Source organism: Lagenorhynchus albirostris, chromosome 9 (genome assembly GCF_949774975.1).
Source record: "Lagenorhynchus albirostris chromosome 9, mLagAlb1.1, whole genome shotgun sequence".
Taxonomy (NCBI): domain Eukaryota; kingdom Metazoa; phylum Chordata; class Mammalia; order Artiodactyla; family Delphinidae; genus Lagenorhynchus; species Lagenorhynchus albirostris.
The window spans coordinates 48,813,658-49,794,578 of record NC_083103.1 but is presented as its reverse complement, the minus strand read 5'-3'; the positions used below and the strand labels follow the sequence as shown (position 1 = coordinate 49,794,578).

The 980,921-nt window shown below is 43.2% G+C and overlaps 26 protein-coding genes, 3 non-coding genes and 5 pseudogenes across 87 annotated transcripts; 18 read left to right on the top strand and 16 right to left on the bottom strand.

The window, feature by feature from the left end:
* Positions 1-11,811: 11,811 nt before the first annotated feature.
* Positions 11,812-15,166, bottom strand: LOC132525299 (folate receptor alpha-like). Its single transcript, XM_060157838.1, has 4 exons — positions 15,017-15,166; positions 13,142-13,330; positions 12,249-12,384; positions 11,812-12,092 (listed from the first exon to the last, which is right to left on the bottom strand). The coding sequence occupies exons 1-4, from the start codon at positions 15,164-15,166 to the stop codon at positions 11,812-11,814; spliced, it is 756 nt and encodes a 251-aa protein (XP_060013821.1).
* A 6,326-nt stretch (positions 15,167-21,492) lies between these two features.
* On the bottom strand, positions 21,493-26,651 carry LOC132525298 (folate receptor alpha). Of its 2 annotated transcripts, XM_060157835.1 has the most exons (6): positions 26,615-26,651; positions 25,879-25,951; positions 25,619-25,792; positions 22,388-22,576; positions 22,053-22,188; positions 21,493-21,896 (listed from the first exon to the last, which is right to left on the bottom strand). In XM_060157835.1, exons 3-6 carry the CDS (start codon positions 25,778-25,780, stop codon positions 21,610-21,612), a joined length of 774 nt encoding a protein of 257 aa, XP_060013818.1. In that variant the 5' UTR covers positions 25,781-25,792; positions 25,879-25,951; positions 26,615-26,651; the 3' UTR covers positions 21,493-21,609. The 2 variants fall into 2 exon arrangements, with proteins under 2 accessions (XP_060013818.1, XP_060013820.1); XM_060157837.1 differs by lacking the exon at positions 26,615-26,651 and having other exon boundaries at positions 25,619-25,940.
* A 32,576-nt stretch (positions 26,652-59,227) lies between these two features.
* Positions 59,228-62,450, top strand: ANAPC15 (anaphase promoting complex subunit 15). 3 transcript variants are annotated; one of them, XM_060159888.1, is made up of 5 exons: positions 59,228-59,378; positions 60,762-60,891; positions 61,414-61,473; positions 61,796-61,933; positions 62,088-62,450. In XM_060159888.1, the coding sequence occupies exons 2-5, from the start codon at positions 60,772-60,774 to the stop codon at positions 62,145-62,147; spliced, it is 378 nt and encodes a 125-aa protein (XP_060015871.1). In that variant the 5' UTR covers positions 59,228-59,378; positions 60,762-60,771; the 3' UTR covers positions 62,148-62,450. The 3 variants fall into 3 exon arrangements, with proteins under 3 accessions (XP_060015871.1, XP_060015872.1, XP_060015873.1); XM_060159889.1 differs by having other exon boundaries at positions 59,230-59,378; positions 62,100-62,450; XM_060159890.1 differs by lacking the exon at positions 59,228-59,378 and adding an exon at positions 60,608-60,624 and having other exon boundaries at positions 62,100-62,450.
* A 671-nt stretch (positions 62,451-63,121) lies between these two features.
* On the bottom strand, positions 63,122-66,450 carry LOC132526086 (transmembrane O-methyltransferase). Its single transcript, XM_060159887.1, has 4 exons — positions 66,402-66,450; positions 65,248-65,521; positions 63,937-64,133; positions 63,122-63,442 (listed from the first exon to the last, which is right to left on the bottom strand). The coding sequence occupies exons 2-4, from the start codon at positions 65,504-65,506 to the stop codon at positions 63,122-63,124; spliced, it is 777 nt and encodes a 258-aa protein (XP_060015870.1). The 5' UTR covers positions 65,507-65,521; positions 66,402-66,450.
* A 1,248-nt stretch (positions 66,451-67,698) lies between these two features.
* Positions 67,699-85,293, top strand: LAMTOR1 (late endosomal/lysosomal adaptor, MAPK and MTOR activator 1). Of its 4 annotated transcripts, XR_009542449.1 has the most exons (6): positions 67,699-67,900; positions 72,581-72,726; positions 72,978-73,055; positions 73,399-73,525; positions 80,432-80,592; positions 84,758-85,293. XR_009542449.1 is itself a non-coding variant. In XM_060159901.1 (5 exons), the coding sequence occupies exons 1-5, from the start codon at positions 67,859-67,861 to the stop codon at positions 84,770-84,772; spliced, it is 408 nt and encodes a 135-aa protein (XP_060015884.1). In that variant the 5' UTR covers positions 67,699-67,858; the 3' UTR covers positions 84,773-85,293. The 4 variants fall into 4 exon arrangements, 3 of the variants coding, with proteins under 3 accessions (XP_060015884.1, XP_060015883.1, XP_060015882.1); XM_060159901.1 differs by lacking the exon at positions 80,432-80,592; XM_060159900.1 differs by lacking the exon at positions 84,758-85,293 and having other exon boundaries at positions 80,432-81,163.
* Positions 75,303-90,822, bottom strand: LRRC51 (leucine rich repeat containing 51). 4 transcript variants are annotated; one of them, XM_060159895.1, is made up of 6 exons: positions 90,669-90,822; positions 82,249-82,331; positions 81,496-81,633; positions 76,871-77,076; positions 75,802-75,950; positions 75,303-75,521 (listed from the first exon to the last, which is right to left on the bottom strand). In XM_060159895.1, the coding sequence occupies exons 3-6, from the start codon at positions 81,575-81,577 to the stop codon at positions 75,380-75,382; spliced, it is 579 nt and encodes a 192-aa protein (XP_060015878.1). In that variant the 5' UTR covers positions 81,578-81,633; positions 82,249-82,331; positions 90,669-90,822; the 3' UTR covers positions 75,303-75,379. The 4 variants fall into 4 exon arrangements, with proteins under 4 accessions (XP_060015878.1, XP_060015880.1, XP_060015881.1 ...); XM_060159897.1 differs by having other exon boundaries at positions 82,249-82,311; XM_060159898.1 differs by lacking the exon at positions 90,669-90,822 and adding an exon at positions 90,618-90,636.
* Positions 90,823-117,878: 27,056 nt separating this feature from the next.
* Positions 117,879-119,844, bottom strand: LOC132526509 (myelin protein zero-like protein 2; annotated as a pseudogene).
* A 7,323-nt stretch (positions 119,845-127,167) lies between these two features.
* Positions 127,168-164,507, top strand: NUMA1 (nuclear mitotic apparatus protein 1). Of its 8 annotated transcripts, none has more exons than XM_060159875.1 (26): positions 127,168-127,185; positions 133,375-133,448; positions 138,760-138,845; positions 143,396-143,475; positions 144,775-144,857; positions 145,451-145,531; positions 146,849-146,936; positions 148,244-148,364; positions 148,904-149,061; positions 149,352-149,469; positions 149,549-149,666; positions 149,969-150,109; positions 151,068-151,190; positions 151,343-154,741; positions 155,216-155,257; positions 156,749-156,817; positions 158,189-158,299; positions 158,383-158,601; positions 158,689-158,846; positions 160,137-160,383; positions 161,272-161,500; positions 162,172-162,308; positions 162,652-162,828; positions 162,947-163,063; positions 163,177-163,446; positions 163,776-164,507. In XM_060159875.1, the coding sequence occupies exons 2-26, from the start codon at positions 133,407-133,409 to the stop codon at positions 163,785-163,787; spliced, it is 6,426 nt and encodes a 2,141-aa protein (XP_060015858.1). In that variant the 5' UTR covers positions 127,168-127,185; positions 133,375-133,406; the 3' UTR covers positions 163,788-164,507. The 8 variants fall into 8 exon arrangements, with proteins under 8 accessions (XP_060015858.1, XP_060015863.1, XP_060015864.1 ...); XM_060159878.1 differs by lacking the exon at positions 127,168-127,185 and adding an exon at positions 127,862-128,025 and having other exon boundaries at positions 160,137-160,218; XM_060159873.1 differs by lacking the exon at positions 127,168-127,185 and adding an exon at positions 127,863-128,025.
* Positions 164,508-164,522: 15 nt separating this feature from the next.
* IL18BP (interleukin 18 binding protein) lies at positions 164,523-169,260 on the bottom strand. Of its 4 annotated transcripts, none has more exons than XM_060159892.1 (7): positions 167,813-169,259; positions 167,423-167,462; positions 166,979-167,066; positions 166,397-166,603; positions 165,619-165,742; positions 165,388-165,535; positions 164,855-165,154 (listed from the first exon to the last, which is right to left on the bottom strand). In XM_060159892.1, the coding sequence occupies exons 3-7, from the start codon at positions 166,998-167,000 to the stop codon at positions 165,047-165,049; spliced, it is 609 nt and encodes a 202-aa protein (XP_060015875.1). In that variant the 5' UTR covers positions 167,001-167,066; positions 167,423-167,462; positions 167,813-169,259; the 3' UTR covers positions 164,855-165,046. The 4 variants fall into 4 exon arrangements, 3 of the variants coding, with proteins under 3 accessions (XP_060015875.1, XP_060015874.1, XP_060015876.1); XM_060159891.1 differs by having other exon boundaries at positions 167,423-167,468; positions 167,813-169,258; XR_009542448.1 differs by adding an exon at positions 164,523-164,805 and having other exon boundaries at positions 164,953-165,154; positions 166,979-169,166.
* A 57-nt stretch (positions 169,261-169,317) lies between these two features.
* Positions 169,318-254,754, bottom strand: RNF121 (ring finger protein 121). 4 transcript variants are annotated; one of them, XM_060159884.1, is made up of 10 exons: positions 253,625-253,654; positions 221,881-221,957; positions 220,550-220,587; positions 217,541-217,682; positions 191,168-191,322; positions 187,979-188,086; positions 185,069-185,189; positions 173,016-173,149; positions 172,248-172,349; positions 169,318-170,682 (listed from the first exon to the last, which is right to left on the bottom strand). In XM_060159884.1, exons 2-10 carry the CDS (start codon positions 221,881-221,883, stop codon positions 170,562-170,564), a joined length of 924 nt encoding a protein of 307 aa, XP_060015867.1. In that variant the 5' UTR covers positions 221,884-221,957; positions 253,625-253,654; the 3' UTR covers positions 169,318-170,561. The 4 variants fall into 4 exon arrangements, with proteins under 4 accessions (XP_060015867.1, XP_060015866.1, XP_060015869.1 ...); XM_060159883.1 differs by lacking the exons at positions 221,881-221,957; positions 253,625-253,654 and adding an exon at positions 254,684-254,754; XM_060159886.1 differs by lacking the exon at positions 221,881-221,957 and having other exon boundaries at positions 253,625-253,727.
* A 1,969-nt stretch (positions 254,755-256,723) lies between these two features.
* Positions 256,724-275,588, top strand: LOC132526508 (short transient receptor potential channel 2-like). The gene is given in 16 exon segments (XM_060160858.1): positions 256,724-256,744; positions 257,823-257,890; positions 257,892-258,528; positions 260,199-260,411; positions 261,371-261,466; positions 261,468-261,536; positions 262,675-262,849; positions 265,792-265,983; positions 266,073-266,133; positions 266,135-266,215; positions 267,239-267,331; positions 270,481-270,673; positions 271,233-271,360; positions 271,483-271,561; positions 274,151-274,280; positions 275,197-275,588. Coding segments are annotated over 16 exon segments (2,628 nt in total).
* A 612-nt stretch (positions 275,589-276,200) lies between these two features.
* ART5 (ADP-ribosyltransferase 5) lies at positions 276,201-279,822 on the bottom strand. Of its 3 annotated transcripts, none has more exons than XM_060159871.1 (5): positions 279,449-279,819; positions 278,971-279,132; positions 277,266-277,995; positions 276,647-276,679; positions 276,201-276,558 (listed from the first exon to the last, which is right to left on the bottom strand). In XM_060159871.1, exons 2-5 carry the CDS (start codon positions 279,052-279,054, stop codon positions 276,485-276,487), a joined length of 921 nt encoding a protein of 306 aa, XP_060015854.1. In that variant the 5' UTR covers positions 279,055-279,132; positions 279,449-279,819; the 3' UTR covers positions 276,201-276,484. The 3 variants fall into 3 exon arrangements, with proteins under 3 accessions (XP_060015854.1, XP_060015853.1, XP_060015855.1); XM_060159870.1 differs by having other exon boundaries at positions 276,201-276,561; positions 279,449-279,811; XM_060159872.1 differs by lacking the exon at positions 276,647-276,679 and having other exon boundaries at positions 276,201-276,561; positions 279,449-279,822.
* Positions 279,823-280,718: 896 nt separating this feature from the next.
* Positions 280,719-291,417, top strand: ART1 (ADP-ribosyltransferase 1). 4 transcript variants are annotated; one of them, XM_060159868.1, is made up of 5 exons: positions 280,719-280,785; positions 286,990-287,116; positions 287,388-288,150; positions 289,246-289,287; positions 290,763-291,417. In XM_060159868.1, exons 2-5 carry the CDS (start codon positions 287,054-287,056, stop codon positions 290,858-290,860), a joined length of 966 nt encoding a protein of 321 aa, XP_060015851.1. In that variant the 5' UTR covers positions 280,719-280,785; positions 286,990-287,053; the 3' UTR covers positions 290,861-291,417. The 4 variants fall into 4 exon arrangements, 2 of the variants coding, with proteins under 2 accessions (XP_060015851.1, XP_060015850.1); XM_060159867.1 differs by having other exon boundaries at positions 287,388-288,165; XR_009542447.1 differs by adding an exon at positions 281,912-282,023 and having other exon boundaries at positions 280,723-280,785; positions 287,388-289,287; positions 290,763-290,870.
* A 199-nt stretch (positions 291,418-291,616) lies between these two features.
* Positions 291,617-297,177, bottom strand: CHRNA10 (cholinergic receptor nicotinic alpha 10 subunit). Its single transcript, XM_060160857.1, has 5 exons — positions 297,096-297,177; positions 295,210-295,355; positions 294,638-294,792; positions 293,293-293,825; positions 291,617-292,605 (listed from the first exon to the last, which is right to left on the bottom strand). Exons 1-5 carry the CDS (start codon positions 297,175-297,177, stop codon positions 292,148-292,150), a joined length of 1,374 nt encoding a protein of 457 aa, XP_060016840.1. The 3' UTR covers positions 291,617-292,147.
* Positions 297,178-300,578: 3,401 nt separating this feature from the next.
* On the bottom strand, positions 300,579-300,651 carry TRNAW-CCA (transfer RNA tryptophan (anticodon CCA)). The gene has a single exon. It is a non-coding gene; the product is annotated as a tRNA-Trp (tRNA).
* Positions 300,652-305,574: 4,923 nt separating this feature from the next.
* NUP98 (nucleoporin 98 and 96 precursor) lies at positions 305,575-409,132 on the bottom strand. 6 transcript variants are annotated; one of them, XM_060159853.1, is made up of 33 exons: positions 408,972-409,132; positions 395,179-395,273; positions 392,133-392,234; positions 391,849-392,025; positions 390,159-390,298; positions 388,386-388,493; positions 387,154-387,334; positions 385,329-385,492; positions 382,281-382,418; positions 379,945-380,083; positions 373,941-374,033; positions 369,219-369,359; positions 363,032-363,165; positions 359,728-359,915; positions 346,560-346,676; positions 345,040-345,338; positions 342,879-342,992; positions 342,022-342,160; positions 336,391-336,568; positions 335,459-335,623; positions 329,628-329,810; positions 328,742-328,898; positions 326,601-327,030; positions 325,062-325,291; positions 323,456-323,722; positions 322,257-322,414; positions 321,321-321,464; positions 320,409-320,551; positions 314,653-314,874; positions 312,119-312,360; positions 311,501-311,655; positions 310,324-310,435; positions 305,575-310,211 (listed from the first exon to the last, which is right to left on the bottom strand). In XM_060159853.1, exons 2-33 carry the CDS (start codon positions 395,252-395,254, stop codon positions 309,994-309,996), a joined length of 5,454 nt encoding a protein of 1,817 aa, XP_060015836.1. In that variant the 5' UTR covers positions 395,255-395,273; positions 408,972-409,132; the 3' UTR covers positions 305,575-309,993. The 6 variants fall into 6 exon arrangements, with proteins under 6 accessions (XP_060015836.1, XP_060015838.1, XP_060015839.1 ...); XM_060159855.1 differs by having other exon boundaries at positions 326,601-327,027; XM_060159856.1 differs by having other exon boundaries at positions 379,996-380,083.
* Positions 367,258-367,329, top strand: TRNAE-CUC (transfer RNA glutamic acid (anticodon CUC)). Its single transcript has one exon. It is a non-coding gene; the product is annotated as a tRNA-Glu (tRNA).
* Positions 409,133-409,489: 357 nt separating the features above from the next.
* On the top strand, positions 409,490-443,314 carry PGAP2 (post-GPI attachment to proteins 2). Of its 17 annotated transcripts, none has more exons than XM_060159842.1 (7): positions 409,490-409,564; positions 416,820-416,840; positions 419,810-419,984; positions 428,233-428,485; positions 428,632-428,738; positions 429,341-429,449; positions 429,663-430,670. In XM_060159842.1, the coding sequence occupies exons 3-7, from the start codon at positions 419,820-419,822 to the stop codon at positions 429,791-429,793; spliced, it is 765 nt and encodes a 254-aa protein (XP_060015825.1). In that variant the 5' UTR covers positions 409,490-409,564; positions 416,820-416,840; positions 419,810-419,819; the 3' UTR covers positions 429,794-430,670. The 17 variants fall into 17 exon arrangements, 16 of the variants coding, with proteins under 16 accessions (XP_060015825.1, XP_060015826.1, XP_060015830.1 ...); XM_060159843.1 differs by lacking the exon at positions 409,490-409,564 and adding an exon at positions 416,593-416,707; XM_060159846.1 differs by lacking the exon at positions 409,490-409,564 and adding an exon at positions 424,391-424,572 and having other exon boundaries at positions 416,826-416,840; positions 419,810-419,985.
* RHOG (ras homolog family member G) lies at positions 431,330-443,327 on the bottom strand. 4 transcript variants are annotated; one of them, XM_060159851.1, is made up of 3 exons: positions 443,224-443,240; positions 440,594-442,188; positions 431,330-432,571 (listed from the first exon to the last, which is right to left on the bottom strand). In XM_060159851.1, exon 3 carries the CDS (start codon positions 432,501-432,503, stop codon positions 431,928-431,930), a length of 576 nt encoding a protein of 191 aa, XP_060015834.1. In that variant the 5' UTR covers positions 432,504-432,571; positions 440,594-442,188; positions 443,224-443,240; the 3' UTR covers positions 431,330-431,927. The 4 variants fall into 4 exon arrangements, with proteins under 4 accessions (XP_060015834.1, XP_060015831.1, XP_060015832.1 ...); XM_060159848.1 differs by lacking the exon at positions 440,594-442,188 and having other exon boundaries at positions 443,224-443,327; XM_060159849.1 differs by lacking the exons at positions 440,594-442,188; positions 443,224-443,240 and adding an exon at positions 436,054-436,249.
* Positions 443,328-454,184: 10,857 nt separating this feature from the next.
* Positions 454,185-653,018, top strand: STIM1 (stromal interaction molecule 1). 6 transcript variants are annotated; one of them, XM_060159862.1, is made up of 14 exons: positions 454,536-454,674; positions 517,838-517,954; positions 566,046-566,176; positions 599,129-599,243; positions 618,048-618,159; positions 620,770-620,885; positions 631,305-631,482; positions 637,035-637,212; positions 642,064-642,231; positions 642,741-642,841; positions 643,120-643,355; positions 644,558-644,650; positions 646,477-646,876; positions 651,100-653,018. In XM_060159862.1, exons 2-14 carry the CDS (start codon positions 517,921-517,923, stop codon positions 651,614-651,616), a joined length of 2,379 nt encoding a protein of 792 aa, XP_060015845.1. In that variant the 5' UTR covers positions 454,536-454,674; positions 517,838-517,920; the 3' UTR covers positions 651,617-653,018. The 6 variants fall into 6 exon arrangements, with proteins under 6 accessions (XP_060015847.1, XP_060015843.1, XP_060015849.1 ...); XM_060159863.1 differs by lacking the exon at positions 517,838-517,954 and adding an exon at positions 472,058-472,220 and having other exon boundaries at positions 454,554-454,674; XM_060159864.1 differs by lacking the exon at positions 517,838-517,954 and having other exon boundaries at positions 454,185-454,674; positions 646,477-646,546.
* Positions 519,900-520,029, bottom strand: LOC132526620 (small nucleolar RNA SNORA11). The gene has a single exon (XR_009542613.1). It is a non-coding gene; the product is annotated as a small nucleolar RNA SNORA11 (small nucleolar RNA).
* A 1,373-nt stretch (positions 653,019-654,391) lies between the features above and the next one.
* Positions 654,392-688,541, top strand: RRM1 (ribonucleotide reductase catalytic subunit M1). 3 transcript variants are annotated; one of them, XM_060159829.1, is made up of 20 exons: positions 654,394-654,786; positions 659,345-659,376; positions 660,029-660,117; positions 662,705-662,882; positions 663,956-664,056; positions 666,340-666,399; positions 667,250-667,289; positions 667,547-667,709; positions 671,739-671,880; positions 673,570-673,653; positions 675,302-675,463; positions 675,843-675,922; positions 676,588-676,789; positions 679,468-679,617; positions 679,824-680,045; positions 681,777-681,853; positions 684,486-684,621; positions 685,457-685,552; positions 686,670-686,858; positions 687,892-688,541. In XM_060159829.1, exons 3-20 carry the CDS (start codon positions 660,049-660,051, stop codon positions 688,075-688,077), a joined length of 2,337 nt encoding a protein of 778 aa, XP_060015812.1. In that variant the 5' UTR covers positions 654,394-654,786; positions 659,345-659,376; positions 660,029-660,048; the 3' UTR covers positions 688,078-688,541. The 3 variants fall into 3 exon arrangements, with proteins under 3 accessions (XP_060015811.1, XP_060015812.1, XP_060015813.1); XM_060159830.1 differs by lacking the exon at positions 654,394-654,786 and adding an exon at positions 657,329-657,367; XM_060159828.1 differs by lacking the exon at positions 659,345-659,376 and having other exon boundaries at positions 654,392-654,786.
* A 5,068-nt stretch (positions 688,542-693,609) lies between these two features.
* Positions 693,610-695,949, bottom strand: LOC132526506 (olfactory receptor 52L1-like; annotated as a pseudogene).
* A 53,156-nt stretch (positions 695,950-749,105) lies between these two features.
* On the top strand, positions 749,106-750,041 carry LOC132525297 (RNA polymerase II subunit A C-terminal domain phosphatase SSU72 like protein 3-like). The gene has a single exon (XM_060157834.1). The coding sequence runs from the start codon at positions 749,179-749,181 to the stop codon at positions 749,569-749,571; it is 393 nt and encodes a 130-aa protein (XP_060013817.1). The 5' UTR covers positions 749,106-749,178; the 3' UTR covers positions 749,572-750,041.
* A 2,652-nt stretch (positions 750,042-752,693) lies between these two features.
* LOC132525296 (RNA polymerase II subunit A C-terminal domain phosphatase SSU72 like protein 3-like) lies at positions 752,694-753,858 on the top strand. The gene is made up of 2 exons (XM_060157833.1): positions 752,694-753,399; positions 753,503-753,858. The coding sequence occupies exon 1, from the start codon at positions 752,785-752,787 to the stop codon at positions 753,367-753,369; it is 585 nt and encodes a 194-aa protein (XP_060013816.1). The 5' UTR covers positions 752,694-752,784; the 3' UTR covers positions 753,370-753,399; positions 753,503-753,858.
* Positions 753,859-755,278: 1,420 nt separating this feature from the next.
* LOC132526505 (RNA polymerase II subunit A C-terminal domain phosphatase SSU72 like protein 3-like) lies at positions 755,279-755,866 on the top strand. The gene has a single exon (XM_060160856.1). It carries the CDS (start codon positions 755,282-755,284, stop codon positions 755,864-755,866), a length of 585 nt encoding a protein of 194 aa, XP_060016839.1. The 5' UTR covers positions 755,279-755,281.
* Positions 755,867-759,145: 3,279 nt separating this feature from the next.
* On the top strand, positions 759,146-764,297 carry LOC132526504 (olfactory receptor 52B4-like). Its single transcript, XM_060160855.1, is given in 3 exon segments — positions 759,146-759,158; positions 763,325-763,705; positions 763,708-764,297. Coding segments are annotated over 3 exon segments (984 nt in total).
* A 23,238-nt stretch (positions 764,298-787,535) lies between these two features.
* Positions 787,536-788,494, top strand: LOC132526503 (olfactory receptor 52B4-like). Its single transcript, XM_060160854.1, is given in 2 exon segments — positions 787,536-788,295; positions 788,298-788,494. Coding segments are annotated over 2 exon segments (957 nt in total).
* A 1,669-nt stretch (positions 788,495-790,163) lies between these two features.
* Positions 790,164-798,368, bottom strand: TRIM21 (tripartite motif containing 21). The gene is made up of 7 exons (XM_060157832.1): positions 798,301-798,368; positions 796,741-797,195; positions 796,145-796,240; positions 794,828-795,058; positions 792,078-792,100; positions 791,300-791,400; positions 790,164-791,005 (listed from the first exon to the last, which is right to left on the bottom strand). Exons 2-7 carry the CDS (start codon positions 797,146-797,148, stop codon positions 790,455-790,457), a joined length of 1,410 nt encoding a protein of 469 aa, XP_060013815.1. The 5' UTR covers positions 797,149-797,195; positions 798,301-798,368; the 3' UTR covers positions 790,164-790,454.
* Positions 798,369-812,936: 14,568 nt separating this feature from the next.
* On the top strand, positions 812,937-813,889 carry LOC132525293 (olfactory receptor 51H1-like). Its single transcript, XM_060157831.1, is given in 2 exon segments — positions 812,937-813,483; positions 813,486-813,889. Coding segments are annotated over 2 exon segments (951 nt in total).
* A 55,030-nt stretch (positions 813,890-868,919) lies between these two features.
* Positions 868,920-902,198, bottom strand: LOC132526502 (olfactory receptor 52M1-like; annotated as a pseudogene).
* Positions 902,199-927,058: 24,860 nt separating this feature from the next.
* Positions 927,059-931,614, top strand: LOC132526501 (olfactory receptor 52M1-like). The gene is given in 4 exon segments (XM_060160852.1): positions 927,059-927,125; positions 928,293-928,898; positions 928,901-929,225; positions 931,545-931,614. Coding segments are annotated over 4 exon segments (1,068 nt in total).
* Positions 931,615-946,008: 14,394 nt separating this feature from the next.
* LOC132525292 (olfactory receptor 52K1-like) lies at positions 946,009-956,660 on the top strand (annotated as a pseudogene).
* A 23,905-nt stretch (positions 956,661-980,565) lies between these two features.
* Positions 980,566-980,921, top strand: part of LOC132526500 (olfactory receptor 52K1-like) — a 2,850-nt pseudogene continuing 2,494 nt past the window's right edge.

Here is a 980,921-nt window from a genome sequence, read left to right as displayed (position 1 = left end):
TTGAGGAACTGTCATACTGTTTTCCAAAATGGTTGCACAATTTTACATTTCCACCAGCAGTGTACAAGGATTTCAGTTTCTCCACATCCTGGCTACACTTGTTATTTTCTGTTGGTTTGTTTGTTTCTTTAATTGTAGCCATCCTAGTGGATATGAGGTGGTATGTCACTGTGGTTTTGATTTGCATTTCTCTAATGATTAGTAATGTTGAGCCTATTTTTGTATGCTTGTTGGTAATTTGTATATCTTCTTTGGAGAAATGTTTATTCATGTTATTTGCCCATTTTTTAATCAGGTTATTTTGTTTTTGTTAAATTATAGGAGTTCTTTATATATTCTGGATTAACCCCTTATCAGATACATGATTTGCAAATATTTTCTCCCATTCTGTATGTTGCCTTTCATTCTATTAATTGTCTTTTGCTGGACAGAAGTTTTAAATTTTGATGTAGTCCAATTTGTCTTTTTTTTCTTTTGTTACCTGTGCTTTTGCTATCATATCCAAGAAATCACTGCCTAATGTAATATTATGAAGCTCTTCCCCTATGTTTTCTTACAGTTTTATAGTTTTAGCTCTTATGGTTAGGCCTTTGATCCATTTTGAGTTAGTTTTTGTGTGTGGTGTAAAATAGAGTCCAGCTTAATTTTTTTGCATGTGAATATTCAGTTGTGAATGTGCACCATATTTTGAAAAGATTATGCTTTCCCCTCTTGCATTGTCTTAGCACTGTTGTCAAAAATCTGGACTCTCAGCTCCATCCTGCTACTGTACTGTCTTACAGTTTTGTAGTAAGTTTTAAAATCAGGAAGTGTGAGTCCTCTAATTTTGTTCTTTTTCAAGATTGTTTTGGCTATTGTAGGTCTCTTTCATGTCCATGTGGATTTTAGGATCAGGTTGTCAGTTACTCCAAAATAGCCGGCTGAGATTTTGATAAGAATTGAGTTCAATCTGTAGATCAATTTGGGAAGTATTGTCCTCATAACACTATCAAGTCTTCTCATTGATGAACATGGAATTTCTTTCCATTTATTTAGGTTTTGCATTTCTTTCAACAATGTTTTGTAATTTTCAGTGTACAAGTTTTTTTGTTGTTGTTTTTTAATTTGGCCTCGCCATGTGGCATGTGGGATCTTATTTCCCTGTCTAGGGATTGAACCCACGCCCCTTGCAGTGGAAGCACGGAGTCTTTTTTTTTTTTTTTTTTAATTCTTTATTGGAGTATAATTGCTTTACAATGGTGTGTTAGTTTCTGCTTTATAACAAAGTGAATCAGTTATACATATATCCCCATATCTCTTCCCTCTTTCGTCTCCCTCCCTCCCACCCTCCCTATCCCACCCCTCTAGGTGGTCACAAAGCACCAAGCTGATCTCCCTGTGCTATGCGGCTGGGAAGCACGGAGTCTTAACCACTGGACTGCCAGGGAAGTCCCCTGTGCAAGTCTTTTACTTCGTTTGTTAAATTTTTTCCTGTGTATTTGATTCTTTTTTAAGCTATTGTGAATGGAACTGTATTTTTCTTTTTTTTTTTTTATCCTGGGCCACACATTTTATTTTATTTTTTTAAAATAAATTTATTTATTTATTTAATTTATTTTTGGCTGCGTTGGGTCTTCGTTGCTGTGCACGGGCTTTCTCTAGCTGCGGCAAGCGGGGGCTACTCTTTATTGTGGTGCGCAGGCTTCTCATTGCGGTGACTTCTCTTGTTGCGGAGCACGGGCTCTAGGCACAAGGGCTTCAGTAGTTGTGGCACGCGGGCTCAGTAGTTGTGGCTTGTGGGCTCTAGGACGCAGGCTCAGTAGTTGTGGCGCACGGGCTTAGTTGCTCCGCGGCATGTGGGATTTTCCCGGACCAGGGCTTGAACCCGTGTACCCTGCATTGGCAGACAGATTCTCAACCACTGCGCCACCAGGGAAGCCTGGAACTGTATTCTTAAATTTATTTTTGTATTGTTCATTGCTAGTGTATAGAAATACAAATGATTTTTGCATATTGATCTGGTATCCTACAAAGTTGCTGAACTCATTTGTTAGTAATCATGTGTTTGAGGATTCCTTAGGATTTTCTATATAGAATATCACATCATTTGTGAATAGAAATTGTTTTACTTCTAACATTCCAATTTGTATGGATCTTATTTCTTTTTCTTCACTAATAGCCCTAGCTACAACTTTTATACAGTGTTGAGTAGACATGATGAGAGTGGATATACCTGTCTTATTGCTGATCTTAGGGGTAAAGCCTTTTGGCATAGAACAGGATGTTAGCTGTGGGTTTTTCATAGATGTCCTTTATCACATTGCGGAAAATCCCTTCTATTCCTTGTTTGTTCAGTGCTTTATTTTTTTTATTTTTATTTTTTTTGCGGTACGCGGGCCTCTCACTGTTGTGGCCTCTCCCGTTGCGGAGCACAGGCTCCAGACGTGCAGGCTCAGCGGCCATGGCTCACGGGCCCAGCCGCTCCGCGGCATGTGGGATCTTCCCAGACCGGGGCACGAACCCGTGTCCCCTGCATCGGCAGGCGGACTCTCAACAACTGCGCCACCAGGGAAGCCCAGGATAATGATTTTTTTATCTGCTAATCTCTGCACTTTTATTGGGAGTATTTAATCCATTTATATAAAATGTAATTACTAATGATATGTTTTACATCTTTAATTTTATTTGCTTTATATATGTTGTTTGTCTTTTTTGTCCCTCCGTTTCTCTATTACTGCCGTCTTTGTGTTTAATTCATATTTTGTAGTGTACCATTTTAATGCCTTTGTTGTTTCTTTTACTATAATTTTTGAGTTTTTTCTTACTAGTTGCTCCGAGATTACAACTAACATCATAATTTATAACAATCTAGTTGATGTTAATACCGAGTTTCAATAGTATTCAAAACTTTGCTCCAATATAGCTTCATTCCCTCCCCCACTCCTTTGTACTATTATTGTCATACAAAGTATAATTTTACACATTATGAACATATCAACAGACTTCTAATAAGTATTATTTTACACAGCTGTCTTTTTCCATTAGATAGGATAAGTGTTACAACATAAATACATTTATACCATATTTTATATTTCTTTGTATATTAACTTTTACTTATGCTCTTGATTTCTTCATGGGGATTCACATACTGTCTGGTGGCCTTTCATTTCAGCTTGAAGAACAACCTTTAGTATTTCTTGTAAAGAAAGTCTGCTAGCAACAAATTCTCTCACTTTTGGTTTATTTGGGTATGTCTTAATTTTGCCTTCCTTTTTTTTTTAAATATTCATTTATTTGGTTGCACTGGGTCTTAGTTGCAGCATGTGGGCTCCTTAATTGCAGCACACGGGCTCCTTAGTTGTGGCATGTGAACTCTTAGTCGTGGCACGCATGTGGGATCTAGTTCCCTGACCAGGGATTGAACCCAGGCCCCCTGCATTGGGAGCGCAGAGTCTTAACCACTGTGCCACCAGGGAAAGTCCCTCTCCTTCATTTTTGAAGGATAGTTTTTCTGGTTATAGAATTCTTTTTTTTTTTCTTTTTCTTTTTTTTTTTTTGGATGAACTGTGCAGCTTGCGGGGTTTTAGTTCCCTGACCAGGGATTAAACCCATACCCTTGGCAGTGAAAGCAGGGAGTCCTAACCACTGGACCACCAGGCAATTCCCCTTGATTATAGAATTCTTGATTGAGCTTTTTCACTTCAGCACTTTGAATATATTATCCCACTGCCTCCTGGCCTTCATCATTGCTGATGAAACATTAGCAGTTACTCTTATTGAGGATACTTTGTACATGATAAGTTGTTTTTCTATTGCTGCTTGTAGGATTCTCTCTTTGTCTTCCAGTAGTTTGACTCTGATGTGTTTAAGTGTGTATTTCTTTGAGTTTATATTATCTTGACGTCATTGAGCTTCTCAGATGTGTAGATTAATTTTTTTAATAAAATCTGAGATTAGGCCATGATTCCTCCAATACTATAATATTTATATCTTCCCCCCCCTTATAGAACTCCCATTGTGCATATTTTGGTATGCATGATGGTTACCACAAGTCCCTGAGGCTGTGTTCATTTTTCCCTTTTTTTTTTTTTGTTCTTAAGAATGGACAATTTCTGTTTTCCATCTTCACATTTATAGATTCTTCAAACCTGAAGCCACTTCAAACCTGCTTTTGAGCACCTCTAATAAAAAAAACTTTTATTCAGGCTTTCGTTTTTTAGAGCAGCTTAAGGTTCACAATGAAATTGAGGGGAAGGTACAGAAATTTCCTATATATCCCCTGCCCCCACACGTACATAGCTTCCTCCATTATAACATCCTCAACCAGAGTGGTAACATTGTTACATTGATGAACCTACATTGACACATCTTAATCAGCCAAAGTCCATAATTTACATTAGGGTTCACTCTTGGTGTTGCACATGCAATGAATTTGGACAAATGCATAATGGTGTCCGTCATTATAATATACAGAGTATTTTCACTGCACTAAAAATCCTCTGTGCTCTGCCTACACCCCCCTCCCCACAATCCCAGCAACCACTGATCCTTTTGCTATCTCTATACTTTTGCCTTTTCCAGATGTCATATAGTTAGAAACATACAGTATGTAGCTTTTTCATATTGGCTTCTTCCACTTAGTAATATATATTTACGGTTCCTCCATGTCTTTTTTATAAAATATTTATTTAATTTATTTATTTTCTTTATTTTTTTTGGCTGCGTCTGGTCTTAGTTGCGGCATGCGGGCTCTTCGTCATAGCGCACGGGCTTCTTTCTAGTTGTGGCGTGCAGGGTTTTTTCCTCTAGTTGTGGTGCACAGGCTCCAGGACACGTGCGCTCTGTAGTTTGTGGCACACGGACTCTCTTGTCAAGGCACTCGAGCTCAGTAGTTGTCGTGTGCCACCTGAGTTGCCCCGCAGCATGTGGGATCTTAGTTCCCCGACCAGGGATTGAACCCGCATCCCCTGCATTGGAAGGTGGATCCTTAACCACTGGACCACCAGGGAAGTCCCCAGTTCCCCCATGTGTTTTCATGGCTTGATAGTTCATTTCTTTTTAGTGTTGAATAATATTCCATTATCTGGGTGTACCACAGTTTATTTACTCACTCACCTACTGAAGGACATCTTGGTTGCTTCCAGGGTTTAGCAGTTATGAATAAAGCTGCTCTAGACCTTAATGTGCAGGTCTTAGTGTAGAAATAACTTTTCAGCTCCTTTGGGTAAATACTAAGGAGCATGAGTGCTGGATCATGTGGTAAGAGTATGTTTAGTTTTTTAAGAAACCATCAAACTATCTTCCAAAGTGGCTGTATTACTGTGCATTCCCACCAGCAATGAGTGAAGGTTCCTTTTGCTCCACATCCTCGCCAGTATTTGGCGTTGTCAGTGTTCCAGATTCTGGACATTCTAATAGGTGTGTAATGGTATCATGTTGTTGTGTTTTTTTTTTTTTTTTTGGCTGTACGCGGGCCTCTCACTGTTGTGGCCTCTACCATTGCGGAGCACAGGCTCCGGACGCGCAGGCTCAGTGACCATGGCTCACGGGCCCAGCCGCTCCGCGGCATGTGGAATCCTCCTGGACCGGGGCACGAACCCGTGTCCCCTGCATCGGCAGGCGGACTCTCAACCACTGCGCCACCAGGGAAGCCCTTGTTGTTTTTTTAAAATAAATTTATTTATTTATTTATTTATTTATTTATTTATTTATGGCTGCGTTGGGTCTTCGTTGCTGTGTGCGGGCTTCTCATTGCAGTGGCTTCTTTTGTTGTGGAGCACAGGCTCTAGGGTGCAGCCTCAGTGGTTTTGGTGCATGGGCTTAGCTGCTCCGCGGCATGTGGGATCTTCCCGGACCAGGGCTCAAACCCGTGTTCCCTGTATTGGCAGGCGGATTCTTAACCACTGTGCCACCAGGGAAGCCCCATGTTGTTGTTTTAATTTGCACTTCCTAATGACTTATAATGTGCAGCATGTTTTCATATGCTTATTTGCCATCTGTATATCTTCTTTGATGAAATATCCGTTAATTAATATCTTTTGCCCATTTTTTTTTAATCAGGTTGTTTTCTTATTGTTTAGTTTTAAAAGTTCTTTGTATATTTTGGATAACAGGCATTTATCAGATATATCTTTTGCAAATATGTTCTCACAGTCTGTGGCTTGTCCTTTCACCTTTCACTCTCTTGATAATGTCTTCTTTTTTTTTTTTTTTTTTTTTGACATGCTGCACGGCTTGCAGTATCTTAGTTCCTCAACTAGGGATCGAACTCAGGCCCCGGCAGTGAAAGCACTGAGTCCTAACCACTGGACCTCCAGGGAATTTCCAACAATGTCTTTAATCGCGCAAAAAATTTTAATTTTGATTAAATCTAGCTTATCAGTTCTTTCTTTCATGGGTCTTGCCTTTGGATCATCACCTAACCCAGAGCTGAGGGATTGGAGCCTTCTCAGGTATTTCCTGGACATATTCACAGTTCTGCAAATGCACGTGAATTCAAGATCCCCAGGTAGAGATGTCAGAGCTTTTCAAAGCTCCCTTTTGGCATCTCATTCCCTGATGTTCCTTTTAAGTTTTTTGTCCTGCCTCTTGTTTGCCACAACTGATAGGAAGCTGGGATGTCAAATAATTTGCTGATGATTATTTAGACAAACACCTAGGCGTTGGGTTTCTCACTGGGTGGGCTCTGAGTCAGACAAGCCTTGTGAATGGGGCTCTTAACAGAGCTTCCAGATAGATCAAGTAGTGACGGTTCTCTAGGGATAGGGCTTTTTGGGGAGATCCACACCCACTCTGCCCCCTCTAGTGGCTGCTAGGCCACTGGTTTTCATAGCTACTGTAGTTGTGAGGCTGCTGATTTTGGAGACTACTGTGGAGTTGGGGAGAGGAGGATGGGAAAAAGCAAATAAAAGTACCACAAAGCTCACTGTTCCTACTGATATTCAGCCATTTTTCTTGAATAAATTCTCCGTAGGTTTTTGAAAGCTTTGATTAATTTCCAGAGTTCTGGAAAAGTTGATTTTGACAAGTTTTGCCAGTGTTATTGCTTTTATGGGGGAGTGGATTTTCAGATGTCCTTACTCTGTCATTCCAGAAGTGCTTCTTCAGATTACTTCTATTTTAAGAAGCATAAAGCTTTAAATAATATTGGTCACTTGTAAGTAAAATGGTTTTCGAGTATACAGTCTATTGTTAACACGAATAAATAAAAGTTATTTTTTGTTTCCTGTGTGTTTTGCCCTCATAGCAAAGTTTAGGTCGTTATCAACCTGAATTTGAACTTTCACTTCTCAAAAAAGCATGTTAATTATTTGGGCTTTGTGCTGACTTGCATCATGCTCTTGGGTCATGATATAACATGAAACAATAGGATCCCTCATTTCTAGAGAAGTTAAAATTCTTGGTGACAAGGTTGTTATAACATATAGTTTTCGTATTAATAACACAGCCAAGACTGAGGTTATTTCCTGACAACACTTTTTTTTTTTTTCTGTTTCCCTTCTCCAAGATCAGGTCCTAAATTCAGAATAATAAAACTATCAAGGCATATTTTATACCAAAATCATCTTGGCACTTCCCAGACAGCTGCTAGAATACATAAAAAATTTGTTCCCTCACAGCATGGTACTCATAAGTAAAGAAGGAGGCAAGGAGGGATGCTAAAAATAGTTAGGTATAATTGGTATGCTCCGTGTTTTAAAATTCAGCTTATCAGTATCATAAGAGCTGCCCTGTACATCATGTTCACATTGTGGAGAAAGATGTTAGAGCAAAGAGAAGAATTCGTCCTTTCTAGAGGATTTTTATACAAGGTAAAGGATTGTGTCTGTGAATGTTTAGTGATTGCAGACTTTCCCCCATGAGTAAAAGCACACGCATTTTAATAAGCAAGGGTCTGCATGACGACTGTCAACAAGTCTATTTCCAAGATGATTTTATCCTTTATTTTAAAATAACCTTTTATTATTGATAGTAATTTTCATGCACATCTTACAAAACAGACTGTGAGGCCCTCAAGATTTCTAAATACATCCACTGTCCATATCTCCCTTGGAGCTGAGGCAATAGAGAGGACAAATGGAATTATAAAAAATAAGTTTGTTAAATTGATTGAGAAGACAAACTCTCCTTGTCCACCTCTCCCTCTCCAGGTTCTAATAATATGTTCTCCTCAAAACAGCTATCAACTGAGACCTCATGAAATATAGCAGTTGACAGTAAGTTCATGCTCTGTTGTATTATACCCCAGTGAAAATTCTTCCCTCTTTTATTCTGGTATTAGAAATTAATAGATTGACCGATCTTCCATTTGTGCTAACAAGGAGTTTCTCTTCTCTCCTTTTGTTTTCCTGAAGATCGTACCATAATTGACTGACTGGAAAATAGACTCATGGATCTGACATCACCACCGTAAACTAATGCTTGGATGATTCAAGCTGTCAGAGCCCTGGGACTTGAGACTTCCAGAAAAATTCCAGCCCCGAAGCAGAAGACTTCTATGGAGAAAGATGCTAAGCCACAAACAGGTAACAAGAAACAATTTTTAAAGAATTAGGGAAGTTGATGAAGGCGATATGATTGTGGTTATTATGTTGGTATTTTTGGTAATGTGCTTCATGTTCTTTTTTTGATTAGTCATATGATGCAGCCCTTTTTGTTTCCCCTGGCTGTGGTCTCTAACCCTCAATTCAGTAGACCATACTTGTGCCAACCTCAATAAGCACTCTCTCTAAAAAAAATTCTTGGCAGTGGGCCACCCTCCTAAGCATCCCTATTGGTATTGTTTACATCTACACCAAGTACTGACTCCCTCCTTGACTGCCACGTTGGTCCAGCCAGTTTCTCAAAGTTCATGATGGAATAGAGTTTGGCTCAGATGATAGATTTTTATGGAGCCAGATGCTAAATCCTTAGAATGCATCCCCTCCTGGGTACACTCCACAGAAATTTCAGAAATCTATAAAATTCCTTATATGCTACCTTTGCAAGGGAGAGTATTCTATAGGCAATCACTCATTCATTCATTCATTTTACATATCATAAAATTCACCCATTTAACGTTTACAGTGACTTTGTGGAGTGGTGCAACCTGATCATAAATGAGTTTTAGAACATTTCATCCCCCTTGTGCCCATTTACAGTTAATCCCTATTCCGAAATCCAGCCTCAGGCAACCACTAGTGTACTTTCTGTCTCTATAAATTTGCTTTTTCTGGAACTTTCATACAAATGGACTTTCACTTAGCATAATGTTTTTAAGATTCACCCATGACATAGCATATGTCAGTAGTTCATTACTTTTTATTGCTGAATAGTATTCTGTTGTATGGATACGACACATTTTGTCTGTCTACTCACCATTTGATGGACATTGAGCTTATTTTCAGTTTGGGGCTATTACGACTAATGCTGCTATGAACATTCACATGCAAGTCTTAGTGTGGATATGTATTTTCATTTCTCTTGAGTAGATGCTTAGAAGTAGAATTGATGGGTCGTATGACAGTTTTGTGTTAACCTTTTGAGAAACTGCCACACTGTTTTCCAAAGGACAGTGCCGTTTTATATTCCCATCAGCAATATAGGAGGGTTCCAGTTTCTCTATATCTTTATGAACATTTGTTATTGCCTGTCTTATTATTGTAGCTATTCTAGTGGGTATGAAATAGTATCTCATTTTGGTTTTAATTTGCATTTTCCTAATGACTGATGATGTTGAGCATCTTTTCGTGTACTTTCTTTGATAAGATATCTATTCATTTCTTTAGCCCATTAGTTAATTTGTTGTTTGTCTTATTAAGTTGTCGGTATTCTTTGTATATTATGGATATAAGTCCTTTATCAGATATGTGTTTTGCAGATATTTCCTCTTGGCTATTTCTTGTCTTTTATTTTCTTAATGATGTCTTTTGAAGTGCAGAAGTTTTGAATTTTGATGATGTCCAGTTTATCGACTGTGTTTTTGGTCCAAAAAAGAAACAAATGATGGGTGGAAGCATTAATATAAGAAATCTTTGCCTAACACAGGGTCTGGAAGGTGTTCTCCTGTTTTCTTCTAAAGTTTTTATTCTTTTATCTGTTACATTTAAGTTTATGATCCCTTTTGAGTTATTTTTGTTTATGTTATGAGTTGAAGGTCTAAATTCATCTTTTTGTATGTGGATAATCAATTGTACCAGCACACTTATTGAACCGATTATCTTTTATCCCAATGAATTGCCTTAGCACCTTTGTCAAAAATCGATCAACTATAAATATAAGGGTTTATTTCTGGACTCTCAATTCTGTTTCATTAATCTCTATGTCTATTTTTATGCCAGTACTGCTGCTCTAGGAAATCTTAATTTGGAAAATTATTAATACATCCTCAAGCTAATGACTCCTCAGAAGTTGAGGATGACAACTACAGAAAGTGGGATTCTAACCAGTATTTTTAGAAACAGTTCAGAAACAGCAAAATAGGCCTTTGATAAGGTATATTGGATTGAGATGGTACTTATCTTAAATTTCACTAATTCTAATATATCTGTAAACAAGTCATGTGTATAAATAGTGTCACTGGCTCTATAGAGAATGAAACATTGAATGGCTGTGTTCACAAGAGTGACAGGGTGGTGGCCAGTGCATTGCTCCACTTTTTGTGTTGATATAGTTCTATGTATAAGTTCAAAGAGTTGGTTCTTCTTGCCAGGATCTAACTGAAAAATTAAATTTGTAACCATGACCATGCCAGAAATATAACTGACCATAACATAATAAGGTCTTTGCAGCAGCCTGTAAGTCTGTTGACAAATATCCTGATTCCCCTCTGCTTCCAGGCATGTGTTAGGACCGTATTTTTCCTGGCCTCCTGGAAGTTAGTCATGGTCATGACTAGATTTAGCCAATGAAATAAGTGATGGGTGGAAGTTTTAAGAGCCTATATGGAATTCACCAAGTTCCCTATTCCTGTCTCATGGAAGTGTGTGATGAGATGGAGTCTCCATCAGCCTGGGCCCCTAAGTGACAAGCAGAATCCCCCTGACAACCCATATTAAGCACCATAGCTTGAGCAAGAAATCAGTGTTAGTTGTGTGAAGGCACTGAGGTATTAGGGATGTTGCTGTAACATAACCTAGCTTATTACAACTTCTACAAATTATGCTTAATGTAGGAACACTGCCTAAAAATCTGTCAGATCATTGGTTTGGGACCTGCTCTAGTCATCTAGGTGTGGGTTCCAACCCTAGCTCTGCCAGACTAGCTCAGGCTTAGCTCCTCTAGTCAGGCCTGGGGTCTGTTATCCCTTTAAGATGCATTTGGGACGGTGCCCGGCAGATAGCGCTTTGGGGTGTTATCTGTTAGGGGGTTAGAGCTCCTGTGGCTACCCTTCACTTCTTCCCAGCCAGCCATCCAGAACATGCTGGACACTCCTATTCCCTTCTCTTCTATTGGAGAGCTGAGCACGGGGCAGAACAGTTAACCCTGGGAGGCTTGGGTCCAATTCAAATGATAAAATCCTGGGCCTGGCTCTAGACCAGAGCTGTAGTGAAAAATGAAATTGAAAGGTATGACTGTGTCCCAGCTTGGAAGAATAGTTAAGTTATCTGGCAAGTTCATAGCAAGTATCAGAGCTGAGAACTGACCAAGTCTAACTAGCTTCAATCAGTGGGAACTGGGAAGCACAAGTCACATTTCCATTCACACTCAAATGACTGACACGACCGACACATGTGGGGTGTCTGGTTTTATTCAAACAGTCAAGAGTTCCCACCAAGAAACAGAAACTGACGAATTGGGAGCTGTGGCTCTTAACAGGGCAGGGATGTCCAGGTATCAGAAAATAAAAGGAGCTCAGTTGAGCAGCCAGAGCAACATTAGGACCAGGCCGAAACGCAGAGGCCAGGCCTCATGGAGCCCAGCCCCACTCATGGTCTCAGCGTAGAACCTCGCCACCTCCTCGTTGGGGTTGCCCTGGGCCGGGTCGAACCACATCTGGATGCAGCGGCCGCTGCCCCGGCCATAGTTGCTGACTTTGTAGGAGTGACTCCAGATTTCATTGCACAGAGCAGCAGGCGTGGGGAAGTAGAAGTCAAAGCGGTGGCAGGCAGCTCTCACTGGGCACTGGTTATACCCTGTGGGGAGGATGGAAGACCTGTAGCCACTGGGTCCAGAACCGTCTCTTGTTCCACCAGCCCCACAGCCTCAAATCTCCATATACTCGTTCCACACACCCACTCCACCTCCAAACCCCTCCCTCCCCCCGCCCCCACCCCCACCCAGTCCCTCACCTGAGGTCCAGTTCCAGCCCTTGTGCCAGTTGGTCTTGCAGGTGTAGGAGGTGCGGCAGTCTTCCCACCAGCTCTGACAGTCCTCTTTGCAGAGGGGCACGTTCAGGAACCGTTCTTTGCGCCAGCTCTGGTTCACCTGGGGGGAGCGGGGGGAGGGAGGGCTCCAGTCAGCCAGGGATCTCAGCTGCTACAGCCTTGATGGGGTCCAGGGCTGGGGGAGGGGGCGGTGCCTCTACTGTTACCAAACTCCGGTTCCGCTGTTCTCTGCTCAAAAGCCCATAATCGAGAGGCGAGAGAGAGGCCAGTGTCAGTAGAAAGGAAAGTTGCTTTAATCAGAAAAGCCGGCAATCTGGGGAAAAGGTGAACTCATGTCCCGAGACCAACTCCGAAGATTCTGCTCAGCCATGACAGTTTTTAAAGGGAAAAAGGGGAAAGAATCTCAGTGAATCATCAAGGCAGGAGGTTGGATTCTGCATCATTCTCCATTGTGTCCAGACTGGCTGACTCTCTCTTCAGATATTATCTTGCCCAAGTGATCTGCCTGCAGGATTGCTAAGGGAGCTGTTGGAGGTAGAGAGCTAGTCATTTTTTAACTACTTAATTCTTCATTCTTACTTTTAATCTAGGAAAAGAACCAACAGGTTAGGCAAGGCATAGTGTCTATTCAGGAGAGCATAAGTCAGGAGTTAGGTTAAATTGCCTGGTGATCTCATTCCTATAATTAGGCTCCTTTAAGGTTAGAGGGGAACAGAAATGGGCAAACAGGAAAGGGGCAAGAGAGCTGCGTTCACTACCACCCTCAGTCCAGAGTTCCTGGGCCACGCCCTCCCTGCAAGTGGCCGGTGGGCCCTGCCCTCTGCTGAGGTTCATGTCTGTGGGGATGGTACCCATACCTCCTGGATCCAGGGCCCCAGGTTAGGCGAGCACTCGTAGAGGCAGGTGTCCTGAATGAAGTGGTGCTTGCAGGCGGGCTTCATCTTGCCACAGTGGTCCCAGTTGAATCTGTACAGGTAGGAAATATCCTTATGGGCTTCTTGGCTGGTATTGACAGAGCAGCAGGCGTTCTTTTTCCAGGGACTGCACTGGGAGGGGAAGACACGGGGCTAAGTCCTTGACCCACCATGGCCATCTCCTCCAGAATGTGGTTCCTCTGCCTCGCGTAGGTCACCCAGAGGAACCGTCGCTGGGGAGGCTGCCTCTAAGCCTGGCCTTGAGGAGCTCTCATTGTGGGGTAGAGGCAATAATAATACTGACTTTTAACTCTCACACCCAGCATAACCAGAATATTCACATGCATAGCCTCTCCCCTTTTAGTCCTTGATTCCCCAACACAGTCTTCAGGGAAACACTTGCTACTGGGGGGCCTTCTTTGGGGGAGAAGGCTTTCCAAGACTGTGGAGTCCCAGGAGGGAGCCTCACCCAGAGATGCAGTCATCACAACATTCATTAATTCAAGTCTTTATTGAGCTCCTACTTATTCTAACCCAGGCATTTTTCTAGAAACTGGGAACACAAGGAAAACTTATCACTGGATAATTGCTTTGGGAAAAAACAAAGCGGGAGAGGAATGGGAAATTATTTTCTACAAGGGTAAGATTAAGCCTCTTTCAGAAGGTGAGAAAGACCTGGAGGTAAGGAAGCAAGTTAAATAAACTGCAACCCCAGAATAGTTCTATTACAGAAATACTCAGTACATTCTTATTGAATGAATGAAAACCCATGGCCTAGAATTTAGTATAAAAGCACAATATTAAGATGTGCACTTTAAAAAATATATAGGCTGAAGGGGCTTCCCTGGTGGCACAGTGGTTGAGAGTCCGCCTGCCGATGCAGGGGACGCGGGTTCGTGCCCCGGTCTGGGAAGATCCCACGTGCCGCGGAGCGGCTGGGCCCGTGAGCCATGGCCACTGAGCCTGCGCGTCCGGAGCCTGCGCGTCCGGAGCCTGTGCTCCACAACAGGAGAGGCCACAACAGTGAGAGGCCCGCGTACAGCAAAAAAATAAATAAAATAAAATAAAAAATATATAGGCTGAAGAGGGTAAAGTCAAGGCTGCTGGAAGTATCCAAGTAGTACCACCACTTGTCAGGCTGCACTGGCAGCTAGGGGCTCAATGATGCAAAACAAGCACAAATAGCGGACTGTGACCATTATCTGCTGATGAGATAAATATGAACATTTACATATTGAAATGCATAGTTCAAGTGACTTGCCTTTTGGTTTTTTCTTTACAGCTATGACATCACATTGACTTTTTTTTTTTTAAACTTTTAGATAGGTTCAGGAGATTGAAGGGATTGTGGCAAAGTCATTGGCATAGGAAGGAGACCTCAGGTCCAATAGGGTTGACAGCCCCAGAGGACATGTTTGTCTCGCACCCAGCCTCACTGTGAGAGACCCTCTTTTCCTGAGCTGTTTGGGGCTGGCAGAAAAGAAGCCGCCACGTGCAGTGTGCTCTTTCTCCTCTCAGATCCTTGGAGGGGTTAGCCCCAGTCTAAACTCAGAAATCAAAATCAACCCCCCAGACAGGTCTCTCCAGGCTCTTCTCCAGGCCTGCTTCCTGATTTTAGTAACACGGAAACCCAACAACCAAGAAGCTGAGCTCTTGGAATTGCCTGACAACACTGGGCACGCAGTATGTGTTAAAATGTCGCCCATAAACCAGTGCAAACTGAAGACCTGCTCAGGCGGCCTCCCTGCCTCCACCAAGGAGGCAGGCAGACGTTCGCTGAGGCAGCTCTTCCCCAACCCAGACCACTTCTCGGCCCACCTGCTCATGTAGCTTGTCCTCGGGACCTGGCTTTTCCTTATGGTGCTTGGCATTCATGCAGACATTGAGAAGCTCAGTCCTGGGCCGGGCTGTCCATACGGCAGCCACCCCTACCAAAAGGAACGGTAGCCACGTTGTCTTCCAGGCCATGCTTGTCCCTGAAGAAATAACTGTGGTCAAAGGCAGCAAGGAATGTGAGAATGCGGGAATGCAGAGGTGGGTCCTCAAGGTGTTAATAACAGTCTTAGGTGGGTGGAGCCTAGGGCGGATCAGACTGACACCCTAGTCTTGCCAGCCTCAGGGAGGGTTGGGTCTGGGACAGTACCTGGCTGGGATCTCCCTGGCTTCTTTACAAGATCATGAGGATCAAGCGCAACTAAGGGATGGAGTTTGGGCAAAATGCAGAAATAGCCAGGAGATTGCCATAGGTTCCCAATCCCTTGCTCGAAATCCTTGGAGGCAAATGTTTCAGAGCTTAAAACTTTTCAGATTTTGTTGACTGAAAAAAATGTACAATGTAAGAGCTCTGAGTTGAGTTGACTCAGTGTCTATAGCCCAGGAGACTGCTCTGCAAAACTGTTCTGAAGAGGTGAAGGGGGAGATCAGTACATATGTGATTTCGGCCAAGGGGTACGTGCAGTCAAGCACACATCTCGGGAGAAGGTTGCAGCTAGTCGCAAGGAACAGATATCTTAGGTAATGGTTTTAGTGCTTTTCTAGATATGAGAAGATGCAAGAATTGGTGTTCATAAAATTTTTTCCTAAAAATATCTAACCATCCGAAAGGCCTGTTCTGCCAATTTTCCCAGAGCACAGAGTGCCTTGTTCCTGATCTCCACCCTGAATTTCTTCTAGTGTGTGTTAAAGGTCAGCAACTGCAGTCACTAATAACTTAATCCTTATAGAACCTGGGTGGCAGTGACATTCTTTAGTTGGCAATTTTATCAAAGGTAATACAAAATAAGATATACAATTTACAGGCAGTCAATGATCAAGCACACATTCTGTGGGGAAGAAAATAGGTATACTGGTGGAATAAGTAAGAACTATAATAACCTCACATTAATTTTCAGGTCAGATTTTTTTTAAAAATTTTTTTTTATTTTTGGCTACTTTGGTTCTTTGTTGCTGTACGCGGCTTTCTCTAGTTGCGGAGAGCGGGGGCTGCTCCTTGCTGCGGTACGTGGGCTTCTCATTGCGGTGGCCTCCCCTGTTGCAGAGCACGGGCTCCAGGCGCGCGGGCTCAGCAGTTGTGGCTCGCGGGCTCCAGAGCACAGGCTCAGCAGCTGTGGCGCACAGGCCTAGCTGCCCTGTGGCATGTGGGATCTTCCCGGACCAGGGCTCGAACTCGTGTCCCCTGCACCGGCAGGCAGATTCTCAACCACTGCGCCACCAGGGAAGCCCTCAGGTCAGATTTTGACACCAAATGACTTTGTGTAAAAGTTTATCTTAGTTTTGGAACTCCAGATGCAGATAAATGTTTAAAAAAAAAGCCCTGCTTCCAGCCCTTTCCAGCCTCATTATTTGGCCTCTCCCAGAGACCCTGTGACCTGGAGGATGTCACAGGGCAGAGGCTTGGGGGTGGACATGGGCAGCCAAACAGCCCACCACCCCTGGGGCCTAGGGAGGCTCCTGAACCCCTGCTACAGAGCTGGCCTCTCCTTGGCCTTCATAGCATCTCAATCCCCTGACCTCTGACGCTGAGCTTTGAGAGGTGCCTGTTCCCTCATGCCGCTGGTCACCAGGTGCCTGGTTCTCCTAAAACACTCAGAATTCATTTCTTACAGCTCCTAAAGCTTATGCATCCTCCCTGCTCACAAAGTTGCCTCGCCACCACATTGCCCCCATCTTCTGCAAGACTCCAGCATCTTGCCTGGGCCTCCTGGATGGGGCCTGAACTGGGTGGACTCCAGGCTGACTCTGCCCAGCAGGGCTGGGGGAAACCTGGGATTATATTCCCACCTAGCTCTCCTCACTTCACACCCTTCCACAATCCATTATCCTGCTACACTGTTTATTCCAGTGTTCATTCATTTGCTAATTCATTCATTCCAGGACCCAATCATCTCTCCATTGATCCCATCACTCCCTGATCTCCAAGAGCACAGGACAAATCTGTACTCTTAGAAATGCCAGGTGATTCAGGATCAGGCTCCTTTGGGGAAACAAAGTCTAGCAGTTTAGAGCACAGGATTCCAGATCCGCCTGTCCATGATCCCAGCTCTCACACTCCCCCTCCTGCTTGACCTTGGGAGAAAATAACTCACATTATCTTGAGGCTTAGCTTCCTCACCTGAGGATTAAATGTAGGGGGGAAAACCCTAAGAAATACTAGCCAGCTGGGCACGGATTGAGGAATCAGTTGGGCGTGGGTTGAGGAACGTGTCCCAAGTCACACAGTAGGGACCACCCAAGTCCAACTCAGGACCCTCAAGTCCAGAGCTCCTTCAGCTTTTGTCCCCTGCTCTTTCCCTGTGCTGAGGCTCCCATGGGGGTAACTGACACAGAGTACTGGGGGAGTACTGGGAGGGCTGAGAAAACCCTTTCCCCAGGTCCTGCTGGATCCCACTCAGTCAGTCGGTGGTTTTTCTTGCTGTGGCTGCTTTCTAGAGCCAGAGCTCTCTTCCCCTCCATGCCACCTACCTCACCCTGCAAGCCCCTCCCCCCTCCTAGTCTCAGCTTCAGTTCTGGGTCCAGCTCAGACCCCACCGCCACCACCAATCACCATCCTCTACACTGCCACCCCTCCCCCCAGGGTCCCAGACTTGAAGCTCTGAGAACTCAGTGCTGTGCTGAAAGGCGAGTCCTGGGTTCTGCTAACTTGTAGTTTAACCTTGGGCAGGCCCCGTCTCTGCTTCTGGATTCTCTGCCTTTCGGCAGTGGATCCTCCCAGTTCAAATCCTTTAATACTTGCTGGGAGTGCCCTAGGGTGTGTTGCTCTGAGAGGGGGTGCAGAGTGGCATACCTGGGAGAAGAGGTGGCCCTCGGTCTGGCTCAGGCTTCTGCTCTGCTCTGCTGTCCCCTTGCCTCAGTCTAGGGGACAGAAGGAGCTTAGTGGCCTAGGAGACGGGCAGTGGGAATGTGGCCCAGGAGAGGCGCTTAGGATAGGGCGAAGGCCACCCAGGAGTTAATTATTGCACGTGGGCTCCAGCAAGGCCTCCAAGGAAGGGTGATGGGTGGGAGGGACTGGATTAATAGTGCAGGCCTAAGGCCAGTCCCCAGGCCCCACTTATTCCATTTTCTCCCCTAAACTCAGGTCTGAGAAAACCTTGCAGCCTGAGTTGCTGGGATCCTTTAAAGAAATCTGCTCCACTTCTAACACCCTCATCCTGTTATACCGATGAAGAGAACGAGACCCAGAGAATCAGGACAGAGCTCGTTGCAGGGCAAGGGCTGGAGCTCGGGCCTCCCAGCTCCCAGGCAGCTGTAGAGAGTATGGAGCTCCCATATCCCCAACTTACAGAGCCACCAACTCTTCAACCTCAGCAGCCTCAGGCATCGCCCACCTACAGCTATAAAATCACAGATGTTCAGGCTACCAGAGCCTCAGTTATTCCAAGGCTCCAGCTCCCCTCCCTTCCCCCCACTCCCCTACCCACTCACACACAAGTCCCTTTTCTCCAGCAGCTAAGAGTCTGCTCTAATGTAGACTCCTCCCACCACTCCTACCCTAGCCAGGGACAGAAGCCTTTCTTTTTTCACCCTCTGAGGCCAGGCTGGTACCACTGGTGGGGAAAGGGAAGAGGGGAGGAGCAAATTTGGGCCGGAGTGAACGTTGAGCTCTGTTTTGTCGAGGTGCCTGTGTGCAACCCGGCGGGGAGGTGGTGGTAGAGGTGAAAGCCCGGGGAAGGGTCGAGGTTGGATGTGGGAGCCATCAGCCTATGATGGCAGCAGAAGTTTAAGGAACATGGGGCCTCACTATCCTTGGAAAGGCCACAGGTCTGAGCCCATGGAGCAGGGGGCAGGGCTGGGAGCCAGAGGAGGCAGCTGGATCACTGCAGGAGAATCAGCCAGGAAGGAAAGCCCTAAAGAGCCTGCAAAGAAATTGACTCCAGTGGGGGGGGAGGGTGGAGAAATCAACTCCCAGGAGACCCCCAGCTTGTGCCCTGCTTTCCCTCTCCCTCGGAGTGAGCCATACTTGACTTCTGTGATAACTTGGGAGGGTTAAGCCGTCTGAAGACCTGAGCAGGTAGGGGGCTGCTAGAACCCCCAGACCTGCCTCCTGGCTTTACAAGCCCAGCGCAGCCTTCTCCTAATTGGATCATGACCAGGTGTCTAGGAATGCCCAAAAGCATTCCTCTAGATGCTCCTCTAGATGGGACTTACCCCTGTCCCCCATCCTCCACCCCTGCGCCAGGAACTGATCATAAACTGGGCTTTATAGTTCCTCCACTGCAGGAGTGATGTTTGGCCTCTGAGACCTCAGGGGTTCAGAAGAAGCAACCAGCAAGTGGGAAGTGAGTTGGAGGTGGAGTTCTAATCCGTGAGGAGTCCCTGCCCTTCTTGAGCCTTATGCCAGGCTCTGAATCTGAATCCTCAGTGCTCAGGCCACCTGGCCAACAGGGAGGGATACAGTCAAACATCCACTGTGGAGCCGATCCCGAGAGTATCCGCCCAGACTGGAAGCTTAATACCAGCCAAGTTAGCCATTGGCATCCTTGTGGACCCCGATCTGAAGGCTGCCCTGTGACTTGACAAAGATGAAAGGGAGGTCTTTGGCCCTGCGTGGGTGGGGCTCTGGGCTGCAGGGAGTAGGGATGAGAGAAACTGGGGCTTTTCCTGAGTGCCAGCCCATGGCATACGCAGTCGCTTATCACACATCCTCACAGCTGCGAAAACTGCGGTTCCCAGGCAGCAAAGAGGGGCTAGAGCTGAGTCTGATTCCAAGCCTGGCTTCTTCCACAAAGAAAGGAGAGAGCACTGTGAGGGCATCAGAGTCTCGAGGGTTGCAGATCCAGTGTTTCTCTCTGGCCTCATTTCCTGCCCTTGCCCTCTTATCTTCTGTCTTAGCCACCCAGAAATTCTGCTGTGCTTCTATCACCTCCAAGCCTTTGCACTTCCTGAACCCTCTCCATGGAATGCCATTCCCCCACCTAGTCTGCTTGGCAAACATTATGCTTTGGAAGCTTTCCCTAACCTTTATGGGCTTCCACGGAACTACGCCACACTCTGTGCTCCCCTGGAGCAAACCCTCAGCTCACTGTTCTAAGAGTTACTGGTTCTCACATCTGTCTGCCCCCACCAGACAGCGCAAGGTACTCAATTCCCTCCCTGTCGGCCGACACCGGCAGATTGGGTGTTCAGAAGGCATCTGCTGACTGACAGAATGAGTGCATGTATTCCTTCACTTTCTAAGCACCTCCTCTGTGCTAGGCACTGACCCAGGCCCAGGGTATCTGGCACAAAATGTCATAGACGTGGCCCCTGCTTTCAGGTGTGTATGTTTTGTTAGGGAAAAGTCAGACAGTAAACACAGTGGATGGATATCTGTACAAGAGGACTTCTTTTGGTTGAGTGGTCAGAAGTCATTTTATTGGGGAATTAATTATAGGTTGAAATCTAAGTGGCTACAAGGAGCCAGCCTGCAGAGTATAAAAGAGCATTCCAGGAACCCAGAGAGGGAATATTTGGAGTAAAAGAACCTCCCTCCCTCAAATATCCATCAGTAGGTGACTGAATTAAATGTGATCTATACATAGAACGGAATATTGCCCAGCAATGGAAGAGAATGAATTAGATCTTGTAGATCAATATGGAAAGATCTCAGAAACTGTGTTCTCATGGTAAGAAACATGGCAAGTGAAAACTCCACTGAGATGCCCTTTATCCCACCTATCAGTTTAGCAGAAAATCAGCTTAGCAGAAAATTCATAGTTTAACGCTATACTGTGTTGACCAGATTGTGGGGAAACAAGGCTAGTGGGGGCCACAATGATATAACCCCTGTAAAATTGTAACTATCAAAATTATAAATCCAAATACTCCTTGACCCAGCAATCCCTCTTCTGGAATTCAGTGCTATAGCATTCTACTATGTGCATGATTTTTCACTGTAGAATTGTCATTTTTAAAAAATGGAGACAATGCAAGTGTTCATCACGGGGATCTGCCCACTAACATCTCCATAAGGGAAGGAAAGGGAAAGAAACTTTCAGGAGCCTGGTAACTCATCTGCCAATCTCTCCCCAGCTTCCCTCCACCAATTCCCTTGTTCCCTTGTGGCATAGGAGGGGGCATGAGGGAGAAGGCTGGTGCAGAAGTAAGAGCCCCAGGCTAAGGGATCCACTTCCACCCCCTACTTGCTGCTGAACTTCATGTTAGTCCCAGTTCTTCTTCGGGCCTCTCGAGAGGAATGATGAAGCAATGAGGCATGCCCCCACCCCCAACCCACACATCCCCAAATTATTTATAAGGCACAGGACACAATAGATACATCTATTAGAATAGGCTGGCAGAGGATCCCTGTAGGACCTTGGATCAGGAACCAATGACCAGGGTATTGTGGGTCCTTCTCATCTGAGAGAGTGGAGCTGGGCTGAGCTGAGGTTGGGTGCAGGCAAGGAAGTTATCCAGGTGTCAGCAGTGGAAACAGCTTAGCCAAGGAACCAGCGTTGCAGTATCTGGGTCAGGTTGAGCAGGTGAGGTCCAATCCCCTGGGGCATGGCCCCAAAATTTGTGGTCTCAGCATAGAACCTCGCCACCTCCTCGTTGGGGTTGCCCTGGGCCGGGTCGAACCACATCTGGATGCAGCGGCCGCTGCCCCGGCCATAGTTGCTGACTTTGTAGGAGTGACTCCAGATTTCATTGCACAGAGCAGCAGGCGTGGGGAAGTAGAAGTCAAAGCGGTGGCAGGCAGCTCTCACTGGGCACTGGTTATACCCTGTGGGGAGGATGGAAGACCTGTAGCCACTGGGTCCAGAACCGTCTCTTGTTCCACCAGCCCCACAGCCTCAAATCTCCATATACTCGTTCCACACACCCACTCCACCTCCAAACCCCTCCCTCCCCCCGCCCCCACCCCCACCCAGTCCCTCACCTGAGGTCCAGTTCCAGCCCTTGTGCCAGTTGGTCTTGCAGGTGTAGGAGGTGCGGCAGTCTTCCCACCAGCTCTGACAGTCCTCTTTGCAGAGGGGCACGTTCAGGAACCGTTCTTTGCGCCAGCTCTGGTTCACCTGGGGGGAGCGGGGGGAGGGAGGGCTCCAGTCAGCCAGGGATCTCAGCTGCTACAGCCTTGATGGGGTCCAGGGCTGGGGGAGGGGGCGGTGCCTCTTCCGGCCTCAGTCCAGAGTTCCTGGACCACGCCCTCCCTGCAAGTGGCCGGTGGGCCCTGCCCTCTGCTGAGGTTCATGTCTGTGGGGATGGTGCCTGTACCTCCTGGATCCAGGGCCCCAGGTTAGGCGAGCACTCGTAGAGGCAGGTGTCCTGAATGAAGTGGCGCTTGCAGGCAGGCTTCATCTTGCCACAGTGGTCCCAGTTGAATCTGTACAGGTAGGAAATATCCTTATGGGCTTCTTGGCTGGTGTTGACGGAGCAGCAGGCGTTCTTCTTCCAGGGACTGCACTGGGAGGGGAAGACACGGGGCTAAGTCCTTGACCCACCATGGCCATCTCCTCCAGAATGTGGTTCCTCTGCCTCGCGTAGGTCACCCAGAGGAACCGTCGCTGGGGAGGTTGCCTCTAAGCCTGGCCTTGAGGAGCCCTCATTGTGGGGTAAAGGCAATAATAGTATTGACTTTTAACAGAAAGTAACACAGGGGATGTGGGAGACCTGGGGAACCATCGTCTGGGGGGGCAATTATTATTTGTACATGTCTCAGCAGTTTACAAAGTTTTTTCATGTTTTCTGGGTTATTTAGATTACTCATTTTGCACTGAGACAGTATGAACTGAGTGCAGGCACTGTGCTGGGTGCTGCGAATACTGTAATGAACAAAATAGATCACATCTCTGCCCTCCTTGCGCTTATGGTTTTAGTTAGGGGTGGGGAGGGGGGAGACAGAGAACACTGGGGGCAGTGAAAATAGCAGACGCAAAGTCCCTGAGGCTTTTGCAGTTTATCTTCTCAATAACCGGTTATCGAGTAAAAGATCGTTACTCCGATTTTTACAGAGCTTAAGTAAGCTGCACCCCCTGTGGATGGTAAGGTTAAGGTTTTACGTCAGGACAGAGAGGAGAGGGAGGAGCCTGGTCCGGGTTGCGGTGAGGGGTGGAGGGGAAAGGGGCCAGTCTGGCTCTCTCAGGGTCCGGAACCCCAGGCGAGGGGGACTCCTGGTAGGTCTTAAAAGCAGCGGGGCACAGAGGGGCAATGACCACACATAGGCCTGAACATGGGCCTGGCTAAACATGGGACGCAATCCTAGAAAGGTGAATTCAAGGCAGGTAAGATGGTAGAAGTGGTGGAGATTTCTCTTTAGAAATTGCCGTAGGCTGGGAGTCAAGAGCTGAGCAATCATGAGCCAGTTGCTAAAAATGTCTGAGATGAACTCTAGCATCCAGGCTCAAGTGAGAAGGGAGATGTGACAGGTCTAGGCACTCAGGAGAAACTAAGGAAAATCCCTGAGGGTGGATCCAAACCAACCCCTTTCCAATAACCCAGCCCACTCCCGGGGCTGCTGCCGCAGAACCTGCTTCCAGGCCTCCCCAGCTTCGTGCATGCAGTTCCTTAGGTGCTCAACTCTTGGTCGCCCTGCAAGACCCCATGCACCTCATCCCCGACCTGTCAGCCAGGGTCAGTGGTTTCTGCCTCCAAAAGAGTTAGTTAATATAATGAAAAGCGGGATGGGCTTCCTTGGTGGCGCAGTGGTTGAGAGTCCGCCTGCCGATGCAGGAGACGCGGGTTCGTGCCCCGGTCCGGGAAGATGCCACATGCGGAGCAGCTAGGCCCGTGAGCCGTGGCCTCTGAGCCTGCGCGTCCGGAGCCTGTGCTCCACAACGGGAGAGGCCACAACAGTGAGAGGCCCGCGTACCGCAAAAAAAAAAAAAAAAAAAAAGCGGGGAATTCCCTGGCGGTCCGGTGGTTAGGACTCCACGCTTTCACTGCCAAGGACGTTGGTTCAATCCCTGGTCGGGGAACTAAGATCCTGTAAGCTGTGCTACACGGCCAATAAATAAATTAATTGACTAAATTAAATAGAATGAAAAGCACTTCCTGGCCTATGCTAGAGACTCAGCAAAACCAGCCACTCCCATATAGCCTGCATCCCTCAGAATTAGAATCACCTGACTCCCTCCAAGGTCTGTGTCTGCATCATTTCTTGGCAAAGACGAAGTGCTGCTTAGCGTTCTTTAAAGCAACCTTTAGAACTTAAAAAGTTCTGGGAATTCCCTGGCGGTCCAGTGCGCTTTCACTGCCGAGGGTCCAGGTTTGATCCCTGGTCAGGGAACTAAGATCCTACAAGCCGCGGGGTGCGGCAAAAAACACAATTCCTATAAAGAACTTTAAAAGTTCTAGAAATGCAGTGATGGGTGTGGACTTTCAGTTTGGGAGGATGAAAAAGTTCTGGAGATGGATGGTGGTGATGTTTGCACAACAGTGTGAATCTACCTAATGCTACAGAACTGTGCACTTAGAAATGCTTAAACAGCAAGTTTTATGTTATGGATATTTTACTACACACACATGCACACACACACAGAGCAAATGAACAGCTGGAAATGACTCGGAGGTAATGGGCTGCTGGGCTTCCCTCTTTTCACTTGGAGCCCCTGGAAGCGTCCATGCCAGTCTTCCCCTGGGAACACCCTAGCCCTCCAGCAGCGTGAAGCCTTGTAGGGAGGAGAGGGGGTGACCGGAAGGAATGAGATATCGGCATCTCTCAGGAGCCTGGAGTTCAACTTCAAGCTCAGATTGTCTGAGCTACTTCAGGAGCCTTCCCTATGACATGGGGACTCAGGCCTCACCTCCCCTGCTCTGTGTGCAGCCATATCCTTGGCTCTGGCCACACTAGACTTGCCACCGCTTGTGCTGTCACCCTCCAACCCGTGTACATGCTGTCCTCTGCTAGGCTGCCTTTTCCTTCTTTGTCTTCCTGGAAAACTCTGGTTCATCCTCCAAGGCCAAGGCCAATGGTCCCTTTGCTTGGAAGTCTTCCCAGCGTACCTGATTTGTCACTGTCTCTTCAGGACCTAATGTGGGTGGGGACCTGGCCTGTTTGTAGTTGTTTGTCACATCATGACCATGAGGGACCTGTCTGTTCTACCTTGACTTTGAGTTCCGTGGGCTGGCACATAATGAAGGTTGGGACTGGTCCCACCAGTCCCTCTCCTGGCACCTGCTAATGACTGGCTTCTCAGCTCCCACATGTACCTGTGCCCTCTCTGGGCCGATTTCCTCATTTGTATAAGTAGAGACCACCATCCACCTACCAAGGAGGCCTTTTGGACACATTCACGACAAGGCGTGAGGAAAACACTTGGCCCATAGAGGGTGCTAGATAAATAGTCACCCCGGTATTGTAGTGGCCTCCTGAGAGAGGGTCCACCAGGATCACCTCAGCCACCCTCCCGCCTCCATCACCTGCCAAAGCTGATCTTCCCATCTCCCTAACTTCTCCCCTTTGTGGGGTCAGCCGTCTCCCCTACCCCAGACATCACCCCCCCTCACCTGGTCATGTAGCTTGTCCTCAGGGCCTGGCTTTGTCTTGTGGTGCTTGGCATCCATGCAGACGTTGAGCAGGTCTGTCCTGGGCTGTGAAACCCTGGGCTGCGCACCCCGTGCAGCAGCCACCAAAGCCAGAAGCAGCAACTGTGTCATCCGCCAGGCCATGTCCACACACTTCTGCCAGAAAGCCACCGTCAGACCCTTGGTCAGATTTCCTGTCTCCCCCGCAAGTGCAGATCTTCTGGCCTCCCCACCCAGCTTACCCCACAGCACAGCTGAGCCGAGCGACGAACGGCCTGGCGAGGTCTGGGCCGGATGGTAGGAATCCACCCTCACCTGAGGACATTTTAACACTAGCTTGCTCTGTGACGTGGAGGGAGCCACCACCCCTCTCTAGACATCCCCTTCCGGATTTTGCCAGCCAGTATTTCACCCACAATCAGAGGGTCCTGCATAAGAGGAACCACAAGGCATGATCTGCTGATGGGGTTGGGGAGTGAGAGGAGGGGCGCCAGACAGGCTCTGCTGCTGCTTCCTCAGCCCATTCCCACTAGCCCAAAGCAGTCTAGGTTTAGGCGCCCAGAGATTGCCAGTGGGGCAGACAGGAAAGCTGACCCGGGGCCACATGAAGGCCACTGAGCCATTCAGTTCTTGCTTCAGGTCCTGGACGATGTGCCAGGGGAGCCGGGAGTAGGGGCAGAGCTATGTGGGAAGCCAGTGAGACTGCAGGCCCAGAGAAATAAATAAACCCCAGGTCCTTACACTGAGGCAACCCTCTCCAACCCCCGCAGACGGGTCTTGGGAAGTTCCCCGGGGCAGAGTCAGGCCTAGACCTGGGGGAAGGCCAAGAGGTAAGGGGAATGTGGAGGAGAAGCTGAGTCCGAGTAGTGGGTGGTGGGGCACCAGAGGAAAAGTCTGAGAGAAACCAGCCTCCCAGGGCACCGGGGAGCTCCCACCTTGCCTCTCCCCTCCTGCCTTTCCTCCCTGTCCTGCCCTTACCTCTGCCTTCAGTCCACCTGGGATGGTAGAGTGTCTCCCCACCTCCGCACACTTTTTTATAAGCCCGTCCTGACTACTTGATCAGCCGCTCTGTCAAGGAAGGCTGGAGGCTTTGTCTAGGAAACAGCTTAATGGTCTTTCAGTTAGGGGCCAGTTAAACAAATTATGGTACGTACACGCAATGAGATTTAACCTGGTGAAAAAGAATAAGGAAGCTCTTGATGTACAAATATGGAAAAATTTCCAAGTATATTGTTAAGTGAAAGAAGAAAGGTGTGTACACTTACGGTCAATTAAACTACAACAAAGGAGCCAAGAGCATACAATGGAGAAAAGACAGCCTCTTCAACAAGTGGTGCTGGGAAAACTGGACAGTTACATGTAAAAGAATGAAGTTAGAACATTCTCTAACACTATATACAAAAATAAACGCAAAATGGATTAAAGACCTAAATGTAAGACTGGAAACCATAAAATTCCTAGAAGAAAACATAGGCGTAACACTCTGACATAAATCGCAGCAGTATTTTTTTGGATCTGTCTCCTAAAGCAAAGGAAATAAAAGCAAAAGTAAACAAATGGGACCTAATTATACTTAAAAGCTTTTGCACAGCAAAGGAAACCATCAGCAAAACGACAAGACAACCTACTAAGGGAATTCCCTGGCGGTCCAGTGGTTTATGACTTTGCGCTTCCATTGCAAGGGGGCATGGATTCCATCCCTGGTTGGGGAACTAAGATCCCGAAAGCTGTGTGGTGCCACCAGAAAAAAAAAAAAAAAGAGACAACCTACTGAATGGGAGAAGAGATTTGTAAATGATATGGCCGATAAGGAGTTAATACCCAAAATATATAAACGTCTCCTACAACAGGACACCAAAACAGCAAACAACCTGATTTAAAAATGGGCAAAGACCTCAACAGATATTTTTTCAAAGAAAACATGCAGATGGCCGACAGTCACATGAAAAGATGCTCAACATCATTAATCATCAGGAAAATGCAAATCAGAACCACAATGAGATATCACCTCACACTTGTCAGGATGGCTATCATCAAAAAGAACACAAATAACAAAGGTTGGTGAGGATGTGGTGAAAAGGGAACCCTCATACACTGTTGGTGGGACCGTAAATTGGTGTGGCCACTGTAGAAAATTGTATGGACATTTCTTAAAAAACTAAAAATAGAACTACCATATGATCCATCAATTCCACTCCTGGATGTATATCCAAAAAAACAGGAGCATTAATTTAAAAAGATACATGCACCCCAATGTTCATAGCAGCATTGTTTACAATTGCCAAGATATGGAAGCAGCCTTAGTGTTCATCAACAAATGAGTGGGTAAAAAAGATGTGTATGCACACACGCACACACACACACTGGAATACAACTCAGCCATAAAAAAGAATGAAATTTTGCCATTTGTAACAACATGGATGGACTTGAAGGGTATTATGCTGAGTGAAATAAGTCAGACAGAGAAGGACAAATAACTGGATGATATCACTTATTGTGGAATCTAAAAAATACAACAGGGAATTCCCTGGCAGCCCAGTGGTTAAAACTCCATGCTTACACTGCAGGGGGCAAGGGTTCGGTCCCTGGTTGGGGAACTAAGATCCAACATCCCACATACCTCAGGGCACAGCCAAAAAAAAATTTTTTTTAAATAGAATAAAAAATACAACAAACTAGTGAATATAACAAAAAAGAAACAGATATAGAAAACAAACTAGTGGTTACTAGTGTGGAGAGAGAAGGGGGGAGGGGCAACACTGGGGTAGGGGCTTAAGAGGTACAAACTTTTATGTGTGAAATAAGCTACAAGGATATATTGTATGGCATAGGAAATATCGCCAATATTTTATAATAGCTATAAATGGAGTATAACCTTTAAAAATTGTGAATCACTATATTGTACACCTGTAACATATAATATTGTATGTCAGCTATACTTCAATTTAAAAAAAAAAGAAAGGTGCAGAAAGGTGACAATAGAATGCAATCTTTTGTGTAAAAAAGGAGGAGGGAGAATATATGTGTTTGCATAAGAAAACTTTGGAGGGAGTTCCCTCGTGGCCTAGTGGTTTGGATACCGGGCTTTCACTGCCATGGCCCAGGTTCATTCCCTGGTTGGGGAACTGAGATCATGCAAGATGCACAGCACAGCCAAAAAAAAAAGTAAAGAAAGGAAGAAAGAAAGAAAGAGAATTATGGAAAGGTACAAAAAAAAATTTTTTTAAGTGGTTGCTTGGGGAGAGGGCACGGCTTAGGGATGAGACTTTCCTCTGTAAACCTTTCTATGCTGTTTTGATTTTTGAACCATGTGAATATACATATACCTTATTGAAATATACATGTATTTATGTATATTTATATAAATATACAAAAGGTTGAATGGAAAAATAAGATACAGAATGATTCATCTGATTTGATACCATTTATGTAAATTTGAATAACATGATTAACAATGTAAACAATGCTACATGTCAGTTATGGATGCTATACATATGTTTACAAAAGTATAAACATGAGGCTACCAATAGTCCTAGTTCCTTGGGTATACTGCCGGAGAAATTCTATGCATTTATGCCACACATATCCCATTTTTATGCACGGATGATGGCATACTGTTCTATGCTTTGCATTTTTGGCTACTTTTACTATACATTTATGCTTTTCACAAAAGAAACAAAAACCTCATGAAATCAAGTTATCCACACTTATACACTAGAGTATTATTGTCACATTTGATAGCATAACCTTCAAGTTACTTCTTTGTGCTTTTTACGGTCTGAAATTCATTCAAATGCTCTCTGTGACAAAAAATCGTTTCATTAACCATTATAACAAAAAGTTAAGAAGGAAAAGTTCACTTTTGCTAGCTAAAAGTGCTTGATTCTCAGTCTTCATTTCTCAAACATTATTGCAGACAGTAAAACTGCTACCTCACTTAGGAAGACAAATGGTACTGCTCTTGTTTGTTTATTTATTTATTTATTTTATTTATTATTTTTGGCTGCGTTGGGTCTTCATTGCTGCACGCAGGCTTTCTCTAGTTGTGACGAGCGGGGGCTACTCTTTGTTGCGGTGCGAGGGCTTCTCATTGCGGTGGCTTCTCTTGTTGTGGAGCACGGGCTCTAGGCACGCGGGCTTCAGTAGTTGTGGCTCGCGGGCTCTAGAGCGCACGCAGGCTCAGTAGTTGCGGCGCACAGGCTTAGGTGCTCCACAGCATGTGGGATCTTCCCGGACCAGGGCCTGAACCCGTGTCCCCTGCATTGCCAGGCGGATTCTTAACCACTGCGCCACCAGGGAAGCCCCTTGTTTTTTTTTTTTAGTCATGTATATTGATTTTTTCCCATTATGATTTGGGGAAAACCTCCAAATCCTGTCATCACTTACTCAGCTAGTAGAATGCCTCTCCAGGGGGTCAGGGTCTGTGGTTTCAGTCTGTTCTCAGTACATGGTCCTGCTGCAGGTAAGTCTGAGGTGACAAGGTCAGTGTCCGGTTATGAGGTGCTCACCTTGCCCCATCTGCCTGCCCAGGGCTCCATCAGTGCTGAGTGCTGGACCACAGTCAGCAGTCCCCTGCCCTCCTTCCATTGTACCAGCCTGTGATCTTCAGTGTGTTCCTGGTCTTCGTATCTTCAGTTTCTAAATAGGGACGTGTATATATCTATCTGTCTTCCTTCTCTTAGGAGTAGTTTGAAAGTATTATTTGTAGCCTACTAAACATTACTGTACATAATCACACTAGTAGTCATATACTGAGAACTACTTTATACCAATTAGAATAATAGACGCTTTACTTACACTGTTGTGTCTTGTAATCCTCACAACACCCTGCAAAGTTGACATTATTCCCAACATAAGGATGAGGAAGTTGAGGCTCTGGTAACTAGCTGAATTCCCAAACAGTTAGAAAGTAGAGGAGTCAGGATTCAACCCAAGTGGGTTTAGTTGCAAAGCCCATGCGTTTTCACTGTAATACCATCTCCAGATCAAACGTTTTATTTTCCTACCTTACCTACAGGAAATTTAGCTGAGAAACCACAGCCTGTGTTTACTTTTTAGAACAATCTTTAGAGCCTGTCTCTCTCTCTTTTTTTTTTTTTGGCCACACCATGAGCGGCATGTGGGATCTTTGTTTCCTGACCAGGGATCGAACCCATGGTCCTGCAGTGGAAGCGCAGAGTCTTAACCACTGGGCCGCCAGGGAAGTTCGAGCCTCTCTCTCCAGAAAGCTCTTAGACTGTACAGTTATTTTTTTAGTTCTGCTAAGTTTTGCCAAATAATGCAAATAAGGGAAATATGATATTTTAGAAATAAGAGTATCGTGTCACCCCATTCCAACCAGAGATAAGCTTAGAAGTTCTTTCTAGTCATATTATCAAGCAGGTATACAAATCATAAATGACACAAAAAGGAAAAACATAAGCTTTCCTTTGCCTTTTTGAAAAAAGCTAAGCAAATACACAAACAAATAAATATATAAAGGCAGTCCATGCCTGCATCAATGATGAGAGTATGCTGGAGAAACTCCCTGGTGGTCCGGTGGTTAGGACTTGGCACTCTCACTGCCAACGGTGCAGGTTCGATCCCTGGTTGGGGAACTAAGATCTTACAAGCCACGTGGCACATCCAAAAAACCAAAAGACGTATGCCAAGAACCAAGGGTTATGATTAATCTAATCTCTTTCCCATGTGTGATGGGTTAAAAAAAAGGAACAAATTCTTTGACTATTGAGAAGTGAGGTCTGTGTCCCCTTCACTTGAATGTAGACAGGCTCTGTGACTGCTCTGACTAATATTATATGGTGAAAGTAACACTCTGCCAGTTTCTAGCTCCAGGCTATAAGGGACTGTTACGGACTGAATATTTGTGTCTCTCCAAAATTCGTATGTTGAAACCGTCTATCTTCCATGTGATGGTATTAGGTGGTGGGACCTTTGGGAGGTGATTAGGGTTAGAGGAGGTGATTAGTATTAGATGGGATTAGTGCCCTTATAAGAATCATGAGAGAACTTGCCTCATTCTGCTCTCTACCATGTCTGGATACATTAAGAAGTCAGCAGTCTGCAACCCAGAAGATGGTCCTCACCAGAACCGGCTGTGCTGGCACCCTGACCTCAGACTCCCAGGCTTCAGAATGTTACCAAGTCCAAGCTTGTACTGCTTGCCACATGACAGGACAATAAATTGAGAGACGAGTTTTGGGGGCAAGGAGTAGCAACTTTACATGGAAAACCAGCAGGCTAAGATGGTGGACCAGTGTCCCAAAGAACCATCTTACCTGAATTTGAATTCAGGCTTCTTTTGTACTAAAAGGGGGAGGAGGTGTGGCTGGTTGTTGCACGCTTCTTGGTTCAGGGATCCTTAGTCCTTGCAGCTGTCCAAATCCTGGTCATAATGTTCCTATAAACCTGCAACAAGGCAACGGTTATTTTCTTTTCTAAGTTAATTCATTTATTTATTTTTTTGCCACACCATGTGGCTTGCAGGATCTTAGTTCCCCTACCAGGGATTGAACCCACACCCTTGACAGTGAAAGCGTGAAGTTCTAACTGGCAATTGCTATTTTTTGTTCTGCAACTTTTTTTTTTTAATATTTATTTGGCTGCACCGGGTCTTAGTTGCGGCACGTGGGATCTTCGTCACCATGTGTGAGATCTTTGTTGTGGCACCCAGGATCTAGAGTTGCGGCATGTGGGATCTAGTTCCTTGAGCCGGGCTCTGACCCGGGATCAAACCTGGCCCCCCTGCATTGGGAGTGCCAGAGTCTTAACCGCTGGATCACCAGGGAAGTCCCTGTTCTGCAACTTTTTATCTCTATACGAAGGGAAAAGTGTTATACCTTTAAAGGTCAGAGCCTCCAGAATGGGCTATCATGTATATTTCAGGCTATAGGCAACGTTCTTTACAAAAGGTGCAGAGCCAGCTTGAGTAAGCATGGGCAATAGAGCACAAGGGTTTGAGCTAAAGGAAGAGATCCGACAGGTAGTCAGGTTTGTTCTTGTCTGTTATAAGAACTGTGAGAAATAAATTTTGGTTGTTTAAGCCCCCCAATCTATGGTATTCTGTTACAGCAACCCAAATTGACCAAGACAGGGACTGGCAGCTTCTACTTCCTGTATTTTGGAATACTAGCTCTTAGATCCCAGAGACACCATGTAAGAAGACTGACTACCCTGCAGGGGAGGCCACATTGAGAAGGCCAGGGACTACATAGAGAGGAGGGGGCCGCAGTTGAGGCCTGCCTTCCAGCAATTCTTGCCCACGTGCCAAGCACATGAATAAAATCATCTTGGATGCTCAGGACCAACTCAGACACAAGCTGAATACCACCAAGTGACCCCAGTCACTGCAGCGTGGAACAGAAGGATTATCCTGCTGAGTCTTGCCCAAATTCCTGACTCACAGAATCTTGAAATATTATAAAATAGCTATTATTTTAAACCACTAAACGTATTTTATTTTTTAATCTTTATATTTTGTAGTAATTTTTGACTTACAGAAAAATAGCAGAAGTAGTACAGTTCCCGTATACTTTTCATCCAGTTTCCTCAAATGTTGAAATATAACCAGCGTACAATCATAAGAAATCAGGAAGTTGGCTTTGATTCAATTCTCTTAATTCATTTATAAACTTCATTTCATCTTTTCCAGTTTTTGCACCAATGTCCCTTCTCTGGTCCAGGATCCAATCAATCTATGAATCCAGATTGCATTTAATTGTCCTGTCTCTTTATTCTCCTCCAATCTATGACAGTTCCTCAAACTGTCTTTGTCTTTTATGACTGACACTTTTGAAGAGTACTGGTCAGTTATTTTATAGAATGTCCCTCACTTTAGGTTTGTCTGATATTTTCTCATAGTTAGGTAGAGATTATGTATTTTTGGCAAGAAAATCAGAGGAGTAATGTCCTTTTCTCACTGCATCATATCAAGGGATACATGATGTTGTACAGGATGCTAGTAATCATTTGGTTAAGGTGGTTTTTCTACCATATAGTTATTAGTTTCCCTTTGTGAGTAATCAGTATTTGGTGGGAAGAGACTTTGACACAATGTAAATATCTTCATCATACTTTAATCCACTTATTTTAACATCCAGTTTGGCCTGCAACAATAAGCCACGTAGTTATGAGATGGTTTGTTATGCAGCAATAGCTAACTGGTAACACTGTGATAGTACTGCCTTTTTTAGGGTCTCAAATAATTTGGCTTATAACCCTAATACAGTCACATAGCAGTTATTCTTTTTTTTTTTTTTTTTTTTTTGGCCACACTGTGGGGCTTGTGGGGTCTTAGCTCCCTGCCCAGGGATTGAACCCATGCCCCCTGCAGTGGAATTGCAGAGTCCTAACCACTGGACCACCAGGGAATTCCCCAGTTATTCTTACTAAAATAAGATTCTGAGGAAAACCAGATTATCACACTAATCTTTAAATCCAGCCAGTTACAAATCTTAGTAGTTATGAAATTCACATTTCTGTTTATCCTCTTTGAATATTCTGCACAATGCTTTTAAGACAGTGGACTGAAGAATTATTCAAGAAATCAGCACTGCCTCAATTACTTTATGATTTGTCCTTGTGAAGTAGTGAACAGAAGATTTCATAGATAATACTGGCTCCTCAGGGCTTCCTCAATCCTGACAATGTTTCTGAGCAAATATTTCTATGGAGGCTGATCACAGATCTGGGGTCTTTCCCCCCACCACCACCATAATTATTCCAGTAACCAAAGTCATATTATTCCCATCTCTGTACTTTTACAAACAGTGTTAAGACCTACCCCACCCCACCCACAGGGTCCAAAGAGAGGGTGGTGTGTCCTCAACCAGTGGGCCTGTAGAATCATACCTTCTTTGAAATTCACACCCTCCAATCCCAGCTTCTATGATCCTGGCCAAGGCCAGGTCTGACTGATTTGCCAGTGGTGCTAAATACTCTACTATAGTCCCTGGTGAGTGCCAAGACCAACCTTCATCCAATTCTCCTGAATGTCTTTAATCAACGTCCTTGGTTCTCAGCAGCCCCTAGATGAAAGGTACAGTGATTTGTGACACCTAAAACTATAGCTATTGTTTTTTTACCTTTTGCTTTGACCTGGAGCCCACATTATGCATGACTGCTCTCAAAGGCTTTCTATCGCAGATGATCAAAGATTATGACAGGAACAGAATGCCTTTTCATCACATCCAAGAACAGATGGTCAGCCCTGAGTCCGGCATCTAGGTGTACTCAGCCCCTAGGGAGACCAGGCTACTGTGGAGAGTGGATGGGCCAATCTTGCAACAGGATACCATGGCGACAATCCCTAGAAGTAAGGTTACCCCCAATTCCCTTGCACTTTGCTTGGTTCATTTAACAGGATGTGCTACAGATGGTTCCTTATCAGTGTATATAGAGCTATGTGACTGTATTAACGTAAATAACTTTATTGACTTTAAGTGGCTTCTACTACTTCAGTCAGTGCTGTAGTGAGTGTCTTTGCATATCTATCCATCCTTGTACGTAAGAATCTATGTAGAGGAGTGGGAATTCAAAATGGTGCAGCTACTGTGAAAACAGTATGGTGGTTCCTTAAAAAATTAAATATAGTACCATATGATCCAGCAATTCTATTTCTTCAAGAATTGAAGGCAGGAACTCAAATAGATATTTGTTTACTCATTTTCATGGCAGCACTATTCCACAATAGCCAAGAGGTGGAAGCAACCCAAGGGTCCATCAACAGATGAATAAACAAAATGTGGTCTATACACACAATGGAATTAAAAAATGGAATTCACCCTTAGAAAGGAAGAAAATTCTGACACATGCTACAACATGGAAGAAACTTGAAGACATTATACTAAGTGAGATAAGCCAGTCGTAAAAGGACACATACTGTATGGCTCCACTCATATGAGGTACCTGGAGTAGTCAAATTCATAGAGACAGGAAGTAGAATGGTAGTTGGCAGAAGGCTGGGGAGAGGGGAATGGGCATGGAGTTCCAGTTTGAGAAGATGAAAAGGTTCTGTAGGTGGATGGTAGTGGTTGTTTCACAGAAATATGAATGTACTTAATGAAGCTGAACTGTACACATGAATATGGCTGAAATGGTAAATTTTTTGTTACGTATATTTTACCACAATATACAGATTTCTTTAAATTCTATAAAACAATGAAGAAAAAAAGAACCTACTTAGAGGATAAATTCCTAGATATGGAATTGTTGGGACAAAAGGTACATACATTATTTACTTTGAGAAATATTATCACGTTGCCCTCCGGTGTGCACTCATACCAGTAAGAGTGACTATTTCCACAAAATCTCATCAATTGGAGGAATTATCAAATTATTTGATCATTGCAGAGTTTAAGCTGGGGAGTGAATTCAGTTGGCAGTTTTGAAATATCCCCTTGGCTGGTGTTTGCAGAAGGGGTTGAATGTGGGCATGGGGGTGGACTAGCCAGGTGGACTAGTTAGGGAGCTGCTTCAGGAGTCCAGGGCTGGGGTGATGGTGCCTCGGACCAGCAGGGTGGCAGTGGGGATTTATTCAACAAATCATTCTAGATTAATCAAGTGACTGCTATGTGCTGGGCTGTTCTAGGTGTTGGGGCTTCAACAGTGAACCAGACAAAATCCCTGCTCTCATGAAGCTGACATTCTAATAGGAGGAGAGGAGGGGAGAGAAAACAGATAGTTGGTGATGGTGCTATGAAAAAAATTAAAGCAGGGAAAGGGGAGGTGATATTTGGGCAGAGACCACAGTGAAATGAGGAAAGGAGAGCCCTGTGGATATGGAGGAGTGTTTTGTGCCGGTCTCAGCCTATCAAGCAATGATGTGGTTGGATTGGCCGTCGTGATTGCAAGACACCCTTCAGCAACAACCATTGGGAAACTTTGAAAAAACAAAGGTTTTTTACTTACAGCACCTGGAAGTCACACAGCACCTGGGGCCACACAGCGAGGTCATGGGGAGAGAGAAAGAAAGCATGTGTGAGCCTGGGGTTCTGCTTTTATTGGGGTCAAGGGTGGGGACCAAGGTTTTCGCACGCTCACTCTTTATTGGTGAATTTAAAACATAAGGACAGAAATTTAAAGCATGGAAAGAGAAAAAACAAGCGGCCCAAACAGTTATCAAATTCAACCAACATCGCTAAAACAAAGGAACCTCAATGCAGGGAGGCGGCCTGGCTTTTTATCTAGTGGCTGGCAATGTGTTTATTCTAGATAGCCGTCTTTGAACACAGGAGCCAAAATCTTTTTATCATCTCTGTGAAGGGGATCAAGGGACAACTGAATAGACTTCCTCCTGCTGGTATGGGTGATATGGTGAGGGCCACTGTCAAGAAAGGCAAACTAGCGGACTTCCCTGGTGGTCCAGTGGTTAAGACTCTGCACTTACAGTGCAGGGGGCATGGGTTCCATCCCTCGTAGGGGAACTAAGATCCCACGTGCCTCGTGGCATGGCCAAAAAAAAAAAAAGTACTTAAAGAAGAAAGGCAAACCAGAGCTCAGAAAGAAAGTACATCCAGCAGCGGTAATTTGACAACAAAAGTCTTACCAGAGAAAAGATGGCATGTTTCTTTAATTTGAAGATAACACTGGGATCATAGTAAACAGTAGAGGCGAGATGAAAGGTTCAGCCATCACAGAACCAGTTGCAAAAGAGTGTGCAGACTTGTGGCCCCGGATTGCATCCAATGCTAGCAGCATTGCATGATTCTGTGGTGTATTTGGAAAGAAAGGAAGGAAGGAAGGAAGGAAATTTAAAATTATTTGCTTCCCCTGCCCAAAAGATAGTCATCTTTGAAGTGGATACATAGGCAATCAAAACTTAAGTCAGGCACTTGCATTATAAAAAAACATAAAAATCCAACAACCTGTCAGGGTTTACAATGCAATCTTCCCTGTGATGCAGAAGCATCAGAATCAATGGTGAGGACATTAACTGGCTGGGTACCTGATTGGCTAAAAGTTGGGGTAGGGTACATTGTAACCAGAAATTGCACATCTAAATAGGGTTATAGTAGCAAATCTGATAATAATTATACAGGCAATAGTCTGAAATTCAGTCCATAGCCATTGTATCAAACTTGAAAAGTCCAGTCTTGAAAGTAGATCAGTTATCTCCGGGGGAGGGGGGGCGCTGGCAATCTGTTCAAAGATTTGGTAAGATTGTGGAATACTTTAACATCTTGGGCCATCTGGTGTAAGTAGTGTTGAACCTGTCCTGAGTTGGGAGATTGCTCTATATCTCATCGAACCAGTCTTTTAGTCCTGAGAATAGGTGAGTTAAAGGGTTATATCCCATTTTTGGAAGCAGTGATGCAGGTGGGTTCCCCAAGTTAGGCCTACATGATGCAGGTATTTGGATCAGGTATTTATTTATTTATTTATTTATTTAATTGTTTAAACTTTTTTTGCCTTCGACGCTTGTGGGATCTTAGTTCCCTGACCAGGGGTTGAACCCAGTCCCTCTGTGGTAGAAGCTCCAAGTCCTAACCACTGGACTGTCAGGGAATTCCCTTGGATCAGGTATTCAATAAGAGGCATTTCTAGGGAAACAGAAGAAACAAGCAAACAAAAAAGGTTCATGACTGGAGCATATTATAATCCAAGTTTCTGAGTTCTGAAGGCAACAGTCAAGAAGATTTCTAGACGTCAGGCTTGAGGCATTTTCAGGTGGAATGAGGGCAGACAATGGCAATCTGATAGATTTTCCTGGTTTGCAGTTTGAATGTCTCTGGTGATTTTTCTTAGTGGCCCACATAGCAACAGTCATGAAGATTGTCCATACATGAGCTGTCGTGGAGATCTCTCTGAAGTTTACATCAAGTTGTCCCACTTCAGCCTGCATAGCTTTGGGGAAAGGGTGGTTTTTGTTCTTAATGATTCCAAGTCAGAGGGTAGGAGAAAAATTGGAAACATTAGTCTGGAGAGTTGTAGCCAGATATTGGAGGAAACAAGAAGAGTTCAGCATCCAGTCCAGTTGACAGGTACAAAACAAAATGCCAAAGACGATTAACAGGACTAGAATCTGAAGGTATACAATAGTTTTCCATTGAAACATAATTTTTTTCTCTATATACTCACTCCCATTTCTATCAGAGATAATCAAAGTAAGACTAATTTGTTTGCAAAATAAGTCTAGTCTCATTAAACGTGGCCTGATTATTTACATAGGTGCAGCAAGAATAGTGATTGATCATATAGGCTCTTTTAAGTCTGCCTTGCTGGAACTTATCATAAGGAATCTCCAGATTGAATTTTTAAATGCCTCTTGAGGCTAGGAAACCAAGCCTAGAATTTACCATCAGACTTTGCCTGCAATACCTGTAGAATTGGGTGAATTCCTCTCTCTTCTTGAGGTTCCCTAAACATCCTGAGGTTCTTGGGCCTTCCAGTAAGTGATCTCATAATGCTGCTGAAACCCTGTAAGCAAGGAACCAGGGTGATTTTTCCAAGGGGTTTGTTGACTCTATAAAGTCAACTTATTTCCTTAAAGCCATCTGGCCATACCTGAGTCTGTGTATGTCTCTCTCAAATATGATATTCCTGTCAAAAACCTTGGTGATATAATCAACATTTCCAATTTTGTCCTGTCACAAGGAGAGCAGATTCTTGTTGCCCTTATGCAAATAACTATATGGCCATGAAAATAAGAATACTCAATGGGAGTTTCCAAATTCTGGAGGGATCAGGTAGGAGGGAAAAGTAATTGTTTCATCTTTGTTCACAAAGATATACTTTACCAAATTACTGTAAGTCATAGCTTAAGAGGAAAAGTTTCCTTAAATCTGGAAAACTAAAGATTAAAGAACCAACAGTGCTTCAAGCAAAAGGCATTAAAAAATTATAATTATCCTCAGCAGTTCATTCAATCCTATGTAATTAATTCTTTTTTAAATTAATTAATTAATTTATTTGGCTGCATTAGATCTTCATTGCTGTATGCAGGCTTTCTCTAGCTGTGGCGAGTGGGGGCCACTCTTCGTTGCAGCGCACGGGCTTCTCATTGGGTTGGCTTCTCTTGTTGCGGAGCACGGGCTCTAGAGCACAGGCTCAGTAGTTGTGGCGCACAGGCTTAGTTGCTCCGCAGGATCTTCCCAGAGCAGGGCTCGAACCCGTGTTCCCTGCATTGGCAGGCGGATTCTTAACCACTGTGCCACCAGGGAAGTCCCTATGTAATTAATTCTTTTTTTTTTTTTTTTTTTTTGCAGTACGCGGGTCTCTCACTGTTGTGGCCTCTCCTGTTGCGGAGCACAGGCTCCGGACGCGCAGGCTCAGCGGCCATGGCTTACGGGCCCAGCCACTCCGCGGCATGCGGGATCTTCCTGGACCGGGGCACGAACCCGTGTCCTCTGCATCGGCAGGTGAACTCTCAACCACTGCACCACCAGGGAAGCCCTGTAATTAATTCTTGACCTTAATCTTTTGTTAGCAGTTTTATGAATCCAGTTTTCCTTAGACCCCTAGAAAATCCCAAAGTTACTCCCAGGTCAAAAAGACTTCACTTAGAATTTGATTTGGGGAAGTTTGTCCAAAATATCAAAAGGTTTTGGACACTTAACTAAATAACATCACAGATCATTATCAAAAAATACTTAATTATCTACTTAACCAAAGTGACAAAAGATTTAAAAGGCAAATACAGAAGGCCCCAGAGTTGTGAGTTCTCATAATATTCAGAAGACTCAGTTTTCTTAGTAATCAAACACCTGATTAAGACAACATGAAGCAGAGGAAATTATTTTGGTAAAACACAACATCTTTGATTCCTAGCCAGATTACTTAAAAGGTAAAGAAAAACCTTTTGTAATCTCTTACGAGGAGTACATCAATGCTCCAAGATAACTTTGTCCTTTTAGCAGATGAAAGAAAATACATAAGCATACTACTGATACTAAAGCCTATGTTTAAAAAAAAACCCTTATAGTAACAATTCCATTTTAGCCAACTTGACCCCACAAGGTAAATTTCTCTGTTCCTTTCTCTTTCTTCCCAACTTTCTATACCACTTCATCCTTTATTTTCCTCTTTCCCATTCTGAAATAACCAGTTTTACTTTAGGAAAAATTTACTTTCTTTTCCCTTAACAAAAGTGCATCTCCATACCTCATACCTTCTCTAAGCCAAAAATAAAAATCCTACTTTCCTTGCATACAGAGTTGTTTACCTTATTATTTCTAGTAGCTTTAATTATGTATATTAATTAGAATTCTTAACCTTTAGGAACCTTAATTTCGAATGAACACTAAGAAGTAAGCACATGTGTGGGGAGTTCCCTGGTGGTCTAGTGGTTAGGATTTGGCACTTTGACTGCTGTGGCCTGGGTCGAGTCCTTGGTTTGGGAACTGTGATCCCTCAAGCTGTGCGGTGCGGCCAAAAAAAAAAAAAAGTAAGCACTTGTGAACTGAACTGTTAAATCAGCATTCTTTAGATTGGCAAATTTATGAATACATTTCATAATTTCTAGAAACATACATTTCTTCATAGTATAGTTTTTCAACGTGGCACAGGACATGCTTCCTAATAGGAGAAAATACCGTTTCCTCTGTAATAGGAGGTCAAAATTAGGTAAACTTAGACTTGTTGAGCAATTCCTATTTCAGTATTTTATCATATTTGGAAATGATCTGGACATTAAATGAATTCCCATCATTTAATTTAACTTAGCAAAATTTTCAGGGTGGGAGTTACCAAAGATTTGGGAAACTATTCTTAAGTAGACATACCATAACACATAATTATTGCAGTAAAGTTCACCTAAAAACTCTTATCCCACTTACATTTATCTATCTCCCAACAATTATGTTTAGACTACCCACAAAAAGTTCATTAGACACAAGTCAGCCATCATCCAAAACTGCCTTTCTTGCTGACAAATTTTGTAATGGAGATAACATGAATTTATTTGACTAGTCAGCCCAGGGAGAATAAAAGTTGTTTATCTGCATTTTATTTATTTATTTATTTATTTATTGGCCATGTGTCATGTGGGATCTTAGTTCCCCAACCAGGGATCGAACCCGCACGCCCTGCAGTGGAAGTGTGGAGTCTTAACCACTGGACCACCAGGGAGGTCCCAATCTGCATTTTATTTAATGCTGGTAACTCTAAAGACATACCTATTTTAATTTAACCAGTTTTTATTTACCAGCGATTACCCCGGATCATGTGAACTCAAAAAACATTTGAGTTAGTTACTGTATTTCTGAGTTTTAGGAATACTTAATTGATAACTATTTATTTTTAAACCAATTAAATAAGATCTCTTTTAGAAATTAATTTTAGCATTTCCATCCAGAGGTAGAGAAAGAAAAAAATCATATATAACGTGCATGCATAGATATACATAAATGGGCAGACAGACACAGACACTCTATAGCTTCTGTTCCAAAATGTTAGCTATGAATCACATACAACAATATAAAACTCATTAGTTTATAATAACAGTTGAATCCAAGTTGGCAGATGGAACAATTTAAGGTTACCTGCTCCAATGGCTAAAGCTTCTTACTAATATTTGTGGAGAAGACTTTTAAGATTTGTATTTGTCCTTGACAAGTAATCTCCTGGGGTGTTTATATTTCAAAGACATTTTAAGATTTACATCTTCAAGGGACAGAGAAAGAATCTAAGTTTTCTTCTTGGAGTTTTAGTGCCTTTTGGATGGTTTTGGCAGTCCCAATAAAATGTAGTAGTGCTGCCCTGTAATTAGGGGAGTACCTTCTAAAAATAATCCTCTGGACTCCAGGTCAGAGTGGGCTTTTTCAGGGTTGAAAATGAAAAGGGGTGGATCACTGTGGTGATTGGCATAGTGTATTGGGTCACTGGCACAGTGATATTGGATCACTGTGGTCACAGAAATGATAAACCTATTGAACCATGCCAATTTTGCGCAGCAGGAGACGGGCTTCATCTTAATGTTTTCCATTCATTGTGAGCCTTACCAGTAGTCACTGTGATGGAAGAATGGTCATGGTGCCAGGCACTAAACATCCAAGTGAGGAGAGGAAGTCCCCTGGTACGAATATCAGTGGCTCTAAGGGCCTTTGCCTTCCCATTTCCCTCTTCCTCCTCACAAGAGATTGGTAACCTTGTCACCTTTTCCCTTGGGGGCAGGGACACCCATGACTCATAGTTCTAATTCTGCCCCATACAGGGGAAAGTCCAGGGGCCTCGGGATCTGTAATATCTCAGAGGAAATGAGCTCAAATGAATCTTTAAGAAAGTTATGGCTTTTAGTGTCTTTAGAGATACCAGCCAGTTGACACATTTTGGCAGCTGTAAATATCAATTCAGAGACTGTCTTGTTCCAACCAAACAAGAAAATCCAAGAAATCCACAATAGCCAATTAGTTTCCCTCTCTCTTTCCCCATGCATAAAATCTTTAAATAATATTTTAATTTCAGTTAAGGTACAGTTTTTGATCTCAGTTTCCACTTCCTGTTTTTATCCTGTTACCTTAATCTTATGTGCTGTTACCAGAAATTTTTGGATGATGTCACTGTGAGCCCTCTTTGTGGGTGGCTGCTTTCCTTTCCACGGGGTATCCCAAGAGACCTCGCCAGGATTGGGTCTGCCTCCACTAACGGGAGATATGCATATAGTCTTTGGGAAAAGCCCCCAGGCCCCTGGAGTGTAATTCCAGAGTTTTGGCATGTTGGTATGCATGGCTTTAAATAACACCCAGGAGGCACTTCCCTGGTGGTCCAGCGGTTAAGACGCCACGCTCCCAATTCAGGGGGCCTGGGTTCGATCCCTGGTCAGGGAACTAGATCCCACATGCCTGCAACTAAAGATCTTGCATGCTGCAACTAAAAGATCCCGCATGCCACAACTAAGACCCAGCACAGCCAAATAAATAAATAAATATTCAAATAAATAAATAACACCCAGGAAGCATCTGTGGGGTCTTGCATTTGCCAAGGAGCTGGTGTACCCCATCAGGGTTCTTAGGAGACATTGGCACCAGATGTTTAGGACATTTATATTTGTCTATTAATTTTTTTAGTAACACTGATGCCAAAAGGTCAGCCTCTGTGCACCTGTGCCAAATCAAATCTCTCGGAGACAACAGTTTTAAAGGAAGTAGAAAAGAATAGCTTTATTGCTTTGCCAGGCAAAGAGTACACAGTGGGCTCCTGCCCTGAAAAACTGTATGTCCCTAACCCGGGAGGATTTGATGAGGAGTTTTATAGCAACAGTTCAAGTGTGGAGTTGCTGATAAGATTAGGGTGGGTGCAGAGCCTGCACTCCTTTAATCTCATCTCAGGTGGTCTCAATCTTTTTTTGTTTGTTTTGTTTTTGGCTGAGTTGGATCTTTGTTGCTGCACATGGCTTTCTCTAGTTGCAGTGAGAGGGGGCTACTCTTTGTTGCGGTGCGCTGGCTTCTCATTGCAGTGGCTTCTCTTGTTGCGGAGCACGGGCTCTAGGTGCACGGGCTTCAGTAGTTGTGGCTTGCGGGCTCTAGAGCGCAGGCTCAGTACTTGTGGCTCGCAGGATCTGGAGTGCAGGCTCAGTAGTTGTGGCGCATGGGCTTAGTTGCTCTGCGGCGTGTGGGATCTTCCTGGACCAGGGCTCCAACCTGTGTCCCCTGCATTGGCAGGCGGATCCTTAACCACTGCGCTTAACCACTGTCTCCTAATCTTGATGAGTTTCTCTGGTCCCTTTAATCTCGCCTCAGGTGGCTTCTTGGCTGCTTCTCCCTTGATTAGCCACTGTTTGAATCTCCCTTTTGGAACTCAGGGAAGGTCATGGATGCTGGAGTCTGTTCCCTACAAATAAGAAACGGGGGACAGAAAGGCTTCCATGCCCAGGAGCCCCACAGGGTCCTGCTCAGTTGCAACATCACACCAGGGATTGGATCCATAATATTCCATCAGTTCAGGGGACCAAGTAGTGAGTGAAGTGGTGACACAGAGACTGTAAGCCTCTGTCATATTTTCCCTCTGGTGTTGCCACTGGTTTCTGGCTGCAAGGCTATTTCATTCTTCTTGGTTAGGACACATAGTCCTACATAGCACAACCTACTGACAGTGGTAGCAGTAAGAGATCTCCTATCCTCTTCCCCTAAGGGAATGTTTTTCTCATACCTTTAGCCTCTCCTTGAGTAGTGACAATAGCCTTGCAATTCAAGGCTCCTTAGCTCTCCTTGGCCTTGAGGCATGGAGGACCCTTAGGCAATAGTCAATTAAGCCCTTTATAATTAGTGGCCTACTCTTCTCATTAGACCATTTAGTCTTTATCACACCACTCTGGGGAGATCCTTGGATTATTATGGCAGCTGTGACCTTTTGGGTTGGATACCACAGGCAACACACCACTGAGAATCATGTGAAAGCACACCGTAGCGCAACAGGCCCCCAGCAAGGGGTGCTCCTTCCTCAGATGGTGTTACCCACCCGAGTTAGGTGGTTAGTAAGCAAGTTACAGGTAAAAAGGGCATTCCCCTTGTTTAATTGCAAGGGTAATCATGCAATCCTGCCCACTATGCCAATTGTTTTGTGCCTGTCTCTGCCTGTCAAAAAGCAATGTTATGGCTGGACTGGCCCTTAAAGTTCTTATTATGATTGCAAGATATCTTGCAGCAATAAGCATCAGGAAACTTTGAAAGAATAAAGGCTCATTTACAGGACCCGGAAATTACACAGCGTACCTGTGGCCGTAGAGCAAGTTTGCCATAGAGAGAGGAAGAAAGAATGTGTGGGCTTGGGGTTCTGCTTTTATTGGCGTTGAGGGTGGGGACCTAGGGTTTCAGTCTCTCTTCATTGATGAATTTAAAATATTTGATGGGCTTCCCTGGAGGCACAGTGGTTAAGAATCCGCCTGCCAACGCAGGGGACAAGGGTTCGAGCCCTGGTCCAGGAAAATCCCACATGTCACGGAGCGACTAGGCCCGTGCGCCACAACTACTGAGCCTGCGTGCCACAATTACTGAAGCCCGCGCACCTACAGCCCATGCTCCGCAACAAGAGAAGCCACCACAATGAGAAGCCGGTGCACCATGACGAAAAGTAGGCCCCGTTTGCTGCAACTAGAGAAAGCCCACGCGCAGCAACGAAGACCCAACACAGCCATAAATAAATAAATAAATGTATTAAAAAAACAAAAAAAAAAACATATGAGCAGGAATTTAAAGTGTGGGAAGGGAAAAAACAAGTGGCCCAGCCATAAAAAGAAACGAAATTGAATTATTTGTAGTGAGGTGGATGGACCTAGAGTCTGTCATACAGAGTGAAGTCAGAAAGAGAAAGACAAATACTGTATGCTAACACATATATATGGAATCTAAAAAAAAAAAATGTCATGAAGAACCTAGGGGTAAGACGGGAGTAAAGACACAGACCTACTAGAGAATGGACTTGAGGATATGGGGAGGGGGAAGGGTAAGCTGTGACAAAGTGAGAGAGTGGCATGGACATATATACACTACCAAACATAAACTAGATAGCTACTGGGAAGCAGCCACATAGCACAGGGAAATCAGCTCGGTGCTTTGTGACCACCTAGAGGGATGGTATAGGGAGGGTGGGAGGGAGAGAGAAGCAAGAGGGAAGAGATATGGGGACATATGTATATGTATAACTGATTCACTTTGTTATAAAGCAGAAACTAACACACCATTGTAAAGCAATTATACTCCAATAATGATGTTAAAAAAAAAAAAAAGTGGCCCAAATTGTCAGTTACTGAGATCAACCAATACCTCTAAAACAAAGGAGCCTCAGTTCCAGGAGGCAGCCTGACTCTTTATCTAGTGATTTGTTCATTCAAGATATCCTTTGATGTGGCTGCCTCAGTAATCAAAGCTTAAGACAGGCACTTTCATTACAAAACAAAGAACCTAACAGTCAGTTTATACTACAAGGGAGAAGTATTCCAGTCAGAGGGAACAGTAAGTCCAAAGGCCCTGAGGCAGGAATATACTCAGTGCCTTCTAAGAACAAACAGCAAGGAAACAGCCAGTGGGACTGGTGAGCAGGGAGCAGGGCACACGGTATAGGAGTGTGTGGTCTGGACCAGAATCTAGAAGGCCGCATTAGTCAGACTGGGTACGGATTTGGGATTTTACTCTGAATGCAATGGAAACTTTTTTTTTTTTTTTTCAGTTCAGCATCTGATCTAGGAACAGATTCTAGGGACAAGGGAAAGCAAGCAAAGAACATGAAGGTCTATTTTGAACAGCACAAGCTCAAGGCAACCATGACTTGAAGCAGGGGGTAAGCGGTGGCAGAGGGGGTGGTGAAAGGGTGGGAATCTGGATGTAGTTTGAAGGGAGTGCTAATGAGATTTGCTGATGGATTGGATACTGGGTGGGAGAAAGGGAGGAATTAGGATGACTCCAAGGGTTCTTGGGCTGAGAAATCGGAAGAGTGTGTGGCCATTTGCTGAGATGAGGAAGGCTATGAGTGGAGTAGGGCTGGAGGGGGATGGGGAAAAAAGAATTTTGGAATTGAGGGAAGTAGTGGATTCATGAGATACTTAGTGAATAAAATCTCTAGGGCCTGGGGACTTTTGGGGTGTGGGGAGAGAGGGAGAGGTCAGGGACAAAAATGAGTCTCAGGTTTCTGGGTTATGGACTGGGAGATGTTGGCACCATTTTCTGAGACAGAAGATGGGAAAGGTGCTGGCTGGTACTGCAGCAGGAAATCTGGGTAGCAGCTGCTGGAAGTGATGCTGATTCCAGCCTGGAATATTCCTCCACTTCCATATTGCTCTCTGCCTCCTTCCTTTGGAAATCTGTTTAAATGTCTGCTTATTAGCGAACCTTTTCCTGACCACCTTCTCTCGAATATGGTTGCCATCCTCACCCCTGTGTGTTCCGTTGCCTTCCCTGGCTTTATTCTTTTTCAGCACATTTATCACCATCTGATATTACTGCCTGTTTATGGGATGGTCTCCCACCACTACAAAGTGAACCATATGAGAGCAAGGAATTGTGTCAATTTTGTTCCCAACTTAAAACAGTACCAAGTATCTAGTCAGTGCTCAGGAAATATTTGTAGTCTAAATGAATGGTGAATGCCGAGTAGGGGCTGGGATGATCGCTGGGGCCCCTCTGATTAATTTGAGACTGTCACCAGTTTGGATTCAGTGCATCTTGGTGAAACTGCCCTGGCCCTGGAGGCTGAGAGCAGAAAGGACAGTGGCAGAGGAGATCCGGGAGCTGGAGTGAGGAGGAAGGGGTAGAGCCTCAATATCTCCACCTGTAAAATAGAAATGTAAAATGAAGTGTGACTTCCATAAGGGGCTGTGAGTGAGGATTGGATGTGGGAGAAATATTTGGATTAAGGTTCCTGGAGTGCAGGGTAGGGGGTGCAGGCAGGGATAGTGTGAGACAGTAAATGTTTGCAATTTAGTAATAAAGGGTGTTTTTTTGTGAGAGGTTGGTTGTCATTGGGGTGGGAGGAGGCTGGCCTGCCTGGAAAAGCCCAGGAAATGGAAGGGAAGGGCAGAGCACAGGTTAGGGGGCAGTTAGGTCCTGGGGCTGTAACTACCCGTGACAAGATTGGGGCAATTTGTGAGCTGGGGTGGTGAAGCAGTCTGGAACTCACTCCCTGGTCTCCATCCAACATTCCTGGTTCCATGAGAGCCCTCCTCCAGGGGGAGGCTGGAGGGAGGGAGGGCAGGGCAGACTGAGGCTATTATCTTCTGGAAGAAGAGATTGATGCCCAAGTGGGAGAAGGATGGTACTAGTGCCCATGTCCTAATCCCCAGAACCTGTGAATGTTACTTTGTATGGCAAAAGGGACTTTGCAGATGTGATTAAGGTACAGATCTTGAGATAGGGAGATTATTCTGGATTATCTGAATGGGCCGATATCATCACAAGGATCCTTATAAGAGGAAGGCAGGAGATCAGAGAGTCCAGTAGAAGTTATAAGGGTGGAAGTAAGAGGTTGGAGTGATATGAGGAAGGGGCCCACAGCACAGGCATACAGGTGGTCTCTGGAGGCTGGAAAAGACATGGAAATGGATCTTTCCTGAAGCCTTCAGAAGGAATGCAGTCCTGTTGAAACCTTGATTTTAGACTTCTGACCTCCAGAACTGTAAGAGAATAAATCCATGTTGTTTTCAGCCACAAAGTTTTCGGTAGTTTGTTATAGCAGCCATAAGAAACTAATACAGATCCAAGGTCACCTGGGGACTGATGGTGGACTTGGAACTGGATTAGAACCTTGTTAGTCCAGATGTCTCAGTCGAAGCCTCCTTACTTCCTGTATGCTTCGGCCAAAGCTTCTGGGTCACTGTGCAGCTCCCTGGGACAGTAACTGGACCCTTATCACATGTATTTCATTTGACCTTGACAAGAACCCTGTGGGGCAGACAGCCCCTACTTTACACATAGAGAAACTGAGGTTCAGAGGTGAAGTGTCTTGGCCAAGGTCAGAGCACACAATGAGGAATCAATGAGCTAGATCCCAGATCCAAGTCCTCTGCCCTTCCCTGAACAGTACAGATACCACACGTGTCCAGTATTTTGGTCTCTCATTCATTCATTCAACAAATATTTATTGAATATCAGCTGATGCCTGGCCACTGTGCTCAGTGCTGTGGAGCCACTAGTGAACAGTCATGACGTCCAGAGACTAGGAATCCTTTGTTCTTGCATCTGTCTACATAGGTCAGTCAGGTCATGATGTTCCTGTAAACCTCCAACAAGACAAATATTATTCTCTGTTCTGCAACTTTTTATCTCTATATGAAGGGAAAAGTGTTATACCTTTAAAGGTCAGAGCCTTGAGAATGGACTATCATGTATATTTCAGACTATAGGCAGCATTCCGCACCCCCCCCCCCCCCCCGTACGTGGGCCTCTCACTGTTGTGGCCTCTCCCGTTGCGGAGCACAGGCTCTGGACGCACAGGCTCAGGGGCCATGGCTCACGGGCCCAGCCACTCCGCGGCATGTGGGATCCTCCCGGACCGGGGCACAAAGCCGTGTCCCCTGCATCGGCAGGCGGACTCTCAACCACTGCGCCACCAGGGAAGCCCTTTTTTTTAAAATTAATTTTTATTGGAATATAGTTGATTTACAATGTTGTGTTAGCTTCTGCTGTACAGCAAAGTGAATCAGTTATACATATACATATATCTGCTCTTTTTTTTATTCTTTTCCCATATAGGTCATTACAGAGTATTGAGTAGAGTTCCCTGTGCTATACAGTAGGTTCTTATTACTTATCTGTTTTATATATAGAGCTGTGTATATATCAACACTAATCTCCCAATTTATCCCTCCCCGCCCACACAATAGACAACATTCTTAACTCAAAGCAAAAGCAATAGAATACAAAGGTTAAAGTAAAAGAAACAGATCTAATGTGGAGTCAGATTTGTTCTTCTCTATTACGCCTGCAACCACCATGCCACTTTTTTTTTTTTAAGTTATTTTAGTTTTGGCTGCGTTGGGTCTTCGTTGCTGCGTGCGGGCTTTCTCTAGTTGTGGCGAGCGGGGGCTACTCTTCATTGCGATGCGCAGGCTTCTCATTGGGTGGCTTCTCTTGTTGCGGAGCACGGGCTCTAGGCACGCAGGCTTCAGTAGTTGTGGCTCACAGGCTCAGTAGTTGTGGCTCGCAGTCTCTAGAGCGCAGGCTCAGTAGTTGTGGCACACGGGCTTAGTTGCTCCGTGGCACGTGGGATCTTCCTGGACCAGGGCTCGAACCCATGTCCCCTGCATTGGCAGGTGGATTCTTAACCACTGCGCCACCAGGAAGTCCCCAATACAGTATTATTAACTGTAGTCACTATGTAATGCTGTGAATACATTAAATCCTCATCATTTGTTTATCTTATAAGTGGAAGTCTGTACCTTTTGACCATCTTCACCCATTTTACTCACCCCTCACCCCCTGCCTCTGACTACCACCAGTCTGTTCTTTCTATCGATGAGTTCAGGTTTTTTCTTCTTCTTCTTTTTTTTTTTGTTTTTTTGGCTGCACTGCGTGGCTTGTGGGATCTTAGTCTTTTTTTTTAAATTTCTTTTTAGATTTTACATATACTCTCACCTTTTATTTATTTTTATTTTTTATTCTAATTTTATTGGCGTATACTTGATTTACAGTGTTCTGTTAGTTTCTGCTGTACAGTAAAGTGATCCAGTTATACATATACATATATTCATTCTTTTTTAGATTCTTTTCTCATATAGGTTATCACAGAATGTTGAATAGAGTTCCCTGTGCTGCAGAGTAGGTACTTGTTGGTTATCTGTCTTATACATAGTAGTGTGTGTATGTTCATCCCAAGGTCCTCCATGCCACATTTCTCCTTTGGTAACCATAAATTTGTTTTCAATATTTGTAAGTCTGTTTCTGTTTTGTAAATAAGTTCATTTGTATTATTTTAAAAATTAGATTCCACATATGAGTAATATCATATGATATTTGTCTTTCTCTGCCTGACTTACTTCACTTAGTATGGTCATCTTTAGGTCCATCCATTGTTGCTGCAGATGGCATTATTTCATTCTTTTTGATGGCTGAGTAATATTCCATTGTATATATGTACCACATCTTCTTTATCCATTCCTCTGTTGATGGACATTTAGGTTGCTTCCATGTCTTGGCTATTGTAATTAGTGCTGCTGTGAACATTGGGGTGCATGTATCTTTTCAGATTATGGTTTTCTCTGGATATATGCCCAGGAGTGGGATTGCTGGATCATATGGTTGTTCTATCTTTAGTTTTTTAAGGAACCTCCATACTGTTCTCCATCGTGGTTTACCAATTTACATTCCCACCAACAGTGTAGGAGGGTTCCCTTTTCTCCACACCCTCTCCAGTATTTATTGTTTGTAGACTTTTTGATAATGGCCATTCTGGCTGGTATGCAGTGATACCTCATTATAGTTTTGATTTGCATTTCTCTGATAATTAGTGATGTTGAGCATCTTTTCATGTGATTTTTGGCCATCTGTAGTCTTTGGAGAAATGTCTATTTAGATCTTCTGCCCATTTTTTCAGTGTGTTGTTTGTCTTTTTGACATAGAGCTGCTTGAGCTGTTTGTATATTTTAGAGATTAAGCCCTTGTCGGTCGCTTCATTTGCAGATATTTTCTCCCATTCTGTGGGTTGTCTTTTCGTTTTTTTTTTTTTATGGTTTCTGTTGCTGTGCAGAAGCGTTGAAGTTTAATTAGATCTATTTGTTTATTTTTGTTTTTATTTCCATTACTCTAGGAGGTGGATCAAAAAAGATATTGCTGCTATTTATGTCAAAGAGTGTTCTCTCTCTGTTTTCCTCTAAGAGTTTTATAGTGTACGGCCTTACATTTAGGTCTTTTTTTTTTTCTTTCTTTCTTTTTTATCCATTTATACCACAAATATTTACTGCATATATGCTGTTTCGGGAGCAGGAGTCACTGTCTTAAGTGAAAGGCTACTTTGAAAGTGCTCTGTAAACTTAAATTACAGTTATTAGTATTATGTTTAAATCAAGGGTGAATCTGACAGGCTTGATGGGCTTCAGGTGACCTGAGGGTCGCAGTGGATCTGTATTGGCGGCTGAAGACCCAGGTAACGCGGGGGCGACAGAGAAAGCGCGTGTGTTGGGCAGGACAGCGTGTGCGTGCGGGCTGGGGAAGTGCGTGAGTAGGCAAGGGGCGTCTGCAGGCGTGGAGACAGGCACAGGAAGCAGGGACGCTCCGGGCGCAAGACGCGGTGACGATTACGCCGGACGTGGTGACGTAGCGCCCATTTAGGTCTTTGATCCATTTTGAGTTTATTTTGTGTATGGTGTTAGAGAATGTTCTAATTTCATTCTTTTACATGTAGCTGTCCAGTTTTCCCAGCACCACTTGTTGAAAAGACTGTCTTTTCTCCATTGTATATTTAAGGCAACATTCTTAACACAAAGCAAAAGCAATAGAATAAAAGGTTAAAGTAGGGCTTCCCTGGTGGCACAGTGGTTGAGAGTCCACCTGCCGGTGCAGGGGACACGGGTTCGTGCCCCAGTCCGGGAGGATCCCACGTGCCGCGGAGCGGCTGGGCCCGTGAGCCATGGCCGCTGAGCGCAGCGGGAGAGGCCACAGCAGTGAGAGGCCCGTGTACCACACAAAAAAATAAATTAAAAAAAAAAAAAAAGGTTAAAGTAAAAGAAACAGATCTAACATGGAGTATGGAGTCAGGTTTATTTTTCCCTGTTACAGCACCCCTCCTGGGGCCGGCTTTCTAGGGACTTGGAAGAGAATCCACAGCAATCACTTATAACTCATTCATCCATCCTAAACTCAGAGTCAGGCCCAGGAGAGACCTCAGTGACTGTTTGCTAACCAGAAAATAAATGACGTGTTGAGTTGAAATGTGCCATGTAATTTACAAGGCCCGTAAAGTAGAAACAAAATAATACATCAAGAACAGAAGTTTTTTTTTGTTTTTCCTTTTGGTTTTTTTTCGGAGTGTCAGGGAAACTACAGATATGGATACAACTTGCTGAAGTCTCTCCAACTGAGCATCAGGCTGGGAGGTGCATTGAAGGACTACAATGATGACTGATAGTGAACTTTAAATCCACCGCATGGGGAATTTCCTGGTGGTGCAGTGGTTAGGACTCCATGCGTCCACTGCAGGGGGCCCCAGGTTCTATCCCTGACTGGGGAACTAGAATGCCACAAGCAGTGCAGTGGCAGGACCAAAAAAAAAAAAAATCCACTACATGTTACATATGGACACCCCCCCCCCACATACACACAATTTGCACATGCCACCCAGGAAGAGACAGGAAAAGCAGTCAGGCCTGCCTGAGCAGAAAACTCCTTAAACTTACATGCACTTTCCACCAATCATTTCCAAGGCCCCCCCCCCCCGACTTCCTGTTTCCAAGATAAATATCCCACTCAAAAACCCATGAGTAGACACATCTGCACACTGCCTCCTGTCTCCTAGTTTGGCTGCAATAAAATCTTTTCTCTCTGCACACAACTGTTGCCTGCTATTTGGTCTTTCCGTTGGGCAGCAGGCAACGAGCCCATTTGCTCCATTACAATGACCCTGAGGTAGAGGAATCTTGTACCCCAAGCAAAAGTATACTCCCTCAGCCAGCCCACCCAGTGGGGCTCTCCAGTTCCTCACAGCATCTCCACACGCCTGCCATGCTCTCCTGCCAAGCAGTCTCCTCATTCACCACACACCCCAGTGCCTGCTCAGGGAGTCCCCTCCCACCAGGAAGGTTTCTTTTTTCCTCCTTTCTCACTCTTTAACTCTGAAGCATGGTTCAAGGTACAGCTGAAGTCTCTCCTGCTCAAGGAAGCCCTTCTCAATGTCTCCTCGTCCTTCTCCAAGGGTATGTGTCATCCTTTGAGGACGGGGTATAACAGAGAATAACAAACTTGACTCCATATTGAATCTATTCCTTTAGCACTGACCTTTGTGCTGTTGCCTGTGCTGAGTTATGCTGGCTTTGCCCCTTTTGTAAAAGAATGTTGCCTATAACCTGAAATATACAGGATAGCCCGTTCTCAAGGCTCGGACCCTTTAAGGTGTCATTCCATTCATGTAGAGACTAAAAGGTGCAGAACAGAGGATAACATTTGTCTTGTTGAAGTTATATGGGAATACTGTGACCACACCTACATGGACAGCTGCAAGAACAAAGGATTCCTACACCAAGCCACACCTGCTCCCCTTTTAGTATAAAAGAAGCCTGAATTCTAACTCAGGTAAGATGGTTCTTTGGGACACTAGTCCACCATCTTCTCGGTCTGCTGGCTTTCCAAATAAAGTCACTATTCCTTATCCCAACAACTCATATCTCGATTTATTGGCCTGTCATGCAGTGAGTGGTACAAGCTTGGACTTGGTAACAAGGGCACCATTTTTTCATCCTGTCTCCTCTCATTGTGCCCATCACCAGGATGGCCACAAGGAGGCCCGCAAGCATGGCCATGCCCCAGGCACACCACACTCTTTCAGGCCTCTTTTGCACTTGCAGCCCCCTCTTGTCTAGACTGTCCTCTCCTGACTTCTCCTCCTTCAAAGTCTCATCTCCCTGAGGATCCCTCCCCACCTCCACACCCACATGTTACCCTTCTCTGCTCACTGCCCCCACTCTTCTCAGAATCTGTCTCTAGTGTAGCAATTGTCACACGAACACACGTCTAATGAATTCAGTTCCATTAGATTGAAGGGAAGAAAAGCCCATCTTTTACATTTCTTGAGTGGCTACTCTGTGCCAGGCACTGTGCTGTGTGCTAAGGAAATAGAGATGAATCAGAGACCTGCCCTCAAGGGCCTAATGATTTGCTTGATGCCTCCCAAACTAGACTGGGGGCTTCCAGGGGATGAGGACTCAGATCTGATTCCCCTGTGGGTCCCCCATCACCAAGCACAGACTGGCTCATAAGAAAGCTTTGTGGAGCGAATGCAAGATTGACCTTCTTAAGTTGTAGCTTCAGCTCGGACAAGCCACTTCACTTTCCAGAGCCTCACGTTCCTCATAGGCTAACTGGGAGCAGGGTTTCCAGGACTGGGGTGAGGATAAGAGGAAATGACAAGTGTGAAAGCTCTTTGGAGACCAAATATCCTTCGGTATACGTAAGAGATGGTGACTGACGTTTCCCTCTGTCCCCTACCAGGGCCAGCCATACTCCTCAAGGACCATGGAAGCAGCCCTCACTGGCATTGAATTCACATCACTCAGGTCTAAACCTTCCTGGATCCTGGAGAATTCTCTGCACAGAGCCATGGATTTCTCTCTCCAGCCTACGGGCTTTGGATTTATTTCTGACTTGGGAAATCCCCATCCTGCCTTCTGCTTTCAGCCCAGGCCCTGGCTTGGGTAAAACACGAGGAAGCAGGTGACATCTCAGGACAGAAGGGGCCAGGTCAGGGAAGTGTCTTCCAGGGATTCACACCAGAGCTGGAGACATGGTTGGGATATTATGTTAGAGAAAATGAAAGCTGGGAGAGCGGGAGGGACCTGCCTCGGGTCTCCAGAAAGTCAGTAATAGAGCCAAGGTAAGTCCCAGGATGCCTGGCTCTCATCGCATCCACTCTATCTCAGGGCCACCAAAGCCCTACCCCATCAGAGTCCCCCTAACGTTCCTTCTCATCTCTCTTTCTACCCCGAGACACTTAGTTCTGCCCAAAAAGATTCTCAGTGTTCTCCAAATACATCATCTGCTTTTAACTCCGTGCCTTTGCATGCAATACGCCTTTTTGTGCATCCCCTTCTCCCACTTGTCTACTAGGTAAACCCCTACTCAGGCCCATTCAAATAAATGTTTCCTTCCTTCAAACAAAGTCTAGACTCAGTTTATCCAGAATCCATTCATCTCTCTTTCCTCTGTGTTCTTATAACACTCTCTGTATACACTGATTTTAATATTTACTACCCTCTTCTATAATTGTCTATAACTGTCTTAGTCCTCACTAGACTGTATTCTCCTCTAGGATAGGGATTATTTCTGCTTCATCTCTCTGTCCCCAGGGCCTATCAAGGTGTCTGGCACTCAATTGGTACTCAATAAATGTCGACCAAATAGTGGAACAGATGAAGGAATATGAGGCAAATTTTTAACCTTTTTAAATTTTATATTTTTAAGGAATATGAGTCTTTATTTATTTATTTATTTGGCCATTCCACGCAGCTTGCAGGATCTTAGTTCCCCAACCAGGGATTGAACCCGTGCCCTCGGCAGTGAAAGCATGGAGTCCTACCACTGGACCACCAGGAAATTCCCTCAGAGTCTTAGTTTATTATCCTTGAAATGAAAGGAAAAAAAAACTCAAGCACTTGGTAAGGATAAATGGTGGATAATGAATGTGGCACCATCACTGACTCAGTTGCCTGAGCCAAAAATAGGGTATCACCCCAAATTTCCACTTATCCCTCTTCCTTTTCCCCTTCTCCTGTCACCATGGCTTTTTTTTTTTAAATTAATTATTTTATTTTTGGCTGCGTTGGGTCTTCATTGCTGTGCTCAGGCTTTTCTCTAGTTGCGGTGAGCAGGGGCTACACTTCGTTGTGGTGCGCGGGCTTCTCATTGCAGTGGCTTCTCTTGTCATGGAGAACGGGCTCTAGGTGCGCGGGCTTCAGTAGTTGTGGCATGAGGGCTCAGTAGTTGTGGCTTGCGGGCTCTAGAGCGCAGCCTCAGTAGTTGTGGCGCACGGACTTAGTTGCTCTGCAGCATGTGGGATCTTCCCGGACCAGGGCTCGAACCCGTGTCCGCTGCATCGGCAGGCAGATTCTTAACCACTGCACCACCAGGGAAGCTCACCATGGCTTGTTGAACCTGGCTGAGGAGCTAGGTAAGAAACTCTAGGTTACTGGGGGATTTCCATCAGGCCAGAGCTGTCAGGAAGGACGGAGGCAAAGGATGCCGGACGTAGGGATCCTGTAACTAAAAGAACCAGAGGGAGTGACTGCTGGGGACACTGAAGGAGCAGATAAGGGATGGAGAAGGGAGAAGTCAAGGGTGGGTTCTGGGGACTTAGAAACCACTCAGTCTCTGCCCTCAAGGAGCTCATGGTCTGCTGAGGAAACAAATAGAAACAGTTTTATACAGAACTCCACTGTAGTGCAGCACTACCTCCTTCCTGATACCCCTTTTTTATTTGGCTTCCAGGATACCACCCAACTTACCTGGCTTTCTGCTTATCTTCTTGGCCCTCCTTCTCATTAGTTTGCTGCTTCTCCTAGTTTTCTCAAATTCTGAATTTTGAAGGAAATGATTTTCCATCTACACTCACTCCTTTGGTGGGCTCATCCACTCTCATGGCTTTAAACACCATCCATGTGCTGATGACTCTCAAACTGATATTTCCAGTCTTGATCTCTCCCTTGACCTTCAGACCTATATGCCCTCCTGCTCCCTCAACAACCCTACTCTAATGGACATCTCAAAGCCAACACACTCAAAAATGAGCTCCAGATATTTCCCCCCAAAACCAGCACCTCCCTTGTCTTTCCAACTGGTCTCCCTGCTTCTGCCACTGACCCCACTGAATTTTTCTTCATAAAACAGCCAGAGTAACTCTGTTAAAATCTAAATCAGATTGTGTGGGTCCTCTGCTCATAACCCTTCACGGGATCCTCAACATGGGGTAAATGGGGTAAAACCAAAGTCCTTATCGTGATCTGCGAAGCTGTACTCTCTGGCTCCTATCTCTATCCTCGTCTTCTCCCATTCTCCCCACAGAACACTATGCTCCAGCCATTCCAGGCCCTTTGCACTTGTTCCTTCCTGATGTTCTTCCCTAAATATCAGAATAGTGCCCCCTTTCTTTTTTCTTCAGATCTTTTACTCAAAGGTCACCTTCCCAGTAAGGTCTTCCTTGGCCCCCTAACTGAAAGGAAACGTCTCCCCTACCAACATTTTATTTCCACTTCTCTGACTTATTTTTTCTCCTCAATATTTACTGCAGTCTTAAAACTATATATTTTATTTACCTATCTTCTTTATTTATCTCTCATTAAAATGGAAGCACCATGAGTCTCCTCATGATTTGTTTTTTTTTTTGGTCTGTTTTGTTCACTGTTGTGTATCCATTACTTAGAATAGTGGCAGGCATATGTAAGGTACTCAGTAGATATTGCTTGAATGAATGAAAGAAAAAGGTGGACATTTCCAAGGGGCAAATTTTACTCTAATGAAAAACTTTATAACACCCAGAGCTGCTTGTCAACAACGACAGTCGATATGCACAGTACACTACCTCTTAAATATGTTATCTCATGAAATCCTCACATCAGTCCAAGATGCGAAGAAGGCTGGGCAGAGATTATGATGCTGGTTGAAAAGGAAACTGAGCCCAGACATGGAAAAGGGATTTGTTAAAGGTCACACATTTGGTCAGGGCAGGAGGGGAACTATGGATGACTGCTGGCCTTGAAAGGGGCTGGTGAGTGATGGAGCTTAATGGGGGTTGGGTTTGAAGGACTTACGTTGCCAGAAGGCATAAGGATCTCTGAAAGGGAAGCTGAGTCAGAGGTTAGTAAAACGGAGGCATCAGCAAAGGAGTGGGAGAGAGATGTGACAAGGCTGACAGCTAAGCTTATTTAGCCCAGTCCTGGAGAGGGCAGCTGAATTTCCCAGCAGCAGAATGCTGCGCCTGAGATTGGGTAATCAAGCCCTTACAAAATCTGGAATGCAGAACTGGAAAGGCAGTCTTAAGAGACCAGTGAGTCCACTGCAGGTCTACAGAGTCTGGCTTCCCCACTGGTCTGTGAGGTCTTTGAGGGCAGGGACCGTGTTCCTAGATTTAGCCCCAGCTTCTAGCAGGGCCTGGAATATGGAATATAGTAGGGACTCAAATATTTCTGTCGAAGGAATACATAAATGAATGTATGCACCCAAACGGGAAACTGAGGGGGAGACGAGACAAACAGGAGGGGCGAGGCGTAAAATCACTCAGCGATTCTGGGGTAGAAGCAGACTAATTTTCCTGGGACGCAGCAAGACAAACAGTCCTAGTACTAACGCTGGTTGCCACCAGGTGTTTTTCAACAGGGATTGGCAAGCAAATACCGCCTGGGGACAGAAAGGCGGGGCTAAATGGGGCCGTTGGGGCGGGTCCAGGCTGGAGAGGCCGATTGGCTGAGACTCAAGGCGGGGCCAATAGAGCAGGCGCGCCAAATTTCCACCCAACACGTGACTAACGTGTGTAACGTCACTTCCAGTCCGGTGGGCGGGAGCGGGAAACAAAAGAAGACCAAGGACGCATGCGTTTGGTGTGTCCCAGGTTCCGATGGATTCTTCCGCTCAGGGAGAATAAAGTGCTTCCGGGTCGCCGCCGCCTGCCGACTCCCGGCGCGGTAAGTACATAAGACAGGCTGCTGTTGCTGTCTCTTTGCCCCTTCTTTCCTCCCTCCCCAGAGAAACCTCATTCCCTTGACCCGCCTCCTCAGGAGCTGCCTGTTCACACTCCCTTTAACATTAAAAGAGTTCCAGCTCATTGGCCGCTTCCTCGAAACTAAGCCCCACCCCGTCGCACAAGGTCCGTCACTCATTGGTGTCACTTCCTGTCACCCAGCAGTTCTTGCAGTTAATTGGCCTTATCCAGGCCCCGCTCCTTTCTCTGTAGCAACCCCAAATACCTGCCTGAATCCCGCCCATGCCTTCTTCCTGTTGGTCAACTCCACGGTCATTATCATAATAAGCCGAGAATGGGCGGTGGCTTTGCGGTGAGGGGTTGGGCTTTCGGAGCCGCGGTCTCTGGCCCTTCAGTGCTTATGGGACTTGAGAGAGGGTTCTGTTGTGCCTCTTAAACGCGCCGGGCAGCTGAGCTCCACGGAAGGGCAGCGGCTGGCCCCGGATTGGTCAAGTGCGTTAGGGCGAGAGCAGAATTAGACGTAGATCCTTTTCTCCTGCTCACCTCTAGTGCCCGGCCTGGATCTCTTCCCCGCGAGAGTTCTATGCCCAACTCACCGTGGCACCTAGAGCCAGTCGTTACCTGTCGCTGGGCCTCAGTTTTCCTGTGAGCTGAAAGGTTTTAATTCAGATTCTCTGGGACCTCCCGTTCAGCTCCCTCAGCTGCTGAATCTGAGCTGAATATATTTGTTCTCTTACATGTTAGTTCATCCAGTCTTTCATCTGCTCATACCTTTAGAATGTTACTGAGCCATACGTGCACGTGATAACACCTCCCCTCCCTGCCCCCCAGTTTGGCTGTGGTTCATTATAGAGGTGGTCAGGGTCCAAAATTTCTGACACTGGGTGGGTATGGTGTGGGCGGCATGGAGGAGCAGAAAGTAGGTCTCAGTGTTTGGAGGAGGTGGAGAGAGTTTCAGTAGAGTCCTGCTGTCTTTAATTTTGTAAGGCCAGTCTGTATTCTGGTTTCCTCTCTCTACATTTGGCTTCCATTCTCTTCCCTCCTTGAACAGCTTACAAACAGCTTTACTTACCCATAAAGTAAATTACTTAATTATCAGAATAACTATGAGGGTGGCATAATTGTTACTGTCCCCGTTTTACAGATGAGGAAACTGAGGCTCAGAGAGGTTAAGTGACTTGGCCAAGGTCAAACAGCTAGTAAGCGGTGGAGCCAGGACTCAAACCCAGGTCTGTCTGATTCCCACAGGGAAGGGGTACTTTCCTGCTACCTTCCACACTACCCAATCCCCCAATCAAAATGTAACCAAATACAAACTAAAACCAAACACATCTGAGAGCTGGATTCACCTGACGCTTTTCCTCAGTCTAGGAGCCATGTCCACGTTGTTTCCCTCACTCTTCCCCCGTGTGACTGAGACACTGTGGTTTAATCTGGATCGACCCTGTGTGGAGGAGACAGAGCTGCAGCAGCAAGAACAGCAGCATCAGGCCTGGGTGAGTGAGGACATAGCACAGCGGTGGAGCTTCATTCAGTCAGGTGCCCCGCCCCCCTTCACTGGCGTTGACCCAGACCTACTCTGGAGACCTGCCCTGGGGGAGCTTTTTGTCCTGAGCTGGGAGCCTAGGTTCTCACTTTTGTGTTACCCTAATTTGCCAGGGGACCGTGGGAGCTCTAGGCCAGGTTGGAGCCCAGGCTCTTTTCCCTAAAGCGTAGAAAATAATAATTTTGACTGTTTATTGAGGACCTAGCAGATGTCATGTTCTAGGCTGATAGTCTCACTTCATCCTCACCATAAGCTTATGAGGAAACCAAGGACCAGAGAGTTTACATAGTTGGATCAAGTTCATAAGTAAGTGGCAGATGACAGGAGAGAAAGGGATTGAATCTTCCAGAGAGCTGGAAGGAAGCTTCTCCTTCACACTTGGGGGTCTTCCTGGGGGCAGGGCAGGTGAGTGCCATGCCCCTGACTGCCCTGCTTGGGCCCTGGCCTTGCTCTTCTCCCCCTGTGGCCACAGCTCCAGAGCATTGCAGAGAAAGACAACAACCTGGTACCTATTGGCAAGCCGGCCTCAGAGGTGAGTGGCTCCAGCAGGTGGGGCCTCTGTGGGGCCCAGGTGGACCAAGGCTCTGCTCTAATTCGGAAGGTCTGACCTCTGACTCCAGGGCAGTCGTGGTCCTCAGCTCTGGGTGGAGGACAGAAAAGAGGAGGTAGGGGGGAGGGCACTGGGCTCAGCACTAAGGTCCTGCAGAACGTGCACCAGCCTGCTAGATTAAAGTGGGACAGGACTGGGGAATGGAGCTCATTCGTTGTCCCCAGAGAGAGGCTCCAAGGGGGCCAGTCCTTGAACTGGCCCAGGCAGACCTGTAGAGGCTACAGGCTCTTCCCTGCCTCACCAGCACTATGATGACGAGGAAGAGGAAGATGAAGACGACGACGAGGACAGTGAAGAGGACTCGGAGGATGATGAGGACATGCAGGACATGGATGAGATGAATGACTACAATGAGTCACCTGACGATGGAGAGGTCAATGAGGTAGGCAGGGGTGTGGGGCAGGGCCTCTGCTCCTGGGCCCCTACCCCTGACCTCACTGGCAGCCAGCGGGTACAGAAACCCTGGATCCAGCCAGGGGCAGGATCTGGGACTGGGGCTGGCTGGGTGGCTGAGGGCCCTCCCCACCCACACCCAGCCTCCTCTCCAGGTGGACATGGAAGGCAACGAGCAGGATCAGGACCAGTGGATGATCTAGGTAGACAAGGCAGGGTGGTCTCAGGAAGACTCCAGGCCCGCCCAACCTATCCTGGAGCCCCTGCAGACCCAGCTGATCACCCAACCCCCCCTGCCCCAGTGCCTGAAAGCTCGCCCTCGGGCACCTCCTTAGCTGCTGCCAGCACCTGGTATCCTTGGCCCCTCCCAGGCCATCAGTCTGCCCTTGAATCCGCAGAGCCTGAGCCCACCCCACCTTTCTGGCCAGCACCTCATCCCTTGGTTGCCAGATCTAGTCTCTTTCTAACTCTCTTTAATAAAGACACAGGACTGATTTTTTTCCCCACATCTATTCCCTATTTCTTGGTGGGGCCTAGAGGAGTGCAGCATCTTCTCTTGAGCTTTGGGGAGAGGGTTCTCAAGGGACTTCAGGCAAATCTACCTGGCCACGCGGGCTGGGGCTAGGGAAGGCCAGGGTAGCCCTGGCTGTGGGCCCAGGCTCCACTGCCATTTCCTCTGGCCCAGCTTGCACCCAGCCATTCCTGCAGGGCCTCTAACTCAGTGTTTACTGTTTCCTTTGATCCCACCTGGAATGGCATGGGGTGGGGTGGGGGGTGGGAGGCAGGCTTTCTGAGCGCCAGAACTGGGAGGCCCCTGGAGCTCTCCTAGTCAACTTCCTTGGTGTTAGAACAGATTAGATCTCAGAGCAGGGCAGGGACTCCCATGGAGTAACCCAGCAAATCAGTGACAGGGCTGTGTTGTGAGCTGAAGTCTCTTGCCTGTCAGTCCATGACTCTGGACTGGAAGGAGGGGGACCAGTGGGATCAAACAGCCTGACAGAACTTGAGGCCTCAGGTTAGTGTGGAGCCAGAGTGAGACAGAGGTGGGAGGAGAGACTCCCTAGCCCTGAGCCCAGTATGTGTCAGTCCACAAGCAGGGAGGGGAGGGGATATTCTGAGGTCCTTGCTTGGTTGGGGGGTGGGGGGAGGCAGCAGTAAGTACCCCTGGGCCTGGACCTCAGCCAGGCCCTGAGTAGGTGAGCTGGGCTATGCCGTCCTTGATGGCAGGGAAGTCAGGGAGGCCAGTGTGGTGGAGGCGGCAGCGGTAGCGGCCACAGCTCTTGGCGTACTGCAGGAAGCGAGGTGCACCAGGGAAGAGCACGTGGTCAGCTAACACTGTGGCACCAGCTGGCAGCAGGGCATGGGCCTCCAGCAGTTGCAGGTCCCGCAAATAACGTCGGGGCCTGTGTGCCAGGAGCACCAGGTCAATCCGATTCATATGGTACTGGGTTCTTAGGCGCGGGATCACCTCCTCTGATCTACCCACGATGAGCTCCACCTGTGGGGGTGGGAAGAGTTGGAGATGAGGGTGGGAGCGGTTGTTCTCCCACACCAGACCCTACCGGGATCTGGCTTATTTTGTGCCAGGCCCTGGCCTAGGTCTCCGTGTGTGTTCTCATATTTCCCCTGGCCTCAGAACCCAAGGAGTCAGGATCAGCATTGTGATTTTCATTCTGCTAGTAAAGAAGCTGAGATTCAGAGGACAGGTGCTTTGCCCAAGATCACACAGCCAACAAGAGGCAGACTAAGGTTTGGACCCAGATTTGCTGGGCTCCAGAGACTTTCCTCTTAACTGCTTCTTTGTCATCCAGCAGCAGATACATGCCAGTAACTTGGAACAGGAGAACAAGAGCTCATACACTCTCCAGGTTCACAGTTCCCTAAGTGGAGCTGTTTCCTTCTCCTAGGTGGGATTCCCCCATGGGGGAAGCTGGCTAGGGCAGAGCTGGGGGTGGCAGGAAAGAGACCAGGGTTGGGGAGGTGGGGGCTGACCGTGCGCTCGTCGAAGCCAGCCAGGCGGATGAGTTTTTCAGCCACTGCTGCTGTGCGTGGATCCCGCTCCACAGTGAGAAGGCGACCCCCAGGGGGCAGGGCACGGGCAATAAGCAGTGTGGAGTACCCGCAGTAGGTGCCCAGCTCCAGTGCACAAGCAGGGGCCTTCTCCTCCACCAGCCGCATCACGATCTGACCTATGGGGGGAGATGGTTATTGCAGCAGACATGGGAGATGGATGCAGGGGCCCTCATGGAAAGGGGTCTCAAATGCCCACTTGCCACTGCAACCTCCAACCAGCGGGAGTCTCATTTCTTTCTTGGATTACAGTCCTAGCAGCCCCAGTGGCCTCCCTGCCCCTCTCAGCTTGCCTCCTTCACACCAACCACTAGGAATCTTTCTGACAAATATGACCCTAATGCTCCCTGGTTCCTATGAACCTAAAGGCCTTTGGGATTGAACGTGGGATCCTCAGCCTGACATTCAGAACTTTCTTGGACCTGATCCTATCCTACCTTTCCAGTTTCAGCTCTCAATTCTTCCCACCACAGCCATCCCAAACAACTGTGCCCAGAGCCAACCATGCTGGTTCATTTCTTCATGCCACATTTAGATATGTGGCTGGCTTTGTCCTTCCCCACCTCTGTCCTCAACTACCTGGCCAACTCGAAAGCAATCCCTCTAGGCCCAGTTCAAATGTTGCTTCCTCCAGGAGGGCCCAGGCAGACACAACCACCAGAGAGAGACCAGGCTTCTGAGAGACCACTGTCCAGGCTCCCGAGAGATCTTTGCTAGACCTTCTAGTTTCATTCTCCCTTGATTTGTTCATTGAATATCTTTCTAACCATTGAATTGGATGAATTTTCTTAAATAAGACTCTAAAAACACATGTGCTGACAGCTGGGACTCAGACAAATCCAGCCAGACAGCTACCCTGAATGGGCTGGAGAAACCTCCATGGTGGGGGAGAAAGACTCAGACACAGATAATTACAAGGTTTTGGGTTGTGTGCTGAGGTGGTTATTCTCCTGTATCATGCCCCCTTTGATGCCAGCCTTTGTGGCTGATTCATCCCTGGCCTCTACCTCCTCCCCCAGCACCTAGCACATGCCTGGTACAAAAGATGTGGTGATAAATTTTACTGGATGAATGTATAACTTTGCCCAGCCCCCTCATTTCCAGAGAAGATAAAAGAGACCCACAGAAGATCAAGAACCTGCCTAATTCACCCAGTAAGGCAGTGGCAAATCCCAGATCTTCCTTCACCATCTTGGAGGTGCTTCCTGGAGCAGAAGGCTAAGGAACACTGACCTTTGGCAGGCCCCATGTGGCTCAGGTACTCGCAGTGGCTGCTCCAGTGGTCCAGGGTGGTGAGGATATGACCAGGGTCCCCAGGCAGGGCGTGGGTGAGCACATAGCTGAAGGCCCGCTCTTCAATCCGCATCCCTGACAGGCAGTCTCGGAGGCTCCGGAGTAAGACCATGCGTACCAGTAGTCGGAAGTAGTGCCGGTACCTCACCAGCAATGTCACCACCAGTGGCAGGAAGGCCAGCGCGATGGCGGGGGACATGGTCCCTACCTGGGCCTGGGGTGGAGGAAGGGAGGGAAACCCACATATGTCGTTTGCCTGTCATTTGTGCAGCCCTTACCAGTAGCAATTATCCCTATATTTTACACACCATGGCTCAGAAAGGTTAAGTCCTTTGTCCAGAGTCACACGGAAGAACTAGGATTTGAATCCAAGCTGGTCTGATTCCAAGCCCACGTACTTTCAAGGACAACATACTGTCTTATGTTCAGCACCCAACCCCAAACTACCTCTTCCTACTCCTGGTTCATCTTCACCTTGCTCCCTCCACCCATTTTCCCTTATCTCTGTAGTCACTCTTCTTCAGAACCCCTTTCACCAGTTCCTTCCTGAGTTCTCCTCCCACCTTACCCACTGCCTGCTTGGTCTCTGACCCATTACTGTGTAGCAAAAGAGCACAACTTTGTAGTCAGGAACCCCTTCACTGTCACTCTTCTGCCTCAGTAAAAGGCAATCAAAACACTCCATGGCGTGTTAGGATGAGATATCCTTAACCACCCCAGGACCCTCCCTCTGTCAGCATTTCCCTGGGGGTGGGAACAGTCCGTGATTGTATATTTATTCTCTAGTCCTATTTCCCCTCCCCTGCACTCCCCTCCTATCCTCTCTCTCAGCATTCCATTCACATTTACATTCACATATACACACAGCACACACTTTCCCCCAACTCAGCCTCTTCTCCCCACTCCCCCCACCCCCTGACTGGGATAAGTGCCCTGTCTTCTCCCATGCACTGGACCATCTGACCCTTTTGAGGCCACTGGTGGTGGTGACTAAAAATTAAAGTAGGAGTGTATGAATGGGGTGAATAGGTAGGTGAGTGACGGTGAATCTGAATTGATGCGCTTGGGAACCCACACTCAAGGGCCCCGCTTACCTGGGCTGGAGGCTCCTGCTTGGGGAAGATCAGAGCATAGGACAGGAGGGGGAGTCCTTGGGGTGGGGAAGAACCCTGAGGCAGGCTGGACTTGCTGTCAATTATTGATGCTGAGGCTGCTGCTGTCACCTGAGACCTGCAGTTCAAGTTACCAACCCCAGGTACAAGCTTGAGCTGCCTCCTACCCTTCAGGAGCCCTCAAAGAACTTATAGAACTCCGGGGTCTTGATTTGAGGGGTAATAAAGCTACTGGGTTTGGTGACCTCTCCTCAAATCCCTTGGTTCAGGACATAGGGTATGGTGTGAGCCAAGGTGATGGGGAGGTTGTGAGTTACTCAATAATTCCAAATCCTAAGCAAGTGCCAAGGCTTGAGTCACAGAGAAGAGTCGGATCCTGTCCCTGTCCCCCTGGAACTCCACCTTTGTTAGAAGAGACTGACACAGGAACAGAGAATATAATGTGAGCACTAGAAGGCATGCTCCATGAACACAGGCGCTTTGGGCAGGCAGACCAGGTGGGGAGACAGTGTGCCAGGCCATGTGTGTAAAGTCCAGAAAGTCAATCAGGAAACTCCAAGTATTTCCCTGTGGTTGGTGAGGCATTCTCCCAACCCCTGCTCCACTGCCCTGGGCTTGGAGTGGGTGTCAGGCTCTGCAAGATCTTGCACGACAGACTTGGACTTGTGTTGAGTCCAAGGGAAGATGTGGGATGCTTCTAAGAAGCGCACTGATTGTGAGCTTTGTGTGTTAGATTACTATGACTGCTGTAAAAAGGCAGGATTGAAGAGAAATGCCTGAGGGCAAGGAGATCACTGAGGTGGCCTCTATCTTCTCCACCAGGATTGAGCTCCACTCTGCTTCGGTTTGTGAAGGTATAAGGTCCCTTCTTCCAGTAAGTCTCAGATCCCCAGTCCAGGTTGGGTGACACACCCTCTGTATGTCGCCAGCCTTGGCACCAGGCAACTGGGCCTATCGGTGTGTACTCTTGGAGCATAGAGCCTGGATCCTACTCGCCCCTCTAAAGGCATTTAGGAGAGTATTTCATGACGGCAGTTGGTATAAATTCGCTCACTGGCCCACAAAGGTAGCCTGGCGGCCACGGGAACACATAATACACTTAACACGAGGGCTTCTATAACCGTCAGTGAAAGTCTCCGGCTGAGACCCGGAAGAGGCTGAAGTCATATGATCCGCCCCTCCCTTTCCTTGCATCACGTGTCTCACGGCCTGTCACGCAGCGTGTGCCTTCCCATTGGTTGGCTAAGATCACGCGGTAGGGGCGGGGCCGGAAGCCGGGGTTCCGGCGGCAGCCGCGGCGGCTAAGCACCTCTGGGAAGGGGTAGGCGCGGGGGCGGTAGTTACTTGCTGGATGCAGGCGCGGGTCATGTGACCGGAAGGGCTCCTGACGGACGCCGTCCCTCCTCGGCGCGGCCTGAGCGCCCGGCCCGACCCCCGCCATGGGGTGCTGCTACAGCAGCGAGAACGAGGACTCGGACCAGGTGCGGCCGCCGCGGGCGGGGCTCGGGAGTGAGGGCAGAGATCCTGGGGCATGGGGCCCAGAGAAAAGGCTGCAGAAGAGGGTCAGCGGGACTTCAGGGCTCACTGAATACGGGGGCCCGGAGAGGACAGATTACAGAGGAGACGCCGGGCCGGGCTGCTACCCCTTCTAAAGCCTCATTTCTTTCTGCACAGCCCCTGTGTTGGGATGTGCAGGCAGCCGCGTGTCCCGCTCGCTCCCGCGCCTTCCATCTTTCCCTACCTTCAGACCTTTACAATTTCAAGGATCCTCAGCCTAGGTCTCGGGGAAGCACTTTCTTCCCAGCTTCCTTCTCTGTGTTTTGTATTAGCGGGCTTTGTGAATCCATTGTAAAGGTGGGTAAGCTGAGGCTCTGAGTGTCCCGATATGAATCAGGAATCTGTGTATACTCTGAATCCCTGGGGTTGAAGAAGGAAGGTCACTACTGATCTGGGGTCGGAGAAGGCCTATGGAAGTTGGTGTCATTTGAGTTGATCAGTGAAGGTTTTAATAGACACAGTGAGGACATCAGGACCTGTGGGAAGTTGGAAAGCAACAAATCGGGTTTAGCTTTGGCTAGATTGGGAGGAAAAGAGAGGTGGGCTGGGGAGCTCAGTTTGGCCTGCCTCAGTGCAGTCCCTACCTGGGGCCTCAGGGTTCCTCTAGCTAGAAGGGTGTTTGTCCTGGGAATTTGGCTGTAGATCTGATCCTTTTGCAGAAAGGATTAGGCTGGGAAGGCCTGTACAGTTTTAAATTCTGTCTCTTCCCCTTGGTGTATTGTAACTTCCTGCCACACTTAAATCCTTGCCCTGCCTGCCTGACCTCCTCTGAGGAGGGGAAGACCTTTTCAAGGATGAAGTCACAAGTTGTTGGCCACTTGCCGTTTTGGTTACCTCTAAGCCTGGATTGTATACTTCAATACATATAGAGACAAAAACTGTAGAAAGGTTTCAGCAAGTAGCTCACAGTCCAGTGGAGTAGATGGTCACAGAAACGGATTATATCACTGGTAAATGGGAAGTAGGTCTTTCCCCAGTGACTCATGTTAATCTATTTTGGGTCAAGGACTTAAGCTGGGGAAAATGTCACTTGTATGAGAGGGATGGGTGGCCCCTGGGCCTCATTAAGCCTCCAAATGCCCAGTGAACATATACATATGTCTGTGCCTTATGTTAGGCATGCCATACAGCCAGTACTTCACACTTCACTCCAGCCTGTTAGAAATAGGAGGCAATATCCCTGCCTAGTGGGAAAGCTATGGTTTAATGGGAAATTGTCCCTTAAACCATAATATGGACTCTTGCAGGGAATGAGTCAAGGGTTAACTCTTTATGAGAAAGGATACCAGCTTCTAGCTGGAATTGCGGTTTTCTTGAATCTCCACCTTCCCCTTGATGGGCTTTCATTTCTGTTTTTAACCCCTAGAGATGGTGCTTGATCAGTCCTGGGTGATCTGAGGCCTCACGTGGAGAAGGTCTGCTTACTACCTGGTCTACAAGCCAAAACCATTCACTGTCCCCTCTTTCAGGTCTTGGGCAGGCCCCTCTCACACTCTCATATTGGACCCTTTGTTATAATAATAAAGAGAAATGTATAACATGTTACAGTTTTCAAAGACCTTTTACAGTTATCCCACTTGATTCTTGCCAAAACATCTGTCATATAGGTACCAGTTATGTCTATTTAAATGTGAAGAAAAACTTCAGAGAGGCTAAGTGATTTAGCCAAGGTTACAGAGCTGAGAAGTGCCACAGGCAAGATATTTTGATGACAAGTCATGTCTTTATCCGTTGGGCAGACTTGTGTCTTCTAGCTGTGCCCACAGACCAGGTGGCTAGTGATAGGCCACATACATGTCTGTGCTACAGTAGGCAGTGAAGCTCTGACTCCCAGGTTGACGTTGACTCCAGGACAAACGTTGGTATGAAAACCTCCCCCATGCTCCAGTCACCCTTTTGGGGATGGGGTGATGTTATTTGTCCACTCTAATTGTGGTAGCATGGCCTCTTCCAGGAGTCTAGGTCTCAGGAAAACAACCTTGTTCTTGGAGAACCCCTTATCCTGCAGGAGGATCTGTCTGAATTGGGGCTGGGGAAAAGATGGACATATAAGAAGAAGCAAACTCCGGCTTCATTATGGAGCTGGCTTTCCTTAGAGATAGTTTAATCTTTGGCAAACATCTTGTTTTTAGTACTTAGCTTGTGTTTTAGGGGGTCGGGGTGTCTAGGAGTTGGAAGCTGATGAGGCAGAAGCCCATAGCTTCTGTCTCATGCTCTTGGGAACTGGGGACATGGGCAACCTAGGCTTGAGACAGAAGAGTAATGTCAAAAGGCTGGCCCTGCCTAGGGCAGGGCAAGCAGGGTAGGAGGAAGTATCCTCTGTAAGGAGAGTTGTGGAGTTGTGGGCAGGGGAGCTGGGAGCCTGCAAGTGTGAAAGTCTGGTAGGAACTGAGATAGGCCTGAAACGGAACACTAAGGAGTCCAGTGGTCTGGCACTGAGGGCTGGTGAGTCCGCTTTAGCCAGGATGCACCCTTGTCTCTGGTTTTGTCCTGGGTACCCTTGTTCTTTATGCTTTGGATAGATACCCAGCATATCCACTTATCCAGTTTGCAGCTGACACAAAGCCAGCAGGGATTTGCAGCTGATGGGCTTAAGGCAGGGTTGTATTCAGAAAGATTGCAGTAGATAAGAACAAGGGGCTAAAACGAGGAGAAATAACACATAGAATTATACAGGACCAGGGAGACTTGGTTTGGTCCCAGGTCAGTTCTGGGGGTTGTAGTGATTAGCATAGGCTAGCAGAAACAGGGCTGCTGAAACTAATGAAACCACATTCACAGAGGTGTGGTGGCTTGGCAAGGGAGGGAACAACTCCAACTTTTCAGGTAAGGATACACCGGGAGCACCAAGTTTGGTTCTGGGAGTCCCACACAAAGCATCGGAAGAGAGGAGAGTGATCACCTGAGAGTACAAGGGACCTGCCCTCAAGAAGGGACACTTGGGGACTTCCCTAGTGGTCCAGTGGGTACGACTCTGCACTTCCAATGCAGGGGGTCTGGGTTCGATCCCTGGTCAGGGAACTAGATCCCGCATGCACGCCGCAACTAAGAGTTTGCATGCCACAACTAAGGAGTCCGCATGCCGCAAGTGAGACTTGGTGCAGCCAAAATAAATAAATAAATGTTTAAAAAATTTTAAAAAATAAAATAAAAGAAGGGACACTTGGGAATTTCCCTGGTGGTCCATTGGCTAAGGCTCCATGCTCCAAATGCATGGGGCCCAAGTTCGATCCCTGGTTAGGGAACTAGATTCCCACATGCCGCAGCTAAAGATCCTGCACGCTGCAACTAAGACCCAGTGCAGCCAAATAAATAAATAATTTTTTAAAAAAAGGGCTTCCCTGGTGGCGCAGTGGTTAAGAATCCGCCTGGCAATGCAGGGGACACGGGCTTGAGCCCTGGTCTGGGAAGATCCCACATGCCGCAGAACAACTAAGCCCGTGTGCTACAACTACTGAGCCTGCACTCTAGAGCCCACGCGCCTAGAGCCCATTCTCGGTAACAGGAGAAGCCATGGTAATGAGAAGCCCATGCACCACAACGAAGAGTAGCCCCCACTCGCCACAACTAGAGAAAGCCCATGCGCAGTAATGAAGCTCCAACGCAGCCAAAGATAAAATAAATAAATTTATTTAAAAAGAAAAGAAAAAGAAGGGACACTCGGACTGTGGGGCCCAGAGTTTGCAGCTGGAACTCCTGTCCTGAGATAATATGAGGAATGGCCATTGAGAGGTTGGACTTGCTTTTCCTTGGGGCCCAGGGCCTTGTCTGGCCTCACAGGGCCTCTCCATCCTGGGAGCAGACAGCCTTGCTGGGGAGGATCTGGTCTGGGGGATTAGGAGGGCCATTCTTGGGCTCCTGACTTGTATTAGTTTCTCCTCTACACCCCACTGTTTTGGTATTTTCCGTTTTGGTATTTTCCACCTCCTCTGTCTTCCAGTCTCCAATATCCTTTCTCTGCTGGGGGCTGGACCATTTTCTTTTTTCTTTTTTTAAAAATTTATTTATTTATTTATTTTTGGCTGTGTTGGGTCTTCGTTGCTGTGTGCGGGCTTCTCATTGCAGTGGCTTCTCGTTGCAGAGCACAGGCTCTAGGCATGCAGGATTCAGTAGTTGTGGCACGGGGGCTCAGTAGTTGTGGCTCACAGGCTCTAGAGCGCAGGCTCAGTAGTTGTGGTGCACGGGCTTAGTTGCTCCGCGGCATGTGGAATCTTCCCGGACCAGGGCTCGAACCCGTGTCCTCTGCATTAGCAGGTGGATTCTTAACCACTGCACCACCAGGGAAGCCCTGGATCATTTTCTGAAGCTGCAGGGCTGTTACTAAATACCTGCTTTGTGCCTCTGCCCGTCTTTTCAGGGCCTCTAAGACTGCTTGGTTCCACTTTAATTCATCCTAGACCACCAGCTTAGCTTAGCTTAGCTTCCAAGGGCAGGCAGGATCTGAGTCTTAGAGCCGACATTCCATACAGTTGGGCACTTGGGATATTCCTAATAAAAATATTTTTGGTGCTTAAAGGTCAGAGCTGGGCTGAGAAGAGAGCCTAATAAAGGTGGGTTGGACTAAGGGCCTCAGGGCTGATGTCTACCCCCATGGCCTCTCCTAGGACCGAGAGGAGCGGAAGCTGCTGCTGGACCCTAGCAGCCCACCCACCAAAGCCCTCAATGGAGCCGAGCCCAACTATCACAGCCTGCCTTCCGCTCGCACCGATGAGCAGGCACTGCTCTCCTCCATCCTCGCCAAGACAGCCAGGTGGGCATCACAGGACCGGGCCTGGGGCAGACCTCCTTCATCCATATTAAAGACTGGGATGGAGAGCCAGGCCCAGGACGTGGGGGATGGGATAAGATCAGTGGGAAGAGGTGCCTCTGGGCCCAGCCCTGCTCCTGTGGGCAGGCAGGGACACTGGTGTCAGATAGCCCTGGAGTTGGCACCTGGCAGTGAGTCTTGTTTGTCCATCTCGGAAGCACCTGTTATGTCCTCTCTGCCTCTTCTCCCCAAAGCAACATCATCGACGTATCTGCTGCAGACTCCCAGGGCATGGAGCAGCACGAGTACATGGACCGGGCGAGGCAGTACAGGTGAGCCTCTGGCCGGCTGGGATCCCTCAGGCTGCTTGGGCCCCTCCCTTCCCCTCCCTCTGATCCAGCTTTGGAGCCTGGGCCCCAGTCCGGGCTTCTCCTTTGGGTGTGGCCTGGGGGGTGGCCCCAAGTCACTTGGGTGCCTCAGTAGATGGTCCTGTTGAGCCAGTTTGCCCCATGACACTCAAGGGTATGGAGACTAAAGGAGGTTGGCCTGGAGTGGTTTTGTGGTGAGCTGAGGCTCCTGTCACCTACTTCTCTGGTCTGAGGAAGTGAAGCTTGCCTGGGCTGGCTGGGCCGACTGTGGCCTGACTGCCTGTCCCTCCTCCTCCCCCTCGGCCAGCACCCGCCTGGCTGTGCTGAGCAGCAGCCTGACCCATTGGAAGAAGCTGCCGCCGCTGCCGTCCCTCACCAGCCAGCCTCACCAAGTGCTGGCCAGCGAGCCTGTCCCGTTCGCCGACTTGCAGCAGGTGAGCCACCCCTCGCCCCGCCCCTGCCGCTGGGTGGCAGCGAGGCACAGGGTTCGCCCCTCCACCTCAGAGGAGGTAGGGAAGTGGAGTTAGGGAGCCTGGTAGCCTGTGGGCCCTGCTCACTCCCACCTCACTCTTACTTTTCTTCTTCTCCCCATCCCCTCTCTTAAACCTTCATTCTTTTGCTACCCTTTGTTCTTCCCTTCTGTCTTTCCCATCCCTGCCTTTCTCTTTGGCTCCCTGTCCCCCATCATTCCCTCTCTGGCCACCCATCCCCTCCGCCTGCTTCCGGATCTCCCTTCTCACCTGTCTCTCTGTTCCTCTCTCCCGGTCCCTCTGTCCCAGGTCTCCAGGATAGCTGCTTATGCCTACAGTGCACTTTCTCAGATCCGTGTGGACGCAAAAGAGGAGCTGGTTGTACAGTTTGGGATTCCATGAAGAGAGGGGTCCCTGGACAGCTCTTCTTCTCCTCTCTTCACTCCGTCTCCACCCTGCCTCCCCTGGCCCCCAGCCTCACTGTGGCTTATACAGTATCCTAACCTGCTACTAATCACAGAAGAAAGTGGAGGAGGAGGAGAAGAGTGAGGCGAGAAGCCTGAGCAAGTGAGGATGGAACAGGGGAGGGTAGAACCATTTGGGACTGGCCTTCAAAGCCCTGGCCACGGGTGGGGTGGGGGTCACAGGGACAGGGCCTGGTAGGTCTTCACTGTCACTGGGAAGGTGCAGGTGCCGGTGTGAGGGTGATCACTAGGGGGCCTCTTAGGACCCCCTGCCTACCCTTTCTTGGCCTCACTTCTGTCCCCCTCTCCCTGACTTGGTGCTCACATGCACCTCACGAGGGCTTGTGACCAGGGTCTGGATGAGCTTGAATTTGAATGAATTGAGTTTGTATTTCTAGCACCCTGGGTTTTTACATGTTTGGTTTTTTTTGTTTTGGTTCGGTTTGTCACCCTCGATAAAGGAAGTGTATCCATCTGTGTGCTGGTTCCAGCCCCTCTGTCCTGCCCACCCCACTACTACTTACTTCTGGCTACTCAAGTCTGTGAGCAGCGAGGTGGAGGATGGGGAGGGGGCATCTTCTAGGGGCACTAAAAGGAATCAAGGAGATAAGGCTTCAGGGTTCCCAGGTCTTAGCTGAGACTTGGCCTGCACTAACCTCAGATATGATAAGACTCAGCTTGTCCCTCCTCCAGTGATGGGAACACTGTCAAAGCTGAACTTGAATCTGAGGCAGCTCTCACTGTTGTGGGTATTGCCTCAGGCTCAGTGGAATTACCAAGAAGCCTGGTGAGGGAGTGGATGTATGCAGGGAGACCAACAGCACCTGGTACAGAGTCAGCAGACACATAGTTTCAAGCAGAAGATTCTTTTTATCAAGTGAAATCTTAAGTAGAATCGTGATATGTAAACACGACAGTGGAACTACTCTCATCTGATTGATTGAAGTGAGGGGTTCAGAGGTCACAGCCCATCTTATTGGCCTCCTGTCATGGAAGCCTCTGAGGCATCTCCACAGAACCTTGGTGCTCTGCGAAGCAACTCTAACCTCAGGATATCTGACCTAAAGAGTGAAAAGGGGCCCAGACAGGTTAGATAAGTTTCCCAAGGCCATGCAATCAGCCCAGGTCTCCTGCGTCCCAAGCCAGCAGGCCTCTCCTTCCACTTCCTCCTTGTTCCAGTGAAGCTTACTTCACTGGAACAAGAGCTACAGGCGCCCAGAGCTACAGGCGCTTGCCTGAGTTGGGGGGCATCTTTACATGGTATAAGAGACTTCTGCTGAACAGCTCAAATCATTTATTGTCAAACCAAGCTGAGCATTCCCAGGCCTTCAGGACTGCTGGGGTCCCTGGAACCTCACAGTGCATTGTGCTTGATCCAGACCTTCTGGGGTTTGATGTTCATGCGTTTCCACACTTCAGCTGTTGAACGGTCTGCCTTGGTGACCCCACTGAAGTCGAACGTGGTGATACGGGGCAGAGTGCACAGCACATATTGCCTGTGGGGAAGACTTGGGCTGGGGGTCAGGCCCCCTTCTAGAACCCCTTTCCCCCTCCACCAGTCGCTCCTATCTCCTCTGACTGCAAGGAATGGAGGGACTTGAGTAGAGTGTGGGGGAGACTGAATTTATCCTGACTGACATCAAGAAATGCCTAAAGCCCTCTACTCCCTTCCCTGGTCCAAGCATAGCAGAAGGATGGTGTTAGGTTTCTAACCCTAACGTTCCTCCTTTCCCTCATGGGAGCCCAGCGGAGCCCACCTCCAGGCAGGGCACTTACCTATACCCCTTCTCTTCCTCTATGGGGTTCCCATGGAGTGTCAGGCTGCGGAGCCGAGGGAGGACAGCCAGCTTGTTCACCTCTCCAAGGCGCTGGATGCTGTTGCCATGGAGATAGAGCACACTCAAGTTGAAGAAAGTTGTCAGGACCTGTTGGGGAAGGAAACCGGAAGCTAGACTGGACAGAGCCGTGTATCTGTGCTCAGGACTGACTTGTGGGCAGAGAAGGAAGAGTTTGGGGAATGATTTGTCACCCCCAGAGCCGTACTAGATTGATTCCAACCTACTTTTATTTGCCTTTGAAGGGGTACAGGGGCACCACACTGACAGAGCACTGTGATCCGAGGGGCAGAAGGTATGGGCCTGGGTCCTATCACTGCCACTGACTTGCCAGGTGCCTGGGCTCTCCTGCTTCTCCTTGAGCCTTAGCTGTCCCTTCACTGAAGACCATTCCAGCTTTGGTGTTCTAAGATTCTATCACAACAGGGGACAGGGGACAGCATCATGCTAGGTACATAAGAGCTTTTAAAATAGTAGTTAAATTGAGATCAGTGCACCTGGGGAACAGTTTACAAGTCATACTCTAACTCCTTTCCCCTCTAGCACAGATCCTGGATGAAAAGGGGCCAGTTTTGTTTGTTTCTTAAAATTTAGCCTGAGTTCATGGAAAGTAACTGCTGTACTTTTAGTACCTACCTCTGCAAAAGAACTTGGCACAAAGCACAGTGGGTGCCCAATAATAAGCTACGATTTCACTTCAGCCTCCTATGTGAAGGCTTGCTATGTGCCGGTTGCTTTTCATTTGTTCTCATTTAATCCTCACAAAATGTTTATAATGCTGGCATATTATCCCCATTTTTCAGACAGCAAGGCTGAGGTTTTGAAAGGTTAGGAGCTTGCCCAAGGTCACAGTCTGAGGCAGATCTAGTATTTGAACCTATATCTATTTGAGCCCACAGCCATGTGCTTTGCAGGGCACCATGCTGCCTCACTACTTCCTTGATAATATGTGGGAGGTGGAGAGGCTGGGGACTGGACAAGGTGGCTTCAGGTCCACCCTCTGGACTCACAGGGTCAATGGAAGTCAGGTCGTTGAAGGACAGGTCAATCCAGGCCAGGTTCTCTGGATGCTCCAGAAGCTGTGAAACCACATGGTTGAAGTCTCTGAGGTCATTGAGGACGTTGTTGTTCAGCCACAGGGACTGAGATATAGACTTCCCTGACTTTGCGTGCCTTAGTGGTCGTAGCCCTGTCCGTGGCTTCTCGTTTAACAGATCTGTGGGGACAGAGTGAACTTTGGGTATGTCATCTTTGCTTTTCTGGCTCGGGGTGGGGGGTGGCAAAGGAACAGAACTGGGAGAATTTGTAGCTAGAGGAGCTGGCAGGGCCAGAATCCCATGCTTGTGTCCAGTGCGACTGTATGCACTGCTCCCCAGGCCCCAGCAGTCAGAGTGAGCTTGGATTAAGGGTCAAAGACTTCACATCCCAAACTCTTGGTTTGGGTCACATGCTCCTCTCAGGTCTATTGTATCATTGGGTCCTCTGTATACCACCCCTGTGTGGGAGTTGGAGGGAGGCGGATTTTATAGATGAGGAAACCAAGAAGCAGAGGTGTTGGACTTGAGCCAAGATGCTGAAGCACAAAATCCAGAATTATCCACTGGTAGAGCCTATAGAATTCACTTCAGTGTCACACACTCTTGATGTCCTCTCCCTCTTCCATTAGTATTGAGTAACTGCTGTGTGCCAGATACTGGATATACAATGGTGAACAAAATGAGAGATAAGCTCTGTATGAATAATAGAGCAGGGGTGAAGCAGATGTTTATGCCTTGGAGGAGCTCAGATGGGAAAGATGAAAACAAACGGTGAATATACTATAATAAATGCTATTTAAATTGTGGAAGCACGGAAAAGGGTCTCCTAACCCAGTTTGGGAGCTTAGGGAAGTTTCCCAGGGAAGGTGAAGCCTGAGCTGGATATCTCAGTGGGTTAGGAGACGTTAACCAGGCAAAGAAGGGTGGAAAGGGTGAGAAGAGCATGAGCAAAGTTACAGAGGTATGGAATAGCATGGGCACACACACACGTACTACACAAGGGGGCAAGGAGGGAAAAGGAGACACGGAGCCTTGAAAACCAGGCTGAGCATCTTAGACTTTATCCTGTAGAAGATGGGAAGCCACTGTAGGATTGAAAGCAAAGGAGATGATACAGCTCTCTCAATTCAGAAAGATCACTGAAGGTTTAGTGTGGAGCATGGATTGTAGGGAGTGGGTGGGACTGGAAGACCAATTTGGCTCTTTCAGTCATTTAAGCAAGGATGAGGGACATACAAACAGCATGACTTGATGGTTGACTAGATGCAAGGGTAGAATAATATTCAAGGGTGTTGGGACTTCCCTGGCGGTCCAGTGGTTAAGACTCTGCACTTCCAACACAGGGGATGCAGGTTCAATTCCTGGTCTGGGAACTAAGATCCCACATGCTGTGTGGCGCGGTTAAAAAAAAATAAATTCAAGGGTATTGCCCAATGTTCTTGATGACTGGTGAGATGCCAGTCCTATGAACTGATACAGGATTAAGAAAAGGAGAAGAGGGACTTCCCTGGTGGTCCAGTGGTAAAGAATCTGCCTTCCAGTGCAGGGGACGTGCATTTGATCCCTGGTCGGGGAACTAAGATCTCACATGCCGCAGGGCAACTAAGCCTGCGCACCACAACTACTGAGCCTGCGTGTCTCAACTAGAGAACCCGCGTGCCGCAAACTACAGAGCCCGCACACCACAACTAAAGAGAGGAAAAACCCACACGCCACAACTAGAGAGGAGCCCACGCGCTGCAGCGAAGAGCCGCGTGTGCCGCAACGAAAAGATCCCACATGCTGCAATGAAGATCCCGCGTGCCACAACTAAGACCCCACACAGCCAGAAAAATAAATAAATCAATCAAAAAAAAAAGAAAAAAGAAAAGTTGGGAAGGTGATGAGTTCAGGCTTGGCCTTGGCATATCTGAGGTTCCTATAGTACTAGAAAGAGGAGAAGCCGAGTAAGCAGTTGGATATGAAGGAGACATAGACTTGAGAATCATTAGCATAGAGTGTATACAAGTTAGAGAAATAGATAAGATTCTTCAAGCAGAACGAGGGTGGGGGGAGGGGCATCCATTAAAGAAGTTAAGAACCAGGGCAGGGAGAACCAGGAGGCTCACAGTCTCAGTGGCAGAGTCAGAACCATACACCAGCTCTGGCTGAGGTGACTAGATGCTTCCTGTTGCCTCTATGCCTTTAGTTACTTGTCTAAAGCTGCCTCTCAGAAAGGAAGTAGTACTTTCTGAACTGGTCCACTTGTCTTCACCCTCTCCTCAGCTCTTACTAGACACACTTCTCTTCCACCCCCACCCAGCTTGAACTTTTTCTCCTCAGCTGCAGGTCAGGCAGCATCCACCAGGTGGCTCTCTGTCTTGGTCCGGGAGTGAGTGGACCCACAGTTGGGGCCTGAGGGTGGGGGGGAGGTGGCAGGAGGGTCATGAAGCGGAGTACCCCAGCTCGTGAATAAACCCTAATCCTGACCCCCAGCCTCACATCGCCTGACTGCAAACCCTGAAATGAAAAGAGAGATGAGTAAAAGTTAAGATCAAAATAAGCCCACCTACGGACTAGCCTCCAGTCTGGTGAGGCAGCAGCTTGGGGAATGCCAGCAAGCATGGGCTGATCCCCAGCTCAGGGGGAGCCACTGGGGATGGCATTGCCTAGAACTTGAGGCTGCCTGGGATTGCTGTTACCATGGGTGGAGGAGGGTGTCCAGGCTGCTCTCCGCAGACTCCATCAGAGCACTGCATTGCCTGAGGATCTGTCAAAGCTGCCCTGTTCAGAGTAGGCCAAGGCGGGTCTGGAAATTGGACCACAGATATCAACACTCAGAGAACTAGGGGTTGTCTAGCCCCAGGAAGATCTGGGGAAGACATAATTCTGTCTTCATATCTATGAAGGGTTGCCATGCAGCTTTTCCCACGTGTCCACAGAGAACACGTGTTTGATGTGAAGAACTTTCTTGTGTCATTCCTCACCCTGTAATGGAAGGGCTGGTAGGTGTGTGGTATGGGACTCCCTTAACTGGGTTTGTGAGCAGTTAGAGCACTATGGGTTGGAGGTAGTAGACTGGATGCCTTCTAAAGTCACTGCCATTTCAGATTCTATGATCCACATATTGATTAATTCAGGAAATAGTGTACCAGGTACCCCAAAACTCTACCCTGTCCTCTACCCCCAATTTTAAGTAAGTGTGCCAAATGCCCTGGGGAACCTGAGGGGACTGGCCTTTTGGGGCTTAGATGTACCTCTCCTTCTCCCTTCCCCACTCAGCAAGGAGCATATGCCTGGCATACGTGTACAGACCTAAACACACATATATAGAAGGCTTAATAATAGTGGATGCTCAAGATTTAACTGTTAAATGAAAGACAGGGCATCTGTGCAGATTATGTTTTGTGCTGTGCAGTTATCCTTGGTCATAGTAACTTGTCTCTCCCCTCCTTCTGAGGACACCATAGAGGGCTAAGCCACACTCCCCACTCAGATCTAGGAATTCTCAGGGTAGGTAGGAGCCATACTTCTCTCCTTCCTCTGTCACCTCAGCTATCTTGTACATAGCCATTATTGCAGCTAAAACCCTGTGAAACATGGACTACATCAATCAGAAGTGACGCTGTGCATAATAAAGGAGGATCACGGCAAGTGGGTGTGTGCTATGAGAGAACAAATGGGAGTTACTGTTGTAGCTGACGGCAACCCAAGTAGTAAGTACCCTAAACCCAAACCCAAGTAGTATCCAGTACCCTTGATAACTATTCATGTGCTTCCTGAACTTAAAGGTGGCCGCTGCTTGCCTAAGAGAGTCGACCAAAGCCAGATAATGGCTCTAGGTTATGTTGATGCCAACCTGTGTTCTGTGAAGGCAGACGTACTGATGTGTTTATGAGAGCAGATAACAAAGACAGCAGAACTTCCCTGGGAAGAAGCACATTCTCTTGAGAATATGATCTTGATGAGAGCCTCCCTCTGTCCCCTCCTGAAAGGTACTAGCTGCCCATTTACACACACACTGAATGATAAAACAGGAATGAGCGTGGGCAGTGCTGGGACCTGTAATAAGTGTGGGTGATAATGGAATAAATTTGGATATGACTGAAATGAATATAAAATTTGTCAATAAATATTTAGACTGGAAACATGCCAGTTTGTTAATAACAAGACCTTACATGTTTTACCAGTGATCAGAACAGGCTTGTGTCCTCAGAGTGGGTTCTGCCTGTTGGCTGGACTCTGTAGCAGCCTGTGTTTTCCTTTCATTAGTCTCTTCTCTCCAGGTAAAAAGTGGAGAATATACTATTGGCTGATAGACTGGCTCTCCTGTTTTCTTCCACCTGACTGTCTTGCTGTAGCCTGGCTTCTTTTGAAGATCATCAGTTACCCTGAAAGCCCCCTGGGTCCTTTCAGATTTGCTGGTAATTTTTTAAAAGGCCAAACTCTTCCACTCCCACCTTCCTACCCACTACTCTCCCCAAAATAGCAGCAACAAATATCCCATATGCTTATGCAAAGAATCTCTTCAGGCTTTTAAGTAGAAGACTGGCTTCTCCCTAGGGACCACACCCATCCTGCTGCCATGGTGAGTGGAATGCTGTGCTCTGGGGGCTGACCTTGGGTCACGTGGATGTTTCGGAAGGAGTAGTCCACAGGGGGCTCTTGCACCGAAGTGTTCGTATAGTCCTGTTTGTTCATAACTCAAGCCATCATTTGTCAGGTGGAAGCATGGGCCCTGGGAATCCGGGTTCAGCCTGGGAGGACAGAGAAGGACTGGTGTTTGGCCCTCAGGTTTCCTCATAGCTCTCCACGCCTGCTATATACCCTCCACTACTCCAGGTTTGCATGGCTGCATTTCTACTTTAAGATAACAATCATGATTCCTTGCATTTGTAGGGCACTTCCTACTTCTCTGAGCACCTTCACATCCCTTAGAGTTCATTGATAGTTATAATACCCATTTCTACTTTCCAAAGAAACTGAGGCCCCAGGGTGAAAGCACTTACCCAAAGTTAAGCCAGTGAGTCAGCTGTGGACTACAATCCTAGTCTTCTGAATCCTACTCTGAGTCCTTTTCTGCTACTCCATAGTAGTTGCCATGAAGGCTGTCTTTATAGCTACCCTCTGGTGACATCAACTGGGCTATTCTATTGCTTAACAAACCCCTGAGGGCCTGCACTGGATCTGGTGTCTGACAGCCCTTTGCAGTCTGACCCATATGGGGATTTGCTACCTTCTCTGCTCACCTTGTCTGTCGGCCCCATTATCTTTTCATCGGAAGACCCTACTTTCAGCTACGTCCTGAATGTAGTCATACATATATAAACATACATACATATAAGACCAGAGTCTGCCTCACTCTCACTCACCTGTCACTGATGCCTGAAACTCCACCATTAGGGATTCATTCCTTTGGGTTCAGGGATTGTTCCCTGTTAAAATGGAAATACCCCTTGAGAGGGGTGAACACAGTGTTATCAGTCATTTACAATGTGGTGTGAATTGTCTTATCAGATCCTTTCCAATTTATTAGCTCAAATAAAGCTGAGAATTTTTCGACTGGGCAGAGCCATGAGAACACCACTCACCTGTGAAGAGGAGAGCTGACACAAACAAAAGACAAATAGACTGACAAATACGTGTCCCAGTCAACCTCCCCTTCTCACTTCATCCACTACTGTCACCTCCTTTGCATTTACTACTTTACTTGCTTTCCAAAAGGATTTGAGGTATTTTATGGTAATAACACACTCATAAAACAGGATGATTTGTAGAACAGAGCTGTCCAACGAATATAATGAACATCACAAATGCAAGCCATGTGTATATATTTTTTCCACATATGTAATTTAAAATTTTCTAGTAGAAAAGTCAAAAGAAACAGGTGAGGTTATGTTTAATAATATATTTTATTTAACCTAATATATCCAAAATGTCATTCAACATATAATTGATATTAAAATTTGAGATACTTTACACTTACAGCACATCCCAACTGGGACAAGCTACCTGTCAAGTGCTTAATAGCCACTTGTGACTAGAGGCTACCATACTGGACAGTACAGATATAGAAAATGAAAACATGGAAGAGAAAGATTAGAAGCCAGAATAAAGGAAGAGAGAGAGATGAACCAGGGAATTAGGAAACTATGCCTCTATTTATCCCTGAAATTCCTGGCAACTAAAGCAAAAGTGGAAACCTTAGTATATGTGGTTCTCATCATTCAATTCAAAGAAACAATTTGTATCCAGAGACTATGAAATTCACAAATGTTCTTAAAATGGAATTCCTCTTAAAAAACCATGGACCTGAGAGCTTATAATTCAGCTTAAGCTTAACACAGTCTAGGTAAATTCCTTTTTTGGTGACTTAACATATGAAGGATAGAGTTTAACAGGTTTAGAGGAATGGAAAGTGAATGTCTTCCTCTCAAAAAGCAGCAGTCTCAACTGAGCTTTGGGTAAGTGATGGCTTGAGTCACTTCACAGATGAATTCTCTGTCAAGTGTGAGACTGGCCTGATGGGCATGGGTTGTTGATTGGGGAGACCTGAATCTTTGGATATCAAATCTACAGACACAACAAAGAACACATTATTCTTTTGTAGAAATAGAGGAAGCTGGCTTGCTTCTCACCTAGACGCGTCCCACTTGAGAACCCACAAGAAGTTTGATGCCTCTGAGCAAGACTGGATACTTTTCTCAAGTTGGGACCCCAGAGTTCAGCACTACAGGACATGGATTTTAGCTTAAAACATTTAAGGGCGGATTTTTACCATTAATCTTGACCATCAGAGAACCTCAGTGCAGTTCCAAAGGACTTCTGATTTTGTGTAGCACCAGCTCCTGAAGCATTTTTCTGGATGAGTTAGTATTAAAAATAGAGCCCTGGGGCTTCCCTGGCGGCGCAGTGGTTAAGAATCTGCCTGCTGATGCAGGGGACACGGGTTTGAGCCCTAGTCCGGGAAGATCCCCCATGCCGCGGAGCAACTAAGCCCATGTGCCACAACTACTGAGCCTGCACTCTAGAGCCCACAAGCCACAACTACTGAGCCTATGTGCCACAACTACTGAAGCCTGCGCGCCTAGAGCCTGTGCTCCGCGACAAGAGAAGCCTCCACAATGAGAAGCCCGTGCACTGCAACAAAGAGTAGCCCCTGCTTGATGCAACTAAAGAAAGCCCGAGTGCAGCAACGAAGACCCAATGCAGCCATAAATAAATACATAAATAAATTTATTTATTTATTAAAGATAAAATGGAGCCCCAAGTAGTTCGACAAATTTGCCCGTTGGAAAGGGTTATTAGTCTTCTCCATTTAAACACCAGCCCAGGCTGTGAGCTAGTGTTGTGTCTTATTCATCATCTAACACAGAACCTGGCTTACAGCAGGCACTCAGGAAATGTTTGTGGGAGGAATGAATGAGAAACTGCCAAATACAAGGATTTCTGTTTTGGGGGTGTTGATGCTAAGCTGCACTTTCTAACAATTGGCTCCGAGGTTCAGCTATTTCAGTCCACACCTCATTCACAGTAAGATATTTAATTCAATTCTTCAAACATTTGTTCAGCGCCTGCTGCCCTATGCTTGACCAGAAGGAATGAAGCCAAGATACAAATAATAGAACCCTGTCTGTAAAGAGCACAGGAAATCCTGCTGGGTTGCTATCGATTGTGGCAAACCAGCCTGCATCCAGTTCTAAGAAACAGCTGCCTACTTAGTGAATACTCTCATGTTTCAGTACTCAGCTCTAGCATACCCTCTTTGATGAAGACTTCCTTTCCAGATAAAATTGATCATTGTGCCCTGTATCAGATTGATTCCCTTGATGAACTCTATCATGGTCTCCCCTGTATCCATCTCTTTTGCCCTCTTTGTAGTTCCATCCACTCTGATGCTGGGTTCAGCCATGCGACTTGCTTTGGCCAACAGGATGTTGGTAAACATGAAGCAAATAGAAGCTTAAAGAGAGGACTTGCCCTGTGCTCTTTGCCAGTGCCAAGAGAACATGGTTAGCCTGCTGGAGGGATATGAGAAACGTGTAGGTGAGATACGTGAAAAAGAAAGCCAGTGATCCCAGGTGAGGCCATCCTAGACTAGCCTATAGCCAGCCTACCCGAAGGCAAGATCACGAGAGTCACCCAACCCACATGTGACTGCAAACACATGAATGAGCCCTGCCAAGACCAGAAGAAACACATGGCTGACTCGGAGGCTTGGAAGCAATAATAAGTGTTCATTGTTTTAAGCCACCATGTTTTTGGATGGTTTGTTATACAACAATAACTAATTGATATATGCCCCCACTGTACTTTGAATAAAATTTCATCACAGCCTGTTTCCTTATCTGTAAAATGGAGTCTTGAGAGCTGTTGTATGTCCTGTAGCAGGTGTTCAATAAATTGAACCAGTTGTACTCTCTGTACTCATTTCTTTATAACCTACTTCCTGTTCCCTCCCTGTAAGCTTGAGGACAGGGAAAGAAGTCAGACTTCTTTCTCTCTTCCCACCATTACCCTGCACCAAGCCTGGGTATTCACTAAAGCCTTGATGGATAAATGGAGAAATGAAAGAAATGAAGGAATAAATGAATGATATCTTCAAGGTGTCACATAGTGAACCTGACTGCTGGGGAGAACTGACTGAGCGAGCCTTACTCGCTCCAGTGGCTATGTTTTTGGAGTCAGTCTTTCCCAGCTGCTGTTCAGCCTCATCACCAGGAGCTAGTCAGACCCTAGCGCCTTCCTCATTTGTCTACGTTGACTGAATTGATGAATGACAGGGTTAGGGGCATACCTGCTATGTTTTGGAGTTTTTCTTCTCCCGACTGGAAATATCATTTACTGTTTTTCTTTCTTTTTTTTTTTTTGCGGTACGTGGGCCTCTCACTGTTGTGGCCTCTCCCGTTGCGGAGCACAGGCTCCGGATGCGCAGGCTCAGCGGCCATGGCTCACGGGCCCAGCCGCTCCGTGGCATGTGGGTTCTTCCCGGACCGGGGCACGAACCCGTGTCACCTGCATCGGCAGGCGGACTCTCAACCACTGCACCGCCAGGGAAGCCCTACTGTTTTTCTTTTTTAATTTTAAAAGTTAACGTGATAGCTGAATAAAGTCAAACAACATAGAGAGATACATCAAGTGAAAACTAAAAGTGTGGCTCTCCATCTCACTCTCCAAGAACGCTCATGATTTACAGTTTGGGAGTATAACCTCCTAGAAGACATATATAACAAAATGATGTATATTTTAAAATAAACACATACTTTCTGTTCCTTTGTAAAGCTACTTTTTTCTTTTCAAATTGTTGTAGACTCTCTTACCCTTTTTAATAGCTGCAGAGTGTTCCATAGAATTTGTGTGTACCCTACTTTAACTTTACTTGGGCTCCCCCGGTGATGCAGTGGTTAAGAATCCGCCTGCCTGTGGCACATATATACAATGGAGTATTACTCAGCCATAAAAAGAAACGAAATTGAGTTATTTGTAGTGAGGTGGATGGACCTAGAGTCTATCATACAGAGTGAAGTAAGAAAGAGAAAAACCAATACCGTATGCTAACACATATATATGGAATCTAAAAAAAAATAAGTGGTACTGATGAACCTAGTTGCGGGGCAGGAACAGAGAGAATGGACTAGAGGACTTGTAGTGGGAGGGGGAAGCTGGGGCGAAGTGAGAGTAGCATTGACATATATACACTACCGGATGTAAAATAGTTGGCTGGTGGGAAGCAGCAGCACAGCACAGGGAAATAGGTTTGGTGCTTTGTGATAACCTAGAGGGGTGGGATAGGGAGGATGGGAGGGAGGCTCAAGAGGGAGGGGATATGGGGACGTGTATGCATATGGCTGATTCGCTTTGTTGTGCAACAGAATCTAACACAGTATTGTGAAGCAATTATACTCCAATAAAGATCTATTTTTAAAAAAATAAGGCCTGGGAGTCAGAAGAAAAAAGAAAAAAAGAATCCGCCTGCCAATGCAGGAGACACAGGTTCGAGCCCTGGTCTGGGAAGGTCCCACATGCCACGGAGCAAATATGCCTGTGCGCCACAACTACTGAGCCTGTGCTCTAGAGCCCACGAGCCACAACTACTGAACCTGCGCTCTAGAGCCCGTGAACCACAACTACTGAAGCCCACGCACCTAGAGCCCGTGCTCCACAACAAGAGAAGCCACCGCAATGAGAAGCCCACCCCAATGAAGAGTAGCCCCCGCTCGCCCCAACTAGAGAAAGCCTGCGCGCAGCAACGAAGACCCAACGCAGGGCTTCCCTGGTGGCTCAGTGGTTGAGAGTCTGCCTGCCAATGCAGGGGACAAGGGTTCGAGCCCTGGTCCGGGAAGATCCCACATGCCGTGCAGCAACTAAGCCCATGTGCCACAACTACTGAGCCCGTGCGCCTGGAGCCCATGCTCCGCTACCAGAGAAGCCACCGCAAAGAGAAGCCCGCGCACCACAACAAAGAGTAGCCCCCACTCGCTGCAACTAGAAAAAGCCCGCGTGCAGCAATGAAGAACCAACGCAGCCAAAAATAAAATTAAATAAATAAAATTATATATAAAAAAAAACTTTACTGGGCTTCCCTGGTGGCACAGTGGTTGAGAGTCCGCCTGCCGATGCAGGGGACACGGGTTCGTGCCCCGGTCCGGGAAGATCCCACATGCCGCAGAGAGGCTGGGCCCGTGAGCCATGGCCGCTGAGCCTGCGCGTCCGGAACAGGCTCCGTAATGGGAGAGGCCACAACAGTGAGAGGCCCGCGTACCAAAAAAAAAAAACTTTACTTAATTTAACTTCATTTAACCAATCCCAAGTTGATGATGGAAATTTGTTTTCAGTTTTTGGAAATTGCTAACAATTGGAATTTGATTTGTTGATAGCCTGTCTCTTCTCTCTCTCAGGTAAGTAGCAACATTATGGCCCAGGAAGCTGTGAGGAATATTCAGATGAAGAGATCTGATAGGAGATTCAACAGCCTGGCCTAGTGAGGGTTTCTATTTATGGGCTACAGGTGGAAGAAAAACCAAAAACCGTCATGAAAAGTCTTCCACATAATCTAATGTATTCTGGGAAGTTATATTTCTAGGTGCCAAAGGTAGGCCCCAAATTCAAACTGGTTCCTGCCCATCTCTCTACTCCCATCTCTTATCCTCACCTCCAATTCTGCAGGCCAGCCAAATGCAACTACTCGGAATAAGTTCCCTGCACCTGCCTCTGGGCTTCTGCACATCCAGCTTTCTCTGCTTGGAGTACAGTTTCTTCTTTTTGCCTTGCTAATTTTTAATGACTCAGCTCTGGTTTCCCTTTTTTCTGAGGAGCCTACCCTCATGCCCAAGTCTGGATGTGCGACTTCTCTTCTGGACTCCCATAACACCCTATATTTACCCTTGGTAGCACTCGTAACACTAGTATTATCTCCTTACTATCTGTGTGTACATAAACTCCACCAGGGCAGAAGCCATGTTTTTCTCATGGTTGTATCCTGACAGTGGAGGCAAGTAGTAGGTACTTAACAATATGTTAAACATTGCAACAGTGAATAACACTATAAAGGAGAGGGACACGACGTTGCTATAATTGAGGGATCTGAGCTGCTCTAGGCAGTCAGGGGAGATAGTCCTAAAGAAGTGATTGAGAGGGACCTCCCTGGCGGTCCAGTGGTTAAGACTCTGCGCTTCCAATGCAGGGGCGTGCGGGTTCATCCTTGGTGGGGGAACTAAGATCCCACATGACACGCGGCTCGGCCAAAAAAAAAAAAAATAGTGATCGAGAGAAATATGAAGGATACGTACAAATTAACTATGGCAGAGGGAAAAGATGAACATTCCAGGAAGAAATAACAGCATGTGCGAAGGCTCTATGGTAAGTGGTTACTTGAAATTTTGAAGACCTTAAAGAAGGCCATATAACTGGAGGGAGAGTGGGAGGGAAATGTATGGTTAGACTGGAGGCTGGAGAGGTGGGTAGGAGCCAAGCTGAGATGTTGCTTGATGCTAAGAGCAATAGGAATCCCAAGGTATATTTTTAATTGGGGGTATTGTGGGGAAAGTGAACAATTCAGATTTGCATTTTGAAGGATTACTCTGGTTGCAGTATGCAAAATGGCTCGGAGGGAAGGCAGGAAGGATGTGATGGTAGCTATGACTAGAGAAAAGATACTAGGAGTAAAGCTGACAGGATTTTATGATGGATGGGAAATGAAAGAGGTATTAAAGATAATGCTTGTTTTTTTGACTTCTGTAATGGTGGACAGAGGTGAGAACACTGGAAGAAATTCAGGCTTGGAGTACATAGGGATTATGAGTTCAGCTGCAAACATGTTGAGTTTGGATGTTTTTGAGATATCCTGAAGGAGATGTTGAAGATGCAATTGGTTATATAGATCTGGAGCTTGGAGATGAGGGTTGGGTGGGGTTGGAGATACACACTCCCGTACATCTGCATATAGGTGGTAAATGAAGTTGTGGATGTGGATGAGAATATCCAAGAAGAGAATCTTAGAGTGAGGTGGGAAGTGGGCCTAGGACCAAGCATGGGGGAGCTTTAAGACAGTAAGTGGACCAATCAGGGCCAGCTAGGAGCCAGCCAGAAGCTAACTAATCATGGCAGCATCAGACATGGGTGCTGTGTTAGCAAGACTGTTTACTTCTTGTTTAGTTAAATCTGTTTGATTCCCATTGTCTTTAGTCTCTCTAGTTCTCTTTCCCCATTTAAACTTTCAAGGAAGGATCTGAAACCCATTCAGGCTGAAATGTAAATAACTCAATGTAGGCGATACAAGTTTCTTTTCCCTGGGGCAGTTTATCTTACTACTTTGAACAAGTCCTTAAGCTAGAGAGGCTGTAGGCTCAAGCTAGAGACTTGGCTGGAAGTTGGCAAACAGGGGTCTAGTCCTAGCTGTCACTGACTTGGTGTGTGGCCTCCAGCAAGTCACTGCTCCTCTCTAGGTTTCAGTTTTCCAATCTGTGAAATGGGGATAAATATCCTTGGACTCACCAAGCTCAAAAGAAAGACTGGATGTGAAGACACTGGGTAAGTTGTAACAGATCTGTCATGAAGACTGTAAAAGGAGTGAAGCTCTGACTGCAGAACTTGGAGAAGCAGACCACAGAGGAGGTGTAGGGAGAAGAGGTAATTTAAGGACAGGACCCCTAATAAGTATGTGTGGGAAGATCCTGCTGACTCTCTGAAAAGGAGGCTCTACCCTGGGGTCTTCCTGCTTGGAAGGAAAGGGGCAGTTCAAGCCCCAGAAAGTTTCCTACAAATCCAGAATTAGGGACTGTGATTTATTCTAATCTTACTCCCATGTCTTGAAGAGGGTCTCAGTCGACCAGAGGAAAACCAACCCTATGTCTGAAGGCGTTTCAGATCTCCCAGGATGTGTCAGGGATTTGAGACAGTAGTATTAGGGGGTCCCATCTTTGTGATGGGGGAGGTTCTTAAGCACCCCCAAATCTGTCTGGGTTTGTGTCTCAGCCTTCCCTTCCCTCCCCACGCCCGTCTATCCCATATGGGTTTGTGTCTTGTTCACTGCGAAAAGGGATTAAGGGGTAAGGGGGGGAGGTCTCAGGTCCCCGAGAAAGGAAGATCTTAGTCTTTCTGGGTGCCCCTCCCCTCTCCATAGAGTTCTTGTCCCCTAGAGCAGGTTTCCTGTTTTCCCGCCCAACTCACCCGCAGTTGCTTCCCCTCCAGCCTCTGCGTCCCACTATCTCAGGGTTACTCAGAGCAACTCTATGGTAACTACCTATGTCACTACGTCCCAGCTGAGCGCCGTAGGCGCTGCCGCGATGCCTACCGGGAGCTGTAGTCCGTCAGGGGCTGGGTTCCAAGGCCGCGGGCAATGCAGCGATTTGTACTTGCCTTCGCCCTCAAGCCGAGGGCCGGGGTCCGGAAGTTGTGACACCCTTTCTCCCTTTCCAGTGGCCCTCACACTTCCTTTTCCCGGGTCCTCCAGCGTGCTCTTGCGTGCGACGCCAGCCGACAGGGGCCAATTGAAGGGCGGCGCGAGGGGGCGGGGCCATAGTTTAAACTAATTGTGTGCTTACGGCGCTGGCGCGAGCCCGCGACCAACGCAATCCGGGGAAAGCCAGAGTAGGAGCGGGAGAGCGGGGCCAGGTAACCGCTGCTGGCGTGTGGTTTGGGCGCCCGCAGGGATGCCCGGGCCCAAGGGGGATGCTGGAGAGGCGGGTGTGAGCGGAAGGGCTCCTTCGTAACCGAGGCTGACTGGGGAGAGTCTATCTAGGGTAAGGTTTGTGAGGAGAGGGCCTTGTCCGAGGGGGAGGTGCCGGGCGTGCTTAGCGGGGAGGGTCTGTTTGGGGGCGTGTCCATGGAATCGTGTCAGAGGGCGACGCGAGTGCCGGTAATGCGGGTTCCTGAGAGGCTCGTCGCCGAGGCTTCCTGTAGTGGGAAGGCTTCGCCTATTATTGTTAACAATAGTGGTAGTAGTAATAAACATTTTCTCAACCCCAACGACGTTTGAGACATTGTGCCACACCCTTTATATGGATCTTTTTAATATTCCTAACAGCATTATTATACTTTATTACAGGTGGGCCATCTGAGGTTTATGTTCAGCTTGGCCAGGGTTGCATAGGTAATGCGTGGTTGGCTATACCGGGGTTTTTGTGGAGTTGGGCTTAAGTGGGGGGGGAGGGGCTGTGTTGGCGGTGCGGGTTGTCTTGGACTAACGAGTCAGTTTATTTTGAGCCTCACTTTTCACTTATGATGTAAACAACGAATTTACCTGCCTTACCTACTTTCCTGGGGTGGTTCTGAGGGTTGGAATCAGGTAAGCTGTTTCTTGGAAGCATCTTGGAGAGTAAACACTTTTGACTATAAGTGATGTGACTGTGTGAAGGTTTTTGTTGGAAGAGAGCCCAGCTGGGTTGATGCTGCCTCTTCTGGGCGCCCTCTTTTGCTTACACCTGAGATAGCGCTTTTCATCTGGTATTTGTTTGTCTCCCCTACTAGATAGAGACGGTGTCTTTTGTACCTCCATCCTCATGCCTATGCAGGGTGTGAAATGTATCATGGTCATTAACGTGTGCTTTGAAATGAATGAGCTTACTTGGGCTGAAAAGGGATAGGAGCCTGGCTTTTCCATCTGTATTTAGTGGCTTTTGAACCTCTTACTATGTCCTCTTGCCTGGAAGGGCACTGCCTTCGAAAAATGTGATAATACTTACTTACTTTAACGCATGCTTACCTTTCTCTGGGGTCTGTTGCCTGGTCATGTTGTCTGGTCATGTGTTTCTAAAGTTCTGGATAATCAAGTGTGGTGAGCAGAAACCTTTAATGAGAAGGGAATTGGAGCTCTACATTGTGGAGATCTTTACTGCTGTGAATATATGGGAACCTTGAGGGAATGTTCACATCAAGTAAGGCATCTTTCAGCCAGCAGGGATGAATGTATGTGTTCCCTCCCTCTCTGTTCCTGTGTGGTATTTTCTCCTTCAGAGGAAGAGGAACATACTTCTTAGTAAAAGCTGCCAAAGTATTCTCTTCTTGGCCCAAGTTCAAGCAAGTGATGACTAATTGTAAAGCCTGAATTACAGTCTAAAGCCCCAAACTGTACTCCCCCAAACTAGAAGATCTTAACCAAAAGCTCATATAAGGAACATTTCTATTTAGAATGTTCATTTTTTAATTTATGGAATATGGGAGTGGGAAGAATGCCTAGAACTAAAACTTGAGTTCTAGAACTGTTAGGATAGGGGAAAGCCCTGCCACAGATGGATAAACAGAGCTGATCAGGGAATGTTTTGACAGCTGTGTCTAATTGATAAAACCCTATGGTCAGTAGGTATGTCAGGGGTCATTTATTTCAGCCTCTTACCCAGTTTACATTAAACATATCGAAACATATTGTCCAGACTCAAAATGAGCATTTCCAAGAATGAGACCACTTCCAAAGGTAGTCATCTTAATGTTAGAACAATTCTAATAAATAATAATTGTTTTGTGCTGTCACTGATTATTTCATTTTACCCATATACATTTACTGTTTGTTTTCTCATTATTCTTTCTTGCGTTTTATCCCTTCTTTTTGTGTCAAATAGATGAATACATCCTTCAGTTTTTTGTTTTTTGGGGTTTTTTTTGGCCATGCCAGCGGCATGCGGGATCTTAGTTCCCTGACCAGGGATCGAACCTGTGCTCCCTGCAGTGGCAGTGCGGAGTCGTAACCACTGGACCACTGGGGAATTCCCCCTTCAGATGTTTTCTTAGTGAGGGTCTGTTAGTGGTAAATACTCTGTTGGAAAATATCATTATTTCCTTGTCAGTCTTGATTGATAGTTTAGCTGCGTACTAGGCTTCCAATTATTTTTTTTCCCAGTGCTTTGAAAATGTCATTTTACAGAAATTCTGGCTTTTTGTTGTTACTCTTGAGAACTGTGCTCACAATTGAACTATTATTTCATTGTATGTAACCTGCCTTTTTCTCTGGTTTTTTTTAAGATCCTTTTTTTTTTTGTCATTTGTGTTCTGCAGTTTCATTACATGGTGAGGATTTAATTTTATCCTACTGGGGGCTTATCGTGATGCCTCAATCTGAGATTTCATACCTTTCAATTTTGTAAAACTTCCCCTCTTTATTTAAAAAAAATGTTTTTCCGGGCTTCCCTGGTGGTGCAGTGGTTAAGAATCCGCCTGCTAGTGCAGGGGATGCGGGTTCAAGCCCTGGTCCAGGAAGATCCTACGTGCCGCAGAGCAACTAAGCCCATGCACCACAGCTACTGAGCCTGCACTCTAGGGCCCGCGAGCCACAACTACTGAAGCCTGCGCGCCTAGAGCCTCGTGCTCCGCAACAAGAGAAGCCACCGCAATGAGAAGCCCCCACTTGCTGCAACTAGAGAAAGCCCGGGTGCAACAACAAAGACCCAACGCAGCCAAAAATAAATAAAATAAATTTTTAAAGAAAACAAAAAAGTTATTCCATCTGTCACGATACAAAAATATTACATTACTGATTATATTCCTCACACTGTACAGTTAATACCCGTGACTCACTTATTTTGTAACTGGAAGTTTGTATCTCTTAATCTCCCTCACCTATTTTTCATCCCCCCAGTCAGCTTCCCTAGCAACTACCTGTTTGTTCTCTGTGACTCTTTCTGTTTTGTTATGTTTTTTAGATTTCACATATAATTGAAATGGTACAGTATTTGTCTCTCTCTGTCTGACTTATTTCACTTACCTAGTACCCTCTAGGTCCATCCGTGTTGTCGCAAATGGTAAGATTTCATTCTTTTTTACAGCTGAGTAATATTCCATTAGATATATGTACCACATCTTCTTTATCCATTCATCTATCCATGGGCATTTAGGTTGCTTTCATATCTTGGCTATTATAAATAATGCTGCAATGAACATAGGGGTGTATATATCTTTTCACCTCGTTTTTGTTTTCTTTGGATAAACACCCAGGAGTGGACTTGCTGGATCATATAGTAGTTCTGTTTTAATTTTTTGAGGAACTTCCATACTATTTTGCATAGTGGCTGCACCAGTTTACATTCTGCCAACAGTGCCAGAGGATTCCCTTTTCTCCACATCCTCCCCAGGACTTGTTGTTTGTTGTCTTTTTGATAATAGCCATTCTAACAGGTATGAGGTGATATCTTTTTTTTTTTTTTTTTTTTTTTTCCCCATTACGCGGGCCTCTCACTGCTGTGGCCTCTCCCGTTGCAGAGCACAGGCTCCGAATGCGCAGGCTCCGGACGCGCAGGCGCAGCGGCCATGGCTCACGGGCCCAGCCGCTCCGCGGCATGTGGGATCATCCCGGACCGGGGCACAAACCCGTGTCCCCTGCATCGGCAGGCGGACTCTCAACCACTGCGCCATCAGGGAAGCCCGAGGTGATATCTTATAGTGGTTTTAATTTGCATTTCCCTGATGATTAGTGATGTTGAGCATCTTTTCATGTGGCCATTGGCCATCTGTTTGTCTTCTTTGAAAAAAATGTTCAGGTCCTCTGCCCATTTTTTAATTTGGTTTTTTTTTTAATGTTGAGTTATATGAGTTCTTTGTATATTTTGGATATTAACCCTTTGTCAGATATATTGTTTGTGAATATCTTCTCCCATACCATGTTTTGGTCTTCTTTTCACTTTTTTGTTGCTAGTTTCCATTGCTATACAAAAGCTCTTTAGTTTGATGTAGTCCCATTTGTTTATTTTTGCTTTTGTTTCCCTTGCCTGAAGAGACATATCCAAAAAAATATTGCTAAGACTGATGTCAAAGAGCACACTGCTTGAGTTTTCTTCTAAGAGGTTTATGGTTTCAGGTCTTACATTTAAGTCTTCATTCATTTGGAATTTATTTTTGTATATGGTATGAGAAAGGAGAAAGTAGTCCAGTTTGAATCTTTTGCATGTAGCTGTACAGTTTTCCTAATATTATTTATTGAAGAGACTTTTACTCATTGTATAGTCTCATCTCCTTTGTTGTAGATTGATTGATCATGTAAGTGTATGTTCATTTCTGCATTCTCTATTCTGTTCCATTGATCTGTGTGTCTTTTTTTTTAAATTTATTTATTTAATTTATTTTTGTCTGCATTGGGTCTCTGTTGCGGTACGTGGGCTTCTCATTGCGGAGGCTTCTCTTTGTTTCGGAGCACGGGCTCTAGGCATGCGGGCTTCAGTAGTTGTGGTGTGTGGGCTCAGTAGTTGTGGCACACGGACTCTAGAGCACAGGCTCAGTAGTTGTGGCACACAAGCTTAGTTGCTCCGCGGCATGTGGGATCTTCCTGGACCAGGGCTTGAACCCATGTTCACTGCATTAGCAGATGGATTCTTACCCACTGCGCCACCAGGGAAGCCCCTGTGTGTCTGTTTTGGTGTACTGTTTTGGTTAGTATAGTTTTGTAGTATAGTTTGAAATCAGGGAGCATGATACCTTCAGTTTTGTTCTTCAGGATTGTTTTGGCTATTCAGGGTCTTTTGTGTTTCCATTACAAATTTTAGAATTATTTGTCCTAGTTCTGTGAAAAATTCCCTTGGTATTTTGATAGGGATTGCACCGAATTTGTAGAATGCCTTAGGCTAGAATGGTCATTTTAACAATACAGTAAGTCCTCTACATACGAACCTTCAAGTTGCAAACTTTCAAAGATGCGAACATGTATTCAAATGTCCAATCACATAAGGCAGTTCACGTGTCTGGCATACATTGTCACGTGCATGCATCCTCTACAAGTGGTTCTGCTTTTGTGTACTTTTCTGTACAGTACTCTGTACAGTACAGTAGTACAGTATCTTTATTTCAAGCCCAGGATGTCCAGAAACAAGCATAAAAACAGCAGTAATGTAGCTGGTACTACTGTACATTTCAAGGTACTCTACTGTAAAATTAAAATTTTATTTTTGTGTTTGTTTTTTATGTATTATTTGTGTGAAAAGTATTATAAACCTATTATAGTACAGTACTATATAGCCAATTATGTTAGTTGGCCATCTAGGCTAACTTTGTTGGACTTGGGAACAAATTGGACTTACACTCTTGGAAGGGAACTTGTTCGTACGTAGGGGACTTAACTGTATTAATTCTTCCAATCCATTAGCATGGTGTATCTTTCCATTTGTTAGTATCATCTTTAATTTCTTTCATCAGCGTCTTGTCTTTTTTTTAGTACAGGTCTTTTACCTCAGATTTATTACTAGATATTTTATTCCTTTTGATGCAATTGTAAATAAAATTGCTTTCTTAATTTCTCTTTTTGATAATTCTTTGTTAGTGTATAGAAACACAACAGATTTCTGTATATTAATTTTGTATTCTGCAACTTTACTGAATTCATTGATGAGTTCTAATTTTTTTTGGTGGCCCCGTTAGGATTTTCTGTAGTATCATGTCATCTGCAAACAGTGACAGTTTTACTTCTTCCTTCCCAATTTGGATTCTTTTTATTTCTTTTTCTTGCCTGATTGCTGTGGCTAGGACTTCCAATACTAGGTTGACTAAAAGTGGTGAGAGTGGGCATCCTGTCTTGTTCCTGATCTTAGAGGAAATGCCTTCAGCTTTTTACTGTTGAATATGATGTTAGCTGTGGGCTTGTCCTACGTGGTCTTTATTTTGTTGAGATGTTCCCTCTAGACCCACCTTTTTTTTTGTCATTTAAAAAAAATATTTATTTTTCGCTGCATTGGGTCTTTGTTGCTACGCGTGCACTTTGTAGTTGCGGTGAGCAGGGGCTACTCTTTGTTGTGTTGCACAGTCTTCTCATTTCGGTGGCTTCTCTTGTTGCGGAGCACGGGCTCTAGGCACGTGAGCTTCAGTAGTTGTGGCTCGCGGGCTCTAGAGTGCAGGCTCAGTAGTTGTGGCACACGGGCTTAGTTGCTCCGCGGCACGTGGGATATTCCTGGACCAGGGATCGAACCTATGTCCCCTGCATTGGCAAGCGGATTCTTAACCACTGCACCACCAGGGAAGTCCCATCTAGACCCATTTTGATGCTATTTTTTTTTAAATCATAAATGGATGTTGAATTTTGTCAGAAGTGTTTTCTGCATTCATTTAGATGATTTTTATTCTTCAGTTTGTTAATGTGGTGTATCACACTGATTGATTTGTGGATATTGAACCATCTTTGCATCCCTGGGATAAATACCACTTGATCATGGTGCATGATCCTTTTATTGTGTTGTTGAATTTGGTTTGCTAATATTTTGTTGAGGATTTTCACAACTATAAAGTGATATTGGCCTGTAATTTTCTTTCTTTGTGATATCTTTGTCTGGTTTTGGTGTTGTGGTGATGCTGGCCTTGAAAATGTTTGGAAGCATTCCTTTCTCTGTAATTATTTTGGAATAGTTTGAGAAGAATAAGTGTTAACTCTTCTTTAAATGTTTGGTAGAATTCACCTGTGAAGTCGTCTGGTCCTTCACCTTTGTTTATTGGCAGTTTTTTTGTTTTGTTTTGTTTTTGTTTTGAGGTACGCGGGCCTCTCACTGCTGTGGCCTCTCCTGTTGCAGAGCACAGGCTCCGGATGCGCAGGCTCAGCGGCCATGGCTCACGGGCCCAGCCGCTCCGCGGCATGTGGGATCCTCCCGGACTGGGGCACAAACCTGTGTCCCCTGCATCGGCAGGCAGACTCTCAACCACTGCGCCACCAGGGAAGCCCCTATTGGCAGTTTTTTTTAATTGCTGATTCCATTTTATTACTGGGAATTGGTCTATTTATATTTTCTATTTCTTCCTGATTCAGTCTTGGGAGATTGTACATTTCTAAGAATTTGTCCATTTCTCTTAGGTTGTCCATTTTATTGGCATATACCTCTTTAAATAGTGCCTCTCCCTGATCTCATATTTAACTTACCTTGAACCTTCTATTGTTAATTCTGTCCTCCACATCTCTTATTCTTTTCTTCATGATTTCTGTCTCTCTCTTTCTGTGTTACCTCTAGATAATTTCCTTAAATCTATCTCCTAGCATACTAATTAGTCTTAAGCTAGAACTAATTTATTTTTTTAATATATAAATTTAAATATTTACTTATTTATTTTTGGCTGCGTTGCTGCATGTGGGCTTTCTCTAGTTGCGGCAAGTGGGGGCTACTCTTTGTTGAGTTGCACGGGCTTCTTGTTGCGGTGGCTTCTCTTGTTTTGGAGCATGGGCTCTAGGCACATGGGCTTCGGTAGTTGTGGCGCATGGGCTTAGTTGCTCTGTGGCATGTGGGATCTTCCCGGACCAGGGATCAAACCCGTGTCCCCTGCATTGGCAGGCAGATTCTTAACCACTGTGCCACCAGGGAAGCCCCAAATTTACTTTTTGAATTCTTATTTTCATTAGCTAAGTTTTTCATTTCCTCAAGTACTCTTTGGTTCATTTTCAAATCTGCCTCTTTGTTTTTCATGGTATCTTGTTTTTGTCCTGTGTTTTCAATTCATCTATATTAATTTTAAATAAATTTAACTTACTGTGTTTGTTCAGTTTTCTGAAGCTTTTCGAGTATAATCCTGCCATTTGTTTTAATGACTCTTTGTCATGATGGATTGTTTCCTCAAGTATTTTATAATTTTGGATTGTGAGCTCATATTCAAAGGAGTATTATCTATGATAGCCTTATGTAGCTTGAGTTGAGGTCAGTTCTCTCAAGAACAGCTTTTTAATTTTAATCAGCTTTGCTTAATTATAATTTATGCATTTATAATACGCTTTATTTAAAGTAAAAGAAGTTTTTTACAGATTTATACACTTATAAAAAGCTGCCCCAATCAAGATACAGAGCATTCCCATCACTCCCAAAAGTTTCCTTATGCCTCTTTACAGTTCATCTTTCCCTTTCCCTTGGCCCCAGGAACCACTATAGATTAATCTGTATTTTCTAGAATTTTATCTAAGTCAAATTATACAGTGTACCTTTATGTCTGCTTTCTTTCAGGCAGTGTAATGCATTTCAAATTTATCTATTTAGTACATATATCAGTAATTTGTTACTTTCTGTTCCTAAGTAGTATTCTGTTATATGACTATATCATACAGTTTTGTTTATCATTTACTGTTGATGGACATTGGGGTTGTTTCCAGTTTTTGGCTGTTGTGATAAAATTGTTGTGAGCATTCATGTACAAATCTTTGAGTGGACATGTATTTTCTTGACTCTTCGGAGTGAAATGGCTGGGTCATATGGCATGTTATCTTTAAATTTTTAAGAAATTACCAGTTTTCCAAAGTGGCTGTACTGTTTCATGTTCCCATTGCAGTATCTGAGGGCTCTAGTTTCTTTATATTCTTACCAACACTTGGTATTGTCAGTCTTTTTAATTTTAGCCGTTCTCATGGAGGTGTAGTGTTATTGTGGTTTTAATTTGCATTTTCCTGATGATGTTGAACATCTTTTGGCCATTTGTGTATCTCCTGCAGCAACTTTGTATTTGCTCCTGCTGGGAACTAAAGGCTGTTCCCAACCTGGGAGTAAAATGTCTGGAATTTTTCTGTACTTGTAGATTTCCAGGCCACAGACTTAGTATAAATTTTTAACTCCAAATCCACCTCTTGTGTGCACCTATGGTTATTAATTCCTAGAAAGTTTTGTGTTTTTGTTGTTGTTGTTGTTGTTGTTTTGCGGTATGTGGGCCTCTCACTGTTGTGGCCTCTCTGGTTGCAGAGCACAGGCTCCGGACGCGCAGGCTCAGCGGCCATGGCTCACGGGCCCAGCTGCTCCGCAGCATGTGGGATCTTCCCAGACCGGGGCACGAACCCGCCTCCCCTGCATTGGCAGGTGGACTCTCAACCACTGTGCCACCAGGGAAGCCCTCCTAGAAAGTTTTTTCCTCCCACTTTACTAGATGAGCAAGGCAACCTCTCTTTATTTCCCTGTGGACAGATTTTTTTTTTTTCCTAGTCTGTCTTTTTTACTGAGGATCCCAGCCTTTATACAGAGATCTCAGGTTTTTTTTATGGGCTCAAGATCTCCTGGACTCTGAGGAGGTCACGAATTCCTTACATTGCTGGGACAGCTATGCCTCACTAATCCAATTTTCAGCTTCTTTCTTTCGTTTCCTGGGATTTCTCCTACTTTCTTGTGAGTTCAGTTTATCTAGTGTAAGTTAGGATCCTATCAGGAAAATAGAAACCACACACAGATATTTTAATAGAGTGAATTCAGTAAAGGTGTTTAGTTTAATCCCTTGTTGGAGGGCTGAAAGAGCAAAAAGGGAGTCTTAAAGTAACTTTGATATAATAACTGCATAAAGCACCTGCCTCATCCAGGACTGAAAAACAAAGGGAAGAAGGTAGGGGTTGTCAGAACCTAGAATTCTGGAGGGATCTGATGGAACTGCATGCACCCTTATTCTCTGAGGAGAGGGTGTTGCTGGTTTCTCAGGAGCTCACAGGAGGGGCCTGGAGGAGCCAGGTTTGGTTGAGCCCTGCCCTGCTAGTGCTGGTGCCTCTGAGAGGGAGTTTAGAAAGAAGCAGGGAAGAATCAACTGCTGTTGTCAAGAAACAGCGAGCCACAGGAAGAAGGAAGTCCCTTGCAGCCTCTTCTTGCCTTCCATTTTCCCTTTAGCACCCCCTGTAGACAGAACCTAACTGGGAGCCCGCTGGCAAAGGTGAGATAGTATTGGTGGAGTCTGAGCCCCAGCATCACAGAGCAGAGCATAACAGGGTAGGTGTGGAGCTGAGAGAAAATAACTTAACTAGCAAGTCTAAAAGGATTTTTATTATATTTTTCTAAGCATTTCCAGGCGTATTTAGTAGGAATATTTTCGGGTTATCTGGTCCATTATATCAACAGTTAGTAATAGCAATAGAAGACTTTCTTTTTTTTTCAGCGTATACTGTTCTAAGCACTTAACATGAACTGCTTCCCAAAGCTCTATGAGGTAAGTACTATTATTTGTACTATAAATTAATCTACTCAAAGCCATACAGTTTGTAAGTGGTAGGGTTGGTGTTCTAATCCAAGCATTCTGGGTTCCATAATGCACATTCTTATTTATTGTGCTGAAAGTTCTTTCCTACATCAAACCAAAATCTATCCTCCTTTAACTTGTACTAACTAGTTCTGGTTTTGGCTTCTTGCACGGGGACACGTAAGTCTTTCTCCTTGTCTACATGACAAACATGCATATGTTTGAAAAAAGTTTTCATGTTTTCCCTGGCATAACATCTGTAGTTCTCCCCTCACATTTGCCATGACATGACTTTCAGACCCTTCACCACAGTGGTTGTCATTCTTTCTCGCACGTGCTCTGACTTTGCTTTTCAGAGGTGGGGCACAGAGTCGTCTTCTACTAACATGACCTGAGCCACATTGATGTTTTGGGTAGGTCTGTCAGATTGATGGTTCGCAGGGGAGTGTCTGGAGTAACAGCCTGTCCTCCACTTCCCACCATAGGCAGCCTTTTTTTCCCCCCAAAGGCAACATTTTTAATATGAACTGTTGTACCAGGTCCTTACCATCCCATGTTAGTTTGGTTGATTTCTTTTATTCTAAATGCAGGGCTTTATGTGTAGTCCTGTTAAATTATATATTGGCTATTTTTGGTATCATTGAACCTGTTAAGATCTTTTTGCCGGATCAAATCTAAAAACATTGTATTTTCTTTTCTTCACAGTTTACAATTCCAAAGTTTAACAAGCAGACCTTACATGTTTTCATTCTGTCTTTGGTAAAAATGCTAAACATGGTAGGTTTGAGAAGAAAGCTGAATGTTACACCTCTGGAGATCTTACTTCAGTTGATGGAGGTTTGGGGGGAATAGTTTTGACTATTCTTTCTGCTAAATTGGGGGAGGAGCTGTCTGGAAAGGGCAGAATCTTGGCTGTCAATGAGGGGAGGAGAGAGTCAAGGCTAAGGATTGGCCTTTGGGCAGTCAGTCACCCTAATAAGGGGCCACTTGGCAGAAGTAAAATGATCTGGTGGCTGTAGAAGGGAGAGAGGGCATATTGCACAGCATGCTTCTGGGTTGAGGCCTCTCTTGGCAGCTGTGTCAGCTGTCCTTTCTGTCCTCTTTAAGGGCCAGTTTCTTTGAAGCCAGTGCAGGAAATGCCAGTGATTCAGCCTTGCATATTTCTTCTGCCTTACTGCAGTTCAGGACTGGTTTGTCTGGTGAGGAGTGAAGACTGTGCATGTATTTCAGGCTTATTTATTTGACCATCTGGGTGCCTTCCTGTGACTGGCTAGAGACACTTGCTTTGCAGGCTGTCAAGTTTTTGGTGCCCTGTGGCAAGGTGAATACAGTGTGACCCAAGGTCTTGGTCCTGTGTGTGGGTAGCAACTGCATTCTGCCCTGTAAGGGGGCATTTGTCAAGTGCCTGACTTCTGGATGGTCTCAGTGAGGGATGAGGTAACAATAGCGTTGATTGCCTACTTTTCTGTCTTTCCTATGGCGTGACGATGTGAGTTTGAGGGAAACCTCTTGTTCCCTTAGAGTTTGCCACAGTACCCCTCATGAACTACTGCAAAGTGGACTCTGTCTGGTTGCTGACCCCCAAAGCCCAGTTTCCTTAGGCAGTGAGCAAATCATAATGAGTGCCTATTATACCTCTCAAAGAGCTGAATATTTAACAAGTGTATTTATAATACAGGATTTCCCTACTCCCCAACTGTTCAAACCTACAGATACTTAACAAGAATAATGTAACAAATGCTTGTATATTCTTCACCAAGATTCACTAATTGTTAACAGTTTGCTATTTTTGGTCTCTATCCTTCATTTTCTGAACCTTTTGACTGTTAGATGTAAACATCATGTTACTTCATCCCTAAATATTTCCACAAATATTTCCTAAAAAAATAAGAGTATCTTCCTATCATAACCACAATAAAATTACACTCAGAAATTCAATTCATCCGGTATACAGTACTTGTTCAGATTGCTCTAATTTTTCCAATGATGTCTTTCATAGACTTTTTGTCAGTTCAGGATCCATTGAAGGATCATGCATGCGTTAGTTGTCACGACTTTGTCAAGCCTTTATTCTGCTTTAACTTTGAACAGTTTTTAAATCCCTTAATCTTGAATGCCTTTTCATCTGTCATAGCATTGACATTCTTTAGAGTTCAAGTTAGTTTTTTGCAGAATGTCTCTTAATTTGGATTTGTATGACTATTTCCTCTTGACTAGATACAGGTTAAACATTTTTGGTAAAACTAGATAGGTTAATACAGTAGTTTGATTAGTGAAGCTAGAAAACACATGGAAACAGTATTCAGTTTTGCATGACAGTACATAATTTAGCACTCAGTTATGTTGTCTAATCTGTAAGCCCCATCAGAGAAGAGGGAATTCAGTAGGACCTAGAGGTACTAGGAGAGACTTTAGTAGGAAGATGGGGTTTGGAAGAATGGATAGAATTTGAGGCAGTTGGAGTATGGTTAGACAAGCTGCTATTTGGACTTCTCATCCCACTAGTAAGGTTATATATCATGAAAAGTGAATTTCCTCTCCAGAGTTTAGAGCTCTGTATCTTTCATGGTGTTTGTACTGCTGGGAAGCCTAATAGTTTAGAGCTCTTGCTTTGGTTTCAGACAGGCCTAGAGACTGTGCTCAGCATTTTGACAGCTGCCTAACCTCAGGGAAGTTTCCTTACGTGCAAGCTAGAAAGAGTATTGGTAACTCTTTAAAATGTTATTGTGATGCTCAGAGTGAAATATTGCATAAATACTTGAATTAAAACATTTGAATGCCTTTAGGTGGGGGCAACACTTCCTAGTTTTTCCATGTGCCACACTGGAACATTCATTTCTATTACCTGCCTAACCCCTGAAGGGGCTTGAATTTACCGCTGCTGGATAACTGAAGGCATGGAAATGAGAAAGGGCTTGGCTGCTGCAGAGAGAAATGGGAAGACTGGCTTGATTAGCTCACAGTGTACACTGTGGAACAGTGGGAAGTAAGGTTGAATAAATGACTTGAGGCTGTATAGTGGAGGGCTTGGACAGTTAAGCCAAGGGATTTAGATATGGTGCTTTAGGAAGAAAACCACGGAAGGCTTTTGAGCAGGAGGGACACACTTAGAAATGTGAGTGGTAAGGAGCCTCCTGAGGAAGGACCTTTCCTGCTTTAGAGACTGGAGCCCTAGTATGGCAGAGCCTCCCCAGTGCTGACCACGTTGGGGGGTGGTTTGGCTGTCTTGCCACAGGAGGCCAGACTTTCTGCCCCGGTGACTCTTCCTTGCTCTGCCACTGACCCACCCCATTGAACTAGGCTGCGTGGCTTCCCTTCCGGTGACTGTCTGATCTACAGAATGCTGGGGCTGCCCAGGATGATGTGAGGCTCAGCTGACCAACAGTCGGCGGGATGGGGGAATGAACAGCATTCCTGTCCCTTTGCCCCTTCCTTGGGTGGAGGCTAATTATAAGCCAGATTGCCAGGGATCACTTTGTCCGAACCTGAGAAAGCTGTTCACCAGGAGGTAAGTCAAGATGGTTCCTACCCTCTCTCTGCTTTTTCATAGGTCAGCTTTTTCCCGAACAGGATCTCTACTGCTTTCTTTTTCCTTGATCCAGGTTCTTCTAAGTAACCTTCTTTCAATTACTTGAAGTAAACAGGTTACTGCAGGAGGTGGGCAGAGATGTTTAATAAACATATTCTTCTAGCTGTGGGAGGAGAGTCTAGGGGGTTTCACTGACCCCTGTTGTGAGGTAGATTACCCAGAACTCTTGTGAACCAGGCACTAAACGATGGCTCATACTCATAGGAGCCGCTGCAGAGAAGTCCTGATCTTAAGCTATCATTTCTCAGAAACTGGGTTTCAAAACCATTCTTGCTGTGCTTTAGTGTCCTGAGTTATCTCCCCTTTGAAAGACAGCAGCGAGGAACAGGAAGGGGGAGGTGCATGGATTAGGGTGTTTGTGGCTTTTGCTGGGAGTCAGGGTGACTAGGTTTCTAGTCCTGATTACTGCTAACCAGCTGTGTGACCAGGGGCAAACTGCCTAACCCCAGTGGACTATAGTTTTCTTATACGTAAACATGAGCAGTTTAGATTATATGATCTTGAAGATTTCTTCCAGAGCCAAAATTTATGATTATGTAATGTGTGGCTGTAAATTAGTATAACAGTTTATCTTTAACACACGTGACATATACTGCCCATACCTTGTCCCCTTCATTGTAATTTTGGGACAATTAGAGTATTTGTAAGTTTGTCCCCCTCGAAGTAATCGTGTTCTCAGCCTTTACGTTTACTCAGGTGATGCTGCCAGTGCTCAAAACATCTTTGGCCTCTCAGCCAATCTTTTGAATATTCTCAGAGGTAGCAAATCTTCACTCTTGCTTGGTAGATTCAGTTTTTGGAAACACCTAGAAGATGTTGTGAGCCAAAGACAAGCAAGGCAGTATCTTTTCTGGTGAAGAATGAGGTGTGACTGTAAAATAATAAGATTTAATTTTTGTGTGTGTCTCGCATGGAGTAGCCTTTAAAGGCAGTTCCCAAAGTAGTGTCTTGTAAATCTTAGGAGACTATTTTGATTACAGGTTTCACTTGATTCAACAAGATTGGAAATGTTTGTTTAAAAGGGCGTCACTTCCTTTTTACTCCCTGTGCGTATGCCTGCTTCTAGGTCAAAGTGACAAGATAGTGGGCGGGGAAAATTAGCCTTTCTTGTGGTAGTCCTCCCAAATCACAAATGTGCTGAGGGTCAAAAAGGTTGGAACATGCTGCTATGGGACATTGTAGCTGAGGAGCCACTGCAGTCCCGGCTCCAGAAGACTCAGCAGCCACAAGTTGCTCAGGCTGCAGCAGCCACTGCTCACCAGCACACCATAGTGCATCAGGGTGATTCCCAGGTGGCGTGGCTGAAGCAGATGATTTGGTAGCTCCAGTCTTTTGTAGGAGAAATGATGTATCAGCTTACTGGGTTTGTTGTCTGTTGTTGTTTAGTTGTTTTCCTCAGCAGTTTGAGAAGCAGAGGGGCTCTTTTTTTAAAAATTAATTAATTAATTAATTTATGGCTGTGTCGGGTCTTCCTTTCTGTGCGTGGGCTTTCTCTAGTTGTGGCAAGCAGGGGCCACTCTTCATCGCGGTGCGCGGGCCTCTCAGTATCGCGGCCTTTTGTTGCAGAGCACAGGCTCCAGACGCACAGGCTCAGTAATTGTGGCTCACGGGCCCAGTTGCTCCGCGGCATGTGGGATCTTCCCCAGACCAGGGCTTGAACCCGTGTCCCCTGCATTGGCAGACAGATTCTCAACCACTGCGCCACCAGGGAAGCCCCAGAGGGGCTCGAACCCGTGTCCCCTGCATTGGCAGACAGATTCTCAACCACTGCGCCACCAGGGAAGCCCCAGAGGGGCTGTCTTGAACGCATTTCAGTTAGGCTGTCTGTAGTATCCTGGACTTTGTTCCTGGAAATGGTGTCTTGTTGATAACTAGTCAAGAAAATAAGGCGTTAAGCATCCTAATCAAAAGGTTCTGTCACTAAGTCACTTTGTGATTCTCTTTCTCACGGCCATGTTTTCTTCATTTTTCTTCATTGAAAGAGTTAGATACTAAGAGTTCTAGATCTGAAAACAGGTAGGCCAAAGGAGGTTTGAGGTAGGGAGCTATCTGTTTGTTCTAAGCTGCTTGACTATTAAACTAGGGAGGTAGGAGTGGAATTCCTTTTTAGTCCTTAAATTGTAGTGACTATACTCTCTACTCGCAGTCACAGCTGAGTGATCAAACGTGAAGCAGCTATTTAATGAGAAGCAGGCACTGGGAGCTTTCTCCTGAAAAACAATCACAGGACATGCTGATCTTGAGAGAGGTAGTCGTTCCCTGGTAGGACCTATTGTTTGAAGGAGGTGGGGGTGAATATCATCAAAATGGACAGTGTGGATATTGTGGTTTAGAAGGGTTAGAGACTTTGTTCCCTGCTGTTGTTAATTTCAAGCCTCTCTTTAAAGGGATTTTCTTAATGATTGGAGCAGTGTGGGAATCATTTAGAGAAAAAGCCCCATGTAACCACAATAGAAATTAAATGCCTAAGAGCAGAGCCAGTTGCTGGAGAGACCTAATCAGTTGCTTTTCAATACTTAGATCCTACAGTGACAGCAAGGAGAGAATAGGCTGCTTGGTGAGCTCGCTATGTACTAGGCTGGGAGATTTGGGCTCTAAACAGAGGAGGAGGTGATCTGTAGAGTCCACACCTCTTAATCTCCCTATTTCTCTTCTTTCCCTCAGTGCCCTTTAGTTTTAATTAGGATTGTGTAAACACAGTCAGCTTGCCAGTCCCCTTAAAGTGGCAGGCCCATGACATTTTCTGCTGGTCACTCTTGCTAGGTATGTGGCTTTAAAGTAGAGGGATTGTCCTCTTTGACAGTTTGGCTTCGCTGGCTGCCTCACTGAAAGAATTCTCTAGATTAGGGCCAGTTGGCTGTCATTCAGTTGGGCAGCATTATTTAGCACCTGCGGTGTGAAAGCATTGTGCTGGAACGGAGCTGATAGGTGCATAAGATGGTTTCTGCTCTTCAGGAGCTTATTAGTCAAGTGAAATACATATGCAGCTAACGTTGACCCAAGGAGGAATGAAGTAAAGTGTGTAGAGGAACAAGCAGTATGGAGCATATAGAGGAAACAACAATTAATTATTCCTGAATTGGGGGGAACAAGGAGAGCTTCTGAAGGGAGAAAGCATTTGAGCTAGGTTGCAAAGGGTGAATTAGAATTCCTTAAGTTCAGAAGAAAGGACATTTTGGGTTTTTTTGATTTTTGTTTTTTTTTTGACCGTGCCACGTGGCTTGTGGGATCCTAGTTCGCTCAAACCCGGGCCCTTGGCACTGAGAGCACAGAGTCCCAACCACTGGACCACCAGGGAATTCCCTTTTTTAAAAAGTGTTTTTTACCTTTTTCGGTTTTTAGAAAGGGCATTATGGAGGAGGTCACAGCATGGGCAAAGGCACAGAGCCTGGAAAATGCCTGGCATGTCTGGGAAAAGTGTTCCTGAGATAGAAGATATTTTAGAGGAATGAGCTGGAGATGAGGCTGGAAAAGATGTTTGATGGTTGGATCTTAAAGAACATTTAAGTGTCATGCTAAGGGATTTGGATTTTATTCTTCATGGAGTTAGCTCTTGAGTGTTTTGGAGTGTTTTTCAAGTGTAAGGTCTTAGATTTCAGGGTTGAGAAGGTGGTGGTCTTGGTTCTTAAAGTATAAAGTTTGTCAGCCATCTAATGTTTATGTACTTGATTCCTTAGTTATATTTTCTAAAGCACCTCCAACCACAAGAAGGCAGGAAATAGTCAGCAGTGTCCCTTTAGACTGCGCTTTCGCCACTCCCCAAAGATGAAGATTTTCTTAGGCATATACATCCTACAGTCTTGTTTAATGAGTTCCTTACTACTGCTAATCCTTTTGAATATACAGTGGAAACCAAAAACATTTTTTTGAACTGATTGAAAATAGTATATATTCACTGTAGGAAATATGAAAAATACAGAAAAGTATAAAGAAAACTAAAATCATCCATAGCCCTACCATCTGGAGAAAATCAGTTATTTCCATTTTAGTGTTTCCTTTCAATATTTTGTACCTATGCACATTTCTGTGTGGCATAGTCCAGATCATATGTTACCTACAATTTTGTCTTCTGCTTTTTTTCCATTTCCCATTGTTTTCATTATATAAATTCATATATGTTTATAATGTTACTGAAGCTCTTTACAAATATTCCTTTTTTCTTTTTTCTTTTTGGTTGTGCCTCTCGGCTTGTGGCATCTTAGTTCCCTGACTAGGGATCAAACCTGGGCCCCCTGCAGTGGAAGCTCAGAGTCCTAATCACTGGACCACCAGGGAATTCGCGATATTTCTAATGGCTGCATAATAGTCTATCATATAGGATTTTTATAGTGCTTTCAGTTTTTTCTATTTTAAACAATACTCTAATACTTAGATACAAATTATAAAAGTAATATATATAATAAGTCAGTCCCTTGCACATCACCCTTTATCCTAATCCTACTCTGCAGAGGTAACAATTACTTATTAATAGTTTTTATTAATTTATAATTAGTAATTTCTGGTGTATCTTTGCATGAACATTATTATGCATAAGTTTTGATCAGTATTTTTCATTATTTTCTTATGATACATCTCTGCAAGTGAATTACTGGGTCAAATGATGTGAAATTAAATTTTTTTTCCTGATTGTACTTCATGGTACAGTTTAGAAAACATGAAAAGTAAGGTTTTTAAGGGAGGAAGTAAGAATACCCATAATTCCACAACTCACAAATAAACATTATTTGATATATTTCCTTATAAATATAACATGCATATTCACACTCACAACTGTGCACGTGTGTGTATGTATCACATACACACTTGTATATGTAGTTTAAAAAATAAAGTCATACCACACTAACACTATATATAGTGCTTCTAAAATTCAACATTTCCCCATGTCATTAAAATTATTTAGAATATTTTTAATGACTGCATAAGGCTTCATCATATGGATATATCATAATTTACTTGAGTTATTGTTAGATACTTAGTTTTTCTCCAGTTTTTCATAATGATAAATAATTATATTAATATATCTTTGTTTATATTTCAGATAATTTTCTAAACTTTTATTGCTGTGAATGGAATTATTTGATCAAAGAACACAAACTTTGTTTTTTTTAGCAGTCTCACTTTAAAATTTTTTAAATTTTAAAGTGTTAAATTCACAACTTTTTTTTTTTTTTTTTGCGATACGTGGGCCTCTCACTGCTGTGGCCTCTCCCGTTGCAGAGCACAGGCTCCGGACACGCAGGCTTAGCGGCATGGCTCACAGGCCCAGCTGCTCCGCGGCATGTGGGATCTTCCCGGACCAGGGTACGAACCCGCGTCTCCTGCATCGGCAGGCAGACTCTCAACCACTGCGCAACCAGGGAAGCCCTTAAATTCACAATTTAAATTCACAATTAAGTGTGCAATTCAGTGACATTAGGTATATTTACAGTGTTGTGCAGTCATCACTGCTGTTCATTTTCAGGACATTTTGTCATCCCAAGCAGAATATCTGTACCCATTGAACAATAGCCCCATTCCTTCCTCCCCCAGTCCCTGGTAACCTCTATTTTACTTTCGGTCTCTATGAATTTGCCCATTCTAGGTACCTCATAAATGGGATCATACAATTTTTGTCCCTTTGTGTCTAGTTTATTTCACTTAGCATAATATGGACATTTTTTAGGTTCTTGGTATGTATTGCCAAATTTCTTTCCAGAGAACCACTTAAAGAATGCCTGCTTACTTACATGAGAAAATACACTGTTCCTTCTTTAATCATTAACTTCTCAATCAAAACCCTAGATTAAGTTATCTCTCCAGGAAAGTATGATAGCTTCTTTGCCATTATTATATAAAATCAATATTTGGGAGAGGATGGAAGGAGAAAGTGGCGTGGGTGGGAGTGTCAGTGTATGAAGGTCGCATTTGCTAAAATGAAAGGTCAATTCCCCTCAATTCCCCGTGTATAAAATGGGGATGATGGCACTTTCCCCATCTGCCCTACAGGAGCTGAATGGCCTAAAGTTCCCAGTTGAAATTAATTACTTTTGTGGCCAGGATCTTCAGAAGGGTAGGATATAGAGAGGGAGAATTGGCTTTCCTTTCCCACAAAAATCAGGGTCCTAGCTCTTAGCAGTTGGCTAGACATACTGGAAATGTTAGCTCCTTCCTGGTGAATCTTCTCTCTATACGCAAAAGGGAAGGAGAGACCCCTATGATGTGGTGATGGGGGTGTGTTTAGCAGCAGAAATAGTGGGGCTTCCTTTGCTTTCATATTATCATTGTAGCGTGTGAGTGGGAGCTACATTGCTCGTCCAAGTCACTGAAGGACAGTAGGAACCGGATCTGTTTCCCATTAGTTGAAATTAAAGAGACAAGGAAGATGATGAATAGCACATAGGAAACTCTTTAGAGTAGTGTCCTAACCAAGAAGTAGAGGAGTGTCTTTTGACTTCTTTTGAGTGTTTTGGATTCTTTTCTTCAATATTATATACCAGACCTGTACTGCATATACTTTATTTTAAAATGAGCCACACTGTCTAAGATAGCCACACTCTAGTCAATTGGACAACAGTTAATCTCATTATGAAACTTTTCTTTAGGTGTTAAATGTGAGTTATTGTTTTGTTTAGGCCCAGGTATAAATCTTTTTCGTTTTGCAGGCCACGTAGTTGCAACTACTCACCTTTGCCATTGGTGAACTGAAGTAGCCATAGACAATACATAAATGAATGGGCATGGCTGTATTCCAGTAAAACTTGATTTACAGAATTGGGGCAGCTTGCCCTCAGGCCATAGTTTATTGACCTCTGGGTAGTGGAAAATACTTTAGATAGTCAGAAGGCCTAGCTTTGATGGGAAGTTGTTCAAAAATTTAGCTTTGATGTCTGCTACTTACTAGCTATGTCACCTTAGCCTCTCTGAGTTCTCTTGTTTAAATTCAAAATGGTAATACTTTCCATTAAAAATAAGAATGACTAATTACACATATGGATATTTTCTGGAAATCAGGAAAATGTAAATTAAAACAATAGTATATTGTTTTCTATCCTTTATATTGGTAAAATAGAAAATAACATCTATTGTTGGAAGGGTGTCGAAAAGGGAAGTTTTATGTTCTGTTGGTGGAACTATAAATTGGTATACCTTTTTGGATGCTAATTTGGGTACCTGTCAACATTTAACATGCACAGACTTCATCAATTCCAATTATTGGTACATATCCTAGAGAAATATTAGCTTGTATGTAAAAAGAGGTTCACCAGCATTATCGATAGAGCATTCTTTGTCATGACAAAACACTATGAACAACCTAAATATTCAAACATAGCAAAATGAGAAAATAAAGTGGCACAACCTTACCATGGCATTTTTCATGAGCTCTTAAAAGTATGAGGAATCCATTATATACTAATAAGAAACAGGTCAAAAATTTTTAAGTGAAAAAGTCAAGTTGCAGGGGCTTCCCTGGTGGCGCAGTGGTTGAGAGTCCGCCTGCCGATGCAGGGGACACGGGTTCGTGCCCCAGTCCGGGAAGATCCCACATGCCGCGGAGCAGCTGGGCCCGTGAGCCATGGCCGCTGAGCCTGTGTGTCCAGAGCCTGCGCTCCGCAACAGGAGAGGCCACAACAGTGAGAGCCCCGCGTACTGCAAAAAAAAAAAAAAAGTCAAGTTGCAGGACAAAGTATACAGTATGACAACAGGTAGGTAGACCAAACACACTCTTTGTCTACACACATACGTGTATACATATGTATATGTATGTATACATATCTATGTGTATCTATACAGACATGTATATATACATATATGTATGTGTGTGTGTTCATGCTTAGGAAAATTCTGAAAGGTTATACAGCAAACTTATAACAGTGGTACCTCTGAGGAGGGGAGGGCCATTGGCAAATGTGGGTTAAAGTTTGGTGAATGGGGAGTTTTACATTTTACTCTGTGTACTTCTGTATTATATTATTTCATAGTGATCATGTATTCTCTCTCCTTCCCACTAGTTTGGATTGCTGGTGGGCTTGTCTGCACTTGTCAGGGTCAGGAGTTGACACAGTAGGATTAATTCCCCAATCCAGCTCTGCCCACGTCAGTTGAGTTGGAAGCAGCTGCCGAGACCAGAACAAGGAGTGCATGGATGAGGGGGTGGGCGGGCACTGTGCGCAGGTGGCTGGGAGAGGCGGCCAGACAGGCCAATTCTAATTTACCAACAGTAACCATCACATGTCGCGTCTTGACATTCTCCAGATTGCTTTGTTCTCGGTTATCACACGGGGCCCTGAGAAGAATTCTGTGAGCAAGCAAGGCACGGATGATGATAGGAAAAGAAGCAGTCAAAACGTGGGACAACAAGGAAAGCGTGTGTGTAGAAATAGTTTTTTTGTTTCATTTAAAAAGAAATATGTACAGGGATATTCATTACAGCACTGTTTGAAATGCTAACATTGGAAATAGCCATGTCCATCAATAGGAAAATATGTGAACACATTATGGTATATCCTTTATATGTACTGTTATTATACAGTTTTTTAAAAGTATGAGTTAGAATTTTATTTACTGATCCTTGGGGGGGATGTTCATGATCAATTATTAAGTGAGAAAAATAAGTTGCAGAGCAATGTTAATATGTAAGCCTAGCTTTTGAAAAATAGAGAACAATAAAAAGAATCCTCTTAAATATAAAAATATATTTGTGCTTATGTTTTTGGGGGGACTTGGAGGCTGAGAGAGTACTAATTTTGTTTTTTATCTAACTTTGTATTGCTTCATTGGTTTTAGAGAACAAGGAATATAAACTTGTCTAAGTAAAAATTGAAGTTTCCTAAACAGTTTTTCATCTTAATTTTTAAGAGGTGCTTTAATTATTTTTAGTGAGTTAATGAAATAAAGAATTATGAAAGTAAAAACAGAGTTATCCTGTAAATCTTCTCTTGGGTTTAGTGGAGGTATCTGGGTAGTGGAAAGAGAACCCAGGAGTAAGGGAACCAATTTTGTAGTCGTAGTTCTAAATTTTTTGATGTGTGAGCTTTAATTTAATAAGATCATTTAACAACTGTTAAACAAGGGCCTCTAAAATGAAGAGCTTGTACCAGGAGATGTTGATCTCCAAGGTCCTTCCTAGCCCTAACGTTCCACAGGTTTATGGTTCTACAGTTCTACAGTTGAACCACCTCTTGAGATTTTAGAACATTACATTTCATTTATTTTTAAATGGCTTTTATTGTTTTTCTTTTTTAAAATATTTATTTATTTATTTTTGGCCATGTTGGGTCTTCGTTGCTGCGGTGCGGACTTTCTCTAGTTGCGGTGAGTGGGGGCTACTCTTCGTTGCAGTGCACAGGCTTCTCACTGTCGTGGCTTCTCGTTGCGGAGCACAGGCTCTAGGCGGCGTGCAGGCTTCAGTAGCTGTGGCATGCGGACTCAGTAGTTGTGGCTTGTGGGCTCTAGAGCTCAGGCTCAGTAGTTGTGGAGCACGAGCTTAGTTGCTCCGCGACATGTGGGATCTTGCCCGGCCAGGGCTCGAACCTGTGTCCCTTGCATTGGCAGGCAGATTCTTAAGCACTGCGCCACCAGGGAAGCCCATCTTTTGTTATTGTTGTTTTTGCATTTTAACAGTCTAAAATTAGAATGCATTTTATAATTGGCATTGGCCATTTTTTCACATTTTTATTATCTCTGAAATTGAAATATCTTATCATTGATGATATAGGATAGTTCTACTTTTCAGTGCCAATTTCTTTTTCATTAACTATACTCTTGGCCCCTTCCTGGGGTTCCCTTTCTCCTAATCCCAGTGGGTGGATATGGTATTTGAGTGTGCAAGGATTTTGTGCTTATTTAACTGGTAGGTGTCCTATATGTAGCTGCTCCTTGGGAAGTTAGATAAATATGTATGTAGCCCTGAGGCATCCAACTTAAAGCTTCTGAATTTTGATTAGTCTCTATCATAATTTTGCCTGGTATTTGCTTTTTAAAGTATAACATAGACACAGAAAAGTTTATAAAGTATGTAGCTCCTGACTTTACAGAAAGTGAACACACCTGTGGATAACTAGTGCTATATCAAGAAATAGAACATTAGCAGCATCCCATGATGCCCTTCCAGTCATTATTCCCGTGCTGTTTTCTTTTTAAATGCAGTGAAAGTATACATCGGGATGGCTCATAATTATCTTGGGTGAGTCTGCTGGAAAGAGCTCCAGGTTTGGAGCCAGAGGATCAGAGTTGCATCGTGGTCCTGTTGCTTTTTAGTTGTGTGACCTTAGGTAAGGTACTTTTATGAACTTCATTTCTTTTTGATAAAATGAAAACAATAGTGTCTATCTCACAGAGCTGTTGTGATCTCACGTGAAATATTTTGTAGATGGAAAACACTGTCAGTGGTGAAAAGCTGTACAGAGCTGCTAGTCATTTTTGGTGAGGGACGTAGAGTCCCAAGCAGGAGATGATGTGAACCTCAAGTAAGAAGAGAAAATGAAGAAGTTTGTCTGATCCTCAAATCCATTCTCTTAACCACCTGTGTTATCTCCTTTTTTTGTTGACATTGTTGTAGTCACTAGTTTCTGTTAAATTCTCCAAAATGGAAATAACATATAAGACCTAAAAGGAATCCCTAAGGATTTGGAATTTCTCCCAAAGTCTCTCATTTCCTGTCTTAATGCTGGTGCCTCCTGGAGCTGTGTAAGGCAGAGGCTTTGGCCTAAGATTAACCAATTTCAATAGCAAATGAATACACCATCCCTTTACAGGCCTAAGAGGCAAGTGTGATCCCACCATAGACCCACTTCTGATTATAGTCACACTGTTACAAATGTGACCCAAATCTCTATCTCTAGCCTTCTGTATAAAGATTGCATCTGAAGAGGTTCACTTTAATGACATAATTTGAAACCTTTCATTCATTCAGTAAATGCTTATCAGGTACCTTCTGTGTGCTAGGAGTTTTTTCAGTTCTAAGAATTCAGTGGTGAGCACACAGTATGTGAGTTCATGGAACTTATGGTAATAGGAAAAAGAGAAATTAATGAAATATAAAAAGATGTAATTAGAGACTATGAGTGCTATGAAGGAAAGGGTATGGTGCTGTGCATAGTAGGAACCTGACCTAATCTAGATGGTTAGGGAGAGTTTACATGGGGAAGTAACATTTGAGCTAAGATATGAAGGATAAGTTAGAATTAATCAGGTGAATAGGTAGGAAGAGAAAGCTTCAGGTAGGAAGAAGAGCCTGGACAACACTAGACCACACGAGGAAGTAACTTTTTACTAATGAATTTTCAGCCTCTAATAGTAGCTACATTTATCTCTGTACCAGGTACTGTGCTAAGCACTTTCTTTACACATACTATCTTGTGAATTCCTTATATCAACCCTCTGAGAAAGTATTATTCTTTTTTTTTTAATAATTGTAATACTTTATTACTGAAGGTTATTTACATAGTGTTTAAGGCACAATAAAAAATAAATTACAATACAAAAGTTCTCTTCAAGTAAAAGACACTGAACAGCAGGGCTATATTAACCCTTGAATATTTAGCCAAGACACAAAAGCTACAAGTTTTGCTGGGAACACCTTCCATGAGTTTTTAACTACCTCTTTACACTTATGGAACATCACCCAGGCCATCTGTTTGAAGAAATACCCAGTTACTATATTTTCAAAGGTTGAATTATAGAGAAAAATAGAAAATGTGAAAGATAATATAGACTTTAAATGTAATTTTTAGTTTCAAAACTGGGTACTGAAACTGTACTTTTTTAGACAGTATAAAAGGTAAAATGACAGGTATGGAATGCATTTCAGAATCAAGGTCCATATGTAAATTATACCAGGTTTTCTTTTAGTATTGGAAAAAATATCAAAGTTCATCATCTTTAAATACAGATAAACTATTTGGAAATTCCAGTTCGTTAAAAGAAATAACATCTTCAGCCTAGTTGGTGAAAACTGAAAATATCAAGCTGTAAACATGGGGGGGTAGGGGGAGAGGTTCCTAAACGTTTAGATGTTTTCTATTCTTCAAATAAGTGCTGCAGTAGCTTAAGTTTGGAAAGACACTGGGAGACTAGACACTTCTTTAAAAGCACTCTTCTTTCCATGACCCACTTATAAAGTTTGTTTTATCTACTGGTATAAGAGAAAAAAAATAATAAAGTTGGTTGTTGGTTTCATTCTGTTAGTTTTGGTATTTCTTTGCCCCCACACCAAATCCTCCCCCCAAATAAGCAACTGAATTAAAAAATAAATAAAAGAAAAAAAATTAAATAATCTCTTCCAGTTCTCAGAGCTTTGTATAACACTATACAAAATTATTATCATTTAGGGTTGATGTTTTTCACTAGCCCTAAATTTTTAAATTGTAATATACTCCTTCAGAAACCTTCATTTAACTGCTTAATGATTCCAGTCTACAAATGAGCATAGATTTTGCTCTATTGTTATAAATAATTGAATTGGGGGAAAAACTATAGTAAGCTAAACTTCACTGCTCGTGAAAGATCTGAACTGTTGATTGCTTGTCACAGCACAGAAAAAAGGTGACAAGCAATTCATCTTGAGGTGGTATTTGTCAATCTATTAGCATTTATGTAACCTTCCCTAGTTACTCTGTGGTTTAGACTTGTACTACTGTAAACCTTGGATCAATTGACCAAAAACAAAAACCTACCATCTAGGGTATTGAAAGAAATTCAATAAAATAATACGTGTCCCATACTTCAGGAGAGCCATGAAAATCAAACTGTTCTTTAACAGTTTGAATTTAGAATTTTCTGTTAATCACTCAAAAACAGTTGGGAGAATTAGCTCACCTTTTGAGAGTGTGAGAAGGAAAGAGTAAACATGTTAACTTTAGTAGCAAGAATGCTGCTCTAAGGAAACTAATATATTAAAGGAAATGTTATGACAGACAAAGTTGACTTTTATCCCATTTGATGCCAATATATGTGTATACAAGTCATAATCCACAAGGAGCGTTTAAGGGCAAAAATGTAGCTTCCTAGTATATAAAAGCTAATGGGCATTTGAAAAAAATACAGTATTAGTACTCTGAAATTAAATAAAACCTTAGTAACAGGGCTGTGTGTGTGTGAGTCTGGTGGTATCTGCTCAAGAAGGGCCCTTTGCTGGCTCCAGAGGAACGTTGCTTGTCTAGGTGGTTATATACTGCAGAGCTGGTTGGAAGACAGGTCACAACTGGAAAAGCCAAAGAAAAGCTTCCATTAACTCCAACTTGTCTCCGGGTTTTTGTTCTTGGAAATCTTCAGCTTCCATCTAATAATGTTAGTCTGTGTCTTCTAAGTAAGCAGAAGCCTTTTTTTCTTGGTTGAGCTTTTCTTCTTCTTTTCAGTGTGCACGACTCTGAGCTGGATCTCCCCTATCAGCCCATCAACATCAGGTGGGTTCTTCACCTGGCAGGTGTATGTCCCATTGTCATCAAACTGTAGCTTCCAGAGGAGGATGGAGACATCATACCGCTCAGGGTTCCCATCCCAGACCACCCAGTCCTTGAAATGCCCACTCATGGGTCTGAAGGGATCCACGTGGTAGTAGAAAACAAACTGCTTAGACCCCCATCTTGAGGACAGAAATTCCAGGTCACTGTTAGAGCATCACCCACAGGGGCAAAGCTGGAGAAAGTGCATTTTAACTGAACATCTGTCCCATTGAGAGCCTCCAGCACATGGGGGGTGTAAATTTCCACAGCTGCTATTGGCCAAAGAGAAACTGGAGAACACTTATACCACAGAAGTCCACCCACTGGAGCGAAGGCTCCGAGCCCCACGCCAGGCCTCCCAACCTGGGGGTCCGGCAACAGGAGGAGGAATTCCGAGAGAATCAGACCTCGGAGGCTAGCGGGATTTGACTGCAGGACTTCCAACAGGACCTGCTAGTATTGGAGGGTCCCCTGCAGAGGCGGGGAATGGCCGTGTGTCACCGTGAGGACAAGGACACTGGCAGCAGAAGTTCTGGGAAGCACTCCCCAGCATGAGCCCTCCCAGAGTCTGCCACCAGCTCCACCAAAAAGCCGGGTAGGCTCCAGTGCTGGGTCGCCTCAGGCCAAAAAACTGAAAGTATTATTCTTATTCCCATTTTACAGATGGGGAACCTGGGAGCACAGGGAAGCTAAATAACTAGTCCAAGCTTGCACAGCTAGTAAGGTCTAGAGCCAGGATTTTAGGGAGGCTGTCCAACTCCAGACCCCATGCTCTTAGCCATTATGCTGTATTGCCTTCCTCCTATTTCTCACCATTCTAGCCTGTACTTCATACCGACTGGAACATAGATCTGATCTATATTACTCCCCTTTACTTCTTCCCTTTAGAAACCTTGGTTGTTTCCCATCGCCTACAGGATAAAATCTGAATTCCTTAGTGTGATGTAAGTACCTCACAATTTAGTACTAGTTGGCCTCATCATCTGCTACACCTTACTAAATCTGCATGCCATTGCTCAAATGTAATAAGCTCTGTCTTTGCACATGCTGTTCTCCCTGCTAGAATGCTTTTTTTTTTTTTTTTAACTTTTGGGAAGCCCTACTCATCCTACTCATACTTTAAGTACTCCGCTTAAATGTTACTTCCTTGGTAAAGCTTTCCTCATCATCCCTCCTGAGTGAATCAGTCCCTCACAGCTCCTGTAAAACAGTAACTCCTGTGTTCCTCTTCTGAAGTCTTTCACCAAAGCAAGAATCCTAGAGGTTTTTTCTGCTCCCCACCTGTCTCACACTCCCGTATCCTAAGAGCTTGGAGTCTACCTCCGCAATGCCTTTTAAATATACCTTTCTTTTTAGTTCCTACTGCCCTTGCCTGACAGCAGCAGTTTTGTCTCTGCCACTACGATTGCCGCCTAACTCGATGTTCTGCCTCTGGACTCAATGTCATGCCAGATTCATCTTTTCCCAAAGCACATACAAGTATGCCATTCTCCTGCTCAGAACCCTTCAGCACCTCTCAGTGCTCTTTAGTAAGTCACTCCTGGTCTCCACTAGACTTTCCAGTGTTCTCTCACCTTCCTTTCAACACTACCCGAGGCCATGTTCTTTGGGCTCATGTTTAGGTGAGTTATAGGTATGTTTGTTTCTACACAGGATCTTGAGCCTGTCTAATTCATCTTTGAGTCCCCAGCACAGTATTTATAGGTGTTTCTTTCATGTTTATAGTTGAATGTCCCTGATTAAATTTCATTAACTACAAGTAAAGAGTAACATATCTTATGCATTTTCGAGACTTTGTATTACAAATAGTTTTTTTTAAAAAAAGGTTTGGTCCTAAAGGGAGGAAGTTTTTAGGAAAATTGCCTGTGAGGAATTTTGTACTTTTCAGTGATGCCAGAGACATGGGATGTTATTTTATCGACTGCAGTTCAAGTTACTTAGTATCTTTAAGGATGGAGAAAATGATTCCTGCCTTGCCCATTTCAGGAGCTGTAGGAAAAACAATTTGAACAAGGATTTCCTAAGTGCTTTGTATGAATAAAAGGCTATGCTCTTTCGGGGACTGTGAAGCAGGGAAGGTCCCGGCTGGGAGAAGGACGTTGGATCTGATCGTCCTCCCAGCCTTTCGACCCTCCCCCAAAGCCCCTTAATAGAATGACTTGATCAAAAAAAAAAAAAAAAGGCTATGCTGATGAGAAAGGTATAGGATGTAGCTGAGTTGGGCTGGAGAGAGCCATGGATTTAGACTTGAGTTCTGGTTCTGCAACCTTGGTGGTTGACCTTGAGGCAGGTATTGTCTTCTTTTTGAGGCTTAGGTTCCTAGTTATAAAATTGTAATAAACATGCTTGCCTTTTAGGGTTCTAAATTTAGGGGGGATTAATTGAGATGTGAGACATAGCCTTCTTTAAATCCTTGAAGTCTGTTAAATAGTTAGGGTTTTTTTAAAATTTTTTATCATGACCATGTTAGACATTAGTCCCGTTTATTTTACTTATTGGTAACATATTGCCAAGTTTGGTTCTTGAGTCAATCTGGCATCCTTTTCAGAAATCCAGCCCCTATTAATATTTGTATTTGTTCATTTCTATCAGTGGTTAAAGTCATCCTGGTGTGGTAGAAGGAGAAATGGATTTGAACCAGAAAAACAGAGGTTTCAGTGCTATGTAGGAGGTGGAGATATGGAAGATAGAGCGAGGAAGAGGAAGACAGAGAAAGAGAGAGTGGGAGAGAGGGAGAGAAGGGAAAAGAGAGAGATGTCCTCTGAGTTTTGTGGCTACTTAAAGCCTGTTTGAAACAAACCAGATCCTGGGCAGGGTCCCTGTTCTCCAAGCTTATGTTCTGAAATCACAAGTTGTCTCAAATTGGCAGGCCTTGCTCAGGCATACAAATAAGTTGTAAAATTTCTGTATTGGGCTTCCGTGGTGGCGCGGTGGTTAAGAATCCTCCTGCCAGTGCAGGGGACACACAGGTTTGAGCCCTGGTCCAGGAAGATAACACATGCTGTGGAGCAACTAAGCCTGTGCGCCACAACTACTGAGCCTGCACTCTAGAGCCCACGAGCCAGAAAACTACTGAGCCCGCATGCCACAACTACTGAAGCCCGCGTGCCTAGAGCCCGTGCTCCACAACAAGAGAAGCCACTGCAATGAGAAGCCCACGCACATCAATGAAGACCCAACGCAGCCAAAAAAATAAATTAATTAAAAAAAATATTTCTGTCTCAGTCAGAAGATAGGAAATCTTCAGCAAAGTTGTCACGTGTATTCCCTCATGGATGTAAGGGGGGACTAGAAGACCATTAAGGTCTCTTTCATGCTTGAGATTCTGTGATTTGTTGACCGGGTATAGAAAGCTGCTTTTCTTTAGGCTGTTTAGATAAATGTAATTATAAATTGCACTTTCTCTGTGGCTTTTATTTTATTTTTTAAAATTATTTTTTATTTTATTTTTAAATTTATTTTTGGCTGCGTTGGGTCTTCGTTGCTGCGCGTAGGCTTTCTCTAGTTGCCGCGAGCGGGGGCTACTCTTTATTGTGGTGTGCGCACGGGCTTCTCATTGCGGTGGCTTCTCTTGTTGCGGAGCACGGGCTCTAGGCGTACGGGCTTCAGTAGTTGTAGCACACAGCCTCAGTAGTTGTGGCTCGTGGGCTCTAGAGCACAGGCTCAGTAGTTGTGGCTCACGGGCTTAGTTGCTCCATGGCATGTGGGATCTTCCAGGGCTCGAACCCGTGTCCCCTGCATTGGCAGGCGGATTCTTAACCACTGCGCCACCAGGGAAGCCCTACTGCAAGATTTTTATTGTTGAGAATGGTGTCCTGGAGAAAGAAATCATGGGAAATTTTTGGAGATACTTTAGATATGATCTGACCCTCACCTTTTACTGAGACCCAAGGTAGGGCAAGTGCCTTGCGTAAAGCCACAAATACAGTCTGTGGCTGATACAGAATTTACCTCTGGGGCTTCCAACAGCAAACCTAGTGTGTTTTCCATCATTAGCAAGGCTGTCTCCAGGAGTTGCAAATCTTTACATTAAAACTGTTCCTAGGGAGCGGCTGGGCCCGTGAGCCATGGCCGCTGAGCCTGCGCGTCTGGAGCCTGTGCTCCGCAGCGGGAGAGGCCACGGCAGTGGGAGGCCCGCATACCGCAAAAAAACAAAACAAAACAAAACAAAAACCTGTTCTTTTAGTTTCTTTTACCTTATCATCAGTTCTGTGTTTGTGAGCAAACACTGTGCTAGATATGTTGCCTTTAGGGACAGAGCCATTTGCTCCTCTGTGACGATGAAAAAGGGTGACAGGTTCTTAGGCGTTTTGTAGAAAGACGTTCTTGAGGGAGAACTGAGTAGAGCCTCTTGGATGTCATAATGAATCGTCTCTGGGTTTTCATTTACCCTCTGCTTTTCTCCCCAGAAAGATCAGGCTTACCAACACTGCCTCATTACTTTGCCATTACCCTCTGGAGAGGGAGAATGAGGCCTGGTAAATAAGCTCCAGGTCAGGGTTCTGAAATATTAGTCCTTCCCTCCAGCCAATGGCATTTCCTGCAGCCTTCTTTCTCCATGGCTTCTCACCTTTGAGGTATGTCAACATCTCTTCTAGTAGAAGACTCTCCTTCTGTGCTTGCTGCCTCAGAGGAGTTTTTGTCCTTGAATGTTTGTAAAGCTATGGCATCTTCAGAAAAAAATTCTTTAGTGGTTACTTTTGAAATTGGAACTGTTGAATGTTTTTGATTAAACAGTTGATTTTTATTAGGAGGTAGAGGTACAAGGCTTCTTTGAGCCACTGAGAATGTGCTACCTTTTTTTCACTCATTCAATGATTGCTTATTCAAGAGCAGAAGACAATAGTGCAGAGACCGGGTAGATAACTCACTACTTATGTGACTAAGTCACTTAATTCCTGAGCCTCAGATTTCCTCATCTTTAGAAATAAAACCCACCTTATAGATTGTCCTGAGAGTTAGATGAAATGACCATGTAAGTGTAAGAGGATGGGACCTGGGCTCAAGGTGGGCTCAAATTTTGCCTCTAACACTTACTCTTTGTGACCTTAGGCAAGTTATGTAATCTTTCTAATTCTCAGTTTCCTTTTCGGTAAAATAGTGATAATCATAGTATTTTGGGTTATTGTGTCACTGGGTTATTATGAGGATTAAACGAAATAAAGCTCGGAAGTGTTTAGCGTAGTGTCTGGCACATACCAAGTGCTCATTTAAATATTAGCTATTAATTACAACAGTAACAGCAACAATAATGTTAGTCTTTATGTATTTATTATGCTAGGACCTCAGGTGGCAGAGGGAGGAGGGACTAGAAGGCATTGCATAGGGTAATGGAACCCTAAGAATTTTTTTCCTGCCAGCTTTCCTCGTGGGAGGGCCTGTAGGGACTGAGAGAGAGGCTCTCATTGGCCCTTAGCCTACAGCTTCCTATGGTGAAAGCTTCCCTTCCAGGCTGGTGGGCTGAGGTAGGAGGTTCAGAGGGACTTCAGAAGATAGTGAGAAGACCAGTCAGGCAGGGTGGAGGGTTTGGGTAAGGGCAGTAGATGACTCTGGAAGGTAAGACCGGGGTCAGGTCATAGATGACCTTGAAGGCCAGACAAATTATTTGTATTAAGAACCACCCATTCCAGAACTGTCTCAGGGGAATCTCTCACTTCCCATCTTCTGTTTAAACTTATAAAATTTGTAATACACTTAAAATTATAACATTTACATTTTAAACAAGAATAATAAAACACCCATACACCATATACCACCCAGCTCAGAAGATGTAATATTACCAGGCCCTTTGAAACACCCTGTGCATTCTGCACCCATCACCAACCCCCTCCAACCTCTATCTGAAGCCTATTCCAAATTTTGTGTTATGTGTCATTTTCTTTCCCTTCTTTCTTTTTCTTTCACTCTCTCTTTTAAAAATGGTTTTACCACTCTTATCCCTTTTAGTCTTTTGGACAGTGAGCTAGGGCTGTGGAATCCAGCAGGAGCCATGTGGCCTGCCTACTGCCTGGCTAGGCTGGGAGGAGGGGTGGGGAAGTTCTGCTGGCTGGCTGCCATGGGAGAGGAGGGGAGGGGTGGCTCTGTGGTGGGGGAGGGAGAGGCTGGGGAAACTGCCCCCTCCCCCTGCTCAGAAGCTTGGCAACTCTGGTGGACAGGTTCCAGAGGAGAGTTCAGAGCCTCTGAGGCTGCACAGCTGGAAGCTGTTGCCTTGAGTTTAGAGCCAAGGGAGGGTGGGGGGAGAACCTCTTGTATTCTTTTGAGACACAGTATCAATTCTTTCATGTGCTAGGGAGCAGCAGGGCTGACATAGTGCCAGATGTGGCCAGGGTGATTTGAGCAGGCCTGCCTCCTCTTTTCACCCCATACCTTTTTTGGAGTGTTGATCGTGCCTGTCATTAAATTATGTTTGCCACCTTGCTTTTCTATAAAAGCTTTGGTTTTTGCTTTGCCTTTACTTTCCTGGTGCATCTTTGAATACCAATAGCGATTGCTAACCACAGACTGCAAGTGATACCATAGGAATAGGATACAGGGCCTGCCTGGGAGAAGAAGCTGGGGCATGGGAGGTCTCTGCAGCAATGGACCTTGGTCTGACCCCCTCCACAGTATCTCCACCACTCACCACGGTCGTTCTCTGGTGGCCAGAAGGTTGAATTTGGAAGCCTTCCATCCAGATGTAGTTCAATGGAACAGATTCAAGGAGCCCTAGTGTGCTAGGTACTATGGGGGATCATAGAGAGATGGAACTGGTTATGCCCTTGAGGAATTTACATTCTAGATGTGAAAACAAGACTTCCCTGCATATACAGTTAAGTCAGTACCAGTGACAAATGCAGAATATAGACACATTTTTCTGATCACCAATGTAATACATGGTTATTAAAATTAAATTCAAACATAAAAAGAAACATATATTGTAGAAAGTCCCCTACAATCTAACTCCTCCCCAAGAACCACCATTATCCGTTAATATTTGAGGTGCTGACATTTAAGCTGACCTTAAAGTAAAATCCATAGAGGCAGACTGATGGAAGGAAAGCAAGCATCCTGAGGATCTAATCTTTTTCAGGAAGGAGCACCCCACTAGCTTCCCTGACAAATGGTGAGCCAACTTATGCTTGGACACCTTGGTGACAAGGGGCCAAAATGCCTAAGTAGGAATTAACCTTTGGTAAGTACCACCCTGTGCCTTATGTGCTAGCCAAAGTGTTGGGCATCTTATAGATGTGATTTAATCCTCATCACAATCTTATAAAATATCTTTATCCTTGTTTTACAAATAGGAATACTGAGACTCAGAGGTTACTTGCCAGGGTGACAGAGCAGCAAGTGGTATCAGTCCTGCCATTCATGAGCTGTGTGATCTTGGGCAAATTATTTTATCTCGGTGGCTCAGTTTCTTCACTGTAAAGATGAGTGATAATAGTATCTACTTTACAAAGGGAGTTTTTCAGATTTATGAGTTAACACACATTAGGCCAGCAGAACAGTGCTTGGTGCACAGTATGTATTCAGTCAGCATTAGCTGCTATCTATTGCACCTTGTTTTCTCTCTTGTTCTAACATGATCCCTAGCATTTTTACACTTATTTTAATTCTATATATGGCCTCTCTGTCCTCCCTGCCATCCCTCACACTTTCTTTGTTATAATTCCTTCCTCTGCTTCCAGTCATTCCCTTCTCTTCATCCTGTCTCCACCGTGTCTCTCATTCCCCTTCTTTGCACTTTCTCTTACCTTACCCCCCAAGTCCTCATCACCTGTCTCCTGCCTGTTGTGGCAGCCTTCTGACCCACCTCCCTGCTGCTAGTCTCATTCATTTATATACCAGAATAATTTCTCATAGCACACTTCTCATCACACCACATCTCTATGCTAAAAACAAACAACAAAATGAACTTCCAGATTTCAATTCGATTTCTTGAAGTTTAAGATTCTCCAGCTCTTACCCCAGTTCCCTCTTCAAGACTGTTCCTCCTCCACTACTTCCACACCTTCTCTCTGCTTTCCCTTCTTCCTTACTTCTCTCTCCATTTCCATCTGGGCAAGTTCTACCTATGTGTTTTTTTGTTTGTTTTTTGTTTGTTTGTTTGTTTGCGGTACGCGGGCCTCTCACTGTTGTGGCCTCTCCCGTTGGCCTCTCCCGTTGCGGAGCACAGGCTCCGGACGCGCAGGCTTAGCGACCATGGCCCACGGGCCCAGCCGCTTCGCGGCATGTGGGATCTTCCCGGACCGGGGCACGAACCCGTGTCCCCTGCACCGGCAGGCGGACTCTCAACCACTGCGCCACCAGGGAAGCCCTACCTATGTGTTTTAAGATCCAGATTAAAATATCACTTAGTTTTTAGTCCTTCCCTATTCTCAACTGGTTAGAATTTTTGTATCTTTTTGTGAGAGCACATGCTGTCTTGAAATACAATTTCAAGTCACATTTCTTAGAATTATAATCGACCTTAGCATCTAAAATGTCTTCCAGCAGTACCTTTTGCCCAGTAGGTGCTTAATAAATGTTTGTGGTGTAAGTGGAAGATGAGGGGCTTCCTGATGACTGGTGGGTTTCTCTCGCGGTCTTGGTGAGGGTCACTGTTTAATGGGTGTAAACGCGGTGGTTTTGTTTTCTAAGAGTCAGACATCTTTTCTTTTCGGCCATGCCGGCGCTGGGTCCCAGTGCCTGTGTGTGTTAAGGGGCTCCAGCCAGTGCCTGCCGTACTAGGTCCCGTGCCTTGGCCCCTCAGCCCCTCCCCACAAATGCTCAGCGGAACAGGGGATTAGGTTCTGGCAGTACAGCTGGGATTTTGGCGGCCATTCCGCAGTCGACAATAGCACGCAGTCACGACAGCGCAGGCCTGCGCTCCAGGGCCGCAGTCTGCCGGGGCTCCTTGTTTGGGTGGCCGAGGGGGAGGAGCGGGCGCAGCGCAGCAGTCTGGCCAAGCCACGCAGAAGGTACGGGCTGGAGAGATTCCCTCGGGGAACGGGCTCGGGGGCGGCCATGTCCCAGGGCAGGCGGCGCCCGCGTAAGGAGGCCGGCGCTTTGTGTGCGAGCGGCCTGTGTGCTTGGAGACGCAGCGCTCCCTGGAGCCGGCAGGAAGCTGCCCGCGTTTAAATGGGCTTGCGTCTTGCTCGCTCTCCAAAGCCTCTGTTCCCGGGTCTTCCTCCCTGCCCTGCTCGCCGCCGGGCAGGGCTGATCTAATCATCAGGGCAGTCTGTGGCCTACCCTTCCGCTGCTGGCCAGAGATGGACAGGCTGTCACTGCTGTCTTAAGAGCGCAAAGGGGGAGTGTCCGGGGGATATCAGGTTTGTCAGGCAGGCCGCTGTGAGGTGTGTTTTGTGTTTACGCCACAATTTGCTTTGGCTCTCGCCACCGTTTCAGTTCAGTACTTTTGTCTGCCGGCTCCTCCCCCACCCGCACCCCACCCCCCGTGCGCCCTAGTCTCTTGTTTGCGGGCGAAGCCTTAGCCGCCCCACCTCTCCAGTGCTCCAGGGCCCCCTCCTCCTTGCCCCCGACTGCCACCCCTCCCCCCCTTGCTGAGCGTTCCCTGCTTCGCCTGCGCTCCCAGATCGCGGAAGCTTGCTGCGCCTTTAAAGAAAGCAGACTCCTGATTGTGACGCACTTCTGGCTGTCAGCCAGGAAGATCGCTCCTGCCAGGCTGAGAAGAAAACCAACAACTTTTCTTTTGTGTGTGGGGTTACTTTCCACTAGACCCCCCCTTCCTCCTCTCCTTTCAAGATTTAAGTGCTAATGGCGGATTAGAACCTGTAGATACGTGTGGCTTTGGGAGTCTGGTAAGGCCACCCCCCCACCCCCACCCCCACCCCCGCGCTGAGACTTTCTCTCCCTCACTGTTTCTCTGGGTTTTTGTTCAAACATGGAGGAGGGGGTGCGGTGGACTCCCCTCTTCACCTCCCTTTCCTGCACCATCCTTGAAGGGGAGGGAGAGGAGAGGGAGAGCAAGTAAACACTCTGAAACTGGCGCTGGGAGCAGAGCTTGCCAACATCCGGGAGTTGGCGCCTTTCAGAGCAAAGGGTTGCTTTCTTCCCCCCTCGCGTAGATGTCAGCGTGTTTTTGTTCAGAGGGGGAAAGCGTGTGCGCCTGCACGTTGAGCTGTAGACAGCTCGGGGGAGCGTCTCCATTCCCGAGTGAGGCCTGGGTGTGTACGCGGTGGTGGGGAGTGGAAAAGGTTCATTTCGTCAGCTGGTAGGGACCAGGGGGTGTGAATATAGCAGTGGGGCAGGTGCTGATGAACTGCTGGAGTGAACTCGGGTGTGCGTGTGTAGTCTGTGGCTCTAGGCCCCAGATCTGGTTCATGATTGCAGCCCTTGTGCCCACGGCCTTCTGATCTAGACCCTCCAGAGCATGGGGGGAAGGGCGATAGCAGTAAGCCACTTGGAAGAAACGAGGGAAACCTTGGTTTCCCTTGCAGTTCGTCTCGTGTTCCTCACCAGGACTCTGGGCCGAATTCTAGGCTACACAGAGGGGATGGTCTGTGTGAAGAGGGGGAGGCCTGAGTCCACAGTGAGCCCCTCAGAGGGCTCAGGAAATACATCCAGCAAGCTGGTTTGCCCTGACCTCAGGGGTGCAGAAAACCTCTTTGGACTTGCACAAGACATCCTGCTTAGAACTCCCCAGGGGTTGAAAAGGATTGTGTTTTTCCTTCCTTGGCTTCTCTTGAAGCTGCTGGTCCTTGGGCCTTTTACCTCCTGGGAGCCAAGGGATGCACCAGCAAGGTATTTCCTGTCCTGTTCTTTATGACAAGTTAGCCCTTGATCACATAGCTTGACCTTCGTTGGGCTGCTCCGGGGTAACCCACCAGATGAGGTCTGAGTGCTTGCTGGAGTGTGCCTCCACACCTGTCAGAGGAGAACGCCCTCAGGGTTAGGATGTTCACTCTTTGGATGGGGCGGTCTCTCGGATGGTGGTGGTATCCCTTTTAGAAAGGCGTACAGAGCTTGGAATGCTTATGGCTACAGGCAGGCAGGCTGGCTGTTTGGGTAAGTAGTGGTAAATCTTGCTATTCAACGTGGGCACAGAGTTGGGAAAGCCATTTCCCTTATGAGTTGTCAGCCTGTGGGCCTTTGGAACCCACGGTAGAGAGGGGGTGGGTCTTAGGGCAGGAACCTTGGAGGTGAGAGTTTGTGTGGGCTTTGGGTCCTGAAATTCTGGGAATGGGAGCTAGCACCTGAAAGAATGAGGGTCCAGCGGAGGTGAGGGCCCATGGGCTGAGTGCAGTATAGTTCTACAGCTCTCTGAGACCAAAGATGACTTTGGTGTTATCTTGGGATAGGGCTGGTGTTTAGGAGGTCAGTTAAGTGGCTAAGAGGTGCTGCCACCCAAGGTGAGGGGGGGGCGGTAAGGAGAGCAGTGCTGCCACAACTCAGACCTCTGGCCTTTGGCCTATCACTTGGTGAACCCTTAAAACTGAAGCTTTTCCAGAACAGACCCCAGAGCTCAGCAACCTGACCCTCCAGTCCTGGTCCTTGCATCTGAGCAGGTGGTTTGCATTAGCTTCAGCCCTGGTACGAAACCAGGACTAGGTTTTAACTCTTTAAGACCCAGAGAGGGTACAGGCCAGGTGCTAGCGTATCTCTTGAGTGTCAAGTTCCTTGTCCTGATATATCTTCTCTGGAAACATAGAGGGGTTACTGTAAATGTGGGAATTGATCCTGATGTGAGGGAGTTATATTATGTCAGTTTTGAAAATGTAAGGAGGTTGCAAGGGCTTTAGTTTATAAGGCAGCTGCTTCTGTGTCTTGGTTCCTTCTTGAGCCCAGAGAAAAGAGAGGGTGCCTTCTCTTCTGGGGCACTTCTTTTCAAAGAAAGAGGTAGGTAGGAACTCTGAAGGTGTCCACAGAGGGCCTGCATTTTGAGATTTTGTTTGTTGATCGGGGGTGGTGGGGGTGAGGAGTTGCCTGTTTGAGTTGGGGGTGAATCTTAGCAGACCCTTCTGTGAAATGGTTCCAGGCTACAATTGCGGGGATCTGTTTTTCAGTCACCATCACCCAGTCTTCTGGGTGGGGCCTGCCTCAGATTTCAGGGGGAGGGTGTGGAGGATGGTGTTCTGGCTGGGATCCCTAGGTTCCAAGCCAAGGCCTGCTTAAAGTTGTAGTCCCCGTGCCGAGGACTAGCTGTGCCACTGGCTTCAGTCATTCATTACCTGGAGAAGAGTGAAGGGCTGGGCTGCCCTAAAAGCCCTGAAAGTGTCCTGTCTCTGAGAAAGGGCCCCTCTATGGGATTTGATCTGATAAGGTCTTGCCTCATGTTGAGTATTGGATTCTGCCTGTTCCTGTGCCTGGGGAGCACAGAAGAAGGCATTTGGCCTTGACACCAGTTTTAGACAGGCTCCCCTGGGAGGATGTAAGGGTTGTATGTTTTGCCTCTGAGATAAAGGGGAGAGGTTCGTCGGGTCATTTTTAGCAACACAGCTGTGGAATCTCTCAGAGGGGGCAAGATCTACCTTCGGTTGCAAATAAAATTTGACTGCAGTTTTGGGCCTCACCAAAAGGATAGCAAGTCTAGAGGCAGCAGTGGGGATGACAGGGAGGTAATCTGGGCCTCATTTCCCTTGTTCCTGAGTTGCTCAGACCTTACTGCCCCCCCGCCCCCGCCCCGCAAAGAAGCCCCATTAGAGCATTTGGACATTTCTGCCTTCACTCCAAGGGCCAAGCATGGTCCTTCTAACTTTAGGTCAGCCAACCACCAGAAAAGCCTTTTTGCAGTGCAGTAGTTGAGACTTACCTGCCTTAATCCTACCTAGGGAGCAAGGCAGTCAGTGCCCACAGATAGGCCATGCTGGATGAAAATCATCCAAAACTGAGGAAAACATAGGCCCCTTAGCTTCTCTGCCGTCCTGAGAACTCCCTTAATCACTTCACTTGCTTTTGCCAAAGCCTAGGTGAATTGGCTCATTTCCAAGATTGTGATGTTTGTATGACAGGTGGAATCACGTTGGGTTTTGCAGGGTCAGGAAGCAATTAATTATAATTAGCATTTAGTTATATTTAGCATTTACTTATTTTCTTCTATTATTTCATGCTTCTCGTATGTTTTCTAAAATTAATTTATTTTTGGCTGCGTTGGGTCTTCGTTGCTGCCTGCGGGCTTTCTGTAGCTGCGGTGAGCAGGGGCGCTACTCTTCGTTGCGGTGCGTGGGCTTCTCATTGCAGTGGCTTCCCTTGTTGCAGAGCACGGGCTCGAGGCGCATGCGTGGGCTTCAGTAGTTGTGGCTCGTGGGCTGTAGAGTGCAGGCTCAGTAGTTGTGCACAGGCTTAGTTGCTCAGTGGCATGTGGGATCTTCCTAGACCAGGGCTCGAACCTGTGTCGCCTGCATTGGCAGGCAGATTCTTAACCACTGCACCACCAGGGAAGTCCACTTCTTTTTTTTTTAATAAATTTATTTTATTTTGGCTGTGTTGGGTCTTTGTTGCTGCACGCAGGCTTTTCTGTGGTTGTGGCGAGCGGGGGCTGCTCTTCGTTGTGGTGTGCAGGCTTCTCATTGTGGTGGCTTCTCTTGTTGGGAGCATGGGCTCTAGGCACGCAGGCTTCAGTAGTTGTGGCACATGGGCTCAGTAGTTGTGGCTCATGGGCTCTAGAGCGCAGGCTCAGTAGTTGTGGCGCATGGTCTTAGTTGTTCTGTGGCATGTGGGATCTTCCCAGACCAGAGCTTGAATCCGTGCCTCCTGCATTGGCAGGCGGATTCTTAAGCGCTGCGCCACCAGGGAAGCCCCGGGAAGTCCGCTTCTCGTATGTTTACCTTACTCCTCACCATGCTGTAAGCCCCTCAAAGCAGGGACCATGTCATTGTCTCCCATTTCCCACGAAGCTTCCAGCACAGGATGAACATATGTAAGGACTAAGAAAATAACCTTTTGGTTGGTTGATAAAGCAGAGTACACTTGCATAGGAAGGCCTCAAGAGATGATGGGTAGTGGCTTATCAGATTTACGTTTCTCTTTCCCCTATTATTTCCTCACTATTAGACAGTGAGCACCTTATGGACAAGAATGGTGTCTTTTTTATCCCCAGCACTTTGTATTCAGAAAGTACTTAGCAAATGTTGGTTCCACAGAACCCACACCTTGGAGATGCTGATATGTGGGGAGAGTTATAGGTGATGTGGCTCTTACCACTCTTGTTCCTCCTTCTACTGGAGTAGTGACAAACTTAGCACACCTGTGGCAGTAGTAGGCAGGTGGTGGGGCTGATTACTCCCAGGAAGATTTGTGGGAATTATGGGGGCCTGCTAAGAGGTGTTGGGGAATATTTAGTCACCATGTCCGTGGTCTCTTGAGCCGGTTAGCAGGCAGATGGCTGATTCCCACTGGGAAGGGAAACTGGGGTAAGAATACCAGGACCCAGTACCTAATCTTTCATTAAATGTCCCATGGGATCTCCCCCAGAATTGGATTTGGCTTCATCCAGTCTCCCATTTGAAATATGTCTTTGACATTTTTGTGGGGGATATAAAAATCCAGAATTTGAAGTGGTTTCCCCCAAGGATTTGGTTATTGTTTATTAGGTAGACTTTGGGTACCTGCAGAAAGAGCCAGAAATCAACCTTTTAGCTTAAGAACAGTGATCATTTATTGAATACGTACTGTGTGCCAGGCACTGTGCTGTTTGCTTTATCTGCTTTATCTTGAAGCATCACATAACCCAGAGAGGTTTTTGCAGGTCCCATTTTGCAGATGAGGAAACTGAGACTAAAAGAAGTTATGCTACTTGTCCAAGGTCACAAGACCATGGTCACATGGAATCAACATTCACACCTAAGTGTGTCTGAAAAACCATGTTTGTTCCATGTTTTAAGGGCACCACCATCCCAAAGAGTAGGGTTGAAGTCTAGCTTTGAATGTTGTATTTTCTAAGGGACAGAGAGATTGTGTGTAGAGCTTGTGGACATTGAATTAAATGCAGGGTTCTTTATTGTCAGCTGTGACACAGTAGGTTTTATAGTAATTTTGATGTGTACTCTGAGCTTTCTAAAAACTCCCATGGTCCCTTGGTAGATTAAGTGCCAAGTGAAGAGTGACTTATTTAAGTGTTCAGAGCTGGTAAGTGAAACCATTTCCCCCCTCTTCCTTCATCGTGGATATCTGATATAATTAACTGTACTGCCTCTTCTCTTGGGTTCCAGGTGCATCAGGGTGACTGTCTGGTTTCAGCAAGATGACGCTGCATGCCACCCGGGCAGCTGCACTCCTCTCTTGGGTGAGTGGTCTTCCTCTCCTTTGTATGCCAGACTTTTCCAGGAGGCTTGGGAGAGGTGAGAGAGGAGTTTTCTAGGAGTCAGGGCTATGTAGATTCTTCTCCTCTCCAGACAAAGGAAATAAGTTTCCTTTTGCCTTTCCCCTTAGTTTTTAACTTTTATTATTCTCAGTGATGTTGCTGCTGACATGTGATCCACAACTTGTGTAGCTTAGAAAAGGCTTCTCTGAGGTATATTATTCCTTTTTGGTCATGGGAAGGGTGGCTGCAGAGCAGCATGGAAACCCATTTTTTGTGCATTTCCTTGTGCCTGTTTCTGAAAAAGCGTTGACACTGAATTTCAGTGGCATGTAGGGACTTTGGTCTTGAAAGGCCTTTAATCTCAGGGCAAGGTTCTCCTGGCTCTCCTTACCACGTTTCTGTGAGCTTCCATTGTCCTCTTGGTGCCTTCTTGATTACTTCACCAAAATTCTTCTGCTAGGTCTTTTCATATACTTCTGCCCAAGACAATGGCAAATGAAAAAATAATGCTGAGCGTTGGGAACTACAGAGAAACAGAAGAGGCCACGGAGTGTAACGATGACACGCATGGGCCTTAGAGTCAGACAGCCCAGCTGAGAATCATTGCTCTAGCCTGTGTGACCCAAGACAAGTTACTTAGTCTCTCAGCACCTCATTTTTAAAATGGAAAGAAAAAAAAGTTTTTTAATATATTCTAAAAATAAAATAATAATCATTATTGTGAGGATAATAAGATAATGTCTGTAAAAAACACTTAAATATTAAAATATTGCCTGGGCGACTTCCCTGGCAGTGCAGTGGTTAAGACTCTGCACTTCCACTGCCGGCAGCACGGGTTTGATCCCTGGTTGGGGAACTACGATTCCACATGCTGCACAGAGCAGCCAAAAAATAAATAAATAAATAAATAAAATATTGCCTGGGCATGCTATTTGGTAAAGGGTATTTTAGTAGTCACCCTGACTATTGACCAATCAGGGCCAATTAAAGAGCCAACTTCAAGAAAGAATTATAGAATCCTTAAAGGAATTGAATTTTTAATTTCCAAGGAGGGTAAGGGTTTAATAAAACAGGGTCTTTAATCACTGTCAAATCTGTAGTCAGGAAGTATGTATTTAGCATACAAAATGTGCATCCTTAGTCTTTAGTTTCTGAAATAGATGCAAACTTTAGTTGTACAGTTTAAAATGGTTGTTTTATATTTATGTTTTATATTTACATTTCAGTGTTTTATGTCTGTATTAGAAACATTATCTCTTTTTCCCCAGGAGAAGGCTGGTTGGGTTGTGTCTCTGTGTCTAGTTCAGTAGATTAACTGAATATTAGGGGATCGTTTAGCCACGTTGTTTTAAGTTTATCAGTTTATTTATTTTGGTCCTAGGCTTGTTTTTATAGTGACTACTACCTTTACAGAGAAAAACAGACACAAGACTAGTTTTATTTAACAGCAGATACTTGTATACTTTTCTCAAAAATCACAATGAACATGCATTAATATATTAAAATATAGTTAGATATAATCTTTCAGTTTAAACAAAAGTTAGGCAGCTACAGTGGGTTTTATGACACTGTAGCAACATGGAATAATGCTTGGTAGCCAGAAGAGTGGCATAGAACACACGCGTGTGACAATCACAACTGTGATTTTTTAAAAAAATGACTTAGGAAAAAAGACTAGAAAGAAATATATCAAAATGCTGAAAGTGGGCTTCCCTGGTGGCGCAGTGGTTGGGAGTCCACCTGCCGATGCAGGGGACACAGGTTCGTGCCCCGGTCCGGGAAGATCCCACATGGCGCGGAGCGGCTGGGCCCGTGAGCCATGGCCGCTGAGCCTGTGTGTCCAGAGCCTGTGCTCTGCAACAGGAGAGGCCACAATAGTGAGAGGCCCGCGTACCGCAAAAAAAAAATGCTGAAAGTGCGTGTATTAAAATACTAGTGAGTGGAGTTTTTCTGTTTTCCAAATTTTCAGTAATTTACTTTCTAATGTAAAAATAAATTTATATTTTATTTAACTTAAAGTATGGCTTGAAATTATTCTGTACCCAGCAATTTGATGAGTATATTGTTTTTTTGTGTTTTTTTGTTTTTTCTTTCGGTACGGGGGCCTCTCACTGTTGCGGCCTCTCCCATTGTGGAGCATGGGCTCCGGACGCGCAGGCTCAGCGGCCATGGCTCACGGGCCCAGCCGCTCCGCGGCATGTGGGATCCTCCCTGACCGGGGCATGAGCCCGTGACCCCTGCATCGGCAGGCGGACTCTCAACCACTGTGCCACCAGGGAAGCCCCTTGATGAGTATATTGTTATAGGGAATATAGGGAACTTTAAGATTCAACAACCTTTGGGACTTCCCTGGTGGCGAAGTTGTTAAGAATCTGCCTGCCAATGCAGGGGACACGGGTTTGAGCCCTGGTCCGGGAAGATCCCACGTGCTGCAGAGCAACTAAGCCCGTGCGCCACAACTCCAGAGCCTGCGCTCTAGAGCCCACGAGCTGCAGCTATTGAGCGTTCCTGCCCTAGAGCCCATGCCCCACAACAAGAGAAGCCACTGCAATGAATGGTCCACGCACCGCAATGAAGAGTATCCCCCACTCGCCACAGCTAGAGAAAGCCCACGTGCAGCAACGAAGACCCAACACAGCCAAAAACAAATAAATAAATTTATTTAAAAAAAAAAAAAGATTCAGGCACCTTAAATGACCCGGAAAGCTTTACAGGCACTTATTCAGTGAGCTTGGTCCTCTCTCACGTTTTATACCCTGACTAGAGATAAAGGAGCTTCTTCACTTCTTCAGCTTTTAAATGATTTATCATTTGAGAGCAAAATAATGCACAGGAAGAAAATACATTTTTATATCCATGAAAGAAACTATTGCTGGATTATTACTTAATTGGTATGAGATGAATCCAGATTCCTTAAGTGACTTTAAATCAGCTAACTGGTACGATTTTTTTCAATCTTGTTAGCGAACGAGCATTCACAGCCCTTGAATGTTTTACCTAGATTGCAGATATTAAAAGAAGATGGTTTTTGTATGCTTGTCATGCAGTCTCTTCATTTTCAGCAGGTGGAAAGGGACCTTGGCCTGGAATATTCAGTCTTCCTAGAAAATTTACACTGGCCTTTTCTAATTAGATTAAGCACCCCCCCCAAAGGTGGTATAAATTATTATCTTTAAGAGTCCAGTGAGAAGGTCGTATTTTATATTCTGCACTTAAATTTTTTTTTTTACTTTCAACCTATTTTTTAAAAAAATTTTTTAGTAAATTTATTTATTTTTGGCTGCGTTGGGTCTTCGTTGCTGCGTGCAGGCTTTCTCTAGTTGCAGCGAGCAAGGGCTGCTACTCTTTGCGGTGCACGGGCTCCTCATTGCGGTGGCTTCTCTTGTTGTGGTGCACGGGCTTCAGTAGTTGTGGCACGTGGGCTTAGTAGTTGTGGCTTGCGAGGTCTAGAGTGCAGGCTCAGTAGTTCTGGCTCCCAGGCTTAGTTGCTCCGCGGCATGTGGGATCTTCCTGGACCAGGGCTCGAACCCATGTCCCCTGCTTTGGCAGGCAGAGTCTTAACCACTGCGCCACCAGGCAAGTCCCTCAACCTATTTTAATTTAGATTTATCTAGAAGTTTTTCTAATATAAAATTATTTAATGGAAATAAGTACTATCATTTCTGTAGCTGAATCACTGATTTTTTTTTTTAATCCTCTTGATCCTCCAGTGCAGTCAGCTAATTTAACTGTTAAGAAGTAGAAGTGTTGCTGGATCTACTTCATAACCGTAATAGTGCTTTGCATTTAGTACTTTTATTTCGTAATGTGTTCTTGCGTTCACAATCCCATTTGAACACACACTGGTCTTTTAAGGTAGATAAGTTTGACAAGTGAGAAAACAGTCACAGAAAGAAACAAAGTTGATAAACAAAGGTTCCTGGCAAGTTAGTGGAGGAGCTGGACTCAAAAATCCTTGTCTGGGAGCCCCCAGCCCAGTGCCTGTTGAAGAGCACATTTAAGTGGGAGGGACACATTAGGGGTAAGGGATTAACAGATACAGAACTACTACACATAAATAGATAAGCAACAAGGGTATACGGTATAGCACAGGGAATTATACCCATTATCTTGTAATAACCTATAATGGAGGATAATCTGCAAAAATACTGAATCACTATGAAACTAAGAGGTTATTGTAAATCAGCTATACTTCAATTAAAAAAATAAAGAGCACATTTATAAATAGAATCTACTCGTTTGTGCATAACCACTATGCTGAAGTTTTAAAAAATAACTTGTAAAGCAGGATAAGTCTCCCTTCTCCCTCAGTCTTGCATATGTGATTGATTGACTTAGCAGACCCTTCCTTCTTAATAAGGTACTACAAAGGTGAACTTCAGCTCGGGCTTCTGAACTTGGTACCTGTGGAATTTATGAGGTTTTCCTGTAGAAGTCCGCCATATATGCTTGTTGAATAACCTGTGTACCTGCTTCATTTGCATGTGACTGCTGGTGAACTTTCTAGTGGGAAAGACTGATTTAGATGAATGTCTGCCTGAAGGCAAGGAAAGGGAGAGGCCATTGGATATTGACAAGTTTTTCTTTGGGGTTCCTAGCTTTTCTTTCCCTTCCTCCCTTCTTCTTCTTATCTTGTTGGCTCATCATTTCTCCCTGCCTCAGCTGAAGTTTCATGTCTGGAAAGAATTTTAAAATGCATCAATCACAAGATTTTATATCTGTGTGGGAGTATATAAAATATATGTAGTATATAATGTAAATTTTGAGTAGACGCAAAATTCAAATTTGAAGAGCTATAACATTTTGTAAATTTTAGCTGTAAAAATTTGAGCTACGAAGGTTTATAATGTAACCATTCAAGAGATACAAAGCGCTAGAGTATAAAAAGCCTTTTTCCTACCTCAGCTCCCAACCATCAAGTTCCTCTCTTCAGAGGCAGTGGTGGTTCGATTTTCTTCTAGAAACTATCAGTATTCTTGTAGAACCATTTTATGCCTAATTATATTTAAAGCACACCCCAAGTGCTGGAACATTCTGGGAGAATTTAAGCTCTTATTTAGTTGAAGCCAAAGGAAGGACTGTGATGGCGGCATTCAGGTGGCTGTTAGTGGATGAGCTGGAAGTTAAAAGTCCTAGAATCACCTGTTCTCTCATTCCTTTAGTTACAACTATAGGCAGTTGGAACAAACAGAATTGTCAACACCTGGGGAAGGGAGTGGAACTCCGCCCCCCTCCCTCCCGGGGCTTCTGGCACTTATGACGGTTTCACCAGGCTCTTCCCTTTGCCTCGCAGGTGAACAGTCTGCACGTGGCTGACCCCGTGGAGGCCGTGCTGCAGCTCCAGGACTGCAGCGTCTTCCTCAGGATCATTGACAGCATGTGAGTTTGTGCCACATCCCTCTCCAGCCTCTCAAGTGAAGCTGCATGCTGGGGTGGGGACTGCATTTGTTTCCTTGTTGACAGCTGTGACCAGAAAGCACCGCAGGACTGGGATGTCTAGGCCATTGTGGGCCCCAGAGGCAAAACACATGACCTCGTTCTCCAGTCATTGTGTGTCTTTATGAGAGAGGTTTCACTCTTTCGCAGAAGAGCCTCCAAGTCTCCGTGTTCTCACAGTGTTCCGGGAGCCTGCTCCGGGGCTCCGTCCTCTGTCTCAATGGGAGTCTTCTACAGCCCTCTTTTCGTGACTCATCCTTATCTCACAAGCCCTCTTTGCAACCTGTAGGCCCAGGAAGAAGAAACGGGAAGCTTTTAAACTTGAGGGAAGTAAGCAGCGCCTAAAAATCTCTAATTTGTTAGCACAGCACAGACATGCCCCTCTCTAACCCATTATAGCATTCCCGGGGTTTTCACCTGCCTCATTAACTTGCTTTGTGGGGTCGATTAGCATTAGATAAGCTGCTTGTCATGTAGCCAGGATTTTAGTTTAGGCCTTTAAATTTTATATCTGTGTCTTTAGCACATTTCCTTTGAACTTCACCATTATCTGGGAAATGAGTGGAGTGGGGCCTCCTCCTCATACCTTACCTTTCTGGAACCCAGCAAAGATGGGTCAAGCTGTAACCTACATTTATCTTTTTAAAGCTCATGTGGTTCACCCTTTTTCCTGTATCCTCAACTTTTAGCAATTATGAAGGGCAAAACTGACAAACTTCTTATTTCTTTGTGCTATGGGCAAAAGTAGGGGCCAGCCATGATATAAGGAATTGGGGGGACAGTGGAGAGGACCGACCCTCCCTGTCTAAAGGGAAGCACAATAGACGGGAGGTCCCTCAGACCAAGATCTGAAGTGTTGAGGTGTTTGTGTTTCACACACAGCAGGTAGGAACTGGTGTTGGGGATTCAGCATCTCTGTGAAGCAGGTTCATAGGCAGCAGCTCATTGACAGGGAAAGAAGGTAGAACTGAGCTTGTCAAAGGCAGGATCTGGGTCTAATTCATCTTCGGGTCCTCCATACCTAGCTTAGCACAGTGCAGTGATTAGGTTTTAATTAATGTTTGTTGGTGAAAATGAGTGAATGAAAATGTAGTTGATATTCTCTTATCAGCAAAGTTTAGTGGGGCTGAGTGCCCCCATGACAGATGGGTTTGCTAGAGTGTTTTTTTTTTTTAATCTTTTGAGATTTACATTGATAATGGAGTGTCCAATATGATTTCTTAAAAGTCCCTGTGGGGGGGGGGAAAAAAAGTCCCTGTGGCTTTAACCATCCCACCTACCTTAGTGAAGAAGTCACTGTATTCTTATTTTGATACAGACACTACCATTTTCTTTCTTTTTTTTTTTCCTGCCGCACAGCGTAGCTTGCGGGTTCTTAGTTCCCTGACCAAGGATAGAATCCGGGCCCTGGCAGTGAAAGTGCCGAGTGCTAACCACTGGACCGCCAGGGAATGCCTGGACACTCCCGGTTTCTTTCCCGGTTACCCAGACAGGCCATTTCAACATCATCTTGAATTCCTCCTTCACCTGGGCACGGATTTCTAATTGGTCACCATCCTCTCAGTGTGTCCTTTAGAAGATTTCTCACGTCCCTTCCTCTGCCTCATTCTGGATACCAGGGCCTGGAGACTTCGTTCTTCTCTAAACTGTCCTTATTCCAGGGTGTTCCTGTACCTGTGATCTCAGGGCTCTCATTGTGATGCTCCACAGCTGATGGACCTCAGCGGCGCTTCCTTGCCAGGAGGTTGAAATATAAAATCTGCAGCTTGGTATTCAGAGCTTTCATCAGGGGCCCTCCCAGTCTTGTTTCCTACTCATTTCTACCTCCATACCCCACTCCTTTTTTTTTTTGATCCTGTAGAATCTCCTAAATTCTGACTTTTGTTAATTGTGTCTTTATGGTACTACTTAACTTGTTCTTCCCCTTGTTGCCTATAAACTGGTAATTAGATCTTAAACTTAATTGGCTTAAGATTTTTTTCAAGGATACTATATAGATGGAGTTGTGCACTACCTATAAATCATCATTTTGCCACTCCTAATGAAAATTATCATTTTGCAAACCCTAATGAAAGTAGTAGGTCTAGGCAACAACTAACATCAATGGCCAGTAAAACTGTTAGGCTGGCAATACCTAACCTACAATTTAACATCACTAAAGGAGAGGCAGCCAGGTATGATATGCCTTGTTGTAACACACAGTAGGGTGCAGCATGCTTTTTTTGGACTTAAGAATGGATCAAGGAGCTTTTGCTTTTGAGGAGATAAATTTCCTTGGCCTGATGACAAGAGCAGTAGATGTGTCCAGGGGTGAGGATGTATGTCCTTGGTGTAGCCATTGTAGGTTTATGACCCTGTGGGAAATTTTCATAAGGAGGGTCAAAAATTCAAGATGCCCATTTTCCAAGTTGTTTTCTAAGGTGCTGCCTGAGCTTTAGACTAGAAGAGACTTGTGGGGGGACGGGGGGGGAGAGAGAGAGAATGTGTGTGTGTGTTGGATGGAGGGGCTGTTGAAATCCCAGGTTAACCCTGATTTCCATCTCAAATCCAGGATGATTCAGACCAACTTCCTTTGGGAAAACAGACGTTCTTGGTGAACGTGTTCTGGCTGATTCATTTGTGATGCTCCTACTGTTGCTAACTGAAATCAGACACCTAGTTCTCAGGGGAAGGCAGTGGAGGATGGCAGGGTTGGTGGCAGATAGAAGCTGTGGGAATCGAACAAAAGCTTGTTCCTTGGCCACTTGGCCTTCTCTCTGGGAGAATTCTTTGGGCTCCACCCCTCTGATAAGTTTCCCTTTCTGTTTTCCTGTGCATGGTGAATAGCCTAAAGCAAAAAGGCTGTCCCATTTCTTTGATATCTATGAGGCTTGCATAGCAAAGTTTAGTGGAGGCATTTTTCCAGAAAACTTAAAGCTCTGACATTTGTCTTACTGACATTGACCTCTGCTCTTCCCAGTAAAAAGTATTCCTCATCTGTCAGTCAGCCCATATGTACTCAGCCCCTGCTGTATTCCTAGCTTTCAGCTCACAAAGAGCGGTCAGTTATAAATGATGCACCTGTATCCGTGAGTACTGTAGGAATTCCTGAGAAGGAGAGGGGAGATGTGACTTGCAGTGGTTCTGCTTGGCTTCCTGCCAGAGATGAGACTTGAGTGCCATCTTAAAGGATGGGCTGGATTTCCCCAGGACTAGTGTTTTCCAAAGCATGTTCCGTGCACCTGTACTTATCCCAGGGGCTCAGTGGGGGAAAGAGGAGGTTTGTGGTCAGATAGGTTTAGGAAATAATGTGTATTTATACCTTCTTTAGAAAATGTTCAGTTTGGTTTAACCCAGTATTTCTCAAACATTTAGCCCAAGAACCCTGTTTATTTTTATCCAATGGAATACACTTACGTAAATTACTACTCTGTGCTGAGGGCAAAGAGAGTCTCAACAGTCCAGATTGTCGGTGGGTAGGGAAGATGGCTCTTTCAGGAGTCTGTGAGGAGATTAGCATCTATAAAAGACTTTGTAGGTGTCCCTAATCACAGACCAGCTACCCAAAGTGCTTCCTGTGGGGGGTTCACTTGGAAGAAGCCTTTGTAATCCCGTGGGAGCTGGAGGGAGCTACTCTCATGGTCTTGCCTAGGATGCTTCTTGTGCTTTGCAGGATGTCTGGCACTGGAGGATTCTAGAGTCTGCCCTGCCCTCCAGAAAGTTGATTGAAACTTAGAGATTCGGGTTCTGAAGAACAGGAGGCTTTTCAATCAGTGTCTTCAGCCGTAGCCTAGATAGAAAAGTCAGCTTTCTAACTTGAAGTAAGGGTAGTCCCTTCCAAAAATGAAACTGCACTTAGCCTGAGGGGCCAGGGTCAAGGGGCCAGGGCAGGGTGAGAGCGCCCCCTGCTGCCTCCCTGCCTTCATTGCTCTCCACACTTGGCTTGCCTTTCCACTTAAACAAACACAAGCACCGCAAAGGCCACAGATGGAAAGTGATTGTCCCTTGGCCTGGCCTCTTGGAGGCCACCTCAGCCTTCAGTGTGTGGTGAACTTTGCCCTGTCACTTCAGAGCCTCGTTCCCTCCTGTTCTTTCAGTTTTTAGATCTGTTTTTCCCTTTCCATAGTCCTCTCTGACTCGTACTCTAGCCACATTCACAGGCATCCTGACGTTTTACACTTGAGCCGTTGAAGGTTATCAGTCCTGGCTTGCCAGTCATCTGTGCTGCCTCCATCGCCTCTCGACCCCCTTCCCACAGAGCTTTTTGATATTCACAAATGCCATCTTTTCCAGGAGGACCTCATGCCTCAAGTCCCCACTTCTCAACCACGACACAGTTCCTTCTGGCTAAATGGTGTTTTGGTATCTTCTCTCCTGCCTCCAATGTCTGGTCTGGTTCTCCCCCAGATCCAGCACAGATCCAACCTGAAGGGATGGGAAGGTGGTATGTAATGCGGTAGCAAGGAGGGAAGGATTGCTAAGTACTCTGGTTCTAATACTTGCTCTTTTTCTAGCCATGGCACTGACGAAGGGCAGCAGATTCTGCAGCAGCCGGTGCCAGAGAGACTGGAATTTGTGTGCAGTTTTCTGCAGAGTAAGCACTTTTCTTATCTAGCTGGGAAGGAGCTGCTTCCTCAGCTCCTGGGACTTGGGTATCTGGACCTGGAAGAACCAGGTCCCAGGTATCTGGGGGAGCAAAGGCTTGAGGCTGCCCACTCTGTACCACCAAGATGAGTACAACTGGGGCGGCTTCCCTGGGCCTGGTGATGCCTGCACCAGTTGGGGAGGAGTGTCCCTGCAGTCCCAGAGCCCATTTCGGGATCCAGGTAGAGCCAGAGGGTCGGTTTTGGGGACTCATCACCTTGGGCTCCCATTCCTCCCACTGCAAGGAGACAGAAGGATCCATGTTACCCTCTTCCCCTTGCAAGAAAAACATTTTCCCCTGATAACATTGAATTAATTGCTTAGGTGATAGGTATAGGGGCACAGGCAGGTTAAGGTTGAAATCTTGGCCCTTCTACTCTACTGTTTGTGTGACCTTTCTGGACATGGGTTCCCTGTCTTTAAAATGAAGATCATAGTAATTGCTCTTAAGGTTGATGGATAGAGTAAATAACACATGCGGGACTTCCCCGGTGGTCCAGTGGTTAGGACTCCGCGCTCCCAATGCAGGGGCCCTGGGTTCAATCCCTGGTCAGGGAACTATATCCCGCATGCCGCAACGAAGATCCCGCATGCCGCAGCTAAGACCCGGTGCAGCCAAATAAATAAATGAATGAGTGAATGAATATTAAAAAAAATAACACATGCAAAGCTTCTAGCACAGCACTTGTCAATTCTCCTCCCTCATATAGCTGTGGACAGAGTCCTCATCTTTGACACGGGAGCTATCTACCATCCCCACCTCAAGAGAATTATAAGAAAGGTGATAATGGATTTAGATAAAGCAGGGTGTTAGTAATTGAGCCCTGCCCCTCTGGCAGCATAAGAACCAGGTGTCCCAGCCCTGGTCTGACTCAGCTGCAGGTGGGCTTCCTCTGCAGCCGCAGTTGGAATGAGACTCTTGAGTGACCTGGAATCTCTGGGCTCCTCCTCTGTGGTGCTGAGTGGGAGTTGGTGCATGGGTAGGTGAGTGCAATGTCAGGCCCCAGAGCTGCTGTGAATTCCAGGCTCCTTTCTTCTTTAACTATCCCTGTAGTCCTTGGACCAATCCAGGATAGAACTAACTTCAGGTGGAAACGTGTATGTTGGGCGAGAGGGGACCTAGGAATAAGGAGCCCTGCATCTCCTGGTCCCACCAGCCATTCTGCTCCTCTGACTGTGAGGTGTTCTGATGATCTCAGAGATGGTCCCCAGGAAATTCACCGTGTTTTCTACATTGTTGTCATTACAGAAAACCGAAAACATCCCTCTTCTCCAGAACGCCTGGTGTCAGTGCAGAAGGTGATGGAGGGATCAGAGCTGGAACTTGCCAAGGTACCCGTGGAATACCAGACTGGCCTGGGGGGAGGGTGGCACCAGAGGGGCCTGCAGAGGGGCCTTTTCTTAACCCAGAGGAAGTGGTGGGGCTTTATTTCTGGGCCTCGTGGAGGTAGGCGGTAGGTCCAGGCAGCTACCTAGTGAGGCAGAGGCTGATTCAGCCAAGGATTTTAGGAGCCCACCTTTATGACAGGGAGGTTGACTAGATCATTACTGTGGCCTCAATGGAGACCTGGCAGGAATCAGGCCTCACCCAGCTGTCGTCACACTTTTCTTTTTAGCTCAGTCCACTTCATTCCCTCTTCTGTTTCTGGGTGCTGGCCTATAGATGATGCCTTAAGCTTCATACCCAGGGTTCCATGAGTCCAGGAATTTAGTTATGCAGGAATTCTGGCACCTGGCTTTTTGCAGAGTGAGCACTGAGTCCTCAATCAAGTGATTCCTGATGCAGTTAAGGGCAGCGGCCTGGGGCTGCTGAATTCTAGGAGCTTTGGAAGGGTCTCAGAATAGCTCAGAGTCCCCAGAGTGGGGCAGGGGTGGGGAGCGAGAAGAGAACCCTGCTCAGTGATTGCCTCCTGTTTGGCTTCTAGATGACCATGCTGCTCTTATACCACTCCTCCATGAGCTCCAGAAGTCCCAGGGACTGGGAACAATTTGAATACAAGATTCAGGTAAGGCCTTGTGCCTCCACCCCACCCAGCAGGTCTTGCCTGTGTTTTATCTCATTCCAGTTGTTTTTCTTTAAACAGCATATATTGTTCTTTTTAAAAATTACGTTATAGTAGTTATAGCCATTCATTATAGAAAGTCTGGAAGATATTGAAAAGCACAAAGAAGGAAGTACCAGTTGCCAGTAATCTCATTCTCAGCAATAACTGCTAACTTTTAAAGGATATACTTCCAAGTCCTTTTCATGTACGTAAATTTAACTGTACCCTTACCTGAACTGTTTGGATAATACATAGAAATTATTCTTTCTCCGTGTATGTGTTCCCGTATGTACGTGTGTGTGTTTTACACAAACTGTCACTCCATTTCTTCCTCCTTTCCTCTGGTAGGAAGGATTAGTGAGAATGTCTTTGTCCGCCATGACAGTCTAGCTCAGAGCGGTTACGTCCTCTCCCCTGCTCTGCATGGTCCCTAAGTGAAGAGTTGGTGCGTCTGTTTCATTAGAGAGGGAATTGACGTGGTTTCCAGGAACTACCTGCCATATGGGTCCTGATGTTTTCCTTGCTTCCTATATGAGCAGCTGTCCTTTATTTTCCAGAGCAGAAGCAGCTGGGATGCCACAGTGGGTAATGTAGGTGACTGGTGGGGCAGTGTCCAGAAAGCTGTGGCCTTTCACGTGGTGGTAGAAATGTTGAGTCATCCCATCTCGTACTCACTTAGCTCATGGCTCGTCTCTGGGGTTGGGGGTTGTAGTGGCGTGGGAGGCATGGGTGGCTCCTTCCTTTCTTTAATCTTTTCTTTGCTCCAAGCTGATCATAGACCTGGTAGAAACAAATTCTAAAGGAATAAGGAACTACAGAGATGGCCAGGAAAATCAGATAAACTCTGTAGCTTTGGAATTCAAACAGAGAAGGCAAGATTATACCTGCTGGTGGCTAAGCTTTGGATGAGCCCTGGAGGAGTTCTCACTCAGACAAAGAACAACAGTGAGGTCAGCTGGAAGAGGCCAACAGGGTTATGTATGAAAGCTTTCTGACTGCATTACTTTGCTTGCCCATTCTCATCTCATGGTCAGGAGCAAAGTCAGTTTGGACCTCTGTCTCACCCTGGGTACGTCTTTAGGGGAGAAGAGGGGCTGGGGACAAGTAGGGTGACCATGTCTCTGGTGGAGTGTTCTTGGCTGGACCATGGGTCTTCAGGTCTGAGAGGAAGAATGGGCTCCAGCAGGCTCCTAGGGCTGGCACGGCCAGGATGGTGCCCTCCATCCCTTCGGGCCTCCCGAACACCTAAATGATGCTCTTTCTCTGTCTGTGGTCCAGGCTGAGTTAGCTGTCATTCTCAAATTTGTGCTGGACCATGAGGATGGGCTAAACCTGAATGAGGACTCAGAGAACTTCTTACAGAAAGGTAAGTTGGGATCACTCCCAAGGATCCTCTCTTTTCTGAGCTGGGGAGTGCTAGGATGCTGAGTTGTCAGGAAGTGCAGTGGGGATTTGCCCCAACACAAGTCACAGAGTTGGTGCTTAGGAAACGTGTGTAAGGGGGTAAGTTGATTTCTGGGCCATCTTGCCATCATCCCAGTTCCCACAGAGCTCCTTCTTGCGCCTGGCAGCAGCTAAGCAGAACATTTATAAGTGATCATGTCTGCTGTGGGTTCTCCTTGATTACCCGCCCCCGCTCCCCTCACACACACACACTTCTTTTTTTGTTTTTTGTAGTTTAAACAGTCATTACTCTAGGTTTATAAGCTGGGAGTACACAGTCTTAGAAAATTGTTCTTCCTACATAATGCCCGTGTTCTAGGTGGGAAGGCAGATACATAAACCAGAATGTATGATAAGGAATAAGTGCTAGAACAGGGAGATATCGAATCTACCAAGTGTCTTGCTGGAAGTACATCAGAGAGAGTGAGAGTGCTGCCTGTTTGGAAGAGCCGTCTGACAGCAACAGGGTGTAAGGTGTGGGTCTAGGCACGTTCATCCAGCCACTGAATTGGATGTTCCTTGTGTTCAGGTTCCTCGTCAGCCCTTCAGGTGGAGATGTTGCAGATGTGAGTCTAGAATGCAGGAGAGGGCTCTGGGCCAGGCTGTGGGCTTGCAAGTCTGTGTATGGATGGCCATTGAAGCCTTGGGCACCGTGGGCAGAGCACACGGGCCCCATCAGAGCTCTGGGGCTTGGAGGGCAGGTGGGAGAGGGAGGCGGGAGGAGCAGGTGAGGGAGACCGAGACCCGGTGTTAGAAGTAGGAGGGCCATGCGAAGGTCACCGTGGGAACCAGGGGAAAAGGAGGTTTTGAGAAAGAAGTCATGCTGGCAGTGCACGATTTCAGAATGGAGGGCTTCAGCAAGGAGGCTGGTGGTTCTGACTCGAGAGGTCATTGGGGCTGAGAGGAGATCTGCTCAGGGTTGGCTTGAGGGAAAAGCGTGAGCACTTGGTCCAGTCTCTGAGCACGGGGGACACAGTCACTTCACTGCGCTCTTTTGAGTGCTGGGGATCTGTGGAAACAGAAGCCCCTTGCTTGATTTGGCTTAGGGCACTGACCTCTGGGTAACCCAGACACCAGGCTTCACGTTCTGCCCAAGCGCCTCCCTCTGCAGCTTACCTATAAGTGTCTGGATTCATTCCCACTAAGGCGAGTTCTCAAATTGCATAAAGATGCAAATCTGTCCACCCTCTTACTAACCTCTCTTTGGCTTGTTTACTCCTTCCCCTCTAGCTCCTGTCCCTTCCCCCTGTTCCAGCACCATCTCTGAAGAGCTCTCCCCACCCAGCCACCAGGCCAAGAGGGAGGTTCGCTTCCTAGAGCTACAGAAAGTCGCCTCTTCCAGTGGGAACAAGTATGTGCTGGGCCTCTTCTCCTGGGATGGGGCCTCAACATCCAGTCCTCAGATCCCTGCATCCTAGAGGCTAAGCTGTTGACCAGCCCCTTATGTCATCAAGAGTGCTTGGAGTATCTTGTAGATCTGGGATGCCCTCCCCTGCCCCAGTACTAATGGGGGAATTGGTTGGGATCTGTCCTCGGCAGAAGGCCTTTCAAAGGCTGTTCTTTGTTTATGGAATTTCTTGCTTCCCTGGAGACTGTGCTAAAGTCCGTTCTCCTAGTGCAGCTCTGTAGAGGCAAAGGGAATGCACTCCTTTTGCAGCGATGGGGGCGGGGGAGGGTATAGAGAAATTAAGGCTTGGAGGAAGAAGAAAAGCTTTCTCAGGGTCATCTCATAAGGTACGAGGTAGCACTGCAGACAGACCCCAGGTGTTTGGGCCCCGCAGCCGGTGCTCACAACCATAGGGCCGGGCTCCCCCAGCCCCGCCTGTGGTCGGTAGCTTCAGCCCTCACGTCGGTTTCTGACCATGGCATCTGGACCATCTCCTTCCTCAGCTTCCTCCCAGGTTCTCCAGCCTCCCCCATGGGTGACATTCTGCAGACCCCACAATTCCAGATGAGGCGGCTGAAGAAGCAGCTTGCAGATGAGAGAAATAATCGAGACGAGCTAGAGCTGGAGTTGGCCGAGAACCGCAAGCTCCTCACAGAGAAGGGTAGGTGGCCTGCCGCTGGCAGATGTGTGTTAACGGGCAGCATTTGGGATTTTCATCCGGGGAAGTGCTGGGCTTGTCTGAGGCGTGGCCCCTCTGTCTTCTGTGTTGTCGCCTCTGCTGGCCCGGATGCTTAGAGCTCAGCCCTGGGCCTGTCAGGCTGACCTCCTGGAAGCTGGTTCTGTCCTTGCCACCCTCCTTCCTTTCCCCGGGATTGGACGCCTCTTCCTTCCTCCCCCTCCTCCCCTTAGTCCTGTGCTAACTCTCCTCTGTCCTCCCCTCCTCTGGGGCAGATGCGCAGATAGCCGTGATGCAGCAGCGCATCGACCGCCTGGCTCTGCTGCACGAGAAGCAGGCAGCCAGTCCGCTGGAGCCCAGGGAGCTTGAGGAGCTCCGTGGCAAGAATGAGAGGTACAGTGCTCCCTACCGTCCTTCCCACTCCCGGGGCAGGGGAGATATGCTCTTTCCTCACTGCTCCCCTCCCTTGCAGCCTCACCATACGGCTCCACGAAACTCTGAGGCAGTGCCAGGACCTGAAGACAGAGAAGAGCCAGATGGATCGCAAAATTAACCAGCTTTCTGAAGAGAATGGGGACCTTTCCTTTAAGGTGAGTGTTGAGGTTTCTGGCCCCCACCTGGAAGCCCCTTTGCTTGAATTGGTCTGGAAAATTCCCCGAAAGAGTGTTGAGGAGAATGTCCTCATTCCGTAATTGGCTGCTGCCAGGGACCGGCTGGTGGCCCTAAGTTTTGATTTGTAGTCCTGAGTCAGAGACGTGAATAGTTGCGATTGGTTTGAGGAAGGTTGGAAGGCTAATGGGAGCTGTCCAGGCCCTGGAGCTCAGGGGGCAGATAGCAGTGGTGTTGGCAGTTTTGACCCTGGGTGATGGGCGTTCCCTCTTGTCTGTCTCAGCTGCGGGAGTTTGCCAGTCACCTGCAGCAACTACAGGGGGCCCTCAATGAACTGACAGAAGAGCACAGCAAGGCCACTCGGGAGTGGGTGGAGAAGCAGACCCATCTGGAGAAGGAGCTCGGCACAGCCCTGCAGGACAAGGTAACCCTCTGCTTGGGGAAGTCAGGGCCACAGTCTTGACCACACACTCAAAGCTGAATTCCGTTTACCACTCTATTCTTTGGGGCCTTTGGGAATTATGCTGCCTACTTTTCAAGGCTTAATAGTGTGCTGTAATGGGCTTCAGGCCAGTACACCTATCAATCCTGTCTCTGCTGTTTACAGGGTGTGGCTCTTGGACAAGTTACTTGACTTTCTTTCTAGGCATCCTTTTCCTAAAATGGGAAAAAGAATGGGTAGCTGCCTCATTATCCGTTGTAAGATAATGCATATGGAGCACTGAACACACATTGTCTGGTGCAAAGTGAGCTCTCAGTGAATTAGTTACTGTTATTTATTATTGCTAATAAGAATCCAGCTCTGCCACTTATTAATAACCATGTAGCCCGGGGGCAAAGCACTGCACTTCTGAGCTTCAGATTCTTACCCTGTAGAAAAAAAAAAAGGGATGGTAGTAGCTACCTCCCAGATCTGTTGGGTAGGTTAGAAATTCAGAGAGGTACCCAGCACAGTGCCTGGCCTATTGTAGGTACTTAGTGAACAGTGGTGTAAAGTGGGGCAGGGGACCAGGGGATGCTGCTGCTGTTGATGCTCAGACTGTTGGGATATTTTTAAGCTGATGGGTTTTTGGATTATCTGAGAGTCAAGACATGAGTGAGGAAGGGCATACAGTGAGGAAATCTGGAGTAAACTCAGCAGCCTTGGAGAAGAAATGAGCAGGTCACTTGACTTAACTGAGCCCTGGTACCAGGGCTAGAGAGTCAGGTCTCTCATGGTCCCAGGTCCTTGATTTCTGCAAGTTTTCCCCTAGGTCAGGGCAAAAGGAGATCTTGGTAATAAGGTAATAGGGTCTTATGTTTTGTTGATGTTCAAAAGGGTTTGTGTGGTAATCCGGTGCCTGTTCCACTTCTGTTAACATGGGGCTCTTGTATACTCCCAGAAATGCCTTGAAGAGAAGAATGAAATCCTTCAGGGAAAACTTTCACAGCTGGAAGAACATTTGGCCCAGCTGCGGGAGAACCCACCCCGGGAGAAGGGCGAGGTGCTGGGTGATGTCTTGCAGGTAGGATCTCAGGGGCAGGGGTGAGACCTGTGTGCTGGGATTGCTGCAGACCCACGTTCGCCGTGTTCAGGTTCCTGGCGGTCCTCAATCCCCAGAGGGGCCGGGGGACCGAGGAGTCGTGCTGAGCCCCATTTGTCTCTTTATCTCACCAGCTGGAGACTCTCAAACAAGAGGCAGCCACTCTCGCTGCAGACAACACCCAGCTCCAAGCCAGAGTGGAGGTGCTGGAGACTGAGCTGGGCCAGCGGGAAGCCAAGTTGCTTGCCGAGCGGAGCCACTTTGAAGAAGAAAAGCAGCAGTTGGCCAGCCTGATTGCCGAGCTGCAGGGCTCCCTGTCCAACCTTGGCCAGGCCAAGGAAGAGCTGGAGCAGGCCTCTCAGGCTCAAGGGGCCCGGCTGTCTGCCCAGGTGGCCACGATGACCTCCGAGCTCGCCACCCTCAATGCCACCGTCCAGCAGCGGGATCAAGAACTGGCTGGCCTGAAGCAGCAGGCCCAAACAGAGCAGGCGCAGCTCGCGCAGACCCTCCAGCGGCAGGAACAGGCCTCCCAGAGCCTCCGCCAGCAGGTGGAGCAGCTGAGCAGCAGCCTGGAGCAGAAGGAACAGCAGTTGGAAGAGGCCACCAAGGAGCAGAAGGCCACCCGGCGAGACCACGCCCAGCAGCTGGCCGCTGCGGCTGAGGAGCGGGAGGCCTCTTTACGGGAGAGGGATGCGGCCCTCCAGCAGCTGGAGGCACTGGGGAAGGAGAAGGCCGCCGAGCTGGAAGTCCTGCAACAGCAGCTTCAGGCTGCTAGTGAAGCCCGGGACAGTGCCCAGACCTCGGTGACACAGGCCCGGCGGGAGAAGGCAGAGCTGAGCCAGAAGGTGGAGGAGCTCCATGCCCGTGCTGAGGCAGCCCACCAGGAGCGGTGTGAGGCGCAGGCCCAGGTGGCAGAGCTGAAGGCCCAGCTGAGGTCTGAGCAGCAAAAAGCAACCGAGAGAGAAACGGTGGCCCAGGAGAAGGCCCAGCTCCAGGAGCAGGTCCGGGCCCTTGAGGAGTCCTTGAAGGTCACCAAGGGCAGCCTGGAAGAGGAGAAGCACAGGGCTGCAGACATCCTGGAAGAGCAGCAGCGATGCATCTCCAGGCTGGAGGCGGAGGCCCGGAGCCTGGTGGAGCAGCACGAGCAGGAACAGCAGGAGCTGGAAGAAGAGAAGGCTGGGCGCAGGGGGCTGGAGGCCCGACTGCAGCAGCTTGGGGAGGCCCATCAGGCCAAGACAGAAGCCCTGCGGCAGGAGCTGGCTGAGGCCATCGCCTCCCAGCGCGAGGCTGAGAGTGAGTGTGAGCAGCTTGCCAAGGAGGTGGCCACCTGGCGTGAGCGGTACGAGGACAGCCAGCAGGAGGAGGCACAGTACGGAGCCATATTCCAGGAGCAGCTGATGACCCTGAAGGAGGAATGCGAGAAGGCCCGCCAGGAGCTGCAGGAGGCAAAGGAGAAGGTGGCAGGGATAGAGGCCCACAGCGAGCTCCAGATCGGCCGGCAGCAGAGTGAGCTTGCTCAGCTCCACGCCAGCCTGGCCAGGGCCCTGCAGCAGGTCCAGGAGAAGGAGGTCAGGGCCCAGAAGCTCGCAGACGACCTGTCCGCTCTGCAGGAGAAGATGGCTGCCACCAGCAAGGAGGTGGTCCGCCTGGAGGCCTTGGTGCGCAAGGCGGGTGAGCAGCATGAAACGGCCTCCCAGGAGCTACTCAAGGAGCCGCCCAGGGCAGGAGACAGAGAGTCGGAGTGGCTGAAAGAGCATCAGGGACGCCCGTTCTGCAGCACCCAGGCTGCACTGCAGGCCATGGAGCGTGAGGCAGAGCAAATGGGCAGTGAGCTGGAGAGGCTGCGCGCCGCGCTGATGGAGAGCCAGGGGCAGCAGCAGGAGGAGCGTGGACAGCAGGAGAGGGAGGTGGCGCGGCTGACCCAGGAGCGGGGCCGGGCCCAAGCCGACCTTGCCCTGGAGAAGGCCGCCAAGGCCGAGCTTGAGATGCGGCTGCAGAATGCCCTCAACGAGCAGCGTGTGGAGTTTGCTGCCTTGCAGGAGGCACTGGCCCGCGCCCTGATGGAAAAGGAGGGGAAGGATCAGGAGCTGGCCAAGCTTCGTGGGCAGGAGGCAGCCCAGGGGGCAGAGCTGAAGGAGCTTCAGCAGACTGTGGAGCGGCTGAAGGAACAGCTGGCCGGGAAAGAGGAGGAGTGCCCACAGTCTCTAGGGACGGCCAGCCGAGAAGACGCTTCCAGGTCGGGAGCCCAGTCTGAGGCTACCGGAAAGACGGAGCAAACAGGCCCGGAGCTGGAGACTCTGCGGGCAGAGGTGAGCAGGCTGGAACAACAGGTCTGCGAGTATCAGGAGAAGTCCTCCAGCCTGGAGCGCAGCCTCGAGGCTGAGCGCGCCTCCCACGCGGAGCAGGCCAGTGCTCTGGAGACTTTGCGGGGCCAGTTAGAGCAGAAGGCCCAGGAACTGGGGAGCGGTCAGGACACCTTAGCCTCAGCCCAGAGGGAGCTGGCCACCCTCCGCGCCAAGGCCCAGGAGCACGGCAAGGCTGAGGATGGGTGGAAGGCACAGGTGGCCCGGAGTCAGCAGGAGGCTGAGAGGAAAAACAGCCTCATCAGCAGCTTGGAGGAGGAGGTGTCCATCCTGAACCGCCAGGTGCTGGAGAAGGAAGGCGAGAGCAAGGAGTTGAAGCGGCTGGTTATTGCCGAGTCAGAGAAGAGTCAGAAGCTGGAAGAGAGGCTGCGTCTGCTCCAGGCAGAGACGGCCAGCAGCAGCGCCAGGGCCGCGGAACGCAGTTCCGCTCTGCGGGAGGAGGTCCAGACCCTCCGGGAGGAGGCAGAGAAGCAGCGGGTGGCTTCCGAGAGCCTGAGGCAGGAGCTGGCCTCGCAGGCAGAGCGAGCAGAAGAGCTGGGCCAAGAGTTGAAGGCTTGGCAGGAGAAGTTCTTCCAGAAGGAGCAGGCCCTCTCTGCCCTGCAGCTTGAGCACACCAGCACGCAGGCCCTGGTGAGCGAGCTGCTGCCCGCTAAGCACCTGTGCCAGCAGCTGCAGGCTGAGCAGGCAGCCACTGAGAAACGCCATCGAGAGGAGCTGGAGCAGAGCAAGCAGGCAGCCGGTGGGCTGCGTGCAGAGCTGCTGCGGGCCCAGCGCGAGCTCGGGGAGCTGGTGCCCCTGCGGCAGAAGGTGGCAGAGCAGGAGCGAGCAGCCCAGCAGCTGCGGGCAGAGAAGGCCAGCTATGCAGAGCAGCTGAGCATGCTGAAGAAGGCTCATGGCCTGCTGGCGGAGGAGAACCGGGGGCTGGGCGAGCGGGCCAACCTCGGCCGGCAGTTCCTGGAAGTGGAGCTGGACCAGGCCCGGGAGAAGTACGGCCAAGAGCTGGCAGCTGTGCGTGCTGAAGCTGAGACCCGTCTGGCCGAGATGCAGCGGGAGGCACAGAGTTCTGCCCGGGAGCTGGAGGTGATGACTGCCAAGTACGAGGGTGCCAAGGCCAAGGTCCTGGAGGAGAGGCAGCATTTCCAGGAGGAGAGGCAGAAACTCTCAGCCCAGGTGAGGCATCCAGCTCAAGCACGCCCCCAGAGAGCAGCCCTGTGGGAGGGGGGGACGTTGTCTCTCTGCATTCCTGGGCCTCCGGCTCCCACATGATTAGAGTGTCTTGTCTTCCCACACTCACTGGGTGGCAGAGGAAGAGAGGTGACTGGTAGAGTTCAAGTCTGTTGCCCCCACCCCGTTGGCCTACAGAAAATACCAATAGCTTCCTCTTCTCCGAAGCCTCTGTCCCTGGAGAGTCAGGCTGCAAAGGCCATCAGCCCGTTGAGGCACAGTGTCGTGAGGAGGCGCACTTGCAGTGGAGGCCCCGAGAGCCACCGGCGACTAGAATGACCCGAGCTAGCATTTACAAAAATTTTTAGACGTCTAGTTCCATGGGAAGATTAGAGCCTCGGTGAGGTCAGCCTGGCACCAGGGCCAGTGCCTCTTTGGCCCCCATCTCATGCTGTCTCCGTTGCTCCTCCCCACGCACAGGTGGAGCAGCTAGAGTTATTTCAGAGAGAGCAAACTAAGCAGGTAATGCCTGAGGTCCTCGCTAAATGCTGGCTGCTTAAGCGGTGACTGGTCTCGGTGCATGACCCCGGCTGCAGCTTGCCTCCGCTGGCTCCTGTTGTGAACTGTTTGTGAAGGGGGCAGGGTCAAGCCGTGGAACCCAGGCCCAGGCCGCCCCGGAGTGCAGTGTGCTAGGCCCTCTCTCAGGCCTCATCCCACCCATCCCAGGTCGGCCTCTCCACTTTTCTGTGCTTTCATCGCTTGTCAGGGATGAGGGGTAGGGTAGGCTTCATCTTTCCCATACCAGATCCAGCGACAGACTGCTCTTGGGATTCCTGAACCTCCAAGACCTACTCCAAGTTTGGGTACTCAACTGTGGGGACTCGCAGGATGCCCATGGGCCTTGTTTAACACAGGCCCCTTCTTTCCCACAGAAACCAGAAAGATGATGTGCAGGAGGTCCCCATAGATTAGGGGGGTTGTGAGCTCAGGACGCCTGCCCATCACTCTCTGGGGTTTTAACCCCGAGCATGGAGTAGTGATGTCTGGGAGCAAGAAGGCCAAGGTTGAGAGGAGCAGGAGGGGCTCCCACAAGTCAGAGGAGGGGAGGTCTGGCTGCCGTGCCCTCACAAGGATCTCTGCTGCCCTAGACGTCAAAGCTATCGAACTGGTATTTAGTGGGAGCACGCTTTCCACCACTCCTCCTACCCTGTCACCTTGGGCCTGCTGAGGAGTCGGCCCTTCTCTCCTCCCATCATCTCCTCCGAGGAGCCTGAGATGATGGGGAAGCTCAAACTGAATAGCAAACAGTTAGCAATGGAGCCCTTGCCTCTCACCTTTGCTGATCATGCTTGAGCTCCTGGAATGCCGGGGGGAGCCAGGAGTGTTTGTGGCTGTTATGCTCCCTCTCGTCCCCTCCCTCCCTTCGCTCTTCCTCTCTGTGGGAGTGGGGTGGGCTTGGAGTACATGTGCTGCCCCTGCCCTCCTCTTCCAGCAGCCTGACCCCCAGTGCTAATCACAGCAGCCACACCGCTAGCACCAACCCTAACGGCTTGTGGATATTGGGAAGAGGTCCGAGCATCTGGCTTTTTCTCTGGCCGTATCTGGGAGGAGGGGGGATGGGCACTCACTGAGTACGTCTGCTGGAGTGGTAGACTGGGTCCCGTGGTCCTGTCTGGCCCGGGAAGGTTGGGGCTGGAGCGGCAGCAGCGGCAGTAGGACGTGGTGGGGTGTCGGCTCCTGAGTCAGCTGTGCTGTCTCTGTCTCTGCAGGTGGGGGTTGGAGGCGAGCACAGGCAGGTGGCTCTGGCAGCACTTGAGTTGGGTCACATCACTCAATGTCCTGCTGACCAGCCTGGGCAGCAGGCCGTTCCCTAATTAGAGGCCAGAGAAAGGACCTGAGTTTCTTCTTCCAGGAACACTGGGGACTGGTCTGGGGAAAACCGCGTAATTTGTCTGGACATCCAGGGGAAGGCCTCCCTGAGTCTTGTCTTCTCCTTTTCCCTTCCTGCCCCAGGTGGAAGAACTGAGTAAGAAGCTAGCTGACCATGACCAAGCCAGCAAGGTGCAGCAGCAGAAGCTGAAGGTGGGACAGCTGGGGGATGGGCCTGCCCTCTGCTAGCCTCAGGTCAAGCGGGGAGGGAAGGTGCTAAGCCCCTGGGTTGGGGCACACTGGGGCCTGGCAGCCTCAGGAGCCCCGCCTGTGCCTCTGGGAGCTCTCGAGGGAAGACTGGAGTGGCCCCCAACCCCCATACCTTCACTGTCTGCTACAGTAGCCACTAGCCATGTGTGGTTATTTAAATTGAAATGAAATTTAAAATTCAGTTTCTCAGTTGCGCTAGCCACAGTTCCACTGCTCAGTAGCCATGTGTGGCTAGTGGCTGCTGTACTGGACAGGGCAAATCAGAACATTTCCATCACTGCAGAAAGTTCAGTTGGGTTGCGCTGCTAAATCTCAGGGGGGAGCGTCAGTAACGTTTAATATTACAATGCAATTTAATATTCTTAATGCTTTCAGCGATGTCACCTTCTTTGGTTTAATATTTGCTTTTTTGCAGCTCTAGGCGTCACAGCTTTTAGTTAGGGGCAAAGGAATTTGGCACCAGTGGCCCTCGGAGGATCACAGAGTTGGTGGGAGCTCAGCTTTGTTTCCCCAGCTCACTGCCATGTACTCCACACCATGTCACAATTACGTGATAAACAGATGCTTATTACACTCTTCTTAGGGGCCTTCCTGGTGCTGGGAGATGTGGAGAGGTAAGGCTGGATCTGGATGGCCCTGTCCAGTGCCTGCTACAGACGTAGTATTTGCTGGTGTTGTAGGTGGACAGAGAATCCGCCACAGGCCCTGCTCCCCAGGAGTCTATGGTCTGGATAGGAGGCAGTGCCGGCATCATAAATGAGCCCACACAGGCTTTGGAGTCAGGTGGACCAAGGTTCAAGTCTTACTCTGCTGTTTAGTTACTCTGACCCTGGTCAATTTGCTTTCAAGGTCTGAGCTCAGTTTCTTCATCTCTGAAGTGGAGATAGTTAGTTCCTAGAGTGGTTTTGAGCAGAAATGAATTCACGTGTCCTCAGAGAGCACACATGCTGTGTGCCTAGCTCCATGCTCTGCACCCTGGTGTTCCCTGGGGATCAGTGCCCTTCCTCCTCGGGGAGACTGTACTCATGGAGAGAGAGTGAGATGGTTTGTGCCTGGTCTCAAAGAAGCAAAGGCAGGCTGCCAGAACTCTTCCAGAAATGGCATTAGCTGGACAGGAAAAGCTCCTATAGAAGGTGCACTTCGAGGGGTGTGTGGTGTTTTGGTAGGCTGGAGTTGGGAGCGGGTAAAAGGTCTTTTTGTGTGTCCTGAGAGGTTAGGCAGGAGTCTGAAAACATCCATGGAGCCCAGGAGGCTATGGATTCGGGTGGAGCAAACAGACCAGCAGCCCTGATCAGCCCTTCTTGTGCTTTCCAGGCCCAGGGAGGTGAGAGCCAGCAAGAGGCGCAGCGCCTCCAGGCCCAGCTGAATGAGCTGCAGGCCCAGCTGAGCCAGAAGGAGCAGGCGGCTGAGCACTACAAGCTGCAGGTGAGGAGCCTGGTCCTGCCCACCTGCCCTCCTGCCCCACCCTACCCCAGCCCCACCAACACACCTGCCCTCTGCCCACCCAGATGGAGAAGGCCAAGACTCATTATGATGCCAAGAAGCAGCAGAACCAAGAGCTGCAGGAGCAGCTGCGGGGCCTGGAGCAGCTGCAGACAGAGAACAAGGAGCTGCGGGCTGAAGCGGATCGGCTGGGCCGGGAACTGCAGCAGGCCGGGCTGAAGACCAGGGAGGCCGAGCAGACCTGCCGTCACCTCACCGCCCAGGTGCGCAGCCTGGAGGCACAGGTAGGGCCCTGGCTGCACTGATGCCCTCCTCTCCTCAGCCATCCCTGCTTAGGCCTCCCTTCACTCTCCCTCGGCTCTCCTTCCCAGGTTGCCCACGCTGACCAGCAGCTTCGGGACCTGGGCAAGTTCCAGGTGGCGACTGACGCCTTAAAGAGCCGGGAGCCGCAGGCTAAGCCTCAGCTGGACTTGAGCATTGACAGCCTGGATCTGAGCTGCGAGGAGGGGACCCCACTCACTATCACCAGGTCAGGAGGCACCCTTCCTCCCTCCGTCTGTTGTCCTTTGAGCGCCCCCTGTTTATCAGGCTGTATCCTGGGCACTGGGGCTGTGAGATAAATAAGACGTGAACCCTTTGCCCTCTGGAAGCTTATTCTTAGAGAAGAATAAAGAAAGTATTAGAGGTATTAGGCCAGATGTTTGTATATAGCACAGTGGGAGTAAATAAAAATGAGTGGTCAGAAAAGGCATCATGGAGGCTGTCACTCCTGCTCTGAGTCTTGAAAGAAGCCGTAGGGGTGTGTCTGATGGACGGAGGAGAGTGATTGAGAGCAGAGGCCGAGAAAGAGCCTGGATGGGCTGGAACATGAAGTTGCAAGGGCTTAGGCCCAAGTCCCTGAGGACCGGCTGGACTCCCCACTGAGTGGGGGGTGAGCACATGTGTTGAGGAGCACATGGTCCGGTTTGCATCTTAGAAAGCCTGTCCTGATAGGGGAAAACTGAGACTTTAATAAAAACAATAAATGTGTTTTTAGAAATGTTCAACACTTATGTGTGTCAGACACTGTTATAAACACCTGAAAAGTATTCATTCATTTATCCCTTAACAACTCTGAGGAAGCGTCTATGATTATCTCCTTTCACAGATGAAATTGGGGCAGAGGGGCGGTCAGTTGCCCAAGGTGCCACAGTGGCAGAGCTAGGCTTGAACCTGGGCAGCCTGGCTCGAGTCCTTGTTTGTCTCCACTCTGTGTCTCTCAGAGGCTGTTGTAAGTCTAGGTGAGAGGGGGCAAGGCAGGCAGGGAGGGGCGTGAGAGTGGAGTATGGTGTGGTTAGGAGAGCTCTCAGGAGACTCACTCGCCGATTGGGTTTGGCAGGAGAGGGAAGAGGTAGGACTGTGCCTGTGTTCGTGGCTGGGGGCTTGGGTGGAGGCCGCCCCTCCCAGCTCCTACTTGCTGAAATAGGAGATACAGGAGGAGGAACAGACAATGGACTTGGTTTGGGACATGTTCGTTAGTTGTGGAATCCATGGGGGAGGTCTGGGGCTGTGGATATATGGGTCTGGGAGCAGGGTTTGGGAATTGCCAGTATTGAGTTCAGAGAGCCATGGAGTGGATAGGCTCACCAGGGATGGAGAATGGATGGAAGGCCAAGGTCAAGAACTCTCCTTGATACCTCTGAGAAATCAGAGAGGGTGGGGTGCTTGACTTAGTCTTCTTGTAATAATAAATGTAGGACTTGGTCGCTTTGGAGCAAAGGGATGGACAAAATGCCTTGTAGCCCCAGGAATGGCACCTCAGCAGATGTTTTCCCCACAGCAAGTTGCCTCGTACCCAGCCAGATGGCACCAGCATCCCTGGAGAGCCAGCCTCGCCCATCTCCCAGCGTCTGCCCCCCAAGGTAGAATCCCTGGAGAGTCTCTACTTCACCCCCATCCCCGCTCGGGGTCAGCCCCCCCTGGAGAGCAGCCTGGACTCCCTGGGGGATGTCTTCCTGGACTCAGGCCGGAAGACCCGCTCCTCTCGTCGGCGCACCACGCAAATCATCAACATCACCATGACCAAGGTCAGGCTGCTGCAAGTGGGGCTGCAGGGTAGCAATGCTTGCTTCCTCTCAAGGGCATCTTTCCATCGGGTCCTCAAAACAGCCTCAAGAAGCAGGCAGGGCTGACCAGTCCATACCCACAGATGGGAAAGCTTAAGGGTGGTGACTTGCTTAGGCCTCTGGTAGAAAGGGGCAGGGCTGGACGTGGCTGCCTGTCCACTGACTCTAAGGCTGCTGTCCTCTCCGTGTACAGCAGTGACCCTGTGCAGGCTTAAGGGAGACAATGTGGAGAAGTTGCAGTCCGGCCCGTGCCTCCCCACACACCCCTGGGTACACCCTTGGGTAGCTGAGATGCGTTGTGGTTGCCCAGTGGGCTGCCTGCCTGGCTGGGGGCTCTGGTCCTTGTTTCCATAGCACTAGGAGGTTGGGGAGGAGAGGAGGGGGGCATCTCTGGTGGGGAGAAGCTGGAGAAGTTCTAAAAGATGGTCAGGGGCCTGGCACACTTGGGTGGAAGGACACTGTGGGATGAACCCAACAAGCTCAGGAGACGTGAGTTCTAGCCCCAGCTCTGCCGCTTCCTTGCTTTGTGCCCTTTGGGCCAGTCACTTCATTCCTTTGCACCTCACTTCTAAAATGGTCTGATGCACTCTGCCTTCCCTCCCTCAAAGCATTGTTAATAGACTCAATGGAAAAATGGACAGAAAAGAGTCTTGACAGCCTCAGTACCTTGTGTGGGATTCTGGCAACAAGGCCCATTTCTTGCAGAAGTGCAGCTAAGGACCCCATGCAAGGCAGTGTGGATACGTGCAGCCATGGGGTCTGAGGCGCTTCGGGAAGGGGAACGGGAGGCTTCTTGATGGGGTGTCAGGGCCCCTATCCCTACTACAACAGGTGCATCCTCTCTTCCAGAAGCTAGATGTGGAGGAGCCAGACAGCGCCAACTCCTCCTTCTATAGCACGCAGTCTGCCCCTGCTTCCCAGGCTGGCCCGAGAGCTGCCTCCTCCACCCAGTCTCTAGCCCGCCTGGGCTCTCCCGACGACGGCAACTCGGCTCTGCTAAGCCTGCCTGGCTACCGGCCCACCACTCGCAGTTCCGCTCGCCGCTCCCAGGCTGGGGTGTCCAGCGGGGCCCCTCCAGGTGAGGGGATTGTGGGGACTTAACACACCCAAAGATTAGACTGGAAGCAGATCCTGGCACAGGGAAGGGACAAGCTTTTAAAAACCCAAGGCTGGCTTCCTGGCCGCCACCCAGCACCTCACCTGCCTCTCCTCCCTGCAGTCTGAGGGCCTTGCCTGTTGTCACATCAAGGGGCTGTGCTGGGCAATAACACTGATGTCATTCTCAGCCAGGCTATAAACCAGAAAACACATGACGGGCCTGGGATTCCCAGCACAAGAGTGCTGCCCGGCTGCTGTCAGTCGTCCTCCAGGCCCCTTCTCAGGTGGGAAGGGGCTGCCAGAGAGGCCAGACTGGCCTGGGAGCTATGCTCAGATTCTTTTCTGAGGCTCTTGCCTTCAGGGACCACTCTGGGTATCGATTCCTGGCCCTCCATTAGTTTCTCTCGGTGTCACAGCCTCTGCATATGACCCCAGGGAGGAAGCAATGAGCCAGTCCCCAGGGTAGGGATGGTCTGTGAGCCCCGAGCCTGTATCTGCAGCACTGAGCAGAGCAGGGCTCTGGGGTGCTAGGCTTGAAGTTCAAGGGCTAGGTGCATGGGAGTGGTGGCAGCAAAGGCTGGTGGGATGCTACCTCCCCCTCTCCTCCTGGCCTTCCAGCCCCACTTGCTCCAATTTCCTCGCCCTCCACAGGCAGGAACAGCTTCTACATGGGCACTTGCCAGGATGAGCCTGAGCAGCTGGATGACTGGAACCGCATTGCAGAGTTGCAGCAGCGCAATCGAGTGTGCCCCCCGCACTTAAAGACCTGCTACCCTCTGGAGTCCAGGGTGAGCTCTGGGGCCCCCTGCCATGGACCTGCCCCTGTTGGCTCACCTCTTCCTCGTCATCCCACCCCAGTGCCCTGGCCTGCCAAGGAGGGTGACCTGTTTCCAGTCAAATAGCTGGCAGGGAGGGAGCTCAGGGGTGAAGGTCCTGTGGGTGGGCAGGAGCTTGGAGAGGTCTCTTGGGACTGCTCTTTGCAGCCATAGTGGAGGGCGTAGGTGGGGAGCTTTTTGCGATAGGAAGGCTCTAGCTGCTCCACAAGATAGGCCAGTGAAGAGAGTTCTGGGGCGGTCCTGCTCCACCTCCAAACAGCTTGGCTCCACCGACCACTTTTTCTACCCCACACAGCCTTCCCTGAGCCTGCCTACCATCACAGATGAGGAGATAAAAACCGGTGACCCCCGGGAGACCCTGCGCCGAGCGAGCATGCAGCCAGCCCAGATAGCTGAGGGCGCTGGCATCACCACCCGGCAGCAGCGCAAACGGGTCTCCGCAGAGCCCCACCAGGGCCCTGGCACCCCCGAGGTGGGTGACGTCGGCTCCATAAGTTGATTAGCAGGGAGGCTCCCGGCTCAGAAGGGGTACGGGTGCTGGTTGGACACGGTCCACTTGTCCTCTGGCTTAACTGTCCTCTTCCCCATAGTCTAAGAAGGCCACCACCTGTTTCCCACGCCCCATGACTCCCCGGGACCGACATGAAGGGCGCAGACAGAGCACTACCGAGGCCCAGAAGAAAGCAGCTCCAGCTGTTGTTAAACAGGTTAGTCAGGGGCTGAAGGGAGACCCTGGAGGGGCCTTGCTGGCCGAGCCCTGGAGCAGCAGGTTGGCCTGGGAGGCCAGTGGCACCCCCAGTTTGACAGCCTCTCCCTACAGGCTGACCGCCGCCAGTCAATGGCCTTCAGCATCCTCAACACACCCAAGAAGCTCGGGAATAGCCTTCTGCGGAGGGCAGCCTCTAAGAAAGCCCCATCCAAGGCCTCCCCCAACCCCCGCAGTGGGACCCGCCGCTCTCCTCGCATCGCCACCACCACAGCCAGTGCCGCCACTGCCGCCGCCATTGCCGCTGCCACTGCCACCCCTCGGGCCAAGGGCAAGGTGGAGGCACTGTCAGGGAAGGGAGAGGGTTCGGCTCTTAGGAATCTGGTAGGAGCATGGGCACCCCCCCCCCCGCCAGCCACCCCAGGGGCTGCTTCCAGGCAGGGCTGAGCTAGGCTGCTGGAGGGCGGGGAGAGCAGGGGCTGAGAGCAGGTGCTCCCGGCCTGGTTAGCTGCTCCTTATGGAGGAGAGGACACGCCTCCATTTCTCCCGAGAGCACCCAGAGCTGCTTAGGCACAGCCAGCCACTGGTAACCTGAAGGTAGATTGGGTCCAGGGCCACACCAAGGAGGGGACCCTAGTCTGGGTGTGGGGGGGCACTGGTGCAGCCTGGCACCGAGTCTCTTCCACTTGAGTGACTGTCTCTCTCTCTTCCAGGCAAAGCAATAAAGAGCCGGTACCAGTGAGTGGCCCCACCTGTGTCCTTGATGCTGCCCTCGCCTGGTCCTTTTTGTTCTGTCCCTTTCAGTGCCTTCTCTCAGCTCCCAGGCCAGCAGTGGCCAAACCCCTATAGACAGTGACGCCTGCCCACACCCCGGCCTGGTACCCGGACCTTCGCCAGGTGAACAGGTGTGTCCTTGAGTTGGCCCGGAGCCTGGATAGTCTGGGTCCTCTCCCTGCCTCGCCTCCTGATGTTTTCTTAGAGCAGTCACTTCTCCAGCGCCATCACAAGAAGATTTGGGGCTGGCTTTGAGTGGCTGGGTCCTTGGGCCCAGTCAGTCCTCCTCTCAGCCTCTGGATCTAGAAGGGACCGATCATTGGAGGAGCAGGCCCTGGTCCCTGCTGCTCCCGGTGGCTGGGCCGAGCAAGGGCCCTTGCTTTTGAAGTCCAGGACTGGGCATTGACCTAGTGGGAGCGCCCCACCCCCAGGTGCTCCCATCCACCCAAGGGCACAGTTGCCCGAAGGATGCTCTTTTCCAGGAGAAACGGGCCCTGTGCCTCAGTGGGGGATGGGGGCGGGGGGGGCAGCCTTCAGTGGCAGCTCATCCTCTTCCTTCCCCAGATTTCACTGGGGTGGGATTTGGAGTGATGGGAAGGTTTTTAAGGGCCAGGGATGGATCTTTTCTAAATGTTATTACTTGTAAATAAAGTCTATTTTTCTCCCTTGAATGCCGAGACACCTTGATCTGTGTGGGAAAAGTAGGAAAACCTGGGCTTTGTAGAGCAGCGTACCTTTGTCCCTGTGGAGACTCCAGACCCACATACCTTCTCTCAGATCCCTTCTCCTGGCCTTTCTCAGGCCACAGGATCTTCCCACACTCCATTTCTGGCCTCTGCTCCTGAGGAGCATTATGGGCCGGCCTCTTCTCTTCTGAGGGCCTGTGTCCCCTGAATCTGGTTTTGTCTGTAGCTTCTGAGTGGCATTCTCTCTCCTCTTCCCACACTCCCTCCTCAGACAGGCCACGTTCTGTGAGTAGAATGATGGCCAAAAGGATAAATGAATGGGCAGACATCAGTACGCCACCACTGAAGATCATTTATGAGCACCCGTCGTTGGTCTTGCTGGGGTGACAGAGATACAGCTATGGGTCAGAAGCAGCCTCTCCCCGCATACCTTCCCTGGGACAGTCGAAACAAATACAACATTAAGTCGATGCAGAATGTGGCCTGGGCTGAGAGCGTGTAGAGCTCAATGAAGAGGTGGCATTTCAACCAGGCTTTGGAGCTTGGGGTTCATTATCAGGATGGTGAGGCTGAGGGGACTTGCTGGAGGACAGGGCTTCTTGTGTCGGGGGTACGCTCGTCTTCAGCCCAGCCTGGGGGAGTGAAGCAAACAAGGATCAGGGCCAAGGTGGGAGGGACATCCCTTGTCACTTTTCTCCAGGCCATGCCTCCCCTGCCTGAATCCTGTTCCTTTTAGTTTCCGCCTCAGGCTCGGGGAATTGGTGGGCATTAGCTGGAGGCTACTGTGGACAGAGCCCACCCTTTCCTCCCCACGCCAAAGCAGAGCTCCTCCTGTCCCTGGAAGTCCATCCCTTGGGTTCCTCACCCAGAGCTGGGCCAGGACGAGGTGACGCTGGGCAGTCTGCCCAAGATCCGAGAAAACACAGGAGAAGTTGGTGTCTCGCAGGGCGGGGCTCAGCTCCTCCAGCACCAAGGCCCTCCACAGCTGGGTCCTCGTGCCCCTGTGCTCCCGCCTGGAGCAGAAGAGAAGGAAAGGCCATGAGAGGACCGTAGGAGGAGGCCTCCCTCCCACCGGCCTCATCGCTGCGCCCCTCACCTGGTGCTGCCCTCCCGCAGCCGGCCCGGGAGGTGCTCGATGAAGGAGCTGTTGCCCAGCCAGTAAAGGATGCTGAAGTGGGGGAAGCGGCTGCAGGCAGTACAGGACAAGGTCAGCGTTCCATCTAGGGACACGTGTGGCTGTTAACCCGACTGTACAGCAGACCCTCCCCTCTGCCACGCTGTGGCCTGCCCACCCTGCCCAGCTTCCCAGCTGCCATGATCCAGGAACCTGGAGTGGCGAGTCTGTTAAGAGAAGTGCGGTCATCTACCAGGGGACCCTGGCTGAGTAGGAGGAATTTGGGGACGGGTCCTTGGTCTAGGTCCTTGACTCCTGAGCTTTCTTCTTCAGAATGACCCTTTCTAGCACCCAGCTCCAGTGACTCTAGGAACCCTGGCTGAGGAGGCAGCACCAGTAGGCCACCGCTCCTCTGAGGAGGCCAGAGGGCAAGTGGGCTCTGGGAGGAGGGGCTGGGCTTGCAGCCACTGCAGTCAAGGCTCTGGGAGTCCGCTGACTGTTCCTTCTGTCTGAATCCTCTCCGTCCCCTTTGACAGGGAGCATCTTGGGAGCTGCGAGCTGAGCCCTGTGCCACACTGGCGATGCTGGCGGGGAGAGGAAGTCAGTGCTCAGCCAAGCTGACCTGGTTGGTGGTGGGCTACATGACAGAAGGTTGGGGGACAGGTGCTCAGAAACCAACCCCACCCTTGGTGCCTCCGTGCCCTCAGCCCGCCCTCTGACCACCGTGCCCTCCTGGGCTCCCATCAGAATGGCTCCTTACTCAGTGAGACTTCCACTTCCGGCCAGGTCACCTCCAATGCTGGGCACTGCTTAGCTGTCGGGAGCGCTGGGGGCCGGGAGGGGCAGGTGTCCTTTGCGATCCCAGCTGAGGCAGTGGCAGCTGTAGTGGCCTGAGGCACAGATGTGGCTCTGGCCAGGTGGGAGACGATGTGGGCACAGAGGAGCAGGGCCCAAAGAGGGCTGGGGTCTGAAAAAAGGACAGTCACAGAGGTCAGCAGCTGTCTGACCTCCGGGGATTGCCCGGCATCCTAGCTCGGATGTTGGCTAGAGAGGGAGTTGCTGCCGGGATGTAAGTCTGGCAGAGATTCTTGGGCTCTGCCCAGGGAACGGGAGAGGCAGAAGAACCCCTCAAGCCCCACCTCTTGGCCCTTTTTGAATGGAGCACAGGGAGACCTTGGAATGGAGCCAGAGCCACAGCATCCGGGCAGAGGCCGAAAGCAACAGCACAGCAGCTGAGGGGAGCCCACCTGGGGGTGAGGCTCAGGGCCAGCCACATGGCTCCACTCTGGTCTCAGGATGCCCCCCACCCCTCCACCCGCACGTGCACAGCCCCAGGTCCCACCTGGAATCCAGTTCTGTCTCATGGTCGTGATGCGTGTGTCAGGAGCTGGCACGCCTGGATTTATGTATCTGTGACAACTTCCTCCTCTCTGGGGGAGGCGGGGGAGGAGATGGTGAAAAACTGCTTCTCCCACGTCTTCTGAGTGGCTTGCTTAGATCCCAGGCATACATGTGGCCTTCTTCCTGTGGACTCCACAGCCCCTCCCTACCTCTAGTTTTTCAGTGGGCTGTCAGGCACTGCTATTTACTCTGTCCTGTCCACCTGTGACAACTCCTGGAGGACTGGCATCGGGCATAGGCTAGAGCTCTTCCAGCCCCTAAAAACAAAGCCAGGGGATCCCCACCCTAGCTCTTATTACCATCAACATTATACTGGTTACTAGTCCAATCTAACCCCTTCATTACAGGCATGGAAACTGAGGCCCAAAGAGGACCAGGGACTTACCTAGTCACAAAGGGAGGTAAAGTTCTCTCCACTGCCAGAGCTGGTTCTGGGAAGGGCAGGATATATAGTGAAATCCTTCTGCGAAAGCACTGAACTCTCCCTTCTATTTCACTTTCACTTTTATTTAACCAGGGAATCTAGAGCGGACTCTGGCTACCAAGAGAAGGCACACATACATGATAGCAGTCTGAGCCCAGTCCTTAAGGTTCCTGCACACTGCGCCTCTCTTCCTGAGCCGGAGTTCACAGTGGCCAGGAACTGGCCAGGAACCTCCTTGCTAACTCCCAGGCCCCCCGCTTTCCAGATGGTATCAGCCTGGGGTCTTTAACCTTCCTCAGGTCCACCCTCCCAGGGGCACACACGGCATGAACCAATGAAAGAGTCTCTCACACATGAATTCTTCCATCCCAGCCAACGGTCAGGACTTCGGTGTCCACCTTTGCTCTTCTATGTGAACAGGCCTCCTGCTTCTTCCTTCACAGCCACACCATATTCAAAGGGACAACTCTCCTAGTCACTGGAGACCCCAAGCTGGATCACTCTGACCATTTCAGACTCCATGTCACACCAGCCCATCCACATTCTGGCCTTTCTCAGGCTCCCCACCTCCCTCCAACCAGCAACCCAACGACCACCCATCACTCCCATGAATCCTTCTCACTTCTGTCCTCCCAGCCCCTTGGCCAGAGCTACAGATCTAAGTTCACCAGGAAGTCTAGATTCCCCCTACCTGGTTCACAGGAAACCCTGAAAAACCCTCCTTTCCGGAACCCCCCGTTTTTGGAGCTCCACAGCTCAGCTCAGCTGCGTCTGGCCCCACGTGAGCCACACCATGGGAGCTACACTGAGAGCACCTCCAGGCCTTGTGGGCAGGAACCTCTCAGACAAGCCGAGCACTTGGAACACAACCTGGAGCACTGGACCTAAGAGGAGGAGAGGGTGCTTCCCAGGGTAAGAGGGCGCGTACCCAGCACTGGCTCGAGCAACTGTGAAGGACCAGACCCAAGTGTCTGGGATCAGGAGGATGGGATTCTGGGGACAGAGCCAGGGAGGCCAGGAGGTGGAATTAGGTTTGGAAGACGTGTCCGAACACTGCTGCAATCCCAAGGGTTTTGTGTGCGTGTCATATGCATGTGCGTGTGTATGTATAAAAACCCGACTCATTCCCAATTAGACGTGGAGACTAAAAGTCAACTCCTCTTCTCCAGGGCTCTAGCTGACATTTTCATCTTCTCAGTTCCTCCCCCACCGCCTGCCCCAGGAGCTTCTGTGCTGTTAGATGCAGAGTAACTCCTCCCTAGGAACACCAGTGTCTCCAGCAGTTAGGTCAGGAGGCAAAGCTGCCCAGGACTTCAGAGACACAGTCCTTTGGGGAAGGGGGTGGGGATGCGAGGGAGAGGAGGCAGGACTCTACCTGTGAGTGTAACCAAGGCCAGAGTCGGGCTGCTGGGAGGTCATGGGACTCAGGACTGTTGAAGTATGAAGAGACAGCCTTGGACAGCCTGGCCTCGGTTCTCACATGAGCCTGATGCAGGGGTACGGGGACAAAAGTGATGCTCCCTGCCGCCATTCCACTCTCTGAGGATGAGCCCACTGGCATGCAGACCTCGGAAGCCACGGCTGGGTAAGAGAAGCCAAAGCTGAGAGTGATCCGCGAGAGGGGTGGTGGTGGCAGGGCACTGACCTCAGGTGGTGAGGACAGTCACCCAGCGATGGCGCAGGGCACCTTCTGCTACAGGACGAAAGCCCGGCATTCCACCTTGCTCAGGGATGTTGGGCAGGGCCAACCACCCCCAGGCCCCGGCTCTCAAATGGGAAGAGCAAGAGGCAGCAAGGGCCAGGCACCCACGGGGACTGCAGGGAAAGAGGTGGGAAGAAGAAAAGCAAGATGGATGTTCAGCTTTCCAACCCAGCTCACGGAGCTTTATTCAGAATGGATGATAAGATCCTGCTTGGTTCTTACTGCACTTGAAGGGCCATATTCCCTAGGAACCCAGCACAGAAGGACCACGTTTGCCCTCCCATTTCCTTCAAAATTCCTAGGACCAGAGCTGGGGCCTACCTGGAACCCCTTTTCAGAACCCATACTTACCTGGGCCTGACCCTCTTCCCACCCACCTCACCACTTGTGTTGCCAGGCCCAGGCAGGACTCATGGATGACAAGGCTGACATGAGGATATTCCTTGGGCTGGGAATCCCCTGGCAGCTTCAAGGGAACAATGTCTGACCACAGGAAGAAGCCTCACATCTGTCATAGTTCTTCTACCACGCACGCACACACACACACACACACACACACACACACACGCTCTCCGGCTTTCGGGGAAGGAAGTGATGTGGCAGTGGCCTTCAGCACGTGTCACCACTTCTGGGCAGAGGATCAGCTTGCACAAGCGGCCCTCAATCACCGCTGCCAGCAGTAACCCCTGTGGCCCAACTATATATAGATGGTCTTTGTTCTTGGCTGAGTACAGCCCCACTTAGTGGGAGGTTCCCCAAGCTGCTACAGCTCTGGTCACCCCCACACAAATCCCCGGTGAATTCCGAGGTCCTAGAGCTTCCCTTGCTGCAAAAGTCACGACAAGGTCCCACTTGTCTCCACCAGCCTACGGCCCCCAACAGGGAAGACGGAGCCAGACAACGCCCAACTGTGGCCTTAGCCAGGGAGGACGGAGGACACCTCACCCCTCAATGCTCATCAGTGGCACTGGCCAGAGCTCCCTGGCTCTTCCACACTGAGTGTACCAGGCTCAAGCCCCACATACAGAAGGAAGGGGAGGTGGGCTGGGGCTCTCAGCCAGAGAAGAGATGGCTCCTTTACACCAAAAATGTTGTGGCTCTGCTCCTGCCCTGCTCAAGCAGGGAGGCTGAGGCCTGGAGGAATTGGGGCAATTCCTATGCTCCACAATAAAAAAGGTTTTTAAATATATTCATCAAAATAGTTTTCTTTTAAAAAGCCCCCCACTGCTGACAGCCCCATCTGCTGGCTCTCCATCATATCCCTCCCCAGCCCGGACACAGCCGGAGGGGTCCTGAGTGGCCCGAGTGCCCCTTTGAGTCTTTCCCACCCAGGAGGTCTTGGAGGGCAGGGAGGAGAGTGCCCTGAGGTCCATGGTGGGTGGATGCTCTTCTTCCTGACTATTCCAGGCCCAGGATATAGTTGATGCCTTGCACCAGGCCAATGATGACAGGCTGCCAGGCTACCAAGTATCGAAGCCAGTCCAGCAGTTGCCCGTACATGACATGAGGCCTCTCCCAGCTGTCACTGCGTCAAAGAAAAGAGGTTACGTGTTCGAGTTGCTAAGGCTGGTCTAGGGGATGGGTGAGAGGGTCTACCTACACTTTCCAGATGCTCCACAGAAATGGGCCTACAGAGAAAGGAAGCTGCTTTCTAGAAAGCCCCACCCAGCCCCTATATGTTGGAATGCAGGGCTAAACCCAGAGAATGGGGGCAGGAGGGCAGAGAGGAAGAAGTGCAGAAGATCGGACAGATGCGGGAGAGGGTGGAGGGGTGAAACTAAGCTCTTCATGACCAACATACAGACAGGGCTCCGCATAACCTTCTAAGATTGGACCGCCAGTGTGTCCGAGACTGCTGTAGATTATGGGTGATGATGGCATCAGGGAGGCGGGGAGTGGGATAAGGTAACCCAAAGGTTCTTGCAATGTCCAAAATGAGAGGTTTTCTAGGTCAAGGAAGGGATTGAGTCTCGGGACAGGCATGAGGGGGCAGAGCAAGAGGCTGGTCATAGGGGATAACCCCAGGCAAAGGCTCTAAGGAATCCCCACCCAAGGGCACTGAGCACCAGGCCCTACTGAGGCCAAGCGGCCCCTGGAGATAAGTCCCTTCCTTTCACTTTACAGCTAACTGCCGGGCAAGACATGGAGAGGGAGCCTGGGAAACCAGCTCCGGGGAAAGCACAGGTTGAACCTCATGAGACTATGGGGAATCCCTCTGAAGGCATCAGAAAGCACAGCCGGGCCCATTCCTGAGAACTAAGGGAAGCCCCAACCTTCAGCTTGACCATGGAGTTACTAAACTGTTCCTGAACTAGACCCTGGAAGAACCAAGCAAGGAACCAAGGGGAACACAGTGGCCCTGCACGGCCCAGCTAGTGTCCAGGGGACAGGGAACCCTGGCAGAGAGAGGAAAGGCAGCTGGGAGAAGTCCCTGGATCCCAGGGGAAAGGCGGGGTGGGGGGGTGGCCAAAGAAGTGGCTGGGTACTTTCCGACAGACAGGCTGCAGGGAGGAAGCGGAGGCTGAAGGCAAAGTAGGGAGGGCTGGTCAGGTAGGGAGGGGCAGCTCAGAGGAGCACAGGTCCTGTGTTCAGGTGGATGGGGACAGGGGTCCCCGCCTTCCCTGTACCTTGCAGGTCCTGCACAGGCACAGAGCTGGTTTCCAGCCCTGCCTGTCACAGGTAAGGCACAACCCATTAGTTATATCACCTTGAACAAATTATTCAATCTTTAAACTGTTTCACTGGTAAAACGAGGATAATATTACCCAGGTCATAAAGCTCTAGAGAATCAAGTGAGCTAATACGAGTAAAGCACTTAGCACAGTGCCAGGCACATAGTAAGCAAGCAGTAAATGGTAGCTGCTATCACCACCGATTTACCCTTGAGGAATCCTGAACCAAGAGGAGAAGCTGAGCTGCTGGTCCTGCCCCACATCCCACCCACTTCCCAAGACCACAAGCTGCATGGACTGGTGGGCAGCAGCCAGGCTGGGGGCAGGAGGGAGGGCCCCAACACCCACCCGGATGCAGGCCAGTACTTTCTTACCACTGCCCACTCCCAAAAAGAACCCAAACAAAGGATACGGGTTGCTGAACATCCTCTTGAGGTCTACCTTCTCTTTGCAGTAGGGACACGTCTGCTTCTTTCCCACAATGCACCAGCCGCGGATACAGAACTCGTGGAATCTGAGCACCACTGGTCAAGGGAAATGGTGGGCGGCCAGGATGGCACTCCAACCCCATGCCGGTCTTCAAGGTGCCCAGGCCCTAGCTCTAGAGGAAGGTTCAAATCCTGGCTTCACCTCTTATCAGTTGTATAATCTTGGGCAAGTCCCTTCTCTCTGACCCTGCTTCGTCATATGTGAAGTGAGGATAATGAACTCCGCCTTACAGGGCTGTTATGGGGCAAAACGGAGATAACACATGGTACAGAATGGGAGCTGAGTAAGGACGTGGTAAATGTCACAAGTGCTATTCAGGCGGATTTGATTCTGAAACTGAGGGTGCCAGTTAGAGGGTGTTCCTCCCCTGTGACTGACCCAGTCTCGGGGCAGCTAGTGCAGCTGCCGGCTCCTTTCTGATCCAGTCAGGCTACATGTAAGAGTGGCTCCCGTCTGTGAGAAGGAGCAAAGGAGGCAGCCATTTCTACTCCTGGGGGTTGGTTTCCCTAGCAGAGGACATCACCCAAATGTCTGCTTCTTGTGACTCCCCTACCCTCAAAGGTCTGGACAGCACGCCCAGAGCCTCAAAGGTCTGGACAGCACACCCAGGGTCATGACCACACCCTTCCCTCCCTGACTGGAGTGTGCACGTGGCAAGAGAGACGTGGCCCAGGAGCTCTAGGCAGGATACACATGATTGCAAGACAGCCTATACGTGTTCTCGATGATGCCCTCTTCACTGACATCCACAAAGATCTGCTGCCCACACACGGCACACACACTGTCCGAGAGGTGTTTGGTGGGCATGCCCGACTCACTGTAGAACTGGGAGAGAAGAGCAGGAGGAAAAGACAGAAAAGACGTGAGAATCAGCCAAAGTGGGAAGGTACCACAGAGGCCTTAGGTCTTCTGTAGAGGAGGCGACATGATAGGGGGAGTCCCCGGAGCTAGAGAATATCTCATACACCAGATCGCCCTCATCTCTGCTGGGCAGATGGGTGAAAGGAAGTCAGATCTGATAGGACCTGAAGACTGGGAGGGTCGGCATCAGGGACAAGGAGAATGGGAAAAAGAAGGGCTCAGGGCTGGTGATTGGGAACTACGTCAGTGAAGCCACTGTGCAGCCAGATTATGGTTCCATCAGAGATGGACAACATCTCTTCTCCAAGATTCAAAACAGTGAAACATCTAGTGCAATGCTGGTTTGGTGACAAGGGCATTCTCAGACACTTGTGGCAGAAGCAAAAGAGGTTCAACCCTTTTGGACAGCATTTGGCATGATGTCTCAAACTGTCACACCATTTAACCTATTAATTTCACCTTAAGGAGTTTAAAGGAGTAAAAATATCAAAAAAGCTTCAAGCATACAGATACTCATTTAAGTGTTATTTATAATTAAAGAAGCAAAGAGTTTGGCAATCCCTCATAAAGTTAAATGTGGAATTACCATATGACACAGCAATTCCATTCTTAGGTACACACTCCTAAAGAGTAAAAACAGAGACTAACCACACACTTGTATACCAATGCTCATAGCAGCATTATTCACAAATAGCCAAAAGGTATAAACAACCCAAGTGTCCGGAAACAGAAGCATGGATAAACAAAATGGGGTCTATCCCTCCAATGAAATGTTATTCAGTCATAAGAATAATGAAGTTCTGATACATGTTACAACATGCAGGCACCTTGAAAATATTACACTAAGTAAAATAAGTCAGACACAAAAGGATAAACATTGTATATTATTCCATTTATATAAAATATCTACAATAGGCAAATTCATAGACAGAAAACAGATTAGAGGTAACCAGCGGTGGGAGGAGGAAATGGGGAGTTACTGCTTAATGGGCACAGTCGCTGTTTGGAGTGATGAAAAATTCTGGAAGTAGACAGTACACTTAAGGATGGCTAAAATGGTGAATTTTACATTACATATATTTTATTTAAAAAATAGGAAAAAAAAAAAAAACGACAAGAATTGGAAATAACCATAAATGACCAACAATAGAAGAATGCCTCAATAAGTTATACTCAAGGGTCTAGAGAGGTGGTGGGTTAACTGAAGCTTGAGATATAACACTGAGTGTCAAAAGCAGGGTACAAAATTGGAGGCACAGTATTATTGGTACATATATATGTAAAGACAATCCAAATCTATCAAAAGATCAGAAGGAAATGTATGAGAATATTCACACCAGTGATGTCTTGGTAGTAGGATTATAGGTGATTTTTTTTCTTTTGCCTATTTTTCTGTACTCAAATTTTCCTTAATGAACATATATTACAAGCAAACCTCAGAGATATTGAGGGCTCGGTTCCAGAACACCACAATAAAGCAAGTCATGTAGATTTTTTGGTTTCCCGGTGTATTTAAACGTTATGTTTATACTTACTGTAGCCTATTAAGTGTGCAACAGCATTATGTCTAAAAAACCAATTACAATAATAACATCAAAGATCACAGGTCACCATAACAAATCTAATAATAATGAAAAAGTTCGAAATATTGTAATCACCAAAATGTGACACAAAGACACAAAGTGAGCAACTGCTGTTGGAAAATGGTGCTGATAGACTTGCTTGATGCAGGGCTGTCACAAACCCTCAATTTGTAAACAAAACAAAACAAACACAATTATCTGCAAAGCGCAATAAAGGAAAGCACAATAAAACGAGGTATGCTCATACTTTAAAAGATTATGTATTACCATGGTTAATCACAATGGATAACCAATTCCATGCTCCAAAAAGAAATTCCAAATTTTGCATACTTTCCTTGTGGTTTATTGTTAAATAGCTACAGAGCATTTCCCCTTCACCCCAAGGAGAAAAGACTTGAATTTTATTTGTTGATATAGTCTAAGACCTACTGTTTTTTTTTCTTTGCACTGTCCTAAAAATTATGGTAAAACACACGTAACACAGAATTTACCATCTTAACTATTTTAAAATATACAGTTCGGTAATGTTAATAAGTATATTCACATTGCTGTGCAGCTAATCTCCAGAACTTCACATCTTACAAAACTGTAAAATGAATTTTTAGACAGGATTCTGCATTTATTATTACAATTTTATCTTTACCTATAAGGGAAATAGATTATACTTAGCTTTTTTGTATTTTCTTGAGTTTGCTCTGTTTTTTATTTCCAAGCAACTGTCTTCTGAAAAAGCCACAGCCCTGAAGCTGGGTGAGGGATAGCAGTGAAGGAGGGGTGGGCATACAGGTGCTGGGATAGGGAGTAAGGAGGATGGTGACAGCCAGATCAGACACAGCTACACCTGCCAGAACCTCTGCTCAACATGGAGGCATCTCTGACTCCAAGCTGCCCTTATAAGAAATGGGCTCTCTTGACTCCCAAGAGTCCTCAAGCGTAGAAGGTAGAGCCACACCACCCCAAGAATCCATGAATAGAGAGCTTCCTGCCTTCACCCCTACCTCACCGTCTTACAAAACTGTCTGAAGTGGCTCAAGGCGAACTCGTTACTATCACAGAACACCAGAGCAGCCCCGTCCCTGGGGAAACCAAAGCCCAGAAAGGAAAGAAACTAGCTGTGATGAGAACGCAGCCCCTCTGACTCCTAACCCAAGTTCTACCCAAGACGTCCATTAACATCTGCTGAATGCTGCAGAAAGATCAGCTACTTAGCTCACTGAGGGCCAGTAATTCAAAAGGTTCTGATATGTTTATCGAGAGTGCAAAAGGATAAGCAAGAGTTAGGGCAGGGCCAAACCTGTGGAAGCCCACTAACTGCAACTCTCCAAAGCTGGAATCTGAATGTTAGTGTTGAGGGGAAAACACTTCTCCAGCGCTCAAGAGGCTTATGGCTCTGAAATATGTCTGGCTTAGAATTTCTAGGCACATCAACTGAACAGAGAGAAAATAGGCCAAGAAGTCTGGGTCCAGCTCTGGCACTGAGTCCCTGCACAATCATGCAGCACAGGAACATGGCCACTCACTCTGGCCCACAGCGTTGGCAGTGAAATAAGTGGGAACGCCTCAACTCAGGAGATGGGTGAGAGCTCTGAGGAAGAGCTTTACCTCAAATCATCCCTGAGTTCTGCCCCAAGACACTGAGGCAAGGGATACAGGATGCAAGAGAACTTGAATGAGATAATGAGAGTAGGAGGCATGCCCAGGAAAATGTCTATTAGGCCCCTAGCTTCTGGAGTTCTCCCCGCAAGCTAATGTGGCAACAGGCCGGCAGGGTCAAATCCCACAAATTTTCAACAAAGTTATCAGGTAAGCCTGTCAAGTCAGGAAGGGCCCAGCAACCCTGCGGTTTGCAGAACCCACAGAGACTGTATCAGGAGGCACTGAGGCCGAGTAGGGTAAAGTACAGGGAGGCAGATTTCAGTTTAACCTCAAGAGCCTGATGCCTCAGTGTGGAAAGGGCTCAAGGGGCCACATAATTTGTCAGGATTAGACACACCACATTTCCATCTTCTGTCACTTACTATCTTGATGACCTTGAGCAAGCCACCCAAATTCTTCTTTCCTTCCATCAGAATATATTGGGCACCTACTAAGTACCAGCCACTGGACTGGGTCCTTGGGCTAGAATGCTGGAAAAACACAGACCTGGCCTCTGTCCTCATGAAACCTACAGCTAGGGGAGACTGACATTAAATAAATAAGTATTGGGCTTCCCTGGTGGCGCAGTGGTTGAGAGTCCGCCTGCCGATGCAAGGGACGCGGGTTCATGCCCCGATCCGGGAGGATCCCACATGCCGCGGAGCGGCTGGGCCCGTGAGCCATGGCCACTGAGCCTGCGCACCCGGGGCCTGTGCTCCGCAACGGGAGAGGCCACAGCAGTGAGAGGCCCGCGTACCGCAAAAAAAAAAAAAAACTAAAAAAAAAAAAAAACTAAAAATAGAGTTGCCACATGATCCAGCAATCCCACTCCTGGGCATATATCCAGACAAAACTATAATTCAAAAAGATACATGCACCCTTTATGTCCACAGCAGCACTATTTACAACAGCCAAGACATGGAAACAACCTAAATGTCCATCAACCGATGAATGGACAAAGAAGATGTGGTACATATATATACAGTTGAATATTACTCGGCCATCGAAAAGAATGAAATAATGCCACTTGCAGCAACATGGATGGATCCAGAGATTATCATACTAAGCGAAGTAAGTCAGAAAGAGAAAGACAAACACCATGTGGTATCACTTATATGTGGAATCTAAAATACAATACAAATCAATGTATCTATGAAACAAAAACAGACTCACAGGTATAGAGAGCAAACTTGTGGTTGCCAAGGGGTAGGGGGGATAGGGGAAGGAAGGAATGGGAGTCTGGGATTAGCAGAGGCAAAATATTATATAAAGGATGGATAAACAACAAGGATAAACAACAAGGTCCTACGTATAGCACGGGGAACTATATTCAATTTCCTGTGACAAACCATAGTGGAAAAGAATATGAAAAAACTGAGTCATTTTGCTGTACAGAAGAAATTAACACAACATTGTAAGTCAACTATACGTCAAAAAAATTTTTTTTAATTTATATAAAATGAGGACTAATTATTTAAAAGGCTAAAATAAGAATTATTTAAAAGGCATTAAAAGGGCTATCAAAGAACACTGCAATGAAGGGGTTTAACTAAACCTAGGTCATCAAGGGAGTGGCATTTTAGGCTGAGGTAAAGGATAGGTGGGAGTTAGTAAGATGAAGAGAGGCAGAAGTGACAAGAGGAGGCCCTGGAGCAGGAAGGACCTGGTGCGCTTGAGAAACTGAAAGGAACCTAACGCCCTTATGGCTGCATGGAGGATCTTGGACTTGAAATGAGAAATCATCTAAAGGCTTTATTTAAGTACGGAGTAATATGATCAGACTCATATTTTAAAAGAGCACTCTGGGGCTTCCCTGGTGGCACAGTGGTTGGGGGTCCGCCTGCTGATGCAGGGGACACGGGTTCGTGCCCCGGTCTGGGAAGATCCCACATGCCGCAGAGCGGCTGGGCCCGTGAGCCATGGCCGCTGAGCCTGTGCGTCCGGAGCCTGTGCTCCGCAATGGGAGAGGCCACAACAGTGAGAAGCCCGCGTACCAGAAAAAAAAAAAAAAAAAAAAAAAGAGCACTCTGTCTTCTGTGTGAAAAATGGATTGGAGATGAGGCCAAAATGGATTCAGAGAGACCAGCTAAGAGACAGTTACAATTCTTTAAATGCTGTATGGGGGCCTGTGCTAAGGTGATGTCTTGGGCTAATTTGATGGCAGTAAAAATTGAGAGAAGTGGACTGTTGATACCAGAGGCAGCTGAATAGTAAAGGCCTGGAGTTCAGAAGACAGTTTTGGATTAGAGATCTGGAAGCCGTGGAAGAAGAAAAGGGAAATACCTAGGCGAAGAGCAAAGAAGATGGTTTAGCCTTGAGCTCGGAGGAACAATAACATTTAAGGGGATGGAAAGTTAGCAGAGAAGACAGAAAATACCAGAGAGACAGAAAGAAAACCAGGACAGTGTAATGTCACAAAATCCAAGGGGGGGGAAAACCTTTTTAAGAAGGAAGCAGTGCTGAGTCAACTGTGCTGATGACTGCTGAGATCAGAATCAATCCACCAGAATGAGTGACACAGAGTCACCGGTGACCTGAGTAAGAGTCACTTCAGAAGAAGGGCATGAGCAGAGGCCAGTTAGAATGGGCCAAGGATAAGTGAAAGGTGATAAAAAAGGAAACAGGAACTTCCTGCAAGTTTAACTGTGAGTGACAGGAAATGGCTCAGTAGCTAGAAGTGACAGTGGGTCAAAAAGAGGACATTTTTGAAAAAGAACACTTAGAACGTTAATGGAAAGAGCCCAGTAGAGGGAAAAGGTGAAGTCATGGGAGAGAAAGGAAGTCAACAGCATATCGGGTCCCTGAGCAGGCAGGAGGTGTGGAATCCACAGCACAGGTAGGGCTGGCCTCTGATGGGAGAAAGGACACTTATTCCACTGTTACAGGAGGGAAGGAGAAGATGGATGCAAACAGGAGCAGATCTGTAGATACGGTGTCAGGAATTGTGGGGATTCCTGTTTGGTTTCTAGTTGCTCAGGTAAACAGGAGGTGAGGTCATCTGCAGAGAATGAAGGGACAGAAGGAAGGGATGTGAGAGGTTTGAGAGTAGAGAAGGTTTGAAACAGGTTACTCAAAGTGGGAGAGTAAGCTCTTCAGATGAAGAGTCAGATTTCTCCTTTGTAGGACAGGAACACTACCCCCGGCCTCACATGGTACTAGGAAGACACACTGAGAAAACACACAAGACCCCAGCACAGGAGCTCGCATGTAGTAGGTGCTCAGGATGTATAAGTTATAATCCACACCATTGACCATCACAGGAAATGTGTGCCATGAAAGCCTAGTGGGCTCTTCTGGGCCACCCCCTCGACTAGTAAGGAGACTACTGCCCAAGGAGGAAAGCCTCACTCGAGGCCAGAGAGGGCTGGTGGCAGGGCTGACCTGGCTCCCAGTCAGTTCAAGTAGATGATTTCAGAAATACCTGTTGAAAAACTGAATAAAATACCCATTTCCAGAATTATAGTGGAGGAGATTCCATATCACAGAGTGTCTAAGATGGCTTCAGACAATAGATGGCGTTAAGAGAGAACTGGCAATTACTCATGGTTGATGATCTGTCTTATGTCTTGCTTTGTGTGTTGAGTATGATGAAGATACAAAGACAAATTCTATAAGGACCCTGTGCTCCAGGTGATTACAGACATAAAATACATGGTCGTACAGCACAGCAGGACTGTACAGTAGGTACTTAATAAATGGTAGCTATCATCATCGCTGTCATCATCATCATCATCATCATGATGTGAGTGTTTGCCATGGGCCAGGCTACTCTGCAAAGTGCTTGACATTAACCCATTTGTTCCTTACCACAATTCTATAAGGCTGACAATATTATTACAGCTAAGAAAACAAGATCAGAGAGGTAAAGCAACTTGCTCAAGCGTATACAGATAATTAAAAGTGGAGGAGAATTTGAAATCAGATCTGTCTGATTCTAACCTCCTGGCTCTTTCTACTACTTCAAGTCAGATGAATGAGCAGATAGTCCTGTCCTCACATTATCTGGGGCTGCTGAGGATCCAGGAAGCAGTAAATCTGGGGCACAGCAATTTGCTCAGGAGATAGAAAATGTGAGGCAGGACACCTGGCCCAATGCAGCACAAACAATGTGTTACTACCCTGCCTGCCCAATCACTCTCGCAGAGGAGGAAGCCCCAGAAATAAGCTTATTTCACAATCCCCCACTCCCCCACTCCCCCATCTCCACCCCACCCCAACATGATTTTTGGGTGTGAATGGAAACTAGACTGTCTGGCTGTCACAAGCTTATGACCTCACAGTAACCAGCTGGAGAACACAGACACCATCCATGATTCCCTTGAATCGACCTGACTCAAAACAGTTACAAATTTCTCCAAGTGAGGCAAAACAAAGAGCTATTCTACTCTAAAAAGAGTAGTGCAGAATGGTGTAAAAGGAATTGAGAATGCTTGTTAATACAATTATAAAACATCATGGTCTTATTTCTAGGAATTGTGAAATTAATTAATTACAGATCTTTTTAGGTCAAACTACTCCCAGAGGTAGACCAAGAGATGAATCAGACCTAGTTCCTGACCTGGTAACAGCTCCAAAATCAACTTTGACTCTCTGGGATAGAAGCTGTGATCACAGAACATACAAAAGACTACGAAAAATAACCAGGACTGAAAATGTGGTATATACACACAATGGAATATTACTTAGCCTTAAAAAGGAAGGAAATTCTGACACATGACACATAGGTAAACCCTGAAGACATTATGCTAAGCGAAATAAGCCAGTCACAAAAGACAAATACTGTATATGAGTCCACTTATATGAGGCACCTAGAGTGGTCAAATTCATAAAGACAGAAAGTAGAATGATTGTTGCCAGGGGCTAGGGAGAGTGGGGATTGGGGAATTATTGTTTAATGGGTATGAAGCTTCAGTTTTGCAAAATGAAGAGTTCTATGGATGGATCATGGTGACAGTTGAAGAACAATGTAAATGTATTAATGCTACTGAACTGTACACTTTAAAATGGTTAAGATGGTATGTTATGTGTATTTTACCACAATTAAAAAAAAAAAACAACTAGGGCTGCTACTGAAAGTGGGCAGTGGTGCTAGTAAGGGCTACACTCAGTCACACTCTGTACATTGTAGATGGTTGATAAATAACTGTTGCTTGAATAAATAATGAGTTGGCCAATGAATGCGTGGAAAGCTGGAGTCTCCTGGCTTCCTCAAACTGCCCTCCCCAAAGCACTGATCAGATTTTGGCTTCAAGGCCAGCAATATTCTTTAAATTCAGGTTGTTGTGGCTCAGGGGCCCAGGTGTTCCTGAGCAGACCAAGGCCCACTTGACCAAAGACATGGGCAGAAATAACAGAGTCTTGGATTTCTCAGGGTTGGAAAGCACTCCAAGGTGTTGCAATCTATCCCTTTATCCCATGTTGGAGTCTCTTCTCCCATATTCCTGCCTGGTCTAATCTCTTGGCATCCTGAGCCCTAGCAGAAGGCCTGTCACTAAGTCTCAGCAATATTTGCTAAGAGTATTGGAAAACAACAAATGCGTTAACTCCTGGTGACTCACCCAGTACTATCACAAGCTATCCTAGTCTTCCTATGAACCCCCAAGAAAGGAACCTGGGGAAACAGCAAACTGCTTGTCTATAGTCAGGATCAGCAAGGTCACATTCTGTTGGATAGTTTTCAGAATGACTCCTCTGAAAGAGACATTTGGATAGAGTGGCTCCTCTGAAAAGGAAAGCCATTCTCAATGTCAATTACCTAGGGAAGAGGTAGATCCTCATGTAAGATACCCTGTGGTATAGGGGAGGGGCAGCATCATTTTTGTCAGGAACACAGGCTTTAGGTCTAGGCATCTGGAGGATTGTATTGTCCAGATGTGGATTCTAAGTGGTGGGTGTTAAGATGACACCCAGTATACAGAGGTAGGCTGAGAGTTAGATGAGGCAGGGTCTGAAAACCCTGGAAAGCAGGCAGCCTGATAACTCAGATCAACCTCATTCAAATACTCACAGTTTATTTTCCTGTTATTCATCCTCAACCTTTAATAAAGTCCGACGTGACTGTTTGATTCTGTGCTAAGAGGTACAGGGAGGTATGTGGGTTTATCCTTGGGACAGACTGTTATTGTAGAGTGGTGGGGGTATCTAGTGAGATCCCATAAAAGGAAGGAGAGTATGAGGGGTCAGGAGCTAGTGTTTGAGGCACTCTCCACCCTAACGAGAAATTCTCCCACCAGGTCTCTTGGTGAAGCTGGAATTTATCATTATTAGGGAATTATCTTATGCGGGATTATCACTTATAATCACTGCAGCACCCAATAATTCTTCCCAAGAGCACGGAAAGTGGCCCAGCTCAAACTGCATCTTAGGGAGGCCAATTTAATAATTCTATCTCCCAGAGCAGAAGCTAACTTGTGGATCAATTCTGAGCTCAGAAAAGGGATTCTGTAGATTGGTTATTAGGGACCCCCACCTGAGGGAATAAAGGCTATGCTTAAACTGGCAGCTGATAATAACCTTGAGATAAAGTTGGTAACAACCTGGGAAAATCAGAGAATTGGTCCTGTAAAAACAGAATGAGAAGAAAAAGAAATCACTAGAGGGATTCTCTGAAAAGCTGGCTGTGCCACAGAAGCAGTCTCAGTGAACAGCTGTTGTTGAAAGTGAAGTTAGTAATTAGACAATCTCTGCTGTTGAAAGCAAAGTTACTAATTAGACAATCTAGGGTCTGGAAATCTCTTCGGGGAGTGAACTGGTTAAAGGAAGAGCTGAAGTCTACACAAATAGATGAGACAGTGAAATGTTGCTAAAACATAAGACAGCTGTTCAGAAAAGAATCTAACAGGCTGTCTATAAAGTGACCCAATACACTGTTTTCAATTTGATCCATTACAGGAAAAATAAAAATAGTCCCAGGATACTGAGAAACAAAGTCCTAGACCTAAAACTGTACTTGATTAATGTTACCCAAGAATAATAGCTGAGTCTCCTGCTTAACGTGAATTGCCCTAAGCCTACCAGACCGTGGCATGAATGAGATCACAGTAGCAGTGACATACAAATTTGCACAGCCAATAGGCCCCCACCTGCAAAACTGCCTCAGACTCAGCAAGAGTTCCTGAGGTGCCTCATATGAAGTCAGTGCCAAGCTTTCATGTACTTCTCAACTGGTCTCCACTGATATCTGCTGCCTAAAAGCTAGGACTGGTATCTGGATGCTCCAAGAGAACCTGCTTCCCTGACATTCTCCTAGGGTTTCTCTCCAACCTGCCAAACCTCTTGCTACCTCAGAAGTAGCAAGAACTTCTGAATGCCTTTCAGTCCCCACTCATCAGACAGAACCACACTTATTTCAGCACAGAACTGGAGAAATGTCTATTAAACTTGGAAATATTCCTTCTTATGGCTGGGTCTAATAGGATGATACTCAGATGGGAAGCACTTCTGTGTTGTTCACACAATTACAAAAAAGAATGTATTACTTTTACAAACAGCAAAACAACAGACATTTTGAAAAAAAAGATATAAGGATATTGAGTTGGGTTTCTTACACTGGCTGTTACTTTACCTATATTATAAGCTTGAAGAATCTCTGCATGGTCTCCACTTGGTCCTCTTGCAGCATTTCCTATCTCAGTGAAGGATCCAAGGAGTTGCTTGAGTTAGAAATGTCAGCTTTGATACCTACCTTTCTTTCCTTCATGTTTTTTCCTTCAGTCTCCAGAACCAATCTGTATCCAAGTCCTGTCAACCTTACCTCCAGAATATCTCTCCAATAGTCCGTTTCTCTCACTTTTCACCATCTCTACCCTAATCCAAGCTACCTTCATCTTGCCCAGACTACTGCAATTGTCTCTTAAAGACTAAGTGGGTCACTCTGGTCTGTGGACCCCTCTCCAATCTGTTCTCTACCCAAGCAGCCAGAATGATCTTTTCAAAGTGCAAATCTGATGATGTCATTTTCTATCTTAGCCCCCTAGTATTTTTAGTATAAAAATCACAATCTTTCATTTGGCCTCTACGGCTTTTTCTAGCCTAGCCTTTGATTATTCCTCCATACACTTCCACTATAATTCAGCCCTACAACCACATGAGCCTAGTTCCTTAAAATGCTCACCCTTTCTCCCACTACAGGCCTCTTACACATGCTATTTCCTCTACCTGGTATACATTTCACTTTTCACTTCATCTGGTTAACTCTACTCATTGTTCAGGTCAGCTCAATAGTTACATCTTCAGGGAAGCCATCTTTGAGCCCCAAGACTAGGTCAAATGACATGACTATATTTGTTCATAGTATCATTAACCTCCCCTTCATAATATTTATTAAAGTTATAATTTTAATAATATATCATAAAGTATCATATATAATTTGTGTTTTTATTACTTTAATACCCATCTCTGTCACTAGACAGAGGCATTAAATAAGTATCTGTTGAGTGACTGTTAACTTCCTGTGGGGTAAAGTGATTCTTATAATAGCTTAGAGTTAAAAATTCCAGGGTACATCTGAGATCGGTTTTCCAAATTTTAAGGAAGGAACCTCCATACATACCACTCACATCCTGAAGGATTTTGTATGGCTTATCTCTTCCATCAAACAAGTGATGCTATCCTGAACTCTTTGGAGGTGGCAGGAGGCAGTATTAAAGAGTCCAAGTGAACTCACCCCTATGGTAGATGCCATGTAGTCTGCACACATTTCTGCAAAGTCCCGCTCAAGAACACCATAGTAGAGGCCATAGAAGAGGAGAGAAATGCCAAAGTCCATGGCATCTTCTGGTTTGATCCTGTAAGGGAAGCAGCATGGCCTGTAAGGCCTGCCCTGAGATGCAACTGCTTTGGATTACTACTCTGGGACACAAATGGCAGCGTCTAAAGCTGGAAGCTTTAATAGCTGGAGCAAGTGTTGGCAAACTAAAACCAAATCCAGCCTGTTGCCTGTCTGTATATGACCTGTGGGCACCACCTGAACAGCCTAGGACTGGGAGCTGTGAAGACCAAGCCAGGGTATCCCTTTCTGCTCACTTCCCCACTCTGTTTCCAGTGCCTGCCTCCTCTGACTGATGACCATGCTTGCAGCTCCCTAGTTGGCACCTATATGTTGGGGACTCCACTACTGGCAACTGCTACACACTAAGCAGTGGAATTTTCAGTCCGGAAGTTAGCAACTCACTATTGAATTGCCTCACCTCCAGCCAGTTGCCCAAGTTGAAATAGCTGAGCCCTCCAAAAGGAGGGAAGGGCACGGCAGGATCTGGGTGTCACTGGAGCAGAGAGTGAAAATGATCCCAGGGGTCACCCACCTCCATCAGGCCCCTCCTTCTAAGAATGTTTCATATGATAGCAAGTGGGCACAAAGTATGTCCACCATCTGAGACAGGCCACCCAGGCAAACAGGGTGGAGCAAGGGAGGAGTTTTCTCTCGTTATTTAAGTACCTATATACCATCCTAGAGTTTGCCTTTTGTCCCACAAAGCCTAAAATATTTATTATTTGGCCCTTTATAAAGAAGTTTGCCAACCACATCTTTAGAAAACAAAGATAAAATTAGTAAATATACACATACCAGTTACCATAAAATTTTAACTTGCATCTATACATATTCTGTATCATGTCATCAAAGTTAAATTTTGGTCCAAGTCTCTTTACTAAGGACAATAGGTCTATAATATTAGGAAGTTTGTTTTAGTAATTCCAGGGACCAACAGTTTGCAAACTTGAGTCTTTAAATGTTTATTATAGAAAACTACCTTTGTTAAAACATTTGTACCAAGAACTGTACGTGTTCACTTAAAGTTGTAAATTACATTTAGCTTAGAAAGTTGAATTTGCCCACCAATCTTACAACATTTAATGTACTAACTAGACGTCATGATCTTACACCAATTAACCTGATTAGTAGCATAAAAATGGTCAAGATTCTCAATTATGTTTTCCTCCTTATACAGTTTATCAAAGTAAAAAAGAAACTGTAATTCTAGAATAAATACCTTTAAAACATAATAGAGAATCTTGGTTTTTACTTTTTTTAACCATCCAGGTTAGGAAGATATCTGGAAGTACCTTGGTTTTCTTTGATGAGATGTGTTGACTCTACACTGATAAATTCCTGTAAATATTTGTGGAGCCTGTTTATTCTTTCAGCCTGTACTACCCCTGGAAGAAAGAATTCCATGGGTGTCCTCTCATTATATAAAGTAGGACTTATTCCTTTCAGTTTCAGAGATTCCTGCCTACAGTATACCTGGTTTGGGGAAGAGGCCAGTGGTAATGAATTGAAATTTGAATCCTAAATCTCTAGCTTCAATGCATTGTCCCAATCCACAGCCTACAGCTGTAGAAACCACATTCCTACCCTTTTCTGCCCTGCTTACTCACTGTACCCTCCAGTCCCAGAGTCCAGGATTACTTGGCTTCTGCCTTAACTGGGGGTAGAGGAAACCTGTATGCTGATACAGACCTTTTGGAAAGCTTATGACAATATGAAGCAACAGCCAGAATTCCACTCCTGGTCATGTACCCTTAGGAAGCAACTCTGCAATGTTATCTGTGACAGCGCTGCACTGAAAAAACAACCTATGTGACCAACAATGGAGCAGGACTTAAAAGTCCACAGGTTAACTCTGTTTCCTGAGAAATCTCTTAAAGGTGGAATGTCAGCTGTGTCACAAAGTAGCAATGCTTATATATTAAACCTGACCTGCGATTAGAACACTGCATCTGGACCGGGAGAGTTTTAAACCTGATGTGTTCCTTGGAGAAGTAGGTCTTCTGGGCCTGGCTGGCTGCCACACTCATCTGTGTGGTCTCACTCTCTCATATCTCAGCCCTGGGACTATTGTGAGGACTCCTGCAGACGCTGCCCTGCTATTTCCTGTCTTGTATCTTTCTAGGTGGATCTGTTGCCAGGTGTGGCCAGCTGTGTCCCATGAGTTCAACTGTCTAGTCCAGGGTCGGCAAACTTTTTCTGTAAAGGTCCAGATTGTAAGTATTTTAGGTTTTGTGGCCCATATAGTCTCTGCCACGATTATCCAACTCTGCTGTTTTACTGCAAAAACAGCCATAGACAATGTGTAAACAAATGAATATGAGTGTTCCAGTAAAATATTTTTATTTTATAAAAACAGAAGGTAGGCCAACTTGGCCCACAGGATGTAGTTTGCCAACTCCTACTCTCCTTGAACATAAGACCACTCAGGTAGAGTGGATGTTACAGTAAACAATACACACATGGAAAAGGAAAATGGTTCTATTGGGGTGATGGAGTTATGAGTAACTGGCTATAATCATTATTATGCTTACTTTTGTTATTATACTTTCCCACTAAAATATAAATTCTTGGAAAGTACAACCAATGATTTGAGACTCTAACTCTGTATTATTCAGACATTCCTTTCTCTTTGCCAGCACAAATCATGGAAGGCCCACCCATCCTCCCATCCTCTAAAGCCAAGTCTCCTATCCTAGGTGCCATGTTCCCCTTGTTCATACTCAGGACCTGTCCCAGGAACAAAGGTACATCTCACCAGTCCCTCCTCCCCAGACACTAGCAAAAACAAAAGCAAAGGGTACTCACTTGAATAACAAGTTAAGACCAAAGAGGGTAAACATGACAGCCATGTAGCCAATGATGCCAGTGGCATAGCTGATTTTATAGATCAGCAGGAACCACTTATAAACCAACCTGGAGAAAGGAGAAAAAATTAGTAAAGCTGACACAGAAAGACTGGCCTAAGAGCCTCTGGACCACCAGAATCCCTTACTCTCACATCAATGGGGACATCGGGCTCTTTGCTTAGGACTTTTATTGAGCAAGGCTGGTCACTCCCTCAATTGCAGAAACACCTCCACATACCAGGGAGCTAGTGCTTTGTATTTTCCTGGTCTCAGACCAAGGGAAGAAAAGAGAAGTTTAACCTCAAACAAAGAAAGTACACAGCTGACCTCAGATAAGTATGTCATCTCAAATTCAGGTTAGTTGGATGAGGAAGTGAAAATTAGTAACTACAGCTGTGCTCAGAAGGAAACAGGCATTCTTATCAGGAAAGAGGATTCAAGGGAAGATGAATAAAAGGTAGAATTAGCTACAGGCTTTTGTAACTGGGCATGGTTAATGTAAATACTGCTTCACTCCTACCCACAGGCTAATAACAAAATGAAATATATCTAATGAGTTTGCTTCTGAATTTATTTTTTTTCCTGAAGGAGAGGGGATAAGGAAGGAGGCACTCAACGAATACCCTTGAATTGGATGTGTGTGCGTGATGGGGGCGGGGTGCAGTAGAATGGGACTATGCGATTCTCCTGAAGGAGGAGCCATGCTCCCTAGGATCCAATGAAAAGCAGTGTGGAATCTGGTTGATTGACTGCAACTAGGATCAGAGAGGAAAGATGGTTCCCAGAATGTACCAGAGCCTTTTAAATGTTATGGAGGTAGGTCCCTGATATCAGGAGCCACTGTTCTACCTGTGAGGAGAGCTAAGGAGTAATTTAGCAATCTGCCTGGATCCTGAGAGCTGAGTAGGTTACTGCCAACCCTGCTGGGCCTCAGGGAGAATGCTCAAGGTCCCTGCCTGGGCCTCCCTGCTGTGGCTAAACAAGGGGCGATGGCTTCTCAGGCTGGCGGAGGGACCCGAACACCTTGCAGTGTCTGCCCTCAAAGACCACAGAGAGCTCCATTATCCAGGGTTTGTACTGATCAGATGGGACTGAGACACAGTGGAAAGGATGTGGCATTTTAGGTGGAACCTGGATTAAGTGAGGTTTAGTAGCTGGGTAACCCCAGATAAGTCATATCAACCTGAGACAAGTTTACTTATTTCTAAAACAGGAACCCCCTGCCACCTTTCTCACTGGATTGTACATAGTGTATATAATTTCCTGGTGTAAATAATACATACCCAATAAATGCTGCATGAATAAATGTGGGTGTTTATGAAAGTACTTTGAAATTGTAAAGCACTATCGAATGCTAGTTGTTACTGTTATCAAAAACCTCCCATGTTATAGACACATTTTCAGTCATTTTAGCTAGATGTTGAAAATGTTACTCGATGACTCTTAACATGCTTTATTATACTTTTTCTTCATATTACCCTATATGAGGTAGCAATTATTATCAGAGGTAGCAATTATTATCACATTTTTAGGGATAAAGAATTCAAGGCTGAGAAACGTGCAGTCATAGGGGTCATATAATTAACAACTGGCAGGGCTAGGGTTTCCAATCCATATCCATCTGGCTCCAGAGTCTGTAATATTCTATACTGGCTTTTAATGTAAACTACCACAGCCAGAGAGGGGCTTCTAGATCACTGACCTCACCTTGCAGATAAATTTTACTTTGTAGAATGAAACTCAGAAAGCCAAAGAAAGGCTTGTAGTAAAGTGGAACATAAGAGGCATGGGAAAAAGAGCAAGTTGCAACTTGGAAAACTTTGGATCAGATAGTCACAACTCTTGAGGCTAGCTGGTTCTTCTCTTAGGCTCTCCTGAACCTGTACACACGTGTCTCACAGTACTTACCAACTGCACTAAAACAGCTGCTTTCTTGTCCATTTCCTCCATTAAACCAAGTACTCCTTGAGGACAGGGACCATGTCTTTTCCAGCTCTGTATCCCCAGTGCTCAGCACAGGGCCTGACACATAGCAGGTGCTTGTTGAATGAATGAATGAATAAATGAGAAAATCTCTTTTTTTTTCTGTCAAGTATAGATATTAAATGACCTCACAAGCTGGTTGGGAGGATCAAATGAGAAATGCATTTGGAAATACAAAGAATTATAGAGGGGACTTCCCTGGTGGCGCAGTGGTTAAGCATCTGCCTGCCAATGCAGGGGACATGCATTTCAGCCCTGGTCCGGGAAGATCCCACATGCCGCTGAGCAACTAAGCCCGCCCGCCACAACTACTGAGTGTGCGCTCTAGAGCCCATGCACCACAACTACTGAAGCCTGCGTGCCTAGAGCCCATGCTCCGCAACAAGAGAAGCCACCGCAATGAGAAGCCCGTGCACCGCAACAAAGAGTAGCCCCCACTCGCCACAACTAGAGAAAGCCCGCGCGTGGCAGCTAAGACACAATGTAGCCAAAAATAAATAAATTAATAAATAAATTAATTAATTAAAAAAGAAAAAAGATGTATACAGGCAGGGGCTGCTTTGTGACCAAAGAAGGAAGTATTGTTTGCTGGAAAATTGTAAATTTGCTGAGATTCATTCATTCAACAAAAATTCAGACAATAGGCTACTATGTGCCAGACCCCGTGGTAGGGCCTGGACATACAGTGACAAACAAAATGGATGTGGTTCCTGATCTCATAGTTAGTTTAGTGGGGGAGACAGACACTCAAAATAATATTTAGTTATAAACTACAATAAGTTTTATGAAGGAAAACTACAGGGCACTAGGAGAGAATGTGACAGAAAATCTAATTTAGAGATCAGAGAAGAGGTTACAGAAGAAAATGACAGTTATAATGAAACCACAATGACCAGGATTTGCTTACTTATTTTGTTAGCTTTTAATATAAACAGACCTTGATGTAAACTGTAAGGTAAGCTATAGGGAAAGACTTGGAGGTTTTTATTCTGTGAATGGGGCAGGAGGTCTCCCAATCAGCTCGTTTTGGTGGGGCTTTGTGCCAAGTAATCTTGGCAGACAAAAACTGCAATTTTTTCAGTCTAACCCACTTGTCTCCCGTGCATCCCAACCCGTTAGTTCAGGAAGCCTAGCTCCTTCCCACTACCCACTCCTAAATTCTCACCTTGGGGTTGTCTGTACTAGTGGTTTTCGGGTGGCTCGGAAGGTGACAAAGGCTGTGACGGCAGAGAACAAGATCCAGATCACTAGGAACCTCCACCAGTGCAGCTTCACTGTGAAATAGAGGGGAACAACCCACATCTGAAAGAGGGTCACCATCTGAAACACAAACACAAGCACTTCAGCTCTAGCCAGCTCCCTCTGCAGCTCTATCTGCAAATCCAGAGCGCATCTTGTGTGTTCCATTTTAGCCTGATCCTCTCCTACATTTCCAATTTTGGATAAAGGCACATCCTAGTGACCCAAGTTAGAAATCTGGGACCGTGCTTGACACCAACCTTTTACCCCCCCACCCGACTGTTTATTGTACATATTCTTTCCTTTACATGTGAGCCCTTGCTACCCCTTACCTGGCTGACTATGACCTCTTTGTTAAGTCTCCTTGCATTCAGTGTCTCCCCCTCCAATCTATCCTTCCCAGGAGCACACAGTCTTGAAGTATGTCATCCCCCTGCTTAGAACCCTCTAAGGGTCCCCAGTCTACAGGATAAGATTCAACATCCTTAGACTCAACATCCTTAGGCAGTCAAATCCCCCACAATGGAGCCCCAAACTACTATTTCAAGGACCACCTCCTACCATTCCCCATGCCTGTAGTCAGGTTGTTCCCCTCAGGGCAAAATATCCTTCCCATCTGTCTTTTGGCCTGAGGGTATCACATCCAAGACAAACAAAGGCTTCAGTCTCCCTTCTAGGCAGAATAAATCATGACTTCCTATTGCTCCAAATGCATTTTCTTTTCTACCATCATTACAGTGCTTACCTAGAGTATGAGACTGGATTCAAATTCGTTCTCTAGCTTACTGTAACCTCCTTGAGAGCAGTGACAAGGCCACACTCATCTGATTCCTCTGTGCTAGGAAACTGGCCCATGACAGATCCTCAGTGAATTTAGATAAATGAGGGGAAAGCAAGACTAGAACCCTAAGAGGGAAGCACATTTGTTTTAAAGAGCATCTATTTTACTTTCCCTCCTTCATATCTTTACCTCAGACTTGTTAGCTACAGAGTTCCAAATGTATAAAACAATTCTAAGTCAGAAGTTTGGACCAATCACGAGTCTTCTGCTCTCCAATGTCTCCTAACTCCCTCCCGCAACCACCCAATTTTTACTAGATGTCACTCTTCTCAGGTGAATAGCAGGTGTAAAAACATAATTAGCACTTAATAGAGGCTTTCTTCTTGGTAGCATTAAATGAAATGAAAGAATTTTTTTTTAAAAAAAGGGGGGGTGGCTATAGAGAGGAAAATATTAGCTAGTTTCCTAAAGTTCCACAGAAGAGAAAACTTTTTTTTTTTTTTTTGGTACGTGGGCCTCTCACTGTTGTGGCCTCTCCCGTCGCGGAGCACAGGCTCCGGACGCGCAGGCTCAGCGGCCATGGCTCATGGGCCCAGCCGCTCCATGGCATGTGGGATCTTCCCGGACCGGGGCATGAACCCATGTCCCCTGCATCGGCAGGCGGACTCTCAACCACTGCGCCACCAGGGAAGCCCCCAGAAGAGAAAACTTTTGAGAAACTATTTACTCTTGGGGATTTCTAGACTAGTCTGCCCAGTCCAAATATAATGTGAGTCTCATATGTAAGTTTAAGTTTTCTAGGGGGGAAAGCAGGGAGGAGGCGGGGAGTCGTGGTGGGATGAATTGGGAGATTGACATATATACACTAATATGTATAAAATAGATAACTAGTAAGAACCTGCTGTATAAAAATAAATAAATAAAGTTAAAAAAGAAAGAAATTGATGGAGAGGGTGTGGAGAAAAGGGAACCCTACTACACTGTTGGTGGGAATATAAACTGGTAAAGCCACTATAAAAAAATAAATAAGTTTTCTAGTAGCTATGTTAAAAAAAAAGTAAAAAGAAACAGATGATCTTAATTTTAATAATATATTTTATTTAACCCAATATATCTAAAATATTACTGTTTCAAGATGTAGTCAATATAAAACTATCTATGAAATATTTTACTTTTTTTTTTGTACTATGGCTTTAAAATCCGATGTTTATTTTATATTTACAGTATATCTCAAAAGAGACCAGTCACATTTCCAGTGTTCAGCTGTCACATGGGACTGGTGGTTACAACACTGGATAGTGCAGCTTAAAGCATCTTTTTAGTGTTAAGCTGTCTGTAGCTACTACTCTCTCATAGACTGCTCTGTGGCAAGAAAAAGCGTTAGTTTTTTAGTGTTATTTTACATATTAAAAAAAAAGAGAGAGACAGTGGAAGAAAATGGTGAGCAGCCACTTTGCTTTAGAGCTTCCAGTGCTGTGTGCCCACTGGTCAGCGAACAATGTAGTCTCAGTACCAATTCCACTGTACAGCAACCTGCAGTTGACTCTGAATGAAGTGTTCTAAAATATTCTGGCCTTACAAAAAAAAGTGTGAAAAGCACCAGGATGTACTAACGGCTACCCAAATAATGTTCCAGGTGACATTCTAGGAGATACTTGGAGACCAGGAAAAGACATCACAGATTATTTAAACTAGGGGATAAGGCAACCAGAATCGTGACACTAAAAGGGGGGTAGATGAAGGTGGGTATGGAAAGAAGGGCTACAGGCAGGGTCTTTAGCCTTCACATTGTTTGCTTTAACAGGCTCATGGGGGTGTTTACAAAACAGTAGGCCCAGAAACTAGAGAAGAATTAAATCACATGGCCTGGTCACATGTGTCCGCTCTGAGAAAGAACAGGAATTCCTATCTCCTTTGAGGTTTTCCAAAAAGTTGGCTGTTACATAAAAACCACCAGCCTGCCCTAATAGCCTCTTTCCCACTCCCCATCAATCACCAATAGCATGTTCTGGGGGGGGAATCCAGTCAAGATAATTTTCCCTATGTGAGCTGCAGCTCTGCATATTTTGGGTGTGGTGAGAGGCAGAGGACCTGGATTCTATTCTGGGTTGAACAAAGACATAATTAGGAGTAAGTCTGGGCATCGGTGTAAAATGAATGGAAAATCTTGCCTCATTTTGTAACGTTCAGGCTTGAAACTTTAAGGGTGTAAAGCTACTCAACTTACACATCATGAAAGATAAGAGAGGAGGAGGGTGGGTAGGAAAGGGAAGAAAGGAAGGAGATTTAGGGACAGGATTAGGCTCTTTGAAACCAGATGGCCCAGTAGAAGCCCAGCAAAACTGGATTTTAGTTCTGTTCTGCCTCCAACTCAGTAGGTAACCCTAAGGAGGGCCTTCCTCTTTAAAGGAAGGGTTTGACTTGATTTTCAAACTCCTTCAAGCTCTAGCACGCTAAGGTTCTGTTAAGCAGCCCTGTATCTCAGACTTCCTGGGAGAGTGAAGGCAGCCTTCACTCATTCATCCAAGTACTTACTTTGCACTTCATGAGAAGAGGAATGCAGAAATAAATAAACATGACCTCTAGTTCGTCCCTGTCTTCAAGGAGCTAACAGTCTAGCAGCAGGAGAATAACATAGATCAAACCCATATTTTAATGATTCTATGAATCCTTACACCCTTTCTAAAGAAGAAGTACAAACAGACATCATTAAAGAGCAAATGAACAAAGCAGAATGCGATAATATAGTGAAAAGAACAGTAATTTTAGAATTAAAGAGTTCTAGATATGAATCCCAATACGGCTATTTACTGCGTTACCTTAGGCAAGTCACTTAACTCTGACAGCCTGTTTTCTGAACTGTAAATGAGGTAAACAGTACCTACTCTCATCAGGCTATATAGGTCATGGAAGTTAATGCATGGAAAACTTTTAGAACAGTACCCAACAAGGCAAGCATTCAATATAAGTAATATAATAAATATAATTTAAGGATTCAATATAATAGCTCTTATATTTCAATAGCAGCAATGTATATAAAACAACAAGCATAGTTGCATAGTAAGCATTAAGTAAATGAGAGCTCTTATTATGGCTTCACATGATCAAAAATGAATAAAGCCACATATATGAGGGAGCAAAGATTGCAATGAGATAACCAAAATAATCAACATATTAAAGGTGGTGGGGTTATAGCAATTTCTTTATAATGTTTAATTTGTCCTTTCCAGGAAAAATAAATGATCCAAAAACCCAAACCAAGGATTTGAAGCCATTTTCAGGTATCGAGACGCTCTGTGCCAGGGAGGCTTGAAAGTCAGATTCTCTTCAAGGCCTGGAAAGCTGCTGGGGCGAGAGCTCAGTGCCTGACAAGCAGCAGGCAGAGGGGCTGTGTGAACACAATAGTCTACTATGGGGGAAAATGGTAAGTTACAATTTTGCCTGGTTAATTTACTTGTGTCTACTGTAGTATTTATTGGCATTCTACTTAATAAATAAATTGAAGCTTCCTCATTAAGGAAGGCATTTTTAATGGCTAGCTTGGCAATAAATGGCTGAAAGTTACTCAAGATTCTCAGAGCAACAGCAGGAACTCTGGTGCCACCTGGTGGCGACACATTTGGTTCGACAGTTTGCTCAACCAAGTGCCTGTACTTGATGCTGTGCAAGGCACAAAATAATGGGAAGCCGTGGCCCTAACTTCTCTTCCAGAATTTGGGGTGATGAGACATAAATGCATGAATTGGGCAGCCATGCAAAGCATCAAGCACTGCTATGGGAGTTCAGAGGAGAGATGTAGCAGTGTGGTCAGGAACTGTCAAGGGGAGACTGACTGGAAATGGCAGAGCTCTGGTTCTGAAGGAGGCTTCATTATGGCGTGTGCGCGTACATGTGCATGTGCGCGTGCGTGCGTGCGTGCGTGTGTGTGTGTGTGTGTGTGTGTGTAAGCCACTCATTCTTCTCTCCCTGAATCTGAAAATACGAAGCTGAAGTGAAGACTAGCCTGAAACTCACTCACTGATTCATTCAGCAAACATTTGCTGAGGAACAATCCCAGCTTCTCTGATCTGGAAGATAAGAATAACAACATCCCACTTCTCTCTCCACAAGGCTACACAGTTGAGATGATGATGTTAGATGCTAACAGTAAGAGCTAGCCCAATTTAAATGGACTGTCTTTGTTTTAGATTTCTTTCATCTCAGAAACCGTAATTCACGAAAAGTCAAAAAAGAGCTCTCAGATCACATCCTTCTCTGGGCACCAGCTCCCCTGTTAGTGTGCTGATGTTTGGCACTTCCGACTTCTGGCATTCTCATCACTTCTATATCTTCCTACGTTATGGGGGCAGGGCCACCCACCGTGCTTGGCTGAAGAGGAATACTGAGGGTGAAACGAAAACGACAAGCCCAGGTAGCTGAACAAAGTCAGAGACTCACAGCTTGAATCAGCGTGAAAAAAATGCTGATAAATGGACAGAAATCAATTGGAAGAAGGTGTCTAGGATATGCTCTACAGCTCTGGTCAATATTTTCATGAATGATTTGGATGAAAATACAAAGGATCTGCTTACCACACTGTGAATAGTACAAAGCTTGGGAAGGAGAGAGGAGCAAGGCAGTGAACATGGGAAACAGAAACAAGATCCAAAATGAATAAAGCTCATTCCTAGAGTTCTTCTAGCTCTAACATGCTGTGACCTGAGAAGCTGAAATGAAGAACCAAAACCTTACAATGAAACCTCACCAACTACCCAAGTATAGGTTGGGGAAGGAGTGGCTTAACAGCAGCTCATGTGAAACAGATCTAGGGGTTTCACCTGACTACAACTTGCCAGGGAATATACGCCAACAGGGCCATTACCAAAAAAGCCAAGGCAACACTACGCTGTTTAACTAAGAATAAACCCAGAATGAAGGAGGCAGCAGCTCTACCATTCTCTGCTCTGTCAAAGCAAACTTGGGCCCTGAGATCAGGTATTAGGACCACAATGTAGAAAGAACAGTGATGAATAAGCATGACCACAACGGAGCAGCCAGGATTACAAAGGGTTTGGAAACCAAATCACATAAGGAAGAGCTGAAGGCACTGGCATATTAGGCCTGGACAAAACTACAGGAAGGCATGGCTATTATCTGAAGATCATCCAGAGGCCCAGCAAGCAGATATAATAGCACAGTTTCTGTGACCTGGTAAGACCCCACATATTGCTGGAATATTCTACAGGGCAGAAACTTGGTTGGCAATTACCTCCTACCACACCCCTGGCAAATGGTCAACCTTACCACATGAAGCAGGCATTCCAATGATAACAAATGCACTAGATAGTTCTTTCCTGGTGCTGACCTGAAAAAAAATCTGCCTTTGCCTCCTCCTTCTGCCTCTGGGTCAAACTCTTGTCCTTCAGAGAAGCACAGAGTAAATTTACTCCCTATTTCTTATGCTTACTCTCCTAATTTTATGTCTTTTTTTCCCCAGGTCTTCTCCTCTCCAGGCAGAAGAGTCACTCAAGCAGTCATTTAATAAACATTTACTGGACACCAGGCTAAGGACTGGGGAATTCAAAGATAAAATACAAAACCGCCTCAAGAAGAAGTCTACTGAGGAGAAACAAATAACCATAATCCAAAATGATAAGTGCTATAATGGAGTAGGCCCTGGTAGCCAAGGAAGTAGAGTAGAGGTGCTTCACTCAACGTGGAGGAATCAAGCAAGCCTTCCTGAAGAAAGGAACCTACCATCTCCGTCCTGATGGTCCAATAGGTGCAGGTGGAGAAAGGTATCATGATGCAGGGACATGGTATACCTGAGAGAGTACAACTAGTACCCGAGGGAGGTGTGAGAAATGAGCCTAAAGAGGCAGGCAAGGCTCAGAGGAGGCTGATCACACTTAGGAGTTTTTATTATATTCTGAGGAGAAAAGTTTTCCTTTCTCTTAAGAAGTGGATTACAGCCCTTTACCATCTTAGCATTCTCTAGCCACATTCTAGTAACCCTCTTAACGTCTTGGTCTGAGAAAAATCTATAGAACTTTAAAGATTTCCAGGTAGGAGATTTTGCCACTCATCCATTCCAGGAGGAAACAGCAGTTTAGGGGATAGGAGTCTGAAAAGATACTATATTTGGTAACAGACAGACATGATGAAAGCTTCTCCTTGGAGATCTTTAAAAATAGGATACTTTTCCAGGCATAAACTTACTCCTTCCCCTAACATCCCTGAGGGAGCTAAGGAGCAAGTAAGATTAGATTCTCTGAATAGATGATGAAAACTGAGCTACAGAGAAGCCAAACAGCAAGTGTGGCCTGGGCTAGGCTGCCAATCCAGATCTTCTGTCTCCCAAGTTCTGCCTCCCAGCATCAGTCACTAAGCTGGGGGGGAAACCCTGAGGAAGCAAGACAATGTAGAGCCAAGAGAGGTAGTTGTGAAACTACCTGAAATCCAAGAAAAGGACTTGGGCAAAAATTATTAAAGGAAAAATCAGGGGAGTTAAAAACAGAAATGACCATGGCAGAACTGACAACAATTTCCTGAAGCTTTTGGAAACCTCAAAAAATGGTTCAGTACTCTATGGAAAAGAGCACTTAACCAAGAACCAGATTTTACATCTGGCTCTCCAGACGTAAATTTAAAGGTCACGTGCTCCTGATAAATCACTTCAGGATTCTGCACTTTGGTTTACTAATCTGAAAAATGGAGACAAATCCCTATCCTATCTTATAAAGCTATTTGTTGTGAGGTTCCAAAGAAAGAACAGATGAGAAAAGTATTTTTTTTAAATCAACAAATTCAAAACTCTAAGCAGTTTAAGGTATTATTACTATTGTTGCTGAAAAGAACAGTACCTGAAATTTAAATACAGAAAACCGTAAGATCACTTGTTCCCAACAGCAGTTAATTTAGACTAAGTTTCTCTTCTTTTAAAGTGAAGTTTCTTTTCTTTGAACTCCTAAATTACAGAGAGAAGTTTGATACTTTTCACAGTGAAACCAGTAGGTTGGCATACTTGCTCATAATCAATCTCATGGCTGGCAACATCCATGCTGCTCTAGGTCCTAGAGTCTAGGACAGTGTTTCTCACTGGGAGTGAATTTTCTCCCCAGGGGGCATCTGGCAATGTCTGGGGACATTTTTGGTTGTCACAATTGGGGGAGGGGTGTTACCAGCCATCTATCTGGTGGGTAGAGGCCAGGGCTGCTGCTACTGCTAAACATCCTACAATGTACAGGATAGCCCCTCGAAAAAATAATCATTTGGCCAATATGTTAATAGTCTCCCTACTGAGAAACCTGGTCTAGGAGAATAGAGCTAGTGTTTTTCTACTTAGCGGTCATGGGTGCCCAATGGAAGGCTGGGCCACCAACCAGCACTAGTGAAGAACAGAAAATTTCATTCAGTTTGAGAGAAACAGAGCCTTATCAATTAATTCCATCATTTCTTGGCATGCCATAAGAAGCATTTTTTGGAAAGCTCTGACAGCTAATCTCAAACAGCTCATATTTCTCTCCTTTACACAACATTCTTGTGGGAGTTGTTTTGTTTTGGTTCTTTTTTATTCCCATTCCTCACTCCACAGACATTCTAATGTGTTTAATATGTATATTTTTGATTAATTAATTGGCATTGTGTTGTGTATCTTTCAGTTTGTTACTTTTTCCACTCCGTACTATGCTTTTAAGGTCCACAAGTTGTTATGGGTACACAGTGTCATGATATGCATCCACCACATTTTGCCTATTAACTCAGAGACAGGTATCTAGATTGCCCACAACTCTTCAATTAACTGCCAGACTTAACATTTAAATGAACACCCTCTCATATATCCTGTTAGGATATGTCACAAGACATGTATATATTCCATCTGATTGAACAGTGCCATGCTGCTCTCCACAATGCCTGCAACAGGCTTCACAGCCACGAAGAATGCATGGGAGTTCCTACAGCCTCTGATCCATGCCAATACTTGTAAATATCTGGCTTTCTAGTTTCTAGCCAATCGAATAAATTGATAATTCATTGCTGTTTTAATGTTCATTTCTCTAACTACTAATGACTTTGAGCATCTCTTCTTGATGGACTTTTGGATTTCCTCTCCTGTAAACTGCCCGTTCATATTCTTTGCCTATTTTTCTACTGGAGCTGCTGTCTTTCCTTTGTTGATTTGTAGGAGTTACTTCATATAGTCTAGATACTAATCTACTGTCAGTTTTAATCATTATTAATCTCTCATTCTGTTATCAGCTAACTTTGCCTATAGTATCCTTTATCCAACAAAAATCCTTAATCTTAATATAATCAAATTTATCAAATCTTTATCTTATTAGCCTATACATTTTTCATTAACTTCATAATTTTGCCTTTCATAATTAGATCTTTAATCTATCTTTAGTTCCTTTTTGTATGCAGTGTTATATAGGAATTTAGTTTTAATTTTTCTCTATATGGCGAGCCAGTTTTCTCAACACAATCTACTTAACAATGATTATTTTCTTCACTGATTGATGATTACATCTTTAGTGTATATTAAGTTCCCATTATACAAGGATTTATCTCTGAGATCTTCACTCTCTTCCATTGGTCTATTTGTCTATTCCTTACAGTATGTCTTAATATCTGGTAAGGTCCCTGTCTTGGGAACTGCTTTCTTTCTTGCCTTTATTTTTGAACTTCTAGTAGAGAAAAAAAATTAATCAGAATCTCTGGTTAATGAATATTCTCATCGTTAGTCTATGCATAGACCACTTTTGTTTTAATTTTTAAAAATTATTTTTGGGAGTTCCCTGGTGGTCCAGTGGTTAGGACTCAGCGCTTTCACTGCTGTGGCCTGGGTTCAATTCCCTGGTTGGGGAACTAAGATCCCACAAGCTGTGCAACATGGCCAAAAAAAATTTAATTGTGGTTAAAAAAAAACCCACATAAAATTTACCATCTTAACCATTTTCAAAAGTGTAGAGTTAAGTAGCGGTAAGTACATTCACACTGCTGCGCAACAGATCTCCAGAACTTTTTCATCTTGCCAAACTTGAAACTCTGTACCCATTAAACAACAACTTCCCAATCCCACCCACCCCCAGCCCATGGCAACCACCATTCTACGTTCTCTCTGTATGAATCTGATTACTCTAGGTACCTCATATAAGTGGAAGTATTTGTCTTTTTATGACCAGCTTATTTCACTTAGCATAATGTCCCAAAGGTTCATTTATGTGAAGCAGTGACAGGATTTATTTCCTTTTCAAGTTAATTATTATTTAATTATATAACAAATACTGAACCCACCATCCAACATAAGAACTGAAACACCTAAACGTACTTATATTTAGCTACGTCCTCTTCTTCTCTATCCTATCCTCCAGTTCTCCATCCAACATCAGCCTTATCCTGAATCTTGATTTTATCATTCCCTTGCTTTTTAAAATATGATCTTATCACTCACATATATATTTCTAAAACATTGTTTAGTTTTCATTGTTTTTAGCTTTCTATAAAAGGTATAAAGTTATAAGTACTCTTCTGGGACTTTTTTCACTCAATATTATATTGCTAAGATTCATCCTTACCATGATTTGTAACTATAGTTAATTATTTTTGTGTTATTCTATATATTTATATATGCATTATTTTATAAGTTATATCCATTGTGAAAATATATCACAACTAACCTATCCACTCACCTATATATGGGTATTGGGGTCATTTTCAAGTTTTTGCTATTACAAATAGTGCTGATAGGAAAATTCTGGTACATCCTCCCTCCTGGGATGCATGTGCAAACTTTTCTCTTGGCATATATCTAGGAATTAAACTCCTGGGTCATAGGGAATGTGAATATCCAACTTTATAAACTCTTTTTCAAAGTGATTTCTCGATGAAACAATATTAACTGACTACTAACAATATTAACAATATTAACTGACTACTGACTAGCACGGGGCTAAAAAGGATCAAAGAATATTTGCTAATTGAACAAACAAACAGACATCAGGGAAGAGTGAAGGAGAGCATAGGAGTCAGAGGGACTGGACGTGAATCCTGACTCTGCTAATCATTGGTTGAGTGGGGCTCAGTAATCTCTTTGAGCTTTAGTTTCTTGATCCATACAATGACAAAGATTAAATTACCCACCACAGAGCAAAATACTTGGCACATTATGAAGTACTCAATAAACGGTAGCTGGTATTATTAATTATGTTTATGCAATAGTGAAGTTCATACTTCAGTGATGGCCCAACTATATTTCTGCTCTGCTTCTCCTCCCTGAAGCCCATCTTCAGCCTAGAGCAGATTTGAATTTCAAGGTGAGGGGGTCCCTTAAGAACTAAAAACTTGCAGTTACAGCAAGTACCTAAAATTTGTTTAGGCAGGGAGAAGAACTTCAGATGCACCAGGATGGAAAACAAGGAATACCAAATGGGCCATCCAAACAGAACAGCAAATAACAGAATCCTCAGCCCTCAGGGTGGTTCATAAATCTAGTCTACAAAAATTTCTGTACCAATTCTACAAATAAAATCAGATAGCAATCTGAGGAAAGATACCTGCAACACGTATGACAAAAGGTTTATTCATAATATACAAAGAGCTGTTATAAATCAATAAGAAACATTCCAAAAGAATCCTAAGCAAGGAAAGAAAATATGACCAAATACACCAAGTGGTTCAACTGTGAATAACATTTATATGTCACAATAATGTAAATAGGGAATATTTATTTAACTAAAAACTGGGAGGAAAAGTGTGTATGTGATGGGTATAATGTAGCAGTATAAGATAATTACCACCTTCCATGGTAGAAAGACAAAAGGAAAATTATATATATGTGTGTGTGTGTGTATATATATATATATGTGTGTGTGTGTGTGTGTGAGTGTATGTGTAATCATGTTACTTAAAAATATAGAGGTCAGGATCAGAAAACAACTAAAAAAAGTTTAAAGTGGTTGCCACTGAAATAATAATCAGGGATGGATAGAGATAGGCAGAGGGCTGATGTGTTTTGCTTTTTAAACCTTACAGAACTTCTTGACTTTTTTGTTTTGTTTTGTTTGTTTGTTTTGGCCACGCTGCAGCTTGTGGGACCTTAGTTCCCCAACCAGAGATCAAACCCGTGCCCCCTGCAGTGGAAGTGTGGGTCCTAACCACTGGACTGCCAGGGAAGTGCCAGAACTACTTGACTTTTATTTTTTTATTATATTTTTTATAATTTATTTATTTAATTTATTTATTATTTTTGGTTTGGCTGCGTTGAGTCTTTGCCACTGAGCGCGGGCTTTCTCTAGTTGTAGCGAGGGGGGCTACTCTTTGTTGCGGTGCCCGGGCCTCTCACTGCGATGGCTTCTCCCGATGCGGAGCACGGGCTCCAGGCACACAGGCCTCAGCAGTTGCGGCTCATGGGCTCTAGAGCGTAGGCTCAGCAGTTATGAAGCACAGGCCCAGCTGCTCTGCTGCATGTGGGATCCTCCTGGACCAGGGCTCGAACCTGTGTCCCCTGCATTGGTAGGCAGACTCCCAACTACTGCGCCACCAGGGAAGCCCTACTTGACTTTTAAATTAGGTATTTTCACCCTATTAGATTGACAAAGATTAAAAATACTGAGGATTCTCTATACTCTCTTTAACACTGGGTAATAGCACTGTTTAACACCTCTTGGTGGGATTATAAACTGCTATAACTTTTTTGAAGGGCAGTTTGACAAGATCCATTAATGATTAAATGGCAATACCACTTGACCAGGCAATTCCATTTCTAGGAATTCGTTCTCCAGAAACGCTGGCCCAGCTGTGCAAATTATATATGTAAAAAGTTTACTGAACCATTGTTGCAACTGAGATAAACTGTTAATTAACACGTCTATTAATAGACATAAGTTAAATTTAAAAAAACCAATTTAAAAGAATACTATGCTTTAGTAGTTTAAAAGGATGGCACACATACTAATACGGATAGACATACAAACTAATATGGCTTGTATATCTGAGAGCCAGTACAGGCATACCTTGTTTTATTATATTTTGCTTTACTGCGCTTTGCAGATACTGCAGTTTTTTACAAACTGAAGGCTTGTGGCAACCCTGAGTTGAACACGTCTATCAGCGCCATTTTTCCAACAGTTCATGTCTCTGTGTCACATCTTGGTAATTCTCACAATATTTCAAACTTTTTCATTATTTTTATATTTGTTATGGTGATCGGTGATCAGTGATCTTTGATGTCACTATTGTAATTGTTTTGGGGCACCACAAACTAGGCCATATAAGACAACAAACTTAAACGCTGTGTATGTTCTGACTGCTCCACTGACCAGCTATTCCCCATCTCTCTCCCTTTCCCTGGGCTTCCCTATTCCCTGTGACACACAATATTGAAATTAGACCAATTAATAACCCTACAATGACCTCTAAGTGTTCAAGTGAAAGGAAGAGTCACACATCTCTCATTTTAAATCAAAAGCTAGAAATGATTAAGCTCAGTGAGTAGGCATGCTGAAAGCTGAGACAGGCCGAAAGTTAGGCCTCTTGTGTCAGTTAACCCATGTTGTGAATGCAAAGGAAAAGTTCTTGAAGGAAATTAAAAGTGCTACTCCAGTGAACACATGAATGATAAGAAAGCAAAACAGCCTGACTGCTGATATGAAGAAAGTTTCAGTGGTTAGATAAAAGATCAAACCAGCCACAACTTTCCCTTAAGCCAAAACCTAATCCAGAGCAATTCTCTGAAGGCTGAGAGAGGTGAGGAAGCTGCAGAAGAAAAGTTTAAAGCTAGCAGAAGTTGGTTCATAAGGTTTAAGGAAAGAAACCATCTTCACAACATAAAATTGCAAGGTGAAGCAACAAATGCGGATGAAGAAGCTGCAGCAAGTTACCCAGAAGATCTAGCTAAGATGATGAATCAAAGTAGCCACACTAAACAACAGATTTTCAAGCAGATGACATCTATGACTTTCACAGACAGGAGAAGTCAGTGCCTGGCTTCAAAGCTTCAAAGGACAAAATGACTCTCTCTTTAGGGGATAATGCACCTGGTGACTTTAAGTTGAAGCCAATGCTCATTTACCATTCCCAAAATCCTAGGGCCCTTAAAAATTATGTTAAATCTACTCTGCCTGTGCTCTATAAGTGGAACAACAAAGCCTGGATGACAGCCCATCAGTTTACAACATGGTTTACTGAATATTTTAAGCCCACTATTGAGTCCTACTGCTCAGAAAAAAAAAAAAGAGTCCTTTCAAAATATTACTGCTCACTGACAATGCACCTGATCAACCAAGAGCTCTGATGGAAATGTACAATGAGATTAATGTTGTTTTCATGCCAGCTAACACAACATCCATTCTGCAGCCCATGCATCAAGGAGTAACTTCAACTTTCAAGTCCTGTTATTTAAGAAATACATTTTGTAAAACTACAGCTGCCATAGATATTGATTCCTTGTTTGGATCTGGGCAAAGAAAACTGAAAACGTTCTGGAAAGGATTCACCATACTAGATGCTATTAAGAACATTTACAATTCACTGGAAAAAGTCAGAATAGCAACATGAACAGGAATTTGGAAGAAATGTAGTCCAACCCTTGTGGATGAATTTGAAGGGTTAAAAACTTTAGTGGAGGAAGTAACTGCAGAAGTGGTAGAAATAGCAAGAGAACTAGAATTAGAAGTAGACTCTGAATATGTGACTGAATTGCTGCAATCTCATGATAAAACTTTAACAGCTTAAGAGCTGCTTCTTACACATGAGCAAAGAAAGTAGTTTCCTGAGATGGAATCCACTCCTGGTAAAGATGCTGTGAAGACTGTTGAAATGACAACAAAGGATTTAGAATAATACATAAACTTAAGTTGCTAAGGCAGGGTTTGAGAGGATTGACTCCAATTTTGAAAGAAGTTCTACTGTAGGCAAAATGCTATCAAACAGCACTGTGTGCTGCAGAGAAATCATTTGTAAAAGGACAATTGATACAGCAAACTTCATTGTTGTCTTATTTTAAGAAATTGCCACAGCTATTCCAAACTTCAGCAACCACCAGCCTGATCAGTCAGCAGCCAACAGCATCTAGGCAAGACCCTCCACCAACAAAAAGACTGACTCAATGAAGGCTCAGATGATAGCATTTTTCAGCAATAAAGTATTTTAAAATTAAGGTATGTACATTGTTTTTCTAGACATAACACTATTGCATACTTAACAGACTACATACAGTGTAAATATAACTTTTATATGCCCTGAGAAACCAAAAATTTTGTGTGACTTACTTTATTGCATATTCACTTTATTGCAATGGTCTGGAACCAAACCCATGATATCTCTGAGGTATGCCTATATTAGGTGGAAAATGTTGCAGAGCCCAATGGATGTCATAAATATCTAAAAATTTATAAATATTAACATATGCATAGAAAAAAAGCTGCAAGTGTAACAAATGTTTAACAGTGATTCTCTCTGGGCACTTCTGAATTTTTTATAACATGTATAACATTTGTAATGAGAACAAAAACAAAACAAAAACATAACGATGGGTCTCCCTGGTGGCGCAGTGGTTGAGAGTCCGCCTGCCGATGCAGGGGACACGGGTTTGTGCCCCGGTCCGGAAGGATCCCGCATGCCGCGGAGCGGCTGGGCCCGTGAGCTATGGCCGCTGAACTTGCGCATCCGGTGCCTGTGCTCCGCAACGGGAGAGGCCACAACAGTGAAAGGTCCACGTACCGCCAAAAAAAAACCAGAACGAAACCTCATCCCGTCTCTCGACAGGTCAGCTTTGTCCTCTTAAGAATGAGACAGGCCTTCGCCTCTCTTGGTAATTCGATGATACAGATTTTAGAGCTTAGAGGGAGTACTTAGAAGAAGTCCAGCCAACCATTCCGTAAAACTCACAAAAATCTGCTCCACAACATCCCTGACGGGGTTGTCTAGCCCCTAATAAAACATAGTTGTAATGGGAAGAGCATTCCCTTCTAAGACAGTTCATTCCACTGTGGAACAGCCCTCACTGTTGAAAATTTCTTTATAATACTTAGCCAAAATCTGCATTCTTAAAACTCTCATTCCTTAGCTTTAATTTGGGCCTTTGGAGTTAAACAAAATAACAGTAATGAAAAACTATTTTAAAGTTTGAAGAGACATTAGCAATCATCTAGTCTTCAACCCTCACTTTAAAGATGAAACATGAGAATGAGGCGAGGCTAAGAGGGAATAAGTAATTTGCCCAAGGTCCATTGCTAATTAGCAGTGATGCTAGAAATAGATCTTAGATCAAGTGACTCCCACTTCAAGGCTTTTTATACTACACCAAAATTCCATTCCTCAAAAAACAGAAAAGAAGGTAACACTTCCTAACTTATCTATGAGGCCCCATTTTCCTGATACCAAAGCAAGACAAAAATATGACAAGAAAAGTACAAACCAATCTCTGTTATGAATGCAGAGGCAAAAATCCTCAACAAAATACTAGCAAACCAAATCTAGCAGCATATTAAAAGGATTACACACCATGACCACATAAGATTTATCCCAGGGATGCACCACATGATCACCTCAATTGATGTAGAAAAAGCATTTGAGGAATTCAACACCCATTCAATGATAAACACACAAACTAGGAATAGAAGGGAATTTCCTCAACATGATAAAGGGCATTTATGAAATATCCACAGCTAACATACTTAAAGATTAAAGACTGAAAGCTTCTCCCCTAAGATCAGGAAAAAGACAAGGATGCCCATCTCACTACTATTATTTAACATTGTACTGGAAGTTTTAGCCAGAGCAATTATGCAAGAAAAGGAAATAAAAGGCATCTAATCGGAAAAAAAGAAGCAAAACAGAGGACATGATTTATATAAAGAAAACCCTAAAGAATCTACACTAAAAAAACTATTGGTTAATAAACAAATTCAGCAAAGTTGCAAAACACAAAATCTACACACAAAAATCAGTTTTATTTCTATATATTAACAATGAACAATCCAAAAAGGAAATTAAGAAAATAATTCCATTCACAATAACATCAAAAAGAACAAAATACTGAGGAATAAATTTGACCAAGGAGATATGGGACTTGTACATTGGAAATTACAAAACATTAATGAAAGAAATTAAAGAAGACTGAAATAAATGAAAAGACAATTAATGCTCATGAAAGTTCATGGAATGGGAAGAGTGATATTGCTAACATGGTAATACTCCCTCAAATGATCTACAGATTCAGAGCAATCCTTATCAAAATCACAACTGCCTTTTTTTGCAGAAATGGAAAAACTGATCTTAAAATTAGCATGGAATTGCAAGGGATCTAGAATAGTCAAAGCAATCTTGAAAAGGAACCAGTATGGAGGACTCATGATTCCTAATTTCAGAACTTACTACATTGCTATGGTAATCAAAAGTGTGATACTGGCATTAGTATATATCTATAGTTCAATGGAATATAACTGAAAGTACAAAAATAAGTGCATACATCTATGGTCAATTGATTTTTGACAATAGTGCTAATAAGACCATTAAATGGAGGAAGAAGTCTCTTCAATAAATGGTGCTAGGACAACTGGATATCCACACGCAAAAAAATAAAGTTAGATCCTTATCTCACACCACTTACAAACAATTAACTCAAAATGGATCAAAGACCTAAATCCTAAGAGCTAAAAGTATAAAACTCTTCAAAGAAAACACAGGGGAAAATCATAATAATCTTGGATTTGTCAATGGATTCTTAGACATGACATTAAAAGCATAAGCAACAAAAGAAAAAAATAGGTTTAACAGTACAAACTTGCAACTAGTAGTAAATAAGCCATAGTAGTAAATAAGCCATAGAGATCTAATGCACAGAATAATGAATATGGACAATGATGTTGAACTTTAATGATCAAACTTGCTAACAGACTAGAACTTAGTTATTCCAACCACACTAAAAAGAAAGAATAATTATGTAATGTGATAGAGGTGCTAAATATCACTACAATGGCAATCATGCTATAATATATAAATGTAGCAAATTAACGTTACACACCTTAAATTTACACAATGTTATATGTTAAATACATTCAAAAAAAATTGGATTCACCAAACTTAAAAATGTTTATGCATAAAAGGATACTACTATCAAGAAAGTGAAAAGGCAACCCACAGAACGGGAGAAAATATTCGTAAATCATTATCTAACGATGGTGTAGTATCCAGGCTATATAAAGAACTTCTACAATTCAACAACAAAAAGTCAAAAATCTGGGAGTTCCCTGACGATCCAGTGGTTAGGATTTGGCACTTTCACTGTCGTGGCCCAGGTTCAACCCCTAGTCAGGGAACTAAGATCCCAAAAGCTGCACAGGACATCCAAAAAGAAAAAAAAAAAGACAGAAATCCAATTAAAAAATGGGTAAAGAACGTGAATAGACATTTCTCCAAAAAAGATATACAAATAGCCAATAAAAACATCAAAAGAGGACTTCCTGACGGTCCAGTGGTAAGACTCCGTGCTTCCATTGCAGGGGGTATGGGTTCAATCCCTGGTCAGGGAGCTAAGATCCCACATGCTGCAGTGTGGCCAAAAACAACAACAACAAACCACCACCAACAAAAAAAACCCCAAAACATCAAAAGATGCTCAACACCATTAGGGAAATACAAATCAAACCACAATGAAATCCCACTTTATGCCCACTAGGGTGGCTATAATACAAAAAAAGAAAAAAGGAAGCAAGGAAGCAAGGAAGGAAAAGAAAAAGAAAAATAACAAGTGTTGGCGAGAATGTGGAGAAACTGGAACCCAATATATTGTGAGTTAGAATGTAAAATCCTGCAGCTGCTATAGAAAACCATTTGGCAGTTCCTCAAAAAGTTAAACATAGAGTTACATATGACTCAGCAAATCCACTCCAGGATATACCCAAGAACTGAAAATAGGTGTTCAAATAAAAACTTACAATGAATGTTCCTAGCAACACTATTCAAAATAGCCCAAGGCTTCCCTGGTGGCACAGTGTTTAAGAATCCACCTGCCAATGCAGGGGACATGGGTACTATTCCTGGTCCGGGAAGATCCCACATGCGGCGGAGCAACTAAGCCCGTGCGCCACAACTACTGAGCCTGTGCTCTAGGGCCCGCGAGCCACAACTACTGAGCCCATGTGTCACAACTACTGAAGCCCACGGGCCCTGGAGCCCGTGCTCTGCAACGAGAGAAGCCACTGCAATGAGAAGGCTGTACACCGCAACGAAGAGTAGCCCCTGCTCACCGCAACCAGAGAAAGCCGCATGCAGCAACGAAGACCCAATGCAGCCAAAAATAAATAAAATTAATTAATAAATAAAAAACAAAATGAAACAAAATAGCCCAAAGGTGGAAACAACTCAAGTGTCCATCAACTAAAGAATGGATAAACAAAATGTAGCATATCCACACAATGGAATATTACACAACCATAAAAGGAATGGAATACTGGTAGATACTACAATATGAAAGAACTTTGGAAACATTATGCTAAGTGAAAGAAGCCAAGCACAAAAGGCCACATATTATATGATTCTATTTATATGAATATACAGAATAGGCAAATACATAGAAAGCACATTAGTGGTTGCCAGGGTGTGCTGGGAGGGGGAAATGGGAAGTGATTGCTTAATGGGTATGGGGTTTCCTTTGGCGTAACAAAAACATTCTAGAACTAAATAGTGGCCATGGTTGCACAACAACGTGGATGTGCTAAAAGCCAGTGAATTATACACTTTAAAACAGTTAAAACTGTTAATTTTGTTATGTGAAATTGTCCTCAATAAAAATAAAATCTATTCCACTTCCACATAAAATAGTACCTGAAGATATTTTTATGTCTTGAGACTTTTCTCTTAGGAGTAGGAGGAACAAAGTCACTAACATTAGCTTTAGAGTTTACAAAACACTTTGCCATGCAATTTTATATAATCTTCACAACCCAGGAGATAGATATTATCACCCCAATTTAGAGATAAGAACTGAGGCTCAGAGAGGTATAAAGTCATATAGCCAGGAAGCATGGAGCTGGCTAATCAAGCCAGATGGTCTAACTCCACTGTATTTACTGCTACAAGGCAAACAGCTCCAACTTCTGATAAGCTTGAAAAAGGACAGGAGATGCCATTATGTACAGGCATCTTGGGCAGTTTTTCTTCCTCCAAAGTTAGTACTTTAATCAAAGCAGTAAAAACATTCATTGTACCCAAGTTAATAAAAGTTTTACCAAAGCAATATAGATCATTATTGTATAAGAGCAGCATAAAGCAGGACACTACAGATTTCTTCTTCCAATTTTCTAAAGATGAGTTTAAGTTTCTCAGTGTAAGATATGCTATAATGTTAGCATGTCCTCTCACCAATGTAGTTCAGCATGTTTACAGGATGTGGCAATAAAGTAATGAGACAACTGTGCGTGTTCCTTACAACAACTGGCCTCATTAAGTCACAATCACATTCCTATTAAAGATTAATGAATGGGGCTTCCCTGGTGGCGCAGTGGTTGAGAGTCCACCTGCCGATGCAGGGGACACGGGTTCGTGCCCCGGTCCGGGAAGATCTCACATGCCGCGGAGCGGCTGGGCCCGTGAGCCATGGCCGCTGAGCCTGCGCGTCCAGAGCCTGTGCTCCGCGACGGGAGAGGCCACAACAGTGAGAGGCCCGCGTACCGCAAAAGAAAAAAAAAAAAAGATTAATGAATGAATGACACATCAGTGGTTTTCTAACACTCTGATGTGTCCTATAGATGTTCCTGAGAAGGCGGAGGGGTCAGGGTTACCAGCCCAAGAAGAGCATCCTCTTATTTTCTACACTGGGTTTTTCCTTAAGATACTGTTTGAAGAAAGGACTCCACAGCCTTTTAAAAAACTACATACTGAAAACCACTGCAGTACATTATGCATCCTCACTTCTTCAGAGGTTTTCAGAAATCTCTGCAGATTAGCCAACAATATATAATTATTTCTAAATTCAAGCACAGAAATTCCAAGGGGTCTCTCTACATTTGGTTTATGATTTTTTGTATTTTCCAGGCTCAATTAAACCATCCTGATAAATCCCCATTTTATAGAGCAGGTACTATAAGCACACACTGAAAAACAAGTGACTTATCTCAGATGGCAGGGTGAAGCACGAGCAGGGTCCAGATATGAAGCCCCACCCCAGATGGCTCAGCCTGCTGGATGGTGCCTAGTTCAAAAAGCCTTGGTGCCATGAGGTCATTCCATGCACTATGACCTGAAGGTACAGATGTCTCTACTTGCAGTGCATGACAACACATGAGGTGGCTATAGGCCAGTAATGTCTGGAACAAGTGCCAGCTCAAGGGCAAAGATTAGTCTCTCTTCTGCCTACGCTCCATATTATCCCTTGGTTCCCTTGATGGAAAATCCTTTCCAGAAGCACCATATGGTATAGTAGAAATTATGAAATATGAAACAGAAGACTTGGGTTTAAATCCTGGCTCTATTAGTATCCCCCCTTCATGCCTGAACTCTCTGGGCCTCAGTTTGTTCATAGTACTTACATCATGGGCTATTAGGAGGGTTAAATGAGATAGTGTAGCAGTTCCCATCCTGTGGGCTACAGACCTCTGGGCATCTTTGGCCCTATTACAAGAGGTCTGAAAAAGCATACTAGAGAAAAAGAAGCATTTAGGGATTAAGACTAAAAGCCCTGGAGTAAAATTGTCTTGGTTCAAATAATGGTTTTACCAGTGGAGCAAGTTACTTAGCCTTTCTGCCTCAGTTCCTCATCTGTAATTGGAGAAAACAGTATTTATTGGGTTACTGTGAGGATTAAATGAGTTATATATGTAAAGTGCTTAGAACAGTGACTGGCATAGTAAAAATTCAATAAATGTTAGCTATTGTTACTACTATATGTGTTTATGTATTCTTTCAAAGTACAACTATTATCACATGGATGTTTGCCAAGTTTTTTATGTTAAAAAAGGGTTATACTTGAAAAGGTTAAATACTCCTAAGATAATAGTTGTAAAAGAATCCAGTATACCACCTGCCGTGTCCTAATCCAGAGTAGTTGCATCTATGATTTTAATGTTTTTTAATTTACTGAAGCTTATTTTGTGGTCCAACATATAGTCTATCCTGGAGAATGGCCCATGTGTACTTGAGAAGAACACATATTCTGCTGTTGTTGGGTGGAGTATGCTGTATATGTCTGTTAGGTCTAATTGGTTTATAATGTTGTTCAAGTCCTCTTTTACCTGTTGATCTACCTGGCTATTCTATCCATTACTGAAAGTGGGGTACTGAACTCTCCAACTATTATTGTAGAACCATCTGTTTCTTCCTTCAATTTTGTCAATTTTTGCTTCACATATTTGGGGGTTCCTTTGTTAGGTACATATATGTTTATAACTGTTACATCTTCTGGCTGTAATGAACCTTTTATCAATATGTAATGTCCTTCTTTATTTCATGTAACCTTTTTTGATTTAAAGGCTATTTTGTCTGACATTTAAGAGCCACCAGCTCTTTCTTGGTTATCATTTGCATGAAATATCTTTTTCCATCCTTTTACTTTTTTTTAATATTTATTTATGTATTTATCTTTGGCTGCACTGGGTCTTTGTTGCTGTTTGTGGGCTTTCTCTATTTGCAGCGAGTGGGGGCTACTCTTCGTTGTGGTGGCTTCTCTTGTTGCGGAGCATGGGCTCTAGGTGTGCGGGCTTCAGTAGTTCTGGCTCGCGGGCTCAATAGTTGGCTCGCAGGCTCTAGAGCACAGGCTCAGTAGTTGGGGCGCATGGGCTTAGTGGGATCTTCCCAGACCAGGGATCAAACCCATGTCCCCTGCATTGGCAGGCAGATTCTTAACCACTGCACCACCAGCGAAGCCCCATCCTTTTACTTTTATCTCTTTTTTTTTTAACATCTTTATTGGGGTATAATTGCTTTACAATGGTGTATTAGTTTCTGCTTTATAACAAAGTGAATCAGTCATACATAAACATATGTTCCCATATGTCTTCCCTGTTGCATTTCCCTCCCTCCCACCCTCCCTATCCCACCCCTCCAGGCTGTCACAAAGCACCGAGCCAATATCCCTGTGCCATGCGGCTGCTTCCCTCTAGCTATCTACCTTACTGCGTTTGTTAGTGTGTATATGCCCATGACTCTCTCTCGCCCTGTCACAGCTCACCCTTCCCCCTCCCCATAACCTCAAGTCCGTTCTCTAGGAGGTCTGCGTCTTTATTCCTGCTTTACCCCTAGGTTCTTCATGACATTTTTTTCCTTAAATTCCATATATATGTGTTAGCATACGGTATTTGTCTTTTTCTTTCTGACTTACTTCACTCTGTATGACAGACTCTAGGTCTATCCACCTCATTACAAATAGCTCAATTTCGTTTCTTTTTATGGCTGAGTAATATTCCATTGTATATATGTGCCACATCTTCTTTATCCATTCATCCGATGACGGGCACTTAGGTTGTTTCCATCTCCGGGCTATTGTAAATAGAGCTGCAATGAACATTTTGGTACATGACTCTTTTTGAATTTTGGTTTTCTCAGGGTATATGCCCAGTAGTGGGATTGCTGGGTCATATGGTAGTTCTATTTGTAGTTTTTTAAGGAACCTCCATACTGTTCTCCATAGTGGCTGAACCAATTCACATTCCCACCAGCAGTGCAAGAGTGTTCCCTTTTCTCCACACCCTCTCCAGCATTTATTGTTTCTAGATTTTTTGATGATGGCCATTCTGACTGGTGTGAGATGATATCTCATTGTAGTTTTGATTTGCATTTCTCTAATGATTAATGATGTTGAGCATTCTTTCATGTGTTTGTTGGCAGTCTGTATATCTTCTTTGGAGAAATGTCTGTTTAGGTCTTCTGCCCATTTTTGGATTGGGTTGTTTGTTTTCTTGTTATTGAGCTGCATGAGCTGCTTGTAAATTTTGGAGATTAATCCTTTGTCCGTTGCTTCATTTGCAAATATTTTCTCCCATTCTGAGGGTTGTCTTTTGGTCTTGTTTATGGTTTCCTTTGCTGTGCAAAAGCTTTGAAGTTTCATTAGGTCCTATTTGTTTATTTTTGTTTTTATTTCCATTACTCTAGGAGGTGGGTCAGAAAGGATCTTGCTTTGATTTATGTCATAGAGTGTTCTGCCTATGTTTTCCTCTAAGAGTTTGATAGTTTCTGGCCTTACATTTAGGTCTTTAATCCATTTTGAGCTTATTTTTGTGTATGGTGTTAGGGAGTGATCTAATCTCATACTTTTACATGTAGCTGTCCAGTTTTCCCAGCACCACTTATTGAAGAGGCTGTCCTTTCTCCATTGTACATTACTGCCACCTTTATCAAAGATAAGGTGTCCATATGTGCATGGATTTATCTCTGGGCTTTCTATCCTGTTCCATTGATCTATCTTTCTGTTTTTGTGCCAGTACCATACCGTCTTGATGACTGTAGCTTTGTAGTATAGTCTGAAGTCAGGGAGCCTGATTCCTCCAGTTCCTTCTTTCGTTCTCAAGATTGCTTTGGCTATTCGGGGTCTTTTGTGTTTCCATACAAATTGTGAAATTTTTTGTTCTAGTTCTGTGAAAAATGCCAGTGGTAGTTTCATAGGGATTGCATTGAATCTGTAGATTGCTTTGGGTAGTAGAGTCATTTTCACAATGTTGATTCTTCCAATCCAAGAACATGGTATATCTCTCCATCTATTTGTATCATCTTTAATTTCTTTCATCAGTGTCTTATAATTTTCTGCATACAGGTCTTTTGTCTCCTTAGGTAGGTTTATTCCTAGATATTTTATTCTTTTTCTTGCAATGGTAAATGGGAGTGTTTTCTTGATTTCACTTTCAGATTTTTCATCATTAGTATATAGGAATGCCAGAGATTTCTGTGCATTAATTTTGTATCCTGCCACTTTACCAAATTCATTGATTAGCTCTAGTAGTTTCCTGGTAGCATCGTTAGGGTTCTCTATGTATAGGATCATGTCATCTGCAAACAGTGACAGCTTTACTTCTTCTTTTCCAATTTGGATTCCTTTTATTTCCTTTTCTTCTCTGATTGCTGTGGCTAAAACTTCCAAAACAATGTTGAATAATAGTGGTGAGAGTGGGCAACCTTGTCTTGTTCCTGATCTTAGTGGAAATGCTTTCAGTTTTTCACCATTGAGGATGATGTTTGCTGTGGGCTTGTCATATATGGCCTTTATTATGTTGAGGAAAGTTCCCTTTATGCCTACTTTCTGCAGGGTTTTTATCATAAATGGGTGTTGAATTTTGTCAAAAGCTTTCTCTGCATCTATTGAGATGATCATATGGTTTTTCTCCTTCAATTTGTTAATATGGTTTATCACATTGATAGATTTGCGTATATTGAAGAATCCTTGCATTCCTGGAATAAACCCCACTTGATCATGGTGTATGATCCTTTTAATGTGCTGTTGGATTCTGTTTGCTAGTATTTTGTTGAGGATTTTTGCATCTATGTTCATCAGTGATATTGGCCTGTAGTTTTCTTTCTTTGTGACATCCTTGTCTGGTTTTGGTATCAAGGTGATGGTGGCCTCGTAGAAGGAGTTAGGGAGTGGTCCTCCCTCTGCTATATTTTGGAAGAGTTTGAGAAGGATAGGTGTTAGCTCTTCTCTAAATGTTTGATAGAATTCGCCTGTGAAGCCATCTGGTCCTGGGCTTTTGCTTGTTGGAAGATTTTTAATCACAGTTTCAATTTCAGTGCTTGTGATTGGTCTGTTCATATTTTCTATTTCTTCCTGATTCAGTCTTGGCAGGTTGTGCATTTCTAAGAATTTGTCCATTTCTTCCAGATTGTCCATTTTATTGGCATAGAGTTGCTTGTAGTAATCTCTCATGATCTCTTTTATCTCTGCAGTGTCAGTTTACTTTTATCTCTTGTTTCTTTATATCTAAAGTGAGTATCTTATAGACAGTATAAACATGGATAATGTGGTTTTTTAAATCAATGTAACAATCTCTGCTTTTTAATAGGAGAATTTAATCCATTTACATTTAAAGTAATTACTAATAAGGAAGGATTTACTTCTGCCATTTAGCTGTATGTTTTCTGTACATTTTATGTTTTTGTTCCTTATTTCCTCTAGAACTGCCTTTTTAGGTCTAACTCTGACCCTGCCTTCTTACCACTTGTTACATTGCCTCCTCTTTATTACTGCATTTTCAAAATATTAATCTAAAGATTCATTGGAGGCTTGGTCTTCCCAATCAAGTGATCATCTCTCCCTCTATTTGAATAGTTCCTAATGAACAGCTCCTTCATGAATCTATCCCAAAATGTTAAAAGGAAGGATCTACCTTTTCTGGCTATGAAAGTACATTCAGGTTCTTTCCCAGTTTTCACAATCTGAATCGCCTGTCCCTTAAACACACACCCAACATACACTATTCACCATTCACACATACAGTTTAGTATTATTATCTATTCCTTGCCTACATGTGGCCTGGGTTAGGCTGGACCCTAGAATACTTAAGAAGGGTCTCTTGATGACTGGCAAACAAAAAAATGAACAAAGTGGCTTACATTGTAGGAGCGGGGGTGCCTCTGTTTCCACTGTACCAGGAGCAGCTGGGCCACCACCAAGGTAGCGATGAGGATGAGGACCATTTCAGCGTGCATGGCTTCGTGGCCGCGGTGCTTGGCATGCATGCGTGCGTGCTCGACCCTGAAAGCCAAACAGATGGGGTGAGCTAGGTCAGGGATGGTGTGGCGGTAAAGGAGCAGTGTTTTCCAGGGATATCTCACTGGTCCATAGTGTAGAACACACTCTTGTACTGTACGAAATATGGGCTAGAAACACACATGCCCTAGAGGACAGGCATTTTGGAATAGAACAGGGGTTCTATGGGCCCTAGTCACCAAGGTTAGGTATTGGGGTTAAAGGTGGGTGGTCTGCTGCCCAGCCCCAATGTTAAAAACAGCTGATACCTTTCCATTTCAGTTCTATTTCAACCTGTCACTGGAAGAAGAAAGTAACCCAGAGAGGTCACAGCCATAAAGGCTCATACTCTTACTCAATGATATTTATGATACCAGTAAAGGAGTAATATTGCAAATATGTGCAAATTCCAGGGTTAAAGTCTTGCTTTATTTGTCCTACCCTCTCTGCCAGGACCAGAGATCCTAAAGATTAAAGCCTGAAAAATCTGAACGTCAGTAGTGCTTCGATTTTACACTATTCCAACAGTGACTTCATTATCAGTATACACAGGTAAACAGACTCTTCAAGGGCTCAAGGAGAGTACAACTGGAAACTCTTATTTAATCTAAGAGTTTAAAGGCCGGCATTCTCTGGTCCCGAGGATTGGCAACAAGTGATTCCCTTGGCCAGTATAGGCAAAAAGCTTCCTCTGAGAACAGGAAAGAAAAGTCACTCCTACAGCCAAGGGAGAGGAATAAAGAAGGAATTAGGAAACTAAGTACGAATGTAACCCGTAGTCAGGAGCTTTTGTGCAAGTTCTCCATACCCAGGGGTATTAGGGAGAAAGGGAAAGGACAACATAAATGGTATCTTCATGGAATTCCCAAGGGCAATGAGAGACTAAGCAAGAAGAACCCAGTGGGATGCATTATGGATAGACAAATCATAAAATATAGCAAAAAGCTAGTTGTACAATCTAGGTGGTGGGTACAAGGGTGTTCACTGTACAATTCTTTCAACTTTTCTGTATATTTGAGATTTTTCATAATAAAATGTTAGGAGGGGGGAAACTTGGTGGGCAGCCAAATGTCAGTCAGCCTGGCAGTCACAGCACCTAAGGGTTCACCTTACATAAAACTTTATCCTAGGTGACAGAATCTGACAAAATATAATAGGGGTAGGAGTCAGAACTTAGGTTCAGACACAACCTATGTGGCCTTAGCGAAGAAAATTTACATCTCTACATCACGATTTCTTCATCCATCAAAAGGAGTCCTTATCTTTTCTGCCTCCCTCATTGGGTTGTTGTGAGGATAAGCTAAACTAAAAGGGCAAAGGATATTTTAAAATCCCAAGGATTATGGGGAGTTATAAAGATAATAAGAGATAAGTTTCTTGTTCTCAGACAGTATATAACTGAATGGATGTGTACAACAAGAAATCAAAAAAAGGACTGAGAAAACACCAGAAGGCACCTAGCTCAAGTTACCACTCAATGTAAAAATTATTTTTGCAATCATTTGTTTGAATACCTCCACTGGCTGAGAATACATGCCTCTTAAAATAATCTATTCTAGAACCAGCAGTGTCTGACACATTGTAGGAACTCATACGTGCTTATGAAGGAATAAAATTCCAAAGCTTTAAGAAGCAGGAAGCTCTGTGCCTCACAATATACCACGATTATTAACAATGTTTCTGATAATGAGACTAAATTATCTTACTACAGCTTCAGTCCTTTGGACCTAATCCTACACTCTGGAACATATCCACTCTCTCTTTCCCAATGCTGCCCCTTCAAATATTTATCATACTATTATTTAAAAAAAAAAACCAATCCTGTTTCTACCATCATTTTCCTGGGCCCTTTTAGGTTAACAGTTCTGGATCTTTATACACGATGCATATAACATAACGTGAAGACCATTAATCCTGATTGCCTTCTTCTAGACATATCTAGCTAAAGATCTTCATATGCAGTGTTTACAACAAAATCAATGTGGACTCAGCAAAGCAGAACACAGTAGCACTGTCACTTCCCTTAAGGCAGATAGTATATTTTCAATGAACATCTTCGCAAACTGTACAGTATTTTGGTAGCTTAGGTACACAACTGGTGCATATTAAGCTTAAAGTCACCTAAAATCTTGCTGGGCCTGTCATATGAGTTGATATCTTTGCCATTCTACATTTTTTATAATCAACAGTTTTAATCTAAACGAGGTGTTTTTTGCTCACTATTAAACTTTTACTTGGTTGATTTCAGCTCACTGGTCAGTTACCTTATAAAGTTTGTGGGGCAAGCACTTTTGAAACTCCTCTACCAATGAGAAATAATGACAATAAAATATTTGTTGACTCACTCTGGTTACAAAGCAAGTTAGTAGCAGAGTTGAGATCAGAAGACACATCTCGCATTTTCTCAAACAGCGCTCTCTGCCCTGTTTCATGGATCATGATGATGTTAATGATGATAATCATCCTTAAAGCAGGTAACACTTACTGGAAGTTTACCACATGCCAGGCACTGTTCTAAGAATTTCATACATGTTGATCTTCACAACAACTGTTATGATCCTCATTTTACAAATTGGGAAAACTAAGGTAGTGTGAAGTTAAGTAACTTGCCCAAGATCACATTGCTAGGAAATGGCAGAACTAGTATTCAAAACCCAGATGGGTGGTTTGGTGCAATTATCTATTTACTCCCAAGGACCGAGGGAGCTACCCAAGAGTGACCCAAATACTGGGAAAGATCTCAAATGACCTGTCCTACTGGTCATAGGTCACTGCCTGCCACAGAAAAGGAAGCAAAAAGGGTAGATATACAACTCTTTTAGTAGGATTAATCTATAGTTCCCACCAAGAGGGGCCCACACTGTCACACTTACCTCCATTGCTCCTCTGGAGAGAGGTCTGACATATCAACCTGTAGAAAGACACCACCATAAAAATCCATTACTGTCTTAGAACTGTCCCTGCCCAACATACAATGATCACACACTGCTAGAGCTAAAAGTTTGAATTATGATTTGTGGGACATGAAGCTAGATAAAATATTCTGTCATATAATACCATTTGACTCTAAATGGCCCCATTAGACTAGGGTGAACTAAGCTTAAGTTTGCGCCCAGCACCTTGTTTGCTTCACCCTAGTCCAAGTCCTTGCTCTGCTATTAAGTAGCAGTGTAATATATACGGAATCTAAAAACAAACAAACAAACAAAAATGGTTCTGAAGAACCTAGGGGCAGGACAGGAATAAAGACGCAGACGTAGAGAATGGACTTGGGAACACGGGGAGGGAGAAGGGTAAGCTGGGAAGAAGTGAGAGAGTGGCATGGACATATATACACTACCAAATGTAAAACAGATAGCTAGTGGGAAGCAGCCACCTAGCACAGGGAGAACAGCTCAGTGCTTTGTGACCACCTAGAGGGGTGGGATAGGGAGGATGGGAGGGAGACGCTAGAGGGCGGAGATATGGAGATATATGTATATGTATAGCTGATTCACTTTGTTATACAGCAGAAACTAACACACCATTGTAAAGCGATTATACTCCAATAAAGATGTTAAAAAAAAAGTAGCAGTGTGGCCTTCCAACCTCAAAGTTCCAGTTCTATTTGTTAGTCTTATCCTTTTAGAGCAGGATTTCTTAAACCTTGGCACTAGTGATATTCTGGGCTGGTTGATTCTCTGGGTTGTTTTTTTGTGGGGGTGGGGGTGGGGGTGGGGGGTGGGGATCTGTACACTGTAGGATGTTTAGCAGCATCCCTAGCCTCTACCCACTAGATGCCAGCAGCATCTCCACAGATAAAACCAAAAAAGTCTACAGGCATTATCAAATGTCCCTTGGGGGACAAAAATTGTCCCAGCTGAAAAACCACTGCTCTAGAATACTACTAAGTTCTTTGAGATCACAGCTCAAGTCTTCTACTTCCTTGTAGCCATACAGAAGCATACCCAAAGCCTCAGTACATAAGTCACTCGATACATTCTTATACTGAACTGAGCTGAAAATGCTCCTTGATATACAGAAGAAAGGCCCTCATAATCACCAAAGGAATCAATCAACAAATATTCCTTTAGTTCTTACGAAGTTCAAGGCCCAGTTTCCCACTGTTCCTCTGATAACTTCAGAAAAGTACCTTAAGTGGGATGTTTGAAGTAAAATGGGCAGAACTCCATACTACTACTGAGTAAAATCAGTACCTATTTACCATGCATCCTTTATGTGTGGGTACTGGGAATGTCCACCATTGCTTAGAGAGGGCTTTCTGGTTTCTACGTGTCCCAGCTGAGGAAGGAAGGAAAGGAAAGGAAAGGAAGGGAAGGGGAGGGTAGGAAGGAAGGAAGGGAGGGAGAGAGGGAGGGAGGGAGGGAGGGAGAGAGGGAGGGAGGGAGGGAGGGAAAGAAAGAGAGAGAAGGAGGGAGGGAGGGAAGGAAAAGAGGAGGGTAGAGGAGGAAAAGAGGGGAGGGGTGAAGAGGGAAAAGAGAGGAGAGGGAAGGAGAGGGGAAGACAGAGGGCAGGGGAGGGGAGGGAAGAAACAATATCCTAAGGCTTTCCCCAGCCAATCAGGGTAATGAAGTCAACCACCCTCCTCGTCCTACTTCACACTGCCTCACAGAATTTATTCATGTGACCTGACTCAGTCCTTCATCCCCCCAGAAGGACAGAGGTCCCCTCCAAGAGGAGACAAGTAGATGCAGGAAATGGAAAGGCCCAGCTGGGTGGTACCTGAGCAGACAATTAAAGACCACAATCTTTTTTTTTTTTTTTTTCAGTATGCGGGCCTCTCACTGTCGCGGCCTCTCCCGTTGCGGAGCAACAGGCTCCAGACACGCAGGCTCAGCGGCCATGGCCCACGGGCCCAGCCGCTCCGCCGCATGCGGGATTCTCCCAGACCGGAGCATGAACCCATGTCCCCTGCATCGGCAGGCAGACTCCCAACCACTGCGCCACCAGGGAAGCCCAAGGACCACGATCTTATGTTATCTTAGACATGCTTTCCAAGTGACCTAACTGCTTCTTAAATCCAGGGCCAGGGCCAGGGCCAGGACCAGGGTGGTGCAAGCAAGGGACCTAGAGCTCAAAATTTAAGAAGGCACACATTTTCAGGTACTGACACTGCACTTGCATGACCTTGAGAGTGAGTGCCTCCTTCAAGTTTGCGCCCAGCGCCTTGTTTGCTTCACCCTAGTCCAAGTCCTGCTTATGTCTATCTTGCTCCCATCCTAGAAGATCCCACAGAGCCGAGGAGAATACACTGCTTTTTCGTCTTTCAAGTAGAATAGCAGAGCTGAGTGTATATTAAGCACTCACTGAGTACTTGTGAAATTGAACAGAATTCCCTCCAACAGGGTAATAAGTAAGTATGCTGACACACCAGCACCCCACCTGGAGATGCTTAAATGGGAGTGTAAACAACACTTGAAAAATACCTAATAAGCATCTGAGAAAGTATTCATTTTCTGGAGGCACCCAGAAAATCATGTTTAAAAAACTACACGTCAAAACAAAACAAAACAACACAACTACATGTTCAAAGAAGCAAGGTAAGTCCATTGAAGAGAAAACAAGGAAGATTCAGAGAACCGGACCAGGCACGGGGACACCTCTCCATGAGATAGTGGTCAAGCATGCTACTGTCTGTGCCTTTGTTTCTCCCGCTGGAAAATAGAGAATAAGTCTTCTGACTTCACTGTGGGGCTGTGAGGGTAATTATATTCCAAGTGACCAAGTGATTTCATTGCCTTTCTTCCTAGGAGAGTGAGTGTACTTTAAAAAGTACTCAGAGAGGCCAGGGAACTGAATGTTGGTGAAGCACAGGGCAGTAATGCTTTCAGAGCTCAGGGAACAGCTGAGAAGGGCAAGCACTAAGGCTGAGACTAGACTTGGTGCTTAGAGGACCATTTAGCACTTCGTGGAGTAGTACGAGCACCAGAGTGGAGTAATGCTGAGTAAAGACATGATTTGGCTTTAATATTTGCATGCTGAATGAAAAGATTTTAAAAATTACATCCAAATCAGTCTTCTAGCTCAGGTGGAAAAACAAGGAAAGCTATAAGCTATACCTATAATTAACCTGTACCATCTGGAAATACATCTTTATTTGCTCCCTCATTAATGAGTTTATTCACCTGGGGCCAAGAAGTAAGTCAGTCTAAACTTGACCTGTCCAGAGCTCAGGTAGCTAATTAGGTAGGTTCTCAGGGCAAGATTACTGATTGATGGGCCCATTTCCCACTCCTAAGACCCATACACAGAATGTCTTTTTGCCAACCAATCACTCCCCTCCTAGGATGTCGCAAGGTCTCTAGTCATGTCAATCTACCTAGGTCCAGATTTGAAAGAAGTTAGACCAAAAATGTCAGGCAGAGGGCAAGAGAAAACTTTACAAAAATGGAAAATGATCTGCGGTTGACTGATATTTTCTCAGGTGCGAAAGACTCAAGGTCCACCAGTGTAATACCACAAACAGACCTCCTATCCCCCACAAATACTGATACTCGGTGGTCTCTGAGTCTTTACACAGGCTGGTTACTTTGTCCCTTCAGCCCCTCTCTTCCACCAAACCACATTCTGCCTTCATGCAAAATGCTAGACAAATCCTCCTGGATCCTGAAAGGCTCTTTAGACTGACCCCATTCGCTGGAAAAAAAAAAAAAAAATCCTTTACTGCCTTGATGAGCATGATCCACAGCCCAGAAGCATTAGCACCCTGAGAGCTTAAGAAATAGATGCTTCAGAATCCATCCCAGGGCTTCCCTGGTGGCGCAGTGGTTGAGAGTCCGCCTGCCGAAGCAGGGGACACGGGTTCGTGCCCCGGTCCGGGAGGATCCCGCATGCCGCGGAGCGGCTGGGCCCGTGGGCCATGGCCGCTGAGCCTGCGCGTCCGGAGCCTGTGCTCTGCGGAAGAGAATCCATCCCAGACCTCCTGAATCAGAATCTGCATTTAATAAGATACCTAGGTAATTCATATGCATATAAAAGCATTGCTATTACAATCACTTTGCTGTACACCTGAAATACAACACTGGTAATCAACTATACTCCAATATAAAATTAAAAGTTAAAAAAATAAAAGGATTATCATAAAAAAAATTGCTATTGCATCCCAGCACTCACATCCACACTTTGTCCTACAGTCATATACCTCTATACACCTGAGTTGTTTTTAACAACAGCATTACTGAGATCTAATTCACATACCGTAAAATTCATCCATTTAAAATGTACTATTCAGTGCTTTTAGTATATTGAGTTGTGCCACCATCACCACTATTTAAATTTAGAACATTTTTACCACCCCAAAAAGAAACCACATACCAGTCAGCCATCACTCTCCAATCTCCCCCCAGCCCAAGGAACCACCAATTTACTTTTGATCTCTATCTATAGATTTGCCTATTCTTGACATTTCATATAAACGAGATCATACAATATGTGGTTTTTTGTGAATGGCTTCTTTCACTTAGCATGTTTTCAGTGTTGCAGCAGGTACTGTAATTCATTCCTTTCTATTACCAAATAATATTGTATTGTATGGATATACGACATTTTCTTTGTCCATCCATCAGTTGATGGACATTTGGGTTGTTTATAGTTTTGAGCTATTACAAATAATGCTGTTACGAACATTCATTTACAAGTTTTCATGTAGACATGCTTTCATTTTTCTTGAGCATGTATCTAGTAGTGGAACTGTCTGGTCACATGTAACTCTATGCTTAACCTTTTGAGGAACTGCCAAACTGTTTTCCAGAGCAGCTGCACCATTTTACATTCCCACCAGCAGTGTATGAGAGTTCCAATTTCTCCACATCTTCAACAACACTTATTGTCTTTTTGGTAAAAAGCATCCCAATGGGTGTGAAATGGCAGATCAATATGATTTTGAATTTCCCTGATGTATAATGATGTTGAACACCTTTTCATATGCTTATTAGCCATGCACATATCTTCTTTGGAGAAAAGTTTATTCAGATCCTTTGTCCCTTGTCCACTTTTAAAAAATAACTTTTTTTTTTTACAGCAGTTTTAGATTCACAACAAAATTGAGTGGAAAGCACAGAGATTTCCCATACGCACCCTGCTCCCAAATATGCATAGCCTCCCTCATTACCTACATCCCCATCAGAGAGGTACCTTTGTTCTAACTGAAGAACCTACATTGACATACCATCACCCAAAGTCCATAGTTTACCTGAGAGTTCACTATTGATGTACATTCTGTGGATTTGGACAAACATATAATGTCCTCATGGACACATATCCATCATTAGAGTATCATACAGCGTAGTTTCACTGACTTAAGAATTCTCTGTGCCCTGCTTATTCATCTCTCCATCCTCCCAATCTCTAGCAACCACTGATCTTTTTACTGTCTCCACAGTATTGCCTCTTCCAGAATGTCATATAGTTGAAATCATATAGTATGTAGCCTTTTCACATTGGCTTCTTTCACTTAGTAATATGCATTTAACATTCCTCCATCTCTTTTTATGGCTTGATAGCTCACTTCTTTTTAGTACTGAATAATATTCCATTCTCTGGATGTACCACAGTTTATGTATCCATTCACCTACTGAAAGGCATCTTGGTGGCTTCAAAATTTTGACAATTATGAATAAAGCTGCTATAAACATCTGTGTGCAGGTTTCTGTGTGGACATAAGAGCTCCTCTGGGGAAATATTAAGGAGCACAATTGCTGGATTCGGTAACAGTATGTTTAGTTTTGCAAGAAACCACCAAACTATCTTCCAAAGTGGCTGTATTATTTTGCATTCCCACCAGCAATGAATGAGAGTTCTTGTTGCTCCACATCCTTGCTAGCATTTGGTATTGTCAGTGTCTCAGATTTCAATCATTCTAATAGGTGTGTAGTGGTATCTCATTTTAATTTGAATTTCCCTGAAGATGCCTGTGGGGCATCTTTCCATATACTTATATGCCATCTATATATCTTCTTTGGTGGGCTATATGTTAAGGTCTCTAGCCCACTTTTTTTCCCCATTTATTTATTTATTTATTTATGGCTGGGTTGGGTCTTCGTTGCTGCGTGCGGGCTTTCTCTAGTTGCGGTGAGCAGGGGCTACTCTTCATTGCAGTGTGTGGGCTTCTCACTGCAGTGGCTTCTCTTGTTGTGGACCACGGGCTCTAGGTGTGCAGGCTTCAGTAGTTGTGGCTCTTGGGCTCTAGAGGACAGGCTCAGTAGCTGTGGTGCACCGGCTTAGTTCCTCCACGGCATGTGAGATCTTCCCAGACCAGGGATCGAACCCATGTCCCCTGCACTGGCACATGGATTCTTAACCATTGCGCCACCAGGCAAGTCCCTCTAGCCCACTTTTAATCAGGTTTTCTTTCTTTTTTTTTTTTAGTACCTTGGCCTCTCACTGTTGTGGCCTCTCCCACTGCGGAGCACAGGCTCCAGACGCGCAGGCCCAGCGGCCATGGCTCACGGGCCAAGTCGCTCCGCGGCATGCGGATCCTTCCGGACCGGGGCACAACCCGCGTCCCCGGCATCGACAGGCAGACTCTAAACCACTGCGCCAACAGGGAAGCCCCAGGTTGTTTTCTTATTACTGAGTTTAAAGAGTTCTTTGTATATTTTGGATAACAATCCTTTATCTGATAGATCTTTTGCAAATACATTCTTCCGGTTTGTGGCTTGTGCTTTCATTCTCCTGACAGTTTCTTTTGCAGAGCATAAATTTTTAATTAAGTCTAGCTTATCAATTCTTTCTTTCAGGGATCATGCCTTTGATGTTGTATCTAAAAAGTCATTGCCAAACCCAAGGTCACCTAGATTTTCTCCTATGTTATCTTCTAAGAGTTTTACAGTTTTGCTTTGTGATCTCATTGAGGTTTGTGGTCCATTTTAAGTTACCTTTTGTGAGGGGTATAAAGCCTGTGTCTAGAACCTTTTTTTTTTTTTTTTTTTTTTTTACTTGTGGATGTCTGATTGCTCTAGCACCATTTGTTGACAGACTCTCTTTGCTCCATTGTATTGCCTTTACCCCTTTGTCAAAGATCAATTGATAAATTTACATAGGTCTATCTCTGAGCTCTCCATTCTGTTCCACTGATCTATTTGTCTGTTCTTTGACCAGTACCACAGTGTCTTGATTACTGTAACTTTATAGTAAGTTTTGAAGTTGGGTAAGTAGTCCTCCAATTTTGTTCTTCTTCAATACTGTATTGGCTATTCTAGGTATTTTGCTTCTCCATATAAACTTCAGAATCAGTCTATTGATATCTATAAAATACCTTGCTGGGATTTTGACTGGGATTGCAATGAATCTATAGATCAAGTTGGGAAGAACTGACATCTTGACAACATTGAGTCTTCCTTTACACGGACATGGAATATCTCTCCATTTAGTTCTTCTTTGATATCTTTCATCGGTTTTACAGTTTTCCTCATAGATCTTGTACATATTTTTCTATATTTATATCTACATATGTTATTTTTATTGGTGCTAAAGTACATGGTATTGTGGGGTTTCTTAAAAGATTTTTTTTTTGATATGGACCATTTTTAAAGTCTTTACTGAATTTGTTGCAATACTGCTTCTGTTTTATGTTTTGGTTTTTTTGGCTGAGTCACGTAGGATCTCAGCTCCCCGACCAGGGATCGAACCCACACCCGCTGCATTAGAAGGTGAACTCTAATGACTGGACCACCAGGGAAGTCCCTGGTATTGTGCTTTTAATTGTAAATTCCATTTGTTCATTCTTGGTATACAGGAAAGCAGTTAACTTTTGTATATTAACTGCGTATCCTGCAACCCTACTATAATAGTTTATTAGTACTAGGAGGTTTTTGGTTGATCCTTTCTATAGATGACCATTTCATCTGTGAACAAAGATGGTTTTATTTCTTCCTTTCAAATCTATATTCATTTTATTTCCTTTTCTTGCCTTATTGTGTTAGCTAGGACTTCCAGTATGATGTTGAAAAGCAGTGGTCAGAGGGAACAACCTTCCCTTGTTCCTGATCTTAGTGGAAAACTTCATGCTTCTCACCAGGTAAGTATGTTAGCTGTAGATATTCTTTATCAAGTTGAGGAAGTTCCCCTATATTCCTAGTTTAATGAGAAATTTTTATCTTGAATGGGTGCTGGATTTTGTCAAATAATTTTTCTGCATATATAGATATGTTCATGTAATTTTTCTTCTTTAACCTGTTGATGTGATAGATTACATTAATTTTTCAAATATTGAACCAGGTTTGCATACCTAGGATAAATTCCACCTGGTCATGGTGTATGATCCTTTTTATACACTGCTGGTTTCAATCTGTTAATGTTTTATTAATGATTTTTACATCTATGTTCATGAGAGACATTGGTCTATAGTTGTCTTATAATATCTTTGTCTGGTTTTGGTATTAGGGTAATGCTGACTTCATAGAATGAGTTAGGAAGTATTCACTCTGCTTCTATCTTCTGAAAGAGATTGTAGAGAATTGGTATAATTTCTTCCTTAAATGTTTGGTAGAATTCACCAGTGAACCCATCTGGGCCTGGTACTTTCTGCTTTGGAAGGTTATTAATTATTCAATGAATTTCTTTAATAGATATAGGCCAATTCTGATTGTCTGTCTTCTTGTGTGAGTTTTGACCGATTGCGTCTTTGAAGGAATTGGTCCATTTCATCTAGGTTATCAAATTTGTGGTCACAGAGTTGCTCATAGTATTCCTTTATTATCCCTTTAGTGTCCATTGGCTCTGTAGTGATATCCCCTCTTTCATTTCTGATGTTAGGAATTTGTATCCTCTCTCTTTTTTTTCTTAGTTAGCCTGGCTACAGGTTTAACAACTTTATTAATCTTTTCAAAGAACCAACTTTTGATTTTGTTGATTTTTTCTAGATTTCCTGTTTTCAATTTCATTGATTTCTGCTCTAATTTTTATTATTTCTTTTCTTCTGCTTATCTTGGATTTAATTTGCTCTTTTTCTAGTTTCCAAAGGTGGAAGTTTGGATGACTGATTTTATAGCTTTCCTTTTTTTCTAATATGTGCATTCAGTGCTACACATTTCCCTCTAAGCTCTACTTTTGCTGTATCCACAAATTTTGATATGTTTTGTTTTCATATTCATTTAGTTCAAACATATTTAAATTTCTCGAGATTTCTTTTTTGATCCATGTGTTATTTAAGCAGTATGGTGTTTAATCTCCCAAGTGTTTGTGGATTTTCCAGCTATCTTCCTGTTACTGATTTCTGATTTAATTCCATTGTGCACTGAGAGCAGAAAATATATGATTTTTATTCTTTTAAATTTGTTAAGGTATATATATATATTTTTTTGGCGGGGGGTACACCGGCCTCTCACCATCGTGGCCTCTCCCATTGCGGAGCACAGGCTCCGACGCGCAGGCTCAGCGGCCATGGCTCACGGGCCCAGCCGCTCCGCGGAATCTGGGATCTTCCCAGACCGGGGCACGAACCCATGTCCCCTGCATCGGCAGGTTGACTCTAAACCACTGCGTCACCAGGGAAGCCCTAAGGTATATTTTATGGTCCACAATGTGGTCTATCCTGGTGAATGCTCCATGAGAACTTGAGACGATTGCCTATTCTGCTGTTGCTGGATGAAGTAGTCTATAAATATCCATTATATTCAGTTAATTAATGGTGTCATTGAGTTCAGCCCTGCCTTCATGAATTTTCTGCTTGCTAGATCTGCCCCTTTCTGACACAGGAGTGTTGAATTCTCCAACTGTAACAGTGGATTCATCTATTTCTCCTTGCAATACTATCATTTTTTGCCTTATGTATTTTCACACCCTATTGTTAGGTACACACACATTAAGACATCATTATGTCTTCTTGGAGAACTGACTTCTTTATCATTATGTAATGCCCCTCTTTTTTTAAATTAATTAATTAATTAACTTATTTATTTTTGGCTGCGTTGGGTCTTCGTTGCTGCGTGCAGGCTTTCTCTAGTTGTGGCGAGTGGGGGCTACTCTTCAGTGCTATGCACAGGCTTCTCATTGCAGTGGCTTCTCTTGTTGTGGAGCACAGGCTCTAGGCATGCGGACTTCAGTAGTTGTGGCACATGGGCTTGGTTACTCTGAACCCGTGTCCCCTGCACTGGCGGGGGGATTCTTGACCACTGCGCCACCAGGGAAGCCCTGTAATGCTCCTCTTGATCCCTGATAACTTTCTGTGTTCTGAAGTCTGCTCTACCTGAAATTAATATAGCTACTCCTGCTTTCTTTTGATTGTCAGCCTGATATATCTTTCCCCATTCCTTTACTTTTAATCTATATGTGTCCTTTTATTTAAAATGGGGTTCTTTTAGATATAGAGTTGGGTCTTGTATTTTTTATCCACTCTGACAATCTCTGTTTTTTAACTGATGTATTTAGACCATTAACGTTCAAAGTGATTATTAATATAGTTGGATTAGCATCTACTATATTTGTTACTGTTTTCTATTTGTTGCCCTTATTCTTTGTTTCTATTTTTGTCTTCCAATCTTTTTCTGCCTTTTATAGTTTTAACTGAGAATATTATATGATTACATTCTCTTTCCTTTCTTAGCTTATCAGTTATACTTTTTTTAAAAATTTATTATTATTAATATTTTTTGGCCTCACTGTGCAGCTTGTGGGATCTTAGTTCCCCGACCAGGGATCAAACCCAGGCCCTCGGCAGTGAAAGCGCACTGGACTACCAGGGAATTCCCTATACTTTTATTTTTACTTCTTTTAGTGGTTGCTCTAGAGTAAAACCCACTTTCAAATAGTACTATACCACCTTACAGATAGTTTGAGTACCTTATAACAACAAAATAATCCTAATTCTTCCCTCTCAACGCTTGTTGTATCATTGCTGTCATTCATTTCACTTATCCATAAATACACACACACATAGTCAAATGTAGTGTTGGTATTATTACTTTGAAAAAACTATTCCGTTAGATCAATCAACAATATATAAAACAGGGAATTCCCTGGTAGTCCAGTGGTTAAAACTCCATGCTCTCACTGCCAAGGGCCCAGGTTCGATCCCTGGTCGAGAAATTAAAATCCTATAAGCTGTGTGGTGCAGCAAAAAAAAAAAAAAAAAAACAATATATAAAATAAAAGAGCATCTACAAATATCCTATAGCTTACATTATATTTAATGGTGAAAGATTGAATGCTTTCCCCCTAAGATCCGAAATGTCAGGATGTCCACCCTCACCACTACTATTCAACATAATACTGAAGTTTCTAGCCAGCAAAATAAGGCAATAAAAGGTACAGATTGGAAAGAAATAAAACTGCCCCTTATTTGCAGATGACATCATGGCCTACATAGAATATCCCAAAGAATCTACCAAAAAAAAAAAAAAAGGGCTAGAATTTATAAGAGAGTTCAACGAGGTGGCAAAATACAATATAAACATACACACAAAAACTGTATTTCTATATAGTAGCTATGAACATATGGAAAATGACATTTAAGATACAATAAAACTTAAAATCGCTCATTAAAAAAAGAATTAGTAAAATAAATGTTTTTATTCTACCTTCACTTATTCCCTCTCCAATGCTCTTCCTTTCTTTATGTAGATCTGAGGCTCTGACTTCCATTATTTTCCTCTCTCTAAAGAACTTCTTTTAACATTTCTTGCAAGGCAGGCCTACTGGCAATAAATTTGCTCTATTTTTGTCTGTCTTTATTTCTCCTCTTTTGAAGGCTAATTTCATGGGATACTGAATTCTAGGCTGGTGGGGTTTTTGTTTTTTTCAACACTGTAAACATTTCATTCTACTCTCTTCCTGCTTGCATGGTTTCTGAGGATAAACTGGGGGTTAATTCCTATCTTTGCTCCTCTGTAGGTTAAGGTGTTGTCTCCTCTGGCTTCTTTCAGGATTTTTTGTCTTTGATTTCCTATCATTTGAAAAATGATATGCCTAGATTTATTGGGGGGTTCTGGCATTTATCCTTAGTGTTCTCTGAACTTCCTGGATCAGTGGTTTGGTGTCTGACATTAATTTGGGAAAATTCTCAGTCATTATTGTTTCAAATATTCTGTTTCTCTCCTTCTTCTCCTTCTGGTATTCTCATGATGCATCTGTCTTAGTCTGTTCAGGCTGCTATAATAAAATACCATTGACCGGGTGGCTTATAAACAACAAACATTTACTTCTCACATTTCTGGAGTGTGGAAAGTCCAGGATCACAGCACAAGCAGATTCTGTGTCTGGTGAGGGCTTCCTGGTTCACAGACAGCTGACTTTTTGTTATGTCCTCACATGGTGCAAGGGGCTAGGAAACTCTGTGGGGCCTCTTTTATAAGTGCACAAATCCCAATTATGAGGGCTCTGCCCTCATGACCTAATCACCTCCCAAAGGCCCCACCTCCTAATACCATCACCTTGAGGATTAGGAGTTTAACATATGAATTTGGGGGGAACACAAACATTCAGATCACAGCAGCATACATTACTTTTGTAGTTGTCCCACAGTTCTTGGTTATTTTGCTTTTTCTAGTCTTTTTTCTTTTTACTTTTATAGGTTTCTACTCAAATATCCTCAAGCTCAGAGATTCTTTCCTCAGCCATGTCTAGTCTACTGATAAGCCCATTAAAGGCATTCTTCATTTCTGTTACAGTGTTTTTGATCTCTAAACATTTCTTTTTGGTTCTTTCTTAGAATTTCCATCTCTCTGCTTACAATGCCCAGTTGTTCTTGCATGTCATCTACTTTATCCATTCGAGCCTTAGCACGGTAAATCATACTTATTTTAAATTCCCTGTCTAATAATTCCAAGATCCCTGCCATAGATGGGTCTAATTCTGATACCTGGTATGTCTCTTCAAAGTGTGTATTTTGCTTTTTAGTATATCTTGTAATTTTTTCTTGATAGCTGGGCATGATATACCAGGTAAAAGGAACTGCTATAAATAGACCTTTAGTAATGTGGTGGCATGTTGAGGGAGGGGAAGCATTCTATAGTCCTATGATTGGGTTTCAGTCTTTTAGTGAGTCTGTGCCTCTGGAATGTGAACTTCACAAGTGCTTCTCAGTGCCTCACCCACCCCTCTTAGGTGGGACATGATGGTGTGAGTAGACTGGAATTGGGTATTTCCCTTCTCCAAGATGAAAGGCTAGGGCTGACTAGAGATGGGTATTTCCTTTTCCCTGGGTCAGTTAGGCTCTGATAAAACCCCAACAGGGGCTTCCCTGGTGGCACAGTGGTTGAGAGTCCGCCTGCCGATGCAGGGGACACGGGTTCGTGCCCCGGTCCGGAAAGATCCCACATGCCGCAGAGCAGCTGGGCCCATGAGCCATGGCCGCTGAGCCTGCGCGTCCGGAGCCTGTGCTCCGCAACGGGAGAGGCCATAACAGTGAGAGGCCCGCGTACCGCAAAAAACAACAACAACAACAACAAAAAAACCCCAACAGGTTAGGCTTTGGTTAAAGTTTCCCCTGATGGCAGACCTTAAGAAGAACAGAATGCTCTGTAGTATTGTTAAATGGCTCCTTTCCCCCACCCCTCCCCAAAGCACAAAAGGGTTTTTCTCAACTCAGTGTAAGAACCTGATAGATATCCAAGAAGTCATTGTGGGGGGCCCTCAATGACTGAGTCCCCCTGGAGTTTTTTAACTCTGAGTTGTCCATACTGAGCCTCCAGCAATTCATCAATTACAATCCAGGTTTCCCTTCTCCAGCACTGGTTCCCAAAGAGGTTTCTGCTTCTGTAAGTTGTGATTCTCTGTATTCACCTGTTCGTCTCTCCAATTTGGGGGGCAGCAATTTGCCTTTGCCCTGTGACCTTACTTCTCTTAAAAATCTAAGAATTGTTGATTTTTCAGTTTGTTCAGCTTTTTACTTGTTCTTAGGACAGAAAGGTGATTTCCAAGCTTCTTACATGCCTATTGGAACTCTTTTGCCCTTTTTTTTTTTTTTTTTTTTTTTTGCGGTACACGGGCCTCTCACTGTTGTGGCCTCTCCCGTTGCGGAGCACAGGCTCCGGGCTCCGGACGCGCAGGCTCAGCGGCCATGGCTCACGGGCCCAGCCACTCCGCGGCATGTGGGATCTTCCCGAACCCGGGCACGAACCCGTGTCCCCTGCATCGGCAGGCAGACTCTCAACCACTGCGCCACCAGGGAAGCCCTCTTTTGCCCATTTTAAAAATTATTTATATTTTTATTGTTGAGTTGTAAAAGTTTTTTATATATTCTGGATACAAAATCCTTTATCTGATATATGACTTGCAAGAATTTTCTCCCATTCTGTGGGTTGCCTTTTTACTTTCTTGGTGGTATCCTTTGCAATACAAAAGTTTTTCATTGTGATGACACCCAATTTACTTTTTCTTTTATTGCTTGTGTTTTTGGTGTCATATCTAAGAAATCGTTACCTAATTTGGTAGTGATTTATAACTGTTTTCTTCTAAGAGTTTTATAGTTTTAGTTATTACATTTAGGTCATTGGTCTGTTTTGAGTCAATGTTTGTATATGGTGTGAGGCAGGAGTCCTACTAGCTGTGGCTATCTAGTTGTTTCAGCATCATTTGTTGAAAAGACTATTCATTCCCCATGTGTACCTGATTGATCACATCGGCTCTTAACTCTCTAAGATGGTGCAACACTCTTGTTTTCCACATCATTTTCTTAAGTGTCCACATAGCTCTATAAATTTTGCTGACAGAACCTCAGAAAGACTAAAAAGGTAGCTGGAGATATATAATACCATATATCCAATACCATAAAGAACATACGTAAATCATACCATAGAGAAAGATAAAGCCTAAAGAAAGCCTCTGAAGCTATCTGTGAGGTTTGATACATTTATTCATTTACTCTCATTTAAGGTACTTCTGTTCTAAATGTGTAGGTTCTGGGCTAGGCATGGAGATACAAAGATGAACCAGACTTTTTTTCCTGCCCTTGAGAAGACAGATTTAAAAATAAAATAATTAGGTTGTTTTAAAAGCATGAATTTACTCAGCAGAAGGAACACAATTGTTTCCATTTTACAGAAGGCACAAATGAGATATAAAGGAGAAAAATGACTCACTGAATGAAGATCACCGTTATGGGGCATAGGGATAGGAGTGATGGGGAGAGGATCACAGACCTTAAGGGAGAAATCAGAGTCAGGGCTTAGGGCCACAAATGGCCAAGCCAATGACTAGTCACAAGGTCCTGCTAGTGCCACATTATGACTTTCATGGGCCCTAGGTACTTTTGCCTTTGTGGAACCCTTTCTCTATTAGAAAAATATTTTAAAATATATTTTATGACTGTATAGATATAATCCAAGATGAATTATATTCATTTTTTCTTCTGATTGAAAGAAGTTAAGACATCTTTATGGGCCCCTGGGTACTGTGCCTATTGGATAAGTCAGCCCTGAGTCCTGCTGTCTCCCCACAGCTATGCACCAAGAATTCTCTCCCCAGCTGCCAAATCACATAGCTCTGCTGCTTCTGAGATTCTGTTCTCTACCCGGCCTGATCAAGCGGCATGAGGTTTAGGTTCACATTAAATCTCACACTGCCTAAATCCACACAGAAAAGGTAACCTCACTCTACTCCTATGAGCACTATACAGTTATTGGGCAATCATTTGCCAATAATGTGTATTCTGTGTTCAAGGAAGGTTTAGATACATTCATGATCAAATGCAAACAAAGAAACAGACATGTCATGACCTACAAACACCAAAGTCATAGGAAGCATGTGCCTGGCACCTTGACAGCCCATAAATATCTGTTCATTCAATTACAAGACAGGCATAAAACAAAGTCTCTTCCCTTATAAAACTTACCATATAATGAAGAAGACAGACAATAAATATACAAATAAGCATATATTTATATATATGAAATAATTTCTGGTAGCAGTGTTATGAAGAAAAAGAAAGCAGGGTAAGAGAAGAAAGAATGAAAAAGGAGGCCATTATGTGGCTACATGTAGACACTCTGGTTTGGTTTCCCCAGAAAGCCTTCCAATAACAGGAGAACTTGCTGAAACTAGCCCATGTAGTATGTCTTATTTCCTTGGGTTTTACCTCATTCCCACTTTTCACCCCAAGAAATGGCTTCAGGGCAACAACCACCTTTCTCAGTGACAAGAAAAAGGGTTGTAGGTCCTGATCTGGCATAGCTATTTACTTGCTATATGTCAATGAACAGGGCACTTCTCTCTATGCCTGTTTCCCCATATATAAAATGAGGAAATTGGCTTAAGTTACTTTCAAGGTCCCTTAAAGCTAAAATGCTATAATAATTCATACCAAATCTGTCAAATCTGTCTAACTCCAAAGCTTTGGAGTCAGCTATAATACTTTGGCTTTCCAAACTGCCACAGTTACCTTAGGTACCACAGAAGTGAAAGCAAAATGCCTTTAGTGTAGTGAGGTGTGATTTAACAGGATGCTACCAAATTAAATCAATGAAAATTTACCAAGTGACTACCATAAGCATGCATCAGGAATATCCATCACTTGGGGGATGACCTCTTGCCCTGGCTTCAAGTACCTTCTAACTGCAAAGGGCCCTAAACTCTGGAACCCCATCTACCAGGGCAACCGGGAACTTCAAAGGTCTCAGCTGATCCTGTCAAGTTACAGAATGATCAATCATGCAGCTAGAGACTTCACTCTTTCACAAAACATTATAGATGAATAAGCCCAACCTTTGCCCTTGAGGTAGTCACAGTCCAGGGGGTAGGGGTGAGACAGATTAAACATAATATGATAAGGATAACCACTGACGTATAAACAAAATGCTGTGTAAGCCCAGAGAAAGGAGAGATTAGTTAGTTCCTGAACCTGGTACAGCAAAACCACCAGGCTGGCTGCCTCTATCTCGGGGGGGACAGATACTATGGTGTGCTGAGTGATTAGGATTACAAATGAAGTCCAAAGTTTCACAGGCTACCCCTATTTGTGGCTCTGTATTCCCCTCTCACTCACATTTTTCTCCAACTCCTTAGCCCTGGCAAGAATTCCAGGCCAATAAATTAAAGTGGAACTACCTCACTTTTCAGACCTCGTAAGTCAGCTGGGGATCATGCAGACATTGGTTATGCTTAGCCTAACTGAAAAGCCTGACATGGACAGCACACTGTAGGCAGTGGAGTCAGAGTAGATGCTGGCTGAAAATAACTGCTGTGGCTGCTGTCTGCCCTCCACTCCTACCCCTCCTACCATCACCAGAAAAGCACATCCTCCAGGCCAGCTGAATTGGAAAGCTTTTTTAAAGAAACTTTTAAAATTTATACAAAAGTGGGAGGAATAGTTTAACAACCTCTCTCCCATTCAACAATTATCAAATTTGGGGGCACCTAATGTACACTTCTTTGGTTCTTCAATTCCTACCCCATAAAATTCGTATTTCTCAGACTGGCTTCCTCCCCACCTGGCCCTCCTCTCTTACTCTTTCCCATATGCACTCCAGCCTCTAATACACTCTATACTTTTCTACCCATCCTTAAAGATCCAACCCAGATGTCACCTCTTACAGAGCCCTTCCAGAACAGAACTTTCTACAGCTTTCTGTGAAACTCCTAAAGCCCTAAATCTGGACTATCCATGTGCTGATCACATCTACCCACCTATGAAATCTCCCTCTAATTTTTCATTGCCACACATTCTTGGTTCAGACTTTATCTCGTGCTCTCTCCTAGACCTGCAGTGACTTCTGAGTGATCTCCCTGATGCAAATCTTGCCAGTACAGATTCATAACAGGAGCAGCCACAGTAATCTTTATTAGACACACATCTGACTGCATCAGCCCCCTACTTTGACAAACTTGGATAACTTTCTACTGCCTTTGGATTAAAGTCCAAACTCCTTTGTATGACACACAAGGTGTTTCATAATGTGGTATATAACCAGCTACTTATCTCACCACCTCCAATAAACAGCTTTTACTCCAGCCACACTAAACCACTTACCACTCTAAGGTGCTCTTCCCTTTTATCCCTCAGTGATTTGGCTGCTGCTGTCTTCTCTCCTTAGAATTCTTTCCTCACCTTCACTGTCTAGTCCATTTCTATTCCTTCTTTAAGATGTAGCTCAAATATCACCTCCTTTGTGACACATTCTCCAACTTTATTCATTCACACACCCATTCAACAACTGTTAACTGATCATATGTTAAGCTCTAGACAGGGGATACAATAAATAACAGCTCTCACTCTCAAGGAGTTTAGAGTCTAGTAGATCTCCTCAGGTGGAGTAATTCCTTTCCTCCTCTGTTCTCCTGAAGAAATTTACAATTTGCACAAACCTCTAAGGTCACATTTATTACTTTTTATACTTGTTTCTGTTTCCCTCACTAGACTCTAATCATCTTGAGGCCAAGGATCTTTTCTTATTTTTAAGGCTTTGTTGAGGTATAGCATCCATATCAGGTGGACAGTTCAATGACTGTTCATATATTTATAGAGTTGTACAGCCATCTTATTTTAAATCATTTCCATCACACTAAAAAGAAAGCTCAAGCCCACTGGCCAACTCCCTATTCCTATCCCTAGACTTAAGCAACCACTAATCAATCTACTTTATATCTCTATAGATCTGTCTATTCTGGACCTTTCATGTAAACGAAATCATACAATATGCTATCTTTTTTGACTGGCCTCTTTTTTTAAAAAAATAAAATTACTTTTGTTTGTTTATTGATTGATTGATTGATTGGCTGTGTTGGGTCTACGTTGCTCCACGCAGGCTTTCTCTAGTTGTGGTGAGCAGTGGCTACTCTTAGTTGCGATGTGCGGGCTTCTCATTGCTGTGGCTTCTCTTGTTGTGGAGCACGGGCTCTAGGCGCATGGGCTTCAGTAGTTGTGGCACGTGGGCTCAGCAGTTGTGGTTCACAGGCTCTAGAGTGCAGGCTCAGTAGTTGTGGCACATGGACTTAGTTGCTCTGTGGTATGTGTGATCTTCCTGGACCAGGGATCGAACCTGTGTCCCCTGCACTGGCAGGCGGCTTCTTAACCATTGCACCACCAGGGAAGTCCCTTGACTGGCTTCTTTCATGTACCATAATGTTCTTCAAAGATCATCCATGTTACAACATGTATCAGTAGTTCACTCCTTTTTCTTGACAAGTAATCTTGCACTGTATGGACATACATTTTATTTATCCATTTACCAGCTGATACACATTTGAGTTGTTTCTACTTTTGGGCTATTATAATATTGCTATGAACATTAGTGTATAAGCTTTTATAGGGACATATGTTTTTATTTCTCAAGTATATATCTGGAGTGGAATTACTGGGTCATGTGGTAACTCTACGCTTAACCTTTTGAGGAATTGCCAAACTGTTTTCCACAGCAGCTGCACCATTTTACATTTCCACTAGCAGTGTATGAGGATTCCAACTTTTCCACATCTACAACACTTGTTATTATGTCTTTTTGATTATAGCATCATAGTGAGTATGAAGTGGTATCTCACTGTAGTTTTGATTTGCATTTCTCAGATGGCTAATGATGTTCAACATCTTTTCATGTGCTTATTGGCCATTTATATATTTTCTTTGGAGATAGGTCTATTCTGATCGTTTGGTGTATTCAGATCTTTTGTTCATTTTTTATTGGATTATTTATCTTTTTCTTGTTGAGTTGTAAGAGTTCATTACATATCCCAAACACAAGTCCCTCATCAAATATATGGTTTGCAAATATTTTTTCCCATTTAGCAATCCTAAGTGGTCTGAGGATCATCTGATTCTTACTAATTTCTGCATTTCAAAGAACTAGCACGTAATCTGGCACATTGTATGTGTTCAATAAATGTTAAATGGATGTTACATAACATTAACTGCTTTGAAGACAAGAATAATGCCTTAGGTACTTCCCTGGTGGTGCAGTGGTTAAGAATCCACCTGCCAGTGCAGGGAACATGGGTTCAAGCCCTGGTCCAGGAAGATCCCACATGCAACTAAGCCCATGCGCAACAACTACTGAGCCTGCGTTCTAGAGCCTGCGAGCCACAACTACTGAGCCCACGAGCCACAACTATTGAAGCCCGCACGCCTAGAGCCCATGCTCCACAATGAAAGGCCGCTGCAACAAGAGAAGCCACCGCAACAAGAGAAGCCACTGCACCGAGAAGCACGTGCACCGCAATGAAGAGTAGCCCTGGCTCTCCGCAACTAGAGAAAGAAAGCCCATGCACAGCAACGAAGACCCAACACAGCCAAAAATAAATAAGTAAATTTATTTTTTTAAAAAAGAATAATGCCTTACTCATTCAGCATCTCCCTCACACTTTACACCTAGCGCTAGACATAAAGCACACACCTTGGAAATACACAGAGACTGAGTAACTCTCACTTGAACAGACAGTGGGGATGATGTTGCAAAAGAATCCAGAGGAACTTGGAAAGCCATCTGAAACCAACAGAACTTACCTGTTTATACTGGCTACTACCAGTTACCCCTGAGACAGCTGCTGCTCTCTGAGAATAAGAAGCAACTTCTATATAAGCCATTCTTGCAGCGGCCCACGCTCAGAAGTAGTCATCAAAATGCTCTATTACTTAGAAAACTGGCCCCCTCCCTCCATTCCCTTAGCCAGTGGGAGATATCAAGCACATGACAGCACTAAATGACATGCTGGCTTTGCCTGAAGTGCCCTTTCTTCTCCTTAAGGAGCTCAAACTTGATCTAGAGAGACAGGCTGGTATCTGGACCACATCAGTGATGTACAGCTGGCAAAGGTGCTCCATCCTTTGTGGTTTCTAAGTTAGAAAGTGACTCTTCCTCTTAAGCACTAACATGAAATCCTTCGTGATCATTAAGAGCCAACAGTAAATACTTTCCAAACTTAACACAGAATACAAATAGGACTGAAGGAAGCTTTGGGGAGAAGGAAAAACTGAAGAACATGGCTCGTTGCACCAGAAGGCCTAGGTCAGTGAGGCAGGAAATGTCTCTAACATCTCTTCCTTTCTATAATACTATTCAAGCTACAAACATAATCTAGGCCCTTCAACTTCATGCCCTTCCTGCTAGTCACTGTGTCACTCAAATTCAAAATCTTCTGGTTTGCCAATGCTGCCTATAAGAGAAAGGAAGAACTCTTCAGTAGGCCACACAGTGCCCTCCACGACAGCATTGAGAGTAACCTCTCCTGTGACCACACAAGGCCATGATCTGACTCCAGTCTGCCTGGCACTTAACATATGCTCCCCTGCACTATGTATAATACACCGGAAAGCACATGCACTTTGGAATTAGAAAGTCTGGAAGCCCTACTTGCCTGGATTAAGGTATGTCTTCCCTGCCTCTTTATTATTTTTTTTTTTCTGGCTATCATCTTTACATCTTACTTACTTACTTTATTTATTTATTTATTGGCTGCGTTGGATCTTTGTTGCTGCACACAGGCTTTCTCTAGTTGCAGCGAGCAGGGGCTACTCTTTGTTGCAGTGCACAGGCTTCTCATTGCGGTGGCTTCTCTTCTTGCAGAGCACGGGCTCTAGGAGCGTGGGCTTCAGTAGTTGCAGCACACGGGCTCAGCAGTTGCGGCTCGCGGGCTCTAGAGTGCAGGCTCAGTAGTTGTGGCACATGGGCTTAGTTGCTCCGCAGCATGTGGGATCCTCCCAGACCAGGGCTCGAACCCGTGTCCCCTGCATTAGCAGGCGGATTCTTAACCACTGAGCCACCATTCCCTGCCTCTTTAATCCCTTCTCCAATCCAAACTCCTTAGCATAGCATATAAGGCCTTACATGATCTTATACCTGCCTCCCTTTCCAGTCTTCCTACTTCCTCATTACGCCCCACCTCCTACTTGGATGCTCCAATAATACTATACCTTATACAATGACCTGTCAGTGCTGTTCTCTCCCTCTCACCTCCCACCTTGCACATGTTGCTCCTCCTGCTTAGAGGGCCCTCCGCCTCTCTCTTTGGCTGGTTAATTTCTAGTCATTTTCCACATCAGCTAAAGTGCTGCTTCTCTGGGGAGCCTCTCCTGATCCCTTTCCCACCATTTTCTGTGCTCCCAGAGAGCTCTGTGCTTCTCTGTATTACAGCAGTTATTACATCTGCTTATTTCACTAACTCTTCCACTGGACTATGAGCAGCCTGAGAGTAGGGCCTATGTCTTCGTTATCCTTCACAGCTAAGGCAGTGCCTTTGTAAATGCTCAGGGTATACTTGATGAATGGATAAATGAATGAAAAGGATTTTCCCACCATATACATAAGGCTGGCATAACAAATAACTTCATTATTACCTTAAGCCGACAACATTGCAACTCAGAGTGTCGTACTGACTTGTATCACGTAACAACCGTGTGGTAGAGCTAGTATAAAAAGCCAGATCTTCAGAGACCCAGACCAATGTCCGGACCTCTCCCCTGACTCTAAGCTCATATTTCCAACTGCCTAATTAACAACACCACTTAGATGTTTATGTAGCCATCTCAAACTTAACATGGCCAAAATTTTTCTGCATTTCCTCCCCACCGCCCAACAAAAATTTCTCCCAGTCCATCCTGTTTCAGTACACAATAACATCAGCCATGGTGTTGCCAACTACAAGTCAAAGCAAAACAAATTCATAAAACCTGAAAGTCAAGCTTGATTATTCCTTTCCCTTACGTCCCATATCCAATCCACCAGCAAGTCTTGTAGGCTCTACTTCAAAACATATTCTAATTTCATCCACTTTTCTCCATCTCTGCCACCCTACCCGCCCCGCCCCCAAACTCCAAATCTATCATTTCTCACCCAGACTACTGCAATAGTCTCTTAACTACCCTCCTCGAAAGCCTTCCTACAATCCGTTCTCCTCAAAGCAGCCAGAAAGATCTTTTTGAAAAATGCAAATCAGCTCACCTCACTCCTATTTTTAACACCATCCAAAATTTTCATTGTACTCTCAATAAAATTCAACAAATTTAGCAGTATCTACAAGGCCTTACAGATCTGACTCTGCTATAAACTCCTTGACTTCATATGGTACTATTTTTCTCTTGCTCACTATAATTCAGTCCCATTGGCCTTCTTTTTTGGTCCCAAGACATGCCTAACTCGTTCCCACCGATTTATACTTGCTTCTCCCTCCACTTGACACACTTATGCTTCCAAATCTTCAAATTGCTAAGTCTTCTTCATTCAGGTCTTAGTTCAAATATCACCTCCTCAGAGGCATTCCATAAACCACCGTATTAAAAGTAGCACCTCTCCTCTAGTCGTTCTCTATCCTATCACCCTACTTTTCTCAGAGCACCTATCACCATTTGGAGTTATCCTGCTTATTACTTATTCATTACTTGCATTTCCCCCATTTAGAAAGTAAACTTCACAAGAGCAAGGACCTTGGTTGTCCTGTTCACTGCTGAATTACTGGACCTAGGAATATTCCTGACATCCTGAAGTCACAAGTATTTGAAGAGGGGAAGAATGAATAAACAATACAGATTACATACTTAATAAATGCTTGATGAATGTGTGAGTGAATGAATTAGGGAGTGGAATGGAAAGGGAAAAAAAACAGTGGAAGCACTGCTATTTAATATTTTTATAGCCACTCACTTTTCTCCACCCTCACTGCCTTTGCTCTTGCTCAGATCCCCACCATCTCTTTTTTTTTTTTTTTTTTTTTTGCGGTACACGGGCCTCTCACTGTTGTGGTCTCTCCCGTTGCGGAGCACGGGCTCCGGACGCGCAGGCTCAGCGGCCATGGCTCACAGGCCCAGCCGCTCCGCGGCATGTGGGATCTTCCCGGACCAGGGCACGAACCCGTGTCCCCTGCGTCGGCAGGCAGACTCTCAACCACTGCGCCACCAGGGAAGCCCCCCACCATCTCTTAGACGACTGCAGTACTTCCCAACTAATTTCTTCTCCTTTCCCCAAGCTGAGCCCTCCAAAAATAACTTCCACACTTCCACCAGACTTGATCATTCTGAGACATAGATCTGAACATGTTATAAGCCCAAGCTTCTTCTTATGTTGTTAGAAAAGCCTCGCCAACCTTATCACTCACTGCTATCCCCCTACATTTAACCTATACTCCAGTAATGCAGGCATTCTTACAGTTCCCAGAATATTCCAGGCTGTTTAATGCCTCCAAGCCTTTGCGTATCTTTTCATTTTGCTGGACCACTCTTCCATACCTCACAGACTTTTGACTACCTACTGAACTCAAACTTACTCCTCAAGAACCATCTCAAGCATCTTCTCTGTTAAGTCTTTAATGATTCCCCCAAGCAGAGTTAATCACTCCCTCCTTTGTCACCACAGTACATAACACATACTTATAATACACTACCATCATTTGTTTCCATGTCCGTCTTTCGCTATGTGACTATTAGCCCCCTGAAAGCTGGAGCCATGTCTCCATGTTTGTGTCCCCAGCACCATATCTGGCATATTCAAGCACTCAATAATCGCTGACTGAAGGAATGAATGGATATATCTTAACTCCTCAACCTGGTGTTTAAAGTCAACCTCGGGACTTCCCTGGTGCTCCAGTGGTTAAGAATCCGTCTTGTAATGCAGGGGACGCCAGTTCCATCCCTGGTCAGGGAACTAAGATCCCACGTGCTGCAGGGTGCAGCATAACTCGAGAGCCCACGTGCCGCAACTACAGAGCCCACATGCTCTGGAGCCCACGCACCACAACTAGAGAGAATCCCGTGCATGCACCACAATTAAGTGAAGAGCCCACGCACCGCCAACAAAAGATCCCACGCGCCACAACGAAAGATCTCACGTGCCACAACTAAGACCCAATGCAGCCAAATAAATAAATAAATAAATAAATAAAATAAAATAAAGTCAACCTCATATTGGCTCCAACCCATGTTTCTAGATTTAGTACTTAGTCCTCTCTTACTTGCTGATTCCCCAAACGCATCCTTCTTTCTCACATTTACTTGGGGCCTTTATTCCTGATGCTCTCTATAGTGAAATTTAAATCATCGGGTGGCTCCTTCTCCACGAAGTCTTCCCTAACCCCTCCAATGAGATTTACTTCCCAAATAGCACTTTTTTTTCAATTGATAAGGTATTTAGAACTTATTTTATAATTATAGCCTTTCCAACTGGACTACATGTACTATTTTTCTAACTGAACTGTATAAGCTCCTTGAAGGTATGAAACATGAATTAGCGTCTTTCCTCTCAACCTAAGTACCTAACATGGTAGCTTGCACAAAGCAAGCAGGTATCACTAAATGTTTTATTAGTGGAGAATAGTATGTTTAATAGTATGCTTAAAGATATCATGCTTCCACTCCTTCATATATGTGCTTTTAGCTTGGTGTAAACCGGCCTCCTAGCCATATGATAAACTTTATCCCTCCTTTAAGAATCAGCCCAATGACATATCATCTCTGAAGTCTCCCCTAACTCTCCCAAATACACTTTCACACTCCTCCCATGCACCTGGTATATAGCTCTACTCATCACACTACATCGTCATTATCACTTGATGGGTCCCTCTCCCCACTAGACCATAAACTCTTTTGGAGCACAGATAGTCTCTTTAACCATTTATGAATCCCCAAGACCAAATAAAGTATCTGGCAAAATTAAATGCTCAATAAATATATGGTGAATTTTGAAAGCAGTAAATCCATGTTATAGAGGACACCAGCAATAGAGATCATGGAGTCACATCACCAGGTTCAAATCCCAAGTCTACTTACAAGCTATCCAACCTTGAATAAATTACTTGGCAGTGCCTCAGTTTTCACTGATCCGGAAGGTGAAGACAATAATAGTATTAAAATATAATTAAAAGAGTTAATGTATGTAAAATGCTTGGTATAACGCCTGGCATTATACCAGTATGCAATAAAAAAGTTAGCTATTATTTGTTATCATTAAAATAGAAGGAGAAAAGTCTGCTTCTGCAAGGCGCTAAATGACAGGCTCAGGAAGAGGTTAGGTTCAATCCTATGGGCAATGGAAAATAAAATGCCACTGGAGACCTCCTTAATAACAGACACATTCAGTTATTGAGAATATGCTACTGGGAAGGGGGAAGGAGGGCAGAGGGAACACAAACCTTGGCAGGGCTACGCTCTCTGCTTCCAGCTTCCCCTTTCCCCACTGGTTCTCCCTAGTTGCTCAGGACCAAAAGCCCCATGGTCATAACTCAGCATCCTCCTGGGAAAGCTGCACTTTAGAGGGAACTAATGAGTTTATGTTTACCTACAGATTTTCCTCTGAGGAGCAGAGAGATAACAAATGACTTCAAGAAGGGAAAAATAAAATAGAGAAGAGGAATGATGCTGGATGGCTTATCCTGGGTTGGCTTTCATGGAGTAAGCTTTCAGGACAAATAGCTCCAGGTGGACTGAGACTAAACTCCTCAGAGGCATTCTCTGTCAGTGCATGTGCCTCCATGGGTCAAAGATGCAAAGAAGCAGGATCTGGAAAAGGAGGACTAAAAAGGTGACGCTACAGAAATAAGAATTCTAGCCCAGTATGAAGAATATTGCAACAGGGGAATTCGAAGAGGGAACAGGCTGACCACAGAATGATAAGCTCCCTATCATTAGAGGGATTTAAACACAGACGAGGTGATCACTTGCTGGGAGTGTTCAACATGGGTGGATGGACTAGATTTAAGATTCAAGTTCAGGGCTTCCCTGGTGGCGCAGTGGTTAAGAATCCGCCTGCCAAGGCAGGGGACACGGGTTCGATCCCTGGCCCGGGAAGATCCCACATGCCATGGAGCAACTAAGCCCGTGCGCCACAAGTACCGAGCCTGCGCTCTAGAGCCCACAAGCCACAACTACTGAGCCTGAGTGCCACAACTACTGAAGCCCGTGCGCCTAGAGCTCGTGCTCTGCAACAAGAGAAGCCACTGCAATGAGAAGCCCACACACGGCAACAAAGAGCAGCCCCCACTCGTCGCAACTAGAGAAAGCCCACATGCAGCGACGAAGACCCAACGCAGCCAAAAAATAAATAAAATTAATTTATTTTAAAAAAAGGATTCAAGTTCAATAAGCATCTGAATATCTACTCTGTGCTAGCCGCTGAGAGAGATTAGGTGCTGGGAACACAGAGATGAAAAATGGTATGGTTCTGTCCCCTCAAGGAGTTCACTGAGCGATGGGGGAGACAAACAAAACAACATGGCAAGTGTTGATAGATGTCTATACAGAGTGCTGTTGGGGCGGAAAGCAGGTCCTCAGATACTGTGCCTATGACTCACTGGTAAGGAGGAATATGGCACTAATTAAAAACGAAAATGCTTCATAAGCAGTTTATAAGCAAATAGTACTGTCAGGCACTACTGTGTTATTGCCAGAACAGAGTACATCAGTTAACCTTTGCAATTTAGTCAACACTTCCTTAAACCTGAGTGGAATCCATATCTACAAACATTCTCATTTATTCAACAAATGTCTGCTATGCGCCAAGAACTGAGGAATGTAGAGAGATGAAAACGATAGTCCCTGCACTCAAGAAGTTAGAACATTCCTCTTCATTTTTTCTTCCTCTCTCCTACCCTCCTTTATTGACCAGAGGACACCTTAAATTCCTTCTGGAAGTAGATGAGTTATTAAGTAATGGGTTAACCAAACAAATGACTGCAAAAAGTAAGAGTGAGGGACTCCTCTGGCGGTCCGGTAGTTAAGACTCCACGCTTCCAATGCAGGGGACGTGGGTTCAATCCCTGGTCCGGGGAACTAAGATTCCATATGCTGTGTGGCACAGCTAAAAAAAGAGCTGGGGATGGGAGGTTTATAATGGGAAACCAAATGGGAAGGAAAGACTGTCTGCAAATAGGGTGTCTGCCAGAGTATGAGACTCTGACTGCACAAAAAGACAAAGGTTACAGAATTGGAGGTTACATGTAGGCCTTTTTGTGTATAACTTCCCTATCACCATTTTTTTCTTCTCTCATCCCAAGATTATTTGCACAGATTATTAATAATAATTATACCATCATTTGGTTATTCCCTAGTATCCACCGAGTACCCAAAAGAAACTGTAGGAAACACAAGGCACAGTAAAATCCTGGGATCCAAGACTTTCAAAGCTGCGGGAAACCTCTAGAAGGTCATCTAGTCCAAACCTATCATTTCACATATGAAGATTTAAGGTATGGGGCTTCCCTGGTGGTGCAGTGGTTGAGAGTCTGCCTGCCGATGCAGGGGACACGGGTTTGTGCCCCGGTCCGGGAAGATCCCACATGCCGCGGAGCAGCTGGGCCCGTGAGCCATGGCCGCTGAGCCTGCGCATCCAGAGCCTGTGCTCCACAATGGGAGAGGCCACAACAGTGAGAGGCCCAAGAACCGCAAAAAAAAAAAGAATTAAGGTATGGAATCTTTCATGAGTTGGCATCTTCAAACATTTATTGAATCATACTCTATGTCAGGCACCAGGGATATAAGGATGGATAGGGCTTTCAAGGAGAACTCAGTCTCATGGGAGAGACTGACAAATAGCGTTACCCCAGTCAAATCACCTCTGTAAATGAAGTCCTACACTTATATAGTAGAAATGTCTAACATAAGACAGTATGGGAAGCATACAGTACTCACACTGCCCAGAGTGGTTAAAAGCACAGATGTAGGAGTCATCCTGGATTTGAACCCTACCTCTGTCACTTACCTAGCTGTGTGACAGTGGGCAAATTACTTAAACTCTCTATGCCTCAGTTTCCATATCTGAAGAATGGACATAACCATCATAATACCTACCTTGTAAGGTTGTGGTATGAAATTAGATAATGCATATAAAATACTTGGCACCAGGACCTGGCACAGAGTAAGTATTCTATATCATTTCACCTTTAGCACTCTCCTGCTGAACCCTGGCCTCAGAATCCTTCTCAACACAACCTTCTAAGCAGCTGTTATCATTTGGCTGTCTCTGCGATAAAACAAAATCTGCTATTTCTAGTCTAGAATCTAGGTCTATTGTTTACTACTCTAGTTTTTTTCCCCACTACATTATGCTACTACTCATTTTACACGTCTTTAAAAAAAAAATCCAAAGATATATGGTCAGATGTCCAAGATTAAACTTCAGTCACACATGCGTCAATCCCTCAATAAGATCTTGGCTTTAACCAAGAATTCCTAGAGGAAAAAAATCCCTGGAAACAAGGAACATTTATCAAATGTCTACAGGGAGAGACCCACAGGAGGAAAAACAAAACAGTCCAAGATTACTACTTTGAAGAAGCATGGGATGGGAACTTCTACAGCCTCCCTGAGAAGATATAACAGACTGCTACTTCCTCCTTGATGTACCCACTACACATATTCCACTGACACAGCACCTGTGACACATTTTTGTACTTATTTATCACTCTCTCTCCACCCAGGCTAGTCTGTGAACTCCTTGAAGGCAGTTATCACACATTACCCATCTTGGTATGATCAAGCATAGCACAGTACCTGGCATACAGAAGGTGCTTCCAAAAAGTTTGATGAATTGATAAATGAACACAGAGAAAACTATGAAACACAAGGAAAGAAGATATCATTGTAAATCAGAATAGTTCTACAAAGCAAGAGAGCCTTGGGCTAGAAGCTTAAAGTACAGGTGGGATTTGGAAAGACACGGGGGAAAGGAAAGGTACTCTAGGCAGACAGGACAGCACAAACAAAGACCTGGCGGTAATCAGAAACATGGTACACAGTATGTTAGAGCTTTAGTCATGACTTAGTCCAATAGTTCAAATCTCATAGGGATGCTGTAAACATTCAATAAAAAAGCACATACTACTAAGGAGAGGAGCTTATTACCACTACTCAAAAATAATAATCACCTTTATGCCAGGCACCATACTGAGTGAAGGGACTGCAACAATGAGCAAGATAGACTTGTACTCCGCTCTCATGTAGCTAAGAGTCTAGTGGGGAAGACAGACAGTTAAAATAATGCTTGGTAGAGCTGGGTTAGAGGAAGTACAGGGGGGCTGAAGGAACATAAAGTAGGGTCACCCAATCAGTTGGCAGTAAGAGAAAGCTCCCTGATTTTCAAAGTGTGGCTTGAGATACTCAAGGGGTTCTGAGTCCCTTCAAGGACCACAAGGCTTCAAAGTGAGATTTTTTTTTGAATAAAGGGTTTCATGACTAAAGGTTTAAAAACAACCAATCTAGTCCAATCTCCTCTTTTAACAAGAATAAAACAAGGCCCAGAAGAGGGAAATTACACACTAAAGGCAATAATAACTCAAGTTAGCTGTAGGGTGAGATACCTGCTTTGAACTTGAGCTGGAAACTACTCACTACTCTGCATAATATCACATCATTTTGGCAGATGAACAATTACTGGGAGTAGACACATCCGGAATTCACAGGCACTAGCCAGGCAGGCAGGCTGGCCCTGATTGGATGTAGAAGTGCTTTTTCACCTTAGGTCCCAAACCAGCTCTCTGTGCCAAGATGATGCCTCCAATTCTTCTCATGGTTAGCCAGGTCCCCCTTCAAGAAGGAACTCACTGGCTCCAGAATAGGTCTGCTTCTGGGCCTCCAAGCTGGTACCCATGCTTTATCCTCCCTAACATTCTCAAGCACCCTGTGGTTTAGCAAGTTGAAGAACTTAGCCAGTCATCAAAGCGTTTAATACCTAGCCCTAGCCTGAGCTGGCTAGACCCATCTCTCATCTCCCTAATTGCCACTGGGCTCATCACTCCCCGTGACCAGGGGTTCAGCAGAATCAAATTATAGGTAAATTAAACGACCTGTGTAGAAAAACCAATATTCCTTTAGTTAACCCCCACTTTGAATCTCTCAGGAATGAAATGCTGCTTCACATTTTGGAGATGGGACTTTTTTTTTTTTCTTGCGGTACGCGAGCCTCTCACTGTTGTGGCCTCTCCCGTTGCAGAGCAGAGGCTCCGGACGCGCAGGCTCAGCGGCCATGGCTCACGGGCCCAGCCGCTCCACGGCATGTGGGATCCTCCCGGACCGGGCATGAACCCGTGTCCCCTGCGTCGGCAGGCGGACTCTCAACCACTGCGCCATCAGGGAAGCCCGGAGATGGGACTTTTGTATATTAAGAAAAAGGTAGTTTACTTTGGTAAGATGAGTCTGGCATGAGAAATGGAACCGAGGCGTTCAGTATAGTATGGCGGTGTAAAACTTAGTTCAGTATAGCACAGGCAGACCTGGGATGGAATCTGCACTTCCCCTCACAAACTGTGGAATCCTAGGAATGCTACTTAACCTCTCTTGCCTCAGTGTCATTTATAAAATGCGGTAAACACCAACTAATTCACAGGGCTGCTGTCAGTAATGAGATAATGTAGGCTTTAAACAGGGGCTGGTTTATGGTAAGGGCTCAATAGACAGCAGGCTTTTCTATTGGTAGCTCTTTTCCTCTCAAAAACAGAAGCAGTGAGCAAAGTCTTAATTACCTTAACTAAATACTATAGAAAGTAATAATGAAACGGACAAAAGGAACATAAATAAACTGATGGCTGCTATTCCAGACTAGTTATCATGCTAACGGCATCTGATATTGGAAAACACAGGCCCGATATCCTAGAGAACAAATCAGAGCATGCAATCTTTCCAAAGAAGTGGCAAGGAGTACCCTACTGCATCTTAGCTAGGCTATCCATTACTCTTTTATAATCTGAGCTCCACAATAGTCTCTCTACCAAGCAGAAGGTACTACAGGAGAGCAACTCTGATGCCATATGCTTCTTTATAAACCTAACCTTTAATTTTTCAACTCAAATCCATCTCCATCATAAAGATCTCACTGAATCCCCCAGCAGACTTGAGTGCTTGTCTCTTGTGCCCCACTGAATCTGTTACACACTTCCATTACAGCAAATATCTAGTATTGCAGTGGGCCATTTGCATGTCTCTTCTCTACACTATAAATTGGTAAAGATCCTGTCTTACTCATCTTTGGATTCCCAGTGCATAAAACACAGTAGACCCCCATAATTACAAATTAAAGGATGGATTTCACCTTCTCTTTCACTAGTTAAGGCTACTAAGAAACAGCTGGGGAGATAGAAGTATCGAAAGAAACTCACAAACTAAGGTCTGCCAGACCATACCCCTGCCCACCCCTCCTTTTTTTTGAGCTTGAAGGGATGTCTGTTCCTGCTTCTCAAAGTTACTTTTTTAAACACACAAGGAAAAGGATAGAACCATCCACACAGAATTTTCAGACAACAGATTATATTATTTCTCAGTAAATGAAACAAGGAACAGAAGTTTCTGGGATAAATGCTAGTGGTTACATATAAAGTTGACCTCTAGACATGACTCTCTGGAAGTATAATTATGATACTAGAAGCTCTTAAGTTCTTAAAACCATAAGAGAAAAAAAGCTAAGAAGCAAAAATCAAAAATGTTTAACATCAAAACTTTAAGTTCTTTTCTCCTTTGCCAAAACTTTTGCTCTTTATCTCAATGAACCCTGATATATGTAACTGAAATCTGCCTCCCCAAAGGAGAGCCCATGACTAACAAACCATGTATAATAACTTAAATACAGTACTTACTTTTTCAAGGCACTTTCAAATATATGTCATTGAACTACAACCAACCATAATCACAGAAACTGAAAGCTGAAAGGGGTCTTGGAAGTCATTTCCACGACTACCACACCTCACCAACCAAGTGGCATCCAAACATCCCTGGTCTTTAGTGACTGAAAGATATGGGTCTAAAATGCTTCTTTAAAAATCTCTCCCTGCTCTGACCACCTGCCAGTTTCTCAGTCTCCTCCCCTCCACCTTAATGTTCCCAAACAGGTAAACCAAAACCTCCAAGTCATCCCACCACCAAACAACAGTTTTTGCTTCTCAAGTCGACTTCTACTCTCTTTCTCTGGGCCTCATCCCCAATCCTCACCCCCAACACACAGCCAGGGCCTCTAAGATTCTGATCCCTCAGAGATCCCACTGGTTCCATCCCCAACAATCAATCCCCTTTCTCCTATTTCTCCCTGCCGTCCATATGCTGTCATGGGCAAAACCACAAGCACCCCTAGCCATGAATGTACCTCTGGCCTCAGAATCTTTTCCCTTTCCTTTCTCACCTCTCTCTGCTTCTCAGTGCTGTCCCTTCATTCCTTCAAACTCAATGTCTCCTTCCTCCTAGTGATTTCCTTCAAGGACCACTGGTAATTGAATACACCAGTTGTTAAATGCCTGTTATGTAGGTAAAGGGGACATATACCCTCAAGAGCTCACTCTCAAAGAACTTCTAAGTCTAGAAGGAGGGAAGAAGGGAGGCGGGTGGGAGGAGGGGGGGGAGAGAGAGAGAGAGAGAAAGAAAAAGAAAGAGGGAGAGAGAATCACTTATCTGTTAAGACTCATCTCCTCTGGGAAGCCTTCCCTAGCCCAAACTGAATTGGTCCCCTCTTCTCAGTCCCACCATTATACCTCCGATGCAATGACTAGTCTTCTTATGCGTCTCCCACCACCATACTGTGAGCTCTTCAATGGGAAGGTCCCTAGCACTTAGCCCAGGACTCGGCACAAAGGGGATACTTGTTGTTTGTTAAGTGAGTGAATGAGTGAATTCCGATATACAGTTGTCCATGCATCCATTCGTTCTATCATTCGATGACCAAAACTTCCCTGAGCCCACATTATGTACAAAGTTCTAGAATGTAAAGAGCTCTTACGTAAACATAACCCGAAGCCCTAATACTAGTAGATAAGCACTCTTCCGCGGTCCGCGTCCCCAGCCCCACTGAAAACCTAGACAGAGTCTCTTCCCTCAGTAAAACCCGGCTTTCCCTTGCAGGAGCCCACGCCCCTCCAACTCAAGCTACCTGGCGGCCCTCTAATCCTCCCAGGACCCCCACCTAATAATCCCAAATCTTAACACCCCAACCCCTCTGGCTTCTCTTCCTGTCCTCCAACTCCACCCTTGAGGTTACTGCAAGTCTTCTGCCCCACGACCGCCTCCGAGTCCCTGAGTCCTGGAGTCCAGGGTACCTCAGATTTCCCCCTCCCCGCACCCGTCTCCTGTTGGCTCCTTCCCTCTCAGGATTCCATCTCTCCTAGGACCCCCACTTCCGATACCTCCCCTCCCCTCCCTTCAGTTTCAGGTTGGGTCTCTCCTCTCCTCGACTCTCAACTCTTCTTACCTCATCCAACTCCCGTTCCCCGGCAGCACCTGCTCCAACCTCCACCTCCACCACCGCCGCCATTTTCACAACTCTCCCCCTCCCCGCAGGCCCCGCGCGAGCCAGCTGCTTCCGCCGCTCAAGTGCTCCTAGCCAATCGGCGGTGCGGGCTCCGGCAGAGGGGGCGGGACACCAAGACAGGCGGAGACCTGAGGCGAACTAAGAGACCATCTACCTGCTACCCACTTAAAGGTCAAGGAGGGACGGATCCCGTATACTTCTAACCTTCCGCGGAGGAGAGTTCTTGGAAAATGAGAAATCGGCCTTATATTATTTTCAGTGCAAATATTTCACCAATTTCCCCCTTTGGAGAGCCAAAGAGAAGGGTCCCTAAACCGTCTACTTTCGCGACGCTCCCTCACTCTGGGCAACAGGAGTGAAGCGTGGAGACTAAGGACTACATTTCCTAGAATGCATGGAAGCTGACCCGGAAGTTTAAATTCCGCTCTCTCTAGAGGAGATTTGTAACGAGTGAAATATACATAAACCACCGAATGTATTTTCCTGGCAATAGCACATGCCTTCTTACCTAGGTGGGAGTCATTTCCGGAAACAGCGGCTTCTTGAGGCCCCAGAACGAATTCACGGACTTCGGGAGGCGGAAGAGTGGCGCTTTGGGTCAGAAGGCGGAGGTCAGAGAGCAGAATTGGCAGGATAATGGGTTTGTGGCCCAGGATCTGAGGCAGAGGTGGCTCTTCGAGGCCCATTATCCCGGGTGAGGGTCGTTGGGGTTGTCGATGGGGAGGGGAATGGACAAAAGGGAGGAAGGGTGACCATCAAGGAAGTGGACAGAACAGCGCATTCCGAGGAGCCGTGGAAGTAGCGGCTTAGGCTTCCGAAGCTGAGAGCTGAAGAGCCTTGCGGGACTTGCACGGCCCCCAACTGCTTCTTAGGCTCTCACGCCTCAGGATCCACTTCACACAGCTCCGTACTCTTTCCTATGCCCACACTTTGCGTCCCCAGCTCCTACCTTTACCCTCGTCCTGTACACCTTATTCACTATGCTGCACCCCGACTTATAGCTTCCTAACTCATTTCCAACCCCCTGCCTCCTAACCAGGACTGTCAACTTTTGAGCTTCAGGGAACATTCTCACAACTCCTTTCCCCAGTTCAACTCAGCTAATTCCATATTATCAAAGCATTCCTAATAATATTATCTATAAGGTAAGGTTAGTCACAGATATTTATTAGAGCTTACTAAGTGTCAGGCACTGTCCTTTGTATTTACGTAAATTATTTTATTGAATCCTCTTTATTTTAATTTAAATTTTTTTTAATTTTCTTAGGTTGCTCTGGGTCTTAGTTGCAGCAGGCAGGCTCCTTGTTTGCAGCTCACGGGCTCCTTAGTTGTGGCATGCGAACTCTTAGTTGCAGCATGCGTGTGGGATCTAGTTCCCTGACCAGGGATGGAACCCGTGTCCCCTGCATTGGAAGGCAGATTCTTAACCACTGTGCCACCAGGGAAGTCCCCGAATCCTCTTTACAAAAATAAAATAAAATAAAAGTACTTCTGCATACTATCCAAGTTTATATGTGTTACAGATATCTTTCAGTCAGTCGTTTGTATTTTAACCTTGTGTTACCTTATTTTTCATATTTCCATCTTTGATCCATTTGAGTAAAATTTTAAAAATATGTTATGAGGTAGGGATCTGCTTTTATTTTTCTTCACATTGTGAACCGGTTTTCTTTATTTCTTTTTTTTTTTTACATCTTTATTGGTGTATAATTGCTTTACAATGTTGTATTAGTTTCTGCTGTATAACAAAGTGAATCAGCTATATGTATACATATATCCCCATATCCCCTCCCTCTTCAGCCTCCCTCCCACCCTCCCTATCCCATCCCTCTAGGTGTGAACCAGTTTTCTGAACACCATTTATTACTTCATCTTTTTCTGACAAAATCGTGCTCTATCTTACAGTCAACTTAACAGGTTGTAAATTCCCATTTATATGAGTCTGTTTCTGGAATCTATTTGCTTGTTTCTATAGACCATATGTTGAAATACTGTGATTTCGTAATTCTTTTCAGAGTTGTTCTCCACCTCTTTGATCCATCTTTTTAGAATTGTCTTAGCAATTTGTGGCCCTTTATTGGTTGATGACTTTGTGGTGATTGCCAGCAACTTCTGCTGGAATTCTGATTAGAATTATGTTGACTTAATAAACTACTTTCTTCTTTTCTTTTTTTTTTTAATTTATTTTACTTATTTTTGGCTGCATTGGGTCTTCGTTGCTGCGTGGGGTTTCTCTAGTTGCAGTGAGCGGGGGCTACTCTTCGTTGCTGTGCGCAGGCTTCTCACTGCGGTGGCTTCTCTTGTTGCGGAGCACGGGCTCTAGGCGCGTGGGCTTCAGCAATTGTGGCACGTGGGCTTGGTAGTTGTGGCTCGCAGGCTCTAGAGCGCAGGCTCAGTAGTTGTGGCACACGGGCCCAGCTGCTCCGCGGCATGTGGGATCCTCCTGGACCGGGGCACGAACCCGTGTCCCCTGCGTCGGCAGGCGGACTCTCAACCACTGCGCCACCAGGGAAGCCCCTAATGTAGAATTTAATTTCAGAGTAAAACAGATAAAAGTGGTAGCATTGTTATTTTCCTTAAAAGAGGGAAAGTATTTACTTACCTACATTCTCATATCCCACATTTGGGGGCTTTTGAAGAAGTAGAGATTCCAGAAATCCCAAAGCTACTAGTAATAATTTCTATCTGAGTTGAGAAGTAGCATGGAAAAGTAACTAGCAATACCACCTCCTCAGCCAGAATGCCTGGCTGCCCACCTCGTTAAGTGGTTTGGCATGTCTGTATGTCAGCTTCTTCTCCTGTTAAAGAGGGAATGATAGCTCCTACCTTACAGGGATATTTAAGAATTGAATGAATTACTTGCTTATGAAGGGTTTTGAAAACTACCTGTACTTAAGCACTACATAAGTGTTACCTAAAACAAAAATGGAAATTTGTGTTATTGTGTGTTTGGGATAGGAAGACTATAATGTTGCCTGGGTATAGAGGGTTAAGGGCTTGAAGGTGGAAGGGTGAGGGAGGCCCCAAAGCAAAGGAGGTTGGAGACTCGGGGTCCCACCCTCTCTACTCCTTCATCCAGCCTCAGCCTAAGTGGACCGAGATCGTGAACAGAAAGCTTAAGTTCCCACCTCCGCTGCTGGGTGCCATTGGACCTGGTGTAGCAGCTGCTGGAGTTGCGGGTTGAGACCACAGACGGCGGGTCAGGCGGGCCCCTGCAGAATGTGGAGGAGGCTGAGGACCACTGCTGGAGGGAGGCGCTCAATCTGGCCATCCACCTGGGCCACAAGGCCATCAGTGGTGTGCTGTTGGCCAGTGTCAAGTTCGACTTCCGGCAGATCCACGAGGCCCTGCTGGTGGCTGTGGACACAAACCAGCCGGCAGTGGTGCGTTGCCTGCTGGCCTGGCTGGAATGGGAGAAGGGCCGCAAGGTGGACACCAGGTCTTTCTCACTGGCCTTCTTTGACTCATCAGTCGATGGCCCCCGCTTTGCCCCTGGTGTCACCTCCCTCACCCTGGCCTGCCAGAAGGACCTGTATGAGATCGCCCAGCTGCTCATGGACCAGGGCCACAGCATCGCCCCGCCCCACCCTGTCTCCTGTGCCTGCCTCGAGTGCAGCAACACATGCTGCTGTGATCTGCTCCAGTTCTCCCTGTCCCGCATCAACACCTGTCATGGCATTGCCAGCTGCGCCCACCTCTCACTGGCCAGTGAGGACGCCATGCTGGCTGCCTTCCAGCTCAGCTGCGAGCTCAGGCGCCTTGCCCACAAGGAGCCTGAGTTTAAGGTTGGTTTCTGTTCCCTTCCCCTGCCCTTGGTGTCCCGTATCTGTCCTCCACCGGGGCGTGGTCGGGCCTGTGGTGGGTGTTCTGGGAAGAGGGAAACAACAGAAAGATGTTCTCAGGAAACCTCCATTCTGATGGGGAGCTGCAGAATTCCACCCTGAGGGGGATCTCATTCTAATTGCAGACAGCTGTCACTCTAGGGGTACCTAGTCTTATGGGGGTGGGACAGACCCTATCCTAGGTGTCTCCTGGGTCAGTCTGAGGGAGGAGAGAGAACATAGATAGGAAGGCAGCTGGACGGACTTAGAGATGACATTCAGTAGAACCTGTCCTTTCTGAATACCTACTGTGTGGTCCCACCTAGAGCATTGTGCGTTGGGGCCTCATGCTTGTGATCGCAGCAGGGAGAGAGAGGGCAGAGAGGCGGACAAGACTCCCAGGATGCTCAGCTTCATTCAGGGTCTCTGTGGATGGTACCAGAGGGCTTCTAAGGAGCAGAAAAGAGGTCAGGAAGCTACAGATGTTGTGTGCAGGGCAGACTCCTTGGAAGAAGTGGGATTAATCTTGGCTACAAAACGAGGTGGTTTAACACAAGTGAAGAGGAGTAGGGAGGATATTTGAGGTAGGGATTCCGTCCAAGCAAAGACTCTCGGCTAGTAACAGTAGACATGGGATGAGTGCAGGAACCCTGTGCAGACAGAATGCGTGAAGGGGAGCCAGGGAGGCCTGGAGGCAGGGGCTGGTCAGGGGCTTTGAATTCACCAGTCCAGTTCCATCCATCACTCATCCACTGACATCCCCTCTGTGCCAGGCAGACTTGGTTCCCATGGTCAAGATTACCATTAGGTGGGGAAACAAACAAGGATATTAACAGAGTCCTAGGGCAGGATGACCTGTGCGAGACGAGCTCAGGGAAGAGCATGCTGCTTCTCCAGAGTTGTAGAAGGATCAGGGAATGAAGAGCCTCCACTTCACAGGTAGCAGGGAAGAGCAGCCCTTTCCAAAGGACCATCCCTCATCCTCGTAGCAGCCCACGGAAGGAGGCAGCAGGAATGATCATCCCCACTTTCCAGGCAAGGGGGCTGAGGCTTGGATAGGGGAAATACCTTACCCAGCGTGACACCACCTGAGGGACCATGCTGGGCCTCAGACCTAGCCTCCTAAAATCCTAGCCTGGATTCTCTCTGGTGTTAGGGCCCCAAGTAAAACTGAGGCTAGGACGGGTAAAGTGGAAACAAGAACTGCCCACTCGTGTCTGCAGCTCCTAAAACTGCCAGCACGGGCTCTCATATAAGGTAGGTGCTCAACAAAGTAATTCAATTAACCCAAGAAGGCATGAAGAATAGGAGCGGAAGTGGGACAGGAATAGGGAGGAGGAAGTACAAGGGGTGGACAAAGGTGACGGAGGGGTCTGAGTTGAAATGACTCAGCAATGAGGTAGATGCAGCGACAGAGAAGCAAAGTTGACCCAAGAAGTGCCTCGTTATAGCCAAGAGGATAGGTGGGGTGGAAGGGAAGAAAGGAATAGAGGACTCAGGGTGACACCAGCTGTGGGGAAGTGACGGCCGAGGGCAGAACAGAGTGGCCCAGACCCACTTTTGGGAGGGTGGGGGCTGACCTAATGGGGCTGGGCCCCCAGGGTGGCAGGCGCACACGGACTTCCTCCCTACAGCCTGAGTACATTGCCCTGGAGTCGCTGAGCCAGGACTACGGCTTTGAACTGCTGGGCATGTGCCAGAACCAGAGCAAGGTCGCTGCGGTGCTCGATGACTTGGGCAAGGACAGCAAGACTGAGCCCAAGGCCGAGGGTCTGGACCAGGCCTTTGAGGAAAGCATCCCCAACCTGGCGAGGCTGCGACTGGCCATCACCTACAACCAGAAGTGGGTCAGCTGGGCCCTACCCACCCCCTCCTCCCCCGCCCTGCCCTGACCCCTTGCCCTGCCACCTCTACGTAGTCCCTGCTCCAACCCTAAGCAAGTCCTTTCACTGCCCTCAGGACCCCTCTTAGATCTTCATTCTGAGCACGCTTCTATCTAGACCCTTGATTCTGTGGGTCTCCCACCTGCCCTTCTTACCTTCAGTCTAAGTCCCTAACCTCTCCCCAGCCCTTGGAAGTCCCATTACCCACCCAGACCCCACCTTCAGAACAGACTTCTGGGTCTTACCCTCAGCTCAGCCTCTGGCCTGCTGAGTAGGTTTGGTGTGGTCTTTTTCTGTTGTTAGACTTCAGTATCTCACTCTATTCAGCAAGATTAGACTACATCTCTCAGGGCTTAAGGGTCAAGTGATTCCATGGTTCCCCATTGCACTAGACGCCTGTCCCCTAAGCCTAAGACATGCTCTCCTTCTAGCCTACCCCCCCCTTACTGCTCCCTCTCACCTACCCTAGATATCCTAGCCCACCAGGAGCTTAGCCAAAAACCTTCCTTCACAATGGCTCCCTAAGACACCAGAGCCCACTTTCCCTGCTCCTCCCTCCTCAAGACCATGAAGGCTGGTGCCTCACGTCTCTAAGAAGACAAGGAATCCTGCGGGTTCTGGGACTGGGTACCCAGTTGCACCCACCACTGCCTGACTTAGATTCAGGAATGCAGGATCTGGAAAGTCCAGGAAAATCTTTGAATTCAACTTCTTCATAGACTAGGAAACCAAGTCCCAAAGAGGGGTGGGGTCTGCCCAAGGTCACATGGCAAGTGGGTTGCCTCTCTTCTGAGCTGGCTGGCCTGGGAAGAAAAAAAACATGGTTCAACCTCTATGGCAGGGAAGTCAGTGCACCCAACTAGCTCCCCTTCCTCCTCCCTGGCTGGTGGCCACCCCCTCTCCTCACTCCCATCTCTGCTTAGTTTGTAGCACCCCCCATCTGCCAGCAGGTCCTGTCCTCCATCTGGCATGGGAGCCTGGCTGGCTGGCGTGGGAGCACCAGTATCTGGAAGCTCTTTGGTCGCCTTCCTCATCGTCCTCACCACGCCCTTCCTCTGCCTTGGCCACTGGCTGGCGCCCAAGTCCCGGGTACTAAGAATAGAAGTAATGATAACTGTCATTTATTGAGCACTTGCTTTATGCCAGGCCCTGGGCCAGGCACTTTGGGAATGTTCCCATCAGGTAATTTGAGGTGGTCCTGGAAGGTAGGCATTGCACCTGGATTTTACAGTGGAGACACAAGGAACAGAATGCTCTTTTGTCCACAGTAAATAGCAGAGTCAGGATTGAAACTGAGGTCTCTCTGCCTCCGAAGCCTGAGTCGTATATACAGCCCTATAATCTCCTAAAGAGACTCTGCCCCAACCTACAGATTCTTTGGGAGCTCTTGTGGACCCAGATATTTCTATTCCTTCACCCAACAAATATTTCCTTGAGACCCTACTGTGAACCAGGCATCGTGCCTGGTGCTGGGGATATAATAAAGAGCAAGCCAGGCACCTGTAAATCAAGGGAGGAATAGGGTGAGCAGTGCTCCAGGAAGCAGAACAGCATGTCCATCAATGGCCCAGGGAGGGAGAATGCAAACTATTAGAGACTGAGAGGAACTCTATGTAGCTAAAGCATAAGTGCAAATGGCGAGTGGTAGGAGGTAAGCAGGGGCCCGGGTCCCACAGAGCCTTATGCAATGATGGGAGCCACTGGAAGACTGTAATGAGGTGAGAGATCCTATTAGTTTTGTGTTTTAGAAAGCTCTCTCTCCTAGTGGTGTAAAGGATGGATTGGGGGACTGTCAGAGTGTATGAGAGAGAGGATGCAGAGATGCCTTTAAGCTTCCTGGTCTGGGTGGCCAGGACGTTTTCTAAGATGGGGAAACAGGAGGAAGAGGAGAAGGAACAAGTTTGGGATCAAAAGTGATGAATTTCTTTTTAACATGGTTGTGATTGAAGAGCCTGTGGGACCCCCCGGGGAAAGTGACTTTATCTCTGTGATCCTCAGTTCCTTAGCTAAAAAATGGGAATAACGATACCCACCTCATACGGTTGTGAAGGAAAAAATAGATACGAAAGGGGAAGGCCTAACATACAGTACATTCTTCATAAATGTCTGAATAAGTGAGTGAATGAGAGGAGGAGACATGTGGGGGCTGAGCATCCCGGAAGTTATCCAGGGTGGGGAGAGATTTGAACAGGACTCTGAGAGCCCTGCTCTCCTTCCTTCCCCCAAGCTGGGCTGCCTGATGAAGATCCCGGTGCTGAAGTTCCTGCTGCACGCGGCCTCCTATCTGTGGTTCCGCATCTTCCTGCTGGGAGAGTCCCTGGTCATGGAAACACAGCTGAGTACCTCCCGAGGCCGCAGCCACAGTGTCTGGGAGACTTTACTACACATGGTTTGGGTTGCAGGTACATGTGTGGGGCCTTTTATTTGTGGCAGACCCCCTTGGGGGCCCCCTCACTTTTCTTCACAGTAAGCACCCCCATGGAGGGGGGCTGCCCCTGTAGATTCTCCCTGAACACATAACCAGACCCCTCCGGGCTCTGGTCCACCAAGGGTTTCCTCTTCACCTCTAATCAGGGGACCTAGCCCTGTGATAGACCCCCTGAGCAAGGACCCCATTCTTCCCCTACCCTGGCACCAGTCGCTACCCATTCTGGATGTTCATATCCTCCCACAAATAAGACACTGGTCCACTGTGTCCGGTGGGAGATTACCTTGGTGTAATGGTAGCCAGCAAGTACACCACCAGGCAATCTATCCCGAAGGTCATGGAACAGAAAGGCTCACAGACCAAATTAATTTGCTTGAATCATACAGTTTATTAAACCCATAAATGGTGTACTTATGATGGTGGTGTTTTGAGGACCAGAGTTGAGGTTTGAGCAGAGGATACAACAGCTGGAAGCAGCCTGGCCCCACCACTTGATTGGAGGAGAAACACAGGGGAAAGTATGTCTGACCACAGCTGTAGCTTACTAATCATCCTGGTGAACAGCTGTGACTTTTCTTCGCAATTTTTGGGCAGAGGACATGTGAGGCCAGAATGGGTATCACCAGTGGGGAGCTGATTTAAGATCTGATGAATCCTAAGGGCCTCATCTGCCTTGTGTATATTCAGCGTATTATTAATATTTAGTGTCTACCCTAAATATTCTACATATGTTCACACACATATGCTCTACTTGCTTTATTTGTCCAACATGTCACCCAGATAACTAACTTATATATGCTTAATGCATAAGTTCCAGCCATTCCATTGGTGTTCTTAGCTTCTATAGCAGAATTGAGTATTCTCAAACAATTCAGCAAATACAGTTGACAGTAACCTCCAGGGCTCTACCGAGCATTTGGCTGGTCAGCTCAGCAGCTGGACTGGGGGTCCCTTCCTCATCTGTCTTCCCTTTACTTGTCTCTAGCTTAGTTAGCAAACTCCCAAGACACCAGTAGACTAAGTCCGCTACTCTACCCTGTACCAAGCCAGTCAGTAAGGCCTGAAAGACTATTTGGCCAAGAAGCTCTGGGGAAGAAAACAAGAGCCATGCAAGAGGAAAAGTTTCTCATGCAGTTATTTACTAAATATTATTGACCTGTATTGGGTGCAGATGAAACCAATACAGTTCCTGCCCACGGGGGAAGAAGTCTTAAGAAACAACACTCTGGGCTTCCCTGGTGGCACAGTGGTTAAGAATCTGCCTGCCAATGCAGGGGACACGGGTTCAACCCCTGGTCTGGGAAGATCCCACATGCCGCGGAGCAACTAAGCCTGTGTGCCACAACTACTGAGCCTGCACTCTAGAGCCCGTGAGCCACAACTACTGAAGCCCGCACGCCTAGAGCCCGTGCTCCTCAACAAGAGAAGCCACTGCAATGAGAAGACCGCGCACCGCAATGAAGAGTAGCCCGTGCTCGCCGCAACTAGAGAAAGCCCACGCACAGCCGTGAAGACCCAACACAGCCAAAGCTAAATAAAAATAAATAAATAAATAAATAAAAGAACACTCCTTGTTTCTTCATGCAATAAACCCTTGCTGCTGCCCTACTGTGAGTGAAGCCCTGAGAACACACAGATAAACTAAATAGGGTTCCTTCTGCACATCCAACGTATTTAAATAAGCATCCATCCTCTGCTGCCGTGGGAATGGATGCAGTTCTCACCTCGCCCGCACTGCTTGTCTCCAGGCCCGCGCACGTTCTCTTTCCCCACAGCCCTCTCCCTGCCGTGCTGCCCCTTCACCTGGCCGGCTCCTACTCCTCCATCAGGTCTCAGCTCAGTCGTCACTTTCTGGGAGAAGTGAAGCTTTCCCTGGTCCCCAAATCAGGGTGAGGATCTGTTCCTAAACATTCTCACAACAGCCTCTGTTCCCCTCCTTTCCACCTTAACAGTTACCACACTGGCTTGTAACGACTTGGCTACTCGCCTGCCTCCCTCACTAGATTATGAACCCGGGGAGGCCAGGGACTGTATTTGTCTTATTCACCACAGGATCCCACTGGCACATGGTAGGAGCTTAATCAGTTTTTATTCAATAGTAACTACTGGGCCTTGTTCTGGGCACCGGGGACAAGGAGGTGAATAAGCCATGGTCCCTGCCCTTGAGGGGTTCAAAGTTCAGGGGAGGGGACGGGGGGTGGACCCAGGAAGAGATATCCTGCAGTGCCCCACAGCGATGGTATCACAGAGGTCTGAAGAGAGCCGTGAGAACTCACTCCCCCGGTTAGGGAAGGCTTCACAGAGGAGGTAAGATTTGTCCTGGGCCACAAAGGCGAGCCTGCCTTCAAGAGGGTGTGGAAGGGCTTTCTAGGTGGACAGAACCATGAGTAAAAAAGCACATGCTTGTATCCAGGGAACGGAGAAGGGTATGACATGGCAGTGTCACCTGGCTAATGGGGTCCAGCTCCCGAGACCCTCCATCCCCAGGTCAGGCCCTGGGCCCCGGGCTGATAAGGAGCAGGTTGATAATTTGGAGCCCCTTCAAATCAATATTCTTGACATAGTTGTCCAATATATATTTGGTGGAGGGAAGGGGGAAGCAGATTTCCATCATTCCCTCCCAATAACCAGCTTCTCAAGGTGTTACTCACTTTCTGAGTTTATCAGCCAACTGGGATCAGTGGCACAGGCTCCGTGGCAGCTGAGTCTGCATCAGCCAGAAGTTCTTTTTGCTTTCACGTAAGATCTCTGTACTTCAGCAGACTAAACGTCTACATTTTATCCATTTCATGCCTTTCATATCTTAGTTCTCCCACCCCATGGATAGTTTCCCCCTACAACCATACCTGCAACCCAGCTCTGACCTGGACGGAGGAGGCGCCTCACCCTGCCCTGGCTCCCTACCACCTCCTTCAGGCTTCCTGTGGTTTGAGTGTAAGGAAGTGTGGATCGAGGGCCTGTGCAGTTACCTCCTGGACTGGTGGAACATCCTGGACACGGTCGTCTTGTCCCTGTACCTGGCGGCCTTCGTGCTCCTGGCCGGGCTGGCCTACAGGCGCTGCCGGGATGCCCCGGACAGGGCTGCCTGCCGCTACTTCACCTCGGCTGGTGAGTGCCTCCCAGCTCAGCCCTGAGTCCCCCAGTCCCCTCCCTTCCTTGGTTCTCGGCCACCCCCCAACCCCGTTCCACCTGCACAGAACGGAGTGAGTGGCTCACGGAAGACCATGAGTTCCTGGCTGAGGTGCTCTTTGCTTCACCCGCTGGCCTACGTCCTGCCGGCCCATGAGTCGCTGGGCACCCTGCAGATTTCCGTTGGCAGGATGATCGACGACATGATCCGGTGCGTACTGCCCCTGCTCAGAGCATCTTCCCCTCCGATGGACCCCACTTGATCTCCTTCTGAAGCTCCCAGCTCTAGTTAGCACAGGGATTCTTATCCTGCGTTGCTTGTACAGGCTCCAGAGACCTCGGAAACCCTGAAACTAAAGGCAAATTTTCGGATGTAAATGTAAAGGTACATTTCTCTGCAGAGAGGGTCTATAACTTTCATCTAATTCTCAAAGAGGCCCATGACTCCAAAGATCAGGAACCACCAATAGCAGAAAGAGCCCTTGGCTGGCATTCCAGTCCCAGTTCCTTTGTTGTCTCCATGGCCCTCTCTGGGGCTCAGTTTTCCCATCTTTGTGGTGAAGCACTGGACTCAGGGGTCCCTTTGGATGGTTTCCACTGCACAACTGCTTTTGGAATTCATGGAATTATCTGGTCTTCCTGGTAATTATCATCTAATCATTTACAGCCTACCTGGCCTTTCACCCTAATCAGAGCCCATTTTTCGTGCCTGCTTCCCTGGGAAAACCCTGCCTGAGGTGGGACAGGTGTGGGTGCCCTTGATGGGAAAAGCCCTGGTTACATCTGTGAACATCTTCAGCTCAGCTCAGCTTGGAGAACTTGCCATCCCACCCCTGAGACTCTCCTAGCCTTCCGTGTTGCCAGCCAACTCAACTCACATGTGGCTTTAACTCCACTCGTGATAAATCCTGTCCAGTAGGACTCTGTGACTCTCCCTCATCCTTGTACCACATCTCAGCATCTCGGTCCCTCCCTGGGAGCCTGACCCATGCCCAGCTTTGACTGTTTCAACCCAGAATCCTTTATTCTGAAGGGAAAGCTTCTGCTTCAGCACCCTTTAAATCCCTTCTCATTTCCCACCCCTTAATTTCTCTCTTCTTAATAATAACCACACTGAATCCTTGTCAAGTAGAGGCTGAGACTGGGAGCCATCACCCCCATCTCTCTTCCCAGAGCCTGACTTCTCCCAGGGAAGAGACCTGCTCTGACCCTCCCCCATCCCACCCCCTGCCAGGTTCATGTTCATTCTCACGATTATCCTGACCGCCTTCCTCTGCGGCCTCAACAACATCTACGTGCCTTACCAGGAGACAGAGCGGCTGGGCAAGTACTCAGGGGCAGAGGTAGGATGGGCAGGTGGGATTCTGGGACCGTGAACTTGGAGCTTAGTAATCACCTCTTCCTCATGATCAGATTCAACTTAAGCAATTTTGGCAAGAACGCAACCTAATTGATGATGTGTACTTTCCATCATATCACATCAGGAGGCTCACAATGTCAGTTTAGCCCATTGGTGAGGCCCATTGGTCTAGCGAACCTCTCCATTGAAAAGGAGATACCCTTGTGGTAATGAAGAGAGTTGCTGAGACTGTGTGCCTAGACCACTTTCTTGCAACTTTGCTCTGAGTGGATTTATCATCCACAAATGATTTTTGTTTAATTAATTAATTTTTGCCTGCATTGGGTCTTCATTGTGGCGCACAGGCTTCTCATTGCAGTGGCTTCTCTTGTTGCAGGGCTCAGGCTCTAGGCGCGTGGGCTTCAGTAGCTGTGGCTCGCAGGCTCTGTAGTTGTGGCGCACAGGCTTAGTTGCTCTGCGGCATATGGGATCTTCCTGGACCAGGAATTGAACCCACGTGCCCTGCACTGGCAAACAGACTCTTAACCACTGCGCCACCAGGGAAGTCCCTTTACAGATGATTTTTACCTGCATCAGTTATTATAACAGTGGTTTCAAGATGCTGATTTTCTATTGCTGTCATTCCCTGTACATTTCTTTGCTGGCATTCTGCCATAAAGAAGTGCTTCCTTCTCCACTCTTTTTGAATATCACTATGGATTCAAAGATTTTTAAAAAATATAATAATCCATTACAGTCATTATTCTTTTTTTGTTAATTAATTAATTAATTTGTTTTTATATTTGGCTGTGTTGGGTCTTCGTTGCTGTGCGCGGACTTTTCCCAGTTGCGGTGACTGGGGGCTACTCTTCGTTGCAGTGTGCGGACCTTTCATTGTCGTGGCTTCTCTTGTTGCAGAGCACGGGCTCTAGGCGTGTGGGCTTCAGTAGTTGTGGCATGCGGGCTCAGTAGTTGTGGCTCGCGGGCTCAGTAGTTGTGGCTCGCGGGCTCTAGAGCTCAGGCTCAGTAGTTGTGGCACATGGGCTTAGTTGCTCCGCGGCATGTGGGATCTTCCCAGGCCAGGGTTCGAACCTGTGTCCCCTGCGTGGGCAGGCGGATTCTTAACCACTGTGCCGCCAGGGAAGCCCCATTATTCTTTTTGATACTCAGTTCTCCCTAAATATGGTCAATAACTAATTCCTTGTTCATTCACTCACTCATTCATTGTTCACTCATTCATTCACTCACTTTTTAAATTCATTCACTTTCTTAGTCATTCATTCATTCATTGCTGTTTGAGTTCACACCCATTTATGACACCTTCTTTGTAGTAGGTCCTGTCCCTGGCACTGGAAGCACAGACAGAAGTGAACCAGACTCAGTCTCCTGGAGAAGATAGCCACGTGCACAAATAAGCTCAGTTTGAGATGATGAGTGATGTGAGGAAGGAGGGCTTATGCTGAGGGTAACCAGAAGGGAAAGCCCCTTCCTCTGTCTTGATGATCAGGGAAGACTTCATAGAGAAGGGAACTCTGGACTCCACCTACAAAGGTTGTAAACTTCAGAGAAGGTACAGAGCATTATGGGCAGAAGGGGGCACATACTAAGGCAAGGAGGTATGTTTGGAGAATAGCAAGACTTCCTCCATGGTTGGTGCATAGAGGGGATTTTGAGAGGGGAGGCTGGAGAGGGTAGAGGGGCCGGGTCACGGAGCCCATGAAGGTCCTGCTGAGAAGCCTGGCTTGCCCAGCAGACCAGGGAGCTCCGGATGGCCTCCCAAGCAATTGTTCAATCATGAATTCTTCCTGAGTGCAACTACATGATGAACCTGAAGGACCCATGGTTGGGCCTGTGGATGTTGGTCAAGTCTTTCTCATGGTTCCAAAGTAAATGGAGGCTTTATTCAGACCAATCCTCTTACCAAGAATCCTTGTTCCCATCCTGGCTTCAAGATGTTGAGGAAGTCTGCTGACACAGTTGAAATCATGAATCTTAGTGCCAGGGACAGGACCTAGTCCTTCCAGCCTGCTTCATGGGTCCTGGTGTCATTCCACAGCAGCACAGGCAGGCTGAGCCCCCCTGCTCATTTATGGGAGACAGCTAATTAAGTCAAAAGTATTTTTGCTAAAAACCTCAGGTACGTTGCATGGTGGGCATTTGGACTGAGAGTAGTCAGGAGCATTTAAAGTTTGACAAGCAGAAGTACAGCACATCAGATCAGCATTTAGAAAGAACACCTTCAGTGCAGTGTGGAGGATGGAAGGACGAGAGAGGGACTGGGGCCAGAGACCCGCTGTGGAGACTGTTGCAGTCATCTAGGCTTGAACTGAAGCAGTATGGGTGGCTGCTTCCATGGTCCAATCACCATCCTCTCTCACCCAGACCATGGCAACAGCTTCTTGACTGGTCTCCGTGCCCCCACTCTCTCATCTGCTTCTCTTCCACTCTCCTCACAGCAGCCAGTGTGATCTTATCAAAAGTAATTCAGGGATCACCCCTCTGCTTAGAATTCTTCATAGCTTCCTAAGGCTCCTAGGCCATAGTGAGGACCTTTGTTTTTATCCTACAGGGCCCTGCATGACCTGGTTGGTCCCTGCTTCCCTCTCACGAGCTTCTCTCTCCTTTGCCCTCTGAGACGAGCTATGCTGGCCGTCTCTCAGTTCCTCAAATGCCCCCCAGACTCCCCTACCTTGGGCACGCTTCACATCTCCTTCCCTTCCCCCTGGTTGATTCCCTCAACCTTCAGAGCTCAGCTTGAATGTTTTTTGAGGAAGTTTTCCCCAGCTCCCAGACTAGGCCATAACATCCTGTGCTGCTGCTTCATAGCACTTGCCACAATTTAGGGATGTTTGTAGAGTTGGTGTCCATCTCACCCCCGCTCCCCACCCAGAACATAACGTCCTTGAAGACACGGACTGTGCTTGTCTTGTTCACGGCTGTATCCTTAGCACCTGTTCCTGGCACTGCTATAGGCTCAGTAAATTCTGGCGGGAGATCAGAAATGACAAGCGGTCCAACGGGCTTCGTGGAAGCACAGCGCCTTTGCCTGGGTCCTGAGGGCGAGGAGGAGTGGGTCTGGGTGGCGCTCTGGCTCATCTCCCACCCCTCACATCCTACTCTTCAGCCCCCCATGCCAGTTTCAACGAGACCTTCCAGTTTCTGTTCTGGACGATGTTCGGCACGGAGGAACACAGTATGGTTGACATGCCCCAGTTTCTGGTGCCGGAACTGGTGGGCCAGGCCCTCTACGGTATCTTTACCATCGTCCTGGTCATTGCGCTGCTCAACATGCTCATTGCCATGATCACCAGCTCCTTCCAGGAGACTGAGGTGCATGAACTGAGGGTGGCTCAGGCCAGAGGGAAGAAGAGAGAAAGGAATGGAGAGGAATAGCATGCAAGGAGTGGAGACATTTGGGTTCCGGCTCTGCCTCCACTACTGCCTTGTTTTGTGACTGGAGACAAGTTTTCCTCTCTAGGCCTCACTTTCCTCATCTGTAGATTGAGGGTCTTAATGATGTTATTATTTTCTCCAGATACAAGTCTAGTGCTCTTTTCACCTTACGATGGGGAGGAAGGATGTGTTGTGGAAAAGTAGGTGGGAACGTGAGAAGGGAGAGGGAAGGAGATGGATGGGTTAGGGTTTGTGGCTGGAGAATAGTCCGGATGGAACTGGATGTCAGAAGCATGAAAGGTGGTGGGGAGGAAGAGGGAAAGGGGGGTACAGGCAGGGGAAATGTGGGTGATAGGTGGAGGTGCAGATAAGAATGGGGAGAAGAAAGAGGTTGGAGAAGAGACATGAGGGCTGGGGGGAAATGGGGCAGACTGAGTGGGCAGGAGGGCTAGGCACCAAAGTGGTCCTTGCAGAGCCCCTGCCTCCTGGCCCCCAGGACGCTGCTGACGTGGAGTGGAAGTTTGCTTGCTCCAAGCTCTACCTGTCCTACTTCCGAGAGGGCCTGACGCTGCCCGTGCCCTTCAGCATCCTGCCCTCCCCCAAAGCTACCTTCTACCTTCTCAGGTGATGACCTCAGAGCTCTCACTCCCAACCCCCCAGCACTCAGCACCCCTATCCCAGCTCCTGCCCCATTAGCCTAGACCCTGTCCTCTAACTAACACCCTCCCTTCACCTCAATTTCTCAGGAGAATTTTCCTCTTCATTTGCTGTTGCTGCTCCTGCTGCAAAGCCAAGAAGCCAGCCTCTCCCCCAATCCCCACCTTTGTGAGCACCTCCTCTGCCTGCTGTGGGTCTTCCTCACACCGGGTCTTCAGCTGTATTGCCTATACCGTCCATTTGTCTGAACACCCCTGGCTTGTCTGTCTTTCCTTGTATGTTTCCCAGAAAGCCTGCTCCCAATTCCTGCTCTCTCGTATGGCTTGCCTTTCCCTCCTCCTGGCTTTGGCCATTTCCTAAATTTCCAATCCTGTGTCACCCAGCTCGAACAGAAGTTCATGCCACCCTCCTCCCAAGCTGCCAATACCCCATAAGCTTTAGGCAAAACTTTTTGCCCTAAACTGGGTCAAGGTATCGTTGAACGTTTTTCAAAGTAACGTGTTAAGAAGCCAAGGGGAGAATGCCCCACAAACTGGAAATTAGAAGGTGGCTGAGGCCTGAGAGAGGAGGGCAGGCCTCCAAGGCACTAACTTACCTCTCATTATCTGCTCCCTAACTCAGTCTGGCTTGGCATGGGACCCCTTGCTAATTCAGATAGCATTACTGCCAGGTCTGTAGGGGGTCCTATCTGTTCCCCTTAAAACATGTTACCTAAAAAAAAAAAAAAAAAAAAAAAAAAACATGTTACCTGAGGGTCTCTCTAAGACAGGGCCTTCAGGTCAGCTCTGCGAGGCCACAGGCCAACTCTGAAGCTCTGAGGCCCCCGGATCCCCAGGTGAGGAAGGCCTTCCCTTATCTGATTGGTCAACAGTTTGTTTAACAAACACTTGTCAAAGCACACCAATTCTGGAAATAAAGATATGCAGGACGGTGGTCCTTTGAGGTGCTGACAGTCTAGAGCATCAGAAGGAAATGGACTGTAATTGTGCATGATGACAAACCTATGATAGAAAGAAGCACAGGGGGCTATTGGAGCAGGGACCAGAGGCCCCAGACCCAGCCTCAGGGGTCAGGGAGCTTCCCGGAGACCTTGAGGGCAGAGTAGAATCCTGAAGGATAAACAGGAGGTTGATGGGCAGGTACGGTGGAGAAGGGAGTTCTAGGCACAGGAAACAGCATGTGCAAAAGCATGGAGAAAACATGACATTTACAAGAAACTAAATGCCAGGGGTTCCCAGTTCCCACCATCCTAGCTCCAGGCTATCCTGCATGGTACCTCTTACACCCTAATGCATCTCAAACTCCACATTCTGGAACTATCACCCTTTCACCCTGACCACTTCCTGGCCCTGTCCAGGTTGTCAGGTGATGCATATTTGCAGACCCCATGTCAGGGCTGCTTCCCCTCTAGGGTGCAACTCAGCATCTTCACCTGAAGTTGTATTCAGTTCTCTGGGCCTGTGCTGGGAGTCACTGAGTCCTGATGGATCCCACTATACCAGCCAGCTGGGGGTCTCCCCCACCCTCCACTGAACCCCCAGTGAGGTTCCACCCCTCCTCCAGCTGCCCCCCACCTCACTAGCCTGCTCTTTGGTGACCCCATCAGGTGTCTCCTCCCACCTACCCTGCACCTTAGGAAATGGTTTTTCCAAAGCTCTTTTTCCTTATTTTATACAAGAAATATGCTTTCTATACTCTGCAGCTGAAAAGACCCATCGTTCTCTCTCATGCTTCTGCTGTACCATCTCTGTCAATCCTGTCTCTCCTTTTAAAATATTTAAGAAAAGGCTTTGCTTTTTTACATTATAAAAGTAAATAGGCTAGGGACTTCCCTGGTGGTCCAGTGGTTAAGACTCTGCACTTCCACTGCAGAGGACATGGGTTTGATCCCTGGCCAGGGAAGTAAGATCCCACAGGCCACACGGTGAGGCCAAAAAATAGAGGGAAAAAAAAAAAAAAGTAAATAGGCTAACCATAAAATATTTAGAGAGCTAAATAAATACAGATAAATACAAATAATTATTTCCTAAGCATTTAGAGATCCTCTACTCCATGCCAGGGAAGTACCAGCCTGGGAAGTAGGCGTTATCACCATCTCCACTTTAAATCTGGAGACCTTCAGCCTGAAGAAGTTGAGTAGCTTGCTCGAGGCACACAGTGGCCAAGTGACCGAGCTGGGATTTGAGCCTGTCTTCTGAGTCCAGCACTTTGCCTACTTCACCTCTGCTCTCTCTCTCCTTTATCTGCCCCAGATGCCCGACTTGCCCTCCTGGTACTGTCCTGAGGCCTAAAACTGGACCCAGAACTAATCATTCTAATTTGCATGATGATTTCCATCTCATATGCATGAGCTGGTCCAAGGAGATGCCTCCCCACATTCCCTAGTCTCCCCTCTGCGGAATTTGAAGGACAGGGTTAACCTGCACTAACTCAACTCAAGAAAACCAAGGTTGGGTTGGTGGCAGGAGAGAGCTCAACTCTGCCTTGCTCAGCATTTCTCTCTACCCACACTCTGCTTCTCCTCCTAACCCTCACCCACCTCCCACCCTGGTTCTCTTGCACTCAGCCATTCCACCCCTTCTGGCCTCCATCCAGACTACCTTCCAGGTCTGCATGAGGGTCTAGATGTGTGGCCTTCAGGGATAGAAAAGTCTGCACAGACTTTGCCTCCATCTTTATTGCCTGGGGGAGGATGCAGTGACTAGAGAAAAGCTGGGGGTGAAAACTCTCTCTCGCCCTCCTGTCTTCCCATCCCAGGCCAATCCTGGGGCAGGGGCAGGGCCTGGGGAGGAAGAGCGTGGATCCTACTGGCTTCATGTCATCAAGGCTCTGGTACAGCGCTACATAGAGACTGCGCGGCGGGAGTTTGAGGAGACCCGTCGGAAAAGTTAGTTGCTCCCCTCCAGGCCTTTCCCATTCCTGTCCCTTGCTCAGCTGGAACACCCAGCCTCACACCCCTCCAACCAGCCTGCAGTTCTCTATGTGGCCCCCCTCCGACCCACCCTTGGAAGCCAAAACCTGCCCAGATCGTGTGGGCCCTTGCACTCAATTACCCTCGTACCTGTTTAGACATTTATTACACTCACTTGATTTAATCCTTCATTCCCACCTTCATTCTTGTGTTCATTTATTCTCTCATTCACTCCCTTTCCCATTCACTCATTCACCTTATTCATCATTCATTCATTCACTCATTCAACCAGGGTTCATTGCTAGGTCCCCTTTGTTCCCAGCAGGGACACATAGAAAGCTTTCAGTCTGCTGAGGAAGAGAAACCATCTCGCTAGGCAGAAAGTGCTTAGAAACAGAGACACAAATTGCAGTGGGAGCCCAAAGAAGAGAAAGAGTCTATCATTTTGAGAGGCTCATGGGAAGGTAGAAGGATAGAGTACCAGAAGCTGGAGAAAGAGGAGGTGGAATCAGAACTGGGCTCTGAGGGTGGGTATGAGCTGGACAGGTGTAGATGGGGAAGAAGGCAGAGGGGGCGGATGTACAAATCTCTACTCATTAGAAAATTTCCCATCCTATGACTCCTGACCCCTTCTCTGGTCCATAAGACTTTCCTTCTTGGTATCTTCGAAACTCACCACCACCCCAGCCCTGCTGATTCATCTGCGCCTGACTCGGCCTGCCCACCTGACCCACATGCCATAAGCCAGTCCCTCACTTCCTCCAGTTCTCCTGCCTAGGACCCCCGGCATAAATGTCCCCCGGGGTTGTGCTGAGGGTAGAAGTGGTCCAGGGCAGGCTCATCTTCTGAGTGGCCTCCCCGTCACTACTGCCACGCCCCACCCCTCCCCAAGACCTGGGCAACAGACTGACAGAGCTGACCAAGACAGTATCTCGACTGCAAAGCGAGGTAGCCGGTGTGCAGCGGACTCTGGTGGAGGGAAGGCTGCGCCGGCCACCAGACGGTGCCAGCATCCTCTGTCGCTCCATAAGCCGAGTGTGCAACAGCTTCCAGAACCTGGGCCCTCCCATCCCTGAGAACCCAGAGCTGACAGTGCCAGGGATTGTAGGCACCCAGGTGTCTTCAGAAACTGGGCTTCAGGACGCAGGCAAGGCCAGGACTCCAGCATCTGGAGAGTCTGGCCCCTCCCCCCCAGCTCACGTGCTAGGGCACAGGGAGCAAGAATGAGAGGGGGCTGGGGACGTGCCCCAGGAGGAAGACCTGGGAACCAAGGAGGGGTCCTGATGCAGTGGGAGGGTCCCGCCTTCTGGTGCTGAGTAGAACACCCCAGATGGGTGAGAGTGGGGCTCAGTAGGAGCCCGTGCTGCTTTCCTTGCCTCAATAAAGCCTCTGTTCTGGATGTCAGATGCCTCCAGAGTGTGTGAGAATCTCTGTCTCTTGATGTTTGAGATCCCCAAGCCCAAAATGAACCCTGTGGGAGCAGGGCAGAGAGAAATGGCTTGCTCTGGGGTCCCAGATATCTGGGGCTTAGGATCCTACTTTGAGTTCCTTCAGATGTTTGGTGGAAAGGGTTCTGGACTAGGAAGTAAGGGTCCTGGTTTCAGCACTACCTCTCTGACCTTCAGCAAGTTGCTTCCTTCCTTGGCTCTGCATTCCTCATCTGACAAGTGGCCTAGGAAGCCATCTGTCCCCCTTCCTCCCTTCAGGGCTGTTGTGAGGAACCTCTGTCTATTAAAGCGTCTGGGTTTGCAGGTTACAGTGTGTGACAAGGGTCTGCACTGAGACCATGTCTAAAAGTGATCAAAAAGTCATTCTTTTTAGTCCCTCAGTCCCTGAGTCCCATATGGCCAGAGCAGGGCAGATGGTCTAGTCTCATGGAACAAACCAATCATGAAATTTGAGGTCACCACACTGCAACACTGTTTAATCCAGTGGCTGTCACAGTACTACCCTTGCTTGCCCCCTGGAGTCCCTACCACGTAGCGGGGATCCCTCCACCCTACCATGGCCTCAGATCTGCCAACATCCTGGCCGGGGTGCTAGGTCTGGGTCCGAAACCATGTTCTGGCTTCTCCAGGCTCTTCAAAGCCTCCCATCTTCATATGGATGTCATCATTTCCCAGGACTCCTACGTGGCAGGCACTGAACTTTCAGAGCCCAGCTCCTAAGAGCTGGAACCCCTAAGAGGCCAAGGGCAGGGCCTTCCAGGAGAGCAGAGAGAAGGCCCCCTTGGAGAGTGAGTCGGCCTGTCCTCCTGCTGGAGAGAGAGGAAAAGGTGGTGAAGGGTCAGCAGGGCCAGGGAGAGTCAAAGCAGCTGAGGGAGGGGCAGGAGGGTGACTCACTTGGCACAGACTCACATCTCGGCCTCTTCTTCGCTGCAACAGACAGCACAGTGAGGCCTCCATGCAGACAGACCCTCACACCCCAAACTTCCCTTCTCACCAGTCCCTGGCACGGCCATTCCCAATCTCAATCTAGCTTTCCCTTGTCCTAAATACAAACTTCTGACTTCCCTTCCTCCTTCTTCTTCCAGGAAATCTTCCCAGATTGCCTTTCCATCCCTGCTACCATCCTGGACGCATTCTGTCCCTGACTCAGCACTTGGGAATAGCGCATGTGTTACGCTATTACGCCCAGGGCCTCCTGAGATCTGAAGCAGCACTCCTGTCACTTTCCTCTGCTTATTGCCCCTCTCAACCAGGTTCTTTTGGTCTTTTAGACTGTATAGCAGAAGGAAACGTTCAAGGACCTTTATAGAATCATCTGAGAATATTCACAGATCCAGAAAACACTTATAGGGCCTTCTCTGAGCTGGCAAAACCTGAGTCACAGAGAAAAATAACTCCAGCTAACTTCCAGCCCTCAACTTCCCCATTAATCACGTGGGTCTCCTGAAGGCCCTGGGGACTGAAATAAATCAGGGACATCCTGCCAGTCCTGCTTCCCTCATGCATGGCTCACCACCCAGATAGGCGCAGTTAAAGTGGCTGCACATCTGATTATTGCTGGAGAGAGTCACCAGGTTCCGGGCTCCATCCTGGGAGAAACTGGTGACCAAGAAGACTTCATGCGGGGGGATCAGCACCTCACGCTCCTTGGGAAAGACAGACAGGGCCTGGATCGGGGCCCCAAAGCAAGTCCTTAGAGAGAAGAAGGTGGCATTACCAAATCTGCGGGCCACTGCCTCATCCAGGGAGCTGGAGGTAAACTGGCCTAAGCGGACAGAGACCCCCAGCTCCTTGGGTTCAAATCGAATGGCACCCACGCCTCGGAACACCACCTGCCCAGGTTCCCTGCTGCAGTCCCTACTGCCCCGCAGCAGCTGCAGGGCCTGGGTCAGGTAGAAGTGCAGGGCCTTGAAGGGGAAGTGCTGCATGTAGAACTCCCTGGAGTCACCGCCTGTCCGCACAGCCTGGTTCAGCTCCCGGTAAAAAGGGTTGGATGAGTTGGTGTAGACCATGATGGCGATTCCGTGCTGGGTTTTGAAGCCAGGAGGCAGGCTGAGCCCTGGACACCTTTGCTCCCAGGCCTTCTGGGCTGTCTCCCAGGACTCCCGCAGCCTGGTATGGTTAGCCATCTCCTCCGCTAGCAGATGGACTGCCTTCTCCTCCATCTCCTCCGAGCAGCCCACATAGGCATCATCGAAGGTGTTTGGAGCCAGGCTCAAGTTCTGGATGGAAACATTCTGGGTCTATAGAGGTAAGGAAGAGAGGGGCCACACAGGAAAGGGTGTAAGTTCAGGATACTGGGCAGAGGTTCTGGCGGCAGATCAGTTCAGAAACACAGAATCTCATTTCTATGCCCAAATATCTGGGGTGTGAAATTTGGCAAGAGCTCAAGGGCTTAAATAACAGGCACTGGAGCCAGACAGACATGGGTTCAAATCCTGGCTTCACCACCTATGGGCTGTGAGATCTTGGGCGAGTCTCTTAACTTTTCTGGACCTCAGGTTCTCCACCTATAAATTGAGGATACTTCCAACCCCACAGGGTTATTGTAAGGATAGCATATAGATCCTCACTTGTGTACTAACTAAGAGGGGTCATTTATCATTAGAGAGGTTCCTGCACTCAGTGGGACGTGGGGCTGGAAGACTTCCAAGCACCGTTCTGGCTCTAAGGCTCAGTATGCAGGTGACATACAAACGTATGGCCAGTCTCCAATTACCTGACCCCATCCCCATCCTCAGGTTCTTTCCCCCTCACACAGGTGCTAGACACCACAGCAAGTCACTGGCAGCTCTGAGGCTCTGAGTCCTCTCCTGCTCGAGAAGCCCTCATCCTCAAACCTGGGGGTGGGGACTGGGAGGAGGTCAAGCCCTGGTGTGGGAGGGGCTGCGGGAGGGCAGTACACAGGTAGCCCAAAGGAGTTTGTTAGGCTGGGCCTGTGGTGGGAGATGGGAAGTGACAGGAGAAAGATGCAGGCAATCCCAAGGGAGGACCATAGAAGGAAGGAGGATCACAGCAGGACCAATGGGTGGAGGTCGGGTTCTGGGAGATGGAATGGGAAGTTGGGGCTCCCTACAGGGATGGAGGTTCCTGAGAGGAAGAGGATTAAGAGGAATGGCATCATAGAGAAGCGTCCCTGGGAAGGCTCTTTGAGGAGTCAGGCCCCGGGTCCACCCCAACTGTTCCCTTTGTGGCAGCAAATGGTTCCCCCCAGTTACCTGCCAGGGGGCGTAAACGCGGATGCCGCTGAGAGTGTGGATGCCAAGGCAGCTAAGGGCGATCAACAGAGCCACCAACATCATTCCTCTGGGAGACTTGGAGAGTGAGATCCCGCTGAGGGTGGGACCAGCGACGGTGGAGTCTTGGCTTCGATGGGCTGGGGGACAGAAAGTTGGAGAGTTTCTTCTACAGTGTGAGGGGTCCCTGGTCTAAGACTTGGCCCGGCGGGGCACGGGCGGTGCCCAGAGCAGCCCTAAGTGTGTGGGCGGGTCTTGGATTTTATCCTCCACCCACCCCACCCACCCCCCCACCCCCCCACCCCCCGCCTCCACCCCAGCACAACCCCAGTCTCAGCTCCCCCACCTCCCAGCTGCCCGGGTGCTCAGCACCTTCTGCTCGGGAATGCTAAAGGGAGAGCGGTAATTTGGCTCCGCTTGGAGAAGGGAGGGGACGGGGAGCCGGGGACTCACCTGGAGGAGGTGGCGGAGGCGGAGAGCGGGAAGGGGCACTGAAGGTTCCTGGCGGCGGGGACTGAAGTCTGCGGAGGCGCCGTGCTGCCTCCTGTCTCCGGAGTCCCGCGGATCAACGAAGTCCCGCGGCTAATTATAGCGCCACTGGCGGTAACCCGACACCTCTCTTCCCCAACGACAAACACTGGGGCTCGGGGGGCGGGGCTGAGGGTCGTACTTAACTCTCCTTCCCAAGGACTGCGCGGTCTTTCTCCAGGACCCTTTTCTCCGAGCAAAACCAGTGCTAGAGGAGGGGAATTACGAGACGTGGTCTCTCCCTCGGGCGGCCACTGACCGCCACGGCCCGGGCTCCAGACAACTAGGCCGAAGAGACCAAGAGGGTCCAGCCAGCCGAGAGGTCACCACTTGCGCGCTCGTTCATTTGCATACAATTTGCATATGGCGAACACGTGGGTCACGTGTGGTCCAGCATCTTAGCGGCCCCCACCCCACTCCCTTCTCTTTATGCCCCTTCCCTTCAGCAAGCTTGGCCCAGATGCAGAGCTCTCTCCCTCACAACCTCAGGGTCCAGCCCCGCCCCTCCCTAGACCCTCTCTCCCTTGACCTCGCAGACTCAGGTGACCCCATGTTTATCAACACTAGCCTTTCCCCCTCACCTCCCTGGGCTTGCCTATAAATAACCTGGCTCTGAGTCTTAGATGCCCACTGGGAGGTAATGGGAGAAGGGGCCAGCTGAGGAATCAGCAGCTCTGGGAAGAGCTTTCTGGCAGCCTGAACCTCTGGTATCATGGCTTTGTCTTCTCTCTACCCTCTGGCTTTGGGGAATTGCTTCTCCCATCCCGAGACCTGGAACCCCAAGAAAGACCCCAAGAGATGGAGTCAAACCTAGTCACTGAACAGGGGTCTTGAGTGAAGCAGAAAGTCCTCCAAGATCACATGGCCAAGGAGTGCTAGAGTTGGGACCCAGGCTTTTTGGGAATCTCGCCTTGCACCTTAGGTGAGTCTCCATGCTCACATGAAAGGAAAAATAAGGAGATACTCCCTGAGGCCAGGGGTGCTGAATGCTGGACCAAACCCAGTGGGGAGGCAGCTGTTCTAGCCTGGATCCTTGATTTCCCTCTGGCTTCAGGGGTTCCCTTTTCATGGGACATGCTCTGGCCCAGAGCAGACTGGGCAGAGGCTAGTCCAGAAATAGATGGGGGAGTGTCACATTTCTGAGCAGCTGTGTGGGAGAGGTACAAGGGGTGGGGGACTGACGGTATAAAAGAGAAATCTGCCCTTCCCCTCCCCTGGTGGCCATCGCTGGAGACCAGTACCAGCTTCCCCATCCCGGAGAAAGTCTAGGTAAGGGGCACACCACTTGTTCCTGGGCACTGGGAATGAAAAGCGGTTTTTTTTAAAGGGGAAATTTGAGGTATTAATGGGAGAGTCGCAGGAATCATTGGAAGAGTTTCTGGGAACTTTATATCTTAGTCTGTTTAGACCGCTATAACAAAATACCACAGACTTATCAACAACAAACAAACATTTCTCATAGTTCTGGAGGCTGAAAGTCTGAGATCAGCATGCCAGCCTGGTCAGATGAGGGCCCTTTTCCTGATTCATAGCCAGTACCTTCCCACTGTGTTCTCACATGGTAGAAGGTGCTAGGGAAGTCCGTGGGGTGTCTTTTATAAGAACAGCAATCCCAGTCATGAGGGTTCATGAACTAATGAACTAATTATCTCCCAAAGCCCCCCCCTTCTAATACCATCACATCAGGCATTAGGGTTTCAACATATGAATTTTGGGGAGACACAAATATTCAGACCATTGCACCTCTGATGGAGAGGTTTGGGATACCTAGGGAGGTTTGAGGCCATTGGGAAATTTGGGGATTTCTAGGGAGGGATTTGGAGTCACATCCCCAGTAGGGAATGTTCATCAAGGGTCTGGATGAGGGGAAACTGACAAGAAGTGCCCTGAGCAGGATGAGAGGAAGGACAGAAGGGCAGCTGGGATAGGAAAAGGAGTTGCCCAGTGCCTCCACTTCCTGGCCTCCCAGGCCCTCCCCACCACTTTGGCCTCCACACCATTCCCTGCAAAACTGGTCACTAAGTCACCAATGCACCTGTTCTGCAGTGCTCTACATTGTTGGCTGCACCCAGAAAGCCTCTCAGACTTGCAGCAAACATTCCAGGAGGGCTCACTTGTGCCTGGCCTTGGGCTGAGCTCTGGGGACACAGAATGGGTCATACCTGGTCCCTGCCCTTAGGGAATTCACAGGCCAGCGGGGAGGCAGACATTGAAGGGCAGCACAGTACGATTAGGACAGTGACAGGGGAAAGCACAGGGTGATTTAGGAAGCCAGAGGGCTTCCTGGAGGAGGTGGCTCCTGAGTGAAGCCGTGAAGAGTGGGTTGGAAAAGGGCATCCCCAGCACATGGAGGGAAGCAGCAGCGCCTCACCTGGAACTTCGCTCTGTACTGTAGAAGTCAAGCAGGGGTGGTGGGGCACGAGGCTGAAGAGGTTATGGCAGGCAAGGTCACAGAGCACTTCAAATGCCAGTGCCTGGAGGTTGGATTCTGTCCTGAGGGTAAGGAGGTAAGTTTTGTTTTGATCTCTTGCTTTTTTTTTTTTTTTTCCTTTCTGGATGCCTTCTCATCCCTTGCCTCATAATTGTCATCTCTGCATTTTGAGATATTTCTTCCAGTCAGGTTTGCCACAGAGGGTTTTCAAGCAGGTAAGGAACATGACCAACTGTGCTTTAGAAACATTGTTCTCCCTACTCCGCGGAGCAGCAGCAGTGTGGATTAGCAGGGGTGACAGCGGAGGTAGGGAGATCAGGGAGAAGGCAGGGGCTGACCTGAGCCATGGCAGGGCACGTGGGGATGGGGAAAGGGAAGGAGCATCAAGGTTGGACCCATACTGTGCCCAGCACTAGTTGACAACTAATCTAGTGTTTGATGAATGGCTGAATGAATGGAAACCCAAGTAACCATCTTGGGTGACTGGATGAATAATAAGGATGGTAGATTACGCGAGACTCTTCTGTTGGCAAGTTCACGGGAACCACCCTGAGCTGGATGAAGCCCAAAGAGGAATTAATCACAAGGATCCCAGGGTATCTAACGGGACCCAAAGGCCAGAAGTGAAGAGTCTCTAGAAACCCAAGGAAGTGTCTTGCTCTGCCTGTGACTTGGCTTCAAGCTGCTCTCTTTTTTCCTCAACCCTCCCTGCCTCTTTCCCTGGGGACCTTATCTCTTCCCTGACCTCAATACACCTATGACTCTCAAATGTCTTTTATTGTCCATTCTGCTCCATCTTGGATGTCTGCCCCTAGAGTGTCCACATGTGCCAAACTGAACTCACCAGTTCCCCTCCTAACCTGATCATTTATTCAATACATTTTTTTAACTGAGCACCTACTATGTGCTGGGATGAGCTTTTAAAGTTTCCTCTGCTTCTCCTCTGTATTTCCAACCCCGAGCATGGGAACCAGAGTTGTGAGCCTTGATTTCCCGTCTCATCCCCTAAATCCCATCAGACACCAAGTCTAGTAAATTCTACCTAGTAATGCTGTGTCCACCTTCACTGCCAATACCTTAGTCTGGCCACATGATTCAATGTCTGACTTCACAGTTCTCCTGCCCTATCACAAGCCTCTGGTACCTTTTATTGCTGTGTTTCTGCAGGGCAGAGACGGGGACAGAAACAGGATAGTGGAGAGGCAGTGACAGACATAGTTTGCCTCATGTTTTCACTGCATGACCATTTTGCTGTGTGCCACAAAATCTCAGTGGCATGCAAACATTTATTCTCATACTCCTGGGTCTTCACGTTGACTGTAGGTTGGCTAAAGTGAGCTTGGATGGGCAGCTCTGCTTCAGGCTGCCAGTCTGCCTCAGCTGGGCACCTCCCTGTTGTGGGCTGGGCCCAGGTCTGCTCCACTGGGTCCAGGCTGAAGGAACAGTTCTGGGCCATGTTCTGATGGTTTCTGACCCAAAGAGAAGACCTTCTCTCTTGGTTTGGGTTCCCCCAAAAGCCGACCCCGAGACAAGGATTGGGTGTAGTCAGCTTATCTGAAAGGTGATCCCAGGGAGTACCAGTGAAGCAGTGGCAAAGTGAGTTGAAGAAGAGAGAAAAGCTCCCCCGCAAAAATTGTGCGACCACTGTGGTCAACTATGTCCCATCGGGGACCCTCTGTGGAATAGAGAATCTGACTACCCTCACTGGGTGACAGCTGTCCTTGGGAACATTAAATCTCCTGCACTTTGGGGTTGCCCTGAGCAAGCTCCCAGGGTGATGGAGAAAGCCTTGGACACAGAAATATACAGAACACTAAGGGTGGGAAGCTGTCAGATGCTTGAGGACTATCCATTGCACCTGTGTTGAACTTCAAGATGAGCTGAGGGGATACGGGCTGGGGAATCAACAGTGTCTGGCACACTCTCTTTTACACAACACCCATCTATCAAATCTCAGGAAAGACTCTGAGTAGTCTTGCTTGGGTTATGTGTCCATCCGTGAGCCAATCACAATGGCCAGGGCATTAGAGCACCAGTTTGGGGTCATGTATTCCCCTCATGGGGGTACAGAGAGAGGAAAGCCCCACTTGAACCCATGGACTAATTTCTCCACAAAGAGAAGATTATAGAAGCTCAGGCTTTTCTGGTGGATTCCAAGAGACCACAAGAGTTCAAGTAGTTTTTGCTGCTGAATTCTCTGCCCATTAGCATTCTATCCTGGAATTAGGGAGCGGTATCTCAGGTTTACACCCCACTGTGATGCCTTTTTTTTTTTTTTTTTTTTTGCAGTACGCGGGCCTCTCACTGTTGTGGCCTCTCCCGTTGCGGAGCGCAGGCTCCGGACGCACAGGCTCAGCGGCCATGGCTCACGGGCCCAGCCGCTCCGCGGCATGTGGGATCTTCCCGGACCGGGGCACAAACCCGTGTCCCCTGCATTGGCAGGCTGACTCTCAACCATTGCACCACCAGGGAAGCCCTGTGATGCCATTTTTAATTCTACCTGCTCCGAATCTCCTCTGGTCAGCCCCTCACTTAAACCCACTCCTTGTACAAATGTGTTTCCATCAGGCTCTTTGGGGTCTTGTAACATGCTACTTGAAATTCCTCACTCCAACTCCATCTCCACCTTAAAAGAGCTTAAAGAAGCAGGGATGTGGATTTTGTTGTTTCTGTTCATAATTTTATCCTCAGTGCCTGACACATTACAGATGCTCAAGAATTTTCTGAATAAATGAGTAAGCAGGTTTTGAGGGAGGGAAGATAAGTTCAGTTTGGGACATGTTGAATTTGATAAACTCTGCTGGATGCTAACTCCATTGCCCAGAGAAACTCACACCTCAATTTAAACTGTATACTGGCAATTAGAGGATCTTAGATTTGGAGACTCACAAAATCATAGCCACATAACATCCCAGCATCTTAGGGTCACTGAACTATCAAAACTTAGGCCCCACCAGAAGCCAGAGTAGATTCGGGAGCAAGGATGCTTAACCTGAGTGAGACTGGGGCAGATGCATAACCACCCTGAAATTTGTGTAACGTCTGTGTGAAGGTGCATATATCCATTTTCTGAGGAGCAGTTTCAGGTTTCATCAGACTTCTAAAGATAAAAAACCACTAACTGTATTACAGTCTGTATAAAAGAAGGAAAAGAGAAATACCCGAGAAGTTGCTGGTATGCGTCTAGAGTATCTCTGGAAGGATATACAGGAAATGGGAACATTGGTTAGCTCTGGGGAGAGCAGGTTGGGGCTGGGGGATCAGTGAGAGAAAGACGTTTCACTGCATGCTTCGTGGACTATAAATTTTGAATAATGAAAATGTACTACCTTTTATTAAGTTAAAACTTAAAAAAATTAAAATTATGGGGATTTCCTGGCAATCCAGTGGTTAGGACTCCAGCTTTCACTGCCGAGGGCCCAGGTTCGATCCCAGGCTGGGGCACTGAGATGCCACCTGCCATGCATCGCAGCCAAAAAAAAAAAAAAAAAAAGTTACAGTTATGATTGATCCTGTTAAGTGACCAGAGATGTAAATTAAAAACTAGATACCATTTGTACCACCAGTTAAATGAAAATTAAGAGAGATTAATAATGCCCAGTGTTGGCAAAGACATGGAGAAAAGGACACTTTTGTCCATTGTTGGTGGGAGGGTGAAGTGGGACCTTTTGGATGGCAACCTGGCAGTGGCGCAGTGGCTATCTAAATGAATACTATTCAGATCCTTTAAATATCATCTTCCTGATATCTTTCCTATAAAAATATGCAGACAAGAGGACAAAGATTTATATACATGGATGTTCACTGCAATATCATGTGTAATAACAAAAAATTAGGAAAAAAATCCTAAGTGTCCCTCAATAAGGAAATGGTTAAATAAATTATGGATTAACTATATATGAAATTCCATGCTGCCATCATAATGAACAAGGTAGATATGCATGTGTGACATGGAAGGAAGTCCATGGTACATTGTTACCTGGGAAAAGGTTGTAGAACATGTATGTGTAAGCACACTTCCTTTTTCTTTTTGAAAATAGTGACAATAAAAAAACCCAAAACAGGCTGTATACAGAAAACTATGTGTGTATGTATATTTAAATATATTACTTGTGTGTGCATCAGAAAAGGTCTTGAAGGTACATTACCATGGAAACAGCAGGCATGGGTAACAGTGAGAAGGGGGACATGGAGGGAAAGCAAGAAAAGGGGGACTTGGGCTTTGTGATTCATTCATACACAATAAGCATGCATTACTCGGTAATAAAATTAAAAAAGCAGCAGCACCAACTTAGAAACTGTCTGTTCCAATCTTGACCCAAAGCTGGGACACCTTCTTGGAGCCACTTTGGGCCCTCAGCGTGCCCACCCAGAGGATGCAGGAGGCTTCCCTGGGGGAAGCAGTACCCTCTGTACTCTCCCCCACCCAGCCCCTCTTCCCGCACCACCTGGGGGTCCCTGCCTGGCATCAGCTGAGGGCTTAGGGTGAGGGTTCAGTTGGCAGCAGGATTGCAGGGACAGAGGAGGACCCTCTGGATCCCCAAGCCCTGCTCTAAGCCTGACCCTGGAGTCCTGCTGTGGCCCCACCAGCTGACCACTCCTGGATCTGCCCTGTTCCAGCCTCATGTCCCCCTGAGGGGAAGCCTGGACCTCTCACTGTGGCAGTCAAGCTCCTTCAGGACTGGCCCCAGGCTTTCCAACACTGCAACTGCCACACTAGCCAGAACGTCTTTCACTCTTTACATTCCGAGTCCCTACCTCTAATACCATTGCTCTTCCCATTCCTGCTGTCCCAAACTCCTTTCCCACCCTCAACTCCAATCTTTTCTCTCCTACCTTCCCTGACTGAAGCCTTATTCTCCTATTTGTCCCACAAGACCCTGTTCACATGTCACCTCCTCCAGGAAGTCTCCCATGTTCCTTCCGGCAAGAAGGGTCCCCTCTCGCTTCTGAGCCTCCGTTTCTACATTGTGACTCTGTGTCAAGCACCCAAAGGGGCCCAGGCTAGGTGTCAATTCATCACAATTTATTAAACTGTGCAGATTCCCATTTTCCAGACGAGGAAACTGAGACCCAAAGAGTAACTTGCCCAAGGTCACCTCCAACATGCAGACCCCTGCCATGATGTCTCTGCTGCTCGTGTCCATGGGCCTCATGGAAGCACTTCAGGTACAGTCATCCTCCACTGACCCCATCCCCTAGCTGCTGGCTTCTGAAGTCTGCCGGATGCTTCGCTTGGAGATCGCTCAGAGCTTGGAGATCGGACAGCCCCAGAGCCTGGTCTCGGGGATCTGTAGCTAGTAGTTCCCAAGCCCCTTCCCCTCCAGGTGTGTCTGGGGCCCTTACTCTTTCTCAGCTCAGTGGAGGGGGAAGCTGGATAACAGGGCTCCCGTTCTCCCAGGGCCTAATCTCTCAGTCCTTGCTGCTCCCCCTGCCTCAGGCCCAGAGCCACCCCATCACACGACGAGACCTCTTCTCTCGAGAAATGCCCCTGGACATGGCCCTGGCCTCCTTTGACGACCAGTATGCTGGCTGTGCCGCAGCCATGGCGGCGGCTCTCCCGGATCTCAACCGCACGGAGTTCCAGGCCAACAAAGTGTACGCCGATGTCTGGGCTCAGGCAAGCAGCCAGTGGCAGGAGCGCCAGGCCTGGGGGTCCAAGTGGGGCCTCAGCCCTACCCGTCTGTCCCCGCCCGCAGGCTTCCGAGAAGAGCATGGGGTGGCCCTCCTGGCCTACACAGCTAACAGCCCCCTGCACAAAGAATTCAACGCGGCCGTGCGCGAGGCTGGCCGCTCCCGGCTCCACTACCTCCACCACTTCTCCTTCAAGACACTCCACTTCCTGCTGACTGAGGCCCTGCAGCTGCTGGGCAGGGGCCAGCGTCCACCCCAGTGCCGCCAGGTGTTCCGAGGGGTGCAGGGCCTACGCTTCCGGCCAGCAGGGCCCGGGGCCACCGTCAGGCTGGGGGGCTTTGCCTCTGCATCCTTGCAGAACGTTGCAGCCCAGCAGTTTGGGGAAGACACCTTCTTCGGCATCTGGACCTGCCTCGGGGCCCCTATCAAGGGCTACTCCTTTTTCCCTGGGGAGGAGGAGGTGCTGATCCCTCCCTTCGAGACCTTCCAGGTGATCAATGCCAGCAGACCGGCCCAGGGCCCCACCCGCATCTACCTCCGGGCCCTGGGCCAGCGCAGCATGTACAACTGTGAGTACATCAAAGGTGAGCAGGGCACGTGCCAGCCAGCAGCTGGGCGGAAGGTGGCCTTGCCCGTCCCGTTTTCAGAAGATACATACAGAGATATTAGAAACAGTGAGAAGGACCGAGTCCTGTCCCCCAGCCCCTCCACCCCTTCCGTCCAAGGAGAGATATAACCTTCTTAAGTAGCACGCTTGCTTCTCGACCCTGGAGGTGTCTAAGCCAGAGCTGGCCACTTGCCTGCGGGGAGACTGAAGAGGGTTTCCTGACCAACGCAGATGTCTTTGGCCATCTGAGGGCCAAAGAGACTTGGTGTCAGGCTTTCCTCCCAGCTGGAAGCTGCTGCCAGAAATGAGTAAGCGGCTCACCCCAGTTTTCTGAGAGGAGTGTGTTTATTTGACTGAACAGAACCCCTGTGCCGTCATGTGTGCTGGCGGGGGTGGGGTGGGGTGGTGAGCCAGCAGTCAGGTGCATTACCCCTAAATTCCAGCTTGGGCTCTGGCAGGTCTCGGATGCTTTCCTGTCCACCCTCCCTGGACCATCCAGAGGAGTAATCATGAAGATGGGCCCAGGTCCTTAACCTCTGAAAGGGCTGCGGGCTGCTGGTCCTCGTTGAGGGATGCCCAGGGGCCTGTGAGGCCCACTTTTCATATCAATAGTTAGAGGCAGGCTGTTGGCTGGACCCATGGACCACATCTCAAGGGATAAGGTCCAGCGTGGCTTCAGTTACCACCTTGGACAGCATCACGAGTGTGCACGAGTTGATGGAAGGTGAAGGAGACACACAAACTAGCCCCTCCTTGGCTGGGACAAGACATGGGAGAGGGAGAGGTGGGTGTGGCATGGAGGCAAAGTTACAGGCCGGGGGGGTGGGGGGCAGGAGGAGTGCCCAGATGACCCTGGCTTCAAGGGCTGGCGCCTTTCTGGCCCTGCTAGTCATGGGTCAAGTCAAACCCAGGCAAGGGAGGTCCCACTGTAAGGAAGCAGAATCAGGAGAAAACACACCAGCTTCTCCTAAAGCAAGTCAGGACCATGGGGCTCTGGAGTCCCTTACCATCCCGAGAGCTGCCGAGCCTTTGATTCTTTGCTGTTTCTTCCCTACAGACAAGCAGTGCAAGTCAGGGCCCTGCCGTCTGGATAACTCAGGTGAGGGCTGCGGGCATCTGTGGGGCTCTGCTGGGGGTCTGAGCTGGCTATCCTGGGTCTGGGCCCCTCTCCTGGATGGACATCCCCCGTAAAATAAAAACAACCCCCTTTCCATCAAAAAAAGTAGACTCCCTTAAGCAGACAGCTGTGGGAGGTTGCTAACCCTCCCCACTGAATGTGTATGTGGGAGATGGCCACCCAGCCTGGGGCCGTCTCCGCCTTCCCAGGAGCCCACTGACCAGAGCCCAGAGAGCTCCAGGCTGCACTGAGGCGACGGAGGGAAGGGCCGCTCCACAAAGTCCTCCTGGGCCTTCTCCTCCTCCTGCCGCAGAGCCCTTGGTCTGTTACTGCCTTCAGAGCTCTCTCAGACCACCTCCCAAGATCAAGGTCAGGTCTTGGCTTCTGGAGACCTGGGCTCTAGCCCAGGCTCTGCCCTAACTCTCTCTGTGACCAAACATCCCTCTCTGGGCCTCAGTTTCCCTATCTGCATAGTAGGCATATCGGACTAGACGGTCCCCAGGTTCCCTTTGGCTATGACTCTTCCCTTCCCTTGAACACCTGCTGTGCCAGGTCCTGCCTCAGCCACCACTTCTCTAGCCGGGAACAGGCCATTCTCAGGGAAGAAATCACAGCCCCTCCTCCCCCTCGGGTCCCGCCTCCTCCCTCAGGGCTCTGAGAACAGCAGATAGGAAGGAGCCCCAGCCACCCTTCTCCATGACACAGTACCACTCAGGGTTCCGTGAATCCTCACCATGATCCAATGATGCAGGTAATGTCATCACCCCTGTTCCACAGATGGGAGAAGGCAGGCACAAAGAGATGATGCAACCAGCCCCACACACAGAACTAGAAAAGTGTTCGGTCCAAACAGCCTGGTCCTGGAGCTGAACTTGGAACCACCGTACCAGGCTGGCCCCCACCTCCTCAGATACCATCTCATTTTATCCTTACTGGACAACTATTTACTGGAAGGAGGTGGGACAGGGAGTATTATCCTCATTATATAGTAAAGTGAGACTCGGAGACAGAAGTGACTTGCTCCAGGTGAGAGTGAGTTAGTGGCAGAGTCAAGACCAGCCAGGTCTCCAGACGCCAACTCGGCCTCTCTGAGGTCTGATAATGTAATTTCAAGCACTGCGAGAGTTTAGGATTCCCGCCCCCCTCCCCATTCCCCATCCCAGTGCACCAGCAACTCTCCCACCAGAGTTTGAGCAGAGGAGCAAAGACCTGCATCACCAGATCCCACTCAGATCTCTAACCCTTTTCATCCTACCCTGCAGTGCCTCAGCTGTGTCAGTAGGAGACTGAGGGACAGACCTAAGGACCTCTGGAAGGGGAACTGGGGCTCTCCTTGGTCTCATCTCCACCTTCCTCCCTAATTTTGTGTATCAGTCAGCTCACTCTGCTCTTTTCATCTTGTTTCTTTGTGTATCTCACGTTGCCCCTAAATCTCTGTGCCTCTGTTTTCCCTGCAGCCATGGGTCAGGGCCCCCTGTCTGCAGTCTGGTCCCTTCTACTGCTGCTCTGGTTCCTTGTTGGAGAAGCCTTTCCAGAGAGTCCAGGACTCCTCTAATCCATCAGCCACTGAACAGCTCTGCCGTCACCTCTGCCCAACATGAGGCTGTCAGCCACATGTATGCTTTAAGCGTGGCCAAGATCTGCGGTAATTCCATCTGGAGGGAACTCTGGGATTTTCTCTGGCAGCTGCCAGGCTTGCTAGTGGGAAGAGGAAAATGTAGGGACTGGGCCTCATCCAGGGGTCTAGGAGTAAGACGGTGAATAGAGGTGGGGGGACTGCAGGACAGGTAACCACTCACTTGGAGATAGAAGATTAAAGTCGTTTGGAGGTGGGGCGATTGGGGAGAACAGTACTTGGCCATGGTATTTGCTGATACTACTCAAATGCTTCCCATGTACACCTGGACTGCTCCTATTCGCTCCTCCAGGAAGCCTTCTCTGGCCTCTCCACCCTGCTGGGTTAGGGGCCCTGCCTCTGTGCTCCCAAAGGGCCATGGTCTCCCAAGTCCAACTGTGAGCTTATGAGGGCAGGGACGGCGTCCGAGGCACAGAGGTGGTGCCAGAAGATGTGTGGAAGTCAGAAAGGAACAAATAAATACCTTGTGAATGCTGGTTCCTGTACTGCCCCTACCTTGGGCACCTTCAAGCTCTCCGGATGTCACTGTGTGGGAACAGGGTAGACTGGATCTCATTTTCTTGTCAGCAAAGATGTAATTTCTGCTCTGATGCATGAGTCCTAAGGTCCCTAAGAGGCTGGTCCCCAAGTTCCACCACCATGGGCCCTAAGGATAAGAGAGGACACGGAGGAAGTGATAGGCACACACTTTATTATCAGTTGGGGCTTTGGGGCCAAATCCTTGTGTGGCCTCCTGTTCTGGAAACTGGACCAGGAATCCTGAATTCCCAGTTGCCATCCCTGAGCCCCCAGGTAGGGACAGGCAAGACCAAGGCCCTGTAACAGCAGCCACAGAGGAAGGAAGAGAAGACAGGAAGTGTGGCAGTTCTGTTTGTACTACCTGCACTCTCCTCACTGAAAGCACTAACACTCAGCATTGGAGTTCAGTTCTGTCCCTGCAGGATTGCCCTTTGATCTTGACCCTTCTTAGAGTCCCTCCTCTGCAGGAATCAGGGGAGCGGAAAGCTCTGGCTTTCCCTTGGAGGTTAGGGTACAGAGACAATGAGTACTCCCTCTGGTGTGTGAAGTAAGTAGCGCTGAAGAGAGGATGTCCCAGGCTCTGAGGGCCAGTGGAGAGAGACTGAGTGGCCTGAGGGCCAACCACCACCTGGCCTGGCCATTCCATCCCCGTCTGGAGGTGCTGTGACTGCAGCAGACCCCTGGGACTCACAGGGCCTGCACCAGCACGAGAAGGCTCATCACCAGAGCCATGGAGAAGAAGATGCCCAGGAAGAAACGGTCCATGACACGGGCCAGGCGCTTCCACTCCTCATGGCAGCGCTGGGCAGCCCTGTGTCTGTGGAAGGTGTTGGTGATGGTGGCTACATGGCGCAGCAGGGCTTCCTGATGGCACAGACACCGAGGCTCATGGCAAGGGCCTGCTGGTGGGCCAGCTTCTCTGTCAGGAGGCTGGGGGCTGGGGGATGACTCAGGAGGTCTAGACTGCCCACAGGGCTCCCCTCGTTCCCGCACACACAGGCCCCGCGCCAGGCGTCCCAGCAGGAGGGTCCGAGCCCAGGCTGGCACTGGGCGGGCACTGGGACCACAGTAATGCAAGTTCATGATAAGGATGGTGAGCGCTGTGGAGAAGGTGACCATGGTCATGGTGGCCATGTAGTACTTTCCTGCAAGAGAGGGAAAGGGAACTGAGGCCCCAAACAAGAACTCAGCGGGCCTGAGCTCCCCAACTGCCTGAGCACAAGGAGGAATGAGCTCATTCCCCCATAAGGCTCGCAGGACCCTCCAAGCCCAATGGATGAAAGCGGGAAGGAGGTAAGGGCCGAGGGCTCCCTCTCCCGCATTCCCCCGTCAGGTTCTCAGAAGCGACCTGCTCCCTAATTGTTCCCCCCACTGCTGGAGGCTGGACTCACCCACAGTCCCGTGAAAGTCACGCTCTTAAATAGAACCAGCATGATCTGAAGCAAGTTATAACAGAACCTTCCTCACAGGTGTGTGGTGCTGCTTCCTTGAGTTAATAAACGTCAAGTGTTTAGGAGACCGCCTGACACGCAGTGAGTACTTAGTATGGTTTGCCTGTGATTATAACACTGGGGATGTCGACCTTCCTCCATCAAGTCCTTGAGGAAAGACCAACTCTTTCCTCTGCCCCTTCTCCCTGGAAGGGGCCGACCTCTTCCCCCTCAATCTCAGAACGAGGCCGGACCCCAAGACGGTCGGCGGGGCCCCTCCGCTGACCCAGGCCGGTCCGGCTCCCACTCCTGCACCTGCGGACACCCGCGCACTTCAAACCCGGGTTGAGGGCGTCCTCTTCCGGCCCCCTCCCCCCGCCACCCCGGGCCCTCAGAGCTCACCGATGAGCGGCACGCTCTCGGCCGGCGGCATGCTCTCAGCCAGGAGCAGCTGGAAGACCGTGAGCGCCAGCAGCACGGTGACGCCGAGCGACACCTTCTCGCCCGAGTCGGCGGGCAGGTGGAAGGCGAGAGGCGCCAGCAGCGAGATGAGCACGCAGGGCAGCAGCAGGTTGCACACGTAGGCGGCGGCGCGGCGGCGCAGCAGCAGCGTGAAGGTCACGTCCGGGTAGGGCTCGGAGCAGCAGCCGTAGGTGAGCACGCGCCGCCGGGCCGGCATGCCCAGCACACGCCACTCCACGTTCTCCACGAAGTCGGCCAGGCTGGCGGCGGCGCCGCGCGTCTGTACGTCCAGCTGGTGCCCGCCGTGCGTCCACGAGCCGAACGTCAGGCCGCAGCGCTGCGCGTCGAACGGGAAGGCCGACACGTCCACGCGGCACGAGCTGCGCGTGATGGCCGGCGCGTCCCAGCGCACGGCGCCGTCGTGCCGCAGGACCACGTTGGTGCTGGCTGAGGCTGGCGCCTGCGCATCCGCCCTGCGGGCAGGGGGTGGGGCTGCCTGAGGCGCCGTGGCCTGGGAGGTAAGGGCTGCCCCTTGAAAGGGGTGCGCTTCCGGCCCGCTGGGGGCGGCACAGAGGGCAAAGGGAGCGGTAGAGAGGGCCCTCTGTGCCTTTGGAGGCCTAGCGGGGCCGGCGCCTGTAGGGCCCAAAACGAGACACAGACCTAGCTCAAAAGTTGGCGCGGGGCGCACGGTGGCTTTCCTTGAGTGTCATCTGCAAAGCTCCTAGAGGGGCCCTGAGGAAAATATGCGGAGCTATGTGTTGTCTGGGAAGCACAGAACTGGCTTAGGCGGCATAAGGGACTACAGAGGGCTAAGCCCTGAAGGAAATCCCTAGGCAGGCCCTGGGGTGCCCTGAGAAAAGGGTGGAGAGTGCCATAAAGAGGCACTTGTGTCCCAGAACCCCTTCTGCGAGAGATACAGAATTGGCCCTGGACCACACGGAGGATTCCTAGGAGACACTCAGCCTGGGTTGGCTTGAGACAGCCTAAAGTGGAGGTGCCGTCAAGGGGCTGTGAGGTCCCTCCGGCAGGCCCTTGCCATGAGCCGCTGTGTGTGCGTGCGTGCGTGCGTGTGTGTGTGTGTGTGTGTGTGGTCAGGAAGCCCTACTGCACCATGCAGCCACAATTGCCAACACCTTCCTGGCAGCATAGAAGGGTCCTAGGGGAAAGCGTCTAGGGCACCATAGGAGCCGGGTTCGATGTGGAGGATGGGGGACAAGTGCATCACCAGAGCCAAGGGCAACTCTAGGGAGGGGTAGGAGAGGGAAGGGGCCCAGGTGGGAAGTACTTGTTATAGAGTATGATGTCCGGTCGCCACACGAGACTGCTGGGGATGCGGATGGCATCCAGGCCACCATAGGCGTCAGGGTCCCATCGTAGGTAGGCATCTGTCCACTCCTGTCGGATCCACAGGTACAGGGTCAGCACCTGGTTCCGCTCATCCTAGTTGGGGGCAGAGAGTGGGCATAGATGTGGACAGACGTCTGCACATAGTCTGCCCTGTGTGTGCACACTCACCTATAGAGCTCTGGTCAGCACCCGCAAACCTGACTTGCCCATACAGTTCAGTTCCCAGTCAGCCTTGCAAGGTGACCTTGGCAGGTCCTTCTCTTCTCTGGGCCTGAGTTTCCTCAGAAGTTACATGGGTGGTAATCTCTGCTAGGCATGGATTCAAGTGTGCAAAGTATTGGGCACACTGTGGGCGCCCAACAGTTAGGCTCCAACGGTTGGTAGCTGTTATTGTTGCTAATCTTAATGTTTACAGGAAAGAATTGATTGGAGATTAATCCCAGTCTCCCATTCCCCCATTCCTTGATACTGTCACCAGCACACTCCACGACTGTACAACAACCAACGCACCATGTCGATGATCTGGGACAACGTCACTTCCAGGGTCACGTTCAGAGCCTGGTCTGTGTCTGCCACAGGTCTCAGGGCACTTGTGTAGTTGGCAAAGAGGTCTCGGAACAGCTTGTGTGCCAGCCTGCCCTCAGCTCCGAAGCACTCTGGGGGACCAGTAAGAAAGGGTGTCCATCCGAGACCCTAGTCCAGGGGCCTCTGCTCACAATCTGTACCCTCCACAAGACTGAGGCCCTGTCAGCTGCTCCACTGTCTCACAGCTGTCTAACTGTCCCTGTTCTCTGTCTCTCTGCCTGTGGCTCTAGTTCCTCCCTGGCCTGCCTCCAAGGATAGATGAGGTTAAGGCCATAGTGTGAGTAGGTACTGTCTTCTGAAGCAAGGCTGATGGATTTCTTCCCCACCATTCCCTTCCCAAGGACCTGGATTCTGCTTGCCCCACCACAAATGCTGGAGGGGCTGGGAATTCCCTGGCAGTCCAGTGGTTAAGATTCCACGCTTCCACTGCAGGGGGCACAGGTTCGATTCCTGGTTGGAGAACTAAGATCCTGCATGGCGTGTGATGTGGCCAAAACAAAACAAACAAAAGAACAAATGCTGGAGGGGCCCAAACAGATGGCAAGAGTACCAGTTCTCAACCAGGCATCCAGAACCCTGTTGCCCTGCCTCTTCCAGTCCCTCCAGCCTGTCTCTGCTTCTCTAGCTGCACTTCAGTTGATGTCTTCAAAGCTTCTGACACTATGGGCCCCTCCTTCCTGAAAACACACTCTTCCCCGGGTTTTGTGACACATCCCATTGTCCTCAGTCCTTTTTTTTTTTCTCAGTCCTTGATTTACGTATTGTTCCCCAGAATCTTGTCCTTTGTCCTTGTCTCCTTTTTTCTTCAGCCCAGATTTTTCTCCTGAGCTCCGACCTGAATGTCCTAAATGTCCTGTAGGCACTTTAAACTGTGTAGGGCCAAAATATGAACTTCTTTCCTCCCACCACGTTCTTGTTTTCTTTTTTTCTTTTTTTAAAAATTTATTATTTATTTGGCTGTGCTGGGTCTTAGTTGCAGCACACGGGATCTTCGTTGTGGCGTGCGGGATCATTTCACTTGTGGCGTGTGGACTCTTTAGTTGCGGCATGCAGGCTCTTAGTTGCGGCACGTGGGCTCTTAGTTGCGGCCTGTGGGATCTAGTTCCCTGATCAGGGATCAAACCCGGGCCCCCTGCATTGGGAGCGCGGAGTCTTAACTGCTAGACCACCAGGGAAGACTCTCCTCCCTCCATGTTCTGAAACCTGTTCCTTGTCCTGTGTTCCCCATCTCAGCAAACAGCACTCCCCGGTGACCTCAGCTGGAAATCTGATCATTTGTCTCTCCCTTCTGCCCCTCCTCTCTGCAGACCACTCTGTGCCCGCATCCTGTCAGTCATACTGCTGAATGCTCTTGAATGCTTCATCACCTCTCCAGCTCGGGCCCATCCTCCCTGCATATGGACCAAGGCAGCAGCCGCCTCCTCCCTGCTCTCCCACCTCGGGCTCACCTCTCTAACCACCTGCCACACTTCTGAGAGATCAAGCTTTTAAACAAATGAATCTGACTAGACCAGTAGCTGCTTAAACCTGTTCAATGGCTCCCCAGGCCTGCTAGATAAAGCCCAAACTCACCCTTCGCGCTCTGGTCCCCCTGGCTTTCCCAGCCCTATCCCTGGGAGCTGCCCCATCAACTGCTCCCGCCCCAGTCAGGCAAGCCCCCTCTTGCCCTCTTCAGCTCCCCCTCCTCCACACTCCCCAGACAGTGCTTGCTCCCAGCACAGAAATGAAGAGAGAGCACGTGGAGAGAGGTTTGGGGAGCATGGGAACAGCAGCAACGCCCAGAGAGGCCAGGGCTGGTTTACTGAGCATACCTGGCAGGAGTGGGAGCAGAAGCAGAAGGCCCAGACTGGAGACAGAGATGCTGAGGCTGAGGCGGTGGCTGCCGGGCCCCATGGCCTTGCCGCAGCCAGAGGAAGGGCAGGTCTCTGGACAGGAGCCTCCTTGGCCTGACCTACGGCAGCATCAGGCCCTGCTGGCAAGGATGGTGTAGACAGTCCCTGCAAGGCAGAAGGAAGACTGGGATCTCTGTTGAGTCCAACTACCCTGCAGGGAGTCCTGCAGCCCTTCCAGTTCCTTGACCCTGCTATTTGTACCTGCCCTGGGATTTTAGTCCTTGGGCCTTGGCATCTACTGTTTCTCCTTCTCTTCTGGCCTCTGCTTCTGCCCTGTTCTTCGCCCCCCACCCCCTTTACCTCTCACTCAGCCTCTCTGTCTCGATTTCCTTCTAGCCGTCCCTCTGTAACTCTTTCTTGGTCTCTGCCTCCCTGACTCTGGTCTTCCTCTCTCTCTTCCTTTCTCCTGCCTCTATTTCAGCCCCCTTGACTTCCTCAAGCCCTTCCCCACACCTGACTCTGGGGGAGCCTGGCGCATTCTCAGCAAGACAGGGACAGGGACTCCATCAGCCCTGAGCCTTCTGAGGCACAGGACAGAAGGCCGTGCCCCCTTTCCCTTTCATTAGCTTAATTACAGAGTTGGGACACCTGTGTCCATGGGAACAGAGCAACTGAAACTGACACCTCAGGTCACTGGGACCTGAATTATTCAAATTCTGTAAGGTAGCACCCATGCTCAGGCCCAACTTGGGGGATTGGAGGGTACAGAGATGCCAGGTCAGGATCTGCAAGAGACTGGGGCTTAAAGGTGTGAGGGGACAGGGCCAGTGGATGGTAACTGTCCTCCCAGCTCTGTCATCATTACTGAATTCTTCAGGCTCCCTTTCATCTGTCAGCTGTGCCCTCAGTTAGGGACTGAACACATCTGTCTAGGCCGGGTGCTTTGTGCCAAGCAAGCTCTCCCCTCCTGGTGAGAGGGGTGCCAAGACTGAGGCTGCTCCAGGTGGCCCCACAAAGCAGGAGATGCAGCCTGCATCCTCGCCATCCCACAGCCATCCCAGTCTGAGCCTCAGTATTCTCCCTATGCTTAAACATCGCGGGCGGTATTGGGCCACAGGGAAAACACAGCCTTTATTTATTTATATTTATTTATTTTTTAATATCTTTATTGGAGTATAATTGCTTTACAATGGTGTATTATTTTATGCTGTATAACAAAGTGAATCAGCTATACATATACATATATCCCCATATCTCCTCCCTCTTGCATCTCCCTCCCACCCTCCCTATCCCACCCCTCTAGGTGGTCACAAAGCACGGAGCTGATCTCCCTGTGCTATGTGGCTGCTTCCCACTAGCTATCTATTTTACGTTTGGTAGTGTATATATGTCCATGCTACTCTCTCACTTCATCCCAGCTTACCCTTCCCCCTCCCCGTGTCCTCATGTCCATTCTCCACGTCTGTGTCTTTATTCCTGTCCTGCCCCTAGGTTCTTCAGAACCATTTTTTTTTTTTTTAGATTCCATATATATGTGTTAGCATACGGTATTTGTTTTTCTCTTTCTGACTTACTTCACTCTGTATGACAGACTCTAGGTCCATCCACCTCACTACAAATAACTCAATTTCGTTTCTTTTCATGGCTGAGTAATAGTCCATTGTATATATGTGCTACATCTTCTTTATCCATTCATCCGATGATGGACACTTAGGTTGCTTCCATGACCTGGCTATTGTAAGTAGAGCTGCAATGAACATTGTGGTACATGACTATTCTTGAATTATGGTTTTCTCAGGGTATATGCCCAGTAGTGGGATTGCTGGGTCGTATGGTAGTTCTATTTTAGTTTTTTAAGGAACCTCCATACTGTTCTCCATAGTGGCTGTATCAATTTACATTCCCACCAACAGTGCAAGAGAGTTCCCTTTTCTCCACACCCTCTCCAGCATTTATTGTTTTTAGATTTTTTGATGATGGCCATTCTGACTGGTGTGAGGGGATACCTCATTGTAGTTTTTTTTTTTTGTGGTATGCGGGCCTCTCACTGTTGTGGCCTCTCCCGTTGCGGAGCACAGGCTCCGGACGCGCAGGCTCAGCGGCCATGGCTCACGGGCCCAGCCGCTCCGGGGCATGTGGGATCTTCCCGGACCGGGGTACGAACCCGTGTCCCCTGCATCGGCAGGCGGACTCTCAACCACTGCGCCACCAGGGAAGCCCCTCATTGTAGTTTTGATTTGCATTTCTCTAATGATTAGTGATGTTGAGCATTCTTTCATGTGTTTGTTGGCAATCTGTATTTCTTCTTTGGAGAAATGTCTATTTAGGTCTTCTGCCCATTTTTGGATTGGGTTGTTTTTTTGATATTGAGCTACATGAGCTGCTTGTAAATTTTGGAGATTAATCCTTTGTCAGTTGCTTCATTTGCAAATATTTCTCCCATTCTGAGGGTTGTTTTTTTGTCTTATTTATGGTTTCCTTTGCTGTTCAAAAGTTTTTAAGTTTCATTAGGTCCCATTTGTTTATTTTTGTTTTTATTTCCATTTCTCTAAGAGGTGGGTCAAAAAGGATCTTGCTGTGGTTTATGTCGTAGAGTGTTCTATGTTTTCCTCTAAGAGTTTTATAGTGTCTGGCCTTACATTTAGGTCTTTAATCCATTTTAAGTTTATTTTTGTGTATGGTGTTAGGGAGTGTTCTGATTTCATTCTTTTACATGTAGCTGTCCAGTTTTTCCAGCGCCACTTATTGAAGAGGCTGTCTTTTCTCCATTGTATATTCTTGCTTTCTTTATCAAAAATAAGGTGACCATATATGCATGGGCTTTTCTCTGGGCTTTCTATCCTGTTCCATTGATCTATATTTCTGGGAAAACAGCCTTTTTTTTTTTTTAACATCTTTATTGGAGTATAATTGCTTTACAATGGTGTGTTAGTTTCTGCTGTAAAACAAAGTGAATCAGCCATACATATACATATATCCCCATATCTCCTCCCTCTTGCATCTCCCTCCCATCCTCCCTATCCCACCCTCCCTATCCCACCCCTCTAGGTGGTCACAAAGCACAAGCTGATCTCCCTGAAGACAAAGGCTTTAGAGTTACTTTCAGCTCTGTCCTATGAGCTGTCTGACCTGGGTAAGATACTGAAACTCTCTGTGTTTCAGTTTTATCAAACAGGTTAGTGGGATTAACAGTCCTCACCTAAATAGTTGTCGTAAGAATTAAATGAGACAATGCAAGTACCTGATAATGCAAGGCAACTGCCTAGTACATTGACAAATGCACAGCAATCAACAGTATTTGCACTATGGTCCTAGTGAGTTAGTCAAGATATCTTCAGAAACACACATTTAGATTCATAAGCCCCAGCCCCCCGCAAATACCATTCTTCCTTCTGTCTCTATGAAATCATGTCAGTATTTGTCTTTTTTTTTGGCTGCGCTGTGCAGCCCACAGGATCTTAGTTCCCTGACCAGGGATCGAACCTGTGCCCAGTGCAGTGGAAGCACAGAGTCCTAACCACTGGACCACCAGGGAAATCCCAGTATTTGTCTTTTTGTGCCTGGCTTATTTCACTTCATATAATGTCCTAAAGTTTCATCCATGTTGTAGTATATGTCAGAATTTCCTTCCTTTTTAAGGCTGAATAACATTCTATTGTATGTATATACCACATTTTGCTTATCCATTCATCTCTTGATGGGCACTTGGGTTGCTTTCACATTTCAGTTATTGTGAATAATGCTGCTATGAACATGGATGTACAAATATCCTTTCAAGATTCTGCTTTCAGTTCTTTTGGATATATACCCAGAAGTGGAATTGCTGGATCATATGGTAATTGTTTTTAATTTTTTGAAGAATTGCCATACTGTTTTCCACAGCGGACATACCTTTTTATTGAATACATTCCCACCAACAATGCACAAAGCTTCCAATCTCTCCACATCCTCACCAACATCTTTTACTTTGTTTTCTTTGATAATGGCCATCCTAATGCATACGAGGTGGTATCTGGTTCATAGTTTTGATTTGTATCTCCCTAATGATTAGCGATGTTGAGCATCTTTTTACGTGCTTATTGGCCATTTGTATATCCTCGTTGGAGAAATGTCTGTTCAAGTCCTTTGTTCATTTTTAAATTGATTTTTTTTTCTCTTTATGTTGTTGAGTTCTAGGAGTCCTCTATATATTCTGGATATTAATCCCTTATCAGATAAATTATTTGCAAATGTTTCTCCCATTCTCTAGGTTGCCTTTTTACTCAGTGTCTTTAGAATGAACAAAATTAAAAATTCTTCATGTAGTTCATTTTGTCTATTTTTTTCTTTTGTTGCTTGTGCCTTTGGTGTCATATCCAAGAAATCATTACCAAATCCAATGTTGTTAAGATTTTACCCTCTATTTTCTTCTAAGAGTTTTATAATTTTATTTATTGAAATATTTACTTATTTATTTGGCTGTGCCAGGTCTTAGTTGTGGCATGTGGGATCTTCGCTGCTGCATGCAGGATCTTTTAGTTGCGATTTGTGGCCTCCTGTAGTTGCAGCATGTGGAATCTAGTTCCCTGACCAGGGATTGAAACCAGGCTCCCTGCATTGGGAGTGTGGAGTCTTAACCACTGGACCACCAGGGGAGTCCCTAAGAGTTTTATAATTTTAGGTCTTACATCTAAGTCTTTGATCTAATTTGACTTAGTTTTTCTATGTGGTGTTAGATTCTGATGAAATATATAAATAGAAGGTGGTATGTCCATACAATCAAGTATCATATGGCCATAAGATGGCATGAAGTACTAATGTATGCTACAACATGGATGAACCTTGAAAGTATTATGCTAAGGGAAAGAATCCAGTTACAAAAGGTCACATATTGTGTGATTCCATTTATATGAAATGTCCAGGACAGGCAAATCTATAGAGATAGGAGGTAGATTAGTGGTTGTGTACGTCTGGGAAAGTTGGGGAATGATGGCTGAAAGCTATGGCGTTTCTTTTTAGGAGGATGAAAATGTTCTAAAATTGATTGTGTGGTGATGGCTGCACAACTCTGTGAATATAGCTAAACTAATTGTACGCATTAAATGGGTAATTGTATGGTATGTGAATTCTATTTCAGTAAAGCTGTTATCAAAAATATTGGGGGGGCTTCCCTGGTGGCACAGTGGTTGAGAGTCCGCCTGCCGATGCAGGGAAAACGGGTTCGTGCCCTAGTCCGGGAAGATCCCACATGCTGCAGAGCGGCTGGGCCCGTGAGCCATGGCTGCTGAGCCTGAGCATCCGGAGCCTGTGCTCCACAACGGGAGAGGCCAGAACAGTGAGAGGCCCGTGTACCGCAAAAAAAAAAAAAAAAAATATTGGGACTTCCCTGATGGTCCAGTGGTTAGGACTCTGAGATCCCAGTGCGGGGGGCCCGGGTTTGATCCCTGGTCGGGGAACTGGATCCCACATGCTGCAACTAAGGATCCCTCGTGCCTCAGCTAAGACCCTGCGCAGCCAAATAAATTAATATTAAAAAAATCATAATCCACCATGAATGAGTTAGCTGAAACAAAAACACTCATAGAAACAAGCAAGAGATCACATATTGGACATATTAATGATAATTTGAGTAGCTAATATACTTTGGGTAGTGCTCTAAGCACTTTAACATATATTAATCCATAATTCTCACAACACCCTATGAAGTAAATACTATTATTAATTCCATTTTACAAATGAGGTAACTGAGGCACAGGAAATAACTTAGTCAAGATTCCATAGGATGGATTGGAAGAATCAACATTGTGAAAATGACTCTACTACCCAAAGCAATCTATAGATTCAATGCAATCCCTATCAAACTACCACTGGCATTTTTCACAGAACTAGAACAAAAAATTTCACAATTTGTATGGAAACACAAAAGACCCCGAATAGCCAAAGCAATCTTGAGAACGAAAGAAGGAACTGGAGGAATCAGGCTCCCAGACTTCAGACTATACTACAAAGCTACAGTTATCAAGGCGGTATGGTACTGGCACAAAAACAGAAAGATAGATCAATGGAACAGGATAGAAAGCCCAGAGATAAACCCACGCACATATGGTCACCTTATCTTTGACAAAGGAGGCAGAAATGTACAGTGGAGAAAGGACAGCCTCTTCAATAAGTGGTGCTGGGAAAACTGGACAGCTACATGTAAAAGTATGAGATTAGATCACTCCCTAACACCATACACAAAAATAAGCTCAAAATGGATTAAAGACCTAAATGTAAGTCCAGAAACTATCAAACTCTTAGAGGAAAACATAGGCAGAACACTCTATGACATAAATCACAGCAAGGTCCTTTTTGACCCACCTCCTAGAGAAATGGAAATAAAAACAAAAGTAAACAAATGGGACCTAATGAAACTTAAAAGCTTTTGCACAGCAAAGGAAACCATAAACAAGACCAAAAGACAACCCTCAGAATGGGAGAAAATATTTGCAAATGAAGCAACGGACAAAGGATTAATCTCCAAAATTTATAAGCAGCTCATGCAGCTTAATAACAAAAAAACAAACAACCCAATCCAAAAATGGGCAGAAGACCTAAATAGACATTTCTCCAAAGAAGATATACAGAGTGCCAACAAACACATGAAAGAATGCTCAACATCACTAATCATTAGAGAAATGCAAATCAAAACTACAATGAGATATCATCTCACACCAGTCAGAATGGCCATCATCAAAAAATCTAGAAACAATAAATGCTGGAGAGGGTGTGGAGAAAAGGGAACCCTCTTACACTGTTGGTGGGAATGTAAATTGATACAGCCACTGTGGAGAACAGTATGGAGGTTCCTTAAAAAGCTACAAATAGAACTACCATATGACCCAGCAATCCCACTACTGGGCATATACCCTGAGAAAACCATAATTCAAAAAGAGTCATGTACCAAAATGTTCATTGCAGCTCTATTTACAATAGCCCAGAGATGGAAACAACCTAAGTGTCCGTCATCGGATGAATGGATAAAGAAGATGTGGCACATATATACAATGGAATATTACTCAGCCATAAAAAGAGACGAAATTGAGCTATTTGTAATGAGGTGGATAGACCTAGAGTCTGTCATACAGAGTGAAGTAAGTCAGAAAGAGAGAGACAAATACCGTATGCTAACACATATATATGGAATTAAAAAAAAATGTCATGAAAAACCTAGGGGTGAAACAGGAATAAAGACACAGACTTACTAGAGAATGGACTTGAGGCTATGGGAAGGGGGAAGGGTAAACGGTGACAAAGCGATAAAGAGGCATGGACATATATACACTACCAAAAGTAAGGTAGTTAGCTAGTGGGAAGCAGCCGCATAGCACAGGGAGATCAGCTTGGTGCTTTGTGACCGCCTGGAGGGGTGGGATAGGCAGGGTGGGAGGGAGGGAGACGCAAGCGGGAAGAGATATGGGAATATATGTATATATATAACTGATTCATTTTGTTGTGAAGCTGAAACTAACATACCATTGTAAAGCAATTATACTCCAATAAAGATGTTAAAAATAAAAAAATAAAAAAATAAAAAAAAGGAAAAAAAATTAAAAAAAAAATAACTACTTAGCCAAAAACATCATTTCTTAGACCCCTCTTGTATCTAGGCACGACCATATGACTAGTTTTAGCCAATGGAATGTAAATAAAAGTAATGTGTCATTTCCCTGCCAAGGTAATTAAGAAGTGCCTTCTCTGCTCTCTTCCCCTTCCGCTAGGAGGAGACAGAGAATCACAAGAAAAAAAAAAAAAAAAAAAGATTCCATAGGATATTCCAGTGGACCCAGGATTTGAACATAATTGGGGTAAACAGTCCATCCCTACACTACACTATACTACAATTATACTGCCTCTTTTAAAAACAACATATAAGTGTATGTAATATGATTTAAGAAATAAATGAGGACTGAAAAGTGAAAACAAGAGGACTATCAAGAATGAGTAGGTAGGGACTTTTCCTTGGTGGTCCAGTGGCTAAGTCTCTGTGCTCCCAATGCAGGGGGCCCAGGTTTGATCCCTGGTCAGTGAACTAGATGCCATGTGCTGCAACTAAGATTTCACATGCCGCAACTAAAGATCCCGCCATGTGGGAAGCCGCATGCCATGCGGCGCGGCCAAAAAACCAAACCAAAACCAAAAAAACAAAACAAAGGAGGAAGACAAGACTTAAGAGTGAGTGGCAGGGCTTCTCTGGTGGTGCCGTGGTTGGGAATCCACCTGCCAATGTAGGGGACACGGGTTCGAGCCCTGGTCCAGGAAGATCCCACATGCCGCAGAGAAACTAAGCCCGTGTGCCACCACTACTGAAGCCCGCGCGCCTAGAGCCCGTGCTCCACAAGAGAAGCCACTGCAATAAGAAGCCCACACACCGCAACTAAGAGTACCCCCCCCACCGTAACTACAGAAAGCCCACACGCAGCAACAAAGACCCAACACAGCCAAAAATAAAATAAATTTATTAAAAAAAAAAAAAAGAGTGGCAGATGTTGTAGGGATGGGTGTCGGGGTAAAAGATGCATTTTTCTTTCCGTACCATTTTCTTCAGCAGTTATTCAATCTTTTGGGGGCACAAGGTTGTCTTACCCTCAAATTACATTTAAAAGCAACATTTTGCAGAATACCTTTAGGCCAAAATAAAGGCTAAATTCAAGAGTGCTTCAAAACACATGGAAATATCACATACAGAGAATAGACTGGAGAGTTACAGAAAAATTGGTATGTTTACCTGAAAAAATGGTGAAATATTTCTTATAACATATTTAGTGTGTTTTAGGGTAAAAATGTTAATTTGAAAAAAATAATTCTAAAAGTTGGTGGGGGGCTTCCCTGGTGGTGCAGTGGTTAAGAATCCGCCTGCCAATGCAGGGGACACAGGTTTGAGCTCTGGTCTGGGAAGATCCTACATGCTGCAGGGTAACTAGGCCCGTGTGCCACAACTACTGAGCCTGTGCTCTAGAGCCCGCGAGCCACAACTACTGAGCCCACGCGCCTAGAGCCCGTGCTCCGCAACGAGAGAGGCCACTGCAGTGAGAAGCCCGCGCATGGCAACGAGGAGGGGCCCCCGCTCGCCGCAACTAAAGAAAGCCGCGCACAGCAACAAAGAAGCAAAGTAGCCAAAAATAAATAAATTTATTTAAAAAAAAAGTTGGTGGGTTATTTTTAAAAAGCCATTTTGGAAAAAAAAAGTACCTGAACAACAACTGATTTTAGTCTCTATTTTGAAAATACTGAATCATCACATATAAAAAGATAAGGAATGTGCGATGATGAAACAGTGAATCTTGGTCATGATTATTAGGTGGAAGGTTGATGGAAGCTTTAGAAAGGGTGAATCAGGCTGACAACACCTGAATCAACAATCTTAACATCACTAGAAGTAGAACAGCGAGACAGTGTCTTCCGTAGTGATGAAACACAGCACCACCTATGAGAAGGACCCTGAATCTAATCAAGTCTCTAGATCTAACCAGTGGTATACAGCAAGTAAGGGAGGTAGAGGCACAGTCAGCCAAATCTAGAAGCCCCTGGCCCTCTATGCTAAAGGATGAATGTCCCAGGTACTTCATCAAATAAAGGGCATTTAAAAAAGGAGAGAGGAGAACTGTTAATAGATTAAAAGAGACTTAAGAGACTTATCAGCCAAATGCAAGTGTGGACTCTGTTTAGATCCTGATTTAATTTAAACAAATCAACTGTAGTAAGATTTTACTTTTGAGACAACTGGGGAATTCGAAAATGCAGAGAGTATTAGTTAATATTTTGGAATTATTGTTAATTTTGTTAGGTACGACAATGGTATTGTGATTATATTTATAAAAATTTATCTTAGAAATGCTTAGGTATTGATGAAATGATGATCTCCCTTAGAAATACCATGGTGAGGGACTTCCCTGGTGGCACAGTGGTTAAGAATCCGCCTGCCAATGCAGGGGACACGGGTTCAAGCCCTGGTCCGGGAAGATCCCACATGCTGCAGAGCAACTAAGCCCGGTCGCCACAACTACTGAGCCTGCGCTCTAGAGCCCGCAAGCCACAACTACTGAAGCCCACGTGCCTAGAGCCCGCGCTCTGCAGCAAGAAAAGCCACCGCAATGAGAAGCCCACACACCACAATGAAGAGTAGCCCCCGCTCGCTGCAACTAGAGAAAGCCCACGCACAGCAACGAAGACCCAATGCAGTCAAAAATAAATTAAAAAAAAAAAAAAAGAAGGAAATACCATGGTGGGTGCGTGGGTAGGAATAAGAATGGGGGTAAAGATATTAAATAAGATTGAAAAACTGAGACATCATTTTATTTTTGCATGGGTGAAAATTTCTACAATAAAAGATTTTAAAAAACCCTTAGGAAAGCATAAGAAATGAATGTTTAAAGCAGAAATGAATATATTACAATACAGAACTCCAATAAAACTGTTACGTCTGAGAGCTGGTTCTCTGAAAGACAACAAATTTAAAAAATCTGAAATAATTCCCTGGGAATACAAAGTAACAAAACAAGTCAAACAGCTAAAAAAGACCAGCTAGCCTGCAGGTCTTGGCTCTGCTAATCCAACATTTAATCTCCAGACCTCTATTAACTTTGATTTTAGCATTATTCCAGCATTCTGCTGAGGAAATACTTTGAACATTGTATGAGGTTGTAGATTCCACAGATCTGTTGAGTTTTGAAACAACTGGTTCTTATTTTTATATTTTTGAGAAACCTAAATTTTTAAAAATATGTTTCAATGGGATTTTGAAATATAGAAGAGACCGCTTATCATCTTCATTGTTCACTTTAACTGTAAGTCTATTCTCCGTGACGCAAATAGCTGCTGTGATAAATATTTGACTTACAGGTTTTTTTTTTTTTTTTTTTAAAGGAAATACCTAAGAGGAAATACTGCCCATATTCACAGTGCTTAACATTTCTAAAGGTAAACCACTTCTAAAGCACTCACTTTTCACAAAACACCTCTGGTGAGGAACGCAGAACAAATTCTTTGCTCTAAGTCCAGCAAATGCTCCGTGACTCGCTCAGGTTCACAGTCAGTCAGTAATGGTGGGAGATTCCCAGCTGAGTAACCCTTATCCTCAGGGGCCCAAATTAAAGGGAAGCCCCAGCCACTGCTTGCTCATCTCATCGATGTCCCAGAAATCTTTGGCCTAATCCTCATTGGAAATTGCTCATATCTTCAATTTAACACAACCAACCAACCAACCTACTCATCAGCCTCATTTGATCCCTCTCAAGCACAGCTCTGTGAAGCAGCAACATCAGGGATCATTATCTCTTTTACACAATGGAAGCTGAAAGATGAAGTGCCAAGGTTTAAAAACAAAAACCCCAGAGCAGAGAGGCTTTGAATACTAAGTATATACCACTGGGCAATTTGAAACCCTGCCCCATTCCCCACTAGGAATCCAAGCGCATAAAAATAAATGTATAGCAGTCAGGATCCATCAATAATCTCAACCCCCTCACCCCAAAATTGACCCTTATAAACCTAGCCTTGATCTAGTCTGCAACTATTCTCTCATTAACCCACGGCCAGTCTCTCTTTAGAGTGCAAATCAAACAAGGCCACCATAAAGCTCCTTGGGACAAGGCTCAAAACCACAAAAGGAAAGCCAATACCAGGAATGCTATAAACATTTCATTTTATTTATTTTTTTTAAGAAAGTAGCTTCAGAAAAAGAGGAAAATAATCTAGGTCATATATATATATATATATATATATATATATATATATATATATATATACTTTTTAATAAAATCCTTTCTGTAATCTTCATGCATGAAGACCCAGGGAGGCATGCCATGTTGTCTGTGACAGCCCTCACACCGCAGTCTCAGACCGTTACCTGGGGCTCCCCACAGCTGTGGGCAGCAGTGTAGCAAAAGCCCCCTGCCTCCCCCTGAAGCCCAGATCCTTGCCTGCCTCAGTGATGGTTTCACCATCTGGGACTGTAAATGGAGGGTGGGAAATGCTCTGGGCTAGAGTGGGAGGGACAGGGAGGGCTACCCAACCTGCCATGTTTCATCCAAACTCTTCAGGCAAATCCAGACAGGAGGCCTAGCAAGATGACTGAAAACCAGGCACCAAACTGAATTCTGGGAGTTTCCCAGAGATGTGTGATCTGGTACCAAGAGCTCCCGCACGGGGAAGGTTTGGTGTTCACAGAACATTCAAGGCAGGAAGAACAATCAAGCCTTGACGCCCCACCCCTCGATGGCAGGCACTCACTTCTACCCTAAATGGGTCAGAAAGACCCTGTTCTGCCTCCTAATTCAGTCCAACTCTCTTCTGACGCCAAAAGTCAGTGTTAAATCAACAACCTACTTCAGAGACAGATTCTCCTTCCTTCTGTGGATAGTTTACTTGTTAAGAGAGGACAGTCCTAGGTCAACACATTTGTCCCATCACCTGTCCCACTCCTTCTAAAGAGTCCTAGTATAAAAGGGCAGGAGTAGGAGTAGGGTAGCAGTTTGGCATCGAGTCACAAGATCCAGAATGGCTGACGGAGGAAAAGCATTCCCTGGTTCTTAGGGGGTGCGGGAATTCTGCCAAAGGTGCTTTACCGACGCTATACTGACCATTTACAAAAAGAAAGGGGAAAAAAAAAAAAGAATAGTCTTCAGGATGGTAAAAAAGAGACTTGGATCCTTTTTTGGGGGTTCCAAAAGCCCTTATGCTGTGTTTAGTATTAAGAAAGCCGTGAACAACTGGAGGTTGCTGCTTGGGCAGCAGGAAGGGAGGGTGGATTCCATGGCCAACCCAGAGAATGGCAAATGGTGCCAATCAACTCAACGTAGGGGACCTCTGCGTAGTGAGTGTGAATCGGCATGTGAGTGTGGTGCGCGGAGCCTGGGGCTCACTGGCTCCCCACAGTCAGTTCCCGCAGGTAGGACTGTGTGAGACTGCGCAGTTCCTCCAAGGCATAGTCCTCAGGCATGGGGAGCCGGCCAATGTGGGGAGCCAACAGGCGCAAAGGGACTCGCTGAGGGTCTGGCGTTGAGTCGGAGGTTGCATCAGGGGCATGCTGAAGGCTCAGTACCACCCGCAGCAGGTTGGCTACACGTTTGGCCATGTCTGGAGAAAGAGAGCAGAGTAAGCACCAAAGGACTGGGGGTGAGGTGTGGTTATAATAATCATAAAGACAGGCAATGAGCAGGCAGGAAGGGGGAGGAGGCGAGAGGCTGACCTGACTGAGCCAGGCGATCCTTGGCATTGTAACACTGGATCTGCTCTATCCGGTTGCACAGTGAGGTCACTTTGGTATGTAACTGCTCTAGCTCATAACCTGAGCAATCCACCTACAAAGAAGCAGAGGAACCAATTAGGCCAAGAGGAGCTCCCATCACTCCAATCCTACCCACAGACTGACTATGCAACACTCTGAAACAAGAGTGAGGTGAGGGAGGGGAAAACCCAAGAAGCTGGCCGGCAGTGCCATGTCACCACCATCCAGCCTAGTCGCTGAGGGTAAGACGAGACCTTAGCAATTATACACAACAGGAAAACAATATAGTGTACAGGGCCTAGGATTGGGCAAGTCTTGAAATCACCATTCGTGAACCATGTAACTATCAGGCTTTAACACTGCACCAAAAATCTACATAAATCTGGGTTCACAAACATGGTATTGATTTCTTAAGAGCACACAGTGAGAGGTGGAGCCCAAGCCAGCACTTAATTTAAGTCTCCTGACTCCAACTAAGAATCAGCATTTAATTATGCAGATATTAACAGGAATTGTGGCTTTGTTAACAACAGAAATCAATTACTTTCATGCCAAATGTTATGTGAAACATCCTCACCAAATCTCTGACCTTACTTTATCTCTCAACCCTAAGCTTCTCATTTAAAACTAGGGGAAAAGATGAGAACAAGGGGAGGAGACTGACTATGGACAAGGCTTAGGAATGTCCATTGTACACACTACTTGGCAATAAGCACCAAAAACCGTTTTAAAGTTTTGATAGAGCTGTCATAGTAACTACATCAAATTAGCTTCATCAAAATATCCCTCCTGGGCTTCCCTGGTGGCGCAGTGGTTGAGAGTCCGCCTGCCGATGCAGGGGACACGGGTTCGTGCCCCGGTCTGGGAGGATCCCACATGCCGCGGAGCGGCTGGGCCCGTGAGCCATGGCCGCTGAGCCTGCACGTCCGGAGCCTGTGCTCCGCAACGGGAGCGGCCACAACAGCGAGAGGCCCACGTACCGCAAAAAAAAAAAAAAAAAAAAAAAATCCCTCCTACACTGACAGTGCTATCTCTGCCAATGAGTTTTTCAAGTCGTTGCTCAAGCCTTTGGAGGTCGCTATGGCTCTGTGGGCCAGGGAAAGGGGAAACTAGGCCGTGGTTTAAGGAACTCAGGCACCTGCTGTATATGATGGAGCATTTCGATGACCCGAATGTAGTCCAGGTAAACAAGCCCAGATGTCTCCCAGTCCTGGATTAGGCTGCTGCGCTCCGGGGGTGCCAGGTCTTCCAAGAACCCCTTCAGGTAGTCATAGTTCTCGTTAATAATGGCATCTGAAGAAACAAAATATTGACCAAAAGTGCACAAAGGAAGGACATGGCAGAAAGATCTAAGACAGGAAGAAAGGGAAAATTATGTTGGGTCAGACTTGAGAATTACAGTAGAATATTTTGAAATTCTCTTAAGAAAACTGTGAAGAATTTCTGGCTTCAGTTTCCCAAACAGATATTTCTGGTGTTGCTGAATAAAACTCCCTAAATAAACAAAGAGTTTAACATAATTAGTGAATATCAAGAATATTCCTGGCAAATGGGAATGTAACAATATTGCTGTTGACCCCGCCCCTCACCCTTACCAAGCATCTTCTGCACAGAGCGCTTTTACAAAGTGTGATCTGATTCAAGTCTGCCATACCCTGTTCTGATCATCATTTCTGGCCTGACTCATCATGGGCTCAGAGACTGGAAGAATTGGGGGTAATTCCAGGAGACACAGGCCCTAGTCTGAAGCACTCACCAGAAGCTAAGTGCTGGATGACGAGTTTGTGGCAGCGGTTCCAGTGCCCCGCTTTAAATAAATAGAGGGCCTCCAAGTGCCTGTCGGATTCCATGTGTGCTCGCACTGCTTTGGCCTCATGAATCCACTCAGCAGGCACACAGAGCTTCTCCGTCAGGAAAATCTCCTTAGCCCACGATTCAGGGGTCTCCAACAGTTGGCAGTGCCGCGTAAGCAGCTCTCGAACAGCCTTCTCACGCATGCTATAGGAGGAAAGGTCAGCTGGGATAAATCTCATTCTCACTGATGGAGAAGGCTGCCTCAGACAGCTCACAGTGGCCCGTGAGGCAGTCTCTTAAACTGCAGGTCCTGACCCTTAGCGGATCACCTCAAACTTCACTTAAAAAGCTATCACACCAGCATTAATTTTTAAAATGAAACAGAATAGAAGCATTCTGTAAAAACATTATATTTTCATGGTCAAAAAAGTCTGAAAACGAATACTCTTGGGAAGGTTGCCCACTACCCTGAAAAGGTTTTCTCCTGACTCGGCTCATTTCTTTCCTTTTTAAAAATTTTATTGGAGTACAGCTGATTTACAATGTTGTGTTAGTTTCAGGTGTACAGCAAAGTGATTCAGTTATACATGTACATATATTCATTCTTTTTTAGATTTTTTTCTCATACAGGTTATCACAGAATATTGAGTAGAGTTCCCTGTGCTCTACAGTAGGTCCTTGTTGTTTATCGATCTTATATATAGTAGTGTGTGTGTGTTCATCCCAGTAGGCTCATTTCTTTGTTTCCTTTCTCTAACAGGAGATGAAGGACTGGGATAGGGGAATTCTAGATCCACCGAGCACTCTGCAGTTTATTTCTAACCTCCTCCCTGCCCTCTGTCTCACGTGGTCAATGCAAGAAAACAAAGTAGTTTTTAAACATAAGGTCTCTTCCAGGTCGTTTTTTCCCTTAAAAGTCATCGGCCTTCCTAATTCATTTTCTCTTTACTGCTAGACTTAGGCTAAACTCAATCTTTCTGCTCTCAAGGTCACTTAAATAGAGTCCTTCTATGTCTGGGCCAAAGGATCAGTCATTTTAATTTCAGATCAAAGCTATTCTCCTCATCTTAGATTCTTTTCTCAACTCCTAGCTTTTTCAAAGGACTCCCAATCTCATGACAACTGCCTCCTTTTTTCCTCCCCTTTAGGAAATAGGATCTGCTTTCCCACAGCCAATCATCAATCATCCCATCAGCCAGCCTTTTACCACGTGAAATTCTCCATGAGTGTGTTTAAATAAACTCAGAGGAAAATTCTGGGATCATTTTGTTTCCTGGTAAGGAGCAAGAGGAAAGAGAAATTCCTTAAAAGTAAGGTTGTGCTGGATGCTTTACACTTTTAATTCCACAGTCACCTTTGAATAGAGATTAATATTTAAAAAAACTGAGGTCTAGAGAGTGTCTTTACTCAAAGTCAAAAGTGAAGTAAGCTCTACCTTAGGTCAAAGTGAGTACATGGTGGAGCCAGAATTTAGAAAGCTCTGACTACAAAACAACTTCTTTCCACACCCTAAGACATGACAGATAGTACAGTACAATGATCAAGAGCACAGACTCTGGGTGTCTTGAGTTGAAAGGCTCACTCTGCCATTTAGTACCTATGTGACCTTGAACAAAAGTTACCTAATCTCTCTATCCCTTGGGTTGCTCATCTATAAAATAGATAGTAAGAATGTCTCATAGGTTCATTATGAGCATTCAATGAGTTAATATATTTAAAGTACTTGCAACAGTGTATAAAGATATATCAAAGCATTATATAACAAAGTATTATATAAATGTTTTTGTTCTTAGTGTTATGCCATGCTGCTACCATTAACAAAAAACCTCCAACTTCATCTCATTCAAAGCATGGAACAGAGATGTTTCTCTGGTTTTTGTTCAGCACAAAGAACCAAAACATTACACATCTAAGCAAGATTGTATTGGTAAATAGGTAAATACAACACTATCAAACTTGAGGGATAGGGGTGGGTGGATGGAAAGGGAAGGGCCAGTAAAGAAAAAGCAGGGGCCCTCCCTGCCAACCATTACTCCACAGATCCAACTCGGACAGCACTATTTCTGCATAATTCTAAACATGCCACATTCAAGGAATCTGTGCCTAGTTAATGGGGTTTCTCCACCCGGGCATATCTTTCCTTCCCACTTAATTATTTCCTATACCAATTTTACACGTACTTTGAATCTTATCTCTAGAGAGACTCAGAGATTCTGCAGTTCACAGAGATCTCTTCTCCCTTCTCGGACTATTGGGAGGCCTTATGATAAATAGCACGATTTGGCACTTAATCAAAGGCAATCTTTCTAACGTGTTCACATGAATACAGAGACAGTCTGGGCTGCAGGTTGAACTGTCTTAAGGTTTATCACAAGGCTGGACCCAAAAATACATTCTAAACACTTACTTGCTGAACTGAACCCTAAGAGACTGATTCCTTTGGCATTGCCCTGTAGCGCTGGATGCAACCAGTGTGTTTGATGGCTTCTCACTCACCTTGAGTTGTCAATGTGCAGGAGGACAAAGATGGCCCACTCCCAGAGTCCCTCACTTTCCAGCTGGCCAGCATAACTGGCCTGCAGCACACCCTCACACTGCTCTGAGAGATGGGTGTAGTTAAGAGCCCGTAGCACCTCCCACAAGTGCCAGCTTAGACGGTAGTCCAAAGGATCTGCTGTTATGCTTCGAGGCTCCAGCAGCTGGTTGAGATCATAATGTCTGCAAAGGAGAATGTGCTGAGAGTTACCAAACCCAGCTAGCAGACCACCTGTACTGGACGAGTCAACTGTCTCAGCTACAGCTTACAAAACAATAAAGGCAGGCAGCCAGGAGCAGAAGCATCATAAGCCTTATAGTCTTCCTCCTCTAGGTTCAGCCACATTACCGATCTACCAAAAACCAAGGCACTTCGTCTTCGGTGGCTCTTCTACCAGGTTTGCTGGTAGTTGTTTGGTCTATTTTTACCATCCTGGTACAGGGAGTCTTCACAACTCTCTCCCTTCCATTCTTTCACTGTAGTATCAATTACTTTTCTTAACGATTTAAAAAATACACGTTAATTCAAAAAGAGACATGTACCACAATGTTCACTGCAGCACTATTTACAATTGCCAGGACATGGAATGTCCATCAACAGATGAATGGATAAAGATGTGGCACATATATACAATGGAATATTACTCAGCCATAAAAAGAAACGAAACTGAGTTATTTGTAGTGAGGTGGATGGACCTAGAGTCTGTCATACAGAGTGAAGTAAGTCAGAAAGAGAAAAACAAATACCATATGCTAACACATATATACAGAATCTAAAAAAAAAAAAAAGGTACTGATGAACCTAGTTGCAGGGCAAGAATAAAGATGCAGACATAGAGAATGGACTTGAGGACATGGGGTGGGAAGGGGAAGCTGGGGCAAAGTGAGAGTAGCATCGATATATATATACTACTGAATGTAAAATAGTTAGCTAGTGGGAAGCAGTCGCGTAGCACAGGGAGATCAGCTCGGTGCCCTGCAATGACCTAGAGGTGTGGGATAGGGAGGATGGGAGGGAGGGAGACGCAAGAGGGAGGGGATATGGGGACATATGTATGCATACGGCTGATTCACTTTGTTGTACAACAGAAATTAACACAGTATTGTGAAGCCATTAGACTCCAATAAAGATCTATCAAAAAATATATATATAAGTTATTTAGTATCTTTCAGGTTGTTTTACTATCTGAAGTTGCTGGAATGCTACTTCACCTGTTTGTTTGACCAGCTAACTAGTCTTTTTTGTTGTTGTTTTATTTTTTTAAATTCAGATTTATTTATTCATTTATTTTGGCTGCCCTGGATCTTCGTTGCAATGCATGGGCTTCTCTAGTTGTGGCACACGGGCTTAGGTGCCCAGTGGCAGGTGGGATCTTAGTTCTCTGACCAGGGACTGAACCTGGGCCCCCTGCGTCGGGAGTGTGGAGTCTTAACCACTGTACCATTAGGGAAGTCCCAATAGCTAACCAGTCTTGATGGTTATTATAAGCTATGGCTTATAAATCTTACTTTTGATTTTGTCTACAGTATGTATTATTCTTTATATAGAAATCCAGGTTTGAAAGTCTCCCTACAGACTTTCACTTTTTTTTCCGCTGAGCGCCCAGGGACTTCAAAGACTCTGGACCAGTTTATGTATTATGTTCTTAGCTTCCAAGTCCCAGACCATAAGAAGAGTAAGAACTAAGATCCCACACCTAAAAGTTTTAAAGATCTGGGCCTTGATTACCAACCAAAACTTTTCCCTTTCACCTAAGATCCCAGACATTTTACAAGTTCCTAACACCTCCCCAAGTAATGAGTAGTTTTTCTTGACCGGTGCTGTCAAACTGAACTCTGTGTGATGATGGAAATGTTCTATAATCTGCCTTGACCAATAAGATAGCCACTAGCCACATTAAACACTTGAAATATGGCTAGTGTGAATAAGTAATTATATTTAAAAACTAATTTAAAGTAGTATTATGAGAATAGCGGCCATTATACAGTGCAGTTCCTTACAGTTTATGTGAGGGTTTTAGTCATAGCAATTCTACCTTACATGAGAAGAACACTTTATTATCTCATTCAGGCTTTGGTTTCTCTATTTCTGACACTCTGAGATATATACTTTTCTTCCTCTTCCTTTTTTCTTTTTTTTTGACATTAAAAAAATTGACATACAGGGCTTCCCCTGGTGGCGCAGTGTCCGCCTGCCGATGCGGGGGACACGGGTTCGTGCCCCGGTCCGGGAGGATCCCACATGCCACGGAGCGGCTGGGCCCGTGAGCCATGGCCACTGGGCCCTGTGCGTTCGGGGCCTGTGCTCCGCAACGGGAGGGGCCGCGGCGGTGAGAGGCCCGCGTACCGCAAAAATAAATAAGAAAAATTGACATACAATAAACTGTACATATTTAGAATGTACAATTTTCATAAGTTTAAACATATATATACACCTGTGAAACTACCACCAAGGTCAAGATAACAAGCATACCCATCACCTCCAAAAGTTTCCTTAAGTCCCTCTGTGATCCCTCTCTCCTGCCCCTCCCTACACCTACCCTTCCCAGGCAACCACTGATCTTTCTATCATTATAGATTAGTTTGCATTTTCCAGAGTTTTACATAAATTAGAATCAAGCAGTAGGTACATTTTTGGGGGTATTTTTTTTTCTCACTGCTTCAAAAATAAGTAAAAGTATTTTGTGATTCACCATGCTGTTGCATTTTATCAACAGTTCATTCTTTCTTACTGCTGAGATAGTATTCCATTGTATAGATGTACCACAATTTGCTTATCTAATCACCTATTGATGGAAATTTGGGTTGTTTCCCGTTTTGGACCTTTACAAATAAAGCTGCTATCAACATATAAATAGACATATGTTTTCATTCCTCTTGGGTAAATACCTACGAGTGGAATGGCTGGATCATATGTATGTAGCCGTATGTTTAACTTTTTAAGCCGCCAAACTGTTTTTCCAAGTGCCAGTATTATTTTACATTTTCCCCCAGCAGGGTTGAGAATTCCAAATGTTCCGCTTCCATGATGACATTTGGTGCAGGTGTCTTAATTTTTAGCCATTCTAATAGATGGGTAGTGGCATCCCATGACGGCTTTAATTTGCATGTCCCTGATGTCTACTGATAAAAACTTTTCATGGGCTTTATATGTACGTCCTCTTTGGGGAAGCATCCCTTTAAATATTTTTCCCAATTTTTAAATTGGATTGTTTTCTTATTATTGAGTTCAGAGAGTTCTTTACATGCTCTGGATAAAAGTCCTTTATCAGATATATGAATTGCAAGTATCTTCTCCCAATTTGTGGCTCATCTTTTCATTCTCTTAACAGTCTGTCTAATGAGTAGTAGTTTTTAATTTTGTTAAAGTCCAATTTATCAATTTTTTCTTTTATGGATGTGTTTGGTATCTAAGAAATCTTTGCCTAACCCACAGTTGCAAAGATTTTCTTCTAAGAGGTTACTGTTTTAAGTTTGACATTTAGGTTTATGATTCATTTTGAGCTAGTTGACTAATTGAGATAACCAATGAAACCAAAAGCTGGAGACAGACTAATCAAGAGAAAAAGAGAGAAGACACAAATACCAATATCATGGAAGAAAGAGACACAGCCACACATCCTACAGACATTAAAAAAGAATAAGGGGGCTTCCCTGGTGGCACAGTGGTTAAGAGTTCGCCTGCTAATGCAGGGGACATGGGTTTGAGCCCTGGTTCGGGAGGATCCCACATGCCGCGGAGCAGCTAAGCCCGTGTGCCACGACTACTGAGCCTGCGCTCTGGCGCCCGCGAGCCACAACTACTGAGCCCACGTGCTGCAACTACTGAAGCCTGTGCGCCTAGAGCCCGTGCTCTGCAACGAGAGAGGCCACCGCAATGAGAAGCCCGTGCACCGCAATGAAGAGTAGCCCCCGCTTGCTGCAACTAGAGAAAGCCCGCATGCAGCAACAAAGACCCAATGCAGCCAAAAATGAATAAATAAATAATTTAAAAAAATGAATAAGGAGGGACTTCCCTGGTGGCTCAGTGGTTAGAATCTGCCTGCTAATGCAGCGGACACGGGTTCGACCCCTGGTCCAGGAAGGTCCCACATGCCACGAAGCAACTAAGTCCGTGTGCAACAACTACTGAAGCCCGTGCGCCTAGAACCCGTGGCTCCGCAATAAGAGAAGCCACCAAAATGAGAAGCCCGTGCACCACAACGAAGAGTAGCCCCTGCTCGCCACCAACTAGAGAAAGCCCGCATGCAGCAACGAAGACCCAACGCGGTCAAAAATGAGTGAATGAATGAATAAATAAATAAAAGAATATAGAAATGTTATAAAGAACTTTATGCTAATAAATTTGGTGACTTTGGTGAAACAGACAAATTCCTTAGGAAAAACAAATGAGCAAAACTGACTCAAGAATAAATAGAAAACCTCGACAGCTCTGTATCTATTAAGGAAACTGATTTTATAGTTTAAAAACTTCAATAAATTGGACTTTATAAAAATGTAAAACTTCTGTGCCTGTGTATTGGGAGAAAATAATTGCAAAAACACATTTATAATAAAGGACTTGCATCCTAAATATATAAAGAACTATTACAACACAATAACTATTAGGCGACCCTATTAAAAAAAGGGGGGCAAAAGGTTTCTAATAGATTTCAACAAGGAAGATATATAGATAGATGGTAAATAAGCACATGAAAAAATGCCTGCCACCATTAGGCATTAGGGAAATGCAAATTAAAACACAATTTTAATTATGTGTATTTTACCACAATAAAAGGCTGTATTATTCTATAATTTATATAGTTAATTTAAAAAAGTATTTAAATAAATGAAATGAGATGTGAGCTAATACTTTTGACTGGAGAAAACCACTCAGTGTTTCTGATAAGGTAAAAAGACAGCTCTGAGATAGTTTTGATTATCTGATTAGATATCATAGCATGTTATTATATTAATTTCTTATTAAGCACACAAAAAATGACACACCACTATGTGCCCACTAAAATGGTAAAATTTTAAAAGCTGACAATAGCAAGTTTTGAAGAGGATATGGAGCAATTACAGATCTTGGTGGGAATGCAAAATGATACAAACATTTTTAGATACAAATGTTCATAGCAGCTTTATTCTTAACAGCCCAAAACAAGAAAACTGTCCATTAACAAATGAATAAATAAATAAATTTCTGATACACATATTAACATGGATAAATCTCAGAATCACTATGCTGGGTAAAAGAAGCCAGGCACAAAAGATAACATACAGAATGATCCCAATTACATAAAATTCTATAACAGCAAAACTAATCTACAGTAATGAAAAGTCAGTCAGTAGCTGTCTGTGGTGTAGACTGATTGCAAAGGGACATGAGGTAACTTTTTGAGGGTAATGTACATGTTACCTTGATAGTGATGGTAGTTAGATTACATTAAAACATATCAAACCACAAATTCATTATGTGTAAAACTGTATCTCATTAAAGTTGATTAAAATAATTTTTAGATTTTTAAAAAACAATTTCATTTAAGTATAGTTGATTTAAAATGTGAATTTTTAGATTTCTAATTCCAGTTCCCATGCTCTTTGCACTCAATTACTGTAAGTTATATTTTGGTAATTTATATAGACTTAGGGCAATTTGACCACATATAAAAGGGAAAGGACTCCCTAGGGTTCATGAAACCCTCGAGTGACTATAACATATGGCTCTGATTTACCTGTCACTATAGAGTTTTAGAAGGTGAAAGCAGACATCTTGAAGAGGTCTCTGTGAGTCTTGCTCCTCCTCTACCACAAAGCCAGAGTCCTCCAGGTATGAGGGAAGTGGGCAGCAGGCATATCTGTCACCCTCAGAGGTATTCTGAAGAATTTGATAAAACAATACATCAGCTGCTAGTATGTTTCACTAGATTCTACTGTGTCTCAGTTACTCAGATGTGTATTAAGAATGGTGCGACATCCTCTAAAGGAGTGTTTCAAGGATTTTAAACTTATTTTGATCAGTGACATATTCCACCTGCCTTCAATGGACTGGCAAAGACCTCAGACAGCTCTAACCCCACCACCTTTCTTGCCACAATTCTTATTACACTCAATTTTTTTTAGTGTTCTCTTTTTCCTGACAAATACTTATAATTCTGGCAAATGATATCAAAGACAATAAAAATGAACAGTAAGAGAAGAACCAAATAATGGCATTAAAAACATTAATAATCCTTTAACCTCCAAATGGACAAGGAATATGAAATATAGTGATATTTAGAGGCAAATTTCAGACCTGCTAATTTGGGGCTATAATAAACACGAGGTCAGGCTGTATCTCAGGGAATTCCTGAAGGAATAAGACAGCATTAGGAATGAGGAAAAACCCTCCAAGGTTGAGGCAGGAAAACAGCAGTAAGAAAATAAATTGTGGAAACTCATCGTATTAAACAAAATAGAAGCAGAAACTTGAAGAAGTTTCCCATCAGATTTCCTGTGTCCATTTCAATTCTATGGTACTTTTCAAAAAGCAGTTAGGAAAAAGTATTATGAAATGTGATTTGATGGTTTTTTCTCTGTAGTACTTTTCTGGCAAAAACAGAAATCCTACCAGGACTCTTTTGTTTGGCTATACTGGATACATATACCTGAAATGCTTCTTCATACATGCTGAGTGCCTTGGAAATGGAGGCTGTTGGTGGGAGCAAATACCAAAGATGGATAGCCAGGGACCTTTTCCAATCCAACTGTGAGCACACATTGATTTGCTTCTGCTCTGAGAGCTGCCATACCTACAGGAGACAAAATCACCATCACAGCTCTAAATTATACATTACCTTGTTATTGGCCAGGCCTGCACGTTGCTCACTTACTCAAGTTGATTCTAAATGATTTAAATAGCAGTGTTAATGATCCGGATATAAAATACACAGTCCCTTCGTGGCAGGTGATAGGGTGGACTTAGACAGTAAGTGCTGAGAAGAGGTGAGAACCACTCATTGACCACAGCTGCCAACTTTAAGATGTGAATAAATTCTGATTAGTGATTTCATTTTTGGAAATTGACTTTAAGATGGCAAGCAAAATGGGTAGGCAGCAAGAAAACTGGCTTAAAGTAATTATGATACATCATTCATAAAATGGAAGAGAAGTGGCTATTGAAAGAAGAGAGGCCACACAACATGAAAAATGATCATATTCAGTAAGTTAAAAAAAAGGTTGCAGAACTGCTACATATAATTCATTTTATTTGAATATATAACAAGTGTAAATATACACACATATATGTCAAAATAGACTTAAAATGTGTCTAGAAAGACAGACAATGAATTATGTTGTTTATCACTACGATATGGGATATGGTGAATTTTAACATTTTAATTTCTATATAACCAGTATTTCTTCCCCACAATGTACATGTTGTACCTTTAAAATTTGAAAATATTTCTGCTGAAAGTTAAATACAAGTTGCTTAGTTATATGTAATAGTGTACAATTTACAAAGATAGCTCTTTGCCTTAACCTCAAGCAATCCTGAACCTATGAGAAAATTTATGTAAGTTTATGAGAAAAGAGAAAAATACCGGTTTTCCAGCCAAGAGGGCAAAGATACGCAGTCTCTCCTCCTGGATGAAACAGTCAGCCTGGAGCTGATGCCAATCTACCAGCTGCATAGTAAGCAGCTCCCGGACCGACTGGCTGCCAACCAACTGGGATAAAAGAAGGGCAAGACGATGATCACCTACAAGAGAAACAGTTCTCTGGTGATACTGAGAATTTACAGACTTGGGAAAACACTTGGGGGCATTATTTTATTTCTTCTGGCCCTCAAGAAACACCTCTGACTGCTCTCTGCAGTAGTGCTAAAATACTGATCAAGAACTTAACGTTTTTGGCTTGGGTAGAAAACCTTCAAAGTATTGTAGCTTAAACTAATTACATATAGATTATATAGTACACAGAGTTCAGTGTCAGATCTACTATTATTTCTGTGACCCTACACAAGGTACCTCATCTGCAAAATGGAGGGAAGTATCATTTGATTCAAAGGTCTATAGTGAAAACTGAGATGACATAACTGTAAACATGCCCAACTAGCAGGTACTATATAATGACACTGAGAAATGGCAAACTCAAACCTAGAGGAAAAACAAATGTATGATATAAAGAAAATGGTTGAGTCTTTCACTCTCTAGAGTCCAGTATCTCTTTTAATAAAAAATTTTAAGTACAAAGGCTTGAGGCAATAAAAAAATTCTAGGGACTTCCCTGGTGGCGCAGTGATTAAGAATTGGACTGTCAATTCAGGGGACATGGGTTCAAGCCCTGGTCCGGGAAGATCCCACATGCCGCGGAGCAACTAAGCCTGCGCACCTCAACTACTCAGCCTGCACTCTAGAGCCCGCGAGCCTCAACTACTGAGGCCCGCGCGCGTGCTTAGAGCCCATGCTCCACGACCAGAAGCCACTGTAATAAGAAGCCCGTGCACCACAACGAAGAGTCGCCCCCGCTCACAGCAACTAGAGAAAGCCCACGCGCAGCAACGAAGACCCAACACAGCCAAAAAATAAATAAATAGATAGATAGATAAATAAAATTTATCTAAGGTTATAAAAGGAAAACTGGAAGACAGAGTCCCTACCTATTCTGGAGGAACTGGCGATCTTCCTGGGAAGTTTATACTTAACATTCGGGTTAGAAGACAAGGGCAAACGCACGATTAAGGGGTAGGGACAGTGAGTAGGAAGTAGGCAGGGGTGCAGAGAAGGACGGTATGCCCCACCTGACTGCTGGGCCAGGGAGCAGGCCTCACTGATCCTCTTGCCCGTGAGGTAGCTGAAGACAGCCTCCACAGGGTTGTCTTTTCGGGTTAGGGAGACTTCCTCCTCAATTCGAGGTGCAGCTGTATGGGACAGCCAGCGAGAGAAAGCTCTTCTTCGCTCCAGAATCTGAATGTATTCAGTGGGCTCATCCAGCTGGCTGTCAAGCTCCTTCAGGTGGCCCCATAGAGCTTCACATAATGTCCACGTTAGGCTCCAGTGCTTCACAACTAAGGAAGGGACAGGAAAATAATGCAATGACATGAAGCCATACAATAACTACAGAGAGGGGATCACTTCAATGTGGCATTAAAAATACATAAATTAATAAATACCCCAAACAACAACTCAAGTTGATTTCCCTGAATCTGTCTCCACCTCACTCACCTGTGTCTTACAAGCTCCAGAGGTGTGTGGTATTGCCTGCTCACTCCATGTATCCAGGGTACTTACATAACAAATGTAACTCCAGGCTCCTTTAAACAGGTTCCTCTAGCCTAATTATGGCTACATATAGTCTCAAATGATAGAGAAAAATCCTCTAATTTCATCAAATTCTGTTCAAAAAATGCTTTAAGAAATATAAAGTGCTCTGAAAACTTGTGAGGGATTATTATCTGCTATAGGCACAGCCTAACATTTTAGTGAGCCTAAATGATACTGTTCAAAGCACTCAGGAGTAAACCAACTCTCATCTACACAATGTAACTATACAATAGTTACCACCTTCATTTTACAGATGAAGAAACTGAGGTACAGATCATTAAGTGACTTGCTCAAGGTTACAGGCAAGATGTAACAGAGCCAGGATTCAAACTCAAGTACTCAGAGTCCAACTCTATACTCTTAACCACTAATGCTATATTGCCCCTCACAAAGGAAAACAAAAAGGAAGCACTGTTTACCACCTTAAGCTACTTACAAGTATGCATTGGGAAGATGGCTCACATATTTGAAGAGATAAGACAACTACAGCAAACACAAAGAAATGAACATAAACAATTCCCAAAACATGTGGTATGGAACATTCTAATAGTCCCCATTTTTCAGTAAAAGTGACGTGAAATGTTGTGTGAAACATGTAATTTTTCTACCTGAAATAGTAAGTGCCCAAATTAGAAAAGCCCTTTATGGAAGTACTGGTTCACAAAAACATGATCAGAATCATTATAGAGAGGTAATAGTCAGAGAAGTCAGGAAGGGAAGTTATAACCACCAAAGTTGTTGGGAAGAACAAGTGGGACTTGAGTTGGACATGGAAGAATGGGTAGGACTTAGGTAGGATCTCTCTCCCGCTACGTTCTCCGGGTAGGGTAAGGGATCTAATTTTATAAGCCCACGGGATGTGACTGGCTACAGTTCCTTTGAACAGTGGCCTAAGAGTAATGATAAACAATGATGTGATTTCTTCCTGCTTGAGATTTTGCTCATCCCAACTCAACTACAGATAAAGTGTAAGCTCAGGCATCCACCACTACATTGGCACAAGGAAACTGTGTCCTCCTATGAACATATGCTCCTACTCCTGTTCCTGGGGCATCAAGGGTTAGAAGTATAGTCCATACTCACTTTGTGGTTCCAGTAAGTCTCCTGATGCTTCCTTAACCCAATCTGCATAGTCATGAATGATAGCAACTCCCGGATTGGGGACAATGAGAGGACACAGCTCATCCACATGGACAGTGCTATGTTTTAATTTAAGCTCCAGAGATGTCTGGTATAATTGCAGGTCTTCATCCAGCTTCTTTTGCCTCAAACTGAGTTTTTCCAAATGAACTTTGAATGGAGACTCAGTTAGGCTACAAGAGAAAATAACGAATAAGAAAAGACAGATGGTAGAATTTTCCTACAATGAAACCTGTTTCTTTTTATAATTACAAAATAGGACACGAAACATTCCACTTTGATTTTAAAGAAAATTTGTTTCTTAATATCAAACTATAATGAACTTATTTGATATATATTGAGCAAATTACCTGACCGATGCATTCAGAAAAGAATCCTAAGCCTTCTTAGGCCAGATTATAATAGGCATAGGAGTGAGTACAATTAGACCTGGAAATGGCTCTGCATGTATATAGATACTATGAAATCCAATGGTCAAAAGCTAGTGTGGGACACCCGTTTCTCAAACCACACTTAACTCATTAAGTTATGAGTTATCAGTATCAAAAGTCATGAGGCTAAGCTTACAGATACTAAAGAACTGACTCTCAATTAAGATGAGCATACAGTTGAGCAGCCTTGATCCAATTTTTAGGACTGACATTAACAATCTCTAAAATATCATGACATCATGGATAACCTGGGTTTAGGATCAATATTCCTAATTGTGAGGTATAAGAGATGCTGTTGATTTTTTATTTCTTCAAAATCAACTTTAAAAACTAATAATAATAGGTGATCATAGTCACAATCTGTAGTAAAGATAGCAGTTTGTTACAATTATGAAAAGTAAATAGAAAAATGTTACAAATTTTACAAAAAACTGTATGCATACTATGTAATGACTACCAGAACACTATATATATTTTTATATATATATATATAAAATCAGTACGGTAATATATAGTATATAAAGTATATACAGAACTATAATCATACATATGTAAATATTAATGGTGGGAACGGTGTAGAGATATATAACATGTATAATTATCAGATGTCATCTTATTTCCAAATACTTGTGTATGGATTATCCACAGTTCATACATTTACCTTATTACGTCTAAGACACAGGGAATGTGCTTTAATGAGAATATACCTTACTTATGAAGATATTACCAATATCTAAGTGAGAAAATAGAAAAATGACTAATGCAATAAAAAGGATGAAAACTCAAGGAATGCTGCAGCATTAGCTTTGAGTCTGTTACTTTTCCACCTAAAGTTTAACTGTTAGATAACTATTCTATACTCTTCATACCTTGATGGTACAAATGGAGCTATTAATCATTTTAGCTTTTAATTATACAAATAAAATTGTGCTAAGAATATATCTAGAAAGATCACAAAGCAGGGCCCTGAACATGGGTCTCCTGGTGATGAAAAGCTTTTTCTCACCTACCACGTTGCCCTTCTCAAAAAGCATAAGAATACGTGACTCACGATTTAACAGCTACTGGATTAGGCAGGAATCCATATTCCATAGAATCAGCAATCTGATGATTTTCCAGTTCCTGAGGGCCACTCAGCTGTTCTCCACTATTAGCAAGAGTCCAGTTAGGGCCCCAACCAACCCGAAATGAGCGTCCCATAAATAGGGCCAGGTCCATCAGGAGTTTCCCCTTTCCATAGGTGACAGACTTTTCAAGAGGGACTAGGCCTGGTTGTCTGCGTGTACCCACTGTTTTCAACTGAACCTCAGGGGCTGGGCTGGGCACCGTAAACACAGAGGTCAGGGGTGGAGGGACAGACCAAGGGGATGTGGATGGAATATTCATCAATGACGATGTTCTGGGAGTGCGACACTCTTGTAAAGAGGCACTTGGTGAAAGAAAAGTTCCACTTGCAAATTTTGATTGTAGTAACCCACCTACTAAAATAAGGAAAAAAAAAAGACTATTAGAAAATACAGTCTATTGATTCTTGAACAACAACCATCAAGGCTGAAATTATAGTTTTATTAAGCTACTTAAATCACATACAGATGACCAGGAGTAGCTTATATCAGACTCTACAGAAATTCCTCTTTCACACAGGAAATCAAGGCAGGAATTCTAATGATGATGATGTCACCAACAATAACAACATTAATAACACAACTACTACTACTACTACTACTACTACTACTACTACTATTACTATTTAAAAAAACTATCTAGCAGTTATCTGCAGCAGACTCTATATAAGCCATTTATATACACTGTTTCATTTCATCCTTCAATAACTTTAAATGAAGAACATTACAGTCCTCACTTTATAGATGGGAAAACTGGGCTCAGTTAAGTGACTTGTCCAAATCCACAAAGCTACTAAGTGGCAGAACTAAGAGATAAACCCAGCTAAGTCTGACACCAATACTCATGCCCTTACCAGAATGCCAAATGTAACCTTTCTTAGTCAATATAAAAAGTTGGTAAGATCAAAAGTCAAATTCATACCACTCCAGTGCTCAATGTCAGACTTAAGAAAACAGAAACCTATCTGTGATTGCATATATGCCTTTCAGAGGCATCTTGTGATTGCATATATGCCCTTCAGAAGGATAGTTCTTGTTATTTTTGCCTGTTTTCCAATTTTATGTATTTCCTGTCTAAAGCAAGCACTTAGTTACTGAAGTATGAGATTTTCATGTAGTGTTCATTACGGAAAAGCTTGCTATAAATGTTTAACTGATGCTTTATTAAAGTATTTTTAAAAAGGAAAGTTAACTAGGGTACTCAAAAGAACTGAAAAATAAACATTTAGTTTTTGTTTTTGTTTTTGTTTTGGTACGCGGGCCTCTCCCGTTGCGGAGCACAGGCTCCGGACGCGCAGGCTCAGCGGCCACGGCTCACGGGTCCAGCTGCTCCGCGGCATGTGGGATCTTCACGGACTGGGGCACGAACCCGTGTCCCCTGCATCGGCAGGCAGACTCTCAACCACTGTGCCACCAGGGAAGCCCAAACATTTAGCTTTTAAGGCAATATAACAAATATCTTCCTGGTAGTTCCTCTGGCTTTCAAACCGTTTTGAAATTACACCTGCTGAACTCCTCTGTTGATATCAATACTCTACCTCCAATCCCACATAGTTACAAGCCCACTAGAAGAGATAAGAAAAGCTTTAAAATGTACAGGCAACTGCTGTCCTGGGAATTTGGGAAGGTTTAGGGAAAGGTAGAAATCTGAAAAGTTTTGCACATTATAAGAAGCAACATTTGCCCCTAGAAAGCAATAATGATAGTGTTAGAACTGCACAAAAAGAGTACAGAGCAAGACAACTTGCTGATTCCTCTAAGGTATGATAAAAACTAAGAAATCTGAGCTTACTATCTAACCCACACTCATAAGCAAATAAAAACATGCCCCCCAACAAAACAAATGCTTTTTTTCTCCATACAACTTCTGCATCTGCACCAGTGACCATGTTTTTTAAAAACTGGCCCCACCTAACAGGTACATTTATAAGAGTACATTTCTGTTTGGCATCATTATGTCATACACCTTTAGGGAGTTGTTTGCTAGAGAAGTCAACTCAGCTTAGAAGAAGATATGTGAAAAGCCAGACTTTACAGCTTTCTTGCAAAAGAGCATCTTTTACAGTACCTAATGAACGGGATTTTGATGAGTGAGTTGCTGAAATGGGGAGCCTGGGAGAACAGATTTCTTGAGACGTATCTGCTTTAGAAGGAAGGCGACTGAAGCGTTGATCCAGGACCATATCTACATCTTCTTCATCAGCAAGCAATGATGCTTTCATGATCTAAAAAGGCAATATCTATAGAATGAATGTGCTCCCCAAAATCCAAAGGCCATAAAAGAAAAATGCAGTTTACAACGACCAATTTTTTAAAAAGCTCTGTCTCAGGCTGTGTCCAGAGCTAGTATAATATTTGTGTGACTCTGTTCCACTGTATGTGCCTGAAGGACAGAAGTTATATAAAACTCCTCTGCTTTGTATATACAGTCTCAGCAGAGGCTGGCACACAGCAGTTGCTCACATGTCTGCTGAATGAATTAATTTCAAAGTCAAATATAAGTCAAAGGCTAAATTCATAATATGACAAAAGGCACAGGCAGGGAGAAGTTGAGACAGAGCTTAAAGAAACTTGTAACTACAATTTAAAAAAGAGAAAAAATAAACAAATGAACAAACAAAACTCCTGTGGAGCACTTTCCAGAGCTTCAAAACCTCTCTGTAAAGTAAATGAAATTAATATTTTATAGTGCTCACATTAAATGACTTGCCTAAAGTCACACAGTAACAGTTACAAAACTGGGGTTAGAATCCAGGTCTTCTGAATCTCACTATAGCCTTCCTCCCACGAATGGGAAAATGATGCCTAAACATGGGCCATATTCCTGGTTTTTCTCATTCCAGTGACCATTCAACGCTCTTAAGTGATTAATGAAAGGAAAAGCCTGATGTTATGAAGGGAAGATAAATATTAGTTTGGATTCCTGTTGTAGTAAGGGTGGGTTAGGACTTCACCTGTAAGACATGTGGATTAATTCCCAGTGAAGACGCAATGTGTGTTGAGGCAGACACAGGTTCCTGATCCTCAGGCATGCTCTCTTCTAACATGGAATCCAAAACTGGCTCCTGGGTGATATCTATCATGTCACTGTCCAGTTCCACAACCCTCCCTAACTGCTCCACCTCTGGGCTCTGGCTCTGTAGACAGCAGAAAGATCAGGGAAGCAGCATTAAACGACACCAAATAGACACAAAGCTTCTAGACCATATTTACTTTATTCAAAATATGATACAACAATATTAGATTCTGCCCATTCCATCATAATGTGAGGTAGCATATTTGCTAAAGAGGATTTAAAAATTACCCCCAAATTCCTCTATTAGTACTTGGGATCCAAATGAGGATTCATGGAATCACCCTTTTGTAATATTATGGTCTAGAGCCTGGAACCTAAGCCAGCACCCATACTGAACATATGGTCTTCTTGAGACAAAGATTATGCCTTACTTGATTTAGTTAGCAACTATAATTTTCTGATTTATACAGGGTTACCCTTCCCTCACATTCCTTGCAGTCAGAAGCCATTGGGAAAAGAGAATAAAAGATACAAATATCAAAGTCTCCAGTAACTCTGCATTTTGTTAAAGAAAACATTTAGACATAAATTTCTAGTTATCACAAACACAATTTTGGGCCTGGAATTTATCTTTCAGGAGACTGAATCCTAAGGTTAGCTGGGCTCTACCCGTGCAGTATCATATCAGATGACGAACGTGTACTCTAATTTCCCAAAAGAAAAAGCAAAGTTCTATTAGGAACAATTTTTATCTGGGAATAATTCCTTTATGTTTAAATGTGTCAAGAGTTAGATTTACATTTATTAAGCAGTTTTAAAGATACAGCCATGATTAAGTCTATGGTTTGAAAAGGTAAACATTCATAAAGCGGAAACACACTGTAAAATTGGCTCAGTGCAAATTCATTAAATATGTCCTAAACTTGCATATGACCTGGTTAAAATGTTAACAAGCGGCTAAGCCAATTTACGAAACATTCTCAAATCTAAAAGTTCTTCCAATTAGTTTTCTTCCATAATCTCATCTGTAGATTACTAACCTTCCACAATTTTTGGCTTATCTTTCATGAGTGGCCTATTTCATGTTAAACTTCAAATGGATGGTATTGTACAATAGGTGGTTAAAAAAAAAAGTTTCATGATTTCTTTGAACCAAGAAACAACCATTAGCATAACTTTTTAAACTTTAAATTTTTCAATGGTGTATTATCTATTACTCCCCTGAATTCCTTTAACAAATATCCTTACTAAAAGAATGACTATTTCCATCTATAACTGTAGAAAAGTTGAGGTGTTGGAAACGTGGTGAATTGCCACTTAAGTTGTGAACAATCCCCAAGGACTGCTCTAACAAACTGGAGGCTAAATAATGGTTAAAAGACAAAATGATACTATTTTTTACCTATTGGGGAGGCTACAGGCAGGTCTAACTACTTTTACGTTTTAAAATTCTGGAAAAAAACTGAAAAGCAGCCCTGGTGGTGATCCTCTCATTATAATTACAAGAATCATGGGAACACTCCAATGCCCTCTGGTCTGTTAACTTTTAACCAATTCACTTTAGGAATAGTTCTGAAATTCCCCATCCTCTGTCAACCTGTCAGGATACCCTCTTCTGCTGGGCTCCCGTAACACCTTGTCTATACCTATTTTATACACTATATCATGGTATAATTCCTTGTGTGTGTGTGTATACACACATACACACACACACACATATATATATATTTCACCCACCAGATTGTGAAGGCTTGAAAGTAGAGATTATAGCCTACTATTTTCTGTATCTAACACCAAGCACATTGTTAAATTCACCAAAACACTTTGTTATTTCTACTGGCTAATGCAGTGTCTGCCACGCAGTAGGAAAAGCTAATACCTATGAAAGATAAGGAGCGAGTATAGGTACGAGGAAAGGAAGGAGGAAGAGGGTTTCAATTTACTATACTATTCAACAAAGGAATAACAGTAACAGCAACAGATGCTCACTTAGAACACTTTTAGGCAGTGGCAGGATTTCATCAAGTAACTAGATTAGAGACCTAAGGGACTCAGCCTATCTTTAAGAAAGCTAAGGATCAAGGTTTTATTTGTTTCATCCTCATGCATAGACTTCAAAGCTACTGTCATCTAATAAGTGGACAGGGCGAAGTGAATTTGAAACTATGAGGACCTGGTAAACTCCTAGAAACCCCATGTGTGGATTTCATTTAAGTATATCTAAGTAATTTCAACAAACTACCCCAACAGATGTTATTTTCAGAGAAATCTTGGGAGATCAGGTGCTTCCTCAAAGCCAGTACTAGAAAGAAAAGTAGACAATAAAAAAAATTGGTGACACAGAAGGACCTGAGTAAGGAAAGAAGGGGGTTAAAAAAATAGAAGCCCATCAAATACTAAGTAAACAGACAAGATCTACAAAATGACTCTCTTTAGATATATGGAGGGTGATGTTTCACAACTGAAACCTTTAATGTTTTTAGAAACCTCCACTCTCCAGCTCAAAAGAATCTTCCTCATGTAAACAATACCCTAAAGATACAGCATCTCTTAATCCAACAGATAAAGTAATGCAATGAAGTTAAATCAAGATACCCTTATTCAACAAAGGGTAAATATCCAATCCAAGGTCAAATCCATGTTTAAATAATTCATATTGTTCTCCCAGCCAAATAGCCTAATCCAGTATATAAGTACTACTATTGCCTGCCTCCAACTCGTTTTCTAACAGCAAAGAATGTTTCATATTCATTTTGCTGGAAAATCAGCCCTGTCAACAATACTGTGTTCAAGAGCAATCCCATGTCAGGGTTACAAGGGCCCATGAAAGTGTGCATGTTTCTACACATACATTCACGGATATTACTGCAGGAGGCATAGGATTCAATAACATGAATATCTGAAAAAGGCTTGTGACTATAGAATTATTTTATATATAACATGTATAAATTACATAAAATATAAATTAAAATATATATTGATTCACTGGCTAAATTTAGATACCTGCCACTTTTTAAAACAAGTAAACACAAGATAAAATGGAACTTTCTTCTAAATTCTAATCACTTTTTCCTTTAAAAAACTTATAAAGTTATTTGAATGTACTCACCGAGTAAACAATGCTAAGTTTCTGAGCAAGTCAACTAGTGTGTCTTGATGGTACTGAACACAAGTTACATTTCACTATAAGGCTTAGGAAAAAGCTACATGTCTCTCTACGTCACTGCTAAAGATCTGAAGCCTTTTGACAGTTTCGAAACGAGGCTACATATCTCAATCACTTGGGGGAAAGCATTTAAAATATAAATATGCCTGAGCCTCAATGCCAGATACATGGGCTCTCCAAGATATTGATGCAGTTGGCTGAAAATTGGGTCTTAGATCAGCATTTTAGAATAAATGTTCTAACTACCAAACAAATGTTTCTGTAACTGCCCTAATTCACCTGTGATGAAGGGTTTTCTGCCAACATTTTCTCTAACTTAAAAGGCATAGAGAGGGAGTTCCCTGGTGGCCTAGTGGTTAGGATTTGGTGCTTGCACTGCTGTGGCCGGGGTTCAATCCCTGGTTGGGGAACTGTGATCCCACAAGCCATTCAGCGCAGCCAAAAAAAAGGCACAGAGGAGAAGATTACATAAAAATATAGTTACCTTTCTGTTTTCTGATTGCTTAGATTCACTTGCTGTTTAAGGAGCAAAGCAAGGTTTAAGAACGAACTGCAAAGACAGGACTGAGGATATTATACAAAAGATAGTTGAATAAATGTAACCATTAAGCAAAACTATATATCTTCCTAATGCCTTAAGGACACCATCCCCCCCCCCCCGCTAAAGTCAGAGAACCTGAGATTGTGTACAGTGGGGGAAAGAAAGCTACAGCAGACGGAAGGAACACCGTATCACGGAAATCAACCCCTCCAGGGAGCCAGGTGACAATGTGAAGACAGTCATCTTGACACTGGGATGAGAAGACTGTGCTGTTTCCAGTTTATTCAGATGGCTCAAGTATTTTCCTCATGCCAAGTAAAATGTAGGTCCTGCTGCTAATAACTCAAAAAACTGTGCAACCACTGGCATTTCCCCTAACCTCACTTAGGTCACTGGGCATTACAAAGAGTTCTCCAAAGTCCCCTGTTATTGTTCTAACACATTAGCCTAAATATCTAAACAAGTCTACCCATTTCTCCCTTCTGCATCCAAAAGGTCAAAGACGGCCCACTTCCTCAATCAAAGGAGATATCTGGATAAGATACCTATTCACTATATTCTCTTTGCCCATCTTGATCCTTACCACCTCTCCTTTTCCTAGAACCTTCTCCTGAAATTTTTTGGTGCTCAGTTTTTCAAAAGAACTCTCTCACCTACTGTAGTGCCATCACAGGAATTTATTGTTATCTCTACTTGTATTCTGGAAATTAAAGAGCCTAGAAATCACTGATGGTCAACATTACATAAATTTGCTCTACCTGTCCAAAAGATGAAGCTTTTCTTTTTCAGCTGTATCTTTAAGGAGCCTACATATTACTTTTATTGGCAGAAAAGAAGGCTATCTGACTCTTATCCAAAGAAATACATATACAGTATACTGCAAAATTGGAAAGAGAGATTATACAAAGCATATGATTCAGACAAAATGAATGTGGGTAACTGGAAAACCAAGTCCATTTACAGCATTTCTTTAGTTCAGAAGAGATGTATTCTAAATAGAGGGGTATTCTAAAGGCTAAAATTATAAACATAAAAGTCAACATATTTCCCATTTCCCACTTGTATCATACCCTCCCCCTCACCCTGTACGCGCAAACGTGAACATATATACACAAAAGTCTCCAAAGTGCCTCCCAAGAAATTATTTAATCAATCATAAAAATCGCACATTTCAGCAGCCTTCAGCATTAAGAATTGTAGCATGGAAAATTCCAAAGGTCCTGCTTTTAGCAGCTGAGAGGTAGAGGATGCTTTACAAAGACATTTTATATCAAGTTCTCTTCTTTGAGATGAGTATGGCAGCACAGAAAAAAACTGTTATAACCTGATTGAATATAAACAACATCCAAATAAAAGTAAAACTCCCTTATGATTTGGCAAAGAAACTACCTGATATTTAAATTACAAACCTTTCCTTACAAGGACAAAAGGTTTATACTGGCTTAACAATACTGAAAAAGAGTGTGGTACAGGTAATTGCAATAAATGATGTAGCCCCTACTCTCCCCAAGCCAACAATTCATTTGTATTCTAAAGCTTTATGTATTTTCATAAAGATTATGTATTGTCAAAATACAAATATCAAGAGATTACCTGAAGTATAAGCAAACAACTTGAGAAAAATGGAGTTAAAAACCCTTGCAGAAAGCTAACCTGAACTTTTAAAAAAACCATGGAGGTAAAGAATAAGATTAAACTGCACATTAGGTAGTCAACAGAAGTCGGGTTTACTCTGCATCAACCCACACAAGCAAAATACTATCTTAAGTTGATCACTGAGCAGAGAATTCAGCAAGTCCAAATGAAGAGAGAGGGAGGTGTTTAAGAATGACAATCTGTAGAAGGAATGATCCAAACAGCAAGAGAATTCTTTGAATCTCTCAAGTAAACAACAGATACCAGTACCACCTCATGCCCTCCCTTGTAATTGTCTTAACATGATTGCCAATACATTTGTACTCTTCAAAGTTCCGGGGTCATAAAACAGCTTAGTACTAGCTGAATGACTTGCTTTCAACGTCTGTATCATGGACTCCATTCAAATTCATTGTCCTGTCTCTACCTGGGGCGGAGGTGCTGGTTTGCCATTAAGAGCCATCTGGAATGGGGTGGCCTGGCCTGCAGGAGGTAAAGGGGCAGTCTTCAACTTCTTTGTACTAGTTTTGGATGGCCGTTCCTCCTCCTCTTCATCAGAATCCTGAAGGCCATACTTAGAAAAATGAGAGACCTAAGGAAGAGAAGAATCCAACAAAATCACTTTTAACACTGTTATATTCAGAAGGGCTTCCATTATACTTGCCCTTGCAATCTTACAGAATTAGCTTCAAAAAAAAAAAAAGAGATCAAAATATTTAAAGCAAAATGAAATGTCACGTATCATACTTTACTGTTTTTTTCTACGATTTACTATTAATACAGGAAACCAAATCCAGAAGAGTCATTACTATTTTCGGTATATATGTATATATTATGTGCGTGCGCATGCGTGCGTGTGTGTGTATGTACTGCCTAGTTGTTCCCTACCTACACAAGGGCCTTCGACAAGCTAAATAATCCAACTGGTCTAGAAGAGAAAGAATCCACTGGACTAAACTATTAAGGAAGGGAGGAAGTCAACCTCTACATACCCAGAAATCTTTAAAAGAATAAAAATTATTTAGGAAGAGGTGATCTATCAAGAGACAAAAATTCTGCCTGATGTCCCCAATGATGTCACAAATTAGAAAAACACACCATAGAAGTATATCTAAATGGTCATAAGATGGGGCGTAGAACTTGAATCATGTGCTCAAAAAGTTTATAATAGCTCCTTACTGCTCTGGGGTTTAATGAGATGTGTAATTTGAAGCAAATTATGATGTATCTCTATATCTATTTCCTAATTTGTAGAAATAGAATTTAAAAAAGGATCTCTTCTAACACAGTTTATAACTACAGTTTATAAGAACTAGGTTAAATGACTATACCTTAAAAAAAAAAAAAAAAAGACTATACCTTAAATACCCAAGAACCAGTTTCAGGACGGTACTCTTTGAACTGAGCTCCCTGTTTCCTTGAAACTGCTTCCAATCTTCCCTCATAGTTGATATCAGCAAGTCGATCTGGGCTCTTTATTAAACAACGAGATGTTTTATCTGTTGGCCAAACTCCATCCAATGTAACTTCAGCCTTCCTGTAATGTACAATCAAGTAAAGTGTAAATGTTTCATATCTATGACCAGAAAGCCAAGTAACACATATATACACAGCAAATAAAGGTAACTGTGTTACTGTGGAATTATTCTGCAGGTGTTTCATAAACTTGAGTCTTGGCTCCTAAGGTAGATGGGCTTAAGAGTAAGGAATTACCCCCACATCAACTAGCTAAATATCTGGTTCAAGAGTGTCAAATCCCACTTACTTCAAACTACCATGGTACATCAATTATTTCCAATCCGATTTTTTTTTTTAGTAAATTTATTTATTTATTTATTTATCTTGGGCTGCGTTGGGTCTTCATTGCTGCGTGCGGGCTTTTCTCTAGTTGTGGCGAGCGGGGGCTACTCTTTGTTGCGGTGTGCGGGCTTCTCATTGTGGTGGCTTCTCTTGTTGCGGAGCATGGGCTCTAGACATGCGGGCTTCAGTAGTTGTGGCTCACAGGCTCTGGAGTGCAGGCTCAGTAGTTGCAGCGCATGGGCTTAGCTGCTCCACAGCATGTGAGATCTTCCTGGACCAGAGCTCAAACCTGTGTCCCCTGCACTGGCAGGCGGATTCTCAACCATTGCGCCACCAAGGACGCCCCTCCAATCCGATTTTTTTTTTTTAATGGACGGGGACGGGGGTGCGGGGGGAGCCTGCACTGGGTCTTCATTGCTGTGCTGGGGTTTTCTCTAGTTGCAGGGGGCTACTCTTCGCTGAGGTGGCTTCTCTTGCTGCGGAGCACGGGCTCTGGGCATGCGGGCTTCAGCAGTTGCAGCACGTGGGCTCAGTAGTTGTTGCGCACGGGCTTAGTTGCTCCGTGGCGTGTGGGATGTTCCTGGACCAGGGATTGAACCCGTGTCACCCGCATTGGCAGGCGGATTCTCTTTTAATTTTATTTATTTATTTATTGTCTGTGTTGGGTCTTCGTTGCTGTGTGTGGGCTTTCTCTAGTTGCGGTGAGTGGGGGCTACTCTTTGCTGTGGTGCGCGGGCTTCTCGTTGTGGTGCGCAGGCTTTTTGTTGCGGTGACTTCTCTTGTTGCGGAGCACGGGCTTCAGCAGTTGTGGCACACGGGCTCTAGAGTGCAGGATCAGTAGTTGTGGCGCATGGGCTTAGTTGCTCCGCAGCATGTGGGATCTTCCTGGGCCAGGGCTCGAACCCATGTCCCCTACATTGGCAGGTGGATTCTTAACCACTGCGGCAGGCAGATTCTTAACCACTGTGCCACCAGGGTCCCCAATCTGATTTTAGTAACACTTAAACTATGCATCCTTGACCAAGTCCAGTGTTAATAGTTCAGTGCAAAGACCTAAGTGTTAGTGAAGGTCTTAAAGTGTTATTGTACATAACAACAACAGTAATAATAGCAGCAACTACCATTAACAACGAATGCCTGCAGAATGAGGTATCAGGAACATCACAGTATTAACCATTAAATGAGTGTGAATTGATGATAATAATGGTAATGTAGTCCTTCTAATAGCAATATCTGAGATCAAGGACTGTGTCCTATTCATCCAGTATGCCTTGCATTTAGTACAGTGATTACCACATAATAATAGATTACTTTTTTTTTGATGACTTTAACATTAATTTTTATTGTGGTTAAAAAGGTATAACAAAAGTTATCATCACCATTCTACTGTCTTGTTTCTATGAATCTGACTCTCTACGTGCCTCAAATAAGTTGACTCATACATTATTTGTCTTTCTGCAAGCAACTGGCTTATTTCACTTAGTATAATGTCCTGAAGGTTCATCCGTTCCGTAGCATGTGTCAAAGTTTCCTTCCTTTTTAAGGCTAAATAATATTCCACTGTGTGTACATACATTTTGTTTATTCACGGACACTTGGGTTTCTTCTACCTCTTGGCTATTATGAACAGTGCTGCTATGAATATGGGTGTGTACATATCTTTTCAAGACTCTATTTTTCAATTCTTTTGGATATATACTCAGAATTAGAATTGCTGGTTCATTTTTAAGTTTTTGAGGAACCACCATACATACTTTTTCCCATAGCAGCTGCACCACATTTTACATTCCCACCAACAATACACAAAGGTTCTAATTTCTCCACACTCTTGCAAAAACGTTATTTTTCTTTTAAAGTAACCTCCTAAGGGGTGTGATAACTCACTGTGGTTTTGATTTGCATTTCCCTAATTATTATCAATGTTGAGCATCTTTTCATATGCTTGTTGGCCACTTTTTTATCATATTTGGAGAATCATGTATTCAAGTCCTTTGCCCATTTTTAATTATTTTTTTTTAAATGGTTGAGCTATAGAAGTTCTTCATATTCTGGGTATTAACCCCTTATTAGATACATGATTTGCTGGCTTTTCATTCTGTTGATTATGCCCTTTGATGTACAGAAGTTTTAAATTTTGATGTAGTCCACTTTGTCTATTTTATTTATTTATAAATTTATTTTATTTATTTATTTTTGGCTGTGTTGGGTTTTCGTTGCTGCGCGCAGGCTTTCCCCAATTGTGGCAAGCGGGGGCCACCCCTTGTTGCGGTGCGCAGGCTTCTCATTGCAGTGGACTTCCTCCCTCCCTGTGGTGGGCTCTAGGCACACGGGCTTCAGTAGTTGTGGCATGTGGGCTCAGTAGTTGTGGCTCGCGGGCTCTAGAGCCCAGGCTCAGCTGCTCTGCGGCATGTGGGATCCTCCTGGACCAGGGCTCGAACCCGTGTCCCCCGCACTGGCAGGTGGACTCTCAACCACTGCGCCACCAGGGAAGCCCCAGTTTGTTTATTTTTACTATTTGTTGCCTATGCATTCAGTGTCGTACCCAGGAAGTCTTTGCCATATATGTTGTGAAACATATTCTAAGAGTTTTATAGTTTTAAGTCTTATGTTTTAGGTCTTTGATCAATTTTGAGTTCATTTTTATTTATGGCATAAGGTAAGGATACAACTTCATTCTTCTGTTGTGGATATCCAGTGTTCCCAAAACCATTTGCTGAAGAGATTTCTTTCTCCATTGCATGGTCTTGGCAACCCTGTCAACATTTAACCCTATATGTGTGGGCTCTCTATTCTGTTCCATTACTCTATATGTCTGTCTTTATGCCAGTAACACACTGTTTTGGTTACTGTAGCTTTGTTTTTCAAGTCAGGAAGTGTGAGTCCTCCAGCTCTGTTATTTTTCAAGATTAGTCTGGCTATTCATGGTACCCTTGAAATTCCGTATGTTTTAGGATCATTTTTTCTATTTCTGCAAAAGATGCAGTTGGGATTTTGATAGGGACTGCATTAACTCAGTTGACTGCTTTGGGTAGTATGGACATCTTAACAATTTTAAGTCTTCCTATCCATGAACATGGGATATCTATTCATTTATATGTCTTCTTTAATTTCTCTCAGCAGCGTTTTGTAGTTTTCAGCATATAAGTCTTTTGCCTCCTTGGTTAAGTTTATTCCTAAGTATTTTATTCTTCTTGATGCTACTGTAAATGAAACTGTCTTAACTTCCTTTTCAAATTATTGTTAGTGTACAGAAACTCAACTGTTTTTTGCGTGTTGATTTTGTACCTTGCTACCTTGCTAAATGTGTTTATTAGCTGTAAAGTTTTTTGTGGAATCTTTAGGCTTTCTACATATAAGATCACATCATCTGGGACTTCCCTGGCATCCCAGAGGTTAAGACTCCACACTTCCACTGGAGGGGGCATGGATTTGATCCCTGGTTAAGAAACTAAGATCCCACGTGCCACACGGCACGGCCAAAAAAATAAGTAAAAATTAAAAAAGAAAAAGATCACATCATCTGTGAACAGAGATAAAGTTACTTCTTTCTTTTCAATTTGAATGTCTTTTATTTCTTTATCTTGTTTAATTGGTTTGGCTCGGACTTCCAGCAGTGGCAAAAGCAAGCATCCTTGTCTTGTTCCTGATCTTAGAAGAAAAGCTCTCAGTCTTTCACTACTGAGTATGATGTTCCCTGTGGGTTTTTCAAATATGGCCTTTTTATGCTGAGGTAGTTTCCTTCTATCTTTATTTTGCTGAGTGTCTTTAAAATGAAAAGGTACTGAATTCAGTCTACTGCTTTTTCTGCACCAAGATGATCATGTGGTTTTCTTCCTTCGTAAATGTGATGCATTACATTCATCAATTTTTGTATGTTAAGCCATCTGTGCATTCCAGAAATAAATCCCATTTGGTCATGGTGTGTAATCCAATCGATGCAGTACTGAATTCTGTCTGCTAGTATTTTGTTGAGGATATTTACATCAATATTTATTAAAGATACTGGTCTGTAGTCTTTTCTTGTAGCATCTTTGTTTAGCTTTGGAATCAGGGTAACGCTTGCCTCAAAGAATTAAGAAAAGTGTTCCCTCCTCAATTTTTGGGAAGAGTTTGAGGAGAATGGTGTAAATTCTTCTTTAAATGTTTAGTATAATTCACCAGTGAAGCCATCTGGTCCAGCACTTGGGTGAAGCGGGCACCAGGGAAGGGGGTATTGATTACTAATTCAATTTCCTTATTAGTTACAGGGCTGTTCAGAGCTTCTATTTCTTTGTTTTTATTATCATTTATAAATTTATTTATTTATTTATTTTTTTGGCTGTGTTGGGTCTTCGTTGCTGCGTGCAGGCTTTCTCTAGTTGTGGTGAGCGGGGGCCACTCCTCGTTGTGGTGCGTGGGCCTCTCATTAAGGTGGCTTCTCCTGTTGTGGAGCACGCGCTCCAGGCATGTGGGCTTTGGTAGTTGTGGCACTCAGGCTCGGTAGTTGTGGCTCATGGGCTCTAGAGCGCAGGTTCAGTAGTTGGGGTGCACAGGCTTAGTTGCTTAGCACGTGGGATCTTCCCAGACCAGGGCTCGAACCCGCGTCCCCTGCACTGGCAGGCAGATTCTTAACCACTGCGCCACCAGGGAAGCCCTAGAGCTTCTATTTCTTCATGATTCAATCTCAGTGGGTTGTGAACATAAATGACTTTAATTATGGCCCTTTCACCTGGACCATATTAGAAGCTAGTATCTCACACTAACATATAGAGAAAGAGTTAAGCACAGTCACAGCAGAAACAAGAAAAAAATACTATTAAAAAGCGTTTTCCGGGACTTCCCTGGCAGTCCAGTGGTTAAGAATCTGTGCTTCCACTACAGAGGGCAAGGGTTCAACCCCTGGTTGGGGAACTAAGATGCCACATGGTACGCAGTGTGGCCAAAAGAAAAAAAAAAGGCGTTTCCCAAAAGTTTTTGGAAACTAACCAATTGGACCTGATGATATTAGGGAAAAGAAGCCAAAGAAGTCATACTATATCATTTCTTTATCACTTACACTTTTAAATGAAAGTAGAGAAACAATAATCATACACTATAGTAAGTCAAAGGAATAAGTTGCAAAAAAATGTATATAATATGAATACATTTGTGTTAACAGAAAAAAACTGTGATTTAACTGATTATTTTTTAAATATGTAAATAAATTCATACCTATTTAGCCCTTCACCCACAGGTGGTTTTTGGTTATCATCTAAGTAAACAATCACTTCTTTCCTTCGGATATGCACAATGTCATCTAAATTTAGATTTGTCAAATTCACATCTCCTTCAAAATAGATTGAACCATAACCTATAAATCAGAACAAACAGTTAAAAACTCATCCTGTATAGAGGGCAAATACCCATTTCATACTTCTAGTGATTATATAATGAGAAGGAGCAAGCAGCTTTAGACATTAATCAATATTCTAAATCACTCAGCAATTCCTTGAATGGGTTATTTCATCTATAATATGTATTAGAAGGTGACATCAAATACATTTATCTGATTTAACATGTGCGTTTTTACAGCACTTAACGTTATCCTCAAAATAGCCTTTTTAAATCTCTCCCCAAATTTAAATCTCTCCGGCTGCTACATAAACAACCCTTAACACCTAGCCTGCAGTATGAATTAAAATACTTGAGCCCTTCTTTTAATACAATACAGCAAGATGAGATTTTTCCCCAAGAAAATTTATCTGTAATAACTTAATAATATGAAGTTGAACCTAAGTATTACCCATCTCTTGTCAACTATTAATTTTCTCACTATTTCTTGCTGTTTACAGTATTTTAATTGTAGAAAATTGCAATGAGCCAAATACTTACAAACAGTCTTTGTGAAGACTATTACAAAGTTCTAGTCTTTTTTTGTTACTTGTCAATCAAAGTGTCTATTCAGGCCAAGGTGGGTCCAAATGTAGGTAAAAAACAAATTTAGCTATCAAGAGCTTCCTTTACTTAATTACAAAAATAAAGTGAAGATCTCTGGCTTATACACTACTAACTCTTAAATTCACACTCACCTTTACGACCAATAGTGAAGTCAGAGACAATGCACTCTCCTTTTTCATTGGTAATTTTAGCTAGGTCATCCATGGATGGAATAGTATAGTAGCCAACCTTAGTGAGAACGATGCCTATGACAAAAGAAACAGAAAATACTAGTTGTGACTGACCTCAGGTAGAGGAATTTTCGGTAGTATTTATTTCACTTTTTCCTTTTTAAAAATTTTCTACAGAATGGAATTTAAAAAATTACCTGATCAGTAAATTATTATAAAAAGAGAAAATATATAGGAATAAAGCATTTTTCCAAGCTAGTTTTCTTTTTTTTTTCAATCTGCTTTTCTAAGAGACACTATTCCTAAGAGAAACCAAGTGTTTTTTTAAAAAAACCTCATGGTTAAGTAAGTCTGGAGAACATGCACAAGATAGTATATTACAGGTTCTGAAAACTCACAAAACAATGAAATCTATTTACTTAATCCAGTGTTTCCAAGACTTATTTAACCACAGAACTTCCTTTTCATATGACACCTATTAACATACGTGCACTATGAAAGGCATTCCATAGAATACATTGTGGGAAAGACTTATTGTTTTCTTTTATTTTACACATAGAAGACGCCCAAACCCAGGTTTTTGGCTTATGTGGTAATTCAGTGGATTAGAGGTGGAGCTAAAACTCCAAAACCAATGCTTTTAGTTTTACATGTTATTGCCTTCTATAAACCTCTTGTATCTTTCAAATTTACATCCTCAAATTGAGAGCTAAAATCAAGATGAAAAATCCTACATGAGAAAGTCCCATAGACAAATGGAAACTTAAAGGACTACACTGATGTTATTTTAAAAAGTGCTAACTAGGCAGATTTCTGAAGAAATCAAAGAAAATATAGCATGGGTATGCTTGTTCTAGTCACTCCTTGTTCCATTTACAGGAAGAGATCAGGCTAACTTGCTCTCTGAGAGGAAAGAGTTTAAGGCCAATATAAGATCAAATTCCAGCCTCCAGCAATGCCCACTCACATGTTTAACTTGCTTCTCTATGGGCGAGTTTTAGAGGGTTGTTAAAGTGTCCTTGAGAATGGAATTTTAAATTGGGAGGCGGCAAAAAATGTCAGTGAGAAAACTCGAAACAATAAAAAAAAAATCTAGACTGGATATTTAAGATGTAGTATTATAATGAACTCATGTAGATGTCTAAACACAAATGTAGATAACATAGGATTCTTAATGTGGAAGTATTAAGTTGTTTCCTTAGGGCGCCAAGTGGCCAAAGATATATATGAAGGCAATAAGATAATTAGATATAGAACAAGTTTACAGACACATCAAGACAAACTGTAAAATAAATTAAAAAAAAAAAAGACTAGGCAAAACTAATCTATGTGACAGAAACGAGACTGTGGTTGACTTCTTGAGATGGGGACAGAAAAGAACTTTCCAGAGTGAAAGAAATGTTCTATCTCTTGATTGAGTATATGTATGTCAAAATTCATTGAAATGAACACTTAAGATCTGTGTACTTCACTATATGTAAATTGTACCTCAATTAAAAGGGGGGAAGGGGGAATGTAATGACATTTGTCAAAACCCAAATGAGATGTTAAGTCAACAGAGAGAAAAAGCAAACTTTAAGCATCCCATCAAGATACTTCAATCTTGTAGTTTATACTGTTTCATGGATTAGTGTGGAAAAACTAATCAGTTCATTGTTGGGGACAAAAAAGAAAAGCACAGAACTGAGGTGATAATAACCATAGCAACCACTAACATTTGAATGCCTATTCTAGTCAGGCATTATGGTCTACTCAAATCTCAAAAATCTCATACGATAATACTGCTATAATTTTAATTAAAAAACCAATAAACAATATGTGAGTTTATAAAGCTAGGAAAAATTATGAGGATAGTCTCTCTGGCTACAAAATTTGGGATATTTAAACTATACCAGGATAATTAATAAAATGAATTTTAACTACTCCAAAGGTACAAAAAAAAAGTGAATTCCAAATCAACCAAGGCATCAGTGAGAAGTGTTTAAGTGTTAACTTCCATAAAATGCAATAAAAAACATTTAGAAGTTCAGATAGCTGACTTCTATTATGTTGAAAATCAGTGACAAACAGGAGGTCTCATATGACTGGTAGGAGATTACTTAAGTGCCAATCTGAATCTGACCTGCTGGATGCATATGGTAAGTATTATTTTCTATTTCTTCTCGGTCATCCTGAAGTGACTCCTCATGAAAAGAGGTCTCTTCACTGCTTCCTTCCAGCCCATTTCGCAAGGCAGCATGCATGTTTAACGCAACAATGGTATCATCCACACTGTTGCTGCTGTTATGTTTATTTCCAGCACTCTCTGGGGTTTGAGGAATGGGTTTGGCAATAGGGTTAGTATAAAAACGTGACACAAGAGAATCATCATCTCCATCCTGCTGATGGTTTTCATCGACTGGTTTGCTCAGAAAACTGAATCTGAAAAGGGAGAAAATAAATAGTATCTTAGTCCCTTGAGTAGGAACAGTAGTAAAATGGTAACAATCAAACATTACTAGGCTTTTACTAGCTTCTGGCACCGTTCTAGGTAATTCCATGTATTAAAAATTCACTTAATACTTATGGTAAACCTGTAAAATAGGCTATCATTCTCTGTATTTTACAGAAAACTCGGACACAGAAAAATAACTTGCCAAGGTCACAAAGCTGTTAAGTGCTAGAGTTGGGATTGTAACCCAGGAAATCTGGCTGTAGATTCCACAGCTTTAACTGACCTATTTTCATGAATGAATGAACCTGAGCGTCACAACATTTAGTTTAAAGGGGGAAGGGGGTGTCTACTATGTGAGGTCAAATAATCAGTGGTGAATTTCAAAATAAAAAACTGAAAATTTTAAATTTTTAATATTATAATCAATAAGGTATTAGTGATTCATTTATGAAAACTCAAACTAAAATTTTATCCAAAGAGAAAAAAAACAGAAGTGCAAAGACATATATACAAGGATTTTTCACTGAAGCATTATTTTGAATATAGGAATACCAAAATAATCTAAATGTCCTCTAATAGAGAACTGATTGAATTACCTTACATTTACAATAATGGTTACAGACTCATTTAAAAAGAGGAGGCAGGTTATTCATATTGATACGGAAAGGTGTTTACAGTAAATGGAAATAAGCAGGTTACAGAATATTATTTCATGCATAAACTCTACAATATATAAGAATATATTTATAAATAAATTTTTAAACTGTAAGAATATATACTGAACTCTTAAGAATTAGTGTATATACTTGTACTTCCTCCTTTATATATTTCTATACTTTTTTATTTTTTTGGTTTGGTTACAGTGACTGTGTATCACTTTAACAACCCCATCCAAAATGACATACATGGATACCAAAATAGTTTTGCAGAAATGAATCAGAAAAATAATTTTATGGTCTAAAGTACTCAAGAAGTAACAACACAACATAACTTCTAGATGCTGATATGCTGTAATATTGGGTTGGCCAAAAAGTTCGTTTGGACTTTTCCGTAAGATGTTATGGAAAAATCCGAACGAACTTTTTGGCCAACCCAATACTTCTAACTTCATACAATTTCATAGAATGAATAAATTCTAAGCTCAGAATCTTTTCTAAATGAGCACAAGGCCCTCTACCAGAAGTAACCCAAATGAGAATTCAGTTTACCTCTCTCCATTTTCTGGATAATCAGATGGTGAAGCTAGATCTTCTGAATCACGATTAACAGGAGAGAAGAGATTGCTATTGTTAAGGTTTTTCAAAACCAACTTCTTAATGCTCTTCCTATAAAGAGACCAAAAGAAAAAAAAGAAAGAACTCAGGCACACATAATTACATCAAAGACCATCTTAAAACCTTAAGTGGAAAGGAACACTCTTATTCAATTCATATATATCTAAAATTGACCTAACAAGTTCAATTCACCAACTTATCCCATAAATACATAACCAGAACACAAGGTCTCAAATATATTACACTCAGGTGTTTGGAAGAATAAGCTAAGCACATCAAAATCAAGTAGGAAATCCCCCAGAAAATACTCTTCCCTTTCTGAACTCCCTGAGCATTTTCTTCAGACACTAGTTTACTCATCACACTGTCATATATTTCAATTACTTCTCGACATGTCTTTTCTCTCGTTAAATACTTTTTCTTTTTTGGCAGTCAGGATTTATGACTGCTCCTGCATAGAACCTGGCACGCTGCCTTGAAGGAAAATAGGATAGATGTTTGTTGATTAAATGAGAAAGGTTTCTTTAAAAAAAAAGACAAGAAAGAGGAGTAAAATCCCCTGATATCCAATGATGGAAATAACCATGAATACCTAAAAAGTTCGTTTGTGTACAATAGGTTTATTTAAGGCAACAACCTCTACAGCATACCAGCTTTAAGTAGAAAAACAATACAAGAGATCTTAATCAACCTCCACTTAAAAAGTCACTGGATTACCTAATGCACTCCATTCCCTCTTTTAGAAAAACCAACCACTGGGAATTCCCTGGAGGTCCAGTGGTTAGGACTGCACGTTTCCACTGCGTGGTTTGATCCCTGGTTGGGGAACTAAGATCCTATATGGTGTGCGGTACAGCCAAAAAAACAAAAACAAAGCAAAACAAAAAAAACCCCACCAACCAACCCGCCTCCCCACCCCCCGCCCCGACCGCCGCCCAAAACCAACCATTAAGTAGTTAGGCCACTCTCTAATTTATTCTAGTCTCAACAACTGGGTTATATAGTAACAAACATCTAGTGTTTGTTCCTTACCTATGTATGCTATTTATACTCCCTATAGTCATGATGTTATTAAATAAGTATTAAGTAAGCCAATGAAATAGGCACTTGACAATAAAAAATTATTATTTCCATGAAAAATAAAAGTTGCTCTCCTATTAATGGTAGACTAGGTAATGCAGACTAATTCTCCTAGGAAGGATTACCAGAAAACTCAGAGCTTTCTAGGCATTAAGAGCCAACAAGATAGTAAAAAATGACTGTACCAGCAACCTGGGGGGACAGTGGTACGGGGAGCTGTCTGATATTTTGGGTTGCTTTTCTCCTGGAGACTTTTTGGATCCAAAGGGAAGGCTGAGAGGCTGATGGTGAACTTGACAAGTCTTGTGGGACCAGGGAGGCAGAGATGAGTCTAGAGCCACCAAGGGGGTGGGTCACTAGTAAATGCCACTTGTTTTGTGTTGGGACCTGAAAAGTCTCTACCCCTGGAGTTAAGAAAGAACTAAAAGTAAAAAGCACATGGTCCTAAGTTCAGCTATGACTCATCTCATAAGCACTATCATAAAAAAAGAAAAAACAACTCTGAAGGTCAATATCATCATCCTTGAATTCCAGTTACTGCCAGTTTTCTTCAAAGAAGATAAATGGCTAATAAGCACATAAGACACACAACATCATAAAGGGAATGCAAATTACAAGCATGAGGTACTACTTCACCCCCACTACAATGGCTATTATAAACAGACAGACATACCAGAAAATAACAAGAGCTGACAAGGATATGGAGAAAATTAAAACATTGTGCACTGCTGGTGGGAATGTAAAATGGTGCAGCGGCTATGGAAAACAGTTTGGCAGTTCTTTCTTTCTTTTTTCCTTTATTTTTTAACATCTTTAGTGGAGTATAATTGCTCTACAATGGTGTTAGTTTCTGCTTTATAACAAAGTGAATCAGCCATACATATACATATATCCCCACACCTCCTCCCTCTTGCGACTCCCTCCCACCCTCCCTATCCCACCACTCTAGGTGGTCACAAAGCATGGAGCCGATCTCCCTGTGCTATGCGGCTGTTTCCCACTAGCTACCGATATTACATATGGTAGTGTATATATGTCCATGCCACTCTCTCACTTCATCCCAGCTTACCCTTCCCCCTCCCCGTGTCCTCAAGTCCATTCTCTATGTCTGCGTCTTTATTCCTGTCCTGCGCCTAGGTTCTTCAGAACCAATTTTTTCTTTTTTTTAGATTCCATATTTATGTGTTAGTATACGGTATTTGTTTTTCTCTTTCTGACTTACTTCACTCTGTATGACAGACTCTAGGTGCATCCACCTCACTACAAATAACTCAATTTCGTTTCTTTTTATGGCTGAGTAATAGTCCATTGTATATATGTGACACATCTTCTTTATCCATTCATCTGTCAATGGACACTTAGGTTGCTTCCATGTCCTGGCTATTGTAAACAGAGCTGCAATGAACACTGTGGTACATGACTCTTTTTGAATTATGGTTTTCTCAGGGTATATGCCCAGTAGTAGGATTGCCGGGTCATATGGTAGTTCTATTTTTAGTTTTTTAAGGAACCTCCATACTGTTCTCCATAGTGGCTGTATCAATTTACATTCCTACCAACAGTGTAAGAAGGTTCCCTTTTCTCCACACCCTCTCCAGTGTTTTTTGTAGATTTTTTTGATGATGGCCATTCTGACTGGTGTGAGGTGATACCTCATTGTAGTTTTGATTTGCATTTCTCTAATGATTCGTGATGCTGACCATCCTTTCATGTGTTTGTTGCCAATCTGTATATCTTCTTTGGAAAAATGTCTATTTAGGTCTTCTGCCTATTTCTGGATTGGGCTGTTTGTTTTTTGGATATTGAGCTGCATGAGCTGCTTGTAAATTTTAGACATTAATCCTTTGTCAGTTGCTTTGTTTGCAAATATTTTCTCCCATTCTGAGGTTTGTCTTTTCGTCTTGTTTATGGCTTCCTTTGCTGTGCAAGAGCTTTTAAGTTTCATTAGATCCCATCTGTTTTTGTTTTTATTTCCATTTCTCTAGAAGGTGGGCCAAAAAGGATCTTGCTGTGATTTATGTCAAAGAGTGTTCTTCCTATGTTTTCCTCTAAGAGTTTGATAGTGCCTGGCCTTACATTTATGTCTTTAATCCATTTTGAGTTTATTTTTGTGTATGGTGTTAGGGAGTGTTCTAATTTCATTCTTTTACATGTAGCTGTCCAGTTTTCCCAGCACCACTTATTGAAGACGCTGTCTCTTCTCCACTGTATATTCGTGCCTCCTTTATCAAAAACAAGGTGACTATATGTGGATGGGTTTATCTCTGGGCTTTCTATCCTGTTCCATTGATCTATATGTCTGTTTTTGTGCCAGTATCATACTGTCTTGATGACTGTAGCTTTGTAGTATAGTCTGAAGTCCAGGAGCCTGATTCCTCCAGCTCCATTTTTCTTTCTCAAGACTGCTTTGGCTCTTCGGGGTCTTTTGTGTTTCCATACAAATTGTGAAATTTTTTGTTCTAGTTCTGTGAAAAATGCCATTGGTAGTTTGATAGGGATTGCATTGAATCTGTAGATGCTTTGGGTAGCACAGTCATTTTCACAATGTTGATTCTTCCAATCCAAGAACATGGTATATCTCTCCACATGTTTGTAACATTTTTAATTTCTTTCATCAGTGTCTTCTAGTTTTCTGCATACATACAAGTCTTTTGTCTCCTTAGGTAGGTTTATTCCTAGGTATTTTATTCTTTTTGTGGCAGTGGTAAATGGGAATGTTTCCTTAATTTCTCTTTCAGATTTTACATCATCTTTCACCATCTGAAGAGTTTGAGAAGGACAGGTGTTAGCTCTTCTCTAAATGTTTGCTGGAATTCGTCTGTGAAGCCATCTGGTCCTGGGCTTTTGTTTGTTGGAAGATTTTTAATCACAGTCTCAATTTCAGTGCTTGTCATTGGTCTGTTTAAATTTTCTCTCTCTTCCTGGTTCAGGCTCGGAAGGTTGTGCTTTTCTAAGAATTTGTCCATTTCTTCCAGGTTGTCCATTTTATTGGCATATAATTGCTTGTAGTAATCTCTCATGATCCTTTGTATTTCTGCAGTTAGTTGTTATTTCTCCTTTTTCATTTCTAATTCTACTGATTTGAGTCTTCTCCCTTTTTTTCTTGATGAGTCTGGCTAATGGTTTATCAATTTTGTTTATCTTCTCAAAGAACCAGCTTTTAGTTTTGCTAATCTTTGCTATCATTTCCTTCATTTCTTTTTCATTTTCTGATCTGATATTTATGATTTCTTTCCTTCAGCTAACTTTGGGGGTTTTTTGGTCCTTCTTTCTCTAATTGCTTTAGGTATAACGTTCTGTTGTTTATTTGAGATGTTTCTTGAGGCAGGATTGTTTATTTGAGATGTTTCTTGTTTCTTGAGGCAGGAATGTATTGCTATAAACTTCCGTCTTAAGAACTGCTTTTGCTGCATCCCATAGGTTTTGGGTCGTTGTGTTTTCTTCATTGTCATTTGTTTCTAGGTATTTTTTGATTTCCTCTTTGATTTCTTCAGTGATCTCTTGGTTATTTAGTAGTGTACTGTTTAGCCTCCATGTGTTTGTATTTATTTTTACAGATTTTTTTCTGTAATTGATACGTAGTCTCATAGTGTTGTGGTTGGAAAAGATACTTGATACAATTTCAATTTTCTTAAATTTACCAAGGCTTGATTTGTGACCCAAGATATGATCTATCCTGGAGAATGTTCCATGAGCACTTGAGAAGAAAGTATATTCTGTTATTTTTGGATGGAATGTCCTATATCAATTAAGTCCATCTTGTTTAATGTATCATTTAAAGCTTGTGCTTCCTTATTTATTTTCATTTTGTATGATCTGTCCATTGGTGAAAGTGGGGTGTTAAAGTCCCCTACTATGATTGTGTTACTGTTGATTTCCCCTTTTATGGCTGTAAGCATTTGCCTTATGTATTGAGGTGCTCCTATGTTGGGTGCATAAATATTTACAAATGTTATATCTTCTTCTTGGATCGATCCCTTGATCATTATGTAGTGTCCTTCTTTGTCTCTTGTAATAGTGTTTATTTTAAAGACTATGTTGTCTGACATGAGAATTGCTACTCCAGCTTTCTTTTGATTTCCATTTGTATGGAATATCTTTTTCCATCCCCTCACTTTCAGTCTGTATGTGTCCCTAGGTCTGAAGTGGGTCTCTTGTAGACAGCATATATACACGGCTTGTCTTTGTATCCATTCAGCCAATCTATGCCTTTTGGTTGGAGTATTTAATCTATTTACATTTAAGGTAGTTATCGACATGTATGTTCCTATTACCATTTTCTTAATTGTTTTGGGTTTGTTATTGTAGGTCTTTTCCTTCTCTTCTGTTTCCTGCCTAGAGAAGTTCCTTTAGCATTTGTTGTAAAGTTGATTTGGTGGTGCTGAATTCTCTTAGCTTTTGCTTGTCTGTAAAGGTTTTAATTTCTCCGTCAAGTCTGAATGAGATCCTTGCTGGGTATTCTTGGTTGTAGGTTTTTCCCTTTCATCACTTTAAGTATATCATGCCACTCCCTTCTGGCTTGTAGAGTTTCTGCTGACAAATCAGCTGTTAACCTTATGGGAGTTCCCTTGTATGTTATTTGTCGTTTTTCCCTTGCTGCTTTCAATAAGTTTTCTTTGTCTTTAATTTTTGCCAATTTGATTACTATGTTAACCTGACACGGATTCCCTTATATGTTATTTGTTGTTTTTCCCTTGCTGCTTTTAGTATGTTTTCTTTGTATTTAATTTTTGATAGTTTGATGAATATGTGTCTTGGGGTCTTTCTCCTTGGATTTATCCTGTATGGGACTCTGTGCTTCCTGGACTTGATTATTTCCTTTCCCATATTAGGGAAGTTTTCAAATATAATCTCTTCAAATATTTTCTCAGTCCCTTTCTTTTTCTCTTCCTCTTCTGGGACCCCTATAATTTGAACGTTGGTGTGTTTAATGTTGTCCCGGAGGTCTCTGAGACTGTCCTCAATTCTTCTCATTTGTTTTTCTTTATTTTGCTCTGAGGTAGTTATTTCCACTACTTTATCTTCCAGGTCATTTATCCGTTCTTCTGCCTCATTTATTCTGCTATTGATTCCTTCTAGAGAATTTTTAATTTCTTTTATTGTGTTGTTCATCATTGTTTGTTTGCTCTTCAGGTCATCTAGGTCATTGTTAAACGTTTCTTGTATTTTCTCCATTCTATTTCCAAGGTTTTGGATCATCTTTACTATCATTACTCTGAATTGTTTTTCAGGTAGCCCGAACAGTTTGTCGGTTCTTTAAAAGGTTAAGTATAGAATCAACGTATGACCAAACCATTCAAGTCCTGAATATATACTCAAAGGAATTGAAACTGGGACTCTGATACTTGTACACCAACATTTATAGCAGCAGTATTCACACAGCTGAAAGGTGGAAACAACCCAAAAGTCCATCAATAGATGGAATGGATAAACAAAATGTGGGTTAACCATACAGTGGAATATTATTCAGCCTTAAAAAGAAATGAAGTTCTGGGCTTCCCTGGTGGCGCAGTGGTTGAGAGTCCGCCTGCCGATGCAGGGGACACGGGTTCATGCCCCAGTCTGGGAAGATCCCACATGCCGTGGAGTGGCTAGGACCATGAGCCATGGCCACTGAGCCTGCGTGTCTGGAGCCTGTGCTCTACAACGGGAGAGGCCACAACAGTGAGAGGCCCACGTACCGCCAAAAAAAAAAAGAAATGAAGTTCTGATACATGCTACAACTTAATGAACCTCTAAAACATTATGCCAACTAATGAGAACATACTGTATAGCACAGGGAACTCTACTTAATGCACTGTGCTGACATGAATGGGAAGGAAGTCCAAAAGGGAGGGGATATGTGTATATGTATGGCTGATTCATTTTGCTGTACAGCAGAAACTACACAACATTGTAAAGCAACTATACTCCAATAAAATTTAAACAAATAAAATAAAACATTATGCCAAGTAAAATAATCCAGACATGAAAGAAAGAATAAATTCTGTATGATTCTCTGTATATTAGGTATCTAAAATAGGCAAATTCTTACAGACAGAAGGTAATATAAAGGTTAAGAGGTTAACAGGTTTCTTCTTCTGTGGGAAGAAGAAAATAGGGAATTATCGCATGGCAGGTACAGAGTTTCTGTTTGGGATGATGAAGTTCTGGAGATACTGGTGGTGATAGTTACACAATATTGTAAATATACTTAACACCACTGAATTGTAATTGTACGTAACATAAATTTTACCATTTTAACCATTTTCATGTATATTTTACCACAATAAAAATTAGTAAGTAAAAAAAACACAAGTCATTCACGCACACATTTGTAAAAGCTGTTAAATATTAAAATAGATAAATTTAGGAAAACTGAAGATGTGTTTATATACGTTTTTGTGATTTGGAGGTTAAGGAAATAAAGTAACTGAAATATCCAAACCAAATAAATCACTATGTATGTAGAAGACCTAAATGATTAGCAAGCTTAGTTTAATTTAATATCCCCATACCCAACAATTATGGAATATATATTCTTTTCAAATACACATGGAATGTTTATGAAAACTAACCACATGTTGGACTATTAAAGCAAGCCACAAGTTTCAAAGAACTGAAATCACCTGAAGTACTCTTTTCTTTTGCACATAAGCTAGAAATCAGTAACAAAGAGATAACTTAAAAATCTCCATGTTAGGAATTTATATTCTTGAATAACCCAAGGCTCAAAAAACCCTATGAAAATCAGAAAGCATTTATCATATAATTATTTTTTGAACATTAAGAGTACTCCATATCAAAACTTGTAGAGTACAAATAGAGCTGAACTAAAAGGGAAATTTACATCTCTAGATGCATAATTAATATTTGAAAAGAAGGAAAGCTGAAAATAAAAGCTAAGCATCCATTTAGACAAAGGACAGAAAATTAAATACCATAAAAGGAGGGGGGGAATGGACCTCCCTGGTGGCACAGTGGTTAAGAATCCGCCTGCCAATGCAGGGGACATGGGTTCGAGCCCCGGTCCGTGAAGATCCTACATGCTGCGGAGCAACTAAGCCTGTGCACCACAACTACTGAGCCTGCGCTCTAGAGCCTGCGAGCCACAACTACTGAGCCCGCACACCCAGAGCCCATGCTCCACAAGAGAAGCCACCGCAATGAGAAGCCTGTGCAGTGCAACGAAGAGTAGCCCCCGCTTGCCACAACTAGAGAAAAGCCCGCGTGCAGGCAACAAAGAACCAATGCAGTCAAAATTAAAATAATTTTTTTTAAAAGAGGGGGGAATGGACTAAAAATAAATATTAGTGAAAATATGATAAATAAAATTAAAAATTAATGAAAGAGGAATTAGACTCAAGAGCATCAATAATGCCAGAAGTTAGTTCTTTGAAGTGGTCAATAAAACTGGTAGATCCCTGACCACATTGCTAAAATCAGAAGGCACAAAATACCTACATGTCAGGAATGAAAACACAGACATCCCCACAGATTCTACTAAAATGAAAAAGACAGTAAGGATATTTTTAAACAACTTTATGCCAGTAAGTTTGGAATTTTAATGAGCTGAAATGAATATTATAAGAACATAACTTGTCAAAAGTGACTCAAAAAAATGAAAAAGCTGATGTCCTATAACTTTAAAGTCAATAATTAAAACAAAACACCTTACTACAAATAATACTTCAGACTCGTATCTTCACTAGTATCCAACATCTAATGGAAGGGGGGGTGGGGAAAGGCCTATCTTACCCAAAGTCTTCCAGAGAATAGAGGAAATGATACAATTTGTGAGGTCAGCCTAATTTTTATACCAAAACTGGGTAAGGAAATTATAAGACAGGAACATCCAAGCCAATCTAAATCAGGAACACAGAAGGCAAAAAAAGTCCTGAATAAAATTTTACATGGTGAACGCTACAAGAAAGTAAGTTGGGCTTCCCTGGTGGCACAGTGGTTGAGAATCTGCCTGCCAGTGCAGGGGACGCGGGTTCGAGCCCTGGTCCGGGAGGATCCCACATGCCGCGGAGCAACCAGGCCCGTGCGCCACAACTACTGAGCCTGCGCGTCTGGAGCCTGTGCTCCACAACAAGAGAGGCTGCGGTAGTAAGAGGCCCGCGCACTGCGATGAAGAGTGGCCCCCGCTTGCTGCAACTAGAGAAAAAGCCCTCGCACAGAAACGAAGACCCAACACAGCCAAAAATAAATAAATAAATTAATTAATTAGAAAAAAAAGTTAAAAAAAAAAAGTAAGTAAGTTACCAAACACTATCAGGGTCTATGGAAAGGACTTAGGAGCCAACATAAAAGGGTCCCTTCTGGCCAAAGAGCGAACAACCTAGTGATCACAGAAAATATTAGCTGTAATGGATGGAAACACAGCAACAGGGGTGGGGTGGGGGGCAGGAAAGAAGATGGCTTAATTAAATGTTTCACATGAAGAACGTACAAGTAAAAAACAAGGAACTAAATATGAAACATAAAAACAGTGTCAGGCAAATGTGAAGAGGACTGGAATCAGAAATATCAAGGTGAGACAGGTACAAAGAACAGACACAAGAAGCCAAAGAACAGAAAAGTGTCGCACAATTTGTGAAGCAAAACTATGTGACTTTGAACACCAGATTTATTTCAACAATGAAATATTTCATAAGTAAAAACAAGTGACATTCATGTATATTTCGCCATATTTACGTCACTGCCCTCACTTGGCTTATAGGAATATAGCGATATAGGAATAAGAGTTACTTGTTTGAACTTGTATTGAACTTGTTTCCCACAACCTTGCTACATTTACTTATTAGTTCAGAACTGACATACAGTAAACAGCACATATTAAGTTTTGACATGTGTATAAGTTTTGAAATGTGTATACGCCAGTGAAACCATCATCACAATCAAGAAAAACAACACAGCCATAAATACCCAGAAGTCTCCTCATACACCTTGTAATCTCTCCTTTCTATCCCTCCAAGACCTCTCCCTCATGCCCAGGCAACAACTTGCACTTTCCAGTATTTTCTATAAATGGGGCGGTGGGGGGAGAGACTATCTTGATAAATACAAGACAGAATACCATTCGGTCAAGTCATGTTTGAAACAAACATTGAAAAAAAAAACTGGAAAATAAAATTATATCCGCTTGAAAAAATATATGTGTATTTAAAACCAGAAACATAACAAAATACTCCCTCTGCCTGACAGTCCTCCCTATCCCTCTTCAGTTTAAACAACACATCCTCAGAGAAGCTTTCCTTCATCATTCTGTTAGTCTCTCCTACAGTGGCAATCTCTACTTCTGTCACTTGTCTCACTTGTGATTATTTTGTCAACATCTCTCTTCCCCCATAGTTTGTGACAGAGGAATGTGTCTTGTTCACAGCAACTAAGCCTGTGTGCCACAACTACTGAGTCTGTGCTCTACAGCCTGCAAGTCACAACTACTGAGGCCCACATGCCTAGAGCCCGTGCTCCACAACAAGAGAAGCCACTGCAATGAGAAGCCCGCGCACTGCAACAAAGAGTAGCCCCTGCTCGCCGCAACTAGAGAAAGCCCTTGCGCAGCAACAAAGACCCAACGCAGCCAAAAAAACAAAACCCCCCACAACATTGTAATCAACTATATTTCAATAAGTTATTTAAAACTTAAAAAAAAAAGAATAAACACACATGCAAACGAACAAGCATATAACTTGAATAGAGCATCACCTAATACATCAAAGTAGCATTTAAATTCCCTTGGGAATGGTGCAGTTTGTTTAACAAATGATGCTGGCATAACTGGCAGAAAAAATAAATAAATATAAGAACATGGGGAGTTCTGACAAGAGAAAAGATGGGTAAAATTTAAAATAGGGTGGCCAGAGTAGTATTCACCAATGTGACATTTGAGTAAAGAGCAAGAGAGTTAGCTATCAGGATTTATGGGGAGAAGTGTTTTAGGCAAAGAGAACAATTGGAGGAAAGATCCAAAGGCAATAGCATGCCTTTCTTGTCCTAACAGCAGCAAGGAGATTATGGTGGAGTAAACAGTGAAGACAGTAGTAGATGTGTTTACAGAGGTAATGGAACATCAGATCTTACAGGGCCTCATATGCCACTGTAAGGAATTCAGCTTTTACTGGGTGAAGTATGAACCACAATTGAGTTTTGGACAGAAAGTGACGTGGTCTGACTTAAACTTCAAAGGAATCACTGTTAGCTTTATTCTGAACAGAATGCAAAGAACAAGGGTAAAAGCAAAAAGATCAGTTAGGAGAATATTGCAATAATTCAGTCAAGAGATGATGGTGCCTTGGGTCAAGGTAATGAGTAGCAGTGAAGGTGGTAAGAATTGGTCAGATTCTGGATAACTTTTAAAGGTAGAACAAAGATTTGCTGATGGCTTAGATATGGGATGTATGAAAAAAGTCAATGATGATTCCAAAATTTTTGGCCTGAGCAACTAGAGTGATAGAAATGCAATTATCTGCAACAGGAAAGGCTTTGGATGGAACAGCTTTAAGGTGGAAGATCAGTTCAGTTCTGGACATGTTAATTTTGAAATAAATGTCTATTAGACATGCAAGTGGAGATGTTGAGTAGGGCTGGACATTGGATATGAGTGTGGAGTTTGCGAGAGAGGTCCAGGCTGGAGATAAAAGTTTGAGAATTAGACTACAGATGATCAAAAAGTCTTGAATTAAATTAAATCACTTTGGGAGTGAGTAAAGATAATGTGATCAAGAACTGAGCCTAGGGGCACTCCAATTTTAAGAGGCCAGGAAGAAGAGTAACCAGCAAGGGAGACAGAAGGAGCAACCAGTAAGGTAGGAACAAAACTAGAAAAGTGGGGGGTTCCTGGAAGCCACATTTCCAGGAAAGTAAATCAAGGAAAAGTGACAGGTAAACCGTGTACTTCCAATACATCAAGTAAAGACTGTTGAGAGCAACACCACAGAAGTAGAAGCCAGGAAGGGGATACCATATTAACAGCAAAACGTGTGCTTTCCCACTCCAATCCTCTCTATTTGTATATCATATTTGTAGATCCTAAGACCTGGTGAAATTGCCCTGAAAGCTGTTGATCTAATGACTGGACTAAAAAGGGTGACTCTAAGCCCTTTTTATTTACTCTGTGCCGAACAATTTGCTAAATGCTGGGGACATAAACATGAATAATACACAGTCCCTGCCTTCAAAATAATCCAGTGATGTTCTAAAGAAATGCATAAAATCGGACTTTCCATCTTTTCTGAAGCAGCTGTCCAACATACTTTTAAGAGAAAAAAAGGAGTGATAATTTTTTACACTTTATAACATTCACAGACTAAGAACTATAAGAGATGAATTTCTACTTTTCCCCCCAAAGCTTTAAAAAAAAAAAAAAAAGCTTTCCTTTCTGATTAGAAAAGTATTCGGTATTTTAAAAAAGCCTCTGTGTGTGTTTAGCAATGCATCTAGAAAAATAAACAACTTAGAAATGAAATGCCCTGAAATTATATCTCCAGAAGTTAACTACTGTTGACACTTTGGTATGTATTTTTCTTGTTTTTTTCCCCCATGCATATATAGTAACACTCTAATAAGGCATGTTTGCATACTGTAAGTATAATTTTCAATGTTTACCAACAACTCTTCTACATACTTTCCTGAATTTATTTTCAATGTAATTAGTTATTTTATTATTTAATATCTATATGTGTAGGAATGAAAACAAATGTGTGTATACGTATATATATTTTTTCTTAACTAGTTTGGCCAATTTGAGTTGTAAGAAAACAGTGTCTTCTGCTTAAAATAATGTAAGCACTAGCACTAGCTTATCAAAAACAAAACCAAATAACATGATATAGGCAAAACTTGAAGGATGTTAACCAAAACATGTTAACTATGATTATCTCTGGGAGTGACTGAGTTATTTTTATTCTTCTTCATGATATTCTATATTTATCACATTAAGAAAAAAATGTATATACAACATTTGTAGCACATTTAAGTAAACAGTTTTATACTTAGTTTATATTAATATTTTACATCTAATTTAACAGAAACTCACTTGGGCATGAATGCTCCATTGGCTAAGGATGGTTCATCGTCATCTAGCCCATCGAAGAGGTGTGACTTGGCTGTGCCTGTTGTTTGTAAAGCCTTCGGTCGGACTCTGGTGGCAGGGCGGGGTGTCAGTTTATAATGCGTAGGTGTTGTGAGAGCCTTCTGGGCTGCTGGATTTGTCGGTTTCAATCTCTGAAAAACAAAAAAATCAAGGACAGTTCTAGTTTAACTCAAATATGATACTGGCCTTAAAAATCAGAAGACCAGAGTTCATACCTCATCTCTGCCATTCACCTGCTAGATCCCTCTTGGAGTCTTGGCTCTCAGAACACAAGGATTTCCCACCCAACTTTGTATGTAAGAATGCTAATGCTAATTAGCATTCTTACATACAAAGTAATGCTTTGTAACTGAATGCTAATGTACAAAGTAATGCTTTGTAACTGAATGCTAATGTAACTGTCTTTATTTCTCTATAATTGATTTTCATTCATCTCCCCAGCCCCCATTTCACTGGGTTTGTCTGACTTGTTTCAAAATGTAATTGAGATACTGCATCTGAAGTGCTTTGTAAATCAAAATGTACTAACATATTAATATACCTTGTGCATTTCTCTTCATCTTACAAAAGAGAATAGCCTGCAGTTGTTTTGCTTTCTAAAACAAAGATGACAATATTTACATTCAATTTTAAGAAAATACCAAAATAATTCTAAGCCTAATTATTTTTCAATTAAACCAAAAATCTTATCCTTCAAGAAAAACTGAGACACAGCCATAAATATTCAACTTTTATGCAATCTACATCACTCTGAAAAAATGGATAGATATTAGCCTTTATTTATCCACCATTTAATAAATGCTGATAATTACCATGAGTCAAACACTAAGAATAAAAATAATACAGTTGGGACTTCCCTGGTGGTGTAATGGTTAAGAATCCGTCTGCCAATGCAGGGGACACGGGTTCGAGCCCTGGCCCAGGAAGATCCCACATGCTGCGGAGCAACTAAGCCCGTGTGCCACAACTACTGAGCCTATGCTCTAGAGCCTGCGAGCCACGATGACTGAGCCCAAATGCCACAACTACTGAAGCCCATGTGCCTAGAGACCATGCTCTGCAACAAGAGAAGCCACTGCAATGAGAAGACTGCGCACCACAACGAAGAGTAGCCCCCACTCACTGCAACTAGAGAAAGCCGGTGTGCAGCAACGAAGAAAGAAAGGAAAGAAAGGAAGGAAAGGAAGGAAGGAAGGAAGGAAGGATGGAAGGAAGGAAGGAAGGAAAAGAAAGGAAGGAAAGAAAAGAAAGAAAGAAAAGAAAAAGAAAGAAAGAAATTTAAAATAATACAAATACTCTCCCTGATTTTTGAGGGTATTAAAAGTTAGTGGAGGAGACATACAACTAAATTAATTAGTCTTCAGGTTAGTTTTTTTTTTTGTGTGTGTGGTACGTGGGCCTCTCTCACTGTTGTGGCCTCTCCCGTTGCGGAGCAACAGGCTCCGGACGTGCAGGCCCAGCAGCCATGGCTCACGGACCCAGCTGCTCCACGGCATGTGGGACCTTCCCGGACTGGGGCACGAACCCGTGTCCCCTGCATCGGCAGGCGGACTCTCAACCACTGCGCCACCAGGGAAGCCCTTCAGGTTGGTTTTGATGGCACCTTTACTATGTCTCCATAGTATCTTTAGGATGTTATACATTTGTTTTTCTAAACAGTATACATGGGATTATATAACACTTGAAACAACAATATCTAAAATATAAAACCTGTCACAGTTTATTCTTCTCTTCACAATGCAGACTGTTTACACTTCAGTAACAACAAACCTTCCCAAATCTCTTTTGAGATCTTTCACAATTCTGTGCCTTTGCTTGGAATGTCTTGACCTAGATCTACCAACTTCTACATATGTTCTCAAAAAAAATTAAACCTTACCTCTTCTGAAAACCTTTATCAAACTCACCCAAGAATCTATGCTCTTCCCTCTGTGATATTTTAAAATATTTATTAACATGAAATTCACTAACATAAAATTCACCATTTTAATGCATTTAATTCAGTTGAGTTTTAGTATATTTACAAGGCTGTACAACCACCAACCACTAAATTCCAGAACATTTCCCTCATTCCAAAAAGAAATCCCGTGCCTCCCAGTTCCTCTTTTTATCTCTCTCTTTTTTTAACATTCATTTATTTTATTATTTATTTGGCTGTGTCAGATCCTAGTTGTGGCATGTGGGACCTTTTAGTTACAGCATATGGAATCTTTAGTTGCAGCATGTGGGATCTAGTTCCCTGACTAGGGATCAAACCCGGGCCCCCAGCACTGGGAGTGTGGAGTCTTAGCCACTGGACCACCAGGGAAGTCCCCTCTATCTCTTGGCAAGCATGTCTTTCTGTCTCTATGGATTTGCCTATTCTACACATTTCATATAAATAGAATCATGTGGCCTTTGCGTTTGGCTTCTTTGACTTAGCATGTTTTCAAGATTCATTCATGTTGTAGCATGGATCATCACTTCATTCCTTTTTATGGCTGAATGATATTCCATTGTATAGACATACAACATTGTGTTTATCCATTCATCAGTTGATGGGCTCATCTATTACTGCATATACTATACTAAAGCTGAGTAAATTTAAGCATGTACAGGTCTGATCTTCCTCACTAGATAGCAAGCTCTTAGAGAATAAATTCTTGTTTACTTTTATTAGGTATCCTCAGTGCTGAACACAGTAACTAGTGAGACATAAATGGCTAAATAATAATTTCTGTATACTGAGCAACTTACTCTAATTCTCAACACTGAACAGAATTGCTATTCCCATTCTACAGATGAAACACATTTCAGAGAGGCAAAAGGAGATGCCCAATATCTCACAGACTGTAAGTGGTAAAAAAGGATTAAACCGACCAAAGACTACTTTCAATGCCACAACACAGTGAGCACAAGATCATTTCTAGAGCCTAAGAGATTAAGACAAAGCTATGTAGAAATCAGGAGAAAAGAATTTTGATTTGCCGCTTAAGACATTATGATGTTAGAGAAATCAGCCTCTGTGAGCCTTAGTTTGCTCAACTATAAAATGAGTATAATATCTGCCTCATATCAGGGCTGTTGAAAAGTCTCAGCCTTCACTTCCAGTTCAATACTTATTTCACTGTCATGCTGCCTTCCAGATACAAAAATAATTTACCCCCTGGCCTAGTGAAAAGCATAAATAATGCGTCTTAAAAGCTTAATTACACCTAAGTTTCTCCTACTCTGAGAACAGATTTTATAGAAACATCCTTAAACTTACCTCTTCTTTCTTCTTAGGGTCTGACATGGGATTCCGGAAGAGAGGAGAGTCTCCAAAAGGTGAGTATGTCAGGCTATTGATGTGCTGTTGGAGAACAGCCTGCTGGGCAGCAGAAGCATTTGGATCTGTCAAAGCTTTTTAAAAAAAGAAAAGAAAAAGCAAGATGTCAGTCCAAGGATCCAGTGCCTTAAATCAAGAGAACTTGAGATTCTCTTCAAAATGTTCAGACTCACTCAGTGGCATTACTGGTTGAGAGCAAAGGAGCAAACTGTGAAAAAAATCAACAATCAAATAATCTAAAAGGTCAAATATATGTGGAGCACTTCATAAGAGACAACACACATAAAATTTTACTTAGGTGTTCATTATTGCCAACAATCAAAGAAATGTAAACCTAAACAACGGTGAAGAAATTTTATATCTACCTCATTATCTATCAATGGCATAGCTATATAAAAAGGGATCAGTCTGACTTCCAGAAGCACTGCAAATTGGTTTAATGTCTAAAAGAAACAATATGACAGTACACAGAGCAAGTAACGTTTTTATATTTTTTAACCTAATAATTTTAATCATAAAAATCTAACCCAAGGACTTAATCAAACTAGAAGGAAAATAAAGACATATTTGTAAGTGTTCACTGAACGTTATCTGTAATGGTCAAGACTTGGAAACAACCTACGTCCAACATTAACAGTTGTAAAAATCATGATTCATCAACATGGTGGATTAAGTAGTTGTTAAAAATGACAATGTGGAAATAAAGTATCTTTGATTTAATAAGTAAAAAATTCCAGAATAAAAAATATTAAGTATACTGAGAATATAGAGGAAGAGGGTAGCAAATGAAAATGGCTGTTAAGGCATCCTTATATTTACTATTTGCATTTGATATTCATATTCCATTTAAGTAAAAATTGAAAGGAAAAAAAGATCACCCCATTTTCTTTCAAAGTGTAAGAACAGGGCTTCCCTGGTGGTGTAGTGGTTAAGAATCCGCCTGCCAATGCAAGGGACACGGGTTTGAGCCCTGGTCCAGGAAGATCCCACATGCCACGGAGCAACTAAGCCCATGAGCCACAACTACTGAGCCTGCGCTCTAGAGCCCGCAAGCCACAACTACTGAGTCTGTGTGCTGTGACTACTGAAGCCTGCGTGCCTAGAGCCCATGCTCTGCAACAAGAGAAGCCACCACAATGAGAACCCGTGCACAGCAAAGAAGAGTAGCCCCCGCTCGCTGCAACCAGAGAAAGACTGTGCACAGCAACGAAGACCCAACACAGTCAAAAAAATAAAGAAAGAAATAAAATAAAGAAATAGAGAAAAAAAAAGTGTAACAAGAAACGTCATCAGACAGGAACAATGATCTACAATTGTACACGGTAAAAAGAAAACAGCAACAAAAAAATCTGCACTGTACCCTGATTGATGAAGAAACCTCTTCACAAGATAAATATTTCAAAAAAAAATACTGGTAAAAAAATCAAATCAGGGCTTCCCTGGTGGCACAGTGGTTGAGAGTTCGCCTGCCGATGCAGGGACATGGGTTCATGCCCCGGTCCGGGAAGATCCCGCATGCTGCAGAGTGGCTGGGATAATCCACAGAAAAGAAGTGCCACAAACAAAAAATTTTGAAAAATTTAATACAATGGAGCAGAGTGGGGGGTGGGGGAGTGGAGAGACAATAGCAGCATCAACAACAAACTCAAAACAGTTAAAATAAAATTAATGAAAAGGGGTAGATCCACTGTAGTCAAATTAAGCATTCTTAAAACTGGATGTATTCACTAAATACTAAAACACTGTATGTTGATATTTTAGGAGAGGGTACAAATTTGCTCAGGATTGTGAAACCCAGAGGAGATGTCAATTTAATGATCATATAGTAAAGCATCTGTATTCAGAAAGCTCCTAAATCCAATTTAAGACTACTGGTGAGAAAAAAATACAGAAAAGTAGCCACCCATTAACATAATGTTGTTCTGTGGACTATTCAATAAGATTAAAAAAACCCTGGATATTTTTAATGAACTCTGATATTCACTAGTCAGTTTGTTACCTGACAGCCAATTACACATTAAAAAAACACTGATCAGGGACTTCCCTGGTGGTCCAGTGGTAAAGAATCTGCCTTCTAATGCAGGGGATGCAGGTTCGCTCCCTGGGCGGGGAACCAAGATCCCACATGCCGCAGGGCAACTAAGCCTGCGCGCCACAACTACTGAGCTCGCGTGCCTCAACCAGAGAGCCTGCGTGCCGCAAACCACTGAGCCCACGCGCCCTGGAGCCCACACACCACAACTAGAGAGAGAAAAACCCGCACGCCACAACTAGAGAGAAGCCCCTGCGCAGCAACGAAAGATCCCGTGAGCCGCAACTAAGACCCAACACAGCCAAATAAATAAATAAATTAAAAGAAAAACACTGACCAGCACTAGCTGATCCCACCATATAACAAGTATAGGTCACCCCTCCTGGGTATGCTCAAATAAAAACTTCCTCAACAAATTCAAACATACGTAATTAGGAAAGTGTGTGAGGATGTCTTTATTTCTGTATGTTTAAATATGAAATTTTCTCTGTTAACTGAATTATTTCAAATAAAATACAGAAAAGAGAGCTGGTAAGTTAGCAAAAATAAGAGAATAAGCAAGCATAAGCGCTAGTTAAGCTATCATTTACTGGTGTTATATTCAGTTCTGGTCATAATAATTTGAAAACATACTGAAAAACCATATCATAACCAAATGATTAAAGAGATAGAAAAAAGGTATAAAAATCAAGTCTTCTGAGACCAGAGGAAACTGATACTTTATCTGAAAGAAAGGCAATAGGTTACCACAAAGAAATTGTAGGAGACTGATTTTGCTTGGCTTTAGGAGACAGAAGTAGAACCACCGGGTGGAAATTCTATAAAGGCAGGTTTTGGTTTCTAATCAACCTGAACAAAACAATGGACTGGACTAACCTGTAAGAAAGCCACCATAGCCAAGGCTTTTAAGTAACGGACTCCCACAAGCTCTAAAGCACCTTATAACTAAGATCCTGTGATGCAAAGATGTACATTCTAAATCAATACAACTACATTTAAATGAGCAGAAACACTACTGTATATAACTGTAATATCAAATTCATGTCAGGAACTTTTTATTGGCTTTGGGAAAAGATGGATTATTAAAAACCATTCAAAAGCTATCTATGTAAATAGCAGGTTATGGTATTTATGCTACCTCCTACTAAAATCAAAACTAAGGAAAACAAATAAAATTTGAATATAATTTTATGATAAAACTGATTCTAATTTTCACAGAGAAATTAGAGTTCTAATTCACCTCTGCTAGCTCCAAAGACCTAATTTAAAGCTATGGATAAAACAAATTAAAATATCTACACAGCCCACAATGACAAAGAATAGGAAGTTAGTAAATGAACAGATGAGAAAATATAACAAATGCCTAGAAGAAAGAAGTGGACAAGCAGGAGAGAGTAAACCATACCTTGGAGTACACTCAAAGGGGATTACAGCCAAAAGGAGGGACTATCTGCCTGAAGCACAGAAAGCTGAGAGATTCAAGAAGACTAAATTTGATGAACTGAGACTGTGGAAGGAGAGAAGAACCAATGCAAAGCATATATACACAACAACTACTATACCCTGTCATCCTCCTAATCCCTGATGCTCAACAGATAAGTCAAAATATCAGAGAGAGTTCCTCTGATGAAATCAAGTTAACAAGGGCAACAAGGGGACCTGTATCATCCCAGAGCTAAGAATGTGATATTCTAACATTTAGAGGACCGTTGGCTAATAGCTGGTCCCTGGGCTACTTATCAAATGAAATCTACTGATGAAAATGCTCTACCCAGGTACACAAGTTGCCAGTGAGATTTTTATTATTTTATTCTTAAATATGACTGGAAAGCATCACTGAGTATTAAAGAATAGGATCAAAACAAAAATAAAACAAAAAAACCACAAAAATAATCCTGAAAATTTAAGGAACAGAAGAATTCTAAAAAAATTTTAATGCCAATTAAATTCAGAGTTTCAAGAAAAAAACTGCATCTAAGAACTGGATGCTTAAAAAAAGGAACTTCCAGAGAACGAGAAAGACAGTAAAAAAAAATCCAAAAGGATGATTCAGAAGACAATTAAAAAAAAACTTCTAGAAAGTAGAAACATGGGTGAAAAAAATCAAATGTTAAGACAGAAAAGGTCTAGGAATTCCCTGGTGGTCCAGTGGTTAGGACTCGGCGCTCTCACTGCTGGGGCCCAGGTTCAATCCCTGGTCAGGGAACTAAGATGCTGCATGCCTCATGGTGTGGCCAAAAAAGAAAAAAGACAGAAAAGGTCTAAGCAAATCACTGAAATTTCAGAACAAAGGGACAATCCTAAATGGTTGTGAGCCTGGGGGTAACAAGTCTCAAGAATCAGAAAGGCATTAGACTTCTTATCAGACATGGTTAATGCAAGAAGTATCGTCAAAGTTCTGAGGGTGAATTATTTTTACACCAGAATTCCATAACATTAAAGTGTGTGGAACAAATGAAGATGTTTTCAGAACTGTAAGTAGTCAAAGTTTACCTTTCATATCCATGTTACTTGAAGACACATTCCAGAAAATTTAGGAAATAGAGGAAAACCCTATATCCAGGACATAGCAGTCCCCACTGAGTAGACTTGAAGGGAATATACTAGAGCAATGCTGAAGGCCTAGGGAGTAATCAGAGTTCATACTGCTACAGGAGGACAGAGAGATCAAAGAATGAGGTATCCAGGGTAAAAGAATTCTAATACTACCCTTAAGAATTTGGACTAGTGTTAAGAAGGTGATAAGGGCAGGTAATGTAATGCAAGGGAAAAAAATTAGAAGTTCCAGGACAAAGAAAAAGCTGTATGAGAAAAGATTACTTGGTTAAGTAGCAATATTTTCACAGTTATAATAAAATGCTATGCTCATTTGAAACTTTTATTCTTTCCCCAAAGAAAAAAAGACAGTATTATTAGGAGAGAGTACTTTATCAACTTTATCAATACAAAAATATAAAAAGGGCAAAGAAATGACAGAAAAAGAAGGGTAAAGAAGAGGACTATTAGCCTTACTTGACCAAGGGGACTCAAGAAATACTATCTCCTAGTTGACAGAGTAAGAAAAAGTATGTAAGGACGTGGCTTAAATTTGCAAAGTATGTAAGGACATGGAAATTTGCATGGCTTCTCAAAATGTGAAACATGGATCATGATAATACAGGAGATGAATTTAATGGTACAGAGACTCACTCCTTCCTTCTCTCCTTCCTTCCTTCCATCCATCCATCCATCCATCCATCTCAGTTACTCTATATCTGCCAGGTGACATCAGTTTTTTATTTTTGGTAAAACATAATTTTCTTTAAAAAAAGATATTTAAGTTACAAAGTAAGTTAATTTTAAATAAGAAATAATAACAAAGGTGGCAGGCAGATATAGCAAAAACTAGGAAGGGGTATTCAAACAAATGAAGTATGAAAAACACTTTAACAGATAAAACTAAACTTGTGGGGGACTTCCCTGGTGGCACAGTGGATAAGACTCTGCGCTCCCAATGCAGGGGGCCTGGGTTCGATCCCTGGTCAGGGAACTAGATCTCACATGCATGCTGCAACTAAGAGTTTGCATGCCACAACTAAGGAGCCAGCAAGCCGCAATTAAGGAGCCCATGAGACGCAACTAAGACCTGGCACAACCAAATAAGTAATATTTTAAAAATGTCTCAAATCCAGCTACAACAACAACAAAAAAAACCCCTAACCTTAGGGAATTTAGTAAACAGATATATTGGGAGAAGTGAATAAAAAACAGAGCTGATAACTGAGCTAAATTCTCATCTACCATTAACAAGTTAAATATTGATATATGTAGACTTAAGCAAAACACAGCAATATAAGCACATCATTCAGAGATATAAACTTACTTACTTGCCAGATGAATTAAAAGCTGTAACAAAAGTGGTTTCTTTGGGGGAGTACACCTAGGAGTGGGGAAGCGGGGAAGGTCAGGACCTATTATAAGTGCTTCTGCACTACATGATTGTTTAATGACCTATGTGTAATATACCGCTTTGGTATGGACGGGATAGGGTGGGGCGGAAAATCAAGTCAGCAAGTAATAAACTGAGTAAAGGCTTCTAAAGTGACTGACACTTACCTACTGGGGCCTGGGGGGCTCCAAAGCCCAAAGTGGCTGTCGTAGTATTAAATCCAGGGGCCCCAAAGGCTCCTGTACCAAGAGGCCCTCCGATCTTAGGTTGGTTGTTCCCAAATAAAGATGCTTGTCCAGCACCAAGAGCTATGGAGACAAGAGGAAAGAAAAAGCGCCACAGAAGATCCTTTGAATGTTACGCCAGAGGTCAGTTACTTAAAAATGTAATACATTTGGAAACTTCATAATAACCACTCATTTCAAAAAAAAATCTAATACAGTAAATGCTAACTATATGCCAAGAACTGTTGAGTACATCGTATATATCATAGGCAAAATACTTAACCTCTTTGTGCTTCAGTTTCCTCAACTATAACATGAGATAGTAATACATAGCTTAGATATTTATCCTACGATTAAAATAAACACATATTAAGCATTGTAGAGGTCTGGTAGATACTAACATTCATTAGATATTAACTACTATCATCTCATTTAACCTTCACAAGCCTGAAGCAGGAACTATTGTCCCTATTTTACAGGAGAGAAAATGGAGGCTTTAATAATTAGCTCAATGTCACAAACGTAGTAAGTGGTGAAACCAGAGTTCACACCTTGATGCATCTGACAATACAACCAGGGCTCTTAATTGCTACTCTATAGTAAAACAGATTTCTAAAGAATTTCAAAATTGTCAATTCTCCTTAAATTTCAGTATCTGCAAATCAAATACTCAACTGAACCAATTAAAACGTCACCTTTTTGACTAACATGCAGGTTATAGAAAACCAAATCCAATATATCTTCTTTGAAGAGCAAAAAGTAGCACTTTCAAGTATACCGTCTCATGAAAACTATTTCCGACAATTTTTTTTTTGTTTTATAAAAAGCTGAATGCCTTGTGATGAGGTTACTAAACAGATTCAAGTTTCAGCCTAAATCTGTGGATGAAATAAGAACTTATCTTCACCAGGGAGAAGGCCGCTGCAGAAACCTGTAATGTTTTAAAGCTTAATGAATCTTGCTTATGGACCGTGCTGTTGGCAATGATTTTAAAGTGTAAAGTGGGAAGAATTTAGTTTTTTTAGGATAAGTTATTGGCATAAATTAAAAACATTTTTCCATCCCTCCCCCACCCCAAAGAAAAAGTTAATGGCAATTTGGAAGATCTGAAGTTCTTTTTTTTTTTTTTTTTTTTGTGGTATGCGGGCCTCTCACTGCTGTGGCCTCTCCCGTTGCGGAGCATCCGGATGTGCAGGCTCAGCGGCCATGGCTCACAGACCCAGCCGCTCCGTGGCATGTGGGATCTTCCCGGACCGGGGCACGAACCCGTGTGTCCCTTGCATCGGCAGGCAGACTCTCAACCACTGCACCACCAGGGAAGCCCTGAAGTTCTTTTTAACATACAAATGTTTCTTGACAGAGATATGGTTTACCAGGAAAATCACTTCAAACATATAATACTTGGAGGTCAAAAATATCGAATGGAAACTGTCTTGAGATTGCAACCCCAAAAAAAGGATAGGAAGTTTACACTCAGAGAATGCATTACAATATAAATTAATGAGGATGACTCCTAAATGAACAAAGCATTCCTTAACTGTCCAACTCTCACTAATAATAATAAGATAACAATATAGCAATGGGATTATTTCACCTTAAAAAACCCAGCTTTGAAACAGGGAATAAGACTCCTTTTAAAGTTCCAACCCATTAGAAACTGGTGAAAATTCCAAGAAAAACTAAAATTATATTACTCCCTTTTTTTTTTTTTTTTTTGCGGTACGTGGGCCTCTCATTGTTGTGGCCTCTCCCGTTGCGGAGCACAGGCTCCGGACGCACAGGCCCAGTGGCCATGGCTCACGGGCCCAGCCGCTCCGCAGCATGGGGGATCCTCCCGGACCGGGGCACGAACCCGCGTCCCCTGCATCGGCAGGCGGACTCTCAACCACTGCGCCACCAGGGAAGCCCATATTACTTCCTTTTTGAAAAAATTTATTTATTTTTGGCTGCATGGGTCTTCATTGCTGCGCGTGGGCTTTCTCTAGTTGTGGCAAGTGGGTGCTACTCTTCGTTGCGGTGCGTGGGCTTCTCATTACAGTGGCTCCTCTTGTCGTGGAGCACAGGCTCTAGGCACGTGGGCTTCAGTACTTGTGGCACGTGGGCTCTATAGCACAGGCTCCATAGTTGTGGCGCACAGGCTTAGCTGCTCCGCGGCATGTGGGATCTTCCCAGACCAGGGCTTGAACCCATGTCCCCTGCGTTGGCAGGCGGATTCTTAAGCACTGCACCCCCAGGGAAGTCCCTATATTACTCCCTTAAAGAACATGGTTTACAGTAAAAATTTCAGGATTCTTCTTTTTTCTCCCAGAGAACAAAACCTCCTTACCACCCCTAAACAAAAGGCTTAGATGAAACCTGAATATATAAAATGGATAAAAATTTCTGTTCTGGATGGGTGTGTATTTGCATTAGCCCTGAAGGAAGAATCATGAAACAGTCTAAAAATCACTATATTTCAATAACCTACAAAATAACAAAAACATGTATTTTATCCAGATCAGTCTTATATTATGTACAAATGGCTTTTTATACTTAGTGAAAGGACTTACACAAGTTGAGGGACATTCTGATGTATAATAATGTCAATTTATGAATTGTGTTATATTTACAGGTAGTTGTAGGAGTCATAAGGAAGATATACTGGTGGCACCATGGTAACAGTGGTCCTAAAAACTCTAAGGATGCTCAAAGAATAAATAAAAATGGTTATACTTTATTGAGATTTTCTAATAAATGTTAGAATTTAATTTTATCTATGGTACCTATTAGCTTTGGGTAGATTTTTCTGTGTATATCTTAGTGTAACAAACTTTACTAGATGTACCCTTAAACTTATGGCTTCATAGAAAATTTTAAGAACTAAAACTTCTCAGTATTGTTACTAAGTAACTACCAAGAAAATGGCATACTATTGATAGTGCTAATGACAGTTAATACCTGTGTGAAACAAGAAACTGATGCACCCATGATTTAATCATACACCAAAGGATAATATAAAACATTTTACACTAAGATTGGTCACTTAAATCTAGGTGTACAAAAAATTTATGTATTTGTACACTTAAGGTTTCTACAGTCGACTACTCATGAAGTACCCAAAGGCCTATGTTACATGAAAATGTACTTCTGTTGAGGTATGAGTTTGAATCTCTATCATTCAAAACAAGAAGCTATCTACATAGGAATACCCACTTAGCTAATGACCCCCTAAAACGCAGTCCAAAGCTACAATGTTATCCTAATTGTGATACCATGAAATGCAGAATTCATTAATGTGGGTATTTATATCTGATAGTCTCCAGACACATTCCTCTCAGAGCCAAAAGTCTGCTTTAGCAGACGTGACCACCAAAGAATTTCAATAGTGTGTACTCAGTGATTCACAATTCTCGTTTCCCTACATGATCTATTGCTGCTAAGGTGGGGGTGTAAAATTCTTTATTAATTTTATTTGGCTTTTAGTTTATATGGGCAAAGCATGAATTAGGATTATATAACAGCAGTGAAAATGAGATTCATCGTCTGTGAGGTACAACTGTTCAAGGAAAACCGAATATATTCAAATAAATAAAGAGGTTGAGGTATTACATTATTGTAGAACAGAAGACAACAGCATCAGGAAAAAAGTTATAGGCGACTTTATAATCTTAAACTACAGAAATAAAGCACTGCTAATCATAATCTGCAAGACCCAGAAGCCAAAGAGGAGAGAATGACAACTTTGACCACATAAAAATAAAACTTGTACATTAAGATATCACAAACAAAATTAAATGATAAACAAAGACTGAGTGGAAATATCTGGTAACAGACATTAGAGCAGCATCTTATCCCAGCTTAGGTTTATGGTTCATAAGCTGTCTAGCATCAAACTACCTTGAAAAAGACCACACCAAAGTTAATTTTCCTTCTGGGATTAGAAGAGAACATGATGTCAGATGTTATATTCTGCTTAAGTTTAAGGATCACATTGTACAAAAAACTACAGCTTTTTAGTTTTTATTTCTTGCAAAATATATGTAGTAGAATTTGAGTAAGCTCAAAGGCTCAAGAAGTTTACCATACGACCCAAAAGAGTTAATATCCACAATATATAAAACGTTATCAAAAATAAAGAAACAATGATCAACAATGATTATGAATAGAGAACTGAAAGATTCAAATGTCCAGTAAACATACACAAGGGTATCCTTCACCGGTAATCAGTGAAGTGTAAATCAGAACATACCAACTTCCACTATCAGGCACACAAAGATGAAGAAGCCCAACAATATGGAAAGGGTATGAAAAAATGGGCACTTTTATAAAATATGAGCAAAAATGCAAACTGGCATTCTTTTTGGAAGGCAAATTAAAAATTGGCAAGACTGACCAAAATTCAAAATATGTGTATCTTCTGACATAACACATTAAGTACTGAAAATCCCAGGCACACCAGGACTATCAGAGGACGAACATTTTGTACAAAAGGAACAGACAGCCTCTAAGATAAATGTGCCAGCATTTTAAAATCTGGTAAAGCATATGGGAATGTTTTCTAAATCCATTTGTGAAAATGAAAATCTAGGCCTCTTATTTCCATGTATATGATCAAACAAAGGTCTTAAGTTGCAGCAATTAGATTTAGTTGTATCACTTCCTAAATCTTATGGTACAGTTCCTTACCTGTTCCAAATCCTGCACCAAGCCCGGCTCCCAGAGTTCCAGGTCCTGGTTTACTTCCAAAAATACTATTCCCACTGGTATTTGTGCCAAACCCTAGAAGGACAAAAGAATGAGTGGACTGTACATTAACACAACTCTCAATGTCCTGTACAAGGGAATTTCAAACAAAGCAGTCTGACCCTAAGTTTTGCATCCCTTCATTTTTTGATATTTAGAAATCCTAAATGGTAGGCTAATTTAATGTTTAAGTTTAAGTAAGTATAAACAGATCCCACAGTCTTCCTATTTACTTAATTATATTTTAGACTTGAAGTATCAATTCAATATAGGATAATACCCAATATTAAAGCAAAGTGATTGTGCTTGAGCTTGGGGAACATTCCCTTCGTAATACTCAAAGCCTCCATTCTATGTTTCATGTTTAATTAGTAGAAGAAAAATTAATCCCCCCAAACTTTCACTAAAAAATAAGACAGTCAACAAAGACACTTCACTGAACCTAAAGGTTCTTGCTAAGAGAAGATTACCTATAAAAATCTCTACAGCAGCTTTTGTTTTGAACAGATGGACCTTGTATGAATAGTAATGTGTGGCTGATCACACATGAGGAGCGTTAATGGAGTCAGACTCAAACAGCTCATAGGAGCATTCGAGGACTCAGCTAGCTGACGTTAAAAAGAGAAGATAATCTATGAATAACCTTTCTTGAATTGAATTGTTTCATTATCGGAGATGATGGAGAGTTGAACAAACCATCCTCTTTCACTATGACCCAACATTTAGAGAAAATCCTGTGATTCCCCTCTAAAATCCACAAGTCTCCCCACAAAGACACCTACACATCACATTACTGCTATTATTTCTCTTTTGTTCAGATGTGTGCACAGTTTCTGTACTCCTTTTGGAGCTAAATATCAACAAATGATAATGAACATATCATTAATCTCTTTTGATAAGAGGAAAAAAACCCCAATCACTGGCCAGCAAATCCTGTTTGTGGTACACCTGAAGTCTTTTAAAAAGGTATCATGGAGGTGAACAAGTTCAACATAACAGAATAAAGAAAGTGTCTTGGAATATATGTCAGTGTCACCAACTAAGATTATACTTTGTCAGGCCAATATTTGAATTTATATATGAATGAAAAATGTAAAGAACAAAAGTTAAAGAATTATACAGTTTGAAAACATATTTCTAATGTCATTTAAAAATCTAAGCAAGTAACCTGACTTACTTTCAATACATTTAATTCATGCATTAAGTCTTTTCTTCAATTTTTCTAACAGCTATGGCCACAAAAATGGAGTACTGCCCACTCAAGCACAATCAATTTTCTTTAAAGAAAAAAAACCAAAAAACCCAGAAAATGTACTTGGAGATGTTGTCTTTCTGAGTTAAAATTTAACCAAAAAGGATCTTCCAACCCCATAAACAGCAGAAAACAAGATACTAGTGAACTACCTCAAACCCACAGGAGGGAAGTAAGTCCCAGCTTACACTGTTTATACCACACATTTCCACAGATTCTTACTGACAAAAGTTTATCAACTCTGTTATTTCAAAACAACTTTAAAGTAAAATTAAGAACAATTAATTAATTAACAGTCAATAATTTATGACAAAGGAGCCAAGAATATACAATGGAGAAAGGACAGTCTTCAATAAATGGTGTTGGGAAAACTGGACAACCACATGTAAAAGAATAAAACTGGACCATTATCGTACAACATAAACAAAATGGATTACAGACTTGAATATAAGATCTAAAATCATAAAACTCCTAGAAGGAAACATAGGGGTAAGCAGAAAAAAAACTTTCTATCTATATATGATGACAGACGTTACTTAGACTTATTGTGGTAATCATCTCACAATTATACAAATATTGGACCATTACATTGTATTGGGTGGGCCAAAAAGTGCCTTCAGTTTTTAAAGTAAAAATAAAAGATACATTTTTCATTTTCACCAAGAACTTTACTGAACAACATATTCACCCTTTTGTTCCACTACCTTCTGACATTTTTCAGCCCACTTCATAATTCTATCTTCCCAAAACTTTTTATCTTTTTGAGCAAATAACTGTTCCAGGTGCCTTTTACAGTCTTCCAGGGAATTGAAATTTTTTTCCATTAATAGAATTTTGTAAAGACCGAAATAAATGGAAATCTGAAGGTACAATGTCTGGTGAATATGGCGGATGAATCAGAACTTCCCAGCCAAGCTTTAACAGTTTTTCCTTGGTCATCAAAGAAACACGTGGTCTTGCGTTATCCTGATGGAAGATGATGCATTTTCTGTAGACTAATTCTGGACGCTTTTCATCAAGTGCCGCTTTCAGTTGGTCTAACTGGGAGCAGTGCTTATTGGAATTAATTGTTTGGTTTTCCGGAAGGAGCTCATAATAGAGGATTCCCTTCCAATCCCACCATATATACAACATCACCTTCTCTGGATGAAGACCGGCCTTTGGTGTGGTTGTTGGTGGTTCATTTCGCTTGCCCCACGATCTCTTCCGTTCCACATTGTTGTACAGTATCCACTTTTCATCGCCCATCACAATTTGTTTTAAAAACGCAATGTTTTCATTACGTTTCAGTAGAGAATCGCATGTGGAAATACGGTCAAGAAGGTTTCTTTCGTTTAACTTATGTGGAACTCACACATCAAAGCAATGAACATAACCAAGCTGGTGCAAGTGATTTTCAAAGCTCGATTTTGGTATTTTGAGTATGTCGGCTGTCTCCCGCGTGGTTTAACGTTTATTGTTCTCAATTATTGTTCCAATTTGATTGCTATCAACTTCAACTAGTCTACCCAACCGTGGAGCATTGTCCAGTGAGAAATCTCCAGCATGAAACTTTACGAACCACTTTTGACACATTTTTCAGTCACAGCACCTTCTCCATATGCTGCACAAATCTTTTTGTGCGTTTCAGTTGCGTTTTTACCTTTCTTGAAATAATAAAGCATAATATGCCGAAAATGTTGTTCTCTTCCATCTTCAATATTAAAATGGCTACACAAAAATTCACCAATTTTGATAAGTCTTTTTTCAAATGCATGCTGTCACATACAATCTAACAAAATTGTTTCAAATGAAGTTAGACAACTAAGTGCTATTAGAGCCATCTTACGAAAAACGAACTTTTTGGCCCACCCAATACATCTGAAATATAATGTTACATGTCAATTATATCTCAATTAAAAAAAAACGCTTAAAATATCAGATGTCTATGTACACAAAGAGCTAAACTGTCCCCTTAACCATATAGCATGAGGAACCAATAATTTATTACCAAGTACCATCTTATCGATACCCAAAAGATCTTCAACCTCTTTAAACTGTTGCTCACAAGTGCTGACATCCTGCTTGTAATTTCTCTCCTGAAACAATTCTATTCATTCACTTAACCTTAAACTAGTCCCTGTTAGGTTAATTACTAAGAAAATGAACTGATGACTCTAAAGAATGACTTATGGATGTGGCAACATCAATTGTAGATGAACCTTTTCACTCTGTGGATTAATCACCATCATAATGAAACACAATCCCATACTGGGTAACGTGCAACCAACAATGATATGATACTACAAATCTTTGTGTAACCTTATTCCATTTCCAGATTTGTTATATGACTTATTACCAAATCAGAAGATCATCTCTGCCCACAACACCAAAGTTGACAGCTTCCCAAGACAACAGGAACATCAAAGAAAGTCTTAGTTAGATCTGGATCCCTCTGGGGTGGTAATGGAATGACAAGTTCACCCAAGAGTAAAACAAAACTTGCCACCCTGCAACCCCTACTTGTATAGGGAATCTTTCCTCTCAGGGCCCCACTTATTCATTAATAAACTTTTAGTGAGCACCTAGTCTATGCCAGGTACTAGGTCAACATTAAGGATTTAAAAAAAAAAAAGGACAATTCAAATTCAGCACATAAGTAGTGAGGCATATCAAATAAAGATGAGAGTTTTCATTTTCAAATCAATAGCCTACATAAGCACCTTGTCAGATAGAAAATATATTTAATTCTGAACGTGAAGTATGCTATCAAAAAACATGCATTTTCTTTTTTTCCTTTTTTTTTTTTTTTGCGGTATGCAGGCCTCCCACTGTTGTGGCCCCTCCCATCGTGGAGCACTGGCTCTGGATGCACAGGCTCAGCGGCCACGGCTCACGGGCCCAGCCGCTCCGCGGCATGTGGGATCTTCCTGGACCGGGGCACAAACCTGTGTCCCCTGCATCGGCAGGCGGCTCTCAACCACTGCGCCACCAGGGAAGCCCAGAAGATAATTTTTAAGAGGAAAAAGGTCTACAAAGTCTCTCTGGGGAAGAGGGAGTGACAGTGATTTAAAAAAAAAAAAAAAAAAAGGCTGAAAAACACTGATTTAACCCTTAAGTATCTTTCCCATCTTACTTCATAGATAAGAAACAAATACACAAAATTTGATATCCATGCTAACCAAGTCTACTGCCTCAAAACCATTCTTTCATCGAGCACAGCCAAAAAGAATTACAGGTAGAATGATAATCATTACTAGGAATGAATGAACCCAACAAAAGGGGTTATAAAACTCAAATCAAAACATTAATTTAGGAATTGGCACCTGACAAGGACCTATCTATCTCCTTCACATAGTTCATATTTCCATGAACACATATAACTTTCCAATGGATGCTTAATGTAGCCTCTTTCTCCAGTACACGATCATTAAAAAAACTCACTGAAGGGCTTCACTGGTGGCACAGCAGTTAAGAATCCGCCTGCCAATGCAGGGGACACGGGTTCGAGCCCTGGTCCAGGAAGATCCCACATGCCACGGAGCAACTAAGCCCGTGCGCCGCAACTACTGAGCCTGTGCTCTAGAGCCCGTGAGCCTCAACTACTGAAGCCCGCACGCCTAGAGACCACGCTCCACAACATGAGAAGCCACCACAACGAGAAGCCCACGCACCCCAAGGAAGAGTAGCCCCCGCTTCCACAACTAGAGAAAGCCCGTGCGCAGCAACAAAGACCCAACTCAGCCAAAAATTAATTAAATAAATTTATTAAAAAAAAAAAACTCACTGAAAAACTGTAACTGCTGACTTACGGCAAATGGCCATATGTTTGTACTCATCACCCACTAGATATCCAGAACCTAATGTTGCATCTGGCACATGAAATCCTTAAAACAAATATTTCAACCACTATTCCCCTTGGTAATGAAATGAACTTTTCATATATGATTTATCTCAAAATACATTGAATTTGTTTGAAAACTTAATTAGGGAGTTATAAAAGACAGTTAAAATAATAGAAATAATGTTTCTATTAAACGAATTTAAAATTTTCCAGCATATCTCTGGAAAGTAGTATAAGGTTTGTTTTTCTGTTATTCAATCTTACATATATTTTCCAAATTTCTTCCAATGAACATGTATTCAAAAATACACACAGCTATAGGAAAACTAATGAACAGTCCCCCAAATCAGAGAGGCTTCAACTTCCAATGAGAATCATTAAATCTCAAAAAAACAACAAAACACAAAACAACAACAGAAAGTTAAAAAAAAGAATCATCTAATCTCATCTGTTTACTACTTCCCTGCTTGAAACCTGGCCTAACAGAATGTGTTATCTCAAGCAAATGTGTTTCACTTATTGTTTCTCAATTATTGGTGAGGTAATCCAAAGAAAATGATTCCTTATTTTGAAAAAAATCTACCTCCATTAGAGAACCAACATTCTGCACAGTACTGCTACTGCATGTGCTGAATGCCCCATTTTATCCAAAGCAGGGAGTCAAGAGAATATAAATTAGTTAAGGCAATTTACATACATCTCTTCCAGGCATCTCAACCCAAGTGCTTGATTTTAAACCTTTCCCTCTGGAACCTCATATCAAGCCACAGCTTACCTGAGAATTTTAAAATATTCCCAATAATATGAATCAGGAGAATGTGTGGTATAGTCAGTATAACTTTAAGAGAGTCAAACCTGCTTTTTATATGTACCAAAATTGGAAGTGTTTGTATTGGTTCCTAAAGTCAGGGTTGGTTTGTTACCAAAGAGCCCGCCACTGGTTGTACCAAACGAAGGAGCACTGGTTGTGCTGGTTCCAAATGTAGTAAGCTTGTTATTGCCAAACAGGGTCTAAAAAGAACACAACACAGGAAAATATTAAGTAGTATAAAGATACACTCCAAACAGGAAACAGAGGTTACCTTAGGTACACTGGATTGGGTGTGTGGTAAGGGAGAGAAGATATCATAATTTTTATAAAAAAGGTATAAAGAAGGATGAATAACTATCAGAAGAACATACTAATCTGAGCAAGATTAACAAGACAGAATGCTCCTGGCTTGAGAAGTTAATGGTAACACTTCATCAAACATAATATTTCAGTGAGACAAAGAAAACAACAACAACAACAACAAGTCAATCAAATATTTTTTACCTGGTAACAGAAACGTTATCATGTATTTAACGTGCCAGTAGAAAGAGTTACAGTAAAAAGTTTAAACATGCTACAACATGGATGAAACTTCAAAACATTATGCTAAGTAAAACAAGTCACAAAAGATGTGACTCCATTTATATGAAATGTCCAGAATAGGTAAATCCATAGACAGCAGGCCTGAAGTGACTTGGGGGAAATGAGAAGTGACTATTAATGGGGATGACGTTTCTTTTTAGGGTGACAAATATGTTCTAAAATTGACTATGGTGATAGCTGCACGATCTGTGAATATGCTAAAAACAGCTGAATTTTAAACTTTAAAAGGGTGAATTGCATGGCAAATGGATTATAACCCAATAAAGTTGTTAAAAAATAACTTTCTGAAGCATTAGATAATTTTCTCAATTTCTCACCTCAAATAAGAAATAATAGATTTCAATCTCCATGAAAACAACCACATGATTTGGGAACTTTTCCTTTTTTTTTTTTAAACTGAAGTTCAAAGCTTGTTATAATGCGTACATAATACAGACATATAGTTTCTCTAAGTGGTATTTACTATTGTTTTTTAGGTCAAGTGTATTCCTATATAGTAATTTTTTACTTAAATGACTTAACAAGGAAAAAAATTCAGTTAAGCCTCCAGTGGCATGAAGACCTTCAGAATACCAACAATTTTAACAACTTGATCACCACCAAAACTACTTAATTAACAAATACGATACTAACTTATCACCCAAAATAGAAGTTAGAAATAGGAATTTAAAATTACCTGATTTGGGGCTTCCCTGGTGGCACAGTGGTTAAGAATCTGACTGCCAATGCAGGGAACCTGGGTTTGAGCCCTGGGTCAGGAAGATCCTACATGCTGTGAAGCAACGAAGCCCGTGCACCACAACTACTGAGCCTGCGCTCTAGAGCCCACGAGCCACAACTACTGAAGTCTGCGTGCCACAACTACTGATGCCCGCATGCGTAGAGCCCGTGCTCCGCAACGAGAAGCCACCACAATGAGAAGCCTGTGCACCACAACGAAGAGTAGCCCCCTCTCCTCGCAAATAGAGAAAGCCCGCGTGCAGCGGCGAAAGCCCAACACAGCCATAAATAAAATAAATAAATAAATATTTATTTATTTATTTAAAAAAGAAAAAAAAAAAAACCTGATTTTAAGAGCAAAAGCACCTCAACTTAAACTCAACAATTTAACCAACGGGAGTGAAATTTTACTAAAAGAAGTAAACTCCACATAAGTATTGAAACAAACAAGTTTTAAAAAGAACTTACTTTTTGAAAATAAACCTATAATAAGTTGCCTATTTTTAAGTTACCAAATAGCTTTCAGTTACTATCAGTATCAAATCATACACTATAACCCAAAAGAATACTTGAAGACAGACTTTTCTTTCTTCTTTTTTAAATTCAGCATTCTTTTTTCTTATTCTGTTGTTTTTTTTTTTTTTTTTTTTTTTTTTTGCAGTATGCGGGCCTCTCACTGTTGTGGCCTCTCCCGTTGCGGAGCACAGGCTCCGGACGCGCAGGCTCAGCGGCCATGGCTCACGGGCCCAGCCGCTCCGCAGCATGTGGGATCCTCCCGGACTGGGGCACGAACCCGCGTCCCCTGCATCTGCAGGCGGACTCTCAACCACTGCGCCACCAGGGAATCCCTATTTTTCTTTTTTTAAAATTTATTTATTTATTTTTTTGGCTGTGTTCCGTGGCTTGTAGGATCTTAGTTCCTTGATCAGGGCTTGAACCCATGCCCATGGCAGTGAAAGCACTGAGTATTAACCACTGGACCACCAGGGAATTCCCAAAAGACAGATTTTTCTTAGAAATTCCTTTAACAGATTTATACACATCTTCAAGTTACAGTCAACTGCAAAAACCTACCGAACCAACAGCACCAAATCCAGTACTGGTCTGCCCAAAGAGACCTGTTCCCGTTCCAAATGCTGTCCCAGTGCTGGTGTTTGTAGCTGTCCCAAAAAGACCTCCCGGCTGTGAGGCTTGGGTTACTCCAAATAAACCCTGTAAAAGGTAGTCTAGATTACAAGAAAACCTACAATAGTCAGTTGTCTTTAAAAGTCTTAGATTATTAATAATAGTTGCCATTTTTTTAAGTTTATGTGACAGACATTATGCTAAATATATAGAACATTTCTTTTCTTCACAACAACCCTGAAACGCAGGGCCGTTTTCCAAAAGAAAATAAGGCTCAGAGCAGTTAAAAACTTGCCCAAGATGTCACAGCCCCTAAGTGGAAGGACCAGAAATTCGTATCTGTATCTAAGCCTCATGAGCAACACAGTCCTGGACAGCTATAAAAACCTTATACTAACTCTTGTGCTCTAAGAGGTAACAGGGTTGCCACACTGAAAACAAAATGCCATGACAGGGTGCTTCATTTTCAGAGTTATGCCAAAAGAACGTATTAATACTGAGCTGGGGAATGGACTTTGAATCAAATAACTGAAAATAATCAGCTGAAAATAATAAAATTAATCTGAACAAAGGCAGTAGTGTAATGTTAAGTCTTCATTTGTTATGATAAACTACACAATTTCAAATAAGCAAAGTTTGTATCATCCAATGTTTAAAGATTTTTTTATGCATTAGTCAACAAAAGAAAAATATTTAATTAGTGGGCTATAGCTGAATTGAGAATTCAACGTAGTGTTTTAAACAGCTTTATTGAGATATAATTCACATACCATAAAGTTTACCTATTTAAAGTGGACTATTCAGTGGGTTTTTTCTATGTTCAGTGCTATGCAACCATCCCCACTCTAAATTCAGAAAATTTTGATCACTCTAAAAAGAAACCCTGGACCCATTAGCAGTCACTCCCCATTCCTAGGCAACCAACCACTAATCTACTTTCTGTTCCCATAGATTTGTCCATTCTGAACATTTCATATGAGTGGAATCATACAAAACGTGGTCTTTTGTGAATGGCTTCTTTCACTTAGCATGTTTAAAAGGTCTCTCCATGTTGTAGCATGTATCAGTACTTCATTCCATTTTAATGGCTGAATAACAGTCCACTGTATGGATATACCGCGTTCATTTACCCCTTCATCACTGATGGACATTTGGGTTGTTTCCACCTTTTAGTTATTATGATCAGTTGTATACAAGTTCTTGTGTTTTCACTTCTCTTGGGGGAAATACCAAAGTGTGCAACTGCTGGGTCATATGTTAACTCTACATTTAGCATTTTGAGGCATTGCCAAATTTTTCCAAAGTGGCTGCACTATTTTATATTCCAAACAGCAATGCATGAGGGTTCCAATTTCTCCAAATTCTTGAAAACATTCATTATCATTGTCTCTCTTTTTGTTTATAGCCTTCCTAGTGTGGATATGAAGTGATATCTCACTGTGGTTTTGAAGTGCAGTTTCCCTGATGCCTACTGACATTGAGTACCTTTTCATGTGCTTATTAGTCATTTATCTTCTTTGGAAAAATGTCTATTCAAGTATTCGGCCCATTTTTTAATGGTCTGTCTTATTATTCAATTATAAGAGTTCTTAATTGTTTGGACACAAGTCCTTTGTGAGATATATGACTTGAAAATATTTTCTCCAATTTGCAGGTATTCTTTTTGCTTTCTTGATGGTATCCCCTTTGACCCACCAAAGTTTTTAACTTTGAAGAAGCCCAATCTATTTTTCCCTTTTGCTGCTTTTGCTTTTGGTGTACTATCTAACAGATCATTGCCTAACTCCTTTTCTTCTATGAGTTTTATAGTTTTAGCTCTTACATTTGATCCATTTTAAGCTTTTATAGTTACCACAATTGTATAAAGAAAAGGTCCAACCTCGTGCTTTTGCACGTGGAAAACCATTATCCCAGCACTCTTTGTTGAAAGATTCTCTCCGTAGTGAACTGTTTTAGTACTCTTGTTGAAAATCAATTAACCATGAGGACTTGCTTCTGGACTCTCAATTCTAGTCCCCTGATTTTATATGTCTAGCCTTATGCCAGTATTACACTGTCTTCATCACTTCATCACTCCAGCTTTCTTTTCTTTCAAGACTGTTCTGGCTATTCTGAGCTCCCTTCTATTCCTTTTTGAGTGTTTTTATTATGAAAGGTTGTCAAATGTCTTTTCTCTACCTACTGAGGTGACAATATGGCTTTTGTACTTTATTCTACTTTATGGTTTATTACATTAATATGAAAATACGTTGAACCAACCTTCCTAGGATAAATCCCACTTGGTCACAGTGTATAATCCTTTTTATATGTTGTTGAATTCAATTTGCCAGTATTTTGAAGATTTTTGGGTCTACCTGTACTTTTTATTTTTTAATCAGGCAAAGTATCTCTAATTTTAAAACCAGGTATATCCCAAGGATTCTAATCAATAAATCATACCTCAAATTTACCTTTAATTTTATACTTCCCTAAAAGAGTCCCTAGAAATAAACTGCTCATGACTATAAGGACTTTCTCTTCTACTATCTGGACAGAAGTAGCAATTATCCAACATGGCTCTAAGTTTTAGTTCTCTCTTATTTATTTTAATGAACTAAACTTCTTTGCCTGATTCCACTTAAGGGAATGAGCTGAAAGAACCTTCTGAAACAGAGCCAGTAGTTTATAAATATTTTCTCCTATACTCTACAGAATGCCTGGAGTCAATGTCCTAAGGTATAGCTTCAGGATGGCCAATTCTAGCACACTACGCAGCGATTAGTGATGAGAAAATATGCCCAGAAAGGATAAGTGACTTGTTCAATAGCCCCTCATTAAATACGGAGTAGAGCCTGGACTAGAATCTATGTCTTAATTATTCAAAGATTTTTGCTCTCTTCCCTTTACTACACATACGTATCGTCAACCCTTAAGAACTGCAGTAGAGATAGAACTTGTTAATTTGACATGATTAGAAGCCTCATTACTTAGCTCTACAAATAAGACCTGTTTCCTTACCATGGTGTTGGTGCTTGGCTGTCCTAGTGTGTTGGTATTACCAAAGGAAAAGCCAGTGGTCTGGGTGGTTATGGCCTGGGCAAATGGTTTGCTGAAGAGGCTGGTAGCCTGCTGATTCTGTTGGCCAAAAAGACCACCTGGATTTGTTCCAAATCCAGTCGTACCTTTCAGGAAAAGAAAAGGAAAAATAAACGGTGGGGGGAAATGCCAAACCTCACATTATCTAGTTACTTCAATAGTCTATGTTATTGATTATATATCTAAATTACCCTACATTCATTCATTACTCAAACTGGATAACCACTTCATTTTCCACCTTTCTTCACGTAACTCCAGATTTGGTTCAGACTCGACTTTCTATAAAAATACTCTGACCCCAAGAACCCAGGCTGGGCTAAGTAATCTTCCTTTGTGACCCCACAGCTTTTCGTCTATTTTACAAGGTAACACACTACACTTAAAGTCTATGTGTGTATTGTTAACCTTGTTAGACTAAGTTTTTCTTCAGAACAGGGGCTTTCTCTTTATAGCAATATATCCAGCATAGGGTGTGACACAATAACAATACTTAATAATGGCTAAACTAAATCACAGAATACCAAAACTGAAAAGAATGTAAATGCCATTTAAACGTGTATTCATTTGTGTATTTGTGTATGTAACTCTATAGAAGGCTATCCTCAAAAATGTAACTTTTGCTTGTTTCTACAGAAGCAAACTGGTGGCTAAGGGGGAAAAAAAGAAAAGACCTTTGGATATGTACGTTTTTGTATATCATGAACTTTAAATCATATGTGTATATTACTTTTGCAAAAGTAACACTTTTATAAAGTAATTTAGTAATCATCCTAGACTCCCCTCTTTCACATCCCACATAAATCAATCCATCAATAAATCCCATCGGTTCTACATTCAAACTGGCTCCAGAATCTGACACTTTTACCATACCATAGCACCATTCTCTGCAAGCCACATCATCTCTCATGTGGATAGGGCAACAGCTTTTCTAACTGATTTGTTTCCACCCTTGCCCCCATACAATCTACTCTTAATACAGCAGCCTTCAGAATGATCCTTTATTCATAATCACATGACTTATCTAAACCTTCTAATGGCTTCCTGACTCAAATAAAAATTCAGATCTTGACACTGGCCCACAAAGGCCTATAAAATATATTCCCCTAGGGCTTCCCTGGTGGCGCAGTTGTTGAGAGTCCGCCTGCTGATGCAGGAGACATGGGTTCGTGCCCTGGTCCGAGAGGATCCCACATGCTGCGGAGCGGCTGGGCCCGTGAGCCATGGCCGCTGAGCCTGCGCGTCCGGAGCCTGTGCTCCGCAACGGGAGAGGCCACAACAGTGAGAGGCCCGCGTACCGCAAAAAAAAAAAAAAAAAAAAAAAAAAAAAAAAAAAATATATATATATATATATATATATATATATATACACACACACATACATATATTCCCCTATATCCTCCAGTACTTCCCCTTGTCCTCTCCCCTTTGGCAAAAACTCAGGATTTCTAGACTTCTAGTTTCCTCCAGCTGGAATATTCTTCCCCCAGAAATCTGTATAGCTTTATGCTTCACCTTCTTCAGATAGGTCACTGATCAAACACCACCTATCAGTGAAGCCCTTCTTAATCATCTGCACTTAACACTATATTTCTCCCCACCCCCCACAAACATACCAGGCATTTCCTATTCCTCTAGCACCCCTGAATCATTTTTTTCCATAGCACTTAAGCACAAAAATGACAATTATGTTTTACTTTCAGCTATCTGTCCCTCCTCAATATGGCCCAACATGATGTCAAGTGCTTACTAGTTCCAAAGCCTGTTTTGTTCTGACCATAGGCAAAGCCTGAATTTGTAGTGGAAGAACTGAAGAGTCCTGTTGCACTGGAGGTGGCTGGAGAAGACCCAAACAAGCCAGTCGTGGTACCTGCTCCCACCTGGTTCTGCGGGCCTTTCCGGTTGGCCTGATAATCCTCTAAACGAAGCTCCTAGAGTAAGTGAAAACATATTCCAAATTAATATGCAGCCAAAAAAATTATTTAGGAGGCTAAATAATACTTGCATTTAGTATTCAATTTCTATGTTCACATAGGAACCATGATTAAAAAAACAGAAAACTACGGAATGGTTAACTTACTATCATTACAGAAAAACACTTTCAACAGTGTATAATGGACATTAAAATCCATACCATAATTACCATAAAACTACAGGCCAAAGGACCAGCCAACCACATCTTAATTTCAATTTTCTTCTATAGACAATAATACTTTCATTTAGACAATAATATCTACTCCCACCCCAAATGTAAAGATTAGCTGATTAAAAGATGGATGATTCTGAGGAATTCAGAAAACTCAGGAAAAGAAGAGATAAAGTTTAACAGTTTTGTCTCACAAGTAAGGGTGTTTCTGTATACTCCAAAGAAGCAAGCACAGTCTGGGATGTAAAAGAAGCAACAGCAACAACCAGAGATGACAGTCAAAATGTACAACGAACTATCACACAACAATGATAATGAACAACCTATAACTTCGCACAACAACATGGATAAACATCACAATGCTGAAAGACAGATTTAAGAGTACGTAATATAAGATCCCATCTACGTAAAATTCAAAAATGGGCAAAACATGGGCAGTCAGGATAGTGGTTACCTTTGGAAGGGGAGGATTGTGACTCTGGGGGCAGGGCCCAAAGGGGACATCAGGGATGCTGATAATGATTTACTTATTGTGTTGCACACTTATGACTTTGCATGAGTTTACTAAAAACACATGCATGTGCACACACTGCCCAGTGTAGTATGAGCAACAGCCAATCAGAATAGACTATTAGTAAAACTATACCCGTACATACAAGCTGAATATCATCCTTGCCTAAAACAACAAATATCTATAAATAATGTATTAATGAAAAAAAATTGGTTAATCTTAATTTTTTACATAAACCCTAAAAAATAATCAAAGACATTTTAAAAAGCTGCTTCCCAATAGAATCAAAAGGTTAGGGTGATACTCTGTAATGCATTTTACTGACCTCTAGGGACTTGCTTTCATATTCTTTCATAGCAGTAATACACTGGTGCTTGGTACTGATGTTAGTGCTAACTCCAGCTTTAACCATAGTATCTGTACCAGTTGGAGGCTGCAAAGGAAGATAAAGGCAAATCTGAAAGTCTAAAGAAAACGTTTAAGTTCAAGCTTTATAACCCTACTCTCCCAGACACAATTCTTCAACGACTGAACTCTATAACCAGTCCCCTAGGTTCTTTACTTAACGGGACAGTTTTAAGAGTGCTTGATTAAATACACTGCATTCTTGATCTCTCCCTGTATCAAGGTTATCTGCATAAGTCAATCTCAGAAACAGTTATCAAAAACCCAGGGATTAATCCCATAACGAAGCCATTCAATTATCTACTAAAATACACTTAATAATATATGCATAAGGGAAGCTTTATCCAATTTACCTAATATATACATTTAAACCTCTATTTCTGAGTTCTAATTCCTACTCTGCTCTGAAGTGTCTGCTTTGTGACTATTGTTGCATTTATGAAATATGGAAGCCTGGTTTTTCCCCCATAAGCTTATGAGGCAAAAGGCACTAGGTAACTAAAGATTCCTACTTAGGGTCTTCCCTGGTGGCGCAGTGGTTGAGAGTCCACCTGCCGATGCAGGGGACACAGGTTCGTGCCCCGGTCCGGGAAGATCCCACATGCCGCGGAGCAGCTGGGCCCGTGAGCCATGGCTGCTGAGCCTGCGCGTCCGGAGCCTGTGCTCCGTAACGGGAGAGGCCACAACAGTGAGAGGCCCGCATATCACACACACACAAAAAAAAAAGATTCCTACTTGTATTGTTAGTTTTCTCAATTACTGTACTTTCTAAGAGACAACACACAGTATTTTTCTCTATCATTTACATTTAACTTTATTTTAAATTCAGGATTCTAAATTCAGTATTATGAATTCAACACCCTGCCTAAGAAATTCTTCATTTTCTGGAAGAATTTTAACAAGTTTTGCCAATCCCTATATTTGCCAGAGATTTCCATTAGACTAACTGCACTGCCAGCCTATCCTAAGTATCTCCAAAACAATCACATCAAGTAGTATCTTACATCAAGTGGTATTCCATGTATTTTCATAAACAGAATCTTTCATTCTAACCCTCTATCCAACTTCTCTCAAAAAAGCTGAAGAAAACACAAAACTCATTTGCTTCATTTTGTCATTTCACCACAAAAGTTTTATTTCTAATTGGCACACAGAAACTGATGAGTTATTCCATACAGCTCCTTAAGGAGGCCCTATTTTCAATGATTTTTACAGTTTGCCCCATCATTCCTTCTTTACTTCTGTAAAGAATGTTTGATGATTCAGAGGCCAATTATGAACACAGTAAATACAAGCTCAACCTGATATTTCCTTTTTTCTGGCTGCACCACAAGGCTTGTGGAATCTCAGTTCCCTAACCAGGGATTGAACCCGGGCCACGACAGTGAAAGCCTGGAATCCTAACCACTAAGCCATCAGGGAACTGTAATCAACTACTACTGTAATCAACCTTGTGAATACAAATTTAATTGGTTTGAGCATAATTCAAATATAAATTATAATCTAGATTTATGTTTCATGACTCTTCCTGTCTACTATACAACTATTCCCAGATATTGTTCTTAACACATATTTCAGGAAGAGTGAGACTAAGCTATGCATAACTGGAAAGAGAAGAAATGTTATGATTCCTCCTACAAAAAAACATACAGGAGACAAAAATATTACACAAAGATCGAAAGACAATACTTACGTTAAACTTAATAGTAGTCCCAGTAGGAGCAGCTGTAAAACTACTTGGCCCAAAGAGGGAGCCAGATGTGCTACCAAAAGGATTAGAGGTGGTATTTGTAGTTCCAAAAAGTCCCCCGCTGCTGGTACTTGTTCCAAAATCTATAAATTAGAAAGAAAAATGGGATGGTAACAGTAAAGAATTTAAGAATCTGTAAGCTATCTTGGAATTGGCCTGTGGCATTAGAGCAGCATTACTTCCAAATCCTCAGGTTTTCTATCTTTCCAATCTCCCTAGCAAGTACCTTCAAACAGATATTTCATACAGACACGCACAGTTCTAGGCTCACAACTTTGACGTGAAACAAAATCTGAATCTTTAGTCAGCTAAGTGTCTGTAAAGTCCTTGGGCATACTTAAACAACAAGTTAGAAGAAATAGTATTGTTTCATTAAATATTTTATCTTATTTCTCTTGGTAAGACCAGATGCTCAATGAACTTGGCTTTCTGACAATGCCTTACCACAACAGACCTGAACAAGAGTCACAGTATATTTTATTTACATATATTATTACAAACACCCACATATAACCAAAACGTTTAAAACAAACAAATGGTCCCATTAGGGTAACCACACATAGGTTAATATAAAATTTCACCCAGAAAAATAATTTAGAAAAATTAGTAGGCATGTTGGTCATTTATAGTAATAAATCTACTTTCCCAAATAGCTGAGTTTAAAAAAAAATACATAACAGAGAATTTAACTGTAATCTAAGGAATGTATTCTTCAAAATATAAGATACTACTTCTAAAGAAATTACACATATGGTACCAGAAATAGCAGTAAGCAATACAAAGTTATTTGCCAATATTTAATATTAAGTGACATCCTCATACCAAGTTAAGAGGAATGTGATTTCTCACTGGCAATCATACTATTTCTTTTCTAAAAACATGTCCTAATATATAAAGTAAATAGGCATATGTCTTTTGAATTAGTATTTTAGATTGCATTTTATATTGTCATGGTTAAATATTTCAACATCCCCTCAAACAACTTTCCCTTTGTAAAATACTGATAGCTGGCTAACTTACTTATTCTACCATACCAGTGCTGGGAATGGCATCAACTCACAGGGCACACCTGTGCAACTAGCAGTGTTTCTGCCTCAAAGAACTGTGTGGTGAAGTATCCCTGGGCCACATTTAGACTTAAAGAGAAAGAAGCCATCAATTAAAAACACCTGCCATGGCTAAGGAATGGAGGAGTAACCATGTCACATCCAGTACTTACCATTCCTGCTTCAGTCTCTTCAAACCAAAAGCGAAACAAAGGCAGGAAGGTGCCCCTGCAGTATACTACAGTTAACTACACATATTTCTCCTTGAAATTCTCCCTTCTTGACACCTATGACAGTACTCTGACCTGGCTTTTCATCTTATTCTCTGGTCATTCTATATCAGGTACCTCTTCCTCTGCATATTCCTTAAATACCAGTGCCCCTCAGACTTCCATTCTTGAAGAGATGTACCCCTTCCCTTCCAGCCTATTAAACTTTTCAATATCATTTTGAGTTTTCCTCTCCCCATGTTTTTGCTATGTGGTGAGAAAAGGAGGTGGGTGAACACAGGGAAAAGGAGAAGAGAGAACACATTCAATAAGCAAATCAAATTGTTAGATGCAGAAATCCAATGATTTACTACTTACTCCCAAAGCCTGTTGGTTTATTTTGTGCAAAGGCATTGTTTTGGGATGAGAAGAGACTGGTCCCTGTGCTTGCAGTTCCAAACAAGCTGTTTGATGTTCCTGTTGATGTGCCAAACCCAAAGCCACTGCTTGTGGAGGTAGCTGGCTGGCTAAATGAATTGGTACCAAATAAGCCTCCTGAAGAGATAGAGAGGGGAAAAAAAGGGTTAAACAGACTGGAGTCACTAAGTGAAGCCCTATACCAGCTATGAATAAACCAACTGTATTCCAAATAAAGCCCCTACCTGGTTTGGTCTGTGAATTTCCAAACAGGCCTCCGGTATTGTTGCTAGAACCAAATGCAGATGTTCCAAATGCCCCTCCACTAGTAGTGCCAAAACCAGTATCTGATAAAGCAAAATCCAGGGTCAGAATAAAATCTAAACCAGGTGGCCCAATGAAAGAGGATTTTAATATTTCTTAACATTCTGCATTTGAACAGGACCACTGGTCTAATCCAAAAACTATTTTTTCAAAATTCCATCAGACTACTTATAACAGAGCTGATATTAAGCCATACTTTATTCATTGTCCTGGGTAAAGTAAGGAAACAAAGTTAAAAAGCTTATAACTTTTCAATAAGTTAAAGATGTTGATAGGTTTAAAAAAAAAAGTGCCAAGCTACTATGAACTACAGACAAAAATAATCAAATTTGGGTTTCCTGGTGGCACAGTGGTTAAGAATCCACCTGCCAATGCAGGGGACACGGGTTCGAGCCCAGTCCAGGAAGATCCCACATGCCGCCGAGCAACTAAACCCGTGCGCCACAACTACTGAGCCTGCACTCTAGGGCCCGCGAGTCACAACTACAGAAGCCCATGTGCCTAGAGCCCGTGATCCGCAACAAGAGAAGCCACCGCAATGAGCAGCCTGCGCACCGCAACAAAGAGTAGCCCCTGCTCACCGCAACTAGAGAAAGCCCACGCACAGCAACGAAGACCCAACGCAGCCAAAAAACAAACAAAAAAAAAAAACAAAAGAAACAAAAAACTGTTAAAATTTTCTCCAGACAACGTATACTCTACAGTCTCTGGGATGAATGGTCCTTAATTAGAGGAGCACATCAGAATGACCTGGGAAGTTTTCAAAATACACATGTTCAACTTCCAATCCCAGAGATTCTAATTCCATAGTTCTATGATGGGATATATATATTTCGGGAACAAACCTCCAAGAGTGACTCTGAGATAAACAACAAGGTCCTACTGTATAGCACAGGGAACTATTAATGTAGTCAATATCTTATAAAATGAACTATAATGGGAAAGAATCTGAAAAAATATGTGTGTATAACTGAATCATGCTGCTATACACCAGAAACTAACACAACATTGTAAATCAAGTATATTTCAATAAAAAAAAAATTTTTTTTTAAAGTGACTCTGGGGGCTTCCCTGGTGGCGCAATGGTTGAGAATCCACCTGCCAATTCAGGAGACACGGGTTCGATCCCCGGTCTGGGAAGATCCCACATGTCGCAGGGCAACTAAGCCCGTGCGCCACAACTACGGAGGCTGCGCTCTAGAGCCCATGAGCCACAACCACTGAGCCTGTGTGCCGCAACTACTGAAGCCCACGTGCCTAGAGCCCGTGCTCCGTAACAAGAGAAGCCACCGCACTGAGAAGCCCATACACGGCAATGAAGAGTAGCCCCTGCTCACCGCTACTAGAGAAAGCCCACATGCAGCTACAAAGACCCAACTCAGCCAAAAATAAATAAATTAATAAAAAAAAAAAAGTGACTCTGGACTTCCCTGGTGGTCCAGTGGTTAAGAATCCACCTGGTGGGCACTCTTGGTTAAAAATCAAGGACCTAGATATATAAAATAGTTTAAGAAAAGGTCAGGGGTCACTTGTAAAAATTTTCTCTAATATTTTTGTTAGGAATGATTGAGGTTTGGTAGTTATGCTTTTTAAAAATCTTCATGAATTAAAGTTCCTGGGATTTCCATTAAAAAACTGTTCAGATGCTCCACTTAAAAAGAGAGGGATAGGGCTTCCTTGGTGGCGCAGTGGTTGAGACTCTGCCTGCCGATGCAGGGGACACGGGTTTGTGCCCCAGTCCGGGAAGATCCCACATGCCGAAGAGCGGCTAGGCCTGTGAGCTATGGCCGCTGAGCCTGCACGTCCAGAGCCTGCGCTCCACAACGGGAGAGGCCACAACAGTGAGAGGCCCGCGTGTACCGTTAAAAAAAAAAAAAGAGAGAGAGGGATAAAAACAAGATCGGGAAAATGCTGATAGCTGAAACTGGGAAATAAGTACATGAGAGTTAGTTATACCATTCCTTCTGTTTTTGTGTTTAAGTATAAATTTTTAACAAAAAGTTTAAAAGTGAGTAAGGGTTGCTATAGGCAACTAGTGCCATGTGGAATGGAAGGGGAAATGGATCTCAAGAGGACTGGTGGGAATTAGGGACTCTTACATTTTAACCGTTGTTTCTTATTCACAGAGCAAATCTCAGAGCTGTTATTCAGTAACTGCATTTTATTTTATTTTATTTTTTTGGCCACGCAGCATGAGGGATCTTAGTTCCCCGACCAGGGATCCAACCCAGGCCCCTTGCAGTGGAAGCAGGGCATCTTAACCACTGGACTGCCAGGATGTCCCTCAATAATTGCATTTCATTTTTTTAAAGATTTATTTATTTATTTTTGTCTGTGTTGGGTCTTAGTTGCGGCACACGGGATCATTGCTGCAGCTCGTGGGCTCTTCATTGCAGCAAACGGGCTTCTCTCTAGTTGTGGCGTGCAGGTTCCAGAGCATGTGGGCTCTGCAGCTTGTGGCACACAGCCTCTCTAGTTGAGGCGTGCAAGCTCTGGCACGCGGGCTCAGCTGCCCCGCGGCATGTGGGATCTTTGGGCTTAGCTGCCCCGCGGCATGTGGGATCTTTGTTCCCTAACCAGGGATCGAACCCGCGTCCCCTGCATTGTAAGGCGGATTCTTTACCACTGGGCCACCAGGGAAGTCCCAATAATTGCATTTTAGACTCCAATATTTAAAAAAGGATTTCCTGGTCTGAAAATTAGTAACAAATTATAAATTTCTGCCAAAAGAGCCAATTAATAACAATACTTTAAATACCTTCTACTGATGATCAGAAAACCATGAAAACTCAGAACTTATTTCTCTTTTTTTTAGAAAATTTTAACAAGATCATATCCTGGTCATTTTTCAAAGTTATTATAAAGACCAAAGCATAAATTAATTCCTATCTAAAACTACTGGAGTGGATTTATTCTTAATAATAGCTGAAGATTTTTCTCCCTCATTTGTTCTCTTTTAAAACTTACTCTGCCCAAATGTTGAAGCTGTGCCAAAGCCACCGGTGCCACCCCCAAAGGGTGTTCCAAATGACTTATTAAACATCTTCGAAATCTTCAGAAAGCTGGAAAGAAGAAAAAAATTATCACTTTTTAAAGACCACAGAATGCAATGGAATTTTTTTCAGAAAAATATATCATTCTACAAATTTAGTTAGGTCTATTCAAACTATAGCATAACGTTCACTCTCATTCAATATCCTAAAACTCTATATGATAAAACAGACTTTGTAAAGTTGAGCTGAAATGAATTAGTACCATAATGTGAAGTTAAACTTCATATCCCACCAATAACCATCCCTTTAAAACAATGTTTTTCGACCTTTTTGAAAAACCTAAGCCCCCCTTTAATAAAGATTTCAGGTCTACTATACCAGATTTTGGTATGTCCCACGTAGTAAGTTATGCAGAATACCCATTAAAAATTACAAGGATATTCTCTTATCCCAACCACCTGAGAAGCTAAAATTTTTGTCAGCCTTTAGTTTCAACAGTTTGCATTGTAAAGTTTCCCCCCCATTTGCTTGTATATAAAATGATGTAATATTGTTCTTCAAACTATACACACACCTCCTCCTCCCATCTCTAAATCCCAGAGATTCTGGTGCCCTGACATTCTTTTTGAGATTACTTCTTAACACTACTCTCTATGGTCCCCTGCTTATCTATCTTCTACTTCTTCTGGGAATATTACAGAAAACCTTTGGTCAAAACCCCCACTGCATATGAATGAGTCCCCTCCAGTATCCAAACTATACACCCAGGCACACTTAATGAATTGGACCAAAGTTCCAACAAGTACAAAAATGAAGTTTGACTTCCCCCACCTAGATCTGAATGAAAACAAGGTAAAGGTATAGTTTACTAAAGAAGTAAACACTTTCCCCCTCTATAAATTTTCCTTAAACTTAGGACATCTGCTACCACTTACCTGCCAGCAGACAAGAAAATAATGAGTAAACTACTTTAAATATGAAAACTCAGAAAATAGTCAATCATGTTCGTTTGGATTTTATAACAGGCATGATGGCTTTTTTATTATTTACACATAATGAAGTAGTTTTTTTCTTCTAGTAAAATCATATGCCTCATTCATATAATAGAATTAAACGTATCAATAACATGTTGAGGTGTGCCCCACCCACAATATTCCAGTGTCCCATTAGCACTTTGGTATTCTAACATCCAAAACATTTTGTGCAACACTGGAAAAAAGGTGAAATAAGAAATGCTTTTTATAGAAAGCAACATTCTGCCCCCTGTGTTCCCCTAGAAAAAAAATTCCAGCACTTAGTTCTTTATCCTAACATCCAGGAATTTAATAACTCCTTCAATTAAACAAAGCTCACTGAAACCAGTGGTTCAAGAAGGCCACATCAGAATTAGATGGCAAGCTTTTCAAAGTACAAGCCTCTAGGCCCCATTCCAGAAGTCAGAAACCAAAATGTCCAGGATTGGGATGTAGACATTTGCATTTTGAAAGGCTCCTCAAGTGACTCTAATCCATTCCCTTGGAACTGGAGGCTATATTTCAGGTAATCATCATTTCTCTTTCAGTAATGAGATCTGCTTGAAGTTTCCTGCCTTCCCAATTTATCAGGTGTCACAAAGTGACAGACTGGACCTTTACCATATTAACTGGTGACTCTCCCTTCCAGGGGAAATATTCTTGGAAGTACTATTGTTTTGCTTTTCAACAGTTGATTCAGAATTGACAGTTATGCTAGGGGTCAGATGTCTGGACCAACTCATTTTGATTGTACTCTCTCTCACACTGCAGTCTTGGGTCACAGCCCCAACTAAATCCACTTTATCTGCTGACTAAATTTTTTGACCTGTCACCAGTAAGGTAAAAACTGAGTTGTAATATTGTTATCATGCTAAATCTGCCATTTGTTTTCTTATTTGACCCCACAAATAGCAATCTATTCGTGTAAATCTGACATCTTCCATACAGCTGACATGTCAGGATGCAAAAGCCTAGTTAATAGTTTTTCTCTATGAAATCTGTCCTCATATAGAAGATTTTAGTGTTAATTAGGGTTTCAGTGGCACTAGGTTCTACAGACCAAATCCACAACTTCTAGCAATCAAAATTTGATTTTAAACAGTCTTATCCTAACGTAAAAACCTAGTATCACACATATATTCCACAAAGGATTTTAAGTAGTAATAAAATATCCTGAGAAACACCTCACAGTTTACAAGCCCTTATATATTATCTCAAAAACCCTAAAAGGATCGTATGAAAACAGGATCAGGTGTTCAGCAAGTTTCCCCAAGGTCAAAGAAGTGATAAGTGGTAGATCCCCAGTTTAACCTCTGACTTCCCATGGACACCTTCAATCCTAGGATGGAAGATACTAAGAAACAAGCAAGAACATGTGCTGTGGGCTTCCCTGGTGGCGCAGTGGTTGAGAGTCCACCTGCCGATGCAGGGGACACGGGTTCGTGCCCCGGTCCGGGAAGATCCCACATGCCGCGGAGCGGCTAGGCCCATAAGCCATGGCCGCTGAGCCAGCACGTCCGGAGCCTGTGCTCTGCAACGAGAGAGGCCACGACAGTGAGAGGCCCACATAACGCAAAAAAAAAAAAAGAACATGTGCTGTATATTAAGGAAATTCATCTGTTCCAGACCCAAGAACAAGGACAATACAGGGACCAAATCCAATTTAGACTCCTGGAAAAAAAGCTTCTCACTCAAGCTCAGCCTATCTTTTTGGTTCTGGCAAGGATGAGCCTGGTTTAGCCTCAAGCCTGATCGCACTGGGATTCTAAGTGTTTTTTTAAAAACTATCACCATGGAAGCCAACCAAGATTTTGGAAACAGCCTCATTATTTTTTTTTTTTTTTTTTTTTTTATTGTGGTATGCAGGCCTCTCACTGTTGTGGCCTCTCCCGTTGCGGAGCACAGGCTCCGGACGCGCAGGCTCAGCGGCCATGGCTCACGGGCCCAGCCGCTCCGTGGCATGTGGGATCTTCCCGGACCGGGGCACGAACCCGTGTCCCCTGCATCGGCAGGCGGACTCTCAACCACTGCGCCACCCGGGAAGCCCACAGCCTCATTATTTTTATCATGATCGTTAGAAATTAAAGAATGGCTAATACATTAAACCCTTTGCTCTTCAAACAAATCAATTTCCTGAATATGCTATGAAATGTCAGTGACTCATGAGAAATGCCCCCCCCATCGCCCCTACCAAACAACGTACTAATTCATTCTTCAAAACCTAGTTCAAATGACATCTCTTCTATAAGCCTTCTCAAACTCCCTTTAGCAATTAGTCATTCCTTTGGGCTTCCATGGCACATTATGATTTGTTTACACATATCTATCTTGACTCTATAGTGGACCTGTGATAACACCAACTACACAGATCTCCCTTTGGGACTCAAGGATTTGTTGTCCCAGCTGCTGAGAAGTACTACCAAAAGATTGCCCTCAGCTGTCGGCCCTCTTCAGAACAGCTGAGAGCTGCCTCACCCAAGGTCAGATCATCTCCGGAGGATAGACCATATCCAAAAGCCAGGCACCTTTGCTCCACCTTAGGGTAACTCTGAAGGGTGATTCTAGCTTCATACTCTCCATGGATTGGCTGAGGCCTTCATTAAGATCACAATTCAATTTCTTCCTCAGCTCATTTCTGCTTCCTTCTCTCCCACAGATGGTGATCCCAAGCTCACTCTCTAATAAAACTCATGCAGGATTATCTCCAAGTCAGTGGCTGCTTCCCAAGGAAGTCAACCTCTCAACCTCCCCCAACGATCCCCTCAATACGTAATCAACTCCTCTAAGGTAGGAATAGTACCATTTGTTTACTATCCCAAAATGTAACAATGGGTCTGAAACATAGATGTACTCATTTTCCAAATTAATGATAATCATCACGAATGTGCCTTTAAAACACAGCCTAAATGATCAAGTTACTTTTTTTTTTTTTAAATTTATTTATTTGGCTGCACCGGGTCTTAGTTGCAGCATGCGGGATCTAGTTCTTTGACCAGGGATTGAACCGGGGGCCCCCTGCACTGGGAGTATAGAGTCTTAACTGCTGGACCACCAGGGAAGTCCCATGATCAAGTTACTTTAGAAGTACCTTCTAACTTAAAATTATGCTAGATTAATTCTCACAACAAAAGGAAGCCATGAAAGGAAAGATTCTTGGTAGAATTTATCATTTAATTCAGAGGTTGCTAAAGGGAAGAGATCACACAATGGCTGGATACAACCACCAGACACTTCTTTGGCCTGTTATATATACATACATACATACACACACACACACACACACACACACACACACGGTATATTATACACATACATATGTATGTATGTATTTTGAAATGTTTATGTATATATATATATATTGTCAATTTAGCTGATAACATTTAAAATAGGGATATGTCAGAAAAATGATTAAGCAGACTAGGATTATAATCCCTTCATGGCAGTAAGAGTCTGGAGCTTAGTAGGAACTGTCTCTTTTGGTCATAGCCATACTCTAATGTGCCACAATACCCACCCAGTATCATTCATCTCCATCAGCTGCCTGGCCCCAACAGGTTTTGAGTTTGTAACTTCTGATATAATCAGAGAAAGAACCCACACATTAAGAACTCAAAGAGCATGTAATTGCCAAGAAGTAAGAAGTCAAAATTAGGCAGGAAAATGGGCGAGAACTGTGAGGAAAAATTCCTGATGACTTAGAATGCGAACTAGGTCTTAAGGGATTAGAAAGAGAAGAGAGGGAAAGCATAAGAAAGGTACACAGGTAAGAATGGGTTATTTGTGTACCTCTCTTATCTGGCCTTGTATCTCAACACCAAGCTCAGTTTCCCTCATATGATAAACATATAATAAATGTACTTAACAGTTTATTATGTAGTGATGTCATTAACATTAAATTACCCAATTAAAGGAGTGAATCAGAGCATTCTGCTAAGTATGTACCCAGAATATGGTGTATCAAGAGTAAGGCACCACCAGAACATTTGAACATGAGAATTACTCCAAGTAAAAGATGTTTAATGAAAAAAAGGAAGCTGAAAAAGATACATTTGGCAGATTCTTTCTGTAAAATAGAAAAGGTAATACACTGTTATTTATGGATACATATATACATAGTAAAAGTAAAAGAGGGAGACTGGTTACTAAAATAGATGAAGGTGGTTGCCTCTGGGGAGAGGAAGGGAAATGAGGCATGGGGCAGAGATTCAGAGGACCCAAACTTTTCTGTAATGTTTACTTCCTCTATTAACAATAACAAAAGATCTAGAGGATGCAGATATTTGCACTAACTCTCTATTTCCATTAAAAAATCTATTCAAAAAAGAGAAAGAAGTAATCCTAGAGACTGAAATGTGTGGAACTTCTAAATTCATTCAAGTTTAAAGGAATAGCACATATTCAAGTCTTTATCCTTTCAAATACATTAACCTGGCCCAAACTAAAACCCTCCTAGAGTAAATAATACTAGCTAATTCTTAAGTTCCTACTGTGTCCCAAGGGCTGTTCTAAGTGCTTTTTTAAAAAAATTCTATTCACTTATTTATGGCTGCAGTGGGTCTTTGTTGCTGCGCGCGGGCTTTCTTTAGTCTTCGTTGCGGTGCGCAGGCTTCTCATTGCAGTGGCTTCTCTTGTTGCAGAGCACAGGTTCTAGGCACGCGGACTCAGTACTTGCGTCGCAGGCTCTAGAGTGCAGGCTCAGCAGTTGTGCACACGGGCTTAGTTGCTCCAAGGCATGTGGGATCTTCCCGGACCAGGGTTGAACCCCTGCTCCCTGCATTGGCAGGCAGATTCTTTTTTTTTCTTTTTTAAATTAACATCTTTATTGGAGTATAACTGCTTTACAATGGTGTGTTAGTTTCTGCTATATAACAAAGTGAATCAGCTATACATATATCCCCATATTTCCTCCCTCTTGCGTCTCCCTCCCACCCTCCCTATCCCACCCCTCTAGGTGGACACAAAGCACCAAGCTGATCTCCCTGTGCTATGTGGCTGCTTCCCACTAGCTATCTATTTTACATTTGGTAGTGTATATGTGTCCATGCTACTCTCTCACTTCGTCCCAGCTTACCCTTCCCCCTCCCAGTGTCCTCAAGTTCATTCTCTATGTCTGCGTCTTTATTCTGGCAGGCGGATTCTTTTTTTTTTTTTTTAATTTTTTTTCGGTACGCGGGCCTCTCACTGTTGCGGCCTCTCCCGTTGCGGAGCACAGGCTCCGGACGCGCAGGCTCAGCGGCCATGGCTCGGGCCCAGCCGCTCCGCGGCATGTGGGATCCTCCCGGACCGGGGCACGAACCCATGTCCCCTGCATCGGCAGGCGGACTCCCAACCACTGCGCCACCAGGGAAGCCCTAGCAGGCGGATTCTTAATCACTGCGCCACCAGGGAAGTCCTAAGTGCTTTTTAATGAATTCTCTTATAAACCTCCCAAAACTCCAATAAGGTAGTTATTCTTATCCTTATTTTACAAATGGGGAAATTGAGACAGAAATAACTTGCCGAAGATCACAAAGTTATTATTTACTCCAGAAGCTATGCTCCTAGAGTCCTCCTTAAGAAAGAACACTGACAACTAAAGGGAAATGACTTTACATTCATTACAAATAGGGAACCTATAAGACCAAAATTTGGCAGTATTGATCCAGCACTATCAGGAGAAAGAGACACTTCTCTGGCAAACATGGGAGTTCTAGTCACCAGGAAGGTAATCTCTCTCAGGGACTGACAATTCATAAGGTTATCACCGTGGCTTTTATGAACTTTCCTACAAAGATTAACCACTTCCTCTATGGACGGACTGACTTACACTCGTTGCAATTTTTTTTGGTGTAAGACATATTTAGAGGGACGTCCCTGGTGGCGCAGTAGTTAAGAATCCACCTGCCAACGCAGGGGACACGGGTTCGAGCCCTGGTCCGGGAAGATCCCACATGCCGCGGAGCAACTAAGCCCATGTACCACAACTACTGAGCCTGCACACCACAACTACTGAAGCCCACACGCCTAGAGCCCGTGCTTTGCAACAAGAGAAGCCACCTCAATGAGAAGCCTGTGCACCTTAACGAAGAGTAGCCCCTGCTCGCCGCAACTAGAGAAAGCCCAGGCACAGCACCAAAGACCCAATGCAGCCCAATAAAAGTGTCTTTCAACTATTTCAATTTATTCAATTTCCCCTTAAAATTAAAAAAAGACATATTTAGAAAGAAAAAATAAAAATGAAATAGTGTTATACAGAAGGAGACAATGTCCTTAAATTTACTGTTCTCTATGCTCAATCTTCTAATTAATAATTCAGACTGTGAGATATAAGAAAGAGGTAGCCTTAATGACAGGTTAACAGTAGTCCAGTATTCTCCCACCGTCCCAACTAAAGCTCAATAAACTGATGTCCAATTTTCGTGAGCTTTGTGAACTCTGGGCACAATGACAAAACTGTTTTCTTCCAGAAAAGTGGTGGACAGACCCTGAAACATGGTAACACCCAGTCAACTGCCAACTTTAAGTGCTATCTGAATGACTAAGCAAGCTTGCTACTCTCTGACAACAGAAAGTCACACAAATGGGAAGTCATTTTTTCTTTCCACTTCACTGAGTTCCTTTGTATCAAACTCAGTAAAGAGCAAAAACACTAAATATCTGTTAGACAAATGGACTAGTATAGTACTTTCCAGCTTACAAAGTACTTTTTCATATAGTCTCTCATCTAATCTTCACAAAAGTACTTAAAAAGACAGGAATTATCATCACAGATAAACTGAATAGAAAAATACTAATTTTTGCCTTGGATGAGAGAGGAGGGATGGGAGTTGGGGAGAATTCCAGGTAAAAGAGATTGGCCTAATCTTAATCACCTAATAATATAGCCCAGCAAAACTATCCACTTGTTTTACAGTATCCTTCCTATGATTAATCCCCAGATCAAGCCATTCCCCTTGTTAGAACATTCATTCTTCTCTCTAAATACTATGTTCCCTTTTCTTTCTAAAAATTGCTGCTCAAGCCTCACCTGCTTCACATGACTGTCCCAGATTAGACCCTTCAGACTCTTATCAGTATAAAAATACTTCCCCTCCCCCTCCCCCTTTCCAACCCCTATTACATAAACTAATGCCTCCCAGCTGTTTTTAGTTATGCAATATATTTGCTGTTATACCTGCCACTTGAGTATATGAGTTGTTTGCTGCCCTGGTAAAAAGCATCTTGATTTTGCTTCATTTCTCCCATTCGTGTGTAAAATTAACTTGAAATAATCCACAGTGTCTAATACAGCTCCTTCCTCATAGTGCTGAGTAGCATTTTTTCATCCCCTTAACATAACACTCATTTTACAAACTGAAGTAGTGAAGAATACATTAGCTTTAGAGACAAATCTATATTAAAAACTCTCTGCCACTTAGTATGTTTGCAGTTCTCTGTAAATCTAAAATTAATTCAAAATAAAAAGGTAAAAGAGGAATAAAAAACCGCTGCTACTTGCTACTGTGTAATTGTAGTTAAGTCATGATATTCAACCTCAGATCTCAATTTCTGTTGATACATCTGAACAATAGGGATTATACAGCCTACACCAAAGAACTGTTAGGAGGACAAAGTTGTCTCAAACTAGAGTTCCTCAAAAGCAGGTTTGTGTTTAGTTTTACAATATTTTTAATTAGAAAAATGTAATAATTTCCCCCCACTCTAAACCTTGATTGATCAATGCCTAGCTAGAACTCCATACATAATATGACTTATTTCCCAATACTTCAGTGTCATCTACTGACCACTTAACACAACTGTAAAGCACCACTGCAAACAATGAAAACAATTACCTCCCCACACAATATACCGAGTCACTCTGGATCATTCATTCACTTCTGCTCCTTTCACATCTCTAGCCTCATTCCCAACTACTCACCTTTTTAATTTACAAAACCATTTGCCTATTTCTTAAGAAGCTTATTCCAGCAAGAAGGGTTCGGGGGGCAGATACTAGTAATCTTTGTGTAAAAGAAGCACATGGAGGTCTAAACAAAGGTGTGATGATGAGTGACTCCAACACGTATTCAAGGAGGATGAACTGTTCCCTTCCTGAACAGATTAATTCAGGCATTCGATTATTCTTCCCTTGATGAGTGGTTTTCAAATAGTTAGCTATGGAACCCACTCCATAAAACAGACATAAGCACAAAAGCTGCCCTGGCTGAAGTAAAGAGGGGTGGGGGCACAGTAGAACCCCATCAGCTGACCCTTTCAAAGAAGCTTACAGCTGTATGAAACAGTGTGAAAAATCACTGCCCTAGATTAGTGGTTCTCAAACTGTGGTCCAAAGGCTCCTAGAAGTCCCCAAGACCTTGTTCGGGGGCCCAAGAAGTCAAAACCATTTTCATAACAATCCTAAGATATTATTTGCCTTTTTAAAAAAAACTGTGCTGACCTCTACACCTAGAACCTGAGCATGAAACAAGACAACGGCCCCAAACTGTATACTCACTGGATTCTTCACTGCCACCCACTTATAGCACACACAAAACTCCACTTTCGGGCTTCCCTGGTGGCGCAGTGGTTGAGAGTCCACCTGCCAATGCAGGGGACACGGGTTCGTGCCCCGGTTCGGGAAGATCCCACATGCCGCGGAGCGGCTGGGCCCATGAGTCATGGCCGCTGAGCCTGCGCATCCGGAGCCTGTGCTCCGCAACGGGAGAGGCCACAACAGTGAGAGGCCCGCATACCGCAAAAAAAAAAAAAAAAAAAAAAAAAAAAAAAAAAATCCACTTTCACTTAAATGTCCTTGATGGAGCAGTAAAAATTATGGATTGTATTAACGCTTGACATTTCAGTACACATCTTTTCAATACTGTGTGATTATTTGGGGGGACGAAGTGGGAAGTACTCAAAAGCACTTCTACATATTGAAATACAATGGCTGTCCCAAGGAAAAACACTTGGGTGATTACTTTTGAGTAGAAAGCTGAACCAACTTTTTTTTAATGGAACACCATTTTTATTTCAAAGAATAAATGACAAGCTATGGTTACTTAGATTTGAAGAGAAAATTGGAATATTGAAAACTTGTGTACACCACTATGAGCTTGTCAACTTCCCAATTCTTAAAAGATTTATCTGATGAAATGGGTGGAAATATTAGCAACTGTAAATTTGTCAACATTTGGAAGAGCTGCGTAACTCAGTGCACCAATGATTCCTAATGACCAATATATAATGTCATAAAATCATGCACAGGTAAACAAACACCCATTCAAAGTGCAAGACAGACCAATGAATTTTAATGTAACATTGTACAAAAGTTCAATGATATGGTTTCAGATTCCATGTTGCAACAAACCTTTAAGAAGGTTTGAGTGTACTGTCAAAGGAGAAATCTACAATTATTTGAAGAGGTCATTAGAACACTCCTTTTTCCAAATACTATATATCTGTATAAGGCTGGATTTCTTCACATACTTCAACTAAAACAACATACCAACCATCTGAATGCAAAAGATCTGCAAATTCAGTGATCTTCTATTAAGCCAGACATTAAAAAGATTTGCAAAAATGTAAAACAATGCCACTGTTGTCACTAAATTTTTTAGTAAGTTTTCGTAAGAGTATTTTTTAAATCAATAAATCTTTTAAATATTAGTTTCAGTTTCTAGCTGTTCAGAGTCCGCAATAATTCTTAAAAGCATAAAGGAGTCCCAAGACCTCAAACTTTGAGAACTGCTAGACCATTGCTAGAGCCTCCTTCTAATCGTCTGACTCCAGTTTCACACCTTCCAATTTACCCTACTACCTCCCAGCTTAAACTAACTCTTAGTACCAGACTTAGCTAATTAGACCTATACTTTAAGAAATCATTTTTATTTCTCTACTAAAAAATTACAATTGTTTCACAGTACACTGAATTAAGTACAAACTCTTAAAATGTGGCAAATAATTCTCAGTGTTTATTAAATTCTCAGAGTCAGTACAATGGGACAAGACCTCCGATTCATGTGGCAGGTCGTGTATCAGTGAAATGGAAAGAGAATGGAATCACAGAGCATCACATTTAATTGTATCAATTCAACTACAAGCTCTTTTTTGCCCTCTTCCACAAAAACAAATAAATATTGCTCTATTTACCCAACAACCTATCTCCTTTCAAACAGGACTTTGATTTCTCCTATCTCAGAGGAAGGGAGGTTACCACAGAAATGAAAGGAGAAACTAAAGAAAGTGACTCTAGGACTCTTAGCTTTTCAGCTTCCCATACCAGATTCTGACAATTTAAGGGTTTTCGAGAACAGTTTCAACCAGATGCAACTTATTAGCGGACTCCACAAGCATAGACCAGACATGATAAAGGTAAGATTTTTTTACTGAAATACTGGGAACGTTTTCTCTAGAGCAGTGGTCTCACTCAGGGGCAGTTTTGCCTCCCAGGTAACATGTGACAATGTTTGGAGACATTCTTGGTTGTTACAACTTAGGGAGGGGGTGTTATGAGTACCTTATGGGTAAAATACTACAATACACAAATGCCAAATACTTAGGTTCAATTCCAAACACACAGAATGCACCAAGTTCTTAAGAAACGCTGTTTACATACTTTGTCTCTAATACCTACTGGTAAATCTCTAAATTTCTTAATCTCCTAAACTTTGGACAAATTGCATAATTGCAGATGTGCTCTTTATTTACTGGAAATTAAATATCAGTACTACTACCCCTTTCTTCCTAAGGTTAATTGCTACTATAAAAAATCACAATAAAGTAATATTACTGATTTTTTCCAAGCTATGAACTTGGTTCCCTAAAAGTTGTGCTTGTTCTTAGTTATCCAGGAGCAAGTGGACATGAATAAAGTCAGGTACCAAAGTACCGTGTATCACACGAATGGTATGGGTCCTCTTATCTGGGCCCCGTATTTCAGGAGTACACAAATACCCAGCCTCTTCATAGACTATTTTTAGGCTTAACTCCTCCATATCTGTTTATCCATTCAGGCAAGCACACTTACTGCGGGCCTACTCTGTGCTAAGCAAACTGAATACAAAGTCAAAAATTTTTTTACCAGTCTAATAAAAAGACACAGCTAAAATACAAAATGATTTGTGCTATAAATAGAAGTATCAAATAAGTGTTATGGAAGCTTGCAGGGGAAAGAACGCCAGGAAAGGCTTCCCAGAAGAGAACATGTCACAGAAAACATACCCTGTTCACCTCTTAGTATTAAGACTACAGTTCTCTTCTGCTCTTACATACATTTTTCAGTTTTTGCTTCGTCATCTAAACAAGAGGAAAGTGACAATCTGACTTATGTGAACAGACCAAAGTGGCCTTCATCAAATCTCAATGAAGAGTCAAAAAATAACCTTATCAAATTATTTCCCAGTACCTCCTTCCTGTCCAACTTCTGGTTTGTTTTTTAAATATCCTAACTTCTTCGATCAAGTTCCAAACACACCATCTGTCACTCACTCAGTCAACAAGTGTTTCCTTCTGAATTTATAAGACTGTCACAGGGGATGATCACTGCTCTTTTCTTTCTTTCTTCCAGTTAGCTTCTTCTCCCAAAATAGTTTAATCTTCTCATTTCATTCTACTACAATTTTCGAATTCAGTAAGAGAGGCGTTATGAGTTCCGAGGTACAAGAAATACAAAATGACTGCTGTGTACCTTTCTAAATCTTGTCCATATTTCTGGTTTTCTATTGCAATATTGCTGTAGTTCATTAACTGGACTCTTTCTTCTGAGTCCCCAGCAGCTGTCACAAATAAAAATTTCAGACCTGGGACAGGAAACTAGCCAATGACATGTAGTTTTATCGATTCATTTCCAATACATAACATAACTAACATTCTTTAACCAACTTGTAAGTTTAGTTCTCATAGTCTAGGTGAACTAATGAAGCGTCTGCCTTACCACGAACAGAGCTGGTAGTAACTAAATCGACAACGCTATTGAAGACTAGGTCTGCTCCTAACTATCCATGTCCCTACCTTAACCCCTCCACTCTTCCAAAGGGAATCCTCAGTAATGGGAGGCTGGAACACCCAGGGCGGGCAGTGTAGTAGAAAAATTTCTACACTGAGTCAGATAGATGTAGCATTGGCTAATCCTGTTTCTTCTCTAGGCCTCGGTTTCTCCACCTATAGAACTTGCATTTAACGTAGAGTAGGGGGATTGGCTTAATTTCTAAGGTCCTTATGGCGATAGTAATTCAAAAACCTCACCTCGTCTAGCTTTACGTGGAACACGTGGGAGAACAGAAAATAAGCTTTCACTCCATTAAACCGACCTTAATTCTCAGATACTGTTTTAAAAAGGTACCAAACTCCCGACGCACTCACACTCCCCTGGGGCTGCAAATTTCCCCTTGGAGAAGCCAAGGCACATAAAGTCCATCCCGCACGATGGTCAGAGAAGTGCTGGGAAAACCGTACTCAGGGTCTCAAGGCGCTGCCCCAGCAAAGGGCCGGCCCACCTAACCACCGCCCGGCAAATGAATGAGTACAACCAGCTAAAGGGACGCCCCTCAACGTAGGCTGCAACGCGAGACCCCAGGGCCCAGATCCCACCGATAGCGACTCCTTCCCGGAGCCCGAAAAGCTGGGCCTCGGGGCCGCAGGGTCGCGGGCCCCGCCCCCTCCCTCAGGGCAGAAGGTGCGCGCCCCGGCTCGAGACTCGGGCGCGGAGAGGGCCTGGGACTCCCCGCGAACCCGCCCGCCCTGAGAGGAGGTGGAGCCTGCCGGTCCCCGGCCGCCACCACCCCGGCTCCCGACTTACCGCGATGCGGTGGGGGACGGGAAGTGTCAGGAGTGAGGGCCTAGGCCCGTCTGCCACCCGCCGCTCAGAGAGCAGCGCGCGGCCGCCACAAAACCGTCGCCGCCGCCACCACCTCCGCTACCGACCGCCGCTTCGGGCGCAGCGCGCAGAGGGCCCGACTGCGTCACACGCCGCCTGCCGTCAGAGGCTCGCTGCGGGCGCTCCGCCCTCGCTGTCTGCTCATTGGCAGATACCGCCGCCACTCTAGGCCCACCCTGTTATGCATTGGACCTAGAGTCTTTTGAAACCGAACGTGAGGGCTGTCTTTGGGAGACTGGAGAGGGGGAAGAGGAGGGACGGAAGGAATTAGGGGGAGGAAGCGGGAGGGGCAGTGGGAGGGACATGAAGTACGGCCCCTCGCCGCCGCGGTTGGCTGGGAGGGAGTCGTGACGTCACAAGGGCCCCTAGAGGTAGGCTGGTGAGTGGCTACATCGGGCGGGGGGAGGGGAGAAGAGTGATGACGCTATGCTGAGGCTCCGCCCCCTTCTTTGGAGCGGAGAGACTCGGGTTGCTGATGCTCGGGCCAATCAGAGTGAAGGCTCCAGGATGGCGTGGTAACTATTCTACCCTTACTTTTCCCCAGTCCTCGGGCTGTGACGGGAAAGCTCCCCCGTTGTCTTGCCCTTACTTCCTGGCCAGACCACGTGCGGAGCTGGAGGGACCTCCTAGGAGGTCTATCTGCGTAGCTCACCTGCAGCTGCTCCGAGGCCCGCAAACCTGGCCTCCTTGTCTCCTGACCCATGCCAACCCCAACAAACTTTCCCTCTCTGAATCCCTAGAATGGACGTTAGGAACATTAGAGGTGCCTTAAGGGAATGGTTCAGCTTAGAGTTTGGTACAAATGACAATTCTCGGAACTTCTTTCCCACCTGCACTTTAGGAACCCCTACTTATTCTTAAAGTCTAGTTGAAATGTTCCCGCTTCTCTGGGATCTCTCACAGCTAGTTGGAGTAATGCTTGGGCAGGCCTCTGTTACAGCCTTGTTACTTTGTATTCTGTTATTTACTTTCCTATCTTCTGGTGCCGGGCTCTTGAAGGCCAGAGCTTCATTTTCAAGTTGGTGTTCCTTTCCCTCAAGGCCTAGCCCGGAGCAGAAGCCTGATATCTCAAGGGGGTGGGTTGAGCATGTTCTAGAAACTAGATCTAGTGACTGTGGGTCCCACACAAAATAGCAGGGACTGTGTTCAGAAAGCAAAACCTATTAGGATTACCGTTCCACCACCCCCTCCTCCTGGGACATATCTACAAAATTGAAATGGGCCCTGCCCAAAACATGGATAAACTTAAATCACTCTGGGTTTTCAGTGGTGGCAAGGGATTAGAGTTACTTAGTCAAAAAGTGAACACACCATTGTAAAGCAGTTATACTCCAATAAAGATGTTAAAAAAAAAAAGTGGATTGATCTGGTAGTAAAGGTAAAATAAGATAATGGATGGAAGAAACCTAGTGCATTGTAGATGTTCAGTAGGTGCTTGAAGAAAGAAAAAAATAAATATGTGGATGGTCAAATAGGAAAGCTAAACATCTGACTCCAGACACCTTCCCCCAACTACTCCATGTACTGGTAACTGGTACACAGGTACCCTCAATTCACTCCTTTCCCTCCACCCTCCCTTGCCTATATTCAGCATCAGAAAGTCATTAGGTCTCCCTGGAGAGTTACAGTAGCTTCCTCACTGCCCTCCTGAACCTTTGATTTCTCACCTTCCAATCCTCAAACCCAGCTCTGTTTAAGGCTCTCCTCTGCTTATTTATTCTGATGTCCCTAAGGCCAGCCACACAGCATAGGTGTGCATTAAATGTTTGATGCAGGAATGAGAGAATTATTTTCTTAAATAGAAAAGAAGTATGGGACTTTTGAGTCAGAGAACCCTGGGTTTAAATCTGAGCCCAACCATGTATTAACTGTATGAACTTTGGGCAAATTTCTTAACCCCTCTGAAACTCAGTTTCCTTGTCTGTAAAATGGGGGTAATAATTGTACTTGCCTCACAGAGTTGTGAGAATTAAATGAGCTGAGGCATATGGTAACTGGTACACAGGTACCCTCAATAAATGATAGATATTATTTGTATTCTTTAAAAATGTTAAGGAATTCCCATTCTAAATATTCTAAGACATGGATTCTGACACAGAAAAGGAGCTCAGAAATATGTCTTGTGTGAGTGAGTGTATTTAGTCCAGAGTACTAGCAGGTGTGCAGGAGTTGGGTCCCTTAAGTAGTGTATACTTATTGGAAGACTGGAGGGAGAGACACTGGACAAGGAGTGCTCCAGGGAGGAATTTCCTGTGATCATGGTGATTTCTAAGTAGAAGGACCTCTTGTTAGGTACTCTGGCAGGCATGTGGCCTACAAGCTCATCATTCCCAGGGACTTCTGCCCCAGGAAGGACTTCTTTGTGGACCAGGGCTTCCTAGGCCCACATAGTCTTACTCTGCCTAATTCTCATAACACCCCTTTTGATTGTCATCATCTGCCTTCTTCTCCTCTAAAGCCAAGGAATTTGGTGCATGTTCTCAAAAGCTTGCTGAGCCAAGCTCTGTCCTGGGCATTAGGAGCCCAGAGATGTCCACCGCTCAACACTCTGCCGTGGCCAAGAGAGACAGAGCTAAGTAAAGTCCATTTCTGTCCTGGAAGCTTCCAGTCTCTCTCACACATGCCCTGAGAACTCACTCTATGCAGCTCTGAAGGATTGATGCCCAGGGAGTATAGAGACCTGTAAGGACTGCAGAATTATAAAAGAACACGAGACTTCCTTCCAGAGAGATGATTCTAAATTTCTTATATGGTACATTGGAAAGAGCAGCAGAGTTAGATTCAAACAGATCTAAGTTCAAGTCCTAGATCTACTACTTTTTAGACCTTGCACAAATTATTTAATTGTTCTGTGCACCAGTTTCATTGTCTATAAAGTGGGCACAATAATTTCTGTTTCATAAGGTGCTTGTGAAGGTCAAATAAGATCATGAAATTTGCAAAGGACTGGGCCCCTGTTTGGTACATGGTAAGCATGCAGTAAATGTTGATTTCCTTCTTTTCCTATAACTTGATAAGGAAGGGTGATGTTTATAAATGACATATAATTAGATTTATATAAATCTTGTGTGAATATCTGACTTTTAACTAGAGCATTTAGTCAATTGCATTTAACGAATTTACTGGTATATTTAGGATTTTATCTAACATTTTAGACTTTCTGTTTGCCCCAGATGTTCTGTTTCTGTGCTTTTTAAAAAAAATTTTTTTTTTTGGTAAAAATAACTGCCACTTACTGAGGCCAAGCTCTTTGCCAGATTTTTTTTTTAAAAATTGAGATATAATTTGCATACTATAACATTCACCCATTTGAAGTGTACAATTCAGAGGTTTTTAGTATATTCACAAGGTTGTGCAACTACCACCACTATATAATTCCAGAACATTTTCATAATCCCAGAAGAAACCCCAGGCCCATTAGCAATCATTCCCCATCTCCCCCTTCCCCCCAGCTCCTGGCAATTTACTAGTATACTTTCTGTCTCAATGGATTTGCCTACTCTGGACACTTCATATAAATGGAATCATAAAATACGTGGCCTTTGTGTCTGACTTCTTTCACTTATCATAATGTTTCAAAGTTTCACCCATTTTTATAGGAGAATAATATTCCATTTTATGAATATACCATATTTTGTTTATACAGTCATGAGTTGGATGGCATTTGAGTTGTTTCATCATGAATAATGATTATTCCATTATTCCACTATGAATAGTACTGCTATGGACATTCATGTAAAAGTTTTTTGTGGACATGTGTTTTCAATTCTCTTGTGTTTATACCTAGGAGTGGATTTGCAGGGTCATATAATAACTCTATATTTAGCTTCTTGAGGAGCTGCCAAACTGTTTTCCAAACTGGCTGTACCATTTTACATTCCTGCCAGCCACATCTTTGCCAACACTTGTTATTTTCTTTTTTCTTTCTTTTTAAATTATAGGCATGCTAGGTGGTGTGAAGTGGCATCTCACTGTGGTTTTTTTTATACGTTTCCCCGGTGACTAATGATGTTGACCATCTTTTCACGTGCTTATTGGCCATTTAAATCTCCTTTCTTGCATTCTTTTGGATTACTTCATTTTTATTCCTGCATCAGTTTGGAAATTAAATTCTTTTTCTATTATTTTAGTGATAGCCCTAGAAATTACTGCATGCATGCCTAACTCACTAAAGTGTCATGCTAATCTATACCTTTATAGGAAGGGTAGAGTTTGCTGAGACAAGGAAAAGATGCATTCCATGCCAGATGAACAGGGAGAACAGAGATGTGGGACCAGGAAAGAGCTCAGTGTATCCATGGGTGCAAACTGGGACTTCATCCTAGAAGTGATAGGGGAGGGGCTTTACTGGTGGCACAGTAGTTAAGAATCCACCTGCCAATGCAGGGGACACGGGTTCGAGCCCTGGTCCGGGAAGATCCCACGTGCCACGGAGCAACTAAGCCCGTGTGCCACCACTACCGAGCCTGCGCTCTAGAGCCCGTGAGCCACAACTACTGAACTGAAGCCCGCGCACCTAGAGCCCGTGCTCCGCAATAAGAGAAACCACTGCAATGTGAAGCCCGCGCATCGCAACGCTCGCTGCAACTAGAGAAAGCCCGCTCTCAGCAACGAAGACCCAACACGGCCAAAAATAAATAATTTTTTATAAAAAAGAAGTGATAGGGAAGCTAAAGAATGTTCTATAAAACAATGAAGATGTAATTACTATTTGAGGCAGAATGGAGCTGGAGCAAGATGGGTGAGCCTAGGGTAAATAGTTTAAAGCCATCCAAGAAGGATGTGTCTGCCATGAGAAAGATCTCTGGGAAGAAAAAAAGAACACTCCTCCTCAACCCAGGAAGACTTTCCTAAGCCTGCCTAGGAGGCAGGGCAGCGTTTGGCCTGAAATTGGATGCTTTTAGCACTGTTTCTGTCTCTGTCACTTTACCTACCTCCCACCCCCACCCCGAGCCATGCACCCTCTGCCTCCACCCTCTATTCCCAGCAGTCATTCTTCAAAGGCCTTTCTTGCAGTTCCTAAATCTCTTCTTGATATATCTAAATCCTACCCATCCTTCAAAATCCAGTTCAATTAAATCAATCTAGCAAATATTTTCTGGACTCTTACTGTATGCCCATGCCTGGGCTAAGCTGAGAGATTCAGAAATAAACGGAACAGGTGGAGGTTCTGTCCTTAAATGAGCTGCCAGGAGGGTCGGGGAAACAGGCAACAGATTATTTTGCTTCATTGTGGTTAGAGCCCTCATAAGGGTGTGATGGAAGGCCATCCAAGGCTGCCTGAGGAGTGGGGAGGTGGGCACATCATGGGGGGTAGGGAGAGATAAGGAGGAAGTTAAAAAAGGCTCCATGGAAGAGGTGAGTGTAGTTAGAATGTAAAACAAGTGGTTGCTGGAGTAGAGGATGGCCACGTTATGAAGGATACTGAACATCACACTAAGGAATTTGCCCTTGATGCTGAAAGCCATGAAAATTTACTATTTTGCCACAAGGCACAAGGGCGGGACATGATCAGATCTGTGTGGTAAGAAGAGCCAATGTGGCTAATGGGCAGAATGATGGAGAGATAGGAGGGCAGTGAAGGAGTGAAGGAGATCTCCTACAGGAAGCTTTCCTTGACAACTATATCCCACCTTCACTTCCCCTCTTCTGCCCCCCACCTCTACACCGCCCTATGCTCCTGGGGGCTGGAACATCCCTGAAAACAAATGCTCAGTGAGCTTGGGATATCTGGTATGTGTATGTGGAAAGGGGAGTGGAGCAGTGATCATGGCTAAAGCTTGAAGATAGTGGTGCTGTTTCAGGCACAGGCCTCTCTGGGATATGTCCAGGCACCAGGCAAACCAACCAGGAGGGAGGAGACACTGAAAGGCTTCAACAGCAGCAGCAGCTACTTGGACAATGGACAAATGCCAGTTCAGCAAACACTGAGAACGTCCTGAATAAGGTCGAGCCTAGATGCTTAGATGCTTGTTCAATTTTTTAATCTGTAAAATGGCTTTCATCAAACCTACCTCATCAGATTATTAAGAGGATCAAATAAGAGAATGCATATATAGTCCCTGGCACATAGTAAGAACTCATCTTTTTCTTCCACTTTTCCTCATATAAATCAAGTAGGTGATAGTCTTTCAAACTGACAGTGGAGGAAACAGATTCAGAGAGGGTCAGTGACAGCTGAGGTCAGACAGTTCAGAAAAGGCTCAATCAGGACAAATTCAGACTGTTGCTGACACATCTAGCTGTCATCAACCTGGCACATTGCTCTATTACCTCATCTAATTCTCACAACAACACTATAATGTGGATATTCCTAAAACCATTTTACAGATGAGGAAACAGACTGAGGACTGTATGGTGGGGAAGTGCCCAAATCACCAGAGAACTAAAGGCCAGTTAGAGCACCTCAAGTTTCAGGCACTGGGGGGTAGTCTAGAGGCAGGGAGAAGAGACCCAGCCTCAGGGAATGGTACTTAGAGCCAAAGGAACAGACAAGGGGTTAAGACCGGCAACAGGGGCCAGGAGCAGGCATGTGTGGGTTGGAGCTAGACAAAGAGCATCACGTGAAGCCCCAAGGAAGAAAACCTAAATCCAGTTATCAAAACTAAATGGGAGTGGTTCTTTCAGTAACAATTAGTTTTACTAATTGTTCATTTGCCCTGGGACTTTAAAGGCCGGGGTGGGGTGGGGAGGGGTGGCAGAATTCAAGTCAAGAAAATATTTTTTTTAGAATAAGACACCTTCCCTGTAGACTTGGACCCCCAGGAGTGAGCACGATATCTCTGGGTCCCCCACCATTGCCCAACCCAGGGCCTGTCACAGAGGGGGCCTAGGCTGAGTAAATGAACAAGAGTGGATGCATGCAAAAGGGTTCTGGCAAGTTAATCAAATTTGGGCCTTTGTTTCCCCGAATTAACAGTATATAGTGATTAAGGGAATGACCTCAGGTGCCAGACTCGAATCCTGGCTTCTGACACTTACTAGCTGTGTGAGTAGGTAACTCATCTTCTCTGTTTTCCATTGGTGAAATAGAGATATTGATAGTATCTACCTCATAGGGCTTTTATCAGGATTAAATGGGATAACATAAAAAAGTAGAAAAGTGCCTGGGACACCGGGGGTGCTCAAAATGTGCTAATTATTACTGTGGGGATTTAAACGGGAAAAATGTGATGGTAACGGTGTCTAGGTCAGATGTCCTCCACCTGCTGCAGGTGCTCTGACAATCCCACATTGTAACTGTAGGAGGGATTACTGGTCCCTTCCTTCTTTTTCCCCGTTGAGGTAGGATGGTCTTTACAAAGGTAGCCAAGAGTCCCCCTCAGATTCCTTTAGGGGGTCAGTCAGGGTGGGGAAGGAACCCTGGCTGGGGGCTGGTTTCTGGGGATCAGCCCTCTCATGGTGAAGAGGGACCAGGACTAGGGTGGTGTTGGGGGGCAGGAGATCCGCTCTCTGCATTTCGACAGGGGAGACAGGGCGCCCTCTCCTGATCAAAGGTGGGAATAGCTGTGGCCCAGAGTTTCTCCGGTGAGCCCCACGGGATCTCGTTCCCTGTGAGGCACTCTGCCCTTTGCTGAAATGCCCCGATTGGGCTCTGGGGAGCAAAGTTTGGGGAAGGGGCGCCGAGGCTGGGGCCAAACTGGTTTAATGTTTAAGAAGTGCGAAACTGGATAATTTCGTCTAGGTTGGGGTGGGAGGTGGGTAGAGACTGGGGTCAGGAAATGAGAGAATTCGAGGTCCTGTTGAATTAATTTTATGTTCTTTCAACAGGTGATGGAACGCAGCCGAGAGGTAAGTGACAAGGTGGCTGATCCAACGTGTCAGACCCAGGTGTCCAGTGCTCTTCCGGCTGCCCCCATGCAGCTGGAATTAGTGGAGCTGACCAGTGCTGGATCGGCATGGCATGAGGGGACGCCAGATTAAGGGGGACAGCCTGGGGTCCCGGGCCGCAGAAGCGGGGAGGGGCCAGCAGAGGATCTGGGTGCTGTTTCCTTCCCAAGTTCCGCCCCAAGCGCGCCGGCCCCGCCCCCGCCGTTCCCGCTCCGACCCGCCCCCCACCGCTCGCCCCCCGGGCCCGGCCTGGGCTTCCCCCGGGTGCTCCCTGCTCTCGGACTGCGCCGGCGCGGCCTCCTCGCCGCCACGGCCTGGGTGAGTATGGAGATGGGTGTGCTGGACTGCCGGGCAGCCCCACTTGGGGGAGCTCGGCCACGCGGTCTGGCCTCCGCGGGGCCCGGCCCCGGGCTGTGGGGATCCTGGTGTCTGTCCAGGACCTGCTGCTGTGCCCGCTGGGGTAGCTGACCCCTTTCCCCTCTGCTCCCTGACAGGGGCCCGATGTTCCAGAGTGAGCTCTCCCTTCTTCACCCCGCCGGCACTCCTGGTCCAGATTCTTCCTTAGGTGCCCCAGGAGAGAGGTGCCGGGGACCTGCAACCCTTTAGATTAGTTTCAAATCCCAACTCTGCCAGCTATTAGCCTGTGACCTTGAGCAAATGTTAACCTCCCTGAGCCTCACTTGCCTCTTCTGTAAAATGGAAATATACAGGCTATAGCTAGCGCCTACCTCATAGAGTTGTAGTGAGAATTAAAAGAAACAATGTATATCTAATGCTAAGCAGGGTGCCTAGTACTCAGAAGGCACCCAGTAAGTGTGGGTTTGGACTGGAGGCTGAGAAGATCTTTGAGGATCTTTGGAAATAAGGTAGGGATACTCCTAAGAAAGCAGTTTTCAGTTAAGTGGTACCTGTGTGGAAGTTAGAGTTGACTGGGGCTGGACAGCTGCCCTTCAGATAGTGAGCTCCCTGTCCTGAAGCCTGGGAGAGTAGAATGACCTAGTTGGTATGGCCTTATTAGTCATCCAAACCACAAGATCCCCATGTTGTACAACTGTGAAAATAGGCCCAGAGTGGTTAGGTGACTTGCCCAAGGTCACACAGCTAAAAGGGAGGTTAGGCATACCTCCAACAAGTGGAACAGACTGTTCCTCAAACCTTATCAACCCCTGCCTTGGGCACTGCCTAGTCATTCCCTGAGGATCTGGTCTTTGGTTTGGGGGTCCCAGTGATTCCTGAGGGATCCAGAGCAGCTGGCTTCAGGAAGGGATGTTGGAAGGGGGGACTAGTACCACTGCAACCACAGAATCTGGGTTTGGGCTGGGTGGGGAAGGTCTTTGGGGATGATCCAAGGACTGTAGGAATGTGCTTGATTTGGGAGGGCCACCAGAGCCACTTCCACCGCTCCTGGGAAACCCCCGGCCCGCAGAAGGAGGAAGGAGGTTGAGCAGTTGGGGCAGGCTGCCTGATGGAGCCTGGCAGAGAGGTGGGTGGAGGAAGATGGTTGAGAGGCATATCCACCTGGCTTGTTCCAGATGCCATGAGGCCAGCCTCCTGGAGGTCAGGGTTCTTCCTGAGGGCGGGACTAGGAGAGCGTCCTGAGGGCGGGGCCAGGAGGAGCTAGGACTTGATCTCCAGGCAAGGTCCTGGAGTCCAGAAGGGCAGGTTCTTTATGTATCCGGAGCCAGCCCTAGTTTGGCAACTAGAAGCCTAAATTCTGAGGATGGCTTTCCCTCAGGTTCAGCATATGGCTTTGAGGAAAGACCTTCCTCTCTCTGTGTCTTGGTTCCTCTGTCTTTAAAATGGGAACGGGGCTGACTGACTCATTTATATAAATTTGGTTTTTTAGTTTTTTTCCTCCTATGGACAGGTACCCCTTCACTTTTCCCTCCTAACCTGACGTAACCTGACCTCTCTGTCCAGAGCTCTGGCCCAGAGAGCAAAGGGTCAAGGAAGGTGAGAGCTGCAGTTTGTGACACTGTGAGCCCCACATCTGCCCACTGCTGGCTCTTCCTTCTATTTGCTATGTGACCCTGAGCAGGGTCCTGCCCCTCTCTTGGCCTCAACTTCCCCTTCTATACACTGAGGGGGTCCGGGCTAGGATTGCTGGTATATACTTGGCTAGTAGTATAGTGCATGACCTCATATCCTCATCTGAGTGGGGGAGTGCAGTGGGGAGGAGCCCAGTCCTCAGGAGCCCTTACCTAGTCTCCAGAGGGGAGCGGACAGGCCCCTGGGCACTGGGAAGCCTCCAGAAGCTGACCAGGCAGCTCTCTCTAGCAAACAGCAAGCCCAGGCTAGCACCAGGCCTGATTCTGCAAAGCCTTTCACCCTCAGAGCACGTGAGGCAGCGGGTGGGGACAGACAGGGGGTTGAGGTTCTGCTGGCTTCCATGGAGTCCTTGCTGCTGTGGACTGCGGTGCAGGCACACAGAGCACACAGAGCTGGGAAGGGATTGAAGGTGCAGAAGCACCCCGGGCCGGTGGGTGAAGCAGTGAGAGCTGATAGGAGGCCCTGAAACGTGGAGGTTCCAAGGCCTGGGGGAGGAGATGGGCCATTCTGTTCACTGGGAGGTTTTAGGATTGGTTCCTGAAACAAGAGAGACTAGTTCAACCGGCTCCTGTAGTACTAGGCCTGTCAAGCCAGGCCTAGGGATGAGAAGAAGTTTTCTCAAACTATTCCGGCTTCATCTTAGCACAGATTTGGTTCATTGTCTTTCCTCTGAAATTGAGGGTGAATGTTCTCATGGGATTCTCAGTCCATCTTCCTCATCCAGGACAGTAACTGTCCAAGTTTAGGGGTTAGGTGGCTTCCTTCTCAGACTCTCCACCCCATAGCATAGCTAAGCTGAGGACTGAGCACAAGGGCTAACTTCACCACTGAGTCCCAGCCTCACTACCTTGGGCCCTGACAGCACACCACTCCATCCCCAGGTCTGACAAGATGTACGAGGTCCCACTGCCACTGGATCGGGATGGGACCCTGGTCCGGCTCCGCTTCACCCTGGTGGCCCTGGTCACGGTCTGCTGTCCACTTGTCGCCTTCCTCTTCTGCGTCCTCTGGTCCCTGCTCTTCCACTTCAAGGAGACTACGGCCACACACTGTGGGGTAGGGCTTGTGGAGGGGGGCACTGATACCTCATGTTCAGGCCCAATCAGATCTATTTTGGATCCTGATTCTGTTGTAACAGGATTAGCCATCAAACATACTGGGCTGCTGGGGGGATGCCTGCAAATTGAGGTCCCAAGGAATAGTCTCCCTCCACCTTCAACGGAGGTCATTGAGGGCCAGGGTCCCTGAAGTTGGGCAGCCCCAGAACCCCGAACCCAATCCTTAGTTCATAGAGGGGCAGATTCAGCAGCCCCAGGGTTTTCTGGGGGACAGAGAAAAAAACTGGGCTAGAGGGCATTTGGGGCTTTTTAGTGGGGCACTGTGGGCTGTGCCTGTCCCTACGGGAATGATTATGTATATGTGCATGTGTTAACTGTGAGGGACATGACTATAATGGCTTTGAGTGGGCTATGTGTGTGAGAGAGACTATATCTGTGTCTGTCTGGTTGGGGACCTGATTATGTGTGTGTACATGTGTTTTCTGGGGTAGGTCCCATGACCTCTGAGGTTCCATAGGTGGCCATACACCCTCTTGGACAGGGATATAGGGTGCTGGGCCAGGAAGAAAGTTGTGAGAGTTCTTTCTCTGTATGTTATGGGTGTAAATGGGGTGAGACCTGTGTGGACCTTTGTTATCCTGCTAGTTCATCCACTGACTCTGTATATTACCTGAATTTCAGAGGCTGAGCCTCAGTTTCCTCATGTCTATCAGTGTTGCTAATTCCTGTCCTCCTCCTTCTCAGTGTTAGTGTAGCGCTCCAGGTGGAGGAAATAGGAAAGTGGTTTGGGAAATGTGGAAGGGGAGGAGCAGAAGGAGGAAGAGGAAAAGGAGATTGTCAAGTTGGAAGACAGGGCAGGAGAGGAAGTTAGCCAAGGGTCTCTAGGTGGGAAAGAGGCAGAGCCTGGACATGGACCCTTGAACTAGCCTCACAGAGAGCTCAGAAGGCCCCCAATCAGCTGAGCTTCCACCTTCCTATAAAGAGCATTTGCTTGAGAAAAAGGGGTACAACCAGGAGTGGGATCTGGCTGGCAAGCATGGGGGCCCACTTCTTTTGTTCATATGACTTCAAGTTTTCCCTCTTCTTGATTTGTCAGTGGGTAGATGTGGGCCTTGAGTTGTGGGCAGCCAGCCTGGTGAGACTCAGGGCTGGGAGCTATCAGAAAGAACAGGACTGGAAGAAAAGGGGGTGACCAGGTAATCAGAGGGGGAAGATCAGAAAGGATCCATCCAACAGCCTCTCCTGACCTAGTTCTCACCTTAGATAATGCATCAAATGTTCTATTACCCTGGCCAACTCCTCTTCATCCTGCAAAACCCTTCTCATATGTCTCCTCCTCCAAAAAGCTTTCTGCAGCCTCCATGGGGCAAGCTTAATCACTCCCTCCTCTGGGTGCCCATAGTTCCAGGTGTTCTCTCTGATATGGTTCTATCACATTATATTTGTGTCTCTCTTCCCTACTAGGCTGGGAGCTCCTTGAAGATGGGCACTGCATCTGAATCAGAAAGTATTTGTTGAGGGACTTCCCTGGTGGTCCAGTGGTTACGACTTTGTGCTTCCACTGCAGGGGGCATGGGTTTGATCCCTGGTCGGGGAACTAAGGTCCCGCATGCCACACAGCGCGGCCAGGGAAAAAAAAAAGTATTTGTTGAATAAATGGATAGGACTCCCCCCCCCCGACACACACACACACACACACACACACACACACACACACACACACACACACACATCAGCCCTGGGAAAAGGAAGGCAGGATATAATGCAGTCATAGTCCATACAGAGAATTATAATATTTGTATGGCATATGGAGTTAGACGGAGTAGGCTGTTGGTCCTCGTGGCTGGCTCCAAATGATAATGGGATCAGTAACCTCAGCATACTTATAACCCATTCTCAACATACTAGATAAGGAGCTAAGGCATAGGTAGCTGCTGGAGGGGTACCTGGCCTCTCTGGGGCAAGACTAGGCCTAGTGACCCCAGGGGTATTTTGTCCCTACTCCCTGGGACTACTATGATGGATACACCTGGGAATTTTCACATATACTCTAAATTTTTCACCCAGAGAATCCCAGGAATGGCCAACTGAGGAATGAAAGAAGTAGCCTTAGTCTATAATTGCCAATAGATGACATTGCCTCTGCTTGCACATCCCCAGTGATGGAGAGCTTCTTTCCTTCCCAGGCAGCTGATTCTGAGGAGACTTAGTAACTAACAATTAGCAAGCTCTTTCTTTCTTTTTTTTTTTTGCGGTACACGGGCCTCTCACTGTTGTGGCCTCTCCCGTTGCGGAGCACAGGCTCCGGATGCGCAGGCTCAGAGGCCATGGCTGACGGGCCCAGCTGCTCCATGGCATGTGGGATCTTCCCGGACCAGGGCATGAACCCGTGTCCCCTGCATCGGCAGGCGGACTCTCAACCACTGCGCCACCAGGGAAGCCCAGCAAGCTCTTATAGTGAGCATACACCCTCTTTCTGGTGAATCTCTGTCCTGGCTCTGGCTCTGCTTTGGGACCCTTGGAGCTACTTTTTCCACCTGGCTTCCAGCCAGCCCTGCAGAGATGGGAAGGCAGTAATGGCGGGGGAGGAGGGTCCCCTGAGTTTACTTTTCTCAGGTAGCATAGCTCCAGTTCCTTCAGGCAATCCTTACAAGACATGTGCCCTGGACTTGGCCCAGTTGATCACTGTCCTCTCCTAGGCCCTGATCTGGGCATAGGACTTCATATGGCCTGGGAAGAACAGCCCAAATCAGGACTGTTCTATTCCTATTACTGGCTGTTAGACCTCTGTTAATGCAGCCTGAGCTGCCACTAGCTGTTTCTGCACAGGTACAGGCTGGACACTGATACCTCATATTCAGGCCTGTCTAGATCTGTTTTGGACTGCGAATCTACTGTTTAAGATTAGCTAGCTCTCTGATGGGGCCCAACAAACATATTCAGTCCTGCTCCAACAGAAAGGGGCTAAATCCTATTCTGCTTTCTCCCTTTCCCTTCCCAGAAACCTGCCTACATGCCTGGACCCAACCCTCAGAAAGGTCCCCACCACCATGTCTGGCAAAGGGATCTGCTGTGGGCCAACCTTGGCCACTATCATTCTTACCTTTGCAGAGTGTTCTGGGATTTATGACATGGCCTTGTTGGTCGTCGAAGGCTGTGTGCCCGGGGAAGGCGTGGAGATCCGGGCTCTGTGGGCGGGAGGCAGGCCCTCAGGAACTGGGGGTGGGACCCTCCAGTCTTAGAGCAGTCTCAGTCTGGCTAGAGCCCTCAACCCAAGCCCCGGATCCTTCAGCACCCAGTGTGAGTGTTGCTTAGTGCGCCTACCCCCACCCTGATTCCCTGATGCTGAGCTGGACTAGTAGACTAGGGTTCCCTTAATGGAGGGAGGTCTGAGTCCCCAGGGGAGATTTGGTCCTAGGCCTTTTAATACAAATCTGCCCTCCAGAAGGAAGCCCAGCGTGAAGGGTCATGGTGGTCGGCGCAGTGGGGGTGGGGGAGGGAGTTCTCTGCCCAGAGGGAGAAGAAGCAGAAGAAGCCCAGCTGCCTCAGTCTGGGTCTGTCCTTCCTGGGTCTGGCCCAGCACAGGAGACTCAACCTGAGTGGAGAAGGTTCCCATGACCCTCAGTTCCCGAAAATCTTGGATCGGGTGACATGGTCTTCTCAGAGAGGAAGGAGATAGAGGTCTGGGCCTCCGGAGGGACTCTGGTATCTCGGGGTCAGGGTACTGCTGGCCTGAGGCTTGGATCATTCTGAGCCTGGGGGTGGGATGGCTGGTAGCCTGTGGTCCCATTGAAATAGGTTATGGGGCCCTCCCACTGTTCCTAGTTAACTTGGGTGAAGAGCAGGAATGTGGTCAGACAGGGTCAGTGGGAAGGCTTGGGTCAGTCTGAGCCAAGGTCCTTTATCTAGGTTACTTGGCCTGAAGTAAACCTTGACTTGGAGCCTTAAGCTATCAAGTGGCAAGAGGCCTTAGTCCTAATGTTTGATCCTAGCATAGTTCTGGGCCTTGGTCTTCCCTTCTGTGCAATGGGAATAATAACCCTTCCACCTCTGACCCTTCTCCTGAGTGGGTATGAGGGTCATGGGAATGAGGTGGGCCATCAGAGCTCCCATATCCAGGCCACTGGGAGCCTCTATTCTCCATACTCTTCAAGAGGTGAACCTATAGGACCAGTGTGCCAAACGGATTCCTATGAGCTGACCCTGTCTCTCTGCTGTTCCTGCCCCATCTCCCTCTGTACCTCCTCTTCGGCACTGCTTTCCTTTTTCCTTTATGCCCTTCCTACTCTTTATACTCTGGCTCTTCCCTATACTCTGAAAAGCCAGCTCTGGAAAAGACCCCACTTTCCTAGGCCCAGGTAACCCCACCAGGCCCCAAGTTGTGTCCCTTGCCCTGCCTGGGCACCACTCCCTACAGGATGTTCTCTGCGGCCTCCCAGCCCTTGGACCCCGATGGGACTGTGTTCCGGCTCCGCTTCACGGCCATGGTCTGGTGGGTCATCACTTTCCCCGTGTTTGGCTTCTTCTTCTGCATCATCTGGTCCCTGGTGTTCCACTTTGAGTACACAGTGGCCACTGACTGTGGGGTGAGTGCCAGGCTCCCCAGCACCTGGGTCAGGGCCAGGTCAGGAGATGGTGATAAGGGTGGAATCAGACAGTAGGAGAGAAGGTGGAGGGACAGAGAGAGGGGAGAGGGATAAAAGGATGGTGGGGGGAAAGTCAGAGCTGGGGGAAATTTGGGGAGAGAGACTCAGGGAAAGTAGAGTCACAGTCCTCCAAGAGTAGAAGAGGATTGTAGAGGGTACAAGGGAGCAGAGGGGGCCTGGGGGAAGGGAAGAGAGTGGGAATAAGCAGGAGAGATTGAGAGAGGGAGAAGGGGGCTGAAGAAAGACCAGACTGGAAAGGAAGCCAGGACTGAGGAGGTAAGATGAGGCCAGGAGCCAGGAGAAGTAACAGGTCCTTTAGCCCAGACTAGGGGCCTGACCTGAGAAGACGCCCAGCCCTGCCCTGGCTTCTTCTATCTTTGTTTCTACTCTGGCAGTCTCAGGCCCCACAACCTATATCCACTCAGAGCTTTGCCAGCTAGAAACCTAGAAGGAGTTCCTGTCTCCAAGAGCAGTCCATCAGGCCTTTCTTGAGGGCCCAGGGGTGGAGGTTCTGTGTCAGGGGCATGGAATTGAACATGGACTTGCCCTTAGCATCTTATTCCTCCAAGAGACAGACCTAGGCACAGACAGTCACAACACTGTGAGATGAGATCCCTTCTGTGATAAAAGGGAGCACAGGGATGCGGGGCCCAGGAGAAGCACTTAAACCAGCTTGGATGTTGGAGACTTCCTTCCTGGAGGACGGGGAATTGTTGCTGTGGGGTGAAGAAGGACCTTTGTGAGTGCCAGGTGGACAGCTTTTGATTTTATCCAGAGGGCAATGGGGAGCTTTGGAAAGATTTTAAGCAGGGAAGGGACACGATCAGATTTGAGCTTTAGAAGACCATTCTGGCTCCTGAGTGGAGAACAGATTCAACGGCAGAGGGCAAGAGTAGGGAGACCAGTAAGGAAGCTAGTGCAATAGCTCATGGTACAGGGGATACCAGTGCTAAGATGGGGGACTATGAGGTTAGAGAAGAGGGGATGGAGTCCAGAGAAGAGTAGCAAGTAGGATTGACAGGAATGGGAGTTTTTGTCTAGTTGGTGGGGAGGGGAAGGGGTGGTAACGTATAAAGAAAAGTCATCCATAATTTCAGGGTACTTTTATCTGAGGCCAGAGGAATGAACCTCTAATGGTGAAACATGAGGTTCTATGATAAGGAAGTTTTTGGACCCTCTCCCTTTGTACCATGTGAATTTCTGATCTACTGCCCTGCCATAGATCCACTGAGCCATGTCTTCCAGGCCAAAGGGTTTCTATTCTTGGGGAAAGAGGTTATGTTCCCATCTCTCAGTACCCTTAGCTCTGGGCTTTTGGGGAGGTTTGTGGTGAGCTGTGTACGTGGGCTCTGATATCTCCTCACGTTGCTTGTTGTTGGCATAGTTGGTGAGTGGGGAACTTGTGTATTCGGAATGGCGGGGGTGTATATGAGTATCTGTACCTGATTAAGCGTGTGTGTGTGTGTGTGTGTGTGTGTGTGTGTGTGAGTGTGAGATGAGGGAGGCAATCCCTGCTCTTAGAATCCTGCCCCACCCTTAATTTGAGAGGAGCTTGTGAGGATGGGACAGGCAGCCACAGGGCCCTAACCCTCATCCTCCTGAGGCATCCCCCTAACTCCGTGCCATCTCTACCCTTTACCTCTTTCCCAGCATCAGTCAGGGCTCTGGGCCCTTGAATACTCTCGGCTCTCCCAGCCAAGCCTTAGATGTTGGTACTGTTCCCTTTAAAGTAGCTGAGATTGGGGCAGGAGTTTTCAAAATGAATATTCTAGAAAGTGGAGGCAACACTCCCACTAATCCTACTCAGGGGACCTACCCAGAGAGGCAGAAAAGTCAAGTAAGGAGGCTTGGAGGTCTCAGAAGTGTCCAGTCAAGATATGATTCCCACCTTTCACTCATAAGTCGGCCTTGCCACGTTCAGTAGCCACATAGATCACAGCCAATTTGCAGGCTTTTCAGGAAAATTTGTCTTCTGAAAGCCATCGCTTGTACTCACTGCGTGCTAGACACTGCAGATGCCTTGCATACATTATATTTAGTAATTCACCGTCCCCTGCAAGGTAGGTGACGTCATCCCTATTTTGCCAATGAGGAAATCAAAGCTCAGAGAGGTGAAGTGACTTGCTCAAGGTCAGCCAGCTAATAAAGGCAGAGCTGGAATGTAGACCCAGGTTTGTGTGGCTCCAAAGCCTCCATGTTGCCCTTCACTGATTACTCAGAGTGAATATCTGAGCCTGGTCTCAAGCTATGGTATCTCAAGCCATGGCCTCGATAGCATCACCCTCTCTCTGAGAGCTCTGCACTTAGCTTCCTCTGACAGTGCTGAGGGGAATCCATCTCTGTTTCTGTGAAGGCTTGTGAGGGCCCTGGCTGGTCCTGTCCCAGGCCCACCCCTGCCCTGTGAGCTTCCTCCATCATTGCCTGCCTTCCCAGCCGCTCTGGAGACCCATTCAGCATCCCCACTGGGAGAAAGGAAGGGGTCTTCCAGAACTCCATCTCTGAAGACTTGTCCTGCCATAGTCACAGCAGGGTCATTCCCTCTCTGGGTTTCTGGGCTCTGGCACTGCTCTGGCTCTTGTTCAAGGTCTAAAAAAGTCCACGGAAAGTGTGGGCAACAGACTGGTAGATTCTGCAGTCATGGAATCTTTTAGAAATGCAGATTCTCAGATTCCAGACCTTCTGCATTCTCACACAATTCCAGGTGACTCGTATGCATATTAAAGTTTGAGACATACTGCTCTAGGCCCCTGAGTCTAAGAGATCCTCTTCCTATTCCTGACCTTCCTGTTCCCATCGAAACTACTGTTCACCCATCCCCCATTCTCTCACCCCCCAAAATAAGCAACATCAGTCCTTGCAGCTGTGTGATATTATCTCCTTCCTCAGCTTTAAAGAATGACACTCCAGTTCCTTAAGGAATGAGGGAATTCCAGCCTTTGAGAAAGATGGATGAGAGAGATGCATAAGAACAGGGTCATTTTCTTAGATTACCCCAGGTTAGGAGCACCCATTTTCCTAAACGTGACCAGAGTGAATGTATCTTCTGGCCCAGCTTCCCTAGGATCTCACAGCACCCTCTACTACCTTGGTACCCCAGACCAGAAGAACAAGGGAAGCTGGGAGCAGTCAGGAACAGCTTAGCTGGGCAGTGAATCCAGCGCTGTGCCGAGGAAGCTCACAGATGCTCTGTGACTCATTTCTGTCCTTGGGACTGAATCTGGGTTGCTGGGCTCATGGACCCTCCCACAGGACTTTATCCAGGTCACAGCCCTGTGCTGTGGGCTCAGAGAGCATCTGAACCTGCCTATAGCTTTCCCAGCCACCTGTAGGGAGATGGAGGCGGTCCCACTATGCCCCAGCACAAACCCCAAGCTGGCTAGGGAATGAGAACCAGGCACACTGGGGACCTGGAAGGGGACCTGGAAGGACCTGGAAGGGGAGGTCTCCCTGGAGAGCTCTGGGGCTCTGAAGAAGGACATCCTGGAGGCAGGGGACTGGACCAGAGCCTTCTGAATGTCAAGGTGATTCCACAGAGAGGAAGATCTCAAGGTGGGTGGGGCCGGCAGGGGGCTGGTGCCCAGATGGTTCACAACTCTCTAGGTGCCCAATTACCTGCCGTCGGTGAGCTCGGCCATCGGCGGAGAGGTGCCCCAGCGCTACGTATGGCGCTTCTGCATTGGCCTGCACTCAGCACCCCGCTTCTTGGTGGCCTTCGCCTACTGGAACCACTACCTCAGCTGCGCCTCCCCGTGTCCCAGCTACCGCCAGCTTTGCCGCCTCAATTTCGGCCTCAACGTTGTGGAGAACCTTGCGCTGCTAGTGCTCACCTATGTCTCCTCTTCCGAGGACTTCAGTGGGTGCCCAGACAAGGGAAGGAGGAGCGGGGAGGGGTTCCGGGAGGGGATGTCCCTGCCCCCCACCCCCGCCCCCCGACCTTACGACGCAGGGCTCTGGGTGCTCCCTGCGGTGCATGCTCCCAGCCCTCCTCTCTCCCTCCAGCCATCCATGAAAACGCTTTCATTGTGTTCATCGCCTCATCCCTCAGTCACATGCTCCTCACCTGCATTCTCTGGCGGCTGACCAAGAAGCACACAGTAAGTCAAGAGGTACGGTCTACTCCTAGTGGGGCTGCAGGTGGCCCAGAGGAAAATCAAGGACACTCGTCCTCAGGATGCGGGTAATGGTGAGGTGGGAAATGGAGTTCTTTTGCAAACTGGGGCTGGGGCTGGGCTTGGGGACAAGTGGAGGGTGATTGATCAGAATCTGGGGCTGTGTTTGGGTAGCATGGGAAGAGGTAGTGCCTCCAAATGGGAGTAGAATGAGGGGCAGCACCCAGGCTGCAGCGGGAACACTGCGTCAGGGGTCTGTGGTCTGTAATAACTCTGGTGCCTCCCCCCGGCCCTGCCCCCCCACACCCCGTACTTTTCTTCTCCCCACAGCATCTGGAGGTGTTGGGTTGGTGGGTAACTCCAAGTAACTTTCATACTCTGTCCCCCTGAAATGGGAGGGACAGGGACCCCACTGTACCTTGGCCTCATTACACCAAATGCAGGGGTATGAAATGCCCATCATTCCTGCTGCCCCTGCCTCTGCCCCCTTCCATGACCAAAGGAGGCAAGACAACAGCCCTTAGGAGTTGGGGCCAAGAGGGGAGGCTGTCCGCACATATCTAACAAGCTGCAGAGTGATCAGACAGCCCATCCCCTAGGAGCGCAAGTCCTACAACTGGAAACAGCGGCTCTTCATCATCAACTTCGTCTCCTTCTTCACGGCGCTGGCTGCGTACTTTCGGCACAACACGTATTGTGAGGCTGGAGGTGAGGCCAGGCGAGGATCCATAGGTGGTCACAGTGGCTAAGGGACAGTTGGGATGTTTTCTGTAATGTGCAGTATGGCAGTGGCAGTGGTCTTGGGGACTGCCTGCCATTGTGTTCTTTGCGTAGTGATGCAGTGGTGGTGATCTATCAAGAGGCCCCTGGGGGGTAGGGAAGGAGGCTTATCACGCCCTGTTCCTTGTGTCCTTCCCACAGTATACACCATTTTTGCCATCCTGGAGTATACTGTTGTCCTAACCAACATGGCGTTCCACATGACGGCCTGGTGGGACTTCGGGAACAAGGAGCTGCTCATTACCTCCCAGCCTGAGGAAAAACGGTTCTAAACCCTTCTCTCCTGCTGGCGAGGAGGCCCACTGCCCAGAGAAACTAGGACAGGATACCACTCTGGCCTTCCCTTACCCCCTGCGTCCTCTCTGAGCCCTACTGAAGCTGGGGTAGAGGGGAAGAAGGGAAGAAAGGCACAGGACAAGGCTTTCCCCGGCCCTACTGGCTTCTCCTTTCCCCCAGCCCACGTGAAGGCACAGGCTCCTTCAAGCAGCATCACCCGTACCTGAGAAGCCCCAAGAAGCTGAGCTGGCAGGAGAGCTCCACCATCTGGTGCTAAAAGAAGTCCTGAGGTTCATAACCACCATCTGGTTCTTGGCCTTTACATAGCCACCTCTCGCTGAGGTCAGGGACCACTGAGCAGTGGCTGCTACCAGAAAACCGCAGCCATTTCTCCCCATGGGGTCATTCACTTGACCCATGCGTCTAATGATCTACTCTGCACATTCAGGCCTGTGACCACATTCCCCTGCTGAGTATGCCCAGGTGTCCCAGACCTGACTTCCCCTCTGATATGGTGTATGCCCTTCCCTATGTGAGCCTCCTCGTGTCCGTGTGGATGATGGGGGTGAGGGGTGGGAGGCTACATGGTTTCCGAGGGCTCTGCCAGTCTGTGCTTCTCCCTGTGGAGGTGGTGTTCTGTACCCAAAGGATACAGAAAAAGCACTGGCACAGCATGTATTTCCCTTCCCTTCTGGAATCTCTGGTTTACAGACTCTTCCTCCTTGGCAAAAGGTGCCAGGTAGAGGGGACAGAGGCACAGATTCCTACCCCAAAACGGGCTCTCTGGTGTCCCCCCATCCTCCCTACTGCCTTAGGCCCTGTGCTCTTTTGGTTGTACATTTTATTTCAAAGGAAAATAAATTTTTTTTTTTTTTTGCCAACAGTCTGGGCTAGGCTTGCTTGTTCGGGGGCTTGTCTCTTTAATGGAACTGAGGGGAGGGACAGGCTCCAGGATGGAGGGAGTAAGTCCATGGTAGGGTATGATTCCATGTGGCGTTTCCCCCCCCCCCCTTTAGGCCTGGAGTCTCCCAAGGCTGGTCCAAGCCTTGATTTGATGAGCAGGAGTGACTGAGCTATCCCTGTGATGACTCCAGGTCTGGAAGCTGGGCTACCTGGGAGAGTCTTGGGTTGAGGCGATGGCCTGAGTTCCAGCCCCAACTCTGACAGTAAAGATTTGTCCCCTTGAGGGTATAAGGGGACAGCTCTCAGATGCACGACTGTGAGAGCACCCACCTGCAGGCTGATGGCTCTCAACCTCTCCCTTTCTGAGTCCTAGATCAGGAAGTTTTTCCTCATGCTTTGCATCCCAGTCTACTACAGAATATGTGGCTGGGCCCCAGAACAAGACTGGCCCCTCCAAGGGAGCCCAGAGCTTTGTTAGGGAAATTGGGGGGTGGGGGGACCACAATGAAGCCTATTGTCCCCTGTCCCCTCTTGTAGGAAACAAAAGGCTCCCAGTCTCTGGGGAGCCCTAGCCCATGCCCGGCCCCTGCCCAACCCCCCATGCCCAGCACACAGGGAGGAGCCAGCGCCACTGGAGACAGGAGGTTTTATTGATGCTGATGGGGGTAGGAGGGGCCCCCAGGAGCCCAGAGGGGGTGGGGGTGGGGCTGAGTCAGTCAGCGGATGCGTAAGGCCTGGGCACATGGGGGTAGGTTAGGGCACATTCATCTTCTTAGGAGTCTGTGGCTCCTTCTCTGGGGAGGGGAGAGAGCATCTTGGGGGGTGGGGGGCAATTTGAAGAGCAGCGAGGGAGAGGTTAGGGATGGCTGAGAGCTCCTAACCTGAGAGAAGGCACCACAATAGGCAGCAACATCTGTGTGGAAAGCTGGATCAACTGGTCAGTAGGGGAAAGTGGGGAGGAGGCACTGGGTTGGCTTCTTGGGGAGGGGTCCGGCCTTGGCCTGGGTGAGCTCTTGAGCATACCTGGTGTTCCCAAGCAGAGTGGGGCAGGGCCCAAAGCCCCTTTCTCCGTGGGCCTCCTCAAGGAGAAAAAGGCATTCAGGGAGCCCCCTTGGCAAGGGGTGCCAGAATTAGTCCTTAAGGCACAGCTGGGGGCAGACAAGGCGCCAAGGCACAAAGGCACAACTGGTGGCGGGGCAGGGGCAGCCTCCAAGCTGAGTGCCAGGGTCACAAGAGGATGCAGGACCGCCCACGTTTGACGGGCGTGGGGTTGAGCACGGCCCGGACAGCCTCAGCAAACACTTCCTTGACGCCGTCCTGCTGCAGGGCTGAGCACTCGAGGTAGCGCACAGCGTGGATCTGCTTGGCCAGCGCCTGGCCCTGCTGCGGTGTGATGGGTGCCTGGCCCTGCTCCTTCAGGCGCCGTAGGGTGTCAGGCTGGGCTCTCAGGTCCTTCTTGGTGCCCACCAGGAGGATGGGCACGTCGGGGCAGTGGTGGCACACCTCTGGATGCCACTTGTGCCGCACATTCTCATAGGAGGGCGGACTGGCAATGGAGAAACAGATGACAAACACGTTGGTCTGAGGGTAGGAGAGTGTGCGGAGGCGGTCGTACTCCTCCTGGCCCGCTGTGTCCCACAGGTTCAGGTTCACTGTGCGCCCGTCAACGGCACTCTGGGCGCTATAATTGTCGAACACTGTGGGGATGTACTCCTTGGGAAAGGCGTTGGTTGTGTAGCAGATGAGCAGGCACGTCTTGCCCACAGCCCCATCGCCTACCACCACACACTTGATGCTCTGCATGGCGGGTGCAGCTGCTGTGGTGGAGGCTATGCCTCCTTTCCCTTCCGGGCCCCTCTGGATGCAGTGACCTATGGACAGATGAGAGGGATACTCTTAGTTAGGGAGGCCTGTATCCACTGGGAAGAAAGGATGGGGGCATACAGAGGGAAACCAGCTCCAGTTCTTTTAACCTGAACACCATCCTGCAATCCCATCAAGACAGACCTCAGAGAGACAGACACGAAATGGGAGAGAGGCCCTGAGACCACACAAAGATGCTCAGGGATAAAGAGGCTGGCACTAAGGTGTAATATATTATGCAAAGCACATACGTTCTGATGCCAGACTGACAAAGGTCAAAATCTGGTTCTCCTATCTCCTAGATGTATGACCCTAAACAAATTACTTAACCTCTCTATGTTTCATTTTTCTAATCTGTAAAATGGGGATAAAATAATACCTACTTCATTGGGTTGTTGTGAGGATTATATGAGTTAACTCATGTAAAGCATTTAGAACAGTGCCTGGTCATAATAAGCATTCAATAAGTATTAGCTACTTTTATTTTTCCTCCAGGAAGTATAGACGCAAAAGGAGGGTGCGCATTTGTAGGGATCTACCAGATCCTCTGTCAGATATGGACCCCTCCCACCGAGTAGACTGGAGAGGGCTTCTAGCACAAGGCAGCTGTCCCAGGTCACTCTGAGTTGCAGCCATGGGTGGAGCCTCTCCCAACTCAGGGCCCACACCCTGCCTAGTGCACTGATGCTTCAACTCCAAACCTGACATCTTGGCTACTGAACGCAAACCAAAAGGTGCAATGAGAAACCTGCTGAGTAGGGGCACAATTCTCTAGACAGTTGCCCTGTCTCAATCCAGGGTACCCTGGGGATGGGGAAAAGGAAGGAGAGCTTACCCCATCATTCTTGGAAGCATGGGAAACCCTATCTGGCCACACATACCCAGGCTGGCAACTCAGTGTAGGAGAACACTGGAGACCGAGCCAGGGCTGGAATTCGGTCTGCAATCTGTGTGTGTAATGATGAATGAGGCAGAGGCTGTGGCTCCCAGATGTCTGCATCTTCTCTCAAGGTAGGGTGAGGCAGATCCTCCAAGCACAGCCAGAAGGGATGAACAGAAGAGTAAGACAAAAACTTGATTTTCCCCCTTAATCTTCTGTCCCTTTCCTGAGACCATGGGCTGTGCCTCTGAAGAACTTGAGGGGCTTCCAGACTCTTGGGTAGAGAACACAGTGCCATTAAAGCACTATCACTAAGAAGACATGCTGGAATCAGACTGGTCAGGGATTCTAATCACAGCTCCACCAACTAGTCATGTATGATCTCGGGCAACACATTTAAGTTTCCTGAGCCTCAAATTTTCTCATCTGTAAGATGGGGATAATCTTGCCTATTGGGTTAGAGTTGGTCAGAGTATGAAATGAGCTAACATGTAGAAAGTGTTTGGCATGAGGCGTGGCACACAGGAAGTGCCAAATAAATAAGCTGCTGTAATTATCAGTGGGGTGAGTTTCAGAGGAGTCCTAGCTCCAGCCATCACCCTGGTCACCTGGGCAGCTCACAGGGCCTTCAGGTGAGGAACTGCTCTTCTGAGTTGTGGAAAAGAACAGAGCTTCCGGAAACCCTGTGATTATTTATACTGCTGTGGCAGGGGTCCTCCTCTAATTGGCTACTTCCTCTCAGCCATGGGGGACTTTTTCTAGCTAGTATGTGACTTCCTTTCCCTGCTACTCTCTCACGACCAGGCCCCTGCTCCCTAGAAGGGGATAGTCCTGTTTCAGACACACCCAGAGCTCTTAAGTATCCCCCGCTCCACCCCAGCACCTTCACCACTGGCCCATTTTCTCCATTTCACTTTATACACAGCAAGACTGCACCCTGGTCTGACAACCTCTTACCTCCCAGCCTGACCTCTCAACCACTGGTTCCAAAGCCTCAAAAATCACGTTGGGAGAGGGAGGGAGAATCCGCCACTGGGAAGTGGAAAAGGAACTCCATGGTGTGGAACCTGCAGAGGATCCAGGGCTTGGTCCCAGCTCCCTCCCAGGCCCCAGCTTCCCCTGGGACCAGCTGGGAGGGAAATGAGTTCATTCTATGAGGTTGCCTCTCTGGTTCACATTAAAAATATTTCCACCTTATTTGCATGAGTAAGTGTGTGTGTTCAACCTCAGGAGAGAGGATACAGAGCCTTGGGGTATGGATCCAGGAAGAAAATAAGGACCCTCTAGGGCAGTAGAGAATTTGGGATTGGGAGTCAAGAGAACTAACCTAAGTCCTAGCCCCAGCTCTGCTCTGCTGCTGACTCACTGTAACCAAGCATGAGGCACTTACCCTCTCTGAGACTCAGTTTCCCAACCCATGAACTGGAGAGAAAAAAGCCTGTGCAAGGGTACTAAGTGGATGAGGTGAGACATTAAGGAATCTGGGAGCAGGAGATAGGACGACGGGGATAGGAAAGGCCCGCAGGAGCACGGGATGGGGGTGGGAGGGCTGATCAGTCAAGCAAATGTGTTAAGACCTCAGCATGTGGGGTCAAGTCAGGCCACATTCATCTCAGGATTCTGTGGCTTCTTCCTTGGGGGAGAAGAGACAGCATCTTGGGGTGGTGGGTGTTGGTGCCATTACTTGTGTCCACTGGATTTTCCAGGAGACCCCAGCATCTCGAAAGCACAACTCCTAGGCCTGTAAATCCTCAGTTCCACACAAAGCAGGGGAGTGGGCATGGCAGTGTGACGGGGAACTCTTCCCCCTCAAGCCCAGCACTGGGCTGGCCCAGGCAGGAAGGCAAGGAGGGAACTCTGGCCGGCAGTCACAAGGCCCAAGAGACTGAAAGTACAGCTGGCTCCAGGCAGCTTTCTAGGGAGGGGTTATCAACCAGCAATCAGTAAATCAGCCCTCAAAGGAGCGAGGAGGGAGAGGGAAGCTTCCGGGCTGGCAAGGGAACAGGGACTGACACCACCGGAAAAGGATCACGAGTGAGGTAGTGTCCAGAAACAAGCAGGGCAGAGGCAGTATAGTATAGGGCCAAGAGCACCGGCACCTGAATCTGACCTCCTGGGTTCACCTGCCCACTCTGCCACTTGATTAAAAGCCCTCACAAGGTACAACCCTTTATAGATCACAATATAGATCATATTACATTGTTTTGATCCTTATAACAACTCATTGGTACTATTCCTATTTACAGGTAAGGAAACAAACCCAGAGCAGTTAAAATAACCCAACGTCACATAGCTAGTCAGCACGGGAGCTAACACAGATGCCAGTTTTTTAACACAGACCCCAGTTTTGCAATCCAAAGTCCTATGTTTTCCTCAATGTGTCACAGAGCCTCCAAGTTACCCCTTAACAGCTGACTTTGTGACCTTGAGCAAGTAAGTCACTTCCCTTCCTGGAACCTCAGTTTCTTCAACTGTACAACAGGCATGATAAAACTTGCCCTCCCTGTCTCAAAGGACAGCAGTGAGGATCCTGAGCACAGGAATGAATGTGCTTTCTAAATTCAGAAGTGGGGTGCACAGAGAAGGTGGCAAAAGCAAAGTCTTTCATACCAAGAGGCAGGAATCATTGAGTACGCAGGTGTCTGAGTGGTGGCGGCAGCCCAATTCTCCCTCTTCAGGTCTAGTTCAGACCCTTATCCTCTCTCCCAGGACAACTCTTTTCTCTGAAATCCTATGGCCTGAACTGGGTCAAGTAAGTTCCCACAGCTCATTTAAGGAGGGCACATGCTAAAAGGTAGGGTCTAGCCTGTACCACGCAGGAAAAAGGGACGGTCAACGCTGCAGGAGGCCACACAAGGAGAGTGGCTTGCCTGGGGTTGGGGATCGACTGTGGCTTATTCACCAAGTCACTTTTTTTTTTTTTTTTAAAGAAAAGAACTTTTGTTTAGTAAATAAATAATATTTGCAGATTGGTATAGTATTAACCATATTACAATGACTTGTTCTGGCTTTCGATTCCCAGCTTAATTCAGATCATGCCTGGTCCTTCATCTTGGCATTCAGAATTCTTCATAATCTGGCAGGGGTTTTGGAGTCAGATAGACCTGGGTTTAAATCCTAGTTCTGCCACGATGAGCTAGGTAATAGTACCAACCTTACAAGGTTGTTAAACGGATGAAGTGAGTTAATGCACAATGTATATATATAAAGCAGGTACTCGGCAATGTGAGTTCCCTGCTCCAGAGGGGTCTACATTGTCCTGTGTAAACAAGCCAGGATCATTCTGGCCTCTGAACTTTTACTCTTGTTGTTCTCTCTGCTGCCATTCCTTCTCCCCTCTCAAATCTTCCTGACTCAAAGCCTAGCTTAAGTCTCATGGTCCCACGAGGCTATTGAATTCTCCTTTCTTTGAACTTCCACAGTATGGCCACCCTTTAAATCCTTCTCTGGCTCTGTGTGACTCTCCTTCTCCAGTAGTCATATATAAGTTCCTTAGCTTGTGGATGCCCCCCCAACCCCGAGCAATAATGAAGCTTGAGCTTCTCGACTCCCCTACAGAAAAGCTAAGTATAGAACTTCTGACCTGCTTGCTTCTGTCTGTGTTATTGAGATCTGGATAGACAGGTCAGAAGCTCAGAACTGGGCTGATACCCCGCCAGTCAAAACTGCAATGCTGAATCTTTTTGGACAGCAATAGCAGCCAAAAGCTTTGACTGGGATAGGAAAATCTTTCCTCCCAGTAGCAGCTGGACCTGGCTCCCGCAGGGAGCACAGCCCATGGGGCTCACCCTGAGTGTAGTCCCCAGAGCCCAGCTTGTACCCAGTGGGGCCTGGTCTTGGGTGTGGCCCAGGCAGGCCCAGAATGGGGGAGGAAAAGGAAGCAGTGGATTGCCTGATTGCCAGATCTCCTGATTGCCAGATCTCTGTGGCCATAATAGCAGGGGAAGTGTCCCAACTGGGAGTGGAGGAGGGGAGGAATAGGCCCGAAGAGATGGGGGAGTGTGGAGGCAATAGGAACTTACTACAGCCTTCTAATCTGCCTCCCTGACACGGGGGATCCCCTTTTGCAGCCCTCGCTGAAACTCATTCTGACTGTAATCCATCACTCTGGGTATTCTGATCCTAAGCTCTGGCCACATCACCCTGATCCTCTCTACAAGCAGCCTCTACATTCTCTTTCCCAAAACACATCAAGCAGCCATATTCACTGTCCCGGTGGGAATCCAGTATTTCTCCTCCATTTCCATCCTTCAACCCCCCACCCAGCAGCCCAGAAGACTCCAGTTGCCTCAAAGGATCCCCCAATTGGTCCTCCAGAGCCAAGCATCATTGCCACCTCCTTCAGGGAAGTTTTGTAAATCACCCAAGTCACAAATGACTTATCCCATCCATGGTCTGGTCCCATTTTCTCACAAGTGCATTATCTTAGTCACGTGGAAGCTGATCTGAATCTTATCTCTTGTCACTAGACTGGGAGGACCTAGAGGGCAAGGTCCCGGCTGATCTGTCTCCCCAGGCTGAGCACAGCACACAGTGGCTGTCAGTAAAAAGCTGAATGAACACAATCTGTCCTTCATGTCTTTGCACATGGGAGCTCCTCTTCCTGGAATTCTGCTTCCTGCCCCCACCCCCTCACCCTACCCCACAGCCTCCCAGTCCTTTAGGGCCCAGCTCCATTCCCCAGCTTCTCCAGGACACCACAGCCACCCCTTCTTCTGCCCTACCTTCCCCAGCACTGTTATTATGGTTCACTGTGCTGAACTTAACAGGATGCCTCATGAGGAGGGAAATCTGTCCTGCTTACTTCCAGAAGCCCAGCAGAGAGCTGAGCAAAAGCTGCAGACTGACACACATCTCCTCCCTCATCAATTCAGATTTTGACTCTGGGAACAAGGAAGAGCCTCCATGCCCAGGAGACATCAGACAAAGGTAACTAACTTCCTCCCCCTGAGGAGTACAATTCAGAGTAATGAACACATTGGCTAGATTGTCTTGTTCTCAACTGGAAGGGTGAGAGGGGTGGAGCAGGCATAGCTCTAGCCCAGTGGTGATGAGGAAGATGCGTAGGAAAAGTGGTCCTGATGAGGCTAAGGACTGGGGATATCTGGAGACCAGGATTGGTCAAGGACGAGGCCAGGGTCAGGGTCATGGTCATGGTTAGTGTTAGAAACAGCTTCAGAAGCTCTGCCAGTCTGTCTGTTTGTTTTGAAGGGAGGAGTGGAGGAGAGATGGTACGAAGAGGCTCAAAGGGGCTGCAGCTGGGCTAGGAGGAGGAAGCTGGGGGAGACATGAGGTCAGCGTGGGGCTGGGACCAGGCCAAGGGCTGAGTCTCTCTTTTTCTTCCCCTTCTCTCATTAGCAGGGGCAGAACCCAAGACAGCCTAGTTCCCAGCCTTAAAAAAAAATTCACACTGGAGAATTCTCCACCTCTTGCCATTCTCCACCCTTCAGCCCCTGCAGAGGATCCTGCACTCCATGGATAGGGTAAGAGACGGAGCGAGTTGACTTTACCCACTAGGGACTGGAGAGGAGGAGGAAACAAGACAGCTATAGCTGGGAGGGCTGTGGGAGGCTGGGACCCTTTCACTCAGTCCCAGTTCCCTTCCTTCTTCTCTCGGTGTCCCAGCACCTGGGATGCTCCACACACAGTAAGTCCCAGGGTTAGGGCAGCTCTGGCTGGGGGAGCTAAGGAGGCTGCCCCTCCCCCACCAGGCAGCACAGAGGAAGGCCCAACACTTGCTTCCTTCTGCCTTCCTCCTCCCCACCTAACAGCAGCTCAGTAGTCCTGGGGCCCCATGAAAGGCCCGTGAAGTGGCACTTCCTTTGCCTTTGCTCACTTCGCACGAGGCTGTACAGAAGTGCCATCCTCCCAATCCTGCCTCCCCCACCTGAAAACACCCACAGAGAGACCCAGGGCTGCCCAGTCCCTTGAACCCCGCCCCAGATCTGAGGGGGTTTCCACAAGGGAAAAAAACATCAGGGAGGAAACTCCGGCATCTATTTTCCACTGTCAGTTGGGGCAGAGCTGGAGCAGGGCACCGGGTACCCCCCCACATTGCTGAGCCCTGGCAAAATCCTTGACACTCTCTGCCCTCTTCTCTTGTGCTTTGGGGAAAGGGGCCACAGTACTTGTCCCAGACAGATACTTAGACCTGTTCAAGGCTGGGTCCAGAGTCAGGGGCACAGCTATGAGGAGCCTCTTGAGGGAAAGAGAGTCAGAGCCATCAGTATTCTGTATGCTCTTTGGAAGTATTGATAGGCAACTTCTTAATCTTGAAGCTGAGCCACAAGAGACAAAGCTGACTAGGGTTATACAGAGGGTTGCGAGCAAATCCAGCACAAGGACCTGGGTCTCCTGATCTCCAGCCTGGGAATGGGCCCATCTCTCTGACCTCATTCAGGATGACCCTACCATGGTTTATCCCTTCAGGAAATGGGCCAAAGGGGCCAGGTTGGCGTCTGAGCCCGTTTTGCTTCCAGGGCCTCATGCCTAGCCCATGCCGGGGCATCCATGATTTAGAACTGACATTACTGGACAGACAGCCACCCTGAACTAGCCGAGGAGAGCCTCCTCTAGGCTCAGCTCCTGGGGAGATGCCCTCCCCCCATGACATGAGGACAAAAGAGGAAGCTGGACCCTGGACAGGAAAACCGATCTGTTCTGGGGAGGCGGCCCAGGCTTTGTCTTTGGTTTCCCTCCTCAAAGAACCCTACAAGCCTCACCACTAATGGGTCTATACTCTGTATGGAGAGGGGTCTTCAGTCGGGGACCACATCTTCTTCACAGTTGCCCTGCTACCCTCATTCTTATATCTTCTCAACTGTCTCGCTACAGCCACAACCTCTCAAATCTTCCTGCTTATTACCCCCTAAAAGCTCACATCAGCCACCTCAACTGCCTTAGTATCTTGCCAGAAACAACTCTCCGTATTCTCAACCAGGATCTGTGACAATCTTGTATCAGCCACTTCTGTTCATGTCAAGACCTTGACCATATTTCTTTAGCCAAGACCTCAAGGGCAGCCTCCCTTGAGGGATATAGCAGACACATATCCCCCACCCTCATCCCCCCACAAAATATTTCCCCACTTAGATTCCTCCCACCCTGGTTATATTTTTCCAGCAGTGAATTTCATGCAATTAGCTCAAACCTCCAGTGGGGCCACATCTTGCCTGGGAGAACCCGTCTCATCCATCCTGTCTTCACTCTTAGAGTCCTGTGGGTTGCTCAGTTATCTAAAATAAGTACTGGTTTGGCAGGTGGGGAGTCAGGACTCCTGGGTGGTTTTTTACTGAGCCCTGATGCTGGGAAAGTGCCTTGCATACATATCCTTCCCTGAGCTGGGATTTTTATGTAGGTCCCTGGGATTTCCTGCTGGGGCCAAACTCCCCTGTACCTCCCAGAATCAGAGTAGCAGAGACAGGAGTGTGGAGGAAGGGACAATCCATGGGAGAGGGACAACGGTGAGAAGGAAAGAGGGCAGAATGGGGAACAGGGATAGTCCTTAAATCTAGCTGTGCTTGGGAATCCCATAAAAAATAGCACTTGCTCCCCTCCACTTCTCTTTTCTTCTAGTGGACAGAAATGAATAGAGTAGACTTGAGGAGGTAGAGAGAAACAGGATCTCTCAGCATGCATCCCAAAGGCTTAAAGAAGGAGCTCTAGAATGGGAACAGCAAGCGCTTATAGAGCCAGGCTGGAATACAGTTAGACTTGGAAGAAATTCCCGAAAGAGAGGGAATAGGGTCCTAGGTGAGGGGGGCATGTTAAGGATGTGTGAAGGCAGAGGGGTGAGCAGAACTCCAGAGAGGTTCCTGGTCACCAAGGCCTTGATGCAGCCCTGGGCACATGGGAATCTGGCCTGCGCAGGCCTTGGAAGGCAGCAGGAAAGAGGGGGCAGACACCTTTGCCTCATACCCTTCTTTTTTTCCTGAATTGGAACTACCACAGTTAAGACTGAACTTAGACCAGCTATAGTCTTCCCTCCAGAATCCTGCCTTTACCCCTCCCTTTCCTTCCATCACACCTAGTTGACCTGGTTCCATTGTCCCCACAAGGTGGTGCTGGAACCAGTGAGCACTGGAGTCAGGGACCTTTAGGCTGTCCCCCAGCTTCCAGGCCTGGCCTCTTGATCAAGCACCCAAGGGTCTGGGGGATTTTGATTTCCCACGGCCTCTCTCACCAGACCTATTCCTGTGTCACTCTACCCTGATACCCTGACTGCTACAGACTGCTTCCTCCTACCTAACCACAACCTCACCCACTGCAGGTTCCCTTCATTCTGCTGGCTTCCCCTGCTCTGGGCCCTCACAAGGCTGAGGGCAGTTATTTTGTCTCCAAAAGATAAAGATGTGGACATGCAGACACTTGCATGCACATACACATATACAGCGGTTTTCCAGCCCTTTCATCACCTCTACCAAGGGGAGGCTGCAGCCTGCCTCTCTGAACTAGGGAGGTCTGAAAAGGCTCCCCAAAGCTGGAGATAAGTGGCAGAAAGGAAAGGAGAAGAGAGGGATCCAGAGGAATGAGGGGAGATAGAAGAAACAGAGGGTGGATGTGTGTGCAGGAGCCAGAAGCTGGGCACGGAAGGGAGGGGGAAGGCCACTGGGAGAGGACAGAGATGGACAGAGAAGCAGGGTAGGTGAGAGGTCAGGGCCCAGGCATGACTGTGGGGGGGAGAAGGGACTGAAGAGAACGCAAGAAGAGAGTGACGGAGGGTTCGTGTCTGAAGTCTGATGGAATCTGAAGAAGGAATGGAGGAAGACAGAATGAGAACATGTAGAATTCAGGGACTAATAAAGGGGACGGGGGCGGGGGGGGGGAAGACCAGGAGATGGCTCCTGATCATCTTCCAAGGCTAGAGCCTCGTGCTGCCTCCCAGAAGCCCTGTTCTCTCCATCTCCTGAAACCAGTCCTGCTCTCCTCAAGTCCTGCTCTCCTGATGCCATCTCCTCAAGGACTATCAGTACCTCTGAATAAGAGTCCTTTCACCTCTAGTCACAGGGCAAGACCAGGTCCCTTCCTTCCTCAGTTTACCCAGCAAAGACAAAGCCAGGCACTAAGCAGCGAGGCACAGCCGATGTCTGCTCATTAAAATACCTGTTGCTCTGTTCCAGGGATGGAGAAGTTGGGCCTCAGAAAAACAGACATAAAGAGAGAAGGATTGGGGTCGGGGGGCTCCCCCACCCTCCGCCTGAGCGCAGAGGACCCTTAGGTTGCAGGCTGCGGCTGTGGGTCTGGACCAGCTTCGATCTTCCAGGGAAGGAGCTCTTTCTCCGCAGCCTCGGGCTTCAGAGGCAACAGCCAGCCTCTCTCTCTACCTCACAAGTGTCACAACTGCCAAAGCAGCGGGAGCGCCTTCTCTAGCCCAGAGGCCCCTTCCTCTCAACACACTTCGTAACAGCCCCCTGCAACTCCTGGGGGCACCCCACCTCTGAGCACCCCACCCATCTCCCAGCCCTAAGCTCTTCCACTCAGAGACTTTTCTCTCGGAGCGGGAGACCCTCCAACCTCAAGAGTTCCTCGCGGCTCCCGGGGGCCGGTACCGCCGCCCTTGGTACAGGAACCCACAGTCCCCGAACCGCCGCCGGCTTGCAGTGGCCCGTCCCCGCCCCGCCCGGCCGGCCGGCCGCGCCCGCCCAACTTGAAGCGAGCCGAGCACCTCCCGCCGCGGCCTCCCGCAGCCAAACTTCCCTGGCCCGCGGCCGCGTCCAGTCCAGGGCCGGGCGGGCTCCCCTCCCACGGACCCCCAGCCTGCCGGCCGGAGCCAGGCCTCACCTGGTGCCCTCCCCGCCGCGGGGGAGCTGGGGGGCGGCGGCAGCGGGTCGGGGCTGGAGAAGGAAGTGAGAGCAGGAGGCCGGAGGAAGTGGGGGGGGCGGGCCGGCCGGCGGGGCGGGGCAGGGCGCGGGGGCGGGGTGGGGCGGGGCTCGACAAGGAAGTCCGCCGGCCGGTTCACCCCCCCCGCCCTGGTCGCCCCCACCGGGTGGGTCCCGGGCCGGGTACTGGGCTCCCCCACCCCAGCCCTTTACCTCTGAGGCCCTTAAGGTCAGTCTTCCCAGTCCCCTTCTTGCCACCTCCACCCCAGCAGAGGCCCTAGCCTAGGCGCTTGGCTTTTGTCCCCCCTCCCCCTATCTCGCCCCCACCAACCCCTGCGGTAAGATGCTGTGAACAGGCGCCCCTAGGCCTGGTACCTTCAGTCAAGCCCAGGGATCGAGCGATGGCCCAGGTTGGGGGTTGGCCAGAATAGGTCCGGCGGGGCAGTCCCCACCTCTGCCCCGAGCCCCGGGGGAGTGCGGGGTGGCGGTGATTCAGCAGTGGGAAGGCCCCAGACCCCTGGGAAGGGTGCGGAGACTGGGGGAAGGAGAGCTGGCGTCAGCACCCGGGGAAAGACAAGATCAGCAGAGGCGCAGGCGGAGCCGCGGGCCCCAAAAACAGGATGTCGTGTCGTTGTTCCGCACCCGGCGGCTCCGCGCGCCTGGGCTCTGGGGAGGGGGTGGGGCGGAGCCAGGACGTGGGGCTCCCCTCGCACCCTCTTCTCGCTGGGGCGCTCAACTGCTTGGGACAGAAGGGCCGCACCCAGTCCTGAATCTTGCCGGGGCTCTGGGGACCGGCGGGTGGGCGGACTCGTGGGCGCCCTCTGGTGCTTCTGCTCCCTGGCCTTGCGCGTGGAGCTCTGACTTGAGAAAGGATATCCTTCGTTCATCACAAACTTTCTGAGTGCCTACCACGTGCAGAGCTGCGTGCAGAGCTAGATGCTGTGGAGGAGAACAGGCATTAACGAAAGGCTCCCTGTCTCCAAGAGGCTTTCCAGATAAAGAGGAAGAACAACTCCGAGAATAAATAGTCCAACCTTTCTGAACCTCCATTCTGTCTTTGGCAAAATAGAGTAACTTCCCCTTCATCCTGTAGTTGTGAAGATGAGAATGGATGTAAAAGGCCTGCTGCCAATACCTGGTTCAAAGTAAACACTCAACAAATACTTCTTTTCCGCTTCTTTTTAAAAATCATACTACTGTAAGAATGAGTTCCCAAAACACAGTGTGCCAGCCCACATCTTTGGGTCTTCGTGCATTCTATTCTTTCCGCCTCTTTCCTGTATTGACTGCCGGGCGAAATCGACTCAGTCTTTCACAATCTGGCGGTGATGGACCACTGCCTCCAATGACACTCGCACGCGCGCACACATGCATGCACACACACCACCTCTGCCATGCACTTGGTAGTCTCCTAGTGCTGTCTAGTGGAAATATATTGTAAGCCACATATGCAACTTAAAACTTCCTAGTGATGACATTTTTTTTTTAAAGTAAAACGAAGGATTTCCCTGGCGGTCCAGTGGTTAGGACTCCACCCTTCCATTGCAGGGGGCACGGGTTCGATCACTGGTTGGGGAACTAAGATCCCACAGCCGTGCAGCAAATAAATAAATAAAAAGAAACAGGTAAAATTTAATTTTAATAATATATTTTACTTAGCCCAACATACGCAAAATATAATCATTCAACTTCAGCATGAATCTGTATAAAATTATTGCTTATAAAAATGAATAGGAGGGGCTTCCCTGGTGGCGCAGTGGTTGAGTCCGCCTGGCGAAGCAGGGGACACGGGTTCGTGCCCCGGTCCGGGAAGATCCCACATGCCGCGGAGCGGCTGGGCCCGTGAGCCATGGCCGCTGAGCCTGCGCGTCTGGAGCCTGTGCTCCGCAACGGGAGAGGCCACAACAGTGAGAGGCCCGTGTACCGCAAAAAAACAAAACAAAAAGAATAGGATAGTCTACATTCTTTTTTTGTACTGAGTCTGAAATCTGGTGTATGTTTTACACTTAGAGTACGTTTGAATTTTGACTAGACACATTTCAAATGCTTGATGGTTCATGTAGCTAGTGTGTATGGTGTGGAACAGAATATTAAAGTCTCTATCAGATTCAGGCTGGTAAATGATTGAGTAGATGAATTCATTCTCCATGATCCTTCTGCTCAAGCTTCCCCAGATCCTCCAGGCAGAGTTTGGGTCTCTCTCCTCCCTCCCCACAGCACTTGGGACATACTCCTCTGTGTGGAGACGAGGAAACAAGGAAAGACAAGGGGAAAATCAGATTCCCCTCTGTACTCTAGTGGGAGCACATGGCTGGTGTTTGCCATTTGATGATGAAGAAAGGATTGTGAGTTTCCATTAAAGACAGGGTTCAGTGGAGGACCATATACTAAAATGGCTTCTATGAAGCCATTAAAAATTGTCCCACGAAGTGAGAGAGTGGCATGGACATATATACACTACTAAATGTAAAATAGCTAGTGGGAAGCAGCCGCATAGCACAGGGAGATCAGCTCAGTGCTTTGTGTCCACCTAGAGGGGTGGGATAGGGAGGGTGGGAGGGAGATGCAAGAGGGAGGAGATATGGGGTTATACGTATATGTTTGGCTGATTCACTTTGTTATACAGCAGAAACTAACACACCATTGTAAAGCAATTATACTCCAATAAAGATGTTAAAAAAAAAATTGTGTCCCAGAACAAAGGTTTTTGAACTGTGTTCCTAAAGTTCCCTTCCCAGGACTTGAGGGTGGGAAAATAGTGGGGCTCTGGCCTTCCTTTCCTTCAACTGGAATTGGTTCACTTTTATCTGATTTATATACTAGTGTTCTGGGTAAAAGGCTCTTTAAAAAAAAAAGTTTTCTGCAAAAATATTTGAAAATCATTTTAAAAGCATAGTGGTAAAAATAGGTGCGGTAGACCAAAAGGCTGGATTGGTAGTCTGGGGTGACTGCATTTCCTGAGGCCTTGGTCTTGGACATGCCTGACCCTGGTTCAGCTTGCTTAGGTGGGAGAACCTGACTTGGCCTTGAGGATGTCATGGTCTGATGGGATATGGGACTGTTGCATATGAAGCTACTAGCAGAGGAGGAAAGGGCCCTCGGCTGGGCTTCAGAAGACCCAAAGTCTAGTCTTGGCTCAGCCAGACTGGCTTGTGAGACTTTAGACGAGGCCTGGCCTTTCTCTGGGTCTCAGACTCCTCCACCGGAAAGCAAGGAGTTGAACCAGATGATACTTTTGAGCTGTGACCTTCTATGATACACACTTAAAAATAATCATTAAGTAATTAAGGTTTATGCATGTAACATATTGCTCATAGTTCTTTAATACCATTTAGGTCATCTTGCTTTGTGCTCCAGTTAATTGTATCTGTGCCTAATGTCTGCCTTCTCCACTAAGTGTAAGTCATTTGAGGTGGTGTCTGGTTCATCTCTGTGTCCAACCACTGGGCCTGGCACAGGCAGGCCTTCAGTATATTGCAGAATATACTTGCCTGCAGTATATTTGCCTTCAGTATATTAGCAGAATAAAATTGCCTTAATAAAGCACTAATATGTATGGAAGCATCAGAGACCAGGTGACTTGGAGCCACTTTTATGGCACAGGCATAGGAAGGGCCAATAAGGCCAGAGGAGAAGGAGACAGGTAGACAGGTGGGGCTGTCTGCAAAGGCTTCTTGGAGGAAGAAGGTGGTGAGATGAAGAGGGTAGGAAGAGGACACAACTCCAGATGGACTGTTTCTCTCACTTGCTTTCCCTGAATAGGTGAGTTCTTGGCAGTGTACATTTGTGTTCACAAGCAGCTGAGAGAAAAGGTCACTGAGCTAGGACATTTAGAAATGAGAGAATATATGAAAGCACTTGGTAGGGGTAGAATAGAGAGATCAGAGACAGGTTCTGGAGCCAGACGGTCCAGGATTCAAATCCTGGTCGTACCACTTACATTGTGGCTTTTGACAAGTCACATGACCTCTCTTATTCATTCCTTAAACACATATTTATCGAAAACCTCTCGGCCAAGCATAGTGTCACATGCCAATGATGCAGTGGTGAAAACAAAAGCAAGCCCCTATCCTGATGTAACTAGAAAGGGAGATAAATCTTAAACAGGTAATGATACAAAAGTACAGAGTGCTATAAAAGCGTACAACAGAGGCATTTACTTTCATTTTAAAATCAGAATGACAATACTGTGTGCTTTGTGGGATTGCGAGGATTCAGTGAGATAAGCAAGCTGAGTGTCTAGCAGATTGCCCAGGGTACAATTAATAAACATTTATTTCTGCATGTACTCATGTTGTTTTCAAGTTTTTCTCCCTGATAATTCTTCCCTCTTTCTCAAGATCAAATGCTAAAGCTGACTCAGTTCCCCTGAAAGAGCAGGATGAAGACAGAGAGGGGGAGGAGAAAGGCCCTGAATTGATCTCACCCCTGCCCTGGTGTTTTCCAAACGGGTCTTCCCAGCCTGGTCCTCACTGAGCTCCAGCTCCTATGGCTCACCAGTGGCCCACAGGGTTTTCTGCTCAGTCCCAGTCCCAGCCTCTTCAAGCTAACCCTAAATCTGAGTTCTTCTTTTTCTCTCATGTGGCTCCAGGGACTCAGCCGTCTTGGTTCTCCTCTTGATCCCCTGGCCTTCCCTCTTTCAGGCTGCCTGAGCGGAAATACGAGTCTCCTGCTCATTATTCCCCTTATTGCTACTCCCAAAGATAAGCCCAATGTCTCATTTCATGAAATGAGAAGGTGATGGGTAATACAGGAGATAGCAGAAAGAACAAACAGGGGAAGTGACAAATGAAACAAAGTTCTAGAGTCGCATCCTCGGGCCAATTGTTCCTGATTCCCCCTGAGGAAATAACTGGATGGAGGGAAGGGGGACCAAGCACATGCCCAATCCTTCTGGAGGGTCCCTCCTCCCAGACAGGCAGAACAGTAGTTGTCCTGTTTGCCTCCAGGACACCTTTGCCTCTTTGAGCTTCTCCAAACTGGGTGGTACCCAGGTCATCTGGCATACTCCCTCTGGGAAATTCCTCTTTCTTCAGCCCTGGTACATTCCAGGAGCAGCTTGGTTTGCCCAGAGTCACACAGCAGAGCCACGATGTGAATCTAGGCAGTATAATTCCAGAACCCGTCCTCCTCCCCCAATCCGTATGCACAGCCTCTCTGACTGTTTTAGGCAGTTACTTGTTCCTCCTCTGTGCTCCTTCACTTGCCCCTGTACCAATTTCTCTCAAGACATTATCAACACGTTCTAATTACTCTTCATCTATATATTTCCCCGAAAAATTGAGCTCTTTGAGGGTAGGAACTGGGTTGTTACAAACAGGGGCTTGGTAGATGTTGAATGAACGAACATTGGCCGTGAGATTCTAGAACTGATTCTGGAAAGGAAGATGATTCTCTTTGTGAAGCTAGCCTGGGAAGAGTTGTTACAAGCCAAGTTTTCTCTCCTCATTCTGTACACAGCCAGACTCTTAGTGATAGCTGTACTTGCCATTTTTGGACACCAGGGAGCACCACTGATAACACAGCCTAAACTTACAGATTCCTAAACTTTTCTGAGCAGGAGATTTCGGACTCTTTTAGTACACTTCTACTGAAGATTCTCTTGAAGATTCTCTCACTTTCCAAATGAAAGCTGTTGGTAATCAGAAACCCTGTGAGAGAAAGGACAGCTAAGCTGCTGTACAGAACACTCATCGTTCATTCGTTTACTCTTACTGAGTACCATCTCTGTACTGGGTACAGTCCTATCTTGGGAGAATACAAAGATAAATGAAAAGGGGCTTCCCTGGTGGCACAGTGGTTGAGAGTCCGCCTGCCGATACAGGGGACACGGGTTCGTGCCCCGGTCCGGGAAGATCCCACATGTTGCGGAGCAGCTGGGCCCGTGAGCCATGGCCGCTGAGCCTGCGCGTCCGGAGCCTGTGCTCCACAACGGGAGAGTCCACAACAGTGAGAGGCCTGTGTACCGCAAAAAATAAATAAATAAATAAATGAAAAGAAGTCCTGGGACTTCTCTGGTGGTCCAGCGGTTAAGACTCCACGCTTCCAATGCAGGGGGTGTGGGTTTGATCCCTGGTTGGGGAACTAAGATTCCACATGATGTGCCATGGGGCCAAAAAATTAAAAAAACAGAAAAAAAAGAAATGAAGTCCTTGATAAACTCAGGAGCTAATGGGGAAGATAAATACTTATTGGATAATCATAATTCAGTTATATAAGTACTCTAAGGTACTTAGAGTAGCAGGAGACTGGAGAGACAGGGTAAGTCAGGGAAGGTGGGAAAAGAAGGGAGGTGACTTTTGAGCTGGCTCTTTTTTTTTTTTTTTGACTAATCATAACTTTTGGTTCATGCTATGCTGTCATCAGTGATCAAGGTATGGCTGATTTGTATCACTTGAACTGAGACTTGAAGGATAGGGAGGAAATCCCAGAGGAGAAAGAGAACTTGATGTGGTTGCCACTTCTTTTTAGGCTCAGTTTCCTCATCTGTAAAATGAGTATAGTCTCTGACTTATCTAGCAGAGGTTTTGTGAGAGAGAGATAAGATAATAGATGTGAAAGCTCTTGCAAATAGTAGAATAGAGGCATAAGAATTGTTAATCCGGTTTGATTTAACCAACATCTGCAGAATATCTATTAGGAGCAAGGCCCTAAGAGTGACGCAAGGGAGATATTCCTGGCACACGGTAAAGGCTTGGTGTATAGGTTTCAAAAAGACACAGAGATGAATAAAACAAAACAAAACCAAGCTCTCAATTTCCTCCTGAGACACAATGTGGTGAGGGCTTCTTGCAGAGGCTACACTTACATGAGGACCCAATCTAGGGTCTACTGAGGTGAGAGTCACAGTTTCTGATCCAGGAAGATCCACGAGGTCTCAGGATTTTCCTACCTTATAGAATATTAAAGCTGAACTGGATCAATAATCTGGTCCCTACCCATCCTATAGTTGGGGAGACTGAGATCAAGAGGGGCACTGGCTTTTCTGATGTCACATCATGATCTTGGAGGCAGAGATGAGACAAGAATGTTTCTCCTAATGTCCAGGCCATGGCTTTTGCTTCCAGACACCATTTATTTTTACTTTTATTTTTAACTGTGGTAAAATACACATAATATAAAATTTACATTTTAAGTGTATTAAGTACATTCACATTGTTTTGCAACCAGTTTCCAGAACTCTTTTCATCTTGCAAAATGGAAACCATATCCACTAAACAATTCCCTATCCTCTTCTCCCCCCAGCCCCTGGTGACCACTATCCTGCTTTCTGTCTCTATGAATTTCACTACTCTAGGAACCTTATATAAGTGGAATCATACGGTATTTGTCCTTTTGTGACCAACTTATTTCACTTAGCATAATGTCCTTGAGGTTCATTCATGTGTAGCATGGAGAATTTCCTTCCTTTTAAAGGCCGAATAATATTCCATTGCTATATATATATATATATATATATTTGTCACAGTTTGTTTATATAGTCATCCATCCGTGGACACTTACTTGGGTTGCGTTTGGCTATTGTGAAGAGTGTTGTTATGAATATGGGTGTACAGATATCTTTTTGAGACCCTGCTTTCAATTTTTTTTGGCATACGCCCAGAAGTGGAATTGTTGCAGCATATGGTAATTCTGTTTTTAGTTCCTGGAGACCATTTTAGCCTCACAGGAAATGCAGCAGGCTCTGAGAGTTTCAAGGTCTTGTTGTGAATTGGTAATAGACCCTTGCTTCCTGTCTCCAAGACCCAGGCTCTTTGTACCACATGGGTTTTGCAACCATACCCCCAAAGAACTCACATGGTAGCTAAGAGAAAGATGCACTTGAGTATAAAGGAGGTTGTATTAAGCATGATTTATTTTTCTTTTTTCTTGTGTGTTCTCTTTGACAAATGAGTACACAGGCAGGTGGGTTGGCTTAGGCAGAAATTATAAACTTGTAGTCTGAGTGATCAATTTATGCTATAGATGTAGGGCTATATCATTTTTAAAGGGCTATATCTTTTTTTTTTCTGTTTTGATTTTTTTTTTTTTTTTCAGATGGCCTAGCTGCTCCCTTCTGGCTGTGGACTGATACGAACCCACTGTTTTGATTTTTTTAAATTTATTTTTTTGGCTTCTCTGGTGGCGCAGTGGTTGAGAATCTGCCTGCTAATGCAGGGGACACGGGTTCGAGCCCTGGTCTGGGAGAATCCCACATGCCGCGGAGCAATTAGGCCCGTGAGCCACAACTACTGAGCCTGCGCATCTGGAGCCTGTGCTCCGCAACAAGAGAGGCCGCGATAGTGAGAGGCCTGCACACCGCGATGAAGAGAGGCCCCCGCTTGCCACAACTAGAGAAAGCCCTCGCACAGAAACGAAGATGCAACACAGCAAAAATAGATAAATTAATTAATAAAAACTCTTACCCCCAACATCAAAAAAAATTTATTTTTAAAATTTAATTTTTATTTTATATTGGGGTATAGCTGATTTACAATGTTGTGTTAGTTTTAGGTGTACAGCAAAGTGGTTCAGTTATACATATACATATATCCATTATTTTTCAGATTCTTTCCCCATATAGGTTATTACAGAATATTGAGCTCCCTGTGCTATACAGTAGGTCTGTGTTGATAAAGGGGCTACATCATTTAAAAGTCCAGATTCCCATCTTCTCTTAAAGATGATCCAGCAATACTGAGTTCACCTTCTTGCCTGCTTACCAGTGTGCCCCAGTCCCTACCACTCCCTATTACTCGCACCTACTTCTCTCAATAATATTAGCTATTTTCCCATTTTCCATTTGAATTTCAGACTCCTGGTTCCGAGTATAGGTCTAGTAGAACCTAGATCAGGGGCTCATCTTCTGTTAGGGCCAATTTCCCAGCAACACAGTTGTTACTCAATAAATATTTGCATGATCAAATGAATTAACTCATGTCAACCAGCTTTTATTGAGCACTTACGATGTACAGGGCCTATGGCTGGATGGCCATTTCCCAGAGATGAATAAGGCACAGCCCCTGACCTCTGAAAAGTCACAATCCTATGGGGCGGGGGAAGGCAGATATGACTATGGTCCAATTGTGGACCTGAGGTGGCAGTCAGAGTAGGATTTTCTGAGAAGATCTTGAACTGCATCTGGAAGAATGAGAGGCCAGCCATACGAGGGAGTTGATGGGGAGGCCAGGAGGGGAGACAGTTTCAGGTAGAAGCAACAGCCGATACAAGGGCCGGGAGGTGGCTGATGTTCCATGTGTTTGAGAAACTTAAAGAAGGCCAGTGCGACTGAAGTTTAATAAGAGAGTGGGAAGAGTGGTAGTAGATGACGTCAGACGTGTGTTTTTATATCGACAGCCTAACCCTTAAGCCAGGCAGCTATTGGGCAAATCCGTGTTCCTGGTCTTCAGAAGCCTTGCTCAGAACAGGTAGCTGGCTTAGCACTATCAGAGTGGGGACGGGGCCTAATCCCTTCCTCTGCCTCAGGTGCCAAGGACAGGGTAGGGCACAGAGCAGGTTTCAGTAAAGATTTGCTGACAGCACACTTGAGAACAGGAAGTGCAGGCTCTGTTGAAGGAGGCCCAGGCTCAACTCCCTCTTTATGGGGGCACTCATTCTCAAGTCGCTAACACCCCCAAGCCACACAGAGAGCTGGGAGAGTGAGATGCAGGGAGGAACCAGCCACAGGCCCTACCCGCAAAAACCTCAGAGGGGAGGGTATTTGGAGAGGGGGTTAGGAAAACGGGCTGTGAGAGTTAAGGGAGGGCATCCGACTTAGCTTGGATGAGGCGGGGAGGGGGCGTCAGGTAGGCAGATGGGGTCATTTAGCCAAGACTTACGGTATGTGTAGGGCAATTTTACCTACAGTGGTTTGGACGCTTCGTGTATTTTCTGGCATCATTTCCTCGGAAACCACTAGCAGGCCCTAATGGGCCTCCCCCGGGGCGGGTCCTAGCTCTATTCCTCAATCCTCTGCAAAGGGGCAGGGCCTCCCAACGAGCTCGGGCCCTGTTCGCAGCGCCCAGATTTGCCCGCCAGGGGCCGCTGCACACGGGTGACGAAGCGCGAGGGTTCCTAAGCTGCAGAGAGGCGGAAGCGGATTGGTTGCAAGGCGCGGCGGGGAGGGCGGAGCCTGGGATACCGGCCTGGAGTGGGGGGCTGGCAATGGGTCCCCCGGCCGAACCGGGCTGGGCAGTTGTCGCCTCAGGCAGCCCCGGGCGGCAGTCGTGGTACCGAGGGTCTTTGCCCTGACCAGCTCTAGAGCTTGGGCGAGTGGAGCAGCACCGAGGCCCGGAGATCGGGCAGGGCAGCTACTGTCATCGTCGCTGCCGCCGCAGGCCTGGGTTACCTGAGCGACTGCGTGTCAGGGGCCCGCCCGCTCGTTCGCGGGCTGTTAGTGCGGGAGGGGCTCTCGTGGGGGAAAGGGAGGCCGGGACCCGACCCTTGGCTGGGGAGAGGGGTCCTGGCGGAGACTAGAGCGGGCCGAGAGCCGGGAGAGCCCTCCGGGGTCTGAGGGTGCCGGGCGGCTGTCTCTAACAGGTTATTCCGGGGTAAGCCGGGCGCTGGGGCGGGCTCGGGCTTCGCTGGGGGCCGGGCGGCGCGGGGCGGGCCTGCGGGAGAGCACGCCCCCGCCCGCCCCGGGCCCGCCCCGCGCCTCCCGCCCGCTCGCCGGGGAGCCTCTGTCCCGGGCCTGGCCCGTGCGCGTCCGCCTGCTGAACCTGGGCACCGCCGGCCGCCTGGGCACGGGACTGGGCGGGAGCACTGACCTCGGCCTAGGAGGCCTGGGATCCCCGAGCCGCCTGCGCCAGCGGGGGCCTGGAAGTCGCACGCCCTTCCCGAACCTGTGCCCCTCGCCGATTCTCGGCGGTGCGAGGCCAGGTGCCCCCCTCTTTCCCTCCCTTCTTTCCCTCCCCCACTCCGGTGCCCGCTGGAGGTCCCGCCCGCCCGCCCCCTCCGGCAGGGGTGTAGCCGGCTGCGGAGCTGACACCGGCTCCGCGGCCACCCTGTCTAAACTCTCCGGAAGCGGCCCGAGCCGACCGGGTACTCAGGCCGTCGCAGCTCCGGCGGACCCACTGTTGGACCCGAGGCGCCGGCCCTCCTCCCGCGCCCAAACTTGGAGCACTTGACCTTTGGCTGTCTGAGGAGGCAGACTCACGGGTGGCTGGACAGCTGCGGCACCTCGAGGGCATCTTGCCTGGGGTTCCAGGACCGTCAGCTGCACTCCCGGGCTCCCAGCTTTGCCTCTGGGATCCTGAGGAGTCTACATCAGGCGCATGTTGACTGAGACCTGGAGTCATGGATGTGTGCGCCCGTCTTGCCCTGTGGCTCCTCTGGGGGCTTCTCCTGCATCACGGCCAGAGCCTCAGCCAAAGCCACAGCGAGAAGACGACGGGAACCGGCTCGGGGGCCAGTTCTGAGGAGTCCACTGTAGCAGGTAAGGCCTTGGCCACGGACAAGAACTGAGTTGCCCAAGTGGGGAAGTCGAACCCTAGGTTTATACACCTGCGATTGATGGCAGACCCACACATGGCACTGCCTGTTCTTAGTAGTCCAAAGAGTTCTTTCCCTTCTAATGTCTTTGTCTCTCTTGAACAACTTTCCTCATCCCTCCTCAGGATATCTTTTGTTGGCAGTGAAAAGAGCTTTGCTTTTGGGGCACCTTGGCCTTTCAGATCAGCAAGTCAAGACCCCTTCTCATGACTACTTGTCTGGACTGATGCCCTGGGCAGATGATAAGTCTGTTGCTCTTGGCCAGTTTCAGCACTTGGCAGCACAGGGGAGGCTGAGGCTACTTGGGTTGGGTAGGAAGAGTCAGGACTGGGCCAACTCTATTACTCTCTAACTTAGTGTCGAGGTGTGCCTTTCTATTCCAATGAGCGTGGGGACCCTATTCTCTCCCTTCCCTTAGGTAATCTGCTGTCTTCTAGCTGTGCCCATTTGAAATATCAAGGCAGTTCCTTAGATGGAATCCTATTTACCACCAGGGAGTTAAATGGCCTTTTGTTGATATGGGCATGATGTAATTCCTGGGACCACTTGTTGACTTATTCTGTTTCTTCTGACTGATGAGGGTAGGAATTGTACAATATTTTTGATCTGTCCTGGTTTTTCCTATGCACTTATGGAGGCTTGTCAAACAGTAGGAGCCCTGGTATTGTTGCAGAAGAAAGAGCACTTTTAAAATGCAGTTGTTTTACACAAGGCTTAGAGGTATTCAGTTTTTTATCCCTGTTTCTCTCACCCGGTCACTGTGATCTGCCCAAAGTAGTGAGATGCAGAATGAGGAGAGTTTATAGCTGGGTTCTTTCTACGGCGGGGCAAGCTCAAGTGAGGGGACGCCTCAGTGAATACCTGTTGATACAAGGAGGAAAAGGAAGCGTAAATCGTGGTGGCCAGGAAGTTTCATGGATGGATCCAGAGGCTGGCTTTGGTGCTAGACCCTTTCTTAGGAAACCCCCTTTTAAATTCCTTGACTGGGCTGGGTGTGACTGCAGGTACCCCAAGGGTTGGCTTCCAAGTGAGGCCAGGGTTGCCCTATGTACAAGCATGGCACCTAGGCTGTTGCTTTGAAGATAGGTCCTTCTTGCATATTAATCCTGTTTCTCCATACAGTGTCTCCTTGGCCCCTGAACCCTAGCTCAAAGCTTGGCTCTCATTGGGCTATGAAGGCAGATGTAGGTCAAACTGTGCAGAAGACCTGAGGAGCATCTCTGCTGTCCCAGTGACATCCCTGTTTGTAACTGATAATATGTCCTTTTTTCACCCTAAAATATGAGTGCCTGACATAAAATGAATTTTCTTTTGGGGGGGAGGAAGTTCTTTATTTTAGACACAGTGCTAAAAGAGATGAAGTTTTGAATTTAGGCATTAGCTAGCTGTCAGGAAGATTTGTGTGTTTGTACATGCCATAGGTAAGAGGCACTCCAGCATCCCTCGTAAGCAGCCCCTGGCTTGAGCTTATGGAGACAGCCCTCCACACAACATATTTTAGAGGCTTGGCTGTGTTGATTATACTACTTAGGCTTCTCTTTTGGTCTTTTCTTCCTCTCAGTTCAGAAATTAGTTTCTATTGTCACAGTAATATTGAAGCCCAGGGAGGAAATCTCAGAGACCCTAGGTGCTGGGAATAACTATAGTTTGTGGTAACCTGGAGGCCCCAGCACTGTTGTTCTGGTAGGTTATCACCTTGGGCCTGTCTGAGACTTTGACTCAGATAAGAACTCATTTTTGCAAAGAGGTGGACTGGGCTCATGGACGGGGCTCTTCTAAAGGATTTGGTGAGGAGCTGTCTACACAGCCAGGAACTCTTGTAGCCTTTCCAGTCCCTCTGTATCCTCAGAACACAGGAGTTTTACTTACCCTTAAAGCTTCCACTTTTCTAAATCAGATTCAACATATCTAGTCAATTTGTATGTTCTCTAAAGTTTGTATTTTACACAGCTGTTTTTCCCATAGTCTCGCAATTGCTCTATTAGAATGCAGGGCAGGTGGTATTATCCCCGTTTTTATTGTTGAAGAAATTGAGTCCTATGCTCAGTTTTCTGATTTTTTTTTAAAAGATTTTTTTGATGTGGACCATTTTTAAAGTCTTTATTGAATTTGTTACAATATTACTTCTGTTTATGTTTTGGTTTTTTGGCTGCAAGGCATGTGGGATCTTAGCTCCCTGACCAGGGATTGAACCTGCACCCTCTGCATTGGAAGACAAAGTCTTAACTACTGGACCACCAAGGAAGTCTCACGTTTTCTGATTCTTAAGTCCTAGACTTCTTCTGTCTTCTCAGGCCCTGCCCTGTTAAAGGAGCACTAGGTAAGGCCAAGAGAATGTTACTTTCCTCTTGGTGAGTTAGTTAGGCAGCCCCTGGTGACTCTGTAGCAGAGATCCAAAAAAAGGCTGTCTTTTTCTCCTCTGGAGGGTCTTCTGCAGGGGCCAGAAAATTGCATTTTTTCTCTTGTTGGATGTACATGGCTATCTTAAAGGTCTGCCCCTCCAGGGAAGGCAGGTGCTCTGCTAGAAGGCCTTCTCATTGGGAGAGGCCATTCCTGTCACCTTCTGGCTCTTTGATACCTGTATACCCAGTTGTGCTAAGTTACTTTCTCAGTAAAGATCTGTGCTTGACTGTGCTGCTCTGAAGCCTGCACTTCTGAAACTGCCTGGAATTGATGCTTGGAACCTCCCTTAGACTCTGGACTCATTGCCTCCAGAAACTCAAAATGTTTCCTGCAGAATGTGTGTGAGGGGTCCCACGTGAGTCTGGAGTTGTGACTGCCAGTGTTGGTTGAGGACCTCTACTCAGGAACTGTGGTTCTACTCAGTATAACTAGAACTGGGCTTTGGAGGATAGGCCTCTAGGCAGTTTATGGAGTGCAGGTTGGCTTCTCAATTCACCCCTAATGGAGTGGGAGGCCAGAGTCTTGCCTGCCCACCCAGCTAGTTGCTGCTGCCTCCAAGGCTATAAATGGCCTGGCCATCTTGGTGGCTACGCTAATTTTAGCTGAGGGTGGTTCCCGGAACTGGATTGGAGCCAAGGGCAGGTGGGTGCAGCTTGGCTGAGGCTAATATTGGGGGATGGGCAGAGGGTCACACTAATCCTGGGGCAGCTAGGACATCGTCTGCACCCACACCTCAGCTTTGACAATCATCCTTAACCAGGTTAATTTATTCAGCAAACATTGAACAGTGTCAGCTCACGTGCTGTGTATTCAGCATATATTTGAGTGCCTGCTCTGGGCCAGGCACTGTGTTTGGTGTTGGGAATTAAAGGATGAACAAAACAGACATGTTCTCTGCCCTCATGGAGTTTACAGTCTAGTGGGGAGATAGAAAATAAATACATAAATAAATATAGTGTCTTGTAATTTTTGTGGAAGAAAACATAAACAGAGTACTGTGATGGAGAACGGGAAGAGGACAGAGATCCAGCTGAAGTAGGAACCCAGTGCCTAGCAAGACATTAATAACATCAGTAACATCAACAATAATAGCAACTGACATTTTTTAGTGCCTACTGTGTGGCAGGCACTATTCCAAACATTTTATTCTTTTTAATTCTTACAGCCATCCTGTGTGCTTGGTATTATCCCTGTTTTATAAGTGAGGAACTGAAATCATAGAGAGGTCAAGTAAATTACCCAAGGTTATACAGATAGTAGGGAATAGAGCCAGAATTTGAACCCAGGCAGTCTGACTCTTCTCCCCACCTCCACCTCAGCCACTAGGTTATACACTCTTCCAGAACTTTGTGATAAGCGCTGTAGTAGAGGTATGATATATACATACAAAAGGCTGTGGGAAGCCCAGAGGAGCAAGTGACTAACCCTGCCTGGGAGAGCTGGGGGAGGCTTCTCAGTTTCCTCCATAATTTTTCTCAGATCTTGGGGAGATAAAAAGTGGTTGCCTAATTCAAAAGTTAAGAGGTGGAAACATCAGTTAGTTCAACTTATTTATTTTTACATATGAGGAAACTGATGTCCAGAGAGGCGTCACATAGAAATTCCACAATGGGTTATTAGTAGAACTAGACTAAGACATTTGAGTCAGGGACCCTGGCGTAGTCAGTTATTCAATCCACAAGTCTGTAATGAGTGCTTACTGCTTGCTTTGTACTATGGAAGGAATTTAGGGCTACCAAAGAAGTCTAGTTTGGGGGTGGGGGTGGGGATATATATTTAGAGACTATTAAATACAACATAATGCACAGGCTTAATGAAGCACAAAACCAAGCAGGGTAGACAGTGTAGGCTAAGGATTACAAGAGCTCTGCGTGGGCTGAGCTAGGCTAAGGTGGCTGGGGAGGGCTTCCTGGAAGGAGGGGTTGTGCGGAGGCATAAGAGAACGGGGTGGGGAGTGGTCTGACTTGGGGATTGTTGGAGGGAAGGGGGCATTGTAGAGGTCTGGATCACCAGTGTGAGCACATGGGGTCTCACTGGCGGCTGAACAATAACTGGGCAGAGTTGCTTCACAGTTGGCCAACTACCTCGCATGAGGGCTGGTAGACAGGAAGACTGCAGTCACGTGTGGTCTGTGGCAGGTCTCATAACTACTGTAATTTTGAAGTAATGATGATTATGAATAATATTTGGAGATATCTATACCAATGTAATGTGACATGAAAATGTCTGTACTTTCTGTTGGTGACAAAATCATAGGTAGTGCTAATAATATTATGGTTGGTTATTATGTATGATTGAAGGAAATGCTAACTTTCAGTAAGAGAATGTTGAAAATAAAGATGTAATTTCTTTCCCATCCAAATTCACCCCCCCCCAATTCTTCTCATGGGCTCCTTAGGAATGTGGAGCCATCATGCTAAGAACTCCTGTTCTCTGACAAGGAAGGGATGAGGTCCTGATGGGAGGGTTTCCTAGGTCTTCACAGGACTTGAGTTTGAGCCCCAGGGGCCCCCTCATTTCCTGCTGAGTGGCTTTGAGATACAGTGCTGAGTGACTTCATGGGCATGCTGTGGTATACTGCTTTCTGTGAGAAATGATTCTCCAGGAAACCCAGCAGTTCTGGCTGTCAAAGTTTTTGGGAGAGAGAAAGATACCAAACTGGGTCTCCAACAGAGCTTTCTTTTTTTGTTACTGCTGATCAAAAAAAAATTATGAACTATTAAGTTATACAACAAGTATAAAGAATAATACATTGAATACGCCTGTGCCCATAACACAGTGTAAGAAATCAAGTAATAACAATACAGAGCTTTCTTTATTACCCCCTGGATACTTTGTATAAATTTCTAATTTAACACATAGCACACTGTACATATATTTGCTCACTTACAAGTGTAAGCTCTTTGTGGAAGAAAGGAGGAGGGGTTGTATTTTATTTATCTCTGTTTTTATTGTGCCCAGCCTAAAATTTCTGTTAAAGTTTGTTGGAAAAGCTGAAATCAGGGCCTGTTTGAATGGATCATATTTTCTCTCTTCCTTTCATACCTTCTCATATATCTTGGTAGACATTCTGGGCTTTTCAGCAACCCTTCATGGTGTTGCTCACCCAGGGCACTTTGTATTTTCATCCAAGTCCAGATCTGTTTATCCCTTTTCAATGTATTATTTTATTTTATTTTATTTATTTATTTTTTAAATTTTTAATTTTTTTTGCGGTACGTGGGCCTCTCACTGTTGTGGCCTCTCCCGTTGCGGAGCACAGGCTCCGGATGCGCAGGCTCAGCAGCCATGGCTCACGGGCCCAGCCGCTCCGTAGCATGTGGGATCTTCCCGGACCAGGGCACAAACCCGTGTCCCCTGCATCGGCAGGCGGACTCAACCACTGCACCACCAGGGAAGCCTGTATTATTTTATCTTATCCTCAACTTTGGAAGTAGGTATACCTGTTTTTATTATTATGCCCATTTTTTTTGACCATGCCACGTGACATGCAGGATCTTACTTCCCCAAGCAGGGATTGAACCCCTGCGCCGTGCAGTGGAAGCATGGAGTCCTAACCACTGGACCACCAGGGAATTCCCATTATGCCCATTTTAAAGATGAAGAATTCGTAGCTGAGAAATTTGTGTTCTTTGTCACATAACTAAAAAGTGGCAGGATCAGAACCATAACTCTGGGGATCTGTGTATCAAGCCCTTGTTGTTTTTATCAAAACACAGTACCTGTCAGTGTGTCCCTCACCAATCTGGCATGCAGAGCCTTAGCCTCAATGGTCTGGCCATAGCTGTGCTAACAAAGGTGTTTGAGTAGTCTTGTCACCTATCACAAAGTGCTGCTCTGGAGGATGATGGTGTCTATAATCTTACCAATCATGCTACCCTGTTGGAGTTACCTGTGTATGTGCCGGCCTTCCTTGATAAAAACTCCTCAAGGGTTAGGACAGGAAGCTCCTAGCACAAGCCTTGGCACATGGTATACTTTACATACTGTAGAGTTTGTAAAACTGAATTGAAGGGGATTTATTGTCTGGTTCTTTTTCAACTGTAGTTTACTAGGTTGGAAGTTGAAGAAGTTTTACTTCGAAAGGGTTAGGTAAAGTCAAAGAAATAAGCTTCACTTATTTAGAAAGTTCATTGTTTTAGAATTTCTCATTTTTTGGGAATTCCCTGGTGGTCCAGTGATTAGGACTCTTGTGCTTTCACTGCTGGGGTCCAGGTTCGATCCCTGGTCGGGGAACTAAGATCCTGCAAGCCATGTGGTGAGGCAAAATAAACAAACAAACAAAAAATAGAATTTCTTGTTTTTTGCTTTTGTTAAAAAAGTCATCCAGATCAGTTTGAGTCCAAAGGCCTCATTTTGCTTGGAAGAAGTTTGTCTAGGATTGTAAAGAAACCAGACTCTTATTGTTGCAGGCCTTAGCATGAGAATGCGGTTGGTAATAGCTGGGAAACTGTCTAGTTCCACAAAAGACCTATGTATAGCGGGGAGGAGAGAGTTGGGAAATGAGTGGGTGGGGCTGGGTAGAAGCTCAGATGAGATGATTGGCTTTGGTTGGCAAAAGGGTCTCAGTTGGCCACAGCCAGCAGACATAAATATCTGGACTTAGGGGAGCTTCAGAGTTCCAGCTTTTTTTCTTACTGTCTGTGGACCTTGTAGAGGGTAAGTCACTTTACCTCTCTCAGCCTTAGTTTTTTCATTTGTAGAAAGAGCATAACCTTAATGAATAGATTTGTAGTGAGGATCAAATGAGATAACTTATGTGGTGAAAGGGCTTTATAAACTCTAAAGTACTACACAATTAGGGATAGTGCGGTCCTCACAACCTCTGCTTTTATGGGCCTGGAAAAGCCTCAGTCAGAATCTGAGTGTCTTCTTACGGTGGCGCCTCTCTAATGGAAGTTGCTTCTCTGAACCTGCTGTAGTGCCATTGTTTTACTTCAGGTGTACCCACCAGACTTATATGAACCCTGGGTGTGGCCAAATTAGGATTTTACTCAAAGCTTACTCTAGGCCATAGGGAAGCTGTTGATAAAGTCTGGGTGCTAGTATTTCACCTTATTTCCGGCCTATATCCCCTTCCTTTTGCTGGGTGTAACCACTTCCCTAGCCCCACCTGCAGACTTGAAACGGCTGACCAGATGGGCCTAGTCCCTACCTGTATTGGTACATAACAAATTATCCTTAAATGCAGAGGCTTAAAATAGTAAACATTTATTATTTTCAGTTTCTGTGGGTTAGGAATCTGGGTGCTGCTTAGCTGGGTGCCTCTGGCTCAAGGTCTCTCATAAGGTTGTAGTCAAGCTGTTGGGCTGGGACTGAAGGGTCAACTGCGGGGAGAGTATTTACTTTCAAGCTCATTTATGTGGTTGTTGGTAGGCCTTGGCCCTTTGCCACATGGGCCTCTGCACTGGGCTGCCTCATGACCTGACAGTTGGCTTCCCCCAGGACAAGTGATCCAAGAGGAAGTGCCCAAGATGAGAGCTGCAATCTTTTTATTGCCTAATCTTGCAATTGATGTGCCACAACTTCTGCCATATTCTATTTGTTAGAAACAAGTCAAGGTGAAGAGATTATACAATGGCATGAATACCAGGAGGGTAGGGATCACTGGGGGCCATCATAGAGGATGCCTGTGACATCATTCTAGGGCCGTGATCTTGGGAACAATGGGTGCTGAGTCCTCTTAGTTTTCCTCTGACTTCCTTTGCTTGCCTCCTAGAGTCTTGTGGTGTCTTTGGTATTATGTCCTTTTGATTCATGCATGACCGCATTGCTTTGACATGTAGAGTTGACATGGCCCTTCCACCTGTATTCCTCCCCTGTTTTAAACCCAATTCTAAACTAGATTTTTATCCTAGGTTCTAGTCGTGCCTCCCAACTCCTTGTTTCGTACCTTTAGTTCTGGAGCACATTGTACAGCCACTGACCTTGGAGGCTTTACTGCCCCAACTTGCCTTCTGAGAGCTAGACTTATAAGTGGCATTGAACTGGGACTTACACATTGACAGCTGAAAAACTTACTCTGACCTTTAGGGCTGTTGATGTTGGGTGCTATCACATCCTAGTGTGTCAAAGTTGGAAGGACTTTTAAGTACCATCTCAACTAAACTCCTCAATCTACATATGACAGGAACAAATTTGCCCAAGGTCTCAATTGGGGCCAGAATCTAATTTTGTCTGATTATTATTCACATGCTGTTCCCACTCTGTTGTGGAGCTTCTTTACCCTAACACAGCCAGTTTGGGTTGTTAGGGGGTCTGAGACCCATACAGAGGAAAACCAGAAAGCAGTTCACAATATTGTATTGTGTTCACAGAAATTGTGCTGGGCAGAACTGGGGGGGTATGCAAAGTCAGTGCTGCTTCTGAGGATCTTCCCTGCCCAGCCAGGGAGCTTTTATATGATGCGCAGAAAAAGAAGCCCAGTGATATCTGTGGCGTATGGTGACTAATATCTGCATTCTGTACTCCCCTGGCAATCTCAATTCAAGCAAGGAGAGATCTGTTTGTTTTGATGTACAGAGCAGATTTCCCGAAGGAGGTGGGTCAGAGTGTCGTACTGCATATCTCACCATTGTTTGGCTCAGCTGGTTGCTTTATGTATAGATTTGGGGCCTCCACAGGCAGGGTAAATGTATCTAAAGCCCTGTGGGGTTACTTGTGGCCACCTAGAAAGTGCCAAGGGGGAGCTTTCTGGGCACTGAGAATTTGACAAAGCCTTGCCTGTGTTGGCACAACTTGCTAAGGCAGGCGAGACTTGAGTAGGGATGGCTATGGCCCTGTCATGTTGATCAGAGTGGAGCAGATTTATTTCAGTGAGAGACCTGCAAGGAAAAACCTGAAATGAGCCAACAGCACTGTACTTTTGTTTTCTGCTGGGGAGCTTGGAATAGAGACGGTGTAAGCCCTAAAATCCCTCTATGGGTGGTAGTTTCCTTCCTGACCCAGGGTCCCGGCCCCAGACCACTTTGCCCACTTCATCTTCCTCGGTTCCCCTCTCTACATTTTGGCCCAGCCAGGCTTTTTTCTTTGTCCTGGTCTGCAGAGCACACCTTATACTGCTTCTCTTTTGCCTTTACTTATGAATGCCATTTTACTGCCTCCCAGAATGTCCTCCCCTCTCCTCCTTCCTTCCTACCTAACCTCTGAGTCCTCTGTGAAGTGATCCCTGACACTAATGCTAGCCACAAACTCCCTCTCATTTCCAAACTCCGGTAGCACTTGCTATCTACAATACTCTCTGTGCCCTTCACACCCTACTTATGCCTCTTAAAGCAAGAGATAGCCTGATGTGGGAATCAAGAGCACTGGGCACTGACTTGAGTCCTTACTGACAGTATGATCCAAACTACAGTTTCCTTACTTGAAAATGGGATTAAAACTTGTATGAAATAGCTTTTAAAGCCTTTTTTTTTTTTGCATATTTTCCTCTCTCTTGAAGGCAAGAGCCATGTCTATCTTTTCTGACCATAGCACCCGTCCTTAGTATCTATCACAGTACGGGTCACAGGGTATGTGCCCAATAGATATTTGCTGAATAAATGGATGAATAACAACGAGTTGATCTTTGGATTGAGTAGTCATGGAGGGAGAGTGCCAAGTGACGAGCTTGGACAAGAGTGCCCTGAGATTAGGGGTAGAGTTCACGTGGGGGATTTCTGAGGTGTTCTGTGGGCACTCACTATTTTTCTGCTGCCTGGTACTTCATCCCTGTTTACTGAGTACCTCCTGAAGCTGCGCTCAGCGACAGTTACCAGTCGCACTGGGGGATGGTTCGGCCCTTGACTCTGGCTGGCCTTTTCTGTTTGCCGTCGCACTGGCTGTCCTGAGCAGGTGGCTGTAGTAGGAGTGGAGCAGGGCTGTGCTCCTGGAGGCCTGAGATGAGGCTTGTGGGCGGGGCTTCCTTGGCTCCTGCTGCTGCTTGGCTTTGGCTCCATGGACCCCCTGGGTTTACCACAGGGCAAATGTGAGGCAGCTGAAGGAACAGAACTACTTTCCTTAGCCTGGCTTGTGGGATGGAGAAGGGAGCCTTCGTTCATGCTGGGCTTTGCAGCAGGGAGGTAGGATAGCCCAGTGAAGATCACTGGTGTTTTAAAGGTTATCTCCGATTCTGCGAACTCCCTGGGCCTCAGAGAACTCCAGCCTGAGCAGACATCACACCAGCTTTCCTTCAAGGCATTGGGGAGGGGCCTCTAGGGGAACTTGGTAAAGGAGGCAGAGGCATAAAAGAGTCAGCTGTGCTGTCAGCATGGCCCCGCTGGGCCAAACCTGTCCCTTTTCCTGTTAGCCATTTTACAGAGCTCCTGGCTGCCTTGTGTTGAATGTTGGCCTAAGTAATGACCAGAAATCTCACTGGCAGGCAGGCAGGCAGGCAGGCAGGCAGGCTTCCAAGTCTCATGTGCCTCTGATTTTCTCCAGTGAGATTCAGTAGCTCTGCTCCTGATTGGCTCTCTGGGTCATCTCAGGGCTTGTAGGAAGCTCTTGGAGCTCTCATCACTACAGTGTGTACATTAAAGCAAATGTGTTTGTGTTTTCCAAGTTCCTAGAGCCAGCATCTGGAATGTAGGGACCAGGGGAGCTGGGTGCCTTTCAGGTGTAACACATACACCGGTTAGAAAGCAGCTTCTGTGTGTGTGTGTACCTGGGTACTCAGACTTGTGGAGGTCTTATTTCAAGAAACGTTTGCCGACAAGGGCAAAGTTCACTGAAACTCATATTGTGTATTGCTAAAGAGATAAGTATGTAATTGAGACAACTCAAATAACTTCAATGATAAGAATGATGATGAGGGGCTTCCCTGGTGGCGCAGTGGTTGAGAATCTGCCTGCTAATGCAGGGGACACGGGTTCGAGCCCTGGTCTGGGAAGATCCCACATGCCATGGAGCAACTAGGCCCATGAGCCACAACTACTGAGCCTGCGCGTCTGGAGCCTGTGCTCCGCAACAACAGAGGTTGCGACAGTGAGAGACCCATGCACCGCAATGAGGAGTGGCCCCCGCTTGCCACAACTAGAGAAAGCCCTCTCACAGAAACAAAGACCCAACACAGCCCAAAATAAATACATATTAAAAAAAAAAGAATGATGATGATAACTGCTATTTATTGAGCACCTGTTATCGTCTAGGCCCTGGGCTATGTGCTTTACAGTTGTATAACAACACTTAAAGGTGGATATTTTTCTCATTTTATAGATGGGGAAACTGTAACTCTGAGAATTTAAGTAATTTTCCCAAGGTGACTAAGCCAGGATTTGAATTTAGGTTTATCTGACCCAAAGGCCAATGTTGTTTCTATTCTTGTTTAATAACTGTGGAAAGGAAGGAAACAGCTATATGAATTTAAGTAGAGATGTGTGTTTGGATTGAAAAGTGTACAATTTATCAGACTGTTAGTGGCATTAGTTTGTTCTATTGCCTAAGTGGCCTGGAATAAACTGGGATTGGAATTTGTAGGGGATGGGGGAGGGAATGAGAAAGTGTATCCACTTAATAAATTCTGAATGGGAGTATCACACTGGTGAAGTGTATAGCTACAGAGTGCTGTGTGTTCAGTTTGTATCCTCCAAAAACAGCATTATGGTTGAGCTCTTGTGGATATAAGCTTTGGGATAGGGTCTGTATCTATGTACTGTTTACCTCTTCAGCTAACATTTAACATGTATGTTATACCTTGCCCGGTAGAAGGATTGAATATAATAGGGAAGTTAAGATGTGTACGAACATTTTTCCTTATCATAATAAGAGCTCCTATTTATTGAGCACATATTCTATACCAGGACTGGGTTAGATACTTTCACATACGTAATCTTGTTTAATCCTCACAACGGGTTTCCCATTTTACAGTTTATCGTGCAAGGCAATCTAGTTTCAGTGCCCTATGAATAATACCTGTGATCCTATTGCAAAATGGGATCACCTCTGCCTGGAGAGATCAGGGAAGCTTTATGGAGGAGGTAGCAGCTTAGTAGGTCTTCAGGTACTTCAGGCAGAAATACAAGGTTTCCTCTGGCTGGGAAGCATTCCAGCCAAAGGAAATGTCATGAATAAAGGCATGGAGTGAGACAAAGTGAAGAGTCTTTAGGGGACATTGGTTAGTCCAGGTTGGCTAGAGAGTGGCATCTATGAAGGAGAGTATGATAAAATAAGGCAAAAAAAGATTAATTGAGGAAAGATAATGGAGGGCCTCAGTGTTTGGCTAAAGAGTTCAGACTTTGCTGTGTAGGCAGTAAGTAGTCCTTGCAGGTTTTGAGCAGGGGAGAGACTTGACCTGAGTTTTGCTTTAGGCAGATTAATCTCACAGAACATGCACAATGCATTGGTGGGATGAGGTTGGAGGCAGGGAGTCTAGATAGGAGACTTTGCAATTGTTCATGAGCAGAGAGGTGTGTACTATGGAGGCAGAATCAGTAGGACTCAGTGTTTAAGTGTAGGGAGGGAAGGAAAGAGGCAAAGATGTAGCCATGTTTTGCCTGTGGGTAATGAGGTGCCTGGTGGTGCCAGTAACAGAAAATATATGGCAGTCTGAAGGAGGGGGCCAGTGCTAGGCTGTGATGACTAGGGGGGTAGTTGACTTTTTTTGACGTGCTAGGCAAGGGCTACACTTCACAGTACTCTAGGAACCAAAGAATTGTCTTCTCTCTACGCTTGTTTTACATCACTTCATTTTACAGATGAATTTTCTGATGCCCAAAGATGTGAAGGGATTTGCCAAAGGTCATACAAGAACTGCTTGGTGGATTCCAAGTCTGAGAATACAGGTCTCTTGTTTTTAGCTATTAAGCTTCCTTACAAAGCTGGGCCTTCACTGCAGGAAAATCAGAGACTCTTGCAGATAGGAATACCTGGGTTCAACTCCAGGCTTTGCCATTTTCCATTTGTGACATCTTTGTTTTTTTCATTTTTTTTAATATATAAATTTACTTATTTTATTTATTTTTGGCTGCCTTGGGTCTTTGTTGCTGTGTGTGCATGGGTTTTCTCTAGTTGCGGTGAGCAGGGTCTACTCTTCGTTGCGGTGTGCGGGCTTCTCATTGTGGTGGCTTCCCTTGTTGTGGAGCACGGGCTCTAGGCGTGCGGGCTTCAGTAGTTGTGGCTCGCGGGCTCAGTAGTTGTGGCTCGTGGGCTCAGTAGTTGTGGCTCATGGGCTCAGTAGTTGTAGCACACGGGCTTCGTTGTTCCGCGGCATGTGGGATCTTCCCGGACCAGGGCTCGAACCTGTGTCCCCTGCATTGGCAGGTGGATTCTTAACCACTGCGCCACCAGGGAAGCCCCATTTGTGACATCTTGAACAGGTTGCTTTTTTTCTCTGAGCCTTAGTTTCCAAATTTGCAATAAAAGGAATATTAACCTCATGGAGGCAATGGAAGATAAGGCACTTTGTGAAACCTTCAAGTGCTATGTGAGGGTGTTATTCCAGGATTTTGGCATGGGTTGGAGCCATATATACAGTGATTATTTTGGCTGAGTGAGAGCTGACAAACTCACAGTTTCTCAGGGAAGGTCTTCTTTCACTTTAGGCTTCCTAGGCTACTCACTCACCTGCAGTTGGGGCTTTCAGGTATGGGAACATGCTGAGTTTTCCACAGTCACACATCTCTAATTTTCTAGTGTGAAATGGAGTTGCAGAAGGAACACTAAGCCATCATACCCTGTCAGGAGTTCTTGGCCTGAGAGAAGATTATTACTATCCCTTTTCCCCAGGGTCTTCTACCAACCTTCAGCTGGCTCAAGGTGGGAGGGCACAGTGCTGGCTGAATTTAGGCTCTGCTTTGAGGGGAAACTCCTGCTGGACTAGAGTAAGCCCTGGCTGGGGACAGAGGTGCCAGGGTGCAGCTGCTGATCAAAACTGGTACCTGGAGTCCTCTTGTAGCCATCTGTTTGGTTTAGCACACATGTTCCTGCGTCATCTTGAGAGGGGGAGGAGGCTGCTCAGGTATTGTCAGGTAGCAGGTCTGTGGTTGTGTCAGCTCATTGTCATGGGAGCAGGCCTGAAACTGGCCATCTTGTCTGATGTCTTGTCACATAACCTCTGAGAGGGTGGAAGGGGGATTGCAAGAAGATTTTCTGATTAATGAGATAGCTGTTTACTGTTTTGTAGCCTTTTTTTTTTTTTAAAGAGGGCCTGATTCTTTTTTATTTATTTATTTATTTAGTTAGTTGCATTGGGTCTTAATTGTGGCAGGCGGGCCCCTTAGTTGTGGCATGCATGTGGGATTTAGTTTCCTGACCAGGGATCAGACCTGGGCCCCCTGCACTGGGAGCACAGAGTCTTACCCACTGCACCACCAGGGAAGTCCCTGTAGCTTCTGTCTTAAAGCGTGTTTTTTTCCACTTTTTCCCTTGAACCCTTTTTTCTTTTTCTTCCCTCTTTCTAGCTAGAGTCAAGAGGCTCTAGTTCTCTTGAGTCTTCATAACTTTCTTTATGAAAAATCTAGTTTAATAAAAAAGAACAGTAGACTAGGAATTAGCTGTGGTTGTGATACTATTGACGTTTCTGGGCCTCAGTTTCCCCATGCCAGGTATTTTGAACCTATCTCACAAGGTTGATGAATGCAGATTTTATGAGATAATGTGACAAGTATTTAGTGTTGTACAGATGTGAGTAATTTATTATTAGTTCTCCTTTTCTGAATTGTCTGATCATCTATACAGTTCCCTGGATCTTCCCCTCTTTTTACTACTTTATGTCTCCTAGGTTCTCACTTTTCCTTATAACCTTCCTTTTTAACTCTTAATGACAACTGGAAAAGTGTGGCCACACCTGGTACAGTTGTAAGGCAGAGGGCTGAGCCTTAGAAAAAGTGATGTTTGTTAGCTTTTGAGTGTAATATCTTGTCATTAACTTGAACGAGACTCTTTACCGTTCTGCGCCTCAATTTTCACATTTGCTCCCGGTGTACCACGCAGCTTGATTCTTGTGAGCCTTAAAGTCATTTTCATTCTGGAGAATCTCCTTTAAAATACAAGCATTACTGGGTTGAGGATACTCTTGAATTGAGAATCAAAACTAGCCTTTGTTAGATTCCATATATATGTGTTAGCATACGGTATTTGTCTTTCTCTTTCTGACTTACTTCACTCTGTATGACAGACTCTAGGTCCATCCACCTCACTACAAATAACTCAATTTCATTTCTTTTTATGGCTGAGTAATATTCCATTGTATATATGTGCCACATCTTCTTTATCCTTTCATCTGTTGATGGACACTTATGTTGCTTCCTTGTCCTGGCTATTGTAAATAGAGCTGCAGTGAACATTTTGGTACATGACTCTTTTTGAATTATGGTTTTCTCAGGGTATATGCCCACTAGTGGTATTGCTGGGTCATATGGTAGTTCTATATGTAAGTTTTTAAGGAACCTCCATACTATTCTCCACAGTGGCTGTATCAATTTACATTCCCACCAACAGTGCAAGAGTGTTCCCTTTTCTCCACACCCTCTCCAGCATTTATTGTTTCTAGATAAGAACCTAGGGGTAAGATGGGAATAAAGACACAGACCTACTAGAGCATGGACTTGAGGATATGGGGAGGGGGAGAAGGGTAAGCTGTTACAAAGTGAGAGAGTGGCATAGACATATATACACTACCAATTGTAAAATAGATAGCTAGTGGGAAGCAGCCGCATAGCACAGGGAGATCAGCTTGGTGCTTTGTGACCACTTAGAGGGGTGGGATGGGGAGGGTGGGAGGGAGGGAGTCGCAAGAGGGAAGAGATATGGGAACATATGTGTATGTATAACTGATTCACTTTGTTATAAAGCAGAAACTAACACACCATTGTAAAGCAATTATACTCCAATAAAGATGTTAAAAAGACAAAAAACCACCCCCCCCAAAAAAACTAGCCTTTGCTAGTGCGGATTAGGTTAGGGTATATCCACTGGGGGAATAGGTCACAGTAGGACACTGGGGTGGGGGATGGAGGCTGGCAAGAGGGCAATTCTTAGTTTACTGATGCAGGAAGGGTGTCAGGGCCTCAGGGCATACTTGATGCTGCCTTTCTTGTAGCCCACACCCAACTTCTCTTCCTGAGCTGAGCATGTACCTGTACTCTCAGCCAGAAGTCAGAGCTTGGAGAAGCCTGATTCCCCCAGGAATTCAGTGATAAAAATTAGGGCACTTGAACAGATCTAATTGGCTGAACTGAGTGAAGGGCAGAGGCTTTCCCTGGGGGCTCCTTGTAATCTCCTGTGGTTATAGACTTTTCAGGTTGGACTAATTAAAATGTTGGCAGCTGGACTCAATACTTTCCTTGTACTAGGTACTGCTTCAGACTCCTGGAGTACCAGAAGTTGGCATGGGGCGGTCTTTCCTGGGGAACTGAGGAGTGGGTTTCCATTTCCTCATCTAACTAAATGCATGATGATGTAATAATTTCTGTCCTGAATGGGCGGCTACACATTTCATGGTGGAGAGAGATGTAGGCTGAGCCCTGCATCCACATATGCCTGGATTTGGTACTCTCCAGACTCCCAAGGTGCCCTTTCAGGTCGATTGTCTGTTCTATTAGCTCGCAAGTGGCTTTGCTCTGTCAGCTGGCAAGTAATTTCCATTGCCCTGGGGTATCCTTCCCTGATGTGTGTTCCTGTTCCAGAAAAAGGGATATTTATTAAGTCCTGCCATGTGCCAGGTCAGGGCTAGTGTTTCACACAGCTGTCTTTTGAGATATGGCCACATCTTTTCATAATGCCCAATTTATAGATGAGAAAATACTCATAAAAGGAAAATAATTTGCCTGATAGTCATTACAGCCTGTAAGCAACTGAACCAGAATTCAAATCCAGGTCTCTCCCAAAGCCTCTGGTTACCTTCCTAAGGCAGCACAAACACTTTCCTATCCTCATATCTTTCTAAGCTGAGCAAATTTCCTGCCTCCAGTTCCTACAGCCAGAATTATTTTCTTGACCTGCCTTTCCAGAGCACTCTGCCCTTCCCTCTATTCTGGCTGATATCCAATGAGGCATGGATCTACCTCCCTCATTTGGCTGCTCCCACTCCTGCAAGCTGTGGCCCTCAGGATGTGTTCTCCGAAGACCCAAAGGAAGCTGTAGTGTTGAAACTTCAGGCATCATGACAGACTGGTAAGGAGAGAGGTTTTGGGCATAGTCTTGGCTAGTTCCCTGCACGAAGCCAGGCCTGGGTCTTCTTGGTTTGCGGGAGTGAGCTTTGTTGTTCTCGAGGCAGTAGGGCCTTCTAGGCAGCATGCCTTTTGGGTTCCCAAGGAGCAGGCATCTTTTCCCTCAGGTCATTTTCCTTGGCATCTGGCTTTACAGTTTCTTTCTCGTAGTCTCCCTTTGATTAAGAGTCAGGTCAGTGCCACCTGGAGTAAAGTACTATGACAAAGCCCTCGGCCTGGCCTTGGTTGCTGGAATATTCCTGCTGACTGTGGGTACTTGGGTTAGTTTTGCAAAGAGCATGCTAAGTTATTAACCCTGCATTTGGGTCTTATGTTTTCTGCAGCCTCTGCCTACTGGTGTGCCTCACTTCACAGGATAAAGGCTTTCCTGAAGAAGGCAAGCCTGTGAAGGCATTTTTAAAAGTTGAATTATCTTTCTCACTGACTTGAAAAAAATTATAAAAGTATTTTCATGCCTTTTTCTATGCATATAGCATATATGTTTAGTGTTTAACATCAAAAGTTTGTTCCTTTGGGAATAAATGGCAAATTAGAACATAACAAAATACAGTTAAAAGACCTTTAACAGGAAAAATAATAAAATATTAATGACAATCAAAATAAATTCCAAAATAGGTAGGCTGAAACACAGTGTTTTTTGTTTGTTTGTTCTGTTTGGATACAATGGGAAATCTGGAATAGCATAATCAGCAGAATGATCTAGATAGTGACATGACACCGGTTTTGCCTTCTGCAGTATTAGCAATAGATTAGGAGATGTCCTTAGGCGAAGGGGAGAAGAATGCATTCTGGGACTAGAACTGTGTAGTTCCAACTACTCATTTGTGTCTAAGGACAGAAGTAACTAGTAACTACCTTTCTGGGTGTCTGTTTCCATGTTAAATGAAAGCAATACCTACCCTGTTTAATTTTATGAGGATTAAATAAGACTATGTAAAGTGTTTTGTAAACTCTGAAATAGTATTGTTGTCATACTCAGTGGGTGACTGGAGCCAATTTGCTAGCACTGCAGGAGGCTTTTTGTTTAAGATATGCCTTAGAGACTTCCCTGGTGGTCCAGTGGTTAAGACCCTGCACTCCCAATGCAAGGGCTATGGGTTTGATCCCTGGTGGTCCGGGAACTAAGATCCTGAGTGCTGCCTGGCACAGCCAAAACAGCAACAAGAAAAAGATGTGGCTTAAACCTATGACATAGGTGGGAAGAAGAATTCTAAGTTGATGAGTAAACCGTTGAATGCTGTTTGGGCAGCAGCTGAGAGGAATTCCTGTGAGGTGAGGGAAAGAGCCACATTCGTCCCTTCATTCTGTATCTGTTGAGTCCTGTCGGGCGGAGGAGAAAGAAATACAGATGTCTACCTATTAAATGTATGGTATGCTAAGTATGGAGGGTTCTTGGTTTAGGAATGAAAGCTCCATAAAGACAGGAGTTTTTGTCTGTCTTTTACACTGCTGTGTTTTCACCCAAGAGCAGTACTTGGCACATGGTAGGCTCTTGATAAATATTTGTGGAAAGAAAGGCTAAGTTTTGGAATCAGACAGACTGGGTTCATATTTGGGCTCTGCCCTTCACCAGCCCCTTTCCTGAGCAAGCTGCTTAATCTCTCTGATGCTCAGTTACCTCATTTATAAAATGGGACTAGGATTAGCTATTACAGAGGGTAATTGGGGGGATTTTTTTTTAAAGTAAAGGTTTTAAAACTTTTGTACAAGTCCTAGTAAGTGCTCAATGAAAGATGGTTCCTTTTGTTTTCCCTTCCTGGTTTGCAAAGTGGGATGGAAGCACCGAGGACAAAGCAGATCTGCTTGGGGAGCCTAGCCAATGGCTTCACAGGTTTGATCTGACCACGTCTTTCTAATGTGTTGAGATTAGAATTATTGGTATTATTTCCTCACAAACAGAAGTCCCTGGGATTGAGCAGGAGTGTTGGAATATATATGCTTTGCCTCTGTGTTTCCCGGGGTCTTGGTGGGAGGGTCTGGCTCTTGTCTTTCAAGGCAAGATAATGTTTGCCCTGCAGGTTTGTGCAGAGGTTGTTCCCAGAAAGAGCAGCTTCCCCTGGAGAGTCTGGACTCACCTGATTTGGATTAGGCTTTCATAGCCAGCCATCACTGCCTCCCCTTACACCAGTTATTGTTAGTTATAGCTTTGAAAGGTGTCCTCAGCTTGACTTCTGCTCCGGATCAGTTGTAAATTCTCACAGCACATGGAGCAGAGCATGTTTGCATGAGTTAATCAGGTATTTATGAGTTGACCTTTGCTAGTGAAAACCTAATTTTCCCTCATGCCTGGGTGACTCCAGCAGGCTGAGGGCCTTTTTCTGAGACATTCCTGGAACTGTTGGAAGTGGCAGCAGGTTTGCCTGCCCTTGTCATATGTGCACAAGACCAGTGGGATATATTTGCCCTTCAGCAAGGGTGCTCAGTGCCTCTCCTTTCTATCCTGTGGTCTTAAGACACTGGACATAATACCACTCTCCTTTCTTTTATCAACATTTAGACTTCAGAGCTTTCTCTTCTGGTTTAGTTTCTTGGAGGATGAGTAAGCAGGGAGGAATTGTCTGGCCATCAGACAGTTGAATTGAAGCCACTTGGCCAGAAGCAGCTAAAGAACATGTTCCTAGATGGGGGTAGTCAGGCACTGGGTAAGTTAGGGTTAGTTTAGGGGTTAAGTGGACCTGGTGTCTTCTAGAAGTAGAGACAGTAGGTGCTCTGGCTGTGTCCTCAGTGCCCTCCTTTGGGAGCTGAGCATTGCTACAAGGGAGATCTCAAATATAGGCTTGAGGAAAGGAGACAGAGGGAAGAGAAGGAATTTTGCTGAGCTGTTGTTATGCTAGGTGCTTTAGACCAATTATTTCCTTTAATATTTACAACAACCTTGTGAAGTTTACAGATGATGAAACTGAAGCCCAGAGAAGTTAAGCAACTTTCCCAAGGTCACAAAGCTAGTGAACGATAATAATAGTTATCATTTGTTGTATGTCGAGAAGGCACATACCAAGTTTCTTTTTTTAAGTGCTTTATATCTAGTACTCACCACCATCCTATGAAAGATGATTATTACTTCTGCATTGCAAATAAGGAAACTGGGAATTAGAGAGCTTTGGTTACTTGATGAAGGTCACTCATCTAGCAATGGTGGCACAAGGACTTGAATCCAGAATTCTGTGATTGTGAAGCTTGTTCTTTGATGTACACGTCACTGAAGCTGGTAGAGTAGGATTCAGACACAGAGTCACGAGCGCAAGTTTCATGTTTTATTCCATCTCTGTATCCTTATAATCTGAGATAGCGCCTACCGCATTATTAGTCCTCAATAAATGTTTGCTGTGAAATCCAGCTCTGCTCTCCCCCATTGTCCCCTGTTGCTGACTGCATCCTGCCCCAGCTCCTTGGCCTGACTGTCTCCTCTCCACAGTCTGGCCTTACCCTACCTCCCATTGTGGCCTCTCAGAGCTCCCAACACACAGCGTATGATCCAGCTCTGTTCCTCTCTTGCTTCTTCACCACTCTTTTCCCTGGCTACATACTTTTGCTGCCACTATTGCTCTCCATCCCTCTTCAATCCTGTCTGTTCTTTTCTATGCAGTTTCTCTGACTAATCCCTGAGAATACCCCTATCCAGAGTATAATCTTCTCAGTCTGTGCCATATAACTTGGCACCTAATTCACTACTGTTTCACCTTCTAATTGTTTCATGGGCATTAATCTTCTCTCCAGCCAGCTTGTGGTAGTCATATCATAATGGCCCCTCATTAATTTGTGCTTCACACTTTTCAAAGCATTCTCCTATTCAAGACCTGTCTTTTTGCTTGTCATGTCCACAGTAAACCTGTGAAATATGATGGGAGGGAATTGTTATTTCCATATTATATCGGAAAACACAAGTGCAAAGAAGGCAGGTGACTTCCCAAGGTCGTATAACTAATTAGGGGCAGAACTGAGACTAGGTCTCAGGTCTACTGATTTCTGGCTTGGTGTTTTCTTTGCCATGCCTTCCACATTTGTGTTTCTCTCTGGCATTTCTCCTCCTACCTTCAAGGCAGAACATCTATGTTTGGGTTTTCAGCAGGCTTGATTGGTGACCTGGGGAATGGTGGAGTAGCCCGGATAGCAATCTCATGTACTTCTCAGTGGTGTCAGTGCTCTGGGTTTCTACTGCCTGAGAGAGGTTCTGTCCTTGAACTACTAGGATTATGTTAAACTGAGAAGCATTTTTTTTTTTTTTTTTTTGCGGTACGAGGGTCTCTCACTGTTGTGGCCTCTCCCGTTGCAGAGCACAGGCTCCGGACGCACAGGCTCAGTGGCCATGGCTCACGGGCCTAGCCGCGAGCGGCATGTGGGATCCTCCCGGATCGGAGCACGAACCCGTGTCCCCTGCATCGGCAGGCGGACTCTCAACCACTGCGCCACCAGGGAAGCCCCCGAAAGTGCTTTCTTAAATGGTGATAGCATGATGCTTGGCTCTTCCTTTCCGAAGTCAAGAGGATGAGTGAGTAGTGTGGGAGCCAGCCAGATGTTTTCAGCACCTTGAAGACCAAGGAACTGGTTTACACTAGAAACTGCGTGACACCTTATTCAGAACAGTGACTGATGCAGCCCTGATTCAGGGGCTGAGAGCGAAACCCATGCTCCAAGTGAAGCTCTGTGTAAATTGGTCAAAGGGAATAGCCTGGGGAATTTGGAGCCTATTTAGCTCAGCCTCCAGGAGGAAGAATGTGATTTCTCTATTCTCCTGTGCGGTGCTCGCATTCTCTCTCTCTGTCTCTGTCTCTGTCTCTTGCTCTCTCTCATTTTGGCCTTGTTTCCTGCTATGTCTGAATCCAACCAAAGGGAGTAATAATAGTCAGCAGTCCTCCAGAAACATTTAGATTGAACCTCTTGCTCTGAGTTCTGCTTTTGCTGCACTTGGGCCGTAGAAGAGACTAAAACATGTTCTCTATTCTTGTCTTTGGGGAACTTACAAATCAAATAATTTCTTAACTAGTTAGAGAGCGGTTAAATAAATGTGAAACATAGAAGAAGAGAATAGTGTGGACTGGAGTAATCCAAGAAGACTTTCTGAAGGAGATGGTGCTTGAAGGGGCCTAGAGTATAGGATGAATAGGTTAGATTAGCGGTTCTTTTTCATGCTTCTTTAATGAAGTCATTTTTTTTTTTGATATCCTGATATGACTTCTACTCTTTTGAAGTCCCTTAGCTCTTTTTCTGGACTTCATTTGTGCCATTAGCACATCTTGCCTTATTATAATCATTTGTGTGTAATATAGTGGTTAAAAAGACAGACTTTGGAGTCAGATTTTGTGGGTTTATATCATGGCTCTATTTACTAGCTGTGTGACTTTAGGCAAGTTATTTAACTCCTAAAAGCCTTGATTTTCCCATCTATAAAATGGGAATATACTTACATGAGGCTGTTATGATGATTAAAAGAGATAATCCCTGTACAGGTCTTGGTGCAGTGTCTGACCCATTGTAAACATCCATTAAATGTTAGCTATAATTGTTCTAATTATCTTATTCTTCTAGATCAGCACTGTCCAATAGAACTTTCTGTAATGATGGGAATGTTCTATATCTGTGCTGTCCAATATAGTAGCCACTAGCTAAGATGGTAGCCGCTGGGCTTCTTTAGGTGTGTTGGAGAGTGGGGCTGACCATGGAAAGTCTTGACAGAGAGGAAGGCAGAGGAGTGAGTTAAAGTGTTTTAAAAGGTAATTTCACCTCTAAGTTAAACATAGAGTTACCATGTGACCTAGCAATTCCCCTTATAGGTATATACTCATGAGAATTGAAAACACTTTCATAGAAAAACTTGTACACGAGTGTTCACAGTAGCATTATTCGTAATAGCTAAAAAGTGGAGACAACCCAGATGTTCATCAACTGAGGAATAAATAAACAAAATGTGATATACCCATATATTGAATATTTTTCAGCCATAAAATGGAATGAAGTACAGATACATGCTACAACGTGGATGAACCTTGAAAACATTACTCTAGGTGGAAGGGCCACATATTACATGAAATGCCCAGAATAGGCAAATCTATAGAGAAAGAAAACAGATTAGTCGTTATCATGAGCTAGACGGTGGGCATAATGGGGAGTGACTGCTAATGGTTATGGGGTTTCTTTTGGGGGTGATAAAAATGTTCTGAAATTAGATTGTGGTGATGGCTGCACAACTTCGTGAGTATACTGAAAACCATTGAACTGTGTACTTTAAATGGGTGAATTGTATCTAAATAAAAACAAAGATAATTTGGGTCTGCTAAAAACTATTGGTTTTGGGCTTCCCTGGTGGCACAGTGGTTAAGAATCCGCCTGCCAACGCAGGGGACACGGGTTTGATCCCTGGTCCGCAAAGATCCCACATGTTGTGGACCAACTAAGTGTCTGCACCACAACTACTGAGCCTGAGCTCTAGAGCCCGCAAGCTACAACTACTGAGCCCACATGCCACAACTACTGAAACCTGCGTGCCTAGGGCCCGTGCTCCGCAACAAGAGAAGCCACGACAATGAGAAGCCCGCGCACTGCAACGAAGAGTAGCCCCCGCTCACTGCAACTAGAGAAAGCCCGCACACAGCAACGAAGACCCAACACGGCCAAAAATAAATAAATAAATATATTTAAAACCCCCCCCCCAAACTATTGGTTTTAACACAGCTGTAGAAAGTTATAATTTATTTTCTTTTCTGATTGGAAGTCTTCCCCCAGGACTTCAGCCCACAAAAGTGAGGACTTAGGGGCCCACTCCCGGTTAGAGACGTGAACCTGAACATGATCTTAGGCACGGGCTCACCAGTGGGTAGGTGGAGGATGCAGCATTGTCCTGCTTTGGTTCAAGGGAACTTTTCCTGTCTTTGGCTGGGATCGGCATAGATGAGTCACCCCTTGTAGTGTGAGGGATGTGGGATGTGAAGAATGAGCTGTCATCTCTGTTCTGATGACATCTTGAGTATCACACAATTGTAGGCCAAATATAGGTGCTGAACCATTTGGCCTGAATTCTTTATGGAGAATTCCCTGGGAACCAGCTGAGGACATGGCGAAAGAGAGATAATCTAAGCCTGTGGGAGCAACCAGGTAAAACCAGGTGAGGGATGCTGGTGCAGATATTCTTTTCACCTTTTCACAGATGAGCAATTGAAAGCTCAAGGGAAGTTGATTTTCTTTTTCTTCCCTCTGTAAACAATTATTGGTGGATTACCCTGTGGCTGGTCCATGGGCCTTGTGCTCAAGGAGATCCCAAACACACCCAGGAGATGAAACAGACATCTAATATGTCAAGAACCATCTAGGGAATGCTTCAGATAGGATTGTGCAGAGCCAAAGGAGGGAGAGATGGCTGTGAGCTTGGTGATAAGAGAGGGAGCCTGAGCCTAGGGCCAGAGGGCAGCATGTACTGGGTGGGGACTCCAGGGGGAGTAAGGCAAGATACGTTCTTGTCCTTACACTTCCTGTCCTGTTTCTGTACCTGCTCACTTTTGCTCTACAGCAAGCAGGCCTTTGTGCTCCTAATCTAAGCATGCCCCTGTGCTGGGCAAAACTGGAGACACAGACATTATGAGACCTGGGCCCTGTCTCTAGAAGTGCTTAAGGTGTTGGGGGAGACAGACCTGGAAACAGTTGACTCTAATGGTGTGGATCAGGGTGTGTAATAGACAGGGATGGACTTGGTGTGTAAGACTGAAGACTGATTGACTCTAATTTGGGATTAGGTAAATCTGCCCTTAAATGGGCATTGAGTTAGGACCTTGATAGAGAAGCCTCTTACGGTCATTGCCAAAAAGATGAAGCAGAGTTATAGAATGGTTCTTTTTTTTGGGTGTGGGCTGCTTTGGGTGTCTTTCTTTTTACCCTTAGATTTTATGAAAGAATAGCGGATCTGTGTCCGGGAATAGCTCTCTCTTTCCCTGCCATGCCTTCAAGCAGTGCTGGGCTGACTGCAGAAGACCCTTGTCTGTTCTGCACTTGTTCCATTGCTGTTTTGGAAATATGAAGCCTGAGAAGTGCCAGAGCTATGCCAGTTGCTATAGGGCCGGAAACAGGTGAGGCTTCCAGCCCTGCCTGAGCTCAGGAGTAAGGGGCTTGTCCTCTTCAGCCAGCTGAAGGCCTGCCTTTGCAATGAAACTAGATAAGTAGTCCACACAGCTTGTTTTTCATCTGGGGCTATTTTCAGCCCTGGAGCCCAGCAAGGTGGAATGACCGAGATGCTTTTGTGGGGTTCAAGCTTTTGCCAGATCCTATTTGCCAGGATATGGGCCCAGCCATTTCCCAGGAGATTAGCTTTTCTAAACAAGCAGCGCTAAAAGGAAGGAGCCTTTCCTTCCTTCTCAGTGGGGAGTGTAGGAAATGTGACGGTGGGTGTTCAGTTTAATATTGCAGCTCAGGTCCTAAATGGAGATGTAGGGAGTTTGGAACATTGCTGTATGGTCTCTCAGGCGGTTTTGAGGAAGTCATCTGGATCCTTCTTATATTTTTCTGGTCACCTCAATGGCCAGGCTCTACTATGGGAGGGGCTCTGTACACATGTAGACCTGCTGCTGGCCAGGGACTTGATCTCTTCTGTGTTTGCATGTCTCCAGGGTTAGCAGAGCAGATGGATTGGTCTTGCTGTACTGGCAAGCGACCCATCAGTGGTCCGTGTCCAGTAGTCTTCTCGGGAGTTCCCTATTTAGTGAGTGCTTACTGGATCCAGGCAGCTATGATGGGCGCTGTGCTAGATGCTGAGGTTCCATCAGAGAAGCCTCAGATAAGATCATCGTCTTACTCCTGAGGCTTAACACAGTACCCTCAGGAGTACTGTGTTAAGGGAGCTAGCAGTCATTGAGTGACTGCTATGTTCAGCTACTGTGTTAAGTGCTTTCATGGACATTTACTTTTTCATACAGTCTTCTGAGATGACTATTGTTATTAGTATCTTACAGATGAACAGTTAAGAGGTTAAATTACTAGGCCAAACTAACTTTCTCTTAGCCTCTTTCTTGAGGGTCTGGCCTCTTGCCCTGGCAGATGCCTAATAGGATACATGTGCCTTGTTTTTTGTATTGTGGGTGTGAGTGGGTCTAGTCTGAGTCTTTTCTAAGTCAGCAGGAGGTGCAGCTATATGCTTAGGCTGGGTGTTGATAATATAGGTAAAGATAATAAAATGTGTATAACCTTGAGGAACTACCATCGAAAGGGGGAGATAGGTAAACAGATATTACAGGGTAGTAGGTATTAAAGGAGCCATAAAAGCAAGGAGGGACCCTTTTACTTTGTGAGGGATGTGGTGAGCAGGGACTTCTACTCTGAGGCCTTCTGTACCTGGTTTCTTGTTCTTCCTTTTCATACCTGTAGCTCCTCATAGGAATCTCCCTTACCACCTGATAATGTGTTTTAACAGTTTTGTGAGTCTTACCTTGTCATCAAGATTGTCAGTCCTTGAGACTAGGTGCTTTTTTTTTTTTTTTTTTTTGCCGCTTCTTAGATATCTGACTTGGGGTATCTCACTTACCGTCTCTGGACCTCAGTTGCTTCCCTGTAAAATGAGGCTAATGATAGATAGGTATATTACAGTCTGAAAGCGGGGGCCAATCCAGGTGGTAATCTCTGGATATCCACCTACTTCTCCCAATTTTATGATTTCTGTGATCTTACCCTTCTGATCCTGATATAGGACTGGGTGTCCAGCAGGCTTTGAGTTGTTTGCCACAGAGATTGCTGAGAATGTTTTATGGCACCTCAAAAGTCTAAAACTTTCCTCCTGTTAGACCCAGCAGCACTGGCAGAAGCTCTTGGCTTCTCTTTTGGACTCAGTCAACCTTTCTAGCCTGGCAGTTAAGATTTGACTTAGGTTTTAAGCTCAAGGGGATATTGTATTTAAACGTGTTTTCTAGTGTGGTTTCCTTCATTATCATCTAGGTCAGCTAGAGGTAGTGGTTTCCTGATTTTGCTTCTGGAAGTCATGCCTTAGGCAATGGGGATTGGGACCCCACCCTTAGGACTTTCACCTCTCCAGGCTTTGGGCCAGAAGTCTAAAGCTCCTTGAAACACTCTGTGTACAATACCCACCTGAGCTCTAAGCTTGTAAAATACTCAACTTTGGTAAGACTTGGGGAGGGTCATGGAGGGGGTCTCAGGGGACTTAGGGAGAAGTCACAGGAACTCTGAGTGATAGCTAAGTCCACCCACCACTAATCAAACAGTTAATAATAATGAAAATAAAATAAAATAATAATAATAAAAATACTGTTAATTGTTATGATAAAAGACAAACGTATATTGAGTATGTATGTGTTAGGTACAATTCTGCATTTACCTTATTTAATCCACACAACAGCCAATGAAATAGATATTGTTATTCTCATTTTATAAATGAGGAATCTAAGGTCACATATCTAGTAACTGGTGGAAGTGGGACTCAACCTAATATGGGCTAGGCTGCCTCTTTGGGAGGAAGGAGATGTGGTTACAGGCTGTTTCTTCCTTAGCACCTGAGTCATTTATTTTTGGAATGCCTGCTGAGTGGCAGGCACTGTTTGTATACCAGGGGTACTAATTTTATTAATTCATAGTTTTTTTCAATAAAAAGGTAGTATAGCATAAAGTTAAGAGCACTGAGCTACATCCAGAATCCTGGCTCCACTTCTTACTAGAAGTGACCTTGGACAAGTTATTCAACTTATTTTAAATTGATTAGTATGTTTAAAGCTCTTCAAACAGTGCCTGGAACCGAGTAAGTGGTCAATAAATGTTAGCTATTATTAATATGATTTCTAAATTGAGGGCTAATAAATGTATCAGGCTGTGGGAATACAGTGGTAAACAAGATAATCTCAACCCTGTCCTTAAGGAGTTTATAATCTAGTGAGGAAGATAGATTTTTAAACAAATGATTAGAAATATGCTGTGTGCTATGGAGAAATGTAGAGTGTGGTGGGTTTCTATATAGAGGGTCTTAACACCGACCTGGGGCTCAGGATTCTCTGAGTCATAGGTAGGAGAATGGCACAAACTCTGGGGCCTAACTGCCTGCGTTCAAATGCTGGCTCTGCCATTTATTAGCTGTGCTACTTTGGACAAGTTACTTAATAAGCCTATGCCTTTTACCTGAATAATGAGGAAAATAATAGTATCTATCTCACAAGGCAGTTATGAGGATTAATAAGTAATATTTGCAGTGCTTGGCACATAAGTACTCTGTGTATATATTAAATAAATAGATACTTTTATGCATTTATCCTTTTTAAAGCATAAATCTTGGTATTCTTTTGTAAAAAACCCTTTATTAACTTGTCCTATCTTGTAGGTCAAAGTCCAAGTTCTTTAATATGGCACATTATAGGGTTATGATATTTTCCTGGGGTAGTCTTTGTTTACAGCTATTTTTCTGGCTCTTTTTTACTCTCAGAAGTGACCCTGTTTAGACTATAAATTATGTGGCCACCCCTCATATGAGGCTTTCCATGATCTGACCCCTTCATATTGCTCCAGTCTCATCTTTTGACATTGCTCTGCTAGCACCTTATCTAAGTGTTTCTGTGAGTTACTTGTCATTTATGAAAGGCATGCCTTTTTTTTTTTTTTTCCTTTTCCTTCAGTTCTGAGCCTTTGCATATGCTGTCCCCTCTGCCTGGAATAACCTCTCCCTTTCACCTTCATTTTTCTTTCTCTACCACTGCCCTTCTGGCATATACCTACTCATTCTTCAAGATATACTTCAGTTATCTTCCCTACGAAGACTTGGCCTTGCATTCCTGGCTAGGTTTTCGTTTTCTCTTTTGTACTATTACTGTAATTAGTATAGCTCTTCATTATGATTCTTACCACCATTGTACTGCAGTTGTTTACTTTTATGGCCTCTACCAGATTTTGAGTTGCTAGAGGGCAGGGACCAAGTATTCTTTATTTCATTAAAAAAATTGAGTTATGACGATAAAATGAATCTTTACATATGTGTATACCCATGTAACTACCACCCAGATCAAGATACAGATACACTTCTGCATCTTCAGAGTTTAGCATAGAGGTTGGCAAACATTTTCTGTAAAGTAGCAGATAGCAAATATTTTAGGGCCATACGGTTTTTGTTGAAGTGGCAAGTTGTTGCAGGAAAGCAGTCATAGACAATATGCAAATGATCATGCATGGCTGTGTTCCAGTACAATTTTATTTGCAAAAACAGGTGTTGGGCTGGATTTGGCCTGAGGGCCAAATTGCTGATCTCTTATCTAGCACAAATCTGTTGAACTGTAGACAAAGACCTTGCTCTCAGAAACCCTTTTCTTGATTTTCCGGTAGTGGACCAGCTTGTATCTCCAGGGCAGGGCTATGTTTTTGAGAGGTACTTCTTGAAGCAGGTTGCCTTTTCACAGGTTGTTCATATTTATAAGGGAGTAAAATGTAAAATTCCTTCCAGCACAGTTTTGGTGCCCTGTGGTCTGTGGAAATTTAGAGATTAAAGGAATTTATTTGTGTGACTCCCTCATAGTCCCTTGAGGCCGTGGACTGTCTTATTCATTTTGTGCTTAGCGCCTAGCTAGAGTAAGGTCTTAGACAGGGATGCTTAGTAAATATTTGTTTTTGAATGAATAAATTAAATTGCTTTCAGTATTTCAGTAAGCCTAATGAAAATTGTATATTTACATACAATTCAAGTGTCTTTGCTTTTGGTTTCAATTATGCCAGTGCTGTGTGGTAATACTAGTTTGCTCATGCTGATTGGTGATTTGACTGGCAGTTGATGGCATCATAGGACATAAACCTGTCCAGTGAGTGAATGACCTTGGACACAAGTACAGAGCCAAAATAAGCAACTGGTAGCAGGGCCCAGTGCTTGAATGTCTACATGTTTACTTTCACTTTCTTGCTCATTTAGCGTCAAAGCCAGGATGGAGAGGTGTGTGATTTCACAATATGGTTATGGAGTTCTGATAACTGTATATGGTTGGTTAAAATCTGGACCAGCATTTTGAAAAGAAAAAGTAGTGATAATAAACACAGCTGAGAATGTTGAATTATTTCTCAATAAATGTACTTTGTTTATAGACAAAATCATTCAAACAATGAGGAGCTGTGAAAGGAAAATAATCAAAGAGTTGATAAAAAGGATAGGTCCTATTATTTCTGAGTCAGGAATAGGCAGCTAAACTCTGTCATTAACACTAAAATTTTTCCCCTAATGGTTGGCCTGCATCACAAGTACTTTTTACTTATTTTTTTCATTTGGGACTTGTAGTTTAGAGACCTAGATCCTAGTCTGAGGGTAACTTTTCAGTAATCTCTAGGGCACTTTCCCACTACCTGTCCTCCGCCTACCCCCCAAACACATACACACTAAAGCTGGCCAGGCACATAGGGGTTGCCCACTGAGTGACCCTTATTTCCTGCTTCCCCTCATGTCTTAACAGAATTTACATGTATTTGCTGAGGATTGGAAGGGATTGGCATGAAGATTAGGGTGGGGTGGGGGTTGAGTAACTTTACTGTCAAGAAAAAAAGGCAAATTCTCTCCCTAATGGTCCTAATAATAATGAACATATAGATGTTAAGAATACAAAGGATTTTCCACCTTCCAATGCAGGGGACGTGAGTTCGATCCCTGGTCAGGGAACTAAGATCCCACATGCCGTGGGGCAGCTAAGCCCATGCGCCGCAACTAGAGAGAAGCCCATGTGCCGCAATGAAGAGCCTGCACGCTGCAACTAAGACCTGATGCAGCCAAATAAATAGATAGATAAATAAATATTAAAAAAAAAAAGAACTACAGCAGTGCCTCTTTTTTTAAAAAAAGGGGGTACTTCCCTGGTGGTCCAGTGGTTAAGAATCGGTCTTGCAATGCAGGGGATGCTGGTTTGATCCCTGGTTGGGGAACTAAGATCCCACATGCCACGGGGCGACTAAGCCTGTGCGCTGCAACTACTGAGCCCACAAGCTGCAACCGGAGAGCCCACATGCTGCAACTAATGAGCACATGCACTCTGGGGTCCGCGCCACAACTAGAGAGAAGCCCATGCACCGGAACGAAAGATCCCATGGGCCGCAGCTAAGACCCGACGCAGCCAAATAATAGATAAGTGAATATTTTTTTTAAAAAAAGAGAATATAACGATTTCAATCCGTTATTTTCTTTGACCCTCATTGCTATCCTGGGAGATAGTCCTATTTGCACACGAGTAAGACGAAGCTCAGAGGGTACCTTCTTTAAGGTGTCACACTGCTATTAAGGCGGCAGAGCCAAGATTTGAAACCAGGTTCTCTTACTCAGGTATCTGTGTTCCTTATAATGCAGGAGTGTTTTTCAAACTGTTTCTAGGTGTCCTAGGGCTTCTCAGAGTGCCTAGGAATCGCCGTGGGAGAGGTGAGTCATGGGAAGAGCTCTAGACTTTTCTCATATGTCACAACCGTAACTCCTCTACACTCAGCTTATTATTATTATTTTTAACATCTTTATTGGAGTATAATTGCTTTACAGTGGTGTGTTAGTTTCTGCTGTATAACAAAGTGAATCAGCTATACATATACATATATACCCATATCTCCTCCCTCTTGTGTCTCCCTCCCACCCTCCGTATCCCACCCCTCTAGGTGGACACAAAGCACCAAGCTGATCTCCCTGTGCTATGCGGCTACTTCCCACTAGCTATCTATTTTACATTTGGTAGTGTATATATGTCCATGCCACAAAAAAAACTTTTCTATTATGGAAAATTTTAAACATATTTAAAACGAGAGAGGGCAGTATAATGAACCCCTATGTGCCCATTAGTCCCCATATACAATTACCTACTCATGGCTGATTTTATCAATCTTGTTTCATCTTTATCCTCCCACCCCCTTGGATTATTTTGAAGCAAATTCCAGACATATCATTTCATTCACAAACATTTTAGTATATATTTCTTTTTTTTTAAAATAAATTAATTAATTTAATTTATTTATTTTTGGCTGTGTTGGGTCTTTGTTGCTGCGCGTGGGCTTTCTCTAGTTGTGGCGAGCAGGGGCTACTCTTTGTTGCAGTGCGCGGGCTTCTCATCACGGTGGCTTCTCTCATAGTGGAGCATGGGCTCTAGGCGCACGGACCTCAGTAGTTGCTGCACGCGGGCTCAGTAGTTGTGGTGCACGGGCTTAGTTGCTCCGTGGCATCTTCCCGGACCAGGGATCGAACCCATGTCCCCTTCGTTGGCAGGCGGGTTCTCAACCACTGTGCCACCAGGGAAGCCCCTGGTATATATTTCTAAAAGAACTGTGTTTGAAAACATAACCAAAATATCATTATCATGCTTAAAAATATAACAATAATCCCTTAGTATCATCAACAGTTAGTGTTTAATGTCTCGTAATGACTCAAAAAATTTTTTTAAGTTGATTTATTCATATCAGTATCTGAAGAAGGTCTACACATTCATTGATCTAAATCTTGAGTCTCATCTAATCCATAGCTTCCCCCTTCTTTCTTTTCTTTTCCTTGAAATTTTATATTGAAGAAGCTGGGTCATTTGTCCTGAAGAGTTTCCCAGTTTCTGGGTTTTGCTGATTATCTCCCTGTGATGGCATTTAACATGTTCCTACATCCTCTGTATTTTATATAAATTGGTAGTTGGATCTTAAGCCTTGATCAGATACAGGATCAGATAAAGAATCATTTCCTTTCCTTCCTCCCTTCCTCCCTTCCTTCCTCTCTCTTTCATTTTTTTGAAAATATGTTTAACCACATCTGACTTTCTTTTTGTAATGTTAACATCGAGGAATGGGTTCAGATGTTGTTAACTTGATCTATTCATTAAAATATTTCCCATCAGCTTTTTGTCTAATGATTTTAGGAGCCACTGATGTTTACTACCTAGATCCATTATTTCATTAGAGACCTAATTAGATATTGAGACTACTAATTAGGTTTAATTTGAACTGCGTTTGAAAAAGAGGGTTACATTGTTTAAAAATAAACTTTGAAAACTATTGGATTGTAGCTGTTCTCTAAGAGCACCTCTTATGACAAGAACTAGGAACTGTGAAGTGGGGACAGTGACTGTAAGTAACTTGTAAGACTTTTTAAACTTCTTTACTTCCTCGCGTGTGTTGTTTTGGCCTATAGTCTTTCCCAACCCAACGGTTAAACCCTTATAACAAAAAGAGGCCATATGTTTTAACTTTTGAAGGGTGAGATGAATGGACTGACAGTTTAACCCTAGATCTAGGTTTCGGGTAGGGAGCCCTAAGGGGCAGAGTGAGAGTTCTGCATTAATGAGCAAAGGAAGTGGCTAAGTCCCTGGGGCCTATGCAGCCTGAAGAACTTGAAAAATGGCCTTGGGAGCATCTAAGACAAAATACTACTAGCTGAGAATGGGAAGACCAGGCCCTTATCCTTACCCCTTAAGGAGACTCCCTAGTCTGTCCAGAGGGCCCGGCTGGTTGGGCTTCAGTTGTGTCACATCTGACATGTTCCAGACCCAGGGTCCTAGTAGCTGTGTTTAGGGCTGACTCTTAGGAATCCTAAACTGATAACCTCAGGACAGCCCGAGGGCTCCTTGTTTTGGCTGTGTTCTGAGGAAGGCCAAGGGCAAGAACCTTTTAGCAAAAGCTTTGGCTAATCCTTAGCCAGCAATACCTTGTCACTCTGGCCAAGAGAAGAGCTTCTGTGGAGCACTTGGTGTTCTCGAGCCTTTGCAGAGGTCACAGGCAGACAGGGCAGGGGAGTGAAGCCTTAATTAGTTAGGGACTGCAGGAGCAAAGCCATTTGGCAGTGTCTTACCTCAGCTCCTCAGTGGGACAGGATCCTTCCTGTAGTGACAGTGCAAATATGCCCTCCTTTTTTAGATTTTGGTCTCTGAGAAATCACTCTTCTGTGAGCTTCAAGACACTTGTATGCAGTGTGGTTCAAGGCTGATTAAAAGCCAGATAGGTGGTATGACAAAAATTCCTTCCATCTGTGCAGTACTTTTTAACCATTGAAGCACATTTTATTTCATTTGTTCCAAACCAACAGTTCTTGTTTTGTGGATGAGGAAATTGAAGCCCAGAAAGGAGAAGTAACTAAGATTATAGCTAATTAGATTCTGGATTCCCAGACTAGTGTTCTTTCTACCAATATATGTAGGACAAGGGGAAAGGAGGAGGATGGTAAATGAAATTGACTGCCTTTTATGTGCGAGGAGCTATATAACGTGCTTGGCTTAGTTTTCTCAGAAAGTTATATGGTAAAAAATGTTACCACTCTGAGTCCCAGAGTGATTAAGTGACAGCTAAGATCATATAGCTAAGAAGGGCTGTGCCTGGACAGATCTAAGTCCGTTTGACCTTGAAGTCTGTGTATTTCTATCATCAGTTGTTTACTCTAAAAAATCGTTATTGAGCTGCAAATGCAATGCTAGGTATGAGGGATATAAGGAAGCATAAGGTTTAGTAATCTCTGCCTTCATGGAATTCATAATTTGGTGATGCTCACTGCTGTGATAGAGGGAATGGGGACAAAGGGGTAGAGAGAGGAATGGAGGGGGCGATGGGAGCCAGGGGCCCCCTAATTTTTGGTAGGAGAGGAAGTTGTCAAGGGAGGCTTCCTGGAGAAGTTGGTACCTTAGCTAGTCTAAGGATGAAGGACATGAGCCCTGGGGTTGGTCTGCCTGGGTGCCATCTCTTGCTAGTAATACTTTGGCCAAGTTACTTAACCTCTCTGAGCCTACTTCCTGATCTCTAACAGAGAGATAATCATCTTATCCACCTCATAGGGCTGTTATGAAGATTAAGATGAGATAATCCATTTTGAGCACTTAGCAGATTGCCTGACACATAATAAGCTCATTGATTGCCAACCATTATAATTATCATTGTCTAACGTGTGGTTCTCCCATATTCAGCTCGTGGGGACAAATGAAGCCAGGCTGTCTTAGGACCTCTTACCATCAGGGAAGTGGGGGTTTCTTTAAGTGATTTCAAAGTATTCCTTTCAGGCCTAAGATTCTGTCAAAGTAAATACTGCCCGGTTGTTTCCAGGAGGGCAACTGGCAAGTAACTTTGTGTCTGGCAGCAACCCAACCTGTGTGTGCTCCCTGAAGCCATCTCTGGTTGGCCCCCAGAAATGCTATATCTGATAAACACCCCTCTTTTCTTTGCTGTCTCTTCACTGGATGGTCTGGAAGCTGGCCTCCTGTAGAAACTGGTCTTTTCCCCTCGAGCTGATGTTCTTCATCGCTAGACTAGCTGAGGTACCAACTTCTCTGGGAAGCCTTCCCTAACAACTTCCCCTGCCACATTGATTAGGGGGCCCCCTGAGCTCCCATTGCCCCCCATCCCTCTATCCCTATTTCCCTATTCCCTCTATCACAGCTGTGAGCATCAGCCAATTATGAGTTCCATGAAGGCAGAGATTACTAAATCTTATGCTTCCTCATATCCCTTGCTGTATTTCATCTGCAGCTCAACAAAGATTTTTTTTTTTTTTTTTTTTTTTTGCGGTACGCAGACCTCTCACTGTTGGGGCCCTTCCCTTTGCGGAGCACAGGCTCCGGACGCGCAGGCTCAGCGGCCATGGCTCATGCGCCCAGCTGCTCCGCGGCATGTGGGATCTTCCCGGACTGGGGCACGAACCCGCGTCCCCTGCATCGGCAGGCGGACTCTCAACCACTGCGCCACCAGGGAAGCCCAACAAAGATTTTTTAGAATGAACAACTGTCAAGGAATATAATATAATGATGGGACGACACAGGCTTTAAAGTCAAACAGACTTAGATCTGAATCTAGGTTAACCTTTCCACAAGTTTATTGTGTTGGCAAAAGTAATGTAATTTTAGTAGTCCAAGTGGTCCAGGCATTCTCTTCTACTTTAGGGTCCTGTCCATTTTGTGTAACCGTGGAGTAACAGTACCTTTATATATTTTACAGTGCACTCTTTTAAAATAAGTGTTCTTTAGAACATCACTATCATATGAAAAGACAATAGGTATTAGTCTGTAAAAGACCTTTGAGATTAAGTTTGGAAAAGCTGTGAGTCTTTAATATGGTAAGGAAAAGTATGCAGGGTTTTCTACATTTAAAAACATTAAAAAATTTATTATTATTGTTTAAAAAATTTTTTGGCTGCACTGCATGGCATGTGGGATCTTAGTTCCCTGACCAGGGATTGAACCCACTCTCCCTGCCTTGGAAGCATGGAGTCTTAGCCACTGGACTGCCAGGGAAGTCCCTACATTTTTTTAAAAATTGAAGTATAGATGACTCTACATATTTTGATCATGGAATTCCACCCCCCCCAAAAAAACAAACCAACAACCCATCTATTGATATTTCATAAAATACCAGTGTTCCATGTGACACAATTAGGTAAAATGAGCATAAAGTGGCTACTGATTTTCTGTTAGTTGGATTTGAAGAAGTAGAATGGCAAACTGTCCTTTGGCTGGCAAAGTACCTCTAGGACTTCCCTTCTTTTCACAGACTGGGGGGTTGTTATAGAAAGCTAGAAATCTTGGTTAATCCACCAGTCCCTGGTTATGTCCCAGACTCAATGGTAGGAGATTTAGCTAATTGAGCCTCTATAGTTGGCCTTGTTTGCTACTTCTGGAAGGGGAAGTAAATGGTCGGCTTTGAGGGAATAATACTCAGTTCAATCAGAGAACTATCTATTTGCTCTCTTGTTAATTGCAGCTGGCTAAGAAGTGGGTTGGGTAGGGGGGATTGCATTCAATATTTCAGTCTTAGGGAGTTCTGGGTTCCAGTCTCACTTTGAGTTAAGTTAGGTACTTCTACTTTCTCAACCTTGATTTCCTTATTTAAAGATGCAGAAGTTGTGTTAGATTGATTACATTCAATAAATATTTATTAAACATTTACTATGATCCAGTCACTGTTCTAGGATAATGGGAATGTAGTGATGGAAAACCAGACACTGCCTCAGGAACTTAATCTAGTAGAGATGATTAGATTATGTGAGAATGGAAGTGTGTGTTATAGGTTAAGATTTTAGTAGTTGAGGGAAGGCAGACATTTGCATTAGTCGCTGTAGTCTAGCAGGCTTCCTGGAGATGGTGTGACTTAGTCTCTAAAACTGTAAGGTTTTTATACTGCAGAAGTTCAGGGAAGCATTTGGATTATGCAGGTGACTGGAGTGCAGGTAGGAGTGAACATGAAATGCTCAGAAGAAGGTGGTATCCTGTACTGCTCTTAGCCATGGCATCTCCTATGGGCACTCTGCTGAGGGGGCTTATTTCCGGGGCAGTTGAAGGTAGCACTGCCAGAGAGAATTTGCAGCTAAGGACAGAGTGGGGGGCTGGGCAGATGGGGATTGGTATTATGGGTAAGGGGAAAGAATCATAAGTGATGAAGTCAGAAGTTAAAAGGATTGGGAGCTGGTCAGTTGAAGAATGGGAAATGGGTCAGGGTAACAGTTCATGTCTCAGGCTATGAAGATAGAGGACTTGAAACCTGAATATGTTTTGTATAACATACGAAGTTCTTTCCATGTGCTAGGCGCTGTTGTTAGCATTTTTTTAAAATTAATTAATCAGTTTATTTATTTATGTATATTTTTGGCTGCGTTGGGTCTTTGTTGCTGCGTGCGGGCTTTCTTTAGTTGTGGCGAGCGGGGGCTACTCTTCGTTGCAGTGTGCGGGCTTCTCATTGCGGTGGCTTCTCGTTGCGGAGCACGGGCTCTAAGCGCATGGGCTTCAGTAGTTGTGGCTCATGGGCTCTAGAGCTCAGGCTCAGTAGTTGTGGCGCATGGTCTTAGCTGCTCCGCAGCATGTGGGATCTTCCCGGACCAGGGCTCGAACCCGTGTCCCCTGCATTGGCAGGCGGATTCTTAACCGCTGCGCCACCAGGGAAGTCCCCTGTTGTTAGCATTTTTAATGCTAAGCTTATTTAATTCTTTTTTCATTATTTACTTCTTATTATTAGTATATTTAATCTTTATACCAGGTCTAAGAGGGTAGGTACTATTATTTTCCCATTTTAAAGGTGAGAAAATTGAGGCCCAGAGACTTGCTCAAACTCGTATGGTTAATAAATGATGAAGTTAGGGTTCATGCCTGGGTGATATTTTTCCAGAATCCTTGCTCTAAATCACCATGTTATGCAGTTTTAGGCCATCATACATCATACAGTGAGAAGCCACCATAGATTTCTGGCTAGTGAAGCAACTTATTGCAAGTAGCATGGTACAGGGCAATTTCCCAAGGCGGGGTGGTGGCATTGAAGGCAAGAAGACTCGCCACAGATTGTCGTAGTAATCATCTCAGTTGATTTTGAAGGTGTAGAAAGATCTTGAAGTTATTTCACAAATTACTTCCTGAGGTGGCCCTGGTAGTTGCCAGTTGTACCTGTAATCTTGGCCCATTTTAGAAATCATTTTCCAAAGAATTTTAATCTACAGGAAACTCTCCTATCCCCTGCCTGTTCTAGGCAGAGGGGCCCCAGGAATCAGGTCAGGAATACCTCCTGTGGGGTCAGAGTCCAAGCAGCATCTGGAAGCATTTGCAAGAGGGGAAGCTGAACCTATTAAGACTTCCTGTTGCCATTGGAGTTTGCTCTCCTGATATGGGGGAGTATCCCTTGTCATAACTGATAGTGAACCTGGTTGCTCACTTTGAGAGACTGGGCAAGTGGGCTGGGGTATAGAGATGTGACATGATCCTTGTCTTTGAGCAATCCACAAACTACTGAGAAGATAAGCACATAAGAAAGTACACTCAATATAATGTCACAAGTGCGACAATAGAGGAACATAGAAAAATAGACTGAGAGACAAAGGAAGGAGGGTCTAAATGCTTAGCAAGAGAGAGTCAGGGAAGGCTTCAGAGTTCTTCAGGCTGGATCTTTAAGGATGACCAGAAGTATGCCAGGCAGAGAGGGCCCTGGGATGCATTCCAGGTATTGTGAGCGTGGAAGTGCACGGCATATTCAGGGAATGGTGAGCTGTTCATCATGCTGGAATGGGGGTGCTTGGGAGGGATTCTGAATGCTGAAGACCTTAAATCCTATCAGAGTGGTGTTTTAGAAGATCTCTTTGATGCCTGTGCTTAGGAGGATTGGAATGGATTGAGTAAACTAGAGGCCGGGAAGCCAGCTAGAAGACTGTTGCAGTAGCAAATGATGAGGCTGGATCCAGGGCAGTGATCATGGTTGTTGATTTAAATTGTGTGACTAAAGGAAGAGGGAAGAAATGTTAGGTGTCTGGGTATTACTATGATGCTATTAACACATGGAATACAGGCTGGAGAGGCTGGTTTGGGGAAGTTAATGTTGGTTTTGAGATGCCTTTGGGTGACATTCAGGAGAAAATATCTGGTACTTGAGGGAGAAGATATGAGTTTTGGAGTCCTGAGAGAGGTAGGATTGATCATAGATGTAGGAATGATGATTTCTAAGTGAGAGTGGAAACCATAGGAATAGATGAAATTGCCTGCGTAAAATCCATAAAATGGGGAACGGAAGGAGGCTGAGGATAGAGCTCAGAGGAGCTCGGATATGTGTAGCCAGAAAAGTTAGGGAAGGCATCTGAGGAGGAGCAGTCAGAGAGGCAGGAGAAAGTACTGTCTGGGAAGTCAGGAATGAGAAGAGCTTGTAAAAGGAGGCAAATGCTTGTTGGAGCTGAGAACAAGTAGGGTGAGCCCTGAAGTGGGGCTACTGAGTCATTGGTGGCGCAGTGAAGGCAGTTTCAGTGGAGGGGTGGAGACAGAAGCTAGACTGCTGTGGCTTAGGGAGTGAGTGTGAGGTGAGGGCCTAGAGGCAGCAAGTACAGACTTCTCTTTTGAGAAATATGGTGTTCCGGGAAGGAAGGAAAGAGGGTAATATATATATATATATATATATATATTTGCGGTACGCGGACCTCTCACTGTTGTGGCCTCTCCTGTTGTGGAGCACAGGCTCCGGACGCGCAGGCTCAGCGGCCATGGCTCACGGGCCCAGCCGCTCCGCGGCATGTGGGATCCTCCCGGACGGGGCACGAACCCGTGTCCCCTGCATCGGCAGGCGGACTCTCAACCACTGCGTCACCAGGGAAGCCTGAGGGTAATATTTTGAGGAGGAACCAGGGGGTGCAGGTTCAAAGATTTTGTTTTTTCAATGTTGGGGAATGGAATGGGGACCTGAGCTGGTATAGGTTGAGGGACAAGAGATAGAGAAAGGTGGCCAAGTAAAGGTGCCGTGGCTTTCTGAATACTCCATATTAATGTGGGAGCCCTAAACCGTGGTGCTGTGCTGAAGCCTGCAGTCACTAGAAAGAGTGTGGAGTAGACAAGAGAGACCTTGACATTCATAATAATTAATGACAGCACCATGTATTGAGTAACCTCTGTATGCCAGGAACTTTTCTAGATACATCTAAACATTAGATGCAATTCTAACACTCACCACAACTCCCAGAAATAAGTATTGTCACCATTTTCCGGATTTGGAAACAGACAAGTTAAGAAGCATACAGCTAGTTAGTGGTAGAGCCAAAGTTTCAGCCCAGGTCCATGAAACTGCAAGGTGTGCTCTTTCTACTCCACAGTGCTGTCTTTTCCATTAGGAGCTCAATGTTGAGACTCTAAAGAGGTCTGGAAGGGAGAGTAGGGATGGATGGACCAGAGGGACAAAGGCAGAGCTCTGAAGATGGCCCTAGCCTGGAGGGAACATGACTTAATCTCTGAGATGAAGGAGAAGGGTCTTGGTCTGGCCTTGCCCAGCCTTCTCTCTGCTTAGCCAGTGGCTTTGGTGACTGTAGGCTTTCATTTTTCTCCATCTTTCTGTAGCTTCCGACCACGGCCTCTGAGGTCCTAGCTGCTGCCTGTTATTGATGGTTTATAGAAAAAAAAGGATCCACCTCTAAGCCCAAAGAGCTTACCCTTTCTGAGAAGCAACCTGCAAGGAATTGCTGAGCTGTAGGATGGCACTCTTTTTGGCACAGGCCATATGGTAGGCTTCTTCCTGATAAGTATTTCTATTTGAAATGAATAATTTTGGATCGGTGGAAGGAGCAAAACACTGAAAATTAGAAGACATGATTTCTAGCCTAAGTGATTGCTCAGGTTACCTTGGGCAAGTCACTTCCCCCTTGTGTGTTTACTTGACATAAGGTAGGGACTGTTTTACTCATCCCTGTATCCCACCTACCTGGCACATGGCCTGACTGAAGAGGTGTCCTGAGTAAGTTTATTATGGAGTAAGTTAATTTGCTTATCTGTTAAATGAGGGAATTGGACCTTTTGATTTCTAAAAGTCATTCCAATTCTAAGTGTATTGTTCTATGAAGATTTATATGCTTTAGTTATAAAATAATAAGTACTATCATTTATTTAGTACCTACTTTTTGCCCAGGCACTGTGTGAGGCTCTTTACGTATTTATTTTATTTAGATGATTTTTTAAATTTAAAACTTTTGTCTGGTCCTTTAGAAGTATTATGGTCCCTTGGGCAATAAGCTCCGTGAGGACAGTATCTGTGCCTGTTTACTACTGTAACTCTAGTGCTAAACACAGTCCTGGGCATGTGATGAATACTCAGTAAATATTTATTGAACAAATGAATGAATGGATGTCTTATTGTTACAACAATCCTGTAACATAGGTACTATTAGCCCCATCTTACGGATAAGAAAATTGAGGTTCAAAGGTCATAGAACTAATACGTGGCTAAGATGGAGGATTCAAACCCAATTCTGTCTAACTCTAAAATTGGTGCCTTTACCACTTAACACCACAATGCCTCCACTTATTTAGTGTTTTAATTGAAAATTTGGAAGGAAGGAAGGGAGTTGAGGGATTGGGGATGGGGTTGGAGGTTGGGCACTGAAGTTTAAGTATTCATGGTAAGAGTTGGCAAGTATTTCTAGCACCTTAAGAAAACAAAGGGGGGCTTTCCTGGTGGCGCGGTGGTTAAGAAACCGCCTACCAATGCAGGGGACACGGGTTCGAGCCCTGGTCCGGGAAGATCCCACATGCCGCAGAGCAACTAAGCCCGTGTGCCACAACTACTGAGCCTGCGCTCTAGAGCCCCCCAGCCACAACTACTGAACCCGTGTGCCACAACTACTGAAGCCTGTGTGCCTAGAGCCCATGCTCAGCAACAAGAGAAGCCACCGCAATGAGAAGCCTGTGCACCGCAACGAACAGTAGCCCTGGCTCACTGCAACTAGAGAAAGCCTGTGCGCAGCAACAAAGACCCAACATAGCGCAAAATAAATTTTATAAAACCCAAAAAACAAAAACAAAGGGGTTATAATAGCAGTTACTATTCACTGGGTAATTTATTTATTGAGCAATAAATAAATGGCATTTAAAAGCCACTTTAATGGTTTTAATTATCATCTGTTAATTGACAACTCTCAAATCTGTGTGTCTAGCTCAGACGCTCCTCTGAACTTTAGCCTTGTATAGCCAACCCCTTAATTGACATTTTGGATGTCTAACTGGCATTTTAATTTAAACAAGTTCACACTTAACATTCACTCTGTCAGCAGATCCTATCGGTTCTACCTTTAAAACACATCAAAAATTTAGACACTTTTCATTGCCTCTGCTCCTACCACCTTGATCCGAGCTACCATTGTTTCTTGCCTGGAGAAATAATAGCCTCTTGATTGGTTTCCCTGCTTCTGCCCTTGCCTGCCTACAGTTGTTCTAAACAGAGCTGCCAGAGCAATCCTTTCAAAACGTGAATCCAGTCATATAGATCACAGTCCTTTAGTGGCTTCCCATATCCCTCAGAGAACAAGGCAAAGTCCTTAGAGTGACTTGGCTCCCAGCAACCTGGCTTATCCTTATCTCCTCTCCACCTGCTCACCCTGCCCCATTGGCTTCCTCACTCTCCTTTGAACAAGGTAAATATGCTCTTGCCTCCTTTGCATTTGTTCTTCCCTCTTTCTCCTCTGCATGGCTTATTATCTCTTTTCCTTCAGATCCTTTGTTCAAATGTCATATTCTCAGTGAGGCCTTCTTCAATCATTCTATTTAAAAATAACAAACCCTCCCCTGTAGCATATTCTCTACTTAATTTTTCTCCATAGCATTTATCATCCTCTGACATATTTATTTGTCAGGCCCTTTACTTTGCCCCCTACTCCCTGATAGTTCCATAAGAGCAGTGATTTTTGTTCATTGCTGAATCCTTAGTGCCTAGAACACTGACTGGCACATAACATATGCTTAGTAGATATTTGTTGAGTGAAATATTTTGGGCCAGGTACACTGGTAGATACCTTATATATGTTTACTTTTCTTCACAACAGCCCTGCAAGATATTCCCATTTTACAAATGAGGAAAGTTATGTGCCTAGGATTGCATGGCTAGAAATTTGTAAAGCCTAGGTCTGTTCCACTTAAAACATTACCAAAGTCAAATAAAATATTTTAGAAGGATGGAGTCTAAATATTATTTCTTTGTTTCTGAATAGAGTGTTTAAACCACAGGCCTAGAAACCAGAAGAAAGGCAAAGTCCAAATGCCCAAATTGGGCATTGTTCATTCACTCGCATGGAAACACACTGATATTTGTGATGCTGCTGCAGTTAGAAGCCTAAAACACCTGGAAAAAGGCCTTTGTGTGAGATCTTCCTGTGCACCATTTGACAAAACTTTGGCATGTATATACAGAAAGTCAGAAGAGTTTTGTGATAATTTGGAAAAATTTTCTCCCCCACTCCCCAGGAAAAACCTTCTTTCCCTACTTTGGAATAACGTTAAGGTTATTTTGGGCCAGTTGCTTCGCATCACTTTCCTTTCCTGAGGTTTAATGTCACCCAAGGTCAGAGTGCAAACCATCTTCAGAGTATTCTGTAGCATGACTTTCTTTATGGTGTGGTGATTGGGAAGGCCTAAATTAGAGCTATTCCCAGAGTAAGATGAGGCTGGAGTCAGAGATATCTCCAGGGTAAAATGGGGCTGGGTTCAAATGCCATCCAAATAAAGGTACAGCATTCTTGGGCTTCCCTGGTGGCGCAGTGGTTAAGAATCCGCCTGCCAATGCAGGGGACACGGGTTTGAGCCCTGGTCCGGGAAGATCCAACATGCCGTGGAGCAACTAAGCCCGTGTGCCACAACTACTGAGGCTGTACTCTAGAGCCCGAGAGCCACAACTACTGAGTCCATGTGCCACAACTACTGAAGCCTGCTCACCTAGAGCCTGTGCTCCACAACAAGAGAAGCCACCGCAATAAGAAGCCCGCTCACTGCAACGAAGAGTAGCCCCCTTGGGCTTCTCTGGTGGCGCAGTGGTTGAGAATCTGCCTGCTAATGCAGGGAACACGGGTTCGAGCCCTGGTCTGGGAAGATCCCACATGCCGCGGAGCGGCTGGGCCCGTGAGCCACAACTACTGAGCCTGCACGTCTGGAGCCTGTGCTCCGCAACAAGAGAGGCCGCGATAGTGAGAGGCCCGTGCACTGCGATGAAGAGCGGCCCCCGCTTGCCACAACTAGAGAAAGCCCTTGCACAGAAATGAAGACCCAACACAGCCCAAAATAAATAAACAAACAAACAAACAAAAAAGAGTAGCCCCTGCTTGTCGCACCTAAAGCCCGCGCACAGCAACGAAGACCTAACGCAGCCAAAAATGAATAATAAAATAAAATAAATAAATTTATTTTTTAAAAAAAGGTGTATCTTTCAGAAACGAAGGTCAGGGAGAATGAGACCAGGAGCCAACCCCTCAGCTGGCTGGGATATAGTTATATCTCTCTCCTAGGTCTCAGGTACCCATAAATTTTTTCCCAAATTAAAAAAAATTGTGGTAATATAACACATAACATGAAATTTACCATTTTAATCATTTTTAAAGTGTATAGTTTAGAGGTATTAAATACATTCATAATGTGCAGTCACCACCATCATCCATCTCCATAACTCTTTTCATCTTGTAAAACAAAAACTCTGTACCCATTTAAACAGTAATTCCCCATTCCCGCTTCTCCCCAGCCCCCGGCAGCCACCATTCTGCTTTCTGTCTCTACGATTTTTACTATGTACTCTAAAACCCACATACGAACTTTGGGTTGGGAGACCTGGTGAAGCCCTGGGCTTATAGGAGGCCCAGACGGAGGGAGCAGAAGCTGATTATTCAGGGTAAAGCTCTTCTCAGTAACATGACAGAAGTAGAAGAGGAGGAGGTAGAAAAAAGTCATTCTATGGTATGATGTGGTCAGTGACATATCCAGAGAACAGTGAATAGTGAAGTGTGGATCAGAGTGGTCTCCAGGGTAAAATGAGACTGAGATCAGAGCTGTTCCCAGGAAATAATGAAAATAGGATGAGAACTTTCCCCAGGGTAAGATAAGCCTGGGGGAAAAGTGTATGGGGATGACAGCACCATTCCCAGGGTGAGAGAAAGAAAATAGATGTTGGAGCAGTCTCAAGTAGCAAGGGAAACATAATGAGAGGAAAGAATTTTAGGGCAACATGTTTAGGAGATGAGGGTAGGGAACAAGCAGATGCCAGGTTGCAGAGAGTCTTGTATGTCATGTTAAGAATTTGAAACTTCATTCTTTGGGCAAAGCAGAGCCACTGAAAAGTTTTAAATAAGAGATAGACATGGTCATATTTGCTTCTGGTCACTATGCCCTGTGTTCCCAGGGGAGGTGAGGTCAGGAAAGGCTAGGAGACAGGATGGCAGCCTCAGGACTGTAGACAGATGTTTGCTGAAAGCCACAGTCATCTGGCATATCTGTCTGAGCAGAGACACCTGAGGAGTGAGTGGGTGGAGCCTGACCTCAGTGAAATCACAGAGGCTTTCCTGGACCTTGTCAAAAACTGAGAACTTTGGTGGTTGCACGACATTGGGAATATACTAAATGCCACTGAACTGTTCATTTAAAAATGATTAATACTGTGTTATGTGAATTTCACCTCAATAGAAAAGCTTAAAAGCAAACAAAACTAAGAACCTCATCCTGCCTCGGTCTTTGTAGGACTTGGCCTGGGGTTTTGTTACTGCCTTTCTTCTGCAAGGACTTGGCTTATCGGTGGCGGTACTGGGGAGTCAAGGATGGGACTAGGTGTAGCAGCAGGGATGTGAGCCCAATGCATGTTCTCTTTTTGTCCATCCTTATCCTTCCTATAGGCTGCCATAGTCATCTTTCTAACAGGTCAATCTAACCATGGCCCTTCCCTGCTAAGAATTCTCTGTTGCTTTCCCATTCCCTACATTGTAAAATCCAAGCTTTTGATTGAATCTGGTTTCATGGCATTCCATGATCTGGCTCCTGCATTATTGTCTTTTCAGTAAACATCTTGCATGTTTTTATTCATGCTTTACATCTTGCTTGAATATCTTCCTACCTTTTCTATCTGGTAAACTCATCCTTCTACACTCAGCTCCAGTGTTACCACTTTTCTGAAGCTTTCTTGGTTCTCCCTGCCCATAGGCAGACAGTCCATTCCTATGTTATTCTTCCATTAAATTTTATATGTCTCTCTGTTAATTATCTCACTGCATTGTGATCGCTTTGTGTGTGGTTGCCACACAGATGGGGAGTTTTTCAAAGACACATGCCCTACAGGTTTTTTTCTGTACCCCTGCCCCAGTATTGCACATAGACAGCTCTTACTGTTTCTTTCTTTCTTTTTTTTTTAAAGAAGCGTTTATTTCTACACTGTAAATTTCCAGTGACGAAAGGCAAATAATAGGCTATGTTGGCATTGGTCATTGCAGTGAGGCTAACAGGGGACATCAGTCCATAACTGCCTTGCACTCCTTTTCTTGTCTTTCTACCCTAGCTGGGAGGTTCCACTGAACAATAACTGCAGACCTCTGGGTAGCTGGGCTTTGGAATAAGTTCTTCGTTTAATTAGACAAATAATAAAAAAATAAAGAGTATTTGAAGTGAGTATGGCGGAGACTGTTAATTGTCTTTGCCAATATTGACTCTCTCATTCGTTTTTTTTTTTTGGCTGCTCCGCTCGACATGCAGGATATTAGTTCCTCGACCAGGGATTGAACCTGTGCCCCCTGCAGTGGAAGCTTGGAGTCCTAACCACTGGACCGCCAGGGAATTCCCTCTCATTCTTTTTTTAATGATAGAATGCCTGAGTTTTAGCGAGGCATATAGTCCCCCAGCCTCTTTTGCAACCAAATGTGGCCATATGTCTAAGTTCTAACCAGTAGGATCTAAAATGGAAGTGGTGCACCTACCACTTCTGGGGCCAGGTGCTTGAACAGAGTGGGTAAGTACTTCTCTTGCCCTCTTTCTCCTCCTGCTAGCTGGGAGATTGTGAGAGTACAGCACTCTTTTTGGTCCCAGAGATGGAAGCATCATGTTGAGTGAGGATGGCAAAGTTCCACTCAGCCCCAGACTGCTCGCTACCAAACTATTATACGAAAGAGAAAGAAACTTCTCTTTGGTTTAATCTACTCTGGGCAGGCGTCTCTTAGTTTTAGCAGGTTTGCCTGTACCCTCACCAATGTAGGGAAGCTTCCGGGTGCTGCAGCATCAAGTGGCTTCTTGTTGCTGTTCCCGGACATCTCTTACGTCAGACTATTTACTGGGTTCCTGACAATTTTTGCCTTGCCTTGCCACTTAGCCCTGATTCCTGCTTCCCAGATGATTGCTTGAGTTCTCTCATGTACTTTTTTTTTTTTTTTGCGGTACGTGGGCCTCTCACTGTTGCGGCCTCTCCCGTTGCGGAGCACAGGCTTCGGACGCGCAGGCTCAGCGGCCATGGCTCACGGGCTCAGCCACTCCGCGGCATGTGGGATCCTCCCGGACCGGGGCATGAACCCGTGACCCCTGCATCGGCAGGCGGACTCTCAACCACTGCGCCACCAGGGAAGCCCTCTCTCATGTACTTTTAAAGCATTTATTAATGTGAAAGTCACATAACATAAAATCAACCTTTTTTTTGCGGTATGCGGGCCTCTCACTGTTGGGGCCTCTCCCATTGCGGAGCACAGGCTCCGGACGCGCAGGCTCAGCGGTCATGGCTCACGGGCCTAGCCGCTCCGCGGCATGTGGTATCTTCCCGAACCGGGGCACGAACCCGTGTCCACTGCATCGACAGGCAGACTCTCAACCACTGCGCCACCAGGGAAGCCCAAAATCAACCGTTTTAAATTGAACAATTCAGTGGCATTTGGTACATTTACAATGTTGTACAACCATCACCTCTCTCTAGTTCCAAAACATTTTCATTACTCCACAGTAAAACACCTTACCGATTAAGCAGTTTCTCCTCATTTCTCCCTCCACCTGGCAGCCATCAATCTGCATTCTGTCTCTGTGGATTTACCTGTTCTGGATATTTTATATAAATGGAGTCATACAATATGTGACCTTTTGTGTCTGGCTTTTTTAACTTAGCATAATATTTTGTAGCATGTGTCAGTACATCATTCTCTTTTTTCTTTTTTCATTGTTGTGGTAAAATGTATAGCATAAAATTAGCCATTTTAACCATTTTTAAGTGTGTAATTCTGTGGCAATAATTACATTCACACCGTTGTGCAACCATTACCACTATTCCAAAACTTTTTCATCATCCCTGACAGAAACTCTCTACCCATTAAGCAATAACTCCCCATTTCCCCCTCCTCCTAGATCCTGTTAAAACTCTAATCTACTTTCTGTTTCCATGAATTTGTCTATTCTAGATATTTCATCTAAGTGGAATCATACAATATTTGTCCTTTTGAGTCTGGCTTATTTCACTAAGCATAATGTTTATAAGGTTCATCCATGTTGTAGTATGTACCAGAAAACTTCGTTCCTTTTTATGGCTGGAAAATACCACCATTTGTTTATCCGTTTTCTGATGATAGACGCTTTGGCTGTTTCTACTTTGTGGCTATTGTGAATAGTGCTGCTATGGACATGCGTGTACATGTACTTGTTTGAGTACCAGTTTTCAATTCTTTTGGCTATATACCTAGGAGTGGAATTGTGGGGTTGTATGGTAATTCTGTGTTTAACGTTTTGAGGGACTGCCAAACTCTTTTCCACAGCAGCTGCACCATTTTACAATCCCATCAGCAATATGTAAGGGTTCCATTTCTCTACTTCTCTGCCAACACTTGTTATTTTTTGGTTTGTTTGTTTGTTTTAATTACAGCTATCCTCATGGGTGTGAAGTGACATCTTATTGTGGTTTTGATTTGCATTTCCCTAATGCTAATGATGTTGAGTATCTTTCCATGTACTTGTTGGCCATGTACATTTCTTCTTTGGAGCAATGTCTGTTCAGGTCCTTTTTTTGTTTAAAATTAGGTTGTTTATCTTTTTGTTGTTGAATTGTTAGATTTCTTTATATATTTTGGATACCAGATCCTTATCAGATATATGGTTTGCAAATATTCCTTCCCATTCTGTAGGGTAATTTTTCACTTTCTTGATAATGTTCTTTGATGCACAGTAGTTTTTAATTTTTATGGAGTCACATTTATCTATGTTTTCTTTTGTTACTCATGCCTTTTGTGTCATATCTAAGAATCTACTGCCAAATCTAAGGTAGTTAAGATTATCCCTTTGTTTTCTTCTAAGAGTTTTATGGTTTTAGCTCTTGGGTTGTTGATCCATTTTCAGTTAATTTTTGTATATAGCATGAGCCTAATGTATTTTTAAACTCTTGAATGTACACTGTTGGAGTTTTTCCAGTCAGTAATGATTTTTGGATCTTCAGATTCCAATAGTTATAGAAGTTGTATTAGTTTCTGTTAGTTGACTTGCAGCTTCTCATCATAGGCGCACCTTATTTCTTCCTCCTCAGATCTTATCTATTGATGTGCATTTGATAATTCTAGGGCTACTTTGAGAGTAAGGCTACTGACTTTCAGTGTTGCCAGTCAGTTGAGTGACACACCCTTATGTGCAGGCAGTGGGATGCTGTGCTATGAGCTTGTCTTTATCTCAGGCTATGTGGAAACGGAGCAGGGCGAGGCCTGTTTGAAACAAGGCAAAGCTGCCAAGGGTCAGGGGAACATTGCTGTCAGGTAGCAAGTCTGTACTGAGCCCAGGCAGGTTCCCAGACTTGTGCATGGCTTGCTGAGAACTGTGCAAAGCAGTAATGAGTAGTAAAAAGGTATAATTTGGAGACAGAAACCTTGATTTCAAATTGGATGACTTAGGTTAGTCACTTCTCTCTGAGCCTCAATGTCTTCAAATATACAGTGTGAATGCTGACCTCACAGGGTTGTTTTTGGAGATCAGGCGAGATTATCAATGGAAACTGTAAAATACCATGCATTTTCTTTCTTTTTTTAAAAAAAATTTATTTATTTTATTTTATTTATTTTTGGCTGCATTGGGTCTTCGTGCTGTGCACGGGCTTTCTCTAGTTGTGGCAAGCGGGGGCTACTCTTCGTTGTGGTGGGCGGGCTTCTCATTGTGGTGGTTTCTCTTGTTGCACAGCATGGCCTGTAGGTGCGCAGGCTTAGTAGTTATGGCTTGTGGGCTCTAGAGCGCAGGCTCAGTGGTTGTGGCGCACAGGCTTAGTTGCTCCACGGCATGTGGGATCTTCCCGGACCAGGGCTCGAACCCGTGTCCCCTGCATTGGCAGGCAGATTCTTTTTTTCTTTTGTTTTAAAATTAATTAATTTTAAAATTTATTTATTTATTTAATTTTTAAACATCTTTATTGGAGTATAATTGCTTTACAATGGTGTGTTAGTTTCTGCTTTATAACAAAGCAAGTCAACTGTACATATACATATATCCCCATATCTCCTCCCTCTTGTGTCTCCCTCCCACCCTGCCTAATCCACCCCTCTAGGTGGTCACAAAGCACTGAGCTGATCTCCCTGTGCTATGTGGGTGCTTCCCACTAGCTATCTATTTTACATTTGGTAGTATATATAAGTCCGTGCCACTCTCTCACTTTGTCCCAGCTTACCCTTCCCACTCCCACTGTCCTCAAGTCCATTCTCTACATCTGTGTCTTTATTCCTGTCCTGCCCCTAGGTTCTTCAGAACCATGTTTTTTTGGTTTTTTTTTTAGATTACATATATATGTGTTAGCATATGGTATTTGTTTTTCTCTTTCTGACTTACTTCACTCTGTATGACAGACTCTAGGTCCATTCACCTCACTACAAATAACTCAATTTCGTCTCTTTTTATGGCTGAGTAATATTCCATTGTATATATGTGCCACATCTTCTTTTTCCATTCATCTGTTCTTGGACACTTAGGTTGGTTCCATATCCTGGCTATTGTAAATAGAGCTGCAATGAACATTTTGGTACATGACTCTTCTTGAATTATGGTTTTCTCAGGGTATATGCCCAGTAGTGGGACTGCTGGGTCATATGGTAGTTCTATTTTTAGTTTTTTAAGGAACCTCCATACTGTTCTCCATAGTGGCTGTATCAATTTACATTCCCACCAACAGTGCAAGAGGGTTCCCTTTTCTCCACACCCTCTCCAGCATTTATTGTTTGTAGAGTTTTTTTTTTTTTAAACATCTTTATTGGAGTATAATTGCTTTACAATGGTATGTTAGTTTCAGCTTCACAACAAAATGAATCAGTTATATATATACATATATTCCCATATCTCTTCCCGCTTGCGTCTCCCTCCCTCCCACCCTCCCTATCCCACCCCTCCAGGCTGTCACAAAGCACCGAGCTGATCTCCCTGTGCTATGCGGCTGCTTCCCACTAGCTATCTACCTTACGTTTGGTAGTGTATATATGTCCATGCCTCTTTATCGCTTTGTCACCGTTTACCCTTCCCCCTCCCCATAGCCTCAAGTCCATTCTCTAGTAAGTCTGTGTCTTTATTCCTGTTTCACCCCTAGGTTTTTCATGACATTTTTTTTTTCTTAAATTCCATATATATGTGTTAGCATACGGTATTTGTCTCTCTCTTTCTGACTTACTTCACTCTGTATGACAGACTCTAGGTCTATCCACCTCATTACAAATAGCTCAATTTCGTCTCTTTTTATGGCTGAGTAATATTCCATTGTATATATGTGCCACATCTTCTTTATCTATTCATCCGATGATGGACACTTAGGTTGTTTCCATCTCTGGGCTATTGTAAATAGAGCTGCAATGAACATTTTGGTACATGACTCTTTTTGAATTATGGTTTTCTCAGGGTATATGCCCAGTAGTGGGATTGCTGGGTCATATGGTAGTTCTATTTGTAGCTTTTTAAGGAACCTCCATACTGTTCTCCACAGTGGCTGTATCAATTTACATTCCCACCAACAGTGTAAGAGGGTTCCCTTTTCTCCACACCCTCTCCAGCATTTATTGTTTCTAGATTTTTTGATGATGGCCATTCTGACTGGTGTGAGATGGTATCTCATTGTAGTTTTGATTTGCATTTCTCTAATGATTAGTGATGTTGAGCATTCTTTCATGTGTTTGTTGGCACTCTGTAGATCTTCTTTGGAGAAATGTCTATTTAGGTCTTCTGCCCAGTTTTGGATTGGGTTGTTTGTTTTTTTGTTATTAAGCTGCATGAGCTGCTTATAAATTTTGGAGATTAATCCTTTGTCAGTTGCTTCATTTGCAAATATTTTCTCCCATTCTGAGGGTTGTCTTTTGGTCTTCTTTATGGTTTCCTTTGCTGCGCAAAAGCTTTTAAGTTTCATTAGGTCCCATTTGTTTACTTTTGTTTTTATTTCCATTTCTCTAGGAGGTGGGTCAAAAAGGACCTTGCTGTGATTTATGTCATAGAGTGTTCTGCCTATGTTTTCCTCTAAGAGTTTGATAGTTTCTGGACTTACATTTAGGTCTTTAATCCATTTTGAGCTTATTTTTGTGTATGGTGTTAGGGAGTGATCTAATCTAATACTTTTACATGTAGCTGTCCAGTTTTCCCAGCACCACTTATTGAATAGGCTGTCCTTTCTCCACTGTACATTTCTGCCTCCTTTGTCAAAGATAAGGTGACCATATGTGCGTGGGTTTATCTCTGGGCTTTCTATCCTGTTCCATTGATCTATATTTCTGTTTTTGTGCCAGTACCATACTGTCTTGATTACTGTAGCTTTGTAGTATAGTCTGAAGTCAGGAAGCCTGATTCCTCCAGCTCCATTTTTCGTTCTCAAGATTGCTTTGGCTATTCGGGGTCTTTTGTGTTTCCATACAAATTGTGAAATTTTTTGTTCTAGTTCTGTGAAAAATGCCAGTGGTAGTTTCATAGGGATTGCATTGAATGTGTAGATTGCTTTGGGTAGTAGAGTCATTTTCACAATGTTGATTCTTCCAATCCAAGAACATGGTATATCTCTCCATCTATTTGTATCATCTTTAATTTCTTTCATCAGTGTCTTATAATTTTCTGCATACAGGTCTTTTGTCTCCTTAGGTAGGTTTATTCCTAGGTATTTTATTCTTTTTGTTGCAATGGTAAATGGGAGTGTTTTCTTGATTTCACTTTCAGATTTTTCATCCTTAGTGTATAGGAATGCCAGAGATTTCTGTGCAGTAATTTTGTATCCTGCTACTTTGCCAAATTCATTGATTAGCTCTAGTAGTTTTCTGGTGGCATCTTTAGGATTCTCTATGTATAGTATCATGTCATCTGCAAACAGTGACAGCTTTACTTCTTCTTTTCCGATTTGGATTCCTTTTATTTCCTTTTCTTCTCTGATTGCTGTGGCTAAAACTTCCAAAACTATGTTGAATAAGAGTGGTGAGAGTGGGCAACCTTGTCTTGTTCCTGATCTTAGTGGAAATGCTTTCAGTTTTTCACCATTGAGGACGATGTTGGCTGTGGGTTTGTCATATATGGCCTTTATTATGTTGAGGAATGTTCCCTGTATGCCTACTTTCTGCAGGGTTTTTATCATAAATGGGTGTTGAATTTTGTCAAAAGCTTTCTCTGCATCTATTGAGATGATCATATGGTTTTTCTCCTTCAATTTGTTAATATGGTGTATCACATTGATTGATTTGCGTATATTGAAGAATCCTTGCATTCCTGGAATAAACCCCACTTGATCATGGTGTATGATCCGTTTAATGTGCTGTTGGATTCTGTTTGCTAGTATTTTGTTGAGGATCTTTGCATCTATGTTCATCAGTGATATTGGCCTGTAGTTTTCTTTCTTTGTGACATCCTTGTCTGGTTTTGGTATCAGGGTGATGGTGGCCTCGTAGAATGAGTTGGGGAGTGTTCCTCCCTCTGCTATATTTTAGAAGAGTCTGAGAAGGATAGGTGATAGCTCTTCTCTAAATGTTTGATAGAATTCGCCTGTGAAGCCATCTGGTCCTGGGCTTTTGCTTGTTGGAAGATTTTTAATCACAGTTTCAATTTCAGTGCTTGTGATTGGTCTGTTCATATTTTCTATTTCTTCCTGATTCAGTCTTGGCAGGTTGTGCCTTTCTAAGAATTTGTCCATTTCTTCCAGATTGTCCATTTTATTGGCATACAGTTGCTTGTAGTAATCTCTCATGATCTTTTTTATTTCTGCAGTGTCAGTTGTTACTTCTCCTTTTTCATTTCTAATTCTATTGATTTGAGTCTTCTCCCTTTTTTTCTTGATGAGTCTGGCTAATGGTTTATCAATTTTGTTTATCCTTCCAAAGAACCAGCTTTTAGTTTTATTGATCTTTGCTATCGTTTCCTTCATTTCTTTTTCATTTATTTCTGATCTGATTTTTATGATTTCTTTCCTCCTGCTAACTTTGGGGTTTTTTTGTTCTTCTTTCTCTAATTGCTTTAGGTGCAAGGTTAGGTTGTTTATTCGAGATGTTTCCTGTTTCTTAAGGTAAGATTGTATTGCTATAAACTTCCCTCTTAGAACTGCTTTTGCTGCATCCCATAGATTTGAGTCGTTGTGTCTCCATTGTCATTTGTTTCTAGGTATTTTTTGATTTCCTCTTTGATTTCTTCAGTGATCACTTCGTTATTAAGTAGTGTATTGTTTAGCCTCCATGTGTTTGTATTTTTTACAGATCTTCTCCTGTAATTGATATCGAGTCTCATAGCGTTGTGGTCGGAAAAGATACTTGATACAATTTCAATTTTCTTAAATTTACCAAGGCTTGATTTGTGACCCAAGATATGATCTATCCTGGAGAATGTTCCATGAGCACTTGAGAAAAATGTGTATTCTGTTGTTTTTGGATGGAATGTCCTGTAAATATCAATTAACTCCATCTCGTTTAATGTATCATTTAAAGCTTGTGTTTCCTTATTTATTTTCATTTTGGATGATCTGTCCATTGGTGAAAGTGGGGTGTTAAAGTCCCCTACTATGAATGTGTTACTGTCGATTTCCCCTTTTATGGCTGTCAGTATTTGCCTTATGTATTGAGGTGCACCTATGTTGGGTGCATAAATATTTACAATTGTTATATCTTCCTCTTGGATCGATCCCTTGATCATTATGTAGTGTCCTTCTTTATCTCTTCTAATAGTCTTTGTTTTAAAGTCTATTTTGTCTGATATGAGAATTGCTACTCCAGCTTTCTTTTGGTTTCCATTTGCATGAAATACCTTTTTCCATCCCCTTACTTTCAGTCTGTATGTGTCTCTAGGTCTGAAGTGGGTCTCTTGTAGACAGCAAATATATGCGTCTTGTTTTTGTATCCATTCAGCCAATCTGTGTCTTTTGGTGGGAGCATTTAGTCCATTTACATTTAAGGTAATTATCGATATGTGTGTTCCCATTCCCATTTTCTTAATTGTTTTGGGTTCGTTATTGTAGGTCTTTTCCTTCTTTTGTGTTTCTTGCCTAGAGAAGTTCCTTTAGCAGTTGTTGTAGAGCTGGTTTGGTGGTGCTGAACTCTCTCAGCTTTTGCTTGTCTGTAAAGATTTTAATTTCTCCATCAAATCTGAATGAGATCCTTGCTGGGTAGAGTAATCTTGGTTGCAGGTTTTTCTCCTTCAACACTTTCAATATGTCCTGCCACTCCCTACTGGCTTGCAGAGTTTCTGCTGAAAGATCAGCTGTTAACCTTATGGGGATTCCCTTGTGTGTTATTTGTTGTTTTTCCCTTGCTGCTTTTAATATGTTTTCTTTGTATTTAATTTTTGACAGTTTGATTAATATGTGTCTTGGCGTATTTCTCCTTGGATTTTTCCTGTATGGGACTCTCTGTGCTTCCTGGACTTGATTAAGTATTTCCTTTCCCATATTAGGGAAGTTTTCAACTATAATCTCTTCAAATATTTTCTCAGTCCCTTTCTTTTTCTCTTCTTCTTCTGGAACCCCTATAATTCGAATGTTGGTGCGTTTAATGTTGTCCCAGAGGTCTCTGAGACTGTCCTCAGTTCTTTTCATTCTTTTTTCTTTATTCTGCTCTGCAGTAGTTATTTCCACTATTTTATCTTCCAGGTCACTTATCCGTTCTTCTGCCTCAGTTATTCTGCTATTGATCCCATCTAGAGTACTTTTAATTTCATTTATTGTGTTGTTCATCGTTGCTTGTTTCATCTTTAGTTCTTCTAGGTCCTTGTTAACTGATTCTTGCATTTTGTCCATTCTATTGTCCATTCTATCTCCAAGATTTCGGATCAACCTTACTATCATTATTCTGAATTCTTTTTCAGGTAGACTGCCTATTTCCTCTTCATTTGTTAGGTCTGGTGGGTTTTTATCTTGCTCTTTCATCTGCTGTGTGTTTTTCTGTCTTTTCATTTTGCTTATCTTACTGTGTTTGGGGTCTCCTTTTTTGCAGGCTGAAGGTTCGTAGTTCCTGTTGTTTTTTGTGTCTGTCCCCAGTGACTAAGGTTGGTTCAGTGGGTTGTGTAGACTTCCTGGTGGAGGGTACTAGTGCCTGTGTTCTGGTGGATGAGGCTGGATCTTGTCTTTCTGGTGGGCAGGTCCACATCTGGTGGTGTGTTTTGGGGTGTCTGTAGGCTTATTATGATTTTGGGCAGCCTCTCTGCTAATGGGTGGGGTTGTGTTCCTGTCTTGCTAGTTGTTTGGCATAGGATGTCCAGCACTGTAGCTTGCTGGTCGTTGAGTGAAGCTGGGTGCTGGCGTTGAGATGGAGATCTCTCGGAGATTTTTGCTGTTTGATATTATGTGCAGCTGGGAGGCCTCTTGTGGGCCAGTGTCCTGAAGTTGGCTCTCCCACCTCAGAGGCACAGCACTGACTCCTGGCTGCAGCACCAAGAGCCTTTCATCCACAGGGCTCCTTAATTTGGGATGATTCGTTGTCTATTCAGGTATTCCACAGATGCAGGGTATATCAAGTTGATTGTGGAGCTTTAATCCGCTGCTTCTGAGGCTGCTGGGAGAGATTTCCCTTTCTCTTCTTTGTTCTGACAGTTCCCAGGGGCTCAGCTTTGGATTTGGCCCCGCCTGTGCGTGTAGGTCGCCGGAGGGCGTCTGTTCTTTGCTCAGACAGGACGGGGTTAAAGGAGCCGCTGATTCGGAGGCTCTGGCTCACTCAGGCCGGGGGGGGGGGGTAGGGAGGGTCACGGAGTGTGGGGCGGGCCTGCGGCGGCAGAGGCCGGCGTGACGTTGCAGCCTGAGGCGCGCCGTGCGTTCTCCCGGGGGAGTTGTCCCTGGATCCCGGTACCCTGGCAGTGGCGGGCTGCACAGGCTCCCCGGAAGGGCGTGTGGCTAGTGACCTGTGTTCGCACACAGGCCTCCTGGTGGCGGCAGCAGCGGCCTTAGCGTCTCATGTCTGTCTCTGGGCTCCGCACTTTTAGCCGCGGCTCGCGCCCGTCCCTGGAGCTCTCTCAAGCAGCGTTCTTAATCCCCTCTCCTCGTGCACCAGGAAACAAAGAGGGACGTAAAAGTCTCTTGCCTCTTCGGCAGCTCCAGACTTTTCCCCGGACTCTCTCCCGGCTAGCCGCGGTGCACTAACGCCCTGCAGGCTGTGTTCACGCCGCCAACCTCAGTCCTCTCCCAGCGCTCCGACAAAAGCCGGAGCCTCAGCTCCCAGTCCCGCCCGCCCCGGCGGGCGAGCAGACAAGCCTCTCGGCTGGTGAGTGCCGGTCGGCCCGATCCTCTGCGCTGGAATCTGTCCGCTTTGCCCTCCGCACCCCTGTTGGTGTGCTCTCCTCCGCGGCTCCCAAGCTCCCCCACTCCGCCTCCCGAAGTCTCCACGCGCGAAGGGGCTTCCTAGTGTGTGGACACTTTTCCTCCTTCACAGCTCTCTCCCGCTGGTGCAGGACCCGTCCCTATCCTTTTGTCTCTGTTTAGTTTTTTCTTTTGCCCTAACCAGGTACGTGGGGGGTTCCTTGCCTTTTGGGAGGTCTGAGGTCTTCTGCCAGCGTTCAGTAGGTGCTCCCTAGGAGTTGTTCCACGCGTAGATGTATTTCTGGTGTATCTGTGGGGAGGAAGGTGATCTCCGCGTCTTACTCTTCCGCCATCTTCCCGGAAGTCTCTGTTTGTAGAGTTTTTGATGATGGCCATTCTGACTGGTGTGAGGTGATACCTCATTGTAGTTTTGATTTGCATTTCTCTAATGATTAGTGATGTTGAGCATCCTTTCATGTGTTTGTTGGCAGTCTGTATATCTTCTTTGGAGAAATGTCTATTTAGGTCTTCTGCCCATTTTTGGATTGGATTGTTTTTTTGATATTGAGCTACATGAGCTGCTTGTAAATTTTGGAGATTAATCCTTTGTCAGTTACTTCATTTGCTAGTATTTTCTCCCATTCTGAGGGTTGTCTTTTTTTTTTTTTTTTTTTTTTTTTTGCGGTAAGCGGGCCTCTCACTGTTGTGGCCTCTCCCGTTGCGGAGCACAGGCTCTGGACGCGCAGGCTCAGCGGCCATGGCTCATGGGCCCAGCCGCTCTGTGGCATGTGGGATCTTCCCGGACTGGGCACGAACCCGTGTCCCCTGCATCGGCAGGCAGACTCTCAACCACTGCGCCACCAGGGAAGCCCTGAGGGTTGTCTTTTCGTCTTGTTTATGGTTTCCTTTGCTGTGCAAAAGCTTTTAAGTTTCATTAAGTCCCAATTGTTTATTTTTGTTTTTATTTCTATTTCTCTAGGAGGTGGGTCAAGAAGGATCTTGCTGTGATTTATGTCATAGAATGTTCTGCCTATGTTTTCCTCTAAGAGTTTTGTAGTGTCTGGCCTTACATTTAGGTCTTTAATCCTTTTGAATTTATTTTTGTGTATGGTGTTAGGGAGTGTTCTAATTTCATCCTTTTACATGTAGCTGTCCAGTTTTCCCAGCACCACTTATTGAAGAGGCCGTCGTCTTTTCTCCATTATATTCTTGCCTCCTTTATCAAAAATAAGGTGACCATACGTGGGTGGGTTTATCTCTGGGCTTTCTATCCTGTTCCATTGATCTATATTTCTGTTTTTGTGCCAGTACCATACTGTCTTGATGACTGTAGCTTTGTAGTATAGTCTGAAGTCAGGGAGTCTGAGACCTCCAGCTCCATTTTTCTTTCTCAAGATTGCTTTAGCTATTCGGGGTCTTTTGTGTTTCCATACAAATTGTGAAATTTTTTGTTCTAGTTCTGTGAAAAATGCCATTGGTAGTTTGATAAGGATTGCATTGAATCTGTAGATTGCTTTGGGTAGTATAGTCATTTTCACAGTGTTGATTCTTCCAATCCAAGAACATGGTATATCTCTCCATCTGTTGATATCATCTTTAATTTCTTGCATCAGTGTCTTATAGTTTTCTGCATACAGGTCTTTTGTCTCCTTAGGTAGGTTGATTCCTAGGTATTTTATTCTTTTTGTTGCAATGGTAAATGGGAGTGTTTCCTTAATTTCTCTTTCAGGTTTTTCATCATTAGTGTGTAGGAATGCAAGAGATATCTGTGCAGTAATTTTGTATCCTGCAACTTTACCAAATTCATTGATTAGTTCTAGTAGTTTTCTGGTAGCATCTTTAGGATTCTCTATATATAGTAGTATCATGTCATCTGCAAACAGTGACAACTTTACTTCTTCTTTTCTGACTTGAATTCCTTTTATTTCTTTTTCTTCTCTGACTGCTGTGGCTAAAACTTCCAAAACTATGTTGAATAATAGTGGTGAGAGTGGACAAACTTGTCTTGTTCCTATCTTAGTGGAAATGGTTTCAGTTTTTCACCATTGAGGACAATGTTGGCTGTGGGTTTGTCATTTATGGCATTTATTATGTTGAGGTAAGTTCCCTCTCTGAATACTTTCTGAAGGGTTTTTATCATAAATGGGTGTTGAATTTTGTCGAAAGCTTTTTCTGCATCTATTGAGATGATTGTATGGTCTTCATCCTTCAGTTTGTTAATGTGGTGTATCACATTGATTGATTTGAGTATACTGAGGAATCCTTGCATTCCTGGGATAAACCCCACTTGATCATGGTGTATGATCCTTTTAATGTGCTGTTGGATTCTGTTTCCTAGTATTTTGTTGAGGATTTTTGTATCTATGTTCATCAGTGATATTGGCCTGTAGTTTTCTTTCTTTGTGACATCTTTGTCTGGTTTTGGTATCAGGGTGATGGTGGTCTCGTAGAATGAGTTTGGGAGTATTCCTCCCTCTGGCAGGTGGATTCTTAACCAGTGCGCCACCAGGGAAGCCCATACCATGCATTTTTGGGAATGTAATGAGGAGCCAAGGAGAAGACTAATTCTCCTGGGAGCTTTTTTCTAAAATTTTCTCTTTTTTTAAAAAATATTCTTTCCCCAACTGTGATTTACGGTAAACGTTTGAGGTTTATTGACCAGATGGATGTTTTTAATTTTTTTCAAATAATTTTACATTTGTTGTGCCTTCTTTGCAAGTGACAGAAATACACGTCAGACTGACTTATGAGAGGCACTTATGACTGAAGTAACTAAAAAGCCTAGAAGGAGATTTACCTTTAGACACAGCAAGATCCAGGGACTTGAATCATGTCATTTGGACCTAATCTCTGTCCTCTTGGCTCCGCTTTTGTTTGTTTTGGTGTTAGGCAGCCTCCACCCATGTAGTGGCGAAGGTAGTTGTCAGCTTTGGGTGTGTAATCTACCAGCTAAGCAACCACTATTGGAAAGATAATACCTCTTTCCTGATGGTGCTGGCAGTTGTGGGTATGATTTTGGCTTGGGTCATTTGCCCACCCTAAAGTATCACTGTGACTGGAAGAATGCTGGACTTTCATTGGTCAACAGTTATATTCTACTCATGGAGCCCAGGGATCATGGTCAGCTACCCTGGAATCATGTGGACTGAGAGCAGGGGAGGGATGGTTCCCTCAGGGAAAATCAAGGTACATGTACTTAAAGAGGGCTTGGGAGGTGGGGAGATTGTTAAATCAGCAAAATTCATAGATGTTTGCTACACAATTGTGCCATTTTAATTTCTTTTTTGTTTTAAGTGTGCTTCCAATATTTAAAACTCAACAAAGTAGAGCTGCTCTGCTTGAAGTAGTAGATATTGCCAAGGAACCTGAGTGGGAGGAGGGATCTGCAGAGCATAATTTGAAAACTGCTAGACAGTTTGTCCAATAAATATTTGTTTGAGGTGTGATAGTCACTGAATCCTTTCTTCCTGCCTTTCTGGCTTTATGTAGAAGAGATTGTATTTTCCTTCAAATCTGGGACAGTGAGGTAAATAGCAGAGCCAGCTATTGCCTGGGGTTGAAGATGCCAAGGACCTTGCTTAGCCTGGACACCAAACTGGTTTTTTTTTTTTTTTTAAAGCCATGAGCCTTTCAGATTTAAATAGGGACTCCTAGAGAACAAGAAGAAGTGACTTTACAATGTACTGGTTGATGTGAATGATGAAATATATTTGTATCCTAAGCATTTTGCAAGGGCTCAGTATGCTAGAATGTATAGCGCCATGAGCTGGATTCTGGATTGTAAATTGAGTGAGGGTGAAAGCAGCCCTCATACATCAGCCAGCTGCATAAGGCAGCCAACAGCTGTCTTTGTTTTTCTATTTTTGTTTTTTTTAATGTGATAAAATTCACATAACATAAAATTTGCCATTTAAAAATACACAATTCAGTGGTTTCTAACAATTTTGTGCAACATCTCCACTATCTAATTCCAGAATATTTTCATCACCCCAAAAGGAACCTTGTTACCCATTAAGCAGTCGCTCCCTATTCTCTAGTCCCTGGCGACCACTAATCTACTTTCCGTCTCTGTGGATTTGCCTATTCTACACATTTCATATAAATGGAATCATGTCTGGCTTCTTTCACTTAGTGTAATGTTAACATATATTTATCTAATTACTTTCTCATGATACTTTTTAGAATTATCCCACAGACCTATCCTCAAATGTATAATTGGGATGCACATACTTAACAGTTGGAGTAGCACCCCCATCAGAACCTTGACCTGTCACATAAGAGCTATCATAGTGGAGAAGGCCAAGTGGAAGCTTTTGAAACTGTTGCATTTTCCTCTGGCCAAGACAGTGAATCAAAACTAATATCATATTCTGTGAGGGATGGTGGAAATAGTGCTATCCTTAGTATCTTTAGAATGCAGGGTGGTGGTCCCTATTATGTCTACATTTAATTCACTAGTCTGCCCTCTTCTGCAAAACTGGATGGATTCTGGAGAACGTAGACCTCAGCAAGTTTAATTTAGTAGCCCCAATTATGGATTCTGTGATGGATATGGTATCTTTGCTAGAGCAAATTAATATGGTATGTGGGCATTGGTTTGGTGAATGTGTTCTTTTCTGTCTCAATCAGAAAAAAAGGCCAAAAACAGTTTGCATTCTTGTGGAACAGATATCATTACACCTCCATAGTTTTGCTGAGGGCTATATAAACACTTCCACTCTTCTACTCTTTGTCATAATATAGTCAGAAGAGACTTGGACCATCTGGCCATCTATAGAACATCACTTTGATCTGTTACGTTGATGACATCATGCTAATCAGACAGCATGAACAAGAGGAGGTTAGCACACGGAGGCCTTGGTAAGATACATGTGCTCCACAGTGGGTACTGCCACATTCTTTGCCAAAGTAAGTGTATTTGTTTTTAAATATGTCCACGAATTGTTTGATACCCCTCCCATCAAGAGGTGGAACCTAATTCCCCTCCCTTTGACTCAGCTAGACCCTAGTAACTCAATTCTAAGAAATAGAATAAAATGAAAGTGATGGTGTATGACTTCAGCAACTAGGTCATAAAAGGTACTACTGTTTGTCTGTCTCACTGTCTCTTGGATCACTCACTCTGTCAGAAGCCTGCCTACATACTGTGGGGACACTCAAGCAGGCTATAGAACAGCCCACATGGAGAAGAACTGAGGCTTCCTGACCCACCCAGCACTGACTTGCTAGGAGTGTGAGTGAGCCATCTTGGAAGCAGATCCTCCAGCCCCGGTCAGGTCTCCAGTGCCCCTAGCCCTTTATGAACCTTATGCGAGATCTGAGCCAGAACCACTCAGTTAAGCCACTCTTTGTCCCTGACACTCAGAAACTGTGTGTGATAATAAATGTTTATTGTTTTAAGCAACTTAGTTTTAGGGTAGTTATTATACAACAAGCGATACTAATACACAGTCCCACAAGCTGTGTGTGTGTACTAGTTTTTTGACATCCTTTCCAACATCTAATATTTCCCTATTTTTGTCATTTTAGCCATTCTGATTGGTTTATAGTGTTCTCACGCTGTGGTTTTAATTTGTGATTCCCCAATGACTATGAAGTAGAGCATCTTTTCATTCATATATATCTATATACATGTATATAAATATATACAAATACTGTCTATCTGTATATACATACATACATACACACACACACATACATATAGACACATACACACACATAGTCTGGACTTACTATTTTGTAAAGTGTTCAAGTTTTTTGCCTACTGTTCTTTGGGTTGCTTGCCATTTTTCAGTTGCTTTGTAGGAGTTCATGTATTCTGGATCCAAGTCCTTTGTCTTATATGTATTGTGAATATCTTTCTCAGTTTATCAACTTTTTCCTTCATGTTTAGGCCTTTTGGTGTCCTGTTCAAGAAAACTTTGCCTACTCCAAGATCATGAATATGTTCTCCTATTTCCTCATTTAAAAGCTTTATTGTTTTACCTTTCATGTTAGATCTGCTGTCCATTTGAAATGAATTTTTTTGTGATGGTGTGAGGTAGTGAGTCAAGGTATATTTCCCCCCCATATGGATATCCATTTGATCTAATACTATTTATTGAAAAGGTCATTCTTTCCCTTCTGTACTGTAGGGTCACCTTTGTTATAAGTCAGGTGACTGTTATGTGTGGCTGTGTTTCTGGACTCCATTCTATTCTATTGGCTATTTTTGTATCCTTGCAATTGATACCACACTGTCTTAATTATTATTACAATAGGGTTTTTTTTGATAAATTTTTTAATTTTTGGCTGCCTTAGGTCTTTGTTGCTGTGCATAGGCTTTCTCTAGTTGCGGCAAGCGGGAGCTACTCTTTGTTGCGGTGCGTGGGCTTCTCATTTCACCCTTAGGGTTCACTTTAATGAAGTAAAGAGTGTTGCACATTCTATGGGTTTGCACAAAGGTATGATGACATAGATCCATCATTATAATGTCATTCAAAGTATTTCCACTGCTCATAAAAACTTCCGTACTCTGTGTATTCATCTCCTCTCTCCCCCCACACACGTGGCAACCATTGATCTTTTTATTGTCTCCATAGTTTTGCCTTTTCCAGAATGGCATATAGTTGGAATCCATTTTTCTTTTTCTTTTTTTTTTTTCCTTGAAAAGAGAGATTCAAAGCCTTTATGTCTATAGGACCACTCGTGGCCCACCCATGTAGACTGGACAGGCTCTAGGTGGCAAACTCCCCACATAAATACTGTAGCTTTTCTACCAGTATTGAGCTCTGACCCAGCAGCCACGTGGAGGTGCAGGGGGGACATGTGTCAGGTATTTGTTCATAGGAAGGCCACAAGTTTTGTGTCCCTTGTCACAATGTACCCAGATTCCTGTTGGATGTGTTGTAAACAGAGGAACCATTTCTTCAGGCCCCCTGCTCTAAGCACACCCCATATAGGGGATATTTCCTTTTTTGTACATTTTTCCTTTAGTGGCCCTTAAAAAGCAGTTCCTTTTGTACTTCAGTATTTAACAGAATGTAGCAAATACATTTAAGTGGCACATGAAGGGAAACTTACATTCTACAGTCTAGCGATCTCCTGAGCTCCATAGTTTGTAATTTTTATTTTTTTGTTTTTTAAATTTACGTTTTTTATAGTTTAATATTATTATTTTAAAATTAATGAATTAATTAATTTTTGGCTGCCGTTGTGTCTTCGTTGCTGCACGCGGGCTTTCTCTAGTTGCAGTGAGCAGGGGCTACTCTTTGTTGCGGTGCGCGGGCTTCTCATTGCGGTGGCTTCTCTCGTTGCAGAGCACGGGCTCTAGGCGTGTGGGCTTCCGTAGTTGTGGCATGCGGGCTTCAGTAGTTGTGCCTCACGGGCTGTAGTGCGCAGGCTTAGTAGTTGCGGCGCACGGGCTTAGTTGCTCCGCGGCATGTGGGATATTCCCGGACCAGGACTCCAACCTGTGTCGCCTGCATTGGCAGGAGGATTCTTAACCACTCTGCCACCAGAGAAGCCCTATTTTTTTTAATCTTAAGAAATATTTTGTATATATTGTTCAAATCACATTTGCTGGCAAATGAATGCAGTTTACAAAATATTGCTTTTCATGTCCTATTTAATCCCATTTTTCACTGCAGCAAGAAGGAAATAGTGTTTCACCAGTGATATGTGCCTTTTATTTTTCACTATTAAGCAGGAAACCTATAAAGAGACTTCTTAACTGGATTGAATATCTTCAGACTTTAAGCATTGCAGAAAATTTGTAGAGTTTTATCTTTAGATTTAATTTTTAGATGTATTTTAAATCATGATAGCTTTATATCATCATTATTAAATACAAAGATTGGAAAACTACACTTGCTTCTACAAATAAATCCATATATATATATATATTTTGTATATTATCTGTGGCTACCTTTGCACTAATGGCAGAGTTATTTAGTTACAAAAGAATAGAGGATGTTTGGCCTGTGAGCCTGAAATATTCACTGTCTGGCCCTTTATAGAAAATGTTTGCTGAGCCCTGATTTAGTGTAACGTATCAAGCCACAGTATATACTAAGGATGAAGTTCACTGTTAATGAGAAATGTAAATCCATCTTTCCAGAAGTTTTTTTGATAGTTTTCAATCTTTTTGGCCAACTTATTATTTGAACCAGTTAGATTGTTTTTACCCTGTAATGTAGCTGATAGAGAGTTTAGGAATAGAATTAGGAATAGAAAGGTCAGCTCTGTCATTTTCTTGTTATTTATTTTTGTGTGTAATTTTAATATTCAACCAGTGGGGATTGTTTTTTATTTTTGTTTACTTATTTGCAAGAATCCTTTAAAATCATTGATCCATGTGGTGGGGATTGGTTTAGTTGGGAAAAAAATAGAAACCATAATTTGTAAGTTTATTTAGTCAGACATGTATTAATTGCAGTACAGTATGAAAGCACATGAGTAACTGCAGACAGACACTGTTGTTCTCCCTCGAACACTGTGGAACTTCCATTCTATTCTCAGGACACCTTATATGTAATAAATGATATGGAAACACTTGACAGATTCAGAGAGGGCATCATTGTTCGTCTGTACATTTAATACTGGCAAAGTGTAATTCTTATAGTTTAAGATTAAAAACAGGATAAAATAAGAGTTTTAATGTTTCTGTACTTTCATTGGAAAGTCTTGTGCATTCCGGTTAGGAGATGACTCTCTTATATACTGTTCGTGTAAGTTCTTTCTGAATGTAGGCGTAATCCCTGAATATAAATAAAAGGTTGTAGCATAATAAGAATTGAGCTCGAAGTCCGGCAAAGACTCTCTTGTGTGAATAGTACTATCAGCAACTATGGTTAGAGAATCTGGAGGCCAAACAAAGCCTCACTTAGGTGCTTCATCTGTTCTTGTCCTCTGTGGATAGCCATCTCTCTTCCAATAAGATTTTGTATCTGCAGCTAATTAAATCCAGAATAGAACCTTAGAATGGAGGTTACAGGACTGTGTCTTCTTGCCATTCTGTAACCCACCAGAAACACTGCAATGAGCAAGACACTACCTAATAGGCTTCCTTAGGTGGGGATTTACTTTGGGGAGCTGACAAAAATATGGAGTCACACTACCTGGGTTCAAATTCTGGACTTCTCATTTTATTAGCTGTGTATTCTTAGGCAAGTTTACTTTAAACTCTCTGTGTCACAGTTTCCTCTTATGTTAAATGGGGAGAATGGTATCCAATTTATAAGGTTGTTATGAAAAATTAGTTAATCCATATACAGTGCTTAGGATAGTATCTGGCACATATGAAGTGCTCAACGAATGTTTGTTAGTATTTCACTTTTTGAAGGTTCAGATTTTGTCGGTACACTGAGAATATTTATCTCTTCAAGCAGATTCTCTTAACCAAGTTCACAAGGCTGATATATAAAAACCTCAAGAATGCCTGTGTTGGTATGACCAGTGCTTTTTTGCCTTTGGGTGGCAATGTGGAACACCAAATCCTAAGCAGAAAGGTTATGGTGAACATGAAATTTGAATTAGGGCCATTAGTTAGATGAATCCAGTGTTTTGTGTATAATACCAAAGTAGCTAAAATGAATATTTGTTACCTTTTCCTGTATTTAAGAATCTCTCCACTTAAAATGCCAGACATCTACTTTCAACCTCATTTGCAGCTTGCCGTAGGTTCTTTTGGTCTGATCCGCTTTCCATGGACTTTGACTCTGAAAAGCTGGTGATGCAAGCAAGCAGGGACTGCAGTGGTGGTGGTGCATGTAGCAAGATTGAGTTCCCAGAGCTGCAGTGGTAGTCGTATTGCAGTGGCTGGATCATAGTGGCTGGGGATAGTGGAGTTTGGCAGTGGAAGCAGAGGTGTCCTGACCAGACTAGTTCTACTGCCAGATTTTAGGTGTTGTTCTTGACATCCATCCCTGGGTTTTCAACTTCTCCAAGTGAGTCTCAGCTGCTCTTAAAATAAGGTTTTTTTGTTGTTTTTTTTCTGCTTAGACTATCTAGAATCAGTTTTAGTTGCTGAACTTACAGACTAAGTTGTTCTTGCGACTAAGGACTCTGGCTGATACTGACGCTACAGTAGCCTGATGCATTCGTCTCACAGTAGGGATGGAAAGGTCATGGGAATTCAGCTGGAATGCTTGAAGTTCATTGGCTCCCTCTTTTTTGAGAGTGTTAGGGTCACTGTATTCCCAGGGCCTAGAATTGTGCCTGGTATATAGTAGGTGCTCAGTAAACCTCTGTGGAATGAATGAGTGACGGGTTCATTCTGCCAATGAACCCAATTGTATGTCTGCCAATATGTGTATCGGTGATTGCTTTTTCTCAGCTTCTGGGGCTGTCCAAAACTTCCGGATGAAGTACAGATTTTTTTCTTTAGGTGTGTTAATACATATGTAATCCTATATAACAGTTACATTTTATTGGTTTGGGAACTGTTTTGTCTTTTAAACTCATTTGGCTTATCTGTGCTCTGTGGGCATTTTAGTTTAGCCCTGGGGTGTATGATTGTCTGTGATTTTGTGTGTGTGTGTGTGTGTGTGTGTGTGTGCGTGTGTAGAGGGGCACTTCACAGAGCCCCAAAGTGCTGACAAGGACTTAAATCCCTTCCTGGTGTCAGAGCTTTCCCGGCATTCTGGAAGCCATCACTTCTTGAGTCTTCCTCATGAGGCTTGTTGGTGGAATAAAGAAAAGACCATATACCCACAGACAGTTCCATACACGTGTGCACACGCATGTGCATGCACACGCAAACACACAGAGAACTGTATTTAAATCTAATAACTTTATGACTTTATGTAGTTAAGTTTCCTACAGATGTCCTGCTTTTCCCCTGATGGTGATGCTGAAGTTGGGAAAGACAGAAAATACAGGCCCCTTATCTCCGCTTTTCTTTTTCCTCTGTTCCAGGTCTTCCCTTTAAGAAACTGTATGGGAACTGGCAATTTACACCCATATTCTGGTCATTTGCTTATATTTACTGAGCCCCTTCCTGGGTGCCATAGGATGATGGCCTTCTGAGGCTGGAGGTGCTGGGATTTGAGAGGTCGAGGTGGCTTGTTCCCAGTTCCTTATGTTCCTTGCTTCTCTTCCTGGTCAAGTGGCTGAGGCTGGTGGCAGAGGGCAGTATACCGGAGATCCCTCTCTCTCCATCTCTAGAACACAGTGTTTTAGACTTCGTGTTCTCATAAATCAGGACTTTGAGATGAAGATTCGTGAACAAGCTCATCAAGAGGTAGGATCATCTGGCCTTCCCTTCTTGAGTTTCAGATAAAGAAACAAGCCTAGAGGGTAGTGACTCATCCACGGTGATGCAGTTGGTCAGGGCTAGAGTGAGTATCTAAATATATTTCCAAGGGCAAACTGAAATCCTATAAACGCTGAGCCCCATCTGAGGCCTCCTGTAACATAAAGCTAGCAGGGTTGGGGAGGGTGAGGGATTTATTCTGTAGTTTCCTTCCTTGCATCTTATGAAGAGTCAACACCTTACTTCTGGTTGCTCTAGTTTGCTACCATGCTTCATTGTTGAGAGTGGACCCCAGTCTGCAGTCTTTGGTCTGGAACACAGCCCAGTCCTAAATTGCCTGTCTTGGGCCATGGGTTACCAAGTTTACAGACAACAGTCCTGTGCCTCTGTAGACACGTGACCAGGCTATTAATAAATCTGAAGTTCTGGGAGAGTCTCAGCTCTTCCCCCACTTCCCCACTCCCAGCAGCCTGCCTGCTGGTAATTTCCTCAGTGCTCAGCTAGACACAGAATGGAAACAGGGCAGTCTGCCCATCCCCTTTTAGGAGGTAAGACAGGCCCAAGTCTGTATGAGTAACCTCTGGCCTTGTGGGTCTCTGGGCTGTATCAGATCAAATGAAAGTGCTTAGCGTTTAGGAGGAAATAATAGCCCTGTGCCCTAGGTGGGATTTTTTTTTTTTTTTAATAAATCTGTGTTGGACCCTCACTATATGAAAGACACTGAACTAGGCCCTTTGAATGTGTTATCTCAACTTTCTCTACAACCTTGTGAGATAGGTATTATTCTTATTTTATAGAGATTATTAAAACTCAGAAAGATTGACTAAATAACCTACTGTCACACAGCTAAACAACACTTGAATCCAGGCCCTCTGATCTTGTTTTTCCTAAATGACAGCTTCCCTGTTTACAACTTTCTTTAGTAAAATTGGGCTAGGGTAATTTGGACAAATTATCATTGGGGGCACCTGTGTTATTGAATGATTCCACACATCTCAGAGAAATGGGGGTGAACCTGAAGGGAGGGGAAGAAGGCCTGTCAGTCTGTGGGCAATCAAAGGGAACTCAGTGGGTGGCTATAGCAGGATGGTACCTTTCATAGGCCTGTGTGCCCTGAGTGAACTCAGGTCAGATAGTGGCTGTCCTGCAGGCTAATAAAGCATATTCCTTAGCATGGCATTCAAGGCACTCAGAGGTGGGGTTTCTGCTTCATAACTCCTCTTCCGTCTCTTCTTACTTCCTGTCACACAGACTGTTCTTTGTTCTATTGTTCATCAAGTCTGCTGTCATCTTCCATGCATGGGCATTTGTAGGCTCTATTAAGGTCTGAATCAAAAAGTAACCATCGACAGCTTAGGGCTGAGCAGATAGTTTTGAATCCCCAGTCACTCCAGAGCCATTTTGGACTGGAGCTCTCTCATTCCTTCATTCCTTCACTCATGTATTCAGTTATTCTAACATATTGGGCACTCCCTCTGTGCCAGGTACTGTACTAGGCCCTGGGAATCAGTATAATGAACAAGACAGATATGGTTCCTGCTCTCCTAGAGCTTACAGTGTAGGAGGGAAGGCAAAAATAAAACAGATAATCACAATGAAGTCTGATGACTTATGAGGCGGAAACAAGGGATGTGATGAGAGCGTACTTATGGCTGGGGAACTTAATATTGTTTAGGGTGTCAGGAAAGACCTCAACACTACCATAATAGATGACATTTAAGTTGAGACCTGAGAATTGAGAAAAAATAGCTAAGTAAGTGGGGTTAAGAAAGGTAAATTCTAGGCAGCAGATAGAGTATATGAAGAGGCCTAAAGTCCAGGTGATAGGGATAAGGCCACGTCCATGTTGGTTCATTTATTAAGCAACCATTTACAGCTGGTGGGTTATGTCATGCACTGTGCTAGGGTCTGGGGACATACAAAACAATCAGACATGGTCCCTACCTGCCCTGGAGACGCTTAGTTAGGAGCAGTGGCTGTACTGCTTGGTAACCAGGGTGCTAAAGTCATCCTAGGTCTTGGATTCAATCTCCTGGCTCCCATGTGACAAGACTTAACACCTTCAGAGACACTGCCTGCCCTTGAGTATTTGGGCCACCTGTCAAGCAGAGAGGATGTGGACCACAGCTGGAAACTTGTAGCATCTGCTTTCATCCCTGGCTTCACACTTGCCAGATCCTTGGTTGATGGGGTTCATCTACAGACCTGAGGTTGATGGAGGTCAAGAAATTGGCTTTTACCTCAGCAGGAGCATAGAAGAGGCTTTCTGGCTAAGATGGAGTTGCCGTGGTTGTCAGAGATGTGTCCCTGTTGCCTCATATTTGTTAGTTGGATTGATTGTGTGGTCTCAGACCCATCCATTGTCTTGAATACACCTATGGTGGTATTTTAGCTCTGTTTTTCTGAGTTCTGGTACCTCTTATAATAGACAGAAGGCTCAGTGGCTGGCTGCCTTGGACTGTGCAATTGCCTAACTCCAGGGTGCGCTGTTCATATAGACTGTGTTGTGAATGGGGCCACCCCTCCCTAACTGTGCAGCAGTGCATCCTTGTGGCTCTGGTTAAAGGGAAAGGAAGTTATTTAAACACTGACTGTGTGCCTCAGGCTAGTGGTTTATATTCTTTACTTCATTTAATAATCTCAGTAATGCTCTGAGGTAAATACTATTATTATGCTTATTTACAGATGAGAAGACTGAAGGTTCGGTGAAGCTAGTGAGTAGTGCCTTGGGATTAGAGCTCGGGTCTGACTGAAGTTCATGCTTCTCTGCCACTCCCAGCTGTTTCCCAATGTGGTCACAGACTTCAGGTCTTGCGTGTCATCTTGTTTCCATGGCTTGCTTGGCCTTGTCTATTTTGACTTATCTGTCTGGCCGCCCTGTGTCAGTAACCTAAGGATTCTCAGCATGGCTGAGGCTCAGGAATGTGTCCTGCTTGGGAGATACTCTAGAGTCATTTTTTTTTCCATCTAAAATTATTTTTGTGTTTAGCAGGAGGCAACAATATAACTGTAGCTAAAGTCATTTTAAAGGGTAAGTCAGCTCTGGATTTGCTGGGCTGCCTTTCTCACTGCAGCTCCCACAGCGTTCTCAGTAGGATAGAAGCTGGGGATGGCTCACTGGAGATGAGTTTGGGTGAAAAAGGCATTGGATCTGGGCTTGGCTGATGGGATGAGATTCCCTCAGCCTTTCTAAGTTGCATGGCTGCTAGGGTTGGTTGGATCTTTGCAAATTAGTACTTAATGTTGCTTTTCCAGGGACCTGTGGTTCTCGTTTCTCCCTTTTAGGAGAGGACCTGCCTCTTCAACTGCGGATTCTGGAGCTACTGACCTTAGAGTGGGGAGGGTTTTTCCTTCCTGGAGTTTTCGGGGGTGTGTTTGGTGTGGGAGAGGGCTGTGTCAGGTGGAGTCTGGGGGAAGGCAGGAGGAGAGATGGGTTGTGTATTTACTGCCTCACCTGCTTTTCAGTACTCTTTCTTCCCTTCCTTTCTCTTGGCAGTTTTGCAGTCCCATTTGAGAAGTAGGATCTAAATAACAGAAGGCCTCTGCACTCACCTAGCTTGTGCTTCAGCTACCCCAGACTGCTTGCAGGTCCTGAAGCATGACAGGCTATTTCATATCTCAGGTCTTTGTACATTCTGTTCCCTCTGTCCTTTCCATCCCTAGAGAAGAGGGAAGATGTCCTTTCCATCTTCTCTGCCCCATGGATACATCCTCATCCTTTCAAGACTCAGTTTAGATGTTACCTTTTCAGTGACATTGCCTTTGATCCCCTCTTTCTATGGAGGTAGGCACTCTGTACAGGCCTTTGTTGTACCATGTTTACTCACTTAACTCTCTGCTTCGCTGTGCATATCTTGAGCCCCTTAAGAGCAAGAGACTGAGTCGGTTTCATCTTTCTTTAGCAGGCACAGGACCTGAAGGAGACTAGAGTATCAAGAAATTTGAACTGAACTACACTGATGCCTGAACTAGATGGTTGTACAACTATCTTGTGTACCTCCATAAACTAAAAAAGGATTCTCTTGCATAATTCACTGTATTGTGTTATCTTCTAGGTCCCATAGTCCTTCAAACATGCATGACGGTAGCTGACTTCCAGAGAGAACAGTGTCGTGCTCTACAGATGTTGTCTTTGCCTGCTTTGCCCTTCATCTCACAGTGCTCTTCTAGCCCCCTGGGCCTGATCCAGGGAATGAATAGGGAGGAAATGCCAGAAATGAGCCACGCTTGGTATCCTGAATCCTTAATTTGCAGGTTTGGTCCTGTGGGGCAGTGCAAGATGAGAAAATAGAAATGAACCCGTTCCCTGTAATAGCAGCTGAACCGATTGCCTCCAAGTTATGACTGCCATCACTGTTGCTGCAGCAGCCATAGCCATGAGGCACTCCCCTTACTGTATTCTGGGTCTAAGTCAATCAGTTCTTCTAAATCAGCTCACTTGGCTCACCCTGAGTTTCTCAGAGGACTGAGATCCTGAAACAAGTCCTATTACACTTGTTTTTCTACCATTGTCGGGCCACAGACTGTGAGATCGTTTATTCTTATCCCTTCATTTTTATAGGGGAGGAAACTGAAGTTCACAGTGCCCTGGGACTAGCTCATGGTCATGTGACTAGTAAGTGTCAGCTGAGGCTAGACACCGGTCTTCCAGCTCCCTGCAGAGTGGTCTCTTCACTATGCCTTGTTGCCTCTGATATGTTTCCTCTTTTTATTTGTAATTCCTGTAGATTGTGAACTTGGTGAGGGTGAGGGAGCCAGGAAACTTGATATCTTTTCCTTCTGTCACCCCCTCCTCCTGCCTAGGCTAGGCAGAGAAGACGTTCAGGGAAGACTTGGTGAAGGACTGAATAGAAACCTAAGTTGGCCCAGGAAGATCTCATGGGCTAAGCCAGAGGAAGACTAAAGAAAACAGATCCCTCCCAGTTTCACTGGAACATCTTTGATTTTGGTGATGATTCCTGTGGTTTGGCTTTGCTAGTGTTAAACGCAACCTTGGCTGGAGCATGGACGAGGTGTGGTTTGTGATACTGGTATTTTATCTGGTGAGAGCCAGATCTATAATGAAACTTCTGGGAAAATACCACATCTCAGCTAACTGAAGATCCCTTTGGGTTTTCAGACCCCTCCCTTGCTCTCCAGCAGCAATCACAGGGCATAGAGATTGGACGCATCATTGCTAACTCCATTACAAATAGATAACGTTGCTTCAGTGCTTACTATGATTTCTGGAACTATTTTAGGTATTTCAAAATTCTTTTAATCCTCACAATCCTCCATGAGTAGTTACTGTAATTTTTTTTAACCTTTCAAATCGATTTTATTGAGATGTAATTTACATATAGTAAAATGCACTCATTTTAAGTGTTCAGTTTGAGTTTTGACAAATATATACACCTCTGGAACCTCTCCCCTGCAGTCAAGATATAGAACATTTCCATCAGTGGGTACTATTATTATCTTCATTCTACAGGGAGAACACTGAGGTACAGAGGAATTAAGTGGTTTGTTCAAGGTCTCATGGCTAATAAGTGATAGAACCAAGATTTGAACCCAGGCTGTCTGACTCCAGAGCCCATGTTCTTAACTACTGTGCTATTCTGCCTTCCGTCTCTTCTTTTGTGGTCCAGCCATTGCCTGTCTTGCCCTGGTGGACAAGTGCATTAAAGAGTAAGATGACATAGGCTTAATAGTCTACGCACTAAAGGGGTCTTGAGGAGCAAGAGGCCCAGAAGTAGGCGGTGGAGAGGGATGAAACAGCTATCAGTACCGCTAGAACCTCAGGACCAAAGTAGGCAGAACTACTTGCCTTATGCCCAGCCTTTGCCTCTCCAGGCCTGTGAAGAATGGGGTGGACTAGGGAGCCTGCTAACAGGGTATAATGTAGTGTCTGAAAAAGGGACTGGCTCCTAGGCTCACAGAACAAGATATAGAAATATAGATGATAGATCACGATAGTCGCATATGCTCTGAGACTGCTCTCTGTGGTAGGCTGCAGCCAGTTCTGGGCTAGGCACTATAAGGGCAACATGGACAGGCCAGAGCATATGTAAAGGAGGCAAGATGGAGGGGGGCCTTGAAATCTAGCGCTTTGGAGAGGAATTGAAGGAGCCAGGTTTGGAAGCCCTGAAGAGAAAATGTAATCATTGTCTTCCTATCCTTGAAAGGCTGTTCTTTGGAAGAGAAAATCAACTTGTTTTCCTGTGTGGCTTCAGAAGGCATAATTAGAGCCCTATGGGTGGGCCAGTATAGCATATTTTGGAAAAATTAAAGTGCAGTGGATATGAAATGCCTCATTAGCTTGTCATCTGTTTGAAGTACAAATAAGGTCTGATGTCTTTCCAATATTAAGGTTAATCTCTTGAATGACTATAAAATTATCAGGAAATTTAGTATGTTTCTCTTGGGGATTTTCCTCCTCCCTCTTTCTCTTTCTGAAGTATTAAGAACTCTAAGGGGTCAGGCTTAGTTTCAAATAGAGGGCTAGAGAATCTTATTGGTCTGGTTGTGGGCCCCATATTTTAGCTTCTGTTGATGATAACACATTGTGGCTTTTAAAAACGGACTACTCACAGTATGTTGTTTCCTTATTTAGTGTAGCTGTGAGGACTTGGTTCTGCACAAGTGACAGTGGTTCTTTGAGGGAGGATGATATAGTGCTCCTTGAATGTCACACCTGGCCTAGGCTTTACTGTGTTTGACCTCTCCAAGTCATGTCTATATATGCTCATCCAACGGAGAAGGGAACCTCTTCAATCTCTAGTTGGCTGGGTCTAGAAGTGTTTGCATAGCCAGCATTCTTCCATGATCATTTTGGTTATGGTATTGAGCTTAGAACACCCATTCATACTTCCTCTTTCCTCAGTGTGAGTGCTTACTGTAGGCTCTTACTGTCCTTTCCTACCTTTAACTTGACTTAAAATCTCAAGTCAGTCTGAGAAATTCTAATAGTATAGAACCTCAAAAGAAAGGTGGTCAAGGTTTCAGTCTTTGGTCCTGGGAGAGCTTTGGACCCTGTGTATATTTGTATTCATTTTTCCCAGTTTTACATACCAAGGAGTATTGTGAACAGTCTTTGCCAAGTCACAGAAGATCATGTTGTATCCTTTTCCCCAGGGATAATGTGTGCCTGCTTGCTTTATATTTATATAATTAAAGGGGGGTTAAAAAACCCCTTAAGAACAATAGTCTGTGCCAAGATGACTTGATATTTCTAAGAGAGAGAGGGGCTGACAACTTTTAAAATGGCAGTTTTTCTCTAACTAAAGTAGTTTGGATTGTTGTTTTATCTGGTCCCCTGCTAATAAACAAGGAAAATTTTCCAAACTACTGTAACTCCCTATCACTGGAGTGGGCCATGCAGAGATAGGAGTGCTTTGACTTTACAACTGTTAAACAGAGACTAGCTGCCTAGGGCCACAGGGAGGAAATGCTGAATTTCTTAATAAGACCACCATCCAGAATGACTAAGGTTGGCATTAGAAGATGTGAGAAGGGGCAACTGGACCATGTCATCTGAACCTGGATCTTGAAACCCTTTCCTTCATTGAGGGACTGATTCTTACTAAATATCTGTACTACCACCATACTAGCTTCTGGAAGGTACTGCTTTCCTTTTATGTTTGGGTCCAAGTTGGGTACAGGAGCTTTTTTTTTCACTATCATGTAACTGGGTCCTACACAGAATGTTGTTGTTTGGTCTTGCTTGACTATTTTCCTTTATTTCTTTTCCTTTTTTTTTTGAATTTTATTTTTTATACAGCAGGTTCTTATTAGTTATCTATTTTATATACATCAGTGTGTACATGTCTATCCCAATCTCCCAATTCATCACAACCCCATCCCCATCCCCCACCCCACTTTCCCCCGCTGGTGTCCATACGTTTGTTCTCTACATCTGTGTCTCAATTTCTACCCTGCAAACTGGTTCATCTGTACCATTTTTCTAGGTTCCACATATATGCGTTAATATACGATATTTGTTTTTCTCTTTCTGATTTACTTCTCTCTGTATGACAGTCTCTAGGTCCATCCACGTCTCTACAAATGACCCAATTTCGTTCCGTTTTATAGCTGAGTAATATTCCATTGTATATATGTACCATGTCTTCTTTATCCATTCGTCTGTCGATGGGCATTTAGGTTGCTTCCATGACCTGGCTATTGTAAAGAGTGCTGCAATGAACATTGGGGTGCATATGTCTTTTTGAATTACGGTTTTCTCTGGGTATATCCCCAGTAGTGGGATTGCTGGGTCATATGGTAGTTCTATTTTTAGTTTTTTAAGGAACCTCCATACTGTTCTCCATAGTGGCTGTATCAATTTACATTCCCACCAACAGTGCAAAAGGGTTCCCTTTTCTCCACACCCTTTCCAGCACTTACTGTTTGTAGAGTTTCTGATGACGCCGATTCTAACTGGTGTGAGGTGGTACCTCACTGTAGTTTTGATTTGCATTTCTCTAATAATTAGTGATGTTGAGCAGCTTTTCATGTGCTTCTTGGCCATCTGTATGTCTTCTTTGGAGAAATGTCTATTTAGGTCTTCTGCCCATTTTTGGATTGGGTTGTTTGTTTTCTTAATATTGAGCTGCATGAGCTGTTTATATATTTTGGAGATTAATCCTTTGTCCGTTGATTCATTTGCAAATATTTTCTCCCATTCTGAGGGTTGCCTTTTTGTCTTGTTTGTAGTTTCCTTTGCTTTGAAAAAGCTTTGAAGTTTCATTAGGTCCCATTTGTTTATTTTTGTTTTTATTTCCATTACTCTAGGAGGTGGATCCAAAAAAATCTTGCTGTGATTTATGTCATAGAGTGTTTTCTGCCTATGTTTTCCTCTAAGAGTTTTATAGTGTCTGGTCTTAAATTTAGGTCTCTAATCCAATTTGAGTTTATTTTTGTGTATGGTGTTAGGGAGTGTTCTAATTTCGTTCTTTTACATGTAGCTGTCCAGTTTTCCCAGCACCACTAATTGAAGAGACTGTTTTTTCTCCGTTGTATATCCTTGCCTCCTTTGTCATAGATTAGTTGAACATAGGTGCGTGGGTTTATCTCTGGGCTTTCTATGCTGTTTCATTGATCAGTATTTCTGTTTTTGTGCCAGTACCATATTGTCTTGATGACTGTAGCTTTGTAGTATAGTCTGAAGTCAGGCAGTCTGGTTCCTCCAGCTCTGTTTTTCTTTCTCAAGATTGCTTTGGCTATTCGGGGTCTTTTGTGTTTCCATACAAATTGTGAAATTTTTTGTTCTAGTTCTGTGAAAAATGCCATTGGTAGTTTGATAAGGATCGCATTGCATCTGTAGATTGCTTTGGGTAGTATAGTCATTTTCACAATGTTGATTCTTCCAATCCAAGAACATGGTATACCTCTCCATCTGTTTATGTCATCTTTGATTTCTTTCATCAGTGTCTTATAGTTTTCTGAGTACAGGTCTTTTACCTCCTTAGGTAGGCTTATTCCTTGGTATTTTATTCTTTTTGTTGCAATGGTGAATGAGATTGTTTCCTTAATTTCTCTTTCTGATCTTTTGTTGTTAGTGTATAGGAATGCAAGAGATTTCTGTGCATTAATTTTGTATCCTGCAACTTTACCAAATTCACTGATTAGCTCTAGTAGTTTTCTGGGGGCATCTTTAGGATTCTCTATGTATGGTATCATGTCATCTGCAAACAGTCACAGTTTTACTTCTTCTTTTCCAATTTGTATTCCTTTTATTTCTTTTTCTTCTCTGACTGCCATGGCTAGGACTTCCAAAACTATGTTGAAAAATAGTGGTGAGAGTGGACAACCTTGTCTTCTTCCTGATCTTAGAGGAAATGGTTTCAGTTTTTCACCATTGAGAATGATGTTTGCTGTGGGTCTGTCATATATGGCCTTTATTATGTTGAGGTAGGTTCCCTTTATGCCCACTTTCTGGAGAGTTTTTATCATAAATGGGTGTTGAATTTTGTCAAAAGCTTTTTCTGCATCTATTGAGATGATCATATGGTTTTTCTTCTTCAATTTGTTAATATGGTTTATCACATTGATTGATTTGCGTATATTGAAGAATCCTGGCATCCCTGGGATAAATCCCACTTGATCATGGTGTATGATCCTTTTAATGTGTTGTTGGGTTCTGTTTGCTGGTATTTTGTTGAGGATTTTTGCATCTATAGTCATCAGTGATATTGGTCTGTAATTTTCTTTTTTTGAAGTATCTTTGTCTGGTTTTGGAATCCAGGTCATGGTGGACTCACAGAATGAGTTTGGGAGTGTTCCTTCCTCTGAAAAGTTTTGGAAGAGTTTGAGAAGGATGGGTGTTAGGTCTTCTCTAAATGTTTGATAGAATTCACCTGTGAAGCCATCTGGTCCTGGACTTTTGTTTGTTGGAAGATTTTAAATCACAGTTTCAATTTCATTACTTGTGATTGGTCTGTTCATATTTTCTATTTCTTCCTGGTTCAGACTTGGAAGGTTATATCTTGCTAAGAATTTGTCCATTTCTTCCAGGTTATCCATTTTATTGGCATAAAGTTGCTTGTAGTAGTCTCTTATGATGCTTTGTATTTCTGTGGTATCCATTGTAACTTCTCCTTTTTCATTTCTAAATTTCTTGATTTGAATCTTCTCCCTCTTTTTCTTGATGAATCTGGCTGAAGGTTTATCATTTTGTTTATCTTCTCAAACAACCAGCTTTTAGTTTTATTGATCTTTGCTATTGTTTTCTTTGTTTCTTTTTCATTTATTTCTGCTCTGATTTTTATGATTTCTTTCCTTCTACTAACTTTGGGTTTTGTTTGTTTTTCTTTCTCTAGTTCCTTTAGGTGTAAGGTTAGATCGTTTATTTGAGATTTTTCTTGTTTCTTTAGGTAGGCTTGTATTGCTATAAACTTCCCTCTTAGAACTGCTTTTGCTGCATCCCAAAGGTTTTGGATCGTTGTGTTTTCATTGTCATTTGTCTCTAGGTATTTTTTGATTTCCTCTTTGATTTCTTCAGTGATCTCTTGGTTATTTAGTAACGTATTGTTTAGCCTCCATGTGTTTGTGTTTTTTACATTTTTTACCCTGGAATTGATTTCTAATCTCATAGCGTTGTGGTCGGAAAAGATGCTTGATACGATTTCAAGTTTCTTAAATTTACCGAGGCTTGATTTGTGACCCAAGATGTGATCTATCCTGGAGAATGTTCCGTGTGCACTTGAGAAGAAAGTGTAATCTGCTGTTTTTGGATGGAATGTCCTATAAATATCAATTAAATCTATCTGTTCTATTGTGTCATTTAGAGCTTGTGTTTCCTTTTTAATTTTCTGTCTGGATGATGTGTCCATTGGTGTAAGTGAGGTGTTAAAGTCCCCCACTATTATTGTGTTACTGTCGAATTCCTCTTTTTTTTTTTTGCGGTATGCGGGCCTCTCACAGTTGTGGCCTCTCCCATTGCGGAGCACAGGTTCCGGACGCGCAGGCTCAGAGGCCATGGCTCACGGGCCCAGCCGCTCCGCGACATGTGGGATCTTCCCGGACCGGGGCACAAACCCACGTCCCCTGCATCGGCAGGCAGACTCTCAGCCACTGCGCCACCAGGGAAGCCCTGAATTCCTCTTTTATAACTGTTAGCAGTTGCCTTATGTATTGAGGTGCTCCTATGTTGGGTGCATATATATTTATAATTGTTATATCTTCTTCTTGGATTGATCCCTTCATCATTATGTAGTGTCCTTTGTCTTTTGTAATAGTCTTTATTTTAAAGTCTATTTTGTCTATTATGAGAATTGCTACTCTGGCTTTCTTTTTATTTACATTTGCATGGAATATCTTTTTCCATCCCCTCACTTTCAGTCTGTATGTGTCCCTAGGTCTGAAGTGGGTCTCTTGTAGACAGCATATATGTGAGTCTTGTTTTTGTATCCATTCAGGGAGCCTGTGTCTTTTGGTTGGAGCATTTAATCCATTCACGTTTAAGGTAATTATCGATATGTATGTTCCTGATAACATTTTCTTAATTGTTATGGGTTTGTCTTTGTAGGTCCTTTTTTTCTCTTGTGTTTCCCACTTAGAGAAGTTCCTTTAGCATTTGTTATAGAGCTGGTTTGGTGGTGCTGAATTCTCTTAGCTTTTGCTTGTCTGTAAAGCTTTTGATGTCTCCATGAATCTGAATGAGATCCTTGCTGGGTCAGGTAATCTTGGTTGTAGTTTCTTCCCTTTCATCACTTTAAATATGTCATGCCACTCCCTTCTGGCTTGTAGAGTTTCTGCTGAGAGATCAGCTGTTAACCTTATGGGAGTTCCCTTGTATGTTATTTGTCATTTTTCCCTTGTTGCTTTCAATAATTTTTGTCTTTAATTTTTGTCAGTTTGATTACTATGTGTCTTGGTGTGTTTCTCCTTGTGTTTATCCTGCCTGGAACTCTCTGCGCTTCCTGGACTTGAGTGGCTATTTCCTTTCCCATATTAGGGAAGTTTTCGACTATAATCTCTTCAAATATTTTCTCGGGTCCTTTCTCTCTCTCTTCTCCTTCTGGGACCCCTATAATGCGAATGTTGTTGTGTTTAATGTTGTCCCAGAGGTCTCTTAGACGGTCTTCATTTCTTTTCATTCTTTTTTCTTTATTCTGTTCCACGGCAGTGAATTCCACCATTCTGTCTTCCAGGTCACTTATCCATTCTTCTGCTTCAGTTATTCTGTTATTGATTCCTTCTAGTGTATTTTTCATTTCAGTTATTGTATTGTTCCTCTCTGTTTGTTCTTTCATTCTTCTAGGTGTTTGTTCTTTAATTCTTCTAGGTCTTTGTTAAACATTTCTTGTGTCTTCTGGATCTTTGTCTCCATTCTTTGTCTGAGGTCCTGGATCAACTTCACTATCATTATTATGAATTCTTTTTCTGGAAGGTTGCCTATCTCTGTTTCATTTAGTTGTTTTTCTAGGGTTTTATCTTGTTCCTTCATCTGGTACAAAGTCCTCTACCTTTTTATTTTGTCTGTCTTTCTGTGAAAGTGGTTTTCCTTCCACAGGCTGCAGGATTGTAGTTCTTCTTGCTTTTTCTGTCTGCCCTCTGGTGGATGAGGATATTTAAGAGGCTTGTGCAAGCCTCTGGTCATGGGTGGAGCTGTGTGTTGCTCTGGTGGGCAGAACTCAATAAAACTTTAATCCACTTGTCTGCTGAGGGATGGGGCTGGGTTCCCTCCCTGTTGGTTGTTTGGCCTGAGGCAACCCAGCACTGGAGGCTACCTGCCTCTTTGGTGGGGCTAATGGCAGACTCTGGGAGGGCTCATGCCAAGCAGTACTTCCCAGAACTTTTGCTGCCAGTGTCCTTGTCCCCATGGTGAGCCACAGCCACCCCCCACCTCTGCAGGAGACCCTGCAGTACTAGCAAGTAGGTCTGGTTCAGTCTCCTATGGGGTCACTGCTCCATCCCCTGGGTCCCGATGCATACAGTACTTTGTGTGTGCCCTCCAAGAGTGGAGTCTCTGTTTCCCCCTGTCCTATTGAAGTCCTGCAGTCAAGTCCTGCTAGCCTTCAAAGTCTGATTCTCAGGGAATTCCTCCTCTCATTGCCGGACCCCCAGGTTGGGAAGCCTGACATGGGGCTCAGAACCTTCCCTCCAGTGGGTGGACTTCTGTGGTATAAATGTTCTCCAGTTTGTGAGTTACTCACCCAGAAGTTATGGGATTTGATTTTATTGTGATTGTGACCCTCCTACCGTCTCATTGCGACTTCTCCTTTGTCTTTGGATGTGAGGTATCTTTTTTGGTGAGTTCCAGTGCCTTCCTGTCGATGATTGTTCAGCAGTTGGTTGTGATTCTGGTGCTCTCACAAGAGGGAGCGAGTGCATGTCCTTCTACTCTGCCATCTTGAACCAATCTCCCTACACAGAATGTTTAGACAAGAATTTTCTAAAGACTCAGACATGGCAATAGGACAGTAAATATAGTTATTGAAACTAGATAACCTGGCTTATAAAATGCTCTTTGATATCTGATGCTCTCAGAAGATAGGCAGTGCCATCACAGTTATCTGGTGATAAGCTGGAAGAAAGATGAGACATGGATGTGGGTCATGATGAGTTTCATCCGAAAGGCCCTTCTAGCTCTGAGAGTCTATGAGTCTTTTAGACCTTTCCATTCCTGAAAATTCTAGAACTGACTTTGTGCAGTGATTCCTGGAAATCTTACAGGCCCAACAAGGGGTCAGGAGAGTGGGTGACTGTGACGAAGTTGAGGTTACCGCTGATCTCATTTCTGCATTTCTGCCCACCACTGCTCTGCCCTTAGGCCAGAGAAATACAGATATAAAATAGAGCCACTTATGTTATGTGTGCTTTACCACAATTAAAATAATCCCACAGGCTTATACTTTGTCCATGATGTTTATCTGTCCTTTTCTCATTTGACCCTCTCAACAGCTTGTGAAATGGGCAAGAAAGTGCTTATTAAGCTCTTTTTAGAGGTCCAGAAAAGTTAAGTAACTTGCTTGTCTGGATTACACACTAGATTGACTGGTATCCTCAGTACTTTCAATAAGTGTTGTTGAATAAATGAATGAACCAGAACTGGAGCCCACATTCTCTGCTTCCTTGGCCAGTAGTTTGCTACTATATTCTTCTGAGCCCTCTGGGGGCCTTCTGTGAGCAACTTTAGGATTGGTTGGGTTTTGCTGGCCTTTCCTTTGGGATTCCCTCATTCCATAGCTGAAGCTGTGTGCACCCGTTAGAGAGCATCATCCCAATTGTGTTCCCTACAAAGTGGGAAGGGAAAAAACACTCCACCCACTGTAATTCTTTTTTTGCTACTTGTTTTCTGGTATCTTCATGTTATTGCTGACAGGAGTGACTCATAGACTTCACTATGTGATTTTCTTGGTTAAGAGAACTTTTTCCTTAGCTATAGAAGAAATTAATTAATAGTTATGTGTCGTTAAGGCACAGGTGTTCAGCAGCTTTACCCAGAACACAAGAGTCCTCTCTTCTAGCTAAGGCCAGACATGCTGCTTTGGTTTGGTAAAATTCTGTAGCCATTGTGTGCTTAGCTATGTGTTAGGTGCAATAGGGGAAGTCCTTGGGCTGAGAGGCTCAGAGTTCAGCTGGAGAGATAAGACACATATATAAACAGGAAAATAATAGGAGACAGTTTTTAATAAAATACAAAATCAAATAGTATACCTGTAATTATTTAAACATGGGGAAAAAGTCATAAGGGACTTAGAAGGTATAGTGGAAAGAGTGTGTGCTTTAGTATTGTGGGCCATTGACAAGTTAACCTTCTGAACTACTTTTTTCTTTTCTGTGAAGCAGGCATAGTGATAGCAGCCTTACAGGGTTGTGAAGATCGAATGAGGGTAATGTGTCTAAGGCACCCGCATAGTGTCTGATGCATGGTGGGCATAAAACCAGTGGTAATTCCCTCCTCCCCTTTTCCAGGAGCCTTCCTAGAGGAGCTAAGCCTGAAAGGTTGATTAGGATTTGGGGGAAGGGAAGAGTGGAAGAAGGGTGATAGAAAGAGGGGGGATGGGAAGGTTCAGGTCCCATGAGTATGTCAGTCTGGTGGGAATGGAGGGCACATGGAAGAAGCAGTAAGAAGTAAAGCTAAAGAGACAGAAGTTTAGGCTTTATTTAAAAGAGAGGTTGGGGACTTCCCTGATGGTCCAGTGGGTAAGACTCCATGCTTCTAATTCAGGGGGCATGGGTTCTATCCCTGGTCGGGGAACTAGATCCCATGTGCATGCCACAACTAAGAGTCCGCGTGCTGCAACTAAAAAGATCCACATGCCGCAACTAAGACCTGGTACAGCCAAAATAAATAAATAAATACTAAAAAAAAAAATAAAAGAGATGTTATCACGGGAAGGTTTTTTTTGAGATCTCTATACTGGTGTATATATATGTATTTAAAAGCCCCTTTTTTAAAAATTTTTTTTTGCGGTACGTGGGCCTCTCACTGTTGTGGCCTCTCCCGTTGTGGAGCACAGACTCCGGACGCGCAGGCTCAGTGGCCATGGCTCACGGGCCCAGCCGCTCCGCGGCATGTGGGATCTTCCCGGACCGGGGCACGAACCCGTGTCCCCTGCATCGGCAGGCAGACTCTCAACCACTGTGCCACCAGGAAAGCCCTAAAAGCCCTTTTCATACTCTATTGTGTAGTATGGTAGCTAGAGGCTTGGACTCTGGAGCCAGACTACCTGTCTCTAAATGCCACCACTTAGTTTATTTCTCTGTGCCTTAGCTTCTTGATCTGAAAAATGGAGATGATAATAATACCTTGTAAGGCTGTTGTGAGGACGAATGAGATAACAAATAGAAAGTGCTTGAATAGTGCCTGACACATAGTACTACATAAATGTTAGCTGCTATAATTATTGTTGTTATTCTTTAAATGAAATAAAACTTCCATAAAACAGTGTATGCCCTTACTGATGGACTCTGATAAATTAAAAAAATAATCTGATCTATTAACTCAGGGATTGTCATCTGTACTTTGAAGACCTCTGCTCTAGGTAGTGAAGAGTCATCACCGTGGTGAGCCTGCATAAAGTGGTGGTAAACAAGATCTGATCAGGAAGTGCAGGCTGAATTAGAGGGAGGAGAATTGGCAGTGGGCTCTTGAGGTAGGATGTGTCCACGTTAAATCATCTAGTATAATAGATTTGTTGCATGCAGAGGCACTTCTTGGTGGGGTTAGGCAGTAGATGTGTAGGACTTGGGCAGCCTTGTCAAAGAATTTGAGTTCCGGTGAGGGGAATGCAGCAGTACCACAGCAAAGAGTGCTGCCATAGAAAAAGCATTGCTACATATTTTCTGAGTGAATAAATGTTGTCTGAATGAAATAGGGTGATCATTGAGGACTGCAGGAGGCTGGAAGCTGTTCTCAGAGGAGGCAGTATGTGGATTGGGCTTGAAGGTATGGTAGGATTTGATATTGGGGACTGCATGGAGGTGAGAATGGGTGTAGAATATGATCAAGTTGGTCACCAAACTTCAACCCGCTTTCTCTATTTCAGAGCAGCACTCCTTAAATAGCCATTAGTATCTAGACTGCGTGTGGCAGTCCTGTCATGTGGGCTGCAAAAGTAGCCCGCATTTCCTGAGAAGTGTGGTCTGTGGTGCTTAGGTGGTACATTGCCAGCTTCTTTGCGGATTTTCAAGTCCCACAGGGGCCAGGCTGGGCTGGCATTCTGTGGGGTCAGGATGGGGCATGGGAAGGGTGCAGCTGCTCTCTTCCATTTGGATAGTGTTTCAGGTAAGCATCTGAGCACCTGCTCCCCTACCCTTCTTTCCAGTGCTGCTTGTGCTGTGTGCCTAGGCTGGGCCTAGCTGGAACATGGGTTTGGTGACAGGTGGGTAGGGTGGCAGGGACTACCGAATTTGCAGCTTCCACTGAATGGACTGTAGTTTGATATGAGCTGTTTGCTTTGTTCTGTGTTTGTGCATTAAAAGGACTTTTGTCTTCATCTTCGGCTCGCTCAAGGTTAAAGCACTAATGGTTGCATTTGAACTGAACTGTTTCTCATTTTGTCTGGCTTTAAGTCTTAAGACAATTAATGGTGGTATCCACCAGCAGAGCTCTTTGGGAGATAAGGTGGCTCTGGTTGCTGTGGGAGGCTGTGTGCAAGACAGGAAGAAGTGTGTGAGGGCAAGATAGAGAAGTCTCTTGTAGAGTCTCAGAGCTTATGCTCAGAGCTTTGGGTCTGTTTGAGTGCAGGGTAGAGTTTGGTCCATTACAGAGTCTGATGAACTTTACCTGGAGCAGATGCCCCAGAGGGGTAATATAATTTTTGAAATAACCAGGGCCATGACATATTTCTTTTATCCCAAGGCAACTCCTCTGCTAGGAACCTAGGACTACTCTTTTTTTTTTTTTTTATGGCCACGCCAAGGAGCTTGCGGGATCTTAGTTCCTAGACAGGGGATCGAACCCGGGCCCTCAGAAGTGGAAGCACAGAGTCCTAACCACTGCCAGGAAATTCCCAACCTAGGGCTGTTCAGTCTGCCCTTAGAGACCTCTCCTGCCCTGTCTGTGCAGGCTCAGCATTCTAGCATCTAGATGTTCCATATTCTCTGAGGCCAAGCCAATGGCCAAGCCAATCTTCTCTGGGAAGTCTTTCCCTGACCGTTAAAGGAGAATTAGTCATCTTGCTTCCACAGAACGTGGTATATCCCTTGATTATACCTCTTTCCTTGTATCCTGATTGCCTGCCTTCTCCACTAGAAGGTAAGGTTTTGTTTCTGTTTTTCTGGTAAAGCTATTGATTTTTTTTTTTTTTAATAAAAAGAGATTATTGGGACTTCCCTAGTGGCGTAGTGGTTAAGAATCTGCCTGCCAATGCAGGGGACACGGGTTCGAGCTCTGGTCCGGGAAGATCCCACATGCCATGGAGCAACTAAGCCCGTGCGCCACAACTACTGAGCCTCTGCTCTAGATCCCACGAGCCACAACTACTGAGTCTGTGTGCCATAACTACTGAAACCCGCATGTCTAGAGCCTGTGCTCCGCAACAAGAGAAGCCTCCTCAATGAGAAGCCTGCTCACTGCAACAAAGAGTAGCCCCCGCTCGCTGCAACTAGAGAAAGCCCGCGCGCAGCAACGAAAACCCAACACAGCCAATTAATTAATTAATTAAAGGAAAAATAAAAGATTATTTACTGCTGAACATAGCTCTTTCCAAAAGAACCTCAGGCCAACTCAAGTTTCTAAAAAGAAAATCTTCCGGAATAGATGAAAAAATATATCAAAGAACAAACACTCCTTTCCTTCATTCTTCCTCTCCGTGTAACTCCCATAGTCATATTACTAAGACTTGAAAAACACAAATTATCACTTATATACCTAAAACTCACATAAATGATAGAAGCAAATGAATTAGTAAAAAATGGCTTCATCTACAACAATGGAGCATAAACTAAAAGTTAAGCTTTTTGAAGGCAGAGGTTGTGCGTGTGTGAGTGTGTGTGGCTCTAACACCTAAGTTGTATGCAAGGTAAACATCAATCATAAAGAAAGAATGAATGAATGAATGATTTAATGATGGAGTTTTAGTACTTTTCCTTATTAAAAATTCAAGATCCCAACTGAGTTGATTTTGTGGGTGGACCTCAGGCTGGGGCTAAATATGATGTCTCTGTGCAGACTTAAGAATCGTTTGAGATGTTCTCCCCTCATAGGGTGTTTCTCCCTGGCCTTTCCTTTTTCAGCATTCCTCTCTTTTCTTTAATTGCTATTTAAAGATCTGTATGCTGAGGAAGAGCTGGTGGAGGGGAATGTTTCCCTGAGGACATGGTGTCTAATAGCAGCCAAGGCTTTGTGGTTGATTAACTCACTGATTGAATCACTGACTTTCAGGCATCAAGGGAGGGAGCATGGGTATATGTAAGCAGAGTTTAAGAACTCTGTGTGCATGTATGGTGAGGGGTGGAGGGGGTGGAGTGGTGGGAGTGATGGTAAAATGAAAAGAGAATGGTCAGAGAAATCTAGAATTTTAAACTCTTCCTAAATACAATGTTTTGAATTTTCCTTTTTGTGATCTAGAGTCAGAGTAGGTTAGTAGAAAGAGCAGAAGTCAAGAGACTTGACTTTCTTCTGCCGCCACCTCATATCTAGGACAAATCACTGCTGCTCTATTGGTCTCATTTTTCTCATTTGTCAAGTGGGAATTGGGAGTCTCTGCCCTGCCTGATTCCCTTGACTGTAGTGAGGATTGGTGAGATGTTGGATGAGAAAGCTCTGCAGAACAGAGGTAATGGTACCCTGATCAGAGCAGGAGAAGAGTAAAATGACTCTGGTCACCCTTTCGTCTTTTCTCACCAGAGACTTCCTGTCTCTGGAGCAATCAACTATTGTAGCCCAGTCCTCGATGCTCAGGTTCCTCTGACCTTTCTGTGCTTTCTAGCCTCTAGATAGTCATTCTTCATTACAGTTGTCCCAGCAAGGCCCTCCATTGCCTCCGGCCTCCCTCTATCAGAGCCCTCACCAGAGTGTCTTGCCATTGCCTGTTTGGAAGTGGCTATTAAGAGTATAGGCTCTGGGGCTTCCCTGGTGGTCCAGTGGTAAAGAATCCGCCTTCCAATGCAGGGGACATGTGTTTGATCCCTGGTTGGGGAACTAAGATCCTACGTGCCGAGGGGCAACTAAGTCCGCGTGCCACAATTACTGAGCTTGCAGGTCTCAACTAGAGAGCCCGCGTGCTGCAAAACTATAAAGCCCACGTGCCACAACTAAAGAGAAAACCCGCACGCCACAACTAGAAAACCCGCACGCCACAACCATAACGAAGAGCCCGCATGTTGCAACGAAAGATCCCTCATGCCTCAACGAATATCCCGTGTGCTGCAACTAAGACCCAACACAGCCAAATGAATAAATAAATAAATAGATAAATAAATAAATAAAATAAATATTTTTTAAAAAAGAGTATAAGCTCTAAAGAGGGAACTCTCCTACACTGTTGGTGGAAATGTAAATTGGTGCAGCCACTATGAAAAACAGTATGGAGGTTTCTTAAAAAACTAAAAATAGAGTTGCCATATGATCCAGCAATCTCACTCCTGGGAATATATCCAGCTAAAACTATAATTCAAAAAATAATGCACCCCTATGTTCATAGTAGCAGTATGGACAATAGCCAAGACATTGAAACAACCTAAATGTCCATCAAAAGATGAATGGATAAAGAAGATGTGGTACATATATACAATGGAATACTACTCAGCCATAAAAAAGAATGAAATAACGCCATTTACAACAACATGGATGGACCTAGAGATTATCATACTGAGGTAAGTCAAAAAGAGAAAGACAAATACCATATGATATCACTTATATGTGGAATCTAAAATATGACACAAGTGAACTTATATACAAAACAGACTCACAGACATAGAGAATAGACTTGTGGTTGCCAAGGGGTGGTAGGTGTGGGAGAGGGATGGCTTGGAAGTTTGGGATTAGCAGATGCAAACTATTATATGGATAAACGACAAGGTCCTACTGTATAGCCCAGGGAACTATATTCAATATCCTGTGATACACCATAATTGAAAAGAATGTGAAAAAGAATGTATATATAACTGAATCAATTAGCTGTAAAGTAAAATTAATGCAACATTGTAAATAAACTATACCTGTGTAAATTAAAAAAAAAAAAGATTATAGGCTCTAGAGTCAAGCTGCCTGGGTTTGAATCCTTACTTTTACAACTTACTGGCTGTGTGCTCTTGAGCAAGTTACTTAATCTCTCTGTGCCTTAGTTTCCTACCTGTACATGAGGAGAATAATAGTAACTACCTTGGGATTCCCTGGTGGTCCAGTGGTTAGGACTCAGCGCTTTCACTACTGTGGCCTGGGTGTAATCCCTGGTTGGGGAGCTAAAATCCTGCAAGCTGCGTGGTGTAGGCAAAAAAAAAAAAAGAAAAGTAACTACCTCACTAAATTACTGTGAGAATTAAATGCAGCAGTATATGTGGAGAGCTTAGAATAGCACCTGGCATATGGTAAGCATTCAAAAATGTTCTATATTGTTATAATAATAATTTATTTATTTATTTATTTTTTATTTTCTTTTTTTTATTTTTTTAAATTTTTTTTTGCGGTACGCAGGCCTCTCACTGTTGTGGCCTCTCCCGTTGCGGAGCACAGGCTCCGGACGCGCAGGCTCAGCGGCCATGGCTCACGGGCCCAGCCGCTCCGCGGCATGTGGGATCTTCCCGGACGGGGGCACGAACCCGTGTCCCCTGCATCGGCAGGCGGACTCTCAACCACTGCGCCACCAGGGAAGCCCTATAATAATTATTACTTAACTCTCTAATCCCTGATTGGAACTCCTGTAGGCTGGGCGCTATATCTATTTCCTCACTGTATCCCTAGCCCTGTTCCACAGGATTGGAACAGCAGGCATTTGCTAAGAATTTCTGGAATGAGAGTTTATGTTTGAATACTGTATTTGCCATATACAATACTAACTTTACGATTGTGAACAAGAGACTTGTCTTCTCTAAACCCTAGTTTCCACATCTGTTAAATGACAATCATGGGACTTCCCTGGTGGCGCAGTGGTTAAGAATCCGCCTGCCAATGCAGGGGACACAGGTTCGATCCCTGGTCCGGGAAGATCCCATATGCTGCAGAGCAACTAAGCCTGTGCGCCACAACTACTGAGCCCGTGTGCCACAACTACTGAAGCCTGCGCACCACAGCTACTGAAGCCTGAGCGCCTAGAGCCCGTGCTCCGCAGCAAAAGAAGCCACTGCAATGAGAAGCCCGTGTACCGCAATGAAGAGTAGCCCCCGCTCACCACAACTAGAGAAAGCCCATGGGCTGCAACGAAGACCCAACTCAGCCAATAAATAAATAAATAAATAAATTTTTAAAAATGGCAGTCATGAGCCTTGTCATGCAGGGCTGATGTGAGGATTGAATATATATGAACTGCCAGGAGTTGTGTAAATGTAGTTCCCCACCACACCTGCCAGCTGTGTGGCATGTGGGGCCCGGGAATCTGCTGATTACTATAGTACCCCATAGTGGCCTGCTGAACCCAGGGTTGCTCCTGCGGTGATGTTTTCTGGATATTTTGGCCTAGGACGGAAGAAGGAAGCAGTACCTTGGGATTTCCCTTAGGGTTTCCGGCCTTTTCTGTCTGCCTTCCCTACTTGTTCTTATTTGGATTTTAAGTTCCTAGAATAGCCAAAATATTTTTCTGCCTCTTAGTTTCCCAAAGTGTCTTAAGCAACCAGACCACTTTGGTTTTGGCTCCTTTAAGCTTGCTCTGTATGGTCCTTGTCATTCTTCATTAGCTGTTAGTATATTCTGCTTATTTTCAATTTCCTGACATGTATTTTTTCTGAGACCAAAACAGCACTCAGATCATCTGAGGCAAACCCCTTTATCTTATTCACTCTAACTAGTGGGAAGCATACTGGCCTGTGAGGTAGAAGACCCGGGTTCCAGTGCTGCCTCTGACCCAGTCTAGCTGTGTGACATTGGGCAAGCCTCTTTCCCTTTCTGGGTCTCAGACAGCTCATCATTAAAGTGAAAGATTTGAACCACGTAAGTGGTTTCTAAGGGTCCTTAAATTTTGTGGTGTGAGTTTGGACACGTCATTTTTCTTTTTTGGGGGGTCTTAGCTTCCTCATCTGTAAAACTAAGTGGGTTGGCCTGAATAATTTATAGTCAATTCTAAGCCTCAGTCGTTTCCTTTTTCTCTGCCTTGTATTACTTTCTGGAGCGTTTCTGTGACAGTTAACAGCTGTGGACAGGAAACCCGTGAACACTTCTAACTTGGCAAAGGTTGCTACGCCCTCTGAACCTCACCCCAGCCCATTTCCTGTGTTTACAGTGTTTCGCTTTTTTGCTTAGTGACAGGCCTGACAGTTCATACTCCAGTTCTGTCTCCATGGCGTGGTGCAGGGTAGACCAAAATGAGCGCTAATTTGGGAGCTGGGAGACAGGGTTTCAGTCTCCATTCAGCTGTGTGACCTTAGGCAAATGACCTTGCCTTTTAGGGTTCAACATCCTCATCTGTAAAACCAGAGAATTTAACTATTGAGTCTTTCTGGCTCTGATATTATAGGTTATGAATATTTGCCTCCCTTTTTATTACCCCTGAAGGGCCCTTGGTTTAGCCTGTTTCTTCCACATACTCCAACCTGGAAGGGACACAGGGGAGTTCCCTTCGCATTTCCTATGTGGGACAAAATAAGAGGAAGAAAGAAAGTCAAACAACTGTCTCGGGCCCAAATTGGCAGCAAAGAGGAGTTGAGATGGAAGGCTGGTGTGACCGAATTGCCTAACAAATCAGCTATATGGTTGGTAACCAGGCAGATACCAATATGCACTTATTATTATGAAGACTCTGGAGATAGATAGTATCCCAGTTCCAGCCCTACTTTCACCATTTATGTGACTTGAGTAAGTCATGTAGTATATCTGGGCCTCAGTTTCCTCATCTTATATTGGAGATAATAAAGGTACCACCTTCACAGAGTTGTAAAGAGACACCATATGTAGAAGTTGCTGCATAGTTCTTGTCATGTTCATCCTCCCTTTCTCCCTTAGGCAGTTAGAATGTCCTTAATTCTGTTCTTGTGGAGATAGCAGCAAGACAGTCAAGTCCCACTCCAGAGGAGCTAACAGGCCACGTGGGGAACATAATTCAGTTATGATTAGAAGAAACCTTATGAGGTGGTGCCTGGACCAGACTGGGTTCAGTGCTCTGACCTCAGAAGGGGAGACTCATAGGGGCTGGAGTGGTTCAAGAAGGTTTCCCGGTGGAGATGGACTTTCCCTGGGCCTTGAAGGGCCAGCAAGTCTCCATTAAACATGAGGAGCTGAGGGGAGAGTAATTCTAGGTACCCGTCTACACCTTTTGTCAAGCTGGTACTTTGTATAGGTCGGTTTCACATACATCTCATTCTCCCATCAGCTAGGTAGTTATTATTCAAGGGATATATTTTCAAAATTTTAAGAGAAAAAAAATTTTTTTGAGTCAAGGGGAAGACATAACATTTATCCAGACCAAACTAGTTTTACTTCAATCAATGGGCTAGGTAGTTTTCTTGCATAATCTTAAATACTTAGAAAATTGTGTTATTATGCCACATTTTAGAGGAGGAAACAGTGCCTCCAAAAGGTTAAGCAACTTTTTCAGCTCAATGTTAACAAGTTACAATGACAAATCAAAGGAGTTCTTCATAATAATTGAGTACAGCCAAAGCCAGGTTAGGAGATATGTATAATTTAGCAGTTCTCAGTTGTGTTTATTCACCCAAGCTCTCAGTAACGTGTAATAGTGCTTACCTTTCTGAGATGGCTATCTTATTCCTTGCTTGCACCCTATACTTACCTCTTGCTCTTAGTAGTAATTCCCAATTTTCTAGATCCCCCGTGCTACCATTGACTTAAATTCTACCTCCTTACCTCAAACTTAGATCCCTTAATTCTTTTCCCAAATATTGATCAGGCACCTACCATAGACCTAGAGATGGATGCAAATACTGATTCCTGCTTGTATCTTTTACTGTAGTGGTTAGACAGACAATTAGAACAAAAACAACTTGGTAGTAATCAAACGCTTACTGTGTGCCATGCTCTATTTGAAGTACTTTAGATGTATTAACTCATTTAATTTGCACAACTTTATGAGACAGGTACGTATTATTTTCTATTTATTTTAAGATAACGAAATGAGGGGACTTCACTGGCAGTCCAGTGGTTAGGACTCTGCACTTCCAGGGGGTCCGGGTTTGATCCCTGATTGGGGAACTAGGATCCCAGAAGCTGTGAGGCGTGGCCAAAAATAAATAAAATGAAATGGGGCATCAAGAAGTTGAGTAATTGGTCTAAGTGTGATAGAGGGAAGCACAGGGAATATGAGAGCACAGAAGAGGGGCTCCTAATCTAACCCTAGGAGTTTCGGTGCAGAGAAGACTTCTTGGAGGAATTAGAAAAAGCCTGAGTAGAATCTTGAAACTTGAGTAGGAGTTAGTCAGGCATAGAATGGGGCAAGGATATTGCAGGCAGAGGGTACATCATGTACAAAGCCGCAAAGTGAATCTTGTGTATTTATGGAATTGCATGTGGTTTAGTGCGGTGAGAGCGTGGGGTATGTGTGAGTGAGCGGCATGGGGTAAGGCTAGAGAACTCGGAAGGGACCACCTCTTGAAAAGCCTTGTATGCTTTGTTCATTTATATTCATTATATGGGCCAGGGGTTTCCAGTCTTGGGGATCTGAAGCCCTGAAAAGGGTCCTTGAGGGGTGTCTCTTGAATCCATATTATTTCCACTATCATTTTTCAGTTGGTGGATACTAAAAGAGCAACCATTATTATATGGAGCTTTTTTGAATTACTCATTGAAAAAAAGTTAGGAATCACTGTTGTAGGAATTTGGGAGCCCTGCAAAGGATTTTGTTTTTAAATTAGAATTTTTATTGAGATAATTATAGCTTTATCTGCAGTTTTAAGAAATAATATAAGTGCTTCCCTGGTGGCGCAGTGGTTGAGAGTCCGCCTGCCGATGCAGGGGACACGGGTTCGTGCCCCGGTCCGGGAAGATCCCACATGCCGCGGAGCGGCTGGGCCCGTGAGCCATGGCCGCTGAGCCTGCGCGTCCGGAGCCTGTGCTCCGCAACGGGAGAGGCCACAACAGTGAGAGGCCCGCTTACCGCAAAAAAAAAAAAAAAAAAAAAAAAAAGAAATAATATAGAGATCACTGGGAAACTTTGTGTAGTTTCCCCCACAGTAACATTTTGAAAAACTGTAGTATAATATCACAATCAGAATATTGACATTAACACAATCCACTGATCTTGTTCAGATTTCCTCACTTTTACATGTATTTGTGTATGTGTGTGTGTGTGTGCGTGCGTGTGTGTGTGTGTGTGTGTGTGTACCAAGTTCTGTTCCAACACCGTAAGGATCATTCATGTTATCTTTCTATTTTATTTTTTCTTTTTCAGCCGGCCGAGTGGCTTGTGGGGTTCTTAGTTCCCCGACCAGGGATCGACCCGGGCCCTTGGCAGTGAAAGCGCCAAGTCCTAACCACTGGACTGCCAGGGAATTCCCTCATGTTGTCCTGTAATCACACCCTTCCTTCCCATGCCCTTCTGTGTCCCTAACCCCTCTATCCTCCATTTCTAAAATTCTGCCCTTTAAAAAATGTTATATAGGGCTTCCCTGGTGGCGCAGTGATTGAGAGTCCGCCTGCCAATGCAGGGGACGTGGGTTCGTGCCCCGGTCCGGGAGGATCCCCCATGCCGTGAAGCGGCTGGGCCCGTGAGCCATGGCCACTGAGCCTGCGCGTCCGGAGCCCGTGCTCCGCAGCGGGAGAGGCCACAGCAGTGAGAGGCCCGTGTACCGCAAAAAAAAAAAAAAAAAAAAAAAAATGTTATATAAATAGAATTGTGGAGTTTGTAACCTTTTTGAATTGGCTTTTTTTGCACAGCATAATTCCCTGGGACTTCACCCAGGGAAGGTATGTGAATCATTACTTCATTCCTGTTTATTGCTGAGTAATATGTAAGTACTAGAGTGTAACCATTCACCTGTTGAAGGACATATAGCCTGCTTCCATTTTTTGGCCATTACACATAAAACTTCTATGAACATTTGTGTACAGGTTTTTATGGGAACCTGAAAAGGATTTTATTCAGGACCGTGGTCTAGTCAGATTTGAATTTTAGAAAAATTATACTGACTGCTTTGGTAGAGGATGAGTTTAAGAGAGACTAGAGCAGAGGCAGGGAGATCAGCGAGGAAGCTATTGTAGTAACCCAGGCAAGAGACTTTGAGACCTGAACTCCGTTCTCTGTGAGCTGGAATGTGCTTTGCCAGAGAGACCTTTCCTCAGAAATAGCATCAGTCTTGTGCAGATGAGGGAGCAGGGTCAGGGAGCCTGGGCTGTAAGGAGGCTCAGGCATACTTCATTCCTAATAGTCCCTCTTCAGGGGAATTGCTCTGCCACCATAGCTGAGAGCTGCATCAGGTAAGGAAGGGCTGCGAACCTAGTTCTTAAAACGATCATCCTGACTGCCAGGTTTTTCAGTAGGTGTTCTTGGTTATCTTCTCTCAGGAAAATAGAAGGGGGCCCAGTTAGCTTCCTTGTATTGTTTGAGTGGAGGCTTATATGGGGCAGAAAGATGGTGAGAAGTTCTCTCCTAGTCTTGGTCTCTTTTGGAGCCTAGGAATGTGTTCTCTGGTAAGCCAGCCAGCAGTAGGCCTGGGAGGCTTGAGGAAGAACCTCTTGTTGCTATGGAAACTGTAATCCACATTGTTTTTACCCCATGCAGTGGTGTGCCTGGCTCCTCAGTGTTTATATCTTAAAGGCCTTTATCACTGTGCTCTTGGGGCTGCTGTGATAAGCACTGATTATTGGGAGCCAGCCCCACTTCTGAACCCAGAGGGTATAATCCTAGAGGGTCCACTAATAGGTTGGACATCTCCCCAGGGCACTGCGCCAAGTCCCTATCTGGGCTGGTCCTTGGATGGCCACCCCAGCACTGTTAGAAAACTCTTCCTAGCAGAAAGCTGTTTTGAGTTGTTTGTCATTATTTTTTTGGCCATCGCAGACCCTGACAAGTACTGGCCAGGACACAGGAATGTTTGGGTCAGGCGCCAGATCAGAGAATTTGGGGTGGCTTTTGAACGAGAGTGTGTTGAATTTCTCTGGGACAGTCACACTTCTTGGCACAGACGCCTTCAGAATGTAAAGAATGTAAAGACCTGTGGTGTGTGGGACCCCAGAGCCGAGGAAGTAAATCTTCCAAACCTGTACGCACCTTTCAGTTGTCACTAGAACCGGGTACTGTGCTGCCCAGCCCAGGGCCAGACACAAGGGATACTGGAAAAATCAGACTCCTCCTGCTGTAGTTGGGAACATCAGACTCACAGGTAAAGCAAAGAATAGAGAACTGACAAATGAACGACTGACATTTTTATAGGGGTTTACCGATTTTAAAGAACTTTACTGATTTTTCAGATAAGAAAATTAATCCTTAGGAGTAGTCAGGGTATAAGAAAGTCAGATTCAAAGACCTACATCTACCACTTATGTAATTCAGTATATATTTTAATAATTGGGGGGTAGGAATGGAGGGGACCCTGGAGGCCAGAAAAGTGTGTCTTACTTCTCTTTGTACTGCCACTGCCTTTAGCTAGCTATTTCATCAAATAGCTGTTTGAAAGTCATAAATGAGTGTTAAAATGCCAGCATGTGAGCACTGAATTTGGGGTCAGACACTTCTAATTCAGTCAGAAAGGTTATAGGTTTAAAAGTGCAGGCAAATAGGCTGTTAAGCAGATGGGCAAGAGTCCAAAGCCCTGCAGGAGACCCAGGAGTAGGCACCAGGAGTCAGAACAGCCAGAAGGACCAGAAGCCCAAGTTACTGAGGGCATAGCCTGCCTGGTGGGGACTAACTTTAAGGATTAACCATCTTCTTCTGGAAGGAGGCTTCTTGTGAGATCAAAATTTGAAGAAAAGAATACTGAGAGGAGGAAGATGGTAGAAATGGGACACAAAGGGGTGACTGAGTGCCCCTCTAGTGTCTTTTTAACTTTGTTTCTAAGTCCTAGTGAAGAAGGGCCTTTGGCTAGTGCTAGACACTGAAGAAGTTAAGGCAAAACCGGGAAGTTCTGTTTTACCCTGCTTGGGGAATGGCACAAGCTCAGTTAGGGCTTCTGTGTTTGCCCTTAATAGACAAACAGAACCTAATGGAACCCATTGCCCGCTACCCCTGTTTGTTGGCCTTGGAGAGTAAGAATTAGTCGTTCTAAGAAGCCCTGTTGCACAGGCTCATCTGGATCTCCCAACCATAGTCTTGCCACAAGACATGGTATAAGAAGATGGTGAGGCTTCTCACCAGTCAGAATGGCCATCATTAAAAAGACTACAAATAACAAATGCTGAAGAGGCTGTGGAGAAAAGGGAACCCTCCTGCACTGTTGTTGGGAATGTAAGTTGGTGCAGCCACTATGGAGAACAGTTTGGAGGGTCCTCAAAAAACGAAAAATAGAGCTACCATGTGATCCAGCAATCACACTCCTGGGCATATATCTAGAAAAAAACTATAATTCGAAAAGATACATGCACCCCTATGTTCATAGCAGCACTATTCACAATAGCCAAGACATGGAAATAACCTAGATGTCCATTGACAGAGGAAAGGATAAAGAAGATGTGGTGTACATGTACTATGGAATACTACTCAGCCATAAAAAAATGAAATAATGCCATTTGCAGCAACATGGATGGACCTAGAGGTTATCATACTAAGTGAAGTAAGTCAGAAAGAGAAAGACACATACCATATGATACCACTTATATGTGGAGTCTAAAATATGACACAAATGAACTTATCTATAAAACAGAAACAGACTCACAGATATAGAGAACAGACTTGTATGTGCCAAGCGGGAGGGGGGTGGGGGATGGATGAATTGGGAGTGTGGGGTTGGCAGATACAAACTATTATATCTAGAATGGATAAACAACAAGGTCCTACAGGGAACTATATTCAATATCCTATGATAAACTGTAATGGAAAAGAATATTAAAAAATATTACATATATGTAAAACTGAATTACTTTGCTGCACAGTAGAAATCAACACAACATTGTAAATCAACCATACTTCAATAAAATAAATTAAAAAAAAGTTAGTGAGGCTTCTAATCTGGTTCTAACAGTATTTTGCCAGCCCGCCTATGGCAAAACAACCCCATTTCATGGCCTCAGTTTCCTTCTCTACTTGTAAAGTGAGCAGTGGCCCTTAATGCTCTCCAAAGCTCCTCCAACTCTGCCATTTAGAGTTTGAGTATGATGAGAGATCCCACTATCCGTTACTCCCATTCTATGCCAGGAGCTTTTGCAAGATTGGCAAAAAGAACCCTTTGACTTTGGCCTATTTGTTTATTTATTTAGGCTGCACCAGATCTTAGTTGCAGCATGCGGGATCCTTAGTTGTGGCCTGCAGACTTCTTAGTTACAGCATACGAACTCTTAGTTGTGGCATGCACGCGGGATCTAGTTCCCCGACCAGGGATCGAACCCGGGCCCCCTGCATTGGGAGCATGGAGTCTTACCACTGGACCACCAGGGAAGTTCTGACTTTGGCTCTTTTAATAAATCAAACCATGTGAGGTGCTGTGCTCCTTGCTTTTGGGTTGCTGTGCTTAGGTAGCCTTCCCTTCTGCCCCCACTGCCTTCTACCTGTTGTTCAGACTGTGCTGTCTCCTGTTGCTCTGGTCTCTTGACCCTTTACCATATTCTACTTTGTGTCTTTGTAACTCATGTACTATGCTCATTCTAGTACTTTCTGTGAGCAAGGACTGTATTTGTTCATCTCTGAATTTGCTCCTTCATGCAACAGGTTCTTTTGGGCATTCATTTGTTTATACAACAAATGTTTATTGAAGCCCAACTGTTGTGCTAGGGACTTTGCTAGGTGCTAGAGTTTGGCTAGAAGCTAGGATTCAGCCACGAAGAAGATAGCCATGATTCCTGCTGCTATGGAGCTTACAGTTTGTGGAGAAGAGAGATATTAAGCAAAGTATCACACAGATAATTACAATTGTGAAAAGTGTTATAAATGAAAAATATAGGGTACTTTGGAGAAAATATAATTTGGGCCTAAACTAGTTTGGGAAAGAAGGTGAATCAAAGAAGATTCTTTGGAGAAAAAGTATTTAAGCTGAGACTAGCAGTATGAGTCAGAGTTTGCAGGTTAAGAAAGAGAAGAGCCTTTCATATAAAAGGAATTCTAGGTGGTTCTCAACCTGGGCTTCACATTAGCATTATCACCAGGTATAAGAGAGTATATGAAGCAACAGGACTGGTGCTTCGTACTGGTGCTTACTGGTGGCAGTATAAAGTGATACAACAGCTTTGGAAAACAGTTTGGCAGTTACTTAAAAAGTTGAGCATACCCCTGTCATCTAACCCAGCAGTTCCACCCCTAGTGGAACTCAAGGAATAAAACACTCATTTTCACTCAAGAAAAATGAAAACATGTGTACACACATAGACTTATACACTTAACGTTCATAACCTTTATTTGTAACAGCTAGAAATTGGTTAATGGATAAACAAATTGTATATCCATTCAATGGAATACTACTCAGCAATAAATTGGAGCAAACTACTGATTCACGTGACAGCATGGTTGAATCTCAAATCATGCTGAACAAAAGCAGCCAGACACAAAAGAGTACAGAGCTGTGATTATATTTATTTGAAGTTCTAGAAGAGGCAAAACTAATTTCTAATGATAGAAATCAGATCAGTGGTTGTGTGGGGACGGGGATGAAGGTTGGCACTGAAGAGCCAAGTGGGAGCATTTTGAGACCATGGAGGTGTTCTAGATCTTAATCAGGGTGGTGGTCATATGAATGCATATGTTTGTCAAACACATAGAACTGTATACTTAGAATGGGGGCATTTTATTGTGTGCAACTGTACCCTAAAAATATCCATGCTCCATTTTTTTTTTTTTTTTTTTGCGGTACGCGGGCCTCTCACTCTCGTGGCCTCTCCCGTTGCGGAGCACAGGCTCCGGACGCGCAGGCTCAGCGGCCATGGCTCACAGGCCTAGCCGCTCCGCGGCATGTGGGATCCTCCCGGACCGGGGCACGAACCCGTGTCCCCTGCATCGGCAGGCAGACTCTCAACCACTGTGCCACCAGGGAAGCCCCATGCTCCATTTTAATAAATGTCGGGAAAAAAGGCAAAACTTATCTATGGTGATGAAAGTCAGAATAGTGGTTACCGCTGTGGGGTCGTCGTAGTAGTGATTGGAGAGGGACAAGGGGAGGGAGTCTTCCTGGAGTGTTAGGAATGCTCTGTATCTGGATTTTGGTGAAAGTTACATGGATATATATATATATATATATATATATATATATATATTAAATTGATCCTTATGTTTATTTATGTACTTTACTATATATGTGTTATTTCTCAATTAAAGAAAAAACAACCCCCAAACCCAAACCCATACCTAGGTCTCACCCACAGAGATACTGGGGGCTGCGTGTCAGCAGTTTAAGAGCTCCTTAGGTGATTCTAATATGCTGCCAGAGCCGAGAACCACTGTGCTGTGTGGAAAGGAGGGAAGAAACTTGGCACATCAAAGAAGGGTCACACGAAGCAGGAGTAGTTGCTGGACATGAGACCAGAAAGGTGGCAGGTGGCAGATCGTTCTGGCCCTGGCAGGCCACAGTAGGGACTTTGAACTTTTTTTTTTTTTAATAAATTTATTTATTTTTGGCTGCGTTGGGTCTTCGTTGCTGCGCGCAGACTTTCTCTAATTGCGGCGAGCGGGGGCTACTCTTCGTTGTGGTGTACGGGCTTCTTATTGCGGTGGCTTCTCTTGCTGTGGAGCACAGGCTCTAGGTGCACGGGCTTCAGTAGTTGTGGCTCGCGGGCTCTAGAGCTCAGGCTCAGTAGTTGTGGCACATGGGCTTTGTTGCTCCGCGGCATGTGGGATCTTCCCGGACCAGGGCTCAAACCTGTGTCCCCTGCGTTGGCAGGCAGATTCTTAACCACTGCACCACCAGGGAAGTCCTGAACTTTATCTTGAGAATAATGAGAAACTTTTGAAGGGTTTTAGGAAGGGAGAGGCCTTGGACAGATATGCAGGTGGTACGCACCAGCACTGCCTATAGCCAGCACTCCTGCTGATTGCTCATTAAGTATTTAGAATCTCTCTGTTGAGAGTGACATGCTGTGTGGAGAATGAGATCTGGAATAGTTAAGAGTCTTGAACTAGGATTGGTGATTGATTAAATGTGGGGAGTGAGGGAGAGTGAGACGTCAAGGTTTCTGACACAAACAACTGGTGAAGTAGGAAGTTTGGGGGAAAGTAATGAGTTTAGATTTAGACGTTATGAGTTGAGGTGCCTGTTACACATCCACATGGAGATGTTTAGTAGGTAGTTAGAGTCTGTGGGTTTCTGTAGGCCAAAAGTGAAATTTGAACCAGAAACATCATTTTGTTTTTTGGAAGTTCGTAATGGCTAGTAATTTCTTTAAAGGGTAGTTGAAGCTATGAGGAGAGGTAAGATTACTTAGGAGAGAGTGTAGTATGAGAACAGAGCCTAGGACTGAGCCCGCATTCTTTGAAAGCCCAACATTTAAAAGTCAGGTAGAGGGGCTTCCCTAGTGGCGCAGTGGTTAAGAATCCACCTGCCAATGCAGGGGACACGGGTTCGAGCCCTGGTCCGGGAAGATCCCACGTGCCGTGGAGCAACTAAGCCCGTGCGCCACAACTACTGATCCTGTGCTCTAGAGCCCGCGAGCCACAACTACTGAGCCTTCGAGCCACATCTATGGAAGCCCGCATGCTTAGAGCCCGTGTTCTGCAACGAAAGAAGCCACCGCAATGAGAAGCCCGTGCACCGCAATGAAGAGTAGCCCCCACTCAATGCAACTAGAGAAAGCCTGCGCACAGCAACGAAGACCCAACACAGCCAAAAATAAATAAATTTATTAAAAAAAAAAAGTCAGGTAGAGAGGAGAAGTCTGCTCTGCACATTAGGGAAGACAAAGATTTATTTATTCATTCAACAAATCTATACTGAATACCTACTATGTGCCAGGCGCTATATGAGTCCCTGGAGATACTGCAGTAAACAAAAAAAGTCCCTGCTTATGAACCTTACATCTATTGGAGGGAGACAGATAATAAACAAATAAATGAACAAGTATATCATGTGTGAGGTGGTAGTAGGTGCTATGAAAAAATGAAAAAGACATAGCTCTGCCTTCAGATACCCTCAGATAACTGCAGCTGTAAGCTGACCGTGGTAAGCCTGCATGAGGTACAAAGTCAGAAATGCTGAAACTCAGAGGTATATCTCATTATCTTGCTCATTGGAGCTTTATATATAGTTGATGCCATGGATTATCATTTTTCCACTGATGACTTTCTTTAATTATGTTTAATATAAATTAAACAACTGTTAAAGAAGACGTGGTACATATATACAATGGAATATTACTCAGCCGTAACAAGGGACGAAATTGGGTCATTTGTAGAGACGTGGATGGACCTAGAGACTGTCATACAGAGTGAAGTAAGTCAGAAAGAGGAAAACCAATATCGTATATTAATGCATATATGTGGAATCTAGAAAAATGGTACAGATGATCTTATTTGCAAAATAGAAATAGAGACACATGTAGAGAACAAACATATGTAAACCAAGGGGGGAAAGGAGCGGGGCGGGGGGTGAGATGAATTGGGAGATTGGGATTGACACATATACACTATTGATACTATGTATAAAATACGTAACTAATGAGAACCTACTGCATAGCTCAGGGAACTCTACTCAGTGCTCTGTGGTGACCTAAATGGGAAGGAAATCCAAAAAAGAGGGGATATATGTATACGTATAGCTGATTCACTTTGCTGTACAGTGGAAACTAACACAACATTGTAAAGCAACTATATTTCAATAAAAATTAATTTAAAAAAAGAGAAAATGAAAAAAATAAAATAAACAACTGTTACTGGAGTATTCAAATCTCAGGTTAGAGTGAGAATATAATTATCTCACATTATAATCAACATATGTAATATTTTTAAAAGCAGGCTAATAAGAATTGAACAAAATCTCTACCAATCACACACATATTACAGGCTATGTTTTTTTTAAGACTTTATTTTTTAGAGCAGTTTTATGATTACAGCAGAATTGAGAGGCAGGTACAGAGATTTCCCATATAGCTCCTGCCTCCACACATGCATAGCCAACCCCGTTATCAACATTTCTCACCAGAATGGTGCTTCTTTTTTTTAACCAAGGATGAACTTACATCAACACGTCGTAATCACCCAAAGCCCGTGGTTTACGTTAGGGTTCACTCTTGGTGCTGTATGGGTTATTTTTTATGTATTCTCCCTCTGAGGAGAAGTGAGCATGGTCAGAAGTCTTTTGGGTCAGTGCTGCTTGGGTAGCTGAAACCAGTGCCAGCTTTGTCTAGAAGGGAAGCGCTTCTCAGTTCCTGCCCCCTGCTGAGAAGAGCTGGGCCTCTTCTTGGATATGAGGATGTGATGTTCTAACAGGGGAAGGAACATCCCTCAGGTAGGCTGGATTTTACACAGCCCAGGAATCCTCTTTCCTCAAAGAGGACTCCTCTTTCCTCTGTGGCTAGGCCTGCTACATGCTGTATTCCAGGGGGGACCTTTTCTTTGACAGTTCCATGTCCCAAGCCAGTTCCCCTTCTCAGCCTTCACATTTTTGTCTAGAGGGTCCCCTGCCCTCCTTCCCAGCCCCATCCTCATTCTAGGTTCCAGGCTGTTTTATCTCTGGAACCTCATGGTCCTTGGTCAAATCTGAAAGTCTTCCTAGGGCTCATGCTCTCAGTCTTACAGTCTTTTGAGCCCTTTCTAAGGGTAAGGGTGGATTCTGATCCCATCAGAGTCACTGCAAAGCCTGCCAGTCCTGGCTGGGGGGTGGAGGCTGAAGGGGGAGAAATTATTTTCGGAGATGAGGCCCCTGTTGGTAAACTTTAGCCATTTCCATCCAGATTCCCCTCAGGTTCCAGCCAAGCGCTGAGGACCAGTCTGACCAGTGCCCTTCTCTCCTCCTTCTCTCTGCCTTCTTCCTTGACTGCTGTTTCTCTCATTTCTTTCCCTCTAGGCTTGTGTCTCACATCAGGTAATCCACTGTCCAGCTCAACTGTAGTGGCTCTGCACGGTAGTGCTGGGAGAGGAGGGGCATTAGGTGCATGGTGGATATTGCTGGTGGGAACTGGTGGGTTGCCCTCAAGAATTCTGTTGCCTTTTGGGGAGGTGGTTTGTTATGAATCCATTCATTCATGCATTCATTCGTTCAGCCAGCACTTACTGATTTCGTACTTGACAAGGTGGATATTAGTGATGATGCCATACTGGGCCCTGGGGGATAGAGTGAGTCAAATTTAGCCCTTGCCCTTTTCTGGATGTGGCATGCAAACAACTCAGAGCATGAGAATTAATATAACAGAGTTATGTACAGAGTGCTTTGGAGCATAAAACAGTAAATGATTAGCTCTGCCTTGAGAAAGGAGAGGAGATTTGGACATGAGGGAAAAGCCTTTGTGGTTTTGTCCGCCAGTGGTTAACAAAGTGTGGTCTGCAGACCACTGGAGGTCACCAAGATCTTTGTGGGGATCCAGAAGGTCAAAGCCATTTAATAATAATACTAAGATGCTATTTGCTTTTTCCATCGTGTGTACTTTTGCACTGTTGGTGCAGAAGAAATCAGTAGGTAAAACTGCTGGCACCTTAACAGGAGTCAAAAGAGTGGCACAAAATGGTGCCAGTAATCACTGCATTCCTCACCTCCATGCCCTCTCAGTTTTTTTTAAGCTTTTAATAGAGAAGTAAAAATGTATTAATTTTATTAAATTGTATCCCATGAATACATGTCCCTTTAGTATTCTGTGTGATAAAACAGGAAGTATGCATAAAGCACTTTTGCTGCACGTAGGAGCCTGATGTTTATCTCAAGGAAATGCATTTGTGTGATTGAGTTGCAAGCTGAACTACCTCCTTTTCTCGGGGAACACTAGTTTTACTTGAAAGAATAACTGACAAATTGCAATTACTCAGACTTATGCTTTTGGCAGACATCTTCTTGAAAATGAATGAAGTGAGTCTGCTACTTTAAGGAAAACAACTGATAGTATTTGTTGCCAGTGATAAAATTCCAGCTTTTAATTGAAAATAAGAGTTTGGGAAAACTTGTATCTGCCACTGTGAGCTTGACAGCTTCTCCAGATTTACAGCTTTTCTGATGAAATCAGTGGTGATATTAATAATTGTGATTATTTTGATATTGTATAAATGAACTGTGTCAAATTTGGAAGCTCTGCCTAACTCATCGAATCACTAGTTTCCAAATGATTAGTGTATCATGTTTCAAAATCACCAATGGGTAGGGACTTACCTGGTGGTCCAGTGGTTAAGACTCCATGCTTCCACTGCAGGGTGCGTGGGTTCAATCCCTTGTCAGGGAACCAAGATCTGATCCCGCATGACGTGTGGCCAAAAAGAAAAAAAAAATCACCTATGGATAAAAGATCCATTCAAAGTGCAAGATAGACCAATGGATTTTATTGTAATAGAGTACAAAAAGTTCATCTGTATAGTTTCAGATTTCACCTTGTAACTAACCTTTAATAAACCTCCTACTTGTTGAGTTTCGGTGAAGTATCAGAGAAGAATGACCACAATTATCTGAAAGGTTATTAAAATACTCCTGCATTTTCCAACTGCATATCTATGTTTTGATCTTCAATCAAAACAACACCTTGAATGTGGAAACAGATATAATGAGGCTGTAACAGCTGTTTTCTATCAAGTCAGACATTAAAGAGATTTACAAAAGTGTGTAACAATACCACTCTTCTCATGAATTTTTTTGCAGAAAACATTTTTCATTAAAACATGTTTATATTAATGTATATGAGATTTTATTGTTTTAAAATGAATTAATTACTAAATATTAGAATTTATGTTTTAATTTCTAATATAGTAAATATCAAACAGTTTGGGACTTTCAATTTTTTTTTTTTTTTTGTGGTACGCGGGCCTCTCACTGTTGTGGCCTCTTCCTTTGCAGAGCACAGGCTCCAGACGCGCAGGCCCAGCGGCCATGGCTCACGGGCCCAGCCACTCCGTGGCATGTGGGATCTTCCTGGACTGGGGCATGAACCCGTGTCCCCTGTATCAGCAGGCGGACTCTCAATCACTGTGCCACCAGGGAAGCCCAAGGGATTTTCAATTTTTAAGTGTAAAAAGGAGTCCTGAGACCAAAAAATTTAAAACTTGGTCCTGTACTATTCTCTCTACCTAAAATTCTCTTTTCTGCCTACAGAAATCCCATATATAATTGTAGAGCTGATATTTAGTTATTCATTCAGAAAACATTTACTGAGCATCTACCAAGAACCTGGTTTTTTCTTGCTGCTGGGTACATAGTCCCTAGCCCTTATGGGGAAGACAAATTAAATAGACAACTACAACACAGTATGATAAATGTTACCAGTGATAGACATATAAATGCTGTGGGAAGACAGACCATTGTCAGAGTTGCTTGCCAGCTCACCTAGAACGTTCCTCTGAGCAATGTGATTGGACTGTACTGCCTGTGTTTGATTCTTTATGGTCTTAGAGGGAAAGTGGCTGAAGTTAGCAAAAGATGGGAACTGTTCACTTGCTGGTCTGGGAGGAAAAAAGGAGACTGCAAATGTATTAAATGTCAGCTTCATGCAGGCCCTATGCTAGGTGTTTTAACAAATGTGGTCTTGCTTAACTCTCACAAAAACCCTATGCAGCAGAGTTAATTATCCTTATTTTGCAAATGAGATATTGGAGGCTCAGAGAAGTTAAACAACTTGTCCAATATCATATGGTTGTAACTGATGAAGCTGGGATTTTGACACATGTGTTCTGACTCCAAGTGCAGGGCTCTTTCATTGCAGTAATAATGTGTTGCTAAAATGGGTGGATCTTTTAAGGTAATTTCTGGATGGGTCTGGGAAACCTTGCCAGATTGGAATGTATTAAGAGAAGACAGAAAAGGTCTCAGGAAGGAGAGAGAGAGAGACAGCCTAGAAAATGCTTCATTGAAGGAATTATTTGTGAATTTTGGCTGACATGATTTTTCTGGACAGGATTCTATGGCCGTATGGGACATCAAGATTTTGTACTCCCTTATCCTCAATCCCTTTAATCCTTCTCTATGCCAGATGATGCCAGCAGCAAAGGTCACCTGTCTGTCTGATCAGGTTACAAACTAGAGCCTGATGCTTGAAGCCTAGATTTCTTGGACCTGCTGTAGGCCAATTGTGCCCAGGCTGGAGACCCTAGTCCCTAGAGCTTGGTAAACTATTCCCATTATTTTTTAAAAGCCTAATAGAAGTACTTTACTTAGGTTCATCCTGTGGGTGGATACTTGCTAATGAAAAGATTAGGTTTCTTTGTTTTGGGTCAGAAATCTGTCGATCTGATGTGCTTCAGGTGTGCTACCTATGGAACTCTAGAAAAGGGGTCAGCAAAGTATGGTCCAAGGGCCAAATCCAACCCACCACCTGTTTTTGTAAATAAAATTTTGTTGGAACACAGCTAAGTTCTCTCACTCATGTTTTGTCTGTGGCTGTTTTTGTGCTCAATGACATAGTTACGTAGCTGCCACAGAGACTATATGGCCCATAAATCCTGAATGTTTACTGTCTGGCTTTTTACAGAAGTTGCTGACCCCTAGCATAACCTCAATCCTTTCTATTATGGCACTTAGCGCATAGTGTTTTAATTGCTTATCTCCCCCACTTTTATAATTGAGCTCCTTGAGAGCAAAGATGAAGTCTGATTCATCTCTTTATACCCTGTGCTGATTATAGACCCTGATATATGAAGAGTACTCAATAAATGTTGTTTAAATGGGCATATCATATGCTGATCAAAAAGCTCTTATAGGCAATTATATATGCCTTTGAGTAATATAAAAACAAGAATAAGGGAAGGGAAGTGTTATGTTGGTTGTGCTAATCTCAGTGCTGTGTGCTTCATCTATGGACTAGTTGTTACTGCAATTTTTGGGGGATAGGTAATTTGTGGATAGGAGTCCATGAATGAAGCAATCATGCCAAGAGCTCTTGTTGGTGAGGAAACTGAGAAACAATTCCTTAATTTTTGGCTATTTTCTACTCTTTTCCTCAATACCCACCACCCCTTTACCCCACCCTCCATTTTCCACTCCACCTTGCCAGGACAAAGGTAGAGGAACATAAGGTTGCATGGAGGTACTTATTTCTTTTGTATGCGTACTATTTATCTACTTTTTTCTTTTATAAAGCCATTTCTTCAGTGTGCTTCCTACCAGCATTACTGTCCGTGGCTTCCAGAAGATGAAACTAAAGCTGTCTGGTTACCTTGGCATAAAGGCAGTCAGGTGAAGTGCTGGCCTGCGAGTCAGCAGACCCGGGCTCTTGCTGTGCCTCTTCAGCGACCTTTGACTTTGGGCACATCCGTTAACATCTGTGAGCTTCAATATCCAACATATTTTTATTGAGTCACATCTGGGACTTAAAAAATTTAATATTTACACCCCTCCTCATTTTGAAAAGGATTTGAGCAACTAGCAAGCGATAGAGAGGTGACCTGTCCAATCCTGTCTCTGTTTCTCACCAGCAGACAAGTAAATGATTAGATGGATTAGTGTTTCCGGTCTCTGATCAGGGACTTCTAGAAGGCTTCACAGCCACAGCTTCTTCACCCTGTCCTTGCTTTCTCTTCTGTGACTGCTTCTGTTATCTGGGAGGTCACGGTTTTTCTTCTGTCTTCTTTGGGGGTGATCTGAAGAGTATTTTGCCTAGAAAGATCAGGGTCGAAAGGCAAGAGGAATTTGATACTCTAGGAATTGGAAGAAATACCAGAAACTTTAGTTAAAATATCTTTTTCAAATAGTGAACTTGAAGCCTGAAGAAGGGAAGTGACCTCCTTAGAGCCACATAGTAGAGCTACGACTAGATTCCAGGCTCTTTCTGCTATGTGCCTTGATCAGGCTAGGTGTTTTCCAGGTTCGTAAGAGAGGATTAGGTGTCATGAAAGAGACATGGGTGGGCTAGGCTCTTGTGCTGGTTTTATTGCTGTATGACTGTATGGTGGTGGGTGGAGGAAGTTTCACTCCAGACCTCCATGCTTGCTGAATGTAGCTGTCCTGGAGAACGCATAAGATGTGAAGGGTTTCCTCAGTTAGCCTGTGGCTGGCATTATATGTACAGGCAGTGACAAAGTGAACAAAAAGGAAAACTACGTAGTACTCTGGCCTTGGAACAAATGGCCTGTTTTCCTATTTCTAGAAAGATTGTATTAATTCACATTTATTTATTGACTAAAAATGATGTTTCATTTGAATATGTATTTCTTTGATTACTAGTAAGACCTTTTCCTGTGTTCATCAGCTGTTTGTATTTTCTCTCACTTGTATATTTTTTCCTTGTGAGTTATTTATTCATGTTCTTTGTGTAGATCCCAGTGTATTCCTAGTCCTATGCTTGACTTCCCTGCCAAGGAACTATTAGGATAATAAAGCATTGACCCTAAATAGGGAAGACAGTTAATATGAAATACTTTTATCACTGTACAAATAGTCTGTTAAGTGGCTGTGTGAGGAGTCAGGTGCTAGAAGCCAGGGACTGTGAGACAGGTAGGTAATAGAGCTGGGTGGCAGCCCCCAGTAATGTTGTCTCTTGCTTTTCCTGTACAGAGTTCTGCCGGATTGACAAGCCCCTGTGCCACAGTGAGGATGAGAAGCTCAGCTTTGATGCAGTCCGCAGCATCCACAAGCTGATGGACGATGATGCCAATGGTGACGTGGATGTGGAAGAAAGTGATGAGGTGAGCTCCCTCACCCTGTGTGGCTCTCTTCTCCTCCTGTGTGAACAGTCCCTGAAGCTGTCTAGACAGGCTGTTCCCTGAGGAGAGGTGTTCTTGATATTGGCTTGTCCTCTAGGAATGCATCCTTGTCAGGGAAGGTGATTCTCAGCAGAGCAGCCTCTAGGAGCCGGCCTGCCAGAGTGCAGGCCTTAACATCTGTGTCTGTGCCTGGACTGGCTCCTGTTTGCCTACCGGCTAGAAGCACAACACCGACCGAGCTGTGCTGTTTGAGAGGAGAGGGAGCCCTGAGGCTCGTCTGTACAGTTTCCCTGAATCCTTGCTGTAATCCTGCTGTAGATGGAGGGCATCCATCTGTCCTTACTCTGTGCTCAGCCCTGTGCTGGCATGTGGAAGAGAAGGCAAGACAGTCAGATCTTGCCCTTTGGAAGCGTATACTCTATTTGTGAGGAAGAAACAAAGGTTCCTAGAAAGATCATTCTGAATTCCAGGCTGCAGTTGCTGGGATCCAGTTGAGTGGTCCAGATAGTAAGAGCGAGAGGAATCTCTAGGTGGAAATAGCTCTGTTATTGTTTCACCGTTTGGCGTGACTGCAGCTCCAATTCCACAGAGCCCAGAGCCCAAAGTCATCATGTGTCAAAAGACTGAAAAGCTTCAGTTGTTTTCAAGCTCCACTTGAGCCAGCAATGGGGTGAAGCTGGCAAGTTATGCCAGCTTTTAGTAGCGATATGGTGTATATCATGAGGGAGGTGCCAATCTAGTCTCTCCTCCTCTGGTTAGCCCACCTTTAAGTTGTGAATTCAACTTTGGATTTCACGTTGCCAAAAACATTTGAAACAGTGAAAGAGAGGAGTGACGTGAATGAGGAAGGGTATGGAAACTCTGAAACGGACGGCATTCAATACAATTCAGTGTTTATAACTGTCTATTATATGTGTGCCAGGCACTGTTCTAGACGTGGGGATGTGGCAGCAGATACACATAATTACATAGAGATACATCTGTCCTCATATAATTTACAGTCTAGTGAAGAAACTTTAGCCTGGAAAAGAAAAGATTTAGATAATACAATTTCTATCTTCAAATGCAATCGAAGTAGAGGAATCAGACTTAAATGATGACGGTGATAACAGCGAAATCCTTACTCTGTGCCAGGCACATTGTTAAGCTCTTTGCATAGTTACTTTTTTAACTTTGTTGATAGCCTTAGGAAGTTGGTATTACCATCAAGGACTGGAACTTTGGAAAGGTTAAGCATTTTGTTCAAGGACACGCTGGGTAGGAGAACAGATCTGATTTCAAAGCCTATGCTGTTAAGTACTGCAGTATTGTTTCTCTTATGCTAAGAGCAGAACCAGGACCACTGTGGGGAAAGTAAAATGTAGGCATATTCTTCTGGAATAAAGAATCACCTCACAGCGCTATCTCGTCATAGAAGAGGCTTCCTCGGTAGGTAGGTAGTGAACTCCCTGTCACTGAAGATGGGAAAGTAGAACACAGCACTCCACTGATTGGTCAGCAGAGGGGATCCTTGTATCAGGTTGAACTAGATAATGTCTAAGGAACTTATAAGAGGAGAAAAATAGACTTCCTGGAGGAAACATAGAATTGGGAGAGAGTGGAAGGGGTGGGGCAGCCTGAACAGCAGGAAGCAGTGTGAGCAAAGATGTGGAGGTAGTAAGAAGCGTGGAGGGTAGGTTTGGTCACACAGAGTGACTGTGGGAGAAAACTGCAGGGCAAAAGCCTGGCAAGGAAAGGGGGCCCAGGCAACCAGGCTGAGATACGTATACTTGCTGAGCCTGGCAGCTGTAGGTTCTTAAGCAAGGCCAACAGCAATGATGAAAGTATCCGAACTTTTGGTCACATCTACATGTGTCACTGACCCTCAGAGGACCCACATTTTATTTGTCTCTGCTGGGAATAGAGCCATGTTCCTGGTGGTGAGGGAGGCCTAGAGGTTTCCTGACCACAGGACTGGGAGATGCGTGGCACCACAGTCAAGAAGGTGATACGATCCAAGATCCACAAATTCCTGGATATCTTTGTCATCCGCTCCTCCTTCTTTTTTCACTTTCTGCTGAATTACTTTGTCAATGAAGGGAGGAAGAAAATGTTCTTTTTAGAGGAATGTACCACAACAAAAAGCTCATCAGCACAAACTGTTCTAAAATAACACAAAAGCTGTCACCCTGCTTTTCCCTGTGCCAGTGGTGAGCTGTTCTTTTTCAGTGTAGCTTCTGCCTGCCTTGGCTTCAGCTGCTCTCCCTACAGTCTAGGCCTCTGGTGGGCAGAGGGGCCTGCCAGTCTGGGGTCTCATGATCATTCACAAGCTACTTTCTCCTTGAAAGAGAAAGTCATGGTAGCAAAGTGTGTGTGTTTAAGTCAGTCTCAACGTATATGGAGTTCATGATCTAACTAGACCATTGGGTGGGCAGCTCAGAGCTTGGAATATCAGATTATGGATGCTGAGACACCAGAGATGAAACCCTGGTTGTGCTGGCCATCAAGGACCTGAGATTCTTATGTCCCGCTTAAAAGAATTGCTGATTACCCAAGGACCCTAGGAGAAGTCTGCTGGGATACTCTATTAAGCCCTCATTTATTCAGCCTCATGTCGGTAAGTTTTTTCAGATAACTGAACTATAACCTCATTTCTAGATATTTAAAAACCTTAGCCATTTTTGAAGTAAGTTTTCCTTCTTACAGATGACTGTGAACAGATTGTTACTTTCTTTGGATTATTCAAAGCATGTCTTCAGGGCCTCTTGCACTGTTACCTCAGTGCTTACATTCCTGTATGCATTGTTGTGATTTCTTTTTATAGTTTTCTATCTCTTCTTTGATTCATTCTCATTTCTGATCTTTCTATCTCTGCTGTAAGCTATGAAATTAGACTTTCGGTAAACTGAGACTCAGCAGCCATTTTATAGACAATATACAGTCGCTCGTGTGGGGGGAAGCCAATTTGACTTCTCAAGTATCATCTCTGCTTGCTTTTGTCCTAGGTAGCAGAGGCTGTGGATTGTGGGCCCTTCAGATGAGCAAGATGGCACTATTGGTGCTGGTGTCCTCCTTGCAAAGCTGACAGGGAGTTCTGCCAGCCTGGCAGTGTGGGAATTCATGACCTGTGTTCTACTGAGACCTCTGGTAGGGATACTGCCTCTGGGCAAAGGATTTGCAGCAGTGGGAAGGCGCTTCAGCCTGTCCTGATAGTCTGAGGTGGGCAGACAAGAGCCTTCCTAAAACCACTGTCCCCTTGACTGGACCAGACAGTTTGAGAGCAGTTTTATTGTCTTCTGTGGAGCCTACGTGGAAAATAAAGGACATTTGTTCAGCCATTAAACAAATTCTTATTGAATACCTGTTATGTGTGAGGCACTGTTGTAGGGCTATAGATTCCATGATGAACAAAGCAGATAAGATCCCTGCTTTAATAGAGCTTGCATTCTAGTAATATGTATGTCATAGGTGATTAAGTGATAAGTAAACTTTGAAATTAGGCAGAACTGTGATCAGGTTATAGTAGTTTAGTGACTTCCCTTTGGTTTTCTCAGGGTAAAATGGTGGTTAATGATTCCTACCCTTGCAGCGTTGCTATCAGGATTAAGTGAGAAAAGTGCTGTTAAAAGTTCCCAGTCCAAATAAAGAACTCTCAAAACTCATCAATAGACAACAAGCAACTCAATAAAAAATGAGACAAGATTTGAGCAGACACTTCATCAGAGAAGATATATGCATGGCAAATAAGCATATGAAAAAATGCTCAATATCATTAGCTATTAGGGATGTACAAATTAAAACCACATTGAAGGACTTCCTTGGTGGTCCAGTGGGTAAGACTCTGTGCTCCCAATGCAGGGGGTCTGGGTTCGATCCCTGGCTGGGGAACTAGACCCCTCATGCATGCCTCAACTAAAAGTTTGCATGCCACAACTAAAGATCCTGCATGCTGCAACTAAGACCCGGTGCAGCCAAAAAAAAAAAAAAAAAGAAAATGAAAAAAGGAAAAATAAAACCAACCCACAATGAGATATCACTATATACCTATTTGGATGGGTAAAATTAGAAAGTAGTCAAAACCAAGTACCATGTGAGGAGGAAGAGCCACTAGAACTCTTACAGAGTTTCTTATAAAGCTGAACACAATTTAATACATATCTCAGCAGTTCTACTTCTAGGTATTTACCCCGATAGATAAAAGAAATTTTATATTTGTATTAAAACCTGTACACAAATGTTTATAGCAGCTTTACTCATTATCACCAAAAACTGGACACAAATCAGATGTCCTTCAGTGTGTGAATGGATAAAACAAACTATGGAAAACTACTCAGCAATAAGAGGAATGAACTATTGATGTACACAGCATAGATGAATCTCAAAGGCATTACTCTGAGTGAAGGAAACCATCTCAGATAGTTACATACTATATGATAACATCTAATGACATTCTAAGAAAGGCAAATCTATAGGGATGGAGGCCAGATCAGTGGTTACCAGGGGTTAGGGGTGTGGGGAGGGTTTGATTACAAAGGGGCAGCATGAGGGAGTTTTTTTTTGGTAATGGAACTGTCCCATGTCTGGATTGTGGGGCAGTTATAAGAATCTACATAGGTACTAAAACTCATAGGACCAGATTCCCCCTGTGCCCTCCACCACAGTTAATTTCATCATATGTTAAGTAAGAAAAATGTTCCCAGCATAGCATTGACACACAATTCAGGCTCAGTGAACGCTACTTATTGCCACCTTTCTGTTTCCTCTATATTTCCAGGAAAGATACCTACATCTGACGATTGTATATTTATTTATTTATTTATTTATTTATTTTTGGCTGCATTGGGTTTTCATTGCTGCACGCGGGCTTTCTCTAGTTGTGGTGAGCAGGGGCTACTCTTCGTTGTGGTGCGCGGGCTTCTCACTGTGGTGGCTTCTCTTGTTGCGGAGCACAGGCTCTCAGTGCACGGGCTTCAGTAGTTGTGGCTCATGGGCTCTTGAGTGCAGGCTCAGTAGTTGTGACATATGGACTTAGCTGCTCCATGGCATGTGGGATCTTCCCGGACCAGGGCTCGAACCTGTGTACCCTGCGCTGGCAGGCAGATTCTTAACCACTGCGCCACCAGGGAAGTCCCTGACAATTGTATTTTAATGTTCATGTGTGGAATGACTGACCAATATCACTGTAGCAAGCATGTCGTCAGGCTGAGATGGGAGTCTTATGCAAGGGTGAGATCACACATTTTGCGGAGTGGAGATGGGTACGTTAGTATGATCCTGGAAAGCTGCAAAATATACTTAACCTTCTGTTAGTGTCTGTGGTGTCTGGTGTAGAATAGCACAGGGTTAAAAGCTTGTGCTGCAGAGTCACACAGACCCAGGTTTAAACCTGGCTTTCCCTTTACCAGCTGTGGAAACTTTGAGAAGTTACTTAATCTCTTTAAGCCTCAGTTTCCTCATTAGAAGTTGAGTGATACCCATTTACCATTGCAACAAAAAGAATAAAATACCTAGGAATAAACCTACCTAAGGAGACAAAAGACTTGTATGCAGAAAACTGTATGACACTGATGCAAGAAATTAAAGATGATACCAACAGATGGAGAGCTATACCATGTTCTTGGATTGGAAGAATCAACATTGTGAAAATGACTCTACTACCCAAAGCAATCTACAGATTCAACGCAATCCCTGTCAAACTACCACTGGCATTTTTCACAGAACTAGAACAAAAAATTTCACAATTTGTATGGAAACACAAAAGACCCTGAATAGCCAAAGCAATCTTGAGAACGAAAAATGGGGCTGGAGGAATGAGACTATAGTACATACTTCTATATATACTATACTTCAGACTATAGTACAAAGCTACAGTCATCAAGACAGTATGGTACTGCACAAAAACAGAAATATAGATCAATGGAACAGGATAGAAAGCCCAGAGATAAACCCACACACATATGGTCAACTTATTTTTGATTAAGGAGGCAAGAATATACAATGGAGAAAAGACAGCCTCTTCAGTAAGAGGTGCTGGGAAAATTGGACAGCTACATGTAAAATAATGAAATTAGAACAGTCCCTAACACCATATACAAAAATAAACTCAAAATGGATTAAAGACCTAAATGTAAGGCCAGACACTATCAAACTCTTAGAGGAAAACATAGGCAGAACACTCTATGACATAAATCACAGCAAGATCCGTTTTAACCCACCTCCTAGAGAAAGGGAAATAAAAACAAAAATAAATAAATGGGACCTAATGAAACTTAACATCTTTTGCACAGCAAAGGAAACCATAAACAAGATGAAAAGACAACCCTCAAAATGGGAGAAAATATTTGTAAACGAAGCAACTGACAAAGGATTAATCTCCAAAATATACAAGCAGCTCATGCAGCTTAATATCAAAAAAATGAACAACCCAATCCAAAAATGGGCAGAAGGCCGAGATAGATATTTCTCCAAAGAAGATATACAGATTGCCAAGAAACACATGAAAGGATGCTCAACATCACTAATCATTAGAGAAATGCAAATCAAAACTACAATGAGGTATCACCTCACACCAGTCAGAATGACCATCATCAAAAAATCTACAAGCAATAAATGCTGGAGAGGGTGTGGAGAAAACGGAACCCTCTTGCACTGTTGGTGGGAATGTAAATTGATACAGCCACTATGGAGAGCAGTATGGAGGTTCCTTAAAAAACTAAAAATAGAACTACCATACGACCCAGTGATCCCACTACTGGGCATATACCCTGAGAAAACCATAATTCAAAAAGAGTCATGTACCACAATGTTCATTGCAGCACTATTTATGATAGCCAGGACCTGCAACCAACCTAAGTGTCCACTGACAGATGAATGGATAAAGAAGATGTGTTACATATATATAGTGGAATATTACTCAGCCATAAAAAGAGACGAAATTGAGTTATTTTTAGTGAGGTTGATGGACCTAGAGTCTGTCATACAGAGTGAAGTAAGTCAGAAAGAGAAAAACAAATACCGTATGCTAACACATATATATGGAATCTAAAAAAAAAAAAACAAAACATGGTTCTGAAGAACCTAGGGGCAGGACAGGAATAAAGACGCAGACATAGAGAATGGACTTGAGGACAGTGGGAGGGGGAAGGGTAAGCTGGGAAGAAGTGAGAGAGTGGCATGGACATATATACACTACCTAATGTGAAACAGATAGCTAGTGGGAAGCAGCCGAATAGCACAGGGAGATCAGCTCAGTGCTTTGTGACCACCTAGAGGGGTGGGATAGGGAGGGTGGGAGGGAGACACAAGAGGGAGGGGATATGGGGATATATGTATATATATAGCTGACTCACTTTGTTATACAGCAGAAACTAACACACCATTGTAAAGCAATTATACTCCAGTAAAGATGTTAAAAAAAAAAAAAAAAGCGGAGTGATAATAGTAGGTACCTCATGAAGTTGTTGTGAAGATCAAATGAAATAATGCATATAAAGCAATTAGTACAATGCCTGGCATATAGAACAGGCTCAATAAAAGTTAGTTTTTGTTGTTATTATTATTGTTGTTATCATCAGAAAGAACCTACATTTTGTTAGAGATAGGCCTGTGTTCAAAACCTGGCTTTGCCACTTACTGTCTATGTGACATATAGGCAAATAACTTCACCTCTCTGAGCCTCAATTATTCAGCTATTTGAGGAGGGTAACTCTTTGCAGGGTTGTTGTAAGCATTTAATGTATTCAAAGCCCCAAGCACAAGGGCTGGCGCGTGATAGGTTCTAAATTCATGTTTTTTCCTCCCTCAGCGTGATGGTACAGATAGTGAGGGCTGGCTTGTATCGCAAGAATTCCAAATCAGCTCTCTCATCATCCCAGGGCACCACAGTGTTCAGCTCTGGGAGCCACCCCCAGCAGCTCGGCTGACACAGCTAGGGCCAGGACCCTGCAGGAGGTAGTTCTGTCTTCATCCGAGTAGCTGATGTTAAGGGAAATGGCGCGTGATAGAGCAGAGTCACACGTTTCTAGGGGCCACAACTTCTCTGTTAGCTCACTCAGCCTCCTGCCTATGCCTTTATTTTAAAAAAGGTCTAGGTGAGAACTTTTGATTTTCCCCTACCCATCTGGAAGGCTAGAGGATTTTGAACAAGGCCATGCTGTGGTAGTGTCATTAGATCTGCTTGATTTTAGCATGGTGAAAGTTGACTTGTTTTTTACCTTTTTAAAATTGTTCCACCAAGAAGCATGCTAGGTCCTGGGAGGCTGTGAGGGTTGAGGAAGGATGGGACTCTGGCACCAGGTGGAATCAGGGCTGGGGAAACAACCCGAAGGGGTGCAGCCAGCAGTTCCACTTGCAATAGCCAGAGGCCCAGTAGGAACTGGGCTGGAGGGGCAGTATATAGGGCCCTAAGAGCTTCTCACACGTAGCCAGTGCTGTGGCCAGCGTGGGTTAATTTGGACGAAGATAAGTAGCTGCATTATGCTCAGGAGTTATCATCATGACTAACAACGATTGTTATTCCCTCCTGAGGCTTGTGGCTTCATTTCTTTGTATCCAGATAGCCGTAGACACCCCTCAGTATTCCGTTGCCTCTAGTTTCTCCTTCACCAGCACGTGTACACGCTGCCAGTGATCTTTCTAAGTTACATTTTAATTTCCTTTTCTCATTCCATCTGACTTCCTGTGCCTGGCATGCCATCCCTTCAAATCTGGCCTTAACCTTTTTTTTTTTTTTCCCTTTGGCCATGCTGTGAGGCCTGTGGGATCTTAGTTCCCTGGCCAGGGATTGAAGCCGGACCATGGCAGTGAAAGTGCCAAGTCCTAACCACTGGACCAACAGGGAATTCCCCGGCCTTAGCCTGTAAGTCTCTCTAGACATACCTCCTACCACTCTGATCTGACTCTTGTCCTTCTTTGGGTCATAGTCCTTCCATGTTTATTCCAGGCGCCTTTCTTTGCTCAGATAGTTCTCCTTTCTGGGAATTAACTTTTTATATCCCTCCCTCCAACCCCTGGCTCTGTGTGTGTTGGTCTTAGGTGTTCCTGGAATGCCCCAGCTTCACTTTTCATGAACCTTGCCTGGCTTTCTTCCCCCACTGATCTCTCTCATCTCAGTACTAACTCCTGTAGCACAGTCTACATCACTCGTTTAGCACTTAGAATGTCTTGCTTTGTACCCCAATGATTTTGATTGTATTGTTGCCTATAAGTTTGTCTTTTTGCACTAATACTGGAATTGCTAAAGCACGACTCTGATCGTTAGTCCTACCTTGTAAAGGGAGTGCGGTGGAAGAGTAACATTCCTACCATGTAATAAGTCCTGTGCCAGCTGAGTATATATGCGCTTTCATTTACTTCTCAACCACTCTATGAACTCAGTGTTATTAACTCTGTTTTAGAGATGATGAAATTGTAAGAATGGCTTACCTTCACTTACTAAACTAATCTAAACTCTGACCTGCCCGCCAGCATTCCTGCAGTCTGACTTTAGCTTGCCTGACTAGTTCTTCTTATACCCTGCATTCCCTTAACTCTATGCTGCAGCCATCTCAAACATGCCCTTAATCTCTCATCACTGTGCCTTTGCTCCAGATAAACCCTCATCCTGGCATCGCTCTGTTTCCCACTTTTGCCTGTAAAAATTCTACTTGTCCTCCAAGGCCTAATCAGGGTTTCTCAGCCTCAGCACTGCTGACGTTTTGGGCCAGATTGTAGGATGTTTAGCACCATCCCTAGCCTTTCTACACTAGAGGCTAAGAGCAGCCACCCCACGCTCCACACCACCCAAGTTGTGACAACCAAACTTTTTTTATTGCCACTTGTCAGTCGCCCTGGGGAATAGAATTGCTCCTGGTTGAGAACTACTGGCCCTAGATTAAATGTTGCCTCCAAGAAATCTTGTTTGTTCCCCTACAGTGGGAAGTAATCCTTCCTCTCCCATGCTCCAGAGTACTTGGCATGAAGCCCGCATCTGGCATATTGCTTTGCTCCATATTGTAATTAGTTGGGTGCATCCTTGTCTGTCCTACCAGACTGTGAATGCCTCCCAGGAGCAGGAACCAGGTCTCATGCATCACTGCTTCTCCCACAGTGCTTGTTGCAGGGCCTTGCACACAAAGGTGATGAGTTACATTTTTTTGAATTTGAAAGCAAAGATTCTATCTTATCTGTGTGTGCTCCTTAAGTTGTTTCACTAGGGCAGAGCAAGAGTATAGGGTTGGCTGGTCAATGGTATGGGGGACAGGGTGCTTTTGACTTGTGAGTTCCTGGCCAGGATAGCAGCTGAGTCAATGGTGGGCTGTTTCTAGAAGTTGCTAGGGTCTGGGCTCCAGGCGTTTGTGTATGATGTGTGTGTCTGACGTCCTCTGTGACCGCTTCCCTATCCCTCTGCCCTGTGCTATGAATCATATACAGAATCTGGATGGAGGTAAAATCACTATAGTTAAAATATTAGGAAAGACAGAGAAGAACATACAAGAGGGGTGTTGAAGAAAGGAAAAGACGCTGCTGAGACTGCTGAAAGGCTGTGTGACTGAGCAAAGGCATGCAGAGGCATTGGAGCAAGAAAGACGAGGGTTTTAGGTGTATAGTTAATAGTTGTATGACCTTGGGAAGTTTGTTAAACTCTGTGAGCTTCGTTTCCTCACTGTCAAATGGGGACAGTAGTCCTTACCTTGAAAGGTTATGGCACAGATGAAATGAACTTGTGCATAGAGAGTCCCCAGCCTGTGGCTTAGTTCCCAGTAGTAGTATTAGTTACTACTTCTTCTACTCCTACCCGCCTGTAATGTGCTAGGCCTGTGCTGGGTGCTTCTACATACAATCGCTCATGTCATCTTTACAAGAAACGTCTACTGTGGGGTACATAGTGATTTTTCCATATAACTGGTAAGGAAACTGAGACTGAATTAGCTCACAGTTATCCATTTTTTTGGGTTATTGCAACACACATCTGCCTCAGGCTGATGAAAATGTTTCAGACTTGTGGTGATTGTACACCTCTGTAATTATGCTAAAAACCCTTGAGCTGTACACTAAGATGGTATGTGCATTATATCTCAATGAAGATGTTAAAAAAATAAAAGTGTCACTACATTGGTTGGAGTAGTGATCACCTTCCACTTGCCTTTCTGTAGCCCAATCCCTAAGAATCCCTAGTGCTCTGTAGAAAACACACTGAAAACCATGTTGACTTCTATCTCCCTTTCCCCCACTCCTTACTTTGACAGATATGAAGAGGTGCTTCTAAGTCTGAATTACCATGGTTTCTGGAAGCAGAGATCCCTGGTTAGCTAGCTGACAGCCAGGTTCCCTACACCTGGGCAGGTGTAGATCGCTTTTGAGGACACCAGACTGAACAGCCTTTGGGAGAATTTCTTTCTCCTCCCTCCCTCCCCTCCTCCCTTCCTCCCTCCCTTCTTTCTCTTTTTTTATAGTTGTCACTTCTGGGGAAGCTAAGGGAGAGCCAGGTGGTAATTCTCTCTCACCCACACACCAGGGACCCGAATCCAATTCTTGACCCTTATCATATGGAGCTCCATGACAGGAGATATCAAACGCAGCTGGCTAATTGGCCCCAGTTTTATTTTTCCTGGGTTTGCCTTGTGCTCAGGGCCTTCCTCTGATATCTAGTACTGCTACCATGCTGGCCCGTCAGAAGCAGAGTTCTCCCCTTGGTCCCTGAACATAGATTTTCCTTGTTTCCTCTTTGAACAGCTTTGACAGCCTAGAGGTTTTTTTGTTTTGTTTTGTTTTGCTTTTTTAAGTTTACTATATGAAAAGTAGGGCAGAAAAAACTTGCACACAATTATTCAAATAACCTCAGCATGGGTTTCGATGTATACATTTCTGCTGCTGCAATAACTCTTCTTTGACCTAAAGGACTGTTACAGTTTGGAGGCACTTTGCTGTTTTTTTGCCTTCTAGCTCCCTGCCTATCTCCTGGTGCAGTCACCATCCTATCTCCTGCCTTGTGGAACATTCTGACCGCCTGCCCTTAATTCAGACAAAGCACAGATTGAAGTCTGCTCAGACCCTTTGGACAGAACAGAGATGACTGATACCATGAGAGATCATCCTTCAGATAACACGTGCTCTTTAGGCTAGGGAATGACCTATCCCCATTTTTCCTTGTAAATACTTAATTATGGATGGCTGTAGCATTCACTCACCAGGGGTACCTCATAGTCAGCTTCCAGGCTACAACCCCAGTGAGTCCAAGCTCTGTGGCCTTCCTCAGGCATTCAGCCCTAACTTCTAGGAGGGCTTCCTGGCATTTTGTGAGTTTCTTAGAATAAAGTATCTGGAAATTGACTTTTAAAAGTCTAAGCATGAGCTGTGGAGTCTGACCTGAGTTCAGATGCAAACTCGGCAGCGTACTAGCTATAAGGCCAAGTAATTCGGAGGCTCACTTTCCTCATCTGTAGAATAGAATAGAGATGAAAATAAGACACTCTTTGCCATTCATAAGCCCTTAGGCTAGTGAGAGAGGCGGGTATGTAAACTGGCAATGACAACAGCACATCTTCAGGGCTGTAATGGTGGTGTGCACAGGAGACTGTGGGAGTTTCAAGAGGAATAGGGGTGAGGTAATCTAACATGTGCTGGTGTAGCAGAAGACACATTGTCAGCCAGCACTCAGGGAGGGGTACTGGTTGCTAGACAAACTGAGCTACACATCAGAGGGAGTAAGCGTCGTTTGCAATCTGTCCTAGTGCCTTAGCCAGATACAGGGTGAAGCAGCAGCTCCCCCAGATGGTTCCACTCATGTTTCCAGGAAAACCCAGACGGTGGTTTGCTTTGACAGATAGGGAAATTCTTTCTCACTAAGCAGACTGTTGTTTTCCTTCCTCCCATCTTTGTTGGTGAGTCTGCTTTGTCTATTCTGGATGGCAATCCTGTTAATGGCAGGGATTAGTTGTACTTGTAAGGCTTCTGTGTGTGTGTCCATATATGTGTATATGTCTATATGTGCCTTTGTGTTTGTTTCTTTGTGGGTGTGTATACATCATTTTGTGCCTTTCTGTATTTAGATGTGTCTGTGTGCATAAGAAGTAGAGGAGGGGAGGAACACTGAGCCAAGGAGGTAGGAGCTGAGAGAAGGCCCATGAGCCAGGTCAGAGATCAAGGAGAAGATTAGGAGCGAAAGGTTACAGTGCAGTACGGTGTGCAGGACCTGGGGGCAAAAACAGAGCCAGGAAGTATGATCAGGAGTCCAAAGCTGCTGTTAGTCTAGGCAGGATCTGGGCCCTACAAAGTGGTAGGCAGAATGCAAGGGTCATCTACGGCCAGAAATGGTCAAGCCAGCAGAGAGAGAAAAGATCAACTTCAGGTATTAAGTAAGCTTCTGGATCTTCCTGTCTAAGGAGGAATCAGCCACTGGCTCCCAAGGTCCTGCTTGTCTTCAGACCTAACTGGTGTTTGTGTTTGTTTGTCTGTATGTATCTATATTTATGCCAGTCTCTCAGTGCATGTCTGTATCTGCATGTGCATCACATTCAGTGTACTTAATGGCATTAGAAACAATTGGTTTCCAATGCAATGTCTGATTCACTTGAGGATCCATGACCACCACCACCCCTTATTTGTCCTCGTGTTCCCCATCCCCTTATTTCTGTCTTCCTTCTCTAAACATATTTAGTGTCTGGTCTGTGCTGGATGTTGGGTATGCAAAGACTAATAAGGAAGACAGATTTTCTACCTGCAGAGAGCTCACGTATTAGTGAGGCAGAAAGACACACGTGTTCAATCCTAACAGGTATTGTGACCAGAGATGAGCACTGCATGCTCTGTAAGTACAGAAGAGGGAATTTAACCCATCCTAGGGTGCCAGGAAAGACGACACAGACGAGGTGATGCCTGAGATGAATAGGAGTTAGCCTTGGGAAGAGAAAGGTATAGCAAGTGGAGGAATGAGTATGATGTCCTTTTGGGATCTGTGAATCAGTGGTTGTTTTACTTTGAGCATAGAAGGTAATGGTGGGGCAGGGAGGGAGAGGTTGGAGATGAGGTTGGAGAGGCAGGCATAAGCCAGATTCTTGCCATCCTGAGAAACTTGGATTTTATCCCAAAGATGATGAGCTAGAAGGATTTTAAACAGAGATGCCTCTAATTCTGACTGAAGGTACGTCAGGAGCAGGCCTTGCCAAGCAGATCAAACTGGAACTTGGTTTTCAAAGGGGAGCAGGGTTTACCAATGAAGAAAGAAGGAGGAGCATTCCAGGGAAGATGAACTTTATGAGTAAAGGCAGGAGGCAAAAAAAGAAAAGGGCAAGTTTGGGAGACATCAAGTAGGGAGATGTCTAGAGAATAGTTTCTTCATCTACAAGATAGCGATACCGGTAATACATCCCTTTGACGGCTGGTGAAAGGCTCAAATAAGATAATGGATGTAAAGAAGCCTTTGTAAACCATAACACTGTATGAACATTTCAATAGTAGCAGTTGGTACGCAGCTTGTCCTCTTCTGCCCTCAGTGCCCAGCAGCCTCAGGCCCTCCCGGGGGTAGGTCAGGTAGGCATGCACCTCAGCAGCATGGCATGATCGGGTAAGAACCAGGCCCTCTTTCACCTAGCAGCCCTGCATCTTGAGAAGGAGGGGCTTAGAAGCTGCTGGGACTCAGAGCTGGTTCACTCAGGATACATCATTTTCCACAGTGTGACCCCTCTTGCCAAGCGACCCAGGTTCAGAATAGTCAAACATTCCTGAAGCACCTTCTACATACAGGTACTGTGAGGGACTGTGCCTTACATGATCTCATTGTCTCCACACTGTAACTGTGAGGTAGTCTGCATTTTACAGACTTAAAGTGATGTGGTGAGTAGGTGGCAGAGATGGGATTCGAGTCTGTATTGGTGAGGTTTTTTCCTGTATGTCCCTTCACAAGTCTTCTGGTATCTCTGGGTGGTGAGCAAGTTCCCTGATTAGTTCAGAGTGGAAAATTCTGTGAGGTCTCAGGCAGTGTGGGGTTGAGAGGATTGGAGAAAGTGTTTCTGGGCTCTGCCTTTGGGATTGAGCCGTAGCCCTTTCCTCCACATAGGACAGTGGTTCTTGCCTTCAGGGACTGACTTTCCCCCATATAGCTGACTCACCCAGGTGCTTTCAATATGTCTGATTAATCTCTGTGTCCTCAGATACCAGCATAGGCAATACCACATAGTCACTACTCAGAAGATGTTGGTTGGGCAAATGAATGAACAAATGCCTCTTAATAGAGGCTTCATGTCTTCACTCATCCCTTCTGCCTTCTCTTGTGGTGCCATCATGCTCTAAAATGAGATTCTGCTCTTAAGGATTTTTTTTTTATATTGCTCATTGACACATAAGCCTAAATTCTCCCTCTTAGAGTTGATTAGGAGCCAGAAGGTTCTTAAAGAGGAGGCATGAGTTTGCCTTACTCTCTTATATTCTCTGTTCCCAAGCCTTTTCCTCTATCCACTCAGTGCCCAAAGGTGAGTGGCATTTATAAAGAACACATGGTGAGCCCTCAACTCTTACCAAGTTGATGTTCTATTTTGGAAATGGAGTCCGGGAGGTTTTCCTGCTGTTGAGTACTTGGCTGGGTTTGTATTTCCCAGGGTGTTGGAAAGCCATGCATAGGAATGGTAGTGAGTGTGGGGGCAAAACTGAAAGGGGAATCAAAACTGACTCTTGTTCATGGGGATTGTAAGGGAGAGAGATTTCCTTAGTACTTGAAGCCATAATGGAGGGAGGATTAGGTGCATTTAGTCCAGGGTCAGCAAAATATGACCCCCTTCCTGTTTTTTATAGAGTCCACAAACTAAGAATAGCTTTTATTTTTTTTTTTAAATTTTTTTGAATTTTATTTTATTTATTTTTTTATACATCAGGTTTTTATTACTTATCTACTTTATACATATTAGTGTATATATGTCAATCCCAATCTCCCAAGAATAGCTTTTACATTTTTAAATAGCTGGGAGAAGAATCCAAAGAATAATTTTGTGACATGTGAAATCTGTATGAAATTCAAATTTCAGTGTCCATAAATAAAGATTCATTGGCACAGAGCCACTCTTATTCATCTACATCTTGTCCATGGCTACTTTCACAGAAGAGCAGAGTTGAGTCGAGTAGTTGTAACAGACTGTATGGCTCACCAAGTCTAAAATATTTACTGTCTGGCCCTTTACAGAAAAAGTTTGCCTGGCCCTGGTCAAACCCACCAGTTTTTAAAAAATAGCTTTATTGGGATATAATTCACATACCATATAATGTACCCATTTACAATTTAATGGTTATTAATGTACAATTTAATGGTTATTACTGTATTCACAGATATGTGCAACCATCACTGGAGTCCGTTTTAGAATATTTTTGTCACCTCAGAGAGAAAACTAATACACATTAGCTATTGTCCCCCTGTCCTCCTATTCCCCCTAGCCCTAATCTACTCTCTGTCTCTAAAGATTTGCTTATTCTAGACATTTCATATTGGAATCATATAATATGTGGTCCTTTGTGACTGGCTTATTTCACTTAATATAATGTTTTCCAGGTTCATCCATGTTGTAGCATGTATCAGAACTTGATTCCTTTTTATGGCTGAATAATATTCTATTGTATGGACACACTACATTTTGCTTATTCACCCATCAGTTGATGGATATTTGGGTTGTTTCTACCTTTTGGGTGTTATGAATAATGCTGCTATGGTACAGGTTTTTGTGGATAGATTTTTTATTTTATTTAATTTATTTAAAGAATTAAAAAAAATTCTTATTATTTTGACCACACTGCACGGCTTGTGGGATCTTAGTTTCCCAACCAGGGATTGAACCCGGGCCACAGCAGTGAAAGCTCGGAGTCCTAACCACTGGACCGTCAGGGGATTCCCAGTGGACAGATGTTTTTATTTCTCTTGGGTATATACTTAGGAGTGGAATTGCTGGGTCATATGTTGACTATGTTTACCCTTTGAGGAACTGCCGGACTGTTTTCCAAAGTGGCTGAACCATTTTACATTCATGTCAGCAGAGCATGGGTTCTAATTTCTCCATATCCTAACACTTGTTATTATCTGATTTTTTAAATTATCGGTATCCTAGTGGATGTGAAATAATATCTCATTATGGTTTTGATTTGCATTTCCCTGGTGATTAATTTTGCCAAACATCTTTTCATGTGCCTATTGATCATTTGTATATCTTGTTTTGAGAAATTAAAAAAAATTATTTTATATTGGAGCATAGTTGATTAACAATGTTGTGTTAGTTTCAGGTATACAGCAAAGTGATTCAGTTATACATATACATGTATCTATTCTTTTTCAAATTCTTTTCCCATTAAGGTGCTGTATAATACTGAGCAGCGTCCCCTGGGCTATACAGTAGGTCCTTGTTGGTTATCTATTTTAAGTACAGCAGTGTATATATGTCCATCCCAAACTCCCAAAGTCCCCTTCTAAGAATTTGAAAGGGATCTGAAACTTACCATGACCCAAACTGGGTTCTAAATGTCACCTCATCCAAAACCTTCTCTTCCTACAGCCTTTGTCATCTCAGTTGAAGGCAACTCCATTATTTCCATTGCCTGGACCAAAAAATACTCTGAATCATCCATAATTCCTCTCATCCCCATATCCATTGGTAAATCCAGTGGGTTCTACCTTCAAAATATGTCCAAAATTTAATCATTTCGCACCCCTACTCCACTGTAGGTACTGAGACTCAACAGCATCATAACAGATCACCATGTCTACAGTCTATTCTCAGTGTAGCAACCAGAGAGCTTTAAAAGATGTAAACCAGATCATTTCACTCCTCTACTCAAAACCCTGTTTTAGCTCCATTTCTCATTTAGTATGAAAGCCAAAGTTAACACAAGAGTCAGCAAGGTCCAGGGCTTCCCTAGTGGCGCAGTGGTTGAGAATCTGCCTGCCAATGCGGGGGACACAGGTTCGATCCCTGGTCCGGGAAGATCCCACATGCCGCGGAGCAACTAAGCCCGTGCGCCACAACTACTGAGCCTGTGTTCTAGAGCCCGTGAGCCACAACTACTGAGCCCGCATGCTGCAACTACTGAAGCCCACGCGCCTAGAGCCCGTGCTCCGCAGCAAGAGAAGCCACTGCGAGAAGCCCGTGCACCTCAACGAAGAGTAGTCCCTGCTCGCTGCAACTAGAGAAAGCTCGCTCACAGCAATGAAGACCCAACACAGCCGAAAAAAAAAAAAAGAGTCAGTGAGGTCCTATGTGACCTGGCTTCCACTTATCATTAGGATCTCCTCCTCTTCATCTATCTCCTTTGGTCTTTCACTTCAGCCACAGTCCATGCTGTTTCTCAAACACTCCTTGTTTTTCCTGTCTTAGGGCCTTTGTTCTAGCTCTTACCTCTGTCTGGAATATTCTTCCCCCAGATATCCACTTTGATAACTCCCTCATGTTTCCCAATATTTTGTCTTTTCTCATACTTCTCCTTATCAATGAGACCTTTCCCAGACTACCCTATGTAATAATGAAATCTGCAAGCCTACTGCATTTCTGGCACCTACATCCTCATTACACATCACTTCTTTTTTTTTGTTTGTTATTTTGGGTTTTTTTTTATTTTTAAGGACTTAATCACCTTCTGGATTCTATCATTTAATCCATAAGGGCAGGGGATCTGTTTTGTTCACTGCTAAATCCCTGGTACCTAGAATAGTGCTCGGTGTTGGTACTCTATAAATATTGTTAAGTGAATGAATGCATTTATTTAAAAAGGAACAGATTTATTTTTTTACATGGATTCAAATTACTATCTGGGGTCCCTTACTAACCTTAAAAATGTCCTTTAGTGCTTTTTATCAATATCAGGTGTGTCAGCTAGCAATGAATTTTTTCAGTGTTTATTTTGCCTTCACTTTTTTTTTTAAATTAATTTTTGGCTGCGCTGGGTCATCGTTGCTGCGCTAGTGCTTTCTCTAGTTGCGGCGAGCAGGGGTTATTCTTCATTGTGGTGCTCCGGCCTCTCATTGAGGTGGCTTCTCATTGCGGAGCACGGGCTCTAGAGCGCAGGCTCAGTATTTGTGGCGCACGGGCTTAGCTGCTCTGCGGCATGTGAGATCTTCTCGGACCAGAGCTGGAACCCATGTCCCCTGCATTGGCAGGCAGATTCTTTTTTTTTTTTTGCGGTACGCGGGCCTCCCACTGCTGTGGCCCCTCCCGTCGCAGAGCACAGGCTCCGGACGCGCAGGCTCAGCAGCCGTGGCTCACGGGCCCAGCCGCTCCGCGGCATGTGGGATCTTCCCGGACCGGGGCACGAACTCATGTCCCCTGCATCGGCAGGCGAACTCTCAACCACTGCGCCACCAGGGAAGCCCCGCAGTAGGATTCTTAACCACTGCACCACCAGGGAAGTCCCGCATCCATTGCTTTTGATGAGAAGTAGGCTGTTATTTTTATTTGGCTTCCTTTATGTGTAATGAATTATTTTTCTTTTGCTGCTTTTAAGATTTTCTCCTTGCCTTTGGCCTTTAGGTTTTTCTGTGATGTGTCTGTGGATCTCTTTGCATTTATCCTATCCTCTTTGAAGTTTGTTGAACTTTCTGGATAGGTAGATTAATGCTTTTCAATAAAGTTGGGAAATTCCCAGACATTATTTCTTTCTCTCTCTCTATATTTTTTCTGCTCCTTTCTCTTCATCCTCTCCTTTTATTTATTTTTACTTTTAATTTTTTTTGGCCACACAACACGACTTGTGGGATCTCAGTTCCCCGACCAGGGATTGAACCGCGGGCCACAGCAGTGAAAGCCCGGAATCCTGACCACTGGGCCACCAAGGAACTCCCCATCCTCGCCTTTTGATCCTTCCATTACGCATATGAGCAAAATGGTGTTCCACATTTCTCTGGAACTGTTCATTTTTTCTCATTCTTTTTTTCTCTCTGTTTTTTGGATTGTGTAATCTCCTTCAGCCTATCTTCCAGTTTGCTAATTCTGTCTTTTGCTGGTTCAGAGCTGCTGTTGAGCTCCTCTCTTAGTTACTGTACTTTTCAACTCCACAACATACCTTTGGTTCTTTTTTGTAATTTCTGTCTATTGATATTCTTTATTTGATGTGACATTGTCACCACACATTCCCTTACTTCTTTAATCATGGTTTCCTTTAGTCTTTGAAGATATTTATAATGGCTACTTTGGAGCCTTTTTTTGTCAAATTTGAAATTTGCTTGCTCTCACAGACAGTTTCTGTTGCCTGCTTTTTCTCTGGTGTATGGCTCATACTTTCCTGTTAATTCGCATGCCATATATATATATATATATATATATATATGAAACAATATATGTATTGTTAGAAACTGGATGTTTTTGATCATATACTGGAGCAATTCTGGCTACTGGTCCAACCCCTCTGGGGCTTGTTATTATTTACTTGTTTGTTTGTTTGGTGACTGGAAAGATTATTTCAGTGGTCTGTTCCCACCACCTCCTGACCGTGTGAAGCCTCTGATGTTGCTTCTCAGAGGGTGCAGCTTTGGATATGCCCACAGTCACCTTTGGATGGCAATGGTTTTGGCAGGGCTGTCTTTGACTCTGTCTTCTCCTGGCCCCACTCAGCTGTTAAGCTCTGTTAGTTGCCATCTGATTACTCTATTGTTTTCAACAATGCCCTGGGGCATAAATTTTCTCCACAGACTGATCCACTCATATTAGGGCTCCTTTGAAAGGATAGTTCCTGAGATCAGTGTTTGAGATTTGTTCTTACAAGAGGAGGGCTCCTCCCAGCTGTCTCTGTTCCCAGTCAGCAAATTCTTTCCCCTGCAGTTCAGCCTATATCTCCAATAAATCCACCCCTCTCCTCCCAATTGCCTTTCACCAGAACTTTCACTGTTTTTCAGAGAGCCCTTGGTCTTAAACTTCTTCACATTCTGTTGCAAATAAAATAATTTCCTTTGGGGAGAGGTTCAAAACTCTCTAAAGCCTGCTTCTCCTACCAGGCAAGAACTCTGAGCTATGGTTCTGGAGTTGGAGGTGGGGACGATGACGTTCTTCTCTTTGAGTGACACCCCTATTTTAGGAGCTGAACACTTGGTGGAGGGATGGCAGTAGCCTCGTGCCTTCTTGACTTGCCTCTCCCAGAGTATAATTGCTGTCTTATAAGCTAGGGAAATGGCAGTCAGGTCCCCAGTATGCTCAGTGGCTCTGCATCCAAGGTGAAGTCCCTGCCCCATGAGTGGGGGCTGGGTGAAAGTAGGGAGGCCCACTTCTTTGCTGGATTCACCTAGAACTTAGCTTTAGCAACAGGTAACTGGAAGAAGGAGGAGACATAGCCTTCCAACTGGGAGCTTGGGGATGAGGGAGCCCTGTGTTCTCAGCTGCACCAGTCTGGAATGGAGTTTCTGTCTTACTGATTTGGCAGTGGGGAGAGAGAGAGGGAGCAAGTGTTAATTAAAATACTACAGACTCTCACTGTTCTTACTGAGTTTTAGTAGATCTTCTTGAGCAAATGTTTCTTCATTTGCTATATGCCCTAGGACAATTTCTAGAGATTTTGAATGATGGCTTTTTTTTTTTACAGTATCAGAGATTATATATTTGCATTTTCCAAGTTTTCTGTGATAATGAAAGTTATTTGTCATCCGTGAAAACATGCTTATTAAAAAAACCCAAATAACCTAGAATGAAGTAAATTACGTAAAGCCCCTTTCATTCCTCCTCTTCCAGTCCTAGTGCCTTGGGCAGAGGAAACCATCAACATCTTGATATGCATTATTACAGACTTTTTTCTAGGCATGCACAGACACACGCATGCCATATATATGTAAACAGGTCCATAACCATATAAACATAAACAGGAGTGTGTGATTCAGTATTATTGTACACCTTGTTTTTCATATCACTATGTCTTAGAAATATTTTCATGTCCACACTATAGAGCTCTTTTCATCTGCTGCAGAGTATTGCCTGGTAGGAGTTAGTATGTATTACTTCAACAATTTCTTCATTTATGTACAATCATGTTTCAAATTTTTTGTTATTTCAAAAAATGCTTCGATACACCTACTTATACGTGACTCCTAGGACTTGCGTGAAGATTTCTTCAGGTTGGATGCCTACAGTCAGAGCTGTTAAATCAGAGGCTAGACACCTTTTAAGTATTGATATACACTGACAAATTGTCCACCTGAAAAGCTATGGATGTATACCTTCTCCAACAATGACAGAGTGCTCATTATGTCCAGCACTAGTTATTACCAATCCTTTCATAGCTGCCTTTTCAAGGGATGGGAAAATGGTATTCATTTTAATTTTTGACTGCTTATGAAGTTGAAAGTTTATACATGTTTGTTTATATTTCTTCTTTATAAAAATATTTTTATATCTTTTGCTCATCTTTTGTTTGGTTTCTAGGTGCTCTTATATTAAGGATCTTTAACTTTCTGTTATATGTCACATAATGAATGATTGCTTTTAAAAAATAACTTTTGCCACTTTCACTGGAGAGTGGTTCTATGGAACTTCTCACACTGTCAAGCCAGAAGTCCCCTCTAACTCATCAGTTTTTTTTTTTGCGGTACGCGGGCCTCTCACTGCCGTGGCCTCTCCCGTTGCGGAGCACAGGCTCCGGACATGCAGGCCCAGCGGCCACGGCTCACACGCCCAGCCGCTCCGCGGCATGCGGGATCCTCCCGGACCGGGGCATGAGCCCGCGTCCCCTGCATCGACAGGCGGACTCTCAACCACTGCGCCACCAGGGAAGCCCCAAACTCATCAGTTTTTAAAAGCATTTTTACCCATAACACATTCTGTCCAGTGCTATGTATTCCTCCTATGTAAATGTAGCAGTATTGACCCCAAGAAGATAATCCTTTCTGTCTGGGGAAATATTTTTAAATTAGTGATCCATTTCTATCCCCCTTTCATAAGATTCCCCTGGCAGTAGTCCTTGGCTAGCTTGGATACTTTGGTCCCAATAGTTTTCAAGACTGGCGATGTCAAAATTTCTTATTCTTTGCCATTCTGGCCAGGTACCTAGCAAGTTGCAACTTCAGATGCTGCCTCTAGGATTTGATCTGTGCCATGTGACCAATGTCATGGCCTGAGGACATCAAAGATGATTCCATGACAAGGACTAAGCTTTATCATCGACCTCAGAGAGATTCTCTGTACCTGCATGTGTGCTGGGTACTAGATATATAGGAGTAAAAGGGAAGGTGAAGTTGCTGCCTTAGAAGAAATTCCTCTAGTTGTGGAAATAGCCATGTAAACAGACGAGGATACTGCAGTAGGATAAGTGGATACTGTGATGGAGTCACGGAAGAGGAAGACCTAAGTTAGTTTTACCCATGTACAGAGTTGCTGATATGTCGTTTTGGTCCGAAGAGATGATGGGAGAAGGAGAGTGTTTTAGCTAAGGGAACAGTATGTGCACAGACATGAGACTGGTCAAGAGCCTGGTACTTTCAGAGAACTTCAAGTATTTCATTATCATTGGGGTTGGGAGGAAGTGACAGTTGATGTGGCAAAGAAGGCAGGGAGGGTCTTGCCAAGGTTGTGAAATCTCTGTTTTAAATGGAGTTAAAGCTTTCAAAGTAAGGAACATAGAGTAGAATGGAAAGGGCCTTAGAGGTCAGTAGATTACAGTGCCTTGTCTATTGCTGATCGCTTGGCACATGGTCTTCGTGTAGCAAGCACTTAGGAAATATCTGTCTTCTACCTCCTCTGTGTGTCTCCTTTACATATGAGAGATCAGCATCATTGTAATAGTGGGCTTCAGGATTGCACATTCTTAGTATCTTTATATTCCTCTTATAGTGTATATCAAATGTATTAATATTTAGGAGAGCTCAATTCATACATAGGAGAGCTTATTTTGTGCCAGGTACTATTCTAAGTTCTTTAGGTGAATTAATCCATTTATAATACCCTCAATATAAGCGTATTATGAAGTTTGTACTATTATGTCCATTTTACAAATGATGTGACTAATACAATGAAAGTGAGTGGTAGAACCAGGATTCAAACCCAGGCAGCCTGGCTCTAGAATCAAGCTCTAAACCATCATGTTACACTGAACCCAAGCCAGTGTAACCCTCTGGCCCCTAGCTGGATATCTTTGTTTTAGATTGGTTGGCAATGTGGGGACCTTTTTCTTTCTTCTGTATAGTAGACATAATATGCATTGAGTACCTACTCTAAGCTAAGCATTCTTCTGGGTGTTCTAGGACAAGCTCAAGTGAGAGGTACTCATTCAGTTATTTAATAACCACACACCTTGCTCTGTGCCAGGCTCTATGCTTGGAGCTTGGCTTACAGAGCTAAATTAATTATTTATTTACGTGTTCCAGAAAATTTGCAAGATGCCGGATAAAGAGATAAGTGACAAATAAAACACAGTTTCTATATTTGAGTTGCTTAGGGGGAGTAAAAAGGGGGTAATTAAATAGTAATTATGGTATAATGGGATAAATACTGTCATAGATATATACCCTGAGGACTAAGAGAACAAATAGGATAGGGCAATTAATTTGCTTGGGAGAGGTCTGGAAAACTTCACAGAGGCAGTGACTTTTTCTTCAGCAGATAAAGAGAAGGAGAAACATTTTTAAAGGAGCCCCTTGTGTAAAGGAAAAAGAGCATGGTTTAGTTTGTTCAAGGAGCCTGAAGTGGCTTGATGTATCTAGAGCAAATGTTGGCAAACTTTTTCTATTAAGGGTCAGATAGTCAATATTTTAGGCTTTGCTGGCCACACAGTCTCTGTCACAACGACTCAAGTCCGCCTTTGAAGCCTGAAAGCAGCTATAGATAGTGCATAAATGAATGAATGTGGCCGAGTTCCAATAAAACTTTATTTACAAAAACAAGCAGCAAGCTGGATTTGGCCCATGGCCATAGTTTCTTGACCTCTGGCCTGGAGCGTAGATGTCTGATAGGGAGGGAGAATGGCCAGGAAGCTGACTGGAAAGTTAGTCTATGGGGCAGATTGTAAAAGGCCTTGAATGTAAGGCCAAGAGGCTAGGGCTTTATCCTATTGGTAATGGGGAGTCATGAGATTTTAAGTAGGTACATTGGTATAGTTAGATTTATACTTTACAAAGGTCATTCTGGTGACTAATGTGGTAGATGGACTGGCAGAAGTGAGACTAGATGTACAAAGGTGAGTGAGAAATGACTGTCCTCTCCCTGACTTTTTTTTTTTTTTTTTTTTTGCATACGCGGGCCTCTCACTGTTGTGGCCTCTCCCATTGCGGAGCACAGGCTCTGGACGTGCAGGCTTAGCGGCCATGGCTCACGGGCCCAACCGCTCTGCGGCATGTGGGATCTTCCCGGACCGGGACACAAACCCGTGTCCCCTGCATCGGCAGGCGGACTCTCAACCACTGCGCCACCAGGGAAGCCCGTTCTCTCCCTGACTTTGAGCAATAGCTTCTGGTCTCACTGAGGACAGATTTTTCACCCCTGAGATGTCCATGTCCCCAGCATTCTGTACCAGTGACATTCAGAGCTGTTGTATCTAAAATTTGTGTCCTTGCTAGATGTTCACGTGGTAAGCAAGAGTTGGGAAGCTTCTCAGATCTGGGGCACGTGTGTTGTGGGTTCTAAACATTGTATGTGTGGGGAAGCGGGAGTGGTGCTGTGGTGGTGTGGTTTGGGAGACGTGGTGCATCAGCAGTGGGGAACAAGGGTGGAAAGGGGAAGGAGGAGTAATTGCTTCCAGGCAAGAACCCAGGAGACCTGCCTGATTCCTGCACCCACAGATGTGCTGCTCCTCTTCAAGCTTTACCTCAGTGAATTCTGTTCCCTGATGAAGCTGGCTGGGCCTGTTTTGTTGGGAATTCTAGAGACATGTCTCCCCTCCTGTCTGCTCTCACCCACGCCCCCTCACTACTGCTTCACTTGGGATGGGGTTGCATGCTTTGTGCCACTGCCAGGGAGATCACTTTTCTGAGCTCATAGAACTAAATATACCTAGTAACAACTGGTCCCTTGGCTCTTCAGAGAGCTATTGAGCTGCAGCTCTAGCCAGTGCTGTATTCCCCCTGGTAAGGCAGGACTTTCAGGGAGCCTCCTTAGACCTTCCTGAGAGAAGAGCTGCTTGTTCTGAGTCCGAAATAGTAAATCCTTGTTGTGGGAGCCAAAAGTTGCCTCTTTGGTTTTGTTTTGGTTTTGCTTTTTGTTGCTTTTAAACTTTGTCTTATATCAGACACTAGCCATTAGCTGGATGTGGGACAGTGTTCAGAGCAATATGTGATAATGCCTACCTCAAGTATATTGGACATCAAAGTTCTAGTTCTGTACAATTTTCTTGTATGCTATGTTTATGACTGGGTAACTGGGACCATCTATCAGAGGGTATATGGTTTGGTAGGGGAGGTAGACGCATAACAAGACTGATTAGGGTATACACAGGGACTGTGGGAGCACAGAATAATCATCTTTGATCAAGAAGCCCTCGTTGGGCTTCCCTGGTGGCACAGTGGTTAAGAATCCGCCTGCCAATGCAGGGGACACAGGTTCAAGCCCTGGTCCAGGAAGATCCCACATACCACGGAGCAACTAAGCCCGTGCGCCACAACTGCTGAGCCCGTGTGCTGTAGCTGCCGAAGCCCACGTACCTAGAGCCCGTGTTCCGCAACAAGGGAAGCCACTGCAGTGAGAAGCCCGCGCACCGCTACGAAGAGTAGCCCCCGCTCGCCACAACTAGAGAAAGCCCACGCTCAGCAACGAAGACCCAATGCAGCCAAAAATAAATAAATAAAGGAAAAAAAATTTTTTTTAATTAAGAAAAAAAAAAGAAACCCTCGTTATCTTCCTCAGGACCAACTGCCCCACCTCTAAGCTGCCCCAAATTGTGACTTATGTATAATACTGTTTGATACGGACAATTAATTTTTTCTTAATTTTAAGTAAAATGTAAACAAAAACATCTTCATAAAATGTTGCATTATAAAATTAATTTGTAATGAACGATCTACATAAAAACAATGTGCTTGCTTTGCAAACACAACCTCATGACAAGTCCCTTAGCCACCACCCTCCCTTCCAATCAAATTGTAGCCCTTAAGCCTCTCCCAAATAAAATTCCAGAGTTGTCACTGGAGCTCAGTGTTGCTAGACCTTTAAATTGTTTTTTTAAAGAGAACTGGACCTTTGGGGTGAAATTTGATTTTTTTTAAAAAATATTTATTTATTTGGCTGAGCTGGGTCTTAGTTGTGGCACGCAGGATCTTCATTGCGGCATGCAGGATCTTTTTAGTTGTGGCATGTGGGCTCCTTTAGTTGTGGCTTGCAGGCTCCTAGTTGCAGCATGTGGGATCTAGTTCCTTGACCAGGGATTGAACCCAGGCCCCCTGCGTTGGGAGTGTGGAGTCTTAACCACTGGACCACCAGGGAAGAAGTCCCTGTGATATTTAAATATAGTTTCAATTTATAAAATGCTCTGTGGGCCATTAAAAGACATGTGCAAAGGCAGTCTATGACTTGTGCAAACATGAGTCATTTAATCCTTATCACACTCAAATGAGAGGGATAATTAGCCCTCATTTTGAGGGGAATACAGGCTCAGAGATGCTAAGTAGCTTGCCCAAAAGTCACATAGGAAGTGGTCTGTTTCTAAAGGTTCTGAACTCTTTATATTTACAGTACACCGCCTTTCCTCCCCTTAAAGCCTCAGCTTGGTACTTTGTGACCACCTAGAGGGGTGGGAGGGAGACGTAAGAGGGAGGAGATATGGGGATATATGTATGTGTATAGCTGATTTGCTCTGTTATACAGCAGAAACTAACACACCATTGTAAAGCAATTATACTCCAATAAAGATGTTAAAAAAGAAAAAAGCCTGATTGTTGCAGCCGCACTTCCTTGTTCTCTAAAGAGTTTCCATCCAGCATCTGGCCCTTCCTTCAGGTATAGCTTCTGTCAGCCCACACTCCTTGTTTGGCACCACCTTCTTGCTGGCCTTGTTTTCTGCCCTTACTCTTTCTTTGCATGCTTTGTGGTACCAGCAGAGCCTGATGTGAGCCCCTGTGCAGATACTACTTGCACTTTCTTCCCATGAGCTTCTCTGCTCTCCATACACCTCAATGACCAGACTTGGCTATAAAAAGCAGTCTATTTCTTGTTGGCTCCCTAAAAGTAGCTGGTATATCTCATCACATGGTTTCCTGGAGTTAGCTGATAATGGTAGAAAATCCTCTTCCTTGGGGATTTTGGCATTTCTGCTCCTAAGGCCTGCATATGACAAGTGTTTCTCTAGTCTTAGATTAAGAGGGTCTGGGTTAGAGCCTAGGAGGACTAAAGTAGGGTATACCTTAAAGGACCCCTGATGAATCAAAACTAAAAAAGTTATGAGGATTAGAAATTTGATCTCTGTAAAGTTTATGTAAAACCTGACAACTTCTCATTATATCCACATTACTACTTTGTTTCAAGCCACCATTAGCTCACATCTTGATTATTGCAATTGCCACCTGGTTTCCCCGCATCTGCCCTTGTCCTCCTATAGTCTGCTTCTCAACACAGCGTTCAGAGAAATGCTTTTAAAGATGTAAATGCGGTCGTGTCGCATATCTCTTCAAATTCCTCCAACAGCTTCCATCTCAGAGTAAAACTCAAAGTCCTTATGATGACCTACAAAAGCCTTTATGATCTGTACCCCTGTTGCTTCTCTGAGTTCATCTCCTGCTAGTTACCACCTCACTTGTTTCTCTTTGGCCACACTGGCCTCCTTGCTATTCCTTGAACATACTTGTTCTTGGCTCAGGGCCTTTGCATTTGCCATTTTCTGTTCTTGGGATACTCTTCCAGTTATCCTGTTTGCCTTTCTCCAACATCTCCTTCAGATATTTGCTTAAAAGTCACTTTCTTTTTTTGGCGGTACGCGGGCCTCTCACTGCTGTGGCCTCTCCCGTTGCGGAGCACAGACTCCGGACACGCAGGCTCAGCGGCCATGGCTCACGGGTCCAGCCGCTCCGCGGCATGTGGGATCTTCCTGGACCGGGGCACAAACCCGTGTCCCCTGCATCGGCAGGTGGACTCTCAACCACTGCGCCATCAGGGAAGCCTGAAAGTCACTTTCTTAATGAGACTTTCCTTGACACCTCTAATGAAGATGATAAATCACTAATACCACAACTCTTGGCCTTCCCTCTTGACCTTTCCTGCTTTATACAAATTATTGTCTCTCTCACCCAAATTGGATGTTAGCTCAATGAGGACAAAGATTTTTGTCTGTTTTGTTTACTATTTACTGCATTTCTAGTGCCCGGAATATAGAAATCTTATATTTGTTGAATAAATGAATGAATGAATTTCTGCCTCCAGACTGACTGTCTCAGACTGCTTGTAACTGTGTCTTCCCTGATATGTCCTAGGGTTTGGTGTTTAAGGTCCAGTGATCTCATCACTTACTCATCACCCAGTGAGAGTAATCAGACTCTCAATAAAATTAACAAAATTGTTTTAAAATTCGTTTTGAAAAATAAGTAACTGAGATTGACAAGAAATGTTCTGAAATAAAAGAGCCATGGAAAGAGGGGGTCAAGACATTAGAAAAATTTTAAAAGCATAAAATAAAATAAAATTGAATTAAAATAAAAAGTATAATAAAATAGTCAAGTGCTAGCAAAAAAATATGGTTTAGTGCAAAAGAATGGAGAGGCTAGAAATATACCCAACTATATATGTAGTTGTTATTACTTTATAATTACTTCTTATTAAATAACATTTTTCCAAAAAGGGAATAAAAGATAATTTTTTTTAAGGTCTAAGGCATTTATTTATTTATTTTAATTGAAGTATAGTTGATTTACAATGTTGTGCTAGTTTCTGGTGTACAGCAAAGTGATTCAGTTTTTTATGTATTGATATATGTATGTGTATATATGTGTGTGTATATATATATGTATATATGTGTATATATATATTCTTTTTCATATTCTTTTCTATTATAGGTTATTACAAGGTTTTGAATATAGTTCCCTGTGCTATACAGTTGGACCTTGTTCTTTATCTATTTTATATATAGTAGTTTATATCTGCTAATCCCAAACTCCTAATTTATCCCCCACCCACCCCCATTTCTCCTTTGGTAACTGTAAGTTTGTTTTCTATGTCTGTGAGTCTGTTTCTGTTTCGTAAATAAGTTTGTATCAGTTTTTTAGATTCTACATATAGGTGATATCATATGATATTTGTCTTTCTCTGTCTGACTTACTTCACTTAGTATGATAATCTCTAGGTCCATCCATTGCTGCAAATGGCATGATTTCATTCTTTTTTATGGCTGAGTAATATTCCATTGTGTATATATACCACATCTTCTTTATCCATTTATCTGTCAATGGACATTTAGGTTGCTTCCATGGAAAGACAGATAATTTAATAAATGGAGTTGGGATACTGGGTAGCAATTTGGGAAAAAAATGTTAAGAGTCACAATTTATAGCATACAATACATTGGATGTTAGGTGGTCTAAAGGGCTGACTATTAAAAAATCCAAACATGTTAAATACTTCAGTCAGTTTACCTTTCTAAGAATTGACAAAATCTCCTTGCTCTGGGCCCTTCACCATGTCACTTCCCTAATTCTTATTAAAAAGTAGATTCTCTCGCCAATTTCAGATGAGACATTGGGGAGCTGGAGAACCTAACCCACACGTGTCAGAAGGAACCTGAGTTTAGTTGTGGGGGGAGGACACAGAGAACTGTTAAACTTAGGCACTGCTCTTCACTCCTCATCTCACCGGAGGTCTTGACTTCCCTTCAGGATTCTAGCCTCCATGGGAATGTAGCTAGGCCGTACCTATACCCCAGGTAGTAGATTGCACTAGAGCTGTACTCCAGTATGTAGCTATTAGCCACATGTGGCCATTTAAACTTAAATTAATTTTAAAAAAATTTCAGTTCTTTAGTCATACTAGCCACATTATGAGTGTTCAATAGCTGCCTGTGCCTAGTGACAGTTGATGGGACAGGACAGATATTGAAGCTTTCCATTATTGCAGAAAGTTGTATTGGACAGTGCTACGTTATAGTTGTGGACATTGTCAAGTTCCTTGTGCTCAGCAGCCTATACCCTGACTAGGTTGAGAGTAATCCAGTGTGGTCTCTCTTCAAACTTCTCTCCCGAGTCTTTAAGCCCAGACATCTTATGTCTGAAAAACCCAGGGGAGAAAATCATCCCTCGATTATGGGTTTAAGGAATCTGGGACCATTCTGTCAATCATCTGTTCATTTAGTCAACAACATTTACTGACATTACTCTGGGTCAGACCCTTTCCTTTCTTGGACCCTGGGGATAATGAAAGGTGGATAAGAGACATTTCCTGAAAATTCTACTAAAATGTGTTCTTGTGAGAGTAGTGATCAGAGTTGCGTATTTCTTTGATGTTTGAGGCTCTGTGGAAAGCAGTGATCACTGTTCAATCTTATACATACTAATGTGGTTAAGGATTGGGCTGAATGAGTATCTGTGAAATTAATTACCAGTTAAATTTCTAAAAGCTTTGATTTCTTTTGCTTTTCTTTTTTCTTATAAAAGTATAGTGTGAAAAAAAATCCACATAACTAAAGGACAGCATATGCGGTACAGGGGAAAACTTTAGACTATAAAGTCAAATACCTTGGGTTGGAATACTAACTCTATCACTTATCAGCTCTAACCCTGGGCAGATGTTTCAGTTATCTAATGCTGCATAACAAACTTCCCCCAAACTTAGTGGCTCCAAACAACAAAAACATTTATTTTATCATGTTTCTGCAATCTTGGCTTGGCTTATCAGGGACAGCTCCTGTGTGTCCACTTGGCATCAGGTGAAGTAACTCAAAATCTAGGGGCTAGAATCACCTGAAGTCTCAGTCACTCACATGTCTGACTCCTGGGCTGGAAGACTCAGACAGCTTGTGCTGCTCAGACATTGCTAGCTCTAAATAGTCTTTACACATTATCTCTCCAGAATGATAGCTTCAGAGTAGCCAGGCTTCTTACATGGTGGCTCAGAGCTCCCAAGGCATGTGTCCCCAAAGGGAGTGAGCCAGGTGGAATCTATACTGCCTTTTCTAACCTAGCCTGGGAAGTCATTTGACATCATTGCTGCCACATTCTGTTTGTTAGAAGATGAGTCATTAATGTCAGCCTATATTCAAGGGCAGAAGAATTCAACTTTTATGGAAGGATTGTCAAAGAATTGTGGACATATTTTAAAATCATCACAGCAAGTAATTAAATCTCTTTAAACTTAATGTTTTGAGAATTTGGGGCAAACTGTGTTCTTTAAGATTATTACTGCTTTTGGGCTTCCCTGGTGGCGCAGTGGTTAAGAATCTGCCTGCCAATGCAGGGGACACGGGTTCGAACCCTGGTCCGGGAAGATCCCACAGCTGCAGAGCAACTAAACCCACGCGCCACAACTACTGAGCCTTGCTCTAGAGCCCGCGAGCCACAACTACTGAGCCTGCGTGCTGCAACTACTGAAGCCTGCATGCCTAGAGCCCGTGCTCCACAACAAGGGAAGCCACTGCAATGAGAAGCCCCAGCACCACAACGAAGAGTAGCCCCCGCTCGCCGCAACTAGAGAAAAGCCTGCGAGCAGCAGCGAAGACCCAACACAGCCTTAATAAATAAATAACTAAAGACTATTACTGTTCTCATTTGTAAAATAGGTGTGATAATTCATTAGTTGTGAAGATTAGATGAGAAAATATAAGCTCTTGGACTGTTGCTTAGTGTGTAAATGAGTACTCAAAAGTTGTTAATTCTTCCTTTTCCATAATTAAAAAATATGAGGAAGGAATTTCTTATTCACGTTTATTTTTTTCTCAAATGAAACATATAACAAAGAAGAAAAGGCAGTCTAGTTAGTAAGTAGGACATATTCACATGGAAGGATACATGGGTGATGTGATACACTTGTACATCCGGCAGGTGGGATGTGCTGTGGGTAGCTAGGTGACCTGTGAGGAGATCTTAGTGGGCTGGCTCCCAGATATCTCTTGTGACTTATGTGCTTTCCCTTGCAGTTCCTGAGGGAAGACCTCAATTACCACGACCCAACGGTGAAACACAGCACCTTCCATGGTGAGGATAAGCTCATCAGCGTAGAGGACTTGTGGAAGGCATGGAAGTCTTCAGAAGGTAATAGGCAGCTTGGTTGTCAATCCTAGTTGCCGGAAGGTTTAGAGAAGAGAGAAGAAGATGGGTAGCAATTTGGCCTTTAAAGGACATGAGTATAAAATGCTTAGTAAAGAGCAAATTACTGAAATGGTTCTACATACAGTCACTGAATAGAGACTGTATAGAGACTGAGTAAGACTGAAGAGAGTCACTGTGCTGAGAATGGGGGAAGATGCTCCAAACAGAGTTGGAGTTGTTCTCATTAGAATTCTTATCGAATCCTATCCTATCCCTACACCTCTCCTTACCAGCTCCCCCCATCCCCCAAAGGAACCTCACAGCTTTGGCTGCTTCATCTCCAGAGACAGGGAGCTTGCTGGCCTTTTGAGGCAGCCCCTTTCTTCTGAAGCTCCCCACTTGGTCCTGGCTCTGCTGAGTCCTAGATGATTCAAAGGTTGGGTCGAAGTGCAGTTGAACTCTCTCCCGAGTCTTCTCTTCCAGGTTAAATAGCCCTAGTTCTTTGAAGAAAACATTTTTTTCCAGCCTCCTCTTCATCTTGGTCTCCTGCATATGGACACTTTTGTTAATGTATTTCTTAGATCATGGCTCCTACAGTTGGACGCAGACCCCCAGGTGTGGTTTGATCAGCACAGAGCCGAGCAGGACCATCCGCTTCTCAGTTCTGGACCCTGTGTGTCTGTTAATGCAGTCTGATTAGATACTGGTACCCTCAGCAGTCAAATCACTCTGCTGACTCATGTTGAACTTATTAAATTAAAACTTTAGGGCTTCCCTGGTGGCGCAGTGGTTGAGAGTCTGCCTGCCGATGCAGGGAACACGGGTTCGTGCCCTGGTCTGGGAAGATCCCACATGCCGCGGAGCGGCTGGGCCCGTGAGCCATGGCCGCTGAGCCTGCGCGTCCGGAGCCTGTGCTCCGCGACGGGAGGGGCCACAGCAGTGAGAGGCCCGCGTATGCAAAAAAAAAAAAAAAAAAAAAAAAAATTAAAACTTTAGCTCTTTAGATCTTTTTCATGTGTAAGACTGCTAAACCATGATTACCTTTTTTTTTTTTTTTTTTTCTCCTAGAGCATTTGCTTCAGAATTCTGAGTGAAAGAGCATGTCTAATTGTATAAGGCTTGACAGGGAAGGAAAAAACAGTGCCTTAGCCTCCTTTCCATTTGTGTCTATGGCTAGAGCTTCCTTTGATACTAATAAGAATGGAAGCAATCTCTCCCCTGGGTCTCTTAGGGTATGTCTTGAAGCTACCCTTATTAAAAATAAGTGACCACCAGCATTCCTGGTTTTTCAGATGAGGAACCTTAGGCCTAAATTTATTTATTTATTTAATAAAAAAAATTTTTTTAACATCTTTATTGGAGTATAATTACTTTACAATGATGTGTTAGTTTCTGCTTTATAACAAAGTGAATCAGCTATACATATACATATATCCCCATATCTCCTCCCTCAGGCCTAAATTTATAAAGTTACTTGTTCATTGTATTTAGTAAATAGTGGAGCCAGGACTTAGACCTGGACCTTCTGCTCTCTAGGCCAGTGCTTTTCCATGCCACCGTGGTTGAAAGCACTGGTCTGGTTGTAGAGAAGACCAGTTTTGGTAGGAATGAGGCAGTTTCTATTTTTGTTTAAATTCTTACCTAGGGGGGCTTCCTTGGTGGCATAGTGGTTAAGAATCTGCCTGCCAGTGCAGGGGACACAGGTTCGAGCCCTGGTCCGGTAAGATCCCACATGCTGCGGAGCAATTAAACCTGTGCGCCACAACTACTGAGCCTGTGTGCCACAACTACTGAAACCCATGTGCCTAGAGCCCATGCTACACAGCAAGAGAAGCCACCACAGTGAGAAGCCTGAACACTGCAAGGAAGAGTAGCCCCTACTTGCCACAACTAGAGAAGGCCCGCGTGCAGGAATGAAGACACAGTGCAGCCAAAAATAAATAAAAAAGAAAATTCTTACCTAGGATTATGGAATTTCAATTCTGGAAGGGATCATCTATAATATAGATGGAGAACATTAGATTTAAACAGGAAGACCTGGATTTTTTAAAAAATATTTTATTTATTTATTTGGCTGCTCTGGGTCTTAGTTGTGGTATGCGGTATCTTTGTTGCCACTTGTGGGATCTTCATTGTGGCATGTGGGCTCTTTAGTTGAGGCATGCAGGATCTTTTAGTTGCGGCATGTGGGATCTAGTTCTCTGACCAGGCCGAACCTGTACCCCCTGCACTGGGAACATGGAGTCCTAATCAGTGGACCACCAGGGAAGCCCCAGGAAGACCTGGATTCTAATCCTGGTTGTAGGATGGACAGGCTGATGCTTGTTAACTCTGTTTTTAATCAATTTAGAAGAAGCATAATTTAGCTATATAGTTAGCTTTCTGGAAATTGTTATCCTTGTGGGGGCTTTTGTTTAATAAGCTCCTGAGCAACTCAGGCTGTCTACTGATGAGAGATCAAGCACAGAAATGATCTTTGGAATGATACCAGCACTGCCAGGAAAAATCTTCTAACAGTACTATTTAATTTTAGTTTTCTTCTTTTTCTGTAATAACTTGAGGCCATGGCGCCTGGGTTTTAAGAGAGGGTGTCAAAAGTCGGAACTTAGAATGAAAGATGGCAGGGAGAGCATTCCTGACCTTCTCTGAAAGCCAAAGAGAAGTAGCTGGGAAGGGAAAGTGACCAAGAGAGGGCAGAAACAGAGGGATTAAATCATAGTATTAGAAAACAGCTCAAGACAATTTTCTGGTAAGAACTTTATTTCTGGACTCAGCAACTAATCAGAACACTACCAAGCATGTTCTAAATGGCAGGAAGATGGAAGACAATGGAGTGAGTTTTGCAGAGTTGGTACCCGTTACTGATGAGCAGAGAAAAACATTTCAATGCACAGTGATGTAGCTCATAGCTAAGCTAGAAGTGATATATATGTACCATTTTAAGATTTGCTCACCATGTGTCATGCCTGATGGTTTGACAAACTAAAAGTGAGAATCTTCTTGTGTACTATTTCTCCCAACAGTTTGTTTCATTCCAAGTAAGGCCCCTAATCTCTCTGGAGTTATGATTTCCAGAGCTACAAAAAACATGTACTATCCTGTCACTGGCTCAAACTGGCTGGCCTGAGTTTTTCTAGATGATGTAGATATCAGCAGTGGTCATTTGTATTCAGAACATTAGCTGACTAATGCCAGTACCATCTATGTGATTAATGTTGTTAACATTTTCTGACTAATGTTGGGGCCAGCCTTTTCTCTGTGTTATTTAGATTTAAGCAGAAAAGCCTGATAATCTCTACATTAGCCAGCTCTGGACTTTAATAATAAAAACAACAACAACAACTACAAAACTATTCTAATGTTTATATCGTATTTACTATGTGCTAGGCAGTGTTCTGAGTGCTTTACAAATATTAACTCTTATTTCTTACAAAAACCTTATGAAGTTTAAATCTTACGATTGTCTCCATTTACAGATGAGGAAGATGAAGCAGAAAGAGAGTGATTAAGTGAAATAATGTAATGCAATTTTGTCACTAACTATCCAGGGTTAGTGCAGACTTCATAAGAAAAGGGCACAATACCTAACAAGAATACTGTCACTTCAGACACCAAACTAGCCATAAACTCTGGGTGTTCCTAGACCACCTGTGCTCTGACCAACTGGCTACAAAATCAGGGGTTCCCACAATCCCCTCAGGTTTAATAATTTACTAAATAACTCTTAGGATTCAGGGAAGTGCTATGCTTATGACTACAATTTCATTATAAAGGATAAAAATTAGGACCAGCAAAAAGAAGACACTCATATGGAAAAGTCTTGTAGGGTCCTGAATGTGGACCTTCTGTGTCCTCTCCCCATGGAATCAGGACATATTGCCCTCCTGGCACATCAGTCATCAATGCAACCGTGAAGTTCAACCAAGCCTCATTGTCCAGAGTTTTCATTGGGGTTTCCTATAACTTAGGCATGATTGATTGACCACATGATTGAACTCAATCACCAGCCTTCTATTCCTCCCCAAAGGCTGGGCTGATATCACCTGGCTCAAAGCCCCAGTTCTCTAGTCACATGGTTGATCTTTCTGGTGACCAGCCCCCATCCAGAGTCATCTCATTAGCATGAACTCAAGTGTGACCCAAGGGCCTACCATGAATAACAAAGATACTCCTATAATCAGGGAAATTGACCTAAAGATAAAAACCAGCCAAATTCTTTATTATACAAAATTAAGTCATTAAGTAAGGAAGAGCTGAACTAGTAGAGCTGAGGAAGAGTTGAGAACAAGGGCAACTCCAGGGATCCCAGCATCAGGGACTACGGGATTGGCCTCTTCTAATTAGTAACTCTCATATGTCTCGGCTACATTCATTCTTCATCTCTGTCTTTGCTCAAGAGTCAGATACAGTGGAGGGAGAATCAGATTGGCATAGTTTGGATCACAGACTTATGTAGGGTAGTAATAGTGAGAGAAGAGAGTATGTGTGTGCGGCAATAGTTGGAGGGTGCTGCAAATTCCAATCTCTCTAAGATCCTTGAGGTAGGGAGAGTAGCAGTACTACTGCTACTTTTTTTTTTTGCGGTACATGTGCCTCTCACTATTGTGGCCTCTTGCGGAGCACAGGCTCCGGATGGCTCATGGGCCTAGTCGCTCCACGGCATGTGGGATCTTCCCAGACCGGGGCACGAACCCGTGTCCTCTGCATCGGCAGGCAGATTCTCAACCACTGCACCACCAGGGAAGCCCAGAGTAGCAGTTCTTTAACAGAAGAGTTGCCAGGTGAATTTTGTAGAATCTTTGAGCAGTAGAATTGTTGTTTGTATGTTTGAGCCAATGGAAACAGTAACTATGCCCTTTGTAGTGAAGGGTGGTGGGAGGCATTGACCTATGAGGATTCCCTTCTAAAGCATGGCTTCCATTCTTCTAAACAAAGTGCAGTGTTACTGTTTCTTCTCCCTTTTCGTGGACATGAGATTTAAAAAGATGTTGTCTGCCAAACAAAGCATATTTCTTAATAATTTCTTTACCCATTTTTATGGATCAAAGGCACCTTTACCATCAATTTTGATTCTAACTAAAGAGTATGATTCCAGCTAAAAGCAAAATAACCTGGTATTCTAGTGTCACTCTGAACTTTGTCTTGAGAAGATGTTTTTGTTTTTTTAAAAAATAAATTTATTTATTTATTTTTGGCTGCATTGGGTCTTTGTTGCTGCACGCTACTCTTCGTTGCGGTGCGCAGGCCTCTCATTGCAGTGGCTTCTCTTGTTGCGGGGCATGGGCTCTAGGCGCATGGGCTCAGTACTTGTGGCACACAGGCTTAGTTGCTCTGCAGCATGTGGGATCTTCCCAGACCAGGGATCGAACCCGTGTCCCCTGCATTGGCAGGCAGGTTCTTAACCACTGCACCACCAGGGAAGTCCCGAGAAGATGTTTGTTTTCTACTAGGCTTTTGGAAATAAGAAAATAAGCTGACAGATCTCCTATTCAGTCTGTTCGTTTGTAGGACAGGATTTTTTATTGGAGCAGTAGAGCAGTACTGGAGAACCAGGAGGGTTTTAGGGAGAAAACTCAGCAGAACTGGCCTCTCTGTTGACATAACACAGGGAGCCAGGTGGCATTGGACTTTTGTATAAACCATTTCAAAAGTCAGATCAATATAAAAGAGTTGGCATCCCCTTTTTGCTTTTATATAAAGCTGACGAGAGATCTATTTGTTCTGTTCTTTTAGCTATTTAAAAATTACTTTGCTAAGTGAATCTTCAAGTCATTTAGTTAAATTCCTCAACCATAGTTGTTTGTTGCTATATTTTTGGGGGAAAAGGTACAACTGGCTTTTTCTTTCTCTTACATTCTTTCAGGTATAAATATAAAATTACCATGATGTGTTAAATCATTACATCAACGCTGTTTGTTTTTTGTTATCTGAAGAAAATGAACTTATCACAGTCATTTTCTATTTATATTACATAGCTATTTGAGGGTAAAATGTCTTACTTGTATCCACATTTAATAAAGGAAACTGAGCATCTCTTACCTATTTCTGTTCCCAAGTCCTGAGGATTCTACCTCTTTAATATATTTTATGTGCATCTCCTATGATACTGTTTTAGCTCAACTTCCTCTTTTGAAAGAGATTTATTGAGTTGTAATTGACAATAAAATAAGGTATAAATATTTAAAATGTACAATTTTCAAAGTTCTGACACATGTATACAACTGTGAAACCATCACCACAATCAAGATAGTGAATATATTCATCACCCCTACAATTTTTCTCACAGCCTTTTGTGATCTCTCCCCTCCTACCTCTCAGACAACTACTGATCTTTCAGCTGCAATAGGCGTGTTTGCATTTTATAAAATTTTATATACATGAAATCATATAATATACACTTAAAAAATTGGCTTCTTTCACTTAGCATAATTATTTTGAGATTTATTCATATTGTTGCATATATAAATATTTTATTTATTTTTATTGCTGAGTAGTAGTCCATTGTCTAAATATACCACAGTTTGTTTATCCATCACCTGCTGATAGACATTTGAGTTATTTCCAGTTTTTGGTTATTACAAATAAAGCTTCTATGAACATTCATGTACAAGTCTTTCTATGGGCACATATTTTCTTTTCTCTTAGGTAAATATCTAGTAATGGAATGGCTAGATCACATGGTAGGTATATATTTTTAAAAAACTGTTGGACCATCTTCAAAGTAGTTGTATCATTTTACATTCCCAGCAGCAGTGTATGACTTTCAGTGCTTGCACATCCTTACCAGCACTTGGTATGGTCTTTTAAATTTTAGCTATTCTAATAGTGTAGTGTTATTACATAGTGGTTTTATTTTGCATTTAGCTGATGACTAATGATGTTGGGCATCTTTTCATGTGCTTTAACTGCCATTCATATATCTTTTTTGGTGGATTATCTGTCCAAATCTTATGTCTTTTAAAAAATTGGGTTGTTTGTTTTCTTATTGTTGAGTTTTTAGAGTCCTGTATATATTCTGGATATAAATCCTTTATGAGACGTACGCTTTGCAAAGATTTTCTCTCAGTCTGTGGCTTATCATCCTCTTTACAGTGTCTTCTAAAGAACAGGAAGTTTTAATTTTTCTGAAGTCCAGTTTATCAATTGGTTCTTTTATGGATCATGCTGTTGGTATCACGTATAAGGAATCTTTGCCTAACCCAAGCTTACACAAACATTTTCTCCTACCTTCTAGAAGTTTTATAGTTTTAGGTTTTACACTTAGGCCTATGATCTGTTTTGTATTAATTTTTGTATATGGTGTTAAGTATGGATTTTAGTTCTTTTTTGTGCTTGTGGATGTCCCAATTGTTCTAGAATCATTTGTTGAAAATTCTATCCTTTCTCCACTGCATTGCCTTGCACCTTTTGTCAAAAATCAGTTGTCCATATAAACATGGGTTTATTTATGAACTCTCTATTCTGATCTACTGATCTATTTGTCTGTCTTTATGTCAATGCCATGCTATTTTGATTACAATAGCCTTATAGTAATTCTTTCAGTCAGACAGTATTAGCCCTCCAACTTTGTTTTTCTTTTTCAAAGTTGTTTTGGCTGTTTGTCCTTGAACCAGCTTGTCAATTTCTACAAAAACCCTACTGGGATTTTGACTGAGATTGCATCAGATCTATAGATTAGTTTGAGAGAGCTGACATCTTAACAATATTTAGTTTTCTGACCTATGGACAAAGTATATCTCTCCATTTATTCAGGAGATAACACCTTCAGCAATGTTTTGTAGTTTTCAGGATACAGGTCTTTCATATATTTTGTCATATTTGTTTCTAAGCATTTCATAGGTTTTGTTCCTATTGTAAATAGTATTTTTTAAATTGTGGTAAAATATACATAACATACATACTATTAAATGGTATTAAAAATTTAATTCCTGATTGTTTCTTTATATAGAAATATAATTGATTTTATATATTGATCTTGTATTCTGCAACATTGCTAAACTCATTTATCAGTAGGATACCATCAGATTTTCAAATTAGACAATCATGTCTGCTGGTAAAGAAAGTTTAACTTTTTCTTTTCCAACCTGGATGCCTTTAAAAAATATTTTTCTTATTTGATTGCCCTAGTTAGTATCACCAGTACAGTGTTGAAGAGAAGCGGTAAGAGCAGACATCTTCGTCTTGTTTCTGATATTAAAGGGAAAGCATTCAGTCTTTCGCCATTAAATATAACATCCGCTGTGGGTTTTTTTGTTTGTTTTTGTAAAAGACGTTTGTTACATCAAGGAAGCTACCTTCTATTCCTAGTTTTCTGAGAGCTTTGATCAGAAATGCATGTTGAATTTTATCAAATGAGTTTTCTGTGTCTTTTGAGATGATTGCCTGGTTTTTCTATTTTTGTTTGCTAATGTGATAAATTATACTGACTGATTTTTCCATGTTAAACTAACTGCATTCTTGGGATAAACCCCACTTGGTCATCTTCTTAATATATAGTTGGATTTTACTTTTTAAAAATTTTATTTTTAATTTTTCTATTAAAATGTTTAAATGGAAGTATAGTTGATTTACAGTATTATATTAGTTTCAGGTGTACAGCATGGTGATTTAGTGTTTTTTACAGATTGTACTCCATTAAAAGTTATTACAAAGTAATGGCCATGGTTCCCTGAGCTATACAATATATCCTTGTTGCTTATCTATTTTATACATAGTAGTTTGTAGCTCTTAATCCCACATCCCTAATTTTCCCCTTCCTCCCCTTCCCTCTTCCATTTGGTAACCACTAGTTTGTTTTCTGTATTTCCTATTTGCTAAAACTTTGTTTCAAACTTGTGCACCTTTGTTAGTGAGGGATATTGGTTTGTCATTTTCTTTTCTTGAAATATCTTTGTTTTTGGTATCAGGATAATGCTGGCCTCATAGAATGCGTTGGGAAGTATTCCTCTTCAATTTTTTCAGAAGACTTCATACAGAATTGTTATATTTTTCCTTGAATATTTGGGAGAATTCACCAGTAAAGCTGTTTGAGCCTGGTGTTTTCCTTTGTGGGACGGGTTTTTTTTTTTTTTTTTCCTACAGTATCAATTTCTTTAATAGGTATAGGTTATTTACTTCTTCTCTAGTGAGCTTTTGTAGTTTGTGTCTTCAAGGAATTTGTCCATTACATTAAGTTGTCAAATTTACTGGCATACATTTGCTCATAACATTCCCTTATTATTCTTATAATATGCCTTAAATCTGTAATGATGTATCATTCCTGATGTTGGTAATTTGTGACTTCTCTCTTTTTTTTACTGATCTTGTTAGATTTTATTAATTTTATTGATCTTCTCAAAGAATCAGTATTTGGTTTCAAGGATTTTCTCTATTGTTGTTTATTTCATTGACTTTTACTTTGAACTTTATTTCCTCTGATTACTTAGGGTTTAATTTGCTCTTTTTTTCTAGTTCGTTAAGGTGGAAGCTAAGGATATTGATTCAAGACCTTTCTTTTTTTTTCTAATATAGGCGTTCAGTGCTATAAATTTCCTCTAGGTCTTGCTTTAGCAGCATTTCACAAATTCTAGTGTGTTGTAGTTTTTTGCTTTTTTCCAACTGATTTATTCATAGCATAGACAGAGTGAAAATATCTAAAATGAAAACGCAACTGATGGTAAATGCTTATTTTCACCTTTTTGGGGGGCCTGATATAGTCTTTAATAACTTAGCATCCCTTAACGTGTTCCAACTTGAGGGATTATTTTTGCCCTAGAAATGCATACCTCTGAAATCTGTCTTATATCTTAGTATTGGCTCTTCACTATCTCAGATGATGTGTTTTGTTTTTATTTTCATTCAGCTTTAAATACTTTGTTTCCTTTTTGATATCTTCTTTGATTCATGAATTATTGAGAAGCAAGTTATTTAGTTTCCAAATATTGGGGATTTTTTTAGAGATTTTTCTGTTATTGATTTGCATTTCAAATCCATTGTGGTCTGAGGACATACTTTATATTTAATATTTTTAAAATATTTTAAGACTTCTTTAAAAATGTACCTGAACATGATCTATCTTGGTAAATGTTTCATGTGCCCTTGGCATTTGTTGGGTAGAGTGTTCTGTAAAATTCAGTCTGGCCATGTTGGTTTATGGTTTTTCAAGTCTACTATATCTTTGCTGATTTTCTGCCTACTTGTTCTATCAATTAATGAGAGAGGAGTATTTTAATTTCCAACTATAATTGTGGATTTACCTATTTCTTGCAATTAATTCTGTGAGTCTTTGCTTCATTTTGAAAGTCTGTTAACTAGGTGCATACAGATCTAGGATTATTATGTCTTCTTGATGAACTGGCCTCTTTATTATTATGAAATGACCTTCTTTATCTCTGGTAATATACTTTGCCTTGAAATCTACTTTGATATTAATATAGCTTTCTTTTGAGAATTGTTAGTTTGGTGTATCTTTTTCCATCTATTTTTAACCTATTTGTGCTTTTCTATTTAAAGTGCATTTCTTATAGACAGCATATGGTTGAGCCCGATTTTTTTTTTTTTTTGCAATAAGACAGTCTCTGCCTTTTCATTGGGGTGTTTAAACCATTTACATTAAATATGTTTATTAATATGGTTAGATCTGAGTCCATCATCTTGCTGTTCATTTCCTGTTTTTCCCATCTGTTCTTCGTTCACTCTTCCTTATTTTCTACCCTCTTTTGGATTAATGAGTATTTTTTATAATTCCAGTTTATCTTCTTTGTTGGCTTAACTTTTTGCTTTGTCATTTTAGTGGTTGTTTTAGGAGGTAAAATACACATCTTTAACTTATCACAGTCTATTTTCAAGAGATAATAGTACCTCTTGCCACATATAGTATAAGAACCTCCCAACAGTGTATTTCCATTTCTGCCCTCTCAACCTTAGTTTCACTCTCTGCACAGTGGCCTGGAAATTTTCTCACAGCCATAAGCTGGGGCAGTTGTAAGATTTGCCTCATTTGTTTACCAGCTCTCAAGATCACTGTCCATTGTAGGCTGATGTCCAGTGTCTTGAAAACCATTGTTTCATATGTTTTGTCTTTTTTTTTTTTTTTTGGTTGTTTCATGAGGCAGGGTGAATTCCATCCCTGTTACTTCATCTTGGCCTGAAGCAGAAGTCTTAGTTTAATCATCTTTTGCTTTGCTTGAATGTTTTCATACTATTCTTCTTGGCCCAGTCTAACTCTACTGCAGTTTGTACTTTAGTTGGTTCCAGAGAGATCTTTCTAAAACAAATATTTGACCAAGTCTCTGCTTTTCAGTGGCTCCCCATTTCTTTTTTAAATAATGAAACAAACATGCTAAGACACCAAATTTCTGTGTGGAGTAAATATTACTAAATGGAACCTGGAGAAATAAAGGTATTGCTAAAAATTTTACAAGTAAGTTCCTGCATAATCATATATAGTAACCATATATTATTTTGAAAAGATAAATATTGATTTTTCTATTGGTCAGGTAACAATTTGTATAGAACTAGCTTTTAATTTAAATCACAACTGCTGTCTCATTTGGAACTCAATAAAATATTGAAAGCTCAGTAGTTGTTGACAAAATTAATTATTACAGGGCTTCCCTGGTGGCGCAGTGGTCCAGAATCCGCCTGCCAGTGCAGGGGACACGGGTTCGAGCCCTGGTCCGGGAAGATCCCACATGCCGCAGAGCAACTAAGCCCGTGAGCCACAACTACTGAGCCTGTGCTCTAGAGCCCGTCAGCCACAACTGCTGAGCCTGTGTTCCACAACTGCCGAGCCCGTGTGCTGCAACTGCTGAAGCCTACGTGCCTGGAGCCCGTGATCCATGACAAGAGAAGCCATCGCAATAAGAAGCCCACACAATGAAGAGTAGTCACTGCAATGAAGAGTAGCCCCTGCTCACCACAACTAGAGAAAGACCACTCGCAGCAACGAAGACCCAATGCAGCCAAAAATAAAATAAATAAATTTATTAAAAAAGATTAATTGTTACAGAAAATGCCACTGATTTTTTCATGTTTATCTATGAGATGTTAGTCAGATGCATTGACATTAACCCACTTGTAATCTCAAAATGAATTACCTCAATTAGGAAAAAAAGATCAATATGTACATATATGTAAAAATCTGGTTGTCTTCTCTTATATTCTGAGAATTTCTTAATATTTTCATGCTGTCATTCCTTACTCACCTCTGTAGTATTGGCCTCAGTAGGTACTGTTTCTCTCTTCCAATTTGTGCAAACATGCCTGCAAAAAACAAACAAATAAAATTAACTGAGTACCTTCTACATACCAGGCATTGTGCCAGATTAACATACCAGGCTCAGGCTCGTTTCTGTGCTCCACTTATTTTCATATTTTCTATCACTGTTTATCACACATCCTTCTCTGTACCTGCACTGATTTATCTGCAGTTATTACGATATGCCATTCTCTTTCATCCTTTTATGCTTTCTCATATAGTGTTCCCTCTGTCTTCCTTTGTTGATCTGGTTAAATCCTACTTGATAATTAAGACTCAATTTCAGTATACCCTTTTTAGGAAATCTTCCCTGAAAACCACAGGCTAGGTTAGGTGCCTTCTGTGTTCCCACAGCCTCTTACATTTATCTCATCACAGCACTTAGCACACTAATTGCAACTATCTGTTCCCCTCCCTTTTTATTTCCCCACCAGACTGCTTGAGGGCAGTATCTTATATGATTCCATATCTTAACACATAGCCCAGGACCTGGCCCAGAGCAGGGATGTGGAAGACAGGAGTTTGTCCTTGGGTCTGCCATTGTGTGATGTTATATGAGTTGTTTGGCTCATTCAACATTCCAAACTCTAGGTTCCCTTACTACTCTGCAGCCATGATGCCAGTCTTTCTCTAATCTGGTCTCTGCTAGCCATGGTAGCTTCTTTATAGGTGGTGTTCACTAGTGTGTCCTTTTGGGCTCTGAAGACTTGGCTTCTGCCAGGCAGCCTAGTGGGCCTATCACATGAGGCCTAAGTGAAAGGGCCAGGTTCTTTTTGCAGTAATGGTTTAGGGCTTGGTATTGATACCATGTTAGAAAACTAACATAGTATTTGCCTTACTCTAGGCTCAGATGACAAACTGCTAGTGAGAGCCAGAGGGAAACCACTCAGAGAAAAACCACAGATCTAGGCTGCAAACTATCTTTAGGGAGGGCCACTTTGGTAAGATTCTGTAGGTGTCTTGGAATGCTCTCTCTCCACAGCAGTCAGATAAGAAGCTAGGCTTTGTCATGCATTTTCTGACTCTCTCTGGCAATCAGTCACTCCTTTCTCTGTGCCCTCACATCACCCCATACATCTCTCTTACCTAGCACTTATCACACTGTATTATACTCATTTAATTTCCTATGTGTCTCCTTCTCTAGAAAAGAGCCCTGGATGATGGAGATCATCCAGATTTATCTCTGTAACCAACCAAGGATCTACTAGAGTAGAAGCCAGTGAAAGCTTAGTGAATGAAGGAGTGAATGAATGGTGATAATAATGGATAATATTTGTTTAGCACTTACTGTATGCTAGGAACTTCTCATATCTTCATTACACTCTTATGACGTGAGAACTCTGATTCTCACCATTAGGTGACAGAATGAGGCACAGAAATGTTAGGTAACTTGTCCATGATCTTACATCTAGTAAGTAGCAAATCTTGAATTCAATCCAAGTCACTTGGTTCCAAAGTCCAAATTCTTAACCATTGTGCTATATCTGACTGGCTGACCAAAAGACTGACCAAAGGCTGACCAAGTGACCAACTAACTGACTAACAGCTGTGTGAAAGAGAGGCAAAGAAGGTACTGGTAACTTTTCTGCCAGACATAGTTCTTTTGGGATGTGAGTTTGAAACTACAAAAGTGAGGGCTTTATTTGGAGGCACCACCAGTCCATTAGGGGAAAGACATACTGATTCAGGAGCCCATTTCTTACTGCTTATTCTTTCTCTGACAAGAAAAAGGATTGGCCAAGGCCAAGGATCTGTTCTGGCATATCCCTGGAGGTATCACTATAGCTCATGTGCTAGGAGTAGTACTTACTGTTCCATCTGCCTGGAATGCCCTTCCCCCAAGTATACACATGGCTCATGACTTCATTTTATTTTCTCCTCAAATGTCATCTTGTCAAAGAGGCCTTCCTTGATCTGGTCTGATATAGCACTACTCTTTATCCTCTTACCCTGCTTTATTTTTCTTCTTGTATTTATCACTACCCAACATACAATTATTTGTTACAGTGTTTTAGTTTGTCTCTCTCCACCAGAATATAAACACTAGGAACCGGTGACTCTTTTGTGCACTGTTATATTCCTAGCTTCTAGAGCAGTGCCTGGCAAGTAGTAGGTACTCAATAAAAATTTCCCCCCAATGAATAAATGAATTTGGAGTTTTGGACCGACTGCTTTCAAGGCCTTTTATCATTTGGCCTCAGCAGTGCCTCACCCTCCTTGTCCCTATATATAACCCTTGGACTCCAGGCAGATGGGAGTCAGAGTTCTCTGAACAGGCCCCACACTTTATAGTTCTGTGTCTTTGCTCATGATTTTAAAATGGGCTCCAAAGAGTTTCAATAAGTGAAGAGGTAGAGCTGGGTTTTCAGGGTTAGTTGGTGTTTATCAGGCCAGGAAGAGGGAAGAGAGCTTTTCCAGAAACAGCAAAGACCTAGAAGTTTGAGAGCAATGTTCAAGGATGAATAAGTAAATAGTGCAAGATACTGATTCTAGAAGAAGACTGAGAAGCTAAAAGCTATAACAGAGGCAACATGTAGGGTAAAGCTGTGAAGTTTGGGTCAATGGTTTCCAACTGTACAAGACAATCAATTGGGGTGCCCCAAGGGAATATAATAGCTTGTATTTATATTGCATTTATTTTTATCTCATTTAATTTTTATGTATGTTTTACAGTATACCTAATGTTAGTACATATATCTAATTTATAAACAGATATTCTTATATTGGCAATGTGTGCTCAAATTTTTTTTACATGTAGATTATGTCATTAGAAAGGTTGGAGGCTACATAGTCAGTCACCTTGTGCATTTCTTTTATAAAGGACTATTTGTTGTGGAAAACTCCAGAGGTTGGCTTTCTCCGATTCTGTGTAGTTCTGTTTGTCATTTTGCCCAGAGATGTAGTCTTTGATGTCTCTAGGAGCAAAATGGACAGGCTCAGGGGGATGAGAGAATCATGACCTTAGAAAACTCTCTTTTGCTTGCATGTCCTCCTGGGGTTTGGTCGTGTGAGTCACTTGGAGTCTCTATCTGTACTAAGCTCCCCTGGTCAAATTCTGTCTCCTTTTACTGTCAGCCACAGCTCTCTGTACTTGCTGTTACCTTCTTCCTCACTTCGGCTCAGGGATTCTTCCCATTTTCTCTTTTGGAATGAGAAAGCAGAACAAGATTTTTAACTTTTAGATACTTGAACCTTAGGAACAAGGGGCCCTAATATCTCACCTTGACTGTTGAGTGAGATCTTCATGCTGGGACACAGCGTTGCTGTCTGACAAGGATGCAGCTCGTCCTGGCTTACTTTGTTCAGACTGCAGTGACTCTGAGTGGGCAACACCATACTGCCAAGCCTTACCTAGGTAGGGCATCTGCCAGGTAACAGAATAATATGTGGAGCACAAAACCCAAAAAACAAGTGCCTTGAGGTTTGTCCTGACATGCTGAAGTCATCATCCTTTTCTGCAAAGCTTAGTTCTGTAGGGACTTACTATGTTCAGAGTCCATCCTTATTGGAGTGTAGTGGTCTCCTTACAGACCCTCTGCCTCACTTAGTGTAGTGTTTAGAGCAGTAGTTCTCAGTGGGGCGCAGTTTTGCTCCCCAGAGAACGTTTGGCAGTATCTGGAGATAATTTTGATTGTTATGACTGGCAGCATGCTACTGGCATCTGGTGGGTAGGTGCCAGGGCTATTGTTAAACATCCTACAATCCATAGGACAGCCCCCAACAACAAAGAATTAACCTGTCCAAAAGGTCGGTGCTGCAGAGACTGAGAAACCCTGGTCTAGAGTGACTTCTGTCTCCACTGCAGTGTAGGGCACAAGTGGAGGAGTTCCTGCATGCCAAGCGTTTATGCTCAGGCTTGTATCAGGTCGTCTTCCCCGTAGACAGAAGACCCTTGTGGCACCGCTGGCCTCAAGCCTTTCAAGCAACAATACGTGACGTGGCCTTTCTACTCCATACGCCATGCTGGGTGAGGCCAAGCTCCCTTGACAGTAGTGGAAGGAATGTGTTCTCTGCACTTTGCAGGCTAGCACTTGTCTGTCTGCCTCACATCTTGTGCCACTCTGCTAGGCCTTCATTACCTAACACTCTGGACCGTAGCAAGTGATCACGTTTATAATGTATGTGGAGATATATTCATTTTCAGGAATAAAAGGCCAGTCTATTCTACTTTCCTCAACACTTCTTTAACCCCAGTTCTGTCATCCCTCCTATCCTAAGCCCTAGGACTTGAGCATATCTCTTGGAAATTAATCTTTCTCTTCCCTGCAATGTATTCTAGACTGGAAATTAGATATTCAACCAGGCAATGACTAAGCACTCACCGCCTAAGCCTCCGGGATCTTGTCTTCTAGGATGCAATCAATCTGAGTGCACTAGACCTGCCTCATTTCCTCTCCCGGAACCTTTCCTGTGCCTCTGCAAATGGTCTAATCTACCTTCAAAGTCTCTCGGCTTCAGAACTTTCCTCCTGAGCTCCAGCAGCTTCTTGAGGACATGGAGAGATTAGAGCATTTTTGTCTTCTATTGTTTCATTCGGAATGTTTCTCTGAGTGTCTGCTTTGTGCCGTGTGCTGGGCTCCCCTATGGGAGATAGAAGGATGAAGGGTCAGAGCCCAGCCTTCCAACTTCTCTAGTTTATATGCGAGTGACAGAAACAACCTAAGATCTGAGGTGTGCCTACCAGAGGAATGCTGATTTTTGGACAAGCATTTCAGAAGTTAACCTCCACCTGAGCTGTATATTTGTCTAGGAGGATTGTGGCTGCTGTCTGGAGGCCCACATTCAGAACATTTCTGGAACTCCTCATTTAGGGTAGTTATTCTTTCAGTAAATTCTATTGATGCCACTGTATAAGAGGCACTATTTTAGTGACAAAGGAGTGAGCAAAAATGAATAGGATGTGGTCCCTGCCTTCAATGTCTCCTGACTATTAAGGAGAAATTAGAAAGCATTCTGATGAAGGACAGTTTTGGGGAAAGATATGTATCTTAAGAGAGGAGGGTGATAAATCTCACCATTTCATTCTGCTTCAAAACTTTTTTGGCTTCTTGCTGCTCACAGCGGTAGTTTTCAACTTGAGAAATGTACAGATTCCTTTTAAGGGAAATCATTTATCTTGGGCCTGCAAAGCTGGTTTTATTTAATGGTATTTAAATATGTAGAAACATAAAATGAGGTTTAAGTTGCTATATAAAATTTGTGTACAAATATAAACAAAAACACACTGATACATTAAATAAAAGCAAATTTCAAATCCAATAAAATGACATGTTTTTGCTGAAACCCAGTTGCTCCCACCCAAGGCTCTTTAAGTTCAGCATAGCTGTATTACTGGGTGCTATATGGTGACTCAGTCCTCCCACCATTTTTCTCTACTCAAGCTCCTATGAAACTTTGATTTATATAATACATCATGATGTCATTTGACTTTTACTTGGCTTGAACATATTCCTTGCATGTTAAGTCCTCTTCTGTTCTTTTATTGTTGATTCTTGATAAAGTATGGAAATAAATTTGTTATATATGTGGCTAAATACCACAGAAATATTAAAATTATTTTACAAGGATTATTTTTATGGTTGTCCATTTAAAAAAATCACAGTCTTATAGTATTGAGGAAATGATTAGGTACAGTGATCCATGTGTGGTAATGACATGATTTACCATGTTGTGAATGATCACTGAGTAATTGTTTCAGTTAGAATTGGCTCCTGCTGTGACAGAAAATCTTTTTAATCTGATATAAGCAAAATGGGAAAATACTTTTTGCACAAAACTGAAAAATGTATGAATAGGGCTGTCTACAGGTGTGATCTCATTCAGGGCTTAAGTGATGTCGTCTGGATCCATCACTTGGCTCAGATTTGCCTTAGTGTGAAGCTTTCCAGCAGTGTCAGGGAGGATATATGTACGTGTGTATATGTGTGTGTCCATATATATATACATATATATATATCCTTTATATATATTATTTATATAAATTTTAAAATGTTATATACGTATTATATTTATGACATAATGGCTAGGGCAAGGGCTATTGACGCCAGACTGCTTGAGTCCAAAATTGGCTTTACCAATTCCTGGCTGGATAACTTTGGGAAAGTTACATAACCTTTCTGTGTGTCAGTTTCTTCATCTGTAAAATAGGGATGAAGTGGAACATATCCTTCACATGGTAGTTGCAAAGATTAGTGAGCTAATATCTGTGAAGTGCTTAGCACAGTACCTGTTATATAGTAAGTGCTATGTAAATGATGGCTTCTATTAATATCATTTGTTATTATTATATTGCAATAATATATAATATAATACTATATATAATGTAGTATATTATATAATAATTAAGGATTATTTTATCCCAGATACCTGAATAGTGGAAGAACAAGTCCATCCCCTATAGGTCAAACAAAAAGTACTGTATGTATTCCTTTCATACTTGGGATTTTATGGGAGAGAGATCTGTTAAACACGTAGACATGTGCTGAATGTTAAGGTCGTGGAGACTGTGACAGTAAGAACAAGCAGTGCTTGCGTTCTGGAGTCATGGCTTTGCTTATCTCTTCCCGCAGTATACAACTGGACCGTGGATGAGGTGGTGCAGTGGCTGATCACATATGTGGAGCTGCCTCAGTATGAGGAGACCTTCCGGAAGCTGCAGCTCAGTGGCCATGCCATGCCGAGGTCAGGAAGGGACTGGGTTCTCTCACTGGGGGTGCGGGGAATGGGCTGGGGTCGGCTTGCCCTCACGTTGCTCTCACCTGTTAACTGAAGTTTCACGCCTTTCAGGGCAGGATCTGTAGACTTCTCACATTTACTGTGCACTTGCTAGAAAGCATATGGACACTCCACATCTATTCTCTTACTTAATATTTCTGTCAATCCTGGGACTAGTACTAATAGCTACCATTTATTGAGTGCTTAGTGTATGCCAGGCACTCTACTCAACACTTTATGTACAGTATCTCATTTAATTCTTACATCAATCCTGTAAGGTAGGTATTATTGTATCTAGATGATGAACCTGGCCTAGTAACTTTTCCAAGGTCACATGGCTAGTTAGAGGCAAAACTGCGATTTGAACCTAGATCTGGGTAGACTTCAAAGCCTGTGTTTTTTCTCTTTTTCTTTTGCTGTCCCCCCCGCAGTTGCCTCTTTCATTGCCCAGGGGACTCGGGGCTCTTTTAACCTTCCCGGAACTATCCATCTGCAGTTTATCTGCTCTAAAGAACCGGTGCAGAGGTGGGGGCTGACTACCATTGGCCCCAGTCTCCTCTCTGGAATGACTCTTCCAACAGCTGTTATGCCCTAGCTCTGCCTCCCTTTCAGGCACAATGTACTAGGACTTGGGGTGGGTGTGGGGAGGGGATGGAATACTGCTTGGACTTCTTGTTATGTCAAACTAGCGCCATATGTCATTCAGTCATTAATCCATTCACTTATTCATTCACCCAGTATTTACTGGGTACCTGCTCTGGGCCAAGCACTTGTGCTGGGTGCTGGGGATAAAGATGACAACAACCTGCCCTTGCCCTCAAAGGGCTTACTGTCTGGTAAGTGCTGATTATGTATAATCTGTCATCTTATTATGTAGGTGCATCTGGTTATGAGCTTCAGCAAAGGGGAAAGGGGAAGGGGAAACTGTTGGAATGCCCACACATCGCAGCCTCCAGCCACAGGGCTACCGGGCGCTGCTGTCCAGGCCTAGCTGAGCTGGCTGGTCCCTCCTCTGCTGCCTGCAGCCTCTTATTCACAGCTTCTTCCTACTCTGAGAGAGTAATAATCTTAATGTCTGTACATCCCTTTATAGGGTACTTTCCTACCTATTATTTCAGTTGATTCTCACAATTCTGGGAGGAAGGAATTATTATCCCAACTTTCGGGCAAGCAAACTGAACTTCAGATATTTTATGATTTTTCAGAGCTGGTAAGTGGCAGAGCTGGGATTTGAACTCAGGTCTGCCTGGTTCTAAGTGCCCTGCTTTTTTCACTGCACCTTCCTCTTGCCCCACGTAGTTTGAAAATAGGCTTCCTGGAAATACTCAGTTTAGTTCTATTTAACAAAACTTTACCAAGCACTTACCATGTGCCATACTCTCTCCTGGGTCCTGAGGACAAAGAAATGCATTAGACCTCACATTTGCCTTGAGGAGCTCCACGTTTAGTGGAAAAGACAGACAATTAAACAGATGATTGACCATGAAGCTCCAGGATTTAGGTTTCTTTCCCATGGAAATAGCAGTATTGCCTTGTGGATCCCTGGCCTATTCCATCTTGAAGAACAGCTATGGCTTGGATTAAAACTGTAAAACATAGGGTAAGAAGTTAGTTCTCAGGCAGTGCGCTCACTTGGCCATTCTGTGACTAGGATTAGATCCAAGACCAGACCCAGCCAGGCTGGGCATAGGGGTAGAGATAAACAAGCTGTGGTACCTTAGCGACAGCAGGAAGCATGGAGCATTCAGAGAGTAGGGTGTGGGGTAGAGTGTGGGCGCTTCTAGGCCCATCCCTAGGCAGTGTGGTATAATGGGACGGATCTAGCAGATTTGCGTTGTATCCTGCCTTTGCCACTTACTTGCTGCGTGACTTTGGGAAGTTACTTACCTCTAAGTCTCATTTTTCTTATCTGTAAAATGGAGCTAATAATAGAACTGGGTTCTTAAAGTGTGAGGACTAAGTGAGGTATTGTATCTAAAGTGTCAGAACAATACGAGATATACACAGCTGCTTATTAAATGTTAGCTCATTTCTCATTTCTTAGAAGTTCTAATGCAATGCTTGTTGCATTGCATTATAAGAAGACTAATGCAATGCTTGTTGTCAGCAGATTTATATTTAATGACAATGTGCTAGGATTAGGATAATTCAGAGGTCCCTAGAATCACTGGGTCACGTGGCATAACATTTTGACCTGGGCTGGACAGGCGAATGTGTTTGCAAATGGTGGCAGTATGGGGACAGGTATATAGTGGATAATCCCTGGAAGGAGAAGTACAACAGAAAATTTACAGTTGGGTGTGGGAATGGTTACAGATGGATAATCCTTTGAGAGTAGGATATTCAGGAGATGGTGGACATGGGGAGAAGGGTGAACAAATTCTTGGTGAATGTTATGTGTCCTGTTCACTGCTTGTTGAGATCCACTGGTACAGACTCTGTGTACTAGAGTGCAGAGGGGAGCAATCGCCAGGAGCTAGAAGTCATGGAAGTGTTCCTGGGCGAGGTGGGTAGTCCTACCAGGATCCTTCCTGCTTTGCCGGCAGGGAACTGAGCCCCTACTCTTTGTCCCAACAGGCTCGCTGTAACCAACACCACCATGACAGGGACTGTGCTAAAGATGACAGACCGGAGCCATCGGCAGAAGCTGCAGCTGAAGGCCCTGGACACAGTGCTCTTTGGGCCTCCTCTCTGTGAGTCCTGTGGCAAGAAGGGCTGCTGATGTGCCATGGACCCGAAGGCAGTTGGAGTGGCTGGGTTGAGGTCCTGGGTCTGCCCTAAAGGGATAAAATGAATGTTCTAGAGAGGTACACAATGCTGCTGAGATCCAGGGGAGGGACAAAGAAGGCATCCTATAGAAGAGGTGGCGTGTGACCTCTGCCTTTAAAGATGGATAGGGTTTTATTCCATGGAGGTGGCAGGAGAGGGCATTCTAGGTGGAGGAAACAACCTGAGCAGGGATACAAACGCTAAAATATGAATGGCATGCTCAGGTATAAAAAGTAACCCAAAAGGGGCCGAGTGCCATTTAGCTGTTCCTGCTCTCAGCTGTGGATATGCAGAGGGTATGAACTGATTGCTGGACATTTTGTGTCCTTGGACAGACAAACGGGATTAAGCAGGCTTTCACTGAATCAATAGAGACACACTCAGACCAAGGAAGTTTGGTCTCTTCAACCCAGGGTTAGTTGAGGGTATTAGGTGCTTCAACTCCTGAAGATCTGCGAGGTGGGAAGGGCCAACCTTGCCAACCTTTTTTTATTCTAAGTGAACTCAGCACAGAAGTAGCAAGATTTCTTAGAAAATTAGTCTTGACCAAACAGTCTCTTAGGGCCTACTCCCTGCCCTTTGGGAGCTGTTGGCATCAATTGAGGATGCCAGCAGCAGAATGCTATAGAACCAAGAATCAGTCCAGAGAAGCAGCTGGCAGGCAGGGTCATGGGCAGTATAACATTTCCCTGTCCGTGCATTTGGCTTGACAAGTGCCCAAGCTGATGTCTCAATAGAGGTGGATGGGTGTGTACTTTCCGTGGTTTAAAAAAATTTTAATAGACTTTATTTATTTAGTTAGTTAGTTATTTGGCCATGCGGCTTGTGGGATCTTAGTTCCCCAACCAGGGATCGAGCCCAGGCCCACAGCAGTGAAAGCCCGAGTCCTAACCACTGGACCACGAGGGAATTCCCTATTTTCATTTTTTTAATTTAAAAAAATTAAAAAAAATTTTTTTTAGCCACACTGCACAGTATCCTAGTTCCCCGACCAGGGATTGAACCCGTGCCCCATGCAGTGGAAGTGCAGAGTCTTAACCACTAGACCACCAGGGAAGTCCCTAGACTTTATTTTTTAGAGTAGCTTTAGGTTTACATCAGAATTGAGTGGAAGCTACAGAGATTTTCCATATACCTCCTGCCCGCATGCATGCACAGCCTCCCCCATTATCAGCCTCCTCACCACAGTGGTACACTGTGATGTCACAGTGGTAACAACTGCTGAACCTGCACTGACACAGCATTATCACCCAGAGTCTGTAGTTTACATTAAGGTTCACTCTTGGTGTTGTGCAGTCTGTGGATTTCGACAAATGTATAATGATGTGTATCCATCTGTGTGGTGTCATACAGAATGGTTTCACTGCCCTAAAGATCGTCTGTGCTCCACCTATTTACCCTGCTCTCCTCCTCAACCCCTGGCAATCACTGATTTTTTACTTCTCCATAGTTTTGCCTTTTCCAGAAGGTCTATATCTTTTGAAAACGTGAAACAGAGCAACATGGGAGAAGACCATTTCTATCTCCTTTGTTGCCCTGTTTTTGGTCCTAGGACACATTTTTTCTTGTGATTCATTTATAAGTTTTGAATAAATGACACAGCGAAGGCACTACTCTTTATATGAGACCCACCCTGCATACTGAGCAATGGCCTTTCATTCATCCACTAACATTTATTGAGCACCTACTGTGTACCACTATGCATGACAGGGTCCCTGCTCTCAAGAAGTTCCCTCTGAGTGGAGATTGGCATGTCAACAAATTGAATAAATGGTCAACAAATACGGTGGTGTAACTGTCGTGTAAGTCATTCCATAGTTCAGGCGGGAGCACAAAGTAGGGAGGAGTTTTCAATTGCAGATCAAGAAGCTTTATGGAGAGGATCACTCTTGAGCTGACTCTTGAAAAATGGGAAGTGGCTTTATTAAACTCTCGCTGTTAACAGCCTATTCCCCTCTCTTTGTATACACCAGCAAGAACATTTCTGCCAGAAGAATCAAACCCAGCAGTGAAAGCTAAGCTATCTTTGCAGAGGCTGTCCTCTGTCCCACCTTAGTTAGGGGAGGTCTCCACCAGCCTGAAAGTCTTCCTTAGTCTTCTGAGACATACTAACAGACTGTTACATGTTCTGATTCAAAATAGGATTTACCATATCTGAAAGGGTGCATTAGAAACTGCAGGTTAAAATCAGCAAGGATTGTATATGGAAAAATCAGCTAGGGCTGGAGAGCATAGGAACCAGAATCCTGAGTACATACATGGTACTGAGTCCCAGAGGTCAGAGCCAGCAAGAGGAGCCTTGGTGAAGCTGGTTAGACTGATACCAGGACAGGAGTATCTTATCCTAGACTCATTTCATATAGCCTATAGGTTGCATATGACCTAATCTAAGGGAGGTCAGAGGTCAGCAGAAAACTATTTCTGAGATTGGCAGAGCAGGGGTACTAGAGCTAAGAAGATACCTCACACCCACTAGGAATAGCTACAATAAAAGCGAAAACAAAAAACAGAAAGTAAGTGTTGGCAGGGGTGTGGAGAAATCAGAACCCTTGTACATTTCTAGTGATAATGTAAAAAGGTTCAGCTACTGTAGAAAATAGTGTTCCTCAAAAAATTAAACATAGTTATCATGTAACTCAGCGATTCCATGCCTAGGAATGTACCCAAAGAACTGAAAACAGTACTGAAACAAGTATATATACATAGCAGCATTATTCACAATAGCTGAAAAGTGGAAGCAACCCATATATCCATCAATGGATGAATGGATAAATAGTTGTGGTATATAAATACAGTGAAATATTACTCAGCCATAAAAAAGAATGAAGTTCTGATACATGCTACAACATGGATGAACCTGGAAAAAAGTGGCCTAAAAAAGTGAAAGAAGTGACAGAACTGAGGGAGTGAAAGAAGCCAGACATAAAAAAGGACACATATTGTATGATTCCATTTATATGAAATATTCAGAATAGATAAATCCATAGGGACCAAATACAGATTGGTGGCTGGCAGGGGCTGGAGGGAGTGGGAAATGGGAAGCGACTGGTAATGGGTATGGGATTTCTTTTTGAGGTAATGATAAGGTTATAACATTAATTGTGCTGATGGTTACACAGCCTTGTGAATACGCTAAAAGCACTGAATTGTACAATTTAAAAGAGTGAACTTTAGGGTATGTGGATTATATCTCCATCATCATCATCATCGTCATCATCATCATCATCATTATCATTATACACAAATTGATTTTTTATAACTCCTGGACTTCCATTTAGAGAACTTCTTATAAAGTTTAGGAAAGCACCTTGGTCTCTTAAGAATTGCCACTCACTGTGTGACCTGGTGTAGGTCAGTTTTCTCAGTATGTGTTTGCTGATTTGGATCATGAAACAGCTGAACTAAAGGATCCTTATAATTCCTTTCAGCTGTACATTCCATGATTTTGGGCAAGGACCCTTTGATTGATAAGGGTTCTGTGTAAAAGACAGGAGGAGGTCTGTTCTTTCCTCCTGTATCCTGTATCCTGTACGTTTAGGATTTCTGTATTTGGCCCTTGCCTTATCAAGTGACCTTTGGCAATTTAGTTCTCCTGCCTAGATTTAGCTTCCCTCATCTGTAAAATGGGCTTGGTCGTTAAGGCTCTTACTGGCTCTCTCATTCAAGGACTCAGGTAGAGTTGGTGTACTCCTGGGAGCTAAGATTTTGGAATCCAGCAGCTGTCCTGATGGCAGAGATTGTTTTTATACTTTCCTGCTGATGCTTCTTAAAGAAAAATTTTGAAAATTGCCAGCTGCAACCTGAGGAAGATACTAGGAAGCTCTTTGCCAGGAGACTTCTGCAAGGGCGGGGCCATGCCTGGTGGGTATCTGCAAAGAATCCCTTGATCTGTGTCCCTCTCAGCTCTGTTTTCCCATTTGCGCATGGACTGAAATCCCTAGGTCAGTGCTCTTCCCTGTGCAGCACTCACGTAGGACTTAGAGTGATGGCCTGTGCTGGCTCTGCTGGGTTCTACATCCAGGGTGAGCGCTCAGGCCTCACCACAGGCTTGTAATAAACACCCCCAGAGCACCTGGGCCCACTTCAGTTTCCAGTCATGCCTACCTCTCCCAGTCTTAACGGGTCTGAGGTTTGAGAAATCGCAAATCAAAATTTTGTTTACAGTAGCTGGGGGTGTCTGCTGAGCGAGCAGGATCCATCCACCCACAGCAGCCTCAGAGCTTGGGAAGGGGGAAGAGGGATCACACTGGCTCGGCCCAGAGTCCTGACAATGGCAGACAGCTCAGTCCTCCCCATGTGGCCACAGAGCAGCACAGGTGCTTTCCTGTCTTTTCCACCTGCAGAGTTGGCTCCAGGCTGGCCCACCTGGGGCTCTCCTGGCCGTGCCGCTAGTCAGGTGTCAGGTGTGCTCTGAGACATAGAGGCCCAAGGACAGTGCTCAGTTTGGGGCCTAAGTTGATGTCTCATTAGGGCAGCAAATGATTCACTGAGGGAGAAATTGAGGCCCAGATGAGGTGAGTTTTTAGACGTCGTTCAGCTTTTCAATAGCAGAGCCATGCCTCAAACCTAGGTCTTTTTTTTTTTTTTTTTTTTTTTTGCGGTACGCGGGCCTCTCACTGTTGTGGCCTCTCCCGTTGCGGAGCACAGGCTCCGGACGCGCAGGCTCAGCGGCCATGGCTCACGGGCCCAGCCGCTCCGCGGCATGTGGGATCTTCCCGGACCGGGGCACGAGCCCGTGTCCCCTGCATCGGCAGGCGGACTCTCAACCACTGCGCCACCAGGGAAGCCCCTTAAACCTAGGTCTTTAACTTACATTTCAGTGCTCTTTTCTACTGTATTATCCCACCCTCTACTTGTGTTAGAGGAAACAAGATATAAGAGTTTCAGCTTTGAAATCAAGCAAACTGGCTCTATCACTCACTCGCTTTGTGACCTTGGGCACATTCCTAAGGTTCTCTGTGTCCCAGTTTCCCCTAAGTAAATGGTAGCTACTGTTTTTAGTGTAATGCCTGCTGTGGTTGGTCTCGGGCTAAGGGCTTATGTGCCCTTTGTGCTCTTAGCACAAAGAGAAGGGTGCAGAGAAGGGTGCAGAGAGAGGCCTGCCCAGTAATTGCGAGGGCTGGGGAATTTTCCTTTGTAATAGAGGAAAAGACGAGATTGCGCCTTGTCTTCCTTCCTCAGTGGCCCAGGTAATAGGGAAAAGTCCTCAGGAAGCAGGAGTAGCTGCCTCTCTGGCACAGCTTGCTCTGGTCTCTGTCAGCTCTGTTCTTACCCTCTTTCTCCTTTTTGTTATGTTCCAACTTACCCTTCAAGCCTTCTCTAGGATGCCTTTCCAGCCTCTTCCCGGGCATGCTCAACCCTTCTCTCTTACTTTCCTCTGGGGATTCACAGCCCTTTGTACCTGCTTTTTTGTGTGTTTGTTATTTCAGATTTGCCTTTTTTTTTTTTTTGAAGTATAGTTGATTTACAATATCGTGTTAGTTTCAGGTGCACAGCAAAGTAATTGTACCTGCTTTCTGTATAACAATCTGTTTTCCTGTCTGTTACTCTTTAAACTGGAAACTCCTTGAGGGTAGACACAGCTTTGTTCATCTGTCATCAGCACTCAGTGTAAGGCCCAGCAAGGAAGAAGTGCCAGGAGATGAATGCTAGAAGTTACACAGAAGGAAGCTGGGGGAGGTGGGAGAAGAGTCTGGCCCAGCTTAGTTGTGGGGAGAACCGCTCCCTATGTAGTGTCTGTGCATAGGTGAGGCAGCTAAGGCAGTTTTTGGCTACAACCAGAAGGGAGGAGGGCCCAGAAATAGTTCTTACAGGTTAAACAGATACCTCAGCACAGAAGGCTGTGTAAATGACAAGAGAAACTCCTAGCACATACATTAGTGTGGGCAGTAGAGCGGTGGAGAGAATAGACTGGGAGAGGGGATTCCAGAAAGTGATAATTATTGGAGGCTCACATTCTCAGTGCTAACTGGCACCCTGAAAATTCTCACCATCACCCCTGACTGTGTTCACATGTAAGCATCTCATTTGTTTACACCCTCCTCCCTTGCCTCGGGCCTGATTGTGTTAACAGTTGACCTAATTTTGCTAAAATCTGTTTGCAGCACTCAGGCTGGGAATTCTGCCACCCTCTGGCTCCCCAGGTCCTAACCAGCTTCCCTGGGTTCGCTCTGTTCACCTAGCCAGCCACCTCTGCTCTCATGAAACCTCCATGGTTTCTCTGTGGCTGTGTTCCCTGGTGTGAGGTGGATTCTGAGAGCTGAGCTCCAGTCGGGGCTGTGAGGACAGCTTGCCATATTTTTTCTGATCCCAGGAGCTGGTATTTATTTGCCTTCTACGTGCACTTTATATTGTACCTCCCCTTTCCTGCTAAAACCTCCCTTTCTTCTTCCCTTTTTCTCTCCTTTCCACCTTTGCTGAGTACCTGCTCTGGCCAGCCTCTATGCTAAGTATGAGGCTACAGAGATAAGTAAGTCTTGTGCCCTGGTCCTGAGTAACTCACAGATTACCAGAAGGTGACTGCCATGGAAGCTGAAAAACACACAGGGCCGACCTTGAGATAATACGTGTTTTTAGCTGTCCAAAGAGTGGGTTGGTCAGGGAATCCTAGGGCAGACCTTGAGATAATACATGTTTTTAGCTGTCCAAAGAGTGGGTTGGTCAGGGAATCCTAGTTCAGAGGAGAAGGAATGGGCAGGTCTCTGTGAACTGTGGTAGGCTGGGAAGGTGGTGGGAATTGAAGAATAGGATTGAGATTATGATAGGAAGAGGTACATCACTAATAAGGCATAGACTAGACTCTTAAATTCCCTATTTTCCCTTCTTTTTCTGACACAATAGTTTATAGATTCTGTATTTGTCAGGGTTCTCCAGAGAAACAGAACCAATAGGTTATGTATATAGATATATATACGAGGAGATGTATTATGAGAATTGATTCATGCTATTATGGAGGCCAAGAAGCTCCACAATCTTTCCGTCTGCAATCTGGGACCCCAGGAAAGCCAGTGGTATAATTCAGTCTGAGTCTGAAGGCTGAGAACCAGGGGAGCTGATGGTGTGAGTCCTTGTCTGAGTCTGAAGATTGAGAGCCAGGGGAGCTGATGTAAGAGGGCAGGGGAAGATGGATGTCTCAGCTCAAGCTGAGAAAGCATATTTGCCCTACCTCTGCTTTTTAGTTCTGTTCAGGCCCTTAGTGGCATGTGGACGATTGGATGATGTCCAGTCGCATTAGTGAAGATGACCTTCTTTACTTAAGTGTACCGATTCAAATACTAATCTCTTATGAAGACAACTCCACAGACACACCCAGAAATAATGCTTTACCAGCTATTCAGACATCCCTTAGCCCAGTCAAGGTGACACATAAAGTAAACCATCACAGATTCCCTTAGGACTGTGGGGTTCAGCCCGGGGCCCCACTGAAGGGAACTGACAATTCTCACATCTACTTCTCCAACTCCTACCTCTTCCTCAAATCCCACATCTACATTCTTTATTACCTGTGGGATATGCCCATCTAAATGTCTCCAAACACCTCAAAGCACTTTCATTTACAACTATGCATTTGATCTTTTAGTAATTCTGTGATAACGCATTTTACAGTTGAGGAAGCTGAGACCCAGATGGGGGAAATGAATTTCACGACAAATTGGGGCAGAGGCAAGCATAGAACCCAGACTTCCTCATACCAAGTGCAGGATGCTTCCTCTGATGAAACAAAAATTTCTCTACATGAGGCCTTACGTGTAACCTCAAAGGCCTGGCCATTCAGCCTTTGGATCTTCACTGTCCTGATGACAATGCCACAGCCAGCTCCCAGCATGTTGTTTCGTGGGAAAACTCAGGCCTTGGAATCCTTAGAGTTGAACTCAGGCTAGATCAGGGGATATAGGCATACTCCATGCATGTAGTAAAACAGAAACAATACCTGCTGCATGAGTATGAGAAAGTGGGGTGTAGCAGAAAGACCGTGCCGTCAGGCAAATCTGGATTTGAATCCAAGCTCTGTCACTTTTTATGGACTCTGGCAAGTCGGTGCCTCTCTGGAGCCTCAGTTTTCTGGTCTACAGAATGGGAAGACTCTACCTTATAGAATAGTTGGGAGAATTTGAAATGAATATAAATGCCCGTTCCATTTTATATTTTCTCTATTTCCCTTCTTTGCTTATGTGGATTAAAGAGAGGGAGATACCACACTTGAGGCTTGTCAGTGAAGATTCAATCCCACTAATATTTATTGAATACCTTCTGTGTGCTGGGCACTGGCCTACAGACAAGGGATGGTCAGTAGGGGCCACAGAGTAAACCAGCTAGATTAGACTTATTTTCTTCCCACCAAGCTTGGTAGCCCACGGGATGCGACAGGCAGTATATTTGAGCTTCAGCTATGCATTTGAAAGGGCAGAGGGATATATGGGATGGATGCTTGTGTATTTAGGTGGAGTCAAAACTGGCTGAAGAGACCCAGGGGGTGACTGATAGAGCCTATCCTTGCCCCTGGTCATTCAGTATTTTTATTTATGCGTTGGATGAGAACATGAAGCTGGGAAAAATAGGATCTTGTTTCAAATCGATCTAGAGAAGGTAGAATAAGGGACTGATAGAATATATCCGCGCCCAATCTGTATGCCCACCTTAAGAACTTTGAAGTGTTGGAGGTAATAGGGGGAGGGTGCTGGTCGCATGGAGTCTTGTTTGAACAGAGTACCTTTGACTTTGAGTAGGAACGTAAAGGAGATGTTGATGGTGAGAAACCCTGGGAAGCCAAGATGAAAAGTCTTTAATAAACAGGGGAGACAAACAGTACCCCAGCCTTTGGTGGAGGCTGGATAGGAGGCAGGTGTGTTCCAGAAAGGAAAGCAGCTCACTGTGCTGCAGAGATATCCCTTCTTGGGACCTGAAGGACGGGAGAGTGGGGACTTGAGAATGGCTGGAAGTGTAGACCTTCCAGGAAGCTAGAGGATGGCCACTAGAGGACCCTCAGTTCTCTCTGTTAGAGTCTGGCATAAACACGTAAAGGACACGGCTACACCCTGGACCTAGTAACTCCCCTCCCTTGGATGGAAATAGAATGTGCTAATCTGTCCTTGATCCCACACCATCCCCAGGTCCTACTGCTCAGCCTTTCAATGAGGAGCTATGAATATAACCCTTTTTGTCAAACTGGGCCTCAGCTTCGTGCAGTGGGATTTCAGCTCCATGGGCCTTTTCCTGCTGTCTAGACCCTGCCTCAACTCGGTGGCTCCACTGGATCCTTTTGGATTCCCCTCAGCCCCTTGTCCTTACTGGGCACGGAAATCCCGTCAGTCCTGCCTCCCCCTCCCCAACACCAGGTGGCGCACTGTGCACAGGACGTCATTACCTCTTTTCCCTCGTCTGGGCCCCTCTGAGCCATAGCTGCTCTATCTCAAGTGGAGTGCAATGCAGGCAGGGCCTACAGGAGCAGCCTCTTTCCCTCCTGGTGTCTCTTTCAGTCTCCTGTGCTGTGGCCGAGAGCCCAGGTCTGGCACACCGGGACCAATCTCAGGCTCCAGGGCTGCCCCTCTTCTGGCGGGCTCAGTTCTTGGGACATGGTTTTTACTCTTATCTTCTGATGTTATTCCTTGTCTAGCTTTTTGGTTTTGCTCTGGAGACTGAGCATTGCTTTGAACCCCAGCTGGCGGCCAGGGCCCTCGCACCTCACCAGACTGCTGCCAGGCCTTCCCTGGAGGTATTCTCTCTTCCTGGCACATGTCATGTCTTAATGTGTACCAATCTCTTGATGCTACTCCTCTTCTACCTGGTCTCTGGGCTGAGCCGCAGCCTAGAAATGCTCTCTGTAGATGAGACTTGCAGACCTTTACCTGCTCTGTTCTTTGTACCTTATACCTAGAATAGCCTCGTAGTCCAGGAGACCCAGCCCCTGCAATAATCTCAGTCCCACAGCCAGTCCTCAGGCTCCAGTGACATTGCTTGGTACCCTTACCAGCCATCCCCTTCTACCTAGTGTAGCACTGTAGCCTTGCTTACCCTGTAGGGTAGAAGCCACTGCATCTGGGCACATGGGCTCATCTCAGCCCAGAATGGCTGGGATGTATTGAGAAGGCACTAGTTCTCTTCACTGCGTATTAGGAGAGTATGATCCAGTAAGCTTCCTGTATTGCTCTAAGGCCTCTCATCCTTTCCAAACTAGGCCTTGACTTAGTAGAGAAAATGGCACAGAGCGTGGCCAGTGTGTGTCTAAGAAGAGAAACGACTTCCTCCTGAGCGGGAAGGCTTTGTGGAGGAGGGGATGCAGCAGAGTCTGCAGGGCTAAGTGTGTAGTGGGCACCCCGACTCACTGTGCCCTTCTTCTCTGGCAGTGACCCGCCATAATCACCTCAAGGACTTCATGCTTGTGGTGTCTATCGTTATTGGTGTGGGCGGCTGCTGGTTTGCTTATATCCAGAACCGTTACTCCAAGGAGCACATGAAGAAGATGATGAAGGATCTGGAGGGCTTACACCGAGCTGAGCAGAGTCTGCATGACCTTCAGGAAAGGTAAGGCCCTGTCCCTTCCCCACGGCCCTGGTGCTGCCATCTCTTGGGAGCCTCCAGTTTCCACCTGCGCTGTGGGCCGTCTGGCTCCTGAGACCCTGCCGACGACGAAGAGGCCCAGGCTGTGTCATCCTTCCAAACCTGCATCAAGCCTAGGTTCCTGCCATTCCATTCGCACAGGCAAGTATTCCTCTCCAGGGCAGAAGCTTATTTCTCTCTCTTCTCCCTCGGAGCTTCAGAGGGAGAAGTGTGGAGCTGTCAGAGGTCTTGAGCTTCCCTGGTTGGATGACTAGTTAGGGGTCATTCTATCCTCCGTCCCACCTCTGGACTGCTTCCCTTCCCATAGAAGTAGACATAATTAACTGTTCTTCACTGTTTCCCAAAGAAACCTCACAAATCTGTCTTCCTAATACCTTTCATGCTTTCTTGTACAGCATCTAAATCTCATGAGACTCACTTGTTGTATGACTTTGGGTAAATCCCTTTCCTTTCTAGGACTTATTTTCTCATCAGTAATGTAAAGGCATTGAACTAGGAGAATACCAGGGCCTTCTAGCTCTGATAGTCTGGTATTCTGTTTAAATAAAACATGGCTTAGAAACTATTGTAGAAGATCTAGCTGTGAAGAGAAGGTGCCAGTCAGCCAACCTAAGTATTGGGTTGGCCAAAAGTTTCCTTCGGTTTTTAAAGTAAAAATAAAAGACACATTTTTCATTTTCACCAAGAACTTTATTGAACAGTGTATTCACCGTTTTGTTTCACTACCTTCTGCCATTTTTCAGACAGCTTCGTAGTTCCATCTCCCCAAAACTTTTTATCTTTTTGAGCAAAGAACCGTTCCAGGTGCCTTTTACAGTCTTTCAGGGAATTGAAATTTTTTCCATTAAGAAAATTTTGTAAAGACCGATATAAATGGAAATCCGAAGGTGCAATATCTGGTGAATACGGCGGGTGAATCAGAACTTCCCAGCCAAGCTGTAACAGTTTTTGCCTGGTCATCAAAGAAACATGCGGTCTTGTGTCATCCCGATCAAAGATTATGCATTTTCTGTTGAATAATTCTAGACGCTTTTCGTCTAGTGCTGCTTTCATTTGGTCTAATTGGGAGCAATACTTGTTGGAATTAATCGTTCGGTTTTCTGGAAAAAGCTCGTAATAGAGGACTCCCTTCCAATCCTACCATATACACAACATCACCTTCTTTGGATGAAGACCGTTCTTTGGTGTGGTTGGTGGTGGTTCATTTCACTTGCCCCACGATCTCTTCCCTTCCACATTATTGTACAGTATCCGCTGTTCATCGCCCGTCACAATTTGTTTTACAGACAGAACATTTTCGTTACACTTAAGTAGAGAACCGCATGTGGAAATACGGTCAAGAAGGTTTTTTTGCTTAACTTATGTGAAACGCAAACATCAAAGCGATTCACATAACCAAGCTGGTGCAGATGATTTGCTACATTTGATTTGGATATTTTGAGTATGTTGGCTATCTCCCGCGTGGTGTAATGTTGATTATTCTCAACTAATGTCTTGATTTTATTGCTATCAACTTCAACTGGCCTACCTGACCGTGGAGCATCATCCAGCAAGCATGAAACTTCGCAAACCACTTTTGACATGTTCAGTCAGTCACAGCACCTTCTCCATACACTGCACAAGTCTTTTTCTGTGTTTCATTTGTGTTTTTATCTTTCTTGAAATAATAAAGCCTAATAAGCTGAAAATGTTGTTTTTTTCTTCCATCTTCAATATTAAAATGGCTACACAAAAAATTCACCAATTTTTTTTTTTTTTTTTTTTTTTGCGGTATGCGGGCCTCTCACTGTTGTGGCCTCTCCCGTTGCAGAGCACAGGCTCCGGATGCGCAGGCTCAGCGGCCATGGCTCACGGGCCCAGCCGCTCCGCGGCATGTGGGATCCTCCCGGACCGGGGCACGAACCCGTGTCCCCTGCATCGGCAGGCGGACCCTCAACCACTGCGCCACCAGAGAAGCCCAAAAAATTCACCAATTTTGATAAGTTTGTTTTTAAATGCATGCTGATATGACAGCTGTCACAATACAATCTAACAAAATTGTTTCTAATGAAGTTAAAGACAACTAAGCCCTACTGGAACCATCTTACAGAGAAAAACCAAACGAACTTTTTGGCCAACCCAACACTTCCTGAAGTCTAGGAATCAGGTCTGTGCAGGGAATTGTAAGGAAGTCACTGCTCCTGGGGCCACAAAGCTCACACTTCAGAAGGAGCAGTGACTCAGTGCCAGCTTATGGGACGAGAGCTTCAAGGACTGGAAGGGCACAGAGGTAGGAGATGAGTGGATGTGGAGTCTGAGGAGGTGGCCTTGAAAGACGGGTAGGAAAGATGTAACCTGGTAGTTCTGGTTGAATGTATAGAGTGAGGCCAGATCCCTGGCACCTACAGACTCACATGGAGAAATTTAGCAGGATGCAAAAGGCAATAGAGTCAATGTAGGTATTTGGCTTTTTTGCTTTGTTTTGGTTTTGAGAAAAGGAGAAGCCTACTTCAGGACTGTCTTTTAGAAAATTATTCCAACAGCCTAGGGGCTCCAGTTGGGAAGTCTTTGCAGGAATCCATGTAAAAAGGAATGAAGAAGTCTGGCTGTTTTCTGTTATTTTAAAATGATAGATATAATTTTCTTTGGAGGGATGGGGAAAGGATTTCTTAAGAGCTAGGTATTGTTAAGTACTTAAATGTATTATTGTTTTTAATCACCACAACCCTGTTAGGTAGGTATTGTTATCCCAATTTTCAAGTTGAAGAAATGAAGCCTCAGAGAGGGTGAGTGTCAGTAAGTAGTAAGCTAGGAATTTCGACACCCACAGGGTGCTGCCTCAATAAAGGCAGCCTTAGCAGATTCATTTCCATGGGCTGGACTTTTAGGAGGCAAGAGGAGTTTTATCTTTGAGCCGATTCCTGGCTACTTTGCTGGACCCCCTTGTTCCTGGGCCCTTTTCCAAACGGGGGCTAAATGCTGCTATGTGGGCAGTCCCCGTTCTTCATTTGTCTGAAAAACATGTACTGTTTTCATTCCAAAGGCAAAGAATCTAGGCAGGAGACATTCCAAGTTTGGGGATAAAACTAAGCTCCCAGCCCTCCCTGCTCCGCACGGCCTCCAGAGCTAAATGACCACTGCGGCACTTGGAGAAACAAATGCACACACTCCCCAAAGACAGGCTTGCACCTGTGCACACACATATCCTCCTCTGACAGTGTCCAGAGCCCATGTCCCTCCTTGTCCCTCCTCACTTTGGCAGGCCTACACTGTCAGCCACCAAAGAGCTTTTTTACAGAGTTCCTGATATTTTGGGTGAATAAATGTAATGCTACATGTGCATTCCAGTTAGGATTTCACTGGGTTTCAAGATAATTCTTTGAGGCAGGCAGGAATTTTGATTCCCATTTACAAAGGAAGAAACAGGCCTAGTCCAGGGAACAGACTTGTCCATAGTCATACAGCTGCTTAGAGCCAGGGCTTGCAGTCAGGCTGCCTGATTTTCTTGCTTGTAATGGTAACTGATTGCTGCCTTCAGGGTGCTCAGTCTTCTGTGGAGGAGATGTAGTGAGACAAGGCTTGATTGTATATTCATTTTCTCATTTCTGTACCCAGTGGTATTTATTGATCTTCATCTCTATTAGATCCTGTTAGGGTTATGAAAGTGGGTCAGTTCTGATTCTACTTTAAAAGGAGCTCCCTATTGTATGGAGAAGACAGGCATATCACAGGCTTTTCAGAAGAGGCTGCTTCCGGAGAGGATAATATTTCAGTGAAGAATCGAATCCCTAGTGGTGTAATTTCAAGCAGTGGGGTCATGGAAGAATACAATAAAGGAGGACATTCAGCAAGGGGAAGGGGATGGGGCTGGAAATGGCGCCTCTGATTTGTTTTTAGCTGTGCATGTAGCGCCACCTGCTGTATACCTTAAGGAGGTTCAACTCCCTTTCGCTCCAGGAACAAAGTAGATAGAAGGCTGCAGTTTGTCAGCAGGAAGCTTGCAGCCTAGACATTTTTCCTCTTCCCTCCTTACTTGTCACCACATCTGTTGAGGCTTCAGTCACTGACACATCTGGACTTGGGATTATTTAGAGGCTGAGTTCTGTTTCTGCCTCTTCTGTTTCACCTTTTTAATTAACTCAGCGGTCAGTGCCCTTCTCTGTGGGCCCTACTTGTTCTGTAGCCTATCCTTCCTCTTCTGTACCTCTCAAGTCTAAAGCCATATATCACTTGTCTTCTTCCTCATCCTTTCCCCCTCTTATCCTGGTTCCCCGGTAACTTGGTGGTTCCTACTAAGATCGGAAGACCTGACAGTGGCTAAGTCCTTTCCCTCTTCCAGAGGGACTAGCCAACTGTTACTCTTTCTTCTGGGTCTAGTCCCAGGCCTCACCTTCCCTGACTCCTTTCAGGCAGAGTTGATCACCCCATCCCTGGGGCCTACCCAACACCTTGTATATCTCTCTATCATAGAACTTATCACACTGTGTGCACCTATCTGTTTACTTGTTTATATTGGACTAGATTATGAGTACCTCAGCAGCAGAGACAGTTTTCGCACTCATTTCAATATACCTAGGGCTCAGCACAGGGCTTGGCATTTAGTAGATGCCTTAAAGTACTTGGTGAATGAATGGATGGATGAATGAATGAACATAGATATGTGGCGGAAAGAAGGGAGGAAGGAAGGAAGCTTGGTTGGATGGATGAGAGGTTTTGTCAGTAAACAGAGGGAATGTGTGGGTGGGTACAAGGGCATATTTTCATTATAACTGATGCCCTTGAGATCTTACCCACCATGGAAGATACTTAGGAAGGGAACTCAGGGCTGGGGGCAGCAGGGGCTCTCCCAAATCCTGTCCAGCCCCTTTGGCATGAATTTCATTTTTCGGTGCTGCTGGGAACAGGTACTCAGGAGTCCAAGAGGTACAGCTCAATAGTTCCTCTCTCATCTTCCTTAAATCCCCCCCACTACCACCACCCCTGTCACATCTCACCATCAGGCTTTCTCTGGGTCTTTGGTCTAGCTTGCAGGGTTTTCTACATTTTTTGCACCTTCCAGATGCCTTGGTATAAGGGTAGTAACTGTGGGATTTGAAGACATACAGATTGGAATTCTGGTCTCAGTTCTACATGCAGTTAATTCCTGTCTCTAAGCCTTCATGTCCGTATCTGTCCCAGGCTTATAATGATACAATATATCATTATCTGCAGGGAGAACAAATGTGAAATACCTTGTAAATTAGTAGTTGTTACGATCTGAGTATGTGAGACACCTTAGAAGGAAGGATTCAGGTACCCAGGAACCTAGCTTCACAGCCTTTATTACTGGCAGCAGAATGATGGCCCACATAAGAATTATGGTAGTGACCGTGGTTTCTGTTGGCCCTGAGCTACCTCAGAGCCAGGCAGGCAGCAGAGTAGGGAGAATATGTTCAGAGTGCTGGAGCCCTCATTTTCCTCTTGGATGCCATGCCTCGTGGCGTGTTGGCTGGCGCCCGCTTGCCTGGCCTTCTCCAGCTCCCCGCATCGCCCCCCAGGCTGCACAAAGCTCAGGAGGAGCACCGCACAGTGGAAGTGGAGAAGGTACACCTGGAGAAGAAGCTGCGTGATGAGATCAGCCTTGCCAAGCAGGAAGCCCAGCGGCTGAAGGAGCTGCGGGAGGGTACTGAGAATGAACGGAGCCGCCAAAAATATGCTGAGGAGGAGTTGGAGCAGGTAGGGGAAATCTGCGAATTCTTGGACACCCCGAGGGGGTGGGGTAAAAGGGCAGGGGCCAAAGGTCTGGCTAAGAGTAGTGGGAAAGTTGCAAAAAATGGTCACTGCAGTTGTCAAAGAACAGTGAATAACAGGTGGTAACAGTTATTTCGTTCCTTTTGAATTGAGGTATTTACATAAAGTATACAAATCATAAGTATACAGCTGGCACACTTTTACATATGCATGTACTTGTGTAACGACCATCCAGATCAAGATACAGACTCTCTTAAGCACTCAGAGGCTCGCTTTTGCCTCCCCTTTCTCCCTGTCAGTATTCCACCCAAAAGGTAACTACAGTCTTAATCTCTAAACCAGATTAGTTTCACGTGCTTTTTGAACGTCATCTAAATAGCATTATACAGTATGTATTCTTTTGTGTTTCGTTTCTTTCACTCAACATTGTGTCTGTGAGAGTCATCCATGTTTCATGTAGTGATAACTGATTTATTTCCATTGCTGAGTATTAATCCATTGTATGAATATACTGTAAATTATTTATCCATTCTCCTGTTGATAGACTTTTGGGTTGTTTGCAGATTTTTTTTTTTTTTTGCAGTTTATCAATAACATTGTTTATGAACCTCCTTGGTGGGCATCACTTATTTCTGTTGGATATGCAGTAGGTCATTTATATATTTAACTTTATCAGAAATTGACTATTTTCCAAAATGGTTGTACCAATCTATACTGCCACCAGCAATAGTGTGCGAGTTCTAGTTGAGCTACAACCTTGGTATTTTTAGGCATTTTCATTTTATACATTCTGATATGGATGTAATGGTATCTCATGGTGATTTTAATTTTTATTTTCCTATTGACCAATAATATTGAATACCTTTCCATAAGTTTATTGACCACTTTATTTGGGAATCTCTTCTAATTTAAAAAATTGGGTTGTATTTTTTCTTAATTGATTTGTAAGTGTTTTAAAATATATTCTGGATGTAAGTCTTCATGTCTATATATATACATACATATTGCAAATATTTTCTCCCAGACTGTGGCTTGCTTTTTTGCTCTTTTAATATTGTCTTTTAATGAACAGACGTTCTTGACTTTAATGAAGACCAATTACTCAATCTTTTTTTTTTTAATGGTTGGTGTTTTTTGTGGCCTGTTTAAGAAATCTTTTCCTAACTCCAAGATATTTTCCTCTAGAAGCTTTATTGTTTTACTTTTCACATTTAGGGATATGGCTTATTTCAAACTAATTTTTATGTGTAAGATGAGATAGGAGATCAAGATTTTTTCCCAGGTAGATACGCTGTTCTGTGGTCTATATGTCTATCCTTATCCCACATTGTCTTACAACAAGTCTTGATATCTGGCAGTGTTAGGTTCTCCAGCTTTGTCCTCCTGCCAGATGGCCTTGGCTATTCTAGGTTCTTTGCATTTCCATGTTGGCTTGTCATTCCGTTACAGTGTGCTCTGCTGGGATTGTTATTTGTTTTTACATTGAATCTATAGATTAATGTGGGGGAAAACTGACACTTTAACCAAATAATTATTCTAATTCATGAGCACTGGTTATCCTGTCACCTATTTAGGTCTCTAAAAATTTCTCTCAACAATGTTTTGTAGTTTTCAGTGTAGAAGTCTTGCACTTAAATTTTTTTTTAACTTGTTCTTATTTTTCTAGCTGCTTGAGATGGAAGAATAGGTTATAGATTTTAAACCTTTAATCTTTTCTAACACATGCATTTAAAGCTATAAATTCCCATCTCAGCACTGCTTTAGCTGCATTTACTAAGTTTTGATATTTCATATTTTCATTATCATTCACTTCAAAATATTTTCTAATTTCCATTGTGATTTCTTATTTGGCCTGTGGTTATTTAGAAGTGTGTTGCCTAATTTTCAAACACTTGGGTACTTTCCTATTTATCTTTCTCATTGATTTCCAGTTTAATTTTGCTGTGGTCAAACAGTGTGTGCCATAGGGTTTAGTCCTTTCCAATGTGCTGAGACTTGGTTGATGTAAACAGACTACACAAAACGATTGAAAGGCGAAGTGTCAGACTGGATAAAAAACAAAACCCAACTATATGCTGTTTACAAGAGGCAAGCTTTACAAATAAGGATACAAGATGGTTAAAAGTAAAAGGATGAGAACACTAGGATAAACACTAAGCAAAATAAAGCAGCTGTAGCTATATTAATATCAGACAAAGTAGACTTTAGAGAAAGAAGTATTACTAGAGACAAAAATGGACATTTCACTTATGATATGTGTGAATTAAACAGTAATATATAACAACCCTTAATTTGGTACACCTAATAATATAGTTAAAATACATATGTAAAGCAAAAGTTAAGAAAACTAAAAGGACAAATTCATAATCAAAGTTAGAGATTTGAGCATCTATCTCTCAGTAATAAGCAGCCAAAAATATCAGTAAGGATATAAAAAATTTAAACATGGTCAATCAATTTCACCTCATTGATGTATATAGAGCATTTTACCCAACAACTGCAGAATACACGTTCTCTGTAGTGTGTATTTTGCTTAGTTCTGTTCTTTATTTCTCTCTGTGCTTTGGTTTGGTTATTTTATATCGATCTGTCTTTGAGTTCCCTAATCCTGTGTTCTGCCGAGAATTGTGCTATTTAGCCCATCCAGTGGAATCCTACTCTCGGATAATGTATTTTTCTAGAATGCCCTTTCATAGGGCATTTTCTAGAATGCTCTTTCATAGGTTCTCATTCCCTGTCCAGAGTCTCCATGTTTTCATGTTTCCTGTCCATCTTTTCCCATATTTTCTTTAACATTTCAATCATAGTTGTTTTAAAGTCCTTGACTGGTAACTCTTAACATCTGGATCATTTATGGGACTGCTTATTTTTTCTCTTGATTATTGCTTATATTTTCCTGCCTCTTCTCATGTCTAGTAATTTATTTTTATTAAATGCTGGACAGTGTGCATAAAAAATAATAGAGGCTGCAGGTGATTTTTAATCTTCCATCAGATATAGGGTTCTGTTAGGTATGTTGGGTGAGGCTCTGATTGCCTCAAGCCAATGAGAGACTGACATATGTTGGAACTGGGTTGTAGTTTAATAAGACTTGGTCTAAGGCTCATTTGTCCCAGTTTCTCAGGTATGCCCCTTCCTGACTTGTTATTCAGATCTGGTGGATTTCTTTCTCCTCAGCCCTGAAAGGCTATGAGAGATTCATTTCTGCCCCTTGGAGGTTTTTTTTTTGCGGTACGCGGGCCTCTCACTGTTGTGGCCTCTCCCGTTGCGGAGCACGGGCTCCAGACACGCGGGCTCAGCGGCCACGGCTCACGGGACCAGCCGCTCCACGGCATGTGGGATCTTCCCAGACCGGGGCACGAACCCGTGTCCCCTGCATCGGCAGGCGGACCCTCAACCACTGTGCCACCAGGGAAGCCCTCCTTGGAGGTTTTTAAGTTAGCGCTTTGTCCTCCTGCTCCTCATAGCTTCAAAGTTTTGCAGCTACATCAAACTGCTTTTAATGTAGAACTTGATCCTACACTTCCAGACTCGGTGTACCAGCCTCTAAGGTATCTGTTCCTCATTTTAAATCTATAAAGCCAGGAGTGGGCCATTTTATAGTTTCCTTTTCAAGGAGCAAAAACCAATTGATGCTTCATCTTGTCATTGGCTTTCAGAGGAATGAAGGTGTTCTGTCCTTAGCTAAGGCCCTCCCGGTCTATATTAGGCTCAGGGGAGGACCTCAGGCCTGCTATGGGATACTTCCCCAGTGGCTGAAGTTGGGCATGAGACTGCTCTCAATCTCTTTTCTCTGGGATTCTGACCAGCTAAAAGTCAGTGTTCAGATGGGGGAGTTGGGGATCATTTATACTGGTAGGCTGGGTGAGATAGAAGGAATTCAGTGAATATAATGGATTCTGTATATACTCTCAGATTCATGATTAAGTGCTTTGTGACCATCTGCTTCATTTTATGCTCCTTGCTGAGAAGTCAGTGAGGAGATGTCTGCTTACACATTGGTCCTTCCATATCTTGGCCTCTGTTGGCAGTGCCCATGTTAGGTATAAGCTTGCTTGTTGTTTTCTTGCCTTGTAGAGAGTGCCCATTACAGCCTACCCACCCATCTCAATGGGAGAATCACTGATAAAGTCTCTGGGCTGGAGGAGACTTTGGAGAGTATTCAGGCCAATCCCCTTCTGGATCAGCAATCCTTCTGAAGGTCTTTCAGACATGAGCTCTTTACATACCTCTCATGACGGGGAGCTCACGCTCTCCTGAGATCACCCCTTCGCTTACAGTTTGGATTTGCATGGGAGAAAGCCTTACACTGATTGAGGTCTGCTTTAGGAAACACATGGTCACACAGCCAGTTGAGTGACAGACCAGGGACCAGATCATATTTCCAGACTCCCAACCAGATGCTTTTCCTGCCACATTGTGATGTCTTGAGTCCAGGAACAGACCCAACTGTCAGAAAGAAGAGGATTTATTGAGATAGCCTGTACCTTATGAGAGCAGGGAAGATTGCTGAGATTGGCTATGTGATGAGGAGAGGCAACCAGTATGTGAGAATAGATTGCTCTACTCTGGCAGCAAAAATAAATAAATAAATAAATAAATCTCCATCTGAGTTCTGGTTGACACTACTGACTGTGTGACCTTGAGGAGGTTACTTTCCTTCTCCAAGCTTGGTTTCTTGTATGTAAAATACAGAGAATAATCCTTGCCCCTTCTCCCTCTTGGGAGAGTTGTGAAGCTTAGGTGAGATAGAAGAAAAGAACTCTGAAGTATCATACAGAGGCATTGGAGAGGGTCTTGGTAGTAGTAAGGACTCACATCCTCTTGGCTACACAGGTCCGGGAGGCCTTGAGGAAAGCAGAGAAGGAGCTGGAATCACATAGCTCATGGTATGCTCCGGAGGCCCTTCAGAAGTGGCTGCAGCTGACACACGAGGTGGAGGTACAGTACTACAACATCAAGAAGCAAAATGCCGAGAAGCAGCTGCTGGTGGCCAAGGAGGGGGTGAGACCTGCCTTCCTGCTGCCCTCTTCTCTCCCCCCACCCTCCTTTCACCTGCCTTTCTTCCTCCTCTCTGCCTCTCTATATCCCTCCTGTTGGACACAGAGACATCCTGGTGTTGGGTTTTGTTTCTTTTCCTGATAATACAGTTTCTAATGTCTTCAGGCTTCTGGAGGAGGGAATGAGGGTGTGGGGCTACTCCCACCTGCCTTTTGGGAAAGATGAAGCAAGTGGAGGCAGGTAGAGGGAAGTCTCTGCTGGCCCCAGACTGACATGGGGACAGAATCCTCCTGGGGCCAGGATCCCTTTGCTTGTCTCATTGCCTCTATTTTCTTTCTTCCCCTACGCTTTTCTCTCCTGTTGCCTTCTGTTTTCCTTTCCCTTCTTGTCTTCCTTCTTCTTGTGCAGCCTAAGCTGTGCTAGGAGGAGGGGGAACCAGTCACAGAATAGCATTTCTCATTTCTCCAGCCTCTATCCCTGCTCTTTTTAAGCTGAGGGCCTCATCTTTGCAGGCTGAGAAGATAAAAAAGAAGAGAAACACACTCTTTGGCACCTTCCACGTGGCCCACAGCTCTTCCCTGGATGATGTGGATCACAAAATCTTAACAGCTAAGTAAGTAGCACCTGTGGCCCAGCTCTGGTGATGTCCATCCCATCCTCAGAGTCGGAGGTTGTCCAGGGCCTCCAGCCCTAACTCTGCTTCTTCACTGGTAGAGGTACAGCTCTGGTCTCGTGCCGCAGCCCTTGGCTATTTCCCACCTTGCTCTTAAGTTTATGATTTAATTGTGTTTCTTATTTACACATATCCCCCCAACTTGCTCCTCTGAGAAGAAGCCTCACTTCTGTTGGGGCTCACACCCATGCCTGCCATTTCCTTTCATCCCTCTTCAGGCAAGCTCTGAGCGAGGTGACGGCAGCACTGCGGGAACGCCTGCACCGCTGGCAACAGATTGAGATCCTCTGTGGCTTCCAGATTGTCAATAACCCTGGTGTCCACTCCCTGGTGGCTGCCCTCAACATAGATCCCAGCTGGATGGGTAGTACGCGCCCCAACCCTGCCCACTTCATCATGACTGACGATGTGGACGACATGGATGAGGAGATTGTGTCACCCTTGTCCATGCAGTGTAGGTGACCTCTTGGCTGGGGAGGAGGGAAGGAGCCTTTGATGTGCAGATTGAGAAGTTGGCCTCTGCTGTGCTTAAGCAACATATGGGGCAGAAACCAAGATGGTTTAACTCATGACCTTTGTTAGTAAAGCATAATCCGCATCAAGATACCCCTTTATAATTGTCCTTTTGGTGGTTTTCCCTTGCTATATATTCTGTTTACCCTATGGGTCTGTTGTGTTAAGTGTGTCTCCCTTCACTCTTTGTGTTTTTTTTAATCTCTTTATTCTCCTTTCCCCCCCGCTCCTATCTATCTTTATAAAAATAATCTCCTTTAGTGGTTCATAATATAAAAATGGCATTCATTTTGACTACTTATTGCTTTAATTGGTTTTAATTTTATATTCCTTACTTTTAACTGCTAAAGTAGTTGAATGGAATGATGTCTCTTTCTTTTTGTTTTTTCGTGTGAGGCCCCAGGAAGCAATAGTCCCTTACGGTAAAAGAGCCCTAAATCCTCCAAGCCAGAAAGACATTCTTGTCCAGGAGGGATCTCCTGCACAAGCATGTCTGTCTTTCCACCTGAACTCTCGGCCATCCCCACCCTCTGTCCTGGGTCTTCCTTCTTCCTTTTCTCCCCTGCGAGTGGTAAGAGCTGAGTAGAGCAGAATTGAAGGAGACAGCACTCTGTGGGAATTCTTCAGTGAAGGAAGGGACATACCCCTTACTGACCCTGTTGAATTTTTCTCTGGATCAGAGGCTATTTTAGATAAATAGGATAGACTTTTATGGAAAAGCTCTTGTGCTGGGCCCATATCCCATGAGTGCAGAGGGGATGGCAGAAAGCTGGGCTGGGTTAGGGGCTCACTTTCAGAAAGTCAGATTCTTTAATCAGGCTGGATTCCAGCTCCAGACAGGATTTATTTGTAAGTTTCTTCAACGATAGTCTGCCTCTGGGCAAGCCTCTTCTTTCCCTGGGCTGCTAACTTGGCAGGGCTTTAGTCAGAGGCCCAGCAAGGTTAGGACCCCTAGCAGGTAGAGCTTGATCTTGATGTATTGATCTAAAGGCTCCCATGTTCTCCGGGTTGGGAGGGACCTTCATGAGCTCTGAGCCACCCACCCCTTGCCCCCTGGCCCTTCCCTTATCCCACTGAGGGGCAGGGCGAAGCCCTCTGTAAATCAGATTCTCTTCTCCTTTTGGCCTGGCTGTTGGACCCTAGATGCTGCCTGGCTGATGGGGCGTAGGTTCAGTGACCGCTGTCTCTGCTCAGCATCCGCCGGCTCAGATGATCAGTCCCTCTGGAAATACCCGGGTTTGAGGAGCCCCTTTGGGGCTTTTGTTTTTCCAACTTTTGGGGCTAAACCAACACTCCTATCCCACGGGCCCCTTCTCCTGCCTGCATCCCTCCCCTGCCTGCTCTGCTATTCCCTCACCACGGTCCCTACTAACTTCAGGGAAGGGCTCGGAGGTGAGAAGAATCAGCCTGCTCAGCTGAGTGCTTGAGAGAGAACAGCCATGGTGATGGGAGGCTTAGGCTTCTCCTTTCAGCCCAGCTAGACAGATGTCCTGGCGGCCCTTCATCTAGCTGGGCTGAGATGAAAGAGGGAAGGAAAGATCCTCTTCCTCTTTTCTCCTTCTGTGTTCCCCTTCTGTCTCTCTTTCCCCGTCCCTATTCCATGCCTCCTCTTCCCCTTAAGCCTCCCTTTCATGTCTCGAAAGCCACCAGCCATAGAAGCCCTGGCTCCCTAGCTCTCCATCACCATGGAACTGTGTTCTCTTCCTGGTGGCCCTTCCAAGGCTTCTGCCATCCATGTAACCGTGTCCTTTCTCCCATCTTTAGGGAGAAGGCAAGGAGGCCCATATATCAGGGTAGAGGAGAAAAAAACAAAGGTGTGAATTCTGTTTTCAACTGGAGCTGGGAGTGAGCCCAAGGGGGATGTTCTAGCACATCTCTAAGTTATCTGGTACCCACATACCCCTTCTCTGGGCATGGTGGCCCTCATCTTCCAAGAGCCTGATCTGCAGCATTGATCCAAGAGCTGGTTCTTTGTTGGGTACATGCTTATTAGAAGAAATTTGGATAGTAAAAAGAGTAAATGTGGGCATAAAAAGGTACCTGTAATCCCATCATATTGAGTACCTTCTCTTTCAGTCTTTTGTCTGTGAATTTTTAAATAATTTTTTTATGTGGTCAAGATAATGATAACCACTACCATTTATTGAGTGCCATGAACTGTGTCAGGTACTTTAAAAATATTATCTTGAAGCCTCAGGACAACCCTGAAGGATTTTGTAAATTAGGAATTAAAATAGGAAAGTAAGTTACTCAAGGTCACAGCTAGAAACAGAAAGGCCTTGTTTCAAATTCCTGTCTTTTTTATTCTATAGCTCAAGGTATTCCTTTTACATGAAATTTGGTAGCCTTTTGTTTTTCCTGAGCATTTTAATAGACATTTTTCTATGTTTTAAAAATCTTCTCATGAGCAGCTTTTTTTTTTTTTTTTTGGCTGCACAATGCGGCTTGCAGAATCTTAGTTCCCCAACCAGGGATCGAACCCAGGGCCTGGCAGTGAAAGCGCTGAGTCCTAACCACTGGACCGCCAGGGAATTCCCATAAGCATCATGTTTAATAGCTGTGTAACCTTCCAGCAGTTGGATGTGTTATCATCTTCCTGTCGTTCCACCTTTATTTTTACTTTCATACAATTATTAATAATGATGTGATGAGCATGTCTGTGTATAAATCCTTGTCTGAGTTGTGAATTATTTCCTGAGTTTGGCTTTCTAAAAAGGCTGGTTCTTAGTGCCCTCCCGGACCTTGTCCCAAACCCCTATCCTACCCCGTCCTGCCTGTGCCCTCCCACTAACTGCCTTACCGTCTCCCTTCATAGTAATGTTGGCCCTAGGTCTGCTTCCATTGGAATTGCCATTAAAACTGACCTGGGTACCTCATCTTCAACTTCCCCTTCCTTTTAGGACCCCTGGTGGGAGGTTTCGGGGAGGAGGCGCCCCATTCTCCAGATTGGCCACTGAAGGCCCAGAGTGGTCTCCAGTAAGCATTTCTCCATGGGCAAACCTGCTTGCCACCAGCCCAAAGTAGGCTGGCCCTTCCTCACACTTTCTTCACTCTCCTTGCAGCCCCCAGCCTGCAGAGCAGCAGCGTCCGGCAGCGCCTGACGGAACCACAGCATGGCCTGGGATCTCAGAGGTTGGTAGAGGGCGAGGCTGGCCGCTTCTTGACAAGCCGGGTCTCTCTGTGGCGAATGCGCAGTCTTTCATCTGGACAGTCTTTCAGTTCTGAAGGCCTCGGGACCAGCGCTCCATCTGCCTCTGCTTCTTCTTCCTGCTCCTCTACCACCACCACCACTGCCACCACCTCCAGCACCATCACCACCACCACCACCTCCATCACCACCGTCCACATCCACCCTGTTTATTACCACCACAGCACTTCCTATTTCCTCCAGATGGAGCCCTACCCTGACCCACCCCCTTCTGACAGCACCGCTGTGATGCCTTGGCATTCAGAGACCTTGGGGTATCAGCTGTCTCTCTTCTCTTTCCTTTCTCCCTTCCTTGCCCCTCTGCTGCCTTTACCTCGGCCTTTGCCTGCTGGCTGCTGCTTGGTCAGCTGCGGGGGGTGTGTGTGCGGTGGAGCACTTCTCCTTGTCCTAACCTTTCCCAGCCTGCGAATCCTCCTTAAGGTCAGCCCAACTCCCTAAGGCTTTCTTCCCTTCTCTGTTTGGGGTTTGCTGACTCTAAAAATGAGTAACAACCCTGCTCCCTCACGGTCCTATAGCACCTTGGCCTAAACTTTCACATCTGTTATCTCAGTGGAGTCCTCACTTCCTTCACTCCCTCAACGAACATTTATTGATACCTACTCTGCCAGGCTCTGCTGGGCATGGGGATTCGTAGATGATAAGATACAATCCCAGCCATCAAGAATTGCAGTCTGGTCTGGGAGAGGTACATAAATGATTCTGGAACAGTTTGATAAGTGCTAAGGGGGTGTTGAAGAAGGAATGGCTAACAGCGTGGACCCGGGTGGAATGCTTCACAAGAGAGATGACATGTGTGCTGGCACCCTGTGTGCAGGCAAAGGAGAAAGTGTATTCCAGGCAGAGGAAACACATGCACAGGCGTAGAGTTTCAAGAGAACCTGATCTACGTGTGGTTAGAACATTGGCTATGTGTTGGTGGGAACGGGTAGCAGAATGATGAGGGGTTCTGAAAGGACACGGGCTTTGGCCATTACCCTTTAGGGTAATGATGAGGGGTTCTGAAAGGACACGGGCTTTGGCCATTACCCTTTAGGAGACGGAGAACTGCAAAGGGGTTTTTAGAAGAAAGTGAATTGGTCATATTTGCATTTTAGAAATAACATTTTAGTGGCCTGTATAAAGGAAACAATGGGGAGACTACAGGAATTTGGAAGTCATTGCAGTAGGCCATCAGGGGAGGTAACAAGGTCTTGGTATAGAAACAAGAGGATTAATTTGGTAACTGGCTTTGAGGGGTGGAGGAGAGGAAGGAGTGTAGGATGATGCCCAGGTTTCTAGCTTGGGTGACTGAATGGATGTAGTACCCTTCATGGAATTACTCTTCAGAAGGGGGGGAAACAGATTTAGGGGTTTTGGACAAGCGAGGTTTATAGGTCGGGCCAGCATTAAAAACACTCACGTCTGAGAAGGAAGTTAAGGTTCTGAAAGGTTAAGTAATTTTCCCCAGGTCCCAAAGCTAATTAGGAGCAGAACACAGACTAGGACTTGGCTTTCCATTCCAGGACACTCTGTCGGATGTTTTTGTCCTTTCACAAGGTCTCAGTAAGTGAACTGTATCAGGACTGGTGAAAGGCTTTCTCCCACAGCCTGGTGTGGCAGCTGCAGGGACTTTCCCTGCTAAGGTCAAGGTGACAGGCTAGGGTCAGATATAGTAGCCTTGACCTCACCTGAACAAGCTCAGAGGACCCTCAGGAAGTCCCTCTCCTCTGGAAGGACCTCTCATCTCTGAAGCTGTGGCCACGGCTCAATCCTGGTCTCTGGGTTGCAGCCGCCTTACCCTGTTGCTTCCTTTTGGTCCTGCCTCACCCTGGATGCCAATCTCTCTAGCTCTGCCCCTCGAACCTCTGGATAATTATCCTTGAAGGCTGTTCCTTTCTCTTTCACAAAAGGACAGCCTTTACTAGAAGCAGAGCTACTCATCTTCATCCTCACCCTCATCTTCATCTAAAAGCCTAGGCAGGGAGACTGCCCTTCCCAGTACAGATGGAGAGGACTGAAGTGGGTTGGGGGCACTAGAGGATGCTGTGAATCTCACGCTCCAAGGCCCAGGCTGAGGGCAGTGGGGAGGGAGGGTGGGGAAGTACGTGCCTCTGCCTGGCCTGTTCACTACTGAATTTTCTTTTGCACCATGCATCAGAGGATCGTCTCTAAAGGCAAACAGGCTCTCTAGTAAGGTTAGTAGCTTGGGGTGGGAGCCCAAGGCAGCCCAACCTTTGGGGAGGGACACCCCTGACCTGAATTGTCTCAAAGACTCAGGGAGGGAAGGTGAGCTTGCCTCAATGGGCCTTTCCCCTCCTATGTCCACCCAGGCTTCCTCCCAGGTTCTTTTCTTGCTTTGGAAGCCTCAGCTTTCGTTGATGATGGAGGCACAGAGGGATGGGAATCATGACCAAATGGGGCAGTGGGCCAGGGGGAGTGAGTCTGGGTAGACCCCAACCTCTTGACCTCTCGTCCTTCCTTGGTATTAGAAAGGTGGGCTCCTAGGATCCTCACCTCCTCAGCCTAGAGGGCCCCTCTTCCCGGTGTGGCTGCCCCCCAGAATTTCCTTGGCACCATGCTCAGTGGTTCACACCTGTGTGGAAAAGGCAGGATATGGAGAGGGTCATCTTGGGACTTAGAGAAACAAGGACACATTTAGATAGAAGCAAGGACACCATCAGAAATATGAAAGCAAATATGAGACCGTTCATAAACACTAGAGTACGTGGCTGAAACAGTATTTGGAATGGGAGTTGGAGCTGGGATTGTTCTCTGCTATCCCCTGTCTTCAGCAAGGCACTGGCCCACAGCGTGGCTGCTTAAGTTAATTGTTTCCTGCTGAGAATTAAACCTATAATAACTATTAGTCAACCTCCTGCTTTTGCCTGTTTTTGGAGCCTGGTGCCCTCCCTAATTTTTCCACCCACAGCTTCCTTCTTTCCGGGTCCTGCTGTACTCTCCTCTCCCACTCATGACCCTTTCCCTTTGGTTTCCTGACTTGGATGTTTAAACATTTCCCTTAGCCCTCTCCTCTGCCTCTGCCATGGGTTCTCAGGCCTCTGGGAAAGGAGAAGGAGGGTTACGGGATTGGCAGGGGACTCCCATATCTACCCTCTTGTTTGTAGAGGCAGGAGGTGTGGCGTCCAGAATTAGTTCGTGGTCTTCTTAGGAACAGCCAGCCCCTTAAAGGGTCTCGACTATCCTGGACTGCCTCTGTGTGTGCATGTCCAGTGTGCAGTGCCGTGTCCCCGTAGCTCAGCCTTGCAAAGAAACCTCTTGTGACTGGCCCACGGAAGGGTCTTCCTGCTTGACTGGCCTCATCATCTTCATTCCCACAATACTTTCTACATTTTCAAGTGCTTTGCCAACATATTTGGGCCTCCAAACAGTCTTGCAAGATAATTGAATTGGTGTTATCTTCATTTGGCCAAAATTGAGGACCAGCAAGGTTAGATGACTTGTCCAAGGTCATACAGCAAGCCTCAGGCAGAGATGGAAATTGAATTAGACCTTAGGACTTCCAGCGTGCAGCTCTTCTGAACCACTGCTCCTTAAAGGCCAATGTCCTGTCTTTCTATGCCTCCCTACGTTCTTCCCGTCTGCAGAGCTCTGAAAAAGACCCCAGCCTTCCTGCTGTCAGCCAGCTTTGGTTTGAATGCTGAAACACTTCTCTGTGACCTCCTTTGAATCCTGACAGAGGGTTGGAAGAGGCAGCATCTTGGCCTTTTGGGGTGGGTGAGGGATTGTTTGCAAGGCTGTTCTTACCTTTCTCTCCCCAGGCTGGGTCAGGCTCACTTATTGCATGTGCCCTGTTCCTTGGGGCCTGGCCCAGACTGGATGTGTCCCAGGGGTGACAGGAGTAAATGGGGGAGGGAGGCATGGAAAATGGTGACTCAGAGAAATATACGGGTTCTGGGTTAGCTTAGGGTGCAGTTGTAAGAAATCTAGCCAGCTATGGAAGCAGAGATTTTATTGAGGAGGATGCCTGTGGCATTGAAGCCAATGGTTGCACTGGTTTAGGGCCTGGCCATTCATCAGGGGTGGGGCGCAGGCCTTAGAAAGCCCTTTGCCAGAAAGATAATGGTATAATGACATTTGTTTTTGATTCTTGTCTGTCTCTTCTCTCTCCATCACTTTTCCCTCTTTCTTTTCTTCTCTCCCCTTGGTCCTCCTTATTTCTACCTGCTTCTCCTTTTGCTTTTCTTCCTCCCCAATTTTACTCTTTTCTCCTTATCTCTTCTCCAATCTATCCTTATTCCCTATTCCTTCCTTCTCTCTTATCCCGTGCTTATGGCCTGCTCAACTTCCCTCTGTTTCTCATTCTTCCCTCTTTCCCACCTGCTATTCACCCTATTTTATCTCTCCTGCCCCTCTCTCCATCCCCATTTTCCTACCCTGCCCTTGTCTTCTCTCTTGGCCCCTGTCTCCTCTTCAAATTCCCCCCTGCCCCCCCCCATCCTCTATGCGTCCCTTTCTTCCTCTCTGACCTGTCTTACAGGGATTTGACCCATTCCGATTCGGAGTCCTCCCTCCACATGAGTGACCGCCAGCGTCTGGTCCTCAAGCCTCCTCAGATGGTCCGTGCTGCAGATGAGGCTCTCAGTGCCATGACTTCCAACGGCAGCCACCGGCTGATTGAGGGGGTCCATCCCGCCTCTCTGGTGGAGAAACTGCCTGACAGCCCTGCCCTGGCCAAGAAGGCACTGCTGGCACTGAACCACGGGCTGGACAAGGCCCACAGCCTGATGGAGCTGAGCTCCCCAGCCCCACCTAGTGGTTCTCCACATTTGGATTCTTCCCGTTCTCACAGCCCCAGTTCCCCAGACCCAGACACGCCGTCTCCAGCTGGGGACAGCAGAGCCCTGCAGTCTAGCCGAAATACACGTATTCCCCACCTGGCTGGCAAGAAGGCCGTGGCTGAGGAGGATAATGGCTCCATTGGTGAGGAGACAGACTCCAGCCCAGGCCGGAAGAAGTTTCCCCTCAAAATCTTTAAGAAGCCTCTTAAGAAGTAGGCAGGATGAGGGTGGCAGTTGTGGGACAGCTTGTCCTCACCTGGTCTTCTGCCTCCCCTTCCCTCCCTTCCAACATACCTGGCCCCCAGCATGGGGCATGGGAGGGGCTGGCCCTGGGGCCTGGGCACTGTACATACTTGCCCCCTGTATCCTTGGGTCCTTCAACATTATTTATTAACTGACCACCATGGCCTGCCTGCCCTGCCTCCCTCCCAACCATGGGCTGCTGCTGTCACTCCCTCTCCACTTCAGTGCATGTCTTAGTTGCTGCCCCCTCAGCTCTCAGTCCATCTCTGGGGTCCAGCTTCTGTCTCTGCTGTCCCAGTTTTGAGGTTTGGTTTCTTGTTTCTCTCTGTCTCCTGCTTTTGGGCTCCCCCCTGCCACTCCCCAACTTCCCCTAGAGGCTAGGGGGGAAGAGAGGGGCAGTAACTTCTGACACCTGTTCCTCAGATCTCTTCCACCTCACCGACCATGGTTCTGTTTGCCCCAGACTGGGGCCTAGGACCTAATATTTGCAGTTTGCTCTCTGGGAGTGTGGTGGGCCAGAGGGAACCTCGGCCTGGAGCTCACTGAGGCCTCCAGGGGTCCATGGGGGAGCGAAACCAACTCCCAGAGAACAAGCCACTAGAGTTCTGAAGAGAGGCTAGGCTAGGGGATAGATCGGAAGAGACTTCTCCTAGCTGGAGGATGAGTGGAAGCCAGAGGTGTGGGCTACAAAGCAGTCACCTTTTCTCTCTTCTCTCACTCACACCTGCCTCTCTCTTATCCCCGCTCCCCCACCCTGCAGGAGGGTTTGTCTATAAGAGGCGCTGCCCAAATGCTCCCCAAGCCTCATTACTCCTGAGGCTCAGGACAGTGGGCTCCCATGGCCGTGGGAGCCTCAGCTATGATACAGGGCTCTAATGGGGCCTTGGAGCTGCTGGGCAGGATGTTGTCACATTTGAACCAAAAGACAGTTTAAAGCTGAAAAATGAAATCTCCTGAATTTCCCAAGTGCCTGCACTGCATACTTGCCCTGTGAGACCCCATTTTCATGTTACTGCATAGCCTGGGCCAGAGGCTCAAGAAGGACACAGCCGGTTTAGGGAAGGGGGTGGCTAAGGAAGATGGTGTAGGTCAAGGTGGCTGTGTGACCACTCCCCCGCCCTTCCCACCCTCTAGACAACTCTCTCCCTTCCCTGTTTTTGCAATGGCTGTAAAGGTATTTTCCCTCTGCCCCACTCCCCGCAGTGTCTTTACTCTGGGATCCTATTTTGGGCCTGGGGTGGGGGCACCTGGGGCTGGTCTTGGGAGGGTGCTAGGCTGCAGACTGCCTTGTACCCCCTGGACACCCTCACATGGGTTTTTCTGTGTTATTTCATAAGACTCTTTGAAGTCCAATAAAGCATGTAGGAGATTTTAACCTCTGCTGGCTTTGACTGACTCTCCTTGTGTTCTCTGTGCTCTTTGTGGCACAGCAGACAGGATGAAGAGACATTTCTCTGCTGCCAAGGGAAAGTGAAACTCTCATACACATTCCCAAAAGCTCTCTGGGTAGGGTTACCAGATGAAATACAAGATACAGTAGTTGAATATTAGACAAACAAATTTTTAGTATAATTATGTCCCATGAAATATTGGGGATACATTTTTATTAGCTAAATCTGGCAACCCTATCTCTAGGCCATCTGACCCTATCTATCATATGGCTTCACTTATCACCTGTGACTGTTAGAATTACAGGCATAACTCATTTTATTGCACTTCGCGAGTACTGTATTTTTTACAGATTGAAGATTTGTGGCAAGCAAGTCTTATCAGCACCATTTTTCTAACAGCATTTGCTTGCTTCACGTCTCTGTGTCACATTTGGTAATTCTTGCAATATTTCAAACCCTCCACCAGCCAAAAGATGACCACTTGCTGAAGGCTCAGATGGTGGTTAACATTTTTTAGCAACAAAGTATTTTTTATTAAGGTATGTACATTTTTTTAATAGACATAATGCTATTGCACACTTAATAGACTACAGTATAGTGTAAATATAACTTTTATATGCACCGGGAAACCAAAAAGTTTGTGTGACTTGCTTTATTGTGATATTTGCTATATTGCAGTTGTCTGGAACCAATATCTTTGAGGTACCACTGTACTTCACAGGAACCTTGGAACCACCTTGAGAGCAGTAAGGAACCAGTGAAAGGTTTTAGGGAGGGGATGCCACGTGAGATATCATAAAAATCAGTCTGCCTAGCCCAAATCGGAAGCTTCTACACCAGCCTTGTGAGTCATGTCTCACCTATTCTGACTCCCCACATTCGGTAACCAAGTCCTGTCCATTCTACCTCCACGAGCCACATCCACCGGATAATTCTAAAAGCAAATGGATCATAGCCCTGCCCTGCTCAAAACTCTGCCAGGGCTCGTTCCCATTTCCGTCAAGATAAACTCCAAAGGCCCTTGGCCTAGCAAGGCTCCCTTCCAACCTGACTTGAGTGCGAGATTTCAGGCCGCCCGAAGGGCCCTGGGGCCCTCCGGCTGCGGATCTCAGGCTAGAGCTCAGCTCGGACGGCAGTCTTGGGTTATCATCACGTAACAGTCTTCAAGACAAGAAAAAGCGGATGGTTGGGGTTTTGCTATTTCAAAAATACTCGAACCGCCCTGACTTCCGCGGGGCCTGCCGGTAAGAGAGGCGGAGCCACGCCTGGCCTGCCTCTGCGCGCTACGTCCGGCCGCGGAGCCCCAGATAGGGCTTTGCCCACACCCAACATGGCGGCCGAAGAGCGGCGTTCCCGCCGGGCGCACCCACACCTAACACGACCGTGGGAGAGGCGCCGTCTCCTGGGCCCTGCCCACACTCAACATGGCGGCTGTGGGAACGACTCTCTTACGCTAGGCCTGCCCGCCGGCCGCGGCGCTGGCGGCATCGCATAACTTCCTGCGAGCTCTGTCGCGCCCCTTTTGCGTTGCGGCTGGCGGGAGCGGGAAGAGGATTCGGATTGCCTTGCCCTGTTCTGTGGAGGGAAAGTGCGCTCTGGCCCTTACGCCAGGCCCTGCACCCGAGCAACCCCTCGAGCCTGACCTTCCGCACTCTGCCACCTTCTCGATCCTGCCGGCGCGTCAGAGCTGCAGCCGCGTCTCGCATCCCTCGGCGCCTCAGCCACTAGCTGCGATGCATGTTATCAAGCGAGGTGAGACGCCGGGGAGGGGGCGGTGGGGGAGGTACGCGGGCTGCCGCCGCCCTAGCAGTTAGCCGCGCCCGCCCGCCTCCGCCGCTTCCCGCGCTGCCGGCGGCAGCTTCCCGCCCTGTCACCTTCTCGGCCTCCTGCCCTTTCGTCAGTCTGTCCCCAACCCCCCTCTGACCTTTAGTCTGCGCCCCGTGGCTCTGCCATCCGGCCGCATGTCGAAAGGGTAACACCTTCCCTTTAGCGAATAGTAGCTGTGCGCGCACAGCTCTTTGCAGGCGGTACTTGATTCCTCACCGGGAGCCCCTGAGGTAGGGGTTATTGGGTCCGCCTCGCGGGTGAAGATACTGAAGCGCAGAGAGAGGTGCGGAGACTGCACGGTCACCCGGTTCGATGCTGGTGAGGCCAGGCTTCGAACCCATAGCGAACAACAGAGTTTTATTTGAAAGGCTTGGTCACCTGTCCTAGGCACGGGGGGATCTAGTGAAGCAGGGGCTCTGCACCCTACACGGGCACCTAGCAGCTTCCTGAGCTCTTTTGTGGGGTGAAAAACGTCAGGCTCAGATACAGACATCTCCACGGAGTTTGCCCTTCGTGAGGGATGTGTTGCCGTTTGCCCCAGGAGTGGTCCCAGAGGAGTTTGGGGTCGGGACTGGCTGGCCTTACCCTTGATGGGAAGAGATATGGAATTAGAGTAGGGTGGCCAAGACATCTTCTGGCGGCGTGGGGGACCGGGAAGGGCCAGGGACTTGTTCTTCCTCAACACTTATTTCCCGTTAGGCTTGCTGAGTACCTTCCTTTGTGTCAGTCCTTTGCTTGATTCTGTGAAATTAATTATAAGAGGAGACAGACTTGCCTCCGGAAAAGATTTAATCAGGTTGGAAAAACAAGAGCAAAACATACTCTTAACAGAGAACCATATGGGACAGGTACGAACACGTTTTGAGTCGACTCTACTTGCCTCTGTTGAAGCAAAGAAGTTATTTCAAAATTGTAGGCACTTAGTGAACACTGATTGACTGATTGTTTTGTCCACTAGGCTGTGAGTGTTTCAAAGATGAGGACTTTATGCCCACACTTAGCACAGGACCTGCCATGAATATAGATGCTCATTCATGAGTGGATGAGAATAATTATTTTAAAATATAGGATATCATGAGTGTTGTGAGTAGGCAGGTAGTTGATTTGGTTGTAACTAGGTGGCGTACAGCTGAGAGATGGACAGTGGTGGACCTTCCTGGCATCAGTATCTTTAGAACATCATTCTCTGAATTTCCCAAGTCTCCCGTTTTAGCTGATGAGACCAAAGATCAAAATACATAGTGCACTTTTATTGGTCCATACCTGTGAATGAGAGAGGAGCATTCAGTTTTTTAGACCTTTAGAAAAAGGTATGTAAGTATGAGGAGCCCTTATGATAAATCTGTAACAGATGAATTGACAACTTGTGGACTTAGATCTCTGGAGTGGGTAACACCTCTGTGTTGCATTTTTAACCTTTTGGGTCCACTTTCAAATACTGTGGTTTAAAAAGTACTATCTACAACAAACAAAAGGCAGGTCTTATTTTGTTTCTCATTCCTTCAGAGAACCTAATATGATCCAGATGGTTTGCTGCTAGACTCTGCCAGCCTTGTTTTTTCTTTTCTTTTCTTTTCTTTTTTATTAGTTATCTATTTTATACATATTAGTGTATATATGTCAATCCCAGTCTCCCAATTCACACACACACACCCCGCCCCCCAGCGCTTTCCTCCCTTGTCCATAGGTTTATTCCCTACCTCTGTGTCTCTATTTCTGCCTTGCAAACTGGTTCATCTGTAAAGGCTTGTTAATATACAACATTGTACTTAGATTTGTTTCTTTATTTTATTTTTGATCTTTAGTTTGCTTAGGGTATCCACCCCCCCCCCCCATTTCTGGCATGATAGTGTAGTAGCAGACTAACTCATGTAGGTTTTGTTCATCTTAATGTGATTATTCAGGAGGGCAACTAGCAGCCTACCTAAAGTATTACTTACTGAATGTGCTAATATCTTGCTTAGCACCATGAGGGAAATAATAGAGGGAGAAGGCATCTCCATCTTCCGTGATCTTAGGGCTGTTAGGGATGCAGGAATAATCCATATGAAAATTGTTAGATAACAGAAGGGAATAGTAGATGAGTTTTTCTCATCTGCTGTCTTGGGCTATTTTTCTTGGTGGGACAGTATCGTATTGCTCAAGGAGATTAAGGTTAAAAAAAAAAGTTGAGAACCAATGGAACAAATGCAGTGTAGCTGAGTTGAAAAGTGTGCTTTGGACTTTAGTATAGTGTTTTCAAAACTTTGCATTTTATATCATGACTGAGTACACACACATGTATATGTAAATATTTACATAAAACTGAAACAAAAGTTTGCAAAATAATACCTTTTAAAGCATCTGTTTGCCCTCTGATAATCTCTTCTATTCCATATCCTTTGTCTATCCCTGCCTCTCTTCTCCCTTCCTCCCTCCCATCCTTTCTAATTCCCTTTACAGCCCACTGTGTTACTATATTTTACAGATCTGTGTGGATACTGTGCTGGGCACTGAGGTTACAGTGGTGAGTAGGCAGACATAGGTCTTGTTTTCAAAAATCTTTACAATCAATTGAGAAAGATAGACAAGAACAATAATATAATAAAATATGTTCAATATTCTAATAGGTAAAGTATAGGCTGTAGAAGCCCATTCATTCAATTATTCAGAAGGTATTTACAGTCATTCCTCAGTATCCATGGGCATTTGGTTCCAGGACCTGCTGTGGATACCAAAATCCGTGTATGCTCAAGTCCCATAGTAGTCCCTCGGCCTCGGTGGGTTTTGCATCTGAGTTCCAGTTCCCCATCCAGGGCTCCAACCAACTGCGGATCGTAAATTGTACATGATCCACGGTTGGTTGAATCTGTTCATGTGGAACCCATGGATACAGAGGGCTGACTGTATTCAGCATCTCTTTATGCCAGGAACTGTTTTAGGTACTGGGGATTCAGCAGTGAACAAAACAAGCTAAATCCCTTTTCTCATTGGAGTTTACATTCTGCGGTGAGTGACAGTAGTTAAGTGTATATAAGAAACAAGTAAACATGTAAGAATCAGTTAATTCCAGATAGTGGTTAGTGAGATGATGGTAGTAAAACAGGGTAATGTGATAAAGATGAATGAGAAAGTACTCTTGGTTTGTACCCTCAGGGAGGGAGCTGACATTTGATCTGAGCCCTGAATAATACTAAGAGTCAGCTATGTGAAGGTCCGTGGGCTGAACGTTGCAGGTAGAAAGTTCATATCTTGTAGAAGAGACACATCCTTGGTCTTACAGTATTAGCAAAGTCTTCCTGAAGAGAGAGGAATTAAAAAAGACAGCTTACACCAAGAGGAAATCAGACAATTAGTGTTCTAGAGGATTTCACAGGAAGAAGAGGTCAATGTGGGTTACAGTTGTTGGGGCAGGTTTCATGGATGTGGTGAGAGTTGAATAGTGAGGAGGAGTTAGACGTATGGAAAGGTGGAAGAGGGACTTTTAGGCAGAGTAAGGTATAAGCAGTGATATGGATGTGGGAATGGGAGGCCCTGTTGGGACTTAGGCTATTTCACAAGGAACAGTAGAGGAGATGTGGTACCAAATTAAGGAAGGCCTTGTTTGAGAGGATAATAATGTAAGCAGGGATTAGTGATATGATAAAATCAACATGTGGGTTGAAAAAAGTGACCAAGAGGAATGATAGGATAGAGAACAGTGGATCATTGGTCCTTCAGCCCCTTAGTGTGCCTCCACTTTCCAGTGTGAATTAAGACAGTTGCCATTGTACTTTCTGTCAGTTTCCTGATTAATTTGGCAGCTGCAGATTCTCAGTTTGCTAATATTGCCTTGTGGTCACCTGTCTGCCTAACCAGCTGGTAGAGCATTGAGGGCTCAGTCCCAGTGTAGGCCAGCTAATTAACTGTATTCCAGAGTTAAGCACTGGCATATGTGCGTCTGGTTAGAAAAGGAGGTCACAGTGGTGATCAGAAAGAGAAGGGCTATCTTAGTTAATATATCAGTGTTTAAGAGAAACTAACTTGTTCTATTGGTGATGGGTTACTAGTGGTATCTAACTGTTTATTTATTCTTTATCAAACATTTGAGAACGTCCTTGGGCCAGCCAGGACTTTTTGTTAGGAAGAGCAAAGAGCAATAGGATCTAAGTCCAAAACCATAAAAGGACTAACTAGATGAGATCCATATGTATATGCTTCCGTATCTCCAAAATAAAAACTAAGAGGTTGCCTCTGGAAGATTGTTTTGAGTTACAAATAGAAAGAAGTACTTCTTTACATGGTGTGAAGTAAATTCAAAATCATTAATTACTCTAGGAGAGTATGTAAGCCAAATTTATCATGAAGATGTTAGAATGGAGACAGGTTTATAAATCATTTAGCATTCAATAAATATTTGAGTACCTACTATGTGGTAGGCCTTGGTCTTTGGTCTGGGCACTGGGGAATACATTGGTACATAAACCGTGACAAAATCTTTTTCTTTTTGGAAATTGTATTCTAGTGGATGTGGAGAGCCACACAATAAACAAATACGTAAGTAAAACATAGAGTATGTCAGATGACCATAAGTGCTATAGAGAAAAATAAAGCATAGAAGGAGCATAAAGAGGAGCAAGGCTGTGTTTGGGGCATTGCAGTTTAAAATAGAGTGATCTGGGAAAGCCTTATTGAGAAGGTGACATTGAGCAAAGACCTAAAAGAGGTATAGATAGCAAGGAGCCAGGGTTGCGGGGTATGGTGAGTGAGGAAGGTGGGAGAGTAGGAGATGAAGCTGGGAAAGGGGGCACACAAGGCAGGTTGTGTAGGATTCTGTGGACTGTTGTAATGATTTTGACTTGATTCTGAAGGAGATGATAAACCTCTATTGGGCGGCGGTGGGTAGTGATATGATTTTGACTTAAGTTTTAAAGAATAATTCTGCCTGTCATTTGGACAAGGTGGGGTAGGGAAATTTATTGCAAGAATCCATCTGATGTATAATGTAAGGGAAGAATCAGTATAGAATCCCTGCTTTTTGAAGATGAAAAAATAATCTCTCGATGAACTGTTGGGGGTCTGAATCTTTTATCTATGAAATTGCATTTCATGTTGGCCAATTTAAAAAGTTTACATGCTGATTACATTTGATTCTTTGACATTGCTATCTTAATAAGTGCTAACATGAATTTATGGTTTGATTCTTTAGATGGCCGCCAAGAGCGAGTTATGTTTGACAAAATTACATCTCGAATCCAGAAGCTTTGTTATGGACTCAATATGGACTTTGTTGATCCTGTAAGTAAATGGGCTTTATATCTTGGGTTCCTTGCTTCATGCGCTTCTTTTTACTTGTCTCTTATCTCTGGCCCTTCACTCACTTGCTCTATATTTTGGTTTGGCCTTGGATATAAAATGTGAATTTATTGCTTAAAACTTTCTTTTTTCCTGGGAATTCCCTAGCGGTCCAGTGGTTAGGACATGGTGCTTTCACTGCCATGGCCTGGGTTTGATCCCTGGTCAGGGAACTAAGATCCCTCAAGCCGTGTGGCGTGGCAAAAAAAATAAAACAGACAAAACAAAACAAAACAAAACTTTTTTTCTAAATCTTGTTCCGTGCTGTGAGTTCTGACTTTTCAGAGAACTATAAAAGTGAGCAAAACTTGACATTAACATTTCATATTAGAGAGTTCTTTGAGCAAATTATTTTATTCATAAGTGGAAAAACTTGTTTTGGAATTGTGGTCATTTGGCATGGTTATTAGCACACAGACGTTATTTTATTCTGAGTTCTGATTACTTGCCACGTAGCACCAGAAATCATTTAGAAGACTTCACTACTCTTTTACTGAACATGAGTTAATTGTTGGATCTGAGAAGAAAGGAGCAACCTGAGCTTAGGTCTGAAATTTAATTGGAATAGATTTTAAACTAGTAAGTACACACTTTTTTTTGAGGGGGCATGCTTTTGTCAACTGGGAAATGGCATTCATTTTCTGTTGGATTAATCTGTTTTTTTTTTTTTTTTTTTTTCCGGCTGCATGGCTTGTGGGATCTTAGTTCCCCGACCAGAGATTGAACCCGTGCCCCCTGCAGTGGAAGCTTGGAGACACAGCCACTGGACCGCTGGGAAATTCCCTAATCTTTTTTTTTTTTTAAAGATTCAGTAAACACATACATATATACAGCATGGAATTTGTCTTTTTTTTTTTTTTTGGTACGTGGGCCTCTCACTGCTGTGGCCTCTCCTGTTGCGGAGCACAGGCTCCGGACGCACGGACTCAGTGGCCATGGTTCACAGGCCCCACTGCTCCGCGGCATGTGGGGTCCTCCTGGACCGGGGCACGAACCCATGTCCCCTGCATTGGCAGGCGGACTCTCAACCACTGCGCCACCAGGGAAGCCCCGAATTTGTCTTTCTTGACTTGTGCATTGTGTGTTTTATTTATCTATGTATTTATTTATTCTTTAACATCTTTATTGGAGTATAATTGCTTTACAATGGTGTGTTTCTGCTTTATAACAAAGTGAATCAGCTATACATATACATATGTTCCCATATCTCTTCCCTCTTGCGTCTCTCTCCCTCCCACCCTCCCTATCCCACCCCTCTAGGTGGTCACAAAGCACCGAGCTGATCTCCCTGTGCTAGGCGGCTGCTTCCCACTAGCTATCTGTTTTGCATTTGGTAGTGTATATATGTCCATGCCACGCTCTCACTTTGTCCCAGCTTACCCTTCCCCCTCCCCGTGTCCTCAAGTCCATTCTCTAGTAGGTCTGCGTCTTTATTCCTGTCCTGACCCTAGGTTCTTCATAACCTTTTTTTTTTTTTTTTTTTTTTTTTTTGGGATACGCGGGCCTCTCACTGCTGTGGCCCCTCCCGTTGCGGAGCACAGGCTCCAGACGCGCAGGCTCAGCGGCCATGGCTCACGGGCCCAGCCACTCCGCGGCATGTGGGATCTTCCCGGACCGGGGCACGAACCTGCGTCCCCTGCATCGGCAGGCGGACTCTCAACCACTGCGCCACCAGGGAAGCCCCTAACCTTTTTTTTTTTAGATTCCATATATATGTGTGTTAGCGTCGTGTGTTTTAAAGAGGGGTATCTCTTACAGTACGGTCTTGAAAACAGTGAAATGCATTGAGGTTGAATGGGATGTGGAGCCAGAAGACTTAGATAGTAAAGCTTGGGCAAGTCCCAGTAACCTGGTTCCTCATGTAAAGTGGTGAAAGTTATATACCCATCTCACAGGTAATTGTGAAATGTCAGAGAAGATCATGAAAGTTGAGATATTTTGTAATTTGTGAAATGTTAAAGAGGGAGTAGCCATTAAATTATTTGATGACTCAGCCCCAACTCTAACTTATATCTTCATCTCCTTTCATTGGAATGATTAAAGTTTGATTCATTTGCTTTCCCGTACTTGTCCTTAGGTAGAATTGGGGCAAAATGGGTAAGTATGTAGCGTGAACCCTGATTATATAGAGAGAATTTGAATGCAAGATGGGGAAATAATGATAGAATCATTGGTCTGTTTTCAGCTGTTTCCCTGTGTGACTGTTAATCTCTGTAAAAGCTCTACTTAGATTTTAAAACTAACTTCCTTCCTTCCTCCCTTCCTCCCCCCGCTTTCTTTCTTTCTCTTTCTCTCTTTCTTTCGTCCCACACTTCTTCATTGTATATGTAGTATGCATTTTCTAGCAGCTCTGTTGGCTTATGAATTCTCATTACTAAATTTTCCACAGCCCACCATTCTGAAAGATAATTTTTCATAAAAGGAAGTTGTCTTTTATCTTGATATAAATTGATTGTTTTCTTCATTGCTCTCTTAAGGAAGCTCTTGGTTCTTGGGAAAGCACAAGTAATTCTTAGTTTTGCTTTTATAGGCTCAGATCACCATGAAAGTAATCCAAGGCTTATACAGTGGGGTCACTACTGTGGAACTAGATACTTTGGCTGCTGAAACAGCTGCGACCTTGACTACTAAGCACCCTGACTATGCCATCCTGGCAGCAAGGATTGCCGTCTCTAACTTGCACAAAGAAACAAAGAAAGTATTCAGTGGTGAGTCTAGAGGAAAAAGAAAGAATTTAGTATTCTCAGAAAATTTATAAGTTTACTAGAATGAAACCTTGAGTGTCAGAAAGAGAAATTCCATCTTGTTTAAAAAAGCAAAGTGTGCAGGTTAGTGGCAGAGGGAGACTAGAACTTCCTATTTCTCCATGCTGCTGACCTGCTGCATGGAAGGGTCAATGGATACTTTTCTTTATCTTTTTGTTTCTTTTTTTTTTTGAAACGCATCTTTAGATGCTTGGTGGTGGTGTGGTTGGAAAAAAGAATAATATTTATTGATAATTTCTGGGTTAAACAAAGTTTTACAGTCAGTCTTTTGTCACCATTAGTCAGCACTCCCATTTTATAGCTCAGGGAATGTGGGCAAAGGAAGGTTAAATAATTTGTTAGGTATATAAAAAGTGGTATATAAGAAGTCAGCTGGTAGACTGAGAGTAGAAATCTTTCAGCTTTCAATTCGAGATCTGTTATATGGGGACTTAAACATTATATCTCACTCTTCAGTAGATTTATTGTAAAGATATCAGTTCTCCCGAAATTAACTATGGATTCAAGTCAAATTCAGTCAGAATGCCAGCTTTGTGTATATGTGTATTATATGTATAAATGCAGAGGACTAAATACTGCTGTGATGTCTGGAAGAGAGAGGGCTTATTACTAAATGTGCATTTATAGAAGTAAAATGCCTGGGATGATAGGTTTTGAATTTTAAGTTGAGTGTTTTGTTAGGATAAAAAAAACTTGAGAAGAGGTTGTAATTTCTGTTTTTCTTTATTTTCAACCAGTAATTCTCAATGGGGTTATATGTCAGAATCATCTGGCAGTCTTTTTCAAACTACAGGAGCCTATGCTCACTCTAACTCTGGAAGATTTAGCTTATAAATATATATATTTCCTTATATATTTATTAGACGTGTGTATGTTCATTGAGCACTTTCTGTGCTAGGTACTAAGGTGGGTTGGGATGAAAAACGTTGAGAACCACTGTTTTAAACTGTTACCTGAAGATTGAATTAGCTGTTAAGTGATTTTGATATTTTAATTTTCTGTTGTTTTGTTTTTAGATGTAATGGAAGACCTCTTCAACTACATAAATCCGCATAATGGCAAGCACTCTCCCATGGTGGCCAAGTCAACAGTGGATATTGTTTTGGCCAATAAAGATGTATGTATAATGCTTTTCTGGTGAAAAATTTTTTATAGATTCTTTTTTTTAAGACAATAAGCGCATTTTTAAAAATTTAAACACTACAAGAGATAGAGGTAAAAAGTAATTCTTTCTGCTTCTCTGAATCCTAGTTTTCCTCTCTAGAAACAGCAACATTTTGTCATTTTAAAATGTAGTTTTCCAGAGCTGTTCTATAATACACGTATGTGTACCTTTATTTTTCCTTTTAGTGGTAGTGTACTGTGCATACTATTCTTTCTGTTACTTTTTCACTTGCAAGTATATCTTAGAGATAGTTCTTTATTAGCATTTATGAATTACCTGCATAGAATTCCATTCTGTAGCTGTATCATCATTATATATATATGTAAGAATTGCTGTAGTGATGAATATTTGTTTTCCATTTTTCACTGCAGTGAATATCCTTGTATGGTAGCACTTTACTTGTAGATGAGTGTATCGGTAAGGTAAATTCCTTAAGTGGAATTGCTGAGCCAAAGAGTATGTACATTTAAAATTTTAGTAGACATTGCTAAACTGACTTCCAAAAGGGTGGTTCAGGTAAAATTTTGAAAGATCTTCTTGCTCAGCAACTTAAAAATTATCCATTTGTGTTTCAACCCCTTTCTTAATTACATCCCAAAGAACAGAAGGGAAAAGATGGGTAGGTCCAGCCAGCCCTTTTGCACACAGGATTTATTTACCATGGATATCTGCACAGGTTAGAAACCACTTTTAACTGTAGGTAATAGAATGATTAGTCGGCTGTCTCTAAATATGTATCTGATGTTAAAGAGACTGAGAGAAGACTGAGTTGTGTGTTGTTCATATGTATAATCTTGAAGACAGGTGAAAAACAAAAATAAAATGACGACAGCAAAAACCTGTATCTAAAAAATAAATATTGATAATCAAGTATTTCAGTTCTCCATTTTTCATGCAAGGCCCCTACCTGTCTTTGGCAACAAAGATGCCCTTAAAAATTTAAGAGGAAGGGAAGAGTTTTGTTTTTCTTTTTTACATCTTTATTGAAGTATAATTGCTTTACAATGGTGTGTTAGTTTCTGCTTTATAACAAAGTGAATCAGTTGTACATATACTTACGTCTCCATATCTCTTCCCTCTTGCGTCTCCCTCCCTCCCACCCTCCCTATTATGGTTTTCATTTTATGACAACTTATACTAGTCTTCCACTTATGGAATCAACATACAAGTTTCTTTCTTTTTTTTGGCAATGTCCTGCAGCTTGTGGGATCTTAGTTCCCCTACCAGGGATTGAACCCGGCAGTGAAAGCATAGTGTCGTAACCACTGGACTGCCAGGGAATTCCCACAAGTTTCTTTTTCAAATAAACTTATTAAAGTCAAAAAAAGTGAGAATGAAAGTCTTAATAGAATGGATGGTAGTTAACACAAATCATGGAGATGAGATGATACCTGAATGAATGGAATTTGGAAAATGTTGAAATATACTGTGTAAAGCAGTATTTCTCGGGCTCAGAGCGCGGGCTCAGTAGTTATGGCGCACGGACTTAGTAGGGAAGAGTTTTGTATAGATTTTTCAAGTCCTTGGACATGGATCCTTATATGGAAATACTGATAGTATTTTGAAAGACTGGCTCCACATTTCTCTATCCAAAATGATTATTTGTACCTAATTGCTTTTGTTTTCTTTAAATGTCTCTATAGCCTACAAAAGCCTGTAACAATGGCCAGTTCTGCTTTAAAATATTACTGTCACAGCAGTAGTTTGTTTAAAACCTGTTAAAGGACCATGGATTTGATGAGCCTTAGAATTAACGTAATTATTTATCTTATATATTGTTATGTGCAGTTTAAAATGGAAGATAAAAATACATATTATTAATTATATGGCTCCGATACTTTTGGAGTAATAGCTAATCTAAAAACATGTTTAAGGGTGATAATATAGTCCCTTTTATGCTCATGTTCTTTCCTTCTTCAGAGATGTACTGTAAACATAATAGGGAAAGTTTGGTAAGTCACATATGTATTTTTACTTATATACAACTTATACTTAAATGTTTTCTTCTAGTCCTTTAATGTACATGTTTTTAAACCTAATTAGGATACTCAATTTATATAATTTTTTTTTCTTGACATCAGGTATGGATTTCTATTCTATACTAAGTAATACTTAGTGTTATCTCTTTTATATTCTATGTCAGTTTTAGTTCTGGAGTCAGGGCTGAAAGATACCAGAGTTTGTGAAAATAAATCTAATTATCTTAACTATGGATTTTTTTTTTACCTTCACCAGCGCCTGAATTCTGCCATTATCTATGACCGAGATTTCTCTTATAATTACTTTGGCTTTAAGGTAAATAATGGGTTTCAAATGAGTGGGAATTCCTCCTTGAATCAGGAAATACAGGTTTTTGTTTATGTTTTAGTGATATAATTATAGAGGTAGTAATTTGTTGGGAGTTGGGGGACCTGTGGGATTAGTGGGGTTAGAGTGGTGGCCGTTGTTTGAATTAAGGAAAGATAGCTTATTCATTTGCAGTTTTCAAGTTTTCCAAATATTACTTCTGGATACCTTTGGAGTTATGCAGGTAATTTGCCAGAATGATTCCATATTCTACTGTTTATGCAACAACTGTTTATTGAATTCCTACTATGTGCCAAGTGCTTTTCTAGGTACTTTTGTGTTGATAAACAGTATTATGTAGTGATTGAGAACATGAATGTTGGTGTCAGACCACCTGGGTTCAAATCTCTGCTCCATTTCTTATTAGCAAGATACTTAATCTCTCTGTCCTCAGTTTCCTCATCTTTAGAATGGGGATAATAATAAAATTTCAACAGCAAATTCTCTTGAGGAGTGAGTGTGTGTGTTACTTTGGTCAATGCCTAGCCTGTTATAAGCACTTCATAAATGTTAACCATTATGATGTGGTGATGAATACTACAACATCTGCTATTAACATTATACATATTAACATAGAGCTGGCTTTTTCCAGAAATTTTCAGGCAGTCTTTTCCAAAACAAATAGCCAATTGATAATGTTCCAAGCTAAAGCTAGTAAAACGAAATATGCTATTCTTGTCATTTAAGATTATATTAAAAACGGAGAAGATTTAAAAAGATTGCCTTATTGTGAATGATATATCTACTATGTCTTTAAAAACTATGCCCTGGAAGTTTTTTGTTGTTTTGCTTTTTCTAGACGCTGGAGCGATCCTATTTGTTGAAGATCAGTGGAAAAGGTGAGACATGAATGTGTTTGTGTGGTACATTTTCTATTCATTATATTGAAAATAGAGCTTTGAGCTATTAGCCTTAGCACTTTTATTTAAACTCTAACATTTTAAACTTCAGGTTTAGTTTATGAATAATTTTGCTGCTTATTGGTGTAAAATTTTTAAAATTGTCTTTTGGTGTTCCTTTTTTTGACTCAAGTACATATCTCAGCCTAGTTTTTCTCACATGTCCCATTACGTGAAAATTCCTCTTTTGTTTTTAGTGGCTGAAAGACCACAGCATATGTTGATGAGGGTATCTGTGGGCATTCACAAAGAAGATATTGATGCTGCTATTGAAACGTACAACCTTCTCTCTGAGAAGTGGTTTACCCATGCCTCTCCCACTCTCTTCAATGCTGGCACCAACCGCCCACAACTTTCTAGGTATGTGTCATCTATAGTCGCTTTTAATGTTCTGAAATGCTTTTGCTAGGGAAATAAACCTTGACCTGAAGAAACTAGGCAGTTCATCACTTAAAAATTAATTTGATATACATTTTTTTTGCGGTACGCGGGCCTCTTACTGTTGTGGCCTCTCCTGTTGCGGAGCACAGGCTCTGGACGTGCAGGCTCAGCGGCCATGGCTCATGGGCCCAGCCGCTCCGCGGCATGTGGGATCCTCCTGGACAGGGGCACGAACCTGTGTCCCCTGCATCGGCAGGCGGACTCTTAACCACTGCGCCACGAGGGAAGCCCTGATATACATTTAATCGCTCCTGTTCTGATTAAATGAGATTTACTTTCTGGAAAGCTCTCTTACTGCAGTGTGGTAAATGAATTGAAGAGAGACAAATGCCGATAATAAAATTTTAAACATGATTGTGGTGATGGTTGTAGAACTCTGTGAATATACTAAAAACCATTAATTGTACACTTTAAATGGGGAATTGTATGGTATGTGAATTATATCTCAATAAAGTTTTTTTTAAAAAGTAAATACTGACAGTAATTAGAGGGCTCTAATCATAGTCTGTATGAGAGATTATGGTATTTTGGGTTAGGGAGGTGAAAGTAGAGATTGAGAGAAATAGACAAATTCAGGAGATTTGGGAAGTAAAATTGATAGAATTTGATGATTTGGATATGAGTCAAGAGTGGTTCCTGAGTTTATGGGTAGAGTAACAGGATTTATTATGGTACCATTTTCTGATAAAGGAAACATTGGAACAGAGTCTGGTAATTTGTAAAAAAAAAAAAAAAAAGACTAATACACCCTAAGCACGTTTGTTTTATCCAAGGAACTCAAGGATATGCTAACATCAAAAAGTGTATTAATGTACTTCATTGCACTAACATTTTATATCATTTAATACTTTCATAATAAAAAAACTAGCAAAATAGATACAGAAAATAACTTCCTTTATTTGGTAAAAGATAATCCACTAAAAACTTAGATCTATTGGACCTCTGTTTTCAGCATTGTAGTGGAGGCCTGATCCAGCATTGTAAGATAAGAAAAAAAAAAGATTGGAAATGAGGGAACAAAACTGTAATGATTCCTGAAGAGCATCTACAGACAAATTATTAGAATTAAAAAGAGATTTCAGCAGAATATCTGGATGTAAAGTCAACATAAATTAATCAGTTGAGTTTCTGTATTTTAGCTGTTAGAAGATTTAAGTTTAAAACATATCATAATACTGGAAGGTACCCAAGAATAAATCTAATGAAAGGTGTGTAAGGCTTTTAAGGAAAAAATTCTAAAACGTAATTGAAGGACATTAAAAAACAAATAAATGGAGAGTGATCTTATATTTATAAATGGATTTAATATTGTAACAATGTCAGTTTTTTCCAAGTTAATCTATAGTTTCAGTGTAATTCCAGTCAGAATTTCAACATGCTGATTCTAAAGTTTATATGGAAGAGCAAAATGCTAAGAATAATCTAGTGCTGCTCAAAGATATCAGGTCCTAATCCCTGGAACCTGTAAATGTTACTTTATAAGGAAAAGAGTCTTTGCAGTTATGATTAAGAAAGATCTTGACATAGGGAGATTATCCTGAATTATTCAGGTGGGCCCTGAATCCAGTAAAAATATCCTTATAAGAGAGAGGTTGAGGGAGATATGGATACATACAGAAGAAAAGAAGGCAGTGTGTAGATAGAGGCAGATATTGGAGTGATGTGGCTACAAGCAAAGGAGCCACCAGAAGCTGGAAGAGGCAAGGAGTATATTCTCCCCTAGAGCCTCTGGAGGAATGTTCTTAATTTTGACCCAGTGAAACTGATGTTGAACTTCTGGCCTCCTGAACTGTGAGAGAATAAATTTCTATATTAAGCCACTGAGTTAGTGGTATTTGTTAGGACAGCTACAGGAAACTAATATAAATAACAAAATAGTTTTGAAGAAAAAGTCCTACCAGATTTCAAGACCACTATAAACCCATGGTTTGTCTATCCCAGAGTAAATACCATACTTTGTGATATTTACTCTGGGATAGTATAGTATTTGCTCTGGCCACTGGAACATAACAGAGAGCTCAAAAAGAGATTCAGGCTTATATGGGAACTTGATGAATAACAGGGTATCATTGCATTTCACTGGGAAAACAGTGCTAAGGAAATTGGTTATCCTATGGGGAAAAGTATAATTAGATTTCCCTTCTTCATGCCATATATAGAAATAAATTCAAGAGAATGTGAAAGTAAAATCTTTTAGAAGAACATATAGAGAAAATAAATATTTTCCTCCTCAACTTTTTAATATGAATTTCAAACATTCAGAAAATTTAAAGAAAAGGACAGTGAACTCCACCCATGCACTCACTTCTGCCTAGATAAAAAACTTACTAACATTTTGCCATATATATGTATTTTTATCTTTAAAATTAAAAAAAATTGTTTTTTGGCTGAGTCATTTGAAAGTGAGCATGACTATCAACCTAAATCTTGATAGATTATATATGACCTCAGAGTAGTGAAGGATTTCTTAAAGTAGATACAATAAGCAAACAATATAAGGAAAAATTGACTACATTAAAACTTAAAACTTCTGTGAACCAAATACAGTGAAAAAAGTTTCAGACTGGGAGAAGATATTTGCAATGTATGTTAACTGTTGAAGGATTATAAGAAAAAGACACAAAATGAAATAGAAACATGGGCTAATTTGTAGAAGAAACTGATTGGCTAATAAACACGTGAGATGATGATAAACTTTGCTGGTGATTAGAAAATGAAAGTTAATATCATAATGAGATATTTCATACCCAACAGATTGATACAAATTAAAAGGCTGATAATAGTAAGTATTGGTAAGAGTGTGGAACATAGGGAACTCTCATGCATTGCTAGATGGAGTATATGTACCCATTCACTTTGGAGAATCTTTAGTAAAGTGGAACACATGCATATCTTTTGACCCAGAAATTCCTCTCCTAGGTTTATACCCTATAGAAATCCTTAGACATAAGCACAAGGAGATATGTTTAAGAACTTTCACAGCAGCATTGTTTAGAATAGCAAACAAATTGGAAGTAATCCAAATGTCCACCAGTAGGCAAATGGACAAAATATATTGGTATATTCATACAATGGAATACATTACAGCAGTGAAAATAAACTAGTCCTATATGTATCAGTAGGAATGAATCTCTAACACAGTATTGAGTTAAATAAAAGTGGGTTACAGAGAGATAAGATGGAGCCAGAAATTTCAAAAATGTGGAACATATGTCAATGCTAAAAGAACGTAGAAAGGCATGGAAATGGTATATGATTGTAATTAGGTTATATTTGTAGTGTCTTATTTCTTGAGGTAGGTGCTAAGTACAAAGTATATGTTATATTATTCTCTGTGCCTTTCTGAATGTCTGAATATCTAATAGAAAAAGTCAACAGAGTCCGTCTGATTGGTTGAATTTTTAAGTTACTGAAGGGATCATTGGAAGACTAAGGTTCCTGGGGTAGGAGGATAAGATCCAAAGCACAGGTAGAAGGGTTGTCTTCAAAAAGACTGTAAGGAAGCTAAATTTTGATGGACATACCAAATTTGGTTCAGTATTGGATAGGTGGGGTTTTTTTAATAAATGTTTAATTTTTCTTGGCTTACCAATAGGTTGAAAAGGTGTTATGTATGCTTAGGAATTTACATGAGAAAATGTTATAATGGCACATTTGCAGTCTGGTGAACATGGAAGCTAATATTTTTAGACTTATCTCTTAAGCCTTCCTTCCAGGCTTAGCATCTAGGGTAGGCAATAAATTTTAAAACAATATATGTTGATATATCTTATTGTGTCATATCCAGTAAAAAGTTTTATTTTGTGTTTTTCCTTCTAAAAACACCTAGGAATTTTGTAAGCTTCAAATTGTTTATTTGCCTAACTTACTGTCTTTGGATTATATAGTCATTTTTTGATTCTGCTTTGCTTCGGTTCCTTGCTGAGTTGTGACTTTTTTCCCCTGTAGCTGTTTCCTTCTGAGTATGAAAGATGATAGCATTGAAGGTATTTATGACACTCTAAAGCAGTGTGCATTGATATCCAAGTCGGCTGGGGGAATTGGTGTTGCTGTGAGTTGTATTCGAGCTACTGGCAGCTACATTGCTGGGGTAAGCCTCTGTTGTGTGACTAAAAGTGTATAGGCTTAGGGGGATTCAGGTCCGTAAGCAACCAGGCTTGTGATTGAGAGGGCATTTGCTGGGGCTTGGGAGACCTGGATCTCTGTTAATTACTTGCTGGCTGTGTGACTTAGACTGAGTAATTTCACCACTTCTGGTCTCATTTTCATCTGTCTTATTAGAGGTTGATTAGATGGTCTCTAGGGTCAGATTTTGGAATCCTGATTTATTTTAGCAATAATGATAGCATTATTATTATTCATTGCTCACTACATGCTGAATCCGTTGTAAAAGTTTTATGTGAATTACACATTTAACCCTTACTGCAACCTTATGAGATAGATATCATTACAGATACAGTAAACTTTATTCCTTACAGTAACTTTGTGAGTATAGCCACAAAGTCTTCATTTGATAAGTGAGGAAGCTGAAGCTTAGAAAGCTAAATTACTTCCAGAGATTAGTCACTTAATATGTGATAGAGCCAAGATTCAAGCTTTAAACATTGTCACTTAATGAGGTAAATTTCATCTCTTCTAGTTCACTATTCACTGGGAGTCAAGATCATGGTTTTGGGTAGAATCTAAAAAATAATACAACTGGATGTATATGCAATACAGAAACAGACTCACAGATAAAGAAAACAAACTTGTGGTTACTGGAGGGGAGAGAGACGGGGGGAGGGACAAATTAGGGGCATGGGATTAACAGATACAAACTGCTATATATTAAAATAGATAAGCAACCAGGATATACTGTATAGCACAGGGAATTATACCCATTATACTGTAATAACCTATAATGGAGTATAATATGCAAAAATGCTGAATCACTGTGCTGTACACCTGAAACTAACTATTGTAAATCAACTATACTTCAGTTAGGAAAAAAAAGAAAAAAAAAGGTAATCGTTTTGGTTAAGTCCTGGATTTAAATCCTATCTTCACTAATTACTAGTAGTGTGGCCTAGTGCAAGTTATTTTACATCTCTGAGTTTGTTTCCTCCTCTGTAAGGTGAAGAAAATATCTAACCCTATAGAATAAAGTTAGAGTCCAGAAGAAAACCATTCCATTACGTGGTGTTCATTACATAATAGTAGGGTGAGCCATTGCTCACTTATCTTTCTAGGTTGTTTAAAGGCTTGCCTTGAGGTTAGACGGATTATTTTTAAAATTTGATGAGGTATCTTTTAGTCTTAAGAGTTTATGTATTTTTTTCATCTTCATTCTAGAATCCATTTATTGCTGAGAATCTCCATTTACCTTATTGTCTTGATTTATCCATTGCATATAATTCTTATTGTAAATTGCCTTGAATTCTTTTGGGAAAAAGATACTGTAGTAGCGTTTTTACTCTACCCAAAGTATTTCTTTATATAATGACCTTTTGAACGTGTGGGGTTTAAATTTAGCTATCCTGATTTTGGATTCTTTTGACTTGTAATTTCTCATTGTAAATTAGAGATGCCATGAAATAACTTCGTACATAATTGCGATTTATTCAGCAAAATTTTATTTTATGTTGGGCATTATGTTTTTAAAGCAGAGGGAGAGATGGGGAGCAGATGAAACTGTAGACTGGGAGAGAGTAATTTGTCCACTGTTGAACCGTTTTGTTCTTTTTCTTGCTGAGCCCCCTATTTCTCCTCCAGATGCCTTTATCCTCAGTTTCTCTTTCAGACTAATGGCAATTCCAATGGTCTTGTACCGATGTTGAGAGTATATAACAACACAGCTCGATATGTGGATCAAGGTGGAAACAAGGTATGCTTTGTTACTGAAAGTCCTAGAAACCAGAACTGAAAATCTTTTCTCATATATGCTTATAATAAGATGGCTCATTGTGTATGTTTCTAACAACTTTGCTTTTTTTCCACTTTTATGATCAATTTAATGAGTATAATTTTTACTTTTAAGTGTATACAATTGAAGTATACATTTTGATGATTTTGACAGATGTATATACTTGTGTAATCACACCAGTCAAGACATAGAACATTTCCATAACCCCAACATGTTTCCTCATGCACCTTTGTATTACTCACCCATCACTCCCACCAATACATACTTTATCCCTGGCTCCAGGCAGCCAGTGATTGAGTCAGCTGTCTTACATGACAGTTTATTTGCAAGGAATTTCTAAAGTTGTGATTCATATTGATACCTAACCTTGAAAAAGGGTTGTAATATGTTTTCTAGGTTTTTCTTTAAAAAAAGAAAACAAAACCAAAACAAAACTCTGTCTATTTTATAGAGGGAAAAGTAAAGTTGAGAGTATTGGCTCATTTATCCAATGTTATCAGCAGGATAGTTTGCAACTATCTAGCCTGCCTTTTATGGATATGTAGGCATAGTAATCACCTATTAGTTTATGAATTTCCTTCTGATGCACTTAAAAAAAATCTATGGTGGGGGGACTTTCCTGGTGGCACAGTGGTTGAGAGTCCGCCTGCCAATGCAGGGGACACGGGTTCGTGCCCTGGTCTGGGAAGATCCCACATGCCGTGGAGCGGCTGGGCCCGTGAGCCATGGCTACTGAGCCTGCGCGTCCGGAGCCTGTGCTCTGCAACGGGAGAGGCCACAACAGTGAGAGGCCCGCGTACCGCAAAAAAAAAAAAAAAAATCTATGGGGACCTTGATAAGACATACCACCTTCTTGACCTTTTGAGCACGACATTATTGTCAAAGTTAAAGTGATTTTCTTTGGGCTTTGCATACATGTCACATAGTGTAAAGTGAGCTGGATGACTGCTGAAGTGGAAGCTCCATCCCTAGTGCACTGTGTCATTTTGGATAAATTATTTAGTCTTTTATTTTTCTTATATTTTTAAAATAAATTTATTTATTTATTTTTGGCTGAGTTGGGTCTTTGTTGCTGCACGAGGGCTTTCTCTAGTTGCGGCGAGTGGGGGCTACCCTTTGTTGAGGTGCGTGGGCTTCTCATTGCGGTGGCTTCTCTTGTTGCAGAACACGGGCTCCAGGCACGCAGGCTTCAGTAGTTGCAGCACGCGGGCTCAACAGTTGTGGCTCACGGGCTCTAGAGCGCAGGCTCCTAGTAGTTGTGGCTCACGAGCTTAGTTGCTCTGTGGCATGTGGGATCTTCCCGGACCACGGCTTGAACCCTTGTACCCTACATTGGCAGGTGGATTCTCAACCACTGCGCCACCAGGGAAGTCCTATTTAGTCTTTCTTGTTCCACATTTTCTTTATGTTAAATGCTCTTTTTTACTGCTAGAATTGTAAGAAAACTACTACTACTTTATATTTTTATAGTACTTTTATTTGTATTATCTCATTTAATTCATTAATTGTAGTGAAGATCCAAGGAGATATTATTGAAGTGCTTTGGAAAATATGAAGTTTCTTTGTTTTATTCTGATTCTGAGAAGAATGATGATTTGTTTACCATTAGCGACCTGGGGCATTTGCTATTTACCTGGAGCCTTGGCATTTAGACATCTTTGAGTTCCTTGATTTAAAGAAGAACACAGGAAAGGAAGAACAGCGTGCCAGGGACCTTTTCTTTGCCCTTTGGATTCCGGATCTCTTCATGAAACGAGTGGAGACTAATCAGGTGAGAGATAGGTACTTGTTAGTAATAACAACTTGATTCATATAAGTTTTCTCCTCAGTCATCTTAAATCATGCTTAGGAAGAGTCCACCTATATGTTATGCCATGGAAAGGCATGCTGAAAACAAGTTAAGAGATGCCGTTCTTGCCTTCTTGGATTTTTATTCTCTAAAGTAGATGCTATCTGACCTAAATGGTTGAAGGGTCATGAACAAACATGCAAAACTAGATGTTTGGGCCTGAGCCTAAAATTATTATTTCTAAAGCAAATTTTTAAGACAGTCTATGGAAGCCACAATATCCCTTGCAGTGTTCCTAATGGACTACGTGTGGTTGGTTATTTGAAGTTTCTTATGGTTGGTACTCTTCTTCCCTTTGCAGGACTGGTCTTTGATGTGTCCAAATGAGTGTCCTGGTCTGGATGAGGTCTGGGGAGAAGAATTTGAGAAGCTATATGAAAGGTATGGGAAAAATATGAGAGTAATAATGCTTTAACTGTGTGTTTCTTTTATTTACAGGATCTAAATTTTAAAACTACGTCAATCATTAGCCAGTTTCTAGGAATCTTGAGAAGCATCTAGAAGAGAATGTGACTAATAATTTTATTTTGGTCATGTTTCCTTCCTGAATCTTCAACAAAATTTTGGTTTGTCTTCTTTCTTGAAACTTTGGGACATGTAAATAGGTATTCAGGTTTTTTTAATTGATCCTTTAAAAAATTAATGCAAAGAGTTGTTTAGCAGGGTTGTTACTAATTTGCTTTGTCATAAAGTACATTTGACAGAACAAGTTATGCTTTGTGTAGTACACAGGAATCAAGGGCAACTGGGACACACATGTCAATAGTTCATTAAATAATAGCACAACAGTACTGCTTTAGCACAGTAGCACAATTTGAGTACTTCAGGTTTTGTTCCTTTTTATTATGGAAGGTTTTGTTGATTTAGTGGGATTGACTTTAGCCATAGTAAAATAAATATCATATTCCTAATTTCTTTCTCTTAGCAAAACTTAGTAAGAAATTTAAGAGTTTTCAATATTTTATATTTTGGTGTTTCTCTTCATGTTATCTGCAATAAAGATTTTCCTTAGGGAATATTAAAATAATACTAGCTTTGCCTTTCAGTTATGAGAAAGAGGGTCGTTTCCGCAAAGTTGTAAAAGCTCAGCAGCTTTGGTATGCCATCATTGAGTCTCAGACAGAGACAGGTACCCCGTACATGCTCTACAAAGATTCCTGTAATCGGAAGAGCAACCAGCAGAACCTAGGAACGATCAAATGCAGCAACCTGTGCACAGAAATAGTAGAATATACCAGCAAAGATGAGGTAGGTAGAAAAACTTCTGCCTCAGGTACTGAGAGAAGAATCTTAAGGAGTTTGTGAATTATTTGTGACTCCCTCACATGATTTCCCTTAAGTTGGGTGAAGGGGGTTTTCGTAGCTTGCTGTAAGCAGAAGGGCACTAAAATAGAGGTTATAAAGGAAGAGGTGTGATGTGTGCCCTTAAATATCTTTTAGTCTGAGCCATGTAGAAAAGACTGTCAATTTTTTATTTCACACACATTGTTGTAATAACCTTTACTTGAGAAAAATAGCAATATATAGTTATTTAGGTTAGGGTTAGGACAAACACAGTAACGTGTTAGGGTGCTCATTCAGTTTAAAGTATGTAAGCATGAGAGAGTCCTTTCAGTGAATGGTGAGACAGAGTTCTCATCTCAGATCTTTAAGGTGATTCACAGAAGAGGCAAGGCTAGAAATGAGACATAGATTTGGATATTTTAAAAAGAAATTTATGGAAAAGCTTTCCATTTGGGAAGAACTGCCTGTATGACAGATCAGAGACAGGGATAGGTTTTGTGCAGTGAGTGTAAAAGTTTGTTTGTTTTGATGGAGCAAATACATTAAGGTTTGGTGTATGGAGAGATGGCTGCAACTGGGGGAAGGGAGATAGTATGTGAAAGATGACATGTCTCAGACGCAGGAAAGCCCTTGTAGATTTCTGAAAGGAAAATAGCATCCCTAGGATAGGAAGGATGGCTCTTGCTTCTGGTTATAGAATGGCTTAGTGTGAGAAGAGGCTGGAGGTTAGTTTAAGGAGATTGTTGCATTAGTCAGATGTCAGGCAGCTTGGATATTGGATGTAAACTACGAAAATGCGGAGGAAGGAGCAGATCCCAAATTCTAGGACCTAAAAAACACATGACAAATGAAAAGTCAGAAAGAAAATGGTGAGTGAATTGAACATATTGCTAAGGTTGCAGTTTAATTTAACAAAGTTTATTGAGCACCAGCCATGTGTAAGACACTATACTAAGTGCTCTCAGATATAAATGAATGTGGCTCAGCCCCTGCCCTCTGGAAACAATTTAGTTGGAGGAAATTGACATACTCATGACTATTATACAAGATAGATTATATTATAGAGAATAAAATGACCCTTCTTAAAACAAACATCAGATCATATCATTCCTCTGCACAATACTTATCTTTGATTTTCCAGCCCATCCAGAGTTCGTTCATCCTTTTTTTTTAAATTGAGATATAATTCACATACCATAAATTTCACCCTTCTAAAGTATACAATTCAGTGTTTTTTTAATATATTCACAAGGTTGTGCAACCATCACTGATAACTAATTCCAGAACATTTTCATCACCCCAGAAAGAAATCTTGTACCCTTTAGCAGTCACTCCCTGTTCCCCTCTTCACCCAGACCCCGGCACCGCTAACCTATTTTCTGTCTCTGGATTTGTCTATTGTAGGTATTCCATATAAATGGAATCATATGATATTTGGTCTTTTGTGTCATTTGTCCATACTGTAGCATGTATCAGTACCTCATTTCTGTCCTTGTAATGCCCTGTGAGATCCTACACAACTGAGTATCCCACCTCATCTGCTCTTACTTTCCCCCTTCCTCACTGTGCTCCAGCTCTACTAATTTTATTGCTGTTTCTCAAACATATGAAGCATACTCCTGTCTCAGGATTTTTGAATGTTAAAATGCTCTTCTCCCCAGGTAGCCATGTGGCTTGCTTTCTGACTTCTTCAGTTCTTTCTTCATATATCCCATTCTCAGTGAGGTCTTCCTTGGCAACTCTATTTAAAAATGGCACTCCTGGGCTTCCCTGGTGGCGCGGTGGTTGAGAGTCCACCTGCCGATGTAGGGGACACGGATTTGTGCCCCGGTCCAGGAAGATCCCACATGCTGCGGAGCGGCTGGGCCCGTGAGCCATAGCCGCTGAGCCTGCGCGTCCAGAGCCTGTGCTCCGCAGTGGGAGAGGCCACAACAGTGAGAGGCCCGCGTACCGCAAAAAAAAAAAAAAAAAAAATGGCACTCCTTCCATCCTTAGCCCCAAGACTCTGTTTTCTTTTCCTGCCTTATTTTTCTCCCTAGCATTTATTAGGCTTACATGATTCAAGCTATGTTTTAAAAATGGGTACTTTGGCAACATGTGTAAAATTGAGTAGATGTGAAGGGCATGAGGGAGTCTAGGTGAGAGGAGTTAAGGGCTGTCAGAGTCTCAATGAGGGTGAAGTAGACTTGCAGTTTGGAAGAACTTTCTGCAGTGATAGAAATGTTCTGTATTGGGTGGCTACTGAGCACATGAAATGTGACTAGTGCAATTGAGAAACTGAATTTTAAATTTCATTTAGTTTTAATCTAGTGGCTGCTGTATTGGACAGTGCACATCTACTGACAGATATATATGAAAAATTATAGCATAATGTGGCATACGTCTGGTAGTAGAGCCATGTACCATGAAGCATATGGTTCTTTCCCCATCTTACCTATTTCACTGGTGTGTGGTACAGTTCACATATGTGAATAGGTTTTGGGATTTAGAAATGAACTGGTGAATGATGAGGAGGGAGGAGTCAAAATAGAAATTTAAAATTTTAATGTCAGCAAGTGTTAGAGGCTTACAGAGTAGTGTCATTGACACAGTGGAAGAAATAAAAATCGTGTGACTCTTGACCCTTTTTTTCCGAATTCCAGGTTGCAGTTTGTAACTTGGCTTCCCTGGCCCTGAATATGTATGTTACATCGGAACACACATATGACTTTATGAAATTGGCTGAAGTCACCAAAGTCATTGTCCGAAACCTGAATAAAATTATTGATATTAACTACTACCCTGTCCCAGAGGTATGAATAGATTTCTCTGCTTATTGGTAATTATTGTAATCCAAGATGGAAGGAGTTTATCACAGTCTTCTAGTCATTGTCTAAATGGTTATCATTGGAATGGTGTGAGAAAACTGAGATAAAGAGAGAGAGTGTGTCATTTGTTACAGAATGTTGCTTTTACTGTTCATTAATGTTGTCTCTTCTCTAAATCTGTTGGCACAAAGGCAAGTGTATCAAATAGATGCCATCGCCCCATTGGAATTGGGGTACAAGGTCTGGCAGACGCTTTTATTCTGATGAGGTACCCTTTTGAGAGTCCGGAGGCCCAGTTATTGAATAAGCAGATCTTTGAAACCATTTATTATGGAGCCTTGGAAGCCAGCTGTGAATTGGCCAAGGAGTATGGCCCATATGAAACCTATGAGGGCTCTCCAGTCAGCAAAGGAGTAAGTATATGCATGAAGTTTCTTTTTGCCTGTGAGTTCCTATGGTAGGCTGAATGGTAGCCTTCAAAAAGATATGTTCACATCCTAATGCCTGGAACCTATGACTGTTACCTTATTTGGTTTAAAAAGGGTCTTTACAGATGTTGTTAAGGAATTTGAGATGAGGAGATTATCCTGGATTATCCAGGTGGGCCCTAAATCCGGTGACAGTTGTCCTTACAAGAGACACAGAGAAGAAGAGGAGGCAACACGACCATAGAGGCAGAGATCGGAGTGATGCAGCCGCAACCCAGGAGTACTGAGAGCCACTGGAAGTTGGAGAGGCAAAGAACAGAATCTCTTCCAGCCTGTGGAGGGAGTGAGGCCTTCCCAACGTAATGAGTTCGGGCTTCTGGCCTTGAGAACTATGAGAGAATAAATTTTTATTTTAAGCCACTAAATCTGTGGTAATTTGTTACACCAGACAGAGTAAACTCATATGGTCTGTTTGTCCTCTGGAGTAAAAAGGATACTCTGTTTAAAACTAATCATTGCTAAAATGACGTAAGAAGAATGCTGACTGTATTAATTTTTTTTTTCTTTTTTGGCCGCGCCATGCGCAGCTTGCAGGATCTTAGTTCTCCGACCAGGGTTCGAACCAGGGCCCACAACAGTGAAAGCGCTGAATCTTAACCACTAGACTACCAGGGAACTCCCAAGTATTAGTTTTCTGTTACTAAACTTAGTGTATTAAAACAACATACATTCAGTATCAGTTTGCATGGGTCATGAGTGCAGACTTGGGTTAGCTGAGTCTTGATCTCTGGATCTCTCAAAGCTACAGTCAGAATGTCGGTAGAGGCTGTGGTCTCATCTGAGGCTCAGGGTCCTCCTCCAAGCTCACCTGGTTCATTTCCTTGTAACTCTAGAACTCTTGGCATCTTGCTTCTTCAAAGCCAGTAGGAGGGAGAGTCCCTCATTTCAAGAAGAGCCCAGTCCTGTCGCCCATTTGAGGGTTTTCATTTGTTAGGTCAGGGCCCACCCAGGATAGTCTCACTTTTAACTAAAAAATTAACTGATTTTCACCCTTAATTGCACCTGCAGAAATCCTTCACATTTGTCATAGTTATGTGAGTGGCATCCATTGTATTTCCAGGTCCTGTATACACTGAAGGGGAGGAGAATATAATGGCCTATACCCTAGGGGGCTGGGAATCTGGGAGCTGTCCTAGAATTCCACGATCCACACTGCCTTCATCATGAGTAGTATGATTCTCCTCCCTGTAAAATAAGATGTTATTTTTCGTTCTCACAGTTCCTGCTGATATTTAGGAACTCTACATTGTTAGAAAATAAGTTTATTAGCTAAATAGATAGATTGAGAGGCAGATCAAGGCAGTTAAAAAAGATGAGGCTAGAGTAATTCTTTTACTGTACAAAAACAACATGCTTTCATAAATGTTAGAATTTCCTGGTTTGTAGATATGGTAGGGGTCCTCTGAGAGGACTCAGCCAGAGACATGGGGAAGAGGTAAGCCTTAATGAGTTTTCTTAGCCTGCTTCTAATCAATATGACTACATAGAAATTTGTCCAGGAAAGTCTCTGGTCCTTGTATTTCTTACACAGCTTTACCAAAAGACAGCATTTGTTGGGATGTGGGGGCATGGCAGTTAGTTATTTGTTTGGTTTTTGTCATAGTTTTAAATTGTCATACAATGATTTATCATAAATTTGGGTTGTTTATTCCTTAGATCCTTCAGTATGATATGTGGAATGTTACTCCTACAAACCTGTGGGACTGGAAACTTCTCAAGGAGAAGATTGCAAAGTAAGTAGAGATGTAAAGTGGCTTTGAAGTGAGGAGGGTTCAGGTTTTCAGCCTGGCTCTTTCGAACTTAGGTATGTTATTTTAGCTTCTGAAATTCATTTTTTGTCTTTTAAATGGGACTAAAAGGACCTATCCATAGAACTATTTTTTTAAAAATGCTTCCTAGGACAATATATTTTATATGTATAGTAACCTGCAAATTGCTTGGCACAATGAAAGCATTTTAATACCTGGTAGGTATTATTATTATTAGTTGATCTTGTTTTAGGGGCTTGAGTACCAAGATTAGGTAATTCTTTTTCTCGTTAAACCTTCATATTTCCAAGTGTGTTTGCTTTTTAAATGTTTTTTTAACTTTTATTTATTGCTTAACCACATTGGGCACATAAATGACTTTCAATGAATTGATTGTCATAGGACTTCATTACGGATTTTGGAAGAGCTTTTGGAGGGTTTAATGTGTTAAACTGTGTGAAAGAAAAATGTAAAAATTGAAAAATGTAGTCCTTTCCAGCTAATAAACATAAGAGATTTGAGTGCAGGCAGAATGTTTTGCTGAATGTTTGTCTGTCATGTCTAGGTTAATGCATATACAAAGTGTTTAATGTTTGCAGAAGGAAGCAGTAGCTTTAAAATGCTCTTTAAAATATCTGTTTACCTTAAAATTGTTTTGTTACTCAAATAATACATGTTAGATAATTTAGAAAACATACATGTGGAAAGGGAATAAAATGAAAATTATCCCAGTACCATCACCCCCCAAAAAAACCTGTTTGTATCTTTTTGTCTATCATCCTCAGACTTTCTTATGAGTGTGTATATATGTGTATATTTACATGCAAATTCAATTTTTACAAAAATGGACTTGTATTCTATTTATTATTCTGTTTTTCTCAAAATAATGTAGTTTAAATATTTTTTATGTATAACTTTTTTAAATTTCAAAATTAATACATGAATACACATTCATTGTTAATAAAGTTCAAATATGGAAATAAAATAGAAAGTAAAAGCCCTTCTTTATACCATTTATATATAAATGGTTCTGCCAACCATTTTGTCCCACAAAACAAACAAAAAAACCAACTGACTCCTTTTCTCAGAGATAACCATTGTGAATGGTGTATATTTTTCTAGACCTTTTTCAGTACATTTGCAGATGCGCACACACAGTTTTATTATATAAATGAGATGAAACTTGACATGTTTTGAGACTTTTTATTTAGTGATTTATTTTGGAGATGTTTCTCTTTCAGTACATGCAGATTTACCTATTGTTTTTAGTGATTACAGACAATTCCATAGCTTGGATATATCATATATATATGACTTTTCAAAACATTTTCCTGTCTCTGGACAGGAAACCACTGTCCACTCTACTGAGGGAGTAAAGACATGGAGATAGTTGGTGGTTTGCTTGATGCCTCACAACTAGAAAGTGACATAGAGAGGTTGAAAGTCCAGTTGTACAGACTCCATTAGGATGTGAGTCTCTATGCTAAGTGCTGTATGAATCCAGAGGTATGGAATGTAGGAAAGATGAACTCTTTGTCCTTGAGAAACTTAAAACTAAGTAAGGTAAGACATGTAACACAAATATACGTAAAGGTACAGGTCACAGAAAATATTTGCAATGCAAATATTTGTATTTGACAGTTGTATTTAGTGTTGTCTGCCTGGTTAGGAAAGATGTTGTAGAGTAAGTATCTCTTAGGCTGAGCTTTGAAGGATGTGCTTAGGACAGTTTGAAGATTTCTCAGAGTTCAGATACTATATATTTATTTATTTATTATTTATTTATTTTTTTGCGGTACGCAGGCCTCTCACTGTTGTGGCCTCTCCCGTTGCGGAGCACAGGCTCCGGATGCGCAGGCTCAGCGGCCATGGCTCACGGGCCCCGCCGCTCCGCGGCATGTGGGATCTTCCCGGACCGGGGCACGAACCCGTGTCCCCTGCATCGGCAGGCGGACTCTCAACCACTGCGCCACCAGGGAAGCCCTAGATACTATATTTTCATGCACTCTCTTTGGCACTGAATAGAGTCAAAAGATGTTAGCGTTCTTCTAGGAAATTTAATTAAAGAGGTGATAGAGGAAGTCAGAAATATACTTGGAGCATAATTTTTTCTATTCATTATCCTGTTCAGGATAAATGGAGAATTGCGGGGATAGAGGTCTGGTTCTGACCACTTTCACATCATTATGTTTCCTTAAAGGGCCTAGCACAGTGATCACATAGGCACTTAGGAAAGAGTAAGGGTTGAATGAGTGTACCCTGATACAGGTGGGGACTCTCCAATAACCATGTGAGTGTTTTCTTGGGCAAGATAGTGTATCAAGTGCTGTGATTCCTAACTTGATATGGAATCACAGCATGGCATGATAAGGTTTACCAGCAGTAAAAATGGTGCTGATTCTGTTTAGGAATTAGGCATTTAGGAGAGGGCCAAGTTATACCACCCATACTGTGGAGTTGCATCCCTTTAGGGGTTAAATGCAAAAGTCAACATGTGAGTCTAATGGATGTTTGGTATTACTCGCAGCAACTGCATTTACTACAGTGACTTAAAGTAGCTGTCTTCCTGACAGATTGTAGCTTCAGGACCAGCACCTAATAATCTCCTTTTCTTTAGGTATGGTATAAGAAACAGTTTACTCATTGCCCCGATGCCTACTGCTTCAACTGCTCAGATATTGGGAAATAATGAGTCAATTGAACCTTATACCAGTAACATCTATACTCGCAGAGTCTTGTCAGGAGAATTTCAGGTGAGAAGATCACAACCAGACCTACAGGAAAATCTTTTAGAAGCCTGAGGTTGGGAGTAAATGCTACTCATATTTAGTATATGCCCCTTTATTTTAGTGTCGGTGCAAAGTTTTGATAAAGTGAGTTATCATCTCTAATATTGTTTATGTTATTTCAGCATATAATAGACATTTAATAAATATCTGTCAAAAGAATGAAGGATTGAGGGTTGAGTATGAAAGCAACTTGATATTAGAGTTCACATGATGGTTAACCATTTTGTAATCATAGTGACATATACTATAACCTCATATGCTTAAGTTGATGATACTCAAGGTGTATAGAAGTATCTTTTAAGATAGTGGTTCTCAGCCTTGGTTACAAATTAGAACTTCTGATGGGCAGGACCAGTGTTTTTTTTAAGGTTCCCAGGTAATTCTCATTTGCAGGTTGAGAACCACTAATTTAAAAGATACTTATTTGTGAATTTGCAGATACTCTGAAATAAATTTCTGTAAGGTTTGGCGTGGGTACGTTTCTAATTTTCTTAAGTATTTATTATGTCCTTACTTAAAAAGAAAAAAGAATCATTCTACATACCCAGCTTAGGCAGCATTAGCTCTTTTCACTTTTGCAAATACCATGTGTTATGTTTTGAATAACAGATATAAAGATTTTAGAGGAATATAGCTTTCATGTAGTGGGATAGGTCTCTCAGTTTTATAAAAAATAGAACTTACCAAGCAATTTAATGTTCTTCATTGATCTTATTTACTTTAAGCTCCAAGTCTGTGATCCTGTTTAGGCCCTGTCTTTGTTGTTTATTCCTTCACATCTTTCTCCTTTCTGTTTCAGATTGTAAATCCTCACTTACTGAAAGATCTTACTGAGCGGGGCTTGTGGAATGAAGAGATGAAAAATCAGATTATTGCATGCAATGGCTCTATCCAGGTACAGAATTAAAAAAAAAAAAAGTGTTCTCTTCAGGAGCTAAGTTGGTAGTTACATTGGTAACTTCTCACTTATCCCAGGCAATGCAGAGAAAGAATGGCTATTCACTGTGGTCATATAGGCTTATGTAGCTCTGTTCAACTCTGCATTGCTGTGCTAGGATTAAATGCATCTTCACATAGCTAGGCCTTACCCTCTTGTTTGTGCAGCAGTATAAAGTAGTGGTTCCCAACTTCTCTGCACATTAGAATACATTGAAGAGCTTTTAAAATCCTGAAGCTTAGGTTGTACCCCATACAAATTAAATGTCTGGGAGTGAGAGCCAGGCATCAGTATTTTTTAAAGACTCCCTAGATAATTGCCAAGTGAGTCAGAGTTTGGGGACCAGTGATATAAAGCCTGAAATTAGAGTCAAACTTAATTAAAAAGTATGATGGAGAATTGAAGACTGATAGTCCAAAAGACAGAGCCAGAAATAGTGTTTAACAGTGAAATATTTGCAACTGAGAATCAAGAAGCATTTATTTATTTGTAAATAGAGGCCTCTGGCTAAATATTTGTCTGCTTGGCAACACAGATAAAGATTCTTGTAACATTTCTATATTTGCTGATGGAAGCTGTAGCATTAGCCAGTCTGTGTTTTGATGCAAGCTAACCCTAGACCTAAGAAATAGGAAAACCTTTTTCTGTTGACTCCAAATGGAGTTTGTGAAGTCCTAGCTTATTTAAAGGGTTTTGCCTCATTGCTTCCTTGTGTCATGTCCCTGTGAGTTACAGCCCTGAGTATTTGTATTTTCTGCAAAAGTCAAGGGTCATTTATTGTTGCTTAGCTCTGACTTTTCAGTGAATGTTTTGGCCACTAACCAATTAAAGATGAGTCTTAAATAACTACCACCAGATTGATATTTTGTTGTTTAGATGGGGTTTTGTTTGACTTCATAAGCCAGAAGTGAGTAGTCTTAGGAAACTTGATAAGGATCATACTGTATTAAATGGAATGGTAGCGTCAGATCTGGCTGGAAGTAGAACCAAGGCCAGACCCTGGGGGTCACCATTCTGTTAATCATACTGCTTTCTTCAACCAGAGTGCAATAAACATTTGATTTCCCTTCTTCAGAGCATACCAGAAATTCCTGAGGACCTGAAGCAACTTTATAAGACTGTGTGGGAAATCTCTCAGAAAACCATACTCAAGATGGCAGCTGAGAGAGGAGCTTTCATTGATCAAAGCCAGTCTTTGAACATACATATTGCTGAGCCTAACTATGGCAAACTCACTAGTATGCACTTCTACGGCTGGAAACAGGTTAGTGGAGGAAGTCAACCAGCTTGGGATATTTTAGAATTGGAACAGAGTTCTATATTCTAGCTACATACTAAGTATTGCCACCTGGAAGTTCTTTCACTTTAAGTCCAGTATTAGAACCAACCCATGGGTTTTATACCAGATTAAGCTCTCACTTTGAATTTTCTTATTTCTTTTAGGATTATTTTATTCTAAGCTTGAAACCTTGGAGTTACCTATGATCCTTCCTTTACTTTCCATGCAGTCATTCACCATGTAGTGTCAGTTGTTCCTTTGTACTATTTCTTGAATGTCTTACTTTCTATTCCACTGTTGTTATTTTTAACTTCTTAACTGATCTCTTTTCTTCTGGTATCTCTACTCTAGGCCATCTTGTGTACTGCTACCATTCCTAAAATAAAACTTTACACATGTCAACCCACTGTTCAAAAATATCCATTGTTTCCCCACTTTATCTACAGGAGAAAAGCCAATCACTTAGCTAGTCATTGCAAACTGTAAAGGCCTGTGAGTCTATAATGTATTCTTATTCCCTAGCAATATTCTAGGTGTTTATATAGAATTATGAATTTATTTTTCTATTTAACAAACTTTTATTGAACTTATACTATGTTCCAGGACTGGGGATACTGAATAGAGAATGGTGATTCTTATCCTTGAATTAGTCATAATCTGTTCTTATACAGAGATACAGTCTAGACCTCTAAATAGTTATAATTTAAGGCAGACATGTTTTCTTAGGCACACTTGGAAGTCATACACATAAAAACAAACAAACAAAAAGACTAGAGAACAAAAATATTTGACATTTTCAAAGAGATAAGCTTGTTTTAGGGGTGAAAAGGACAGAGTATACTGTTTGACCATCTCTTTCTCTCTTTAAGCATTTTTGAGAGGGCTTCCTAGGGGAGATACAATTCTAAGTTTAGACAGCAATTTGACCTGGTTTATGGAAATGTATTTTAAACATTGGTCTTGAATGTCTAGTGTTCTCACAGCTTCTCCTAATTAGTTGTATTTACTTCCCTTTTAGGGTTTGAAGACTGGGATGTATTATTTAAGGACAAGACCAGCAGCTAATCCGATCCAGTTCACTCTAAATAAAGAAAAGCTGAAAGATAAGGAAAAGGTATCAAAAGAAGAAGAGAAGGAGAGGAACACAGCAGCCATGGTGTGCTCTTTGGAAAATAGAGATGAATGTCTGATGTGTGGATCCTGAGGAAAGGCTTAGAAGAGACCAGCCCTTCTTTAATAGCCAAACTACTTCTTGAGCATAGATAGGTATAGTAGGTTTGCTTGAAGTGATAAGGTTTTGCTGGACGTTATTGCAGCAAAAGAATCAATTGATTTAAAGTCAATTTAAATCAATTTAAATCAATTGATTTAAAGTCAATTTATATAAACGTGAAAGTAATGATTTTTTAAAATTGATATATTGGGAATCAAAGTAGATGTTTTAGGAATGCAAAAGAAGTCATCTTGCAAATAGGGAGTGATTAAGTAGGGTTTCATCACCCATCTGGTACCCCTTTTCTGGTGACTTCAGTTTTGGTAAGGAGACTTTGACTGGTGTGTCCATAGAAGCAAAACTGAGTCATAACACGTGAGAAGTGCTGACAGAACCTTTATCTGGATAAGGTCCTAATAGGTCATTCTGAAATAAAGATAAACATTTCTAAATGATTGTGTGAGACTAATTTTGTCATTTATTTTCATACAAAGGTCAACTTTGATAAAGGATTTTTTGTTATTTGAGGGTTCAGGGAAGAAATTTTAAGACAAATTACTTAGACACCATATAGAATTCTGATTTTAATATATGTCTTTTTCTTCTTTTTAAAAAAATTGTGGTAAAATATACATAACATAAATGTTACCATTTTACCCATTTTAAAGCATACAATTTAGTGGCATTAAGTACATGTACAATGTACAACCATCACCACTGTCTATTTTCAGAACTCTTTCATCATCCCAAACAGAAAGTCTATACGTAAAACAATAATTCCCCATTCCCTTCTTCCATTATTCCCTGGTAACCTCTATTCTACTTTCTGACTCTGAATTTGCTTATTCTAGGTATCTCAAATAAAAGGGATCATACAATATGTGTCCTTTTATGTCTGGCTTATTTCACTTAGCATAATGTTTTCAAGGTTCATTTATGTATTGTGTCAGACTTTCATTCCTTTTTTAAGGCTGAGTAATATCTCATTTTTTATATATATATATATATATATATATATATATACATATATATATATATATAGACATTTGGGTTATTTCCACCTTTTGGCTGTTGTGAATAATGCTGCTGTGAACATTGATGCACAAGTATCTGTTTGAATTCCTGCTTTCTGTTCTTTTGGGTGTGTACCTAGAAGTGGAATTATTGGACTAGACTTTTTGAGGAATTGCCGAACTGTTTGAGGAATTGCCGAACTGTTTAACTTTTTGAGGAATTGCCGAACTGTTTTCTACAGCAAGTGCACCATTTTACATTTCTACCAACAGTACACGAGAGTTCCAGTTATTCCACATCTTTTTTTTTTTTTTTGCGGTACGCGGGCCTCTCACTGTTGTGGCCTCTCCCGCTGCGGAGCACAGGCTCCGGACGCGCAGGCCCAGCGGGCATGGCTCACGGGCCCAGCCGCTCCGCGGCATGTGGGATCCTCCCAGACCGGGGCAAGAACCCGCGTCCCCTGCATCAGCAGGCGGACTCTCAACCACTGCGCCACCAGGGAAGCCCTATTCCACATCTTTGCCAATACTTGTTAATTTTTTGTATTTTTTATAATAACCATCCTAATGGCTTTTGACAGTTTGATTATAATGTGTCTTGGTGTGGGTCTCTGAATTTAGCCTAATTGGGGTTTGTTGAGCTGCTTGGATTGATATATTCACATCTTTTGTTAAATTTGGGAAGTTTTCAGCCATTATTTCTTCAGGTAATCTTTTTTGCCCCTTTCCCTCTTTTCCTTCTGGAGTTCCAATGTTGCATCTATTGGTCCACTTAGCAATGTCCCAACAGGTCCCTTAGGCTTAGTTCACTTTTCTTCATCCTACTTCAGCTCCTTAGACTCAGTAGTTTCAATTGCCTTATCGTCAAGTTCATTTATTCTTTCTTCTTCTTGCTCAGCTTTGCTGTTGAGTCCCTCTAGTGAAATTTTCATTTCAGTTATTGCTCTTTCCAGCTCTAGACTTTCTGTTGGTTCCTTTTAATTGTTTCTACATCTTTGTTGATAGTCTGATTTTGTTAATACATTGTTTTCCTGATTTCCTTTACCTGTTTTCCTTTAGCTCTTCAGTCATATTTAAGACAGTTGTTTTAATGTCTGTCTAGAAAGTCTGACGGCTGGGCTTCCTCAGGGGTGGTTTCTGTCAGTTTATCTTTTTCCTTTGAATGGTCTATGTTTACCTGTTTCTTTATAATGCCTGTGATTCTTTTTTTGTTGAAATATTCTGAGACTAAACTTTTTGCAGTGAAGTCTCTTCTGCAGAGTATGTTCAGTTAATGTTTTGACAGCTTTCCTTGGTCTTTGCAGATTGACTCTGTGCTAGGACACTCCCATACTTGGTTAGGCTTGCTGTAAGCCTAGGCAATGTCATGGTTAATTTTATTTGCCAACTGGCTAGGCCATGGTGTCCAGATATTTGATCAAACACTAGATAGAGCTGTGAAGGTATTGTTTTTAGATGAAATTAGCATTTGAATTCGTAGACTTTGAGTAAATCAGATTATCCTCCATAATGCGGGTGACCTCATCCAATCAGTTGAAGTCCTTAAGAGGAAAAATGCTGAGGTCCTCTGAGAAAGGACTTCTGCCTACAGACTGCCGTTGGACATGACCTGCAGTATCAGCTGTTCTCTGGGTTTCCATCCTGGAAGCCTACTCTGCCAGTTTGGGATTTGCCAGTTCCACAATTGTGAGCCCATTACTTACTTACTTACTTACTTACTTACTTACTTACTTAACTTATTTATTTATTTATTTATTGCTGCATTGGGTCTTCGTTGCTGCACACAGCCTTTCTCTAGTTGTGGTGAGTGGAGGCTACTCTTCATTGTAGTGCACGGGCTTCTCATTGCTGTGGCTTCTCTTGTTGCGGAGCATGGGCTCTAGTTGTGTGGGCTTCAGTAGTTGCAGCACACAGGCTCAGTAGTTGTGGTTCACAGGCTGTAGAGCGCAGGCTGGGTAGTTGTAGCACACGGGCTTAGTTGCTCCATGGCATGTGGGATCTTCCTGGACCGGGGCTTGGACCTGTGTCCCCTGCATTGGCAGGTGGATTCTTAACAACTGCACCACCAGGGAAGTCCCCCGTATGACTTTATGTGTGTGTGTGTGTGTGTGTGTGTGTGTATAGAGAGAGAGAGAGAGAGAGAGAGAGAGAGAGAGAGAGAGAGAGAGATGTATATGGTTGACCCTTGAACAACATGAATTTGAACTGCACGGGTCCACTTACACTTGGATTTTTTCAATAAGTACTACAATACTACACAGTCTGTGGTTGGTTCAATCTGTGGATTTGGACCCGTGGATATAGACACTGTATGGATCTTGAACATCCGTGGATTTTTGTATCCTCTGTGTGTCCTGGAACTAATCCCTGCATTGTTCAAGGGTCAACTGAATATATAGATAAGATTTTGTGTGTGTGTGTGTGTGTGTGTGTGTGTGTATACACACCTTATTGGTTCTGTTTCTCTGGAGAACGAGAACACTGACTAATATAGGTTCTGGTACTGGAAATGGTTCTAGAGGAATGGAATCCTAAGGATGAGTTTTCTGGGTTGGTTCTCTAATTTGATGAGATTTAAGCATGACTTTTCAGTAGTAAAGAGAGCTCTGATAGTCCCTGGTGGTGATGTGGCAATAGAGACATGCAGAATACCATCACTGGATACTCCTAATCAAACAGAGAGGCAAGGGTCTGGGTGACCATGTATGTGTTCTGCCTCAGGGGTGTATCAGTTATCAGCTCTCTAGCCCAGTGTCATAATTTAGTTCATCTTGATCACTTTTCCTTTCCACAGTACATCACAGTGCTCCATTACGTTGAGATGCGGATTGGACCTAGCAGGAAATGGCAGCTACTCTAGACTTACTGGTAAGACGTTTGTGTGTCAGAGAATGAGAAATAAATCAAACAAAAATTCAGGGACCTTCTACCTCAGTGAAATTTCTTGGGGTCCAATGATATAAGGCATGTTGGGATATTCCTTCTATGATGAGGGATAAATTCTTCTATCTGGCTCCTCTTACAACCAAAAGAAAGGTATAAGGGCTAGTGGGCCTCTTTGGATTTTCGAGGCGACATGGCAACGTATTCCTCTTTTGGATGTGCTACTCTGGCCCATTTACCATGTGACCCTAAAAGCTGCTAGTTTTGAGTGGGGCCCAGGACAAAGAACAAACCTGGCTCTGCAACAGGTCCAGTCTGCCATGCAAGCTGCTCAAGTATCAGTGGCAGATAGGGATGCTGTTGGAAGCCTTTGGCAGGCCCTGCCATCCTCTCTTGATAAATACTTACCTTGTGAGAGACAGCTTTCGGCTGCTACTGGGACTTGAAGACTGCCTAACCAAAGACCACGAAGTTACCATGCAACCTGAGCTGCCTGTCATGAACTGGGTGTTGTCTGACCCCCTAAGCCTAAAGTTGGGCATGCATAGTAGCATTCCATCATCAAATGGAAGTGGTATATACAAGATTGGGCTCAAGCAGGCCCTGAAAGCACAAGTGATCTACTGAAGAACTGGCCCAAATGCCCATGGTTCTCGCTCCTGCTACACCTTCTCTCTCCCAGCCTGCACCCATGGCCTCATGGGACATTCCATATGATCAAGTGATAGAGGAAGAGAAAACTTGGGTGGTTTACAGAAGGTCCTGCACAGTATGGGACACCATAGCCTCTTTCTGGGACATCCCTAAAGGATAGATACTCCATTCTATAGATGACAGCTATGGAGGTCTTTCAAGCAGGAGTGACTTAGATAAATCACACTGGCTACCATGGGAAAGAGTGGCATGACCTCTGGGTTTGGGTCAAGCTCAAGTACAGATAAGGGCCTAGTCTGGTCTTTGGATGAATTTGGGTCCCAAGGAGAAGACCTGGCTTGGGTGTCTGTCAGACTGGAGGGCCCCCTGGCTGGACTTGACCTGTTTGGGCTAGACTGGACCCCTGGGGTAGGCCTGACCTGTGTGCCTGGGGATATCAGACTGGGAATATCAGGCAGAGCCTCACCTGTGTTTGGAACTGATTGGACTCTAGAACCTAACTCGTGTGTTTGCATTAGACTGATGGCATCAAAACTGACCTGTATATTCGGTGAGACTGGGCTTCATGTCAAGTCTTACTATGTATCTGGGAGAGACTGGGCACCAGGGAAGAGCCTGGCCTGTTTATTTGTTTCAGACTGGGTGTTCAGGGCAAGTCGTGGTCTGTGCAACTTGCTCTATACAACTTCCAGTGGAGCTCCATATATCCAGATATTAACTGGGGGGCTTTCTCAGGAGTCAGGGAGAAGAGGACAGAGAAACTAAACTAACAAGGATAAATAGGGAAAAGCAATTTTTTCATTGGAGTGAAACAGCGCATTCTAAGAATTCAAAAAGGAATAGTTTACCAACAATGAACCTGCTGTTGCGTCCTCCATGATCTCAGGAAATTCCAGCCTGTGCCTCAGTACTGCCTGCTTATCTCTTGTTCCCAGAGGTCACAGCCCCAATTTCCCAAGCTGATGAAGTTCTCTCACCCTGGCAATTTCTCCTTCACTCTCATATTCTGCAGCCTCTCTGGCTTCTCCCTAACCTCCTGGGCTAATTCCTTTCCACAGAGCATCTTTTCTACATGTTGCCTGATCTCTCTGATCCTTACCGCCTAGATGACAGGATTCAAGGCTCCTGGGAGCAGCAGATAGATGGCACTGAGCAGGTTCTGGACATTCCGAGACAGCCTTGGCTACTCGGAAAACGATGGAAGTGGAGAGACTAGAGAGGTAGATGGTGAGGATGACCAATGGGAGTGGGAGCCACACGTGTGCAAGGCCTTGGTTCGGGCTTCCCCAGGAGATATCCGGAAGACAGCATAGATGATGCGGGTGTAGGAGGTCCCCAGCAGGGCTAGATCAAAGGTCACAGTGACCAACCGCATGGCCAGCCCCAACTGGTTTTTGAAGGTCAAGTCTCCACAAGCTATGCTCAGCAGTGCGATGTACTCACAGGTACAGTGTCAGATCACTGCTGTCTGGCAGAATCAAGCTCTTGAGGTTAGCACTACCAAGGGCACTGCCACTCCCAGGCTCCATGTCAGGGCAAAAAAGGCCAGCACGCCTAGCAGACGGGAGGTCATCAGGTCACTATAACAGTGTGGGTGGCACATGGCCACCAAGCAGTCTAGGCCCATGGCCAGCAGGAGGTTGTAGTCCAGAAGGAGAGTGAAGTAGATGAAAAACATCTGGGCCAGGCAGCCATGCAGTGATATGGGGTTAACATAATGCACAAAGCCCTCCAGCATTTTGGGTATCACCGCTGTAGCAGTACAAATGTTGACAGCCAGGAGCAGGGCAATGAGCATGTACATGGTCTGATGCAGGCTCTGCTGGGCCGCCACCGTGTGGATGATGAGGGCATTGGCAGAGACGATGGTCACATAGGGAAAAGTAAGAGGCAGGACCAGGAGGGGCCTCCACTGTCGCAAACCAGAGAAGCCCCCCAGGAAGAAGTTGGTGTAGGAGATGTTGAAGGTGCTGCTATTTCCATCCTTACCCACTGGCTTTGGCCCTGAGCTGGCCCCAGGAGTGGGGATCAGAGACTGTTAGAACAGAATGGTCAATGGAAGAAAACCTATTTTTATTTTAGGGCCTGCGTGGTTTGCGATGAAGATCCACCTCTTCGTGCACGTATGTCTACTCTTTTGGGGCACAGACAGGTACTATGTCAGGTGTCATGGGAGCAACAAAGATGAACAAGACATTCCTTGTCCTTAGGGAGCTCTTGGCTTTTGTATGTGAAATGTAAACTTACAAGATGCTGTTTATCTGTGATACTCCAGGTATTTGATTGCTGAGTAAAAGATTAGGCGGAAAGTAGGTGTGGTATAGGAGAGAAAAAAGAGTGATGGGCCAGAGGCAATAGAAAGGATGAAGAAGATTCTTGATTAGGAGGAAAAAAGAATATATGAGGAATCTTTGGTCCAAGAAGCCTGGGAAGAACCAAGTGGGGCTTATTGGGAGAGAGGAACAAGTCAGGAATGATGGCCTCACTTTTGTGCCTGGGGTACACTGTGTGGCAAGGGGAGAGGAAAGTTACTGAGGAATACTTCTGTTCTTCCTGGACACAAACAACGGACCACAGCGACTTCTCCCTTCCTAAGACCCTCTAGACTGGATGTGGGGCCTCCTGCCTGGCCTTGTCATCAGTGTCATGAATGATGCTTGCATTCCTTTCAGAATGTGAGTTCCAGGAGAACAGGGGTAACAGCATACCTCTATTGTGTTCTCTGAAGCTCCAAGCACAGAGCCACCATAAACACACAGGAAGTGCTCGAGCATTGCTTGTCGGGTAAGGTGAATGAGGAACAGGTAAGAAGCTAAACAGTTAACTGGGCTCTGAGAGTAGTAATTTCAAAGCTTTGGCCAGGTTTTTGTATAATTAAGAGAGCAGATATTAAGATTAAAGATGTGTGATTCAGTACTGGGCTCACATCTTATCCAGATTCTTAGGGAGCACCATTTGGTGGTGGTAGGTGTGATGATTAGAGGAATTAACACTGATATGCATAAAAGTAGCTGACACCTGTTGGACATTTACCGTATGTTAGGCAGTGTTCTAAATGCTTTCATGTATTAACTTTTTTTAATCTTCTTAATTTTACTGAGGAAGAAAGTGAGGCACAGAGAGATTAAGACTAGTTCAAGATCATACAGCTGGTAAGTGGCAGAGCTGGATTTGAACCCAGACAGACTCCAGAGTGCATGCTCTTAACTTCAGGATGACCAACTAGTCCTGGCTTGCTGGAGACTTACCTGGTGTTAGACCTGAACATCCGGTGTCCCAGGAAACCTTTCAGGCAAATGAGGCAGTTGATCATTTTACTCTAACTACTAATTATGTTGAAGATTAGAGAAGCCTTATGAATTGTGGAGCAGCTAGGAAGAAATATTCTTCTTTCTTATAGGTTTAAATGTATTGTCTCTGAAAATCAATGTTTACATTGGTGTTACTATAGCCACCCTCTGAGTACTCAGAAGACTGAAGAGGAACATCTCTAAGTTCACAGACAGACCTCAAAAGGAAGTGGATTTGGAATTCCAAAGCCCACCCTGGAATGTGTTTCTGGAACTCTTAGAGCATTATTTTAGTCAGAATAACTCAAATTTTGGGAAATGTACTTTCATTGTGGTTGGGCAAAGACCAGACAACACTTGTGCGGAGGTGGTAAAAATTCTTAGGGGAGGTCTGTTGAAGACTTTCTGGGGGGGGTGGAATTCAGGAGCTGAGAGTGAGTGAGGTGAGAGGTGATCTGTGATGGAATAAAGGGGCATGGAGGAAAACGCAGCACAGAGGAGCCAAGAAGACATTTAGGGACCCCCGCTCCTTCCCAAATACCACAGGATGGTCATCCTTAAGGGGGAGAATAAGCTGGCATGGGCTGCCCACAAACATCTTAACTTGGACAAGATTGGTCTGTCTCCGTCACGTGAACTGTAATTTTCTCTCCTGTTCTGTATCTTAGGATTACTTAGGTAAACTCCTAAAGGAGCTTCTTTGACACTGGGCTCCAAAGCAGTCAGTAGAGGAAATGTAGAATAACAAGCTCCTCAAGGCAGGGCAGAAGGAATGAAAAAGACTGTGAAAGATGAGGAGATCAGTTTACTGGCTAATGAAGGTCTTAAGAGAGATGAATAGATGTTTCTAGAGACAGATCAATCAGACTTAAGAACTAAGTGGAAGTGGAGAGAGACAGAGGAATCAACAATAATTTCAAGGTTTTTTTTGCTTTTGTTTTTCAGCTATGATAACTGCTAAAACCTGAGGAAGGAGGAACAGTGTTGGAGTGTTGGGAGGTACACTTAATAAACCCATTTGGATGTTGTGAAAACTCACAAATGAAGAGATGTCCAGTCAACAACTGGAAATAAGGGTGGAGTGCTCAGATGAAGGATTAAAGCTGGATTTGGGGATTATAATGTTATTGAAGGCATGGGATAGAATCTTAAGGGGCCGACAGAGTAACATAACAGGTGTCAGTGAAGGAGACAGAAAAAGAGGGAAGAGGGGTGGAATGAGAACGAGGAGCAAATGGGATTCTGGAAACCAGAGAAGGAGATGTTCTGCTGCTCTGGAGGCTTCAAGGTAAAGAATTTACAGACTGGGCTTCCCTGGTGGCGCAGTGGTTGAGAGTCCGCCTGCCGATGCAGGGGACACGGGTTCGCGCCCCGGTCCGGGAGGATCCCACATGCCGCAGAATGGCTGGGCCCGTGAGCCATGGCCGCTGAGCCTGCGCACCTGGAGCCTGTGCTCCGCAACGGGAGAGGCCACAGCAGTGAGAGGCCCGCGTACCGAAAAAAAAAAAAAAAAAAGAATTTACAGACTAGTAGAGGCGAAAGACCAACACTACTAAGTCACCCTGCAAGGCTTAATGTTCTGAGTAACAGAGGAGGGGGACAGATAGGAGGGCAGAGATGAAGTGGCCAGATGTCATGTGCTCTCTGCAGAAAGAGACACAGCTCCTCTACTGTAAAAGTCAGCACCACAGACAAGAGCTCCTTTAACTTCCCTGTCCCCACAAACTGGCTACTGTGCTCATCTTTCTCTCTTCCTTTTATTCCCAGTGAAAGAGATGTCTTTCCTCACTTTTGTCCTCAGGATATCTTCCACTTCTCCCCTCTTATCCTCAGCATATGGAGTTCAAGTCTGTCATAGGTGAAAATAAACTCATCCTTAACTTCTTTCAGTCCTCAAGCTTCCAATCTTTCTCCTCACCATTAAAGCCAAGGCCCTGGACATGTCTTCATCATGCTATAATTGCTGGCTTGCTGATCTAGCTCCCCACTAGACTGAAAGTGTTGCTGGTTGGGAGACCATGTCTTACTCATCTGTCTCCCAGTGCCCAGCACAGAGCCCACTGCTGAGTACGTATGTGCTCAGTAAGTGTTGTGTTGAAGGAATACATGAATACACCAAGGGATTTTAATAAACATTTTCATTTGCAGCTAACTTAGAGTAGCTCTTTGAAGTTGAATGAATGAATGAATGAATGAATGAAAAACTAACCCCATCAAGGCTAGGAGATTCTAAGTGATTTGCTTAGTCTCACCTAGCAAGAAGAGCCTGGCCTCAAATCTAGGTCTTCTTGGACTCTTCTGTCTACACCACCATTTTCTCCCTCACACCCCACACACAAGGCAACATCAGAGAGGCTCCAAGCAGTCTTAGTCTCAGCAACAATACTACAAGTTAGCATTTATTGAGTACTTACTACATGCCAGGCATGGTTCCAAGGGTTTTCCATAGAGTATCTCTAATATTCACAGGAACCCTAAGGGACGAATACTATTTATTAACCCAGTTTACAGATGAAAATACTGAGGCTTAAAGAAGATAACTAATTAAAGTGTCATAAGTGTTAAATGATAGCTGGGATATGAATGTAGATTTGTCAATGGTAAATGTGGAGTTCAATTCCAATCTCATGTTTACCATCTCAAATCCCCCATAAATCTCTTGTCTTTTCATCCCCAACCTCACCGTGGTAGGCTGTAGAGGACTCCCGTTGGCTCATAGCCTTCTGTGGCTTTGTTTTCACCTCTGAAAAGGTAAGGCCTGAGGTCAGTGCCCAGCTCCAAGGCACTTCTCTATGAGGCTGAGAGGAGGGATGGATAAGTAGCCCTGTGACTCCAGGGGATTTCCAGTGGAGTATGAGATACCCAGTGGGGAGGCATTTCCAGGGACTCAAAGGAGGAAACAATGAGAAAGCCAGAAGAACTTAGGGAGGACCCCAGGGATAGAGGCTGGGTGGAGATGACAGTGTACTAACATTTTAATTTCTACGGCTCTTGTTTTTTCTCACAGAGCGGTCACATCTGCTGAGGGGTTTCCCTACTTTACAGGTGAGCCATTAGAGAGAGCACGTCAGGGTTCAGGGCAGCTTCCATTTCAGGGGCACTAACAGGCAGAAGCTGGGGATGACCTGGGGCTCAGCTGAGGGCGAGGGGCTCCTGCAATTTGGGAGTCACCCAAAGGCAGGAAAGGGCACTTGGGTGACAGTGAAAGCCCTGTGGTGGAGACAAGGACATGATTTAGGTGTGGTGTGTGTGTGCGCATGCATGTGCCTGAGTGCCGGATCATGTGTGCACACGCTGAGATTCATGAGGCATCTACTTCCCCATAATAGGCAGCTTAGGAGCTCGGGAAGGAGGTGACTTCGGTGTGGGTTGTACTGAGAACAGCCAGGACTCACAGAGACAGGGGCTGGCTCTTCCAGAGAGGCATTTGTTTGTCCTCTGGAATTTGAGAGCAGTAGGACTGAAAAACTTTTCCTCTTTTTCTGCCTTCTTTGGGTTCACTATTTTCATGATTTCATTTTATCTTCTTTGTTGGCTTATAAGCTGTGCCTCTTAGTGGTTGCTTTAGGATTTGTAGTACACATCTTTAACTTACCATAATCTACTTTTAAGTAATATTATGCCACTCCAACAAAGAGTATGAGATCCTTACAACAGGATTCTTCTGTTTCCCCCCTTCCATTGTTTGTGTTATTGTTGTCATAGGCTTTATTTATGCATAAATTATAAGCCCCACAATACATCTGTATATTTTTGGCTGTATACAGTCTATTGTATTCTAAGGAGATTTACAAAAATAAGGAAAAATTAATATTTGTTTGCAAAATTCATTCATGCTTTTATGTGACTGTAGCTTACTTTATTGCTAGCATCCAGTGTATAAATGTACCATAATCTATTTACATATTCTATTGCTGAGGGACATTTATGTTGTTTCTGGTTTTCCACAATTAGGAATAATGCCAATATGAATATTCTTGTACATGTATTTTGATGCCCAAGTGCCTGAGGAGATTTCCGGGATCAAAGGGTATGCATATATATCTTTGATTTTACTAGAAAATGGCAAACTGTCTTCCAAAATGGTTGTACCAATCTATAACCTCAGTAGTAGTGCATGAGAGTTTCCAGTGCCATCTGCTGAGAAATTGTTTGAATACATATACAAATCTACTATGTCTACACAATAGATGTTGTGAGGTTGTATAGTGCACAACCTGAACATCTGTATATGAGAGGCTGGAGATCAAATACCTTTTCTCTTTTTTTATTTCTTCTTTTTTTTTCAGTGGGAGCCAGAATAGACATAATACGTATACCCAAAAGCCTACATCCATAAGGACATTCTGAGGTCAACCAAGAGATGTGAGCTCTGAAGTTTCACCACTTTTTAAAAATCTTCTCCCATTCATGAGATTATAGTAGTGGCAGCCATTTTGTACCATTTTATACAATTTAGTCATGCCACCAGCCCCAGTCATAGTTGATAAACCATAAGCAAATGTTGACCAAGCTAGTGTAATCAGAGACCTTTCTCCCAGAATGAGGAATAAAGAGATTAAATTTTTGTATCATGTAGGTGGTTATATGTAGGGCACGCAAAAATCCAGTTTTCAGAGAGAGAGAGAGATTGTAGAAAAAATAAATCACACTCTTAGAGGATAGATGAGCAAAGGAAAACAGAGAATCTTAGTCATTTTTATAGTTGTTTGTTCTTTCCAGAAATTTCTTCAGGTTAAGCTGCACTCCAATCTTTTGGTGACTTAGCACCTTCATTTTAGAATTCCCCAATTTGTGTTAGCACTGGTTTGCCTTGGTATGTACGTATTTGCAACAACTTAAATGTGAAATCCATGAAGGCAATGAGTTTTGTTGGTTTTGTTCACTATTATGCCTCTTAGCATCTAAAATAATTCTTGCACCTAGAACTCTCTCAGTAAGTAGCTGTTTTTTTTTTTTTTTTTTTTTTTGCGGTACGCAGGCCTTTCACTGTTGTGGCCTCTCCCGCTGTGGAGCACAGGCTCAGGACGTGCAGGCTCAGCGGCCATGGCTCACGGGCCCAGCCACTCCGCGGCATGTGGATCTTCCCGGACCAGGGCACGAACCCGTGTCCCCTGCATCGGCAGGTGGACTCTCAACCACTGCGCCACCAGGGAAGCCCCAGTAAGTAGCTGTTGAATGAGTGAATTGAAGAGCAACAACAACAAAATGTCTACACAAGTCTCATAGAATTGTCCCTTATTTCAAGAGAGTTCTGGTTAGATTACAACAGGAATAAGAAAAAGAAAAGTACTTAGACTACAATAAAAGAGAAAAGTACAAGGTTCTATGACCTCTAAGATAAAACAATTGACTCTTTTCAAGGTCTTAGCTAATCAGTGAGGGCTTCACTGATGTGGCATTTGGGATAAATATTGAAGGATGTCATAAGAATAAACAGTAGTGATTCAGGCTGGAGAAAATATGAAATTTAGAAAAGATTTAGATTAGGTTAGAATTTTCTAATCTGAAAATTAGAAAGAGGAAACAGAACATGAGGATTCCCAGAGGCGCAAAAAAAGATAATGAATATATTCCGGATGCTTAAAAATTACCTTATGATTGACAGAATTTATGTGGGAATCTAACTATGGGTGAGACTAGAGAGAACTGGGTAGAAGATCACATCACTAGGTCTTATAATCATAATTAGGAAGTTATCAATATTCACCCAAAAGCAATTGGGACCCACTGAAAATCATGTCACTCTTCACAGTAACTCCTGATCTCCCCAAATTGTGATATGTTCATTTCCTGAACACTTGACCTCTTGCCTGCTTTTGAATGACAGATAAGTAAGTAGCTTACATTAAAAAGTTTTTAGTCCATTATTTTTCTAATGGTACATTGCTTTGTTGATTTATTTCTCTATGCTACTGATTTTAAAAAAATAAATTAACAAACAAACAAAAAACCCACACTCATTCTGACTTCAGAAGCCTGTGTTCATATCTGCTCTGCTGTGCTGCAATCTAAGTGGCTAGTCCTACTTTCTACTTTCTACTGTTCTTTCCCATTAGGAGAAGGAATTAAATGCATTGGAAATAGCTGGAATATAGCAAATGATTAGCTCTTGTATTGATGGAGGCTGTAGAAGTACTTAATTTTCTAGGACAACTGGCTTACTTTTATCCAGGTTCTATGGAAAATTCCAAGTCTAGCTGTGGACATGAAACAGTTCTTAGTCTACAAAAGTGATTTTCTTCCCAATCTAATGCAGTGTGATGTGACTTTAGTGCCTTGGAAAATGATGACACCCATGGTATATAACGACCATGCCAATTTCAGCCAAATTATCTTCGTCCTTTTGCAGTTTCTCTGTGGAAACTCTAATTTAGCTGAAGAAATCAAGTTTCTTTAACTGAAATATTTTTGTTTTTTCTTTTTACATTTTTTAAAAACTGTGAAATACATTTAGTTTGTTTTAAATATGTGAGCTAGAGTGAGACATTTCATTCTGCTTTAAATCATAAATGACTAACATTTGAATTCTGAAATAGTATAGACAAATACCTTTTCATATGCTTATTTTCTGAAGTGACTGTCAAATCTTTTATCAATTTTACCTATTTATGAAATAAGTTATCTGTCTTCTTATTGATTTGTAGTTATTCTTTATAAATTCTGGATACTAGTTCTCTGTTGGTTAAATGTATTGTAAATATCTTCCCCAAATCTGTGGCATGCTTTTTCACTTACTTATGACATCTTTTGATTGAAGATATGTCTAGTACATAGGATACCTTTGTACAAATTACAAAAAGGCTCCGTTTCTGATGGCTTGGTAAGTGTGGTGTGGTAAGTGCAGTATGGGCTGAATTTCATCTTTCACTTGCTTTTGTCAGATGCCTTTGTGCAGATTACCTATATAATGTATTACATAAAAGTGGCAGGTCTGCTTTTGATTACCAAACATTCTGAATTTTAATGTAGTCAAATTTATATCATTTTTTCTTTCCTCTGTAAAAAAAGGTTAGTGCTTGTTGTGTCCTATTTAAAAAGACTTTCATTACCGCAATGTCGTGAAGATATATTCCTCTATTATCTTATAAAAGCTTTATGGTTTGGACTTTAACATTTAGATGTACCTTTCTTTAATATTTCCAATAAATAATGAAGTGTAATGTATACAGTTATTATGTCGTGTGCATAGCCTCTTGTGAGTTCTGATAATACAGAGCCCTCAGCATGATTTCAGCAAGTTCCTGTGGCTTAACATATCACTTTCACTTTGTCTTTGTTCTTATGTTTGCTGTTCTCTTAGGTTTCTGCGTGGCTTTTGTGATTTTGTAGCCATCACTGAGGGGGCTTAAAGGAGGGTCACACTATAGAGTCTGCACACTTTTGTCGTGTCCTAGATTGTCCTTTCTCTTTCTCATTTTCCTTCTCTCTAGGAGGTCAACATTTCCCTCATTTTTCCCGGAGAATAGTTCTACCCACTTTTACAAATGTTTAAAAAATTTTCAATTTTGAAATAATTTTAGAATTAAAAAATGTTGCAACAACAGTACAGAAAATTCCTGTGTACCCTTCACCCGGATTCGCCAATGTTAGCGTCTTCCATAACCGCAGTACACTTATCAAAACCAGGAAACTAATGTCAATACAATACTGTTATCTAATTTACAGACATTATCCAAATTCTGCCAAATGTCCCACTAATGTCCCTTTTCTGATCTAGGATACAATCCAACATTGCATGTTTGCATCTAGTTTTCATATCTTCATATTCTCCTTTATTTAGAATAGTTCTTCAGTTTTTCCTTGTCTTTCATGATTTTAACACTTTTGAAAAGTACTGGACAGTTGTTTTGTAGAGCATACCTCATTTTGGGTCTGTTTCATGTTTCCTCTTGATTTAATTCAAGTTATATATATATTTTTGCAAGAATACCACAAAAGTGGTATTGTGCCCTTCTCAGTACATCATTTCAGAAGATATATGATACCACTTTGTGCCATTACTGGTGATGTTAACATCTATCATTTGTTTAAGAGAATACAGTTTTCTCCATTGCTTTCTGGCAGTATAAGAGAATCTAGATCATCTTCCATTTTCCGTACCCCAACACTGAATCAGCCATTTCCCCAGGCATCCTTGATTCCTTTTATTGGCACTATCCCCTCACTGTTAATACCTTCTACCTTCAAGCAACTGTCAATGTATTTTCTCTAACAAACAATGACTTTCCTATTAAAAGAATAATGTTTTCTTACTACCTTTCTCTGATATCTTTAAAATACAGTTTCTACCCTTATAGAACACACTGTTAAGCAGTTAAAAAGACATTTATCCAACATATATTACTATAGTGGGATATGGGAAAAAGGCAAATATTTATTGTAGACATAATATGTAGAAACCATTGTTTAGTCATTTTGTCAATTATCTCTTATCACAAAATTGCTGTGTAATGAGCAGTCACAGAAAAATCAATGGCACGTACTTACTGTAAGCATTTATTGTTCGCACACTTGGGGCGGTCAGCTAGGTGGCTGGGCTAACTCACGTGTTGGCTGGCTATAAGCTTATCTAGGTTAGCATTGGGTGGGATGGTTGGGGCAACTCAGCTATGCATCTTCTGTTCCTCCAGCAGGCTAGCCCAAGCACGCTCTCACAGTCACGGCAGAGATGCAAGAACATAAGTAGAAATACTATAGAAGAAAAACCAGAGTTGGATAGTAGTTAAAGAGGTAAAAACAGATTTTATTCAAAACTATGTCAATAGCAGAAGAGAGACCTCAGTATAGAACCAGGCTCAATTACAAACACGACATGGTCAAGTGGGAATTTATAGACAAGAAGCAGGAGGGGGGTCAATGGATGGAGAATTACTAAGAAGAAACAATAAGGGTCAGGGGATTTGGGCTAAAGGGACCTACCAGGATTCTTTGCTCAAGGACAGGCCAGGTGATCAGACATTACCTGAGGGATGGTAGAGGCTGAGGAACTGGATTTTTGATATTGAGGGTGAAGGATTCTAGTTAAACTGACTTTTGATATTGAGGGTGAAGGATTCTAGTTAAACTGACTTAGCAGGGTTCTTGCTGAGACTGGATTTTACAAGGAAGTGCACAGATGGGCGTAGGAGAAGGTTCAGGAGCCTGACCAGAGTTTGGTCAAGCAAAGATTCTTTGTCAATACCCAGGCACTTTTTTGAGTCTTTGCTTGTATCAGCTTTGCTAACATCCCCTTGGCCAAAGAAAATCCCATGGCTTAACTCAGAATCAGAGTTTCCTCTCTGCTTTTCTTGCCTTAGTCCTCTGATTAGTCTCAGGCCAACGCCACATATTTTATTTTATTTTATTGTTTTTGCGGTACGCGGGCCTCTCACTGCTGTGGCCTCTCCCATTGTGGAGCACAGGCTCCGGATGCGCAGGCTCAGCAGCCATGGCTCACGGGCCCAGCCGCTCCGCGGCATGTGGGACCTCCCCTGACCGGGTCACGAACCTGTGTCCCCTGCATCGGCAGGCGGACTCTCAACCACTGCGCCACTAGGGAAGCCCGTAATGCCACATATTTTAGATTTTTGTTATACAGCACCCTACTCCTGCTACCACTATCTGTTTCACTTGTCTATTGCGACAAAATTGCCATGGGACAAACTACTGCGAACCGTCAGTGGGACACAGACATCAGCAAGAATTTATTGCTCCCATCTTGTTGGTTGACCAGGCTGCTCTGTTGATTTTGACTGGGCTTGCTCACGTTATGGCTACTGGCTGCCCTTGGCTGGGATAACTGGGGTGACTCGGCTCTGCTCCATCTATTTTTCATCCTTTTGCAAATTAATCTGAGAATGTTCTCTTGGGGATGGCAGATGTGCAAGACAGCAAGAAGAAACAAACACTTTGTCAAGATCTGCTAATCTCCCTTTCACCAAGACAAGTTGTTACCGAATTGGTTAACTTGACCCGCGCTGGAGTCCTAGCCCATCTGAGACTCCTTGTCTCGCCCAGGGAGGTTCTTTTTCCAATTGGATTCGCACAGCCAGTAACTGGAGCAGCACAAGTTTTATTCAATGGCAAAGAATGGAGAAGCTGCACCTAATTTGCAAGTCAGCTCAACCCAGTTCAGCGGAAACACCAAATATCCAGGAAGGTTGAGATAAAAGGGAGGGAGTTGTAAAGAGTGGGAGGAATACTCATGAGTTATCTGAGAACAGGGGAGAACCTGGAACTGAGACAACTCTCCTTTTCCATCCTTGTATGGGCTTTTCTTATTGTTGTCATGGAGATTGTCAACTGTCACAGCGCTGGTGGCTGTGTCATTCAGCATGCTTATGCATTACAATGAGTGTATAAAGAGGTTCAAGAACTCCTGGAAGTCGAATCTTCCACCATGGGCCTAGTTGGTTCTAACCTGTTCTTGTTTTTTCTCTTTGCAGTTTCCTTCCAAAACTTAGATAACAGTAACTGGTTTCCATTCAAGGGAGGGGCAGGGGTATGATTCTGGGGCAACAGCCTTGGTAACAAAGTCACTTGCTGTCATTGCAATATCTGTTACAGGAGCTATTGTGGGAATATCCTAGACAGTATGCCTATCTTCCTGGCTGAACAAAATGTAAAGGGAGCCTTTCATGGTCCTCTTTCAATGTGTGTAAAATATATAAGAAATAGACCAGAGTTCTCTGCTTACTTGCAAAATGGTTAGGTCAGGCCAACAGGGTCAGGCAATACTCTCATTTTCTCTTTTTCTGTGAAACATTTTTTGCAACAGTTTCAAAGTTGTGAAGCTATCATGTCTCACCCCAAACTCGACCTTCTATACTCAGCTTTGTTATGGTGGGGTTAGGACTCTGCAAATTACTTCTTATTCGGGCAGGCATTAGTTTGTATTACTCTATCGATGGATACTTGAGGGTTATTGGAAAGAAGGAGGAAGGCAGAATGGACTGGCTCCTTCCTGTTTGCTTATTATTCCAGTCAGTATCACCACCAACAGACCTTTGCTCTGGCAACTGCAATCGGTTTCAGTTTATAACTTCTCTGGGCCCTCCCAGATCCAGCCTCATTGTATCCCCTCAGAGGTACCAGCACCTTCTGGGCAGTCCCCAGCCCACCAAGAGGTCTGCATCCCAGTCTCATGGGGCTCTGAGCTCCAAAGGTACAACACTAGCCAAAAAGCACCTCCTTCTCATAAATCTGTGTCCCCGCTGTACACAGCCCTTCCTATGAGTTCCTAAGGTACCAGCAGCATCCTTGCAGCACCTTCTGCTCAGAAGCCCAAGTTTCAGCTCTGGATGCTTCTTCTCCAAGTTTCTAGGTTCTGACCATCTCAACCTCTTCCCTTTGTTCCTTGAACCCTGGGGGTGGTCGCTGCTCCTGCTACCCATGTGTTACCTCAGGGTTTTCTTTTTGCCTTTTCAAGTCTCTACCTCCTGTCTAACTAAATTCCTTACATTAAATTCTCTGTTGAAATACCTAGTGTGGTTTCTGATTTCCTGACTGGACCCTGACTGGTAAAACTTGTTAGGGGACCATTTATATCTTCAGAATGGTTTTCTCTTTAGAGAAGATATTAGGGCAATTTAACTGATACTCTGAAGGTGGAACTAGGAGAGAGTGAGATAAAATCCAAGGTGATCATTTTGGTTTGTGGCTTCTAGTTCTGTGAAAACTTCCCCTCACCTTTAGAACAGTGAAGCTGCAAGCAGGGCTCAGAGAGGGCTTGCTGTGCTAATATTTTCTTCTGTAGGTCTGCATTTGTCCTTTGTTCATCATGCCTACCAAGCAGCTCAACCTTCAGGCATAGCTGGGTTTTAAACCGACATCTAATGGACTCTAACACCCATGCTCTTTGCTCCACGTTGAACAGTGTCCTCAGGTGCTAGTGGTGAAGATGACGGCAAGGACGTGAGGGACTCTATGGAGAGCATTAGGAGACATTCTGTTGTATTTTGAAATCATATCTGGACGCTTTGGACAGTCATGGGACAGAGCAGTGGCTGACTCAGAAATGAGTAGCCACCTTAGAATGGAGAGAATTGCTTCTGCCTCCCTAGTATTTTCTCTAGGGTTATGACATGTCACTGAATTTAATCAAGAAACATTTATTGGGCTTCTTTGGAAACTTGACTGTTTCTGTCTGGTAGAGAAGGAGAGTCGTGGAGCAGCAGAGTGCTAGTAGTGAGTATATACTTAGACCAAGAGTACCCTGAAGGTGAGGGCTATTTCCTCCTGCAGGGAGGAGAACATGCTGCCTCCGAAATCCTTGGAAGACCACAACACGTCTATCAGCCCCGGTGCTGCCCACTTTGTGCTTCTCTCCTTGTACACTCAAAGCCTGGGAAGGATGACTTCCGTGCTATTGCACTCTCCTGTTCCCAGGGACATTGTAAACATGCTTGTTTATTCTCCTCATGTGTCCCCCACCCCATGTTCTTCCTAAGAAAAATCAAGAAATATCCCCCCAACCCCATCAATAATATCTGCTATACTCATTACATGTTGTTACTTTGAAAGAGAACTGATGGAAAACTTGGGATGTAACTTGGCCTGGTGAAGAGAAGAGCAGGTTATATAAAAAAATAAATAAAATAAAATTCAAAAATTAAAAAAAATCAATTAAAAATTAATTAATTAAAAAAGAAAAAATTTTAAAATAAATTTATTTATTTATTTTTGGCTGCATTGGATCTTTGTTGCTGCATGTGGGCTTTCTCTAGTTGCAGTGAGCAGGGGCTACTCTTTGTTGGGGTGTGCAGGCTTCTCATTGTGCTGGCTTCTCTTGTGGAGCACGGGCTCTAGTCGCACAGGCTTCAGTAGTTGTGGCACGTGGGCTCAGTAGTTGTGGTTTGCGGGCTCTATGGCGCAGGCTCAGTAGTGGTGGCACTTGGGCTTAGTTGCTCCGCGGCATGTGGGATCTTCCCGGGCCAGGGCTTGAACCCGTGTCCCTTGCATTGGCAGGCGGATTCTTAACCACTGCACCACCAGGGAAGTCCCAAGAAATCTTTTTTTAAAAAATTTGCTTTATTCAAGTATAGTTGATTAACAATGTTGTGCTAATTTCTGCTGTACAGCAAAGTGATTCAGTTATATATATATATGTATATATATTCTTTTGCATATTCTTTTCCATTGTGGTTTATCACAGGATATTGAATACAGTTCCCTGTGCTATACAGTAGGACCTTGTTTTTTATCTATCCTGTATAGAATAGTTTGCATCTGCTAGTCCAAAACTCCCAATCCAACTCTCCCCCACCCCCTCCCACTTGGCAACCACAAGTCTGTTTTCTGTGTCTGTGAGTCTGTTTTGTAGATAGGTTCATTTGTGTCATTTTTTTTAAATAAACATTTCTAAGAATTCTTTTTTTTTTTAAAGATATTTATTTATTTATATATTTATTTTCGCTGCTCTGGGTCTTAGTTGCAGCACATAGGACCTTCTAGTTGCAGCATGCAACTCTTTAGTTGCAACATGCATGTGAGATCTAGTTCCCTGACCAGGGATCGAACCCGGGCCCCCTGCATTGGGAATGTGGAGTCTTACCCACTGAACCACCTGGGAAGTCCTGTCATATTTTATTTTTTTAATTAAAAATTATTTTATTAAAAATTTATTGTATTTTATATTGGAGCATAGTTGATTAACAATGTTGTGTTAGTTTCAGGTGTACAGCAAAGTGATTCAGTTATACATATACATATATCTATTCTTTTACAAATTCTTTTCCCCTTTAGGTTTTTACAGAATATTGAGCAGAGTTCCCTGTGCTATACAGTAGGTCCTTGTTGTTTATCTATTTTAAATATAGCAGAGTGTACATGTCGATCCCAAACTCCCAATCTATCCCTCCCCTCACCCTTCCCCCTGGATACCATAAGTTCGTTCTCTAAGTCTGAGTCTGTTTCTGTTTTGTAAATAAGTTCATTTGTATCACTTTTTTTTTTAAGATTCAGCATATAAGCGATATCATATGATATTTGTCTTTTTCTATCTGACTTACTTCACTTAGTATGATAATCTGCAGGTCCATCCATGTTGCTGCAAATGGCATTATTTCATTCTTTTTAATGGCTAATATTCTATTGTATATACGTACCACATCTTCTTTATTCATTCATCCGTTGATGGACATTTAGGTTGCTTCCGTGTCTTGGCTATTGTAAACAGCACTGCAATGAACATTGGGGTGCATGTATCCTTTTATTTATTTATTTTTTGGCTGCATGCGGGCTTTCTTTAGTTGCGGTGAATGGGGGCTACTCTTTGTTGCAGTACGTGGGCTTCTCATTGCGGTGGCTTCTCTTGTTGTGGAGCATAGTCTCTAGGCATGTGGGCTTTAGTAGTTGTGGCACGCAGGCTCTAGAGCACAGGCTCAGTAGTTGTGGCGACAGGGCTTAGATGCTCCGTGGCATGTGGGATCTTCCCGGACCAGGGCTTGAACCCGTGTCCCCTGAATTGGCAGGCAGATTCTTAACCACTGTGCCACCAGGGAAGTCCCTACATGTATCCTTTGGAACCATGTTTTTCTCCAGATATATGCCCAGGAATGGGATTGCTGGATCATATGGTAGCTCTATTTTTAGTTTTTTTGTGAACCTCCATACTGTTTTCCATAACGGATGCACCAATTTACGTTCTCACCAACAGTGTAGGAGGGTTCCCTTTTCTCCACACCCTCTCCAGCATTTGTTATTTGTAGACTTTGAAATAATGGCCATTCTGACCGATGTGAGCTGGTACCTCATTGTAGTTTTGATTTGAATATCTCTAATAATTAGCAATGTTGAGCATCTTTTCACGTGTCTGTTGGCCATCTGTATGTTTTTGGAGAAATGTCTATTTAGGTCTTCTGCTCGTTTTTCAATTGGGTTGTTTGTTTTTTTGTTATTGAATTTTTTGAGCTGTTTGTATATTTTTGGAAATTAAGCCCTTTTTGGCCACATCATTTGCAAATATTACCTCCCATTCTGAGGGTCGTCTTTTCGTTTTGTTTATGGTTTCCTTTGCTTATAAGTTTGATTAGGTCCTGTTTGTTTATTTTTGCTTTTATTTCTATTGCCATGGAGATTGACATAAGAAAACATTGGTACGATTTATGTCAGAGAATGTTTTGCCTATATTCTCTTCTAGGAGTTTTATGATGTCATGTCTTATATTTAAGTCTTTAAACCTTTTTTTTTTTTTTGGCCGCACTGTGCGGCTTGTGGGATGTTAGTTCCCCAACCAGGGATTGAACCTGGGCCCTCGGCAGTGAAAGTGCCAAGTCCTAACCACTGGACTGCCAGGAAATTCCCTCTTTAAACCATTTTGAGTTTATTTTTGTGTATGGTGTGAGGGTGTGTTCTAACTTCATTGATTTATATGTGGCTGTCCAACTTTCCCAATACCACTTGCTGAAGAGACTGTCTTTTCTCCATTGTATACTCTTGCCCCCTTTGTTGAAGATTAATTGACCATAGGTGTGTGGGTTTATTTCTGGGCTCTCTATTTTGTTCCACTGATCCGTATGTCTGTTTTTGTGCCAATACCATGCTGTTTTGATTAGTGTATCTTTGTAGTATTGGCTGAAGTCCCCAGCAGGAGAGTTATGCCTCCTGCTTTTTCCTCAGGATTGAGATAGCTGTTTCTTTTGTTTTTTTTTTAAACCACTTTATGGAGTTATGATTGACATACAAAAAGCTGTACATATTTAATGTATTTAACCAGATGAATTTGGTGATAAATACAATTGACCCTTGAACAACATAGGTTTGAACTGCATGGGTCCGCTTATATGTGGATTTTTTTTTTCAATAGTAAATACCACAGTATGACACAATCTGCAGTTGGTTGAATTCACAGGTGTAGAACCGTGGGTACAGAGGGCCATCTATAAGTTTTTCATGTATTTTCATCTGTGCAGAGGGTGTGTATCTCTAAGGCCTGCGTTGTTCAAGGGTTGATTGTATATACCCATGACACCATCACCACAATCTATGCCATAAACCTATCATCACCTCTAAAAGTTTCCTCCTGCCTATTTATTTACTTATTATAATTATTTTTTGTGATGTAGCCTAACATCTAACATCAGATCTACCCTCTTTCATGTTCCTCAACTGATTTGATTTCCCCATCACACCAGGGAGGTAGGAGGCACCACTTTATGGCTGAGGCTTGGAGCCGGCAGTCTTGCAGCTGCTTGGTAACAGAACGGGGCCTGGAGCTGGTCCCCTGGCTCCTCCTGGCTCCTGAGCCCACTCTCATCACTGGGGAGCTGGAGGTCCCCTCAGTACTGGGGATGTTGTGGTAGGTTCTCTCCGTGTGTGATGGGCATGGACCAGGACTAGCCCAGTTTCCCTCCTCTTGCTCACCTTGCTGTGTCCAGTCTTGAAGATGGCTCTCTGTCCCCTCAGGCAGACCCCTGGCCTCTCCACACTTAGCTCCTCCTCTTGGGAAGGGGCGGGGGAAACCTTCCAAGGGTGACAGGTCAGTGGGCCTTCACCTAGGAGAGAGGGCTTCCTTTCCCAATGGGACAGCTCTCAAATCTTCTCCTCTTCAGGGAGCAGGCTGGTCTCTCCAGACAGGCTTCTGGGGCCCACCCTGCCTTGGCTAGAGAGAGGGGCCTGACTAGCTGTCTTTCAGCACAGGGTAGGGGGCAGAGCAGGGGGTGGGGGCAGACCTCCAGCCAGGGTGGTTCCCTATACCAGGCACAACCTTGTCAGCAGACTCACCTGTGGGTCCATCTTTGAGCCCAAAGGAAGAATGCCTGGGCCTGAGGAAGATGGGACACCAGCTGCCTGACTCTGAAGGGTCAGACCTGATTTGCCTAAGCCTGGGGTCTGTCTCTGGCTACTTTTATCAGTTGTGACTGGAGTGCTTCAGCCTCCTCTAAGCTCTCTCAGTGACCCCCTCCCCTGGCTGGCCGGGGGCTAGAGGGAAGGAGTAGCTCATTCAACTAGCTCCTGCCCTGGCCAGGTCTCGTACCTGGGGTGTTACATGTCGTATCTCATTTAAAACAAGCCCTTGCAAGGTGGTAATCATTAAACCCATCTTACAGATGAAGAAACTGAGTCTCAGAGAGGTTACTATTGGCCAAGCCTCAGCATTAGTAAGTGGCAGAGTTGGGACTTGAAGTCAAGTCTGGTTCTGATCCCCAGACCCATAAGATGCCTGACCTGGCCAAGGCTGGTGGTAGCCCCCGTCTCCTGCAAGAATGGGAAATGGGAAGGAGGCACTCTATAGACTGTCAGTCCATGAGGGCACGTCTCAGATTGAATGAATGCCTGCCTGAATCTCAGTACTTGCTCTGTTGTTTGATTTGTAGGAAAAGGGGGTCCTTATTGAGAATCCACTGGTTTGACAGTCTGGAGGCCTGGGTTCTGGGACTACCTGGCCGGGGCCCATCCCCCTGTGGGCCTCATATTCATAAGGAAGGAGAGGGAACTCTCCACTCTGAGGGTCATTTGGGCTGAACACCCCAGTCCTAAGAAACCAGGCTGTAGACCCAAAGACCTCAGGCTGTGGCAGTGGGAAATCTGGCAAATGGCCTGATATGGCCCCTGTGTGTGTGGTTTGTGAGACGGGCAAGTGAGGGGCCGTCTGGGGTTGGTGGTCCAGAAAGTCAGAGGCCATAGGCCCCTGCTAGACACATGAGCACCACCTGCCCCCATCTCTGCCTGACCTAGCCATAAACAAATTATTTGGCTCTAGGTGCCCTTTGCTCTCTGAGAGAAGCTTTTGGAGCAGCCTGTCCTTCCCTATCCATGTCTGGGCTGGGGACCTTGACCAGGATCTGTGGACTGACAGCTGTCTGCATGCAGGGCTGACCTTCCTCCGCACGGTGAGGCCTTCTGGCCAGGCCACGTGCAGCCTGCACTTCCCAGAACAGCCACAAGGTGGCACCCAAGCACCATGTCAGGCAGAGGCTGCCTCGATTCAGGCCTGTGCTGCAGTCTGTGCCTGGGGGAAAGAGTATCTGTGCCTGGCAGGGCTAGTTAGAGATGCCTCATCCTTGGACATTCCTGGTGCACACAGCCCCCTCCCTGTGAGCCTGAGTCAGTCAGAACACACTGGTGTCAGGGCCTGGGACAGGAGGCCTGGCTCTGTGTGGCCCTAGCAAGTTGCCTGCTCTCTTTTTGAGCCTCAGTGTGCTCTCCTGAAAAGTGGGCATAATAATAACACCAATCCCATCTTCATTCACTCATTCATTGAATACATATTTATTGAGCACCCAGTAGGCTAGGTGAAGTGTAGAGCTGTGAACAAGCAAAGCCTCGCAGTGATGTTCTAAGGATCAAATGCGGCAACGTCTATAACTTATTCAGCACAGTTACTAACACAGTGTGGACTCTATAAATATTGGCTAAGACTTTCTCTCTAATCCTCACAACCCGTGTGTGGTTGGCCCCCACATTTTATAGAGAAGGAAACCGGTAAAGGCCACACACTTGTCCAAAGCCATGCAGCCTGTAAGTGGCAGAGCTGGGACCTGAACTTAGGCTGTCTGACTCGAACGCCACTGCTGCTGGTTTCCACATTTAATGTGTGTGTGTGTGTGTGTGTGTGTGTGTGTGTGTGTGTGCGCGCGCGTGCGCGCGCATCCTCAGCTCTCTCCAAATATCCCCCAGGGGACCTGGGACCAACCTGGGTCACCTCCTCAGACCTTCCCATCCAGATCCTCAGCCCCCTCCCTCCCCCATAGTCTCCAACTTCTCCTGCAGGTTTGGTTCTTCTGGAAGGGGAAGTCTGTGGCCACCAATGATTCAGGGGCCTGAGAAAGTCCCAAGCCCAGCTCCCTTCTGCTTTCACCTAGGATCAAGTCCTGCAGGGGAACAGAGGTCAGAGCTATTCAGGCCCAGCCCTGGTCCATCGTGATGACCCATCACACTGAGCTCAGACCTTTCCTAAGGGGCAGAGAGCGGAGGGCCCATGGGATTTTCTCTCTCAGAGAGACTGTGGGGCCCCCATCTGACTGGAAGGGGGCTTTGGGGCACGTCTTGAAGCAGTGTGTCTATAGCAGGCTCTCTGCTTCTGCATAAATTGTGGGGTTATCTGGTGGCAAAGGAAGCAGAGGAGGGAGGGTCCTGGAGCTCACAGGTATATGTCTGAGCAGAGAGAGACAGTGGAGGCAGCTGTCAGCCCTCACTCCCTCTGGATGCCCCCAGGCTGTGTTCCCTTTCCTCATGTATTTTGAGTATCTCCTGCTTGTCTTACTGACCCGCAACTGTGAGCCCCTGGGAAGAGGTAGGGTCTGCCCCACACATCTCACCTGCTGGCCAGGGAGTCTGGAGGTGAAAGGCTGAGGAAGGCTGCCATTCCTGCCAGAGTGTTGAGCATTGTCTGGGTAGAAAAACCCTGGGATTCATTCTGGGCTTGGACACCACCAGCTGGGTGACCTTGGGTAATGATGGGAGGTCCCCGGACCTCAGCCTCCTCACCTGTGGAACAGTAGGGATATTTCTATATGGCTCTAGAATCTACCGACCATGCTTACCTTCGTCATGCACCCAGCTCTCATGATAACACTTCGGGGAAGGTATCTCATTTAACAAATGATAAAGCTGGGCTTGGAGAGGCCAAGTGACATCTCAGACTGACCGCTGAGCTGTCCTCCCCTCCCAGTGCACTTATTTCCTGGTCTCCCCCAGCTTGGGGAGGGCAGGGAGAGCCTCTAACTGACACTGCAAAATCTAGGGCCTGGGACAGAGCCTGGCATGGATCAAGGAGGCAAACGTATTTTTTGAATTGCTGGCTCCAAATCCTGTGCTTTTTTCATTCCACCGAGCAATCAGTCATTTAATGAATGTTTACCCTGGGCCAGGACTGTGATTGGCAGTTTATATATGTTGTCTTTAACCTCACAATCTTATGAAACAGAGATGACCTCCCCAATTTACAGATGAAGAAACAAAGACTCAGAGAAGTTAGATAAGGTACATAAGTTTACACAGCTGGTTAAATGGCAGGGATTTGAGCCCAAATTAGTCGCACTTCAAAGCTAGTATGTTCATACAGGAAAAGCTTGTATGAGGTGTGTGAACTTATCTCTGAGTCTCAGCTTACTTATCTATGAAATAGGGATACTAATTCCCACCTCATGGGGCTTATCTGAAGGGTACATGGGCTGATGCGTAGAAGATGTTTAGCTCTGAGATAGTGACCTTTTGTTTGCCACTGTCATCATCTTTACATCACCCTTCCTGCCTCTCTCCTGAGGCTGGTGTGAGGAAAAATGGGCTAACGGGGAGGGCCTCGGTGCACTGCCTCCGGGTTGGGAGGCCCATGGTCATGTTGACTGCCAGACATCTCTTCCCCATCAGGGATGTAGTTCTCGGCTCGGGGGAGGGCCCAGACCCTGCTCCCCGGGTGTGGAGGGTATGCTGTTCCACCAAGTGTCCTGGGATGGGGTGGGCGAGTGGAGGACAGAGCTAGGGCAACCCTCCCCAGACTGAGGGCATCCATGAGGCTCTGGGGAGCTGGGAGGCGCCTCAGACAACCAGGCTACAGCTGAGGGTTATACCAGCCCCAGCGTGACAGCAGTGTATCAGTGGTGCACCTGGGCCTGGGCATCTTGGAGAAACCTGGGCACCAACAGGGACCTTGGTGCCCCTAAGGGCTGGGAAAGTTTGGGCCACTGCGGAGAAAGTTTTGGCGGCTCAAACTTTTCTCACTCTGAGCTCATCACTCTGCATCCCTGAGGTTGGCTGAGCGATTTGCCACCAATTAGGCCATAATGAGCCGGACCTTGGTGGCCTGTGAGGCTCCCCGGGGGACAAAGGCTCAGCAGGACACGTGGGGCCCAGTTACAGCAGCCTGGGCCTGGCGCTGGGTCCAGCGGTGGCCTGAGCCCCAAGGAGCTCTGCCTGCCCACATGTGCCCACTTTTCTTGCCTGGCCAAACTTTTAATGAGTGGAAAAGGCTACTTCTTTCACTTGACTCTGGTTCAGCCATACCACCTGGGTCCTGCTCACTCCCTCCTTAAAGAGCCGGAGCAATTTCTGGAATATGGCTTATTGCAATTTAAATTGATCAATCAACAAGGTGGGTCATGTGAAGTCTAGATGCTGAGACACTGTGTGACCCTGGGCAAGACCTAGTCCTCTCTAGGCCTTAGTTCTCAGGGGTAATAATCACAGGGTTGGCATGAGACCCAGGTGAGATAATGCAAACTGTAAAGTGCTGGCTACCTGTGAATGGTCACTATTGCCCTTAGTTATTATTATCACAGTAGCCTGGCTGGGACCTTGACCCTGACCCCCGCTCCTAGCTGAATTAAGCCACCTCTGACCTGGGTGCTCACAGAGGCAGCAGTGGGGCCTCTCCCTGCTCTGCTGGGCCCTGGCCTGCCCTCTGCTCCAGGCTGGGCCCACCAAGCTCTTGTGCTGTTTCTAGGTTTCTCTTGGCCCAACCTCCCTTTCCCGCTCTCCTTCCCTGCCTTCTAGGCCTGCAGACAAGCATCATCATGAGTGTAAGAGCTTTGATATATAATAAGTCCAACCTTTATTTCATAGATGGGGAAACCAAGGCCTGGGAGGAGCAGGCCTTGAACCAGGGATTCCTTCCTCTTCTGGGAACTCATGACAATAAACCTCTGTGCACATGTAGGGCTTTTAGTATCTTTTGGCCTTCTCAGCAGCCATGCGGGAAGGTAGGCACCCATCTGTTCACTTTTTTATTGTGGTTTAGCTTACAGGCTCTAAAGCCAGACTGACTGGGTTCAGATTCTTCTCTTTTTTTTTAAATAAATTTATTTATTTTTGGCTGTGTTGGGTCTTTGTTGCCGTGCGTGGGCTTTCTCTAGTTGCAGCAACGGGGGCTACTCTTCCTTGCAGTGCGCAGGCTTCTCATTGTGGTAGTTTCTCTTGTTGCAGAGCACGGGCTCTAGGCACGCAGGCTCAGTAGTTGTGGCGCACAGGCTTAGTTGCTCCACGGCATGTGGGATCTTCCCGGACCAGGGCTTGAACCCGTGTCCCCTGCATTGGCTGGCAGATTCTTAACCACTGTGCCACCAGGGAAGTCCTGGGTTCAGAATCTATCTCTGGGTTCAGATTCTATCTCCACATTTATCAGACACATCTCTGTGTCCGTTTCCTCAAATGGAAAAACAATAGTGCTTACTTCAAATGGTTGTTGTATTAGATGAGTTAGAATCTGTAAAATATTTGGAACGGGGCCTAGTGCACAGTGGGTTCTCAATTAATATTAGCTATATCTCTTGTTATAATTCAATCATTAAGTCAGCAAACATTAATTGTGTTCCTAATGAAAAGGGAAACCTCATATGCTGTTGGTGGGAATGTAAATTGATACAGCCACTATGGAAAACATTATGGAGGTTCCTTAAAAAACTAAAAATAGAATTACCATATGACCTAACAATCCCACTACTGGGCATATACCCAGAGAAAACCATAATTTAAAAAACCACATGCACCCCAATGTTCATAGCAGCACTATTTACAATGGCCAGGACATGGAAGCAACCTTAATGTCCATCAACAGAGGAATGGATAATGAAGATGTGGCACACATATACAATGGAATATTACTCAGCCATAAAAAGGAATGAAATTGGGTCATTTGTAGAGACGTGGATGGACCTAGAGAATGTCATACAGAGTGAAGTAAGTCAGAAAGAGAAAAGCAAATATTGTATAATAACACATATATGTGAAATCTAGAAAAATGGTATATATGATCTTATTTGAAAAGCAGAAATAGAGACATAGACGTAGAGAACAAATGCATGGATACCAAGGGGGAAAGGGGTGGGGAGGGAGGAATTGGGAGACTGGGATTGACACATATACATTATTGATACTATGTATAAAATAGACAACTGATGGGAACATACTGTATAGCACAGGGAACTCTACCTAATGCACTGTGGTAACCTAATGGGAGGGAAGTCCAAAAGGGAGGGGATATCTGTACGTGTATAGCTGATTCATTTTGCTGTGCAGTGGAGGCTAACACAACATTGTAAAGCAACCACACTCCAGTAAAAATTGATAAAAAATAAACAAAAAAATTAAAAAATTGGGCTCCTACTATGTGCTGAGCTCGGTGTGCTAGGCCCTGGGGATATAGCCGTGAATGAGACTGACTTTGGGGCTCAATTTTGTGAAATAAAACCATAATTTCAAGACCAGGAGGTGTGGCAGGCTGAGGTGGGGATAAGCCAGGGACACAGCTGAGAGGTCCTGACCCGCGTGGGGGTGGAGGAAGGCACACACAGTCAGGGAATTCTTCTCAGAAGAGGTGGAAGGGGCCATCATTTATTGAGTGCTTAGACTAGGTCGGGCCCTGTGCTAAGTACTTTATATCCATTATTTCAGTCCATCCTCACACAAACCTGTCAGGTAGATGGTGCTCTCTCTTTTTTAAAAAAATTATTTTATTGAAGTATAGTTATTTACAATGTTGTGTTAATTTCTCCTGTACAGCAAAGTGATTCAGTTATACATATATATGTATATTCTTTTCCATTATGGTTTATTAGAGGATATTGAATAGAGTTCCCTGTGCTATACAGTAGGATCTTGTTGTTCATCCATTCTATATATAATAGTTTGTATCTGCTAATCCCAAACTCCCAGTCCGTTCTCTCCCCACTCCCCTACCACAAGTCTGTTCTCTATGTCTGTGAGTCTGTTTCTGTTTCATAGATAGGTTGATTTGTGTCATGTTTTAGATTCCACATATAAGTGATACAGGGTATTTGTCTTCCTCTTTCTGACTTACTTCACTTAGTATGATAATATCTTGGTCCAACCATGTTGCTGCAAATGGCATTATTTCATTCTTTGTTATGACTGAGTAGTATTCCATTGTATATATATACCACATCTTCTTTATCCATTCCTCTGTTGATGGACGTTTAGGTTGTTTCCATGTCTTGGCTATTATGAATAGTGCTGCTACGAATATTGGGGTGCATGTATCTTTTTGAATTATAGTTTCCTCTGGGTATATGACCAGGAGTGGGATTGCTGGGTCATGTGGTAACTCTATTTTTAGTTTTTTGAGGAACCTCCATACTGTTTTCCATAGTGGCTGCACCAATTTACATTCCCACCAACAGTGTAGGAGGGTTCCCTTTTCTCCACACCCTCTCCAGCATTTGTTTTTTGTAGACTTTTAAATGATGGCCATTCTGACTGGTGTGAGGTGGTACCTCATTGTAGTTTTGATTTGCATTTCTCTAATAATTAGCGATGACAGATGGTGCTCTCTTTTCACTGAAGAGAAAATTGATGGTTAAGTTACTTGTCTAAGATCCCAGTCAGTAAATGGTGAGGCTGGGGTCCAATCCAGTGTTGTCTAACCCCAAGTCTTGTCCCCTTTCTTCTCCCATGAGGGAGCTTGTGGTGGTTGTTATGACAGGCAGATGGCATGGGCAGGATGGGGGATGTGGCCCTAGATAGAGAAGAGATGCTGTCACAGGCAATGCTGGCTTTGCTGATGAGGGCCCAGATCCAGGGTGTCCCCTCCACCTCTGGCAGAGAGGCAGACTGTATAGTGGTTACCAGCATAGGCCCTGCCCCCAGGCTGCCTGGGTTTCAATCCACTCACTACCAGTGTGACCTAGAGCAAGATACTTAATTTTTCTGTGCCTCAGTTTCCTCCTCACTAAAATAGAAATAATGATAATAGCAAATGCTTGTAGTAATTCCAAGTGCTTTCTTCTAAGAATTTTACATCTCTTACTTATTTAATCATCATGGTCTCATACCCCCCCCCCTTTTTTTCCTGCCGGGTGGGGATAACACCTGGGTAATTGTAAGGTATAAGTTAGTTAATACATACAAAGCACTTAGAGCAGTGCTTGGTACATAGGAAGTGCTCAGTAAGTGTTAGTTATTGTTATTATCCAGCACTACAGCGTGACCCAAAGGCCACAAGCAGGATCCCTAAAATATAATGAAGCACGTGATGATGATAACAATAATAATAATCCGTGCCCTCATAGCTCTACAAGCACTTTTCAGTGTCACTTTCCAGGAACTTCCACATCTATCCTTTCATTGGAGAATAGGGAGGCAAGTGTGTTCCAAAGTGCATTTCATGCAACACATTTCCACAGGATGCCAAGAGTGTCTTTTAAAGAAGAGGTTTTCTGTTCAACTTAGTTTGGAAAACACTGAATTAAACCAAGGCAAACAGTTTTCTTCTCTGAGAGGCTCTAATTCACTAAAATGCATTGTCAGCCTCCACAGAAGCAGAGGGAGATACAGTATCCAGTGTTTCTCCAAATGATTGGGCCATGGAATCCCTTGCTCTGAGGAGCATCTGTGTGGGTTGTGAGGCCTGGAAGACACATGAAAACACTGGAGTAAAGGACTTTGGCTTTGAGTCACTTCCTGGCTGTGTGCCTTCCGGTCAAGTCATTGTGATCCTAGGCCTCAGTGTTCCTATCTGTGAAATGGAAATAACGGTACCCATCTGACAGGTCCCGTCAGCGTTGGTATGAAGACTAAACGAGGTAACTGGTGTAACAGTGCACCCAGCATAATTCCTGGCTAATGGTAAATGGGCAGTGTGCGCATTATCGTACAGCAACCCTATTACCCCCATTCAGATAAGCAGAGCTCAGGGAGGTTAGCAAGTAGCTCCCGAGCCCCTTCAATTTCATGAGTATGGCTAGAGCACCCACACAGCTCCAGCTGAGGGCTGAGGGCGCCACAGACTTTCCCTTTTAGGGTCATCGGTTTTGGTGGGGCGAGGGAGAGTGCACCGGGGTCCCCAGCCTAGTCCTCGGTGGCAGCCGAGCCGGGGGGCCGGGGGAGGGGGGTGGTATGGGAGCGCTCCCGGTGTACAGCCGGGGGCAGCGATGGACACGCCTAGTGGGAAGCTGCGGAAGCTCTGCAGCTGGCGTCTGCGTTGCTAGGAGACGGCCTCTGGCGGCTTCGCCCAGCCAGGTGGCCAAGGCCGAGCTTCTTTGGCCGCCGCGCTCCCGCGGGGCTCGTTAGCTCTGCCCGGCCGGCCGCCGCCGCCCCGGCCCCGGGGAGCCGGGCCACCTCGCAAACAGCGGACCCGCCGCGCGCTGACGAGGCCCGGGGGCGACTAGCGGCGTCTTCAACCGCCGGGCTGGCGGCGCGCCCGCGAGCACTACGCGTAGTGCTCGCGGGCGCGCCGCCGGGACCCAGGACACTCGAGGCAGGTGCGCGTCCCGCCCGCGTCATTCCGTGGACTCAGGCGCCCCCGCGCGGCCGCGGGAGGGAAGCGCACCTGCCTCGAGTTTTCCTGGGTCCCGGCGGCGGGTCCCCGAGGCCTAGTGCTCGCGGGCGGGACCCAGGACACTCGAGGCAGGTGCGCTTCCCTCCCGCGGCCGCGCGGCGCCGCCTGAGTCCACGGAATGACGCGGGCGGGGCAGCCGGCTGGAGCCGAGGGTGGCACCGCCGCCCAGACCCAGACGGGCCCTTGCCGGCGGCCTGGACGGGCTTGGAGCGGGTGCCATCAGGGAAGGCGGTTGCTAACCTTCCAGTTTAGTGGGCAGAAGCCAATAGGGTGGGACCTGGGGTACAGGGTTGCCTGCCGGATGCAGCACCGATCCTTATGCTTGCTCACTCGGCTATTTTAAGAGCAACTCTGAAGGCTTGAAACCACGGTCCGAAGCTGGTAGAGCTGTAGGAGAAGGCCTTGGCTTTAAGATTTGTGGATGCCTCAGTTTAATTTTTCCACCTTATTACCTGGCAGTAGTTGGTTTTTCTCAACGACTATTTTTTCTGTTCTAGCCTTAAAGCCAGTTAATTTTCTCCATCCCTTACCAAAGGAAAAATAACAAAATCAATCCAGGATGTCTAAGCCTCATCTTAAAGCCTATACTTTCACTTGTTAGCCACACAGGTGAGAGTAACCCGGGTCTCAGGATGTGTATCAACTCTCCAAGTAGCCTGACTGTCTTGGGGAACAGAGCCTGTGGGCTTCAGGGTGGCCTTGCAGGAGCATGTGCCCATTGCTTAACAGACAAGGGCCGTGCTTGTGATGCTCTGTTTGGCCTCAGGCGTTCTGAGTGGGGGCCTAGTGCTGCCTGTCTTCCCTTTCTGCTGTATCCTTATCCCCTTGGTCCAGAAAGCTGTAATGCTGTCCCTCAGCGAATAGCTCGTCTTTCCTTATACCTAAGGCCTCACTCTTTATGCCGTGCTGCCTGCTGCCTGCACTGTTACATTGCATTGGCACGTGCTGATGTCTATTTGCAGATGGCTTCCTAACAATAGTAACCAGTGCACTATGCATTACTCCGTTCTTCCGCCCCAGCCCCAGCCCCACCCCCAGACCTCTGCTCTTAGGGTCATGTTTGACTGGAGTGGGACAGGGAAGATTTGGCTGCTATGTAGAAAAGGTCAAGAAGCCAAGTCTTGGCTAAAAAATGAAATTCGGTCAAAAGTTACCTCTCTGACTCTTTAAAATCCTATCTTTTATAAAATTAAAAAAATTTCCCTTTCAAATATTCCCTTTTACATATTTAAATACATTAAGGTGTGAGTTACATGGATTACAAAGGAACTTCAGCACATGTTTAAATACCCACATCATCATCTAAGATCAAAGTCGGCTGCTTGAGGACCTCTTCTGAGTTTGTGACTAGGGTGAGAACTCTGAAGGGGAGAGTTCTTAGGAAACGCCTGGCTTGGGGAGCAGGCTAGCCATTTTGGAATTAGGGAGTGGGTGCAGCGTGCTAGAATGGACGGCAGCACTGTTGTGGCTCCCAGGCAGAGGTTTGCATAGTGGGGGAGGCAGTTCTATACATCCTCAGTTCCCCTCTGCCCTTGGCCTAGCTTCTAAGGTTACAACCAGCATTGTAACATTTATTTATTTATTTATTTATGGCTGCATTGGGTCTTCATTGCTGCGCGTGGGCTTTCTCTAGTTGTGGCGAGCGGGGGCTACTCCTTGTTGCGGTGCGCGGGCTTCTCATTGCGGTGGCTTCTCTTGTTGCAGAGCACGGGCTCTATGTGTGCGGGCTTCAGTAGTTGTGGCTCATGGGCTCTAGAGCGCAGGCTCAGTAGTGGTGGCGCACGGGCTTAGTTGCTCCGCGGCATGTGGGATCTTCCCAGACCAGGGCTCGAACCCGTGTCCCCTGCATTGGCAGGTGGAGTCTCAATTACTGCGCCACCAGGGAAGCCCCCCAGCATTGTAACTTTTGACTTGGTTGTGATGAAATTAACTTGGGTGGCAATCATGGCTACTCTGTTCCTGAAGGTACAGAGGTGGCACTGGAGGCAGATTGTTGTAAGGAAGCTAGGGGAGACCCACCCCGGTGGTACTGTTCTCACAACTCCTCCCCACCCCCACAAAAAAAATAAAACAAAGCAAGCAAACAAAACCCCTCCAGGTAGCCTGTTGTATTTTCAGTTCTGCCCAGGATGATCCTCTCTTTAGCCTGTATTGTTTCCCAAGGGCTTCAGCTGGCCTAATGCTTGGTCAGGACCCACATCTTGGCAGGAACTGAGGAGAGAGACTTCCTTCCTGCTCAGAGGGAAGAGGGTCCCTCCTGGGTCTGCAGGGCTACACTCCCACCTGTGCTACAAGGAAAAACACACCGGACAGGAGTCAGATATGGTTCTATCTCTCTTCTCAGTCTCTCACTCACCAGGGCCTTGGACAAGTCAATTCTTTGTCCTTACCAGCATCTTGGGCAGAATAGCCCTTGAGGAATCTTTCAACTCTTGAGTCTCCTTCCACATCCAGGCCTAGGTGAGGCAGGAGGGAACAGGGAAGAAGTCTTGGTGCAGATTGTATAGTGTACTTCACAGCAGGGCCTGCATGAGGGAGGAGTTGGATAAGAAGGGCTGAGTAAGACCCGGGGGTGGGATGAACAGTTAATGATTCTTGGGCTGGAAGATAACCTTCAGGTTCTCTTAAGGCTTTACAGACGTGAGAGCTGGGGGTTTGCTCAGCAGCTCCTCCTTTGCCGGGGCTTAGTTTTCCCATCCCTCACTTCTTGTCTGGCACCAAACTTGGCTGTTTGTCACAAGGCTCACATGAAATTGTGACCGTGAAAAGTGTAAAGCGGAGTAGAAATACAAGGACGGGGCCCTGCTTTGTCACGGGCAAGGCTAGGATGTCTTTAATATTTGGGATCTGGGGAAGCGGTTTGCAGGAGTGGGTGGATGGCTCATGCTCCAGTCCTCTGCCCTGGGAGCTCCCCACATGGGAGATGGATAGTAGGGTGTCAGGAAGAGCTCGAAATGGGGAAGGGCAGGCTGGATAGTCAGCCTCTGTGCCAAGTATGGCAGTACCAGTTACTACAATTTTGAAACACTAGATACTATCTTTTTTTTTCTTTTCAATCTCAGCATTTTATTTTATATTTATTTATTTATTTATTTTTTAACATCTTTATTGGAGTATAATTGCTTTACAATGGTGTGTTAGTTTCTGCTTTATAACAAAGTGAATCAGTTAGACATATACATATGTCCCCATATCTCTTCCCTCTTACATCTCCCTCCCTCCCACCCTCCCTATCCCACCCCTCTAGGTGGTCACAAAACACCAAGCTGATCTCCCTGTGCTATGCAGCTGCTTCCCACTAGCTATCTATTTTATGTTTTGTAGTGTATATATGTCCATGCCGCTGTCTGACTTTGTCCCAGCTTACCATTCCTCCTCCCCGTATCCTCAAGTCCATTCTCTAGTAGGTCTGCATCTTTATTCCCGTCTTGCCCCTAGGTTCTTCTGACCATTTTTTTTCTTGTTTTCTTTTTTTAGATTCCATATATGTGTGTTAGCATATGGTATTTGTTTTTCTCTTTCTGACTTACTTCACTGTATGACAGTCTCTAGATCCATCCACCTCACTACAAATAACTCAATTTCGTTTCTTTTTATGGCTGAGTAATATTCCATTGTATATATGTGCCACATCTTCTTTATCCATTCATCTGTTGATGGACACTTAGGTTGCTTCCATGTCCTGGCTATTGTAAATAGAGCTGCAATGAACATTGTGGTACATGACTCTTTTTGAATTATGGTTTTCTCAGGGTATATGCCCAGTAGTGGGATTGCTGAGTCATATGATAGCTCTATTTTTATTTTTTTAAGGAACCTCCATACTGAAACACTAGATGCCATTTGGAAATGGCTGGGGCCCCAAGCTCCCTGAGAACCCCCAGCCACCTTGGCCCCCAGAAACCTTGTGTGGACCCCATCAGGGGTTGAGCTTGTGCTCATTGGCTCACACACCATCAGTGCTGCTGTCCTCGGGCTGACCCCTGTGTCTGTGTGTCCACCGACCAGGGTGCGCACCTGGACCCTGGTGGGAAGACCACTTCCCCAGGGATGGTGCCGGAGTTCCCAGATGCACTCGTGGGCCCCTGAGGCTGTGGCTATGGGATGGTGCCTGAGTCACTCTCGCTTGGCAGCCTGTGGGACTCCTGCCTCCACTGTGAGGTGTATCTGTTGTTAAATTTGTGTGTGTGTGTGTGTGTGTTTGTAAAAGATGCTACTCTGCACACATTTTATGCTTGGAGAATTCCTACGCATTCTTTTTTTTTTTTCTTTTTAATTTTTATTGGAGCATAGTTGACTTACAATGTTGTGTTAGTGTCAGGTGTACAGTAAAGTGAATCAGTCATACATATACACGTAACCACTCTTTTTGTTTTTTTTTTTTTGCGGTACTCGGGCCTCTCACTGTTGTGGCCTCTCCCGTTGCGGAGCACAGGCTCCGGACGCACAGGCTCAGCGGCCATGGATCACGGGCCCAGCCGCTCCGCGGCATGTGGGATCCGCCCAGACCGGGGCATGAACCCGTGTCCCCTGCATCGGCAGGCGGACTCTCAACCACTGCACCACCAGGGAAGCCCCGTAGCCACTCTTTTTTTGGTTCTTTTCCCATATAGGCCATTACAGAGTACTGAGTAGAGTTTCCTGTGCTATACAGCAGGTCCTTATTTGTTATCTATTTTATATATAGGAGTGTGTGTATGCCAGTCCCAATCTCCCAATTTATCCCTCCCCCCTTTAACCCCTGGTAACTATAAATTTGTTTTCTACATCTGTGACTCTATTTTTGTTTTGTAGATACGTTCATTTGTACCCTCTTTTTAGATTCCACATATAAGCGATAACATATGATATTTGTCTTTCTCTGTCTGACTTACTTCACTTAGTATGATAATCTCCAGGTCCATCCATGTTGCTGCAAATGGCATTATTTTGTTCGTTTAATATTTTCCCTATTTTTTTGCTGAACTTCACAGCATGCAGGATCTTAGTTCCCTACCAGGGATCAACGCGCGCCCCCTGCTGTGAAAGCGTGGCATCCCAACCACTGGGCTGCCAGGGAAGTCCCTATTTCATTCCTTTTTATGACTGAGTAATATTCCATTGTATATATGTACCACATCTTCTTCATCCATTGCTCTGTTGATGGACATTTAGGTTGCTTTCATGTCCTGGCTATTGTAAATAGTGCTGCAATGAAAAATGGGGTGCATGCATCCTTTTGCATTATGGTGTTCTCCGGATATATGACCAGTAGTGGGATTGCTGGGTCATATGGTAGTTCTATTTGTAGGTTTTTAAGGAACCTCCATACTGTCCTCCATAGTGGCTGTACCAATTTACATTCCCACCAACAGTGCAAGAGGGTTCCCTTTTCTCCACACCCTCTCTGCATTTATTGTTTGTAGATTTTTTGATGATGGCCATTCTGACCAGTGTGAGGTGCTATTTCACTGTAGTTTTGATTTTCATTTCTCTAGTGATTAGAGATGTTGAGCATCTTTTCATGCACTGTTAAGTATTTTGACAATCACTGTTGGATAGGGGTGGGGACAGCAGGGTGAGGAATTCTGTTCTGGCATCTGGTCTCTCCACTGTGGGGACAGGGTGGCAAGACCTGGTGGGTTTGTGGTCTTCCTCAGCTGTGGTGAAGAGGGTTGAGGGTGCCCAATCCAGCCCATCGGGGTTCCCACAGACCCTGGCATCTCCCCCCAACAGGCAGGGCCATCCGTCTGGTGCAGCCCACCCCCAGTTGTTACCTGCCCTTCCTGCTAGCCATCCCTGGCACGAGCCCCTGCTGTGCTTCCGGGAGCTGAGTCCTGCTGGGAGCTGGTGCCTGCCGAAGGCTGGGGGCCATTTCTTCCTCTACTCTCTGTGGGTAGAGCAGTTGAAGGGCCGAGTCCCTGCTTCCCTTGGCCAGTCCCTGCCACAGCTAATCTCTGTGTGTCCCGTTCCTGCAGTGAGCCCTCTCTGGCAGAGCAGGCTGCACGTGGGGTGTCTTTCCCAGGCAAGCCTGCCTCTGTTGCTGGCACTGGCCCCGTTTCCCTGGAATCTTTCCTGGGTCGCACCATTCCCTGTAGAATTCTCCTGGGAGCCTCCAGAGTGCCTCTCTTGCTAGTCCAGCACACAATCACTTTCCTGGATATGCCCCCTTAAAGTCTCCTGGTGTTTGCAGGGTGTCTTAACGGTGCACAGAGCACGTTCGTATTTTATCTCATCAGATGCTCAGAAGCCCCTCCGGGAGGAAGTGGTGCCCTGAGGCTGAGGGCCCAGGACGAGGCAGATTTCCTGACCGATTTGCTCCAACTCTACCTTTGGGCCCTCGGCCAGGGCTTCATGGGAGACTGTGTCCTGAAGGTCTGGATGGGGCATGTGTGTGGCTATCTCGTGGGGGTGGCCATGTGGCCTCTTCTTCTGGGGGAGGCATCAGAGGGGCCAGGAGAGTCTGGAGCTGCTGTGGTGGCCAGATCTGAAACCAAGAGGGTCTTACAAGAGCAACTGCTTTGGGATTGATCTGTAGGGGCCTTGAGAAAGGGTGTGTGGGCTGGTCTCCTGCGTTCTCAGGCCTCATGGAGACTTTCTGGGCTTGGAATGGGCTCAGGAAGCTACCTGATGAGGGGCACTCACTAGGGACAGATGTGGGTATGGAGGTGGAGCTGGGAAGGAATAACTGATCTATCAGTTGGGTCCATACAATATCTTGAGTGCCAGAATTTGGGAAAATGTTGTTTCCCCAAACTGGACAAGGCAACCTGAAGTTTGCAAGAGCTGGTGAACTCGCTAATCCTTCTTGGTGGTTTGTAGCAGGCTGCCGCCAAGGCCATTTCCACCAAACGATTTGGGGACGGCTCCCTGACCTTGCCCTGCCCGTCCTTCCGTGGGTCTGCCTGGCCCCAGGGCTGAGGAGGGCTTTGCGGGGTGGGAGTCCTTCCCCTGCAGCCTGGTGTGCCCTGTGGCTTCGGGTCCTCCCCTTCCAACAGGCCTCCCCCCACGATGGGACTGGGCTCCAGTGGAGTAATCTGTGCACTCCGGGGCTCCATTTGTTTGTCTTCCAACAGTGGGAAAGTGAGATGGGGGAAGACAATTGTTTTCTCAAAATGTCACAGTTGATTAGTCATAGTCTGTGGCCCCTTCTAAGGGGTTCCTGGGGCCACCTCCCTCTCCATCTGCCCACTTCTTACCCCTGAGTCTGAGAGCCCCTCCAGGCTGACTCCTGTGTCCTTTTGTCATGTCCCCATCCTTCTCTGAGCACTTCCTTATTTTATGGCACAACAAGGTATTCCAGGCTCGTCTTGTACTTTCTCTGCCCAAGCTCTGGAATGAGGTTTTTCTAAGAAGCACTGTTTCTTTTTAGTAGAAAATGGTGTTTACAAACAAACCAAGACCTGGAATAGGTGTGTTCATCGCTGGGGTGCCATTGTTGCCAGGCTTTGTCAGGGGGCTGAGCTAGGATACATGTGTATGCTTTAAGCACACACACATGTGTGTATACATACATGTGTGTATATGTGATCTATCAATATCTATATCTATCCACAAATATATAGTTAAATATACTCACACAAACACAACCACCCACGTTGATCTATCATCTTCTTATCTCTTTCTCTATGTATCTCCTATCTATCCATCTTAACAACCAGGAGTTCGTACTTGGCCAAAAGGTTCATTTGGTTTTGCTGTAAGATGGCTCTAGTAGTGCTTAGTCGTCTTAACTTCCTTTGAAACAATTCTGTTAGATTGGATTGTGACAGCTGTCGTATCAGCACGCATTTAAAAAAAGACATCAAAATTGGTGAACTTTTATGTAGCCATTTTAATATTGAAGATGGAAGAAAAAAAGCAACATTTTCAGCATATTATGCTTTATTATTTCAAGAAAGGTAAAAATGCAACGGAAATGCCAAAAAAATATTTGTGCAGTGTGTGGAGAAGGTGCTGTGACTGATCAAAAGCGGTTTGCGAAGTTTTGTGCTGGAGATTTCTCTCTGGATGATGCTCCACCGTCAGGTAGACCAGTTGAAGTTGATAGCGATCAAAATGAGGCATTAATTGAGAACAATCAGTGTTGTACCACGCGGGAGATAGCCGACATACTCAAAATATCCAAATCAAGTGTTGAAAGTCATTTGCTTGGTTATGTGAATCGCTTTGATGTTTGGGTTCCACATTAAGTTCATCGAAAAAAACCTTCTCGACCCTATTTCTGCACGTGATTCTCTACTGAAACGTAATGAAAACGTTCCGTTTTTAAAACAAATTGTGACGGGTGATGAAAAGTGAATACTGTACAACAATGTGGAATGGAAGAGATCGCGGGGCAAGTGAAATAAACCACCACCAACCACACCAAAGGCCGGTCTTCATCCAAAGAAGGGGATGTTGTGTATGTGGTGGGATTGGAAGGGAGTCCTCTATTATGAGCACCTCCTGGAAAACCAAACGATTAATTCCAACAAGCCCTGCTCCCAATTAGACCAAATGAAAGCTGCAGTCGCTGAAAAGCATCCAAAATTAGTCAACAGAAAATGCATAATCTTCCATCAGGATAATGAAAGACCGCATGTTTCTGATGACCAGGCAAAAACTGTTACAGATTGGCTGGGAAGTTCTGATTCATCCACCGTACTCATCAGACATTGCACCTTCCAATTTCCATTTATTTCAGTCTTTACAAAATTCTTCTAATGGAAAAAATTTCAATTTCCTGGAAGACTATAAAAGACACCTGGAACAGTGCTTTGTTCAAAAAGATAAAACGTTTTGGGAAGATGAAATAATGAAGTTGCCTGAAAAATGGAAGAAGGTAGTGGAACAAAACAGTGAATGCGTTGCTCAAGAAAGTTCTTGGTGAAAATGAAAAATGTGTCTTTTATTTGTACTTACAAACCGAAGGCACTTTTTGGCCCACCCAATACCTCCAGGTCCAATCAAACAGCTAAGATTCATTTGAACTTCCTCTCTTTCCATATATGTCAGTCCTCTAATGGTGAAGTACCAGGCTTCCATTATCTACAATATATTTACATGTTTGCTTAAGCCTAGAATACATAGACTGTAGTTTCAGAATTGCTAACTCATTCTGTGGTGGAAACCAATCAAATCTAGTACATGGAATCCAGTATTTGTTAGAACCTGAAGGTTTAGAGCCTAAATACTGGTTCAAAGCTTACTTTTTCATCCCTTCAGTGTGTTACATCATTCACTGGAAATATAGTTTGATTCACTTGCTTTCATTTGTATTCTATGTTAGGGTTTCTCTCTTTTATCCTTGATTTTTATTCATTAAAAAATTGAGTATGTGAAACATTAGCACAAACTCTAAAAACATAAAACCATAAAGTCTACTAAGTGTCTCTCCCCCATCTTTCCTACTCCGTTGCCACCATCTTATTCTTTTCACCCCATTTCCACCCACTCCCTGGATGTAATCAGTCTCATTAGTTTCTGGGTTACCTTCCTTTCATAAAAGGTGGCATACTGTAAATATTCTTTCTCACATTTTGCTTTTTTAAAAATTAATTTTTATTGGAGTATAGTTGCTTTACAATGTTGTGTTAGTTTCTACTGTACAGCAAAATGAATCAGCCATACATATACAAATATCCCTATCCCTTTAGGACTTCCTTCACACTTTGCTTTTTTAATTTAACAATATATTTTGGACTTCAATATATTTTTCTACTTCTGTATGATCTGATTTTTCAAAAAATAGCATACTTTCACATATTACTTTTATAGTGATCAGTCAGTATACAACATGAAATATAAAAGAACTAGGAAGCCTGCTACCTAGTAGTTATTCGAGAAATTTAATTTTACGAATGGGTAAATCAATGTCCATGAGTACTGAACCAGAAATCTTTTTATTTTTAATATAAATTTATTTATTTTATTTTTAGCTGCATTTGGTCTTTGTTGCTGTGCGCAGGCTTTTTCTAGTTGCAGCAAGCGGGAGCAACTCTTTGTTGTGGTGCACGGGCTTCTCATTGCAGTGGGTTCTCTTGCTGCAGAACATGGGCTCTAGGCACGTGGGCTTCAGTAGTTGTGGCACACGGGCTTCAGTAGTTATGGCTTGCGGGCTCCCTCTAGAGCGCAGGCTCAGTAGTTGTGGCGCACGGGCTTAGTTGCTCTGAGGCATGTGGGATCTTCCCAGACCAGGGCTCGAATCCATGTCCCCTGCATTGGCGGGTGGATTCCTAACCGCTGCGCCACCAGGGAAGTTCCCCGAACCAGAAATCTTTTATGCACCACTTCAGATCCTCTTGGCCTCATCCATCTCTTTTTTCCTGTTGCTGCTGTGGCCAGCACCTCTGTCCAGCTTCGTGCAGCCTGACAGCACCTCTCCTCCAGCCTGTGCTGTGAGCCTCTGGGCTCTCACCTTGGGGCCTCCCCACCGAGGCTGTTGCTGGACTGCCCTTGGTGTTTGTACATAAGCAACCTGTGGTGCAAGGGATTCATGCCCCATGGAGTAAACCTCTGACCAATGGGGGATGGAGCCGGTGGGTGCACTCTTCACTGTGTCACCCATGGACGGTCTGGAGATGCAATTTAGAAGGATTATGTAACACTCACCCTTGCTTACTCTCACAGCTATACCTACCTCCCTGCTGGTTTTTGAATGATACAGGGGTGATCCCTCCCCAAGACAGTTGCTATAACTGGCCTTTCTTCCTGAAGCTCTATTCCCCAGGACAAGCTTGGCTGGCTCCCTCCTTTCCCTGTAGTCTTATCTTACATCTTATATTCTCAGGATACTGATCCTGACCCTTATTTAATGTCATGGCCTGTCACCCCCAATCCTCTTACCCTCTACATTTTCCTGTTTCCATAACGCTTATCGTCTTCTAGCACATGGCACAATTTGATTATTTATTGCATATGTGGTTTATTGTCTCTCTCCCCTCTCCACACTGTAAGAATCACAAAGGCAGAATCTTTGTTCAAAATGTCCCATTTTCACCGATGCCTCCCAAATGCCTAGAGCAGTGTTTGGATCATACTATGGGCTGAATTAATTGTTGAATGAATTACCTTTATAAAGTGATTAGAACAGTTGCTGGTAGAAATAAAATTGTTTCTTAAACAAATACAATGTATAATGTAAGAAAACTGTCCTTTTGGCCTCTAAGCTCAGGCTCTTGAGCCCTCTGCAGGTGCGCCTAGCTCCTCAAGATCAGATACACTAGGAGAGTAACAGTGTACATTTTTTCTCCCTGTAACTTTACTTATAGACCCACATGGCGAATCTCTCTTAGAATGAATTATATGGTAAAGTTCTTTCTCCCGAGGAACAAAACTACTAGATTCATTTTATATTCCTACCGTTGTCATGGTAGCTCAGAGTTCCATGTTGTGCAAGTCAGGGCAGACAACTTTTCTAAGTTAAGGAACAATCATCTCCTCTATTCCTGCCTTCCTGTATGTGGTGTCAGACCTATATGTTACTTTTTTGTTCTATACCTTCCTTTTGGGGGCTGTCCCCACAAATGCCTTTCAGAAGTAGGAGAAGTATGAATTATAACAAAAAATTTACACTTCTCACCCAAGAGGTGACCTACCCCTGGGCACACTGAACCTTTTCCTGCTGGAGGAGATGAAGTACTCAAGAGGTGGCAATATGACCCAGAGCTCAGCTTTCAGCACAGTCATTTTAAGTATGGAAACCTGGCTGGGTCCCATGTGAGCCAGTTTAGGCAATTTAGCTCACCATTTTAAGCCTCAGTCTCCTGTTCTGTAAAATGGGGATAATAGAACTAATACACCATTGCAATGTTGAGAAAATTAAATGAGAACAATGTAAGCCACTGTTTTACTTTTATTAAGATTTTTTTGATGTGAATGTTACAATATTGCTTCTGTTTTATGCTTTGGTTTTTTGGCTGTGAGGCATGTGGGATCTTAGCTCCCTGACCAGGGATCAAACTCACACCCCCTGCATTGGAAGGCAAAGTCTTAACCACTGGACCACCAGGGAAGTCCCTGTAAGCCACTGTTTTAAAGGCCCAATAAATATCACTTAGAAACTGTATCCATCTTATGTGGTGAAAGGACCTCTAATTCTTTGAAAGATCATCTACGTGGCACAAATTTCAGTTCAGGGCTCTTTCTACATTGCAATGTTTCATCTGAACTGACTGCGAAGATCAGTTCAGGTTTAGAGATGAATGGACTTTGGGCTGTGAAGAGAGCATGTACAGCAAGAGACTAATGCAGTCCATCGCCAGCTAAGGGCTCTTTTCATCTTTCCCTTAGTGCCCTCTCTTTGATAACTTCTGTAGCCCCTGTGATGCCCCCCATGGAAAGACCTAGCTCCAAGAAGTCCTCTAGCCCCAGAAGGGAGGTGGTTGTGAGGTGTGATCTTCAAAGGAACGTTTATGAGAACACCCTGAAGCGGGGGAAGAATTGGAAAGAATAGGCCGTCCATGGAGAACCCCATTGCTGGGCACTGGATCCCAGTGCCGTGGCTGTGATAGTCAATGCCTCACCAAAGCATAGGCCCTGCCACATGTAGAGCCTTTCCCATTGTCTGGAAGGCTCACATTCACTTCGGGGGCTGCAGAGGGAGATCAACACACACCAGTTCCCATTTTCATTCCTTTTAAGCTTCTCCCTTTCAAGGCACCAACTGGATGCTGGAAAACTTATAAGCCCTAAGCACTTTAATACATCCTTGGTCAAAAATTCAATTGAAGATGGAGAATACAAAATAAAATAACATTTCATGAGAAGCCTAAAAAGGAGAGGTAGTAGACATAGCAGTTTTGAAATGTAATCCTCTGGGCAAAGATTATCCTTTGATGTGACAATTAGAGAGTTACAGATTATTTAAAAAGTCATAAGAACAACTACAACATTATTGAGGTGGGACAAAGGTCCTATTTATATTAGATACATGCATATTCTCTATTTTGTTATCATAAAATTGACTCCCAGATTAATTCTTTTGCAAGAAGTTTTCCTATAATATTTTTATTAAATTAAAAAAACTCATCTGTTGTGAAATGTAACACTTCACATCAGGATTCAAAGCTCATATGGATATTTGTAGTAGGAAACTACATTTATTAAAAATACATGTTAGAGAAAATAAACTAGAGAAAAGAACTTGTTCAGTTATACATTTTTTGCACTGATTATGATGACTCTAAACTTGTTAAAATCAATCTGGCTAGCTATAAGTCGTGCATGTTGTATTTTTTGTGAAACAATTTTTCTTTTTTAAATTTAGATTTTTTTCCTTGCAAGGGTTTTGCAAATAAAACATCAACTTGATCATAGAGAAGAATCTAATCCTGCATCCCAGCCAGGACTCTCTCTGGTGGATGGGGATTATTGGTGCATCAGGCCAGGAACCTCAGCTTCCTGGAATAATAAAACTGTTTCCTTTGTGGGTGTTTCATCTTCTCCATTTAAAAATATCCCTGGGAAGATTTAAAGCTCAGTGGAGAGATAATTAAGTAAATCAAACTCACTGTATTTATATTTTTGGGTTAGCATGGGAATATCCTGTATGTTTGTTACTTAATGTCTTGTAATATGTAAGAGAATTTGGCATACTAGAGTACTGACAGACATAGTACTTAATAGATTCCAACTTTTAAGTGTCTATATGAATAACTGCTATAGCATAATTTTAAATTTAAATGTATAATAAAATTCCAGTAAACTTACTTAAAAAAAATTTATTTATTTATGGCTGTGTTGGGTCTTCGTTGCTGCGTGTAGGCTTTTCTCTAGTTGCGGCTAGAGGGGGCTACCCTTCATTGCGGTGCACAGGCTTCTCAATGCGGTGGTTTCTGTCGTTGCGGAACACGGGCTCTATGTGCACAGGCTTCAGTAGTTGTGGCTCTCGGGCTCTAGAGCGCAGGCTTGGTAGTTGTGGTGCACTGGCTTAGTTGCTCTGCGGCATGTGGGATCTTCCTGGACCAGGGCTCGAACCCGTGTCCCCTGCACTGGCAGGCAGATTCTTAACCACTGTGCCACCAGGGAAGTCCAGTAAACTTATTTTTAAGAGAACCTCACATCTACCGTAGTTCTAAATTTATTTTATTAGATTGTAATTGTTTATTAGGAACTCGGTAAGACACTCAGATTGAAAAGCAATTTATATACTTAAAAGGGGAAATCAAAACTTGGAAGTTTATAAACATAGTTTAAAATTTTTAGAGAAAGTTAATTAAATAAGTAGTATTGGTCCCTTAAAAATGATTACTAACATTATCTAGAATTGTAAATAGAAGGAAAAATTTTGTAAATTGAACTTAAAAATATCAGAAATAATGAGGTTCTTAGTATGTAAAGAATTACACACTGAAAACTTACCAAAAAAATGAAAGAAAAGGTTAAGTAACACACATAAGTGGAAAGACACCTTGTGTTCATGGACTGGAAGAATTAATATTGTTAAAATGTCCATACTACTCAAAGAAACCTACAGATTCAATGCAACCCCTATTAAAATCCCAAAGCCATTAAATTTTTTAAAATTGAAATATAATTGATTTACAATGTTGTGTTAGTTTCAGGTATACAGTAAAGTGATTCAGTTATACATATATATATATATATATATACATATAAATATATATCCTTTTTTTTACATGCTCTTCCATTATAGGTTATTACAAGATATTGAGTATAATTCCCTGTGCTATACCATAAGTCCTTGTTGTTTATCTATTTTATATATAGTAGTGTGTATGTTTTAATCCCAAACTCCTAATTTATCCCTCTCTCCCCTTTGGTAATCATAAGTTTGTTTTCTATGTCTGTGAGTCTATTTCTGTTTTGTAAATAAGTTCATTTGCCTCCCTTTTTTAGATTCCACATATAAGCAATATCATATGATATTTGTCTTTGTCTGACTTACTTCACTTAGTATGATAATCTCTAGGTCCATCCAATTGCTGCAAGTGACATTATTTTGTTCTTTTTTATGGCTGGGTAATATTCCATTGTATATATGTACCACATCTTCTTTATCTATCCCTCTGTCGATGGACACTTAGGTTGCTTCCATGTCTTGGCTATTGTAAGTAGTGCTGCTATGAACATTGGGGTGCATGTATCTTTTTGAATTGTAGTTTTCTCCAGATATGTGCCCAGGTAGCTCTGTTTTTGGTTGGTTTCTTAAGGAACCTCTATACTGTTCTCCATAATGGCTGTACCAATTTACATAACCACACAACAGTGTAGGAGGGTTCCCTTTTCTCCACACCCTCTCCAGCATTTATTGTTTGTAAACTTTTTGATGACGGCCATTCTGACCAATGTAAGGTGATACCTCACTGTAGTTTTGATTTGCATTTCTCTAATAATTAGCGATGTTGAGCATCTTTTCATGTGCTTTTGGCCATCTGTATGTCTTCTTTGGAGAAACGTCTATTTAGATCTTCTGCCCACTTTTTTTTTTTTTTTGCGGTACGTAGGCCTCTCACTGTTGTGGCCTCTCCCGTTGCGGAGCACAGGCTCCGGACGCGCAGGCTCAGCGGCCATGGCTCACGGGCCCAGCCGCTCCACGGCACGTGGGATCCTCCCGGACTGGGGCACAAACCCGCGTCCCCTGCATCAGCAGGCAGACTCTCAATCACTGCGCCACCAGGGAAGCCCCTCTGCCCATTGTCTGATTGGGTTGTTTTCTTTTCTTGATATTGAGCTGCATAAGCTGTTTGTATATTTTGGAGATTAATCCCTTGTGGGGCGCATCGTTTGCAAATATATTCTCCCATTCTGTGGGTTGTCTTTTCGTTTTGTTTATGGTTTCCTTTGCTGTGCAGAAGCTTTTAAGCTTAATTGGGTCCCAATTGTTTATTTTTGTTTTCATTTTCATTATTCTAGGAGGTGGATCCAAAAACATATTGCTGCGATTCATGTCAAAGAGTGTTCTGCTTATGTTTTTCCCTGGGATAAATCCCACTTGATCATGGTATATAATCATTTTAATATATTGTTGGATTTGATTTACTAGTATTTTGTTGAGGATTTTTGCATCTATGTTCATCAGTGATATTGGCCTGTAATTTTCTTTTTTTTTTTTGCGGTATCTTTGTCTGGTTTTGGTATCAGGGTGATGGTGGACTCATAGAATGAGTTTGGAAGTGTTCCTTCCTCTGAAATTTTTTGGAATAGTTTCAGAAGGACAGGTGTTAACTCTTCTTTAAGTGTTTGATAGAATTTGCCTGTGAAGCCATCTGGTCCTTGACTTTTGTTTGTTGGGAGTTTTTAAACTGCAGACTCAAATTCAGTACTTGTAATTGGTCTGTTCATATTTTCTGTTTCTTCCTGGTTCAGTCTTGGGAGATTGTACCTTGCTAAGAATTTGTCCATTTCTTCTAGGTTGTCCATTTTGTTGGCGTATAGTTGCTTATAGTACTCTCTTAGGCTTCTTTGTATTTCTGTGGTGTCGGTTGTAACTTCTCCTTTTTCGTTTCTAATTTTATTGATTTGGGCCCTCTCCCTTTTTCTCTTGATGGGTCTGGCTAAAGGCTTCTCAGTTTTGTTTATCTTCTCAAAGAACCAGCTTTTAGTTTCATCGATCTTTTCTATTGTTTATTTTTAATCTCTTTCATTTATTTCTTCTCCTGAACTTTATGATTTCTTTCCTTCTAATAACTTTGGGTTTTGTTTGTTCTTCTTTCTCTAGTTGCTTTAGGTGTATTGTTAGGTTGTTTGTTTGAGTTCTTTCCAAAGCCATTTTTAATAGAAATAGAAAAAAATAATCCTAAAGTTCATATGAAACCTGAAAAGACCCTGAATAGCCAAAGCAATTTTGAATGAAAAGAACACAGTTGGAGACATAGCACTTCCTGATTTCAAAATATATTACAAAGCTACAGTATGGAAATGGCAGGTACTGTCAACTCATCTTTAACAAGTGTGCCAAGAACACACAATGGGGAAAGGATAGTCTCTCTTCAATAAATAGTTTTGGAAAAACTGGATATCAACATCCAAAAAAATAAAATTGGACCCTTATCTTGAGTTGACTATTGATTTTAAAAAGTCAGACAATTGCACTGCAAAGCTTTCTGTAAGAAACTCAAAGAATTCACATGAACAAATGTAGCTTTAAAAAGTTTCAGTTCACTGATGTCCTAAAGTACATGAAACATAAATTGTTGCCTGGGTTCTTGAAGTAATTTGGAAATAAACAAACTGTGTTCAGCCACAGAAATACAACTGAGTGTCCACTGATTTCACATAAAAATGTGTCTGGAGAATATGGACTTTCTTGTAGAGGTAATTACAAAAAGACATAAGAACTTTGAGGGCAAGGTATTTTTTTCCAGAATAGACTTTAAAAAATTGGAAATAAAGTAGTAATAATAAAAAAGACATTTAAAACATTCAAAAAATACTGACTATAGGAAAAACCATCTTTTAAAAAATTGAAGTATGGTTGATTTACAATATTGTGTTAGTTTTTAGGTGTACAGCAAAGTGATGCAATTATATATATATCTATATGTATATATATATATTATATATTTCCAGATTATTTTCCATTATGGGTTATTATAAGATATTGAATATAGTTCCCTGTGTTATACCATAAATCCTTGTTGCTTATCTATTTTATGTACAGTAGTTGTATCTGTTAATCTCATACTCCTAATTTATCCCCCCTCCCTTTCTCCTTTGGGGAATGTAGCTTCAGGCAGAGGAAACCCAAGCCTCCTCATGCCCAAGGATGTTATTTTCTCAGTTAGGTGGTCACTTATCATTCAGGTCTGAGGGACCATGAACAGTAACATACAGTGGCTACTGTTCCTCATTCTTCTACTCCAATACTGTCTTCCAGCCAGGTCTGGACTTATTTCTGAGGTTGAAATATGAACCATGGACTAGAACGCACTTGAGCGTCTCATGGACCTTCCCAGGGATAAGAGCAGCTGGAGCTCAGGAAGCTGGGGAGGAAGCAGAGAGAAAAAAATAATTCTGAATAGTCACTGTAAATTTAGATTTATTCTTTGTACAAAATGACAGTACTTAATATAGAAGACAAAACTGTAAATTTAATTTAGAAAAAAATTAATATATAGGTATGCTGGTGCATCCATTGGTACATCCATAGCTTGTTTCACAAATTTTTCATTTTGGGCCTCAAACAAGTAGGGAAATATTTTTATTGCATAAAAGCATTGATTTTCTTGTACTTATACTCACTGCAGTATTCCAACTATATACTGGGTGACATCTTAACACGAGAGCTTCTCCTTCAACTCTCTGGCTGTCCTTCAACTTAGGCGGTTGAACAAGAAATTATTGTTGAGCTTGAAAACTTGGATGGTGCCTTTCAAGCAGATTTTTCAGACCTCCAAAGGAAGAGATATATTATCTATTCCTGTATATTCTCTCAAGGAGTAAAAATTGGCTGCAAAACAACCTGACATTGAAGTGGATGAAACGACAGCAATTTTCATAGTCACCATCTTTCTGAAACACATTTGTATTTATATCCAAGAAATGAGAGAAAACAGATACATCTAGTCCATACATCTGAAAGTCAACTTTATCAAATAGGATTTTCTGTACTTAGATTCCCTTAGTAGCCGGATAACACAGGTACACAAATATTAGGTCTCTGGTCACCTAAGCTGAGTAAATTGGAGAGAGAATGCACAAAGGAGGTGATTGTGATCTGAGCAGTGGCTGTGTGTTCCTGCTGTAAACAAGCAGGACACTATGGGCCTTCTGGGGACTGACTCACCCTCCCCCCACCTGTCCTTTGCCTATCTCTTGTTTGTAGAAAAACTTTATCTTCCTAGGCCTTCTCTGAATTCCAAAGAATAAATTTAATCAGAGAAGTGAGAAAATTCAGAAACAAAAGCAAACAGTTAATAAGAAAAAATAATAGTTTTGTCATTAAACAAAGTCAAGGACCTTAAGTTCCTTCTCAAGGGCTGTAAGATGATATGCTGAGCCATATCCTTTGAGTGATTTTGCAGATGCTACAACCCCCACCAGGTGGAAGAAGTTAACTGCATGCTAATCACAGGCATGTAGACCCCAGACCAGTTGGAACTAGAAGGTTGATGATGCTGACTCCCCATTACCTCACCACCAACCAATCAGAAGAAAGTCTATGAGGTGATCACTCACTGTGCAACCCTCTACTGCACACTGTCTTTAAAAACCTTTCACTAGAAGCCATGGGGAGTTTGGGTCTTTTGAGCATTTGCCACCTGGACTCCTTGTTTGGCACCTGCAATAAACACTGCCCTTTCCTTTCCCCAAGCCCGGTGTCAGTAGATTGGCTTTACTGAGCTTGGGCAAGCAGACCAAAGTTTGGTTTGGTAAGACTACCCTCTCCTTCATCTGCTGTTTGAGGCACATCTTGTTGTCTTTTGTCAATCGCAAAGCTCTCAGGCCTTAGTCCTTGTCTTTGAAATATTTATAGAAGTAGTTCTCCCTGCCCTCCTTAGAGAAGCCCAAGATTTCTAGACAGTGGGAATTCTTCCAAAGGCCAAAGCTTTGTCAGGTCATTGAGTCAAATGGTGATGTGATGGGAGGTTTTGGGAAGTAGAGTGCTCTGCAGTAAACTGCTCAGCAGGTGAGGTATTATTCGCTGCTCCACTCAGTCTTAATGGATCATATGTGTGCTCCTCACAGGGTTATCTCAGTTCCTTGAACTAATCCAGGAAGAACAGGAGTCTCTCAGGCTGGGCCAGGATCTCTGAATAGGGTCACAGAAGTCTGTTTAATACAGGCATCACATCTGAGATACAGATGAGTCCTCATAGCTCACATTTATAGTTCAGTTCATAACATTAATTAAGGTTGGACCAACACTCAGTAGAAATTTTCCTTGCGTCTTCTTGCTGAGCCTGTGATGGCAATAGGCAACTACTTATGGTCCTGGAGATCCTGGATGGGGACTTCTCTTTTGGTGATGATTTAACTTTGAAGACACAATAGATATTTTCTAAAATGATCCAGATAAACATTTTATTAAAAAATATCTGTCTGATAATTCCAATATTTAATTCATTTGTAGTTCTGTGCCTGTTACATTTTCCTCAATGATTTTTGTTATTTTTTTTTAATGTGTTAATCATTTCCTTGCTTTTCTTTATTGTTTTTTTTTTTAACATCTTTATTGGAGTATAATTGCTTTACAATGGTATGTTAGCTTCAGCTTCACAACAAAATGAATCAGTTATATACATACATATATTCCCATATCTCTTCCCTCTTGCGTCTCCCTCCCTCCCACCCTCCCTATCCCACCCCTCCAGGCGGTCACAAAGCACCGAGCTGATCTCCCTGTGCTATGCGGCTGCTTCCCACTAGCTATTTACCTTACGTTTGGTAGTGTATATATGTCCATGCCTCTTTATCGCTTTGTCACCGTTTACCCTTCCCCCTCCCCATAACCTCAAGTCCATTCTCTAGTAAGTCTGTGTCTTTATTCCTGTTTCACCCCTAGGTTTTTCATGACATTTTTTTTTAAATTCCATATATATGTGTTAGCATACGGTATTTGTCTCTCGCTTTCTGACTTACTTCACTCTGTATGACAGACTCTAGGTCTATCGACCTCATTACAAATAGCTCAATTTCGTCTCTTTTTATGGCTGAGTAATATTCCATTGTATATATGTGCCACATCTTCTTTATCCATTCATCCGAAGATGGACACTTAGGTTGTTTCCATCTCCGGGCTATTGTAAATAGAGCTGCAATGAACATTTTGGTACATGACTCTTTTTGAATTATGGTTTTCTCAGGGTATATGCCCAGTAGTGGGATTGCTGGGTCATATGGTAGTTCTATTTGTAGCTTTTTAAGGAACCTCCATACTGTTCTCCACAGTGGCTGTATCAATTTACATTCCCACCAACAGTGCAAGAGGGTTCCCTTTTCTCCACACCCTCTCCAGCATTTATTGTTTCTAGATTTTTTGATGATGGCCATTCTGACTGGTGTGAGATGATATCTCATTGTAGTTTTGATTTGCATTTCTCTCATGATTAGTGATGTTGAGCATTCTTTCATGTGTTTGTTGGCACTCTGTATATCTTCTTTGGAGAAATGTCTATTTAGGTCTTCTGCCCATTTTTGGATTGGGTTGTTTGTTTTTTTGTTATTAAGCTGCATGAGCTGCTTATAAATTTTGGAGATCAATCTTTTGTCAGTTGCTTCATTTGCAAATATTTTCTCCCATTCTGAGGGTTGTCTATTGGTCTTCTTTATGGTTTCCTTTGCTGCGCAAAAGCTTTTAAGTTTCATTAGGTCCCATTTGTTTACTCTTGTTTTTATTTCCATTTCTCTAGGAGGTGGGTCAAAAAGGACCTTGCTGTGATTTATGTCATAGAGTGTTCTGCCTATGTTTTCCTCTAAGAGTTTGATAGTTTCTGGCCTTACATTTAGGTCTTTAATCCATTTTGAGCTTATTTTTGTGTATGGTGTTAGGGAGTGATCTAATTTCATACCTTTACATGTAGCTGTCCAGTTTTCCCAGCACCACTTATTGAATAGGCTGTCCTTTCTCCACTGTACATTTCTGCCTCCTTTGTCAAAGATAAGGTGACCATATATGCGTGGGTTTATCTCTGGGCTTTCTATCCTGTTCCATTGATCTATCTTTCTGTTTTTGTGCCAGTACCATACCGTCTTGATAACTGTAGCTTTGTAGTATAGTCTGAGGTCTGGGAGCCTGATTCCTCCAGTTCCTTCTTTCATTCTCAAAATTGCTTTGGCTATTCGGGGTCTTTTGTGTTTCCATACAAATTGCAAAATTTTTTGTTCTAGTTCTGTGAAAAATGCCAGTGGTAGTTTGATAGGGATTGCATTGAATCTATAGATTGCTTTCGGTAGTAGAGTCATTTTCACAATGTTGATTCTTCCAATCCAAGAACATGGTATATCTCTCCATCTATTTGTATCGTCTTTAATTTCTTTCATCAGTGTCTTATAATTTTCTGCATACAGATCTTTTGTCTCCTTAGGTAGGTTTATTCCTAGATATTTTATTCTTTTTGTTGCAATGGTAAATGGGAGTGTTTTCTTGATTTCACGTTCAGATTTTTCATCATTAGTATATAGGAATGCCAGAGATTTCTGTGCATTAATTTTGTATCCTGCCACTTTACCAAATTCATTGATTAGCTCTAGTAGTTTTCTGGTAGCATCTTTAGGGTTCTCTATGTATAGGATCATGTCATCTGCAAACAGTGACAGCTTTACTTCTTCTTTTCCGATTTGGATTCCTTTTATTTCCTTTTCTTCTCTGATTGCTGTGGCTAAAACTTCCAAAACTATGTTGAATAAGAGTGGTGAGAGTGGGCAACCTTGTCTTGTTCCTGATCTTAGTGGAAATGCTTTCAGTTTTTCACCATTGAGGATGATGTTTGCTGTGGGCTTGTCATATATGGCCTTTATTATGTTGAGGAAAGTTCCCTCTATGCCTACTTTCTGGAGGGTTTTTATCATAAATGGGTGTTGAATTTTGTCAAAAGCTTTCTCTGCATCTATTGAGATGATCATATGGTTTTTCTCCTTCAGTTTGTTAATATGGTTTATCACATTGATAGATTTGCGTATATTGAAGAATCCTTGCATTCCTGGAATAAACCCCACTTGATCATGGTGTATGATCCTTTTAATGTGCTGTTGGATTCTGTTTGCTAGTATTTTGTTGAGGATTTTTGCATCTATGTTCATCAGTGATATTGGCCTGTAGTTTTCTTTCTTTGTGACATCCTTGTCTGGTTTTGGTATCAAGGTGATGGTGGCCTCGTAGAAGGAGTTTGGGAGTGTTCCTCCCTCTGCTATATTTTGGAAGAGTTTGAGAAGGATAGGTGTTAGCTCTTCTCTAAACGTTTGATAGAATTCGCCTGTGAAGCCATCTGGTCCTGGGCTTTTCTTTGTTGGAAGATTTTTAATCACAGTTTCAATTTCAGTGCTTGTGATTGGTCTGTTCATATTTTCTATTTCTTCCTGATTCAGTCTTGGCAGGTTGTGCATTTCCAAGAATTTGTCCATTTCTTCCAGATTGTCCATTTTATTGGCATAGAGTTGCTTGTAGTAATCTCTCATGATCTCTTTTATTTCTGCAGTGTCAGTTGTTACCTCTCCTTTTTCATTTCTAATTCTATTGATTTGAGTCTTCTCCCTTTTTTTCTTGATGAGTCTGGCTAGTGGTTTATCTATTTTGTTTATCTTCTCAAAGAACCAGCTTTTAGTTTTATTGATCTTTGCTATTGTTTCCTTCATTTCTTTTTCATTTATTTCTGATCTGATTTTTATGATTTCTTTCCTTCTGCTAGCTTTGGGGTTTTTTTGTTCTTCTTTCTCTAATTGCTTGAGGTGCAAGGTTAGGTTGTTTATTCGAGATGTTTCCTGCTTCTTAAGGTGGGCTTGTATTGCTATAAACTTCCCCCTTAGAACTGCTTTTGCTGCATCCCACAGGTTTTGGGTCGTTGTGTCTCCATTGTCGTTTGTTTCTAGGTATTTTTTGATTTCCTCTTTGATTTCTTCAGTGATCACTTCATTATTAAGTAGTGTATTGTTTAGCCTCCATGTGTTTGTATTTTTTACAGATCTTTTCCTGTAATTGATATCTAGTCTCATGGCGTTGTGGTCAGAAAAGATACTTGATACAATTTCAATTTTCTTAAATTTACCAAGGCTTGATTTGTGACCCAAGATATGATCTATCCTGGAGAATGTTCCATGAGCACTTGAGAAAAATGTGTATTCTGTTGTTTTTGGATGGAATGTCCTATAAATATCAATTAACTCCATCTCGTTTAATGTATCATTTAAAGCTTGTGTTTCCTTATTTATTTTCATTTTGGATGATCTGTCCATTGGTGAAAGTGGGGTGTTAAAGTCCCCTACTATGAATGTGTTACTGTCGATTTCCCCTTTTATGGTTGTCAGTATTTGCCTTATGTATTGAGGTGCACCTAAGTTGGGTGCATAAATATTTACAATTGTTATATCTTCCTCTTGGATCGATCCCTTGATCATTATGTAGTGTCCTTCTTTGTCTCTTCTAATAGTCTTTGTTTTAAAGTCTATTTTGTCTGATATGAGAATTGCTACTCCAGCTTTCTTTTGGTTTCCATTTGCATGAAATACCTTTTTCCATCCCCTTACTTTCAGTCTGTATGTGTCTCTAGGTCTGAAGTGGGTCTCTTGTAGACAGCAAATATATGCGTCTTGTTTTTGTATCCATTCAGCCAATCTGTGTCTTTTGGTGGGAGCATTTAGTCCATTTACATTTAAGGTAATTATCGATATGTGTGTTCCTATTCCCATTTTCTTAATTGTTTTGGGTTCATTATTGTAGGTCCTTTCCTTCTTTTGTGTTTCTTGCCTAGAGAAGTTCCTTTAGCAGTTGTTGTAGAGCTGGTTTGGTGGTGCTGAACTCTCTCAGCTTTTGCTTGTCTGTAAAGGTTTTAATTTCTCCATCAAATCTGAATGAGATCCTTGCTGGGTAAAGTAATCTTGGTTGCAGGTTTTTCTCCTTCAACACTTTCAATATGTCCTGCCACTCCCTTCTGGCTTGCAGAGTTTCTGCTGAAAGATCAGCTGTTAACCTTATGGGGATTCCCTTGTGTGTTATTTGTTGTTTTTCAATTGCTGCTTTTAATATGTTTTCTTTGTATTTAATTTTTGACAGTTTGATTAATATGTGTCTTGGCGTATTTCTCCTTGGATTTATCCTGTATGGGACTCTCTGTGCTTCCTGGACTTGATTAACTATTTCTTTTCCCATATTAGGGAAGTTTTCAACTATAATCTCTTCAAATATTTTCTCAGTCCCTTTCTTTTTCTCTTCTTCTCTGGAACCCCTATAATTCGAATGTTGGTGCGTTTAATGTTGTCCCAGAGGTCTCTGAGACTGTCCTCAGTTCTTTTCATTCTTTTTTCTTTTTTCTGCTCTGCAGTAGTTATTTCCACTATTTTATCTTCCACGTCACTTATCCGTTCTTCTGCCTCAGTTATTCTGCTATTGATCCCATCTAGAGTACTTTTAATTTCATTTATTGTGTTGTTCATCGTTGCTTGTTTCATCTTTAGTTCTTCTAGGTCCTTGTTAACTGATTCTTGCAATTTGTCCATTCTATTGTCCATTCTATCTCCAAGATTTTGGATCAACCTTACTATCATTATTCTGAATTCTTTTTCAGGTAGACTGCCTATTTCCTCTTCATTTGTTAGGTCTGGTGGGTTTTTATCTTGCTCCTTCATCTGCTGTGTGTTTTTCTGTCTTTTCATTTTGCTTATCTTACTGTGTTTGGGGTCTCCTTTTTTGCAGGCTGAAGGTTCGTAGTTCCTGTTGTTTTTTGTGTCTGTCCCCAGTGGCTAAGGTTGGTTCAGTGGGTTGTGTAGGCTTCCTGGTGGAGGGGACTAGTGCCTGTGTTCTGCTGGATGAGGCTGGATCTTGTCTTTCTGGTGGGCAGGTCCACGTCTGGTGGTGTGTTTTGGGGTGTCTGTAGACTTACTATGATTTTGGGCAGCCTCTCTGCTAATGGGTGGGGTTGTGTTCCTGTCTTGCTAGTTGTTTGGCATAGGATGTCCAGCACTGTAGCTTGCTGGTCGTTGAGTGAAGCTGGGTGCTGGCGTTGAGATGGAGATCTCTCGGAGATTTTTGCTGTTTGATATTATGTGCAGCTGGGAGGCCTCTTGTGGACCAGTGTCCTGAATTTGGCTCTCCCACCTCAGAGGCACAGCACTGACTCCTGGCTGCAGCACCAAGAGCCTTTCATCCACAGGGCTCCTTAATTTGGGATGATTCGTTGTCTATTCAGGTATTCCACAGATGCAGGGTATATCAAGTTGATTGTGGAGCTTTAATCCGCTGCTTCTGAGGCTGCTGGGAGAGATTTCCCTTTCTCTTCTTTGTTCTGACAATTCCCAGGGGCTCAGCTTTGGATTTGGCCCCGCCTGTGCGTGTAGGTCGCCGGAGGGCGTCTGTTCTTTGCTCAGACAGGACGGGGTTAAAGGAGCCGCTGATTCGGAGGCTCTGGCTCACCCAGGCCGGGGGGTAGGGAGGGTCACGGAGTGTGGGGCGGGCCTGCAGCGGCAGAGGCCGGCGTGAGGCTGCAGCCTGAGGGCGCCGTGCGCTCTCCCGGGGGAGCCGTCCCTGGATCCCGGGACCCTGGCAGTGGCGGGCTGCACAGGCTCCCCGGAAGGGCGTGTGGCTAGTGACCTGTGCTCGCACACAGGCCTCCTGGCGGCAGCAGCAGCGGCCTCAGCGTCCCATGTCCGTCTCTGGGCTCCGCAATCTTAGCCGCGGCTCGCGCCCGTCCCTGGAGCCCTCTCAAGCAGCGCTCTTAATCCCCTCTCCTCGTGCACCAGGAAACAAAGAGGGACGTAAAAGTCTCTTGCCTCTTCGGCAGGTCCAGACCCCTCCCCGGACTCTCTCCCGGCCAGCCGCGGCGCACCAACGCCCTGCAGGCTGTGTTCACGCCGCCAACCTCAGTCCTCTCCCGGCGCTCCGACAAAAGCCGGAGCCTCAGCTCCCAGTCCCGCCCGCCCCGGCGGGCGAGCAGACAAGCCTCTCGGCTGGTGAGTGCCGGTCGGCCCGATCCTCTGCGCTGGAATCTGTCCGCTTTGCCCTCCGCACCCCTGTTGCTGTGTTCTCCTCCGCGGCTCCCAAGCTCCCCCACTCCGCCTCCCGAAGTCTCCACCCGCGAAGGGGCTTCCTAGTGTGTGGACACTTTTCCTCCTTCACAGCTCTCTCCCGCTGGTGCAGGACCCGTCCCTATCCTTTTGTCTCTGTTTAGTTTTTTCTTTTGCCCTAACCAGGTACGTGGGGGGTTCCTTGCCTTTTGGGAGGTCTGAGGTCTTCTGCCAGCGTTCAGTAGGTGCTCCGTAGGAGTTGTTCCACGTGTAGATGTACTTCTGGTGTATCTGTCGATTTTTGTTATTGATGATATTTCTTGAAATGCTTGGTAATATTTGATTGGGTGTGATTGCATAATAGACATTGTATGTGAAAAACTGCAGAGGTTATAGCTACTGTTCTTTCTCCAAAAATGCAGATCTTGCAGTGATTTACCATTTCTCAAAGATATATAAGCAGATGTACACAACCTTAACAAGAAAGGTAAAGAATGCTAGAGCAGGAATGGAACCTTACACACCTTGGGAAGAAATAAGAGAATCAAACCCCACTCAGAAGATTCAAGACTGCAAGTATCCCTTTGATGTCAATTCCACCTGTGAGGAGAGCATCTTCAACAGAATTGTGGAAGATCTGTGTGCCAGAGAGCAGGAGACCTGTCAGACTGTGCACTTGATCAATGTGGACACGGATGACACCCTGGAGGACACCACCCTTGGAGCTTTGATCATCTGTGAGCTCTGCCAACGCCTCCAGCATGCTGATGACCTAGAAGACCATCTGGCCCAGCTGCTCCTGGCAGTGGAGGGGAAAACTGGAAGGAGCTTTCTTCACATGGTCTGCTTCTACTGAAGATCTTGGGCTTCTTCAGCCATCAGAACTTGTGCCTGGAACTTTGAACTAGTCCGTATTTTCTGTGAGAGGTGTCTTTAATGCTCTTTCCATTAAAATATCTTTGTACGATTTTTTTCAGGTACACCTACCCAGGGAAGAAAATGGATGGGAAAAGCGTTTTATGGAAATTGGAACATGGACTACCAGTAGTCATAAAATCCTTTCCTATGTGGGAGACGATGCTCAAGGTACTTACCTTGGAAGAGACAATTCAGGGATCACATCACTCTGCAATGAAGTTACCATCCAGGAACTCCATTTTCCAGATGAGCAAATTATGGCTGATCCTCCCAGTCTCCTCCCTTCACCTCTGTCCAACTTATACAACACTATTTTGTGAACTGGCCTTCAAGGATTGGCTTAGCATAGTGCTTCTCAATGCCTTTGAAACGTGATCCTCCCCTTGGGTCATGATTATAATTTGGGCTCTGAGACCTTAATTCTCTCCTTTAAATATTTTATTTTATCTTTTTACACTATTCTTTACTGTTTAATTGAAGTATAGTTGATATACAATATTACATTAGTAATATTGTATATCAATATACAAAAGGGGTACAGCAAGGTAATTCAAAATTTTATAGATTATACTCCATTTAAAGTTATTACAAGATAATGGCTGTATTTCCCTGTGCTGTACAATATATCCTTGTTGCTTATCTATTTTATACCTAGTAGTTTGTGCCTCTTTATATATATATATATATTTATATTAATATATATATATTTAATTGAAGTATAGTTGATTTACAATGTTGTGTTAGTTTCAGTTGTAGAGCACAGTGATTCAGGTGTATATATGTGTATATATATGTACACATACATATATATACACACATATATATACATATATATATTCTTCCTCACATTCTTTTCCCTTATAGGTTATTATAAAATTATGAGAATAGTTCCCTGTGCTATACAGTAGGTCTCTTTTTTTTTTTTTTTTTTTTGCGGTAAGCGGGCCTCTCACTGCTGTGGTCTCTCCCGTTGCGGAGCACAGGCTCCGGATGCGCAGGCTCAGCGGCCATGGCTCACGGGCCCAGCCGCTCCGCGGCATGTGGGATCCTCCCAGACTGGGGCACGAACCCATGTCCCCTGCATTGGCAGGCGGACTCTCAACCACTGCACCACCAGGGAAGCCCTCTCTTCTATTCTTGAAACAGTGCTTTTTACAACTTCCCAGGGACTTCCAAGGTCCAGTCAAGTTGCAGAAACCTCTGCCTCGAGGCAGGTGCTCTTAAGCCTTGGTGTAATACACAATCATATGAGTGTTTCTAAAAAAGACAGATCTATGGGCTCCACTCCCAGAGATACTGATTGGGTGATCTGGGGTCAAAATTTGCATTAACACATTCCCAATTGATGTTGATGCTTCTGGTTTGGGGATTCCACTACGAGACTGAGTGTAAAAGACATCAGAAACCTGGTGGAGGCCACTGGAGTCTTTCGAGAATTATCATGAATTTAAGAAAATCAAAAGGAGGATGTGTGGTGTTCTTGTAACTCCTGAAACACTATCAGCAGGGATGTTTTCCAGAAGTCACTTTTTACACTGGTGAATCATTTTATGATTTTATGGACAAAACTGTATGTGCCTTCCTCTGATTTAACACAGTTACATTTGTAGAGTATCAATTGTATGAAAGAAATACACAAAACACTTTTAATTTTACATATAACTGAATTAAGTGTAAGCATGGAAATTTCAAACACATTTTCCACATGTGTGTTCACAGGTCACTGGAGTGGTCGGTGACAAGCTTGGGAATAGTCTAGGTATTTTGTCTAATATCAATAGTAGTCCCATACACAGGTGAACAAACAGGGCTAACTAGAGATTTCAAAACGCTCCCAGTGGGTAACCATACCCTTGCAAAGAATTAGATTTTCAGTTCATATAATCACCCGATTGTTCTGATGACTGGATTGAGTTCTCTGGTCAGAGCCCACTATCCAAACCCAGCCAATCAAGAGTTAACCCAATCAATCAATCAATCAATCAAGAGTTCTCCAGGCACCAAGGGTGGGTGGTGACTTCATATAAGCCTGGTCTCTGTTCTTTGACAGTACACTAGTTGGAAGAGCTGGATGGAGGCAGTCTTCTCCCTGGCTTCAGAGTCCCCTCAATCTCCAGCCGTCTGGCTGGAGTCCCAAGTGGCGACCACCATGCCCTCCTTCTCGCTCTGGGTGGCTATGGTCTGTATGAGTAACATGAACAGGAGCGTGGAAGCCCACAGCATCCTCATGAAGAAAGGGTTCAGTGTCAAATCTTTTGGAGCCGGATCACGTGTGAGGCTCCCAGGACCCACAGGCAACCTCTATGTCCTTTGCTCAGTCAACTGTGCAAACTAACAAAAGGAATGGAACTATAAATGACTATTTCAGTATAGAATGGTCCGACAGAGCCATACTTGAAGACATGGGAGAGCTGGTGGAGGCCACTTCAGTCCCTGGAGAATCATCATGAATTCAAGAAAATCAATAGGAGGATGTGTAGTGTTCTTGTAACTCCTGAAACACTGTCAGCAGGGATGTTTTCCAGGAGTCGCTTTTTACACTGGTGAATCATTTTATTACTTTATAGGCAAAACTATAGGAATCCTCCTGAGATTTGACACAATTACACTTTTAGAATATCAGCTGATGAAAGGAATATGAAACAACCCTTGTAATTTTATGTAAAATTGACTTAAGTGTGAGCTTGGAAGTTTCAAACACGTTTTTCACAGGCATGTTCTCAAGTCACTGGAGGGGCTGGTGACAAGTTTTGGAGGAGTCTAGGTAATTTGCCTAATATCAATCGTAGGCCCATCCACAGGTGCACCAACAGGCCTAAGTGGAGATTTCAAGACACACCCACGGGGTAAGCATACCCTTGTGGAGATTTAGACATTCAGGTGATTTAACGACCGGATGGTTCTGATGACTGGATTGGGTTCTCTGGTCAGAGCCCACTATCCAAACCCAATCACTCAAGAGCTAAGCCAATCATCAATCAAGAATTCTCCTCCCACTGTGGGGAGGTGACTCCATATAAACCCGGTTTCCGTTGTTTGACACTAACACAGGTTGGGAGAGCTGGACCCAGCCGGTCATCCTTCTGGCTTCAGAGTTCCCTCAGCCCCTGAAGTCCACTCGTCTGGCTGGGAGTCCCAAGGAGCTTCCATCATGCCCTCCTCTCCACTCAGGGTGGCTGTGGTCTGTATGAGTAACATGAACAGGAGCATGGAAGCCCACAGCGTCCTCATGAAGAAAGGGTTCAATGTCAAGTCTTTTGGAGTCGGATCCTGTGTGAGGCTCCCAGGACGTGCAGGTAACCTCCCCGTGGTTTATGATTTTTCCACCACGTATGAGCAAATGAGCAAGGACCTTCTCCGCAAAGATGGAGAACGCTATAGAAGCAATGGTGTCTTACACGTCTTGGGAAGAAATGAGAGAATCAAGCCTCACCCGGAAAGATTTCAAGAGTGCAGGGATCCCTTTGATGTCATCTTCACATGTCAGGAGAGCGTCTATGACAGGGTGGTGGCAGATCTGTGCACCCGAGAGCAGGAGACCTGTCAACCTGTTCACGTGATCAACGTGGACATAGACGACACCCTGGAGGACGCCACTCTTGGATCTCTGATCATCTGTGAGCTCTGCCAAGGTCTCCAGCAGGCAGATGACATGGAAAGCAGTCTGGCTGAGCTTCTCCTGGCAGCAGAGGGGAAAACAGGAAGGAGCTTTCTGCACACGGTCTGCTTCTACTGAAGATCTTGGCTGGTTTGAACTCCTTCCTCGGTAAGAACTTGTGCCTGGACTTTTGGGCTAGTTGGTATTTTCTGTGAGAAGTGTATTCAAAACTCTTTTTGCTAAAGGACATGTGTATGATTTTTTTTTTCAGAGACACCCCAGCCAGGGAAGGAAGTGGGGAAAAGCATTTTATGGGAAATGGAACACGGACTACCACTGGGCATAAAACCCTTCCAACACTGGGGACAGCATTCGAGGTACTTTCCTTGGAAGAGACAATTCAGTGCTCACATAGTTCCGTGAGGAAGTGAACATCCAGGAACTCCACTTCCAGATGAGCAAACCATGGCCGATCCCCCGAGTCTCCCCCCTTCACCTTCTTCACATTATGTGGCACCAGTTAGTGTACTAGTCTTCAAGGGTTGGCTTAAAGAAGTATTTCTCAATTCTTCTGAAACATGGTCCTCCCCTCTGGTCTTGATTATAGTTTGAGCCCAAGATCTTGCTCTTCGCTGTGTGTTAGAATGTTTCAGGTCTGGGTCACTGACGCTAATAAAAAAAATTTCATGCTATATGTAAGTTCTGAGTACATTTTCATTTATGCCTGGTTTTTCCTACCATGACTTTTCTCTTACAAACATCCTGCTTCCCTTGTGCTCTTGAAGCCCTGCTTGGAATGAATTCCCAGGGACTTCTAAGGTCCAGCCAAGGCTCAGGACCCTCTGCTTTGAGACAGCTGCTCTCATGCTTTGGTGCACATCACAATCATCTGAAGGGCTTCGTACATCCCAGATCTCCAGGCTCGACTCCCAGAGTTTCTGATTTGGTGGTCTGGGGTCCAAATTTGCCTTTGTCTCATATTCCAGGTTGATGTTAAGGCCCTGGGTCTTGGATTCACGCTTTGAGAAGACCGAGTGCGTTTACCGAGGTAGGACTCTTTTCAATGTGACAATCACTATAATTGACAGAGGCACAGGGACATAAAATCTGTGGCTTTCTAAATGGATGTTCATTCTGTACCATTTTGAAGTGACAGGACTGTCTCTCCTTCCTGTTTGGTGTCCCGTTCATGAGTTTTACCTCTATGACCTTTGCTCAGTCAACTGTGCAAACTAACAAAAGGAGTGGAACTATAAATGACTATTTCAGTATAGAATGGTCCGACAGAGCCATACTTGAAGACATGGGAGAGCCGGTGGAGGCCGCTCCAGTCCCTGGAGAATCATCATGAATTCAAGAAAATCAATAGGAGGATGTGTAGTGTTCTTAACTCCTGAAACACTGTCAGCAGGGATGTTTTCCAGGAGTCGCTTTTTACACTGGTGAACCATTTTATTACTTTATAGGCAAAACTATAGGAATCCTCCTGAGATTTGACACAATTACACTTCTAGAGTATCAGCTGATGAAAGGAATATGAAACAACTCTTGTAATTTTATGTAAAATTGACTTAAGTGTGAGCTTGGAAGTTTCAAACACGTTTTTCACAGGCATGTTCTCAAGTCACTGGAGGGGCTGGTGACAAGTTTTGGAGGAGTCTAGGTAATTTGCCTAATATCAATCGTAGGCCCATCCACAGGTGCACCAACAGGCCTAAGTGGAGATTTCAAGACACACCCACGGGGTAAGCATACCCTTGTGGAGATTTAGACATTCAGGTGATTTAACGACCGGATGGTTCTGATGACTGGATTGGGTTCTCTGGTCAGAGCCCACTATCCAAACCCAATCACTCAAGAGCTAAGCCAATCATCAATCAAGAATTCTCCTCCCACTGTGGGGAGGTGACTCCATATAAACCCGGTTTCCGTTGTTTGACACTAACACAGGTTGGGAGAGCTGGACCCAGCCGGTCAACCTCCTGGCTTCAGAGTTCCCTCAGCCCCTGAAGTCCACTCGTCTGGCTGGGAGTCCCAAGGAGCCGCCATAATGCCCTCCTCTCCACTCAGAGTGGCTGTGGTCTGTATGCGTAACATAAACAGGAGCATGGAAGCCCACAGCATCCTCAGGAAGAAAAGTTTCAGTGTCAGGTTTTTTGGAATGGGATCCCTCATGAGGTTCCCAAGACTGGCGTCCAAGGAACCAGTGGCTTATGACTTTTCAACTTCATGTAATATGATGCAGAAAGACCTTTCCTGTAAAGACCAAAAATACTACAAAGGGAATGGAGTCTTACACATCTTGAAAAGAAGTGACAGAATCAAGCCTCACCCAGAAAGATTTCAAGAGTGCAGAGATCCCTTCGATGTCATCTTCACCTGTGCGGAGAGAGTCTATAACAGGGTTGTGGCAGCTATGTGTGCCAGAGATCAGGAGACCTGGCAGCCTGTGCACGTGATCAATGTGGACATAGAGGACACCCTGGAATTAGCCACCCTTGGATCTCTGATCATCTGTGAGCTCTGCCAAGGTCTCCAGCAGGTGGAAGACATGGAAGGCAGTCTGGCTGAGTTGCTCCAGGCAGAGAAGGAGAAAACAGGGGGGAACTTTCTTCACACAGTCTGCTTCTGCTGAAGATCTTGGCTGATTTCAGCTCCTTTGCAGATAAGAACTTGTGCCTGGACTTTTGGGCTAGTGGTATCTTCTGTGAGAAGTGTCCTCAAAGCCCTGTCCACTAAGGCTGTCTCTATAATTTTTTTCAAGTACCCTTTTTTTCAACCCAGGGAAGGAAGTGGAGGAGAATATATTTCATGGGAAATGGAACATGGACCGCTAGTCGGCATCCAAAGCCTTCCAATTTGAGGGACAATGGTGTGGGTACTTGACTCAGAAGAAAGAATTCATGCCTCTCTCTCGCTTTGTCACAGCCCACCCTTCCCCCTCCCCATATCCTCAAGTCCGTTCTCTAGTAGGTCTGTGTCTTTATTCCTGTCTTACCCCTAGGTTCTTCATGACATTTTTTTTTCTTAAATTCCATATATATGTGTTAGGATACGGTATTCGTCTTTCTCTTTCTGACTTACTTCACTCTGTATGACAGACTCTAGGTCTATCCACCTCATTACAAATAGCTCAATTTCGTTTCTTTTTATGGCGGAGTAATATTCCATTGTATATATGTGCCACATCTTTTTTTTTTTAAACATCTTTATTGGGGTATAATTGCTTTACAATTGTGTGTTAATTTCTGCTTTATAACAAAGTGAATCAGTTATACATATACATATGTTCCCATATCTCTTCCCTCTTGCTTCTCCCTCCATCCCACCCTCCCCATCCCACCCCTCCAGGTGGTCACAAAGCACCAAGCTGATCTCCCTGTGCTATGCGGCTGCTTCCCACTAGCTATCTACCTTACGTTTGGTAGTGTATATATGTCCATGCCTCTCTCTCGCTTTGTCACAGTTTACACTTCCCCCTCCCCATATCCTCAAGTCTATTCTCCAGTAGGTCTGTGTCTTTATTCCTGTCTTACCCCTAGGTCCTTCATGACATTTTTTTCCTTAAATTCCATATATATGTGTTAGCATACGGTATTTGTCTTTCTCTTTCTGACTTACCTCACTCTGTATGACAGACTCTAGGTCTATCGACCTCATTACAAATAGCTCAATTTCGTTTCTTTTTATGGCTGAGTAATATTCCATTGTATATATGTGCCACATCTTCTTTATCTATTCATCCGATGATGGACGCTTAGGTTGTTTCCATCTCCGGGCTATTGTAAATAGAGCTGCAATGAACATTTTGGTACATGACTCTTTTTGAATTATGGTTTTCTCAGGGTATATGCCCAGGGTATATGCTGGGTCATATGGTAGTTCTATTTGTAGTTTTTTAAGGAACCTCCATACTGTTCTCCATAGTGGCTGTACCAATTCACATTCCCACCAGCAGTGCAAGAGTGTTCCCTTTTCTCCACACCCTCTCCAGCATTTATTGTTTCTAGATTTTTTGATGATGGCCATTCTGACTGGTGTGAGATGATGTCTCATTGTAGTTTTGATTTGCATTTCTCTAATGAGAGGCATGGACATATATACACGACCAAACGTAAGGTAGATAGCTAATGCCAACTGTATTAGAAACTCAGGGTAGATAATGGGTGGCATTTATTACTAAAATCCTGGTATGATCTGTTTAATTAAATAGCTCATTAAATGAAATAAAACCTCTAATTTAAAGATAAGGTGTCTTTTCATTTGTGGTAGGGGATGCATATTACAAACGGATCCCCTTGGCTTCTTATTGTTCAAGCCATTTGAATTCCATGGAGAAAAGCATTCTTTCCTAAGGAGAATTTTCTTTATGTTTAAAACATTCATCGTTTTGAGTTTTGTGCTCCTCTGAAAGTGGATCCTTACTATTGGGAAGTAAAACACTCTTGGTTCTAATCAGCAGTGGCACCAAGTCCTGTGTGACATGCAGGAGAAAATAAAGGAGAGGTAGTTGGTTTGGTTGAATTAGGTTACTTGCTATGTCACAAAGTAGATGTCGACTTTCTTTACAGAGTGTAGGCACATTGGAGCAAGGTTGGACCTGTTGGGACTAGTTTGTACAGTAATTCCTGAGGATAAGTGTGGACCCAGTTTTAGGGTGGTGGCTCTGGAGAGGTGGAGTAGATATGGGACCAGAAAGATATTGGAGTTGAAATTACAGGACTTGCTGAAGAGCAGAGAGAGGGAGGAATTTAGAAGCACTCTCAATTTTCTGGTTTTCACCATAGGTGACCAGGTGCACGTACATTCATGTGGCAGTGCTGGTGGTAGGGCGGTGAGGGTTTCTTTCCTGGTAGATTCAGTACCCTTTATGATCTGTCTCTCCTCTGATGGTTGGTAGAGGGTCAGGATAGGTGCCAGTAGGGGATAATCCATTGAGGCTATCATTCCATGTGATGGGAACACCAAATTGAAGTAGATTTTTAGGTAGTTTTGGGTGTTCTGAAGATAGAAATGTTTTGTCCAGTTGATATTATTTTTGCTGGAAAATCCATTTTGAGGAAAATTTAATATGTTGCTAATTGAGTTCCTATCTGTTTGGGCAAGTCAATGAAAATATGACAAATCTGTAAAATGTTGCAGGTGCTAAAATGTAGTGATTACAGTGATGAATTACAAAACATAAAGTGTATATAAAATAGATAACTAATAAGGACCTACTGTATAGCACAAGGAACTCTTTTCAACTCTGTAATGAGCTATATGGGAAAAGAATCTGAAAAAGAGTGGATATATATATGTATAACTGATAAACTTTGCTGTACAGTAGAAACTAATACAACATTGTAAATCAACTATATAGTCCAATAAAAATTAAAAATAATATAATACATTTACTTAAAAAAACAAAATATAAAGTGTATGTGAATAAGTGAAAAGGAATGGGACTGGATTAAATAGATGGTGGAACATTGTTTGTCTAAGAGCCCTTATAGGCCATAAACATATAAAAGAGATTGGAAAGTTAGAACTTTAATGTTGGTGAATTTACTGTTTCAATTTTGATCTAGTGGTAGAGTTCTTGATGGAACTGTAGAAGTTGGTGTCTCTTATAGAGTTAGAAAAATGCAGTTGAGGGACTTCCCAGGTAGCCCAGTGGTTGGGACTTCACCTTCCAAGGTAGGGGGTGGGGGTTCGATCCCTGGTCAGGGAGCTAAGATCCCACGTGCCTTGCAGGAAAAAAGCCAAAAAATAAAACAGAAGCAAGATTGTAACCAATTCAGTAAAGACTTTTTAAAAAATGGTCCACATCACAAAAATCTTTAAAAAAAAAGATGCAGTTGAGGAAGACGTCAAAACCCTGAACATTGTGGGCATTGAGTGGGTAAACTTTTGGTTGCTGGAGTTGCTAAGAATGAGAGCAGAAGGTGAGTTAAAGGTCACCTGGGAGGCTGCCTGGGCCCATGTTTCCTCCCGAACCCGTGCAGCACCGGGGGCTTCCTTGTGCGGAGAGTCGGAGACAGATTAGAAGGGGTGATTGGAACCCAGAGATCATTTACGTGGAGCTGTAGATGTTACCCACAGTGTTTAGCCAGGATTGCGAACTACTGGCTGTATTCGGGTCTTACTCGTGGTGAGTGCAGTCCCAGGATGCCGAATCCTGATCTTCATCATTGGACAGTCCTTTTACCAGTATCTTAGGATGCTCTTCATTGTGGCAAGTTCTTTCCAGCTTCAGATCCACCAAAATTGAGTCAGAATTTGGACCAGAAAGCTGCTAAATTCTCTGTGGTCCTCTGGGTGCTACATTAAAAAAAATCATTGGGTGGGGAGGATGGGGCTAGATCAGGTGTTAGTTAAATATGGTGGGAGAACAGTTGCCATGTGGTCTGAACACCACTGATGTTGGTAGTTTTGCTAAATGGAGGGGAAGTTATGCTTGTAAATTGTAATTGTAGCTAACAGTAATATCGTTCTGTCTAACCATGAGGAATGAGAAATAAAGATTCAGATGTGCTGCTGGAAATACAGCAGTTTCTTGAGTAGACAGACATGGTTCCAGTTAAGACACAGAGGCAAATGGAATATTTAGAAGGTTGTTGAAGATGAAATGGCAGCATTTAGATGCAAATTGCTGTAAGATATGAATATACGTATAACTAGAAAGGTTAGGTATGCCAAGGATGGCTTTGTGACTGTGACTGGGCACATGGACACAGCTGCAGGTGTGTCTGATCAAGTTTTATTACTTAACCTGGGTGATGTTTGCCTTATAAGAATTTGTTAAGCCATTCATTTGTTTTGTTTTGTTTTCTGTATTTGTGTGTTTACAATAACAATTTTAAAAAGTCCAAAAATGACAGAAATACTTTATAATCCAAGAAGCAATAACCTCACAATATAAGTGTGTCAGTAGCTTCATTTGTAATTATTTTATTTCAGTTCCCTCACTTCCCAAGTCCAATCTACCCTGGTGTTGCTTCTTGATTATATATTCACCTTCTGACTGTTGTTCCTACATTCACTTCGCTGTAAATCCACTGGGCAGAGGATATAATACTTCCACCTCACTCCATTGGCCAAAGCATGTCATGAGGCCATCACAGATGCAAGAGAGTGGATAATAGACTGTAGCTCATGATGGAGGAGTTGTCTTGTGTGGACAGCAGAGGGAAGAATTATTGCCATCCATTTGTTCAGATAGTCCCACTCGACAAACTGTCAGATTGACAAATGTTCAATGACTTGACAATATAGTCTACAGGCAAGTCTGTGAGGAAAAAGTTACTTTCATACATTGCTGTTAGTAATGAAAGATAGTGTAGCCTCTCAAAGGGAATCTATCCACATAGGACAAAACTACAAATGCATTTACCTCTTGACCAAGGTAACCCTACTTGTGGAAATAGACAATCAGATCTTTCAATAGAATTATCCAACTGGAGAAGAGACAGAAAATACAGAAAAATCAATAGACTTTCAAGTACTGGTGCAACAATGTCAAAAGGTCTAACATATGTGTTGTTGTTGGGATGTCGAAATGAAATGAGAGAAGGGGACAGAAAAATGTTTTGTAGAAATAATTGCTGAGTATATCCAAATGTGGTAAAAACAATAAATTTACAGAGTCGAAAATCTCTGAGAACTTCAAGGACTTTAAAAACAAAGAAAGCTATGTGTAGGCCTCTGCAGATCAAACTGAAAATTAAGATAAAGTGAACAATCTTGAATGCAGTTAAAGGAGTTAGTTAGGCAAATGAAATAGAGACATGTCTAAGGCATCGAGACTCACACGTCTCCTACTAACTGCTAAGCTTGTACAATTCTATACCCTTAGACAACAGAGGTAAACATCAGTATTCATGACTCTGGAATTTGAAACTCATGTGAATTTCATTAATTGTTTTCATGAAGAATAAAACTTTAAAAACCATGAGTCCATATTAATTGTAGGTATTTATATTCCTGTTGTATTACAATAGGCCTGAAGCAAGCCTGGTTTACATGGTAGATGATTTATGTGTCAGATTATCTGGAGATGAAAAAGAGAGAAAAGGAGCAGAAGTGAGGAAGATGTGAAGTGGTCTTAGAGACCCAGCCCATTTAGGAAGAAGGTGAGGCTCTTGGAGACAGTTCTGTTCCTGGAGCCCTGGTGTAAGTGCTTTCCCTCAAGGGCTCTCGTGACAGAGGATAAACAGCCCAAATCCTGCAACAAGGTAAATTTCCTCTCCAATTGAACGGCTGTTCCTGAAGACTCAGTCTAAGGCTGATAAATGAATTATACACCTGCAGATGGAGTTGGTTCAAGGACGAAGGTAAGTGCTGGAAAGGTGTTATGTCCCAGACAGGCCAGAGGGTACAGGACGCTTGGAGGCTGTTAATATGTGTGGAATGATAGTGACCAGAGACACAAATCTGGTTGGTTCTAGCAGAAGTGGAGGGTGAGGTCTGGGGAGGGAGGTGAGAATACATGGTCTATCTGATGTTCCTGAAAGTTAGTAATAAGGAGTCATCATCCAAAAAAATAACTGGTGCCCAATAAGTGGACCGGGCATTAAAAGATGGAGATACTGACTTAGACTGCAGATATGTCTTGGCAAATATGAGAGGAGCCCTGAGAATGTCTGGGATCTGTGCTGGGGTTCCTAAAGCAGGGTGTGGAAAGAGGAGACCTCCAGGCCCTCTTAGGCAGATGTGAGAAGAAAACATGAGACAGGAGACATTTGAAAGGGGATTTCTAGGATGAACATGTATTACACCAAAGTCGCTCTATCAGGAGACCAAACAGGCAAATACCCCTGAGTTCCCTGGCTTCCATTTTTCAGTGAAAACACCCCCAAAAAACAAACAGCACTTCCCTTTTACTCTTTTTCTCCAAACACACACCCATCCTCAGCTTCTGTCATCTCCTCCCTTCTCAAGCCCCTCTCTGTGTTGAATTGTGTCTTTCTGGCTTTTTCCTTCTCACAGAGTAGCCCTATACTCTCCAGAGACAGTTCACTGTATCAAGGCCAGTGACTAGGCTCTCTTGACCAGTAACTGTAATTGTAGAACAGTTTCTTCCATCACTGGGAGGATGGTTATAGGAGCTGATTTTCCTCCGCTCAAAGAAGAAACAGAGGCACCAAGAGAGGTAACCTGGGATGGAAGATAAACTATTAATGAGCCTAAGACATAACTTATACTGAGATAGATATTCTGAGATACCCATCAACAGAAAGAATCAACATTTATCTCCAATATTCTAAAACCACCTGCTTAAAGTTTGCTTCACTCTCAAACTTAAGCCCCTAGGATCCTGGAAGTTTCCCATTTTTTTCTGCATCTGGATTAATGAATGAATGAATGTACACTAAGAACCAAATGACAATATTTCTGCCTGCAGAAAAATCTTCCAATGTCATCCCCATCCCCTTCCAGTACTAATGCCTTATTTTCCAATTTCAGTCATTTCTAAACGTAGTTCCTAAGATGTGAGCATGAGCAGTGTGTCACCTCAGGCACTCAGGCCCTGTCAGTGTTATTCCTTAACCTTTGTCTACTGAATCCCTTCACAAGTGTGCAAATTGTATGTGGTGAATTCAGAGAGATTTTAAATCTCATTTCCGTCAGTTAGGCTAAATCTGCCTGTATGACCCCACATGCTGCTTTCTTCAGTATTCCCTGTGCATAGCCGCCTGGATCTCAATGAACACTGTTCATAAATGGTATACTTCAATTTGAATACCTACGTTTTCCATATTACTTTGTTCTCTTTTCATTCTCTTTATGATAAACCATCCACCACAAGGTGAAGTTCAAGTTTATATTCAAGAAACCTCTTGTTACAGCCTTCACAGGTACATATAATGATTTCCTTTGAATATTCATAAGCCTCTGTTGGTAGGAGAAATAAATACAATGATATGTTTTGTTTGATCATCTGGAGATATGCATATCTTTTAATTAGACTGTCACTCATTGAAGCAGAGAACATACCCTATTGACCTTTTATGTTTCTTATTATTTGCATGTTCAAAGAAGATGGAGAGTGTGAGATATGCCAAAAGAATATTCCAGGAAAATCTGGATTTTTCATCTCTGTGAGTATGAGGTGATGTCTCTGGTGGTCTCCATGGGTATGTTTCCTTAAACCACACTGGTGTCAGTCACACAGTCTTCCACTTGCTGGGCATCCCTGGCCTAGAGGACCAGCACATGTGGATTTCCATCCCTTTCTTCTTTTCGTACGTCATTGCCCTATCTGGGAACAGCCTTCTCATATTCATTATTGTGACAAAACACAGCCTCCATGAACCCATGTACCTCTTCCTCTGCATGCTGGCTGGGGCAGACTTTGTCCTCTCCACATGCGTAGTACTTCAGGCCTTGGCCATCTTCTGGTTCTGTGCTGGGGACATCTCCTTGAATCGCTGCATCACACAGTTCTTCATTACACACAGCACTTTCATGTCTGAGTCAGGGACCTTGCTGGTGTGGCCTTTGACTGCTACATTGCCATATGCTTCTACCCACTGAGGTACACCACTATTCTTACACACACACTGATCGGGCAAATTGGTGTTACCATCTTTCTGAGAAGTTATTGTATGATTTTCCCCATGATATTTCTTCTGAAAAGACTGACTTTCTGCCAAAGTAATATAATTCCAGACACCTGTTGTGAACACATTGGCTTGGCCAAATATGCTTGTAATGACATATGAGTAAACATCTGGTATGGACTCTCTGTTATAATGTTAACAGTGGTCTTAGATGTCCTATTAATTTTCGTTTCCTACACACTTATTCTCCATGCTGTCTTCCACGTGCCTTCCCAAGATGCTTGTCACAAGGCTCTCAACACGTGTGGCTCTCATGTCTGCATCATCATCCTCTTTTATGGGCCTGCGATCATCACAACGATTACTCAGCAGTTTGGAAGCCAGGTTCCACCTCATATCCACATCTTGTTGGATAATGTGTGCATTCTGGCTCCACCTATGCTGAATCCCATCACTTATGGGATCAAGATCGAGCAAATTCGAGAGCAGGTAGCTCACATATTTTTTCCAATGCAGAAATAACTTTGGAGGAGGAACAGCGTTTACAACATCTCTAGCTATCCATGATGTGAACTATGGAACTGGTGGATATAAATGCTAGTGGTAAACTAACACACTAGGTAATAGTTTAGTGAATTGTTTCTGTAGAATGTTCACCAGGTAGGTACTGAACTTCCAGTTTCTACTATCAAAGCAGTACAGTGAACAATGTCGTGTTTGACTGAGTAAGCTCCATCCTGCACAGAGTATGTGGCTAGAAATAGGACTTCCCAAAGTCTTACATCTTACATATCACTAACCTGATCTTTGGTAATAGAAGAAATGAGAACAATGCTCTGGTTTCACATTTTTTTCAATTATTCGTCACTGAGTTTCTCATCCTTTGAGACATCTTGTGACATCCCTGAACTATCACATATAAACCTGCATTCCTTTATGTCTTTCTATATAGCTAAGCGACTTTCTTAGAATCAGTGATTCTTAGGGTTTCAGGTATTTTTATTATACTATAATTTATATCCTATCACATATATGTCAGAGCACAGGAATGTAAATGAATTGCTTGAATCACATTTTCAAAACCCTTTGGGAGACTGAGGCTGATCCCTTGTGTAACGGGAAAATGCTAACGTGGTATTTGATGGGTGCTATGTACCAGGAGAATGTTGAAGAATGGGAAGTCCCTCAATCTTCACATCAGACCATGATCTTCAGTGATCTCATCAGCTGGGCAGTCAAGGACTGTTTTTTGGCCTCCTTTAATGCAGTACTTCCTAGATCAATTTCCAAGGAATCTGCTCTTCCACTGACCCGCCAGCTCATTAACTCTTTACCTTTCCTAATTCATGCCATACTCCAAATATATCCATGCTTTGTCTTGGGATAACATCTCTTGACTTGTAGAAAATATTTTCTCCCAGGTTTATTGAGATATAGTTGCCATACAACATTGTGTAATTTAAGGTGTATATCTTGTTGTTCCTACACACTTAGTTTTTCACAGCATGATTGCCACAGTAGCATTAGTTAACACCTCCATCATCGAACAAAACTATCATTTCCTTTTTTTGTGGTGAGAACATCTAAGATGTACAGTGTTATCGACTTTCAAGTATATGACACAGTGTTGTTCACTCTAATCACCATGCTGTTATTATCCTGAGAACTTAGTCCTCTTCTAACTGGTAGTTTGTACCCTTTGACCAACATCTCCTCCTTTCCCCCACCCCCAGACTCTGGCAACCACCTTTCTATTACCAATCTCTCTGAGCTCAACTTCTTTAGATTTCACATACAAGTGATATCACACAGTATTTATTTTTTCTCTGTCTAACCTATTTCACTTGACATAATGCCATCAAGTTCCATCTATGTTATCACAAATGGCAGGATTTATTTATTTTTTAATCTGGAATAATATTTCATGATACATATGCTGTATTTTCTTTATCTATCCATGCATCCATGTACACTTAGGTTGTTGCCATGCCTTAGCTATGGTAAATAATGCTGCAATAATAAACCTGGGGGTGCAGATGGTTTTTGAGTCAGTATTTTCATTTCCTTCAGATAAATACACAGAAGTGCAATTTGAGGATCACATGGTAGCTATATTTTTAATTTTTTGAGGAACCTCCATACTCTTTTCTGTAGTGGTTGCAACAATTTACATTCCCACAACAGTGCACGGTGGTTCCCTTTTCTTCACATCCTCACTGGCACTTGTTATTTCTTGTCTTTTTGATAATATCCACTGCAAAGGTGTGAGATGACATCTCCTTGTGGTTTTGATTTGTATTTCTCTGATGATTAATGATGCTGACCTCCTTTTCATGTACCTGTTGGCCATCTGTATGTCTTCTTTGGAAAAATGTTTATTCAGATCCTCTGCTCATTTTAAAATCAGATTGTTTCAGTTTTTCCTATTGAGCTGTATGAGTTCTTCATATATTTTGGATATTAAGCCCTTACCATTGTTGAAAAATTCAATTAACAATCAAATTGAGAAGAAAAAGAGAATTTTTTTCGAGCCAAATTGAGGATTATAACCCGGGAGACAGACCCTCGGAATCTCTGAGAACTGTTCTGTCTCTTAGAAGTAGAAGGCAGAGTACATTTTTGAGACAAAGGATCATATATCAAATGACATACTGACATTTTACATAAAGTTCACCAAAGATACATAGTCCAGATAAGCAGGTACAAAGTGAACAGCAAGTCACCATGACCCCCTACAGAGTTGGAAAGAAGGCTGATATTTTAAGAAGTTACAGTGTTAGCTTCAGAAGAAAGGAAGAAACACATTGCTCTTTGTGATTGAGAAATATTTCTCCCTTTGAGGAGATCTGTTTAATGTGTAAGGCAGATGCACATTGCACATTAGGGAGGGAAGGAGGAAGCCCAGACAGACAGAGCAAAGAATCTTATGTTTAAATGTTCTTGTCCTGCCTTAAAATATACATTTTATTTCATTACCAGATATACGATTTGCAAATATTTTTTTCCCAGTTGGTAGGTTGTCTTTCCATTTTGTTGATGGTTTCCTTTGTTGTTCAGAGGCTTTTTAGTTTGATGTAATCTCACTTGTTTATTTTACTTTTGCCTTTGGTGTCAGTTTCAAGAAATTATCACCAAGACCAATGTCACATGGCTTACTGCCTATGTTTCCTTCTAGGTGTTTTACAGTTTCAGGTCTTCTGTTCAAGTCTTTAATCCATTTTGAATTGATTTTTATGAATGGTATAAGAGAGGGGTCCAGTTTCACTCTTTTGCATGTGGCTGTTGAGTTTTTCCAAGACCATTTGTTGAAGAGACTGTCCTTTCCCTATTGTATATGCTTGTCTTCTTTGTTGTAAGTCAATTAACTTTATATGGATAGGTTGATTACTTGGCTCTCTTTTCTGTTCCATTGATCTATGTGTCTGTGTTTATGCCAATACCATGTTTGATTACCATGGCTTTGTGAATTAGTGTGAACTCAGGAAGCATGATGCCTCTAGCTTGCTCTTTCTCAAGATTGGTTTGGTTATTTGGGGGTTTTGTAGCTCCATACAAATTTTAGTATTGTTTTTCTATATCTCTGAAAAATGCCATTGGAATTTTTATAGGGGTTGCATTGTATTTGTAGATTGCTTTGGGTAGTATGGTTCTTTCAACAACATGAGTTCTTCCAATCCATGACCACAAAATAATTTTCCATTTGTTTGTATCTTCTTCAATTTCTTCCACCAATGTCTTATAGTTTTTAGGGTACAGGTCTTTCATCTCTTTGGTTAAATTTATTCCTAGGTAGTTTATTCATTTTATGTAATTGTAAATGGAATTGTGTGTTAATTTCTCTTTTGGATTGTTTGTTATTAGTGTATAGATACAGAACTGATTTTTGTGTATTGATTTGTATCCTGCAAGTTAGCTGAATTTGGGTTTTTTGCTAACAGTTTTTTGATTACTACTGAGTTTGAATATTTGTTGGATAGTTTTATTTCTTCTTGTGAGTTAAAGATAGCTATCATTTGTTAAGTGATTAGCAAATTGCAGCTCCATGCAATAAGCATGATACCGAGGAAACTGAAACTCTGCCAAGATCAATGGAAGAGGTAGGGACAAACCAATTTCTGTTTTATTTTTAAAGTCTGTTCTCTTGGGTCCTTTAACTTGTAAATGATCTGGCTCTTCCTGTCTTTGCTCATTTAACTCTTGAAAGCTCTATGTTTTTCTTTTCTATTTTCATTTTCTTTAAAAAAACCAATAATTATATTTTCTCTATTATATTTAGTTTAACTATTTGTACAGTATTTTTAAAAACTTTTTATTTTATATTGGAGTATAGCTGATTAACAAAGTTCTGATAATTTCAGATGCACAGCAAAGCGACTCAGTCATACATATACATGTATCCATTCTCCCAGAAACTCCCCTCCCATCCAGGCTGCCACATAACATTGAGCAGAGTTCCATGTGCTATACAGTAGGTCCTTGTTGGTTATCCATTTTTAATATAGCAATGTGTACATGTCAATCACAAACTCCCTAACTATCCCTTCCCCCACCCTTCCCCCCAGTAACCATGTTTGTTCTCTAAATCTGTGAGTTTGTTTTGTAAATAAATTCATCTGTATCATTTCTTTTTAGATTCCACATATAAGTGTATCATACAACATTTCTCTTTGTCTGACTTGCTTCACTTAGTATGATAATCTCTAGGTCCATCCATGTTCCTGCAAATGGCATTATTTCATTCTCTTTAATGGCAAAGTAATACTCCATTAGTTAAAAAAAAGACAAACATTAATAGCTATATTTGTGAAATATACTTTGTCTTTTTCATTGTTTAATGTTTGAAAATTCTTAAGCTACGATTTGAATGTTGTTTACATCAATTTCTATATTTTAGTTTTTAAACTTAAAATGAAAGATTATTTAATCAACAGAGAATTTGAATGAGGATTACATGGGATATTATACATAAAGTACTTGGAAAGGCATCTATAGATTTAGAGGTTTTATATATATATTTGCTGTCATTATGATTATGTTCATTCTTTTTTGTTTCATTGAAGTTTTATTTATTTATTTATTTTATTGATTTACAATGTGCAAGTTTCCAGTGCATAGCAAAATAACTCAGTTATAAGTGTATATGTATATATATTCTTTTTCATATTAATTTCCATTATGGTTTATTACAGGATATTGAATATATTTCCCTGTGGTATAAAGTAGGACTTTGTTGTTTATTTTATTTTTAAATTATTATTTTAAAAAACTGATGTATAGTGGAATTACAATATTGTGTTAGTTTCTGGTGTACAGCATAGTGATTCAGATATATATATGTGTGTGTATATATATATATATACACACACACACACACACACATATAATCTTTTCCTTTTCTTTCTCATCAAAAGTATTAGAAGATATTGAATGTAGTTCCCTGTGCTATACATATATATATATGTTGTTTATCTATTTTCTATATAGTAGTTTGTATCTGCTAATCCTAAACTCCTAATTTATCCCTCCTCCACCCCCTTTCCCCTTTGGTAACCATAAGCTTGTTTTCTATGGCTGTGAGACTGTTTCTGTTTTATAAATGAGTTAATTTTTGTTATATTTTAGATTCCACATATAAGTGGTATCATATGCTATTTGTCTCTCTTTCTGACTTACTTCACTTAGTATGATAATCTCTGGGTCCATCCATGTTGCTGCAAATGTCATTATTTTGTTCTTTTTATGGTTGAGTAATATTCCATTGCATATAAGTACCACATCCTCCTAATCCATTCTTCTGTCAATGGACATTTAGGTTGCTTCCATGTCTGGCTATTGTAAATAGAGCTACAATGAACATTGGGGGTGCATGTATCTTTTCAAATTAGAGTTTCCTCCAAATATAGGCCCAGGAATGGAATTGCTAGATCATGTGGCAACTCTATTTTTAGTTTTTTGAGGAACCTCCATACAGTTTTCCATAGTTGCTGCACCAATTTACATTCCCAACCACAGTGTAGGAGGGTTCGCTTTCCTGCCCACCCTCTCCAGCATTTATTTTTAAACATTTTAATGATGGCCATTCTGACTGGTGTGAAGTGATATCTCATTGTAGTTTTGATTTGTATTTCTCTAATTAGTGATGTTCAGCATCTTCTTATGGGCTTATTGGCCATCTGTATCTCTTCTTTGGAGAAATGTCTATTTAGCTCTTCTGCCCATCTTTTGATGGGTTGTTTGTTTTTTTGTTATTGAGTTGTATGAGCTGTTTGTATACTTCGTAAAGTAAGCTTCTGTTGGTTGTACGGTTTGCAGATATTTTCTCCCATTCTGTAGGTTGTCTTTTCATTTCATTAGTCGTTTTATTTGCTGTGCATGTTTAATTTTTTTTTTTTTCCGGTACGTGGGCCTCTCACTGTTGTGGCCTCTTCCATTGCGGAGCACAGGCTCCAGACGCGCAGGTTCAGCGGCCATGGCTCACGGGCCCAGCCGCTCCGCCGCATGTGGGATCTTCCCAGACCGGGGCACGAACCCGCGTCCCCTGCATCGGCAGGCAGACTCTCAACCACTGCGCCACCAGGGAAGCCCTGTTTAGTATTTTTGATGCTTGTTTTGTGACCCAGGATGTGGCTTATTTTGTTGTATGATCTCCAAAATCTTGAAAAAATATATTCTGCTGTTGATGGATGGACTGATGTATACATGTCCATTAGAATTTGTTGGTGGTGTTATTCAGGCCTTCTCTATCTTTGCAGATTTACTGTCTAGTAGTTGTATCAATTAGTGAGAATGGGCTATTAAATCCCCAATTATAAATGTAGATTTGTCTGTTTTTCCTTATAGTTCTATCAGTTTGGGGAGGAGCGTCAAGATGGCGGAAGAGTAAGACGCGGAGATCACCTTCCTCCCCACAAATACATCAGAAATACATCTACATGTGGAACAACTCCTACAGAACACCTACTGAACGCTGGCAGAAGACCTCAGACCTCCCAAAAGGCAAGAAACTCCCCACGTACCTGGGTAGGGCAAAAGAAAAAAGAAAAAACAGAGGCAAAAGAATAGGGACGGGACCTGCACCAGTGGGAGGGAGCTGGGAAGGAGGAAAGGTTTCCACACACTAGGAAGGCCCTTCGCGGGCGGAGACTGCGAGTGGCGGAGGCGGAAAGCTTCGGAGCCACGGAGGAGAGCGCAGCAACAGGGGTGCGGAGGGCAAAGCGGAGAGATTCCCGCACAGAGGATCGGTGCCGACCGGCACTCACCAGCCCGAGAGGCTTGTCTGCTCACCCGCCCCGGCGGGCTGGGAGCTGAGGCTCGGGCTTCGGTCGGAACGCCGGGAGAGGACTGGGGTTGGCGGCGTGAACACAGCCTGCAGGGGGTTAGTGCGCCACGGCTAGCCGGGAGGGAGTCCGGGGAAAAGTCTGGAGCTGCCGAAGAGGCAAGAGACTTTTTCTTCCCTCTTTGTTTCCTGGTGCGGGAGGAGAGGGGATTAAGAGTGCTGCTTAAAGGAGCTCCAGAGACGGGCGCGAGCCGCGGCTAAAAGCGCGGACCCCAGAGACGGGCATGAGACGCTAAGGCTGCTGCTGCCGCCACCACCAAGAAGCCTGTGTGCAAGCACAGGTCACCATCTACACCCCCCTTCCGGGAGCCTGTGCAGACCGCCACTGCCAGGGTCCCAGGATCCAGGGACAACTTCCCCGGGAGAACGCACAGCGCGCCTCAGGCTGGTGCAACGTCACGCCAGCCTCTGCCGCCAGCAGGCTCGCCCCGCACTCTGTACCCCCTCCCCCCCAACCCCGGCCTGAGTGAGTCAGAGCCCCCAATCAGCTGCTCCTTTAACCCCGCCCTGTCTAAGCGGGAACAGAAGCCCTCAGGCGACCTACACCCACAGGCGGGGCCAAATCCAAACTGAACCCCAGGAGCTGTGCGAACAAAGAAGAGAAAGGGAAATTTCTCCCAGCAGCCTCAGGAGCAGGGGATTAAATCTCCACCATCAACTTGATGTGCCCTGAATCTGTGGAATACCTGAATAGACAACGAATCATCCCAAATTGAGGAGGTGGACTTTGGGAGCAAAGATATATTATTTTTTCCCCTTTTTCTCTTTTTGTGAGTGTGTATGTGTATGCTTCTGTGTGTGATTTTGTCTGTATAGCTTTGCTTTCACCATTTGTCCTAGGGTTCTGTCTGTCCTTTTCTTTAAACAAAGAAACAAACAACCCAATCCAAAAATGGGCAGACCTAAATAGACATTTCTCCAAAGAAGATATACAGATTGCCAACAAACACATGAAAGAATGCTCAACATCATTAATCATTAGAGAAATGCAAATCAAAACTACAACGAGATATCATCTCACACCAGTCAGAATGGCCATCATCAAAAAATCTAGAAACAATAAATGCTGGAGAGGGTATGGAGAAAAGGGAACACTCTTGCACTGCTGGTGGGAATGTAAATTGATACAGCCACTATGGAGAACAGTATGGAGATTCCTTAAAAAACTACAAATAGAACTACCATATGACCCAGCAATCCCACTACTGGGCATATACCCTGAGAAAACCATAATTCAAAAAGAGTCATGTACCAAAATGTTCATTGCAGCTCTATTTACAATAGCCTGGAGATGGAAACAGGCTAAGTGTCCATCAACAGATGAATGGATAAAGAAGATGTGGCATATATATACAATGGAATATTACTCAGCCATAAAAAGAAATGAAATTGAGCTATTTGTAATGAGGTGAATGGACCTAGAGTCTGTCATACGGAGTGAAGTAAGTCAGAAAGAGAAAGACTAATACCGTATGCTGACACATATATATGCAATTTAAGGAAAAAAAATGTCATGAAGAACCTAGGGATAAGACACGAATAAAGACACAGACCTACTAGAGAATGGACTTGAGGATATGGGGAGGGGGAAGCGTAAGCTGTGACAAAGCGAGAAAGTGGCATGGACATATATACACTACCAAACGTAGAATAGATAGCTAGTGGGAAGCAGCCGCATAGCACAGGGAGATCAGCTCGGTGGTTTGTGACCACCTAGAGAGGTGGGATAGGGAGGGTGGGATGGAGGGAGAAGCAAGAGGGAAGAGATATGGGAACATATGTATATGTATAACTGATTCACTTTGTTATAAAGCAGAAACTAACACATCATTGTAAAGCAGTTATACTCCAATAAAGATGTAAAAAAAATTTCTTTTTCCTAATAATTATTTTTAGTTTTAATTATTTTATTTTATTTTACTTTATTTTATTTTATCTTCTTCTTCCTTTCTTCCTTCCTTTTCTTTCTCCCTTTTATTCTGAGCCATGTGGATGACAGGCTGTAGGTGCTCCAGCCAGGCATCAGGGCTGTGCCTCTGAGATGGGAGAGGGAAGTTCAGGACACGGGTCCACAAGAGACCTCCCAGCTCCACGTAATATCAAACGGCGGAAATCTCCCAGAGATCTCCATCTCAACACCAAGACCCAGCTCCACTCAAGGACCAGCAAGCTACAGTGCTGGACACCCTACGCCAAACAACTAGCAAGACAGGAACACAACTCCATCCATTAGCACAGAGGCTGCCTAAAATCATAAGGCCATAAACACCCCAAAACACACCATGAGACGTGGACTTGCCCACCAGAAAGACAAGATCCAGCCTCCTCCACCAGAACACAGACACTAATCCCCTCCACCAGGAAGCCTACACAACCCACTGAACCAACCTTAGCCACTGGGGACAGACACCAAAAACAACGGGAACTATGAACCTGCAGCCTGCGAAAAGGAGACCCCAAACACAGTAAGTTAAGCATAATGAGAAGACAGAGAAACAGCAGATGAAGGAGCAAGATAAAAACCCACCAGACCTAACAAATGAAGAGGAAATAGGCAGTCTACCTGAAAAAGAATTCAGAATAATGATAGTAAAGGTGATCCAATATATTGGAAATAGAATGGAGAAAATACAAGAAACGTTTAAAAAGGACCTAGAAGAACTAAAGAGCAAACAGTGATGAACAACACAATAAATGAAACTAAAAATTCTCTAGATGGGATCAGTAGCAGAATAACGGAGACAGAAGAACGGATAAGTGACCTGGAAGATAAAATAGTGGCAATAATTACTGCAGAGCAGAATAAAGAAAAAAGAATGAAAAGAACTGAGGACAGTCTCAGAGACCTCTGGGACAACATTAAACGCATTAAGTTTCTAATGATCTCCTTAGCTCTATCCAATAAGCTGTTTAACCAATCCATTGTTTTAATGTTTTTAATTTCAAGGATTGCATTAAAAAATTAATAGATATTATTTTTTAAGAGTAGTTTTAAGTTTATAGAAAGTAGAGAGAGTTCCCATATACACCCTACCCCCTTCCTCCTCCTTTGATCAGAGAGTTTCCCCTATTATTAGCGTCTTGCATTAGTGTGGCACATTTGTTACAGTTAATGAACCAATACTGATACATTATCATTAATGAAAGACTATAGCTTATATTAGGGTACACTCTTTGTGTTGTATAGTTTATGGGTTTTGAAAAATGTATAATGACATGTATCCACCATTATAGTATTATTCAGAATATTTTCAATGCCCTAAAAATCCCTGTTTGCCCCTATTTATCCCTCTCCTGCTCCCTCAAAATTCCTGAAAGCCATGGATTTTTTTTTACTATCTCCATAGATTTACCTTTTTCCAGAATGTCATAAGGTTGGTATCATACAGCATGTAACCTTTACAGAGCACCTTATTTTGCTGAGTATAATGCTTTTAAAATTCCTCCATGTCTTTTTGTCTTATCTCACTTCTTTATATTGCTGAATAATATTCCATTGTTCGGATGTACCTGAGTTTGTTCATCCATTCACCTGTTCAAAGGCATTTTGGCTGCTTCCAAAATTTAGCAATTATGCATAAAGATTCTGTAAATATCTGTGTGCAGGTTTTTGTGTAGACATAAATTTTCAGCTTCTTTGGGTAAATACTAAGAAGTGTGATTGCTGGATCATGTGGTAAGAGTATGTTTAGCTTTGTAGGAAACTGCAGAACAGTTTTCTAAAGTGTCTTTACCATTTTGCATTTCTACCAGCAATGAATAAGAGTCCTATTGATCCACATTCTTACCAGCATTTGGTATTGTTAGTGTATTGGATTTTAGCCATTCTACTAGGTGTGTAGTGGTAACTCATTGTTGTTTTAATTTGCATTTCCTTAATGAAGTATGATGATATTGGGTATTTTTTCATATGCTCATTTGACATCTCATTGGACCCTCCTTACCAGGACAGCTATTGGTTAATTTATCAACATTTTCCTCCCCAGACTATACAATCACTGCAAGTTTTAGCCCAAATAATGCTTTGCAGGTTCATGACTATGAATGCTCAGGCTAACCTTTCTTATTGGTGTCCAGAGAACAAATGGAGGGATTATTACTTGACAGGAGAGACAGTTCCTCAGCAAGAAGGAATGAAGACAGGGTAGGAGCAGATGTAGTTGTGTTTTAAGATTTAGAGTCTTGAATTTGTGTGGGTTTCTCACTGATCAGTTCTGATTTAGTAGGCTACCTTTTCTGCCAAAGGTAGAGAGGTGGGTTCTTGAATCAAGGTTGGAGGTTTGAATAGGGTGTACACACGAAGCATTAATTAGGTGGAGTGGGGGAATGAGCTGACTTGAGCAAAATGTGTAAACTGGGCTCTGTTGGTAGCCTAGGTTGGTAATCATTTAATGGCACCATTCTGTTCTCTGGGTGACTACCCAAATCTAGTTATTGATTTGGTGTATAATAACTTTGGGATGGGCCAGAAAGAATGGAGAAAAAGATTTAAAGGATTTGAGAATACTTAGAAGAGATTTATTATAATGAAGAGCATGGAATCTAAACTTAAGAATCAGAGAGTGGGTTGGTGGTTTGGAAAGAAAATTGTAGTGTTAATAGATTAGCAGTTTTTGTGATGCTTAAAAAACAGGCATAGTTAAGACATATTTGGGCTTAAGTACTTATGGCTGGACAGTGGGATGTTAGAATTAGTGAATTTGGAAAAGGAGAAAGGAGGTGGTTATGGGAGTGCATAACTACAGTAGAGTGAAGGGAAAGACAACTCAGATTAGGAGGAAATGGAATCAAGAGCACAGGATGAAGAATTAGCTTTCCACATGGACACCGAAGTCCCTCTAATACTAATGTAATGACTTGCATGCATTTGTTTATGAGGGAATTGAAAAGAACTTAAGACAGCATTGAAGAGTAGAAGGAAGATAGCATGAGTCTCAAAGCAGAATTAGTCTATAAGAAAGCGAATGAGCATTATTTTGGAACAAAACCTGGGAAATATTTGGAAGTAAAAATGGCCCCCAAATCAGTTTATAACTTTAAAATATCAAGAGCTCCCACAAGTTCTAAATATATGGCAGCAAAGTACTAATGAACAAAAATACATAACTGGAGGATTTTGCTTTTTGTCTTTGTACCATAAATTCCACAAAGACACCTGTGTTGTTCACTCTTGTATTGCAAAGTGCCTGGCACAGAGTAGGTTGCCAGTGAAAAAAATTTAACTTTGTCACAAAAAAAGAACTCTAAATAATTATGAAAGTATGAGAAAATTATATCAATAAAAACTACATAGAAATAGAAACATTGCCATAATAATTTCCTTCTTTTGAAAATTGAATATTTAAATAAAATAATCTGGAAAACATACAGAAGTTTATCTATAAATATACTCATCACAGGGCTTCCCTGGTGGCGCAGTGGTTGAGAGTCTGCCTGCCGATGCGGGAGACACGGGTTCGTGCCCCGGACCGGGAAGATCTCACATGCCGCGGAGCGGCTGGGCCCCTGAGCCATGGCCGCTGAGCCTGCGCGTCTGGAGCCTGTGCTCCGCAACGGGAGAGGCCACAACAGTGAGAGGCCCACGTACTGCAAAAAAAAAAAAAAATATATATATATATATGTGTGTATATATATATATATACTCATCACAGAATTTTTTTAGTGAAGTATAGTTGGTTTATAATATTCTATTAGTTTCAGATGTACATCAAAGTGATTCAGTTATATATATAATTTTTTCAGATAATTTTTCATTATAAGTTTTTACAAGATATTGAATATTTTCTCCTGTGTTACACAGTAAATCCTGTTGCTTACCTATTTTATATATAATGGTGTGTATATACTCCTAATTTATCCCCCCTCTTTCCTCTTTGGTATACATAAGTTTGTTTTCTATGTTTTGTCACAGAATATATTTTTTAATGTCTTTATTGGAGTATAATTGCTTTACAATGTTGTGTTAGTTTCTGCTGTACAACAAAGTGAATCAGCTATATGTATATATGTATTGCTATATTCCCTCCCTCTTGAGCCTCCCTCCCACCCTCCCTATCCCACTCCTCTAAGTCATCACAAAGCATCGAGCTGATCTCCCTGTGCTATGCAGCAGCTTCCCACTAGCCATACATTTTACATCTGTTAGTATATATATATCAGTGCTACTCTCTCACTTCATACCACTTACCCTTCCCCACCGTGTCCTCAAGTCCGTTCTCTACATCTGCATCTTTATTCCTGCACTGCCACTAGGTTAATCAGTACCGTTTTTTTAAGATTCCATATATGTGCGTTAGCATACGGTATTTGTTTTTCTCTTTCTGACTTACTTCACTCTGTATGACAGACTCTAGGTCCATCCACCTCATTACAAATAACTCAATTTCATTTCTTTTTATGGCTGAGTAATATTCCATCATATATATTTGCCACATCTTCTTATCCATTCATCTGTCGGTTTAGGTTGCTTCCATGTCCTGGCTATTGTAAATAGTGCTACAGTGAACATTGTGGTACATGTCTCTTTTTGAATTATGGTTTTCTCAGGGTATATGCCCCGTAGTGGGATTGCTGGGTCATATGGTAGTTCTGTTTTTAGATTTTAAGGAACCTCCATACTGTTCTCTATAGTGACTGTATCAATTTACATTCCCACCAACAGTGCAGGAGGGTTCCCTTTTTTCCACACCTTCTCCAGCATTTATTGTTTGTAGATTTTTTGATGATGGCCATTCTGACCGGTGTGAGGTGATACCTCATTGTGGTTTTGATTTGCATTTCTCTAATGATTAGTGATGTTGAGCATCTTTTCATGTGTTTGGCAATCTGTATGTCTTCTTTGGAGAAATGTCTATTTCGGTCTTCTGCTCATTTTGGGATTGGGTTGTTTGTATTTTTAATATTGAGCTGCATGAGCTGCTTGTATATTTTGGAGATTAATCCTTTGTCAGTTGCTTTGTTTGCAAATATTTTCACCCATTCTGAGGGTTGTCTTTTCCTCTTGTTTATGGTTTCCTTTGCTGTGTAAAAGCTTTTAAGTTTCATTAGGTCCCATTTGTTTATTTTTGTTTTTATTTCCATTCCTCTAGGTGGTAGATGAAAAAGGATCTTGCTGTGATTTATGTCACAGAGTGTTCTGCCTATGTTTTCCTTAAGAGTTTTATAGTGCCTGGCCTTACATTTATGTCTTTAATCCATTTTGAGTTTATTTTTGTGTATGGTGTTAGGGAGTGTTCTAATTTCATTCTTTTACATGTAGCTGTCCAGTTTTCCCAGCACCGCTTATTGAAGAGGCTGTCTTTTCTCCACTGTATATTCTTGCCTCCTTTGTCAAACATAAGGTGACCATATGTGTGTGGGTTTATCTCTGGGCTTTCTATCCTGTTCCATTGATCTATATTTCTGTTTTTGTTCCAGTACCATACTGTCTTGATTACTGTTGCTTTGTAGTATAGTACGAAGTCAGGGAGCCTGATTCCTCCAGCTCCATTTTTCTTTCTCAAGATTGCTTTGGCTATTCTGGGTCTTCCGTGTTTCCATACAATTTGTAAATTTTTTTGTTCTAGTTCTGTGAAAAATGCCATTGGTAATTTGATAGGGATTGCACTGAATCTATAGATTGCTTTGGGTAGTAGAGTCATTTTCACAATGTTGATTCTTCCAATCCAAGAACATGGTATATCTTTCCATCTGTTTGTATCGTCTTTGATTTCTTTCATCAGTCATCATAGAATACATTTAACAGAGGAAAATGGAAGCTATATAAATATTCAATATTAGTGGATAGGTTAAACATATTGTAGTACATCACCAAGGTGGAATATTTAGTTACATATTTTTTCAAGAAGTACTTACAGAGTACAGGCATACATCATTTTACTGTGCTTTGCTTTATTGCACTTTGCAGATATTGCATTTTTTTTAGAAATAGAAGGTCTGTGGCAACCCTGCATCGAGCAAGTCTATCAGCACAATTTTTCCAGCAGCATTTGTTCACTTTGTGCCTCTTTGTCACATTTTGATATTTCTCTCAGTATTTCAAACCTTTTCATTATTATTATATTTATTATAGTGAACTGTGATCAGTGATCTTTGATCTTACTGTTGTAATTGTTTTGGGGTGGCAAGAACTGTTTGTACGTAAGACAGAGAAAACTTGATGATAAATGTGTGAGTTTTGACTGCTCATCTCTCTCCCTCTCCTTAAGCCTCTCTATTGCCTGAGATGCAACAATATTGAAATTAGGTCAATTAATAACCCTACAATAGCCTTCTTGTGTTCAAGTGAGGGAAGAGTCACACATTTCTCACTTTAAATCAAAAGCTAAAAATGATTAAACTTAATGGGGAAGACATGTTGAAAGCCAACATAGGCTGAAAGCTAGGACTCTTGTGCTAAACAGTTAGCCAAGTTGGAAATGCAAAGGAAGTTCCTGAAGGAAATTAAAAGTGCCACTCCAGGGCTTCCCTGGTGGTGCAGTGGCTGAGGGTCTGCCTGCCGATGCAGGGGACACGGGTTCGTGCCCCGATCTGGGAAGATCCCACGTACCACGGAGTGGCTAGGCCCGTGAGCCATGGCCGCTGAGCTTGCACGTTCGGAGCCTGTGCTCCACAACGGGAGAAGCCACAACAGTGAGAGGCCCGCGTACCACAAAAAAAAAAAAAAAAAAAAAAAAGTGCCACTCCAGTGAATGATGAGAAAGTCAAACAGCCTTATTACTGATATGGAGAAATGTAGTGGTCTGGATAGAAGATCCAAGAAGCCACAACATTCCCTTAAGCTAAAGTCTAATCCAGAGCAAGCCCCAAACTCTCTTAAATTCTATGAAGACTGAGAGAACTGAGGAAGTTGCAGAAGAAGAGTTTGAATGTAGCAGAGGTTGGTTCATGAGGTTTAAGAAAAGAAGCCATCATACAACATAAAAGTGCAAGATGAAGCAGCAAGTACTAATGTAGAAGCTGCAGCAAGTTATCCGGAAGATATAGCTAAGATAGTTAATGAAGGTGGCTACACTAAACAACAGAGTTTCAATGTAGATGAAACAGCCTTGTATTGGAAGGAGATGCCATTGAGCACTTTCAGAGCTAGAGAGGAGGTCAATGCCTGGCTTCAAACTTCAAAGAACAGGCTGACTTTCTCGTTAGGGAATAATGCAGCTGGTAAATTTAAGTTGAAGCCAATGCTCACTTACCATTCCAAAATCCCAGGGCTCTTAAGAATTATGCTAAATCTACTCTGCCTGTGCTCTAAAATGGAAGGACAAAGCCTGGATGACAGCACATCTATTTACAACATGGTTTACGGAATAGTTTAAGCCACTGTTGAGACCTACTGCTCAGAAAAAGAGACTCCTTTCAAACTGTTACTGCTCATTGACAATGACCTTGTCACCCAAGAGCTCTGATGAAAGATGTACAATGAAATTAATATTGCTTCAATGACTGCTAACACAATATTCCTTCTACAGTCCATGGATCAAGGAGTAATATTTAAGTCTTGTTATTTAAGAAACACATTTCATACGGCTATAGCTGCCATTGATAGTGATTCCCCTGGTGGACATGGACAAAGTAAATTGAAATCCTTCTGGAAAAGATTCACCATTCCAGATACTATTAAGAACATTCATGATTTATGGTAACATTCAAAATATCAACATTAACAGGAGTTTGGAAGAAGCTAAGTCCAAGACTCATGGATAACTTTGAAAGGTTCAAGACTTCAGTGGAGGAAGTAACTGCAGAAGTGGTGGAAATAGCAAGAGAACTGGAATTAGAAGATGAGCCTGAAGATGTGAGTAAATTGCTGCAATCTCATGATAAAACTTTAGTGGATTAAGAGTTGTTTCTTACGGATGAGCAAAGAAAGTGGTTTCTTAAGATGGAATCTACTCCTGGTGAAGATACTGTGAAACCGTTGAAATGACAACAAAGGATTTAGAATATTACAGAAGCTTAGTTGATAAAGCAGCAGCAGGGTTTGAGATGACTGACTTCAATTTTGAAGGAAGTTCTACTGTGGGTAAAATGCTGTCAAACAGCACTGCATGTTACAGAGAAATCGTTTGTGAAAAGAAGAGTCAATCAATGTGGTAAACTTCATTGTTGTTTTATTTTAAGAAATTGCCACAGATACCTAACTTTCAGCCACCACCATCCAGACTAGTCAGCAACCATCAACACAGAAGCAAGATCCTTCACTAACAAAAAGATTAGGACTCGCTGAAGCCTCAGATGATGGGTAACATTTTTTAGCAGTAAAGTATTTTTAAATTAAGGTATGTACATTGTTTTTTAAAGACAATGCTATTGCACACATAATAGACTAGTATAGTGTAAATATATTTTGGATACACGGGGAAATAAAAAATTTGTGTCATTGCTTTATTGTGATATTCACTTTATTGTGGTGGTCTGGATCTGAACCAGCAATATCCCTGAGGTATGCCTGTACTAACTATGTGTGTGGCATTGTGTCATACTGAAGACAAATGCAGCTGTAATAAAGGAGCAGAACAAAAATGTTGACAGAACATTTGTTACCAATGAAAATTTCTATATTATGAAATTAAAGAGCATGGCACGTGTACAATATGATCCATCATCACAATGTAAAAATCCATAAATAGAGCAGAGAAAAAACCTGGAGGGTTATCAATGAAAATGTTCCAGTGAAAATCCCCTGAAAAAGGGAACCGTGGTACACTGTCGGTGGGAATGTAATTGGGGGCAGCCACTGTGGAAAACAGTATGGAGGGTCTTCAAAATACTAAAAATAAAACTACCGACTTCCCTGATGGTGCAGTGGTTAAGAATCCACCTACCAATGCAGGGGACATGGGTTTGAGCCCTAGTCCGGGAAGACCCCACATGTCGCGGAGCAACTAAGCCCTCACGCCACAACTATGGAGCCTGAGCTCTAGAGCCCATGTGCCACAACTACTGAAGCCCGTGCGCCTAGAGCCCATGCTCCATAACAATGAGAAGCCCACGCACCGCAATGAAGAGTAGCCCCTGCTCGCTGCAACTAGAGAAAGCCCCCATGCAGCAACAAAGACCCAACGCAGCCAAAAAACAAAAACAAAAGAAAACTACCATTTGACCCAGAAATTCCACTGTTGGGTATATATCCCCCCCCAAAAATGCTAATTCAAAAAGATACACCCCAATATTCATAGCAGCACTATTTACAGTTGACAAGATATGGAAGTGTCCAACAGATGAATGGATAAAGAAGATACACACACACACACACACACACACACACACACACACAATGGAATGCTACTCAGCCATAACAAAGAATGAAGATTTGCCATTTGCAACAACATGGATGGACCTGGAGTGTATTATGCTAAGTGAAATAAGTCAGACAGAGAAAGACAAATACTGGATGATGTCACTTATATGAGGAACCTAAAAAATACAACAAACTAGTGGATATAACAGAAAAGAAACAGACTCACAGATATAGAGAACAAACTAGTGGTTACCAGTGGGGGGAGGAAAGGGAGGAGGAGCTATACAGGGGGAGGGGATTAAGAGGTACAAACTATTATATATAAAATAAGCTACAGAGATATGTTGTACAACACAAGGAACATAACCAATATTTTATAATAACTGTAAATGGAATATAACCTTTAAAAATTGTGAATTACTATATTGTACACTTGTAACATATAGAATTGTACATCAACTCTACTTCGATGAAAATAAATAAATAATTAAAAAAGAAAATCCTTCAATGAAAGAATCAAAGCATTAGTCTCAATACAAAACAATATAATTAAATTTTAAGTGGATTTGATTTTGTTCAACATCTTATTATGGTGCCGTTAACATAGTTAGCACTTAATACACATTGGCTTGAATGAGTGGTGAATGAATACATGAATGTTTGAGAGACTCTATAGCAGGGATCCCCAGCCCGCAGGCCACGGACCGGTACCAGTCCGTGGCCTGTTAGGAACCGGGCTGCACAGCAGGAGATAAGTGGCGGGCAAGCGAGCTGTATTTACAGCTGCTTCCCATTGCTCGCATTACTGCCTGAGCTCCGCCTCCTGTCAGATCAGCTGCGGCATTAGATTCTCATAGGAGCGGGAACCTTACTGTGAACTGCGCATGCGAGGGATCTGGGTTGCAAGCTCCTTATGAGAATCTAATGTTTGATGATCTGAGGTGGAGCTGAGGCGGTGATGCTGGCACTGGGGAGCGGCCACAAATATAGATTATCATTAGCAGAGAGGTTTGACTGCACAGAGACCATAATAAACCAGTTGCTTGCCGACTCATATCAAAACCCTATCAGTGAGTGGCAAGTGAAAACAAGCTCAGGGCTCGCTGTGATTCTGCATCATGGTGAGTTGTATCATTATTTAATTATATATTACAATGTAATAATAATAGAAATAAAGTGCACAATAAATGTAATGCCCTTGAATCATCCTGAAACCTGCCCTCACCCCCCCGCCCCCACTCTCTGTGGAAAAATTGTCTTCCACGAAACCGGCCCCTGGTGCCAAAAATGTTGGGGACCGCTGCTCTATAAGACTCCAGCTCCTGAAGCGTTTCTATGCCTTCTGGAAGTCAGGGTTGATGAAGATAAACTGGAATAAGTTCCGGGGACTTGACCAAGCTCCGGGGACTTAACCACACTCCCATTCCTTGCCCTGACCTCTCACTCCAAAACTTCTCTCCCACCTCCTTTTCTCTCTTAAGCTCATATAACCTCTCTGGCATTCTTTTCACATGAGGCTTCTGGCACTCAGACAAGAAGGGTTAAGGACTTTACAGTTTCATCACGAAGGAGATCCTCAGTAGAGGAGATCCTAGGGGAGAAGAGAGTCACATGAGTAAGCCCATGGTCCCCAAAGATGCTCAGAGAAAAAATAATTTGCCCTGCAGTTCCTCCTCCGGCTTGGTCCCCTGGCCATTGAACACAGTCTGCTGGTTATTGGAATACCCTGCCACCTAGGCAGGGGCATGGCTCCAGTCTGCGATTCCTGATGGCTGTGATAGACAGTTTGGGGTGAAGAGAGATGTAGGTTGCTACTGACCAGGGTGGGCTGGTGCCTCTTTGGGTCCTTCTGCCTATGGGCAGGAATGGTGGGGATATAGGAGGTGGGAAACGCTGAGTTTATTGATGAGAGAGATGGGAAACAATAATGAATTGTCTTCATCCTTTGGTCACCCAACAGAGGCTGTATTTGGAATTCTCCATCCCCTGAGAGCAGAGTCAGAGAGGACAGACCAAAATGTGTCTGCAGAAGCTTTGTGGCATGGTGGAAACAGTGGCATGATAGGCAAGAAATCTTAACTCACTTCCTCTGTGGCCTTGGGAAAATTACCTTTCCTTCTGTGGCTTTTATAAATAATAAATCATACAACAAGATTATTCTAAAGCAGGGATTGCCAAAATTTTTTTGTAAAGGGCAACAGCAAATATTTTAAGTTTCAAATGTGCTCTCCACTGCGACTATTCAATCTGTCCCACGAAAGCAGTCACAGACAATATGTAAGTAACTGGGCGTGGTTGTGTTCCAATAAGATTTTATTTATAAAAGAAGGCGGTGGGCAGGATTTGGCCCACAGGCAGCAGTTTGACGACCGCTGGTATAAAGTGTCAACCAGCATTGATATTTTACATCTCTGATTCATGTTTGGGCAATTCCAGGGTGGAACTGGTGAAGCAGGGTGGGGGGTTGTCTTGTGAATTGCATTCCCAGAGAGAGTTCTTTGTTCTGGCCTATGTTATAGGACTGTCAGGCTGGAGGCAGAGGTAAGAGTTGAATAACATTTGGAATCTCCACCTCCCTGAGGAAACTGATTTAATGGGAGGAAAGCTAGCATGCTGAATGGAGATAGGCAAAGTTATGACTTAGATAAGAGACAGTGAGTTTGACTGGGTAATGACTGTGCGAATTTCGGTGGGTATCTACATGAAGGAAAGTTTAAAAGTGTGTGTGCGTGTGTGTGTGTGTGTGTGTGTGTGTGTGTGCTTGCGTTCATGGGGAAGGGCCATTTGTGTGAATAGGGAAAATGTGTGTTAGTGTGTAAATCATCAAAATTTGTGTGAGTAAATATGTGTGTTGTGACTGTATAAATGAATGTGTATGATAATATGGTAATATGAATGAAAGTTTGTGTGTTTGTGGATTTGAAGCAGGCAGAGCTGGAACTGAACTCAGGTAGGTCTAAAGCCCATATGATTTTTCCTCTATTACATTGTCTTACATGTCTCAGACATTCTGGCAAAATAAAAGAATGAGAAGGGAGTGGAGGGGAAGCCAAAGAAAGGTGGTTAGGTAATCAACAAACAAGTGGACGTTTCAAAAGCTAATGGAAGCTTTGGCTCTAATAATCTTGGTTTCAAATATCAGCTTAGCCTCTAACAGGTTGTTTGGCTTTGGGCAGTTGCCTATATGAGATTAGTTTCTTCACGCAGGAACTAGTGATACTTTCAATTTCATACGTTTGTTGCAATAATTACAAATAATAAATATATCTAACAGTAGATATTTAATGGTTTCTATCATCAAATAAAGAAGTATTAATGATAGAAATTGGAGATTACTAGTAATAAGAAATGAAAACTAATATTAGATTTGGCAACTATGATATGATAGATTATTTTGGAAAAGGAAGCTTTAGTGGCACATTGGTGTTATAAGTAAAATGGCATTGGGTAAAGATTACGAGGGTGGTAAGAGGATAGATGAAGAGAGTGCACATCTCTCCTTTTGTAAAGCTGAGGTGAACAGGGGAAGAGACACACTAAGGAGAAGGGGCCAGCAGAGAGGGAGAGTTTGAAATTACCAGTGACAGATTAATGGAGAGAAGGTTGGGATCCAGTGCACCAACGGAGGGCTGAGCCTTGAATGGGAGCGAGAGGGAAAAGACAATTCAAATATAAATTTGTAGGTGGCAGAATGAGGGTGGTTAAGGGAATTAACAACAGGTGACTTTTGTTTTCTCCCTTGGATCAGGAGTCAGGAAACCACAAGCACCTGATGAAGGGGACCAAGGTGGAGTAAGGTAGATGTGATGTGATTCAAAGCATGGTGTGGGTAGCCAAATTCTAGCTCCACCATTTACCAGCCAGGTGACCTTGGGTGAGGGGATGATGAACTCTCTAAGCTCTCTTTGCTCTCCTTTGGTAAAATGGGAAAATGAGTACAGTTATCTCACATGGTGGTGATTGAGATAATGCACGTGCAGCCCTTAGTGCAGAGCTGCTCCTAAACGATCCGTCTCAGTCCTCCAACCTGCCTCTTTCTTTCCCCAGCCTTCTTACACAGTACTGCCAGAGAGAGAGTGACCCAAAATGCAAACTGCACCATGCCATCCTCTCACTACAAACCCTTCAGTGGCTCCAACTGCTTCAACATAAATTCTAAATTCCTTACACTTGTACCCAGAGCCCTAAGTGATGTGGCCCCTACTTCACTGCCTGACATTATTTCCTATCATTACGTGCCATGTCCTCCAGGCTATGGTAACCCTGAATCATGATAATTTTCCTCCAAACTCCATGTCCTTTCAGATCTCTGTGACTTTGTGTTCTCCCCTCCCGTCATGACTTTACTTGGCAAACTCTTACTTATTTTTCAAGGTTCAACTCAGGGTGGCACCTTTAGAAAAACTTTTCTGAACTCCTAGAAAACTTTCCATGTTTCCACAGCCCCTGTGTTTAACATTCTTCTACACTATCTGTATTGTAGAGCTATTTTGTTTAATTGTCTGTCTTCCCTCAAGTAGGTCCTCCAGGAGCCAGTGCTCAGTGTGTTCAGTAAGGTTTGTTAAATTGATGACTCAGTTACCATTTGCCTTTTGAGATGCATATCCCGTTCTGATGGTCAAAGTGGAAACTGCAGTGATATTCACAGCTCTCAACTGTTTGTAACCATCTGATGCTAAGAGCCTATGGCATTCTAGAGCTGGAACCACTCTCTTACAGATATCTAGTTCAACTTTAGTTTTAAAGTGATAAAAGAGAAACCCAGAGCAGGGAAGTGATTTTACTGAGATCACATAGCTGGTGAATAGAATGGCAAGGTACGCGGGCCTCTCACTGTTGTGGCCTCTCCCGTTGCGGAGCACAGGCTCCGGACGCGCAGGCTCAGCGGCCATGGCTCACGGGCCCAGCCGCTCCGCGGCATGTGGGATCTTCCCGGACCGGGGCACGAACCCGCATCCCCTGCATCGGCAGGCAGACCCTCAACCACTGCGCCACCAGGGAAGCCCTGGCAAGGAGTTTTAACCCATGTTTCCTGATTTCCTGACCAGGTCCCTTTCTACTTCTCATTCAGTGAAAAGTGATCTGTTTCCACTTCCCCCACTCCAGCCCCATTCACCATTTTGGAAAGAGAGAAGAGATGACTGCTAAATCCCATATACCAACATCCAAATGACTCATCCCAGGCATGGCAACCCCCAACCACACTGGTACCAGCCATTCACTCTTTATTCTGCTGGGGATCCCTGGCCTGGAAGACCAGCACATATGGATCTCTCGCCCCTTCTTTATTTCTTACCTTGTTGCTGTCCTTGGGAATAGCCACCTTGTCTTCATCGTCGTCACTGAATGCAGCCTCCATGAACCCATGGACTTCTTCCTCTGCATGCTGGCTGTGGCTGACCTCATCTTGTGCACTACCACTGTACCCAAAGCCCTGGCCGTATCCTGGTTCCATGCTGGAGAGATTTCCCTTCATGGCTGTGCCGCCCAAATCCTCTTCATCCATGCCACCTTCATTGCTGAATCGGGAATCCTGTTGGCCATGGCATTTGACTGCTCTGTGGCCATCTGTGACCCACTGCGCTATGTCAGTGTGCCCCGTTGTGAAGTAATCATAAGGGTTGGTCTGGCTGTGGTCCTGAGGAGCTTCTCTGTGATACTCCCAGGTGTGTTCCTGGTGAAGAGACCACCTTTCTGCCATAGCAATGTGCTACCACATACCTACTGTGAGCACATGGCTGTTGCTAAATTTGCTTGTGCTGACATTCGTGTCAATGTCTGGTATGGCTTGTCTGCTCTGCTCTCTACTGCAATGATAGATGCCTTGCACACCTGGGTTTCCTATACCTTCATCCTCAATGCAGTCTTCCGCCTCCCTTCCCGAGGAGCTTGGCAAAAGGCCCTAGGCACGTGTGGCTCCCATCTTGGGGTCATTTCCATGTTCAACTTACTGGCATTTTTACCATAATCGCCCAGCAGTTTGGGCATCATGTTCCTCCTTATGCCCACATTCTGCTGGCAAACATCTGCATGTTTGAAGGGAACATCAAACATCCTCAACTGAAGGGAAAAACTCGCCACCATCATTTACATTGGTCAAACCCAAGACAGAGACACAGAGAAGCAGAAAAGCTGATTTCGTAACCTACTCTTCTATTAAAAAATATTTCTCTATGACCCATGTTGGGTATACAGAATCCAACCCTCCCCCAGTACATCCCATTCATAGAGGACTGAGTTCTCCTCCATATTCTCTCCAGTGGGTCAACCAAGGCACTGGTCGACTTTGCCAACTTACACTGATTTAACTCTGTGATGTTGTCTCTTGCCTGAGGATTCTGTTCTTTTTATCTTTCCATCAAAGTATCTTCTTTCTGTCCAATGTTGAGATAGACCATTACTCATTCTTAGAAACAACTCCTTTATCAATAGGCTCTTTTTAAGGTCACTGACATCTTTGTATAGTATCTAAGTTTTTCATGAAATATTTAGATGTGCTAAGGGCAATCTGAGATTCTATTTAGATAAGGAATCAGGGTTCCTAGAAGGTTGGTGGCTCTCAGGCAGCCTACTGATGCTCAGGTGTAGAACTTCATTGTGCCAACCTTAAAAGCTTAAATTCGAGAGTTTGATGAAACCAGGTGACACTGTTACCTCCATCCTGGTCTTCACACCAGTAAGGGTTCAACTGGAGAAGGAGAACTAGCAGGAGATAAATATTAAGAGATTCACTTATTTATTGCAAAACATTCACATATGCAACAGTGGGAGCCGGCAAAGCAAGTTGTAAATCCGCAGGGCAGGCTATCAGGAAGGGGACGCTGGGACTCTTGGGCATGTGTTGAAGCTTCTGTTCACAAATGGAATAGCTTCTTCAGGAAAGCCTCAGATCTGGCCCTTAGGGACTTTCATCTGATTGAACATTAGGCCCACCCAGCTTATCTAAGACAGTCTCCCTTACTTAAAGTCAAATGATTATGGACTTTGATGACATCTACAACAATACCTTCACAGCAACATCTGGATTAGTGTTTGATTGAAAAACTGGGGGCTTATAGCCTAGGCAAGTTGGCATATCAAAACCCATCACACCTGCCATTTATATTGATATGCCCTTTAACCAGCTCCACTAACAACAAGACGTGGTTGGGAGATAATAGTGGGAATGGGGGAGCACATCCGGCTGGATATTTAACATGGCAATCGGAGGCACGCATAATTCAGCCTTTATTTTACCTTTTTTTTTTTTCTTTTGGCTGCACCACGGGGCTTGCGGATCTTAGTTCCCTGACCAGGGATTGAACCCGCACCCTCAGCAGCGAAAGCGCGGAGTCCTAACCGCTGGGCCACCAGGGAATTACCTCAGCCTTTATTTTAAAAGTGTGGCTGCTGGGCTTCCGTGGTGGCGCAGTGGTTGCGAGTCCGCCTGCCGATGCAGGAGACACAGGTTCGTGCCCTGGTCCGGGAAGATCCCACATGCCACAGAGTGGCTGGGCCCATGAGCCATGGCCGCTGAGCATGTGCGTCCGGAGCCTGTGCTCCGCAACGGGAGAGGCCACAACAGTGAGAGGCCCGCGTACCGCAAAAAAAAAAAAAAAAAGTGTGGCTGCTAATGGCTGTTTTTCTATAGGCAGTGGGGAGCCACTCATGATCTGATGCGTGTATGTTGGAAAGATAATCCTAGATGTGTACGAGACAGGAATGATGGGATAGACTGAGGCCCAATTTATTTAGGAAGCCCTTTGCAAGATACATAGTAGGGATCTGACCAAAGGCCTAGAGATGGAGAGGAGAAAACAAAACTCGAATCACATAAGGAAGGCAGAAACATGTTTTAGTTGATCCAGATGAGTTTGGGGGCCAAATACAAGTAGCTTGTTCCATGGAGGGAATCATAAGGCAATGCAGGGCAGGAATATTGGTGTTGCAGGTCATTTGATATAGACCTCCGGTGACCTCCCTGCCAAAGTTTGCCTGCTGGCATCCTGACACCTCTGCAGAGACAAAGGTGGTTTGGAGTTCATGGGCAACGGAGACAGGGCCAGTGGCTGAGAAGGGGAACCAACAGAGAGGTGCTGGTGTCCAGAGAGAGCCATCTGGATCCCTACCAGCCCATCGTCAGTGGACAGAGGGTCAGAGGGGCTGCATTTCTTCCTCTGTCATTGAAACCAGGATTGAAGAAGGGCCGCAGAGGTCCAGTGAAGGCACATTCAGAGAAGGTGTACATGAGGGAGCCATGGTCAGTGATGTTGTAGAAGGAAACAGTGCTGGCCTCATAGTCTAGGAAGATCCCAACTCGGCGTGGAGGCACCTGAAGGTGGAGGGGAGTCTGGGGGCAGGTGCCAGCCTCATAGTTTTGTTTGTTCCATAGCCAAATTGTCCAGAAGCCATTGTCGGGGCTGAGCAAAAACTGCCCCTTCCTCTTCACGGAGTCTCTACAAACCCCCAGGTCCCAGGCCTCCTTTCCCGTCACATCTACCTCCCAGTAAACTTTTCCAGAGTCAAAGCGCTGGGTACCCAGGACCATGGGGTAGGTATCAAATCTCTCCTCGTTTTCAGGCACTTCCTGCTGGGTGTCTCCAAGCCTCACTTGTCTCCGATTCTCCGAAAGGATGAGCCACGCATTGGCTGTTTGTGGATCCAGAGTGACGTGTACTGCAGAGAGAAGACTACAGTCAGGCCAGGAGAGTGTGGGGAGTCAGTGACCCTGTGTCTGGTGGGGGGATGAGGATGAAAGGGTGACCCTGAGCCTCACTGGGTGAGGAAATGACCCCCTAGCCAACTCTCACCCTTGCCCTGACCTTTGAGGGAACCACCTTCCCTATTTCTGCCCCTGCCCCACCTAGTCTGACCTGCCATCTCTCCGCCACCCCGGGATGCACTGTGAAGCCTCCTTATCCCCTTTCACTCCCCGGCAGGCCAGTCCCACAACCCTGGTACTGGCCTCACCTCCACATGTCCTCAGCATCTTCTTAACCCCGGGCACATAGCACACATTCCTCAGGTCTGGGGAGGTGATGTCCAGCTCCTTCAGGTTCCAAGACTCACTCCTGGGGGAAAAAGAGTTAGAGACCCTGACTCCAACTCCTACCTCACCCAATTCCTGTTGCTATAATCGCCTTCGGGGATGACTGATAATTTAATATAATGCAAATTTGCAAAAACACCTCCCGTGTTAGGATTCCTGAGGGTGAAGGGCAAAAGGAGGTAGGATTTAGTGTCTATCCAAGCCTTGCTGGCTACAATGGGCCTCTGCAGCACCTGGACAGTCTGTATCTCCACTCCGAGCCTGAGGTCACCACGCAAGCACATTCTGTTTCATTTTACATCAAGGTGTCTAATATAGGCTGAATCACTTCCACGAGGAACCTAAGGAGTCTCACCCCTAACGTGGGTCTTACCCGTGGCTCTTTCTGGGAGGTTTGAAACTGGTTAGATTCTTTTTAAAGAAAGAGTCCCAGCAGGCTGTAGACTCAGAACTTCCCTGTTGGTCATAACTTCACTTTGTGAAGACGTTACAATCCAATTACTCTGGGCAACTCACCAACTGAGATGTCCATTAATTAGCTTTCTGAGACCAGAAAATATTTTATGGAGGATTGGGTCTTTGAGAATAGGGAAGAGGATGGGTATAACTTCAGTGCACATTTTCTAACTCAAAACCGTTTTTCACAGGTATATATGCCTCCTGCTGCCCCATCCTCTAACAAAGAAAACCTCTCCTTACCTTTCCAGGACACTTTTCACCTCCTGAGGAGAAAAGACACAGAGAGTAAGATCTGGAGTCATTGGTTTACGACTGAGACTTCAGTCCTGTGGGTGACGTGATGCCACCCTGAGGTCCACAGGATACTGCTCTCTGCCCCATCCCTCTGGGCCAAGGCCCAAAAGATGCTTCTGACCAGCTTGGAACAAAAGGCATGTGTGGGTGCTTGTGGGGGAAGCAGAAACCCAGCATGGGTGTGACTTACAGTTAGGGGAAGCAAGAGCAGCTTACAAACTCTGACTCAGAAGACAAATTAAAAAGACCAGATTCTTGGTGGGGGTGGGTGGGAGAGAAAAAAGGGGCAGAAATAGCCAGGCTGGCTGAGGCCCAGAGACAGTCACAGAGAAAGAATGGCCAAGTCAGCATGCACAGAACGCACAGAAACTGCCCTTATCTGTGGGCTTGCACCATTTGGGGAGGAAGGGCTGGCTAGTTAGAGCTCTGTCCTCTGCTGTAGTTAATGTAGCCCCCGTCACGTATGTGAAACCAAAACGTCTGAGAATATTCTGTGGCAGGGGTTGGGGTCCTTACCTGGGGAACTGGCAGGCTCCTAGGCCCAGGCAAAAGTGCCTTAGAAAGCTCTGCTCAATGCTGGGCAGAAGCAAGATTTAGATAACGGGAAGAAGACAGCCTGCCAAGTCAAATCAATCCTGTGGGCTTTTCTGCACAAACCAGAAATGGCTTCATGACCATATCTGACCCAGAGACAGTGAAAAGGTGTGGGGAAAAGAGGAACCATAGAATGTTACAGCATAGAGGGACTTTTGAGACCATCTGGTCCAAAGGTTCCCAAAGTGAGGCAAGCATTATCATTGGTGGATGTGAGATGACTTTAAGTAGAACACACATCAATGAATGTATAAAAACTAGTTAAAAAAATAAATTCATTGATGTGTGTTCTACTTAATACCTCTAACTATTCAGGTGAACTTGGTTAAGCTATTTAGCTTTAGTCTCTCACTAAGTCTCTTCACATCTCTGCACCTTAGTTTTCTCATCTATGAAATGGGGATAATAGTAGCATCCAACTCATTGTGTTGTCATGAGGGACTAAACACCTGGCATGTTATATGTACTATTTAAGAATTTGCAGTTATTAATATTATTGTTACAAAATACATTAGAAAAGGTATCAGTAACATAACACATGGCTACTATTGCTTAGGACAAATTTCTTTTTCTTTCTTTTTTTTGTATAACTTGTCTTGTTTAATTATTACTAAACTCCTATTAGGTAAGTACTGTTATTTATATTCCATTTACAGATTAGGAAACAGGCACAGAACAAGCAAAGTCACAAGGATAGCCATATAACTCAATAATTCGTGCAATTAGCATATACAGCTAAGCTATATTACCAAATGAGAACACTGGCTTAGGCCAAATAAGGGAGAAACGAAGTCACATTTTAATATTTCTCTAAAATTCTCATTTCCTGGTCCTGATTTTCCTGGGAGGACAAAATTATGCTCACAAGGTTTAATTTTATTTTCTCAGTTATTTTACTTTTAGCTTTATTTCCTCATTTCCAATCTTCTGTTTTTATGTTCAGTAGCTAGTTAATAATATAAATGACAATAAAATTAACTAACATTTATGCAACCACATACTGTATTCCAGGTACTGTTCTAAGCATTTTATATGTACTGAAACCGAGCAGGACCCTGTGTGGCTTTCCCAAGAGCAGACCCTTTTTTTTGTCCCATCTCTTTTTTCTTTTTTTTTAAATTGAAGTATAGTTGATTTTAATTGAAGTATAGTTAATGTTTCAGGTGTACGGCAAAGTGATTCAGTTACACATATATATATATATACATATCGATTCTTTTTCAGATTCTTTTCCATTATAGATTATTGCAAGATATTGAATACAGTTCCCTGTGCTATTCAGTAGGTCCTTGTTATTTATCTATTTTATATACAGTAGTGTATATCTGTTAGTCCCAAACCTCTAATTTATCTCCCACCCCCTTTCCCCCTTGGTAACCATAAGTCTGTTTTTTATGTCTGTGAGTCTGTTTCTGTTTTGTAAAATAAGTTCCTTTGTATTATTTTTTTAGATTCCACATATAATTGATATCATGATATCTGTCTTTGAGGACAAATTTCCTTTTAAACTAAATTTATTCAGGTAAAAGAGTGAGACAATTTAAAGAAAAAAGTAACATGCTCAAATCATTTGGGTAGTTCACAGAAGTAGCAGAAAGTGTAAAGACGATAAATTTATGACTAAAGCCTGGGGAACCCCTGTTATTTAGCCCACTCCCTCCCCCTTGTTTCACAAATGGAGAAATTAGGTCTAGGAAAGGAAAATGACAACTTAGGGTAACAGAGAGAATTGGTGGCAGGGCTGGGGCTGGTCTACTGTCTCTCTGAGATATGTAATACTCTAATATCCATTTAACATATGAGAAACCTGATCCTCAGAAAGATTAAGGTACTTTCTCAAGGTCATGAATCTGGTATGTATTAGAGCAGGCACTTAGCAGAGATGTCCATTTCTTTTAATTGCTGCATGGAATATTCCCACCTAAATTTGTACCTTTCCATGCCTTGAATGCAAACCACTCATGGGTCTGAATTCCAGTTTGTTTTATTTAAGAAAACTCCAGGGACCAAGTCTCTGTGTGCTCTGAAGGTAGCCCTGAAGAGCTCTGGCTTTTTTCAATTACTCCTTGAATCTCAGAGGGGAGCCCGTCCTCAGGCCTCACCTGCAGCAGTTCCAGCGCTGAGCCCCGACTCCTCCTGTCTAGTTCTGAGATCAGCTCCTGCAGGGCCTGGCTCTGCTGGGCCAGGCTGGCCTCGGTGGCCCCCAGGACTCTCAGCTGTTCCCTCTCATCCTCCTCCAGCTTCTGCAGTTGCCTCTGCTCCTCTTCAGCCAGGAAGTTTTTCTGTCTTACAAACTCTTTGTGAATCCTCAATTTGTGTCCCTCAACCTTCCCCTTTGGTGTCAATGGAAAGAAAAGAGGTGGTTTTTTTTTTTTTTAATCACAGTCTCCTAAGCTTTGGGAATGGAAGTGCCCATATCTATTTCTATTCCTGGAAGACTCACCACTCTGGCTCTGTCTGGGAATAAACACACACATCTACAGTTTTGCTGGGGAGGTGGGGGGCTGAGGCTCCTGGGACTAAGAGGGGAACAGGGCTGCTGGGGGTGCACCATGGCTGCCCTGCAACCACAGCGGCATCCGCCTATGGTATCGGAGATTTCCTCAACCTCCTTCAAATCGCCACCCAAACATGCCCCTTGGTCTTCATATCTCAGTGAGTAACTGAGGGAGTAACATCTGGCCCCACTGCCAACAACCTCGCAAAGACAGGCTCACAACCCCGTTCCTAAGTTCTGGGGAAAAGGAGTCTTTGGGATATTCTTGGCTTGCTCTCTCCTGCTTGTAACTGGAGGGTCACTCGATGACACAGGATGACCCCTTTTGCCACCACAGCCTGACTCACCCTTCCCCGGTCCCAAATCTTCCTCTTCTGGGATCTCCTGGCCATGAGCTCCTTCCCCTCCCTTCTAGTCCCTGGCATGCCCCGCCTCCTAATTCCTGGTGCAGAACAAGCTGTAGCTCTCCATTACACTTGGACCAGTGATCTGGACATGGTCAAGCAACCAACTGGTCAGACTGTTTTTCCTACCTTAGACCTTGATGGTTCCCTTAAGCCTGTTCCTCACAGCCCGTGTCATTTCCCGACGGGCCAAGTCATTGGTATCTCTCCTGGGATTCCTCCGTCCCAGACACTGAGGCTCTGTGCTGTCATCTCCAGAGACTGGGCTCAAGGAGAAGGAGCTTCAGGGTGTGTCTTGTCCCTCAGCAGCTTCTCTTAAGACTCTCCATCTGATTGGGAGCTCTCTTTGAACTCCACCCTTTTTTATTTCCCTCCCTCAGGAGACCTAGGGGACAGCTGGTTCTTGGGGAGTGAGATATAGGGACTGGCATAGCTATGGTTAGGGCTCTCTTGAGTCCAGGACCCTGGACCCTCCCCAGGCTTCTGATCTAAGATTCCCTTCAGGACATGACTCTTGCCTTCCAGGCTGCTTTCTTCTTTGCAACATCCACTTCCAACTTCTCAGTCAACCTCTGCTTGTTTCTTAGTTTCTGTAGTGCCACCTGGAGCTTCTCCTGCAGAGAAAGATAGCAGGTTAATGCCCACTCAGATCAAGAAGTAAGATGTGGTGGCATGAGGTGGGGGAAGATCATACTGATTCTTAGAAAAGTCTGAGTGCAGAGGATGAGCAAGAACTAGAGTCTGTTTGGGGTAGGAATTCTGTGGATGGGAAGACTTTGGAAAAAGCCTGATGTTTCTTACAAAATAGAGCCACACTGGTGGGGTAGTAGGGATGGGGGCACTACTCATTCTTAATTAACCAGGAGGCCACAGGGAAACATGATCCATGCAGCATTTTCCCATAGCATATACCCTGCTCCTGGGGAATGAGAAAATTGTGCTGAGCTTGCAATTCTCCCCTTAAATAAGGCACAGAAGGCAGGAGACCCCCATCCTTTCCCCATCCCCTCAACTCCACAGGTGACTCTCTCCCATTCCCAGCCCTGGGGAACAAAGCAGTCATCAAGGCCCTATCTGCTTTCTACCCGTTCGTGCCTCCATGCTAAGGCCTCACCTGGTACTCCTGAGCTGCTTCCTCAATAGGGACCATGGGGTGGTCACGGTGTTTCTGGGACTGGGAACACACCCAGCAAAGGGCCTTCCCATCTTCCTTACAAAATAGGTGAAGTTTCTCTCTGTGCACCACACACAGCTCCCCTTGTGTGCCCTCCTTGGCATCCTGGCTGATTTTTCTAAGATTCTCCACCATGTTGGCCACCTGTCGATTGGGCCGGAGGTTCCGGAGCAGGAAGCGGTGCCGGCACACAGGACAGACGCTGCCCCCAGTTTTCCCAACCTCAGAGATGCATTCCTGGCAGAAGCTGTGACCACATTCGATGCTCATGGGCTCCACCATGGGATCCAGGCAGATAGAGCACGTGACCTCCTCCCACATCATTGTCAAGGGCACTGCTGAGGCCATAGGGGTAATGTTCCTATTAAGCACCACTGGGGAGATCTTCCAGTAGCCTAGTGGGAGAGAAGAAGAGGAAAGGAGGAGATGAGAAGAGCTGTGTGAGAAAAGCAAGACAATTCAAGGGAAACCACCAGGGAGAGTGAGCTGGAGGGGGTGAAAACAAGAAAAGAAAAGAAACTCAACCTGAATAACAAGAGCTTCTCCTCCATAGTCTGGTTCACTGATCCAGTCAGACAGAAGGGGAAACTGAGTCCCCAAAAGAGATAGCAAAAATTGTTGAGAACCTGAGATACTGCTGCTTACAATTTGACTTTCATCATGTCCATCCCTTCTTAAGCCCTCAGTGCTCAGGCTTTACCTGTTCATCTTCCATCTCAGGCCACTGGTCTTCGACTCCGTTGAGAGCTAATCCTAATAGTAGCGACCATTTACCATGCACCTTCCATGTGCCAGGTGCTACATACTTCACATAGATCTTCATTAAGTTTTGCAATAATGGCAGGAACTATCTATATATCTGTAATATGAATATATATAAGAATATTTATATTTATTCTTATATATTCTCATAAGTATGTATATATATCTGCATGTGCACATATGTATATGTGTATATGTATATACATATGTGTATACACACACATACACACAAATGTGTGGTTGGTTGAGCACTCCCTGGGCTCTTCTCTCAGCTACTCTGAACCTGGCACCTGTCTTCGTTTCTTCCAGGGCATAGACCCGTACGTTTCTAACATTCTAAGCAACCCTGTCCCTCTCACCTCCAGAGGGGGCCTTTTGGGGATAGGAGTCTCAGGGATTGCAGAACCACCCCACACCGGGCTCCCCTGGACCACCCTCCGAACTAGGTTGCCATCCTAGTTCTCCCAGTTTCCCTGGGTCCTTCATCCCAGCTCAGGTGCCGGCAGCAGGGCAGCCCGAGTTCATTCTTGGAAGTCAGGTTCGCAGCCCAGCCTCCACCCAGGCAGCAGGGGAAGAACTGCTGGGTTAGGGTTGAGGGAGACCTGCTGCGAAGGGAAAACTGAGATCGAAGGCTCTAGGGGTGGGAACTGCTTAGGAAGGGGCTCTTCAGATCTGGGGAAGGGGAGAGAGGTCCCCAAGGCAGGGCTGGGGTACCTCCGTCTAGCCAAATTCACTCACCTTTTCAAAGACCTCAGCAGGTAGTAGCCGGCTCCCTGTTTCACTTTCGATTTCCTGTCAAAGACCCGTCTGAAAGGGAGGGGGGCGGAGCAGGAGGTGAGTGGGCGGGGCAAAGGGAGGAGGAAGGAGGAGGGGTTGAGGTGCGGCCTGCGACGGGAACCGTGGGCGGGGGCTTTTTGGAGGCTGGGGCTGAGTGAAACCTCCGCAGCATTTAGTCCTTGCTTTGCGCTCCCTCTCGTGTCCTCACTGTCTAAGAGAGTAAAATATCGTTATCTGCTGCGTGGAGGAGTCATGCTGCTTTATCTGACACTGATCATCACCCCACGCCTAAGTGGTGTGTCCGCGTGCAGGAGCGGCTTTTAAGGAGGTTTGGATGGACAGGAGTGCCCGGAGCTCTCCCGCAAAGGCCACCTTCTGTTTCCTACTTCCCCAAACCATTCCTTTTCAGGAGACTTGATATTCTTTTTCTTTTTCTTTTTTTTTTTTTTTGCGGTACGCGGGCCTCTCACTGTTGTGGCCTCTCCCGTTGCGGAGCACAGGCTCCGGACGCGCAGGCTCAGCGGCCATGGCTCACGGGCCCAGCCGCTCCGCGGCATGTGGGATCTTCCCGGACTGGGGCACGAACCCGTGTCCCCTGCCTCGGCAGGCGGACTCTCAACCACTGCGCCACTAGGGAAGCCCAGGAAACTTGATATTCTTTTAATATCAGGGGGAGAGAGATTTTTTTCGCATTACCCCAAGGTGGCATCACATCAGTGAGTGGTAAGAAGGGACTTGACATTTATTTATTCAGCACCAACTGTGCACTTATCACTGAGCTAGGGATTTTCTCTGGCTGTTATATTAGTATTATTAAAGTTGTGGAAAAATACACATAACATTTACCATCTTAACCAATTTTAAGTGTATAGTTCAGTGTCATTCAATACATTCACATTGTTGTATAACCATTACCACCACCCATGCACAGAACTTTCTTCATCTTGCCAGACTAAAACTCTGTACCCATTAAACAATAATTTCCCATTCCCTCCCCTCAGACCCTGGCAACCACCGTTCTGTTTCTGTGAGTTTGACTATTTTAGGTGCCTCATGTAAGTGGAATCATACACTATTTGTCCCTTCGTGACTGGTTTCTTTTACTTAACGTAATGTCCTCTAGGTTCATCCATGTTGTAGCATGTAACAGGATTTCCTTCCTCTTTAAGGCTGAATAATATTCCAGTGTCTGGGTATACATTTTGATTATCCATTCATCTGTCAGTGGATGCTTGGGTGGCTTCCATCTTTTGGCTATTGTGAATAACACTGCTATGTCAGGTTATATTATTTAAGTCACACAACAACTTAGCGATTCAGGGTTTATTACTCATATTACAGGAACGGACACAGAGGCTGAATGGAGTGAGGTGACTTGCTTTAAGTGATGCAGTAGGCATAGTGCATGAGAGTTAAAGTTCCAGGGAAAATCCTCATTTTAGGGACAGCCAGGAGATAACAGGCTGCCCTGATAGTTCGGGCAGAGGCTACAGGGGCAGCTGATAGAAATGTGGCTGTAGAGGAGGAAGGAGAAAAGAGGAAGGATGGTAAGGCTAGAAGAATTCTCAATTCCTTCTTACTCATTCTTTTTTTTTTTTTTTTTTTGGTCCCTGTATAACTTAAGGTAAAAACATCCGTTGAACTTCACTTAATATTTTCTATAGATTTTGGAAACCTAAAGACACTTCATGCTTCTTTGAAATTTCCAATTCTGTTTTGAAGAGAATTTGCTCAGTGAAAGGCTCTCAGGTGATATCTAATGTCCAAATTGTGCCACTGTACCCAGACTTAATTCCAGGAACATAGTCCCAGAAAGCAAAGTTGGAAACAGAGTTAAACAAACAAACAAACGAAAAAATGAAAGGAAGAAGAGACTTGTATGTGAGTTTGAAAACACTCAGAAAATGGCTGCTTCACATCACTGCAGACCCTCTGTGGTTTCCAGCAGGCATGAAGTAGAACTGTTGGGAGGAGAACTGTAGAAAAGAGCACAGGTCTCATGATAGGGCAGACTGGATTCAGTGCTAGCCTTGCTATTTACTAGTGACATACCATTTCTCTGAGCATCCGTGTCCTCATCTATCATATGAGGATGTTAATACATACGCCACAGGGTTTCTTTGGCAAATGTTCAATAATATGCACACAGATCAATTAACGTAATGCGTACATAGCTGCAACAGTTCCCACCTTGGCAATTGGCTATAAGACCAAAGTTGCCACTCATTCCAAATTCTCCTCATTCACTGCCAGCACTTTAGTACTTCAGTGTTCTTTTCCTAGTAAGGTGACCCAAATCTTCATTCCTGAAGGTTCAATATCAATGTTCCTATCTTTAATGCATTGGCCACTGTTACTGGACAATGGTAACTAGGAATCTCTCCAATGCATATTTTAGGTTTTAGGCATAGTCTTCCTTGCCCCCATTATGTACCAGCAACTCAAGTTCTCTTGGTAGTAGGGATGTCATTCCAGCTAGTATAGAAACCCCATCCTCTATTTCTTCAGTGGCTTCTTCACTATCCCCAAAGATCCAGGGGATAGTGGCAAATTCCTATTTATTAGAACAGATTTTCTTACTCTGGTGGAAGAGCTTCTCCTTTCTTTACTAGACCCTTCGAACAGTGCTGAGCCCTATGTTGGGGAGGTGGAAAGAAAATGTTCTGTAAATATTACTAGTTTGATGGCAATAGGGGCCACATCCACCTCCCTTCTTGATTCTCTGAAGAGTGTGTTTATAATGGATATAAAAATCACATATTAGTTGTTGATTTTAAGCATGTACCAGAATTTATGGGACAACTTTCCTATATCATAGGATGGGCTTTCCAAATTGCTGCCATACCTGAGCCTTCAGCAGTACATCCCGGAGTTTTATTGGGCCAACTTTTTCTGGCTGATGGTGTACATTGTCAGACCACTGCATTCCACAGGGCAATCTCACTATCAGAATTCTTGGACTGTAAACTCAGTTCCTTGGTTGCAGGTGATATTGTTGGATACACAGATGGTGTAAGTCTAAAAATGGTGGTGCTGGCAGAAGCAATGTAAGATGGAAAATGAATCTGTCTCTGGAACAGTACCTATTTTGTGAGGACAAATTGCTGTCGGTTCAATGTAATTAACATTCCACTAGAAGACTGTCTAGATTCTCTTAGAAATAGGGAAAAATCAGGCTTCAGAGTTGGCCTTTTAGGTGCAAGTGTCGGTAGTAGCAGGGATATAATCTCTGCCTGAGCATGGGTTTCTCCTCAAGCTATCTGTTTACCACTACTGATAAAGACACTTGTATAAGAGCCCACTGAACAAGCAACATGTGACTGGGAAGAGGCTGATCAACACCCACAGGATGGGTCATCTTATTTACCTGATTATTGAGTGCCTTCTCTGTGTTGTATGTCCTCTGGTGTGTATTCACATGGGACAAAAATATTTTCACTCTGGACCCTTTCCTAGACGCTCAATGCATACTTCTATCCATAACTCTTTGTTATCAATCTTTGAATCTTTTATTTTTCAGCCCTGGACCACAGGCCAACCTGTAAGACACAGTCAAGGTAGTCTATATATCATCTACATCAATTCATCTTTTTTTTTTTTTCAAGCAAAGCAGACAACCCCCTGCTTCAAGTTTTGCCCATTGGGAAGATTTTCCTTCACCACTGTCTTGCGGGATGATATGTATTGGATACTAATCTTGTGCACCATATCAGATTCTCTAGAACCCCCTCTTATTCTCTTAGCACCCTACCAGTGCTGGGTTACTACTCCATACACACACTGTCGGATTTGGATGAGACATCACGCTGCAGGGCATGGGATCCAGATTTCTGAGCAGCTGTTACAGGCAAATGCCACAAGCAAAAAGTGCAGGGGGTTAGTTCTCCATGAGGTGAACATTGATAGGAGAGATAGGAGAGAGTGGGACTGATAAATTCCCTTCCTTTCTCTCCCCTGGACTATTTCTAGATGAGACTCCTTCTTGCAGTTCTGATGAGCAAATCCACTGGCCAAGGAGCTTCTCAGGTCTTTTTTGAAACTCATTATGAATCATTATCCAGTGTGATAATGCATTGAATTGCATTGTTTTGCATTTTTTTCCTTGCCTCACTTCCCCTTCCCCCAAGGCTGATTGTCTTGCTTCTCTTTTTTCTTACCCTCACTGCCTGCTGAACAAAGGTCACTAATTTAATCATACCTCAGGTTCATCTAGAGGATCAGGTCAACCTTCCTCCAATATTTGCAATACTTAAACCCAGTTCGAAACCAGATCACAAGGGAGCCTGGGAAACCCAGCATTCAGGAATTAATCTCTTGCAATAAAGAGGGAGAAGGGGTATATTTGAGAGCAAACGTGCAAATGACTGGCTCGGTGTTTTATACATATCATCTTATTTATAACTCTCTAGATAGTCTTATCATCTCAATTTTATAGAATGGATGCTGACGCATTTAGAGTCTAGGTACCTGGCACAGGGTACCTAGTTTAAAAGTCAGGAGTTTAAGTTCTACTTGACGCCATATACAATGATCTTAACTATAATCCAGGCAAGCCTTTTGTTTTTATGTATTTAAGGCCAACGTATCCTTAAAGTCTCAACTCAAACACCATCCTCTTTTACATAAAGCCTTCCCTATTCCTCCTTGTCTACTAAAGGAGAGAGTAATATACCAGTTTAGTTTTTATACACATTTACTCTTTTTTTGAGGCATAAGCTACTAGAGGATAGGATTGATGCCTATCTAATCTCTGGGTAAAGCACAGTGAATAAAGGGATCCCAAATTTGTGAACCATTTCAAATAATATTGGATAATTTAGATTTTAGAATGAGTAGCATGGGGAGCAGTCTCTCATAAGAAGATAGAATTATACTTAAGTTTCACCTGCTTACTTCCATTTATCATTCTTTATCCCATCCCTGATTTGAGAGCTGACTCTTGCATTAGCCATATTTATTACTTGTAAGGCAAAGAAAGCATCCTAGAATTAGGTACTGGAAAAGCTAAAGAAAATATTTCATCAGAGAGATGTCAGTATTTCAACAAACAGTTAAGAATTCATTAAAAAATGATCTCTTTATCCCTAGAAACTGAAATATAAGAAACTCCAAAATTTCTAAAATTTCAATGAATGAAAAAATGGTGTGTAATAGGTATAGGAAGGCTTATATTGGGGTGTGGCCCATAGAGGACAGAGAGATTGGTCTCCTGGTTGAAAGAACCACCTGGAAAACCCCAGGAACTGCTAATAGCCTCAAGCAGACAGAACCTGGAAATATCCTGTTCCCTAATCTGCAGGAAACACTGGAACCTGGAGTGGAATAAAGAGGAGTTAGGACTCACAGATATAGAGAGCAAACAGTGGTTACCAGTGGGCGTGGAGGGGAAATATAGGGGTGGGGGAGTGGAGCTTACAAACTACTGGGTGTAAGATAGCCTCAAGAATGTATTGTACAACACAGGGAATATAGACAATGTTTTGTAATAACTGTAAATGGAAAGTAACCTTTAAAAATTGTATAAGAAATAAAACTAAATTTAAAAAAAGAGGCGTCAGGACATCCTGCAGTGTAGCCTGACACCTCTACATTGTCTTCTTTTCATGCTAGACAGAAAGGAAGAGAGGATGGCTTTTCTACAAAATAACTGACCAACTTTCTTAAGACTCTCAAGGTCATGAAAACCAAGGAAAAATTGAGAAACCATCACAGACCAGAAGAGACTAAGGAGACATGATAACTAATTGGGATATAGTACCTACATTGAATCCTGGAACAGACAGAAAACAGACACTAGTGAGAAAACTGGTGAAATCCAAATAAAATCTGAACTTTAGTTGATAGTAATGTACCAATATTAGTCCCTTAGTTTTGACAAATGTACCATGTTTATGTATCATGTTAACATTAAGAAAACTGGGTGAAGGGTATACAGAAATTCTCTACACTATCTTTTTAACTTTTCCACAAATCTAAATTTATCCCAAGATAAAAAGTTTATTTTAAAAGAGCCAAAACTCTGACTCTGAGTGGTGGAGGAAGTATGGCATATGGATGGACAATGCAGAAGAGTCCAGGCAGATTACTGAAGCCTGTTCTCAATTTCCTATTGGAAAGGAAAAGGGAGTATGTATGGAGCTTATATGATGTGTCAAGTTCCTTTCTGAGTGCCTTTCTATTGTAATATAATTCTAACCACGATCCCATGAAATAATTATTATTCCTGGTTTACAAGTGAACCATGAAAGGTTCAGTCAGGGAGTTAAAGTCATTTGCTCATTATCACACAGTTGATGAGTGACAGAGCCAGAAATAGATCGCAGCTTTTCTACATCATGCTTGATGTATGACCCCTGAGGGTATTAACAGGTGAGCGATGTTGCTTCATCATTATAACTGTTTTCAACCACCTACATTCCCTAGGTACAGGCATAAAGTTAGATAGAAAACTTTTCTCCTTTCCAGCACACTCTCCACCTTTAAAGCACTTACACATGTCTCTTCGGTTACATGCCTGATTTCTCATTCTCTCTAGAAATGGAAATTCCTTGCAGCCTCTGTTACCGCAGGAGGACAGACTATGTCCCAGTCTCTAACTATTACCGACCAGGGTTCTTGGCCTTCCCCAGGCAATAGAAATTGACTAGAGGCCAGACAAGAAATTCAAGCAAGGCTTTATTGGGGCCCCTGCTGCAGCAGCGGGGAGTAAAAACAAACAACAGGTTCCCTTGCTTGCTGCCTGAAGTGGGGGGCACATTTGTTCCTTATATGGGGTGAGGGTAGGGGTGTGTGCAGGGGTCGTGCCAGAGGGGTGACTTAGGTGTTTTGCCCACTGCTTAGGTGGTGTGTGCAGGGGGCATGCTCAGTACCCTGCTTTTGCTCCCGACTCCCTGTTTTTGCTCCAGGCTCTGCAAAAGTGGCAGTTGGGTTTTTTTGGTCTCTTTGTAACTTTTGGGTCCAGAATTTGCCCAATCTGGGCATGCACGCAGTTATTTTTAGTTCCGTACAGTTTCTTTGTATTTTGTTGCTTGAGGAGAGGTGTGTCCAGGTGCAAGCACTGTAGCACTGCAGCAAAGGGCCCCAGGTCTCAGCCTGTCTCAGAACCATCCTCTTAGGCCCCACCTGCCTCCATTTATCGCTGGGCTACTTAGGGGCTGGCTCTTTGGGAAGGAGCAGGTGTACTGTAGTCTCCTCTGGCGGCCCCTCTGCGAAATCATCAGGATGTACTGCTTGATGCTCCCTTCCAAGTCCCATGGCTGCCTGGCCCAGCACTCAGGGGGTTCAGGAAGTTCAACTATGAAAATCTCTTGGCTTTGCACACAGATCTCAGCAGACCTGTTACTTCCCTACCTCCATCAGGAGGTTTAGAAAGTACTGGTCTTTATTGACACAGCAGAAAATGCTTTTCACAAACACCGGTTCAGATGAGAGGAGACACAAGCTCTGGAGCCATGGTGAGTGCCGGGACCGGGGTGTCAGAGCTGGGGCCTGGGGTGAGGGCACTGAGCCTGGAGGCTTTGCGCCACTGCCCTACACCAGCATTTCTTCCTCTGGGCAGCACTAAATGGTCTCTGCTCAGGGCAGGCAACTACCCTCCAGGTCTTCCCATAACCTGAGAGGTGAGAGTTACCTCAAGGCCTTTGCCATCCTCCTTTTAATAACATAATGGGCTTGGGTGGGCATCGGTAGTGAGTTCTTATCACATCAACGTCCTTTCTGAGCTTGACAGTTCCTTGTTGAGAAACATGGTCACCTCATGATAAAAGGAAACACTGAACCTTCTCAGTCCTCAACCAACTAGCCAAACTGACGCTACAAGCTCCAGATTCCCCAGATTCACCTGCAGGGGCTGCTCCTTGCACAGGCTTAAACTGACAGGTTTCCTGCAGCCTACTGTGGGTCTTCTGATTATGGGGCAAAGATAGTCATAAATGATAGACTCTGCCTTAATTTGGGGTCGAGCTGCGTGAGCAAACCTCCCCTTAGGCAGCATATTCTGACAAGTTTGAGCAGGCATAGAGGGCTCACTTTCTAGCTCATCCTTAGCTAACTCAAGGTGAGAAGGCTAGTAGCTATGTAACAGCTGATCAGAGTTAACGTTCATTAAGGGATTAGGAATTCTTGGTGACCTTATTTAACCTCAGCACAACTCAGTGCGAGAAATTTCTCTTTTACAGCTGAGAACCTTAGGACAGAGAAGTGTTAAGAAATTTGCCCATGGTCATATAGTTAATCAGTAGTAAAGCCAGGATTTAAACTCAGGCGGTCTGGGTCTGGAGCACGTACTTCTACTATGTACTGCCTACCCTGGATGAGATATATGTAAGATGCCAACCTATCCCAGCCTCTGGAATGCTAATGTGACGAGACTCACGATTTTAATAGAACATCCATTATTCATGCTATTTAAGACATTCAAGGAAGTTAAAGAGATATCACATTTACAGACATATCAGACATCCTTAGCAGATTTATCTTTGTTAATCCTGGAGGGAGACTCATAGAAGGCTGTTACAATGTCTTCACAGGTACTGGTGATTTACACAAACAAGCCTCTAAACCAGATTGATTCTACCTATTTACCTACTTACCTATCTACCATTTTAACTTAAATATTATTCAGTACTAGAGACATTCTTGATCCATTCCAGACCCTGGCATCTCTTCCTAAATAACCAGGCTTCACCAGTTAAATCTAATCAAGGATTTTGGTTGACAGCTTTTGAAATGAGGCAACACTTATATAGTCAGATTTGAAGGGGGTCTCCTGTTAAAAAACATTTAAAGAGATCAAGTAAAGAAAAGAATTTTTAAAAGACTGATGGGATCAGATTTATTTAATAATCATGATTTTTTTTTGTATATGGATCCCAACTCTGTAAACAAACTAAGACTTTTAGAAGAATTCCAGTTTTATTCCTTTACTCAGATTTCACTGAAATTTCATTGATAGCTTTCAGGATTTAAGTCTTAAAGTAGCGGCCTCTGAGCATCTCTTAGTTTATATGTAGTGTGGGGTGGACATCTCTCCACACATTCCTTCTGCAGCCCTAGAACATAATAAAGCTTAACACTTCTAGAAAGCAGCAGGACATGGAGGGGGTCCGAGTTGTTTCTGAGGAGCTGGAGCCCCTGCAGACAGGTAGTGGCTTCCCAGTTACAGGTGCCCGACCTAGACAGGTTTGTGCTAAGCTCATTTCCGAGCAGAGAAGTATTAGAGCTAATCTTGGCTAAAGTACAACAGTATCAAGGGCTTGGGGAAGACTTGGATCCCCGTCTTCTGATAGTTTTTGCTAGGCTAGGACTGCAGTCTCAGGGCCTATTTTTCTGTAACCTCCCTTTTGGCTCTAGGCCTGGGGCTTCTTCAGTCCCAGGACTCAGCTGGCAAATCCAGAGGCTTAAAGCCTTACATCCCCTTGGGCATTAGTTACCATAGGACTCTTCTTGTGGGAAGAGGGTCTCCAACTTTCTCTAAGCTGGGTCATTTCTTTTTGGTGGCTCATAATTTGGCCTTGAACCATCTGGGGACAGACTTCCTTGATTAGATAAATATAATCTTTGCACTATTCCTGGTCTTCTGGAACCTGGATGAGTAAAATGGTGGAGGGGCGGAGAGTGTAGTTTAATTTTTTTTTCACTCATCCTTGAAAGGGTCTGCTATGCATTGATTCTCTCTCTCCATCCCTTTCTTTCTTTCATTGTTTCCTCCCGCAGGTAGTTTTATCGCGTTTTTCTTTTGCTTTCTCAGGAGATTACTTCTTTGAGGAGGACATGCTTCTTCCTAAGCCATAAGCCTGTAACTAAACTCATGCAGTGTGCAATACAGAAATTGTCAGTATGCACGTGGGCCCCTTATAGTCTTAGAACTTCAAGGATTGATGCATAGAAGCAGTCAGGGAGGAGGTAGGAGTGGTAAATGAGATCTTATAAATCTGTAATCCTATTTCATCTTCTTTGGGGATGAGAATTTGCAGCTTTCATAATAATAGCCATCATAGCTATCAGACAGAGGCAGCATAACACAGTGCTTAAGAATGTAGGCTCTGAAGTTACAGCACAGGGAACTTGACTCAATATTCTGTAATAACCTAAATGGGAAAATAATTTGAAAAGGAATAGTATATGTATATGTATAGCTGAATCACTTTGCTGTACACCTGAAACTAATACAGCATTGTAAATCAACTATGCTCCAATATAAAATAAAAATTAAAATAAATAGAAATTAGAGGGAAAAAAAGAATGTGGGATCTGGAATCCGACTGCTTAGATTTAAACCCTGGCTCATCCACTTTCTTACTTCATGATTTTAGACGAGTTATTCAACCACTTGGTGCCTCAGTTTTCCTATATGCAGAATGGGAATGGAAATGGTTCCTACCTCATAAGGCAGTAAATACTTGATAAATATCAAGCATTATTATTTTTAAGCGCTTATTATGTGCCAGGCACTATGCTAAGTGCTTTGCATGTATTCTCAATCTCTATATTGATTTCAAGAGACAAATATTATTTTCAAAGATTTTAGAGAGGAGAGTGCTGAGGGATGGACAGATGCATGAGCTTTGGAGTCAAATGGGACGTTCTTGAAACCAGTCTCTTCTGCTTCCTCTTAATGGGGTCACTGACAGGTTTCCTCATCTCTGAGGCTCTATTGCCTCATCTACGGAAAGGGGATGACGCCACTCACAGGCTTTGTTTTTTTTCTTTTTAAACATCTTTATTGGGGTATAATTGCTTTACAATGGCGTGTTAGTTTCTGCTTTATAACAAAGTGAATCAGTTATACATATACGTATGTTCCCATATCTCTTCCCTCTTGCGTCTCCCTCCCACCCTCCCTATCCCACCCCTCCAGGCGGTCACAAAGCACTGAGCTGATCTCCCTATGCTATGCGGCTCTCACAGGCTTTGGAAGGAGGTGGACGTCATGAGATAAGGGGCGTGAAAATCCTAGGTGTCTCTGCTTATTGTTACATTTTAATAAATGCCTACTGTGTGCTAAACAGTTTACAGTCTTTCCCATGTTCACAACCACTCTGTGAAGTCAATGTTATTGTTCTTTTTTTTTTTTTAACATGATAAGCGCACAACTTTTTGTTGAACTCCTTGTCACCCTGCAGCATTAGAACAGGGAGAGGAGAATGCAGCCTCCCTTGTATCACACACTGCTGAATTCTTGGGTGCAGGTGCGCTGTGCAAGGTAAATTGGCCATTGCATTCAGACGATGAGCCACAACCTGTGTGGGAAGGTTGGAAGAACCAGGAGTGATGGAAGCAGAGAGGCCTGGCTGGACTGGTTTGAAGGCCACTTCTCTTAGCATATGACTTCACTCTGGTCTCAAACCTCTGCATCTGCTTTAAAGGGAGATGGGGTTGGAGGGAGGGGACAGAAAAACTGGCCTTTAAATTATCCTGAGGACAAAGGATCTAATAACCACAAAGCGCCAGAATTGCTTTTTCTTCTATGAAGCAGTTAAGCGAGTAGCCTTTGTCTTTAGGCCAGCTTGGATTTAAATCCTGGATCTATCACCTAACATCACAACCTTGGGGAAGTTACTTAGCCTCTCTGAGACCCAATTTCTTCATCAGAAAATGGGAAAATATACCACAGGGTCAGAGGATTAAGTAAGCATAGGTGTAGAGAGCATTTATAAAAGACAAATGTGTTTTTTTTCTGACTCTTACTATTATTTAGTAAAAAAAAATAAACTTAGGACCCTGAAGAAGTGTCAGAAAGCAAGAGACCTGGCAAAAAGGGGAAAAAATAGGGTAAGGCAAGGTGTATTTAACCCCAGCACAGTGATGCAGGGATCTCTAGGGACCACAGAGAAAGAGGATGTCCAAGTTGCTTGAGAAGGTCCAAATGCTTGAGAAGGCCGTTCTATTTTTCAGGCGGGATTGTGGGCACTTGGGTGTCATTTTACTCTGCTGTGGACAGAAGCTTTGTGCAAAACTATATGATGCCATATGGAATGACAGTCCATGAAAACATTGCTCGCAGGTGGGCCTCAAGCTGCTATTTTTGTATGGGTTAAGTTGCATCTGGAGAAAAAGCCTTTCTGTTTGGGCTCCGGCCTATCAGGTAATGTATGTCTTGCCTGACGGTTTGGGAAATGTTTCAGAGCTTTCTGATAGCACGTGGCCTTGAGAATCAGGGCTGAGCTGAGATCAGGATCATTCACTCTGGCTTAACAGCAAGTTATTCAGCCTGAGACTCGGCTCTTTACTGTGAAGATGGTAGGGAACATCCTTACTCAGTGTCTGAACATAGTCAAGAGATGATAGCAATTACTCTTACTATCATTGCGAATAATCATCATCAGAAACCAGTTGGTGGAATCGCACATGCTCATAGTGGAACAAATAAGCACATTCCTTTAGGGGACTCCTGCTTTACGTGAGCTTTCATTGCTATATGCTGTTTCCTGGCACAGTTCTTGACACATAATGGAAAGTCAGTTTAGTAAGACGGTGATTGTAAAACGTAAATCAAACCATCTATTCATTCCTTCAATAAATAGACATAAAGTTGAGTGGAGGGAGGCAGACAGGAAAGAGTATATATATAGATAATGCATGACATATACAGGCAAAATCAGGATAGTGTTTATCATTGAGAGGATGGCGTGACTGGAAGGGGTAACAAGGGAAGTCTGGGAGGCTGACAATATTCTGTTTCTTGATCTGGGTGCTTGTTACGTGGGTGTGCTCACTTTGAGGAAATTCATCAAGTTTTACATTTAGGAGATGTAGGCTTTTCTATGTGTATTCTATATTTCAACAAAAAAAGACATTTTAAGAATTATCAACTATGGTAAGTTTGATGAGTAGAATGATAGCTTATGAGTAGCATTTATAAGACTTAGGGGAGAGGTGACTGTATAGGCTACAGATGTCAGATGAACAAGGTCCTTCCTCTTCTGGACCCAGTATAAAGATCTTACTTAGACCTGATCCTGAAGCATCAGGGACCAGTGAGGACCATTAAAGTTATGGTAGGAGATATATTCCTGAAGCAAATATGATCACTGTGTTTCCTCCCCAGGCGCATACTCATTTCCATGTCCATGCTTGCCTTTTCTTCAGTATTCTGGTCATGATTCAAATGGAAATTTAGAAGGTGAATCAGAATACAGAAAGACTGAAGAAAGTGGGATAGTTAGGAGGCTGTTATAATAGTAAGGGAAATGATGGTGATTTGGGCTAGATTATTTTCATTGGGATCTGAAAGGAGGGGATAGTTCAAAGTTGACTTGGGGAACGTATTACAGAGTGTTTTGTTTGTTTTGTTTTCCTGGAGTTTTCATGGATAACAGGAAAGGGAGGAAGGCTCAACAGGTCTTAGAGGGTGAACTCGGGGGAAAGGGGCATTATAATTTGTGGTTCTGCTGGACGTTCAGTTTACAATGCACACCAATGTGAAGATACTTAATAGACAAATGGAGACAAATGTTCCCATTGCAGAGGAAAGAAGTTGGGGAGGCTTTGCAGCCCAAAAGTGTTATGTGAAGTAATGGGAATATATGAGCTTACACACTACACTCTGGGCTCCTTGCTAAATATTATTAACCCTGGGGTTCTGGAAACTCATGATTCTCTGCCTGGCTCTGTAGGTGATGCCCCTCAAGACCTGTCAGCTTCACCCTCCAGCCCCCAACTCTGGAGAACTTCAAAGCACTTGGTGCTGTCATAACAGCTTTTATGATAAGAGGGATGAAAAAAAAGATATTTAAGAGAAATGTGCCTTCTAATTAAGCCCATGGCTATAGGACTGTCTCAAAGGCACGGTCAGAAGAAAATGTACAAGTTTAAGCAGCCAGTGAGGTGGAGGTGGGATTGGGTAAGAAGGAGTTTAAAAAAGTGAATTCATCTCAGTTCCCATCTTGTTTACCAGATTTAGCTTCAAAGAACTATTGAATACTTCCTCTAGGCCAACCCACCTTCACGGGAGATAAATTTGTCACTATTGAGCACACTGGATAGAACCTTTGCGCTCCAAAGGCTTTTCCAGAAAAGAAACACAGAAAATGTTGGTTCTTTAACAGCGCCAGAGGAAAAAACAACCGGCCTCCTCAGAGGGTGGTTTTGAAAATACATCATTTGTTTGAATGTGTCTTTTGTTAACAGGTAGGTCACACTATGGAAAACCTGTCTCTAAGAATAAATAGAAATGGAGTCTAAACTACTTGTTCCTAACATCATACTAAATTTAAACAGAAAATTATTCTCCCTTCTTCATTATTTATTTTGAGAATGCAGTCTGGAGATAGGCTTTTGGGTATAGCTTAAGTGAGAAAGGAGGTTGTTTATTTAGGTCAAAGAGAGAATAGATACTGAGAGGCTAAGGCAATAAGCAGAGATTAGCTCATAAAATTTATTCAATATCACTTTATTCAAGGAGAAGATTAAATTATACAGAAAATGGAGGGAATGGAGCTCCTCAGAGGAATGAGTTTTCTCTCATGGCATGAGAAATGGTGACGGGGCAACTCTTCCTTTCCAGCCCTTAGTACTTGGTAGGGACTTTATAAGTGATGATCAAGTGAATGAATGCTTCTTACATATAGGGTGGACAATTCCCTCCTGGAATCACTATGGTTTCCTGCAACACCAGCACTTCTGGTTATTCTACCTTCTTCCTCACTGGCTTCCCAGGTCTGGGAGCATCTCATCATTGGGTTTCCATCCCCATCAACCTCATCTGTGTGGTTTCCATCCTGGGTAACAGTATCATCCTCTTCCTGATCTGCACAGATCCAGCCTTACACAAACCCATGTACATCTTCCTGTCCATGCTGGCAGCCTCTAATCTGGGCCTCTGGGCCTCCATCTTCCCCACCATGGTGCAGCTCTTCTGGCTGGGTGTTGGTGAGCTGCCCTTCAATCTTTGTGCGGCACAGATGTTCTTCATCCACACGTTCACCTATGTGGAATTTGGTGTGCTGCTGGCCATGGCCTTTGATCACTTTGTTGCCAGCCGGGACCCTCTGCACTGTGCCTCAGTTCTTACCCACTCGGCCATGGCCAAAGTGGGGCCTGCCATCGTGGTGAGGGCCATCCTGCTCAATCTCCCAGGACCCATCCTCCTGCAGTGTCTGCTCTTTCCCCAGATCAGTGTACCCTCTCACTGTTACTGCCTTCACGTGACCTTGTGGGTTTGGCCTGCTCAGAAACTCAGGTCAACAGCCTGGTTGGCCTGGTCTCCATCCTCCTCTCTTTGGGCTTTGACTCTTCCCTCATCATACTCTCCTATGCCCTGATCCTACGGACTGTGCTGAGCATTGCATCACCTGGGAAACGACTAAAGGCACTCAACACGTGTGTCTCACACCTCTGCATTGTTCTCATCTTTCACTCGCCCAAACTGGGGCTGTCTGTGTTGCACCGAGTAGAGAAGCACAGCTACCCTGCTCTGGCAGTGCTTATGGCCAACCTGCACTTCTTGGTTCCGCCCTTCATGAACCCCATTGTCTACTGCATCAAGTCTAAGCAGATCCGTCAGGGCCTCCTAAAGCGCTTCCAGCAGAAAAGGGTTGATGTATCATAGAGCAGCAGAAGGACACAGCGGCACACAACCCCTGTGGGTCAACCTGGATCTTGGGGGAGGATTAGTGGTGGAGTTAACTTTTGAGGTTTCTGAATGTTTCAGATCTTACCACTGAGCCTTTTGTGGGGCAGCATTACAGTTTTGGGGGACTGAGATCATTGGAAAGCATATAGAAGTATCATCTTGGTAATCCTCTTGTTGCACTGATCAGAGTTGAACTCTTTCATACTCATATATACTGTAACATCTCCTTGCCTAGGGGACTCACTGAGAGGATGTGTGTGCGTATCTATTCATGCAGGCACTTCTATCCTTTTCCCCACTGGATTTTACCCCAACCCATTTCATTTCAAACCTAAGGAAGAACTATATTTCTATTCTATTATGTATAATAAGAATATTATGTGTAAGTAAGCTATATTCACCTTAATACTAGCCCTCTTCTCCCACATTTAATATTAACCAGCTCATATACCAAGAAATAGAAAAGGGGAGTTGTTGGTGGGAAACACGTAGGATAATACTGTACCTGCTGAGTTCACTTAGCACCTATTTACACCTTAGGGCGTGGCAGTTTTCTTTTGGTTCTCTTCATGTGTGTCTCTGCTTTGAGCTAGAGAGAAAGTTTGGTGTTGCCAAGCCCAGGAAAGCTTCTCACTGTCCACTTAGATTTTCTTATGATTAAGTATTGATATTTGAAATTATGGTTAGGGCCACATTCTGAGCCTGCATTAGAGCTCACATGAGGAAAAAGTCCACATTTGTTGCTAGATTCCATCGTTTTTTTAAGAAAGAATTTCACCTAGGATTTACAAAATGTCTGTCTCTAAAACTGCCAACCCTATCAGGTATGATTAATAAAGATTTAAATATTAATTTTCACATTCTAATAATGTGATATATAATAATTAATTAAAATATTTAAATTAATTAATTAAAATTAAGTAATTAATTAAAATTAAGTAATAAATATTTTAAAAATTAAAATAATTAATTAAAATATTAATTTTCATATGTCACTACTTAGTAACTGCATGATGGGTGAGCCATTCCCACGCATGAGACAATGAAAGGAATTCCTTCAGCATTAACAGCTCCTATCTTTCAGGGCTTTATTATTTTTTTGCTTCCTTCCTGAGGGGAGTTCTTTTTATTGATTCATTTTTTTTAAAAAGCCAGTTTATTGAGGTATGATTGGCATATTAAAAGCTGTGCATATTTAGTGTATACAACTTGATGGGTTTGGCGATAAGAGGTCTACCGTACAGCATAGTCCCTGTCGTTAACAATACTATATTGTATCTTAAAAATTTTCTAAGAAGGTAGATCTTGTGTTCCTATCAAATATAAAACTAATAATAAATAAAAAAGGCAAGAGGAAACTTTTGGAGGTGATGGATATGTTTATGGCATAGATTGGGGTGATAGTTTCACAGAGCCCTTAATTTTATTGGTGTCATCTACTTGACATTTTTGAGATGTGAACCCTATCATTCTGACTGAACACTTATATCACAGGAGGCTGGGTAGGTTTGCAGCCATGTACACTTTAGCCATTTGCCTTATTTATTTATTTAATTGAAATATAGTTGATTTACAATGTGGTTGTTTCTGGTGTCCAGCAAAGTGATTCATTTATACACACACACACATATATATTCTATTTCATATTCTTTTCCATTAAAGTTTATCACAAGATATTGAATATAGTTCCATGTTCTATATAGTAGGACTTTTAAAAAAAATCTATTTTATATATAGTAGTTTGTATCTGCTAATCCCAAACTCCTAATTTATCCCTCCTCCCATTCCCCTTTGGTAACCATAAGCTTGTTTGCTATGTCTGTGAGTCTGTTTCTGTTTTGTAAATAAGTTCATTTGTATCATATTTTTAGATTACACATATAAGTGATATCATATGATATTTATCTTTGAATTACTTCACTTAGTATGATAATTTCTAGGTCCATTCATGTTGCTGCAAATGACATTATTTCATTCCTTTTAATGGCTGAATAGTATTCCATTGTGTGTGTGTGTGTGTGTGTATCTGTATATTACATCTTTATTCATTCATCTGTCAATGGACATTTAGGTTGATTCCATATCTTGGCTATTGTAAATAGTGCTACTATGAGCATAGGGGTACATATACCTTTTTGAATTATACTTTTGTCTGGGTATATGCCCAGGAGTGGGATTGCTGGATCATATGGCAACTTTTTAGATTTTTAAGGAATGTTTGCACTATTCCCCATAGTGGCTATACCAGTTTATATTCCCACCAACAGTGTAGGAGGGTTCCTTTTTCTCTACATCCTCTCCAGCATTTAACATTTGTAGACTTTTTGGTGATAGCCATTCTGACTGGTGTGAGGTGACACCTCATTGTAGTTTCGATTTCATTTCTCTAATAATTAGCTATGTTGAGCATTTTTTCATGTGCCTCTTATTGGCCATCCATATTCTTTGGAGAGATGTCTGTTTATGTCTTCTGCCCAGTTTTTGGATTGGGTTGTTTGGTTTTTTTCGATATTGAGCTGTATGAGCTATTTGTTTATTTCGGAAATTAAAACATTTTTCGTTGCGTTGTTTGCACATACCTTCTTCCATTCCATAGACTGTCTTTCTGTTTTCTTTATGGTTTCCTTTGCTGTGCAAAAGCTCATAAGTTTGATTAGGTTTCATTTGTTTATTTTTACTTTTATTTCTATTGCCTTGGGAGACTGACTGAAGAAAACATTGCTACAATTTATTTCAGAGAAAGTTTTGCCTATATTCTCTTCTAGGAGTTTTATGGTGTCATGTCTTATATTTAAGTCTTTAAGCCATTTTGAGTTTATTTTTGTGTATGGTGTGAGTTAGTGTTCTGAACTTCATTGATTTGCATGTAGCTGTCCAGCTTTCCCAACACCATTTGCAGAAGAGACTGTCTTTTCTCCACTGTATATTCTTGCTCCTTTGTTGAAGATGTATTGATCGTAAGTGTGTTGGCTTTCTGTTCTGTTCCACTGATCTATATGTCTATTTTTGTGCCAGTACCACACTGTTTTGATTACTGTTGCTTTGTGGTATTGTCTGAAGTCTGAGAGTGTTATGCCTCCAGCTTTGTTCTTTTCCCTCAGGATTGCTTTGGTAAGTCTGGGTCTTTTATGGTTTCACATAAATTTTAGGATTATTTGCTCTAGTTTGGTGAAAAATGTCATGGGTAATTTGATGGGGATCACATGAAATCTGTAGCTTGCTTTGGGTAGTATGGCCATTTTAACAATATTAATTCTTCTAATCCAAGAGCATGGGATATCTTTCCATTTTTAAAATCACCTTCAATTTCTTTTATCAATGTTTTTTCATTCTTAGCATACAAATCTTTAACCTCCTTGGTCAGGTTTGTTCCTACATATTTTTTTTTTGATGTGATTGTAAAAGAGATTTTTTTTAACTTTCCCTTTCTGATATTTCATTGTTAGTGTAAAGAAATGTGACAGATTTCTGTTTGTTAATCTTGCATCCTGCTACTTTGCTGAATTCGTTTGTCAGTTCTAGTGGTTTTTGTGTGGAGTCTTTAGGGTTTTCTATATATAGTATCATGTCATCTGCATATAATGACAATTTCACCTCTTCCCTTCCAGTTTGGATCCCTTTTACTTCTTTTCCCTGTCTGATTGATGTGGCTAGGTCTTCTAGTACTATGTTGAATAACAGAGGTGAGAGTGGGCATCCTTGTCTTTTTCCAGATTTTAGAAGGAAGGCTTTCAGTATTTCACCATTGAGTATTATGTTGGTGGTGGATTTGTTATAAGTAGCTTTTATCATGCTGCAGTATATTCCTTCTATACACACTTTGGTGAGAGTTTTTTTTATCATGAATGGATGTTAAATTTTATGAAATGCTTTTTCTGTATCTAATTGAGATGATCATGTGGTTTCTGTCTTTTGTTGGTGTGGTATGTATCACATTGATTGATTTGCATATGTTGAATCATCCTTGTCACCCAGGGATGAATCCAACTTGGTTGTGGTGTATGATCCTTTTTATGTGTTGTTGGACTCAGTTTGCTAATATTTTATTGAGAATTTTTGCATCTATATTCATAAAGATATTGGCCTTTTATTTTTTGGTAGTGTCTTTGTTTGGTTTTGGTCATGGTGGCTTCATAGAATGACATTGGGAGTGTTCTCTCCTCTTCAATCTTTTGGAAGAGTTTGAGCAGGATTGGTTTAAGTTCTTTGTATATTTGGTAGAATTCCCCAGTTAAACCATCCAGTCTTAATCTTTTGTTTGCAGGGAGTTTTTTTTTTCCTTCTAAAATTACAGATTCAATTTTACCTCTAGCGATTGGTCTGTTCAAATTATCTATTTCTTCTTGATTCAGTTTTGGTGGGCTACATGTTTCTAGAAACTTGTCCATTTCTTCTAGGTTGTCCGGTTTGTTGGCATATAATTGTTCATGGTGTACTCTTATAATTTTTTGTAGTTCTGTGGTAGTGGTTGTTATTTCTCCTCCTTCATTTCTTATTTTGTTTATTTGGGTCCTCTGTCTTTTCTTCTTGGTGAGCCTGGCCAGAGGTTTGTTGATATTTATCCTTTCAAGAAACCAGATCTTGGTTTGATTAATTTTTTCTATTTTTTTGGTCTAAAATCTTTGTTTTTATTTATATTCATTAAAAAAAATTTATTGAAGTGCAGCTGATTTACAATGTTGCATTAATTTCTTCTTTACAGTAAAGTGACTCAGTTATACACACACATATTTATGTATGTATACACATACATATATACATACATATATATATGTGTGTGTGTGTATATATATATATATATATATATATATTCTTTTTCATATTCTTTTCCATTTTGGTTTGTCAGAGAATATTGACTATAGTTCCCTGTGCTATACAGTATGACCTTGTTGTTTATCCATCCTGTATATATAACAGCTAGCCTCTGATAATTCCAAGCTCCCGTTCCTTTCCTCCCCTCCCCTCCACCTCCCTTGGCAACCACAAGTCTGTTCTCTATATCTGTGAATCTTTTTTTGTTTCATAGATGTGTTGATTTGTATTGTATTTTAGATTCCACATATAAGTGATATCATATGTTATTTGTCTTTCTCTTTCTGACTTACTTCACTTAGTATGATAAGCTCTAGGTCCATCCATGCTGCTGCAAATGGCATTATTTCATTCTTTTTGATGGCTGAGTAGTATTCCATTGTATATATACCACGTCATCTTTATCCATTCATCTGTTGATGGACATTTAGATTGTTTCCATATCTTGGCTATTGTAAATAGTGCTACTGTGAATATAGGGGTAAATGTGCCCTTTCGAATTATACTTTTCTCTGGATATATGCCCAGGAGTGGGATTGCTGGGTAATTGGCAACACTATTTTTAGTTTTTTGAGGAACGTCCATACTGTTTTCCATAGTGGCTGCACCAATTTACATTCCTGCCAACAGTGTAAGAGGGTTCCCTTTTCTCCAAACCCTCTCCAGCAATTGTTATTTGTAGACTTTTAAATGATGGCTATTCTGACTGGTGTGAGGTGGTACCTCATTTTAGTTTTGATTTGCATTTCTCTAATAATTAGCGATGATGAACATCTTTTCATGTGTTTGTTGGCCATCTGTATGTCTTCTTTGGAGAAATGTCTACTTAGGTCTTCTGCCCATTTTGTTGTTTGGGTTGTTTGTTTTGTTGTTGTTGAGTTATAAGAGCTGTTTATATATTTTGGAAATTAAGCCCTTGTCAGAGGCATTGTTTGAAAATATTCTCTCCCACTCCAGAGGTTGTCTTTTCATTTTGTTTATGGTTTCCTTTGCTGTGCAAATCTTGTAAGTTTGATTAGGTCCCATTTGTTTATTTTTGCTTTTATTTCTCTTGCCTTGGGGGACTGACCTAAGAAAACATTGGTATGATTTATGTCAGAGAATATTTTGCCTATGTTCTTTCCTAGCAGTTTATGATGGTATACCTTATGTTTAAATCTTTAGGCCAGTTTGAGTTTATTTTTGTGTATGATGTGAGGATGTGTTCTAAATTTACTGATGTACATGCAGCTGTCCAACTTTCCCAGCACCACTAACTAAAGAGACTGTCTTTTTCCCATTTTATATTCTTGCCTCCTATATCAAAGATTTTTTTTAAACATCTTTACAGGACTATAATTGCTTTACAACAGTGTGTTAGTTTCTGCTCTATAACAAAGTGAATCAGCTATACATATACATATATCCTCCCTATACATATCTCCCCATTCTTGTGTCTCCCTCCCACCCTCCCTATCCCACCCCTTTAGGTGGACACAAAGCACTGAGCTGATCTCCCTGTGCTATATGGCTGCTTCCCACTAGCTATCTACTTTACATTTGATAGTGTCTATATGTCCATGCCACTCTCTCACTTTGTCCAGATTACCCTTCACCCTCCCCATGTCCTCAAATCCATTGTCTATGTCTGTGTCTTTATTCCTGTCCTGCCCCTAGGTTCTTAAGAACCATTATTATTATTTTTTAGATTCCATATATATGTGGTAGCGTATGGTATTTGTTTTTCTCTTTCTGACTTACTTCACTCTGTATGACAGTCTCTAGGTCCATCTACCTCACTACAAACAACTCAGTTTCTTTTTATGGCTGAGTAATATTCCATTGTACATATGTGCTACATCTTCTTTATCCATTCATCTGTTGATGGACACTTATGTTGCTTCCATGTCCTGGCTATTGTAAATAATGCTGCAATGAACATTGTGGTACGTGACCCTTTTTGAATTATGGTTTTCTCAGGGTATATGCCCACTAGTGGGATTGCTTGTTTATGTGGTAGTTCCATTTTAAGTTTTTTAAGGAACCTCCATACTATTCTCCATAGTGGCTGTATCAATTTACATTCCCACCAACAGTGCAAGAAGGTTCCCTTTTCTCCACACCCTTTCCAGCATTTACTGTGTGTAGACATTTTGATGATGGCCATTCTGACTGGTGTGAGGTGATACCTCATTGTGGTTTTGATTTGCATTTCTCTAATGATTAGTGATGTTGAGCATCCTTTCATGTGTTTGTTGCCAATCAGTATATCTTCTTTGGAGAAATGTCTATTTAGATCTTCTACCCATTTTTGGATTGGGTTGTTTGCTTTTTTGATATTGAGCTGTGTGAGCTGCTTGTATATTTTGGATATTAATCCTTTGTCAGTTGCTTCATTTGCAAATATTTTCTCCCATTCTGAGGGTTGTCTTTTTGTCTTATTTATGGTTTCCTTTGCTATGCAAAAGTTTTTACATTTCATTAGGTCCTATTTGTTTATTTTTGTTTTTATCTCCCTTTCTCTAGGAGGTGGGTTAAAAAAGATTGTGCTGTGATTTATGTCATAGAGTGTTCTGCCTATGTTTTTCTCTGAGTTTTATAGTGTCTGGCCTTACATTTAGGTCTTTAATCCATTTTGAGTTTATTTTTGTGTATGGTGTTAGGGAGTGTTCTAATTTCATTCTTTTACATGTAGTTGTCCAGTTTTCCCAGGACCACTTATTGAAGAGGCTGTCTTTTCTCCATTGTATACTCTTGCCTCCTTTATCAAAGATAAGGTGACCATATGTGCAGGGGTTTATATCTGGGCTTTCTGTCCTGTTCCACTGATCTGTATTTCTGTTTTTGTGCCAGTACCATACTGTTTTGATTACTGTAACTTTGTAGTATAGTCTGATGTCTGGGAGCCCGATTCCTCCAGCTCCATTTTTCTTTCTCAAGATTGCTTTGGCTATTCGGGGTCTTTTGTGTTTCCATACAAATAGTGAAATTTTTTGTTCTAGTTCTGTGAAAAATGCCAGTGGTAGTTTGATAGGGATTGCATTGAATCTGTAGATTGCTTTGAGTAGTAGAGTCATTTTCGCAATGTTGATTCTTCCAATCCGAGAACATGGTATATCTCTCCATCTGTTTGTATCATCTTTAATTTCTTTCATCAGTGTCTTATAGTTTTCTGCATACAGGTCTTTGGTCTCCTTAGGTAGGTTTATTCCTAGGTATTTTATTCTTTTTGTTGCAATGGTAAATGGTAGTGTTTCCTTAATTTCTCTTTCAGATTTTTCATCATTAGTGTATGGAATGCAAGAGATTTCTGTGCATTAATTTTGAATCCTGCTACTTTACCAAATTCATTGATTAGCTCTAGTAGTTTTCTGGTGGCATCTTTAGGATTCTCTATGTATAGTATCATGTCATCTGCGAATACTGACAGCTTTACTTCTTCTTTTTCAATTTGGATTCCTTTTATTTCTTTTTCTTGTTTGATTGCTATGGCTAAAACTTCCAAAACTATGTTAATAATAGTGGTGAGAATGGGCATCCTTGTCTTGTTCCTGATCTTAGTGGAAATGGTTTCAGTTTTTCACCATTGAGAATGATGTTGGCTGTGAGTTTGTCATATATGGCCATTATTATGTTGAGGTAAGTTCCCTCTATGCCTACTTTCTTGTGGATTTTTATCATAAATGGGTGTTGAATTTTGTCTACAGCCTTTTCTGCATCTATAGAGATGATCATATGGTTTTTCTCCTTCACTTTGTTAATATAGTGTATCACATTGATTGATTTGCATATATTGAAGTAATCTTGCATTCTTGGGATTATTCCCACTTGATCATGGTTTATGATCCTTTTAATGTGCTGTTGGATTCTGTTTGCTAATATTTTGTTGAGGAGTTTTGCATCTATGTTCATCAGTGATATTGGCCTGTAGTTTTCTTTTTTTGTGACATCTTTGTCTGGTTTTGGTATCAGGGTGATGGTGACCTCATAGAATGAGCTTGGGAGTGTTCCTCCCTCTGCTATATTTTGGAAGAGTTTGAGAAGGATAGGTGTTAGCTCTTCTCTGAATGTTGATAGAATTCGCCTGTGAAGCTCTCTGGTCCTGGGCTTTTGTTTGTTGGAAGACTTTTAATCACAGTTTCAATTTCAGTGCTTGTGATTGGTCTGATTATATTTTTATTTCTTCCTGGTTCAGTCTTGGAAGGTGGTGCTTTTCTAAGAATTTGTCCATTTCTTCCAGGTTGTAAATTTTATTAGCATAGAGTTGCTTCTAATAATCTCTCATGATCCTTTGTATTTCTGCAGTATCAGTTGTTACTTCTCCTTTTTCATTTCCAGTTCTATTGATTTGAGTCTTCTCCCTTTTTTACTTGATGAGTCTGGCTAATGGTGTATCAATTTTGTTTATCTTCTCAAAGAACCACCTTCTAGTTTTATTGATCTTTGCTATTGTTTCCTTCATTTCTTTTTCATTTATTTTGGATCTGATCTTTATGATTTCTTTCCTTTTGCTAACTTTGGGGTTTTTTTGTTCTTCTTTCTCTACTGCTTTAGGTGTAAGTTTAGGTTGTTTATTTGAGATGTTTCTTGTTTCTTGAGGTAGGATTGTACTGCTATAAACTTCCCTCTTAGAACTGCTTTTGCTGCATCCCATAGGTTTTGGGTCATCGTGTTTTCATTGTCATTTGTTTCTAGGTATTTTTTAAATTTCCTCTTTGATTTCTTCAGTGATCTCTTGGTTATTTAGTCGCATATTGTTCAGCCTCCATGTGTTTGTATTTTTTACAGTTTTTTTCCTGTCATTGATATCTAGTCTCATAGCATTGTGGTCAGAAAATCTACTTGGTATGATTTCAGTTTTCTTAAATTTACCAAGGCTTGATTTGTGACCCAAGTTATGATCTATCCTGGAGAATGTTCCACGAGCACTTGAGAAGAAAGTGTATTCTGTTGTTTTAGGATGGAATGTCATTTAAATATCAATTAAATCTGTCTGGTCTGTTTTGTCATTTAAAGCTTCTGTTTCCTTATCTATTTTCATTTTGGATGAACTGTCCATTGGTGAAAGTAGGGTGCTAAAGTCCCCTACTATGATTGTGTTACTGTTGATTTCCCCTTTTATGGCTGTTATATTTGCCTTATGTATTGAGGTGTTCCTATGTTGGGTGCATAAATATTTACAATTGTTATATCTTCTCCTTGGATTGATCCCTTGATCATTATGTAGTGTCCCACTTTGTCTCTTGTAATAGTCTTTGTTTTTTTTTTTGGTATGTGGGTCTCTCACTGTTGTGGCCTCTCCCGTTGCAGAGCACAGGCTCCGGACGTGCAGGCTCAGCAGCCATGGCTCACGGGCCCAGCCGCTCTGCGGCATGTGGGATCTTCCCGGACCGGGGCACGAACCCGCGTCCCCTGCATCGGCAGGCGGACTCCCAACTACTGCGCCACCAGGGAAGCCCCATAGTCTTTGTTTTAAAGTCTATTTTGTGTGATATGAGAATTGCTACTCCAGCTGTCTTTTGATTTCCATTTGCATGGAATATCTTTTTCCATCCCCTCACTTTCAGTCTGTATGCATCCTTAGGTCTGAAGTAGGTCTCTTGTAGACAGCATATATTTGGGTTTTGTAATTGTATTCATTCAGCCAGTCTATGTCTTTTTGTTGGAGCATTTAATCCATTTACATTTAAGGTAATTATTGATATGTATGCTCCTATTACAATTTTCTTAATTGTTTTGGGTTTGTTATTGTAGGTGTTTTCCTTTTCTTGTGTTTCTTGCCTAGAGAATTTCCTTTAGCATTTGTTGTAAAGCTGATTTGGTGGGGTTGAATTCTCTTAACTTTTCTTGTCTGTAAATATTTTAATTTCTCTGTCAAATCTGAGTGATATCCTTGTTGATTAGAGTAATATTCATTGTAGGTTTTTCCCTTTTATCACTTTAAATATGTCCTGCCACTCCCTTCTGGCTTGCAGAGTTTCTGCTGACAGATCATCTGTTAACCTTATGGGGATTCCCTTGTATGTTATTTGTTGCTTTTCCCTTGCTGCTTTTAATATTTTTTCTTTGTAATTAATTTTTGATAGTTTGATGAATATGTGTCTTGGCATGTTTCTCCTTGGATTTATCCTTTATGGGACTCTCTGTGCTTCCTGGACTTGATTAACTCTTCCCTTTCCCATATTAGGGATGTTTTCAACTATAATATCCTCAAATATTTTCTCAGACCCTTTCTTTTTCTCTTCTTCTTTTAGGAACCCTATAATTTGAATATTGGTGTGTTTAATGTCCCAGACATCTCTGAGACTGTCCTCAATTCTTTTCATTCTTTTTTCTTTATTCTGCTCTGTGGTTGTTATTTCCAGTATTTTATCTTCCTGGTCACATATCCATTCTTCTGCTTCAGTTATTCTGCTATTGATTCCTTCTAGTGAATTTTTAATTTCATTTTTTTTGTGTTGTTCATCATTGTTTGTTTGGTCTTTTTTTCTTCTAGGTCCTTTTAAATGTTTCTTGTATTTTCTCCATTCTATTTACAAGATTTGGATCATCTTTACTATTATTACTCTGAATTCTTTTTCAGGTAACTGCCTATTTTCTCTTTATTTGTTTTGTCTGGTGGGTTTTTACCTTGCTCCTTCATCTGCATATTTCTCTGTCTTCTCATTTTGTTTAACCTATTGTTTTGGGGGTCTCCTTTTTGCAGGCTGCTGGTTCATTGTTCCCATTGTTTTTCGTGTCTGCCCCCAGTGGATGAGGTTGGTTCAGTCTTGTGTAGGCTTCCTGGTGGAGGGAACTGGTGCCTGTGTTCTGGTGGGTGGGGCTGGATCCTGTCTTTCTGGTGGGCAGGGTTGCATCTGATGGTGTTCTTTTGGGGTATCTGTGAACTTATGATTTTAGGCAGCTTCTCTGCTAATGGGTGGGGTTGTGTTCTCATCTTGCTAGTTGTTTGGCCTGGGACATTCAGCAATGGAGCTTGCTTGCCGTTGGGTGGAGCTGAGTCTTAGTGTTGAAACGGAGATCTCTGGGAGAGCTCTCACCGATTGATATTACTTGGGGTCTGGATATCTCTGGTGGTCCAGTGTCCTGAACTCGGCTCTCCCACCTCAGAGGCTCAGGTCTGACACCAGGATGGAGCACCAAGACTCTGTCAGCCACACAGCTCAGAAGAATAGGGAGAAAAATGAAAGAAAAAAATTTTTAAAAGAAATAGAAGAAAATAAAACAATTAAAATAAAAAATGAGAAATTATTAAATAAAAAATTAAAAAAAAGAGAGCAAGGAGACCAATAAACAAGTCCACCAATGATAACAAGCGCTAATAACTATACTAAGATAAACATGAAAATCAGAACAAGTCAGTCGCATACAGCAAACCCGAAGTCTACAGTTGCTCCCAAAGTCCACCACTTAAATTTTGGGCTGATTTTTTGTCTATTCAGGTATTCCACAGATGCAGCATACCTCAAGTTGATTGTGGGTATTTAATCTGCTGCTCCGGAGGCTGCTGGGAGAAATTTCCCTTTCTCTTCTTTGTTCGCTCAGCTCCTGGTGTTCAGCTTTGGTTTTGGCCTCACCTCTGCGTGTAGGTTGTCCTCAGGCTTCTGTTCCCGCCTAGACAGGATGGGGTTAAAGCAGCGGCTGGTTAGGAGGCTCTGCCTCACTCATGCCAGGGGGAGGGAGGGGTAGGGTAGTTATAATTGGGATGCAGGGTGAGCCTGCAGTGGCAGAGGCCAGCGTGACATTGCAGCATCCTGAAGCATGCCGTGTGTTCTCCCAGGGAAGTTGTCCCTAGATCACGGGATCTTGGCGGTGGTGTGCTGCACAGGCTCCCGAGGGGTAGTATGGATAGTGACCTGTTCTTGCACACAGGATTCTTGGTGGCTACAGCAGCAGCGTTAGTGTTTCATGCCCATCTCTGGTGTCTGAGCTGATAGCCATGGCTCACTCTTGTCTCTGCAGCTTGTTTAGGTGGTCCTCTGCCTTCTGTGGGCAGACAGGGAAGGAGTCCCCTCTCCTTGTGCACCCCGAAACAATGGTCTCTTGCCTCTTAGGCAGGTCCAGAGTTTTTCCTGGACTCCCTCCTGGCTAGCTGTGGTGCACTAGCCCCCTTCAGGCTGTGTCCACGCAGCCAACCCCAGTCCTCTCCCTGGGATATGACCTCCGAAGTCCGAGACTCAGCTCCCAGCCCCAGCTCCCAGCCCCCACCCTTACCAGCGATTGAGCAGACAAGCCTCTCGGGCTGGTGAGTGCTGGTTGGCACTGATCCTCTGTGCGGAAATCTCTCTGCTTTGCCCTCTGCACCCCTGTTGCTGCACTCTCCTCTGTGGCTCCAAAGCTCCGCCCCCGCCCACCCACCGTCTCTGCCAGTGAAGGGACTTCCTAGTGTGTGGAAACTCTTCCTCCTTCACAGCTCCCTTCCAGCGGTGCAGGTCCCGTCCCTATTCTTTTGTCTCTGTTTTTCCTTTTTTTTCTTTTGCCCTACTCAGGTACGTGGGGGAGTTTCTTGCCTTTTGGGAAGTCTGAAGTCTTCTGCCAATGTTCAGTAGGTGTCCTCTGGAGTTGTTCCACATGTAGATGTATTTTTGATGTATTTGTGGGCAAGAAGGTGATCTTCATGTCTTACTCCTCTGCCATCTTGAAGGTACCCTGTCTTCTTGAGTGTTTAAAGACTTTATTTGAAATTGTTTTCTCGTCCAAGTTTTCTCTTAGTGTTAGGACTTCTGATAGTTAAAACAAAAAATTTATAAAGATCTAAATGTGAATCTTTCCATTTGGAATGTCTTGATTTAAGGCACTTTTGAAAATTTAGTCAAATCTTCTAGCTTTCTTGGAAGAAACATCTGTCTAAATCCTCACCTACCCTAAGACCTAACATATTCACCCATATTGCTATACCAAGAATTAAAGTTACTTTCATGTTTAAATTCTGAATTCAACTGGAGTTCATTTTTGTATATGGAGTGAGGTTGGGATCTAATGATCTTCCATGTGGATAGTTATTTTTTCCAGCTACACTAATTGAACAGGGCTTCCTTTCAATAAGTTCTTACTGAGTTAGGATAAAGGTGGAATGCCGTGTACAAAGAGATGATTGTCCTGTTTACTGTGATCTTCTGGTCTGTGAGACTGTACCTGTACCCAGGGGTCTGTGGCATAGGTCTTAGACATATATAATTGAAAAGGCAAGATTCCAGTGGGATATCAATGCAGGGATCTCTGAGTAAGGTGCAACTTAACTCATTTTAGCCTCATCCTTTCATTCTTTCTTATCCTCAAACATTCACATCCCTGCAGGGATGAGGAGTCCAAGAGGCTGCATAGTTGTAGGACCTCACAATGGGATTGAAGATGGAGGACTGCTCTATTTCCTGTCCCCTATACTTCTACAAAGCTAAGCCAATTTTATGCCAAATTAAAGCCTATTGTGTCTTATGCACATAATCCAAACACATAACCACTGCTCCTAGTGAGCCGTCTATTCTAATAATTCTCCTTCTGATGGACTCTAATTCAGTGAGGTCTTTTTTTCTTAAACAGTTGTTTTTCAGACATATTTGTTATGTTCTGTGAGTTCACCTCCCCTGGAGGCATTGGCTACTGTAGGACAATGATCATGTGCTGCAAAATCCCCAGCATCAATGAAAGGGTGTGTGAGGTCCTTGGATGAAGAGCCTAAGGCACCAAATACAGATAGTAAATCTTCCCCCTCCCCACGAAACTAAATAAAAAAACCTATGTCCACTAGGGAGAAGCAGATTTGGGAGTAGAAATATCCTTGGGTAATGTGCCAGTCCTGAGAGCTTTAGAAGGTTGGGGACACTATTTACTGAGGTTAGTTGTGAACCAAAATGGGCAAAGACCATTCTATGTGCTATGAATGTTCTAATATCAAAGCTATAGTTGGGGCTGAGAAAGTCCCTTTAGATAATAGCTATTAAATCAGTAAGAGACATTTTCTAAAAGTGGGCTCAGTAGAGATGAGGATAGGGCAACCTCAGGGAACAGGTGGAGAAAGGGACCTCCACATAGGAAGAAAGTCCAAACAACTCAAATTGGTAGTCAACACAACTAAAATTTCAGCGCAGTGGCTGAGATGCTGAGGTACCTCCAGGAGTATTTTAGTCTGCTTCCTTTGAAAACCTAGAGCTATTTAGAAGTTTTGTCCTCACAAGGACCAAGCAGTGGTAATATATCCTTTATGCTCTTTTCCCATCTGTTCTGAGTACAACAGTTGGGAGGGAGAGGGAGGGACAACTTAGAATGAAAACTTAAGTGGTAAGTCAATAGTCATAATCAAACACTTAAAAATAAGCTGCTACAGGGCAAAACTGACATTGCAGCCCAGTTTCCTCAACCTGCTAGGTTACAGCAGTCTCAGGCTATTCTTGTAGCTGTCTCTCCCTTCCAACCAGGCATCATGAATTTTGAGAAAGCCTGTTAACTTCAAGCCAGCTCTGCCTTCAGGCTACACCTTGAACTCAATTGTTTGACACTTCTGACAGGAGGTCCTTCAGATTTATCTACACTAGAACGACGCTCATGTTCCAGGGTTAGGGAAAGAGAGCATCGCTAAGCTATGTGTTGAGTGTTGTGACAGTTACACGGCTTTCATTCTCAAAGGTCTGAGAGCAGTCTTTGAAAAGGGGCTTGTTGAAAGAAATAACCAATAAACAACCTATAATAGGAAATACTTTCTTGAGCCAAACTAAGGACTGTAGCCAAGGAGACAGCCTCTCAGCTTTGAGAAATTGCTCAGTTGATGCATATTTCCGCATAGTCTTATGTTCCTTGTTCTGATAAGATATCAACATGACAGGGGGATATTCCTTCAAAGTTTCAAAAGAGACACACTGAGTATTTATACAGTGAGACAGCAGGACCCTCGTGTCTGGGAAGGGAACCTTATCTTTGAAGGAGTGTTAACATGAACACCATAGGAAGGGAGTTATTTATCCTTATCTTTGAAAGGGACGTTTTTTACTTTAATGGTTAAAAAGCATGTGCTGTGTGTTTAATAGGCCATGAATAAGGCTGTCTTATTTCACACAGTATTCAAGCTGAACCATGTGTAAGCCAAAAAGACTTCCCCATACCTCAATATGTGAACATTTTCTCCATCAGGTTTATAGTCATAGAGGTATTAGCTTTCTCCACAGGACTGGCTTGTGCACACGAGTTGAAGATTTTTCAGTGGGAGTTACTATAGTTGCATTAGAATGGGCCCTGTGAGAAGCAGGTGCCAACATTAAATTAGATGTGTCAGAGGTATACAGAGGGGAAATGCTCATGAAGTAAGACAAAGAGGGATCCTGAGGCTGGAAGAGCCATGAAATCACAAGCAGATCTGATCCGAGAGGGAGGGAAGAAAGAAGAGGAAGCTCTTAGACTTTGGTATAGCTCTAAGACCACTTTGGCAAAGCTGCAGGTAAGTCTTGAGTCAATGGAACTCATGAAGAAATTAGTATTGCACTGCAATAGACCTGTCTTATTAGTGCTGTGTTCACCCATTGGTTGGAAACAGCTCATAACTAGGGCTTAGGCAATGCTATAAACTCCATAGCACAATGACTGAGGCTATCAGTCAAATATGCTCCCTGCAGTCAAATCTGAAAAGAATATTTTTTATGGCCACCACAGTGCATTCTTGCATTGCAGAGGTCTCCTTCGGATTTTAGGAGCAGTTCCTCCATAGTTCCCATGGGTCTGTCTTGCTAACGGCAAAATTGAAAGGAGGGAAGGATGAGCTCTACAGCCCCAGTTTCTGAAATTCCTTGCAGAGCCACAACTGTTACTCATCCTCTCCTTCTATTTGGAATTCCCTTCACCCTCAGCTCTCAACCCCATAAATCTAGGTGGTTTACCAGTGGAGTGACCCAAACCTTCATTTCTGAGGGGGTTGAAACCTGAATAATCATACTCTTCAAGATGGTTGCATTTGTACACCCATGGTTACAATGAAGCAAGGGAATACCATTAATCACCCCAGTGGATCACCTGAGTTCTCCACTATTTACAAATTCTTCCCTGCATTTATTGTATAACAGCAGCCCTGTCTCCTCAGTTCAGGGTCTACTACTCCTGTCAGTATGGTAACTCCTCTTCTCACCTGTTTGTTCCTGGGCATAGGAGTCTGGAGGAGCCTGATGGTAGCTGTAACTTGTAGCTCAATTGGACACTTGCTGTGTCCCTTTGAGGACCAGGACTTCCAATCCTGCAAGACCAACATTTGCAGGGAAAGGAAGCAGAAATCCCCTAGTGGATCATTGGGAATGAGAGATGGAATATTCCTCCCTCTACCCCTTTGTTTCTGGCCTCCTGTATTCTTCCTGTTGGGGAGCTAGCACCATATAGAGATCTGGTTTAGTTCATAGACTGCATCCTAGAGGACAGCACTCCACTTCTGTGAACTGCTGCCTTCTGAAGTGCTTTTTAGCTGTGTTTTAGAAGACGGCTCTGGCATTCTGTGAGGCCAACTGCTTCTGGTTGGTGAGGAAATGTAATATTATCAGTGGGTCCCATGGTCATGAGCCCTATCCTTCTCTGAATAATGTCTTTTCTTTGAGTACTATGTCATGTGGGATGTCCTGTCTATAAGTCCGGCATTCAGGAAGCCCTTAAAGAGAAGTGCTGGCCAAGGCTCTGTGAGCAAGAAAGGCAAATCTACACCAAGAAAAATTATGTATCATTGGCAGTGCAAACCACCATACTTCCTAGGATGCAAGAGACCCAGAGTGGTTGACTTGCCACCAAGTAGCCTCCTTGAAGAATAATCCTATTGTAACTAGGTTTCAGCATTGATGTCTCTTGCTGACAGGCATTCAAAGGCAGCAGTTAATCTTGGTCATTGGGCACCTATATGGCTGGGCCCACACATAGTCTCCTTTGCTGCTTCTGTTCCTAGTGCATCACAAGCAGTGATGCTTGTACCGTAGTCTGGACCCGAAACAGTCTATTCTTGCTTTGGACCCACTCAAAGCTATACTTCCATATCCTTTTGTATATGGACTAAAGCAAGATTCCTAAGTGAGGAATACATTCTCTTCAGAATCCAGTGTGGTATGCATTGTGCTTTCTTTCTGGTAGAAGATGAAAGATGACGATCTTTTACCTTGATAATGTTTCTTTACCATTGGACCCCTAACGTTCACTTAAGTTCTAGGTTCCTGAATATTCTTAGGATCTGTCTCCTACCCTCTGGAACATATGTGTCTTACTAAGGCCTCTATTGTACTAAACACCTCTAGCTCATTTTGCCCAATCAACATGATGCCATTGATGGATCAAGGTGGTGGTCCATGGGATGCCCAGTCATCTCTTAGAATTATTTTATGGCACATGAAAAAAAAGAGTTAATATGCCCCTGAGGCAAACCATGTATGAAAACTATTGCCCATCCCCTGTTAATGGAAACAACTTCTGATCTTTTATAACTAGAGTGGAAAACAACACATTTGCCAAATTCTATACCATGCACCTGGGAAGCATTTTTTTACTCTCTTGGTTGAGAGAAGTGTTAGAGGTTATTTTGCCTTCCCCACTCTTTGGCTCTTACCTCACAGGCCAGGAACACAGGTAGTTACTTCAACTACCAAGAATAGCCATTCTAATTATGCATTAAGTGACTGAGCACTGGCTTTCTCCAGGACTCCATTTACTAACTGGACTCTGCTACCTAGAATAGAGCCCCAGCTCTAACCCAGGGGACCATAACCATGCTTTTGATTTCTGAGTAACAATGTCAACTCAAACTCTGTTTGTTAACATTCAATGTCTTGGTATTCTCCTCTTCTTTAGTATAAAATTGCCTATGTAGCCAATACCTTTAAGGAAGGTCTCAGGAAATCTTCAGGATATATAATATACATTTTTTTTTGTAATTCTCCCAGTTAGGGATCAGGTGCCTCTTTAGGTAATGAGTCCAGGACCTGAACATTGGCACAGGTCTGGGAAATGAGCAAGAGACTGACTTTACTGGAATGAATATCCTCAGCTTTCTAACCCTCCATTCTTGCCTTGCTCTTTTTTTTTAATTTTTAATTTTTTTAAATTTTATTTTATTTACTTTTTGTACAGCAGGTTCTTTTTTCTTTTAACATCTTTATTGGAGTATAATTGCTTTACAATGGTGTGTTAGTTTCTGCTTTATAACAAAGTGAATCAGTTATATATATACATATGTTCCCATATCTCTTCACCCTTGCATCTCCCTCCCTCCCACCCTCCCTATCCCACCTCTCTAGGTGGTCACAAAGCACCGAGCTGATCTCCCTGTGCTATGCAGCTGCTTCCCACTAGCTATCTATTTTACGTTTCATAGTGTATATATGTCCATGCCACTCTCTCACTTTGTCCCAGCTTACCCTTCCCCCTCCCCACATCCTCAAGTCCATTTTCTAGTAGGTCTGTGTCTTTATCCCCGTCTTATCCCTAGGTTCTTCATGACCATTTTTTTTTCTCTTAGATTCCATATATATGTGTTAGCATACGGTATTTGTTTTTCTCTTTCTGACTTACTTCACTCTGTATGACAGACTCTAGGTCCATCCACTTCACTACAAATAACTCAATTTCGTTTCTTTTTATGGCAGAGTAATGTTCCATTGTATATATGTGCCATATCTTCTTTATCCATTCATCTGTTGATGAACACTTAGGTTGCTTCCATGTCCTGGATATTGTAAATAGAGCTGCAATGAACATTTTGGTACATGACTCTTTTTTTTTACATCTTTATTGGAGTATAACTGCTTTACAATGGTGTGTTAGTTTCTGCTTTATAACAAAGTGAATCAGTTATACATACACATATGTTCCCATATCTCTTCCCTCTTGCGTCTCCCTCCCTCCCACCCTCCCTATCCCACCCCTCCAGGTGGTCACAAAGCACCGAGCTGATCTCCCATGACTCTTTTTGAATTATGGTTTGCTCAGGGTATACGCCCAGTAATGGGATTGCTGGGTCGTATGGTAGTTCTATTTTTAGGTTTTTAAGGAAGCTCCATACTGTACTCTATAGTGGCTGTATCACTTTACATTTCCACCAAAAGTGCAAGAGGGTTCCCTTTTCTCCACACCCTCTCCAGCATTTATTGTTTGTAGATTTTTAGATGATGGCCATTCTGACTGGTGTGAGATGATATCTCATTGTAGTTCTGATTTGCACTTCTCTAATGATTAATGATGTTGAGCATTCTTTCATGAGTTTGTTGGCAAACTGTATATCTTCTTTGGAGAAATGTCTATTTAGGTCTTCTGCCCATTTTTGGATTGGGTTGTTTGTTTTTTTGATATTGAGCTGCATGAGCTGCTTGTATGTTTTGGAGATTAATCCTTTGTCAGTTGCTTCATTTGCAAATATTTTCTCCCATTCTGAGGGTTGCCTTTCGTCTTGTTTATGGTTTCCTTTGCTGTGCAAAAGCTTTTAAGTTTCATTAGGTCCCATTTGTTTATTTTTGTTTTCATTTCCATTTCTCTAGAAGGTGGGTCAAAAGGATCTTGCTGTGATTATGTCATAGAGTGTTCTGCCTATGTTTTCCTCTAAGAGTTTGATAGTGTCTGGCCTTATATTTAGGTCTTTAATCCATTTTGAGTTTATTTTTGTGTATGGTGTTAGGGAGGGTTCTAATTTCATACTTTTACATATACCTGTCCAGTTTTCACAGCACCACTTATTGAAGAGGCTGTCTTTTTTCCATTGTATATTCTTGCCTCCTTTATCAAAGATAAGGTGACCAGGGCTTCCCTGTTGGCTCAGTGGTTGAGAGTCCACCTGCCAATGCAGGGGACATGGGTTCGTGCCCCAGTCTGGGAAGATCCCACATGCCGCTGAGTGGCTGGGCCCGTGAGCCATGGCCGCTGAGCCTGCACATCTGGAGCCTGTGCTCCACAATGGGAGAGGCCACAACAGTGAGGACCTGCGTTCCACAGGAAAAAAAATAAAAGACAAGGTGACCATAGGTGCGTGGGTTTATCTCTGGGATTTCTATCCTGTTCCATTGACTTATATTTCTGTTTTTGTGCCAGTACCATACTGTCTTGATTACTGTAGCTTTGTAGTATAGTCTGAAGTCAGGGGGCCTGATTCCTGCAACTCCATTTTTCTTTCCCAAGATTGTTTGGCTCTTTGGGGTCTTTTGTGTTTCCATACAAATTGTGAAATTTTTTGTTCTAGTTCTGTGAAAAATGTCAGTGGTAGTTTGATAGGGATTGCATTGAATCTGTAGATTGCTTTGGGTAGTAGAGTCATTTACACAATGTTGATTCTTCCAATCCAAGAACATGGAACATCTCTCTATTTGTATCATCTTTAATTTCTTTCATCAGTGTCATTTCTGCATACAGGTCTTTTGTCTCCTTAGGTAGGTTTATTCCTAGATATTTTATTCTTTTTGTTGCAATGGTATATGGGAGTGTTTTCTTAATTTCTGTTTCAGATTTTTCATCCTTACTGTATAGGAATGCAAGAGATTTCTGTGCATTAATTTTGTATCCTGCTACATTACCAAATTCACTGCTTAGCTCTAGTAGTTTTCTGGTGGCATCTTTAGGATTCTCTATGTATAGTATCATGTCATCTGCAAACAGTGACACCTTTACCACTTCTTTTCTGATTTTCCTTTTATTTCTTTTTCTTGTCTGATTGCTATGGCTAAAAATTCCAAAGCTATGTTGAATAATAGTGATGAGAGTGGGCAAACTTGTCTTGTTTCTGCTCTTAGTGGAAATGGTTTCAGTTTTTCACCATTGAGGATGATGTTGGCTGTGGGTTTGTCACATATGACCTTCATTATGTTGAGGAAAGTTCCCTCTATGCCTACTTTCTGCAGGGTTTTTTTTTTATCATATATGGGTGTTGAATTTTGTTGAAAACTTTCTCTGCATCGATTGCAATGATCATATGATTTTTCTCCTTCAATTTGTTAATATGGTGTATCACATTGATTGATTTGCATATATTGAAGAATCCTTGCATTCCAGGGATAAACCCCACTTGATCATGGTGTATGATCCTTTTAATGTGCTGTTGGATTCTGTTTGCTAGTATTTTCTTGAGGATTTTTGCATCTATGTTCATCAGTGATATTGGCCTGTAGTTTTCTTTCTTTGTGACATCTTTGTCTGGTTTAGGTATCAGGGTGATGGTGGCTTCGTAGAATGAGTTTGGGAGTGTTCCTCCCTCTGCTATATTTTGGAAGACTTTGAGAAGGATAGGTGTTAGCTCTTCTCTAAATGTTTGATAGAATTCGCCCGTAAAGCCATCTGGTCCTGGGCTTTTGTTTGTTGGAAGATTTTTAATCACAGTTTCAATTTCAGTGCTTGTGATTGGTCTGTTCATATTTTCTATTTCTTTCTGGTTCATTCTCATAAGGTTGTGCATTTCTAAGAATTTGTCCATTTCTTCCAGGTTGTCCATTTTATTGGCATATAGTTGGTTGCAGTAATCTCTCATGATCTTTTGTATTTCTGCAGTGTCAGTTGTTACTTCTTTTTCATTTCTAATTTTATTGATTTGAGTCTTCTCCCTTTTTTTCTTGATATGTTTGGGTAATGGTTTATCAATTTTCTTTATCTTCTCAAAGAACTATCTTTTCATTTTATTGATCTTTGCTATTGTTTCCTTCATTTCTTTTTCATTTATTTGTGATCTAATCTTTATGATATCCTTCCTTCTGCTAACTTGGGTTGTTTTTTGTTCTTATTTCTCTAATTGCTTTAGGTGTAAGGTTAGGTTACTTATCTGAGATGTTTCTTGTTTCTTGAGGTAGGATTGTATTGCTATAAACTTCCCTCTTAGAACTGCTTTTGCTGCATCCCATAGGGTTTGGGTCATCGTGTTTTCATTGTCATTTGTTTCTAGGTATTTTTTTATTTCCTCTTTGATATCTTCAGTGATCTCTTAGTTATTTAGTAGTGTATTGTTTAGCCTCCATGTGTTTATACTTTTTACAGTTTTTTTCTCCTGTAGTTGATATCTAGTCTCATAGCATTGTTGCTGGAAAAGATACTTGATACGGTTTCAATTTTTTTACATTTATGAAAGCTTTATTTGTGACCCAAATATAGTCTATCCTGGAGAATATGCCATGAGCACTTGAGAAGAAAGTGTATTCTGTTGTTTTTGGATGGAATGTCCTATAAATATCAATTAAGTCCATCTTTTTAATGTGTTATTTAAAGCCTGTGTTTCCTTATTTTTTTTCATTTTGGATGATCTGTCATTGGTGAAAATGGGGTGTTAAAGTCCCCTACTATGAATGTGTTACTGTCGATTTCCCCTTTTACAGCTGTTAGAATTTCCCTTATGTATTGAGGTGCTCCTATGTTGGGTGCATAAATATTTACAATTGTTATATCTTCTGCTTCGATTGATCCCTTGATCATTATGTAGTGTCCTTCTTTGTCTTTGTAATGGTGTTTATTTTAAAATATTTTGTCTGACATGAGAATTGCTACTGCAGTTTTCTTTTGATTTCCTTTTGCATGGAATATCTTTTCCCATCCCCTCACTTTCAGTCTGTATGTGTCCCTAGGTCTGAAGTGGGTCTCTTGTGGACAGCATATATACGGGTCTTGTTTTTGTATCCATTCAGCCAGTCTGTGTCTTTTGGTTGGACATTTAATCCATTTACATTTAAGGTAATTATCAATATGTATGTTCCTATTACCATTTTCTTAATTGTTTTGGGTTTGTTATTGTAGGTCTTGTTCTTCCCCTGTGTTTCCTGCCTAGAGAATTCATTTAGCATTTGTTGTAAAGCTGGTTTTGTGGTGCTGAATTCTTTTAGCTTTTGCTTGTCTGTAAAGGTTTTTTTTTTTTTTTTGTCTGTAAAGGTTTTAATTTCTGAATGAGATCCTTGCTAGTTAGAGTAATCTTCATTGTAGGTTTTTCCCTTACATCACTTTAAATATATCCTGCCACACCCTTCTGGCTTGTAGTTTCTGCTGAAAGATCAGCTGTTAACCTTATGGGGATTCCCTTCTTCGTTATTTGTGCATTTTCCCTTGCTGCTTTTAATATTGGTTCTTTGTATTTAATTTTTGATAGTTTGATGAATATATGTCTTGGCATGTTTCTCCTTGGATTTATCCTGTATGGGACTCTCTGAGCTTCCTGGATTTGATTGACTATTTCCTTTCCCATATTAGGGAAGTTTTTGACTATAATCTCTTCAAATATTTTCTCAGTCCCTTTCTCTTTCTCTTCTTCTTCTCTGACCCCTATAATTCGAATGTTGGTGAGTTTAATATTGTCCCAGAGGTCTCTGAGACTGTCCTCAGTTGTTTTCATTCTTTTTTCTTTATTCTGCTCTGCAGTAGTTATTTCCACTATTTTATCTTCCAGGTCACGTATCCGTTCTTCTGCCTCTGTTATTCTGCAATTGACTCTTTCTAGAGAATTTTTAATTTCATTTATTGTATTGTTCATCATTGTTTGTTTGCTCTTTAGTTCCTCTAGATCTTTGTTAAATGTTCCTTGTATTTTCTCCATTGTATTTCCAAGATTTTGGATCATCTTAGTATCATTACTCTGAATTCTTTTTCAGGTAGACTGCCTATTTCCTGTTCATTTGTTTGGTCTCTTGGGCTTTTACCTTGCTCCTTCATCTGCTGCATATTTCTCTGTCTTCTCATTTTGCTTAACTTACTCTGTTTGGGGTCTCATTTTTGCAGGCTGCAAGTTCTTAGTTCCCGTTGTTTTTGGTGTCTGCCCCCATTGGGTAAGGTTGGTTCCGTGGGTTGTGTAGGCTTCCTGGTGGAGGGGACTGGTGCATGTGTTCTGATGGATGAGGCTGGATCTTGTCTTTCTGGTGGGCAGGACTGCGTTCAGTGATGTGTTTGGGAGTGTCTGTGAACTTACTATGATTTTAGGCAGCCTCTCTGCTAATGGGTGGGGCTGTGTTCCTGTCTTGCTAGTTGTTTGGCATGGGGTGTCCAGCACTGTAGCTTGGTGGTCGTTTAGTGGAGCTGGGACTTTGTGTTGAGATTGAGATCTCTGGGAGAGCTCTCACCGATTGATATTATGAGGGGCTGCAAGGTCTCTGGTGGACCAATGTCCTGAACTTGGCTCTCCCACTTCAGAGGCTCAGATCTGACACCCAACCGGATCACCAAGACCCTGTCACCCACATGGCCAGGTATGTGGGGAGTTTCTTGCCTTTTGGGAAGTCTGAGGTCTTCTCCCAGTGTTCAGTAGGTGTTCTGTAGTTGTTCCACATGTAGATGTATTTTTTAATGTATTTGTGGGGAGGAAGGTGATCCCCATATCTTACTCACTCAGCATCTTGAAGCTTATTTTTTGGTTAACTTTTTGATTGAAGTATAACATATCAATATATACTGTGTAAAATGCACAGAAGGTGTATAGTTGATAAAGTTTTATAAAGTGAGCACATGAACACACCCTCATGGCCACTACCCATATCAAGATACAGGCACAATTGCTTCCTGGTTGTTAAGGTGCACTGTTCTTCAGAAAGCTCTGTCCAAACTCTCCTACGACATTTCCAGCCTAGAGTCTGCCTCTGCCTTCAACCCTGCAGAGACATTCACATGAAGACCTGGAGAGCCAATCACTAAACAAAAGCTTAGACAAGTCACTTAACTAAATCATAGGATATGTGAGGGATTTTTTATTCCTATTTTAAGGGTGGGAAACACACAATTCAAATTAAGATTGTCTTAAAGGTAAAAGCAGTTATGCATAATTCATTCAAATGAAGCCTTTGTGTTTATGATAACCCTATGCCTCCACTCTACAACCAAAAACACATACCCCCAATCAGCCCTACTGCCCAGTTTCTATTCTCATAACTCCCCCTTGTCCCTGAAAACTGTCTCTCCATTATCCCAAGGTGAGACATACCCCTTCCTCTCACAGCTTTGAACCAAAGTATCATGTGTTCCCTGTTCCTTTCCTTTCCCCAATTGTCCCATCACTTCCAGAATGTGATCCTAATATCAGCAGTACTCACAAGACCTGACCAGCCCTTTTTAGTGGGGTTAAGGACTTATATCCTCCTTTCTATGGTGACCCTGCCTTTGAGACTTCATCACGCCCAACACCCAGTCCCCAACTCAGTTACCCACCACTCTGGAGTTTTCTGTATTTGACTTCCTCTGGTATTCCATATTTCTTTCACTCAAAAGAAGGGGGATTTATACAGGAACCTTCAGGAGGAGCAGGAAGAGTGACACAAGATCAAATATGAACAACGTAGAGTCATGGTGAGGAGTATTGTCATTTTCAAAGACTTCCCATGGGGAGCCCTCTTCCCCTATAGATTCTCTATCACCCTGCTTTTTCCCTGGACCCTCCAGCTTCCCTTGGCCTCTGCCCAGCGACCAAACACTGTTAACTCCTCCAGAGACTGATTTTTTGTTTGTACTCTACCCCCTGGATTGTTCCAAATGGCAGGAACAGGAAGGTGCTTAGTGGATGAAAAGTCTTTGTTTCTTCAAGTCCTCAGGGGATACCTAAGAGTTAGAAGAATATAGCACGCATTCTGAAATGAAAACAAAAGGCCCAAGATTAGTTAGATTTGTGAAACCCTGTTATATGCTAAGCACCCTGCTAAACACTTTTCAAAGATGATCTCATTCAATTTTCACAATCCTTTGAGGTAAGCTACCATTATCACATCTACATTTTACAGATGAAATTGAGGTGCATAGAAGGTCACAAAGATAGTAAACCAGTCATGATTCAAATTCTAGCACTCATATTTCATATCACTTTGTTGTCACACTGATAGTATACTTAATCTCCAAAGTCTGCTTCTCTGTTCATTTCCTCCATTCCGCCTGAGAACTCATGTAGAGCTTCTCCTAGCAGTGTGTTATAAAGTCTTATTTGAACAGAGAATGGAAATAGAGTATAAGGGAAGCCAAGGAAGATAAGCTTTTCAAACTGGGGGAAGAGCGTGGACCTCAGCACAAAGATAAGAAAAGACAAAATATTCTCCAAACAGAAGATAAACCAGAGATGGTAGAATGCAGGGTACTTGAAAGAGAATGCAAATAATTGAGGCTAGAGAGGTGCATGGGTCATATTTTAGAGGTCCTGACTTCTGCCTGGGTATCACCATGGGGCAGGAATAAAGCTGAGAGAAAGAAGCCAACATGTGCAAGATATAAAGGTTTTTTAGTGGCAAAAGATACAGAGAGGGCTTCCATGGTGGCGTAGTGGTTGAGAGTCCGCCTGCTGATGCAGGGGACACGGGTTCGTGCCCCGGTCCGGGAAGATCCCACATGCCACGGAGCGGCTGGGCCCATAAGCCATGGCCGCTGAGCCTGCACGTCCGGAGCTTGTGCTCCACAACGGGAGAGGCTACAACAGTGAGGGACACACGTACCGCAAAAAAAAGAAAAAAAAATAGGAAAAAAAAAAAGATATAGAGATATATGGAAATATGAAAAATCAGGAGACAATGCTGCATGCTCCCAGTTCCCCGATTCCTCAGCAGAGACATAGTTATTAGTGATGTGAATGGTGAGAGGCATTCTGCTGCTTTTTGAAGGGGCGTGGAGCTGCTTCATGCCTTCCTCAGCCAATACATTTCTAATGACTGGGAGGTAGTCTAGGTTCAATGTACTATGCTTAGCCTCCATTAGAAGGTCCATTCTTCAAGCCTGAAAGAGAACTAATCCCCAAAACTGCTGTACTGTGCTCTGCCCCAAGGCAGACAAGGAGACATTCAGAAATATACCAAAGATCTATCCTTAGGAACATGCCATCCAAGTTTATTAACTTGTTATTTATATTAGTTGATACAGAACCTCAGTTCCCAAGACCCCTGCCCAAAATATTACTGAGATTTCTCAGGAGTTACCTGTAGTAGGTATCTGATATTCATACCCATTTGTAATCCCCTCCTCCCCTTGAGCGTGGACTCAACTTAGTGACTTGCTTCTAATGAGTAGAAAACTGCCAAAGTGACGGGATTTCACTTTGGAGAGTAAGTTACCAACAGACTGTGACTTCCAACTTGCTCACTCTGTTTTGCTGTGTTTCTCACTCTTTCTGAGGTTCTGAGGTAAGCCAGCTGCCATGTTATGAGCTGCCCTGTGGAGAGATCCAAATGGCAAGGAAATTATATCTCTGAGTGAGCCTGGAAGTGCATCTTCTGAGGCTTGCCACCAGCCATGTGAATGAGCTGGGAAGCAAATCCTCCTCCAAGTGAATCTTCAGATGACTAAGTTCTGGTCAACACCTTCATTGCAACCTGTAAGGCAGTCTGAGCCAGAGGCACCTAATTAAGCCACATCCATATTTCTGACCACCCCTCCCCCATCAGAAACTGTGAGATAATAAATGTTGTTGTCTAAGGTGCTGAATTCAGGCTAGTTTGTTACACAGGAAATATAACTAATACAGTAGATAACCACATAGCTATAGTTTCACATTTACTACAAGAGGAAAGTTAATGCCACCACCACTGGCCATTTTTGCTCTTGAGGGCAGTTAATTGATCATGACCATCCTGGACCTCTGGGTCCCAAAATTGCATGATAATGTGTGGGGAAGATGACTTTTCCTGCTGTTAATGATCTGATAGTTCTGTTCCACTAAAAACTGAGAGGCAGATCTCAAGGCAGTTTGCTTGTGAGATGGTATGTCTGAGTTTATTTGCAAACCTCTGTGCCTGGGACCCTGGAGGAACAGACAGGGGCCAGATGCAATTAACCTCCTTCAGGCTCTCTACCTAAATTACCTCTCACATTCAACATACCTGGCTTCTATTCCTCTTAGGAGATATTATCTGTCTAGATGATCTTCAGTGCCACTCTGCAGGCAACAACCAGACTACTTTTGGAATATTTGACCATGTAAATCTTTGACTCAGGATCTGCTTCTGAGGAAACACAGTCTAAGGAAGTGGATGCTCTTGCCTTATTCCTGATCTTCATGGTAATGGTTTACTCTTTCTCCCTTAAGTAAGATGCATTTAGGAATGAAGTACACATATCAATTACAATCAGTTCTTATTCGAGTGCTTTATGAACAGTAAGTGGCAAGAGTCTTTTTACCGTCTCTGGAAAGAAGCCTGTTGTGCTGTGTTTTCCTTTTATCGATTAATGTGGTGATTTAAATTAAAGGATTTCCCATAATTGAACCACACTTACTTTCATTGAATAATCCCACTTGGTCATGGTGGGTTACTTTCATAATGTGGTTGGATTTGTTTGCTGATATTTTAATTAGTATCTTTGTATCAATACTTATGAGGAAGTTCATCCCTAGTTTTCCTTTTCTGCACAGTCTGTCTCAGGTTCAGCCATCGATGTAACTCTTCCTATGTAGAGGAAAAATGGATGTCTTTCTTCTTAGAAATCTCTCTTGTTTTCTGACTCTCCTGTGAAATCATCTGAACCTATTGTTTTTTCAGAGTAGTTCTTAGCTTTATTTCTTCAGTGCAAATTTGTACTTTCTACCTCTACTGAGGTCAATTTTGACCAAAGGTATTACATTCTATTTTATTGTATTGTACTGTATTCTACTGTACCAATTTCACACAGGTTTTCCAACTTATTTGCATAGAATTGTGCAATCTCTAATCATTTTTTATTTTCAGTTTCAGTGATTACTTCTTCTTGTTCTTTTTTTTTTCTCATACTTTAATGAAGTATAGTTGATTTACAGTGTTGTGTTAGTTTCAGGTGTGCAGCAAAGCAGTTCAGTTATATACATATTTACATTCTTTTTCAGATTCTTTTTCCTTATAGGTTTTTACAAGATATTGAATATACTTCCTTATATTATACAGTAGGTCCTTGTTATTTATCTATTTTATATATAGTAGTGTGTATCTGTTAACCCCAAACTCCTAATTTATCCCTCTGCCCCCCTGTCCCCTTTGGTAACTGTAAGTTTGTTTTGTATGTCTTTGTAAGAGCTGTTTGTATATTTTGCAAATTAACCCCTGTCAGTCGCATTGTTTGCAAATATTTTCTGCCAGTCTGTAGGTTTTCTTTTCATTTTGTTTGTGGTTTCCTTTGCTATGCAAATCCTTTAAGTTTAATTAGGTTCCATTTTTTATTTTTGCTTTTATATCCATTACTCTAGGAAATGGATCCATAAAAAGTGTTGCTGCGATTTTATGCCAAAGACTGTTCTGCCTATGTTTTCTTCTAGGAGTTTATAGTATCCAGGCTTACATTTAGGTCTTTAATCCACTTTGAGTTTATTTTTGTTTATGCTGTTAGAGAATGTCCTAATTTTATTCTTTTATATGTAGCTGTCCAGTTTTCCCATCACCATTTATTGAAGAGACTGTCTTTTCTCCATTGTATATTCTTGTCTCCTTTGTTGTAGATTAATTGCCCATTTAAGTATGGGTTTATTCTTGGGCTCTCAATTTTGTTCTATGATCTATGTATCTATTTTTGTGCCAGTACCATAATCTTTTGATTACTGTAGCTTTGTAGTATAGTCTGAAGTCATGGAGCCTGATTCCTCCAGCTTAGTTTTTCTTTCTCAAGATTGTTTTGGCTACCTGGGATCTTTTGTTTCCCTACAAAGTTAAATTTTTTTGTCCTAGTTATGTGAAAAATACCATTGGTAATTTGATAGGGATTGCATTGAATCTGTAATTGCCTTGGGTAGTATGGTCATTTTAATAATATTGTTTCTTCCAATCCAAGAACATGATATATCTTTCCATCTGTTTATGTCATCTTCAGGTTCTTTCAGCAGCACTTTATGGTTTTTGGAGTACAGGTCTTTTGCCTTCTCTGATAGGTTTATTCCTAGATATTTTGTTCTTTTTGATGTGATGGTAAATGGGATTGTTTTCTTAATTTCTCTTTCTGATATTTGGATGTTAGTGTATAGAAGTGCAACCGAGTTCTGTATATTGATTTTGTATCCTGCAACATTACCAAATTCATTGATGAGCTCTAATTGTTTTCTGGTGGTGTCTTTATGATTTTCTATGTATAGCATCTTGTCATCTGCAAACAGTGACAGTTCTACTTCTTTCCAATTTGGATTCCCTTTATTTGCTTTTCTTCTCTGATTGCTGTGGTTAGGACTTCCAAAATTATGTTGAATAAAAGCGGTGAGAGTGAACACTCTTGTCTTGTTCCAGTTTTTAGAGGGAATGCTTTCAGGTTTTCACCACTGTGTATGGTGTTGGCTGTGGGTGTCATATATGGCCTTTATTATGTTGAGGTACATTCCCTCTCTGCCCAGTTTCTGGAGAGTTTTTATCATAAATGGATGTTGAATTTTATCAAAAGCTTTTTCTGTATCTACTGAGATGATCATTGGTTTTTATCTTTCAATTTGTTAATGTGATATATCACATTGATTGATTTGTGGATACTAAAAACCCCTTCATCCCTGGGATAAATCCCACTTGATCATAGTGTATAATCCTTTTAAAGTATTGTTGGACTCAGTTTGCTAGTATTTTGTTGAGGATTTTTTCTTCTGTGTTCATCACTGGTATTGGTCTGTAATTTTCTTTTTGTGTGTGTGTGATACCTTTTTTTTTTTTTTTTTTTTTTGTGGTACGTGGGCCTCTCACTGTTGTGGCCTCTGCCGTTGTGGAGCACAGGCTCCAGACGTGCAGGCTCAGTGGCCATGGCTCATGGGCTCAGTCGCTCCGCGGCATGTGGAATCTTCCCAGACTGGGGCACAAACCTGTGTCCCCTGCATTAGCAGGCATACTCTCAACCACTGTGCCACCAGGGAAGCCCAGTGTGTGTGATATCTTTGTCTGGTTTTGGTGTCAGGGTGATGCTGGCCACATAGAATGAGTTTTGAAGTGTTCCTTCCTCTGCAATTTTTGGGAATAGTGTGAGAAGGATAGGTGTTAACTCTTCTTTGAATGTTTGGTATAATTCACCTGTGAAGCTATCTGTTCCTGGGCTTGGGTTTGTTGGAAGGTTTTAAATTCCTGATTCAATTTCAGTACTGGTAATTTGTGTGTTCATGCTTTCTATTTCTTCCTGAGTCAGTCTTGGGAGATTGTACCATTCTAAGAATTTGTCCATTTCTTCTAGGTTGTCATTTTACTGGCATATAGTTGCTTGTAGTAGTTTCTTATTATCCTTTGTATTTCTGTAGTGTTGGCTTAACTTCTCATTTTTCATTTCTGATTTTATTGATTTGGGACCTCTCCCTTTTTTCCTTGATGCATCTAGCTAAAGGGTTATCAATTTTGTTTATCTTTTCAAAGAACCAACTTTTAGTTTTGTCGATCTTTTTTTTTTTTGTCTTCATTTCATTTATTTCTGCTCTGGTTGTTAAGATTTCTTTCCTTCTACTAACATTGGGTTTTGTTTGTTCTTTTTCTAGTTGCTTTAGGTGTAAGGTTACGTTGTTTATTTGAAATTTTTCTTGTTTCTAGATGTAAGTTTGTTATCACTATAAACCTCCCATTTAGAACTGCTTTTGCTGCATCCCATAGGTTTTGGATGGTTGTGTGTTCATCTTCATTTGTCTCTAGGTATTTTTAAATTTCCTCTTTGATTTCTTCACTGATCCATTGGTTGTTTTGTACCATATTGTTTAGCCTCCATGTGTTTGTGTTTTTTTGTAATTTTTTTCTTGTAGTTGATTTCTAGTCTCATAGTGTTGTGGTCAAAAAGGTGCTTGAAAAAAAAAAGGTGCTTGATATTATTTCAGTTTTCTTAAATTTACTGAGGCTTTATGGTCTAGCATGTGATCTATCCTGGAGAATGCTCCATGTACACTTGAAAAGAATATGTATTCTGCTTTTGGATGGAATGATGTGTACGTATGTGTGTGTGTATATATATATATATATAAAATATACATACATAAAATCAATTAAGTGCATTTGGTGTAATGTGTTGTTTAAGGCCTGTGTTTCCATGCTGATTTTCTGTCTGGATGATCTCTCCATTGGTGTAAATGGGGTGTTAAAGTCCCCCACTATTATTGTGTTACTTTCAATTTCTCCTTTTATGTCCATTAATATTTGCTTTATATATTGAGCTGTTCCTATGTTGGGTGCATATATATTTACAATTGTTATAACTTCTTCTTGGATTGATCACTTGGTCATTATGTAGTGTCCTTCTTTGTCTCTTGTAACAGTCTCTATTTTAAAGTCTATTTTGTCTGATATATGTATTGCTACTTTGGTAGTTTTGATATATGTATTGCCACTTTGCTTTTTTTGGTTTCCATTTGCATGCATTACCTTTTCCCATCCCCTCACTTTAGTGTGTATGTGTCCCTAGATCTGAAGTGAGTCTCTTTAGGCAACATATATACAGGTCTTGTTTTGTATCCATTCAGCCAGTCTGTCTTTTGGTTTGAGCATTTATTATGTTTACATTTAAGGTAATTATCAATATGTATGTTCTTATTGCCATTTTGTTGTTTTATATTTGTTTGTAATAGGTCTTTTTTCCCCTTTCTTCTTTTGTTCTCTTGTGATTTGAAGACTATCTTTAGTGTTATGTTTGGATTCCTTTTTATTTTTTGTGTGTAGATCTATTATAGATTTTTGGTTTGTTGTTACCATCAAGTTTTATATTGTAGTATACGCGCGCACACACACACACACACACACACACACACACACACATAATGTGATTGTCTGAAGTTGCTGATCTCTTAATTTCAAATGCATTTTAAAAACCCTGCATTTGTACTCTCCTACCTTCACAATTATTATTTTTGATATCATATTTTACATCTAATTTTTTTGTGTATCCCTTAGTTGCTTGTTGTACATGTAGAAAAGTTTACTATTGGGTGGGCCAAAATGTTCATTCGTTTTTTTCCTGTAAGATGGCTCTAGTAGGACTTAGTTGTCTTTAACTTCATTTGAAACAATTTTGTTAGATTGTACGTGACAGCTGTCATATCAGTGTGCATTTAAAACAAGACTTATCAGGCTTCCCTAGTGGTGCAGTGGTTAAGCATCTGCCTGCCAGTGCAGGGGACACAGATTCGAGCCCTGGTCCGGGAAGATTCCACATGCCACGGAGCAACTAAACCCGTGCGCCACAACTACTGAGCCTGCGCTCTAGAGCCCAGAAGCCACAACTGCTGAAGTCCGCACGCCTAGAGCCCATGCTCCACAACAAGAGAAGCCACCGCAATGAGAAGCCTGCGCACCGATACGAAGAGTAGCCCCCACTCGCCGCAAGTAGAGAAAGCCCGCACAGCAACGAAGACCCAATGCAGACGAAAATAAATAAATTAATTAAATAAATCTATATTAAGAAAAAGACATCAGGGCTTCCCTGGTGGTGCAGTGGTTGAGAGTCCGCCTGCCGATGCAGGGAACGTGGGTTCGTGCCCTGGTCCGGGAAGATCCCACATACTGCGGAGCGGCTGGACCCGTGGGCCATGGCCACTGAGCCTGTGCGTCCGGAGCCTGTGCTTGGCAATGGGAGGGGCCACAACAGTGAGAGGCCCGCGTACCGCCAAAAAAAAAAAAGACATCAAAATTGGTGAATTTTTGTGTAGCTATTTTAATATTGATGATGGACGAGAAAAAGCAACATTTTCAGCATATTATGCTTTATTAGTTCAGGAAAAGTACTAACGCAACTGAAACGCAAGAAGAGATTTGTGCAGTGTATTGAGAAGGTGCTGTGACTGATTGAACATGTCAAAAGTGGTTTGTGAAGTTTCGTGCTGGAGATTTCACACTAGACGATGCTCCGTGGTCGGGTAGCCCAGATGAAGTGGATAGCAATCAAATTGAAACAATAATTGAGAACAATCAACGTTATACCACATGGGAGATAGCCGACATACTCAAAATATCCAAAGCAAGTGCTGAAAATCATTTGCACCAGCTTGGTTATGTTCATTGCTTTGATGTTTGGGTTCCACATAAGTTAAGTGAAAAAACCTTCTTGACCATATTTCCGCATGTGATTCTCTAATGAAACGTAAGGAAAATGTTCCGTTTTTAAAACAAATTGTGACAGGTGATGAAAAGTGGATACTGTACAACAATGTGGAATGGAAGAGGTTATGGGACAAGTGAAATGAACCACCACCAACCACACCAAAGTTCGGTCTTCATCCTAAGAAGGTTATGCTGTATAAGTGGTGGGATTGGAAGGGAGTCCTCTATTATGAGCTCCTTCTGGAAAACCAAATGATTAATTCCAACAAGTACTGCTCCCAATTAGACCAAATGAAAGTGGCCCTCGACAGAAAGCGTCCAAAATTAGTCAACAGATAAAGCATAATCTTCCATCAGGATAACACAAGACTGCATGATTTTTTTCTTAACATCTTTATTGGAGTATAATTGCTTTACAATGGTGTTAGTTTCTGCTTTATAACAAAGTGAATCAGTCATATATATACATATATCCCCATATCTCTTCCTTCTTGCGTCTCCCACCCTCCCTATCCCACCCTTCTAGCTGGTCACAAAGCACCGAGCTGATCTCCCTGTGCTATGCGACTGCTTCCCACTAGCTATCTATTTTACATTTGGTAGTGTATATATGTCCATATATACACTACCGCTCTCTCACTTTGTCCCAGCTTTGGCCAGGCAAAAACTGTTACAGCTTGACTGGGAAGTTCTGATTCATCTGCCGTGCTCACCAGACATCACATCTTTGGATTTACATTTATTTCAGTCTTTACAAAATTCTCTTAGTGGAAAAAATTTCAATTTCCTGGAAGACTGTGAAAGGCACCTGGAACAGTTCTTTGCTCAAAAAGATAAAAAGTTTTGTGAAGATGGAATTATGAAGCTGCCTGAAAAATGGCAAAAGGTAGTGGAACAAAAGGGTGAATACGTTGTTCAATAAAGTTCTTGGTGAAAATGAAAAATGTGTCTTTTATTTTTGCTTAAAAAACTGAAGGCACTTTTTGGCCCACCCAATACTTTTCTCTTTTAACCTCCCTACTAGCTTTGTGTGTGGATGATTTCCTACCTTTACTGTATGTTTGCCATTACTGGTGAGCTTTTTCATTTTGTAATTTTCTTTTTTCTAGTTGTGACCTTTCCTTTTTCACCTAGAGAAATTCCTTTAACATTTGTTGTAAAGCTGGCTTGGGGGTGCTAAATTCTTTTAGCCTTTGCTTGTCTGAAAAGCTTTTGATATCTCCATAAAACCTGAATAAGAGCCTAGATGCCAGTTTGGGAAGGCCTTGCTAGTTGGGGAGCTGTCCTCCAGAGTGAAGTATTCTCTAATCCAACATCTAACGTATAGAACTGTGTCCCCAATACCTAGAATCCATGTTCCAGGAAGCAAGGGATGGGAATATGTTTAGCTTCTCTCACCATCACCCCCAGCATTCCAGTTTTGGTATTTAAACTTCCTCTTCTCACAATCGTAGGCTCTTTTGAGTTTGAGATCTTAGTTCAGAGGAAATATTTCTACCAGAGTTCTAGTAAAACTTCTACTGAACTTGAATCCTCAACTACCACTTGGTCTCTTTGGGTTCTTCATGTCAACAGACTAGCAGGTAAAGATGTGTATCTCTACTGATAACCTTAGCTGACCCTGATTACCAAAATGAGCCATCATTGTTGCTACACGATGGAGGTGGAGAGGAATATACCTGGAATGCAGGGGATTAATCAGCATGTCTCTTGGTTTTTCCATGCTCAGTAGTAATAGTATATGGGCAAATGAAGCAACTGGCCTGACAAGGACAAGACACATAATAGTTCAGACTCCTGGGGAGTAAAGATCTAGTTTACCCACTAGGCAAGCAACTGACACTAGCCAAAGGGTTAGACAAGAATGAGAAAAATCTATAATGAGTGGAGGAGGAAGAGGAGATGAACATCAAATACAACCTTAGGGTCAGAAATTACAGTAGAGATTATAGCTTGTTTTACTCATCCCCTTGCCTTAAATCATGCCAGAGACTGCAGCTAGCTACTACTTTGAAGATAAATACATAAATGATTAACTCGTACCTTACCTTTCTGGGAAGAAGTGAAAGCATGTTGTTTTTACAAAATACATAGGCCACGTATTGTGGTGTGAGAGCTGGATATAATGGATGGCATGCATAGACATGCATGGTGCAAGGAGTGAAATATATCCGCCTTTGTATATACCACGTTGGGTCTTCTCATCTTCATCTGTCCCCTGCACCTTTGTCCACTTGTTTCATTCCATCCACTGCTGTGGCAGCTTCTCTGTGTGGAGCCTGATCAAGTTCATGTAGGCACATCCACACAGTTCTTCACCTCATGCCCAAAATGCTTATGTCTCACTTCCCACCTCTAGGCTTCCTTGTTCACACTGAGTAATAATGTCCTGTGGAACCTACTTGGTACTCATGCATGGGCAATCCAGAAGTAGGACCAGTTAATACGTAATGCAGCCAAGCTTTATTAACAGGATATGGAAGCTGGAAGATAAATTCTCCTTCCCCTATCCTTACTCCAGACAGGTTTTTCTAATATGATATCGTTCATTTGCACTTTTACAAGATGCTGGCCTGTTGGTAAGCATTCAGTCACGCTTGTTACAAAATGGTGATCATCTTAGTAAAACACCATCATATTCCCTTGCCTTTCTTCTCTGTATCACTTCACCTTTTCCCACTCCTGCTTCCCTGAAATTACAACTGTTAATGAAGTACCAGTAAATAAGTTTTTTTTACATTGATCTACATGCATTTTATTTATTTTTTTAACATCTTTATTGGAGTATAATTGCTTTACAATGGTGTGTTAGTTTCTGCTTTATAACAGAGTGAATCAGCTATACATATACATATATCCCCATATCTCCTCCCTCTTGTGTCTCCCTCCTACCCTCCCTATCCCACCCCTCTAGGTGGTCACAAAGCACCGAGCTGATCTCCCAAACAAAAACAATCAGTTAAGTTTCTTAAGCTTCTACTCTAGAATGTTCTTTTTTTGCAGGCAGGTCCTGTGTCTTTCTGGTTTCTCCCTTTTCCCACAGTGAAATTTCTGGTGTGTAGTAGAAAGTTAAATATTTGTTGTGCATATTTGTTGAACACAGCTGTTGACTATGTTCAACAAGTACTAATGTTTCATTAATTCTCTAAATGTAATCAGAAAGAAATAAGAAATGGTCTTTCAAAAATGAAAGAAGCTGAAGGTAGAAATACTATTTGACTATCCATGGGCACTAATTCTATCCCTGAATGCCTTTTTGACATTGAGTTTGCTTCAAGAAGCCAGAGAACTTGATGCTTGTAAACATTCTCTTAAAGGATACACATAAAATTAGCAGCTCTTGCTTTTTAGATTTTACTTGAGTAGCGACATAATTTCCCAATCTAAAAGGTCAGGTGAGGGGGCGGTGGAGGAGGGTTTGATTGGGAGTTTGGGACTAGCAGATGCAAACTATTATATATAGAATGGATAAAAAAACAAGGTCCTATTGTATAGCACAGGGAACTATATTCAATACCCTGTAATAAACCATAATAAAAAAGAGAACAAAATTTTTTGGATAAAATTAAATGATGTGGGGAAAAAGCTGGTCAGGTGCAACAAGTTTTGAGCTTCCAGATCCGGGGGATTCTAAGTGTCTCCGGCAGCTGTGACCACCCCCTTCAAGTAGGAACCCTTCTGAAGTATGATGTATCTACGTCTCCTCTGGGTAGACACCTAAGCTCTGGTAAGTTTCTGCATCCTAGGGAAAAAATTATGGATTTAAAATACCCTGATAGTAAGCACATATGAGATCTCTGTTTTTCTAATCTGTGACCTGCCAGGAATGTGTTGAAAAATGAATTGCATTAATAAGTTACCTAATGTTAACCTATCTTTGGAGTTTTGGTTAGAATCGCTTGGTTATTTATGTGTTATTATGATGTACCTTTGGTTTTGATTTGCTGATTTTAATTTTGGGAAGATTTTTTTATCCTTTGTCATAAGTGAATAGTGTATAATTTTGTTTCTTTACTATTGTTATTCTAATTTGACTTCAGGATGATGTTACCTCCATATTGTGAAGCTTTCTATATTTAACATATTGTACAATAAGCCCCCATTTGGATTTCCATCAAGGTTTTTCCATAGCAATTACCTCCTTCCCCATATGCCTTTGTCTATACTTAGTAGAGTTTTTGCTACATAGGAGATACTTGAGTGCCCACTTGTTATTTATTGATTTACTAATTCATTGAACTGGCAATTCTGCAATGCTGTTGTTGAGTTGCTTGCCTTTTCCTTTTATCTCTAGGAAATTAGATAATCTTAAAAAAATAAACAAAACCGTGCTTCTAGGTAACTTTAGGATGAGTATAATGTAAAACCTTTATTCTGTAGCTAGGGAAATAGAAGAGACCTATGGGGGAGAAGGGCTTTTCTTGACATATCAAAGAAATGCCTCAACTTTGGTCCCCCAAATCTGTAATTGCGCTTATGTTCTATGAAACCCTCCTTTCAGGATTTTCTATATGCTGTGTGAATCCTAGCTCCTCCATAATTTTCGGAAGTCTCTATTCTAAGTCTATTCTGTCACTCATGTCACACTTCAAGTCAGCTGATTCTGTTCAGTAATGAACTGCTGAGAAGTAGCACGACCAATAACAGAGTGTAGTAATCTTCAAAAAAGTCATGTTCTTGAATCTGGGCTTGGTCACTTATTAATTGCTTAGTTTTGAGTGGGTTATTTAATATCTAAAAGGCTCAGTTCCTCAAATATAAAAGAGTTCTGAAAATAGCTACCTCACAGTGATTAAATAAAATGGTAAATTGTAAAGCACTTAGCACATGGCCCTACTTGTAATTAGTTCTCTATAAATCATCTGGGTATATTGTCCTGGAGGTGATGAGGGAGGTCTGGATGCGAGTTAAAGATTTGGTAATCAACTTCAGTTTGCACCAAGATGGTAACTGAATTCATGAATAATGAAGGCAGTGGTTAACAACCTTGGCTGCACAAATCACCCAGAGAACTTTGCAAAAGCTACAGTTGGTGTTTAGAAAAGCAACACAGCCCCACAAGATTCTGACTGCACTGCTATAGAGCAGTGGTTCTCCAACTTCAGCATGCATTGGAATCACCTGGAAGGCTTGGTAAACCACAGATTGTTGACCTCTATCCCAAGAGTTTCTGATTCAGAAGATTAAGAATTTGCATTTCCAATACGTCTCAGGTGATGCTGCTGGTGCGGCTGCTGCAGAGACGATTCATAAACATGAATAATCTCCTGGCAGCATAAGCACTCTTCTACTAATGTGTCAGAGTAAAAATAATAACTGCACTCCAGCTGTCCTCATTAGAGATTTCACCAATTTTCCTAAGCTCAAAGCTGAGGATGAGGATGTACTGATGAGAAAAACTAAGACATGAAAAGTGGGTTTTGATATCAGGTACAGCTATCTAGAGGGAGAGTGTGAGATGATGAACTGACTGAATGGCTACTAGTCACAGTCTTGTTTTGCCCAAACCTGTTTCTGGAGGGAGACGGTTGGGCTGTAAGAAGAGACCCTAAAAAGGAGGGAGTTCACAGTGGTTTCTGCTCACACAGAAAGTGATACTACTTGTGTCTTCTTCTATAATAATTAAGGAAATGTTTATTGTTTTTCAGGTGGAGTGGTGTAATATCACTATTTACTAAGTTTATTTTCTTTACTATCAAGTTTAAGATTCTAGCCCATTTCTGACAGTTGCAACTTTTTTTTCTTGTTGAAGAGTGAATTACCATAAGTACTTACAGGTGGACATACTTTAAGGTCTCCCTCCCAATTAAAAAAAAAGTAAGCACCAGTCCTCAGCTGCCACTTTACTTCTGGTTTAACAGATTCAGGAAGCTCATTGGTTCCAGCCTGACCAATCATGTCCGGCCTCCAACTCTGACCAATTAGGTTCACTTCACTTCTGCTTAAGTGAGATTCTGCAGCTTGCTAGCTCTTTCTACTGCAGACTGAAACGAAACGAGCGTTCATCATAAGTACTAGAGGTGAGAGCCTGGAGCTTTTCAAATTTAGGTTCTATTTTCTGTTAGTGTCTGTTTTTCTTTGCTTTTCTGTTTCTACCTCCTTTGGGAGACAGTGAATTTCCTGCTGCTGGGTGGGGGTGGGGTGGAAACAAGCAAAATGAACAAGGCACCTAGATTTTAGCCCTCTTTCCTTTCATCTCGCTTACAATCCCAAACTATTTGCAAGAAGTCAAGACTTGGGTTTTCTTTTCACTAATGAAAAAAGAGAAACTTGGGGCTTCCCTGGTGGTGCAGTGGTTGACAGTCCGCCTGCCGATGCAGGGGACACGGTTTCATGCCCCGGTCCGGGAAGATCCCACATGCCGCGGAGCGACTGGGCCCGTGAGGCATGGCCGCTGAGCTTGTGCGTCCGGAGCCTGTGCTTATTAACGGGAGAGGCCACAGCAATGAGAGGCCTGCGTACCGAAAAAAAAAAAAAAAAAAAAAAGAAACTTGGTACTGAGTTAAAGAAATGCTTAGGGCTGATCAGATAACTGGAAACTCTCTCTTCAGGTGGAATTCTTTCCTCCACCCCTGCTTCATTTACTTGGCTTGTTGTGGGGCTCTTGGAAAACCTGGAACTGGAAATAAGTCTCAAAGATGATGCTAGCTAAAGGGCCGGGCTACCAGCACTAACCCTGCTTTCCTTAGGAAGGGCATTCCTAATTTTCCATATGGCATCCCTTACGATGGAGCACTGCAAGAAGGACCTTCTTTGGTTGGCTCAACCTTTGGTTCTAACTCTAGCTTAATCTCTTAAAAGTAGCCTCACCATCCCTGACAAGGGCAGATATGGGCTACTTTCTCTCCTGACTCATAACATCAGAGGGAAACTATGAATACAGCCCATTGTCTTCCTAGTGGCTTCAGTAGGCTTACTTTATAGTTACCTTCTACTCCAAAGCCATCCAGAACTTTCAGGAAGGATTCAGTGTCTAGTTTTTGTGTCTAGAACATTTGTCCTGTATGAGATCCATTTTTTAAGGAAGTCTTTTCAGGACACAAGGGTTGTTAGTCTAATTTAACTTTCCTGATCTCTCCATTCCTCTTAATCAGACTCTTTCTTAGGTTGAAATCTGGGAGACACTTTTTTTTTAATAATAATAACTTTTATTAAAGTGTTTAAAATTTTAAATTAAAGCATTATTATAAACACACATATATGTGTGTATTATGGAATAAACCAAATTTCTGGTGAAAATTGGAAATCTACGAGATAATTTCATTCTGACCTAATGCAGTTTTTCTTGATAAATTATAAGGAAGTAATTCCTTGAAATTTGCTATCCCTTAGAGAGACTAATTCCTAAGAAGCATCATAAGAAGCATCACTAAAATTGATAGGACATCTTCTCATGACATTTTTTTGTTGTTATTAATAAACATTATTTTTTAGAGCAGTTTTAGATTCACAACAAAATTGAGCAGGAGGTATAGAGAGTTCCATGTACATACAACTTCTATGCTCTGCACATTCCTCACCAGAATCCTACACTTGTTAACAATCAATGCATCTTTGCTGACACATCATCACCCCAAATCCATAATTTACATTAGGGTTTACTCTTGTTGTTATACATTTTAAGAGTTTTGATAAATATAAAATGACATGTATCCACCATTGTAGTATCATAAAGAATTGTTTCACTGTCCAAAATTCCCTTGTGCTCTGCCTATTCATCTCCCTCTGGGAGACACTCGTGTTCATTTAGATTCTGATTCCATTTGTATTTATGGAATTTTGGAGGCAAGACCCAAGGCTAGGGAATGACTTGTACTGAGGGGATAGACTATACTATCCATAATGTCCTCATATTCGTGCTGTTTAGATGTCCCTCTTTTTCTTTTGAGCTCTTGACTTGGCGTTTTTGTCTTCATAGAAACAGGTGGTTCCTCTTGTGTACTTCCTTGGCCCCTAACGGTTAAAGTCTTTGAAATTATTTACTTTTGTCAGAAGTAGTCTTTCTTTTATAACCCTAGGATTTTCAATTAGAGTTAATCATAACGGTACTGCTGAAATCAAAGTCTGCAGCTTTCTTATGGGACACCAGACTTGAGAGTTCCCTTCCATAATTCATGTCCAAACTACAGACCTTTAAATTCAAGAATCTATACTTCAGAACCTATTTTCTGGTAGGGTTTGCTCATGTTCCTCAGCCTGCAGTTGCGACTCATTAACCTCATAATTGAGTTGAGAAACAAGATCCCTGTAAGGTATATGGGTTGGAGGATGGAATTGGGCCAGTAAATGGGATTATGACACTGATTCCAGAAGTTTTCCTTCCTCCCTGATACTGCTTGTGTCCTCAGAGAGTGAAAGAATCCTGTTACAGGAGAAGCCATGAAATGCACTGGGACCCTGTTGATAGGTGAAATCTAAGTGCACTTCCTAAAGGACTCATTTGTCTGTTGCTTAAAGGGAATTCAAAGTTTTCCTTAGTGCGTGAGTAGTTATTTCTGACTGAGGGCTGAGATAGCATGTTAAGTCAGAAGGTCACAGATGCCGTTCATCACTTACTAATACGACTAACCCAGCAGGATTAAATACCCTCACTTGTGGCTGGCTTCCTTTAGAGAGCTTATCTTCATCCATGTAGAATAATCTTATTGTGAGCCATCACAACATGAAGCAGAATATCTTAGGACCCTGTTTCCTATCAACTATTACAGAATTTTTAACTTAAAGATGTCATAAGGCAGACCAACAACCCACTAACAATCCTAGTTATGTGGTGAAAGTGGCAGCTGCCATATTGTGTGGGGGGAGGTGGTCAAATCCTGGATCAAATGATGAGGAAGGAGTTTTCACCGGGGAAGATGAGAGCAGGGACAATTAAGGAGACCTTGCGAGTTCAGGAGAAATGCCCCTTGCATTAGGGTACCCTAGGTGTTTGTAGCCTCGAGGACTCCCTTTCAGGAATGCAACACTGCTATAGTAGCAGGAATTACTGTTCAATCTAACATGTTATCTTCAGCAGCTGTTATCTAGACATAATATTAAATACCAGTGGAAAGCTTCCTAGTCCCTGTTTTGCTAACAGTATTGCCTTGGGCTTATTTTAGGACTCTTGTCCCACAGGAACTAGAGGTTGATGGTTCAGTGCTCTTCACAAGATTTGTGAGTCTGCATAACTGTTCTTCTAACTGAAGACTATTCAGGTCATTGGGAGCTTTTTGTTTATGGTTACATGATGGCTCCTGAGCTGGGTTCAACTTGGGATGATGTTTTAAAGCAGTCTTAAACTTTCGCTGTCTGGTCTTGTGGAAGCTGTCCAGGTCAGAGCAGTGATAATTGTCAACCCTAAGAAAAGGACATGACAGGGTAATTGCATCTTCAGTTTCCTCATATTGCTGTGTTCTGTTGCTGAGGATTCCAAGCCCCCATGTGGGGTTTCTCCAGGGTTTGCAAGACCTATATTGGTATCAAGAATTCTTTTGAGTAGATCTAGGTAGAAAGCAATCCTTTTTTGCAACAGTTAAGTCTGGACTCACTGCACATAAGTTTGGATGCACACAATAGGGTGCAAGCTATTACCTTGCTTCCTTTTTTCCTATAAACAGACTTCTGATTGGCCGCCTTACTCCATGCTCTTTATACAGGTTGTGGCATCAACAGCCAGAAGAAGTGGGATGTGTGGTGAGGGGTTAATGCAAACTCAGTACATGCCTTTTCCTTCTGGCTGCTGCTACTTAACACTAGTTTCTTGGACAGCAAAGTTTGCAGTATCTCTCTTCTGCAATGACCACCAGCTAATGCATGTTCTTAAAGAATCACTATTGAACTTGACTGTCAAATAACAAGCCATAAACATTCATCCCTCTGATAAAGAACCTCCTATAAGCGGTCACCTTTTCCACCAATGACTGCCTAACACTCAAAGAGGTTCTTTATTCATGCCCTTAAAGACGGTTTTCAGATTTATCCAGGTTCCTCTAAAACCTTGCATTTTGATAGTGTTGGGGTGAGTTAGGGTTAGCAACTGAGAGAATCTGAGTGAGATACCAAGAAACTTAGTTAACATTCTACAACTAGGATACTGGGGCTTTGTATTGTCTAGCTGACAACTTGACTCAGCATCCTAACTAGTTTTGAGGAAATAAAACTTTAAACACAACATCCTGCCAACAGAACCACTCCACAAAGGTACAAGAGAAGTATTGAATAAGCATTAGCCTGTGGTGCTCATGACAAGCAACTAGCTAAAGAGATTGCAAAGACAGAAATTTTGTCCATTTATATAGCAAAGTAGATATCCCATTACATGCCTGTTATCAAGATAGATGATAAATAAGGACTGAAGAGCACCATTGGTTGCACAGTTATCTTAAGTTCACCTGGTAATTTGGATAGTCACCTGTGTTTAATAGCCTTTATCCAGAGGAAAAATTTCTCACCTTTTCATATGTGAGGTAGATTGGCAACTTGGAGCCAAGCATTGGCTGAAATAAGGCTCCTACCCTCCTGCCACAGCAACTTGGAGATAGACTAGTACAATTCAATTTTAGATGGCTTAGAAAGCCAGGGAGAGCAGTAGAGATAAGATGCCTATAGAAAGAGATGTGGTACACCCAAGTTAATACTCTTCACAAGACTTGATCTGTTTTTGCAGCAGCTCAAATTAATTGAGCTCTGCCTTAAATGCAGAGCACAAAATCCATGTTTCTGTTTATCTAAATGTACATATTAGAAGTTAGTCATTCTTAAACGGTGTTCTGTGTAGTCCCTTCATATATCTGATTTGAAGACGTCATCTCTATGTTGCCGTAGTTCATTCTGACTTGTCTGACATTTCATTGTGTAAATACATAGTTTATGCATGCTCTTAGTCTTTGGAGTTTTAGGACTTTGCTATTAAGTGCATCTGTGAACGCTTTTACATGTCCATTGTTGTACATGTAAGCTTCTTGGTATACTTAGAGTGAAACTCAAACTATAAGGGTATACAAATGCTCAGTTGTAGGAGACAGTGCGAAACCGTCATTCAAAGTCATTGCTTTGATTTACACCATAAAAAAATTTAACCAACACCCTCTCCAACACTCAGATCTTATTTTTCAAAATTAAATGGCCTTCAATGATAATATCTCGATGTATATTACTGATTGCTATTTATAATTTCTTGTGTGTTTAAAGGTTTTGTTTGAAACCATTTTCTTGTCCAATTTCTCTTAGCGTTAGGACATTTGATGGTTATTTAGATCTTTATAAGTCCTTTGTGTATGTGAATCTTTCCATTTATAATGTCTTATAATTTAAGGCGCTTTTGAAAATTTAGTCCAATTTTCTACAATTCCTGGAGGAGACATATGTCTAAATTCTCATTTCCCCCAAGAACTAACTTATTCACCCATATTTCTATACCAAGAATTAAAGTTACTTTCACATTTAAATTCTTAATACATCTGGAATTCATTTTTGTTTATGGAGTAAGGTTGGGATCTAAAGAATTTCCATGTGGATAGTGATTTTTCCAGGTACACTAATTGAACAGGCCCTCCTGTCAGTAAGTTCTTACTGAGTTAAGATAAAGGTGGAATGCTGTGCACAAAGAGATGATTGTCCTGTTGACTGATCTCCTGGTCTGTGAGAAAAAGATGGACTTGTGGGTCTATGGCATAGGTCCTGGACGTATATACTTGAAAAGGCAAAACTCCAGTGGAATATCAATGCAGGGATCTCTGTGTAAGGTGGAACGTTACTCATGTTAGCCTCATCCTTTGATCCTTTCTCATCGTCATTCACATCCCTGCAGGGATGAGAGTCCAGGAGGCTGCATAGTTATAGGACCTCCCAATGGGACTGAGGATGGACTGTTCTATTTCTTTACCCATATACTTCTACAAAGCAAAGGCAACTTTGTGCCAAGTTAAATCCTGTTTGTCTTATGCACATAATACAAACACATGACCACTGCAAGTACTCATCCATCTGTTCTAATAATTCTACTTTAACACCTTTATTGGAGTATAGTTGCTTTACAATGTTGTGTTAGTTTCTGCTGCATAACAAAGTGAATCAGTGATATGTATACATACATCCCCATATCCCCTCCCTCTTGCATCTCCCTTCCACACTCGCTGTCCCACCCCTCTAGGTGGTCACAAAGCATGGAGTTGATCTCGCTGTGCTATGCTGCTACTTCCAACTAGCTATCTATTTTACATTTGGTAGTGTATATAAGTCAGTGCTACTCTCTCTCTACCCAGCTTACCCTTCCCCCTCCCTGTGTCCTCAAGTCTATACGTCTGCGTCTTTATTCCTGTCCTCCCCGAGGTTCATCAGAACCATTTTTTTTTAGATTCCGTACATATGTGTTAGCATACGGTATTTGTTTCGCTCTTCCTGACTTCACTCTGTATGAGAGACTCTAGGTCCATCCATCTCACTACAATAACTCAATTTCATTTCTTTTTATGGCTCAGTAATATTCCATTGTATATATGTGCTACATCATTTTTTTAACATCTTTATTGGAGTATAATTGCTTTACAATGGTGTGTTTCTGCTTTATAACAAAGTGAATCAGTTATACATATGTTCCCATATCTCTTCCCTCTTGCATCTCCCTCCCTCCCACCCTCCCACCCTCCCTATCCCACACCTCTAGGTGGTCACAAACCACCGAGATAATCTCCCTGTGCCATGCAGCTTCTTCCCACTAGCTATTTTACGTTTGGTAGTGTATATATGTACATGCCACTCTCTCACTTTCTCACAGCTTACACTTCCCCCTCCCCATATCCTCAAGTCCGTTCTCTAGTAGGTCTGTGTCTTTATTCCCGTCTTACCCCTAGGTTCTTCATGACTTTTCTTTTTCTTAGATTCCATATATATGTGTGTTAGCATACGGTATTTGTTTTTTTCTTTCTGACCTACTTCACTCTGTATGGCAGACTCTAGGTCCATCCACCTCACTACAAATAACTGAATTTCGTTTCTTTTTATGGCTGAGTAATATCCCATTGTATATATGTGCCACGTCTTCTTTATCCATTCATCTGATGATGGACACTTAGGTAGCTTCCATCTCCTGGCTATTGTAAATAGGGCTGCAGTGAACATTTTGGTACGTGACTCTTTTTTAATTATGGTTTTCTCAGGGTATATGCCCACTAGTGGGATTGCTGGGTCATATGGTAGTTTTATTTTTAGTTTTTTAAGGAACCTCCATACTGTTCTCCATGGTGGCTGTATCAATATACATTCCCACCAACAGTGCAAGAGGGTTCCTTTTCTCCACACGCTCTCCAGCATTTATTGTTTGTAGATTGTTTGATGGTGGCCATTCTGACCGGTGTGAGGTGATATCTCGCTGTGGTTTTGATTTGCATTTCTCTAATGATTAGTGATGTTGAGCATTCTTTCATGTGTTTGTTGGCAATCTGTATATCTTCTTTGGAGAAATGTCTATTTAGGTCTTCTGCCCATTATGGATTGGGTTGTTTGTTTTTTTGGTATTGAGCTGTATGAGCTGCTTATATATTTTGGAGATTAATCCATTGTCAGTTGCTTTGTGTGCAAAATATTTTCTCCCATTCTGAGGGTTGTCTTTTGGTCTTGTTTATGGTTTCCTTTGCTGTGCAAAAGCTTTGAAGTTTCATTAGGTCCCATGTGTTTATTTTTGTTTTTATTTCCATTTCTCTAAGAGGTGGGTCAAAAAGGATCTTGCTGTGATTTATCTCATAGAGTGTTCTGCCTATGTTTTCCTCTAAGAGTTTGATAGTGTCTGGCCTTACATTTAGGTCTTTAATCCATTTTGAGTTTATTTTTGTGTATGGTGTTTGGGAGTGTTCTAATTTCATTCTTTTACATGTAGCTGTCCAGTTTTCCCAGCACCACTTATTGAAGAGACTGTCCTTTCTCCATTGTATATCCTTGCCTCCTTTGTCATAGATTAATTGACCATAGGTGCATGGGTTTATCTCTGGGATTTCTATCCTGTTCCATTGATCTATATTTCTGTTTTTGTGCCAGTACCATACTGTCGTGATTACTGTAGCTTTGTAGCATAGTCTGCAGGCTGCAGGTTCATAGTTCCCATTATTTTTGGTGTCTACCCCCAGTGTGTGAGGTTGGTTCAGTGTCTTGTGGAGGGGACTGGTGCCTGTGTTCTGGTGGATGGGGCTCGATCTTGTCTTTCTGGTGGGCTGGGCTGCATCCGGTTGTGTGTTTTGGAGTGTCTGAGCTTAGTATGACTTTAGGCAGCCTCTGTGCTAATGGGTGGAGTTTGTTCCTGTCTTGCTAGTTTGGCATGGGGCTTCCAGCACTGGAGCTTGCTAGCTGTTGAGTGGGGCTTGGTCTTAGTGTTGAGACAAAGATCCCTGGGAGAGCTCTCGCCAATTGACATTACATGGGACTGGGAGGTTTCTGGTGGTCCAGTGTCCTGGACTCAGCCCTCCCACCTCAGGGGCTCAGGTCTGACACCCAGCCAGAGCACCAAGACCTTGCCAGCCGCACAGCTCAGAAGAAAAGGGAGAAAGAAAGAAGAAGAAGAAGAAGAAAAAAAAAACCAGACAGAATCCTTGGACAAATGGTAAAAGCAAACCTAAAAAGACAATCACACAAACAAGCATACACATACACACTCAAAGAAAAAGGAAAACAATTTTTTAAATGTTTAAAAATATATAAAAATAAAAAAAATATATAAAAAGTTAGAAAGAGAGCACCAAACCAATAAATCCACCACTGATAATAAGCACTGAAACTAAACTAAGATAAATATAAAATCAGAAACAAATTAGACACAGAAAGCAAACCCCAAGTCTACAGTTGTTCCCAAAGTCCACCACCTCAATTTTGGGAACATTTGTTGTCTATTCAGGTATTCCACAGATGCAGCGTTTATCAAGTTGATCGTGGGGATTTAATCAATTCCTCCTGAGGCTGCTGGGGAGATTTCCCTTTCTCTTCTTTGTTCTCACAGCTCCTGGGGTTCAGCTTTGATTTTGGCCCCCACCTCTGTGTGTAGGCCACCCTGAGGCGTCTGTTCCCCACCCAGACAGAAAGGGGTAAAGCAGCAGCTGATTAGTGCTCTCTTGCTCACTCAAGCCTGGGAGAGGGAGGGGTATGGTAGTCATAATTGGAATGAGGGGTGATCCTGTAGCAGCAGAGGCCAGTGTGACATTGCAACAGCCTGAGGCATGCCGTGTGTTCTCCTGTGGAAGTTGTCTCTGGATTACGCGACCCTGGCAGTGGCGTGCTGCACAGGCTCCCGGGGGGTGTGCGTAGTGACCTGTGCTTGCACACAGGCTTCTTGGTGGCAGTGGCAGCAGTGTTAGCAGTTCATGCCCAACCCTGGGGTCTTAGCTGATAGCCGTGGTTTGTGCCCGTCTCTGGAGCTCGCTTAGGTGGTGGTGCTCTGCCTTCTGTGGGCACACAGGGAAGGAATCCCCTCTTCTCATACACCCTGAAACAATGGTCTCTTGCCTCTTTGGCAGGTCCAGACTATTTCCCGGACTCCCTCCCAGCTAGCTGTGGTGCACTAGCCCCCTTCTGGCTATCTTCACACAGCCAACCCCAGTCTTCTCCCTGGGGTCTAATCTCCAAAGCCTGAGCCTCAACTCCCAGCCCTCACCTGCCCAGGTGGTTGAGCAGACAAATGTCTCAGGCTGGTGTCCTTTATGTGAGAATCTCTCTGCTTTTTCCTCTGCAGCCCTGTTGCTGTGCTCTCCTCTGTGGCTCCAAAGCTTCCCCCACTCCATCTCCCATCCTGGCCAGTGAAGAGGCTTCCTAGTGTGTGGAAACTTTTCCTCCTTCACAGCTCCCTCCCAGAGGTGCAGGTCCTATCCCTATTCTTTTGTCCTTTTTTTTTTTTTTTTTTTTTGCTTTTGCCCTATCCAGGTATGTGGAGATTTTCTTGCCTTTTGGGAAGTCTGAGGTTTTCTGCCAGTGTTCAGCAGGTGTTCTGTAGGAGTTGTTCCACATGTAGATGTATTTCTGGTGTATTTGTGGGGAGGAAGGTGATCTCCACATCTTACTCCTCTGCCATCTTGAAGGTCTTCCCAGTAATTCTCCTTCTAATGGACTCTAATTCAGTGGGGTCTTTTTTCTTAGAGTAGTTTCTCAGACATCTTTGTTCTGTCTTGTGAGGTCACTGCCCCTGGACACATTGGCTACTATAGGACGATGAGCATGTGCTGCAAAATCCCCAGCATCAGTGAAGGGTTATATGAGGTCCTTGGATGAAGAGCCCAAGGCACCAAATACAGATAGTAAATCTTCCCTCTCCCCACAAAATAAAATAAAAAACCTACATCTAATAGGGAAGAATCAGATTTGGGGGTAGAGATGTCCTTGTGTAATGTGTCAGTCCTCAGTATTAGAAGGCTGGGGACACTATTACCTGTAGCTGTATGTGAACCAAAACGGGCAAAGACCATTATCTATGAGCTATGAATGTTCTAATATCAAAGCTGTAGTTTGGAGCTGAGAGAGTCCCATTAGGTATTATCTATTAAATAAGTAAGAGACACTTTCCAAGAGTGAGCTGAGTAGAGATAAGCATAGGGCAACCTCAGGGAACAGATGGAGAAAGGGACCTCCACATAGGAAGAAAGTCCAAACAACTCAGATTGGTAGTCAACACAACTAAAATTTCAGCCCAGTGGCTGAGATACTGAGGTACCTCCAGGAGTATTTTAGTCAGCTTCCCCCAAAATCCCAGAGCTGTTCAAATTTTTGTCTCACAAGGGCCAAACAGTTGGTAATATACCCCTTATACTATTTTCCCATCTGTTCTGAGTACAACAGTTGGGAGGGGGAGAGAGGAGCAATTTGGAATGAAAACTTAAAAAAAAAAAGTGGTAATTCAATGGTATTGAAACACTTGAAAAAAGTGGTAATTCAATGGTAAAAAATTGAAAAAAGTGGTAATTCAATGGTATTGAAACACTTCAATGGTAAAAAATTGAAAAAAGTGGTAATTCAATGGTATTGAAACACTTCAATGGTAAAAAATTGAAAAAAGTGGTAATTTAATGGTATTGAAACACCTAAAAACAAGCTGCTACAGAGGAAAACTAACACTGTTGCAGCCCAGTTTCCTCAATCTGCTAGTCTAGAGCAGTATCAGGCTATTCTTATAGCTGTGTCTCCCTTCCCATGAGGCATCATGAATTGTGGGAATGCCTGTTAACTTCAAGGTAGTTGCTCTGCCTTCAGGCTACACCTTAAACTCAATTGCTTGAGGACATTACTGACACGAGGTCCTTCAGATTTATCTGCACTTAGAACTTTGCTCATGTATTCTGTTCCAGGGTAAGGAAAAGAGAGCATCGCTAAGCTATGTATTGAGAGTTGTGACAGTTACACAGCTTTCATTCTCAAAGTTCTGAGAGCAGTCTTTGAAGAGAGATCAGGGGTTGGATGACAGAAATAATCAATAAACAGCCTATAATAGGAAAGACTGTCTTGAGCCAAACAGGACTGTAGCCCAGGAGACAGCCTCTCAGCTTCGAGAAACTGCTCAGTTGATGCATATTTCTGCCTAGTCTTATATTCCTTGTTCTGATAAGGCATAAACATGATAGGGGGATGTTCCTTTAAAGTTTCAAAAGAGACAAACTGAGTATCTGTACAGTGAGACAGCAGGACCCTGGTGTCTGGGAAGGGAACCTTATTTTTGATGGAGTGTTAACATGGATGCCATAGGCAAGGAGTTATTTATCCTTATCTTGAAAATGGACATTCTTTAGCTTAATGGTTAAAGAGCATGTGCTGCGTGTTTGATAGGCCATGAATGAGTCTGTCTTAGTTCACAAAAAGTCAAGTTGAACCACGTATAAGCCAAAAAGACTTCCCCATACCTCAATATGTGAACATTTTCTCCATCAGGTTTATAATCATAACAGGTATTAGCTTTCCTCACAGGACTGACTTGTGCACACGAGTTGAAGATTTTTCAGTGGGAGTTACCATAGTTGCATTAGAATGGGCCCTCTGAGGAGCAGGTGCCAACATTAAATTAGATGTGTCAGAGGTATACAGAGGGGAAATGCTCATGAAGGAAATGCTCATGAAGTAAGACAAAGAGGGATCCTGAGGCTGGAAGAGCCATGAAATCACAAGCAGATCTGATCCGAGAGGGAGGGAGGAAAGAAGAGGAAGGTCTTAGGCTTTCGTGTATTTCTAAGAATACTTTGGCAAGGCTGCGTGTAAGTCTTGAGCCAAGGGAACTCATGAGAAATCCAGTATCACACTCCAGTAGATTTGCCTTATTAGCGCTGTGTTCATCTATTGGTTGGAAGCCACTAGGGCTTAGCAATGCCATGAACTTGAGAGCACAATGATTGAGACTATCAGTCAAATATGCTCCTTGCAGTCCAATCTGAAAAGCATATTTTTTATGGTCACCACATCCCTGCTTGCCTTGCACAGATCTCCTTCAGATTTTAGGAGCAGCTCCACCATAGTTACTGTGGGCCTGTCTTGCTAAGGGCAAAATGGAAAGGAAGGAAGGATGAGCTCTACAGCCCCAGTTTCTGAAATTTTGCTCAGATACAGCTGTTACTTCAGTTGATAGATTGCATCCTAAAGGATAGGACTCCAATTCTGTGAAGTGCTGCCTTTTGAACTGTGTTTTAGCTGTTTTTAGAAGACTGCTCTGGCATTCTGTGGGTCCAGCTCCTTCTGGTTGGTGAAACTGGTAATGCTACCAGTGGATCCCATGGTTGTGAGCCCTGTCCTGCATATCCTTCTCTGAAGAGTGTCTGTTCTTTCAGTACTATGTCATATGGGATGTCCTGACTATAATCAGTCATTCAGGAGGCCCTCAAAGAGAAGTGCTGGTCAAGGCTCTGTGGGAAAGAAAGGCAAATACATGCCCAGAATAGTATGTGTCATTGGTAGTGCAAACCACCGTACTTCCTAGGATTCAAGAGGCCCAGAGGAGTTGACTTGCCAGCAAGTGGTCTCCTTGAGGAATAACCCTAATATATCTGGGTTTCAGCATTGATGTCTATTGCTGACAGGCATTCAGAGGCAGCAGTCAACCTTGATCATGGGGCACCTACGTGGCTGGGTCCACACATAGTCTCCTTTGCTTCTACTGTTGCTCGTTCATAATGTTAAGTGGCAGTGATACTTGTACCGTAGTCTGGACCAAAAACAGCCTTCTTGCTTTGGGCCCACTCAAAGCTATACTTCCGTGTCTTTGGGTATATGGACTAAAGCAAGATTCTTAAGTGAGGGATACATTCTCTTCAGAATCCAAGGTGGCAGGCATTATGTTTTCTATCTGGTAAAATATGTAAGATGAAGATCTTTTACTGATAATGATTTTTAACCATTGGCCCCCTAAAATTCACTGAAGTTCTAGGTTTTGAGTGTTAAGATTTGTCTCCTACCCTTTGGAGCATGTGTGTCTTACTAAGGCCTCTATTGTACTAAGCACCTTTAGCTCATTTTGCCAGATCAACATGCCATCGATGGATGATGGTGGAGGTCCATAGGATGCCCAGTCATCTTTAAATTATGTTATGACACAGGAAGAGTTAACATGCCCTTGAGGCAAACCGTATATGAGAACTATTGTCCACCCCCTGTTAATGGAAATTGTTTTGGGGATTTTATCACTAAGATGGAAAACAATACATTTGCCAAATTCTCCATGTACCTCTGAAGCATTTTTGACTCTTGGTGGAGAGAAGTGTTAGAGGTTATTTGGCCTTCCCAACTCTTTGGCTCTTACCTCACAGGCCAGCAACACCACATGGAAGTTACTCAACCTACCAAGTACAGTCATTCTAATTATTCATCAAGTGACTGAGAACTGACTTTCTCCAAAAGTTCAATTACTAACTAGACTCTGCTACCCAGAGTAGAACCCCAACTCTAATAGAGGGACCACGATTATGCTTTTGATTTCTAGTTGTCAGGGTCAACTCAAACTTTAACCTTCAATGCCTTGGTATTCCCCTCTTTTTAGTATAAAATTGCCTGAGTAAATGGCCAAAGTTATCTTTTAGGAAGGTCTCAGGAAATCATCATGGTATATAATAGGCATGCTTTTTTCACAGTTCTTCCACTTAGGTATCCAGGTACCTCTTTAGTTACAGCCCTAGATCTTAACACTGGCACAGGTCTGGGAACTGAGCAAGAGACTGACTTTATTGGAGTGACCATCCTCAGCCTCCTCATCCTCCATTCTTGCCTTGTTCTATGAATGGTAAGCAGAGCCTTGCTGGATGCCCATCTGTTTTGGCCCTTGGGACACAGTATCCTATTAACTATCTTTAACACTCCCTGTGGGCCAAGCCCCTTTGATTTTCACCAGTTTTTAGAGTAATTTCAACCCTCTGGCTTGTTAAGTGCTTCCATCTGGCCTCTTGCTATGGCAAGGGGACCACAGCCATGTGCTCACAGTAGGAGTGGGAGATGACACAGGCTTTGTAAAGGGGCAGCTGCAGGTGGATCATCAGAGGCAGGGGCCCAATGTGGAATACACCCCAGAAGAGGCCAGCTAGCCCCAAACATCCCACCATAGTATGAGTGAGCACTGTGGTATGATGGAGTGGGTCGCAGATGGCTATGTAGTGGTCAAAAGCCATGGCAAGGAAGATGCCTTACTCAACCGTGGCAAAGCAGTGGATGAGGAACATTTGAGCCAAGGAGGCATCCAAGCCAATGTCAACAGCACCAAATCAGAAGATTCCCAGCAGTCTGGGAATAGTGGAAGTGAACAGAATGAACATCAATGATAGCCTCTAGGCACAGGAAGAAGTACATGGGCTGGTGCAGGTAGTGCTCCACCATTACCACAGCCAGAGTGGTGACATTCCCTTCCATGGCCACCAGGTATATGGAGCCAAAGGGGATGGAGAGCCAGATGTGCAGGGACTCCAATCCTGGAATGCCAGTGAGCTGGAAGGAGCTGGGTGTCGAGCAGACATTATGAAAAGTGAGTGTGGCTAGTTATAAATGCACCTTCTCACCTGTGCCTCAAAATGCAGTAGAACTTTTTTCTGGAAATAAAAGAAGAATATTCTTAGGTCCTATAATAAGGAATAGGTTGTTGACTAGATAAGATTCTATAAACATTCTTCAAAGTTACAGAATAATGTCACAAGTTATTACTATGTGAGGATATCTACAGATTTTTCAAGCACAGGCCAGAATACATATTTGAATGAAATGTATGAATATCTTTTTTGCAATATGACTCTCAAAGTAATGTTTTTGCATCAATGAAAGTGACCTAAGGTGGACAAGTAACTATTAAGTCATTTAACTCTTGTAGGTTGGCTATTAGGTATTTCTTAGAATCATATAAGCAGGATTCGGTGTGAGGGCTCCTTGATTAGAGATGCATTGATACTGAAAGATACAGTCTGGGACTCTAGATAGACCCCTGGGACTATCTAGACTCTATAGTAAGTCAAAGCTTAATCTTGGGGCCAGCATTAACTATTGGATGAGCTGAAATATTTAATCTGCAGACCAAGATCACAAGGCAGATGCAAGCTGGTGAAGAAGACTCTCCGGGGGGTGGAACAAAAATGATTTCTGACAGGTGAGAGCTGATGATTGGAGCTCAGTTTGTGTCTGCCCAAAGGCAGATCCATGCAAGGGCTTACTGCTTTCTTGGAGGCTGAGTGAGGATAAGATTCTAGAAGCAGAGAGGGTTCTCCCCAGGAGGGAAAAAATATAATATTCATTGTAGAATAGCATGAAGCCTAGATGACTATTTGGCCAAAGAATCGGATTTGCTCAGAGTTCAGTGCAATTGGCTAATGGGGAGATGTATATTGAGAAAGACAACATGGAAATACTTTTATATTTTTTTAGGATCTAAAGGATCATGCCAGAATGTGTTCCTATATACAATAGAAGAATGTCAGGGGAATAAGTATGTAAGAAGCTTTGTCTTCTACATCTTGAGCCTAGTTGCTTTGGATATAGCAAAGTAGCCAGTATCTGGCCTTTAGAATTTTTCAGATCTGATTTCATATCTTGGCAGTAGGAGCTTGAGGCAAATTACTTTATCCCATTAGTTAAATACAACTGACCTCATTCTACAACAAAATTAAGTAGTGTGTCCTAGAGAAGTCATGAGGATTGAATGAGAAGGCAGTGTCTGAGGAACAGTAACCCTAAGCTTTAGCTCTTTAGACAGTTGAGACTAATGTGTAAAACCAAAGATACATTCAGTAAACTTCAAGAAACGTTGGAATGTCTCTCTCCAGGTAGCCATGGTGCCAGGAGGATGGCAACTCGTGTAAGCTGTTTGTAGTGACTTTATCCCACAGAATCCCTCCGCTTGAGCTGGGTTTTTCCTCCATCTCAAGATTCTCATAGATGACTATGAATGAGAATAGAGAAAGTGTTGGCAGAAGCAGGAAAAAGGGAAGGTGAAAAGGCTGAGTTACTGGGGCTGGGAAAGAAAGTGTGCACAGGAGTCAGCCTGTGATTGAGATGAGGAGGTGGGGTGAGGCAAGGCTTTAGGCTGGGGGGACCCTGTCTTTGTTTCTTACCCTTTGTGTTGCTTATTCTCCATCTGTTCTCCATCTATTCCTCCAGATCTCTGTTCTCTGTCCCCAGAAGCTGACATTTATGGAGTACTGCTTTTCTTTTTCCCTCCAGTTTCTAGGTGGGTTCAGCCCATGTGATGCAGGAGATGAGAGGGTGAGACTAGCCATCAAGAACTTATTCCCCAGTCCCTTTCTGCCAGGCGCACTTGGCAGTGCTGTGATTTTCTACCAAAGACCACAGCTCCTGAAAAGTGACACCCCATCCCCCACACTTGTGTTCTGGCAACTGCATCTTGCCTTACCTGGTAGGCCTGAGTTAGGTGATGCTGCTCCCTGGGGTTAGTCCTGGGCCTCCACCATCCCCTGTCAGTTTCCTTAACCCTTCCCAGGCCTCTGTAGATGATCTCTTCAGTTGCCCCCTTGACCATGCCACTTCTTCTTTGGATATATCAGACCAGATCCCAATAGTGTACAGTCTTCACCAGTATCATCTCTTGAAAACCTGCCTGCTTCCTCACTAGGACACATTGGAAAGTGGACAACTTCACAGAACTAGTTCCAAAGGCAAAAGAGTTCTAATCTCATTGTGGTCAAATGCTAAATGATCTTTATCACGATTTTTAGATTTACAATAAAAGGGGACTTGTCTACTTCACTCCTACCTCCTAATTTACTGGCTCTCATAACTTGATGTTTTACCAAGCAAAGTGTAATCATGTGAAGAAATCTAGTTTCCCTCCAGAAAAGAGAGAGTCCTTAAATGGAAAAATCAGTGAGACTTGCCAAATGAATTTGTCTTCTGTTCTGATGCTTGTCTCCCTTACTGTGGTTACCTTCCTCCTATGTTAGTGGGGAAGCTGTTTGACTGTCTATCTTCCCTTCTGAAGTTATTTGAGTCCCATCACTACTGAGCCACACCCTGGGACAGTGGTTCCCTTCTAGGTTTGAGCAGAGAAGACACATTGTAGGATGATCTCACAGACCAAATTACATAAGAGGCTAAATCTATATCCAGTGAATTATGAGCATAAGAAATGTTTTCTCTCGAAAGTAGGCAGACCTCTACTACGTCTCAGACCTTGTTAGATCCAAGCCAAATGTCCTCAGTCCTGTGAACTGGCCTCAAGCCCTGGAGAAGGTGGATTTGATTTTTATCCCTCTTTCCTTCCTCATACCTGACAACACACAGAGCTGTTTTCCTGATGGATGTTCCATCTACATTTCATCTCTTCCTCTTCCTATCCATCTCCAGGAACGTATCATGAAACTGAAAGGGGTACCTACGACTGGAGGGATGCACTTCAGCTCCTGGATGGAGATGGATGAGCCTTGGGGTTAGCTTTACTGACTTCTATCCTTTCCCTAATATCGTAACACTCCTTAACTTATGCCTCCCTAGTCTGAATGGCAGCCCTTGCTGCTTAAACACAGTAGAAGGAGGCTACGGCAGCTCCTGTTCAGTGGGGCTGTGAGTATATGCGATCAGAGCAGGACAGCTCCCACCTGAGCTATAGCCAAATATATTTGCGAATACAAACCACAATTCTTAGCATTTTCACCCTGCTCACTACCTTTCTACATGGCTGAATTTTTCTTTTTCCCAAATGTGTCATGATCTTTTGCCCCTGATAATTACCGATGTTCTTTCCTGGTGTTGGAATAGCCTACTCATCTTCCTCTTCTGGCTAGTCCTTATACATGGCACATTGCCACAGCTTAGGTACCGACCTAAAGAGGCCTGTCTTTGTACTGCACACACATAGTACTCTGGATTGCTTGTTTACCTGCCTGTTTCCCTGAACAGAATATGTTTCATGAGAGTAGGGAGCATGTTTATCTCATTCTCTGTTGTAATACTTATGCTAGCACAGTGCCTGGCAATTGAAGAATAAAATACATCGTGCCTTTTTAAAGCACCTGGAGGTATTTTGGAGGTTCCTGTTTTGGCATTAGTGAACTAGAGGGCCTCTTCAGCCTCCTTGTGTATGGCTCTGTGTGGACTCCACCCTCTCTGTCTCCTTCCAAGAGAATTCCTTCCCTCTGGGTCTTAGAAACTTATATAGGAGCACGATCTAAAGTTGGTTGCCCAACTTTAAGTTCTTTCTTATAGGCTGGGAACACATACTGATGACCTTTGCTCCTTTTCTAGATCCTCCTTGTAAGATGTTCTTACCTGGGATGTGTAGTGTCAGCAAGAGCCTGGGGCTCTGCAAATGCCTGTGAGGCCTGGCACGTATAAGCATTCTGCTCAGGGGTAATTCCACTTGTAACCTTCCCACTATCTTAGTGGAGAAGGAAAATAGCAGTCTTTGTCCCAGAAGGATGGACACAGATTCTAAATTTGAACACAGCTATCCGCAGCATGTTAGGGTTGGTCCAGAGAGGTCTAAGTCTATGGAGGACAGACCTGTTAATTGAGTCATGATCCCTTGGGTCCAAGTCCTGCTCTTGTTTGTTGTCTGGCCTCCCTGGAGTCTGCAGCTAGTCTAAGGACGCCAAGTAGAAATCAGAAAGGCCTTTCTAGAAGAGGGATGAAGAATCTTCTTGGGATTAGAACTCAGCCTGGCTGTCAAACTTTAAGGAAGTTTGATACCCTTACAGTACTTGGAAGTGGTGGTAGAATCCTGAATTAACTTCAAGACAGACAAATAGCAATTACCTAAAAGTAAGATACTGCAGACTTTTCCCCTTGCTCTGGTTTACATTGTGAGGGAAGGACCCCATGGACTTGTGTGGAGCAGTGCATGTCCTTTACATCCTTCTGAACCTAAATTTCCCAACCTGAAATCCTGTTTCTTAGGAAGGGGAAAACCTGCTTTCTCAGTTTGACTTATCCCCTGGTGTGTCCTAATGGGCTTCTCTTGGGTTGTGGGGCATCACACTTTAGGACATGTGACAAGACATGGCCTTTGAAACTCCAGTGGCTTGAGTTTGCAAGCCAGCTCAGTGACATACCTACTGTGTAACCTTGAACAAGTTGTTTCACTTTCACTTCTTCAAGCATAAAGTGGGAATAATACCTATCTCTGGGTAGCTCTTATAATTGAGATACTATATACAAAGGGGCTAGTAAGGAAACTAACATACCAGGTGCTTAAATAGCATTGTTGTTACCATCACTGCTTTTTTGTTTCTTGGAGGGGTTAAACCTCGGAGAGACATTTTTTACTGTCTCTTTCAGACCAGGAGCCAATATGGTCAGGGCAGTGGCTATGAAGTAGAATCAATGAAGAAAGAATTTACTTTTTACTCTTACTCCCCTTTTAGAGGATTCTATTTCTATGGCACGTCAGGAAAAGCTAGGAACTTCTAGAAGCTTGCTCTCTGCTCCCCAATCTTAAACTTTACTTTCTATGTAAAACTGCTTGTAGTTGATTTGAAATATAGTGTTATTTCTTCCAAACCTGTGCACAGGTTATACCCTCAGCCCAGTAAAAGGAGGAATTTCATTCCATACAGATTCATATCTAGCTTTTGAAACTTTGGTTCAGTAATCTCCTTGTCCAGTTGATGAACTCTGCCTTTAGAGTTTAATGGATGAGCTATGTTTCTTTTGTACCTGACTCTCTTGCATGATATTTAGAAATAAGTATTCAATAAGTCAGTGCATTTGAATTTAATCATATTATAGCTTAAAGTAAGGCTTCTGCCTTTAATAATTAGATTTTTTTTAACATCTTTATTGGGGTATAATTGCTTTACAATGGTGTGTTAGTTTCTGCTTTATAACTAATAATTAGATTTTAAAGACCAACTCAGTACAACCTTTCTCAACTGATGGAAAGGTACAGAAGAGCATTAGAGATAAACATTTCCATAGACTATATCTTAAATATATATTAAATAAGATTTGTATTCAGCCTTGGAAGCAGAGATGAATCAGAAGCAAACTTTACCTGTGCTCATTCTAACACTGTCCAGGAGAGGGAATTCTGGCCCAAGGATGAGAAACCAATAGCAGACTGGGCTCTACAAAACAAAGGAAAACATCAACCTTGGTGTCACTAAATATCTTTTTAAAAAAATTTTATTTTATATTGGAGCATAGTTAATTAATGTTGTGTTAATTTCAGGTGTACAGCAAAGTGATTCAGTTATACATATATATGTATCTGTTTTTTTTCAAATTCTTTTCCCATTTAGGATATTACAGAATACTGAGCAGCGTTCCCTGTGCTATACAGTAGGACTTTGTTGGTTATCTACTTTAAACATAGCAGTGTGTACATGTCAGTCCCAAACTCCCAATCTATCCCTGCCCCACACCCTTCCTCCCTGGTAACCATAAGTTTGTTCACTAAGTCTATGAGTCTGTTTCTGTTTTGTACATAAGTTCATTTGTGTCATTATTTTTAGGTTTCGCATATAAGTGACATCTTTTTTTTTCTTAAGTGACATCTTATGATATTTGTCTTGCTCTGTCTGACTTACTTTATTAGTATGATAATCTCCAGGTTCATCCATGTTGCTGCAAATGGCATCATTTCATTCTTTTTTTTGCTGAGTAATATTCCATTGTATATATGTACCACACCTTCTTTATGCATTCTTCTGTCAATGGACATTTAGGTTGCTTCCATGTCTTGGCTATTGTAAACAGTGTTGCAGTGAACATTGGGGTGCATGTATCCTTTTGAACCATGGTCTTCTATGGATATATGCCCAAGAGTGGGATTGCTGGATCATATGGTAACTCTAGTTTCTTAAGGAACCTCCTTGCTGTTCTCCATAGTGGCTATACCAAGTTACGTTCCCACCAACAGTGCAAGAGGGTTCCCTTTTCTCCACACCCCCTCCGGCATTTATCGTTTGTAGATTTTTTGATTATGGCCATTCGGACTGGTGTGAGGTGATATCTCATTGTAGTTTTGATTTGCATTTCTCTAATAATTAGTGATGTTGAGCATCTTTTCATGTGCCTGTTGGCCATCTGTATGTCTTCTTTGGAGAAATGTCTATTTAGGTCTTCTGCCCATTTTTGGATTGGGTTGTTTGTTTTCTTGAGCTGTTTGTAAATTTTGGAGACTAATCCCTTGTTAGTTGCATTGTTTGCAAATATTTTCTCCCATTCTGTGGATTGTCTTTTTGAAAACAAGTTCCACCAAATGAGATATTCAGAGATCAAAAACAACTTCTCTCTTCAACTCTTGCTGGATATCTGGGGTTCTCTGAGCCACAAAGGGTCTGATTAACTAACTTGAAATTCCTCAGGTTATCTTTATCCACACCTGTATATTGCAATATGCGTCAAATCTGAGGGATTTTCTGGTGGCCATGGGCACACCCCTTACACCTTATTGAAACTTCTGCTTCGGCACTTGCTTTCAGAGCCCTACCAGGATGCCCTCTCCATAATGCTCAACTCAAGCCTTATCTTCTAGGTCATTCATGTCCCACCCTGGATCTGTGGTGGGAATTGCATTTGCTGCTGGTGCTCAGATAGGATTGCCAGGCAGTAACATGCAGTGTATCTGCCTCTTCATTAGCCTTTTCTAGCACCATCTCTCTCTTCCTCAGTCAACAGGGTAGTTAGTACACTTTGAACATAGCCCTACTTGAGTTGTGGGTGGCAGAGATGGAGAATAAATTTCCTATCCTGGTAGGGTCATTCCAAAAAGTTGGCATATTTTTCCAATTAAACAAGTCTGATGTGAAAAGGGAGAGTGAAAATAAAGGGGGGTAGGAGAGTGTCTCCACACAGATCCTGCTGCCTGATCTTGGGTATTTATTCCTCCAATGGGAATCTGCCTCAGTGGGAATTGCCCTACCTGAACAAGAGTGGCTCCCTGGCTGAATTGGGTGCCCTGTCAGGTACAGGAGGGAGAGATCGTCCCTCTCTCCTCCAGGTTGTTTTCTCTTCCTTCAGCTCCCACCAGAGTTGGTAGGAGTGTGTCAGCACTATGGGATCAAGGTCCCTGGCCCCTGCTTCCCCATTCTGTTCTCCATGCAACAGTGGCAGTGCTGTAGGATCATTTGTTTGTTGAATTTGTTCATCTCTCAATTCCTGAGAATTGGGTAAAACTTTTAATATCTCCTTATTGGAAGGAATTTTTTTGTATCATAATTGTATGCATGTTACATTTTCTCTGAATAGTCCCCCTTTGATGCAACGTAATAAAAGCCTGTATATAAGAAACTTCACTCCATTTTCCTCCCATTTCACAAAATAGTTCTAGTTGAAAGATGGTGTTACAATTTAGAGAGCCATTAGGGGCTCCAGATCCTGAGGAGAACTGAGGCCAAGTAGTGTTACAAGAGAACACCATCTTATTTCTTTTCATTGGTGCATAACTAAAATTCCCAATTCTTCAAAATACACCCTAGTGGGCTACAAGGTGGAACAGAGCTCTGAGTACTCATTTTTAGTTGTTCACGGCTGATGCTGTCAAATATCAAGCAAGCAAGCAAATACAATGAGGTCTCTCAGGGTTACAGATTGCTTAGTGCAATAGGGAATAATCCCAGCAAAATCAATGTCCCATCACAGACAGAGCCAAGTGACTAAGCGAAAAATACCCTGGTGCCAGTGCCTGTGAGCTCTACTACTTAACAGAGGCATCTCAGCCAGCAAGTGCTTTGTTTCCTTCACCACAAAATCAAAAGCATCATGGGCCAATGATGTCTGGTGGCAGCAAGCACTTGGTGCTGTCCATGAGACAAAGGTGCTCGGGCATCTTCTGGACAGAACTTGAGAACTGCCACTAGCCAGGGGCCAATGTGCCATGGGCAAGATGCCCACTCAGGATGGTAGTGCCTTTGTGGTCACCAAAATTGTTACTAAATGGATCTCAGTTTCACTCACCTGACACACAGCAAAGCCAATCTACTGACACTGGCTTGTGATAAAGGAAACTACAGTGTTTATTTGCAGAGCACCAAGCAAGAATAAGCAGCTAATGCTTAAAGGCCCCAATCTCTCCAATGACTTTCAGGCAAGGGTTTTTAAAGAACAAAATTAAGGGTAAGGGTCTTAAGTGCATGATCAACTCATGGGTTCTTCTGATTAGTTGGGTCTTAAGCAACAAAGAGATATTTATGGGTCTTGAGCATCACTCTTCTTGCTCCCAATTGATGGGGTCTCCATGGCTGTGGTCAGCATTTTCCACCTGGTGGGGTCCTGGTTTCTGCAAAATGACTGAAGCATATGCATCAGATTGTTAGCTATATCCCTTGGGGAGAAGCTAGGAGTCCTGTGACTGTTTTATGGTGGAAGTCCTGTGACCGCTTTATGGTTGACTGGTTGTTCAAATTATTACTTTTCTTGCTTAACTGTTTCTCGTTTTTCTGGATTTTCTCACTTCTCTAATTACTAACTGCTCAAGGCTGCTCTTTGGAATTCAGAAGGTCTAGGAAGGTTTTTTTTTTTTTTTCAAACAAGCAGGGGGCATTGAAGAACTTGTATCTGGAAGTCCCAGTGGGTCCTGCTCAGTTTCAAATCTATAAATCTATGCCTTGATTAATCTGGCAAATCATTGCCCCTTGCATTTCCTGGTCAGAGTTTTCATTATAATCTTTGCCTTCCAGCTCTTTAAATTCTTCCAAACTGGGGTAAATAGAAGAGATGTGCTTGGGGCCCTTTAGGTCTATCCAATCTCTGGTAGTGCTGCATTAACACCTTTGTTTTACTCCATCATTGTCCACTTTATTTATTCTGTTTCTCAGTCACCTAAAGTTTCACTCTGCTAGAGTTCCTTGACACTCCCCTTTGTCTCTCCCCATTTTCTTAATTACTCTAATGTTCTTGGTATTAGTCAGATCCATACAAGGAAGCTGAGAGAACAAATCATTGTTTAATTTTGTAGGAGTAAAGTTACATGAGATACGTATGCAAGAGGGGCCCCCTTAATTACAGCATTTACCATACCTGGCTAATGGACATATTCAGGAGGTGAATATCCTGGTCAACATAAAGCCGATCCCACATGGTTTGCATGCAAAGCATATCAGCTGCTTCTCTGGGGTGTTCCATTTTGGCATTTATAGGGGGAGTTGGGAAGTTCCCCTCCTCAGGATAAACACTCTTTATAGTAGTGGCTTTATCCAGTCCACCAAGCTGGCTGTTCCCTCAGAAATAACCTCCCATGTGTCTGGATCACAAACAGCTGTCTCATTGTTCAATAGTGAATTGCAGGTGCTGTATCAACACAAACATATGCTTGCATTCTGTAGCATTCAAATCCAAAGACACAGCCCCCTAACTGGTTGTTCTCACAATGCATTTTATTTTATTTATTTATTTATTTTTTGCGGTACGCGGGCCTCTCACTGTTGCAGCCTCTCCCGCTACGGAGCACAGGCTCCGGACGCGCAGGCTCAGCGGCCATGGCTCACGGGCCCAGCCACTCTGCGGCATGTGGGATCCTCCCGGACCGGGGCATGAACCCGTGTCCCCTGCATTGGCAGGCGGACCCCCAACCACTGCACCACCAGGGAAGCCCTCACAATGCATTTTAGTAAAGATTCTTTAGTAAGTTGGTTCTGATCCACAAAGTAACAGTTCTTTGACACTATATCTTCTGTTTCAGTAGTTCCTTAGTTTTGTCCTTCTAAATTGACTAGCATCGTGGTGTGGTTATAGCTGGTATTTCTAACTACCTTCTTCCACTATTCGTTCTGTATTACCTTTACCTTCAGCAAGCACCTCAACTTGTCATTGTTCTTTACTTAGTAGAGTGACCCAAATCTTTATTCCTGAATAATATGGTCGATTAGTAGTCCTGCCTGAATTGGGTTGTTGGAGTTTTCCATTGACCTTAATCACAGGGCATGGTAATACCTAAGGAATCTCCTGTATATCCAGATACCTTCTTCCTTACTTCCATTGTGAAGTAGTAGACCAATTTCCCCTCGGTAGTAAAGATCAATCTTACCAGCCCACAGAGTAATTCCCTACTTTACCTTTTGATTCAGACATGAGCTCAAAGTGACTGGGTGGCAATCTTAACTTTCAGTTCAATGGAATCATTGTGTCTCCTGGTAGAAGCTTTGAAACTAAGACTTCTAGGTCAACAAGGCATTGAAACTAAGACTTCTAGGTCAACAAGGCATAAGGTTGTGGAAACAGCAAAAATTTTGCTAGTAGCTCACTCCCATTTTATTCCTTCATTCCTAGACCTGTGAATCCTGGCTATGGGAGAAATAGTACCATATATTGGATGCTGATTCAGAGAATACGCAGCCTTCTGGAGAACCTTCTGCAGGCTTGCAAGGTATTGCTAACTAGCTGGTATTGTAACTGAGCCTTCAAAAGGCCATTCCATTGTCCTATAAATCCAGCTGCTTCAGGGTGGTGGGAAACATGGTAACACTAGTGAATTCCATGAGCAGGGACCCATTACTGTACTTCATTTGCTGTGAACTGAGTTCCTGTCAGAAACCATGGAATACCATGATGGTGGATAAGGCATTCTATATGTCCACAGATAAGTTTGGAAGAAGCATTGCATGCAGGGAAGGGAAAACCATATCCAGAATGTCTATTCCAATAAGAACAAAACACTGCCCCTTCCATGATGGAAGCAGTCTAGTGTAATCAACCTGTCGCACGGTAGCTGGCTCGTCACCTTGGGGAATGGTGCCATATTGGAGACTTGGTGTTCATCTCTGCTACTGCCAGATTGGGCAGTCAGCAGTGACCATAGCCAGTTTGGCCTTGGTGAGTCCATATTACTGAGGTCATACATAACCTCCATCCCTGGCACCATGGCCACTTTGTTCATGACTCCATTGGGCAATGACAGGGGTGGCTAGGAAAAGAGACTGATTAATATCTATAGGGCAGGTCATCCTATCCACCTGACTTTTAAATCCTCCTCTGCTGAGGTCATCCTTTGATGAGCATTCACATGGGGCACATCTTCATTTTTTTGCCCTTCCTGAGAAGTCTCTCATTTTCCCTAAATTTTCTTGTTACCAATTTTCTCATTATGTTCCTTCCAAGTCCCTGACCATCCAGCCAAACCATTGGCCACAGCCCATGAGTCAGTATATAATTGCACCTCTGGCCATTTCTCCTTCCAAGCAAAAGAAAACAAGCAGCTGTGCTGATCAGAGTTCTGCCCACAGAGGGATTTTTCTTCAGCACTTTCCTTTAGGGATGGCCCAGAAAGGGATTATAGGATGCAGCATCCATTTTTGGGTGGTACCTGTATATTGTACAGAACCTGCTATAAACTAGGTCCAAGTCTTAGGTTCCTCTGTAAACTGATCCTAGGGGACTCCTCATGAGGTCATAGCTGTAAGTATGGAGAAAGTGTAGCAGGAGTGCAGACAGTGGGCATTGGGGCCACTTCATGTAACTTGTGCCTTCGGGACCTGCTTGGGTCTGATCACATGTGTACCACTTCTCTTTGATGGAGTCCTGCTGTTCAAGCTCCACTTAATGGCTTGGTGAGTCAGATAAAACCCAGGTTAGGAAGGGAAGCTCCAATCACATGGTCACTTGATGGCCCATGCTCAAGCATTCAGCCTCTACTAAGGCCCAGTAGTAGGCCAAGAGCTATTTCTTAAGTGGAGAGTAGTAATCCACAAAAGACGTCAGGGCTTTACTCCAAAATCCTAAGTCCCTCTACTGCAATTCATCTATAGGTGCCTGCCAAAGGCTCCAATCAGCATGCCTATCTGCCACTGATACTTCAAGCATCATTGGATCCTATGGCCCAGGTGGCAAGGGAGCTTGTTCAGCAGCCTGAGACTGCTGCAGATTCTATTGCCAGGCCCCAGTCAAAACTAGAAGCTTTGAGCGTCACTCAGTAAGTGGGCTGGAGTAACACACCCAAATGAGGAATATGTTGCCTCTTAAGCCCCCCAAAGAAGGCCACTAGGCATTGTGGTTTTTTTTTTTGGTTTTATAAGAGGCCAGATGCACCAACTTATCCTTCACCTTAGAAGGGATATCTCAACATGCTTCACACCACTGGACCCATAGAAGTTTTTTTTAATTCATTTTATGCAAGTGTAGTTGATTTACAATGTTGTGTTAATTTCTGCTGTACAGCAAAGTGATCCAGGTACATATATATGTGTATATATATACATATATATACATGTATATGTATATTATTTTTCACGTTCTTTTCCATTATGTTTTATTACAGGATATTGAGTATAGTTCCCTGCGCTATACAGTAGGACCTCCTTGTTTATCCATCTATGTATAATATTGTGCATCACCTAATCCCAGACTCCCACTCAATCCCTCCTCAATTTACCCTCCCTCTTGGCAACCTCAAGTCTGTTCTCTATATCTGTGAGTCCGTTTCTGTTTTGTAGATAAGTTCATTTGTGCCATATTTTAGATACCACATATAAGTGATATCATATGGTATTTATCTTTCTCTTTGTGACTTACCTCGGTATGATAATCTCTAGGTTCATCCATGTTGCTGCAAATGACATTATTTCAGTCTTTTTTATGGCTGAGTAGTATTCCATTATATATATATGTGTGTGTATATATATATATATCAGTGAACGTTTAGATGGCTTCCATGTCTTGGCTATTGTGAATAGTGCTGCTATGAACATTGTGGTGCACATGTTTCTTTTTGAATAGAGTACTGTCCAGATAGGTGTCCAGGAATGGGAGTGCTAGATCATATGGCAACTCTACTTTTAGTTTTTTGAGGAACCTCCATACAATTTTCCATAGTGGCTGCACCAATTTATAGTCCCACCAATAGTGTAGGAGGGTTCCCTACTCTCCACACCCTCTCCAGTGTTTGCTATTTGTAGACTTTTTAATGACAGCCATTCTGACTGGTGTGAGGTGGTACCTCACTGCAGTTTTGATTTGCATTTCTCTAGTGATTAGTGATGATGAGCATATTTTCATGTGCTTATTGGCCATGGCTGTGTCTTCTTTGGAGGATGTCTATTTTTTGACTGGGTTGGTATTTTTTTGTTATTGAGTTGTATGATCTGTTTGTATATTTTGGAAATTGAGCCCTCGTTGATTGCATTATTTGCAAATATTTTCTCCCAGTCTGTAGGTTATCTTTTCATTTTGTTTATGGTTTCCTTTGCTTGCAAAAGCTTATAAGTTTGATTAGGTCCCATTTGTTTATTTTTGCTTTTATTTTTATTGCCTTGGGAGACTAACTTAAGAAAATATTGCTATGATTTGTGTCAGAGAATGTTTTCCGTATGTTCTCTTCTAGGAGTTTTATGGTGTCGTGTCTTATATTTAAGTCTTTAAGCCATTTTGAGTTTATATTTGGGTGACATGATGGAGTGTTCTAACTTGATTGATTTACATGTGGCTGTGCAGCTTTCCCAGCACCACTTATTGAAGAGACTGTCTTTTCCCCATTGTATATTCTTGCCTCCTTTTTTGAAGATTAGTTGACCGTTGGGGTGTGGGTTTATTTCTGGGCTCTCTATACTGTTCCATTGATCCATATGTCTGTTTTGGTGCCATTGCCACACTGTTTTGATTACTCTAGCTTGTAATATTGTCTGAAGTCTGGGAGGGTTATGCCTCCTGCTTTGTTCTTTTTCCTCAGGATTGCTTTGGCAATTCTGGGTCTGTTATGGTTCCATATATATATTTTAAGATTACTAGTTGTAGTTCTGTGAAAAATGTCATGGGTAATTTGATAAGGATCAGATTAAATCTGTAGATTGCTTTGTGGACTCATAGAAGTTTTATTGAAGTAGAAGGCCCTTGAATGTAATACATACTTTATATTTTAGAGCAGTTTTAGGTTCATAGCAAAAATGAGCAGAGGGTACAAACTTCCTATATATTCCCCATCCCCACACATGCATAGTTGCCTTCATCACCAATATCTCCCAAGAGAGCAGTACATTTGTTACAAGTGGACCACATAGATGCAAACTACACCCAAAGTCCATGGTTTACATCAGGGTTCTCTTGGTGTTGTATGGGTTTGGACAAATCTTCCTCTCCTGGCTAGTCCTTATACATGGCACATTGCCACAGCTTAGGTATCACCCTAAACAGGCCTGTCTTTGTACTGCACACAAATAGTAATATGGATTGCCTGCTTACCTGCGTGTTTCCCTGAACAGAATATAAGTTTCATGAGAGTAGGGAACATGTTTATCTCATTCTCTGTTGTAACACTTATGCTAGCACGGTGCCTGGCTATGTTAAATAAAAATAAAATATCATGCCTTTTTAAAGCACCTGGAGGTATTTTGGTGGATCCTGTATTGGCTAGTGAACTAGAGTCCTCTTCAGCCTCCTTGTGTGTGACTCTATGTGGACTCCACCCTTTCTAAGTCACCTTCCAAGAGAATTCCTTCCTTTTGGGTCTTGGAGACTTATACAGGATCATGATCTAAAGTTGGATGCCCAGGAGTCCCAAGTCTGTTCTTCCTTATGAGTTGGGAATGCTTACTGATGACTTTTACTCCTTTTCTAGATTCTCCTTGTAAGATGCTCTTACCTGGGATGGGTAGTGTCAACAAGAACCTGGGGCTCTGCAAATGCCTCTGAGGCCTGTCACTTATAAGCATTCTGTTCATGGGTAAAGGGAATTTCATTTCTAACCTTCCCACCATCTCAGTGGAGAAGGAAAATAGCAGGCTTTGTCCCACAGAATGGACACAGATTCTAAAACTGAACAGTTATCTGCAGCATGTCAGGGTTGGTCCATAGAGGTCTGGATCTATGTAGGGGAGACTTCTTATTTGAATCATGATCCCTTGGGTCCAAGTCCTGCTCTTGCTTGTTCTCCAACCTCCCTGTAGTCTACAGCTAGTCTAAGGACACCAAGTAGAAATCAGAAAGGCTTTTCTAGAGGAGGGATGAAGAATCTTCTTGGGATTAGAGCTCAGCCTGGCTGTCAGTCTCTAAGGAAGTTTGATATCCTTACAGCACTTGGAGATGGTGGTAGAGTCCTGAATTAACTTCAAGACAGACAAGTGGGGGCTTTCCTGGTGGCGCAGTGGTTGAGAATCTGCCTGCCGATGCAGGGGACACGGGTTCGTGCCCCGGTCCGGGAAGATCCCACATGCCGCAGAGCAGCTGGGCCCGTGAGCCATGGCTGCTGGGCCAGCGCGTTTGGAGCCTGTGCTCCGCAACGGGAGAGGCCACAACAGTGAGAGGCCCGCGTCACGCAAAAAAAAAAAGACAAGTGGCTATTACCTACAAATGAGATAGTGCAGGTTTTTCCCTCATTCTGCTTTACATTGTAAGAGAAGGACCCCAGAGACTTGAGTAGAGCAGTGCATCTCCTTTAAATCTTTCTGAACATAAACTTCCCAACCTAAAATCCCATTTCTTAGAAAGGAGGAAAACTTTTCTGTTTGGCTTATCCCCTGGTGTGTCCTAATGGGCTTCTCATGGGTTGTGGGGCATCACGCTTTAGGACATGTGACAAGACATGGGCTTTGAAGCTGAAAAGGCTTGAGTTTGCAAGCCAGCTTGGTTACATACTCACTGTGTAAACTTGAACAAATTGTTTCATACTCAATTTTTCAAGCATAAAATAGGAATAATACCTATCTCTGGGTAGCTCTCATAATTGAGATACTGTATAAAAACGGACCAGTAAGGAAACATACTAGGTGCTGAAACAGCATTGTTATTACCATCACTGCTGTTTTTGCTTCTGGGAGGGGTTAAGACTGAGACAGACATCCTTAATCGTTTCCCTCAGACCAGGAGCCAATGTCAGGGCAGGGGTTAATGAACTAGAATCAATACAGAAATAATCTAATTTTTACTTCTACGCCCTTTCCAGAGGATTCTACTTCTCTTGCACCTCAGGAGAAGCTAGGAACTTCTAAAAGCTTGCTACCTGCTCCCCAATCTTAAATGATATATTCTATGTAAAACTGCTTGTGGTTGCTGAAATATACAGGGTAATTTCTTGCACCAATGCCTGTGAACATGTTATACCCTCAGCCCAGTAAAAGGAATTTCATTCCATACAGATTCATATCTAGCTTTCGAAATTTGGGTCAGTAATCACCTTGTCCAAATGATGAGCTCTGCCTTTTAGATTTTAATATATGAGCTATGTTTCTCTGTACTGGATCACTTCCATGTTATTTATTTATTTATTTATTTGATATTTACTATTTATTTTTACATCTTTATTGGAGAATAATTGCTTTACAATGCTGTGTTAGTTTCTGCTTTATAACAAAGTGAATCAGTTATACCTATACATATGTTCCCATATCTTTTCCCTCTTGCGTCTCCCTCCCTCCCACCCTCCCTATCCCACCCCTCCCGGAGGTCAGAAAGCACCCAGCTGATCTCCCTGTGCTATGCGGCTGCTTCCCACTAGCTGTCTACCTTAAGTTTGGTAGTGTATATATGTCCATGCCTCTCTCTCGCTTTGTCACAGCTTACCCTTCCCCCTCCACATATCCTCAAGTCGGTTCTCTAGTAGGTCTGTGTCTTTATTCCTGTCTTAATCCTAGGTTCTCCATGACATTTTTTCTTAAATTCCATATATATGTGTTAGCATACGGTATTTGTCTTTCTCTTTCTGACATACTTCACTCTGTATAACAGACTCTAGGTCTACCCACCTCATTACAAATAGCTCAATTTCGTTTCTTTTTATGGCTGAGTAGTATTCCATTGTATATATGTGCCACATCTTCTTTATCCATTCATCCAATGATGGACGCTTAGGTTGTTTCCATCTCCGGGCTATTGTAAATAGAGCTGCAATGAACATTTTGGTACATGACTCTTTTTGAATTATGGTTTTCTCAGGGTATATGCCCAGTAGTGGGATTGCTGACTCATATGGTAGTTCTATTTGTAGTTTTTTAAGGAACCTCCATACTGTTCTCCATAGTAGCTGTACCAATTCACATTCCCACCAGCAGTGCAAGTGTGTTCCCTTTTCTCCACACCCTCTCCAGCATTTATTGTTTCTAGATTTTTTGATGATGGCCATTCTGACTGGTGTGAGATGATATCTCATTGTAGTTTTGATTTGCATTTCTCTAATGATTAATGATGTTGAGCATTCTTTCATGTGTTTGTTGGCAGTCTGTATATCTTCTTTGGAGAAATGTCTGTTTAGGTCTTCTGCCCATTTTTGGATGGGTTGTTTGGTTTTTTTGTTTTGTTTTTTAATTTTTTTTAATTTATTTTTGTCTGTGTTGGGTCTTCATTTCTGCACGAGGGCTTTCTCTAGTTGTGGCGAGCGGGGGCCACTCTTCATCATGGTGCGCAGGCCTCTCACTGTCGCGGCCTCTCTTGTTGCGTGGAGCACAGGCTCCAGACACGCAGGCTCAGTAGTTGTGGCTCATGGGTCCAGTTGCTCCGCGGCATGTGGGATCTTCCCAGACCAGGGCTCGAACCCGTGTCCCCTGCATTAGCAGGCGGACTCTCAACCACTGCGCCACCAGGGAAGCCCTGGGTTGTTTGTTTTTTTGCTATTGAGCTGTATGGGCTGCTTGTAAATTTTGCAGATTAATCCTTTGTCAGTTGCTTCACTTGTAACTATTTTCTCCCATTCTGAGTGTTGTCTTTTGGTCTTGTTTATGGTTTCCTTTGCTGTGCAAAAGCTTTGACGTTTCATTAGATCCCATTTGTTTATTTTTGTTTTTATTTCCATTTCTCTAGGAGGTGGGTCAAAAAGGATCTTGCTGTGAATTATCTCATAGAGTGTTCTGCCTATGTTTTCCTTTAAGAGTTTGATAGTTTCTGGCCTTACATTTAGGTCTCTAATCCATTTTGAGTTTATTTGTGTGTATGGTGTTAGGGAGTGTTCTAATACATTCTTTTACATGTACCTGTCCAGTTTTCCCAGCACCACTTATTGAAGAGGCTGTCCTTTCTCCACTGTACATTCCTGCCTCGTTTATCAAAGATAAGGTGACCATGTGTGCACAGGTTTATCTCTGGGCTTTCTATCCTGTTCCATTGATCTATATTTCTGTTTTTGTGCCAGTACCATAGTGTCTTGATGACTGTAGCTTTGTAGTATAGTCTGAAGTCAGGGAACCTGACTCCTCCAGCTCCTTTTTTCGTTCTCAAGATTGCTTTGGTTATTCAGGGTATTTTGTGTTTCCATACAAATTGTGAAATACTTTGTTCTAGTTCTGTGAAAAATGCCATTGGTAGTTTGATAGGGATTGCATTGAATCTGTAGATTGCTTTGGGTAGTAGAGTCATTTTCACAATGTTGATTCTTCCAATCCAAGAGCATGGTATATCTCTCCATCTATTTGTATCATCTTTAATTTCTTTCATCAGTGTCTTATAATTTTCTGCGTACAGGTCTTTTGTCTCCATAGGTAGGTTTATTCCTAGATATTTTATTCTTTTGTTGCAAGGGTAAATGCTAGTGTTTTCTTGATTTCACTTTCAGATTTTTCATCCTTACTGTATAGGAATGCCAGAGATTTCTGTGCATTAATTTTGTATCCTGCTATTTTGCCAACTTCATTGATTAGCTCCAGTAGTTTTCTGGTAACATCTTTAGGATTCTCTATGTATAGTATCATGTCATCTGCAAACAATGACAGCTTTACTTCTCCTTTTCCCATTTGGTTTCCTTTTCTTTTCTGATTGCAGGGGCTAAAACTTCCAAAACTATGTTGAATAAGAGGGGTGAGCGTGGGCAACCTTGTCTTGTTCCTGATCTTAGTGGAAATGCTTTCAGCTTTTCACCATTGAGGATGATGTTGGCTGTGGGTTTATCATATATGGCCTTTATTATGTTGAGGTAAGTTCCCTCTATGCCTACTTTCTGGAGGGTTTTTATCATAAATTGGTGTTGAATTTTGTCAAAAGCTTTCTCTGCATCTATTGAGATGACCATATGGTTTTTCTCCTTCAATTTGTTAATATGGTGTATCACATTGATTTGCGTATACTGAAGAATACTTGCATTCCTGGAATAAACCACCCTTGATCATGGTGTATGATCCTTTCAATGTGCTGTTGGATTCTCTTTGCTAGTATTTTGTTGAGGTTTTTTGCATCTATGTTCATCAGTGATATTGGCCTCTAGTTTTCTTTCTTTGTGACACCCTTGTCTGGTTTTGGTATCAGGGTGATGGTGGCCTCGTAGAAGGAGTTTGGGAGTGTTCCTCCCTCTGCTATATTTTGGAAGACTTTGAGAAGGGTAGGTGTTAGCTCTTCTCTAAATGTTTGATAGAATTCGCCTGTGAAGCCATCTGGTCCTGGGCTTTTCTTTGTTGGAAGATTTTTAATCACAGTTTCAATTTCAGTGCTTGTGATTGGTCTGTTCATATTTTCTATTTCTTCCTGATTCAGTCTTGGCAGGTTGTGCATTTCTAAGAATTTGTCCATTTCTTCCAGGTTTCCATTTTATTGGCATAGAGTTGCTTGTAGTAATCTCTCATGATCTTTTGTATTTCTGCAGTGTCAGTTGTTACTTCTCCTTTTTCATTTCTAATTCTATTGATTTGAGTCTTCTCCCTTTTTTTCTCGATGAGTCTGGCTAATGGTTTATCAATTTTGTTTATCTTCTCAAAGAACCAGCTTTTAGTTTTATTGATCTTTGCTATCGTTTCCTTCATTTCTTTTTCATTTATATCTGATCTGATCTTTATGATTTCTTTCCTTCTGCTAACTTTGGGGTTTTTTTGTTCTTCTTTGTCTAATTGCTTTAGGTGCAAGGTTAGGTTGTTTATTCGAGATGTTTCCTGTTTCTTAAGGTAGGATTGCATTGCTATAAACTTCCCTCTTAGAACTGCTTTTGCTGCATCCCATAGGTTTTGGGTCGTCGTGTCTCCATTGTCATTTGTTTCTAGGTATTTTTTGATTTCTTCAGTGATCACTTCGTTATTAAGTAGTGTATTGTTTAGCCTCCATGTATTTGTATTTTTTACAGATCTTTTCCTGTAATAAATATCTAGCCTCATAGCGTTGTGGTCGGAAAAGATACTTGATACAATTTCAATTTTCTTAAATTTACCAAGGCTTTATATGTGACCCAAGATATGATCTCCCCTGGAGAATGTTCCATGAGCACTTGAGAAAAATATGTATTCTTTTGTTTTCGGATGCAATGTCCTATAAATATCAATTAAGTCCATCTTGCTTAATGTATCATTTAAAACTTGTGTTTCCTTATTTATTTTCATTTTGGATGATCTGTCTACTGGTGAAAGTGGGGTGTTAAAGTCCCCTACTATGAATGTGTTACTGTCGATTTCCCCTTTTATGGCTGTTAGTATTTGCCTTATATATTGAGGTGCTATGTTGGGTGCATAAATATTTACAGTTGTTATATCTTCTTGGATCGATCCCTTGATCATTATGTAGTGTCCTTCTTTGTCTCTTCTAATAGTCTTTATTATAAAGTCTACTTTGTCTAATATGAGAATTGCTACTCCAGTTTTCTTTTGGTTTCCATTTACATAGAATATCTTTTTCCATCCCCTCACATTCAGTCTGTATGTGTCTCTACGTCTGAAGTGGGTCTCTTCTAGACAGCATATATATGGGTCTTGTTTTAGTATCCATTCAGCCAGTCTGTGTCTTTTGGTGGAGCATTTAATTCATTTACATTTAAGGTAATTATCGATATGTATGTTCCTATTCCCATTTTCTTAATTGTTTTGGGTTTGTTATTGTAGGTCTTCACCTTCTCTCGTGTTTCTTGCCTAGAGAAGATCCTTTAGCATTTGTTGTAAAGCTGGTTTGGTGGTGCTGAACTCTCTCTCAGCTTTTGCTTGTCTGTAAAGGTTTTAATTTCTCCATCAAATCTGAATGAGATTCTTGCTGGGTAGAGTAATCTTGGTTGTAGGTTTCTCTCCTTCATCACTTTAAATATATGTCCTGCCAGTGCCTTCTGGCTTGCAGAGTTTCTACTGAAAGGTCAGCTGTTAACCTTATGGGGATTCCCTTGTGTGTTATTGTTGTTTTTCCCTTGCTGCTTTTAATATGTTTTCTTTGTATTTAATTTTTGACAGTTTGATTAATATGTGTCTTGGCGTGTTTCTCCTTGGATTTATCCTGTATGAGACTCTCTGTGCTTCCTGGACTTGATTAACTATTTCCTTTCCCATATTAGGGAAGTTTTCAACTATAATCTCTTCAAATATTTTCTCAGTCCCTTTCTTTTTCTCTTCTTCTTCTGGAACCCCTGTAATTCGAATGTTGGTGCGTTTAATGTTGTCCCAGAGGTCTCTGAAACTGTCCTCAGTTTTTTTTCATTCTTTTTTCTTTATTCTGCTCTGCAGTAGTTATTTCCACTATTTTATCTTCCAGGTCACTTGTCCGTTCTTCTGCCTCAGTTATTCTGCTATTGATCCCTTCTAGAGTATTTTTAATTTCATTTATTGTGTTGTTCATCATTGCTTGTTTCATCTTCAGTTCTTATACGTCCTTGTTATATGTTTCTTGCATTTTCTCTATTCTATTTCCAAGATTTTGGATCATCTTTACTATCATTATTCTGAATTCTTTTTCAGGTAGACGGCCTATTTCCTCTTCATTTGTTAGGTCTGGTGGGTTTTTTTCTTGCTCCTTCATCTGCTGTGTGATTTTCTGTCTTCTCATTTTGCTTATCTTACTGTGTTTGGGGTCTCCTTTTTGCAGGCTGCCGATTTGTAGTTCCCATTGTTTTTGGTGTCTGTCCCCAGTGGCTAAAGTTGGTTCAGTGGCTTGTGTTGGCTTCCTGGTGGAGGGGACTAGTGCCTGTGTTCTGGTGGATGAGGCTGGATCTTGTCTTTCTGGTGGGCAGGTCCACGTCTGGTGGTGTGTTTTGGGGTGTCTCTGGACTTATTATGATTTTCGGCAGCCTCTCTGCTAATGGGTGGGATTGTGTTCCTGTCTTGCTAGTTGTTTGGCATAGGGTGTCCAGCACTGTAGTTTTCTGGTCATTGAGTGAAGCTGGGTGTTGGTGTTGAGATGGAGATCTCTGGGAGATTTTTGCCGTTTGATATTACGTGGAGCTGGGAGGTCTCTTGTGGACCAGTGTCCTGAAGTTGGCTCTCCCACCTCAGAGGCTCAGCACTGACTCCTGGCTGGAGCACCAAGAGCCTTTCATCCACACGGCTCAGAATAAAAGGGAGAAAAAGTAGAAAGTAAGAAAGAAAAGAAAATAAAGTTATTAAAATAAAAATAATTATTAACAAAAATATATTTTTAAAGATAAAGAAAACAAACGGACGGATAGAACCCTAGGACAAATGGTGAAAGCAAAGCTATACAGACAAAATCTCACCCAGAAGCATACACACACACTGACAAAAAGAGGAAAAGGGGAAAAACTAATAAATCTTGCTGTCAAAGTCCACCTCCTCAATGTGGGATGATTCGTTGTCTATTCATGTATTCCACAAATGCAGGGTACATCAAGTTGACGGTGGAGATTTAAGGCACTGCTCCTGAGGCTGCTGGGAGAGATTTCCCTTTCTCTTCTTTGTTCACGAGCTCCCGGGGCTCAGTTTTGGATTTAGCCCCGCCTGTGGGTGTAGGTCGCCTGAGGGCTTCTGTTCAGGCTTAGACAGGGCGGGGTTAAAGGAGCAGCTGCTTCAGAGGCTCTGGCTCACTCAGGCTGAGGGAAGGGAGGGGTACGGATGCAGGAAGAGCCTGCAGCGGCAGAGGCCGGCGTTAGGTTGCATCAGCCTGAGGCGTGCCGTGCGTTCTCCTGGGGAAGTTGTCCCTGGACACCGGGACCCTGGCAATGGCGGGCTACACAGGCTCCTGGGAGGGGAGGTGTGGAGAGTGATCTGTGCTCGAACCCAGGCTTCTTGGTGACTCTAGCAGCAGCCTTAGCGTCTCACGCCCATCTCTGGAGCTCCTTTAAGCAGCGCTCTTAATCCCATCTCCTCGTGCACCAGGAAACAAAGAGGGAAGAAAAAGTCTCTTGCCTCTTCCGACAGCTCCAGACTTTTCCCCGGACTCCCTCCCGGTTAGCCATGGTGCATTAAACCCCTGCAGGCTGTGTTCATGCCGCCAACCCCAGTCCTCTCCCTGCGCTCCACCGGAAGCCCGAGCCGCAGCTCTCAGCCCTGCCTGCCACATGGGTGAGCAGACAAGCCTCTCTGGTGAGTGCCGGTCGGCACCGATCCTCTGTGTGGGAATCTCTCTGCTTTGCCCTCCGCACCCCTGTTGCTGTGCTCTCCGAAGCTTTCCCCGCTCCGCCACCTGTAGTCTCCGCCCACAAAGGGGCTTCCTAGTGTGTGGAAACCTTTCCTCCTTCACAGCTCCCTCCCACTAGTGCAGGTCCTGTCCCTATCCTTTTGTCTCTGTTTATTCTTTTTTCTTTTGCCCTACCCAGGTACGTGGGGAGTTTCTTGCCTTTTGGGAGGTCTGAGGTCTTCTGCCAGCGTTCAGTAGGTGTTCTGTAGGAGTTGTTCCACGTGTAGATGTATTTCTGATGTATTTGTGGGGAGGAAGGTGATCTCCGTGTCTTACTCTTCCGCCATCTTCCCCCCTCCCCCTCTTGCATGTTATTTAGAAATAAGTATTCAATAAATCAGTGCATTTAAATTGAAGGCTAAAATAAGGCTTCTCTCTTTAACTTGATTTTATGGACCAACTCAAAACAACCTCTCAATTGATGCAGAGGTATGAGATGTGCAGAAGAGCATTAGAAATTAACTTTCTTTACCTTAAATATATATTAAATCAGATGTGTATTCAGCCTTGGAAGCAGAGGTGAATCAGAAGCAAACATTATCTGTGCTCATTCTAACACTGTCCAGGAGAGGGCATCCTGGCACAAGCATGAGATACCAATGGCTGACTGGGCTCTACAGAACAAAGGAAAGCATCAAGCTTGGTGTCAATAAAAATCTTAATCCTTCCTTTGACTGTGCCAATTCAGGGTTAATTAGATAAGACAAACCTATCTTGCAACCTAGCGTCCGATGTAGGTCAGTCAAAGCTGAAGAGAATGTGCTGCTTCAGGCCAACATAATGATACCAGCAACCCCAAATATGTATATTTGAATACTGCATTTCTGGTTTATAACCTTACCAATGAGTTGTTACTCTTGCTCTGAAATAAGCCAGTGTTCATGCACAACTCTGGTGTATGAACAGAACCCTGAGCTTGTTAGACCAGGGAATGAAATGATTATAAGGGAAAAAATACTTGAGTGAAATGAAAATTCATCTTCTCTGAAGCTAGAAGATTAATTCTCATTCAAAATAGGAATACTGATGCTCAGTATAGGTAAAGCATTTTTTCAAATTCATGGCTTACAAGTGTTAGAGCTGGGGTATTGAATCAAACCTGAACTCATCCTTTGTTTGAGGGAAGTGGTACACCACAGTAGTTAAGAGCATAGACATGAGCCCACATCTGTCTGCTTCTAACTGCTAGTACTGACACTAGACATGTGTCCTGGACCAAGTTATTCCTATACCTGTATTCTTTATCCCCATCTCTTCTTGATACCCACCCCTGAGTTTCACCACTTTTGTGAGCTTTCCCACATTCTTTAGCCCTGTATCTGGCTCCCTGTATTAATAATGAATTCCCTGTACCTCCTTCATCCTACCCATAAATTTTCTCTGAGCCTGAACCCATCCAATCCCTAGCCTCCCCATATCCACTCTTATGTAGGTTATTGACAGTCTACTCCGTTCTGTGTTTTCCACACATGGGAGGATTTTGTTAGAACCTAAAACAACCATGGATATACAATTAGATAGGAATCCCCTTGTGATATACATCCTCATAGATATTCGTATTTGGCTAGATACCACTTGGAAATGTCAGTTAATTTGTGTGTCAGAATGACCTGGCAAGTGTTAGGTTGTATTTTCCTAATTTAAAAATACCTTCTATTCTTAGCCATTGAATGAAATCCCTATCCAAGCATCACCAAGTACTCCTCTTGTCTTATGTTCTCATCCCCTTGTTGCCTTGTGCTGCTATACTTTGGTTCCTCTGCTATCATCTCCTGAAGCTTTTTCCTTTTCACTAAAAGGAAATGTATAACAATACAATAGGTAGCTAATCCTCAAAGGACCCCAACTCCCCCGTGGCTTTCAGGTAAAGGTTTTTTTTTTCTTTTTTTAACTTCTTTATTAGAGTATACTTGCTTTAAAATGGTGTGTCAGTTTCTGCTTTATAACAAAGTGAATCAGTTATACATATACATATGTCCCCATATCTCTTCCCTCTTGCATCTCTCTCCCTTCCACCCTCCCTATCCCACCCCTCTAGTTGGTCACAAAACACTGAGCTGATCTCCCTGTGCTGTGCGGCTGCTTCCCACTAGCTGCCTGTTTTACGTTTGGTAGTGTATATATGTCCTTGCTACTCTCTCACTTTGTCCCAGCTTACCCTTCCCCCTCCCCATATCCTCACGTCCATTCTCTAGTAGGTCTGCATCTTTATTCCCATCTTGCCCCTAGGTTCTTCTTGCCCCTAGGTTCTTCTCACCATTTTCTTTTTTTTTAATTCCATATATATGTGTTAGCATACAGTATTTGTTTTTCTCTTTCTGACTTACTTCCCTCTGTATGACAGTCTCTAGGTCCATCCACCTCACTAAAAATAACTCAGTTTCTTTCCTTTTTATGGCTGAGTAATATTCCATTATATATATGTGCCACATCTTCTTTATGCATTCATCTGTTGATGGACACTTAGGTTGCTTCCATGTCCTGGCTATTGTAAATAGAGCTGCAATGAACGTTTTGGTACATGACTTTTTTTTAAACATTTTTATTGGAGTATAATTGCTTTACAATGGTGTGTTTCTGCTTTATAACAAAGTGAATCAGTTATACATATACATATGTTCCCATATCTCTTCCCTCTTGCGTCTCCCTCCCTCCCATCCTCCATATCCGACCCCTCTAGGTGGTCACAAAGCACCGAGCTGATCTCCCTGTGCTATGCGGCTGCTTCCCACTAGCTATCTATTTTACGTTTGGTAGTGTATATATGTCCATGCTACTCTCTCACTTTGTCCCAGCTTACCCTTCCCCCTCCCCATATCCTCAAGTCCATTCTCTAGTAGGCTGTGTCTTTATTCCCATCTTGCCCCTAGGTTCTTCACGACAATTTTTTTTCTTAGATTGCATATATATGTGTTAGCATACAGTATTTGTTTTTCTCTTTCTGACTTACATCACTCTGTATGACAGACTCTAGGTCCATCCAACTCACTACAAATAACTCAGTTTTGTTTCTTTTTATGGCTGAGTAATATTCCATTGTATACATGTGCCACGTGTTCTTTATCCATTCATCTGTTGATGGACGCTTAGGTTGCTTCCACGTCCTGGCTATTGTAAATAGAGCTGCAGTGAACATTTTGGTATGTGACTCTTTTTGAATTATGGTTTTCTCAGGGTATATGCCCACTAGTGGGATTGCCGGCTCATATGGTAGTTCTATTTTTAATTTTTTAAGGAACCTCCATAGTGGCTGTATCCATTTACATTCCCACCAACAGTGCAAGAGGGCTCCCTTTTCTCCACACCCTCTCCAGCATTTATTGTTTCTAGATTTTTTGTTGGCCATTCTGACTGGTGTGAGATGATATCTCATTGTAGTGTTGATGTTCATTTCTCTAATGATTAATGATGTTGAGCATTCTTTCATTTGTTTGTTTGCAATCTGTATATCTTCTTTGGAGAAATGTCTAGGTCTTCTGCCCATTTTTGGATTGGGTTGTTTGTTTTTTTGATTTTGAGCTGCATGAATTGCTTGTATGTTTTGGAGATTAATCCTTTGTCAGTTGCTTCATTTGCAAATATTTTCTCCCATTCTGTGGGTTGTGCTTTGGTCTTGTTTATGGTTTCCTTTGCTGTGGAAAAGCTTTTAAGTTTCATTAGGTGCCATTTGTTTATTTTTGTTTTTATTTCCATTTCTCTAGGAGGTGGGTCAAAAAGGATCTTGCTGTGATTTATCTCAGAGTGTTCTGCCTATGGTTTCCTCTAAAAGTTTGATAGCTTCTGGCCTTACATTTAGGTCTTTAATCCATTTTGAGTTTATTTTTGTGTATGGTGTTAGGGACTGTTCTAATTTCATTCTTCTACATGTACCTGTCCAGTTTTCCCAGCCAGGTAAGGATTTTCAACGATTAAAATTTAGGGTAAATATCTTAAATGCATGATCAGCTCAGGGGTTCTTCTGATTGGTTGGGTCTTAAGCAACAAAGAGAGATTTCTGGCATCTTGGTCATCACTCTTCTGGTTTCAACTGTCTGGGTGTCCCTGACTGTGGTCAGCACTTTCCATCCCATGGGGTCCTGATTTCTGTAAAAACAACTCAAGGATATGCACCACATTGTTATCTATATCTGCTGGGGAGAAACTAGGAGTCCTGTGACTGTTTTATGGCTGAACTGTTGTTCAAGCTATTATTACTTCACTTGCTTGACTTCTTTTTCTTTGTTTCTGCATTTTCTCACTTGTCCAATTTTTAACTGCTCAAGTCTGCTTTTTGAAGCTTGGAAGGCCTAAGGGACCAAAGATTTTTCTACAAATGAGAAACGGGATGCAGAGGGCCTTATACCCGGGAAGCCCCCATAGGAATCTGCTTGGTTTCATTCCCCTCCTTTCTTCCATATTCCTCAATCATGAGGGGAACAGGGGTGATGACGGCTCTGGCTAATTCCTGCTGAGTGTGGTTGATGATGTTAGCCTTTCAGGATTAGAGGAGAGAAAGACTATCATTTCAAAGAATTCCTGAGTCCCAGACCTAATATCAGTATTTTGTATTATGAACACACTACATCCCTCTGCTTTGTCACAGCACGTAGACAAACATTTGAGAATTAACAGATTACAATAAGAATGATGATCAAAATGCAATCTTGTAGCAATCCCCAAAAGAGTCCTTTTTTTCCCAGATGGCAACCAGGAAACTAAGTCCTGGAACAGGTCCGCTTTACCTGCATCCTGCAACCAAGTAGCCTTTTGACATACGTTTCAATTTCTCTAGAGGTATTTATATCATTCAGCACATGGTATGAGCCCCTACACATACTCTCATTTTGCCACTAAGAAATCAAGGGCTACTCTGTAATTGAGGACCACTCAAGTCATTGAATCCAAAGATGTTTATTGGACCACAGTACTTTTAGCCATGTCCTCGGCAGTTTGTCCAGTTGTGGCAACGTTATGAATCATATCTATATTGACACACTCTAATCTTGGTATGAATATGCCAAGAATACTTTATCTTATATTGTCCTCATACCCTGCCAACATCTCTCTAAAGGTTAGGGTTTGATTTAGGGAGGGAAGTGATGTTCTCTGGGCTGTGCATGGAAAGAGGGGTTATAAAGTATCCCAGCAGGCATGACCCTTCAATTTGCTAGCTATCTAAGCAATGTGCCCATCCTCATGTTGGTGAGTCACTCGCTATACAACAAATATATCCTGGAGTAGCACCAGCTTTACCTCCCAGGTAGTCATTGATGCTTTCACTTTTGGGGAGTTCAGAAATTACATTATCAAGCCAGAGGCGAGAGCCATTGCAAGACTTCCATAGTTTGTTTACATGATATCTAACTTGTTTGGCTCTCCAGAATGGATGTTATTTTTAGCCCTTACACATTTGTCAATTGTACATTTCAGGTGATTTGGGGGCATCACATTTTCTCATGAGAAATGCAAGGGACTGCAATGGACCAATAGTAACTTTTCCTGAAATGGAAGCCACCTCAAACAGAATGAAGCAAGGGATTGGAATATTTTGAGGTCCCCTAAATCTCTGGATTTGGAATGTGATGTTTGAAGGCAAAAGATTATAGGCGGTCATGGGGTCCAGTGCAATATCAAAATCAATTATGAGGACCATTGAAGGGAGATTTTGTTCATGAATAGTTTGAGAGATGATACGATATATCCAACAACCACTTAAATTTTCACCTCTGGCTATACTCTGAGGCAACATAATTATTTTCTTTCTAGGAGGCAGCAGACACCAGTGAGATGATAATTACAAGAGCCATCAGCATACTCAGGGCCAACAGCTTATGGGAAAACACTGGTGACCCTAACCTTTGGTACTAACCCCATTATTACAAGGATTAAGTTAGAACAGGGTTAAGTATCTCCTATTAATATCATGACAAATAACAAGTTTGCCTACCATACACTCAGATAAATGGTTAAATCAGGAAGCAAGCAAAGGGACATAAGCAAATAATCAGAAAAATACTCTAACCAATTACAAATATTATTATGAATTGGTATGAGTCATTCATTACTTATCTAAGATACTTTCTTTGATTTTAACCAGAGCCCCCAGTTCAGACTTGCAGAAGAACTGACTTTCTGCTAGGGCTGTAGATGTCTTATTTTTTTTTTGTAAATGGGGATGACTGTAGATTTATAGTCGAGTCAGGAGGCAGCTTCACTCATGTGATGGATCCACAGCTTGACTCCTGTTAATTTAATAGAAGTGAACCAGGTTATTTGCAGAACCTGGTAAGGCCCCACCCACCAGGTCTGGAGTTGGTTCTCCAGGTGTGCATCCTTCCAAGTTTTTAGGAATACCCAGTCTCCAGGTCTAATATGGTGGAGGGTAACGTTTGTCGAAAAATAGATTAGTAGCAAATTTATTAATAACACTTAAAAATAATAAGAATGTACATAGCATAGTGTCTAGTTATTTTACCTTTTGATCAGGTATCTGTCTACCTACCCACTCAGAATAGAGGATGGGCCTCCTACACAGTACTTCATAAGTACTCAATTGGAGCCTGCTTCTAGGGGCCACTCTAATTCTAAGCAGTGCAAACAGGAATACTCTATCCCATTTTAAGTTAGGTTTGCAACAGATTTTAGTTGTAGTTCTCTTTAAAGTGTCTTTCATCTTTTCCATCTTTCCGGTTGACTGAAGCCTCCAAGATTCATGCAAATCCCATTTTATTCCAAGTTGTTTAGATACCTCCTGAGTAACATTAGCAATAAAGGTGCCTCTGCTGGCACTCTGAATTTAGCTGGGTAGCCCAAATCTAGGAATTATCTCCTTAAGCAAACCTTTACTACATCTGAAACTTCTTCAGTCTGGCAAGGGCATGTTTCTACCCAACCTGTAAAGGTGTCTACCATCACCAGCAGGTAGCAAAACTTTCCTTTTGCTTTGGGCAGGACTGTAAAGTCTATTTGCCAGTCTTCTCCCAGGCTTTCCCCTCTGGCTTGGACTTCAATGTGGGCTAGGAGAGGCCCAGTCTTGGAATTATTTTTAACACAAATCATACATTTTCGTGTGATTCTTTAAATTGTCCTCTGCATGTTTAGTCCTTTGAGGTGGTCCTGTATCCACTGGAGGGTGGCATCACGCCCATACTGGGTGCCCTGGTGTATTGATCCAATTATTTCCTCCATTAGATGTTCAGGAATTAAAACCATTCCTTAGTCATTCACCAGCCAAGCCCCAGATTCTAGATGAGTAGCATCAAACCCCCATTCTTGTGAAATTTTAAGCTCCTCAGGTGCGTTTAGCATTTCAGGCTAAATTGGGTCAGATGTATACTTGGGATCAGAGCCATAACTGGAGGAGTTTTTGTCCTGGAAGTTGCTTTAGCAGCTTGGTCAGCTTTTTATGTTTTTGAAACTAGTCAGATCTCTGATGTCTCAGGCAATGCATAATTGCCACCTCCTTTGGCTTGAGCACTTCATCTAGCAGTTTCAAAACATCTGGCACATGTTGGATTTCTTTTCAGAGGTGAGCCGTCCTCTCTTTCCAAATTGCCCCATGTGCATGCACAACCAAAAAGGAGTATTTTGAGTCCGTATAGATGTTAACCTTCTTACTTTCGCCGAGATGTAAAAAATAGAGTGAGGGTGATCATTTCAGCCTTCTGAGCCAAGGTACCTGCTAGCAAAGCTTCTGCTTCTAGGATCTCTTGCAAGCTTACCACCACATATCTAGCCATCTTGTTTCCATGGTCCTTGAATACTTCCATCATAGTCTATCTCCAAGTCCAGATCTCCAAAGGGAACATTGGCCAGGTCCAGGTGGCTAGAGTATACCTGCTCAGAGATCTGCAAATAATCATGCATGGCCCCTCCAAAGGAGTGGGGAAAAACATGGCTGGGTTGAAAGAGGGCACAGTCTTTAGAGTCACATTTGGACTATCAAGCAAAATTGCCATATATCTTCCTAAGCAGCCTGAAGTAAGCCAGTATCCACACTTTTGTTCCCAAAGTGGCAATACACAGTGGGATGTATGCACCATGGTTGACTTTCCTAGAATAAATTTCTCTGCCTTTGCAACAAATCACAAGTAGCAGCTATGGCTCTCAAACATGTTGGCCATCCTGAGTTACAATGCCCAAAGTCTTTGAGGAATAGTCTCCTGGGTGTTTTGTATTCCCCAGATTCTGGATCAGTGCCCCCAGCCCCACTCCTTGCCTCTCAAAGACAAAGAGATCAAATGGCTCTTTCAAATCTGTCAACCTCATAAGAGGAGCAGTCGTACTTTTTTCCTTAATTGTCTGTAAGGCCTTTTGACATTCTCTCTCTTCTAAGGGATCACAGTCAGCCTCTTTTAGGGCCTCATACAGTTAGCTCTTAGCCCAAAGTTTGCAATCCAAATGTGGAAGAATCCTGCCATTCCCAGAAACCCACAAAACTGTCTTTTGGTGGTGGGCAGTGCCACTCTGGCTACTGCCTCACTGTGATCTGGAAGCAAATTCCTTTGGCCCCTTTTCAGTTCAAATCCAAGGTATTTCAGCACAGTTTGGGACATCTGGGCCTTTTTTTGAGACTTTATAACCTCATTCAGCCAGAAAGTTCAAAGTAGTCACAGTGTTTTTGAGTTCTCCTTCATCTTCCTAGCGATTAAGGAAGCAGCACTTGCTCCTAGAGCTGGAGCTCTTAAATCCTTAGCCAGCAGGTCCTCAAATATTGTGGGGGAGTTTTTAAATCCTTGAGGATGCAATACTGTCAAACTGGATTCAAAAACATAATTCCTGAGACTCAGGATTCAAATGAATACAGAAAAATGTTTCTTAAGTCTAACACCGTGAACTGATGGAAGTCTCTAGATAAGGTAGTCTACAGGGTAAACGTCTTCCACTATCTAATGTATGGCTCTTAGGTCCTGAACAAACCAGTACTCCTCAGTGCAGAGCTTTTTAACAGGCAGGATGGGAGTATTATATGGTGACTGACAAGGGAGAATAAGCTGGTATTCGAAAAAGGCAGTTATCAAAGGCTGGATACCTGTTTTGCTTGCACCTTTCAGGCATATCGCCTTAAGCTCAGAGTTTTGAGTATCCAGCTTCGGCGTCATCTTTACTGGTCCAGTAGTCCTGGCTCTTCCTGAGCCTCCATCAGCCCATGATCCCAAAGAAAGATGTCTTCAGGAATGCTGTTGGTGGACTCCTCCATTCCTTGACAGAGGGCCACCTGCAAGGCACAGGATATCATGATTTCCAGTCATCCAGGTGTGAAAGCCACTGTAGCATCCAATTTAGTTAACAAATCTCACCCCAGCCGTGGGACTGGGCACTCTGCCGTGCAAACAAACTGTGTTTTAAGTTGGTGGCCCCAATCTGACAGGCTAGAGACTGCAAAAAGCTTTTGGAGAAGCTTTTTGGAGACTCTCTACACCATTTTGCCTTTTGGGGTTAACTTAATCAAGTGTTCAAAAAATGAGTGGCTCCACGATCAATCAGAAAGTCTGTTTCCCACCAAAAGGTTTACCTGGGGCTCCTGGTGGGAAAGGGAGATGGAGCCTGTTTCCCCTGAAAGACTCCCCAGGCTCCCTCAATTCTTCATCACCTTTGGTTATCTCTGGCATAAACAATGCTTTCTCATCCTCTTCCAGTTTCTTTTCTAGGCCAATGGGAGAAAAATTGCCCTAGCTTTCTTGCTTACAATAGGCATTATTGGGGACTCATCTTAACATGTCCCTTTTTGGGGTCTCCCTTCTGTGGGCCATCCTTCACTCCCTTAGGCCCTGGGAATCTTACCCTCTCCTCAGATTTCTTGCTCCCTTTTTCTTCAGAATGCCACCACCAAAAGGGTGGTGCTTCATTTCTCAGGTCTTTTTGGTCTTGTGTTTTTTTCAAAAACTTTGAAAACAAGTTCTACCAAATGAGATATTCGGAGATCCAAAACAACTTCTCTCTTCAACTCTTCCTGGGTATCTGGGGCTCTCTGAGACACAAAAGGTCTGATTACTTGAAATTCTTCAGATTATGTTGGTCCACATTTGTATATTGCAATATGCCTTGTATTCTCTCAAATCTGAGGGATTTTTCTGGTGGCCATGGGCACGCTCCTTACACCTTATTAAAACTTCTGCTTCAGCACTCCCTTTCAGAGCCCTACCAGGATGCACTCTCCATAATGCTCAATTCAAGCTTTATCTTCTAGGTCATTCATGTTCCACCCTGGATCTGTGATGGGGATTGCATTTGCTGCTGGTGCTTGGGTAGGATTGCCAGGACAGCAACATGCAGTGTATCTGCCTCTTCTCTAGCTTTTTCTGGCACCATTCTCCTCTCTTCCTCAATGAACAGGGTAGTTAGTACACTTTGAACATCGACCCAACTTGAGTTGTGGGTAGTAGAGATGGAGAATAAATTTTCCATCCTTGACCACTGGTCATCCCAATAAATTGGCATATTTTTCCAACTGAGTAAGTCTGAGGTGAAAAGGGAGAGTGAAAAATAAAGGGGCGGGTTAGAAGAGTACATCCACACAAATCCTGCTGCCAGATCTTGAGCATTTATTCTTCCAGTGGGAATTGCCCTGCCTGAACAAGAGTGGCTCCCTGGCCAAATTGGGTACAGGAGGGAGAGATCATCCCTGTTTCCTGCAGGTTGTTTCCTCCTCCTTCGGCTCCCACCAGAGTTGGTAGGAGTGTGTCAGCTGCTATGGGATCAAGGTCCCTGGCCCCTGCTTCACTATTCTGCCCTCCATGCAACAGTGGGAGTGCTGTAGGAGCATTTATTTGTTGAATTTATTCATCTCTCAATTCCTGAGTATTGGGTAAAACTTTTAATATCTCCTTATTGGAGGGAACTTTTTGTATCATAATTGTATGCATGTTACATTTTCTCTGAATAGTCTCACTTTGATACAACATCATAAAAGCCTGTACAAAAGGAACTTAACCCCGTTTTCCTTCCCTCTCACAAAACAGTTCTACTTGGACGATGGTATTACAATTTAGAGAGCCATTAGGGAGGAACTGTTCTCCAGATCCTAAGGAACACTGAGGCCAAGCAATGTCTGAAGAGAACCCCATTTTATTTCTTTTCATAGGTGCATTAACTAAAATTCTCAATTCTTCAAAATACACCCTGGGGAGCTACAAGATGGAACAGAGGTCTGAGTACTCATTTTTAGTTGTTCACGGCTGATGCTGTCAAATATCAAGCAAGCAAGCAAATACAGTGAGGTCTCTCAGGGTTACAGATTGCTTAGTGCAGTAGGGAATAATCCCAGCAAAATCAGTGTCCCATCACAGACACAGCCAAGTGACTAAGAGAAAAATACCCTGGTGCCAGTGCCTGTGAGCTCTACTACTTACCAGAGGCATGTCAACCAGCAAGTGCTTTGTTTCCTTCACCACAAAATCAAAAGCATCATGGGCCAATGATGTCTGGTGGCAGCAAGCACTTGGCAATGTCCATGAGACAAAGATGCTCGTGCATCTTCTGGACAGAACCTGAGAACCACCACTAGCCAGGGGCCAATTGCCATAAGCAAGATCCCTACTCAGGACTGTAGTCCTTTTGTGGTCACTGAAGTTGTTACCAAACCAAATTTGGTTTCACTCACCTGACACACAGCAAAGCCAACCTACTGATGCTGGGTGGTGATGAAGGAAACTATAGTGTTTATCTGCAGAGCACCAAGCAAGGAGAATAAGCAGCTAATGCTCAAAAGCCCCAATCTCTCCCGTAGCTTTCAGGTGAGGGCTTTTAAAGACTAAAATTAAGGGTAAGGGGCTCAAGTGCATGATCAGCTCATGGGTTCATCTGGTTAGTTGGGTCTTAAGCAAAAAGTAGATATTTGTGGCATTTTGGTCATCACTCTTCTTGCTCCAAATTGACTGGATCTCCGTGGCTGTAGTCAGCGTTTTCCATCTGGTGGGATCCTGGTTTCCATAAAATGACTCAAGTATTGACATATGCACCAGATTGTTAGCTATATCCCTTGGGGAGAAACTAGGAGTCCTGGGACTGTTTTATGATTGAACTTTTTCTGTATTTTCTCACTTCTCTAATTATTAACTGCTCGAGTCTGCTCTTTGGAACACAGAAGGCCTAGGAGACTAAAGCTATTTTTTTTTTTTTTTTTTTAACAAACAAGCAGGGAGGAGCTTATACCTGGGGAGTCCCCATAGGATTCTGCTCAGTTTCAACCCTATGCCTTAATTAATCTGCCTCATCATTGCCCCTTGCATTTCCTGGTCAAATTTTTTATTATAATCTTTGCCTTCCAGCTTTTTAAATTCTTCCAAACTGGGGTAAATAGGAGAGACATTTTGGGGGCCCTTTATTGTTGGGGGACCATCAGGGGGTTCCATTGGTCTATCCAATCTCTGGTAGTACTGCATCAATATCTTTGTTTTACTCCATCATCGTCCACTTTATTCATCTTGTTTCTCAACCACCTAAACTTTCACTCTGCTAGAGTTCCTTGACACTCCCCTTTGTCTCTCCCAATTTTCTTAATTACTCTAATGTTCTTGGAATCAGTCAGATATATACAGGGAAGCAGAGAGAGCAAATCTGATAAGGTTTCTCACACTTTTGTTTAATTTTGTAGCAGTAAAGTTACATGAGATGCCTATGCAAGAGGGGCCCCCTTAATTACAGCACTTACCATACCTGGGTAATGGACATATTCAGCGACTGAATATCCTGGTCACCATAAAGCCAATCCCACATGGTTTGCATACAAAGCATATCAGCTGCTTCATCTGGGGTGTTCCATTTTGGCAATTATAGGGGGAGATGGGAATTCCCCCTCCTCAGGATAAACACTCTTTATGCGCTCCACCAAGCTGGCTGTTCCCGCAGAAATAACTTCCTGTGTCTGGAATACAAAGAGCTGTCTGTTGTTCAATACTGAATTGCAGGTGCTGTATCAACACAAACATGCGCTTCTACTCTGTAACATTCAAATCCAAAGACACAGCCCCCAAACTGGTTATTCTCACAGTGCGTTTTTGTAAAGATACTTCAGTAAGCTGGTACTGATCCACAAAGTGATATTTCTTTGACACTATACCTTCCATTTCAGTAGTTCCTTAGTTTTGTCCTCCCCATAAATTGATTAGCATGGTGATGTGGTTATAGCTAGTATTTCTACCTACCTACTTCCACTATTCATTCTGTATTACCTTTGGCTTCAGCAAGCATCTCTGCTTGTCATGGTTCCTTACTTGGTAGAGTGACCCAAATCTTTATTGCTGAAGAATATGGTCGATTAGTAGTCCTGCCTGAATTGGGTGGTTGTTTTCCATGGACCTTAATCACATGGCATGGTAATACCAAGAGACAGCCTAAGGAATCTCCTGTATATCCAGATAAATTCTTCCTTACTTCCATTGTGAACTAGTAGACCAACTTCTCCTTGGTAGTAAAAATCAAACTTACCAGCCCATACAGTAAATCCCTACTTTACCTTTTGATTCAGACATAAGCTCAAAGTGACCGGGTGGCAGTCAACTTTCAGTTCAGTGGAATCACTGTGTCTCCTGGTAGAAGAATTATCCCCTTTGAAACTAAGAGCTCTAGGTCAACAAGGCCTAAGGTTGTGGAAACAGCAAAAATTTTGCTAGTAGCTCAGTAGGGGAAATAGTGGTGTCACTCCCATTTTACCCCTTCATTCCTAGACCTGTGAATCCTGGCTATGGGGAAAATAGTTCTAATATCGTATGCTGATTCTGAGCATATGCAGCCTTCTGGGGAACCTTCTGCAGCCCTGCAAGATATTGTTACCTAGCTGGTACTATAAGTGATTCTTCAAAAGACCACTCCATTGTCCAGTAAATCCACCTGCTTCAGGGTGTTGAGAAACATGGTAACACTAGTGAAGGAGAAATGTACTTCATTTGCTGTGAACTGATTTCCTATCAGAAGCCATGGAATACCAGATGGTGGATAAGGCATTGTGTAAGTCCACAGATAAGTTTGGAAGAAGCATTGCATGCAGGGAAGGCAAAACCATACCCAAAGTGTCTATTCCAATAAGAACAAAACACTGCCCCCCCTTCCATGATGGAAGCAGTCTAGTGTAATCAATGTGCCACAGGATAGCTGGCTTATCACCTTGGGGAATGGTGCCATATTGTGGACTTGGTGTTAGTCTCTGCTGCTGGCGGATTGGGCAGTCAGCAATGACCATAGCCAAGTTGGCCTTGGTGATTCCCTATTGCTGGGGTCGTACATAACCTCCATCCCTGGCACCATGGCCACTTTGTTCATGATTCCATTGGGCAATGACAGGGGTGTCTAAGAAAAAAGACTGATTAATATCTCTAGAAGAGGTCATCCTAACCATTTGATTATTAAATCCTTCTCTGCTGAGGTCATCCTAACCATTTGATTATTAAATCCTTCTCTGCTGAGGTCATCCTTTGAACATTCACATGGGACAGAAATCTTCATTTTTTGCCCTTCCCAGGAAGTCTCTTATTTTCCCTAAATTTTCTTGTTACCAAGTTTCTAATCATGTTCATTCCAAGTCCCTGAACATCCAGCTGAACCATTGGCCACTGTCCATGAGTCAGTATATAATTGTGCCTCTGGCCATCTCTCCTCCCAAGAAAAGTAAACAACCAGCTGTGCTGATCAAAATTCTGCCCAGAGGGGGATTTTGTTTCAGCACTTTCCTTTAGGGATGGCCCAGAAAGGGATTATAGGATGCAGCTGTCCATTTTCAGGTGGCACCTGTATACTATACACAACCTCCTGTAAACCAGACCCAATTCTTAGGTTCCTCTGTGAACTGATCCTAGGGAACTTCTCATGAGGTCATAGCTGCAGGCATGGAGAAAGTGTAGCGGGAGTGCAGACAGTGGGCATTGGGGCCACTTCATGTAACTTGTGCCTTCAGGACGTGCTTGGGTCTGATCACATGTGTACCACTTCTCTTTGATGGAGTCCTGCTGTTCAAACTCCACTTAAAGGCTTGGTGGGTCAGATAAAACCCAGTTTAGGAAGGGAAGCTCCAATCACATGGTCACTTGATGGCCCATGCTCAAGCATTCAGCCTCTGCTAAGGCCCAGTAGTAGGCCAAGAGGTATTTCTCAAGTGGAGAGTAGTAATCCACAAAAGACGTCGGGGCTTTACTCCTAAATCCTAAGTCCCTCTACTGCAGTTCACCTATAGGTGCCTGCCAAATGCTCCCATTAGCATGCCTATCTGCCTCTGATACTTAAAGCATCATTGGATTTGCTGGATCCTATGACCCAGGTGGCAAGGCAGCTTGTTCAGCAGCCTGAGACTGCTGCAGATTCTATTTCTGGGCCCCAGTCAAAACTAGAAGCTTTGAGGGTCACTCAGTAAGTGGGCCAGAGTAACACACCCAAATGAAGAGTTATGTTGCCTCTTAAACCCAAAGAAGCCCAGTAGGTGTTGTCCCCCCTTTTTTTAGGAGGGGCCAGATGCACCAACTTATCCTTCACTTTAAAAGGTATATTTCAACATGCTTCACACCACTGGGCTCATAAGAAGTTTTATTGAAGTAAAAGGACCCTGAATATAATAGATACCTCATATTTTAGATCAGTTTTAGGTTCACAACAGAAATAAGCAGAGGGTACAAACTTCCTATATACCCCCTGCCCCCACACATGCATAGTTACCTTCACCACCAAAGTCTCCAACCAGAGCAGCACATTTGTTACAGTTGAACTACATAGACACATCATAATCACTCAAAGTCCATGGTTTACATTAGGGTTCTCTTGGTGTTGTATGGATTTGGACAAATATGTAATGACATGTATCCACTATTATAGTATTATACAGGGTATTTTCACTACCCTAATATCCCTGTGTGCTACTTACCCATCTTTCCCTATGCCTAACTCCTGCAACCCCTGATCTTTTAATTGTCTCCATCGTTTGCCTTTTCCGGAACATCATATAGGTTGAGTCATATGGTATGTTGCCTTTTCAGATTGACTTTTCACTTAATATGCATTTTTTTTCATTTTTTTCACACAAACACACTGTATTTTATTTTTACAAGAGACAAATAAACTGACACCAAGCATTGTAAATGGATGACCACAACAAAAGCAACAATGATTGCAATTACCAAACATGAAACACACTCATACTATGTCATAATATTGATATTCAGTCCAGTAATCCTCCACTGTAACAGCTCCTTTACTTTGCAGTGAAAATTGATTTGTATATTTTTTGCCTCTGAGTCCTTGTGGGATTTTTTTTAATTCAAACAGAAAGTCACAAAAATTATAAACATCCTCATCAGTTCACTCAGTCCCATGTAATTAATTTTTTTTTTCATCTCGATCTTTTGTTAGCACTTTTATGAATTCATCAGTTTTCCATTAGAGTTCTGAAAATGCCTATTCATTCAGTTCAGCAGTATAGTCAGTTACCAGAAACCTGTACTTGTCAGAGTCTTTTCCATGAATTCCTTGAAGATAAAACCCTTTTATAGGAACATATTTGCAAAAGCATCAGAGTACACCCAGAATTGTCTGTAAATGACAAAAGACTTAAAAATGACCACAAAGATCTGATGAAAGTTCATAATAATGTAATTGACAAGGAAATTTAGTTATTTCTGAGATATACATTTTAAAGTAATAACTAGAATTATGACATAACATTATACCAGAACATATAAGATTTTTAGAATTTTCATGTAATGTCTGAAACATTTATATTAACATATTTGCTTACAAATAGACCAGAGAAAGTTTAATATTAGTGGGGTTTTTTTGTTTGTTTTGTACTGCAGGTTCTTATTAGTCATCAATTTTATACACATCAGAGTATACATGTCAATCCCAATCACCCAATTCAGCACAACCACCATACCCACCCCACCGCGGTTTTCCCCCCTTGGTGGTAATACGTTTGTTCTTTACATCTCTGTCTCAAATTCTGCCCTGCAAACCGGTTCATCTGTACCATTTTTCTAGGTTCCACATATATGTGTTAATATGAGATATTTGTTTTACTCTTTCTGACTTACTTCACTCTGTATGACAGTCTCTAGATCCATCCACGTCTCAACAAATGACTCTATTTCATTCCTTTTTAAGGCTAAGTAATATTCCATTGTATATATATACCACAACTTCTTTAACCATCCGTCAATGGGCATTTAGGTTGCTTCCATGACCTGGCTATTGTAGATAGTGCTGCAATGAACTTTGGGGTGCATGTGTCTTTTTGAATTATGGTTTTCTCTGGGTATATGCTCACTAGTGGGATTGCTGGATAATATGGTAATTCTATTTTTAGTTTTTTAAGGAACCTCCATACCGTTCTCCATAGTGCTATATCAATTTACATTCCCAACAGTGCAAGAAGGTTCCCTTTTCTCCGCACCCTCTCCAGCATTTGTTGTTTGTAGATTTTCTGATGATGCCCATTCTAACTGGTGTGAGGTGATACCTCACTGTAGTTTTGATTTGCATTTCTCTAATAATTAGTGATGTTGAGCAGCTTTTCATGTGCTTCCTGGCCATCTGTATGTCTTCTTTGGAGAAATGTCTATTTAGCTCTTTTGCCCATTTTCGGACTGGGTTGTTTCTTTAATATTGAGCTGCATGAGCTGTTTATATATTTTGGAGCTTAATCCTTTGTCCGTTGATTCATTTGCAAATATTTTCTCCCATTCTGAGCTTTGTCTTTTGGTCTTGTTTATGGTTTCCTTTGCTGTGCAAAAGCTTTGAAGTTTCATTAGGTCCCATTTGTTTATTTTTGTTTTTATTTCCATTACTCTAGGAGGTGGATCAAAAAAGATCTTGCTGTGATTTATGTCAAAGAGTGTTCTTCCAATGTTTTCCTCTAAGAGTTTTATAGTGTCCAGTCTTACATTTAGGTCTTGAATCCATTTTGAGTTTATTTTTGTGTATGGTGTTAGGGAGTGTTCTGAGTTCATTCTTTTACATGTAGCTGTCCAGTTTTTCCAGCACCACTTATTGAAGAGACTGTCTTTTCTCCATTGTATATCTTTGCCTCCTTTGTCATAGATTAGTTGATCACAGGTGCGTTGGTTTATCTCTGGGCTTTCTATGTTGTTCCATTGATCCATGTTTCTGTTTTTGTGCCAGTACCATATTGTCTTGATTACTGTAGCTTTGTAGTATAGTCTGAAGTCAGGGAGTCTGATTCCTCCAGCTCCGTTTTTTCCCCTCAAGCCTGCTTTGGCTATTCGGGGTCTTTTGTGTCTCCATACAAATTTTAAGATGATTTGTTCTAGTTCCGTAAAAAATACCATTGGTAATTTGATAGGGATTGCATTGAATCTGTAGATTGCGTTGGGTAGTATAGTCATTTTCACAATACTGATTCTTCCAATCCAAGAACATGGTATATCTCTCCATCTGTTGGTATCATCTTTAATTTCTTTCATCAGTGTCTTATAGTTTTCTGCATACAGATATTTTGTCTCCCTAGGTAGGTTTATTCCTAGGTATTTTATTCTTTTTGTTGCAGTGGTAAATGGGAGTGTTTCCATAATTTCTCTTTCAGATTTTTCATCATTAGTGTATAGGAATGCAAGAGATTTCTGTGCATTAATTTTGTATCCTGCAACTTTACCAAATTCATTGATTAGCTCTAGTAGTTTTCTGGTGGCATTTTAAGGATTATCTATATATAGTATCATTTCATCTGCAAACATGACAGTTTTACTTCTTTTCCAATTTGTATTCCTTTTATTTCTTTTTCTTCTCTGTTTGCTGTGGCAAGGACTTCCAAAACTATGTTGAATAATAGTGGTGAGAGTGGACATCCTTGTCTTGTTCCTGATCTTAGAGGAAATGCTTTCAGTTTTTCACCATCGAGAATGATGTTTGCTGTGGGTTTGTCATATATGGCCTTTATTATGTTGAGGTAAGTTTCCTCTATGCCCACTTTCTGGAGAGTTTTTATCATAAATAGGTGTTGAATTTTATTGAAAGCTTTTGCTGCATCTATTGAGATGATCATATGGTTTTTCTCCTTCAGTTTGTTAATATGGTGTATCACGTTGACTGATTTGTGTATACTGAAGAATCCTTGCATTCCTGGGATAAACCCCACTTGATCATAATGTATGATCCTTTTAATGTGCTGTTGGATTCTGTTTGCTAGTATTTTGTTGAGGATTTTTGCACCTATGTTCATCAGTGATATTGGCCTGTAGTTTTCTTTCTTTGTGATATCTTTGTCTGGTTTTGGTATCAGAGTGATGGTAGCCTCCTAGAATGAGTTTGGGAGTGTTCCTTCCTCTGCTATATTTTGGGAGAGTTTGAGAAGGATAGGTGTAGCTCTTCTTTAAATGTTTGATAGAATTTGCCTGTGAAGCCATCTGGTCCTGGGCTTTTGTTTGTTGGAAGATTTTTAATCACAGTTTTAATTTCAGTGCTTGTGATTGGTCTGTTCATATTTTCTATTTCTTCCTGGTTCAGTCTCAGAAGGTTGTGCATTTCTAAGAATTTGTCCATTTCTTCCAGGTTGTCCATTTTATTGGCATAGAGTTGCTTGTAGTAATCTCTCATGATCCTTTGTATCTCTGCAGTGGTAGTTTTTACTTCTCCTTTTTCATTTCTAATTCTATTCATTTGCGTCTCCTCCCTTTTTTTGATAAGTCTGGCTAATGCTTTATCAATTTTGTTTATCTTCTCAAAGAACCAGCTTTTAGTTTTATTGATTTTTGTTATTGTTTCCTTCATTTCTTTTTCATTTATTTCTGATCGGATTTTTATGATTTCTTTCCTTTTGCTAACTTTAGGGTTTTTATGTTCTTCTTTCTCTAAGTGCTTTAAGTGTATGGTTAGGTTGTTTATTTGAGATGTTTCTTGTTTCTTAAGGTAGGCTTGTATAGCTATAAACTTTCCTCTTAGAACTACTTTTGCTGCATCCCATACGTTTTGGGTTGTCGTGTTTTCATTGTCATTTGTTTCTAGGTATTTTTTGATTTCCTCTTTGATTTCTTTGGTGATTTCTTGGTTATTAAGTAGTGTGTTGTTTAGCCTCCATGTGTTTGTATCTCTTACAGATTTTTTCGTGTAATTTATATCTAGTCTTATAGCGTAGTGGTCGAAAAAGATACTTGAAATGATATCAATTTCCTTAAATTTACCAAGGCTTGATTTGTGACCCAAGATATGATCTATCCTGGAGAATGTTCCATGAGCACTTGAGAAGAATGTGTGTTGTTGTTTTTGGATGGAATGTCCTATAAATATCCATTAAGTCCATCTTGTTTAATGTATCATTTAAAGCTTGTGTTTCCTTATTTATTTTCGTTTTGGATGAACTGTCCATTGGTGAAAGTGGGGTGTTAAAGTCCCCTACTATGATTGTGTTACTGTTGATTTCCTCTTTTAAGGCTGTTAATATTTGCCTTATGTATTGAGGTGCTCCTATGTTGGGTGCATAAATATTTACAGTTGTTATGTCTTCTCCTTTGGATTGATCCCTTGATCATTATTTAGTGTCTTTCTTTGTCTCTTGTAATAGTCTTTGTTTTAAAGTCTATTTTGTCTGAGATGACAATTGCTACTCCAGCTTTCTTTTGGTTTCCATTTGCATGGAATATCTTTTTCCATCTTCTCACTTTCAGTCTGTACGTATCCTAGGTCTGAAGTGGGTCTCTTGTAGACAGCATATATCCGGTCTTGTTTTTGTATCCATTCAGCCAGTCTATGTCTTTTGGTTGGAGCATTTAATCCATTTACATTTAAGGTAATTATCAATATGTATGTTCCTATTACCATTTTCTTAGTTGTTTTGGGTTTATTATTGTAGATCTTTTCCTTCTATTGTGTCTCCTGCCTAGAGAACTTCCTTTAGCATTTGTTGTAAAGCTGGTTTGGTGGTGCTGAATTCTCTTAGCTTTTGCTTGTCTGTAAAGCTTTTAATTTCCCCATCAAATCTGAATGAGATCCTTGCTGGGTAGAGTAATCTTAGTTATACATTTTTCTCTTTCATCACTTTAAATATGTCCAGCCCCTCTCTTCTCGCTTGCAGAGTTTCTGCTGAAAGATCAGCTGTTAACCTTATGGGGATTCCCTTGTGTGTTATTTGTCGTTTTTCCCTTGCTGCTTTTAATATTTGTTCTTTGTATTTAATTTTTGATAGTTTGATTAATATGTGTCTTGACGTGTTTCTGCTTGGATTTATCCTGTTGGGACTCTCTGTGCTTCCTGGACTTAACTGTTTCCTTTCCCATATTAGGGAAGTTTTCAACTATAATCTCTTCAAATATTTTCTCAGTCCCTTTTTCTCTTCCTCTTCTGGGACCCCTGTAATTCGAATGTTGGCACATTTAATGTTGTCCCAGAGGTCTTTGAGACTGTCCTCTGTTCTTTTTATTCTTTTTTCTTTATTCTCCTCTGCGGTAGTTATTTCCACTATTTTATCTTCCAGGTCACTTATCCGTTCTTCTGCCTCTGTTATTCTGTTCTTGATCCCTTCTAGAGAATTTTTAATTTCATTTTTTGTGTTGTTCAGCATTGTTTGTTTTCTCTTTAGTTCTTCTACGTCTTTGTTAAACGTTTCTTGCATTTTCTCCATTCTATTTCCAAGATTTTGGATCATCTTTACTGTCGTTATTCGTTATTTACTATCATTATTCGGAATTCTTTTTCAGGTAGACTGCCTATTTCCTCTTTCATTTCTTAGGTCTGGTGGGTTTTTGCCTTGCTCCTTCATCTGCTGTGTGTTTCTCTGTCTTCTCATTTTGCTTAACTTACTGTGTTTGGGGTCTCCTTTTCACAGGCTGCAGATTTGTCATTTCCATTGTTTTTGGTGTCTGTCCCCAGTGGCTAAGGTTGGTTCAGTGGCTTGTGTAGGCTTCCTGGTGGAGGGGACTAGTGCCTGTGTTCTGGTGGATGAGGCTGGATCTTGTCTTTCTGGTGGGCAGGTCCACGTCTGGTGCTGTGTTTTGGGATGTCTGTGACCTAATTATGATTTTCGGCAGCCTCTGTGCTAATGGATGGGGTTGTGTTCCTGTCTTGCTAGTTGTTTGGCATAGGGTGTGCAGCACTGTAGCTTGCTGGTCCTTGAGTGGACCTGGGTCTTGGCTTTGAGATAGAGATCTCTGGGAGATTTTCACTGTTTGATATTACGTGGGTCCTGGGAGGTCTCTTGTGTACCAGTGTCCTGCACTTGGCTCTCCCACCTCAGTGGCATATCCCTGACACCTGGCTGGAGCACGAAGAACCTGTCCTCTACATGGCTCAGAATAAAAGGGAGGAAAAAAGAAAGAAAGAATAAGATAAAGTAAGATGATATAAAGTTATTAAAATAAAAAATAATTTTTAAGAAAAAAAATTTTTAAGTAATAAAAAAAAAAAACCAGACAGACAGAACCCTAGGACAAATGGTAAAAGCAAAGTTATACAGACAAAATCACACACAGAAGCATACACATACATATTCACAAAAAGAGATCAAGCAGAAAAAATATATTTATCGTTGCTCCCAAAGTCCACCTCCTCAATTTGGGATGATTTGTTGTCTATTCAGGTATTCCACAGATGCAGGGTACATCAAATTGATGGTGGAAATTTAATCTGCTGCTCCTGAGGCTGCTAGGGAAAATTTCCCTTTCTCTTCGTTCGCACATCTCCTGGGGTTCAGCTTTGCATTTGGACCCGCCTCTGCATGTATGTCCTCTGAGGGCATCTGTTTTTCACTCAGACAGGACGGGGTTAAAGGAGCAGCTGATTCAGGGGCTCTGGCTCACTCAGGCCAGGGGGAGGGAGGGGCACGGAGTGCGGGGCGAGCCTGTGGTGGCAGAGGCCAGCATGACGTTGCACCAGCCTGAGGCACGCCTTGCGTTCTCCTGGGGGAGTTGTCCCTGGATCCTGAGGACCGTGGCAATGGCAAGCTGCACAGGCTCCCAGGAGGGGAGGTGTGGATAGTGACTTGTGCTTGCACACAGGCTTCTTGGTGGTTGCAGCAGCAGCCGTAGTGTCTCATGCCCGTCTCTGGGGTCCGCGCTGATAGACATGGCTCACGCCAGTCTCTGGAGCTCCTTTAAGTAGCACTCTTAATCCCCTCCTTGCACACCAGGTAACAGTGAGGCAAGAAAAAGTCTCTTGTCTCTTCGGCAGCTCCAGACTTTTTACCACACTCCCTCCCTGCTAGCAGTGGTGCACTAGCCCCCTTCAGGCTGTGTTCACGCAGCCACCACCTGTCCTCTCCCTGGGATCCAACCGAAGCCGGAGCCTCAGCTCCCAGCCCCGCCCGCCCCGGCGGGTGAGCAGACAAGCCTTCCGGGCTGGTGAGTGCTGGTTGGCACTGATCCTCTGTGCGGGAATCTCCCTGCTTTGCCCTCCACACCCCTGTTGCTGCACTCTCCTCCGTTGCTCCCAAGCTTCCCCCCTCCACCACCCGCAGTCTCCGCCCGCGAAGGGCCTTCCTAGTGTGTGGAAACGTTTCCTCCTTCACAGCTCCCTCCCACTGGTGCAGGTCCCGTCCCTATTCTTTGTCTCTGTTTTTTCTTTTTTTTCTTTTGCCCTACCCAGGTACATGAGGAGTTTCTTGCCTTTTGGGAGGTCTGTGGTCTTCTGCCAGCGTTCAGTAGGTGTTCTGTAGGAGTTGTTCCACGTGTAGATGTATTTCTGATGTATTTGTGGGGAGGAAGGTGATCTCCGTGTCTTAGTCTTCCGCCATCTTTAAGCTTTGATTTTTTTTTTTCCCTACTAAAAGCATACTACATTACTACGTGAATCGTGGTTGATTGAATCTGCAGGTGTGGAACCATGGATCCCATGGCTAACTGTAAAGTTACTGGTAAATTTTCCACTGTTCCCCTAACCCCCTCATTGTTCAAAAGTCAAATGTCCTATTTTTCCCAACATTTTTTTAAGTTGAAGTATAGTTGATTTATAGTGTTGTGATAGTTTTTGGTGTACAGCAAAGTGATTCAGTTACATTTTATATATATATACACACACACATACATACACATACACACACACTTTCAGATTCTTTTCCATTATAGGTCATTACAAGATACTGAATATAGTTCCCTGTGCTATACAGCAGGTCTTGTTGTTTATCTATTTTATATTATAACACTGTCAAATTTTCAAGGAACTCACTTTTTGGAAATTTTTTTTATATTAAAGTATGATTTAACAGTGTTGTGTTAGTTTCAGGTGTACAGCAAAGTGATTCAGTTATAAATATACATGTATCTATTCTTTTTCAAATTCTTTTCCCATTTAGGTTATTACAGAATATTGAGCAGAGTTCCCTGTACTATACAGTAGGTCCTTCTTGGTTATTTATTTTAAATATAGTAGTATGTATATGTCCATCCCAAACTACCAATTTATCTCTCCTCCCCACCTTTCCCCTTTGGTAATCATAAGTTTGTTTTCCAAGTCTGTGAGTCTGTTTCTGTTTTATAAATAAGTTCATTTGTATCATTTTTCAGATTCCACATATAAGCAATATCATATAATATTTGTCTTTCTCTGACTCCACTTAGCATTATAATCTCTACATCTATCCATGTTGCAAAATGGCATTATTTCATTCTTTTTTATAGCTGAGTAATATTCCGTTGTGTGTATATACCACATCTTTTTATCCATTCATCTGTCAATGGACATTTAGGTGACTTCCAAGTCTTGGCTATTGTAAACAGTGCTGCAGTGAACATTGTAGAGTTTTCTCCAGATATATGCCCAGGAGTGGGATTCCTGGATCTTATAGTAACTCTACATTTAGTTTTTTTTACAGAAATTCATACTGCTCTCCATCGTGGCTGCACCAATTTATATTCCCACCAACAGGGTAGGAGGGTTCCCTTTTTCCCACACCATCTCTGGCATTTATTACTTGTAGACTTCTTTTTTTTTTTTTTTTTGTGGTACACAGGCCTCTCACCATTGTGGCCTCTCCCATCACAGAGCACAGGCTCCGGATGCACAGGCTCAGCGGCCATAGCTCATGGGCCTAGCCGCTCCACGGCATGTGGGATCTTCCCCGACCGGGGCACGAACCCGTGTCCCCTGCATTGGCAGGCAGACTCTCAACCACTGCACCACCAGGGAAGCCCACTTGTAGACTTCTTGATGATGGCCATTCTGACTGGTGTGAAGTGATACCTCATTGTAGTTTTGATTTGGATTTCTCTAATAATTAGTGATGTTGAGCATCTTTTCATGTGTTTCTTGGTCATCTGCCTGTCTTCTTTAGAGAAATATCTGATTAGGTCTTCTGCCCACTTTTTTGATTTTATTTTATTTTTTTTGGTATTGAGCTTCATAAGCTATTTGTAAATTTGGGTGATTAATCCTTGTTGGTTGCATCATTTGCAAGTATTTTCTCCCATTCTGTGTGTTGTCTTTTCATTTTCTTTATGGTTTCCTTTGCTGTACAAAAGCTTTTGAGTTTAATTAGGTCTCATTTGTTTATTTCTGTTTTTATTTTCATTACTCTAGGAGATGGGTCAGAAAATATCTTGCTGCAATTTAGGTCAAAGAGTGTTCTTCCTATGTTTTCCTCTAAGAGTTTTATAGTGTCTGGTCTTACATTTAGGTCTTTAATCCATTTGGAGTTTATTTTTGTGTATGGTGTTAGGGAGTGTTCTAATTTCATTCTTTTACATGTGGCTGTACAGTTTTCCCTGCACTGCTTATTGAAGAGACTGTCTTTTCTCCATTGTATATTCTTGCCTGCTTTGTCATAGATTAGGTGACTATAGGTGTGTGCATTTATTTCTGGGCTTTCTATCCTGTTCCACTGATCTATATTTCTGGTTTTGTGCCAGTACCATACTGTTTTGATGACTGTAGTTTTTTTAGTATAGTCTGAATTCAGGTAGTCTGATTCCTCCAGCTCTGTGTTTCTCAAGATTGCTTTGGCTATTTGGGGTCTTTTGTGTTTCCATACAAAATGTAAAATTTTTTGTTCTAGTCCTGTGAAAAATGCCATTGATAATTTGATAGGGATTGCACTGAATCTGTAGATTGCCTTGGGTAGTATAGTCATTTCGACAATATTCTCCCATTCCAAGAACACAGTATATATTTCCATCTTTGGAAAGATATGACATCTTTGTGTCATCTTTGATTTCTTTCATCAACATCATATAGTTTTCAGAGTATAGGTCTTTTGCCTCCTTAGGTAGGTTTATTCCTAGGTATTTTATTTTTTTGATGCGATGGTAAACAGGATTGTTTCTTTAATTTCTCTCTGATCTTTCATGGTATAGAAATGCAATAGTTTGTATTCATTTTGTACAATGCAATTTTACTGAATTCATTGATGAGCTCTAGTAGTTTTCTGGTAGCATCTTTAGGATTTTCTATGTATAGTATCACGTCATCTGCAAACAGTGACTGTTTTACTTTTTCTTTTCCAATTTGTATTACTTTTATTTCTTTTTCTTCTGATTGCCATGGCTAGTACTTCCAAAACTATGTTGAATAAAAGTGGTGACAGTGGACATCCTTGTCTTGTTCCTGATCTTAGAGGAAATGCTTTCAGATTTTCACAATTGAGTATGATGTTAGCTGTAGGTTTGTCATAGACAAACTTTATTATGGTGAGGTATGTTCCCTCTATGCCCACTTTCTGGAGAATTTTTATCATAAATGGGTGTCGAATTTTATCAAAAGCTTTTTCTGCATCTATTGAGATCATGTGGTTTTTATTCTTCAGTTTGTTAATGTTGTGTGTCACAATGATTTTACATACGTTGAAGAATACTTATATCCCTGAGACAAATCTCACTTGATTGTGGTGTATGATCCTTTTAATGTATTGTTGGATTTGATTTGCTAGTATTGATATTTTGTTGAGGATTGTAGTGTTTATATTCAATCAGTGATAATTGGCTTGTAATTTTTTTGGGGGGGGTCTGGTTTTGGTATCATGATGATGGTGGCCTCATAGAATCAGTTTAGGAGTGTTCGTTCCTCTGCAATTTTTGGAAGAGTTTCAGAAGGGTAGGTGATAACTTTCCTCTAAATGTTTGATAAAATTCAGCTGTAAAGCTATCTGGTCTTGGACTTTTGTTTGTTGGGAGTTTTTAAATCACAGTTTCAATTTCAGTACTTATGATTGGTCTGTTCATATTTTCTATTTCTTCCTGGTTCAGTCTTGGGAGATCGTCCCTTTCAAAGAATTTGTTCTTTTCTTGCAGGTTGTCCAATTTATTGCCATATAGTTGCTTGTAGTAGTCTCTTATGATCCTGTGTATTTCTGCTGTGCCCTTTGTAACTTCTCCTTTTTCATTTTCTAATTTTATTGATTTGAGTCCTCTCCCTTTTTCTTGATGAATCTGGCTAAAGGTTTATCAATTTTGTTTATCTTTTCAAAGAACCAGCTTTTAATTTAATCTTTTCTCTTCATCTCTGTTTCATTTATTTCTGCTCTGATCTTTATTTCTTTCCTTCTACTCACTTTGGGTTTTCTTTGTTCTTTCTCTACTTGCTTTAGGTGTAAGGTTAGTTTGTTTGAGATTTTTCTTGTTTCCTGAGGTAAGTTTGTATTGCTATAAACTTCCCACTTAGAACTGCTTTTGCTGCATCCCATAGGTTTTGGATTGTTGTGCTTTCATTTTTGTTTCTCTCTAGGTGTTTTTTGATTTCCTCTTCGATTTCTTCAGTGATCCATTCAAGGTCTTTGTTAAACATTTCTTATATATTCTCAATCTCTGCCTCCATGCTTTTTCCAAGATCTTGGATCATCTTTACTATCATTACTCTGAATTCTTTTTTGGGTAGATTTCCTATCTCTACTTCACTTAGTTGTTTTTCTGGGGTTTTATCTTGTTCCTTCGTCTGGAACATATTCTTCTGCCATCTCAGGTTGTCTGTCTGTGCTTGTGGTCGCCATTTTGTGGTCTGCAGGATTGTAGTTTTTCTTGCTTCTGCTGTCTGCCCCCTGGTGGATGAGGCTAGTCTAAGAGGCTTGTGCAGGCTTCCTGGTGGGAGGGACTGGTTCCTGCCCACTGGTCGGTGGAGCTGGGTCTTGTCCCTCTGGTGCACAGGGCCATGTCAAGGGGTGTGTTTATCGGGAAGCTATGGGCTCCGAAAGACTGTCTGCTGATGGGTGTGACTGTGTTCCTGTCCTGCTGGTGTTTAGCCTGAGGCATTCCAGCACTGGAGGCTACAGGCTTTTGGGTGGGACCAGGTCTTGGTGAGAAAATGGCAGCCTCCAGTAGGGCTCATGCCAATGAGTAATCCCCAGAATTACCGCCACCAGTCTTTATCCCCACAATGAGCTACAACCAACCCCTCTACCTCCACAGGATACCATCCAATACTAGCAGGTAGGTCTGACCCAGTCTTTTATGAGGTCACTGCTTTTTCCCCTGGGTCCTGATGCACATGAGACCTTGTGTTCACCCTCCAAGAGTGGAGTTTGTTTCCCCCAGTCCTGTAGAATTCCTTCAATCAAACCCCACTGGCTTTCAAAGCCAGATGCTCTGGTGACTGTTCCTCACATTGCAAGACCCCCAGGCTGGGATGCCTGACATGGGGTGCAGAACTTTAACTCCTGTGGGAGAACCTCTGTGATATTATTTTTCCAGTTTTGGGGTAACCTACCTGGTGGGTATGGGATTTGATTTTATTGCAACTGCACCCTCCTACCATCTCATTGTGGCTTCTTCTTTATCTTTGATTGTAGGATATCTTTTTTGGTAGTTTCCAGCATTTTTTTTTTTTGTCGATGGTTGTTCAGCAGTTAGTTGTGATTTTGACATTTTCATAAGAAGAGTGAGCCCATGTCCTGCTCCTCTGCCATCTTGTCTCCACCCAAAGCCTCAAATAACTTAGATCATTGGCTCATTATGACAGATAAAATTCAGGAACAGTCAGATGGAAGACATGCAGAGAGGAAGGTATAGGAAAAGGGCTTGGAGCTTCCCTACCCTTTCCAGGCTGCCATTCTCCCAAAAGTCAAGTGTACTTGATAGTTGTTAAGAGAGTAGACTTAAATGTTCTCACCACAAAAACGTATTATAATTGTATGAAGTAATGGATGTGTTAACCTTACTGTGTTAATCATTTAATAATATTGATACATGTGTATCATATCATCACATTGTAGACCTTAAACTTAATGTTGTGCCAATTATAGCTCAAGAAATCTGATGGGGGGAGAAAAGGAACTTTAAAATTAAACCTAACTCCTGTATCCTACATCTCTATATCCTTCCAATTTTGCCTAAGATTTTAACAATTCCTTTAACTTGCGTCTGTATCAGGTAGAGAGCAATAATCTTCTAGAACAGAGGATCTTAACGTGTGGTAAAGCAGATATTTCCCAGAGATGTTTGGAAGATAGTCTAGAGCTTTATGAAAAAAGCAATCACAATCATTTTTTTAAACATTTAGAACAAATAATCAATTTTGCACTTTCAAAATGGCACCTGAGTGGTAGAGAGGAGGAAGACAGAAAAGTAAGACAGGAGCCAACCATGCCAGTGAGGAGGTTGAAATAAGAGTTCAGGGCCTAGCTATAAGGATACAGAAGAGAGAGACCACTGTAGGAATAATTGGGAAATCTCAAGGAGGGTTCTCTATTCAAGATGGAATATCATGAATCGCTAATGGTGATTGTAAAAGCAGCTCTTTTGTATGTATGTCAGAACTTCCTATAGGAAACATTTTCACAGATTTTATTAAACCACTCTCCCCACTTTAAGCATATTAAGTATATGGTAGAAAAAATAGGGGAGAAATTGTTAAAAAAAAATACGCTGGCCACAAATTTTTCAAACATTAACGTGTTCACCCAGAAATCAAAGAAATGAAACTATTGCATTTGTGTTCTCATCTATATAAAAATACAGTAAGTCCCCTACATACGAACCTTCAAGTTGCAAACTTTCAAAGATGCGAACGTGTGTTCACATGTCCAATCACGTAAGTTAGTTCACATGTCTGGTGTACATTGTCACGTGCATGCATCATCTACAAGTGATTGTGCTTTTGTGTACTTCACTGCATAGTACTGTATAAAGTAGAGTAGTACAGTATCTTTATTTCAAGCCCAGGATGTCTGGAAGAAAGCATAAAAGCAGTGGTGATGTAGCTGGTACTGCTGAAGAACCAAAGAGATTCACAACACAGGAAATGGCAACGGAATTTTCTTTATTTGAGGAGGAACTGTTAGTTTTTGAGGCACAGGACCCAAACATAGAATGGTACATGAAGGTTGCAGCAGCCATTCGGAATGCAATCCAGTGCTACCATGTCATCTATGACGAGGAAATAAGAGCCACTACCCAGGCATCACTGGATCTTTTCTTCAATAGGGTAAACAGAATTGAATCCAGCAAGGAACCAGAACCTGTGTCATCAACATTGGACATGAGTGAAATTGCAGCTTGCCCTCCATCTTCTATTGCTGACGATCCTTCAGCTCTACCATCTCCCACCTCTTCTCCCTCCTCCAGTCAGTAACTCTTCTTGCCTCTTCACTTGATGCCAGCCCCTGTATGCCAGCTGTTGTGCTGTACTACTGAACTTTTCAAGGTACTGTACTGTTTTAAAATGTTTTCATTTTTTGTTTTTTATGTATTATTTGTGTAAAAAGTATTATAAACCTATTACAGTACAGTACTATATAGCTGATTGTGTTAGTTCAGTACCTAAGCTAACTTTGTAGGACTTACGAACAAACTGGACTTAACAAACGTGCTCTCGGAATGGAACTTGTTTATATGTACGGGACTTACTATATTTTTTAAATGACTAGGGCAATTTAGCGAATGAACTCACTTGATGCTGGGTTAAACACAAATTTGACAACCACTTTTGGAAAACAATTTGACAACAGGATTTATGAGGTCTGCACAATGGTCAATAATTTTCCTTCTGGTATTTTATCCTAAGGATAAGCAGAAAAAAGGACATTGACAAATATGTCTGTGCCACTTAGTGGAAAAAACTGAAGCTAGCCTTCTATTCCAGAAAAAAATAGGTTAAAATAACCACAGACAAGGACACAACTACTGTAACTTATTATAAATATTTAAGCAAACACAAATTGAAAAAATGTAGCAGACTGGAAAATTAAAATGTTAATAAATTTATATTTAAGCATCACTTTTGTATAGCCTAGACCCTATATTAAGTTTTTTAAATAATATAAGCAAAGATTAACCAAAAAAAAGTGTCCATATTGGTTATACCAGTATCTGATGTTTATTTTTTCCCCCACCCTTCTGTGAACTCTCTCCCAATGTCACTCTTAGAGTCCTTGAATACTTCAGGCCTTGGGGGAGAATAGTCAGAGACCTGGGGCTAGTGAACAGGCCCCAGGAGGAGAGTAAGAATAAGTCTTATAATCTAGTCCTGGGAGGTAGAGTGGAGTAAGGTATGAAGATTACTCCCATGGTAGGTAACTCAGGATACAAAGGGAAGAATGCAGGTGTCTCTGTTGCAACCCTTGGGAAGCAACTGGCTGTTTTCAGTACCTGGATAAAGAGGGGACACAGGAGAAAATATTGAAGAGGTCAGAGCCATGGCCTCCCTTTGACTATGAACTAATTCATCAAAGCATCCAGACAAGAGATGACTACTGTAAGGAGCTCTGTGGACATTTGCCCAAATGGGTAAGTACATTCCAGAGATGGAGACAAAGTTATTGGAATCAGACTCCATTTGTCTTTGGTCCATCCAGGGCTTATCTTCTTTACAGTTCTAGTCAAAAGTAGAGGAAATTTTAAAAAAAATTTTAAAACTTAAAAAATTAAAAAGTAGAGGAAATAAGTTGAGTACAAACATGAGAGAAAAGATTGAACTATTCCATCCTGATTGGACCTCTTGTCTTCTGCTCCACAGTCAGGCAAACTTCTCTCCCAACTGCATCTTTACACCATCAACAGGTATCTTTAATTATTTTTATCCATGTTTAAAAGGCTATTCATACAGTTGGGAAAGAAGGATATGGAGTTACCAAGGTTATATGAAAATAGCACTGTGTCTGTGTTCTCTGGAAGGGGGAAAAGAACAGAGGAGAGGAGTAGGTAAGGAGGGAATACAGTGCCTGTTCCAGAGGCCAGGCATTCTAATATTTCACCTTCTGTGTGTGCGAACACACACATTTATGAACAGTTCATTTTAATACATGATGCAACTCTAAGGCAGCTGTTACTCCCTTCCTTTCACAGACTGGCAAACAGGCAATGTAATCTCTCTGCCTTTGTTTTCTAAGTCACAGAGCCAGAAACAGTAAAGTTCGTATTTGCACTAAGTTTGTCTTGCTTCTAATCCATGTTTATTTCACCACAGCAAAACATCTGTCTCAGGAGCTTCAGACCCACCATCAGGATGTCTCTTCCAGGACTTGCAGGCATGTCTCCCGTGTTCAGGTAAGGATGCCCTTATGTGGACTGATACAGAAAATGTTTCTCTAGAATGTTCTAGGTAAAGTGACACAGTTTAGGTGTCACACCTAGTTCAAACCACCACTTAAGATGCCAGTTATCAACTTGGTGGATTTTTATTCATATGCTCATATTCTTTGTCCCAGCCTAAAACTCAGTTACAATTTCATTGACTAAACTGGGTCTGGCACAAATCAAAGTTAGAAATCTGGTTTTAAGTCCATCGCATGAACATTGATTCTTTTATGATGAGATACTTTGACCTTCCCTGATTTTGAGTAATTAGGCCACCATCCTAAACCATAAAGGGACCTATCACAGTATCTTCAGAGAACACTTCAGATATTCTCCCTTTTATGAGATAAAATTGTGTATTGACCAGTGTTCCCAATAAATCCCTGTCTTATCTCTACAATTCCTGGACTTTTGAGGACTCTTCAAAGATGTCCCACATGACAGTGAAACAAAGGAAACTATTCCAATTTGCAGGATGTAAATTTCTGCTCTACTCCCCACCCCATAGTGAACAGTAAGAATTTGGGGAAAAGAAGCTGATGCCCTATGCCAAGAGCTTCACACTTATTTCATTTGTTCTTTATCCTTACCCTTTGCAGTTGATAGTCTCCCCATTTTTAATAAGAAAAAGACTGAGACTTCAAGAGTTTAAGCAATTTACCCAAACATAGGGTAAGATGGTCTGGATGGGAAATCTGGTTTTGTTAGATGGTAAAGCTGATACCCTAAGCTGCTACTGTGGTGCTATCTCCCATCCTTTCCTTTTCTTATCCAAAAGATTCACAGCATCTTTACATTTGATCCCTGAGGAAGTAGTTTTCACACATGGTATCACTTATTGGCATATTCAAATACTCAACTCACAGAATTGCTAAAGTCAGAGTTAATATAAAAGAACATCTGTGAACGATTTTAAAGTTCACAGAACTTTAATCTTTTTTTTCAATACCTAGTCAATACCTGACCCAGAAGTAAGTAAACTCAAAAATCCTAACATTGTGTGTTGGAGCCTGAATCACAAATCCATGAGGTTACGTAGGGGCATTTCTTATGCTTATTTGCTATGAAAATGTAACTTCTATTTATATTTTAGATATGAATAATTTGAAATGTGCATGGAATTTAGTTGGGGGGAATTCAGTGACTGTGTACCCATCCACTCTGGTATAGAGATATCAAAGGCGGCTTTTAGTTGGGGGGAATTCAGTGACTGTGTACCCATCCACTCTGGTATAGAGATATCAAAGGCGGCTTTGATATCTCTATATCAAAGATATAGAGGATAGAGGAGAGATGGTCTGGAATGGACCTTGATGCCTGGGTAAAAAAACCAAGAAGGTGGTGAGATCTCTCAGCAAAAATGTAGCCATGTGAAGAAAGTCACCATGTTACCATGACATGAGTATGGGGAGCCTGACTTGTTGAATCTGAGACTCTAATGAGAAACATGAGGAGGGCAAGCCCAATACAGGACAAGACCCAAATTATACCCTGTGCCCTCAGCTTCTGACCCCTGAGTATGTGTAGCAGTAGGAGCCATTGCTAGATTCTTAGAGGCACCTGAAGGGCAAAAGAACAAGAAGTGGACCAGGCTTTTACAAGTAATGGACAGTGATTTAGCGCTGATCTCCCTATCTCTTCAAAGAATAGAGACCAAGAAGTATGTGGCCAGTAAGAAGGGTCCTGTTGACTGTTTTCATCACTGTGATCAGATAATGGGCAAATGTCCAGTGAGATTTGCTCATAAAAAGATGCATCTTTTACCTATCTCAAATTATAGATGATGCCCAGATTCTCAGAAAGTTTAATAGACTCTGTCTTTAATGTTCCTTAGGACAGTTGACTCTAGCTGTTGACCCTATCTTTCTAACCATGAAATCTGGGCAGCCTTAAATGAGATATTTTCCTTTGAAAAATTAGGTCCTATGCCAGGTATCTTTTTGAAAAATTAGGTCCTATGCCAGGTATCTTTTAAAGAAATCAATTAGATTCATCAGTCTGACCAAACCATTATTAAGCCATTAAAGAAAAGGGAATTGTACCCCACTAATATATTTTCCTTAGTAAATTGTCCCGTTATGTTTTTGACTTTTAAAAAGTAAGACTTTTAAAGCTTTTCACTATTCTTCAAAACCTGAATATACCCATACACGAAAGAAAATTAAAAGAATGTGTTTTTACATCCAAGGTATATTCCTATAAGAAACACATATTTTAATGAAATCATATCGTATCAATACTTTAATCTGCTTTCTGCCATTCCCTCACTTACTGTAATATGACATAAACGTTTTACCAGGTAATACATAACTTTAAAATATTATAGTAAATCTAATTCATTGAATAATGCTTTACTTTTGAACGCATTGATTCTAAATTTTCACTATAAAATCATGAATTGCAAATAGCTAATCATTGTTATTGATGTTACTCTTTATACAACAAAGAGAAGCATATGCAGGCACTAGGCTAAACACATTACATGGACTTACATTTAATCATTGCACGTAGAACTTTGTGTTTTCCAGTGTAGAAGTCCCCTAACTTGTTCAGCCCCTTTGATCCAGTAATTTTGCTTTGGGAAATATTTCCTAAAGGAAATGGAAGAGAGCAATTTAGCAGTAGAAATGTTAAGCATACCTGTTTCTACATTTACCAGTGGGTGTTTTCATGCAGTCTCTTTTACAAAATACATGTCAATTTTCAAGTAGGCATTCAGAATTCTTCTTTATTATAGGTTCTGCCAGGATGGAAATAAGATTCCAGTAGTCTACAGTTTCCAGAGGCAATATCTGTTATAGCAGTAAAAATCTAAAACTAAGAGCTCCTGTCCCCTAGCTACTCTAAGCCCTCAAACATGTTCATGTCTGCTTGCTAATAATTCCTGCTTGGTGCCTACTTCTTTCTGGCTTACTGGCATCCCAGGGCTGGAGTCCCTGCACATCTGGCTCTCCATCCCCTTTAGCTCTATGTACCTGGTGGCTGTGGTGGGGAATGTGACCATCCTGGCCAGGGTAAAGTTGGAGCACAGCCTGCACCAGCCCATGTACTTCTTCCTGTGCATGTTGGCTGTCATTGACTTGGTCCTGTCAACCTCTACCATGCCCAAACTGCTAACCATCTTCTGTTTTTGTGCCTGTCACATTGACCTAGATACTTGCTTGACCCAAATGTTCTTTATCCACTGCTTCATCATGGTAGAGTCAGGCATCTTCCTTGCCATGGCTTTTGATCACTATGTGGCCATCTGTGACCCACTATGCCACACCTCAATGCTCACCCATGCAGTGGTAGGACGTTTGGGCCCGGCTGCCCTCCTTCATGGAGTACTCTACATTGGACCTCTGCCCCTGCTGATTTGCCTGAGGCTGCCCCTTTACCGGACCCAAATCACTGCCCACTCCTACTCTGAGTACATGGCCGTGGTCACCTTGGCATGTAGTGACACAACAACTTATATGGAATGGGAATTGGCTTCCTGGTATTGATCCTGGATTCATTAGCCATCACTGCCTCCTATGTGGTGATTTTTAGGGCTGTCATAGGGTTGACCACCCCTGAGGCTAGGCTTCAAACCCTAGGAACATGCAGTTCTCGTATTTGTGCTATCCTTGTCTTCTATATCCCCATTGCTGTTTCCTCTCTCACTCACCGCTTTGGCCATCATGTCCCTCCCCATATCCATATCCTTTTGGCCAACTTTTACCTCCTCATTCCACCCGTCCTCAACCCAATTGTCTATGCTGTTCACACTAAACAAATTCGAGAGACTTCTCCACATTCTTAAGTCAGGGGCTCAACCCAAGTGACTGTTCTGAATCTATGAGACAGATATTTAGTGATGTCAGGAAAAGGCTCTGACCAGGGAAACCAATGAAATAAGACCCATGCAACCAAGTCTTAACTGAGTTATGGAGAAAAGGGTCTAAGAGGAATGCTAGAATATATTCTGCTTGACCATGGATTTCCTGAAAGGGGAATATCTGAAATATTTGAAAGAGGAAATCAGGGCTTGAGTTTTTGTACAATATTCCTTTTACTATTTGACTTCATAAAATTAAGCACAATAGACACAAGCACACAGACCACAAAAGTAGGATCATTTATATCTTTGACTTTTTTGGTGAAGGATTTCTGGTTTCTCTTTGGAGAGAGCGTTTTGCACAATTTTGAGAAGGTAAAGTTATAATTTAACACCTTCTTGAAGACAGTTTACAAATTCTGTTCATAAAGGTCTGGAAAAATTGTGTTGACAAGATTTTCCAATCCTTTTCACTTGCCCCATAAAAGGTCTTTTGTTGAGAATGGAGGCGATATGAATGTGAGAAACCTTAATATAATGAGACTTGGAATGGGACTCTACTGCTCACAGGAGTTAAAGTCCTCAAGACAGGTCATTCTCCCATTTAAATAGATAACTGGAAATGTGGGCATTTCCATTTACCTCCACATTTCTCAGGAGATGAGTATCCCACATCTCCTCATAATAAAATTAACTACGAATGGGGAGGAGGAGACATTAGGAGATTCCATTTTGGAGACCCTGAAATAGCCTACATGAAGGACAGCAGCCAAACTGAAGTAAAACGACAGAAGCAGGAAGGTAAGAGTGGGATTACTGACATGAAAGAGGTTGGGTAGAGAACTGAGTAAAGGTGATGAGAATAAATATATTCCCAGTGGTAGATGCAAACCTTTATATAACTTTAGATTTCTTTGGAGAATTCTTAGAGACAAATTATCAAAATAAATGTATGAACTTTTATTATTTATTGATCATAGAAGTTCCATAATGAGATGACTACTTCAGGCTAGAAACCTATAGAAATTTCGTGATAATGCATGAAAAAAACGGAATGAAGCAATCACACTCAATTATAGTATGTCCATTTTAGTTGTAAAATGTTTCAGACTTTAAATTGAAAATGCTCATTTAGCCTCCTCAATTTACAAACCATCACAAAAATTTAAAAGCTAAGGTGACTTACCTTAGGCTTAAAAGGAATCATCTTCACATTTGAACGTATAATCTAAAGAAGCCAATGATTAAACCAGAGCTAAAATTTAAACCTCATATATCATCAACAAAAAAATGAAGGACTTAGAATATCAGAAATTTTTTCTAAAGTTTGGCTTAATGTCCCTAAGCCAGGTCTAAATTTCTATTTCCTCAGAATCCTATGCCTAAGGTTGAATGGATAACATTTATTAATTTTTTCCCATTGTTTTGGGGTGAAGGGTACTTATTTCCCCATCTCCTTACCAAGGTTCCTGGAGTTCAATACCAAACCTAAGTCATTTATTGGGGAAACATTGTGTTCTATGAACATAATTTAAATGCCAAATGTAATGTGTCTGCTAGATTTTATTAGGAGTTGATGAAAAGATACCATAAAATTACCAGAGTTAGAAGCTTATTTTACAGAGTTATCTCCTGACCATAACTTGTGCTTTGGAGAAAATGAAGATGATGTTCATGTCTGTCAGTGGCACCAGTGCTGTGAGTGAAATGACAAGGAACATTTGTCATGGGATAGCTCTTTGGCATTAGCTGAAAGTCCATTTGTACTATGTAAAGTAGAGTGTGTGTATGGAGATCCATGGCTCTTAATGTGGACTTAATTGAATTCAAGAGGATTAGTACTAAGTACTTTCTAGCCGAATATCCTCCGAAATGCCACAGTAAGGGGTTCCTCTATAGATGACCTGTTAGTTCTTCTTTAGATCAAGAACAAATACCAATAATCTCCAGTTTCTCTATCTCCAGTCAGTCATTCAATACTGTATGAGGAAAAAGAAGAAAAATACTACCTGTATGTGTGCTCCTGCTCCATCCAGGGACAACCAACCATGACAACACCCAGGCCTATCAGACCCAGGATATGAGGTAAATTATAGATCATATAGTAGAGCATTTAATCCCATTGTCAACTATAGTCATGGCTGAGCCCTTTCATGGTGAACAGGATAAGAGGGAAGATACCCTGGTGAATGCAATATGAGGATGTGACAAATAGGTCCAACAACTGAATATCCATCTTATTCAAAGCCAACACCGTGTTTCTCCTTCACACAAATACCTTTTTCTCTTCTGTTACTGATACTCAGACTGGAAGTAAAAGACACTTTCATCATCGCCTTTTTTTTGTTTTGTTTTTAATAAATGTATTTATTTTTGGCTGCATTGGGTCTTCGTCGCTGTGCACGGGCTTTCTCTATTCTCTAGTTGCGACGAGTGGAGGCTACTCTTCATTGTGGTGCACGGCCTTCTCATTGCAGTGGCTTCTCTTGCTGCAGACCACGAGCTCTAGCTCTAGATGTGTGGTCTCAATAGTTGTGGCGCACAGGCTCAATAGTTGTGGTGCGTGGGCTTAGTTGCTCTGAGGCATGTGGGATCTTCCTGGGCCAGGGCTAGAACCCGTGTCCCCTGCACTGGTAGGCAGATTCTGAACCACTAGGGAAGTCCTCATCATCGTCTTGTGAGTCTGCAAGTCTTCATGGAAAAAAATGAAGACTCGGGAACAGTTAAGGGAGGAGGAATCATTATAGAAGGGTCTTGTGGCACAGGTAGTTAACTTGGGCTTTGGACTTAGAATAAAGGGCAGAGATGGATCTGAACCAGTAATTTTCAGACTTTGGACGTGTTGCACAATCTAAGCTTCAGTCTCCTCTTATTTTTCTTTTATGGTTTTTATTCTTCAATTTGTTAATATGGTGTGTCACATTGATTTGCATATATTGAAGAATCCTTGCATCCCTGAGATAAATCCCACTTGATCATGGTGTATGATCCTTTTAATGTGTTGTTGGATTCTGTTTGCTAGTATTTTGTTGAAGATTTTTGCATTTATATTCATCAGTGATATTGGTCTGTAATTTTCTTTTTTTGTACTATCTTTGTCTGGTTTGGGTATCAGGGTGATGGTGGCCTCATAGAATGAGTTTGGGAGTGTTCCTTCCTCTGCAGTTTTTTGCAAGAGTTTGAGAAGGATGGGTGTTAGCTCTTCTCTAAATGTTTGATAGAATTCACCTGTGAAGCCATCTGGTCCTGGACTTTTGTTTGTTGGAAGATTTTTAATCAGTTTCAATTTCATTACTTGTGATTGGTCTGTTCATATTTTCTGTTTCTTCCTGGTTCAGTCTTAGGAGGTTATACCTTTCTAAGAATTTGTCCATTTCTTCCAGGTTGTCCATTTTATTGGCATAGAGTCCTCTCCCTCTTCTTCTTGGTGAGTCTGGCTAAAGGTTTTTCAATATTGTTTATCTTCTCAAAGAACCAGCTTTTAGTTTTATTGATCTTTGCTATTGTTTTCTTTCTTTCTATTTCATTTATTTCTGCTCTGATCTTTATGATTTCTTTCCTTCTGCTTACTTTGGGTTTTGTTTGTTCTTCTTTCTCTAGTTCCTTTAAGTGTAAAGTGAAATTGTTGATTTGAGATGTTTCTTGTTTCTTGAGGTAGGCTTGTATAGCTGTAAACTTACCTCTTAGAATTGCTTTTGCTGCATCCCATAGGTTTTGGATCGTCGTGTTTTCATTGTCATTTGGCTCTAGGTATTTTTTGATTTCCTCTTTGATTTCTTCAGTGATCTCTTGGTTATTTAGTAACGTATTGTTTAGCTTCCGTGTGTTTGTGTTCTTTACGTTTCTTTCCCTGTAATTCATTTCTAATCTCATAACGTTGTGGTCAGAAAAGATACTTGATATGATTTCAATTTTCTTAAATTTACTGAGGCTTGATTTGTGTCCGGAGATGTGATCTATCCTGGAGAATGTTCTGTGCACACTTGAGAAGAAAGTGTAATCTGCTGTTTTCGGATGGAATGTCCTATAAATATCAATTAAATCTATCTGGTCTATTGTGTCATTTAAAGCTTCTGTTTCCTTATTTATTTTCATTTTGGATGATCTGTCCATTGGTGTAAGTGAGGTGTTAAAGTCCCCCACTATTATTGTGTTACTGTCGATTTCCTCTTTTATACCTGTTAGCAGTTGCCTTATGTACTGAGGTGCTCCTATATTGGGTGCATATATATTTATAATTGTTATATCTTCTTCTTGGATTGATCCCTTGATCATTATGTAGTTTCCTTCCTTGACTCTTGTAACATTCTTTATTTTAAAGTCTATTTCATCTGATATGAGTATTGCTACTCCAGCTTTCTTTTGATTTCCATTTGCATGGAATATCTTTTTCCATCCCCTCACTTTCAGTCTGTATGTGTCCCTAGGTCTGAAGTGGGTCTCTTGTAGACAGCATATATATGGGTCTTGTTTTTGTATCCATTCAGTGAGCCTGTGTCTTTTGGTTGGAGCACTTAATCCATTCACGTTTAAGGTAATTATTGATATGTATGTTCCTATGACCATTTTCTTAATTGTTTTAGGTGTGTTTTTGTAGGTCTTTTCCTTCTCTTGTGTCTCCTGCCTAGAGAAGTTCCTTTAGCATTTGTTGTAGCGCTGGTTTGGTGGTGCTGAATTCTCTTAGCTTCTGCTTGTCTGTAAAGCTTTTGATTTCTCCATGGAATCTGAATGAAATCCTTGACGGGTAGAGTAATCTTGGTTGTAGGTTCTTCCCTTTCATCACTTTAAGTATATCATGCCACTCCCTTCTGGACTGTAGAGTTTCTGCTGCGAAATCAGCTGTTAACCTTATGGGAGTTCCCTTGTATGTTATTTGTCGTTTTTCCCTTGCTGCTTTCAATAATTTTTCTTTGTCTTTAATTTTTGCCAATTTGATTACTATGTGTCTCGGCATGTTTCTCCTTGGGTTTATCCTGTATGGGATTCTCTGCACTTCCTGGACTTGGGTGGCTATTTCCTTTCCCATGGTAGGGAAGTTTTCGACTATAATCTCTTGAAATATTTTCTCGGGTCCTTTCTCTCTCTCTTCTCCTTCTGGGACCCCTTTAATGCGAAGGTTGTTGTGTTTAATGTTGTCTCAGAGGTCTGTTAGGCTGTCTTCATTTCTTTTCATTCTTTATTCTGTTCTGCAGCAGTGAATTCCACCATTCTGTCTTCCAGGTCACTTATCCATTCTTCTGCCTCAGTTATTCTGCTATTGATTCCTTCTAGTGCAGTTTTCATTTCAGTTATTGTATTATTTATATTGTTCATGTCTGTTTGTTTGTTAATTCTTCTAGGTCTTTGTTAAACATTTCTTGCATCTTCTCGATCTTTGCCTCCATTGTTTTTCTGAGGTCCTGGATCATCTTCACTATCATTATTCTGAATTCTTTTTCTGGAAGGTTGCCTATCTCCACTCCATTTAGTTGTTTTTCTGGGGTTTTATCTTGTTCCTTGATCTGGTACATAGCCCTCTGCCTTTTCATCTTGTCTATCTTCCTGTGAGTGTGGTTTTTGTTCCACAGGATGCAGGATTGTAATTCTTCGTGCTTCTGCTGTCTGCCCTCTGGTGGATGAGGCTATCTAAAAGGCTTTTGTAAAGTAAGTTTCCTCCAGTCTCCTCCTCTTAAAAATGAAAGCTCCTCATGGGTTAATTATAAGGATATAATGAGATAATAAATCTAAAATGCCTGCATAATCCCTGGCACACGAAACACAACTTGTCTTTTAAAAATAATATTTTATCATGCACTGAAAGGCCCATGGGAAGGGTAATAAGTCAGGAAGAATAACTGGAACAAGTTCCTGGAAAAGCCAAAGAATGTCTGCAATTGTGCCTCACTTGTAAGTGTACTAGTCTCTGCTCTAGAAAACACTCTGTTCTTTGCTTCTCTACAGAAAATTAGTTATATAAACAGATTCAGCTTTCCTCTGTTCTCTTTGGCTGCCTTGTACCCACTCATGTACATCTGAGGCTTTTTAACTATTGACACTCACCTAATTAGTCTTGTGACAGTAAAAGGCTAAATACCTCTAAATATTTCCTGGTGTAACAAGTAAAAAATTAATACTCACAAACTCAGTTGTGCAAAATGTCATTTCCTTCTTTTCTTCACCAGCATCATCCATCCACAATGGGGCTTAGAGTAAAAATAAAATTAGGTTATACAAGATAGCATTTCCAACCAAATCCAATCAAATTGCAATTGATTAAGAAATCCTTGATTTAGGCTAATACAGTTTTTAAAACTCCCCCAGGAGTTTTTACATCACCCTCTTCTTTGTGTTAGATTTAAAACTGCAGTGGGGGTGGGTGGGTTCTTACAAGACTGCCACCATGGCAGTTATATGGGAGACAACTATTTCCTGCTTCCTTTTCTTGGCTGGTCTCGATCCCATATACATCTTGTGCTATAATTATGGTATTTTTTCACACTGTGGCCTGTGGTACGTGACCTCCTCCTACTAGAGTCTCTGATACAGTTGATCCACTGAGATTGCAGTCACACCCCCACAGGACCCTGGCAGAGACTGTCCACTCTATCTTTCTCATACTCATCCCTTTGTCCCAGCTGCGGCACCCTCTGCAAGCTGGCCAAAGTGACCACTCTTATTCTTTCTCTGAGCCAACTTATTTATTTCATCTGTGCCCCCAGATCCGATTTCACACCACTTGGAGTCTTGGGAGCCTCAGCTTAAGAAGGAGAAAGTATGGTCCCAACTAGTGTTCTTCCTCCCACCAGGCACAGACAGTCTTTGTGCCTAACCTAATCTGAAACCAGGAACAGAAATCTGTTCTGCCAGGTCAGATACCCTTATACATTTTTGTCATCATTTTGGTTCAAAGCTTTTAAATTTAAAAGCCAAGAATTCTATGTCCTGCTAAAAGGGCAACATGCGAGGTCCTGGAGGCACTGGTATCCTTCTATGACTGGATTCTAGAAATGAGAATTCTAGAATTGAGTTTGAGAAATGACTCTGCAGAAGATCTAAAAAGAAAAGCCTAAGATCTGAAGGATCTATAGTTCTAGAAATATTGCCTGACCAGTGCAAATCTTTTTAGGGAATAATATGGTTGACTGTTCACTTCTGTCTTCAACAAGGAAAACTGACTCACTTGATTCAAATGGAACAAACACCAACAAAATATAAAATTGATTATGGTATTCAGAATTGAGAGCTGGATGAGAATCTTGGCCAGGACTCCTCCCTTTCAAGGAATATTTTTTGGTTCAATCCTTATCTGTTAAAGTTGGGTGGGTATGAGAGTAATTGAGGTGAGACATAGTTAAAGGATACAAGCATCTCACTATGTTCTATAGGCAGATTAGTTGGACAGATACATGATATAGATAAGTAGACAAACCAGTAGATGATCACTCAGGAACTAATGTTATTCTTAATTTGGTTTATCCAAGATTTCTCAGATGCATCCAGTGTTGTAAGGGTATTGTACTGTATCATCTTGGCCAAGATGGAACTAGGTTTCCTAGAATTCCTTTCCCTGTGTGGTTTCTGGTTGGGGCTGGCCAGAAGACATATTTCTGTGATACTGGAAGGCAGAAATGAAATGGCTATTTCTATCATAAAAAGTGTACAAATAACAAATGTTGGCAGGGATGTGGAGAAAAAGGAACCCTTGTACAGTGTTAGTGGGAATGTAAGTTGATGCAGCCACTATGGAAAATATGAAGTTTGCTCAAAAAACTAAAAATAGAACTACCATATGATCCAGCAATTGAACTGCTTGGCATATATCTGAAAAAAAAAACCCTCTAATTCAAAAAGATATATGCACCCCAATGTTTATAGCAGCACTATTTACAACAACCAAGACATAGACACAACCCAAGTGCCCATCAAACCGGCGACTGCATTATATAGATGAGACTTTATATATATATATGTATATGTGTATATATATACATATATGTATATACATATATATATACATATATATATACACATATACATATATATGTTGTGTATATATATATATGAGTATTACTCAGCCATAAATAAAATACTGCCATTTGCAGCAATGTGGATGGACGTAGAGAATATTATGCTCAGTGAAATAAGTCAGGCTGAGAATGACAAATACTGTATAATATCACTTATATATGGAACCTAAAATTAATACAAATGAATATATATGCAGAACAAACAGACCCATAGATGTAGAACACAAATTTGTGGTAACCAAAGGGGAAAGGGAAAGTGGAGGGACAAATCTGGGTATGAGATTAATAGATACAAACTACTATGTATAAAATAGATAGGCAACAAGGATATACTGTATAGCACAGAGAATTATAGCCATTGTCTTGTAATAACCTATAATGGAGTATTATCTGCAAAAATACTGAATCACTATGCTGTACACCTAACATTATAAATCAACTAATTCTTAAAAATCTGTTGCATTTCTACACACTAATAACAAACTTTTAAAAAGAAATGGGGGCAGGTCAATAACTGAGACAGAAGAATGAATAAGTGAGGTGGAAGACAGAGTGGTGGAAATCACTGCCACAGAACAGAATAAGGAAAAAAGAATAAAAAGGAATGAGGACGGGCTTCCCTGGTGGTTCAGTGGTTGAGAGTCTGCCTGCCGGGTTCATGCCCCAGTCCGGGAGGATCCCACATGCCACGGAGTGAGCCATGGCCATTGAGCCTGTGCTCCACAATGGGAGAGGCCACAACAGTGAGAGGCCCGCATACCACAAAAAAAAAGGAATGAGGACAGTCTCAGAGACCTCTGAGACAACATTAAATGCACCAACATTCACAATATAGGGATCCCAGAAGGAGAAAAGTGAAAGAGGGCCTGAGAAAATATTTGAAGAGATAATAGCTGAAAACTTCCCTAACATGGGAAACATTAACTCAAGTCCAGGAAGCACAGAGAGTACCATACAGGATAAACCCAAGGAGGAACACGCCAACACACATATTAATCAAACTGACAAAAAATAAAGACAAAATATTGAAAGCAAAAAGGGAAAAGCAACAAATAACATGCAAAGGAATCCCCATAAGGTTATCATCTGATTTTTCAGCAGAAACCTTGCAGGCCAGAAGGGAGTGGCAAGATATATTTAAAATGATGAAAGGGAAAAACCTACAACCAAGAATACTCTACCCAGCATAGCTCTTGTTCAAACTCAGCGGAGAAATCATAAAGAGGATTCAGCAACACCATACCAGCTTTACAAAAATACTGAAGGAACTTCTCCAGGCAGAAAAGAAAAGGCCACAACTAGAAACAAGGAAATTAAGAGTGGTAAAGTTCACCAGTAAAGGCAAACATACAGGAAAGGTAGGAAACAATCCACACACAAATATGATATCAAAATCAGCAATTGTGAGGAGAGTACAAATGCATGATATTGGAAATGCATTTGGAATTAAAAGACCAGAAAGTTAAAACAATCTTGTTTATACATAGACTGCTATATCAGAGCCTCATGGTAACCACAAACTTAAAATCTACAATAGAAACACAAAAGAGAAAGCAAACCAAACAACACTAAAGTTAGGTATCAAATCACAAGAGAAGAGAAATCAAATCACAAGAGAAGAGAAAAAAAGAGGAAGAGAAGAAAAAGACCTATAAAAACAAAACCCAAAGACCTACCCAAAACAACTAACATGGCAACATACATATTGATAATTACCTTAAATGTAAACATTAAATTCTCCAACCAAAAGACATAGGCTGGCTGAAAGGATACAAAACAAGACCCATATATATACTGTCTACAGGAGACCCACTTCAGATCTAGGGACACATACAGACTGAAAGTGAGGAAATGGAAAAGATATTCCATACAAATGGAAATCAAAAGAAAGGTGGAGTAGCAATACTCATATCAGACAAAATAAACTTTAAAATAATGTTACAAGAGACAAGGACACTGCATAATGATCATGGGATAAATCCAAGAAGAAGATATAACTACTATAAATATATATGCACCTAACATAGAAGCACCTCAATATATAAGGCAAATACTAACAGCCATCAAGGAGAAATTGACAGTAACACAATAATAGTGGGGACTTTAACACACCACTTTCATCAATGGACAGATCATCAAGACAGAAAAATCAATAAGGAAACACAGGCCTTAAATGACACATTAGACAAGATGGCCTTAATTGATATTTATAGGGCATTCCATCTGAAAGCAGCAGAATACACAATCTTCTCAAGTGTACATGGAACATTCTCCAGGATAGATCACATGCTGAGCCACAAAGCGAGCCTCAGTAAATTTAAGAAAATTGAAATCATATCAAGCAACTTTTCTGACAACACTATGAGATTAGAAATCAACTACAAGAAAAAGCTGCAAGAAAACACAAATACTTGGAGGTTAAACAGTGTTGCTAAACAACCAATGGGTCACTGAAGAAATCAAAGAGGAAATCAGAAAATACAGAGAAAGGAAAACAAAAACACAACAATCCAAAGCCTATGGGATGCAGCAAAAGCAGTTCTAAGACAGAATTTCATAGCAATACAATTTTACCTCAGGAAACAAGAAAAGTCTCAAACAACCTAACCTTACACCTAAAGCAACTAGAGAAACAAGAACAAAGAAAACCCAAAGTGAGTAGAAGGAAAGAAATCATAAAGATCAGAGCAGAAATAGAGATGAAGAAAACAATAGAAAAGATCAATGACACTAAAACCAGGTTCTTTGAAAAGATAAACAGCATTGATAAACCTTTAGCCAGACTCATGAAGAAAAAAATGGAGAGGGTTAAAATCAATAAGATTAAACACAAAAAAGAAGTTACAACAGACAGCACAGAAGTTACGACAGCACAACTGTATGCCAATAAAATGGACAACCTCAAAGAAATGGACAAATTCTTAGAAATGTACAACCTTCCAAGACTGAACCAGGAATTAAATATAAAATATGAACAGACTGGGCACAAGTATTGAAACTGAAACTGATTTAAAAACTCCCAACAAACGAAAGTCCAAGACCAGATGGCTTCACAGGTGAATTCTATCAAACATTTAGAGAAGAGCTAAAGGTATCCTTCTAAAGGTATTTCAAACAATTGCAGAGGAAGGAACACTCCCAAACTCATTCTACAAAGCTATCATCACCCTGATACCAAAACCAGACAAAGATACCACAAAAAAAGAAAATTACAGGCCAGTATCACTAATGAACATACATGCTAAAATCCTCAACAAAATACGAGCAAACAGAATCCAATAATACATTAAAGGGATCATACACCATGATCAAGTGGGATTTATCCCAGGGATGTAAGCGTTCTTCAAATCCACAAATCAATCAGTGTGATATACCACATTAACAAACTGAAGAATAAAAACCATATGATCATCTCATGAGATGCAGAAAAAGCATTTGACAAAATTGAACACCCATTTATAATAATAATAACTCTCCAGAAATTGGGCATAGATGGAACCTACCTCAACATAATAAAGGCCATATACGACAAACCTACAGCTAACATCATACTCAATGGTGAAAAACTGAAAGAATTTCCTCTAAGATCAGGAACAAGACAAGGATGTCCACTCTCACCACTTTTATTCAACATAGTTTTGGAAGTCCCAGCCATGGCAATCAAAGAAGAAAAAGAAAAGAATACAAATTGTAAAATAAGTGAAATTGTCACTATTTGCAGATGGCATGATACTGTACATAGAAAAATCCTAAAGATGCTACCAGAAAACTACTAGAGCTCATCAATGCATTTGGTAAAGTTGCAGTATAAAAAATTAATACATAGAAATCACTTGCATTTCTATACTAACAATGAAACACCAGAAAGATAAATTAAGGAAACAATCTGATTTAGCATTGCATCAAAAAGAATAAAATATCTAGGATTAAACCTACCTAAGGAGGAAAAATCTTGTATGTACTCTGAAAACTATAAGATGCTGATTAAAGAAATAGAAGATGACACAAACAGGGAAAGTTATACCACGTTCTTGTACTGGAAGAATCAATATTGTCAAAATGACCATACTACCCAAGGTAATCTACAGATTAAATGCAATCCCTAACAAATTACCAATGGCATTTTTTTTCACAGAACTAGAACAAATAATTTTAAAATTTGTATGGAAACACAGAAGACCCTGAATAGCCAAAACTATCTTGAGAAAGAAGAATGGAGATGCAGGAATCAGGCTCCCTGACCAAACTATACTACAAAACTACAGTCATCAAAACACTATGGTACCTGCACAAAAACAGAAATATAGATCAGTAGAAAAGGATAGAAAGCCCAGAAATAAACCCATGCACCTATGGTCAATCTATGACAAAGGAAGCAAACATCATATGATATCACTTATATGTGGAATCGAAAAAAATTATACAAATGAACTTATTTACAAAACAAAAACAGACTCACAGACTTAGAAAACAAACTTATGGTTACCAAAAGGAAAAGTTGGGAGGGAGGGATAAATTAGGAGTTTAGGATTAACATATACACACTACTATATATAAAATACATAATCAATGAGGACCCACTGTATAGCACAGGGAACTCTACTCAATATTCTGTAATAATCTATATGGGAAAAATAATTTTAAAAAGAATGATATATGTATAAGTACAACTGAATCACTTTTCTGTACACCTGAAACTAACACAATATTTTAAGTTAACTATACTGCAATATAAAATAAAAATTAAATTAAAAAAAATAAAAACATATGCCAATCAATCAGTGTGGTACATCACATCAACAAGATAAAAACCACCTGATCATCTCAATAGATGCATAAAAAGCATCTGATAAAACTCAACATCCATTCATGATAAGAACATTTACCAAAGTGGGCATAGAGGGAACATATCTCGTATAATAAAAGCTATTTATGACAAACCCACAGCCAACATAATACTCAGTGAAATGCTGAAAGCCTTCCCACTAAAATCTGAAATAAGAGATGCATGCTCACTCTCACCACTTCTTTTCAACATAGTATTGGTCCAAGCCACAGAAATCAGTAAAGTAAAAGGTATCCAAATTGGAAGGGAAGAGGTAACATTGTCATTATATGCAGATGACATGGTACCATATATGGTCAGCAAGGTAGCAAGATACAAGATTAACATACAGAAATCTGTTGCATTTCTTTACACTAACAATGAAATATCAGAAAAAGAAAGTGAAAAACAATACATTTTAAAATTGCATAAAAAAATAAAAAATACATAGAAATAAACCTGACCAAGGAGGTGAAAGACACATATGCTGAGAACCATAAAACACTGAAGAATTAAAAAGAAATGGAAAGATATCCCATGCTCTTGGATTAGAAGAATTAACACTGTTAAAATGGTCATACTACCCAAAGCAATCCACAGATTCAATGTGATCCCTATCAAATTACCCATGACACTTATTATTTATTCAAGTTTTGTGAAAAGATTTATATGGAACCACAAAAGACCCAGAATTGCCAAAGCAATCCTGAGGAAAAACAATAAAGCTAAGGCATACCACTCCCAGGCTTCAGACAATACTACAAAGCAACAGTAATCAAAACAGTGTGGTATTAACACAAAAACAGGCATATGGATCAATAAAACAGAATAGAGAGCCCAGAAATAAACCCACACACCTAGAGTCAATTAATCTTCAACGAAGGAAGCAAGAATATACAGTGGAGAACAGACAGTCTCTTCAGCAAATAGTGCTGGGAAACCTGGACAGCCACATACAGATCAATGAACTTAGCATATTAACTCACACCATACACAAAAAAAATTCAAAATTGCTTAAAGACTTAGATATAAGACATGACATCATAAAACTCCTAGAAGAGAACATAGGCAAAACATTCTGACATAAATTGTATGGTAAGTCCCCTACATACAAACCTTCAAGTGCCAGACTTTCAAAGAAGTGAACATGCATTCAAATGTCCAATCACATAAGTTCACTTGTCTGGCGTACATTGTCATGTGCATGCATCCTGTACAAGTGGTTGTGTTTTTATGTACTTTACAGTACTGTATAGAGTACAGTAGTACAGTATCCTTATTTAAAGCCCAGGATGTCTGGAAGCAAGCGTAAAAGCAGTGGTAATGCAGCTGGTACTACTGTACTTTATGTATTATTTATGTGGAAAGTATTATAAACCTATTACAGTACAGTACTATATAGCCAGTTGTGTTAGTTGGGTACCTAGGCTGACTTAGTTGGACTTACAAACAAATTGGACTTATGAATGTGCTCTCAGGATGAACTTGTTCATATGTAGGGGACTTACTGTACCAGAGTTTTCTTAGGTCAGTCTCCCAAGGCAATAGAAATACAAGCAAAAATAAACTAATGGGGCCAAATCAAATTTGTAAGCTTTTCCACAGCAAAGGAAATTGTAAACAAAACAAAAAGCAATGTACTGCCTGGGAGAAAATGTTTGCAAATGATGCAACTGATAAGGGATTAATTTCCACATTATACAAAGAGCTCACACAACTCAACAGCATAAAAACAATCCAATCAAAAAATGGACAGAAGACATAAATAGACATTTCTCCAAAGACATACACATGGCCAGTAGGCATATGAAAAGATGCTCAACTACACTAATTATTAGAGAAATGCAAATCAAAACTACAATGAGGTATCAACTCACACCAGTCAGAATGGCTATCATCAAAGAGTTTACAAATAATAAATGCTGGAGAGGGTGTGGAGAAAGGGGAACCCTCCTATACTGTTGGCTGGAATGTAAATTGGTGCAGCCACTATGGAGAACAGAATGAAGGTTCCTTTAAAAACTAAATATACAATTACCATATAATCCAGCAATCCCACTTCTGGGCGTATATCTGGAGAAAACCATAATTCGAAAAGATATATGCACCCCCCCCCCGTTCACTGCAGCACTATTTACAATAGCCAAGACATGAAAGCAACATAGGTGTCCACTTGCAGATGAATAAAGAAGATGTGGTATATATATATAAACAATGCAGTATTACTCAGCCACAAAAGAGAATAAAATAATGCCATTTGCAGCAACATGGATAAACCTAGAGATTATCATGCTAAGTGAAGTCAGTCAGACAAAGACAAATATCATATGATATCACTCATACGTGGAATCTTAAAAAAATGATACAAATGAACTTATTTACAAAACAGACTCACAGACATAGAAAACAAACTTACGGGTACCAAAGGAGCAAGAGGCAGGGAAGGGATAAATTAGGAGTTTAGGAGTAGCAGATACAAACTACTATATATAAAATAAACAATGACCTACTGCATAGAACAGGGAACTATATTCAATATCTTGTAATAAACTATAATGGGGAAAGAATCTGAAGAAATATGTAATAACTATACTTTAATTTTAAAAAGAGAGAAATTAAGAAAACAATCCCATTGACAACTGCATTAAAAAGAATAAAACGGGGGGGACGAGGGGAAGACGGCGGAAGAGTAAGATGCGGAGATCACCTTCCTCCCCACAGATACACCAGAAATACATCTACACGTGGAACAGCTCCTACAGAACACCTACTGAACGCTGGCAGAAGACCTCAGACCTCCCAAAAGGCAAGAAACTCCCCACGTACCTGGGTAGGGCAAAAGAAAAAAAGAATAAACAGAGACAAAAGAATAGGGACAGGGCCTGCACCAGTGGGAGGGAGCTGTGAAGGAGGAAAGGTTTCCACACACTAGGAAGCCCCTTTGCGGGTGGAGACTGCAGGTGGCAGAGGGGGAAAGCTGCGGAGGAGACCGCAGTAACGGGTGTGGAGGGCAAAGCAGAGAGATTCCCGCACAGAGGATCGGTGCCGACGGACACTCACCAGCCAGAGAGGCTTGTCTGCTCCCCCGCCGGGGCGGGCGGGGCTGGGAGCTGAGGCTCGGGCTTCGGTTGGAGCAGGGAGAGGACTGGGGTTGGCGGCGTGAACACAGCCTCCAGGGAGTTAGTGCACCACGGCTAGCCGGGAGGGAGGCCGGGAGAAAGTCTGGAGCTGCCGAAGAGGCAAGAGACTTTTTCTTCCCTCTTTGTTTCCTGGTGCGGGAGGAGAGGGGATTAAGAGCGCTGCTTAAAGGAGCTCCAGAAACGGGCGCGAGCCGCGGCTAAAAGCGTGGACCCCAGAGACGGGCATGAGACACTAAGGCTGCTGCTGCCACCACCAAGAAGCCTGTGTGCAAGCACAGGTCACTCTCCACACTTCCCTTCCGGGGAGCCTGTGCAGCCCGCCACTGCCAGGGTCCCGGGATCCAGGGACAACTCCCCCAGGAGAACGCACGGGGCTCCTCATGCTGGTGTAACCTCACGCTGGACTCTGCCTCCGCAGGCTCGCCCCGCATCGTGCCCCTCCCTCCCCCCGGCCTGAGTGAGCCAGAGCCCCCGAATCAGCTGCTCCTTTAACCCCGTCCTGTCTGAGCGAAGAACAGACGCCCTCCAGCGAACTACACGCAGAGGCGGGGCCAAATCAAAAGCTGAGACCCTGTGAGCTGTGAGAACAAAGAAGAGAAAGGGAAATCTCTCCCAGCAGCCTCAGGAGCAGCAGATTAAATCTCCACCATCAACTTGATGTACCCTGCACCTGTGGAATACATGAATAGACAACGAATCATCCCAAATTGAGGAAGTGGACTTTGAGAGCAAGACTTATGATTTTCTCCTCTTTTCCTCTTTTTTCTGAGTGTGTATGTGTATGCTTCTGTGTGAGATCCTGTCTGTATAGCTTTGCTTCCACCATTTGTCCTAGGGTTCTATCCATCCTTTTTTTTAAAAAAAATTTTTTTCTTAATAATTATTTTTATTTTAATAACTTTATATTTTATCTTACTTTATTTTACCTTCTTTCTTTTCTTTTTTCCTTCCTTCCTTCCTCCCTCCCTCCTTTCTTTCTTTCTTTCTTTCTACTTTTACTAATTCTTTGTTTTTACTTCTTCTCCCTTTTATTCTGAGCCGTGTGGATGAAAGGCTCTTGGTACTGCTGCCAGGAGTCAGTGCTGTGCCTCTGAGGTGGGAGAGCCAACTTCAGTACACTGGTCCACAAGAGACCTCCCAGCTCCACATAATATCAAATGGCGAAAATCTCCCAGAGATCTCCATCTCAACAGCAGCACCCAGCTTCACTCAATGACCAGCAAGCCACAGTGCTGGACACCCTATGCCAAACAACTAGCAAGACAGGAACACAACCCCACCCATTAGCAGAGAGGCTGCCTAAAATCATAATAAGGTCACAGACACCACAAAACACACCACTGGATGTGGTCCTGCCCACCAGAAAGACAAGATCCAGCCTCATCAACCAGAACACAGGCACCAGTCCCCTCCACCAGGAAGCCTACACAACCCACTGAACCAACCTTAACCACTGGGGACAAACGCCCAAAACAACAGGAACTACGAACCTGTAGCCAGCAAAAAGCAGACCCCAAACACAGTAAGTTAAGCAAAATTAGTAGACAGAGAAATATGCAGCAGATGAAGGAGCAAGATAAAAATGCACCAGACCTAACAAATGAAGAGGAAATAGGCAGTCTACCTAAAAAAGAATTCAGAATAATGATAATAAAGATGATCCAAAATCTTGGAAACAGAGTGGAGAAAATACAAGAAACGTTTAACAAGGACCTAGAAGAACTAAAAAGCAAACAAACAATGATGAACAACACAGTAAATGAAATTTAGAATTCTCCAGAAATAATCAATAGCAGAATAATTGAGGCAGAAAAATGGATAAGTGACCTGGAAGATAAAATAGTGGAAATAACTACCACAGAGCAGAATAAAGAAAAAAGAATGAAAAGAATTGAGGACAGTCTCAGAGACCTCTGGGACAGCAATAAACGCACCAACATTCGAATTATAGGGGTCCCACAAGGAGAAAGAGAAAGGGACTGAGAAAATATTTGAAGAGATTATAGTTGAAAGCTTCCCTAATATGGGAAAGGAAATAGTCAAACAAGTCCAGGAAACACAGAGAGTCTCATACATGATAAATCCAAGGAGAAACATGCCGAGACACATATTAATCAAATTATCAAAAATTAAATACAAAGGAAAAATATTAAAGGCAGCAAGGGAAAAGCAACAAATAACATACAAGGTAATCCCCATAATGTCAACCGGTAATCTGTCAGCAGAAACTCTGCAAGCCTGAAGGGTGTGGCAACACATATTTAAAGTGATGAAAGGGAAAAACCTACAACCAAGATTACCGTACCCGGCAAGGATCTCATTCAGATTTGACAGAGAATTTAAAACTGTACTTTACAGACAAGCAAAAGCTAAGAGACTTCAGCACCACCAAACCAGGTTTACAACGAATGCTAAAGAAACTTCTCTAAGCAGGAAACACAAGAGAATGAAAAGGCCTACAATCACAAACGCAAAACAATTAAGAAAATGGTAATAGGAACATACATATCAATAACTTCCTTAAAAGTAAAAGGATTAAATGCTCCAACTAAAACACATAGACTGCCTGAATGGATACAAATACAAGAACCATACATATGCTGTCTACAAGAGACCCATTTCAGACCTAGGGACACATACAGACTGAAAGTGAGGGGATGGAAAAAGATATTCCATGCAAATGGAAATCAAAAGAAAGCTGGCATAGCAATTCTCCTATCAGACAAAACAGACTTTAAAATAAACACTATTACAAGAGACAAAGAAGGACACTACATAATTATGAAGGGGTCAATCCAAGAAGATATAACATTTGTAAATATTTATGCACCCAACATAGGAGCACCTCAATACATAAGGCAAATGCTAACAGCCATAAAAGAGGAAATTAACAGTAACACAGTCATAGTAAGGGACTTTAAAAGCCCACTTTCACCAATGAACAGATCATCCAAAATTAAAATAAATAAGGAAACACGAGCTTTAAATGATACATTAAACAAGATGGATTTAATTGATATTTATAGGACAATCCATATAAAAACAACAGGATACACTTTCTTCTCAAGTGCTCATGGAATATTCTCCAGGACAGATCGTATCTTGGGTCACAAATCAAGCCTTAGCAAATTTTCAAAAATTGAAATTGTATCAAGTAACTATCACAACGTTATGAGACTAGGTATCAATTACAGGAAATAATCTGTAAAAAATACAAACACATGGAGGCTAAACAATACACTACTAAATAACCAAGAGATCACTGAAGAAATCAAAGGGGGAAATCAAAAAATACCGAGAGGGCTTCCCTGATGGCGCAGTGGTTGGGGGTCTGCCTGCTGGTTCGGGGGACGCGGGTTCATGCCCCGGTCTGGGAGGATCCCACATGCCGCAGAGCGGCTGGGCCCCTGGGCCGTGACCACTGGGCCTGCGCGTCCGGAGCCTGTGCTCCGTGGTGGGGGGGCGGGGCCGCGGCACTGAGGGGCCCGAGTATCACACACACACACAAAAAAACACCTAGAGACAAAAGACAATGAAAACACAATGATCCAAAACCTATGGGATGCAGCAATAGCAGTTCTAAGAGGGAATTTTATAGCAATATAATCCTACCACAAGAAACATCTCAAATAAACAACCCACCTTACACCTAAAGCAACTAGAGAAAGAAAAAAAAAAAACCCCAAAGTTAGCAGAAGGAAAGAAATCAAAACGATCAGATCAGAAATAACTGAAAAAGAAATAAAGGAAATGATAGCAAAGATCAATAAAACTAAAAGCTGGTTCTTTGAGAGGATAAACAAAATTGATAAGCCATTAGCCAGACTCATCAAGAAAAAAAGAGAGAAGACTCAAATCAATAGAATTAAAAATAAAAAAGAAGTAACAACTGACAGGGCAGAAATACAAAGGATCATGAGAGATTACTACAAGCAACTATATGCCAATAAAATTGACATCCTGGAAGAAATGGATAAATTCTTAGAAAAGCACAACATTAGAAGAGTGAACCAGGAAGAAATAGAAAATATAAACAGACCAATCACAAGCACTGAAACTGAAACTGTGAATCTTCCAACAATCAAAAGACTTGGACCAGAGAGCTTCAGAGGCGAATTCTATCAAACATTTAGAGAAGAGCTAACACCTATCCTTCTCAAACTCTTCCAAAATATAGCAGAGGGGGAAACACTCCCAAACTCATTCTATGAGGTCACTATCACACTGATGTCAAAACCAGAAAAAGATGTCAGAAAGAAAGAAAACTACAGGCCAAAATCACTGATGAACGTAAGTGCAAAAGTCCTCAACAAAATACTAGCAAACAGAATACAACAGCACATTAAAAGGATCATACACCATGATCAAGTGGGGTTTATCCCATGAATGCAAGGATCTTCAGTATACACAAATAAATCAATGTGATACACCATATTAACAAACTGAAGGATAAAAACCATATGATCATCTCAATAGATGCAGAAAAAGTTTTCTACAAAATTCAACACCCATTTATGATAAAAAGTCTCCAGAAAGTAGGCATAGAGGGAACTTATCTCAGCATAATAAAGGATATATATGACAAAACCACAGCCACAGCAATGGTGAAGAACTGAAACCATTTCCACTAAGATCAGGAACAAGACAAGGTTGCCCACTCTCACCATTGCTATTCAACATAGTTTTGGAAGTTTTAGCCACAGCAATCACAGAAGAAAAGGAAATAAAAGAAATCCAAATCAGAAAAGAAGTAAAGCTGTCACTGTTTGCAGATGACATGATACTATATAGAGAGAATCCTAAAGACGCTACCAGAAAACTACTAGAGCTAATCAATGAATTTGGTAAAGTGGCAGGATACAAAATTAATGCACAGAAATCTCTTGCATTCCTATACACTAATGATGAAAAATCTGAAAAAGAAATTAGGGAAACACTCCCATTTACCATTGCAACAAAAAGAAATACCTAGAAATAAACTTACCTAAGTAGACAAAATAACTCTATGCAGAAAACTAGAAGACACTGATGAAAGAAATTAAAAATGATACAAACAGATGGAGAGCTATACCATGTCCTTGGATTGGAAGAATCAACATTGTGAAAATGCTTCTACTACCCAAAGCAATCTACAGATTCAATGCAATCCCTACCAAACTACCAATGGCATTTTTCACAGAACTAGAACAAAAAAATTCATATGGAAACACAAAAGACCCCGAATAGCCAAAGCAATCTTGAGAAAGAAATATGGAGCTGGAGGAATCAGGCTCCCTGACTTCAGACTATACTACAAAGCTACAGTAATCAAGACAGTATTGGAACAAAATCAGAAATATAGATCAATGGAACAGGATAGAAAGCCCAGAGATAAACCCATGCTCATATGGTCACCTTATCTTTGACAAAGGAAGCAGGAATGTACAGTGCAGAAAGGATAGCCTCTTCAATAAGTGGTGCTGGGAAAACTGGACAGGTACATGTAGAAGTATGAGATTAGAACACTCCCTAACACCATACACAAAAATAAGCTCAAAATGGATTAAAGACCTAAATATAAGGCCAGAAACTATCAAACACTTAGAGGAAAACATAGGCAGAACACTCTATGAGATAAATCACAGCAAGATCCTTTTTGACCCACCTCATAGAGAAATGGAAATAAAAACAAAAATAAACAAATGGGACCTAATGAAACTTCAAAGCTTTTGCACAGCAAAGGAAACCATAAACAAGGCCAAAAGACAACCCTCAAACTTCAAAGCTTTTGCACAGCAAAGGAAACCATAAACAAGGCCAAAAGACAACCCTCAGAATGGGAGAAAATAGTTGCAAATGAAACAACTGACAAAGGATTAATCTCCAAAACATACAAGCAGCTCATGCAGCTCAAAAACAAAAACCTAATCCAAAAATGGGCAGAAGACCTAAAGAGACATTTCTCCAAAGAAGATATGCAGGTTGCCAACAAAAACATGAAAGAATGCTCAACATCATTAATCATTAGAGAAATGCAAATCAAAACTACAATGAGATATCATCTCACACCAGTCAGAATGGCCATCATCAAAAAATCTAGAAACAATAAATGCTGGAGAGGGTGTGGAGAAAAGGGAACACTCTTACACTGCTGGTGGGAATATGAATTGGTACAGCCACTATGGAGAACAGTATGGAGGTTCCTTAAAAACCTACAAATAGAACTACCATATGACCCAGCAATCCCACTAGTGGGCATATACCCTGAGAAAACCATAATTCAAAAAGAGTCATGTACCAAAATGTTCATTGCAGCTCTATTTACAATAGCCAGGAGGTGGAAGCAACCCAAAGTGTCCATTATCTGATCAATGCATAAAGAAGATGTGGCACATATATACAATGGAATATTACTCAGCCATAAAAAGAAACGAAATTGAGTTATTTGTAGTGAGGTGGATGGACCTAGAGTCTGTCTTATAGAGTGAAATAAGTCAGAAAGAGATAGACAAATTCCATATGCTAACACATATATATGGAATCTAAGAAAAAAATATATCATGAAGAACCTAGGGGTAAGACGGGAATAAAGACACAGACTTACTAGAGAATGGACTTGAGGATATGGGGAGGGGGAAGGGTAAGCTGGGACAAAGTGAGAGAGTGGCATAGACATATATACACTACCAAACGTAAAATAGATAGCTAGTGGGAAGCAGCCGCATAGCACAGCAAGATCAGTTTGGTGCTCTGTGACCACCTAGAGGGGTGGGATAGGGAGGGTGGGTGGGAGTGAGATGCAAGAGGGAAGAGATATGGGAACATATGTATATGTATAACTGATTCACTTTGTTATAATGCAGAAACTAACACACCATTGTAAAGCAATTATACTCCAATAAAGATGTTAAAAAAAGAAAAATGGAGCTGGAGAAATCAGGCTCCCTGACTTCAGACTATACTACAAAGCAACAGTAATCAGGATAGGATGGTACTGGCACAAAAACAGAAAAACAGATCAATGGAACAGGATAGAAAGCCCAGAGATAAACCTGTGCACAAATGGTCACCTTATCTTTGATAAATGAGGCAAGAATATACAATGGAGAAAAGACAGCCTCTTCAATAAGCGGTGCTGGGAAAACTGGACAGCTACATGTAAAAGGATGAAATTAGAATGCTTCCTAACACCATACACAAAAATAAGCTCAAAATGCATTAAAGACCTAAATGTAAGGCCAGACACTATCAAACTCTTAGAGGAAAACATAGGCAGAACACTCCATGACATAAATCACAGCAAGATCCTTTTTGACCCACCTCATAGAGAAATGGAAATAAAAACAAAAGTATACAAATGGGACCTAATGAAATTTAAAAGCTTTTACACAGCAAAGGAAACTGTAAACAAGACAAAAAGACAACCCTCAGAATGGGAGAAAATATTTGCATATGAAACAACTCACAAAGGATTTATCTCCAAAATATACATGCAGCTCATGCAGCTCAATATTAAAAAACAAACAACCCAATCCAAAAATAGGCAGAAGAGCTAAATAGACATTTCTCCAAAGAAGATATACAGATTGCCGACAAACACATGTAATGGCACTCAACATCACTAATCATTAGAGAAATGCAAATCAAAACTACAATGAGCTATCACCTCACACCGGTCAGAATGGGCAGCATCAGAAAATCTACAAACAATAAATGCTGGACAAGGTGTAGAGAAAAGGGAACCCTCTTGCACTGTTGGTGGGAATGTAAATTGATACAGTCACTATGGAGAACAGTATGGAGGTTCCTTAAAAAACTAAAAATGGAACTACCGTATGACATAGCAATCCCACTACTGGGCATATACCCAGAGAAAACCATAATTTAAAAAGAGTCATGTACTACAATGTTCATCGCAGCACTATTTACAATAGCCAGGACATGGAAGCAACGTAAGTGTCCACTGACAGATGAATGGATAAAGAAGATGTGGCAATATATACAATGGAATATTACTCAGCCATAAAAAACAAAATTGAGTTATTTGTAGTGAGGTTGATGCACCTAGAGTCTGTCATACAGAGTGAAGTAAATCAGAAAGAGAAAAATGAATACTGTATGCTTACATATATATATATATGAAATCTTAAAAAAAAAAGTTCTGATGAACCTAGGGGCAGGACAGGAATAAAGACACAGATGTAGAGAATGGACTTAAAGACATGGGGAGCGGGAAGTGTAAGCTGGGACGAAGTGAGAGAGTAGCATGAACATATATACACTACCAAACGTAAAATAGATAGCTAGTGGGAAGCAGCCGCATGGTACACGTACATCAGCTTGGTGCTTTGTGTCCACCCAGAGGGGTGGGATAGGCAGGGTGTGAGGGAGATACAAGAGGGATGAGAAATGGGGTTAAATGTATATGTATAGCTGATTCACTTTGTTATATAGCAGAAACTAACACACAATTGTAAAGCAATTATACTCCAATAAAGATGTTTTTTAAAAAATTGAACAGAGTTCAAGCTTAATACCTGAACAAATTGCACATTTAGAGGAAGGTCAGAAGTAGGAAACTAAAAAGAGAAGTCAGGGAGGTGAGGAGTGGATATATTATGGGAGCTAAGAAAGTATTTTAAGAGGACCGTGGTCAATTCAAATAAAATCTGCTATAAAGTAGAGATAAATGAATGCAGGTAAGTGCCCATGGTACCACCATATGAAGGTCATTTCTGGCCCCAGTAAGAGCAATTTCAGTACAATTTGCAACGTATCATTTCCAAATGAGATTTGAGAGAGTTGACTGAATACAGAAGTACTCCTTGATATTTTGATGTGAAGAGGAGCAGAAATTTGGAGGAGGATATAAGATCATGGAAGGAAGGATTATGTAGGTATTAATCAACAATGACTTTTTTAAAAAACATCAGAATTCTATTAAGATATAGTAACACAAATGAAAATTAAGGCTGTGTAAACAGTAAATAATTATACAAAGATTTTATACATAATTGAACTTACTCTCCCTACAACTCTCAGATAAAGGTAGGGCAGTGAAATTCCCTATTTACAGAGATGGATTTGTATTATACAAGGTCATGCATCTAGAATAAGTGGTGGTCATGACTTGAGCCAAGAACTCAGATTCTAAAATTTTCCCATACCACATGGAAATAAGTTAGTCTATTTCCAATCTGGATATCCTGATGTATGTTGCCTGTGGGTGTTTAGGTGAAAACAGTAAGACACAATTTTTAGGACACTGGATTTGGAAAGTCCTAAAACACAAAATTGTCTGCCTGATACTATTAGTTATGGTATTTTAGAGATATTACTTAATTTTCCAAACTCAATTTTTTCCTATTGAAAAAAGAGACTAATAAATTTTTTAGTGCTTATTTTGTTCATGGACCTTGGTGTTTGAATACATTATTTCATTTAATACTCAGAAGAGCTTCATTAAGTTGATCCTGCAAAAGTATAGAAGAGTACCTGGATAAAAACGGGGCAACTTCAGTGTTTAGTAATTTAACAGAAGAAAGGAGAAAAATGAGGGTGGGGGGGAGATTAAAGATTGTTAAGAATAAGCATATTTTGTGTGGAAATAAGAGGTCAGTCTTGCTAAATATGAGAGTTCTTCTTGATGAAAAAGAAGGTGCTAGAAGATGGGTGGAGGTAGAGCTCCATGAATAGAGAGGTTACCATGAATTTAGACGAAGAGACAAAAGATGAGGCTCCTGATTTTCTCAGTAAGGGGCAGGCAGGGCTGTATTTAGAGGTTTCTGGGTGTTGAGAACACCTGGAACATACATACCAGAACAGTTCCCTCCAATGAACTTTCTGCAAGGATGGAAATTTTCTGTATCTAAAACGTACAATTTGGTAGCCACTAGTCACATGTGGCTATTGAACACTTAAAGCGCTTTGTGTGACTGGGGTATTGAATTTTTAATTTTAATTCACAGAAATAGACACATGTGACCAGTGGCAACCATATCCAATTGCACAGTTCTAGAGAAAATAAACATTGTATGATTAATTGGGGCACTAGAAATTGCAGTTTATTTGATTTATATAGGCACCCAAGCCAGAGATTAAGACAGAATATTTACTTATGTGGTTGGGAATTTTGTTTGGCAGGTAGTATGGTAAAAATATGTCTTCTAAAGCAGTTAATTTAAATACATTTCACTTCTTTTATCAGTACAATCCTGTCATCATTAAGAACACAAAACACTACCTTCTCTGCATTCTTTTATGAAAGCTGTTGTGTGGTATCAGTTCTATTGATATTTAAAATATTACTCAATAAAACACAAAGTTCTGTGTGGGCAGGAAACCTGAATTATGTTTCTTCACATCTTTCAAGACTAGCTGATTTTATTTAAAGACTAGGACCAGGATCAAGAATTAATCCTCCAAGATGGGATGTCATAGCTTGATCTCTCTAATCCTATATGCCCTGAATACTCTCCCAAAGTGAAGGAGCCTAAGAAAATCAACAAAAAGAATTTCCAGGAGCCAATATTACCTCAACCCATCCAAGCTCCTTCCTGTTGGTAGGAATTCCAGGTTTGGAGCACTTGCAGATCTGGATCTCCATTCCCTTCTGCTTTGCCTATACTCTGGTCCTGCTGGGAAACTACACACTTTTTTTTTTATTATCCTGGTTAATGTAGCCCTTCATGAAGCCATGTACCTCTTCCTGGCCATGTTGGCAACCATTGATCTGGTCCTTTCTTCTTCAGCACTGCCTAAAATGCTTGCCATATTCTGGTTCAGGGACTGAGAGATCAACTTCTATGCCTGCCTGGTCCAGATGTTCTTTCTCCACTCCTTCACTGTCATAGAGTTGGCAGTGCTGCTGGCAAGGGCCTTTGATCACTACGTGGCCATCTGCAAGCCACTGCACTACACCTTACTAGACCACTTATCACCAAGATTGGCATGGCTGCTGTGACTTGGGCTGTGACACTAATGACTCTACTCCCCTTTCTGCTCAGACGCTTCCAGCACTGCTGAAGTCCAGTGATTGCCCACTGCTACTGTGAGCACACGGATGTGGTAAGGCTGGCCTGTGGGGACACTCACTTCAACAATATCTATGGCATTGCTATGGCCATGTTCATAGTGGTATTGGACCTGCTCTTTATTATCCTGTCTTATATCTTCATCCTTCGGGCAGTTCTATAGCTTGCCTCTCAGGAGGCCCGTTACAAGGTTTTTGGGACATACATGTCCCATATAGGTGCCATTTTAGCCTTTTACACACCTGTGGTCATCTCCTCAGTGATGCACCGTGTGGCTTGCCGGGCTGCCTTACCTGTGCACATATTCCTTGGCAATTTCAATCTGCTCTTCACACCCATGGTCAATCCCATCATCTGTGGGGTCAAGACCAAGCAGATTTGTGAACGAGTCTTAGGATTATTCCTGAGAAAAGATGTGTAAATGGAAAGTGAGGGACAGGTGGAGAAAGAGAGGGACATGTTGACTGCTGGAGTGGGGATGGTGATATAATAAGAAGTAGAGGGCTGCCAGAGTCTCCTTGTTTAGGCCCTTCCTGTTTAGGCCCTAAAATGAAAAAACTAAATAATGTCCCAAAATGCTCAAGGGTCTCCAGTCTGATTAGGACTCAAGGGTCTGAGTCCTTGGACTCAAACTGCTGACTTTGCTCTTTCTTCACAGAGTCCTCATTAATGATATGGGTTTCATAAAGGCTTAACCAACTCTCCTCTTGGTGACATCACCTAAAAACAAAGATGTTTCCAAGTTCGATTACTTAAGAGAAGACCGAGAATCTTAGTTTCTACCCTGAGTCCATGAGAATTTGGTTAATTATCTACTCAGTACTCTCTGAGGTCTTAACATTCCATCTGATATGAGAATCCTTCCTTAGTCACTCTGACAGGTGGTGTCCAGCCTCTGAATAAATGCTTAGAATTTTGGAGAGCTTGTGACCTTCCAGGGATAAAGGTTCTCAGTGCTAAGTGAGGTGCTGGTGTAACAAATACCTAAAATATATAAGTGGATTTGGAACTGGGAAACGCGTAGAGGTTAGAAAATTTGAGATACGTGTTAGAAAAAGCCTATATTGCCTCAAAGATATTGTTGGTAGTAATATGGACATTAAAGGCAATTCTGGTTTTTATATGTCCAAATCTTGACAAATTTAAAAGGTAATAATAACTGGACAATTTTCTTCCATGCAAGGTAAGCAAAAAATCTACAGTATGAAATTGATTCTTCTCCACAACTGAATTAAGGAGCAGTAAATGCAGAGGTATAAATGGATGCACCTAACACACATTCTCACCTGGTAAAATTTTACCTTCTTTAAAGATAAACAAAAAATATGAAGATTTTTCTCCCTATGATTACTGCTAACAATGCTGTGAACTCAGAAGTCTTTTCCTGTAACACGCTGCATTATTTTTCTATTACTGCTATAACAAGTTAGCACAAACTTAGGGAGTGGCTTAAAGCAGCACTAATTAATTTTCTTACAGTTCTTCAGTTAGGTTAGAAATCCAACATGAGTTTCACTGAGGTAAAAATCAAGGCATGGGTAGGGCTGCTTTCCTTCTGGAGGCTCTGGTGGAGAATTCATTTCCTTGCTTTTTGCAGTTTCTAGAGGCCACCTGCTTTCCTTGGCTTGTAGTCCTCTTCTTCCATGTTCAACTTCAGCAATGTCTCATTTCTCTGACCCAACCAGGAAAGGTTCTCTGCTTTTCAGGATTTAGATTGGCCCACCAGATAATCTAGGATACTCTCTCAAATTCTGTGCTCTACTACAAGCAACTATATGCCAATAAAATGGACAACCTGGAAGAAATGGACAAATTCTTAGAAAGGTACAACCTTCCAAGACTGAACCAGGAAAAAATAAAAAATATGAACAGACCAATCACAAGTAATTAAATTGAAACTTTGATTAAAAAACTTCCAAACGAAAGTCCAGAACCAGATGGCTTCACAGGAGAATTCTATCAAACATTTAGAGAAGAGCTAACACCAATCCTTGTCAAACTCTTCCAAAAAATTGCAAAGGGAGGAGTACACCCAAGATCATTCTATGAGGCCACCATCACCCTGATACCAAAACCAAAGATATCACTAAAAAAGAAAATTACAGACCAATATCACTAATGAACATAGAGGCAAAAATCGTCAACAAAATACTAGCAAACAGAATCCAAAAACAGATTAAAAAGATCACAGTCTGTGATCAAGTGGGATTTATTCAAGGGATGCAAGGATTCTTCAATATACACAAATCAATCAATGTGATACACCATATTAACAAACTGAATAAAAACCATATGATAATCTCAATAGACACAGAAAAACTTTTAACAAAATTCAATACCCGTTTATGATAAAAACTCTCCAGAAAATGGGAATAGAAGGAAACTACCTCAACATAATAAAGGCCATATACAACAAACCCACAGCAAACTTCATTCTCAATGGTGAAAAAAGGAAAGACCAGGAAGAAGACAAGGGTGTCCACTCTCGCCACTATTATTCAACATAATTTTGGAAGTCCTAGTCATGGCAATCAGAGAAGAAAAAGAAATAAAAGGAATCCAAATTTGAAAAGAAGCAAAACTGTCACTGTTTGCAGATGCTATGATACTATACATAGAAAATCCTAAAGATGCAACCAGAAAGCTACTAGAGCTAATCAATGAATTTGGTAAAGTTGCAGGATACAAAATTAATTCACAGAAATCTCTTGCATTCCTGTAAACTAACAACACAAAATCAGAAAGAGAAATTAAGGAAATAATCACATTTACCATTGCAACAAAAAGAATAAAATACCTAGGAAAAAACTTACCTAAGGAGGCAAAAGAAAACTATAAGATACTGATGAAAGGAATCAAAAATGACACAAACAGATGGAGAGAGATACCATGTCCTTGGATTGGAAGGATCAATATTGTGAAAATGACTGTACTACCCAAAGCAATCTACAGGTTCAATGCAATCCCTATCAAATTACCAATGACATTTTTCACAGAATTAGAACAAAAAATTTTACAATTTGTATGGAAACACAAAAGACCCCAAATAGCCAAAGCACTCTTGAGAATGAAAAACAGAGCTGGAGGAATCAGGCTCCCTGACTTCAGACTATACTACAAAGCTTCAGTAATCAAGACAGTATGGTACTGGCACAAAAACAGAAATATAGATCAATGGAACAGGATAGAAAGCCCAGAAATAAACCCATGCACTTGTGGTCAATTAATCTATGACAAAGGAGGCAAGACTATACAGTGGAGAAAAGACAGTCTCTTCAATAAGCGTTGCTGGGGAAACTGGACAGCTACATGTAAAGGAATGAAATTAGAACATTCTCAAATACCATACACAAAAATAAACTCAAAATGGATTAAAGATCTAAATGTAAGACCAGATACTGTAAAACTCTTAGACAAAAACATAAGCAGGTTTCGGTCGGAGCGCAGGGAGAGGACTGGGGTTGGCGGCTTGAACATAGCCTGAAGGGGTTAGTGGACCACGGCTAGCCGGGAGGGAGTCCGGGTAAAAGTCTGCACCTGCCGAAGAGGCAAGAGACTTTTCTTCCCTCTTTGTTTCCTGGTGCGCAAGGAGAGGGGTTTAAGAGTGCTGCTTAAAGGATCTCCAGAGACGGGCACGAGCTGCGGCTAAAAGCGCGGACCCCAGAGACGGGCGCGAGTTGCGGCTAAAAGCACGGACCCCAGAGACGGGCGCGAGCCGCGGCTAAAAGCACGGACCCCAGAGACGGGCGCGAGCCGCGGCTAAAAGCACGGACCCCAGGGAAGGGCGGCAGACACTAAGGCTGCTGCTGCCGCCACCAAGGGGCCTGTGTGCGAGCACAGGTCACTATCCACACCCATCTTCCACGGAGCCTGTGCAGCCTGCCACTGCCAGGTTCCCGGAATCCAGGGACAACTTCCCCGGGAGAACGCACGGCAGGCCTCAGGCTGGTGCAACATCACGCCGGCCTCTGCCGCCGCAGGCCCGCCCCGCACTTCATGCCCCTCCCTCCCCCCCCGCACTTCGTGCCCCTCCCTCCCCCCCGCCCCCCGGCGTGAGTGCGCCAGAGCCCCCAAATCAGCGGCTCCTTTAACCCCGTCCTGTCTGAGCAAAAAACAGACGCCCTCCAGCGACCTACACGCAGAGGCAGGGCCAAATCCAAAGCTGAGCCCCTGTGAGCTGTGAGAAAAAAGAAGAGAAAGGGAAATCTCTCCCAGCAGCCTCAGAAACAGCGGATTAAAGCTCCACAATCAACTTGATGTACCCTGCATCTGTGGAATACATGAATAGACAACGAGCCATCCCAAATTGAGGAGGTGTGCTTCGAGAGCAAGATCTATGATTTTTTCCCCCTTTTCCTCTTTTTGTGAATGTGTATGTGTATGCTTCTGTGTGAGATCTTGTCTGTATAGTTTTGCTTCCACCATTTGTCCTAGGGTTCTATCCGTCCATGGTTTTTTTAAAATTTTTTTCTTAATTAATTTTAATTTTAATAACTTTATTATACTTTTCTTTCTTTCTTTCTTTCTTTCTTTCTTTCTTTCCTTCCTTCCTTCCTTTAGACAACGAATCATCCCAAATTGAGGAGGTGGTCTCTGAGAGCAAGATTTATGATTTTTTCCCCTTTACCTCTTTTTGTGAGGGTGTATGTGTATGTTTCTGTGTAAGATTTTGTCTGTATAGCTTTGCTTCCAACATTTGTCCTAAGGTTCTATCCGTCCCTTTTTTTCTAAATATTTTTTAATTCAATAACTTTATTATACTTTATTTTATTTTACTGTATCTTCTTTCTTTCTGCCTTATTTCCTTCCTTCCCTCCTTCCTTCCTTCCTCCCTCCCTCCTTTCTTTCCTTCTTGCCTTCTTTCCTTCTTTGCTTCTTTCTTTCTTCCTTCCTTCCTTCCTTCCCTCCTTTCTTTCTTTCTTCATACTTCTACTAATTCTCTCTACTTTTTCTCCCTATTCTGAGCCGTGTGGATGAAAGGCTCTTGGTGCTCCAGCCAGGAGTCAGGGCTCTGCCTCTGAGGTGGGAGAGCCAACTTCAGGACACTGGTCAACAAGAGGCCTCCCAGCTCCACATAATATCAAACGGTGAAAATCTCCCAGGGACCTCCATCTTAACACCAGCACCCAGCTTCACTCAATGACCAGCATGCTACAGTGCTGGACAACCTATGCCAAACAACTAGCAAAACAGGAACACAATCCCACCCATTAGCAGAGAGGCTGCCTAAAATCATAATAAGGCCAGACACCCCAAAACACACCACCAGACATGAACCTGCCCACTAGAGAGACAAGATCCAGCCTCATCCACCACAACACAGGCACTAGTCCCCTCCACCAGGAAGCTTACACAACCCACTGAACCAACCTTAGCCACTGGAGACAGACATCAAAAACAGCAGGAACTACAAACCTGCAGCCTGCAAAAAGGAGACCCCAAACACAGTAAGATAAGCAAAATGAGAAGACAGAAAAACACACAGCAGATAAAGGAGCAAGATAAAAATGCACCAGACCTAACAAATGAAGAGGAAATAGGCAGTCTACCTGAGAAAGAATTCAGAATAATGATAGTAAGGATGATCCAAAATCTTGGAAATAGAATGGACAAAATGCAAGAAACAGTTAACAAGGACCTAGAAGAAATAAAACAAGCAAAGATGAACAACACAATAAATGAAATTAAAAGTACTCTAGATGGGATCAATAGCAGAATAACTGAGGCAGAAGAACGGATAAGTGACCTGGAAGATAAAATAGTGGAAATCACTACTGCAGAGCAGAATAAAGAAAAAAGAATGAAAAGAACTGAGGACAGTCTCAGAGACCTCTGGGACAACATTAAACGCACCAACATTTGAATTATAGGGGTTCCAGAAGAAGAAGAGAAAAAGAAAGGGACTGAGAAAATATTTGAAGAGATTATAGTTGAAAACTTCCCTAATATGGGAAAGGAAATAGTTAATCAAGTCCAGGAAGCACAGAGAGTCCCATACAGGATAAATCCAAGGAGAAATACGCCAAGACACATATTAATCAAACTGTCAAAAATTAAATACAAAGAAAGCATATTAAAAGCAGCAAGGGAAAAACAACAAATAACACACAAGGGAATCCCCATAAGTTTAACAACTGATCTCTAAGCAGAAACTCTACAAGCCAGAAGTGAGTGGCAGGCCATACTGAAAGTGATGAAGGAGAAAAACCTGCAACCAAGACTACTCTACCCAGCAAGGATCTCATTCAGATTTGATGGAGAAATTAAAACCTTTACAGACAAGCAAAAGCTGAGAGAGTTCAGCACCACCAAACCAGCTTTACAACAAATGCTAAAGGATCTTCTCTAGACAAGAAACACAAGAGAAGTAAAAGACCTATAATAATGAACCCAAAACAATTTAGACAATGGGAATAGGAACATACATATCAATAATTACCTTAAATGTAAATGGACTAAATGCTCCCACCAAAAGACACAGATTGGCTGAATGGATACAAAAACAAGACCCTTATATATGCTGTCTACAAGAGACCCACTTCAGACCTAGAGACACATACAGACTGAAAGTAAGGGGATGGAAAAAGATATTCCATGCAAATGGAAACCAAAAGAAAGCTGGAGTAGCAATTCTCATATCAGACAAAATAGACTTTAAAATAAGGACTATTAGAAGAGACAAGGACACTACATAATTATCAAGGGATCGATCCAAGAAGAAGATATAACAATTGTAAATATTTATGGACCCAACATAGGACCACCTCAATACATAAGGCAAATACTAACAGCCATAAAAGGGGAAATCAACAGTAACACATTCATAGTAGGGGACTTTAACACCCCACTTTCACCCATGGACAGATCATCCAAAATGAAAATAAATAAGGAAACACAAGCTTTAAATGATACATTAAACAAGATGGACTTAACTGGTATCTATAGGACACTCCATCCAAAAACAATAGAATACACATTTTTCTCAAGTGCTCATGGAACATTCTCCAGGATAGATCATATCCTGGGTCACAAATCAAGCCTTGGTAAATTTAAGAAAACTGAAATTGTATCAAGTATCTTTTCCGTCCACAACGCCATGAGACTAGATATCAATTACAGGAAAAAATCTGTAAAAAAAAATACAAACACATGGAGGCTAAACAATACACTACTTAATAATGAAGTGATCACTGAAGAAATCAAAGAGGAAATTAAAAAAAACCTAAAAACGAATGACAATGGAGACACAATGACCCAAAACCTATGGGATACAGCAAAAGCAGTTCTAAGGGGGAAGTTTATAGCAATACAAGCCCACCTTAAGAAGCAGGAAACACCTCGAATAAACAACCTAACCTTGCACCTAAAGCAATTAGAGAAAGAAGAAGAAAAAAACCCCAAAGCTAGCAGAAGGAAAAAAATCATAAAAATCAGATCAGAAATAAATGAAAAAGAAATGAAGGAAACAATAGCAAAGATCAATAAAACTAAAAGCTGGTTCTTTGAGAAGATAAACAAAATAGATAAACCACTAGCCAGACTCATCAAGAAAAAAAGGGAGAAGACTCAAGTCAATAGAATTAGAAATGAAAAAGGAGAAGTAACAACTGACACTGAAGAAATAAAAAAGATCATGAGAGATTACTACAAGCAACTCTATGCCAATAAAATGGAAAACCTGGAAGAAATGGACAAATTCTTAGAAATGCACAACCTGCCAAGACTGAATCAGGAAGAAATAGAAAATATGAACAGACCAATCACAAGCACTGAAATTGAGACTGTGATTAAAAATCTTCCAACAAACAAAAGCCCAGGACCAGATGGCTTCACAGGTGAATTCTATCAAACATTTAGAGACGAGCTAACACCTATCCTTCTCAAACTCTTCCAAAATATAGCAGAGGGAGGAACATACCCAAATTCCTTCTACGAGGCCACCATCACCTTGATACCAAAACCAGACAAGGATGTCACAAAGAAAGAAAACTACAGGCCAATATCAGAGATGAACATAGATGCAAAAATCCTCAACAAAATACTAGCAAACAGAATCCAACAGCACATTAAAAGGATCATACACCATGATCAAGTGGGGTTTATTCCAGGAATGCAAGGATTCTTCAATATATGCAAATCTATCAATGTGATAAACCATATTAACAAATTGAAGGAGAAAAACCATACGATCATCTCAATAGAGGCAGAGAAAGCTTTTGACAAAATTCAACACCATTTATGATAAAAAACCTGCAGAAAGTAGGCATAGAGGGAACTTTCCTAAACATAATAAAGGCCATATATGACAAGCCCACAGCCAACATCATCCTCAATGGTGAAAACTGAAAGCATTTCCACTAAGATCAGGAACAAGACAAGGTTGCCCACTCTCACCACTCTTATTCAACATAGTTTGGGAAGTTTTAGCCACAGCAATTAGAGAAGAAAAGGAAATAAAAGGAATCCAAATCGGAAAAGAAGAAGTAAAGCTGTCACTGTTTGCAGATGACATGATAATATACATAGAGAATCCTAAAGATGCCACCAGAAAACTACTAGAGCTAATCAATGAATTTGGCAAAGTATCAGGATACAAAATTAATGCACAGAAATCTCTGGCATTCCTATATACTAATGATGAAAAATTTGAAAGTGACATCAAGAAAACACTCCCATTTACCATTGCAACAAAAAGAATAAAATATCTAGGAATAAACCTACCTAAGGAGACAAAAGACCTGTATACAGAAAAGTATAAGACACTGATGAAAGAAATTAAAGATGATACAAATAGATGGAGAGATATACCATGTTCTTGGATTGGAAGAATCAACATTGTGAAAATGACTCTACTATTCAAAGCAATCTACAGATTCAATGCAATCCCTATCAAACTACCACTGGCATTTTTCACAGAACTAGAACAAAAAATTTTGCACTTTGTATGGAAACACAAAAGACCCCGAATAGCCAAAGCAATCTTGAGAACGAAAAAAGGAGCTGGAGGAGTCAGGCTCCCTGACTTCAGACTATACTAGAAAGCTACAGTAATCAAGACAGTGTGGTACTGGCACAAAAACAGAAAGACAGATCAATGGAACAGGATAGAAAGCCCAGAGATAAACCCATGCACATATGGACACCTTATATTTGATAAAGGTGGCAGGAATGTACAGTGGAGAAAGGACAGCCTCTTCAATAAGTGGTGCTGGGAAAACTGGACAGATACATTTAAAAGTACGAGATTAGATCACTTCCTAACACCATACACAAAAATAAGCTCAAAATGGATTAAAGACCGAAATGTAAGGCCAGAAACTATCAGACTCTTAGAGGAAAACATAGGCAGAACACTCTATGACATAAATCACAGAAAGGTCCTTTTTGACCCACCTCCTAGAGAAATGGAAATAAAAACAAAAATAAACAAATGGGACCTAATGAAACTTCAAAGCTTTTGCACAGCAAAGGAAACCAGAAACAAGACCAAAAGACAACCCTCAGAATGGGAGAAAATATTTGCAAATGAAGCAACTGACAAAGGATTAATCTCCAAAATTTACGAGTCCATGCAGCTCAATAACAAAAAAACAAACAACCCAATCCAAAAATGGGCAGAAGACCTAAATAGACATTTCTCCAAAGAAGATATACAGATTGCCAACAAACACATGAAAGAATGCTCAACATCATTAATCATTAGAGAAATGCAAATCAAAACTACAATGAGATATCATCTCACACCAGTCAGAATGGCCATCATCAAAAAATCTAGAAACAGTAAATGCTGGAGAGGGTGTGGAGAAAAGGGAACACTCTTGCACTGCTGGTGGGAATGTGAATTGGTTCAGCCACTATGGAGAACAGTATGGAGGTTCCTTAAAAAACTACAAATAGAACTACCATATGACCCAGCAATCCCACTAGTGGGCATATACCCTGAGAAAACCAAAATTCAAAAAGAGTCATGTACCAAAATGTTCATTGCAGCTCTATTTACAATAGCCTGGAGATGGAAACAACCTAAGTGCCCATCGTCGGATGAATGGATAAAGAAGATGTGGCACATATATACAATGGAATATTACTCAGCCATAAAAAGAAACGAAATTGAGCTATTTGTAATGAGGTGGATAGACCTAGAGTCTGTCATACAGAGTGAAGTAAGTCAGAAAGAATAAGACAAATACCGTATGCTAACACATATATATGGAATTTAAGAAAAAAAAATGTCATGAAGAACCTAGGGGTAAGGCAGGAATAAAGACACAGACCTCCTAGAGAACGGACTTGAGGTTATGGGGAGGGGGAAGGGTGAGCTGTGACAGGGCGAGAGAGAGTCATGGGCATATACACACTAACAAACGTAGTAAGGTAGATAGCTAGTGGGAAGCAGCCGCATGGCACAGGGATATTGGCTTGGTGCTTTGTGACAGCCTGGAGGGGTGGGATAGGGAGGGTGGGAGGGAGGGAGACGTAAGAGGGAAGACATATGGGAACATATGTTTATGTATGACTGATTCACTTTGTTATAAAACAGAAACTAACACACCATTTTAAAGCAATTATACCCCAATAAAGATGTTAAAAAAAAAATGGGCAGAAGACCTAAATAGACATTTCTCCAAAGAAGATATACGGATTGCCAACAAACACATGAAAGAATGCTCAACATCATTAATCATTAGAGAAATGCAAATCAAAACTACAATGAGATATCATCTCACACCAGTCAGAATGGCCATCATCAAAAAATCTAGAAACAATAAATGCTGGAGAGGGTGTGGAGAAAAGGGAACACTCTTGCACTGCTGGTGGGAATGTGAATTGGTTCAGCCACTATGGAGAACAGTATGGAGGTTCCTTAAAAAACTACAAATAGAACTACCATATGACCCAGCAATCCCACCACTGGGCATATACCCTGAGAAAACCAAAATTCAAAAAGAGTCATGTACCAAAATGTTCATTGCAGCTCTATTTACAATAGCCCGGAGATGGAAACAACCTAAGTGCCCATCGTCGGATGAATGGATAAAGAAGATGTGGCACATATATACAATGGAATATTACTCAGCCATAAAAAGAAACGAAATTGAGCTATTTGTAATGAGGTGGATAGACCTAGAGTCTGTCATACAGAGTGAAGTAAGTCAGAAAGAATAAGACAAATACCGTATGCTAACACATATATATGGAATTTAAGAAGAAAAAAAATGTCATGAAGAACCTAGGGGTAAGACAGGAATAAAGACACAGACCTACCGGGGAACGGACTTGAGGATATGGGGAGGGGGAAGGGTGAGCTGTGACAGGGTGAGAGAGAGTCATGGACATACACACACTAACAAACGTAAGGTAGATAGCTAGTGGTAAGCAGCCGCATGGCACAGGGATATCGGCTCGGTGCTTTGTGACCGCCTGGAGGGGTGGGATATGGAGGGTGGGAGGGAGGGAGACGCAAGAGGGAAGAGATATGGGAACATATGTATAACTGATTCACTTTGTTATAAAGCAGAAACTAACACACCATTGTAAAGCAATTATACCCCAATGAAGATGTTAAAAAAAAATAAGCAGAACATTGTCTGACATAAATTTCAGCAATATCTTTTTTGATCCACCTCCCAGAGTAATGAAAATAAAACCAAACATAAACAAATAGACCTAATTAAACTTAAAAGCTTTTGCACAGTAAAGGAAACCATAAACAAAGCAAAACCACAACACACAGAATGGGAGAAAATATGATGAAGCGACTGACAAGGGATTAATCTCCAAAATATATAAACATCTCATGCAGCTCAATATCAAAAAAACAAACAGCCCAGTCAAAAAATGGGCAGAAGACCTAAACAGACATTTCTCCAAAGAAGACATAAAGATGGCCAAGAGGCACATGAAAAAAAGCTCAGCGTCACTAATTATAGAGAAATGCAAATCAAAACTACAATGAGGTATCACCTCACACTGGTCAGAATGGCCATCACCAAAAAATCTACAAACAATAAATGCTGGAGAGAGTGTGGAGAAAATGGAACCCTCTTACACTGTTGGTGGGAATGTAAATTGATACAGCCACTATGGAGAACAGTATGGACGTTACTTACAAAACTAAAAATAGAACTACCATATGACCCAGCAATCCCACTCCTGGGCGTATACCCAGAGAAAACCATAATTCCAAAAGATACATGCACCTCAATATTCATTGCAGCACTATTTACAATAGCCAGGACATGGAAGCAACCTAAATGTCCATTAACAGAGGAATGGATAAAGAAGATGTGGTACATATATACAATGGGAGCATTTTTATTATCATTGCTAAGGTCTCTAGTTATAACCGTGTTAGGTCTATAGTCTCGTTTTTTAATTTTTATTGGCATATAATTGCTTTACAATGTTGTGTTAGTTTCTGCTCTACAATGAAATTAATCAGCTATATGTATACCTATATCCCCTCCTTCTTGGACCTCCCTCCTATCTCCCACATCCCACCCATCTGGGTCATCACAGAGCACCGAGCTGAGCTTCCTGTGCTTTATAGCATGTTCCTGCCAGCTATCTATTTAATGCATGGAGGGTGGGACGAACTGGGAGATTAGGATTGACATATAGTCTCTTTAAAAAAATTTATCTTCTGCAATTTGTGTGTTATTGTTATAACAACTTAAAAATAAATTATGACACTTAAAACAAATAAAGGCAATTCTGGTTAGGGCTCAGAAAAAGAACTGTAGAGAAAATTTCTATCTTCTTAGAAGATAGAACAGATATTATACATCATGAACAGAACTTTGGTAGAATATGAACAATAAAGTGTTTCTCATACTGTCTCAGACAGAAAGGTGAGATGTGTTATTGGAAACTGGAGGAAAGGTGATCCTAATTACAGTTTGGCCATGTTTTTTGCCACTTTGTTTTTAAATTTTGTGCAATACAGAACTTGTAAGTGATGAACTTGGATATTTAGCTGATATTTCTAAACAAAGTCTTGAAGATATGTCCTGATTTTACCTTGCTTCTTACAGTAAAATGCGAGTGGAAAGAGAAACTGAAGAAAGATTTGTTAAGCAAAAAGGAACCAAAACTTGAATATCTGGAAAACTCTCAGCCTATTTATATGCAAAAAATTAGAATGTATTGAGGAGAAAACATCTAGGGCATGCTTGGGAAACCATTTTCTAAAAAAGATTAGGTTTGTGACTTGTTGATCCAAATAGCCATTTCAGCAGAAACCAGGGATAGAAGTAGATTTATGTGCAAAGACCTGTCGAGGACCATTTTGTGGAGCCTAATAACATGCTACTAAAAAACCAATACATCAATGAAGAAATCAAGGAGGAAATCAGTAAATAGCTTGAGATCAATGAAAATAAAAACACCCTTTTCCCATGGGATGCAGCAAAAGCAGTTCTAAGAAACATCTTAAACAAAGAAACATCTTAAACAAAGAAACATCTTAAACAACCTAACCTACTATCTAAAAGATTTATAGAAAGAAGAACAAAGATGAATGCCAGAAGGAAGGAAATAAGATCAGAGAGGAAATAAGTAAAATAGAAACCAAAAATCAATAGAAAATATCAATGAAACCAAGAACTGTTTTTTTGAAAAGATAAAATTGATAAGCCTTTAGCCTGCCTCATTAAGAAAAAAGATAGAGTACCCAAATAAACAAAATAAGAAATGAAAGAGGAGAAATTACAACCAATATCACAGAAATACAATCATAAGAATACTATGAAGTTATATTCCCCCAAAATGGACAACTTAGAAGAAATGAATGCATTGCTACAAACATACAACCTTTTAAGACTGAATTAGGAAAAAAATATGTAACGTGAACAGACCAATTACTAGTATTGAAATTGGATCAGTAGTCAAAAACCTCCCAAAAAAACAAAAGTCCAGGACCAGACATCTTTACAGGGGAATTCTGCCAAACATATAAAGAAGAGTTTTTAATACCTATCATTCTCAAACTGTTCAAAAAAATTGAAGAGGAGGGATCACTCCCAAATCCATTATATCAGGCCACCATTACCCTGATACCAAACCACACAAAGACACTACCAAAAAAGAAGAAGAAGGAGGAGGAGGATAAAGGGGAGGGGGAGGAGGGAGAGGAGAAGGAGGGGAGGGGGAGGAGGGGAAGGAGGAGAAGGAGGGGGAGGAGGGAGAGGAGGGGAGAAAGAAAATTATAGGGTACTATCTCTGATGAATATAGATGCAAATATCCTTAAGAAAATATTAGCAAGCCAAATTCAACAATATATAAAAAGGATCATACACCATGATCAAGTGGAATTTATTCCAGGGATGCGAGGATGGTTCAATATCCACAAAAAATCAATGTAATACACATTAACAAAACACATATAAATCACATGATCATCTCAATAGATGCAGGAAAAGCATCTGTCAAAATTCAACACCGATTCATGATAAAAACTCTCAACAAAGTGGGTATAGAGAGACCATATTTCAACATGATAAAGACCATTTATGCAAACGCACAGCTAACATCATACTTGATGGTGAAAAACTGATAAGTGTTCATCTAAAATCAGGAAGACAAGGATGGCCACTCTCACCATTTCTATTTAACATAGTATTGGAAGTCCTAGCTTCAGCAATCAGACAAGAAGTAAAAGGCATCCAAATTGGAAGAGAAGTAAAACTGTCACTATTTGCAGATAACATGACAGTATATATAAAAAACGCTTAAGTCTCTACCAAAAAACTATTAGAATAAATGAATTCAGTAAAGTTGCAGGATACGAATTAACATACAGAAATCTGTTGCCTTTCTATACACTAGTAATAAACTATCAGAAATAGAAATCAAGAAAACAATCTCATTTACAATTGCATCAAGAAATACAAAATATCTAGGAATAAACTTCAAGGAGGTGAAAGACCTATACTCTAAAAATTATGACATTGATGAAGGAAACTGAAGATGATACATGTAAAGGGAAAGATATCTTATTTTCATGGATTGGAAGAATTAATATTGTTAAAATGTCCATACTACTCAAAGCAATCTACAGATTTAGTAATCCCTCTCAAAATACCCATATTTTTCATAGAACTTAAATAATCCTAAAATTTTTATGAAACAAGAGACCCCAAATTGCCAAAGCAAACTTGAGAAAAATGAACAAAGTGCAAGTATTACCCTCCCTGTCTTCAGACTATACTACAAAGCTACAATAATCAGAACACTACGGCACTGGTACAAAAATAGACACATAGATCAATGCAACAGAATAGAGAGCCACAAATAAACCCACGCACATATGGTCAATTAATTTATGACAAGGGTGGCAAAAATATACAATAGAGACAGTCTCTTTAATAAACAATTATGAGAAAACTAGAGAGCTACATGTAGATGAATGAAATTAGAACATTCTTCACACCATATACAAAAATAAACTCAAAAGGAATTAAAGACTTAAATGTAAGACTGTAAATCCCAAAACTCCTAGAAGAAAACATAGGCAGTACACTTTTTGACATAAGACTTAGAAATATATTCTTTTCAATCTGTATCCTTAGGTAAGTAAAACCAAAGTAAAAATAAACAAATAGGATCTAATTAAATGTAAAGGCTTTTGCACAGTGAAGGAAACCATCAACGAAACGACAACCTACTGAATGGGAGAAGATATTTGCAAGTGATATGACAAATAAGGCATTGATGTCCAAAATATATAAAGAGCTCATACAACTCAGTATCAAAAAAAGCAACAATCCAATTTAAAAATGGGCAGAAGACCTGAATAGACTTTTTTTTCAAAGAAGGCATACAGATGGCCAAGAAGCACATGAAAATATGATCAACATCACTAATTATCAGGGAAATGCAAATCAAAACCACAATGAGATATCACCTCACAACTGTTAGAATGACTGTCATCAAAAAGACAACAAATAAGTGTTGGTGAGGATGTGGAGAAAAGGGAACCCTAGTCACTATTGGTGGGAATGTAAATTGGGAAAGCCATTATGGAAAACAGTATGGAGATTACTCAAAAAATTAAAAGTAGAAATACAATATGATCCAGCAATTCCAATTCTGGGTATATATCTGAAGAAAATGTGAACACTAATTCAAAAAAACATGTACTCTAATGTTCATAGCAGCATTATTTACAACAGCCAAGATATGGAAACAAGCTAGGTATCCAACTACAGGTTAATAGATAAAGAAGATGTGATGGTATTTAATAGTATACATATTATATATATAATATACATATTATATATATAAATCAGCCCGAATAAGAATGCCATAAATAAGAATGAAATTTTGCCATTTGCAACAACACAGATGGACTTGGAGGATATTATACTCAGTGAAGGAAATCAGATAGACATAAATACTATGTTTTCATTCATATTTGGGATGTGAAATAATCTATAAAAATATTCATTCACTATGTTGTACACCTGAAACTAATATAATGTTGTAAATCAACTATACTTCAAAAAAAAACCCAGAAAATTGCTGATGAGGATGTGGGGAAATTGGAACCCCTTATACACTGTTGATGGGAATATAAAAAGGTATAACAGTATGGCAGTTTCTCAAAAAATTAAAAATAGAATCACCATATGATCCAGCAATTGCAAATCTGTATATATACCCAAAAGAACTGAAAGCAGGGTTTCAAAGGGATGTTTGTACACCCATTCCTTTAGTAATGTTATTTATAATATGTATGAGGTGGAAGCAACCCAAGTGTCTAAGGATGGATAAAAGGATAAACAAAATGTGATGTATACAAATAATAGAATATTATTTAACCTTAAAAGGAATGGATATTCTGACACATGCTGCCACATGGATGGACCTCGAGGACATTATGCTAAAAGAAATAAGCTGGTCACAAAAGACATATACTATGTGACTCCACTTATATGAGGTACCTAAATCGTCAAATTCATAGAGATAGAAAATAGAATGGTGGTATCCCAGGACGGAGGGGAAGGAGGAATAAGCTTTTACTTTTAGTGTGTACAGAGTTTCAATTTTTCAAGATGAAAAGAGTTCTGGAGATGGATGGTGATGATTGCACAACAGTATGAATGTATGTAATACTACTTAACTATACACTTCAAAATGGTTAAGATGCTAAATTTTTGGTGATGTGTCTTTTGCCACAATTTAAAAAAACCATAAAGGAGTTCTAATATATGTCCTTATAAGAAGAGGAAATTTGGACATGGACACACACAGAGGGAAGACCCTGTGAAGGTACAGGGAGACAAATGCCAGGTACAAGCTAAGGAGAAAAGCCTCAGAAGAAACCAACCCTGCCAGCACCTTAACTTGGACTTCTAGCCTCCAAGATTGTGAAAAAATAAATTTCTCTTATTTAAGCCACCCAGTATATGGTGCTTTATTACGAGAGTTCAGCAAACTTGTACACCACCATACAACATCTTTCACAGATGTATTTTTGCACTTTTATCCAATGATCCCTTTGTTTCTTCAGAGACTACTGTTTATGAATTACGTACATCTATCTCTACATATTTCTATCTTTATTTTTTATCTTTGACAGAGAATCTCCAAGCCTGTGTCAAATGGGATATGAAAGGTTGGAAGTTGTCAAAGAGGGAAGGGTACAGAAAGAACCCAGAGACCTGCTTATGCTGTTTCTATCTTTACTCTCATAATTCCCTCTGACACACACACACACACACACACACACACACACACACACACACACACACACACACACACACACACATACATACACATACACGTAAATCCCCAAGAAAATAAGATTCTACCTTTAGTTCCTATGTGGTCAAAACTTCTTTTTTGTTTGCTTGTTTTTTAGCATAGTGGGGACAGTTGGAAAGCTTAAAAATGACAGTAAATTCTAACAACACATAGAGAGTAACATGCCTTAAAAGAAACAATTTTCAAAACAGAGGTCTGCTTATCCCCTCGAGGACTTATGCAAGGAATATCACCAGCCTATAGGTAATATCCATTCCCAATGAAGAAGGAATGGCTTTGTTTCCAGTACAAGTTCAATATCACAAGGCTCCCATAGTCAGGTGATACCTCTAACACCAGAGCAACCGTGATTAGTCACAAACAGTAAAAGGAAATTACCTTCTGTATTTGCTCATTTGAGTTTGGCATACAAACAAAGCATGAATGAGAAATAGGAGCAGCCTATAGGTACATAAAATTTTACTGTCACGCAGGAATATGAGATTATGAAAAAGAAGCCTGATGCATTAGTTTGGGCCTAGTGACGATATTTCTAATCACCTAATAACTAGACTTCCCAACATCCCAAATGAGGGTGCAGAGCTGCATATCACCTATGAAGTAGCAGGAACAGTGCCTGAGGGTAGGACTTAGTTCTGCTCAGCGATCACACAACTCCTTCCTTCTGTTACTTGAGTCAAAAGTCTTGCTGTTATCTTTAAATCTCTTTTCTCTTAAATCCTATATCTAATCTGTTAAGAAATCCCATTGGCACATTTTAGAAATAATACAAAATCTGATGACTTCTCACCTCATGCATTGTTACCACTTTGGTTATGAAACATCATGTTCTCTGGATTACTGTAGGACCTCTCCCTGCTTCTACCCTCACCTCCTTCCTCTGTTCTTATCACAGAATTCAGAAGCAAGCTTTTAAAAACATATGTCAAGTCATACCAATTCTCTGCTCAAAACTCTGGCTTTTACCCTGAGAAAAATTAAGAACCTTTGCTAAGTCCTTACCTGGTCTAAGTTTCTGTGTGATCACAAAACTCAGCTAGCCAAAGACAAACAAACAAAGGAACAAACAAGCTAAAAAAAAAAAAAAGTGCCAGAGTGGGTGTGAAAGACACATTAAAATTAATTAAATTCATGGGACCAAAAATAAAAAAAGAGAAAGCAGAATAAAATTGAATAATAGCTTTAAATGGGTAAAAGAAGAGAATAGCTTATCCAGAATTCTATTCCCAGTGAAAATATCTTTTGAGATTGAAGATGATTGAAAGAGTTTTATAAACAATTATTGATGGAGAGCATCACTACTAGGCCTGCACTAAAAGCAAAACCAGAAGTTCTTCAGGCAGAAGAAAAGTGAATCAGATAGAAACATAGAATTGCAGAGAGAATGAAGAATACCAGAAAAGTTAAATATGTGGATAAATGTAAATTAATATTGATGCACAAAAGTCAGGAAAACACACATGGAATTGAGCAGAGATGTTCCAGTATTCTATCTGTTATCTCCAACACAGTTACCTAGCCTATGGTCACTCCCCACTCCATGTCTTTTTCATCCTTTCCCCATGACATCAGGTTTTAGGCCCCCAGAATGGAGTCAGGGGGCAAAGTAAGGTATTTTGTCCCCTCAAGCCCTGCCTGCTTTATCTGGCTCTTGTCTGGACATTCCGACTATAAGCTATAGTCACTCAATTAAGTCTGTATCACCTCAGCCTTCCTGGCCATGGCCTAGATCCCCATTTCCTATGAGTGTGCTATTTCTAACTTAACAGTGTGTCCTCTGTTCCATGATTAGCTTCCTCTCAACGCAAGCCTGTTTCTTCTCCATCTTGCTTGCTTTGGTCCTGATGCCAACTTTTGGACTATCTATGCTTGGTTAATTTAGGCTCCAAATTTAAAGGTATTATGCAGGAATTCTACTTTATCTTAACATCTCAGGGTATCAGGCCTATCTTTGGAGCTGGAGGTTGTGGGCTCTGGGGGACTGAGTTCACTGAATCAACTACCCCTGGAGGCTAACAATAAGGGAAGATAAAGTTAGGTCCAGGTATCTCTGTAGGAAGGGAGTGGGTGTGATTGAGGTACACAGATCTGAAATTACTTTTCTTAAAGTATCATGGGGAATTAGGGCAGGTAAAGTTCATGGGGGACCCTGATAAAAACTGGCTTCTGACTCTGGACTTTGCAAAATAGCAGATATTAAAGTCAGTTGTAGGTAGAAAGATCAACCTTTATTATTTATAGATGGTTGGTAATTATTTATTGATAATTATAATAATAGTAGCTTCTCAAATATATACTTATATCCTCCCTTCATCCTGTGAATTAGGAAAAATTGAGAATATTATCTCCATTTTAGATATAAGAAACAGAGTAAAACCAGAGAAAGTGCCATTCCAAAGTTATAAGCTGGAAATCAGTGCCAATATGTAACATGTATGCAAAACAAATACCTAAGAGATGATCTTGGCCTTAGCCTGGTTCAGCTAGAACTCCTGCCCTTACAGGTCCTATCAGATAGGACTTGGTTGCAGTTTACATGTTCTAATGGGGCTCTCTTTCTTAGAAGACACTGTATATGTAGGGTAGGAATAAGGAGAGGCACATGAAAGACCAAGGTACAAGCGGGCTGTACCTGAAGTGCTCACAGCCTCTGGAGAGCAAGAAATGACCTTTGGGAGGCATGAATTGGCACCACTAAATATGGACAGGACATGGGCTGCAGAAAACCCCAGGGGTGGAGCCCTGGGATAGGGGAACCCTAGTGTCAACCCTCAGAGAAGAGATTAGAAAAATGTATCTGAGCAATCCAATTTCTTTACCAGGATTACATTTTTCTTTGTGTGAGAAAGGAGTACTTTCTCACACTGACTGTACTCTCACTCTCTGTACTGACTACTACACAGTAGTCAGTTATGTTCTGAAAATGTACAGAGTAAGCCAGGGAAATGTAGAGACTCAGAGGTAAAGTTAAATATGTTTGGCTTTGTGGAAATGCATATTTACTGAAGGTAAAGTTGCAACAGGTATATGGGATCATTAACAGTCATTTATAGAGTGCTTGATATGTACCTGGCACTGTTTGGGGCACTGAAAATAAACCAGTGAAAAACAAAAGAAGTTCCTGCTGTCATAATTTTGTTTCCTACAAAGCTAAGTCCTTGTTCCAGAGAATATTAGTAAGACATGCAAAAATACTTTCCAATGAGAAGAGGATGTTATGCTGATACATGCAACCAAGGCTAGTGGGGGGGTTCCTTAGAACTTCTATCATGGATGAAAAATTAAATGAGAAGCAACTATTCTAGGATTGGATCAGATAGGGAGGTCTTCTAACAAAGTGAGGAGACATTTTCCATTAGTCTGGTTGTTCATGCTTCATTTGGTGAAATATTCAACACAGTATGTATGCCAGAGGTTGGGGGTCATAGAAGTGAATTAAGGTACAGTCCCTTTGCTCTATCCTTCACTTCAGAATATGGCAGGTAACTATGGAAGGATAGAAATTGGAGAACAAAAGCAGAAATGTTTAAAAATTTTTAGGAGTCTTTTTTTTTCTCTATTTTATTTTAACATCTTTATTGGAGTATAATTGCTTTACAATGGTGTGTTAGTTTCTGCTGTATAACAGTGAATCAGCTATACATATACATATATCCCCATATACCCTCCCTCTTGCGTCTCCCTCCCACTCTCCCTATCCCACCCCTCTAGGTGGTCACAAGCACTGAGCTGATCTCCCTGTGCTATGCGGCTGCTTCCCACTAGCTATCTACTTTAAGTAACTGACAGATGATGGTGGTTTGAATAGAGTGGAGGTAATTAAATCAGAGTAGGCAACTTTGTGACTTACTGTGGAGGTGGACCCAATTGGACCTGCTGATGTGGTGCAGAAAGTAAAGGGTGGAACAAAGGTTGACTTGATTCTAGGTGGAGCAGCTGATTGAAGAGGATATTGCATGTTGATGTATGAAATTCACACAGAGGGCAGAAATCAATATTTCTGCCTTAAGCATTATAGGTTGAGATATCTGCAAGACTGCTACATGGGGTTATTAAATAGACAGTTGGATATACTAGTCTGTGGCTCAGAGGGAAGGTAAGACATGGAAATTTATTTGTGAAGTTTTAGCGTCTGAGAACAAAATCCATGGTAAACAAGTACAACACCTAGAAAGAGAACAATGTTCAAAGACTTTTCAGAAGCAATATTCTCCTTCCTCTCCTGTGTTTTAAGTTTTCCCTTGCTACTGGATAATTCTCCTCAGCTTAAAAACATGCCATTTTCTCTTCCTTCTTAAAAACAAATGAACACCCCCACACTTCCACACACACACACATCCATGCACGCACACACACACACACACACACACACAAAACCTTGCCTTTACTCCACTTTCCTTTGCAGCCAGTGTCCCTTTTACTGATGGTCTTTGCAGCAAACCTCCTCAAAAGAGTGAGCCATGTGAACCAATTTCAATTCTTCCTATTTTTCTTATCTAACTCAGTCAAACCAGGTTTTTCCTCCCTCTATTCAAAATTTTTCTTACCACGGTATCCAGTTTACCTCATTTCTAAACACAAGGCCAATTCTCTGTACTGGAATTATTTGACTCATCAGTAGCACTTAGTATGGTAATAGTTCCCTCCTCCTTAATACACTACATTCAACAGCCTATCAAGACAGTACATCATCTTTAAAAAGTCTCTGATAGGTTGCCCATTCTCAGTCTCTTTTGCTGACTCTTCCTCCATTCGCCTCAATTTCTACTTTACTCCAGTTCTTAATATTGGGATTTAGTTCTTGGTTCTCTGCTCTTTATGAACACTCAGTGCCTTGGTGATCTCAGCTTCATAGCTATTAATATTATCTATTTCCAGTGATCATAAGTTTATATCAGCAGCCAAGATCTGTCTTGAACTCCAGACTTGTATATCTAAATATATCAACAGGTTCACTTGGATTTCTGATTGACTTCCTAAATAAAACATATCCAAAATTAAAATGTTGATCTTCCCCTTCATAGCCTCCCCCATCTCAATTGAGAGCAACTTCTTTTTTCAGTTGCTCAAGCCAAATATCTTGGTGTCATCTTTGACTCCATTTTCTCTCATGACCTGTATTTAATCTGTCAAAAAATCCCATGGCTCTTTTCTCAAATATATCCCAAATCTGAATCACTTCTTACCACATATGCTGCCACCTTGGTTCTTAGCCAACATTCTCCTTCCCTGATTACAGCCAGCCTCTAGAGTCTTTTTTTCCTTCTGTTTTTGCCCTTACCATTTCATGCTATTCTCATTACAGAAGATGCAAAACAACTTTAAAAATATATTTTTCAAGTCTATCACTTTTCTTCTCAAAAAAAAGTGTCAGTGAGAGAAATAAGCAGCATTTGCAAAGTTCTATGAAGACCTATAGGGCCCTGTGTGATCTGGATCTAAATATATGACCTCTAGAAATCTCCCACTCATTCACATCATCTAACTACATGGACCTCTAGCTGATCTTTGAGCCCTCAGTGTATTCTGTCTTAGAGCATTTGTTCTGACTGTTCCCTTTGCTTAGAGTTCTTCACACAAGGGTAATTCCCTATATTCTCTATCTTTTATGCCTGTCTCATGTCCTCTCATCCACCTTTTTGCTCAAGCCATTGCTGTGGCAACCACTTGAGTGCAGTTAGAACCTGACTGCACCTTACTCAGCTGTTTCCTGCCCCTGTGTTTCTCTGCTCCATGGTGTGGTGTACCTGAAGGAGACTGCTCAGCTGTTCTGGAGCCTATGTGAACCTGGAAGTGTGAAGAAATTAACCCTTGACCTGGTGGTGGGGTGGAAACCAGTGGATAAATATACCCCTCTTTTGTGTCTTGAGTAGATAATTCTGAGGTGCCTTCTACATGGTTCTTCATGGGGGATTGGACACAGTTGATAGCATTATCCAGCTCAGTACTGCACTTTTGGATATGCTTCTCTGCTTTCCCGTTTTACCATGTCATCCCACTCTTGCTTCCTATTATTTTCTCCACATAAACCACCTGCATGGAACCCCAAGTTCTTTTAAAGAAGCCAGAAACCAAGCTAATTTATTTTCTCACCTCAATCTTTGCATAAGTTCCCTTCTTGATCTCTTTATTTAAAATTGCTACCTTACCACTCCTCCAACTTCAGGATTTACTATCCTCATCACCCTGTTTTTTTTCACTATAATAATACCTTCAATCATACTATGTAATTCAATTATTATGTTCTTTTATTAGAACAAACGTTCTACTAAAGGTATTAGTCTGCTTTGTTCTTGGATTTATCCCTAACCTATTCAGTAAAAATATTTTTCCAGAAATTTACTGAATATATTTACTGAATGCTCTGTGAATATAAAATTGATCACAGCTCAATACTGAGCCCTTCAGGAATTCAATATTTAGAGGTAAGGCAGAAAAAGGAGTGAAATGAGAATCTAAGAAGGTAGGAAATGGTAATATCATCGTACCAAAGAGAAAAGAGGGTTTTAAAAAGGAGAGAGTTGTAATTCAGATAAAAGTTGCTGAGAGGCTGAGTTGCATGAAAGAAGGTAAGTTACAATGGCACCATCATCATGGAGGTCATTGGTGGTGAATGAGAGCAGTTCCAGGGAAGTAATGGGAATGAAATGTTTTATTACCAAATGCTATTTGAATCGGTTGAGACTGAATATAAGCATTTCTAGATGTTTTCTGTGAAAAGCAGCAGAGATTTGAGGTAATAGAAGGAGGAGAACATAAAAACAAGGGAGGGAGAATATTAATCAATATAATTTTTTAAAGAAAAGTGTAGTTCTATGGAGGAGGAGAGATGTAAATGGCAAATAAAGTTCTGCAAACACTAAAGAATTATACAAAAAGATCTTATACATAATCCCACTTACACTCCCTACAGCC

What these genes read in the sequence shown, in the direction of transcription:
- ART1 (XM_060159867.1), top strand. Translation starts at nt 287,054, where the DNA reads ATGCAGACCCCTGCCATGATGTCTCTGCTGCTCGTGTCCATGGGCCTC. An exon ending in GCCTCATGGAAGCACTTCAG is followed by an intron (nt 287,117 to 287,387) that starts GTACAGTCATCC and finishes CCCCTGCCTCAG; the next exon opens with GCCCAGAGCCACCCCATCAC. An exon ending in CAACTGTGAGTACATCAAAG is followed by an intron (nt 288,166 to 289,245) that starts GTGAGCAGGGCA and finishes TCTTCCCTACAG; the next exon opens with ACAAGCAGTGCAAGTCAGGG.
- LOC132525297 (XM_060157834.1), top strand. Translation starts at nt 749,179, where the DNA reads ATGTACACAACCTTAACAAGAAAGGTAAAGAATGCTAGAGCAGGAATG.
- TRIM21 (XM_060157832.1), bottom strand. Translation starts at nt 797,148, where the DNA reads ATGGCCTCAGCAGTGCCCTTGACAATGATGTGGGAGGAGGTCACGTGC. An exon ending in CAGCGCTGGAACTGCTGCAG is followed by an intron (nt 792,101 to 794,827) that starts GTGAGGCCTGAG and finishes TTTTCTCCTCAG; the next exon opens with GAGGTGAAAAGTGTCCTGGA. An exon ending in GTGAAAAGTGTCCTGGAAAG is followed by an intron (nt 791,401 to 792,077) that starts GTAAGGAGAGGT and finishes TTTTTCCCCCAG; the next exon opens with GAGTGAGTCTTGGAACCTGA.
- RRM1 (XM_060159828.1), top strand. An exon ending in ATAATTACTTTGGCTTTAAG is followed by an intron (nt 666,400 to 667,249) that starts GTAAATAATGGG and finishes TGCTTTTTCTAG; the next exon opens with ACGCTGGAGCGATCCTATTT. An exon ending in ACTTCTACGGCTGGAAACAG is followed by an intron (nt 686,859 to 687,891) that starts GTTAGTGGAGGA and finishes CTTCCCTTTTAG; the next exon opens with GGTTTGAAGACTGGGATGTA.
- LAMTOR1 (XM_060159899.1), top strand. Translation starts at nt 67,859, where the DNA reads ATGGGGTGCTGCTACAGCAGCGAGAACGAGGACTCGGACCAG. An exon ending in GACCGGGCGAGGCAGTACAG is followed by an intron (nt 73,056 to 73,398) that starts GTGAGCCTCTGG and finishes CCCCTCGGCCAG; the next exon opens with CACCCGCCTGGCTGTGCTGA. An exon ending in CGTTCGCCGACTTGCAGCAG is followed by an intron (nt 73,526 to 73,870) that starts GTGAGCCACCCC and finishes CCTCTGTCCCAG; the next exon opens with GTCTCCAGGATAGCTGCTTA.
- PGAP2 (XM_060159831.1), top strand. Translation starts at nt 416,953, where the DNA reads ATGAGGGGACGCCAGATTAAGGGGGACAGCCTGGGGTCCCGGGCCGCA. An exon ending in CTCCTCTTCCGAGGACTTCA is followed by an intron (nt 428,486 to 428,631) that starts GTGGGTGCCCAG and finishes CTCTCCCTCCAG; the next exon opens with CCATCCATGAAAACGCTTTC. An exon ending in CACGTATTGTGAGGCTGGAG is followed by an intron (nt 429,450 to 429,662) that starts GTGAGGCCAGGC and finishes TCCTTCCCACAG; the next exon opens with TATACACCATTTTTGCCATC.
- RNF121 (XM_060159882.1), bottom strand. Translation starts at nt 250,457, where the DNA reads ATGAGAGCGGAGTACAAGTCTATCTTGCTCATTGTTGCAGTCCCTTCA. An exon ending in ACATGGCATCTACCATAGGG is followed by an intron (nt 173,150 to 185,068) that starts GTGAGTTCACTT and finishes CTTCTCTCCCAG; the next exon opens with TTCTACAGTGAGTCGGGCAT. An exon ending in AAGAGGATGTTCAGCAACCC is followed by an intron (nt 170,683 to 172,247) that starts GTATCCTTTGTT and finishes ACGCAGTGACAG; the next exon opens with CTGGGAGAGGCCTCATGTCA.
- NUMA1 (XM_060159875.1), top strand. Translation starts at nt 133,407, where the DNA reads ATGACGCTGCATGCCACCCGGGCAGCTGCACTCCTCTCTTGG. An exon ending in TGCAGCAGCAGAAGCTGAAG is followed by an intron (nt 156,818 to 158,188) that starts GTGGGACAGCTG and finishes TGTGCTTTCCAG; the next exon opens with GCCCAGGGAGGTGAGAGCCA. An exon ending in ACCCCACTCACTATCACCAG is followed by an intron (nt 158,847 to 160,136) that starts GTCAGGAGGCAC and finishes TTTTCCCCACAG; the next exon opens with CAAGTTGCCTCGTACCCAGC.
- LOC132525299 (XM_060157838.1), bottom strand. Translation starts at nt 15,166, where the DNA reads ATGGCCTGGAAGACAACGTGGCTACCGTTCCTTTTGGTAGGGGTGGCT. An exon ending in TGGGGCCCTGGATCCAGGAG is followed by an intron (nt 12,385 to 13,141) that starts GTATGGGTACCA and finishes CGCTCCCCCCAG; the next exon opens with GTGAACCAGAGCTGGCGCAA. An exon ending in GGGCTGGAACTGGACCTCAG is followed by an intron (nt 12,093 to 12,248) that starts GTGAGGGACTGG and finishes TCCTCCCCACAG; the next exon opens with GGTATAACCAGTGCCCAGTG.
- LOC132525298 (XM_060157835.1), bottom strand. Translation starts at nt 25,780, where the DNA reads ATGGCCTGGCGGATGACACAGTTGCTGCTTCTGGCTTTGGTGGCTGCT. An exon ending in AGGACAAGCTACATGACCAG is followed by an intron (nt 22,577 to 25,618) that starts GTGAGGGGGGGT and finishes TTCCCCTCCCAG; the next exon opens with TGCAGTCCCTGGAAGAAGAA. An exon ending in TGGGGCCCTGGATCCAGGAG is followed by an intron (nt 22,189 to 22,387) that starts GTACAGGCACCA and finishes CGCTCCCCCCAG; the next exon opens with GTGAACCAGAGCTGGCGCAA.
- LOC132526505 (XM_060160856.1), top strand. Translation starts at nt 755,282, where the DNA reads ATGCCCTCCTCTCCACTCAGAGTGGCTGTGGTCTGTATGCGTAACATA.
- RHOG (XM_060159848.1), bottom strand. Translation starts at nt 432,503, where the DNA reads ATGCAGAGCATCAAGTGTGTGGTGGTAGGCGATGGGGCTGTGGGCAAG.
- NUP98 (XM_060159853.1), bottom strand. Translation starts at nt 395,254, where the DNA reads ATGTTTAATAAGTCATTTGGAACACCCTTTGGGGGTGGCACCGGTGGC. An exon ending in ACCCTAAGAAGAAAGAAGAG is followed by an intron (nt 359,916 to 363,031) that starts GTAAGTTTAAGG and finishes TTTGTTTTTCAG; the next exon opens with AGATTGAAACCGACAAATCC. An exon ending in AATGGAGCATTCATGCCCAA is followed by an intron (nt 346,677 to 359,727) that starts GTGAGTTTCTGT and finishes GTCTCTTTATAG; the next exon opens with GAAGAGCATTAAGAAGTTGG.
- STIM1 (XM_060159860.1), top strand. Translation starts at nt 454,536, where the DNA reads ATGGATGTGTGCGCCCGTCTTGCCCTGTGGCTCCTCTGGGGGCTTCTC. An exon ending in CTGCATGACCTTCAGGAAAG is followed by an intron (nt 631,483 to 637,034) that starts GTAAGGCCCTGT and finishes ATCGCCCCCCAG; the next exon opens with GCTGCACAAAGCTCAGGAGG. An exon ending in GTCACCCTTGTCCATGCAGT is followed by an intron (nt 643,356 to 644,557) that starts GTAGGTGACCTC and finishes GTTGGACCCTAG; the next exon opens with ATGCTGCCTGGCTGATGGGG.
- LOC132525296 (XM_060157833.1), top strand. Translation starts at nt 752,785, where the DNA reads ATGCCCTCCTCTCCACTCAGGGTGGCTGTGGTCTGTATGAGTAACATG.
- ART5 (XM_060159870.1), bottom strand. Translation starts at nt 279,054, where the DNA reads ATGATGTTGGTGGCTCTGTTGATCGCCCTTAGCTGCCTTGGCATCCAC. An exon ending in TAACTGCGCCTATCTGGGTG is followed by an intron (nt 276,680 to 277,265) that starts GTGAGCCATGCA and finishes TGTCTGTTGCAG; the next exon opens with CGAAGAAGAGGCCGAGATGT. An exon ending in GAGATGTGAGTCTGTGCCAA is followed by an intron (nt 276,562 to 276,646) that starts GTGAGTCACCCT and finishes CTCTCTCTCCAG; the next exon opens with CAGGAGGACAGGCCGACTCA.
- IL18BP (XM_060159893.1), bottom strand. Translation starts at nt 167,000, where the DNA reads ATGAGACAGAACTGGATTCCAG. An exon ending in GGAAGTGGAAGTCTCACTGA is followed by an intron (nt 165,743 to 166,396) that starts GTAAGGAGCCAT and finishes ACGTGTCCCTAG; the next exon opens with ATGGAACGCTGACCTTGTCC. An exon ending in CTGCGGGAGGGCAGCACCAG is followed by an intron (nt 165,536 to 165,618) that starts GTGAGGGGCGCA and finishes CTTCTGCTCCAG; the next exon opens with GCGGGAGCACAGGGGCACGA.
- LOC132526086 (XM_060159887.1), bottom strand. Translation starts at nt 65,506, where the DNA reads ATGTCCCCCGCCATCGCGCTGGCCTTCCTGCCACTGGTGGTGACATTG. An exon ending in CCACATGGGGCCTGCCAAAG is followed by an intron (nt 64,134 to 65,247) that starts GTCAGTGTTCCT and finishes CTCCCCCCATAG; the next exon opens with GTCAGATCGTGATGCGGCTG. An exon ending in CTGGCTTCGACGAGCGCACG is followed by an intron (nt 63,443 to 63,936) that starts GTCAGCCCCCAC and finishes CCACCCCCACAG; the next exon opens with GTGGAGCTCATCGTGGGTAG.
- CHRNA10 (XM_060160857.1), bottom strand. Translation starts at nt 297,177, where the DNA reads ATGGGGCCCGGCAGCCACCGCCTCAGCCTCAGCATCTCTGTCTCCAGT. An exon ending in TCTGCTCCCACTCCTGCCAG is followed by an intron (nt 295,356 to 297,095) that starts GTATGCTCAGTA and finishes CTGGTCCCCCAG; the next exon opens with AGTGCTTCGGAGCTGAGGGC. An exon ending in TGTCCCAGATCATCGACATG is followed by an intron (nt 294,793 to 295,209) that starts GTGCGTTGGTTG and finishes GCCCCCAACTAG; the next exon opens with GATGAGCGGAACCAGGTGCT.
- ANAPC15 (XM_060159888.1), top strand. Translation starts at nt 60,772, where the DNA reads ATGTCCACGTTGTTTCCCTCACTCTTCCCCCGTGTGACTGAGACACTG. An exon ending in TTGGCAAGCCGGCCTCAGAG is followed by an intron (nt 61,474 to 61,795) that starts GTGAGTGGCTCC and finishes CTGCCTCACCAG; the next exon opens with CACTATGATGACGAGGAAGA. An exon ending in ACGATGGAGAGGTCAATGAG is followed by an intron (nt 61,934 to 62,087) that starts GTAGGCAGGGGT and finishes ACCCACACCCAG; the next exon opens with CCTCCTCTCCAGGTGGACAT.
- LRRC51 (XM_060159895.1), bottom strand. Translation starts at nt 81,577, where the DNA reads ATGAACAAACAGGACTATACGAACACTTCGGTGCAAGAGCCCCCTGTG. An exon ending in AAACATCCACGTGACCCAAG is followed by an intron (nt 77,077 to 81,495) that starts GTCAGCCCCCAG and finishes CTGTCCCCACAG; the next exon opens with ATCTGTTAAACGAGAAGCCA. An exon ending in GAGGAAGAGAAGGGGTATAG is followed by an intron (nt 75,522 to 75,801) that starts GTAAGTGCCCTG and finishes TCTTCCCCACAG; the next exon opens with GCAATATGTGCTGTGCACTC.